This window comes from Crocodylus siamensis, chromosome 5, assembly GCF_052110815.1.
Source record: "Crocodylus siamensis isolate JL-2025a chromosome 5, ASM5211081v1, whole genome shotgun sequence".
Classification (NCBI taxonomy): domain Eukaryota; kingdom Metazoa; phylum Chordata; order Crocodylia; family Crocodylidae; genus Crocodylus; species Crocodylus siamensis.
The window spans coordinates 79,605,852-80,448,974 of NC_143399.1; the positions used below are offsets into that span (position 1 = coordinate 79,605,852).

At 45.3% G+C, this 843,123-nt stretch overlaps 7 protein-coding genes across 23 annotated transcripts; 4 read left to right on the forward strand and 3 right to left on the reverse strand.

The window, feature by feature from the left end:
- Positions 1-14,024: 14,024 nt before the first annotated feature.
- On the forward strand, positions 14,025-44,322 carry NR4A3 (nuclear receptor subfamily 4 group A member 3). 6 transcript variants are annotated; one of them, XM_090049381.1, is made up of 9 exons: positions 14,025-14,535; positions 15,317-15,454; positions 15,643-15,744; positions 18,055-18,953; positions 21,210-21,339; positions 22,887-23,059; positions 27,422-27,621; positions 30,768-30,946; positions 41,167-44,322. In XM_090049381.1, the coding sequence occupies exons 3-9, from the start codon at positions 15,645-15,647 to the stop codon at positions 41,427-41,429; spliced, it is 1,944 nt and encodes a 647-aa protein (XP_089905507.1). In that variant the 5' UTR covers positions 14,025-14,535; positions 15,317-15,454; positions 15,643-15,644; the 3' UTR covers positions 41,430-44,322. The 6 variants fall into 6 exon arrangements, with proteins under 6 accessions (XP_089905507.1, XP_089905510.1, XP_089905506.1 ...); XM_090049384.1 differs by having other exon boundaries at positions 15,317-15,904; XM_090049380.1 differs by having other exon boundaries at positions 15,317-15,744.
- A 97,205-nt stretch (positions 44,323-141,527) lies between these two features.
- Positions 141,528-216,119, forward strand: STX17 (syntaxin 17). Of its 4 annotated transcripts, none has more exons than XM_090049456.1 (9): positions 141,528-142,269; positions 142,682-142,811; positions 155,155-155,336; positions 172,003-172,068; positions 196,456-196,687; positions 206,676-206,794; positions 206,881-206,931; positions 212,064-212,150; positions 212,888-216,119. In XM_090049456.1, exons 3-9 carry the CDS (start codon positions 155,214-155,216, stop codon positions 213,125-213,127), a joined length of 918 nt encoding a protein of 305 aa, XP_089905582.1. In that variant the 5' UTR covers positions 141,528-142,269; positions 142,682-142,811; positions 155,155-155,213; the 3' UTR covers positions 213,128-216,119. The 4 variants fall into 4 exon arrangements, with proteins under 4 accessions (XP_089905582.1, XP_089905581.1, XP_089905584.1 ...); XM_090049455.1 differs by having other exon boundaries at positions 141,529-142,269; positions 142,682-142,908; XM_090049454.1 differs by having other exon boundaries at positions 141,532-142,269; positions 142,682-142,880.
- A 2,814-nt stretch (positions 216,120-218,933) lies between these two features.
- On the reverse strand, positions 218,934-328,580 carry ERP44 (endoplasmic reticulum protein 44). Of its 2 annotated transcripts, XM_090049452.1 has the most exons (12): positions 328,385-328,580; positions 290,716-290,788; positions 287,651-287,690; positions 278,600-278,715; positions 254,756-254,940; positions 252,568-252,683; positions 245,108-245,165; positions 241,633-241,749; positions 234,741-234,852; positions 232,214-232,355; positions 226,538-226,640; positions 218,934-219,526 (listed from the first exon to the last, which is right to left on the reverse strand). In XM_090049452.1, exons 1-12 carry the CDS (start codon positions 328,439-328,441, stop codon positions 219,425-219,427), a joined length of 1,221 nt encoding a protein of 406 aa, XP_089905578.1. In that variant the 5' UTR covers positions 328,442-328,580; the 3' UTR covers positions 218,934-219,424. The 2 variants fall into 2 exon arrangements, with proteins under 2 accessions (XP_089905578.1, XP_089905579.1); XM_090049453.1 differs by lacking the exon at positions 290,716-290,788 and having other exon boundaries at positions 328,385-328,523.
- A 24-nt stretch (positions 328,581-328,604) lies between these two features.
- Positions 328,605-555,371, forward strand: INVS (inversin). 5 transcript variants are annotated; one of them, XM_090049448.1, is made up of 17 exons: positions 328,610-328,733; positions 341,502-341,637; positions 377,992-378,158; positions 434,003-434,176; positions 435,463-435,630; positions 439,460-439,640; positions 447,500-447,609; positions 462,713-462,884; positions 481,492-481,647; positions 483,057-483,286; positions 485,674-485,780; positions 490,440-490,652; positions 504,277-504,572; positions 520,093-520,861; positions 538,279-538,511; positions 539,289-539,369; positions 551,334-555,371. In XM_090049448.1, the coding sequence occupies exons 2-17, from the start codon at positions 341,532-341,534 to the stop codon at positions 551,447-551,449; spliced, it is 3,279 nt and encodes a 1,092-aa protein (XP_089905574.1). In that variant the 5' UTR covers positions 328,610-328,733; positions 341,502-341,531; the 3' UTR covers positions 551,450-555,371. The 5 variants fall into 5 exon arrangements, with proteins under 5 accessions (XP_089905576.1, XP_089905574.1, XP_089905571.1 ...); XM_090049450.1 differs by lacking the exon at positions 341,502-341,637 and having other exon boundaries at positions 328,605-328,733; XM_090049445.1 differs by lacking the exon at positions 328,610-328,733 and having other exon boundaries at positions 328,751-341,637.
- A 137-nt stretch (positions 555,372-555,508) lies between these two features.
- On the reverse strand, positions 555,509-676,998 carry TEX10 (testis expressed 10). Its single transcript, XM_090049451.1, has 15 exons — positions 676,927-676,998; positions 665,376-665,564; positions 663,415-664,124; positions 656,600-656,846; positions 647,414-647,526; positions 642,618-642,832; positions 641,944-642,079; positions 629,844-630,019; positions 626,176-626,353; positions 601,734-601,822; positions 599,593-599,726; positions 574,655-574,735; positions 559,632-559,813; positions 558,366-558,576; positions 555,509-555,751 (listed from the first exon to the last, which is right to left on the reverse strand). Exons 2-15 carry the CDS (start codon positions 665,553-665,555, stop codon positions 555,638-555,640), a joined length of 2,766 nt encoding a protein of 921 aa, XP_089905577.1. The 5' UTR covers positions 665,556-665,564; positions 676,927-676,998; the 3' UTR covers positions 555,509-555,637.
- An 8,682-nt stretch (positions 676,999-685,680) lies between these two features.
- LOC149864339 (uncharacterized) lies at positions 685,681-738,942 on the reverse strand. 4 transcript variants are annotated; one of them, XM_090049463.1, is made up of 17 exons: positions 738,807-738,823; positions 737,712-737,774; positions 737,511-737,605; positions 731,797-731,865; positions 731,112-731,142; positions 728,416-728,475; positions 727,844-727,924; positions 725,364-725,500; positions 720,507-720,629; positions 715,196-715,238; positions 711,802-711,918; positions 706,435-706,570; positions 702,176-702,221; positions 701,770-701,841; positions 688,575-688,682; positions 686,948-687,125; positions 685,681-686,151 (listed from the first exon to the last, which is right to left on the reverse strand). In XM_090049463.1, the coding sequence occupies exons 3-17, from the start codon at positions 737,568-737,570 to the stop codon at positions 686,063-686,065; spliced, it is 1,350 nt and encodes a 449-aa protein (XP_089905589.1). In that variant the 5' UTR covers positions 737,571-737,605; positions 737,712-737,774; positions 738,807-738,823; the 3' UTR covers positions 685,681-686,062. The 4 variants fall into 4 exon arrangements, with proteins under 4 accessions (XP_089905589.1, XP_089905588.1, XP_089905587.1 ...); XM_090049462.1 differs by lacking the exon at positions 737,712-737,774 and having other exon boundaries at positions 731,797-731,826; positions 738,807-738,942; XM_090049461.1 differs by lacking the exon at positions 737,712-737,774 and having other exon boundaries at positions 738,807-738,942.
- Positions 738,943-739,000: 58 nt separating this feature from the next.
- On the forward strand, positions 739,001-776,361 carry MSANTD3 (Myb/SANT DNA binding domain containing 3). Its single transcript, XM_090049465.1, has 3 exons — positions 739,001-739,132; positions 751,115-751,560; positions 755,595-776,361. The coding sequence occupies exons 2-3, from the start codon at positions 751,146-751,148 to the stop codon at positions 756,002-756,004; spliced, it is 825 nt and encodes a 274-aa protein (XP_089905591.1). The 5' UTR covers positions 739,001-739,132; positions 751,115-751,145; the 3' UTR covers positions 756,005-776,361.
- Positions 776,362-843,123: the final 66,762 nt, after the last annotated feature.

Below are 843,123 nucleotides of genomic sequence, written 5' to 3' on the forward strand. Positions count from 1 at the left end.
TCTACTCCTTCACAGAACTATTTACCACATCTGTAGTCAAATATGCAAATCTTGGATTGGCTGCCTCAGTCATCTATGTACTCACCGATATCTTCCCAGTCTACTGGAAAACTGTCATCCTCATATCAAAGGACTGATGATGATTAGTTGTTATTATAAAATCTATTTTTTTACATTCAACTATTGTTCACCTCCATGAACGCCATGTGCCCCTGGGGGCTGGGGAGAGCATGGTGATCACCCACAGGCAGCAGTGGCAAGTGGGGAGCTCCCGCAGGTGGCCACAGAGGTGTCAGCGGCAGTGGGGGTGGAGGGGTGGGAAGTGTCAACCTGCAGTCAGCAACCACCCACAGACAATGGGGGGCTGCCTGCAGATGCCGCTGGTGGTGTTGGCGGGGGTGAGGTGGCGAGCGGCGACCACAGCGGCAGCATTGGCAGTGCTTTTCACAGGGGGTGCACATGCACCCCCTATGTATCGCCAATATTCACCTCCATTATTAAACATGTCAATTTTGGGGTTCCTATATGTACACAGGTGGGTGAGTGTGTGTGGGGGGGGTGTAATTAGAGTGGCTCTTTGGAGCTGCTGTAATTAAATCACCACAGTGTCTCGTATTCAGCATCCTGAATTTCAAAATAGCAGTGAGGGCACTTTAACTAAAGCTCATCATTTGATGATGAGCTGCCATTTTGAAATGTGAGACAGTGAATACACAAGACACTGCCATACACTAGGGCATTCTAATTAGAACACTCCAGCAGACTGGATTAATTGAGCACCCAAAGTGTCAACAAGCTTCAGAGAGAGTGAAAAAAGAGCAGATATTCTTTAAAAGGCCCTACGTTCAACTAGGGAAAAGGTTTAAGTTGGGATCCAAATATTAGTATTTGTACTTCTAATGCTAATTGCTTATATTAAAATTGTTGATAGTAAGTTTCTTAAGTCTGATAATATTATTAACAATAGGAATGCATCACAAAGGAAATAGAAACAAATATATTTGACTATATGTAACTGAGCTGGTAAAGTTGAGAAATCTAAAAATGGTGCATACTTTGCATGCCTATCAACATAAATGGAAAATTAATGGAATTTGACTGAGTAGGTTGACTTTAAAAGAAACCTTCAGGTAATGTGGAGCCATCTAAAAATGTTTGTAATATGAAGAAGCAATTAAAAAGCCAATTGAATAGCTAGAAGGGAAGTGATCATGAAATTATATAATTTTTTAATAAAAGCCCATTTAGGATATTGTGTTCAGCTCTTGTCATTAGAAAGAAAACATAATGCTGGGAAGAAGTTTAATGAATGATAAAAAGGTACTACTCATTGCTAAAATGTATGAACTGAGCAGGTTATAATTTCTTCATCTTAAATCCAGAAAAGCAGTAAGGAAGCTCAGCTGACTTACATAAAACTTTAAATGGTACAAATATTGTAAATTTAAGTTACTATTTTCATAAGAGCAAAGATTACAAAGCAGAAGGACATAATTGGAAAAGAGAACTAATTCAGAACAGATGTCAGGAAGTACTTTTTTTCCCCAAACTGAGCCATAAATATGTGGAATGACCAGTGGGAAATTTTGTTAGGGTGAAAACACCAGAACTGTTCACTGACTAAATCTCTGAAAGCATTAGGGAATCAAATTGCCAAAAATAGAGACTTGATAAAGAAAATTGCTTAAATTCTTAAGTATGTTTAGTGACTACTGTTTAAATGCAGCATGATTAAAAAAAACATTGCCTTGTCGCTTACAAAACATTTATATAAAATATAAATATATAAAAAATTATTTGGACCATCATTTTTGTTGCTCGATGTTCTTCCATCTCCTTTACACTGGATATTTACTATCATTTTCATTAGTACATGCCCTGGGTACTTTTAAATACCCCTTGCAAATACACATATTAGCCTTTCCTTTTAAATAATTATAATTATTATATGACTGTTATGACTTTGCTAACTTGGAAAAAAGAGAAGCAAACATGCATATGCTTAACATTATTATTGTGAGTAGTCCATTGATTTCCACAGCAGTATGGCAATTCCTGTATTAAATGTCTGTAAACTGTGGGGGGGGGGAAACAGAAGTGGCAGAGATTGTATCTTCCCACTCTTCTCTGCTATTATCTAGGTTTATAATCTGTGTATCTTGGCTGTCTGGCGGCTCTCAAGTTCCAATGGCCAAAAGTGCTTTTTATAAAAATATGCATCTGAGAGGTTCTTAACACTTCTATTTTGATGCAGGGCTTGTCCCAAACAGCCACTGCCTTCATCACTCCAAGAATCAATTCTTGCAATCTGTACTTTATGGTACTGTGCTTAAAGACAATTTAGAACATTGAGCTGGTGCAAAAAGTGGTGGCTGATATCTTATCACAGAATCATAGAGAAGTAGAGCCGGAAGGGGCCTCCATAGGCCACCTAGTCCAAACCATCCTATACAAACCATAATCTAAACTTGACATAAGACTACTATCAACCCTGACACAACACAGACCTAACACCCTAACCTGCCACCAATAAAATGGAAGCCATGGCAGCAAATGTCATAGATTTCATAGACATTAGGGCTGGAAGGGACCTCAGAAGATCGAGTTCAGCCCCCACCCCAAGGGGCAGGAAGTCAGCTGGGGTCATAGGATCCCAGCAAGATAAGCATCCAATTTACTCTTGAAGGTGTTCAATGTAGGTGCTTGAACCACCTCCGATGGCAGGCTGTTCCAGACCTTGGGGGCTCGGACAGTAAAGAAAGTCTTCCTTATGTCCAGCCTGAAACGATCTTGCAGTAGTTTATAACCATTCGACCTCATCATCCCTTGGGGCGCTCTGGTGAACAAACGTTCCCTCAGATCCTGGTGGTCACCCCTGATAAACTTATAGGTGGCCATCAGATCCCCCCTGAGCCTGCGCTTTTCCAGGCTAAAGAGCCCCATGGCTCTCAGTCTGTCGTCGTAAGGTATGTTTTCCTGACCTCTGATCACGCACGTGGCTCTTCTCTGGACTCTCTCAAGCTTCTCCACATCCTTTTTGAACTGGGGAGCCCAAAATTGGATGCAGTACTCCAGCAGCAGTCTCACCAAGGCCGAGTACAAGGGGAGAATGACATCTCAGGATTTGCTTGAGAAGCATCTAAGGATGCAAGCCAGCATTTTGGTCACTTTACTAGCCGCAGCATCGCATTGCAAGCTCAGGGTTCCCTGAAGTGCCTTGGCCTGCTGGCTTTGCAAGAGTTGCTCAGCGGGCCAGCAGTGGCAGTAGTCCCCCCGATCCCTGGCGGGCTTAGTTTAAAGCCCGGTGGAGCAGGTCAGCCAGTCTGGCTGAGAAAAGCCTCCTCCCCAGGGGAGAGAGGTGGAGGCCATCTCTTCCCAGCAGCTCACTGCCTCTCTCTACAAAGAGCGGGCTGTGGTCATGGAAGCCAAGCCTTCCCGATGACACCAGCTCCGCAGTCTTTGGTTCACTGCGTGGATCCTCCTCTCCCTCCTCAGCCCATACCCCAAGGCTGGGAGGATCAAAGAGAAGACCGACCACCTGTGCCCCCAGACCCTTTAGCCCCACTCCCAAATCCCTGTAGTGCCTCATGACCTGGCTGGGAGTACTCTGAGCCGTGTCATTGGTGCACACATGAATAAGGAGCATGGGATAGTGGTCTGTGGGCTGCAGGAGCTTAGAGATCTTATCCACAATGTCTCAGATGCGAGCCCCTAGGAAGCAGCAGACTTCCCGGGCTAAGGGGCCAGAGCGGCAGATTACCCCCTCAGTCCCCCTCAGGATGGAGTCTCCCACAACAAACATTTTGCGTTTTGTCTTGGGGAGAGCGGGGGCAATAGCTGCAGTTGGGTCTGTGCTGCCTGCAGAAGCTGGCAACTCAGCAGGCTCTGCTGGAGCAGCAAGAGGTGTGTACCTGTTGCTAAGCTCCAGCAGGGTAGGGGCCTTGGTGTGGTTGGCCTTAGGCCCCTTGACCACCTTGGTCCATGCCCCTGACTGGACAGAATGGGAGGTCCTGGAGTCCTCCCTTGTCCTGGAGGGAGACCGTGGTCTACGCTCCAGCTCCCAAGGGAGAAGGGCCTGACAGTAGTAGTCAATCTCCTGCTCGGAGTCCCTGATGGCACGCAGTCTCTGGACTGTGGCCTGGAGCTCCTCCAGCTGGGATGCCAGAGACCCCAGTAGGGAGCAGACCTCACATGGGGAGGTAGCCATGCTCCATGGCCCCAGAGCCTGAAAAAGGGACAGGCAGCCCCGGCAGCCGAGAGCCAGGGGCTCCATCTGGGTGGCGGTCTCTGAGGTGCCGGGGGGGGCCGCAGAGCCCGAGGGGACTCTCAGGGTGCAGCACATGCCCATCTGTGACGTGCAGCTGGTAGGCAGGCTGGGCCTAAGTCTGTCTACCCAAGGGGGCTTGTAGGCAGGGCCTCAGCCTTCCTGCGCACCCTCCTGCGCGAACTCCACGCTAACTCACACGCCAGCAGAGAAGCGCACCTGTTTGCACAGCCTATTCATGTGGCTCCCTGGGGGTGCTGGGCGAAGTAGGGGCCTGGGCAGGGCAAGACCCGGCCCAGCTCCACTCAGCTGCCTCCTCCCACTCACTAACGGTTAACCCCCTCCCACGACGGGCCCCGCTTACTTCCGGCTGTGCTGGGGGTCGGTGGGGGGCTTCAGGGGAGCAGGGGCACAGTGGGCTTTCACCTGCATGTCTCTCGCCACTCTGGAGCCTAGCCTGTCCTGCTTCAATGAAATGTTGTCAATATAATCTCAAGAAATCACAGATAGATGGCCACCCGCCCCTCACCCCACTACAGAGGAAGGCAAAACAACCCAAAGTCATGCCAGGCTGACCATGGGATAAAATTCCTTCCTGATCCCAAATATGGTGATTGTTCTGACCCTTATACAGTACTTCTCCCAGAAAGCAGTTACACTTCATGGTCTATCTACTCATGGTCTACCTAGCTCCTAGTTAAAGCACTGGTCTTCTCCTTTTAACCCCTAAATATTTGTGTTGTTTAGTAGTATTAGAAACTGCTTCTCTTCATATGTGATTCTATGACAGTTGCAGTCAGATGGTGGACAAATTTACAGATGCCTTGTTTAAATGGGAGCGTACTGAGAGCAACTATGAAACTCTCTCCGAAACTAAATTCCTTTTAGGTCTGACAAGTCTGAATTTTTTTCACTTTTAGATTATGCCTCAAGATTTAGCTGTTTTTCTAAAGAGACCAGAATAGTATCACAGTGGTATCATCCTCTTTGGTAGTAACAGGAATGGCCATGGGCGACCAGTGCCACCTTAGTCATGGGGGGCACGTGTATATATGGTCCAGTGTAAGGAACTAGACATGGCTCATCCACTCACTTGTTATGTTTCTTAGTTGATTCAGAATCTCTTTATGAATTATTTAAAACTAAAGAAAGCTTTCTAAGGATGTAAAATTTCTCTATAACATAATGTAATTAGTCACAGAGTCTACTTCTGATCATTAGGTTGTAAAAAGCATGAAAAAGTATGGTAGGTACTTACATAAACTATTAATTTATTTAAATAAGAAAATGAGCGTGGACAGTTCAAGGGATCCTAAGTCTCATGCATTAATAATAAATAAGTGCTAATAGTACTTAGTTCTTATATAGCATATTTAATTCCTAAATTCCAAAGTCCCAATTTACAGATGGGGAACTGAAATCAGAACAAGAAAAGAGAGTCACACAGTAGGCTCATGACAAAGCAAGAAACAGACTCTAGGCTTCTTGACTCCCAACCCACTGCCTTTGCCACTGAATTGCACCATCTCTTTGTAAGAGTAACTATCACCCTACCAAAACCAGAGTGAGTAGGAAATATGAATAGATGGCAACTAGGAGTATTAAAGAAAGTGAAACACATATGAGGAGGAGCACGTTCAAAGAATTCAGACATATGGCCCAATCCTACCATGGTATTCACAGTCCTTGCTTTCTGGGAGTTTTATCGGTTTGTAGATTTTTAAGACCTGAAGGAACCATTGCATGACTGGGTCTGACTTGCTGTATAGCACAGGCCATAAAATTTCAGCCCACTAACCTTGTATTGAACATATTACTGTTGTCTAACTAAAGTACACCTTCTAGAGATGCCTTCAGTCTTATGTTCAAGGTATGACAAGCAGGAGAATTCCCTGCTTCTGTTGGTAGTTGGTTCTAACAGTTAATCACCTTTCAATGTTATCAAGTTCTGTCATATTTCTGAATTGAAGTTTTCTGAATTCAGCTTTTGGCTATGATGTGCCCTTCTCATATAGATTAAAAAACCTCCCAGTGCACAACGCTTTCTCTGTAGAAGAATTTAAACTCTAAAATCAAGGCACCTCTCAGTCGTCACCTTAATAAGTTAAACAGACTGATCTCTCTCTTTCATCATAAGGCTTTTTCTGATGACTAACCATTTTTGCATCTCTTTTTCATAACATCTCCAATTTTTCAACATCCCTCTAAGAAGGGAGATACCAGAACAGTACACACTATTCTGGTACCTGATATCTGCTGTATTAGAAAAGTAATGTTTCTTGCTTAGTTCTACATATTAACCCCCTTCTTTATATTCAGACATGATATGCAAAGTAATATTGAGTTGCTTGATGAGAAAATTAGTGATATACTTCAGATAAAGCAAAGTATTCAGACCCCTTCAGTAGCAGTTAGAATCTTCTTTTCTCATCACCTTCAGCCCTTAATCTTGCCCAGATTTAAGGAGCTGTTGACTATCCATTCTGGAAGAGAGACAGGCAGTTCAATGAATCAAACATAAAAGTAAAGACAGAAAACTAGGAAAGGAGAAAATGAAGATAAAGTACCAAAAAAGAGGGGAACAATGTGGAAAGAAGAGGCAGTAAATGAAGCAAAGCAAAATGACAAGCATCAAAAGTAAAAGGGAATTGAAAATACAGTTGAGAAATAATTATGAGTGAAATAGATGTGCTAATTAGGAAAATAATATGAGCAGGACTGAATTCAGAGTTTTACTAAGAAGCAAAAATATATTAGGAAAAGTTTTAATTAAAAGTTGGTAAATTCGAGAAATTATCCTTGTGAGCATGAACAGAAAGTATCAGTCAGCCAGAAAGTCAAACCATTATGAATAAAGACACAAAAGTGACTTTTTTTTGTTAAAATGGCATGATACAATCAGGTTTTGTGTAATCCCCTATCTACCTGGGTAAGCATCTCTGGTAGGAAAAGCGGCTCTTGGCCCTTTAAGGATAATGAAGAGCTGAGTTAAGATTTATTAGGAAGAATGATGAAGTGAAAGGAGATGAACAAGTCACTTGATTAATAATTTGAAATAAGATAGAGCAAGTCAAGAATATTATAGACTGACAATTTATTTAAAATTAAAGATTAATTTGAGAAATTAAGGCTTCAAGGAAACAATGTCTATGTGGGAAGAATAGGAAAGGAAAACTTAAAAGTGATCACTATGATCTTCATAAATATTATTTTATTGGTTATCAGGTAAAAAAAATGAGTACCATCTACTTAGGTTTGAACAGCAGCACCCTCCCCCGATAGCAACTACTTCATTAAAGAAATAAACAGACTAATTTAAAAAACTGTTATGTAAACAGTAGTCTTTTCAATAGTTTTCCCAGGCCAAGATAAGATCTAGCTTTCCCTTTTTATTTATTTTTCGTGGACTCCATCAACTAAGATTGTGTTTCCGTGAGTTCTCTGTATTTCGGGCATGAACAACCAACATTCTCCACCATTAATAGTTCAGAACTTTGTCATTATTGAATAATGAATTTACTTGAATTAAGAAGTCTCTGAATCCTTCTTCATCTCCTTATTTAATAATCTGCTATCCTTGCATGTCTGAGTCTCGTCTGGTTCTGGCCTCTCCCATTTGTAATCAGTTCTTATGTGGGTAGTGGGAATTACAATCCCAACAGCATCTCCTGATAATATAATCAGTTTGGTTTGTGGGTTTGTTCGAAACGGGAGTTGTTCCTTTGCTTCCGTACTTTAAGTTTTGTATCTACACAAACAAGAAAGAACTGTCTGTTGTCTTAAAAGTCAGGCAGAGTGGACAGACTAAGCCAATTCAGGAATACTCAGACCTCCCCTTCTGTGGTATCCCAGAATTCCAGGGCAATTGCAACAATTGGTGGAGCTTTTCTGTGTGAAATAAGAGCCATTGTGTGCACAGCATCCAGAACATATTTATAATAATCATAAACCCTTGGTTGAAATCATCTGAATCTTTCTCAAATATTCTGGCACAAATTTCCTGTGCCTGGTCTCAGTCCAAATATTATTTTCAGAATTTGAGGGAAAAAAACACATAACCATTTCTAAGCTATTTGTGGATGAAGATACATACTTGTAGACTTTAAAGTTTATGTAGCTAAAAGGACCAGATTAAGGTTATCTTGCACCATAGGCCCACCACAGCACTGTTCTTGCACCATGGCCACCCTCTTCTTTGGAGTGTCAGTGAGGTAAGTTGGTTGTGGGGATGCTTCTTCCAGCCTCAGAAAAGCAGAGGTGGCAAGACAGAAGTGCTCAGTACTCAGCAACTAAAGCAGGGTAGGCAAAATACTAATTGCGGGCCAGATACAGCCCACCAAACGATTTTATCCAGTCCATGGTGGGTCCCTTGGCCCAGAGGAAGCCCAGGCCACGGTGCATGCAGCCAGTCCTGCCACCCCCAGGTGCATGGCAAGGCAAGGATAGTGCGGCAGCTGGACTGAGCTTCTTGGAAGCCCCCACAGCAGCAGTTTACTCTGCCCAGGTGCCACTGCCAGTCTATCCTGCACTCACCGCCAGGAGTGCCAGACAGAGCAGTCGGGCAGGGAGGTAGGGTCTCCACGAAGACTGACCTGGGACCCCCACATGCAGGGCACACTTAGCCAGGAAGATGGGATGGGGCCATGAGCAGGTGGGGAGTGGCATCCAGGAGTGGGATGGGAGAGCAGGGCCCAGGGCTGGGATTGTGAGGCAATGACAATGCAGGACCGGAGCCTGGGACAGAAGCACGATATGTTCTCTGCACGTCCCTGCCTACGGAACTGGCACCCTTCTCAGGGTTGTGCAGGGAGCAGATTGTGGTTTTGCCCCAGGCCCTGGCCCCATGCTCTCATCACCCTTCAAGCCGGGCCCTGACCCCATCCACCCATCTGGCTCCTGGATGCTGCTCCCTGCCTACCTGCAGCCCCATCCCATCTATTCAGCCAAGCATGCCCTGTCCACGGGGTCCCGAGCCAGTCTCCATGGATATCCCTACCTGCCTGCTCCGTCCCGTGCCCCTGGCAGTCACTGCAGGGCAGATGGCCTGAGGCTGGATAGAACCAATTGCCCCCCTCATCCCCGCCGCACCCCAGGCTGGGTCAGCACCCCCTCCGCTGGGTCAGGTTTGCACCCCTCTCCCCCTGCCCTGCAACAGCTCACTAAAACTCCTTCAGGGGCCCTGCAGCCCAAATAACTGCCCACCCCTGAGCTAGAGTATCTGCAGGGGCTTGTTGCACGCTTCCTTCTGTCACACACAGGGTTCTTCGCTAGGTTAGCATGAGATCCCAAAAAATAGTGGGTGTCGGAGTTAACATCCCACTAAAATGAATGGGACAATTCATCCCTTTCAAAGTTACTGTTCCAAGCTGTCTTCAGTGAGACAGGTATTAAAGATCAGATTACATTCATCTTATTTTTCAAGCTTTCTTCACTCCTGTCAAAGCTAGAAACTTATCTTACTAGGTAAACTGAGATTCTGGCTTAGTTCTGAATCCTATAAATGACCCTACTGTCTACACATAAGGCACTGCAATGCTTCACTTCTAGGCATCTGGCTTCCCTTAGACTGGAATCCAAAGACCTATTTTAGGTACTTATGCATTCTATAATGTACATGGTGAGAATTAGCAACTTAGAATAGGAACCATGCCACCCTGCATTCTGAGGAATAAGCCACCTAGAGTCAGCCAATAAATGCGGAGCAGAGGTGCACCTAATCCAGTAGCTCTCAACAAAGGTGTCAGAGCACACGATTCACAAGATAAACTCAGAGATTTCAAAATAGGAATCCACAGTGTCACAAACCTGTTGTCTTTCTGAGTTCTCTGCAACAGAAAAAATTACTCTGTTATTTTTCCATGGTCAAAAACCAAGTGAAGCTAAGAGCTGGCATTTTCCAAGGAGTGCCTTGAGTCTAATGAGTGGTGCCTGGTGTCTAAAAAGATTGAGAACCACTTTTCTAACCTTCGCTCTTCACCAGAACTTCAGTGCCTGGCACAAGACTGTGGGAAGGTGTCTCTGTCCACAGAGTTCAGATTGGAAATCTCCCCTTAAGGAAAGCACGTTTCTTTTCAGCTCATGACTTTCTTTTCAAGTAGCTGAAGGAGGAAGAGAGGATAGTATCCACTTTTTAAAGTTTAAAACACTGAACTTTTGTTTAAGTTCAGGAGTATTTCCCTATGGGGTGGAAAATCTGAATTCAGTTCCATCCACAGTCAAAAGGGCTCAAATTGTTATATACTTCCCAGTAAGAAACTGCCCTAGCCATCTTTCCATTCTTTCTGTAAGGGGTACCCTCCATCCTTCCTGTTAAAGAGATGTCAGGGTACAGGAAGGAGTTCAAGATGTGGTGAACCAAAGAGAGTGTGAATGAAAGAACTGTTCAAGAGGTTTATATGGCCTAATCAGTAGAGTGCTTCTCTGAAAGGAGAGACCAGAGTTCTGGTTCCTACTGCATTTTATTTTAACCAATGGCTATTTATTTTAAAATACAGTTACTCAGAAAGCTAGAACTCCCCTGCTTTGCTGGGTTACCTGAGCAATAGGCTACAAAACTCAGACTTCCTCTTGGGCTAGCTCCTGCCAAATGAGTCTGGGCAGCGACACAATGTCCATAGGACAGTGGAAATTTTTCCTCTGACCCAGCAGCCTGGTCACTAGAGCACACTCAAGGGATCTAACAGTTTGACCCCCTCAGGCTGAGGAAGGAACTAAAACCAGATTTACTTCTTCCTGCTGAATGCTTAATTCTAGGATACAAACGGTCTGTGCACAAGCACGCACATGCACACACCCACCCCTCTACAGCTCTGTCTGAAAAGAAAGTAACCACAACTGGTTCTTTCAGGGAGTCTGTTGTTATGAGTATGATCCAACTTACCCCCTACTTTCTATAATCATGCTTAGATCACACCCCACAGGGAACTTAGGTAGCAGCAGCTCTCCTTCTGGATCTATTGCCATGTTTAGGCAAGAGACACACACCAAACTGGAGTGGGGCAGTTCTGGGTATAGAAACTCATGGTTTCTAGGAAGCTTTCAAGCTGGCAATGACTTGGGGTGGCTTAAATTATAATTTTGGATGTAGGCACCTTAATTCTGCTTAAGTGTTTCAGGCCTCAAAGCCCTGCATTGGATTTAGCCCTTGATTCTGGTACCTTGCAGCCTGGGAAGTCTGAAACATTTGTTTCAACTCCAGCTTGGAGCAATCAGCTGCCACTTTGGTCAAGGAGTTTATAGCCCAAATGAGTTCTTTCTACAAGAACACACGGGACACGTCTACATGAGATGCTAAATGCACAGTAGACTAATTCTACTGCACACTAGAGCGTCACAGCAAAAGCTGTGCTATTGCGGTAATGCCTACTGCGTATTACATTAGTGTCACTAGAAAGGTGTGCAGCAGCACCACTTACTGAGCACTCAGTTAGTACCTGTTGTTACAGGTACTAAACTTAATGCGCACTACCTACTGGGCATTAATGCATGTGTAGACATGCCCAAGGAGTAGGAAACCAAATGCCAATTCCTGGTACCAAACTGAAGTTTCTTCCTATCCCCTTTGTTACTCTTGGCTTCCTTTTCTTTGATAAGCCCTGCATGGCTTCCTGTTTCATTCCTTTGGGACTGCCAGGTTTGCCTACCTCTCCATCAGCTTATCACACAGTGCTTCACCTTTTTCTACACAGCCTCCCTCTGCGTGTGCTAAGAACTCCCTGCCTCCACCACCAGGCATGAAGGACGCATGCCCCCGCGGGCTGCAGGGGGCACGGCGACCATCTGCAGGCAGTGGTGGTGGTCAGCTCTGACAGCAGTAAGCAGGGAGCTGCCACTGGCAGTGGCCATGGTGGCAGCGGCAGGAGGGTGACCACCCACAGACGCCGGCAGCAGCATTGGTGGCTAGCAGCGATCAGTGACCACCCAGACACCACCAGCGCTGTCACCAGCAAGGGGAGCATGGCAAGTGGTGACCGTCAGCAGGTGCTGCTGGCAGCAGCCAATCACAGGGGGGGTACCACCAATCTCTGGGGGGGCATGTGCACCCCCTACACATCTCCAGTGCCACCAGGGGCTCCTTGCTGGGCCAGGACGCCCTTCCCATGTGCTGTCCCCTGCCCTGTCCACCTGTCTCTCCTGAGATCAGGAGCTCTGGAAAACACTTGGGCATGGCCCCGGTGCAGGAGGTGAGGGAGGAGATGCCCGCCAGCGAGCAGCACGCGGGGGGACACGCAGAGGCTCCCGCGAGTCGCCGGAACGAGAGGCCGGGACCGTGGCCGCACGGAAAGCGAAGCGCTGCCGTGGGGCTGCCCGCGGAGCCCCGGTGGGCTGAAACCGCAGCCGAGCCGGACTGCATCAAAGGGGATCTCCCCGGCCGGCCCGTCACTGCACCGCCCCCGCAGGGACAGAGAGTCCCCAGGCGGCCGCGCCAGGGCGGGGGGGTCGGAGACTCCCAGCGGGCGCCGCCGCCGCCCCTGCCATGAGGTCACCGCTCCACTATGCGGCCGCGCCGCCGCCCCCGCCCGCTCCATTGCGTCACGCCGGGGTATCCCCGCCGCCCGGCCGGGGCAGCCCCGGCTCACCCGCCCCCGCCGCTGAGCCCAGCAGCGCCCAGCCGCGGCCGGTGCCTAGGGGTCGCCGGCGGGAGCGGGGCCGGGCGCTCCCTCGCAGCGCCGGGGCGGGCGGGACTCCGGCGCTATAAATAGGCGGCGGAGCCTATATTTGGCGGGGCCGGATCACACTCCCGGCCCGAAATAGCCCCGCGTGGCCGCGCCCGCCCTGCTGCTGCCGCCGTCGCCGGCTCCGCCGCTCAATGGGCCCCGCCCCGCGCCCGCCGCCCGCGCGCTGTCCCAACCGCCAGGCACAGACCAGGAGCTAAATTTAGCAACGCGGCTTGCGTCAATCACGCGGCCCTCGTGCGTCACCCCCACGGCACCGCCCCTTGGCACGGCGCCCGGTGGGTCCCGCGCGCCGATTGGCTGCGGCCGCACGAGGACGGTGTTCCACGGTGACGTGTCCGTGCCGATTGGCCGGGTCGGGGGCTCGGTGCGCCGAGCAGGAAGGAGCGCGGGGCCGCCCACCTGCCGCCGGCTTCCCCCGCGCGCCCGGGCCGGCCCGAGCCCTTCCGGCCTCGGCCTCACGAGCTGCCCCGCGGCAGGGGGAGTCCCGCGCGGTGTCCCGCAGCCCCCCTCAGCCTAGGCCTTCTCCTCCGGGGCGGGGCGGGGAGCCAGCCACAACCACAGCTCCGCGCCCGGCCTCCCCTGCACAAAGTGAAAGTGCGGGCGGCGCCTCGCCCCGGCCCGGCCCGGCACCGGCTCCTCCCGCGTGCGAGCGGCTGAGCTCCCCGGCGCAGGTGCACCCGGCTCCCCGGGGATACGAGCGAATCCCCGGGGAGCGGGAGGGAATCCCCGGGCTGTCCCCCCGCGCACGCCCGCCCCACCTGTTGCAGCGGCGGGCGGGAGCGCGGAGTTAAAGCCAAGCACGCCCCGCACACCCCCGCGCCCCAGCCAGCTATGAGCGCGGACCCCGCACTTGGCGCAAGCTCGGCGCTGTCAGGTGCTGGCAGGTGCCGCCCGCAGCCTGGCCCCGGGCGGCGCAAACTTCGGCAGCGGCCGGCCCGGCCCGTCCTGCCCTGGCCGGGGAGAGGCGGCGGCGCGCGGGCCGACCCCGCTCGCTGGCTCCCCGTGCGGCGCGGCGCGCTCCGTGCCGCCGGAGCGCCTCGCACACACTGGGGCGGGCGGGCGGGGGGGGTCAGCCGCGTCAGGCTCCCATGGCGTCACTATTGACGTCTCGCATTCCAGCTGCTCTATGGAGAGGCCGCTAGGGCTCCTCTCGCATAAATGACGTTGCGCGAGGGAGAGGGAGCGCAGCGCGGAGAGGAGTCCTCCTGCCTTTCCTCGCACCCACCCGCACGCAGAGCCAGGCAGCGGCGAGGGAGCCGGGCGGAGAGGCAGGTCCGTAGCCCGCAGCCGGCGCACATAAACAAAGACACATTGCAGCGCCGCGCGGGCTGCTCAGCGCTCGCTCCCAGCCGCCCGGGGCAGCCGCCGCCGCCGCCGAGGGGGCTGCTTCTCCCTCTCCCTCTGCCCCTTCCCGCTCGGCCGCCGCTGTCCGCCTCCCGCCGCCCCGTGCTCCGCCGCCCGTCTCCCATGCCCCACGCTCCCGCGTGCTGCCGCCTCGCCGCGCCCGCTCCGCTGGACAGCGCCTGCCCGCGCGCTCGAGGGGACACGGGCTCCGCCGACTCGATGTAAAGACGGAACCGCCACAGCAGCCCAGTACGTAGGTGCCGGGGCGCGGGGGGCGGGCCGGGCCGGGCCGGGCTGTGCGGGCTCCGCCGGGAAAGTTGCCCCGGGCAGCGGGGACGCGGGCGCCGCGGCCGGAGCGGTGGCATTTCTGCGAGTTGTTGTCATGGAAATGATGCCGGCGGCGGCGGCGGGCGCGCCTCCCTCCCCTCGGCCCGCGGATGTGGCCCCACGCGGGCGGGACGGGACGGGGCGGGACGGAGGGAGCGCGCCCTCCCGCTTCCCGCGCGGCTCGGGGCAGGAATCAGCGGCGACCTCGGCTCGCCACGTGCGGGACAGCGCGGCGGCCCCTCCCCGCGTCACGGTGCGGCGGGGACCAGCTGCCCAAGCCCGCGCTGGGGCGGCCGACTCGAGTAGTCCCGAAGTTTGCAGGAGTGCGGGGCGGGCCGGGGCGGCGCTGCCCCCCCCGGCCGCATTCCTCCCCTTTCCCCAGCTCTGCCCTGGAGACGGGCGGGGGCAGCGGGGCGATGTGCGGGGCGGGACGCGCTGGGTCTCGGCGTTCAGCGGGAAGGCGAGGGGGAGCTTCCCCCTGCTGGAAGGTCCGAAACTCCGCGGCGGGCGGGAGTGTGGCCGGGCGGCGGGGTGAGCGGGGCAGGCGGTGATTTACCGCCCCGGTGCGGCGCGCTTGCGGGGCTCAGGTGCGCGCCGCGGGAGGAGCGGGCCCAGGCGCCCGGGGTCCTGCGAGCTGCCGGCCTCCGCGCCCGGGCCGGGAGCCGACGGCCCGCGGCGCTGACACCGCCGTCCTGTGTGCCAGAGCCCGGGTCGGAAGAGCGCCCCCCGCCGAGTCCCGGCTCCGCAGAGCGGTCCCAGCTGGCCCGCACTCCGCCGCCCCCTGCCGCCTCCGCCGTCCAGACAACCAGCCCCACCATTCAGCGAGCAAGATACCCTCCAGGTAAGAGCCCCAGCCCGGCGCTGCTCCTCCAGCGGGACTTGATCCGGCGTAAGCGAGGCCGCCGGGGCGGGTCCGGCTTCGCTCCGCGGGCGCCCTGGCCTCAGGCATGACTGGGGCCGAGAGGGCATCGCCAGCCCCGATCCAAAAAGACGCAAAGATTTATTTATTTATTTATTTATTTTTTTGAGGGATGCAGCTGTGGTTCCCACGACGTGACTTGCTCCTCGGCGCGTTACGCGGCGCCTTTCCCGCTTCAGGCGGGCCCGGGGCTCCCCGCGAAGATGGGAAAGGTTTGGGAAGGCGTCTTCTCTGCGCCTGAAACGCTCGGTGTGGAGAGGGAAGGAAAGCAGCGGAGAATTTACTTTTGAGGGAAAGTGATGCCGGCGCTTAAAGTGGCAAGGAAAAGCCGGGGCTAGAAGCAGAGCGTAGATAACCCTGGGAAAAGAGAAAGTAGGAGGAGTTCTGTTGATCCCAGCAGAGCCTTGGCAGTTCAACTCTTTCCTCCTTATCTGCTCTTCAAATAGAGTTCACTTTAGACGTGTCGGCTCGGACGCCTGCGTGGCATCCTTGTTTCTTAAGCAGGATGAACATTTTTTTTGCCGAGAAAAAGGCATGGCAGATCAGTGGGCGAGAGCTCCTGCTCCTTTCCAGCACGAGCAGAAAAATCCGGCTTCCTCCCCACGGTCACTGTCCACATGTCAACTCTGGCCATTATTTATCAGCTCCTTAAACTGCATTACTAAATGCATTTCCATTGGAGGTGCATGGCAGGAGTTTCTTTTCCACTTGCTTTGCCACTCTCAACACTTTAATAGTAACTAGGAAAAGTCCTTTAACAAACATCCCCCACCCCCAAATGTTTGACATCACACATTGACAGGGAGCCAGTTGTCTTTATTAATTTGTGTTAATTTAATTGTGCACATTCTGCTGGAGACGGACAGGCTAATACAGAGACCAGCTAGATAAAAAGCTGAAGATGAAGTCTGTAAAGACTTTGTTCTCCTGCCTTCTTCCCTTCTCTGGTTCTTTCTTTTAATACTTGGAGATGCAACTTTTTAAAAGGAGGTAATTTTAAGAAGCATAAGGAATGCTTTTCTCTCACCTTTTCCATTTTCCTGTGAAAAGGAAAGAGCAAAGCGTCCTCTTAACATGAAAATACAGTAATGAAAAGCTGTTTACTTAGCTCCAATATGTTCCTGCACAGAACAAACAATGAGGAGGAATTTAAAAACAGGGCTTATTTAACTGAAATTAATGTAATGATTATGCAATAGTTTCAAATGAGCATTTTAAGAAACCAAAGCAAAACAAATTATTCTTAAAGGTGAACAGCTATCTTTAAACCTAGAAATTTTTATGTGAATTATTTATCAAGTGCCTCTGAAATATAAATCATACTAGTTTTAAATAAATGAACTAGTCCTAACTCTGAAATACATTTTCCCCATGAGCAATAATGCTTTTTTACTGTCTTAATTTTTTTTTTCTGTGCGATAGTTTCCACTAACTGATAAAGGGATTATTTTTATTTCCTCAATGTTTGTCAAAGTGAAACTCAGCAAGGGCATTTGATTTTGATTGCAAATACTGGCCTCGAATCCTGCAGTGCTTATGCAGACAAACCTCACATTGATTACAGAACTGGGTACATTATTTCTTATGAGGAAGAACAGAAATAGTGGAGCGGCAGAAGATCTAAAAAGAAATAAACTATACACAGTCAGCCTTTATGCTACTAGACTCATCACTTTAACTATCAGTGAACTCGATTGTTTCTTATAACTAACAGGTCAAAAGGAATATTGTAAGCCTCTGCCTTGATCTCCCATAAAAGTAGGGTTGGAAATATTAGGTACCCTTTTGCAGATTTATATGTATATAGCGCTATTAGCTTTTAAGTAAAATTCATTATGTTAAGGGGTTCTTAACAATAGCAGCAAAATAGCACCCTCATATATTATCTGATTACAAATGTATTCTGAAGGCCTTAAATTAAAAGGATGAATTTCTCTTCACAGCTACTCTGTAGCGTCTACAGTGATTTCAGTTTTTCTTAGACATATGCTGGACACAGTGCACCTTTTTAAAAGATATATTTCTATGTATATAAAGTATGTGTATGCGTATGTGTGCATGTATGTGCGCATACACACACAGACATATAAAAGGTATGTCTGATAGCCTGATTTTCCTCTTCATGAAATTTTTATGGTGTAGGGCTATATACCATTCCCATGCTGCTTGTTTAGTTCTCGTGGACATCTATGTATATTAAACACCAGATCTAGGGCAGCTTGTGCTGGGTTCTATTCATTTTCACCTATATAAATCTGGAGTAACTCTAGTGACCTCAGTCAGTGTAACTGAGAGCAGGATGTGGCCCTGATGGTGTCTAATATATGCTTATTAAAGTCCAAACACTTGAAGGTGATTTATAATTCCCATATTCTGGGAGGGGGCCAGGGGAGGTATTTAATTTAGCTCCATGAAATGCAGGAAATTGCCATAAAAGGATAAGGAAGAAGTTAGTAGTGACCCCAAACTGCAGCCTCAGCATGCCTCTTGCCTGTTGTTAATAGCCCCTTTTGCCCTTGCAGATATGCCCTGTGTGCAAGCGCAGTATAGCCCTTCACCACCTGGTTCGAATTATGCAGCTCAGACTTATGCTTATGGCACGGAGTACAGCTCAGAGATCATGAACCCGGACTATACCAAACTCACCATGGACTTGAGCAGCACTGAGATCACTGCTGCTGCTGCCACCACCTCCCTGCCCAGCTTCAGCACCTTCATAGAAGGATATTCTGGCAACTATGAGCTCAAGCCCTCCTGCTTGTACCAAATGCAATCTGCCTCCTCCTCCTCCAACCAGAGGCCCCTCATAAAAATGGAAGACAACCGGCTGCCTAGCTATCATTCCTCACTGCCACCCTCCACAGATGAGGGGATGCCCAGTACCTCCATGTACTTCAAGCAGTCTCCCCCTTCCACACCCACCACGCCAGGATTCCCCTCGCATCAAACCTTGTGGGATGAACCTCCACACTCGCTGCAGCCTGTACAGACCTGCATGGCCCCCAGTCACCTGATGGACACTGCTCCTATGAAGACTGTGCCCACGCGTTTCCCCCTCTTCCACTTCAAGCACTCACCACCTCACACGCCAGCATCTGGAAGCCACATGTGCTATGACCCTGCCTCCCTGAGCCTTCCCCTTGGACCCGACAGACCCACTGCCAGCCAGGCCACTATGGAGAGCCACCCTTATGGTCTCCCTCTCACCAAGAGATCAGCCGCCTTAGCCTTCTCATCACTGGGCCTCAACACAGCCGCTTCCAGCTTGATGGGTGAGAGCAGTAGTAGCAGCAGTGGCCTCCCATCCCCACCTAGCAGGAGCTCCTCATCTGGAGAAGGCACTTGTGCTGTGTGCGGGGACAATGCTGCCTGCCAACACTATGGAGTACGGACATGCGAAGGCTGCAAAGGCTTCTTCAAGGTGAGGATTACACACACACTCCAGCCCCACACCCAAAATATGCCCATCCAGTTTAGCTTCTGTCTGTCTCTGTGACCCAGGAGAATTGAAATGGTTCCTGGAGCAGCAAGTGAAGAATTCAGACCCATCATGCACTGCAGTGGGGTATACACCAGGTGGCTGTTCATAAGCGGCCAAATCATGCCTGCCGTAGAAGTTAATGAATTAGATCAACCACTGCACAGCTGAGGTAAATCAGTGGAGGTAGGCTAATTGATGCCAGCCCAAGGTCTTGTCCATAGTGTCTTCTGAAGTGTTCAGGTTGCTTGTTTCAGGGACTGCCTTTTTCAGAATAAATCTGCCTCAGCATACTGGATTGACTTAGTCCCTTACCTAAATTAAATACTTTTAAAATGAGACAGAAATCTGGATAGTCACTCTGTAATTTAGCTGGTAGTGATAGTAAAACCCTTGCATTCCAGTAATCTAAACAAATGTAGCTATGAAGACATACCAAGGAGGTGATTGGATCAGTGTATGTTATAAAACAGGACATTTGTAATTCTATGAAGTTGCTGCCTCATTACAACTACTTAGCTTAAGAACAGAATTAATTCTAATGAGTTTAAGGTATCAAATAGTGCAGTGACTAAGCATTGTTCAGTGCCTCCATATTAGCTCTGTTACTTACTGAGAAGGTTGTGGGGCTGGAGAATGACACTCATAATTTATACACAGAGTTCTCTGCAAGAAAACTTTTCTGTTGATACTTTCAGATTCTGTGCATTTGCTGGCTTTTAAAGTTAGGTTTAGGCTTGAGTATGAAATAGTTTTTATTTTTCAACAGATTGTAATTTTAGGTCTCAATTTACTCTGCACAAATTGCGTGCTTTAGTTTAGAGTGTGAAATACATCTTAGAGTATTGAGTTTAAAGCTGTGATTTGGTCAGTTGCTTTTTGTAAGGAGCTCTTCCTCTTCCCATCAGAGTTAATGGGTATGCTCCCACTAGCTTTGAGGAAGCAGGAACAGGCCCTGAAAGTTTACAACATTTTTTTTTATTGTACTGAGTGCTGTCAGTAATAATACATTTACACTACATTGCCCTCACAATTTATTAGTAATTTAGGAACAGTTAGATTATATAACAAAAGTTGTCCTGGAGTAGGTGATATTAAGGGCCCGATCCTGCTTTGAAGACAATTAAGAGTAAAGTCCATTTAAACTGGGAACAGGATGCAGTCCTGAATCTGCTAAATATTTTTTTCAAGTATAACACATAACTTGCAGTTTAAGTTATAGCAAATGTTGTTTTATATTCCTTATTTTTATTATTTTTGATGTGGCCTTTTATTTCTCCAGGAACACCAACTGTGACTGAATTAACATTTTTCTATAAATGTAGTATCACTGAAAAATTCAATTTAAAATGTTGCGCTCATTGATTTGTTGGTGTTTTTAGGCCTGTGCTATTAATTGTTTGTTTGTGCTGAGATCAAATTATTTATTGACATATTCTTGATTTAAAATATATAAACACATTGCACTGATTACAGCAATCTCTATTTCCAGTCTTAATGCTTTTTTGGAAAATCTATAGTTACTTTACAGGTTTTAAAAACACCATTTATACAATAATGCAGATTTTAATAAAAACAGGCCAACCCTTCCACCAACCACCAAACATTCACTTTAGAGATAAGCATATATAACTAGAATATAGCTCCATTCATTTTTCCTAGAGTAAATTATCTTTCCATAGACTTAACTAAGTAAGTATTGTTGAGGTGGCTTTTGTATTTTTGCTTTCATCTCTCTCAATGCTAATGGCTAGCAAAACGAGGTATTATGATATTTGACTAACAATAGTGATAGCAAGAGAAGTACATCTCAGATCATTTTGATTTTATTTTAATAAGGTCAGCAATAATCAGGGGAATGAACCAAGTAGAAAATTGTTCCCACAGGGATATTAAAAGCAGAGATAATCTAATCCCCAAAGGTAGATATGATGACCTGGTAATTTCAGATATGATTTTATCATTCAAAGTTGGCTGTCTCCAGAGACTTGCTTCAGAACAATCCTAGATGATTTTCATTGTCAGCAGCTAACACTAATAAAATTGTTTTTCCTGCAGGCTAGCATGTTAGGAAATTAATTTTATCTAATTATATGAATTGCACTGTCGCTTTTCACATTGTAATTAAAATACATCCTGTCAGGTCCCAGCTTGTTCAAAAACCTATCAGTTGACTACTCCTGTGTTGCATTTTCTCAGAGAACAGTTCAGAAAAATGCAAAATATGTTTGTCTGGCAAATAAAAACTGTCCAGTGGACAAGAGACGTCGTAACAGATGCCAGTACTGCCGATTTCAGAAGTGTCTCAGTGTTGGCATGGTTAAAGAAGGTAAGGAGCATTGCTATTGCTAGCACAAATATCTAAATATGACATTTGAATCTGTCTGTCTATGCATTCTATGATGAATTTTATAAGGGTGAGCTCCCTAACCTATTTTTTCCTTAAGTGCATGAGTGAGGATGGGTGGCGGGGGGGTGTGATATATATATTTTTTTCTTCCAGGCAGTTGTCTTACAATATTTGAACGTTCTAGAAACACAGGTTCAAGAACAGCAAGGTCATGAAAGGATGGTTTCTTTCCCAAATACCCTGTAAATTTCTCCTTTCAACCCTTTCACAATATGCTACATTGTATTTAACTGCTATCCTCTCCTTGACAAGGGCTGCACCTCATTTTATACTACATACCTGAACATCAAGCCCTATCCTGTCCCCACTGGGGGTGAGGGCAGAGTGGTTTAAGGTGTCTTGCTTTACCTCCCATCATGTGAGTTTGAGACCTGCTTCAGATTCATACTAAATAATAGTCGGTGCGGAGGATACCTGATCTAAGCTGGGGAATAAAAGGAGGCTGAATGGGATGCTAGCCATATCACTCCCTTGTGTGCCACTGGTTACAGAAATTGGGATGCCTTGACTATGTTCCACTAGGCTCAGGAGGACATGCTTCCATGTAGCTAAATAAGTTTTATCATTAATTTTAATAGATGCAAGATTTTACCCCTAGGCTCCAGTTCTGTGAGTGCTTAAGTGAGTAACATGAATGTGTATGTAGTCCCATTCAGCGTTGTTCACATGAATAATCTAACATTATTTAAGCAGGCATATCATTTGTGATGTGCTTTGAGGAAGCCAAGAATCTTTTCAGTTAAGTATTCTTCAAAAGGGATCTAAACAGTAGCAGTATTAAAATTTGTGTTTCAAATTCAAGTTTTCTTTCAGTAATAGAATTTGTGTGTTTGTGCATGTGCATGTGCATGTATACGTAAAACAGTGATTCTCAACTAGTGTACTGCAGCACCCTCAGATGCCATGAGATACTTTTAAGAATGCTAGGCAATATTAGCACTATTATTAGGTATGCAGATACCTATACATGCTTCACAAGATAAACCCAGAAATTTCAAATTGGAAATCCATTGTGTCAAAACCATTCTGACCTGTTGTGGTCTTTCTGAGTTCTTTGCAGTGGGAGAATTGCTCGTTTGCTTTTCTGTAGTCAAAAAATGAATGCAAGCTATGAGCTGGCATTTTCTGAGAGAAGACTTGAGTCTAAGACTTTTACATCAGTGGGTGAGAACCGCCAATGTAAAACTTAGAAATGTAGTAACACAACTAGATTCTATATAAGAAGGTTGTCACTCAGATGGTATGTTAATGACTATGAAAATGAGTTTAATACCATTTGTATAATATTATTTATATTTATATTTATGCGCAATTAAAGATGGCAGTGTCTGATATATATTTAACTTGAAGCAATGGCTGGTTTCACTGGATTAGTCAACATTAAAAACTAACATGGTGTTTGTTTGACTTGTATCTATTTGCTGCAGTCATTGCAGACTGATTTTCTTTTCTTCTTTTTTAACTAGTTGTCCGCACTGATAGTTTGAAAGGGAGAAGAGGCCGGCTGCCTTCCAAACCAAAGAGCCCCTTACAGCAGGAACCTTCTCAGCCATCCCCACCTTCTCCTCCAGTCAGTATGATAAATGCCCTCGTACGAGCTTTAACTGACTCCACACCCAGAGAGCTTGATTACTCCAGAGTATGTTTTTCTTTTTTCTTTTTGCATACAACATTTTGTTTTTATTTAACAATGAGTATGATTTAGTATAAACTGTATTAGTTAGATAAAGTAGTAACTGAAACAGCCAGCCCCATTAATCACTGCTGTGAAGAGGTGCACCCCAGTGTTTACAGTTGCAGGCTTACAACCTTAGTTTCCAGTTTGGAAAACCTAACTCATATTTGTCAAATTCAGATATATGGGTTAGCGCTATCTGAATATAGCTATACTCAGATATATGTATCATATGAATCTATATCTGGTTGTGGAAACAAATCAGAACATATCTGGTTGTGGAAACAAATCAGAAATTTAGGTCCTGATTTTGCTCCTGTTGAAGTCAATGTGAGTTTTGCCATGATTTAAAAAATGGGAATGGTTTTTGAACTTTGCATAATATAGTATGCATATTCTTCAGAAGTAATTCAAGCCTGTGGAACAGTTATTCAAATTAAACAAAAGTATTAAATCAGGAAAGCATGTTCATATAATATAGATGTTTGTAAGATTTTTAAACCTTGATTGTTATATACATATTTTTGGTGCATTTCACAGTCTTTTGTAGATAACAGGCTACATGCTATGCTGTAATTATTAAAATGTATTGCTGTAATTTCAAAACAAGAAAAAAATACAGCTCAGGAAAAACATGAAGAATTTCCTTCTTACTTGTTACTAAGTATGAGACTGGAAAGAAGTCAATTGTATCAACGTGTCACTTATGGTACCAATTTATCACTTGTTATTAAGTAGTACTTAACAGGGAAAAATATATTCTATCCTATTTTATATAGAGAGACTTTTTATTATTTTTAATTGGAAAGATAGGATAGTAATTACAGGCATTTTATAGATTCTTTTCTGCAAGCTAAACTTATTATAAAAGCATTTATATGTTTTATTCTTATTAAGAAACCAGTTTTCTATGATTATTTTTAAGGGGAGAATTAAGTAGGTATATACTGATATAATCAGACTTACCCAGAATAAATTGTGGTTTGATCCTGCAAACACTTTTGAATGTAGGTAGGTTTACTCACAGACATAGACCTACTGAACTCAGTGAAACTACTCAAGTCAGCACAGTTATGCAAATGTGTGAGTGCAGGGTTCAGCCCTAAATATTTATTAATATAACTTTTTTAACAATTACAGCACTGAATGAAAATTGTGTTCTTATGTGATTTTTTTTTCCAACTGACTGAATATTTAAATTCTTCAGGAAATGCATCTAAATGGTTGATATTTTTATGATTATAGAGAAATTTAAAGGAAATCCATGGTGGCACTAAATTAGCTTATGCTTGATATCTAAAAATTGTGTTTGATTGCCTGTTGGCGGGATTTGATAACCTAATTTTGCTTTTAAATAAAAAAATAGTTTATACTGCTTGGTAGTGAAAACGTTTTAATTAACCTAACATACATGAATTAATAGCTATATTTTTGAAATTTTCTGCATGCTTTAACAAATTAGACCAATAAAAATAGAAATAAGCTGTGTACTTTCAAAATCACATTTTAGAATTCTGGACAAGTGCTGATTAAATTCAGGTATGTTAGTTAAGTCTTGACCCTGCAGTGCAGTGTATATGGGTAGCCTTGTGGTCATGATTAGGGGGTCAACCACAAAAAAATACATGCCAGGATCAGGGCCTTAATTATTAGAATGTCCAGCAAAGTAGAGTTTTGTTCACTGTAAGAAAATGCTATACGATTTTCAGTACAGAATGTGTATTTTTCCCCCAATATACTGCACAAAGAAAACTCCTTATGATATAAAATAATATAATCCAGGGATGTCAAAACAAATCTTATTGGAATTTGTTCAGAACATTTCTACTCTTAATTTCAGGGTTAATTTTACTTTACCAGGATACAGTAATGGTATATTTAGATACTTGGTTTCAAAAAGCAGTTACTAGGAAGAGAATTTATTTTATGAACTCTTTAAAGGCCAAGAGCCATATTCAGGTCTCACACCTGTTTCACTGGGACAATTCCATGAAGTTCAGACTTACTCAGTATACATGAGCTAAGATTCAAGCACCATATCTTAAAGCTCTTATTCAATCCTATTTACTTTGTACCACAACTGGGTGAAATGGGGCAATAATCTGCTCCCACTAGGTATATGCAGAGGTCAGAAATTAAGCAAGTCTCAGGCCTACTAACGCAGAAATGGAGATGCCCTGAAAAGTCATCATGGCTCCTCCTCTTGAAATCCAAGGAGGCCATCTCCCTGTTTTTGCAACTATAGGAATTCAGGGAGGTATGACATGAGCCGGAGAGCATAAAACTAGTGCGGGATCTCTCTCTATAGCATCAGAGTTTCAGATCCTGCACACATTTTCTACATAAAATAAAGCCTCTCCTCTCACAACTCCCTCTTTAGGGAAACTTGGCAGCAACCACAGGCAGAGTTCCTGTGATGTCTGAGTGCTCTAGCCAGGGAGGTGAGGGAGGGCTTCCTCTTCTGATTTTGTCTCAAAGGCCACCAGTTTATGCTGCCACCTCAAGCAATGCAGAATGGTCCCCCTGTTCTGTACTGGCTGCCTCAATAAGGCCATGCTTACTAGTTATTTTGTTGTGGGAGTGAGGTCACATACCAATTCCTTTCAATGGGACAATCATTCAAGAACTGCATATGTTTTCCCAGGGTTCAGAACGTTTTGTGCGTAAGTCAGAACTATAGAATTTGGCTCTAATTGGTTGCCTCAGCTATTTTTTGGTAACATGTCATTGTAGCAAAGAATGACATATTCTGTCAGTTCAAATGTAGGAAATATAATTTACATATTTTCTCTCCTTAAAAATGCTCTCGTGGGGTAGATTAAGTTATTGAAATTTTAAAAATGAATCTAAGAAAAGCCTACAATTATTAAAAGTGTATTCAATATAATTAATAACCCTGCTACAATATGGCAGTGTAGAGTGTCATGTAACATTCACATTATCTAGCGTAGCATTTAAATCATAGAATTTTCACTTCCTATATTAGTATTCCAATTAGGTAAATTTCTTATCCTTAAGGGATACTTAAAAAAATATAGAGCCAAATTTATCCCCTGTGTAATTCTATTGACTGCAGACAAGTTACAGCCACAACAAATTTAGAACTTTTCTTTTCCTTTCCTTCCTTCTTTTTTTCCCCTCTGTTCTCTGGTCTCTCTGGTTGAGAGCATGCCCTTTCACAGAGATACCAGAGGGAGCAAGAGGAATTTATCACAGATCATTCAGTAGGCCCTCCATGGACTCTCTCCCACATAGGGTGCACCCATTCCCTGCTTTACATGCATCACCTTACCCTATGTGGATATTGGTAGTACCACAGAAGTGACCATTCTCCAGCAGTCCTGTTTGGCGTTGGAAAACCCACACAGAAAAAGTTCCTTCTGTGCACAGCTTTTGGAGGCAAGATCGGGCCCTGTACAAGGAAGAATATTATTTTTGTTCCTAGTAATCATTTCGGAGAACCTTCAGGAATGCAAGCTGCGTCTTGGAGGGCTTGACTGACAACATACTTGAGTGCAGAATTCCCATAGAAATAAGGGCCTATGACAAAAGTCTAGACATTGTGTATTAGATTTAAATTTGGGTGTGAAAACAAGGAAGTAGGAGGTATTAGGGAGAAGGAGGAATGGGGAGTTCTGGGATAAGCTGGGGCTATTGGATAGTTGTCTACTTAAATGAGGGTCATGTTAACATGATGACAGGTTCTTCATCTGAACCTAAAAGTGGCTCTCTTTGGAAGATGAGATTTTATAAGGGTTGATTTTGGCCAATTGTTTTAGTTTGTACCAAATTTTTTTATTTTTTATTCAAGGTCATTTATGCTGTCTGTGTCAGATAAAAAAATATCCTATGTGCTCTTGTCACAGTCAGATAAAAATGGAGAATTAGAAGAAATCTGTATTCACAATATACAGAGCTAAAATTAATCAGAGGGGAATTATTTCTCATTTTAAAAATTGTAATAAGTTAAATCAAATTCCTGTTCCCTTCCACTTTTAAAAGTTATCCATCAACTAGATTTTGGTTTTTTATTATTAATAATATATAGATATTCTCAAATTGTATTATTTGAATTGATTTTGATGTTTATAAACATATACATATTAAAATTCTACAGCTACATGTTTTAAAAGGAAAATGCTTACAGATATAGAGAAATAGATGGTATATATCTATATTGCTATAAAACCAATTTATAATTTCTTTGATAATATATCCTCCTGTTTTTGCCTTTGAGGGCCTCACAGAAAACATTTGGGTGTGTTGGGGCTGTATTGTGGCATACTTTAAAAACACTTAGCTTTGTTTCTGTGGGTTTCATTTTAGTACTGTTCCACTGACCAAGCTGCTGCAGGCACAGATGCAGAACATGTGCAACAGTTTTATGATCTTCTGACTGCCTCCATTGACATATCCAGGGGCTGGGCAGAAAAAATTCCAGGATTTACTGACCTCCCAAAGGAAGATCAGACGTTACTCATAGAATCAGCTTTTTTGGAGCTGTTTGTACTAAGACTCTCCATCAGGTAATTGCTATTCAAAATTATTTCATCTTAAATTGTTATAAAAGTATGTATTTTAGAAATATTACTATAGCAATGTCTTTAATTTTCTCATTTGTGAAAATAGACCTCATTGAGTAACAACAAAAGATATGTATTCATAGAATACTGCATTCAATTTGTGACACAAATTAAGAAAACTAAGAAAATATTTTACAAAGAAACACACCAATGTTGTTCTTACTAATGTGATTCCATTTGTTGGATTTACCAACTTTTCTTCTCCACTTTTAATCACAGCTTGTCCTGATACGCTTTTAATGAAAATTGCTTTGAACTTATCAATAAGGACAGAGCAAAAGCATCTGTAGGGCAGTGATCTAATTTTTTTTGTTTGTTTTTTCTTCCTTTTCCTTCTACATTGACATAATGAAATACTGTTTTGGAAAGGGACTAAAAACCCTGTTCAGATTGCTTGTCTTCTTAATACGAAAGTAGTTTTATAGACCAAGATAGTAGTTATCAGCCTGACATTAGCAATATTTTACCTAAGAGGGTTGCAGAGAAATCCCAGGCTGGAGTTTTGAATTACACCCCTGTTCTTTTAGAGTCGAGATAAACATGTACATGGGTTACAAGTATTCTTTTTTGGTGCTGGACTGTAATCAGACAGCCTGTCATTTTTTTAACATAAGAGATTTTCTGCTTTGAGGATTATAGCCTACTCTATAGGTGCTTACAGAAATTACATTTTTCACATGATGAGGCCGCTAAAAGCACTCTACAGCCATAACATAACAATTGTTCACAGCTGCAGAGCACTTTTTAAATGGCCAATTGCATGAAAAATTAACCCTCATTCAATCAGTTATTAGCTGAAGGTGTTCTAAGGCAGAGTTCCTTAGGGAACTTGCGTACAGGTTCCCTGTGAGGGTTAATTTGGGGCAATTCTGCCCCATCCCATGTGCCTTTGCAGAGCTGAGCTGGTGGTCATGCAAGCAGCCCAGTCCCAGCCCTGGGGCTGCCACAAAGTCTGCTCCCTGTACAACGAAAGGAAAGGGAGGGCGGGCGGGCTCGCACCCCAGCTCCCAATGTGAGCATGTTAACAGTATCCCTACCTGGCTGCGGTGCCAGGAGCTGATGTAAGGGGGAAGAAATACAAAATCTATGCCTTGCAACTCCAGCACCCCCTCACAACACCCCACCTGGGGTAGCTGGGCCAGGCCAGCGCACTGTAGGTGCTCAGATTCTCCACCCCCTCCCCACCCTAGCTCCTGGCACAAGCATGTTCACAGCAGCCCTGCCAGATTGCAGTGCCGGAAGCTGGGGCAGGGAGGTGGGATGGAATTTGCCCCCCTACCCCATGCTGGCCTGGCCCAGCTACCTCAGGTGGGGTCTTGGGTGGGAGCCAGCCTGGAACAGTGAGGCAGAGGGACTCATATTCCCCCCACCCACCCCCCTAGGCCCCAGCTCCAAACACTGCAGCCAGGTATGGGCTGCTGTCAACATGTTCCTGGCCTTAGGCCTGTACATGGAGGCAACAGTGCCCCCTGCCACCTGGCCTTGGCCAGTGCATGGAGGCTCTGAGCCTCCACCATCAAACACAGAACATGTTAATTTTGATCACACTGTAACTTTAAGTGCTTTGTGTAAAGTACAAAAGTTACAGCACAAAGTGCCTTTCAATCAAGTGTTTATGCACCATATTTACCCAACATAAGATAACCCTGAATGGAAGATGATCCCCAAGAATTACATTCAATACATGGAAAATTTATAATTTTTTTTATAATTTTCCATGTATGGAATCTAATTACTGGAGGATCATCTTTAATTCATCCCCAACCCCACTACTGCAGGTGGTGATGAGGGGGGCACTCATGAGGCAAGCACTGGGGGACAGACAGTGGGAGAGGCAGTATGAGGGAACATGGTAGGGCAAGTTGGGGGGCAGTAATGGGGCAGGCAGTGGGGAGTGGTGGGACGCAGGCAGTGGAGAGGCAGTGGGACAGGCAGTAAGAGGGGCAGGCAGCTTGCCCCCTGCTGCCTGTCCCTGCCCTCCCCCCAGTTACCCCCATTGTGCCTACCCCCCACCCCCCAAGCTCCTTCCTCCTCCCCGCTTTATGCAGCTTCTGCCACCCACAGCCTCAGGTGCTTGCTCCCTCTTCCTCCCATCTCCCCACCACCCAGAGTTTCTCCCCACTGCCTGCTCTTCCAAATCCTCCCTTTACCGTTGCTCTGCACCGGCAGGCTCTGTCCCTGCTGCAGCCTAGGGCACAGAGCATAGCTCCAGCCTGGCCCCATAGCAGAGGCATGGAGCTAACGTTGCTGTTCCAGCCTGGCCCAGTAGCATCTATGTTGGCTGTGCACTGCTGCTACTGGGCCAGGCTGGAGCTGTGCTCCATGCCCCAGGCTGCAGTAGGGAGCCTGCCAGTGCAGAACAAAGGTAAGAAGTGTGACAGAGGGGGAGAGAAAGGGAGAAGGGGTGGAGGGGAGAACTGGGGGCCATGTGGAAGGAGTGGTGGGCTGCTCAGAGGCAGCAGGGGGCAGGTGGCAGCTGCAGTTGTGGCTCCAGCTGTAGCCCCAACACCAGGCTGAGGCCAGAGCTACAGCAGGTGCCTGCCCACACTATCCCCCACTGTGTCTTGTTTGATTGTAAGGAGAGGGTCTTTTTTCCCCCATGTTAAATTGGGAGGGAAACCTATATAGTATATGTATTCTCCATTATATTGTTTTTATTGACCCTTTGAAATTTGGGATATGCAAGGGAGGAAATACTGAAGGCAACTAATTTCTGTTTACTTTATTTCTTATTATTTTTATATTTTTCAAAAGCTACACACTCTGTTTTCTTTAGGTTCAGCATTAAGTAGTTTATGTCACATGTAATCTTCTGCTTATGCTTTCGGGCAGAACCAAAAATCTTAACTAATTAGCCTACAACACACTATAGTTAACCTCAGGCTTATCACTCTTCAAAGTAAGCAACGCAAGAAGCTTGTTTGTTGTATTTTTGCCCCAAGGAAGAAGTGTATTGTCAAACATAGATACCCACATACGTCTCATAATAATTTGTGTTGGATTTTAAATGATGGGTATCTCAGGACCGTATGTTTGCTTTATTGTGAAAGATGTGTGCTTATGGTTTTTTTTAATATTATTTATCTGAGGTCTGATACTGCTGAAGATAAGTTTGTATTCTGCAATGGACTTGTCCTTCATAGACTTCAGTGCCTTCGTGGATTTGGGGAGTGGCTCGACTCTATTAAAGACTTTTCCTTAAACTTACAGAGCCTTAACCTTGATATCCCAGCCTTAGCATGTCTGTCAGCTCTAAGTATGATTACAGGTAAGTGCTCTTTTGCTAAAAGGAATCTCCAAATACTAGCATTTTATTGCCCCCATAGATCTGAGTTCTGGCAGCTGGTTTTGCTGTATTCTGAATAAGGCTAGTTTGCCTTTTATTATTTTATCAGATAAGCTAGCTTGTGAGCTGCATTATTTCTCTCACCCAGGAAGAGATGCTGTTTTGGAAACATGGGGGAAAATCCTGGCTGTATTGAATCCAGTGGCAAATTCCTGCTGACATCAGTGGGCACTTTTACATATGCTCTAGAAACTGGGGGGTGGGAGGAGAGAAGGCTGAGCTTTACTTAAACTGGCTCAAAGAGCAGCTCTAATTAAAGTGCCACAGCTTCTCATGTATTGGTGTCCCTGCACTCCAAAATGGTGGCGGGGGCACTTGAACTAAAGCTTCTTCAATGAGTTTTAGTTCAAGTGACCTCACTGCCGTTTTGAAGCACAGGGACACTAATACATGAGACATGGGAGGCTGCTGGAGTACAGTAATTACAGTGTGTTGGAGCAGTCTCTGCACTCATGTACTGGTACCCAGTGAGACGAAGTTTGCATCTTCAGAGTTCATGGTATTTTGCTCTCCCATAGCTGGGGAAGATTTAATCTCTCTGTTTTAGCTTTAGACATAGTTTCCTATGAAAGTATTTTAATTTTCTAAATCACTTTATGTCCATTGCACCATAGTCAAGTACAGAATAATATGAATCAAATTCTGTTCCTTTTTACACCAGTGTAAATTGAAAATAAGCCTGTGGAATTATGTTGTTTACACTAGTCTAAGAGGCCCAAAGCGAGGGAGTTGTCACAGCCAGCAGAAAGTGTCTGCATTTTTCACTTTTCCCCCAAAATAACACAAAATACTTTTTACTCTTCATGGATGGATCACATTGATTAACTTTACTATTATTTTTCAGAAATAGTGTAATGGGAAAGTGTTTATAATTGGAAGCACGTTCTATTTTTATATACTCTGTTGTGATTGGATCAAATGAAAAGTGGTTTCCATAATTTTTCCAGATGACCTGAATATACTAGCACATGGCCTGACTGTAGGGCAGGATTTTTTTTATTTAGTGAATAGATTACTTGCCAAAATGTAGTTTCTGTCAGTCTAAAAGCATTTGCAATTCATGGAAAATTTGATTAAGAGATTCTGCTGAAAAAAATGAAAATGTTTTGGATATGGCAAACTTATGGAAGTTAGGCCCCATTCACAAAAACAAGGAAGACGTTTTGGCTGTCACCTGCCCCTATATCATCCAATGGTTAGGACACTAACCATAATATGAAAGATTCAGGTTCATACCCCTCTTTGCTTTATTCAAAGAAGGAAATGACAACAGGGGCTTTCTGCCTCCAGTAAGAATGCCCTAACCCCTAAGCTATAGGTTATTCAGAGGCAAGTTTCTCTTTCTCTCTCCCTCTTTTTCCTCTTTCCTGTTGAAGCTGTAATGCATATAATAAATAATTAAACATTTGTTGAGAGAATGTTAAAGAATATGCCAAAATGAAACTAAAGGAAATAATTTTGGATCAAAGAATATGTTTTGTTCATCTCCAGTTTGCTTTGATTCACCAATACTTAAGAAAAAAATAATTTGGATCACCCTAAAGGAAAGTTTTAAAATTTGTATTTGGTTGGGTGGCTGAACCAAAAATCAGTTATTTCTACTGCTCTGTGTACTTTTTTTTGCCTTGCCTGGTCTTCAGCAGCACCAACTGTGGGTTTATTTCTGTAAGTAACAAGCGGTGCCTCTCTGAGTGGTGCTCCTCTTGCGCTGCTTGTTTTCATATGTGCTTGCTGGGCATGTTTGCAATAGACTAATTAGCTGCGCAGTAAACATCTTGGTGTCTACATGTGCACTCCAGTGAGGCTTGAGTAAACTAATTTCCTCTGCAGCAGCAAATGTGTAGACACTGGAAGGGCTACATGGGCCACAAGGATGCTTCAGTGCAGGGGCTGCCTGCCAGCTAGCCCTGCACTGAAGCATCCTTGTGGCCCCAGCCAATCCTTCCACAGCATGTTGAGCCAGGGGGAGCTGCCCCAGGCTGGCAGGCTGACCCCTGGGGTCTCCTGCTAGCAGGGGCTGCTCCAACCTGGCTCCACATGCTATCCATGAATAAACTGGAACTTACTGCTCCAGAGTTAATTGGTCCGGGTGCACATTCAAATAGCGCACCCAGGAGCAATACACTCCAGAGCAATAAGCTCCTCATTTATTCAGGGACAGTTATAGCATGTATAGACACACCTTTTATGTACCAAAAAGGTGAGTTCTCAGAAAACAGATCCTGTAGTATGAGAGGGAGTAGAGGTGTTGAGGGGTTTCATAGATTTCATGGACATTAGGGCTGGAAGGGACCTCACAATATCATCATGTCCAGCTCCCTGCCCCAAGGGCAGGCAGTCAGCAGGTGATCCCAGCAAGATAGGCATCCAAGTGTTTTTTTAAAGTATCCAGAGTAGGTGCTGCCTCTATTTCAGGCCCTGAGGACTTGGGCAGTAAAGCAGTTTTTCCTTATGTCTTAAAACAGTCTTCCAGGAGTTTGTGACCTTTGGACCTTGTCTTCCCATGGGGTGTCCTGGTGAACAGATGTTCTCCCAGTTCCTGATGCACACCTCTTATGTACTTATAGGCTGCCACCAAGTCACCCCTGTGCCTATGCTTTTCCAAGCTGAAGAGTCCCATGTCTCTCAGCCTGTCCTCATAAGTCATGCTCTCTTGTCCTCTAATCATGCATGTGGCTTTCCTCTGGACTCTCTCAAGATTCTCCACATCCTTTCTGAATTGCAGAGCCCAGAACTGGATACAGTATTCCAGCTGTGGTCTCACAAAGGCCAAATAAAGTGGGAAGATGACTTCCTGGTCTTCCTTGAGATGCATTAGTAGATGCAAGCCAGAGTTTTGTTTGCTTTGCTGGCTGTGGCATCGTATTGGTGGCTCATGTTCATCTTGTGGTCAATCATGACCCCCAAGCCTTTTTCGGTCATGGTGCTAGTGAGTATAGCACTGCTGAACCTATAAGTGTGGTGTGGGTTTTTCCACCCAAGGTGGAGCACCTCGCATCTCTCAGTGTTGAATGCCATCAGGTTTTGATCCACCCACCTTGTAAGCCTGTTGTGGTCGGCCTGGATTGCCAGCCTATCCTCTAGGGTGACTGCACTTCCCCATAGGTTGGTGTCATCAGCGAACTTAGCCAGTCCACTTCTGACACCAGAGTCCAGCTCGTTTATCAATGAGGGTGATCCCATTCGGCTGATGGAAGACCAACGCAAAGTAATCGTTAAGGAGATTAGCCAAGCCCTGCCACCATCTACACATACATTTCCGCAGAGTACTCCGCCATAGAATAGTACTGCCCCCAGCAGTGCTGTCTTACCACAGAGTTAATTTACTGTGCCCTAATATCAGCACACATGTAGACTGTGCTGCTTCACTGCAAAGCTAATCCACGGTAAAGCACACGTGTAGATGCACCCAGTATATCTCTCTTATTGAAGGTGGTTTTGTAGGATCTTTGGGCACTGACAGAAGTGACAGTTTGTCACAGTCAGGCCTGTGAAGCAGTCTACAGCTATGCACTGACAAGTGCATGGCTACAGAGCACTTTAAAAGTGTACAATCGCACAACAGCCTGAACCCTCATGACGTGGCCAGGCTCAAATCCACCTGCCCCACCCACCCGTGCAGGCTGGGCAAACCCTAGATCAAGTGCCCTCTGTTCCCTTTTCATCCTCTCATTCTGAAGACAGCACTGGAACTGGGGAGGGGCAGGGCTTAGGGGAAAGCAGCTGCAGACACAAAGCACTTCAAACTGGAGCTTGATCCCCGAACCCCCAGATCCAATAGCCAATGTCTGTTGGTTTAGGAAGAACACTATAACTCACGGCACTGCCTGTAAAGCACCAGGAGTTACAGCAGGGAACTTCACATCTGGCAGTGCCTTTTCACTCTCTATCTCTGTCCTCCTTTTTCACTTCAGTTGGTTAAGCAGAGCTGAACACAGTTTCCTTTACAGCCTACTAGTAGGGCTCAGAGCATCAGCAAAAGGAGAGTAAATAGAAAACTGCAACATTCTTTCACCACTCCCATGAAAGCAAGAAATGAGTCTATGCAGCTTTGTTTCTTTTGGACCACTTATTCTGGTCATATTGGAATGGGGGCTCCAAAGGTCTAAAGACACTTAGAAAAACATTTAGAAGTGCTAGAAGAAGACATTTAGACGAAGGGTACTAATGTAGAAAGTAAAAACTGGTCAGACTTAACTAAGCTTTACTAGTCTCAGCTCCCCTTTACAATTCTTGCTAATTTGGTTTGTTTTTTGGAGCACAGAAATATTATGCCTATTCCACATACAAACTCCCTCAACTCCTTACAAAGCTTCACTGGTAAAACTCTGTAATTTATACCAGGCTTTAAAGCAGAAAGCCATTTTAAGTCTTTCTACATGCCCGTATAAAATGTTATGTTTTACAGAGAGTAGCGGAATAGATTGCAACACTATAAAAATATGAACACCTAGATTATAGAGAAAATCATTTATGGGGCAATTTGACTAAGTCTTAAAGTAAGCCTAGCCTAATTTTTTTAATGTCTGAAATGGAAAGCTCTCCAAATAATCTCTGTCCCTGTTTCTCTGTCACTCTCATATCTATACAAAAAATAATATTATTTCACTAAACAGACACTGTGGGCTTCATCCTGTAGAGTGCTTCATACTCTGGACTTAATCTAGCAAAAACTTTCAGTGTATGTTTAATTTTAAACAGGTCAATCGATGTCTCCTTAGCAACTGTTTGCATTTGCTCAAGGTGCATATGGTTAGATGCTGTACTAAACTAGTACCAAAATGTTCAGCATCTTGCAGGATCAAGTCCTACATTTTTTGCATCTCTGTTCATTATTAGTTTGCATTCATTCACCTGCTGCAGGGATTCCAGTTTTAGTATACCCACACAATTCTTGGCACCTTCCAAACATAATAATTCATATCAGGAAACAATCAAGGGTCCAGTTGTAGTCCCTAGATCTGACTGACATGCATCCCCTCCAAACACAGATCTCCCCAACTTGAGTAAAAGAGAAACTCAGTTGCTCTGTAGCAGCTGTTAGCCCTTCACTGCTGCCTTGACAACCCACAGGAGACTTTTTGTATGCTGGGTCCATTCATAGGGAAGCAACACACTAAGCAGTCAGGTCAGCTGCAGGACTTAGGGTAAAAAGACAGAGAAATCTAGCCAATTATACTCACTATCTCCAGATTCTACCATCTTTTGTCCTCTACTCTGTTCTGGATGCTTGCAATAGTAAAGTGAAGGTTTTGCTCAAGATCATCTCTTCTTGTCTACTAACTTTCTTCTCCCTTTTGATCAGGCAATAACTCTTACTTCCCCTCAAAAAACCCAACAAAAGCAAATGTCCATTGGACTCTGCATCATGTTGTGGCATAATGCTTCCTAAAGGGAGCAAGCACAGAGTGACATTCAGTGGACTCCTGGGTTCCAGATTGCACAGTAGTAGGTTGCTCTGAGGCTTGTAATGTCCAGATTCTCTTTTGTATCCATCGAATAGTGCACATTACTACCAAAATGCTGTGGGCCCAGCAGACAATCAGTTAAATCCCACACTTCTTTAAATTATGGAAAAGAAAGGTGACCATGAAGAAGGAAGAGGAAATCAGATAATTATACTGAAACTGGGACAAAACCATACTTTCAGTATAGTAAATAAACAGGCCCTTTGTGAATCTGGATTAATGATTTGTTGTATCCTTAATCTATGTGTCTGATGCCTAGATCTTCAAGATAACCATGACCTAGACTGACTTAAAATACAGAACTTGAAAATCCCTCAAATGTTTAGAAGTCATGCTGTCTAGAGAGGTCAACCTTCATTTAGTGATTCCAAATCCTACTATAGTCCACCACTGTCCAGAGCAGGGGAGGGTACCTCAGCTCATCTGGTAACTGGTTGTCTTGCTCTTTCTTTTTCTTCTTACAAAGTGTTTGCCCTTAACCAGGTTTATACCATGGAATATCACTGAGATCACCCAGGCTGCTTGGTGGTAAAGCAGAAGGGTGTGAAAAACTAGCTGTGTTTAGAGTCTGCTCTGAATAGGGCAGGATTAACTGCAATTTTGCAGAGGTATTGAGTCAGGTGTTCTGAAAGACTTCTGACAAGTCCCTTTCATCAGATTATGAAGACCACTCTTGATAGAAAATACTACTTTATTGCAAAAGTGGTTGACATCCTACTTAGGAAAGGAATGATATGCTAAACAGAAAAGTCCTATTTTTCACCTCTTCTGCACCTGTCCAAGTACTACTATCAGAAAAACGGAATGCAACAGTAATTATGCACCTCTTAGGTATTTGGGCAAATCCTGTTTTTATTAGTTGCCATTCTGAAGACAAATCCTGCTCTTTCATTCTCATGAGTGCTCCAGTTGAACCAAATGGCCACATCCCCGCAAGCATGGATGTTTGTTTCCCCAGGAGCAACTAGCAGCAGAACACCTTGTGCCACTCCTAACTTGTTCCTAGGGAATGCTTGTGCCACTTGCCCTCTGGTGTGCAGCAAGTTACCCCAGGTAGGGTAAGGGAGGCTAGGGTCAGCACTGGGCTGGCCCCAGCAGGCTTTCCCACCTCTCAGAGCCTGGCCAGCAGCCAGAATATGGCTCCAGCTGGCCAGGTTTCAGTTTTGGTTGGTACGTGCTGTCCCCGCATGTACTGCCCTGCTCCTTTTTTTTTTTTTTTTTTGTGCGGGTTTTTTTGACACCAGGATCTCCCAGGGTCAAACCCCTCTCCCCCATACTGCTACCTTGCAGCACAGAGAACACCTGAAAGGAGGTGCAGACATGCCTGTGACACCACACACTGCACAGACACACTCATCTGGACATAGCCAATATGTCTATTTAGCACCTGGTGTAAATGGTTACAAGTTCATTGACTTTGGTGCAATTAGGCCTGTTTATTCCAAGGGCCTGCTCCTCCTTCCTTTGGAGTGAATGGTTATATTGGACTTCAGGTCTTCATGTTCATTTGACACAGTGAGGCTACTTTTGTAAGTGTGACTGGCAAAATTGGCTCCTTCTACTTTTAAAGTACATCTAGCATTCTCACAATCAAAAAGCACTTCCCAGTTATTTAAAATCTGTGATAAATGAATAGCTCAAAGTACTGTTTGAGCCTTTATTACAGACCAAAGTATACCTAAATCTATAATTAATTAGGTATTTTCTCAAGAAATGAATGGGAAGCAGATGGATAAGGACTGGTAAGGAGGTAAGCAGAGGGCAATACCATTTGCTAAGGGACAGGCTTCAGTAAGGAGGGATCTGGCTTCCCATCGATCCAGCAAGTTTGGCAGGAGACAAGCTTTCTTTTCTAAAGGAGCAATTTGAATTAATCTTTGTGAGGAATACCTTGTGAAGATTTGCAAGTTGAAAGTGCTACCCCATAGCTTTTCACACTGTAGAGGACAATCTCATTGTTCAGAGTTTGCTTTACTCTTGCAGCACAACAGAGCATATAGAGGGTGAAATATGTCATAATTCAAAATTACCTGGGTTTTGCTATTTAAAGCAAGACCAGTAACAAATTAAGATCATTTTTACACCTTTCATATTTTGCATCAGCATATTTCACTGCTAATCAATGAACAAAACACATTTTTAATAAAACCTGTTAAACTTGGTAGTTTAATAACTACACCAAAGACCAAGATTACAGGTTTGATCCTGACTGAAAAAGAACAACAGGTCTTGTGTGCTCAAGATTAGTATTTGATTTTCCAAACTTTGCAGAAATGCATACAGTAGGTTTAAACACCTTTGATGTACTATTTTAAAGTCAAACTGTGGATCTGTGTAAGGATTTCAGATCTCTGGGCCTATATATATATATATATATATATATATATATATATATATATATATATATATATATATATATATATATATGTCTTATTTCACATTGCTAAAAAAAATATAGTCTCAAAACAGATTAAAAGGTAAGAGCTCTTCAAAGGCTAAGAAGTTAAGTTATCGTTCTATACAATTTCCTATAAGACTTGTTTTAAAAAATCCTCTGCAGATTTTTACATTTTTATAAAATATTTAATCCCTCAGCTCTTTAATGGCTGCATCAGTGGAAGTATTTACATGATCTGTACAGTCAGGCTTACATAATTAAACTATGCACAATTTACTGGATATGCATTAAATATTCATTGACACTTCATGTTATAATGTAAACAAGTCACTTCGAATATCTAGGGGTTTTTTAATTCCTTGAAGGTGAAAAAAAGATGTTTGAAGTATATATTGCTGCCTGGATGAATATTTTTCAGGTATTTGACAGATAACAAGGCAGACTGCTGGTACTTAAATAGTAGAACATACTAGCTTCTGGCTAAAGATGTACACATCTGCAGCTTGATCTTAAATTGGTGTAACCGAGAAGTTTGCTCCACTGAAATATACAAAGCTGCATATGCGTAAAATAAATGAAAATGAGAGAAGGATTCGGCCCTTGGACTCCTTGCTACTCTTATTGCACAAACATGTGTTGAATTAGTTCATAAAAGCCATATATACCAAATAGCTACTGCAGGGAGAATTTAAGAACATCCATACCTCACGGTACATCCACGCATATGTACATCTGCCTGAGAGGTGTGGGAAGTCCCTTCAAAGATCCTACACACATTCTCCCTGCTTTGGGGGGGCAAAGAACATTTTCTGTCTTCACTGACTCCCATTTTTAGGGAGGTGGGCAGAAGTCATTGCCTCTTATTAGATCCTTACTGATGCTGGACAAGGAGAATAAACTGTATATAAAAGGGATTATGACCTTGGCAGGAGGACAGGGGGCAGCTAGTTGAGAGTACACTGAACATAAGAACTTTCACGGCCCTCTGCTTTTTCTCCTCTGTTCAGCATTTTTACTGGCTGGTTGTTTATAGGTGACTACTGTATATACTGTTTGCCAGTAAATTTAATGTGCATTTTCCTACACCTCGCAGTACTGTATTTAAAATATACTTTATCATATCTTTGGTAATGAAACAGATTCTTTCTTACTTGTGAATTTGAAATTCAAAGGCAAATTGAAATGCATTGAGATTATTTTACATTATTGTTCAGAAATATATTACATTAATTCATCCAGTGCATCCTGATAAGTAAACAATAATGTAGAACTTACCCTTTGCTTGCAGAAAGACTGTTTTTAATTAAATATGAATCTGAAGTTTGCTCTTTAAACTTAATAAACTGAGGATGTATAGCTTCTCTAAAACAGTTTAACAGATGATAAAGGGAAGGAGCCCTGCTTAGCTAAAAGTCATTGTTTTGTTTTTAGGAATTTCATAAATCTTGGGATGGATAGCATGGAAGCTTTTTTACTTTATGTGTTGCTTTCTTGAAGCTGGAAATAGTTGATTTTCAGACTACTTTTATCTCTAGCCTTTTAGAGATAAATAAACCATAAAGGGAGTAGATGATCAAAATAACAAAGGATGGTTGAGGTGTCTTTGGTTTCTTATGAGAGAGTCTGTAAATTCCTAGTGGAATTCCAGGTCTAGTTCTGATGGAGCTGGCAGTAGATATTGATCCCCACTTGAATTCACTGAATAAATAATGGTTGCCATAGTTATTGAGCATTCACAACTGGTAGGGAGGCAGGAAAATCTCCAAACCACCTTCTGTGATAGTTTTGCCAGAAAATCGTCCAATTAAATTATGTCTTACTCTGTAAAAAATGTGGCAAATATAGCAGTAGCTTAGATTCAATATACTAATTATAATTTCAATTATAGTTGAAAGCTACTGCTAAATATTTTTAATGCTAGCAGGAAAGGGCAGTCATTAAATCTTATTATATGAAAAAGGTCAGTCAACATTACATTGTACTACCACGGCCACTACTAATATTCTACCAGAAGTGTGTGTACATGCTCCCACTTACGTGTTTCTGTGCACACAGACATGCGCACTCTCTATGTATATGCCCATAAATAAATAAATAAATAGTACAATAATATACAAGACACGCATACTTTATATATAGTTACATACAGTCTGTGTGTCTTGTAAATGACTGTACTTTTTATTTATAGGTAGATAACATCCATTAAGTATCAAATTTATTTTTATAGCATGGAATAATGATGCAGGCTTACATTTTCTTTTGCCATTATTCTGTAGAACGGCATGGATTAAAAGAACCAAAGAAAGTGGAAGAGCTATGCAACAAGATCACTAGCAGCTTGAAAGACCACTTAGCTTTCAGCTGTCAAAACAAAGGACAACCACTTGAGTCTGCAGAGCCTAAGGTACTGGGTGTTCTTTCTGACTTGCGTTCTCTCTGCACACTGGGACTGCAGCGCATCTTTTACCTGAAACTGGAAGATTTGGTGCCACCCCCCTCCATCATTGACAGGCTATTTCTGGACACCTTACCCTTCTGAGTCTCAGATAACACTCATGGAAGGCAGATGCCTACCAGGGCAAGCAAATGGATTGTCACGTACAGTTAACTTTTCTGCATTTTCATAACAGAAAAGCAACTCCAGCCCTAAAATGAGGACTTTTTGTGGCGCTTTTTCCTTGCAGTCTGAGGCCTAAAACTTAGCCGAATACTCTCTGGGGGGTGTGTTTTGGGGTTTTTTTGTGTGATTTGGGGTTTTTTAAATTGCTAATATGGCACTTTTGGACGATGCTATCCCAGCAGTAAAAGGTTAACATGACTGTTTTAAATCTAATGTTTAACACCTCATTATATATGGGGAATAAAATGGTAGAAAACTGTGTGTTTGAAAACAAGAACAACAAATAGTTGTTTGCCAGGGTAGTATGTGTTTTGTGACAATACTTTAGCATACTTCCTGTATCAAGGGCACATATATTGGCACAAACTAAACAAAAGTTCACTTTTTTTAACAAAGTACATACAATTGAGTATTTCATATAAATTAGATATAGCAAAATGACAATGGCTGTTAGCTCCCATGTTCAAGTGCAATTTTTTAAAGTGCTGTCTTACTAAGTCTTGTTTATTAACTAATTTATTTTAATATGAAGATAAAAACAGAAGAAATCCAGTAAGAAAATTAAATGCACTAACTTACATGACAGTTTCCCAAACTTGAATCCATGTAGTGTGACATACTGACAAATTAGTGTGGAAAACACTGGTACAGATTGTGATTCAGTTGAGCACTGGTTCCTTAGATAAGGAAATAAAAGTAAGTAGTGATTGGAACATACAGGGTCAGCATCAGGGACAGTTACATTTTAGAATATAATCCCGATAACATGTTAGTTAACAGACATAAAATGGTTTTGAAGAAGAAGCAAGTCTTGTAAAATAGTATGAATGTAAGTGCTAGGAAGGATATAGTGGGCTGCATTTAAAACATTCCGTGTTCGTACCCCCTTTTTGTATGTTTATACTGTTGATGCCATATTAATATGAAATAATTTGTTGCATAGTGTCTTTATTTGTATAAATGTTTGTATGCATGGTATATTGTAATTGCTTTGCCTGTATTTATTGCAATGACTGCCAGCTCACGGGAGCCGTGTTACACTGAGTAACTAAGGTGTTCACACTGACTCAGTTACAGCAGTTAGAGAACTATATACATATATATAAACTGTATATATATGTATATATCTGTGTGTATGTCTTTTTATTAACCATTTGTATATAAAATATCTGTCACTTCACAAGCAGTTATTTTACAGTTTATTTGCAGTGACTTTTAAGGCAGTACTGTTTAGCACTTTGATATTAAAATCTTGCTCATGTTTTGCTAAATTCAAATAATATGTAAAGATTTTAGTTCTAAAAAACTTTATATGCACTGTATTAAATCAAAATTTTGTTGGTCATTTTGCTAAGAAAAATTTTTTGAATGTCAATCTGATGTCACTGTATCTTTTGTTAGCTTTAAACATTCTAGCTTTTGTCTTTTTTTAAACTATGCTGTTTATATGGAAATTAAATTATACAATCAAACAGATGCCAAATGAATTGCCTAATTGCTGCAAAGGATAACCCAGATATCAGTCATTGTATGGTTTTAAAATAGTTATCTGGTATTTTATCACTTATGTTTTGATGTGCTTTATGAAAAATTATTCTTATATTGAGATTTCTAGTAGCGTCAATAGGAAAACAGACTTTTAATCACTAAAGTTAATATTTCCAGCTTACCTGCAGAAAATATTTGGAAGAGTATTGCTTTTTGTATTGACTTTTAAGCTTACGTGCAAACATAATAGCATAATTAAATATCAGAGAATCTCATGTTTCTTGTAGGTTGGTGTTTCACCTCACCTACAAGACAAGTATATTTTGACTGAATCTGAACTTTTGTATATAACACACACACACACACACACACACACACACACACACACACACACTTCAAAGGTATGTTTACTTCTGTCTCCTTGTGTAAAATACAAAGTCTCTTAAGACAGTGGGGGTCAACCTTTTATGCAGGCATGCTACAAATTATTCCCTTTCCCTGCCCAGCCTGCTGCTCTACATTCTGCTCCTGGTCCTGCATTCCCTGCCTGATCTGCTGCTCTGTGTTCTGCTTTCTTCCCTATGCTCCCTGAGCCAGCTGCTGTTGTGCTCCCTGCTCCCTCCCTGATCTCCTGTGTGCCACACAGAGGTTGCCCATGCCCCTCACAGCACCCATACTGCAGGTTGGCCACCCCTACCTTAAGAAATCATCTTTTTAAAGACAAATCTGGAGAAGTGCTGAGCATCCTCACCTCCCAGACATGGGCTCGCAGCACTAACGGGACTAGCTCACTGAAAAATATTTTCACACAAATTAGTATTGTACAATTAAAGGACTTCTTGTTGCAACCAGCTACATGTCCTATGACAGATGTTGCTCCTAGCAGGTCCCGAGCCCTATGTTAGATGTCATGTAGCCAGTGTGCTTCAGTCTTCCATAGATGTTCTCAACTGTGATACTATTCAAAAGCATGTAATCTATGGAATGTTCTTCACACTTATTTCAGTTCATGAAATTTATTCATGCAGTACAATCAATGGCAAATCATGATAGCAAAAGAAAGAATTAAAGCAGATAATTCTGCTACTTTTGTTAGAGCTCTCTCAGTGTGAACATGCCTTTTTTGCAGGCTGAATTCAGGACTATATCAGCTGTTAAAGGAGAGTGCCTTGCTTTTATTTCAGACAACAGAGTGTTTCAAAAGTTTCTCTGCTCCGCTAACAGCAGTGCTTTTTTGTGTTAACCTGTGGGTTGAAAGAAATGATGTTCTTGTACATATACAATGTAAATTAAAATGATTAAATTGAATAACATCTTTTTCAGAGCCCCCATGTGTCTTGAACAGATATGCTTAATTCTGCTACAATCTGCTGTGACTTTCTTATCAGTTATAGGACATCAAAAATTTGCTGACTTGAATCTTAAAAGTAGAAAAAGTTTTGGAAGCATGCTTAACTTTAACTTAAATTAAAGTAGCCTTAAACAAAATAAAGAAAAATCTACACTAAGTAGTTACAACATCCTTCTCGGATACTGAGGCCTTGCCTCTGTGAGAAAACACTATGAAGGGAGCAGAGCACATGGAGTCTCTTCTTCCTCTGAGTACCTGTACACCCAGAAAAAGCAGGCTAGCTAGGCCAACTTAAAAGAAGAGCACGGCCCTATTCTGCAACCCTGTGAATCAACAAAGCCGGGAAGAATATGCCAGCAGTGCTTTTAAAAAGAGCAATTCCCTTTCCTCAGCATGCACTGGCTTTGGAGGAAAGCAAATCTTGTCTATACCAAATTAACCTATTTAGTCATTACTGCATTTTTGACATAGGTTTAAAAGACACCTGCCATTGCTTTAGTATGTCCATAACTACAAATGGCTGTGGCATGTCTCAGTGAGAAACTATTACTAATTAAATGTGACAAAACAGAGCATGAAAAATCTTCAGAACTAGAATTTTTGTAATCATCATTTTTTTAAATAACACTAAGCTTGTTAATGAAAGAGGCAAAAAACAATTTTCAGCTCAGAATTTTCCTAATGCATAATGCATTCAAATAGTTAAGGCAATCAACTTCCAGGGAGCTAGATCCAGGACTCCATCCCAGGTGCATCACAGGCCCTGGAAGCTGGAAGTAGTTACATTTCTGACCTGGGTCAATGTACCTGCCACAGTAAGGCACTCAGGCAGGCTAATTAACTCTGCTGGGGTGGGAAGGGGAGGGGTGGAAGTTCAAGAAAATAACCATGCTACCCCAGCAGCTGCTCTCAAGCATGGCGGAAAACAAAATTATAATAGCAGCTTCAGAGGGGCTTCCCAGAGCAGCCTCACCGGCATGCTTCTTGGCTTGGAGTGTGTCTGTGGAAGTGATGAGCAGGATGTGCTCCAGACCCACCCAGCTAAAACACATTGTATGTCAGTGTAAACATACCCTCCATTGCTTCTGTGGCAGCCAGTAGTTACGTCATCTCAACAAAGCAGCAACGTGCTGATTCAGAACCAATTGCTTTCAAATTTGAGACAAAAGTCCCATTTCAGGGAGTCCTCAGGGACATCAAAACACAGTCCTGTAATTCTGAACTGTTCTGGAAATTTCAGATCAGTCAACTGCTTTACAAAAAGTAGTTTACTTTTCCAAGCCCTGATTTTCCCCATGGAAGCTAAGAGCTGCTCTCCTTTACTTCTTATGCTTTTAAATTAACAGTTCCTTCAAATGCAGCAAATTATGCCCCAAATTCCTACTGAATTTCAAGTCAGAATTGGTTGCCATATCTTTTGATAGAGGGACATCCAACTTACGTTTTAATTAATTAAGAATATAGGATCATAGCAATGGCAATGGCCTCCTCGGCCATCAAGTGTAGCCCCTGCACTCCCAGGCAATCATTTACGCAAGGAATCCCCAAAATCACCACTTCAAACCCTCATACACAAGGACACAAGTCACAGGTCCTAAAACAAGGAGAGTACCCTATAATATGCCGTAAGTAAAAATGATTTGTATTACAGCAGCACCTAGAGGCCACATCAGAGATTGGGACCCTATTTTGCTAGTTGTTGTACTCAAGACTATAAACATTGAAGAATGTACAGTCTAAATACAAAAGGCAGACAATGGAGTGGCAGAGGAAGTGGCATGCCCAAGGCCATGCAGCAGATTGGTGGCAGAGCTGGGACAGAATCCAGTTCTCCTCACTCCTGATCTTGTGCTCTGCATTTAAATGTCTGCTCTGCCCAGTTCTAAGGAAAACAACAAGAAAAGAAAATATACCACTAGACTTAAAATAAAACAATTACATGTGCTTATCTCATCAGGTAAGCATTGCTACTGGTATCAGTGAGACTATCGAGTGAGCAAGGCAAACAGGATTCAGTCCAACACTTGAAGTAGGTTACAGTTATTTACATAAGAAATAGTGAGTATTTAGAAAGGAGATATTCACCCACAGTTTATTGAACTAAGGAAGCTGACAATTAGGAATACTGAAAGTCTGGCTTAAACATTAATTATGAACGGATAAAAAGAATAATGTTTCTTACATTCCAAATTATGCATATATCACCAGAAGAGCTATTTAATCAACGTCTTAACTGTAAATAGAATATTTGAGACCTGTAGCTCTAATCTACTTCTGTATAAAAGTTATGAGTACTGTTATTTCTTAAATTACAAGAGAAATGTATGTTATATTCTACGTTACACATTTTGTTTTCTTTTTAACACAAACCTTCACTTTTTCAGTAATACTTGGGCACTGATCTAACAGCCCTTATTTACAGAAATAGTTCCATTAACTTTAGTAGTAGTACAGCTGTAAATAGAAAGCTGGACTTCTACCCATATGAGCAATGAGATTTATTAAGTTGTTGTGTGTATTATGACACAGTTGTTTTTCATAGTGCAACTACTTTGATAGCGAATACATGATCCTGAGGATGTAAAAGAGAATAGGCAGCAGGAAATAACACTTTTTCACTATATTTGTCTATACCAGTGGTTGGCAATCTTTTTAACTGCAGGTGAGGGACCCAGTTCAGGTTACAGGTTGGTAGGACTCAGCAGCCACCACACCTGCTGCTGCTATCACCTTTCCCCATGGTGCCATGGGGACAGTGCCCACAGCAGCGCCTCTTCCTGCAGTGGCCCAAGAAAGCAACTGCTGCTGGCACCCCCCCTCTCCCGCCATTACCAAATGCCACGGAAACTCCACATCTGCAGGCCAGATCCAATGGCTCTGTGGGCCAGATGTAACCCATGGGCCTTAGATTACTGACCCCTGGTCTCTGCTAACAGGGGGCCTAGGTCATGCTCCCCATCTGACCACACAGGCACACTCCACACTAAGCAATTCACCAGCATGGCTGCTCTGGACTTACCCTTCTGCACCTGTTCTTGAGCCCTCAGTCTACAGGAGCCTGAGAACGGGCACTGGAAATGAGCCTGAAGCAATCTCACTGACAAACTCCTTGGTCCAAGGGCTGGACATGATCAGGCCTCCTGGTGCCAGGATTCCCCCACTACACTAGTGTAGACAAGCCTTAAATTTCTCTGTGCCTTAAGAAAACCTTGTTTCTAATGAATAAATAAATTGAGTTGAAGAGCTATTTTGATTTAAGGGAAACTTTCAAATGTAACAGACAAACACAAACTCACTTTGTAAGTGTTTCATGTGATTCTCATGATTTATCATACTCTGTATCCTAATTAACTGAAGATACATGGGTTTAAACAAGGATTTGTTCATTTCCATTTCTGTAGAGGGGTCCCATTTGTTTTGATCTCACCAGTGCTGGATTGTGACCGTAACTGAGCATATTTCAAAGGTTTAGTTCAAATAACCAGAACTTATGAATGTTCCCATTCCAACCCCACACAACTCCCCACTTTACTCCTTCCTCCTTACTCCCTTCTCTTCAGATTGACTTCCAGATTCCAAATACAGTTCTTTCCCAGTGTCCCCAAGTCCCACTCTTAATATTGCAACCTTCCCTCTCCCTCTACTCTCTGTGCACACAAGCACATGCATACACTCTTTCAGGAATAATTACGGGATCCAGCTGTATTTATTTGAAGCTCCATTTCCTACACTGTGAAGTTTTACATATTTTGGTGCAACACAACTGTACAAAAATTGAAAGTGATGGTACCGAGGCCTAGCAATAGCATTCACATATGAACACCATCAGTAAAAGTAAGAGCAAAAGACTAAACAGTCTCTCTTGATGGCACAGCTACTGAAATCTAATGCAATTTTTAAAGGCAGGGCTATCCAGTCCAGGAAACACATGTGGCCCATAAAGAGTTAATTTGTGGCACGCAGTCTCCCACCCAGCCACCACTCCCTGCAGCAGCAACCGGGGTCTCCAGGTTCTCCTTCCCTTCTCCAGCTTCCACTTCCTGTCCGCATCCCAGGAGGTGGTGCAGTGCAGCGTGGTTCTGACTGCAGGCTATGGCCCCTACATGATATAATGCAGCAATGGAATCTGCACCTGAGGAGCTGAGGGTGATGCTGGGGCACCACAGCCTGTGGGTGCAGCCTGGGGGGCCTGTGGCTTGTGCTAGTGCAGCCCACACAGCATATGGTCCCCACTGGTCCAGCCCAGGGGGTGTGTGAGCCTGGCTGCTTAGAAGCTGGACATCCCTATTTTTAGGGACTCATCCAAATTGGAACCACCGTCCTCTGGAAGGAAAACACTATGGAGTGAATCATATTGCCTATTAAAAAGAAACTTGTGGGCCTAGTGAGCCTTTGAATCTAATCTCCTGCATTCACAAGAAATCATTTATTCAAAGTTTCCCCAAAGTCACCACTGCAAACCCTCACCCACAACTACCAGATGCAGTATCTGAAATACTAAGAACATGAAAGGTAAAGGCAGAGGAGCTGAGGGCCCTATTAGATATGTGGGGAGCTGGAGGAAAAGCAAAGGTAGCATTGAACCCCTGCTAAACCATATGGGAAAACTGACACCCAGGAAAAAGCCAACCTGCTTAATGGGTGTTTTATGTCTGTTTTTCACCAGCCCCAAGGGATGGCCCTGCTCAATATGGTACCGGATGGCCAGAGTGAGGGAGAACTGTTTTACCCTTCATCAATGTAGACCATGTGAAGGAATGCCTTGAGAGGCTGGACACCTTCAAGTCAGGCAGCCCAGACCGTTTACACCCCAGGGTACTTAAGGAGCTGGCAAGCGTCATAACTCAGCCACTGGCACAGATCTTCGAGAGCTCATGGTGCTCACGCAAAGTGCCTGAAGATTGGGAAAAGGCCAGTGTGGTGCCTATCTTCAAGAAAGGGAGTAAAGTAGATCTGGGGAACTACAGACCCATCAGGCTGATCTTGAAAAAAGTTATCAAAGACAAACTACCTGACGACAACATCTTGGGGGATAGCCAGCACGGGTTTGTTGCGGGTAAGTCTTGCCTGACCAATCTCATCTCCTTCTACAACCACGTGACATATCACCTGGACAAAGGAGAGAGATTGATGTCATATATCTTGATTTTAAAAAAAGTCTTCAATCTGGTATCCTATGATCATCTCATAGAAAAACTGGCCAACTGCGGCCTTGGCTACATCACAATCTGCTGGCTGGGGAATTGGCTCTGAGGTTGGACCCAGAGAGTGATAGTTAACAGAAGTCAATCATTGTGGTGCGCCGTGACCAGCGGGGTCCCCAGGGCTCTGTCCTTGGGCCTATACTCTTTAACATCTTCATTAATGATGGAGATATTGGTATCAGAAGCAGACTGGCCAAGTTCGCCGATGACACCAAACTTTGGGGTAAAGCATCCACATCCAAGGACAGGATGACGATCCTGAAAATGGGGGGACAAAAACCTGATGGTGTTCAACATAGAAAAATGCAAGGTACTCTACCTTGGGAAGAAAAACCTGCAGCATGCTTATAGGCTCAGCAGTGCTACGCTTGCTAGCACCATGGCCAAAAGGGACTTGGGGGTCATAATTGACCACAAGATGAATACAAGCCACCAGTGTGAAGTTGCATCTGGTAAAGCGAGCAAAACTCTGGCATGCATCCATAGATGCTTCTCAAGCAAATCCCAGGATGTCATTCTTCCCCTGTACTCAGCCTTGGTGAGGCCACAGCTGGAGTACTGCGTCCAATTCTGGGCTCCACAATTTAAAAAGGATGTGGAGAAACTTGAGAGAGTCCAGAGGAGAGACACATGCATGATCAGAGGGCAGGAAAACAGGTCTTATGAGGAGAGGCTGAGAGCTACGGGACTCTTCAGCCTGGAAAAGCACAGGCTCAGGGGGGACCTGGTGGCTGCCTATAAGTATATAAGGTGTGTACATCAGGATCTGGGGGAACGCCTATTCACCAGAGTGCCCCAAGGGATGACAAGGTCAAATGGTCACAAACTACTGGTCCAAGTATATTACCCTGGGGGACAGCACTGGTCACCATGCACCACATTGATATGGTTCCATCGACTGTCACTCTCTGGATTTGACCACGAAACCAGTTCCCCAGCCATCAGACTGTAAGGTTGTTGAGGCCGCAGTTCCCCAGTTTTACCATGAGAACATCACAGAAGACCAAGGCTTTTTTGAAGTCCAAATATATGATATCTACCTCTTCTCCTTTGTCCAGGTAATTCATCACCTGGTCATAGAAGGAAATAAGGTTGGTCAAGAAAGACCTACCTGCAACAAAGCCATGTTGGCTCTCTCTCAGAATGTTGCCTTCCATTAGCCTGTCATTAATGGTTTCTTTGATGATTTTTTCCAAGTTCTTACCAAAATCTTACCAGAGGTCATACCGATTGGCCTGTAGTTTCCTGGATCTTCCTTCCTCCCTTTCTTGAAGATAGGCACCACATTGGCCCTCTTCTAATCATCAGGCCCCTCGCCCAAGCGCCACAAGTTCTTGAATATCCTCACCATTGGCCATGCTATGATGTCAGTCAGTTCCTTTAGCACTCTGGGCCAGCCGATTTGTGGATGTCCAGCTTTCAAGGTGTTCTGTCACGAGATCTTCGCCAATGATGGGCGTATGTTTGCTCATACTCTGGCAAGCCTGCATCTTGTTAGGCAGGGTGATTACCTTGAGCTGGTGGAATACTGGTGCAAAGTAATTGTTAAGGAGATTAGCTTTTTACTGGGTGTTAGGTGCCAGCTGCCCCATTTCGTTTAGCAAGGGTCCAATGTTGCCCTTGTTTTTCTTCCGACTACCCACGTATTTGAAGAAGAACTTTTTATTGTCCTTGATTTCCATAACCAGTTTGAGTTCAGTTTCAGCCTTGGCTTTCCTAGTTTGCTCCCTAAAGGTGCAGTCCAGTGCTGAATACTCCTCCTTGGTGATGTTACCTGCCTTCCATCCCTTATAGGCTTCTCTTTTCAGATGCAGGAAGTCCATGAGTTCCCTGTTTAGCCAAGGGGATCACCCAGCCCTTTTGCTACTTTTTGTATGGGCTGGGATGGACTTCCCTTGTGCTTCAAGTATCACATTCTTAAGGAGCAACCACTCATCATGGACTCCCCTCTCTGTCTGATCATGGCCTCTCAGGACCTCAGCAACCAGCCTCTTGAGCTTGTAAAAGTTGGCATTCCTAAAGTCGAGGATTTCTGCACTGCTGACTGATTTGCCAGCTTTGCAATGGATAGAGAAAGTGATCAACTTGTGATCACTGTCTCTCAGTTTCCCTTCAAATCTCAGGTCACTCACTAGATCATCCCCTTTGGTCAGTACCAGATCCAGCAGTGCCTTACCTCTTGTTGGCCCATAGACTTCCTGAGACAAGTAAAGTTCATCAATGCAAGTGAGGAAGCTTCGTGACCAATCAGATTTGGCAGAATGCTCTTCCCATGAGATGCCAGGGTAGTTGAAGTTTCCCATGACAACCATGTATCAAGAGCATGCAGCTTCTGCCAGTTCCCTAGCAAATTCACGGTCAAGATCTTCCTCGTGGTTAGGAGGTCTGTAATAGACTCCTACCATTATATCCCCTTCACCACATTCCCCCTGTATTCTAACCCAGAGGGTATCAAGTCATAGCAGGCATGTGCGCTTGCAGCAGCTCAAATAGAAGTGGCGCAAATTTGAGCAGGGCTTTTTGCCTCAGTGCACATGTCTGGACATGCACTTTAGTGTGGGGCAAATTGTGCCAGTTGGAGCAAAATAACCCTACCTGGCTCCTTCTGGATCTGCAGCCAAGAGGAGCTAGAACCTGGGGCCAGTACCTGTGCTGGCCCCAGCAGTGTAAAAAGCTACCCTGTCTTGGCCCCATCAGTACAAAAAGCTGCCCTGGCAAGTAGTTCAGGGCTACTCACTCTTAGGAGCTTCTGGGACAAGACCTGATTGGTGAGGATATGATTGGGGCACCCCAGGGGCTGAAGTTGTAGTCCATCCTCATCTCACAAGCCACTGGGGACCTCAGCTGGTGGCTCTTCCATGGAGCCATCACCATGGGCATGTATGTGGAGAGCCTGGTGCACATGACCCTTGAGTGCACCAGGCTGCAGCCCCTCCACCTCCAGAAACTCCTTCTGAGGTTCTGGTTGAATTTCCCCCCCACACACACCTTTCTGTTTTTGGTCACCCCATCCATGGCCCCACCAAGTCCTGGGACCTCCTGGTCAACCTCCTCCTGGCCACGGTCAAGTGGACCCTGCACTTGATCAGGAAGGAGGCTCTGGTGCCTGGAGACTGCAGAGCCACTTTCCTCTCACTTGTCCAAGCATGTTCCAGGCAGAGCACCAGTGGGCAGTATCCACCTTGTTGGATGCCTTTGAGGACTGGGGTGCAGCCCGGGGGGGCTCTGCTTGGTGTCCCTCTCTGGAGAATGTATTTTAACATTTTGACCTTTTGACCCCCACATCACTCCTATCCTGTTTTTGCTTTTGTTGTCCCAAGAAATTAGTTGTATCGTTCACCCTTTGGCCATTAGTGGGTGGGTCTGAAAGCCCATGTTAATATGGAAGATACAAATAGACAGGAGCTTCTGGGGCCCAATCAATTGGCATCTGAGGACACTACTCCTTGTGTCAGCTGGACTGCTGAAGCAGCCTTGAGAGTTCCCTGAACCCTCTACCCACTGCAGCAGTCTGGCTGTGGGGGCTGCTGCCAGGCTGTGACCTGCTGCATACCTGCCAGACCCAGATGGGGACTGCACAGCCAGTAGAGGCATCTGCCCTTCTGGGCCCACTGCCAGTGGGCTGTGGCTGCAGAGTTGGCCTTGGTACGGCACTACTGCTACATGTGCCCCTGCCCGGCCATCTGGGCAGCTATCGCCCAGAAGATGTTCCCAGTGTGGTGGCCTGCTTTGAATTGTCAAAGCATGTCCTCCCAGTCTCAACTGGCCAGGAGATCAGCCACCTTCAGCTGGGTCCAAGATACCAGCTCTGTGAGCAGGCTCCTCTGCCTTGGTCCTGCCACTTGCCTCCCTAGCAGGAATTCTGGTGTTCCCTATTGGAAAACTGAAAAACCCCTGATAAAAATATCCCAAAGTCACTGTGTAAGATACCCTGAAATCCGTGTTCCTCCACAATTAAAACAAAAGACCATTATATATAGAGAGAGACAGTGACAGAGACAGAGAGACAGTGATCAGTTGGGCGATGTTTTATTGATATATCTACAGTGTTAAAGCAATTTGGAAGCCTACCAGTGTCTCTATCATCATAATAAAATGAATTCTAAATACCTATATGTTTTGCTGCTTGCCTTTGGTTTACTTACCATAGAACAGTTTGAGCTCCCTGTGACCCCTTCACTAACCAGGATATGGGGACAGTTGCTTCTGCAGCCACAGCTCCTGCCAGCAGGTCTCATCCTGTCTGGCAGTTTGGCATGTAGGGTGTGTGCTGGGGGGCGGGGGTGGTTTGCAGAAGTGGGCTGGGAAGAGGGGAGGGAGGATGTGGATGGCTGTGGAGGGATGTGGGGGGCTGTGGGATGTGTGGATAGGTGTGGGTGGATCATGGTGGGGCTGTGGAGGGGGGCTGCTCAGGAAGGGTGGGTCCCCTGCCCCCTGCAGGGCACAGGCCTCCCACAGAGCTCACAAACTGCCCCCCTCACAGGGCTACAACTCCCCGACAGGGGCTACATTCCCTCAACAGGGGCTACAACCCCCCTTAACAGGGGCCACATGGCCCCTGCAGGAACTACCACCCCCCTCCGCAGGGCCCATGTGCCCTACACCAGCTTGTTCTCCCAGCCTCCCAGATTGCTGCCCCACCCAAGCCCCAGCCCCCACTGACTCCTGCAACCCCCCCAGTGGCTGCCCCACCCGAACCCAGCCACTGCTTGTACCCCCAGGTCCTCTGATGGCTGCCCCACCTGGCCCTAGCCTCCCAGCACTTAAAAAAAAAAAAAAAAAAAAGCCCTGCTGCCATCAGGGTCACTAGGGCCTTGTGGCAGAGCCCCTTGACACAGGTGAGAGGGGGAGGGAGGGATGCTGGAGCAGAGGCAGGCCCTTCACAGCCAGGGTGGGGGATGAAGCCACAAACAGCTAATCCAGGGGCTGCAAGGATGGGGGTTACACAGCCTGGCAGGGCATGGGGGGCTTGTGCCCCCAGATCTGTATGCTGGCTGGGCCAGCAGCCATTGCAGGCTGGGGCTGGGTGGCACTGGGAGCTGAGCTACATAGAGGGCTGCAGGCACCTGAAAATTTGCCATAGCCCCTGCTCCCAGCACTGCAGTGCAGCACAGAACAGCACAAAGCAGACAGATCACCACTGTGAAGAGCATGGCACTACCTTCCCCTTCCACTGCCCCTACCCCCGGGATCTGCAGTGGGGCAGGCTGGGGCTGGATGGCAGCACCGCACTCTTCACAGAGGTCTGCTTTGCTCTGTGCTGCACTGCAATCGGGCCAGGTGGCAGCATTGAGAGCAGGGGCTATGGTGAATTTTTGGGTACCTGCACCCCCCCACATAGTCCCATGGGCACAACTACGGGCACCCAAATGACCCCACATCCTTTTCAAAGAGATGGTATGACATCCTTTTCAAGAGTGACCTGGAAGAAAAATTCCTCAAGGACTGTACCATCAAATCCTTGCTACATCTAAAATATGTTGATGACATCTTCATCATTTGGACTGAAAACCTACAAACTGATTGATTTCCATCAGAAATTCAACATGCAGAACCCCTCTATCAGACTATTCTGTGGAATACTACAATACCAACATTCACTTTTTAGCTACAATGGTCACTATCCAGAATGGTACAATACAGACCACCATATACAAGAAATCCACAGACCAACATTGTGGCAGGGCACTGTTTGTGCCTGCCACTTTAAGACCCGAGGCCAAGCAACCAGCACGTGCTTAATTGCGGCAGCCAATTTAGAGCTCTGGCTGCCCATATAAACAGGGCATTTTGCTGCTGGCTGGAAGCGCAGCAACATCACCTGGCCGCGAGGCTTCACAGAACACTCTGGAGGTAAGGAAGGAGCTGTAGAGCATGGTCAGGAGGCTCCTAGTCCTCGGCATGACCTAAAACTGCATCCTGCCAGGAGTGGGTGGCCTCCTGGGGCTCTCAGTGGTGCGGGAGCCCCCAGGAAATGCCAGGCCAGTTACCACCCCAGTGTAAGGTGGGTCAGGGTGCCTTAACCCCAGCTCCCACAATCAGGTGGGTTACCCTCTTGTAGAGTCCGGAAGGTGGACCCCACCGAGAGAGTCGGGTGATAGACCTAGAAACCTGTCTTGACATCCCCTGACTGGTCGATGCTGGGGCAAGGACCGGAAGGGTCAAAGGGCCAGGGGCCCACCATGGGGGACACCCAGAGCTGAGGGCCTGGGGTTCCGATTGTCCTGGATGTGGGGCCAGGGCCAGTGTAGCCAAAGGTCCTGGTGGGACCACACCCGTAAGGGGGAAACAGCTCAAGGAGCTATGCAGCTTAGAATGAAGGCGGAATAGGCAACCTGAATGGAGGGATCCAAGTGGGGTTCAAACAGTAGGATTCTGGGGCCCATAAAGGCATCCACTTTTGTATCAATACAGGACAGAGGGCAGAGTAACAGAAAACTGGCATGTCCTCTATGATGGCCACTGTAACAGGTTGCTTTTCCCAGCACCATCTTCCCTGTTATCCACGCCCTACATGGGGCGGCCTTGAAGTCCCCTTTAAGGTTTGTTGTGTCCCACTCTTTACTCGTCTGCCACGTCTTGACGGAAAATTATTATACTGATGTTCTTTTAAGCAGAAGACTGCCTATTATATTTCGTACATTGGGTTCTTCTACCTTCACAGGCCTTGACCCCTGCCTTTCTCTAGCTAGGCCTCCCCATCTAAAACCCACCAAACAGTGTTTGACCCTGAGGCTCTAGCCCTTTTCCTTGTCTCAAGGCTCATAGCCCTCCTTTCTGCTCCAATCTGGAGCCCAGCCTCCCTGGCCCAGAGGCCCAGCCACCAGCTTCACAGCCAGGGGGGTCACAAGGGAACAGCCCTGAATACACTCTGTCCCAGTCCAAAAGAAAAACAAAACTGCACCTCAGGTGCACCAGACCACCCTGGCCTTTTAGGATCATGCCCTCTGGCACCAGGGTCTGTACACCCCAAAATTCTGCACCCACACTGGTGCCAGGGCCTATGTACCCTGAATCCTGTGCCTTCTCTGGCTCCGGGGTCAGTACACCCCAAATCCTGAACCCACACTGGCACCAGGTCCTGACGGTGTAGTGGGGTCCCAATGAGGCCTCCTCCTTTCCCACTAGCCTCGCCCAAACCACTGGTGTTATTCAAAAAAAACCCCATAAGCAGTCTGTCCATGGGCTATAACCTCCACCAGAGAAATATGATGAAAGAAGGTAGCACACCAGCTTACATTTACTCAGGGGTCATGCTTCCTCTCCCCACCGTTGGCTACAGTCCTTCCTCTGGGGTTGCAGCTGCTTCTCTGGGCTCCTCAGTAGTTCCCCTCCTTCAGCCTTTGGACCACTCACCCAGCCTTTCCTTTGAGCTCTCACACACACTCCTTCTCCCTTGGCTGCCAGCCCCAACTGCGGCCCAGCCCAGGGGTTTTATAGTCCTGGCCAGCCCTCTTCCAGTCACCTGACCAGCTGGCCTCGCTCAGCTTTTAACCCCTACCTTACCAGTGCACTGTGCCCAGAAAGTCCTGATCTTAGAGGGGCCGACCTGTCTTCTGGTAAGAAGGCTAGGGTTCCCTGTTACACCCCCCCCCCTTTTCTCTTTTGTCTGGGGTCTTTCCTTCCCCTCTGAACCCTCAACCTGCCTTTTGGTAACAGGGCCAGGGTTCCCTGTTACAGCCACCCTAACTACACCCCACAACAGAACCATCAATATTCCTGGGTCTTACGCCTGCACCTCCAGAAATGTAATACATCTCATCCTGATGGAAAATATGTAGGAACAACCAAACAACAACTGCACACCAGAATGAACATGCACCAAAAATCTATCAAAGACAAAAATACCCAGTTACCAGTGGGTTGACATTTCTCACAAGAAAACCACTCTCGCTCCAAACACTCAGTTCTAATCCTCAAAGGGAATTTACAAAATACCTTCCACAGACGAGCCCATGAACTTCATTTCATCAACCTCCTGGATACAAAAAGTCATGGACTAAATACAGACTTTGGATTTATGATACATTATAACCTGCCTAATATCTGACTCCCCAGGTAAATCCTTCACTTTTTACCAGCTATTCTCATTCCCTTCTCCCACCCCCCAACCTCCTGTCTCTCATCCTTTGACTACAGCTACTTTCATTCCCCCTTCCCCCGACCCCTCAATTTCTCTCACCTACTGACCACCTCAATTTAAATTCTGACTGACTGGCTTTCTTGCATACATACTGGCCTCTGGCTGCTTTACCACTCCATCCAGGAAGAGCACAGACCATCTGCAGATGCTTCCTCAGCCTGATGAAAGGCGTTTGTGCCTGAAAGCTTGCTAAGGAGAATTTTTCCAACTATTTGAGTTGGTTTCATAAAAGATAATAGATTTACCCAAAGAATCTTGTCTGTCATAGTGAAGAGGTAATTATACATGGAAAAAATACCCAACAGTGTTATCACAAATGCTTAATAAGAACCAGTACCTGGAAGTTGAAGTTAGATAAATTCAACCTTGAAATTAAATATAACTTCCTAGCAGTGAGGGTGATTAGACATTAGAGCAGCTTACCATGGAAGACAGTGAACTTTCTTGTCCTGGTCTTTAAATTAAGATTCATATCTTTATAAAAGATTTGCTTTAATCCAGTTTTTGGAAAACATTGTATAGCCTCTCCAGGCAATGGAGGGAAGCAGAATCTTGGTGGTCCCTTTTGGCCTTGCAGCCTCTGTGAATCTATGAATCCCCTTGTTCATTCCCGACTTTTTAGGCCATGGAGTGAACAGGAAATTCTGCATCAAGCTTGTAGGGATACTAGTTGTAGCCGTGTTGGTCTGAAAGTAGTAGAAATCAATAAAAATTCTTTATTTGAAAGCTTTTTTTTTTTTTTGCAACTGTCTAGTTGGTCTAATAAAAGATACCGTCTCTGTCACATCTTACCAAGAAAGAAGCAAAATTCAACATCCTGCTTGCCATCAGACACCTTTGAGGTAAATAAACTGCTTTAACCTTTATCTGAGCCAAATTTGCATAAAATGAACTTTTCATCACCCTCCAGCTCTCCTGTACAATATGAATTTGCATTTCTACCTGAGAGAAACTTTACAATCTTTGCATTCTCCTATGCCTAAGGAAGTGTGCATTTGCCCAAAAGCTTGCAAGTAAAGATTTTTTTTTTGCAACTGTTTTGTTGGTCTAATAAAAGATATCACCTCTACCACACTGACTGCATCAGGAGGCCATTTTTTTCCTCATGTGCAACAGGCCAGATGTATTCTGGGTCCCCCCACCACCTTCCCCCAAATCATAAAGAACTGGCCACAAAGAAGATGGGGTAGGATCTAACAAGCAGGTGGCCAGTACTCTAACATGGTACAGAAGAAACTGTTTTCCACATGTTGGTGTGTCTTGTTCAGATGCTTCAGATCAAATTGATCAGCAGATTGGGGTCAGAAAGTTTTCCCTCAGATCAAATTGGTGGGGGTCTTTTTTCTTCCTTGCCTACCTCTCCAGTACGGTTGGAATGTTGTTGTGGCCATTATAGTCCAAGAAATATGTGAGAAGCTAAGTTTTTTTGGTGATGTCTTTTAGTGGACCAACATTATAGTTGGAAGAGATGTTAGATAAGCTTTTGGCACAATGTGCCTTTCTTCAGGTCACTTCTTCAGGTTCCTGAACTTTGTGCCCAAAAGCTTGTCTAACTTCTCTCTCAAATATGCATTTATTCCAATTAAAGATCAAAAAAAAAACCCCAAACCCTTGCTTCTCCAGCATGAAGTACAGATCACCTAGAAGGATAATCTGGGTTGATCTCAATCAGTTCCTTGTCATTATAGGGAGCTAAGGCATCAATAGTATACAGCAGTTTAGTCTCCTGAAGTCTGAAATGAGATCTAACCCAAGTTATCAAGAGCTCAATATAGGGAATACTAAGTGAAATTTAGTGGCCCTCTGTGCTGAGATCAGACTAGACGATTTGCCAGTCTCTTCTGGTCTTGAATGTATGAAGCATCAATTCCCTGACAACTTTCAGTATCCCATCCAAGTGGACATCAGTCAGACAAGATATGGTACTGGATGCACTACCCTCTGGGCTCATCTACATGTTGCCCTACAGCGATGTTGTTACTGTGCCATTTTAGTACTTCTTTTTGGAAGTACTAAAACACGATGCAATAACTGCCTGTACTAAGCCGTATGTGCGGCATGGTTATTTTTAGCAGTTACTTCACCATAGTTGCAGACTATAAAGGGGGAGCACACTGCTATGGTGAAGCAGGTGTTGGTCACATGTAGACACCCATGGATGCTATGTTACCATAGTGTATCGCTGCACTGACATAGCGTCATGTGTAAATGCACCCTCTGTCTCCTAGGTGCTCTGATGGAGCACTAAAGTCTAGAAATGGTTAAATGCTGAAATAACAATATGCATGAACATTTATTTGAATTCTAAATGGCTGTTGAATTGGCCCCTTTTGACCTACTATTTGTGAGCTACTATTTGAGTAAATATTGGGGAATGGCTGTTCTTCATATTTGTTATGCTCTTGTTTTAGCTATTCGTGCTGCAGTAAAGACTTGGGGAACAGAAAAAAATACCATGATATCAGTGACCGAATCATATGTCACAAACAGACAAAGTGAACTGCTCACAGTCATAGACTGAACATTTTTTATTCTAAATTATTTGGTGAGTACTCAGAAAATCAATCCATTCTCAGGACTCCAGATCAGTTCATGAATGATTTGTGAACAGAAAAGAGGGCTAAATTTATCCAATAATTTATTTACAATAAATAATTCAGCCACCTCTGCTAAGTTCCATGCTGAGACTGTTAGAGCTATCTGAATCTCTGACACAGTCAACTATTATATATTCATGGACCACCAGGACATCTCTCTATATCTCCTCCTGGGAAAGGCACCATGTAATAGAAAAGGCCTGATCCCCTGCCTGGAGTAAATTTGGGTAAATCTATTAAATTTAATGGAGCTATTTTCTAGTTTTCACCAGAAAAGCATTGAGACCTAAATAATACAGCCAGTAACAGTGGCAATAATTTGTTATGGGTTGTATGTGCTGCACACATCTTTCTTATGGGGATGGGTATATAAAATTACTGACTGCTGTATCTTTGAATATATATACAGTACTGTATATATTTATTAGGGCTGTGTGAAGTTTTGGTTCCTGATTTGATTCGGTGGAGATTTGGCCCGATTCAGTGGCCAAATCTCCAAATCCAAATTGAATCAGAGGACCCTTTCATCTCTCCAAATTGAATAGGAACCTTCCAAATTGATTTGAAGAGATTTGGAAATATTCAGAGATTCAGATATAGACATAGCTTTAAAGGTTTTTCTACATACCTCTAGGCAGGGCTGTCCCTAGGGGAGGGCCAATCAGGGCAACCACCCCGGGTCCCGAACTTTGGGGGGCCCTGCGAAGTGGGGTGGAGCAGCAGTGGTGCAGAGCTGGGTGGAGCGATGGCTCCGCATCCAGCAGCTTGCTGCCCCCCTGTCGCTGCTGATGCCACCACCATTGCCACCGGCAGCAGCTTCTTCACGTCTGGGGCTGTGGGATCGGAGTGGGGGTGGGGCCCCTCATGGGCTAATTTGCCCCAGGCCCTGCACTCTCCTCAAGTCAACTCTGCCTCTAGATAGCAGGGGCTCATGAATGCTGTGATGCTAGGGTGTATGGAGCATCTCACAGGAGCAGGGCGGGCTCCCCAGCATGCTCGGCAGCAGACCTGGAAGTGGACCAGAAACACTTCTGTGTCTGCCAGGGACCATGCTGGGGGGGGCCACCCTGGTCCCCCCCTCAGCTCAGTGACTGGGCCTCCTGCGTCTGGGGGGGCACCCAGGGTCCCCCTGTAATTGATCGCCAAGCCAGGAAGATACAGGGGGGCACCCCAGTGCGCTCCCTGGCAGACCTGGAAGTGGACAAAAAGTACCCGGCTCCCCAGCACTCCTGTGGGATGTTCCATGCACCCCAGCGTCACAGCAGTCACAAACTGAGCCTGCTACCTCAAGGTATATAGAAAAAACATTTAAAGCTGCGTCTATGTCCAAATCACTGATTCTCCAAATCAGCGTTGAATCTTCAGATTTGGATTCAGCCAAATCGAATCAGGGACAGTGATTCGAATCACTGTCCCTGATTCGGGCCAAATCCAAATCGAATAGGGACCGCTTCACACCCCCCTAATATTTATGTGCATGTATAGTATTTGTGTAGGTTTCCTTAATACATCAATTGTGTTTCACTCTGATATTTTTGTTTCTCTTTGAATTGCTTTGTTCCCATTATTTCCACACATCTCTCTCTATTTTATTCTTGTGCCATGTGCTCATTCTCACCTTTGCCAGTTCTTCCTAGTTTACTTGGCCATGCAGTTATCATCTTCATTTAGCCACTGGTGGTCTAGATCAGTCCCTGAATATCCAGAAGGAGTTCTTCAGATATTATTACCATATTTGCTTGAATATATGACCCTGATTATAAGATTCTACTTATGGAAAAATTATAAATTTGTCATCATTCTCCGGGTATAGAATCTAATTATCGGAGGTTTACCTTGAATGTGTCCCCCATCCACTGCTATAGCAGGGAAAATAGATCTGGGGAGTCAGATAGCCCTTCTGCTCTTTGCTTCCCCCCAAACTTTTTCCCCTGGCAGCTCTTCCCTCCCCTCCTTTACTGTCAGACCCTGATCACACATGGAAGGGAGGAGCAAATTTGAAAACAATAATCTTGTAATTAATCATCACTGTAGCAATTTTCATATAGTACCCACACAGTCCATCCAGAATTGATGCATGTCACTAGGGCTGTGCAAAACAGCACTATTTCATTTCTACTTCCATTTCACCATTTTGAAGGGACAGTGTTTTATTTTGCTTTTTCAAAACACTGTTCCATTTCATTTTGTCAAAACTGTTTCGCTGTTTCAATGTTGTTTCAATGAGTTTTGACATTTCACCCATAGGCTAGAATGGGGAATCATGAAAATGCCTATAACATTGTAAGTTCTTGCCTGATGTAGATGAAAATTGCAGGGATGGCAGCCCCTTCTGCAGGCATGAAGTTCTCCAAGTTTCAAGAAGATAGGCACAGGGATTTCTGGGAAACTGCACCTCAAACTGCTCAAATCAAAACTTGTATCACTTGCCGGCAGTGGCAGCCTGCTGTCATCCCACATGCAGATCCGAGGGCCTGCAGTCTTCCCAGCACTCAGAGCAGGCTGTGCCAAGTGGCTGCCACTGGTCCCAGCCTGTAGCGGCAGCCTGCTGAAACTCTGCATGCAGATCTGGGGCCCGCGCCCTCCGGGAAGAGCTGGGGAAATGGTCAGCAAGCTGGGGTATCAAACCAGGAGCTAGATATCAATATCAGAGCAGTCCTTCCCTGCCTTCTCCCTCCCCCTCCTTAGTTTCTGTTTAGCTGCAAGCAAGCCCAGCTTCAAAACTTGAAACATTTTGAAACTTCTGAAATGTTTTGAGTGCCCTTGTTCCATTTTGAAGCCATTTCAAAGCCTTTCATTTCATTTCATTTCAGTTTCACTGTTTCAAGCTCAAAATGTGTTGAAACAGCTTTGAAATGAAACACTCATCAAAATTTTGCACAGCCCTACATGACATCTTTTTTTGAAACTGCTGCGAGTTTTAGCACAGCTATTCCATAAAACACATTTTTTTTCTTTGAAATTTCATGTCTCAGGCCAAATCAGTTCCAAATTCTATCAACTGACACAGCTCAGTGTTCAAGTCTGTGTAGCACCACCACTGGCAGATATCCTACCTCCCAGACCCTTCAGCCTGGCATTTCAGATACTCCCAAATCCATGGCAGGCATATCATGTGCAAGCCCCAGTGCCAGAGGCCTTGGAGTTCAGATGCCCACTAGTCTCACTTGCCCGTAGCCAAAAGAGCAAGCTAGGGGGAAAGCCAAAGAGCAACCCCCCATCACCATAAAATGTGTAGCTGAGTTCCTTGCATTTGGAGACTGTCACTGGGGTGCCTGTCCACAGTGCAATGGACAGGTATCCACCCTCTACACTAAGTCATTCAAGACCAAAAGGAAGGCTATCTCCTCTGCCAGGTAAGTAAAACCGCCTGGGCCAAAACACACCTCATGGTAGTATCTCCCCTGCCAGGGTGAGCAACACTGTGGCACCTACTTATATATAGTACAAACTATACATAACACCACATAATTCATTAGGCTGGGCCCCACTAGAGTCAGCGTTTCAAGCCAGGGTGACCCCACAGCTCAGCACTGTTCAGGATGTGTGTGTACTCCAGATACTAACCACAAAGGATCCATATACTAATTATCCCACACTCATGACTGGAACCAGGTATTCTTGTCACGAATACTGGGATGATCCAAAATTTATATGCAGATGAGGTGCAGAGCAACCTAGTCCAGCTTCACCTCTTTGAAGGTGGGGCTGCACTATTTATACATGCCAGGCTGAGACAGGGGGGTGACAGTGATTCTGGGTGAATTGTTTGGGGCCCCATTGGTGATGTCTATCAGGCATTTAAGGCTGATGAAGAAACAGGAATCACTGGAAATGGGACAGAAAAGCATAGCTCAACTGTGGGAGTGAAGAGGAAGTCAAAATGCATGCAACGTAGTGGCTCAATATGACTGTAAAAAGAGTTGGCAGTGAGGGGGGCTGAGCTTAATAGACACTGCTATATCTTATTCAGATAGATTGCACTAACCTATCCTTGTGGTAGGTTCCCATCAGCACATAGCTTTTTGGCTGCCTTTGGCTAAGACAGAGGTGGGCAAAATATGACCTGTGGGCCAGATCCAGCCTGCAAGGCCATTCTATCCAGCCCATGGGGCCCCTAAAAAAATGTAGCAAATTAATATTTCTCTGCCCTTGGTTCCTGTCAAAAATGAGCAGCAGGACCCATGGGAAGCCCAGCAGGTTTCCACAACAGCGGGGCCCATGCAGCCCCACCCCCCTGCTGGAAACCCCAGCCACAGTTTCTGGGATGGAAGCACATGGCTGCCCTGCCTCAGAAAGCTCAGGTAAGTGGGGGTGGGGCAGGGAAGAAGCATGGGGGGAGAAAGCAGCCCCTCCCCCACCCCACGCCCAGTGCCCTGCACTGCAGCTGCTTGCAGCCCAAGTGGGGCTGCCTGTGCCTGCTACAGACAGCCCTGTGTGGGCTGCAAGTGCCTGCAGCATGGGGCGCCAGGTATGGGGTGGGGAAGGAACCTGTTTCCTCCCCCGCTCAGCTTTTCCCTGGGCTTCTTCCCTGCATGGAGAAAAGCAGCCCCTTGCCCACCCCATGCTGCAGACACTCACAGCTTGTGTGGGACTGTCCAGAGTAGGCACAGGCAGCCCCAGGCAGGCTGTGAGTGGCTGCAGCGTGGGGCGCCGGCCATGGGTCAGGGAGGGGCTGCTTTCTTCCCCCCCATGCTCAGCACCAGCTTGTAACCTGGCCCCACTGCCAGGCTAGCAGTGGAACAGGTTGGAAGCTGGTGCTGAGCACAGGGAAAAGTTGCCCCTTGCCCGCCCCATGGCCAGTGCCCCACACTGCAGCCACTCGCAGCCTGCCTGGGGCTGCCTGTGCCTGCTCTGGACAACCCTACATGGGCTGCAAGCAGCTGCAGCAGGAAGTGCTGACCATGGGGCAGGCAAGGAGCCGCTTTTCCCCAGGTTCAGCACCAGCTTTTTCCCTGCTAGCAAGCAGGGGGCTGGGGCTGAGCACTGTCCCCCGCCTGTACCACAGGGCTGGGGGGCACTGGATGTGAGCAGGTAGGGAGCCAGTGGGAGCATGGGGCCCACACCAGTGTCTTGGGGCCAGTACTAGTGGGGCCCAGAGCAGGGTGGCAGGAGTGTGGGGTCCTAGCTGGCAGGGGCTCTATGGAGCTGGGCCAGCTCCCCACTCCTGGCTGGTGCAGCCCAGCATGGCTCCACAGACCCCTGCTGGCATGCACCCCGCTTTGGGCCCCACTGGTGTTGGCCCTTGATCATTGATGGTGACCAGAGGATGGGACATCTGTCAAGGGGTGGGGCACTGGTCACGAGGCATGGCTACCCATGCGGCCCTCGATAGCCTGCCAAAACTGGGTAAGTGGCCCTCCGCCCAAAATAATTGCCTGCCCCTGTGCCAAGATCAAGTGTAGTGGCCAGGTTGCCTAGTTTGATGCCAGGAGCACCAGGGGGATAGTGATGGAGCACCGGACTGGAGGAGGAGGAGGAGTTCTTGGAGTCCAGAACAGTTTTGATGGCAGTCTTGGAGAGGAGAGTGACAGTTATGGATGGGAAAGAGGACCAAAGGATGAGAAGCAAATCAGAGAACAGAAGTAAGGATCCAGAGTCTGACAGAGGATGGACAAAGGTGGGGAAGAAGAGATGAAAGAAGGTAGGAAAGAAAGGTGTGGTGGGAGCAGCAGTTTTGAAGGAGGTTTTACTGAATCAAGCAATGAGAAAAGAGTCCAGTCAGCAGGAAGAAGAACAAGAGAACAGGAGGAGAGGAAGTAAGGGGGGCGAAATGAGGAATGAAACAGTGACTGAAGCACAGAGGAAGACTAGTGGGAAGAATAAACCAGATCTGCAAAGAGAAAGAAGATGGGAAGAATCAAGAGACAGAGTGGCAGGTAATCTACGCCTGAGAATAAGAGCAGTAGTAACAGGAAAAGGAGAACAGAGAAGTCAGACAATGAATAGACATGAATTTTAGAAAAAATATTGTTTGAAGTTTTGTATGTTAAAGCAGAACATTTGAATAGCCTGGTCCCCTTTCCTAACTGGAAGTCTTGGGAAATTTCGTATTGGTGCTGAGATGGTTATGAGGACTTTTGAAAACGTATGCAGTAGTAGGTGAGAGACAAGACCTTAAGGGGATAAGTTTTATTGCAGGAGAAAAGAAAAGAGAAAGGACAATATTCAAATGTATACAGACATGCTTGAGATGGGGGAGACAGAGAAATGCTTGGAGAATTCTGTACAAAAAGTTATGTATGTTGAGAAGAGACATGATAAAGACAATATAAAGATGGGATTGTGAAGAGTTCAGGTGACAATGAGGGGGGATGAGAGGAGTCCTGGCAGGATAATGCGCTTACCATCAGTGATCCAAGTAGGGCCACACCAAGGATTTACAATGTATTTTGGACAATCTAAACTCTGTAGCAAGTGTGGGCAGGAAGAGCACCTGGTAGGACTGCATGATGCTTCAGTAGTTCAGTCAATTCAGAGGCAATTCAGCCTCATTCGGGGGGCATGGGACTCAGGGAGGGGGCTCCCGCCACTGTGTGCCACCACGAACTGCCAATCCAGGAGCTGCTCTTCTGGTGGCTTCTCCGGCAGCTCTTGCCGCTGGTCCAGGAGGGCATGAGAGCAGGCATGTGGTCTCAGATCTGCTCAGGGCAGGCTGGGCTGGGCTGCACTCCAGGTGGCTAGCCGCAGCCACCCAGGTGGAGCCAGGTCTGTGCTCTGGGAGGATAGTCCCAGCTGCCCACCACTGGACAACCCCAGCCCCAATCCCTTCCTCACTGTGGGGGCTTTGATCTGCACCCCCCCATGTCCCTTCCCTCCCCTCTCTGCCTACCACAACAGACTCACCAGCTGGAGGCAACTGTGTCCAGCATCATTGAGGACTGCCTATATAATCTATGGTCAAATCTCTGAATTTCTCCAAATCTCTCAGAATCAGAAAGGGCCGAATCGAATCCGGACAGTGATTTGAATCACCAAATCAAATCACTGTCCCTCCAAATTGGCCAAATCCAAAGCAAATACTTGCTGCTTCACACAAGCCCACACAAGCCACACCTGGCCACATACTGCTGATACAAAATATGCTACAGATGTGCAGGGAAAGGGCACTGGGCAGCAGAGTGCCAAGATACACTGAACTGTGTTCTTTGCAGGGAAGAGGGACACATACAGTGCTGATGCCCATGATTCTTCTTAAATAAAGCTAGATCTACAGAGGAGCAGCAGAGACAGGAAAAGGGAAGTGGGGAAGAAGACGTTGCATCAGAATACATGACAGAGGAGGAGACTCCACAAGAAGGAAGAGCTGAGGAGAAACAGAGTAAAATATACATATATGAAGTGGCACAACTGGCAACAGAGGAAGGAAAAGAAGGAAAGATAAATGCAACAAGTGACTAAGAGAGAAGAGGAAGAAGGGAAAGTGGAGAGAACGATACAGGAAGAAGAAGGGGAGTGAAGATAGAGCAGAAGAAAGAAGGCGACAGACTGGGAAAAGAAAGAAATCACAAGCTATGAAGCTTAGAAAGAAGAAGGTGGACAAAGAGAGAGGGGGGTGGAGATGGGTTAATGAAAAGCTCATTGGAGCTAATGTGGTGTGGGTCTAATGGAGAGGGGAAAGGGGATAGAGGGAAGTAGAAAGGTGTGGGAGAGGGGAAAGGGGAACCTTTCTTAAAAGTTAAAGTAATAAAACAACTGGCAAAGACTACAAGAATGTCGAGAGGGGGAGGATTTGATCCAACAGCATAAAGCAGCAGCATAGAAGACTCGTAAAGTGATAGAGATATGAAATTTAAATGGACAAGCATGACTTTGTGTAAATGGCATCTATAAATTTCAGACGTGTGTTATTGAGGAAGAGGAAGGATAAGATAATGCCAATATTGAAGGAGGTAGAAGAGGACACAATATGTTTGCAGAAGTGCAGAATCTCATGGGTCAGGGATTACAAGTATTTTATAAAGAGATGGGGATGGAAACCATTGTGGTGGGTGGTGTTGGATGCAAACAAAGCTGCTGGAATTGCAATTTTGCCCAAAAGTGAGGAAGTGGAAGTGCAGCAAGTATAAGTGACTGTGGAAGGGAGACTGCAATGGATGGTGGTGGAGTTTGAAAATGTTGGAGATTTTTAGTATATACATGCTGACTGCAAGAGGAGGAAGGATTGCTCTGTTTAAGAAATTAGACACTTCTGTAAGTGGAGAGAAGCAGCAAATTATGGTGCGGGGTTTCAATTGCATTATCAAACATGGGGATAGGAGAGAGGATGGAGGGGAGGGAGAGCTAGATAGATTGTCACAGATTGTAAGGGGCTGGAAAGGACCTCACAAGATCATCCAGCCACCTCACCAGCCACCCTGCACTAGGCAGGAAAGACAACTGGGGTCAAGTGACCCCAGTGAGGTGACCATCCAGTCTCCTCTTGAAGATTTCCAGGGTAGGTGATTGCACCACCTCTGGAGGGAGTTTATTCCACAGTCTGGACACCCTGACTGAAGAAGTTTTTCGTAGAGTTGAGCCAGAAGTGGTATTCCAGGAGTTTGTGGCCCTTACTCCTAGCTTTCCCTAAGGGTACCCTGGTGAACAGTTGTTCACCAAGCCCTTGATGTATTCCCCTGATGTAGCAGTAAGCTTCTACCAAGTCCCCTCTCAGCCATCTCTTTTTTAGGCTGAAGAGGCCTAAGTCCCTCAGCCTTTCCTCGTATGGTTTGTCTTGCAGGTCTCTGATCATATGGGTGGCTCTTCTCTGGACTCTCTCAAGCTTTTCCACATCCTTGTTGAAGTGCAGTGTCAAGAACTAGACGCAATATTCCAGCTGTGGTCCTACCAATGCCAAGTAAAGTGAAAGAAACACTTCCCTGGTTTTACATGCAGTGCATTGGTTGATGCATGCCAGAGTATTGTTTGCCCTGCTGGCTACAGCATTGCACTGACAGCTCATGTTCATGCTATGGCCTATTATTACCCCAAGGTCCTGTTCAGTTGCAGTGCTAGTCATATTGTCACCACCGAGCCTATAAGCATGTTGGGGATTGTTTGTCCCCAGATGGAGCACTTTCCCCTTTCAGTATTGAACTGATCCGCCCAACTCTCCAGCCTGTCCAGGTCTGCCTGTATCTGCAGTCTATCTTCAAGCATAAACATGCTACCCCATAGCTTAGTGTCATATGGGAACTTAGCCAGTGAGCTCCTCACCCCCCCATCCAAATCATTGATAAAGATGTTGAAAAGCACTGGACCAAGCATGGACCCCTGAGAGACACCACTGGCCACCGCTTGCCAGGATGACACAGATCCATTCATAAGAACTCTCTAGGTCCTACCTCACAGCAAGTTTCCTACCCACCTAACCGTCGAGCAGTTAAGACCACAATCCTCCAATTTTCCTGTGAGAACATCATGGGATACCAGATCAAAGGCCTTTTGGAAGTCTAGGTATACAATGTCGACCCTCTCTCTCTTATCCAGGTGGCAAGATACCTGGTCATAGAAGGAAATGAGATTGGTAAGACAAGAGGACTGTGGATAACCCTGAGAGAGTCCAGAGGAGGGCCACTCATATGGTTAGGAGCCTCCAGGAAAGGTCCTACAAGGAGAGATTGAGGGACCTGGATCTCTTCAGCCTCCATAAGAGAAGGCTGAGAGGGGATCTGGTGGCTGTCTACAAATTCATCGGGGGGGTGGGGAGAGGCAGGAAGGGAGCAAGGAATAGGAGATACTCTGTTTACCCTTGGAGTAACTAGAAACAATGACCACAAACTGACAGAGAGCAGATTCAGATTAGACATCAGAAAGAACTTCTTTATGTTAAGGGTTACCAGAAACTAGAATGGGCTTCCAAGGGAGGTGGTGCTCTCCCCTACCTTGGAGGTCTTTAAGAAGAGACTGGACAAACACCTGGTTGGGGTCTTGTGACATCAGCACTCTTTCCTGCCCAGGGGCAGGGGGTCAGATTGGATGATCTTTCAAGGTGCCTTCTGATCCTAAAAATCTATTAAATCTATAAAGACCTGCTCATGACACAGTCATGCTGCCTGCTGTTCAGAATCCTACTTTCTGCAAGCGTATCACACATAGACTCCTTGACGAATTTTTCCAGGATTTTCCAGGATTTTTTCAAGAATTTTCCATGGGATTGAAGTTAATTGGCCTGTAGTTGCCCAGGTCTTCTCTCCTCCCCTTCTTGAAGATGGGCACATTGGCCCCATTCCAGTCTTCAGGAACCTCCCCCAAGTGCCATGAGTTTTGGAAGAGTTTTGCTAGAGGTCCCAAGATGACCTTGGACAGCTCCTTCTTCACTCTTGGGTGAAGTGCATCCAGTCCTGCTGACTTACAGATGTCTAACTTTTCTAACTGATCACACACCAGCTCAACCTCAACAGTAGAAAGGCAGTCAATCCCACCACACCATCTCTGAACCTTATCTTGCATGATTTTCCCCTTGTTCTGGTAAAATACCAAAGCAAAGTAGTCATTCAGGAGTTCACTTTTTCCTGAGTGTTGGTAACCAGCTGTCCTGAGGTGTTAAGCAGTGGCCCCATGCTTCCATTTGTTTTCATTTTGTTCCCTACATACCTAAAGAGGATTTCTTATTTTCCTTGATTCTCATTGCTAACTTAAATTCAGTCAGTTCCTTAGCTTTTCTAATCTTCTCCCTACAAGTGCAGGCCATCGTTGTATAAGCCTTCTTGAGGACTGTCCCACACTTCCATTGTCTGTATGCCTCTTTCTTTCTTTTCAAGAGGACCATGATATCCCTATTAAGCCAAGAGGACTTGCCAGCCCTTCTGCTACCTTTCCTCCACATGGAAATGGTCTTCTTTTGTGCTTCAAGGATTGTATCCTTGAGGAATGACCACTCTTCATGTACTCCATTCACCTTCAGTCCCTGGTCCTGCATCACTTCCCCTACTATTGGCCTGAGCCTGTTGAAATTTACTTTTTTGAAGTCCAAAACTTCAACCCTGCTAGTTGATTTGCCTGCCTTGCAATGGACAGTGAATGTGATGATTTCATGATTGCTGTCGCCCAGGCTATTGTCTATGTTCAAGTTGCTCACCAGATTGTCTCCTTTGACCAAGACCAAGTCTAGGAAACAGTTACTTCTGGTTGGCCCTGGCACTTCCTGAGTCAGATAGAGCTCTTTGATACAGGTCAGGAAGCTATGCAACCAATCAGACTTAGCCAAGTGTTCCTCCCAAGCGATCTGGGTAATTGAAGTCACCCATGACAACCGTGTCCCATGCACATGCAGCCTTGGCCAGTTCTCAAGAGAACTCCAGATCAAGCTCCTCTCCCTGGTTTGGTGGTCTGTAGTATACATCTACAGTTAGGTGTCCCCACCACCCCCACCCCCAGTAGTTTGACCCAGAAGGCTTCAAGCTGCTCTTCTTTGGTGCCAATGTCAGCTTCCAAGGAGGTGTACTGCTCCCTCACATAGAGAGCTACACCTCCACCTTTCTTCCCTACTCAGTCCCTTCTGTGCAGGGTGTAGCCCTCTCTGGCTATGTTCCAATTATATGAGGAGTCCCACCAGGTCTCCGTGATCCCTAGTAGATTGTAATGCCCACTGGACAGTAGAAGGAATAGCTCCTCCTGCTTGTTCCCCATGCTTCTGGCATTGGTGTATAGGTACCTGAGTCCTCCAATTGACCCCCTCGATTTCCTGTCATGCTGTGAAGAGCCGTTCCCTCAGCTCTTTCAAAAGTGGTTATCCTAGTGCCAACATCAGAGCTTTCTTGTGTGCCAGTCCCTGAGCATGCTCCAGTCAGAGTTTCCCCATCCCCCACTGATCTTACTTTAAAGACCTAGCTAGAAGATTGGACATCCTGGCCGAAAAGAGGGACTTACCTCTCTGCATGAGATGGCTGCTGTCCCTTCATAGGAGTCCTCTCTTCCTGAAGTGAGCACTGTGGTTGAAGAAACTGAAGCCCTGTCAGTAGCACTATTGCCAGAGTCGTCAATTTACTTCAACACATCCTTGTCAAAAAAAACAATGAATATAATAAAAGAAGGAGAGTTAAAGGATGTATGAGCTGGTGAGAAGATGATTATGAGGATGAAACTGAATGGGAGGCAGGTGTTGAGGACTGATTTTGTATTAACGTCAAATGGGCTAAAGAGTGGAAAGGAGATCTTAGATGTGACCTTCAGCAATTACCAGATGCCGAGAATGGAAGTGAGTTTAGAAAAAAAGTGAAGGTAGGGGAAAAGGGATGTCAAAGTTAAATGTTCAATTATTAAAAGATGAGAAGACCTGTCAAGAATATGTGAAACTATATAAAGGATGGAGGACTGTTAAAAGTTATTACAAAAATGTCTGGGAGTGGTGGACTATGATCAAGAAAAGAAGAAGAGATATTGTTCAGAAATATTGGTCAAAGAGAATCAAGGAAGAGGACAGAAGAAATTCAGGCAAGGAAGCAGGAATTACTAAAGAAGGCAGTAAGAGGATTACTAGTGAAAGAAGAACTGGAAGACATAAAGCAACAGACTGAAGAGTGGTTCAAAAGAAAAACAGATGAGAAAATCTTTCTGACCACAACATTTTGGGTAGAGAAGGGGGAAGGACGGTGCAAGTACTTTTCAGTGAAATGAAGGGAAAAAAGGAAGGAACTGAAAGCAGTGAAAACTCAAGATGGAATGCGAATAGAAGAGAGGGAGAATGGGAGACAGTGCATCATTTTTTAGGACAATGGATATGAACTGTGACTTAACATATGATATGGTGTTGTATGGGTTAATGCCCAAAGGACAGGAGACATGGAGAGTGAGAACCATACTTCTTTGTGTGACAATAGTGATATGGAAGGTGAAAAATGTACTGTTGGTCAAGGGACTGGCTTTCACCAGAAGAGAATGCTTGGAGTTGGCAATTTATGACCTGAGATATTATGTGAATCAAGATGCAGACGAGACTGGGGAGGAGAAGGCAGAGAAGAGATCGAGGAAAAGAATGGTGGTGGTGATTTCAAAAGGACAAAGGGACTGAGTGAAAGTTGTCCTAGGTTGGCAGTGGTTCTTGAGAAGTTAGTGTGTTAATGGTGAAAACAGGTGTAAAAAGAACAAGGTAATGTATTATTTTCTTTTAGTTGTTTTATAATTTTTTTTAAAGGGTCCCTGTAACAGGTCACCCTTCCCAGCACCATCTTCCTAGGTAACTCTGCGCCTTGCGTGGGGAGCCCTTGGATCCTTCTTTGGGGTTCTTATGCCCTACCGTATACTAGTCTGCCACATCTTGATGGAAATTAGGATGATGTTCTTGCAAGCCGGGGGCTGCCTATCGTATTGGGTATGTTGGGGCCTTTCCCCTGTGTGGAACTGACCCCTGAATTTCTCTAGCTAGATTTCCCCATCTAAACCCACTAAACTGGGTTTGACTCCAAGGCTCTAGGCTTTTCCATTGTCTTGAGGCCCAGGGCCCCTTTTTCTGCTGCAATATGGAGCCTGGTCCAGAGGCCCGGGCACCAACCCCACAGTTAGAGGGCCTCAAGACCAAAACCAGGGGACGACCCCGAGCCTGCAGCCTCCCAGGCCACAAAAAACACCCCCCAAAATCCCAAAATAAAGCTGCACCACAGGTGCACCAGAGTTCCCCGGCTTTTAAGAACACACCTCACTGGCGCCGGGGGTTTGCACCCCCTCTCTGGGGCCTCTCGCTGCCCCCTTTGTCTTGTATTTGAGTAAATATGATATATCTCATTATGCACTCTCCATCACTGACATCAGGTTTCTCCTGCTCCACTCCATCTGTGCCTGGCTCCATGTTCTCCCTTACATGCTATTTGTTACTGTCTCTGCTTTACTCTGTACTGATGAAGGTACAAGTTAGTCTAGGTTGGGGTACTTGGGTGACTGGAAGGAGACGCACTGGATATGGCGTTGGCGGACAAATAAAGTTCTTGACTAGTTTTTCAGGTGCTTTGTCTGAGTTGCATTGACTAGATTCCAGTTTCAGTGTCTGGGGCCTCAGTTGTTCAAAATCCATACAAGTCACCATCTACTACTTGGTTGGGTTGGGTTGGAGTTTTTTGGAATTATTTGCCCTGCCTCTCTGCAGTTTTCTAATCCTTCATTTCCTTCATCTTCTCTGTGAACACACACAGTTAACAGATGCCTAAACTTGGCCCTAAGCAGCCATCATCTTCACCTAGCTCCTTCAGGATTTCAAGGAAACCATAGAGGAGACTGAAAGCATTATCCTTAATACTGAATAAATGCAAACTATTTTAAAAAGTGCCTTTTTTACAGCATACAGGGACAAATTTCAAAAGCTGCTTGTAATTTTGTTCGTGCAATATGGCACGAAACTTTCTTTAAAAAAAATGCTAGTCTCTGGGCTTTATCCATGCAAAGCCAGCCTTGAAACCAACCAATTACAAATTAATTGCCTTTAAAGAAACTAGCAGCTGACCTTGATTTTAATAGCAAGAGGTTGAGGTGACCTAAAGATCCCTCCATCTAGCCCACCCATGTACTTCCTATGTGAAATGAATTTCGTTACATTGAGGTGCAACCCAAAACGCCAATTTTGGGGTACTAAGAGCTGCATGCTCTCCCCATCCCCCAGTTACCTTCCCTTTCCCAATCAGAGTAGTTTAAACATGGTGGACTGCAACTGGTCATGTTTGAAGTAAAGGGACTTGTTACAGATCCCAAACCATTATGACCAGGTCTTTTTTAAAATGTTAGTTCTCTCTGTGGTGGGCATTTAGCCAGCTGCAGTTACGAACACCACCTGTCCCTGCTACATCTGGACAGTCCTGATTTTGGCCTTAACCCCTGTGTCCACTTAACCTTGCAGGCAGGTAGTACTCATTGGCTCCTACTTCCAGTTGCACTTTTTTTAGGGGGTGAGGAGAGGCTAGACTCCCTGAATTGTCTACAACCAAAGGCTTCTGTTGCTTCTCAGCTTTGCCTCACTCATTTTTTCCAGAACTTGCATGTATAGTTTATGCACACAGGCGTATGAATCCAAAGTTTAAAGCTGAAGTCAAAAATGGACAAGTAGACAACTAGAAAACTAACACTTAGATGTATAAAGGGAAATAGAATTCTGCCCATAGAGTCCTTTGCAGCTAATCATGCATCTATTATTTATGAGAAAAAAAAATCATTCCTTATGCAACAACTTAAAAACATCTTGAATCTAAATTGCTGCAAGCCAACTATAATGTTCATCTGCTACATCACACAGCAGAGGAGAGATATAAGGAAGCAGGCTCAGAAAATACAGCCTGGATGAAGCTTACTGTTGGGTGAGTGCATAACTAATTAGAGAACCATGCTCAAAAAGTCCAACCTGATAGAATTTTTAAATTGAATAGAAATATCAAGTGAGGACTCCCAGGGGACAGTCCTGAGTTCAGTACCATTCAGTGCCTTTGTTAATGACAATAAGATGGGGCGGAGTGTACATTTAGCAAATCTGCATGTGACACCAACCTAGCAGACACTTTGAAGGACAGGATTAGGATCCAAAAAGACCTTGTTACATCAGGAAAATGTAAATAAATTGCCTGAAATAAATTGAATGAAATGCAGTAAAGACTGCATTTGTTGCAAGTTGTAAGAGTAAACTAACAACTCGTAGAATGGAACAACCAAATGCACAAATGCAAAATGGAGAATGACTGGCTAGGCTGCAGTACTGCAGAAGAGGGCATGTAGGTTATAGTGGACCACAAGCTGAATATAAGTGAATAATGTAATGCTGCTACTAAACAAGCCGATAGCACTATTGGATTTTATTAACATGAACGTTGTCTGCAAGGAATAGGAAGTGATTCTTCCACTCTATTGAGCAGTGGTGAGCACCCACTTGAAATACTGTGTTCAGTTTTAGGCACCACACTTCAGGAAAGAAGTAGACATATTGGAAAATGTCCAGAGGAGAGTAACAAAGATGATTAGCTGTCTAGAGAAATGACATACGAGGAAAAGCTGGAAAGACTGGGATTATTTAGTTTAGGGGAGAAAAGACAGAGGAGGATTTGATAATAATCTTTAAATACAAGAAGGGTTTTCATAAGGAGGGCAATCAATAATTCTCTGTGTCCACATACAGCAGGACAAGAAGCAGTGGGTTTAAGTTGCAACAAGAGAGATTTATGTTAGATATTAGGAAGAACTTTCTAATTTGGAGGGTGGTTAAGCACTGGAGTAGAACTGCAAGCTTCCTGAATGTCTTGATTCTCATCTCTTCCAGAGTAAACTATCAAGAGCCTCCCTACTTCCCCAATTCACATCTTGCACTTCACAAGGTAGACTCTAATCTATCTATGGCAAATCCTCAAATCCAGTGGGCCTCCCCAGAACTCTCAGCCCTTACTCTTTCACCTTCTTGGAACAGGATCCTCTGCATCTACAGTGTCCCAACAGTTTTGAAGACAGAGTCTATCTAAAGCTCTCAGCCCAACTGTCATTTATTCACCTGTAGGTTCTTTGCAGTCCTCTTTCATGGACATCTCCCACAGCACAGACAAGCTGCTTTTCCCTGGCCCTCCGAAATAGGACAGGGTTTGGAGAGACTTGGGCCCATTCAAATCCACTGTCTGGCACCCTAGCTAGCTGGGCAGTCACACCCAACAGGCTTCTCTCAGCTACAGTATATATGATCCCCCACTCCCAGCTCTCACCCCACGCCAGACAGGCAGACCATGGTATAGAAGCTGCAGCTGGGGACTTTCCTGAATCAGGTAAGGATCTTCCCCTGCTCCCCCCTCCCCACACCCCATACCTTTGCATGCTCAGCAGCATGTCCTCTCCCTTTCCATTCACCCGCTTTCCCTGCCTGTCATTTCTGTTGTCCCCATTGTCTCCAGCTGGCCCAGGGGTGGGGGAGCTCCAAATCCACCCTTCCCCACTCCAGCTGGGCTCACTAGACTCTTTCAAAACATCTGCCAGCTGGTGTGCCACGTACAACTCAAGACTTCATGACCCTGGTCCATGAAAATAGCTCCTTGAGCTGTTACCTGCTGTGCATGTGTGACAGTAACATGTTAAAGGAGGAATAAATAAGGAACTGCAATGAAGAACAATGTCCTTTGGGGTCACCATGTAATGCAGCTTCTGAAGGTGCACATTAGCTTCAAGAAATATGTACCCATCACCATATAGAAGCTGGAAACACCTAATAGCCTCTGGTCTGTCGTCAATCACTTCTATCTGGACAAGTCTTTGGCCAGATCAGCCATCCAGGAGGTGTTGGCACCATCCACTTTGATATTTGCCTATATGGGGCTTCTGAACCACATTTGGTTCATCAGTGGCATCCACATTTCCATCTGCTGCCCAGTACACCATGGCTTAGAGTACACCAACCACCACAGCTACTTCTCCATTGTGCTGTAGGGCAGAGGTCAGCAACCTATGGCCCACAGACCAGATTCAGCCTGTGGAGCCATTGGATATAACCCACAGAGCTGGTGGGGCTTTGGCATCATTTTGGCAGGAGGGTTTCACTATGAGTGAGCAATGGGGAGCTTCTCCTGTGTCACTGAGTGATCAGGCAGGATTCATAAAACCAGAAGTTTCAGGAAATCCAACCTCATACCCCTGATAACATAGGGAACCCATGGTGCTCCCAGTCTAGAGCTGGAAGAAACAGCTATGCCTCTGCTACTCGGAGACTTAGACTATCTGTTTTTCCTGTACCTGAGAAAGCCTTACACAGGACTCTTGAATGCCATACAGGAGCTCTTCCTCCTTGCTGGGAGGAGGCCGCTGCCTGGTGCCGGGCCGGGTCAAGCCCCGCCCAGGCCCCTACTTGGCCCAGCCCCCCAGGGAGCCACGTGACCAGAGCCGCACGAACAGGCTGCGTAAACAGGCGCTCGAGTTAGTGCAGAGTTCGTGCAGGGGAGGGCACGAGACCCTGCCTGCGACCCCCCCAGCCATAGCCAGCCCCAGCCGTAGCCAGCCTACCAGAGGCATGACACGGATGGGCACGCACCGCACCCCGAGGGTTCCCTCGGGCTCTGCGGCCCCCGCATCGGGCACCTCAGAGACGGCCGCCCAGACGGAGCCCATGGTTCCGGGCTCCACACAGACGGAGCCCCTGGCTCTTGGCTGCGGGGGCTGCCTGTCCCTTTTTCAGGCTCTGGGGCCCGGGAGCATGGCCACCTCCCCTTGCGGGGTCTGCTCCCTACTGGGGTCTCTGGCGCGCCAGCTGGAGGAGCTCCAGGCCACAGTCCAGAGACTGCGTGCCATCAGGGACTGTGAGCAGGAGATAGACTCCTACTGCCAGGCCCTTCTCCCCCGGGAGCCACAGGGGAGAGCTCTGTCTCCCTCCACAACTAAGGAGGACTCTAGGACCTCCCGCTCTGCCCAGTCAGGGGCATGGACCAAGATGGTCAAGGGCCCCAAGGCCCACCGCACCAAGGCCTCTGCCCCGCCGGAGCTTAGCAAAAGGTTCGCACCTCTTGCAGCCCCAGAAGAGCCCACACAGTTGCCAGCTCCCGCAGGCAACCCAGGCTCGACCGCAGCTACTGGCCCCGCTCTCCCCAAGACAAAGCGTAAGGTGTTTGTTGTGGGAGACTCCATCCTGCGGGGCACTGAGGGGGCAATCTGCTACCCCGACCCCTTAGCCCGGGAAGTCTGCTGCTTCCCGGGGGCCCGCATCTGAGACATTGCGGAGAGGATCCCGCAGCTCCTCCGGCCCACAGACCACTACCCCATGCTCTTTATTCATGTGGGCACCAATGACACGGCTCGGAGCACCCCCAGCCAGGTCATAAGGTGCTACAGGGAGTTGGGAGTGGGGCTTACGGGTCTGGGAGCTCAGGTGGTGTTTTCGTCGATCCTCCCAGTCTCGGGCTATGGGCTGAGGAGGGAGAGGAGGATCCACGCGGTGAACCAAAGACTGCGGCTCTGGTGTTATCGGGAAGGCTTTGGCTTCCATGACCACAGCCCGCTCTTTGGAGAGAGAGGCAGCGAGCTGCTGGGAAGAGATGGCCTCCACCTCTCTCCCCTGGGGAGGAGGCTCTTCTCAGCCAGGCTGGCTGACCTGCTCCATCGGGCTTTAAACTAAGCCCGCTGGGGGATGGGGGGACTACTGCCCCTGCTGGCCCACTGAACGGCCCTTGCAAAGCCAGCGGACCAAGGCACTTAAGGGGGCACTTAACGGAGCCCACCCCTGCCCCAGCCCTGGCACAATCTGTGGGCAAGGCAAGAGCCCCCAAGGGCACACTTGCCTGCCTGCACACTAATGCCAGGAGCCTGGGCAACAAGCAGGACGAGCTCGTCCTCCTGCTCAGTGCAAAGAAATATGATGTCATTGGGATAACGGAGACCTGGTGGGACTCCACCCATGACTGGACCGCGGGGATAGAGGGCTATACCCTATACAGGAGGGATCATGTTGGCAAAAGGGGTGGGGCTGTAGCTCTCTATGTGAAGGAAAGCTACATGTCCCTGCAAGCTGATGTTGGCGAGCAGCATGGACAGCTAGAGACCCTCTGGGTAAAAATTCATGGGAAATTCGGCACAGGGGACACAACGGTGGGAGTCTACTACAGACTTCCCACTCAAAGTTCTGAGCTTGACTAGGAGTTCGCCCGGGAACTGACTGAGGCCGCTTGCTCCAGGACCTTGGTTGTCATGGGTGACTTCAATTACCCAGACATCTCGTGGGAAGATCACTCAGCTAAATCTGAGCGGGCGCAAAGCTTTCTCTCGTGCGTGGATGACCTCTACCTGACTCAAGAAGTCTATGGGCCAACGAGAGGCAAAGCGCTGCTTGACCTGGTACTGGCTACGGAGGACGACCTAATCGGCGACCTAGTGATTGATGGGAAGTTGGGTGACAGCGACCACGAGCTGATCACCTTCACCATCCTCCGTAAAGCTGGCAAGTCAGTCAGCAACACAGAAGTCCTTGACTTCAGAAAAGCTGACTTTGATAAGCTCAAGAGGCTAGTCGGTCAGGCCCTCAGGGACCATGACCCCAGGGAGATGGGAGTTCAAGAAGAGTGGTTGCTTCTCAAGGAAGCGAGCCTCAGTGCACAAGCTAAATCTATTCCAACACGGAGGAAAGGCAGTAAGAAGGCACAGCAGCCCCCCCGGCTCTCCAGACACCTAGCGGACCTACTGTGGCTAAAAAGGAAAGCCTACAAAGGATGGAGGACGGGATTCACCTCCAAGGAGGATTACTCCACGCTGGTGCGGTCCTGCAGGGACCAAACCAGGAAAGCCAAGGCTGCAACTGAACTCCAACTAGCTTCAAGCATCAAGGACAACAAAAAGTCCTTTTTCAGATATGTGGGGAGCCGGAGGAAAAGCAAGGGCAATGTTGGACCCCTGCTAAACCAGATGGGGCAACTGACAACTGACGCCCAGGAAAAAGCCAACCTATTAAATAGGTGCTTTGCGTCAGTCTTTCATCAGTCCCATGGGATGCCCATGCCTGCTATGGGACAGGGAAATCTGGGTGAGGGGGATCCCCTACCCTCCATCAATGCTGACCTCGTGAAGGAACACCTTGAGAAGCTGGATACCTTCAAGTCAGCTGGCCCTGACAACCTGCACCCCAGGGTACTCAAGGAGCTGGCGAGCGTCATAGCCCAGCCCCTGGCACAGATCTTTGAAAACTCCTGGCGCTCTGGTGTAGTGCCCGAAGACTGGAAGAAGGCCAATGTGGTGCCGATCTTCAAGAAAGGGGGGAGAGTGGATCTGGCTAACTACAGGCCCATTAGTCTGACTTCTATTCTGGGGAAGATCTTAGAAAAGTTTATTAAGGAGGCCATCCTTGAGGGACTGGCCCAGGCTAACATTCTAAGGGACAGGCAGCACGGGTTTGTTGTGGGTAGGTCTTGTTTGACCAATCTCATTTCCTTCTATGACCAGGTGACCTATCACCTGGACAAGGGAGAAGAGATTGATGTCATATATCTTGACTTCAAAAAAGCTTTTGATCTGATATCCCATGATCACCTCTTGGCCAAACTGCCCAGTTGTGGCTTTGGCTCCACCACGATCCGCTGGCTGGGAAATTGGCTTTGTGGTCGGACCCAGAGGTTTGTGATTGATGGCAGTCACTCATCATAGTGCCCTGTGACCAGTGGGGTCCCTCAAGGCTCTGTCCTGGGACCCATACTGTTCAACATCTTCATTAACGATGTGGACATTGGAGTCAGGAGTGGACTGGCCAAGTTTGCCGATGACACCAAACTTTGGGGCAAAGCATCCACGCCAGAAGATAGGCGGGTGATCCAGGCTGACCTGGACAAGCTCAGCAAATGGGCAGATGAGAACCTCATGGTGTTTAACACCGAAAAATGCAAGGTTCTCCACCTTGGGAGGAAAAACCTGCAGCACCCTTATAGGCTCGGCAGTGCTACGTTGGTTAGCACTACAGAAGAAAAAGACTTGGGGGTCATCATTGACCACAAGATGAACATGAGCCTGCAATGCGATGCTGTGGCTAGTAAAGTGACCAAAATGCTGGCGTGCATCCATAGATGCTTCTCGAGCAAATCCCGGGACGTCATTCTCCCCTTGTACTCAGCCTTGGTGAGGCCGCAGCTGGAGTACTGCGTCCAGTTTTGGGCTCCACAATTCAAAAAGGATGTGGAGAAGCTTGAGAGAGTCCAGAGGAGAGCCACGCGCATGATCAGAGGTCAGGAAAACAGATCTTACGATGACAGGCTGAGAGCCATGGGACTGTTTAGCCTGGAAAAGCGCAGGCTCAGGGGTCATCTGATGGCCACCTATAAGTTTATCAGGGGTGAACACCAGGATGTGGGGGAATGTCTGTTCACCAGAGCGCCCCAAGGGATGACGAGGTCGAACGGTCACAAACTCCTGCAAGACCGTTTCAGGCTGGATATAAGGAAGAATTTCTTTACTGTCCGAGCCCCCAAGGTCTGGAACAGTCTGCCAGCGGAGGTGGTTCAAGCACCTACATTGAACACCTTCAAGAGTAAATTGGATGCTTATCTTGCTGGGATCCTATGACCCCAGCTGACTTCCTGCCCTTTGGGCAGGGGGCTGGACTCAATGATCTCCCGAGGTCCCTTCCAGCCCTAATGTCTATGAAATCTATGAAACTACCAGCTGATCAGTTGCCAGATAACCTTTGGGCACCTCAAGACACTGCAAAGAGCACTGGATACTAACGAGCAGTACCTGCCTCAGATGGTCATTTCAAAACAAGGAGCTGGGTTCCTATAGTAGTGACAGCAGTCCAGTGCAGTGAGAACAGGTTGGGGCAGTGACACCCAAAAGCCATGAATGGTTGATGAAAATTAACTTAAAATCAATCTGAAGAGCAGGAAGCAGGACTTCTTTGTTTTATGAAAGCTAAATATGAGCAAAACATCTTACCGCTTTTCAAGATGCATTTAAATACATTGTATTGAAAATGTAGAGAAGCATTGACTCCATAGGAACATGCTTTTTCTTAGATATAATACCTTTGAAATGCTTCTCTATGCTAGGTATTTGCACTTAACAGCAGCTTCCCCTGACCAGCCTGTTCCACTCCATGGATGCTCAGGATGCCCACAGATGTTCAGGCCCCCTCTAACCCACGCACTTTACATAAAGTGCCATGAGTTAGAGCCCTGCCCCTGACCCAACAGATGTTCACCTGTTGTGCAAGAGGGGGCTGGAGTCCACCTGCACCAGCCCTGGCCAGCAGGCTGGGATGCTCCCACAGCCTCCTGAACCACTCATCTCCCCAGCTCTGCCTTCCCCCCAGATCTGCGGCTGTCAGCAGGGGAGGGAGAGAGAGTGGCAGCACAAAACTGCCGGCTACTTTGAATGGACAGAGCTAAGTGGGGAGGAGCCGGGCCAGGCCCACAAGATCTGTACTGCCGCTGTCAAGAAGCCCAGGCAGGGGGTGGGAGAAGGAAGCTCACCCTCATCTCACAGGCCTGGCCCAGCTCCCCCCAGTACTTCAGCTGGGGTACCTTGGGGGGCCTGCAAAGTGAGGGGGCTCCATGCCGCCCCTTCAGCTCTGGCCATTCAAAGCATCCAGCAGCTCCATGCTGCACTCCCTCCCCACCCCCACATGAAAAATTAACCCCAGAGGGAGTACATGTTCCTTGAGGCACTCTGCTTTAGAGCACCTTCACCTAATACCTTATTTGACCAGGGTTAATTTTTCACAGAGTTGGTCATTTAAAAAAGCATTCTGCAGCTGTGCATGTGTTAAGTCATGGATATGGAGCATTTTTCAGGAGCCTGATTGCATGAAAAATGACTTTTGCAACTATCAGGGGCTGGCTGGGGCATACTTAAGACCTCCATCAGTGTCTGAGGCTCTACCTGCCTTGGGGCCTACTTGGTTGGTTTGCAGCACCTAATCAGCCACTTCCCCTGTCTAGGACCAGGGAGTGAAACAGGAAGTATCAGGGGAAATAGAGTTCTTCCTGCTCCTAGACTGTGCTCCTGCAACTTTGAGTATATACAGAAGTGATCCATGCAGGTTTTACAGTGCTGTAATTTAGAGCACTTTTTATAGTACTATGAAGTTACAGTGCTCTTAAACATGACATAAGTGCAGTGTTTGGTGGAGGGGCCTCTGAGGCTCCCTGTACTTTCCAGGCTAGGAGGCAGGGGGCACTCTGCAGTTTTCTGGGGCTTCTCCACTGGTCAGAAATTTGACCATTGTACAAAAATTATTTAAATACCTCTTTTAACAAGGTTAATTTAAAGCACTGTGTCCATTTTTAAAGTGCTGTAAAGCCATGAACTTCCGTTAAGTCATGGCAATACAGTGCTTTAAATGATGGGAAAAGCAACTTCTGTACACACCCTCTATTTGGTTCTGAATCTTTTGGTTCCTGGGTCAGGTCATCCTTGGAGTATGCTTGCCTCCTGATCCTTGAGTTCCTGACCCAGCCCACCCCTACCCTCTGTTTGGCAGCTCCAACTCCTGCTTTGACGGTTCAGCCCTCCACCCAGTAACCCTGATTCCTGACCAGCCCCCAGGGCTAGAAGCCCACATCCTGGCACTGACAATTGTGGAGTATGTGCTAACTGTGCCTGTGAGCAATACTTCAGCAGAAAGTTGATGAAGAATGTATAGATGGGCAACAGAAATAGCTGAGAAGTGACCTTGCCAAGTGTGAACTATAGGCCAAATCTTATTTCACCTTTACGTGCCTAAGTAGCACTTACCTAGCCACATGTAAGTGTGATTTTTGGAACTTATACAAAGTTCAGATACTATTGCCACATATCTGGTTGCACTAACCCTGTGCTCTCTTCAGAGTATGAATAACTCTCCAAGTTACCTGGCAATGCATGTAACTGTATAAAGTCCCCAAAAGTTTCTTCAAAGAGAAGTGATGATAACTAAGGACAGGACATGGAGGAGGACAACCCTCCCACCTTTTAGCTCAACAGCCTAAAGTGCAGGGGGTTGGTAATATTTTCCGGAGTGGGGCCAGAAATGACCCGGCTCAGGTCTGAGAAGGGCAGACACCTGGATGCCTCTACTGCTTCTACAGCATGCTGCAGGGGGAGCCCCCTCTGCCACAGCTTGTGCTGCCCAACTGTGATGTGGTGAAGGGAGAGCTCCCTGTCCCCTGAAGCCCTGACACCAGCTGCAGCACTGCAGAGGGAGAGCTCCCCCTCTACTGATGCCCTCAGTGCCTGACTGCAGTGCAGTGCACACAGAGCCCCCACTGCTGACGGTCACTGAAGCCACAGCTCCATGGGCTAGATCCAAAGGCTCCATGGGCTGGATCTAGCTCACAGGGGGCTTGTTGACCTCTAGCCTGGTGGTTAGGTCACTTTCCAAGAGAATAGGAAAATAGGGTTCCCACTCTGAGCAGGGTTTCATCTCCCACTTTTTGGCAAAACTCTCTAAGCAACAGGCCAACATTGCCCAGAGTATCCTCCAACCTCCTCTAGATGCTGGCCCACTGAGCAGCCAATGTGAGTAAATATGTGGGGCTAAGAAGACTATAAACTGCAAGGACTGTGTGCTCAGTGACATAGGTACTGTCCTGGAAGGAAGGCTAGCCATAGATCCTAGTCCCTGCCCAATAGCTTTCTATGCCTTGCATTTAATAGTCTTTGGATACTGGATAGGTATCAATTAATATCTTCTCCCAGTACATCCAGAAGTCAGGGCCAAGACACTCTCCCCCTCAACAAGCTACACTTTTTAATTCGTCTTTGGTAAAATGGATCTCTTGACAGCAGTAAAGAGCAATAAAAGATATACTCTTTAAAGGAATACTTCAGCCACTACACACTCTGCAAAGTATGAAGCCAGAGGTATTCTATTATTTACCATTATTAAGGAACATTCCATTGTGCCTGCCTCTGCTTTAGCAAGCAAAGAGGTGGGAACCCTTTCTGAAGTCATATAGGCAACTGTTGAACAATGGGTTGAAGCCACTTTTGTTCTGGCCAAGGCAAGCATTACAAAGAGAACAGCTATCCTGAAGCTTTCACCTGATTCCTAAAGGAATATGAGAGTTAGATCTATAATCTCTTTGCTCATCATTCGGCCAACTCTTCTATCAACCTGAGAAAAGGAGAAAGGCTTAAATTGTTGCACAGGGTGACAAAACCCCGGTGTGCTTTAAACTAAGTTCATCAGGGGATGGGGATCCACAGGAGCAAGAAAGAATTCAACCAGGTGTAGGACCTGCCCAGGTAAGAGCTCAGGTATATACCAAGGGATCAGTTTTCTCTCAGAGGGGATGCCCAGGGTTCCCACGGCGGGATTAAGGTGTTTCTTCACCAATATAAAAAGCATGGGGAACAAGCAGAAGGAGCTTGCTCTCCTGCTTGCAAGTAGTAAAATCGACCTGGTTGGCCTAGTGGAGACATGGTGAGATGAAACATTTGACTAGGCATTAGACATAGAGGGCTCTAGGTTGTTTAGAAGAGATAGGAAGGGGATAAAAGGTGGGGATGTTGCGCTCTATGTTAGGGAACAGTATACCAGTTCTACCTTCCAAATGGGACCAGAGGAAGGCTTAACTGAGACCCTGTGGGTCAAACTTCAAGGAGGGCAGGGGGAGAGGGATCTGGTGGTAGGGGTTTACTACAGGTCACCATATCAGGAGGAAGAGCTGGATATGGATATTTAACGATTTCTTTGCCTCTGTCTTCCTAAGTAGGGACCAGTTCAGTCACCTCCCTGCTGGGCCCCCCTCGGGCCCCGGGAGAGACACGCCTGGGCCAGGGGTTAGCGAGGAGTTAGTTAGGATACTTCTGGAGAGGCTGGACGTGTTCAAGTCCGCTGGTCCGGACGATCTTCACCCTAGGGTTCTACAGGAACTGGCCGAGGTCATTGCGGGACCCCTGGCGCGGCTCTATGAGCACTCGTGGTGCTCTGGTGAGGTGCCGGAGGACTGGAAGAGGGCCAATGTAGTCCCTATCTTCAAAAAGGGAAAAAAAGAGGACCCGGGAAATTACAGACCAGTTAGTCTTACCTCAATCCCGGGTAAGCTCTTTGAAAAAATCATCCTGGCACACATCCAGGAGGGCCCTGCGGGGGAATGCATGCTCAGGGGCAACCAACATGGGTTCATCAGTGGCAGGTCTTGTCAGACCAACCTGGTGGCCTTTTACGATCAGGTCACCAAATCATTAGACGCAGGGGTTGCTGTGGATGTAGTCTTTCTGGACTTCCGGAAGGCTTTCGACACTGTCTCTCACCCTGTCCTCATCAAAAAGCTGGGAGACTGTGGTGTCGATGCCCACACGGTCAAATGGGTCGCCAACTGGTTGGAGGGCCGCACCCAGAGGGTGGTAGTTGATGGGTTCTTCTCGACCTGGAAGGACGTGGGCAGTGGGGTTCCGCAGGGCTCGGTCCTCGGGCCCGCACTGTTCAACATCTTCATCAGTGACTTGGATGAGGGGGTAGAAAGTACCCTGTTCAAGTTTGCTGATGACACTAAGACGTGGGGGGATGTGGGTGCACTAGAAGGGTGCAATAGGCTACAAGCTGACCTTGACAGGTTGCAACGGTGGGCGGATGAGAATAGGATGGGGTTTAACACTGGTAAGTGCAAGGTGTTGCACATGGGGAGGAAGAACCAGCACCACACTTACAGGTTGGGGAACTCCCCTCTTGCCAGCACGGAGACGGAAAAGGATCTTGGAGTCGTCATTGACTCCACGATGAACATGGGCCGGCAGTGTGGGGAGGCAGTCAAGAAGGCCAACCGTACCCTGTCATGCATCCACAGATGCATCTCGAGCAGGTCCAGGGAGGTGATCCTCCCCCTCTATGCGGCACTGGTCAGGCCGCAGCTGGAGTACTGCGTCCAGTTCTGGGCGCCACACTTCAAGAGGGACGTGGACGATATGGAAAGAGTCCAGAGGAGGGCCACTCGTATGATCAGGGGTCAGCAGGGCAAGCCTTATGAGGAGAGGCTACGGGACCTGAACCTGTTTAGCCTCCACAAGAGAAGGTTAAGGGGGGACCTTGTGGCCTGCTACAAACTGGTCAGGGGGGATCAGCAGGTATTGGGGGAGTCCCTGTTCCCCCGTGCGCTGCCAGGAGTGACCAGGAATAACGGTCACAAGCTGGCGGAGGATAGGTTTAGATTAGATATTAGGAGGTGCTACTTCACAGTCAGGGCGGCTAGGGCCTGGAACCGGCTTCCAGGGGAAGTGGTGCAGGCTCCTAGCCTAGGGATTTTTAAAAGGAAGTTAGATGAGCACCTTGCCGGGGTCATCTGACCCCGGTGCTCTTTCCTGCCAAGGCAGGGGGTCGGACTAGATGATCTTCCTAGGTCCCTTCCGACTCTAGCTACTATGAAACTATGAAACTATGGAATTCTCCAGGCAGCTGGGAGAGGCCATGCATGCAAAGGATGTTGTGGTCATGGGTGATATGAATTACCCTGACATCAACTGGGAGGAGAAGTCGGCCAGGTCTAGTCGCTCACGAAGGTTCCTGGCATTCGTACAGGACCTACACCTCGTGCAGGAGGTACTCTTCCCCACTGAGGAAAACACCATACTGGATCTGGTGTTAGAGTCTGGGGACGACGTGGTGGGGGATGTGCTAGTACAAGGGAGGCCAGGGGACAGTGATCATGAAATGATCCAGTTTGCTATTCAGAGGAAGGTGGGGAGGGTAACTAGCACAGCGCAAATGCTTGACTTTAGGAAAGCCAACTTCGATATGCTCAGGGCAGTAGTCAGGGAGGCATTTGGAGCCCAGGGTGTAGCTAGTACGGGGGTCCAGGAAAGGAGGCTATCCTTGGGGCACAGCAGGATGCAATTCATCTGCGCAGGAGGGCAGGAAAAGGGTCCAAGAAAACTTCATGGCTGAGCGTGGATATCCAAGCTGAACTGAGGGCAAAGAAAAAAGCATACTGGTGGTAGAAGCAGGGGGCAGGGACAAAGAAGGAGTACACCTCCCTGACTCAAGCTTGTAGGGATTTGGTAAGGGAGGCTAAAGCAGCACTGGAGCTTAGATTAGTTTCTGGGATTAAGGATAACAAAAAGTCCTTCTTCAAGTATATAGGTAGCAAGAAGAAGTCTTGGGGTAACATTGGACATCTACGAGGCAGGGCAGGGCAGGGCAGTTGGTGATGGACGCATGAGAGAAGGCAAAACTCTTCAACAAGTTCTTTGCCTCCGTGTTCCTGTCTGCTGACAATGGGGTGCTCTCGGGTGATAGTGTAGAGAGGCCCAGGAAGGATGCAATTCCCCCGACTGTTAGTTCAGACCTAGTTAAGGATTACCTGGAGGGCTTAAATGTATCCAAGTCGGCGAGCCCGGATGACCTTCATCCGCGGGTGCTGAGGGAATTGGCTGGTGTCATCGCAGAGCCATTGACACGGCTGTTTGAGGGCTCCTGGTGCTTGGGCCAAGTCCCTGAGGACTGGAAAAGGGCCAATGTGGTCCCTATTTTCAAGAAGAGGAGGAAGGAAGAGCCTGGCAACTACAAGCCAGTCAGCCTCACTTCTATCCTGGGGAAGGTCTTTGAAAAAATTATCAAGGACCACATTTGTGAGAGCCCTGCAGGGGAAGTGAAGTTTGGGGGGTAAACAGCATGGGTTCATGCAAGGCCGATCCTGCTTCTTTCTATGACAAAGTAACAAAGAGCTTAGATGGGAAGGAGGAAGTCGATGTCATGTTCTTGGACTTCCAGAAGGCCTTCGACACAGTGTCCCACCCAATTCTGGTGGGCAAGATGAGGGACTAAGGCATTGACAAATGCACAGTCACATGGGTGGCAAACTGGCTCCAGGGGTGAACCCAGAGGGTGGTGGTGCACGGGTTGATGTCGACCTGGGAGGGCATGGGCAGCAGAGTCCCCCAGGGCTCGGTCCGTGGGCCGGTGCTATTCAACATCTTCATTAGCGACCTGGACGAGGGTGTGGAGAGCACCCTGTTCAAGTTCACTGATGACACCAACCTGTGGGGTAAAGTGAATACACCAGCAGGCAGGGACGGCATCCAGGCAGAGCTGGATAGGTTGGAGAAGTGGGCGGATCTGAACAGGATGTGGTTCAACAAGGACAAGTGCAGGGTGCTGCACCTGGGGAGAGGGAACCAGCATTATGGTTATAGGTTAGGGGCTGACCCTCTCGGCAGCACAGAGGCAGAGAGGGATCTTGGAGTCAAGATTGACTCCAGGATGAATATGAGTTGCCAATGCAATGAAGCAATAGGCAGAGCCAACCGCACCCTGCCATGCATCAACAGGGGCATCACTAACAGGTCCAGAGAGGTCTTGCTCCTCTTCTATGCGGCACTGGTCAGGCCACAGCTGGAGTACTGTGTCCAGTTCTGGGTCCCGCACTTCAAGAATGATGTGGAGAACCTGGAGAGGGTCCAGAGGAGGCCACTCGTATGGTTGAGGGCCTCCGTGGCCAGCCCTATGAGGAGAGGCTGAGGGACCTGAATCTCTTCAGTCTCCACAAAAGGAGACTGAGGGGGGAACTTGTGGCTGCCTACAACCTTATCAGGGGCCAGCAGCAGAGACTCAGGGAAAGTCTGTTCACCAGGGCCCCCCTTGGGGTCACCAGAAACAATGGCCACAAGCTGAGGGAGGATAGGTTTAGGTTAGATATTAGGAAGAACTACTTCACGGTAAGGGTGGCCAGAGCCTGGAAGAGGCTTCCCAGAGAGGTGGTGCTCTCACCTTACCTGGAAATCTTCAAGAGAAGACTGGACAGGTACCTGGCTGGGGTCTTATGACCCCTCCCACCCCCAGTGCTCCTTCCTGCCCATGGCAGGGGGTCAGACTCGATGATCTGTCTAGGTCCCTTCCGACTCACTGATTCTATGAATCCTGCACTGACTGTTCCCCACCTTTCTGTTAGCTGGTATATGCCAACCCAGACCCATGCTAGAACTGTCCTCCAACTATTACTCTCAGCAGCAAGTGGGAAGTCATTTTAAAATAATACATAGATACATTTCAAGTATGTCATTATTTCCAGCTAATGAATGATAGTGCATGTGTTTTGGAGAAGGCTTAATCTTGATAGGGGAGAAAAACACGGCTATCAAGGGCTCAGCCCTAGCTTTATTCCTGGCCATTCATGTTACAGTTTGGATTTGAAGGCCAAGCGGTTTTCTTTGATCCTGCCTGTTTCCCAGGAATGATTCATTCCAGACACATACAGCATTTGCTACATAATATAAGATACAAGTCCACATACAGACAAGAAAGTGCTAGAAACTCAAATCTAAATGAGATGGCTGATAAAACTAGGTCTGGCTCCAAGCACAAAGAAATCCAAGATACACAGGGATAAGTTTCAGGTAGCTAGAATCGGAATGTAGCATTAAATTGCAAAATAAAATATCCCTCACACAATTATTTGTTGTTCCCTCAAAAAGCTTTTTAAATGAACAGCGTCTTCAATTATACTTCCTATTCAGACCTTTCTTTTGTCCTCACTTAGGAAGCACCAGGCTTTTGAGACAAAAAACATAAGTGCTGAGATACACACTCAAGCTTTTGCAACAGTAAGGAGCAATCCAATTAGCATAGAAGCAGATAATTTTCACTGTCCAGAAAGTATAACCCACTACTGTATATACAGTAGGGTAAATTGTACTGCTTTAAAGTACATGGTGAAAAGCTTTGAATTTTTACATCATTGGACAATGCAGCAAGCAGTGAGCATGGCAGGCAATGGGATGCCTACTTACATTATTTACATAAATCTTATTGCATAGTTTGTATCCAAATTAAGTAAAAAATATAAGTATAAAACTAGCACAAATCTGGCCTTCCAGTCAGCATATGTCTGATTAGTAGGTTGATTTTTTTTCCCCAGAGGGTTACAACAAGATTAAATATTTTATATAAGAAAACAGTGCAATGTCTACAGCCATTATGTAGACTGAGCAATCTCCCAGAATCCAGAGTGCTTCTTGTGTGAGCAGGTGCCACTCAGAATGAAAGGGAGTCTACAGATCATGATTAATTTTTTTAAAATCCATCCATCTCTCAATGTGTCACTGCTCTTTTCTTGGAAAAATTACGTGAGAGAGACAGGGCAGAAGAAAGGGTCCGTGATCCATGAGGGTCCCTTATGGAGACTTCCAGGGAAGGGATGGGTTCATTTGTGGTCACCTTAATGGAGACCACAGTCACTCCCATGACCATGAAATGACCCTCCCCTCCCCAATTCTACTCATAGTTGTCATCAGCAACTCCCTAGGAAGTTACCTGCCACTTACTGGATCCTCCTGTGGATGCTTTTCAGCTATCCCTGGATACAAGGACAATGTCTCATGGGAGAGCATTACTGCTGAGTTTTAAGATGGCTGAAGGGTCCAATCTGTGCTCTGCAAGTTTCTCCATAGATACGACAGGTGGCGCCTTGTGGGGGGCACAGCTGTTGACCAGGATGTTGTGCGCTTTCCTTCATCTTCTGCCGTTTCTCAGCTTCCTGAGCAAGATGGTTTTCTTTGAAGTGGACTGCAGCTTGGTGTATGGTGCAATGCCATTTAGATCTGTTACCATCCAGCACTTCCCAGTTTCTGATGTTGATGCCACCCTTCTTAAGGTATGCTTTCAGGGTGTCCTGGTAGCACTTCCTGTGTCCTCCGCAGGTCCCCTTACCATGAATGAGTTGAGAGAAGAGGATTTGCTTCAGGTGACGAGTGTCAGCCATCCACACACAGTAGCCAGCCCAGCAGAGTTGATGTTTTATGATCTTTGCCTCAATGCTAGTTAAGTTAGCTGCAGAAAGGATGCTGGCATTGGTGCAGTGGTCTTCCCATCTAACGTGAAAGATCTTCCTGAGGCAATGCTGATAGAACCATTCCAGGTGCTTAAGATGGTTTCAATACATCACCCATGTCTCACACCCACAGAGGAGCATGGGGATAACCACTGCATTGTACACCAGGATCTTAATTTCCATCTACAGATCTCAGTCAGCAAAAACATGGCAAAGCAGCTTTCCAAAGGATATGCTGGCACAGCAAATCTCATGTTTGATTTCTACATCAAGACTAACAGACTGGGAGAGGTGGCTACCAAGGTATGGGGAGTGCTAGATGTTTTCCAGGGATTCTTCACCAATGGTAATTTGTGTGAGGAAGGGGGCAGCTTGTGCTGGGGCAGGCTGATGGATCACCTTGGTCTTTCCAATATTAAGTGAGAGTCCCAAGCTATGATAGGCACATGAAACAGGTCAAGACTGGACTACAGATTGGTCTCAGCATGCAAAAGGATAAACACAGTCATCAGCATACTGAAGGTCAATGATGTCAGTCTTAGTAACTTTCATTTTGCCTTGAAGGCACCACAAGTTGAAAACCTGACCATCTATTTGATACTCAACCCCAATTCTGGGAAGAAGGCAGTCACAGGTGAGAAACAAGATCACAGCAAGATAGATGGAGAAAAGGTTGGGGCGATGATACAGCCCTGCTTGACACCAATATAGATGACAAATGGGTCTGTCTCTGACCCACTGCAAAGGACTGTGGTGGTCTTCCCATCATAAAGTAGCCTGAGGAGATTGATGAACTTCAGTGGACAACCAAACTGAGCCAGCACCTTCCATAAGGCTTCATGACTGATGGAGTAGAAAGTCTTGGTTAGGTCAATGAATGCCATAAGCAGCTCCTGGTGTTGCTCTCTACATTTCTCCTGGATCTGTCATGCAACAAATATAATGTTGGTGGTACCCTGTAATGGTCTAAAGTCACACTGGGATTCTGGAAGGACATCTTCAGCAAGGAGGAGGAGGTGATTCAGAAGGATGCAAGTAAGAATCTTCCTAGCAATGGAGAGGAAGGCAATGCCTCGGTAGTTCCCACACACTGACTCGTCCCCTTTCTTGAAGATGGTCACAATGCTGGCATTCTTTAAGGCAGGTGGAGCTTCCTCATTAACCCATATTTTCATGAGAAGTTGCTGACATTTGTGCACTAGTGCTATTCCACCAGCTTTGAACACCTCTGTGAGAATGCCATCTGGTCCTTGGTCTGAGTGATGGCACACCAGACCTCTTTGAAGGATGGGGAATCAGCAAGAGATTCTATTACCAGATGTTGAGGGATGGACTTGATGGTACTAGCTGAGACCTCAGATTCATGGTTGAGTAGCATCTTGAAGTGCTCCTTCCAGTGCTGTTTGATGAATACATTATCCATGAGAAGGGGGGAGCCATCCTGGATCGCAAGGGGGTTGGGTCATTGGAACATGTTCCATGGGTGGCTTTTATTACTTGAAAGAAGCTTCTCATGTCATGTTGATCAGCAAAACTCGATCTCCATGGCCTTCATTTGCCACAAGTGGTTCATGATGTCCATAGCCTCCTCTAAACTACAGCTTTAAGTTGGTGATAAGCCTCTTGTTTTTGTTTGTTGGAAGCTTCATTTTGCCAACTGCAGAACACGGTTCTCTTCTGATGGATAAGTGCTAAGATTTCCTCATTATTCTCATCAAACCAACCTTGGTGACAGTAAGTAGAATACCCAATCAATTCACCGTATGCCTTGTGAATAACATTCTGAAGATTCTCCCAATGTGCCTGGATGTTCTTGATGTCATCACTCATCAGGTAGGTCAGAAAGCCTCTCAGTAAGACATTGGTAAAGAGCCTTGTATCTAGCTTGGTCTTGGAGTTCCTTGATGTTAAACAACCAAAAAGAATGTGGAAGAGATTTATGGTGTGGTACAAGCTGCATGTCCATGACTGATCTGACTAAATAGTGGTCCATCCAACAGTTGCCTATACTTCTGAAGACATTGGTGATATGGACATCAGTATGATCATGGGCTCTGACAATGATATAGTCAAGAAGATGCCAGTGATTGGAGCATGTGTTTCCAAGTGGTCTTATATTTGTCACTCTATCTGAATATAGTATTCATGATGAGCAAGTCATGCTCTGCACATTTACTGAGGAGAAGGATACCATTGAATTAACTTTCCCTACCCCTTCTTTCCCAGTGTTGCCACTCCAGCATTCAGAGTGTCACCCAATTCTTGCATTGAAGTCATCCATGAGGATTTCATAGAATTCATAGACATTAGGGCTGGAAGGGACCTCAGAAAATCAGAGTCCAGCCCCCCACCTGAAGGGCAGAAAGTCAGCTGGGGTCATAGGACCCCAGCAAGATAAGCATCCAATCTACTCTTGAAGGTGTTCAGTGTAGGTGTTTGAACCACCTCCGATGGCAGGCTGTTCCAGACTGACATAAGGAAGTAGTAGTTTATAACCATTCAACCTCATCATCCCTTGGGGTGCTCTGGTGAACAAATGTTCTCCCAGATCCTGGTGGTCACCCCTGATAAACTTATAGGTGGCCATCAGGTCACCCCTGAGCCTGCGCTTTTCCAGGCTAAAGAGCCCCATGGCTCTTAGCCTGTCGTCGTAAGGTCTGTTCTCCTAACCTCTGATCATGCACATGGCTCTTCTCTGGACTCTCTCAAGCTTCTCCACATCCTTTTTTAATTGTGGAGCCCAAAACTGGATGCAGTACTCCAGCTGCAGCCTCACCAAGGCTGAGTATAAGGGGAGAATGATGTCCAGGGATTTGCTTGAGAAGCATCTAAGGATGCAAGCCAGTGTTTTGGTCACTTTACTAGCCGCAGCATCACATTGCAGGCTCATGTTCATCCTGTGGCCAATCATCACCCCCTAGTCTCTTTCTTTCATAGTGCTAGCCAGTGTAGCACTGCCAAGCCTACAAGGATACTGCAGGTTTTTCCTCCCAAGGTGGAGAACCTTGCATTTTTCGGTGTTGAACACCATCAGGTTCTTGTCCGCCCATTTGCTGAGCCTGTCCAGGTCAGCCTGGATTGTTCTCCTGTCTTCTGGTGTGAATGCTTTACCCCAAAGTTTGGTGTCATCAGCGAACTTGGCCAGTCCACTTCTGACTCCAAAGTCCACATCATTAATGAAGATGTTGAACAATATGGGTCCAAGGACAGAGCCTTGGGGGATCCCACTGGTCACAGGGCACTATGATGATTGACTTCCGTCAATTACTACCCTTTGGGTCCAACCAGGGAGCCAAATTTCCCAGCTAGTGGATCATGGTGGACCCAAGGCCACAATTGGCCAGTTTTGCCAAGAGGTGATCATGAGATACTAGATCGAAGGCTTTTTTGAAGTCAAGATATATGACATCAATCTCTTCTCCCTTGTCTAGGTAACAGGTCACCTGGTCGTAGAAGGAAATGAGATTGGTTAAGCAAGACCTACCCGCAACAAACCCGTGCTGGCTATCTCTCAGGATGCTGGCGTCGGCCAATCCATTAAGGATGGCCTCTTTAATAAACTTTTCTAAGATCTTCCCTGGGATAGAAGTCAGGCTGATGGGCCTATAGTTTGCCAGATCCACTTTCCTCCCCTTGAAGATAGTCACCACATTAGCTTTCTTCCAGTCTTTGGGCATTACACCAGAGCGCCAGGAGTTTTCAAAGATCCGTGCCAGAGGCTGGGCTATGATGCTTGCCAGCTCCTTGAGTACCCTGGAGTGTAAATTATCAGGGCCAGCTGACTTGAAGGTATTCAGCTTCTCAAGGTGTTCCTTCACAAGGTCATCAATGATGGAGGGCAGGAGATCTCCCTCACCTGGACCTCCCTGTCCCGTAGCGGGCATGGGCATCCCATGGGACTGATGAAAGACTGATGCGAAGTACCCATTTAATAGGTTGGCTTTTTCCTGGGCATCAGTTGTCAGTTGCCCCATCTGGTTCAGCAGATCCAATGTTTCCCTTGCTTTTCCTCCAGCTCCCCACATATCTGAAAAAGGACTTTTTATTGTCCCTGATGCTCGAAACTAGTTGGAGTTCAGTTGCAGCCTTGGCTTTCCTGGTTTGCTCCCTGCAGGACCAGACCAGTGCAGAATATTCCTCCTCAGAGGTGAATCCCATCCTCCATCCTTTGTAGGCCTTTCTTTTTAGCCTCAGGAGGTCTGCTATATCCCTGGAGAGCCAGGGGGGCTGCTGTGCCCTCTTGCTGCCTTTCCTCCAAGATGGAATAGACTTAGCTTGTGCATTGACGATCGCTCCCTTGAGGAGCAACCACTCATCCTGAACTCCCATCCGCCCGGGGTCATGGTCCCTTAGGGCCTCACTGACAAGCCTCCTGAGCTTGTCAAAGTCGGTTTTCCTGAAGTCAAGTACTTCCGTGTTGCTGACTGACTTGCCAGTTTTACGGCGGATGGTGAAGGTGGTCAGCTTGTGGTCACTGTTACCCAGCTTCCTATTGATCACTAGGTCACCGATTAGGTCATCTCCAGTAACCAGTACCAGGTTGAGCAGCGCTTTACCTCTCATTGGCCCATAGACTTCTTGAGTCAGATAGAGGTCATCCACGCATGATAAGAAGCTTTGTGACTGCTCAGATTTTGCTGAGTGATCCTCCCATGAGATGTCCAGGTAATTGAAGTCACCCATGACAACCATGGTCCTGGAGCATGTGGCCTCAGCCAGTTCCCAGGCAAACTCCTGGTCAAGCTCTTGACTTTGGGTGGGAGGTCTGTACTAGACTCCCACCATTGTGTCCCCTGTGCCGTGTTCCCCACAGACGTTAACCTAGAGGGTCTCCAGTCATCCACCCTGGTCGCCAACATCAGCTTGCAGGAATGCATAGCTATCCTTAACATAGAGAGCTACACCCCTGCCCCTTTTATCTACTTAATTCCTCCTGTACAAGGTATAGCCATCTCTACCCATGGTCCAGTCATGGGTGGAGTCCCACCAGGTCTCTGTTATCCCTATAATGTCACAATTATTTGCGTTAAGCAGGAGGATGAGTTCCTCCTGCTTATTCCCCAAGCTCCTGGCATTTGTGTACAGGCAGGAAAGTGTCCCCTTGGGGGCTCTTGCCTTGCCCACAGATTGTGCCAGGGCTGGGGCAGGGTTGGGCTCCCTTAAGTGCCTTGGCCTGCTGGCTTTGCAAGGGTTGCTCAGCGGGCCAGCAGTGGTTGTAGTCCTCCCATCCCCCAGCAGGCTTAGTTTAAAGCCCAGTGGAGCAGGTCAGCCAGTCTGGCTGAGAAAAGCCTCCTCCCCAGGGGGAGAGGTGGAAGCCATCTCTTCCCAGCAGCTCTCAGCCTCTCTCACCAAAGAGCGGGCTGTGGTCATGGAAGCCAAAGCCTTCCCAATGACACCAGCGCCACAATCTTTGGTTCACTACCTGGATCCTCCTTTCACTCCTCAGCCCATACCCCAAGACTGGGAGGATTGACCAGAAAGCCACCGGTGCCCCCAAACCCTTTAGCCCCACTCCCAAATCCCTGTAGCGCCTCATGACCTGGCTGGGAGTGCTCTGAGCCATGTCATTGGTGCCCACGTGAATGAGGAGCATGGGATAGTGGTCTGTGGGCTGCAGGAGCTTAGGGATCTTCTCCGCAATGTCTCAGATGTGAGCCCCTAGGAAGCAGCAGACTTCCCGGGTTAAGGATTCAGGGTGGCAGGATGGAGTCTCCCACAACAAGCACTTTACGTTTTGTCTTGGGGAGAGCTGAGGCAGTAGCTGCATTTGGGCCTGTGTTGGCTGCGGGAGCTGGCAACTCAGCAGGCTCTGCTGGGGCTGCAAGAGGTTCCTACCTGAGCCTGTCTTCCTTGGCAGTGACAGTCTGGACAGTGTCAATAATGCAGTAGAACTGTTCCTTGTTGAATGAGTCATCATCAAGTGTAGAGGATATGCACTGGTGATGATTGTAGCATACTGGTTGTAACTGAGCTTGAGAAAGAGTCATAAAGCGTTTGTTAATGTCCACAGAAAGCTCTGAAAGATGGCTGAGAATCTTGTTCTTGATGGTAAAGTCAGCCCCATGAAAGTGCCTCTCTTCAGGTGACTTACCTTTCCAAAAAACGTGTAATCCATGAATGCGAAGTGCTAGCTAATAACAGGGTGCAGAAAGAAGTGCAGCTCCCAGCTGTAACTCAGAATGATTTTTCCAAAGCGTACTGAGTTATAACGTTATACCAAATCAAACACAAGTTCACTGTTAGTTCCAGGGGAGAGAGGATTCTAGCTGCAGCTGGGAGCCTCCAGCCAGGTTCCCACAGCAATGGCCATGCTTTATGCCGGTGCTTGCTATTTTCAGAAGTGGGGGAAAGGCAGGGGAGGGAGCTCATTTTTGGGGCTCCCCAGCTGCTGCTGAAGGGTGAGGTGGGTGAACTGAAGCTCTCTGACCTCAGGGGGGCTCCAATACACCCATCCCACCCTCCCAGGGGGCTGAAAACCCCCAGACTGAACTTCTTCCACTTCCTTTCCCACCTTCACATTCTGAAAACAGAGCAGGCTAGGAACTCAGCAAACACAAGTTACAAGAGAGACTATATTTTGCAACATTTTAACTCATACCTCATACAATGAGGGGTCCAATTTTCACCCAGTTGGCCATTTTTTAAACTGTTTGCAGCTATGCACTTGTGTTTGGCCACAGCTATAAATTACTTTTTGTGGCCAGTTCAGGCAAAAATTGTCACTTCTGTTTGCATCCTGGTCTAAAGCTGTATATTCTTCTGTCCTCACTTAGGCATGGAAGTTGAGCCTCAGAGCAAGAAACCTGGTCCCACTTCACTCATCTTTCTCCAGCATCAGAAGAGCACCTACCCCCTTTGCAGAGAGTATGTCTGGAACCAAACACAATGAGTTTTACAATCCCCTTTTATGCCTGGCTGTCTAATTATTTACTTGAATCCAAGATGAGGTTCCCCCCACCATTTAATTTGGGGGGGAAAAGTTACTTATCTTGGATTCAAGGACAAATCAGGGGGGGTCAGTGGCTGAAGCTCTGATTGACCCCAGCCTGGCCATGCAGCAGCTCTGGGTCTGGTGCCAAAACTGCAACTGTTACCACTATGACAACCACTGTTAAGTGGCCAGTCTGGAGCTAGAGGCAGCATTGGGGGTGGGGAGCAGGCAGCAGCAGGATAGATGGGAGGGGGCAAGTGGTGGTGAGGGAGGTTCTGTAGACACCATGGGGAGGGGCAGGCATCAGAGAGTGCAGACACAAGGAGGCAGGTGAGAGTGGGGGCAACTGGCAAGGGGAGCAAGCAGCAGTGGTGCAAATGAAGGGGGATGTGCCAGTGGGTACAGGTATGACAGTGGAGGCAAGCATGGGGTGTGCTGGTACTGGGAGGGACAGACAGCAGTGAGGGTAAGCAATGAGAGGACAGATGACAAGGCACAGGAATCAGGCTACTTCACTCTCCATGGCATCCCCTCTCCCCAACTTCTCCCCTGTCTCTGCTTGCCCCACTGTAACAGTGGAGAGACACATTGAAAGTGAACTTCCAAAAATTAAATTCTAGACATGAGAAATTATAACCAGAAATTATTTATGTCTAGAATCTAATTATTGGGGGGGGTCAACTTAAATTCAGAGTTGTCTTTGATTCAGGAACATATGGTATATATTGACCCAGCACTCTGTTTTAATCAGGCTTTTGCTTTTCTCCCTTGTTTTGAATAATCATTTTGTTATTAAATATGTTTATTAAAAGCTAGTAATACTGGTTGGATGTGAATGCTGCTGCCTTATACCTGGCTATGGAGGTCCTTATTATTTTGCTCACCTGAGACACCTGCAACCCACATGTCCAGATGAGTCAGAATAAGTATCTATAATAACACTGGGTACAGAAGGAATCACATGTTGCACCTTATTAATGTGTGTGTGCCAAGGGCTGTTTTGCCTGTGGTCCACTTGGGCCCTTCAAGGACTTCACCTCTGTCAGGCCCAGCACCCCCAAGAGCTTCCAATAGAGTTGAGTGTCTGCCCCTTTCCCCTCCTACAGGACCCACAAAAGTAAGAAAAATGTGACTGGAAATGATTTGATGCCTGATTTAATGTAAAGATACCTTAAAAGAGTCAGGCAGGTTTATCAAATATAAGACTTAAAAAAGAGAAAAAAACCTTGATTTTTGAAGAAAATTGATTGCAATCATATACATTAAAAACATTATTAAAGAGTGGCTTTCTATTTCAAATGTATTAGCATATTAGTAGGTATACTCTGTGTGCAAATGTAACACATGTTAACCTTTTCTATATAACCTCAGAGTTTCATATTTTCCATCCACCCACTCAGGCACTGTTATTCACTAGGTACGTAAATGAACTGCACACCTTAAATATATTTAAATTATTATAAAACTGCCTACACTTTACTACCAGAGTCACCGAGTTAAAAATATCTGTCTTTGTCTCAAAAGATAAATGATGATAATATAGAAATGTTTCCACCTTCCAAGTCTATACACATATCTACAGTCAGTTCTATTAATGTATAAATTCTCATTTGAATTGCTGTTGTATCTGATGTTCATATATATGTGACACATGAATAAAAAAACCCTCCATGTTTAAAGGAAATTATTTAGGTTGCAGAGTCAAGCATAGAAGTTAAGAAGTGTTAGACTTAAGATTGCCTCTGGAACCTTCATTTGGTTACCTTGGGCAAGGGCAAGACATTATTTCAGCCATTAGATATCTAAAGCATGGGGGACAACCTGTATCATGGGCATCCTCTGGGTGGCATGTGGGAGAGTGGAAAGGGGACAGGTAACACAGTTGCAGACAGGGCAGGGAACAAAAAGTTGAGCAGCAGATTGGGTAGGGGAAGAGACTGGAGTAGCACTCAGGAATGTGTGAGGCTAATTTTTGGCAGGCCTGCCAAAAAAGCTGACCCCCACTCATTTAAAGTATAGCTGTCAGAGTTAGGGGCTCATCCTATTTAGCTGTCTAGTGCCCTAGTGTAGGAACAGGGGCAGGCAGATCTTGTTTCACTCAAGTTTCTTTCTCAGAGGAGAAAGGGTGGCTTGTGCACCTCCTCTAAGTGGTTCAGAAAGCAGCAGGCTGCAGCTGGTACATGCGACAGAAACCCAACACACTGTTGGACAAGGCAGAAAATAGGGCCTCACAATTAGCCCCCAGAAGATGCAGTGAACTGCTACTAAAGAATACACAAGGACATCCATGCCATTGAGTGTTCTGCATCACAGAGACAGATGGACACCTCCCTGCCCCACCTAGTGAGACCTCAGCAGTCTCCCTACCACAAGAGACAGGGCAACTGCTTGGATCCTGGCAACAGCCACCAGTTACACTGACCCAGTTCACCAGAGATGGTAGGTTAAATCAACTGCCTGGGCTCATAGTAGGCCCATGTAACTGGCATTACACAGCAGCTGAGGCAGAGCTGAGACACTGCCAGGCATAGGCAGAGGGAGAAAAAATTATCTGGGAGGGGTGCTGAGTGCATGTGCGCATCTACATGCACACATTCCCCCCCCACCCAGAAGGTAAGTCTGGGGTAAGGGCTGGAGGGAGGGGGAAGAGTCATGGGGCAGCAGATTGAGGCCCCTGTGATGAGGGAGGGAGCAAGGGACAGGTAGGGGAAAGGGCTGGGATGAATGGGGCCCTGGCTGAGACAAGTAGTGGGGCAGTCAGAGCCTGGGCAGCTCATCCAGGGGCACCAGGGGGCTCCTGCCACGGTGCACACCCTGGTGGAGTCCTGGAAGGAACGTGCCTCCTTGATCTGTGTGTGGGGCAGAGGAGGCTTCCACTGTGTGCTGCTCTTTGCACCCTACTGCCTCAAGAACTGTGCAATGCCATGTGCCTCCCACCGCTGGGTGGGCAGGGGGCACAGCACAGCCCAGCAATGGCAGACACATGGCATCACGCCGCTCCCAAGGGAGCTGCAGTGGCACAAAAAGTGCAGCATGCTGCAGCAGCTTCCTCTACCCCACACACAGATGGGGGGGCACATGCCCCCAGGACCTCCACCAGGGTGCATAAAGCAGCAGCAGCCCCCGCACTCCTGGATGAGCAGCCCAGGCTCTGATTGTCCCACCACTCAGCTTGGCCAGGGCCCCATTCACCTCTGCCTCTGTCCTTGCTCCTGCATGTGCCCTGCTCCCACCCTCACTACAGCTGCCAGCAAGCCCCTACCCCCAGAAGGGACAGAGTGTGTGAGTGAGTAACTCAGTGGGGTTACAATAGCCTGTACAGAGGTGCAGGATCTTATTGTCAACAGCCAGAAAGACAATGAGTGATTTTCCTGAACAGTGGAGGTAACTTACCTGAAGAGAAAGGTGAGCTCCCTCTGGCAGCTGGGGAAGTTGTGGACATGACAAACTCTGAGTTGACCCTAAAAGAGGGCAGAACAAAGATAAAGGAACTGATATAGTGAGCTAGATTGACTCTTGTCAACCTATTATAAGGACAGTGAGATCTTGACAGTGCTGGGATGGACTGTGATTCCTTGCCATGTGACCACATCAGGTTTTTTCCTTAAGCAATGAGGGAATAAATACCAGCTTGGCTATATGATCGGCAATCTTCTTTGTTTGATTATTCATTATTTTCTCCCACCAAGGCGTGTCAGGAGAGCTGACGAGCGAAGGTTGCAGCCAGCTTCCTGATATTGAGTAAGAATCTTAGGACACGTAGCTGACCTGTAACAGTGAGCATTGTGGTAGAGCAGTAGGGGTGCTCCTGTACTGAGCCACCAACCTCACTGCACCTGACCACCTATCAAGCTCTGAGTGCCTCCCCTGGGGTGACTCACATCTGGCCAACTCCCTCCTGGAGCACACCCACAAGTCTGGGGGTACCACCGCCACCACCCAGGGGTTTGGACTGTTTCTGGGCCTTGTGCCCCTTGGGGTACACAGGCCTGGTAAACCTTGAGGGTGCTTGATCCACTGCAAGAATTGGGGTGCTTCCCTTAGCCTGAAGCACAAAGAATAGCCTCTCTTAGCCAGCGGAGCACAGGGGCTAGAAAAAGCATACCCAATCCCTCTCCCAGCAAGCCCACCATGCTTGTTACAGTGGAGAGCTTTATTGGTTACAGACGATAGGCTTGGGGAAGGATACAGGTTAGAGAAGTATCAATGAATAACCTTAGAGCAAACAGTGTCAGTTTAGTAGCTGGCTGATATGCTTCTACACTACAGTAAGCTATAAGTCTAGATAGGTTTCAGGTAGTTTACTCACTTCAGCATCCTAAGAGACAGAGAGTTGCAGGTATCCCAGTTGCTGTGTGTGTCTTTATCGTGGCTGCTCTCCTCCTTTTGCTTATATAGCCCTTTTGACATCACCCTCCAGGTCCTATCAAGGCAGGTGTTGTCTGATGCCAGCCAATTGATTAAAAAAAGCATCGCTGGCTACCCAAGCTCTATCCCCTGAGGCAATGAGGTCATTGCTAAAACAATACAGAGGTGGAGTTTCCACCCTCTTACCTGAGGGTCCTCATGTAACCAGTAACCTGGGGCAACTGAATGACAGACAGGTGAGAAGACAATGACAAAGAAAAGAAAAAAAATCTGGTAGAAGAAACAGAAAAGAGACTGGGATGGAAATCCTCCACAAGCACAATGGTACTGCAGGTCAGCATCCCACTCAGAATGCACCATGGGTCTGAGTAGCTATCCCAGGATCATCTGTGCAAAGACAGTTGAGGCAACAATGAGAGTGGTTCCCAGACTGTCTGTCTTGACCCACAAGAAGTGAAGTTCTTGCTGCAGGTCATTCTAACAAACATACCAGAGAGAAGGGAAGCAGCTGTAAGATGTTGCAGGGGCAAAATGAATGTGGCAGGAGTTGGAGACAGTGAACTCCTTATCTGGCAGCCATCTAGATGTGAACTCTGTTGTGGAATTGCCAGAGGACACCTGACTGGGACCAGATGAAGGAGTCATGCCTGGAGCTGGGGACCTTGGTGGTATCTTTTATTAGACCAACTACATAGTTGTAAAAATTGCTCTTTGCAAGCTTTCAGGCACAAATACCTTTATTCAGGCATAGGGAGAATCTGCTGGTGTTGTGTTCTCCATGGTGGAAGAGAAGCCAATAAAGGGATTGGACAAATTCTTGGGGGAAAGAGACATTAGTAGCTATTGAACATGGGAGTTAGGGATACAGCCTCTGAATCAGAATTTCCTACACTTTAAATGCTGGAGGCTGCAAGTGAGAGAGTAACAGTAGAAAAAAAACCTGGTCATACCCAATTCACTCTTGCTTTCAGCGTGCACTCTCTGGCACTGTGTGACACAGGATACTGGGCAAGACGGACCTATGGCAATTCTTATGAACTTACATTCTTAATTAGAGCCTTATGTATGGAATTATATATGGATGTTCATCATAGGCAGCAGGAGAAAATATTATTGGGGGGGGCTGACCCCTGCCCCTCCCTCCTGCAGGGCTGTTGTAGGGCCGGCCTACGCCAATGCTGTATGCGGCAGTGGCAGACAAGTGCCTGGCAGTGGTGGTGGGGTATAGCAGTGGCCCCGTGGTGCTGCTGCTGTTGCTGGCCATCACAAAATTAGTCTGGGGGGGCTAAGCTCTGTTAGCCCTGGCCTTCTACCGTCTGTGATATTCATGAAGGTAATTTCAATATTAGGTGATTCTTCCTCCTTCTGTGCTTACATCAACACTCATTCAAGAACTGCAATGACTGACCCATCCCTAGTAGACCTGAAAATATATCTGAAATGAGATTTGGCTGCATATACTCTTGTAGCAGCCAGGACCTATAAAACATGAATCAAAGAACAAAAATATATCAGAATACCACAACGTTCATCAGCCTTCTCTGACAAATATGAGTCTTTGCCTTTATACAACCACTTTACTGACTACCGTCAGAGGAGATGACTGTAGTTCATCAGGGAATGTATTGTGTCTTTGTGGGAGGGTTATCCCTGACTGAGACCAACTACACAACAACCTGGAGCCTTCTTGGCCTAATCCGTTTGTCCCGCCTTTACTTGCCTGCAATTCACTGTGGTGAGGTCTGACTCTTGCCTACCACATCTTGATTTTTTCTTGATGTTACTAGTCAGGACGTGTTGTTTGCTCTCTGCCACAGTTGGCTAAAGGCAATCAATGCAGGGATTTCTTCTGGGGCTCCAATTTCCCCTACACCCCTGTCCTAGCACCACCCAGGTGTTATGCCACCAATTACAATCATAGCCTTTCATGAGTGGTATAACTTTCTTTATTTTCTTTCATTCTAGGTTTTATCTTTTTAAGTTTCAATGACACAGAAGACCACCTGGCTTCCATTCAGCATCAAATAAGTCTCACATGCAGTTGCAGGAGGACTTTAATTGCCCCACTCCCTTGGGGTTGCTTGTCCTCTACTGTCATGCTTTAAATAGTTCATATCGAAAGGTAAGGAAGAATCCCTGTCTGGGACCTTTATTCCTGGGGCCTGATTCCCCTTCAGTCTTTTGACCTGTGCCTCCCTCCCCAGGTTGTCTCACCCATGGCCAGATTCTGGCCACAGCCTGTGGCTCTGGGCAGTCCTGCCTTTTCCCAGGCTTTGGGTGGGTTTGCTACCACACTGGCATCCTCACCCTGCAGACCTGCCTTGGGTTTGAAGAACACAAATATACTTAAAGTAAACGAAAAGGAAAAAAAGCCCAGCTTCAGCTGGAATCTGTCTGGGGTAGCTACTTCTCCCATGGCGTACCCCTCTCCCGTGGAGCTCTCCCACCGCTTGCACCATTCCTCTCCATGGCATCTCTTCAGCTACAGTCCTGCAGCTCAGTAGAGCCCAGCCAAGTTCTTCTCTCCACTTGGAGCCCATTCTTGTGCTTTCCCCAGCTTTCGCCCGCCATCCCAGGCCTCCCAGCGCACCTCTCTGACCTCTCTGTCTCTCCTCTCCTTCTGCACCCTGCACCTCTCTTTCCGGAGCCACTCTATTCTCACAGAGCAGCTGCTCCGGAAACACCACTCCCACAACTTTCTTTCTTCTTCCTGTGCGGCTGTCTCTTTTTTGGCAGCCTCCTGTTTCCCTGCAGGGAGTTTTTTTTCTGTTTTCTAGTTCCCTTGCCCATTTCTCTCCACAGTCTTATTGTGCTTTTCATCTACAGCACTGCTTGATGCCAGACTCACTCATAATTGCCACATAATACACATGTTATCATATCAGAATAGTAGTGATTTTATATTCATATTGTACAAATGTAAATGACTATAAAACATATAAAGCAGTAAAGAATCGTGGTCATATTACCCCATTTACTGAGTAGATTCTGATTTCAATAGTCCCCATGCTCACAACACATGATGGATTTCTACGTCGGTAATGAGAGACTTGTTGAGCCCTTGTCATTTCCCTTCCTTCATTCCTATGCTATTCCCCATACTGTGAAATGTCCCCAGCCCCTGTAGAGCCTTCCCTTCCATGAGGCCTAACACACAAACTGACAATGGTTTCTAAATGAAAGAAGACTCTACTGACAAAGCATCTCCCTGCAATATACAGAGGAATCAGTTGGAACTTATTGGTATTCTGAAGTTGCTGCCTTCACAGAATATTTCTTGCAGGTATGGCCATGTTTAAAGAAAGAAGGAGGCATTACATCACCAATTGGTTTCTTTAAAAGTTACAGCTTTTCCATATGACTGGGGTCATATAATCCATTCCTAGTCCATATATTAATCACCTTCCCCATTGAGAAAGTTATAGTGTGAACTGCACCTCTAGCCCTTCTTGATGTCTTAAAGAGAGACCTCTTTTCAGTCTCTGGCTTCTAGTAATTACCTAGTCTTGGGTGAAATCATGCGATTCTCCTCCTTCCAGGCCAGGCCCTGGATTGCACTCTTTGGATGCTAATTGCGATTTGCTTCTGCACTTCAGATTTATGTCCATGCACTGCAATTCTGTTCTGTGATGAACAATGACTGAAATAACCAGTGGCTGAACAGGCTTAACACAGACTGTACATATTCCTAGCTCTCCTATAAGGTTTCTTATTCTTCAGACCTAAGAAGGACCTAGGGCTAGATTCTATTCCACTTCTTGGGTCTGTAAATGGACTTGAGCCTGGAAGTAAGATTCTTCTCCTCCCTGAAAATCTATTAATGCATTTACTTTTGTAACACGCTCTGATCTGACCCTTAAGATTTAGTCACAAGAAAGCAGCAAGGAGGACAAGGAGCCACCCATCTTTTTTATTAACTTTTTTTTTAGGGACTCAAACAGAGTGGAATACAAGTCCATTATATTCCACATTACTCTTCCTATGTGCTTAATAGAATAAAATCTGTGCTTAACTGTTTAAATTCTCTCTCTCTTCCTCGTTCCCCCCACCCCCCTCCCAGCCCTTTTTCTGAGTCAGTCTGCGTCTTTATTACATTGTGTAATCTGTCCTTTTTATGTTGTTGTAATCCCTAAGAACTCATTGTGCAGGCAGTATATAAATATTAAAAATTATAATCTCCATCACAAAGATTTTATGGGCTAAGAATTAGGGATATGCGAAGCTTTGGTTCCTGATTCGATTTGACAGCCAAACCTCTGAATCCAAATCGAATCAGAGGACCCTTTAATCTCTCCAAATCGAATCAGAACCCTCCAAATCAGTTCGGAAAGATTTGGAGATTAGGACATAGACACAGCTTTAAATGTTTTTTCTACATACCTCTAGGCAGGGCTGTCCGGGGGGAAGCCCAACCAGGGCAACTGTCCTGGGCCCCGCACTTTGGGAGGCCCTGCAGAGTGGGCTGGAGCAGCGGTAGTACAGAGCTGGGCAGAGCAGCAGCTCCACGTCCAGCTGCTTGCTACCCCTCCCCGCCACTCACTGCTGATGCTGCTGCCACCAGCAGTGGCAGCAGTTTCTTCGGATCTGGGGCTGTAAGAGTGGAGAGGGGGTGGGGCCCTGCATGGGCTGATTTGCCCCGAGTCCTGCACCCTGCTCAGGTCAGCTCTGCCTCTAGGTAGCAGGGACTTGTGAACACTGTGATACTGGGGCATATGGAGCAACCCACAGGAGCACAGGGAGTTCCCCAGCATGCTCAGCAACAGACCAGAAGCACTTCCAGGTCCACTGGGGAGCATGCTGGGGGGCCTCCCCATGCCTTCCCCCCCCGGCTCAGTGACTGGGCCTCCTGCATCTGTGGGGTCCCCTGGGGTCCCTCTGCAGCCAATCAGCAAGCTGGGGAGGCGCAGGGGGGCACCCCAGTGCACTGGCAGACCCAGAAGTGGATTGGAAGTACTTCCAATCCACTTCAGGTTCACCACCGAGCACATGGAGGGCCCCCCTGCACTCCTGTGGCATGTTCCATGTGCCCCAGCATCACAGCATTCACAAGCTGCACCTGCTACCTCAAGGTATGTAGAAAAAACATTTAAAGCTGTGTCTACGTCTGAATCAGCATCGAATCTTCAGACTCAGATTCAGCCAAATCAAAACAGGGACAGTGATCCAAATCAATTAATTGAATCGCTGTCCCCGATTTGGGCCAAATCTGAATCCAAATCAAATAGGGACTGCTTTGCACACCCCTAGTAAGAATCTAAAAGCTGTCTTGCGACTGTGTTCAGCAATTCCTAGTTTTTTCCCTTTTACCATTTTTGTTTCATTTTCAGCAACTCAGACATTTAAGTAGATAACAAAAAATAACCATTAGGTGGTTTAACTTTGACCCCACAAGTTTAATGGTAAAATTCCCATCTTATTTCAATGTGGATGAGAATCTCACCTGAGAAATCTAAATAGAACTCAGCAATTGCAAAACCTGTAGTGGCCATTAGTTGAGTGTTTTTATACCTTGCCTATTGATTTAAGCCACAATGTCTATATTCTTCATGTAGCCAGTTTGCAATATTACCAAAAAAAATCCTGTTTTCTTAAAGCCTTTTGTAAATGAAAGTGACTGTAATTCATTGCTTTATTTTTTCCTGAAGTACTTACCATATTTTAGATTCTCTCCTGTAATGAAAAGCTGTTACAGGCAACCCCCGCTTAGCACTCTTAATTGGTTCCTGAAAAACTGAGCGTTAAGGGAAACAAGCATTAAATGAAACTGCAAGATTTTGGTGACCCAAAATGACGACTGCAAGTGTTTTTAATGACCCAAGATGGCGATCATGAGCATTATAATGAAACTCATTGAACACTAAGAGGAATCAGTGTACTTCCAACTTTGCTTTTCAGACTTAGAAAATATACAAGAAAGAAAATGTGAACAATTGGATACTTTTCATAAAGTCTTTAGAGAAGTCTCATTATTTTTTCACATATCAGAGTTATACATGTTCCTACTATCTTAATTTTAGAGTCTGAGGGTTGTGTCGTATTTCCTAATAAATTTTTATATTACTTGCCACTGGTGAATATGCAACCTGATTAGGAATAAACTTAGTCTTATAACCAAGCTTACCAGTGGTGATGCGTAACGGGTACACAGGGCTGCATGTGCACCCCCTGAGCAGACTGGTGCCCCCCGACTGGCCGCGCTCACCACTCAAGCGCGCTTGTGCCCCACCTGCAAGTGCCAGCTGACCACTGCAGCCGCTCCCAGAAGTGCTGTGGCTACTCCCAAAAGTGGCTGCAGGGATCAGCCATGCGGGTACCCCCCACTCCCCTGGTCAGTGGGATCAGCCGCAGGGGTAGGGGCATGTGCTCCCCCTGACTAAGGTGGCACCAGTCACCCATGAAGCTCACAATGAGAGCGCTTCAGAGGCAAATTCAGAGGCAGCTCTGGGAGTGAGCATTCACTGTGTGCCTAGCATCCTAGCAGAGACCTTCCTAAGCACTCCCTGCTCCTGCTGGGACAATCCAACCATGAAATATACTAGTGCATGTGTGGCAGTATCCTTGCTTGAACACACAGGGGGAATCAGTGCAGGCATATCTTGGATGACTTCACTGCACAATTAACCCAGACTTGTCTTTTAGCCTTAGCCCAACTCTGCAATGCAAAAAATGCTTTTGTCCAGATATTTACAGCTTTGAATCCATGTTACACTAGTTGGCTGGGAATATTGGCTATACAGCTTAGATTTTGTTTTACTGTGGTTTCTACCCAGCCTCATTTGCAGTACTGACCTGTGGCTGCCCTTCCAATGCCTTCCTCAGTCTCCAAAGGACTACATTTTGCTGCCCTTCTATCTACTTACTTCCTCTGCATTAGGAGACACCGCCTTGTTTATTCACGCTTGGCTGGTATTTAAACCTTACTATCCAAGCAGCCTGCTCCTTTTCTACATAGCACTTAAAACAGAACTTGAACAGAGATTATTCACAAGATCTTCATCCCAGAAGCTGCTAGCTGGCTAATCATTCATGCCAAGGTAGACTGCCGATGGGGACTCCGCAGAGGCATCTTCCTGTTTGTGAAGATTCTGGAATCATTTGTGAAGAACCCAAGTCTCTATGACAATGCACCTCTGGATCTGGGCTACAAGTGCAGAATGGTCAAATTGCCAGTATGCACAGGAAGATCCCACAGCTATTGCAACCCACATAAGTTATTGGCACTTCACTGTGCTTACAGGTCACTTGCATGCTCTTCCCACCACCTTCACAGGGGAACAACTCACTGTCAAAATATCTTCTACTGTCTACAGACCCTTGTAATGGAGTTGGGCCTCAGGGGCAACCAAAACACCTACTGGTGGCCACTCAACTCCTGCCCTGCTTCAACTCCCTGGACACTCTTTTCCTTTGCCTTGATGTAAGAGTTGACTGGTGAAAAGGGAGGCTGCCCTAAGGTCCCAGAGTGAGCCCTTATCTGTCCTTTAGCCAGCAGGTCCTACCCAGCCCCCACGGGTCATAATCCTGCCCCTCAAGTGCTAGGTGGGGCTTCCTAGCCCGCCGGTGCCCCCAGGGCACCTTTTGCCTTAAGGGTTATTTGGGGCTTCCCTTCACTGCTATAGTCACACCCATGCTTCACAGATGTTAAGAATTAATCCACAATCAGGTCTGGCTTCTTCAGGCCTCTCTGCCCTTGTTGGCATTTCAGCCCTTCTAGCCTCCACCCCTTTCCTCTCACTGCCCCATTAGCCTCAGCCCATAGGGCCAGACCTGGCTTCTGGGTTCCAGCCCTAGTCTTACCCTCTCAGGCTTTGCTTCTCTTGGGCCCCTGGTTCTGCCATCACTCCTCCTGGGCTCTGGCCGTAGTCCTCCCAGATTCAGGTCATTTCTAGCTTGCTCTCTCAGGCTGTGGGCTTCTGGCCTTGTTTATACCCTCTCAAGCTCTGGCCCTTAATCCTCCCAGCTTGAGGCCACTTCTAATACCAGGCTTTGGCCCTCTAAGTTGCTGGCTGCCTGCTAGCCCCAGGCAAGGGCTCAAACACCCACTTGCCCCGTAGGCACAGCACCACTATGGTTTGGACCCTATCCCTAGCATAGCTCCCTAACATGCCTCTCTGTGATCTCCTCCTCCCCTTATAGCTACAGTCCAGACCACCAGTATAACCATAAACCAAAGTGTAAGCCTCCAGGCTATAACTCAACTATTCCCATAGTGGGTCCAAACATAAACAAGAGCTCACTGGCTATACCACAGAACTCTCCCCCATTCAGAGTCACGCTACCCCACCTCTTCTAAGCATTTTAGTAACAACTCCCAAGTAGCTTAGGTAGCAGGTCAGTCACTCCCTTACAGCCATCTTCCTTCAGGACTCCTCTCCTCGCTACCTGCAGGCCCAGACCCTTGTCTGATCTCAGGCACTGGCTTTATGTGCCTCCCAAGCCCTGCCCTTTCTGGTCAGGTGCCTCACATTCCCACACACAGGGATTTCCTATTAGAGGCTGACAGCTAGCTTCCAGGGAAGCTTACAACTGCTGTCTTGGCAGGGTTCTGTCCTACTGCAAGGCATGCAGTCTCACCTGAAGATGTGAAGATATCCCTGCTGTTGCCTCTGCCTTCAAGTAACAGGAGCCTCTAGCTCCCTATTACAACCCTCCGTCTACTTCAACAAGTTGAGGAGACTAGTGGGTGAGGCGCTGGGGTCCTTGAGGGCAGGGGAACTCAGTGTCCAGGATGAGTGGTCGTTCCTTAAGGAAATGATACTCAGGGCCCAGGGGGAGTCCATCCCAACAAGAAGCAAGGGGGGCAAGAGTGCCCGGAAGCCCCCCTGGCTCACCAAGGACATCCAGGAATGCCTGCTTGCCAAAAAGGCGGTGTACACCCAGTGGAAGGGGGGGTGCTATCTCCAAAGAGGAGTATACTTCCTCTGCTCAGGCCTGTAGGGGGGCTGTCAGGAAAGCTAAGGCAGACATAGAGCTAGGACTAGCATCCAAAATCAAGGATAATAAAAAGTCCTTTTTCAAATACATAGGGAGGATGAAGAAGGCACCGGGTAATGTGGGGCCCCTGCAAAGTACACTGGGCAATCTGGTGGTTGCACCAGAGGAGAAAGCAGAACTCTTTAACCAATTCTTCATGTCTGTTTTCTTGTGCAGGGACCGGGACTTCCCCACTGGGATGCCAGATGGACTCGAGGGAATGCCTCCAGACCTCAGGTTAGGGAGCACCGGGTTAGAGAGCTTCCGGAGGGGCTGGACGTGTTCAAGTCAGCAGGTCCAGATGCTCTCAACCCCAGGGTGTTGAGGGAGCTAGCTGGGGTTATTGCAGGGCCCTTAGAACGGCTCTACGAGCACTCAGGCCAGGTGCCAGATGACTGGAAGATAGCTAACGTGGTCCCCATCTTCAAAAAAGGGAAGAGGGAGGACCCGGGCAACTATAGGCCCGTCAGTCTTACCTCTATCCTTGGGAAACTCTTTGAGAAGATTCTCAAGGAGCACATCTGTGATGGGCCAGCTTCAGGGATGATGCTCAAGAGCAACCAGCACAGTTTCATTAAGGGCAGGTTTTGTCAGACCAACCTGATTGCCTTTTATGATCAGGTCACAAAGGCAATGGATGCAGGTGTTGCTGTGGACGTAGTCTTTCTAGACTTCAGCAAGGCCTTTGACACTGTCTCCCATCCCTTCCTCATTAAAAAACTAGGCGACTGTGGCATTGATGCCTACACAGTTAGAAGGATTGCAGATTGACTCAAGGGTCGTACTCAGAGGGTGGTGGTGGATGGGTCATATTCGACCGGGGGGGAAGTGGGCAGCAGAGTCCCCCAGGGCTCGGTCCTTGGGCCTGTGCTGTTCAATTTCTTCATCAGCAATTTGGATGACAGGGTGAAATGCAACCTGTTTAAATTCACTGATGATACCAAAATTTGGGGTGAGGTGAGCACGCTAGTAGGGAGGGAAAGACTGCAACAAGACCTGGATAGGTTACAGGAGTGGGCTGACATAAACAGGATGCATTTCAATACTGACAAGTGCAGGGTGCTGCACTTGGGCAGTAGAAACCAGCAGCACACTTACAGAATGGGAAACTCCCTTCTTGAGAGCACAGAGGCAGAAAGGGATCTTGGAGTCATTATTGACTCCAAGATGAACATGGGCCGACAATGTGAGGTCACAGTTGGCAGGGCTAACCACACCTTGTTGTGCATCCACAGGTGCATCTCAAGTAGAGCCAGGGAGGTGATCCTCCCCCTCTATGTGACGCTGGTCAGGCCACAGCTGGAGTACTGTGTCCAGTTCTGTGCGCCCCATTTCAGGAGGAATGTGGACAACATTGAAAAGGTCCAGAGGAGGGCCACACGCATGATCCAGGGACTACAGGGCAGACCCTACATTGAAAGACTGTGTGACCTAAACCTGTTCAGCCTTCACAAGAGAAGGCTGACGGGGGACCTGGTGACTGTCTATAAACTCACTAAGGGGGGACCAGAAGGGTTTAGGGGAGACACTGTTTCCCCTAGCGCCCCCTGGCATGACAAGAAACAATGGACACAAATTATTAGAGAGTAGATTTAGATTAGACCTCCGCAAGAACTACTTAACAATTAGGGCGGCTAGGAGATGGAACCAACTTCCTAGGGAAGTGGTGCTGGCTCCTACCCTGGGGGTCTTTAAGAAGAGGCTTGATGACTGCCTGGCTGGACTCATTTGAGTCCAGTCTTTTTCTCCCGCCCAGGCGGGGGGTCGGACTTGAAGATCTACAAGGTCCCTTCCGACACTACTTCTATGATTCTATGTTTCTATGATACTGGAATGGAGGACACAGGTAGAATGTGGAAGAGGCTGAAGTGGAAGTGTTTTAATTTATTACTGTAGTTCTCAAGCTCTTTAGACTCAAGGAACTTCTGATTTGACTTTAGGCAACCCTCAGAAAATGCCAGCTCTTACTTTTCCCTTCCTTTTTGACTACAGAAAAATAACTAGTGTTTTTTTCTAATGCAAAGACCCTAGGAAGATCACAACAGGTCAAAATGTTTTTAACAGTATAAATTCCTATTTGAAATCTCTGATTATCTTGTGAATCATGCTTGCACACCTAACAGTGCTAACATTGCATGGCACACCACAGCACCCTTAAAACAATGTGAAGGCATTCCAGAGTGGTATGGCAGCCTGGTTGAGAATAATTGGTTTAGTGGGTTGGTGGGCTAAAAACACTTTTCCACAGAGGCCTGGCAAGCACAAGAGAAAAATTCTTCCATTATATAAAGCAAAACAGTTAATAGAGCAGCACAACTTACTGTACCACTAAACTCTATGGTATATACTCACAGAAATCTTGTTATAGGCTACCTCGTATCACTGTAGCACCACCGCGGATGTGACAACATGATATGACTTGACTGCAACTTAGCAGTAAAACTGCTTCCTGCTGGGCCTAGCTAACTCAGCAGTAAAAACATACCCTAATCTACTTTGCATATCATCTCAGAATTAGCCTAATTTTTCATATCTGTAATGGTCCATATTTATCCCTGATGTAAGCCCTTTGACTTAGAAAGAGTTATACCAGGGATTTAACTCTACTCAGTAAATGTTGTTAGGACCTTATTACACTCTGAGCTGCTCAAATGTTGATCAGTGTTAGTGCTAGCTCAAGTTTGGAGCAGTCATACTTTAAGGCTATAACCTTTCATCTGTCCCCTACTCACACAGCTGTGACTTGCCACTAGGAGGCTGGTGAGCTTGGGCCAGACTGGGAGTTACGCTGTGAGTTGCTACTACTATAGGGTTGGTGAGCCAGGACAGGTTTCTATCCCGTATTTAGGTAGTGATATGAGGAGAGATGGGTTGGGGGTGGTAAGAGGACAGGAACGCAAACCTGGGAGGCAGAGAGTTAATAGGATGGGGTTGGTGTGAAAGAGCCCCAGCCCCGAGCAGCCTCGGGAGAAGCGAGGCATGTCCCGCCGCACCAGTAAATTGTCGGCGGCTGCGGGGCGTGGGGCGCGATATAGGCAGTGAAGCCGTGGTGGGGGCGAGATCGCCTGCAGGCCACCGAGCGGGCCTGACTCCGGAGGCAAGCTTCCCGCGGTGCCCCAAGGCACGAGGCTTAATTACCTCCCCCAGGTGTGCGGCGGTGCCGGCGGGCACAAAAGCAGCACCGGCGTGGAGAAGCGGCAGACCAGAAGGGCCGGGAGAGGAGAGGATCCCCGGCGGAAGCTCGGAGCGGCGGAGGCTTGCTGACACGTGCCCGGCACGCGTGTTTTGGGGAAAGGGTAAGGCCCCGCAGGGGCAAGGTACTAGGGGTGACAAGCCCTGAAGTCAGTTGAGGGGGTTGTGAAGGCTGGGGGGGGGGCACCCCACCCCAGCTGAAGGCTGTTTGGCCGGTAGCCGGAAGAAGCAGGCTACGGGCCTCAGCCACAGTGCATTGGGGGCAGGAGGCAGAGCCGCCCAGGCGGGGCAGGGACGCTTCGGTGACAGATGGCGGACCCCCAATAGAGAGATGAAAGCCTCCCGAGAGAGGTGAGCGGGACTTGCAGGGACCCGGAGGCAGACACCCGTACGGGAACTGACTGTTTGGCTTACGGGTTACTAACTTTGCGTTTGACATTTTGAGACGTTGTCCCACCCCCCCCCACCAGATGGGAGGCTGGGTGGGCAACCCGGACTTGGTCACGGAGGCCCAGGCGAGGGTGTAGGGGAAGAAGGAGCCCTCAAGGATCTTGGACCTGGATCGACGGGAGGTCCCACTTCCAGACGTGCATGCGCCACCATAAACACACTGAACCAAGGAAACATCGAAGTCGTGGCAGGCGGACCTGGCGTGAGCATCCCCGGAGCAGGGGCCACAACCGGAGATTAGTAGACAATCATCCGTAGGTGCCCTAGCGAGTGTACTCGTCAACGGACGCGTGGACAGTTGGCTAATGAAATGGGAGGTGGAAACGAAAAGTGGGTGGGGGGAAGGGTAGCAAAATGAAATAAGTCAGCCATTGAAGGATAAAATAAGTTAAAAAACACTTAAAAACAGAAAAAAATAGGAAGTAAATTAAAGAAAGTCTCATGTTTAATAAACTGGGATTTGGAATTGGGGTGTAGGCAGGGGGTGCTCATGGTTTTAGTTTGGCAGTTGTTCATGTCCCGATCCCTTTCAGCTACAGCCGCCTGCTTCAGACCCCCTGGATAGCAACTCTAGTCAAGATCCCTGCTTTCTGTTCCTGTTTCTGGTGTTCATTGCAATAGAACCACAAACAGCAATGACTAGAGCTTTGATTCCTGACATGCCTTGTTCCTGATCCCCTAGGTTGCAACCCTATGTTTAAGCCTGGACTGCCCACACCTCCGTCATAATTCCAACACCCACCAATGAATTATGCATTCTACCCCCCAAATTAAAACTTCTGCCCAGCCCCCAATCAACTTTGCATGTTTCTCAGTCTTTGCAGCGATGCCCCTACATCTGACCCTCCCTTACTTGGACATCAATTGTGTGTCCACACCTGCCCGTCACCCACTTCAATTCTGCCCCCCTCACATCTACTCTTTCTGGAGCTCTGTGGGTTCTCACTCCCTTCTTGCAGGCCTGTGGAACAGATTAATAGGCCTCAATTTTCCCCTTTCCTAAGTCAGGTGTTGCAAATGTGAAGAGGGCAGAGGTCCAGAGGAGGCTAGCCATTTTTCACAGAGATAGTGAAGAGCAAAGAAACTATCCTAAAGTACCCTGAATGGCTCTCTCTTCTGTTCCTTTTTCCCAAACTGTGTAAAGCACATCAGCCCCCAGGGGATGCTGGAGGGAGAGATCTACCTGCCTTCTGCAGCAGCTCTGATTGACGGCAGTCACTTAGACAAGAAGAACTTTTCTTCCTCTCCCCTCCCTTCACTTTCTTCAGGGCTGAAATTTGGTCAAGGGCTGGATGTTTATTTGTGCCTAGCTTCAGTCCCATAATGGTTACTCATGTCTTTTGAGCTGGGAACACAGTATGTCATCTGGAACTAGTACTAGTATTGTGTAGGGGCTCTTTCAGTGTTTGCCCTTTTCTGTTCTTCAGAGTGACTCTACTCTGCTTGCTCTGAAGATTCAGGGAGAATGGGGACTCCTTCATGGAGCTTTCTGTCTCCTTGAAATCAAAGGGCTTCCTTGGTTCCCATGGCAGATAGTTCCAGCATGAGTTGTGCTGCTGTTTTGGCTGACAGCTGTTACGTTCCACCCTGCCCTCTGGGTTCATAAAATCATGTGAAATCAGGGCTGAAAGGGACCTTACAAGATCATCTAGTCCAGCCCCACCTGCTTAAAGCAGGATCATCCCTAACTAAACCATCCCAGAAGAGTGTCTGTTTAGCCCACACTTGAAAATTTCCAAGAATGGAGAGTCCACAATTTCTCTAGGGAATCTGTTCCAGTGCTTGCCCTCACACTCAGAACGTTCCTTCTAATCTCCAGGCTAAACTGCCCCTGCTGCAGCTTGAGGCCTTTGCTCTTAGTCCTGTCCTCTGTGGCCACAGAGGAAAGCCCATCTTCATCCTCTCTGTACTCGCTGTTCACATATTTGAAGACTCCCCAGTCTTTTCTTCTCCAGACTAAATAACCCTATTTTAGCTTTTCCCCATAAGTCTTGCTTCCCAGGCCCCTAATCATTTACATCACTCTGTGCTGGATTCTCTCCAGTTTGTCCACTTCCTTCTTGAAGTATGGGGCCCAAAACTCCACCTAGTATTTCAGCAGTGGTGAGATCTCCCCTGAATAGAAGGGAGCAATCACTTCCTTTGATTTGCAAGTGACACTCCTGTTAATACAACCCAGTGTACTGTTGGCCTGGTTTGCAACAGGCGCACACTGTTGGCTCATATTCAGCTTACGGTCTACTGTAACCTTCAGGTCTTTCTCTGCAGTTCTGTAGCTTTGCCAGTCATAGAATCATAGAAAATTAGGGTTTGAAGGGATGTCAGGAGGTCATCTAAACTAACTCCCTGCACAATTCAGGACAGTCCCCAACTGTATCATCCCAGCCAAGGCTCTTTCAGCCCATGTTTTAAAAACCTCTAAGAGTAAAGAACTTTCAGGCTAAAGCTCAGTAGACTATACCCAGCTTTGACCTTACAGCCCTCTCATTATTAATTCAGCACACAAGCCCCTAAGTCACAGAATAGGTCAATGAGAAAGGCCTTAAACTCACAACCTCTGGGCTCCCAGCCACCAGGGTGTGAATTACGGGGGAGCACGGGGAAGGCTGAGCCCCTCCATAAGAGACAAGAGCCCCCCGTAAGACTTGAAAATCATAACCGGGATGTCTCCAATAGAATTGCTCTTTCCAATGAACCAGTTTAATTTTTTTGAGGACCCCCTCAAGAGTCAAAGTGTAATTTGAACCCTAGCAGCTGCATGCCTAAGCACTCATGCCCCAGTATTTGTGCATGCAATTATTCTGTCCCAAGGGTAGGACTTGGCAGTTGTCCTTTTCTAATTAAATCTGGTTGATTGCAGACCATTTCTCCAGTTGATCCAAGATGCAATAAGGGAAATGATACAAGTTAAAATTCTGAGTGAGGCCAGATGCAGGAACAAGAAAGACCAGGGCCAAGGTACACAAATGGAGCAACAGGGACCTAAAAAATGAACTGCATGAAGAACTACCCTCTCAACAGAAACTTATACAGGAGCTAAAGAATCCACTAAGAGCTGGCTCTATAAATGGGGTTAGAATAGGGGTCTTTGCAGTTAGTTCCAGTGCAAAATTGCCTCAATCTGTTTCTGGGTCTTCAAGAGATTACTATGAGAGCCTTCATCATTCTGAAAAGGGACGCTTTTCAACTGGAAGATAGTCCTTACACAGAAAAATCAGGAAGCAGGCAGGCAGAAAAAAGGGCTACCTGTAGGCTAGAAGATGCCATGTACAGACTGCCAGATAACAGCAATCTTAAAATAAAAGCAATTTATCTAAAAGTTTGCCAGAATGTTGTCGATGCTGGAGAAGAGTAGGAATATGAGATGAAAGGACCATTGGTGTAGTTTAGCTAATAGGAAAACAGAATAGAAAGTATGACACATGCACATAAAGTGAGTGCACTAACCTACCAATGCACAAACCTAGTACACTTATACAGTGTCTGACACCCAGAGCTTTGGCACTCAGAGCTAATCGTCTCATGCAGAGCATCCCAGAGATTGGCCACATAAGACTTCTTATTCAATTTATCGTTTCTCAGAGGATGGATAAAGCAAGTTGCTGACTTTTTTCATTTCTTTTCCGAAGAAATCATAACTGAAATATTAGACTCAGTTTCATACTATCTTATAATAATGATGTTTTAAAATAGCATTAAATATGTTTAATTCAATAATGTTCTTTTTCAAAGGTTTTACTGATACGCCTATATGGCAGTTGATTCCAACAGTGAGAAACTGATATTTAAATTGCTAATTTAAACACTAAACGGAGAAGTAAATATTCAGTGTGATGTGCAGGGAATTAATGGTAGCATTAGCAGTAATGGGAATTGCATGGCTAATTCTCTGCATAGTACGCTGAACATGTACCCCAAAGTGTTTGTCAAAAGAATCTAACTTTCAATTACATTTTAAACTAAAATAGGCTTTAGGGGCTTTCTTTCTCTGAAATAACACTTTAAAATAGATTTATTTCTACAAAGCTGAACTACTTAGCTTCTCACTGCTATGACCATTCTAAGTATTAATCAAATATCCTTTGAAAAAAATTGACATTCCTGATTACAAAGCATAAGTCTCCCTGGAGGGCCTGCCTATACCTACATAGCACCCTCATGGTCCCTGTATGTGAGCACCTCCCAATTCTTAATGCCTGCTTGTCACCTGTGAGACAGGAAAATGCTGTTACATGTCTGAAAACTGACCCTGTGTCTTACTTGAAAGTGAATAACATTTATTGGATGTCACCATCCTGCTATGGAGTCCAGATCTATACTGTTCATGGAAGTTAGACCTTGCCTACTCTAGCCAAGCCTTATTTTTATACCATAGTGTCTGAGTACCTACAAGAATGAAGCTCTCTATAACCATCTCTTAGTTGGAAGGGGAAGAGGCAGCTTTGTCCAGCTTAATTTCATTTTCCAGACTGCCAATATTGGTGGTTTGGGTTAGAATTTATATAAATCCATATGTGGCTACTGCATTCCCTTTGCTTCCAAACTAGCAGGTTGATACAGTGGTATAACTAGGGCAGGGTGACTGGGGCAGCTGCCCCAGGTGTCAGCTTTGGGGGCAGAGTGGAAAAAAATGACTGCCGCCACAGCCCCACAATTGTGCTGGTGTTGCAGCCACCCAGCTGCATTGTTACGCCTTTGGGTTTATATTTTTTTTAGTAACTTCCCAGTCCATAATTCCCTGGCTCCACATTTTTCATTTGAAATATGGGCCTTCATTCTCTGGAATCTATTCTGTCATCCAAGAGTTTGTGAATATTATTGCCAATGGCTCCAAGATTCCTTTAGCTAGTTCCTGATGATTTAAATGAATTCAAGTGTGTCAAAAGGTCCCTGTTGCATTCTTTGTTTACCGTGAACTATATTCCTTCTCTCTCCTGATTTATATTTATGTCACTAATTTTCTGGTCACAACTTATTTTTTGAGTAGACTTAACAACTAAGGCATTGAGCAACTCTGTCTTCTGTATGTCTTCCATTAATAGCTCACCTTCCTCACTGAGCCATAAATCCAGTTTCTCTAGTCTTTCTTTTCTGTCTTGTATGTTTGCAGCACTTCTTACTCTTAACATTTCTTGCCAATTGTAACTTGCTTTCCAATTGGAAACCTTTGCTTTCCTAATGATGTCCCTATATGTTTGTGCTTTTCCTGTGTATTCCTCCTTAGTGACACAGCTTTCCTTATATTGTCAAAGATATATATGTTATATATCTTTGAGTTTTAAGTTAGCTAAGCATCTCCTTGTGTAGCCACTTCAGCCATTTTTGTTCTTCTCTTTTATGTGCATTGATGTTAAGCTTATAATATAATATCTTTCAGGAACCTCCAGCCCTCTTTGACTTCTTTTTCTCTAAAGTTGTCTATGCATGGGAATTTACTTACCATTTATGAGTGTCAAATGCAGTCTTGTCTTTTGAAGCCCAGTGTCTTTGTTTTGCTGACATGCTTTCCTTTCCTTAGCATTAAAAACATTTTGAATTTTTGGATGGGCCCTCAGGAAGTCATTTGGTTCCTGCCCAAGGAAGGATTATTCCCAAGCCATCCAGTCGTGTCTATCTAAATTGTTCTTTAAGAAGTGCAAGGATGGAGATTCCACAACTTCTCTGGATAGTCTATTCCAGTCCTTAACCACTCTCATAGTATGAAAGTGCCTTCTAAAAAACAACCTGAAATTCCACTGCTGTAATTTAAAACTATTGCTCCTTATCCTGTCTCCTGCAGCCACAGAGAATAACCTAATTCAGGCAGCATGGATGCCAGAGTGTGGCATGCAAAAGCATTTTGCTTGGCATGCACGTTTTGGGGCAGACAGCAGAGAAGGGGCCGGGGAAGCACTAGCAAGGTTGTGGGTGTTTTTGGCACTCTGCCCAAAAATACTGCTGACCCCTGATCTAACTCCTTCCTCCCTATAACCACTGTTCAAGTATTTGAAGACTATTATCAAATCCTCCCTTGACTATCTCTTCTCCAGAGTAAATAATTTGAGTTCAGACATTCTTTCCAAGTCATGTTTCCCAAGCCTCTTATTCATTTTGTCACTCTCTGATGGACTCTTTCTAATTTGTCCATATCTTTCTTGAAGTGAAGCGCCCAAAACAAGGCACAGTAGTCCAATGTTCCCTCTAAGGTGAAGCAATCTGTGAGTGCGCTGCTTCGGTCCGTTCCCAAATTGGTCCCACCTCCCCCTTTCGGTATGCGCCAGGGGAATGCCTGCATTCAGGAGCATAAAACTAGAAGAGACCTGCTGGGAAATCCCAGATGGGGCACCTACACATGCTGGCAGACAACTGTGCGAAGGGATCCACAACATCCACTCCAACCCCTTTCGCACAATGCAGATAAAGGGTAGTCCCTGCCCCAAAACCCCACTGTGGGCCACAGGATTCATAGACATTAGGGTTGGAAGGGACCTCGGAAGATCATCGAGTCCAGCCCCCTGCCCCAGGGGCAGGAAGTCAACAGGGGTCATATCCCATCAAGATAAACATCCAAATTTCTCTTGAAGGCATTCAAAGCAGGTGCTTGAACCATCTCTGGTGGCAGGCTATTCCAGACCTTGGCAGCTCAGACAGTAAAGAAGTTCTTCCTTATGTCCAGCCTGAAACAGTCCTGGAGGAGTTTGTGACCATTTAGTCTTGTCAACCCCTGGGGCACTCTGATGAACAGACATTCCCCAGATCCTGGTAAACACCCCTGATAAACTTATAGGTGGCCATCAGATCGCCCCTGAGCCTGTGCTTTTCCAAGCTAAAGAGCTCCATAGCTCTCAGCCTGTCATCATAAGGTCTGTTTTCCTGACCTCTGATTATGTGCGTGGCTCTTCTCTGGACTCTCTCAAGCTTCACCACATCCTTTTTGAATTGTGGAGCCCAAAACTGGATGCAGTACTCCAGCTGCAGCCTCACCAAGGTGGAGTACAAGGGGAGAATGATGTCCCGGGATTTGCTTGAGAGTAGAGCGGAGGAGCGAGGAGTGGAGCGGAGGGGCCTCCATGCAGCTGAGTGGTAACTTACCACTGGTAAGGTGTCGCGTGCCAGCCCTGGTGCCTCCACTGCACTCTGCACCCAAAATTTATAGGAAGCCACAGTCCAGCTCCTCTCTGGGCAGGTGTGCGGCATTAAAAAGTTACCAGGCAGCAATATTTTTTATTGTGCACGGCCGTGCACACATGCAGCTTAGGGGAAACCTTGCAGTAGTCTAGGTGAGGCCTCACCAGTGCTGAATACAGTAGAATCACTTCCCTGGATTTGCAAGTGGCATTCCTATTAAGAAGGCCAATGTACTATTGTCCTTTTTTGCAACAAGAGTACACTCAGGTTCAGATTATGCTCCACTGTGACCCCCAGGTCCTTTTCTGCAGTACTGCAAACTAGCCAGTTGTTACCAAGTCAGTATTGGTGCATACAGTTGTTCTCTTCCAAGTGAAGAACTTTATACTCATCCCTGTTGAATTTCATTTCGTTACTTTTGAACCATTTCTCCAGTTTTTAAGGTCATTCTGAAGCCTTACTCTACCCTGCAGAGTGTCTGCAACTCCACCCAACTTAGTGTCATTTGCAAATGTACTAAGTGTGCACTCAGTCCCATCCTCCAAATCATTAATGAAGATATTAAACAATATTGGAGCCAGCAAGAGACCCCTTGGAAACCCCACTCAATTTCCCCACACTAGACACTGAGCTGTTAATGACTACACATCAAGCACAATGATCTAACCAGTTACAGTATTTATTTGCATACCACAGACACCTTTCTCCAAAAAGCTAGCAATGCAAAATTGGAATATATATCCTAAAAGGTGTAAAAGGAGCCTACCTGAGCAATCAGAGAGTGAATGAACAGGGACAGCAAGCAGGAGAGTTTGCAAGCAGTTCACTGGGAGCCAAAAGAGGAAGATGAAGGGAAAGAGGAACCAGGTACTGACTTGATTCTGCTTCTGGAAGGTAAGTGAGCCAGGACTGCCTGTGGGTTTGGCTTGCTGAGTGGTTGGTTGGCTGTATGTTTGGGTATGTGCTTTGAGCTTCTAGGAGAGCTGCTAGTTGAGTAACTGCAGAGTGACTGCTGCCTGTGTCTTACAAAAGCCCTAACAAGGGGGCAGAGCCAGTCCTGGCCCAGGAGGGTATAAAACAGGGCTGGGTAAAATGCGGCCTGAGGGCCTGATGCAGCCCGCCAGGACATTCTATCCAGCCCGCAGGACCCCTAAAAAATGTAGAAAATTAATATATATCTGCCCCTGGCTGCCTGTCATGTGGCCCTTGATGGCTTGCCAACAACTCAGTAAGCAGCCCTCTGCCCAATATAATTACCCACCCCGGTATAAAAGGAGAGTCCCCAAGCAATCAGGGCCAACAAACAGGGCAGTTTAGAAGTCAGTATGCCACCCCGGTCTTTCAAGTGGAGTCTTTAAGGTAAGCTCTTTCTTAATTAACAGTAAATGACCTAAACAGTAGATAGTCAGTGTTAAGTAGGTAAAACTTAGCAGTTAGATCAATATAAGTCCCTTGTTTAACTAGAGACCAAAGCAAGTAGGGAGTTCACCTGAAAACTCTCCCTCACCTTTCTTCACTGTAAGCTTGGTAAGAGGAAGCAGGTTAGCAGGAAAAAGGGAACCTTTCAAGACCAAGGAGCAATGAATAGGCCATCTTACAGGGGAGTTTGCTAAGGAAGGTCTTTTTACAGAGAGGTGGGAAGAGGTAAGTGGCAGATTTAAGAGCTCCACAGAGATGGTTGGAGGACATTGCAATGCCACTGCCACTGTCAGCTCTTCCTCTACTTGTACCTCTGAGGTATCTGTCCAGGCAGGACCACTCACCTTCAAGGCTTGCACTGAGGTCCTGGTTTGGCATTGTGGGGACTATGGCTTCTAGTGAAAGCGAGGTGGGGGAGTGCCTGGAGAAGTAAGAGGACTCCTAGGAAGGTGAAGCCTGGAAGCTTGTGACCTCTGGTAGCAAGGAGAAGTCTTCATCCCCACTTGCAGCAGTTTGCCTGGAGAACAGATACGGAGCCCTAGCAAAAGGGGAAAAAGAACATGTTTTATTAGTGGAAGAGCCCAGGCCAGGCCTCAACAAGGTTGGGAGGATCAAAGCTACTGCCACCAAGGGGAAGCAACAGGTGGTGGGATTGGAAACTCCTTTCTGCAAAGTATGAGGCATCCATCTGCTAGCCTGACCCATTGTCTCATAGTTTCATAGTTTCTAGAGTCAGAAGAGGCCTGATCAGATCATTGATTCTGACCTCCTGCCATGGCAGGAAAGAGTACTGGGGTTAAACGACCCCAGCAGGGTGTACATCTAGCCTCCTCTTAAAGACCCCCAGGGTAGGAGCCAGAACCACTTCTCTTGGAAGTCGGTCCCAGATCCTAGCCACCCTGACCGTGAAGTAGCGCCTCCTGATATCTAGCTTAAATCTACCCCCTGCCAGCTTGTGACCATTATTCCTGGTCACTCCTGGTAGTGCTCGGGGGAACAGGGACTCCCCCAGTGCCTGCTGGTCCCCTCTAACTAGCTTGTAACAGGCCACAAGATCCCCCCTCAGCCTTCTCTTCTGGAGGCTGAACAGGTTCAGGTCCCGTAGCCTCTCCTCATAGGGCCTGCCCTGCTGCCCCCTGATCATGCGAGTGGCCCTCCTCTGGACCCTCTCCATGCTGTCCACATTCCTCTTGAAGTGCGGTGCCCAGAACTGGACACAGTACTCCAGCTGCAGCCTGACCAGTGCCGCATAGAGGGGGAGTATCACCTCTTGAGATGCATCTGTGGATGTATGACAAGGTACGGTTGGCCTTCCTGATTGCATCCCCACACTGCCGACCCATGTTTATCTTGGCATCAATGATGACTCCAAGATCCTTTTCTGCCTCTGCACTGATGAGAAGGGAGTTCCCCAGCCTGTAAGTATGGTGCCAGTTGTTCCTCCCCAGGTGCATCACCTTGCACTTGTCTGTGTTGAATCCCATCCTGTTCTCATCCGCCCACCCCTGTAACCTGTCTAGGTCCGATTGCAGCCTATTCCTCCCTTCTAGCATGCCCACATCCCCCCACATCTTAGTGTCATCAGCAAATTTGAACAGGGTGCTATTTACCCCCTTGTCCAAGACACTGATGAAGATGTTGAACAGTGCGGGCCCGAGGACTGAGCCCTGCGGAACCCCACTGCCTACGTCTCTCCAAGTCGAAAATGACCCATCCGTCACCTCTCTGGGTGTGGCCCTCCAGCCAGTTGGTGACCCATTTGACTGTGTGGGTGTCAACACCACAGTCCCCCAGTTTCTTAATGAGAACAGGGTGAGAGACTGTGTCGAAGGCCTTCCGAAAGTCCAGGAAGACTACGTCTGCTGCTACCCCTGCACCTAAGGATTTGGTGATCTGGTCATAGAAGGCCACCAGGTTGGTCTGACAGGACCTGCCGCTAATGAACCGGTGTTGATTGCCCCTAAACATAATCTTCCCTGCTGGCCCCTCGTGGATATGCGCCAGAATAACTCTCTCAAAAAGCTTGCCCAGGATTGAGGTAAGACTAACTGGCCTATAATTTCCCAGGTCCTCCTTCTTCCCCTTTTTGAAGATGGGAACCATATTGGCCCTCTTCCAGTCCTCTGGCACCATACCAGAGCACCACAAGTGCTTGTAGAGCCATGCCAGGGGTCCTGCAACGACCTCAGCCAATTCCCTCGGTACTCGAGGGTGGAGATTGTCCGGACCAGCTGATTTGAATACATCCACTCCTTCCAGAAGTTCCCTAACTAGTTCCTCACTAACCCTTGGCCTAGATGTGCCTCCCCTTGGGGTGTAAGGGGGGCCCAGGGGGGGTGACTGTTCCAGTCCCTGCTCAGGAAAATGGAGGGAAAGAAATCGTTAAACATGTTGGCTTTGTCGTCTGGTGTGATGACCAAATTTCCTAGCATGTCCTGCAGGGGCCCCACATTACCCGGAACCTTCTTTTTGCCCCCAGTGTATTTAAAAAAGGACTTCTTGTTGTCCTTGATCCGGGAAGCTAGTCCCAGTTCCATCTCTGCCTTGGCCTTCCTGACTGCACCCCTGCATCCCTGAGCAACCGCAGAATAGTCCTCCCTGGTGATGGCCCCTCCCTTCCATTGGGTGTGCGCCTCCCTTTTAGCTAGGAGACATTCCCAGATGCTTTTGGTGAACCATGGGGGCTTTTGCGCCCTCCTACCTGCTTTGATCCGTTTTGGGATTACCTTCCTTTGGGCTTGGAGGACCGTTTCTTTAAGAAGTGACCACTCTTCTTGGACACCTGACTCCCCTCCCCTCTGGGACCTCAGTGCTTCCCTGACTGTTCTCCTTAGCTCATTGAAGTCCACCCTCCTGAAATCTAGGACTGCTGCCTTGCTGTAGGCCTTTGCCACCTTGCACTGGATGGTGAATTCCAGCAGGCAATGATCACTGTTGCCCAGGTGGTCAAGTACCCTCAGCCCCCTCACCAGGTCATCACCTGTGGCCAGCACCAGGTCCAACAAGGCATCTCCCCTGGTGGGGCTGTGCACCTCCTGAGTTAGATGGAGGTCCTGCATTCTGGCTAGGAACCTACGTGAGCAGTCAGACCTGGCTGACTGCTCTTCCCAGCAGATGTCTGGAAAGTTCAGGTCCCCCATGATGACCACGTCCTTTGACCTAACTACCTCCATGAGCTGACTTAAGAATTCCTGGTCTAGCTCTTCCCCTTGGTTGGGTGGTCTGTAGTAGACCCCCACCATTAAGTCTCTTTCCCCTTGACTGCCTTGTATTCTAACCCAGAGCACTTCAGTGTACCCCTCCTCTGATTCTTTGCTAATTGACGAAGCTGCATATTCCTCCTTAATGTACAGCGCCACGCCCCCACCTTTCCTCCCTGTCCTATCCCTCCTATACAGCCTATAGCCTTTGATGTTCACCGCCCAGTCATGCGTTGGGTCCCACCAAGTTTCAGTGATCCCCATTATGTCTGGGTTGGTGTCAGCTAGCAGGAGGGTAAGTTCCTCTTGTTTGTCTTGGGATGTCTGCTGCTTGCCTGGAACCAAGATGTCATGGAAGGATTACTGGGACTCATCTGGCTTTCTGACTACTACCCCATGCTGCTTATGCATATGGATACCAATGAGACTGCTGGGGGGACCCTGAGCAGATCAAAAGTGACTATGGGGCTCTTGGTGCAAGGGTGAAGGGCACAGAGGCTCAGGTAGTGTTCTCCGTGATCCTTCATGTCAAGGGGAAGGGTCTGGGCAGGAGCAGATGCATCCTACAGATCAAAGCATGGCTGCACAGATCGTGTTGACAGCACATCTTTGGCATTTTCATTCATGGGATTGTGTTCCAATACAAAGATTGCTAGGAGATGGGATCCACCTGCCAAAGAGAGGGAAAAGCATCTCCACAGACAGGCTCACTAACCTAGTGAGGAGGGCTTTAAACCAGGTTTGCTGGAGGATGGAGACCAAAGCCCTGAAGTAAGTGGGGAAGCAGGTGAGCTGGAGGAAGCGCAAGTAGGAGGGGGCAACAGGGAAGGCCTTCTCAGTCTTCCTCAGAAAGTAGGGCAATCGCTAGTTACCTCAGATGTCTGTACTTGAATGTAATGAGCCTGAGAAACAAGTAGGAAGAACTGGAAATCCTTTCAGTCACAGAACTATGATGTGAGTGGAAAAGCTTGCATGACTGCAGTACTGTTATGGTGGGGTATAAAATGTTCAGGAAGGAAAGGCAAGGGAGAAGAGGGGAAGGAGTTGCTTTTTTATGTAAAATAGCTGTATGATTGCTCAGAGCTCCAGTATTAAACTAGAGCTAGGCCAGGTCAGGGTTAGGGTCATAGAGGAGATCAACTAGGCTGATGTTGTGGTGAGTGTCTGCTATAGACCACCAGGTCAGGAGGATAAGGCAGATAAGGTCTTTTTTTTCAAACAGTAAGCAGAAATTTCCAGATCACAGGACCTGGTTCTCATGGGGGACTTCAATCACCCTGACATCTGCGGGGAGGGTAATATAGCAGTGCAGAGGCAATCCAGGAAGTTTTTGGAGTGTTGGGGACAATTTCTTGGTGCAAGCATTGGAGAGGCCAACTAGGGGCCATGCTCTTCTTGATCTGCTGCTCACAAACAGAGAAGAATTGGTGGAAAACTTACAAGTAGATGGCAACTTGGGCAGCAGTGACCAAGAGATAATTGAGTTCAGGATCCTGAGGAAAGGAAGGAAGAAAGAAGAGTTAGGACCCTGGATTTCAGAAGAGTAGATTTTGACTCCCTCAGGGAACTGATGGGTTGGATCCCCTGGGAGGCCAGTCTGCAGGGGAAAGGACTCCTCAAGAGGAGTCCAGGAGAGCTGGTTATACTTTAAAGAAACCTTACTGAGGGTGCAAGAACAAACAATCCTGATGCACAGGAAGACTAGCAAGTATGGCAGAAGACCAGCTTGAATTAGCACGGAACTCCTCAATGACCCAAAACACAAAAATGAAGCTTACAAGACGTGGAAATATGGACAAATGACTAGGGTGGAGTCAAAGATTATTATTTCAGCATTCAGGGATGAAATCAGGAAGGCCAAAGTGCAACTGGAATTGCAGTTAGCAAGAGGTGAGAAGGATGTAGAAAAAAAGAAGGGTTTCTACAAGTCTGTCAGCAACAAGAGGAAGATCAGGGGGTCCCTTACTAAATAGGGGAGGCAACCTAGTGACAGATAATGCAGAAAAGGCTAAAGTACTCCATGCCTTTTCACCTCATTCTTCATAGGCAAGGTCAGCTCTGACTACTGCACCTGGCAGTAGAGTTTGGGGAAGAGGTGAGCAGCAGACGATGGTAAAAAAATTAAGTTAGGGCAGCGGTTTCCAAGCTCTGACAGATTGTGCACCAACAGTTAAGAACAATACAACCTTAAGTACTACCAGAAAATTTTTGTCATATAAAGTAATTATAATAAATCTGTTAATGAGTACCACTGACAGGTTGTCTGTGTACCACTGGTGGTACCCATACCACAAATTAGGAGCCACTGGGTTAGGGAGTATTTAGAAAAGCTGAACATGTACAAGTCCATGGGGCACAGGATGCTCCTGTGAGTGCTGAAGGAGATAGCCGATATGATTGCAGAGCCAGTGGCCATTCTCTTAAAAAACTCATGGCAATTAGGAGAGGTCCTGGATGTTTGGAAAACAGCAAATATAGTGTCCATCTTTAAAAAACAGAAGGAGGAGGATCTGGGTAACTACAGACCAGCCAGCTTCACCTCAATCCCTGGGGAAAAAAAAAAAAAACATCAGAGAGCAGGTCCTCAAGGAATCCATTTCTAAGTACTTGGAGGAGAAAAAGGTGATTAGGAACAGTCAGCATGGATTCACCAAGGGCAAGTCATGCCTGATCAACCTGATTACCTTCTAGGATGAGATGACGGTCTCTGGATGAGGGAGGAGCAGTGGACATGTGTAGCAGGTGGGGGTCCTAGGGGTGGCTGTGATCTCCCCTAGCGCCCCCTACTGTGCCAAGTCGGTGTTAAAGCACCCTCATAATCTCGCCTGCCATGTCTGTGATGTTCTGTAGTTATGTAGGGAGGCTGCCCTTCATTCCCTTGGCTACGGTTCTGCTGGTTCCCCCTGTGGCTCAGTTCTATAATGCGGTTCCAGGCACCCCAGCCTTATGGGCTACGCGTGGCTCCAACCACCCCTGTACCACGCCCCAAGCCTCGCAGATGTACCAGACATTGTTTGGTCGATTTCACTGTCCTGCACCCCACCGGCCTGCTCCAGGGCATCTCCCATCGGCCCCCTTGCTCTGGGATTGGGGTCAATGCACCCCAAGTGCTGCACCCTCTCTGGCAGTAGGGTTCCCACGCTACCATGGAGCCCCTGTGAGGCCTTCTCCAACCCCTAATAGACTCACCTGGTCCTCCAGTGTAATAACAACAATGAAAGCAATAACACAAGCCAATCAGCTGTAACACAAATCTAAGCCTCCTGGCTAAACGTTCTCCAAACCACACCACATCTCCCACCCATGTAACTAGTGGCTTGTACATCCAGGCCTTTTCCCTTTCCCACATTCAGGGCCGAGTTCTTTTCCTTAGTCAGGCAGTACTCATTCTTCCTGGCTGCTAGCAGAGAGAGAGAGAGTGCTCACAGCCTCCAGTCTGGGTCTTACAGTAGTCAGCCCTGCCCCTTCCGGTCAGCTGACTCACCAGGTGTGGGCCCTTAGCTCCTCCTGATTGCCCCTAACAACCAGCACCTGAGCCCATACTGCTGCTTTTCAAGTAGCAGGCACCTTAGTGCCCTACTACAACATGATATACCATGACTTCAAGGCTTTAGATACAGTCTCTTACGTCATTCTCACTCTTGCTGCACAGCCAACAGCTACTGATTTAAGCCTCTCTCTGATGTTGCTGCTGCTGAATTAAGGATTTTTTACAGTGCTGGTCTGTCTGTGATTAGGCTGTGGCATTGAGAGAATGAGTGGGGAAGGAGGAGGAGGCTGATGAGAGGATTCCACCCCTGCTCCACATGGCCAGTACCTGCAGTGGCAAGAACTTTTTTTCTGCATGCTGCCTGTCTACATGAAGCAGCCCTACCATGAAAAATAAAGGCAATATGGATGCCTCAGATGATCAAATCCCCAAAGATTATCAAAACTCCAATGTATCTATCATGTCCTCAGTTGTTGCTATGATTAAAAGAAATGAAGGAAGAAATATTCTACTTCTAAATAAATAAACAGCAGTCAAGAAATTAAATGTGATGTAAAACCATACCTAGAAAAAATAAATTGTATATATTATTTGGTGGTGTGTGGTATGTGAATAAATATGGTATATGTCCAGCTTAGTTTATCAGATCATGATCACTTCTGCCCAAATTTCCAGCTGCCTTCATTTTTACAGTCCGTTCATCCTTGTTGGTCAGAATCAAATCAAAGACAGGCGACCCTCCTACTTGTATCTCAAAGTTTCTGGAAGAGATAGCTGTGTTCTACATAGATTATCAACTAGTAGATACCTACCACAACATAATTACTGTTCTTTTACCCATTTATTCAGCTCTCAACAAATCAGTTACTTTCTTCCCTTTGATATTGGAGCAAATATACACATTTTGATATATAATGCCATGCCTCATCCTTTTATCTTTTTTCTTGTGCCTCTCTTTCTGGGGCAGGCTATTATAAATTATGACAATTATTCCATCAAATGTTGGTAATGCTAATTATGTAACAGTTTTCTTTACAGTTTTATATATCAGCTAACTTTAAAACATGTGTCTACACAAGAGGGTCATACTAGAATTAATTTAATCCAGTCAGTGCCACTTTTGTTTACAGTTAAGCATAAGTCAGCATGGCCTTGCACCTGAAACTTAGGGTACTAGTAATTACATCCATACAAAAACAAATCTAATCTTATCCATTTAAATCTGATTGTTAGACCCAAGTCTCACAGCTTCTATTCTGATTAATTGGGAGCAAAAGGATGGGGGAGAAGATGTAGACCTTCATTCATTCCTGGTCATGTATGGTTTGCAAATTGCAAGAGATCTCATGTCCCATGTAGGGATGCAACTGTAGGAACTTTTTGCTATCACTTTATCTTTCATATTTATGACAGTGGTGGGCAGTTTAAAGCTGCTACAACTGCACTTTTAGTGGAAACTGCTCAGATGAGGCTGCCCTTACACCAGCAGTGCCTGTCTTGGCTTGCTCTAGTCAGCAGTGAGACGGTATAGTAGATTTCAGCTGTTACAGTCTCTTGATACAGACTTTCCCAAGCCAGTGGTTTTTGGGTTATACCAACAGCAAATCAAAGTTCCAGGGCTGAGTAATTGCTAGAAGATTCAGGAGACTAAAGGTACAAAGAGCACTCTCAAAATAGATAACTGAACAGAACTAGGTGGCATTTGCATACTAATTTAGTTTTGTTTCTTTGCCACGTTTTTGTATCAGAATGTGTACATTCTCATATATATAAACCTCTCCTGCGTTTAATTACCAGTTGGGAGAAGTGCTTTCCTGTAAGGGTATAGAGCAGCTCCTGAAACTCAGTTTGTGCAGACTCTGAAACATTCTACATTCAAAGAAGCACACTATCAGAATTTTACCTACCCCTAAAATTGTAATGAGAGTTTTACTGATGGCATGCAAATCAATAAAGAAATCTTGTACTAAATACAGGTATTTTGCACAGGTAAAATAAGTAGCTACAGAAGGGTTGGCTTAAACATTCTACAAAGCACACTTCACTTGGGAATTATTGAATTACATTGATTTTTTTCAGGGATGTAAGATAAAATGACGTCTCATTACAAACCACATGTATATGCTGAAACCATTGAGAGGGAGCAATGGACAATGTAACAGGGTAGCAACTGTTCTTGATAAAACAATGGAAACATTATTATCTGTTCTTGCCATTCTGAAGGTGGTGAAATTAATCTAGTCAGTAACAATCCTGTAGCTAAATACTCAATAGAAGTTTAAAATGTTCCACTGGAAGAATTATTGTCCCAGTAGGAACAAACTTGTAAAACACTTCCTAAAATATCTGACAGACTGCATACCAAAGAAAACACTGATGAGAATAAGACTGAGCAACGACCTGAGAAGCAGCAACCAAATTTAATGAACTGTGCATCTTGACCATGAATCAATGTCTCTGACAATCATGAATGATCAGCGTGTGCAAAAAGTAACTGCTGTAGTTCTACCTTAATTGGAAATATTTGAAATAGAACAGTTTTCACCACTTTTCAGGAGGATTTGTGATTTCCCTATACAAGTTTCATTGATGGCACAGACCAGTTTCTATGGTAACCTGCAGAACCATACAAAGCTAACAGATCCTTTAGAGACCCTTCCAATAATGGTTATGGACCTCTACCACAAGTCTACATCTGTTTGCAACAAATAGGCTTTATTAATCAACTACAACACCATCTGTACACTTAAAATATATCTGCAGTATCTTTTGCTATCTTCCCAAACCTGAAGGTGGAACTCTTGTGCCTTCCATAACTTAACTATAAATGACATAAAACTGTGCATTGTCAGTTATTTTTCTGGAGCCAACCTGGAGGCAGATGACCAATTTGGAGCTTTCTGAAGCCATTGGTGAGTTGCCTTGGAGATCATATGAGCAGTGGTACCAAGATTGGATAAGTCAGGTATGAAATATGTGCTCACACTGAAATACATTAAGGGATCTTCAAAGGTCGCCTGTCAGGGCTCACTAAATCCCTTGTTTTCTTTGGCACAGTGGCTGTAACAACCTTTGGACTGCTCTCATTCTTTTGCTGTTCACTAGGAAACATTCTGGGTCTTTTGCTGTACCCTAGATTTTAAGGAAAGAAGGAATCATTCATTGTGATGGTCATCCAGTCTGATCTGCTGCATATTAACACAGATCTTACAAGTTCAGCCAGTAGCTTGTGCATCAGGCACATAATTTTTGTATGAGCTATAGTGTGTATTTTAGAAAGACATCCAGTCTTGATTTTAAAGATTGTGAATGATGGATGACCCAGTACATTCACAGATAAGTTGTTTCCATGGCTAATGATCTTCACCATTAAACATACATGAATTTTGTTACTTTCCAAACATTGTATCTTATTACGCCTTTTTTAAATAGATTAAAGATGTCTGCCATTAGAGTTCTCTTTCCTATTTAGGAAATCTTACACCATGACTAAGACATCTTCTGTTGGATAAACTAAGTGTATTGCTTTTTTAAAATCTCTCACAATACAGCATTTCCTGACTTTTTGTAGCTCATTTTTTAACTCTTTCCAATCTTTCAATATCCCTTTCAAAGACAGAGGATTCCCATAATGATTTCACTATTGCCATATAGCATTGACTGTCAAGCAGGGTCCTGAAAGACTCTTTCAAGGGTGCTGTAGCCCCCTTGCTGCTGCTACGGCCACCACAGCCAGATGAAACAGCCCTGCATGTCTCTGGTTCCAGTGGCTGTGGCAAGAGTGGTTTATCTAATAAATCTACCGCAGGCAGAAGAGCCTCCTCCTGCTGAAACAGCATCTTTGTCTGGTTCTACATATACCTCCTGGAAAGAGAGGCATGCAGGACAGTTCCAGCTTGCAGTGGCAGAGGCCTGGAGAGAGCCAACTGAGGACCACTATATTAAATGCTTGTCCTATAACTGATATCCACCTGACATTTTTTCTTATACAAGAAGGAAATTGCTTGCCATATATTACCACCTGCTGCCTTCCAGCTGTAGGTTTACTGCTTATCTGAAATGAGTTCTCTGTTTATATAAAGTTAATATGCACCAAGTGAGGCTTCAGTCTTGATCCTGTCCTACAGGAGTGGTTGGGTTTGTTTGCATGTTGGGAGCTATCAAGGTAGTGGGTGTGTTTGGATGCTGGGTTACTCCTTGGTTTGGGATTAGGGATACTTCCTTTGAAGTCGTATCAGCTTCTCCATTTTATTTCTGATTTAAAGACTGTTGCCAGTTTTAGTTTCTCCTTCCTTTTATTATGTCTGTATCTGTGACAACAAAAGGACTCAAGATAAAGTCCTAAATACACTGTGAAACTGTATTCTGGTCAAATGCTTGATATATTAAGTCTTAATAAATGTTATCCCTAGGCTACTGCCCTGCTCCCACTGCTGTCACCAGCTGGACCTGTTCTGTGCAAGATGTGTGTGGGGCTGGATGAGGAACCAGATGCTGCAGCAGGGGGTGCTCCTGCCTACATTATGCTTATCAATGAAATAGGTAAGCTAAGAAAGTGGTCGTTCTCAACTCAGGTGCCACTAAATTCAGAAAAAATTATGGAGGGGTGAATTGAGTCTTCAGAGGTTGAAAACCCCTGCTATAGAGAGAGGCCATACCACCTCCCCATTCATGCTTGGAATTCCCTTGCTTGTGAATCCAAGGATCATATTTGCCTTCTAAGCAAAACATTGCACAAGGATCTCATGTTCACTTGATTTTCTACTATTACATTTTCAGTCTCATTATGTTCTAGGTGCACCATTCCCCATGCTGTTGTGGTAACTTATGTTCTTTGCTGTTGTATGTATGATTTTGCATTTGGCCGTATTAAAATAAACCTGCATTACCAAGTGATCCAGACTGGTCTACAATAATTGACCTGTCCCCATCATTATGTACCATAATTTACAAAGTTTACATGTAATAATTTTATAATTTCTTCAGGAGCACTGGATAGAAACAGTGAGACAAAGAAGAGATCTCCATAGAACCCCAGTAGAAACACCTTTATGGGACAATTCCCTATTTAGAAGCGCTCTAAGATCGATCAGGTTTTAATGAACTTAATATTGGAAACATTAAAGTTAAGTGATAATCTTTATCACAAGCTAATGGGATTATGTTGTGCATAATGTATAAAATTATTGATCACTGGCTCTGAGATAATGAGCCATTTTTCTCAACTTAAAAATGATCAGAATGAGGTCTAATGTAGAATTTACTGTCAAATGCAATACTTCTGAATTACAGTTATTGTCCATCATTTTAAAAAACTTTAAGAATTTTTACTGGTGGCATAAAATCTCCAGCATAGCTCCACAAGACTAATATTTCCCACAATGACAAAATTTACTTTCTACATAGAATACACAATAATTTAAGGAGCTGCTTCTTCTGTCCCCTGTAAACGGTTGCAGTTTGTCAGTTATATTGTTCTTTGCATAAGATATATAGTCTTTCAGAAATAGCTGGTTTTGATATCAGAGTTCACTTCAGAAAAGCTCTTAAATGACAATGGAAAATTTGGGAATCACTTGACTTTAACAATGAAAGTTTCAATTTGCACATGTGGTGAGCACCTCTCTCAGATACCAGGAACTTCTATCCTTTATCACAGGAGAGGACAATTATTTCAGCTGGAGGGCTGCTTAACAAGTTTTGATAAGCTGTCAAGGGCCACAAGTGTAGCTCCACCCCTTGACAAGCACCCTGCCCCCTGCTCACCATCTCAGGACCAGAAGTCCTGCACCCTAACCTCTGACCTTTGCCACTGGAAGTCCCTCCCCTTGCCCCTGGAAGCGCTCCTTTTGGGAAAGGGGTTTGCCATCTTAGAACTGGAAAAAAACCCAACAAATTATATACTAAAAGTCAAACAGTTATAATAACATATTTTAATTTTATTTTTTAAAATATTTTTGTCCCAATTTGTGTGCATTTGTGCTGTATATATAGAAGTGATCCCATAATAGCTCAAAATGAAGCCTTACTTTTGTGTATTGTGGAGGGCTGAGTATGGGGTTTGTGGGGGGATGTGGGGTATGTGTGTGTAGACATGTATGTGGGGTCTAGGGGAGGGTAGGGGAGTACGTGTGGATGTGGGTGCATGGGTATGGAAGGGGTTTGTGGGGATATGTAGGTGAGTATGGGGTTTGTGGGGGGGCAGTGAGGTGTGTGGAGGGGGAGGGTGGCTGGGTGTGTGTGTGTGGGTGCATGTGTGTGGTGGTGTGTGTGTGTGTGTGTGTGTAGCAGTGAGTGGGGCTCCCCCCAGAGGCACATGGGTGTGTGTGTGTGGGAAGTTGTGGGTGGATGCGGTGTTTGTGGAGTGTGCAATTGTGTGGGGGAGGGTTTGTGGGTATAGTGATGTGTACATGGGAGCCCTCTGCACCTGCCCATGCCCTTGGTGTAGCTGCCCAGAGCCTGCACAGGGCTGCCCTGTGTCTGCTCTGCGCTGCTACTGCTGCCTTGCTGGGCAGCCCAGTGACGGTGGTGACACAGAATAGACACAGGGCAGCCCCATGCGGGGTCTAGGCAGCTATCCCAGGAAGCGCCGGCAGTGATGAGGGGGAGGCATCACTTTTATCCTGCACTGAGCAGCAGTTTCTGTCCTGTGCTGCTGCTGCTCAGCCCGGATGGACAAGCCCGGAGCAGGTATCAGACACGCAGGGTTGGGGCTGCACACGCTGGTCCCCATCTCTACTCTGGGGCTGGTGCCAGCAGTGGCAGCAGCCAGAAAGAGCCACCACTGTTCTGGCTGCCTAGAAAGGCAGTTCAACTGATGAGCCACACCAGCCCTGCTGTGTTCCCAAGGGGCGGCAGGACACGCCACGCTGGGTGCCTCAGCCAGTGGACCAAGGGACCCAGCATGGGCTGGACAAAGCCCCTCTGCAGGCTGGTATTTTTCCCACCTTTCTTCTATCACAGCTTTTCACAATATCCTTAGCTGCCAACTTCTGTAGAAGTTTCTCCCTCCTGCTCCTGTGGGGCCTGATATGGCACTGGGCAATGTGGTTATGTGTAAATATGATAAATATTTTATAGTTTAGCCACTAACTAAAAATAATAATATTTAAATGCTATTGCTTCTTTCTAGAGGAATACCTATTAAAATAACATGAATGTTTCATGTTTCTACATTTAGTTGTAGCAATAATACTGTTAACTAATACTCAGTGGCAGTATCATCATGGGTACAAGATCACATGGCAAAAGGTGAGTGTGAGTGCAGTTGTTGGAACCGGTACTTCCAGACCCAAAAGCAGCATAGTGATATGCATAAACTAATAAACTCTGCTGGTAGGCTGGGGGTTGGGGGTTCTTTTGAACTTTGCAGGGTGGGATATGGCTCTCTCTACTCATAAAGGTTGCAAGGATATTAAGACAGCATTTGCAGACAATGAATGTGGGTATCAATTAATTTACTGCCCCTTTTTCAAATTGTTGCATTTTCAAAAAAATGTTTACAAAATTATTAGAAAAGTGTTGTATTTCCAAAAAAAATTCTGTGCCAGTAATTTGAGTTGTGTGGACTGTTTCTCCCTTACATATTCTTACAAACTGTACAGCTTTTGTCCAAAGCCTGAAACATTTTCACTGGAAGCTTGATATATTCAGCTGAAAATGAAAAATGATTATATGGAAAAGCAGATGTCTCCATGCCCTCAGCCTCCCATGCTGATCTATGTGGCCTATGATACATGAGAGTCTACTTTTTTGGTGTACTGTTGTGGTATATCCTGAGAATCCCAGGCCAGCAGGCATCAAGGGAAACGTAGACTAAGAATAGACAAGGTTGATATGAGACATATTGGCTCTCTCTAGACCTGGTCCAGCCCTTTATAAATTAGGCTTAAGTGGCAATTAAGTCGAATTAGCTTGGATTGTTCCATGGTAAAGTGTTAATTCAAATCATTCACAGGCGTGGGCAGATCTAGAATTTTGAAAAGAGAGTTGCAGCTGGTGAGGTGCATCACCACATATAGATATAACCAACAATGGTCCCAGAATGAACTCAGCCAGGCAGCAGCATGGAACAACACGGCTCCTTGGAGATCCTGTGATAAGGGCAGGTGAAGCCCACTCTGGAGAGCCGTGAGAGCTGACCAGAGGCTGAGGGAGAGCTTGGGTACCACATCCCATCCTCACAGCTGCCAGAGCCTGAAGACAGTGTGGGCTGTGCTGCAGGCTGGAAGGCTAGGAAGCCCAGTTGCAGCACCTTTCTTGCTCTTTTTCCCTTGGGAGACCTCCCTGAGCTGCTTGGAGGAGCAGCCAGCCCTTTTGGAGACCCCCAAGTGAGAAGGACTCTTCTCCAAGCCCCTGTGTGCTGTGAGGTGCACGGGGGGGAGAGTGGGGACTGGAGAACGTCGGAAGAACAGTTATCCCCAGGAACACTTAAAGAAAACTGTGAGCTCTTGGTGGGAGGCAGAGCTAGGGTATGTTTGCTCTCACACAGGGCAGGGCCCCTGTGAGAGAGAGTTAAGACCTGAGCGAGGGGGGTGAACTTTGACTGCCTGGCAAGTGGGTGTGTGCAGATGCTGGCAGGGGAGGTTGCCAGAGTTCCCGCCCAGACCTTGCTCATGGGATGTCGGGGAACGAGGGTCTGGGCAGGGTAAGCTATCTTACAGGAATTTTGGTGAGGGAACACCTGCCTGCAGCACAGCAATCCCTGGGGCATGTCTCGTGAGACTCTCACAGCAAGAACCTGCCCACACTAGCCACAGGAGGGGCATGGAAGCAGCTGTACCTTTCTGGGTATCTGGTTCAGGCTACACATGTACACACACCATCCAAGGCCATCATCATGTACATTATTGACTGAGGGTGTAAATAAGCTTCTGACAGTTTATCAGTTGTGTATTAATTAGTTTCCTTTTCTTTAACCCCTTGTAAATAAAGTGTACATAGCTGGAAATTGTGGGGTGTCTAATTGAAGGTCCAGGGGCACTAGGTGCCTTGCTGGGAGGGGAACCCCCTAACTCCAGGAAGGCAGGTGGTTCCAGGCTGTGGGCACCTCCAAGGATCCAGAGTTGGGTTTTGCAGGTAGTCCTGCAGCCAGGGTTATATAAAACAATGCATATTTTTTGCCAGTTAAAAATAAATTAGCTTTACTAATATGCTAGGAGCCTGATTCAGTTTAAGATTGAAGTAAAAACCAATATAACTTCACTGGAATGAATTAAAAATCCTCTGCTGAGTTGTGAAATAGGAGCTTCGTGACCAGAAGCAACTAGCAGGCAGCAGCATTGCAGAACAAAGGATGATCTTGATGTTCCACTAATCGAGCTAAGTAAAGAAGAAGGGTCCTTAACATCCATGGAGTGAAGAGTTTAGGAGGAATCAGGTAGCTTATAATTAGGGTGTCCATATGTCCTGGTTTGGCCACAACAGTCCCATATTTCATAGGCCATCCTGGTATCCAGACCAACGTTCCCCTCTAAGGAGTAGCAGTCCGTGAGTGCACCACCTCAGTCCATAAGTGTGCTGTCTTGGTTCGGCATGGGACACATATCAAAGGGGATGGGGACTGGAGGCCTGGGGCCAGGGGCTGGAGCTGGGGGCTGGAGCCAGAGCTGGAGCCTGGCGTGGGGCTCCGGGGAGGTGCTCTGCTCCCCTGCATCAGGGCCGGGGAGTGGAGCACTTCCTAGGAGCTGGCGGAGCCCGCGCCACCCCCCTCCCCCCCAGCCTCCATCCCTGCCTTGCCTCACCTTGGGGAGGAGCTGCTGCCTGCCCCAGTGAGGGGACACTGTGGGACACGTCACCCGAGGCCATGCAGGGGAACGGAGCTGTGTCCTGGAAACTCTTCCTGTCTTTAAGCCCCAACACCTTGGTGGGTACTGAACCACGTCGGAAGAACAGTTATCCCCAGGAACACTTAAAGAAAACTGCCTTCGTGGACCCAGATACATGGCGTTTTTTTTGTTAGGTAAGTATCTGGAGATTTTTTTCTTCTTAATTTGTATCCGAGGCCAAATTAGCCAAAACTAATTCCAAATCCAAGAGTCCAGAACCACAAGTGGCCCTACTACCGGCAAACACCCTTCACCCCCACCAGGGGCTTCAGATGTTTCCAAATCCTTTGGTGGGCATCCTCCATGAGGGCGCAAGCCCAGAGGCTTGGGGTTTGGATGCTGCTGAGTCTCGCCTGCCCTCAGCCACATGGCCGCAGAAGCAAGACAGGGAGAAACCTCCCATTTCCATAAAGCGGGCTTTAAGCCCCAACACCTGAGCGGGTACGAAACCGCGTCAGAAGAACAGGTATCCCCAGGAACGCTTCAGGAAAACTGCCTTGGTGGACCCAGATACATGGTGTTTCCGAGCTGTCGCATTACTGGACTCCCTCACTGCGGCCCACTAGAAATGCTGCTGCCGCTGCCAGGCGGTTGGTTTCAAACTTCAGGTGGGGCGGGGGTCAGAGGGGCCTGCACGCGTTCGTGCACCCAGTACTTCGTGAGGGACGTGGGGGTCGGCTCCGCCGCGCCGCATCTCTGAGGCGGTCCTTCGTGGGGGAAGGGAAGCGGCCCCACTAAGAGCGCTCTCACGGCCGGGGGCAGCGGGCAGAGCCGGGGCGGGGCGGGCAGCAGCTCCGCCTGCCCCGGGGCGGCCCTCGTCGAGCGCTGGCAGCGGCGTCGCGGCCTCTTCCGGTGTCAGTGAGGCGGCGGCAGGTTCTCAGCGGGACGAGGTGAGGGGCCGCTCGGGCGGCGGGTAGGTGCGGGCCGGTGCACCGCGCGCCATTTCGCGGGCGGGAGGGCGCCTGGCTGGGGCCCAGCTGGTTCCTCCTGCTCTGGCCGGGACTATCCCCTTCCCGTCCCGCCGGGCCTAGCAGTGCGCTGCGCCTGCCCGCCCCGCCCTGGCGGGCGTGTGGGGGCAGCTGCATAGCGGTGGGGCTCATCCCGGGGCTGGTTGTCCCCGCCTGGGGCTCGTATCGGAAGAGGCCTCTATAGGTGGCCGGTCATTGCAGCGAGCCCCGCTTGTGCTGGGGGGAGCCTGTGAGACGGGGTGGGTGCTTGGCGTAGGCCCACGGGCTGCCACTTCCCTAGTGTCTCAGCTCTGTAAAAAGCTTTGACTCGGGAAGTGGGTTGTGTCTGTTTCAGGCAGGGGATCAAACCCAACAGGTCAGGTGTGTTAAGTCGGATGATGGATCAGGACGACTTGCAGAAGCAGCTGTGAAGAAAGTCAGGAGGCCTGACCCAAAATCTTCAGCTCCCATAACTGTGAAAACAGGTGGGATTTCTCTTGGGACAACACCTCTTATCCTGATATTCTACAGAAGAGGAAGCCCACTGGCTTGGGGTGAGGTGCTAATTTGGATACTTCACAGGTACTTAGACATGGGAGAAGCAGGCTGATTTGATTTCCTTGTCATTCATGCTGCTGGTGTAAACAACTGTCCGGGCCTGTTTTCATGTAGGTCAGATGTTTTGATGCAAGTGTCACAGGCCAGCTGGGCACTGTGAGTATATCAATTTAGTTGCAGACTGACTGAACACTGCAACTTTATTAGCCGCTGGGCTTTTTGGTTTGGGATAGAGAAGGTGATGTTGGAAAGGAAAGAAATGACAAGTTTCACTTACAAAAAGGAATGAATTTTACTTATGACAACAAAAGATATAGTTTGCATATATAATAGTTAATAAAAAGGTTAAGCTAATAAGCAGACAACATAACAATACAGATTAAAATTGACAATGATAATAAAACAGATAAAAAAAATTAACCAACAGTTCCCACTTGGTTAGTAACTTATCGGTAGTCCCTCGGTTAGAAGATGCATGGCAGGTTGAATCAGCGAAGTCAGACGTCTCTGAATTGGGCTGCTCGAAGGATACCGGTGGAAGCAGCTCAGTCAGGATCTGGTTCTCACTCTCACAGGGAGTAAGAGATATCCATGGTGTATGGGACAGCAATGACCTTTCTGTTCTGTCCTTCCCGAGGGTTACTATGACGTGTGTGTTCTTTTATATTTTAATTATGCTAATTTTTAATTATATAGCTATTCATAATATTGCTTTATAGCTGTTATCCTATGGGGTTAAAAGGTGTTAGAAATTATTATAAGTTACTGCCCAAGCTTGGGCACAGGTTGGCCAGGAAAGTTGTGGAATCTCCTTTGAAGTTTTCTTCACATATGGGCTAGGAAGTCTTCTTGGATGATTTGCTAGTAGTGCAAGCACCCCCATTGGTGGTGGGGGTTGGACTAGAAGTCTTTCCAACCCTATAATTCTCTATGGCACAGAGATAAATATTGCATGACCTGGGCTTTATTTTGGCACTTGTCATTTTGCAATGATATTACTAAGTTGTAAACAATATTACGGTAATAATATTACTAAGCTGTAAGCAATATTTTTTTTTCGGTTGTTTGTGTAAAATGATTATTTGAGACCACCTTCAAAATGTTGTCAGGAATACCTTATAAAAAGAGAAGCATATATATTTGAGCACAGAGGAAACCCAGGTCTACTGTGGTGCCAAGGGTGCCCCCAGAAATGAGGCAAGGAGGGGACACCCTAGAATTGACGCATACATGTTGAGGGTAGGATAGTAGAGCTTATTTCTTTGGTGGCAAGAGTGAGTATCCTGTCCTTATGCTGAGGCTAGAGAGACCATATTTTCCAAGTCTCAAAAAAAGACACTTGGCTTGCCAGCATGCTCAGTTGTCCCCAAGCTCCAGTTTCAGTTCAACATGATGGAGAGTATGTGCTTGTGTGTGTGACTTCTGAAAATGAGACAAAAGCATTCAAAATGACCAAACTGACATGTGGGACTGAAGTTTAAAATCAGACTGCCTGTACTGAAACAGGACATGTGGTCACCTTACAAACTTTCAGGTGTTTAAATGGTATGGAGACAGGTTTTTGGCACTGAAAATGCTAAGTATGATCCCATTCCCATTTTACCCTGCTCAACAGCCCCCAAACCAGTTAAGGAACCAGATGATCTTGAATTTAAAATGACCTCCCAATAATTAAATGTCACACATGGAAAATTTTAACTTGTCTTTTTTTATTATAAAAAGACTTACTGACAAAAACTTAAGTCATACATTTAACAGAAAAATACTTTAATCTATATTATTTTCTGTCCAGAAAATTTGGTAAGTCCTTCTTTCTTAGATCCCACAACTTAAGAAACTGGTCACTTTCACCTGCATCCTTACTCTGTCCACTGCACTCATCTTCTACCTCATTCCTTTCAATACTTTCTCATTTGTATTATTCTTGTTTTTCTACATGATCTGTCATGATGACAATACTGGGAGTTTCCCTGCCACTGCTTGCTCCACAGAATTTAGGTTCCTATCTTTTTAAATGTTGGCCAGTTAGCCGTGACCAGGCCCTGTAATCCTCTGCTTTTCCTACCGCCTCCCAGCTGCCTACCCAGTGCCACATGTTGCATTACTGGGTCCCTTGCTGCTTCTGTGCCAGGTACTTCCTTGTTGGGTCCTTCACCACTACATGCTGTATTGCTGCATCCCTTGCTGTTGTGTGCTGCTGCCATGCTGTGTACCTCCTTGCCAGACAGGCTGCCACTGTGTGCTGTGTTGTGCTGCTGGATGATCTCTGTATTACCCCCTGCCTGGCCTAGTGGATCCTTACTGCTAGTCTAGAAGGTCCTGCCACATCTGACTGCAGATAGGGTGGATATGGGGATGAAGTGCAGTAGTGTTGATCCCACCACTGATCCTGGCTCTGTTTACTTTACCCCCATCAGCCCTGCTGGCCAGGAGCAGGTGCTGAAAAGAAGAACCCACGTGCCACTGCCCCCAGTGGAGTTGGGCTCCCTGCACACTTGCTCCCTGCAGCGTGAGGCAGTTGGAGGTTAGGAGTGGCTCAGGCTCTCAGCATGCCTGTGTTGGCTGGAGATAGGTTATTCGAGGCACCCCTCAGAAAATTCCAGCTCTTCAATTTTACTTTTTGACTACAGAAAAATAACAGAGCAATTCTTCTGTTGCAAAGAACTCAGAAAGATCACAGCAGATCACACTGTTTTTAATATAATGGACTTGAAAATTCTAGGTTTATCTTGTGAACCATGTTCATATACAAAACAGTGCTAATGTTGCATGGCACCCAACATCACCCTTAAAAGGATTTCAGAGCACCCCCAGAATCACTCCTTTGGGAGGATAAGATAAGTTTTTCTGAATTGTTCAGGATCAAACACTGGTTTCTTATGCATTGATATGAAATTTGAATAAATGTCAAAAAGTATAGATCGGAAAGTTCATGATTGCATCTCTACATAGGTGTCTAAGGCCTGGATTTCAGAAATCCTGAGTTTCCAGATTTATGTTCAAATTATTGTCGCAGTTAGATTTCAGAATGTGGTCCTTCTTAATCTCTTTCTACTTTACCAAAAATGGACAGGGTCTTCAAGTAATTTCTAGTCTGACTGCGGTCTAAAGTATGTGCCGCCAGCTACTGATTTTTGTTACTGGCTAAAAAGTTTTCTCTCAGCGTTTTTAGAGATCATGTCAGTGTTTAAGAGCAATAGAAATGGATGCCTAAAATGTTTCGTCTGTCATAGTATTGCTAAACTGTAAGTGTGTGTTATTTTTTTTTAGTCTTATGTTCCAGATATATTTAAAGGTCTGAATTAACATGATCAGTAAACAAGGAAGAGGAAAGGAGGAATAGAGGAATACAAAAAGTATTGCTATACGATTTTTTTTTTCATTTTCATACCTTTTTAAAATATTAGTTTTATAACTATCAAATGAGATCTCCAAAATTGTAATATGCTGGGATCAATAGGCTGGTGGACACTGCAAATATATGTAGGTTTATGTGAGCAGGCATATATATGTAAGTCAATGTGGCCTTTGTGTCCTAGCTAAACATTCTTTTATCTATCTATTTGTCTATCTAGATGTAGATATATATATCTTACTGACATTTTAAATTAAGTTGTGGTTTTTTTAATCCTAATATTAGGAAGCTTGATGCTTTTAGAAATGTGCTTGTCTTTTGTGACTACTTTATGTTATGCTTTCAGAACTATTTTTACATCCTTGGTATGAGAGCTTTAGGATTATTTCACCTATCAAGGGTAACTGGTTTAAAAAATAAAATAATGTGCTGCATGCTGCATTTTTGCCTTGAAAGTCAGTAACAGGAAGCTCCCTGGTTTTCAAAAGTTCTGAGTAGTACTTGCCTCCTTTATATGGGAGATGAAGTGACATAATTCCTCTAGCTCTATTTCTGTGTTGAAGACCCCCACAAATAAGGGCAAATTGACTCATCCTTTGCCATGGAATTGACTGTACACAGCTTTAAATGCACAGAGTGAAAAAACTGGAGAGACATTTTCTCACTAATTTCTTGTTGGTATAATAATTCTTAAGTATTTTTCCCATGACATTGTAGTTATACCTTTTTCAGACTGTGTGATGTTTGTTTGTTTATTTTATTTATTTTTTTAAGTCAGTGGTGTCCTGTTAAGAGTTTTGACATAGTTTGTGAAGAGAAAGGAATCCTCTTCTGTGAGCAATGAACACGCTAGAATTCTATGACAAACTTTAGGGACAAAGAATGATTTGAAAAATTTTTTTTTAATTTGGAGTTAAGATTTAGAGCTAACTTAAGGTTAACAAAATAAAGGGATGTTTTAAATAATCTAAAACCAGGACATTCAATGGTGACATTGTATGTAAAAGCATGGAAGTACACGGTTACGACATGCAAACAACTTTTATATTTGGCCTGTAATGATATTATACATTTAACAGCACCATTATGATTCCTCTGCTTTAGTGTTTGTGGTAGCATATTAGATTATTCTGACTTTTTAAATGTGCTTTAGGATTGTCTTGTATCTTTCTGTCATAGCAAATATTTTAGCTTAGAATTTTTATTTTTAAAAGCTAGGGGTGCACCAGTAGAGATTTTGGGAGCCAATACCCATAGCTGATTTTTAAGGAGGCATATCGGCCAATACTGATCCTATTTACAATACAGCAGCGTCCAGCTGTTGGAAGGGTGGAGGGGAGGGAAGGGGTGTGGAGGGCCAGATCAACGCCCTCCCCTGCAGTGAGAGAGGGATTGGGGCTGGGGCAGGCAGGCACTGCCTGGGTAGAGTGAGGAGCAGGACAGTGCTTCAGCTTGTCCAGGGGTGCGGGGGAGGGTGCCTCCCAGATCTGCACAGGGTGGGCTGCAGCTGCAGGTTGGTGCCAGGGCGGCACTGGGTTCTTCTCGGTGGGGGCTGAGCTGGGCTGTGCCTGGGGTGGGCAGTGGCAGTGCTGGGAGGGAGGACTGGGGGGTGGGCTATGGCAAAATTTGCGGTGGCTGCAGACCTTCCTCTCCGTAGCCCTCTCCCAGTGCTGCTGCTATCCGCCCCAAGCACACCCTGGCCCAGCCCCCACTGGGAAGAGCCTGGTGCAACCCCAGCCGAAGGCAACAGCCCACCCTGCCCCGCCCTGCACAGATCTGGAGGCACATGCCCCCAGTGCACGCAGCAGTGGAAGGTGCCCTGCGCACCCCCCCCCCCCAGAGGAGCTGCAGCTCCACCCTGCCCTGCAGTGGCTGGGCAGCGCCTGCCCCAGCTCCAGCCCCACTCCCTCCCTTACTGCAGGGGGCATTGATCTTCCCATGCCCCTTCCCTCCCCCCTCCCCTCTCACCACAACAGACTTACGAGCTGCAGACATCTCTCCATGCTGCTGGCTGTGCTCCTTGCCACCAATGTGCTGTGCTGCAGCTGTGCGCATGCACAGGTGTTTATTGGCCACATCAGGCCGATTTCCGATATAGTCAATTTTCTTTCTATCAGTGCCGATCCAATGTCAGACCTATGTATGTACTAAAAACTCTGCATGAACAGGAAAGCTAAGGAGAATTTTAAGGATTGTGACCTCCTGTCCCCTGTAGTACTGTATCAATATTCAGTGATTCTTATTCAGCCATGCTGTAAGGAGACTTGCAAACACTTTTGCCTAAGTTAGGGCTGTAAAACATATGACCTGTGGAGCCATATGATCTGGCTTGAGGTTTTTGAATCAGTCTGGTGTGTGGGTAGATCTGATACTGTGGGTGCTGTACTCAATCCAAGGCACTTGTCTCACGCAGTGCCCCATGCGACTGGATCTGTATTCTGGCTCTGGGGCTGGTCTGGATTGGCTTTGCTCTGGGGCTTGTGCTACATTTAACACGTGGGCTGGATCTGGTGCTGCATACAGGGCTGGCACAGGGCACGCACTGCATGCTGCGCTCTGCTAGACTGGCCTTGTGCTTTGGCTACAGTGTGCATGGATGACCTAACTGATCTGGACATGCCCCAGAGCCAGTATGCAGGACTGATCTGATGGGGAGTTGCATGCAGTGCATTGGTGACGCATAGGGGGCATATGTGCACCCCGTGAGATTGGCCATGCACCCCCTGGAATCATCAGCCATGAAACTGGAAGTGCATTTCAGGTTTCACCACTGGTGGTTCTGAGCTCGGCGATCAGCCTCTGGGGGACTCTCCCTCCACCGTCCCCCCCCATCAGCGATCTGGTGCCCTCCCCCCACAGACTTGGGAGGCACCAGTCACCCATGATGCAGTGCATACTCCATCCTGGACCCCTGGGCTGCATGCAGTGCTCACGGCACCAAGTCCAGCCCTTGTGCCTCCTGTAGTGCATGCTTCAAAGTAGGGCTGGTGCACATTACATGTGGCATGGGAAGCATGCTGTATGTGGCACCCCACCAGACTAGCCTTGCACGCTGGCTCTGGGACCAGTCCAGATCTGGCCTACAGACTGGCCTGATGGGGCCAGATGAATTTGAAACCCATGGCCTAAGTCGATGTTCAGCCATGGAACTTTTGAGAAACAGTAAATGACAGGCCAAGCAATGTATTACCGAGAGTTCATGAGGTGTCCGTTTCCCTTTGCAACAATTTCATAATTCCAATTAGCTATAAAAGAAGGATGGTGATTGGTCTTACTAGGTCTGCTGTCAGAGTAGCCTAGTTTAAGTCCTCTAAACTGTTAACTTGACTCTGATTGAATCGTAATTAATGACAGATACAACTTTGAATTAACTTAGCTTAATTTATATTTGAAAAAATAGTGAATACAGTAGGTTCCAGTTAATTTATACTATATGGTAAATTTGAAAGGTCCTTTGTCTTTTTCCTGAAAACTCTTTAAAAAGCTGATGCAAGTGCAAAATTTTTTACCAGGAACAGTTTAATGAGTTTTGACTTAGACCAATGGAATTGCTTAAGAACTGCCAGAAAATTCATTCTGTACTCAAAGAGGAGGTACTTTAATTTTGGATACAATGCATGGTCTTTTAAATTCAGAGCAAACAAGTTGAAAATATGCTTTCATGTGCAAGCTGAAGCTCGGCCTTAACTGTGGAGATGTGACTGACTGTTAATGTTAAGTATTAAGGCCTTCTCTAATGTGATATAGTCCAGTAAACTGTAACATGCGAAAATGTCATTGTTATCATGTCAGACTTGAAACATTTTGGATTCTAAGGAATAGATTGATATTAAAAAGATAAATTTAAATTAAAAAAGTGAAAAGTTTTGAAGGAATTTGTTGCATGCTTATTTGAGGAAATGCACATATAAGCATAACATTTGGGTGGCTGAAAAGGAACATGTAAAAGGTTGTCTGATCTATCCCACTTCAAAATGTAGAGAGGGCTGCTTTAGCAGTAGCTACAAAATTCATTAAGAAAAATGAGTTGTTTGGAGGTTGTGAAAAAGGAAAAGGTAAATCATTGGAAATGTTGAATTACTATATTGGAAAAAACCCGCTAAAGCTGATATCTCTTTGTCTGTGTAATTTTGTTGTTTGTTTTTTTTAGTGTGGGGGGATGGACATTTTTCTATACTAGTTTCATTATGAAAAGAAAATTACTTGTAACCCAACATTCATAAAACAGAAGATGACAATTGAAATATGTCACTCATCTGGAATTATTTTCACCTCTGAAAACCTCTGTTTTCCCCAGCTGAAACTGTACCTTCAGCTTCCTTGTTGGCCTGGGGAAAAAATGACAGTCCACTAGACTTTTCTCTCTCCCTTGCTGGAGGCAAGGGGAAATTCTTACATCTTATCCTGGCAGTCCAGGGATAGCAGCCTCTTTTTTTTTTAAATGAGCCAGTTGAAATCTGGTGTAATCATCCTGTATTCAGCTTTTAAGCTATTTTTAACAACTCTCTTCCTACGTTCTGACGTGTTGTTATTAGGCATAATGCATTATTATTTGCATGTTAACTGTATGCTTAACATAGATTATTCATTCTTTTTGTACTATCCACAAAAAAGTTTTACAATCCTCAGCCCAATCTCTTCTGGAAGGGATTTGCTTGTTTAATACCACCAATGTAGCAAAACCAGCAAAAGTCTCCAAATGAAGTTGTAATGGTATATACTCTGTTGTATACTTATTGATACATACTTTTTCATATTGATGTGTGTGTGTCAGTGCTGGTCCTTTTAGTTGAATGTCTTTCAGTATAGGCCTGCAGTAGGAAAATTTTTCAGCACCAGGTTTTCTTGTAAAAAAGGAGAGCGCAGTAAATACTAATATTTAAATAAACTATGTTTATATAGTACTAAAACTACACGAATAAAAGGACCTTTGAGGCTTAAAAAAATCTCTGCATTAGGGTTTTTCTGTGTCTTGTTCATATTCAATACAATGGAATTTTTTCATTAATTTAGTGAGAGATTTTCTATTGCTGCATATATTTCTGTATGCCTACTTTTAAAGGAGCAGAAAACAGCCCCAAAGATACAGTTTAAATGCAGATACTGAGAACAGAGTTGAAGCTAGTTGGTCAATGGCATGCTTAGTTTTTGTAAGATGGGGGAATGAGTCATATATTGCAAGGAGGTAGAACTGGAAACTGTCAACATCAATTTGCTTTGTGCTTTTTTTTCAGTGTATATATCTTACAACTTTAAGATGCTTAGAAAATTTGGGCTGTGATTTAGAAAGCACATAATCACAAGTTTCAGTCAAGGAATATGCTCAAATCTCCTTATCTCCAAAAAGGATGTGACTTTTTAATTGAGTATCTATAGGGGGTCTACCTACATTGCAACTGAAGAGTCCAAATTAGCAGCTGTATTGCAGTGATGGCTGCCATTTTTGTGGCCTTTTTGTGGCAGGGTCCACCGTCACCGCTGATTTGGCTGAGTGGTTCCACCCCTTGCTGCTATTGACTGAATGACCGAAACTGCAGCATAGTTGCCCTGATAAGCCTATGAAATCCATTAATGCATGCATTATTAAGTAATCTAAGCCAGGGATAGGCAGACCCTGGCACAGTTGCCAGTGTGGCACGTGAAGGCTTTTTACTTGGTGCATGTGCCTCAGAGTGAACAGTGAGGAAGGGGCTAGGACTGCACTGGCACAACAAGGATAAAGCCCCTCACAGCTTCCCTGCCATCTGCCCCTGGCATGCCAACGTCTTGGCAGGTTTGCAGGTGTTTTGGGCATGTTACTGACCTTGATCTGTTCAATTAAGACTCTAACATACCACAAATTGTAATTAATACAATAACCATAATTTATTGTCAAAGTTGTAAAAAGGAGTTTAGCAGTACTCAGTGCCAACCATGAGAGAGGCAGTTCATGTTAGCTGTTAAACCAAGGGCAATTATTTCAGTAGGAGGGGTGCTTAATGAGTTTTGAGGACCTGTTGAGTTCTGCAAGGGTAGCCCCACCCCTTGACAGGTACCCCATCTTGGGACCAGAAGTCCCATCCCTAACCCAGTGCAGCTGTGTGCTGGCTGGGCCCTTCTGCCCATGAGGGTGGGAGCAGCACACTTGGGCTGGGCAAGATACAATTAGTTTGTGAGTCCTTGCAAGCTGGATCCAGCCTGTGAGCTGTATTTTGCCCACCCCTGTGTTAAATGCTAGCAGGAAGCATCCACTGACAGTTGCTACTGACATCCTCTGTCTCTGTGGGGTGAACACTTGTCCCTACACTGAGATTACATGCTCAATGCCACCAAGTTGGTTGGAATGCTGAGGTGGCATTTTGTAAGGGTATACAGATGTGGAAACAGATCAGAAACAGACTCCCAAAACACAGTCACAGGCATCTGGCACTCTTTGACAGAGTTCATGTAAGCAGCTTGTTCCTTGTCATGCTCTTTCTGCTGTCCAGGGATTGATTTTAGTAGCTGTAGGTCAAGACTCAGCAAAGGCACCTGATTTGGAGTAAAAAATATGAACTAAGGAAGGAGGCAGACAGTTGTTTGAATCATGGTGGTAGTAGTGATGGGTTGTATGTGTAATACTGGTTCAACTTCACAGCTGTTGCTTGAAACAGGTCCCTTCTCTGCTGGTTTTCATGGTGACAGCTTGACAGTTCTTGTGTTGCTATGTCTTCAGCCCAACTTATCAAATCCATCAGCTGTGTGCATTGTGGATCACAACCTGCTAGCCTTCAGACCTCATTAGAAGCTCTGTGAACCAAGTGGTATTTTTTGTCACAAACTTCATTTGATCTAGAATGCCTCCCTGTTCCAGGAGATAGCATAGTTTAAACTTGCAGTGTGCGCCAGGTGTGATTTCCAGCTCCTTGGACACAAATTGCTGGTAATAATGCATGTTCTTGGTGTGGTGACAGATTTCTGCACAGGTTCTGGTGGGAGCAACACAGTTGTTTGTGGGTACCTGCTTTGACTGGTGTGAGACTGCCTGTACAGGAGCTTACAGGGGTGTACTGATAGAGAATCTTGGGGCCAATACAGATAGCCAATTTTTAAGGAGACATATTGGCTGATACTGATCTGATTTCCAATACAGCTGCATGCAGCTGGTAAGTCTGTTGTGGTGGAAGAGGAGAGGGGAGGGGAGGGAAGAGGTGTGGGGTGGTGGGGGAAGATCAACACCCTTGTGGTGAGGGAGGGAGTGGGACTGGGGCAGGTGCTGCCCATGTGGGGTGGGGCAGGGCATGGAATGGAGCCGCAACTCATGGGGGGGCAGTTCTTGCTGCTGCGTGTATCCTGGGAAGGCATGGGGGGGAGGTGTATGCAATATATTTGCGTGGGGTTGGGGCAGGGCAGGCTGCAGCTGTGGGTTGGGGCTGGCACTGGGGTGGTGCTGGGCAAGCAGTGGCAGCTATGGGGGTGGGCTGCAGCCACCCAAAAAAATTGCTGTAGTTGCCTCATAGCACCCTTCCAGCACTGCTGCCTCTCACGCCATGTAGATCTGGGGACACACGCCCCGCCCCACCCCACATGCCCTCCAGTGGGAGCAGTGGTGGGAGCTGCCCAATGAGCGGACGAGCCATTGAGTGAGCTGCACACAGTGGCAGGAGCCATGCCCTCTGGACAAGCCCGTACCCCTCCCCCCCCGCAGCTAGGTACTGCCTGCTCTAGCCCCACACCCTCCTCACTGGGGGGCTTGATCTGTCCCCCCACACCCCTGCCCTTCCACCACAACTGACTTACAGCTGCATGCAGCTCTCCACTCTGCTGGCTGTGCTCCTCACCGCCTACATGCCGCACTGGCCATTTATCGGCCAAATGATTGGCCACATCAAGCTGACTTCTGATATAGACAATTTTCTTTATATCGGTGCTGATCCGATATCGGACAGATGTATTGGCACACCTCTAATTGCAGGTGACATGAACTGCATTGGACATCATTCCACAGAGCACATCAGAGAAAGCTTGCACATATACATGGCATTGTTGGACAGAAATGCTGAATTCTGGTAAATTCTAAGCTGTAGTTGACTGGCCTTCACTACAGCCTGAGGCATGGTAGAAAAATTGACAGATGTGAGGTGGACCAGCTCTGTTTGAAAAACAAGCAAGTCCTGGTCTGTTCAGCTCCCAGGTACAAATAAAATGTGAAAGACGTAATTATCTTGAAGGTCAGTGGCTTCATCGGCCACAATGGAGATGGATTCATACCTTGCCAATGCAGACTTTGTGGATGTGCAAAGTAATCATCACTGCATGGAGATAGGGTTGGTGAAGCTTGTTCACATATGGGAAACATCCAGCATTTGACACATTTTTGTTTAGGTAGCCCCTTAACTTAGGGCAATCAATTTTCTCCAGTGGGATGTTTGCCACTGCAAAAGCCTCCACAAGGTAAAGTGTTGCTGCTCACTTTGCCAAACTTTTCCATGATCCTTTTAAGAAGTGAGGACATGGTTGCTTGTTTCTTTTTCTGACCCCCAGCCTCTGCAGCAGCATTTTGCTTCATGGGCTCCTTGGAATCTATGAGTTGCTCTATTCTGATTTTTTCCTCAACACATCCAGAGTCACGTTGCAGGTGGTACAGAACAATTTGCCTCCATCAGCGTCCACGGTCACTGCAGGATACTGCCTCACATCATCCAGAGATGAAATTGTATTTTGCTTTCTTGGTGGATTTCTCCTCACTATTCCCTTGCTCAATTTGCTCCTGACCTGGGCATGTGTGTAGATGCTGTGCCTGGGAATAGTTTGCTGTGGAACAATTTGTGGGGCATTATGGGAAGGATGAGCATTTCTCTTACTGTTTTGATTTTTAAAGGTTAGTTTAATTAAGATGTAATCTGATTGAATGAGATTTATACATTTTGCCTAAAACAAAAATCCTTCTTTTTTAGGGTTTTCTAAATGAGAAAAGGTATATTGGGCAACTACTGACTTGAGACCTATTTTTACAATGTCTGAAGATGATGAAAAAGTTACTCTTCGTCGTCTTGAACCTGCCCTCCAAAAATTCATTAAAGTGGCAGTTCCAACAGATCTGGAAAGACTGAGAAAGCACCAAATAAATATTGAAAAGGTTAGCTTTTTCAACTCTTTTAATGTCACTCTTATTAATGAAAAACTTTATGCTTTTTAAAATAAACTATTAGAGATACTGTGATTTAAAGCTTGTCTGTCTACTGTTTTGATGGCAGTGTAATTTGGTGAATCTTTTCATTCGCTTGCAAAAAAGTAATACAAGATTTGTTTAGATGTGCATAAAAACGCACATAAAAAGCTGGTATTTTGTGTAAATGTGTACTGATTTCCTGTTGCTAGTAAGGCCAAATTCTGATTTTTTTTTTTATTTATTTATTTTTATTTTGACTTGGTTCTTATTGGGCAAAACCCTACTCTGCTTTAATGAAACATTTGTCCAAGTAAAATCTAGATTTGCTTTAGTGGTAGGTTATTAGCAGTTAAAATGCAAGAGCATATCCTAGTAAACTGACTGTTGCCCCTCTGTCCTGAATAAGTTTTTTGCACAAATGCTACTGGTTTTACCTGACTTTCTGTATATAGGTTTACAAACTGGGGTGAAAGAAATATAGTATTATAAAATTGTGCCTTTAATTGAATAGAAACATGATTGATTTTTTTTTTTAATGGCATCTTTTACCTTAACATGTGTTTTTTGTTTTCCATTGTCACTATGGATATTTAATGACATCTTTCCATTTCTACAAAGTTGAATACTTCTTTGAGACAAAAACCCTGAAGTTTAAATACGTGAGCGCTCTGGAAACCACCATCAAAAACTATGCTTTTAAAGCAAATGGACAGGGGACTTTACGTGGTATGGTTAATGCTGAAAATGGGTGAAGAAAAAGAACTGTTTGATTTGGGAATTAAGTTTTTGGGACATGATCCTGTTGATTAGAAGAACTGTAAAAAGACTGATAGAAGTATACTTCAGGGAAAGAAATTGGATGTGTGGCTAGAACGCAAACAAATGTAAATCAAGGCTCTTGATCCTGACTTTATTTAGACTGACACATTCCATTGAAAATGTGTGTGGAGATGGTAGTGCTGACTGTCAGAGATATTGTCCAGTTTGTCACCATTTGCTTATAAGTTTGTCAAATTTTACTTTTTCAACCAATCTGCCTGAGGCTGATTGGGGGGGGGGAGGGGTGAGCTGGTTAAAACATGTAACTCTTTTTTGTTTTTTTGAGAAGAATGAACCAGGTTACAAAAGTATAATTGCAAATGACTGAGAACAAAGAGTTGGGGTATGGAGAGGAACTGGGAATAGCTGGGCAAGAGTACCAGAATGGAAGCGGAGGAGGGAGGGCAAAATAACTAGGACTTGCTGAACAAGGAGACTGGGAATGGAATAAGAAGTTTGAGGAGTGGAGACTAGGACTGGCTAAGTGAACATCTTTGGACTAGGATAAGGAGCAAGAGGTTGGGTAGAGGCAGAAGTGGGATAGAGATGCAGTGGAAGGGAGGGAGAAGAAGGATTCATCTTTAGGGGAGCATGAAGAGAAGTCTGTGCTGACCAGCTATGCATGCTTCTCTTCAGAGTAGAATGAAAAACAAGCAAATATCACTGGTTTTAAAAAAAAAAAGTATTCTTCCAGTACTGAGAACATAGAGCAGTGATTCTCAGCTTGTTTGATCCTCTGGCTTTCTCTACAATCCCACAGCCTGCCTGCCTTTTGGTGCTTTTGCTAGCTATGCTGCAGAGACACCTGAGCTGGCATTGTATATGCTACCTCTAGACTGGAAGCAGTGTAGCTGTGTTTGTGCAGTACTACATGTGCACCTCTGTAGCAGTGCACTAAGTGAAGTGGCTGTGCTTCTTCCTTTTTGAGAACTAGTGAATAGTTCGGCAGCTCAGCTCATTGCTGTCTGCTAGTGTACAAATCTTAGGGAGGGATGGTTTTCCTGTACCCACCCTTGTGGCTTACCTGTGGTACCTCTGTATCCCATTTGTTGAGAACTACTGATGTGAGTGACAACCTACTATTACAGTTGATTCCTTTGTTAGATTGTGTGCTGGATCTGACCTGGTCTGGTTCAAGTTCTGCTTTAGAGACATCTGTAATTAAAACAATGTCTACTATGTTTGGGTGCCTGATTTGAGATGCCAAGACTTGATTTTTTCAGAGTTCCTAGCTCATAGCATTTCCAAGGCAAGGCTCCACATGACTTTACTTGCACCTGAAAGGGCATAGTACTGCTCCAAACCATTTTTTCTGCTAATTGTGTGTTTGCTGCCCTTGGGAATTTTTCTTGCTCCCTTCTGCAACTGTTCTTTACTACGCTGTGCCTGGCTTGTTCTGGTCAGACCTGATGAAAAATGTCTTGCACTTGAAAGCTTGTCTAACGCCATCCCAACTACACTGTTGTTCCAATAAAAGGTATCTTCTGAATCCTTGCCTCTTGCACAACTTTATATAAATAGCCTAGTGATTAGCACACTTGCCCAGAAAGTGGGAGGCCTGGATCATAAATGGGCTTGGCAGGATTCAGTTTTTTTCGGTTAACATTGATAAACACCGATCTCATGGCACACCCACAGACCGACAAAAATAATATTTCCATTATGAATAATTGAACTTTATAGGAAGGGGACATAAAACTAGTCTGCTGCTACAATGCCTGGGCAACCTCCTGTTGAGCAGGGGTGTGGGAAAGGTGGATTTCCAGGAACCTATGCAAAAATCCTCAGACAATTGCAACCCGTACTAGAAGGCTCAAGTCTTAAAGAGATCTTTCCAGAGCTATCCATCCTAGCCTTTAAACAAGCACTGAACCTTGCTAACCTCATCACCAGAAGCAAACTTCCTATGACCTAAATGACACCAAATGGGCTCAGAAAATGCCAGGACAAGAAATGTAAAATCTGCCAACACATATCCACCAGGCCCACAATAACTACGCAACAGAACCTACCTCCAGAAATGTAATATATCTCATCCAGTGCACCAAATACCCTGATGGAGAATATGTAGGAGAAACCAAACAACAACTGTGTTACCAGAATGAACACACACTGAAAATCCATCAAAGACAAAAATATCCAATTACCTGTGGGTGCACACTTTTCACAAGACTCCACTCCCTCTTCGATGTCACAGTTCTAGTCTTCAAAGGGAACTTACAAAACTTGCCTTTTGTAGCTGAGCCTATGAACTTCACTTTATAAATCTACTGGATACAAAAAATCATGGACTTAATACAGACATTGGGTTTATGATGCATTACAAGCTGCCTGACATCTGACACACCAGGTAACCTGCCTCAAGCTGACCACTTGCATTCCTTCACACATTTCCCTCCCTCTCTATCTCTACCCATTGTCTTCTAAACTTTTACCCATTTGCCTTTTTACAGACAAAAGACTGCTTATACTTTAGCTTCTTTTCTACCTTGGAGATCACAGACCAGCAACAGTTTCCCAATGCCTGAAGAAGGGTTTTTGTGCCCAAAAGCTTGCAAAGAACTTTTTCCAACTATTTAGTTGGTGTAATAAAAGATATTACATCTACCCAAGAACTTGCCTGCCCAATACATTTTTAAAACATTCTATGTTTCTGAGCCCTTCTCAAATATTAATGAGACAACTGGTGCTGCTTTTGAGTTATAAACAGAATTGTGAAAATCATCCTCAAGTTTCAAGGCCATTTCAAGCTTTGAATGTGTCACAATGCATTATACTGTATTCTATTAACTGTCCATGTAATTTGGGGCCTTTATAATTAAACAAATACTGGTATTTACATTTGTAACAGAGAGCTTGGGGCTCTCTGTTTCTTTAAGAGAGAAGCAGCTCCGAGGGGGACATTGCAGGCCAGGCAGGATGCAGCAGCTGCAGGGCACTGCAGCAGCTAGGCAATGAGGCCAATTAGCAGGTGCTTGCAGACAGCTCAGGATAGCCTCCTGACCAGAAGGGGGCAGGGCCCTGGGTGGCATGCAAGTTAGTTTAGCCCTGCAAGCCACAGGGGCAGGAGCTTCTGGCCAGTGGAGCTACCAGAGAATGTTAGAAATGATGTAAAAATCGCGGTTCGTTTCTCGGGAGGCGAAAAAAAAACCTTCAGCCACAGACACACTCTATTAGCAACACAAAAGGTATATATTTGCAAATAGGGTCAGAGAGAGAGACAAAAGATCAAACACTCTGCTGCCCCCGAGGGAAACTGCCCAGCTGGCTTTATCCCCTCTCTCCTGACCACGTGTGCAGAAGGAGGAACTTTTACAACTCATTTCCGATTCATACAAACATGTATGTGAATACGTCAAATCATACGTCGCATGTGTATTATAATTAACTACTTAAGTATGCGGGGCGGATAGGCTTATATGTATTAGATTATTGCGCATGGGTAGAAAGTATCTGAGGTTACAAAAGTTTAAATTTTCCTTGCTTCAAGGCTAGAATTGCAATTTACTCTTATCTGCATGAGAAAAGCTGAGGAGTATATGCTTTACTGTAACAAAGAGATAGTAACTTTGCAAAACAAAGAGAGAGTGATACCTTAATACAAAGAGCTCTCAGTAGCTCTCCCAGTTCTCTCACCAGGGAGGGCTGACAGCTGCGCTGTTTTAACAAGACTTATTGATAATACATTTTTAATAATATTTCTAACAGAAAGACTGTCTGGATCCCCAGTGGTAGAATCACCATACGTACAGATTTTTCCTGGACATTTCCTTTTTTTTTGGCCCCCTGTCTGGCCAGGTTTTTAAAATGAGAGAAAATATCCATGTCTTTGCTCTGCCTCCACTTTTCCTAGGCATGTGCAACTTGGATGCTTGGGGCTGGGAGCAGCGGGCAAGCTGATTGGCTGTTGGGGTCCCGTGCTTTGTGTGTGGGCCCTGGCAAGTAAGTGTGTGCGCAGCAGGGCTGTAAAGGCCAGGGGGCTCTGGGTCACCAGCAAGGGACACTGGCAGGGCTGTAGGACAGGGTGCTGCAGGCCAGGAATGATGGGTACCAGCAGTGCTGGGGAAGGGCAGGGCTGTGGGGCAGGGGACTGCAGTTCAGGAGTGAGGGGCACCGACAGTGCAGGGGGAGCTGTGGGTTGGGATGAGGGGCACTGGCAGGGCAGGGGGTTGTGGGTTGGGATGAGGGGCACTGGCAGTGCAGGGGGGCAGGGGGCTGTGGTTTGGCAGTGAGGGGTGCCAGCAGGGCTGGGGGGGCAGGAGCTTAGGAGTGAGGGGTAGAGGCAGGGCACAAGCATATCACTGCCCCACCACCACAATCATACAGTGTTCCACTCTTCCCCCCCACAGGTGTCTTCTTTTTTGATCCTGGAAATATGGTAACTCTACGGGGGCTTTGGGAGCTCAGGGGTATAACCCCAGAGCTGGGAAGTTAGGATGGCACAAGAGGTGAGGGAAAGTTTTACCTCTTAAGAGGGCAGAGGGCTGCTTCTCCTTTTGTGTGAATGTTTGTGGGCCTATAGGGGGCTATTTTATGTTATAGGAGCAGGCTTGAGGCCCAAACGAATGTTGAGCCTGGAGCACAGCAGAGTGTGAGGCCACAGAGCCAGACAGGGGCCAGAGGCCTAGGAGACAGGCCAGGGGCCTGGTGCCCAAAAGGGCTAGACCAGGGCTGGTGCCTCAAAGCCAGGTCCAATACAGTGAGCCCAGACTAGAAGGCTGCTAAGAGGAAATGGGCTGTGGCTGAGGAGGCTGGAGTCCCAACCAGCAGAAGACAGTGTTAACCCATGAGGCTTGGTGCGTGGTGTAGTTTCATAGTTTCTAGGGTCGGAAGGGACCTGAGCAGATCATCTAGTCCAACCCCCTGCCATGGCAGGAAAGAATACTGGGGTCAAATGACCCCAGCAAGATGTTCATCTAACCTCCTCTTAAACACCCCCAGGGTAGGAGCCTGCACCACCTCTCTTGGAAGCTGGTTCCAGACCCTAGCCACCCTGACCGTGAAGTAGCGCCTCCTGATTTCTAACCTTAAACCTACCCTCTGCCAGCTTGTGACCGTTATTCCTGGTCACTCCTGGCGGTGCTCGGGGGAACAGTGACTCCCCCAATGCCTGCTGATCCCCCCCCTGACTAGTTTATAACAGGCCACAAGATCCCCCCTCAGTCTTCTCTTGTGGAGGCTGAACAGGTTCAGGTCCCATAGCCTCTCCTCATAGGGCCTGCCCTGTTGTCCCCTGATCATACGAGTGGCCCTCCTCTGGACCCTCTCCATGCTGTCCACATCCCTCTTGAAGTGTGGCGCCCAGAACTGGACACAATACTCCAGCTGCGGCCTGACCAGTGCCTCATAGAGAGGGAGGATCACCTCCTTGGACCTGCTCGAGATGCATCTGTGGATGCATGCCAAGGTGCGGTTGGCCTTCCTTACTGCCTCTTCACAGTGCCAGCCCATGTTCATCTTGGAGTCAGTGATGACCCCCAGATCCCTTTCCACCTCCGTGCTGACAAGAGGGGAGTTCCCCAACCTGTAAGTGTGGTGCTGGTTGTTCCTCCCGAGGTGCATCACCTTGCACTTGTCTGTGTTGAAACCCATCCTATTCTCGTCCGCCCACCCTTGTAACCTGTCTAGGTCTGATTGTAGCCTGTTGCATCCTTCCAATGTGCCCACGTCCCCCCACATCTTAGTGTCATCAGCAAATTTGAACAGGGTGCTTTTTACCCCCTCATCCAAATCGCTGATGAAGATGTTGAACAGTGCAGGCCTGAGGACCGAGCCCTGCGGAACCCCACTGCCCACGTCCTTCCAGGTTGAGAAGGACCCATCCACTACCACCCTCTGGGTGCAGCCCTCCAGCCAGGTGGCGACCCATTTGACTGTGTGGGTGTCTATACCACAGCCCCCCAGTTTCTTAATGAGAACAGGGTGAGAGACAGTGTCAAAAGCCTTCTGGAAGTCCAGAAAGATTATATCCACTCTACCCCTGCGTCTAATGATCTGGTGATCTGAACGTAAAAGGCCACCAGGTTGGCCTGACAGGACCTGCCATTGATGAAGCCATGTTGGTTGCCCCTAAGCATGCAGTCCCCTGCTGGCCCCTCCTGGATGCGTGCCAGCATAATTTTCTCAAACAGCTTGCCTAGGATTGAGGTAAGACTAACCGGCCTATAGTTTTCCGGGTCCTCCTTCCTGCCTTTTTTGAAGATGAGGACCATGTTGGCCCTCTTCCAGACCTCCGGTACCTCACCAGAGCACCACGAGTGCTCATAAAGCTGTGCCAGGGGACTTGCAATGACCTCGGCCAGTTCCTTTAGAACTGTAGGGTGGAGATCATCCGGGCCGGCTGACTTGAATACGTCCAACCCCTCCAGAAGCTCCCTAACTAAATCCTCGCTAACCTGTGGCCCAGGTGTGCCTCCCCTGGGGCCTGAGGGGGGCCCAGCAGGGAGGTGGCTGTTCTGGTCCCTACTTAGGAAGATGGAGGCAAAGAAATCGTTAAACATGTTAGCTTTGCCGTCTGGTGTGACGACCAAGTTTCCCATGGCGTCCTGCAAGGGCCCCACATTACCCGGGACCTTCTTTTTACCCCCTACGTATTTAAAAAAGGACTTCTTATTGTCCTTAATCTGGGAAGCTAGCCCCAGTTCCATCTCTGCCTTGGCCTTCCTAACTACCCCCCTACATCCCCGAGCAACTACAGAATAGCCCTCCCTGCTGATGACCCCTCTTTTCATTGGGTATAAGCCTCCTTTTTAGTAAGGAGACATTCCTGGATGTTTTTGGTGAGCCATGGAGGCTTGTGTGCTCTCCTGCTCCCTTTGATCCTCGTTGGGATTACCTTCCTTTGGGCTTGGAGGATCGTCTCCTTAAGGAGCGACCACTCTCCTTGGACGCCTGGCTCCCCTCCCCTCCGGGACCTCAGTGCTTCTCCAACTATCCTCTTTAGCTCGTTGAAGTCTGCCCTCCTAAAATCTAGGGCCGCTGCCTTACTGCATGCCTTTGCCACCTTGCGCTGGATGGTGAATTCCAGCAGGCGATGATCGCTGTCACCCTGGTGGTCGAGCACCCGCAGCCCCCTCACTGGGTCATCACTTGTGGCCAGCACTAGGTCCAACAAGGCGTCCCCCCTGGTGGGGCTGTGCACCTCCTGGGTTAGATGGAGGTCCTGCATTCTGGCCAAGAACCTATGTGAGCGGCACATGTAGGGGAGCAATGGAGTCATGCAATTACCCCTTAAGGCTATAGGTGCCCTGCAGCGGCACAGTTAAGAGAGGCCCAGTCAGGAGCCTGGGAGTAGTGATTCCCAGTGAGGTGCCTGGGAGTAGGGTAGCTGAGATCGGTAGGGTGTTAGGGACCCCCACTGGCAATTCAGCAGGACTGGGGCTCATGCTAAGGCCCATGGGCAATCCTCCCTTTTAATCCTATTAGTACATAAAGGCATGGTAGGAAAGACAGAAGGCAAGGCACCCTAGAGGTAGAGCGGGGCTTGGTTGTAGAGCTACTGGGGGGGGTCATGGCTGAGACCCCAACGTGCTACAGTATTTTTCTCTATATAAGGATATTCTTTTTTTGTTGTAGAGAGAAACCTATGCTTTAATTATTTTTGGATTTAATTTAGCTAATAAGTTTAGTTAGTCCAAATTAAGAAAGTTATGAATTAACCACATGTTTTCCCTAAACAAGTACTTTGCAAGGACTACTTGAAGCAGAATTTTTGTGTTATCTGAATGATAACTATCAAACATGAAAACACATCAGTCACATGAAATGATTTACTAGACTTGTTTAAAATACCCAAATTACTTTGACTAAGCAGGGGATTAGTCAACTTATCATTTTATTACATCTTAATAAAAATAAACAAGTTGGAATGTAAAATACTTTGACTATATCCTTCCCTTCCTTAGTACCTGGCTTTCAGTTTTCAGTTTACAGATGATAAAATATCATATACCTGAGGTCAGGGGCAGATCCAGGATTTTCCACAGGGAAGTGTGAGAACAGCATCCCACTCTACAGAAGCCGATGAAACCCTTACTCCCAGCCTTCTCTGCCACACCGGTGCAAGAGACCAGGTTTCAGGGACCTCTGGGGAGTTTTTAAAGTCCTAAAGCAGGTGAAAATACTCCGTACCACTTCCTGCTCAGAGGTGCTCCCTCCCCCCCCAAATCTCCTGCCTGTCCCCTGTTGCATTCTCCATGGTTGGGAACAGGGAAGTTTCAGAGTCATCGGGGCTGAGCGGGGGCTGGGCTTAGCTGGGAAGGCAACAGAAACAACAGGGTGACTGTAGTTCCCCCCCACCCTGTCTAGAAGGGGAAACTCCAATCCCCAGCTGAGCCCAGCTGCTGTGCAGCAGGCAGGAATGGCTCTGGTTCTCTACCCTTGGGACAGCATGGAAAGGCAGGAGGGGAACAAAGAAGTGGGGAAGGGGCATTTCTTTGGGAAGGAAGGGGAAGGGAGAGAGTATTTTTCACCTGCTTTAGGAATTTTAAAAAGTCCCCAGTAGGATTGCACTGATACATAGGTCCCATATTGGATCGGCACCAATACAAGGAAAATTGACAGTATCAGCAGTCAGCTTTTTTTGACTGATGTGGCTGATAAATGTCCCATGTATGCACGCAGCTGCAGTGCAGCATGCAGGTAGCCAGGTGCACAGCCCAGCAGAGTGGAGAGCAGTTGGGTACAGCTGGTGAGTCTGAGGGAAGGGTGTGGGGGGGGCAGAACGAGACCCCAGTGGTAAGGGAGGGAGTGGGACTGGGGCTGGGACTGTGGCTAGAGAAGGGGCAGGTGCTGCCCAGCCAGAGCATGGGATGGAGCCATGAGCAGCTCGTTTGGGGGTCACGGGGAGGGGGTGGTGGCTCCCACCACTGCACTCACCCCAGGAGGGTATGAGGGGCATGAACTCCTAGATTTGTGCATGGGGTGAGCTGCTGCTGTGGGCTGGGGACAGTGCTGGGCCCAGTGGGTGGGTTGGGCCAGGGGTGTGCTTGGGGAGGGCGACGGCACCGCTGGGAGGGGGGTTGGGGAGCTACAGCAAATTTTGGGGTGGCTGAAGCCCCCTCCCCCCAGTAGTCCTCCCAGCACTGCTGCCATCCACCCTGAGCTCAGCCTGGCTCGGCCCCCTCTCCCAGTGCTGCTCCAGCCCCAGCCCACAGTGGCAGCCTGGCCTCACCCCACACACAGATCTGGGGGCACATGCCCCCCATGCCCTCCTGGGGTGTGTACAGTGGCAGGAGCCACCTCTCCCTTGCCCCCCTGGATGAGTCTCTCATGGATCTGTCCCGTGCTCCATCCTGTGCTCCACCCTGCCCCGGCTGTGCAGCCCCTGGTCCTGATCCAGCCCCACTCCCTCCCTTCACTACAGGGACCTCGGTCTGCCCCTCCATGCCCCTTCCTTCCCCCCCTTGCCACTTCCCCCATGACAGACTTACTAACCGAATCTGTATATCGGCCCATATGGTTCGTTAAATATTGGCCATTGGTATTAGCCCAAAAAATCTGTCAGTGCACCCCTAGTCCCCAGAGGCTTCTACAGTGCAGTCCAATTCAAAATGGGAGTAGAGCCACTTCACTGTACCCTCTCTGGATCTGTCTCTGCCTGAGGTTGTATCTGTGTGTATGGACACAGGTAACATGTAACTGCATCTACATGTTACACTTCAGGCACAATTAACCAGTTAATCACACCTTAAGTGGATACCTGGTCACACATGTAATCAACTAATATGTGATAAAAAGAGGAATAAGCTAAAGTTATTCCCCAAGATATGTGTAATAACTTTATAGATGCTTCCTATCATGCCATTAATTGAATATGTGACCAGAGGGGCCCCTGTGGCTGGGAGCTCTGAGCTTATGCTAGCTTCCAGTCCCACGTGGCTGGAAGCCCCATCAGCTGTCAGGACTCCCAGCCATGTGGATGTGCCATGTACCCCTTATAGCTGGAAGACTGCAGCTGAAGCATTGAGCATCCCCATGGCTGAAAGCCCACATCAGCTGAAATCTCACAGCTGCAGGGACACCTTCTGTGCCTGGGAGCCCTGTCAGCTGAGGAGGCTCTCAGCCACAGGAGTTTCTGTATACCTGTGCAGGAGGAGTTTCTACATGCCCAGGTTCCCTCTGCACCAGCAGAGCTAACACTAACACTAATTTGGAATCTCACAGTCACACTTCCTGCCATGTATGTGTGGCATAGCAGGAAGTGTGATAGGATCTGATGCATGATCCATACAATCACACCTTTACCTTCATATGTAGAGGAGCCCTTAAACCAGTTTAAACTGAAGGAAGACAGACATACAAGTTTGTTAAACCAGTTTGAAATCACCTGGAATGGTTCAGAAGTGTACCCAGAAAATTAAGTACACTTTTGAACTGGTTCACTGTGAAACATGTCAGTGTTGCATACAGACCCCAAGTGTTCTGTGATGGGTCTGCTCAGTATTCCAGGCATCCCACACTATGTAGCTCCTCCCTGCTTTCTCCCCACACTCTCCCCTTCCCAATGCTGTAACTGACCACTCTGGTACCACCTCTGTGGCCTGGGCTTGGGTGGGTGGCAACAGCACAGTGCCAGCTGAGCTGTCCCCGAACTACGAGGTGCTCATGTCGCTGCCTCTGGGTGTCCTGGTAATGAAATATATTTATTTACATTAATTCTTATGGGAAAATTGTTTTTGCTTAGCGCTCTTCAGCTTAATGCTTGGTTTTTCGGGAACCAATTAAGAGCACTAAGCAGGGGTTGCCTGTATTTGTTATAAATGAGTTCCATTGAACTGCTTGTTCAATAAAAGCTATCTCTCTAACAATGAGGTGTGACCTTCCTACTCAACCACAGCCCCTTATGACCGTTATGGGTGAGGGCCAGGACACCAGTGTTATGGCAGCATCACTTACTCCTTCCCTGGACTCATAAATGTCATGTACCAGGTCCTTGGTATCTGGTAGAGCACAGCCGTGGGAATGTGGTCCCCTATATTAGCCCAGGGAAGGCTAGGAGTAGTCGTAGGCAGCCCATGGGGCATGCAGGGACCTTGCAGTTGGGTGCTACCATCTCCAGGGCCATTAGGATTGTGGAGTACTAGCAAAGCAAGCTAACACTAAATATCCTTCCCTTCCCTAGTGGCACTAAATATCCTTCCCTTCCCTAGTGCTAGCAAAGCAAAGTGTCAGTAACTATCCCATCTGACTCATCTGTCCTCAGGGGAATTTAAAGTGGGACATGCCATGTTCTTTCTTGTGGGAATGGACAATGGGGACCACCCTGGAGACTTCTCCTGGGCCATTAAGAGGCATGGGGGTTCTAAGGTGGTCCCAGAGAAGACTTTTCCTCAGTAAAGTCTGTTATTTCTTTCTTCTGTGGCATGTAGATCTTGGACACACAGGGCATGTAGTGCAGCTTGAGGAGGCACCTTGTCAAGTGCCAGAGTCACAGAGCTTTGAGTTGCTATGCTGTGGCATTCCGGCTGGCAGACATACTCTAGCAGTATGGCAAGCATGGCCAAGTAGAAGATTCTCTGCTGTTAGAAAGTGAAAGGTAAGAAGATGGCAGGTGTCCGTGGTCTGTTCCTACTGGGAAGACAATGCCTGTGAAACTAACTGGCCCTCCTGAGGTTGAACTGACCAGACCTGCAATGGCTTAAACCAGGGGCGGGCAATTATTTTGGGCAGAGAGTTGCTTACTGAGTTTTGGCAAGCCATCGAGGGCTGCGTGACAGACAGCCAGGGACAGATAAATATAAATTTTATCAATTTTTAGGGGCCCCGCAGGCCAGATAGAATGGCCTGACAGGCCACATCTGGCCCACAAGCTGCATTTTGCCCACCCCTGGCCTAAACAGAAGCCTAAACTTGCCCATAAACTCTGTTGTTGCCATTTGGCTGTCTTCAGAAACCCCTGGGAGTTGCGGTCAAGTGGCATGCTGAAATGTCTAGCTCTGGAGTCAATTGCTGCTCATTATGAAAGGGGTTTAGTTGGGAGGGACCTGAACCTTTGTACAGTCTTGACATGGTTTGTATAATGTCTGTTCAAACCCATTAATATGCTTAAGCATTGACTCTTCTGTTTATGAAAAGATTTATTGTGCTTTGAAACATATTCTGGATTTTTTACTGAAGATAAGTAGATACTTTACGAGTTGATAGGAGTTCAGATACCTCCAAATTAGAAATCGAGTTACATTTTTATAGTTCGTCAGAATACTGATCCATTGGATGAAATGTCTCTCTAATCTTTAAAATGTTATGTATATAACATCTTGAAAATTAATTTTTTAGTCAAAATTATAGCATAAACTGGTTTTTGTAAGCTGTCAGCACCTAGCAATTAAACTGTTTTCTGTTAAATGCTTCATATAGAATTACATTTAAGCATGTAAACCTAATATGCATAAATAATAATTTTGTAGAATTTAGTCTTATTTATTTTGTCAACTAATTTTAAGCAAAAATCACTTATTATGCCAAATTGCTTAGAGTAGCAACATTATTTACATATGATGAAACAAATATCTCTGACTTCATTTCATGAATGTTGATTTAAATTTTAGATTCAAGAAAGAGTTCCAGACAATTAATCTACCCTAATCACTTGTTTAAAGATCATATGAAATCAGTGTATAATGAAATGTATACTTGAGGCCACCTTTTAGAATGAGTGTCTACCATAAATGCACTTTCAAAGCTTTAGTTCTCAAAGATTATGATAATCTTTTGAGTTCTCTTTTTTGGGACGCTATGTTATGAGCTTGTTAAAGACCAGGAAGCACTTCCCAAAGAATTAGTACTCTATAGTCTTTTTTCCTTTTTAGGTTTTCTTTGAAGTTTAAGTTTTCTAAAAGATACTGTTTGCATACGATGCCCTTTTACATCAACATGCAAGTTTTATCAGTATTTAATTTTAAAAACTTATACATTTCTTAGTCTCAGTAACACCAACAAAGCTTTTGTGATGTCGCTGGGAAAAATTGAGTGTGACACGTCTGCATGGCACAGTGTGGTGCTGTGAAGAAATACTGGAGCTAGCTTAGGTGGTGGAAGCAGTGTAGTGCAGCACTGCACATAGGCCAATTAGAATGAAAAGAAGGGTTACTTTACCCTGATGGAGCTCCAAGCTCACATTACTGCTCTAGTGCTAATACCTAAGGTAGCTCCTACTCTCCTAGCTTAGGTATCTCTGTATGGTACTGCATTGTGCCATGAAGATGCACCCACTCTAGCGATGTGTTGAGAGAGATGCTTTTGTGGCAATGGCACAGGATAGAGAATTAGATACAAATTCTCATTCAGATTTAGATTTCTTGTAAGATACTGAGCTAGGCTTTTGTGGTAGAATTTTTAGATCAGGGAGGAGCTACACAGTGTGGGATGCTTGGAGGACTGAGTAGACCTGTCACAGAACACTTGGTGTCTGTGTGTAGCACTGACATGTGGGCACAAGTAGCCTACTGCATGCTGCAGAAGGAATCTGGGGGAATTTCAGCACACCCTCTGGAGGGTAAGTGCACTTGGAGGGCAGATCCAGAATATGGTTATCCAAGTAGAATTTTTAGAAGTGCGTGGGTCAGGACAAATAGGAGGCATGAGAGTATTAAGGGTCAAAATGGGTTATTAGTAATGGAGTTTATTAGTGACAGGGATGATGGTCACATCCTCCACATGTGGTTTAGGAGTCCAGGAGTAAAGACTATTTTGAAGGAGCTTGAAGGATAATCTGGAAGGGGTGTGAGGAGGCATCGTGGTTCTGGGAAGATTAGCCACTGGGTCTTTTCAAAGCATTTTTGTGGAGCATCACTGGCATTTGACAAATCATGATGTCAGCATAGTAGCCCTTGGGTTGAACAGAACAGAGTAGTGCACCCTAAAAATTCTTTAAAAAGAAATTATAAAGAACAACAGATGCTTTCTGAGTGATTCAGGCAAACTTGTAAATTTGGGAACTTTTTTAATGGTATAATACACATTGGAGTGATGGTCCTGTATCACTTTCTTAGAGTCAATTGAAAACAGATTGTTTGTTTATTTGAGAAGATACTGTATAGATCAGCTTTGTCATTGTTTCTGTAATGGTTGGAGCTAAATGATTTTGAATTATGGTTCAGTTCCTTATCTCATTGTTAAAATATGATGGCATTAATATTTTGGCACAAGTTAAGCAGGTATTACTAATATTCATTTTTGTTTTTTTTAAAAAAGCTTTCTAACTTTATACAGTGGACTTCTAACCTACCCTTTTTTCCTAGTATTACCCAGAATCCTAACATGAAGGAACCATATTCTCTGAAAATGAAAAATAATTCCAAATCCCTTATAGGTAGGAGTGGAAAAACAGAATCTGTTTACACTGCAGAGCAATACACCCAAGCAGGGATACCTCTGAGCAACAGGAGACTTGAGTCTTGAGAGCAACTACTAGGGATGCTCTTGGAGCGGCCTTACTATCATATTTCTAGAGCAGCAATTCTCAAGCAGGGTGCCAGGACACGCAGGGGTGCCACATGATCCTTTAAAGGGTGCCAAAAGGTTTAAGGAAATCATCACTGATTCATCAGATAAGTTCAGGCCTAGGCTCAGTCCTTGCCTTCCCATTCCCCTGGCCCCAGGGTCTGGCTTCTATGCAAGGAGGTAAGCCCTATAATAAATTAGTTCTTGAACTGGGGGCTTTCCAGTTCACAAAAGTTATATTCAGGGTACTCCTCCATAAAAGGTGAAGAACCACTGTTCTAGAGTTTGCAAGGGGGAATAGGTGGGCTGGGCATGCTTAGGAGCATCCCTTCTGAGACACACTATCACTTAGTGTATATGTATGCCATGTCTTGGAATTCTGTAAGCAGTGCTGGTCTTCACAATTTAAAAACATGTTAATAAATATATAAAGGGGTGATTGAGAAAAGATGTAGTAAGAAACTGAAATAATTACATTTTACGCAAAAGGGCAACTGTCGTTTTCTTAATGTTTTTGCTAGGTGTTTTTGCCATCACTTAAATTATTAAAGACAATGTTAATATGCAATCTAACGTTTTCTCTTGTTTGTTTTAATGTATTCCTTGATTGTTTCAGAGCATATACTGAAGTTTGTATTGTGTCCTGGTAAAAGGCGTTTTAGTTGAGAGATTTACTTTTGGGATCCAATCGTCTCTGGTATCTTTTTATGAACTAACAGTAACTGGGATTGATTGTTGAACTTGATGAAAAGCTTTAAATGTGATGCTTTTTTTAATCCAAGGTTTTCTTATTTGAATAATTGCCATGGCCCAAATTCTATATAAAGTGCTGCACAGATGGATCCCCCTGAATTTAGTGGGATTTCATGCACTTGAGGAGTGCATATGATTCTCTTTGCACGATGAGGTCCTGTGTGTGTTTAAAGTATTACATGGGGGAACTGTCTCTTGAAGGGAAAACAATTCTCTTTATAAGTACAGTAGTATCTGGTAGCTCATTTTCTCATATTGGACAGTATCTTCAATATCTTTCCTACCTTTGTTGCTATCCGTTATCTGTTATCCATTAGTGTCATTGTTCCAGAGCTTCTTAAATTGATCTTTTGCTTTGTAGTAATAGTAAGTGTCTGCTTAATTTTAGGTTAAGTGGAAATATTTTGGGCCAAATTGATCCTGCATGTTGCTCCATTTATTTAGTCTTGTACCAGGAATGAGTGTGGTCCACTTATAGCAATAATGCCTTTAAAATAGAAAAAAAACTTTGGAAGTTTAGAGTGGTTATTTAGTGTTGAAATTTCTTTTCTTTGCATAGCCAACCTACAGTAAAGGAAATGTTGCGGACCATTTTATTTTTCTCTTGTTTATTGTTTAGTATCAGCGATGCAAACTATGGGACAGATTACATGAAGAGCACATCAATGCAGGACGTACTGTTCAGGTAAGAATGCTACAGAAGCTGCATGAATTTAATGGAGCTAAATAATTTATCTGTTGCTCACTGAGATGGGGGATTTTGATAGGGGTTGGTATGTGACAGGTATCTGTCATTTTAAAATAGGGGGTGTCCCAGGTAGGGATGTGAATAGTTAAGCAATTAATCATTTAACTGATAAGCCCAATGATAACTGGTTATAACTTACTGGTTATCATTTAGTGTGGGTGCAATCTGGCAGGGAAAGGGTGAGAGGGAAGCCACGCAGGAACCAGAAGGCAGCATGGGAGGGAGGAGTGAGGAGGAGGAGAAGTAGGCTCGATGGACCTTGATGCTGATGTTTGCAGCTTCCCTGCCACTTGCCATGAGCAGCCTGGTAGGGCTGTGTGATGCTTCGGTTGCTGATTTGATTTGGCCTGATTCGGTGGCTGAATCTCTGAATCCAAATCGAATCAAGAGACTCTTTAATCGGATATAGATACAGCTTTAAGTGTTTTTTTTTCTACGTACCTCAAGGTACCAGGAGGCTTGTGAATGCTGAGATGCTGGGGTGGATAGAGTATCCCACAGGGGGGTCCCCAGCACTCTCAGCAGTGGACCTGGAACTGGATCAGAAGTACTTCTGGTCCACTTCTGGGTTTGCCGCTGAGCACGCGAGGGACCCTCGCACTCCTGTGGGATGCTTTATCCACTGCAGCATCACAGCATTCACGAGGCATGCCTGGTACCTCGAGGTATGTAGAAAAAACATTTAAAGCTGTGTGTATGGCTGAATCTCTGATTCTCCAAATCAGCATCGAATTTTCAGGTTCAGACGAATCGAATTGGGACAGTGATCCGAATCAACTAATTGAATCACTGTCCCTGATTCGGGCTAAATCTGAATAGAATATGGCCTGTTTCACACACCTCTACAGCCTGGGCTCCAGGCAGGCCCCTGCTGCTCACAGCAGGGAGGCTGCAAGAGGCTGCACCAAGGTCAATGGAGTCTAGCTATTAATTACTAGCCCCCTTTTTCCCTGCTCTCTCCCACCAGCTGTTCTGTCCACAAAGAAAGCAGCTCAGCTTCCTCTCTGGGGAGTGTGGAAGTCAGAGGCCACAAGCGGCAAGGGGCCCAATCCTGAAAATTAAAAATTGAAAAAGATGTCCCCAAGTGGGCCAGGCCAGGGGTTGCCATACAGATTAATAGTTTAACCATTGCAATTACAAGTTAAATTGATATTTTTTAAATCGATGTTTACATCCCTAGCCCCAAAACATGGCTTCAGAAGCAAGTGTTGTCACTGCTTTGACTCCTTGTAACTTCAGAAAGAGCAACTCTGTTCAGCTATATGGTTTATTGGTCATAAACCTAGTCAAGGCATGTACAAAGTAAATTATATGCTGTGTACCGTGTTGAATCCCAGCAACAGAAGGAGTTGGTGACACTGAGAGCCAACAGCCACACAGGCTAGCAGGAGAGTTTGAGTGGAATTGGTTTTGGGGAGAAGAGAAAGAAACCTTGATTGCTTTAGGGTGAGGGTTTGAGCTTTGTGAATTGGATCTTGTTGCCATATTACAGTGCTGTATGGGGGCAGTGAGCTATGAAGAGTTGCTGAGTCGTTAATGCACATTAATAGGGAGCTGGGTTATCATAGGCCAGCCAGAGTCCTAGTAATGTAAAGAATAAGTGACACCACTGACATTACTTTCCGTTACTGTTTGTGTGTGTTCCTCTGTGGACTTGGTTCAGGTGGGGTTCTGACCTCCAGTTCTTCCTCCGAGGTTCTGGTCTTTGCAGGGAGTGTTGCCTTCATGTCTCTTCTAGTGAGCAAGTGGGGGAAGTACACCTGGTATGAGAGGTACTTGTTGGTGTATTCTCTCAGGAAAAATATAAAAGTCACTGAAAAAGCAAGTGATTAGACTGAGCTGTATCTCTGAACAAAAGGTCTTCATTGATATAGAGTACAAAAAGACCTCCAAGTTTGTGAAAGAGATTTAGCCAATGAAGAGTGCAAGGAAAGAGGAAGAAGCAGAACTGGATGCTCAGGACTGTGGAAGCCAGCAGTTGGTCACCTTTGGCAACAGACAGTGCTCCATCTCCCAGCTGTGATTGTTGAGAAGTACAGATGCAAAGGCTTGGCACCTTAGAGGCTCTTCCACCTTAGAGGCTGGGAGGAGGAAAGTCACTACTCCCAAGTGGAAGTGAAGGGATGTGGCAGCTGGCTATTCCCTTCTGTAGGGGATAGAGCAGGGGTGTGAAATTATTTGGGCTAGAGGGCGACTCAAATTTTGGCCCTCCAAAATTAACTTTAAGCGAGCTGTTGCTGGGGGTGCGGGGGGGGGGGGTGCAGTTAATCCTATTTGACCCTGGGCCTGTTTGTCCTGCACCTGCTGTTGAGGATACCAGACAGAGTGGGTAGGCAGGATCTCCATGGAGACTGGCTTGGGACCCCTGTGAGTAGGGTGCACTCAGCTGGGCAGATGGGATGGGGCATTGAGCAGGCAGGGAGTGGCGTCAGGGAGTGGGATGGGAGGGCAGGGACAGCTTTGTGGGTTCTGGGCACAGCAGAGCCGTGATCTGCTCCCCGTATGTCCCTGCGATGAGCACCAAATTCGTGGGAAGGGATGTATAGGAAATTAATCATGTCTCTGCCCTGGGCTCCAGCCCTGTTCCATCACCACCGTGTGATCCTGGCCAGGGCCTGGGCCCGCCTGCCCATCCCAGTTCTGGATGCCACTCCCCATCTTCCTGTGGCCCCATCCCCTCTGGCCATGTGCACTCTGCCCATGGGGGTTCCAGGTCAGTCTCCATGGAGACCTCACCTGCTCCGCCCAGTACTCCTGGCTGTGGGTGTGGAGCAGATGGGCTAGGGTGCCCAGGCAGTGGGGTTGGGGCTGGCAGGGATGATGGAGACACTGGCAGTGGCAGCCAGACAGAGGGAGCTGCTGCCACAGGGGCTACCAGGAAGCTGAGTCCAGCCACTGAGCTGTCCCTCCCCCGCTGGATGCCTGGGGAACAACAGGATCAGCTGCACACACCATGGCCTGGGCTGCCCCTTGTATCTGGGTCAGGCATGGCTGAGTGGACCTGCCACGGGGCTGGATAGAATTCCTTGGCAGGCTGGATCTGGCTCGCAGGCTGTATTTTGTCCGCCTCTGGGACAGAGGCATCCATCTGCCGACCTGACCCATTGTCTCCAGAGTTCTGTTGCTTCTAGGCATCAGAATCCAAGATATTATGGAAAGGTTGTCAAGGTTCATCTGGTCTCTGACTACTACCCTATCCATGTAGGCACTAAAGACACTGCCAGCTGTGAGCTTGAGCAATTCAAAAGTGACTACAAAGCTTTGCGTGCAAAGGTGAAAGGGACAGGTTCATCAGCCTTTCCAGTCAAGAGGCAGATCCAGGGATGGGTGTGTGGAGTTAGGTTGCACCTCCCTTCGGCTGTGTGGCAGGCACAGTGTGCTCTCTGAACTCATTGACTTGCTGATGCAGCTCATGCCCTGAAACTCAGGGGATAAACTTGTAGTTCACACTGAGTGTCTTTTGGTGCGTTGGTCTGGACTGAATGGTATCATTGGGCCAAGCTGTGCCTGAGGCTGGCAGGGAGAGGGCTCACTTTCAAATATGGCTACCTAAATTCCCAGATTATTAATGTGAATGTTCAAATCTAATTTTAGATATATAAATTCCCATTTTGTTTGTGTATATGCCAAATAACCTATTGCACGTTATGAACCACTGGCTTAGATAACTAGACTGCAGGCTCAGGTGATGTTAATAGGACTTAAGGACCAGACAATCATAAAGTCATTGCAGGACTGCTGGCAAACCTCTTTGAGAATTTGTCCTACTCAGGAGAGGTCCCAAAAGACTGGAAGAGGGCCAGTGTTGTGCCCAACTTCAAGAAGGGGAGGAGAGAACCTGAGGAACTACAGGCTGATCAGCCTGACCCTTAATCCCAGGAAAAATCCTCAATAAATTTCCCAAGGAGTCCATATGCAATAAGCTAGTAGAAGGCAAAATTCTGAATGACAGCTAGCATGGTTTTGTTGTGGGTAGGTCATATCTGACTAACCTCATCTTCTACGACCAGGTTACTCACTGCCTGGATAAGGGAAATGAGGTCAGTGTCATTTACTTGGACTTCAGGTAGGCCTTTGACTTGGTATCCTGTGATGCTCTCAAGGTAAAACTAGGGGACTATCGGCTCACCAATTCAACGGTCAGATGGGTGGGAAACTGGCTGTGGGGTCATACCCAGAGAGTACTAATAGACAGACCTGTGTCAGCCTCGCAGAAGGTAGCCAGTCAGGTCCCTCAGGGTTTGGTACTTGCACCAGTACTTTTCAATATCTTCATCAATGATCTAGATGTGGGGGTGAAAAGCACACTGGGCAAGTTCGACAATGACACTAAGTTCTGGGGAAGTGCGGCCATGTGTCAGGGTAGGTTGGTGATCCAGGCAGACCTAGACAGATTAGTTAGATGGGAGACCAGAACCAGATGCTGTTCAACACTGAGAAGTGTAAAGTGCCCCATCAGGGGAGGAAAAATCTGCAACAAACCTACAGGCTTGATGGTGCTACGTTAGCTAGCACCATGTCCGAAAGGGACTTGAGGGTCATAATTGACCATAAAATGAACATGAGCCACCAGTGTGATGCTACAGTTAGCAGAGCAAACAATATGCTGGCATGCATCAACTGATACATCTCAAGCAAAACTAAGGAAGTTATTCTCCTGTTCTCCTTGGCATTGGTGAGGCTGCAGCTGGAGTCCTGCATCCAGTTCTGGGTGCCACACTTCAAGAAGGATGTGGGGAATCTTGAGAGAGTCCATAGAAGAGCCACTTGTATGATTAGAGGTCTGAAGAGCAAGCCATATGAGGAAAGGCTGACAGATATGGGGCTGTTCAGCCTAGAAAAGAGAAGAATTTGTGGGGATTTGGTGTCAGCTTATAAATATATCAGGGGAGAGAATGAGGGGCTAGGTGAACAACTATTCACCCAAGCACCTCAGGGGAAAACCAGGAGCAATGGTCATAAACGCCTAGAAGAAGGTTTCAGACTGGGAAAAACTTCTTTGCAGTTCATATGACCAGACTCTGGAATAGACTCCCAGTGTGGGTGGTACAGGCATCTACCCTGAAGATCTTCAAAAGGAGACTGGACGCACACCTTGCTGGGTTTATTTGACCCCAACAGTCTTTCCTGCCCAGAGCAGGGGGGCTGGACCTGATGATCTCATGAGGTCCCTTCCAGTCCTAAACTTCTGTGAATCTGTGACTGTCATGATGGAAAAAATGATACACAGTAAAGTATATGTGAAAGATCACAGTCTATGATACTACTGCTAATACAGACCCCAAGAAAATTTACTGGTAGAGAAAAACAGTCAGAACTTATTTTAATTCACTATTCTGATACTACAAACATATCTGTTATAATGGATTATGGTTCCTCATGGGAAATAAAACCAGACTCAAACCCAGAAAATATCAGAAATAAAGATTAATCCCAAATGCACAATGGCATTGAACAAAGTTTAAAATTCTGTGGGTTTGATATTGGAGACTATGGCTGAGTTTGGTTGATTTGCTCAGGGATGGAAAGCATTAGTGTATCTGTAGTGTAGGTGTGTGAAGCCTTGTTTGTACAGACAATGAATTTGCATCATTATGCTTTTCTATATCTAAAAAAAGATAATTTAGGCTCAAGTCTTTGTATGCCTCCAAATTTTCTTCCCAAGATAGTTGCAAAATGAGACCCTATGTTAGAACAGCAATATTGTTCCACATTCAGTGCTAATATTTAATGTTAGGGCTAAGCAGAAGGGGTACCATTTTCATTTAAAGTGATCTCAATATTCTGATTTATTTTAAATGTAATTCTTTTATGCTGCCACATCTCAATGCAGAAAGAATAAGTTATGCATTATGCAGAATATATATTGATATCAAGTCTGCAGAGTAAGTATTGGGTCCATACAAGCACAGAGTAGACTAGATCTTTGTTTTAACTAAATAGTTAGGAGTCTAGAGCACTTGATAATAAATTATATGACTTATAGAATGTGTTTGCTGTAAGCTGTTTAAATGTTTACCAACGGACTTGTATTCTGTTTGTTTGCAAAGAAATAAGATTAATTATTTTGATATCAAATGTTCTCTGCAGCACACACTGCTCTCAGAATTAGATGTTGTAAAAATACATTAGGAATCCCTAAGTCAATATTGACCCAAGGCATCCGCCACAGGTTTTAGACAAATATATGCACAGCCACTCTACATTTAATCCATGTGCACATAATTAGGCATTTTTCTGAATTTTAAATTTACACAGAATAATTGCTTTAGTTAGATTTTTGATGGCCAAAAATAAAATAAAGGTATAGAAGAGTATAAAGGCATACCTCATATTCCTGGTAAACTAGATGTTATATAAGAAAACTTTAAAAAATAAATGGTCAGGGACAAACTGAAGAATTTGGTAAATGTTATTTTGCAAAAAATTATGCCATTCCTTTCAATGTGATCAGTTTCCAAAGCATTTATATATTTTGTCCTTCTAACATACTGTGTGCATTCCAAATGGTACTAGATACAGCATAAATGTCTTGCTATGTTTTTGTTGAGGATTTTGCTGAGATGTTTTGAACTCAACAGCTTTCTAACACATTTCAAGCTTTAAGGAGACTCCAAGGGAACAATATAACACCATGATGTTATGGCAACAGACAAATGAAGGTGCTACTTGAGCCACCAGCAGTAATATTTTTGAAGTCATGGATTACAGACAAGATTGCAGAGGACTGATGAAATCTAGCTTAGTGCCCAGTTTTGAAAAGAGGGAAATGAATACCTGGTAAATTACCGATTAGTCAGCCTGTCTTCAGTTTGGGAGGTTACTAAAGAATATTATACAAATATAAGTTACTACCATTAGCGGGGGAAAAGAAACAACCAAATACTGAATAAGGGATAACTGGCCGGGCAGGCAGTAACAAGATGGATCTGGGGATGATGGTGGATCACAAACTCAACACAAGCAGGTAATGTTATGCTGTTGAGAGAAGAGGGAAAAGAAAGGTATATTACAAATACAGTTTGTAAGACAGGAGGTGATCTTGCCATCCTACTTGGTGCCTTTTAGGCCTCGACTGGAGTATTGTGTCTAATTCTAGGCATTGTATTTTAAGAAGGACATAGAGAAACTGGAAAAGATCCAGATATGAGTGATGAGGCAAAGATTGGAATACAAGTTATACAAGGACAGGTTGAAAGAACTGTTAAGTGTTATTTTGCATTTTGGTGTCGCAGTCATATATACAGTTTTGTCCTTGACGGCAAAACCTGCCCGATGTTCATGGTGTTCTTGCTTATTTTTTCCATGCCAGAAGAAGTGTAATGTATCTTGTACAGAGAGCTTGGAAGTCTGATTCAGAGCAACCAGTTCTACTGATATTTTTCTAACTCTTAGTCAATGATGGTCTAAATCAGGGTGCAGCAACATTTTGGAACTGGGGGCCTCTTTAATAGAACTTGACTCTAAGTGTTGACTGCTTCCAACCCAGCCAGAGTTGGAGCCATACCTAGGCCATAAGTTGCTAACCCCAGTCTAAATTATTTGGCACATCAGTGCTGATTGTCCTCATGTTTGAATGGGAAAGCTTGAAAATAGATCATAATCCAAGTAATAAAAAATGGGGCAAGAAATTCTTAGCCCAGTTTTTCTCAGGTCATCTTAAATTTAAAGTAAACAAGATTAAGTCTTTCAAACATTTGAAAGACTGCCATAAAGAGGAGGAGAACAAGTGTTCTACTTGGTAATAGATGGCAAGGTATGAAGAAATGGATTTAAACTGCAGCGGAGCAGATGTAAATGAAATGTCAAGAAAAATATCCTCATGGTCAGAAGAGTAAAAGTGGAAAAAACGGCCCAGGGAAGTTGTGGAATCTTTTTCTCAGAGATTTTTCAGTCAGAGATTGAGTAGGCATCTGTCTAAAACATCAGTGCTCAAGGTTTTGGCTCTGTGGGCTAAATGAGTGGTATGTATCCACTCATTTAGCCCACAAGCTGGATTGAGCTTCATCCACAAGGTTTGGGCCTTGGGGAGCCTGATACCTTCTCCTTCCTTCCTTGTGCTCTGGGACCGGGCCTCAGGGACCTGGTGCTCTTCTTTCTTGGCATCCCCCATTGGAATTGAGCCCTGGGGCCCAGCAGTACAGTTGCCCAGCCATGTACGCTGTGGGCATGCCTACACATTTATTAATGCGCCATAATTATGGTGCATAAAATTTAGTACCTATAATCACAGGTACTAACTTAATATGCCATAATTGGTATTACTGTGCATTTGTGCTACCACATGATTTTTAAGTGATGCTAATGCACAGTAGACTACTTCTATTGCGCACTAGCATGGTTTTTTTGTGTTGCGTTAACATGCAGTAGAATTAGTCTACTGCACTGTTATAACATCTCATGTAGATGTGCCTTATGATTGGGTGCCTGATCCAGTGCAGAGGGCCTGGGGCTCCCCAATGCTCCAGGAATGTGGTATTAGGGGAGTAGTGCCACCATTCCCTCCACCACCAAATTTTCAGGCCCATGGACTGGGGCTGAACACCTCTGGTTTAGGTTAATTTAAGAACAGAGCATTTTGTAGTGGGGGAGAAGATAGATGTTGGAGTAGAGGATCCTTGAGGTCCTTTCCAAACCTAAGTTTAGGTGACTGCACCTTAGTTGGAGGGGAAAAAAAAATTAGAGGTACCACGGAGTATGTAAGATGGTGAATAAAAATGAAAAAAAAAATGTCAAAAAAGAAGAGGCTCACCCCAGTCCATTTTCAGGGTAGACTTGTGCAACTGGAATGTTCTGCTTAACAAACCTTTACAAAAGGGGAAGCTTATTCTGAAATTTCATCCTTCCTACCCCCCCCCACAAAAATCCCCCCCAAACAAACAGACCCCTCTTTATATCTGAGATGCATTCCTTTACAGTGCAGCTCTAATCTAAAAAGTAACGTGAAAAAATGTACAGTATATTATATTCTCTCTCTCTCATTTCCAGCTCAACTCGGCATTCAAGTAAAACTGCTCTTTGTTAGCTATGCAGTCTCAAACCAATCACATTCTCATGCATCTTTAATGTTAATAAATATTCTCCAGACAAAAGTATTTCATCTGGTATAACTTAATAAAGGTAGTAAAAGTAATACAGTGGTAATGTCTTCTTCTTTGAAAGAAGTGTGCATTATTTTTCATAGAAATCAGAGAAGTAGGGATGGAAGGGACCTCCATAGGTCATCTAGTCCAACTCCCTGCCTGAGACAGAATCATTCCTATCTAAACCATCTTAAACAAATCGATAATCTAACTTCTTAATAAAAATTACCATCAGCCCTTGCACAACATAAGACATGACATCCTAACCTGCCACAGATAAAGCAAGGGGACCATGGCAGCCAACTTCCTGCTTCTGTAGGTTATAAAGAGACCCCCAAAAGATACGATTTAGTCTGTAGAAAATTTATTTTGCAATAAAACTTGTACAACTTTTTTAACCATTTATTTTAAATATTGGAATAGTTTTTAAAATTTGTGTATGTAGAGGGTGAGATTTTCAAAAATTTACACTTTTGGCCAGCTCTCGCAATAATAATACTTCCTTTTAATTTCAGGGCATAGGCCAATGCTAAACAATTTTGAGACTCTTTGAGATAATTAGATTATGTATATGATTCACTGTATTTTCACTGAAATAAGGCTAGTTTCAAGTAGTACTATAGAGAAGTAGGGCTGAAAGGGACCTTTCAAAGTCTTCTAGTCCAGCCCTCTGCTCAAACCATCCAGCTAAGTATGTGTCCAATCAGCTTTTGAAAATGTCCAGGGGTCCAGATTCCATAGATTTTCTAGGTGGCTTGTTCCAATGCTTGCCCACCCTCATAGTCAGAAAGTTCCTCCAAATCTTCAACCTAAACTTTCTGTCTTGCAGCTCAAGGTCATTGCTGTAAATGTTTTTTCTACATACCTTGTGGTAGAGGGCACAGCTTGTGAATGCTGAGATGCTGGAACACATGGAACATCCCACAGGAGTGCGGGGGGGCCCTCCATGTGCTCGGTGGAGCACCCAAAGTGGACCTCCCTGGGTTGACCATTGGCTGCAGGGGAACCCCAGGTGTCCTGAGTTGGCAGTCGGCTGCAGGGGGACCCTGGGTGTCACCCCAGACCCAGGAGGCCTAGTTGCCAAACTGGGGCAGGGGGGAAGGTGCAGAGGGAGGCCCCCAACACACTCCCTGGTGGAACCGGAAGTGCTTCTGGTCCACTTCCAGTTCTGCTGCCGAGCATGCTGGGAAGCCTCCTGTGCTCCTGTGGGAAGCTCCATATGCCCCAGCATCATAGTGTTCACGAGCCCCTGCTACCTAGAGGCAGAGCTGACCTGAGCGGGGTGTGGGGCATGGGGCAAATCAGCCCATGTGGGGCCCCACCCCAGCTTCGATCCCATGGCTCCAGACTCAAAGAAGATGGTGGTGGCAGCATCAGCAGTGAGGGGAGGGGGTGGGTAGTGAGTGGCTGGATGCGGAGCCACCGCTCCACCCAGTTTTGCGCCACTGCTGCTCTGCCCCACTCCACAGGGCCCCACAAAGCATGGGGCTTGGGGCGGTCCCAGGACAGCCCTGCCTAGAGGTATGTAGAAAAAATGTTTAAAGCTGTGTCTATGTCTAAATCTCTCAAATTGATTTGGAGGCTTCCAATTCAATTTGGAAAGATTAAAGGTTCCTCTCATTTGATTTGGATTTGCACATTTGGCCACTGAATTGTACTGAATCGAAACAGAAACTGAAGCTTCGCACAGCCCTACTATTGATATATCCTCCCTCAGTATTCTCCTTTCTAGACTAAATAATCATAATTCTTTCAGCCTTTCCTTGTAAGTCTTGCTTCCTAGGCCCCTGGTAATTTTTGTTGCTTTGCATTGGACTCTCCAATCTGTTCACATCCTCTTGAAGTGTGTAAATCAAAACTGTGCACAGGACTCCAGAGGAAGCTTCACCAGTGGTAAACTGAGCCCAAGAGTCACTTCCCTTGATTGGACAGTGACACTTCCATTCATACAGCTCAATATGCTCTTGGTTTTCTTTGCAACAAGAGCACAATGAAGGCTCATGTTCAGCTTAAGTCTACTGCAATCCTCAAGTTCTTCTCTTCGGTACTATTGCCTACCTACTCGTTCCCCAGTCTGTATTTATGCACGCAATTATTCTGTCTTAAGTGCAGGGCTTTGCATTTGTCTTTGTTGCATTTTATCTGATTGATTGCGGACCACTTCTCCAGTCTATCTGGGTCATTCTGGACCCTAGCCTTGTCCTCCAGCGTGTCTGTGATTCCACAAAACTTGGTGTTATCTACAAATTTGCTAAGCATCCTTTCATTCAAGTGGTTGCACTTAGTCCTGTCATCTCAGTCATTAATAAAGATGTTGAACGGTAATAGACCTAGGATAGACCCTTGGGTAACCCCACTTGATATGTCCGCCCAGCTAGGCTTTGAGCCATGGATGACGGCTCATGGAGTACAAAGGATACAATAATCTAACTGACCATCTTACAGTATTTTCATCTACTCTATTTTTTTAGCGTGTTAATGAGAATGTCATATGAGACTATGTCAAAGGCTTTGTTAAAGTCAGGGTATATCACATGTAGTGCTCTTCCCTTATCCACAGAGCCTGTCACCTTGTCACAGAAGGACATCAGCTATGATTTGCTCTTGGTGAATTTGTGCTAGCTCTTCCTGATCACCTTGTTCTCTTCTAGATGCTTCACAATAGAGTTCTTGAGGACCTGCTCCATGATATTTCCAGATACTGAGGTCAGGTTGATTGGTCTGTAATTTCCTGGATCCTCCTTCCTCCCTTTCTTAAAAGACAGGCACTGTATTTGTCCTTTTTGAATCATCCGGGACCTCGTCCAACCTCCATGAATTCTCAAAGAGGATAGCTAATGGCTCTGAAATTTTCAAGGCGCTCATGGTGAGGGAGGGAATGGGGCAGGGCTAAGGATAGGCACTGTCCAGCCGGGGAGGAGCAGGACGCAGGGCAAAGCCATGGGAGGCTGATCTGGGGGTGTGGGAGGGTGAGGAGGGGGGGTGGCTCCTGCCGCTACTCACAGTCCTGGGGGAGGCATTGGGGCATGTGCCCCCCTGGATTTGTGCACATGTGCACCTCTTCCTGCCCCCCAGATGTGCCGCCTGCGGCACCATCTCATGGCGCCCCCTGGCTGGCCAGGTCCTGTCCCTGTCCCTCTCTCTCCCTTACTGTGGCAGCCTCGATCTACGCCTCTTCCTCTCCACAGACTTACCAACTGGATGCCGCCCTCCAAGATGCCAGGCTGCATATCGGCTTATTAGATCGGTATTGGCCAATATGGCTGGTTAGTAATTGGGCATCAGTATTGGCCAAAAAAATCTTTATCTGTGGACCCCTATTTTAAGCCTTCCTCACTAGGTTAGCAGGCCTTTATGCAAAGACATTTTTCTTATTCTTGGTCACGTGGACCCCATTTCTTCCTAGCAGTCCATCTTAGAACACCACCCTATGGTCAAAGAAGCTAAAACCCTAGTGGTGACAACATCTGTGTAGCCATAAGCTGATCTCTAGGATGCATCTGCTTCTAGCTGGACTTTTACCTTTGAACAGTTTATCAAAATTGCAGAAGAGTCCACTATGACTATACTCTATGAGCATGTGTGTGGTGCAGCCTGTCCCTGTCAGGGCTTTGCTTCTAGATCCAGCATTTTGAGGTCTTTTGTAACAGGTGTCCACATTGGATTTAATCCCCCTTCCAGTCCCTTGTCATAGTCTGAGGTCAGGTCTGGGATACTGAGCCCTACTAATCTTTTGCTCCAGTCATTTTTAGTTCTGCTACTCTATATTGTTTTTCTTTGTGAGTGTTGTATAAGCATGGTGTTTGCTTAAATGCTGTACAGAAAATGTAATACACAACACTGCAAGATGTGATGCATGTAATTAAGATTGTAGAAAAATTGTATGATCTGCTATTCTGTTACTTGAGACATGGTGACTTACAATGTAATACAATTATCTGGATAGAAGAATAGTTAGTGCTGGCTATATAGCATTAATTTCAGTATTTCTAGAATTTTGCCTAGCTCTGTAACCACAATACTCTTTGAATGTATCCTGGGGCTTTTAATGGAGCCTATTGGGTTCTTTGATTCCTCACTTTAGCAGGAAGTTTAAAAGCCCTGCCTAGAGTGGAGCAGGTAAGTACCCCCTGCCCTAGGGGATGCAGGCATAGGCATGCTGTATTCCTGCCCCCACAGTTTGGTATGGAATGCAGGGTGCCTCTGCTGCAGGGGCTTCTCCCTGCCTGTCATGGCTCTCCTGAGCCCTGTTTTGATTTGCTGCCATGTGGGAGCAGAAAGGAATTTCCTCCTTCGCCTTCTCTGTGCAGAGGGGCAGAACAGGGCTCAGGAGATCTGGGTCGGGTGTGGGGAAGCACCAGGGGCACCCTGCATCCCATGCCTGGCTAGGGTTAGGCATCTGGCACAGGTCTTCTGAGCCTTGCTCTGCCCCACCACACAGAAGAGGGGAGGGGGAATATCCCCTCATGGCAGCAAAGCAAAGCAGGGCTCAGGAAGAGCCTTGCCCCTGCCCCACCCCTGGCTATGGGGGCAGACCTCTCCCCCCATCCCTAGCCTCACTCAACTAGCTCCACATCCAGCCATCTAAGCAAAGCCCTGGCTGGGATAATGTGGCACTCAGTAACAGCTGTTGTTTAATAAAGTTTATTTCTTACGATTTCATTAGGAATTCTAAGTGGTAAGCTTTACTTAAAAGTCGTTTGATAAGTGGTGAACTTTACTTTCTTAACAGCTGAAGAAGTGCCTATGTGCTGCTGTTCAATAGCAGTCAGCCCCATGGCAGGCTCCCCCAGCAAATCAGAGGCATATGAGCCTGTCCTGAAAAATGTCTGAAATTGGCTCCAGCAAGCCTGCAGAGAGCCTACTTTCCCCCCAACCCTCCTGCTGAAGCCTGAATTACAGCGGTCCTTACATATACTTAGTGTACTTTTACTTATTAGTATTGGATTTTCTTTGCGTCCCTCGATTATTTTTTAAGGGTTTTTTTGACAAAGCAGGTACAGCATGATTGTCACAAACCCAGCCCAGGGGTATCCCCAGATTTCTCCCCAAGGTTTTCCATAGTATACACCTTATTCCCACAAGCATCAGGTATACTGCCATTATATTAGATCAGACAGCTGCAGTATGGGAACATTCTGCTAGCTCCAAGTTGTTTCCCTTTGGGTTATGAAAGAATTTTACGTCCCATTTTCTGTAGAATGGGCTAATCGGGGGGAGGGGGGGGTATTGCCCTGAGGTCAGACTTTAGCACAGTCAATTAGGAGACAAAACAACAAAAGGATTTACTGTCTAGAAGAAAACAAAAAAATTACTATAGTTGAAAGACAGAACAAAGACAAGTAAAATTTCTGACCATTCATCTGGCTACTGCCTAGCCTCACTGCAAGTATTTCTAGAGATCAGCCTTCCTGCTGATTTTGCTAGGCCTGAGTACTAAGTCTCTCTCAAAGCTTGGGATCATCCAAATACCATAATTTCCTCATAGATAATCCCTAAATACCTCCAAGCCACTCCCACCTCCTGCAGCAACATTGTTCTTATTGCTGACATGTCTTAAGTATCCTCCAGAAATTTCTTTCCTTCCTGGGGCATCTGGAATTGCTCTAGCTAATGTCCCATTATGGGTTTATTATGGAGAGGGTTTTTTTCCATTACAGGGATCAATACCTTCAGTGCCCCTCCTGACAATAGTCCCTTCTGTCTGTGTATCGGAATGGCAGTTGTTCTTGTCCTAGTGGCCCAATGGCAAGAAATACTTAACAGTTTTGCCTACTTTCTCTTATTTAAGTACACATTTCTCAGTTCCTTTGACTAAAACATGTCCAGTGGTACAATGGTACATATAGGGCACATCTACGTGTGTGCTTTAATGCTCAGTAGCCTATTTTACTGCACATTAAAGCGTAACGTAAAAAACTACGCTGTTACATATTACTAAGGGACAGTAAAACAGGTTACTGTGCATTGTGTCACTTAAAAACCATGCACATTTGTTATTGCGGATTTACACAGCATGGTGCTTTTTTGTTTAGTACCTCACATTGGAGATACTAAATTTAATGCTAAATTTAAAGGAAAAGTGCCTTAATGCACATGTAGACATGCCCTTCAGACAGCTTAACATAATCTACACAGTGGTTTAAGTGACATAAATTAATATAACATAACATTGGTTTTCCAACAAGATTTCACATGCCATATTGGTAACCAGACTCGAGAAAACATGCATAATGTCCCTTGAATGCCTCAAAATTTAGTGGGTTCTGTGACAGTGACAAAATCAGGGAAACAAAATGCAAACGTGAGCATGCATCACAGCTGTGAAATGCATCGTTGATAAAATAGAGGATTATATATTTTGCTAATTTTGTAGGTTTTCAAAATTTTAGATAATACTTGAAGGTATAGGAGTTCACTAGGAAAATACATTTCAAGTTACATATTAGCCTAATTTAAAATATTTGGCACTTTGTTAAAATAGACTTAAAGAAGTTTTCACTACAACCTAGCTGATGCCCAATCATAGTATTACAATTTATTTTATTCTGTCTAAAACTTCCCTCCTCCCACAACATTAGGGAGTCTAGAATGAAAGAGTTGAAGGATCTACATTGGAGACGAGGCTCTTATGGGTGATAACTTATTGGACCAACTGCATTCTTCATCAGGTTCCTTTTGAATGCCTCGCATTCAAAAGCTTGTCTAACTTTATCCAACAATGCAGTTGTCCCAATAAAAGATATCACGCACAAAGAGCTTTGCCTCTCACAATTCCTGGGCCATCATGGCTACAACTCTTACACTGCCAGAACATTGAAGGACCCAAGAATTTTCTTGCTGACATGAAATGTCTCATTCAGGCATCCATCAGCTGCCACCTTCCAACTATAACTTTGCTGCCTTCCCCACTCTTCTGTTCTGTGATAAAAATATATTTTGTTGTTAGGTGTGCTGTACAGGTTTTGAAAATAATATAGTCCTAACATACATTAAGTTTGTGACAGAGTTGTGTGCAGTTTTTTCATTGAGATGATTTGAAGGATCCTGTAGAAATTGCAGGTGTTTAGTACCTGTTAAAATTACATTTCAACATGGGCACCAAACTTGTGGATACTTTTGGTTGTGTGCAAGTCTATGGGGCCAGACATGATATACCTATACCTAAGGGTGCTGAGGGAGTTCGCTGATGTGATTGCAGAGCAGCTGGCCATTATTTTTTAAAACGTCTGTTGAGTGGAAGAGTCCCCAGATGATTGGAAACAGGCAAATATAGTGCCCATCTATAAAAAAGAGAAGATTGACTGGTGGCTGACCCTCCGTCTCACTTCAGTCCCTGAAGAGATCACGGAGCAGGTCCTCAGTCCTCAAGGAATCCATTTCTAAGCACTTGGAGGAGACAGTGATTAGGAACAGTCAGCATAGATTCATTGAGGTCTTGCTTGACCAACCTGATTGCTTTCTATGATGATTAGCTCTGTGGATGCAGGAAGAACAGTGAACATGTTATACCTTGACTTCAGCAAGGCTTTTGATGTGGCCTTCCACAACATTCTCATAAGCAAATTAAGGAAGTATGGGTTGGATGAATGGATTGGAAGGGTGCCTATACACATGCGGGAATGCTGCTCATTGAATGAGGTTTAGTTAAAGCGCCTCTTCCACCATTTTGAAACACAGAGCACTGAATATTTGAGATGCTACAGGCGCTCTTGGAGCCGCCCTAATTAAAGTACCCCCCCCATCCCTGGAGCATGTATGAAAATGTCCTTAAGGTGGATAGAAAACTGGCTGGATCATTGGACTCGAAGGTAGTAATCAATGGCTCAGTGTCTAGTTGGCAGCATGTATCAAGTGGAGTGCCCCAGGGATCGATGCCACCATTGTGTTCATCAGCGACCTAGAAGAGGGGATAGAGTGCACCCTCAGCAAGTTTCCAGGAGACACCAACCTGAGGGGGGTGTGGGGTAGAAGATTCACTGGAGGGGAGAGCTAGAATTCAGAGAGACCTCAACAAATTGGAGGATGGGTCCAAAAGAAATCTCATGAGGTTCAATAAGGATAAGTGCAAAGTCCTGCACTTAGGAGAAAATAATCCCATGCATTGCTACAGGTTTGGGGCAACTTGACTAAGCAGCAACACTGCAGAAAAGGACCTGGGGATTACAGTGATTAAGAAACTGAACATGAGTCAACAATGTGCCTTTGCTGCTAAGAAGGCTAATGGCATACTGGACTGCATTAGTAGGAGTATTGCTAGCAGATCGAGGCAAGTGATTATTCGCCTCTCTTTGCTCCCCCTCCACCCTCCCCCTCCAAAAAGGATGTGGACAAACTGGAGAGAGTCCAGAAGAGGGCAGGTGCACATGCCAAAAATGGTTTGAGGGCTGGGGCACATGACTTCTTGAGAGGCTGAGGAGACTGGGCTTATTTAGTCTGGAGAAGAGAAGACTGAGGGGGGATTTAATAGCAGCCTTAACTACCTGAAGGATAGTTATTCATTTTTGATCATACTGGTCTTTGGCTAGATCTTTTGAAGCTGATTAAAAGAAATTATGGGTCACTAGATATTCCCATTTTGTTTTTTTGACAAATTTTACATTTTTCAAAAAATAATACATCTGCCCTGTGGATAGCGATGAAGATCAGTTTCTGTCTCTGTAAAAGCAAAAGTGGGGGGGTGGGAGTGGGAAAGGAAATTCTAGATTATTAGATTGAGGTTAAAAAAATTATGAGGAACTTTATTTTTACTAAATTTCTAATTCAACTTGGTGTCTTATAATAATTGGTAAACAATGTTTAAATCTAGGATTAATTTTGAAAATTGTAGAGTAAGATTGACTAGTGATAGTATTAAGCTAAACATACAAAATAGTATAACCATAATTAATTTCATAATTGATTTTATGAATCAATAGTTCTCTCCTTTCCTTGGTTGCTTAATATGCTTTTTACAATGACTGTTCCCACAATTTGTACAGAGCTTAATGGTGGTTGGATTCATTTCCTTTATCTCTTGTTATATTTTATTATGGTTTTTTCCCATGGATTTAAAATATTTTAGTATCCAGAATATGTAATTAAAACAAACAACTTCTACTTCCTTCATTTTCAGGTACGGATTATTGCCTTATTTTAACCATTTAACATTAATGAAGAAAACTGTTCCTTCAAAGTCACCTCACCTAAACCATTCTTTTCCTCATTCAGTTGTAAACATAATATTCAGAAGAAATAATAAATGGTTTAATGAATGAATATTTGTTTACAATGTAATTCAGTTAATACTCTTTTTATTGCAATATTAAAATTATTCTAAACCAACAAGTGATATAATTTGAACTGTACTATTTTCTGTATATTTTTAACAATTCCTCCACAAAGGAGCCTGCTTTCAAAAGTGCCCTTTCTGTTACCCACCAGTATGTTGGATAATGTGAACTATTTTGTCTAATAGTTTTTAAATTCCATGTGATTTGCAGCCTCTTCTTTGCTTTGTATGGAGCTGAGTGAACTGACATTGCTCATCAAAGAATAACGTTTGTTGGCTCTCAACCCATGCTGAAGCCTTCTGATAGCAGCACAGATCCAAAGAAGCTTTGGTTCTCTTCTACCATTAAATCTGCAAGGTGCTATCCAGGGGAGCTGTTCCAGGGGGTGAATGGCCTGTTTAACCTGCATTGGTTAACTGCTTGGAAACTGAATCATCTGCCATTTGCTGTGAAAAGTTTGTCATCTTTTTTGCAGACAAAATCACTTATATCCATCACAGCTTGGGAACTTCCAGTTTAGCTGCAGCAGAGGCAGTGTTTAGGGTTGGGGAAGCTCAGTCTTTTCTGGTTTTATGGATCAGTTGTAGTAGTTGTTTCAGAGGATGCATTTGGAGGATGTATTTTATGAGTTGTGAAGTGGACTCATGCCCACCTGGCTGGTAAAAACCAGCTGGGGGAGGCTGGGCCCACTGCTGGTTGAGGATGTCAGTGGTTCTTTTCAGGAGGAGAGGGTACTAGATGCTCAGTCTGTGATTATCCAGCACATATGGAAGAGATTGTCTCCTGATGATTACATTGAAGGTTGCTATTGCCCTGTGCCCAACCTCTCTGTTTTGGGCAACATCATTCAGTGGGTGTTTCAGGAGGCAACAGCAGTCATATTTGTATGCTATTGGATTCATGGACCCATCAGTCTGGCTTTCATCCTGGATATAGCACAGACACAATGCTTGTGGCCTTGGGTGACTATCTTAGCTTGCAGTTCTACAGGCAGAATTGTGTTCTTTTGATCTTACTAGATCTTTTAATGACTTCTGAAACAGTAGACCATGAGGTGTTGATAACATGTTTATGTGACCTGGTGGTTATTCATGGGACTGCTTTTAATTGGTTCCAATCTTTTCAGCAGGGAGGTCCCACAGGGTGGTGATGGGTGAGAGCTCATCGTCCCCTTGGGACCTGTCCTCCAGGGTTCCATGCTGTCATCTTTCCTGTTCAATATGAGGCCATTGGTTGAGATTGTGGGGAGATTTGGAGTGAGGTACCATCAGTATATGGATGATATTCAGTTCTAGTTCTGTCTCTCTCTCATCTGACTGAGGCTGTACAATCTATCCTTATCCAGTGCCTGACTACAGTTGAGGGACTGGATGTTGGTGAGCCATTTAAAATTGAATCCAGAGAAAACAAGGTTGATGGCAGACTTAATGACCTTGGGGGCATTACATTAAGTCACACAGATTCACTGTCTTGGGGTACTCCTGAATTCGTACTGCATGTGGATCTTCATGTTGCAGTGATAATTAGGGGAGCCTTTCACATATTCTTTCTGGTGAGAAAGCTGCAACCCTTTTTTTCAGATTTAGATCTGGCCACCATCATCTATACTTTAGTAACCTCAAAGCTAAATTACCGCAGTTTGTTTTGGGTGGGGTTTTCGTTGATGACCATTCAGAGACTGCGGCTGGTATAGAACATGACAGCCCACCTTCCTGTGCGGGTGGATTTCCTATCAGTCCAGTACTTCAGAGTCTGTACTGGCTGCAGATATCTTTCCAGGTACAATTCAAGGTTCTGGTTTTGACCTGTAAGCCCCTAAACAGGTACAAATATAAAGTACATTTCAGCAAATGTGCTAAAAGCATCAGTGCTCTTAGCAGTCCAATCTGTTATGTCCATGGGGTTGAGTTCTGATATGTACTGACAGTGTTACCTGCTTGTTCATGTTTTTCTTATGGATCATGTAACTTGCGTTTTTGATGGGTGAGTTGGCTGTGGCTGAACTGGATATTTACTGTTGCAAGTCTGGTTAGCTTCTGTGATGTTTAGCTCTTATCTGTTTTGTTCAGGTGAGCAATTCGGAGAGAATTGTCCTCATTTGATGATTAGCATAGTTGTTACTACTGATGTAACAGTGAGGACTGGAACACCTTAGCCACTGATGGGGCAAGGGTGAGGGGCAAAAGCAGGCCAGCCAAAGACATATTCTTGGAGAGAATCCTCTTTCAAATAGGGATAAGCATTAGGGGTGAACTGACAGATTTTCTTGGCCAATACTGATAGCCGATTATTCACCAGGCATATCAGCTGATACTGATCCAATAACTGATTTATAGGAGCACAGATGAGCAGCATGAGAGCCCTTCCAGAGACTTACCTGCAAGTGAATGGGCATGAGTGAGTGATGGGGCATGGAGGAGGGAGATTGAAGCTCCCATAGTAAGGGATGGAGTGGGGCAGGGGCTGGAGCTGAAGCCGGGGCAGGGGGTACTGCCCAGCCAGGGCAGTGAAAGGGACCCCAGGGCTGGGGTGGGGAAGAGGGATAATGCGGGCGGCTCTTCCAGGGGATCAACATCCTGGCACTTTAAAATGGCAGTGGGGGCACTTGAACTAAAGCTTGTCAAATGAGCTTTAGTTCAAGCACTGCTGCCACCACTTAAGCTCGGCAGTGCTTTTAGGAGCAGAATCGAGTGGGGTGAGGGTGGATGTGGGCTGCCTGCTGCGGGCTTGGGGCTCTCTGCTCTGCTGCCTTTGCCCTGGGAACTGTGCACTGGCTGCGCCATGTCCCTTGCCTGTTGTGTCAGCAGCAGGAGGCACAACTTGCTGTCCCCACTGCTGCCTGGCAGGTAGGGGGTGTGCAGCTGGCTCAGGGCTCCTGGGACAAAAGGCAGCAAGGTGGACAGCCCCAAGCCCACAGTGGGCAGTCCGTCTCTGCCCCACGGCCAAATCTGGGGGGAGCACATGCCCCCCATGCCTTCCTTGGGGATGTGCTCAGCAGTGGAGAGCTGCCTCCCCACCTCCTCCCATGTGCCCTGGGTAAGCCACCTGCAGTTCCGTCCCACTCCCTGCCCCAGCCCCAGCCCCAGGGTCCCATTCACTGCCCTGGCTGGCCAGTGCTCCCACCCAGTCCCCGCCTCTGCCCTACTCCCTCCCTTACTGTGGAGGCCTCAATCTGCCCCACCATGTCCCTTCCGTCCCGCATGCCCCTTCCTTTCCACACACTTAGCTGGGGGGCGCTGCTCTCCACACTGCCTGGCTATGCTCTTGGCTACGTGCACGCTGCAGTTGTGCATGTGCACATGCTATCCTGGGCCTTGATCAGAAGGGATATTTATCTGTACATTATCGGCTACACCAGCCAAAAAAAGCTGATAGCCAATAATGCTAATTTTCCTTTTATTGGTGCTGATCTGATATGGCACCAATATATCTGTGCACCTCTCAGCACCATTGTTGTTAATAATAGCTTTACTTATGTTAGGAATTATGCTACAGTAGCTCAACTGATGGCAACTGGGATACATTCATAATCTAAGCAAAGTTTTAATTATGACTCATGTAACTGGGGCTGTACCATATGACTTAGGTACCAAATGTCAGCAGCTGCTTCCTTAATTATTGTTAGTTCATTAGGATAGGTGAAGGGATGCATAGCCAGTGACTGGGGGTGCACTGATAGAGATTTTTGGGGCCAATACTGATATCTGATTTTTAAGGAGCCGTATTGGCTGATACTGATCTGATTTCTGATATGGTGCGGAGAGCTGCCTCCAGCTGGTAAGCCCGTTGTGGTGGAAAGGAAGGGGGGAAGCTCAAACCTCCATGCTGCGGTGAGGGAGGAGGCAGAGGCAGGGGTAGAGGCAGGGGCTGCCCAGCCATGGCAGGGTGCAGGACAGGCGCAACTTGTTGGGGGGTGGGGAGGGGCGGCTCCTGGCACCACGTCCCCTGGGGGGAGGGCTTGTGCCCCCTGGATCTGGAAGGGGGAAGCAGGCAAGCTGCAGCTGTGGGCTGGGCTCTTGTCATCGGGTGTTGGAATCGCCCTAAATTTTGCCATGGCTCCCTCCCAGTGCTGCCGCCGCCTGCCTACCCAGTGCAGCCCTGGCTCTTCCCAGTTCAGCCTCCACCTCCCCCCACATGCCAGGAAGAGCCGGGGCTGCTCTGGGTGTGTGGATGTGTCTGCGGTGCTGGGAGGGAGCCACCTTCCCTCTCTGTCCCATGCCCTGTGTGGGGGGGAGGTTGGAGTTGAGCAGGGAAGAGCCAGGGCTGTGCTGGGTATGTGGTGGCACTGAGAGGGAGCTATGGTGAAATTTGTGGTGGCTGCAGCCCCCTCCATAGCCCCTACTCTGAGCTTAGCCCCTGGCGAGAAAAGCCTGGCTGCAGCCCCCAGCTGCTTGCCCTGCACAGATTGGGGGCACACATCCCCTCCCTGCCATGCCTCCTGGCATGTGCACAGTGGTGGGATTTGCCCTGCTCCACCCTGGCTGGGCAGCACCTGCCCCTACTCCCTCCCTCACTGCAAGGGGGGTTGAGCTGTCCGCCCCCTCTTCTACCACAGTGGACTTACCAGCTGGAGACAGCTCTCCACGCTGCTGGGCTGTGCTTGAGTGCTACCTGAGTGCTGCACTGTGGCTGTGCATATGTACTGGCTTTTATCAGCCAAATTATTGGCCCCATCAGACTGATTTCCGATACAGCCAATTTTCTTTATATTGGATCGTACTGATCCAATATCGGACCGATATATCAGTGCATCTTTACCAGTGACTGCACTGCTGGATAACTCGTAGGCTAGACTAACTTGGGGGAAAGAATTCTTACAGAAGAGTTGTCACAGACCTGGGAGTTTAAATACTGTTAATATAGAATGGCACAATCCAGGGAACTTTTTTTTATTGCATTTCCTAAATAGATTAGTTGTAGGTTGATTTTTCTTTTCTACTACTATATAATTTGCTGGTTAACTGCAAGGCTGAACAATTTTTTGCTAGACATTTTAATTTTGAAATAAAATTAAAGTAGTAACTTCCTTAATTTATACAACACAGAAATGTCACTTTCTGGTTACCTAAAAATAAAAATACAGTCAGACACCCAGTTACACAGTTTCGAGTTAGACTGATTTACGTATATGCACTTTATATAATGTGACAATGTTTCAATTTACACAATACCCTGCTTCACATTTACACTGTGTGGTGGAGCGGTTGTTAGTTTGGAGTCTGCTTACATAGTGTTAGCATCACTTGTCGTCTCCTCCAAGAATGTCCATCATTTTTGGTTACACTAACCCCTGAGTATTTGTGAAAATGGTATCAAAGAAAGCCTTTGATGTTGTGCCCAAAAGAGCATGTAAGTCTATCACCCTGGCCCAGAAAATAGAAATCCTTGGTAAATTAAGAGAAGGCAATAGTGCTGCGTCGATTGCTCACCAATACAGTTTAAGTGAATTGACTGTGCATACTATTAAAAAAAGTGAGCAAAAAATTAGAGACTGTGTGAAAACGACAACCCCTGTGAGTTTGAGAGTGTTGTTGGTGATTAGAAGTCCTCATTTAGATAAGGTTGAGAAACTCCTTAATCTTTGGATCAATGAAATGACCAATACAAAAAGAGCAGTTGTTGACGGTGTGGCAATTAAGGCTAAAGCTTTGTCTCTGTATGAACACGTAGCAGGGAGTAAAGGTTTTAATAAGGCTGTTAGTTCCATTATTTTGTGTTTAAATATCCTTTTATTATGAAATAATGTTACCAAATCTTGGTCCCAGGTCCCTATCCCCCTGTTTTCCATTGACGGTAATGCCTCAAGTTACACAGTTTCAACTTACACACTGTTTTTCAGGAATGTATCCCCCACGTAACTCAGGGTCTGACTGTATAGCTAAGGCGATAGTTGCATCAGTCTTTCTATGGGGGTATATAGGAGTATCTCTTTGTCACACAGTTACAATAACCATTTTAAACAATTACAGCAACTGCGAGCCAATATGCGAGAGATGGAGAAGCTTTGTTCACAGATCCGTCTGGAAGATATCCAAATTCTGCAAAGAATGATAAATCCAGTTAAGGAGGAAGCTTCATTTGCCATAAAAGAATTTCTACTACTCCATTCAGAATCTGCCGAAGAACTTAAAAAGCAGTTTAATGAGCAGGAAGATACCACTGTAAAGCCTCCTCTAACTAGATCTACAACTGTAGGAGGAGGTAGTATAATTTCATTTTTATATGTATTTAATCTAGTTTGTATATGTGTGCGTATCTACATAAGAATGTATAAAAATGTGTTTCCAGATTTTTCTTACCAGATACTGTAGGAATAAATCAATGGGAATCTAGTTTACCAAAAATTATTCATACACAAGACACAAAGTTTAATGTAGCTTCCATATAGTATAGTTTTCTCAGTACATATGAGTACAGTATTTTAAACTGAGTTGTTACCCTGCCACCAAATTTATATAGCTAGTGAATACTTTCATAAGCTACCCAAAGGAAAAAAAATAGTCTGATAGATTTGGATTTTAAAATAAAAACAAAACTAACTTATAACAGGCAGTTTTGAGTATCTTAAAACAGGAGACTACCCATTGGAAGATATGTTTTATGTAGGTTTCATGAGGGTTAAATTTCCTTTTTTCTTTGTTCTGCAGTGATGATCACCAGGGATCTGGATTTTCCATTTTGCTCTGGAAAAATGTGGATTTTCTCCTTTAATAGAAAAAAATGCAGATTTTCCCTCTTAGAGGAGAAAAGCATGGGAGACCACAGGTTTCCCCTTGCAGTCTGGCAGCGTTCCTGCCCCCAAGGGGCTGCCTGGGGCTAGGGTGAGTGGGACAAAGGGGGTTCCATGTGCATGTGCACACGTGCATGTGCAGCTAGGCAGCTCCTGCAGCTCCCTTCAGGTAAGTTTATGGGGGTGGGGAAGAAGGGAATGAGGCACAGGCAATGTGTTGGGGGGCAGGGCACAGGTGGCATGGGGGAGCGGGGCAGCACAGGCGATGTGGCAGGGGGGCCAAGATGGGTGGGAAGGGGTTCTGTGCCTTTTGAGATTTCTGTACCCACAGCAGGATGTGGGGCTGTACACAGGCCAGACCGGCTTTGGAGGAGTTGCTTCCATGGCCCAGCAGGTGGACCCAGTGCAGCAGGGCGCACTGCACCACCGTCGCCACCAAAGTGAGGTGCCCCCTGCTTGCTCAGCAGCACCAGAGACACAACTCTGTACAACCATGTTGTGCCTCACCTCCTCCTGCACTGCGTCCCACCAGCTGGGCCATGAAGGCAGCTCTTGTCCTGTGCCTCATGATGGGCACAGAAATTTCAGGGGGACACATGGCCCTCAGCCCCCTTGACACATTGCCTGTACCTCTGCCACCCCCCACACATTGCCTGTGCCTCTCCCATGCGTAGTCTATACACACACTTCCCTTTTCCTCATACACTGGGGGGTTGGGGGCACTGGGTCAGGAGTGAAGGGCAGTAGTAGTTCTGGGAAACTGTGGCTTGGGAGTGAGGGGCACCAACAAGGCTGTGGGTTGGGAGTGAGCTGAACTGGCAGGGCCAGGGGCTGTGAGTCAGGAGTGAAGGGCACCGGTGGGGATGAGATTCTGTGGATTGGGAATGAAGGGCACCGGCAGGGTTGAGGGGCCTGTAGGTGAGGAGTGAGGGGCACTGGCATGGGCAGAGCACTAGCATATCAGAGCTGCTCAGTGCCACAAAACAGTGGGGGGCACAGCTGCAGCTGCACCGGTGAATAAAAGGGGCAGGGGGAGCTCTGATGTTCCATGATGATAAAACCAAACTCAAATGTCAAAATATATAGGTATTTAGAATTTATTTTATTATAGTGATTGAGGCAGTGGTAGGCTTCCAAATTGCTTTAAAATTGTAAATATATCAATAACACATTATGTTTAACTGATACCTATATATATATATCAAAATGGAGTGCCATTTTAATTGTGGAAAAATGCAGATTTTCAGTTTGTTAATCAGAGAATTTGGGATTTTTAAACAGAGAAAACCAGGATCCCTGGTGATCACTCACTATTTTTAATGAAATAATTATTTGTGATAGTAACAAAAAGGGGGTTTTGTATCATAAATTCTAGATGTGTGTCATTACTTGTTACTGAAGGAGTTGGCTAGGAAGAGCAAGGAAGAACTATCCATTTATGTAGAATTACACCAGGATACTTTGGTTGAAAAAGCAATAAAAAGAGCAAGACCATTTATCTATTTCTCATTTATTTGCTTGCTGTTTTTAATGTCCCTTGCTAGTTGTAACTCATTTTGTGCTTTTAGCCTTTCTGATTTATCTTTACATGCTTGTGCTATTTCTTCATATTCATTCTTTGTTCCTGGACAATTACCTTTTGATTTGGGAGTCATTAAAGGGGTCCTGAAACAGCCATATTGGTCTCCTGTTCTACTTGCTGTTTTTCCTGGGTTGAGATAGATGGCATTAAAACATCACCAAAACCTGTTTTATTGATAGCAGCTAGCTCTTCAGCACTACTTTTCTCCTACAGATTTCTTTTCCTACAAGATCCTACTTACCAGTTTTCTTAGTTTTATGAAGGCTGGAGTTGTTGTTCTTATTCTGTTGCTTTCATTCTTTCCTTTCCTTAGAATCATGAATTGTTGTTTTGTGAACACTTACATCCAGATTACGCTCTTCCTCCAGATTCTCAGATGCTTATCCTGGATAGTCAGAATAAAATCTAAGATAGCTCCTGCCCTAAAAACTTTCTCTGTTTCTGAAATAAAAATGGTTCCCAAGACATTCTAAGAACTCAGTGGACAGTCTGTGTCATGCCTTACTGATTTCTAATTAGGCCTGGTTCTTTGGACACTTTTGGTTGCTCAGAAAAATCTCATCCGCCTCCTTCTGATCTTGGGGCCTGACAAAATAAAATATGAGTGAAAAGTACTATTTTTAAAAGGAATAATCTCTTGATCTGACTATTTTATATTTTTAAGTGAGGATTTTTTTAACTGAGGAAAAATTGCAGTTAAAAATCAAGAAATTGATCAGAAATGTTGGGATACAGGCATAGGTATAGAAAAATATTATTGGCACTTTCCTACAAATTGCTCAGGATTACAGAAGTTGTTCACCCTATGTATAGTGAAACACCGCCATGCAGACAATTAAATATAATTATATAGGATTTTTTAAAAAGTTTGAAAGCAGCTCTTTTGAGCTAACAGGGTATCTGTAATGTAATCTTTTCTTTTATGCTTGAAGCCTGTAGATTTGAAAGAAAATCTTAGTTGCTGATCTTACTCAAAGAAACTTTCTTATGCCCCAGTCTTTTAGCATGTTGCTTCTCATCTCCCAGAGAAGTAAAGGGTTTACATATTCAAATTGCACATATAGAGGCATGTCAGAGGAATGATATAGCTCCTTCCCCCTTTACCATCCCCCATCTCCAGTAGGAGATTAATTTAATTGCATTATAACAAATATTAACAAAAGGTGAGACTCTTCTCTCAAATTTACTAAAACCTTTTAACCAGCATATTGAATTTTCCAGAGTATTAGATTTTTATCCTAAGTATAATGAGGTGGAAAGCTGCTTTGTAACGTGTATGTAGAGGTGTTTTCTATTATTGCATTTCTGAATAGATGCTGTAGGTAAGGTTGAGGAGACACTTTCATTCTTCCCCTATCACAGGTTAGAACTTGCTCAAATGTGAATTTTTGAATGTAAATTTGTTAATGTAAATTTCTTATTTTTAGTTTCAGCCCTCAGGTGATTGTATTTCCTCTACTACCTTTTTTTTTTTCGTTTTTGAAGTGGAGAGTCATCAGAAAATAATACAGTGGAATTTGCTTACAGCTCTTGGGTGTAGAGAAGATGTGCAAGGCTCACTGCACAACTTAAGCCCTGTGGTGGGGTAGTAATCAGGGATCCTCTTCCAGAACAGTGTCTGCAGGAGATTTTGGGGGCAGAGGGATTGTACATAAGAGGATTTCCACTGTACATGGTTCTTCTTAGGACCCTTCTTTTATTTTGAATTGCCAAGGAAGAGTTTAATTTTAACAAATGTAGCCTTCATATTGTTGACAAAAGAGTGACATCATGGAATAAACTTCATGACTTTCTCCAAAAATTTCCACATGTAATTATTTAGACATATGGTTATTCATAGAAGGGGAAAGGACTATCTTAGGATATGTTAGAGACAAAGGTATACTATATTCATAACAATAATATTATAGTTGTGTTCTTGAATGATTTTGAAAGAAAATTCAGAGGCAAACTCAGGGTTTTCTTAAGAGATTTTTTTACTTCACTAGGTACATATTGTTCTGCCCCTTAGCTTGATTAAACAGGTAAGACCAAGAATTGTTAAAGTCACAGGGACTTTTTCAGTTGATTATAGGTGTCCAAGATTTGGACTTTAACATGTGAAGACTATTTTGAGATCCATGGAATAAGCTAAAGAATGGCAAAATATTATGAAAAAATCCCTTTTACTCACTTGTTAAAGATAGCACAAATAAGTATAATTTATTTTTTATTTTTATCCTCTACATGAGGGGTTCCCAGACTGTGGTTTGTGTACCCCTGGAGGTACACAAGACATCTTTGGGGGTATGTGGGAGAAATTGTGTAATGGTGGATTTAATTTTCATAATAATAATTGGAATTTAGGAGGATACAATATAGAACGTATGCTGATAGGGGTATGTGGCAGCTGGTAAAACTGGAAGGGCGTACACGATAAGAAAAAGTTTAGGAACCTCTTCTCTACATGATAGTAGCATATAAGGAACATGGGATACAAGAAAGAAAGAGAATTTAAGAAAATCTTACTGAATAGGCTAATGTTGATATTTGTGAGCAGTAACAACATGCTCAGCAATAGCCTTTAATACAACTTAAAGTGTTAAATTGATATCTATTTTAGAACAGATATTTAAGGAAAGGACGATCCAGAGATATGGTGGTAAACAAAATATTTGATAAAACACCATATAGTTTTATCCAAGGAAGACAGTGTAAAACCAACTTAATATCATTCTGTGATAGGATAACTGACTTCTTAGACAAGGGCAATACAGTGGATCTAATCTGGCTAGATTTAAGCAAAGCTGGAAATTAGTAGCAAATCTGGAGAAGATGGGAGGGATCCTATAATTATGAGATGCCTAAGGAACTGACTGAAAGGGAGATTACAGTCTAATAGCTCTCCTTTTGAAATACTTAATTGTAGAGAGACTATTTGTGTTTGTCAGGCCCCGGACAAACATCAGTGAAAAGGTGCAATAGGATCTGATGCAGGATTCCAGCACTCATGCTTCCTAGATGTACACTGTGGGATCCTGCATTAGATCCCATTACACCATATTGCTAGTGCACAGGGAGCAAAATACTGGATATCATCAAGAAGGGAATTGGAAACAAAACAGAAAGTGTTATGCCACAATACAAATTCACAGTGCACTCACATCTTGAATACAGTGTGCAGTTCTGGTCTTCTCATCTCAAATAGGATGTAGTACAGGAGCAGGCAAAATATGGCCTGTGAGCTGGATCTGGCCCACTAGGCCTTTCTACCCGGCCCATGGGGCACCTACAAAGTTTAGAAAATTAATATTTATCTGCTCCAGGCTTCCTGTCAAAGATGACAGGAGCCAGGGGCAGTACAACCCAGGGGAAGCCAGCAGGTATCAGGAGAAAGGCCAGCCTGGCCAGGCCCTCCCCCTAGTCCCCTCCCACCCCCATACCCCCCTGCACCCAGAAGTGTCTCCTGCAGCAGTTTTCCCTATGCACGGATGCTCCAGCACCACGTGGTCCCCACCTGCATTGCTGGAAGGTGGGAGTAGGGGCATGCTGGTAGCCCGAGGCCAGGAGAGGGTGGAGATGGGGGGAGAGAGAGAGAGCAATGAGGCAAGCATACAGTGTATGTCTAGTGAGGCAAGCACACTCTGTGTGTGTGTGTATGTGTGTGTGTGTTTGTAGGGTGAGTCTCACAAGCACCCCCTACCATACACATGCACCCATACGCCCCTCTCACCGCCATACACGCAAACCCCCACACCCCCTCACACAGCCCAGCCACCATCCCCCACACACATTCCCTCACAAACCCCATACCCACCCACACCCCCATACCTACACACATCCACTTGTGCCCTCCCCCCATCCCCCACAAACCCCTCCACACATACCCACAACCTCCCCCATATACCCACACCCCTCACAAACCTATACCCACCCCCATGTCCCTTACCCCCACAGTTTACAAGAGTATGTCTTCATTTTAAGCTATTGTGTGATCACCTCTGTCCACTACACAAACACATGTAAATCAGGACAAAAAGATTTTTTGAAATCAAATTAATGAATGTTGTAGAATGTAGATGCTTGGTTTTTAGAATATAATTTGAGATTTTTCTGGTTCTGAGATGGCAAAACCCCTTGCTGAAAGGAATACTTTCGGGGGCAAGGGGAAGGACCTCTGGTGGCAAAGGTAGGGGGTTAAGGGGTGGCAACCAAGGAGCGAGGCACCTGTCAAGGGGCGGGGTAACCATGAGGCCCTTGATAGCTTACCAAAACTTGGTAAGCAGCCGTCCGCCCAAAATAATTGTCCACCCCTGATGTAGTAGTATTGGGAAAGGTACAGAGAAGGGTAGCCGAGATGATCAGGGTTGTGAAGCAAGTGCCATACAAGGAGAATGAAAAGGTTAAGATGTTTCTCTTTGGAAAGGAGAAGGCTGAGAGGGGATATGATGGAGGTCTGTAAGATCATGAAGGGTGTGGGTGAAGTGGGACTTTTATTTACCAAATCCTAGAATACTAGATCTAGGGGGCACCTACTGAAATTAGGAGACAGGTTTAAAACTAACAAGAGAAAGTACTTTTTTATGCAGAAGCATAGATAACTTATGGAACTCATTACAGTTTAAGGTTGTAAAGGCAGATAATACAGCCAGGTCCAAAAAGGGACCAGACAATAGATGAGAAGATCCATTAATAGCTATTCAATGGAATAGTTGGGGATGTTTCCTCTGGCATTTCTAAACTAATGATGGTGGATGTCACTGAAGGTGTAACGGGATAGGTCACTCTACATATATCCTGTTCATATGTTCTCTCTCTAAGCATTGACTACTTCTACTGTTAGAGACAGGACACTGGACCAGATGGACCATTGGTTTGATGGAGTATTGGACTTCGTGTGTTTTTAAGAACTAGATATGCATCTGTGAAACTTAGACGTGACTCAAAGCTGAGCGTATTGTAACTGTGGAGGAGCACTGGAAGAATTAAGAAAACCTTGTGGAGTGAAGAAATAGAAGTAGTCTATGTTTTAATTGTATGAAGTACAAAGTCAGGTACTTATGGATTCCTGACAAGAAGACTGGATAATGGAGCAAGAGAGGAAGCCACCAATATTTTGCAAGTGTTAAAAAGTGCAGTGCAGTTCTGAGGTTTGTTAGTGGGGTATTTCAAGTAGAGGTGAGTATGAGTGCCACAGTACAAGGCGTTGGTAAGACCCCCATTTAAAATGTTGTATATAGTTCTGTTCACTTGTGTTCAAGAAAGCTGAATTTAAACTAGAACCAGACCAAAGAGGAGGGTTAAGGGAATGGAGAACATATCTTAAGAGAAGAGATTCATAGATTCCTAGACATTAGGGCTGGAAGGGACCTCGGAAGATCGAGTCCAGCCCCCTGCCCCAGGGGCAGGAAGTCATCAGGGATCATAGGATCCCAGCAAGATAAACATCCAAATGTCTTGAAGGTGTTCAGAATAGGTGCTTGAACCACCTCTGGTGGCAGTCTATTCCAAACCTTGGGGCCTTGGACAGTAAAGAAATTCTTCCTTATGTCCAGCCTGAAATGGTCATGGAGGACTTTGTGACCGTTTGACCTTGTCATCCCTTGGGGCGCTCTGGTGAACAGATGTTCCCCTGGATCCTGGTAAGCACCCCTGATAAACTTGTAGGTGGCCACCAGATTACCCCTGAGCCTGTGCTCTTCCAGGCTGAAGAGCCCAATGGCTCTCAGCCTTTCATCATAAGGTCTGTTTTCCTGACCTCTGATCATGCGTGTGGCTCTTCTCTGCACTCTCTCTCAAGCTTTTCCACATCCTTTTTGAACTGCGGTGCCCAAAACTGGATGCAGTACTCCAGCTGCAGCCTCACCAAGGAGAGATTCAAAGAGCTTGGTTTGTTTAGCTTAGAAAAGTAAGGTGAATAGAGTATATGTTTATCTTTTCTAAATGCATTTATAGGGTAAACAGGAAGGTACTGGAAGAGCTGTTGTAATTGAAGAATACTGGCACACGCTCAAAGTAATTCAAATTGGTCATGAATAAATTTAGACTGGAAACTGGAAAGTGGCTTCTACTGGTCAGAGCAATAGAGAATGAGCTTCCAAACACACAAAGAGCAAGGGACATTGCTTTAGGATGGAGCTAGTCAAGTTTGTGGAAGGATTAGGGTGATAGACATGTTCTTGGAGCAGTAATCAGCATATGTAATATCATAGATGATGCGTAAGTGTTGACAGTGGGGGACAAAACTCTGCGCCATCACTACTGCCCCTGCTGCTGCTGGGTGCTGGCTCTGGCAGGCTCCAGCCGCATGCCCTGTTGTCGGCACAGAAGTCATGCCACTGCTGCACTCGCTGCTGCTACGCCCTGGCTCTGGCCAGGCTGCAGTCCTGCATCCCATCATTGGCACAAAAATCTGGGTAGCACATGCCATCCATATATCCCCCTCTCCCCCCATAGTTTCATAGTTGGTAGGGTTGGAAGGGACCTGAGCAGATCATCAAGTCCGACCCCCTGCCATGGCTGGAAAGAATGCTGGGGTCAAACGACCCTGGCTAGGTGTCTATCTAGCTTCCTTTTGAAGATGCCCAGGGTAGGAGTAAGCACCATTTCCCTTGGAAGTTGGTTCCAGATCCTAGCCACCCTGACTGTGAAGTAGTGCCTTCTGATATCTAGCCTGAATCTACTCTGTCAACTTATGGCTGTTATTCCTTCTTACTCCCAATAGTGCTTAGGGGAACAGGGACTCTTTCATTGCCTGCTGGTCCCCCTTGGCCAGTTTATAGACAGCCAGCAGGTCCCCACTCAGCCTTCTCTTGTGGAGGCTGAACAGGTTCAGGTCCTGTAGCCTCTGCTCGTAGGGCCTGCCCTGCTGACCCTGATCATGCAAGTGGAACCTCCTCTGGACCCTCTTGATACTGGCCACATCCCTCCTGAAGTGCGGCGCCCAGAACTGGATGCAGTACTCCAACTGCGGCCTGACCAGTGTCGCATAGAGGGGGAGGATCACCTCCTTGGACCTGCTCGTGATGCATCTGTGGATGCATGACAAAGTGTGGTTAGCCTTCCTGACCACGTCCTCACATTGGTGGCCCATGTTCATCTTGGAACCAGTAATGACTCCAAGATCCTTTTCTGCCTCTGTGCTGACAAGAAGGGAGTTCCCCAGCCTGTAGGTATGCTGCTGGTTCTTCTTCCCTCGGTGCATATTGCTTATATGTAGTATTTGTATTCAAGTAATTGGACCCCTTGTGATTGGGCTGAAAGCAAACTTGGGTTCTTTCTGGGGAGAAAGTTCTTTATTTTGCTTCTTCTGAAGCATTGTCTATTTGGCTGGAGTCCACTGGTACTCCTTCTGCTACTTATGAATTTGATTGGAAGGGCTTGCTTAATATGCTCAGGGGCACCAGAGTTAGGTTAAGGGAGGATTTTTTCCTCCTAGGCTGGCAAGGACTGTGCTTTTTTTGTTTTGCTTTGGGATTTTTGTTTGTTTTCTTAGATATCCTTCCTTTGTAGTGCAAGACATGTTTCTCTTCCTAGTATATATTCATAGAATACATTTCTTGTCATTATTGTGGCAATGTATTGTTAGCACCCTTGGCCCCCCTGCTCTTTACCTATGGCATGTTGTAGGATTCAGGTTTTTTTCTGTTTTGTTTAATGGTGTGCTTTGTGGCTTTGTTGTGTAAGAGCATAGATAGTCTTGTGGACTTTTTAGACAACTATATAACTGCAAATACATGGGACTGGACCCAATGGCCCAAGTTGTTTCTTTCAGTACTCCAGTTGCCTGGCTGGAATTAATTCAAACGTCAGCAACATTTGAGATGAAAAACTGCCAATTTTATTCAGCCTATTCTTTAAGTCATGCATTCATAGAAATTATTGTGGTTTTCCCTTAGAACCTTTTCATAACGTAGAAGCTGTGGGCAATTCGCAGAGTTTTATCCAGATGCATTCTCCACTCCCTGAAATTCCTCAGGATGAAAATGCTGCTGAATCATGGGAAACTTTAGAAGAGGTATGTTGGAATTCATGTATTGCCATTTTATTTTCTCTTTCTTTTAGTAAGTTCATACTAAATAGCATTTTCTTTTATATTTGTAGGACTTGATTGAACTCAACCAGCTAGTAACTGACTTTTCTCTGCTAGTCCATGTAAGTGTTTAAATCTTATATTTATAAAATTATAAGGGAAAGGGGGTTTCACAGGACTGATAAAGGCTATAGGGGAGATTTGTATTACCACTGTAAAGGCAGATTAAGTGGGTACCATTTGATGGTACTTCAGTGGCCTAACATGAAATAAGGTGCTACAGTCCAGTTTTTAGGGTTTAGAAGTTGGTATCTATCATGCGTGCCATTGCCATTTTGCCTTTTTTAGCATCTTCAGGAAAGCGGGAATGAATAGAGTCAAAACAGTCCCATTCCTCTTCCCTTGTATCCCCCCCTCCCTCCAAAGCCATCGGGGATAAAGCACTCAGGTAAGGCTAAGAGGGAAGACTGGAGTATTGCCATCAGTAGAAGTGACCCAAATTGAAGTATTAGAGGAGATTGTCTAGGAAATTGATTAACTTAAACAATGGCATATCATCAGGCCTGGATGGTATTCACCAAGAATCCTGGAGGAGCAGAATCCTTGAAATGCAGATCTACCAACTTCAGTGTGTAACCTGTTACTAAATACAGCCTCTGTACTGAGTAAGTGTAAATATACTTGCTGAATAGGTATAAATACCTTCCTTTAAATGGAGGAAGGTAAACAGTGGGGTCCCAAGAGCTTGTCCTGGGGCTTGTGCCATTTACCATTTTTATCAATGCTTGGGAAAGGAAGGTGATAGGGAGGTGGCCAAGTTTGCAATTACACACAGTTATTCAGGATGATTAAAAAAGGTTGATTGTGAAGAATTGTTTGATGGACGATTAAAAAAAAAGTTGATTGTGAAGAATTGTTGACATGTCTTGTAAAATTGAATAAACAGGCAACAACATGAAAGATAGGGCACTTTTACAAGTGCTCCAGGGTTGGGAGGGAATGGGGAGAGTGCTTTAATTAGAGCAGCTCTGAGAGCCACTCTAATTAAAGCACTACAGAGTCTTGTATATCACCATCCCCACACAGGGGCACTTGAACCAAAGCTCATTCAACAAGCTTTTGTTAAAGCACATCCACTGACATTTTGAAGAGCAGGCACACTGATGTACAAGACGTGGGAGGCTGCTGGAGCACAGTAATTATCACGCTCCAGCAGAATTGATTAATTGAGTCTGCTCTGACGTGGTGTAGCCTCTGCGCTTGTGTAAAGGCACCCATAAAGTTTAATTTTGATAAGGGCAAAGTGATACATGCAGGAAAAAATAATGGCAGACAAGGTTTTTTGGGTGAATCTGATATCTTTTATTAGACCAACTCAAATCGTTGGAAAACAATTATTAAGCAAGCTTTCGGGTTCAAAAACCCTTTGTCAGGTTAAGGAAGTTTCTACAGTTGGTGTGTGCTCTTCCTGGATGGACTGAAGAGTAAAGAAGCCAGAGGCTGGTCTGGTCTGGTATGTGTACAAGACTGGTAGTCAGTGAAAATGTAGATCTACAATGGAAGTACTAGTTTTAATGAGCATTAAAGTGCATTAATGCACATGTAGATGTGCCCACAGTGAAATTATTACAGACCAGATTTAAAACTAATGAAAGGAACTTTTTTTCTCACAGTATATAATTGCAGATGACAATAATTCAACCAGGTTCAAAAGAGGCTTAGACAAATTTATGCAAGATAAATCCATAAGTGGGTATTAAACATGATAGTAAAGCTGCAACCCCGTTAAAGCCAAAAGCCTTTGAATCTTCTCTAAACTATTAACAATGCCAGTAGAGAATTTGCTTTGCTTTACTTTTTTGTCTTAGCACTGACTGCTTAAGAATTATGTTGTGTTACAACATTACTATGCTGAAAGCCCTCATGAGGTTTTTAGGATAATGGTTTACATTAAATTCTCTAGGTATCGGTTTTACGTTTGAGTCTTACTCTTGTTTTTCAAGCATTATGTTGCAGCAATTAAGAATATTCAATTGCACTAGCCTAAAGGGTACTTGATTGCCTCATTGCAAGATAGTCTGTGCTGCTTAGTGAACAATAGTGGTTATTAACGGTCTTCTTTCTGTGTATCAGCAGCAGCTTCATGCTGCATGTCCTGACTAGTAGCCCTGTTGGTACTCTGTTGAGACAATTTTCTGCATACCTGAATTCTTAGTTCAGAGCAGTTACTGTTGGCTGCTCCTTGGTCCTTGATTTACTCAGCACAGAAGTCACTGAATAGCACGACTTCTGTCCAGACTTGTTTCTCAGATTCTCTAGGTTACATACTAACCATCAGAAATATTGGAACATGAGGTGCAACAGGTTCCTTGGCAAGGTCCCTGCCATTTTAAACATTATTTCTAGTTGTGGTAAGAAGGATGAGGGACTCCAGCCAAACCGTCTTGCAGATGGTTTTTGTCTTGCCAGGACCACAGGGAAGGAACTCCATTCCTCTGCAACATTTTTGAAAGGAGGAAAACTGTGCAAACATTATGCATGTGCTCTGTTCTGTCTGTTCTTTATCCCATCTGCATCACAATACATTGCACCAATTTTACTACATATACTGGTTTTGGAAGTGATGGAGGAGGAACCAGGGAACTAGAGACTGGTCAGCTTCACCTCAGTCCCCAGAAAAATCATGGAGCAGGTTCTCAAGGAATCCATTTCTAAGCACTTGGAGGACAAGGTGATCAGGAACAGTCAGCATGCATTCACTAAGGGCAAGTCATGCCTGACCAACCTGATTGCTTTCTATGATGAAATAACTGGCTCTGTGGATGCGGGGAAAGCAGTGAATATGATATACCTTGACTTTAGCAAGGCTTTTGATATGGTCTCCCTCAGCATTCTTGCAAGCAAGCTGAAGAAGTATGGGTTGGATGAATGGATTGTAAGGTGGATAGAAAGCAGGCTGGATCATTGGATTCAGTGGGTAGTGATCAATGGCTCAATGTGTAGCTTGCAGCTGTTGTCTAGTGGGGTTGATCCTGGGGCTGGTTATGTTCAGTATCTTCATTAACCATGTAGAGGATGGGATGGATTGCACCCCAAGCAAGTTTGCAGATGACACCAAGCTGGAGGGAATAGTAAATACGCTGGAGGGTAGGGCTAGGATTCAGCATGACCTAGACAAATTGGAGGACTGGGCCAAAAAGAAATCTTATGAGGCTCTATAAGGAGAAGTACCAAGTCCTGCACTTAAGACAGAAGAATCCCATGCACTGCCACAGGCTTGGGACAAACTGGGTAAGCAGCAACTCTGCAGAAAAGGACCTGGAGTTACAGTGAACTATAAGCTGATTATGAGTCAACAGTGTGTCCTTCTTGCCAAGAAGGCTAACAGCATACAGGGCTGTATTAGTAGGATCATTGCCAACAGGTCAAGGGAAGTAATTTTCCCCTCTATTCTGCACTGGTGAGGCCACATCTGGAGTACTGTATCCAGTTTTGCCCCGCACCACTCCCACTGTAGAAAGGGAGTTGAAGAGTCTAGTGGAGGGCAACAAAAATGGTGAGGGAGCTGAGGCACATGACTTCTGAGGAGAGGCTGAGGGAACTGGGCTTATTTAGTCTGTAGAAGAGAAGACTGAGAAGGGTTTTGCTAGTACCTTCAACTACCTGAAGGTTGGTTATAAGGAGGATGGAGCTAGCAGTTCCCAATCTGTGGTATGGGTACCACCAGTGGTACGCAGACAACCTGTCAGTGGTACGTGTTAACAAATTTATTACAATTACTATATATGACAAAAATTTCCTGGTGGTACTTAAGGTTGTATCATTTTAAATTAGTGGTGTGCAGTCTGTCAGAGTTTGGGAACTGCTGACTGTTCTCAGTGGTGACAGATGGCAGAACAAGGAGCAATGGTCTCAAGTTGCAACAAGGGAGGTTTAGGTTGGATATTAGGAAAACAAATTATAACTAGTAGTGTGGCACTGGAACAGATTACCTAGAGAGGTGGTAGAGTCTCCATTCTTGGCGGTTTTTAAGACCTAGCTCAACAAAAAGCCCTGGCTGGAATGATCTAGCTGGGGATGGTCCTGCTGCAAGGATGGGGTTGGACTAGATGCCCTCTTGAGGTCCTTTCCAACCCTGATTTTCTGATTCAAGCCTACACCTCATAGGTGGTTTATAGGTTATTCTGGGTTGGGGCCCTTTCCACCCATCTTGTTGCAGCTGTTCCTTTATGCAGAAAATAATTCAAGATTCTTTGAGTCTGAAAGGCCACACACAAAAAGGAAGCCTGATTCTGTAGCCTAGTGGTGGAGTGTTTTTATTTGGCAATGAGGACCCATTTTTTTTGGTCCTTGTTCTTAGGAAAGTTATGTGCAGCAATGGGTAAAATAGAGCATCTGTAGTGTCTAGTACTAGGCAGGTGAGAAAGGCATGTGTTTGTCAGACACATTTATTACACCAAGTTTGACAAAACTGGGTTTAGTGATTTTTGACTTAGAAAATGTTTTAAATTTAAGAACTGTGCAAAATGAGCATAATCTTAAACAGTGCACTGGCCAGCCCATTATTGTGACAGAATAATGCTAAGGGTCCTCCAGGGGTTTAAAAAGGACAGGAAGGTATCCCATCTCCAAGCTGAGGGATTTTGCTCACCTAAAGTTTAAGGGGGTTTCAAGCAGGAATTAGAATTTTGGAAAAGTGGAAGTGCAAAGATTAGGGTCATATTAAAAAAATTTCCAACACTGTCAGATGGTTACATGTTTATGGTTAAGTTAATATATTACAACCTCATAGATTAAAGATGGCAGTTTGGATTTCAGCAAAACTTTTTGTCTAATATAACTTCTGTTGATCTTGTACCTTCACCCTGTAGAAAAAGGAATTGTTTTGAAAATGAAACTCAGCATGAAACATAAATGCTTGTTTGAATTTTTCCCTAAAATGCAAGTTCATTTATTCACAGAACAATAGATCAAATGAGAGTACACTTCAGTATGCTTTCTTGAACGGTAACAATATGCTGTATAATTTCTTCCCATTTCATGACCTGATAGTTAAATTCCTTTTTTAAGTAACTTTGTAGTTTCAGCATGGCTTATCAGAAGCTATTAATGAACTACCATTAAGGCTGCATGGGTACAGTACGTAGCAGATGAAAGCTGCTGCAGGGCCCTGATTACAGGCATTAAAATGGTGTGTATTGGCTTACTGCTGCTTCTCAGCAGGTAACCTCACTCATAATTCCTTTGCATCTAGTCTCAGCAGGAGAAGATTGACAGAATTGAAGACCATGTCAACAATGCTGCTGTGAATGTTGAAGAGGGAACCAAAAACTTGGGGAAGGTAGGGATCTGCTCCTGCTGGTGAATCAATGGTACTCTGCCTCCCAGCAATCTTCTGTATTAACCCAATTGATCTGCCGTCTTTAATGCTGAGGGAACCAGCAATTAAGGAAATAAGGAAGAAATGACATAGGTAGTAAAAAAAAAAAAAAATCAATTTTGCTTGTAATGTTCTGTCACATCCAGTCTGCCAGAAAAGAATTTCTCTGCCTAAAGTCTCATTATAAGGTGTTCTTGCTGCTGCTTCCAATGGAATACCTGCAAAAACAGGCAGAGTGTTAAATGATTGGCTCATAAGACTCAAATGCGCGTGAAATGAAACTATGATGGTGACACACAATTATGTGATGCTGAACTACCTTTATGTTGCTAAGAGTTACTGATAGCCAACATATGCAATCTTCAGGCATGTTTATGAAAAAGCTTCTGGGCACTTTCCAATTACTACATTTATTTTAATGGTACAGCCCAGCCAGTGGATTCTAGACTGTAAATAAATTCAGCCACTTTGTAAAATAATTTGGTGTTCTGTTGCATAATTGGAACTGTTCAAGTTTGAAGCAGACATGGCATATTCTCTCTCACCTGTAGAATAGTGTATTTAAAATAAAATGTAATTTGCAAGATTTATTTATGTGCTAAAATCTGGATATATTGCCAAAACTAATGAGGGGAAAATGCACATCACCACAGGCATGTATTCTGAATAGATTGTTTTTGTTGTGTTTTTTTTAACAGGCTGCAAAGTACAAGCTGGCAGCTCTGCCTGTGGCAGGTGCACTCATTGGAGGAGTGGTAGGGGGTCCTATTGGTCTCCTTGCAGGCTTCAAAGTAGCAGGAATTGCAGCTGCACTTGGTGGTGGGATTCTGGGCTTCACAGGTGGAAAATTGATACAAAGAAGAAAACAGAAAGTGATTGAGCAGCTCTCTTCCAGCTGTCCAGACCTTCCTAGTCAGAGCAACAAAAAATCTAACTGAAGTGAGGCTGGGAACAGAAGTAATATCCCCAACAATAATGACAACTTGCAGTCTTTGCTTTAAATATAAATCTGAGTCACATGAATTTGGACAACCATATTGCTGTTTTGGGGGAGTGACACAGAGTTGCTAGAACTTAAGTATCTGAGAGACTGCCACTGAGACAAGGCAGCGCTGTAGTTTTGAAAGCTGTAAGGACTGCATTTTCATCATAGGCATATGGTGCATTACGGCTGCAGCTGTAATGATGAATGCCAGGTGTTGTGTGCCAAATTCCCCTCTTATTTTATCTGATGACAGGAGTAGATTTAGTTGAGAGTTTAGAATAAATTTAGGAAAGCCTTGGAGCATTCTCACCAGAGCAGAGTGAGACACCCTAATGTTTGGAGTGTTTTTTCTAAGCGATTTTTTTTAAAAAAATGAGTGCACTAGCTTCCAGCCAGCTTCTAAACTTCACAATTTTGGCTCCAGCAAAATATCAGTTTGGCTGTATCCGCAAACCACCAGGTATTCTGGGATAAGTGACACTGTTCAACAGAAGCACAAGTCAGCACAACTTTTTACAGGTTAAGGTTGAAACATATTGTTACAGCTGTGGAGACAGCTTCAGTGTCCTCTGCCTGTACTGTCAAGATGGGCTACCTTTCTAAAGCACTACACAATCTTTATTTTCTTTTTTTCAAAAGCTTATTTTTCCTGCCCTTTTCTTAATCCTTCTTTAAATCATCTACTGCTTCTTATGAATAAACAGTTTCACTTTCCTTCCCTTCCCAAGAAGCCAATAAAAAAATTGTATAGGAGTGGTTGTGCTAGGGGTGTAGCATGCCATTATAGTCTAATCCCAGTTGGTCTTCAAAGCAGCTGTCTGGGATTCAAATTAAATTCCAAGATTTGGAACACTGATGTCCTTCTTATTTAAGTATTGCCTGGCTCATTGTTGGATGCTGATGTCCCTTCTTCCTTTGCACCTTTTTAACATTCTGCCAGCAACAAAACAGCAGTGGAAGAAGTTAAAAACCAGCCATTCATGACATTTGATATTGCTGGAAGAGCAGCAATTCCTCAGTAGCTCCTTATATCTGTTCCACTGATTTAGCAAAAGCGTGATGATAATTGGCATCAGTTTCTTTGCCAGGTGAGGTGGTTATAGATTACAAAGGCCTGTCATATGGGTAGTCCTGGTGACTGTGCTGTCATTAGCTGATCTGATCAGAAAAAACATTTTGAAAAATGGCCAAGTCTGTTGCAGCACCCAGGTCATGAACAGCTAGGTATGAGTCAGTCCTGTATACTCTTCCTCAGCTGGCTGTCTCTAGCCATACAGCATAATTATGCTAGTGCTTTCACTCTGTTTTTTGCTTACATCAGCAGATCCAAACTCTGCTTCGCTGGGCAGCTTGGGCCAAGATGTGTCTAGTTCTTAGAATTCAGTCAGCAGAGTTTTCTCTTCGAGGAGTTGGGGCTTGCTGTACCACCTTCAGTCTCAGGGGTGTATATGGGTGTAGTTAGCTCTGGCTTGTGCCACTGTCTTCTTGGTGATACCTATTGAGGGATATCTTCCTGGGGGTATCTACTGTGCCTCATTTATCCTGCTTGTTGTATTGTCAGCTAGAGTCCACTTATGTCTCTGCCTTTTCCATTTTTAAATATAGTATTTTTAATGAGTTTTCAATTTCACACAGCCCTGGTTCTTCCACACGGTGTAGCTGTGCCCCATCACTCTGCATGAGTTCCAGCACTGCTGCTGCTACTACTTTCTGGGAAAACATAGGGTGCAAAGTTGGTTCTGGAAGATCTCAAATGGTTGGATCTTCTTGAGACCTCTTACAAATAAATATCTAAAAGGTTTTCCTAAATATTGTGTAGTTACACGTTGATGTTCAGTCCTTCATATCTTTAGGGGAGAACGATCACTATATCACTTCACTTAACAATTACTGGAGCTCCATTTTAATAACCAACAATTTATCAATCTCTGGAAATATTGTCTTCTAATAACGGACTCTGGTTTTGGTGCCTAAATGCATTCTAAGAAACCATTAGCTTCAAGACAAGTTTTCTGTAGTTCTCTCTCATTTGTTTTACTTAAGAGTACAAACCAGCTGGAATTGTGTAGATGATATCGTCTACTTTAAATACGACTTAGGCTCAGGGAAGCAATATGAATGAAAATGGTGTTCATAAGTAATCATTAAAATGTAAGACTAACAAAACTCCATGTATTAAGCCAAAGTGCCTTTCTCTGTAGAATTACATGGGGTTGAGAGAACCTCCTGAGTTACCTGGCTTATTTGCACGTGCCATGCAAGAAACATGTTTTTTAAATTGCATCTATTATGACTATACACATTTATAATGAACTCATAACAACCTATAGTAGAGAAGTTTATTTCTTGTGTGATGGCCTTAGGCATCCCACTTAATCTGCCTAAATTTAGAGCGTTCTGAATCAGAAAAACCACTGCTCTCTCTAGGAGTTGGAGTAGACATTGAACATGTCAGCTTCCCTTTACTCTACTAACTTATATGTATTTGAATGACAGCAACCAAGAGAAACTTGCCCACACTTATGCAAGTTGGGAATACAGCTATGACAATCCCTATGATAGAACTGAGGACCTTCTTTTTTTTTCCACTAGAATACTGAGTGTAAAGTTGCATACAAAATCAGTTTAATAGATGCTCCCTTAAGAGACATTTAAAGCCACTTTGCTTCTCTCTCACATGGCTGAAAAACCAAAATCCAGTAAAAAAAAAAACTCTACAGTTTCATTGGCATCTGGTATGCATGCAGAAACTTTGTATTCCATTAAAGCCAACACCACTGCTGGAATTGTACGATTCAATTTCAAGTCTGAGGGTTTCCTTTTGAATATATAGAAAAATGTGGGCCCCTATCATGGCCAAACCATTGCTATGGACATTATTCAAGTGTCAGAAGTACAAGGTAGACATTTTGTCAGATTAAATAAAGATTTTTTTTGCCTTTTTATATGGTTTGTATTTTCCATTTAAAATGTGTTGTTTTCTGTTTTCATCCCAATATCTAAATGATCACTACTTTTATGTAAATTAACACTGCATGGATGATTAAATAATTGAATAAAACTAACATTTAAAATAATATTTTATTGAACTAGCAATCATATATGCTATCAATATTCCACTAGTGGAAGTGGCAAGACTGCAAGAGAAATTAACATTCAAATGGATAGATAGAATATTAATTTCAAGTTCTGATATAAAATGAGGTTATGGGATTTGTTTTTGTTTCATTTAAAGTAATCCTCCCCACCATTCTTTTTTTTCCTTTTCTTTACACACACCAATGTTCAGCAACTGTTGATCCTTCCAGATCATGGTAAATGCATGACAAGTCACCCAGATCTTTGATGCATATGCCTAGGCAGTAGTTTTGGAGGAGCAGAGGCTGCCCAAACCTTCAACGCCCCCCTTTGGGCCACTGAAACAGAATCAAAAGGCTAGATTGAGTCCAGGCGCTTGGTGCCTCCATGGCTGTATTTGTATAAGCATCTGGGAATTGAACCCAGGTCCCCTGTGTGACAGATGAGGATTCTACCACTGAAACACAGGGGACTTGCACGCCAATGTAGGCAGAAGAAAACAGTGAGAATAGCCAGTAATTAGGGCACTCAGTTCTACATAGAAAACAAAGGTTCAAATGCCTGCTAGCTTTGAATCTCCTTAAAGAGGCACCAGAACCTGAGTTTCCCATGCTCCAATTGTCTTACATGCACAGCTATATTTGCCAATTTGGCTGTTTGTATTTCTGTCTCCTTCCCCATAATTCCATTCTGGACAGAGGCGGACCTCCTGAACAAAGTCTGATCTAAACAGATGTTTGCCGTTTTCTGACAAGCTTTAAACTTCGGAGCCAGCATTAATCTTATGAATAAAGTCCGAAATTGAGATATGTGCACACACTTGCCGGGGGCCTGCTATCACCTCTATACCTGAACGCACGCTGGTCTCTATATGTTACTGATGCTCAACCACTTTCTTCCTGTTGAAGTCCCTACTACAGATTTATTTTAGTATGGTGTCTAAAAGGAAGGTGGGTGCTTGTTTCATGTACATTGTTTCTCCCTCTCCCTGACTGACCTCCACGGGCAAGTTTCATCCTTGTTTGTTTCTGACAAAACACATAATATGTCAGGCAATTTCTAGACATATTTCAATAAGTAGTATAAACTCCCTTTGCATCATGAAATAATGAAATCAAAACCTGAGAGATTTCTTACAGTGATAGCTACTCTATAGCATAAGGGTCAGCAATGTTTTCCGGCAGAATGTAAAAAACACCCACAAGTTCACCTTGCAAGATGTTGGTGCGCTGGGGTGAATGGTGGGGGCACCGCAGCACCACATACCACATGTTCAGTTCTCCACATTGTAAGGGAGTGGGGGGGGGCTGGCCCCCAGATATCCACTGCTGCAGCCCCAGGAGACCCCCAGAATCCCAGGTACAGCTGCTGCGGCCAGCCCAATGCTGCCCACCCTCTGCCCCCCAGTAGCCTGTCGCATGCCAGAGCACCCATGGTATAGGCGTTCCCTGGGGATAACAGCGGCACAAGGTGCATCGCTGCTAGTTTCCCTGGCGAAACAAATGTCCATGCATGTCTGAATGTGACCCTTGGGTTTTTAGGTATAACATAGGCTGGCATGGAACTATCCACTATCACTATCCCATCACCAAAATGGAATCCTTTTTTTGATTACGTACGATTGTTCTTCCTATGTTCAGCTCAAGGTATCATAATGCAGTATGAAGGAGGCTGTTACCTGTAGGGTCCCTGTTTTATTTGCAACAGCAATGTATGGGAATGAGGAAAAAAATGACAGTCTTACAATTAAGACAGTTGAATGCTGTCCTGAAGAACACGATTTTATCCCCCGGTCTCTGCCAAAACATTTCTATATAACACTGGACAAGTCCCTAAAAGGTTTTTTTTCCTTTTTTCTTTTTTTAAAGGGGTAGTCAGGATTTGCAAATGCCTTGGTTTCTTTGACCAGAAGCCCTGTATTCTGCTAAGCTGAAGCATGAGCACTGCTGAAGCATGAAATCAAGGGAAGCCATGTTTTGAACACAAACTGGAAATGGGCATTTTGATAAAACAGAGGCCCAGGTCATGGGCCAGGCTTCCACAGTGGTAGATAACAAAAATTAGGTTCACGTGACTTCCAAATGGACACCTAAAATTCATAGATGGTTTTTCTGTTTTAATTTATATGTCGGTACCTCATCTGTAAAATGGACATAACCTGTCTCCCCTCTTTTTCCATATTATGGACTGTCTTAAAAAATTAATCTTTGTGAAGCATTCCTCATACAGTGTTAAGTAGTAGAAAAAAGGTCATGAAGAAATTACTACTGTGTTCAGAGCAGTTTGAATAGCATGCTGCATAAGACAAAGGCACATGGTGAAAAAAACAAATGATTAAACAACAAATGCTGGATAGTCCCTAAGTGAGCATCATGCCACACAATGAATGCAGAAGGGGTCATATGCAGGTGAAAAAAGATTTGATGTGGTCTTTAATTACATAGTCTCCACATATAGGCAGGCACAGGGAGGCTAAATTAAGGGTGCATAAGCCAGCCTAATTTTATCATACTGCTACTGAGTCAGGCATTGCAACCATAGTATTTTTTAACACTACTTTGTAGGTAAAATACATTAAGGACTCAAGATCAGAGGAATGTAATATCGACACCATAAAAATATCAAAGTGGAAAAAAATGGAGATATCTGAACACCTGTTAACAGGAAAGCACACCACAACATTCTGTAAAACTTTAATTTATTCCCTTCCCAAGTATCCAGAATACGACCTCTTAATTATGAGAAAAATGTGACAATGAAACAGAGTACCAGGATAGCTGTTCACATGAAGAGGAAGAAATAAAAGCACATACTACCAGATTACACAGAAAAAAAAAAATCAGAAGTCCTACTTAGAGAGTGCAAGTTAACAGCATGTCTCTGGCAATGATACTTTCATTTGAATTAGAAAAGTTTTACAGAACGGAGTTAGATCAAAAGTCTAGATGGGTCTCTGATATTTTATTATAGCATTAGGAACAAGCCATTTGAAAGATGCTGTACAGAATGACCCACCAAACAAATGTATTTACAAGCCCAGGGAGCAAAAAAATTATTTTTCAGTTTATCCAAAATAAAAATACACATAGAATTATGAAAATATAGGTTTACTATTTCCACCACACAAGTCAATGCTGCTGCTTGAAAAGGCTTGCAAGATTAGTTCAAGTTTTTAAAGTTCATCTTTTTCCCTCAATAATGTGTACCTATGTTCACTGGGTGCTAACTTCTGGAAAGAACTCTCTGGTGGACTGCTTGCTACATCTTGATTTGGCTGAAACAGAACAAAAAGTAAAGTTAGTCTTTGGCTTCACTCATAATTAGCTACTGCCTACATCAAGAAAACAACAGGAACAATTAGTCTGCTTAGCTTGGCAATTTACAAAATTTTAGGAATAAATATTTTGGGAATAAAACATCTCTTCCCTGATGTTGCTCATTAGGACAGCATCCATCCCCATATATATGCTCTAATATATATCCTTTTAACAACTACCAAACGTCACAATGGATAACACATTTATAGCCTTATAAACATGTCCCACCCATGCCTCTGCCTGTTCAGTACATAAGATTTATTATGACAGTAAATAAAAAATGTTAACTTTGATCTCAAATATCAACATGCACTTGTGCGGGACCTGTGCATCAGTTAACTGCATGGTTATTTTCCTATGTGGAAGAAGGTGGTCATAGTGGTGATCTAATTAGTTTTCTCTCACAATATGTAACAGGCAGGAAAGGATTATTTTATAGAGAACTCATATATGCAGCATCATCCACTTAGCTATATTGCTTCTTGGATAAGAGCTGAGAGATGGGGATGTATGTTTTGTCCCCACCTGCACCACATACTATGCACATACACTCTCATGTAAAATTGGAAAGATGATACCCGAAGCCTTACTCCAAAGAGCAGTTATTAACAGTAGATGAGATATAAACACTTAGTTATCTGAACTTAGTTACGGATGTTTAATGTATGGAAGGAGATGACTGAAGACTGGCATTCTGAAAGGGAAAGAAGGAAGAATGTGGAATATGGACCATGTGTGCCCAAGTGTGGAATACATGCTATGTACCCAGTAGTACCCAGTTTTTTGGCTAGGGTGTTGCACATAGCTAAGATTGCTGTCACAAGAAAGAGTACATGTGCACATATTTAATTTCCTAGGTATTGTTTAATGTTTAAGAGGGACAGGAGATTGGGTTGGAAAGATGGTTCTGATAATTGCGTCACAAATGCAGCTAGCGATGAAGACTATCTATCTTTGTGCATACAATTTTTCAAATCCACAGCTTCATAAAATCATAGTTGCCCATATGAAAGTGTGTTGGCCACCTGTCACTGCACCTATGTTCAGTTATGAGAAACAGCAGCAGAAACAGGACTGTTCCTTCTGAAATATTTTTATTTCACTGTTGTACCAGGTCCACTTGAGATTACCTACTAATTGCTATGCTGGTAGGCAGTATTTAAAAACTAATCACTTGAAAAAGACTGTGGTAAGTTTTACAGAGGCACACAACCCTAACCTTGTGAACTTCTACACTGAAAAACAACCTTTCTGTAGAGACAAACAGAAGTTTACACCACATCTGAAGCCAGATAACTCCATCACGCGCCCGCGCGCACACACACACACACACACACACACACACACACACACTGAAGTGGCATGTCATGTAAAGACCCATACACATCTGTCTACTGTACTTGATATATTCTTAGAGGAAGAATGGAGAAGAGAGTAAGACCACAGCACCAAGCACTGGGGCTATGGCAGACAGGTGGGAGCTAACAAGGAGCAAAGAGCATTATGGTCCAGCCAAGCTCATCCCCAGATGACCATCCCTGTGGAGGAGCAGTATCCAGCTCATGGCTTGCAAGCAATATTCTACCTAAAAGACCACCTGATAGCACTTGCAGCCTCAAGAAATTACAAGGTTGAAACAGGTTGACAGGAGCAAAGAAAGGTGTCAACTTGCAGTGTTACTAGCTCAGTACGCCTATGAGCCACTGAAGGCTGAGGACTACTGGCAAAGCATTAATTTTTTGAGTTGTGGGTTGGATTACTAAGCACCAACACTAACACCTTTGTTGCTGTAAATTAGAAAAGTGTAAGTGTCATTATACTTAATAATTTCTAATAACTACAATTAACATCCTGAGCAACATCAACCTATGTGCCTTAACCACAAAGCTAACATAGACTCCTCTCTCTGTAGAGATAGCTCCTTTTCATTTCATGTCAAGATACAGCCACCCCAATGAACACAGCCACCTCAAACACATAACCTAAATTCCAACCTTGGGCCTTATGTACAAATGACTGATCTATTACTACATACACGTGTATGCTATTTATCTGAAGTCAGCAGAGGTGAGTTGCAGCTTTGTGTTTAGCATGATCCACAGGGCTACTGGGCATATATGCACTGGGGCATCTGCATATTGGAAGAAAAAGCAGCTTCCTGTGGTGAGAAAGATCTTCATTTTTGAGATGGAATGTAAGTTGTTACTGGTGACTTCGTTAGTGTTTGGTCATTTCCTTGGCAGGAAACGAACTTAAGTAACCTTACCTGTTAATTAGAAGGGAGAAAAACTAAGAAAATTCAGTGGTGATAATCTATACAAATATACTTTCTGCATCTATATCAATATATTGATATAGGTATAGATATATCTACATCTGTATATTTCTATACTAGTGAATTGCCCATCAAGAATGATGGGGGGGGGGAACTTGCTAACCCTACCCCCCTCCGCACACCACCACTGCCTCCCAAGAGCAGGGGGGGAGGGGGCGAAGCTTGCCTCACCATCCCCTCCATCAGCATCCCGTGCCACCACCACTTCCAAGGAGCAGGGCTGCTGGCCTTGCCTCCCCGCTCTGTCCCACTGTCATGGTGGCACGCTGCCTGCCTCCTATCCATAATGCTTTTGGAGCACTCTGATTGGTTGTTTCAGTAACCAGAGTGGTCCAAGAGTGGTATGGACAGACAGACAGACGGACTAAGCCCTTTATTATCTTAGAATATATATGCATATATGCTTATTAATATACTTCATTAATATTTACAAATATATAACTAATGAAGAGTCTGTGAAAGCAGAGTGGCTCATACAAAATTATATGTATATGCATATACAGCAGCATCTGGTGCATTGCAGTGACAGATAATCACCCAGTATACAACACTGCCAGGGAGTTTATCTGTAATGAAGCGCTTTGTGGGAAGCTAGCTGAAGTTGGCTAAAATTTTTCTCGTCCTGTCTGGGAAGTTGGGTATTATGGGTAATTCCTTGTATACAAGTAAATACTGTAAAACCAACCCCATACAGCTGGTTTATGTCCAAATATGCAGATAATAGATGACACACAAGACCATGGTTTGAATTCATTTTCAGTGCAGCTTCTAGAAGAGTGCAATAATTTTACCACCAGACTATTTTCTACTGTATTCACTTGTGTCCAAAACAAGAATCTGCCCCCCTCCCAATTAACACTTGTGTACTGGCCCGGAGCTTGGCAGCTCACCTCTGGCAAGCCAGGGGAGGAAGCAGGGGATGCAAAAGGTGGGAGTCTGGCCCCCTGCTGCTTTCCCTGCCACAGCGGTGGTGGGGGGGATGAATTTAAGATGACCCTCCCCAAAAATTAGATTCTATGCATGAAAAATGACAATAAATGTATAATTTCCCATGTAGAGAGTCTAGTTATTGTGGGGGGGGCGGTCATCTTAAATTCAAAGTTGTCTTGGAGTCAGGTAAATATTCTTTTCAATGTCTGACTTTTCAAGTACATATGCTTCCACTTTAATCAACATACTAATAGCAAAAAACTAAGATATGGGATTGGAAATGGAAAAACCAACAGGTTTCATTTACTACTTATTGCATCTTGCTTTGATGTTTGTAATAGCCATCAAATAAAACTTATTAGCCCCCTGCCCCCCCCCCCACAATTGAGCAAAACCACAAGACAATGGTAGACAAGTTTCAGATGAGCAAATACCGCCTGTGTAAGGGGTGCTCAGAAGGTATCTAAACTGATCTATTTAAGCAGATTTCCCAGAACAAGCTACCACTGTTCTGATGTTTGCTAGCAGCACTTTTCTTCCTCTAGAATTTGCATGAGAACACGTCAGAGTGTCAGTCACCAAAAAATATGAAAGTGGAGATTAGAAATCAGAGCAGTAAACAAGCGCCTCCATAAGACCGACCTTGCTGTAGAATAAATTTATAAGGCCATGATGGCAACAGTAGAAAATGATGCCACTTCATATGCCACAGTTTAAAACAAAATAAAATAGGCAGCTCAGTATAAGTAAAAGGAATATCAGTATTCAGAATAATTCAGTCAGGGAACCATAAGAGGCCATGACTACTCAATTGGGACAGTCCCAGAAGATCACTATCAAGGCACAGAACTCATTGAACATCAACAGCTAGTTCATGCCATCCTCAGTGAAGACCTACGCATGAGACAAGGACTAGCAAAGTGGCTGCCCAGATTGAGTGCTGCTCAGACAAGAATTGTGGGGTTGGTTTCCATCGCTCGATTGGACCAAGCACAGAGCCAACAGGGGGAACTGTACTGAAAAAAACAAATTAATGAAAAAGGTGTTTCTTCCTTGTCTGGCTTGAAGTTTTCTATACACCCTTTGCTTCTAACCTGAAACTGCAAGAATTTAGGAGACAAAAACATACTTGTAAGCCAACCCAAACACTTTTGGGAAGTGCTATTGAATCTCTAGTGGTGTATGCTATACTGTATTAACCCTAATACAAGAGGAGAACGTGCTCAGTAACGAAAATCAAATACAAAGTTTATTAAACGCAGCCTAACACTGAGCACAGCTAGAAAACACAGGGGCTACAACAATCAAACATTCTCATTAAAATTTATCAGAAGAACAGGTTAGCACAGCCTGTCTAAATAAATGGCAATGCCCAGTGCATGCAGTCTGCCTCAGCCCCAATTCTTTTTCATGTCATGGTGAGCCCCTACAAGGCATATATTTTGACTTCTTTTCACTCCCACACCTGAGTTGCACCTTTCTTTCCCATTCCCAATGATTCCTGTTTCTTCACCAGCTTTAAATGTCAGAAAGACTTCACCAAATGGGGCCCCAAACAGTTCACCCAGAATCCCTCTCACCCCCTCTCTGAGCCAGCGATTAGTGTGGCTCTGCCCCTCAAGTGGAAGAGCTGCCCTGCACCAAATCTGCATATACATTTTTGGAGGATTCCCAGGACTCATAACTGGAACTGGGTTTTCTTGTCACAACGGGCTAATTAGCACACGCACCTCTGTGGGGGGGGAAGGGAGTGGGGGTGGTATCTGAAATATATGCACACACTGAGCAATACTGAGCTGTGGGATCACCATGACCTCAGAGCTCGAGTAAATACACTGTATTTGAGTAAATACGGTATACACAATGTGCCATTCACATACAGGTTTCTCTCGCTTTATGCTGTACATGCATTCCTGGAAAATGGTGCATAACTTGAATTCGCATAAAGGGAACCCACTTTACAATGTAACAAATAGGGATACATTCCAAGACCTCGACTGTACTGACCCCCAGACCCACTTCTGCAAGACAATTTTGGTACTCACCGACAGCAGACAGTACACACAGGGCACTATCATAATGGGGATGGGAACTTCAGAAACATGCTTCTTAGACAATAAGCGAGGAGCGCAGATCCACACAGGAGACTATATTTTGATGCATGTCACTCCTGTAATGCACTGCACAAAGCAGTTGACTGTGGGCTTCTACACTGGTCGCATAAAGAGTGAATTTATCTTGCATATAATGAATTTTTGGTATAAAAAGGGTCTTTGCATAAGAGTGAATGTGCACATACAGAACCCACATAAAGTGAGGGAAACCTGTATGCAAAACTCATGGTATACACTGGGACACTGTTTCAAGGACTGTCTCGGTTTTTGTTTGCTTTGTTTAATTTTTTAGCTTTTTTTATGTTTTTAAAGAATAGCTCTACTAGGGCCACACCATTTAGTATCAATCCTAACTCAAGGTCGTATTATGTCTCTTACAAAGTTCCAACGGTGTCAATCAGTAATATTTAGCTGAAACAATTTTATTTAGTGCCTGCAACTCCAAGCTTCTTTTTCACTGCTGGCTAGGTGATCTCCTTGAAACCTCCTGATCTTGGGTGTTCGGCACAGCATTCCTAAACAATGACTCCCTAATCATTTCCCAAGGGAGGGATGCTTTTTTACCTACAATTTATCCTTGTACTGCTGCCAAAATGTTTTAGACCTACTGAGGACTTGGTCCCTTTCCTCACAGCCATGACATTTTCCCTTAAACCTTTCTACTGAAAAAGTTACTGCTTTTTTTCACGTTGCTCATCACCCTTTTTAGGAAATAAGACCAGCAGCAACCAAGCCATTTCACAGCATGTGTAAAAGCTGTTGTGTGATATCCATCACTGAAAACCCTGAGCTGCAGTATACACTGCATCAATCTACATAAAAGATCTGAAAGATGCTCATATCTTGTCTTATATTGGTGAAAGATTCTCAGTCCACCACAGCCTGTAAATCTGATCCACAGCAGACCTGGAAGGACTGAAAAGCAAAAGCCTGCAGAAAGCCAGTCAAGTGCTTCAGATGAACATCTGTGACCCAAGTGGTATAATGTCACTTTATTTCAGATTATTATAAATGGAATTTAAGCTACCATAAATAGCAGCTAATATTTCATCTGGTGCGGCGCAGCATTCTAGCTGCATAACCCACCCAGAACCGTTTCCTGGTGGGACAAATCAGACCAGCCTTGAACCTACTCTGGCACAGTTGTTAGCTTTCTTGGGGTCCCAGCATTTTACAGTGGAAGGCACTGTAGCAGCCTCTGAGATGTGCCAGGCTCTGCTCTGGTGAACTTCAGAACAGAGCCTTTAGATACCACTTCTCATATATAACAGAAATTCAACAGATACAATAGAAAGGGAAAGGAAGATCTTGGGGCTAGAGCACAGACCTACACATCCAGTTCCCTTGTAGCACTGCCACATACAGTACTTTCTTTCAAATGCAAGTAAATTACCTAATCATTCCGTTCATTAATATTTCCATATGTCACAAGAGCATTCTGAGGGCTAACACCTAAAACCAGTTGAGAGCTATCTTAAAGACGACTCTAAACTATAAGTACCAACACCACCAAACAAACTTACGTTCAAGCTGAAAAAAAGTTTTGATCAAGTGACCAGATATAAATCCATAAACTGCTGTCAACCTACCTGACCAGGTGCTACATCAGTTGGATCAGGGCCATGATGAAATTCTCGGTGCAATTTTCCAGAGTGCAAATCTAGTACAAACTGTTTCAGTTTACCTGGAATACTGAAATGAAAACAAAAATCTCAAACATATGAAAAAAATTCAGTAATTTCGATCAGAAAAGTATATTGCTTTGAGTGGCCTACATGTCTCTTGTCCACCACAGTATATTCACTTCAAGTGGTTAATATATGGTAGAAAACCAAATGGACATTAGGTTTGTGCTAAACTATCCTACTAGTTTCTTTTTCTTCTCAACTCTCTCCTGAGGGCACAGCAAGTATTTCTTTCCTTCAATAACTCCCACAGAGTTGTACTAACCAATAACTTCATTGTATACTCACTGCAGCTCCCCACTAACTACAATGCAGCAGAGAACAGCAGGTTCCAAATGCACAGTTTACAAATACAAATCACCATCAGGTAGCAGTATTGACAAAATGTCTTTGAAAGGTTCTCCAGTGTCAGAGTAATTGCATATACACCAGAGATGAAGTCTGGGGGTTAGCAATTTAAATTTAATCTGAGATCATCTACTGTCACCCACAGCAAAGTGTTAAACTACATCAGCCAGTTCTATCTATGAAAAGTCAAATGTGCTTAAATTGCTTAGAGTGAACACATGGTCTCATAAGAGGTGAAGATTAGATTTTAAAACTACAAATCTGAGCCTCAAATATACTAAAAAAAAACAATTTGTGAGCACAGTAGGGTAGTAGTACTGTTGTAGCTATGTCAGTTTAGGGAACATGGAAGAAGCAAGATTTGCTTGGCAGCATCCTGGATCAGCTACTCAATTGGGAGAGGTGTTGTACAAGCTCTTGAGTACAAGGTGCTCCTCCTCAGATCTAAGAAGGAAGCAGATACAGCCTAAGCTAAATGCTAAGTACTGTGTTGAACCCCATTACATAAGTGAAAGTGATCATTTAAGAAGGGAAGTTAGCAGAAGTAGTTCACACCAAGTAAAGAGCAGCTGAAATAGATATATCTTATGTAAGAGAATAAGACCATTGAACAAAAAAGGACCATTAATCTGTGGAGAACAGAGGTGTTAGCAGAAAAGTATGTGAATTGTAATGAGCTATAAAACTATTCTGTGTTTTTGATGTGCAATAAAGTTATAAATTTTTGTTCCCTGGCCCATCTTTTGATGGCATTGAGCAGATTTCCCTTAAGCACAAGGATTGTGAGGTCAAAGAGGTAGTAGTGGCTATTTTGTGAAAAGTATTTTGCCACCACTGACAGACTGTTCTTCATCATTTTTCTGTGAGAGTTCATTCTGGAGCACAGAGGCAGTTTATTTTCACCAGCATAGTTTCTGTGAAGCCCCTGGGTGCATCAGATGAGATGTTTCACAGTTTTGTTAGGTGTGTGCAGGATTCATGGACTCTGATGGTTTTACTATGAGATGTATTGACCATGATAATATTAGAGATGTGCTGTCAAGTTTTGCTTTTGTTGTTTAGTTTGTTTTGCCTGGAGAAGAGGGTTTGTTTTTGATGATGGGTCTGATAAGACTGGAGGGGGCAGTGATGGTGTTTGAAGATACAAGCCTCTTCAAGTATAGGATGTAATTTTTTAATTTATGAATAGTGAGACTTGTAGTGGATACACTTTGAGCGCTTAAAGATGGATGAAATGTGCTATATAAAGAGTGCTATATAAAGATCTAGATACCCTCATTTGTTATTACTATTGTGCACTTTTAGCATCACACTAGTTCTCTAGATACCACAGCAAAGTTCAGGAATCCACTTTATTAAGTGATGCACAAATGCACAGAAGGGCAGGCCCTACTGTGAAAAAAAGTGCATTATTTTATGGGCAACGTTGGCTAGCACAGAATATCTTCTGCCAAACTAGAAAAAAATCACTTATCTGGAAAACTGCCTATTAGAGCTGTTGAGCAAAAAGCTATTGGGTACAAGAGCTTCAGAAATTTGACTGGAACAATTCAATTTATACAATCCACTGTGTAAACAATCCTGAATTCTGTCACAATTGGATGGTAAATTTTAAATCTGGACAGCTTACCATTGGACACAGGCAAGTGTTTAACCGTATTAATGTGACTTCTTATCTAATTGATCATGTTCTTAAGTGACTTCTTATCTAAACTGCATTCTTTAAATGAATATATATACATGCTATACATAAACAACTGTGGCAAATATAAGTTAATTGCCCAGTTACTTCTGTAAATCATACCACAGACTAGTGAATCGCCATATTTGGGAACATGATCACTTTTATAATTGTGACGGCTCAGGACATTATCAAGTGAGATGACTCCACTATTTTTATTTGCTTTTGCACCTTGCTCAATTGAATGCAAATTTCAACAAAAACTGAATTTCTGGACATTTAATAACTGAAATTTTATCATATTCTCTTTACGTCTCAGTTTTTCTGAACATTAAGAATGTGAGAGCAGACCTTTAGCTGGTTTAAATCGTCATAGATCCACTGAAACCAATATACAATTTACAAAGCTTAAAAAAAAAAAAAAAACTGCTTGGAGTTCACATCCCTTTCAACACCATCAAAGAAAGGTTTGAAACAAAACCCCTCATTTAGAGAGTTTCTGCCAGTGTCTCATGAATTATTGCAAATGTTGTAGTGAGCCAGCTCTCAAAGGATTTTTGGTTTGGATCTATGAAGTCACAGAAACCTTGCATGTGCAATCCAAAAGTTTCAGTGATTAAATGCAACTGAGATGGCAGGGGACTGCAGTTTACCCTTATTTTTACCTGTGAAATGGGTCTATAATAAAGTTTGAAGACTAAACTGCACGCTTGTTAAATGCTACACCAGTGTGCATCAGTCAGCACCCAGACAGATTAACTAGCACATCAAAAGGCACTGCGAGGGTTTGACAGTTAGCTATTTAGACTGGAAGGCTAGTCAGTGAGTATGATACTTAACCAAAGAGGTCAACCTACTAAGGATTTCTCTTTTTAAGGAGTGAAGCTTATCTTTAGCACATCCACCACCAAGGAGAGGAAAGTATCACATGGGTACTCGCTCATCGCTCAGTTGGAGAAGCAGAAATTTAAAACAACTCAGCCAGTTCTAAAGCCTTGATAAAAAGCAAGGCTACTCGGTAGAGCCAGAGTATTGCAGCATGTCAATGGACTGGTTCGTTACAAGTCACCCAATCTCAAACCTGAATAGGGAAAAAGCGTTTCAGTATAGGGAAGACACTGGTAATCAACCAGGAAGAATCTGTGAGATCAAAGTTGAGAAGGTGGCCAGATAGCCAGAATCATTCCAAATAACAGGGGAGGACTGAAGACCCCCAAGGGGAAGTTGGGTACAAATCCTGCAGACTCTGTCCTGTAACCCAGAGGCCTATGCATGTGGACAAATCTTGGATTTTAAAAAAGGGGGTGCCGATGGTGCGACACCATCACACATAACACAATTTTCTTCAGTTAAAAAAATTAGAAGCTTTACTAATATGCTAAAGGCCAAGGGCTATATTATTTAGTTTAAGATCAAGCCAAAAAAAATAAAAATAAATTTATTAAAATGTGCACTAATTTATTAGGTTATATATAAAGTTTGCAAAACACAAGCTAAGCAAAAATACTAGTCCTGTAGTCATTATGGTGTAATACACATCTCTTGTTCAGACTAACAAAACGAAGTCTAGCTTTCTTAAGTGTCTCAACAGTCCCTTCAATACGTCAGTGTCAGTCCTTTTTACACCTGAGTCAATGTTACCAATCCAAAATTAAGATTTTTACCTAGAGCTAGAAAATAGACGGTAGAGTTGTGAAACAGAAGAGAAACATTACCAAGAATGCCTAACAAACAGCAAATTTGCAGAAGAAAGTGTAGTTTAAATAGTGGAACATCAATACAATTCAAAAGGAAAAAGGGTTGTTAACACCTGTGGAGTAAAGAAAGATTTGCAGCATTCAGGTAAATTATAGTGAGCCAGGATGCCACCTGACCTGCTCAGTGCTGTCTGACTAGAAATGCCACTGCCAGGCAGTTGGTTTAAGCTTTGGGTGGAGCAAGAATCAAAGGTGGATGCAACAGCACCCCCCGTACACCCTGATATCAGATCCTGCCTGTGAGGGCACTCTGCAGTCCTTGGACTGCTGAGCCAGATCCTTAACAGTACTCAGAGCTGGAACCAGACAGGCTCAGAAGAGGTTAATCGAAAGCTGAGCCTAATGCTGGAACCACGAAGCTGGAATGCTTGGGATCAATGGGAACCTATACATGAGCATGGAGGCTGCTCCAACGCACTGGAATTCCAATGCATTGGAACAGACTCAATTAATCGTGTCTGCTGGATTGTGGCAATTACCGTGCTCCAGCAGCATCCTATATCTCATGTATTAGTGTCCCTGAGCTTGAAAATGGCAGTTGAATCACTTGAACGACAGCTCATCGAATGAGCTTTAGTTCAAGTGCACCCACCACCATTTTTAAGCACAGGGATGCTGATACACGAGACATGGTGGTGCTTTAATTAGAGCGGCTCCCAGAGCTGCTCTAATCAAAGTGCCACCCCCCCCATCCCTGGAGCACGTGCTTGAATCTCTGCAGTTTTCAGCAGTTTCCTCAGAGGGTATGAAGTCTTAGAACTCAGTGGGAGGTGAGGATGCAAGTCCCCTTTCAGAGCCCTGCAATGGAGATCTCTCTCTGAAACAGTGCTGAGAACTGTAGTCCCAAAGGTCCTACAGGAGCCAAGGCCATAAATGGTCTCACTGATGAAACAGTGTTACAGGGGACAGGGTACCAAGTTGCATCAGGATTGGAAGCAGATCCCACGCATCTGCACAAGAGACAGATACGCTCCCTGATCTCACATTACATGAAAAGATCTGCATATGAAGCATTTCCTGGAAACATGGGATTCCCTACAGGCACCTGGAATGTCTCAGAGAGGCAGGTATGGCACCCTTGCAAAAAAGGCGTGTCCTTTATATTGGGGAAAAGGCCAGTCCCAGCTTTCTCTTCCCCAGTTAAAGAGTAGGAATAGATTCTGGGGTGGGAGGGGGAAGAGATGGGTGAGAGGGATACAATACCCCAAAGTCCCCAAGTCCTGATCCTCCAACCCCCCACCCTATTGACTTACCTGTATCCAGCTGCCAGGGCTGCTCCCACCAACCTGCCTGGCTGTATGCTGGGAACGTGTATGCGCCCCTGCCTCCAATCATCCTTCCCTGCTCCCCCATAGCCCTAGGCAGTCCCTTGCAGGCTGGAAGACTGCCAGCTTGCCAGGGGAAATTGGCAGTTTCCTGTGTTTTTCTCCTTTAAAGGGGAAAATCCATGATTTTCTCTTTTAAAGGATAATACACACATTTTTCCATAGCGAACAGAAAACCCGGATCCCTGTTTATGGCATAGCCTCAGTTTATGGTCTCCTGACCTGGAAATAGTTTAACCAGAGCCAAAAGTAATGTGCTAGAACCACCATGATGTAGTTCTGTGGACAGACAGTCCAACTAAAAGTTCTAACCTTGTATCATACTCATCTCAAATTCAGCTCACTCCTTTGCACACCTATCTCAAATAATTCCCTCATTCCTTGTCATGTTACTGCCAGTATTTAAACAATTTATTTTTGTTTTTCCCAACGAGGCATAATATGCAAAAGGAAGAAAATATATACTCACGACAAGTCATTGAAGTCTGGAAAGACGTACATGTGCCTAAAACTGTCAATAGCAACAACAGGACAGTCTGCTGGAGTCTTTTGAATATGTAGAAGTGGGTGTCTGAATTTGTCACAGTCAGCATGTAGAAAATTTATTGTACCTTGAAGTGAACATATACATCAAATTTAATTCAATTTTTGACTGTACAAATGTTAAAGGTTTTGGAAAACTTAATAAAAACAAACATTGGTTAATATTACAGCCAACCATGAATTTAGGGAGGCAAACATTTAAAAAAAAAATCACAACGTTTCCTGAATAGTTTTGGCTATACTATCATCCAGGTTAAAAACCAACGTCCTGTTCTACCCATTATGCCATACACAACTTACAAAACTCATACTGGGTAGAGCACGTTTGAGTCTAAAAAAACAGCGATTCTAATAAACATCAAAGTGAAAAGCCCATGCAGATGCCATGATCCCACGTGCTTGGTAGTCACCAGCCACTGCACAGCAACCAAGCAGTGTAGCACACATGAATGCATGTGGACTCAATTCCAATAATTGGCAGAAAATAAATTTGTACACAAAGAGTGCAGTTTCAGATGCTGATGTTGATTCTATTAAGCATGGCTCTAATAAAGCAGTGGAAAATGCCTCCAGTACAATGCTTTGGCCTTTAGCTGTTGATGGCAATATGCAGCTGATTTTATTAAGCACAACCTTAATGACCAGGTGTACATTTTAGGTATCTATGGTTACAGGCATACAGATTATCTATGGTTTAGATAATCTATGGTTATAAACTGCACTGATTTCAAATGATACCAATATAATCTGTTGCAATGTTACTTTATACCTGCACGCTTTGATAGAAATATAACTATAGCAAACCCTTTACAACTTTAACCCCGTTTCGTTTAGGTTTAAAATTATAGTGATTAACTCATATCACTATGGCTAGGAAAAGATGGTGCATTTGTCCTTGGACAAGTTGTGCCTGTGTTTATCCAGAAACAGAAATATTCCAGGATTGACATACATATATATTACCTTTTTAGTCAGGATATAGTGAGCAGCCAAATACACTACTGTTTTTCTGTCATTGATTCAATGATACAATCCCAGGATAACCATACAGATGTACTTTGCAATGTCTTGGGATAAACTGCTAGTACTTCTTACGCCATGAACCTTTTTAGGATTTAACCCAGGAAAATGGACATGGACATCAGAATGATTACACTTTGTCACAGGATAAAATGGTTTGTCCCATGATAGATATGATGTCTGTTTGTAGCATATAAGATTGTGCAGAGGTAACAGTTAAATTGTAACAGATGCTGCACTTCCAAGTGACAGCTCCCCTCTCCTTTTAAAGTAGCTAAAATCACATTTGTCCATACTTTTGAGTAGTACTTAATGGAATCCTTTTCCTCTGTACTCAAGTTTCTGAAAAGCAATTAAGAGAAATTGTGGGTAGGTTCCCTTCACCACTTCTTCTGATTTAGTCACAAGGCTAGGATTAAGCAATGAAGGCATGTTACAGAAGTAATTGTTTTTCAGCAGCTAAAGCAGTATAGAATAGGACTGCATTTCAGTGTTTAGGATGTGACCCTTAGTTTTTATACCCTACAAATCTGACCTATATTAATTCTTACATAAAATGTTATTTTCGAAAGTAACCGCTCTTACTATTTTATATGCTTATTTCTGTTGTGCCCAAAAGAGATAGCAAGGCTCAGGGCCTCCTTGTGCTGAGACCTATATAGAAACATCTGTGATGTTTGTTTTGAAGAGCTTTAAACTTAGAACGTTGTATGATTTAGCACGTAAAATGTCCCCAGATAAAATGTACACCTTGATTTTGGAAGACAGAAAATAGGAAAAAGATTTTCCCAGTTTCATGGCTGACTATGTGACAGAGTAAGTCTCCTGGAAACAGAGACTATCTAGGTAGTGTAGCATCAGGAACTTCCGGGTGTTGCACACTGTCCTTGTGATGCCACATTTCCTGGACTTTCTATGCTTCCAGGAGGACTTACCTCTAAAGTCACACAAAGTTAAGCCCCAGACCCTTACAAAGGGGCAGTGGCAAGACTATTCCTTCTTGATCGTAAGTACTTCTTTATATGAAGTTCCTGTAAATAAAGTGCTGTTTCCACATCACAGTCCTCACTGAATTACTATCAACAGCTTACTTGCTGTTTTGGGCTCACTCAATAGCTATGGTTGTGCAAGGGTTACACACAGGACTTTAAGCCCATCAGTTTGCTGAGCAGACACAAACAGTAGCCACCTTGGCAGCTGCATGCCATGCATAGCGTCTCCAGAAGTGCTTAAAAAAAAACACACACCAAATTTTGGGGGGCTGATTTTGAAGTATGCATTGTATGTGAATTTTGGGGGGGCTGATTCTTTAAATATACTGTATTTTCTCACATACAATGCATAGCTTTGCCTACTTATCACATTTGCTGAACTTTAATGAATAAAATGTTAAGAACCCAATAAAAGTGACAAGACAAGGCAATAATACTTACCCTTTTCGCTTATTAGTTGTCGCGCAACTTCCTGCTGGAATCTTTCTAAACTCTCCAAGTCATCTTTCATGTGGAAAAGTATGAGAAAAGGCAAGCCTTCTTCTGTTAATTCCTGCATAGAGAAAGCCATCTGATTTCCTGCAAGCCCAGCAAACACTTAAGCAGTTCTAATATATAATTTTTAACTACACTGAGTTTCTTAGTTAAAGCCAGCTGAAGGAATAGGATTGCTAAAACTTAGGGTGAGCTTCTTGATGCTTATGTTTTACCTCCCTCCCTCCTCACCCTCTGCCCTTCCATGCCACTCCTTACCCCACCTCCCTCCCCCACAAATCAAATGGAGTACACGTGCTTAAGGTGGAAACTAGCTAAAAAAACACATTGGTATTTATAAGCAATAAAAAAGTAATTGGAGTGTTCAATTCCTCCTGTGTTCATGAAATCAGGATTTCTTTATTCTCTGCAAGTAAGAAATATCTGATTCAATGACCAACTTCTCCTACCTAGAATAGCGTACAAAAACCCCATAACTCTGATTAGCTGCTCAGGATAAAAGGGGTATCAGAATACTTAAGTATGACATATTTCTTAGCAAGTAAACTAGACAGTAATATTTTACTAGTGGTCGACTTTTGGAGGCATTTCAAGATACTGATCTTTCAAGCCTCCCACATAGCCTGGGACTAACTTAACTATGTTGATGAGATGTAGACAGTTTTCAGATGAGACATCTTTGTGAACTCTTCCTGTTTATCTGATGGTGAAGCTCTCTATAGATGGTATGGCACTCGCTTCCAGAATTGCTAGATCATTCAAAACTTATCTAGCTTACTGTTCCTTGCATTTAGAGATAGGGAAATAATCTCTCTCTGTCCAAAATTGCAAGAACATAATCTGTGCTTACAAAATTACATTTTCAAAGCAGTATAGTAAGACTAATTTATAGTGCATTGTCCACTTACTTATTCATCTTACATGACTTGATCAATGAGGCTTCCAGTAGCTTTTTAGGAAACTTTCACTTGTCTAGATTTCCTTGTTAGAGAACATTTCCCAAGATTCATCATCCCATTCTACATAGTTATACCCTATAGACCAGGGGTGGGCAATTATTTGGGCTGGAGAGCCACTTAGAGAGTTTTGGTGAGCTATTGCGGGCTGGGTCAGCGTCCTCCTCTTTGCCCTGCAACAGCTCATCAAAACACCCCACATAGCTCTGTCCCAAGCTTGGCTGGGTGGATAGGATGGGGCTGCAGGCACGTGGAGAGTGGCATCTGTGAGTGGGACAGGTGGACGGGGTGAGGCCAGGATCATGACATGGTGACAGTGCAGGGTTGGGACCTGGGCAGAGCCACAATCTGCTCCCTGCACTCCCCCGTGATGGGTGCCAGTTCTACAGGCAGGGGCATGCAGAGAGTGGGACACAGCTCTGCCCTGGGCGAGGCCCCCTGCTGTCATCAGGAACGTGGCTCAGGTTATGTCTGGAACTGGTGCCCACAACCAACTTATTGTCCTAAATGGCCCAACAGCCCCAGGTCTGATTCCAAACCCAGGGCTGTCCCGACAATCAGGTGACTGTAAGAACAGGTCTGTTCTGTCCTGCTCTCCAGGATCTGTACCAACGCCAGGTCTGGTTCCAGACCCAGGGCTGACTGGGACTGTTGCTGACAATCAAATGATTGTCCCCATCAGCCCCAGGTCTGGTTTCAGACTTGGAGCTGTCCACAAGATTGTTGGCAACAGGGTCTGGAACACAATGTATGCCACATGTTTAATTAAGGTACTATACAAACCAGCCACAAAGATGTCCTATATTGTAGCGAAATTTTTCTGGCTGGTTATGTGGTATAAGTTTAATTTATGGTGTGATTAACATATTAAAGGCACTGTATCATATTTATTCAAATAGAAGACCAGGTCCTCTCCCACCTGCAATCAGCATGGGAGAAATAGCCCCTTGTCTTACATTTGTATACAAGGAAAACTCATTAAAAACATTGTCTATCATCAAACTGTTGCCAAAAGCAGCATGTACTCCGTAATGGAAACTGACTATAAGGCTGATTAAAAGCAGTCAGCAGTCTGCATATCTATAAAACACATTACCCATATTGGACAAGCATACTGATGGGAACCTTTTTTTTTTGTGACCCTTAAAAAAGGTGGGAAGTTGCTCCCCCAGGAGGGAACTGGCACTGGGCCTAGAGGTATTACAATACCAAACCAACACCTGGAGGGCCAGAGCTGGCCCTGACACCCTCCCCTTGGTGCCAAAAATGCTTGATCCTAGCCAAAAGGCCAAGATTCTGAAGGGAATCTACCCCACAGATCAGTTAGTACAACCCATCTGAATAAGTTACACGGCAGCGTTAAACACTGACACTTTTTCAAGCCATGGGGAGCCACTACACTGCATACATTTCAACTACTTCTTCACTCCCACAGCTGAGTTGCACCTTTCTTTCCCATTTCCAATGATTCCTGCTTCTTTACCACCTTTAAATGTATGGTGAAGATATTTAAGACCAAACAGGACCCCAAACAGTTCATCCAGAATCCCTGATACCTCCTGTCTCAGCCTGTTGCATACAATTAGTGTGGCCCCATCCTCCATGGGGTGGAGTCAGACTAGGACACACTGGCCTCATCTGCATATACATTTTTTGAGGAAACCAGGACTTGTTGACAAGAATAATCAGTTCCAGTCATGAGTGTGTGTGTATGGGGCGGGGGGGGAGGGCTAATTAGGACATGGGTCCTTTGTGGGAGGGTATTTGGAGAGTACATGCACACATACAGAGAGCTGTGCTGTGCTCTGGGGTCACCGTGACTTAAACACTATTGACTCTGCTGGGGCCCAGCCCAACGAACTATATGATGAATTGTGAGGCTTTTGGCTTTGGACTAATATCATGCATGTTTATACTATACATAAGGTCAGCAGGGTGTGGAGAGGGTTGGTGGGGAAGGAATGGAAAGGGGAGCACGAGGAGCTGGCCTGGAGGGCCGTGAGAAACGCACTGCCAGTGTGACAAGTACTATATCGATGGGGACTCACACAGTTCCCCAAGTGCCCAAGAGAACTTTGTGACGAACCTGAGTCCGTGGCGCACGTTTTGTGGGGTTGTTTTTATGCACAGAAGGTGTGGGGTAGGGCAGGGGTTTTTTTGAAGGAGACAGGGAAGGCAACGGGGATCACGAGTGAAAACGTGCTCTATGGTTTGACAGAGGGGACGGATGGGTCATGGGGTGTGAGGGTGCTTGTCACATGTATTAAAGTAGCAATTTGGAAAGTGCGTTCCCTCCTAGCACTAAAGGGCTCGTGCTTTTCAACGGTAGAGTGTCTGCAATTAGCTATGCACGAGTTGTATTTCTATAGAGGAAGAGGAAAGCAGAGAACGCAAGGAGGGGATACAACGCCCTGGGAAGGGCTGGACTTCAGAGGGTTGTTTCAGCCCCGCGTAGGCATAGGATAGTTTAAAGGACAGCATATTTGCCAGCAGGGTGGGGGGGGGCCTTCAGCAGGTCGATTGTGACATTGAAAATGTGAATATTATGTAATAAGGTGGGATTCTGGTTTCACAATGTGTTTAATAGTGCCTGTTTTTGTTTTTTTCCCCTCTGATAAAATGGATAAGGGGCTCCAAGAGTGGGTGAGGGAACTTGCAATTATATAAGAAACAAGTTAAATGATTTCTAAATGGGTTTTCAGGAATTCACAAGTGATTTTATTTCTTCTGTGAATGTTAGGAAATTTTGTAAAAGTGAGATTGTACTAACTTTGTGAAACCTCAGGTGCGTTTTGTTTACTTGTAGTTTTTCTTAATGTGTTTCATAGTGACAGCTTTTTCTAATAAAATGTTTTTAATATTAAAAAAAAAAAAAAATTATACTATACATAAGCAGGGGCCAAAGTACTGCTTAAAAGTGTGTTTATGGAGAGTACGTACTTTAAAACTTGCATCAGTTTCAAAACTGGTCAAATGTATTAATTCTGGATAAACTAAGCCTATGCAGGCTCATAGTAATTTGCCTGTGTGTTTATTTCAAAGTCAGTGTTTTCAGATTTGCCCCTTACTTCTATGTGCTCAGAGAGAGTAGGGGGTGGGGGGAAGGGACTACAAAAGGAAGAGGGTTGGGGGGAAAGGGGACAGAGGGCCTGGGACGCACCTGATACGCCCAGATTTATTTTCCCTGCTGTAGCAGTGGGAGTGGAATAAATTCAAGGCAAACCTTTGATAATTAAATTCTATATCTAGAAAATTATAACAAATTTATACATTTTCCATATGCAGAATCTAAGTATTAGTGGACCATCTTATATTCAAGTAAATATAGTTAAATTTAATTTCTTGTGTCTAAGAAACAGTGCAATAATTATTCCATCTGTTTCATACAGAATGGCATATATCAGATATAATACTGTGACATCACCTACAATTCAAATATTGCTCTGAAAATACTGATCTTCCAGTCATAACAAAAAATGCCTGGCAATTCACTGTAGTACCTCTATTAGGCTTACAATTTACTGCTCCCCTCACTTCAACCCTGAGCAGCCTGTCCACCCCTGCTGCAATGCCTGCAAACCCCACTGCTTGCCCCCACAGCCACGCTTTCTTTAGTGTCAGACAGAACTGAGACTCCATGCTCTCCTAGGGCACAGAGCACATACTAGCACAGCCCCTGCCTGGCCACACAGCAACAACCTGAGGCTAAGGCTGTGCCGCTGCCAACTGGCCAAGCATGGGGATAGAGTTTTCACATGCTCCATGTAATGGAGCCAGAGCCAGAGCCAGCCTGAGAGTAAAAGGTGGGCAAGTGTGCAGGGGGAGGGGGAGGCTGCAGCAGGCCTGACTCCAGCCCCAGTTGGGGCTCAGAGTCAAGAGCTGCAGCAGCTGCCTGCCCCCACCTTTCACCTTGTACTCAAATCCAACATGAAGGGCATTCTCCCCATGCTGAATGGGGAGGAACCTCATCTTGGATTTGAGTAAACACAGTGCACTGCTAACTTTCATGCAACTCAGTATTTTGGGTGTTACAAGTTTACCCGTTCTCTCCACAAATTGTTTAAACAGCAATTGCACTGAAAACAATTATTTTTCAGATATTTTACTGATCTCAACAGTGTTTTTCCATTTCAATATAAGGAAAGTTTCAGATTTGCAGATTCCTTCATAATACAAAGAACATCTTAGAATTCAACCACTCCATGATGTCTAATGGCTCACTGATTAAGTTTGTTCTCAATTCCCACTTGTGTGGTTAGTTTATGTACAAAACAGATCTAATAAATTTATTTCTCTGGTTTCCTTTTTTTAGTGTTTTAATTCCGTATATATATTTTTTTTTTTTACTGTTGTGTTGAAAAACTCTTATGTGCTTCATGTTATACAGAATATTTAGAAAAGTAGAAAAATATAGCCTAAATATCAATAATGCTTCATATTTTTGCTCCAAATATAATAAACATTATAATTTTTTTTTTACTTACATAATTACAACCAGGCAAAAGTATCAGAATTCTGGCATGTTTAAAATTGTTTGGCTGTTGGCAGCACCGAGTTTTTTAAACAATTGTTGCTAAGCAAAATGCCAATTTGGAATGACTTAAGAATCTGCTTAAGTAAACCAAAGTAGAAAGTAGCAAGAGAAACTAGAAAAACTGAGGCATATTTTGATACAAGCTTACAGTCATGAACCTTGGTTTCTAAGGGTCAGAATCTGATTTCACTGTGGGAAAAGTACACTAAAAATCTATCATGCACTTCTAAAAATGCTAATAACCTGGCATCTTTTTCATATTGAAATGCAAATGAAGAATTTAAACTATGCTTTACAGAAGTTCCTCTGTCTGTTGTCTAGAAGGTTACACTTAACATAGGCTATTCAAAAAAGAATAGTTGTTGTCTTGTTTCTTCTTTCACCCCAGTCTAGATAATAAAAATAGTTGGCTATTTTGATGATGCACAAAAGATATGAACGTGGAGGAAACCTAAAAAGCCTAATTGTGAGAATAAATGAGTGACTCTTCAGATGTAAAGGAATCAGGGAAAAGAGGAACAGATCTTGAAAGCAACCCAGGAAAAGATGCTAGTTGATTTACTATTAGAAAAGGGAAGAAAAAAATCTGATGCAAAGCAAGAATGTAAAGAAGGACAAAACTAAAAGCAAGACTGACATGGAAAATAGTGCTGGATTCGCTTAATAGAATTCAATTAATATATAATTCTGCAGAATTTGTGTAATATTTTTTGTGAAATGTATCCACCCATATTGCAGGTCAAACACTATTTTTTAAATATATATTTTTACTATATTAACAATATTAGACAAACATTATATTTGTATTAAATGGAAAGCCAATCAACTATATATTACAAGTAACTACAGTGTACGACTGATTTTCCTTTAAACTAAAATGAACATATATGCCTAGTATTTTTCACTCTGAGTAGGAAACAAAATTTTCAAGGTCTCTTGCCTTTTTTAAGATGGGTAAACATAGGGGTATAAATTTAAGTGACATGCCTAGAGCTGAAGTCCTATGCCTACAACCATCTTTCATACATCTACACATCTCCTGGACACTGTCGACATGGGCCCCACACTTACTTATAATATCTATAACCTTACCACTAATCTGCTCCCAGTTTGCCCATATTTAACCCAAGTTTGATCCAAGGGTTAAGAAATAAAGAAATGAAATGCTTTTTGCATGAAATAATTTTAACTGCTGCAGGAAGGTTTCCACTGCAGAAGGTTTACTGACAGAATGAAAATCAGATTTAGGGATGTGGGGGTGGTAGAGGAAAAGAAAGTTTGTTTTTGAAAGAAGAGACTGAAAGTTGCATGAAAAAGTAGAAAGGTAGAAGAAACAAGAAGTTCTTACCTCTCCATTCTCAAATGTAATTTCACGAACAAGTGGCACACATTTGTCTTGTGTCCATGCATAAACCAAATCAAAATTGGTCAGAGAACCTAGGTATACCATATCTGGAGCATTTTCCTGTTTAAAAACAAGTTTTGATCAGTCTTACTTTAAAATAATAAGATGAAGTACATGTTGCTAAAGTGGTGAAAGAGAACATAGCTGCAAGAAAGAACTGCAAACAATTAAGAGGTAAGATTATATAGATTTATGGCCCTAAGTTGAAACAGATTTCCCCCCACCCCCATCCTCCCATATACATACAAATTCATTTTACAATTCAAAATAAATCATTACAGTTCAATCAAAAAGGGTAAGTAGAAAAACTAATTTCTATTTCAAAAGTTAATTGACTTCATAGTTTCATAGTTTCTAGGGTTGGAAGGGACCTGAGCAGATCATCAAGTCTGACCCCCTGCCATGGCAGGAAATAATACTGGGGTCAAACGACCCCAGCAAGATGTTCATCTAACCTCCTCTTAAACACCCCCAGGGTAGGAGCCTGCACCACTTCTCTTGGAAGTTGGTTCCAGATCCTAGCTGCCCTGACCGTGAAGTAGCGCCTCCTGATATCTAGCCTAAACCTGCCCTCTCCCAGCTTGTGACCGTTATTCCTGGTTACTCCTGGCAGTGCACAGGGGAATAGTGACTCCCCCAATGCCTGCTGGTCCCCCCTAACTAGTTTGTAACAGGCCACTAGATCCCCCTTCAGCCTTCTCTTGTGGAGGCTGAACAGGTTCAGGTCCCGTAGCCTCTCCTCGTAGGGCCTGCCCTGCTGCCCCCGATCACATGAGTGGCCCTCCTCTGGACCCTCTCCATGCTGTCGACATCCCTCTTGAAGCGCAGCGCCCAGAACTGGAGGCAGTACTCCAGCTGAGGCCTGACCAGTGCCGCATAGAGGGGGAGGATCACCTCCTTGGACCTGCTCAAGGTGCATCTGTGGATGCATGACAAGGTACGGTTGGCCTTCCTGACTGCCTCCCCACACTGCCGGCCCATGTTCATCTTGGAGTCAATGACGACTCCAAGATCCTTTTCCACCTCTGTGCTGACAAGAGGGGAGTTCTCTAACCGGTAGGTATGGTGCCGGTTGTTCTCCCGAGGTGCATCACCTTGCACTTGTCTGTGTTGAATCCCATCCTATTCACATCCGCCCACCCTTGTAACCTGTCGAGGTCTGACTGTAGCCTGATGCTTCCTTCTAGTGTGCCCACATCCCCCCACATCTTAGTGTCATCAGCGAATTTGAACAGGGTGCTTTTTACCCCCTCATCCAAATCGCTGATGAAGATGTTGAACAGCGCGGGCCCGAGGACCGAGCCCTGCGGAACCCCACTGCCCACGTCCTCCCAGGTTGAGAAGGACTCATCCACCACCACCCTCTGGGTGCAGCCTTCCAGCCAGTTGGCGACCCAATTGACTGTGTGGGCATCTACACCGCAGTCCCCCAGTTTCTTAATGAGAATGGGGTGAGAGACAGTGTTGAATGCCTTCCGGAAGTCCAGGAAGACTATGTCCACTGCTACCCCTGCATCTAATGATCTTATAATAGTTAACTTGGTCTCTGAAAGACCAAGTGGTCAACTGCACACAGGTTAAGTGCCTAAAAATTGGTGTTTATGAAAACTCATAAAAAAATTAAAAGGACAGCTCAAAACTGGCTTCTTAGAGGTGATTAAATTTGCATTGCCCAAGCAAGATGGTTAAAACTGTGAAATTGTCTTCTATATTTTGTCAATATTTGAATTCCAAAGAAAAGTATAAGGACTTCTGCTAAAAATCCTTGTGGTTGGTGTCAGGGAAGTAAAAAAAATTAATCTGAAGGAATGATTAGAAGGCTCTTTGATTCAAAACTAAACAACTTCAATCAAATCTACTAAAGTCTTGGAAAGCATCTCCCCCTTGAAAAAACAGAAAAACCACCCCCAACATACATCCTTTCCTTACATTTGTTAATTTGTTACCATTGCAGATTATAGCCAGAAGCCACTGTTAAGATTTTTCATGAAGGATTTTATTTATTAAGTTTCACATTTGGTGTGGTGGACTTTTTTGGCAAATAAATGCCATATATATTTCATTATTATGAATGGCAATATGAGACATCTTTAGTGATCGGTTTTCAGAAGTGATCATTTACTAAGCACTCAAAGTCACAGCTGCCAAGGTATGCACCTTGAGCAGCAACAATGGTGGCAGGGGCTGGGCCAGCTGCAGCAGCCGCAGCTATTCCTGCACCCCAGGCTGGGGCCCAAGCCCCCCACTTCTCATTATGCTACTGTAGACACCTATATGTAAAACACTGAACAGATGCAAGACAAAAGGGTAGGAAGGTAAACAATTTGTTTTAATAATAATGATTTACTAAAGAACTCATAGGCAAAGAAGTCTGTAATACAGTATCTCAAGCTTTTGACAGGACACGAAGAAGAGAAATAGATTAAACACTTAACACACTCATCACTTTTCTACGAAAAAAGCAGCTACTATATTTACACAATTCTAAGATGACCCCTCCCCCCCACACCTTAACATGGGGGGGACCCTTGTCTTAGAATTGAGTACAACAGCAGTGGGGGTCAGGCAGCTGCTGTGGCTTGGGCTCCAGCCCCTACTTGTTGTCAGGGCTGTAGCCACAGCTGCTACTTGCCCCCCACCTCCTTTGCACGTCATCAACTCCCCTTGCAGCCTCTTCCCCACTCCATCCCACCTTGCAGCCTCTACTCCCCCAACTGCTCCTCACCCTCCCCACCCTTACCCTTGAGCCGTGCCAGCATGCTCTGTCCGCACTACAGCCCGAGGCACAGAGCAGTCCCAGATTGGCAGCAGAGCCATTGGTGACACGTAGGGGGTGCACATGCAACCCCTGGAAGCAACAGCCTTCAAACTGGAAGTGCCACTGGAAGTGCACTTCTGGTTTCGCCGCTGGCTCAGTGATCAGCGGCTGGGTGACAGCCCCCACCCCCAGTTAGCAATTGGCGGCTGGGTACACCTGTCCCTCCACTAGTGATCTGATGCCCCCCCCACCCAGACTCGGGAGGCCCATGAGCAAAGCACAGCCTGTACAGCTGCTATGGGGCCAGATTGAGCCCACGCTGCAACAAGGACAGAGCCTGTTGGCACAGAGCAACGGCGGTGCTGGTGGTGGGGGTGCATTGAGGGTAACCCTGACAATTGACCCTAAGTAGAAAGGCAGACTAAACCTGTGTGAGCTTAAAATAATGATTAAAAAATATAGTTAGATTTAAAGCCATTTCTTAGTCTCCCAGCCTCCATCCAAACGGACACTGCACCTGCCCATGCATCTCCTAGACAAAAGTTAGCAATGAAACAAAAATTAAGAACTTGATATCCAACAACATATTACATGATTTAAAAAACAAATCTCCATCAGTTGGCATTTAAGACACAAAAACAAGATAAATAATGAACTTACCCCTGGAGGCTTATAGATTACGTTGTCCCCACTAAATCTCTCTGGTTTTGAAACCGTCCTAAAAAGCAATAAATATATTTTAGTGGTGGAAAGTATGGAATGGCTTAGATCAAAAATTTCAATCTTTTTGGGTAGAGTGCCAGAAATACCCACAACCTCAATTTGTAAGATGTTGGCATGCCAGGGGTGGATGGCAGGGGAGCTGCAAGGGGCCCAATTCTTGTTGTGGCAGCGTAGCCTGGACTGCTTCCTTGCTGCCTGCCCCGAGGTGCATGTGCCTTTACTTACTATGCTCTAGCACCTGTGCCAGTGGTTGCCTATCCCTGGCTTAGATAATATAAGCTGTAGTTCACTTGATTGAAGCTACCGTCTTCTCTCCCTCTTTTCTAGGGTGCTGGCTTTTTTTGGGGTGATATTTAGGAATGAAAAAAATTGCTCTTTCAAGTGAGGTAAATGATGGCCCTACAGAGATCTGTTTGGTCTGCTGAAACTGGAGTGTGAAAATAACTATTAAAAGGACTTGGAATAAGCAGGTAGTTTCACATTACATGTGATACCCAAACTGGCATATCCATCAGCATGTATGGGTCAGGGAAAGGGAGGGGTTGGATAAAAGAAGGTCTGATAAGAGAGGTTGTAATGGATGGATCTTTTTCAGCTAATTATTTTGCATAACATCTAGAATTGACATACAAAGAATTTTTAAGCATTTTCCATTTTGCTTTTTCTAGATATACAAGGCAGGCTAAACATGAGAGAGAAAGAAAAACAGGAGTCCAAATGCCCCAGAGAAAGAGAAGGGAGGGACTACATTACTAAAACATTTTCTTTTTTTTTTTATATTAGAAATTCAATTTTGCCTATCTAGAAGCTCTATGGATGACTAGAAAATAGACAAAATTGTAATTTCACAAGAGATTAGATTAAGGCCAGAGTAATGAATGGATGAAGAATTTCTAGTCAAGAATGTTTAAGGAAAACTATCTATCAATCTATCAGCCACTGAAGTTCTCTGGTGTAGACACCTGCATTACTCATGGATTTCCGACTCCTAATGTACACAAACCCTTGCAATTAGGTTACGAATTTTCAGAAAATTTTTCTTGAGACCATATGTGTACTTCAAATACCTTCATGCTCAAGTATTATCATGCTAAAAAGAGCATTCAATCTCAGGGAGGAGCTACAAAAACTAATTTGCCAAGTTGTACTGCCAACTGAGTTAGAGCTGTCATCAACAGGTACACAGCACAACCAAGTGGCAGCTGGAAGTGCTATATTATGGTGGGAATACTCAGTCCTCTGAAATGGACTAGAGGTTTCAGCTTCTTGATTACCTCAGTCTCCTGCTACATTCCACATTTTTGCTACACAAAAAGAGGATACTATAGTACGCAGTTATTTGTACGATGTCATTTTGGATGTGGACTGTGTTATCTGGCAAGTTGATGTTAGTGTAAGCATACTTCCAAAAGGATTTAATAAAAGGGTAGTAGTTGCTGAAGTTATGGTAGAAATTGAAAAGTGAAGCCCACTGTTCAATCCAGATGGTGAAAATGTTATCCATGTATCATAGACATAATGCAGGTCTGACAGTGCATTTTTGTAGTCTTCAAGGTGATCCATGGAGATCCTGACATACTGGAGAGCTATCCTTGTGCCCAGTGCCATGCCCATGGTTTAGTGGAAGTGTTAGCCACTGAAGGTAAAAATTGTTGTGGGTGAAGATGAAATGGAGTAGTCATGCAAAATGCTGTGGTTGGAAAACTGTCATCTGTGGCTTTGGATGCATTTCAGGCAGGCTGTGATAACTTTATAGGAAGGGATGCTAGTATATGGGTTGGTAACATCTGTGGTAGCAAGTATGACCTGATGAGGGAGATAACTAATGTCTGGGATTTTGTTCAGAAAGTCTGTTGTGACTTGTACAAAACTTGCTCTTTGAGTATCAACCAGTTGGAAGATCATTTCTATGACCCCTGATGATTCTTGAGTGAGGATTACAGCAGTTGGATACAATGAATCTGCAGGGTTCAGTCCAACACTACTACAGGTGAGAAAATGTCAAACCTCAACCAGAAAAAGGTAAGCTGAGATAGTAGTTTGGACTTTGAGCAAGCTGATGAAGTCCAAATGCCCCAGAACAGACTCTAGAATGGCTGAAATGTTCCTCTTCTAACAGTCTTGAAAATCTGAACCAGTTAACCAGGTGAGGGGCAAGGGGGCACTAGTACCCATAGGAAGTTAAAGTGGAAAACAGTGTGCGGCCTAATGACTCATCAGTTAAACTATTAGCTGCTCATTTGCAGGGGCTCCCTCCCTCCCACCCAACATGGGGCTTCACCTGGCCTGTGCTGTCTGGTTGGGCTTGCCCTACTCCCCACTCCAGTGTCCCCCCATCCCAAAAGGCTCCTGTGTCCAAACTGCTGTGTTATCAGTTAACCATTTAACCAATATAATTAGTGGAGGTTAAACAGATAATTTTTAAAATGTATTTACATCCATCCCTAATGACCATGTTGGCCTGGTCTCATCTTATAGGACCAGAGGTATTGGCAGGGAAGACATTCAGGAGGATTCTTGACCACAAAATAAGGCAGCATTGGAGCTGAATAAATGGGGCTTTGTATTAATCTCTGATGTAAAAATCTATTGGATTTGTTTTAAATGATCGCCAAAATGAAGTGAAACAGATCACTTAGTTTTCCTGTGAGAAAAAACACAGAAAATCTCCATTTACAAACTACAGCAATCTGCATTTTTCCATGACCTACTGAAAAGCATGGCAGCATCCCTTGGCAAGTGGCACTACTTCTACTCTCTTATTTTTGCTGTGGTTTTGGCCTCTCAGTCAATCAGCAGCACAACCCTCCCCCCTCCCCCCCCCAGCTGATAATGTTCCTGATCCACCATAAATCAGAAGTATTTCCAATTGGAAAGTATGTCTGCTATATGAAAAAGAAGCATCTTGAAGGTTGAGAGATGCTAAATATTCCTACACCACATTGTTAAATGTTCTGCCTGCCATCAGATGGAAGGGGGTGTAAATGACATGCCAAAATGTTATTTTGTATTACTGAAACTGGTAACTCTGAGAGACTCTGAAGGCTGCAAGGTAACTGGTGGAAGTAGGGTGGAAGAGGAGGAAACAGCAGCAACTGATGGGCATGCCTCAAGGCAGCAGATGTCTAGTGTTTATGGTTTCTTTTTAGAGCAGGAGAATACCCTCTTAGGGACTCAAAAGGAAATATCTCTGGAAAATTTCACACTCCAGTGGACCCATAGTACCAAGCCACATAGACCAGGTGTGCTCAACCTCTGCCCCACCTGTGAGGTTCCCCATGGGTTCAGAAATTCAGAAAGACTCCTGCCTGCCTGTCCAAGATGACAGGAGCCAGAGGCAGTAGGACCCAGGGTTCAGTTGTAGGACCCTGCCCCACCCCCAGCCATTTCCTAGCTTTTGTGCCCATGCACTGCTCCAGCACCATGTGGCTCCTCGTTGCATTGCTGGACAGGAGCACAGATAGGGGGGTGGGTGGGTGGGTGGGGGTGTGTGTGTGTGTGTGTGTGTGTGTGGCAAGTCCCACGCACACACCCTGCCATACACATGTACCCAGACCCCCAGATCCACACAACCCCACACCCACACCCCACATACCTATCCATCCCCCCCACAGACTCCCCAGAATATACAAGAGTAAGACTTTACTTTAAGCTATTATATACAACCACCTCTATGTGCGCTATACAAACAAATGTAAATCAGGACAAAGATATTTTTAAAAATCAAATTAATGGATGTTTTAGCATAGAATTTGGTATTTTTCTGGTTCCAAGATGGCAAAACCCCTTGCTGAAAGTAGTACTTTTGGCGGCAAGGGGAGGGACTTCTGGTGGCAAAGGTCAGAGGTTAGGGGGTGGGACTACAAGGTGGCAGAAGGTAGATTCAGGCTAGATATCAGGAGGCGCTACTTCACTGTCAGGGCAGCTAGGATCTGGAACCAACTTCCAAGAGAAGTGGTGCTGGCTCCTACCCTGGGGGTCTTTAAGAGGAGGCTAGACGAACACCTTGCCGGGGTCACCTGACCCCAGCATTCTTTCCTGCCATGGCAGGGGGTCAGACTTGATGATCTGCTCAGGTCCCTTCCGACCCCACCAACTATGAAACTACGACTTCCAGTCACAAGACAGTGACCTGGGGCTGTGGCACCTGTCAAGGGGCGGGGATACGCATGTGGCCCTCAACAGCTTGCCAGAACTTGGTAAGTGGCCCTCCACCTGATATAATTGCCTACCCCTGGGCTAGTGGGAAAGAAAGGTCAATAGGTATTAGTTTCTCAAAGAATAATCCACGGTAGAAACTTTATAAACCACAGCTCAGAGACTGATCCTGTGCTTTAGCTGACAAAATAAATTTCATGCAGAGCAGAACAGGTATTAAAGCAGTTTTTGGATTCTTCAGTGGAGAGAAACAGAAATCAAAAAATCAAATATGCAGAATCTTGCCTCTCCTCTGCAACTCTCTTTTCAGCAGAAAGATGGACTGTTTTTACCTGGTGATATTTATGCATAGGATTTTCAGCACTTTCTATAGTGCTGTTTTGATGTTAAAAACATGTTGGAAAATACCAGGCCCGGCACTATAATCAAGTTGCCTTAAACTCTCTCTTTTTTTGTTAAACAGTAAGCATCTGTGTAAGCAAGTACATTCTGATTGTTTAAATGAATTATTACTGACCACTGATAACCAGAGTTAAAAACTGTGCATCTTATTATGCCATTAGCCAGGAATTTTTCAGGGAACAAAAGGCAATTTAACTCCGAGGCTTTCAATGGGGATAAGACCCTTAACTTCCTGCATCTAAAACAAACACTTGGGTGAGATATTCAAGCTCTCCTGTAGCGTACCCATGTATATTTTGTCAAGACAGGAGCTGTTTTGTGGGGGAAAAAACTATTAATTGCAAATGTACAAACAACACTTCTATAACAGGAAAAAAAATTGCTACTCATTTGTTTACGCAAACACGAGCCTAGGACCTTTTGCAAAAGTAGAGTTTGCAGTAAGACATTTTGCTTTTTAGGAAATTTTGTGCTTCACTGAAAAATGTCTTTTGCAAACAAATGCCATTTGAAAATGAGCTGATTCTCTAGCCCTGCCTGCATTTATAATGAAAATGAATAAATCAAAAAAGGTGTTTAAATACAGATCTTACTAAGAACAGGTTTCAGTGCGTGTTGAGGTGGAAGAATGCATCATTAATGAGTGAGTAGAGAAGACACTGCTACTCCAATGCTCTTATCAATTGTGCCTATAATGTTCTAGAAAACCTGGATTTGGGAATTTTATAGCTATTAGTATGGTTTGCAGGTGAGAAATTGAACAGCTATTTTTTTCACCAGCACAGATAAGCTACTGAATTTTTAAAGAAACAGGTTATTGGTAAGAGATTGCTACAAAGGACTGATTGAATACACCTGAAAAATTACAGGGAGTTTAAGTATCTACTAAAGAAAATCCACCAGCAGTTATTTTTAAAATGTAACTGTTAGGAAAGCTTTAGCTAACAGTACCAATGTCACTCTGGGCTATAAAACAGTGACACACTAACTGATGAAGCAATAGTAAAAAGAAAAGCAAAAAAAAGAAAAAAGCAATCTGAACAAAATTACATTTCACTGTATCAAGGGTGTCCAACCTTTTTGAATGTGGGGCCGGATCATGAACTTTTTATCACCCAGTGGGCCGGCGAGCCATATTCAAAGACCTCACAGGAAGCGGTATCACATCAGGAAGTGATGTCACGTGACCTTTGACACCAATGAAGTTGCAGGTAGTGACAATGAAATGGGTCTGGAAATGTGGTTTAAAATCCAAATAAAAACAATTTGGTCTGGTAGCACTCTTTTATTTTCAACAACCCCCTAGCAGTGCTGGAGAGGAGCGTACCACCCTGCTGCACCCTTAATTCCCTGCCTTTGTCCACATGGAAAGCCACAATTTGCAGAGGGGTAAAAGTCATTTTTGAACGCAAAACCCCTATTGACATTGTGCTGTATTTACTCCAGAGAATTGTTGTAGGGATCTGATTTTTCCAAAGGTTAGCAGAGCTTTCTATTACCATGGTTTCGTGCCTCCTAGTTTTCTAATACTTGGTTGAAACGCATCACAGATCTTTAATTTCTTATCTGCAGGTGCCCTCTTGAAGCGACATCCTGCCAGGGGGGCAGAAGCAGGCGCTCACGTGGCCTGTCCAGTCTGGTTGCGACCTGGGGGCACAGGGGGCGCCGCCTGACCCCGTCATGTCCTCCCTGCCACCTGGGCGGCCTCGAGGATGCTCCCACACCTGCGCGCATGGGCTCAGCAGCCAGGGGGATGTGCGCGGACCCTACAGGCAGGTGCAGGACATGCAGGAACACCCCCCCTGCTCCCTCTCCCCTGGGACAGCCTGACTGGCGGGGCTCCCTCCCTCCCTGGGGCCCGTGACTCATCACCCCCCGCACAATGTCTGTGGGTATGGGGGGGAAATCAAGGGGGTATGCGGGGAGGTGGGAGTGGCGCCAGCTTCCCGCCCCAACAGCCACAAGCATAGCAGCAGCATCTTCTGCGGGCCCAGCCGCAGCATCCCTCCAAGCTGGCATCCACACCCCCCGTGCCTGCTGCATCATGACCTGCTCCAGCCTGCAGGGACCAGTGCGGGGCTGGCATGCAAATGAGGAAGGGAGGGGCAGGGCTAGGAAGGGACACCATGAAATGAGGGGAGAGGGGAGGAGCTGCACCGCGTCGGCAACATAAAGCTGATGCGGTGCGTATGGGAACCTTGTCCCTTCCCCAGCCCTTCTGCAGCCATTAGGAAGCTGCTGAGGGGCTGGGGGAGGGACCAGGGGTGGGAACGAAAGTAAATGGTGTTTACTTCCGTTTCCCATTGCAGCAGCTTGGGCCTCAGAAAATGGCTTGGCAGGCTGCATGGCGGCCTGTGGGCTATATGCCGGACAAGCCTGCACTATATGAACTAAGACTAGGAAGAGTCATTGAGCAAAATTCATTTTTTGTTTGTTCTCATAGACCAGGGCTGTCCACAGTCCCATCTTCCCTCAAGCCTCCTGGCCATGGGCTGCTTCAGCAATGTGGACTGTGCTGCCCTACACTAGGGATGTGGGCAGGAAGTAGAAGCTGGAGGAGAGAAGTGGAGCCCAAGATCCTGGCAGCAATGCCTAGAGTGATGAGGGAAGCAGTGCCCAGAGGGGGACCGTGGGTTAACTTGTTGGGGGCCATGAGCTTGGCAGCCCTGTTCTAGGCTATCAGCACATGGAGACCTGCTATTAGACTCCAATCCTTCATATTTTGATTTCTTTAACATGCCAAAATTTCTCTCCAAAACATTTTCTGAAATTTATGAGCAACATGTTTTCAGTATCAGTGAATTCATGCAATTGATGCATTTTAGAAAGAAACTTACCCAAATGCAGAGAGGAAGACGCAATCATCATGCAAAATATTTGATACTCTTTCAAAAGTTCTATAGTTATTAGAGTCCTTCTGCTCAAAATATCCAATGATATTTCTTTTACTGCGCTGTAAAATAAAAGCAGGCAGTTATAGTTTCTTGCAAATCAAAGGTTATTACTCCCTTCAAGAAGTGTTACAGACAGAACAGGTTTTCACTTTCCCCCCTTAATCAAAAACATAGTTAATGGCTGTCAACAATCTGCCTCCAAATGTGGTATAACCATACAACAATCCAGGATTTCCTACTAGAATGGTTACAGAATATATTCTTTCAAAGAAAGTTTATGAATTTCTTGGCCTATTCAGGATGACCAGCGTGAATTAAAAAATAAAATCATTTCCAAGATATCTGATTAAACTTAAATTCTATATGGTTAAAATGTAAAATTGAATTCTGACATTCCCCTCAAATACTGGAAAAACAAAAGTTACTTGCCAGTAAGTAGAATACTTTGCGATGTGGTGTCCACATACATGTTCTGATTTGTGGATGTCTTACTTTGCCTAGAGACATTTTTCGCCTTTGCAGTATCTGTAGAATGAGCCCTAGTCTCAATGCTCCTCATGCCCTTGTGATGAACAAATGGGAAGAGTGCACTCCCTGTTCATGAGTTCATCTCAACTGCAGATTCCTATATATTACTCTTGATTCTGAGCAAGAGGACAAGGAAGATGGGATGTGAATTTGTATGTGGATAACACATCATAGAGAACTCCACTTGTTTTGTTTTCCCCATCCACAAGCACATTCTCACGGGTGGGTCATTCCAGAACAGTGCCTGCATATATGGAAATGGGTCTTTGAGTCCCTTGAAGCAAACAGCAGTTACAGGACTGCTACACCACGTGCAGCATCAGCTCTTGATGCTTCCGCAACAGCATAACACTTTGTAAAAGTATAGATTGAGCGCCACGTTACCTATAGAAACATTATGGAGGAACACCACAGAAATAGCATGGGCTCTGATGGAATGTGCCCATATTACAGGTAATAAATGGCATCCTAGCAGTCTCATAACAATTTTATACAGCCCAACTGTTGGGTCAATGTTGTTGTGCCCTTAGATCTTTGCTATGAAAACAAGGAGCTGTGGAGACTTTCTAAATGAGTTGGTTCAATGAAGGTAATAGGCCAAAGTACTTTTAACACCCAGCAAATACAGTAAAGATATTGAGTAATGATAAAGTAATGACAAATATTATCTGCTGCCACAAATGAAAGTCAGTAACAAATCCGGACAAGTCTTCAAGAATACCTTTCAAGGACAAAGATGGTATGGTTGGGGCAGGGTGAGGGTGGGGGGAAGAGTTACTACCAGGAGGGATTACAGTTCACTCATTTTTTGTACCAATGTAATCACTACCAGGAGGGCTGTTTCATAGAATCATAGAAAATTAGGGTTGGAAGGCACCTCAGGAAGTCATCAAGCCCAACCCCCTGCTCAGAGCAGGACCATCCGCAACTCAATCATCCCAACCAAAGCTTGTCTAGCTGGGTTTTGAAAACCTCCAAGAATGGAGCTTCATCATGGAGGGGTGGTCTTCCAGTCTCGGCTTTGCCTCATGTTCAGCCTAGACCAGGAGCCCTGTCACTTGCAGGGTGTCTCGGTCTCGGCTGGGTACGCAGCACAGCTGGGGCCAAGAGGGTTCACACACCCTTAAGTCTTGGGGAATCACAACAGCCACAATCCCCAGGGCTCAGACATTTCATGCTGGACATAGTGCACCTCTGCAGTTGGGGCCCCGTCAGGTGATGGGGCTCCCAGTCACAGGGGAGACCTCACTACACATGCTAACTAAAATTCAATTGCAGCCAGCTATAAAGTTAGTACATAGCCGGTTAGACCTTTTTGTTATAGTATAGTTACTTTACCTGTGTGCTCTTAAGGTAATTGTGCTATTAGCCAGTTAATTGTGTGATACCTGCAATGTGTAGAGGGGGCCTAAACGAGACACACCCATAAGTGACAATGTATGGGTAGAGTTACTTGAAGTTACTCTGACCTTTGAGAATATGAAAGCTGACTATATTTTTCTGAATAGAAGAAAAAAAAAAAAATCAATGCATCAAATTCATTTGTCTCAACATACAGAGCCAAAATACACTGATGTCATTGAAAGGAAATCAAGAGACTTACGTCAACAGAGTGAATTTCTTCCAAATCTTGGACTTCTCGAATAGGATTGCTTTTCTGTTGTCTTATATAGTCTGCTATTGCAGTCACTGATCTCTGGCCTCTATACTCTCTCTTCATCATCATTCCATTTCGAAACAGCTTTAGGGTTGGATATTTGCTTATTCTGTATCTTTGAGCTATATCCGCTAATATAGAAATTAAGAAAAAAACAGTTATATAAATACAGAAATGTACTGTCTGTTAATACTTATTAACATATATATACACTAAGGCAGGGACACTGAAGCAATGGTCCTTCCACTTCCATCTTTAAACAAGAACCAGAGGTAAAAAAAGTACTGGAAGAATACAGATATGGAGAATACCTGTCCTATTTATATTTAAGAAATGTAATTTGTATGGTCATCAACATGAAGGAAAATCATAACAATCAAAATTTGCCATACTTTTCGAACTAGAGGCAATGAGTTAGTCCCATGTATTTGGTGCCTTTTACATGCTTTTAGACACAAATTCTACACCTAAATAATGCAGCCAAAATTCAGATGATGCACATTTCCTCATAGCTAAGCCAAGCTCATATGTGAGCTCAGTACACGCTAAAAATTTCATAATTATGATCACATAAGTTTGCACAAAAACTTCCTAAGCACATGGAAATATTATACTCTACACATTTTTCAGAAGGTTACAGTATTTGGAGATGCATATAAGGCACTTAGCAAATAACTTAATTTCTTCTACCTGCTGAATTTATCAAAAATATTAAACAATATAGGTTTCCCTCGCTTTATGTGGGCTCTGTAGGTGTGAATTTGCTCTTATGCAATGACCCTTTTTATACCAAAAATTCATTATATGTGAGGTAAATTCACTCTTATGTAATCGGTGTGGTGGAAGCCCACAATCAGCTGCTTTGTGCAGTGCATTGTGGGAGTGATACACACCAAAATATAGTCTCCTGTGTGGATCTGTGGTCTTCTCTTACAGTCTGTAACACATAGTTGCCATTCCCATTATGGCTTCCAAACATCCTGCTAGCTTATCTCTGTCTACTGTTGGTGAGTATCAATATTGTCTTGTAAAAGTGGTAGAAATGGGTCTGGCGGTCAGTCCAGTCGAGGTCTTGGAAAGTATCCTTATTTGTTACATTGTAAAGTGGGTTCCCTTTATGTGAATTTGAGTTTCGTGCTGCTTTCCAGGGATGCATGTACTGCATAAAGCAAGAGACACCTATAGTCCCATTACTTGTTTACTATTTAACCAGTGATCTTTATTTAAAATTGACCAGTGCAGACCTCTGCACCTGTACAGACTCCTGCAAAGGTCAATCACATTTACTACTAGATCCATGTGTATGGATGAGAACTTAAAAATATCATTCATACACCCCTCCCCCCCACCAGGTACTATCATTTTTGAAAATAGTCACTTTAATCTAGGGGTCAGCAATATTTTGGGGCAGAGTGCCAAAAACACTTGCAACCTTGACTTGTACGATGTTGGTGTGTGGGGGGGTGGATGGCAGGGGATCTGTGAGGGGTCTGATCCTTCTTGTGGCAGCACAACCCTGGCCCCTTCCCCCTCATCTGCCCCAAGGCACGTGCCAAGCAAAATGCCTTTGTGTGCCATGCTCTGCACTAACCTATATAAAAACTGCCTCATATAAATTGAAAATTAGATAAAATTAAAGAAAATAATCCTAAAATATCAATTGGCTGTTTGCTAAAGCCTGCGTAGGCCCAAGAAAAAATCATTTTCAAAGAAGAGCATAGGTGTTAAGTAGAAGAATTCTCAGGCATAGTGAAACTTAAGTACTCTCCTCCTCTGATATTCAAAGATCTCTTTCCCTATCTTAATTTATTAATTGCTATTCTAATACTTTGTACTTTGTTGTTATTTTCATTAAGGCAACTACAGTGGAAGGATAACATAGCTGTAAAATTAGAGAAAAGGGAGCTTAGTGACAGAGAAGAGAAAGCTGAAGCTTATCCTGAACTTCAATAATTTAGCTGCAATTTACTTAACAATGTACAACTTGCTAGAAACTCACAACCTACTATTATACAAAACAAAAATTAAGAGCTATTTTATTGTACATTTGGAAAAACTGAAAACAAGATAAAAGATGTTTGGAAATGGAAAAATCTTGGGTTTATGATTGGAAGGAAGAAATGACACCCAAAGCCTGTAAACAAACATCTCACCTAAAACAGCACCGACTGTCCTAGGTTTTGACCTGTACCAAAACAGGAGTGACGGACATTTACACAGGTAGCTCTTCCAATCAGTATTGCTGCTCTTTGGCTAGCATGTGGCCAGCAATAGGCTTGTCCCTAGAACGACTAGCAATTAATGTGAATGACCCACAATTAACTTAGATGCACACAGTGATGGGGGTGGGGAGAGAGGAGAGTGTGCAAGATAGTAGACCAACACTTCATAGGTACTTAAACAGGACAATGGGTATGTCTGTACAGGGAATCAAACCAGTATTTATTTGGGTTCAGTTTAGGTTGAGATGTACACTCAATTGGTTTGGGATAAAAGGAGTTCTTCCAAGTTCTGGTTTACGCCACCAAATAAAGAAAGTGGTTTGGTTACCAATTCACAACAGTTCAAATTTCTTTTGTGCATAGCATAGAAATAGTTTACTAATTTCAGAATAAAAATAAGCTTTTAAAATAGAAACTTTGAAAAATTTGTAATACTAATTTGAAGTTTATACAAGTAATGTTCCTTTTTAACTTGATCTCACTTGACTTCAACTTTACATGGCTTTGGCAAGTATTTGTCTTGTCCAAACAATTACTTTTTCATGAACAATTTGTTTGACTCGACTAAACTAACATATCCTAATATCTGCTGTGTCATATTGAACCTCTGTGCTGACTGAATAAATTTGAGGCCTGAAAAATGTTCCTTCAGCACTCACCTATATTGCTGGAACTGCCATTTCAGTTGTTGCCAGTTAATACAGTTTAGGCTTGGCATTTTTTTTTTTTTTGTTCCCAGTATTTTAATGTCTTCCTTTCTACTGAGACATGGTTCAAGCTGCAAATGACTCAAGATACGGCCCTACCTTTTGGGGGGCATCTGATCTTTTGCTTCCAGACACATGGGCCTTTGATTCTATAATATCACTGACTTCAACTTCTGAATGAATGAAGAATTTCCCGTTTTTTGTGCCTGTACTGGTTAAATGAAACACTGCCTTGATGTTTTCTTCTTCTGACAGAAGGATCTGGTATCTAGGATCAAGGGACATACACAAGGTACATACACAGCTTGACCAGGAGTTTGCCAGGGAATTGGCCAAGGCTGCCCAGTCCCAGTCCATGGTTCTCATGGGAGACTTCAACTACCCAGACATCTTGCGGGAAGAGTACTCGGCCAAATCCAATTGGTTGCAAAGCTCTCTCACGTGTATGGATGAGCTTTATCCAAAGCAAGAAGTCTACAGGCCGACGAGAGGTAAAGCGTTGCTCGACCTGGTACTGGCAATGGGGAACAACCTTATCAGTGACCTAATGATCAGAGGGAAGCTGGGTGACAGTGACCACGAGCTGGTCACCTTCACCATCTGCCGTAAAGCTGGTAAGTCAGTCAGCAATACAGAAGTCCTCGACTTCAGGAAAGCTGACTTTGACAAGCTCAGGAGGCTTGTCAGAGAGGCCCTAAGGGACCACAACCCAAAGGGGAGGGGAGTTCAGGATGAGTGGTTGGTCCTCAAGGGAGTGATCCTCAATGCACAAGCTAATTCTATTCCATCTTGGAGGAAAGGCAGCACGAGGGCACAGCAGCCACCTCGGCTCTGCAGAGAACTAGCGGACCTCCTGCATCTAAAAAGAAAGAGCTACAAAGGATGGATAACAGGATCCACCTCCAAGGAGGAATATTCTGCACTGGTCCAGACCTCCAGGGAGTGAACCAGGAAAGCCAATGCTCAGGAAATGGACAGATGAGAACCTGATGGCATTTAACACCAAAAAAAACGCAAGGTTCTCTACCTTGGGAAGAAAAACTCGCAGCACCCTTACAGGCTCAGCAGTGGTATGCTGGCTAGCACTACGGACAAAAGAGACTTGGGCGTCATGATTAACCACAAGATGAGCATGAGCCTTCAATGTGATGCTGCAGCTAGTAAAGCGACCAAAACACTGGCTTGCATCCATAGATGCTTCTCAAGCAAATCCCAGGATGTCATTCTCCCCTTGTACTCGGCCTTGGTGAGGCTGCAGCTGGAGTACTGCATCCAGTTTTGGGCTCCACAATTCAAAAAGGATGTGGAGAAGCTTGAGTGCAGATGAGAGCCATGTGCATGATCAGAGGTCAGAAAAACAGACCTTATGATGACAGACTAAGAGCAGCTATGGGACTCTTCATCCTGGAAAAGCACAGGCTCAGGGGTGATCTGGTGGCTGCCTATAAGTTTATAAGGGGTACTCACCAGGATCTGGGGGAGCACCCCAAGGGAGGACAAGGTCAAAAAGTCACAAACTCCTCCATTACCATTTTAGGCTGGACATAAGGAAGAACTTCTTTACTGTCCAAGCCACCAAGGTTTGGAATAGACTGCTACCAGAGGTGGTTCAAGCACCTACTTTGAATGCCTTCAAGAGATATTTGGATGTTTATCTTGCTGGGATCCTATGACCCCTGCTGACTTCCTACCCCTCGGGCAGGGGGCTGGACTTGAAGATCTTCCAAGGTCCCTTCCAGCCCAAATGTCTATGAAATCTATGAAATGAGAGCGATCAAACAGCTTTTTTTCCTCATTTTTTCCTGGAAGCCAGTAAGGACTGAGCTGAAGTGGATGCGGGTTTTCTGTTTCCAACTGGCAATTTAACCAAGCACCATAAAAGTCACCCAGTTAGTTGTCTTCCTGTTATTACTTTAGCAGGTTTTAGTGCAATTGTTACACCTTAAATGGCACTCCATTCTGCTTCTGCAAGATTAAGCTCATGGTGTGAGGTGGCTATGTCCTGACAAATTCCTGAGCCCCAAGTCCCTCTCAAAACTCTCTCGAGCATGTCATAAGTAGAATGCTATTTAGGAGGACAATTTATGATAGAGTATTTTGACTTCACTTCCTCATTATTACCAATATTGTTGGACTTTTCCAATTTTTTACACACACAACAACTTCATGAATTATGTTAGAGATTGTACATTCCTTTGGTGAATCTTCAACTGCAAGCTGCAGTGTACAGGCAGAAGAGTGAACTCCTCACTGTATTACACCAGTAGCCTCAGCAGATATTTTAAGGGTGAAGTTAGACTTAAAAAAATCCTAAGTGATGTTAAAAAGTTAAAATGTCCTGTGAGCTGTCATATATTAAGAGTTTCATACCATTTCTTGACTGTATAGCTCTGACTTGCCACCAGAGGGTGGGGGTGGGGGCGCAGATTGAGGCCCCCATAGTAAGGGAAGGATTGGGGCAGGGGGCTAGGGTGGGTCATGCAACAGAACCACTGGAGGCTTGTCCAGGAGGCGCAGGGGGGAGCAGCTCCCTGCCGCTGCACGCACCCCTGGGAGAGGCATGGGGGGCACGTGCCACCTGGATTTGTGAGTGGGGTAGAGGTGGGCTGTTGCCTCTGAGCCCTGCTGCCTTTGCCCTGGGAGTTATGTGCTGCCGCACTGCGCAGCTCCTGGGACAAAGGCAGCAGGGTGCAGGGCCGCAGGCTGCAGCCCACCTCTGTCCCATGCACAAATCCAGGGGATGCATGCCACCCGTGGCTCCCCCGTGGGTGTGCATAGTGGTAGGGAGCTACACATATCCCCCTCCCCAGGTCTGTTGCATGACCCACCTTGGCCCCAGGGCCCCATTTACCCCAGCCCGTGCCCCATCTCATTTCCTCAGTGGGGGCCTTAATCTGCCTCCCTTTTCCCTCTCCTCTCACCCCTTCCCCTCCACGACTCACCTGCTAGGTACTGCTCTACACACACCAGAATAAAAATAATCCTGAGATTTCAAAGTTCTATCATGAGTCGCATTCATTTTACTTAGAAATTGAGAGTCTCACAATAATTTCGTAAGAGTTGGCATTGCTGGATTAAGAATGAGTGTCCACTAATAGAAAAAACAGCAGTATTTACAGCTGCTCACAAACATTTAACTTAATTGTCTGTTGATAATATAGACTAAGGAACCACAAAAAGAAGGGGAAAAACATGATAGAAATAGCTAGCTTAAAAAAAAATCCTAAGGATTCAATATCGAGATGTGAGGCATGCCTTCCTGGTAGCAATCTCATGTGCATGTTATTTTATTTTTTTGTGTCATAATAAACCAGCAGGTTTGATATAGTTAAAAAAAAAAAAAAAAAAAAAAAAAATTATGTCACTTTAGTAAAGTCTGAACCTTTATTTTAACTGGTAACCCATTTTTTTTTCAGTTCAATTCCCGTTCAAGTTCAGTAGAACACGACAAATTATGGTTCAGTTTCGCTTCGGGTTCAAGTCAAGATACCGTTTTACACTGGTTCTTTGGTTCCAGTTTGGTTTTGGTTCAATGCCTGTCTGTAAGATCTGGGGGCAAAAGGCTGTCTCCTGAGAGAGGTAGTGCAATCTCTGTAAACAGCCAAAGAGCATGCGGAAACTTTAACAGAAGGACAAAATTGCATATATGTCATAGAAAAGCTGAATTATACATTAAAATTTTTTTAAAGAGATTTCAAGAAATCGTGCTCTTGAACAGCTATTACCCATTCACGTGGTACACTTTCAGTATCTAAAGTCCCTTATCATGAAGACTGCACCAACAGCCTACAAAGGGACATCTCATTGGCAGTACTACCCATCACAGTGGGGCATCCAAACTGTTTGCTGAAAGTATTGTTTTGACTGGCCTGGTGTGCCTTTTTGGTGGTGTCACAGATTTTACAAAAACTCCCAATATTCTACAGTCTATTATTCTACAGGGCTCTTATAATCACCCTTACCACTAGAAAGCCATGAGCTCTTTCAGCAGTGTACTATACAACATGTTTTTATCTGTCACATTTATCATGCCTTCCTTTTGTCAGGAGACTTGTCTCAGACACATAACGTTATTGTTTGTTGTGGGGTGGAAAGAACCATCCTATGTTTCAGTCTCATTGTGCAGACTTACAGGGGACAGTGAATCACTAAAAGATGAATTCTTGGCTCCCTAACTAGTTTTATATTACATATTTTGCCATCTGTGCTTAGAAAGTAAAATTAAATGGAACCCAAATACTGATCAGGGGTTTCCATTGTGCCTGGAAATGGGGAGCTGTGGATCTGAAAAAAGCCAGGAGACTGTTGCTTTTCCAAACAAGTCTTCTATTCATCTGAATTGGAAAACACATTTTTGTTACAGTTACAATTCTGATTTGTTAATTTTGAATGGCCACAAAAAAAAAATTCTACCAAAAAACTGCAAAACAAAACAAGAAATACCCTTCATAACAGAAAACTTAGTGAGGCCAGTGATACATATAGAAGGAATGAAGTTGCTCCATTGTATAATCAAAGTCTCAGTTCATATCTGTCGAGGTAACCATATTTACTTTGTTAAACACAAAATGTTTGCCTACACTCATTTGAAGTGTATAATTTCCAAGGAAGTGAACTGTGTAGGAATGGTTGCTTTATTTTTTTATTTAAAAATTTGTTTTAGTAGTTTGTTAATGCTTTAACCCATGATTTTCAATCTGACATCAATTTTTTCTAATAAACCACCAAACTATTAAATTAATATAATACATTTAAAGTCAGTCAGATTGAGAGGAAAAGGTGGTTTGTTTGATAATAAGACTGGAAGGCAGGAAGAGAGAAGAAAAAGCTAAAAGAAAATGTGAATGGCATGAGACAAGGAAAGATGAAAAGGAATAAAGTCACCAATGCAAAGTAGATTCCTCCCAGTAGCTCTTTATTTATAACATGCTACATCCACCCTGCCTGTAGAAGTGGTCAGCCTTTAAAAATGAGAACTCATTCTCTCTGAATATTATTTAACACAGGATATATTGTTAGATTAAGAAATGCTCTTAATCAAGCAGAAACCCAGCTACAGCAGGAGTTCCATACTGAACAGAAAATACATACTTTAAAGCAAAAATATGGGCATCTCTTACATATGAATCCACAGATTTTTGGGGCTAGGTAGACATATTTGGGGAGGTTAGGTAGGGGTAGGTTAGAGTCCATTAAAAGTGGTCACCTGATCTAACTTCGTTTGCTCAAGTGCAGACTTTACACTTAGGCTGCTTATACACTTGCTCATTGGTGTGCTAATTAAAATGCATCACAGCAGGCTCAATTAATCAAACTAACTAAACCTCAACAAATGAAGCATTCCATGGCTATTTTTAAATGTGCAAGCGCTTAATATGTGATGTACAGTGTTTTAATTAGAGCAGCTGCCTAGGAACTGCTTTAATTAAAATGTCCCTCCCCTCCCCCCACCTCAGAGCATGTGTATAGGCAGACTTGAATCCCTAATTAGGTCAATCTAAGTGCAAACCGTACAGAAGTTACAGTTAAATCAGTTACAGGACAGTTAAATCATTCTAAAAATGGCAGACCCGATCTAATTTAACCCTACCTCAGAGGTAGTCTACCTCGTTTTGGGGGGGGGAGGAACGACAAAAAGAATTTTGGACAGTGAAAGCCACAGCTGGAGAAATCAAGTTATCAGGTCACCAGTCTTCAATGTTAGCCTAGAACAAGACTTCCAAATACAAAAATGCTGCTATTTATTTAGATTACTAAATCTAATCTGTGCTCTAGGCCAGTGGTCTCCAAACTTTTTTGATCATGTACCCCTACCAGTAAAAAAAACTTTTGAGCATGCACCCCCAATATATGTATATTTATATAAACAAACAGAAGTTCTAGTATGTTCTTCCCACACCCCAATGGATTGTCTTGTGCACCCCACTTTGGAGATCACTGCTCTAGGCACCCATAAGACTTGATGTAAGGTAAGAGGATAAATGTAAGATAAACCCATTAGATATCCTCCTAACCCTCAAACTATTCCTTTCCACCCTACTCACTGTCAAATGTTTTTTTTAAAGTGGAAAGGGTAGAGGGTAATGTGTAAGACTGTTGAATGCAGCATTCCCCACGTCAGAGTTCAGATGAAACAAATTGCTCATTTAATTTAATAGTGGGATGGATCCACAGATTTGGGCAGGGAAGTGTTGGGGACCAGCTGAGTGACATGCAAGTGAGCTCTCTGGGCTCACTGGCTCATCATGCAAAGCTGTTACTACAGCCCAAATTAGCATGTCTCTAGAACCCAGAAGATGAACAGCCTTTTTCCCTACCATCAAATCTGACAGGGGATAAGGGGGTGAGGGCTGGGGCAAGTGGTAGTGGTGTTCATTCTCTGGGTTCTGAAGCTGCACTAAAGCAGGCTCTGGCAGCAGCTGCACTGACAAGCCAGTGAGCTAAGAGAGCTCACTGCACACGTGCAACACAATTAAGACCATGTGGATGCAACCCTCCCTCCCATGCCTTCTCCTGGATCTGCCTATAACCAAATATGAAGTTAACACACGCAAAAATTAATTATGGTACTGAGAAATTGACTTAGAAACTCTCCAGCCTTTATTTTGAAAGGGGTTATCACAACTTTTACAAAAAATAACTCTAAAATCAGGTTTTGAAAATGACCCTAAGAGATGCAGACTTACCTAAAACAACCCCTTAAAGAGCAAGTGTAAGAATGAGAAAATTACTCCTTTTGGATTCCTACACAACTACATCTTTCTACATCTTTCATATGGAAAAAATATGCTTAAAATCAGTTTTCCTTCTATTCCAACAAATTTACTCATATTTATACCTGTGAAAGCCTTTCCTTTTGAGAATAAGAACCCTAGGAAGAAAAGACCATTGCCCAATCAAACTGGAAACGTAACTAGTTTTGGGAAAAGAGACTAGATTCTCAAGGGTTACAATGATATTTTAGGTTAATGAAATAAGGGTAGTCAAGACAGTGCTGATACATGATTAACTTTTATAGTATGCCATTCCAAACTGATATGCACACCAGGCTTTGGCATTAAAAAAAGATCTGATACTCTCACTCCCCCCGGCTTTAACAAGAGTCATTAACTGATCCAAGGTGGAATCAGACAGAAAACATACAAAACACACTGACCACGAAATATCAGATCATAGGCACTTTCCCATTGCAGAAGACATGGGTGACTGGTGCCTCCTGAGTCTGGGTTTGCACCAGATCGCTGACGTAGCATGGTTTATACCACGATGAACATGTGACAAGAATTTAGGGGACAAAATAGCCCACAGCCAGATGCCTCACTAGTGGTGGAGTGAGCAACTAAACTGACATATGCCATCAAGATAATGGACTAAATCCATACAGATGATTTTAATGCTTTTCACTTCTTTCTAAACCCTCATCTAAACAACATAGCATTTCACTACCTCAAAAGCTGAACCGTTAGTCTTATCACTCTCACTGTGTTTAAACAAGTTTTATATTATCTGGCATTCTAAGAAAAAAAATAAGCACAAGAAATTGGGTACAGACATAAGTGCAGCTCCCCACTGTAACTAAGAACCATTTTTACAAAGTGTTCTCAGTTATAACCTTATCCCAGACCAAACAGAAGTTCACTGTTGGTTCCAGGGGGGAGAGGAATGTAGCTGAAGGCTCAGAGCCTGCAACCAGGTTCCCAGAGCAACAGCCAGGCTCTCTGCCAGCGCTCCCAGTTTTCAGAATGGGAGAGGGGGAAGGCAGCAGAGGGAGCTCCTTCTTGGGGTTTCCCAACTGGTGCTGAAGGGTACAGTGAGTGAATTAGAGCCCCCACCTGAGAGAGGGGCTCTAATACACCCACCCAATCCTCTAGGGGGGGCTGAAAAAGCCCCAGACTAAACTCCCTTCCCTCCACCCCCATTCTGAAAACAGCACAGGCTAGGAGCTCAGCAGACAAGTTACAAAAAATGCTACATTTTCAAAAGTACCCTTATCTGATACTTCATGCAATGAGGGTGATATTTTTCACCAGATCAGCCATTTTTTAAGATGTCTGCAGCCACGCACTTGTGTTTGGTCACAGCTATAGACTGCTTTCTGTGGCCAAATCAGGCAAAAGTTGTCATTTCTGTCTCCATTCATAGGAAATAAAGTCAAATTATTTTTGGGAAAGAAATTGTGGCTTGCTATCTAGACTGGGAAAAATAGCAGCTCTTAGAAGGCATATCAGAAAGAGTGTTTACAGTCCTGCTAATGACTACAGAAAGCAAGAAAAGGAGCCCTTTAGCAGGTCCAACTGATAAAATTCTGGAGTAGGTAGTAAGCCATCACTATGCTTTGCTCACACAGTAAACACACAGGTTTTCCACTGTTAATAGAATCAGCTTTTAAAACATTACATATCATGACAGTTAAGAGATACACAAGTCACAGGCTGTACCTTCTTTATAAAAAATACTAGATATTTATTATTCAACATGCGGGGCTCTAACTTTCCCTACACAGACATTTCAATAGTTACATATGAGAATTTAAAATGAGTACAGCTCAGTTTTAAAAGATATTGTGATTCAGTTAAAAAAAAGAACATGCGCAAAGGAAAACTACCTCCCAAGTACAAAAAACATGTAGAGCTACTGATAAAGAAGGATAAAAGCTGAATGTCTTCCTTCCCCCACCTGCAGTTTTCCTGGCAACTTCTCTCTCTCCAGAGATGCTAACCATTGCATATCTCTCACGCAGCCAGAAGAGTAGTGGAGAATGGCTGAACCCCTCCTGAACCATTTCCCAGGCAGTCACCTCCTCTTTAACAAAGGGAAGTGACAATGAATTGATGCAGGGAAGACCAACCTCTGGCATGGGACACGTGGCAGATCAGGAATGGGACAGGCAGCACAGCTGCAAATAGGGCAGGAAGCAGAAAACAAAGCAGAAATATTAGTTAGGGAGCACAGAGCTCGGAGCAGAAAGCAGAGCAGCAAATCAGGTAGGGGAAAGGGATTGGAGTGGCACTTAGGGGAGTAGAAGTGGGGGCCTAATTTGTGACATACCTACCAAAAATGTTGGTGCTCACTGAGCTATAGAATGGCATTGCTTGGCAGCATATGACAGCAGCTGACAGTCAATCTAATCATCTCATTGTTACACTTTCAAATATCCTGGGGAAAGTTTGTGGACTGTACCTTGAGGAGGGCAGTATACAGGCAGGTACAAGGAGGTGCTTCAGAAGTGCCAGTGATAAGGACCTAAGTTCTGATGCAAGCATTCCCACGTGGTCTTCACTGGAATAGGAGGATACATTTTCTCTAGAACAGCACAGCGGACATGCTTTGGAAGAGAGCAACTTCACAATGCAGATGCTGAGGTTCCCTTGGGAAGCAGGTCTCGACAAATGCACCAGTCCATCCCAGAATGTGCCAGGTGAACTGGTCTCCTCATTCTTGAAAGAAGTCTATATAATCCATATTGAAATAAAGCCCTGAACAGGAAAGTCAGTCATACCACCTCAGAAAAAAAAATCATGCAGCTTTGCCAAAATGTTGAATGGCAAGTTCTCTTGTTCCTGGGAGCACTCATTACTCACAGTGCCCATTCAAGAAGTAAGCTTATGAGGCAGGAACCATCTCCTGAAGCATGATGGGAGCACAGGTAAGTGGGATGTCCACTGGATGCAATTCTTGAGTGCCATGGAACCCTAGGGTACCTTGAGATCTTTTCAAGAATGCCATAGGGTGCCGTGCAACGTTAGCACTGTTAGGCATGCAAATATGATTCACAAGACAAACCCAGAGATTTCAAATAGGATTTCATAGATTTCGTAGACATTAGGGCTGGAAGGGACCTCGGAAGATTGAGTCCAGCCCCCTGCCCAAACGGCAGGAAGTTAGCTGGGGTCATAGGATCCCAGCAAGGTAAGCATCCAATTTGGTCTTGCAGGTGTTCAATGTAGGCGCTTGAACCACCTCCGATGGCAGGCTGTTCCAGACCTTGGGGGCTCGGACAGTAAAGAAATTCTTCCTTACATCCAGCCTGAAACGATCTTGCAGTAGTTTATAACCATTCGACCTCATCATCCCTTAGCGCTCTCTGGTGAACAAACGTTCCCCTCAGAAACTTGTGGTTACCCCTGATAAACTTATAGGTGACCATCAGGTCACCCCTGAGCCTGCGCTTTTCAAGGCTAAAGAGCCTGGGACTACATAGTACGTTGTCAGTTCTAAGAGCAAATCGCACAGAATCTGAATGTTTAAAATATTTAATAACTTATTTTAGTTTAAAAAGATGACAATGAGCTGCTGCCTGCATTTTTTTGGTGTTAGATGGTGGTGTGCTCTTCCAACTCTGCGGCCCATTATCACTAGAAGTAGTGAGGGAAGGCCTGGTGAATGAGTATGGCTCAATCTTTGGCTGCAGTAATCAAGAAGCTTGGTCTTTGGTGCCTGGTACTAACCAGTGACACTCTGGGTTTCTGCTTCCCAGGCTTCAAGGAAGGTCTTACTCTCTGCTCTTGCAGACATGCAGGATGAAGGCCAAAATGACCATCCACGTCAAGTATGCTCATTAGCATCCAGATGCAACACAGCATCCTCCACAATGTCTGAAGACACCCAAAAATGTATTTCTCACAGTCACTTGGCAACTACACACCTAATAGTTGCAAATCTCCTTTCTGGAATCTAAGCATCTGGCATAAGGCTTCATGAGCAACTGGAGGAGTGGACAGATGAGTCCCGTGCGCACCTTTAAGTTGGGAAAGCCACAGGCAAAATGTTCCCCATATCATCAGGGGAACCAGGCTGTATCTGAAGACTCTGGTATTGTGGACCTTGCCCAGCCATCCAGTTTGCCAGGTAAGCGCATCTCTCTCAGTGGTTCTATGACACCCCGCAGCACAATGAAGCAATCCCTGCAGTTGATATTCTGAACACAGAGTACACTGACCATGGTATATGAACATGGCCCTGATGCAACTTAGAAACACCGTTTGGACAAATCTCATGTTCTTAAGAGCTAGAGAAATCAAGGAAGCCCAGTACTAGCATTTTCTGTATGGTACAGCACACCTTCCCCAGAGAACTGATCTGGCTATGGAACTGCCTATACTAAATTGAATTGATTGATATCCCAGAGGTAATCAATGACTGTTAGCTTCTAAATGACAACTGTCACCTACTTCTCCTTCTCCATACTCATACATACCAGGCTGTTGGGGGCTTGCTCTGGAGTGACAGGTGATATATGTTCTCATGCTGCATCAAACAAACTAACTTTGTTAGTGGTGGTAGGAAGTTTGTACCTATATTGTTTACAGTTGGACAAAAGATGCAATGAGACTGGCATAAACCTGAAACTAAAATCTAGACTTAGTGGGGCTAGCAGTATAATCTTTACTAAATCTGATAATGGTTTCACCTATGTTCTTATGACTTACTGACACTATGATCCTATTTACAACATCAAACGGAGTTCAACTCTCTGGTGCCCTGACATGCCGCCTTCTGGTTTGAAGAGGACATGACTTCTTGTACCTAAATCCAGGGTTGCTTCATTTAATTGCTTTGAACTTGGGGCTTTAATGGATACGTATTTTGATTCTTCATGTAAGATCAATCGTATCTTTTCCAGTCTCTTAAACTATCTGCCTGGAAATCATACACTTTGTAGTGGAAGAATGTGTGTTGTGTCTCCCAGTAAAAATGAAATCCTGGCTGTTCCATTACCTTTGTATTAGAATATTTATTATTTCTCCTGTAAAACTTAGTTTAAATAGCAAACACTGCTCACTTCTTCCTGCAAAGGGTGATTTTGGCCATTTGAGTGGAAGCATTAAAATATGAATGCATACACTTAATTAACAATGAAAAGACAGGCTGAAGGATGAATGCATATTTCAGCTGATATTTTTATAACGTCCTCAAATAAATTTAAAAGTAATAGACACAAAGTTTGAATATATTGTTAAAAGTTTACTACTTGTTTTAATCGCATTTGAGACACTAAATATCAGCCTTCAAAAGAACTTCTTTGTATTTGGCTGAGAGAGCAAAGTTTGTCTGTAAGCATCAGATGTTTTGCAGAGCATCAATAATTCTCTTTAATTTATCTTGTCTCTGAGGCTGGTGCAAACTGCTGGGACCTGCAGTGTCTGAATACTAGCGCATCAAGTGAAAGGTATCTATGCCCAGATGACCATTATGAATGTTGCTTAGAATAGTCTGAAAGCAGCTACTTGGTTTCCCTAAAAGAGATTTGTTTTCGGGTGGAAAGAAACAGCTTGCAATGTAAACAATTCACCACTTTTAGAACATACACCTTGACTAATTATGCTACAAAACCTGAAGTCGCATAAAAATATAGATATGAAAATAGTTAATCCAAATGGAAATACTAGCCAGTAACTTTTTATACTATAGAGGTTAATAAACATTAAAACAATCGTAAGTGTTCTACACTAATGTGTAAGAGTAAGTCTACAACTGTATGAAAGGGCTATAGTAAGATTTCCACTATAAACTTTAAAGGTGGGGCGGGCAATTATTTCGGGCAGAGGGCCGCTTACTGAGTTTTGGCAAGCTATTGAGGGCCATATGACAGGTAGCCAGGGACACATAAATATTAATTTTTAAAAATTTTTAGGGGCCCCACAGGCCAGATTGCAGCCACCCAAGCTAGTCTTCCAGTCTGCAAGCTGCATTTTGCCCACCCCTGTTCTAAGGACTCTAGCATAACTACTTACAGCCTATCAGGTGAATCATGGCAGATCATTAATTTGGTTATTCCTTTAATATAGTAGTAAACAGCATACACACTAAAAATTAACATGCTTTTGAGATTACACATTCAGATGTTAGGGAATACTGTAATTGAAAAGTTCCTCATGAAATACAGTTTGCTATTGGTTATTAGACACAGAGGAATAACGGAAATCAGGACTTCCTAGTTCTCTTCTTGGTTCCAGAAGCAAGTTTCATTTTATTAATACAGACAACAGCCTAGTATAGAGATATGCCATACTCATCCTGAATGGCCATATCATTCAGTAGATGAGCCTTAGCTTTGCCTTGAGAGACTAGAATTTTGGTTTGGCTTTAGCAGAACTGCCCTTATGCAAGCTGTAAAATGGAGAGAGTGCTACATGGTTTATCTTAGCTAGGGATGTGAGGCTTTGGTTTAGTAAAAAGTGCTGTCAAGGGAACAGAATTAAATACCATCTAGTGGAAGAAGCAGAGACAAGAAACCATACTCTTCTCATCATGCAACCCAAGATACCTTTCCTTAGATCAGTATAGAAACTAACCTTTTAGAGTGCTAGGCAGGGTGCTTGCAGGGCCCACTAATCACCTGCAGCAGGGGAGAGGGGAGAAGTTAGAAGATAAAGGGGAGGCAGGTGGCTGCTAATGTCAGACAGGGGGGAGGGAGAAGGCTTACTTGTAGTATGCATCACCTGACTAGAGGAGAGGAAGAGAGAGACTGGGAGGAAGAAAGTAAGCAGTGCCAGCTATCAGGGAGGGGAGAAGGAGAATGCAGGGAGGGCTTCAGAGGGGATCAGTGGCACAGCTGCAGGGCAGGGAAGGGGAGGCACCAGTTCAAGCTGCTTGCTGCTGATCTCCCACATGCTGCAGACCAGATCCAGTCACTTCAGGAGCTGAATCCAGAACATAGCCATAAGTGGAGTACCACTGCCTTAAACTAAGGAGAGCAGCACTGCTACATCATCATCTTCCCTCCGTCCAGATCTCTTGCTTTGTTCAATCATATCATAGCCTCAGTAGGAGGTTAACAGAGGTTAGTAGAATACTTCATATCATACAGTTGGCATGTTAAGAGATTAGGCAATGAGCCTAAAACTCAAAGAACAGGAAGGTAGACAGGAATTTTTCAGAGGGTTACATTGTTATGGACATTTCAAAAGGCACTTTTCATCCCAGGACCATCTCCTCCACCAAATTATATGTTTCTACTTTATATTGCAAAAGTGTCAAATCAAGATGCATCTAAAAAAGTAGTTATTAGTAAAAGCTACCTATTTTTTCTCCAAAATGCTTTAAAAAAGTTTCTCCTGAAATTGTTCAGCTACTTTAAAGTTGCCAACCTGAGACAAAAGATAAGTATAGAAAACTGAAATGCTAGGGCTGAAATGTAAGTCCCTCTATAATGGTTTATTATCAAAAGTGGTAAGGTTACTTTAAGGACAGATGTTGCTGCCTCCACCTCTCTTCAAGACTAACTTTTAAGTGCCAAAACCCTATAAGCCATGTAGCCAAATAAATCTTGTCAGCCAACAAGATGGTTTACTAACTAAAGCGTACTGATCAAAGATAACCGGTAACCAAAATTAGGTTTAAAAAAGTTGGGTTCTCATAGGGATGTGAAAGGTTAACAATTAATTGTTTAACCAATAAGTGCAGTGATAACGGAATCCTTTAGCTTGGGGTGGTCACAGACTGGAAGGGAAGGGAAGCCACACAGTGCTCCAGCAGATATCAGAAGACAGCAGAGCAGGTAGGAGGGAGGGAGGGAGGACTGAGGAAGGATGAGTGGGACCAGTACCTATGGCCTAAGAGGAAAAGAGGGAGCAGGCTAATGACTTATCAATTAAGCAATCAGCTGCTCCTTCACAGGTGCTTCCTCCCTTCCAGCACAGGACTTCACCTGGGCTGTGTTGACTGGTTGGTTTTGCCATTAAGAATGAACTCATAAGCCAAATTAATGAGTTCACTATCAGAATTAATGAGCGCCTCATGACTCTCCATCTTAAACCGTTGGGGAGCCAATGTGCCACTGTGATCAGCACATATACCCCAACTCTTGGCGCTGCTGATGAAACCAAGGAGGACTTCTAGGCCCATCTTGACCGAGTCCTTTCTGATGTTCCAGAAGGAGGCAGTCTTATTCTTCTCAATGATTTCAGCACCAGAGTTGGAAGAGACTCTTAACCTCTGGAACAGAACAACAGGCAAGGGAGGAGTACGGAACGTCAACTCCAATGATATCCTCCTCTTGACCAAATGTGTGGACATGGACTCACCATCACCAACACCCTGTTCCTCCAGAAAAAAAGCACAAGACATCAAAGCAAGACACAGAATCTAAGCTTTGGCACCTGATTGACTATATCATCACCCATGCCTGGGATCACAAAGATGTCCACATCACCCAAACTATGTTAGAAGCTGATGACTGCTGGACTGATCACTGACTCATCCACTTGGTTAGGTTTCTCAAACTGGCTCCCAAATGGTGGCTGTAGCAGAAGCAATGCCAACAGAGGATTAACGCTGAAGGACTCAAGGACCCAAGCAAGCAAGACCTCTTCCACTGGTGACTCAACAAAAAACTGGTGACTTGCAATCAACAACAACAGGAGAATGTGAGCAGCATGTGTGATGCACTCAAGGCCAGCATGATCAGCACATGTGAAGAGACACTTGGATTCTCTACCAGGAAACATCAAGACTGGTTTGATGAGAACAACTGGAAGACCCAAGAGCTGTTCGACCACAAGCACAAGGCCTTTTGTGCTTTACAAAATGATACCAACTACAAGCAAAAGAAACTGACCCTCCAACAAGCCAAGGCAGAGGTCCAAAAGAAGATGTATGATATGAAGAACAAATGGTGGAAAGACAAGTCTAAGGAGATTCAACATCTCACTGACGTCCACAATATGCACGGTTTCTTCAGTGCCAACAAAGCCATCTATGGTGTGAGCACTCAGTGACCAAACCCCTTAAGACCTAAGGATGAAGGAGACCTGATCAAGGAAAGGGGAGATTCTTAATGCCCAATGGAAGGAGTGTTTTGAAGACCTTCCTTCTCAAATCAAGACTTTGCTGTTGATGCAAGTGCTCTCAACTCTATCCCACAACACCCAGCCAGTGATGATCTTGGAATCCTTCCAACCCTTGACAAAGTGAGGAAAGCCATCAAGCAGATTAACAAGGCATCTGGAGCAAATGGAATCCCTGGTGAAAATTTCAAACAGGGTAGAGAGGAGCTCACACCACAGCTTCAACACCCTTATCTTAAGGATCTGGGATGATGAAGAAATCCCAGATAATCTCAGGGATGCCATGACTGTGACAGCCTTCAAGAAAGGAGACAAGTCTGACTGGAAGCTACAGACGAATTGCCTTGCTGTCCACCACAGGAAAAAATCACTGTGAGAACCCTCTTGAACCACTTGCTGAAGAGCTCCTTCCAGAATCTCAGTGTGGGTTTAGGGCATCAAGAGGCACAACTGACATGATCTTCACAGCTCGCCAGCTACAAGAGAAATGCTAGGAATGACATAAGCCTCTCTACATGGCCTTATTTAACCTCATGAAAGCTTTCGACTCTGCCAGCTGAAATGTGTTGTGGAAGATCCTTCTGAAGTATAGATGCCCACCAAAACTTGTCACCATTCTCTGCCTGCTTCATGACAGTATGCAAGCAATGGTTCTCAGTGATGGATTTATCACAGATTCCTTGACATTAAAATGGAAATTAAGAAGGCTGCATCATCGCTGCAACACTCTTCTCAGTATTCCTTGCCACAATGCTATATCTGACCACCAACAAAGCTTCCAGCAAGAGTGAAACTAAACTACCGACCTTCAGGCAATCGTTGACATCTTTATCGAGGCATGCAAGAAAATGGGACCGATACTTAACATTCAGAAGACTACGGTCCTCCTCCACAACAAGCTCCTAATTAACAGTGCCCAGCTCCAGTAATCCAGATCCAAGGTGAGACTGTGGAGACTGTTGAGTACTTTCTGTACCTCAGAAGTCATCTCTAGCAGAAGGCTGATGTCAATGAAGAAATCCAACATCACCTCAAATGTATAAGTGCAGTTTTTGGATGCCTGAAGAAACAGGTGTTTGAAGATCATGGCATCAGATTCAAAACCAAGCTCATGGTTTATCAAGCAGACATGATCCCCACCTTGCTGTACAGAGCTGAGACATGAACAATGTACAGGAGACATGTAAAACTGTTGGAGAAGTACAATCAGTGCTGCCTGCAGAAGATCCTCCAAATCCAGTGGAAAGACAGATGCACTAATGTTAGTGTCCTCCTGCAAACAAGCACCACAAGTTTTAAGGTGATAATCACCCAACATCAACTTTTGTTTGTCCAGCCACATAATCCAGATGTCTGACTCCAGACTCCCGAAGAAAGTTTTATTCTCCCAGCTCAGCCAAGGCATATACTCAAAGAGAAGGGCAGAGAAAGCACTTCAAGGATGTCCATAAGGCGAACCTAAAAAAAATTCAGCACTGATGTCAGCTCATGGTAGACTGTTGCTCAGGACCGCCCCAAATGGAGAGAGAGTCTGCTGCAGGGATCTCTGTACTTTGAAACCTCATAACCACACCAGAAGGTGGAAAACCAGGAACGGCAGAAGCAGCATGTCGCAGACCAAATACAGAATCCAACACCACCTGCCCCAAACAGAAACATATGTCTAAGCTGCAGTAGATTCTGTCAATCCTAGATAGGCCTCATCAGCCATCTTCAGGCACATAGATAAAAGGCAGTCATGGAAGACAATCATCCTCGACCTCAAGGGATTGCTGAAGCAGGAGCAAAGCAAGATACTCTAAAGTAGGACCCTTGGGATTACTAAAGGACCAGCAGGAATATCAATGCATCCTCACCAAAAAACCCTAGACTTAGCTGCCCCAGAAGAAAACAAGCTCTTTCCCTAAAGCCAGTATGGAAAGAAAAAAAAAAATATTTCCTAGTCCTTACTTTCCTAGGCAACCAGAAAAAGCCCTGAAATTTGGGATTACCAGATGCCTTCTATTGTATAAAAATTGTGACAAAGTTAATCTGGGGATCACAAATAGATGACTCCACACACTGATCTGCAAGCCAGAACTCTGACACAGCATACCATCTTCTTGATAAACATTTCCAGTTCAATCTTAAAACAACTCAGGTGCCATTCCCCCATCACTTTGCTTGGATGGCCACTCCAAAACTTCATTACTGTGATTAGAAATAATCCTCACATTTCCAGTTAAAATGTATCCATGCTCAGTTTGTAGCCACTTGACATTTCACCAGTACTGCTTTTCAGCCTAAGAAGCTCTTCACCATCCATAATATTCACCCTGCATATATACTTGGTAGAGTGATTATATATCCTCTCAAGCTCTATCTTGCTAAACTAAACAAGGCAAGCTCCTTGCATTTTCTTTCATAAGACAGGGTCTCCATTCTCTTCTGCATTTTACTGACCCTTCTTTGAACTTCAGTTTTTTCTTAATCTTTTTGATAATTTGTTGACCTATATAAAATATTTTAAACAGGATCTTTCAAACATCCTGTACAATGATACTAGTACCTTCTTAGCATTACTACATCAAGCAGTCACTTCATATTATGTGCTTTCTTAGGACAACTAGGCACACATTGTAATACTCTAAACTATTTGGTGCTTTAGAGGAAGAGCTCCAAGAATACTTGGAGAATAGACACGGCAAGAGAAATCATCAATCCAGACCTAAATTATATTATTACGTTCTGACTCTAGAAAGGCTGTTACAGACAAAAGACACTTAACAGGAAAATGTTTTTCTGTTGCACCTACGGCATGATCTGTGAGACTAAACAAAGCATGCTGGCTTTGTGCAAGTAAAGAAAGATGTACCCTGTGGGAAGAATTATACCAGTTGCATTTCTACTGCTGATTAGGAAGTGCTATAACTCATGGGTCTGCAACATCTTTCTGGCAGCAAGCCAGAATGACCCAGCCCAGGTCTGCACTGGGCTGGGACTAGGACCTAGCCACTGCTGCTGCTTCTCCTTGCTGCCCAGGTATAGCACTGGCAAAACTCCCAGGTGTGCCCAGCCATGTCATGGACAAAGCTGCTGAATGCTGCAGAAGCTCCCCAACTCCAGGCTATATTTGATGGCTCCATGGGCTGGATTCAGCTTGTGAGTCATATGCCACCAACCCCTGCTATATGCAACTGCAGAAAATACCTGTTGCACATGGGCATTTAAAGCCACAAAAAGAACACTGCTCAAAGGAACAAAAGGTTTTCACAGTTGTTTACCCAAATTAGTTCTTCCATCAGGAATGGTCTACACTCTAACTTTGTACTGCAGTGCATCAATACATCACCTCCATTCTGATAAGAAAAGCGAGATGAATGCTTCAAAGCTGTCCAGAGCCATTAGGGAAATAGTGTCATTTCGCTTTTAAAGCTAAGGACAATCAAACATAGATCCCAACTCCCAGTGATTCAAGGATTCAATCCAGGAATAATTTTCAAGGTTTTCTGTGATTATGAATTAGCCTTACAGATATCTCTGCAGAGGACAATAATCAAGTCTGTTTGTCCACACATGACAGGTTGATGAATCATCTTATTTTATATTTCATACACCAAGCTAATACAACCTTCTTGAAACATAATTTTCATGGCCGAGATATCATTCAAACACACCTGTGTTGTGTTCTTAACTGTTGGGACATCAAGTATGAATACTCCAAATAAAGAGAGCACAAATAATGGTATCTCAGTGGAAGTTACTAAAAATGTATTTATTTCCTGGTAAATCTACAAGCAAGGACAAGGAAAGAACTTCTGAAGCCAAAAAGTCACTTAAAAGGGGGATAGGGGGAAGAAGGTTCTAGTTCATACCATGAGACAAGATATTAATTGTCAAAAAACAATAAGAAACTCAGAAATACTGGCATCTCAGAGATAAATATTTGCTTATACAGGTTAAACACACAAATATTCTTTTACCTTGAGCTATGCAGCATCAGGATTTTTAATGACTGCATTAAAAAAATTAAAATTACTCTTAGATCCAACAAATGGAATAATCCTTATGCCCATAAGCAGCAAGATGCTGTATCCTTTAAGACATCCAGCCCATCAAGTAATTCTGTCTGGAAGGTCCCTTGGCCCTGCCCTGCCCAGGCCCAGGGAGCTCTGGGCACATAAGTGCTGGTTGGCACAGAGTACAGTCTGTTCCTATCCTTGTGTCCCTCTTGGGCACACCTGGGAGTCTGCAAGGCCACATGGCCAGACTTGGCTTCCCAGCAGCCCCCGTGGTGGCGACTCCTTCTTACTGTCACTGCCAGCATCTCTGCTGCCACTGCTGGACTTGGCCACACTGCCCAGGCACCCTGGCTCATTCGCTTATCCTCATTGTCAGGGGCGCTGGATAAAATTGGAAGATGAGCAGGGTCTCTCCACTCACCTGCAGCCATGTCTTATCCAACAAGCCAAGTGTGCCCTACCTGTGGGGGTCCCAGCCTTATTTCCACTAGTTGGTGCAGGACAGACAGGCCCAGGGCTGGATAAGATCAATTGGCATCTTCCTGTCCTCACCCTCCTCCCCACCACAGTGTGCACATCTGTGACAGGGGGCAGAGGACAAGTTGCCACCATGCCCCACCCCCCACCCAGCCCTCAAGAACTCACTGAAACTGCTTAAGTGGCCCTCCAGCCCAAATAATTGCCCACTCCTGCTCTAAAATGTGGCAAGCACATTTCCAACGCTGTAAGCCCTCAGTTCCTCGACAGTTTAGCAGCACTACACACTCATAGTAGGTGCTTAGAATGCTGCAATTCAAACCCTAAACTGCTGATGCTCCAAGGAAGAAATGCAAATTTACAATAAGAAAATAACAACCGAATTTTATGGTCCTTTAGTCTCTCAACTGGGGCAATAGCCATTCCTTATGTTTTGCCTCTTGCTGAATTAACAGTTTTCTGCTTTGTTTTACATTATTGGAACAAAAGCAACAAAAATACTGTAGTGCTCATCTTGTATTTCCAGAAGCAAGTCAACCATTTGTTGATAAGCAATCTAAATAAAAGCAATAGAGATAAACTACCATTTACTTACAGTGCTGATCACAGTCTACTCTGGCAAATACCACTTGATTCTTATCTGGATAGTCTTCTTTAATGACATTGGAAGCTTCCTCAAAGATAGGATGCAACATTTGGCTGAAGCGACACCTATTGGGAGTCAAATGAACAAAATTCTAATACCAAAAATATCTACAGCTTTTAGACATTTTTACTGGTGACTTAGTAACATTTCTACCCTTTCAAAGAAAAGAACAAAACATTCTATTTAAAAGCAGTGATGCAAGGAAAATAAGAACAGGATCCAGAGAAGTGAGAAGTGCAGGCTCTTCCCTTGCACCTGCTCCTCCTCCCTGCGCTCACTGCAGTACAGGCCCTGCCAACTGCACCTACTCTTTTCCCACACCCCTTCAAGCAGGTAAGCACTATAATAATGGAGTTTTTTTTAAACAGGGTACTTCTAAAGTCACAAAAGTTATGGAAGAGGCTTTGAGTCTAAAAAACCTGCAAGAACCACTGATTTCAGGGATTATATCTCGAGGGTAGGCAATTATTTTGGCTGGAGGGCCATTTAATGAGTTTTGGTGAGCTGTCAACAGCCACACAATCTTTCAGAAAATATAATTTTAACAAATTATAGACAAAAAACAAATCAAACATCTATTATGACTTTCATTTTAATTCTATTTCAAAAATATTTTTTGTTCCAATTTGTTTGGTCTTTTTAGTAGTGTATATAGAAGCAATTGCATAATAGCTCAAAATAAAGTCTTACTCATATATTATGTGTGTGTGGGTGGATGGGTATAGGGGGTATGCGTGTGGGGCTGCCCATTGCTAGGTCCCAGAAGCCAGCTGGGGGAGGGAGGAGGGAGGGGTCAGGGGGCATGTGCAGCAAAAAACTCACCCTGGTGGTGCCGGCCCTCGCCCCCCCCGGTCTGGCTCATGGCTACCCCAGCAGTGTTCCACATGGGGCCGAGCCACATCCGCTCCCACCCAGGGCAGCCCGCAATGCACTCCCACCCTGCCTCACCAGAGTCCAACCCTGGCCCCAGCCAGCATACACAGCTTCCTTGCAGGGCTGCTGCTGCAGCCACTCAGGTACTGCTTAGCTCCCCATGCCTACAGCAGTTACTCCTCACCTCCAGCAGCTCTTCCTCCTTCTCCTGACCCTGCTGTGCCACTCCAGGCAGCAGGTAACGTGGGGAAGCTAGGTGGGCAAAGTGGTGCAAGATGGCTGGGAGCTGGAGCACTGCGTCCTGGGGCAGCAACTGCCTAGCTGCAGCTTCCCCTGCCCTGGCTGCACATCTATTGCCTGGCATGCATCCTCATGGCTTGCCTACATTACTTGCTACCAGGAGCGGTGCAGGAGGAGGAAGGGGAGCTGAGCAGTACCTGGGCAGCTGTGGCAGCAGCCCTGCCGGAAAGCTGCGTGCAATGGCCAGGATGGTGCTGTCTGACGGGCATGGGATGGACACAAACATAAGTGCAGCACAGGCTCCCCCAGGCAGGGCTCAGCCACATGCAGAGTGCCATGGGTGCAGCCATGGGCCAGATCCAATCAACTGGCAGGCTGGATCTTGCCCACCACTAGATTATGTAGTTGTAACTACATCAATAAATGTTTGTGAGACCCTGTTTGAAGGGCAATTAGAATAGTCAACCGAAAAAAAAACTGAATTCTACAAGAAAGACAAGTTAAGTGGTATTATGTTCTTCTATCCAATTTAAATATTGTTGACCTATTTTAAACTTTAGAAAGCAAGTTGTGCACAGAAAGTCACAAGGATGCCTTCTCACATAGTATTCTAGTGAAATCTTTTAAAAGCATAAGTTATTTGGATCATTTGAGACTCATAATCCACAGCTAAAATGGGAGGGGATGGAGGTCAACATTAATTCTGCAATTAAAAATTAACACATTTATGAGGAGTCCTGGGGGGGGGGGGGGGGGGGGGGGAGCCAGATTTTTGATAATTCCAGATTTTTGATATCTGGATTTATGAGGTCATACTGTATTGCAAAACTTAAATTTCAAACCTGAAGATTACAGATATAGCAGCAAAACAAGGGAGAACCCCACAGATCTTTTCTTGAGGTCATGTCAGACTTTGAATTTGTACTTTGGACCTTTGCCAAATAAAAAGGCTGGAGCGATGGCATAAGTCTCTAAAAGCCTTGGTTCCTAGGAAGTGACTTTCATTGAAGATTAAAATGAACTTAAATACAATAAACTTACTTACTTTGAAAATAAATTCAGTTTATCTTCTGTTGTTTCTGCACCTTGTATTTTTGACATGCTGCAGAACTTTGGATTCATGTATCATTTTATTATTATAAAAGTAATCAGAATGAAAGCTTAGGGCTTTTCTACATTCAAACTTTAAAAAAAAAAAAAAAGGAGAGGCCTTCCCTAAATTTAAGGCTAGAAATAGGTGTTGCTTTTGTCCCTAGACAAGTTGTGCCTGTGTTTGGCTTAGAACAGAAATATCCCCAGACTGGTATGTATACATAATCACCCTTCTAACCAGGGTTTAGTGAGAAGCTGAATGCACTGCTGCTTTTCTACCATTGATTCAATGATATAATCCCAGGACAATCATTCAGATGCACTTTGTGATATCCTGTGATAAACTATTAGCACTTATCTTATGACCTTTTTGAGGATTTATCCCAGGACAACAGACATGGGCATCTGAATGATTGCATTTTGTCCCAGGATAAAACCATTTATCTTAGGGAAAATGTGACATCTGTTTGTACCCTGTGGGTGGAAACAAGGGTCACCTTTGTGTCACCATAAAACATGTTATGGCAGCACAAAGTTAAAGTAAACAGACTTTCATACTTTCCATTGTGCCACAAATACCCAAATTTGCAGCCACAACAGAAGGTAGTAATAAACTAGGCCATTTTTCTGTGGCTGTCTGTCTATTTATGGCAGGACAGCACAGGTAGCCTGAAGCTGGGTCCCAGGGTTCCACGGGCTTGACAGGCCGGGTCCTGTACATCCCAGGGATCACCAGGGATGCATCTGGGTAAGCAGAGAAAGTCAGGATTTCACACCAACACAGGGCATATGTCTGCAAGCAGGGGTTTCCCAATTGCAAAAACTTGCCCTGTGCATCAGCAATATACATACATGCTAGGGAAATTTCACCAGCATGTACCTACTAGTTCAGATGAGATGAACTTCCAAGGGAGGTCCCCCCTCCACATTTGGTGGCCACACTTTTTTGCTCTGCTGCCAGAAAAGAGCACCAACATCTACAGAGCATTTCCCCCATGCATGTATCTGCAAGCAGGGAAATCCTCAGCAGAGGGATTCCCCCAAGTGTCTGCAAGCAGGGAGCAGGGAACCCCTATGGCAGGGGGTACTTGAGAAGGCCCTAGGGAGTATGCAGGGGCAGGGGGGGGATAGAGTGCCAGCCAGCCAGCTGGACACAGGGGGTGGGGGAAGTTCGCAGGCAGCAGCTGCTGCCGCCCCACATTTGGCCATGCACTCCCCACCCCCACGTCCAGCAGCCACACTGATCCAAAAAGGCTGAAAACCCCTGCCCTATGGGATTGCAGATTCATGTGGGAAAATCCCATGCACTATATTCCCCTATGCCTCAAGTTGGAGCACAGCAACTGGTCACATCTGTAGATGTCCATGGAGCGCAATCAGCTGTGCCGTGACATATTGCAGCACAGCTGGTCACACTCCACAGACAACATCTGTTTCCATCTTAAGAGATACATACGTTTGACAACCTAGCTAGGCTGTTAGTACTGTAACAACCAACATCACTAATGGAGATGCAGTTTATACTGGCAAAAGTACAACTTAGTACACCTTAGAACTGTTCCCTGAATGGAATAAAATATTCAAGCAAATGAACTTTTTCTGTTGGCCTAACTACACAAGAGCTTTACCAGCATAGCTGCCTCTTGGCAGCAGTTAGAGTCCCTACTGCCTTCATTCCTTCATTCCAAAAGGCATGAAGGTCTACATGTTCATTAATGCAATGTAGTTACTGTTCATTGAGTTTAGTACCTAATACTAGTAACAGGTAAACTCAATGCGCAGTAACTGGAGCTACTGCACAGTAGTGCTGGTGCACGCCTGTTAAGTGATGCTAATGCACAGTAGACTAACTCTACTGTGCATTAGTGTCTTGGCATGGCTTTCACTGTGACACACTGATGTGCAGTAGAATTAGTCTACTGTGCATTTAGCATCTTGTGTAGATGTGCCTACTGGCCACAAAATGTCAGCAAAATGATCAAGCCTCAGTTATTTTAGGGAAGAATCTACATCCTTCAGGGCTTGCCTCCTTTGGAGTTGTTCCTGAAATGTGTATATATGGAGTTAGTTAGGATGACTATTCCTTTTTAAATTAATTCCACTTAAGTAGGATATGAATTTTAAAAGCATAAATGCATTTTAAAGCTATACCTGCAGGAGTAAAATAATGCGACAGAGGAATTCCATAGCAATGGTTATAGGTTTAAAATAGGATTCCTCCCTATACTCTAGAGTAAAATATTCCCGCCTTCCCTCCTACAGATTTCATAGATTTCATAGACATTAGGGCTGGAAGGGACCTCGGGAGATCATCGAGTCCAGCCCCCTGCCCAAAGGGCAGGAAGTCAGCTGGGGTCATAGGATCCCAGCAAGATAAGCATCCAATTTACTCTTGAAGGTGTTCAATGTAGGGGCTTGAACCACCTCCACTGGCAGACTGTTCCAGACCTTGGGGGCTCGGACAGTAAAGAAATTCTTCCTTATGTCCAACCTGAAACGGTCTTGCAGGAGTTTGTGACCGTTCGACCTCGTCATCCCATGGGGCACTCTGGTGAACAGATGTTCCCCCACATCCTGGTGGTCACCCCTGATAAACTTAAAGGTGGCCATCAGATCACCCGAGCCTGCGCTTTTCCAGGCTAAAGAGTCCCATGGCGCTCAGCCTGTCATCGTAAGATCTGTTTTCCTGACCTCTGATCATGCGCGTGGCTCTCCTCTGGACTCTCTCAAGCTTCTCCACATCCTTTTTGAATTGTGGAGCCCAAAACTGGACGCAGTACTCCAGCTGCGGCCTCACTAAGGCCGAGTACAAGGGGAGAATGACGTCCCGGGATTTGCTCGAGAAGCATCTATGGATGCACGCCAGCATTTTGGTCGCTTTACTAGCCGCAGCATCGCATTGCAGGCTCATGTTCATCTTGTGGTCAATGATGACCCCCAAGTCTTTTTCTTCTGTAGTGTAGCACTGCCGAGCCTATAAGGGTGCTGCAGGTTTTTCCTCCCAAGGTGGAGAACCTTGCATTTTTCGGTGTTAAACACCATGAGGTTCTCGTCTGCCCATTTGCTGAGCTTGTCCAGGTCAGCCTGGATCACCCGCCTATCTTCTGGCGTGGATGCTTTGCCCCAAAGTTTGGTGTCATCGGCGAACTTGGCCAGTCCACTCCTGACTCCAATGTCCACATCGTTAATGAAGACGTTGAACAGTATGGGTCCCAGGACAGAGCCTTGAGGGACCCCACTGGTCACAGGGCACCACGATGAGTGACTGCCATCAATCACAACCCTCTGGGTCTGACCACGAAGCCAATTTCCCAGCCAGCGGATCGTGGTGGAGCCAAAGCCACAACTGGGCAGTTTGGCCAAGAGGTGATCATGGGATACCAGATCAAAAGCTTTTCTGAAGTCAAGATATATGACATCAATCTCTTCTCCCTTGTCCAGGTGATAGGTCACCTGGTCATAGAAGGAAATGAGATTGGTCAAACAAGACCTACCCGCAACAAACCCATGCTGGCTGTCCCTTAGGATGTTAGCCTGGGCCAGTCCCTCAAGGATGGCCTCCTTAATAAACTTTTCTAAGATCTTCCCCAGGATAGAAGTCAGGCTAATGGGCCTGTAGTTAGCCGGATCCACTCTCCTCCCTTTCTTGAAGATCGGCACCACATTGGCCTTCTTCCAGTCTTCGGGCACTACACCAGAGCGCCAGGAGTTTTCAAAGATCCGTGCCAGGGGCTGGGCTATGACGCTCGCCAGCTCCTTGAGTACCCTGGGGTGCAGGTTGTCAGGGCCAGCTGACTTGAAGGTATCCAGCTTCTCAAGGTGTTCCTTCATGAGGTCAGCATTGATGGAAGGTAGGGGATCCCCCTCACCCAGATTTCCCTGTCCCATAGCAGGCATGGGCATCCCGTGTGACTGATGAAAGACTGACACAAAGTACCTATTTAATAGGTTGGCTTGCACATCAATTAACTGATGTTTGCAACTAGAGAGAATTATACTTGGGAAAACCTGCTTATGTAACAACTTAATGCAACAGCTATATCAATTAAGGCCAGGGAATTTATTTTTTTTTAAAAAGCCCCAGCAACATAATTCTGTGCCACAAGACTATATTTAAAAAGGTTTGCACCATTTTAACAAAAAGTATAATTTTAAAACAATTTATTTAAACCAGTACAAATTTTTGCATAGATAATTGCACTGATTTAAATGGACATATCATTTTAGTTTGCTGTAAGAAATTTACAGTTGCAAACTAATTCAGTATAACCAGTTTTAAAAACTGTTTTACCTATGTGGACAGAAGGGTATATTTGTAACAGTCAACTAAACAGATTAATTTAAACTAATGTAACTTTTTAATCTAGCCATAAAATATTACAAAGCTTTCTCCTCATGATATATAAAGCTATCAATAAAGCCTGGACCACTGTCTTCCAAATCAATATAAATACAATCTAAATTACTGGCAATCAATTGCATTAATCTCCAGTAAGAGTACTTTGTAAAGGATATTTTTAACTTTTAATTTTTTGCCTTTTCTACTTACGTAGATGCGAAATATATGAGAATTTTTCATTTGCTGCTTGATTTTACTTTATAAAAGTCAAAAGCCAAAAGACTTTTGATCTGCAGGGGTGAAGACACTTGACAATTACTACAGAATAATTTACTTTACATTTTACTGTGCAGTAAGGAACAGACACATGACCAGTTCTCCCAAGGTAGGTGCTCAAATTGGGCAGTATAACAATGGCTGGCCAGTAGGCGGCAGGGAAGCTTGTCTACACTAAAGAAATGGAAATTCAGAATGAGAGAGAGGCCCCTGGCAGTTTTTAAAACAACAATGTGATTGGGATTGGAGAAATGTTATGCCCCATCCCAAACATTACACCTCATGCCATGCCAGCCATTCATTAGGCAGGAGGTGCAATATTTGGGATACAGCATAAAATTCCTTCAGTCCCAAATGTGCTACTGTGGAGCTGCTCCGCAGCCCAATCCTGCATCCGCCGCCTTGATCTGCTTCCGTCTGGGATCAAGGGCTGACCCCCATGGATTCCAAACTCAAGGCTATCCAGGGCCAACAACTGATAGTCAAAACAAGCACCAGTATTGGGTCCCATTGGAGACCCCCAAGCTGTACAGGGTGGGTCCAACATTCCACTGATTATCAGCCCTGGAGCTGATAATGGGACTCCCTATTTGTTGGCCAGAGCTAGGACAGCACAGCTGCATGTATGATTTTTAGAAATCCTGAGACTCTGGGATGGGGAGAAGTTCCCTGAGGCCAGAGTCCTGTGACCAGGGATCTCTAAATAAAAACAAACCCCCAAACCCCCCATACCTACATCCCAGGTCCCTGATCTCAGGACCCATGCTGGTTGTCAGCATTGGCATGAGAGCAGCTACACGTTTAATTTATGGCACCATACGGAGCCACAGAAGATGTTCAACAAAACATTTTGTGGACCATCTTTATGGCTGGTTTGCCATTTTATGGCACCATAAATTGGCTGTACACGTAGCACTTACTATTTATGAGGTGAGTAAAACATTAATCACACTATAATTGTAATACTTACCTAAGGATGACAAAGGACATATGATACATTAGCACAAATCAAATAACTACACTTTTCCAGGAGGTAACTTTACTCTGGATTCAAAGTGATTTGTGGCATTGTAGTGCTGCAAGTCATGTTTCTGCTTCACTGGTAACATGTAATACAGTCAAAATATGTATCATGTGACCACCTTTCAAATAGATATTGGCAAACTCTCAAAACCTTAATTACAGAACCAAGACTGTGTAAAGTTCAATAAAGAGAACTTTTCCATTAAATGAATATTAGTTGAAAATTTTTACCTACTACAGTTAATAAGGCTGACTAAACTGACTAAAGCTGAAACAGTTAATGGGAAATAATTTTTTCCACCAATCTTATTATTTGCTATATTTAACATCATTTGGCTTAATGCATGTGGTTGGGTTCACCATTTCCCCTGTCAGTCTATTTCTCCCTTACTCGTAATGTTCTTTATAGTAGAACAGAATTTTTTTTTACTGTTTAGAGCAATTACTTAAAAAAAAAAAAAAGAATTAGGCTATGGTATTTAAATAAATTCCATCAGAAATTACAGCTTTTTTTCTAGTTAATGAGAAAAATGTCATCTAGAAAGGCTGCTTTTAAATCACATTTTTTTTAAACTGTCCCCTAAAAACCTCTCTCATCTCAACTTCTATGATGTCGTAATTTCAACAACTCTTCCAGGCTAAACACAACACTTGACTTTCTAATACAATTAACTGATTTTTTTTGTGGGGGAACACAAGAAAGAAAGGAATGAAAAAGGACTAGAGTGACTGCAGTAAATTAAAGCTAATCTTCAGAGTAACAGCAGGTACACGGGAAGTTAATGTGGAGCAACTCGCAACCCCTCCACCTCTTTTTGTCTTGTGGTAGCAAGATTTTATACAGCACAGATACAATAGCCTCAAAAACTGCAACCATATCCCACAAGGTTAGATAGGAGAAAAACTGTTAAGTAGTAATTATGGAAAAACTGATTAACCACTTATGCCGACTATTCCAATAACTATAAACCGTTCACTATTAGTAGAATGATTTGGTAAAATTATGTTCTGAGAAATACTATATACTTTGTGAGTTTTTAAGAACAGAAAAGCATAGAATCATAACATTTTAATTAAATATGCAATACTGCATAATTTTTCAAACAATTTGCAAAATGCAGAGATTTTAATGTGAAACAAAAACATCTAATACTTACCAATCTGCATAAAAATTAACTAGAGCAACATCTGCATTGTCTGGAAAAAAAAAAAGTGTCATGTTATAAGTTTTTGTTATAGAATTTTAAAGTGAAATTACCTGAAGCAAAGTATTCAGAGACAGTAAAGTCTACGATCTAGTACAGGGGTGGGCAATTATTTTGGGCAGAGCGTTGCTTACTGAGTTTTACCAAGCCATCAAGGGTGGCACAACAGGCTGCCAGGGGCAGATAAATATTAATTTTCTAAATTTTTTAGGGGCCCCACAGCCCAGATAGAATGGCCTGGTGGGCCACATTTGCTGCACATGCCGCATTTTGCCCACCCCTGATCTAGCGGGTATAAGAACTCTAACAAAATAAGTCTCAAGTTAAATATAACCAATACAGGGAGAAACAAAAAGATAAAAGCTGCTATTTTGTCAAGTGTATTTACAGTATAAACAAGCTACAATTAGACATTGAAAGAGTTTTAAGGCTACAACAAATAAAAATAGAAAAGAAAAAAACATTTTGCATCTCTAACAGGCAAAAGTGATCCTGGATATACTATCAAAAGTGCTCAAAACCAGAAAGTATAGTTAAATATGCTATAAATATTATCTTTATTATTCACAAAACACTGAAAAAAACCCATTAAGAAGTCAGAGTTCAGTGTTTGGAAGCCCAGGAATGCCAAAATTAAGGCTGCTTAATTCAATCCCTCCCTTTGCGTGTATACAAATTGCCAATTCATTTAAATTTAAGACATTTTTTTCCATATGACCTCAGGTAACACCACCTCCCCTCCCCTCCCCCTCATTTCACAGTGATGTTTGTGAGCATTAATGTTCATGAAGCATTTAGACACAATAGTAGTAAATATCTAGAAAAAGACCACAAGGGAAAATTGTCTTTAGAGCTTTTGAACTAATGGTACCACATACTGAACCACAAGTAGAAAACCAATATTCACCCATCCGCCAAGTATCATCCATCCCTCCCATGTACTTAATGAGGCCGGCTCCTGCAGCAGTGGTAGTTATGGCACCATGTAATCAAAGACTGTATCATAAAGGGGTATCAACAAAGATGGCCAAAAACTCAAGAATGTACTGAATTCAAGCATCTTTAAACTGGCATCTCCTAACTTTTGAGTTCTCAACTCCGCAACCTTTTTACCAAAATTTTGGCGTTTACATTTTTAGGTTGTTTTTTTTCAAACTTGTACAGACTGACACTTAAAATTAGTAGGATTGAAGACTAGATGTGCTGAATAGACCTTTGATGCTTGACCTACTAAAGTAACTTGCAGCAATACTAGGCTGTGGTCAAACTTGAAAAAATGACACACACTTTGTCATGAACCCTGTTGTGTTTTGGTGGTTTACACCATCATGTTTTCCTGTGTTTCACTGTACTGATGTGGCATGTGCGGTCTCACTGGAAAGCCAATGTTATGCTGAATCTATTTATGTTACTGTTATTGCTTTATAGATTACGCTATGCTGTATATCTATATATCTATATCTATATATAATTTTGGATATGATTCAGCCAGAGGACTGAGATATGCCTACTTAAAAGGCAACGACCTTCCTCCCACCTCTTGACAAGAGTTGGGTCCCAAGGTACTGCTGTCTGCCTGAAATGAGGAAGTCCACTCAGACACTTTTGCTACAGAGGAAAGTAATGGCCTATCACACCAGAGGTAGGCCAGAAATTTCTGAAGGATACTGGTGACTCAGCATCAGAAAAATGCCAGTGAGGGGAGGCTGGCCTTGGAGGCTTTCCTGGTTCTACTTTTTACGGTCTACCTGGGATACAATCATTGTCTTTGGATCTCAGGATTTAGAGGTTCAGTGACTCCAGTTGCCAGGGCTAGTGGAATGAGCAGGAAGGCTGATCTCTGTGAATCCTGCTAGGTTTCTCAGAAGGGGCTACAGGGTAGCCAAATGAGAGGGTAAGAAATTTGCTTTGCTTTTCTGTCTTCAAAACTGTTGTCAGTTTGGCTTCTGTAATTCTTTTGTCCTCTGTTCCTCATCCTAGTCAAATTCTTCCCGGCCTCCAATTCTACACTCTCCTTACAGGCTCCCAATTGGCCCTAGAGTCTCAATTTCTCATTCCTGCTATCTTCTCCATCCATGCTTGTACACACTCCCAGTACTAGTCTCCTTGTCCAAGTACACTCAGTTCCACCACCTCTTACTCCTCCATGGCTTCCAATGTTAACCTCCCTGCAAGTTCCTCTTCCTCTCCCAGCTGTCCTTTAAGCCAATCTTCTTTTTTGAGCTGAAGTGAGACCTACTGTCCTAACCACGCGTACACACACACACACACACACACACACGTGTATATATATATATATATATATATATATATATATATATATATATATATATATATATATATATATATATATATATATATATAGTTATTTTTATATGGGGATTTGTACAAGACTCCATTTTTTGAGCATGCTGAAAACACACTACGAAGACCAGATCTTTCTGCTCAGATACTCATACAATGACAACAGGACCCTCTTGGAGAATCTGTAGTCTGTAAGAGTTTATCAGGTAGCTAAACCATACACTTGGCACCGATCAGTACAGCAAGTGTTAACTGTGACTTTAAGAGTCCAAGATAGTGATAATCACTCCATCTATTTTGAACTTCCCTAGTCCCAGATAGAAGACTGATTCAGCACTACACCTTTCAATGTTTCTATTTCACAAGACTTCCATTGTCAGAAAAAACAAAATCAGGCCTGACCTCTTCAGTCAGAAAGAAACTGCAATTCCGTGCATGTATGCACATGGGTCTGGGAAGGCAGAGATTTTGTGATAATTCATTTGCCACTTTGAATTGTGGCAAATTTGAATTTAAATTATAGTAAGATAATTTTCAGTTCACATTTCAAATCACCAATTTTGATAGCCAATACTTATCAAGATTCAATACTTAACACTTCTATTTATATAGCGATTATATCTTTAAAGCACTCAACATTCATGATATCCTACATTATACACACAGGTAAAAACTAGAGTAGACTCATACACAAAAAAAGTTTGAGTACTTACTCAAAATATCATCTATATTTCCACTATCTAGACTTGTTATTTCACTTCTTGTTGGATTAAAAAGCCAAGATACCTGCAAATAGAAACAGTTTAAAAGATATACAAAATAGCTACAATTCAAACATTTTCAAAAGAAATATGTATAAAATAAATATGTAAATAAATATTATTTTACAGGTATATTAAGCCCTCTTGTATCCAAGATAAAAATCAGTCTATAATCTGAAAAAAACCTCCTATTTTTTACTTCTACCCTCATTGAGAAATTTTCAGGAAATATTTGTTTTTATGCTGGTCTCCATGCAATTGCTATGGCAAATCAGGTTGTCCAGACTGTTCTTTCTACGTAGACCTTTATTTTTTTTTAATTGCATAAGTCTGTAATGGAGCAAGCAGTTAAATACAGAAAACCCAAAATGCTTTCAAACCAGACTGGATTAAAATCAGAAATTCCTAATGAGGTTCTGAGTATCATTTTACCTTCCCTCCTGTTCTACTCAAAGAAAATCCTCTGTGGGGCATGCTAGCAGGTAAAGAGTACAAAAGCACCAAAGCAGAACATGGGGGAGTTAGATTATTTCATTCAGTGAGGCCAGAACTTTCAGCACAGATAATTATTAAAAACTAAGACAGTTAGTTATGAAGAGGCTCACTGAATTTGAGATCTAAGGACCCTGGCCATGAAAGTGGCATGAAACTATTTCAAGACAAAGGGGCAAATAGTATCAAGAGTTTATATGCCCAAGCAAGAGGAAATAATTGGTGGGGAAGGGCTACAGATCTACACAGTTGAACAAATACCTCAAAACTGGCCATTAAGTTTATGCAGAACATACAAGCAATGGAAATTTCAAAACAGAGTAAGAATGACCAAAAGCTTAGTTGTTCTTGCCTTTGCAGAAATATTAAAACTAACAGAAGTTTCTTTGGTTGGATAAATAAAGACAGAACCAAGAAAAAAAAAAAGATATGAGGCCACTATATGCTGAAGATAGAGTGGAAATCTAGAATAACTTAGGTGTAGGGCTCAACAACTAAACAAATACTTTGCTTCAGTCTTTAACCAGAATGAAGATGCAACTGAGGACAATGATGACATACCACATGGTGACAAGAACGTGGTATAGAAGTTACCACATCAGAGAGAGAAGCAAAACTTAAGACTGATGTCACAATAGGGCACCTGGATAATATCTGTCCTAATACTGAAGGAACTGACCATGAAGTCCAAGAGATAAGCTATCTATAAAGGGGAGGGGGGTGGGGGGGGAGCGGGAGGCAATTGCAGTGCCTATTTTTACAAAGGAGTTAGTATGACACAGGCAATTACAGGCCTGTTATCTTGATTTCAATAAAACGTGAAATTTTAGAAAAGACACTGAAGGAAAGAAAAAAAAGGACATAAAAGCAAACAGGAGGTAGGACAAAGTACAACATGGATTTCAACAAAGACGACCATATTAGACTAACTTATTATAATGCCGTGATAAGACTTCTGGGAGAAGGCCAATACAGTGGACTTAATACATATGCATCTAAGCAAAGCTTCTGGTACCATGTCATATGGAAAACTGCCAGCAGAACTATTATCAACAAACCCACATATTTATCAGATACAAGGCTGTTATAGTACCTACCAAACAGTTATACTAGGCATCACTGCAACTTTGTAACTTAGTAAAATGTATTCCTCCAGGGATGAAACATCTCATCTTGTTTCAGCCTAAATCAGATTTTTAGTGGAAACTGAGCAAAATTAAATTTGCCCACTGCTGATCTATATAAAAATGTGTAGATTTCCTCTTAGACCTAACCCCAGAGAAGCTCCTCAATCAGTCTGAAGCAGCAAATCTGTGCCAATACAGACAACTGGTGGCAAGAAGTGGTGCCAACCCAATGATTTAGTGCTGGGATCCAAGGAGGGTCCAAGGTAATTATCAAGCAGGAAAATACAAGGCTCTCTTCTCCTGCTTTTTCAACCTCCTGGGCTTAAAAGACCAACAAAGGTTGCACTTGTTCGGCACATGTTATTCTCTTAGGCAGTACAGGTAAAGTCAGAAGTGGGAATTATCCCTTCACAAGGGGAGCAAGTTTCATAACCCCAGTGATTTAGTTGAAAGTACCATTATGACAAAAGAAGAAAGCCTTCAAGTGAGTCATAGAAAAGAAACAAAAAGGGAAAACTGCAACAAAAAGACAACAAAAGAGGATAATCTACCTCAAGTTACAGGCTACAGGATAATAGCATTGGATGCTGTAGCTGTGAGAAAAATAGAGGAGTGAGGGTGGGAACCAAACACCTCAAAGCTCCTCAAAATAAAGCAGATAGGTAATAACAAATGAATTTTAATGTTGTTTTAAGGATAGATGGTGACAAATCAGGAAAGAAAAAAAAAAAAAGGGAAATATTTGGCAAGTACAGGTAGACAGGTTGAAAGTGGTTACCCAACAAGATGTGTGCTCTGACTTGTCCAAGTGGTTGAGAAGTTAGGAGTGGAAATGCTCATTCCACTTGTTATCTATCCAAGCGTTTAAAAAAAAGTGTCTGATCAAAAGAAATTGCTCAGAGGTTTTGCTCACCTACATGTAAGAATGTGTGTCTAGAGAACTACTCAAACAAAAATCAATGATAGATAAAACAAGAAAAATGTAACACATAGGATTTTGGAGCATGGCTCTAGCTCCTGCTCCATTCCCTCCTAGGACATGAAGCACACAGAAACTCTATTCCCTGCATGGTTGTGGTGCAGCTCCAGCCTTGCAACATTGCTGCGTGGCTGGGCAGATGCTGTCCTTGCATGTGCCTTGTACCCCAAAAGGGAATGGGGCTGGAGCAGCATTGGGGCTGGAGTGGACATTGGGGGTGGGGGGGAAGGAAGGGAGAAAAGGCTGTAGGGGCAGGGAGCAGGGGGTATAAACAGGCTGCAGGGGAGCAACAGGGGTGGAGGGACAGAGGGCAAGGGGCCTGTCGCTGCTTTCTCCATTGTAGCAGTGGGAGAGGGGAGGGAACAAATATAAGGTGACTCCTAATAATTAGATTCTATACCTGGAAAATTATAACAAATTTATACATTTTCCATGTATAGAATCTAATTACTGGGAGGCTGTCTTAAATTTGAAGTCATCTTAGATTCCAGTAAATATGGTAACTTCAGCATATAGGATGCATCTTAAATTATGACTTTCATGGGTGGGGTGGTAGAAATAGATCTCTTGTACACCAGAAAATATATTGCTAAAAAAATTATTAGTTTTTTTTATTTTCTGAGTTTGCAGTGTTTCTATACCAAAACTAAAATTTTAAATTTAGAAAGAGCTGTCTTGGGATTGTGTCAAAATTATACTACTCAAAGAAGTTTTCTTTATCTAGTTTTCTCCATATGTCTCATCATACTTCATGACTTAAGATGTTGAAACATAGGTTGTAAACAAATGTAACATCAACATATATATATATTTTTTAAAGATGGGGGGGGACCTTGCTGCCTAGGAGCACACAGCAGATATTCCAAATCAACTGTTAAGTCTGTCTACCCCTATACTAGCTTAAAGAACTAAACCACCAAAACTGAAAACTTAAACAAAACAGGTTTTAAATCATGTCTATTTAGCTCACTTAAACAAGTACAAGAATGAGAAGACAACTGTAACAGTTAAAACTGCCTACACCAATATGCCCTTGGTAACCTAATCAATACAAGCTTATGAACCGTGGACTGTAAGAAATGGTCAGCTTGCTGTACCTATAAAAAAAAGTGGGCTCATCCCAAAATTATATCAGACATGCATTCTGAGATTCAGATAATTTTGTACAAACAATCAATTCATAAGAATCTTATTCTTAATTGATGGGCAAAATATGGCTCACAGACTGGTTATAGCCAGCGAAAGGATTGTCCTCCAGTCCATGGCAGGTCCTTCAGCCCTGCCTACATCCCCGGTACAGGGGGCAGGCTAGGACATAGCACATGTGGCCAGTCCCACCACCCCTGGGACATGCAATGGGGCAGGGGTGCCAGGGCAAGTAGACTGCTGCTCCTGCCGGACACAGTCCTGTCACCCCACACCCACTACCAGGGGCGCCAGATAGAGTGGGTAGGCAGGGAGCAACAGATCACAGTTTTGCCCTAGGCCTGGGCCCCACTCTGTCACTGACCTGCTATCCCAGCCCTGGCCCCAGCCCTACCCTCCCACCTGCTTCCAGATACCACTCCTCATCTGCTTATGGCCCCATCTCATCTGCTTAGCTGAGCTTGACTTACCTATGGGTGTCCCAGGCTGGTTTCTATGGAGACTCTGGGGTTGGGATCACTGGACAGTTACCCAGTTATAATGTAGGGTCAGGGCTCAGGGCAGAGCTGCGATCTACTCCCAGATCTAGTGCTCTACCACTTCGGGAGTTTTGGTGAGCTGTTAAAGGCTGGGGAAGGGGGTGTTGACTTGGCCTGGTGAGCTGGGGGGGGCCAGGGAGGAAAGGAATGTGCTAACCCAGCCTGCAACAGCTCACCAAAACTCCCTATGTAGCCCTCCAGATGAAATAACTGCCCACCCCTGCCTTACATAGAACACGGAGTACAAAGCAAGCCCTTATTAACCACGCTTACATACTTTGAACAGGAGTTTCCTTCTTCAACCTGCACCTGAGAGTCCTGAAAGAACTGGCCGAACTTATAGCAGCACCACTGGCCAAGCTGTTTGAAGTTGTGGAACTCGGGAGTGGTCCTGGATGACTGAACTGGAAAGGGCCAATGTGGTGCCCATACTTAGTTTCATAGTTTCTAGGGTCGTAAGGGACCTGAGTAGATTATCTAGTCCAACCCCCGCCATGGCAGGAAATAATACTGGGGTCAAATGACCCCAGCAAGATGTTCATCCAACCTCCTCTTAAAAACCCCCAGGGTAAGAGCCAGCACCACTTCTCTTGGAAGTTGGTTCCAAATCCTAGCCACCCTGACCGTGAAGTAGCGCTTCCTGATATCTAGCCTAAACCTGCCCTCTGCCAGCTTGTGACCATTATTCCTGGTCACTCCTGGCAGTGCATGAGGGAATAGTGATTCCCCCAATGCCTGCTGATCTTAATGACTTAAGAAAGGGAAGAGGGATGACCCTGCAAACTACAGACTGGTCAGTCTGATCTCACTCCTAGGTAAAATCTTTGAAAAGTTGGTTAAGGAGGTGATCAATTACAAGCTGGTAACAGGGTGCTAAAAAGCAACCAACACAGCTTTATCTAGGGTAGATCATGCCTGATGAACCTTGTGTCCTTCGACGACTAGGTAACTAGTCAGCTGGATGAGGGACACAAGACATCTATTTAGACTTCAGTAAAGCCTCTGACACTGTCTCCCACAGGATTCTCTCTAACAAACTGGACAGTGCTGGGCTGGACCAGTCTACAGTGAGGTGAGTGGACAACTGGCTTAGATGCTGCTCCCAGAGAGTGGTGATTGATGGGATGGCATCATTCTGGACGACCATTTCCAATGGCATCCCCCAGGGATTGGTGCTTGGACCCATGCTATTCAATTTATTTCCTTAATGACTTGGATGAAGGGTTGGAAAGCTCAGTGATTAAGTTTGTGGACAATTCCAAGCTGTGGGGAAATGTGGGCACACCAGAGGATAGGGGAATGATTCTGGACAATCCTGACAGACTGGATTTATGGGCAGAACAAAATCAGATGAGGTTTAACAGGGAGAAGTACAAGGTCCTTCACTTAGGTAGGAACCACAACTATACAATGGGTGGTGGTCCACTGGCTGGCACAGCATTTGAATGAGACCTGGGGGTCACAATTGACTGGAAGATGAATATGAGCCAACGGTGTGACAAGGCCGTACTGTTGTACCACATTACAGTGCAGAACGTACTCTAAATTTTGCCCCCTATGCAAGCTAATCTTGGACATGCCCAAATAATACTGCCATGATTTAGAACTTTCTGACCACCTTTCCCACCTTGGCTGTGACTCGTGGGTACGCGACAAAAAACACTTAAACTTAAAAGAACTGCTATATGAATTACACTGTGATCCATCTAGTTCTAAATCTTATCATCTCTGATGGTGGTCTGTATCAGATACTTCTTATGCCTAGTGAAGTAGCTGGTTCTTAACACCTTCCAAGGCCAGACCTGAAAGCACTATATACAAAGATAACATATATCATCCTCATTTTACAGATGGAAAAGGTACGGCTTAGAGAAATTAAACAACTTGCAAAAAGGCCAGTAGCATGTTGGGTTGTACTGGCAGGTCTGTTGCTTGCAACTCAAAGTGATTCTTCCACTATTCAGCACTAGTGAGGACTCACCTGAAGTACTATGCCTAGTTTTGGGCACCATACTTCAAGACAGACATATGGGCACATCTGAAAGAGTCCACTGGAGAGCACCAAAACTGATTAGAAGAGTAACTAGAAAACATGGTTTACAAGAAAAGATTGGAAGATTTGGGATTATTCAACCTCCAAAGTAGAGAAGACTAAGGAAGGATATGAAAAGAGTTTTCAAATACCTGAAGTGTGATTATAAAGAGAATAACACATTGTCTGTGGCTGCAGGTGCAGGAAAAGAAATAATAGCCTTATATCGAAACAGGGAAGTTTAGGTTGAATATTTGGATAACTGTCTCACTATAAAGGTGGTAAAGCATTAGAACATGTTACTTAGGGAGGCCTTGGAACCGCCATTCCTTGGAAGTTTTAAGAGCAGATTAAACAAACACTTGACTGGAATGGCTTATACAAAATGGAGAAGGGAACTGGATTTAGATGATCTTCTGAGGTCCCTTCCAGCCCTATTTTTCTATGGTTCTCTGTCTTGCCCAAGGCCATCCAGTAGGGCACTTACAGAACTATATGTCCATTGTGGAAAATTTCCCCACCTTCCTAACAGCAGTTCGACTTATTCCCTGAAGCCCAAGGATATATAGCCCTTCCAAAAATATCCAACATGGCAGTGATGTTGTTCAATGCCCATTTTACACTTCTAAAAATTAGCAAGCTCTAGATGTTCACAACTTTTCTAAGTGAATTTATTTCTCCACATTCTCTAGTGATGTCTGCACATGTGAATTGCTCAATGGAAAAAAGTGACAGACCTAGGACGGAAAAAAAGGATATTTTTTGAGGTGCCTGGAGTCAAGAAAGTTGAGAACCACTTCTCAAAAGGAGAACTGAAGTTGGGAGCCACTCCAGGGAAAAACAGCACTAGAGCTGACAACCGCAGCAAGAGCTCAGCAATGCTGGCTTTAGAGCCATCAGAACAGCTCACTAGAGCAGCCTTAAAAAAGGCTTTTAATGAACTAAAAAGTTCAAACAGCAAGATAGATAAGCACCACACACAGGAAAAAGGATGCAATTCATGCGATCAGTGAGGACATTTTAACCCTTAATTAATAGAGAAATACCCAAGAGTGTTCTTAAACATCATGATAATAAGATTAATCAAATTCTGCCATTTTCATAGATTCATAGATGCTAGGGTCGGAAGGGACCTCAACAGATCATCGAGTCCGACCCCCTGCATAAGCAGGAAAGAGTGCTGGGCCTACATTACCCCAGCTAGATACACATCCAGCCTTCGCTTGAAGACCCCCAGGGTAGGGGAGAGCACCACCTCCCTTGGGAGCCCATTCCATTTCTTATGTGATGATTGAATACAACTTCAATTAGCATTGTTTGTTATATCTTTATATTAATGGGTCTTGCAAAAGGCCAACAGGAACCCCTCATTTCTGAGATGCTGACAGAGTAAAGAGTTTGGGGAAAAAAAATCTATTAGTTATATTTACAGAACCATAGGTACAAACCCAAATCAGAAAAATGTTAGGAGTCACAAAGCAGCTCCGCACAGCTTCCCCAAACTGGGACTACACCAGCTAGGGGAAGGTGCAGGGAGTAAGAGAAAGGGGGCAACTGCTCTCTGTCTAGAAAGATTTCTCAAAAATGTCCAGTGCTAGAAATGGACACCCATTCATACCCTAGGTGGGTCTCAATTTCAAGACTGATATTAGAGGCTTAAGATTGTTAAGAAACAAAGTAAGGAGACTCAATGAGATACAAAAAAACTCAGTTCCACCTGTTGCTGAAGTTAAGGAGCACTGTTTACATTAAAGGCAAGGACAAACATACATACATACATACATGTGGAGCAGTTTCAAAAGGGACAAGAAAGCTGCTACTTGGGAGCAGCTGTTCAGCTGTAATAAACTGTGTGTGCATAAGCCAGGAGATACAAATATAGCAAACCTGCATTATCTTTAACCTTGGATGAAGGCAGGGGACACCAGGGAGTCTTTCCCCACTGTACACCTCCTGGAGACCAGACCTACTGGGGAGCGGAGCGGTGGGGAAATGCCCCCACTGTGTCTTCTCCAGACTGCAGTGTCCCCAGTCTCAGCAAGATTTAGCAGCTCATGTCTTTCATGAAAGGAGCCAAGCTACAGGGAAATACCCCCAGCCTTCCCAGACTGGAATCCCTGGGTCGGGGAAGGCACAGGAGGAGCTGCTACTTAGTCATCCAAATCAGAGAGAAATTAATCCTCCAAGGGATCTTGCAACAGCAACTCACAGGGGAGACCTTCCAGTGTCAACTTAGAAGATCTTTCTCCCAGAGGGATCATATTTCCTTCAAGAAAAACTGACCAAATACTTTTACAGCCCTAGTTTCTGCAGGTAGACAGTGGTGATTCTCCCAATAGAAATATAACACTTATACATGTGCCTAGTTAATTCAAGGCTGCTTTTGAAGCCTTTACATGACAGGACTGAATCATGGTAATTATACCCAATATGTAACTGGAGTATAAACATCCACTGGCACAAGTGGCTCTGTAACATTTGCACTGGAGTAATTAGACAATGTATTACCCAAAATGTGGGGGTCCTAACTTTTAATTTTTGTTTTTAAAGTTTGATTACATCATTGAAATAGTTTAGAGGTTTTTAAAGTAAAACATTTGTGAACAGATCTGGATATAGGACAGAGATTGGCAAAATACAGCCCACAGGCTGGATCCAGCTCTCTGACTGACTGGATCTGGCCCACAAGCAGGCACCCACCTGTTGATTAAATCTAGCCCGCTGCATTGTGCATGGGGCTGAGCTCTGCCTGCTCCCACCTGTGGCAGCCCGCACCACATTTCATACAGCTTCCAAAGTGTGGTTGCAGCCACCCAGGTACTGCTTGGCTCCCCCTGCCTCCAGTGGCCCCTCTTCCTCCTGCCCCTGGGCAGTAGGTAGCACCGGGAAGCTGTGGGGATGTGCACCAGGCAGCACACACCCAAGAAGGTGTGGGGGAGCTGCAACCAGGTGGATCCAGCCCTAGAGCACAGGACTCCAGCTCCCGACCACCTTCCACCAGCTTGGCACGATGAGTAGTCACATGAGGGTAGCTAAGTGCATGGAAGGAAGCCAGAGGTGGAGCTCTGCACACTGAGGCAGGAGCCATCTGGCTGCAGCTTCCCAACTGCCTAACTGGCACCTGCTGCCTGGCACACATCCCCACTACCACTGTGGCTTCCCTGTACTGCCTGCTGCCCAGAGAGGCACAGCAGGGGCAGGAGGAGGAGGAGCCACTAGACATGGGGGAGCCAAGCAGTATCCAGATAGCTGCACCTGCATCGGAAGCAGCCACACCAGGAAGCTGTGCATGCTGGCTGGGGCTGGGGCTGGGGCCGGGAGTGCAGCATGGGCTGCCCTGGGCAGAGCTCAGCCTCATGCTGAGCACGGTGAGGGCAGCTATGGGCTGGATGAGGGAAGAGGGGGACCTCTACCTGCACTGCCTGGGCAAGCTCTGCTGCATGCACCCCCATCCCTGGCTGGCTCTCAAATGGATAGGCCCCGCAAACATGCACACACACATCCCTTCGCATACACCTCACACACCCCACCCATACAATATACAAGAGTAAGACTTTATTTTGAGTTAGTATGCAGTCATCTCTATATACACAACTTAACCCCTGCCCATAAAATCAGGACAATTTTTTTTTTTAATAAAACTAAAATAAGTTGTTTGATTTTAGTATATGATTTTGTATCTAATATTGTTAAAATGATATCTTTTGAAAGATTTTACATGTGAGCTGTCAAGGGCTGCACCAAAACTCATTAAGCAGCCCTGTAGCCAAAATAACTGCCCACCCCTGATATAGGACTGTATCAATATCATATATAATAATTTATTGTTGGAAAGAGTGGAAAAATGCACAAAACACATTCAGGATTTCAAATATAATCTTTGAAATTCTAGAACATACTGGTTCTTCACTCCAGTTCACAGAAAAACTTCATCATTAGGTGCCTGAAAGGCAATATTGCAAATGATCCTACACATGAAAAGATATAGGATTGTTATTGCATCTGACTTTTACAACTAGCATAGAAGCACAATACACTGTTCCAGTATCTAAATGCCCTCTATTACCGTAGCATCCAAGAGCCTTACAGACACTAAATGCGTTTACCTCCACCAATGCCCTGTCAGATATTATCATTATTCCCATTCTACAGATAAGGGATAAGGACAGACTGGAAGTTACTGAGTCAAGTAAGAGGTCATTAAGAGACACCTAGAAACTAAACCCAAATCCCATGTTTCTCAGTTCAGTGGACTGATCACAATACCACTCATAAAAGAAACCCTAACCTCTCACCTACAGTTTTCACACATACTACTTAAAGTGCTCAATCAAGTATCATCACCTTTCCAAAAGGTTCTCAAAGAAAGAGGTGTCAGGGCTTGTCCAAAATTCTAGAAAAATGCCGAAGCTGGGAATACTGAGAACAGACTCAGATCTTCTGGACTGGGACAACAGAAAACAAAGAGCATTGTTTTTTCCTTGCCTAATTTTTCACAGACAAATCAGACTTTGCACATGTTAAAATGTATGTAAAAAGGCAGGAGCAGAAACAGGTATCTTATCTTCAGGGAAAAGTGTTAAATAGAAAGGGCCCATACTTTCATTGATACTGTGACAGGGACAAGCTCCCAGGCACGATCTCAATATTGGCCTGCCTCCTGTCTACGGGCAAACTGCCCTCTGACATGCCTTGTTGTAATTTAATTAGGATGTTAATTAGGTGGAAGGCTGCCCCTCAAGCTCCTTGCTGTAACATGAGTGATATGTACACTCCCTGACCTCCCCTTACACATGTCCCACGCCGCGCAGATGTCTCAGCATGTGTTAAATCTCGGGCTCGAGGTCGGGCTGAAATGGGCATATAGTTGTGTCTCTGACACACTGCCTTCGTGGGCCATACACCCTGCCCTTGCTCTCACTGGAGCCTCTTGCACTCCACCCTCTCTCACAGGGCCTCTATCATTCCACCTAATCCAGGGTCACATTCATACTGCCCTGCTCCCTTAAGCAACCCCAGGACCATCAGGCTTTGCTCTCCATACCTCGGCCAGTCCTGGCACAGCCTTTTGGGCTTCTCCCATGGCCCTCATCTGCATAGAACTGGGCGATTATTCAACTCTGGACCAACTTTGCTCCATCCCCTTACCCCCAGCCCCTTTCTCAGGCCAACACTCTGCCCCTGCACTGGGGCCAGGTCATTCACCCTTGCAGGCTCTGCTGCTCCTCTATGAGCATGCCTGGTCTCAACTTCAGGGTCTTATACCCGCATGGGCTCAAGTGCATCTTAATATGCATGCCTGGCTTCAACTTCTTTCACCAATAACCCACCCGAAGGTAGGGGCTAGGATTTAGGTGCCCCTACCCACCTTTCACTGGGGAGGTTCGTTGTCCTGGCATTTAAGTGACACTGCCCTACCACAGGCAGTCCCCACTGGGCCGCCCTACCCCACCAGGGTGCAGTTTTTCATCATGCCCAGGACCAGGGGCCTCCTCCTTCCCCATAGCCCCTTCCCCTTACCTCCAAGATGTTTCTGGAGTAGTAGCTCAGCAGGGTGATGTTCCTCCCATGCTGGCTGGCAGCAAACTGCTGCCCCAGCTTCGAGAGCTGAACATTAAAATGGTTGCTATAGTTGGCACCTGCCAGCTGCCTACTCTAGCCCTTAACATGACAGAGCACTGAAGCTGCTCTGTCACAGATACCTATTTCAAGATCTGCTTCAGCACACCAGGACAAACTACCCAGCTGCCTCAATTTCTCAGAAGAGGATGACTAAAACACTTATTTTAATCATTGCGTTGCTCAAACTTCCGAATCTTAATGCCCTTATTTATAGTATTGCTTGCTTCAGTACTTCCTCTTATGTATATTTATAGCTGTTGTATATTCTACTCAGGTTATAATATCATGCCCACCACTTTGGGAAACATGCCCAAAGCTAGTGATGTGTAAAATAGTACTGAATACAAGAAAGCCAATTTTAGTAATTCTCTTGGGCCATAATATGACATGTACCTAATTTTAAGTCAAATACAAAATGCCAATTTACAGAAAAAGAATTAAATTTATTGCTTAATTCAGGAGTTTATGTTTATTTATAAGAAATTTTGCACACTTTTCCCTCTAAAGATCTCAATAATGAGTCAAGAATTCCTCAAGTTTCACAAATTTGGTTACTGAAAACTCATTGTAATCTTGCATATGGAATAAGTAAAAAGACCTGAAGGATTCACCGTAATGGAGAAAAGAGAGTAATCACCATTTTTCAGAACTGAAATTTTCATTTTCAGAAGTTGGGGGGTTTTTTTTGTAGGAAACTGTTTTGTGTTCCAAGCCAAATCAGCCAAATCAACTCCAAACCCGTGGGTCATTCAAGAACCATATGTGGCCCTACTACTAGCAAACATCCTCCACCCCCATCAGGGGCTTCAGATGCTTCCAGATCATTTGACAGGCATCTCACATGCAAGCCCAAGCCCAGAGACTTGGGGTTCAGATGCCCCTGAGTTTCGCTTGCCCTCAGCCGTATGACAGCAGAAGCAAGCTAGGGAAGAGTCTGCCATTTCCATAAAGTGAGAGTAAAGCCAGGATCTTCCCACTGGAAATGTAAGTGGGAGGTTAACTGTATATTACCTCCATGGGTACTGGTCCATGCCAGAAAAGGTTATCTCCAGTAACTAAAAAAACTGCCTGAGTAGTCACAGTATTTTCCCTGCCAAGGTCTGTGTTAGCAGAGATACAGTGGGGCTGCCAAGAGGTCCATGGCAGAACCAGCTGCAGTAATGCTACTGGCAAGGGCAGTCAGTTGCCACTGCAACAGTGGCTATTTTTGTACTCCACTCTCCCCCTCCATCAACCCTCTCTCCAAAGGCAGCAACCAAGGCTGCTGAACCGGTCCCTCCCACACAGCTATGTTACTGCATGTTAGAGATTTCTATGAAGAACTGCTCTCTTGCAAAATACCTGCCATTTCCCATTCTTCTCATTATGGCAGAGACCGGAAGCTGGCTTTAGCAGCTCCCCTTCCTGCTTTCTGAAGTGAAAGAAGCTATCATTTTGTGCAAAATAAAGGTTCTGACTTCACTTCCACTTATTATGGAAAATTATGAATTTGGAAGGAATATTTCTTCATGGAATTTTCTGGAGTAAAACATGTTTCTTCAGTCTCAGCTAAAAGAACCAAAATTATTAGAGAATGGCTGAAAATAAAACATTAAAGATGATCTTAACTATTTCTTTTGAAAAATGAATGCCATCTCTTTTCAACAGGAAGGAGAAAACTAGAGGTGTGCATGCTGAGAAACACCTCAGTAAAGAAGAAAACAGGTCACTGATACATATTTCAAATGCTTTCAGATTTTGCCAGAGCAAAGCATTGAGCCTGGTCTTACACTGTATCTTGAAATCACTAGAAATTTCAAAATGACATTGTTTGTTTTTTTATTTGATTAAGGTATGAACATGCATAGCTTTGACTTGAAGATGCAGGTGGGAGACACCCCCAGCAGTGCCAGAGGGGATCCCCAGATGCCAGGGCTACAGGGCTAGGGAACCAGGTCCACAGCTCCCTGCCCTGCCCTGCAGCATCCAAGCCCCAGCTGCCACCTGTGGGAGGCGGCAGTGGCTGCAGCTTGAGTGAAGCTCAGAGCCTGGCTCTGGCTCTCCCTTCTCCTTCCCCATGAGTGGCATGGCTGGAGCAGAGTGCATGGGGGGAGGGATGCAGGCTGCCAACTCAGAGTTCCTTGCCCTACTATCCTTCCTCCAGGGGCCTCCACGTCAAACAGGCAAGACCGGGTGCGGCAGGGCAGACCAGGGCAGGGGAGGGAGGCTTGCTTAGTGCAGCTGTTGAAAGCCTCATGATGCCAAGACAAGGTACTCCCTGCCCACCTGGCAGCAGAGGGGGACACAACTCCAAACCACCACCCCCACAGCTGCTGGGCGGGTAGGGAGTACCTTGCCATGGCAGCACAGGGCTCATGGTGGCGGCACCGAGCCTCTCCACTCTGCCCCACCCCACCCTGCTTTGTCCTGCCATGCCAGGTCCAACCTACTGGGCAATGGAGGCCCTGGGTGGAGGGCAGCAGGGCAAGAAGCCCCAAACCCACAGCCAATAACTTGCATCCGCCCCCACCCTGGGCACAACTCTGGGGACATACGTCTCCCATGTCCTCCCCCCCATACCTGGACTGCACATAGTGGTGGGGAGCCAACCCCACTACTGCCCCACAGATGAGCCATCTGAAGCTCCATCCTACTCCCTGCCCTGGCTCCGGACCCCAAGCACCGTGTACCACTCCAGCTGGGCAGCAGCCCCAGCCCTGCCCAACTCCCTCCATCCCTCACTATGGGGACTTCAATCCCCCCACCCTCCACACACACTTACCTGCAGGGAGCTATAGGAGCTGCTCTCTAGGCAGGCTGACTGCCACATTTTTCTCCTTAAAAAGAGAAAATCTGCATTTTCCCACATTTTTCCAAGGTGAACAGAAAACCCAGATCCCTGCTAATCACTCGTAAACATAAAGAGTTCACTGAGATAATGCACAAGGATCTCTTCAAGACAACAAAAGATAGCCAATCAGTAAAACCTGCAGGAAGAGAAAATAAAGTAGATGCTCAACATGCTAGAAGTTAGCAGTTAGTCACCTGTGGCAGCAAACCGTGCTCCACCTCCAAGTCTCAAATACCGAGGTGAAAAAACCCCAGATGTGAAGTCCTCACTGGTAAAAAGAAAAGTTATGCACCAGAAGAGTGAGGACACTCCCATGAGGAAACAAAAGGTGATTATGGTCAGTGAGTCCCTTCTGCAAGGAACACAGGCATCCATCTACCAACCTGACCTGTCATCTCAGGAGGTCTGCTGTCTGTCAGAAAGCCAAATCCAGAACATTATGGAAAGGCTGCCAAGACACATCCAGCATTCTACCTACTACACTCCATGCTTTTCACTCATTCGAGCATTAATAATCCTGCCATGTGTGACCCGATCTGAAGTGACAATAGGAACCTGGGCACAATGGTACTCCATCACTTGCACCCTACTGGTTTCAAGACAGAACTTAAGGCATTAGTTCTGACCTAAGACCAGCTCTCCTCACACCCACACTGTCACAACTTAAATTGGATCCCTTTGATCTAAAAGGGATGGGGGGGTCATAGTAAAGTATTTGCCATAAGGGAGTAGTTCTCAGCTGGGGGTCTGCAGTCCCATGGCAGGCCAAGAGCAGGTTTCAGGGGGTCTGCACTCAAGGGATGAGGAGGCAGGAGAGCAGTGCTCAGATTCTGGCTTCTTCCAGGCAAGCAACTCGGGCTGGGCGCTCTTTGTGCTGGGCTTCTGTTGGTTGAGCCTGGTGCTAAGCAAGCTGTAGGGGCAGAAACTGCACTGCACAGCAATGCAAGAGTCCAGCAAGCTCTTCGAGTGCACCTTCTTGTGTGGTGCTGCCTGCCGCGTTCTGCTCCTATCTGCAGGCCACCTGTGCCTTGCTGCTCCCGCAGTTCCCAGCAGATAAGTCTATAGGGGGGAAGGGGGGGTCTAGGCCAGGTGGAAGTGGGGTGGGGGGGCACAATGTATTTCTGCACTCACAGCAGGCACGGGACTACAGTTTAACTAGACAGGCATGGGCAGGAGTTCCCTCCACAACCCAATGGGCAGGACCCATTGTGGAAGGGCAGAGCAGGGTGGTGAGACTCATTGCCGCTGCCAGGGCTCCCTCACTAGTTTGCCAGAACCAGTGCAATGATATATTTTTCCAGGTCTAGAATCTAATTATTGGAGCTCTGTTTTGAATTTGTCCCCCTCACACTGCTACAGCAGGAAAAATAAGATCCCTTCCAGATTCAATATAATATTCCCTTAGTATCCCAAGATGCTTTGTACCTCCCCCACCTCACAAAGTGGATGGGCTAGTCTTGGCCCAAAATGTCTGCTCCAGTCAAGCAGGGAGGCATATGGCCTGGCCACTGCAGGCATGTGGCTGCATTTCCAGAATCAGAAGTGAATGTATGTTCACTTGCTTGTTGGCTCAATCTACAGTTTAGACTAATCTGAGATGACTGAACGTATTCAGCTTCATGCTTTATGACTGTCTGTACTTAGCCCATCCAGAATTGATGCATTTTAACTTTTTTGAAGCTGCTACAAGTTTTACCACATAGACTCCATAAACACATTTAAGTACCACTTTGGGACCTACTTATATATAGTTCCAACTATGCATGATATTAGCCTAAAGCCAAAAAATTCATAATTTACCTTATAGTAGTTTGGCCTGGGTCCCAGCAGAGTCAACAGAATGTCAAGCCAGGGTGATTCCACAGCTCAGCAATACTCAGTATGTGCATGTAAATCCAGATACCTCCCCCCATAAAGGATCTGTGTGATAATTAACCCCCCACTCATGACTAGAACTGGGTGTTTTTGTCATGAGTCCTGGGATCCTCTAAAAAATATATGCAGATGAGGCATAGATCAACCTGGTCTAGCTTTACCTCTAATCAAATGTGACATGCTGAGAGAGGGGGCAACAGAGGAATTCTAAGCTAACTGTTTGGGGCCTTGTTTGGGAAAGAAACAAGAATCACTGGAAATAAGAAAGGTACAGCTCATCAGACGTGAGAATGAAGAGGAAGTCAAAATGTATTCAGTGTAGTGGCTCACCATGACTTGGAAGAGTCAGTGCTGAGGGGGACTCCAGTGCACTCAACAGGCACTATCTTATTCAAATGGCTGACATTATTCTATCCTTGTGGTAGGTTCCCATCAGCATGTTTGCTTGATATGGACCATGTACTCCATGTACTTTATAGTCATGCTCAGTGTTGGCTACATTTAATCAACCTCATAGTTGGTTTCCATTACTGAGCACACAATGTTTTTAGCAGCAGTTCAAAGACAGACAGTGCATATAATGCAACTTCCTTGTATGCAAATGTAAGATAAGGAGCTTCTTTTCTACATGCAGATTTGGATGGGGGGGGGGGGAGAGAAGGGAATGGGACACCTCATCTTGTATTCAGGTAAGTATGGTAATTAAGTTTTCCCAGTTGAAAAGTAGGGGTGCACCAATAGAGATTTTTTGGGCCAATACCAATGGCTGATCTTTAATGAGCCATATCAGCCAATACTGATCCAATTGCCGACATGTAGGCAGGCAACTTGGAGAGCAGTGCCCAGTTGGTAATTCTATTGTGGGGATGAGGCAAGGGAAGGGGCGTGGAGGTGCAGATCGAGGCTCCTGGAGTAAGGGAGGGAGTAGGGTTGGGGCAGGGGCAGGTGCTGCATAGCCAGGGCAGAACATGGGACAGAGCCACCAGCAGCTGATCTGGGGGGCATGGGGCAGGGGGGCAACTCCTGCTGCTGCACACACCCCAGGAGAAAATGGTGGGGTGTGTGCCCCCGGATCTGTGCACAGGGTGAGGGCAGGCTGCCACCGAGCTTCTCCCGGAGGGGGCTGGGCTGGGCTCACAGCAGCTGGCAGCACTGGGAGGAGGCTACGGGGGGGCGGGGGCAGGAGCTGCAGCCATCCCAAAATTCACCATAGCCCCCCTCCCAGTGCCACTGTTGCCTGCCCCAAGCATAGCCCAGCCTGGCCCAGTCTCCCTGCCAGGAAGAACCCAGTGCTACCCCAGCCCCAGTTCACAGCAGCAGGCCGCCCTTGCCCCATGCACAGTGCCGGGGGCACATGTGCCCCTTGCCCTCCTTGGGTGCATGCAGTGGTGGGAACCTCCCTCCCTCCGCCCCCTGGACGAGCTGCTTGCAGCTTCATCCCGAACCCCACTCTGGCTGTGCAGCACCTGTCCCAGCCCCACTCCCTCCCTCACCACTGGGGCCTTGATTGATCCTCTTCCCCCATGCTCCTTCCCTCACAACAGACTTACCAACTGGACCTAGCTGCTTTCCATACTGCTGGGCTGCGCTCTCGGCCGTCTGCATACTGTGCTGCAGCTGCCCACATGCATGGGACAATTATTGGCTACATAACCCCAAAAAAGCTGATTGCAGATGCTGTCAGTTTTCCTTATATCAGTGCCCATCTGATATGAGACCAATGTATCAGTGCGCCTTTACTGAAAAGCTTTTTTTATATAAATAGTATTTTTTGCAATGCCTTTTACAAATTTCACTGAAAAACACCATTATGAGATTTTTAATAAAGGAGGCTGTAAACAATCTTGTACTGATTTTCTGTATTAAGTAGGGGTGCATCAATAGAGATTTTGGTGGCTGATACTGATAGCTGATATTTAAGGAGGCATATCGGCTGATACAGACCCAATTTCTGATACAGCTGCCTCCAGCTGGTGAGTCTGGTGCGGTGGAGGGAGAGGGGAGAGAATGAGCATGGGAGGACAGATCAGTGACCCCTGTGGTGAGGGAGAGGGCTGGAGGCTGTAGCCATGGCTCATGGGGTGAGGGAGGTGGCTCCTGCCACTGCTTGCACCCCAGGAAGGCATGGGGTGGAGGGGTGTGCCCCCAAAATCTGCACAGGGCAGGGCAGGTTGTAGCCAGAGTAGTGCAGGACTCTTCTCAGCAGGGGCTGGGCTTGGAGCAGGCACTGGCGGCGGCACTGGAAGGATGCTGCATCCACCCCAAATTTTGCCTCTGCTCCACTCCCAGTACTGCCACTGCCAGCTACACCCGTGGTTTTTCCTGGTGTGTGGGTGGAGGTAGAGCATTGAGCTGGGGCTGCACCAGGTAGCTGGTGGCAGTGGCAGAGCTGGGAACAGAGGCAAAATCTGAGGTGGATGCAACATCCTCCCAGTACCACTGGCATCTGCTCCAACCCCAGCCCTTAGAGAAGAGTCCCACGCAGCCCACCCCACGCTGCCCTGCACAGATCTGAGGGTCACATGTCTCCTACCCCATGCCCTCCTGGGGTGCAAGCAGCAGCAGGAGCCACTTCCCCCTCCCCACAAGCCACAGTTCTGCCCCGCCCCCCTGTACTCCACTTGGTCAATGCCTGCCCCCTCCCCCACTGCAGGGGGTATTAATCTGCCCTCCCTCCCCCACCACACTGGACTTACCAGCTGGAGGCAGCTCTCCACACTGCCAGCGGTGCCTGGGCATTTATCAGCCAAATTATTGGCCTTATCAGGCTGATATCCAATACAGCCATTTTTCTTTATATCAGTACCGATCCGATACCAGACTGATGCATCCGTGCACCTCTAGTATTAAGTCTCTATATTATCAAAACACAACTCATACTTCACAACAGAGTAAAGCTTAGTACACAATTAACACCTTTCTACATTAATTAATTATTTTTCTAATTCTATTTATTTTAGCTAGAAGCATGCAAGGGGAGCCCTGGATTTTTGGGAGGAGGGACAGCCAGCCAAGCAGCTAACTACAGTGGGGTTACAGTACTGGACCAGAGACCAGGTGAGTGGTTTGATCAGAAGGATAATAGTGAATACCAGGAAAGAGAAGGAATATTTTCACTGATAACAGTCAACTCAGCACGTGAAAGGTCAGGGAAGCAGAAATCTGAAAAGAGTACTTAGAACATTAACATAAGAAGTGCCATACTGAGTCAGACCAATGGTCCATCAAGCTCAGTATCCCATTTCCAACAGTGGCAGGAGGGGGTACTATACAGGGAGAGCAAACTGGTCTCTAGAGTGATTCAATACTTTTCCTGCCATCCACCATTTATTGGTTTAAAGATGCCAAAGGAAATATCTCCAGCCATTCTGTTCAATAGCCATTAATAGATATATCCTCCATAGATTTATCCAGATGTTGGTGTCCTGCAACATGAATACAGACGAAAATGCCAGCTATATAAATTGGCATACAGACACAAACATCCTAACTGCCAGCAGCACATCTGAGAAAAACGTTAAGTGCTCCCAGGGAAAGCAAGCTGGTTAGTAATGGGGACATCCAAGTCAGTGTGTATGTGGTCTTAGTCAGGCTCCTGAGAGACAAAGTTCCTAATGGTTTGGCACATTTGTCCCACTGTCCATGATCTCCCCCAGGCCATCGGTCATGCCCAATGTGAAATGAAATTCTATGCTGGCATCCTGTGCCAAAATTCTGTCCATGAAGAACTGGACAGGTGGCTGGAGGGCTTTCAAAAAGCCAGTTTCTGTTTTTAACCTGCATATAGGGCATTGTCAAGTTCCTTCTCTCTAAGTATCACTGTAGGACACATTTCTGTATCTTCTGTACATGTTTTCTGACTTATGTGTCTTCACCTCTCCCCAGATAATAAGGTGTCATACTTGCAGCCATGCTCATTACAAGCAGGCAGAAAATATAGGTATGTTAGAAAAATGCCAAGATTCAAAACCTAGGTATGCACCAAGCATCCCAACAGAAAAATGTTATCTGTTTTCCACAACTCTAAAGCACACACAAGCAGAGACCACATACAGACAAACAGAGCAGCCAGTCAAATCAGTACATAAATTAATGGGGGGCGGGGAAGATGACTAGTGGACCACCAGCTACTTGAGATGACAGGCAAGCTGATATAAAACTACTTTTGATCCAAGAACCTGTACCAGGAGATACAGCTTTTTTCCTTTGGTGCAATCAAGTTTGCTTAATGAAAATTCATCTACATAAATTAACCCCAAGTCCCAAATAACCTGTTAGTTCATGATGAAGGGAATTATTTTTTGTGCTGATGGAGAATTTTGATGCTAGCCAAGACCTATGCAAAGGTAGAGAGTTTGGTCTGCGGAAGATTACTTAGATTCATGGGTCTTTCTGCTAGTTTTCATTAGCTAATGGTGACAGCACCAAGACTCAAATAAATAAAAGCTTTCAGAAAAAAGCACACTTTTGAGGACATGAAAGCAGCAGAAACAATAGACGGTAGTTCAGATAGAAGGCATCTTACTCCATCTGGTTTATGAAACTATTACTATAGAGCAAGTTTGAAGTACCTGCATGAATGTTGCTCCAGACAAAGCAACAAAGTTCCACAGATAACCTTGTTTAAATAAAAAAGAAAATATTTATTCAGAGTTCCTGAGTACCATCATAAAGCTGTTTTACCCTACAGGTGGCTGCAGTTGCATCAGATGAAGTGTTCAGACTATCAATAAACTTAAAGTAATTCAGGTTGGATGCTTCAAAATACATAATATTAAAAATAAACCATAGCATATCAAGCCATAGTTGGGGGACACTGCCTTCAAATTCTGCACAGGGGCAAAACATGAAAAGGCATCTGCCATAAGTTTTAGATTAATATTAACTATTCACCAAAAGGTAGAAGGGGGCAGATATTCTTATGGAGAAGCTGATGCATGGTAACTCACTGCATGCCTTCTCTTGTCCTGTGGTAAGTGAAAGCTAAAACTGAAGTTTGTCCACCTTCATTAAAGGGTAAGTGGCCTCTTTTACTCCAAAGGAAGTTGTTCTGATGTCTTCCTGCATATGGGCATACAAGACTGAAGTTCCTTTCTAACAGATGTAAAGCTTTATTAAGAAAATGTTAAAAATTAAAATGTTTACATAAGGTAAGCTACTTGCTAAGAGAGTCAAAACAGGTCAGAGAACCAGCCTAAACAAGGATGCATAAAGGCTGCTTTGCTTAGTTAAGCAAAACATGAAACCAACTTGTAAAAAACAATTTAGTATTTCACTAATGCAGACAGTACTACAGAACATCCTGTTGCCAACTTCTTGTGAACTGTCACTAAAATGAGACTGCAAGCAAGGATCAGCTGAAGCAGCTTTGTTTGGGTTTAATAGTTGTTTTTGAGCAGATTAAAAATACAAATTGTAATATTTTCAGAAGCGTGCATACACAGACTAGAATTATTTTTTGTCTTTTTATCCTCATCTTTCACCTTACAGTTGTAAGACTAGATTGCACTACCTTGAGAAAATTCTATTAAGAGACCAAATCAAAACTTTTAGTTTCATCATAGACCCCAGAGGCCATAACTTAGAGAATATCTTCTATGCATAGCATATGGACATACCCATGCCCATTAACTAATCCACTCTTACCCTAACAACACTCCCAATATTGTTGAGATGCCACACAAACACATTCTATTCCTACCATAAACACATTTTAGGCAGATCTGTTGCCTATATATATAATTTTTAACATATATATATACACACCTATATAAATATAGGTAACAGATCTGCCTAAAACATGTTAATGGTGGAAATATACACACACATACACACAAAAAATGCAAAATAAGCCTATGTCCTGATAAGGTATCAGGAAAAATAGAAGAAATAGTGGATAATGAATAACCACGCTATTAGAAGTCTCTCTACCCCACAACCTCCACAAAACATTCCAGGTTTCCTCCTGTTCACAGCAAGTGCTAAAAATGGGAAGACTTCAGTGATCCATACTTGAATACTCAATTGTTTCCATTCCTTCCTCTTTGTCTGTTCAATACCTCTTATCCTCTCACTTGATTTGATATCCGTTTCCCATAGTATGCAAGTTTTTCACCCAGCCTGGTAGAGGGAACTCTAGGGGCATTTACCAACACTATGGAGTGGCCAGGCTGTCAGGGATTTTTCTAGCACAGGAGGAGCCAATACAGTGGTGGGCAATTATTTGGGCCTGCAGGCCACATAAAGAATTTTGGGGAACTGTTGCGGGGCAGGCAGGGCCAACCCCTCCCATCCCCCACAACAGCTCACCAAACCTCCCTATGTAGGATGAGGCTGTGGGAGTGGGGGTGGCCTGGAGGTGGCACAGAGTGGCAGCAGCAGGGAGGAGCCACATGGAACCCCCACTGCAGGCTCCGCACAGCTGCAGCCAGAAGGGTCTCAGAAGTGGTGAACACACTTAGTGCTGGGTGGGCCCCAGCATCAGCAGAGGATGCAGGCAGTAGCTTCCCTCTGGGAATTGGGGCATCCTCCCGGGTCTGTAGGCGATGATGCTGTGTGAGTACATCAGCTGCAGTCCTGGGCAGCTGCCCCAATCCCTGGCAGGAACCTGCAGGCAGCGTCCACAGCTGATTCCAGCATGCAACCGGCACTACTTCTGGCACATGGGGTGGGAGCTGGTATAAGCTGTGGATGGGGCCAGGATGTGCCCACCCAGCATTATGTACCAGTCAGAACCACTGGCTCCCTACAGGCCAGATCCTATGACATTGTGGCCACCGACCTACGGGCCGCATACAATCAGTTAGCGGACCAGATCTGGCCCATGGGCAATATTTTGCCCACCCCTAGGCTAATATGTAATACGTTAATTGCAATACCTTAATTTTTACTGAGCAGGAAGAGTCACTCTCCTAATACTACAGAAGCATTTAACACAAGTCTTTAGATAAACAGCTTCACAGTGGTCAAGCAGATAATTTTCTGAATGGCTGAAGCAAATTTTTCTTGGACTTTCAAAGGAAAATTCACCCTTTGGATGACAATGTGCACAGTTTGAGCCTAAAAGGACATTATTGATGAAGTTCACATTAAATGAAAAGTGAAAGGGTTTAGAACAAAATCTCCTCCAAAACCAACTCTCAGCATATGTTTCATCCATTTGCTAATACATTTAATAAACAACAGGAAACTTAAATCTTTTCTAATTTGTCCCAGAAAGCATTTAGTGTTTGAGGACTAGTTGGAATCATCAATTCAAACAGCAACCATTCCTATTGAATTTTATCACTGCATTCAGGAGTAGTTACAAAGAGATCTTCTCATCTTTATCAGAACAGAATGTATAATTTTATTTAAAAATCTGGAACACCCAGTAGCTACAAAGATTAAATGGTATGGCATTTGCCAACACAAGTATTGTTTAAAAGAATACTGTTGGCATGTATCAGTCCACAATCTTTATGCAGAGGCAAAAAACCCATTCCATCTTAATTATACTGTTTTTAACTCAATCAGATTTAAATGTCAGAGGTAATCCCTGAGAGGCCCACACACTTGCTGGGATGCCTTCACTAATTAATGGATCATTAGTATAAAAGAACCCCTTACTGCTACCCTGTAGACCACATACTGTCTTAATTACCTTTGTAAACGAACCAATGTCTTTCAGTTGCCATTTGGTCTGAATTCCCAAGTGAGCCGACTCAAAAAAGCTTTCTATATGACAGGGCTTTTAACATAATTTCATTTTAGTTATCAGAGAGAAAAAATTAGGGACCACCACAGTTTTTTGCCAAGCTTTAAGAAAGAGGGTTTCAATAGTCAGGGGGAAAAATAAATGTAAAAATGAGAAAAACAGTAGCACAATTAAATTTGTATACATCAACAAAACTCTTAGCCTTTTTGCAGCATTAGACATAGTTGACCACGATGGACTGCCGACTTGATTACATGACAGCTATAGAAGGCACTACCAGCCCTATAACAGCTAGTCATTTCTTTTCAATATTGCCCATATGTCTTTCCTCCAAATCCTCATCTGAAGGGCTCTCCAGGGATTAATTTGGTTCTTCTTGTCCTGAGACCACTCTGTACGAGAGAAAGCAACCCGCCAAACACCACTGCTAAGTCTGCCAATGTCAGATGCAACTCTTCTTCTTCCCCCCTCCCCACCTGTAACCCCCACGCTGATGCAAAACAAAATCTATCACGAAGATGTCACAATAGCTAGACAAGCACCTGGATGATCAGCCAACTGCATCAGACTCAAATCAGGCAAAACCAAGTTAAAGTATGTAAATCAGTGGTGCTGAACCTTCCAGCCTCCCATGCCACTGTGTGGCCACAAGAGCAATCCTGCTTGGCAGTGCGATTCATTTTGTATGTGGGCCAAGTCATCTGGCCTGCAGGGCTCCCTATAGGTCCAGTAGTAAGAAGCAGCAGCGGTGTTAATTCTCACAGCTCTAGAAGCAGTCACGATTAACACTGCCACTGCCCCAACCCCTGCCAAATGTTCAGAACCCCCGGGAGCCCCACAGACCAGATAACAGCCCCACAGGCCCGATTTAACTCACTACTACTTGTGCACAACTGCAATACAATGAGTACTGCTAGAGTACCTGTTACTGTCTAGCCCAGGAAGGGTATTTGCTCTGGCTCTCCACTCTCATGCATTAGTTTGACTCACTCAAGCTTAGAAAATAAGGTAAATTCAGTGATAACTGAAGGCTAATCTACACTACACAATTCTGCTGGCAAAAGACAAGTTCTGCCAGCAAGACTGCTAGCACACTCACAGGTCTCCTCTGGTAACAGAAAGCCTTCTCTCCCTTAGCAGAAGGCACAGGTAGATATACCCATGCTTTCTACTTTGGTCCCTTCAACAGCAGGCACAGATGACGAAGTGGAACTATAAGGGAAAGCAGTTGTGAATTTATTGCATATCTCCACTCCATTAGAAGATTTTAGCAGCAGTACACATTAAAAGAATATATTTATCTGAACAAGTCTTCTTCTATTTAATTTTGAAATATAATTAGGGTTCTACTTAAGTTGTGGTGAGCAAGAGGGACTTTCATGGGCAACTCGCAGCATGTGGAGTCAATTCCGTGGCAAGACCACACCACATCACTGATTGGCTGAGAGGTCTGTCCATCGTGTGGCTTCACCCCTCTGCTGATTGGCAGAGAGGGGCAGGGCCACATGACTGGCCAACCCCAATGGCACCCTTCTCCTAAGCAAATGCACAGAGCAGTCTTGTCATCAAAACATCATCTTCAGATAGGGTGACAAATGCAAGACCACCTGGAGAAACCCTTGCTCTAAGCACTAGCACCTTCTCAGCTAGGTTGTTATTACAACCCATGATGAAATGGATGTCCATATCACATATGCCATGTGAGGAACTGACGACTGCTGGACAGATCAGCATCCTGTCAGATCCATTATGAATATCCGGCTTGCTTCAAAACATGGAAAATATCCAAAAGCAATACATAGGACTCTCAACACCAAGTATTTTCAAGAGTTGAAGGTCAGTAAAGATCTCCAACAGTGCCTCCATGAAAAGCTTGCTGCTGTGTCCACAAACAAAAGCAACATTGAGGAACTCCGGAAAGGGTTTAAAACCACCATCCACATGGCCTGTGTTGAATCCATTGGCTACACTACCAAGACACCTAGTCGAGATCTAACCCTGCCTGATGGGAAGAGCTAAAGGCTCATTCTGCTTGGCAAAATGACATCTCATGTCAGCAGAAAAAGATGCATCAGCTCCGCAAAGCCAAAGCTCAAAGGAGGATCCAGGAAATCAAAAATCGATGGTGGCAACATAAAGCCAAGGAGATCCAGCTCTATACTGATAAACATGACACGCATAGTTTCTCCCAGGCAATGAAAGCCATGGCCCTACTTTCCTGTGATTGCAAAATGGCTTGATGCACCTCAAAGGCAACAAATCTATCCAAGGTAGATGGAAAGTGAGGTACCCCTGAACTGTGAGTCAACTGTGGCAGAAGCCATCACTGAGTCCACTCCCCAACACCCTGAAATGGGATCCAACCCACCTATCCTAGGACAAGTCTAGCATGCTATCAAGGAAACAAAGAACAAAGTTTCTGTACCAGAGGTCATACTTGCTGAAATCTACAAGGCTGGTGGCAAAGAACTGGTACTAAGACTCCAAAAATTTTATTATTCCAAATTCAAAGAATAAGAGACCCCTAGGAACCTGAGAGATGTCAATATCATGATCATCTTCAAGAAAAGAGTTAAGTCTGTAAGTGGGAACTATTGAGGTATCTCCCCTCCTTACTACAGCAGGGAAAATCCTTGCTTACATCCTCCTGAGCCATCTTCTGCCTCTTGCTGAGGAAGTCCGCCAGAATCTCAGTATGGTTTCAGACCATCCTGTAGGGCAACTGACATGGTCTTTGTTGCCCATCAGGTCCAGTAAAACTGCTGGGAACAACATCAGGACCTTCATTGGCCTTACTAAAGCCTTTGATTCCATCAATTGTGAAGGCTTGTGGGAAGTACAAGCCAGATCTGGATGCCCTGAAAAGTACATCAAAGTCCCGAGTCCTCTCCATGACCCAATGACTGAGATCGTTCTGTGTAGTGGATTGGAGACGGATCCATTTGTCATCTGAACTGAGGTCAAGCAAAGATGAGTTGCTGTGTGTTTGACTTTTTTGACAGTCAACTTGGTTCTCATTAAGGACCACCTTCTGTTCAGAACTGACAATGAACACCAAATAGATGGAGGGCTCTTCAATCTGTTTTGTCAACCATCCTTGTCCTTCAATATGCCAATGACTGCACCATCCTTGCTCTCGCTGAGAAAAACTTCCAGACCACACTGGATCTTTTCAGAAAAGCCTAACAAACTTTGGGCCTGCCTCTCAACCTCAAAAAACCTGAAGTACTCTATCAGCCTGCCCCAGGCCATAAATATGACCCCAATGCCCCAATTATCATTGAGGGAAAGTCCCTGAAGATAGTTGAGCACTTTCTCTACTTCAGTAGCAATCTCCCTGAGAGCAAACACTGATGAGGAAGTCCCATACAGCAGTGCTTCTCAAACTATCTGATGTGGCGGACCAGCAATTTTTTTCCAGTGGGCCAGGGACTGGTGCCCGGTTCAGTCAGTGGCAGCAACTGCAAGTTAAACAGCACTACACAAATACGCGACCAGCTGTTTCTTTCTCTTTCCTCACCTCGCACGACGTGATGTCACCTGGAGTGTTGGAACGTATGAACTGTGGTGCTATGACATATCAATGTTATGCTTCTGAAAATATAGTTCTTTCTTTCCTGGCAACTCGCTGAGGACCAGTGACCAGTGGCTCATGGACTGGCACTTTGAGAAGCACTGCTGTACAGGATCCAGTGAACAAGTAGCCAGTTGGGAAATTGCTTCTATGTATCTTTATTCATCACAACCTCTGAAAAGATACCAAGATCCAGGTCTACAATGCAGTTATCACCCATGTTCTCCTCTATGGATGTGAAATGTGGGTAATCTACTGTTATCATCTCAAGAGCCTAGAGAAGTATCACCAGTGTTTCCTCTGGAAAATCCTCCACATCATGTGGGAAGATTGCCACACAAATGTCAGCTTGCTTGATGAAACCAATGCTAGCAGAAATGAGTCAAGTGATCTTCAAGTACCAGCTTCACTGGACCAAACATTGTGTGTGGATGGCCAGTTCTCAAAACAAGTGCTCTACGCCCAGCTTAGTAACAGCCTTAGATCTTGTGGTGACCAGAGGAAATGCTACAAGGACACAGTGAAGACATACTTCAAGAAAATGAATGCCAACATCAGCAGTTCAGAGGAGTTGGCTGCCAATCAACTCAAATGGTGCCACAACCTCAACCAAGTGGCATCTTGCCCTCAAATCAGAGGAGTGTGGAAGAAGGAAAAGGAGAGGAATCCCAGCCTGTAGCCTCCCCTCCCCCGCGTAAAGATCTGCAACTTCTGCAGACGGATCTATGACTCAAAGACTGGACTTTTAACTCGCCTCAAGACCCATCAGTGAGCCGTGATAGAGATCATCCTTGAATTGAGGCATCATCAGTAAGGTTCAACTTACAACTCTTGCAAAAGGGGAACATTTCAGAAGGGCAACAGCTGATACATTCCAACAGCTGTATGTGAATGAGCTGAGACATTCAGACCCAGCATAGCCTCTTCAACTTTAGTACTTCTACACTGTGGTTAAACTTGGAGCTGGTGTGCTACATTTGAACTGTTCTCAGCTCATTCACACACAGCCATTAAAACATACAAGTTTCTGCCTTTTGAAAGTTCCCCCTTTGACAAGACATTAAACATTTGTATGTCTATACTCTGAAAGTTTAAAACAAGCTACCTGGCAGGAACCTCTGCATTTCTGTTGAGGTGAAACTAAAGGAATAAATTAATTTTTGACCCATTATTATCTACTTAATTTCTGCTAATCTCTTCACTCTGCTTTCTTCTATAATTATCTTGTCTGGTACCTACTCCTGGTAACATTTCTCTGCTCACCCATCAGCATGTCCAACAAAGGTGTGCTTCTACCTAGGAACTGTACTTCATGGCTTTGTTCCTAGGGGATTCCAACTCAAGGTATCAGAGCCAGTGAGGGAGGGCTAGGGCTAAAAACAGATTGAGTTGTGGGGTAGCAGAGCAGTCGGAGGCAAGAGAGAGGTGCAAAGTTGAGGCAAAGAGATACGTTACTGGAGTAACTCTTTTCTGGATTATTCACTGAAGCAGATGATGGAAGCTGCCAGAAGCTTAATCAGCAAAACAACCAGGGAAGCCTAAATCTAGACATGGGTGAAAAGGGGGTTGATCTTCCCAGGCAGGGACACTGCCAGCAGCTGAGAGCGCCAGTGCCGTACTAGACTCCTAGTGGCCCTGGGAGAACTTTTAGCATAGGGCCCCTCTTTGCCAGAGATAATGATTTTTTTGTTGCAAAGGTTTTATCACATCTGTGGTATCGATGTCTTTAAACAATTTGTTCTCAATTGATAACATCGCCAGTCCCATAAATGCACAATATTAAAACTTTTTTTTGCAACTGTAATTTATTTTTCATTTTTGGGCCCCCTTTCTGTCTGGGCCCCAGGTGGTTGCCCAATTCACCCATGCCTGTGTCCAGGTCTGGAAACAGTCCTCCCTTGACTCCTTATCTGTTTCTGTAGATTGCGGATGGAAGGTCATAGAAGCCAGCTATGGGCATGTTGTGAGGAGGGTGGGAGGGAGAAGCAGTCAGAGAGGCAGTTATTGCCCTGTCCCAACTACTCCATGGTCACAGGCCGTGATGGGTTGGGGAGGGAGCTGTTTCAGAATGATTTTGAGGGGAAGGAGGCTCCCAGGGACCACAAAAGGCTGGTTGGGGGAGTGGACATTATGGGTATTACAGGACTTTGGAGCAGGGGCTTTGAGGTACAGGTGTGGAGTGAGGAGGGACTAGGGCATTATGGGGGTGGAGACATGAGGAGCAGCTGGGGTTTGAGGTTGAGAGGTGTGGCAGGGCCTGTCAGAGTGAAATGGGGTGCAAGGGAGGTTGGGAGCAACAGGGCCTGTTTAAGCAAACTCTCTGCAAATGTTATTCTCCTCTTCCAGTTTCTCTTTTTTCAGTTGGATGAAAACTGTCTAGTTTTAAACTGGAAGAAAGATGCAATGAAAAATTTTCCCTCGCTCTTCTTTTGACATTTGAAGGGAATTTAGAGATGAACACTAATCATCTTGAGAATATTGAAGAAATTGTAAAACAAAAAGGCAGGAGTGGATAAGGCTGTGCTTCCCTGAAGCGGGATGCTTGCTCTTTTTCCTTTGATCTTTTAAGCATATTTAACAACTACTTCCTATTCCAATGGCAGAACACTGACAGTGGCCTTGTACAGACAGACATTCAGTTTTGCTTGGGAGAGTCACTGCTCTCCCAGGAGAAACCCGGAGTGTGAAGATGTTCAGGCCTTTTCTCCCAGAATAAAAATGGCCACTCCAGAAGAAAAATAACCTGGAAACAACCAGGGTTAAATCACTCCCAAATAGTTACATGTCTAACAGAAATAACAGATTCTAATTTGTAATCCACAATACCGCACTTGTGACAGCTCCACAAGGAGGTTTTATACTCTGCCTCCACTGCCAGAGTAACAATTCACTGTTAGTTATTAAATATCACCTTCACACAGATAGTGTATTTTCTTTTTCTAAATCCTAGCCTAGGGTTATTTTTCACTATTCTCCTTAAACATTGATAGAAAGACTATGCTTTAGGTATAAGATTCATCATTCTGGAAGGATCTATCCACTGTAGAAAATGTTACAAATTTTAATTGGTTGCATGTTTGTAAGGTCAAATAATTAAGATCAAAAACATTTTTAACCAAAGTGAATTGTTTATGTTAGGGTGATTATTTAAGCCTTTCCATTAGCATTTTTGGTACTACACATAATTATTCAAAGTACAAGCCATAAATCAACAAGAAGCCAAACTAAGTATAGTCCTTTATTTCTAAGACTGTCATATTTAAAAATGCCACTTATACACCCTCCTAGACATTAGCAATTAATATCATTTCCTCATGAAATTTTAGATTAACAATTTGTCTCTAAAATGTTTGATTTTAAAATAGTTCCTAAGGTGCTCTTTGTCTCACTCATGCAAACTGTATTCTACAGATGAAGAGAAATCTATCCAAGTGGTCATAAACTAGGATACTCAGACAACACACTGGTTAGGATTAAATGCATTCAAGATCCTTCTGAGTATTAGTATATAATATTTGATCTTTTATAATATATTAATTCCTTTAAAGTATTATATTACGTCCTAGATAAGATCTTCTGATGGATTCTATTCAAAGGGCATTTGAAAGAAGAATTTAACAGGAAATTAATATTTTGGAGTATAAAAGTTGGTGGGTGTTTTAGAAGTGAAGCACTAATAGGTATGAACTGGAAGTGGCTAGTATGAAATAATCAATTAATTAATATTATACTAAGTGTACTTGAAATCTTTCCACCTAGACAGAAATAAAAAGCATGTGCCAAACATATTCCTATATGGGGAGTAGGATGTACCATTCACCACAGTACTCTTCAAACAAATGTATCCACCCACAAAACATTAAGAATTCAGTGACTCTGCCACTAACAATAGATAGCCTTCATTACTACTGTTAAAAAAGGTTATTAGAAAAAATACCAAGAAAAGGTGGCAAAGTGAAGTGACAGTTTGTCCAGTGTCAATCATAAAGAAGTGAGGGGAGGATTAGGTTAACATTTTAGAATAATGTATGTCATTATTTTTCTTCCTGAGTATAGCCAGAAGCTCACACATTTAATAATTTAATGGAAACTGCTGCACAGGATTCAAAAGACCTACAGCATCAAAAGGCACAGTCAAGGAGGAACTAACTTTTCCCCACCCAAAGCAATTTTTAGCTGCTGAAAGAATCATAAAAATCATAGAAAATTTGGGTTGGAAGGGACCTCAGGAGCTCATCTAATCCAACCCCCGGCTTAAAGCAGTGCCAGCCTCAACTATATCATCCCAGCCAAGGCTTTGTCTACACACGTCTTAAAAACCTCCAAGGAGGGAGATTCTACAACTTCTCTAGGTAGCCTGTTCTAGTGTTTTACTACCAGAAGGTAACCAGGAAATCCCAACTCAGTTTTATCTCCACACAGCAGCATGAAACCTAGCTACTGTGAAGAACCATCTATACCTTGGGAAAAACTGGCAGTCCAGAACCACAGCTTCTCCAGGTGAGGGAGAAGCAGTGGCAGACTGACACAAAGAACCACATGAGCCCTTTCGCTTTTCCCAAGAACTTAGAAGCAAAAAGACACGCTCTTTACTTAGTATTTCTGCAGAACTGGGGTAAGAAATGAACACACCCGACCAGCCTGAGTGAAAATAGTAGCAGACCAGGGAAGAACTCAAACAGCGGAAACAAAGTGGGAAAAAGGGACACTGCAGCAGAAGAGCACAGCAGCAAATGATGACCCAGACCTTGGGCTGGCAATAACTGATCTAGTTTCCCTACCACCATCCTTCTGATCTTTTACTAAGGGGTGGAAAAACTGAACTGAACTTTTTTCCATCAGGCTTCCCTAACAGAAGTATTTCCCACTCAGACATAGAACTGTGGAAGAAATGCAGAACAGGGCAACAGCCAACCCCCTCTTCTCTTCTCAGAGAGAAAGTTATTCACATCTGCCAAAAAATTTTCACTCAAAGGTACATGTCAGGGGGCTTCTTGTACCTTGTAGTTTTCTATTTACTTCTTTTTCCACATCTATTTCCTGTTTCTTGGATTAGGAACGCAGCTAAGGAGGAAAAAGTATACTTCTTGCATTACTTTTTTCCCCCTGAATCTTATAATACTTGGCATTTTTAATCAAGGCACTAACAATCTGGAGCCATGGAACAAAATTTCAAATTTCATTTTTGGTAAGGTCAGCTTGCATGGGTATAGGAAAAGCCTGAAAATGATTAAAAGGCTAAAAAATAACAAAAAGGAAAATAAATGTGGGAGCTGGACTCAATGATCTTCCAAGGTCCCTTCCAGGCCTGATATCTAGTGTCTTAATGTCTATGAAAAAGGCAAATAATAATGCTTTAAAAACATGACAGTTTAGGAATATCTAACAAGTTCCTGACCACCAACTCATGCTTTTTAAATATTCATTGATGGCAATATTATATGTGGTTCATTAAAGCAGAAGCAGGAATTGTCTATTTTTCTTGTGGAAACTGCTATTACCTGAGCTGGACCATTCTCTGTATAAATATGGCTTTTATGTTAACAGACTCTTAACTATTTTTTGTCTGTCTTAAAGTTCATTGTGGGCATGTAAAATCATCCAAAATTGTTTTCTTTTTCAAAATAGCTGAAGTGAGCATCAGCAACAGTGCACCCACACTCTAAACATAGCACTTTAACATAATGCTTTTAGTGTCTTCAGTAGAGGTACGCCAATACATTGGAAAGTTGACATTATTGGCAATTGGCCTTTTTTGGCTGATGTGGCCAATAATGTCATTGATAAATTTTGTGTGCACTCATGTTCTCCCACTGCTGGGAAGAGGCCAGAGCAGCCACCAGCCCCAAGCACAGAGTGGCAGCCCAGCCTTCCCCGCACATAGATCTGGGAAGCATGTGCCCCCCTTGCTTCCCGAGAGGGAAGGGGGCGTGCAGCAGTGGGCCGAACTGCAGCTCCATCCTGCGCTGCACCCCAGCTGTGCAGCACCTGCCGCTGCCTCAGCTGCACTCCTTCCCTTAACATGGGGGTCTTGAACTGTACCCCATGTTCTTTTCCTCCAACAGACCTATTAGCCAGATGCTGCTCTTCAAGCTGCTGGGCTTTATACTGGCAATCAGATCAGTATCAGCCAATATGGTATTGGCCCAAAAAATCTTTATCGGTGCAGCCCCTAGTCTTCAGTGATTCCTTAAAATTTAAATCTTTTTAATTTCCCCCATACTCATATTTCAAAATGGTGTCTTTAAAACAGATCTTTTCCCCCCTTGAAGATAATGTAAAAATACTTAACTATTAAATAATATGATTATTGCACAGTATAATTCCCTCCCCCACCATTTCCCAGGAGGAGAAAGAAAAGTACAGAGAACTGAGTTGACTCACCCCAGGTCACTGACAGAACCAAGAATATAAACAGAGTTCCCCATAATCCAGTGTAGTGCTCTGTCCTAGAGATCACACAGCTTCCTTCTACATATCTGTGCAGCATCTGGCACATTCTAAAAGTACCTAAAATTACATACCCAAAAAGAACCCTGTACTTCTGTTAAAAAATCTACTCCATAAAATTTTCAGTGTGCAGAATCTTAGAAATAATGCCAAAGAGTTTAAAAAAATAAGAGAAATTCCTTCCACTGGAAGTAGCTTGTTTAGAACGTTTCATTTCTTTACAACTTCATTCAAGGAAATTCCTTTAAAAAACTGCTCTTTTATCCCCTAGCTTGGAAGCCTGGCTTGTTTATTTTATTTACGCAGCTATTATTAACTACAGTTGGCTGCCCATTTCCATGGCAATATACTATCATATTTACAAGTATACACCTACCAAAAAGCAGGATGAGAAATAACCCAATCCAAATAGCTAACTAGTAACTGATAGCTAAAATCCTCTTTTAAAGGATAGTGTTTGCTATAACAGCTAAGATATTATTTACACAATACCAACCACTGTCTGCACAAACCTATTTTTTAGTCATATAAGAAGTTGCAGTAGTTGACTAACTTCTGACGAAATACACAGCTAAGATACAGAAACTTTCGATTTTAGTTCCTATTCATTTCTAGCAGAGTGACACTTAGGCTATTTGCATGAAATTAGTATACAGACAGGCTACATTTTATTTAATTTATCCATGCATTATTTTCAACCTTGTTTTTCCCCCAATTTCCAGGGAGTCAATGGAATAATAAGAGCTTTTTTCACTCCTCAGGACCCCTAGTTACGATCATAAGCAATACTAAGAAACTGTCTGCACATCACTGTACCACAATACAGAATGTAAAAACACATTTCAAATTAGCCTCTTATTAAGAATTGATTCATCATCCCTAATAGCTGTTATCCAAAAGTACTTCAGATGTGAAAAATGAAAGCATCTTCAAAATGCAAGTATCAAAATTTGCAAGCTGTAAATCTGTGAAATTTAGTAGTCACAGATATCCCAAGCTGCAACAACTGACATCTTGATCACAGCCCATGTAGCCTAGTAAAAGACTACACATTTCTTATTTCAAAGGTCAAAGGTCCTGTTCCATTCAAATTACATTTGTTCTCACATTTACACTAATGTTTTCTCTATTATTAATTGTAGTAACATAGCAACTTGCATCCCTGCTCATGGATCAGGACCCAGTTCTACTAATGCATCAAGTCTCTTATACAGAGATAAAACTATTCATTCATCAAAAGCCTACATATAAACAAACTAGTGTTCTTCCCTCTAAAATACAGGCCACCTAAGGAGTAGGGGGAGGGGAGGAAGCACAGAAATCTCCTTGTGCATAAATACTTCTGATACAGTTCATTATAAAATGAATTCTCAAAGGAAAACAAGCTTGTTTTTAATGTGCAGTTTCAGATAATGACATCAACTGTCAATGTATGTCAGGTTTTTTTGACAGCTTACAGTTTTTTTAATTGAAAAAATCAAGATGATTTAAATTATAATGGGACACCACTGATAAACACAGAACTCTGGAAAGTAACGGTAGTTATTTCCACTGCAACTTAGTGAAACTACCTAACTGCAGTAAGACAGAAGTATTATCACATATATTAAATAGACATTGTCATAGTTGGCATATATACAGCAATTTTGTATATAACTCAATGTTTTAAAACTGTTATCCTTGACATTAAGTTACCAAAGTCCAGATAGAGCTGACTCAATTGTAGCAACCCTCAGCACTCAATAAAATCTCACTATGTCATTTATTAATTGACCACATTAAAAGCTGTACTGTCAATTGTCAGGAACCAAAGGATACAACTGATAGCACAAACATAAACGTGCCCTTTTGTATGTCCTCCTAACATATTTATTGATATATTTAATTAACCTTAAAGCTATTATGAGCATTTGTACTTCCCCGTCATGCCCCTCCTGTTATCCAGCGCTGCTTCCTCTCGCACTTTTTTTCTCTTTCCTTTGCAGAGAAGCCCCACCACCCTTTATTTCCCTGTAACTTTCAAGTACTCCTTCCCTTCCTGGCCTCCTTCACTGTTAACTGAACTTTAAACAGATTAGTTGTGATTTAAGAGTCTAAGTACAATAACTCAATACTATTAAACTTAATCAGACAAGTCCTATGTACAATCGGCATCAGTGAATTGCTTCTAATAGCACTCTTGAATATATGGAGTCTGATATACATAATCATGTTGGGAACAGAACAAGAACAAGGACTAACAATCCAAGTCACATAGAAAAACTAAAACAGATTGCCACAAAACCTGTGTACCAGTAAAGTTCACATAAAAGTGTGTGCGGGGCCCAGAAATAGGGGGAAATTACTGCAGCCAGTACATGGATGAAAAGGCAGCACTCCAACTTCTGAGGCTATGCCGATTCAAAAGGAGACTATCACAGAAAGTGACAGCGTGAGTGAGACTCCTCCATTAGGCTCCTGATGCTTTGCTGCAGCGGCCTGGGTGGGACGCTTTGGCAGCCAGTCCTTGAATGCTAAGGGCATGACCAGGCCCTGACGTGAAACAGTGTCTCGGTCCTGCAGGCAAAGGCAAGACAAGCGCTTTCTAGCTGCTCCCTTTCAAACTCTCCCTGCCTTTTTCCAGGTGTAACAATCAGCGGGGCGTGAAGCCAAGCGAAGAGGCGCCGGGTGTCAGAGGCACCGGGCAGGGCGGCTTTGAGGGGAAACTGCTCAGACCCGGGCGTGTTTGGAGGCTCGCTTTCCAGTGCCAACGACGCGGAGCTTGCTGCCGGCCTCGGTCGGAGCGGGGAGTCCCCCTAACCGGCGCCGAGGGGCTCGCGGGCCGGCGCTGCAGCGAAGGAGGCCCCTACGCGCCCCGCCCCGCCGCGGAGCCGGCGTGACCGAGCCGTTCCGGGTTGGCAGCCTATCACACTGAGCCACAACGCAGGAGGCCGCCAACCGGGGAGCCGCCAGCAGCGCCCCCACCCGCGCCGCGGGCAGCCCATGCGGCTGGCGCTCCCTTCCCCCGCGCCGGAGCAGGTGCCGGCGGCACGTCCCGCTCGCTCCGCCCCGCCGCCAACGGCCCCCACGCGCAGGACCCCCGACCGCAGCGGCAGGAGGAAAGGGAGGAGGCTCCCGCCCTCGAGAGCCAGATTGGGGCCCCGGGCCGGAACCCGCCGCCGCGTGAGCCCTAGCCGGCATCGGCGGAGCCGGCGCCCGGGCCGGGCGGGGTGGGGGAGGGGAGCCAGGGGCCCGGGCGGGGGCGGCCGTGGCCACTCACCAGGACGAGGAAGACGCAGGCGGGCTCAGGCGAGGGCGGGAAGGCGGCGAGTCTCATGGTCGAGCGGTCACCCGGCAGGCGCGGGGATGCAGCTCGATCTCCGCGGCGGCTCCTCACTTCCCCCGTCTCCAGGAAGCAGCCGGAGCAGCGCCACCGCGGTCCCAGCCGCCAGCCCGCCCGCCCAGCCACACACTTCCGGGGCCTGCGCGGTGCCCGCCGGGAACGGTAGTCCACCCACTCCCGCTTCCCGGCATGCCCCGCGCCCGGCGGCCTGACAGCGGCCCTCCCACGATGCACCGCGCGGGCTTCTTGAGGCGGAGCCGCCGCGGGAGGAGGAGGGGACGCTGTGGTGAGTAGCGGGTCCGCGGAGCGAGCTGGGGGCGCCGAGCCCAGGGCAGCGGGCGGACGAATGTAGGAGGACTGTGAGGCGTCGCCGCCTCACTGCCTGGGAGGGGAGGCCCCGCGCTTGGGGGCCCGCTCTACTGGCGGCTGTCGTGGCTGCCTTGTGGAGCGCGGGGAAGGGGCCCCTGCCCGGGGCTCGCGCCGGGCCCACGAGCTGGCACGTGCGGGCGGCAGGCGGGCAATACGATAGCTCGCTGGGCCCCGGCTGTGGGCGACAGGCGGGCAATACGGAGCCGGGTGTGTAGGCGCTTGCAAACCCGAAGGACCTGGCGTGGAGCCGCGCGCGCTGCGGACGAGACTGCTGCGGGAGTCCGAGCGCCTTGGGTTTGCGCTGTCGGCTTGTTTGCTTTTCTTTGCCTCCAAACCTTCCCAGGGCCTCATGCGGATCCCTTCTAAACCAATGAATTCCTATGGGGAAAAAATTGGGAAATTTAACCCACGAAAGGAAAAGGGATCTTAGGGTGGCAGCTTCTCTTAAATAGCACAGCTGGTATATATTTAGACAAGCTTTTGAATGCAAAGCGCTCTTCATCAGGTTTGGGCAGTAAAAGAAGACTGCTTTGCATATGAAATGTTGTCTAGCCATACTGACTGCACAGGCCTATTTGATGTGCGATGAGGTTGTGGGCTTTGGCCCATCATGAAAGACTATAAGCTTCTTGGCATAGCAAAAAAGAAAACAGAAATGGGATTGAGGTCACAGGTTAATAACAAGGGATCTGGAAAGGAACAAAGACTAGAGCGCACTGGCCAGCAAGTACCCTGAATGAGTCAAGGAAGCCTGGGAGGAGTGACAGGAAGACAGTTCTACACTTGCCTAGGTTCCCCCTCCAGCCAGACCCTCCTTCCTGGTCTTATAGTTGGTCAGCTGGACCAGAGCCATGAGGAGGTTGACCAGGAGGTCCCAGGGCTTAGTGGGGCCATAGACTGGACCTGACTATGCAGTGGTGCAGTAAGATATCATCTAAAGAAATCCTTGCCTCTTACATAATTTTGGGGCTGTTGCAGCTACAAGGTCACTTATGGTATCAAGTTTACCACAGACAATGGGTAAAAGTTACATTTTTAAGCTTGGATCCTGCCAAACCATGTGTATATATTTAGATGAATGCAGCAATTTAGTTACCTTTTTAATGTGTGCATTTGCGTAAACCTATAAATTTTGCATTACATTTATCTATGCATTCATACTGTTTCTGCTGTGAAGGTACTTATGCATTCAGTGTACTAGGAGAGCTGGTCATCTATCCCCCATCCCTCCTACAAATTAATTTAAAAGGAACTAGAAGAAGGAATTTTCATAGATTGTAAGGCTGGAAGGGATCTTGGAAGATCATCGGGCCCAGCCCTCTGCACCAAGCAGGAAAGATCACAAGGGTCAGGGAACCCCAGCAAGATGACTGTCTCGTCTCCTCTTGAGATTTCCAGGGTAGGCAATTGTACCACCTCTGCAGGGAGCTGTTATCTGGAGCCAGAAGTGTTTTGTGCTCCAAAAATAATCTGAGGAGAGATGTGGAAGAAGAAACATGTGGTGGTGATACAATTTTTTTTTAAAGCTTATTTTTAACATTTAGAAATGCAGGTCTTGACTAGTCTAGATCTCTGACTGGAGGACTAATGAAATGGTGACCTTGGAACCAATAACATGAAAGCTGATCAACTGAGTGGTACGAAGATTTTTAATCAGTCTGTTTGAAATTCATATTTGTATTTTATGAACACCTGCTTATTAACTTAACAACTAAATATTTTTGGAGAATGAACATGGGAAAGGGAAATCTCCCTGAATCCAGCACTACTACTCTTCCAAGCAGGTGTCAGAGCTTAGGCTTCCCTAAGACCACCTAGGGTGAATTCAGCAAAATCAGCATTCTTGCCTTTTCTAACATATAAACAAGTAAGGAAAAGCAAAGCCGGTCACAAAACTAGAGTTTTAAATTCTTAGTACTCAATTTTAATTATGTTCTTCTGTGGCTGAGAATTAAGAAAACAGGATTTAATTCTTGATTCTGTCATAAACTTAGACCTTGGGAAAAACACTTAGGGCATAGCTATCTTAAGTCTGTACAAATTGTGTCACTGATTTAGAGACTTAAATATGCCTTTCTTGAGGTATCCAGTATGAGAATTTGTATATTAAAGATAATACCTGTAACTAATTCATATGTAAAATGTCTTGATGCCTTTCAGTGAATCGTACTATATATATGCAAAAAAGTATATCAACTAAAATGCAGCCTTGTCATTGTTTGGTCTTAAACGTCAGCATGCATATATCTAGACAACACTAAAGACTGACATTGCTCTAATCTATGTAGTAATCTCTTAGCACCATGGAAGAATTGGAGAGGCCTATTAAAGATTGCCCAGGAGTTGCCTCCAGGGGATCACTTGGGAAAGAGATAAGACTGAGGCCTGGATCAGGGGGAGATTCTATTAGCTGGAACTGTAACTAGAGGTGGGAGACTGTTGTGAATCTTGCCCTGTATGTCAGGGGGTAGCCCCTAGCCAATTGCGCCAGGCTTTACTGGTCCCTCTCCCCTTTATTAAACCCCCTTTTGAAAGGGTAGCCATGGACATCATATGCCCCTTGCATAAAAGTAGCTCAGGATATCGGTACATTTTGGTGCTATTGGATTATGCACCACAGTATCCTATAGCAGTTCCCCTAAGAGCTGTAACTGCCGCAGAGGTAGCACAGGAGTTCTTGAAGTGAGTGGCATTAACTTAACTTATGTGAGTGGGTCTGCCTCAAGAAATATTAACAGACTAAGGGACTAATTTTGTCCTGTGTATTCGAGGAGGTACGTGGGATGCTGGGAGTGAAACACCTAAGGACCTCCATATACCACCCACAAACAGATGGGCTGGTAGAATGATTTAATCAGACTCTGAAAAGCATGATAAGGAGATAAGTGACAGAAGTGCCCCAATGTTGGGAAAAGATGCTGGCCAGCACTCTTGCTGTTTGCGGTAAGGGAAGCTCCCCAGTCCTCAGTGGGTTTTTGTCCATTTGAACTGTTGTATGGATGCCAACCTAGGAGGGTACTGGATTTAATTAAAGGAGGGTAGGAAGCGTAGCTTCACAGGGCCAGAAATCCAGTACTATATGTGCTACAGCTCAGGGAAAGGCTAGGATAAATGGGAAAGCAGGCTTGTGCAGTTGCAGGAAACACAAACTTGGCAAGAGACACAATATAATAAATAGGCCTGGGAATGGCGGTTTGGAGTGGGGGATAGAGTCTTAGTCCTACTACCTGATCAGGAGTCAAAATAGTTCGTAGGGTGGCAAGGACCCAGTGAAATCCTACATCAGTAGACTTACAAGACGTGCCAACCAGGTAGACAAAAATCAAGCAGCTCTACCACATAAACCTACTGAAACCATGGAAGGTAAGGGAAGCTTTATAGGTTGCTCTGTACCCTAAAGTACTGGAATTAGGACCAGAGGATCGGGTAAAGACTGCTTTTGCCAACCGCGGAGGCTCTGAATGAAGGCTGTTCAGGCCGAAGGGGGCTGAGACTACCTTTCAATAACTAATGCATCAGATATTATGACCGTATTAGGATTATGCAGCTGCATATATAGGTGACATGATCATCTTTACAGCCAATTGGGAAGAACATCTCAGAACTTTCCAAGTGGTGCTGCAGCGACTTCGGGTCGGACTTGTAGCCAATTCCAGGAAGTGTGTGACTGGGAAGCAGGAAATGTGCTACCAGGGAGTCCAGGTTGGGAAAGGGCAGATATTCCCCCTCGTTGACTGTGTTGAGGCCTTGGACACCTACCAACGGTTCAGAACCAAGAAGCAGGTGAGGGCGTTTTTGGGCTTAGTGAATTATTACCGTAAGTTAATGGCTTTTCAGAACTCATGGCACCACTAACTGAACGCATATGAGCAAGAGCCCCCATGGACGTAAGGTGAGTGCCAGAAGCTGAGAAAACTTTTTAAGTGGTGAAGAGAGCCCTTTGCCTTCTCCTGTATGCACCTGCCTTCTCGAAACCATTCATAGTGCAGACCGATCTGTTGGATGGGGCTGTGGACATGGTGTTGACCCAAAAGGAGGGTGACAAAGAAAGAGAGACCAGTGATTTCATGAGCCTTATGTCATAATCAAAGAAGAATACCTGGCAATCAAGTGGGTGATAGAAATGTTAAAACACTACCTGTTAGGGCAGTGTCTTACAGTGGTAATGGACCGTGCCCCCCACTTCAATGGATACAGCAGATGAAGACAGAGAATGCCAGACTCATAAGCTGGTATTTAAGCTTGCAGCCATACTGCTTTGATGTTGAACCACTTGGGGAGAAAAAATGTGAATGCAGATTTTGTTTTAAGAAAGTACAAAGATTTACATTGAACACCTGCCCACCTCATCAGTGGAAAAGAGCAAGGGGGATATGTAACAGGACCCATATCCTGTTACTGAACACAAGAGGAGAGGGAGAGACAGAGGGGTAGGGTTCAGAGTGGTTCAAACGAGGGAGGGTGAGGAGAGCCAGGCTTGGAAGTGAGGTCTGGTTGCTATAAGAAAGCAGATAGTGTCAGGATGGCCCATAAATTAGGTGATAAGTGAGTTAACAAGTGATCTGAGGTGAGCTGTGGAGAGAAGGGAAGGATGCCTGGATACTTAAGCCCTGACCTGAAGACTTGAAGGAGGAGAAGGGGGAAGAGTATCTGTGTGGGATGAGAAGCAATGTCCACTGAGAAAGAAGGGAGATGCTGCAGTGTGGGGCACAAAAAGCTGAATCACTGCAACTCAGATGTGGAGCACCAGAGAGAGGCTGCCTGGCAGGGTGAGGCAACCTATTGGTGAATCGTAGCCAGAACTGTGGACCTGAGTTAGGGGGTGCAGCCAGACAGAAAAAGGGAGTGAAGGCTGGAGAGGCCAAGAACTTCACAAAGTTTATGGAGGCCAAAGAAGAGGGTGAAGACAACAGGAAAGTTAGAGGCATTTCTCCATGAGCCCTGAGGGGGACAATATACCCAGCAAGAGGCTACCCCACCTCTGAAACCAGCCTCTCAAACTTACAACTTAAAAAGACCAAGACATTGCAGGTAAGGTAGGAGGCACGGCAGGGGCCAGGGATTGTGAGCAGGTGACTCGGATGGGCAAAGGACTGCTGAGAACACTCAGTGTGTTACCTGTCTCAGTCACTCACCTGTTGTGGGTCTTCTCCACACAGCCTAAGCTTGCTTCCCTGCTGTCAGCTGGATGGAGTAGAATGTCCTGTATGGCACCCTTAAAGATCAGCCGTTGTAGTCCATAATGGTGACATGTAGGCTTACCTGTTCTCCTGGTGTGGAGGAGGAACAGGTGACCTTATGTGGCATCCTCTAATGCCTGGCCCTTAAGGGTGTTTTGCAGTGTTATCTGCTCCATACAATAGTGCCATATTATTCCAAGTATAAGTTGACCTGATGTATAAGTTTACTAATTTTTATGGCTCTTCTTGAGGTGGGGAAATGGTCAATTTGTAAACAGAGTAAGGCTGTAATTGTTTCAAGTTGCTAGGTGTACCTTTTGGGCTGTGGTAACTTGAATAAAAATATACTGTATCTCTCTATTCTTGCACTATAAAGAAGATATAAGAATTCCCTAGAGCTAAGTAAGGAGGCAGAGGATACCTGGGGGGAAAAAAATCTTGTTCCTTGAAGAATCTTAACAAAAAGAACAAACTTTTAAGGAAAAATGTCAACAGGAATTTCAATGCCAGTTGATGTTATTCCTCATTAGTGGAAGAACTTTTTTAGTGTGCCAACAATAGAACCTTGAGGCGGGGGGACACATGACGATGACTATTTTTCCTGGAGTTTTAGATACATTAGGAGTAATTGGTATGTGTGCCTTAAGAGTGTGCTGGTAGCAGTGTATGCTCATGCTCTGGTTTATCCCCATGAAAGTCTGCCTGGGATTATCTATATTCTGTCTTTGAACCCTTGTCCACAGGTTGGTCCATATCATATGTGATATGAGGATATGAAGTTTGGTTTCCCAGCTTTGTGCAGAGTGGAGCATTTCTAAATATTGTCTGCTGGTGTATTATGGGACAGCTTGTCTTTGTTTCATGGTCCCAAGAGCAGGAGTGAACTATAATCCGTCATTATATGAAGCTGGTCCAGTTCTGCCGACTCCTTACAATAGGCTACTAATATGGATTGGCAAAGTCACGTCTTTTAAATGAGCCATTTTTCATTTCTGGTCAAGTGTGTTTTCTGTGGAATCGGCCTTCCAAAAGGTGCTTAGTGGATATGCATGGTGGATAAAAATCAACATTTAAAAAAAAAATTAAAAATCAGATTTTTAAGACGCTTTTAAAAAACTAAACACACATAAAGAGTTTTAATTTAAGATATGTTAAAGCTCAAAGATGTCATCATGCAATAGGGATTATAACTTCTAATTATATACTATATGAGACAATATATTTATGTAACCTTTTTAAAAGTTTTATAAATAGGTCACAACAGGCTATATTAGGGAATCAATCTTACAGGGTTCCCAGAAGCTCCTCTATAGGTTAGTAAAGATTAAATAAAACCACTTTACGCAGTGGGACTCAGTGCTCAGTCTAGAAGATCCCATTAACCATCCCTGTGATGCTTAGTTTCAGTTCTCAAAGTGTGGTTTTGGGTCTCTAGAGATAATAGGCAGCCAACGTTCTTTGGGCAGATATGGTATCTTTTATTAGACCAACTGAATAGTTGGAAAAATTGTTCTTTGCAAGCTTTTGGGTACAAACGCCCTTCTTCAGAAATAGGTAGGAGATGGTTGTCTCCAGAGATAACAACATCCTTGTTAACAGCAGTGTATAGAGATGAGAGATAACAGACCTGATTACCTACCCACCAGCCCTCTTGTCTCTCAGCAAATTTGTGTACACACAGTCAAGCCCCTCCCTTTCTCTAAAAGTGCAAAGTTTCAAGAAGTTAAATTAACAGAGGATATCAAACAACAAGAATGTACTTTTTGTAGAAAACAGTGATTAAATCAAGGCTTCCTGACCAGTGATTTAAATCAATTTGATTTAAATTAAATGCACCTTGTTGATATAGGAACCTTTTTTGAAGCATGGAAGGGACTGCTGCAGCTTTTATGTGTATGCTGGTACTTCTAAAGTAAAAGAACTATTACACTGTACTAAGATTCCCATGTCTGCAAGACAACATGGCTCTGGAATTTCTTCATGAGCAAGTAGATGTGCTTAGAATTTGAAAAGTTCGCTCTAACACTTCAGCCCCAGAGAACTCATTTGAGGGAGCATGTCTGTACAAAAATGTATTGCTATGGGCCCCTAGCAGTGTAACTCTAGCTTGGTGCTGGCAAGTTGACTCTTGAATAATTGGTGGTAGAGGTTTGCAGTGCAATTCACAAAGTGGTGCCTGAAATAGTAGTAAGGAGGGATTTGCCTGCCTTTACAAGAAAGCAATTAGAAGGAATACTGCAACCTTGCTTTATGGGGTAGGTAACAGGACAGGTTCATTGACACTGATATAGTTTCATAGTTTGTAGGGTCGGAAGGGACCTGAGCAGATCATCTAGTCCGACCCCCTGCCATGGCAGGAAAGAATACTGGGGTCAAATGACCCCAGCAAGATGTTCATCTAATCTCCTCTTAAACACCTCCAGGGTAGGAGCCTGCACCACTTCTCTTGGAAGCTGGTTCCAGACCCTAGCCGCCCTGACTGTGAAGTAGTGCCTCCTGATATCTAACTTAAATCTACCCTCTGCCAGCTTGTGACCGTTATTCCTGGTCACTCCTGGCGGTGCTCGGGGAAACAGTGACTTCCCCAATGCCTGCTGATCCCCCCTGACTAGTTTATAACAGGCCACAAGATCCCCCCTCAGCCTTCTCTTTTGGAGGCTGGACAGGTTCAGGTCCCGCAGCCTGTCCTCATAGGGCCTGCCCTGTTGTCCCCTGATCATATGAGTGGCCTTCCTCTGGACCCTCTCCATGCTGTGAACATCCCTCTTGAAGTGCGGTGCCCAGAGTTGGACACAATCCAGCGGCGGCCTGACCAGTGCCGCATAGAGGGGGAGAATCACCTCCTTGGACCTGCTCGAGATGCATCTGTGGATGCATGCCAAGGTGCGGTTGGCCTTCCTGACTGCCTCTCCACACTGCCGGCCCATGTTCATCTTGGAGTCAGTGATGACCCCCAGATCCCTTTCCGCCTCCGTGCTGAGAAGAGGGGAGTTCCCCAACCTGTAGGTATGGTGCCGGTTGTTCCTCCCGAGGTGCATCACCTTGCACTTGTCTGTGTTGAAACCCATCCTATTTTCGTCCGCCCACCCTTGTAACCTGTCGAGGTCTGATTGTAGCCTGTTGCATCCTTCCAATGTACCCACGTCCCCCCACATCTTATGGGAAGTATGAGAAAGGTGCATGACTTGGGAATAATGGGAGCTATCATTTATTTACATAGACTCCCCTCCTAGTTAAATTGTCCACCAAAACCCCATTGATAAGTTATTTTGAGCAACCCTGCTTGTATTCTACAATGGCTCATGAAAACATGCCCTGATTATATAGGTCCTACAAAAAGAAAATTCAGTTACAGCCTAAGCAGTTACAGGATTGTGATGGATGGAGCATATATGTGGGAGGTTGAAACTAAGGTGGTTCTGCCTTTGCCACACTTGCTTCCAGTTTTACAAAATGCTGCATATGTAATTATGACCTGCTGTTTTCTGCAGACCATTTCTGAGGGTAAAGGCAAATATGTTCACATGAATACATACAATTTGCTGAATCAATTTGCACAACCAGAAAGTACACACACCAGCACTAGTACAGGTTCATGGTGTATAAGGCATGCTAGGTGTGCCCACATTTTGACTATGCAGGAGATGGTTGAGTAACTGATTAAAAATACATGAATTTTTTATTACATTTAACCAGAGGAGTTGTGGTATTATTTTTTGTCTACTTTGTCGTTTCACTTTCAAATAAAGCATGGGTCAAGCTATGATACTTATCTTGTAAAATTGTACCTGGTATTTTCTTTATTTACATTGAGTAAAGGCTTGTATCTTAACTTTTACATCTTTGGTGGTTTTTCACCTGTTATCAGTTTTACTTTTAAGTGATTTGTGATTCTAATATTTTAATACATTGTTTTTGTATAAATGTGGATGTTGGTCTTTGCAAATACTACAGTAACAACTGATGCTATTTGGAGAACTAAGTTTGTTAAATAGAGAAATATACCAGCACAGCAAAGGCAGACCATCTGCCTGTCAATAGTTGCAGAGTAAACTGCAGTGTGAATGCACTGCAGTGCAAAACCTAGTAAACCTAAAATAATTAAACCAAAGTGCAATATGAAATCAATCAATAGTACTGGCTGCCTCAAATCAATAGTACTGGCTGCCTCAATTATAGTGGTATATGTTGCCTGTGGTGCCCCTTTTCTATTTCTTCCTCTTTGAATCAGTCCTGGGTTGTTCAGGGCTGCACAGGGGTTGAAACAAGCATTTTTTGCCTTCCACAGCCTCTGGAATTTTCTGCTGCACAAGACCCCTACAGATGTTTAAATCCCACATAATTTATAGGATGGTAGAGCATGCTGGAGGGACAGGCCTTTGTTGATGTGGGGCATGTTTGGAACCATTGTGAAGACCTCTGTGAACAGAGTCCTGCTTCTTGTAATACCTGTCTCTGTTCCTTTCCCTCGTATCCCTGCAGCATTGTTATGGATTCCTCAGTCCTGTGTTGCAGTTTGCAGTTGTATCATGCATTCTCTTTCCTCAAAGCTTGGCTGTCTGGTCATATCTTCCTGGATGGGATGGCTCACCCTTCTGATCTGAAAGTTTTTCACAGGCAGTGAACGTACCTTTTTAAGCTCCGTGGCAAAAGAGAAGCACCATCTTACCTTATTTTCTGTGGCCATACAAAGGCCCCAGTTTAAAGCATACTTTTGGTATGTGTTCAGTTTCACAGTTCTTAAATGAGCACCTCAAACTACAGGTGTGTACTTGGCAAGAACACTGTTTGGACACATCAAGATAAAAACACAAGTTCAGTTTTAAAAAAAAAACATTTTAAAAAGATTGGTTGTGTGTCTCCCAGGTTTGAAGTGTTTGAATTTTAACTGGGCTTCTATTGCCAAGATACATATTTCAAGCCCTCTCCCTCTCCTTCTTTGTTATGACTACCAGTTTATCAGGACTGTATCAGAATCTCTTGAATGAAAAAAGAGAAGTATGTGTAGTATTTGTGTCATGTGTTTTAGATTTCATTGATATGACAGAACAGGATATCAGAGAGTGATGATGAATCAGGGAGGTGGACTTGCAAGGATTGCCCTAACTAACCTGATTGACAGACTAGAATTTCCGTTGCACAACAAGTTTGTAAACACCATCTTCCAGGAGAGGAGATAAATTAGGAGGAACACTGATGAAATGCTGGATGTTTGATAGCAGCAGAATGTCTCTTCTTGTTCCCTTGCCCTCTCAAAGTACCACAAACTTCTTGCAAAGGGCCGAAGGAAGAATCAAAGTCTATAGATTTTAACAGCAATGACTTCACCAGTTTAAGTTTCCAAAGACTTTTACTCCGTGTGTCTGTAGGATACAAAGGATTGATAGTACCTTGGCAAAAAAAAAAAAAAAAAAAGCCTACGGGACATCATACATTGATTGGACTGAGTACTGTTAACAAATAAAAACATAGGATTCTGGACTAGCCCAGGGATTGACACCAAATCAAAGTCCAGTAATCAACTGTAAGGTGATGATTTCTTACCAAAGAGGCAGTCTGTTTCTTTTTAACTTCTCAAGTAAGTTGGGCGCATCAGCAACTGTTGTCAGAGAGATTTCTCATTCTTGAAGCACGCATGCTGTTTGCTGTTTTACTGCCGTTTTATAACCGTAGTTCAGCATCTTCAAAGCATTCTTTTAGTTGTGTAAAATAAGAGAGAGTCCTAAGCAGTAACTGACAGGAAAATTGTGTTAATCAACCTACTCATTGGTTATCAGAAATTTCTGATTTGAATGAGTTACGTTCTTCAGTGACAAGAGGTTATCCTGTTTGGAACATATCGAGAAACTGATTAACCACCAGGAAAAACATACATGTCCTTGGAAAACAAGGTAAATCATGAGAGAAGAACAAAACCAAAACTAAATCAGGAGACATCTATCACATATGGAGAATGTCTCTTCCTGCACATAAACACGAGTTAATAGCAAAAGAAATATTTACCATGCTAATTAATCAAGGATAAACATTTCACACGGTTACATACCAGACAACTAGGAGCCTGCCTGAAACCATCCAGAATATAGCAAGATAAGCTGGAAAAGATACTTCGTTATTTCTTCTCAGATGGCCTAGCCGTGAACTCGCATCCTCTTGAGTTGTGTAGTTAGCATCAGTATTCTGTATTTTAACTTTTGTGAGTAGGCCTGAGCTTAGCATGAGTTTGAGTCATCAGTACTTAGAATGCTGAGGATTGGCCACCACAGCATTAAGAACTTTATGACTTTAGATATACTAACTGTAATCCAGAACTATAGTCCATGTTCAAAATTTTTGCAGCAAAGCTATAAATGTACAGGAGTAGGAGTTGGTTGGTGTAACATGCACCACAAGCAAATATTCTGGAAGTTCGAGAGTTGTCCTTCCTTTCTTGAAACTGAACACACCCTGTAGAACAGTGGCTCCCAACCTTTTTTTTGCAACAACCCTAAATCCAGGTTGCAACCCCCACCCCTGCCACTGACTCACTTGTGCCTGGTGGTGCCAGCAGGGCCCAGGCTGGGCTGGGATCATGGGGGGCAGTAGCTGTGAGAGCTGTGTGGACCATGCTTCGAGAGTGCCCTGCAGATGGGAGGGGCACAGCAAGGGGTGGAACCCCCCTTCCCCCACAACCCTAATTTGGGTTGCAACCTGAGGTTGGGAGCCACTGCTGTAGAATATGGTATCACCCAGAAAAGTAACTATATTAGCTGTCAATCAGGATTCCCTCCCTTTTTGCATGGTAACATCCCATGTAGTAACCAGTGTGGTGGACAGCACTAACTGAAGGTTCTGCTTGTTGCCACAGCACTGTGTTACTTCTGGTTTCACCTCCAAAAACATCCTCTGGGAACACTCCCTAATATCCACTGGAACAATATCCTCAGCAGATTATAATTGCTCAAGTAGTGAAGAGATTCCAAAAGAGCTGAGCCTAAGAGAGAAACTGGAGAAGATGCATGAAGGACAGTAACTGAATTATTTCCTGTTATTGAGGGGTTGTAGGAACATGACTTTATGACAGTAGCAAGTCACTGACTTAGAGAATTGGTTTAAATTTCTCAGTCTGTTTCTAACTTTGTATGATTCTTGATGGATCACAGTCTTTCTCTGTATCCCAGGCTATGATCTTGAAAAACACTACCTTTGACAATGTTTTCACTTGGAATAATATGATTATGTGTATTGTACATATCAATTGTTAAGTGCTGGAAAAAAGATGGCTGTTTGCTGATTGGAGCATTTGTAATAAAAATCCTTAAATGTATTTTGTTCAGCTGTAAAATACTTGTACTGTAATTTGCAGAGATCCACAGAGATTTTTAGTGGTGTTTGTTTGAGGCAACAAGACTCTTATAAATAATGCTCTGATGTATAATTTAGTTGAGTCTGGATTGAATAGTCTTTTAAACTATCAGTCGTGTTTTCAAAACTATATCATTCTTACTAAAATGTTATTGATACAGATCCAGCCTGTGACAATACCTGGAAAGAGTATGAATGTTTCAGAGAACTGGCTATTCAATCATTCCTCATTAGCATCTCAAGTTCATGCTGCTGCTGTTAATGGAGATAAGAGCACCCTCCAAAAGCTAATAGCAGGTAAATGTTTTCTTTACAAGAGTGTGTCTTAATGATTTAAAATCTCAGGCTTTTGCTGTTTTTAATTCCCAGTATTACTTTCCTTGATCTGATCTTAAAATGGAAGTACACTCAATAAAAATTGGATGCATTTTATACAGGTGTTATTATCTACTGCCTTTGCTTGATGTTGTTAAGCAAAAATGTGCAATAAAAATCTATCACTGTAATTAAGTAGTTGATATGATTAAGGAGTATATTATTTGAAGACTCCTGTTCCATGGAATTTAATATTCTGAAAAAATTGCCCTTTGGGCTGAAATTTCAGCTTGTTCTCAGTCAGGAGAATCTTCTTTTATGGAAGGTTTGGTAACAGTTTCTCCAGCCAAGTCCTCTGTGTGCAAAGGTCAGTGTTTTCTTACTGCAAAAAAATCACAAGAGGCAAAAAAACATATTTGTTAATTAGTATCTATAATGTGCTGTGTCAGTTTAAACACAGAGAAGACACAAGGGGAAATTTTGGTATCTCTGAATTCAGTGAATTTGGGATTTCATCCTCCATTTTTTTCCCAAGGAACATACAGCCTATAGTTTATTATTTTAAAATGTGGCAAATATTTTGCACTTAAGAAATTTTAATTTTGTTAAATTTTCTTTTACAAGTTTTATCCTTGGCTTTGGGTTTAAGTCTCTAAGATTCCTAAATTGCAGCTCCTGTTGAGACAATGGAAGTTCCATTTGCTCAATACTTCAGAGGACCAGACCAAGTTTTTGGACCTCAGTGAAGGTGAAGACCTTTGAAGTACCACTGTATTGAAGTTTAAAGTCACAAAAAGACTTTTGCAGACCCAGCTTTTGGAGTTACATTGAGGATTGTATATAGAACCTGAGTGCTTGACTCGGGATTGTGCATATCACTTCAAGATCTGGATGCCTAAAAGTCCCTAGGAATGGGATTCATGCTGGCCATCAAGTTGGGTAGGGGAATACTTACAAAGATGATAGGAGATTCCAGAGAGAACATGCATATAAAATCTCATTTCGCTCCAGAGTTTAGGTCTTTCCTTGTAGCTCTGAGTTAGACAACTTGGTTTTCCAACTTAAAACCCTTCTCCTAGCCTTAGTGCTTAAGTTGTCCTTTTGAATACAGATGACTGGCTTGCTTTTTTTGGATACAACCAGAAGAGGCAGAGAAGTGCTTGCACTCATCCTTCATATTAGGGTTGTCCAGCTGGTGGCCCAGAGCCTCATGTGGCATTCCTACCAAATTGGGCTTCTCACAGAGCTTACACATGGGGGAGATGTTTGTTGTTTTTGATTGGGCTCAAGTGGAAGATGGGCAGGATTTAGGTGCCCAAACTTTTTTATCAGTAAACAAGTAGAGGTGCACCGATACATCGGTCCCATATTGTACTGGCATCAATATAATGGCCCTCTGGGTCAAGATACAAGGGGACTCAGGAGAGGGGGACCTGATGTTGAGAGTCTACTATAGACCTCCCTACAAAGAAGAGGAAAGTGATCAAGTATTCTACAGGGAACTGACTGAGGCAGCCAGCACTAAAGACCTACTTGTCATGGGTGACTTCAACCACCCTGATATCTGTTGGGAAGACCATTCAACCAGCTCTAGCAGGTCAACCAACTTCCTGGCAGCTATTGATGACCACTGGACTTAGTGCTGGCCAAAGGGGAGGACATGGTAGGCGACTTGAAGATTGGCAGTCCTCTGGGCAATGGTGATCATGCCCTGATTAGGTTTACCATCCACCGAAAAGCTGGGAATTCAGTCAGTAGAACAGAAGTCATAGACTTCAGAACTCCAGATTTTGTTAAACTCAGGAGACTACTCAGAAAGGCCATCCACAACCAGCGACTGGATGATTCGGAAGTTCAGGATTGGTGTTGCTTCCTTAAGAGGGCAGGTCTCATGCTCAAAAAGAGGCCATCCCCACACAGTCAAAAAGCGAGAGAGGGGCAAAGAGACCAGCTTGGCTCATATTAGGAAATTTCTGAGGAAAAAAAAAAAAAAGCATATAAGTGGTGGAGAAATAGTTCAGCATCCAGAGAGGAGTACAAACTTACGGCGAGGGTCTGCAGGTATGAGACATGGAAAGCCAAGGCAGGTATGGAGAGCATGCTGGCAACTGAAATAAAGGACAACAAAAAGTCCTTCTATAGCTACATAGGGAGCAAGAAAAAATCAAGCTCCAGTGTCTTACTTAATACAGGGGAGCAGCCCACAGTTGATCCTTGTGAAAAGGCAGAGGTCCTAAATACTTACTTCACATCGGTGATGTGAAATTCCTGAAATCAGACAGTAGATGTTCACTTGTCTAGAGGCCCAAGAAAGATGGGGAAGACAACATTCCACATGAAATCAGTCCTGAATAGGTGAGGGTACTCTTAGAACATTTGGATGCATTCAAGTCTGCTTGGCCAGATGACCTGCATCCGAGAGTCCTGAAAGAACTGGCTGAGCACATAGCAGGGCCCCTGGTGAAGCTGTTTGAAGAGTTGTGGAATTCAGGAGTTGTCCTGAACAACTGGAAGAGGGCTAACATGGCACCCATCTGTAAGGGAAGTGTGATGACCTTGCAAACTACAGACTGGTCAGTCTGACCTCGGTCCTGGGAAAAATCTTTGAAAAAATTGTCAAGGGGGCTGGGGCTAGGGCTGCCCAGCCGGGATGGATCAGAGCACAGCACTGGACGGAGCTGGAAAAGGCTCATCTGTGGGGCATGGGGGTCTCCCACCACTGTTTGCACCCCAGGAGGGCATGGGGGGGTGTACCCCTGGATCTGTGTGCAGGGTGAAGATGAGTTGCCACTGTGGGTTGGGGCCCAGGGCTGCGCCAAGCTCTTCTTGGTGAGGGAGTTAAGCTGGGGCTATGTTTGGCGTAGGCAACAGTAGTGCTGGGAGGGTAGCTATAGTCGGGTTCTACAGCCACCCCAAAATTCACCGTAGCCGCCGCTCCCAGCACTGCCACCACTGCCCACCCCAAGTGCACCCTGGCCCAACCCCCCTCCCCCCTGCCAAGAGGAGCATGGCCACCCACAGCCTGCAGCATCAACCTGGCCTCACCCTGCACACAAATCCCAGGGCACATGCCTTCCCAGGATGTGCATAGTTGCAGGAGCTGCCCCCCCCCCCCTCAAACCCCCTGGACAAGCTGTGGCTGCATCCTGGGCCCCACCCTGTCTGGGCTGTGCCTGCCCTATCCCCATTCCCTCCTTCACCATGGGGACCTTAATCTGCCTCCCCCCCCGCCATGCTCCTTCCCTCCCCCCTTGCCCCTTCCCCAACACCAGGCTTACCAGCCAGATGTTGCTCTCCACCTGCCAGGCCAGATATTGGCAGTCAGATTGGTATTGGCTGATATGGCTCATTAAGAATCATCCATCTGTACTGGCCCAAAAAATCTCTTATCAGTGCACCCCTATAAAGAAGACCAGAAGCCTAGAGGTCTGCTTCTGCACACACCCTTGCCACTATCTTGGCAGGACTGTACAGCACTGCCTAATTGCCACTTTATGCACCTAATTCCTTTTGTGGGTCTCATCTTAATTGTGTATTTGTTTTGTTAAGTATCAAACTGAAAGAAGCATAGTATATTTAGTAGTAATTTTCATTAAACTCATAGTTTAATAAATGAACACATTCATTTTTCAGTAAGAACATGAAAGTTACTGGCTTAATTTTTATCCTGGAACAATCTTAAAAATTTCATTTTGGTACCTCCCAGTCAACACTTATGTTTGAGACTTATGTAATTTTACATATAACAATTTAAAAATATCTCAACAATAAATCTTTTTCACAATCTGAACTTGATTTTTTTCAGAAAATTGTTTTCAGAGATAGTTTTCCCTGAATTAATATAAACTGGTCAATTTCTAGTCTAGATCAAACAAGGGTTGTCATCTTTATAGTTTTAGAAAGCTTTATTGCTGCCTGCATTCATCAAGACTCAAACTGGAAAAGACTAAACTGGAAAAGTTGCTTATGTGCTGTCTGAAACAAGGCAGACCTTTCCAGAGCGCTGGATAATAATCAGTTCACTAAAAGGTGGTAGCAAAGAATTACATGCCAATGTTGATGACATTTTGCTAGTCTTATCAAGAGACAACACCAGAATTGCCATATACTGTTCATTTGAAGTAGCAAATATGTGCATTACATTGTGCTGTATGTGGGAGATGCAGCGTGTCAGAAATACCAGATACTGATCAGGGCTGAAGACAAAGAAACACTCATTCTTTTCATATTGTTGTGAAACACACAAATACAGACATTCAAGTTTTCTTATGGATTGGAGGGAATACTACAGGTTCTTCGCAGCCTTTGAAATAGCTGTTGAGTTTGGCAAAGAAAAGACAAAGCCTTTCCTATTTGTTCATGCCTTAGCAGAACAAGACAGAGACTTTACATTCCCTGTGAGGAAGAAAAGAACCACAAAACACCATTGTCTAAGAATTGTAACATCATATTATTTTTTGGTATTTGTATCACTGAACCAGTGTACTTGGCCACATCACATGAAGCAAGACAATGTGCCTAAATATTCTAGATCAAGGGCTGCAACCTTCGGCCTGTGAGCTGGATCCAGCCTTGAAGTGAATCTTTCTGGCTTTTGATGCCAGGGCTTCTGCAGCATTTCAGTGGTGAAAAGCTTTGCCTATGTGGTGGCTAGGCAGCAGGGAGAAGTGGCATCCACTGTGGCTTGGTCAGAAGAGCTACTGTAGACTCAACTGGGTTATTTCAGCTGACCACTTCTGCAATTTTGCCAACCCCTTTTCTAGATTTTTTGAGAGAATTTCAGTGACCAAACCAAGCTTTGCATAAGCTTACACAGAAAGCAGTATTTGAAGTTGAATAAAAGAGCACTTCCTTTTTTGTCAGGAAGTTCTTCCTTAAAAAAAAAAAAAAAAAGATGCCCTCAACCTGTCATAATGAGCATGCAGTTGAAAACTTTGCCTATGAGGCAGTTAGAGCAATTTTTCTGGGGCACAGCAATCCCTTTGACCACAGGCAAAGGGATATCTTCCCTTAGATACAGCCGTGCCATCACAAGGACAGATTGCATAGTACATGCATCTGAGGGTATTGGTATGATATATTTACTCCAGAGTATTCTCAGTTTACTCCAGAGAAAAAGTACAGTAGACACACACATATTATGCAGTATTTTTACTCTGTGAGAAATGCCTTTCTTCAATTTAAAGTTATTTCTAAGGCAGTTGCAAGTAAAATTTTACCGATGAAAGTTATATTTCATCAGTGTCTGCTACCATTCTCCAGAGTAGTGCAGTGACCAGCTGGGGAGAATTTTGCTGCACTTTGTACACTACTGAGGCAGTCACTATCTCCCCAGTCCCTTAAGCCCCTAACAGCAACACCTTGGGGAACATAGCCAAAGCATATAATTCCCCCACTTTTACAAAAGAAGTGTGAAGGGACAGCAATGCTATATTGTGGTATATTCTACTCCTCCCACTTTGATGAAACAATTTGAGAACAGAAACACAGAGATCTACTAAGATTCCTGCCTATACATGCTGTTTTCACAATTGATTGTTGAAGGCTCTCAAATTTCTAGCCCCCTGGTGCAACTAGAGGAAGGTTCAAAGGGGAAGCACCTTAACAAGGCTATGTACAAAAGAATAGCAATAGAAAACATAGCAAGTAACATAACTGAGAAGCCATCTAATGCCATCAACAGATCAAAGACATAACACTATCATACATGAAGACACAGAATGCCACCTATGTGTCAAGACCCACAGGGCTGACCTACCTTTTCTGTGAAGCTGTGCATGATCCTCTGAAGGGATGCTAATACTGAGCTGTGAATTGTCTCATTGACCTTTTATGTGGAGACAATGAGGAACTTGTCCCTGACAAAGAGGACTAGGGGCAATAGAGATGTCATATCTGAAAGCTCTTTCCTCTTTGGTGTTCAGGAACAGGAGCTCCATTTGAAGCCAGCTCCCTAGGCAACCATGAGAGAGATGTGGAGCCAAGAGGAATAAAGCAAGCTAGATCAAGGATGAGTGAGGTGGATGCTGACCTGGAAGGGAATGCAGTGCGGGTTCTAGTCTGGAGCCTTTTTCCAACTGAGGCAGAAACTTCCTCCACTTTACTGCCCTTCATCTATTTTTTACAATTATTATTAAAGGCAAGGGGCAGTTGTTCAGCTTCAAAAGAAGGGCCAGAGAAGGGCCTAGATAACATCTGATTGCTCCAAAGTCATGGTACATAGAGTTCTGTACATGAAAGTCAAAGGTGCAGGTTCAAACCCCCTCTGATGAGTAGGGGGCTGAGAATCTGGGTTTCTACTTTCTCAGGTGAGTGTTCTAGTCACTTAGCTATTGGGACTAGAGCATGGAGGAACTTTTCCTTCCTCCCACTGTATTATGGATCATCTACATTTTCAGGCCTTAGATGTACATATGCAGTGGGTGCGTACACATAGCTGGAAGTGTATGTGGCTGGTGCACAGCCTACTGCACATGTTCAGTCTATGTGTGTAGTACACGTCATACATGTCTACACTGCCAGGAAACAGAATTGCTACCTCTGCATAGTGTAAAAAATGCCACATAAATAAGCACAGGGAAATGGAATGCCATCCAAGATGTTTGCCTGGAGACAAGTGCCAGCTGTCCTGCTGATGGGTGGGTTCTGCTACTATGACCTCTTAATATATGTTCCCATTAGTCTGTGCCTCTTAATACCAACTCTCAGAGCAAAGCCTCCAACTTCTTCTCCATTGGGAGGTCCATGATGACCATACCGTGTTATGTTAGGATACCTTTAACCAACTCACAAGTAATAGTGCATTTGTTTTCTTCCACAGACTCACCTTTTAAACTTCTGGTGGGGGAGGGTCTCCCCCCCAACCATTACACAAAGTTCTTGATGGCATATGTACACCAATGTTCTTCCCCTCCAGATACCAAACACCACCACAGACAGTGCTTCACAAGTTCCTACCTTTCTTTTCCATCCTTCTCTGACAGGAAATGTGGACGGGTCCCTCACATGGGGCTCATCACTAACTACCTGATTCAGCACTTGGAACAGTGGAACAATGTTCGTTATTTTATGTACACCTTCCTCACACCAGAAGACAAACCCCTGTTGCAAACTGATGCCTCTAAAACCCAGACCATCAGCTGACATACTTGCTATATATCCTTCTACATATCTTACAGCAGTTAGTTGACAGGTTGTCTTTTAACAGTGCCCTCCATCCCCTTCCATTACTGCTAATGCCCAACCCCCTTGCTTGCCACTTGGAAAACTGTTGCCTACTTGCCCACCCCCCAAGCACCACTACCACTTAGATTTTTCCCTGGGTCAGGTTATCAGCTCCTGTACCCCAACAGGGATCTGCCCCCACCACCTACTATCCTCGTCCCCTGAATTGGTTTGCCACCGGACAATAACACCACTCCAGGATCTGCATATTATGTTCACCAACCACCCCTGGTTGTGTCCCTTTTCTCCATCATCACCATCTTCCAGTTCCTTGGTTTGACTTCTCAACAAAAGCCATCTTTCCTTACAGTGGTAGAGTAGACACTAACTTTTTAATGACCATCCTCACTATGAATTGTCTTTCTGGAGTCAGCAGTCCAAGGTTCACAAGGTTCTCCAATTAGGGCCCCACGCTCCCAGCACGTTTAATGTATCAGCCCTATTGTTATCTGGGAATAAATCCCACTTTCATAACCTCTTATTGAACCCACTGTCCAAGTGGGCATGTCTACACATGCAATTAATGCGCCTGATTTTCTGTGCGCCTGAAATTCTGTGAAATTTAGGCTCATTAAAGCATTCGTAGGTGCACGTCTATGTGTGTGCCCTTGTTGGAAGCAAATTTGTTCCCAACAGGAGCAGTTTAGTCCAGCGCTGCTCCTGCCCACCTCTGCTGCTTTCCCCCTTGCATCTCCCCTCTGGTCCCTGGCACTGCTTCCCCTTCATCTCCCCCAGTCCCAGCACCGTTTCTCCGCCCATGCGTCTCCCCCTGATCTCAGCTCCCTCTTGGTACAGGTGGGGAATGGGAGCCAACTGAGGCATGTGTTGTTCAGGCAGCAGCAGGGCCAAGGGGACAGAGGAGCTCTGTGCCCCCTCAGCCCTATTGCTGCCTGAGCAGTGCATGCTTCTGTTGGTCCCTGCATTCCATCCATGCCTGCGGGGAGCCAAGAACTGAGCAGTGTCGGGACCCAGGACAGAGAGCTCCCCCATTATGAGGCTACTCAGTTCCTATCTTTTGTCCCTCCCTGACCCCTTTTTTGTCCTCCTGCTGCCTAGGCAAATTGTTCTTGGTCAGTGTCTGCACATGCAGTACTGTGCAGTAGTTAATGCGCCATTAATCTAGCACCTGTGTTTCTTAGTACTAGCAAACAGCATAATAGCATAATTTACTGCTCAGTAAATACCATGCATGTGTAGATGCTGACACTTTACTGCACATTAGGTGACTCTAATGCTCGGTAAAGTGTCTCGTGTAGATGTACCCAGTTGGTTGTTTTTCCATTACTTGTGGGGAAGAGGCTTTTGAATCCTGTGGTGTTATTCATGGTATTGTGGGTGTTGTTAGTTACTGACCAAGAGTATCCCCTACCCTGTCTTGGACAGTAGACAGCTGCAACTGCACAGCTAAATAATGCTCCCCTCCATCCACAAGTATCATTCCCAAATGGGAAGGCTTCAGCCAAAGCCTCCTAGTTCACAAGCCTATACTATCAGATAGCCCCTGATATACACCTGCAACCAATATATCCTTGAAGGGAACCAGATATCACCTTTCAGACCCTGGAAACACCCTTCCCTTTACTCCCTTTCCCTCTAAGCCAGAACTGCCAAGGGTCAAAGAAAATTTCCTTGAGTAGCTGCAAAGTAGAATGGGGGTTCCTACAAAGCAGGAATTTGGGGTTGGCCATAGGTAGGTGCCTCTTTCCAAGAACTAAGAAAGCATCCTGTGGAGCTCATTGCACTTCCCCCCATTCCAGAGGATCAAGGTCTAGCAAGAAGAATCCCCAGGTTGGATTGGCAATCTGTTAAGAAGAGTTTTATGACAAAATGAAAGAATAAGATGAATGGCAGGGGACCAAGGTGGCTACACAAGGACATTTTTAAATGCCTCAAAATGAAAAGGAAAACACAGGTAATAGAAGGAAGGACAAGTTACTAAAGAAACATATCAAGAAGTAGCAAGTACCTGAAGGGACAACATCAGAAAAGCAAAGGTAAAAAATGAGTTATCCCTGGCAAGGAAAGGTAAAGGAAACAAGAAGGAGTTCTAAAATTATGTAGGACAGCAAAGAAAGACCAAAAAAGGTATGAGTTCACTAACTAGAAAAAGATGCAAAGAAGGCACAGCTGTTTAACAGTTATTCTGCCTTCGTTCGCACAAGAAAAAGCTGTCGTCAGCTAATAAAAAAAGAAACACAAAGAAAAGGAAAGTGTGCAAGTCGTAACTAAATGTTCTAAAGATCTTTTGATTAATTTAAATACATTTTAGTTGGCAGAGCCTAATGAAATTTATCCCAGGTGCTGAAGGAAGCAGCTGAAGGGATCTTGAAGCCCTTGGTCCTAACACAATTAAAGGTTGTTAGTAGTGAACTGCACAAGTTAAAAAGTTAGCATTTCATCAAAAATGTATATTTACTAATTAAAATGTAAAATAAGTATCTTGATATAAGTAATATCAAGTACATAGTTCTGAAAAAACACCTGAAATTAGGATGGAGTATAGGGCAAAATCCTTTTCGGGTCACCCCAAAACACACTTCTCTGCCATCAGGAGACATTTCTGAATAAGTCTGAGCATGGCAGTGCCCGATCTGAAGCTCAGTTTTTGAATGATAGTCCGCCCACCCATGGCCCCCCAGGTCTGTGTGCTATGTATGTAGCACTGAATAAGGAACTGTGTTTGGGCCGAGATTAAAGGTGGAAATCCTTTTCGGGTCATCCTGAATGGGTCCCCACCCCGCTTTATTTCCCACCTAGCCCAGCCCCATAGGGAGCTGGATGAACAGAGTGCATAAACAGGTGTGCTCTGAGCCCTGGTGTGCGAATTAGTGTTGGAGTTTGTGCAGTAGGGTGAGCAGGAGAGGCACAAGGCTGTAGGCAGCAAACCTGAAAAGCAGGGTTGCCACAACAGTAGTCCAGACTGCTACTTGGGCAATAGTGGTGACGCGCTACACCCTGAAGTTCGCACCCACCTACAGCTGGAGCTGCCACCTCTGGTACCACTGAGGCCTCCACCCAAATGGAGTTCCTGGCTCTCAGCTACAGGGGCAGCCTGACACAAATGTAGTCCCCTGGGTTCAGGAGTAAAGACACCTCCCCTTGTGGGTTGTGCTCCACATTAGAGTCTCTAGAGTGTCACATAGGGGAGCTCCAGGTTGCAGTGCAGAGGCTGCATGCCTTCAGGGATAGCAAAGAGGAGATTATTGCCTACTGCCAGGCTCTTCGCCTAAGGCATGAAGATGGAAGAACAAGGAAGGGTAGCAGGATGCAGACAAGAGGAGACCCCGTGAAGTCCAGCCAAGGCTCACTTGGACAAAGGTCATTTCCAGCCCCAAGTCACCCTGTGCCAGGGTCACTACCCCCTTGGAACTCCACAACAAATATGAACCCCTCGCAGCAGCAGCAGCAGCAGCAGCAGCAGGGTCACCAACTCCAGCATTTGAGGAAGGAAGACAGCCAGCAACCACACCTGAGAAGAGATGCAGAGTGGTTGTTGTTGAAGACTCCCTCTTGAGGGGGACAGAGGTTGCAGTCTACTGGCCCAGTCCTTTAGCCTGTGAGGTGTGCTGCCTCGTAGGGGCCCCTATCCGGGATGTAGCTAAAAGGATCCCAAAATGTATCTGGCCTTCCGACCACTACCCCATGCTCCTCATCCTTGTGGGCACAAATGACATAGCTTGGAGCAATCCTGGCTAGGTCGTGAGTGACTACAGGGTTCTGGGCTTAGAGGGTTGAGGGCACAAGTGGTTTTCTCCTCAGTCCTCCTAGTTATGGGTCATGGGCACAGGAGGAAGAGATGTATTGAAGAGGTAAACAGAAGACTGAGGCGTTGGTGCCACCGTGAAGGCTGTGGCTTCTTTACCTTGCACCTCAGGGAGAAAGGCAGCGGTCTGCTGCAAAGAGACAGCCTCTACTTCACCCCAGTGGGAAAGAAGCTTTTATTGATCAGCTCAGCTTACCTGTTTGACAGAGCTTTAAACTAAGCTCGCCAGGGGATGGGTGGGCAACCATCAGAACAAGCCCAGGAAGAGGTAAGCACATAATCTGCAGGTCAGGAAATACAATCAAACTTACTCCTACTCCAGCCCATGGACGGGGCTTTCCTAAATGCACAGAGAAGCCTAGGGCTTCCAATGGCAGGTTTAGCTGCCTGTACACTAATGCTAGGAGCATGGGAAACAAACAGAAGGAACTGGCCCTCCTGCTAAGCAAGAACAAATATGATCTCACAGGGATAACAGTGACCTGATGGGACTCCACCTATGACTGGACCACAGGTATCGATGGCTATACCTTGTACCCAAGGGATTGTGCTGGGAAAAAGCCCTCTATGTCAAGGAGCAGTACACTTTCCTACTAGCTAACATTGGCACCCAAGGAGGGCAACTTGAAAATCTCTGGGTTAGAATACGGGGAGAACGTGGTAAAAGGGATATAACTGTAGGAGTCTATTACAGACCTCCTAGCCGGGAGGAAGAGCTTGATCATGAATTCTCTAGGGAACTATCAGAAGCTGCATGCTCTCAGTGCATGATTGTCATGGGTGATTTCAACCGATGTCACATCTCATGGGAGGAGCTTTCAGCAAAATCTGATCAGTCATGTAGTTTCTTCACCTGCATTGATGAACTGTATCTGACTCAAGAAGTCCACAGGCCGACAAGAGGTGAGGTGCTGCTAGATCTGGTTCTCACCAAAGGGGATGATCTAGTGAGTGACCTGAGGATTGAAGGGAGGCTCAGTAACAGTGATCACGAGTTGATTATCTTCCTTATCCATCGCAAAGCTGGCAAATCAGTCAGCAATACAGAAATCTCGACTTCAGAAAAGCTGACTTTCACAAGCTCAGAGGATTGGTTGTCGAGGCCCTGAAAGATCATGACCTGACAGGTATGGGAGTCCAGGAAGACTGGTCACTCCTTAAGGACATGATCTAAAAGCTCAAGGGAAGTCCATTCCAGCCCACAGGAAAGGTAGTAAAAGGGCTGGGAAAACTTTGGTCTAAATAGGGGGACCTCCTATATCTTAAAAGAGAAACTTAAGGGTAGGAAAATGGAAAATACCTCTAAGGAGGATTATGTATCACTGGCCTGCACCTATAGGGAGTGGACAAGAAAAGCCAAGGCTGAAACCAAGCTCAAGCTGGCTACAGGAATCAAGGACAATAACAAGTCCTTCTTCAAAAATGTAGGAAATAGAAAGAAAAATAAGGGCCCTTGCTGAATGAAATAGGGCAGCTGACAACTGACACCCAGGAAAAAGCTAATCTCCTCAGTGGTTACTTTGTGTCGGTTTTTCACCAGCCCAAGGGGATCACTCTGCCTGACAGGACACAGGACTATGAGGGTATAGGTGACCATACACCTACATTTGGTGAAGACCTTGTGAGGGAACCATAAGTCAGTGGGCCCTGATAAAATGCACCCAAGAGTGCTAAAAGAGTTGGCTGACATCTTAGCTTAACCATTGGCTCAGATATTTGAGAACTTGTAGTGCTCAGGAGTGGTTCCTGGAGACTGGAAGAGGGCCAATGTAGTGCCTGTCTTCAAGAAAGGAAGGGAAAAAGAACCAGGAAACTACAGGCCAGTCAGTTTGACCTCAATCCCTGGGAAGATCTCGGAGAAAATTATCAAAGAATCCATCAATAACAAGCTGACAGAAGGCACCATTCTGAGAGACAGCCAACATGATTTCATTACAGGTAGATCATGCCTGACCAGCCTCATCTCCTTGAATAACCAAGTGACACATCACCTGGATAGGAGGGGAGAGGATGTCATTTACTTGGATTTCAAAAAAGCCTTTTACTTAGTCTCTTACAATGTCCTCATGGCAAAATTAGGGAATTGGGTCCTGGACAACCTCACAGTCCAATGGCTGAGGAACTGGCTCCATGGTCAGACCCAAAGAGTGGTAATCAATGTAACCAATTCAACATGGTGCATGGTGACCAGTAGTGTCCCTCGGGGTTCAGTACTTGGACCAGTACTCTTTAATATATTCATTAACAATATGGATTCAGGTGTCAGAAGTGGACTGGCTAAGTTTGCGGATGACACCTAACTATGGGGAAGCGCCGTTACACTGGAGGATAGGCTGAGGATTCAGGCCAACTTGGACAGGCTTGCAAGGTGGACGGATATAAACTTGATGATCTTTAATGTAGAGAAATACAAGAAGCTCCACCTCAGGAAAAAGAACCCACACTATACCTGTAGGCTCAGCAGTGCTTTACTCACTAGCACTACATCTGAAAGAGACTTGGGGTCATGACTGACTACAAAATGAATATGAACCACCAATGTGCTGCTGCAGCTGGCAAAGCAAATAAAACCCTTTCTTATATCTACCGATGCATACCAAACAAGACCCAAGATGTTATTCTCCCACTTTACTCGATCTTGGTGAGGCCTCAGCTGGAGTACTGAATCCAGTTCTGGGCTCCACAATTTAAAAAGGACATGGGGAAGCTCAAGAGAGTCCAGAGGAGAGCCAGCATGATCAGAGGGCAAGAAAGCAGGCCTTATGAGGAGAGGCTGAGAGGCATGGGACTCTTCAGCTGGGAAGAGCATAGGTTCAGAGGGGATTTGGTGGCAGCCTATAAGTATATCAAGGATGTACATCAGGATCTGGGAGAATGTCTGTTCACCAGGGCTTCCCTAGGAAAGACAAAGTCCAATGGCCACAAACTGCTAGAAGACCATTTTAGACTGGACATAACTTCATTACCGTCCGAGTCTCTAGAGTCTGGAATAGACTCCTCCCAGAAGTGGTGCAAGCACCTACTCTGGACACGTTCAAGCTGCATTTGGATACATTTGCTCGTGACCCCAGCTGATTTCCTACCCTTTGGGCAGGAGGTTTGACCTGATGATCTCTCAAGGTCCCTTCCAGCCCTAATGTCTGTGAAATCTATGAAATACATAGGCCAAATAAGAAGCTGGGTTTTGGATAGGATTATCAAGCAAAATCCTGTTTGGGTCACTCCAAAACACACATCATCACCTCCGCCACTTCTGCATAGCGTTTTCCAACTTGAAGCTTGGTTTTTGTGCACCAGCCTGTCAAATCCCAGCCCCTGGACCTGTGTGCTATTTACATTGTTGTGTATAAGGAGCAGCTGTTAGGCTGGGATTATGGAGAAAACCTGCTTTGGATCACCCCAAAATATACATCACCACCACCGAGAGACTGTCCTGAAATCTAGGCAGTTCCTGCTTGACCTGAAGCTTGGTTTTTGAGTCCCAGCCTGCCTGTTGATACACACCCTGTAAGGCTTGTATGTTGCTGTTCTGCCAGGCACTCGATGGCAGTAAAAATGACTGCATACAAATATAGGGGTTTTACACCAACTTTTCAAATTTTTCTTGAGCCCCCATCCAGAAACCTGGTAAAGTACATTTGTATGGGGTATTCTAATGTGAAGAAACCTGCCCCCACTGACAAGCAAATGTTAAAATAGTTTTCTTACAAGGGAAGAGGGGAGCAAGGGTACACCCTAAGCAAAACCTTAACTATTAACCTTTAACTGTACCTCAAAAATAATCACAGCCATAGTCAATAGCAAACCAACCTGGGGAGCTACCACCTAGCCCAGTCACATGGAAAGAGAGTGTCACCTAGGACTGCCCATCCAGGGACTATACCACCTGCACCAGCTTAGTAATAGGTTCCAGGTAGGGACACCCATCCTGGAGGCCATGTTGCTTGAGTAGCCCTTCAGATTTTTATACCTTCTGCATACTAATGAGGGTATGCAAATAAAGAATATAGAAAGTTTTCACTATGGAACATAACCTTAATCAAACATGCAGAACATAGTCAGGGTACACATATACAGAAATAAGAGTGTTTTTAACACATGTCACTATGAGCTTGAAACCTATTTGAATGACTGGGGACATCATTGCATTATTTAACTTCTTGGGTCAGGTTTAAACCATGTTAAATAATTACACTATGATTTTTCTTTTTTGATTTTTCTTACTGAAAATGCAATAGTCTTCTCAGTCAGAAATTTAGGCCAATATGAGGATTTTTGGATAAGCACCTATCATGTCCTTTCACTGTGAATGTATGAAGTTATTTGTTTAGAATTATTTTTCTCCATTTTGTGCCTGTTTTTTTAATTTATTAAGGTAAAATAAAGCACATTTATTTAAATTACTTTCGGACAGAAAATGCCACATTATAAATTTTCTTACCTTCATTTTTCTCATGGAAACACTGATTTTTGGCAAATTAACTTATTTATTAATGCATTTTCTCAAATCCAAGATGAGTTTTTCCCCTCATTCAACAAGGAGAAAAACATGTCTCATCTTGGATCAGAGTAGCAGCACTCTGTCTCCAGTGCAGTACAGGATCAGGCAGGGGATGAGGCAGCAATGTGCATGAGGATCAGGAAGTAGTACACATGAGGATCAGGTAGTAAATGGGGCAGCATTGTGGGTGGAAATTGGGCAGCAGTATGTGCTCATAATTGGATGGGGGATTAGGAAGCAGCAGATGTTGGGGGATTGCTCAACAGCACATAGGGGATTGGGAAGCAGCAAGGGTCATGAGTTGGTGTACTAGTGCATGTGGAAATCAGGTGGGAGACTGAGTAGCAGCACTCATTGAGATTGTGCAGCAGATGTTGGGGATTGGGCAGCAGCACATGATGGGGATCGGGCAGTAGCATGGTTTGGGAATTGGGTGGAGGGCAGGTGAATGGGGGGAAAATGGTGGGTTGTGGATCAGGTGGCAGGATGCAGGCATGGGGAGCAAGGAACGGGTCAGGCTGCTTGCCTTTTCCTCCTCCATGGTTGAGGACAGATTTAAGACCACCCTCTGATAATTCTATGCATGGAAAATTACAGCAAATTATAGAATTATAGTATATTATAATTTTCTGTGTATGGAATCTACCTATTTGGGGTGGTCATCCTACATTCAAAGAGATCTTGGATTTAGGTAAACACAGTATTAATTTCAAAAAGAAATTATCATTATCAGTGCATACTATTATTCCATGTAATAACAGAACACAGAAAATAGATGAGAACAAAAAATCACAGCATTAGCACCAGTAGTAGTAGTAGGCATCTGTCTGTCTCACAAGACAGTAGAATTATGCTGAATGAGATATCAGCTTGCTGAAAGTAATATTTACTTGAAAGATAAAGTGAAACTGGAGTGACCTCTCCAGGGTGCAAAAGTCTAGCGAGTGTATGGAGAGATTGAACTGCCCATACATCAATGTCCTTCTCTCAACCTTGCTGGTTTAGAGGAAAGGCAGGTGCCAATATGTTTGGAACCGTTTTGGCTGCAGGAGCTGCCAGAGCAAAGGAGATCATCCATTTGTCTGTCTATTGGAACTCCACTCCTCGATTGGCTCTTGACCAGGATTAAAGAGTCCAGTCTACCCAGTCATGGAATGGACTTCAGTTCCATACTTTTTTGGTGGCATTTCCTCCACTGGGGTAAGACTAGGACCCCCTAAGTGCTCTTCTTCACAAAGCCGTTGGCACCCTAGAGGTTGCCAGGTTTTTTAACTGGCGCCAAGCACTTGGCGATAACAATCATAGGTAGCTCCATCTGTTGTAAGCTACGGTAGCAGGAGAACCTGACCTGAGCTGTATTAACACCAGTACAGCGCTCCTAGTTCCTGAGAGACAGCTTTGGTATGTATTTAACTATCTGGGTGTGCCCTTGCTCATGTCCTTATTGTTTCTGAGACATTTGTACAGCAACAAACTGGCTTGGTGAGCTTTTCTTCTTGAGAACTTTGGAGAATTCTTCTTCAGTGGCTGATATATCTTCACATCCTACCTTTTGGACATGTCTACATGGGATGCATTAGCCTAATTTACTGCGCGGTGTGGGCACATGTCTACATGTGCATGCCCTTACTGTCATTAAAAATGACAAAATTAGGCTAATCGCGACTACATTTGATACCTGCAAATGCAAGTATCAAATTTAGACATGATTAAAGCATTTTAACACATGTGTACATGCAACTAACTTCAGTGCTGGGTCTGCCTAGCCACTAGGGGGCCGCCCTGATCCCAGCCCAGGGCTCCTGGCTGAGCACTCCCCTGTCCCAGCCTGGGCTGCTCTGTGGCAGGCCCTATCTGCATACTGTAAAAGCCGGAAGCTGTTTCGTGCCTTGGGGCATACACACCAGGACCTTTGAGGACTGCAGGTCTTGTGTTTCCCCTGGACAGGACCCAGACTGCCTCTGCCAGCCCTGTCTCCTAGCCGGAACTCCTGCTTGACCACAGGTGAATATTGCAAAGGGCTACAGCCTGCTGCTCCCCCTACCCATCTCCCCAGGGCTGCTGGCTGGCTGTCTCTGGCAGCAGGGCCAGCACCTGCTCCCTGCTACTGCTCACCCTAACACTGTCTCCTGTGTTTGCAGGTGCTGTGGCACATTTGCCTCTGCTGTGTGGCTCCCAGTCCCTGGCTGTGCCCTTCTGCCAAGCACTGCTAGGCGCTGTGCGGGGCCAGCCACACAGGGACAGCTGTGCAGGAGCCAGCGCAGGATGCACACCATGTCCTCCTCTTCTTCCCCATTGAGGACCAGACCCACCTACATGCACACACCCGAGCTTTCCATCTGGGGCCCCAGCTAGAGCCAGGAGGAGGTTGGTGACCTCTTGACCCTCTGGAGGGATGCAGAGGTAGTTTGCCTGGGGCAGGCACAAGAAGGCCCACATTTATGAGGCCCTGTCGGGTGGGATGCAGGATTGAGGGCACTCCCAGATGGCATGGCAGTGCCGCATACAGGTCAATGCCTTGTGGGCAGAGTGGGTGACTGTGACTGATCACAATCATCAGTCTGGTCCTACCCATAAGACCATGCCCTTCATGCAGCAGCTGACTCAGATTTTAGTGCCCCAGAGCCCAGGCTGCATGCCTGCATCACTAGCAGGGGTGGTCTGCCTGAGCCTCCACCTTTCACTGACCCCACCAGTGACATGTCACTGGACTGAGGACACTGAGTGCAGCCAGATGCCATCGCAGACAAGGAAGCCCATGCTGAGCTGCCAGCCTCACCAGCACCAGTCACGCAGTAATCCCTACACTGGGAGGGCGTCCCTCCCCCTGCCCCCTTGTCTTCCCAGCCCACCCTCACTTCCCTGACCCCAGGTTTCCTCCCCAACAGACCCAGCAGTGCACAGATAGGCGGGACACAGTTCAGAACTTTATCGAACAACCCATGTCCATACAGCTGGGTGGGCATGGGCCTCTCACACACCAAGTAAGGCATTAATCCTGGTGGCAATGCCCTTCTCAGTAACGAGGGGCAAGGACATGTAACACTGCCACAGGTAGCCCTCCGGGTGTTGGCAAAGGTTTCAGGGCAGCCCTGGCTTGCCTCCCTCACTGTCATAGGTCAAGGGTCCTGAACCAGAAGTGCAGGTGTGCCCAGGGCACCAAGAGGATCAGCAACAGCAAGGCATAGTGGCTCGGGCTCCCCTCAACCTGTACAAACAGCTCATTGTGCACTGCGTGGGGCAAATGCAGCAGGGGTATGCTTGGGGCGCAGTGGCAGCCCAGGGAAAGAGGACCCCTGCATGGAGGGTGGGGGAACAGCCAGCCCCTCGCCCCAGTTGTCCGGGAGCCCCATGCACCCCGAGCCCAGGTGCCATGGGCAGGGCAGAAGTGCAGCAGCACAGTTGGCCTGCGGTGGAGGGGGAGCGGGGTCTGAAGCTGCAGCAGCAGGTGTTGCCAGCAGCCTGGCCTGTCCTGCCCTTGGAAGGGGACGGGGAAGGCAGAGTGTCTGCGGGTAGCATGCAATGGCCACCAGCCCCAGGGCAGCCCATGAGGACGGGGGGCGGGGGGGCCTCAGGTTATGGCTGTCTGGGCCTGGGCCTGCCTGGCCAGCTTACTATAGTCCCTGGGCACCTGTGAATGGCCAACCTCCAATCTGAGGCTAGGCAGTCCATGACCCCTGGTGCAAAGCATCTTATCTCTGAAATGTTGCAAATTCTCACAAAAGGCCTCTTCAGGGCCAACATCTGGATATGGGGGGAGAGCTCACCAGCCCCAGTGGGGATACAGGCTCCAGGCTGCCTCCACCCAACTCTGGAGTCTTCTGCATGTGCCAGCTACTCTAGCAGCAGGCACACACTCAGATCCAGCTGCTCCAGCAGTTGGTGCAGCTGGCTGATGGGCAGGAGGTATGGCTGCTGGCATGGTGGATGGAGGACATTGCCCAGAAGGAGATGTTCCAGGCCGAGCTCATGGCCATGGATCAGGGGTGTCTGTGGCTTCTTGCAGGAGCAGATTGCCATATACCGACAGGCAGTGAAGGTCATGGACGACAACCATTGAGTCCTGGAGGTTGGTAGAGGGGCACTGTGTATTAGGAAGGGAGGGGCGAGGGAGCTTTGTTGAGTGGGGAGGAATGGAGGTGGGGGTTGTAAGTGTAATAAACTATTTTTGTTTCATCCATGTACGTGTCCTGAGCATGGTGCTGGAGGTGGGCAGAGGTAGGAGATGTGTGGGCGGTGGGGTAGGCAGGCTGAAGCAGGGAGTGCAGGATGAGGGGGCAAACCAGGGCTTCCCACAGCCCGTTCCCTGGCCCCCACTGGTGAGGGCACAGCTGTCTTGGAGCCTGGGCAGGCGGGTGCCTGTTGGGGCCAGCAGGGCCAATACGGTGGCCAGCAGGAGCATGGGGTGCTGGGCTAGAGCAGCAGGGTGCTGGTCATCAGGGGCATGGGTTGGGAGGTGGTGTGTGCTGTCCCTGTTCTGGGCATGTGGCTCCTGGACAAGGAAGGGACTGGGCGGGGGTCAGAGCTTCCAAGATGGCTGCCAAGTGCTGGCAGTCATGTGACCCAGAGGTTAGAGCTCCTGGTGGCCACAAGAGCACATGACCATATTGGAGGGACTTTGGACCAACTTTAATCCCAAGTCCTGCATGTGTAGACACCTGCCAAAAATTGCTTAATGCACATTAAATTTAGTCGTACTTATTTGCATGTGTAGACACACCCTTTTTAATTCTAAAATTCCGTCATAATAATGCCAGCTTTCGGTCTCACCAAGTTTGTGGAAACGGACAAAATGATTGCTAGTATTCACATTAACCCAACTACCTTGTACTGGCAATAAACAAACTTTTGTTTTAGCAAACTTATAAATTTTAAAATGTCTGCTGTTCTCTATTGAATTAATAGATTTCATAGATTTCATAGACATTAGGGCTGGAAGGGACCTTGGAAAATCATTGAGTCCAGCCCCCTGCCCCAGGGGCAAAGTTCCTTCTGGGAAAGCAATGGCCCCACATACCAGACAGTACATGACAGTAAGCGTCTCTGCCAGAAAATGTAAAGCTCCCTTTCTTTGACTGTGCTGAAAATCTGAATACCTGCTGCATTGCTCCTCAGCCCATGCTACATGATAGCTCATAAAGCACAATATTCCATCTGCTTAAATGCAAGAGACCTAAATACAGAATACAAGAAATGGATTTAGGGGGCAAGGGAGTAAGGTACTGGATTTTGGGGGTAAGGAAATAAGATTCTGAGCCAGCAGTTGGCATTTGAGAGAGCATGGCTCAGTGATTCAATACAGAGCTAGATATATGCATATGGTTTTATTTCAACTTACTTAATGTAATCACACCTTCAACAAAACTCCTACACTACCAACTTACTTAATATCATGCACAGAAATCTCTGCTGGAAAAAACTGAGGATCAAATGTGACTTGAAAAGTCTTCTTCAGGAGAGTCCCCCAGTGATGGAGAGGTACAGTTTAGGGTGGCCTGAAAAGGATTTTGTTTGGAAATCTGAGCCCAGTCTCAGCCCCTTATTTGGTTATATAACACAAGCCTGGGGAGCTCTCAGCTGGCTGGCATGTGAAAATCAAGCTTTGGGTGAGGCACCATCCTGCTTAGACTTATTCAGGAGATCCCCTGGTCAGGGAGGTATGTAAATTGGGGTGACCCAGAGGGGGTTTTCCCATAATCCCAAACAAAAATAAGATCCTTATTTGGTGTAATGCAGGTATTGAGGGGTGGGTGTCAATGGTGGCAGCCTGGCACTCAAAAATTGAGCATTGGGTCAAGCTGCCCAAGCTTCTTCCAGAGAGTCTCTGGGTGGTGAGGTGGAGTGTTTTGGAATGATCCAAAAAGTATTTTGCCCCATAATCCCAGCCCAAGGTCAGCTTCTTATTCACAGGAACATACAAAGCACACAAGTCATGGGAGGTTGGCAGGCTGGCACACAAAAACTGAGCTTTGGGACAGGCAGTGCTACCCAGGTCTCTTCAGGAGAGTCCCTTAGTGGAAGAGATGTGATTTGGGGTGATCCAAAAATGATTTTAACCCATAACCCCAGCCCCAAATCATCTCATTCGGTGCCAAGTAAATAGTACACAGCTCCGGGAGGTGCGGGGGGGCATTAGTTGAGAGGCTAGCATGCAAAAACCAAGCTTCAAGTCAGGCAGGAGCCACCCTGAATTCTTCAAGAGAGTCTCTAGGTGTCAGTAATGCGTGTTTTGGGGTGACCTGAAGAGGATTTTACCTGATAATTCTAGCCCAAATTCAGCTCCACATTCGGGGATAGGTATAGAGCACCCAGGGCCTGTCAGTTGTCAGGCTGGCACTCACAAACCAAGCATCAGGTGGGGCAAAATTCGGCCCATGCTTCTTCAGGAGAGCCCAAATTCCAGATGTGTGTTTTGGGATTACCTGAAAAGGATTTCCACCCATAATCCTAGCCCAAATCCAGCTCTGTATTTGTGGGGAGGGAGGGGGGGGAGGGGAGGAAGGGACATGAGTTAGCAGGCTGGCATTTACAAACTGAGCTTTGGGTTGGGCAGGACTTTTCACGGTCTTCTTTGGGAGAGTCCCCCACTGGTAGAGATGTGTGTTTTGGGGTGACCGGAAGAGGATTTCCACATGTAATCCCAGCCCATACCCAGCTCCTTATTCAGGCCTGGGGGCCTGTGAGTTGGCAGCCTGGCATGCAGAACCCAAGCTTCAGGTTCGGCAGAACTCTGCCCAGGCTTCTTTTGGAGAGTCCCCCAATGGGAATGTGTGTTTTGGGGTGACCCGAAAAGGATTTTGCCCCATCTTCCTAATCTCAGGGCTTTTTCAGGGCTATGTACTTGATACATTAAATTATTTCACATTTTTATTAGTAAACTAGCAAATTGCCCATCAAGAATGACAGGTTAATTTCCAATTACAAAAACAAGCAGATTTTACTTTTTATATTTATTAAATACATTAAATATTTATAAAACTTAAAATAGGCTGAACATTTGATGGTACCAATCCCTTCCTGCACTTGCTCTTATCCAGCGGGCTGGAGGCAGACTCGCCCATTCTGCCGCCTGCATGCCTCTTTGCTGGAAAAGAGCAAGGGCAGGTGGGCTTGGTGACGCACAACAGCTGCCCATGCCCCCAGGCACCTACTTCCCTGCTTAGGGCTCAGGACGGGGCCACCGCTGCACACCCACCGCCTCACATCTCTGTCTGGCTCCTGCTTTTCCTCAGCTGGCCCCTTCCTCTGCCCTCCTCGCTGTACCAGGCTCCTGGCGCCCTCCTGGGAGGAGCTCTGTAGAAATAGCCCTGGCCCCTGACTTTTTTCCCAGTTCTGAAAGTTGGCATCATCCTGACATGGACACTAAAGGAATGCAAAAGTAATGACTCTTGCCAGAAGGAGAGCAAGCAAAAGAAAGCCTGACTTAAGAAATAATTGCAAGTGCAAATGGGTATAAATTGGTTATGGATACATTTAGGAAAAAAAACCTAGAAGGATGTTTTCCAGCCATCAGAGAACTGACAATATAGAATTACCTTCAGAACAAGAAACTAAATTGCTTTGAGACAGGGCTTGTTAAGTTTATGGAAGAGTTAGTATGGTAGGACAGGGGTATTCTTAAAGTAGTTATTAAACATGTGACATTAAACTTTAAGTATTTGTATTCCCATGATGGAATTGAAAGAAGAATTAATCATGTTGGCTTCTTGCAGACATTAAAAAAAACCAAACAAGCCGCACTTTACCAGAAGAAACAGTGCATTAGTTCAACCTGGCTCTGCAGCATCTGTATAGATCAGGCACTTCAGCAGGGCTTTTTGGCACTTCTTTCTAAAGCTAATATAATCACCTATTAGATAAAAGTGCCAAAAAAGCCCCACTTAAGCACCCAGTCTATACAGTTGTCAGGTGAGCCAGCTCCCATTAACGCACTGCCTCTTCTGGTCATGCACTTGGTTCGGTGTGGGAGTGCGTAGATTTTAAAGTAAAGTGCTGCTTTTGTTTTTTTTTAACGTCTGCAAGCAGCCAGTATGACTTGCTTGTATATGGGACAGCTGTCAGGTGGCATTTTATCTAATATCTTTTAAATGCAAAATGAACAAACAGACCCTAGAACAAAGTCCAGAATTCCCTACCTTTTGGGGGAACACTTTCATCACTGGATTACAGATTCACAGTCCCACTTGCCTACAGGTATTGTGGCCACATGACACTTGCATTTCTTTCTGCTGTATCAACAGCAGGGTTTGAGAAGGCCTGGAATCCAGCTTGATCCATAGCCTCGTGTTTAGAGGACTGTTGTAGGATGTAGCAGATGTAGATTTTAGGACGGTCTTAAATGAAGGTCTCTCACTTCCTAGGCAATTGCTGTAGGTGACTTATATAAAAAGGGAGTCCTCTACCATCACCACCTCTTACCTTTCAATCGATGTTTTAAAAAACAACAGTAACCCTGTTGCCTGCACACAAAACAGCCAAGGCTGGGCACAGTTTGGGCTGTGAATTCCAGTTTCAGAAAGGCACCCAACACAAAGAAAAAATTGTGAATTTGAATATACTGCTCTCTTCAAGGTTTCCGATTGGGTTTTTTGGCATCACCTGCTAAGCAGGCTGACAGTTGTAAATCACATTCCTGGGAACTAACACTTCTCATTTAAAGTAGTAGGGAGCCTAGGCAATCAAATTAGGCCTGTGAATTCCTGCCTCAGAGCTAGACATCAAGTTTTAAGCACAGGAAGTCTCAATATTGCCACACTTAAGTCTCCATAAGGCATTGTCATAGTATTCAAGTTAAATTTGTGAAGTGGACCCTTTGATTCCAGATTTTGGAAGATTCTAGAGCCACAGTGGAATTACAGAATAAGAAATGTAGGTTTTGCTGAGCCAAAAAGGAAGTAAAAAATTGTGTCTCATTTTTGTCCATTCACTTCTATGTATGCAGGAGGGAGACTTGAATTTGTTGCATGACACATTTTAAGAGTACTAGCTAATGCTCTTATATGTATTATTATATTCTATTTAAAATAAAGTACATAGCAGCAGCAGTGATCCCTCACAGATGAAGATGGTCAAGTAAAGGGTTTTGGATGAGTCCATTGATAGCTAAGAAGACCAGTCCTAGAGCCTCAAATTCCCTGGCAGATGCCACAGATGGTGGTTAAAGAGAAGATTGGATCGCAGAGTCTTGTTTCCTTTCCTTCCACTTCTGTCATTTTTCTGCCTCCAGGATGAGATGTTTTTTCTCAAAGTAAGATGTACATTCTCTCACAAGTTCTTTCCATGTAGCCCTGTCCCAAGCTAGATTTTCCCAATTTGCTCTGTCAGGCTAGTTTTTCCTCAGTAAAGTACACAATATATATCACATTATTCCTATGTTTCTGCATTTTTAAGCAATTATAAAAACATTTGTGTTGTGTTGTTCCCAGGAACTAAGATTTTAAACTGTAACTTTAATGTGCATTTAATATGTCATACGGTTTAAGATTCCACAGTATCCCATTGGGATATGACAAAATTGAGTAGTTAGTAGCTTATCTTCTATGGGGAATTTACCCCTCAACCTCAGAAAATATGTTCTTTGTGGGGCTATCAAAGGCCCCAACATAGACAAAGTAAAGACGACAGATTAACTACTGGAAGCCAGCATCAGGCCTCACTCCAACACACCTCTGATGGCTGTAAGCCAGTTTAGCACCCTCAGGCAAATCACTCATTGAAATTCTAGAACAGATGTTGATAATGACTAAGTACAGACAGTCAAAAAGCCGAAGGCTGAATTGATTCAGTCTTTGCAAGTTAGTCAAAGCTTGAACCAATAAGCAAATGAACAAACATTCGCTTTTGATTCAGGAAATTAGCCACATGTCTGCAGTGGCTCAAACCAGAAGCCTGGGGGTGCTAGAGCATGGTTCTCTGGCACCTAGCCAGCATGGGCTGTGTTCACTTCCTCTTCCTGCTGTCCCCAAGGTCTCTGGGACTGGCAGTTCAGATCCATAGCAGCAGGGCTCTTCAGGGTTGCTCATCACTTCCTCCTTCTGCTTCCAGATGCCTCTGGGTTTGTAGTCCACAGTCACATCCAGCACTAAGTAAGCAGGACAGGGCAACCTCCCTTCCTGGTCTCAGACCCCAGCAGGGGTTTGCCTGGGGCAGGAGGGGGCAGTGAGCCAGCCCTCACTGTTCCGGCTAGGGAGCAGAGGGCTGGGCCCATCCCTACTGTCTGAAGCACACAGCACAGTGCAGCCCAGTTCAGGCTGCAAACTGCTGGGGAACTCTGATTTAACTTGAACAGGGAAGGGGTCTGGGACAGAAGTTTCATAAACTGGTTTGACCTCAATCAGTTAAGTCTGATATTACATTCAGTCAGGTTTATCTTAAACCAGTTTCTGCCATTTTGAAACTGGTTTATGTGCACTGAACTTCTAATTCTATTACAGGTTTAAACCAGTTTCTGATCACTTAAACGGATTTATGTGTAACTTCTGTCCCTAGCCAGTGTGACCTGCTTTCTGCTAAGGATATTCATAGTCACAGATATGGACGCATTGCTTTTCCACAGCTACACTTCTCTCCAGGAAATGTGCTGCTCCATCTGAACTGCACTTCTTTCTTTTTTTAAGGCACTGCCTGGGGGGGTCTGACAGGTCTCCCAGGTGTAAAAAAACAGAGTAGTGTTTTTAAGTGTTGGTATTATGTAAGAATAAGCTCTGGTGGTGTGTTTTATCTAATGATTGAATGAAATCTAACATCTTAATGAACTTTAAAATCCTATGGAAAAAGTATTTATAGCTTATTATTTAAAATATTGGAACAAGACTGCACCAGACTGTTTAAAAATATCCACTTTTTTCTTTCAGTATTTCTTCTTTTGTTAAGAAGAGAAAATATTTTTAAAATTGCTTCCAGTTTGTGATATAATTGTGTAAGTGCTTAAAATGAATTGTTCTGGTCAAAAAAATGTTCCCCAGCTGTTCTGAGTTCCACTGTTTCATCATTATCATAAGTGTAATATCCTGAATGAAGCCGAAATTAATTACAATATAAAACAGGTGAACAAGTGACAGTATTCATTTTTACTTATTGCTTTCTAATACTGCTAGCAAACATTATAACTTACTATATTAAACAACATTCTACTTCATCAAGAAAATAAAATGGCATTCTAATTTACAATTGCAAATTTAAAGAAAATACATGAGAGCTGCTGACTTCCATAACACTGGTAAATGTGTCAACTAAAACAAGTAAGAGTAGAATTAATTACTTTCAGAGATTATGTAGTCTGTTCACTTAATATTGATGGTATGTACATTTATATTATTTTATAACTGCCTTTAGATTTAATTTTAAAAATTAAGTGACAGTGTACACAAATATAATGAGGACGGAGCAGAGCTCCAGACCCAGTCAGCTTCGATTGGAGAGTCAGGACAAGTCATCCCCTGAACAGCAAGCCCAGAGCTGCGCCATGGTCCCAGCTAGGCTGAGTGATGCAGTTAGGGCAGCCAACCCCCTGAAGCCGCAGACAACAGCTAACCTCCTGAAGCCACAGACAGGCCCTGCCTGCTCCAACCCTTAAAAGCCAGGCCCAGCCTGCAGTATCTTTGTAAAAGTTCCTGCTTCTGGCTCTCTATGCTTCCTTGCTGGTTTTTGGGTTTAAACTCCTGGATCAGACTCCAACTTCTGATTCTAGTAGGACCCCTGGCATCCCCTGATTCTGGTTTTCTGCTCTTAATTCTGTAGAGGTACATCAATATATCGGTTCATATCATATCGGCATCGATAAAAGGAAAATTTACATTATCAGCAATTGGATTTTTTTGGTTGGTGTGGCTGATAAAATGTCACCAATAAATGCCACATGCATGTACACAGCTGCAGCATGCATGCGGCCAGGAATGCAGCCCAGCAGCTTGGAGAGCAGCGTCCGGCTGGTAAGTCTAGGGGACGGGGAAGGAAAGTGGAGAGGGAAGGGGCATGGGGGTGCAGATCATAGATTCACAGATTGTAAGGCTGGATGGGACCTCAGAAGATCATCAGGTCCAGCCCCCTGCATCAAGCAGGAAAGACAACTGGAATCAAGTGACTCCAGAAAGGTGACCATGTAGTCTCCTCTTGAATATTTCCAGGGTAGGTGATTGCACCACCTCTGGAGGGAGCTTATTCCACAGTCTGGACACCCTAGTTGTGAAGTAGTTTTTCCTAATGTAGAACCTGAAACGGACTTCCAGGAGTTTGTGATCATTACACCTAGTTTTCCCCAAGAGTGCCCTGGTGAACAGTTGTTCACCGAGCCCTTGATGTATGCCTCTGATGTAGTGATAAGCTGCTACCAAGTCCTGTCTCAGCCATCTTTTTTTTCAGGTTGAAGAGTCCCAAATCCCTCAGTCTTTCGTCATATGTCTTGCCGTGTAAGTCTCTGATCTCTTTTCTATTCTCTGGACTCTCTCAAGCTTTACCATGTCCTTGTTAAAGTGCGGCACCTGGAACTGGATGCAGTACTCCAGCTGCAGTCTTGCCAAAGCCGAAGAGAGTGGGAAAATCACTCCTTTGGTTTTGCTGGAGATGCATCAATTGATGAATGCCAGGGTATTGTTAGCCCTGCTGGCTACAGCGTCATACTGCCGACTCATATTCGAACTGTGGTCTATTATTACTCCAGGTCCCTTTCATTCATAGTGCTGGTCAGGTTGGCATTGCCAAGCCTGTAGGTGTGCAGGTTTCGTCCCCAGGTTTGTCCCCAGGGTTTGTCCCCAGGTGGAGCACTTTACATTTCTCAACATTGAACTTCATCTGGTTCTGGTCCACCCAACATGCTGGCTATCATTCAGAATCCTACCTTCTGCAAGCCTATCACACATAGACTCTTTAATGAATTTTTCCAGGATTTTTCTGGACTTACGTAGGCCCAATTTCTTTAAATGATCACACACCAATTCTACGGCAATCGTAGGAAGGCAGCCCTTTGAACCCTGCTCATTCTGTACCCTATCTGGTATGATTTTCCCTGTGGCCCGGTGAAAGACCAAAGCAAAGTAGTCATTCAGGAGTTCAGTTTTCTCCTGAGTGCCGGTGACTAGCTGTCCTGAGTTGTTGAGCAATGGCCCCACACTCCCATTCATTTTCCTCCTGTTCCCTACATACCTAAAGAAGGATTTCTTGTTGTCCTTGATTCCTCTTGCTAATTTTATTTCAGTTGCCACCTCAGCTTTTCTAATCTGATCCCTACAAGTGCAAGCCATTGCTATATAGTCCTTCTTGGGGGCTGTCCCTAGCTTCCATGGACTTTACGTCTCTTTCTTCTTTCTTAAGAGGATCATGATTTCCCTATTTAGCCAAGAGGGCTTCCCAGACCTTTTGCTACATTTCCTCTGTATGGGAATGGCCTTTTTTTGTGCTTCAAGGATCGTGTCCTTTAGGAATGACCACTCTTCATGCACTCCTTTCATCTTCAGTCCCTGGTCCCATAGCATATCCCTTACTAGTGACCTGAGCTTGTTGAAATTTGCATTTTTGAAGTCCAAAACTTCAGCCTGCTATCTGATTTGTCTGCCTTGCGATGGGCCATGAACGTAATGGTCTCATGTGTCACTATCACCCAGGCTGCCCTCTTATGTTTAAGTTGGTCACCAGGTCATCTACTTTGGCCAGGACCAAGTCTGGAAGAGCATTACCTCTGGTTTGCCCGTGCACCTCCTGAGTCAGAAAAAGCTCTTTGATGCAGGTCAGGAAGGAATGTGACTAATCTGACGTGGCCAAGTGGTCTTCCCAAGAGATGTCTTGAAGTTGCCCATGGTTGTCATGGTCTTCTAATTTTCCCATCCCTGGGCAGCCTCTCTTAGTTCTCGAGTGGACTCTAGATCGAGTTCCTCGCCCTGGTTTGGTGGTCTGTAGTATACATCTATAGTAAGATCTCTTTTGCCATGCCCTTCTCCCCCCGCCCCCCCCGCAACTTGACCAAGGGGGTTTCAAGCTGTTCTTCTTTGGAGCCGATGTCAGCCTTCAAGGAGGTGTACTGCTCCTTCATATACAGAGCTACACCTCCACCTTCTTTCCCTACTTGGTCCCTTCTGTACAGGGCATAGCCTTTTATGGCTATGCTCCAAAAGTGAGGAGTCCCACCAGGTCTCTGTAATCCCTACTAGGTCATACTAGATCATAAAGGCCACCGGAGAGCAGGAGAGCTAGTTCCTCCTGCTTGTTCCCCACGCTCCTGGCATTAGTGTACAGGCACCTGAGTCCTCTTACTGAGGCCCTCAACTTCCTGTCACACTGAAGGAGAACTATTCCCTCAGGTTCCAGAAGAGTGTCCCTCCTGGTGTTCCTAACTATGGAGCTTCCTTGTATGTCCCCGGGCATGCTCCAGTCAGTGTTTCCCCATCCCCCAGCAATCTTAGTTTAAAGCCCTATCAAGAAGATCGGCCATCCTGGCCGAGAACAGAGACTTACCTCTCCATGTGAGGTGGATGCCATCTCTTCCCAGGAGCCCTCTCTCCCTGAAGTGCACATTGTTGTCAAGGAAACCAAAGCCCTCTTGGTGGCACCATCATCGGAGACGTCAGTTTACTTCTTCGATGCATCCTTCCCTCCTAGGACTGTGGCCTGCAACAGGGAGCACAAACTACATGAGGAAAAGGAAAAGACTACCTGAGACCCTGACCCCTTGAGCCCAACTCCCAGAGCCCTGTAGTCACTTATGACCCAGTCTGGATTACTCCTGCCCATGTTATTTGTTGCCACATGGATGAGGAACATGGGGTAGTAGTTGGTGGGCTGGACAAGCCTGGCGATCCTCTCCGCAAATTCTCAGATATGAGCCCCAGGGAGGCAGCAGACCTCGTGGGCTAGGGGATCCAAATGGCAGATGGGTCCCTCAGTGCCCCAAAGGATGGAGTCCCCCACCACCACCACCTTGAACCTCCTCCTGGGGGTGGCAGCATGGTTCTTACCTTCCTTCTTCTCCAGTGACACCATCAGAGTTTCCTCATGCATGGGGAGGGGAGTGTACCTGTTGTTCAGGGCCAGGGGAGAAGCAGCCATGGCCCTGCATTTCCTGGAGTGTGTAGTGACTGTCTTCCAGGTAGCTCCAGGTGGGTCTTTGTGGACAACCTCCTTACTGGCCACCATCTCTGCACATCTCTTCTTCCTTCTGGAGAAGGCCCTGGCAGTAGCCATCGATGAAGTCTTTGTGGGCCCTGTTGATGTACCTTCTCCTCAACCTCCCTCATCCGGCCCTCCAGAGACTCCACTAGGGAGCACACCCCACAAGTGGGGGTGGCCCTATGCCCAGCTGCCAGCAGCCATACCAAGTAGCCCCTCCCAGGGGCTCCACCTGGGTGAGGGGTAGGGCCATGGGCTGTGCTTGGGTGGGAATCTCAGTGGTGCCAGGATGCCTGCGGCCACAATGAATCCCCACCATGGTTGAGAGCGAGTTTACACCCCTGCCTGGTCCAAACAGCTCCTCTTCAGGCCTCTGGCCTCAGGCTTCTCACCCAGACTGGCCCTCTGGTCACTTTTTGTGTGCAGTCCACTCAAACTCCCACACAAACTGCTGTGCCCAAGTAGAGCCATGCCTGTTTGTATGCTCTGTTCGTACAGCTCTTGTTGTGGGGCTCCCTGGAGGGCTCAGCTATGTAGGGACCCGGGAGGAAAGGCGTGTTCCTCTCCCGGGCTCCTCTCAGCCAGCATGTCCAGCCCAGCGTGGCCCCACACACATGCACACACTCACACACACTCTCTCATGAAGCACCCTCTGAGCACCCCGGCCTGCGCTCACACACTCTCATCTGGCCCTGGTACATGTACCTCCTGGATCCACAATGAGGGATCTGTGGAGTCTGGGTCCAGGTCTTTGGCTCCCAGGGGCACAATGGGCCTTACCCCATGTGTCTTCGGGAGCAGGACCAGCTGAAAGTAACTTACAGTAACTTACATTGAGGCATCCATGGTGAGGGAGAGAGTGCAGGGTGCAGCCATGGACGGCTCAGCCAAGGGGGCGAGGAAGTGGGGTGGCTCCCGCTGCTGCATGCACCCTTGGGAAAAGCATGGGGGGCATGTGTGTGGGGTGAAGGTGGACTGCCTGCTATGCAGTTGGAGCCAGGGCTGCACTCAGGGCAGGTGGCAGCACTGGGAAGAGAGGCTATGGGGAGGCTACAGAGAATTTTAGAGTGGCTGTAGCTCCCCCATAGGCCTCCCTCCTAGCACCACTACCGCCCAGCCCAAGCACAGCCTTGGCCTGGCCCCACTGCTGGGAAGAGACTGGCACAACCCCTAGCCCTGAGCCCACAGCAGGCGGTCTGCCCGAGCCTCCTGCACAAATTTGGAGGGCATATGCCCCCCCATCTCCCCTGAGGTACATACAGTGGTGGGAGCCACCTCCCCTCCGCCCCAGCTGAGCAGTGCCTGTCCCTACCCCGGCCCCAGTCTCTTCTCACTGCGGGGGGCTCGATATGCCCCCCCACCTCTTCTCTCCCCTATGTCCCTTCCCCCAACAAACTTACTAGCTGGAAACTGTTCTCCAAGCTGCTGGGCTGCATATTGGCAATTGGATCAGTATCAGCCAATAGGGCTGGTTAATAATTGGTCATCAGTATCAACCCAAAAAATCTTTTATCAGTGCACCCCTATGATTCTGGTTCAACCTCTAGTTCAACCTCTGGTCTCTGATCCTGGTTAACCCGTGGCTTACTCTATCTCTGGCTCCAGCTTTTGACCCCAGCCTATCATGACTTCAGCTATAGCTCCCAGTTCCAGTTCTGGCAATGGATCCTTCCATCCCCCCTCCTGGGAAACCAACTTGGACTGCGCCTGTTCTTCAGGTGCCTAACCAGTAGGCCAGACCACTCATGCCCCAGTCCCTAACAAAATAAAACTCTTTTGTAGCTATTTTTTCATTATTTACATCTAAATGTTAGTCTCTCTCCCTCTCTGAGCCAAAATTCAGAGCCAGCTGCTTTAGCCAGAGCTTTAAATGGCCAATATTCATGCACGTGAAAGTTGTAAATGCACAAATGTAGGCTCAGTTTAAGAAGGGTAGAAAAACCAAGGATATTAGTGAATTATGGAAAGTCATAGCTGAAAGAGTCATGCAGTTATAGAATTGGAAGTGATTTCAGGGGTCATCTGGTCCTCCCCCCTGTACAAAATTTGATGTTTCTATTCTATCCCGGACAAATGTGTATCCAGCCTATTTGTGAACACCTCCAATGCAGAAGAATCTACAGCTTATTTGGGGAGTCCCCTGGCATGGCCATATTAATTATGAATGGATTCTAGTATTTGGATGCAGGAGAAGGAAGTACAAGGGCTGCATTTTTAGCAATTTTTTCCGTTATTTGAAGAAATGAATTGAAACCAGGCTCTAGTTTTCTTTCTTTCTCTATTCAAAACAAGATGGCCAGCAGAGTTGATTAAGTATGATGAACAGAATATGTGGGTCCTTCCAAAAAAGGTGTAATATTCATCTCTGGATCAAGCTGGAAGGAATTTGACTTTTAGAGTAACAGTGCCTCCCTAACATTTTCCTAGGTCAGAACAAATTCTATGCTGCCACTATTCTTCAGCAATTTCTAGAACATTATTTTTTAAAATTTTTGGCTAAGTTATTAAACTGGATGATACAAGAAATAGGGTATTTATTGGGAAATTATTCTTACTCAAAATAGTATTTATTTTATCTTGCTTCCAAATCCAAAATTTTTACTGTATTACATGTTCTTATACTGATGACATATAATTTAACTGTAGATATTGTCAGATGGAGAGTCAATTTAAACATTGGGATAAGAGATACTTGGGTCATTTGATACTCAGTGGTAATGCTACCTCTTTTTTCTGTTGCCTGTCCTTCCTCAAAAAGTTATACCATCCATGGCAGGGTTTTTCAACCTTTTTGGATCAGTGTACCTCAGGCACCCGGACATGGAGCAGTGTACCCCTGGCTGACAGATGCAGAGCGGGGGGGAGGGGTGGCACGTGGCTGGACATGCAGTGGGTGGGATGGGGTGCGCAGCCAGACACAGAGTGGAGTGGGGTGTGGTGAACGGCTGAGTGCGGAGTGGCAGCTGCTGCCTGAGAGCTTCCCCCGTGTCCAGCCAGGTAGGCAGTGTCTGTGTGGCAGCGCAGGATAGTGTGTGGCAGCACTTCATCCCTGCCCACTCATGTGTACCTCCTAGGGCAGGGGCGGGCATTTATTTTGTGTGGGGGACTGCTTACTGAGTTTTGGCAAGCCATTGAGGGCTGCATGACAGGCAGCCAGGGGCAGATAAATATTAATTTTCTAAATTTTTAGGGGCCGTATGGGCCAGATAGAATGGCCTAACAGGCCACATATGCCCCATGGGCCACATTTTGCCCACCCCTGTCTCAGGGCCTTCTCAAGTATGCCAGGGGGTACGTGTACCCCCCAGTTGACAACCCCTGATCCCCTGATTGTCTCAGTTATCCCAATTAGATCACACTGCTATGATTGTACTAGGGTTTCTCATTCTTTCTGCTTTTTCTTTATGCTTCTCATTAACTTATAAACTTCTTAAACTAGGCGTGTCCCAAGATTTGGCCCATGAAACTCCATCATCTGGCCCCTGGTTCTTCCTCTGGGTCTGAATTGACACACATGCTGCCTGGTGTGCACTAAACTGGCTGTGCACACAGGGCCCAGCCAGACTGGGATCCATGCGGCATGCAGTTCCCCCTCCCCACTCCCCACTCCCTGACTTCCGGTAGCGCTGCACACGGTGCTCACTCCAGTTGGTCTGGGATCCATGCTGCACATGGCACCCACAGGCTTTGGATCCAGCATGCAGTCCAGAGAGATGGGAGAAGAGTGTGCCATGGGCCAGATCTGGCCCATGGACCAACCCCGTGCCACTCCTTTAATCCACAGGACCAAAGAAGTATGACATCCCCGTCTCTAGCTGATTTGTTTATTATCTTGCTAATTTACCTCAGAGAACACTGTTGAGGCTCCCTATATTGTCTCCTCTTTCTTGGTCTTTATCTGGATCACCTTGCCTCTTTAGTTCTCTATTGGCTTTTGTCTCTGTCCTCCATTGAACCTAGTTTAAAGCCTTCCTTTGTAAGTTAGCTAGCATGTATATGAAGACACTCTTCCCCAACTTCATCAGGTGGACTCCATCTACTGCCACCATTCCTTCTTCTTGGAATACCACCCCATAGTAAAAAACACCAAGACCATGATGGCAATTGTTTCACATGGTATGTTTACAGAATAAGGAAGACATGTTTAGTTTTAGTTTACTTTCAGTTAATGTTTTTTAAATTTTCTTTACAACCAAAATGTCTACAATATATATTTTTTTAATGAACAGTCATCTTCTAATGGACAATTCTGCTGCAGGGAATAGATTCTGTAGTGAATATTACAGTTGCTGGTCCTTGTGTATATTTTCTTGTCCTTTATTTAAGTGAATTGCTAAGCAACTGATCATCTGCATTTTAAAAATTGAGTCTAGTTTTTATGAATAGGACAGTGTAGTAGGGCACCTTTGGCGCCTGCCACTTTAAGAGGCTTGAGCAGGATGTAGCTGGCAGGTGTGCTTAAGCCCAATTAGACAGTCACATGACCACAGTGGGGCCACCAGATTGGAGGAGGGCTGGGCAGCCTCAGTATAAGCCCAGACCCTAGGTGCAGAGCTGGCAGTTACACCTAGGGAACCAGAACAGCAACATCTTTCAGCCTGCAGTCTGTACCTCCCCAAACACCTGAAGGTCAGGATAGGAGCTATAGGGATGGAGGAGGTTCCTGGACCTGGGTCGCGACCTGAAAGTACACCCTGCTGGGGTTGGATGGTGTGGTAGGTCTGCCTGTGGTGGGGCAGTCTCCAGAAAATACCACACCCGTACCTCCCTAGTGAAAGGTGAGTATGGGGTACCAGAAAGCCTCAGCCCCAATTGCCTTGTGGATACCTCATGGAAGGGAAAATCTAGGGGAGCACACCCTGTCAGAAAAACACAGGGCCCAGGCCCATTGAATGGGGCTTCAGGTTCAGTCCAGGCACGTTGACAGACAGCTGAGGCCCAATGGGCATAAGGCCAAGGAGCCCAGAGAGGGGCTAGAGGCTTAGTTCAGCCCAGTGAGGGAGAGAGAGCTGGAGTAGGGTCTGCGCAGCCCTGAAGACCTGCACGTAGGCTGATGGGAAGTAGTGGCAGCCGGAGGCCATATAGAGTAGCGTCTTTAGGGGCCTGAAGGGCTGCGCGTAGGCCGACTGGAAGTAGAGGCTCCAGTGAGATGGCAGAGTAGAGGCCCCAGTCGGGGGCATGTGCCCAAGGTATGCTTGAGGATGCCTGAGGCCAAGTTGGGGGCAGAGGCCGAGTATGGCCCAGCTAAGGAGCTAGGGGAGTTATAGTGGATATGAATGCTATCTGCGAGGCATGGGACATGGTGGAGGGATGGTTCACAGTATTACACCCTTGGTGTCAGGGCAATAAATGGGCAGCCTCCCACCTACAAACGACTAATTCCAACAAAGGCGTGGGAGGCAAGTCAAGTGGGTGGACTGCCCTAGACAGGTGGGCAGGCTGACAATGAGACTGGCCTCTAGACAGCCCCCTGTCAGGATAGAAAATAGAGCCTGATTTTTTTCATTGTGTTCTCTGTAATTTTGACTATTTGTTTCAAGACTTGTATTTCTTTTATTTTAATTTTAAACGTACTTATTGTAAAGCAATATCATATGATCAAAGTTTGTTTTGTCTGCACAGATTCTGTGGTTTCTCAAATTCATAGAAACATTTTATGTTATTGAAGCATTATATTGTTACATTGTATTGTAAGGCAATATAATTGTAAGTTTAGAAGACAAACTTTAATAATTATTTATTATCATTAAAGGAAACCTTGATCTGAAAAATAAAGAGGACCAGTTTGGGAGAACACCACTCATGTACTGTGTGCTGGCTGACAGAGTGGATTGTGCTGAGGCCTTGCTGAAGGCAGGAGCAGATGTTAATAAATCTGATCGTAGCCAGAGAACTGCTCTTCATCTTGCTGCACAAAAGGTAATTAAATACATTCTCATGTATCTGATGTTTGGCTAAATTTGCAGCTGGCATTCAGTTTAAGAAAATTTTATACTGAGGTAATAAGTAAATAATTTGCAGTATTTTGAAAGGGCTCTAGTATTTGTAGGCTAATAATTCTATACGTATTTGGAAAACCTTTCTAAGAATGTGGTTAGAGCTAAAGTGAACTTCTTCTTTTGTGCCATGCATTTTTAGTATAAACATACTGGGTGCTTGTAGACATGTGGAACGTCTGCTCGAAAGTGCTGTAATTACAGGGTGTTGGAGCAAACTCGATTAATTGAGTCTGCTGAAGCAAGTTAATTAGCATGTTCCAGCAACCTCAGCATCTCATATATTCAGTGTCCCCATGCTTCAAAATGGGGGTGAGAATGCTTTAACTAAAAGTCATTGTAATAGGGGGCCACCTCGTGGCCAGTCAACTCATTGGTCCACCCACCTGTCTAGGTCAGTCCACCCACCTGGTTCACCTACCATGCCTTTGATATAACTGAAATGGATGTTTACAAGACAGGAGGCTAACCATTTAATGCCCAATACCAAGGGTGTAATACATGGCTCTGAACCTCCCCTTATACCATGTCTCATGGCTTGCAGATGGCATCACTGTATGGCTCCAGGCCCACTCTAGGCCCCACTATGTGCTTGCCTGACATTTGGAACCAACCTAGATACCTCCTACTCAGGCAGCCTAACCTCCACCCTCATTCTGGGTTTCAAAACTCCCTAGACCTCCTTACCTCTTGACATTGGTCCACCCTGGGACCTTTGGCTTCTAGGCCAGACAGAACTCCAGGCCTCTAGCTTCTGGCCATTCCTCGTGGTGAGCGTCCTTACCCTTTGACTGTTCTGGTCCTGGCCCCAGCATAGACCAGTCGAGGTTTTTCTGGCTCGGTTTTGAGCATCTAGTCCTCTCTCCCATACAGTTCCACCTTCTTGGGCCCCTCCAAACATAGTTCTCACTCCATGAGCTTGTGACCCACATAGTTACTCTTTGGAACCCTCCTGAGCCCACTGTTCACCCTACTGGACTGACCCACTCTCTGCCCCTTACTGGGCCTCTACTCTCGCCAGCCTATGTGCAATCCTTCAGGCCCCCCACGGACCCAACTCTACGTGGCATACAGCTTTCACTCCACCTACTGGGGTCTCACTAGGGCCACTACACCCCATGGGCCTCAAGCTCCACTCTGTGGGCCTTGGCCCTATGCTTTTCGGTTGGGGTGTGCTCCTCTAGCCTTCCCTCCCCTGCCCCCACATCACCCACAAGGTAGCAGGGGCTGAAGCTTTCCAGTGCCCCATATTCACCTTTCATTAGGGAGGCATTGGCGTACCATTTCCTGGAGTCTGCCCTGCCACAGGTAGCCCCAGCACACCATCCTCCCCAGTAGAGTTTAGTTTCAGGTCATGCCCCAGGACCAGGAACTGCCTCTATCTCCATAGTTCCTACCTTTAAGCTCCAGGTGTTCTGGGAGCAGCAGTTCTGGCCCGGCAATGTTATCCTTCTGGCTCCCTCCAGCAACCGCCAGCTCATCTTTGAGGGCCTGAGTTTATACTGAGGCTGGTCAGCCCCATCCTCCAATCCAGGATCCCTCTAATGGTCATGTGACCACTTTTAAGTTGCCTGCCCAAGCCTCTTAAAGTGGTACGCACAAAGCAATTCTCTCCTTTTCAGTCATCAATTCAGCAAAGTTTTCACTCAAGTCTGGATAGTATAGTTGTCAATATTACTTAGAATATTGCCATTGATTTCAGTGTTTCATTTCATAGACATTAGAGCTGGAAGGGACCTCAGAAGATCATCGAGTCCAGCCCCCTGCCCCAGGGGCAGGAAGTCAGCAGGGGTCATAGGATCCCAGCAAGATAAACATCCAAACTCTCTTGAAGGCGTTCAAAGTAGGTGCTTGAACCATCTTTGGCAGCAGTCTATTCCAGACCTTGGGGGCTCTGACAGTAAAGAAGTTCTTCCTTATGTCCAGCCTGAACCGATCATGGCGGAGTTTGTGACCACTTGACTTTGTCATCCCTTGGGGCGCTCTGGTGAACGGAAATTCTCCCAGATCCTACTGAGCACCCCGATAAACTTATAGGTGGCCACAGTAGATAAAGGACCATACCATAGTTAATTGTCAATGTCAATAGCAATTCTGAGAAGTTCTTAAAAGGTGAAGTACACAAGTAATGTCAGGGTTGGAAGGGAAGGGAAACTTCAGTACTTTCTTAGGAATTTCTTAGGAAGGTCTTTGTGAGTCTGTTGTTCCTTCTGCTACCTGTTGCTTTTATATTTACTGGTTTACACTTTATTGGTAGTATTTCCAGCAATGAGGTTGTAAAAATATACAACAATAACATGTACTCTGGGCATTAATAGCTCAATATCTTGTAAGAATAAGAGGAGTCAAGGTAAGAGTCATCTGGCCAGTGAGCACAAATCAAGTGCAGTTGCACTGACTAGGTATACAGAGGACCTAGCAATTGTTACAAAGGGCGGCAATAGTATTCATGCTAATGGTATAAAAAACAGCTGATGAGATACAAAGCAAGCCAGCATTCTCTTTATATTTCTCTTTAATAAATATTATCTTAAATTTAGATTATATTTGAGAATTTAATTATACTTTAATCAGATTAACTGATACATGTGGTGCAAGTAATGTAGTATAACTAACCATTTACTTCATTTTTACCTTTTCATTAATTTCCAACATTTTATGCAGATGTGTGTGAATATACACAGACACATTTGTTTTAGAAAGGGCTACAGAGAATTCAACTGAAGTTTGTAGTGTGAATTGTTGCAGGGTCTGACTCCTTATGGAAGAATAATGTTTATGCTTGAAAAGATAAATGTTTTAACTAAGTTGTGCATGTGTAACTGGTTACCTCATTCAGTCCCTTACTGAATGTGGAGTCTGTGTTAATACATCTCAATGAAATACCAAATCAAAATGTTCATTTACTGAGTCAAATGACTTACAAGTTCCACTGGTGAAGAATGTGACCTAATATTCTGTAGATCTCTTACTTTTGTCTTTTATAATGAGTGGTAATGAAGCCTTAAAAGTCAATGCAAGGAGGACTGGCCTGCAGCAGAATCCAGGGCCCCTAGGCCTTGTTGGGGTCATTGCAGCAGGATGGCAAGCAGGGACTGATATAACTACAGTTGCCATTTTGCTTGTTGCCACCACTGTGGCAAGTGGCAATTTAGCCTGAGTGCCATTTATTCCACTGCTGGCCTAATCATTCCCTATGCTGCAGCTAGCACCTGTGCGCCGAACAGAGCTGCTGCCAACAGATGCTGAAGCTGGAGCCACTATTGTCACATGCTCTGGGTCTGAGTGGCTAGTGCCACCACATGCCCAATGCTGGAATCAGAGCCACTTGCCCTGAGCTTGATCTAGTTCTTGAGGAGTCCCACAGTCCAGATCTGGCCTGGAGCATGAGTTGAGTGTATAGACCAGGGGTCAGTAACCTATGGTCCATGGGCAAGATCCATTCTGTGGAGCCATTGGATTAAGACCAGAGAGGTTCTGGTCTTCATCTGCACAGCACTTTGGCTGGGTGGCAGGAAACTTCACTAGTGCCATTTCACCCTGTCTTGTTCCTCTGCCCCATTCCTTTGCACCTCAACTGCATCTCTATGGTGCCTGAGCCACCTGCTGCTGGATTTTTTTTACTGTTGATCTTGCAGCTTCTTTTTCTTGCATTAAATGCAACATTTATTCAGATCAAAGAAAAGGGTTATTATTAATACTACCTGAATATTACCTGAAGTTTACTAGCATAGTTTTGGGCTAACATATTACCTGAAGCTTACTAGCATACATAAAGTGAAGTGTTCCCTCTTTAACAACTTGTACTAAAATTTCTTTGTATTTGTTACCTTTCCAAATGACGTGAATTCAGTCTCATTCAATAGAGAAGTTAAATTGCTACTGTATATGCCTTTATGTGTTCAGTTTTAAGTAGCAATATGATTTTATAAGATTAACCTTAGTGCAAGAGAAACATTGAAAGAAAATAAAATCTGTTGGATAACCCATGAAATCTGGATTGTAGTGACAGGCATAATCATATTGAAAAAGTTAATTATTCTTTCAAATATCTGTTATTCTTGCACTGTTTTGCAGATATGCCAAAATATCTTGGCACTGTGGAAAGTACTGGTTTTCACAGATGAATACTTATCTTTGGCCAGTTAAATTGCAATTGAAATTTTTAGCCTTTTGCAGTATACTCCAGAACTAAAAAAGATAAAAGCATTATTTTCACAGACTGCAAGGGATCATATTTATTTCCTCTATTATTCTAATATTATTAAAGCAACAGTCTGTCTGTCTGCCTATCTGTCTGTCCATAACACTTTATTTGCACTCTGATTGGCTGACAGAAACAACCAGTCGAAGTGTGCAGACAGTGTTCAGACAGGAGGTGGCAGTGTGGCGGAGCGCCACCATGATGGTGGGGATACAAGGGACAGAACAGGGGAGGGCAAGGCCAGCACAGCTGCCCTGCTCCCTGGACGTGCTCCCCTGCCCTGCTTCCTGGAGGTGGCAACGAAGCAGATGGAATAGGAGTTGGGGGTGAGGCCAGGCTCCTTGGAGGTGGCAGTGGTGGCGCAGGGGGGAGCAGGGTCAGGACACAACGGGGAGGGCGGAGCAAGGCCAGCAGTGCCCCCCTACTCCATGCACATGGCAAATATGGAAGAGGGGGAGGTTTTTAAGACTTGGCTAGACAAAGTCTTGACTCGAATGATATAGTTGAGAATGGTCCTGCTTTGAGCAGGGGGTTGAACTAGATGACCTCCTGAGGTCCCTTCCAACCTGAATTTTTTATGATTCTAACATGATTATTTATCTAATAGTAGGCCATCCTCACTCCGCTCTTGATAAGTAAGGCTGCTGGTTGAAGACTGACAGATTAGAGAATGCAAAAGGAAGCTGAATTCATTATTTTTCCATTTATCAAACATTTCTGAGTTGTTAAAAAAGTGATTGTCAGGCACTCTGGGGCTGCAGTATTTGCTCTGCCTGGCAGAAGCAGTGAGCCTGTCCTTCCCCTAGCCCCTAGGCCCACCCCTGCTCACAAAGCCTCTAGTGGCAGGTCACAGCTGTGCAGGTCAGGGACAGTCAGAGAAGGGTTTTTTATCTTTACATGTGACTACTCCACTAAACCAAACAAGACTAAGCCAATAAACATTTGTTCAGCTTACAACATAAGGTCTGACAAGGCCCTCACTCTTCATGCTTGATCTTTTGCAAAGGGAGCCCTACTGCTCCACTCCTCAGAGACTGGGCCCTAGGTTGAGCCCCACTGTTTCTCCTCTTGACTCATAGAATCATATAAGTAGGGTTGGAAGGGACCTTGTAGATCTTCAAGTCCGATCCCCTGCCTGGGCAGGAGAAAAACTGGGCTCAAATGACTGCAGCTAGTAGGCATCAAGCCTCCTCTTAAAGACCCCCAGGGTAGGAGCCAGCACCACTTCCCTTGGAAGTTGGTTCCAGATCCTAGCCGCCCTAACTATGAAGTAGTTCTTACGGATGTCTAATTTAAACCTACTCTCCAACAACTTATGACATATTGTTATGTCAGGGGCGCTAGGGGAAACAAGGTCTCTCCCAAACCCTTCTGGTCCCACCTAGTGAGTTTATAGACAGTCACCAGGTCCCCCCTCAGCCTTCTCTTGTGAAGGCTGAACAGGTTCAGGTCCCACAGTCTCTCATTGTAGGGTCTGCCCTGGTGTCCCCAGACCATGCAGGTGGCCCTCCTCTGGACCCTCTTAATGTTGTCCACATCCCTCCTGAAGTGGGGTACACAGAACTGGACACAGTACTCCAGCTGTGGCCTGACCAGTGTTGCATAGAGGGGGAGGATCACCTCCTTGGCCCTGTTTGAGATGCACCTGTGGATGCATGACAAGGTCCAGTTAGCCCTGCCAACCATGACGTCACATTGTCAGCCCATGTTCATCTTGGAGTCAGTAATGACTCCAAGATCCCTTTCTGGCTCCATGCTCTCAAGAAGGGAGTTTCCCATCTTATAAGTGTGCTGCTGGTTACTACTGCCCAAGTGCAGCACCCTGCACATGTCAGTATTGAAACGCATCCTGTTTTTGTTAGCCCACCCCTGTAACCTATCCAGGTCTTGCTGCAGTCTTTCCCTCCCTACTAGCGTGCTCACCTCACCCCAAATTTTGGTATCATCAGTGAATTTAAACAGGTTGCATTTCACCCCATCGTCCAAATCGCTGATAAAGAAATTGAACAGCGCAGGCCCAAGGACCGAAACCTGGGGGACTCTGCTGCCCACTTCCCCCAGGTCGAATATGACCCGTCCACCACCAGCCTCTGAGTATGACCCTTGAGCCAATCTGCAATCCATCTGACTGTGTAGGCATCAATGCCACAGTCGCCTAGTTTTTTAAAGAGGATGGGATGGGAGACGGTGTCAAAGGCCTTGCTGAAGTCCAGAAAGACTAAGTCCACGGCGATACCTGCATCCAATGCTTTTGTGACTTGATCATAAAAGGCAATCAGGTTGGTCTGACATGACCTACCCCTAAAGAAACCATGCTGGTTGCCCTTGAGCATCATCCCTGAAGCCGGCCCATTGCAGATGTACTCCTTGATGATCTTCTCAAAGAGTTTCCCTAGGATTAAGGTAAGACTGACGGGCCTATAGTTGCCTGGGTCCTCCCTCCTCCCTTTTTTAAAGATGGGGACCACGTTGGCTATCTTCCAATCATCTGGCACCTGGCCCGAGCACCATGAGTTCTCGTAAAGCCATGCCAGGGGCCCTGCAATAACCCCTGCCAGCTCCCTCAACACCCTGGGGTGGAGAGCATCTGGACCCACTGGTCTGAATACATCCAGCCCCTCCAGAAGCTCTCTAACCCAGTCTTCCCCAACCTGAGGTCTGGAGGTGTTCCCCTCGAGTCCGTCTTGCATCACGGTGGGGAAGTCCCAGTCCCTGCACAAGAAAATGGAGGTGAAGAATTGGTTAAAGAGGTCTGCTTTCTCCTGTGGTGCAACCACCAGATTGCCCAGAGGATCTTGCAAGGGCCCCATATTTCCAAGTGCTTTCTTCATCCCCCCTATATATTTGAAAAAGGACTTTTTATTATCTTTGATCTTGGATACTAGTCCTAGCTCTATGTCCACCTTAGCTTTCCTGACAGCCCCCCCTACAGGCCCGAGCAGAGGAGGTATACTCCTCTTTGGAGACAGCACCCCCCTTCCACAGTTTGTACGCCATCTTTTTGGCAATCAGGCATTCCTGGGTGCCCTTAGTGAGCCAGGGGGGCTTTTGGGCACTCTTGCCCCCCTTGCTTCTTTTGGGATGGTCATCCCTTGGGCCCTGAGTATCGTCTCCTTAAGGTACGACCACTCATCTCGGGCACTGAGTTCCTCTGCTCTCAAGAACCCCAGTGCCTCTCCCACTAATCTCAACATGTTGAAGTTGGCCCTTTTGAAGTCTAGGGCTACCGCCTTACTGCAGGCCCTTGACACCCTGCACTGGATGGTGAATTCCAGCAAGCGATAATCACTATCACGCAGGTGGTCAAGAACCTGTACGCCCCTTACCAGGTCATCACCTCTGGCCAGGACCAGGTCCAACAGGGCATTTCCTCCGGTGGGACTGTGCACCTCCAGAATTAAGTGGAGGTCCTGTATCTCAGCCAGGAACCTCCTGGAACAGTCCAACCTGGCTGACTGTTCCTCCCAGCAGATGTCCGGGTAATTTAAATTACCCATGACAACTACAGCCCTTGCCTTAAGTGCCTCTGCAAGCTGGCCCGAAAGTTCTCGGTCCAGCTCCTCCCCTTGGTTGGGGGGTCTGTAGTAGACCCCCACCATTAGATCCCTCTCCCCATGGCCCCCTTGTATCTTGACCCAGAGCACTTCAGCTTGCCCCTCCTCTGACCCCATTCTGCTGGCAGAGGATGTGTATTGCTCCTTGACATAGAGCGCAACACCCCCACCTTTCCTTCCTTCTCTATCCTGCCTGTAAAGCCTATAGCCCGTAATGCTAACTGCCCAGTCGTGGGATGAATCCCACCACGTTTCTGTAAGCCCTGTTATGTCTGGGTCTGAACTGACTACTCTGAGGACGAGTTCCTCCTGTTTGTTCCCCGTGCTACAAGCATTGGTATATAGGCATTTAAAACCTTGCCTAGCTGTGTGTGCTATCCCCCGATTTGGGAAACTGTCTGGACCCCTGTTTCCCACCTGGGCACTCCTTGCATTTGTCACCTGTCTTGCTCGGGTGGTGTCTCCTCGTCTTCCTGCAGCCCCCTCCCCCGGCGATGCTAGTTTAAAGCTCGCCGTACGAAATCAGCCAACCTGAAAGAGAAGACATGCTTGCCTTTAGGAGAGAGGTGAAGCCCATCCCACCCCAGCAAGTCCCCTGCCTGAAAGCATGGGTCATTATCTAGGATAAAGGACTCTTCCTTAGAGTTCAGGAGAACAGATCTTACACGCAGCAAATGGGTGTTAAAAAGCAGAGAGACGAACAAAAACAAAAACTTGTGATGGGGATGCTCCATCAATTGAATAGAGAAGAGCTTTGGGGGGGGGGGTTCGTCAAAATGTTCGTCAAAATGAACCTTTTTTGCTTTGTTATAGTTGACCAGGTTTAATATGACAAAGGGGCAGGGTTATTTTTTAAAGCCTCTTTTTCATTCTGAGTGGCTGCATCTACACCAGACATTGCACAGTAGCCCATGACTACTGCGCAGTAGCATCACGTGGCAGAAAGCATGTCACAAGGCTACTATACAGTAGTCAGAAGCTACTGCACAGTCAGCATCACAAAAAAGCCATTCCTTGGCGCTACTACTCAGTAATTCTGGTTTCTGCACAGTAATGACTGCACAGTCAGCATCTCATTTAGACACAGCCAGTCATAACTGTTTTATTCCTCTTACCTTTGAATGACTTGGGACATTTAATTTCTGAATTTGTGGCAGGGCACTTTTGAGCACTTTAAGACTGGGAGCAGGCAGCCGGCAGATGTGGGCCAACCCTGATGAGGTGGCCATTTTAGATCTAGGCCATTTTGGACAGGGCAGAGGCAGCAGTCTACTGCTGGAAGCCAAAAGAGCAACACCCAGCTGAGCTGCTGCTTAGGAACACCTTGGAAGAAAGGGCAGGAGCTATGGTGATGGAAGGAGGCTCCTGGTCCTGGGTATAACTGAAAACTGCATCCTGCTGGGAAAGGATGCCCTTGTGGGGCTAACTCTGGTGGGAGAGTTCCCCAGATATGTCAGGCCAGTTGCCTCCTCAGTGAAAGGAGGGGAGGGTTTCCTTAACCCCAGCCCTCACATTCTGTTGGGTCACCAGACTTAGGAACAGGCATGGAAGCCAGGCATGTCTTCGGGCACCTGAGCCCCACAGGGTTGTAAGACCCTGGAGGATGGCCCAGAGAGAGGGAAGGAGAGTGGCCCCATAGTGGGGGCAGTAATGTATGGTGGGCCCACACAGAGAAGGGGGCATCGTTATGACCTGAAAGACTGTGCAGAAACAAGGTGTAGAATAGGACTGGAGGCCAGTCTGAAGGGCTGCACCATGTGGTGTATTGAGTAGGGCTGAAGGACGGCCTGAAAGGCAGCACAGGTATCAATCCCCATGAGTATGTGAAAGTGGAAAGTCACCTGGTGAGGGACTAGAGCCAGAATCAGCCCAGTGTTAGGCAAAAGGACTATGCCACATAAGAGTAGGGAACCATGAGTGAGCTGAAGGGCTGCATGTTCAGTGCCAGTATGAGAGTAGTCAAGCCTGATGGCCCAAGCCAGGTCGCTCAAGGGAGCAGGGCTGGTTGAGAGTGGCCCAGTGAAAGGCAGCCTGCAAGCAGCCCTGTGAAAGAGGGCAGAGTGGAAGAGGCCCCAGTGAGAGGGGAGCAGTATGAATGTGGCCCTGAAAGGGGCAGTGTGTGAAAGGCCCAACAGTGGACCAAGTTTGGCCCGGCCTGAAGCCAGGGTGCAATAAGAAACTGGATGCTATCTGCAAGGCATGGGACCTGGTAAGGGAAGGCTGGAGCCATGTGTAAACCTCTAGGAATCAGGATCTTAAAATGGGCAGCCTCCTGCATTTTACACCAGGTTAAGAAACAGCAAGTCATGGCAGGAAAGACTGGGTGGACTGCCCTACTTAGACAGGTGGGCGGGCCGACATGAAACCCAACCCAAAACTTGCCCCCGTCACAGAACTATATCAGCAATTAAAATACTATGTTGAGTGACTACAACTTTATTATCTGAAATAACATTGAAACTCACTGATGTGGGGGAGCAAGGAGATCTTTCCAGATTCATAACAGTAGAACATTTTAACCACCTTTAGAGAATGCTCCCTTACCTCTAAGGGGACTTTTTCAAAACCTTGCTGCCCTATGCCAAAGATGTTGGTATAGACACTATGCTTTGACAGCTCCACACCCCAGAGTCCTGTTTGTAGGAGCTGAAAACTTCACTGATCACAGAATTGATTTACTCTGTTGACAGCATACAATACAGGAATCTCTCACTAAAACTGAAGGTATTACAGACTCTTGTTGGCTGTTTAATAACCTGAAAATAGAGTGATACATTTGCATAAGAAATTATCTGAAGTGACTTTATGAAAATGAAGAGTATATATGTGAAGATCAACAAACTGGAAAACAGGCAAAGCTAAGATTGGTTGTTATTCCTGAAAAAACGGAGGGGTGACTGACTTTCTTCACCCCAAACATAGAATTGCTTGAAATTGTTCTTTTAAGAGTACATTCCTGATGCTTAGATTCTCTGTAATGGAATGTCCAACTGGAAAAAATAGGCTTCTGCTTTGAGTAGCCTTGCTCTTCCTTTTTGTTTTAATATCATGCCAGTGCATTTTAAGGGGTCAAATTCTGAGGTTTAGGGTTCTCTCACTCTACAGCTGTGACCAAACAAAAATGCAGGACTGCAGACCACTTTAAAAGGGCCCAATCCCATTACAATCGGAACCCTCATTGAATAAGGGTTCAGGTGAAAACACTCCAAAACAGAGCAGTTTCAGTAACTTCAGTCTGTGCTGCCTTTCAGCCCTGGCACTGTTTTCAGAATGGGAAGGGGGAAAGGGAGCAGAGGGAGTTTGGTCTGTTTTTTTTTAGCTAGCACTGGAGGGTGGAGGGCTCCATTCCATACACCTCACCCTCCATTGCTGGCTGGGGAAACCGCAGAAGGAGCTTCCTCCAGTTCCTTTCCCCCCCTCCCCATTCTGAAAATAGCACAGGGGCTGGGAGGAGGGGCATTGTTAGGGGAAATGAGCTGCAGGCTCACAGCCAGCAGCTGGATTCCACATCTCTCCCAGACCCAACAGTGTACTTCTGTTGGATCCAGAGGATCGTTGTAACTCATGACGTTTCGTGCAAAGTATCATGAGTTACAACAGGGAGCTGTACTTCAGTCTGTGCCCTGTGGTTTCATAGTACTGAAGAGCTCTGGCTGCTTCCTAACACACCTGATACCAGATCTTATGTATGTGCATGGGGAAGAAGTGAGGGGAGGCCTTTAATATTAACCTTTCACAGTGGTTCCTGCACAGAAGAATTAGTCCTAGTCCCTTGCATCTCATTTATTAATAGTTAGATTCTATATAACTTTATTTTATGTATAACAGTCTCTGGATTGCCATAGACCCATGACTTAACAAGAAATAAAGTTATTTCTGTAGAAACTCCCTAATAAGAAACGTCCACATAACTTACCAGTGACATTTTCTTTTTGCCAGTTTTTGTAAAAATGTTAGAATATTGAAATAGTCCATTATTGTAGAAAATTAAAATAAAAATGCACTAAAAATTGGGATTAAATAATAAAAAATGGCTAATGATTTGAGTACTGTCAAAAGCAATCTTCATGTTGTATGTAATACACTGTTTTTTGCACTTCCCAGATAGAAACTGTCCTGTGGATTTTAAAAATCCATTGAATTCCACAGAATTATAGAGCAATATTGGTGGAAAAATTAAGGAATTTTCTGAAGCCTTTTTAGAACAATAAAATAAAAGTGTTTTGAGCCTTTTTAACACAGTATTTCTTGCTATCTTATAAAACTTGCAGGTTGGTTATATATATAGATCACCTGAGGAAAATAAAATTCTTCTAATTGAAATCAAATTCTGCCTTTGAAAAAGATATATTAACAACTGTGTGCTGTTACCAGAGACACACATATATATTTTAAAATAAATAGGGTTTGACTGCCAGGTATGCCTATGTGAAGTCAAATAAAAGCAGCTCAAGGTCACCCCTTTTCACTGTTGTTTTAAGTACTTGCTTTCCTCCTTATATTAATCCATATGATAAACTTTCTCTTGGAAGTGAAGCTGGATCAGTGAAGCTGGTCAAAATAAAAATAAACTTACATTTCATGTAAAAGTACTGTTTCAGTCCATAGAAGCTGATGGCTAAAGATGGCAGTTCTGCAACCATGTCACCAATCCTCATCCAATTTTGATGGAATCAGTAGAAACTGAGATTCATAGAAACAATTTTAGGCATCACAGACTAAAGAATCAGACTACAATGAACAATACGGGCATGTCCAAATGAGTGTGCATGTGTGTTTCCCTCTGGACATCTAGCAGTGGCACATAGTTATTTTGCTGTTACTTGTCCCCAGGGAACATCCCTTCATGCATACTCTGGCATGCAGCAAATTGCCTTGAGTGGGGTAGGGGAGGCTGGGGCCAGCACCTGGAATGGCTCCTGCAACCTTACCTGTGGTCTTGGGGGCCTCCCAGGGATGCAGAATGTGGCTCTGGCCAGCCAGGCTCCAGTTTCAGGAGGCACATGCTGCAGCCATGTGTGCTGCCCTGCTTTTTTCTGTTTTGTTTTTTTTTACACCTGGATCTCCTGGTGTAAAAAAAAACCCTGTACTGCTAATTAGTGGCATGGTGAATGTCTGCACATGAGGCATATGCAGTTTGCAGCACTGCAGATGGGTTTGCCGCATGTGTGCACTCATGGGGACGCACCCTAGAGCAGGGGTGAGCAATTATTTTGGGCAGAGGGCCACTTACTGAGTTTCAGCAAGTCATCGAGGACCGCATGACAGGCAGCCCAGGGCAGATAAATGTTAATTTTCTAAATTTTTTGGGGGCCCCGCAGGCCAGATAGAATGGACTGGCAGGGTGCATCCAGCTCCCAGGCTGAATTTTACCCACCCCTGCCCTAGAGGCTTGTGTGAGATTTGTATAAAAGTTAGTCATCAGAGTGGAGGATTTAGTAACCTTGACCCAATGGGTTAAATCAGAACTGAATACAAAGTACCGGTTCAAACTGATAACTTGAACCAGAACTAAACCTGAACCATGCTTTTTGTCATGTCTACTAAAACTCAATTGGATGTGAAAGGAAAAAAACAGTTATTGTTTTAAAAAAAGTAATTTTACACATTAAATTGCTACTAGAGAGGAGAGAATGAGAATAAAAGTAGGCAACTCCACAAGATTGAGAGAAAAAGAAACTTTTGGAGGTACACATCACATGATGTAGCATAGAGTCCCAAGATAGATGAACCATTTCTGAGAGTAGCTTCCACTGGGCATGAAAGGGGGTAAATGCTCCCCAGTTCCAGAAATGAATGCTGACTCTAAGCCTAAGGACAATGATAATGACTTCCTTACCTTTACCTAGTGACCTGAGGAAGGGCACTTGATTCTCAAGAGCTTGTCCAACAGTTTTCCCAACTATACAGTTGCTCTAATAAAAGATACCACTAAAAATCTGTGCCTCATACATTTCCTAAACCATGGTGGCTACAACAACACTCCAGCCCTCCCTTATTGACCCATGCCACAAACTCACTTCCCCACTTAAAGACATTCTCAAGTCCCACTTCTGGGACATTGCTTGATAGCCATCTCATCCCCAGAGAAGTTCTTTTTCTTCAGATCCCAGACTGGCTCTGGCAGGCTTGGGTTACAGCCAAGTTCCACCTGGGAGGCAGCCTGTATTCCTCTGTTGAGGTGACTTCTCACTGCTATTGATTGGCAGCCCTGCTGGCCCAAGTGAGCACTGAGCAAAGGACTGAGCAGCAGCAGCTCAGGCCCCAAGCAAGATAGAGAGAGAGAATAGGAGAGAGATGGAGAAGGGATAATGGGAGAGAAAGAGGGAAGGGGGAAACAAAAAGGGAGCAAAAGTGAGAAAGAGAGAAAAAAATGGAAGGGAGAGAGGTCAAGCAGGTGGGGGTGATCCGTGCCAGACTGTGGTGCTTTGAGTAATGGACTGACTGGCCCCTGGAATAGAAAAGGATGGTATGAGAATCACTGTTTTGGAGTATGACACATTGCCACTTGCTGGGATAGTGCCAACTCAATTGATTTCTCTAGTTTCTTTGGTGCAAGAGAGACTAGAATGGACACTATTCCTTAAAGTTAAATTAATTTACGCAGTTTTGCAGTGACTCAAGTTCACTCTGAACTGCTTCTTGGACTATTTACCTCTACTTTCCAGAAACAAGCACAATTGATTAGATTCAGCAAATATGTAACCGGGTTGTGTTATCACCTTTGGTTTATTTAAAAATCGTATTTCTATTGTAATTTATTATAGCAATTGAAAATTAATCATGAGAGGAAATTAACAAAATCGCATGAGAAGGTTCTTCAAAATGGACAGTATTAAAAAAAGTGTATCAAGTGGGGAGCCAGACCATCATTCAATCATGTCATGGAACCATATCACCAATCTGAAAAGCTCTCTTGAAATATAGCAGCTTGACAACTATGGTTCACTTATTTTAGGAAAAATATAAAAGAATGACAGAATTAAAATAACAAACAACCATGACATGCAGACCTGATGAACCCACATCCTAGAAGGCTAGTATGATACAATCCAATATGGATTCCTTGTTCAAAATTAAGGTGGTTATGATAACAAATGATGAAGTTACCTTACTGAATGTTTGTCTAAAATTAGTCACTGTAAATGGATGATCACTTACAGTAGTGCAGAATTTTACAAAAATTGTTGACACCATTCTGGAAAAACAACAAATGCTGAAACTGTTTAAGCAAATTCACACATAACAACAATCAGCACTGATTATATGTAAGATGCTACTCCTAGGGAAGAACAATGAAATATACAAATATTGGATAGGAAGTAACTTCCTGGGTATTAGCATTGCTGAGAGGAATTTGGAAGTTTTGATGGATCACAGACTCAGTTTGAGCCAGAGATATGATGTAGTTGCCAAAAAAGAAATACAGTTTTCGGGTGCATTAGTATCATAGTAGAATCATAGAAAATTAGGGTTGGAAGAGACTTAGGAGGTCCAGTCCCCTGATCAAAGTAGGACCATCCACAAATATATCATCCCAGCCTAGGCTTTGTCTAGCCAGGTCTTAAAAACCTCCAATGTCTCTGGGTAACCAGTTCCAGTGCTTTACTGCCCTCCTAGTGAGAAAGGGTTTTTTTACTGTAACTTGACACCTGGCCCCTTGTTCTGTCATCCACTACCACTAAGAAGAGTCTAGCTCTATCATCTTTGTAACCACCCTTTATGTAGTTAAAAGCTGTTATCAAATCCTCCCTCAGTCTTCTCTATTCCAAACTAAATAAGCCCAGTTCCCTCAGCCTCTCCCCAGAAGTCATGTGCCCCAACCCCCTCACCATTTTTGTTGCTCTCCACTGGACTCTCTCACATTTTTCCACATGCTTTCTGTAGTGGGGAGCCCAAAACTGAACACAGTACTCCAGATGTGGCCTCACCAGTGCCAAATAGAAGGGAATAATCACTTCCCTCAATCTGCTGGCAACACTCCTACTAATGCAGCCCAGTATGCTGTTAGCCTTTTTTTCAACAGGGGCACGGTACTGGCTCATATTTAACTTCTTCTCCACTGTGATCCCCAGGTCCTTTTCTGCAGAGCTGCTGCTTAGCCAGTCAGTCTCTAGCCTGTACCAGTAGATGGGACTGTTCCATCCTAAGTACAGGACTTTGCACTTGTCCTTTTTGAACTGTAGGAGATTTTGTTTGGTCCAGTCCTCTAGGTTGTCCAGGTCTCTCTGAATCCTAGCCCTACCCCCTAGTACAAGGGTGTTGTGACAGGAGTATCAATATCGGAGCCTTTCTGGGAGTGGCTCCGCCCTCCTGTAATGGGCCAACCGCCTGCTTACTTTGCTGCCACGCCTTGATCTTACTTGATTAGAAGATGGTTGTAATCAGTGGGAGGCTGCCCATTTTTCCGCGCCCCAGTGACAGGGGGCGCTACCTGCGGCTCCTTTTCCTCCCCTACACTGCAGCCCAAGCCTCGCAGATGGAGTTGATGTGGTTTGACCTGGGCCCTGTTATGTTCTGGCCCTCCTCTCACTCTGGGGCTCCTCACTGCCTCCTCTCTTGCTCTGGGGCTCCTCGCTGCCCCCTCTCTCTCACTCTGGGGCTTCTCACTGCCCCCTCTCGCTCTGGGGCTAGGGCCACAGCACCCCGCAAATGCTGCGCCCTCTCAGGCACCAAGAACCCCCACGCTACTGTGGAGTCCCTATGAGGCCTCCTCCAACCCCTAACAGCCTCACCCGGTCCTCCGGTCGAAACAGTAAACATAAAACATAAAGCCTCTGGGCTACAACATAAAAACTAGACTGTCTGGTCAAACAAAAGCTACTCCCTACTAGAGAGTGAGGGAGCAGATGGGGGGTGGGGAGGAGGGCTCCCCAACCCCAGCAGCGACTTGGGGATGCTCTCACTGCCAGAGTCCTCGCCTCTGTCTGTCCAAGTTGAGTCCCTACTCCCATGGCTGCTGGAGAGGGACTGCCCTCCTGGCCTTCTACCTGGGCTTAAGAAGGGATAAGCCCTGCCCCTTCCTGGTCAGCTGGTTTTACCAGGTGCCCCAGCAACCAGCACCTGTGCAGCCCTGGTGACTGGCAGCTGAGCCTCCCCCTTTCTGCCACTAGGGGTCTCCCCGGAGCAGTCTCCGCTCTCAGGTGCAGGGCACCTGAGTGCACTGCGACAGGTGTGCAACCTTTTTGAATGTGGGGCCGGATCATGAACTTTTTAACACCCAGTGGGCCGGCGAGCCATATTCAGAGACCTCACAGGAAGTGATGTCACATGACCTTGGACGCCAGTGAAGTTGCAGGAAGTGACAATGAAATGTGTTTAACCAGTTCAAAACTCCCTCTATAGCATCAACCTCTGCCACTGTTCATGACAGGATACTAAGCTAGATGGACCATGGGGCTGACCAAGCATGGCACTTTTTATGCTCTTATGTTCAAAAGCTCTTATGTTCTTTGGCTGAGCTTCCAAACTATGGCTGAGATTTGCAAAAAGGGGTAGATAGGCATGTTACAAAGTTGTCATAAAAGACTTGGGGCCCTCTAAATCCCATTCATTTTAATGGAAGTTGGCCTTTTGACTCAGCTTTGAAAATCTTAGCCCAGGGTGCCAACCAAATAAGTCAAAATATGTTTTGCATTTCTATGCAGTGCATCTATGTGGGTCTCTCCAAGCATTTTACAAACATTAAATGAACCTCAGGATGAGCTCAGCCGGAGCAGCGGGGGCTCAGCTGCACTTTCCCCCTACCTGCGCTGATCAGTCCCAAGCAGCACACGGCTCCACCGCCACTTCTGCTGGCTGGTGCCGACCTGGGCAGGTCTGTCCCATCCAAAGCAGCATGCAGCTGGAGCTGGCTTCCCACATGCTACTGGGGACGGGATGAGCCCGGCCTGGTCGGCACCAGCCAGCAGAAGTGGCGGCAGAGCCATGTGCTGCTCGGGACTGACCGGTGCAGGCAGGGGGAAAATGCAGTTCAGCCTCTGCCACTCCAGCTGGTCTTGTCCTGTCCGGAGTGGCACACGACTCCACCGCTGCTTCTGCTAGCTGGTGCAGGCCCGGCCAGGTTCCTTCCATCCCCAGTAGCTCATGGGAAGCCAGCTTCAGCTGCATGCCACTTTTCCTGGCTGGTGCTGACCCGGCTGGGTCCGTCCCATGCGGAGCAGCATGTGGCTGAAGCCGAGTTCCCACGAGCTGCTGGGGACGGCACTTCCACCTCCACTGTGCTACATGTGGAAGTGCTGGCACTTTCACCACTACTGTGCCACCAGTGCACTTGGCAACCAGCTGCTGGGGACATGCTCCCCCCAGTCACTGGGGGACCCTTCCCTCCCAGTCATGCCCCCCGGTGATGGCCCCCCAGACTCGGGAGGCACTAGTTGCCCATGCCAGGGTCCTTATTCTGCTGCACTGCTTTGGCCCAGATTCTTTCCTGAGGATCCTGAACTCAATCATCTTGTGGTCACTGCTGCCCAAGTTGCCATCCACTTCTACATTCCCCACCAATTCTTCCCTGTTTGTGAGCAGCAGATCAAGAAGAGCGTGGGCCCTAGTTGGCCTTTTCAACACTTGCACTTGCACCAGGAGATGCAAATGTCCTCTTATGTCCCCAGCACCATCCAAAAACTTCCTGGATTGCCTGCTCACTGCTGTATTGCCTTCTCAACATGTCAGGGAGATTGAAGGCCCCCATGAGAACCAGAGCCTATGCTTGATAAACTTCCACTAGCTGTTTGAAGAAAGTCTCATCCACCTCATCCTCCTGGTCTGGTGGTCTATAGCAGATACCCACCGCTATATCACCATTGTTGCTCTCCCCTCTGATCCTAACTCAGAGACGTTGAGCAGACCTATCTCCAGTTTCATATTTGAGCTGTGGGTGATCATACAGTTCTTTCACATGAACTGCAAGTCCTCCTCCTCTTCTCCCCTGCCTGTCCATCCTGAACAGTTTATACCCATCCATGACAGTACTCTGATCATGTGAGCTATTCCAACAAGTCTGTTATTCCTTTTATGGCATAGTTCTGTGACTATGCAAGGACTTCCAATTTTTCCTGCTTGTTTCCCAGGCTCCATGCATTCATGTATAGGCACCTTAGGTTACTAGCCAATTTCCCTACTTTCTCAAGTAGAATGAGAAGGCCTTCCCCGCTACCCCCTCTTGCTTTGTACTTGCTCCAGGTCACCCACTTCCTCACTTACCTCAGGCTTTGGTCTTCATTCTTTGGGAAACCTAGTTTAAGGGGAGCATAGGAAGGCATGGCATAGTACCTAGGTGGCCAAATGGCAACTAGTGAGCCGCATGCAGCTCTCTGGCATGGTACTTGCAGCTCTCTGAAAATTGGCCAAAGCCCCGCACGACTTCTCCCCAAGATAGCTCTGGGGGACAGTGCAGCATGGCATCTCCTGCTGCTCCAGCTTTCCCCATGGGGAAAAGAAGAGCCTGTCCTCCTCCCTCCTTCTCTCCCTCTGGGACTGCTGGTTCAGGCGCTGGGCTGCCTGTGGGGAAAGCTGGAGCAGCTTGGCAGTGTGTGTGTGTGTGTGTGTGTGTGGGGAGGTGGTCACCTCCACTCCAGGTCGCTCAGGTCCCCCTCCCCCTGAGGGACACTGCTAGCCACTTCTTGCCAGGACAACACAGATCTGTTCATTGAACTCTCCGGATCCTACCCTGCAGCCAGCTTCCTACTCTCCTAACTGTCTCACAGTTAAGCCCGCAATCTTCCAATTTTCCTGTGAGAACATCATGGGATATGAGATCAAAGCCCTTTTGGAAACCTAGGTATACAATGTCAACCTCTCCCTTAGCCAGGTGGCAAGTTACCTGGTCATAGAAGGAAATGAGATAGGTAAGACAAGGCCTGCCTGTGATGAAGCCATGCTGGCTGTCATTCAGAATCCTACCTTCTGCAAGCCTATCACACATAGACTCCTTAATGAATTTTTCCAGGATTTCCCTGGGATAAAATTAGGCTAATCGGCATATAGTTACCTGAGTTGTCTCTCCTCCCCTTCTTGAAGATGGGCACAACATTGACCCTCTTCCAGTCCTTGGGGACTGTCCCATGCTTCCATTGTTTGTATGCCTTCTTCTTCTTTAAGAGGACCATGATTTCCCTATTTAGCCAAGAGGGCTTCCCAGCCCTTTTGCTACCTTTCGTCCGCATGGGAATAGACTTCCTTTGTGCTTCAAGGATCGTGTCCTTAAGGAAAAGGAGCTAGAATGTAAGCCATACAGGGAAAGATTGAGAGAGATAAGTTTTATTCATTTTGGAGAAGAGATTAAGTGAAGGCATGAAAGTATTTTTCAAATATTTGAAAGGCTGCCGTGAAGAACAGGTTTTTTCCTTGCCCTAGAGGGTAGGACACAAAGTAAGGGATTTAAGCTGTAGCAAAGCAGTTTTAGATTATATGCCAGAAAAAAAAGCCTTATAGGCAGAACAGTAGGACAATGGAAGAATCTACCCAATAGAAAAATCTCCTTTACTGGATGCTTTCAAGGAGTTGCTGGATAGATATGTGTCTAGGATAGAATAGGAATAGTGTATCTTGCATTGTGCAGGGCAGGTTGGACTAGATAACTCTTGAGATCCTTTCCAAGCCTATGATTCTATAAGGAGAAATAAAGATTTTATTCTTCAGCAAGATGCTTAAAAAGAACTTGGACTGAACCAGGTTCAATACATTTGATTGTTATGGTTGAAGAAGCTAGACTTAATATACTTGCCATGGATGTAACATTGAAGGGAGTTCCCTTTTCTTTTCTTCAGCTTTCAGTCAAAGACTGAAGGAACATACAGTCTGACAGAATTCATAAACTTGATATGTTGAAAAAAGTTGGAAAACCAAACAAGATTGGTAGTCGTTAGAAATTTTTTATTAGAAAATCCAAACATGAATTGTCCTACTAGATGGCACTCAACATATAACATGCTTGACCATTTCTTGGCGATCTGGCTTCTTGCCAGGACATGACCACCTTAAACCATAAGCTGCATCTGAAAGAAGTACAGTGGAGTGCCACTGAAGATATTATAATTGCACTGAATCCTGTTAAAATGACAACACATGTTGGTCAATATGAATACCAGACCATGAATAACTTTTATAGTACTTGCTTAAAATGCCAACCAGAAACATCAGAAATCTATTTTCCACCTCCTTAATCCTTACCGATTAAATGAAAGAAGGAGAAAACACTGTTTGATATCATTTTGTTTATTTATAGACCTTGATTCTACATATCAAGGCAGAACTTCATTTAACTGAAATACAGTCAAAATGGAAATGCTCCAGTTTGAAGTCAACAAACAATAATGACTTCGAACCAGTGTCAGACAGACCTGCATCTAAAATATCACCTGATAATTTGGAAATTTTTGAAGTTTGTAAACTCTCCGAAAAAGAAAGGAATATGTGAACAAAGGAAAGGCTGAGTGATTTTCTTATTTATTTGCAGATGAGCCATAATTCAGTAAGAAAAAAAAACCAAGATACTGGAAACAGCAGAAAATGTTATGCTCAAACTGTCAGCTGACTAAAATTATACTGTCAGTTTTAACAACAGAAGCAAGTGTTGAAAGAACATTTTCAGCCTCAGAGTTATCCTTTCACCACAGATGTCTTATATGATAGAGCAAAGATGTTGTTTTGTTTGCTCAGAAATTTTTGTCATAAAATTGTTGTTTACTTGACAACACAAAAACACTGGGGGTGGCATTTTATTCACCTTCTGCTCATATAAGTATCCAGTTTTGGTCATCTGCCTGGCATTTTTCTTCTAAAAAAATCCACTTACACACAGGGCAGATGCATGAGCCAGAGCAGTGGCTCCCAACCTCAGGTCGTGCTCCAAATCAGGGTTGCGGGGGGTCCGCCCCTCACTCTGCCCCTCCTGCCTGTGGGGCTCTCCCAGCCCATGGTCTTCATGGCTCTTGCTGCTGCTGTCCCCAAGATCCCACCCCAACCTGGGGTCTGCTGATGCTGCTGGGCATAAGCAAGTCAGCAGTGGGGGCAGGGATCATGATCCGGATTTAGGGTCGCAGCAAAAAAGGTTGGGAGCCGTTGAACCAGAGCATGTAGAAGACTTTTTCTGCACACCAGCAGCAAAATGGCAGAGAGATAATCTTTCCATCTTTTGCCCTATTAGCAAGAACACTCACCAGAGAACCTAGATTCTAGGCCTCTACTCTGGTCCAGAGGGACCAGAACCTGGAGCTTCCTAACTTCCTATCACAGCACTCTAACTCAGGGCTGGGCAGAATGTGGCCTGTGGGCCAGATCCAGCCCACTAAGGGATTTTATCCACCCTGCAGCAGGTTCCTCAACTGCTCCTGGCCCAAGCGTGGGGGACAGCCTGGCCTGTGGTGTGTGTGACCAGTTCCACCACAGCAGGGTGAGGGCGCACAGTGGGGCAAGGGGGTGCAGCATACGGACTGTGTTTCCTGGCAGCCCTGGCAACAGTGGCTCCTGGCTGCCGCTGCTCATGTTACCACCACCACCAGACTCAATCCCGCTGCCCAGGCACCCCAGCCCATGCGCCTTACATGTACCAGAGGGAGCTTCGGACAGAACGAGCAGTCAGGGCCTCCATGGAGACTGACCAGGAGCCCCACAGCAGAGTGAGCTCAGCCAGGCGGGTGGAATGGGACTATGGGTGGGTGAGGAGTGGCATCTAGAAGCAGGATGTGCAGGGTGGTGACAGAGCAGGGCTGGGGCCTGGGGCAGTCACAATCCACTCTCCACACGTCCCTGTGACATGGGCAGGAGCGTGCAGGGAGTGGATTGCAGCTCTGCCCTGGGCCCAAACCCTGCACTGTCACCACCCCATGATCCTGGCTCTGGTCCCAGCCCTGCCCATCCATCCTGCTCCCAGATGCCACTCCCCACCTGCCTGCAGCCCCATCCCATCTGCCCAGCTGAACATGCCCTGCCTGCAGGGGTCCTTGGTTGGTCTCCATGGAGACTCTTGGGCCAGGGCCTAGATCATGGTGACAGCGCAGGACTGGGGCGCGGGGCAGAGTTGCAATATGCTTCCAGGTCTAGGTCTTTATCACTTAGGGAGTTTTGGTGAGCTGTTGTGGGCACCACCTCTCACCCCCACACCCCACGCACCAAAACCCCGAGTGGTCCTCTAGCCCAAATAATTACCCACCCCTACTCTAACTACTACACCACAGGCCAGAAGTTATTCATATCCTACAGCACTTCTTTTTAAATCGAATCACTGCCCCTTCTATTTACTAGTCATTGGAAAAAACTGGACAGAGGGCAGTGCAGGGGGAAGACATCTGCCTCATTAGCAGGGAACCCACAAATTGTCCGATTAAAAAAGACCAACAATCCACATTTTTCCACAATTAAAATGAAATGCCACTATATATATTTAGGCATCAGTTAAACACAATTTTTATTGATACATTTACAATTTTAAAGCAATTTGAAAGCCCACCAGTGCTCCAATCATTATAGTGACATACATTCTAAATACCTATATATTTTGGCATTTGATTTTGGTTTTTTTATCATGGCAAATCGGAGCTCCCCCTGCTCCCTTCATTCACTAGGACGTGGGTCCAGCTGCCGCTGTCCCCCCAACTGCTTTATGGCACTGAGCAGCACTGATATGCTGGTGCCCTGCCCATGTTGTTGCCCCTCACTCATTCCCTACCCACAGCCCCTTGGTCTTGCTGTACCCCTCACTCCCAACCCACAGCCCCTGGAAGGCTGCCAGCCTGCAAGGGGAAACCCATGGAGAAAAACCCTTTAGAGGAGAATAACCACTTTTCTCCATGATTTTCTCCTTTAAAGGTGAAATTCACATTTTTTACAGCAAATGTAAACCCCAATCCCTGCTCATTACGAACAAGGTTTCATACTATAAGCCAGGGCCCCCTCACTTACAGGCAAGCAGCTACTTCACTGAGCCATACAGCCTCTGGCTTATGTGCTTTCTCCTGGCCCCATGTCTCCTACATACCTACCTCTCATAGCTGTCCTGGGCCAGCTTCAGAAGTGCCGGAGAAGTGGTTAGAGTACTGTGCTAGGAAGTCAAAGAAGAACCGAGTCAAACTCCCACACAACCAGGGGAGCCTAAAATCCAGCTCTTCTGGCTTCCTGTGTGAATGCTCTAGCCACTCAGCGATTGGGGGAAAAAACAGCAGGGCCCTCTGCCACTGTTCTTAATCTAAGTCCTAGTCATATGTTTTTGCAAGCAACATTTTTGGGCACACATGTACATGGCCAGTGTGTACCCTGTTGCACATACCCAGTCTGCACATGTGCACAGTCATCTGTGCCTGTGGATTTGTGCACCCAAGATGCTTCTTAGGTGACCAAAAATGCCATGTAGATGACTAAAATCAGACACTTAGATGATCAGGAAGGGAATAGAATATCACCTTAGGAGATCGAATATAAAATTTAATGATAAACAGATGCAAGTGGTCAAAAAATATTTTCAGTTTAATGTTTCAATTCTTTTTTTTTCCTTTAAGAGTGAGCAAAATTGAACTTTCATTCAAGCCAGTTTAAACTGGTAACTAGGGTTTGTTTTTTTCGTGGTTTGTGAATTGGAGTTCAACTTGAATACACTTAACACAGCTGAACTTGAACCAAATTAAATTCCTGCTTGACTTCATAACAGTGCAGGTTGTCCCTACTTTGGTTACACCTTGGTCACATTTTCAATATTTTTTCATAACTGTGAAGGCTACAAACAGAGTAAAACAAAAAATCTGGTGTTCTAGAAGGGGCTTTAGGAACAAATGTGTTCACTGTACGTGCAAAGAGTGTAAGGAGAAGACATCAGGAATGATTCTGATTTGAGACAGAATCACTCTCAGAAGTGAATTGGGTGTGTTCATCTGCAGAAAAGAGGGAACTGGTACATGGTAGCTGCCTGTAAATAAGCAATGTTTTAAATGGAAACCTGGACTTAATAGCTAGGGAAGACAGACAAAGCAGCAGAGAACATAAACTGTAGCAGGGGACTAACATTTATAATTAAAAAGTAAGGAAATTGAATGATGCTACCAAGGACCTGATTCCACTCCAAATGAAACGAATTAAGGATTGAAAGTAAGATAATTACCTAGAGGATAGTGTTCAGTCATTATCACTGAAAATCTCAAGGCTAGACATGATGTTCATCTGTTGGAAATAGCTTGAAAATTGTGTACTTAATCCTCCATGATCCCACTGGGAGGGAATAAATAAGTCACTAGGGGTCTCTTTCAACCCAAGTAGTTTTATGATGCATGAATTTAATAAAGCCTGATCTAATGTTGAAATACTGCTTTAAATTAGCAGAATATTATTTAAATCATGCATCAGAGTTCATAAAAAAGGAGAAAAATGTAGTAAATGTTATAAAATATTTTTAAAGTTTTCTTTAGAATTTCCATTTTAACCTATTTTAATATTTTCTTTGTACATTGTAAAATAAAAACTTAAACTAATTTATGATTTTCTTCCTAGAAAGATTGCACTTTTCATTTTTCCAATTCTTTCATTTTTTAAAGTTAATAATTATAATATCTACCCTGCTGTTTCACCATTTTTCAATATATTAGTCATAGATAACTTATTTTTACAAAACAATTAATTTTATGAGATCTTAATATATTGTAACATTAACATTTTTGAGAGACTATTGATTGTTTCAGCATATTAATGATATTTTTGGGTGAACACCCTAATATATTAGTCTATTCACCCCATACTCCCAAATTGTGTTGTAATGTTTGTGTAAATAAATAAAACAGGGCAGATAAAATACATTTATTGCATAATGAAATACATTTTTCAGATTAAAGAAATAATGGTAATTAGCCAAGGTTTAGATTTTTTATTATTATTGAATTTTATTTTTTATTTAGCTTCTTAATGGATTAGGGTAATCCTGGACTTTACAATATAAACATTTTTCCTCCTTTGAATTGTAGATTATGCAAAGATGAGCAACAGTTAAGCCCAGACATTGCATCTACTTTTAACTAAGCAGATATTTGATTTTTTTGTATATAAATAATTTCAAAGCATTTAATCTTTTTTATAGAAATACGTAATCAAACAACTAGTGATAGTTAGATTGAGTGTCAGACAGGGAATTTATTTGTAAAAGAGAAGTTTTTCAAATGATTCAGGATGGTCATGTTTGCTACAGAGCTTTCTTCTTTAGCAGAACGATTTTGCTACTGTCACATTCCCTACAACTCTTTCTTCCTTTTGTTCATTACACTCACTTGTTGCATTGTATTTTAAATTAAATTGTCAGCTACTAAGCCCAAGTCCGTCTATGTACCATGCTCAATGTCCAGCACAATGAGACCTTCATCTTGATCGAGGCTTTTGTGTATTTTATAGTGCATATAATGAGTGCTGATGCTGTTTATATCACAATAGCTCCCTGTCTCCCAAAGCCCTATTTTCTGGGTGTTGTATAGTTCCTTAGTAAAAGTGTTCCTGTCTTGAATGGTTAATAATTTAAAAGAGCTTGCTTTGTAATAGTCATACTAATAATATGAAAAGACCAAACATGTATATAACTCCATCACTCATACATAATTCCATCAAAGTGAAAGGGGGATTTTAATACATATTATTTTTATTTCTAATGTTTTAGTTATTATTGCTGTGTCATGCTGCAGGTTATCAGGATCCATTTTTTAATGTTAAAATTCTTGATCTTGACAGAACATTTCCCATTGAGGTATGTGACTTTTGGAGGGTTAATTTCTGCGAGTTTCTGTTTATGTTTGAGAAGACTTCTTTATAAAGGGAATCAGTGCAGCCTAGTGGAGAGCAGAGACATAAGCATTTGCATCTCTAGAATGTTTGTATTGACAAACGGTAGTCTGCTATTGACATTTGTGTCCCTTGATGATACTTTTATCCTGGCTTATCTTTGCTGGTCAAATGCCTTAATTGTTCTGGCCTTTAATTCAGTCAAAGTTGGAGCATGAGTGGAGGAGTGAAGAAAAGGAGCAGGTCTAACAGAGCATCAAGCTTGAGCTGCAGAGCTGCTGGCAACGATCAACCTGTCATAATGTTATGATTTGTTCATTTTTATACCACTTATTAGCCTTTACTTGTTGTGCCATTTGGCCTCCAGGGCAGATAAAGTGCTGTCTAATTTGGTAGGTTTGCTTCTGTCAGAGTGGCCTCAACAGAGAAGGTGTTAGCTGTAGTGACAAATAATCAATAGCTGTCGTTGTCATGAGGAGCGTGAGTAGTTGGGCCTTTCATCTGGAGGATTAGAGGTCTAATTGGATTGAGAATAGGGAGGGTGGGCTGTTGGGTAACCCTGTCAGCTATGTGAAGCTGTCAAATGTCAGCTTTACTGAAAGGAAGGAGGGGTGGTTAGATTTCAGAGACAAGAAGGAAGTCATATGAAAGCTTTTAAAAAGTAATAGAAAAGTAGAATAGGCTAATGTATGCTTTAACCTCTTTGTTTAATTATATATCCCTGCAGTTAATGAGCCTGCATAACTTTAAGTGATATTTTTTGTGAAATGACTTTGGCAGTGTAATACCATTTCAGACTTTATAAATTGAGCAAAAGCAATTTAACTATTCAGATGGGGAATATATGTGAATGATTTTAACTCAGAGACGATAAACAGCCCCCAAAGAGGAAAATCTTCTAGCATGAATTATAAAGAAACTAAATATTTTTATATTGATAATTCACTGTTGTAGAAATGTGGCAGCCATACTATGCATTCTTTCTAAGAGTTAATTAGTGATTGAATGGTACATGAAGTGAACTGGAATACAATTTATATGAACTGTTTTATTGTATTGCATAATTTTGACAGTTGAGTTTTTGGTTGTCTTCGATAATTTGCTGTCTAGTTTTCACTGTCTGGCTTTTCCTTGAAGGAAGATTACTTTTTGTTCTAAAGGAGATAAACTCAATGAATGAAACATTATTATACTACTAAAACAAACAATTTGCTGAAGAATGCCTCTAAAGGCTTACAGTGCTAGCATGTACCTTAATAGAATAAACAACAGGACTAGACTTTAAATTAGTACCTGTTTGTTTGTTTATAAAATTATTACAACAGTGTTTTTCTTGTTAGCATCTTTTATTTAATTTACTTCTCAGTATATTGTTGCTTTCAAGTTGGATATTAACATCTCTTTTCAATAAGCAACAAATTACTCCTGAAAATTATGATACTGAGCCTGACCCATCCTTCACATACCTGACCATCTCTTATATCTCTTATAAAGGTCTCTTTTCTGAGTACCTTTAACTCTTATTTACCATGACCTAAGAGCAAATTTATAGCCAATTGTTTACAACAATACATAAAATAAAAAGAAAACTTGTTTGTTATTTCTTTCTTATGCCTTCATAATTGCTTCTAAAGCCCTTCCTTCCAGTCCATAATTCACTCTTTTTCAAGCTGAAACACTGATACTGAGTCCCATATAATTTCTCCATATGATATATCACTTAATGGCATAGATGTTTAAACAAATGGCATAGGGCTCACTACTGATCTGCTAGAAGTGTTATAAAACCAAAGTGTAAGAGAATATAGTGTCTATCCTATAGGGGTTGCTGCTGTTTTGAAGTGATCTTTTCACAGTGCTAGCTGACACAGCTCTGCTGGCAGAACTTTGTAATGTAGCCAAGGGTTCAGTTATAAATGTATTGGTCAGCAAGCAGTGCAAGTGTTATGGAAGAGGCATTCTCAAGGGGAGTATCTGGCATCATGCTTTGGTAACTTAAGTGGCGGAGGACTTGTCTCTATTCCCACTGAAGTCCACTGCTGTGATTTCAGCCACTCATCTCTATGCTGTTCAATCTTGCTTCCCTGATTGCTTCTCAGACAATTCTCTAGATATTTTCTATTGCCATTTTACACTTTGCCTTAAACAAAATTATTTTTTTCTTTTAGTCCAGTTCTTTATCATCAACAATTCCATTATTTTCCTTAACCCTTTCATTATAATGTCAACTTTAGTTTCAGTTCTGTACATTTGACATAATTGGATCTAAACTGCTGGGGTTATTTGTGGGAAGCCAAGGAAAAAAGTAATGCTCAAGTTATATCTACATTTCAAACTGTACTGTGACATAGAACTACCAAAAGTAGCTTTGAATGGCCTACTTCAAGGATGTGATGGTTACTAGGTTCAGTAAACCCAGACATACAGTGAATAAAAAGAACCACACCCTTTAATTTGTGGAGCAGTTCATAATGTCTTCAGGTTCTTTGTTATACATTATACTTAGAACATTCTATTTAGATCAGAATAAGCATTGTGACAGGGGACCATCCCAGGGTTGGATCTCACATCGACCTGCACGCCTGTTTAAGCGGCAGTCCGCTCAGTCTCTCCTGCCACAACTTGCTGGTTTAATAAACTGGTGTTCTAAATGGGAGACTGCCCATTATAATGCCCTGATGAGAGTGGGTGCTATCCACAGCTCCATACCGACCCTGCACTGTGGCACATGCCTCGCAGATGGCATCCAGACTTATTATTCTTCTGACCTAAAGCCACACCAAACATAGTCCTCTGTCAGGCTTCTCACACGTTACTTTTTTCTGAGCCTCATTCAGACCACCCCGCTCTCACTGGGGCCTCTTGCACTCTACCCTCTCTCACCGGGCCTCTTTCACTGCTCCATACTGGACCTCCTTCACTCTGCCCTGCTCCCCTGAGTGGCTTCCGTAGGCCATCAGACTTATCAGTTTCACTCCTTGACTAACCAACATGCAGCCTTTTAGCCTCTCCCGGGACTGTCATCTAGGTAGTGACCAGCCAGTTCACCAGACGTTGGGCTACCTTGGCCCCTAGCCCTTCAACAGGTGACTCTACATTTTATGTACTCATGGGGGTTGGCCCATGTGCTGCCCTTCTGGCTGTCCTTCAGCCCCCCTGGTGCTGCCCTTCAGACCATCCTTCAGCCTACTCAACACCTAACTTATGCACAATTCTTCAGTCCATAAAAATGCTCCCTACTCTGTGTGAACCCACCAAACCTCATACAGCCAGTCTCCTGCCCTTTATCTCTGGGCTACGTTACTGCCCCCTCCCTGGGCTTATCTGGGATCTTCCATCCCTCTGGGACATGCTTGGCCCCCTACCCACTCCTGGGTCTCTTGAGGTCTTATACTCCCTTGGGCTCAGGTGTCCTGGGATGTGCCTCACCCTCTTACCTACAATGTTGTGGCAGCTGGGGTTATTAAGGTGCCCCTACCCACCTTTCGCTGGGAAGGTTAGTGGTCCTAGGATTTGAATGACACTGCCCTGCTACAGGCAGTCCCACCAGGCCTCTCTACCCCAGCAGGGTGCAGTTTCAGGTCATGCCCAGGACCAACCATCCCCATAGCTCCTGCCCTTTCCTCCAAGATGTTCCACAAACAGTAGCTCAGCCAGATGATGTTAATTGCTCAGTGGCTGGCAGCAAACTGCTGACTCACCCTGCGTGAGCTGAGTCCTAAAATGGCCGCCTTAATCAAGCACATGCCAGCTGCCTGCTCCTAGCCTTAAAGTGTCAGACACCCACAAGTGCCCTGCTACAAGCATTAATATGACTCAGAACAGTTTCTGAGCAGTCACACATTAATGCTTACTACAATCTGAATATAGTTTGTAGTAATCCACTGGAATATTGAACCGACTCCAGTGTGATCCGAGGGCTAAGACCCTAGAATCTCACCAGAGCCAATTCAAGGTTCCATTGTGGCATGGGAGCTGGAAGCAAGACCAATACAACATGGGAGCTGGGCCCAGTCCATGCACTGCATGGGAACAGGCTAAGGCTGTGGTATGGTGCAGGGGCTGGGGATGACACTGGTATGGCATGGTAACTGGGCCCAGCCTCTGCACTGCACTGGCATCCTGAACCAGCTCCCATGCAGGGCCAGAGACTTGGTTTTGGTGATGCTCCAAGCCCTTGCACTGTGCCAGAGCCTTGAACTGGCAAGACTTCAGTACCATGGAGCAAGGGAGCTTGACAAACAGTCATTTCTGAGGCTCCCAGACTCCTTACCACACCAGAGCCTTGAACCAAAGCTTTGTTGGGCTCCAACGCCCCCCACCTCAGCAGGGCCCACTGATTGTATTACTTCCATAAAGCAGTCTGATGTTAGCTCAACATGTGTTAGGTAATATGATCTAGAGATACTCCTCTCTGGAAAAGTTTCTATGCTAAAATGGCACTTAATAGCATGCTTTACTGCTTGAATGCTTGACTTGTAAATGCAGTTAGTACATGCTAAGTCTAACATGCAACAAGGCCCTAACTTAACTAAGGAACCATCTCTAAATTCCCAGCTTCTGTAGTGTAAATAAGGGAGTGTCTCCAAACTACAACCCCTATCACCACTTCTTCCCTCTTAACCAGCAGCTAGGAACCTTTGTTAAGCCACGGGTCAGAACAACTGGTCAAATGTGGGCTGGGGGCTTTTCTGCTGCATCAGCAGTTGGTGGGGGTTGCTTTCCCTACACCCCACCAGACCCATGCAGCAGGGAGCTGTGCCTATACTGCTGCTGCTTCCCCAGTCCTCTGTTTCCCATCTGTAGTACGAGCGCAGATTCCAGCTGGAGGAGAGCTGCACTTGGGGTGGGGTGGCAGGATGGGATAGGGATGCAGAGGAGCAGTAGCAGAGACCTTCCAGCTGGGAGCTGCTCTTGTACTGCCACTGTTTCTCCCAGCCTCCCTGTTTTCCAGCTGTGGTGCAAGCACAGCTCCTACCCAGAAAGGAGCTGCACCAGGGCCAGGGAGCTGAAAACTGTTTCCACACTGTTCCCACTTGTCTCTGTCCCCCGTACCCAGGATGGCCCCAGCACAGCTCCTCTCTGGTTGGAAGCTGCTCTTGCACCACAGCCTTGGGAAGAGGGGGAGGGTAGGCAGAGGAAAGTGGCAGTGGCATGGGCACAGCTTCCAGCTCCCACGTCCCAGTATGGGACCAGGTACAGGCAAAGACCTGCAGCTCCATGGGCCAGATCTGGCCTGTGGTCTGTATGTTGCTGACCCCTGCTCTTCATAATAACTACAAACATCAGTTAACACCCATCCACAGAGAAGAGATTACTATCACTTCACTCTGGAGTGAGTTTTTACTACTCACTTGCCTATTCCTTCTTTTCTGCAGCTCCTTTAGCGAATTTCAGTGAGTTTTCAGTGAGTTTCATGTTCTTCAAAGACAAGCAAAATACCACATCCAGTTTTTCATATATTTTTGGTGGGAAGTTTTTTCTCCAAGCCTTGTTAGACTCGAGTCCTTATACTAGGATCTGATTGACCTAAGCTTTTGATAGATGTGCTTTTGCACAAAACACAAAGTTCATTAGCTACAGACCACTGAGGCTGATTTTCTCTTTCTGTATGATAGTATTTGCATTTGTATCCATAGGTACATTTCTTCCCATAAAAGCATGGTTGTTTCTTCTGTTCCTGAACAATTGTTTTTTTCCTAAGAAAATTGTCCAGATTTGGACTGTGATGGCCAAGAGGATCATCAAGAGGCATGGATGTTATGTCTTCCTGGACTGCAAGCACACACTTAACTAGATTCAGTTTCGTACAAGCTGTCAGACCTAAATTAGTGTCAACTCCTTACGTACTACAATGAATGGGAGTTTGTATACCCTATTTTTATATTGGAAACTAGCAGTGCATCTCCCTTTCACTGTGTTCCTCAATAGCCAGTTATTTTGATGTATGTTGGACACACTTTTGACCTCAGTTTTAATGTTCTATATTCACGTTCTGGTAAAATGTTAACCTGAGCTTGTGTCCGATTTAAATAAAATATTGTGCCTTGCACTTCCAATGGCAAAATCCAGTCCCTCACTTTATGAGGCAGCTTTCTGGCCACATTCTTTCATGTTAAAAGAAAACTACTAGCAAGTGGGCCAAAACAAGTTGTAGTGTAATTAGAAAGTTGACATTTTTATGTCAGGGTCTCGTTATTCTGCACACTTACAACAGTAGTGCAGAGATACACAAGCTATCTGTCAATATACCAAATTATCCCAGCTATTCAAGATGATGGAGATGAGCTCCAGAGAGAACTCACCAAGCTGAGTGAGTGGGCAGAAAATAGCAGATGAACTTCCTTGACAAGTGCAAGGTAATGCACCTGGAAAAAAATAACCTCACCTATATGTACACAATGCTGGGTTCTGAATGAGTGTTATGTCTCAGGAAAGAGATCTTTATAGAAAGTTATTTTAAAATGTTAGCTGAATGTGCAGTAGTGACCAAAAAAGCCAATATCAGCATCATTAAGAATGGAACTGAAAGCAAAATGGAAAACATCATTGTGACAAAGGCACCTTCCAGGCCCGGTACTAGTATGGCCCCACCCTTGTCTCTAGGTACCTCCCCCCCATGTTCTCCTGCCATGCCTTGTTGATAAATGATTATGACGTTAAATAGGTGGGAAGCTGCCCTCCCCCATGCTGTGCCGGGGTACACGTAGTGACAGGAGTCCCCTCCCCCCCTTCCCGCGCCTCCCAGACAAGCCGCAACTCTGTCCCACATCCCTCTCTGCCCTGGCTAGGCAGTGCCTACCCAAGGCCTAGCCCTACTCCCTCCCTTACCACAAGGGCCTTGATCTGTCCCCACGTGCCCCTTCTGTCCCCACCCCACTTCCACCACAACAGACTTATCAACTGGATGCAACTCTTCAAGCTGCTGGACTATGTATTGGAAATCGGATCAGTATTGGCCTATATGCCTCCTTAAAAATCGGCTATCGGTATCAGCTCCCAAAATCTCTATTGATGCACCCCTACTAATTTCAATAAACTTATATTTGTTTTTGCTTCAATGTTTAACTGAATACTACAGTCCTAGGTTTAACTTGAGAAGAATATGTATTATTTTATCTTTGATAATGCAACTCACCATGTGCACCCCCTTTTCCAATATTCTAGATCCACCCATGGCTAGAGGCGTATAAAATCATGAAGTGAGTGGACCTAGGGAGCAGGGAACTCTTGTTTAATAAGTCCCAGAATACTAGAGTTTGGTAGCGCCCTCTGAATTTAGTATATGACAGGTTCAAACTAACAGTTAACTTCTTGTGGAATTAATTGCCACAGGAGGTGGTGGAAACAGATAGCACAGCCAGGTTCAAAAAAGGACTGAATAAATTCATGGATGACAGATCTCTTAGGCTCCCTCTACACTTAAGGTGTGATTAACCAAGTATTCACATCTTAAGTTGTTGCCCAGCCACATGTTCAACCAATTAATGGTGTGATAAAACAAGCAATAAGTTACAAAAATTTGTAATAACTTTGTAGCTTTTTCTAATCACGCTGTTAATTGAACATGTGGCCAAGTGCTCCCCTGTGGCTGAAAGCCCCTTCATCTGAGGGGCTCCCAGCCACAGGGTTGCACCACTGACTACCAGCCCCACAGCTGCCAAGGCTCTCAGTGGTGGCAGCATTGCCAGCTGTCCCCCTAGAAGCCTCCTCAGCTGCAGGGCTCACAGTGAGAGCAGCAGGAAAAACACTGCTGCCGCTGTGAGCCTCCTGAGGTGTGGGGCTTGCAGCAGGGATAGTGGGGAGAGCCCTACTGCTACTGAGAACCTCATGAGATATGGGGGTAGTAGCAGTGTTCCCCCATGCTGCCCCTTCTGTGAGCCCCACAGCTGACATGGGCTGCAAGGCGTACAGCAGGGGCAGGATGGGGAATGTTGTTACTGCCAGAGCCCTGCATCTCAGGGTTGCAGCAGTGGCAGCGTTCTCCCTGCAGCCACCTCTGCGAGCCCCACACTTCCATGAGGCTTAAAGCAGGGGCAACATTCTCCCTGCTGCACGCCCTGCAGCCAGTGTTACTTACAGTGCAGGCAGCATTTTCAGTGCTGTCCCCACTACAAGCTCTTCCGTTCATATTGGTTGCAAGGCTTGCAGCAGGGGGAATGCAGGGAATACTGCTCCCATTGGGAGCCCAAACCCCATCAGCTGCAAGGCTCACAGCTAATGGAGCTAATGCAGGGGGAGCCTGGCTCCCCCTGCACCAGCAATAAGGCACAATGGGATCTAATGCATAATCCCACAATTGTGCCTCCTGCCATGCACATGTGGCATGGCAGGAGGCACAATTGTGTGGATTGTACATTAGATCCCATTTCACCTTTACCTGCATCTGTAGAGGGGTCCTTAATGGTTATTCAGCAGAATGTTTGGAGATGTTTTCTCTAGCATCTCCAATCCAATAAATGGTGGGTGCCAGGGAGGATATTGGATAGGGGATAGATCACTCTAATGTTATTCAGCTCAGTGTTCTTCCTCTATAGCATCTACTCCTGCCACTGTCAGATACAGGATACTAAGCTGGATGGATAATTGGTCTGACCCAGTATGGTATTTCTTATGTTGACTATATTATCCATGAGAAACAGCCATATCTAATCTGCAAGTGAAATCTTGTGCAAAAAGATATCTTATATTTTGCTCCAAAGGAAGTCAAGTTCATGACTGTTCTGATTAGCATAGTAAGGCTCTGATTATATCAACTGTCTTTCTGACTTCTGATTCTACACCAATATATATTGCCTATATATAACCTTTGGTTTTCCTTTGAGAATTTTCCCTTTGGATAATCTGCTTACCTTGATAACTTCTTCTGGATTCTCTACTTCTCCCCTCTTCAGCCTCCTCAAGATAACATTACTGAAGTTAATTTTTCTTCCCTAATTTTTCTTCCTTCTCCAGACACGTGACTTATATTCTTTATGCACTTAATTGACTTCCTGTCTTACTGCATCAACTCAAGCTCCTCCTCTCACCTTCAAGCCCTGTATTTTTTCACTCACCAGTTTCTCTGTTCTTGTTTCCTTTTACCCTACTTCTTGCTCCTTATGTTCTGTCTAGTCTTCAGTTTAATTTTCCCCTTGTCTTCTTGTTCCAATTTTGGGTTTACACATTTTTATGCTTGTCTGTATGAATGTAAATGTCTTTCTCTTCTTGTGTACCAAACAGGGCTTGACTTCTGGGGCGGGGTGTGTGTGTTTGTGCATGCCTGTTATATGTGTGTGTGTGCATGCACGTATGTGTGTGTCTGTATGTTAGCCATTTTGTTCTCCTGAATTTGATATATCATTAAAAAGTTTATAGTTATTGTGGGTTTTAAGACATCTTTGAAAAAATGAACCAAATGCCAGCCAATATAATTAATATCATAGAGAAGGTCAGTTCATGAACCCCAGTGAGGCAGAACTGAACCCAGAGAGCATATATAACAGTATTTTAAACAACTGTATTGTCTTGCTGTTAGATGTGGCTCATTTTGGCATGTCAGATGTGTGGAGCTTATTTTGTAAGCATTATTAGGGAAATTATTTGTGCTGCAGAGTCCTTCTTACTTTTCCTACAAATCTTTCCTTTAATTACTCTTACTTCCTATAATCTTTTGACCTTCTCCATATCAATAATCAGGTTGATGCCATCAGATCAAAATTCAGTATTGTTAAAAGTGCTAGATACTGGCAGGAAAGAAGAACAAAGAAGGTACAAAAAGTAATTTATAGAGGGCCTTAAATAATGAACCCCATCTTGAGGGATAGTTCAAGAGACTGAAAAAAAATCATTTGCTATTGTTGGCTTTGTAATGAAGGCAGAAGACAACTGTACAGAAGTGAGAGAGGTAATACAGAATTGTAGAGAAATGGAGAAGTTTTAGGAGACTGTTTTAAGTAAGAGGTTGCCTAATAATGATCTCTTGTGCAGAGACCCAACACTATTTCAAAATCTTTTAGAGAACATTTTCCATACACTTAATTGCTATTTTTACTATCAAATGGAGGCCTTTGTATATTAGCTAAAACATAATGACTTTCGGACACTACCCCCATTTTGTGTTACCAGACAGTTCCCCTCATTTTGTTTTATTCCCATGGATTTTGAACATTTCTTGGACTCCATTTAGCTTTGAAAATAATGGTTTTTGCCTTTAAAGCATGATGCTCTTTGAACATGGCACTATACTTAGGTATCAGAATTGTTCATATCTGAATAGGTTTCAACTTGTTCCACACTCCTCCACTGCTCCCTCTGGACATTTAACATTGTAGGTTCCCCTGGAGTAAAAGAGATTTACTGAATATTGCCACTAGGGCATTCACATCTTCTGCCCAGACCAAATTTTTTAAAATGGTTTTGCAGGCAAATGTACCTCCCTGTTTGCTTGTCCTTTTTGAAACACTATTCTTACATTAATTGCCCCTTAACAGCTGAACTCATTGTTGACTTTTGGTGGTTACTAGAAAACAGCTGCTCTCGGGACTGAGAAACTCCTTGCTATATCACTCTGCCTACTATGTATCTTTGGGTTACCTCACTGACAAAACCAAGACAGCTACTGTAGTATTAACTAACTTGTCTTCATGCTTTTTCTTGTTTGGCTAATAAAACAAAATTGGGTATTTGTTTTTGCTGCCTCTAAGTAATTGTTTGCATAATTACAATTTGAAATAAATGTATATGTAACACAGTAGGTATGTCTACAAATGTATTTACACATGCCTAAACTTAATGCACCTTTGCAGGGGGCTGGACCCGATGGTCTTGTGAGTTCCCTTTCTGCCCTAATGTCTATGAAATATATGCTTAAGGAACAGGAAGGCAATTTAGTCATGCATCTACATATGGATGTGCTAATGTGCTTTAAGGCGCATTAAATTTAGGTGCAAACAGCTAAGTCACTTAACACACATGCAGATGCATTAATACACATTAATGCAGTGTGTGTCCATTGACTCATACTTTGTTAATGTGCATTAACGCATCTACACATGTGCTAAGACAGTTTAGTTATTCATGCCTAAATTTGATACCAGCTTTATGCTTTATGCAGGTATCAAATTTAGGCTCACATAGCCTTACATCACTATCTTAAGGAGCATTAAGGACATGCGCATGAAGACACATGTCCTTAATACGACTTTAAAATGGCAATTTTAGGCTAAGCCCGCTTAAAAGAGGCATGTGTATACATGCCCATCATTTCTATAGATGCTTCAGTAAACATCTCTGTAAAAAATAATAGATCATCTTAAAATAGGATTTCATTCTGCTGCATCTCCAGAAATCTTTTATCAGGTATCTGGTACATCTTTAATCTGGCATTCAGGTTTGTCATTTGAATTAGTAGTAAATTAGTCTTTAGCTTGCAAGACTTTAGTAATAAAAGATAATTGAAAAACAGAGCCCATTTTTATAGTTATACCACAGGTTCTGGCAGTGCTAATTTGTCATTTGTCTTTCTATCTGTAAACAGTTGGTTAAATTGGTGATGAGGAAAATCAGGTGAAGCAAACTTGATCTATAAATGCTTATAGCAAATTGGCACCTTCTGCTAGCAGGTCTTAACTTATAAAATCCACTTGATCTACCTTTTCAGGATAATGAACTGCTAGTTGAATTTTCATTTTGGCTGCTTACAGACGTTTAAAAAAAAAAAAGGCTTTTTACCGAAAGAAGCAACACATTAGTTCAGCGTGGCTCCACAGTGTCTGTATAGATCAGGCGCTTCAGCAAGGCTTTTTGGTGCTTTTATCTAAAGTTGATTCAGTCAGCTATTAGACAAAAGCACCAAAAAAGCCCCGCTAAAGCACCCAGTCTGTACAGATGTTTGACATGCCAGGTCCAACTAACATGATGCCTCTTCTGGGCATGTGCTGGACTCAGTGCAGGAGTATGCTGAGTTTAAAGTGCATTTTTTTTGTGTTTTTAATGTCTGTAAGCAGTCAAAGTCTAATTGTAGCATTTTTTAGTTTTAACAGTTTTTAGTAGTTAATTGATACTGTTTTATGTTACTCTTAAGCGTACCATTTTTTCACATGATTCAAATACTATGGAAATTTTGATTGATTGATTGACCTGACCCATGGATTGACCATCCAGCTGCTGCCATGAAAATCTGTAAACTTCCCCTGAACATGAGTACTTCTCAATCAAACTATGTGTTCCTGCAGAAACAGAACATTTTTACATTGCCTTGATAAAACATAACATATTTTGGAAAAGTTACATGATATTAGGTTTTGATTGTCATCTCCAAATCACAATTTTGCATAATTTAAGCAAGATGAAACAAAACCAATGATCTTTAGAAGAGCCAGGATGCTGTTTATGAATGGTTTATTTGCATTTTGGTTAATTTTCCCCTTTACTGATTTTTCTGAAATATTATTATTGTTGTTATTCACAGTATATTAATATATCAAATAATAACAATGCTAATAATAACAATACCCCTAGTAAACAATACCCCTGGCAAAGCTCTTTCAGAATTTGTGGTGCACAGGGGAGATCCTTGAGGATTGGAAGAGGGCCAACATTATGCCCATCTTTAAGGGTCCAAAGAAGCCACTTGTCTGATTAGAGGCCTGCAGGGAAGGCCCTACAAGGAAAGGCTAAGGGACCTTACCCTCTTCAGCCTCTTCAAGAGAAGGCTGAGAGGGGACCTTGTGGTAGCATACAAATTCATAAGGTAAGAGCCACATGAAGCAGGCGACAATCTGTTTACCAGGGCACCCCCTGGAACAACAAGGAATAATGGCCATAAGCTACTAGAGAGTAGGTTTAGACTGGGCATTAGAAAAAAGTTCTTCACGGTCAGGGTTGCCAGGATCTGGAATGGTCTTCCAAGGAAGGTGGTGCTCACCCCATCCTTGGGGGTCTTCAAGAGGAGACTGGACAGGCACCTGGCTGGGATCACATGACCCCAGGTTTGGTGATCCTTTTCTTGCCTGCCAGGGGCAGGGGGTTGGACAAGATGGCCTACTGAGGTCCCTTCTGACCCTAGAATCTATGACTCGAAGAAGGGGAATAAGGAGGACCCGGGGAACTATAGGCCAGTCATCCTAACCTCTACCACAGGGAAAATCCTGGAAAAGCTCATTAAAGAATCTATGTGCAATACACTTGTGGAAGGTAAGATTCTGAATGATAGCCAGCATGGCTTTGTCACGAGTAGGTTTTGTCTTACCAAGCTCATCTCCTGCTACAACCAGGTCTCTCACCACCTGGACATAGGAGACAAGGTAGAAATTATATACCTAGACTTCCAAAAGGCTTTTGATCTAGTATCCCACAATAACCTTGTGGGAAAACTGAAAGATTGTGGGCTCAGCTGCTTGATGGTTCAGTGGGTAGGAAACTGGCTACAGGGTAGGACCTAGAGAGTTCTCATGAACAGATCCGTGTCATCTTGGTGCAAAGTGGCCAGTGGTGTCCCTCAGGGGTTTATGCTTGGACTGGTGCTTTTCAACATCTTTATTGATGATTTGGATTGAGGCGTGAAAAGCTCTCTGGCCAACTTCGCAGATGACACTAAGTTATGGGGTAGTATGGCCATGCCAGATCGGTTGCTGATACAGGTGGACCTGGACAGGCTAGACAGTTGGGCAGACCCAGATGAAGTTTAACACTTCCAAGTGTGAGATGCTCCACCTGGGGACAAATAAACCTCAACACACATACAGGCTTGGAGGTGATAGCCTGACCTGCAGCATGGCTGAAAGGGACCTATGCGAAATGATTGACCACCGCATGAATATGAGCTGTCAGTGCAGTGAGGTGGCCAGCAGAGCAGACAACACGCTGGCATGCATCAACCGATGCATCTCATGTAAAACTCAGGAAGTCATACTCCTGCTGTACTCAGCACTATTGAGACTGCAGTTGGAGTATTGCATCCAATTCTGGGCACCACACTTCAATAAGGACATGGAAAAACTTGAGAGGGTCCAGAAAAGAGTCCACCTGTATGATCATGGACTTGCAAGGCAAGCCATATGAGGAAAGGCTGAGGGACCTGGGCCTCTTTAGCCTAAAGAAGAGAAGGTTGAGAGGGGACTTGATAGCAGCTTACGACTATATCAGAGGAGTACATCAGGAGCTCAGTGAACAACTATTCACTAGGGCGCCCCTGGGGAAGACCAGGACCAATGGATATAAACTCCTGGAAGGCCACTTCAGGTTTAATACCAGGAAAAAGTCCTTCACAGTCAGGGTGTCCAGACTGTGGAATAAACTCTCTCCAGAGGTGGTGAGAGCATTCAAACAGTGATAATGATGTTTAGTAAGCCTTTAATGAAAGTTTAAGTGTTAAAAGAAATTAAATGTAAAACAAAAAATAATATTGTTACTGTGGGCCCATCTACGTGTCCATTAATGCACCTTAGGTACTGCACATTTTGTTTAGTACTTCCTTAATGAAGTACTAACTGAATGTGCAGTAGCTAGAACTACTGTGCAGTAGCACTGGTGCATGGTTATTTTGTGATTCTTGCTGTGCATTAGCCTAATAACACTGTGGAGTAGGCTATTAGCAGCAGTGTTATTAGGCTAATGCACAGTAAGTGTCTCGTGTAGATGCTCTATAAGACTGAATATTCTATTGTATGTTCATTCACTCTCTTTTTCACCTGCCTTAGATTCTTTGAAGCAAGCTCTTTCTTTCTACTAGCAAGAATAATATGCTGTAGTATAATATGAGCATTATAGCTAATTCAACATCTATCCAATAATTTCAGAAGAAAATTCACAAGAAAATTTTAAAAGTTAATGTTGCACATGGATAAATTTCTACCAATGTGACCTGAGAGTGAAAATATAAGCTCTGAATGTATATGTGAATACATATATAGTAGGCAACTGTTTATCCTCTGGATCATGCTGTATATGAGGTCTAGTCAGATTCCTGGTTAATTAGTTTGTGGATGACAAGCCCGATTAATGAGCTATACAAATCCGTTTCACAAATCCGTATGTTGGCTAAGTTGGAATCCAAATTTACAACATGCTGCTTTCTTCTTTCACACTTTGCTTCCATCCTCCGGATCAAAGCCGCTTCATGTTGGTCTGCACCCATTGCCAGATGTCCCCTCCCTGTTGGACAGGATTCTGTGCACTCCTCACAGCTTTCTATGTTGAAATGACGTCATATAATTTTTTTGCACGTCATAGTACAGCCATAGAGGGTGACGGCACTTTCTAAAGCAATCTTAAATCTCACTATACAAAATATTGTTAGGGTATGGTCTTCTTCCATTGTCCTGACATGGCCTGTCCATTGCAGCATTTTCCTACTGACAGTGATTTCTGCGTGTCAGTCTTGCATGCTCCAGTTCTTCTGTGTCTAGTATTCTGTCTTCCAACTTTATTTTCAAGATCTTATGCAAACATCTCATGTGGAAGCTGTTCAGCCTCTTGATATGCCTATGTAGTCCACATTTCTGAACCATAAAGCGGGGATGACAGCATACAAGTCTCGTAGATTCATATCTTCACCTTAGCTGATAGTTGGTTGTTTTTCCATACACATTTCTGTTATAGCCTGCAATTCTTAGCTGCTTTTCCAGTTCTGTTAGTCAGTTCAGTCTGAAGGTCAAGATTCCTGCTGATTGTAGAACCCAAGTAGCAAAAACTGTCAACGACACCAAGAGATTTATACTCCAGAGAGATGTCAGGTATTGGTTCTTTCACCCCTTGGTACATGGTCACAGTCTTCTTGAGACTAATTGATCACAGTCTTCTTGAGACTAATCCCAAAGCTCTTGCATGATTTAGAAAATCTGTCCAAGAGATTTTGCAGGGAACATTCACTGTGAGCAACTAAGGCCACATCACCTGTAACCAGGAAATCTATCAGAACTAGTTCTTTCACCTTGGTTTTTGCTCTAAACCTTGCAATGTTGAACAAGCCTCCTTCTAGTCTGGTTCATTCTAGACATTTTTTTAAAAAACTGGTATAGTTGAGAAATATTTTCTTTAATGCTTTGTTTTGCTTGGGATATTTGAGACAGAGAAAATAAAGGACTGTTTTTAGTTTATGATATTAGTTTATTTCATTGTTTCACTGCTGGATGACAGATCTCTTAAATCACTAAGATATAGTTTGGAATACATACTCTTTGATACTGTATGAAGCAGTGGAAAAATCCTGTAAACATTAACAAGCTTTTTTTAGTTTCTGACTTAAATCCTAAGAGATTATATGTTTTAGGTACTTCTGCCTAAATGGCTTTAAGAACAGTGGAAGAAAACAAGTCAATAACCATAGAGCAGATCATCTGGAAACTAGAATGCTAATTGCATTTTCCCATGCACAGTGCTTTTTAGAGAGAAGCAGTTAATTTTTCTTTATATACATACATTAAAAAAATTTGGGTTGCTTATAGTTTACACAGGAAAAGCATACAAAAACTGTGGTAGTAGATACATGAAGATACAAACTTATCTTTCCTTTTTGGTTTTTTAATCTTATCTTGGTTAACAGTTTTTCCTTTGATTTTACAATGGTGGTCAGTTTTCCTCTCTGTTGTACTCTTTAACTGTATGCCACTTGATAGCTCTGTCTATTCCTATGGAAACCAGGATATCGAAGCCAACATTGCAGGACACACTGAAGAGAAATAGTGTAGAAGTTCAGTCATGTAACAGCTAAAGATGTTGTCTTGTTTTTAGTCAAACCATGTTTGATAGCCATTATTGGTCTCAAGTCATAGAGATGGTCTTGACATAAGATGCTTTTCCAGATGGATGAACATCTTAAACTTGGAAACTGATAAATAAAACTGTTATTCAGCTGTGTGAGTCTCTGTCTGAGAGCTGAGAGTTTTAGCTTTGGGTCTAGGATGCTGCTAGTGAAACTGTTAAAAGGGTACTTTGTAAGATTTAGATATGATGTCAAGATTAGCAAAGCTGCTGCCATGGTTGAGTTGAGAGTAATGAAATATTTAAATTTGCCTTGGCATCACCCTTATTGGTGTAAAAAAAATGCTTACTAAGATTTGTTTCAGGGCTAAAGCTCCATGAACTAATACTATAAAGCTCTGCCAAATCTAAAAAACCTATTTTGAAGATTTTCCTTTTTCACATATTAGTTATCATAATTAAACATAACTGTTGTACTTATTATGTCCCAGAAAATGCATAGACACTCCAGTCATCCTGAATACAAGGACTTATTGATTGACTGTTCTGATTTTTGATCGACTGTTCTGATTTTTGTGTCCTTAAAAATCAAGAAGCATAACTTAGAGTGCTATAGGTGTCCAAAATGTCCACCATTGACATCCAGGCACTCATGGAACTTGTGCTCTTCATTTTGCAGGATACATGGGGCAGGAGGCAGGTACACACAGGGCTGGAGCCTTTCCAGAGCCTGTGGAGGGTTCCAGCTGCAACAGAATGTCCCCTGCTGTGTTCACCCCCCTGAGTCACCCAGAGGATGACCTGGCCAGTGGAGGGGGCAGGAAATGGAAATGCAAGGGGCAAGGAGAGCAGTTTTCTTTACCCCTCTTAGCCCCATAGGTAGGGATCTCTAAATCGTGCCAGAAGTGCCCCCTGCAGTGGTTCCTTTAATGTTTTAATTTTGCTACTGATTGGTGGAGGGGCCCGTGCTGGCCAGGCTGTTTGCTGATGATGGGCAGGGAAATTAAGACTGCGGCATATTTAAAACAGCAGCAAACTGCTGGAATGGTGGGGCCCCTCCACCAATTGGGTGGGGGTGGGGTAAGCAGTAAAATTAAAACAGTAAAGAAGCCACATTAAAGGGAGACACTTCTGGCATGACTGATGGCAATCCCTACCTATAGGGGCTGTCAGTCATACCTACTACTTTTCAGCAGCTGCCAACTGCCAGTTGACTGATTACTCCCTTCCCTGGTAGGAGAAGCATTGGAGATAACCCAAAGAGCAACTTTCTAATGCCTCCTGGACGGAGAACTTGCCTGCTTATGTAATGCATGTATGTTCTAGCTTGATGGGCATCCCCTATTGAGGTCCTGGGCAAGCCACACAATCAGCAGCAGCAGCCAGGACACTGTGTGTATGAGGCACTAGCGGACCACCTCCTCCTCCACCTCTGCAGTAGGGCACCTGGCCAGCCACCCATGGACCCCAGGCCAACAATGCACCCTGAAGACCATGACCACTGCAGACAGTTTCCAAACACCAATCTTAATTGCCCTTCACAACACAGCAACAGATCCACCCTCCCTCCCCAACAACAGACTCCCTCCTTTTCTCCCTGCCCAACAACAGATGCCCTAACCCAAAGCACACCACAAATAAAGCACCTTCTTCTCCATGAACCTATTTAAACTGGTACATTGACAACTGTTGGGAGGGGCTGTAGGGTGGGTGCGCCTAAGGCATGGATCCTGGAGGAGGTGCACAGAACCCCAGCCTCTAGCCATAGCACTACAGGTGCAGATGGCAGTGAGGTCAATGAGCTGAGGGCTGACCTGGGAGTGAGGGCGGGCACTATCCAGCCCACTCAGCACGCTCCCCCTCCTTCATCATAGGGCCAGGGTCAGCGGGGCCTGTGTGGAGAACTGGGCCAGCTATAGCCAGCTCCTACCTAGGGGGCTGTATGGAGTCACAGCAAGCATTGGGCAGCAGCCTAGGCAGGGACCTGGCCTGCCAGGGGACCAGGCTCAGGGGCAGAGGCAGTGGGCTGCACCTCCTCCCAAGCCCACTGAGGGGCTTGGTGCTGGGCTGTGGGCAGTTGCCAGGGGTCAGGCATGGCCGGGGGCTGGGCATCAGTTGGCACTAAGCTGTGCCAGAGCCAATAGGGTGTTGAGGACCTGGCAGTCCTCTGCCATTGCTGCCATCATCCAAGCCACCGTGGTGCCATGCTGGTCCTAGAGCTCAACCAACCTCTCCAGGAAGTTGATGTGCCTCTCCTCGAGGGTGAGGTAACTCAGGCCCTTTCCTTCTCCCTCACCAGGTCCTGGGCTTGTCAAGCCTGAGAGTCCGCGAGCTACTTCTCCACCACTGCAACCATTCAGTCCAGCAGCAGAATCTGGCCCTGGGTCTGGTGCTGGTGGAGGCAGCCCATGCAGAGGGTGCCAGCTGGTGGTGGCAGTGTCCTTCCAGCCCCATCTCTGTCAGCAGCTGGTGGTTATTTTCCTCATGCAGCTGCTGGACCTGTAGAGCAAAGACAGAGAGGCTCTTTGTGAGAGTTTGAAACATTTCAGAGATAACATGTATTGTACTGAGGGGCTGTGCATTACCAGGCCTCAGTTTGGGGGCTGTGCATGCACAGGTGCCCAGGGACCATGGTAAGTTGTCCCAAATGGGCCTTTCCACAGGCAACCAGCTAAGCCCTCCATCTCCACACCCACAGTGAGGGCAGATGTGTTGCTGCCCCAGGCAGCCTGCCTTCCCCATCTCCTACCCAGATTGGACCAGGGCTGGCTTCTGCTGGCAGCTGGCATGGCATCTCCAGTTCATGCAGTTTGCTTATGTGCCGCTGGGCCCATGATACCTAGATTTTAGGGGTGAGGGGCTCCCACCCAGCTGAGATACAGAGCTGGTGATACTCTTCTCCCCCTGGTGGCTCTCTCTGAAGAAGTGCCCTGGACCAGGGTCTCTGCCATGTGTGGGCAGTCCTGCCGACTGGAGGAGTCCCCCCACGGCTGATCTTGTTGCCTGGGGGGAGAGGGGCTCCTGCAGCCAATCCCATGATGGCCGATCACTGTGGCTGATCGCTGCAGCCACTTCTGGAAGTGGCTATGGCCATGTCTGGGAGCGGCTGCAGCGATCAGCCAGCGCTTTCAAGGGGTGCACTGGCGCTCTCAGGTGGTGCACATGCCCCCCCCGTGCACACCCTACATGTCACCACTGGCTGGCCCCAAGCATGCCCCTAGTCAGAGTCCCCCAGGCACACCATGATGAGCTTCTTGAGTGCACCGAGGGGTACCCAACCTACTATGACCTGCTGATAATGATTGCCAAGGTGCCCCAGGCACAGCTGAGAACCTGGCTTGGGGCCCTGAGCTTAAATGGCACCCCAGGCAAGCCTGTGCTTCTCTGCAGGGGCATCTCTGCCTGTGCTACAAGTGCCTGATTCCCACAGCTGAAGAAATCGTTGCTGCCATTGACGAGTGTTTCTGCATGTGACAGGCCCCTGGCTGCCTAGTTTGGAGGCTGCTGGATGCTCAATAAAGTCCTGAACTGCCTCCCACCACCTGCGTGTGCGTGTTGGGAGGTGGGAAACTCCAGCAGGCAGGGGGAGCTTGGCCAGTCAGGGTGGGTGGGGGTGGTCTACCTCCCATGCTGGGCCCCTGTCTCCGGGCGTGCAGCCCAGGGACAGGTGGGTGAGCTGATGTGGGCACAGGTTGCTGCAGCACCCCTTTCCATCCCGGCTGTCCTCCCTGTATGGGGCTTACCAGACAGTATAGCAGGTACTTCTGTTGGTCAGACTTGGTCCCTGGCTGTGTTGATGTGGTCCAGCTGCCTGTGGTGTCCCAGATCATGGAGGCACAGTGCCTGACTGCCCTCTGGGGAGGAGCTGGAGATACTTGCAGCTGGGGCCATCCCCATGCTGTCCACACTTGGGGCCTGCTGCCGGAGTAGCCAGGCAGGTAGTGTCCCAGTCTACCTGAGCTGCCAGGTGAGGCTGCAGCGAGGCAGCTAGCTGGGGCTGATGCTGGTACCCCAAGGGGCCTTCCCCACTGAGTCTTCCTCCTCACTGGGTGTGGTGTAGGCCCTGGCAGCCCACCCGTGCTGGAATACACATAGTGGACCACACTAGGGTCCCTCGCGGGGCATGAAGGGTAGGGATTTGCGGGGAGCCCCAGACCAACAATTGTGGCCCATGACTTGCATGCATTGTCCTGCAAGGCCTCAACCTTCACACAACACTGGCAGGTGGAGCATTGGTGGTTGCGCTCCCGCATGTGGTCCCACATGGCTGCATAGATGTGTGTGTTTGTCCCAGTGGCCCAGTCAAACTGCCACTGAATGTCTATGGAGCCCCAGATTTTGATGAGGTCTGCTCCATCCAGTTTGGGCCCCAAAGCAATGTTGCTGGCATTGGGAAGGCTCCCATGGCAGCTGCTGCCATCGACCTCAGGGGGTCAGGCTGGGGTGTAGATGTCAGCATCATCTGGCACATACGCACAAGGGTGGGGTACAGTGCCTAGGAGGCAGACTTTGCTCCCTGGGGAACAGACCCAGGGGCTACAGAGCCCAGCATGTGCCTGCAGTAATACAGCACAGAGCCCGTGGGTCAGAGAGCAAAAAATGGGGACCAGTATTCCCCCCTGGAGCGGCACACATTGCGCTGGCAATAGTATCATAGAGGCAGGCAGCCGCAATAAAGCAAGCTGTAGCCCTGGGGCAAGGCTCAAGTAATAAATGACTGCACAGTAACCAGAGTTACTGCGTAGTAGCTCTGAGGAATGTTTTTTTTATGATGCTGACTGCATAGTAGCTCATGACTACTGTGCAGTAGCGTTACAGCATGCTTCCTGCCATGCAATGCTATTGCGCAGCAGTCATGGGCTGCTGCACAGTCAGCGTTTCATGTAGATGCAGCCACTGGGTGCTTTTACACGAGATGTTTACTCCACAGTTGACTAATTAACTCCACAGTGGACATGTCTATACGTGCAATTAATGCTATGTGGATTTTCTGTGCAGTAACTTATTGCACAGTAAACCAGCCCTGGGCAGGCATCGACACATGCAGCCATTTGGGAGTAGATTTGCTGCTTATGAGAGTAGCTTGCTCCAGACCTCCTCCAGCTCTGTTCCACCCCCTTGCAGCAGTTATGAAGAGCTGGAGGCTCCAGTCACAACTACTTGGGTGCCAGGGGCACTATAAAAGGCAGCCCCACATGGTGCTCCCTGGCCACTTGCTTTTCTGGCCCAGAGCAGACTGTAGTGTGCTAGCATAGCTCTCTATGACTTTTTCTGTAGAGCCTGTGCCCAGCGTGCAATGGTTGCTCCACCCCCGAGGCCCTGGAAGCAATGACCTGTGCCCTGGTCTTCTGTTTGCTGCTATTCTTGCTGTGATTCACCAGTACAGCAGCCACTGCCTGGCCCCAGTCTGCCCCTGCCCTGTCTGCCCCTGTGTACCACGTGGCTGCATGGCCAAGCTCTCCACTCCATTGGCGCCTCCCTGCCCCCACACTGACACCAACCAGCCCCATGGTCACTGCCCAGACCCTGGCAGGGCTGACAACATGCACATGGATGCTGCCATGGGTGCCATCCATGAGCTGCTGGGGATCCAGCCCTACCCGCTTACGGGTCTTCCCTACCAACCAGGACTGGTGGCTCCCCATCATACAGGACACCTGGGATGCCAAGCAGTGGTTGGACTCTTTCGAGATTACCTGGGCCACATTCCAGAAGCTCTTCAACCAGTTCTGCCCTCACCTGGCCACCCCTCCCTGTAGAGACCCAGCTGGCCATTGCCCTGCTCAAGCTAGCTGTGCCCACCAGTCTGCTCTACATCAGCTACAGCCAACTCTCCCTCCTGCAGCCTGGGGCCAGAGCCAGGAGGGCCCATGTGCAGTGGTGGCTCTGCTGTGGGCGCCTCCTGCTAAGGGGCTGCGTGAAGCCTGAGCAAGCAGTGGGAGGGGAGCCAGGCAGGGGCCCCAGCTGGTGGGGGACTTGGTGTGGGTGCCAAGACAGGAGGCCCTGGCCTCTGGAGGCACCACTGCATTTCAGACCAACCCTGCATTTCAGGCAGGGTTCACTGCTTGGCAGTGGGCAGCTGCCAGGGGGCAGGCAGTACCAGGGCCAGGGACTGGGCAGCAAGTGGCACAAAGGAGACCCCCAGGACCAGGATGGTGGCTAGCATTCAGCATTCATCCTCCATGGCCTCCAATGTCCATGCCACCATGGTGGCCTGCTGCTTCTGGGCCTCCAGCATCCTCTTGATGGCCATGTGCCTCTCCTCCAGGGCCAGGAGCCTCACCTGGTCCTCTCAGGCCCTCTCTTGGTCCCTCTCCAGCTTGTGCATGAACCTCCCGCTCACACATGATGTCCTCAGTGCACCAGGTTCGCTCTGCCAGCCACTTCTCTGCCACAGTGACCAGCTGGTTCAGCAGCAGGGTCTAGTCCTGGGTCCACTGATGCCAGAGCCACTGCATATGGAGGGTCCTGGCCAAAGGTAGTGGTGACCCTGAAGGTGCATCCCCAGCAGCAGGTGGTACCTCTCCTCCATGTGCAGCTGCTGGACCTGCAGAGGCAGGAGAAAGACTGTAAGAGTTTGCAACATTTCTGAGATAACATATACTGTATCAGGAAGCTGTGTGTTGCCCAGCCCCAGGTTGGGGGTTGTGTGCACACAGGCATCCAGGGACCATGGTAAGTCAGCTGGGTAGGCCCTGGCATAGGCGGCTGCTGGCTGAGCCCTCCATCCCCACTCACTGTGCAGGGGCAGGTGGCCTGCTTGGTGCTTGCCACAGGCAGCCTGCCTTCCTTGCCTCCTTCCCAGGCCGGGCCAGGCATGGCTCCTGGCAGCACTTGCCACTGCTGCTCTAGACTCACGTCCCCCACTTTTCCTGCAATCCAGGTAGTCTCCTCCCATACTGCCAGTCATGTGCTGCCCAGGCTTAGAGGCAAGGGGCTCCCACCCAACTGGGACATGGAGTTGGTGGCACCCCGTCCTCCTCCCAGGAGGCCTCTCAGAATGGCAGCCCAGAGAAAAGCCCCCCCCACACACACACACGTGGCATGCACCCTGGGTGTGCCCCTGGTGAGAGTCCCCTGGGTGCACCACAACAAGGTCCATACACCAAAGGCTCCAGCAGGCCACCCATGCTGAAGAACACAGTGCAGCTCCATCCAGGGTCCTAGGGAGTGAGGATATGGTTGAGCTGCCACATAAAGACATGGTCCTACATGCAGCCTCTGACCAGTTCTGGTCAGTGATGCAAACCCATTGCATCTGCAGGGCCTTGACCTTTATGTGGCACTGCTACACCAATTAGTCGTGCCCGCACTCCCACATGTGGCCCACAAGGACCTCATAGATGTGGGCATTTGCATGTCTGCCCTCGGCAAACTGGCTCTGTATCTTGGCATTGCCCCACAGTGCCATGAGGTCTGCAGTCTCGCCCTGGGACCAGTTGGGCCCCTGCAATGTGGTATGGGACATCATGGAGGAAGCCAGTGTGGCTCCCTCTATAGCCCTCAGGGGCTGAGGCTACGAGTTCACATGCTGCCAGGCCTGGGCAGGTGCGTGTAGCCCTGGAGAGTAGTGCTTGGGAGGCAGGCAGGTGGTAGGGCTGGGCTCAGGGGCCACTGCCTAGGTCCATGAGCCTGCTGTGGCCAGCACAAGGCTGCTGCTGTGGGACCCTATGACCAGAGGCAGGCAGCAGGTAGCACAGGCCCTGGGGTCACAGCACAGTTTTAAAGGCCAGGCTGGGGCAGGCAAAGAGCTGGAGTTTATTCATGTGCATTAATAACACATGTAGACAATTCCACTGGAACTAAATAAAAGGGGTATTTTAGATAAATGGATATCAGGGCAAAAATTTACAGCACATATACATTTTCTACGCTTTATGTTGTAATATCAAGGTTCTGCACAAGCCATTACTTCTATCTTTTAAAATGAAAATGAAATTAAGTAAGACTTTAATTTACACTTAACTACTGAAACAGGAAAGACACTGTGTATGCTAAGGTTGTTTAAAAAGCAGCCCCATTTTACCTTTGTTTTTGTGCTAAACTAAAATTTTACCCTACTTAATAAAGATCTTGTCAGGAAAAGATACAAGAAATAAAATGTGTTATATTTCATTTAAGCAAATGAAGTCATAGGGTTTCTAAAAGTATTTCCAGCTTTTTGTGAAAGACTATCAAGAAGATTGTGGTGAGGCAGTTTAAGTAAATGTTATTTGGTGTTTTTAAATTACAAGTGCTTTTTAAAATCATATAAAACTTACACTAGTATAGTGTCATCTTATGGGTATATCAGGAGACCAGGGTATAGACAGTCTTTGCTATTGATTAAGGCCATAGTCTCAGACCAGAAGGTAGACAAAGGTTGAGGGCCCCCTTTACAGACTATGATATAGATAACCTAGAAGCCAAGATCAAGAAGCAGCCTAAAGTTCTAGGAGCAGGGATTAGGGAACTCACTAAGTTTCAAGGGCAAGATAAGGCATGTGTTGTATAGCCTGCATCCTGTAACCAAATTAAATTGTTTACTACTTCCATTCCTAGGAGGCAGTCTTTAAGCTTCTGCAGACATAGCCGCAGCCACTAGCAGGCTATCATTGGCCTCAGCTGAGGGCAGACCCTAGCCCTAACTGTCTGGGAGCTAGCTCTGAGAGTTGGGAGAGAGAGGAACTGAGTGTATGAAACCAGGAGGAGCTGAGCAAGGGAAGCTGGTTTTGAGGACTTTCTAGAAGTTAGTTGGGCAGCCTAGTGTGAAAGACATAGATAATGTGAACAGGACAAGTGGGAAGAGTAAAAGGAGTTTGACTGCACCTTGTGAAAGTGGCTACTTATTAGAGGGCAGTAAAGGAGTTGCAAATTGTGTTAAAGTGCTAAATACACAATTCTGTGTTGAGGTACACTCTTACGTTTGTGGAAACCTCAGACTGCCTGACAGCTCAAATTATGTTGTATGCATATCAGTGGTACCCTTTGGGAAGAGAAAGTGGAAATTGAAACCTTAGGCTGCTGGCAGACAATAGAGATGTCAGATAGAGAGCAGCCCCAGGGCCTGAACTGGATTCAGAAGCCAGGATAGCTGTGTCCCAGAACCAGGGCTGCCCTTGCCCAGTGCTGACAATCAGCTGATCATTAGCATTAGGCAGGGGGCTACCCTGGGTCATGGTTCAAGGCTCCAGACTATCCTCTGCCTCCTGATCCCCAAGATCAGTTAGGAGGTAACTGTATCCCAGGCCCCGGGGCTGCCCTCTGCCCAAGACCGAACATCAGCTGATTGTTGGCATCAGGCAAGAGACAGCCGTAGGTTTGGGACACATGCCACATGTTCAGTTTAAAGCTGGAAACAGTTCTACTGTGGACTATTTTTCTGGCTGGTTGGTGATTTTATCCTATCATAAATTCCCTGAACATGTGGGATGTTACAGTTTATCATGCAGTTAACAGGTTAGTCAGGCCACTGGCAGATAGTATATTTATTGCACAATTAATGTTTTAGTCCTGCAATGAATTGTAATATGCCATATGTTCAGGGACTTTAACATGTGATAAAATGGCAAGCCAGCCAAAAATGGTTAACCAGCCACAAAAAAATGTTATTCATTAAATGGGGAACATCTTCAAGACTGCTTCTTTTGTACTTTATTTTGAATATGTGGCAAGTTATGCATGGCACAGTAGGACTGCCAGGTCCTCAAGCTTGTCAAGGTGCACTGCTTCTTCTCTCCCTTCCCCACAGGTCCCAGAATAGTAACATGGGCTGTCAAACACAGCCAACAACCTCCTTTAGACCGAAAGGGCACACTCTCCATCACCTTATCCCTGAAGGTAAATTGCTGTGCTTATGGCCCAGCTACTGCCCTGGCACCAGCAGCCTATCATGCTTATCTCACTTATGTGCAAGCTGGGTTTTTCCCCACCCCTTGTATCACTGTGCTGTGATGGGAGGCATTTCCCTACTACTTGACCTGGACTGGGCAACCCTGGGCCAGGATGAGCAGCTGGGAAATGCCCCCTACCACCTTAACAAGGGGTGGGGAAGGACCCAGTATACCTCGTTCAGGCCTGGGGTCCCTCAGTGTGGGTTGAGCAGTGGGGGAATACTGCCCACCCTTTGCACAGCTGGGGCCCTCCAGCTCCCCTAGCCAGCAAGCATGGATAATACAAACTCTTTTGCTGCTTTCTTCCCCTGTGGACACCCTGCCGTTTGTACATGAAGTTCTCACATCGCACAATCTTTCCATCACATGACAAAGTTGCTTATGCAACCAAAATAACATCTGTCAGGGGCCTCAGTTTATGATGGGCCATCAGAATAATGACTGAGTCAGATCCTTTGAAGCTGAGGTTGCACAAGTAGACAGTAAGATTTGTGGACTTATTGCTCTTAGATTCTGAGTGCAGCACAAGGCTAACATTAATCCTTTCATTTGGAGAGGAGGTATTAATCCCAGGACATAGGAACATGAAATACAAGAGAATGGAGAACACCTTACAGGATCCTTCAATGCTATTGATGGAGAATGAAATAGACAAAAAGAAAACTGAAGATGAACTGTAAAATGAGAAAGAAAACATGAGGGAATGTCATAGTGAGAAATGTAACCTGCATAAGTCCATGGTTAGATATGGGACTATTCTAGGGAAAGGGAGATTGATTTTGGGTGGTGGAGTGATAACAGATAGTTGTATATATCCTTCTACCTTCAAGTTGTAGTGTTTGCAGATTATATAGTCCAAGAAAAAATGAGTAATCAAAGGAGAGCGGGGGTGCAGTTGCACCCACCTTTTAATTCTTTCTTCACCCAAACTTTAAAACCTACTGCCTGGCCATGGGAGTAGCATTTCTATCCAGGCCCATAGTAAGGGAGTCAGCTGACTTCATGGCCCATTAAATGTTGCTAATCTCTCTTCATGACAGACATCAATGATCCTCTCTCCTTTTTAATGGTCTTGCTGTTCTGCTATTCAAACTATCCTTCCTTCTGCAGTTTTACTGTTTGTCAGCCATTCCTAGTAATGCCATTCTTCTGTTTCACAGCTATGCAGTCTGTTTTTAGCTCTAGCCGAAAACCTCATCTTGTATGTGGTAATAATAACTCAGGTGTACAAGTGACTGACAGTGAAGAATTGGAGGCATTAAGACACTCAAGAAGGCTAGATGTTGTTTTATGAATCTGAATAAGTGATGTAAAACTCTAGAACTCTTGGTTCAGAGATGATACTTTTTATTAGACCAACTAAGAAATCACAAAAAAAAATCTTTCTTTGCAAGCTTTCAGGCACACAAGCCCTTCTCCAGGCTGAGGACAAATCCAAGATTGTAAAAATCCTCTCAGGTAGAAAATAAACTTCATTTTGCACAGGGAAATTTTGAGGCTGGCTATATAGTCCCCTGGGTCCCTAAGAGTCCTTTGTATGATGTGCAGATAAGGCTGTTCTCATCCCTGGAGGTGTCAGATGTCAGAAAGTCAGGGACGCTCAAAAAAATCTTTCCTTGTTCAGCAATGAAGTTTAGAGATGTGCATTTAACTATAATGACTGTGGAACTATTGAAACACTATCTTTTGACTATTTTTGCTTAGTTTGTTGTGTTTTTGTAACACAACTTGATATATAATCTAACAAATAAGTGCACATTCCAATAAATGTATATGTGTGTATATATGCATGTGTACCTGTGTACACTAAGCCTTTGGTTAGTGTATCAGGTACAGATCTGCCCTGCCTTCTGTATGTAATGATGTGCCACACCAACTGCACCTCCTTTTCAAAATCCTAGATCCATGTTTATTTTTAATAACATTAAACTGAGGGGATGACAAAGCATCATACGTATTACACCTATTCAAAACAAGAAGGTACTGCAGAGAAAATAAGATTAACCTCAACAGGGAAAGAAGTCACTGTCTACTGCTTAAGTTTGTTATACTTTCATTATCTTATTAAGTATATCTTATTATTTATAGTAAGGATGAGATATTTTATAAAGAAGACATTTGACACCATCAGAAACATCTACAGCCCCTAATATTGCAGCACTTCATGTCTGTGATTGGCCAATTTGTGTGCAATGTAATTTAGCTATAGACTCAGCAGGCATGTCTACATGTGCCCCCATGGCACCGTTGTTACTGTGCCATCATTTAGTACTTCCTTTTGGAAGTACTAGTACTTTTGGAAGTACTGAATGATGGCACAGTAATAGCTCATACTGCATTGTGCCAGTAGCGCACAGTTATTCTTAGCTACTACATCGCCATAGCAACGTGCTATAGCACGGGAGTGTGTTGCTATGGTGTCGTACCTGCAGCATCACAGTTTGTGCTTGCCAATGCTACATTGCTGTAGCACGTTGCTACAGCAACATAGTGTCTCGTGTAGACATGCCCAGCTAATAACAAATAGGAAACAAAGTCAAGCATCAAGAATGGAAAAGGAATATATATTTTGCTGGAGGTTTTCAAGCTTTATGGTTCCTATTTCTTTGAGCCACTGCAATACAACAATGAACATCTTTAAATATTTTCATCTTTTGCTTTGACTGCTTAAGTAGAATAGTTTTTTACTGTTATATTTTTCCTTATCCAGGGAAATTATCGCTTCATGAAACTTTTACTGGCTCGTAGAGCAAACTGGATGAAGAAGGATTTAGAAGGAATGACTCCTTTGCATTTAACTACCCAGCACAAGAGTCCAAAATGCTTAGCATTGTTGCTAAAATACATGGCACCAGGAGAAGTTGATACACAGGACAAAAATAAGGTAAAACATTTCTTACCTTTTGACAACTCTTGTGGCATTTTAGTGCTCCACTAATTAATACAGAAATGTGAATCTTCTCATATTTTGGGTTAACACCTTCAGAAAGGTCAGCATTAGTCCTCAAATCTAGTCAAGGGGAAATTATGCAGTTAGCCTGTGCTATCTTCTATAACAGACACTGGGGCAAGGAAGAGATGTTAAAAAGAATCCTGCACTGATTCTTTTATCCAGGGGTAGATAAGGATTCCTGTGCTTTATGTCCAGAATGTAAGCTTGCTGCCCTGTAGAAAATGGCAAAAGTCTCCTTGAAAGAGAAAAAGCCCTCCCTTTGGTGGACATCCCATGTTTAAGGATTGATAAGACTTCTCAAAAAGCGTGCAACCAGGTACAGATTTTTTTGATTATCATGGACTATGCCGCCCACCCATTACCCTTATACACCCTTGTGGTCTATGATATCCAAAGCCATCACCAAGTGGAATTTGTGAAGTTTTTTGACCTAGGTGGGGGTATCAAGAGAAAATGTTATGGACCAAGGAATTATCTTATATCTCAGACTTGGAGTTATCTATGTCCGTCACTGAAAATCAAAACTTCATGAACCTCCTTTCACCATCTCATATAAGCTAGTGGAAAGATTCAGTATGACCTTGAAGAGCATGCTGTGAAAATTCATTTCCATTGATGTGTGCCATTGGAACCAACTACTCTGTTTGCATTTATTCATGGTTTCACAGGCCTCAACATTATTCCTTTCCTTCAAGTAACATGGGAAGAACAATCCCACAGGCTGAAAATGTGGTGTTATATGTTAGACACTGTTTTTCAAAAAAATCTGTTCTTACATACAAGTCACTTCTATCCCTAAAATGGGATTCACACCTGACCCACAGTGTCTCAAACAGTTGCTGTAAGGGAATGATGTACTCTTTCTTTTCTGTGAATGACAGTATTGAATTAATAATTACAAATGACGTAAAAATATTGGTACTTAATACTTTTTAGAACTGAAGCACCCCCATTTGATCAGTTTATACCCTTTTAAGCTATGTAGAGTCAAAATCTACTCCAATTGAAGCTAATATCAATAGGAATAGGATTAGCCCTTATAGTGTACATTTTACACAGATACCAATCAGGTATGATACATTAAAAGTTCAAGTGATAATAGTGCAAATAAAAACCTATGCACTTTTAAAAATATAATCAGATAAATATAAACAGACTATTTAGTGTTAGTTATTTACTCTTATGTGTTAGTAATATTTGTGAATGCTGTGTTCTAGCAAACTGCTCTGCATTGGAGTGCCTACTACAATAATCCAGAGCATGTGAAACTTCTCATAAGACATGATTCTAACATTGGAATCCCTGATATTGAAGGCAAAATCCCACTTCACTGGGCAGCTAATCACAAGGATGCCAGCGCAATTAACACAGTCAAATGTATTCTGGTAAGAAAGTTTCTTCTATTTTTATGTTTTCTTGTACTGTGATCCAGATATTTTTAGTTACATAGAAATATAAAATGTGATGTATCCTTTAATTGACCTTTTAAATGCTGGTTTCTTTTGGTCAGTGCAATTACGAATGTCTCATAAGATGCTGTGAATATATCTCACAATATATCTAGTTAGCTGTGTCACACTGAAGATTTAAGAGAATTCCTTCTGGATCTCGGGAAATAATATATATATGACCTAAAGCATGAGATGCCATTATTATGATTATTAATTTGGTTTGTGTGGCCCTAAATGTTTTGGTGTCTGTAAAATCAGCTCATTATAAATGTTCAGGCATGTTATGTGTGCTGATGACCAGGGATCCAGGTTTTCTGTTTGCCACAGAAAAACATGGTAGAATGTGGACTTTCTCATTTTAAGGAGAAAAACACAGGAAACAGCAAGTTTCCACTTGCAGGCTGGCAGAGTTCCAGCCTGCAAGGGGCTGGGGAGAGCAGGAGGAGGGCAGTCAGGCAGGGGGTCCCACATGCTTGTGCGCGTGTGCACACAAGCACATGACAACCAGGCAGCATGGAGAGCAGCTCCCACAGCTCCCTGTAGGTAAGTGTGGGGGGTGGGGGGAGGTATTGAGGCCCCCATAGTGAGGGAGGGAGATTGGACAGGCTTGGGGCTGGGGGTGCTGCCCAGTTGGGGTGGTGCTTGGAGCTTGGGGCCAGGATGGGAATGTGTGGCCATGGGGCGCAGACAGATAGCAGGACAGAGCTGTGGGCAGCTCATTCAGTGGAGGGGGGTCTGGCTCCCCACCACAGCCCGTACTCCCAGGGGGGCACTGAGAACACGTGTTCCCCAGATTAGTGTGCAGTGTGGGGGCGGATGTGGGCTCGCTTCTGCAGGGTCAGGAAGTTTGGTGCCACTGCCAAGAGCCTTGCACCACCATAGTGAGGCACCCCCTGCCTGCCTGGTAGCAGTAGGGGTAGTGGTATAGAGTTGTGCCTTCTGCTGCTGCCGGGCCAGCAGGGGGTGCCTTGCCATGGTGGTGTGGGGCTTCTGGTGGCAGCACCAATCCTCCCACCCTGCTCTGCCTTGCTACACCAGGTCTCTCCTGCTGGAGAGTCCTGAGCCTGCAAGGCCAGCTTGCATCTTCCTCCCCCTCCCTGCCCCTGCCACCATGGACTCCGGTCCAGCTGTGTCACCTGTTGGGGAGGGAGAGCTGGGTTCTGTGTTCTGCACAGGCTGCAGTAGCTGCCACTTCCCATGGGTGGCAGCTGGGGTTTGGGCACTGCTGGTGGAGAGTGTGGGACACCAGAAGGGCCAGGGGGTTGTGGGTCAGCAGTGAGGGGCACTGGCAGGGCCAGGTGGCTGTGGATGGGGAGTGAAGGGCACCAGCAGGGATGGAGGTCCTTGGGTCAGGAGTGAAGGGCACTGGCTGTGCCAGGGGGCTACGGATCTGGAGTGAGGGGCACTAGCAGGGCTGGGGGGCTGTGGCTTCAGAATGAAGAGCAATGGCGTAGGCAGGGCACTGACATATCAGGGCTGCTCAGTGCCACAAAGCAGCTTGTGGGGTGGGACAGCTGCAGCTGGACCTGAATCCTGGTGAGCAAAGGGGACAGGGAAGCTCTGATTTTCCATGAAAAAAACAAACAAAATTAAATGCCATAATGTATAGGTATTTTGAATATATTTCATTGTAGTGATTGAGGTACTGGTAGGCTTCCAAATTGTTATAAAATTGTAAATATATCAATAAAACATTGTGTTCAACCAATACCTATATATATAGTGGTGTTTCATTTTAATCCCAGAAAAACATAGGTTTTGAGGGGGTCAAATTAGAGAATTTGCAATTTTTTTTTTAAATCAGAGCATTTGCAGTTTTTAAACACAGAAAACCAGGATCTCTGCTGATGACCTCTTGCACAATGTGTTCACCTTATATCATTACTTCTCTCCATTTTCCTTTTTTAAGTTTTTCTTAAAAAGGCACCATGTCAGTCCTTATCCAGTTTTCTAGGACTTGTCCCATCATCCATGACTTTACAAATAGGATTGCCAGTGGCTCTGAAATGTTTTCAGTACCTTCCTTTGGAACCCTGGGGTTAAATCTGTCAGGCCCTGATGATTTAAAGGAGTTCAAATTAGTTACGGTTTCTGACGCATTCTTTACTTATCATGAACTGCAGCCCTTTCCCTTTTTTGTTTATATTATGTTTGCTAATATTCTTGTTGCCTTTTTTTGGTAAAGAATAGAGAAAAGTAGATATTGAGTAGCTCTTGCTTACGTGAGTCTTCCATTTATAGCTCACCTTCTCTGGGAAGTACAATGTCCCTGACCTTTCCGTGTTTTATATTTAAGTGTCACCTTTCTCGGCTGATGTGTTCCTGGTGTTTGTTCAGAGCCATTTTTTCTGAGTCTAGTGGAAAAATAAGCTTTTTACTGATTTTTGTTCTCTTCCCAATTTTTTTTTTAAATTATAACTGATTATATGTTATGAAGGCAATGGGGTAGCACAGGTTTAAATGAAGACCTGATTTAGCCTAAAGATTCTTTTGTAATAGGTGACGATGTATGAATTTTATCTCTGAATAATCTCATAGACAAACATAAATTCAGCTAACATCTTTTTCTTGATGACTCAAATATATCTCTGTTCCTGGTCTGTCTTCTGCCCCAACTAAAACTTTGATCTGTCACTCTGGCACTATTTTATGGATGTCTGACCATTTGTTCAAGCTCAACCTGACTAAAATAAAACTCTGAATCCCCTTAAGCCTTCCACATCACCTTCTTTCTCCACTCAGACTCAGCTGGGCGTCATCTTCAATTCAGACCTCTATCTCAATCTTTATCTAGGCATCCCATTATGTTCCAGATTCTTCGTGCATGAGATTTCTAAAGTAGGGCATTTTCTGCCTATCCTGTGTCTTAATTTCTGCAACATCCTTTTTGACAAATATAATTTTACCTTGTTCATATCCAAGCAAAGAGGCCCATACTTTGACCATTTGCTTGTTTATTTTTCATGGGTAGAAGACATGACATTTATTTGTACAACTTTTTGCTGGCATATAGTCCCCATTGCTCCAATTATTGTAGGACCTTTGCAGTTTACTTCTGCTCTCCTGGGAGTTTTCTACGCTTAACATTTTAGTGCCTTGTAGAAATATAATCATAACTAATTTTTTTAAGGGTTAACCCCCCTATGCCCCAGCTTAGCAAGCTAGTTGTCCCAGCTGGGCTCCAAGACAACCTGTGCTCAGCTACGTCCTATTCACCTGGGGGACTTTATGGCCCATCTCCATGTATAAGTCCTCTAACTTTGGATTTACCCAACAGTGAGAATGGTGTGTGGACAATTACTTGAAGGAGAGAACCTATTTATCAGTAACTGGAATTATCTGATTGTTTACATGCATTTTCTCATCCCTGCTGCCTTCTTCCCCTTTTGCTCAGAGTGATAAATAGAGGGCTCTGCTGTTGAGAGAAAACTGAGAAGCAGGAAGTGTGCCCTGCCCTTTATTCCTTCATTGCAAGAATATGAGCAAGGCAGGGCTACAGCACACTCTCCAGCTACTGCTAGTAAAAAAAATCTTTGGTTGAAGTCCAGGACATGAAATACACCCACAAATGAGAATGTCTTTGTGGACAATACCTTTCAAAGAACCTTAGTTATGTATAAGTAGTTTTGTTTATCTTCTGTATTGAGTTGATGACACTTCATTTCTTACCTACTGGAAGGCATTTTCCACCAGCAATGAAAAGTTTTTAGTTTTCTTTCAAGCTCATATAATTATTTATTGTTTCTGATTCTGTTTTAAATAGGATGCTGCTCCTACGGAATCTCTACTGAACTGGCAGGACTATGAAGGACGAACTCCCCTTCATTTTGCTGTGGCTGATGGGAATGTGGCAGTGGTTGATGTCTTGACTTCTTATGAAGGCTGCAATGTGACATCTTATGACAATCTATTTCGAACACCTCTTCACTGGGCGGCTTTACTGGGTAAATTGAATAACAATTAATTTAAAATTACTTAAGAACTATCGCCGTTTTTTTTTATTCTGTCTCCTGTTACTGTTAAATTCCTGCCTGGTATTATGTTAACTAATTTTTGTAGAATTCTACTCAGGCTCTGGAAGGCCAATGAGGAAGCAGTTTTTGTAGTGTGAGGTCATCCACTGAAATATCCTATACCAGCAGACCAGAACTAAGAACTGTTAATAAGAGCATGTGAGCTATTCTTGTCTCCAGATGAGTGCATAGATGGTGAGGCTGTTCCTCAGGTAGCCATAACTCAATCCAGACTCTGCTTTAAGATCAAATAGTTACAGATAATATGTTTTACACCCTGAAAGGTAGAGGAAGCCAATGTAGTGTTCAGTTTACTTCTGTTTTATAGCTAACACAGCAGAATGAGCAGTCCCCTCATTCTTTGTTAGCTGACGCTTCAGATTTTTTTCCCAAGAGTAATTCCAGGTAGAGTACACCAGAATAATACATGAAGGTACCCAGAGACTTGGTCAGGAGCAACAGAGAAAAACAGCTGTAGGAGGCATAGTCATACTACATGGAAGTTTGTGGGCAAGATAAGATGCAATTAGAGTTACCTCTACCACTGAGTAATATCAGAGCCAGAACTGCATAGAGGAGAGCTACTCCAGTCTTGGGATATCAGGAATCCAACTGCTTTGGGGAAGAAAAGTATCCAGGTTGTAGCCATATTGGTCTACAGGCAAAAGGAATCAAAACTTGCTGCAGAGGTGATAGCTTTTATAAGACCAACTAGATATTTGCAATTTTTTTTTTATTTGCAAGCTTTCGGGCACAGGCATCCTTCATCAGGCATAGGAGATTTCAAAAATTGTAAAAGTTCTCCTACGTAGAAATGAAAATTCATATTTCACAGGAGACCTCCAGGTGTGATAGAGTCTCCTGTTTGGAACAGTTCATTTTGCGCAGATTAGGCTCAGAGAAAAGTTGGAAAAGTCTTTTTACCTCGAAGTTGCCTGGTGCTAAGCAGGATGTAGAATTATATTTCCTTCTGGTTATGATGTTTCATATTTCAGAGAAGGCTGGAAAGATGGAATGCTCTTCTGGGCAGGAATCTCTTTTGTGGAGAGGTATCTCTGTGCAAATTAACCTGGCTGTGGCAATGGCTTCTTCTGGCTGCCGTTGCCCCACTGTCCAGACACCCCAGCCTGTCTGCCATGGCAACAGGCCAGCATGGAGCAGTAGTTGGGAGGGGGGGGCTGGGGAGACACCAGGATCTTAGGGCAGAGACAGTGTGGGGCTGGGGCAAAGCTGCAATGCACTCAGCACATGTTGTTGCCTGCAGAACTGGGGCTGGGCCCTGGTCCCATGCTGTCACCACCCCAACATCCCAGTGTCTCCACTGAGAGTGGCTGGGAGCCACACGGGCAGGGTGCTCCTCCAGGCAGATGGGATTGGAGCTCCCCACTGATCAGTCTCCATGGAGACCCTGCCCCAAGATCCCAGAGTCTCAATGCAAACCAGCCAGGAACTGCATGAGCAGGGCACTCCACCAGGCAGATGTGATTGGAGTGCTCTACTCACATGACTCTTGACTGGATCTTGGGGCGGCGACAGCACAGGACCAGGCCAGGACAGATCTATTCCCTGCCTGCCCCTGCCTGCGCAACTCACGCCCATTGAAAGGGTATGCAGGCAGCAGATCACAGCTCTGCCCTGGGCCCTGGCCCTGTGCTGTCAATGCCCCATGATTCTGCCCTGTGACCCTGACCTAGTTCACTGCTCCTGCTCCTCAACACAGCTCCCAGCCTGCCCATGGCCCTGTCCCACATAGCAGGTTTTGGTGAGTTGCTGCATGGGGAGGGGTAGGGGGTGCTGACATGACCTATGACACCTCAACAAAACTCCCTCTGTGGCCCAAATAATTGCCTAGCCCTGCTTTAGACAAATCTAGATTTGCTTCAGTCATCCAGTTTTATCTGCTCTTTCAATCAGGCATTTGTAAAGACATCATACAACACAGATTGGATGAGAAAGGCATAATCTGTATCTTATTGGTATGCAGCTCAGAATTGCTCACTCTCACTCTGCAAGCAGGGCTACATAAGCATTCAATAGAAGGGGTAACTGAATAGAACCCTGAAGAGCAAAACTGTATGAAAGAGCTCTTGAACAAGATGAACAGTCACCACACACCACTCCCCTGGATCTCTAAGAGGAAAGGACAAAATCTCTAAGTGCCACTACACCGAGGGTTGGTGTTTAACAAAATCCATTGATCAGAGGCTGCTGAGAGCACTAAAGGAAGCAGCAGGGACACTTGCCATTTGACCTTTGCTAAGAGGAAACCATTAGCCAATTAAATCAATGCCGTCTCTGTACCACATCATGGCTGAAAACCTGATTGAGAGGGACGAAAGAAATCCATGGGCTGCAGAGGAAACTGATGGTATCTCCTCAGCATCCTTTCAATAATCTGCCGCAAAAAAGGAGGTTAGAAATGAAGGAATATTTATAGGTTTTCTCAACAAGGCCTAATGACTTTCTTGAACAAGGCCTAACGGCTTCTCACTTCCCCTTTCCTCTTTTATGCAGCCTTTAAAATCACAAATAGTCGCTGTAGATTACAGTGGTATCACAGTCAGTGGAGCTATGCTAATCCAGGCCAGGTACAGAAGGCACATATATGATTTTTGAGGTGGTGTTTCCTTCTTCCCAAGGGTGGTTCAGAACTTAATAATTTTTTCCCTGAACTTTGAAATTGTCAGTTGTTTCCCTAGGGTTAAGTATTATGATGAAAACTTTAGTAAAAGACATTTTTTGCTTTTGGATTCAGAAAGCGTGAACCTGTGGATATAGTGAATTGCTTTGTTTTCGAATGGATACAACAACAAAACATTGATGTCCTGGACCGTTTCTGATATACAGATACCTATTGGAACAAACACAAACATGCCTGACTTTTTTTTTTACTTGTTTTCATAAAAGCTTGCAAAATTCTGCTACTCAGCCTTATCAGAGAAGTGAGTACCCTTTGTCTCAGGGGCAGTAACTGTTCTTTATTTCAAATTACCCTGTCCCATGAACCCAAGGTCTGCCAGAAAAAATGCACATGGACTTTTCACTTTCTTTTTTGTGCTGCTGCAGCTGATTTTTCATTCTGACCTCTTAAGTAAAGTTTAAAATGCTCCATATATGCTATAAAATCGCACATACATATTCTTTTGTACAGTTTTATTTTTTATAAGTTACAAAACTAGATCCACGAAGCAAGAACTAAAATGTGCATAAAATAAATACATGCAGTCTAAGTATAAGAAAGCATGGTTTATTTCATCACCAATATAATGTATTAAAAAGTGACCTTAGTTTCTGTCCTCAGCTCAGCATGGGGACAAATTAAACACTATGTGTCATATGAAAAAGAAGAAACTTCAAACATTCCCACTCTACTTCAAATCCTCTAACCCTCTAGGAAGCTGTAGACAGAGATGTCAGTGAAGGAATCACAATTGCAAAGCAAAAATCAAGAAATACTTCACCTCCAATAAGAGTATATATTTAGTGTAACTGTACAATAAACAATCTATGAAGAGAGTCTTTCATATTTAAATAAAACTATGATTTTTTTAAAGGAAAATGTTCAGACATTTAAAGTCCCGTTAAAAATGGCACTCCAGAAGAATTTACACCTGCACCTATCTAGTAGGTTTGCAAATAAGAAAAAATTAGAGAGAAATACCAGAGTTGAATTAAAACACCACTGACCAGATGTACATTTAAAAATTGCAATAGGCCATTTGAAATCTTATGACTTTCATTGAGTGTCTTGATACTTATTCAGGCTTTTCATTTTCTTATGTTTAAAAAGCTTTTGGGATCTAGGATGGGGGTGGCCAATTGTTTGGGATCATCAGCCACATAAGGAGTTTTGGTGAGCTGTCACAGGCTGGGTCACATCCGCCCTGCCAAAGGTTCCGTCTAAGGTGCATGCATGCACGGCTACGCACGACTAAAAGTGTGGCTGCGCACAGCCTTTTCAAAGCCACGCACCAGGAGAGGAGCTGAAGGTCAGCTCCTAGGTGCGTTAGGGGTTGGAGCCTGGCGCAGGCTCCACCAGTTCCAGGGAAGAGGTCTGCATCAGGGCTGGCGAGCGGAGCACTTCCCCGGAGCCGGCAGAGCCTGCGCCAGCCCCCCACCCCAGCCTCCATCCCTGCCTTGCCTCACCTTGGGGAGGAAACGCTGCCTGCCCTGAGTGAGGCTCCGCCGGCTCTGGGACACTGCTCTGTTTCCCCGCATGGCATTTGGCATTAGGGCAGGGGCTGGCGGAGCCTCACTGGGGCAGGCAGCATCTCCTCCCGAAGGTAAGGCAAGGCAGGGTTGGAGGCTGGGGCAGGGGGCTGGCGTGGGCTCTGCCATCTCTGGGGAAGTGTTCTACACTCCGGCTCTGATGTCGGGGAGCAGAGCACTTCCCCAGAGCTGGCAGAGCCCATGCCAGCCCCCAGCTCCAGCCCCCAGCTCCTGGCTCCAGCCCCTGGCCCCTGACCCCCAGCTCCAGCCTCTGGCCCCAGCCTCCAGCCCCCAGATCCAGCCTCCAGCCCCCAACCTCTTGGCTCCAACCCCCGGTCTCCAGGCCCCAGCCTCCGGCCCCCAGCCCTCAGCCCCCTTTGGTAAGTGTCCCACACTGGACCAAGGTGTCATGCTCACGGACTGAGGCGGCGCACTCATGGACCACTAGGCCTTAGAAGGAACATTGGCCCTGCCCCCCTTTTCTTCCTCCCCCCCTCCAACAGCTCACCAACAATCCTTAAGTGGTTCTGCTCTGCAGTCAGCCTAGTTTCATAGTTTCTAGGGTTGAAAGGGACCTGAGAAGATCATCTAGTCTGACCCCCTGCCATGGCAGGAAAGAGTACTGGGGTCAAACAACCCCAGCAAGGTGTTCATCTAACCTCCTCTTAAAAACCCCCAGGGTAGGAGCCTGCACCACTTCTCTTGGAAGTTGGTTCCAGATCCTAGCCGCCCTGACTGTGAAGTAGCGCCTGCTGATATCTAGCCTAAATCTATGCCAGCTTGTGACCGTTATTCCTGGTCACTCCTGGCAGTGCTTGGAGGAACAGGGACTCCCCCAATGCCTGCTGATCCCCCCTGACTAGTTTATAACAGGCCACTAGATCCCCCCTCAGCCTTCTCTTCTGGAGGCTGAACAGGTTCAGGTCCCGTAGCCTCTCCTCATAGGGCCTGCCCTGCTATCACCTGATCATGTGAGTGGCCCTCCTCTGGACCCTCTCCATGCTGTCCACATCCCTCTTGAAGTGCGGCGCCCAGAACTGGAGGCAGTACTCCAACTGCGGCCTGACCAGTGCCACATAGAGGGGGAGGATCACCTTTTTGGACCTGCTCGAGATGCATCTGTGGGTGCATGACAAGGTGCGGTTGGCCTTCCTGACTGCATCCCCACACTGCCGGCCCATGTTCATCTTGGAGTCAATGTTGACTCCAAGATCCTTTTCCGCCTCTGTGCTGACAAGAGAGGAGCTCCCCAGCCTGTAGGTATGGTGCCGGTTGTTCCTCCCGAGGTGCATCACTTTGCACTTGTCTGTGTTGAATCCCATCCTATTCTCATCCACCCACCCTTGTAACCTGTCTAGGTCCGATTGTAGCCTGCTGCTTCCTTCCAGTGTGCCCACGTCCCCCCACATCTTAGTGTCATCAGCAAATTTGAACAGGGTGCTTTTTACCCCCTCGTCCAAATCACTGATGAAGATGTTGAACAGCGCGGGCCCGAGGACCGAGCCCGGCGGAACCCCACTGCCCACGTCCTTCCAGGTTGAGAAGGACCCATCCACTACCACCCTCTGGGTGCGGCCCTCCAGCCAGTTGGTGACCCATTTGACTGTGTGGGTGTCTACACCACAGCCCCCCAGTTTCTTAATGAGAACAGGGTGAGAGACAGTGTCAAAAGCCTTCCGGAAGTCCAGGAAGATTATATCCACTGCTACCTCTGCGTCTAATGAACTGGTGATCTGATCGTAAAAGGCCACCAGGTTGGTCTGACAGGACCTGCCACTGATGAACCCGTGTTGGTTGCCCCTAAGCATGCAGTCCCCTGCTGGCCCCTCGTGGATGTGTGCCAGAATAATTTTCTCAAACAGCTTGCCTAGGATCGAGGTAAGACTAACTGGCCTATAGTTTCCCAGGTCCTCCTTCTTCCCCTTTTTGAAGATGGGAACCACATTGGCCCTCTTCCAGTCCTCCAGCACCCCACCAGAGCACCACAAGTGCTCGTAAAGCCGTGCCAGGGGTCCTGCACTGACCTCGGCCAGTTCCTTTAGAACTCTAGGGTGGAGATCATCTGGACCGGCTGACTTGAATACGTCCAGTCCCTCCAGAAGTTCCCTAACTAGTTCCTTACTAACCCTTGGCCCAGGTGTGCCTCCCCTGGGGCCCGATGGGGGCCCAGCAGGGAGGTGGTTGTTCTGGTCCCTACTTAGGAAGACAGAGGCAAAGAAATCGTTAAACATGTTAGCTTTGTTGTCTGGTGTGATGACCAAATTTCCCAACGCGTCCTGCAAGGGCCCCACATTACGCGGAACCTTCTTTTTACCCCATATGTATTTAAAGAAGGACTTCTTATTGTCCTTCATCTGGGAAGCTAGTCCTAATTCCATCTCTGCCTTGGCCTTCCTGACTGCCCCCCTACATCCCCGAGCAACTGCAGTATAGTCATCCCTGGTGATGTCCCCTTCTTTCCATTGGGTGTACGCCTCCCTTATAGCAAGGAGACATTCCCGGATGCTTTTGGTGAGCCATGGAGGCTTTTGTGCCCTCCTGCTCCCTTTGATCCTCATTGGGATTACCTTTGGGCTTGGAGGATCGTTTCCTTAAGGAGCGAGTACTCTCCTTGGACACCTTGCTCCCCTCCCCTCTGGGACCTCAGTGCTTCCCCAACCATCCTCCTTAGCTCGTTGAAGTTTGCCATCCTGAAATCTAGGTCTGCCTAGTGGCTACACAGACAAGCAAAAGGTCATGGAGTGGCATCTGGGAGCAGAATGTGTGCGCAGGCAGGGCTGAGGCTGGGATTGTGAGGTAATGACAACCCAGGGCCAGGGCCTGGGGCAGAGCATGTGGGGAGTAGATCACAGCTCTGCTTTGGGCCCAGCTCTTCACTATCACCACCCAACAACCCTGGGAACTCCCGGGAGACTGGCTGGGACCTATGCGGGCAGGTTGCATGGCCAGGCAGATGGGAGGAGGCTGCAGGCAAGCAGGGAGCTGCATCTGGGGCCAGGTCTAGGATCTTGGGGCAGTGACAGCACAGAGCCAAGGCTGGGGACAGAGCCGCAATCCGCTCCCCACAGAACCCATGCCCATTGCAGGGTTTTTTGGACAGCTCTGCCCTGGCCACAGCCCCAGCCCTACACTGTTACTGCCCTGCAATCCTGCCCTGTGATCCCGGCCTTACCTGCCCATCCTGCTCCTGAACACCACTCCCCGCCAACCCATGGCCCCATCCCATCTGCCTGATCACACGCCGTGCACAGGTCCCACCTCTAGTGGTGGGTGTGGAGCAGATAGGCCAAGGTGGCCAGGTAGCGGGGCTGGATCCAGTGGCAGTGGCAGCTGGAGGAACTGCTGCTGGGAAGCAAGTCTAGCAGCTGCACCACCTCAGGCCCACTGCATGCCTGGGGGTAATGAGACCAGCTGTACATGCCATGGTCAGGGCTGTCCCCTGCACCTGGACCGGGCAAGACTGAGGGACCTGCTGCAGGCTGGACGAAATCTCTTGGGTGCCATATTTTGCCCACCCCTGTTCCAGCACCTAGGGTGCTATATGCCTTATATTTTTATGTTAATGCCTTCTCTTTTCTCAGGCCATGCACAAATTGTCCATCTCCTATTAGAAAGAAACAAGTTTGGAACCATCCCATCTGATAGCCAAGGAGCAACACCCCTACATTATGCAGCACAGAGTAACTTTGCTGTAAGTAGGTTATGTCCTAAATGTAAATATCTTGTATTATAAACATACATAAATTACTGTGGTTGAAATTGTATTCACAAAAACAAAGCTCTAGTTGTTTGTAAAGTAATATGAATCCAGTGGTGACTACACAAGTTTGTTCACAATTATGTTGTGTATTATGTATTGATTTTGAATTTTTTTTCAAGCCTAGATAATATTAATATCCTATTTACTTGTATACTACATGCACCCTTTCCCAAAAATTAGCCTTCCAAAATTAGGATGCATATCTCAAGCAGTAAAGCTGACTTTTTTCTGCTCAGAATAGAACCATGGAAGTGCTGTAAAATGGCTATTACTTTTCCCCCTCTTCTCTTCCCTCTAGCAGCCAGATAGAGTCTGACAGGGGCAGATCCAGAGAGTGCAGTGGTCCAATTGCATTCCCCTTGGATTCCTGTTCCACTCAAGGTTTAAAACCAACTGCCCAGTAGCAGCAGTGGCATTTCTAATTAGGCAGTGCTGAAAGAGTCAATTGAACAGTATAATCATGGGGATTATAAGCCACCTAATTTGGAGGAGGTAGATGAGGCAGGTGACAAATCTTTCCAAAAGCTATGGGGTGCTACTGATGGGAGGCTTCAGGTTTCCAGACATCTGCTAGAAGAACAGTGCAACCAAATAAAATGTCATGCTAGTTTCTAACTCATGGGGAGGACAACTTTATGTTCCAGTAAGTGGAGGAAACAAGTAGGTGATTGTAAATCTTGGATCTTATCCTGACAGACAGGTAAGTATTAGTGGAGAATATGACCATGAAGGTTAACTTGGGAGGAAGTAATCAGAATATGGTAGAATTCCAAATCCCGCCACAGGGAAAGCATATAGTTAGCAAAATTAGGAGGTTAGTTTTCAAAAAGTCTGATTTCGTCTGATTCAAGAAGCTAATGGGCATGGTGTCATGGGAGAATAGACTGAAGGATAAAGGTGCCCAGAAGGCCTGGAAGCTTTTAAGGGACACAGTATCTGAAGACCAAGAAGAAACTGTCCCAGTATAATGGAAGCACCAGAAGAATGGCAAGAGACCAATATGGCTGTACATGGAACTTCTAAAAATGTCTCAAATGCAAAAGGAAAGTATACAGGCAGTGGAAGAATGGGCAGGTCATCAAAGAAGCATGCCAGGAAATATAATATCAGGAAGGCGAAGAACAAGCTGCATCTTGCAAAGGAGGTTAAGGACAACAAGAAGAGGTTCTGTAAGTATGTTGGCCAGAAAAATGGACCAAGGAAGCTGTGAGTCCTCTGTTAACAAGCCAGGGGTAATTCCTAACTGAAGATGCAAAGAAAGCAGAGCTACTCAAAAGTTACTTTGCCTCAGTCTTCACAAAAAAATTAAGCTGCAGCCAAACACCCATCTGCATAAGGAAGGAGGAATGCTGAGAGAGGAAATAACAAAAGAAATGATCACAAGGCTTTTTTTGGGTGTGAATGAATTCAAGTCAGCAGGGCCAAATAAGCTTCATCCCAGGATCCTGAAGGAACTGGCAGAGGAGATCTCAGAGCCCTTGACAATGATCCTCACGACATTGTGGGAGACAGGCTAGGTACCAGAAGACTGGGAAAGGTCCAGTGTAGTGTCCCTCTTTAAAAAGGCAAGAAGGAGGACATTGGAAACTACAGACCAGTTAGCTTCACCTCAATGCCCAGGAAGTTACTGGAGCATATCCTAAAGAAGGTTTACAAACATCTAGAGGAGGAATGGCTGATCACAAGCAGCCAGTATGTATTTATAAAAAACAAATCATGCCAAACAAACTTGAGCTCTTTCTTTGACCAAGTAGCTACTTGGGTGGATGAAGGGAATGCTGCAGATATAGTATATCTAGATTTTAGCTAGGTTTTGACAAGGTCCTACACAACCTTTTTATAAATTGGAGAAATGTGGGCTAGCTAAAACCATTATGAATTGAATACATAGCTGGCTGAATAGTCACAAGCAAATGGTAATTATTAACTGGTCCATGTCAGAATGGCAGGAGGTTTTAAGTGGAGTCTAACAGGGATATAGTGGGTTCAGGGTTAATGCTTTGCTCAGCCAGTCAACTTAAGTCTCTCACTCTGTATGTTTATTCCTGGGCACCCTTATCACAAAGAAATCAGTGTAAACCAGTCCTCAAAAAACACTCATAAACACAGTCCATACAGGGCAACTCAGTCCTGCAGGGTTTTTCTCTGCAAGATAATTTTACATTTTCTCATTCCTGCATGCGCCTCTTGCAGTGGCTTAAAGGGGTTTGAGATGCTGCAAGAGGCATGTGCGGACTAATCTGGACATGTCCCTTGAGTCCAAATATGGTAATTCTTCTGACCCTGAGCAGAGAGGCAAACCCTCTGGCTAGGAACGTCAAGTTTTGCTCCCACCAGGAGCATTCGCACACTCCAAAATTACCTAGCTAGCCTTGGCTGTAGCTAACATTCAATATCTCTGAGGAAGGCTTAAAAACACCCTGACACACATATTCCAGAAAGGAGGGGGAGAGGGATGGGGCAACCAACAAAGCCCAGAAGCATGAGAAATATCCATTGTACAAAACAGGCATAGCTATGGCTAGATCATCCCTGACCAGTGACTGTCCAAACTTCTCCTGAACACCTCCAGTGATAGAGAGTCCACAACTTCCTTAGGCAGTCTAGTCCACTGCCTCACTATTCTCACAGTGAAGAAATCTTTCTGAATATTCAGTCTAAACTTCCTTTGCTGCAGGTTCAAGCCATTGGTCCACATCCTTCTCTCTGCATCAAGAGAGAAAAGGTGCTTTCCCTCTTCTTCATGGCAGCTCTTCAAGTATCATGTCCCCTCTGAAATGCCCTTTCTGCAAGCTGAACATGCCTAGCTCCTTCAGACTCTCCTCATCTGACTTGCCTTCCAAGCCCCTGATCATCTTCGTTGCCAGACTCTGGACCCTCTCTAACTTCTCCATGTCCTTTTTCAAAATGTGGAGTCCAGAACAAACAGCAACTCAAGGAAGACATCTGCGAGGCATGGGACATAATAATGGGAGGTCGGAGTCATGTACAAACCCCTAGGCATCGGGGTCTAAAATGGGCAGCCTCCTGCTTATGAGAACACCAGTTTACTTTACAATGAAGGCATGGCAGGAAAGATTGGGCAGACTGCCCTAGACAGGCGGATGGGCCGGTACTGTGACCGGGCTCTGGGAGTTGCCCCCTGTCACACTTGCTCAAGAAATTTTCTATGCCAGCATCCAAATAATTAATAAACATGTTGAACACCACCGGGCCTAGGACAGACCCTTTGTAGCAAGATGGCTGGCAAAGGCTTGCAGCAGACTGCACACTCCAGGCTGGAGAAGTCTGCAGGCTTGTGGGGACTACAGTTAGCTGCAGACAGTCAGGAGTGACTGCAGTCTGCCTAGGAGAACTGGACCAACTGCAAAAGATAATGAATTGGCCACAAGAAGTTAAAGGCTTCTAGGGAGAGGAGCCAGAGGGTGGAGATTGAGAGAGGGAAAGGGTGCTTGGCTAGCTGTGGCAGAATTGAGCCAAGGGCTTTCCCAGGGTCTGGCAAAAGACCCAGGGCTGCAAAGTGGCAGGCAGCAGCATCACATAACCAGGAGGGGGAACTTACACAAGAGAGAAAGAAGACTGCAATGAGGTGCTGAGGGAGCAGCATGAAGTCAGCAGCATCTTCTCAGGACCTCTCCTCATAGGTCCTGCCCTTCTGACTCCTGATCATGCAAGTGGCCCTCCTTTGGACCCTCTCCATGTTGTCCACATCCCTCCTAAAGTACAGCACCCAGAACTGGATGCAGCACGCCAACTGCAGCCTAACCAGTGTTGCTTAGAGAGGGAGGATCTCCTCCTTGGACTTGCTTGAGATGCATCTGTGGATGCATGACAAGGTACTGTTGGCCTTCCTGACCGCTTCCCCACACTGTTGGCCCATGTTCATTTTGGCATCAATACTGACTCCAAAATCCTTTTCTGCCTCTGTACTGACGAGAAGGGAGTTCCCTAGCCTGTAGGTATGCTGCTGGTTCTTCCTCCCCAGATGCAGTACCTTGCACTTGTCAGTTTTGAAACCCATCCTGTTCTCATCCGCCCACCCCTGTAAACTGTCTAGGTCCAATTGCAGCCTATTCCTCCCTTCTAGCATGCCCACTTCTCCACACAATTTAGTGTCATCTGCAAATTTGAACAGAGTGCTTTTTACATCCCTGTCCAAGTTGCTGATGAAGATGTTGACCTCGGAAGATCATCGAGTCCAGCCCCCTGCCTGAGGGGCTGGAAGTCAGCTGGGGTCATAGGATCCCAGCAAGATAAGCATCCAATTTGCTCTTGAAGGTGTTCAGTGTAGGTGCTCGAACCACCTCCGATGGCAGGCTATTCCAGATCTTGGGGGCTTGGACAGTAAAGAAATTCTTTCTTATGTCCAGCCTGAAACGGTCTTGCAGTAGTTTATAACCGCTTGACCTCGTCATCCCTTGGGGCACTCTGGTGAACAAATGTTCCCCCAGATACTGGTGGTCACCCCGATAAACTTATAGGTGGCCATCAAATTGCCCCTGAGCCTGCGCTTTTCCAAGCCAAAGAGCCCCATAGCTCTCAGCCTGTCATCGTAAGGTCTCTTTTCCTGACCTCTGACCATGCGCATGGCTCTTCTCTGGACTCTCTCAAGCTTCTCCACATCCTTTTTGAATTGTGGAGCCCAAAACTGGACACAGTACTCCAGCTGCAGCCTCACCAAGGCCGAGTATAAGGTGAGAATGACGTCCCGGGATTTGCTTGAGAAGCATCTATGGACACAAGCCAGCATTTTGGTTGCTTTACTAGCTGTAGCATCGCATTGAAAGTTCGTGTTCATCTTGTGGTCAATGATAACCCCCAAGTCTCTTTCTTCTGTAGTGCTAGCCAGCAGAGCACTGCCGAGCCTATAAGGATGCTGCAGGTTTTTCCTCCCGAGGTGGAGGACCTTCCATTTTTCAGTGGTAAACACCATCAGGTTCTCATCCACCCATTTGCCACACAGGCCAACCCACAATCCACTGTCAGCTGGCCCAGAGGGGCAGATGCCTCTACTGGCAGTGCAGTCCCCATCCAGGTCTGGCAGGTGCGCAGTAGGTCACAGCCAGGCAGCAGCCCCCACTGCCAGACTGCTTCAGTGGGTAAAGAGTACAGAGAACTCTCAGGGCTGCTTCAGTAGTCCAGCTGGCACAAGGGGTAATGTCCCCAGATACCAATTGGCTGGGCCCCACAAGCTCCTGAGAGTGAGTATCCCTGAGCTACTTGACAGGGCAGCTTTTTGTACTGATGTGGCCAGGACAGGGCAGCTTTTTATACTGCTGGGAACAGCACAGGTGGTGGCCCAGGGCTGTAGATCTCCCTGGCTGCAGATCCAGGAGCAGCCAGGCAGGGTTATTTTGCCCCAAGTGGCACAATTTGCTTCACAACAAAGTGCATGTCCATGCACGTGCACTGAGGCAAAAAGCCCTGGCTCAAATTTGCACCTCTTCTATTTGAGCTGTTGCAAGCACATGTGCTTGCATGTGTAGATGTGCCCAAGGAAGGAATTTTACCCCATGGTCAGATTGATATGGAGTGTGTGTGTTGGGGGGGGGGGGGGGTTGCCTTCCTCTGTAGTGGCTGTCTTCCCAGGATCTCTTGAACAAATATTAACAACATTTCATAGAAGCAGGGTGTTGGCTACCATGTTTCTCCTGCTTTACTTGTAGGAGGTTAGGGTGTTAAGTCTATGTTGTGTCAAGGCTGACAATAGTCTTATGTAGAGTTTAGATTATGGCTTGTATTGAGTGGTTTGGATAGGAATGAGGAGTTGGACTAGATGACTTGGAGGTCCCTTCCAGCCCTCCTTCTCTATGAGTCTTTGATTTTGTGGATTATTATAATCTACCTAATTCTTGCTAATCACTTTGATGTTCTGCTAATTATTTCTTCAGTAATTTGCCTCTCAGTTACCTACTCCTGTTCTCTCTTCTCCTATTTCACAATTCTGCAGACTGTTTTTAGCTCCTTGCAAAATCCTAGGCTTGCCTATGGAGTCCAGTCTCCAGCAGAAGCTGTAGTTTCAGCAAAATCATCTGACAGTTCATCTGTGTAAGGGTTAAACTTGTAGCTTCTTGCCTGAGCGAGAAAGTAAGCCTGAGCAGAAAAGTGAGAGTAAATGAGCTGAAGATTAGGTTCTGTCCCTGCTCAATGTAGCCATAACTCTGGAAAAATCTTTTTTTTTTTCTCATTGTGCCTTCCTAGAAACAAAGGCTGCCTACAGACATTAAAAACAAACAAACAGAACTTTACTTTAAACTCTGTGCCCTCCTGCTCCGAACCCAACATATGCCCAGAGTGGGCAGCATGTTAGTTGGACCCTGCATGCTCGGTGTCTGTATAGATCAGGCACTTTAGTGGGGCTTTTTTGGCACTTTTAACTAATAGCTGATTGAATCAGCTTTTAGTAAAAGTGCCAAAAAGCCCCACTGAAGTGCTCAGTCTCTATAGATGTTGTGAGCTTGGTCAAACTAATGCCTGCGTCTTCTGGTAAAGCATGTTTTTTGGGTTTTTTAACATCTGTAAGCAGCTAAGATGCGATACGCATTTGAGAGTGTGAGGTATATGAAAAATTAGGTGTGTGTGTGTGTATGCCTAATAGAACTCCTCCTACCTAATCATAAGTACCAAAAATGCCACTTAGATGACCAAAAATGCCATGTAGATAATCAAAGCTGATCACTTAAATGACTAGAAAAGAAATAGAATGCCAGCCCCGGCATCCATAGTGGGATTGTTCATGGATGCCTTGGCTGACCAGAGAAATCCAGAGGAACCTAAGGGCAAAAAGGGGGACATATAAGCAGTGGAAACAGGGAGAGATTACTAAAGAGTATACCTCCTCAGCTCTCAGTTGTAGGGAGGCAGTTAGAAAGACCAAACCTATCATGAAGCTGAGGATGGCAACTCAAGTTAAGGGTAAAAAAAAATTCTTTTTCATATATATAGGGAGTAAAAGGAAGGCCCAGGGTGGTATAGGACCACTACTGAATGGGCAAAAGCGATTGGTGACAGACAGGGGGAACAAGGCTGAACTCTTTGCTTCAGTGTTCCTAAACAAGGGGCAAGACAAGTCGCACAATGGGATTGTAGAGAGGCAACAGCAGGGTACCAGATTACCAAGTGTTGACCCTGAGATGGTGCAGAGTCACTTGGAAGGACTGGATGTGTTTAAGTCGGCAGGCCTGGATGAGCTCCATCCGAGGGTACTGAAGGCACTGGCTGATGTCATTGCGCTGCCACTGGCAAGTATATTTGAGCACTTGTGGTGCATGGGCCAGGTCCTGGAGGACTGGAAAAGGGCCAATGTGGTCCCTATTTTCAAGAAGGGGAGGAAGGAGGATCCAGGCAACTATAGGCCAATCAGTCTCATCTCCATCCTTGGCAAAGTCTTTGAAAAGATTATTAAGGCTCCTTTTTGTGTGAGAGCCCAGCAGGAAAAATTATGCTGAGAGGAAACCAGCACGGGTTCGTAGCAGGTAGATCATGCCTGACTAATCTAGCCTCTTTTTATGACCAGCTTACCTCGACGTAGGATTAGGGGTAGATATCGTTTACGTAGACTTCAGGAAGGCCTTTGATACGGTATCTCACCCCACAAATTAAGAGGCTGTGACTTGGATGATTACACAGTCCAGTGGGTGGCAAATTGGCTAGAGGGTTGTACCCAGAGAGTGGTAGTAGATGAGTAAGGTATTGACCTGGAAGGATGTGGGCAGTGGGGGCCTGCAGGGCTTGGTCCTTGGACCAGTACTCTTCAATGTGTTCATCAGTGACTTGGAGAAGAGAGTGAAGTGTACTCTGTCCAAGTTTGCAGATGATACAAAACTGTGGGGAGAAGTGGACACACTGGAGGGCAGGGAACAACTACAGGCAGACCTGGACAGGTTGGACAAATGGGCAGAAAACAATAGAATGCGATTTAACAAGGAGAAATGCAAAGTGCTGCACCTAGGGAGAAAAAATGTCCAGCACACCTACTGCCTAGGAAATGCCCTGCTCGGTAGAACAGAAATGGAAAAGGATGTTGGAGTCCTAGTGGACTCTAAGATGAACATGAGTCATCAGCGTGACAAAGTCATCAGCAAAGCTAACTGCACTTTATCATGCATCAGCAGATGCTTGACAAACAGAACCAAGGAGGTGATACTTCCCATCTATCAGGCACTGGTCAGACCGCAGTTGAAATACTGCATCCAGTTTTGGGTGCCACACTTCAGGAGGGATGTGGATAACCTGGAGAGGGTACAGAGAAGAGCCACTCATATGGTTAAGGACTTGCAGGCCAAGCCCTACAAGGAGAGACTAGGGCACCTGGACTTCTTCAGCCTCCTCAAGAGAAGGTTGAGAGGTGACCTTGTGGCTGCCTATAAATTCATTGTGGGGACGCAGAAGGGAATTGGTGAGGCTCTGCTCACCAAGGTGCCCCTGGAGGTCACAAGAAATAATGGCCATAGGCTAGCAGAGAGCAGATTTAGACTGGACATTAGGAAGAACTTCTTCACAGTTAGAGTGGCCAAAATCTGGAATGGGCTCCCAAGGGAGGTAGTGCTCTCCCCTATCCTGGGGGGTCTTCAAGAGGAGGTTAGATAGGCTGGGGTCATCTGAACACAGCACTCTTTCCTGCCTATGTAGGTGGTCGGAATGATGATCTATTGAGGTCCCTTCTGACCCCAACATCTATGAATCATCTATGAATCTATACCCAGCTGTTAAGCTAAGAGTACTGTAGTAAATATTGCGTAGGGAAACTGATTTATTTCTTAATAGCTGACTGTGGACGTGTCAGTCCGTCTCCTGCATTGGCACTGTCCCACTAGGTTCCCTGGCAATGTAGAATACTCACTCAGGGGCTGCACACGTCCAACTTGCCTGCCATGACTTTGATGATTCTCCAGTTCAGTGTATTGTCCGACACGTGCACGTCCAAAAATGAGACTTCGAGCTGCGCAGGGTCCGTCGCTCTAAGGGCTCCTCCACCCCTATACCCTTGCCCGGGCCCCCGTGTGAGTCCACCACTTGTGAACCGCTTCAATCCTCCAACTCTCCCCTTTTCGGAGAACACAAAGGTTAACTAAAACAATAACAAAAGTAGAACCCCAAATACCGCTCCCGTCTGGAGTTGTGGACTTTGGGCTCTGGTGTTTGCTCTTATCAGAGTCCGCCTCTTTCGCTGGGTGCTCCCTTTTTCCTTCTCTTAGAAGGGGCCTCCTGCCCCACCTGGGGCCTCGTCCCTTCCAGGACTGCCTGGTTCCTCACCGCTAAGGCCATGCTAACCAGTCCGACTGTGCCCCCTTCGCCCTGCTGGGGCCAGCCACTCCTGGCCCTATCAGTCCGGGTTTTTTTAGTGTCTGGGGTCGCAGCCCCGACTCGCAGTCTCTCGGGGCCTTACCTCTGCCCCAGAACATACATGCGCGGCAAGTGTCGGCATGCATCCACCGCTCCTGGCTCTCCCCGGCGTCCGGCTCCCGTCCCGGCTCTTCTGGTTCCGTGCCCCTGCTCCTTGGTTCCAGCGTTTCCTTTATACCGCCCGTGTCATTCCCCCACCTGTAACAGGTAAATGAGTGCCCCGCCCTCCGGGGCCGCGGCTGGCCTGTTACTGTGGGTGTTCCCGCCTCACGCGTCTCAGAGCCCATCAGCTCCTCCACTCCTGCACACTGACATAATAAATGTAGCATTTATCCAAAACAACACGGCTAAAGTGTAATTCCTTTGTACTTGCCTCCTGACCTAGCTTTAGATTAACATCATATCCTAATGGATGCAAACTTTCAATATCAATTGGCTAACTTAAGTAAATCCAAGCAGTCAGTCAGTTTTTTGGATAGTCTAGTTTGGAAAGCTTTAGGTTGGCAAAGTGTTTGTTACTAGTTGTCTTTCTATAAATTACTAAGCATATTACAATGATGTACAAAAAACCCCTCAATATAAATGTTTGGAAAAAAAGAAACAAACACAGGTCCTGATGGTAAGTATCAAATAGTATTTTAGTTCATCCAACTGTAGCTTTATAAAACCTACACATTTTTTTCTAGTTTTTCTGTTTATTCCTACCATACTCAGCCTGAAAAACATCTCTGGTATTAAGAAGAGTTGCCACTGTTGTCAAAACAGCATGGATTCTAGAAGCTGATATTTCCCAACATGGAGTGTCACAAACTTCTGACCACAGAACAAACAATACCAGGGGAACTACACAACCTCTTAAAGACTCCACATCTAGAAACTCAAGAAAGGATTCAGGAAAGCAAACTTCCAGCCCTGGGAACTCAGGCCTGGCACCTTTTACTTATTATCCAAGATCCACAGGCCTGGCAACCCAGAATGTCACTGTAACAACAAGGAAGTAGCTTAGCTATTGTAACAACAGGAAAGTAGCTGGTTGACATGTGTTCAAAAGACCCTAGGAAAAGGACTATAACCCATCCTACAGAGCAAAGCAAACCTTCCATACAGTCTGTGCCTGTATGATTTAGGGGGAAATTCCTTCCTGACCCCTAATGTAACAACTAGTCTAACTCTGAAAGGAAGAACAATACCATGTTTCAAAGAAAGGCAAAGAAAAAAAGCCAACCAAGAAGCTAGTAGCATCTAGAAAGAAAAAAAAACTTCCTTCCTTGAACCTAACTGGTGACCAGCCAAAGCCTTGTGTCTTGGGATTTACCAGATGCCTTCCAGACAACAGAAATACCTCTCTACCCTATTATGGGTATTACAGATACATAATTCCACATATCTCTTACACTGACTGCAATGAGTGCTGGGTACTCGCTATCCTAACACACTATCCATTCCATGAATGTTCACAGTTTCATCTGCAAGAGGTAGAGGTTCCTTGTCTTCACCACTGTGCTTGTAAAAATATTATAAAACTTCCCATCTCTGATAGTTAGAAATCTTCCAATTTTCAATCTAAGTTTATCTATAGCCAGTTGGTAGCTTGTGCCACAAAATTATTTTATGCTTAAGATAGTGACTGGTAATTGGGCGAAGAAAATGGCATCTCTCATTACATTCTTAAATCTATTAAAACTGTCCTTACATTAAGTTTTGTTGTTTAATACAGTGGTGTCAAATTCATTCAGCCCCATGGGCCAGATGAGTGGCATGGGGCTAGTTTACAGGCTGGATAGGGCCCATGGACTCCCTCCTCCCCCAGCATACTGGTTATGACACGCAATCTAGCTGGTATGGGACCTACACTAGATGCAGTGCATATTCTGGAGCAGCCAGAACTGGTGTTGCATGTGATGTAGTTCAGCTGGGGGTATGCACTGTCCAGTGCCTGTGTGCCCATAGTGCCTGCTCCAACTGAACTGTACCCACTCTGGGAACCACACTGCACATGGTGCCTGCTCCAGCCAATCCAGAACTTGCACTGCATGTGGTGCTCTCAGGAACCATGTGCAGCTTGAGTCCAAGATTGGCTGTATCAGGCTCCATGTGCAGCATGTGTCACAGAGCAGGCACATGTGGTCCACTCTGGCCAGGGCAGCTGCCTGAATCAGTGTAGCTAACAGAGAGTACCCTTGATTCTGTTTTTAAAAACAGGCAGTGTGCATTGTGATGGTGTCTAGAAGAGTAACTTAACCACCAGAATAAAGGCTAGGCAGGACTGAAATCACCTAACAGCCCTCCTGTGGCAGCTGGTTCAGGCAGCCAAATGGGAAAGAGTCATAGGACCAGCATGAGAGGAAGCAGCCAGGAGCCTGGCTTAGTGACCCAGAGAGGTAGTAACTGTTGTGGGTGGAGTGAGCTCTGTGTTTTGGTCTCAGGGTTTGGGCTTTTCCCTAAATAAGTGAAAAAATTCCTTGAAAATCACTAGCTTGCACCGTGAGACAAGACATTATCCTTTTACTGACCCTCTACCCAGCCACAAAAACTAATATGTAAGGTAGTTTAATACCAGATAGAATGCCACAAGAGTGCTGGTCTGTGAAACATTAGATTCTGACATTGGCTGCGACCCTAAGTGAGCAGTGCATAAACTGTGCCACTGTACAAATTGCTGTAAGAAGCATTATGACTCAGATACACCTCTGAATCACGACTCTTGTTGAGGTCCATCCCAGTAATAATTGACTGCTCACTCATGCCAGCAGTTATTTATAAATGCATCTTCCATCAGTCCTTTGAGGAAACCTAAATGCTACTGGCAGACTGCACAACTGAATAGTCGTTCTCACCTTCATGTTACTACAGCCTTGAATATCTCTGCCCTTTTGTCATCTCATTCCAGTTCTTTCAGCAATATTAAACATCTACAAGTTCTAGATCCTTTATTCTTTACTTTAAATTTCCTCATGTTGAAATACTGCATCCATTTCACAGATTACTCACTTTGTATATAAAAGTCATTATGAATAGGGTATGGACCAATATGAGCATTAACAATAACAGCAGTCCTGCCCCAGTGATCAATGTAAGTTTATTGGCTTCAACAGCAGCTGGGTCAAGCCAATATTTTCTAAGTACTATCTAGTGACAGCACCGTTTTTCCTGCTCTCCCTTTTTAGGTTTAGGTTTCATTGCTTTAGTTTTTAAAGTACAGTGCTTGTGTTTATCATCGCATCGTCTTTTATATTTCAACATTTTTATTTGGATTTGCTAATAATTTCCTAACATAAATGTCTTCAAGAAAACCCAATTCCTAGTCTCTGTCTTCCTCACATATTTTGTTGACTGCTCTTTGCATTCACTTTTTTTTTCTCACCTTTCCCCCTTATTTCATTTCAATATGTGTCTAAAAGGTGGTAGTCCTTCTAAACTACCATGCTCCTTTCTCACATTTTTGCTTTAGAGGTTAGTTTTTTGTGATATATTTTATTGGACCAAGTATATATTTGGGAGAGCTTTCAGGATCAAATGCCTTACCTCAAGTCTGAGAAAGAGGCAGACACAAGCTGAATCAGAGTAAAGCTTCCATTGCAAATGCAAAGAGTTTGCTTGGAGGAAGGAAGGGGGCTGTGAACTAGAAGTGAAGATGTGTTATAAGGAGCTGTAATGAGACCAAAGACATGCAGTAGAACAGGCAGTCTAGTTAGTGGCAAAGTTAGGCCATTGAGGACAGGAGAGTGTAGTTTAGGCATTATTGTTTTATGTGGCCTACCTAGTGCATTAATTAAATCAAGTCTTTACTTCTGCTTCTTCTCTACTCTATCATTTTTAATAAAGGCTTTACTGGTAAGTCATGCCAAGTAATTCTTGCCCTTGCTTGCTTACTTTAAAATTGAGATGAATCTCCTCTGTAATACAGTCACAGGAACAGGAAAAAATGGCTGAAGTACAATGCAGAGGTTTCTGTATCACTGGGCACATCTACATATGCAGTAAATTTACTACCTGCGTATACTACCTGCATATGGGATGTTATAAGAAAAAAAGACTTTAGTCTACTGGATATGCATAAGCAAGTGGTAAATTTAGTGCGCAGTAGACTAATTTATTGCATAGTAAGTGCCTGCACATGTAGACAGTGATGCTTTACTGCACAGTAGATTGGTATACTGCACAGTAAAGTATTTCATATAGACATGGCTAGTGGGAGCAGAACCCCAAGCTAGAATCCCAGGTCCCCTCCTTTCTAAGCTAGCAGCTAGATATGTGTCCACGCTGCTGAGAAATAACATTTTCTCCCTGCACTTATGTGCCACAATTGCTTTAATTAAAAAACTGCCACTTCGGTGACCACAGGGAAATAGAATTCCACTTTTTGATTCAAAAAGAAAATGTAAAGTATTGCACACTTTGCTACTAATACAGTATCAGTACCACAGCATTTGTAATGGGCTATCAGAGTTCAAAGAGTGAGTTCTTCTGACTTGACAGTTTCTTCCCCTAAGGTGGTATTTACTATTCCTCCCTTTACTACCAGAGCTTACCCAGAATCAACATTAGCTAAACAAGTGGGTTTGTTTGGAAGGGAGTCCTTGTTATTCTGCGTGTTAGACTTTAAGGTCAGAAAATGATCATTAGAGCATCTCAGTCTGAACTTTTGTGTATCACAGACCATTAAATGTCACCCAGCTACCCCTACACTGAGCCCAAAAACTTGTATTTATCTTTGGAACAATATAACTTCCTGAGTTTCAGTCAGTGGGGGCCTGGAAGCTCAGAGCACAGACATCAGCCAGGGAGCGAGAGGTAAGATTTCTAGCTGAGAGAAAGCCAGAAGGAGGGATTTCTGTATTTATGTTTTAAACTATTTGTGGGGGGGGGGTTCTTATAATATCCCATTTTTAAAAGCTGTAATGCAATCATTGAGCCTGAAACTGGAAATAAATGGTCCATAATTGAGAACTCGAAACAAACCCATCACCACAAAAAGAGTTTTTCTCTTTAGTTAAAAGAGACAGTCTTCAAATATGTCAGTTACAGAGTGCAAAGCCTGGCCTTGGCTACAATGATTTGTCATCTTTCTGCTTACTATATTTCAGTAATTCAATAACCCCATAACTGTATTAAATAATAATAATAGTGTTTTATTTGAGAAACAAGTTATTTGTCACATAGTGAATATGTTATAGAATAGCCTAGTGTTGTTTGATAAATTAAACATCATGTAAAGTCCTATCCAAATTTGAAAATAGAAATATTTTCTCATATGCTGTATTTCAATGTGATTTTTGCTATTAGTGTTGTCCCATTATCTCCTTCACAGTGATGGTTGTATTTTGTTCCTTCTTTTGATACATGTGCCATTTTAAAATAAAATGAAGTAAAAAAAAAAAAGTAAGAAATGAAATCAATAAAAGAGTTGGAAGCAAAATAAGAATAATTACAAGAAAAGTCATAATAACACAATCAAACAGTGGCCAGGGCTGATAATTTTCTGACACAACGTTAGTGGTGATATTATGAGCCAGGAATGTTGTTATGAGACTTTACTCTATTCAACCTTAAGAAGAAAAAATGAAGCTTTGTTTTGCTTCTTCAGAAAAACTGCTAAGTAAGACAAAACAATAGTTTCTTCTGTCATTACAGACTTCTTTCTATGTTAATTTCAATAGCATTCTTACTCAGTGATGTTTTCTTTCAGGAAACAGTTGAAGTATTTTTGAAATATCCCTCTGTGAAAGATGATTCAGACCTTGAGGGAAGAACATCCTTTATGTGGGCGGCTGGGAAAGGCAGTGATGATGTTATCAAGACTATGCTGAATTTTAAATTGGACATTGATATCAACGTGACAGACAAATATGCTGGCACAGGTAAGGCATGATTTACAGTAAAGAAAAATTAAATGCCTGCATTAATACAAAAAAACAAACAAACTAGAAGCAGTGATAAATTATTACATATACGTAAAAACCTCAAAATGGAAACTCTTTGGGTCATCAAGTCCTCTCTCCTGCATTCACAGGTAATCACTTACCCAAAAATACCCAAAACCATCACATCAAACCCTCACCCAGAATGACAAGGAGCACTCTCCAAAATGCCAAGGACCGCCTATAATATCCCAAAAGTAAAAGCAAGGGAGATCAACGCACTGCCAGTGCCCTGCCACTGCAATGTTGGGGAAGTGGTTGGTAAATGTGTACTTAAAAGATCGTAGGAGAAGGACCGAGCCCTGCATTGCAGTAGAAGGCCAAAATCCTCACAATCTGTCAATCTGACCTAGGGAAAAAATATTCCTGATTCTATAATTGGTATGACTGTGAATAGAAAAGCAAGGCCCTTTTCAATGAGCCTCTGATTTTTCTGAGTACTAATGGGTGCCACAGCATACCCCAGCAAAAGCACCCAGTCTTCGCTGTGTCTAGCATCCCAAAACTTCAGAGGAAAGTGGAAAGATAATCCAGAAGCCAAGTAGCATTCACAAAGGGAAAAAAATCCTTCTTTCCTGAAGTTGGCAACCAGCAATAGCCCTGAGGCTTGACATTGTTAGACAGCTACAATGCTACAAGGGTTTTCTGTGTACCCCAATATGGGGATTACAAATTCAGGATTTGACAAATAACCATTGATCCTGGTTTTTTCTGTTTAAAAATCGCAAATTCTCTGATTTAAACCCAAATCCATGTTTTTCCACAATTAAAATAAAAAACCCACTATATATGTATAGGTATCAGTTGAACACAATGTTTTACTGATGTATTTACAATTTTAAAATGATATGGAAGCCTACCAGTACCTCAATCATTATAATAAAATAAATATTAAATACCTGTATATTTTGGCATCTGATTTGTGTTTTTTATCATAGAAAATCAGAGCTACCTCTGCCCCTTTCATTCACCAGGATGCACCTGTCCCTCTGCCCCCACTATGTGGGGCTGAGCAGCCCTGATATGCCAGTGCCCTGCCCCTGCCCATGCTGTTGCCCCTGACACTCAAGCCACAGCCCCACCAGTCCTGCTGGGGCCCTTAACTCCCAACCCACAGTCCCCTGGCCCTACTGGTGCCCTTCATTCCTGACCCACAGCCCCCTGGCCCTCCAGGTACACCTTACTCCCCATCCACAGCCTCCTGGCCCTGTTGGTGCCCCTCACTCCTGACTCATAGCCCCCTGGCCCTGCCAGCCCCCTCACTCCCCAAACACAGTTTCCCTACCCCCCAGACCTACTGGTGCCCCTCACTCCCAACCCACAGTCCCCTGGCCCTGCCAGTGCCACTCATAGATTCATAGATATTAGGGTCGGAAGGGACCTCAGCAGATCATCAAGTCTGACCTCCTGCCCCGGGCAGGAAAGAGCGCTGGGGTCAGATGATCAGTTCTTCCTGATACCTAACCTGAATCTTCTCTCTGTCAGTTTGCATCTGTTATTTCTAGTTACTCCAAGGGGTCCCCTGGTAAAAAGAGCATCCCCTATCCCTTGCTGTCCTCCCTGATGAATTTGTAGATAGCCACAAGATCACTTCTCAGCCTTCTCTTGCGGAGACTGAAGAGATTCAGGTCAATCTCTCCTCGTAATGACTTACTGTGGGCTCCTAACCATATGAGTAGCCCTCCTCTGGACCCTCTCCACATCCCTCTTGAAGTACGGTGCCCAAAACTGGATGCAGTACTCCAGCTGTGGCCTCACCAGTGCTGCATAGAGGGGAAGTATTACCTCCCTGGACCTGTTTGTGATGCACCTGCTAATACATGATAAAGTGAAGTTAGCTTTAATGATCACTTCTTCACGTTGATGACCTATGTTTGTCTTGGAGTCAACTATGACTGTGAGATCCCTTTCTGCTACAGTGCTTCTGAGAGGGTCATCCCCCAGCCCGTAGGTGTGCTGGCAATTCCTTCTCCCTAGGTGCAACACACTTTGTGTTTGTCCTTGTTGAATTGCATCCTATTCTGTTCTGCCCACTTCTCCAACCTGTCCAGATACGGCTAGATTCATTCCCTAACCCACTAGTATGTTTACTTTACCCCATAATTTGGTGTCATCCACAAATTTGGACAGAGTGCTCTCCATGCCCTTATCCAAGTCACTGATAAAGGCATCGAACAGCACTAGTCCAGGGACCGAACCTTGAGGGACTCTGCTGCCCACATCTTTCCAGGTTAATGCCGACCCATCCACCACCACTCTCTGGGTGCGTCCCATTAGCCAATTTGCCACCCACCTGACTGTAATCATCTACGTCACAGCCGCTCAGTTTATTTATGAGAATAGGATGAGATTCTATACCGAAGGCTTTAAGAACTAGGTAGATGACATCTACCTCATCCCCTGCATCTAAGCATTTTGTGACCTACCCATAAAAAAAAACAAGGTTAGTCAGGCAGAAAATACCTGCTATGAACCCATGCTGGTTGCCCTTCAACATTATTCTTTTGAATTCCCACAAATGTGATTCTTAATAATTTTTTCAAAAGTTTTTCCAAGGATAGAGGTGAGGCTAACTAGCCTATGGTTACCCTGATCCTCCTTCCTCCCCTTCTTGAAAATAGGGACCACACTGGTATTTTTTCAGTTCTCTGAGACCTGACCTGAGCTCCATGAGTGCTCAATTAACCATGCCAGTGGTTCTGTTTGATGCTAGCCAGTTCCTTCAGCACCCTGGGATGAAGATCATCCGGGCCTGCTGACTTAAAGATATCCATCCCATCCAAGTGTTCCTTCACTAAGTTGGCACTAATAGTTGGTGGGCTGGTTTCCCTCCTGTGCTCATCTCTAATCCATTTGGGGGATTTGTCCTGATCTGTGTTCAAGAATACAGAAGTAAAAAACTCATTGAAGAGCTCAGCTTTGTCCCTCCTATCTGTTGCCAATTGTTCTAGTCTGTCCTGTAGGGGTCCTACGTTACCCTGTGCTTTCTTTTTGCTCCCTATATCTGTGAAGAAGGACGGGGTTTTTTTGTCTTTAATTTTTGTTGCCAGCCTAAGTTCCATTGCAGCTTTGGCCTTTCTAACTGACTCCCTGCAGGTGTGAGCCAAGTAGTTATACTCCTCTTTGGGAGCTACCCCTGCTTCCACAGCCTGTATGCCTCTCCCATCTCATCAATGCCCCTGATCATCTGTGCCTCACTAATCTCCTGGGCATGTTGAAGTTGTTCTTCCTGAAGTCTAGCACGTCTGCCCTACTGGTTATCTTTCCTGCCCTTTGCCTGATAGTAAATTCAATCAGTTGATGGTCACTATCCCCTAGGTTATCTTGTATCTGCATATCCGCCACCAGGTCATCCCCTGTAGCCAGTACCAAGTCCATTAAAGCGTTTTCCCTAGTTGGACCATATACCTGCTGCATTAGGTGAAGGTCCTGTATACAAGTTAAAAACCTATGTGAATGGTTAGACTTGGCTGACTGCTCCTCCCAGCAGATGTCAGGGTAATTTAGGTCACCCATGACAACCATGTCCCTTGACTATATGGTCTCTGAGAGCTGCCTTGAGAATTCTAGGTCTAGCTCATCCTCCTGGTGTGGCTGTCTGTAGTAGATCCCCACTACCAAGTCCCTTTCCTCCCAGCTCCCTTGTATTCTGACGCACAGTACTCCTCAACCCACAGCCCCTCCACCACTGCTGATGCCCCTCACTCATGACCTGCAGCCCCCTGCCCCACCAAGCCTTGCCAGAGGAGACCCCCAGCTCCCAGGGCTAGGGAACTGGGTCCACAGCCCCCTGCACCTGCTTGGCTCCCACTCCCCCAAAGGTGGTACTGCTGGAGCGGAGCCCATGGGGGGCAGGAAACAGGCTGCCTGCTGCTTGCTCAGGGCTTCTTGCCCTGCTGCCCTCCCCCCTGGAGCCTCCATGGCCCAGTGGGTGGGGCCCAGCATAGAAGGGCATAGCAGGGCAGGGTAGGGAGGCTCAGTGCTGCTGCCGGGAGCCCCACATTGCCATGGCAAGGTGATCCATGCCCACCCAGCTGCAGCAAGGGACACAACTTCATGCCACCACACCTGCTGCTGCCAGACAGGCAGAGAACGCCTCTCCATGTTGGCACAGGGCTCTCGACAGCAGCACCATGCCTCCTTGCCCTGCTCTGCCCTGCCACTCCAGGTCTTGTCTGCTGAGCCACAGAAGCCCCAGGGGGAGGCCAGCAGGGTAGAGAGCCCTGAGCCCACAATGGGCTGCCCAAATCTGCCACCCTCCCATGCACAAATCTGGGGAGCACATGCCCCCCCTGGGAGTGCATGCGTGGTGGGGAGCTGGCCCCCTGCCACCCTCAGATGAGCCACCTGCTGTTCCATCCTGTTACCAGCTGGGCCCTATGGCCACACATTCCTAGACTCCAGGCCCCACGCACCACTTTGGCTGGGCAGCACCCCTAGCCCCAGCCCTGCTCAACTCTCTCCCTCCCTCACTATGGCAGCCCCATTCACCACCCCCCAAAAAAAAACTTACTTGCAGGGAACTGTGGGAGCTAATCTCCACATTGCCTGCCTGATTCCCCTCTTCTCATTCTCCCCAGCCCCTTGCAGGCTGGAAATCTGCCAGCCTGCAAGGGTAAAGCCACTTTTTTCTGCATTTTTCTCCTTTAAAGGACTAACATCTGTGTTTTTTTCCTTAAAATAAGAAAATCCACATTTTTCTACCTTTTCCCATGCTGAACAGAAAACCCGGATCCCTGGACATAACACATCTTGGTGTGTTGGAATTTCCAGTCCTATCTTATGTATCATACCATAAATTTATCAATTTCATTCTTAAAGCAATTCAGTTCTTTCTTCCACTGCTTGGCTCAGAAGACCATTCCAAAACTTCAGTCTGATTGTTGGAAATATTCTAGGTTCCTGTCTACTTGGCAATGAAGAGATACATGTAGACAATGGCAGGAAGGGCATATCACTAAAGGAGTATACAAAGAAATACCACAAACATGTGGCAACAAAGCCAGAAAGCTAAAGCAAAAAAAAATTACAGTTGGCAAGAAAGGCTAAAAGATGAGAAGAGGCAGTTTTAGAAACATGCCATATGACAAAGAAAGACGAGTGAAACCATTGGGCTGCTGCTCAATGGACGAGGTGAGTTAGGGGCTGCTGCTCATTAGAGAAAGTGAATTATTGATGGAGTATACACATAATGTAGAGCTGCTCAATGCCACCTTTTTTCAGTCTTCCCAAAAAGGCTAGAAAAGCAGTGATCAGCTGACTAACAAAATTACTGTAAATAGAATGGCAGTGGTGGATCCAAGATTTGGAAAAGGGGGGTGCATTCTTACTACCAGACTCCTCCCCACACCAGCTGTTAGGGACACACTGCCACAGCAGCCTCTGAAGATTTTTTTTAAGTTCCCAAAGCACATAAGAATCCCTGCCTTCCTCTCTATGCTTAGAGGCACATTCCTTCCACATGAAGGACAAGGGTGATTTTTACATGCTTTGGAGACTTTAAAATGGTCTCCAGAGGCTCCCAGGCTAGATCCAATCCAAAAGCGAAGGTGTAGGCACACCACTGCACCCCTTCTGAACCTGGCCCTGGAAGGGGGTAGGGCTGCAGTTCATGACAGGTAAGGTAAAGAAATAATATAAGTCAATAGTGCTTGACAGAATTCAGTCTAGATTATTGACAGAACTAGCTGAAGAAGACAGATGCAGATGACTCCAAGCTGGGGAGAGTTGTAGATAGGCTGGAGGGTAGGGCTAGGATTCAGAGTGACCTAGACAGATTGGAGGATTGGGCCAAAAAAAAAATCTCATGAGGTTCAACAAGGACAAATGCAAAGTCCAGCACTTATGATAAAACAATCCCAAGCACCAGTACAGGCTGAGGGCTGACTGGCTGGGCACCAGCTCTACAGAAAAGGACCTGGGAGTTACAGTGGACAATAAGCTGAATGCCAGCAGTGTGCCCTTGGTGCCAAGGCTTATAGCATACTGGGCTGTATTGGTTGGTATGTTGCCAGTAGCTCAAGGGAAGTAATTATTCCTCTGTATTCAGCAGTGGTGAGGCCACATCTGGAGTACAGTGTTCAGTACTGGGCCCCCCACTGCAGAAAGGATGTGGACAAGTTGGAGAGAATCCAACAGAGGGCAACAAAAATGGTTAGGGGGTGGGGGACATGACTTACAAGCAGGGATCCAGGTTTTCCATTTCCCATGGAATAATGGAAAAAACACCGATTTCCCTTTTTAGCTGAGAAATCCGTGAATTCTCTGCTTTTGCAAAGAGCTCTTGCAGGCTGGCACAGCTCCAGCCTGCAAGAACTGATTGCAGAAAGGTCAGGAAACTCCCAGCCCAACTGGAGGGGGAGGGAGAGAAGGAAGGGCAGGGCCTGAGCCTCTGAGTCAGCCAAGGCTGGGCTCAGGCTCAGACTTGCCCTCTGCCCTTGGATCCTAAAGCAGGGGTGGGCAAAATGTGGCCCACAGGCCAGATGCGACCCACCAGACTGTTCTCTCCAGCTCATGGGGCCCCTAAAAAATTTAGAAAATTAATAGTTATCTGCCCCTGGCTGCCTGTCATGCAGTCCTTTGCCAGAACTCAGTGAGTGGCCCTCCACCCGAAATAATTGCCTGCCTGTGTCCTAGAGGTAGTTGGGGTTGGGGGCTGTAGGGCAGGGCTGGGGAAGGTGGCTGGGGGCTGAGTGAGTGGGGGGTGCTGCCGGCCCTAGGCGGCACACCACAGCCAGGAGCAGGGCCAGGGGGTAAGGGCAGGGGTGCCCCTCTGTGGGAGGCTTTTTGGGCAAGCGATGTGGGCCATGGTGTAGTGGTGCCCGCCATGTGCAGGCCGCACACATGCCACCCAGCTGGATGCCCAGGGGAGGGGAAGGGGGAGGCTCACATGTGGCTGGCTGCACAGCTCCATACTTGGCTCTGCAGTGGCGGCAAGGGATGGTGGCTGTGGGGGGCTTGCATGCAATGACTGCTTCAACTTATTTGTGGGGCCATGCCAGCGGTGATGGCCACTGTGTACAAAACCTCCTTGCGCTGTTGCAGAGCTGTGCCCAGCCACAGGGGGGCAGCGGCAGTGTGGTGGCGGCGTGGGGTGGTGGGGGGTTGGGTGTGTGCCGCCCAGCCACCACCACACTGCCACTGGCTGCACAGCTCCAGGCATGGCTCTGCGGCAGCACAGGGAGGTTTTGTATGCAGTGGCTGTCACAGCTGGCATGGCCCCACAGGTAAGCGGCAGTGTACAAGCTCCCCCCACAGCCACCATCCCTTGCCGCTGCTGCAGAGCTGGCCACGGAGCTGTGCAGCCAGGTGTATGCAAGCCTCCCGCTCCCCTGGGCAGCTGGCTGGGTGGTATTTGTGCTGGCCACACATGGTGAGCACCACCACACCACGCCCCACGTCACTTGCCTGCAAAGCCCCTCACGGAGGGCAACCCCTGCCCTCACCCCCTGGCTCTGCTTCTGGCTGCGGTGTGCTGCCTGGGGCTGGCAGCACCGCTGCTCCCTCAGCCCCCAGCCACCTTTCCCAGCCCTGCCCTACAGCCCTCAAGCCCCCAAGCCCCACTTGCCTCTAGGATCCAGGGGCAAAGGGCATGGCTCTGCGGGTGGCAGTGCTTGCCTGCAAAGCCCCCCCCCCGCCCCCCTGGGCCAGCACACAGCCACCAACACCCCACACTGCCTTAGAGCTGTGCAGCCAGTCGCAGGGCATAAGCAGCGGTGAAGTGGCAGCTGCTGCATGCAAGGCCCCCTTTCCACCCCCCAGCCAGGCGACACATATGTGGCCCACACACAGTTGCTGCCAATGCACTGCTGCTGCCAGACCTTGTGCCACTTGCCCACAAATCTGTGTGGGTGGCCATGGGATGGTAGCGTAGGGTGCAGTGGTGGAGTTGCGGCAGCAGCCTCCATGTGTGAACCCCCTGTCAGGCCAGCCAGTGTGTGTGTGGCCCACAGAGTGGCACCCCTGCCCTCATCCCCTTGCCCTGCTCCTGGGAGTGGGCACAGGGGCATGCTCCTCCACTTCTTGTTCTACCCCCCAAGCACCTTACTTTCCCTCACCCTGCCCTGCCCTGCCCCTTGCTCCCCCACACGCTTACTTGTTGGGGTGGGTGTCAGTGTCTGTGTGCACCTTTGTGTTTGTAGGTCTGTGTCTGGGGGGCTGTTGTGAGGGGCATCAGGAGGCCTGTTGAGGTTGTGGCGGGGAGTGCAGGGCACCAGCAGTGCTGTGGGGGCCTTTAATTTTTATCATGGATTTTGGGTTTTTAATCAGAGAACTTGCAATTTTAAATCAGAGAATTTGCGATTTTTAATCAGAGAAAACCAGGATCCCTGCTTATGAGGAAAGACTGAGGGAACTGGGCTTCTAGAGAAGAGGAGACTAAGATGGGATTTAATAGCAGCTTTCAAGTACCTGAAGAGGGTCTTGAAAGAGATGACCAAACAAGGAACAATGGTCTCAAGTTGCAGCAAGGGAAGTTTAGTTTAGATATTAGGAAGAATTTTCTCACTAGGAGGGTAGTAAAACTCTGGAACAGGTTACCCAGAGAGGTGGTGGAAGCTCCATTCTGGGAGGTTTTCAAAACCTGGCTAGACAAAGCTTTGGCTGGGATGATCTAGTTGGGGCTGGTCCTGCTTTGAGCAAGGGGTTGGGCTAGATGACCTAATGAAGTCCTTTCCAACCCTAACTTTCTATAATTCTAAGAAATTCCAAAGTCACTGGCATTAATAAAAAAAACTAATGAATGACAGATCAAGAACCAGAAAACAAGAGAAGGGCAACATAAAACAATGTAAAAATAGAAAAGGGAGAACCTGAAGAATTATAGACCTATCAGTCCAACTTCAATATCTGGGAAGTTATTAAAAAAATATATAAAACAGTCAGTATAAAACAGTCAGTTTAAAAACCTATGGATAATGTGAAGTGATCTGTACTATCCTATATGTATTTATAAAGAACAAATTGCATCAAAGCAACTTGATTCCTTTTTTGACAGGGTTAATACACCTGGAGTTCAGTAAAATTTGACAGAGTTCTACATGTCATTATCATAAGCAAGCTGCAGAAGTGTGAGCTAACTACAGCCACCATTGGGTGGATACATAATTGTTTGAATAACTGCAAGATAAATGTAACTATAAAGGGATAGATTATAGACTTGCAGGAAATCTCAAGTGTCATACAGGGATCTGTTCTTGGCTCAGTGCTGCTTAACATTTTTTCCTGATTTGGGGTGGGAAATGGGGGCCTATAGGATTGTAGACTGGTCAGTCTGACTTCAGTACTTTGGAAGTTATTGGAGCAAATTATATAATACTCAATTTATAAATACATGGAGGAGGAAAGGGTGATCATTAGCAGCTGGCATGGATTTGTTGAGAACAAAGCATGTTAAACCACCTCGATTTCCTTTGACAAGGTAACTTGGTTGGACAGAGGAAATGCAGCAGACATCATATACTTGAGCTTTTGTGTGGCTTTTAATATGTGACATTCTTTTAAGTAAGCTTAAGAAATGATGGCTATATAGAATTACTGTGAGGTGAATGTATAATTAGCTGACTAACAAGCAGAGAGCAATTTTTAATGGATCAATGTCCAAATAACAGGAGTTTTCAAGTGGGATTCTACATGGTCCTGTCCCAGGTTCAGTGCTATTTAACATGTTTGTTAATTTTTTATGTGCCAGAATAGAGAATTTCCTGATCAAGCTTGCAGATGAAAAAATCTGGGAAGGACTGCAAATTCTTTGAAGCATAGGAATAGAATTCTAAAGGATCTTGATAGATTGGAAGACTGCACTAGACAACAGAATAAATTTCAATAAAGGCCAATTTAAGGTACCACCTAGGAAAAAATGACCAAATGCACAAATACAGAATGGGAAATGATTGACTAGACAGCAGCATCATTGAGAAACTTTGGTAGATAACAGGCTTAACATGACTGTCACGGAGCAAGCCCTAGGAGCGGCCGTGATCTCCCTAGTGCCCTCTACCGTGCCAAGTTAACTGTTTAGCACCCTCAGTCTCGCCTGCCACGTCTTGGTGTTATATAACTTTTAAGGGAGGCTGCCTTACTGTTCCCTATAACACGGTGCTCTGTTCGTCCTGGCCCCTATCCTATGAGAGGTGACCCAGTGCGCCCCAGCCTTATGGGCTACGTGTGCCTCCACCCTCCCCTTTAGCACGCCCCAAGTGTCGCAGGTGTACCAGACGTTGACTCTCTGCGCCCTGACTGGCGCTCTGGCCTTGTCACACAACTGGCATCCTGGCTAATGCTCCCGGACTTGTCACGCAACCAGCGCCCTTACTGGCGCTCCTGAGCTTGTCACGCAACTCACGCCCTCTTACTGGTTCCCTTGTATTCGCTGGCCCACTCATGCCGGCTCAATATGCTTGCTTCTCCATAAGTTCACCCCTGCTGGGGCTTCTCCCAGATAGGTAGTTCCCCACTAGGGTCTGTCTCACCAGGGTCACCGCGGGTTCCCCCCCCCGTAGGGTTTGTCTCCGCGCTCCCCACGTTTTTGCCCCGACTGGGCTTCTCCGCAGTCACCGCGCGCTTCCCCACAGGTGCTACCCTGCTGGGGTTTCATCATCTGCGTCCCGCAGTAAGTTCCCCTCACTGGGGTCTCGTGCCCCCTCTGGGGCCTGTCCTGCGCATCTCGTGCTACGCGCCCTCTCTGGGGCCTGTCCTGCGCTCCTCGTACTACTCGCCCACACTGGGGCCTTGTAAAATACCGCCCCACAGAGCTGGGGTCACCAGGAACCCCCACACTCTTGGGTAGCACCCCTGAAATTATCCTGCTAGCCACCCCCACTGGGGTTGGGGTCTGGACACCACCACACGCAGCACTCTCTACCGCGCTAGTTATCCCGATAGTCATCCCCACTGGGGTTGGGGTCGGGACACCTCCCACACGCAGCACTGTCTACTGCGCTAATTATCCCAATAGCCACCCCTACTGGGGTTGGGGTCGGGCCACCCCAAAACGCAGCGCTCTTTACCGCGCTGGAAGCACCCCCACCTTACTGGGGAGCTCCTAGTGGGGCCTCCTCCTTCCCCTACAGCCTCACCCGGTCCTCCGGTGTAATGATAACAAACTAGCAACATAAAGCCCTGAGCCAACCAGATACAACCCAAAAGAAGCCGCCCGGCTATAACCTAAACTCTGCGCCACCTAGGCGCTCCCTCACCTCTCTGCCAGGGTTCTCTTCACCCCCTCTCATCATTATACAAACGCTGGAGTGCTCTGGCTGCTCTACTTAACTCTGGTCTGGTCTGGTCTGGTCTGGTCTGGTCTGGGTCGGCTCGACTTGGTGGCAGCAGAGCTCCTGCTCCTTGGGCTGCCAGAGGGGAACTGACCCTGGCCTCAGCCTTCTCTGTTTATAAAGGCCAGGCCCTGCCCCCTGGTGGTCAGCTGACCCACTCAGTTGCTTTGGCAGCCCCCGGCTGTGCTGCCCTATTGATTGGCAGCTAAGCCCGCATTGCCATTACTAGTAGCGAGCACCCTAGTGCTCCGCTACACTCCTTCCCCCTTAAGTACTTATCCTTCATTAGGAGCGGGGCACACAAGTGCCCAGCGACAATGACATAGAAATATGATGTAGTTGCCAAGAAGGCAGCTGGTGCTGGTTAAGCCTCCAATAGAGTCCTGTATCTGTTTTGGGCATTACATTTAAACAGGAAGTAAACTAGAGAGGATTTGGAGATGCACAACAAAGATGGTAATGGAGGATGGAATGAAAGCCATCTGAGGAAAGACTGAAGAAACAAAATAGATCTAATCTGGAAAAAAGGTCGATGGGATAGCTGTTTTCAAATACTTGAACAGCTGCTATAAAAAGATGGAGAACAAGTATTCTCTTTCGCCAAAGACAGCAGGACAAGAAATGGGGGCGGGGGTTACTGCAGCAAAGCAGTTTTAGGTTAAATCTAAGTAAAAACTTGCAAACAGCAGGAATGGAACAAGATGCCTGGAGTTGTGGAATCTTCCTTTAAGATTTTTATAGAAGGGGTTTGCTAGACATCTGTCTAGGCTAGTTTAAGAACAATGAATCCCGCATTTTTGCAGGGGGTTGAACTAGATGACCTTTGAGTTCCTATGCAATTCTAGGCTTCTTTTATTCAGGGCTATATGGTTTGGCATGGAAATTGATTATTTAACTTTTACTTTGCCTCTTATATGTAAAATGCATTATGAGATATGTCATTATTAAACTGAGTGTTTTTTGAACTAATAAAATGAGAAAATCTTTCTCTCTTACACATTCAGCTATCTATAAATCAAAGAAGATTTTTTTAAGAAAAAACAGAAGCTAACTTAAATTATGCAGAATGTGAACAACAAACAATATAACAAGAAAAATAAACCAAACAGTACAGTGCATGACTTCTTTAGAAGTTATGTCTAGGATCACTTTATTTGTGAGCTACATCTCTCAGATGCTGTAATTATGTGCAGTCACTAGAATTATTAAAGCTCCCTACAAAGCCTTTTAACACTTGTGTAACTTTACAAAGCCTTTATTGAGCTTCTGAGATTATTTGCATGTGAATTTTTTGTTTGGATAACTCAAACTGTTTGTTCTACAAACCTTTTAGTATATGTTAGTCATTACTTTCTGATCTTTACATTTTGGTATGGCCTTTTAATCCAAGGGAATTAGGGTGAAATTCTATTACCATTTGTATGCTAAAGTGGCAGTTTTCTTGCCATACAAATGACCTCTTTGGTGCAGTTTGCAATTATATTTCCCCTGAAGCATGGGTACACAATCATATTCATGCAGACTGAGTATGTGCAGTAGGCTATGCACTGGCCCAGCAGGTACACAGCTGTGCACACTGGTTATGGCCATATAGGTCATGAAGAACCCTGCTATATTTTAGACCCAGTGCCTGAGTGGCTTTATGCAGGAAATAGGAGAGCCAGGTTCTATTTCCCTTTTGCCCAGAGTGCTTGAACTTGCATCTCTTTGATCTCCCGAAACAGTGCACTAACTACCTGGCTATAGGTTAGGCACTATCCAGTGTCTTCTTTGAAACTAAGTTACTGTCCCTTGCATTTAATAGTCATTTGCTAAAATGGACAGAGGGCAATGCAGTGGGGAAGTACATAAAGTGAAATAGAATTGTGTCATTAATATGCAAAAAAATTCCCAAAATGTCCATTAATGCAAAACTCTTGTTGAGTTAATGTAATGGTTAAGAAGTTCAGAATTATGCCACTGCTCTCTCATGCCTTTTCAACGAAAAATTGGCCACATTGCATCTATGTATGTTACAGCAGAAGAGTTACCATATTCAGTTCATATGGCATCTTGTTAGCAAATAGTCATTTATGTACACTGCCAGTAAATCACACCCTTGTTTCAGATCTCCTTTTTTTTCTGGAGGCTTTAGATGTTTCCAGAGTTTTTGAGAAAGCAGGGTTGTACTCTACTAGAAAATAGTACCCCCTGCCCAAGTATGCTAGGATACAGTTGCTGTGGGAACCAAAAGTTTGTATTTCATGACTTTTGTGCACAAGCTGGATAAAGCTCAGCTGTAACGTTACATTAACATCGTTTTTTGCATTTACTTATAAAGAGGAAAATCTCCATCAAGACGTTCTCTATTGTTTAGGAAAATGACACCAAGGAAAAGGAATTTCACTTTTCTCAGAGATCAGCACTGCAGGGGCAGCTTTATAGCTTTGCCGTCACTGAGTGTGTACAATGGTGAGGGCTCTGTCTGTCGGTGGAACAAAGATTTTATTGTGACCAGCTGGCTGAAGAATTTCTTCAGTCACCGTGACTCCATCACAGAAAATTTGGCTTACAAGAAAATACTGAGCACAGAGTGGGAAACAAGATGCCTACATCAGAATGAGTGATGGAGGGAAAGAACCAGGCCAAGCTGACACAGCAGCTGTTTTTCTATTGTATTGTTACATATGCCCCATATGTCATCTGATTGAAAAGTTTACTGTGTTAGATTTCATATGTAGAAATATACAGAAAAGCAGAACTTAAGGTTTTTTCTGAGGTCAGAATATGAAAACAAGACTTGTCCAAATATATTATACAGCAGAGACTTCACTGTCAAATGATCATTTATAGTTCCATACCCGGCCAAGCTACTAGAGTAGAGACAGACATTACACATAAAACAGTTTAAGTGATCAGAAACCAGTTTAAACCTGTAACAGAATAGATGTTCAGTGCACATAAAACCAGTTTGAAAATTGCTAAAATTGGTTTGAGATAAACCTGGTTGAATGTAATATCAGACTGAACTGATTTGGGTCAAACTGGTTTATGCAATGTCTGTCCCAGACCTCTTCATGGTTTAAGTTAAATCAGAGTCCTCAAGCATCCTAGATGTTTTGTAACCCTGAGTGGGGCTCTGCTCTCTGCTCCAGCCCAGGAGGGCTGGCCCGCCCCTCGGCTCCCTGGCTGGAGCTCCGGCAGAAACTGAAGGTACAGCAGTGTCTGACTGGCTTCTTCATGCTCCCACCCCACCCCTCATAACTCTGTGCTAAAGCAGGAATTCCCCCCTCCCCTCTGCCTTACACAGATACCACTCAGCATTAACTAGCATATGACATGCTGGCTACGGTCCATGCTGTGGGAGACAGGACAAAGGCAGACAGGACAGTGTTGGCTTAGGGCTTTTTGGAGCTAATCAACAGGTAGCTTGTAATGTCCCCCCATTCCTTCCTTGGAAAAAATTGTTTAAGAAGAGCTTGAACTAATGAGAGAGGCTTTTATTTTGTTTGATGGGCTGATAAATGCTAACAACTCCCTGTGTAACTCCCTGGTGTGTAACTCAATGCTGTGTTATCAACAATGGGGTGGGAACCCCTGCCTAACCAAAACATCATGCCAGGGCCTGGCCTTAGGTCAGCATTATGGAAGGGAAGGGAGGGCTGCTCTAGCATTCCCCGCCCCCCCCAGCTTCTAACCTGAGCCACTGCAGGCATGTTTCTGCATTTCTTCAGTCTTGAGGGGATGTCTGTACAGTTACAAACCAGTTTAGCCTACCCAGGTTAAATTAACCTGCAAAGATGGAATCAATTCAGGCTCAGGCTTTTTGAATGTCTGTCCCTAGCCCTAGTGAAGCTTTCAGCACTTTTGAGTTCCTTTCATTAGTGTTACAAAAGCTCTTGTACCATTTAGTAATTTTTATCCATGATAGCATTGATATGATTTTTAAAAAATCTTTTTTTGATAAAAAAATGTGCATCAGAGCTAGCATCTTGTTCTGTAGAAAAATGAGGACTGATACTATGGTTTCAGGTATGATGGTAGCAGACTTTTGCTGGATTTGTTTTACTAGCTCTTTTTAAACTCTGTAAACCAAATTGCAGCCTTTAGAATAGGAATGTGGACTCACCAGCAACAAAGCCAGGAGCAGAGGTGAAGTGGCCACAGTCTGTGCCCTGGGTGGCAGGGGCTGATTTCAAAAGCAGTTGTAGCTGGGCCAGCAACAGCTGCCATTTTTGCACTTCCTCTTAAATGGGCACCCAGGACTTGCGCCCCAATTACCCACTGCTTATTACACTATTGGTAATGAGGCGCTCAACCTATGTCAAACAAATAGGCATAATACTTCAAAATACTGGTCGCTGCAGCTATCTGCAATAGTGTGCAGCAGTTAATTCCTTCAGCACTGGCCCTTATATCTTATATTGCAGATACCATCAAGCTCTCCTTCAACAGCATTAAAGGAATGTAAGGTACAGAACTGCAGCTCTCCCTCCACAGGGACACAAAAAGTGGGCATGTTCTCCCCCTGTGCTCTACCATCTGCCCCTGACGTACCTGCTGTGGAATGGTCAAAACCTGGCACTCCCTATTTTTTTCCTGAGACAATTAGAAACACCCAAACACTGCTGGAGGCCCATTATTTTACTCTCTGAATAAAGCAAATTTTAAATAAAGCTGGATTAGGTAAAGGAAGTTATAAGTTAACTTATGAACTGTCAGTTGAAGCTTATACATTCATTTAAACATTAACTTATACATTATGTATAATGTATATATATATAGATTATGTATTTAATCTAACATGGCTGCAATTTACAAACATGCATTTTTGTTATGCAAGAAAGAGGATTTGGTAATATCTTTGATTGGACCAAGTATATGGCTGGGCATTTGGTACTCAAAAAGTTGTCTAATGTCTCTTCCAAATACAGAGATGCTACTGAACAAAACTTGCTTCTCACAAATATCCTAGGTCATCATAGTTGCAACAATACTGTGATCCTATTTCATGTTTATATGTTCATTCTTACTCATTCAGAATTTGTGTCATCAGAGCAGTAATTTGTTAGTGAAACTAAACTATACTAAACTAGTATTTAACACTATTTTCTTTTATGATTCAACTAATTATTTGGATTTATAAATATTAAGAACTCCAAAGCACTTAAAATCTTTATTTTGAGTAAAACTCCAAAACATTTTCTTTCCATTTTAACAAATCTTTTGGAATCTTATTACTCTGTGAGGTCTGACCCTCCATAAAAAGCAATCCACAGCTAGCTAAATTTTCATTTTCTATAATTTTTCATCAAGTCCACATGAAAACTTCAGAGGGATGAAGTTGTGGCTGATAGCGATCTTATTTACAAGTCAGTGAGTACATGTGTGCTTTACTGCTGTTGACTAATTAGCTCTGCAGTAAAGCATCACTGTCCACATGTGCACTGCTATTAGGGCACAGTAAATTAATTAACTCTGCCATAATATCTTATGGCAGAGTAATTGACTGCACTCGAACGTTTGTGGACAGTAATCGCTGGGTGCAAAGTGCACCCGGTTAGCCCAGGCAGTTAGGGGTCAAACCCCCAAGTCCTGCCTGGCACCACCTGACACCACTACCTGCAGCCTAAGGCTGAACCCCTGTGTACCCTGCCAGCCCAGGGCTGTTCCACCCCAGCTGTAATTGCTGTGGTCCCAGCTGCACATGTAGACACTGCACCCAGGACAAGTTAGCTAGCATGAACTGCTCCAAAGCGTACGTCACTTTAGCATGTGTAGATGCATGCAGTGACAGCTTAAGATCCTCCAACAGCTCCAGGCTCTGCTGAAGTGTTTGTGTTGTGGGCAAAATACAGCCTACAGGCTGGTTCCAACCCACCAGCTGATTGGATATAGCCCACAGGCAGGCACCCACCAATTAACTGTATCCAGCCTGGCAGTGGCTGCCCCTGCTGTGCTCTGCATGGGGCTGAGTCCTGCCCATTCCCACTTGGGGCAACAAATGCTGCACTCCCAGCCTCCCCCACTGAAGGGCTCCAGTCCTGGCCAGCAGGCAACAGTTTGTGTATGGCTGGGTGGAGGAGCCCAAGAATGGAGGTGGGATGTGAAGGAGCCCAGCTGCTCACAAAGCCCCGCCAGGCTGGCACAGGACAGGCAGGTGGGGTGGGAGCAGCAGCAACAGCAGCTGGAGTTGGCACGGGTTCTGCTGCAGCCCCATCAGGCAACCATGGGATAGGGAGGTGGGGTGGGAGCAGCAGCAGGAGCCAAAGCGGGCTCAGCTACACCTCTGCTGGGCAAGCACAGGACAAGCAGATGAGATGGTAGCAGCAGCAGGAGCCAGCGCAGGCTTGTCTGCAGCCCTGCAGACATGGGACAGAGACCAAGAGAGGTGGTCTCCACTCTCCTGAAGGCTTCCCTTGCTGCCTGCCTGTGGCAGCTGCTTTCCCACCCCTTTGCAGTGCACTGTGAGCCTGGCAGGCAGTGGGCAGGAGAGAAGCTGGGAGGGGGGTAAGCCCCCCACATGTGCATGCCCAACCCCCCGACACTCCCGCACACCCCCACATACCCACCCATACACCCACACACACCCTACACATACACCAACCCCCACAAACACACACATCCCTCTCACACGCTCCCCCATGGCCCCTCACCGCTACCATGCCCACATATACACCCCATACCCCCACACACATTACATACCCACACACATCCCACACATACACCCCCCATGCCCACCATACCCCACTCCACGCATGCACAAACCACATACTCCCTCAACCACTGCCCACATACACCCCCATAACCCCCCATACTATATACAAGGAAGCCCCCACCCAAAGAAGAATTTCCTGGGTAAGGAGAGACTTCCAATGGCAAAGGTCAGGGGTTAGGGGCGGGACTTCTGGTCCCAAGGTGGTGACCAGGGGCAGGACAACTGCCAAGGGGTGGGGATACCCTTATGGCCTTCAACAGCTTGCCAAAACTCACGAAGCGGCTTTCCAGGATTAAATAATTGCCTACCCCTGGTATAAACCCTTCTTAATTCTGGTGAGGTTAAAGTCTTTGTTTTCATGAATTAAAAATGTCCATCAGAGATGGACATTCTGCTTTGTTATACCATGTATATTTTGTGGTTTTTGTGTGGTAAGGGAAAGCAGTGATTGTGTGTCATTTTAGCCATTCGCAGTTTTATGACTGCAAAGCAGTTCTTTTCATCAACATGATTTAAAAGAATTATTATTTTTGACCTGCTCCATTCCGGGGTATTTTGATTTTCTTCCTTTTTCTTTCAGCCTTACATGCAGCTGCCCTTTCTGGCCATGTCAGCACTGTGAAATTGCTCTTAGAACATAACGCACAGGTAGATGCTACTGATGTCATGAAACACACTCCTCTTTTTCGAGCCTGTGAAATGGGACACAAAGAAGTGATACAGACGCTTATTGAAGGTAAAGTGGCACAAATTTACAAACCCATTCAGAATTAAAAGACTTCTTTTTTTAGGCTCTGAAATAACTCACGTTGCTGGGTCCAAAGTTAACCCTGTAGACCAGGGGCATGCAAAATCTGGCCCACAAGCCAAATCAGGCCACAGTAGACTCCATTTCCCAGCAGCCCCTGCCCACCTCACTTTGCCCAATTTCCATGGAGACCCCAGGAGTGACATTGCTATGACAGCACAGAGCCAGGGTGCCTGGGCAGGGAGCTGAGCTGGTACTGGGATCTTATGGTGACAATGTGGTCCAGAGCCGAAGCAGAGCTGCGATCCAATACCTGCATACCCCGGGCAGAGGCATGCAGGAAGTGGATCATGGCTCTGTCCTGACTCCAAACCATGCTGTCACTACTGCAAGATCCCAGCCCCGGTTGTGGAGCAGCTCCCTGGCCAGCCACATGCCCTGCCAGTGGTGCTGGGGCTGTTGTCCATGGAAACCCTAGCCCCATGCTGTCATGGCTCTGCTAGGGTCTCCATGGAAACGCTGCAGTGATGTGGGCAGGGCCTGCTGCTGGGAAATGGAGTTGGGCTGCTAGCTATGTCTTTCATTTTGCCCATCCCTGCTGTAGACAGTAGCATATGGATGGATGTGTGAGTTGGGGCACAAGTCCCAGGGGAAAGGGGCATAAGAATGAAGCAGGGGTGCCTCAGCCTCCCATTCTCAACTCACCCTGCAAATTTCAGCACCAGCCCTGGCAACAAGCAGCAGCAGCAGCAAAGGAACGTGTCATTGAGTGAAGGACATTCTGGGAAATGTAGATCTGTTGAGCAGTAGCAGCTGGACTTCACAGCTTCTGGAGGGATATTTTTTTGCTGCCCAAAAAGGGAATTTTTGCCTGTTCAGCACTGGTTTCTTTGGCAAAAAAAATGAGGTGACATCTTCCCTCAGCAGCAGCAAACTCAGTTTCTGCTCCTGCGCACTGACCACTACCAGTGCCTACCAAGTCAAAGCAAAGAACTTGCAAGAGTTCTTTTGACTCTAGACTTTTTTAGACTCAAGGTACCCTTCATTAGACTGAGGACACTCCCCCATAACTTTTGTAAATTGAGTGGCACCCCATTTCAAAAACAAATTTAATTATTACAGTGCTTACCTCCTTGTAGGGGGGTCAGGCAATGGGCCATGTGTTTGACACCCCTGAGTTAGATGACCATCTCCTACTGAAACTCCTAAGCACTCCAACCATTTTTGGAAAATTGGACTTAAGTTCTTACGTTGCTTGGACACTTCTGAATTTTTTACAGTATTTCTCTAATTTATTATATGTATTCTGGGAATAACTTATTTTCCACTTCCTCTTATGTGCAAGACTTCTGGTTTTTTTACTTCGAATGTTCAAATGTTGTGGGTTTTTTTTACAGGGGGAGCAAGAGTAGATTTGGTTGACCAAGATGGCCATTCTCCCCTTCACTGGGCAGCTTTGGGAGGAAATGCTGATGTATGCCAAATACTGATAGAAAATAAAATCAACCCGAATGTGCAGGATTATGCAGGAAGAACTCCCTTGCAATGTGCTGCATATGGAGGCTACATTAACTGCATGGTAGTGTTACTGGAAAATAACGCAGATCCAAATATTCAAGATAAAGAGGTGTGTATTTTTTTCCCCCTAGTTGCCTTTCCCTGTGGGGCATGGTCCTTTTCCTAAGATCTTCTGAGTACATATTAACAAACAACTTCCCTGATGTTACAATAGCCAGTCATTTATAGTGCCCTCATCTTCCATACTTTTACCTATGGCAATATTATACAGCGTTCTTGTGTTGCAGGTATTGTATATGTGAAGGTTGCAAGTGGCAGTTTTGGTGCCTCCTTGGATAAATGGTTGCCTGTAAATGCAGAAGAGTAGGCTTGATGGCTTAGGAGGCCCCTTATGATCTTTTGTTTCTGAGGATCCTTTTCTTTTCTGCAGCATAATATCCTTATCTATTTGCACCACTGGTATGGTGCTTTTGTGTTTACTCTTTTGAAGGGGAAAGACAAGTAGCCTTAGGAGAATGTTCCCTTTTTAAATTTGGTTTTAGGTTGGAGCATGAACTGAAGGTGCACATTTTTCCATCTTTTTGACATTTTTGTACCAACCTATATCCTTAAGAGGATCCTTTCTAAAACTTTTTGTTCTTTACTTGATTTTAATTCTTTTCTAACTGAAAAGCTTGACAGTTAATGGAATGTTTCTCCCCAGCATACATGAATGAGGGTAGAGCAAATTTGACCAGAAACTTGTCCTTAATGGTGAAAAACATTATACTTTTGTATAATGTATGTTCCTTTGCTCTGACTCTCAGACAACAAATGAAATTTGGTGCCAGAATAGATTTTGTACGATAAAAGAAAGTCTTTGTTGGTGTACATTCATATAGTTCTGTTGAGATCAGAACAGCACCAATTTATACCAATAGGGTTTGCTAACCAATTTGCTAACCTTTTGCTTCAGTCTATAATATATACTACTTTATGCCATATTTGACCCATTCCTTTCTTATCTAAAAATTTGGAAATGCAACATGTTAATAGCCTCTTGAATATTCAGCTGCACTGATAGCTGGAAAATTGTTACCTGAGAACCAAATCCTGGGTCTTGGTGTCAGCTGCTTTCTGGGAATTCAGGCAGACAAGGTTCTTTGGGTAAATGTGATATCTTTCATTGGACCAACTAAATAGTTGGGAAAATATTTCACAGAAGGGCACAAGCACCCTTCTTCAGGAATAGGGAGAGTCTGGTGGTGTTTGTGTATTCTCCTGGGTGGGATAGAAGCTTAAGCCAATATGCAAAATGCAGGTCTGTGAAAATGCAAGTGCCTGGCAGGAAAATTCAGAGTGGGTAGGAGTTAATAGGTGCGAGAGGTAGAGGTTGCGGGGGGAGGAGAGGGGAATGTTGACTGGTGATAAAATGTAGCTGGTAAAATGTAGAGGTTACCTGAGGTTATGGAGAGTTCTGGGAATTCAGTCATTTGAAACAGCAAGATAATTGTGCCAATAAATCAGCTAAGGATTTTCCTGACATGGAAACCATGGGAGGTCCAGAACTGGCATTGGAAGATTTGGCCAATAGGATGCCCCTTAATGCTTTCTATGCACATAGGATGTTTTTGCCTGTCAGTTTTGAGGAGGAGTGCACAATATTATACCTGATCTTTGTCTCAATAGTACTTCTCTCCCAGGCATGACTTAGAAGCACTTCAGAGTTATCTCTGTGTCATCCAGACTTTTTTTAATGTGTTTTCAATAGATTTGTAGCACTGTAGAACAGTTCATTGTCTGCTCACTTTTAAGCTACTTGAAAGTACTACACATATTACCCTAAGCACTACATCCATACCCTACATTCCAAAGAGTAGTTTCATAGTTTCATAGTTGGCAGGGTCAGAAGGGACCTAAGCAGGTCATCAAGTCTGAACCCCTGCCATGGGCAGGAAAGAATGCTGGGGTCAAACGACCCCAGCTAGGTGATTATCTAGCCTCCTTTTGAAGATCCCCAGGGTAGGGGTGAGCACTACTCGTAGGTGGAGCTATTTCAGGCCCTCAAAAGCCTAATTTCAGGTGGGCAGAAAGGAAGTTTAAAACCAGATTAGGGATAAACTCTGCACTTGTGAAGGTTTGGTCCTGATCTGTCATTAAAAAAAAACCTTTTCAGTGGCTTTCACTTTCATATATTCTAGTTTTAAACGGCAAAATAGACTTTGGAACCATTTATCTAGTCTAATGTCTAGCTGAGCACTGAACAATACTACTTATTGCAAAGCCAGAATTTTCCATCTGGCAACAGGGAGGTAGGTGATAATAAACTTCTAAACCCTGAAGAAGAATGACCTGCATTTAGAAGCTTGTTTAAATCTATCCAAACCATGTAGTTGGTCCAAAATAAAAGATATCAGCAACAAAAATCTTTACCCCTTATATATTTCCTGGCCCATCACAGCTACAAACACTTCAACACTTCTTTATATATTTTTGTTGTGTTGCTATTGTTTATAGGGAAGGACTGCCTTACACTGGCTATGTAATAATGGGTACCTGGATGCTATAAAGTTGCTGCTGGGCTTTGATGCTTTCCCTAATCACATGGAAAACAGTGAAGAAAGGTACATTTTATTATATATGTTGTTTTCTAAATTATCAGGCATGCTAGCCTCTGGTTTGAGTGTCAGATTTAAATATCACATAAGAAGCATGAACCTGATCACGTCTAAAAAACACTGGTATAGTTTTAGGGCAGCAAATAATATGAAAACCTCTCTGTTAAAATCTCCATTTGTCACATACAACTTTTCAGACTCTGGTTATAGGTCTCTTGTACTTTTAGGCTGTGGTCTTGCAAAGACATCTGCATGTAACTGATTTTACCCTCTGTGAGTTACACATTGTAGCCAAAGGTTGCCTTTGCAAAGTTAGGCATGAACATAAAGCTTTGCAGAATCAGCACCGTGGACAAGAACAGTGACATATTTGTGGAATGTTACATGCCTAATACATCTTAACAGAGTTAGAAAAATGAGTCCTTTCCCTTTTGTCCACCTTGTTCCTAGGTCATTCTTTTTCATATATCCATTTAATACCGCCAATCCTCTTTCTAGAATTATCTTCCATCTTCTTTCTTCTACATTTGCACTGAAAATGAAGGATGCAAAGTTGACACCATATGCATATGGTGGCAGTCCTGCTTCCGTTTAAGTTAAATTTATTCGGGGCAATCAGGTAAAAAAAGAAGGGAAATTGTAATTAAAAATAGTCATTGCAAATTACCTGGTGGTTTAACTGTATTTCTGATGTTCCAGCTGAAGAGAAATTCCTTCATAATTATGGGGAGGTAATAAATTTGCATCTGTTTTCTTTGTTTCTGACTGACAGTTTTTAATAATACAGTTTTAAAAAATGATTTAGGTTGTGATAGTTTAAAGTGGTCATGTGACTGTGTCAGTAATTAGCAGTAGCATGCATTTGGTGGCTCTTTTAAAGAAGATGACCTCATCACAATCATAAAAAAATATGGATCAATATGCCAAATAAATTTGAATACATCAACATTTTAAAAACCATTAGAATTATTTAAAATCTGATATATACTAGTGTTGTAGGGGTTTTGGCTTCCATCCTGTTCCCCTTATTTTTTTTAATTGCCTTGTTTCCCCCTATCATTTATCTTTTGTTCCCTATTGACCACTGAGACCTTGCTCCCCCTCTTGCTTAGCAATTTACTTCCATTTTTCTATTGAAAACTACAATTGAAGGCATGAAGTAGCTCCCAGGTATGTTCTTCTAATGTTTTCTATAGTGATTTTCAGTAGAAAATGAAAATAAACAGCTGTAATTTAATTTCTTTTAATTTAGATGAATAAAAACAGCTACTGTATCAGAGGACTGGGCAGCTAGCTGGGATTCTACCTTTTTATAAGAAGTGCGTCAGTGGTGCTCAAACTTCATTTTTACCTTAGTAATACCATAACCATTTTGTTAGTGTCTAGGGAGCATTACTGTTCCACTCCTGGCATTGGCATGCACTTGTACCCCTATATTTTAGATTCAGATATACCTCCACCCTATGAAAGCCTGATCCAATATAAGAGTGGCCTAACTGTAGCATATGAGCCACTATTTGACTCCTGAGAAGCATACGTGCAGCTCCTGAAGAAAGACAAGTTAAATAAAAACATTATTTTGGTCTTTATCTGTTTGTTTACTCTTTCCTATTTTTTATTTTCTTCAGATCTTGCTTTTAATTATTCTGAGAAGTCACTGCATGACAAATTATTATGTGAACTGGGGTGCAGTGCATGGATCATTGGCTCTGAGCCACATGCACCTTGAACATTTTGAGTCCTGCAAGCTACCAGATGTATGAAGTTTTTTGGTTTGCAGTAGTAAGGGTAGGAAACTTGGCCGTTCTTGATTTAAGACATGATCTGGTAACTCCATTCTTACTTTTTCTGTGGTTATTTCTTTGTCTGCTAAAAGACAAAGACATTAAATTTAAAATGGAACTACATTAATAAAGCATTACATTTGAGAACATAAATGCACAAACCATAAGAAATTAAAATATTCCAGCAGCAGTAATATTATAATAACTCAACCACATTATAGATACTGCAAGCCACACATTTAGGAACATAAACACTAGTCTTATAAATTCATATGCCATTCTGTTAATGGGAACTTTAATTTTTGTATTTCCATGTCTGCAAATATTTGATCTATCAATCTACTGCATTGGCAGTGATGTTACATTGTATGATTTGCCAAATGGTGTAATGAGTACTGTAGGAAATTCACACAAGCAACCCTGAAAACACCTTTTCTTGCAAATTGTGCTTACACTCACAAGAGTGACATTTGCTATCACAAATAAATTCCCATTGAAGCAGGGGTGAGGGAATCTGAAAAATGGTGGCATCATAATTTGCTTTTGATGGATTGAATATTTACAAATCACATTCACCAGTGTGAAGGTATTATGTGCAGTGCCTTTATGCCAAGGAGACCTTCCTTTGCTATTTTGTAATAGGGCTTTCTAGGGGAAGTTTAATAGCTCCCTATTTTATCTTTATACAATGACAAAAATAGACTATTTGGTTTAGATTTAATATTCATAAATCAAAAATAGAAACATTTGTAAACCTTAGCCCAAAATCTTAGATCTTACTGAGGGTAAATTTAAATAAACCAGATGTGTCTAAATCAACACATTTTTAAACAAGATAATGCTAACAATCTTTTAAGGATTCCTTTTTGAAATAACATCAAGCTGTAATATAATACTATTTTCTCCTGGGTGATAGGATATTTTATAATGTATCTCCTTATTATAATCCTCTCTTCTAATTTCCTCATGTCCTTTTTCATAGATTTTTGATAGATCACATTGGTGATCCAAGTAAACACAATTTGTTGCTATTGCTGTGTCATGTAAGGCCATGATAGCTGATGTTTGATTGACATCTTCCTGCCAAATTACCCTTGGTAACTCTAGGATGTTGTGCTTTGCTGTAAAAAGACAAAGTTGACATGATCCAGAAATGTCTACTTCCTAATGTCCAAAAAAAGGAAAAGGTAACACAACAGGATAATGGGCACTGTATGAAGTGAACATAAGTAACTGTGAATGATGCCATTACTCTCACAAATAACCCCAGTGGAATCAGTGACCATTTATACATGTGATCCAGGAGGCAGGGGTGGGGGAATGATGCTTTAATCAGAGCAGCTCCAAGTAGCAGCATCCCTATGGTGAAAAATGGCAGCGGTGGCTCTTTAACTAAAGCTCATTGAACGAGCTTTAGTTAAAGCGCCACCTTTCAGCCTGAGGATGCTGATATATGTGACACTGCAGTCTGCTGGAACATGGTAATTACCACGCTCCAGCAGACTTGATTAAATTGAGTCTGCTTTGACATATTATAATAACAGTGCATCGGAGCAGCCTCAATGTAAAGGTACTCAGTATGTCTATTTGCTTGAGTAGGGTTCTGCAGAACTGAAACTAAGCAGAGTGTACTGTCCACTGACTCTCACATTATAGGAACCTAAAACTATTATTTAATATCTTTTTGCCTATTAATTAAAATATTCATAAGAATGTCTACAGTTTTAATGGATTTTTCTCAAGTGAGAAAGTCAGAAATATCTGTCCAAGAATTATCTCAAATCTTTAAGTCTCATTTGAAGCTTTATCAGCAGCACACCTTGGTATACAAATTTCCACATTCTGTCATTGACTTTATTCCTCTTGACATTTCAATTCAGGCACTCTAATCTTCTCATCAAACCGTCTCCATCTGGCAAGTCCAATTGGATTTTCTGTGTCTGTACTTCATTTCTTTATTTGCATTGCATCCTCGGTGGTTACCATCAAGAGGATCCTTAATTTACCATCTTATATGTTGACAGTAACTATTTAATTTGCTGTACTGTGTAGGCATCATTTTTGTTTGGTGATGCTAATCTTTATTCAATAAATGTCTTTGCTTAGTATCTGCATTTTCATACTAGTGGGGATACTATGTACATTGTGCTGCTTGTTACGGTTTGTGTGAATGCTGCATAAAATTTTCAAAACTCTGAGCAACATAGAAAGCAAATGAAAAGCAATGGCCCTTAAGCACCTAAGTCATTTAAAAAAAAATAGAACTTAGTCTTCCAATTATTCCTTTTTTAAATTTTACCATTGCTTTTCATGGAAGTATGATAATACTAGATACTGAAGTCAATCATAATATGGTCATGTTGTAACACAGTTCTGTCAAGGTGACTAAATCCTGTTCTGTAGCAAACTGCTATTCTGTCTTGGTCATCCTTTCTCAAATCTGTAAACCTTTCTGACTTGTATAATGATGTTATTTATATGGTATTATTATAATGTGGACAAATATTCACTAACTAACAACTAAAGCAAGGATACAAGCTAATCTTCACATAATAACTAAGCCAGAATTTGGGGTAAAGTTCCCAGAAATGAAATGCTTAGGCAAACAATCCAGCTTGCCTCCTAATCCTCCATCATGTACATTTTTCACTTGCATTTAGTTTATACATTCCCTACAGAAAAAGTGCATTGCCATGGAATATGTCACATGAAGGAAAACGTTTATTTAGAACTGGGGAAAAAGGTTTCTCAGGAAACAGTGTTAAAAGTTTATACTGAAAACGTCATCATTATTTAAGAGTCTGCCTCATCTTTTAAACTAAAATATATGTTGTGATTGGCAATCAAATCCATCCTAAAATTGTATGTTCTCTTACTTTAGATACACTCCACTTGATTATGCTTTGCTTGGCGAACATCATGAGGTAATTCAGTTTATGTTGGAACATGGAGCTCTTTCTATAGCTGCCATACAAGACATTGCTGCCTTCAAAATCCAAGCTGTCTACAAAGGATACAAGGTTAGAAAGGCTTTCCAAGACAGAAAAAATCTTCTAATGAAGCATGAACAGCTGAGAAAAGATGCTGCTGCCAAGTAAGTCTGACACATGGAGAATGCAAAACTGAAGCTATTAAAAGTTAAATTGTTAAAGACCATAGTAGTTTACGAATGTATTGTTGCTAATTTTGTGTCTTTTAGAAATATAAAGTTCTTATTCTCTTGAAGGAAAAAATTCATATTCTGTCACTTGTTGTGTGGGTAGATAAAGCTTATATATTTTTCTTTTATTTATGTACAGTACATATATAGTAAAATACCTCTAAGACCGTTATCATTCCTATAACCATGAATAGTTATGATGAACTTATGTTAGAGAGAAAAGTCTGTTTTCCTTTTCTTCCAGGACCTATTCTTCCTAAGAAATATTTTCTCCAGATCTCTGTCTCACTCGTTCTGCACTTCAGAGTTTAGGAAGTAAAGAGAAACTTCCTAACCAGCCAGCTTCTGATGACTTGCCTGTAACAGTCTGGCTCTCTATAATCCCTGTTACCTGTTTGTTTCAGTATTCCTTCTTTTGAAATAGTACTTAATGGGAGTATAGTGAACAAAAGGTAGAAGACAGAATGTTGACAGGGAGCAGGGTATGTGTGATGAATAGACAAAATACAAGAGAATGCAGAGAAGCATGAAGTGATGAAATACAAGTTGCTGAAAGGAAAATAACTTAAATTTGCAATTTAAATAGACTTTCACCTGAAAAAGAGACCGCTAGTGTAGAATAGGAAACAGAACTTTTAAAATTGTCTTTTTGTGGTGTGCAGATATAAAATGATTTCCACATTCCCATAATGTTTAAGCTTTGATTGCTAAGTCCATTGTGTCTGCCAATTCATAGCAGGAGCATGAAGCTAAAATAGTAGTTAGTCACTCACATCCTAAATTAAAAGATAGTAGAAATTGATCAAATAAAAAAAGCTCTCCAGTCATCTGCACTGTATTTGACATCTCCATCCTATCTAAGCTACACAGAAAATTTCTGTAGCATCCATCACTGGAAACATCCATCTAACTAGAGCATCTGCATGGCAGTTGCTCTTAGCGGACATGATGAAGGATTTCACCCTTCACACTTTCCAGATAATTCTAGCAAACGGTGGTAGGAGCAGGGGTTGTAGTGCTCTCTGGCTTGCTTGAAGAGCTTGCTCCATATCTTGTTTTTCTTGATCTGTTATCCAAAACCAATGAGGTATGCTTATAAATTTTGCACTTTGAATGTTTGATTTTGACTTTTGTAAATGAAGTTTCTTACTATTATTTACGGAACAATATGAGATAGTTTTGTGAGAATGAATATTGGGTAGGTAAGAAATCAACTTTTGCTTGTTATTAAATAAGTTGTGTCAATATTATGAAGCTTTGTAACCTGCTCTACAAAAGAATACAGGTAGAATTTCATCACTTGACTGGGTCAAATAGAGTTGAAATGACATGAGGTGGTGTTGCAGGTTACCTTTAAACCATTCTAAAGTCACTTAAAACAGGAGTGTCCATGCGTTGAAGGGTGTTAAACTGTACTAAATAATCTCTAGGCATCTTAAAATTATGCCACTTTGGGTGAGGGTTATCTTTGAGCCTTTCTACCTAGCTTGAGCTAAGGTACTATGAGTCTGCTTCACAGAGATAAAGCAACCAATTTGCAGTCATCTAGCATCCTGCCCCTCTACCACTTTCTACCCTCCTAAGCTCTACTATTCAGGGTGTGATACTGGTCCCAAGCTAACATCTTCACCTGCCCACAGTGATTGTGACCCCAGCCCAGATGGCATCGTGCTGTCACATCTAAGGACCCAAAGAGAGCCATTTTAGTCCCCTGGGCCAGGGGCCAGGCCCACAGTCCTCCCTTCAGAGGGCTATGCCTTTATCTCACATTCAGGTGCCTAGCCAAGAGAATCTGGATGGGAGAGAGGTGGGTATGACTTCCCTTCTCAGCCTCCTGTGTTTTGGAGGAGAGGGTGAAAAGGGCTGCCTGGGCTGACGTATGGCAAGAGCCTGGGAAAGCATGCTTCCCTTGGAGTCCATGATATCTCCGTGGCTAACCCCCAGCAGCTCTGCACTGGGAGTGGAGCCACCAGGTGGCAAGAGAATGCAGCCTAGTGAGCCATGCATCCCGGGCTCCTTGCTCTCATCTTGTTTAACACCCAGGACTCCATTCCCAGATGAGGGATACAGCTTTGGCTCTTGGCCACACCCCTGCTTGCCAGGCCCTCTAGTGTCATCTTTTGCAATTGGTGAACTAGAGTGAAATTAACATATTAGGTTAGAAGGCAGTCAGGCTAAATAACCTGTACAATTCAAGGATATGCATAAAATCTGAAGAATAAGAGTGACTGTCTATCTTACATAATTGATATCGTGGCAGTAGTATGGTCAGATTATATAATGTGAATAAAGGTATTCAGTGAAGAGGTGAACTTAATCAGAATACTTTGGTTGCATCTTCTGTCAAACACTTAAAATACAGTACGTAGTGCTTTATACACTGAATTTCCATAAACTCCAAAACAGATATATTAAAGGCACCACTTCCTGCCTCAGGAAGCACCCAAAAACTTTCACCTATTTTCTTCTTTCCTGCTTCAATGACCAATAATCCAAAATTGCAACCCCAGACTATACCACAAAATGTTTCCTTCCACATCTATAAAACAAGCTAAACAAAATTGACAAGGATGATCACAGGCCCAAAGAGCAGCCCTCCATGTACCATAGGCCAAAAGTATTTTGAGTCACAATCACATATTTCAGTCATCCAGGGGGGTTGTGTGATTTATTTCCATTAATTGTATGAAAACTGTGACCAAGGGTGGTTTTGAAAATCTTAATCCAAAAGAGTTCACAGAAGCTTTTCAACATGTTTACCTCTAGTAGGATATTCATAATGGAGATCCTTATATCTCAGTAGCAAGGGAACTATTCTCAGACCTTCGTCAGATATTTGGAGTAGAGAACTCTTCTTCTTAAACTTCCTACTTTGTTTGAAAACTACCAGTATTTGACTTTATTCTTGCTGAATTATATCTTCTCTGATTAATTCTGCTGCTGAAGTGAAAAACATAAGAACCTAAAAGCACTAGCTATTATATTGTTCTGTATCTGCGTGCTATTCCTTCTGCGGAGAGGTCACAAAGAGCAGATACTATGAAGCTATGTAGCCTCTATAACAGCTCCATTTTATGACATAGATCAGGGCTGTCCAGCTTCCAAGCCTCTGGGAGCCACACCAGTGGGAACTGCATGTCATATGAGCTGCACCAAGAAAAATGTAGGCTGCTGGGCCATGTAGACACACCCCACCATTGTGCTCCGCATGCCTGCACAGGCACCCTGCACACCATTGCACTGGGTGTCTCCCTACTGCTGCACCATGCAGATGTGATTCCTCCTCCTGCTGCAGCAATGTATGTATGCATGAGCACCCCACCATAGCTGCACTGAGCAACCCCCACATTGCTGCCTTGCACGAGTGCAATCTCCACCACCTCCACGCAGCCCCAGTCCCCACCCTTGTATGGGACTCGGACTCACTCTCAGCTCCCTGAACCGTGCTGGATGGCCCTGCCAACTGGGGCGAGGACAGGAAGCATCAGCCAGAAGAGGGAGGTAGAGCCCAGAGGGGTGTAGCCAGAGGAATGAGGTCAATGGCAGCTGTGCAAGAGCCCAGGAGCTGTAACTTAACCCCTCACAGGTGCATAAGGACCGCAGGCTACCAGTTGGAGAGCCCAGACATAAATGAGGACAGCTGTAATTGGCTATATTTTTTACACATTAGTTATGATACATCTTGCAACTGGAGAATGTGCTGTCTTTGGATAAAGTTTGAATACCACTGCTGTAGTAGTAATTTAGTTATATATGGACCATGAGGACCAGTAATACCAAGGTAAAAAGCCAAGCTTCAAAAATTATTGTTGACTTCAGTGATACCTGAAGTGCAGTCTACACGTGAAATTTCTATAGGATTTAATGGCAGATCCATACATAGAAGAGCTGCCTTTTATGAGAATATCTTGAACATCTGATATTTTTTTTACATGGAATATGGTATTTCATTGTGTGTGATTAAATCTGATTTTACCATTTTGGGGGGAGATCAAAATAATTTGAATAATCTGTGATACCCTTATAAAAGGTCATAAAACATGATTCTGTCATTATGATCTGTGAGTATTTTTGTCATCACTTTTCTTTATGATTTCTTAAGTTATTTTATAAAACTTATGAAACTGCCACTAATTGGATGTAAATAGAAGACAAAGTCTCTAAACCAAATATAGAAAATTATTTTAAAAAATTGAATTGAAACACAATTGGATTATACAGGCATAACAAGTTGTCACATATAACAAGTTTTATCTAATTGCAATTTTATGATCTGTTATAAACTTGGGGGGATGTTTTGTCACCATTCTGTGGATCCATCTGTGCATTCTGCAGTTTTACTTGGCAAATGCATTGCTCCTAGATACAGAAGTGCCAACTAATATCTCTCCTGATTTGATGAACCTGCTTACCATAGAAATGCATACTGTATTGGAAATCCTGCATGATGCTGAGCTGCTGCTTAGGTTAATCAGATTTTAATTTCTGTTAAATACAGAAAATCCCTTCCCCAGTAGTATTTTTTAAACATTGGTGTTGCTTGTATAAATCATCCCAAAAATCAAAATTTTCTGAATTTTTTTATTCTAAAAATTGGATACTGACCTAAAAACAATAAGGGTAGAAGATGATAGTTAAGGTAACACCAACAGAAAGAAATATTTAATCACTCAGAATTTACCCAACTACAATGTTAGAAATGAAAGCAAATACTGTATATGACATTAAAAATGTTGCATCATTTTGTAACCGCTAATAACATCTGTAGATATCTAAATTCAGGATAAGAATGATTCAGTAGCATTCTTTAGTATAGGGGTTTTCAACCTTTTTGCATCATTGTACCCCCCAGTGGCCAGATGTGGAGTAGTGTACTCCTGGATGCTGAGCACGGGGGAGGGGGTGCACTTGTGAAGTGGCAGCAGCTGCCGCATGCGAGCTTCTCTGTGTCCGGCCAGGCACTTCATCCCTGCCCACCCGCACATAACCCCTAAGGCTGTCTCAAGTACCCCTAGTTGACAATCCCTGCTTTAGTATATTACTGTATCAGTTATATGTCTATTTCATGTTCATTGCAGAAAACTGTACAAAAGTATAATGTTTTGTAGGAGAAAGTCTTGTGTAAGTCATTAGAATATAAGCCTCCTTTTGTGACCATCCTTTTGATAATGACAATAGTAGTATTGTCATTATCAAATGGATGATAACAAAAAGGAGTGCATGTACATGCAAAGAAACTGAAAAATCCTGCTGCCACTAGGAATACTTATTTCTTCTGCTCTCACACCTTAATTGCCAGAATTCTTGACCAGGTAGAGCATCCAGTAAATACAGAAATGTGGTGGGGATTTTGTTTAGTTTCATGCAATTTCTTGCTAGTTTATGGAGAAATAGTTGTCTTTTTAGGGTCGACTCAAGTGACATGCTAAAAGAATTGAGTTCTGTCCTAAGAGGCCAAATAGGCTGGTTCATGACAACTTACTAAGCCAATTTTTTTTTTCCAGAGGCTGTCATCTCATGCTATAGAACCTTGACTTTCAATTAAAATAAAATCTTTAACTCTTCAGATTGAAAAGTCATTATTCAATATATGAACTAGTTCAGTGATGCTTTTTTTAGCCTCCAGATAACCTGATATCAAAACTAATGCAAGAGGCAAGATTGTCTTGGGGTGATATCTTTAATTGGACCAGCTACATCTGATGAAGGATGTTTTGTATTTGAAAGCTTGTGTAACTTTATCCTAGTTATGCAGGTGGTTCAATAAAAAGTATCATCCTAAGGAATCCTTGCCTCTTACATATAACATCACTCTAACACTACTATACCAAAAGCAAAGAACTCTAATTTTCTGCAGATAAAATAACTCTTTATAATGGAATTTATGCCTTTGTAAGTCCAGAAAAAAAGTAGTTGTTGAAACAGAGAAGAATCTGGTAAGGTTCAGAGTGGCATGGGAGGGAGTAATATGAGTGAGTTTCCTCAATTATAGTAGTTTGGAGAAATACAAAGATGAAAAAAGTACTTAAAAAACTAGATGTCTTTCTGGCCTGTGGCAAGTGACATTAGCAAATTTTAAAGTAAGCAGTTAGGAAACCAAATAGATGAGGTACCTTGCAACTTCAGTTAAAAGGAGGAGACAGTATAAAGATTGTAAATAAGAATCAAAATTGTCAGGGTTTTATAGAGCCAACAGTACTGGGAAGCCCAAAGACGAAATCAGCTGTTGGCAGGTTTTTTATATTGATCCAGGAACCTAAGCCGTTTATACAATCTGTTGCATTCACACTAGCCAAAGGAAGAAGCAGGGACATCTGGGTACATCCAGTGCTAAAACTTTGTTTACAGAGTAAATATCTCCTTAACTGTGGAAAGACTCTAAAACAGAAGATGTAGCATAACTTAGAAGGTGCAGCTCCTGGTGAGGAGAAGGAACAGACAAAAGCAGTGTTAATTCTGGTCCTGGGGTTACTTTGGTTTACCCACTGAGGCTTAAAATTGGGACAGAGATAACACCTCTGTTCAGTTTGTCCCACATTTTGCTTCTTTTTAACGCCACTTCATTACAGTTGGAAATTTTTGAAACAAAAGAGAAACAGCAAGACATCTGCCACAGTAGTTATTTGCTGTGGCAGCAGTTCCTCAAAGGACTCAGTCTGCTTCTAGTGAATATAATAGAAATTTTGCCATGGACTTGAATGGAAGCACAATCAATCCTTTGCAAAGAATTGATGATTAAAAGAAACATACCTTCCAGATCACCAAGATGGAAAAAAAAATGGTGTGACAAACTTGTCTCACCTTTGCGGGCGGTGCGTGGGGGCAGAATTCCAGATCCTCTCCCATTGCTTTGCTATGTATGCTTTGGGGCTTTGACCAAATTTTGCTTATGGAGACACTCCTCTCCCCCAGCAAAGATCAGTATAACCAGTACTCTGACCACACCTTACTGCTTACTGGAGGAGAACCCCATTAACTCTTAGAGTTCCCTGGGTCTCCAAAAGAAAACAGGTCTGCTATTCCCATAGGAAGAGAATGCATCCTGTTGCCAGCTGCCCTAAAATCACACATCACTAGACAAACTGTAAGGTAAAAGGACAAAGCAGGATTATTGTGTAATACAGAAAGACAAACGAAAAGGGTTGTTAGGCTGGAAAGAAACTTACAAATAACTGAAATGCCTCCTTGCTAACTTCTAACCTGAAGCAACTTCCTGGTGTTTGCTATATTTCCAGCAGCCAGCAATCCTGCTAACCTCTTAGGTGGCCCACTTCCCGCTCCCAGGGCCTCCCTGACCAAGTTCTCTTTACCCCTCAAATTTGGAATTACTTCTGTGCTTTCCTCCATAAAACCTTTCTGTCAAATCCAATCCTTGTTGTTTCCTCATCTGTATTCTGCATTTTATTTCTTGGGGTCCATATTTACCTAGGCCAGTGGTGTCTGAATCATCCAGCCCCATGGTCCAGATGAATAGTTCAAGGGCAGTCTGCAGGTTGATTTATTGTGTCTGTGAGAACAAGAACATAGGAAATAATTTTGCATGTGAACTATAGTTGAAACTGAAGTTCCTTCCTGTTCCCTATCTTCCTCTCTTACATTTAAGGGAATAGTACACAAATGGGTTAATAGACAGAACAGCTCCTTCTCCAACTGTGAATAATTGACTAGCAGTAGCTGGGCTAAAAGGCTAACATTTAGAAAAGATGAGGCTATTGCAAGGAAGTGTCCTGGCAGAAATCTGGCAAGAAGCTGACTAGGAAACAGACCCAGAAAACATGGAGTAGAGTCAGGGATCTTTCTTTTTTCCCACTGTGACAGAACACCCTTTTGGGTGTCTGTTACTTTAAGTGATGGAGCAGGGAGCTGCCAGGTGGCAAATGAGGGCAGCCATTTTGGGAAGGTCTGTTATAAGTGCAGAGCAGTTTGTGTTTACTGGTGCTGGGAGTAACATTGCTTGGCAGAGCTCCTGCTCCAGGAATATCTCAGAGCTAGGGCTATGGCTATGGGGAAGGAGGAGGCCTCAATGGTCCTGGGCATGACTGAAAACTGCACCCTGCCAGGATAGAGAGGCCTGGCAGGCCTGCCTGTGGTGGAGCAGGACCACCTAAATGCCAGGACTGAGAACTTACCCAGTGTAAGGTGGATTGGGGTGCCAGAACCCTGTCCCCACCTTTGGGTGGGTTACTAGGAGAGTTAAATGGGGCCAGGCATGCAGAGTACCTGTACCTGAGCCCTATGGGGTGTTGGACTCCAGAGTGGGGGCCAGACACACTGAATGTGCAGGGGGCCAGACACACTGAATGTGCAGCTCCTAAGTTCTAGGGGTGTAAGATCCCAGCCCTGGAAGAGAGCAGAGTGAAGGTCAGGCATGCTTAAGGAAAAGAAGCACTTGTACCTGTCAGGGTGAAAGACTCCATCCCCAGAGTGTAGGGGGTGTAGTGGTCCGGTGAGGTGTCAGGGGTGAAGTAGGCCCATAGTTGAGCATTTGCTTAGGCCCATTTGGGTGAGGGTCATTGAAGAGGCCAAAAGACCATGCCAGGGCAAAACAAAGGGTGGAGAGAAAAGCCTGGGTAGGGTGGAGTGAGTGTGGCCTGGGTAAGCAGTATGCAAAAGACTGGGTGAGAGCCGGTGGAGTGCAAGAGGCCCCAGTGAGAGGGGGGTGGTGTGTTTGTATGATAAAGATACAACTGTGTGCCCAGTTCGGCTTGGCCTTGAGCCGGAGTATCATCAGAGTGTGACATCTGTGAGGCATGGGACACGTGTAAGGGAAGGTTGGAGAGCCACTGTAATTAAAGCACCCACAGCATCTCATGTCTCTGTCCCTGCACTTCAAAATGGCTGTAGGGGTGCTTTACCTAAAGCTTGCTGGACTAGCTTTAGTTAAAGCTTCCCTGCCACCATTTTGAAGCACGGGGACATTAATACATGAGACACAGAGGCTGGCTGGAGCATGTTAATTAACACGTGCTAATTAACACGTGCAATTACAGCACATTAAGAGCAGCCTTCCTGCACCTGTTCAGGCACCCAATGGCACCATTTTTGTAAGTAGTATGGATCTGACATAAGATTCTAGGCATAGTAGCTCTGGCATGCCTTTGCACTTAGCTTTAAAAACATAAGATCACATGCAGAGTAGAGCCTGTGACCCCAGGGCAGGGCAGGGCAGAGCCTGAGGGAATCACAAAGAGGTCCACCTTGGAATGGTGATGACGTGGTGGGAAACAGAGTACTGAGGGATCCTATTTGTTTGGGAAGAACAAATCTAATCTAAAAGGCTTCAGAGTGAACACTTCAGAGTTGGTCCTGTCCTGTCCTGGGTCATTTTTGTTACAGTTCAGGCCAATTTGTAAAGCAATAGTGCTGTGTGTCATCTGTCCCTTCACTTTTTGTAGCACTTTAAAGCATATTACATCTGTCCACACTCCTTAAGTAGTGAGAGAAGCTCCTCACACCAGTTTCATAGATTTGTAGATTCATAGACATAGGTCCAGCCCCCTGCCCAAGGGGCAGGAAGTCAGCTAGGGTAAAAGGATCCCAGCAAGATAAGCATCCAAATATTTATTAAAAGTGTCCAGAGCAGGTGCTTGCACCACCTCTGGGGGGAAGTCTATTCTGGGCTTTCGGGGCACGGACAATAAAAAAGTTTTTTCTTATGTCCAGCCTAAAACAGTTTTGCAGGAGCTCGTGACCATCGGACCTTGTCATCCCTTGGGGTGTTCTGTTGAACAGACATTCCCCCCAGATGCATACCCCTTACGTACTTATAGGCTGCCACCAAATCACTCCTGAGCCTGTGCTTCTCCAGGCTGAAGAGTTGTATGGCTCGCAGCCTCTCTTCATAAGGTTGGTTCTGTTGCCCTCTGATCATACATGTGGCTCTCCTCTGGACTCTTTCAAGCTTCTCCCTGTCCTTCCTGAATTGTGGAGCCCAGAATTAGATGCAGTACTCCAGCTGCAGTCTCACCAAGGCCGAGTACAATGGGAGGATGACATCCTGGGTCTTGCTCGAGATCCATCAGTTTCTTTAATTTTACTTAATTATTTATTTCATTTTGGGGCGGGGCAGAGGGAAGGCTTACATTTTTACCCTTTTGAGTGGCAGTGAAAACTTCTAATCAGCCAAATATAAACCAGTGCAGTTTTGGGTTTTGGGGGGAATCTGGTGACCACTAGAAAAAACTGCTCTGAGAGGTGTGAACTGCCCAGTCATTTCACTGGGAGGTTAGCAAACAAGCCAGGAAGGACACTTCTAAATGTCAGTCTTCTTAACTATTTCTCTTTTGATTATATTATCATAAGTTGCATTTCCCTGTTGATGTTGGAGGTCAAGCCAGGTATTAGAGTGGGGCTTGGTGATATAACTACTTACTGTGTGATTATGGAGAATGAGTCATTCAACACCCACTGCATCCAAGACTTTCAATCTCCTTCTTAATAGGAGAAGGAAAAGATACATACCTTACCCAGTAGCAAAGCCAGAACCTATGCCTATTTGGATAAAAGTACAAACCAATTTTTTATGCATTTTTGGGTGCCAGAAGTCCCAACTGGCTCCTGTTCAGCTGTTGAAACTCTCATCTTCCCTGCAACTTCTGGGATGTATACATGGATTCCCAGCATAAAATTGCCTAGCACATTCAAACTGGAAATTCTGACAGTGCACCATGAGCTGAGTTTAATCTTAAGTAACAAACAGCAAGGAAAGATGGACTGAGGAAGAGTGGCAGGGGAACAGTTCTGAAATTCCTACCTCATAAGTCAAGGGTCTGCTGTATAACTGAAGCCTAACATGGCATATAAGACAATGGGACATTTAGCCATGTTAGTGTGAAGTCAAGTAAAAGACAGAGTAGATTTTTCTTTCTGTAGACTAACCAAAACATATATATCACACAGACTTTCATGAGCAATAACTCATTTCAGGCTCCAGAAGCTTGTGAGAGGTTGTGTACACACACACACACACACACACTTTGGTTAGTCTTTAATGTGCAGATCTACCTGCTTTCTATATAAGACAGTGAGCCAATGAGGGCATTGTCATCCTGCCCCACTTACTATTTATTGTATCTAGTTATATCAGAGATTTTGACAAAAAAGAACCCTTTCCAGGAGAAATCTGCTCCCTTCTTTCCCAACTCACCAGTTCCTATGTCAGTTTAATATTAATTAGCATATTGCTGGAGTTACAGTTTTTTTGAGTTGACCTGCTAGGCAACATATAGATGACAACTCAGAGTAATAAGGTTCAGGCCATTCTGGGCTGATTGTACATTCCCTGTCACATTGGACTGAATAGGGGGTACTAATAGTAGGCTGTTGGCTTCTTTTTGAAGAAAGGAAAATGACTATTCTGTGAATAGTAATGTCTAATTTATCAGATTAAATAGCAGAGTAATGGCAGTGAGATCTATACTGTACATGAGACAGACACCCACACATTATCTGTTTGTGCAATGCCAATTTTATTATTCGAAACCAGCCACTTTTATCAATGCTGAAGGGAATACTGAAGTACCTTAGACTGCCAAGAGCGCAGTTTGTAGATCAATTAGCAGCTTTTCAGGCATCCAGGTTCAATCAGTTGTTCTGCAGTGCATACATAATAAGATAGTGGTGATAAACAAGGTTAATGCTTCTCCCTAACATTTTAGTATAAATCACAGGAACTCATCCTAGCATACTGCATAACTAACCTGTCATATACCATGATGTCAGCTAATGTGTCAACTGTCTGTAAACCATGTTACAGCACTGTAAGCAAGTTAAAGTATCAGAGGGCTCCATGAACCAACATTTACAACCTGGCTAATTCTATAGGAAATTTGCCACTACCGGTATATTTTATATGCACAACATTTGAGGAGCTGGTCTGATCCAGGGACAGCAGTAGCAAATGAGTCCCACTCTGCCCCCTGATCTGTTTCCCCTTGTGTGTTCTGTGCCTGCCCAGGAACAGGTAAGGGTGGGGAAACCCACCCCACTGCTGTCACTACCACTGCCTTTAGCTGAGCCTGACTTCCTGCACAGCCCTGCTGGGGTGGGGCAGGATTGGCTCTGGAGTTCCCCTAACTCCCAGGTCAGCTAGGGGTAGTGGCAGCTATGGAAGAAATAGGAAAAGGGAGGGGAGGGGATGGCATGTGCTGCTGAGTGCTAAAAGGAAAGGGCAAGTCTCCCTGAAGTAATTCTCCAGTTAATTTTCTACTGCATCCTCATCAGGTTTTTAGCATAATTTTCACCTTAAAGCCTTGTGAAAGTCTTTGTTTTCTCAGTTTCCTGTGTTTTTTGGGGTTTTTTGCTGTTGGCTCAGTTGGTTCAGCTGGTTTATCCACAGCATTCAGATCTGTCTCACTTTCCTAGGATGCAAGTTGCATAAACTTTGGTCAGTTGCATAAGTTCTCGGAAGCATGGAAGAAATTAAGTATGGAAAGTCATGTGGTATTGGATATGATATTAGAATTTGCACAAAACAAATAGATCATGATAATAAGTTGGGCAAACACAGACTTCTTAAGGTGACAAATGTAGGTTATAAATACATTTGTTAACATTTGTGTAGAAAACATAGAACCATATTAAATATGGCTAGAAGGGAACTTGAGAATCACCCAGTCTGTCTCTCTTCCTGAAGTGATCAGCTATACCTGAACTAGCCTTGTTAGAAGCTTGTCTAGCCTGATCTTAAAAACTTCCAGTGATGGAGATTCCACACTACCCTATTCTAATAATAATGCAAACGTAAGTTAAGAAGAAAATATAGGATGTTTCATTGATTCCCACATTTTCTAAGTATGTGGAATTTCTAAGTGTTACCTAATCCCATATTATTTCCTAAATTTATGTGGATAGTTATATTGGAGTTAGAACTAACATTTCTTAGCATGTTTAAATTTTCCTGTACTAGGTTTCATCAGCAAATATTTCACAGAAGAACCTTTAAACAAGGAAACTTCATATTTTTTAAGTAAAATGAAAGAGCATAGTAGGAGTGAGGTGGCCCCTTGAGCCATCAAGTCCTCTCCCTTATGTTTTCAGGCAATCATTAATCAAAGGAATCTCCAAAATTCCCACTTCACAGCTTCACCCAAAACTACAAGGAACAAACACCAAGAACACCTTCATAACCTACCATTGGGGGAAAAACAAGGAAGATGAGTGTACTGTCACTACAGTGGTAGGAAATTTGATAGTTATACTCTCAGAAAAAACACACGGTTTAATTCTGGCCATGGTTTCTCATATTTTAGACCTTAAGTTACAGTAGATCAATTAAAGCTTGTTTTTAAATCAATTAAACTAAATTAGTGAAAACCTCTGTTAAATGGATTTAAAACTCACTTATATTAGTCTATCTTAATTCAGTTACCACTCAAATTCAGCTGTTCATTTTTATCAAGCTAAGATGTTTCAATGTGGCACGCACCTGTTCGTCCCGTGAGCAGGGCTAAAAATAAAATTATGAAAATCGTGTGATGTTGAGCTCTTGTTAAGTCTGTCACATTTCTGTGAAGATCCATGCTTTAGATTTGGCATTTACTATTGGTGTTAATTACAGGAAACGAGAAGAAGAAAATAAGAGAAAAGAAGCCAGCCTGCAGAAGGGAATGCATAACCTCCAGCTCAATTGTGTACAGCAACAGCTTGCAAATAGAGAGAAGAGTTATACTAGTGCACAGCTAGTTAGTAAACCAGCTGATGTGCATAGTAAAAGACCTTTCTCCTGCAGCATGTCTCAAGACCAAGCAGGGAGAAGCAACAGAGGTTCACCTACAGGTTCTCAGAACAAAGCATCATCAAAGGAGAAATGCCCAACTGCAGAGCTTCTGGGTGAGGATTGCACTTTCAAGAAAGGTTTGTAATTGCTTGATTGGCCAGATTAACTATGCACTGATTTTCAGGGATGGATTGTAACTGCTTCCATCATGGGAGAAAGTATATTGTGCTGCATTTTTGTTCTTTTATTATATAAATCACTTATATAGGATATCAATATGTACTTTTGGATAGGAATCATATTTTAGCATGCAAGTTCAATCATTTTGCATGGTCATTGTTACAGACATTTATATTGTATGTAAAACTCGGTATCCAAAATATTTCAAACGGATTATGGCTTCTGGTGCTTTTTGGTTTAAGTATTCTGCTTGGAATCATGATACTTTACCTTCATAGACATGGCCAGATTATGAAAAGTGAAAGCCTACAGCACACAGAAGGAGTATGCAGAGAGCTTTCTTTTCTGTAACAACTCCTCCCCCACCTCCAACTTCCCTCAAAGCCATACCTGTGATTTTCCCCCACTCCCTGGATATGATTGTCACCTTTAGGAGCTGTAGGGCAGAGCATTGTTTGTATGCCTCTGAGGGCAAGGAATATGTTTTTCCTCTTTCTTTGTGTAGGGAAGTGCAAGGGACAAGGATCTTCCCGGCTCCACCTACACCTGCGTGGAACAATCTGTCTGTCAGAGGCATTCAGATGAAGTATTCTAAGTGTTTTCAGTAGTTGAGGCCATCAGTATGTGTGCAACATAAAATGACTTATCTAACCTCTTCCTGTTACTTACCTTCCTGCAATATTATCACTTTTTATCTATCTGTGTGCAAACTACAGCATCTTATGCACTCACTTGCTGATTTCCTCCTATTCTAGTTTTGTGACATATACATTGTAGCATCATTTAAGTCACTTCTGAATGTAACTACTCATGCTTATAGTAAGTCAAAACCAGAAATCCAGTTTTCAAAACATGTCCAGTAAAACACATCTCTGGACACTAGAAGTAAAAATTAGATTAAGAAATAATTAATTAAAAGATGGTCACTCTTAAAAGCATCTTCCTTTATACAAAGAAACGATTTACCCAGGAGGTACTCAGAGCCAAAACATATGAACCTGAAATTGTTTGCCGTAAATTCCCAGTGTATGTTTAGCAATCCAAAAACCAGTTGATAAAAACACTAGAAGTAAGCGCTACAGGTTATAACCGTATTGGTCTAAAGACAAACAGACAAGGTTTTTTTCTTCAGCATCCTGAATTCAGTCATCTTATGGTCACTGCTGCCCAAGTTACCATCCACTAGTACATTCCCTACCAATTCCTCCCTATTTGTGAACAGCAGGTCAAGAAGAGCATGGCCTCTAGTTGGCCTCTTCAACACTTGCACCAGAAAGTTGTGTCCAGCACTCTCCAAAAACTTCCTGGATTTTTTATATACTGCTGTATTGCCCTCCCAGCAGGTATCAGGGTGATTGAAGTCCCCCATGAGAACTGTGACTGGGAAACTTGCACTAGCTGTTTGAAGAAACTCTTATCCACCACATCCTCCTGGTCTGGTGATCACCCTTGTTGCTCACCACATCGCCTTTGTTGCTCTCCTCTCTGCCCAGAGACTTTCAACAGACCTATTTCCAATTTCATACTGGAGCACTGAACAATCATATGGCTCTTTCACATATAGTGCAACTCTTCCTCCTCTGCTCCGTGCCTGTCTTTCCTGAACAGTTTATAATATCCATGACAGTGCTCCAGGTAAGCAAAATATTCCAACAAGTCTCTGTTGTTCACAGTCTCCCATTACCCCTTTAGAAGACTGTTCCATGTCACTTTCCTGAGCCTTATCAAAATCATGCCACAGCCCCCACCATTTCCCAGAACAAATGTCTTGGTTTTACTTTCAGAAAATCTCACCATTCTAATCCTGACTTTCTGCAATGAATATAACATTAATTCTCTGACAGCTGGCTAGACTTTCTGCCTTATACTCTGTTTCTTATAAGGCCAAATATCAAGGAAGAGTCCAGGTCAAATTCTGTTTCTTCTTGTGTCTATGAGTGACAGTTCTCTAATTGTCTACCTAGCCATTTTTATTCCCACCTTACCCTTTGAATGCATAAACAGATTACATGCATATGAAGCTATGTATGTAAGTTCCAGAGAAGTGAACAGGATTTGGCCTTAAGTGAGTATCAGGTTCTTGCATCCCAATGAAAAGCCATCTGCCATGTATAAAAGATTCCAAATCAAATACCTCAGTGGTTGTCAACTGGAGGTGTGCTTACTCCTAGGGGTACTTAAAAAGGTCGTAGGGGATACGCAGACCTAATGTGGCCAATAAATGCCACCTGTGTGCATGCAGCTGCAGCACAGCACACAGGCAGCCAGGACAGCAGCTGGGTCTGGCTGATAAGTGCATTGTGAGGGAAGGGGCCAGGGGAAGGAGAGGTGTGCAAATTAAGGCCTCACTTGTTGGGGAGGGAGTGGGGATGGGGCAGAGGAGGCTCCTGCTGTACGCATCCAGGGAGGGCGTGGGGGGCATGTACCCCTGGATCTGCACATGGGACAGAACAGCCTACTGCTGTGGGCTGGGGCTGGGCTGCACTGGGCTCTTCCCAGTGGGGGCTGGGCCAGGCAGTGCTCGGGGTGCACGGTAGCAGCACTGGGAGGGGGCTACAGGTGGGGCTACAGCCTCCCAGTTCCCTCTCCCAGCACCACTGCCGCTGGCCCCAAGCACAGCTTGGCCCAGCCCCCCACCAGGAATAGCCTGGCACTAGCACCAGCCCCAGCCCACAGCCCCAGGGGCAGGAAGTCAGCCAGGGTCAAAGGATCCCAGCAAGATAAGCATCCAAAAGTTTCTTAAAAGAGTCCAGGGTAGGTGCTTGCACCACCTCTGGAGGGAGTCTATTCCAGGCCTTGGGGGAACCAGAACCAGATCCTAATGCACACCCATTATGTACTTATAGGCTGCCACCAGGTCACCCCTGAGCCTGAGCTTTTCCAGGCAGAAGAGTCCCATGGCTCTCAGACTCTCATCAGACCTATTCTTATGCTCATGATCAGCGGGCAAGGCTCACCTCTGGACTCTCTTCTTCACATCCTTCTTGAATTGTTCAGCCCAGAACTGGATTCAGTACTCCAGCTGCGGCCTCACTAAGGTTGAGTACAGCAGGAAGATGACATCCTGAGATTTACTTGAGAAACATCTATTGATGCAAGCCAGAGTTTTGTTTGCTTTACCGGCTGTGACATTGCATTGGTGGCTCATGTTCAGTTATGACCACTAAGTCTCTTTTAGCTGTGGTGGTAGCAAGCATAGCACTGCCAAGCCTACAAGCATGCTATGGGTTTTTTTTCTCACAAGGTGGAGTACCTTGCACTTTTCCATATTGAAGGTTATCAGGTTTATATCTGCCCACATTCTAAGCCTATCCAGGTCAGCCTGGATCACTAGCCTATCCTCAGTTGTGGACACTCTGTCCCAAAGTTTAGTGTCATCAGCAAACTTGGCCACTCCTCTTCTGATACTGGTGTGCACATCATTAATAAAGACATAAAAGAGAAAAGATCCAAGGACGCAGCCTTGGGAGACCCCAGTGGTCACAGAGCACCATGATGATTCACTTCCGTTGACTCCCACTCTCTGGGTCTGACATTGGAGCCAATTCCCTAGGCATCGGACTGTAATGTAGCCACAGCCACAGTTGGCCAATTTTTCTATGAGAAGGTCATGGGACATCCGATCAAAGGCTTTTCTGAAGTCCAGGTATATAATGTCAATCTCTTCTCCCTTGTCCAAGTGATATGTCACCTGATCATAGAAAGAGATGAGATTGGTCAGGCAAGACCTATGTACAACACACCCATGCTGGCTGTCCCTCAGGATGTTGCCATCAGCCAGGTTGTCAAGAAGAGTCTCTTTGATCATTTTTTCTAGAATCTTTCCAGGGATTGAGGTCAAGCTGATTGGCCTGTGGTTCCCCGGATCTACTTTCCTCTCTTTCTTGAAGATGGGCACCACTTTAGCCTTCTTCCAGTCTTCAGATACTTCACCTGAGTGCCATGAGTTTTCAAATATCTTTGCCAGTGGCTGGGCTATGATGCCTGCCAGCTCCTTAAGTACTCAGAGGTGCAGTCTGTTAGGACCAGCTGACTTGAAGGGGTCCAGTCTCTCAAGTGTTCCTTTATAAGGTCTACACCGATGCTCAGTATAAATTCACCCTCACCCTGGCTGTCCCGCATCACGCTAGGCAAGGTGGTCCCTTTCAGCTGATTGAAAAATTGATGCAAAGTACACATTAAGCAGGTTGGCTTTTTCCTGGGTGTCGGTTGTCAGTTATCTCATTTGGTTTAGCAGGGGTTTCAATGTTACCCTTGCTTTTGTTCTGACTCTCCACATATCTGAAAGGACTTTTTATTGTCCTTGGTATGTGTAGCCAGTTGGAGTTTGTTTGCAGCCTTGGCTTTCCTGGTTTGCTCCCTACAGATACGGACAAGTGTAGAATACTCATTAGATTTCATAGACATTAGGGCTGGAAGGGACCTCGGAATATCATCGAGTCCAGCCCTCCACCCGAAGGCCAGGAAGTCAGCTGGGGTCATAGGATCTCAGCAAGATAAGCATCCAATTTACTCTTGAAGGTGTTCGATGTAGATGCTTGAACCACCTCTGATGGCAGGCTGTTCCAGGCCTTGGGGGCTCGGACAGTGAAGAAATTCTTCCTTATGTCCAGCTTGAAATGGTCTTGCAGTAGTTTATAACGTTCAACCTTGCCATCCCTTGGGGTGCTCTGATGAACAAACGTTCCCAGATACTGGTGGTCACCCCTGATAAACTTATAGGTGACCATCAGATTACCTCTGAGCCTGCGCTTTTCCAGGCTAAAGAGTCCCAAAGCGCTCAGCCTATCGACATAAGGTCTGTTTTCCTGCCCTCTGATCATGCATGTGTCTCTCCTCTGGACTCTCTCAAGCTTCTCCACATCCTTTTTGAATTGTGGGGCCCAAAACTGGATGCAGTACTTCAGCTGTGGCCTCACCAAGGCCAAGTACAAGGGGAGAATGACGTCCCGGGATTTGCTTGAGACTAGCCACAGCATTGCATTGAAGGCTCATGTTCATCTTGTGGTCAATGATGACCCCCAAATCCTTTCTTCCATAGTGCTAGCCAGCGCAGCACTGCCGAGCCTATAAGGATGCTGCAGGTCTTTCCTCCCAAGGTGGAGAACCTTGCATTTTTCAGTGTTAAACATCATCAGGTTCTCATCTGCCCATTTGCTGAGCCTGTCCAGGTCAGCCTGGATCGCTCTCCTGTCCTCAGGTGTGGATGCTTTGCCAATTTCCCAGCCATCAGATCGTGGTGGACCCAAGGCCACAATTGGCCAGTTTCACCAAAAGGTGATCATGGGATACCAGATTGAAGGCTTTTTTGAAGTCAGGATATATGACATCAATCTCTTCTCCCTTGTTCAGGTGATAGGTCACATGGTCGTAAAAGGAAATGAGGTTGGTCAAGCAAGACCTACCCACAAGAAACCCGTGCTGGCTATTCCTCAGGATGATGGCATTGGCCAGTCCATTAAGGATGGCCTCTTTTTAATAAACTTTTCTAAGACCTTCGCCAGGATAGAAGTCAGGCTGATGGGCCTATAGTTAGCAGGATCCACTTTCCTCCCTTTCTTGAGGATAGGCACCACATTGGCTTCTTTCCAGTCTTTGGACACTATACCAGAGCACCAGGAGTTTTCAAAGATCCATGCCAGAGGCTGGGCTATGATGCTCACCAGCTCCTTGAGTATCCTGGGGTGTAGATTGTCCGGGCCAGCTGACTTGAAGGTATCCAGCCTCTCAAGGTGTTCCTTCACAAGGTCAGCATTGATGGAGGGCAAGGGATCTCCCTCACCTAGACCCCTCTGCCCTGTAGTGGGCATGGGCATCCCATGGGACTGATGAAAGACCAACACAAAGTACCCTTTTAATAGGCTGTTTTTTCCTGGGCATCAGTTGTCCCATCTGGTTCAGCAGGGGTCCAGTGTTGTCCTTGCTTTTCCTCTGGCTATCCACATATCTGAAAAAGGACTTTTTTAATTGTCTTTGATGCTCAAAACTAGCTGGAGTTCAGTTGCAGCCTTGGCTTTCCTGGTTTGCTCCCTGCAGGACCGGACCAGTGCTGAATATTCCTCCTTGGAGGTGAATCCCATCCTCCATCCTTTGTAGGCCTTTCTTTTTAGCCTCAGTGTTGCTGACTGAGTCACCAGCTTTACGGCAGATGATGAAGGTGATCAGCTCGTGGTCGCTGTCACCCAGCTTCCCATTGATCACTAGATCGCCAATTAGGTCATCCCCAGTAGCCAGTACCAGGTCAAGCAGCGCTTTACCTCTCGAGGTAAGACTAACTGGCCTATAGTTCCCCGGGTCCTCCTTCCTCCCTTTTCTGAAGATGGGAAACACACTGGCCCTCTTCCAGTCCTCTGGCACCACACCAGAGCACCACAAGTGCTCATAAAGCCGCGCCAGGGGTCCCGCAATGACCTCAGCTTATTCCCTCAGCACTCTGGGGTGGAGATCGTCCGGACCAGCTAATTTAAATACATCCAGTCCCTCCAGAAGTTCCCTGACTAGATCCTCCCTGGCCCTTGGCCTAGGTGTGCCTCCCCTGGGTCCTGAGGGGGCCGGTGGGGGGGGTGGGGGCTGATCTGGTCCCAGCTCAGGAAAATGAAGGCAAAGAAGTCATTAAATAGGTTAGCTTTGTCATCTGGTGTGACAACCAAATTTCCTAATGTGTCTTGCAGGGGCCTCACGTTACCCAGTACCTTCTTTTTGCGCCCTATGTATTTAAAAAAGGACATCTTGTTGTCCTTGATCTGGGAAGCTAGTCCCAGTTCCATCTCCGCCTTGGCCTTCCTGACTGCCCTCCCTGCATCCCCGAGCAACCGCAGTATAATCCTCCCTGGTGATGGCCCCTCCCTTCTATTGGGTGTACGTCTCCCTTTTAGCTAGAAGACATTCCCAGATGCTTTTGGTGAGCCATGGGGGCTTTTGTGCCCTCTTGCTCCCTTTGATCCATGTTGGGATTACCTTCCTTTGGGCTTGGAGGATCGTCTTCTTAAGGAGCCACCACTTTTCTTGGACACCCGGCTCCCCTCCCCTCTGGGACCTCAGTGCTTCCCTGACTATTCTCCTTAGCTCATTGAAGTCCACCCTCCTGAAATCCTAAGACTGCTGCCTTGCTGCAGGCCTTTGCCAACTTGCGTTGGATGGTGAATTTCAGCAGGCAATGATCACTGTCACCCATGTGGTTGAGCACCCGCAGCCCCCTCACTAGGTCATCACCCATGGCCAGCACCAGGTCCAACAAGTTGTCTCCCCTGGTGGGGCTGTACACCTCCTGGGTTAGACGGAGGTCCTACATTTGGGCTAGGAACCTATGTGAGCAGTCAGACCTGGCTGACTGCTCTTCCCAATAGATGTCTGGAAAGTTCAGGTCCCCCATGATGACCACGTCCTTTGACCTAACTACCTCCGTGAGCTGACTTAAGAACTCCTGGTCTAGCTCTTCCCCTTGGTTGGGTGGTCTGTAGTAGACCCCCACCGTTAAGTCTCTTTCCCCTCGACTGCCTTGTATTCTAACCTAGAGCACTTCCGTGTGCCGGTCCTCTGACTCTGTGCTACCTGACGAGGATGTGTATTCCTCCTCAATGTAAAGCGACACACTCCTGCCTTCCCCCCCGTCCTGTCCCTCTTGTATAGCCTATAGCCCTTGATATTCACCGCCCAGTCATGCGCTGGGTCCCACCACGTTTCAGTGAGCCCCACTATGTCTGGGTTGGTGTCAGCTAGCAGGAGGGTAAGTTCCTCCTGCTTGTTTCCCATACTATGAGTGTTTGTGTAGAGGCATTTGAGGCCTCCTGTGGATGTGTGCACTGGCCCCCTAATCACAGCATTGCCCTGGCCCCTGTTGCGTACCTGTGTATATGTTCCGCTTGTCGGTCTAGGCTGGGCTGTACTTGTGAGTGCTGCTTGGTTTAGCAGTCCAAGGCTTCCTCCTCCCTCATCTTCCCCTTCTCCCAATGAGCCTAGTTTAAAGCCCGCCGGAGGAGATCCGCCAACCTAGAAGAGAACGCACGCTTACCTTTAGGGGAAAGGTGGAGCCCATCGCACCCGAGCATGTCTCTCGTCATGATGTGTGAGTCGTTGTCAAGCAAGCCAAAGCCTGCCTCAAGACACCATTCCTGAAGCTGCCAGTTGGTCTCTGTGATGCACGTCTCATGCCATCTACCACGTCCGCACACTGGTAGAACAGAAGAGAATACCACCTGTGCACCTATCTCCTTCACCACACCCCCCAGAGCGTGGTAGTCCACCATCAGGTGATCAGGCCTTCTCCTGGCCACATCATTAGTACCTACATGGATTAGGACCGTGGGATAGTAATCGGTGGGCTGGATCACGGCCTGGATCATCCCTGTCATGTCGTGAATCTTTGCTTCGGGTAGGCAGTAGACCTCATGTGTGGAGGGATCCTGGCAACAGATGGGGCCCTCTGTACCTCTCAGGATGGAGTCGCCTATGAAGATCACTCGACGCTTTCTTCTCTAGGACTGCTTAGCTCCTTCAGCCTGTTCAGAGCGTGGAGAGTGGAGAGTTGCCTCCTCTCCAGTTACCTCCTCTCCCTCCTTCTCCAGAGTTGCCAGGGCCTCGTACCTGTTCTGCAGCTGGACTGGAGGAACTGGTACTGCTGTGTTACGAGCAGCCCTGGTTCTGGAGGTGACCATCTGACACTCTGCAGTGGAGGGCACTTCCCAAGGTGCTTCTTCCTTAGGTGTGTGGCCCTGCAGGGAAAAGAAATAGCCGTCAATTTCTTCCTCCACCTCTCCAATTCCCCTCAGCCTGCTAACCTCCTCCTGGAGCTCCCTCACTGCGCCTCCAGGGCCCTGAGGCAGGCGCCTGCAGGACAGGTATGGGGGTCCCCAATCCCTGCCCCCCCCAGGCCTTGCTGGGCAATCCCCGCAAGCCAGGGGGTGGGGGGACACAAGCTTCCCCATGGGCTCTGTCTGTGTGGAGGCCTCAGACAAGCCCTGGGTAGGCTGCTCCCCCCGGGCAGGGACCCTGGCAGCACCCCACGTCAACACCATCATAGGAGTTGCTGCTTGTTTTTAGCTTATTGCAGTTCCTCCGCTCTGCCCTAGTAGGAGCCTCCCTGCTGGCCCTTCCTGCTCACCCGCCAGCGCAAACGCCGATGCATACGCTGGTGCGCTCTGTTCATGCAGCACAGCTTGGGAGCGCGGATCCCTACTAGGTCAGCTAAGAGGGAGCCGGTGGGCTTCCTCTCCAGATCCGGCTCAGCTGTGTCCAGTCCCTCTTCCCGCTTACCTTAGGGAGATCAGCTGCTGCTGCCCCCGCTGCTGGCTCCACTGCTGCTGCATCCGCCTCTGCCTCGGGTCTGGTAAGGGGGCACACGTGCATGCGGGACACACGTGTGCCTGGATCCCTCCTCTCTCTGCTGCTCCTGGTTCCCAAGTTCCGGGGGCTATGTCAAACTGCGGCTTTTAAGGCCACGGTTTGAATTTCCCGCCACTGCCCCAATCAGCCAATCAGGTGCTCCAGTCTTCCCGGAAGTGCCTGCTGGCAGTCCCACCCCTTATGCTCCCCCACTGGGGGGTTCCAGTGCCTCCAGAGCCTGCTCCCCAAGGGTTAACCCCAGAGGTGCTCCCTAGCTTCGGGGGGACAGTCCCCCCTAGCCCTCCCCCTGTTTGTGCACTCTGTTCACACAGCGTGGCTTGGGAGCGTGGCTCCCTACCGGCTCAGCTAAGAGGGATCCGGGGGGCTTCACCTCTGGATCCAGCTCAGCTGCGTCCAATCCCTCTGCCTGCTTACCTTAATGCTCATTAAATTTAGTACCTCAATTGTGAGGTACTAAAAAAAGACTCATTAGCTTTTTTAATGTGTATGAGTGAAACCACGTGGTTTTTGTGATGCTTTAATGTGCATTAAAATAAGATAATGCTCATTAAAGGTCACATGTAGATGTGCCCAAAATATGTTGTACTTGAGTAGGTCACAATTCTTATCTAATCTTCTCATGATACAAACAGCAGGTCACATGTAAATTTCAGTGTCACAGAGTGGAGTTGTAAAAGGCTGGACTATTTGTTGAGGAATTGAGAATAAAGTCCTGGTAATACTGGATGTGCTACTTGTATACAAATTGTTGTCCCAGTACTGCTTTCATTGCTGTTGGTAGCAACTGTGTGGTAGTAATTATATGTTTAACTTCACAGCAAGTGGGGACTGAATAATTATAGTATTAAATTTAGAGAGCCATGTAAATTCCTGCCCTGCTTGCAGAGAAATGTAGAGGCAAAATTTAGGAAAATCCCCCTTTTAAAAAGAAAAGCACAGCAAGTTAAATTTGATAATAAAGATTTTCAGACATTGCTGTCAGTGGGCATGTCTACATGTGCAATTAATGCATCTGAATTTTCTCCGCAGAAAATTCAGGCTCATTAAAGTGCTCCCAGGCAAACGTACATAGGTGCCTGTGTGAGGAGCAAATTTGCACCCAATAGGAGCAACCAAGTCTAGGGTTGCTCCTTCCCTGCTCTGTCCCCCTGCAGCAGCCAGGGGGAGTCTCCCCAGCAGCTGTGTTGCCTGCTGTGTTGGCTCCCCGCTGTTCCTTAGTTTTTTGTGTTTTCCCTCCAGACTCCTAACTAACCAAATTCTTAATTGCAGCTAAAGCAAAACATCCAAGAGATTTTCAGTTTTGTATTCCAGTCCAGCTTCCAAGCTATTATCATCCCTGCTCTCTGCCATGTTTGACATAATGTCCCAGCCTGGACTTGAGAATGGGGAAAAGGGAACATAAAGCAAATAGGAAAATGGGAGGTTCCACCAGTTCAGTGTAGGATATTGCAGCAGTGCTCTGAGCTTTCTGGGCAGTGGATGATGACAAGTGTTCAGAAAGGAATTCATGAAACGATAGGATACACCATGGTTTCTCAGATATGCTTTGAGTGATAGCATTCTGTTTTGCTGAATTCAGTGGAGCACACAGGTGTGTTAATACAGTTGTGTGTTTTGTTGCTATGCTCTGGTCCTGTTTGTAAAATAAGGATAACATGGCAAAATGGATGAAGAAACTGTTTCACAATGGGTGTATCTACACATACAATTAATTTGAAGCAATAAACGCCAGAGCAGTTTGAGCCAAAGTAAACTATTCCTGGGTGCAGCATCTACAAATGCACTCAGGACAATAGCAATGTAAGGTGGGGTGGACCAGTTAATACCAGGGCTACTCCTGCCCTGCTCTGACTCTAGGTTCAGGTGACAGCGCAGGGCAGTGGAGGGGCTGGCTGGGGCACAAGAGTGCAAAAAGTGCAGAGCCATGTGGGTAGGCAGCAGGCAGGAGCCTGGTCCCGTACTGGCTTAGTTGAACAGGTGCAATTTATGCCCATGGGCAACATCTACACGGGTGCGTAATCACAGTTAATTATTCCACCATAACTTACTACTGTCCCCAGCTTACCACTATCTTACCACAGTGTTCATTAGTTTACTGTGGCCCTAATACTGTCATATATATATAGATGGTGCTTTACTCTGCAGCTAATTGGTCTTCTCTGCAGTAAAGTGCACATGTAGACGGCCAGTGTGAGCTAGATTAGGCATCTGATTCAAATCTAGTGTGGGCAAGGAGCAAATTAGTAAATTCCTGGAGTTGGACATTGAAGGTCATCTATTTTTCTCCCCTGTATAATTAGGATTGGCTATTCCAAAACCATCCCAAACAGATACTTGTATAACCTTTTCTTGAAAACCTCCTATCAAGGAGATTCCACAACTTGTCAGCTTGTTCCATAGTCCTATTTTTTTTACAGCTATGAAGCTTTTCTTTAGATATTCCAAATCTTCATCGCTGCACTTTAAAGCCATTGCCTTGCATCCAGCCTTCTATAGTAAGGGAAAGTAGTTGTTCCTTGAAGTTTTTCAGGTATTTTAAAATAACCACTATCATGTTCTCCCCATATCAGCTTTTTTCTCCAAGTGAAATTCTGGTTTATTTAGCTTCTTCTACCTTTCCTTACACAGTGAGCACGCTCTCTCTCTCTCTCTCTCTCTCTCTCTTATTTACTCACTTTTGGCTCCTCTCACTTCCTCTATAGCTTTTATAATGTGATGCCCAGACCTGGACACTGTATGCCAGAGGAGGTCTAACTAGCACCAACAACCCCAGCAAAATGTGCTTCCAGTCTTCTTTTGAAGATCTTCAGGGTAGGTGCCTGTATCACCCATGCTGGGAGCTTATTCCAGAGTGTGGTCACATAAACTGTAAAGAAGTTTTTCCTGATACCCAGTCTGAAACCTTCTTCTAGGAGTTTGTGACTATTGCTTCTGGTTTTCCCTTGGGGTGCTTTGGTGAATAGTTGTTCACCTAGCCCCTGATGCTCTCCCCTGATACATTTGTAAGCTGCCACCAAATCCCCCTGTAGTCTTCTTTTTTCTAGGCTGAAAAGTCCCATATCAGTCAGCCTTTTCTCATATGGCTTGCTCTTCAGGCCTCTAATCATATGAGTGGCTCTTCTCTGGACCCTATCAAGCTTCTCCACATCCTTCTTGAAGTGTGGCGCCCAGAACTGGATGCAGTACTCCAGCTGTGGCCTCATCAATGCTGAGTAAAATGGGAAAGTAACTTCCTTAGTTTTGCTTGAGATGCATCGGTTAGTGCATGCCAGCATATTGTTTGCTCTGCTAACTAGCAACACACTGGTGGCTCATATTCATTTTATGGTCAACTATGACCCCCAAGACCATTTCAGACATGGTGCTAGCTAACGTAGCACCACCAAGCCTGTAGGTTTGTTGCAGATTTTTCCTCCCCTGATGGGGCACTTTACACTTCTCAGTGTTGAACAGCATCTGGTTCTGGTCTCTCATCTAACTAATCTGTCTAGATCTGCCTGGATTATTATGGCTGCACTTCCCCAGAACTTAGTGTCATGGGCAAACTTTGCCAGTATGCTTTTCATCCCTACATCCAGATCATTAATGAAGATGTTGAAAAGCACTGGTCCAAGTACCAAACCCTGGGGAACCTCACTGGCTACCCCAGGTTGACACATGTCCATCTATTAGTACACTCTGGCCCTGACCCCACAGCCAGTTTCCCACCCATCTGACCATTGAATTGTCAAGCCCATAGTCCCCTAGTTTGAGAGCCTCATGGGACATTAAGTCAAAGGCCTTCCTAAAGTCCAAGTAAATGACACTGACTTTGTCTCCCTTATCCAGGTGGTGAGTAACCTGGTCATAGAAGGGGTAAGGTTAGTCGGACATGACCTACTCGTGACAACCGTCATTCAGAATTTTGCCTTCTATTTGTTTATCACATATGGACTCCTTGAGACATTTTTCAAGGATTTTTCATGGGATTGAGGTCAGGATGATCAGCCTGTAGTTCCCTGGGTCGTCTCTTTCCCCTTCTTTAAGTTGGGTACAACATTGGCCCTCTTCCAGTCTACTGTGACCTCTCCTGAGCGTCACGAATTTTCAAAGAGGTTCGCCAGGGATGACTTTGGCTTGTTTGTTGAGCAGTCTTGGATGGAGTTCATCCAGTCCTGCTGACTTATAAATATCCAACTTCTCTAGCTGTTCTTTGACCAGTAGGTAATCATCCCTACTGTGACTAGTTTGTGTCACATTTGCATTCATCAGGCTATCACTCTTAGACTGGTGGAATACAGAGGCTAAGACTCATTCAGGTGTTCAGTTTTCTCCTTGATGTCGGTGATCAGATGTCCAGATGTATCAAAAAGTGGTCCCACGTTTCTACTGGTTTTCCTTCTGTTACCTAAGTACCTATAGAAGGACTTCTTACTGTCCTTGATTTCAGTTGCTAACCTGAATTTGGTCACTGCCTTTGCTTTTCTAATCTTCCCCCCACAGTTGTGGTCCAGTCTTATGTAGTTCTTCTTGGGGCCTATTCCTAGATTCCATCACTGGTAAGCCTCTCTTTTCTTTTTCAAAAGATCTATGACTTCCCTATTGAGCCAAGATGACTTCCCGGTCCTTGTGCCACCTTTTTTGTGTACAGGTATGGACAACTTCTGTGCACTGAGGATTGTATCCTTGAGGAATGACCACTCTTCGTTCACACTCTTTCCGTGTGGTCCATGAGGCCTTGCTCATAAAAAAGGCAACAGTCTGGTCTCCCCAGTCACTTGGGAGCCATAGCCACCTGTCACAATTCCACTGTTGCCTGCTTTATCTCACTTTCTCACCTGCCGTGCTGTGACCTTACCGTTTAGGTTCAGGAGGTAGGTGGCAGACTCAGGGGTTATTGCAACAGGCATCCCACTCTGTTTGCTCTCCCTCTTTCTCCTCCCTACCCCCTGGTGCCTAGCCCTTTGCATGTAAGCACAGCCTTGTGGGGTTTCTACTTTATCCATATGGATCCCAATTCTTTGGAAGGAGCCACTAACTCCAAGCACCCCTTCCTACCACTGGTGCTGCCAGTGGAACCTGTGCACCATGGGAGAAATGGGGGGGGCATCCTCAAACCCTCCCAATTTCCCTCACGCCCACACCCTGCCCACCTGAGCTCTGTGCTGCCGCCACGCCCTGGGTGCAGGCTCCGCGCTCCCACCCCTGACATTTCCCTACTTCCCAGAGTGAGCTGGGTGCCAGGGAATTCGAGCAGGTCCCCTGGTGACTGCAGCAGTAGCCCCGCCCAGAAGCTGCATGCTGGCCAGGCCAGGCCCTTCCACCCACAAAGGTGGGAGTGAGATGCAATAGGGTATGTTGGCAGGATGTTTGTATACATGGGTGCCTCGCTCCCACCCTCATGGGCGAAAGGGCTGGGCTGGGTACAATTAGTTGGTGGGCTTCACCGTCCAGATGAAAGTGCCTGGTGGGCTCTTTCTGTGTGTCTTTTTTTTGTATGTCTTTTTGTGTCAGGCCAACACGGCTACCAAGTACACCCCTGAAACACCTTCTATATGTCTTTTTTGAATTTCATTTTGTCATCCAGAGCTAACTTCTGCAATATGACAAGATTCCTTCAAATTTTAATTCTGTCCTCCTAAGTATTTATAATCCATCCCAGGTTTGTGTCTGCTATAAATGTACTCTGTAAATTCTCTATTCCTGCAACCAAATAATTAATTTAAATGTTAGATAGCACTGGACCCAGAACAAACTCCTGTGGAAACCCACTGACACTGGCAATACTGTGGTCCCTTTATAGTTTCTCTTTGCTTGAAGTTATTCAACCAATTATTAGGGATATCTATAAATCGTGAGGGAAGTGCCCCCCCCGCAGTGGCTCCTTTAACTTTTTTCATTTTGCCACTCCACCATCCCAGCTCTGATTGGCGGAGGGGCCGCACTTGCGGAGCCATTTGCCCTGATCACTGAGGAAGCAAAAATTTGCCATGGTTTTTGCCTCCCCAGCGCTGATTGGTAGAGGGGCCCTGGCAGCCCCGCTGCTTGCTGCTAAACCTGATCATTATTACTATGCAAAAAAAACCCTGGAAAAATAGACATAATTTAGTTCTCTTCAGTGATTGTAATATTGAATTTTCATTTGTCTCCTTACAGAATATTCTAGGAAACACATCAAAAAGAAGCCAGCTTGTGTGCATTTCCATTGTAGTAAAGAAAATGGTGGAAATGGAGCAAAACATGCAACTGCTACAGAAGTGGATGGTGAAAAGCATAAAAATCAGACTGCAAGGGCAAATGGTTCCTTTGGACATGGCAACAAAAAGCAAAACCCTGCATGTAGGCTAACCAGTGCTGGGGATAAATTAAGAGATCAAAGTCAATCTACATTGGATGGCAGAAGCCAATGTGAAGAAACAGCAGCTTGCTTACAGAACCTTAATTGCACTGATGGAAAAACAAGGAATTCAAGGCACTGTGAAACTGCCTCAAGCAGCAAAATGCAGCAACTGAGAGCAAGAAGTAGACAGTTAAAGGATGAGAGGTGTTCTCCTGCTGGTTCCAGCAGGCCTGGAAGTGCCAGAGTGGGGTCTGGAAACATCAGAAGTACCAGCTCAGGTGGCACAGTGAAATCTATCCATGGGGCAAATGATGAATTAAAAAAGGGGGCCCGCCCTTTATTGTCTGTTGAGGTAGGAATTACAAGACTGGTGCCAAGTGATACAGCAACATGTGCTGTTTCTGTGGACAATCTGGACTTGGAAAAACCAGATCAGTCAGGTCCTCTTCCAACATGGCCAAGTATGCATAACGAACTCATTCCATTAGAGGTACGGATACAGATAATAGAAAAGGAAAGAACAAGAAAAGAGCTATTTCGGAAGAAGAACTATGCTGCTACCATTATTCAAAGAGCATGGAGAAGGTAGGAAAATTCTGAAAACGGGAAAGAGAAAAAGGCATTGACATATACGTATAATTAGAATTGTTTAGGAACTTGTTTTATTTGGTCCTCTTCCCCATAACATTGCTAACTAAGAAATCAAGGGTTTCAGCATCTTTCACCCTAAACGACTGGAAATTTGTGCTACTGGCAGCTCATAAAAATGGAAGGCGATGAAGGACTGTGATAGTTTATTATAATTCTATTTAAAAATGGGTATCACTTAGCAGATGACAAATCTAGGCAAGTATAAGCTCAGGACTTACTGATGAGATGTTTCTTTTCAAATGCATTCTGATGGAGATGCTTAGACTTGTTTCTTGGGAAAGATTTTTACTGCCAAATGAGGCGTAGCTATGCTGGAGGTAGGGCTAGGATTCAGAGAGACCTAGACAAATTGGAGGATTGGACTACAAGAAGTCTCATGAGCAGGGATCTGGATTTTGCATTTCCCACGGAAAAATGAAGAAAATGTAGATTTCCCCTTTTACCCAAGAACACACAGATTTTTATTTTTTTTTTTATTTTAACAGAGAAATGTGGATTTTGCATGTTTGGAAAGCGCTCTCTGCAGGCTGGCAGAGTTCTAACCTGCAAGGAGCTGTGGGGAGTGGGGGGAGCAGTCGGGCAGAGAGCACCATCTGCATGTACATGCAAACTGGAACTATGCCAGCCTGCAAAGTTCTTTGCAAAAGTGGGAAATTCACTGGTATCTCCTGCTAAAAGGCAAAATCCGTTTTTTTTCTCTGATAAAATTAGGAAATACATGTTTTTCCATGGGAAATGGAAAACCCGAATCCCTGTTGATAACACAGTGTTTATCACCCCATTAGGAAAACAACAGAGGGACATTGCCAGCTGCCTGTTGATTCTGCCTGTTGACTCAGCATGGACCTTAGCTAAAACACAGACACCTTTCGTGAAGGCAGAGGGGAGAGGGGAATTCCTACTTAGCAAGGAGTGGTAAGGGGGAGGGGGAAAGTAATTCACAGTCTCTGCTGGAGCTTCAGCCAGGGCACAAAGGTGGGGGCCAACTCTGCTATGAAGCAGAGAGCCCTGCCCAGCCCAGAGAGCATGCTGGGATGCTGGGGGAGTCTGGTTTATCTGAAACCAGCAAGGGGTCTGGGACAGACATTGCATAAACCAGTTTGACCCAAATCAGTTAAGTCAACTACATTCAACCAGGCTTATCTCAGATTGGTTTCAGTCATTTTCAAACTGGCCTATGTGCACCGAACATCTGTTCTGTTAAGGTTTAAACTAGTTTCTGATCACTTAAACTGGTTTATGTGTAATGTCTGTCCCTAGCCAAGAAGGCTAATGGCACAATGGGCTGCATTCGGAGCATTGCCAACAGATTGAGAGAAGTGATTATTCCTCTCTATTTGGCACTGGTGAGACCACATCTGGAGTACTGTGTCCAGTTTTAGGCCTCTGTTTGGAGACAGTCCAGCAGAGGGCACTGAAAATGATGTGGGTGCTTGGGAACATGACTTCTGAGGAGAGGCTGAGAGAACTGGGCTTATATAGTTTGAGAAGAAAAGACTGAGGTGGGGTGGGGTTGATAGCATCCTTCAACTACCTGAAGGATAGTTACGAAGAGGATAGAGCTAGACTCTTCTCAGTGGTAGCGGATGACAGAAGGAGCAATTGTGTCAAGTTGCAGAAAGGGAAGATTAGGTTAGATATTAGGAAAAATGGAACAGGTTACCCAGACAGGTTGTGGAATCTCCATTCTTGAGGTTTTTAAGACCCAGTTAGACAAAGCTTTGGCTTGGAGGCTGGTCCTGCTTTGAGAAAGGGGATGGACTAGATGACCTCCTGAGGTCCCTTCCAACCCTAAGTAACTCTATGAGTAAGGTAACAAACACCAATGTTTGGCAGCTTGGGTGGGCTTGACTACCATTATCTAAAACTTCAGCTGCAACACTGCTCAGCAGTAATTATTGCTACATGAAAGGGGATGAGGACAAGGAGGACTAAGGTCCACCAATGCTTATCCTCCCCATAACATAATGCTGTCCTGACAGGTGCAGGCAACTGGATACAGAACAGGCTTGTGCACTGCTTCACGTTCAGTCCAGAACTAAGATAATATTTGATGCTTGTATTTCTTAATGTCTAGCTTCTTATTGTCAAAAATAACATCAAGAGTAAACCCATTATTTGCATGTGTTGTGGATTATACACTTTGAGGTCTTGATTTCTAATTTTGTAATGACAGTTTTCTTCAGCTTTTCTGAGATGCAATGTATTGCAATAACTGGTATTTACTGCTAATTTAATATCTGTCCAGGTTTTGGTATGATGTATTTTTAAAATACTCTTTTTCTTTTAAAGTTACATTAAACAAAAATTTTGTATACATACACACATACACACACACATATGTGTGTATGTATGATTTCTTCAAATAGGCCCCTAAGAAAATCGTGATTTTTGCGGACTGCATAGAAACTGCAAAATTTTCCCCACACCATGATTTTTAAGGGTTGCAAGCATCAGTTGTGGAAGGCTGGCTAACAGAGCTTAGCCTCCCAAACGCGGGGCAGTGCAGAAGGCCACAGAGTAGCCCTGGGCATGGGCTCCAGGAGGCTGCAGCAGGGGAGGAGGGGTATGCGCAGACAGACACAGAGCTTGTACACAGCCAGAACTGCAGCCAGACTGTGTGTGGAGCACTGTCCACCACAGCAGATAAGTTGGGGAAGGGGCATGAGGGGTACAGATCGAGGCCCCCACAGTCAGGGAGGGAGTGGGAGGGCAGGCATGAACGGGGCCCTGGGGTGGGTGGTGGGATGCTTGGAGCCTAGGCAACTTGTCCAGGGGTGCAGGGGGCTCCTGCCACTATGTGCACCTTGGGAGAGGCCCGGGGGTCATGTGTGCCCTGCTGCTGCTGCTCCAGGAACACCATCTGCCGCACATGACACCATGTGCCTGCTGCTGCTGGCTCCCATGGCAGTGGCAGCGGGCCACAGAGCCCAGCCCACAGCACGCAGCCTGCCCCCACACCCCTTCCCCAACTTACCTGCTGTGGTGGGCACTGCTCTGCATGCTGTCTGTCTGCAGTCCTGACTGCATGCAAGCACCAGGTCTGTCTGTGCACCCTTTCCCACCTGCTGCAGCCACCCAGAGCCCACACCTGGGCTGCCCTGTGGCCCTCTGTGATGCCCTGCATTCAAGGAGGCTAAGCCTCAACTCTTCAGAAAGGCATCCCTTGGGAGGACAAGAACCAATGGGCACAAGCTCACTGAGAAAAAATTTAGACTAGACATAGGGAAAAACTTTTCCATAAAGGTATCTAAAATCTGGAATACACTCCTAGCAGAGGTGGTACAGTTGCCATTACTGGAGGTGTTCAAGAGGAGGCTGGACAAGCACCTCTAGAGCTTGTTTGAGCCCAATAACCTGCTGCCCATGACCAAACTTGATGATTTTACAGGTCCCTTCCAGTCCTTCTATTCTATGATTCTATAAGCCCTGTTAGCCCTGGCCTTCCACCACCTATGGCTGTGTGCCTGCCTGCCACAAGTGTGGGTAAAGTATCATTTTTCACAGAATATTCACAAAACTACTGGGGCCCATTTGCCAAGATCAGTCGTAGGTCCATAAATATTCCGTGAAAAATGATACTTTACATGTGCACGTGCCGTGAATTTTCGACAAGAAATTCATGATCTTTCTTGGGCCCAATATATGATTGAAACTAATTACAAGGGATCCTGGTTTTCTTGGATTAAAAATTGCAAATTCTCTGATTAAACACCCAAAATCCATGATAAAAATTAAAGGCCTCCCACAACCCCCCAGCTCTGCTAGTTCCTCGCACTCCCCACCACAGTCTCAACAACCCTCCTGATGCCCCTCGCAACAGCCCCCCAGACACAGACAGACAGACAGACACGGACACTGACACCCACCCCAGCAAGTAAGTGTGTGTGGGGGGAAGGGGCAGGGCAGGGGAAAGGGAAGGTGCTGGGGCATAGATCAAGAAGTGGGGGAGTGTGCCCCTGTGCCCACTCCCAGGAGCAGGGCCAGGGGGTGAGGGCAGGGGTGCCACTCTGTGGGCCGCACACATGCCAGCCGGCCTGACGAGGTTCGCACATGGAGGCTGCCACCGCAACTCTGCCACTACACCCTGTGCTACCATCCCATGGCCACCTGCACGGGTTTGTGGGCAAGTAGTGGAGGGTGCAGCAGAGGCAGTGCGGTGGCAACCACTATGTGTGGGTCACATACGTGCTGCCCAGCTGGGGGGTAAAACAGGGTAGCTTGCATACAGTGGCATGCCTTTCAACTGGCTGCATGGCTCAGTGGTGGTGCGGGGTGGTGGCGGCTGCATGCAGGCTGTGGGGGCTTTACGGGCAAATGCTGCCACCATGGAGCCATGCACTTTGCCCCTGGATCCTAGAGGTAAGTGGAGGTTGGGGGCTGTGGGGTAACGCTGGGGAAGATGGTTGGGGGCTGAGGGAGTGGGGGGTGCTGCCGGCCCCAGGTGACACATTGCAGCTGGCAACAGGACCAGGGGGTGAGGGCAGGAGTGCCCCTCTGCGGGGGGGGCTTTGCGGACAAGCGATGTGGGGCCATGTGCCTGCCTTGTGCGGGCCACACACATGCTGCCTGCCCAGAGGAGGGGGAGAGGGAGCCTAGCATGTGGCCAGAGCACAGTTCCGTGGCCAACTCTGCAGCCATGGCAAGGGATGGTGGGGGGGCCTCGCACATGGCAGCTACTGTCCCTTACTTGGAGGGCCGTAACGGCCACTGCCTCTGTGGAGCCATGCCCGGAGCTGTGTAGCCAACCGTGAGGCAGCAGCGTGGTGGTGGTCGGGTGGCACGCAGCCATTCCCACCACCACCCCCCATTGCACCACTGCCTCTGGCTGTACAGCTCCGGGCATGGCTCCATGGAGGCAGTGGGAGGTTTTGTAGGCAGCAACCATCACAGCCCTCTGGGTAAGCGGCAACGGCTGCCAGGTGCAAGCCCACTCCCACCCCACCCCCGCACCCCCATCCCTCACTGTGGCTGCAGAGCTGTGCTCCGGCCACATACCAGCCTCTACCTCCCCCACCCCCTCCCCCTCCCCCTCCCCTGGGCCGGTGGCCAGGCGACATGTGTGTGGACTGCACATGTGTGTGGACCATCACACTGCACACTGCATTGCTTGCCCACAAAGCCCTCCCACAGAGGGGCACCCCTGCCCTCACCCCCTGGCCTTGCTCCCCACTGCAGTGTGCCATGTGGGGCTGGCAGCACCCCCCCACTCCCTCCAGCCCCCAACCATTTTCCCCAGCCCTGCCCCAGAGCCCCACTTACCTCCATGCTCCAGGGTTGAAGGGTGAGTCTGAGCCTGAGCCCGCCTTTGGCTGCCTCAGAGGCTCAGGCCCTGCCCTCCCTCCCCGTCCATCCAGGGTTGGGGGTTTCCCGCCCTTTTTGCAATGCCTCTTGCAGGCTGGAGCTGTGCCAGCCTGCAAGAGCTCTTTGCAAAAGTGGAGAATCCACGGATTTTTCTGCTAAAAAGAGAAATCTGCGTTTTCTCCAACTTAAAAACAGGGAATCCGTAGTTTTCTCCATTTTTCCGTGGGAAATGGAAAACCCAGATCCCTGCTAATTACACACACACACACACACACACACTCCACAAGGTTATGTTATAATTTATGTTATATAATTTATATTCCAAGTTTTGGCATAATGAGCATTCATTTATATTTCATAGCATGTCTAATGTATTTAATCAAGCAAAGTAAGGTCTCAGAGAGTAATGCTGAGTAAATGCAATGAATGAGCAAGATGCTCTATATGGTAAAGTTGCTGGGATAAACAGCAACCATGTTTGCATGGCATGCAAGACAATGAGAAAGCATAGTCATTTCCTTAAGCGCTTGCATTGGACACCTGTTCTGCTGTTCATTGCATGGCACCACTACATACGCCATTTGCAGGGAGTGGTGAGGTATGTCCTGCAATAATCCAGGCAGTTTCATTGGACAAACCAGGAAAGAAATCCTTAACATGGAAATGATTCCCTAGTCAATGTGACATTCACGTTCACAAAAAATACTCAGAGGTTAGGTGAAGATGTTTAAAAGGCAAGTTTGTTTTGTATTAACAATTTGAAAAATCCAAAGGTAAACAAGCTTATTGCCTGCATGGGTGGGGAAATATTAGGTCATCCACTACTTTGTATACTTAACTAAATTAAGTATAAGAAGGTTTCGCCTTTCTTTGTAACATCTGCCTACAACTACAAAAGACAGGGTACCAGACCAGATGGTCTTGGCAGTTCCCATGTCCCTAAACTTTAATATGGCCATTTGAACAACTGGCTCTAACAAATCTGAATTTTAATTTGTCTTAGGGTTCCTCTCTTTTTGATTTTTTTCCTATTTGTTTATATTGTCACCCTTATTTTCATATACATGTCATCACCTGTTTTCTAGGAAGCTTTTACTATTTCTGGCATTTTCTTTTGCTAGCTCTAGTGAACAGTGAGACAAAGAAACCATTTAACTTCCTGACAATAACCACCTTCTCTGCCCATAGCTGTCCTGCTGTTCTGTATGTACTTTGCAATAGATCTCACTGAGATTCTTTCTCCTCATCTACTCACAAAATATTTTATTGTGCCTTTTTTAGAACAAAGGTTGGATGCCTATAGTCTCCTGTTTAGTAACCCGGAATTTCCACAATGCATTATGTAAATATCTCAATCCTTGGACTTATTTTTTTCTACTAGAACAAACAGTTGATTGTTTTAGAGATTGGGCTTTCATCTGCAAGAATATCATTGTATTGCTGTGACTCTGCCTGATATCAGCAGCTAGGAAAAATTGGGGTAAGTCAGTATTTGACTGGAAGACTGAAACAGGCCTAGCCCTGTAGGCCTCCCTCTAGCTCAGGGGCAGGCAAAATATAGCCCACAGACTGGATGTGGCCTGCCAGGCCATTCTGTCTGGTCTGTGGGGCCCCCAAAATTTTTGGAAAATTAATGTTTATCTGTTCCTGACTGCCTGTCAAAGATGACAGGAGCCAGGGGCAATAGGACACAGAGGATGCTGGCAACACCCAGCAGGAGGGCCTGGCCCCACCCCACCCTTATTCCTCTTCCCCCAACTGGAAGCCTCTGCCTGCTGCTGCTTTCACCTCTTCCCTGAACAGAAGCTGGCCACTCCAGCACCATGTGGCCCCAGCTGCATCACCATGAGCACAGAGCCTGTGATGGTACCCTGGGGCCAGGAGCAGGAGGGTGTGTAGTGTGTGTGTGCCATGAGGGAGGGAGTGTGTGTGTGGGGGGGGGGGGGGGGGTGCGCACGCGTGCATGCAATGAGAGAAAGAATGTATGTCTGTGTTCATAGGGCTCATCGCACATGCACACCCCACCATACACATGCACCTAGACCCTCCTTTACACTACCATACACACAGACCCCCACATGCCTCAGCCACTTTACCCCCATACCTATCCACCCCCACACACCCACACCCTCCCCCATGCCCCACATACCTACACACCCACAACCCCCCACAAACCTATATCCACCCCATGCTCCCCCCTCAATATACAAAAGTAAGACTTCATTTCAGCTATTGTGCAATCACCTCTATGTAAATCATGACAAAATATTTTTTGAAATAAAAATTAATGAATGTTGTAGTACATGTTCGCTATTTAGAATATAATTTGGTATTTCTCTGGTTCTGAGATGGCAAAACCCCTTGCTGAAAGGAGTACTTCTGGGGGCAAGGAGAGAGACTTCTAATGGCAAAGGTCAGGGGTTAGGGGGCAGGACTTCCAGTCACAAGATGGTGACCAGGGCACCACCTTGCCAAAACTCAGCAAGCAGCCCTCCGCCCAAAATAATTGCCCACCGCTGCCCTAGCTCTTTCAATCTGCCACCCTCTATCTCTCCTGCCACGCCTTGATGGAATCAATTGAGCAGGAAGCACCTGGAGCCTTTATGGGAAGGGGGATTTCCTTTGGGCCACTTGGCTACTCCTTTTCACACTTGTCCAGGCCCTGACCCTCTTGGCTGGGGCCTGATTTGCTTTAGCTGCTCCCTTCAACTCTGGCCCCACTCAGTCTTACTTCAGCTCTCCATTAGCAGTACCACAGCTGGGAATTATATTCCACAATAGGGCTCTGGTCCTCTGGGTTTCCCAGCCTAAAAGGGGAAAATCCTTTTTCTCTCAGGGTGTGACGCCACCCTCACTTTCAGGCATAACAACATGCAAACAAACAAAACTGTTGTGTCAGAGGCAATATCTGCTATTAGACCAACTAAATAGCAAAAAATAAATACTTTATTTGCAAGCTTTTACGTCTAAACACCTTTCTTCAGGCTGAGGAGAATTCAGAGATTGTAAAAGTTATCCCAGGTAGAAAAGAAATTTTATTTTACACAGGGGATGTAGAGGGTGGGAGTTTTTTTCCCCTTGGTTATTTAGATTCCTTTTGTGAGAGAGTTGCTCTCTGATATGCTCATTAAGCAGGCTTCATCCCTGGAGGTGTCCACCCTCTAACAAAAAGGGAAAAGAAAACTCAGTCTGCTACTCAGTGTCCATTTGGACCTTCTTCCCCTCTAGCAGGAACCAACCTGCCCTCTCTGTGATCATGGCTCCAATGCTCCTCCATCCTGACAGTAAGGCCCCTGAACCCTACCCCTTCTAGCCAGCCTGGACCTGAGCACAGGGGTTGCTCATTAGTTCCAGCCCTGCCAGCTGGCTGCCTTTTACTTTGCCCAGGCCACAAAAACACTTCCCTTAAAGGGCCCTCATCAGTTCTGCTGGCTTCATAACCCTCCCCCAATAACAGGGCAAGGGTTCCCTGTAACAGAGATACTGAGGACACAACTGAAAGTATGCTGTTAGTCAAAGAGAGAACACTCTTTCTGTTTAGTCTGTAGGAATTGTTATTCCAGTAAGGTTTTAAGGGTATCTCAGTAAGGTCTTGAGGTTTTAAGATGCTGGTAATTTTTTTATTGATGATGGTAGAATTTTTAGGTAAGGAATGGGTAAGGATGCTATTGAAATTTTAAAAGAATCAAGGTCTAAAACCTGCTTCCTGAGACAAATTCCAGTTTGGGTAATGATGGTGTCTTCTATCTAAATTCCCTTTGCAGTTTTGATTCAACTACATTATACAACTCTTTGTAATCTAAATCAGTGTCTTAAAATGCTGGCACACTTCATAATGTGTTGATGTAAGGTGAAGTTATTCCTATATAGTCAGTGCTATGTAAAGTACACTGAGATGAGAAATACTGGTACTTAAAGAACTTAATAGATGGAGAAAAAGAAATGTGCTTCCTATCTCTGCAAAACTTATTTATTGGATAGTGGACTTACCCCTTATTGGATCTAGCCCACTTGATATCCATGTCCACTTTGTGTGACAGGTATGCATACCTTTGGACAGGGTTGTCACTTATGGACAGGGGAGGATCCAGCAGGGGATGGGGTGCAGTAGTGTAGGTACACTCCCCTTTAATTCCTGCTTCACCCAAAGTTTAAAACCAGCTGCTTGGCAGTGGCAGCAGCAGCAGCATGTCCATTCAGACATCAGTGAGGGAGTCAGTTGATTTTATGGTTTATTATAATCTCCCAGGTTCCTTCTAAACTCTTCACAGGTGTTAATAACTCTCTCGCCTTTTTACCTGGCCTTGATGTTTCACTAATCAAGTTATTCTTTCTTCTGCAGTTCTGCTGTATGTTAGCTGTTCCTGGTAATGTAACTTCTCTTTCATAGCCCTGAAGACTGTTTTTAATTTTAGCTAAAAACATTAACTTAGGTGAGTATTAACTCAGGTGTGGAGATTACCTTCAGTAAAGCATTGGATGCATTGTTGAGATGATCAAAAAGGCTAGTTTTCCTCTTATGAATCTGAAACAGAGATGTATATTTAATACAGGAGCAAAGAAACATCTTTTGAGTATTTTCCCCAGTTTGTTGTATTTTCATACATAACTAACCACTTGCCCATTAAGAATGATGGGGAGGGGCAAGCAGGGACGGAGCACCACCACCCCATGCCACCCATGCCACATAGGAACTAGGCGGGGGGGAGAGGGTGGGGAGGAAGCTTGCAAGTGACAGTCGCCGCCACCATCCAGTGTCTGGTGCTGCCACCGCTTTGCGTGCAGCTGCGCACACCCCCCACCCCCACTCCTCACCTGGGCCCCCCTTTGCTGCTCCATGTCCAGCTGCACACCAAACCTCCCCCCCACCCCACTGCTGTTCTGCATCTGGGCCTGTGGCCACCCTCGCTGGTCCATGTCCAGCACCACATCCAGAGGTGGACGAATGTGTACTGGGGCCCTGGGCAAACACATTGCATATAGTTATGCATATAGTTTAATGGAAAAATGTAACAGTATGTGCCTGAGTTTTACAACTCCTGTAATCATCAAACTAAAAGGTTACATGCACCTGTCTCACACGGCAAGTTTTGCGGAGCCAGTTTACCATATTTATAGAATCATAGGAAGGGACCTCATGAGGTCATCTGATCTAGCCCCTTGCTCAAGGCAGCATCATTCCCAGCTAAACTATTCCAGTAAGCATCTTTCCAATCTGCTCTTGAAAATTTAAAAAGCCAGCGATTCCATAACTTCTCCAGGTAACCTCTTCCGATGCTTGACTACTCTCCTAGTCATAAAGTTCCTCCTACTGCAGCCTCAGCTACATCACAGTCCAATGGCTGGGGAATTGGCTCTGAGGTTGGACCCAAAAAGTGATAGGCAACAGAAGTGAATCATCATGGCACTCTGTGACTGGTGTCCCCGAAAGCTCTGTCCTTGGCTCTGTTCTCTTTAACATCTTTATTAATGATGTGAACACTGGTGTCAGAAGTGGACTGGCCAAGTTCCCTGATGATGCTGAACTTCAAGGTAGAGCTTCCACATCCAAGGATAGGCTGGTGATACAGGTTTAGGAAGTGGGTGGATATAAACCTGATGTCATTCAATACAGAAAAATGCAAGGTACTCCACTTCAGGAACAAAAAAACCCTCAGCACGCTTATAGGTTCAGCAGTGCTATGCTCATTAGCACCACAGTTGAATGAGACTTGGGGGTCATGCTTGACCACAAGATGAACATGAGCCACCAATGTGATGTTGCAGCTGGTAAAGCAAACAAAACTCTGACTCGCATCCATAGATGCTTCTCAAGTAAATCACAGGATGTCATCCTCCCGCTGTACTCAGCCTTGGTGAGGCTGCAGCTGGAGTACTGTGATCCGCAGTTGGAGCTGGATACAATTCTGGGCTCCACAATTCAAGAGTATGTGGAAAAGCTTGAGAGAGTCCAGAGGAGAGCAATGTGAATGATCAGAGGGCAAGAGAAAAGGCCTTATGAAGAGAAGCTGAGAGCCAGGGGACTCTTCAGCTTGGAAAAGCGCAGGCTCAGGGGAAAGCGATGGGTGGCAGGTGGGGGGAAGTGGGGAAATCTGTGGCTGGGTGGCAGCGTAGGTGCTGGTGCCTGTGCTTGGAGGGGCTGAGCAGCCAGAATCCACTGCCCGGGGAGGAGGGGAAGGAGGGGGAAGCAGCCATGGCCAGGCTGCCCATGGGGCATTGTAGCCCTATCCCAGGGTGGAGGTGCCACAAGCCTCCCCTCCTCTTCTCTCTAGCCCATGCTGGGACCGGAGATGCTCCGCCACCACCTGCATGAATTGGAGCCACCACTCTCCAGTCCAGGCAGGATGGACACAGCTGGGGCCCCCCCAGCAGGGAGCTGCGGGTCAGGATATATAGATTATTCAGATATCATGGAGGACACGTACTTCCCATTATAGCAGGCAGTGATGAACTGGGCAAGGGAGGTCAAAGAGCCTGTGGCTCTGCTTTTTAAGTCAGTCATTCCACAGATGGCTTCAGTGGCTGAGGTTGTGAAGGTATTATCAGGGCTGCACAGGTTTCATGCTCTTAGTCCCTTTTCAGGAAAGCAAAACTGTAAACAGCTGACCTTTGTTCAAGTCATGCTTTTCTTTTCAGTGAATGAAGGTTGGAATCAAAAAAGGCTATCAGAAAGGATGATAGAAGCATTCAGGGTATTAAATCTGAAGAATCATGCTATAGCCTCATGGTCTTAATTTTGCTACCATTGATTTCAGCAGAAGTTTGAGGGGGCATCTATCCTGGTGCCCCTCGCTCCTGACCCACAGTCCCTGGATCTGCCTACACTTGCAACCTGTGATCTCCTGCCCCCACCCTGATACCCCTCACCCCGACCCGAATCCCCCCACCCCCTGTCCCTGCTGGTGCCCCTCACTCCTGACCCACACTCCCCTGGCACTGCCAGTGCCCCCCACCCCCACCTCAGTGCCCCTCACTCCTGGAGAACTGGCAACCCTCCCCTCCCCCCATGCCCTGTTGCAGCTGCAGCCCCTGCTCCCCCTACCCTGACCAATATCTGGAATTTTGCTGTGCTCCGGGGGGGGCGATCAGAGCCAGCAGGAACCACCACATAGGTCTGCGCACCGCCGCAGCTGCAGGTAGGTCCGTGTGTACTCTCCGCTGCCTTCAATCACCCTCCCCCTGCTCCCACCCCCAGACCAAAGGGAAATCCTGGACAACCCACCCAGATGGTGATCAGTGGGCTTAGAAAGAGCAGGGACGTGTCCAGGGAAACCCAGGCGTATGGTAAGCCTATCTTGGTGGCACACGCATACTTGAGCAAAAGCATCATAGAGAGACAGACAGATTATGCCCTTTATTATATTAGAATGTATGATATTGCAAATTAATACCAATTCCAATAAAGTAATTTTTTTTTGCTTCTATCTTAAATTGAATTTAATACAGTGCTAGGCCCCTAGCTTTTAAATAAAAGTTCTAGTTTCCTTGTAATTGGAGAAAAATGTGTGTTGTATTATATGTGATAATGCACCACACCATCTGCACCATCCTTTTCAAAATGCTACATCCACCCATGCTAACTTGCATCTGATTGACTGCAGACCAGTCTATCCAAGTCTTTTTCAATCCTCACCCTGCCCTCTAGTGTCTGCAGCTTCACCCAACTTAGTGTGATCAGCAGGTTTGCTAGGTGCACACTCAGTCCCATTATCCAAATCATTATTAAAGCTGTTGAACAGTACTGAACCCAAGCTGACCCCTGGGAAACCCCACTTGATTCCTCCTTCCTACTAGCCATTGAACCATTGATGACTACTCACTGAGCACAGCAATCCAAAAATGTTATGTATGTCCCACGCACCCATGCACCCAGAGCCACGTAGTCACTCTTGAGCTGCTCAAGGTTGCCACTGGCAGTATCTTTAGTGCCCGTATGGATCACTAACATACTAGTCAGGATAGTATTCAGAAGGCCTTTCTATGACATCTCAGATGCTGGCTTCTGACAGGCAACAGACCTCAGCCAACAGGTCCACTCAGTAGATGGATGCCAGGAAGCACCTCTGACATCACAAACCCTCTCTGCATGGCTGTTCTTGGTAGGCACATGCAACCCATATAAGTGTTTGCCACCTGGGTGATGAGAGCATCTAAGGAGAAAATATTTGAGTTGCTTTGAATTGCCAAGTGGCAAAATGAAGCATAGTAGTGATAAACATTTCTCGAGTTCACCCAACACAGGCATGAGCATGTACTGCAACCAGCCCAAAGTGTAGGCAATTCTGGTAAAATATAGGGGGTAAAAAGGGATGATATACAGTTTATATACAGCAGGCCACAGTCCCTGCAAAGTCAGACTAGAACCTGGGTGGAAGCTTCAGTGGTCAATGACTGTTCCTGGACAGAGCCCACACAAGTCCAGGCAGAGGAAGAGCTGACAATGGCTGATTGTATGCCTTCCTGGGATGAGGCACAGCATGCGTAGCCTCCTGAATTTTCCCTCCATCAGTCAACCCTTTTCCCCTGGCCTGACCCTTCACTGACCTCTCCTGCCATGCCTGGATAGGATAAATTGACAGGTGTTTGGCCTCACGAAGGGGAAAGGATTCTTGGGCATAGAGTCCTTGTCTGATGATCAGGGTTACCACAGGCCCACCCAAGTTTATTCTAGCTGCACCTGATTAACTCTGGACCCACTATCCAGGGCCACAGGCTTCCACTGCAGCAGGACATACCCTGCTTCAAGGCTGTCAGCCCTGGGCCAGGCCATCCCCTCTCTGCCTCAGTCAGTTTAAAGGCAGTCTCTTCTCCTCTGCCTTAACCATCTTTTCCCCAGTTGAGCTCACAGTCTTTCCCCTGCTTTTCACATGCACTGACGTTTCAGGGTCCCACTTCTTCACCTCTTTTCTGTGGCTTCCTCCACCCCTAAGCCACATCCCAGTCCACTGGATTGAGGATCACCTGTCCTAGGCATCAGCTCAACTCAAAACCAAAAGAATACCCTGCTGTGGGTGGCTTCTGCAGGTGCTCACCAGCTCCATCCTCGCTGCCAACACCGACAGCTTCTGTGGGTGCCCCGCCCCACACTCAGGAGGCACAGTCACCCATGTAGTGACCACAAGGTCTCCCCCCATTCTCATTTAAAAATTAGGCAACTGTGGTGTTGATGCCACACAGTCAGATGGGTTGCAAATGGGCTGGAGGGCCACACCCCGAGAGTGGTGATGGATAAGTCATTTGCGCCCTGGAGGGATGTGGGCAGTGGGGTTCCCCAGGGCTCAGTCCTTGGGCCCGCACTGTTCAACATCTTCATTAGCGACTTGGACAAGGGGGTGAAAAGCACCTTGTTCTAATTCACAGATGACACTAAGATGTGGGGAGAAGTGGGCACGCTAGAGGAGTGGGACAGGCTGCAACTAGATCTGGACAGGTTACAGGGGTGGGTGGATGAGAATAGGATGGGATTCAATACTGACAATTGCAGGGTATTGCACCTGGGGAGGAAGAACCAGCAGCATACCTACAAGCTAGAGACTCTCTTCTTGTCAGCACAGAGGCAGAAAAGGCTCTTGGAGTCATTATTGATTCAAAGATGAACATGGGCTGACAGTGTGGGGACACGGTCAGGAAGGCTAACCGCACCTTGTCATGCATCCACAGATGCATCACAAGCAGGTCCAAGGAGGTGATCCTCCCCCTCTATGCAACATTGATCAGGCCCCAGTTGGAGTACTGCGTCCAGTTCTGGGTGCTGCACTTCAGGAGGGATATGGCCAGCATCGAGAGGGTCCAGATGAGGGCCACTCACATGACTGAGGGGCAGCAAGGCAGGCCGTATGAGGAGAGGCTATGGGACCTGAACCTGTTCAGCCTCCACAAGAGAAGGCTGAGAGGGGATCTGGTGACCATCTATAAACTGGCCAAGGGGGACCAGCAGGCAATAGGAGAGTCCCTGTTCCCCTGAGCACTACCGGGGGTAACAAGGAATAACAGCCATAAGTTGATGGAGGGTAGATTCAGGCTAGATATGAGGAGGTGCTACTTCACAGTCAGGGCGGCTAGGATCTGGAACCAACTTCCAAGGGACGTGGTGCTCGCTCCTACCCTGGGGGGAGGTCTTCAAAAGGAGGCTGGATAATCACCTAGCCGGGGTCGTTTGACCCCCCACTACTCTTTCCTGCCCATGCTAGGGGGTCAGTCTTGATGACCTGCTGAAGTCCCTTCCGACCCTACCAACTATTAAACTATGAAAGGGGGAAGGGGGGGACACAGGAGACAGAAAGGAGGGCAGACATAGTGGGGGCAGGCAGCAGGGAGGCAGGCACAGGTATGTGGAGGGGGCTGCAGAGGACAGGTGACATATGGCGTAGGACAAGCAGGGACTCCAAAGACTACAAATTCATTTCTGGTCTTGGTGGAGCACAGCAAATTTCTGTAATGATGTTGCTTCTTTCCTGCATTTTTGTCTTATTTTACCTGAGACCCTGTTTTAAGAGCCAGTATAGCGCAGGCGGCAGCAGCACAAATATGCTGTTACTGTCAAAGGTAGAAAAAAATCTTTTGTGTGTGCATGCTCATCTACTCTCTCCTTGATCTCTCTGTTGGTACCTCTAACAGGGATCCGAAAAAATGGTAGTTACACTGATGATTTATGTGATGTGGAAACAACTGATTTAACTGATTGGCTTAAGGAAAGCTGTCAAAAACCTGTGACTTGCAACGCACAATATTATATACTGTTACAGTAAATAACTTATTGAATATCACTCGCCATTCCCTTGGGCAGATTCATAACAGTTTAGGAGTTAATTATTGGTCTAATCAGTTGGATTCTTTGGAATAAAATACTATACAAGCTACTAACATTGGAAAAAAGGATAAAGGTAGGGTTTTCTTTGCAAGTATCATTAGTCAAATGAAGGGGAAGGACTCTGACGGTCCACAGTTGTCAGCTCACACTCAGAACTTGATCCATGCCAGATCAGGCCAGCAGTGATAGGGCCCAGGGATCGGCTAGGAGAGACCAAATTAAGAGGAAGATGATATGGAGAAAAGCATTTTGGAAGAACAGGAATGGGAGAAAGCAGGAAAAGGAGAGGAAATCTTCAAGAGCATGAAGCACTCTGGCTGTGAAACATCACAGGTCTGATTCAGTGACATTTTACATCCCATGTCCACAGTGATAAATGATGGCACAAGTTGCATGGCAATAAAAAATCAGGCTATAAATCTTCGGTTTCTGTGTGAAGAAAGAAATGCTGTAGGCACGGAGGGCATAGACTCAATTAATGTGTTCTCATCTAGTGTCTTCTGTGTCATGTCATTTACTGCAAATATGCAAGAGGATGCCATAGAAAAGTTTATGCCATTACATTGAATTGTAAATGCCAAGAACATCAGATAGCATTATTGATAATGGCCTTGTGCATATGTTTTTTGTTGTTCTTAACTCCCTAAAAAAAATCTTCAGTAGGGCAAACTGTATTCTAGACCAGTAGTTCTCGACTTATTTATTCTTAGGTCGCGCCTTGATAGGCTTAGGGCCTTCCCTTGGAAAATGCCAGCTCTTTAGTTTTCACTCATTTTCTGACAATAGAAAAATACTAACTAGAGTAGTTCGGGGTTTTTTGCAAAGAATGTAAAAAACAATGTTTTTAACACTCTGGATCCCTATTTGCAATCCCTGGGTTTATCTTGTAAATCAAGTTTGCATACCCAACAGCACTAATATTGTATGGCAGAATCTTTGAAAAGATCTCAAGGCACCCAGGGTGAAAATCATTGTTCAAGATAGATAACTTGCATAATGCTTGTATTTGAGTAATTGTGTGAAATTTATACTTTAGGAATTGTGTGCAACTGGAATTACACTCAGGCCTTATTTTGTCTGCTAAGCAAACATTTCTCAACCCACTGAATTATCACATTAGTGGGAATTTTGTTTTCCCAGTTATTCATGTAATCTACAATGTGAACTGATGCATATAAAATACTGAAGTTAAAGAAGGTCACTTAAGACAAGTGCTCTTCTCTTTGCTTCTTTCCAGTTACCAACTAAGACGGGACTTGTTCCAGCTACTAAGTACTAAGCGACAGTGCAAAGAAGATGAAGACAAATGGAGACAAGAGACAGCTGCCTTTTTCATCCAGGTCGCTTGGAAGAAACAGCTGAACCATAGCCCTCTGAAATTAGTTCCTTCATGTAAAAAACAAAAATCTATAAACAAAAGCAGCTCAACCATAAAAACTAGCAAGCAGTCCATCCTCAAACAAATATATGGTAATTCTATTTTTGTGGCACTTCAGAGTTTGAGACGTTAAGTGGTCATTTGTTGGTGCTTTTCATAATTCTGGGTATTCCTAAATTTTGGAATCTGCTACAGAGCTAATATCTACTAAGTTATGAAGAAGGTTACGCCACTGGAGCTAGAGATACATTTCTATATGCAGCTAAATCCCACATTAGGTTGTTTGGGTATAGGGAAGTTTAGTATTTTTATGCTTTAAAAACGTACTTCCATGGTTTAAAAGTGAACTTGTTACAGGTTTAGCATCATTCAGCTGTTTTGAGACAAGTGAACTTTGTTGAAACAGCTTTGGTTATTTTCTTGTGCTACTTCAACGCTGTAGACAGGTACTGTGAGCCATGCCTCTACAGATGAGTAATTTGAAGAAATGATAGAGAAAGAATGCTTTGCTTGTTAACATGGGAACATCTATGGGAAGGAATGAGGGCAGGGTGTGTTGGGTGTGTGTACTTTAAGAAACAAGCAGATAAATAATTACCAAGCTGGATGTGGTTCACTGTGTAAGTTAGCCTAACCAAGTGGTATTGAAAAATTTAAAGATGTGCTTAAATATGAGTTCTTTTTTATGTAGAAACTACATTTACTCAAATGTTACTTGAAGTTCTGTTTATTAACAGGCTTCTACAGTGCAAATGTGTCATATGCCTCTTTACCAGTAAGCCCTATAAGAATAGACAGCACTGTATGCAAATGAAATGGCCGGTGTCTTTATGAATGTATGAAATTCTGCCTGTATGTGTTTATTAAAGGGTGCTCTCAAGAAGGAAAAATATGCCATCCAGGAAGACTGTCTTCAAAGCAAAAACTTGCTGATATACATCTGATCTCAGGTAAGGTAAAGTTCTTTGTGAACCTATTGATTATATATATGGAAAGGCCTAAATATTATGTATATATGTATTTAATTGCTGTGAACTACTCTTTCTATAGAGAGGTTTCTTCAATTTATATATGTATAAAAATCAAGAAAACTTGCTTAAAATCTTACCTATTTTTAATTGCTGCTAAACTGCTAGGAGTCATGCCTTCCCTTATTCCTTTAGGTCTCTCTTAAGTCATAGTTTACCTTTGATATTAATTTTTTTTGGTGTAAAAAACATTTTACTGATCAGACGAGCAGGAAAAACTTACATGAGGGGAGCATACAGTGAAGGCCAGATATTTGAAATAGCTGTGCACAAAATGGTGTGCAGTTTAGCAGTAGGCATGCCTAATGGCATTTGGAAGGATAAACAACAGATTTCTGCACACGTCTGGGGAATCTGTACACATAAATTAGGCATAAATTATGTGCCTATACACAGGTATCCAGGTTGTAGCCATATTGGTCTAGAGGCAAAAATAATCAAAACTTGTGGAAGAGGCAATATCTTTTATTAGACCAACAAGATAGTTGCAAAGAAATTATTTGATTTATTTGCAAGCTTTCAGGCATACGCACCCTTCACCAGGCATACGAGAGAACAGACATTGTAAAAGATCTCCTATATGGAAATGAAAATTCATACTGCACAGTACCCAAAAGCATGCAAATAAATAACATTTGTTTGCAAATATCTTGTTGGTATAATAAAAGATATCACCTCTTCCATGAGTTTTGATTCCTTGCACATGTGTACACACATTTGAAAACTGAACCTTATTGTCCACACACATTCTGGCTGGCTGATTACGTAAGAACATAAGAGGTGCCATACTGGGCCAGAACAATGGTCCATCTAGCCCAATATCCGGTCTGTGACAGCAGTTGTTTTGGTGGGCTTACACCCACTGCCCTATGCACAACAAATCAGCCTGTTTCTGACAGCAGCATGGAAGGACCTGAAATGTAACCCCCTTCTACTGAAAACTTCATTATTTTCTATTAGGCAGACAAGGTTCTTTGGGTAAATCTGATATCTTTTATTAGACCAACTAAAATACTTGAAAGAATTCTTCTTTGCAAGCTTTCAGGTACCTTCAGGTACCTTCTTCAGGCAAAGGGAGTCTCTACAGTTGTTTTTTACTTATTTTCTATGAGTCTGTGATGCTGCTGTTAGAAATTCATATTTCACAGTACAACTGTGTATGGGAATGTCAGGCTTCTTTACAAAGCCCAAAGAACCTTTTCATTTCTGCATTTACGAGCTGCTGGGTAGAGTAAGGGATGGAGAGGAAATGGCAGTTTCATTGTGCCCCTCTCCTGCCTCCACGAGCCCATGTCACTTCCAGAAGGAGCTAGGACCTTCCGGTCACTTACCAATTTATCATTTGTTTTCCATTACAAAGCAATTGTTTCAAATTTCCAGTTTAGGTTTCGTTATAGTAGAAAGAAGCCATTAGCCCATAACTGCTGCCCAAAAGCTTCAAGACTCAAGGAAAGGGAAAGGAAAATGACACTTTGTTCAAAGAAAACTTACACCCCCAAAATTATAACAGAGTAAAACAGAGAAAAAGTAGAGATAAGATTTGCTCTACTGTTTTCTTCAATTCTGCTAACTCTAGCAGAGAAATAGCAGTACAGAATCTCTTGGCAAGGGACAGAAGTTACACATAAACCAGTGTAAGTGATCAGAAACTTGTTTAAACCTGTAACAGAACATAAGTTCAGTGCACATACGCCAGTTTCAGAATGGCCAAAACTACTTTAAGATAATACTGGTTGAATGTAGCATTGGACTTAACTGATTTGAGTCCAGCTGATTTATGGAACTTCTGTCCCAGACACCCCCCTACACACAGGCACAGACATCCCCATCTCCTCTCCACACAATATACAAGAGCAAGACTTTATTTTGAGCTAGTATGCAATTTCTTATATATACACTATTCAAATGCACATAAATCAAGACAAAAATATTTTTTCAATAAAATGAAAATGTTATAGTAGATTTTTTATTGTTAGTATATGATTTTTTTATCTGTACTTTGTAAAAATGACTTCTGAAAGATTTTATGTGCATGGCTCTTGACTTGATTGGTTTGGTGCTGTTCTCAGGGAGGTCCAGTGCCCCCCAAAACCCCCACTGATTGTTTGAGGGTGTTGGTTCATATTGTTAGAGGGATCACAACCCTCACTATCTGATAGGTCATACCTGTGGCTTGTGGCAGAACTTCTGGGGCCCCAGGGGCAGGCCATGCCTTGTGAAGGTGGGCCCTGGGGAGGGACAGTGTTTCTCAGTTCAGGGGTGGGCATTCTGATGTCTGGGACCATATGATGGGAGCAGGGTATACTGTGAGTAGGGCAAGTTTTGGTGTCAGATGGATGGACCTTTTTATGACATGGACCATGTGACAGTGGAAGACTTCCAGTTCCAAGATGGCAACCCCCCACCCCAAAGGAGTACCTCCAGGGGGCAAGGAGAGAGATTTCCAGTGGCAAAGGTCCTGAGTTAGGGACAGAACTTCCAATCTGAAGATGGCAACCAGGGGGTGGGGCACCTGTCAAGGGGGAGAGCTTAGCAGTTGGACAAGGGGTGTACCCTTGCGGCCCTTGACAGCTCACCAAAACTCATTAAGTGGCCCTTCAGCCAAAGTAATTGCCCACCCCTAGTCTAAAGCCACAAAATGCCCCATCATCTGAAGGAGGGCAGGGAGTCCTGGATCTCCTCTCTATCTGCCATGAAGAGGGCACCTAGCAGCCCCTCAGGAAAAGCTATCAGAACCAGGCTGTTTGCAAGGAGATTGAAACAGAGATGGCAGTTCATGGACTAGCAAGGTGCTAAAGATGCAGTATATGAGAACTCATGACACTAACCCAGTCTCAAGTGCCCTTAATAAGAGGGTCTATGCTAGGGTAGACTCCTCTGAGCCACACATAATTGCTGACTCTGGGGTGGAACCAGAGCCATCCAGCGACAGTGATGACATGGAGCAGGGTTACAAGGAGGCTCTAGCTCAAAATCCAGCCTATAGACAACCCTCCCAGCAGAGACAGGAGGAGCTTGAGGAGTCCCTCTTCCTGCTTTGGACTACCTAGCAGGAGGTGCACCAGCTGTTGAGACAAGACATCGTGGATGGCACCGACCTTGGGGAGGGACAGTATGCCATCATTCCACTTGACCACCCTGTTAGCCTTCTCTTCACACCTAGGGCCCAGATGCCTGGAGGAAATGTCTAGATAGCTGGACACTGAACATGCTGGTGGGTGATTGCATGCTCACACTGAGGTGGTATCATCAACCCCACTGCAAAACAGTTGCAAGCAGCCAGAGTCTTGCTTTGTGCCAGGCTCAAGGCAAGGCTGGAGATTACAAGTGAGAGCAAGGTGAGCTGCTTGAAGGAGATCGCTGCAGTTTTGGAACTGTCCTTCCAACCAGTAAGTGGCTGAGATGGGGACAGGGGCAGATCCAGGGCAGGTGCAGTGGTATAGGTGCACCCTGTCTTTCATTCCTAATCCACTGAACATTTTAAACCATACCTGGCAGTAGCAGCAACCTTCTTATTTAGGCAGCAGCGAGAAAGTCCACCGACACCGCAGCTCATTATAATCTACCTGATTTCTTCTAAACTCTTTATTCCACAGCTGTTAACAACTCCTCCTTTTTAATGGTAGCAATGGTCCACTGATCAAGCTATTCTTTTTTCTGGAAGTTTTGCTGTCTCCCAGTCCCCCCTGTTAAGGTCACTTCTACTTCACTGCCCAGCAAACTGTTTGAACTCTAGCTAGAAACATGAACTTAGGTGAGCCATCCAAGCTGTCTTGTCTCAATATCTGATGCCAGACAGTCCAAAGCAAACTCCAAAGGAACTCCTTAGACTACTCCTGTCCCTCCTGAGGTTGTTTATGGGCTGGGTCTTGGGCCAGAGCCTACTCACAATCCTGCTGCATGTCACCACTGTCACTGGATGGCTGCAGTTCCACTTGGGTGTGGAAACAACTTTCAGTGAAGCATATTGGATGCAGTCTCAAGATGCTCAAGACGACTTGATTTTATTTTAAGAATCTAAGAAAGAAGTACATTTAATTCTAATAACTACAGGACTAAAGAAACAACACTTTAAAATATTTTACCTCATTTGTACAGTTTTTAATACAAAATGTATAATATAGCAAATTAATGCATGCTTCAATAAAGTTATATTTGTTTTTGCTTTGATCTTAAACTGAATAAAATAGCCCTAGACCCCTATCATATTGGCAAAGTTTCAAGGGGGTTTTTTACATGGAAAAAAATGTGTGTCCAATATGTAGTGATGCACTACACCAGAGGTTACCAAACTTTTTCTTATTGCGTACTCCCTTCCAGATTTACCAGCTGCCCAGGTACCCCTACCAACATGCTTTTTATATTTTAACTTCTTAGATGCCAATTATTATTGTAATGAAAATTAAATCTGCCATTACACAATTTGTCCCACATACCCTTGTGATGTCTTGTGTACCCACAGAGGTATGCGTACAATAGTTTGGGAACCCCTACACTACACTGTCTGCACCTCTCTTTTTAAAAATCCTGGATCTGCCCATGGGTGAGGGGCTGGAGGAAAAATACAGTCCTACTCCTCCTGAAGGTCTGCCACCAAAGCTTGTTGTTCCAGGTCCTTAGGACAATCTGCTCCCACCAGTTACAGCTCCAAGTGAAGACTTTCCTCTTTGGCTGCTTTTATTTCTTCCTCATCCAATACGAGAATCTTGGATTGGGGGATCGTAGAGCACAGCTTGAGGGGATGTCTTCTGTGTACCAAGTTCCCAGCTGGCAGACTTCAAAGAGGTTAGAAAGCATGGTCAGATATGTTAAGACACCTCTAGGAGTAGGTGAGGATGCTGCTTGGTCAGGGGCTGAAGGGCAAGGAAACCCTGGTGCAGGCTTGGGGCTGGGATTGACAGTCAGCATTTGGGTGGTCCCAGGCGTGGGACCACGGTGGTTCACCAGCCATTCGGCCTTCTACTTGCTGCTGGAGAAGGAGCCTGAGAGCATGATCCTGGGCTCCCCATGCACCAGCAAATAGCAATGGCATGTTGGAGATCTGATCCCCTCTCAAAATTGTGTCCCCTGCCATGCACACATGGCAAGGCAAGGGGCCCAGTTGTTGGGATTAGGGAACACATCCCATCACATCATTAAGTGAACACATGCCAGCAGCCATACGTCTAAGTGTTTAATGCCATTATCTTGGTATGATTTAGACAAATATTAGTGAGGATCATATAAACAAGAGCCAAGCAGGAGGAAGGAGCTCAAAACCCCTGTGGTCATTGGACCTGCTAAAATTATGCATGCTTCTAAAACCCTAGAAAACAAAGCCATTGCCTTGCAAAACTATTAGGGGTCAAGAAAATTATTAAAGAAAACAGAAATAAAAATGCGTGTATTAGATTCCAGTAAAAATTGCTAGTTGACAGAACTCTCAAATCAGGAATATATCTGACAGCAGAGCTACTTCTGAATTTGCACTGTAATTGTAAGTGAGCTTCTACCTCAGCAGAAACAAACAGGCTTTTCCTTACACTATTTAAGATACCACATCTCCTCCTTTTGCGAGTAAGTCCAGGTAGCTATCAAACATGTTTAACTGCCACTTCTGCATACAGTCCTGGAACTAATAAAGATTTTAATACTGAAAGAGTTTCTTTTACAGCTTTGGTTTTCACACCATAAGTTTCTTTACTTTTCTCCCTTCCCCCCCGCTTTCTCCTCCCTCTCCCTATTTTTGAAGTATAAGGGTTTTCTTTTCCAGGTGGCCTTTACCTTTCATAACTTGGTGATGAATAGGACAGTGATAAGAATTTTGCTCAGATGCTTTAAAACAGTACCCACTTTCATTCACTTAATAGGAGCTTAGAGAACTTTACCTGTGTCTTAAAGAAAATTATGTTTTTCTTATGACTCCCTTTGTGCATGACAACATTAAGTTTATTGGAAAAGTTCAGACCTGTCAGTGGCTAATGCCAGATGCAGTATTTCTGACGTAGGTCTCTGGAGTAGGTCAGAGTGACTCTCACATTTGAGTCTTCTCTCATGAAAGGGTACATCTGGGAAGGTGAAGAATGACTCCCAATACTAACTTTAACATTCACCTGTCTTGTAAAAAAAATCTGTCCAGAGACTGATATTGAACTCATTTAACTTAATGTGTACTGGATGAGTGATTTTTTGGGGTTCACACCAAAGGTAAAAATTTGGGCATCTTCCCAGGAGTAGTGTAACAGTAAGCCCACCCAGGGGCTGCACACAGAAGTGAATACAGCAACTGATGCACAAGAAACGGGGACAGGGAGAAGAAGGAAAAATAGAGGTTGCTGGATTTCTTGAAAAAACCTTCTTCCTGTGAGAAGAGAATGGAGTAGGGTTTGCTCCTGTCACTATGGAGTAGTTTGGAAAAACAATTGTAACTTGAAAGTATTTGTTTAAAATAAGTGGCGTGTCAGTTACATAAATCAGAGGAACTTTCTGCACAGCTTCCCTGCAACCGGACAATACAAATGTACAAAGACCACATTCCAAGTTCAGATATACTTCAGATATAAAAAAGAAATGAGAAGGGGCAGGAGAATTTGGAACTCTATCTGTACACTATGGTGATGTCCAGACAAGCGTGGCCGTGCGGTATGTGGCACTGCAGTCACATCTGCGGCACCACATACTGCACATTCAGATGTTCTCCGCCCTGCAAGGGAGCAGCATGGAGTGTTTTTGGGTTTGTTGGGTTTTTTTACCTCTGGATATCCAGGAGTCAAAAAACCCCACAAAGATTAAAAAAAGGGGAGCGGCACATGTATGGGCAGTGTACACCGCTCAAAAGTGGACCTGTACTGCAGCTGCCAGCCAGGCTCCGTGCAGCAGAATCACTGCTGCAGCAGCCCCAGGAGGCCCCCAGGATCCCAGGTAAGGCTGTTGGGGCTACTAGCCCCAGCTTCCCCCTACCCTATCTGGGGTAATATGTCACATGCCAGGGGGTGTGTGGTATGGGCGTTCCCTGGGCACAACTAGTGGCAGTGCAAGGTGTGCTGCAACTAGTTGACCCCGAGGAACCAAACATCCACACTATGTGTGGATGCAACCTAGGGTTCTTTTCGTAGGGAGTTCAAATCTGAGTGGATGTGCTTAGCAAATATCTGGGACTCCCACACAAACCTCAGGAGAAGTTTGCTTTTTTTTCAGAACAGTGCTAAGCCCCCCACAAAGCTAACAAAGGGCTGCAAAGACACAGGTAGTTTTGATTAGTTCATGATAGAACAAAATAGCTACTGAACTAAAATGATGTTATTCTTTAGGTCAGGGTCAGGTTTGTGAAGAAAATAGTCAAATAGCGTGTATATAGGACAGAAAGTTCCTTTGCAGATCCAGATACACAAAGCTGCATGATGTTTAGCTTGGCTTCTCCCATTATTGCTTATTTTTGTCATTTAAAATTTAAACAAGTTTCTCTGAGTCAGGCACAAGGTCTTTCTACATCTTCAGTGAGCATGGGTGACTGGTGCCTCCTGAGTCAGGGGGGGACTTGCACTCCAGGCGGGCAGTTAGCAACTGCGGGGGGCCTCCGCAGCCAGTTGCGCTGACTGGGGGGTGGGGAGGTCCCCCTGTAGCCAGTCATGCCAACCCAGAAGTGCCAGCAGCGTGCCCAGAAGGCCCAGGGGCACTTCGCCTGGCACTCCCACTCCCTGGCCAGCACTCTCAGCGGGAACACCAGTGCTTCTGCCTGCCCCCCCGCCCATCACCTAAGCAGGTAATGTTGGCCGTCAGGGTGCACCACTGCTCCCAGGGGCTGCACGTGCAACCCTGTGCACCCCCTATGCATCACCACTGTCTGTGAGCATATTTTTGCACCTCTCACAAGCATAGAGTAGGGCTGGAAGGGATCTCTAGTGGTCACCTAATCCAAGCCCCAGCCCAAGGCAGGATCATCCCTATTGAAACCATTCCATACAAATCCATGGTTAACCTATTCCTAAAACTGTGACACTAACCCTGTCTCACAGCCTGCCACCTAGCTGCTTTTTTTTTTTTTTTTTTTTTTTTTTAAAGACAAAAATAGGTGGTGGGAAGGGAATACAAAACAGAATGTCTTGCTGCTCCAGAGCAATTTGCATTCAACCTCCCAGAAGTTTAGGTGACCACTGATAATTCTACAAGACTTTAGGAGGTATCGAACCCCTCTTCAGTAATCCCTCAAATCCATCTTTTCAGTAATTGCCTAGAGCAGGGGGTTTCTATCCCTGGGCCACAGCCCAGTGCAGGTCTGCAGCACGGTTAGCTGCTGGACCGGAAGTGGCTGTAGACTGGCAAGCCGCAGCCCCCCCAGAGCTGGTCGGAGAAGCTGTGGCTCCTGCAGGGCCCGCAGCAGCGCAGGGTTTGGCCCACCCACCCCACTGCCCAGGGGTGGGGGTATCCTTACCTGTCTGCCGGCTGGAAATTCTGTTAACTGTGACTGCTGGGCCACGGTTTGCTGGGCTGTGGCCACTTCCAGGCCGCAGTTTGTTGGGTTATGGCATAAAAACTTCAGGAACCCCTGGCCTAGAGTCTCTGAAGATAAGGCTACTAGTAAGCCTTGTGATGCTGCTAACAAAACCAAGCTCTTTCCCACTCTACATGCTCCACACCCAGTATACGCAGGGGTGGCCTCAGCTGCCACTTGAGACAGATCCTCAGAGCAGAGGTGCTTGCCCCTGGGAGCACTCTCAGCAACTCTGTTCTGGGTTTGGACCATGTGGAGCAGAAGGGGGCAGGCAGAAGTCATTTTTCAGTGGTAGCCTCAAAACTAGCAGAGTGAAGGCAAGCAGACCCAGAAATTCTTCTGAATATGTCACCCACCTGAACCACTGAAGTGAACACGGCTGTCTGACCAGCATGAAACAGCACCTCGGATGCAGGTTGTTGATGCTTGAGCAGTCAGGAAGAAAGTTTTGCTTCCCCGAGAGCAGGGATCAGCAACCTATGGCCAATAACGTGGGCAGATTTTGAAAAGCACGGGGAAGAAGGGTGCAAACAGTGTGTGTGGTACATTATCACATATGACATAACGGATAGTTTTTTCCAGTTAGCGAGAAACTAAATAATTTACTAATATGCGAGGGATGTAGTGCTATACAAAAATATCTATTGGAATGTGCTCCAATTTGCTACATTATATATAGTTTAAAAAAAACCACAAATAAGAGACGCAAAAAGGTAAAAAGATATTGCGTCGTTAGTCCTGTAGTCATTATAGTTAAATGCATCTCTTATTCAGATCCATAATACAAGCTTAGCGCTCTTGACTGTTCAATACTTCACTGTCAGCCATTTCTAAACTTGAATGGTTCCCCTGCTTTACTTGTGGCAGGTTAGGGTGTAATGTCTTGTGTTGTGTTAGGGTTGATGGTAGTTTTACAATGAGTTCAGATGATGGATTTGTATAGGATGGTTTGGATAGGAATGATCCTGCCTCAGGCAGGGGGTTGGACTAGATGACCTCTCAAGGTCACTTCTAGCCCTTCCTTTCTAGGTTTCCATGGACATCTGTACTAGGGCTGTGTGAAATGGCTGTGTTTCAATTCAGTTTCGGATGCAGTCATTTCGGAGGACAGTGATTTGTTTCTGTGTTTCGGATCACCGTCCTGTTTTATTTCAGCCAAATCTGTTTCAAATGGGCTGCAAGAGAAGGGAAGCTTTACACCGCCCCATCCAGCCGGGTGGGGCTTGGGGCCATGGGTGGCTCATCCGGGGGAGGGCCACTGCCCTCCATGCAGGTGAGGAGACCTCCAGCGCGGATCTCTGCTCCCTGTGGAGCCAGGTTATGCAGCAGGGCAGTGCTTGTCCCTGCCACGTGACCTGGCTCCAAAGGGAGCAGAGATCTGGGGCTGCACAGGGCAGGCAGTGGCAGAGACGAGACCACGGTGTGGATCTCTGCCCCTGCGGAGCCAGGTCGCACAGCAGGACAATGCTCATCCCTGCCGCCGTCTCCTCGCCGCCAAGGAGGGAGCAGAGATCGGCGCCAGGGTCTCTTTACCACTGCTGCCCGGCCCATGCAGCCCTGGATCTCTGCTCCCTGCAGGGCCAGGTTGCACGGCAGAGCAGGATTCATCCCTGCCAGGGTCTCCTCACTGCCGAGGAGGTAGCAGAGATCTGCACCAGGGTCTCCTCCCCGCCACTGCTCACCCCATGCAGCTCCAGATCTTTGCTCCCTGTGGAGTCAGGTCATGTGGCAGGGACCAGACTGGACTGGACTGGACCAGCACTGCCTTGCCCTGCCCCACAGCCTGGCTCAGCAGGGAGCAGAGATCCACGCAGGCAGGGCTCTTTGTCGCTACTGCCCGCCTCATGCAGCCCTGGTGCAGATATCTGCGCCCTGCAGAGTGGAGTCATGCAGCAGGGCAGCAGCGTAGGTTGTTCCCTGCAAGCCCGGCTCCAAAACTCCACAATTTTCCAGAACTTTTTGGATGCCTCATTTTGTTTTGGAGATACCTACTATGAAAATATGTTTCTGAGCCTTCCATTTCAATTTGGATTTGACATTTCAGGCGCGAAAATGGCCTGAAACACCTCCAAAACGAAACGGCTGCTGAAATTTTGCACAGCCCTAATGTACACACGACAGCACATAGCAGAGCAAACTCTATGGATCCAGTCTGCTGCGAGTCTGCTGAAGCATGCCAATTAGCTTACTCCAGCAGCCTCTGCATCGCATATATTTAGCATCCCTGTTTCAAAATGGCAGCGAGGGTGCTTTAACTAAAGTTTGGCAAACGAGCTTTAGTTAAAGTGCCCCCACCGCCATTTTGAAGCATCAGACATTGAATATATGTGATCCTGCAGGTGTTTTAATTAGAGTGGTTCTCAGCACCACCCTAATTAAAGTGTGCCCCCTCCACCCCAGAGCATGTGTATAGATGCCCTATATTATCACACCTGAGTTAAGGGTTTTAGCTAGAAGTAAAAACAGTCTGAAGGGCTGTGAAATAAGAGAGGCACATTACCTAGAATGGCAAAAGAAAGCAAAATTGCAGAATAAAGGATAAATTATTTAGTGGAACATCAAGCCCATTAAAAAGGAGAAGGTCATTAACATTTTAGGAGATTAGCCTGAATCAGGGGGTTGACAATGCGCCATGAAGTCAATTGAGTCTCAGCACTGCCTGAATAGAAACGCTGCTCCCCCTCCCAGGTTGCTGGTTTTAAAGTTTGACTGAAGCAAGAATCAAAGAAGGGGAGGGGAGGGGAGGAAGCTGCACCTCTGTACCCCGCCACCTCACCCCCAGATCTGCCCTTGCCAGGGGACCAGATTCAACACACCAGCAACTGCATCCAACCCATGGCAGGGAAGAGTGGTGCAGAAGCATAAATAGGAGGTGGTTACAGGGACACCAAAGCTGATCTAGAAGGGTCCCCTCAACCTCCTGCAGCATAGCTTGCCCTGGCTCATCCCCCCTTCACTGCCCTGCTCTTAACCATTTCTCTGCAGCACTGCCTGCTGCCACCCCAACCCTCCCGTGCCCCCTTCACTGCAGCTGCTCCTTTTCTCATCACCAGCTTCACGGCTGGGGGCAGTCAGCAACAGGAATTGGTGTCACGCAGCACTAGCTATGGTAGGGGGTGCGAGAGAGAATTCAGCACAGAGCAGAGAGGACTGAAGCAACAGCAGGTGGTTTGGAGCAGCAGCAGTTAGATTGCAAATGGCAACCTGCCTTCAGACCTAGCTGCCTTATTTCAGCCAACCTCTGCACTAGAAGGTTGATGAAACTTTGCACAATTCTCTCAAGGGCCCTTATATAGAGATGAAAATGTTGATTACTTATGCATGCTTACAATCATCTACTTGGATGCAAGAGAAATGAAACCTTTTTGTAACAATTTAATACCATCTCTCAAAAACCAAATACTTTGCCTTTACAGTAAACAACCTGCAGCATATACATCTACCTGAGAATACAGGAAAAACAAAGCAGTTTTCATACAACATCAGACCGACCACTGCTGCAAAATCAAAAAACACAAGACCCAAGCATTAAGCCAGTGGTTCTCAACCTTGTTTTTTCAAGACCCTTGTCATTCAACACAAGGCATGCCTTGGGAAATACCAGCTCTTAGGTTTCACTTGTTTTTTTGACTATGGAAAAATACTAGAGCAATTTTTCTGTTGGAATATACTCAAAGACCACAACAGGGCAGAAAGGTTTTGATGCTGTAGATTCTTCCTATTTGAAGTCTCTGGGGGTTATCATGTGAATCGTGTGCAAGTGTTTGCACACCTGGCAGGTCTAATATTGCATGACATCCTGCAGAGCCCTTAAAAAGATCTTCCAACATCCTGGTTGAGAATTACTGCATTAACCACAAATGAAGAGCTGCAAGGAAGAACTTGACAAGAACTTAAAGAATAAATGCAGGTTGTATTTTCTTTGTATTTTTGTATGTATTTTTTTTACCATTTAAAAGAAAAAAATATGCTAAATACTAAACCAGCAAAAGTATCTTTGATTATTGTATTATTTCTATGTTGTATACCAAAGCAAGAAGTTCAGGGAGTTGAACTCATTTCATTTTGTGTACAATGAAGCACAGCATCTAAAATCCAATTTGTTTACTGACAGGCTGAAGTCTATATGGCATTTGGCAATTGTGTACAAGTGAGAGTTAGGTTCCAGCCTTAACTGCTGAGCTGTTTCAGTATGCCTTTTTCAGAGTTACTGGCAAATATATTTTGAAAGTGTTACTTATAACCACATTTATCTACATCTGGAATAGAGGAGTCATTACTATATTTCTCTATTCTCCAACCTTACTAAAGATTATACCAATTTACAAAAGCATTTTTACAGTCCAATAAAAAGATAGTTCACCCTGGTGAAACTCAAAACAGGGACCTGATGAAGAATGCATTGCATTCAAAAGCATGTCTAAATTTAACCCAACTGTGTAGTTGGTCCAATAAAAGATAATCGCCCACAAAGATCCTTGCCTCTCAAATTGCAGAAGAGCCAATTTAGGAGACTAATTTTGCTCAGCACCACCCAGCGCACCAGACATCCTGGCATACTCTGGCACACCCAAACTAATTTCCCCCCACATTCTGTGTGTTTACATCCATCAGTGAACACTTTTAGATAAGATACCAATGTTTCATTTTGACCAAAAGTGTCGTTTTTTTTCCTCCCAGTCAACAATGTCTAAGTAATTTTCAGCAGTCCCAAATGAAAGTTCTTCAGAGCTTTTCATCCCATGAAAATTTGATTTTTTTAACCCGAGATGAAAATAAATGGTGGTTCTGGATTTCCCTGTGGGATGAGGATTCCCTGTTACAAAGTAGATGGGCAGAACCCAGCTACATTGAAGCTTTTCTAAAACTGTTAAATGTTTTTTACGGCTTGTCTATTTCCCTTCAAATTCAGTGTCAAAAGTTTGAAACTCCCTGTAGTGAGACGGGTGATTAACGCAAAGCACCATGAGTTAGAGCCTCCCTCCGCACCCGCCCCTGAATCACAGACCTTCACTATTGGGGAGCGTGAGCCAATCTGCACCAGACCAGCCGGGGCGTGGGGTGCTCCAGCAGTTTCTGAGGAGGCTGCCAAACCTCTCCTCAGCCTCCCCGCCCCTCCTCCCCGCACTGACAGTCCTGCAACTGGCGGGGAGGTAGCAGCAGGCAGCTGCCACCTGGGCTTGGCCTGGCCCGAGCTGGAGCGGTGAGGCAAGGTGGAATGGGATGGAGCCCCCACACCTTGCAAGCTACCCTGGCTGGGATGGTGGAGGAAGCCAGGCTAGGCCTGAGAGGCAAAGGGAGGCTCCTTTCCCCAACCTTCTGCCTGGGTCTTTTGATAGCCACAGCAATAGCTACTGGTTCAGCTTTTCCTTGCCAGAGCTGGAGTGGGGGGTGGGAAAGGGGAGGCAGGGTGGAACAGAGCCCCCTCGCCTCATGGGCCCAGCCTGACTGCCCCCAATACCTCTTGGACTAATATCATGCATAGTTCTCGGCTTCTTGAAGGCTCAGATTAAGCATAGTCCTTCTTAACCTGGCAGGGAAAATCCCATGCATCTGTGTCCAAGAAGGCAGTTTTCCTGAACAACTTCTCAGGAGAACCGCTCTTCTGGCGTGGCTCAGTACCCACTGAGGTGTAGTGACGTTAAGTCCAGTTTATGGAATGGGAGTCTCCTCCCTTGCTTGCTCCTGTGGCCGTATGGCTGAGGGCAAGCAAAACTCAGGGGCATCCGAACCTGAAACCTCCAGGCTTGGGCCTGCGAGTAGGATGCCCGTCAAAGGATTTGGAAACATCTGAAGCCCCTGGTGGGGGTAAAGGATGTTTGCCGGTAGTAGGGCCACTTGTGGTTCTGGACTCTTAGATTTGGAATTAGTTTTGGCTAATTTGGCCTCGGATACAAATTAAAAAAAACCCCCAAGCAACCTCAGCCAGGGTAGCTGGGGGGGGGTGTTGCTGCAAGACAAGAGGTCTCTATTTCACCCCACCTTGCCCCTCCAGCTCTGGCCAAGGCAAGCCTAGCCAGCAACTGCCTACTGCTTCCTCCTTCTCTCCCCTCTCCCCTTCATCCCCTGCTGACAGCCCCATAAAGGATGAAAAATTAACACAAGTTCCCTAAAGTGCTCTGTTTTAGAGCACCTTCATTTAATACCTGATTTGACAAGGGTTAATTTTTCATGCGATCGGCCATTTAAAAACTGCTCTGCCATGCACATGTGTTACATCACAGCTGTAAAGCACTTTCAGGGGCCTGATGGCATGAAAAATACAAGTTGTGTAAGTGCCCAAAGTCTAGGGAGAGCAGAAAGCACAGCCTCCACCAGGAATGGAAGCACATACTCAACAGCAACTTGCACACTGATAGTTCACTGAGGAGACGCACTACATTCAGTTTCACTTGAAAGAGGAACTCCTGAATTTCCAGGATGAAATGTTGGCCCCATTCAGGCAAGCGAGGGACAGGATTTTACTCCTTATGCTTTTATCAAGCATATTTACTATCACTTCTCAATTCTTCCATACATGATTTTATACATGCTAGGGTTTCCTTCCGTGACTTCAGTGGAAATAAAACCAAAATCATTCTGGAGTGAAACTGAAAAAGCAGGAGTACTTCCTGATACTCAGGGATCCCAGTTTTCCCCGATTAAAAAAAAAAAAAAATCACAAATTCTCTGACAAAAATTGCAAATTCTCTAATTAAAACCCCAAAACCCACAATTAAAATGAAACACCACTATATATACACAGGTATCAGTTGAACACATTGTTTTATTGATATATTTGCTATTTTAAAGCAATTTGGAAGCCTACCAGTGCTTCAGTCTCTATAATAAAATAAATTTTAAGTACTTATAAATTTTGGTCTGTGATTTTGGGTCTTTTACTAATGAAAAAGTCAGAGCCCCCCCTGCCCCCTTAGCTCACAGAACACAGGTCCAGGCCCCTGACTCCCAAGCCACAGCCCCCAGCCCTGCTAGTGTCCCTCATTCCCCTACTAGTGCCAGTGCTCCTCACTCCCCCTACTATTGCCCCCCAGCCATCCTCCCCATACTCCATCCCTCCCTGCTCCCCCTTCCACCACAACAGACTTACCAGCTGCATGCAGCTATATCAGAAATCAGATTGGCATTGGCCAATATGCATCCTTAAATATCAACTATCAGTATCAGTGCCCAAAAGTTCTATCGGTGCACCACTATCCTTTTTCATAGCATCATATAAAACTATGAAATTGGAGTTGTATGTTGTATTTTGAGATTACTTTGCCTTTGTCATTTTTTAGTCCCTTGTTTTTTTATGTTCAGTAAACATCCAAAATATTGTTTTGCAGTGCCAAATATTACTGATCCATTATCCTTTTTCAGGGAGAATATAATGCAATAAAGCTATGTAAATGTATTTGTTAATTTTATTATTTTAAACTGGAGGTTGGTTGGCAGCAGTGTGAGGCAAAAATGTTCCCCACATCACTGCAACACCATTTAATATATGGTAACTGATTTTCTTCAATTTGTCCTCTACTAGGGTCAACAAATCCACTTGCATCAAAATGTTACTTTCCTGCTTAAAGACAAAGATAATGCATTTAGCAAACAGATTTTATAAACAATTTTATTTTAAGTTCCACTTTATGATTTTTGTTTACGACAAACATTGTTGCAACAGTTTCCATTAAAACAAACAGAAGTAAACATTTTAAGTAAATGCACAAGTTCCATCTATTCAATATACTGTATTCATAGGACCAGGTCCTTGGGGATGTGACGCAAGATATATGTTGAAACAGTAATGGAGGTCTGTGAGCCACTGCTCTTGGACTTCACCAGTCTTCAGTGTCTGGGGACAAAACAGAAAACACAATGAAAACCTCAGGTGATCCAAAACATTTTACTGATAATACTCATGAGCTTCAGTTTCTTACCTGTATGTTTTTCGGCTAACCAGCCACTAAACAAGAACTCACATACAAGTATCCTAACCTTTTGTACCATCCATAATTCTTACATACCACAGGTTCCTCCATTTGCAGAAGTGTGCCCCACGCTGGGATGCAGCGGTGCAATATGTGCATCTGGGAAATTCCCTGGCAAGGGATTTCCAAAGCAGGCCTATGCAAACAGGGGCCCCGGAAGTCCTGGGAGCACTTGCTTGGGGTTCCCATATTTGCAGAGATATGCCATGAGTCAAGGCATGGCAGCATGATGCATGCATCCAGGGGATCTTCTGCTATGGGATTCCAGGGCAGCAGATCTGCAAACAGGGAACCTAGTAAGCAGGCACTCCTGGGGCTTCAGGGACTCAATCCCAAGTTGGAGTACTGCATCCAGTTCTGGGCACCATACTTCAGGAGGGATGTGCACAGCATGGAGAGGGTCCAGAGGAGGGCCACTCGCATGATCAGGGGTCAGCAGGGCAGGCCCTACAAGCAGAGGCTAAGGGACCTGAACCTGTTTAGCCTCCACAAGAGAAGGCTGAGGGGGGATCTAGTGGCTGTCTATAAACTGGCCAAGGGAGACCAGCAGGCAACAGGAGAGTCCCTGTTCTCCCAAACGCTATTGGGAGTAACAAGGAATAACAGCCGTAAGTTGACTGAGAGTAGATTCAGGCTAGACATCAGGAGGCACTACTTCACAGTCAGAGCAGCTAGGATCTGGAACAACTTCCAAGGGAAGTGGTGCTGGCTCCTACCCTGGGGGTCTTCAAAAGGAAGCTAGATAATCACCTAGCTGGGGTCGTTTGACCCCAGTACTCTTTCCTGCCATGGCAGGGGGTCAGACTTGATGATCTGCTCAGGTCCCTTCTGACCCTACCAACTATGAAACTAAGATAAAAGGCCTAGAAGGCAAGTTGTACAAGGAAAGGTTGAAAAACATGGGTACGGTTAGCCAGGAGAGGTGAAAATTGCAGGACAGGAGGATATGGAAACAGTTTTCAAATATTTAGAAGTTTGTCATAAAGAGGGATAACTGCTCTTTGCCGTGCACAGCAGGACTCAAAGTAGTAAGTTTAAACTGCAGCAACGAAAATTGTAATTGGAACTCAAGAAACGCTTCTTAACTATATAGGAAAGGCAGGACAATGGAACAAACTGTCGAGAGAAGCAGCTGAATCTCCCTTGAGAGGCTCTTACTTCTCAAGGACAGGCTCAACGGCCATTTATCAGAGACAGTTTAGGATCAATTCATCCTCCATCTGTGCAGACTAGATGACTGTTGAGATCACTTTTAACCTTATGATTTTAACTTACTCTGCTCAAACTTAGTAAGGTATTTGAGACCATCTACTTCCTGTAACACCTACAGCAGCAGAAGGGATGTGGTCACACCACACAGAAACCCTGTTAGTAACCACTCTGGATAGTAGCAGGTACTGCATCCGTTATAACCAGCAATATTTTAGGGACAGGATCAGCACAGTGTACACCATTCCAGAATTAGCCAGAAGGGAACCTGACACCACAGAAACTGCCCTCTCTCAACAGCTGCTTAGGCAGAGATGCAAGTTATATATACCGGACCACTGACTAAGCACAATAACAATTTGGGAAGATGTGTCCTGATTTGATGCTGTTCTGTAACTCCGGAAAAGAAAGTCACTGAAATGATCAGGTTCCCTTTTTCTTTTTCTTTTTTAACCAATAACTAAATAAAAGAGTTTAGCAAATCTACTGTTTCATTCTCAGCTTGTGGCCTGGCCCTGTTCTGTGCACATCAAGAGCAGTCCCTTGTATGGGAAGCCATTGACTGTAACAGAAATAACTGACCTCTAAAGCACTGTCATTCAGTAGATCTTGGTACACAACAAACTCCTTGTTTGGCTGATGTTCACCATGGCTGCAGCATAAGGACAAGACTGCCCCAAGACGGCCCCCATGAGTGAGAGAGCCAGAGCTGTGCTACCTACAAAGAGACTATTGTATAGTAACAGTAGCTGCCCTCCTGTCATTAACAGTTAGAGACACAGCGGCTTTCCCTCATTTCAGCAGCAGCTGGGGAGGCAGGTCATCACTGACAAGTGGTACACGTTCAGAAACACAAATCCCTACTATGTGGGCTGCTATTCAAGGTACACAGAAGGCAACTCTGGATTGCAATTTTGACTCTACTAGCCACTTTCTAGATGACTCTTGCATGTGGTCCAAATTAGTCTTGCATACAGATATTTTAAGTTTATTCTTTCTACTAGATTGTAACGAGTAGCCAGCCTACAGCACGGGTACCACAAGTGGCATCCTCTGTTTGTGGAATGCAGCAGATTGAGGAGGGGACAAGCAGCGCAGCAGCAGATAGGGCAGGAAGTAGAAAGCAGAGCAGCAGACCAGGTAAAGGAAAAGGATCAGAGTGGCACTCAGACAGTGTGAGGCTAATTTGTGGTATGCCTGTCAAAAAGGTTGGCCTCCATTAAAATACAATATCCTTGAAGTCCCCTGAGGAAAAAAAAAGTTTCATACCATCATATCCTTGATAATCTGTTGCACCAGAAGTTCATTTGTTACCATATGACTTCTGAGCTGCCCATGCTGAATTAGCAAGCGAAGCAACTGAGCAATGACTGGCAGTTCTTCTCGACAGACTCTGCTCACTTGGAGACTCTGCAGCATCAACCTCAAGACTCGCGGTAGGAGTGCTAGCATTGAAATACATGACCCCCACAGCACATCCCTGAAGAGAGGGTAAGTAACAGTCAATGAGCCAGGACTGGAAGAAGATAACAAACATAGAAAACACCTCTGATATACACTCCCACTTATCTTCACATCTGTACAATAAAAGGTGATCACCCAACTAAAATGAATAGGTTTCATTGTAATTTTTACCCATACACACATTGACATTTATAAATGGGATTCTGGAATTTATAAGCTGAAGTCAAACAAGGAAATAGTCCACAAATTTTGCATATTACTCAGAAGGGAATATACATTTAATTTAGCCCTGCATCTTGCAAATACTGAAGAAGCCTTTATGGGATATTTATGCTACTTGGTTAAGCAGGGAATGAGTGCGTGTCTAGTTTTCACCATACAGAAAGGTAACTATTACCTGTTGCATTTAAAAGGCACAAAAAACTGGGATGTTTATGCAATTATATGAATTAGTAATTAAATAATACTACTATCTAAGAAACCTGCTTATTTATGGAATTTCTCCAACTTAATTGTGAAGCTACTGTTTATTTTAGTTTACTTTTATGCTATTGTCCAGCAATTACAAGAAACTCTTAAGTTGCATTTAAACGAAAAACGAAAAAAATGCATTCCAGCCAGATATAAACATATTTGCATGAGTTAAATATAACTTGCTGTTTTTCTGAATAAAACAAAATTTCCAAATTTTGTAAATTATGTCTGAGAAGCTTTGCTAAAGCTCAATATTCTAGCTAGTTAAGACTACAGACTAATTAAAAGCACTAGTTTCTTAAAACAATGACTTTCTAAATCCAAGAATTTTAAGATTCACTTTCAGTGTTCCTAATGAAGCCAACGGCTAAATCCAAAGATTAAGGTATCTTTCTAGGACCAGGATACAGACCTGCAATAACTGCAACAAGCAAAACCTTTGAAGAAACAGTACACAGGGAGGGTTTTTCCCAAATCCAACAATTATTTCCGGATAAGCATGAAAATGTGCCAAGCGCAAAGTTCTGTTTTTTTCATTATAGTTGCAAGTCATAGATGACGGACAACATCTTTAAGTCATCAGATAACAGGCATTACCTCTTCTGTATATGTTCTGCATCCTCTTTGTCTAGAGTTAGGAGGAAGTAAAGCAGGCTGTAACAGCAAGAAGCCAGAAACTTGTGCAGATTTTCACTTAAAATGCAGGCTTGATCCAGGAGCTTATTTATGGCACACAAGATGGATCCAGCTGTACTATCAGGTATTACAGCCATTCCGACCTATGAGATAAACAAGTTCATTACCTCTTGTACAATCTTTTGCTGACATAAGCATGGTTAGTGTAGAAGACTTCCTTTACGCAGTACGACAATACCAGTTTACTTCCCATTCAAATTAACACACTGAGCAACATTTTAAAAAACCATCTTTATTTTCCCTTATGGAAAGACTCCCATGTTAATTTGAGAGTAAGAAAAAATAAATCTAAATATGCAATAACAATTAAACAGAGCACTGCCACTTTTATTGTACTTGCAAGCAAAGAATTTGCAATAAGGATGAGCAAAACAAAAACAGTGGCTCACTCACATTACTTCTGTACGTGTGCCTGTCTGCACGCATGTGTATTTTTTGGGAAGAATACTGTGCACTAAATGGAAGCCCGGACAATCACTTTTTTCTTCCACTCAAAATCTCTCCAATCAAGAAGCCCAGCACTAAAATCATTCCCATCAAGACCTGTACAGGGCTTTGCTGGAGCACTGGCACTCTCAAGCTCACAAGTCCTACAAGCACACACCCTTTCACAGAAACAAATGCCTATTTTTTGCAGCATTTCCAACCTAGAAACTGAGAAAATAATATCTAAAAACCAAACCTGAGAACTCAAGTGTAAGGTATTAATCTGATTTATAAGGCAGAGATGTGGGTTTTCCAGAAAATTTTGAACTGGAAAATTTTCCAATGCCCTAAATAGAGCATGATCTGATTTAGCATGTTTATTTGACATATTTAGTAAACAAAACTAAAAAAGTACCCCCGTGTTAATTTTATGTCCCAATAGCTGCAAGTAGTTGAACTGAAATATTAGGTTAGGAAAAAATTAAATACCGCACACTTAATGTGGTTTACATGTTATATTCAAAGCTTTATGTGGAAATAAATTACTTTTATTGAAACACTTGTAAAAATGTAAAGACAATACACAATATCACGTACTTCCCTTACATTGTTTGTTTAAATTTAAGGAAAAAAAATGAAGGCACTAAAAACTGGTGACATGAATTTTAGCACACCCAAAGAACTGTGCAACTTATCACACTGCATCTTCTTCACTAATTGTGCTTCTGACCGATTCTCCAGGTACATTCATTTGTTAGCCTATTCCTCTTTTTTGCCTCGATTGAGGTGAAAGCCTTCCAGGTCCCTTCACAAGAAGCTGCTGTTGGTGAAATGCTTACGATCCTTAGAGCAACCCTGGACTGTTAACAGTCGGGTGTTAGTGTCCCTTCCACCATGCGAGAGCAGACATGTTTTCTGCTGCCTGCCAAATGGCATCTTTGCTCCTAAGTTTTTCTTTTGCATGGTAATCGGCAATGTCTGTCGTCACCGCTATTTCGTTGCTGTTGGGGACATTCTTAGCTACTTCCATAATTGTATCGGGAGCAGTAGATAATTCATCTTCTGATAAATGTTGTCCTCTGTCTTGAGGATCTAAAAGGTTTGCTGCCAGGTGAACCTGGGTAAGAGCAAAACTCAGATCTCTTAGTAAACATTTGTTCTACTTCTTTTTCAGATAGAGATGAAGGCGGCAAAAGATCAATGAGATTTTAATTCAGTTGTCTGAATATCTCTGGAATATTTGACAGATTTGGTGCATCCCCTTCAAGTTTCTTGATAGCTAAATTGAAAACTCCTTGAACTCGAACCCAGAAGACATTGTTGTCTAGCATCTGCTTCCAGATGTTCATGGGAATAATCTGGGATAGTGTCATCTATTCAAGCATGCTGCAAACAGTTCTTTGTGTGCAGCAAACTATGTAAACACTTTGTAGCTGAGCCCCATCTAGTTTCTCCTGGCAATCGAAGCACACTTTCCCTCTGCTTCCTTTCTGTAATTTCTTCAAAGTCCTATAGGCAACACGATTGTTGAATACCTTCACAATCGCTGTGCAGTTTGTCAATATTAACTTCATTGTATTCACACTTACTGTGTCCTTTGCCAGAAGATTCAACCCATAAGCAAGACAGCCAAATACTATTGAGGATACTTTGCCTTTAACATTTGCCAGGCAGCTTTCATGTTACTTGCGTTATCAGTTACAAGGTCTTGCACCTTGGCAGGACCTGCACTTCCAGTCTCTTCACTCAGTAATTTGACTATGTATTCAACTGTATGACAAGAAGATTGGGGGCAACTGCTTTCAGGAATATCAGTTCAGGTGTTGCTAACATAATGTTCAATAAAGGATTTCCTTGTTTATCAGTCCATCCATCTGACATCAGAGTCGGTGATTCTGCTTGAGCAATCCTTTGGATAATCATTGTTTGAACTCTGTCATACTCTCTAACAGAGAATATAATAAGCGATAACATGACGGTAACTTATATGATGGGTGAATTAGTTTGTAATGTTCCTTCCAGTATTGATTTTCAGTTATGGAAAGTACCACTTGCAAATATAGCTTGAACTAATGTCTCATCTGCTTTTTCTTGATCTTCTTTTGACATTTTGTCCACAAATCTTGATAAAAAGCTTTACTGTCTTGAACAGCTACTCATGATGGATCATATATCTGGTGACAGTGATCTTGAAAGCAAGGATCCTGCTTCTTCTTCCCCCAGACCTAGCAGCTCAACATTTTCATTTTCCATTTTTTTGCAAATCTCCTATTTCACTTGAGCTACCAAGTTCCTGCAACAAAAGGGGGGAAAGCTTTCTGTTTTAGCTTAGTCTAGTCTGGCTTCATCCATCATATATCTGGACTTTAAAAAAGCCTTTGACCTGGTATCCCATGGAAAAGCCTTTGACCTCATTGAAAAATTGGCCAACTGCAGCCTCTGCTATGCTACAGTCTGGTGGCTCGGGAACTGACTCCAAGGTCAGACCTGGAGAGTGGTAGTTGATGAAAGTGAATCAACATAGCATTCAGTGACCAGTGGTGTCCCACAAGGCTCTGTTCTCGGACCTGTACTCTTTAACTAATCTTTAAAAATGATCTACTTTGGTGTCAGAAGTGGACTGGCCAAGTTTGCAGACAACACCAAAGTATGGGGAAGAATGTCCACACTTGAGGATAGGCTGGTGATCCAGGCCAACCTCAATAGGCTTGCAAGGCAGGTGGATGAAAACCTGATAGCATCCAACATGGAGAAATGCAAGGTACTCCACCTCAGGAAAAAAAACCCGCATCACACTTGTAAGCTCTGAAATGCTACATTTGCTAGCACCATGACCGAAAGAGACTTGGGACTCATGACTGACCACAAGATGAACATGAGCCACCGATGCAATACTGCAGCTAGCAAAGCGAACAAAACTGGCTTGCATCCACTGATGCTTCTCAAACAAGTCCCAGGATGTCATCCTCCTGTTATACTCAGCCTTAATGAGGCAGCAGCTGGAGCACTGCATCTAGGCTTTGCTAGTCACCACATGGGGCTGGGAAAGAAACCTCCTTCCCATTGATATGGATGCCTCAAGTTTCTTCACCTTCTTCAGAAAAACTGGGTGGTAGCCAGAGCCAAGGCTGGATTATTTAGATCAGGGGTAAAAAAATCCAACCTAGGGGGCCTTGCTCTTCTCTTCAGGAATTTCTTGAGTGTATTTTAACAAACTGCTTCTTGGCAGTGCCCTCATTCCTCCCTGCTTTACCCGCGGCAAGTTAAAAGTCGTTTGCAATGCACTGCACCTGGTAGTTGTACATGTAGATAATTCCTAAAGTTTTTTAACAATAGATTAGAAAACACTTCTCAATGATGGCTTAGATAGGGATGATCCTGCTTCTAGCACGAGGTTGGTATGACAAGAGGGCACCAAAGCTCAACCCAAAGACTAAAATCTTCCCACTTTGCACTCAACAGAAATAAGGGGAAGAAGGAGAGAGTAAACTGAATTAGTAAGACACAAAACAAAACAAAGAATTAAGTGCAAAAGTTGTGCTTGGGATTTGAGTAGTATACAAGATGCAAAGCAAACTGACAACAAAATACTCCGACCCACCCAGACAGCTCCGAAGAACAGAGGAGAAGAAAGTACACACTGCCCTATCTACCCTCTCAGCATAGTAGAAGCATAAGAGGTAGGGCTGTCATGCAAAAAGTAAGCCTGAGAAACACGGAGTAGATGGGATTACTATTAGGCGAATACAAAATTGGTTAAATAATCACAGGCAAAAAACCCCCATCATAAATGGATGAAAGCCAGACTGGCAGGAGTGAGCAAGGATCTGTTTTGGGTCCAGTAATGTCTAACATTTTAATTAATGACTTGGCTGTGGGAACATAGAGCATACTAATCGAGTCTGCCGTTGACACAAAATTGGGAAGTGGTGCAAACACTTACGAAGGACAGAACTAAAATTCAAAGGAATCAAACCGGAAATTAAGGACTAAAAGGCTGCCACAGTAAAGCCAATACAGGCTATTGTAGGGTGCTGCACCAGTGGTTCTCAACATTTTTGGACTCAGGCACCCATCAGAAAAAGCTGGCACTTAATTTTTTTGTCATGTTATGACAACCAAAAAGTACTACAATTTTTCTATTGTACAGAACTCAGAAAGACCGCAACATGTCATAATGTTTTTAACAGTATGAATTCCTATTTGAAATCTCTGCGTTTATCTGGTGAATCATGTTTGCATATGCAACAATGCTAGCACTGTGCAGCATCCTTGAAAGGATCTCAAGGCACCCCAGGGTACCATATCATCCTGGTTAAGAATCACTGCTACACCTAGGAAAGAAAAAAAACAAATGCAAAAATACTAAAGGAACCTAAGCAGGAATCTGGTTGGAAAGGATCTGAGGTAGTCAGCAACTGAGGTAGAGAGACAGGCAGACAGACACACAGCCAGACACACACATGCCTGAGCTCATGATATAGAGAAACCAGACAGGATCCAGAGGCAAGCCACAAAAGATTATGAAGTGTTTGGAAAACTTGCTGTACATGGAAAGGTTGAAGGAAGTAGGCAAATTTAGTTTGGAGAAGAGGGGATTAAGAGGGAACACAACAGTTTTTCATACACATTTGAAAGGCAGTAAAATCACTTACGTATGTATACACATACACACACGTATACATATAATAATGGTTCCTTCTAGCCTAAGGGTGGGCAAAATACAGCCTGTGGACTGGATCCAGCCCACCAAGCACTTTCATCTGACCCGCAGCATCCACCAACAAATTGCACCCCGCCCAGTCGTTCTGCCAAGGGTGGGAGCAAGGCATCCACGTGTACACACATCCCCAAACGTACCTGGCTCACACCTCATTGGCGGGAGGGCCCAACCTAGCTAGCAGCAGCTTCTGGGCGGAACTGTTGCTGTTGCAGCCCCTGGGGACCCACTTCCTCAGTCTCCTGCTGGCACCAGGCAGCAGGTAGGGAAGCGGCAGGGACAGGGCTGCAGCTGGGCAGGAGTGTGCTGTGTGGGAATGGGGCTGGGGGTTGCACAGAGTCCAAGCCCAGGGGGGTGGCAGCAGCACAGCTTGGGTGGGCAGGGGGTGAGTATGAGGGAGGATGGGAAGTGTTGGGACCACTGCACTCACCCATGGTGCATAGCCCTGGCAGACTGTGGCAACACCAGCAGGTGGGGCGGTCAGGGTGCAGGTGCCCAGCAGGGTGCAGCTCGAGCCAGCACTGCACATCGCACAAGGGGCGCAGCCTCCATTGGGCTGCCTGTATCGCCAACGTTCACCGCCACTCATGTGCAGCCCCTGCCTTGGCAGAGCATGGGAGGGAAGCCATGCAGGCTGAAGCCAACTGCCTTCCCTTCTGGGGTTGAGCAGCACTGGAGAGAAGCCCCAGGCACTGGAGCTGGCTGCCTTCCCTGCCCCCAGGGGAAGGCACCTGGGGCTTCCCTCCCCTGCAGCACAGCTCTGGTAGAGAGGAAGGATCCAGGGAACTACAGACCAGTTGGCCTTACCTCAGTCCCTAGAAAAATCAGAGCAGGTCCTCAAGAAATCCATTTCTAAGCACTTGGAGAAGAAGGTCATTAGAAACAGTCGACATGGATTCACCAAGGGCAACTCATGCCTGACCAACCTGATTGGCTTTGTCAATGCCGGAAGACCAGGAGATATAATATACCTTGACTTCAGCAAGGCTTTTGATAGTCTCCCACAATATTCTCACAAGCAAGCTAAGGATATATTTCTTTGAATTTGCATATTTGATCTGGAGAAGACAGAGGATTTAATAGCAGTCTTCAACTACCTGAAGGGTGGTTTCAAAGAGGATGGAGTTTGACTCTTCTCAGTGGTGGCAGATAACAGAAGAAGCAGCAATGGTCTCAAGTTGCAGCAAGGAAAGTTTAGGTTACATATTAGGAAAAGCTCTCTCACTAGAAAGGTAGTAAAACACTGGAACAGGTTACCCAGAGAGGTTGTGGAATCTCCATCCTTAGAGGTTTTTAAGACCCAAGTAGACAAAGCCTTGGCTGGCACGATATGGCTGGGGCTGGTCATTAGGGCTGTGCGAAATTTCAGCAGCCATTTAGTTTCAGAGGTGTTTTGGGTCATTTCGGTGCCTGAAACACCCATTCTGAATCTACGCTGAAGGCTCAGAAACATCTCCAAAATAAAACAAGGCATCTGAACCATTTTGGAAACGTTTTGGAAAATTGTGGAGTTTTGGAGCTGGGCTTGCAGGGAAATAGCTGTAAGCTGCTGCCCTGCTGTGTGACTCAGCTCCACAGGGAGCAAAGATCCATGCCAGGGGTCTTCTTACCACCGCTGCCTGCCTCAGTGACATGGAAGACCCTGGCACAGATGTCTGCTCCACACGGAGCAGAGATCCACGGCTGCATGGGATGGGTAGGAGACCCCAGTGCAGATGTCTGCTCCCTGCAGAGCCAAGTAACACAGCAGGGCACTGCTGGTACCTGCCACGTGACCTGGCTCTGCAGGTTGCAGAGATCCGGGGCTGCACAGGTTGGGCAGTGGTGGGGAGGAGACCCCGAAACAGATTCTGCCAAAATGAAACAGTACAGTGATCCGAAACACTGAAATGAATCACTGTCCTCCAAAACTGCCAAATGTGAAACCAAATCGAAACACAGCCGTTTCGCATAGCCCTACTAGTCATGCTTTGAGAAGGAGGTTTGACTAGATGACCTCCTGAGGTCCCTTCCAACCTTAATTTTCCATGGCTCTATAATAGCACATGCCAAATCATTAAAAAATAAATCTAAGAAGAAAAATCAGAACTAGAAGCCATAAGCAAAATGATGACAAAGGAACTTAAAAGCAAATGGATACCGATCACCACAGAAAAACAGAACAGTCAGACATATATCCTCTAGCATCTCTATATCAATGGTGGTAGATGCCAAGGAGGGTAACGAGTGGCAGACAGATCACTCTAGATCAGGGCTGGGCAATTATTTTGGGTGGGGGGCCACTTACTGAGTTTTGGCAACACATCAAGGGGCAGATAAATATTAATTTTCTAAATTGTTCGGGGTCCCACGGGCTGGATAGAAGGGCCTGGTGGGCCACATCTGGCCCGCAGGTTGCACTTTGCCCACCCGTGCTCTAGATATACCAGTTGAATTCTCTCCCTCTAAAGCAGTGATGCTCAACCTCTGGCTTCCAGAGCCATGTCACCTGGCCTGCAGGACTCTCACAGGTCTGGAAATCTGGTGGCAGGGGAGTGGTGGTGGTGCTGGTAATAGCCGCTCCCTGATGCCTAATTTCCAGACCTGGGGAAAGCCCGGTGGGCCTGATAACATGGCCCTGCACATTAGACCATATTAACACACAGCTTAGCAGAGGGTCACTTTGTCATCAGACATGGGCCCCTGGGGTCAGGATGGTGCATGGGCTGGCACCTGCTCACCCCAGCACACTGACCTCACACAGAATCTGGCCAGTAGTCCAACCCTGCACCACGCATCTAGCCCGCAGGGTCAGAAAGCTGGACACCACTGCTCTAAAGCATCTACTCCTACCACTGTTAGAGACAGGATACTGGGCTACATGGACCACTGGTGAGACCAAATATGGCATCTTCTTATGTTCAGTATAAGATTTATATAAACAGGCTGGACAAGATTCAGCAAACAGTGAAGCTGATCAGGGATCTGGAGTGATATTCATGAGAAAGCATTAACATAATCTTAAGTATATAAATTGAGTATTTATGAAGACCAAAGGAGCACTATAATGATTTATAGGCAGTTAAATGGTTTGAGTCTTCTAAAAAGCAGAAACAATTGTTTCAGGATTTTCTGTATAGGTTCCAGGAAAGGATGGTACATCATAATTAAAGGTATGTGATTTGTGGGGATTTTCTTTTTGTACTGCAGCAACTCCTCATGTGGTATCTGGGTGGCTCTTTCAAAAGTGCAGTAAGTACAAGAAACCCACAGAGCAACAGAACCAGCAATCACCCTAAACACACACATCCTACCCTTTAAACAAGCACCAAACCTTGACAACCTCTTCATCAGAAGCAAACTTCCTATGACCCAAAGCACACTGAATGGATCCAGACAATGCCGGGACAAAACATGTAAACCTGCCAACACATCTCCACCTCCCCACAATCACTGCACCCCACAACAAAACTATCAGCATTCCTGGATCTTACACCTACCTGCACCTCCAGAAATGTATTACATCTTATCTAGTGCACTAAATAAATGCCTGATGGAAAGTATATAGGAGAAACCAAACAACTGCGTACCAGAATGAACACACACTGAAAAATCTATCAAAAATAAAAATACCCAATTTATCAAAAGACAACCACTCTCTCTCCAATCTCCAAGTTCTAATCCTCAAAGGGAATTTACAAAACACCTTTCAGAGATGAGCTTACAAACTTCACTTCATAAATTATGATCTTCTGTAATGAAGATGGGGACAGAAGAAAGGCAAATCAAAGTCCTGTGGGTCAGATTACAAAGGGGTAGGGGTGAAAGGGACTTGGTAGTGGGGGTCTACTACAGACCCCCACACCAGGAGGAAGAGTTAGATCTAGAATTCTTGAAACGGCTTGAAGGCAGTACACTCAAAAGACTTAGTTGTCATGGGTGACCTAAATTACCCAGACATCTGCTGGGAGGAGCAGTCGGCCAGATTCGCCCGTTCATGCAGGTTCTTAACCTGCATACAGGACCTGCATCTAACACAGGAGGTATGCAGTCCCACTTAAGGGACTTAATGGTGGGAGTCTACTACAGACCTCCCAACCAGGGAGAAGAGCTTGACCAGGAATTCTTGGGTCAGCTCACAGAGGTAGTGAAGGCTAAGGATGTGGTACTCATGGGGGACCTGAACTTCCCGGACATCTGCTGGGAAGAGCAGTCAGCCAGGTCTGAACGCTCACGTAGGTTCTTGGCCAGAGTGCAGGACCTCCACAGTCCCACCAGGGGGGACGCCTTGTTGGACCTAGTCCTGGCCACGGGTGATGACCTGGTGAGGGGGCTGCGGGTGCTCGACCACCTGGGCGACAGCGATCATCGCCTGCTGGAATTCACCATCCAGCGCAAGGTGGCAAAGGCATGCAGTAAGCCAGAGGCCCTAGATTTTAGGAGGGCAAACTTCAACGAGCTAAGGAGGATAGTTGGAGAAGCGCTGAGGTCCCCGAGGGGAGGGGAGCCAGGCGTCCAAGGAGAGTGGTTGCTCCTTAAGGAGACGATCCTCCAAGCCCAAAGGAAGGTAATCCCACCGAGGATCAAAGGGAGCAGGAGAGCACACAAGCCTCCATGGCTCACCAAAAGCATCCGGGAATGTCTCCTTGCTAAAAAGGAGGCTTACACCCAATGGAAGGAAGGGGTCATCACCAGGGAGGGCTATTCTGTAGTTGCTCGGGGATGTAGGGGGGTAGTTAGGAAGGCCAAGGCAGAGATGGAACTGGGGCTAGCTTCCCAGATTAAGGACAATAAGAAGTCCTTTTTTAAATACGTAGGGGGTAAAAAGAAGGTCCCGGGTAATGTGGGGCCCTTGCAGGACGCCATGGGAAACTTGGTCGTCACACCAGATGGCAAAGCTAACATGTTTAACGATTTCTTTGCCTCCGTCTTCCTAAGTAGGGACCAGAACAGCCACCTCCCTGCTGGGCCCCCCTCGGGCCCTGGGGGAGGCACACCTGGGCCACGGGTTAGCAAGGATTTAGTTAGGGAGCTTCTGGAGGGGTTGGACGTATTCAAGTCAGCCGGCCCGGATGATCTCCACCCTAGAATTCTAAAGGAACTGGCCAAAGTCATTGCAAGTCCCCGGCACAACTTTATGAGCACTCGTGGTGCTCTCGTGAGGTAACAGAGGACTGGAAGAGGGCCAACGTGGTCACCATCTTCAAAAAAGGCAGGAAGGAGGAACCGGGAAACTATAGGCCGGTTAGTCTCACCTCGATCCTAGGCAAGCTGTTTGAGAAAATTATTCTGCCACACATCCACGAGGGGCCAGCAGGGGACTGCACGCTTAGGGGCAACCAACACGGGTTCATCAGTGGCAGGTCCTGTCAGACCAACCTGGTGGCCTTTTACGATCAGATCACCAAATCATTAGACGCAGGGGTAGCAGTGGATATAATCTTCCTGGACTTCCGGAAGGCTTTTGACACTGTCTCTCACCCTGTTCTCATTCAGAAACTGGGGGGCTGTAGTGTAGACACCCACACAGTCAAATGGGTCACCAACTGGCTGGAGGGCCGCACCCAGAGGGTGGCAGTGGATGGGTCCTTCTCAACCTGGAAGGACGTGGGCAGTGGGGCCCCGCAGGGCTCGGTCCTCAGGCCCGCGCTGTTCAACATCTTCATCAGTGATTTGGACAAGGGGGTAAAAAGCACCCTGTTCAAATTTGCTGATGACACTTAAGATGTGGGGGGACTTGGGTACACTAGAAGGATGCAACAGGCTACAATCTGACCTAGACAGGTTACAAGGGTGGGCGGACGAGAATTGGATGGGCTTCAACAGAGACAAGTGCAAGGTGATGCACCTCGGGAGGAACAACTGGCATCATACCTACAGGCTGGGCAACTCTCCTCTTGTCAGCATGGAGGCGGAAAGGGATCTGGGGGTCATCACTGACTCCAAGATGAACATGGGCCGGCAGTGTGGGGAGGCAGTAAGGAAGGCCAACCGCACCTTGGCATGCATCCACAGATGCATCTCGAGCAGGTCCAAGGAGGTGATCCTCCCCCTCTATGCAGCACTGGTCAGGCCGCAGCTGGAGTACTGCGTCCAGTTCTGGGCGCCACACTTCAAGAGGGATGTGGACAGCATGGAGAGGGTCCAGAGGAGGGCCACTTGTATGATCAGGGGACAGGAGGGCAGGCCCTATGAGGACAGGCTGCTGGACCTGAACCTGTTCAGCCTCCAAAAGAGAAGGCTGAGGGGGGTTCTTGTGGCCTGTTATAAACTAGTCAGGGGGGATCAGCAGGCATTGGGGGAGTCACTGTTTCCCCGAGCACCACCAGGAGTGAGCAGGAATAATGGTCACAAGCTGGCAGAGGGTAGGTTTAGGTTGGATATCAGGAGGCGCTACTTCACAGTCAGGGCGGCTAGGGTCTGGAACCAGCTTCCAAGAGAAGTGGTGCAGGCTCCTACCCTGGGGGTGTTTAAGAGGAGGTTAGATGAACATCTTGCTGGGGTCGTTTGACTCCAGTATTCTTTCCTGCCATGGCAGGGGGTCGGACTAGATGATCTGCTCAGGTCCCTTCCGACCCTAGAAACTATGAAACTATAGAGGAGATGCCTTACTTGACTTGGTGCTGGCCTCAGGGGAGGACTTGGTGGGGGATCTACAGTTACAAAGTAACCGAGGAGATAGTGACTACCACTTGATAGGATTCACTGTCCGGCATAAGGTGAGAAAGACAACTAGTAGTGCAGCAGTGCTAGACTTCTGGAGGGCCAACTTCAATGATCTCAGGAAATTAGTTAGGGTGGTACTGAGGGGCAGTCCTCTGCAGATGTGAAATGTAAGCGACCTACAATTATCATCTCAAGAGCCTGGAGTGGTATCACCAATGCCTCCAGAAAATCTTCTGCATCAAAAGGAAAGATTGCTGCACAAACACCAGCATCCTTTTTGTACTACAGCAACTCCTCATGTGGTATCTGGGTGGCTCTTTCAAAAGTACAGAAAGTACAAGAAACCCACAGAACAACATGCATATCCACACAGATGTGTTAAAATCAGTGGGTCCAGATGCTCTCCACCCCAGGGTGTTGAGGGAGCTAGCAGGGGTTATTGCAGGGCCCTTGGCACAGGTTTACAAGTGCTCATGGTGCTCGGGCCAGGTGCCAGATGCTTGGAAGATAGCCAATGTGGTCCCCATCTTTAAAAAAGGAAGGAGGGAGGACCCAGGCAACTACAGACCCATCAGTCTTACCTCAGTCCTAGGGAAACTCTTTGAGAAGATCATCAAGGAGCACATCTGCAATGGGCTGGCCTCAGGGATGATGCTCAAGGGCAACCAGCATGGTTTCACTAGGGCCAGGTCATGTCAGACCAACCTGATTGCCTTTTATGATCAGGTCACAAAAGCACTGGATGCAGGTGTTGCCATGGATGTAGTCTTTCTGGACTTCAGCAAGGCCTTTGACACCATCTCCCCCCATCCTCATTAAAAAATTGGGCAACTGTGGCATTGATGCCTACACAGTCAGATGGATTGCAGACTGGCTGAAGGGTCGTACTCAGAGGGTGGTGGTGGATGGGTCGTATTCAACCTGGGGAGAAGCGGGCAGCGGAGTCTCCCAGGGCTCGGTCCTTGGGCCCGCACCGTTCAATTTCTTTATCAGCGATTTGGACGACAGAGTGAAAAGCAACCTGTTTAAATTCACTGATGATACCAAAAATTTGGGGTGAGGTGAGCACGCTGGTAGGGAAGGAAGGACTGCAGCAAGACCTGGACAGGTTACAGCGGTGGGCTAACAAAAACAGGATGAGTTTCAATACTGACAGGTGCAGGGTGTTGCACTTGGGCAGCAGAAACCAGCAGCACACTTATAAGATGGGAAACTCCCTTCTTGAGAGCATGGAGGCAGAAAGGGATCTTGGAGTCATTACTGACTCCAAGATGAACATGGGCCGACAATGCGAGGTCACGGTTGGCAGGGCTAACCGGACCTTGTCGTGCATCCACAGGTGCATCTCTAGCAGAGCCAAGGAGGTGATCCTCCCCCTCTATGCAACACTGGTCAGGCCACAGCTGGAGTACTTTGTCCAGTTCTGTGCAACCCACTTCAGGAGGGATGTGGACAACATTGAGAAGGTCCAGAGGGCCACCCACATGATCTGGGGACAAGGCAGAGCCTACAATGAGACTGCGGGACCTGAACCTGTTCAGCCTTCACAAGAGAAGGCCGATGGGGGGACCTGGTGACCATCAATAAACTCACTAGGTGGGACCAGAAGGGTTTGGGAGAGACCTGGTTTCCCCTAGCACCCCCTGGCGTAATAAGGAATAACGGTCACAAGTTGTTGGAGAGTAGGCTTAGATTAGACATCTGTAAGAACTACTTCACAGTCAGGGCGGCTAGGAGCTGGAAGCAGCTTCCAAGGGAAGTGGTGCTGGCTCCTACCCTGGGGGTCTTTAAGAGGAGGCTTGATGCCTACCTGGCTGGAATCATTTGAGCCCAGTTTTTTCTCCTGCCCAAGCAGGGGGTCGGACTTGAAGATCTACAAGATCCCTTCCGACCCTACTTCTATGATTCTATGATCCTTGATGAATCCAATATTGCCAGCATGGAGTCAGTGATCCTCAAGCATAAAGCCTGCTGGACCAGACAGTGTGTGTGGTGCCCAACTCTCAACTCCCAAAAGTGTTCTACTTGCAGCTTTAAGTAATGGCCTGAGATCTTGCAGTGGCCAAAGGACACACTACAAGGACACAATGATGGCATACCTCAAGAAAACTGAAGTCAACAAACATTAAGAGCTAGGAAGAGCTGGCTGCTGACCAACTCCAATGGCGCCATAACTCCTACCAAGCGGCAACCTGCTTCGAGGCAAAGCATCCTGCCCTCGAAGCAGAGAAGAGAACGCAGAGGAAGGAAAAAGAGAGACATCCTAACCTACAGCCTACTCTAACCCTGAAGAAAAACCAACAACTTTTACGGATGGGCCTGTGGCTCAAGGACTGCACTCTGGAATCACCTCAAGGCATGTCAATGAGCTGTGGTAGAGATCAACCTCAAATCAAGGGACAGCCACCACTACCAACATCTACCTCCTAGTCGTTATCAGCAATGTGATTAACAGTCCCAGGGAAGCAGCTAAAACAGAAGGAAAACCCAGTACTGGAAATGCAAAATAAGTCTTTGCTCTGAAATAACTCAAGTATTTGGCAGAATGTATAAGCTTAAAGTCTACAAACAACTCCTAACTGGAGAACAGAACACAGCTGTACGTGAAAGTCATCATTTCCAATGGAAGCCTTGATCCAATAAATTTCCAAGGTAGGGTGCACAGCACTGTGGAATGCCTGATAACTAACAGCCCACTATTACACTCCCTATAGCATACGGGAGTAACTAAAAGAGCTTCAAAATGGAAGTGTTTCCAAAATAGTAGGTAGGGTTTTTTGGAGCATGCCAGCCATTTCTCGAGTGCTTCAGAGATGTATGAAGTGCTTCAACTGTTGAATCTGTCCATTGCCTACGTTTCTGTTTATCTAATTTGAAAATGGCACCAAGTTCTCAGAAAGTATTGAACATCAGTCCTCTGAAAAAAAAAAAAAAAAAACAACAGGCCCCTTTAAGACGGGTAAGCAAAGTTTACTGGTTCCTTTTGAGAACCTTGGAATTGAAAATATTTGTTTCAGCTGTGTTGCCATACTGGGTACAAGAGTTAATATTATAAAGATTACCATGAACTGCTTTAAAATGCATACGTATTTGGATAGAAGTAAAAAAAATAAAAAAATAAAAAATGATTTACCAGGTATTTACAGATGCCACTCTGAAGAATATCAAAACACTGACTTCGTGAAGGAATGGTAGACAAGCTGTGACACACCACCTGTTTTAATAGAACAAAAAGAAAAGTTAGAGATCTGTATCAGATTACATAAATATAAAAACAAACGTTCTATGCATCTCGCATATACACAGACATGTGGATGGGAGTCATATATGGACCACAACAGTTCTCTTTCTTGAGGTACTGACTATTTTTTTTAATTACAAATGTAAAACTGATACGACTAAGTGGTCAATGTTAAAAGGATGAAGTCACATAGTAAAAAAACGTGTGCTCAATTTTCTCCTTTTTCCTATCCTGAAAAAAAATGTACTTCTACTCTCCCTTTAGAACTTCAACTACTGTGAAGACAAAAAAAGAAAAAGTAAATCCACTGACTAGGAAGTTGCAGCAAAGCTATCTATACCCCTCTTCCCACTGGCTGAAGATTTTTGTAAATTCCTCTCCAAATAACTGACTCAAGCAGGAAGAGCACCAAGAGCAGGGGTACAGCCTGAGGGCTGGATGCAGCCCACCAGGCCATTCTATCCAGCCTGCGGGGCCCCTAAAAAATCTAGAATTTAAATATTTATCTGCCCCTGGCTGCCTGTCATGCAGTCCTCAATGGCTTGCCAAAACTCAGTAAGCAGCCCTCCACCCAAAATAATTGCCCACCCCGACCAAAAAGAAAGGAAAGAAAAACACGATGGGGAAAGTAGAAGACCAAAACAAAGTTGCATCCTATCTTGCCTTTTCTCTACCCTACCAAAAATATGTCCCACTGTGAGCTGATAAAAACTAGGAAGATGAATCTTGATTTATAAGTTATCTGACATATCTTACTACTGACACAGCCAGGCGTAAATGAGCCATCTTCCTTGCCAAGAGAACTGCCAGAAAAAAAATAATGAAAAATAACCTGAGACTGTTTTTACAGTTAAATTTAGGGATGCATGATAGAGATTCTGGGGGCTGATACTGATAGCCAATTTTTAAGCAGGTACATTGGCTGATACCAATCCAATTTCTGATTCACAACTCAGCAGCTTGAAGAGCTGCATCCAGCTGGTAAGTCTACTGTGGTGGAGGGGGAGCGGGGAAGGGGCGTGGCAGATCAAGGCCCATGCGGTGATAGAGGGAGTGGGATTGAGGCTGGAAAAGGGGCTGCCAGCAGAGTGAAGCAGTGGGCGGGGGGGGGGGGGGGGGGGGGGGGGGGGGCGGTTTATGCCACTACATGCACTCCAGGAGGACATGGGCGGGGGGGGGGGGGGGGGGGGGGGGCATGTGACCCTGTATCTGTGTGGGATGGGTCAGGCTATAGCTGTGGGCTGGGCCAGTGCCAGGTTCTTCCTGGCAGGAGCTGGGCCAGGCTGTGCTCGGGGTGGGCAGTGGCAGCACTGGGAGATGGCTACGGGGGTGGGAATTGCAGCCACCCCAAAATTTGCCACAGGCCCTTTATGGCCCCCCTCCCAGGACTGCTGCCTGGCCCAAGCACAGCCCTGACCCAACCCCCCCCCCCCCCCCCCCCCCCACACACACACACACAGTGGAAAGAGCCTGCAGCAGCCCCAGCCTGCAGCAGCAGCCCACCCCACATGCCCAGTGCATATCCAGGGGCATGAGCCCTCCCTCCTCCCCCCATGCCTTCCCAGGATGCATGCAGCAGCAGGAACCACATTTCCCCCACCCCCGCACCCCAGACAAGCCACTCACAGCTTCATCTCACGCTGCCCTGCCTCAGCCCTACTCCCTCACCACAGGTGCCTTGACCTGCCCCTACCATGCCTCTTCCCTCCCCCCTCCCCTTCTACCACAACAGACTTACTAGCTGCACACAGCTCTCCACACTGCCAGGCTGTGCTTCATGCCACCTATATGCTGCGCTGCAGCTATCTGCATGCACAGGCATTTATCAGCCAAATTATCAGCCACATCAGGCCAATTTCCAATACAAGCAATTTTCTTTATATAGGTGCCAATCCGATAACCAGACCAAAGTATCAATGCACCTCTAAAAAAAATTACATCAATTACTAACAGTCCACAGAGGAATTCTTCATGAAAGTACTGAATACAGATGTCTAAAAAGCAGCCTGGATTCTGAGTCCAAAAAATAACCATTAGCATCATGTAGGAAACTGCTGATGTCAGAAATTGCCAAGCCCCTTGAACAAAACTTATTTGAATACTGGATACATCTGGTGGACAGGATACTGAAAGAGGGGGGTGAGAAGGGGGAAATTACAGGAGGCTGTGTGACATTTGGCAAATCACTTCACCTACCATTCTTCGTCTTGGATGCCCAAGAGCGCACATGCGGTTGTGGGGGGGGGGGTGTTCTTGAAGGCCAAATATTCGTTCTCGGGCATGCCCCTGCACATGTGCTCTAGCACACAGCAAAGGGACCTGGGTGGGATAGGGGAGGCTGAAGTCAGCACCTGTGCTGACCCCAGCCACCTTACCTGGGGTTCTGGGGGCCTCCTGGGGCAGTGATGGTGCCAAACTGGCTGCTTACAGCCTGGCCAGCAGCCAGAGCATGGCTCTGGCTGGCCAGGCTCCAGTTGCTGGTGGCACACACTGCCATATGTGCCTCTTTTTTTTTTTTTTTTAAATAGCATTATTTTTGACACTGAGATATCCCAGTGTCAAAAAGACCCACAGCACTGCAAATTAGCAGCAGGTGAACGTGTGATGTGTACAGTTTGTGATGCCTCAAACAGCTCTGAGGCACCACAAACTGCACATGAATGCTCATGGGAATGCACCCAAAATGGCCCAAATCTATTCAACAGGAGCCACTAGATGCAATGTAACAGAAATAGTAAACAACAATTTTTTGATAAATATAGCAAGCCACATTAATGAGATAAAATAACTTATTCTTTAGTCCTTGATGAAGCCAGAAAGCAAGCAGAAAGACAAAAAAATTAAGATCTCTGTTGAAGTTAAGTTAGCAAATCATACAAACACCTGCAGTAAAAAAGCAGGAGAGACCTTTGCAGCAACACAACCTAACTTATCACTGACCAAGTTAACAAGGAGAGGAAATTCTTCAAATCAGATATTTAAAGTTAAGAAGCATCCAGAATTCAGCTCAGTATTCAAACAAGTATCCAAGAAACATTTTTCAACGTCACAAAAAGTAAACATCTTACTGACAGCATCAAAAATAAATTAATACCCTCCTTACCCCCATGCTGCTAACGTCTAGAGAACACACAAATCTTTACTTCTAATGGGTTTTAAAAACACAACCACAGATCAAGACAGAAAATGAAGGAATACAATACTGTATTTTTTTTACCATGGGGACAATTTAAAGTAAAAAATACTGAAATGTCTTCTAATTTGAATCTAAGACGACTCAAGCAACATATACTGTACTTAAACTGTAACATATACCAACGTGTCAATGCTAGCAGTCTTGGGAGTCTTGATTCCATGCTGCTTTAAAAATAATTCCCTTGAATTTGGACAGGATTCTAGGATTAACATCAGCTATGATTTTGAAAATGCCATGAAATGTTTAAACTACTACTGCACTTTAACTTAAGATACAAGCTGAAGTGAATGTCATATAAGCAGTTTGAACAACCGTTAAGAAAGGATAACCTGTAAAATGTTTTGGGATATCAAAAAAGGACTGTAAATTTAGACCTCGGGCCTCCAAGAAAATGGTATACACGTAGTCACATCTACCAATTATCTCAAAAAAAGAATTAATTCCTGTCAAAACCAAACTGATTTATCAGATACTGAACCATTTAAGGCATATAAAGGGCATCAATTAGGGCATGATTTTAAACAGTGATTCATCCTTTTGGTTTCACCCAAAACTCAACATATGATTGGTATTATTCAAGACTAACGGACAAGTTTATCATGTTCACCTGCTAAAAAAAAAAAAAAAAATCCTACTGAAATTCCTGCAAGTCTTACAAGAATCACAGATCTGTTAGAGCCTCTGGAGTTACCCAACTACATGTTAACCACTTACTTCTCTGCAACTGCAGAACACTAGTGGTACCTTTGTCACTAGTGCTTTTTACCTGGAACACATGCAAGTTGTGCTGGGTCTTGTTTTTATAGTATTATTTTGACTGTGGTGGAGGTGAGGGGCTGGAATCAACAATTTTTTGGACTCTGGATAAATAGTTGCCTTTGTTCCTAATTTGAACACAGAATCCCATCAATCCAGAATGCAGAAAGATTTCTCTCTTCAATAATAAAGGGCAAGACCAGTGCATAACAGTTATGTTTCTTTGCTTCCTATGACGAAAAATCCCAGAGCACCAAGTGAAAAGTATCATCATGCTGAATTGTAGGTAGGTATTTATTTATCAGGGTTATGCTAGTGTCAAAAACATTTGGCCAAGTTATGTTTTTAATCTTCTTTGAGTCTCTTACCCTCAACTAACAACATCAATATTTCTGTAAGTCCAATTCTAGATCTACGCTTCTAAAGCAATAATGGCAATCATTTTCATTAATATAAATTAAATTTGTTTGAAATGGCTGTGCAATAATAACATCTTTTATAAAAGTGAAACTCAAATTTGGTTAGACATAGAAATGAAAAGCAAAGAAAACTTAATTATCACATAAAAATTAATATTTTTTCTTACAATTTATTTCCTTAGGCTAGGGTTTGCATAGCGTTTAATTTCCATACTAAAATGTCACAGCTAACTCATTGTTTTACATTTGATTAGCATTTATCACATTTCTGGCACACTTATAAGAAACTGGTTTTCGATCAGAGCCAGAGCAATTTTGTTTCAGAATATCAAAGTAAATGGACAGAGGAAACATAGATATATTTAAAACAGTATAAAAATTAAGTCCTACAAGTTTACTTTTTTATGCGAATAAAATGTCTCACCCGAACAGATTACATCAAAGAGATAGCGAAGGGTACTTTCACATACTGGGAGTAGCCACAGGCAACACACCTTTCAGGATACCATTCAACCATGCAAGCCATTCAATGGCAAATTTTCCAACCAACACTCAATGTTCTACTGACCAACTAGTATATTAATAAGAGATGCACAATTAAAACAGGAGGCGCTTTATTGTTTTGCAAGGCTGGTAAATGATTCCACCCTTCATTGCAGGCTGCCTTCTACTTCCAATCTGGTACATGAAGACAGAGGAAAGAAGTCAAGATTAAGCATTAAAACAAAGGAAGAACAGGAAAAGTAATCCACGAGCAGACCATTCAAGCTGGAGATCAGACCCACAATGGAAATGTAAAGGCTTCCAGAACTTAATGTGTACAGATAGTAAAAGAGTACAAGAAAGAAATTCAAGATTATCATTATATTATGGGGACTATTCAGCAATCTCTATTGATACACTGTATCTCAGAATTTCTTCTAAATTTGAATTATCCCTCTCATGCTTCAGGCAGTTTGCTCTGGTCTCCACTGTCTGACTGAAGTGCATATTTGTTAGCAACCATTAGTTGTATTATGCTGCTCTGCAGCCTGTTCTAGTCTGAAAGGCATTTGCCATTACCCCTAGGTACAGTCATAGGTAGAAGAGACAGACCTCAAGTCTCCATTTTAACTCTTCTGGGAAGGTGAGAAGTTGAACTGGAAAAGTCTTTAACTTTACTATGATATGAAAGAGGATACAGAGGCAGAAGACTGTGTTTTTGCTTATTTGATATCACTCCTTTATTTGTGGAAAATAAAATTAAAGTCTTGGCATAAGGAAAGGGTTAACAGGTTACTATGTTAAGCCTTTCACGCTAGTTTAAAATCATTCCATATTTTTTGTTACCCTCAGCTCAGACCCAGATCCCACAATGAGACCACATACATTAAAACCATTAGAACTGTAGCAGATTCCCCCGTCATGGTTCCTTTGTGCTCTCTAACATCTCAAAGCAATTCCCTCACCTATTTCTTTACCCCGTGTTCCCAGTTCTTTTGCGGAAGCCAACATGTTATTCCAAGCTTAATTATGCTGCAGTGTTCTCTTTTCAAAGATGTGCACACCGACACACGTTAAGTGTGAGCATGAAGAGATGGTCCAAACAGGAAAACAAAACAGCGGCCGTTTCTTTGCTATCCTTTGTATGCTGTCAAGGCAGCAGAAAATTTAACCCGTAGTATTATTACACAAATGACAAATAGCACTGAAAAAGGAAGTGGATAAGGAAAGCAGAGAGGTGACTGTATAAAAACAGACATTAAAGCAGAGATTTAAAAACACCAGTCAATACATTTATAATTTATGATTGTGGATATTACCAGATACTTGTATCTAAACAGAAACAGGCTGTACTACAGTTGCCAGTTCCCCAGGCCGTACGGTGAGGTAACCTGTGACACAAGATAAAGTTCTATTTGAAACATGTAACTGCAGAGAACAAAGATGAGGAGTTTTCGGGTGACAGGGCAGGCAATGAAGCTTGCCGTTAAAACTAAGTCAGAATCCCCTGAAGTTCCCTAGTTTATCCAGCAGTGCATCCTCTTGTCAGGTACTGCTGCTTCTCTATGGAATAGCAGATCTGACAAAATGTATGGTTAACAGTGGTCTATGCTGCTGGAGAAGCTGCTTATAACTAGCGTTCTTTATTGTTCTGACTTGGCTAAATTTACAAAATCTTATTAAAAATATTCCTGATTCAGTGCTTTTAGGAAAGAATAGTCATAGAGGAAAGTTACTTAGAAGGGTAATTAAAATAAGTAAGTAAATAAGTAAATAAAGGGGGTGCGTCTACACGTTCATTAATGTGCCTTAGATACTGTGAATTTAGTTCAGTATTTGCTTAACAATGTATTAACTAAATACACAGTACCTAGAGTTACTGTGTATTAGCGCTGGCAGACAGTTGATACTTACTGGGCATTATCCTAATAATACTACACAGCAGGTTATTATCACTGTTTGTGCTCTGCTTTGTTTCTGTGCGGTGTTACTAGGCTAATGTTGAGGTGCACCAATACATCGGTCCAATCAGGGTGCAAGCAGCAGAGGGAGCTGCCCCCACCACGAGCCACGCCTGTCCTGTGCCCCACCCTCGGCCCAGCTGGACAGCACCTATCCCCGCCCCCTCTCTCCCTCACTGTGGGTGGCATTCATCTGCCCCCCCATGCCCCTTCGCTCTTCTCTCCCCTTCAATTACATTGGACTTACCACCTGATGGCAGCTATCAGATATCAGATAGGTATCAGCCGATACGACTCCTTAAATATCAGCTATCAGTACTGGCTCCCAAAAATCTCTATCGGTGCACCCCTAGGCTAATGTGCAGTAGGCGTCTCATGTAGACATGCCCCGCGAGTCTGAATTTGCTTCTGAAAATGTATTTACCCAAATCCAACAGGATTCAGAATTTAAGATTCCCTCCCCCACAATTAGATTCTACACATGGAAAATTTATAAATTTGTTACTATTTTCCATGTGTCAAATCTAGTTTTTGGACGGTCATCTTAAATTAATCCTTCAACTGCTGCAGTAGGGCAAGCAGTGGCAGAGGGCAAGGGATGGGAGTTAAGCAGCCTTACCCTGTCCTTTGCCTCTTCCCACCTGTCCCTCCACCACTTATCCCCACTGCTACCTGCCCCCCCCCCCCACAGTGCCTGCACACCCCAGCAACTCTCTCCCACAGTGCCTGCCCCCCCAGGACCTGTCTACTTGCCCTCAATGCATGCACCCCCAGTACCTGCCTCCTTAGTGCTTTCCCCTCCCTCCACAGCCTCTGCCTTCCCACCTATGCTCTACCCCCCCACACTGGCCTTTCCTCCCAGCTTGTGGAGGACTCCATCACCATCCCAGCCCACAGCATGGACCACATAGTTGCTCTGTCCCCAGCATGGCTTGTAACACTGGTGGCAGCAGCTCCAGCCAGACCCTGGAACTGGAGCCCAGGCCAGACGGTAAGTAGAGGGGGTAGGGGCAAGGGCATGGACAGTAGGGGGGACAGGAAGCAATTGCAATTCTGATCCCAGCACTGGCCCAGGGCCAGAATTGGAACTGAAGCAGCTGCTTGCCTCCGTGCCAAAGATCTGGCCCATGGAGCAGTGTCATCTGGGCTGTGGGGCTCCTGAAGTAGTCAGCAATTCAGAAGCAGCATGAGTGGGGTACAGCCAGCCACCAAATTCCAGGATACGGAGCCCCGTTGGGGATGCATTTCAGCAGCTGAAGAGCAAGGCAAGGGTTGAGTTAATCCATCAGTTTCCTGAATTCATAGTGCCACTTGTCCCACCATCATTGCTGCTCACAAAATAACAGGGGTGGGTCTGGATCTGCCTTGCAAAAAACCTTGCAGTCCAGATCCAGCCCACAGAGCCAAGTGTGTCTGGCATCCCTGCATTAGAGCAAGAAAAACAGGAGTGTATTTTAGAGCCACAAACAATTAAAAGAAGATATTTGCAAGACATTACACACATTCTTACCAGGCAATGCTCTACTTCAGAGGATTTAGAGTCATTACAAAAGAATAAGAACTAAGGGTGAGATTCCCAAAGGAACTTAGGTGCATAGCAGGACTTGGATAGAATTGAAGTATCAAAATGCAGAAATGCGATTCACAGAAGCCAGAATCCTCACTAACATATACACAGCCTCTGGACACTTAGGTGCTTTAAGTTTTCTAGTGAAAACACACTTAGTTGCCCAAATTCCTTTTACTGCAAATGGCCAGTGGCACTGATATTTCGGGTGAGCCGAGTATTTATGCACCTGTGACTCACTCACGGCCACTTGGATTTCACAAACTAGGTGCTCCAGTGCCTAAGTTTCTTCAGGGGCCCAAGCTGATAGGCGTGCTTTGTTCCTGTCTAAGATCAGTTTATAGTATGGGGTTGAACACTCACACCACTCCTGTTGAAGCCTAGCCGACGTTCAAGAAGGACTGCAAGACAGCGAGAAAGATGCAACCTGACTAGAGGCCAGCGATGAAAGGATTCCTCTGGGAAGGAGTGATCCCTGAGTTCTAGGGACTACTTATACATTTTGTCTTAGTCACTGGATAAAATGCATCGACAACATTGGGACCATCTATAACAGGGATGGGCAAAATGCAGCCCACGGGCCGGATGCAGCCCATCCGACCATTCCATCCAGCCCGCGGGACCCCTAAAAAAATTTAGAAAATTAATATTTATCTACCCCTGGCTGCCTGTCATGTGGCCCTCGATGGCTTGCCAAAACTCAGTAAGCAGCCCTTCACCCAAAGTAATTGTCTGCCCCGATCTACATCTTAAAAAAAAAAAGAGTAGGTCAATCACTTTTACACAAAAACAGGATTAAGGTACCTAACTCTAGGAATGGATGCAGACTGTGAATCCTAGTCACACACAAGTACCTAACTCAGGGATAAGAGGAGGCACATAAGTCTGGGACAGACTTTGAATACATCCTTTACTTGGGCATTTCCCAATGCCTGGGGTAGTCATCCCCTGGCCATCCAGCAAGAAACTATCCATGTTCCTAAAAAGATGAATGGAGGGAGAGTTTGGGCAAGATGGCAGGAACTTTGCTTTGCTATGGGAAAGAGTATCAGTTGCTGCTGGATGTGGTGTGAAGAGTGGGGGGCGCTGGGAGTCTCACGGCTTTTGGCCTCAACTGCCAACTGGATTATCACCTCTCAACTGAGGGGGCTACCTGGAGTGGCTCCTAAAAGAGACTGCATAGGCAAAATATATCAGCAACAGGAAGGAAAAACCTGACCAGGGCAAGGTCTCTGAGGTCACCTCAAATGTAGATGTCAGCAATCATGTCCTGCTTCACCCACTTTGTGGACCTGGGCTTCATCCACTGGGCCCTGCTTCAACAGCCTCCTGCTTAACGGCACCATTTGCTAGGACAACCAGTACAAGAGATGCCCAAGATATGGCTACAAGAATGAGACCCTGTCCCACATCCTGTATGCCTATAAGCCAAACATGAGAGTGAGGCAGTAAACCATACCATCCCAGGCAGTGACAGCCTACTATATCCAAATATTGTTGTAACCAGTGAGGACAGGGAAAGAGCCTTATCAATAATGCAACCATCCCCTTTGAGAACTGGTAGTAGGCTTTTACTGAAGTCCAGAAGCAAAAGTTGATGAAGTACAGTCCAGCGCCTGCCAGAAGTGAAGGGGGAGGGGGGATGAAATGAAAGAGACACCCAACCCCACTTTTATGCTGCAGGTGCTAATAAAGACTGCAAATGTTATTGACAATACTTCGCTCTAGGCAAACGTAGACTGCATGCTAAAGACAATGCCCAAGATTGCTTTGCCATCCTATAATTATGTAACCATGCATGGGGTACTGTTTCTCACATAATTCTGCTATATCATGCAAGAAGCAAGGATTTCTTGGGATGATAACTTTTATTGGACCAACTGCATAATTGGTATAAAGTTACATTAGAAGAAAGTCTTGTATTTGAAAGCCTGTCCAAATATCCCAACTATGCAGTTAATTCAATTTAAAAAAAAAAAAAATCACCCTAAGAAATCCTTGCCTCTAGCATAATTCCTGGACCACTGTGGTTATAACACCACTGTAAGATGACCAGCACATCATGGAAAAAGAACCAACTGAACAAAAACAATGCCCCCAACACTTTTAACATTTTCTTAATTAAGCTTGTAAATGTGAACTCCAGCTGTGGGCAACATGATTCTCCCCATTTAGTGCTGGGAACTTAAGCCCCCAAACTGGTTTTGTGAATTCCACTGCAAAACCCAAGTGCCTAACATTTAGGCACAGAGACACTTGAGGCATGAACAAACATTCAGTTGGAGAGATTTCAAAAGGGAAGGGGTAGCAGGATGGCACAGTAGCTGTTACACTCCAATTGCTATGTATGCATGCCTGTAGCAATAAATCACTTAAAATCATCCCAACTTTAATCTTGGATGAAGCAGGGTTGAAACCTTTGTAACAATACAAGCTGGTGCACAGCCCAGATCACTGCTTCAAGTAAATGTCTGTTCACACCCAGCACCATTATACCTACACCACTTCATGACTTTCATCTCAACTGACCATACTTTACTGTAGAAAGTTTTAATGACATGATTGTAGAGCAGGCATTAGAACATCTGTACCAAGTAAATGCAACCAAACAGAGAGAAAAAACAAAACTTATTTTCTTCCAGGGACATGAAGTTTTTCTAAAATTATTATAAGCAGTAGGTATGGTTGACTGTTCTTTCTCTAGTGACAAAGGTAGGTGGTTTTAAGTTCATCAGCTCAGGCACAATGCAAGGGAAGGCAAAGGTATACACTGCACAGAGCAGTTCTAGCTCTCTATCATGGCTTTATTCACACAATTCAAAACAAAGCAACCCAATAGGGTCATACTACACCTCATGGTCTTGTCAGTCTTTTACTCCAGAGACTATCAGCCCTTAAAAATCCCCCTTCTGGGGCTCCCCACCCCTCTCCAGCTGAGCCTGTCTCCTCTACAGGTCTCATTTTCTGGGCTTCTCACAGAGTAGCTGTAAGGAACTCCCTCTTGCATCTTTCCCTGGGCCTTGTTCCCTGTTGTATGCCCATTTGCCTGGTAGGCAGGAAGTCAAAGGTCTATTTGAACCAAAACACCTCATGAGGTTAGTAAGATTGAAGGGCACCCGTTTCTGTAGTCTAAGATGCACAAGAGAAAAATGTGACTAGCATTATGTCCTGCCACTCTGCTCCCCAGTCCTTTTAACTTAGTACTCATTTATACCTGGGGGGCAGTCTTTGGCCCAACTGTAGAACAGGGCCCAAATTTCTATTTCTGGAGCTATAGCAATGGACTATGACCACATTGCCACCCCAACCCAGCAGCAGGCGTGAAAGCTTACAATTTCACAAAGTGCAGGCTTAGGAGTATATACATGTCCTGCAATGTAGGGTCTAGATACACAGGGAAGTTCACAGTTCAGGTGCAGGCAAGAGTGTCCACATGAAGAAGTTGGTATAAAATGCATATACTATACATTTCACACTGGCACACTGTACAAGGCATTCAACAGGTTTCATAAAACTACCTATATTTTGTTAAAAAAGCAACAGAAGAAAAGAAAGAAAGCCAGCTACATTGAGGGAAACAACTGCATTTGGGAGCTCCACATACTACAATTTGTGGGGTTTAGTAAAAGTAATAGGTTATATGGAAGTTCTTTGTTTCTAAAATATGATAAGAATAAAAATGTATTTCTAATTCAAGACAGACAACAACGTGCCAACCTTTCTGGCAGGTGTCACAAGATAAGCCCTGGACCCTTCCCACTTTCTGCTCCCTGCCCTATGCTCCCAGCCTGACCTGTTGCTCTGCTTTCAGCTCCATGTTGCAATGTTCTCTGCTCCTCCCCTGATCTGCCACATGCTACACACAGGCTGTTCGTGTCACTTGTGGTATACGAAGTTCCACACTGGGTCGGATCAATGGTCCATCTAGCCCGGTATCCTGACTCCAACAGTAGCACAAGTGGATGCTATATAATCATGCATGCTGTGAGTTACTTACCCTCAAGCTACATATTCCAATGAATGTTCCGTCATATTACATAGATAAGACTCTACACTGTGTTTTAAAAACCATGTAGGTCTAGGCTTGAAACATAAGTAACCTGTCTTGTGGTGGCCCTGGATGATCCATTGGGAAATCCTTGCAAGTGATTAGTAGCTAGCACTGAAAATGTGAGCCATTAGCCTAATTACACTGTGGCCCATCATTGACTAAGAACTCAGGTAAAATAGCAACCAGCCAAGAGAGGGAACTATTTCTGTCTCTAATTTTGAAATCTGGATTTGGAGCAGAGCAAACACCAGAAATCAGTCTTTTGTTGGGACAAAAGTCCAAAGGCACATTCCTTAAAACAATGACCTATTATCTCTCTCTCTCTGTTTGCAATCTCAGCAGAGTATTAAGATGCATGACTTTGCACTTCAGTTGGTTTGCCTATGTAGACAAAGCCTTTGTAAGTCTCTGTCTGATAATCTCTTCTAGATTTTACAGGATTCTTTAATGTGCTCTATGTATATCCCTCAAAACAGCAAGTATTCCAACCTACTGAATACTAATACAAGCTCTTTTCATGGCTTTTCATCTTTTATTTGCTCTCAGAATATTTAGCCATGTCAGCATTCAGTTTCTCATCCACTATCAGATATTATTTATTAAAGTTTGTCAACTTCAGTTCCTGGATCATCTTCCTTATTGGTGTTTCCAATTTGTAACAATTTAAGCCCTAAAATATTTTTCCATCTTGCAATGGTAACTGCATTGCCATAAATTTTTTTAAATTGCACTGAAGTTGTTGCTTCTACCTTTTTGCCTCCATTTTCTTCCAAGGCTTTTGGATACAAGGCTCTTTATGACTGCTGACATGAGCCTGAGTCCCCCAACTTAGGTCCTCTAAATTTAAATATCTTATTGTATATGCCTTATGCAGGTCAGGTTATTGGTATACTGTAGCAATCAAATAAGACAACTGTTATAGAATCCAGGCTTCAAGCAGAATTAAAAAAAAAAAAAAAAAGTGGACTGACCTTTATGTAGAAATCTCTTGACACCACACCATTAGACATTAAATTCACTGCACAAAAATCATCACATACACATTGCTGCCTTTAATAAACTGTTTTTCCATTATTATTATTCCATTTGACACTGACAGGGCAATTCAATTACAGAGGAATGGAACAGTATTACTTGACACACATTATGTGCCTAGTTAATATGAACAAAACCTGAACTTACTCCTGTTGCTGTAAGCCGCAATAATTTATTCAGGAGTCTCATCTGTTTCAGCCGTAGGGAGACAATCTTAAACAACTGGCTTTAATAAAATTGTAGCTATCATTTTAAGTATAAGTTGCTAAAAATGTTAGCTAAACCTTCTGCATTTATAAACTTTTGTAACTGAGTATGAACATAAAACTACACATTCACCCCAAAATAACAAACATCTTTATATATAAAAAAAAAAAAAAGTTACCATCTTAAATGGGGAGGAAGTTTGGCTTAGTGGTAAGGATGTTGGCTCGGGACCCGGGAGATCTGAGCTGAATTCCCTGTCCTGTGCGGCCCTGTGGGACCTATGGAGGTGGTGTGCTCACTGCTGGCTCCACCAGGTTACCTGTAATCTGCAAATCCTCCAACACCAATATTATGCTGGTATGATGGACATAAAGCAAGTGTATAACCCTTCTTATATACTGTTCCCAAAATTAAATCATAGATTCACTAAAAAGCCTTCACTGAATATTTACATGGCTTTGTACTGACTAGTATTCCAGGATTAATTTGCTGAATTTTATTCAGGATAGAAGCATTAAAAAGCAGGACCAAAACCCTTCTGAAACTTTGTTCTGTTTGAAACCATTATAAACAATTTGGTGGCCAACCTGCAGGTCCAGAGCCACATGCGACTCTTCAGAAGTTAAATATGCATCTCCTTGAATCTCTGCACAGCACACAGTGACCAGCTTCCAAATGGAAGTGCTTGCGCAAAGATTCAAAGAGACGCATATTAACTTCTGAAGAGCCGCATGTGGCTCCGGACCCGCAGGTTGGCCACCCCTCATTTAGAAGCACTAAATTTTCTACCTCTTTTTCCACTTACTATTCATGACCACGTGCAAACAAAGCTAATGATTACAAGATAAGGAATTCTAGCACATTTTAACTGAATTATCTGGCCCTGAAATTACCCTTTTTCTTTTTACAACTGCCTTATCCAGATGTATGGCTCGCATTCTGCTGAATCTGTTATTTATATATTTTCAGTTCATCTCAAATGAATAGTCTGGATTTATGATTGTACCAAATAGATGCCCTACACTTCAAATACCAAAAAGCTGAGATGACCTTCCACTGGATTTGGAAGACATACAAACAGGTAAGTGTACTAAGTGTCCAATACCTTCAGTTTCTCATTTATTTCCATTCTTAATGTTTTTTCCCCTTAAAGAAGTCCCAAAACTTATAGCTCTCTAATATTTGCAATTCAATTCTCCAGAAAATCTAGAAGTCTAAGAGCTGCTTTATTCCAATTACTGGAAGCTAGTGTGCCTTGTATTAAAAATACTAAATATTTGCCCAAGTATTTTAAATAACATGAGGGTATCACCACAGAGCCCTAGACAAAGCTAGCGTAATCAAAATGTTAAAGAAGCCTATTTTGATAAATGTTTAGAGCAAGCAAGGAGAAACTGGGATACTGTTAATGTTGTTGTTGTTATTACTATGTTTATATCCCACATATTTGACTTGCTTTTATAAGCTGGTTTGTTCTCTTGTTTTAACAATTTCTTTGCTTCCTTACTGCAAGCAGCCTTGAGTCTTTTTTGGGAAGGTCACATATAAATTTAATAAATATATAATAAATAAATAAATATTAACTATCATAAAAGGCTCAGAAGGCTCATTATTCAACAGACCATGCTGGAATATGCTCCTCCCTTCCCTCATCACCAATTCATCTATCATTTGCTTCCACCAAAAACAGCACTGTCCTTTGGAGATGGATAGGGCTTATTATTATTCTGAAGTAAACTCGACTTTTTCAGCAGAGAAAAAACACACCTCTCCAATAAAAGCAAATATTTACATGAGGAAACGTGATCATGAGGCCTCACAGGAACTGTAGTTTGGATTGGTTCATGCCATTACTCTTATCCCTGGGACAGGCTTCCTTAACTAGACTACATTTCCCATGAAGTGAAAGTGGTCGCCCACTTGCTGAAATACTGCAGTGAACCATGGGATTCATATGAACATGGTGCATCCCCTCTAGCCCACCATGAGGAATGGGACACAAGGTACCCAGACTTTGAGACATGGGAATGGTATTTCCCAAAGCAAATTTTTGTTTTTTGTCTGAAGCCTTTAAAATTTAGTTAATCAGATTTTTAGTTATCAACATTTTCCATAGAAAGGAGACAATTTCATGGTTTATTTCATTGAGTACCCACTTTTCTGTCAAAAACTAGATCAGATGTTATTTTCTTTTTTTTTTTTAGCTTTGGCATGCATCACCCCCTTCTTGATCAATTCCATTCATGTCTCTTATGTATTGGTTCTTTATAGAATTTTCATGTTTTGGAGGCAATTCATAAACTAGAGAAAATCCACATAAGAAAAAAAAACAGCCACTGGTCTTTAAACACCTATTATTGTAATCCTTGATACCCTGTAGACCAGGGGTGAGCAATTATTTTGGCTGGAGGACCACTTTAGGAGTTTTAGTGAGCTGTGACAGGCTGGATCAGTACTGCCCCCAACAGTAGCTCACCATAACTCCCCAAGTGGCCCCTGCACGTGGTCAGTTAGCTGGGATGGGGTTGTGGGCCAGCGGGGAGCAGCATCCAAAAGGAGGACCAGGGTTGGGGCTGGGATCAGGATCACAGGGTGGTAGGAGTGCGGGGCTGGGCCCGGGGCAGAGCCATGATCTGCGATCCGCTCCCTGCATGTGGTTCTGTGGGCAGGGCGTGTGCTGAGTGGATCATGGCTCTGCCCTGGGTCCCAGGCCACAGGCCCAGGGCCCATGCTGTCACCACCTAGCGATCCCAGGGTCTCCATGGAGATGGCTAGGACCCATGCAGGCAAGACATGCAGCTGAGCAGATGGGACGGGGCTGAGGGTGGGGGAGGGGGAAGCAGCATCTGGGTGCAGCATGTGTGGGCAGGGCCGGCAGTTGAACAGAGATCGGGATTCCAGGACAGTGACAGCATAGGGCCAGGGACTGGGGCAGAGCCGCAATCTACTCCCCGCACACCCCTACCCATGGAATTGGCACCCGCTGCAGGGACATGCTGGCAGCAGATTGTGGCTCTGCCCCAGGCCTGGCCCCATACTGTTACCACGCTGGGATTCCAATCCCCAGCCCTACCTGCCCATCTCACTCCCGGATGCTGCTCCCTGCCCACGGCCCCATCCCATCCACTTGGCTGTACACCCTGCCCGCACAGGTCTCACTCCTGGCTACGGGTGCAAGCAGACAGGACAAAGTGCCTGGGCAGGGGGGCCAAGTCCAACAGCAGGAGCCGGAAGGAGCCACCCCAGGGTCCAGCCACTGCACTGCTCCAGCCTCACTGCAGGGTGGATAAAATGCCTTGGCAGAGTGAATCCAGCCCGCAGGCTTTATTTTGCCCACTCCTGCTGGAGACTACCTTACCTGTTTAGAAACTGATGAAACAAGCATAAATAGAATGGCAGATAAAGAGAAAACATCTGCTTGCAGACATTAATGAAGTGTGTGAAGATGCACGGCTCACAGGTTAAAATATGGATTCTTTTATCCAATTTGGGGAAGTAGCCCTCCAAAACTTCCAGTTTTCCCACAAAAATAAACATCTTCGAGTAGGAAATAGCTGCAGTGTCTCATGAAAGCTTAGGTCCTTCAAAAGCCACATTTTTTTTTTTATTATAAGCCAAGCCTTCACAGGAAACTACATACCTCAGGAAGCACCTTTTCTCTTTGGAGTCTTTACACAAAAACATATTTCTGAAAAACTTCAGAGAACTGTATCTGACAACATCCAATCATCTCCTTAGACAATGGTCACCATGATTCCAGTTTTTTTCTTCCCCCTTCATGGAAATTAGTTTTGCTCACTGCATCAAAAGTAGACATTAAGAAAAGATGCTGCCCTTCTCCAAGCCAGGATTTTAATTTTTTTTTACCCTCTCAACCTCCAAAACCTGGGGCTATTTCCCCCTTACTGTTTTGGGTTCTTCAGTGAACCTCCAATGTTAAACCTCCATTGTTAAATGGCCTGCATATCGGGGTCACCCTGAATGGCTTTTGTGAAAAAACAGCTGAATAAAATTAAAAGCACCACTTGAAACACACAATGAGAGGCACAGCCTCTTGAGAGTTACTAAGCAGAGGCACCAGGGCTACAAGCTGGTCACAAAAAAAATTTACACAGATAATTAGAACATGGTTTCTAACAATCAAAGGGATAAAGTTCTGAAATTGTTTTCTGAATAAAACTAAAGGGGGCAAGGAACCCAAGCCAATTCAAAAGGGAGCTTGATAAATTTATGAAACAGACTATATGAAAAGGAGGTGTGTTCCCTGAGGTATAATCAGTGTATACAATACATGCATTTAAGTGTTTGGTATCCCTGTGTTGGGTCTAAAAGGAAAAAAAAAAATCTCCCAGACAGAAAGAATCTAGTAATCTCGTGTTTCAGAGCTTCTATCCAACAGCGAAACTTAATATATTATCATAACTAAAATCTTCCAGGCCAAATTATAAGCACCCCTTTACAAAAACAAAAATAAAAAATGTGGAATAACACACACAAGAAAATAGGCTCATATCCACCACTCTTAGCACCTATACATAATAATATTGAATTTAATCCTAATAGTTTATTAGAAAGCTTCAATACCTAGGAACTGATCGGTATAATAAATTTTGGACAACTGTTCAAAAATATATTCAGATCTTTTGAAGAAATGCAAATGTACGGCAGGAGACCTTAAAATCCCATTTTTCCAGTATGTGCAATTGAGACACTTTTCAACACACTCCCAAAGAAAGGTAAACCTCAGTAAAAATTTAACAGAATTAAAAAAAAAACTGATCACACCTATGAAACACACAGGCAATAGTCTGTGTTACATAGTTGGCTCTCAAATTGTGTTACACACAACCTTGGGGTTTCACAACAGGTCATCAGGAGTTCTGCAGAGAGTTATGGTGAAGCAGGCTGGAAGGTAGTGTGCCACCATTGCTGAGCCAGGTTGCCTGGCTTGGTGTCAATCTTTAGGATAGTGGTAGGGCTTCTATGGACGAAGTGATATAAAAGCATTCTATGACTTTAGGAAGTCTGAAAGGAGATGGGGCTCAGGAGATGGGCCCACAATTGACATAGATCAAATGAGAGAACACTTTGAGAGGCCTGACATCCATAAGTCTGCGGGCCTGGATGGATTACACCTGAGTCTTAAAAGAGCTGGCGAACATCATAGCATGCTCTATGGCCAAGATATTTGAAAGCTCATAGCCCTTGGATGATGTACTGGAAGACTGGAAAAGAGCCAACATGGTCCCAATCTTCAAGAAAGAGAAGAAAGAAGATCCAGGGAATTACAGACCTATCAGTTTGATGTCCATCCCTGGAAAGATCTTGGAGAAAATTATCAAGGGATCCATCTGCAACAGGCTAATGGAAGGCAACCTACTGAACGCCAGCCAACATGGTTTTATTACTGGAATGGTTTATTACTGCCTGACCAACCTCTACTCCTTCTATGACCAGGTGACGCATTCCCTAGACAAGGGAGACTAGGTTAATGTCATTTATCTGGACTTTAAGAAGGTCTTTGACTTGCTCTCCCACGATGTCCTCACAACCAAGCTGGGGAACTGTGGCCTCAACCATGTCACCGTCCAATGGCTGGGGAACTGGCTCCTGGGTTGGACCCAAAGGGTACTTAGCCAATGGGAACAAATCAACGAGGCGCAAGGTTACCAGTGGAGTCCCTCACGGCTCATGCCAGTACTCTTCAATATCTTCATTAATGACCTGGATTCGGGCATCAGATAAGGACTGGAAAGGTTTGCGGATGACACTAAACTATGGGGGAAGGCGGTCATGCTGGAGGACAGGCTGGGGATACAGGCTGACCTGGACGCTTGCGAAGTGGGCAGACCAAAACCTAATGGCATTCAATGCAGAGAAATGCAGGGTACTGCGCCTTGGGAGGAAAACCCAGCATCATACTTATAGGCTTGGTGGTGCTACGCTCACTAGCACCACAACCGAAAGAGACTTGGAGGTCTTGATTGACCACAGGATGAACCTGAGCCCAGTGACATCATCCTCCCACTTTACTCAGCCTAAGTGAGGCTGCAGCTGGAGTACTGCATCCAGTTTTGGGCCCCCCACTTCAGGAGGGATGTGGATAAGCTCGAGAGAATCCAGAGGACAGCCACCCATATGATCAAATGCCAAGAGACCAAGCCTTACGAGGAGAGGCTGAAGGACATAGGACTCTTCCGCCTGGCCAAGAGAAGGCTCGGGGGGGACTTGGTGGCTGCCTATAAGAATATAAAGGGGGTGAATCAGGATCTGGGAGAACAGTTGTTCACCAGGTGTCCCCAAGGGATAACTAGGCCTAATGGCCACAAACTTCTAGAAGGCCAATTCAGATTCAATATAAGGAAAAACTTCTTTACAGTCCAAGTGTCCAAGGTCTGGAACAGACTCCCCCAAGAGGTGGTGCAAGCACCTATTCTGGACTCATTCAAAAGGCATTTGGATGTTTATTTTGTTGGGATCATCTGATCACTGCAGACTTCCTGCCTCTGGCAGGGGGGCTGGAATCTCTCACAAGGTCCCTTCCAGCCTCTAATGTCTATGAAATCTATGAAAACTACTGTATTACATATAGCAATTTTAAAGTAGCGCTATAGAATAAAAAACATGGTTTATGACAAAATGAGCTATTTGAAATTGCATCAGAATTTAGTGCTGAAGGATAGGAGACCATCTGGAACAATGGTCCTCCCATACCTATCTGTAAAGCAGAAAAAAAGATAAAGATTTTTGTGGGTAATATCTATTGGACCAACTGCAAGATGGGACAGACTTAGGCTTTCCCCTAGCAGAAATTGCCAACACAAAGGTGTCCAATGAAGTTTCTCAAGAAGTAAACGTACCCCATTCATGAGAAAGATCTTCTACTTTGACATCGTTAAGATCTCTCCTGAGAGAGTTTCGCTCACTGCAACAAAGACCCATATGCTCGACAACTCCGTAATCAGCAGGGAGCCGGATTTTCCATTTCCCATGAAAAAACGGAGAAAACCACAGATTTCCTGGTTTTATCAGAGAACTCTGCAGGCTGGCTGAGTTCCAGCCTGCAAGAGCTGTTTGCAAATGGGGCGGGAAAGCCCCAACCCTGCCCAGAGGGGCAGGGGGAAGAGGGAGGCAGAAGGGGAAGGGCAAAACCTGCTGCTTTTAGTCAGTTCCAAGGCCTAGGTCAGGCTCACTTTCCTCCAGATCCCTGCTGTCCTGCTCCCCTCCCCACGACCAAGTACAGCTAGGAACAGAGAGCCACGCAGGGATCTCCTAGCCACTGCTTGCTTTGCACTGTCCCAGCGATGTGCCTCCTGCATGCAGGGCTACACTGAGGGAAGCAATGTGGGGCTCCACCACTCAGAGCAGCAGCAGGCAGAGGAGGCGCAACGGTGGGGAAAGGAGATCCCCAGCATGGCCCCGCTGTTCCCAGCCACGCCAGGTCTTGCCTGCGGGGCTACAGCGGCCCCACAGGGGGGAAGCAGGGAGGGAGCTCAAGCCCACAGCCTGCCCACTCTACAGATCTGGGAGCACGTGTGGCCGCCACGAGCCAGCCCCGTCCCTGCCCAAGCCAGCAGCAGCAGCAGCAGTGAGGGAGCTGGCTCTATGCTCCTGCTGCAGCTGCCTTCTGTTGGGGGCAGGGAACTGTGGACTTGGGTCCCTGGTCCCATAGTGCTGGCAGCTGGGGGCCCCCTCCGACAGGGCAAGGGGGCAGCAGCTATGGAGGGCCTTTAATTTTAATCATGGATTTTGGGGTTTTTATCAGAGAATTTGCAGTTTTTTTATCACAGAAAACCAGGATCCCTGGTACTCAGGAGAATTCAAGCAGAAGCTTTCTTTATGCCTTCCCCAGACCGCAGTCCCCAGGGGAAGGTAGGAAGCCATTTTCTTACAGCTCAGCTTCTCCCAATCAGGGGAGGAGTTTCGCTGCTGCTGCCCTTTTCCCCTTGCAAAGCCTTCTCCGGACCAGGGGGAACCCAGCCTGGAGACAGAATGGCAGCATACAGAGGAAAACCCTGACCGGCTGACCCATACTGCCTGCATCTCCCTGAAGCACAATGTGGGGATTGTGAAAGGGGGGTGTTTTGTTTCCTGCTCAGCTGGAGCAGCAGAGTCCAGAGAGCAACACACTGACTGTCAGGGAGGACAAGGAGTGTGTGTGTGTGTGTGTGTTGGGGGAGGGGCGGAGAAGGAACAAAGCAACTGGGGATGCTGTAGGACTGCATTGTGGCTTCTTCCAGAAGGGTAAATTGTACAGATGTCTGTTGTCTCAAGAGAAAAACTCTTCTGGGAATGATTTAACATTGGTTGTTCCCAGATTTTCTTCTGGAGCAGCCATTTTTGCTCTGGGAGAAAAATCCTGAATATCTTTTCTCCAACGAGATATCTACTGGCAGCTGGACTTCTGAGCATGTGAGAAGGCTAATGGCAGCTTCCCCTATAGGAGGAGTCCATAAGAACGGTCATTTACTGGGTCAGACCAGAAGTCAACCTTGCCTAGTATCCTGTGTCACACACAGTGGCAGAGTGGATGCTGAAAGTCAGAATGAACGGGGTATAATTAGGGTTTTTCCCCCTCGCTGTTCCTCTTTCACTTGCTGCCTCCAGCATTTAAGGTCTCGGAAGTTCTGATTCAGAGGCTGAATCCCTAACTCCCACACACAATAGTTACCAATGCATCTTTCCTCCAAGAATCTGTCCAATCCCTTTTTGAATTTGGCTAAAAGTCTACCTGCAGGTCCAGGGGATCACAGTCTGGGAAATCTACAGGGCCATTTTCCTGTGTCTGGACTCTCCCAGTGGTCAAGATGAGACCTGCTGCTGTTCTCCAAGCTTCCCCCAGACCAGCAGGATCCTGTTCTAGAAAATGTATGGGGAGCAAGGGAGAGATGTCTATACATTAGAACACTAGTACACTCCCTCTCAGGAAGATTCTTACTGCTGCATGCTTGTTTCCTACTGCTGCCAAACACGCAGCTGGTCTATTAAAAGATGACCCCCCCGCCACACACAGATTCTTGTTTCTTTCATACTTTCTGGACCATCACAGCTACAGTATCACTTAAACATTACTAGTAAAAAATTTTAAAATCTTACATGATGGTATCTCACCCCACTTAAAATTAAACATATTTATAGTACAGGAATAGGCAAATGCTGGAGGCAGTATCATCAGCTGGGAGAATTCTACCACATATGGTAGACATGTCTCAGAATCAGAGGGTGCTGAAAGAAGGTTGGAGACATGGTGAGAGAAGTAAAATGTCAGTTATTAGATAACACCTTAAGTGTTCTCATTGAACCTTGTTAAGAACTTTGCAACCTAAGAGTCATAAGGAATTGACTGGTCATATTCTCGTGGCTGCCAGAAGTACCCCTGCAAAAGCCTGGAAAAAAAGTGACACCCCAAAAAATCATTGACTGGTTTAAAAACGTTTGCATTACTAAAGTTCAAAAAAATCAAAGAAAATTATGGTTGGAAGGGACCTCAGAAAGTCACCTAGTTCAACCCCCTGCTCAAAGCAGGGCCATCCCAAAGTACATCATCCCAGCCAATGCTTTGTCTAGCCAGGTCTTAATCCAAAAGATGGAGATTCCACAACCTCTCTGTGTAACCTGTTCCAGTGTTTTACTACCTTCCTTGTGAGAAAGTTTTTCTTAATGTCTAACCCAAACTTCCCTTGCTGCAACTTGAGATCATTGCTCCTTGTTTTGTCACCTGCCAGTCAAGTCAATGTTCTACAAGGGAAAAGGAAAAAAGACACTAGCTTAGAAAGCTGGTGCAAATTTCTGGAACTTGCGAAGAAAAAAGTTTTCTGCTTCTAAACCAGAAAGTTGAAGAAACTTTTCTAAATATTGAAGGTAAGTGCAAGTTCCATGTACAGGCTAACACTGAAGAACAAATTTGAAATAAATTTAAAACTTAAAAGCAAAGATGAGAAGAAGATAGTGAAAGTTATAATATGCAGAGTTCTGAGGAAAAAGAGGGGATGAATTAATATATAAAGATGAAGAAATGCAAAAGCTTAATGTAGATTGAATTATAAAAGAAATTGTCAGAGACCGAAAGGAAGAGAAGAAAAGAAGACAAGACTTTATATTAAAGGAACACTGTTGATGAAAGATAAAGATCTTATGTGTATTTTAGGGGATTAGATGAATTTTTAAAATCTTAAATTTATTTTTCAAGTTGGATTCATTAATAAAAAATTAAATAATTTTTTTCCAACAAAAAATTTGGTATAGGTTGCTTAGAGTGCTTAGTCTAGTTTATAAATGTATGCACACACACTGATGCAGATACAGATTTATCAGTGCACTTATTAGGTAACATCACTTAACTTTATGTATTATTTTATGCTTGATTGTGGGAACAGAAGGAGCCCAATATGCCTCTACCTTTAAGCAAAATGGATTGCCAATATTGAAAACAATCTACATACTTAATTACAACAGCTGTCTACAATTGCTTCTGTTGTCATAGCTGTCGTCTCATTGTTAAGTATGACTAGATCAAAACTGAAGTATGTATCCCAAAGATGAAATACATTTAATCTCTCTTATTAGCTTAAAATAAAATCCTCTTATTTGTTTAAAATAAAATCTGCTAGCTTCACATTCTTCTAGCACCTAGGGTAAATCTAAACTGAGCAAACCTCAGCATGATCAGAGACAGGCACAGAATTCACAGTACTACTAGAAAACTGCTAATTCAAGTAAACTGAGTGGATGAACAGAAGAAATTGTTCTTAAGTATTTGTAGTATCAGTTCAATCTTACTTCTTGTGTTTAATAAGGATGCTCTTCGACAGCAGAATTTACTTTCAAGAAAAATCTTTCAAAATTAGTTTTTGCAAATAATTTCTTCTCCTTTGGCAGCCAACAATTAATTCCAAGTCCTAATCTAATTAATGTTTAAGAATTTTCCACTGAGACTTATCTACCTCTTGCCCAAAATAGGTTTATTACTGAACAATTGCCTTTTAAATCAGCTTCCCCCAATATACTATCAAAGGGCTCTGGAATGGCCATAAACAAATCTAGCAGCAATATTTTGAGCTCTTTTCAACTTATGACAGCTTTCCGATACCAATGGATAAAGAGGAGGAATTATGAATTCTGGGGTTTGTATGCTGTCTCTTAGAACTAGTATTACCTCTGTCACACTCCAGTGGTGTAAAAACTGGTCCAGATCAGTCAGATAGAGACGAACAGGTGAAAGTTGTGTCTGGCTAATGTGAGGTTTTCCTCTAATGCTCTGAAGGCTCATCAATTCCTCTCTTGAAAACCCTAGGAAAAAGGAAGAATAAACCAGTTTATCATGTACTGTTCCACTTTACTAGGACAACTGAAGAAAAAATTCTTTTGTATTAACAGAATATTTATTTTTCAATAATTCTGATACGTCTCAGTTAATACTGTAAAGAAAGGATAGCAAAATGAAGTTTGAGTTCAAAAAAGAAAATACCTGAGAATGCAGTAAGAGGTAAGGTAAAGGTAAAATCTAAGGGCCCCCTCTACATGTAACAGGTAATGTGCAATTAACTGGTTAACTGCGCAGTTACTTTGAGACCAGCTACATGTGCAAAACAGCTATCACACCATAAAAAGCTCTAACCAGCTATAAAGTTAGGCCTCAAAAATATGTACCAACTTAATAACTGGTTGCTATCAAGCTTTAATTTGTACATGTAGTAGGGTCTTCCCCGTGGCTGGGAGCCCCATCAGTTGAATTATAAACTGGTTAAAAAAAGGCTCACAGTTTTTCAGTGGTATAGCTAATGCAGTTTTAAAAATAATAAAGGAACCTGTTTTTTTGCAGCTAAATACATTTTGGAAATTTCACCTCCTATACATCGAGTTTGGATATGCATAGTAGCTAATGGCTGCAAATACTGTCAAAATAATAGATTTCTAGAAGCAGTTTCAGTATATGTGTAACTATTTCACTGCAGAACAATTTGCTCCAAACTATTTATGCAAAGAAAGAAAAGAAAAAAGCTAACAAGTTTGTGTTCTGAAATATGAAAAAAAATCAAAAAAAAAATCAAACAGCTATCAACTAATACAATATGAAACAGATAACAAATACTATTAGTTACTTGTATTTTTTGCCTTTTAACATCAGTTAATGGTCAAAAGTTACAAAACTTATCATTTCAATTTAGTTTAGAAAGATCTTTTTAACCAGTGTTACCAGTATATGTTCCATTTAATTGCCAGATGCTTTATGAACAAGTTGAAAATAGGTGTCATTGCACCACCAAAGGCTTATTATTTACATAACGTTTTTCCTGATTTTCCCTCTACACTTAAAATATAGTCTCGTCTTCACTGTTAAAATATCAATTTTTTACCTCAAGGTAACTAATGCTTGTGAGCTATTCCGAAAAAAACAGAAAAGAAAAGATACTTTTTTCACCATAAGCTAAATTAGGCAAGATCAATGCTAAATGAAGTTATATTGTAGACCTCCCCTTAAATTTCCCGAGTTTCCCCATGTAGACATAGCCTTATCTGCATCAGTACTCCATGTTCATAAAGAATATTATCTAAGAAGAATGGAGAGATCAGTGTAGTTTAACTGCACATTTTAAATATTGTCAGGGTGCCCAGAGCAATCTGGCAGTGACTCTAATTTTGTGTGTAAATAAAATATATACAAATACACACACAGCATTTTCTTAAAATAGGGAAAAATATTTTTTTGATAAAATAATTTAAATACTGAGAATTTGAAGAAAATGCAGTCAGGAAAAAAAATTAACCCATGCACTGAAAGAATGTGAAACACTTCAGGCCAATTGGTAATTGACACTGAAAGTATATAAGGGGCTAAAACAGAATTAAAGAGAATAAATAAGCAAAGCGTACAAGGCTACTAGAATTTCTGATATTTTGCAGTGTGTACAAGCATCTTTAACCTGCACCTCACAATTGGTATTGATCTACCTTACCTATCAATTCTTATAAATGAGATCCTATAGTTCAGCAGTCAATAATGCTGCTAGCCTTAACAAGAGGCTTAGATGCAAGGTGGACTGGTGTACCAACCCAGCTGCTATTGCTTTTCTTGGTTGCTGCTTCTTCCCACCAGAGCTGCAGTGTGGGTGCAACTCCTTGCTACTCAGACCCAGCATGGACAAAGCCCCGCACTGCTGGAACACTGCTGAAGCCCCTCAGCTCCACGGCCCAGATCTAGCAGCTCTAAGCACTGTACACTGCTGAAGCCTGCACTAATTCATTAAAATCATTTCCATTTTCTTATTTTTAAAGTAAAAAATTAACATGGATTACCTGTGAGGGTTGAAAAAAAGAAGCTGAAATAGTCTATATCATTCAATGAACCATCTTGCACTTGGCACTTCCATCCTGCAAAGGATGATCTAAAAAAAGAACAAGTAGAACTGGTAATACTATAACTGAGACTGCACTTCAAGCAATTAGATATTAATATGATCAATTTAAAAATAAAATTCAATACCAGTACATTTGGCATTCCTATCCGCAACTGTTATTATTAAACAGGACTAATGCCATCACCACAAAGCTACCTGCCCATATTTGTAGAAGACAGTTTTGTGTTGTTTTTTTTTAAACAGATGACCAGCCCTCCTGCAGTAACTGCCAAGTAGCAATTGTACAAGCTGCCTTTTGACGTTAGGCTGTGCAGGGGAAGAATGGACAGATGTGGTTATATAACGTGACCTGGGCACAAGCATTCAGGCCATGACACTGCATCAGCTGGGTGGAGGCCTAGTGACTCCCAGAACAGCCTGGCCTTCGTTTAGGGTTCCACAGCAGCCTGTAAATCTTATTTTAGTCAATACAGACTTTCCTGTAGGATAAAACATAGGCTGCCTAAAGGCTAGACTGGTGATGCTGACATCAGCAAATAAACAGGCTGGGGTGGTGTGGGCGCTAAGAAGCATGGTTGACAGCCCAGGGGTTGCAAGTTTGTGACCACAGCAGAAGAGTTCATGACACAGCTCTGTCAGATTCCAATGAATCTGCAAATTCTGCTAAATACCTTGTCACAAGAGCATGAAAAAGGAAAGGCCTCACCACTACATAGCGGCAGAAGTAAAAACAGGCTGCCTGCACTGGGCAAAATGATTATTCCACAGTTGAAGCAAACACATGACACCAACACTGACTTGCACTGGTGTATCTGATTTTTCCCAGGGTACCTCTACATTGGATTCTAGTATGTTACACTTCAGTGGACAAGTACGAGCACTTAGACTGGATGAGGAACACGAAAAGGGAGACTAGAAATCAACTGGGAAATTCAGCAGGGGCATGGGAGTAACTGAAGGACATGAGAAGATCAGATCAGATGAGCTGGGGGTGAGCAGGGCATATATGCAACCCAAATTGTTACTGGTAAATCAATCAATCAGTCAATAAAAAAGTTTCCAGACTTGCAAACATAGGCTTCTACAGTGCAATCAATACCAACGCATTCTCCAAGAATCCAAAGTTACTAAATTGCACCATTCCTTTGCTAATAGCAAAAAACTATGAAACCCACTGACAAAACATAGGTCTCACCCCCATCTACTGGTGGTCTGCTATTGCTGCTATCAGGTACTCCATTAATTCAAGCAGTAGTTCTGTATAACGCCCTTCCGCCCCAGTCCCAGCTGTCTCCCGGCCCCAGGAAAGCAGCAGGTGCCAGCACTGCACCCGCTGGGGCTGGGAGGCAGCAGCTGTTTGTAGCCTCCCGGTTGCAGCTGGCCCCAGCTCTGGGTAGCTCCTGATAGCCACAGGGCCTGGGCTGCTCCCAGCAGAGCTTGCAGCATCGCAGCTGCCTGCTGGGAGCAGCCCAGGCTCCGGGCTGGCAGCAGCTACCCAGACCTGGGGCCAGCTGCAGCTGGGAGGCTACACACAGCTGCTGCCTCCCCAGCCCCAACGTACACCAAAGAAACTGGGCTTATGTGCCATGTTTGGCACGTGTAGCAGGGGTTGCCAACCCCTGATTTACAACATTAAGGTTACAAAGCTAAATGGCACCTGTACATGAGCACAGAGGTTGCTCTGACGTGCGGTAATTACAGAGCATCGGCGCAGACTCAATCGAGTCTACTAGAGCTCGGTAATTATTACCATGCTCCAGCAGCCTCCCACATCTCATGCATCAGCATTCCCATGCTTCAAAAGTGGCAGCAGGTTCACCTGAACTAAAGCTTGAATGAGCTTTTGTTCAAGCACCCCCACCATCATTTTAAAAGTGTGGGGGCACTGATGCATAAGATGCTGTGGCACTTTAATTAGAGCGACTCTCAGGTGGACAGCGGCAAGAGGGAAAGGGAGCATGAGAGGGAGGCGGAGGCAGATGCCAGGGGGTGAAGGTCAGGGTTAAGTGCCATGTCAGGGAAAACAGGCACAGGGGGGCAGTTGGGACGAAGAGCAAGCAGTGCAGGGGGGGCAGGGGCTGGGGCATGCAGGCACTTTGGGGGGACATGCAGCTGTAGGAGCAAGTAGAGGGGCAGGCAACAAGGGGCAGGCCACTTGACTCCCCACTCACTTGCCCCCAAAGCACTGCTCATTTCACTGCAGCAGTGGGTGGGGGACAAATTTAAGACAACCCTTCAATTAGATTCTATACATGGAAAATTATACAAAATTATAGATTTTCCATGTATAGAATCTAATTACTGGGAGGATCAGCTTACGTTCTAAGTCATCTTAGATTCAGGTAGATATGGTAAAAATGTTCACAGATGCTTAAACTATTTATGTGCATTTCTAAAATGCCTCTAAAAGCTGCTGTTAATTTAAAAAGTTAGAGATATTTAACCCATAAAATATAATTTCCTGTTTCTAACATGAATGGAGGAAGAATTAGGTTTACAGCGTTTCACGGTGTATAGGTCGATACGATGTATAGGTCAGCTGCCGACTTTCCGATCTGAAAGGTAAGGATTTTTATAGGTACGGTGTATAAAAGTTGGGGCTGGGTTCATGCTTGGCTGGTGTGGCCCCATCCTCTGCAAGCGGCGCTGCCAGTGACACTACTTGCAGGGGATGGGGGAGGGGATGGGTTTGGTGCTCTGCTGGCATGGCAGCATCCCCTGCAAGCAGCACCAGCATGGTGTAAAAGTCGGGTTTGTTTTTTAAGACACAATAATTGGGCTTTGAGACCTGACTTGTAGACCATGAAATACAGTGAATGCAGATTTTAATTTTTCCCCCTTTTTAGAATAAAAGTTTAAAAAAGAGGTAGGAACCTGTTACAGAATTGCAGATGAGAGGGACCTCTGGTTATTTAATCTAAACCCTGCATTCATCATAATCAACCAGACACTGTAATTTCCAAATAGTGATCTAATCTCAGCAAAAATATCTCTATTTAAATTTACTGTAACTGTGCCATTGGGTAACCTGTACCACTAACTGGCTGTTATTAATACCAGTCAAAGTTGAACCTTAAGTTAAAACTCTCATCTTCTTTTGCCACTAGTGCCTACAGATCTCCTAGTAATAGCAGTTGTCAAAAGCATCTTTTATCACTTGTATTTGGCAAGAACATTGCTAACTTTTCTTGAAGATGCAGACCTCGCTACTTCTTTCCAGGCCTTTGTAACCTCCAGACAGATTACTTGAAAAGATTATGTGGGGCCATGCAGTAAAACCACTGGGAATGTACTGCTGGGAAAACAGTGTGGAGCATGGCTACCTCTCAAGATGGGGCCATTACATTTGTGCCCCACGATCTATGTTAACTATCAGTTGTTTATTGCATGCAGTTTAAGGTGTTGCTTTTCACATAAAGCCTGAAAGGAGTCTTGGCTGCTCCTGAAACGATTCCTCCTATATCAGGGGTGGGCAAAATATGGACTGCAAGTCGGATCCAACTTGCAGCAGGTCCCTTGGTCCCCTGGCTCAGGCACAGTCTAGCCATAGCACATCCTGCCACCCCCCTGGCATGCCGCAAGGCTGGGACAGCTCCACAGCCCAGGAGAAGGCCCAGGTAGCAGGTGGCTCCTTCCAGCTGCCACCACCACTGGCCCCAGCCTTGCGATACCAGTGGGGACCCGCGCTGCACAGCCCTGACCCTGCACATCCCGTGCCTACTCCAGGCTCACCTGCCCAGGCTGAGCAGTGGTGGAACAGGACAAAAGCTGTCCATTATGTTTACAAGTCCCTTCTTAATAATTCCTAACATTTTCCTCCCCTTTTTGACAGCTGCTGAGCACTGAGCTGCTATTTTTAGAGAACTGTCCACAATGATCCCAAGACCTCTTTCCTGTGTGGTAATAGATAGTGTAGGTAGAGTTCTCTCTAACTATAGGTAGAGAGAATGTATAGGTAGAGATAGTGTAGGTATAGCTTGGGTTATCTTTGCCCATATGCATCATTTGACACTTATCTACATTGAATTTCAGCTCTCATTCAGTTGCTCATTTGCTCAGTAGCGTCAGATCCTTCTGTAGTACTTTGCAGTCCACCTTGGTCTTTACCATTTTGAATAATTTTGTGTCATTCACAAATTGGGCCACCTCACTACTCAGCCCCTTTTCCAGATCATTTATAAATATGTTAAACAGCACTGATCCTAATACAGGTCCCTATGGGACCCTGCTGTTTGCTTTTTTCCATTCCCAAAACTGACCATTTATACACACCCTTTGCTCTCTATCTTTAAGCCAATTGGACCTTTCCCTGTAATGCCATGACTACATAACTTTATTAAGGCCTCTGATGGGGGACCTTGTCAAGGGCTTTCTGGAAATCCAAAAACAGTATGTCAACTGGATCACCCTGATCCACCTGCTTACTGACATCCTCAAAAGAAAATCTAGTAGGCTGGTGAGGCATGATCTTCTGTTGACAAAACCACGTTGTTTTCTCCCCAGCAAACCATATATTGAACAGTTCTTTTTTATTATTGTTTCTACTGCACTTAATTCTCTAAATACTGGAGTAGTGATTAACTATAAGGTAAGGGAGACCTGAGTTCAGTTCCTTCCTCTTCCTAAACCATTAGAATTCAAGTCTCCCACTTCCCCTCTCTGCGGTAAATGACTGCTCTTATCACCAGGCTACGTGGTATTCTGGGATAATCTCCTTCAGCTTCTCCTACTGGAGCAGTTTTACTTTGCGTAACACACACGAACATAATCACTGCAAGACACTCACTAGCCTAGTTAATCAGGACACTCAGTGGGGGAGTGGAAATAAGGGAGGGTCAGTTTCTATTCTAGTGAAAGTTTAATTCTTTTTCACTTGCACAAAACTTCAAGGAGACTGTGAAAGCTGCTTCCTCCCCAACTCCTCCAGCCCGACTACCCTGTAGCAGAGTGATTATGGCACTTGCTTGGGTGATGCAGATTAAAATCCTCTCAGATACTAAAAGAAACTGAACACAGGCCCCACAAATCCTGGACGAGTGCTCTCCCCACAGGGAAATAAATGGAGAAACATCTTCATGGATTTAGGCCTGAATTATTTTTCTCAGCTGAAACTATTTAGCCAAGGCAACAGAAATTGCATTCTGAGCAAGTAATTTAACTCACCCCAAATTGTCCCAGCTATTACTAAGTATCTAATGTCATGTCACGACACACTTCCATCTTCCTTCCAGTCCTCCCAATGTACCCTGCAGTGTCATTCTGCAGCTACATAGGGTATATCTGAACTATGGATATAAATACAGTTTAAAAAATTACCCATTTAACCTCCTCTAATTATATCGATTAAGTTGTCCTGTGGCAAAGGGCAGGGTAGCATAGGGAGTCAGGGCCGCTGTCAGGCAAGAGGCTCTGGCAGGGGCTGTCCAGAAAGTAGTGTGGATCTGAGCTACAGCATCTCGCAGCTACTGCAGCAGAGTGGTAAACAGCAGTTACCTGAGCGAGTGGAGCCAGGCAAAGTGGCACAGCAGAACCAGCAGGGCTTAAACAGGAGCAAGTAGGAGCTTACCAAGGAAGCCCAGATAAGCATCAATGTTCTGGGAGTAGGGGGCCACAACTGTTCTGCAAGGGGGAGTGAGGCACGTGCACCTGCAGGAGACCTCAAGTGCCTCTACCCTAATGCTCATAGTATGGGGCGTAAGCAGCAGGAACTGTGCCTCCTGATTGCGAGTAAGAACCCAGACTTAGTAGGGCTCACAGAAACCTGGTGGGACCCTACCTATGACTGGGCGACAGGCATTTGGGGATACACCCTATACAGAAGACACAGGACCGGGGGGGGGCTTGTGCTCTACGTGCTCAAAGAGCACCTCACATCCATCAAGAATTAGCTTCAGGATAGAGGAAGGTCAGGCAGAGACACTACAAGTCAAACTACAAGATGTGCATAGCGGAGACCAACTGCAGGCTACAGGAATGGTGCTTCGAGGCGGGCTTTGGCTTCCTCAGCCATGACCGGCACATCGTGATGAGAGACATGCTGGGATGGGATGGGCTCCACCTTTCCCCTAAAGGTAAGCGTGTGTTCTCTTCCAGGTTGGTGAACCTCCTTCGGCGGGCTTTAAAACTAGGCTCGTCGGGGGAGGGGGAAGATGAGGGCGAAGGAGAAGATGAACTACCAGGCCCAGCAACAGCCAGCGAGCCCAGACCAATGGTCAAAAGGGAGAAACAGGTAAGCGATGGGGGACGGGGCATTGCTGAGACTAGGGGGTCAGTGGGCACAACCGTTGGAGGCCTCAAATGCCTCTACACGAATGCTCGAAGTATGGGGAAGAAGCAGGAGGAACTCGCCCTCCTCCTAGCTGTCACCAGCCCTGACATAGTAGGGATCACAGAAACGTGGTGGGACTCATCGCATGACTGGGCGGTGAGTGTCAAGGGCTATAGGCTATACAGGAAGGACAGGATAGGAAGGAAAGGTGGAGGAGTAGCACTCTACATCAAGGAGGAATATACTTCCTCGTTAATTAGCAAGGGGGTAGAGGGGGGGCACTCTGAGGTGCTCTGGGTTAGAGTAAAAGGCAGTCCAGGGGAGAGAGACTTAACGGTGGGAGTCTACTATAGACCTCCCAACCAGGGAGAAGAGCTCGACCAGGAATTCTTAGGTCAGCTTACAGAGGCAGTGAGAGCTAAGGATGTGGTCATCATGGGGGACCTGAACTTCCCAGACATCTGCTGGGAGGAGCAGTCAGCCAAGTCTGATCGCTCATGTCGGTTCTTAGCCAGAGTGCAGGACCTCCATCTAACCCAGGAGGTGCACAGTCCCACCAGGGGAGACGCCTTGTTGGACCTGGTGCTGGCCACGGGTGATGACCTGGTGAGGGGGCTGCGGGTGATGGGCCACCTGGGAGACAGTGATCATCGCTTGCTGGAATTCACCATCCAGCGTAAGGTGGCAAAGGGCTGCAGCAAGGCAACAGCCCTAGACTTTAGGGGGGCTGACTTCAACAAGCTAAGGAGGATCGTTGGGGAAGCGCTGAGGACCCAGAGGGGAAGGGAATCAGATGTCGAAGGTGAGTGGTTGCTCCTTAAGGAGACGATCCTCCATGCCCAAAGGGAGGTAATCCCAACAAGGGTCAAAGGGAGCAGGAGGGCACATAAACCCCCATGGCTCACTAGGAGCATCCGGGAATGTCTCCTTGCTAAAAGGGAGGCATATACCCAATGGAGAGATGGGGTCATCACCAAGAAGGACTATGTTACAGTCGCCCGAGGATGTAGGGGGGCAGTCAGGAGGGCCAAGGCAGAGTTGGAGATAGGACTAGCTTCCCGGATTAAGGACAATAAGAAGTCCTTCTTCAAATACATAGGGGGTAAAAAGAGGGTCCCGGGTAATGTGGGGCCCCTGCAGGACACGATGGGCAACTTAGTCATCACGCCAGATGACAAAGCTAACATATTTAACGATTTCTTTGCCTCTGTCTTCCTAAGTAGGGACCAGTTCAGCCACCTCCCTGCTGGGCCCCCCTCGGGCCCCGAGAGAGACACGCCTGGGCCAGGGGTTAGCGAGGAGTTAGTTAGGGTACTTCTGGAGAGGCTGGACGTGTTCAAGTCCGCTGGTCCGGACGATCTTCACCCTAGGGTTCTACAGGAACTGGCCGAGGTCATTGCGGGACCCCTGGCGCGGCTCTACGAGCACTCGTGGTGCTCTGGCGAGGTGCCGGAGAACTGGAAGAGGGCCAATGTGGTCCCTATCTTCAAAAAGGGAAAAAAAGAGGACCCGGGAAATTACAGGCCAGTTAGTCTTACCTCAATCCCGGGTAAGCTCTTTGAAAAAATTATCCTGGCACACATCCAGGAGGGCCTTGCGGGGGAATGCATGCTCAGGGGCAACCAACATGGGTTCATCAGTGGCAGGTCTTGTCAGACCAACCTGGTGGCCTTTTACGATCAGGTCACCAAATCATTAGACGCAGGGGTTGCTGTGGATGTAGTCTTTCTGGACTTCCGGAAGGCTTTCCACACTGTCTCTCACCCTGTCCTCATCAAAAAGCTGGGAGACTGTGGTATCGATGCCCACACGGTCAAATGGGTCGCCAACTGGTTGGAGGGCCGCACCCAGAGGGTGGTAGTGGATGGGTTCTTCTCGACCTGGAAGGACGTGGGCAGTGGGGTTCCGCAGGGCTCGGTCCTCGGGCCCGCACTGTTCAACATCTTCATCAGTGACTTGGATGACGGGGTAGAAAGCACCCTGTTCAAGTTTGCTGATGACACTAAGATGTGGGGGGATGTGGGTGCACTAGAAGGGTGCAATAGGCTACAAGCTGACCTTGACAGGTTGCAACGGTGGGCGGATGAGAATAGGATGGGGTTTAACACTGATAAGTGCAAGGTGTTGCACATGGGGAGGAAGAACCAGCACCACACTTACAGGTTGGGGAACTCCCCTCTTGCCAGCACGGAGACGGAAAAGGATCTTGGAGTCGTCATTGACTCCACGATGAACATGGGCCGGCAGTGTGGGGAGGCAGTCAAGAAGGCCAACCGTACCCTGTCATGCATCCACAGATGCATCTTGAGCAGGTCCAGGGAGGTGATCCTCCCCCTCTAAGCGGCACTGGTCAGGCCGCAGCTGGAGTACTGCGTCCAGTTCTGGGCGCCACACTTCAAGAGGGACGTGGACAATATGGAAAGAGTTCAGAGGAGGGCCACTCGTATGATCAGGGGTCAGCAGGGCAGGCCTTATGAGGAGAGGCTACGGGACCTGAACCTGTTTAGCCTCCACAAGAGAAGGTTAAGGGGGGACCTTGTGGCCTGCTACAAACTGGTCAGGGGGGATCAGCAGGTATTGGGGGAGTCCCTGTTCCCCCATGCGCTGCCAGGAGTGACCAGGAATAACGGTCACAAACTGGCGGAGGGTAAGTTTAGATTAGATATTAGGAGGCGCTACTTCACAGTCAGGGCGGCTAGGGCCTGGAACCAGCTTCCAGGGGAAGTGGTGCAGGCTCCTAGCCTGGGGATTTTTAAAAGGAAGTTAGATGAGCACCTTGCCGGGGTCATCTGACCCCGGTGCTCTTTCCTGCTAAGGCAGGGGGTCGGACTAGATGATCTACCTAGGTCCCTTCCGACTCTAGCTACTATGAAACTATGAAACTATGGAGGTGTGGCGAAAGGGACCTTACGGTGGGCGTCCACTACAGACCACTCAACCAGGGGAAGAGCTGGACCAGGACTTCTCCAGTCAGCTTATGGAGGGAGTTAGGTCAAGGGATGTCATTGTCATCTAAACTACCCAGACATTTGCTGGGAGGGGCAGACAGCCAGGTCTGACCACTTGCATAGGTTCCTGGCTGTATTACAGGACCTTCACCTTATCCAGGAAGTGCACAGCCCCACTAGGGATAACGCCTTGCTGGACCTGGTCCTGGCTATGGGGGATGACCCGGTGAGGGGACTGCAGGTCCTTGACCACCTGGGCAATAGCAATCATCACCTGCTGGATTTCACTATCCAACACAGGGTGTCAAGGGATTACACCAAGGCTAATGCCCTTGACTTCAGAAGGGCCAACTTCAATGACCTTAGGAGACTAGTGGGGGAGGCACTGAGGGCCCAGAGGGTAGAGAAGATGGGAGTCCATGAGGGATGGTCATACCTTAAGGAGGCGATCCTACAGGCCCAAAGGATAACACTCCCTGGGAGAAGCAAGGGGGTGGCGGGGAAAGAGTGCTCAGAAACCCCCTTGGCTCAGCAAGGACATTCAGCAATGCCTGAGGACTAAAAGGGGGGCGTACAACTTGTGGAAGGGAGGAGATATCACCAAGGAGGAGTACTCCTCCTCGGCCCATGAGTGTGGAAGGGCTATTAGGAAGGCCAAGGCAGAGGTGGAACTCAGGCTAGCATCCAGGATTAAGGACAACAAAAAGTCCTTTTTCAAGTACACTGGGAGCAAAAAGAGGGCACCAGGCAATGTAGGGCCCCTGTAAGACGCAAATTGTAATCTTGTGGCTACACCAGACAAGAAATCTGATATTTTTAACAGTTTCTTTGCCTCTGTTTTCTTGAACAGGGACCGGGACATCCCACCTACCGAAGGTAAGGACAATCTTGGGGATAGCTCTGTCACGCCTTCAGTCAGCGCAGATGCAGTTAAGGATCTTCTGGAAGGGCTAGACATTTTTAAGTCTGGAGGTCCAGATGGACCCAAGGGTATTGAGGGAGCTGGCAGGGGTCATCACAGAGACCTTGGCCCAGCTGCATGAGCATTTGTGGTCATCTGGCCAGGTGCCAGGGAAACTCGCTGATGTGGTCCCAATTTTCAAGAAAGGGAGGAGGAAGGACTCAGGTAACTATAGGCCTGTAAGCCTCATCTCGGTGCTGGGCAAGATCTTGAAGAGAATCATCCAGGAGCACATCTGTGGGGGCCTGCAACGGAGATCCTGCTCAGGGGAAATCAGCATGGATTCAAAGGCAGGTCCTGCCTGACCAACCTGATTGCCTTTTATGACCAGGTGACTAAATCCTTGGATGATGGTGTCACCGTGGATGTAGTCTTTCTAGACTTTAACACCGCCTTTGACACCGTCTCTCACGCCATCCTCACTGATAAATTAAGCAACCGTGGCACTGATGCCTACGCGGTTGGATGGGTAAAAAATTGGCTGATGGGGCGCACCCAGAGAGTAGTGTGGACAGACTGTACTTGACCTGGTGAGATGTGAGCAGTGGGGTACCCCAGGACTTGGTCCTCAGGTCCACACTGTTTAACATCTTCATCAGCGACTTGGACAAGGGGATGGAAAGCATGCTGTCCAAATTTGATGATGACACTAAGATGTGGGGCGAGGTGGACACACTTGAAGGGACAGAGAGGCTGCAAATAGATTGAGACAGACTACAAAAGTGGGCAGGTGAGAATAGGGTGGGGTTCAACGTGGACAAATGCAGGGTGCTGCACCTTGGGAGAAGGAATCCACAGCATACATACAGGCTGGGGAGTTCCCCTCTTGAAAGCACAGAGGTGGAATGGGATCTTGGAGTCATTACTGACTCCAAGATGAACACAAGCTGCCAATGCCAGAGCGCAGCCAAGCAAGGCCAGCCAAACCTTCTCATGCATTCAAAAATGCATCTCAAGCTGGTCCAGAGAGGTGATACTGCCCCTCTATGTGACTTTGGTCAGGCTGCAGTTGGGGTACTGTGTCCAGTACTGGGCATCGCACTTTAAAAAGGATATGGCCAGCCTGGAGAGGGCTCAGAGGAGGGCCACCCACTTGGTGAGAGGGCAGCAGGACATGCCCTGTGAGGAGAGACTGAGGGACCTGAACCTGTTAAGCCTCAGCAAGAGGAGGCTGAGGGGGAACCTGGTGGCTGCCTACAAACTCATCAGGGAAGATCAACAGCAAATAGGTAGAGCCCTTCTCTCCCCAGCACCACCTGGGGTGATAAGGAACAATGGGAATAGGCTGATGGAGAATAGGTTTAAGTTAGATATCAGAAGGCAGTATTTTACAGTTAGGGTGGCCAAAATCTGGAACCAACTTCCCAGGAAAGTGGTCGTTGCCCCTACCTTAGGTAAATTCAAGAGGCGGTTGAATGATCATCTGCGTGGGGTCTTTTGAACCCAGCATTCATTCCTGCCTGTGGCTGGGGGTCAGGCTTGACGATCTGTTCAGGTCCCTCCTGATCCTAGCTACTATGAAACTACTATGAAACTAAGTGTAATGTTGGGGCTGCCACTGGGTGGTACAGGGGCAGGCTTCACAGACCCAGGCACCCCACCCCCCCACCTTACCACTAGTTACTTCTCTGCCACAGCAGCTGCTGCAGCCTGGATCTGTGCCACCTCACAGGCAGCCCCTGACAGCTGGCAGCGCTGAGCCAGGAGGTAAACGGTAAATGTTAAATGGTACAAATATAATTACTGGTTAACCATTTAACCTTTTACATCTCCAATTTGAACAGCTTCTTTTACCTATCCAAATGTTCAATAAAAGGTCTCAGAAACAAGGGAGACTAAGGGAAATCTGGCTTTCCTAGACTAAGGAGGAATCACATAGTCATAAATGTCCATAATTCTCTTCGGAGCAAAAGTTCAACTTTCCATTGGATTAACAGTGTAGAGTTCCCTAGAGGTCCTGCTGAGAGGCTACCATCCCTGCAAGTTTCATCCAAATCAGCAAAAAAAAGAACAAAGTTATAGATATTTCATTGAGTCCCCATTATGCTCTATGGCTGAAGCTCCAAATCTTCTCCAAATTGATTTGAAAGCTCCAAATTGATTCTGAAACCCTAAAGCTTCTAGCGATTTGATTTGGATTCATAGATTTGGCCTCCGAATTGTCCAAATCATCTCCAAATCTGAATCACGATCCAAAGCTTTGCACAGCCCTAGTGCCAATGCAGACATTTCAACTTAAGAGTAGCTTATTTCCGTTTTGCTTAACTCAATTCCAATAGCCAAGCTATTTTCTTTGGTTTTTGTATAAACCCTGCTCAGTTTTCAGCTAGCTTTAGCAGGGAAACAAGGGGTTAGAATACTGAACAAGGTGCTGTTTGTGAACACAGCTCTTCTCTTGCCACTCACGACACATTTCTAATAGGCTTGTCACCAGCTGGTAGTAAATTTCCCAAGCCCTGAACAGAAATCTTGAGGAAGTGAAAGAATGGGGAGGACCTGGTGACGGTCTATAAACTCACTAGGGGGGACCAGAAGGGTTTGGGAGAGACCTTGTTTCCCCTAGCGCCCTCTGGCATAACAAGGAATAACGGCCACAAGTTGCTGGAGAGTAGGTTTAGATTAGACATCCATAACAACTACTTTAGGGTGGCTCAGATCTGGAACCAACTTCCAAGGGAAGTGGTGCTGGCTCCTACCCTGTGGGTCTTTAAGAAGAGGCTTGATGCCTACCTGGCTGGAGTCATTTGAGCCCAGTTTTTCTCCTGCCCAGGCAGGATGTCGGACTTGAAGATCTACAAGGTCCCTTCCAACCCTACTTCTACGATTCTATGAATGTACTTTTGCCATAATAGGTTAGATAATACACAAAACAGGTCACATGTTTTCTTATTGATTCTTTTAAAGGTATTAGCAAGTAAAAGAATGGAAAGCAACAACAATGTATCTTAGGCATTAAAGTGGATTTGGAGAAAAATATTATTCCTATTATAAATAAGCTTCCCCTGCTACTAATTTCATTCACAGTTAAAAAGGCTGTTTGCACAAAAGAAAACACCAACAAACCAAAAAGCCCCGTAACTGTTTACATATTGCAAATAGGAACATAAATTGGAAGAAGTATGTTCACTAATGAGTAGCAGGTATTTACTAGAATGTAACAGCAGTAAACAAAAGAACTTCACCCTTATTTAAGAAAAACTCAACCAGATAGCACATATTTGGGTCAAAACATTAAGGATTAAGCTCCTAACTATACACTTAATATTCTCTCTTTTAATCCACAGATTTTTACATAACAGCGAAGAATGGCCTGCCATTTTAAGCTTTGTCTAAACACAGCAAAGGAAATGCCAGCATTTTAAGTGCAAACTTTTCTTTTTAGTTTATGTATATCAGTCTTGTATTCATTTTGGTAACTTTTAAAATATTTTTTCCTTGATTTATTTTTGTTCACTCAGTATCTCAAAATTCAATCATATCTCATATTTTCAATGTTTAATTTATTTGTAGTTCCTCCTGACTGTAAATTATATTTCCACCAAGGTTCTCCACCTTGGGAGGAAAGACCTGCAGCATCCTTATAGGCTCGGCAGTGCTACGCTGGCTAGTGCTACGGAAGAAAGAGACTTGGGGGTCATGACTGACCACAAGATGAACATGAGCCTGTAATCTGATGCTGCGGCTAGTAAAGCAAGCAAAATGTTGGCTTGCATCCATAGATGCTTCTCAAGCAAATCCCAGGATGTCCTTCTCCCCCGTACTCAGCCTTGGTGAGGCCACAGCTGGAGTACTGCGTCCAGTTTTGGGCTCCACAATTCAAAAAGGATGTGGAGAAGCTTGAGAGAGTCCAGAGGAGAGCCACGCGCATGATCAGAGGTCAGGAAAGCAGACCTTACGATGACATGCTGAGAGCCATGGGGCTCTTTAGCCTGGAAAAGCACAGGCTGATGGCCACCTATACGTTTATCAGGGGTGACTAACAGGATCTGGGGGAATGTTTGTTCACCAGAGTGCCCCAAGGGATGATGAGGTTGAACAGTCAAACTATTGCAAGACCATTTCAGGCTGGACGTAAGGAAGAATTTCTTTACTATCTGAGCCCCCAAGGTCTGGGGCAGCCTGCCATCGGAGGTGGTTCAAGCACCTACGCTGAACACCTTTAAGAGCGAATTGGATGCTTATCTTGCTGGGATCCTATGACCCCAGCTAACTTCCTGCCCTTTGGGCAGGGGGCTGGACTCGATGATCTTCCGAGGTCCCTTCCAGCCCTAATGTCTATGAAATCTATGAAATATTTAAGTCCATTTTTATTTCACTTATTATTACAATAAAGAAATATGTGCAGATGTATTTCACTTCTAAAACCTTGTACTGTTTAAATTTTCATGAAAACCTTTTTTGGTTTTGTATTGCTTTATCAGAGTTGCTCTTAGTAATGACGGTCATTTTTTGTGCGTCTCAGCAGCATTAATTAGCCCAAGCATAACACCACATTAACGCAACTATAACACTTGCATTCCAGAACCAGCATGCATAGACCTGGCTTAAGTATTTCTTCAAGAGCAAATATTTCTGCAAGGACTGGGGTAGTGCAGGTGCTAAGGCACACAGTTAACAGCCCAGAGATTGCAAGTTTGAGGCCATAGTAGAAGGACTCATGGAGTGGCCTGGTCAGATTCCACCAATTCTGCTAAAAGGAAAGGCAGCATTTCTGTGGCTTTCCACAACACAAACACTTACAGGTCTAATGCAGTTTAAAACAAGTGTAACTGCAACCAAAAGATATTTAGTGATCCTTCATGCCACTGCAGACACACAGGCTGCCTCTTATTCCAAGAAAGCATTGTAAAAGCTATTCCAAAAGGTGGTATTGTACACCAATTTCCCAAAGATGTCATGGAGTAACAAACCTGCCCAACACTTCCATGGCATTCTAGCCATGGACTGAGCTCCTCCTTAATCTGAAAGAAGTAAACAAAACACTTTAAAAGGACCACAGGTAGTAAAGTCCATGCACAACAAGAGTGGACATCAGGGAAAAAAACTCTTTACAGTGAGGGTTGCCAAAATATGGAATGGGCTTCCAAAGCAAGTGGTGCTTTCCCCTACCTTGGAGGTGTTCAAGAGGAGGTTAGACATGCACCTGGCTGGGGTCACTTGACCCCAGTGCTTTTTCCAAATCTAAAAAACAATGGCAAATGAGAATGAGATAAGAGCACTCCAAAAGTTCTGGGTAACCCTAATGTCAAGCACCAGAAAATCTGATTTCCCAACTGAGTCCATGTTCTCTGGAGTATGCGCTACAGGTGGCTTTTATTTTTATGACCCAGACATAGGACTTTCTCCTTCCCTATAGCCACAGTTGCACCATTTTGTAAGGCCCAATAAAGAGGGAGCAAAAGAGACCAGGAAAAAAAGGAAATGGCTATACCTGGCGCCATAAGACTTCATATAGGAAATAAACAGTATGACCCATTCCCTCATAACTCCCACTTCTCATTATTTGGGCAGTAGATAGGATTTTTTCCAAGGCGTAACTAGCACGGGGAAAACAATCTTCTTATAATTTTCCAAGAATGCAGGCTTTGATTTGCATTGTATTACATATTATTTGTGATATTCTGATATGAAATAAAGGCAAAAAAACCCTTATATAAATTCAAACCAAAAGATAAGAGAGGTGGTTAGCCGTGTTACTCTGAAGTTCAGGCAGAAGGGAGGACACAATGGCACAGAGGACAGAAATTCTAGCCTACTTCATTTAGCTGAAATATGGTTTTCATATGAAAACCAAAACAAAAACATTAAAGGAAAAAAACAAAAAGTTATTTACCAGTAACTGGAGTTCTTCTTGCACACCTACATGCTCTCACTTGTGCATACTGCTCGTGCCGAGCCACCTATCAAAAGACTTTTTGCTGTAGCAGCACTGGAAGGACACACACTGGCCCAGTGTCCTCTGATGCCCTGAACTGTATGAGGATAACACATCCCAGAGGACTCCAGCTACTGATAAGCAGGGACAGATTGGTGGGGGAGAGGGGTTGGAGAGTGTTGTGGCCACACTCTCTTTAGATGCTAAGACCTCCAGTCCTGATCCAATAACAACCAAAAGGTACTTCCTGCAGAATGGCCTTGTGGCAACGTAAAAGTATGTATCCTTCAAGTCAAGGAGTACAAAACCATTCCCTGAATGTATCTCGTCCTGTATGACCACTGCCAGAGTCACTATCTTTCTTTTAATTTTGGAATCAGGAAATAACTGCTGTAAAACCTTTTCCTCCAAGTTGTTGGGTAACTTTTCTATTGCCCCCAAAGCCAATAGAAGACACTGCCATTTCATGCCAGTCTGTCATTATGAGAAAGGTCCCTAGAAAGGGATGGAAAGAAGGAATGAATGACTATTTGTTACCAGAACTCAAACTTGATATTAACTCGCATGGTTTGGAGAAGGAAAGTTGCAAGCAGGTATCTTACATCTAGGCTTGGGACAGAAGTTACACAAACTGGTTTAAGTGATCTGAAACTGGTTTAAATCTGTAACAGAACAAAAGCTCAGTGCACATAAACCAGTTTTAAAACTGGCGAGACCAGCTAGGGATGCAGCCCAATCTACAAGGGGGACAGGAGGAAACAGGAAGGGACTGTCCCCTCCCACACCACAGGCAAATCTCAGGTGGAATCTGGGGCAAGGGAGGTGGGTTAAACACCCTTGCTCAAACTTACTGCTGGATGCAACTGTGGACTGTAAATCCCATGGGCACCTGGAAGCAGGAAAAGGAATTGATGAGCAACCCTGCAGGGTCCTGCTGCTGTAATTCTGGACTGCAAACCCAAGAGACCTCAAGAACAGCAGGAACAGGATGTGAACGTGCAGCCAGAGAGCCGTGCTCTAGCACACCCGGCTTCTGGCCTGAGGCACTCCAGGCACATGGCTGTATTTCCTGAATTTCCTGTCTGTTCACTTCTGTTTCAATTTAATCTGTGCAACTTAGACTAACCTGCAAAGAATTAATTGATTCAGCCTCGGGCTTTTTTACTGTCTATACTTAGGGACTTTAATGATTCAGTCACTATGACTATCTGGAGGCAGGGGTTCTGGGGAAATGAAAAGTGGACTGTAAACAACTGTTTTTGTTTGTGTGCTTTTTTAATCCTTCCTAAATGATGTGAATTGTCAGTGTACAAACTGAGACATATGTGCCTGAAAGCTTGTAGCTGATTAACCACTGCCTCAGAGAAGTTCAAGGCTGGAATTTTTGGATATATTTGCATGAAAAACAGTGGCTTTGATGCACAGATAAAAGAACCGAGTGGTTTTGGAGTCTATAAGCACAGCTGAAGCCTCTGAGCTGGAAGCAGCATTAGCTGCATCTAATACTTCCTGTAAGCCTGCTTGTGCCATCAAATGGCCCTCAAAAAGCGTACCATAGACTGTCCTGAGATTATCTCTGCCAGGTTTAGAATACATTCGTGGACTTAAACGGTAATGGGCAAACAGCACTGGATAATTTGTTATCCTAAATTGTAGGCTCATGGATAAATGACCTGTTTCTGAAATAGTCCAGTCTTTTCAGCTCTTTGTCTTCTCATTGGCATCTGTCAGCACTGACGAATGCAATACCAGATGAGACAATAAATGTTCCACCCTCTAAATAGCAAGTGTTAGGCTTAAACTGATAGAAACCAACAAAGTGCTGCATCTCAGACTACTGGTGGGGAGGAAATAAGGAATAATTACTGCATACTGCCCTTTATCCCCTATCCCAAGGGTGGGCAATTATTTTGGCTGGAGGGCCACTTAGTGACTTTTGGTGAGATGTCAAGGGCCGCAAGGGCAGCCCCTATCCTTGACAGGTACCCCACCCCCTGGTCATCATTTGGGATTGAAGTCCCACCCCTTAACCCCTGACCTATGCCACTGGAAGTCCCTCCTCTCCCCCTCCCCCCCCCCAAAATTCTCCACGGAGGGAGGAGCGGGGGAAGGTGCCATTTTGAAATAGGAAAAAAAATAAATCACATCCTAAAAATCAAACATCTATTATAACGCATGTTAACTTTGTTCCAACATTTTTTGTCCTGATTTGTCTTAGTCTTTTGTGTGTGGAGGGTGTGGCTGGTGCAGGGTGTTGCGGATGGGTGCATGGGCAAGGCCTGGGTGTGTGTGGGTATGGTAGAGTGTGCTAGCAGCTACGGGAAGTCACAGCTCTGTGCCTCCACATGCGACTGCCAGCACTCCAGCAGAGAGCTGCACATGGAAACAGAACCAGCCCAGCCTGACCCAATGGTGCGTGGCTCCCACCTGCAGTGCCTAGAGCCCCACACACTGGCAATGAGCAAACCCAGTCCAGCCTGAAGCCACACAGTTCCTGGCTGCAGTGCCAGGAGCCCCAAGTGTTGGCACAGAGCCAGCCCAGCCCAGCCTGATGGCACATGATGTATGAAAGCCCATGAATCCTGCTGGCTTTCAGAGAGGCAGCTGTAGGCCGGTAATAATGGTCTTTTAGAAGGGCCCCATGAGCTGAATAGAATGGCCTGGCAGGCTGGATCCAGCCCATGGGCCATATATTGCCCATCCCTGCTCTACCCCCTCTGGGATAAGCTCTGGAAAAGCATGGCAAGCATGTGCTCTATGAGTACTGCTAAGGCAAAAAGTTTCCAATCAAGAACTCAGGGCACAAAAACCCATGAGCGGTAATAATACGCATGTGGTCAATTACTCAAAAAGAACCAATTTCCAGAAATCTTTTTCCAAAGCTAAAATCTTATACATAAAAAAGAGAAATATTTATGTAATTAAGATAATGTTTTCTTTAGTTGCATCTCCGAGTATGATAAGAATTTTCTTATAAAAGAGTAAGTCACATCAGACATTCATCTCCTTAAAAACAAACTACAGTGGGTCAAAACAAGTATATGTGTTACTAAATTTGAGCAGTTAGTCAGGATGAGTCAGAAAGTGAAAACATGAAGGTTTAAACAGAAATATTAATAATGCCATGCTGCACCTCCAGTGCAGTTTATAATACACATTTTGGCTCATGACATATTACGACTTACATCTAATCAGAAAACCAAGAGCAAAAAACACTGTATGTTCTCAAGTTATCTGAATTCAAAGTAACCACGTACAAAGTGACCTGTGGCCATTGGTCCTGTCTTATAATGACTGGACCACCTGTTTTTAAACTCTCTGACCCATGTCCATTTCTAAATGAGGAGCAGACTGCTGACTGGCCAAGAGGCCCAGTGGCCCCAGCCCTCACTGCTGACTGGCCGAGGGGGATGGTGCCTCCCGCCTCCCTCCCCCCCCCATCACCAAGGAGATGTTCTGTATTCTGGGGGTGCATCAGTGGCCACACTACCTGTCTTCAAAGTTAAGCATGAATAAGCGACAAAATATTTCCAAGTATTAATTCATTAAATCCTCAAAAGAACTTGGGTGAATTGGAAACAGCAACACCCCATTTTACAGGTAAGAACACCTAAGCACAGCACCATTATAACACAATGTATGTTCCAACTCTAGTTATTGTAGCTGCTGCTATTAACCACTCTGATCTGTAATAGATAAATAATGGTTCTCCTAATATATTTTTCCCATCTCAGAGTATTTCTCCCCACCTATCTACATCCATACTTTCAATGCATCTGTTAAAGATCAATAGTTAAGACTGATTTGAAATCTTAATTTTAAGCAGGGACTAAACTACGTTGATGTGTGTGGAGAATACCGGACATCTTCCCCACTTTACAGCAGCTACTTGTTAATGTGTACCAAATGGATTATGTGAGAATTTAAAAGCAATTCCATTCACTTATACATTTAAGTTCATTTTAAAGTGTATTCTTAAAGGAACTGGCAACTATATCAGGCAAATGTTGTCTCAAATGATCACAGATCAGATGTCTCTTTACTCAAAACTGTCAAGGACCTGGATCCTGTAGATTTGGTAGTTAATAGTTTCTGAAAATAAAATTACAACATATGATTTTTCTTGTTACTGTTCGAAAGTCAAAGTTTTTCCTTAATCAAGAGACAGAGAATAATATTCACTTTCAGAGATACCAAAGGAATTCCTTCCTTCTCAAGCGGATGGAGCCCCCCAGCTGCCCTTCACAAAAATGACCCTTGCCCCCATTCAACTGATCCTTACATTGCTTTTTTTCCTACCTCCTAGAAATCTGAGAAGCCATCTCTCTCAAAAGCAGACTGACTTCCTGTGACGTCAAGGGAAGGAAAACAAACGAGCAAGAAAAAGCGAGAGAAAACAAAGCCTGTTCTTTAAAAAACAAAAAAACAAAAAAAAAACCCACAATTTCAGTTAACCAGGGATGACAAAAATGAATATGTATTAATAACAAATGCATGCTGTTACTATAGGGTTGAGTCTGCTCGTCTTTTATGAGCATTTCCATTCCTTAATATATTCAAATTTCTTTTAAGTCTAACATGTACAGTGAATTTCCAGTGTTTACAATGCTCACTTTGGGGATAATTAAAACATGCTTGTAACACAGCCTAAATTACTGATGCAATCTTAACTCCAATCTCACATAATTTTAATCTAAGGATATAAATATCTATCTATGCATGTATGCTCAATGACACATACACATACATATGGTTTATAAGGTATGGATAACTAGCAGAAAAATCCTTTTAACAAATGAAAAACAATTACCAAATATAATAGTGAGCCAACAACACTGCTGAATAGGATCTATTTAAAGTGCTAGACAGATAAGCAGGTGGCTTGGACAGAAAAAAAAAACCCTTATAAATAAAAACGTAGCCTCACAAAGATGACTTTGAATAGAGGGAGAACAGTGGCACCTAGTGGTAAGGCAACCTTCACAGAGGGATGTGGAGGTATTGATCTATATAAAACTCATATGGGCAGAGCCAATATATGTTACAACTTGGTGGCTACATGGTAAGCAGCCAAGCCCAGCTTTTAATACAGAATTGCAACACAGTATGAGCTCACACAGCTTTTCTTGTTTGTTTTGAGAACTAACTTTTTTAATCCCTGTTCCTAGGATCAAAACACACACAATGTAGAAGCTCCACCTCTGTACTAGGAAGCTAAACTTCTGAAAACTGATGTCAGCAAATGGTCCCTTAGAACATATAGTGAAAGATTCCAGTGCTAATTTAAGTGGGATGAGAAGACTTTCAAGACTCCTGTTATCACTCTTCCTATGCCTGTTCTAAATGACTTGCTCCAATCTACAAGAGCAGCATCTTTAGAAATAACTCCAAACGGAGCAACTGCAGCAATAAGTTTGCAGCAGTTATTTTTTCTAACGTATATGGAAACATGGGAATTGCCTTGCTAGATCAAAGCAATAATTTGTGTCTAACAATTTCCTATCTCCAACAACGGACAGTACCACTACCAGAAGGTATGCAATAAGCATTTACAGTAGAGGTACAATGATGCACCGGTCCAATATCAGATTGGCACTGATATGGCGGATTTCTGATACTGATAATTTTCTTTATATCAGGCCAATAAATGGCCCATGCATGCGTGCAGCCACACCACGACATGTAGAAAGTGAGGAGCATATCCTGGCAGCTTGAAGAGCTGCTTGCAGCTAGTAAGTCTGTTGTGTTGGAAGGGGAGGGGTAAGGGAAGGGGTGTAGACAGACTGGTGAAGGCCCCCACAGTGAGAAAGGAGTAGGACTGGAACCGGGTCTGCCCACCCAGGGCGAGGCGGGCACAGGACGGAGCAGCAGCTCACCTGGAGGCATGGCTCCCATTGTTATGTGTTGCTCCTGCAGGAGCTGATGGTCCAGCGGCTCATTCAGAGCTTGCCCAGCAGCTCCCACTGATGCTTCCACTGCTCATCCAGGAGGGTAGGGGGGATGAGGGGTGCCCCCAGATCTGCAGAGTGTGGGGTGGGGCAGGCTGGGGCTGCACCAAGCTGTTCCTGGCAGGCTGGGGCTGTGCGCAGGGCTGGCAGTTGCGCTGGGGGGGGAGGGGGAAGAAGCATAGCCTCTTCCCCCCTGGAGTCCCCTCCCAGAGCAGTCCTGCCCTGCTGGGAAGAGCCTGGTGCAGCCCTGGCCCCAGTCCACCCCACGCAGATCCAGAGGCACATGCCCTTTCTCCTCCTCCATGCTCTCCCAGAAAAGCAGTAGGAGCCGCCGGGCGAGTGCCGGATGAGCAGATGAGTGCACAAACAGCGTGCACTGGCGGGAGCCCACCCCACAACCACACAAGCTGTGGCCCCATCCCAGCTGAGCACTAAGTGCCCCAGCCCCAGCCCCACTCCTCCATCACCATGGGGGCCTTGACCTCTTCTACCCCCACCACCTCTTCCTTTCCCTCTCCCTCCTCCCCTTCCACAACAACACTTACCAGCTACAGGCCACTCTCCATGCTGCCAGGCTGGTATTGAAAATCGAATCTGTATCGCCCGATATGCCCCCTTAAAAAATCAGCTAATCGGTATCTGATCCAAAAATCTCTATTGGTGCACCCCTAATTTACAGCATAACCTACCCTTAGGAGGAAGATGCTTATGGCTTGTCTATACCCACTATATTCAGACAAGTAGTGTTAAACTGATGTAGTTCTTTTGGCTTAACCCTCTGGCTGGATGCACACATGACAAACTAAACCAGAAAAAGATGCTCACTGTCCTGTCACAAGGTGAAGGTTAAATTAAATGCATTACCATTCCATTGCAAAAGCCTTGCCTACTTCTTGAGTGTCAAAAATTCAAGAGTTGCCTGCCACACTTCTGTAGGTGCCAAAAGAATCAACTGCCCCTACCTTGATGCCAAAACAATTTCAAGTATGTAGCTATGCGGGTAGTAGGAGAAAAATGCGCCACACTGGAAAAAAAAACAACCACTGAACCATTTGTTTTATATCAAAACAAATGCCACAAGAAAAACAGTCCTGGCAGAACTATTTTTCAACATTACATTATTATTTCAATAACTACCTCCAACTGAGGCTGCCACTGAATTCCAACAGGCTTTGCCACAGAATTTAAATTTAAACCTCCCACAAACTACACATGAGGTTCATAAAATAGGGTGTTATATAAAACTTACTAGCGACTTGTTGCATTATCTACATTATTCAGCAGCAATAAACCAAGAGTGCTAAGCAGGTTATCCCAAGTCAGAGCCAATAAAAGCTTTGTAGCACATCACGTCCTCATGCGTTTGTTATGTGCTACATATTTCACAGGAAAAAATAAGTTTCAGAGAGCATTTAAAAAAACCTGTGCACTGGAACAAGCTACCAAGAGAGGCTGTGGAATATCCATCCTTAGGAGATTGTTAAGACCCAGGTAGACAGAGCCTTGGCTTTGATTATAGAGATGGGGATAGTTCTGCTTTGAGCAGGGGGTTGGACTGGATGGCCGCCTAAGGTCCTTTCCAACCTTACTTGTCTATGACTTTATGTCTATAAACTTTTTTCAATACCTCCTCTAACGTCTTACTTATCTGGAGTTCAGCTGTACAGGGATCAGAACCAAGCGAAGAGAGTAAATAAAAATGTAAACATCCCTAAAATTAATCTTCCAAAAAAAAAAAGAGAGAAAAAAGGAGCAGTTAAATATCATGGGTGAAATCTTCACAAATTTCTGAGACTTCAGTTGAACCAGGATTTTATCTAATGTAATATCAGATCTAAGATTCTTCAAGGTAAGAAGAAATAGTAGTAAGAGGTTAATTTATACGTAGGCCGTATGCCTAGCCATTATCATTATACTGCTGACTATGGAAACAACAGTAAGGGTACATCTAAAACAACCTGAGGCAAGGCAGGATATGGCTACACAGATTGATTTACAGTGCTTCAATACAACAGGCACCGCATGAATATACTTGCAGGATGTGCTGACAAAATGATTATGGAAACTGCTTTAAGTGGTGGAATAAAGAAATTGTAAATTACCTTAAAAGTAAGGATTTGTTTTAAATTAATAAGGTAGAGAAAGGAAGTCACTGGAAGGACATGTTCAAAGTGAAGAACTGGAGACATAACTGATCATCACACTGAACTCCCATTTCTATGTATGCAAAGTCACAGGACATCTGTATCAATATATACCATGTAAGATCACTGTTCTTATGTAAGTGCACATTAGTAACATGAGCATTACACTGTTAATAAACACACTGTAAAATGGCCTCTTTTGAGGAAAAATAATATTAAATGAATGGGACACTTACCTCATATGCAATATCCCAATAAGGGTGGCAGCTAGTTCTGAAGACATTCTTCCCATAATGCAGCAACGACTTAAAGAAGAAAGTAAACTGGTTGGTAGACATGGTAGGAAGTACACAAGCTGTACTAAACGTTGCTGTGACTCAGCTGGAAGAAGAACCAGAGTGCCATCTAGTGGATCTAAACAAAAAAAAGGTACAGAAAAGCTAAATTTAATATTGTCTGACAAAGAAGTTTTTTTTCAGCATTGTTTAAGGTGTTGAAAAACTCAAGGCAATCTTCCTCCAGTTCTCAATTTTGACTAGCTTGCCTCTCCTCCAAACCTGCAACACTATAAAAACCACATATACCTATTCAATTCTACAATCTACTGTGAATGGATGATGAAAGGGGATAACGTTAACAGTGCAAAGGGAAAACAATCAAAGTTATTGTCTGAGAAGAGAAATTAGGAGAGGAGGGAAGTAAATCAGGAAATCCACTGGGAAGATGAAGAGAATCATAAAAACAAGACAACCAATCATCTTGAACTTTTCATTTTCCAAGTGTTTTCTTTACTTTGTTGCCTAAGTGTCACAAAGCCATGTGAAAATTATTTGATTTTGGTATGTACTTCCTACTAGATTGTGTTCAGGTATGCAAAATCCACAAGAATTCCCATTCAAATAAACCTGAAGAAAAACTCAATAAACAAGGAAGACAAACACAGGGGGACAACAATGTTTTGGTTTATACTCTATTCACATTTAGACAGTTTGCTTCCTAATCATAGAGTAGTGAATTTTAAGAAGCAAAAATTAAGATACTTCTACATGGTTCTAGCACTGCTCACCACAAACACTCTAAGACTGAGTCAGGTTCAAAAATTGAGAGCCATTTAAGATGACATTAAAGATTTAAGTGATGTGAGATTTGGTTCCTTTTAATCTATCTTGCAGATTATAGCTACACTTGATTGAAGCTTAATTTAACTTTAATGAAAACTGAAATTCTAATCAATTGACTCTAGAAACTGGTGCTTTCAGAAAAAAATAACTAAATATCATGAGACTTGCAGTAAATTTGCTAGAATTGGCAACACTTGTTAGTTCTGCAGCTAGGACCCTTTGGACTAGGTGACCTCCAGAAATCCCTTCCATCCCTACCTTTACAAGATTTTAAGATTTTCTGCATGAAATTCACAGAACAGAATATACAAGAATCTATTATTATAAAAGCCATTTGAAAAATATTTAAGTGTCCTACATCCTGAAAAACCTCAAAACATTTTATCAACTTTTACAGAATGTCAGAAATCTTTCATCCACAAGTGAAAGTCAATCAACGCTGGAATGGAGCAATAGCATATAGCAGCACTACTTTTATTAAGTAGTTGATCACAGTAGCAACTGATAGTCTCAATTACAAGCAATGCCTTTATCTGGCAAAAAGACAGCCCATGTCCCAAAGAATTTAAATAAAATAATGTATCTAACTGACAGAAGGAACACTAATATTTTGGAATTCTCTCCTAGCAAGAGAATGCCACTTTACAAGAGTTCCATCCAAAAGACAATATGCAAAGCCCCCTATAGCCACAGTGATTTAGCTAGCACTCTAAGTGAATAACACCCATTAAAAGCATTAAAATACTGCTCGGTTTATAGAAACACAAAATAAAGGAAATGCTCCCAAGTCAAGGCTTACACAGAAATCAAGTTTCTAACAGATTTAAGTCTGGCTTCTCTACAACTTAAAAAAAATGTGTCCATATTATTTTTCACAAATAAAACTGCTACAGCTGTAGTTCTATTTGTAAATCTCGAAGGGAACAAGACACCATCACTTAGTCTGCGTACCTACCCTTCACCAAAAGATATCAGTATTTTTATTCTTTGGACCAGCAATTCCCAAACTATGGTAAACTGAGTATCACCAATTTGAAATGATACAGCTTTAAGTACCACCAGCAAATTTTTCATACACATAGGTAACTTACTATGTATTAAAACATTAAGTAGTCATAAAACATTGTTTTATCAGTTACAGTAGCCATATAAAACAACTGTAAATTGGAAAAAAGACAGTGTAAACCAGAGGTAGGCACCATTTTTGGCCAGAGTGCCAAAAAAAACACAGTGTAAACTGAGTACAGAAAAAACCCTGTAAGGTGCCAGAATGTGGGCACACCAGAAAAACAAAACTGGGGCGAAGGGTACATGGCAGGACACATGCATATTAATATAGTTAATAATAATAAATGTTGCTTTTTTTTCTTTGTTACAGTAAATATTAGGTTCTCTAAAAATTCTAAACCTAGTGACAATAAATAAAACTAGCATTATTCTTGTGTATTATTTTTTGTTAAGCGTGTTGTGATGAGACAGGGAAGACAGAGAAGGAGGGAGGCACAGGGAAAGCAGACGTGGGAGAGGTGCTACAGAAAGGCTGGCCCAGCAGGGCTCTCTGGAAGATGGCAGCTGAAGGAGGGCGGGGGTGCTCAGTGGCACCGGAGGGGCCCGGCCCAGGTAGCTCCGCGGGGTCAGGGGGCAGCTGTCCTGCCCATGGGGGAATGCCGCCTGCCCACGGCAGGATGTGAAGGCTGAGGCTCAGGGGAGCTCCCTGCTCGGCCTGTGCATGCCGGAAGCAGCAGAAACTCCCTGGGCAGGACGCCGTGTGCCTGCCACTGGGCAGGCCAAGGCACTCTGTCAATGTGCGGTACGTATGCAGCAGCAGCAGGGGGAGGGGCTGAGTGTGCTCCAGGGCACACATGGGAGGCATGTGCCTCCCCCCCGCCATGCCTCCCCCAGGGTGAGTACAGCAGCAAGAACGCCCCCATGCCCCGCTGCCTCTGGAGATCCCCATGTCCCACGCAGGTCTGGAGGCAGCATCATGTGATGCTGAGCCCAGCACACAGCCCACCTTCCCTTGGACACAGATATGGGGGGACACATGCCCCCCACCGCATTCCCGGAAAGGCCTAAGCTGCCTTTGTGCCAGTCCTGCCATGGGGACGGGGCAAGCTGGCCTGAAGGGAGAAAGCCCCCAGGAAGCAGTGGACTGCTGCTGCACTCTGTACCATGCTACAGCTGCCTCCGGAGCTACACAGCATGCCGTGCGCCTGCTGCCATCAGGCAGGCAGAGGACACAGTGCAGCCAGCACATGGTGTCACACACTGCTCCTGGGCCAGTGGCAGCATGGCACAGAGACCATCATGCAGCAGCAACTTACCTCTGCCCCACACAGATCCAGGGGGCATGTGCCCCCCCATGCCTGCCCCAGGATGCATGCAACGGCATCCCCACAACCCTGGAGGAGCCACCCAGGCTCTGACTGTCGCACCACCCATCCCAGGAGCCTGTTCAACCTAGCCCCTGCCTCTGCCCCCCTACCTCCTTCACCATGGAGGCCTTGATCAGCCCCTCCCTCCCTGCCTTCTCCCCAACACACTTACCTACTGGGTAATGTGTACCTGGCCACGTGCAGCAGGCTGTGTGCAACAGGCTGCTGCTGGGCTCAGGGTGTGTGCAGCCCCTCCCCAAAGACTTCCACATACCACTTCCAAGTTGTCTGCATACCACTGGTGGTATGTGTACCAGTTTGGGAACCACTGCTCTGGACCATAACTGTCATTTTTAAGTAACAGAGAAGAGTCCGTTAAGTTGTAGCGTAAGTGTACAAAAGTCTTACCATAAATTCGAGAAACAATGGCTTGTAAACTTTGAAGCAACTCCTTCTTTGAATGAGATGCAGCAGAATGAATGGTATCAATCAGCTGGTTTGAAAGCTCAGGGTTTTTTGAGCCTAGCAGAACGAGCTGGAGAGGGAGGCCTGCCAGCCAACGAGATAAAATTTTACTTCGATTTCTAAAAGGAAGGGGGAGAAAAGGAAAGTTGGAAAGTGCATTCATTTTAGATAGAAAAGTTCTTAAACACAATTTATGCTTATATTAAATATATTAAATTATAATACTCTAAAACTAAGTATCAATTTATACGGTTTTAGTCACACTAGAGATTGTGATATATAGATGATTACTAAATTGGTATGTCTTTCTTGGCTTCCACAGTTTCTGCAGCAAGCAGCCTGACAACTTTTTTCAGAAATCAATTATACAAACCGACTGCATGGTGGCAAGGAAGTATCTGTTCCAAGGATGGGCAATTATATGGACTGGAAAGCCACTTAAAAGTGTTCCAGTGAGCTGTTGTGGGTTGGGGGGAGCTGATGACCTGACCCAGGGCAGTGGGGAAAGGGGGGTCATTGATCCTATCTGACCCCAGCACCCATCCACTCCACCACATTCCCTAGGACACTAGACAGACCAGGCAGGTGAGGTCTCCATGAAGACTGGTCCAGAACCCCTGTGAACAGGGTGTGCTCAGCCAAGCAATTAGGATGAGGGCACGAGTAAGCAGGGAGCAGTGTTTGAGTGGAACAGGCAGACAGGGCCAAGGCTAGGGTTGGGATCATGGGGCAGTGAAAGAGCAGAGCCAGGGTCTGGGGCAGAGCTGTGATCTATTCCCTGCAAATCCCTGCAATGCGTGCCAGTTCTGTGGGCAGGGACATGTAGTGAGTAGATTGTGGCTCTGACCCGAGCTGTAGTCCCATGCTGTCACTGTCCCATGATCCCAGTCCTGGCTCCAGTACACACCCGTCCTGCTCCTGGACTCCATTCCACAGCCTCGTCCCATCCATCTGGTTGAGTGCACCCTGCCTGCAGGGGTCCTGGGCCAGTCTCCAAGAAGATGAAAGGGACTTGGGGGTCATGGTTGACCACAAGATAAACATGAGCCTTCAGTGTGATGCTGCGGCTAGTAAAGCAAGCAAAAAGCTGGCTTGTATCCATAGATGCTTCTCAAGCAGATCCCGGGACATCATTCTCCCACTGTATTCAGCCTTGGTGAGGCCACAGCTGGAGTACTGCATCTAGTTTTGGGCTCCACAATTCAAAAGGGATGTGGCGAAGCTTGAGAGGGTGCAGAGGAGAGCCACACGCATGATCAGAGGTCAGGAAAACAGACCTTATGATGAAAGGCTGAGAGCAATGGGGATAATCAGCCTGGAAAAGCGCAGGCTCAGGGGTGATCTGGTGGCCACCTATAAGTTTATCAGGGGTGACCACCAGGATCTGGGGGAACGTCTGTTCACCAGAGCCCCGCAAGGGATGACAAGATCGAACGGTCACAAACTCCACTGCAACTGATTCAGGCTGGACATAAGAAAGAACTTCTTCACTGTCCGAGGCCCCAAGGTTTGGAATAGACTGCCACCGGAGGCGGTTCAAGCACCCACTTTAAACACCTTCAAGACACATTTGGATGCTTATCTTGCTGGGATCCTATGATCCCTGATGACTTCCTGCCCCTGGGGTAGGGGGCTGGACTCAATGATCCTCTGGGGTCCCTTCCAGCCCAAATGTCTATGAAATCTATGAAGACTCCACCTCCTCACTCCAGCTGGTGCCCCTGGCAGTAGGTGGGGGGGAAATGGGCTGGGTTACCTCAGCAATGGGGCTTGGTCCACTGGCGGAGACACAGGCAGCAGCAGCAGGGTAGAGTAAGCTGCTGTGAAGTCAAATCTGGCCACTGCCCTGTCCCTACCCTGCCATGCACCCTGGGGGCTGCAGTACTGGCCACACGTACCATGAGCCAGGCCACCACCTATATATCTGGCCCAGGCAGGGCTGAAGGACCTGGTGCAGTCCTGACAGAATCCCTTGGAGGCCTGGATCCGGCCCACCCCTGAACTATTAGTATCCTTTCACAGCCTTTAACATATCAGAGGTCAGACATTTACTACTCATAGGGGCTGGAGGGGACCTTACAGATCATTGGATCCCACCCTTAGATAGGTCTCCTATAACCCCACTTTGACTCTCATCAAATTTAGTCCCACCTTGTAACCTGATTTGGGCTCCAGGGGCGGCTAGAACAGCCCTTAGTGGCCACACAGCCCTTACCCTGCTCTAGGTCCAACTTGTCTCCCCATTCTCACTCTCTCACCACAACTTGATGTAACTGTTTAATTAGAAGGGAGGCTGCAGCCACTAGAGATGAGGGAAGCAAAGGAACATCTGGCCAGCAGCTGTACTGGGAACAGCCCCTCCAGAAGCTGCATGGACTGCCCCAGTGGGAGCAGATGGGGCTCAGCTCCATGTTGAGCAATGCAGGGGCAGCCACGGGCTGGATCCAGACAGCTGGTGGGCCAGACCCAGCCCGCAAGCCATATTTTGCTCATCCTTGCTCTATACCTTTGTTGGAGTCTCAGCCTTCCCAGCCTAGGTCTCCCTTTTTCTCTCACAGGCTCCCTTAAGTTACTGAGCATACTTAAGCTCCTGGACCTATCCATCCCATGGCTACTGCAGCACATGGGTGGTAAGTGCTTGCATCAGGTAACTCCCTGGATACCTGTTCTCTGACAGCTCATTATGAACAGCTTTCCCCACCTGAGGTTCTCTCTGCTGCTCCTTCACCCTTAAAGTAACAAGAGCCTTTGGCTTTCTGTTACACACCTTCACTAGTTTTCTCAGTTTTTAAATCTCAGACATTTAAAAGACACAGGAGGAGGCGAGAAACTGTCCACTCTTTAGAAAAAGGGAGCAGATTTTAGTTTCTTAGTGTGTGGTTTTCCTTTAGTTCCTTACCTATTTAACTTGCCTTCTAACTGCTGCTATACTCTACATCAGAAGTTGGTAACCTATGGACTGGATCCAGCCCACAGAGAGATAAGATCTAATGAGGATTGGAAACATGCAGCAGCAGGGACACTTTCTCTACACTGCACTGTGCATTTATTTCACTATTGCATATTCTGCACAGTATCCCCTTTGAAACATCCAGGAGGCTGCCACTTCAGTCCTCCCTGCTCTGTACCAAGGGTTGTTCTCTTGCCCCACTGCTGCAGCCTGTACTTACCCTGACTGCCAAATAAGAAAGTACCCCTCACTACTTCATTGCTGGTAAACTATGGAATACTATATATGTGCACCACTACTGTCCTTGAGGGGGCAGCTTCGAGCATAATGGTATCTCATCCAAGTTGCATTTAAAGGAGTGATGCTTAGAAAAGACATCTTTAAACAAGTAACATATGATATGGAAAACAGCTCAGTGAACATCACAATGTCTCTTAAGAGTAGACTTAGTTGGTTGATCAAAATGCTTTTGTCCTCAAATAATACAATGTCTACAAATTACATTAGGGCTGAATTTCAAGACAGCAGGCCTTTTAAGGACCATCTAATACCTGAGGCTAACACTATCAATTACAGATTGAAAATATAGATTGTAAAATAACCATTCTGTTGGATCTGTGATAACCAGGAGAGAACAGGTCCACTGTTATGAATCTTAAAATCTGGAAGTTATTGCTGTTTCTCCTCGTTCACCCAAAGAACACTGCAATTGTTGCCTGATGCTGTGGATGACTTTGCCTTGCAGAAGAGGAGAAAAAAAAAGGACTACAGCCAAATTGTCTATCTTCATTTTTGTATGTTGACTGGCAGATTCTTTTCCCAGGTTTTCCAATGATGATGGATGGTTAGATTCCAGATGTAAACTGCCCATCCCAAAGCTGGAGTTTTCTGTACTGGGTGTAACTGACTAAGCTAGTGAAATGAACATTATTCCCTTCAAAACACTCAGTCACAGACTCCACCACCAAAGGACTAAAAATACCTTTATAGAAGTTGTCAGCTTGGACAACTGGACAGCTGTCCAAGTTTGGCAGGTAGTTCTTTGCTAGACAATGGTGGCACATTCTTACCTTGAGACAAGCATGCAGGATTATTTAAGTGCCTGAAGGCATGAGTTCTATCAGTTTGTAGAAGATCTGCCTGACAAGGCTTCCACAAAATTTCTTTATTGCTGTAAGGATTTTCATTATTTTTTTTTTTTCAAGAGAAGGCTGGCTCAGCCTAAGAATCCAGCATGGCACAGATAAACCAGTTTGATAGCATAAAGGGCCATAAGCAATTTTTTTCCAGTGAGAATCTGTTTTTTGATTAGAAAACATATCCAGACAACAACTATGGAACAGTCCTCCTGTGAGGATGCTCTGATGAACAAATTATCTAACTGGGGGCAGAAAATGGGCCCTGCCATCTTCAGTGGGCTGCTGCTGCAGACAGGCATGTTAAAAAAAAACTTAATGTGCATTCAGGAGTTCAAAAGCAAGAACTCTGTACTGGAAGTGGTCCACTTCTATGAAGAAACATGTAAATTTGTTACATGAATGTCTAAAAGAGATATGAACATATACATGCCCTAAATCAGGGGTGCTCAATCCCCAGCCTACAGGCCACTGCCTTATCCTGCCTATGGGCTTTGGCCTTGCATGCTTGATTCAGCATGCAAGGTGGCATGAGGGCCAATTCCTGGCATGCAGCATCAGGCAGAGATGTTGTGGGGTCTTAAAGCCTCCATCCCTGTGCATGGAGCCCAGCAGAGATGCCACAAACCCGAGCCCGAACCCTGCACATGGGGCTGGGAAAGCATGGCATGGGTTCCTGCAGCCCTAATCCAAGCAAGCAGAAACCGGGCAGAGGCAGCATGGGGTCTCAGGACCCCATTCCCAGCATGCAGGGCTGGACAGATGCAGCACAGTCTAGATCAGGGGTGTCCAACTTTTTTGAACCCAGTGGGCTGGCGAGCCAGGTCAAAAGACCTCACAGAAAGCGGTATCACATCACCACCTCCCACCCCACTCCCGAAACAAAAGTACAGTGTTTACTTTCATTTTCTGTCGCAGCACCTCGGGCCTCAGAAAACAGCTTGGAGAGCCGCATAGTGGCCTGTGGGTTGTATCTTGGACAAGCCTGGTCTAGATCTAGGCATGTGGGCTTGATCCTAAGGCATAGAGTCAAATCCAGGCCATGAACCAGCCCCCACCACTTTTTTGGCATGTGGAGCCAAAAGGTTGAGCACTACACTGCCTTAAATCATAGGAATGCAGGCCATCCTAGAAGAAATCTCCAGATCATTAAGTCCACTCCCCAGCTGTCATAAGCAAACATGCTTTTTAAGCTTCCTCTTAAAGCTTTTTAGGTTTTTTGCCTCCACTAATCCTACTGGAACCTCATTCCTTCAATGGTTAGAATGTTATCCCTAATTTCCACCGCATATTTATTACTAGTAATTGTATATCAATTTGTCCTTGTACCAGCACTGTTCTTTAGTTTAAGTAGCTCTCCCCTTCTGCTGTTTACCTTAATAATGCATTTAGAGACAGCAGTCATACTGCCCCTCAAACTTCATTTTGCTCTTTTTAATTTCCCTTCTGCATCTTCTCTTTTCTGAATTAATAATTTTTGAACATGGGTAACCAGAACTATATGCAGTATTCTGAAGGGGGTCTTATTCAGGATTTATATGCTGGCATTAATACTTCCCTGTTTCAGCTGGAATACCTTAGCTCAGGGGTAGGCAAAATGCAGCCTGCCAGTCCATTTTATCTGGCCCACTGGGTCCCTAAAAATTTAGAAAATTAATATTTATCTGCCCCTGGCTGCCTGTCATGCAGCCTTCAATGGCTTACCAAACTCAGTAAGTGGCCCTCCACCCAAAATAATTACCCGTCCCTCCCTTAGCCAATATATCGTAGGATTGTATTTGCCCTGTCCCCAGCTATGTCCCACTGCCATCCTGTGTTCAGCTGATAAAGGGTAGCCAACCTGTGGCATGCATGCCACAAGTGCCATGGCAGCCTGTCAACTGGGGAGGGGAAAACGCATCACTGTTACAAATAAGCCAGTGAACAGAAAGCAGAGCACCAGAGGAGGAAGCAAAAAAACAGAGCAGCACATCCAGTAGAGGAAAGGAATAAGAGTGGCACTCAAGCAATGTGCTTGGTTAACTTGTGGTACTCCTGCCAAAAAGGTTGGGCCCACTGATGCAATACATCCAAGATCTTTCTACTCTTATGTTGATTCGAACTCCCAAGCACTCAGTTTATATCGGAAGTTCACATTATTGCCCTAAGTCCATCCTTGCCTATGTGCTTTATGCTATTAATTTCATCCCATCTCCATTCCTCAAGATCTTCATCAGTTCAGATCACCCGCTCCCCAGTTCGTTCCAGATACCATGTTCTGATCCTGCCCTATACTGAGGAATACTATTTTTTGTGCCAAGTTCCTTAATGACAGTAATTAAATCAGAGCAGCTGCTGAAGAACTAGTTACCTCCTTCTAGACTGAGTTTCCTTTTCCACCCAAGTCACTACTGTCCCTCCTTTAGTCAGTTGTTTACCTACAGTTCTTGTATTGAGTACCATTTTTTTCCCAATTTAACTAATAATCTCCTTGTGGCACCTTAACCAAATGGTTTAGTACAGAGGTGTCTAACCTTTTTTAATGTGGGGCCGGATCATAAACTTTATCACCCAGTGGACCAGCGAGCCATATTCAAAGACCTCACAGGAAGCGGTATCACATCACTTCCCCCCCCCCGGAATTGGAAGTACAGTGTTTACTTTAGTTTCCCATCGCAGCACCTTGGGCCTCAGAAAACAGCTTGGAGGGCTGCGTGGCAGCCCGCGGGCCGTATGTTGGACAAGTCTGGTTTAGTAAAATCCAAACTAATTAGATCTACTGCATTTCCCTTCCTCCAAAAATCACCAAGCTAGTCTGTCACAATCTATCTTTAGTAAAAACATCCTGCATTTATCACATTTCCTATTAATCCTTGTACCTTTTTAAAACAAATAAATTGCCATGCTAATGAAATTAGATTAAAGGGCCTGCCATTGCCCAAATTTCTTCTCTCTCTTTTCTTTAAAACAGGTACTGTTAATAATGCTAGTCAAACAGTACCATGTAAAACTCAACAAATGTATTGCTACTGGACTTGTAGCTCTCCGAGTCTGCTCCCAATGTCAAATGTCAATGCAGTAATTTCCATTTTCATAGTCACATTCCTGTTAGCAATTCTGTCCTTGCCTCCATGTCCAACATCACTGACCTTACCAAAAATGGAGGCAACCTCTTAATTCAGGGTTTGGCCATACTCAGATAAATCTTGATCCATCCTCTCTGTATAAATGCCTTACTTGATCTTTTCTTGTTCTCCTAGTTGCATTTAATGAAGAAAGGACAGCAAGAAAAGGCTCATCTTCCCAGGGTACTGCTGCTGTAGGAGCATCAGCTCAGTTCCAGTGGCATCAACCCCATGACCAGGCTTCAGGTGTCTCATTAGCATCTGACCAGGGTGGCTCATTAGTATCTTTCTATCCCCCCATGCAGTGCTGCATTGACTAGCTTCTATGGCCAGGCCAGGACAGGACAGCCCCCGCCATGGGGGGTGATAAGGCAGGGAGGCAGGATTCTGGTGCTCTCTCACAGGTCAGCAGCTGAGGCAGGTGTCGTACTTGCCCTACCACAGGTCACTCAATTTTGGGGATTTTGTGGAAAATTAACTTTTTGCAATCCTACTCCCCCCTCCCCTCCCACATCTGACAGGATGATTAAAGTCACACAGAGATGTTAGGCACAGAGAGCTGGGATTGCGATCCTGGGCTTTGTACTTGCCAGCATATAGCACTTTGTGGAACATCTTTGTAGCTGGTCTGCCATTTTATGGCAAAATAAATTGGCTGAATGTATGCAGGGTATTATTAGTCCTATCATAAATTTAACCTCTGCCAGGAGGCTAAGATTAATCACTTTACTGGTTCAGTGACTATTTGGCGAAGAAATCAGTGGCTTTAAAGTCAAAGACTCCAAACCAGTCTTGTGTAGTTAAGAAGAGGACCACCAATGGTCTCCTACACTGATATATGAAATTTGAACTTTCTGATGAATTCAGTTTTTGTAGGTCTAAAATGAGCCAAAAGTAACCATCCTTAATTTGGATGAGAAGCTACCATATTTCACAGTGCATAAGTCAAGTTTTAAACTCCTAAAATTCAACCTTTACTTTATATACCATATCACTGTCTCCTGAGAGCATTGCCAGGCTTGCGTGCCAAGCACTATGCCCAGCCCTGTCCCCTGCAAGCACCCTCACTGCAGGCTGGGTACCCAGGGGTAACTGCAGCACCACTCGCAAGGGATGGGCCAGGCTTGACACTCAGATGCTGTGGCCCCATCTGTTGCAAGTGGTGCTGCTTGGGTCGCACCTGCTGAGTGCTGAGCCTGGTGCCACTCACAGGTGATGGGGCCACACCAGCCAAGTGCCGAGCCTGGCTTTGTTTGCTATGAGTGGAGCTCAGTCCTGTTCCCTGCGAGTGGCATCAGGCTCGGCACTCAGCTAGCGCAGCTGGGCTCAGCACTCAGCAGCATTGCTCTCAGAGGATGAGGCCAGGCTTGGTGCCACTCACAAGGGATGGGAACAGTGGATGGGGACAAGCTTTATGCTCAACTAGCGCAGACCCATACCCTGCAAGCAGCGCTGCCTGGGCTGCACCAGCCAAGCACTGAGCCCAGCCCTATCTGCTGCAAGCGGTGCTGCCGAGTGCTAACCCCAGCACCCCTCGCAGGGAATGGGAGCCAGGCTCGGCACTCGGCTCAGCTGGGGGTTACTTAACGATTACTTTGTGTCAGTCTTCCACCAGCCCAAGGGAATCATACTTCCTGACAAGATGGAGGATCACCAGGAAAAGGGTGAACACATACCAATTACTGGTGTACATCTTGTAAGGGAACACCTCGAGAGGCTGGGTATCCACAAATTAGCTGGTCCAGGTAAATGCACCCAAGAGTGCTAAAGGAATTGGCTGACATCATAGCATGGCCAATGGCAAGGATATTCAAGAACTCATGACATTTGGGCAAGGTACCTGAAGATTAGAAGAAAGCCACTGTGGTGCCTATCTTCAAGAAAGAGAAAAAGGAAGACCCAGGGAACTACAGGCCAATGAGTTTGACTGCAAACCCTGGAAAGATCTTGGAAAAAGATCACCAAGGAAACCATTAACAACAGGCCAACAAAAGGCAACACTCTGAAAGACAGCCAACATGGCTTTGTTGCAAGTAGGTCTTAACTGACCAATCTCAATCCCTTCTATGACCAGGTGACATCACCTGGACAAAGGAGAAGGGGTAGATATCACATATTTGGACTTCAAGAAAGCCTTTGACCTGGTATCCCATGATGTCCTCATGGTAAAATGGCGGAATTGGGACCTCAACAACCTTAGTTCGATGGCTGGGGAACCTGCTTCATGAACAGACCTAGAGAGTGATAGTTGATGGAACTGAATCAACATGGCGCACAGTGACCAGTGGCATCCCTGTTCTCAGACCTGTACTCTTGTATGTATTTAAGCGATCTGGACTCTGATGTCAGAAGCGGACTGGCTAAGTTTGCTGATGCCACTAAACTATGGGGAAGTGTGGTCACCCTAGAGGATAGGCTGGCAATACAGGCTGACTGACAGGCTTGCAAGGTGGGCGGATCAAAAGCTGATGGCATTCAACATGGAAAAAGGCAAAGTGCTTCATTTCAGGAGAAAAAACGCACATCATACTTACAAGCTTGGCAGCGCTACACTTGCTAGCACCATGACTGAATGAGACTTGGGGGTCATGGCTGACCAAAAGATGAACATAAGCCACCAATGCGATGTTGCAGCCAGCAAAGCAAACAAAACTCTGGCTTGCACCTACCAATGCATCTCAAGCAAGACCCAGGAAATCATCCTCCCACTGTACTCGGCTTTGGTGAGGTTGCAGCTAGAATACTGTATCCAATTCTGGATTCCGCAATTCAGAAAAGATATGGAGAAGCTTAAAAGGATCCAGAGGAGAGCCATGCACATGATTAGAGGACAAGTGAGCAGGCCTTGCAAGGAGAGGGTGAGATCCATGGGACTCTTCAGCCTGGAAAAGCGTAGGCTCAGGGTTGACTTGGTGGCAGCCTATAAGTACATAAGGGGCGTGCGCATCAGGAACTGGGAGAACATCTGTTCACCAGGGCACCCCAAGGGAAGATGAGATCCAACAGTCAAATTCCTGGAAGACCATTTTAGGCTGGACATAAGGAAAAACATTTTTGTTGAGTCCCCAGGGCCTGGAATAGACTCCTCCCAGAAGCAGGGCATGCACCTACTCTGGACACTTCCAAAAAACACCTGGATGCCTATCTTGCTGGGATCATTTGACCCCAGCTGACTTCCTACCTCTTGGGCAGGGGGCTGGACCCAATGATCTTGCAAGGTCCCTTCCAGCCCTAATGTCTATGAAATTCCTGTACGGCTCTTGCTTCCAATGAAGAGAGTCAGCCTTCTTAACAGGCTGTTGTGAAACAGTCTCTAAAAAAGGAAAGAAGGAAGAATGGGGCAAGTTATGGTGGAACTTGAACTCTGTGTGGGTCATTGTCAATGCTGAGAGCATACTAGATATTGAAGGAAAGAGACAAAAAAAGAGAAGAGAAATTACATGAATGGTTGTGGATAGATCAAACCTGCTCTGTTCTCAGGTGTCTCTTTAAACACAAGATCTAAGTCCTCTCATAAAAAGATTGGGAAGTTGCTTTCTTGCTTTTGTTCAAGACATAGAAGGTTTACACCTTCTGTGGTTGTGACTGAAGATATTATTGATGAGATGCCATCTCATTACAAGTTAGGACACAGCATTGCTGTTGATGGTATTAAAGGGCAGGAACACTCAATCTTTTTTATGATGGGGGTATATTTCATGAGATTTAGCTGTGGCGTGGATGTCCTGATCATTCACTCAGATCTTCCAAACAGAAATGCTGCATTCTCTAATGGATATCAGCTTTGGCAACCACAAAAAGTCAAATAATGCATGCCTACCAACTGACTGATATTCAGAAATCAAGGTTTCCACACAAACTTCAAGATCTCAGGAAAAGGCTTAAATGATAATGGTTCAATTGTCTCATAGGTGGTACAACTATCTCGTCACTGTAATTTATTAAGCAGAAGTCCCAGAGTGTCACGCTCTTCTTTTCATTGTCAAACAGGGTAGGTATACCTGTCCTTTTGTTCTTTGGCACAGCTGCAGCAATAACTAGACAATTAGGAAACAGGTGCCCAAGGAAAACTGAAGCCTTTTTCATATAGCAGTTGGTGAAACATTTAGACTTGTTTTAAGACATGGCTTTCAGTTGTAGATTTTGACTACATACCCCTCGTTAGCTGTAATAAATCTTCCAATTTGGCAAGTGCAATTTTACTGTTAGAAAGAAATCCCAAAGTACTAAATACAGGGTGAGTAATTATTTCTAGTGCTGCTGACAGCATTTTTGGTAGTCCTTCCAGCAGCACATAAAACTAACTGGAGTCTAATGGAGGAGAAAGTGAGAGCCGCACATCTGGAACAAATGGAGTTCTAGGTCAGTTCAATCCGTTTAACCAGACCTTCCAATTCATTTTCTGACACTGTATATGAGACTAATATGAAAGAAGGGCATCTTTGAAGGTAGGATATGGACAGATCCAGGAGTTAACTCTAACAAGAGAGGTTTCACCCTACTCCCTCCAAGAACAGAAGCCTGTGTGTTGATAGAACTTTGTCAGCATCCTCACAACGTTTAGATAAAGGTCAGTCAGAACATGTAACCCAACACAGCATCTCTCAATCTGTTATTTATTAGATTTCATCTATCCCAACCATACAGTTGGTCTAATAAAAGACATGACTCTCAAAGTATTTGCCTTTCACATTTCTCAGACCATGACAGCTACAACATCACTCTAAAACTACAAAAATCCTTGCTATTTCTACAGTACAGGTTCTAGACCATCAATATAAACATCTGGTAGCCTAAATTTTGGGCCAGAATCTGCAAGTTTAGCATTAAAATGTAAAAATAAAAATTTTTACCTGACTCCTTGAGGGCTGAGCTCTTCTTTTTGATAAACTCTGCTAAAAAACTTCAAAAGTAATGTGCGAACAGGAAACAAGAGATTCTTTTGTTGGTACAGTGTAAACACTGCTTTTATCAAAGTCTCTGCTGCCACTATAAAGAAAACACACAATTGAAAATGTGGGTCTTGCTATGTTTTTCCTTACCAGATTAAAGAGGCTTTACTGTTATTTTCTGGTATCAAACCTTCAATCTTCTGTTTGACAAACTAAACAGATTGAGCTCCTACAGTCTTTCACCATAAAACATTTATGTTCTAGACTTCCAACCATATTTGTGTTTCTTCTCTGTACCTTCACAAATTGCTTCTCTCAAAGATTTAAAAATATTTACAAAATTAAGCAACTGTCAATCTCTCAGAAAGGATATAAACGGTGAAATACAACCATCTATGCAAGTAGAACATCCTACAAAACAGTTTAGAATTTAAAGTAAAAAATGCTTTCACTACCCAAAACTGCTAGAGTTCTTCAGACAGGGTGAATTTCGGGAATGTATACAAAATGTTAGTTGCTTAAAGTGGGTCTCTGTTTAAATCGCTTACTGTAAGCTGCCCTGGGCCTTTGTTGGGAAAGGCTGCATATAAATTGCACGAATAAAGACAAATATCTGCTAACTGCCTGCATCTTACCTTTATTTCGCTGTATCTGCATTAGTCTCCATGTCACTCCAAGCAATCTGTTCAGCTGCTTGGAATTCAATTTGCTGCCATCCTGAAGAGTATCAGTCACAAAATTTCTTATCCTATCTAGCCAGTCAGAATCCATGTGAAGTGTTGAAGCACTTGACAGTGAAACCATAATGTCACACAGGATTAAATTCAGTAAGAGATGGTCTATGTTGTTGCTAAATAAAAATATTTATGAAAAAATGTTATAGCTTTTAAATGCATTAATATAAAGCATGAGTTTGAAAGAAGGGCCATATAGCAATAATCAGGTACACGGTGAGCCAATTTTTAAAAAATGTTAAGTATCCCTCAGCCACTGCTGTAATTGTTGCACTGTGGGGTCAGGCCAACTCTCAGGATCTCAAAATTGCGCTGTTAGACAGGAGGGTACGACAATTGCACATATACAAACACACAAATCAGTTGGATACATACACATACACATACACACACACACAACACCAACTCAGGCACATACACATTCAAACTAGTCTAGGCACATGCAAACCCATCACCAATTCAAGCACATACACTATACACCCCAAAAGTTAGACAAAAATCAGTTGTCCATATCCACACGCTCAGTACACATACACAGATCCCTAATTCATATATCATGCACACAATGAGATACACAGACCAGTTCACATGCATACAACCCACCTACCCATAGGGAAGTTCCTAACTTGGATGGCACGGTATGTGTGTTTGGGGTACCTGGGATACTTGGGGGAAGGTTGGGGGGGAGAGAGAGAGACAGAGAGTTAGTGTAGGGAGTGAAAGTTGCCAGAACCGAGATTAGAACCAGTAGACTACAGAGAAGCTGGCTGAGGAACTGAGGCTTGGATTTACTTAAGGTAGACTGGGGCTGGAAACTGAGGCAGACAGCTGAGATATTGGTGGGGGGAGCAGATAAGTGGTGGCAAGGAGGAGACAGACAGGAAAGATAAAGAGGCAGAAACCTGGAAGCTTGGGGCTGGAAACAGGCTGACAGTTTAGAGATTGGTGGGGCAGATAAGTGGTGGCAAGGAGGAGACAGCCAGGGAAAAAAACTGAGGCAGAAATCTAGTTGCTCAGGGGAAAAGGAAAAGGCAGTAGGGATAGGAAAGTAGCAAAGAAACAGGGGGTTTGGAGGCACAGGGAAGCTCAGGACAGGTGTTGGAGGTGGCAGAAGTTAGAGGGGCAAGGAGCAGAGATTGGAGCAGGGCCAAACCATAGTAAAGCAAAACCCAACTTAGGGGTCCAAATAACAGCTTTAACAGTTTTATTAAACAGACAACACAGCCCCATGAAATTACTGGGGGTCTCTCACACACAAACACACACACACACACACACACTGGCAGCAGGAGAAAGAGACTCAGTGGAAGCAGAGTCCAAGTCCTTGGTTGAAGAGGGGGTGGGGGGTGATAGCTACCTATCCAGGCTGGAAAGGGGTCCTTGTCCAGTAGGTGTTGTCCAGAGGAGGGGGGTGGTTGCCAGCAGTAGCTCTGGGTGGATAGGTAGTGTAGCATGATGCTGGTCCAGATGGAGAGGGAGTCCCAAGGAGTCAATCTTCACTACCCCTTTTATGGGGCAGACTACCTCTGAACTCCTATGGGGAAGGCCTGTGCAGGCAAGGTCAGTCCTGTCCCAGAGGGTTCTAGATGTTCTTACTGAGCATGTGCAGCTTGGCACAATGGTGAGTTGCTTCATCTTTTGTATCTTGAATGCTGAGGGTGGTTCCAAGGGCTGGATTGTTGGTGCAGGTATTGGTGTTGATGGTTTGGTCATTCAGAGGGAGCTATTTTTAGACCTACTGCCATGGTCTCTCATTCATCCCCATTCATTCAGGAAGCAAGTTACATAGGAGGGGTAGGTGCGAGTCATGGGTTACACAACCGGGCCTGGGGACAGCATAGGGACTTGACAAACAAAATGGAAACTTGACAAGACTTATGCTAACTTACATATGTAGGCCTAAAGCATACAGTACCAGTAAAACAGTAATATAGAACAGTAAAAATCAATATAAACATAGTAATTATACAATATAAAGAAGGAGAAAAAACAAAACAAATACAACTTGCTACCAAAATAAAATGTTGAAGCTTATCCTATGTCTTAACTCACTTATACTTATCTATAGGGAATAGAAAGGGAAAGAAAAATTCAGAAATAGTTGGGGAAGGGGAGGGAATGCATTTTAAAAGAAAAAAAAGAAAACCTGGGGGTTTTGCTACATAATCACAGAATCATAAGAACAGGAAAGTAGTTATACCATCTTGCCATCCTCTGCCCTCCAATTCTTGATAACACAAGTTGCAAGGTCTGAGGTTGCTTTAAGTCAGAAGTGTCAAACAGGACCCACAGAACCACATTATTTGGCCCACCAGGGTACTGGCGGGCATCAAAAGCTGAAGCCATGGCCAGCAGAGAATGTCCTGGGCCTCTGAGCCCCAGTGGACGTGGTAATCAGCAGCAGAAGGACAAATGGAGTCAGATACAGTCCCAGTCACCCTCTAGCCACTTCAATCATCATTACCACTGTGGTCCTACCTCCACGGTCACTGATCCTGCTCATGCCCCATGTTGAAGTCACCACCACCACAAAATGTCCCCTTCCAGAGCTGGAGCTGCTATCGCAGCATGAAACATGCAGCAGAACCCAGAGCTGCTGCTGCATGCTCCATGCAGGATCTACTGCTGCCATTGCATGCTTTGCATAGAGGCTGGGACTGCTGCCACTGCTGCATACTCCAGGCTGGATCCAGCCAGGGGCACAAGGTGAGTCTGACATCTCTGTTTTCCATTATGCCAACCTGTAACAATTTCTGAGGGCTGTTAGTCACCAAAGCTCACTGGAACACAGGGCACAAGCAGGCTGACAGCCATTTTGCCCCATAACATGTGGTGGGCTCTGTGCAACACTACATAAAGAAAAATCCCCAGCTGACTGATGGTAAGTGTTAAATGAAGTCCACTTAACAACAAGAAGTGGTAACATTCATAAACTAATGTTTTTTGCTCAAAAGTATCTGAACCTAGAAATAGATGGTAAAGGATGCAATATATTCCTTTTGCACTTTCTAGCATTCAATATCACTACACTTGTCTAACAAAATTAAATTATAAAATACATTTCTAGATTAGAATAAATACATACTATTCCTTAACTTTGCATATTATGAGAAAATTGTAAAATCCTACTTTTGCTATCAGAGAGTCTATTTCCAGTGTGTTATAAATTACCACATTTAACTAAATCCAAGATGACCCTGAATTTAAGATGGCTCTCCATTTATAAGATTCTATACATGGAAAATTTGTAATTTTTCATGTACAGAATCTAATTATTGGAGGGTCATCTTATATTTGTACTCCCCATGGTGGGAGGGAGGGCAGGTGTTGGGAGGAAGAAGGGACACAGCAGGGAGGCAACAGATGGGTAGACAGTAGGCAGGAGGTTAGACAGCTTGAACCTTGCCACCACTTACCCCCCCCATCATCAAATCTAACCCCCCTTGCTCTGACCAGCAATACTGCTGAAATCAAATATATAAATTAGCTTTTGAAATTGGGTACGCCTCAATTCACAAAAGTTATGGAAGGGTGTCTCAAATCCAAAAGAAGCTGAGAAATACTGACAGACACTTCTCTCTAAAGTATCTTAGTTTGCAGTACATAATCTTCATTGGAACAACAGTAACTTCACTTTGCAGTAAGTTTGTCCACTTTAAGGTTCACATAGCTGCATTCTTAACTGCCCTGCTTCTTGTAATTCTCCATCTATTAACTGAAAGTGCTGTCTGTGCTTCATTCCTGGATGAATTTGCCTGCATTGAGCTGGAGTCATTCACACGTGCCAAGTCACATATTCATTATACCACCTGTGTAGTACTCTACATTTTTATGTTAATTTGTATGAAAGTTCATGAAGTGGGTGGCCCTCTTGAAAACTTTCATGTTCAATTGTGTCTACAGTTGTGTTGCAAAACTGGTGACATCTACAGTTAGGGCACTGTTACAGCAAAGGAGGAAGTGGGACACTCCTGAAGCCAATCCAGTGCCAAGCAAGGCACAAAAGCTATGGCAGAAGGGCCCAAAAACAAAGGACCAGAACAAGATCTGCAAAAAAGCTGCACTGCCTACCCAGACTAAAAGGAACTAGACTATTGTCCACAAGTGACGTCACCAGTGAACCCAGGAATGATCTGGAGAAGCAACAGGCTGAAAAAAATTTGAAGTTAAGACTTAAAATTCCTGTTGCCAGAAATTATATAATTTTAATGAAACAATAAATTTTCCAGAGCCTGGAAATCTTTTTGCAAGTCTTAAAAGTATCAATTCAGAGCAATATAACTACTATCTAAAAGCCTTGCTACAATTCTTAAGGGAAAAAAATCCATGACCAAAACCATTGTTTTCTCTATTTTATGTTGTTACTAAACCAGGGATGCTAACCCTGCAGCACAGGTGCCACAAGAGATATGGGCAGCCCCTGTATGTGGCACATGGTCACTCAGAGAAGGAAAAGGGAGCACAGCAACAGACAAGGCAGGGAGCAGGAAGCAAGGTAGCACAGTGGACAGAGGAAGGTGATTGGAGTGGCTACTGTGGAGGGTGCAGGGCTAATTTGTGGCATGCCTTTCAAAAAAGCTGCAGCTCCACTGTACTAGACTATGCATTTCATTAATGATAGATAGATAGACAGATAGATAGAATATCTTACTTGGAGGGTAAGGGGAAAACCTAAAAACGACACATTTTGTTCATACCTTTTGTATGAATCCTTCTTTTTGTGCTTCACTGTTTCTTGAAAAGAATAAGGAAAATGACGCATGAAGTGCTGTTTGAAATCCACAAGGTAATTCACTCGAAGCCACACCTCCTATTAAGAAAGAAAATAATACTTGCAAATAAAACAAACTTAATCATTACGAAAGTTCATTAATGGCTTAATACAAATTAAATCTGATGCAAGAAATAGAAAAATATTTTAATATCCTATTGCTAGTTTCTTTCATATAAATAAAAGTTTACTTTTGTTTCACACAAAAATGCTTTAAAGAAATGTGTTGTATTTGTGACAAGGGGAATACACTTCAACCCAAAATTAATCAATGCTATCTTTAAGTGCATATCTAAAGAGGGAGGTTCAGGAAAAATAAGCTAAACTAACTGTTTTAATAAGCTAAACTAACTATGAAGGTGTCAATATAAAGCTCATTGATTAGAGATCTTTAACTATACTTTACATGAACACCTCTAGTTATTCCTACTTAAGTTTCCTGAATGACCCATTGTAGACGTACCTGAAGATTGCCATAATCTAATATCATACATATCTGTACTTTATAACCCACTCAAGCAATAAATATCAACTGCCAGCAGGAACAAAAAGAGTAATTTTGCACAGGAAGACCTGTTATTTATAAGTGTCAAGAGATCCCCTCTCCACATTTACCACAAGGATAACTACAGAAATGAGAACAATAAAGGAAGATTTAAATGTAGCAGGAAAACAAAGACAGGACCTAGAAAGAAAAAAAGAAGAGGGAGGAAGAGTCTCTGAATACAAAAAGAGGAGACACAGGATTTGTCTTTCACAGATTAAGGTCAAAAGGTATCAGTAGACCATCCAGTCAGATCTCCTATACCAGCATTTTTTAACCCCTGGGTCGTGACCCAAAAGTAGGTCGCAAGAACATATGAGAGAGTCATGAACAATCTTTAAAAATGGATTCTCGTTTAAGGGGGGGAAATGTGGGGAACTGTGGCTTTTCCCTTGCAGGGTGGGAGAGTTCTAGCCTGTGAGGGGCTGCTTGGGGGGCCCCTCTGCCCCACATACTGGGGGCAGCAGGTCAGGGCTGGCCATCAATGTTTACAAATGGGTCCCGGTACAAAAACTTTGAGAACCACTGTCTTATACAACACAGATTACAAAATATCACCCAATTATTCCCATACTGAGCTCAATAACTTTTGTCTAAAGCATATATTCCAGAGAAAGCATCCTGTTTTTATGTTTTTATGTTTTGACCTCCCACTCAAAGTCCCGAGCTTGACCAGGAGTTTGCCCGGGAACTGACTGAGGCCGCTTGCTCCAGGACCTTGGTTGTCATGGGTAACTTCAATTACCCGGACATCTCGTGGGAAGATCACTCAGCAAAATCTGAGCGGGCGCAAAGCTTTCTCTTGTGCGTGGATGACCTCTACCTGACTCAAGAAGTCTACGGGCCAACGAGAGGCAAAGCGCTGCTTGACCTGGTACTGGCTACGGGGGACGACCTAATCGGCAACCTAGTGACTGATGGGAAGTTGGGTGACAGCGACCATGAGCTGATCACCTTCACCATGCGCCGTAAAGCTGGCAAGTCAGTCAGCAACACAGAAGTCCTTGACTTCAGAAAAGCCGACTTTGACAAGCTCAAGAGGCTAGTCAGTCAGGCCCTCAGGGACCATGACCCCAGGGAGATGGGAGTTCAAGAAGAGTGGTTGCTTCTCAAGGAAGCGATCCTCAGTGCACAAGCTAAATCTATTCCAACATGGAGGAAAGGCAGCAAGGCGGCACAGCAGCCCCCCTGGCTCTCCAGAGACCTAGCGGACCTACTGTGGCTAAAAAGGAAAGCCTACAAAGGATGGAGGACGGGATTCACCTCCAAGGAGGATTACTCCGCGCTGGTGCGGTCCTGCAGGGACCAAACCAGGAAAGCCAAGGCTGCAACTGAACTCCAACTAGCTTCAGGCATCAAGGACAACAAAAAGTCCTTTTTCAGATACGTGGGGAGCCGGAGGAAAAGCAAGGGCAATGCTGGACCCCTGCTAAACCAGATGGGGCAACTGACAACTGACGCCCAGGAAAAAGCCAACCTATTAAATAGGTACTTTGCGTCAGTCTTTCATCAGTCACACGGGACGCCCATGCCTGCTATGGGACAGGGAAATCTGGGTGAGGGGAATCCCCTACCCTCCATCAATGCTGACCTCGTGAAGGAACACCTTGAGAAGCTGGATACCTTCAAGTCAGCTGGCCCTGACAACCTGCACCCCAGGGTACTCAAGGAGCTGGCGAGCGTCATAGCCCAGCCCCTGGCACGGATCTTTGAAAACTCCTGGCGCTCTGGTGTAGTGCCCGAAGACTGGAAGAAGGCCAATGTGGTGCCGATCTTCAAGAAAGGGAGGAGAGTGGATCCGGCTAACTACAGGCCCATTAGCCTGACTTCTATTCTGGGGAAGATCTTAGAAAAGTTTATTAAGGAGGCCATCCTTGAGGGACTGGCCCAGGCTAACATCCTAAGGGACAGCCAGCATGGGTTTGTTGCGGGTAGGTCTTGTTTGACCAATCTCATTTCCTTCTATGACCAGGTGACCTATCACCTGGACAAGGGAGAAGAGATTGATGTCATATATCTTGACTTCAAAAAAGCTTTTGATCTGGTATCCCATGATCACCTCTTGGCCAAACTGCCCAGTTGTGGCTTTGGCTCCACCACGATCTGCTGGCTGGGAAATTGGCTTTGTGGTCGGACCCAGAGGGTTGTGATTGATGGCAGTCACTCATCGTGGTGCCCTGTGACCAGTGGGGTCCCTCAAGGCTCTGTCCTGGGACCCATACTGTTCAACATCTTCATTAACAATGTGGACATTGGAATCAGGAGTGGACTGGCCAAGTTCGCCGATGACACCAAACTTTGGGGCAAAGCATCCACGCCAGAAGATAGGCGGGTGATCCAGGCTGACCTGGACAAGCTCAGCAAATGGGCAGACGAGAACCTCATGGTGTTTAACACCGAAAAATACAAGGTTCTCCACCTTGGGAGGAAAAACCTGCAGCACCCTTATAGGCTCGGCAGTGCTACGTTGGTTAGCACTACAGAAGAAAAAGACTTGGGGGTCATCATTGACCACAAGATGAACATGAGCCTGCAATGCGATGCTGCGGCTAGTAAAGCGACCAAAATGCTGGCGTGCATCCATAGATGCTTCTCGAGCAAATCCCGAGACGTCATTCTCCCTTTGTACTCGGCCTTGGTGAGGCCGCAGCTGGAGTACTGCGTCCAGTTTTGGGCTCCACAATTCAAAAAGGATGTGGAGAAGCTTGAGAGAGTCCAGAGGAGAGCCATGCGCATGATCAGAGGTCAGGAAAACAGATCTTACGATGACAGGCTGAGAGCCATGGGACTCTTTAGCCTGGAAAAGCGCAGGCTCAGGGGTGATCTGATGGCCACCTACAAGTTTATCAGGGGTGACCACCAGGATCTGGGGGAACATCTGTTCACCAGAGCGCCCCATGGGATGACGAGGTCGAACGGTCACAAACTCCTGCAAGATCGTTTCAGGCGGGACATAAGGAAGAATTTCTTTACTGTCCGAGCCCCCAAGGTCTGGAACAGTCTGCCAGCGGAGTTGGTTCAAGCACCTACATTGAACACCTTCAAGAGTAAATTGGATGCTTATCTTGCTGGGATCCTATGACCCCAGCTGACTTCCTGCCCTTTCGGCAGGGGGCTGGACTCGATCTCCCGAGGTCCCTTCCAGCCCTAATGTCTATGAAATCTATGAAATCTATTTGAAAACTTCAAAGGATGAAGAATCCCTCCATTTCCTTTGGTATTTAATCACCCATTCACTAATTTGGTGTTTAATTTCTCATTTGAATTTGTCTTAGTTTTAGACTTTGGGTCCTGCTCTGCTTTTCCCTAAAGAGGCTTTACTGTTATTTCCCAATATCCAATCACCTCCTCAGTCTTCCATTGGATAAACTAAACAGATTGCGCTCCCTTAATCTTTCATTGTAGGATGGTTTCACTCTACCCTTCCAATCATGTTTGTTTCTTCTCTATTATCCTCACCAATTTCACAAATTCTTCTAAAAATGTAATTAACCTGAATTAAGCACTAAAAACTATAACCTTTGGAATTTCCCTTTCTTTAATGGAGGGGGATAGGGCTGAAAGTAGAACCCACTGCTCAGAAACAGTAAAACTGAGGTTTTTAACCAGGTTTTTAAATACCTAGCTAGAAAAGGTTTGGGACTGTCCTGCTGTTTCGATAGCTTGTCATATTTTATGCTTTAAAGTTGCACCTGTTTTCAGAGCGGTGAATTACAGTCCTGTTTAATTTTCTTTTATATTTAGTGTTGTTTAAACATTGCTGAAGTTCTGTCTGACCTCATTGTTATCTGAACTTTTCTGCACTATCAGCTGGCCTTGCCTCTCGCAAGCTTTTGGCCCCAAGTTTGCTGGCATGATGTTTCTTTCCTTTTCTATCACTGAGAAGTTTTTCTAACACAAAACATAGTAATAGTTTTGTTACCAGCTCAAATTAACTGAACTTGGCACTAACTGGCTGAATCAGAGGGATGAAATGATTGGATATGTTAATGAAAGGTGATAAGGGAGACCAATGGACAATGCCCAAAGTAAGACACTGGAAAAAGGTCAAATTAAGAGGTGTGCTTATGATGGGTCTGTTGAACAAAGGAATATGCTGACAGAATAAAATATGGACAATATGTTGACTGCAAAGAGACCAATCTGGAAGCAAGGAGTCAAAGGAGTGAAGCTAAAGAAAAGCTTAAACAGGGGCAGCAAGGAAGTTAAGTGGTGTCGATGTCATATCATCATAAATCCAGCCTTCAACACCTGTTTGGACCATACCAGCCAACAATGCACCCTTTGCTTTACATATTTTACTCTCTCTGAATATGAAAACTTTTAAGATAATCACTTGTTGTACTAATAAAGTTAGACTTCGATTTTGGGACACCGAGTTGTCTGCATTCGTAGTTCACATACCATTTAAGGGTTAATTGTGCTTTAAAGATCTCTAAGCACTATCTGGTGGGCAATGGTGCTAACACTGCTTTGAGCAGGGTGTTAAAACTAATGACCTCCTGAGGTCCCTCCCAACCCTGATCTTCTTTGATTTTATGGTTGAACCATGGCACAGGCAGTACGGTCAATGTAACAATATTGCTAGAACCATAACTATTTCATTGCCTGATTTTTTTTTTAATAAGTACGTATATTTTAATGCATTATCTATACAGAAAAAAAACAGTAAGGAGAATGTGGGAAAACATACAAATTATTCCCAGTGTCTTATGTTTACTAAATATTAACATAAACAGGAACAAATACAGTTTTGATGGAAATGAGGTATGTATTGTTCTAATTTCAGGATCTGTCACCTGATTGAGACCTTTAGAAAGCCAATTAATCTACCCAGTGAGGAAATATTAAAAGGTCCACTACAGACACGGCAAACAAGCAGGACAAGAAGCAGTTGAGTTCAAAATAGATTTCATAGCTTTTCACAGACATTAGGGCTGGAAGGGACCTCGGAAGAAGAGACTCCAGCCCCCTGCCCCAGGGGCAAGAAGTCAGCTGGGGTCACACGATCTCAGCAAGATAAACAGCCAAATATCTCTTGAAGGTGTTCAAAGTAGGTGCTTGAACCACCTCTGGCAGCAGTCTACTCCAAACCTTGAGGGCTCAAACAGTAAAGAAGTTCTTTCTTATATCCAGCCTAAAATGGTCATGGAGGAGTTTGTGACTGTCCAACCTTATCATCCCTTGGGGCGCTTGGAACAGACTTTCCCCCAGATCCTGGTGAGCACCCCGATAAACTTATAGGCAGCCACCACATCACCCCTTTGCCTGTGCTTTTCCAGGCTGAAGAGTCCCATAGGTCTCAGCTTCTCATCATAAGGTCTGTTTTCCTGACTTCTGATCATGCACGTGGCTCTCCTCTGGACTCTCTCAAGCTTCTCCACATCCTTTTTGAATTGTGGAGCCCAAAACTGGACGCAGTACTTCAGCTGCAGCCTCACCAAAGCCGAGTACAAGGGGAGAATGACGTCCCAGGATTTGCTCGAGAAGCATCTATGGATGCAAGCCAGCTTTTTGGTTGCTTTACTAGCCACAGCAACACATTGCAGCCTCGTGTTCATCTTGTGGTCAGTGATGACCCCCAAGTCTCTTTCTTCCATAGTGCTAGTCAGTGTAGCACTGCTGAGCCTATAAGGATGCTACAGGTTTTTCTTCTCAAGGTGGAGAACCTTGCATTTTTTGGTGTTAAACACCATCAGGTTCTTGCCTGCCCATTTCCTGAGCCTGTCCAGGTCAGCATGGATCGCCCGCCTGTCCTCAGGTGTGGATGTTTTACCCCAAAGGTTGGTGTCATCGGCAAACTTCACCAGTTCACTTCCAACATCAATGTCTACATCATTAATGAAGATGTTGAATAATATAGGCCCAAGCACAGAGCCTTGAGGGACCCCACTGGTCACAGAGCACCACAACAATTGACTTCCATCAACCACCACCCTCTGGGTCCGAACCCGGAGCTACTTCCCCAGCCAGCGGATCATGGTGAAGCTGAGGCCGCAGTTGGCCAGTTTTGCTAAGAGGTGATCGTGGGATACCAGATCGAAGGCTTTTTTAAACTCAAGATATAGGACATCAATCTCTTCTCCCTTGTCCAGGTGATAGGTCACCTGGTCATAAAAGGAACTAATGTTGGTCAAGCAAGACCCACCCATGACAAACCTATGCTCGCTATCTTTCAGGATGTTGCCATCAGCCAGTCTGTTGAGAATAGTTTCTTTGATAATCTTTTCCAGGATCTTCCCTGGGATAGAGGTCAGGCTGATGGGCCTGTAGTTTGCCAGATCCACTTTCCTCCCTTTCTTGAAGGTAAGCACCACATTGGCTTTCTTCCAGTCTTCAAGCACTTCACCTGCTGTCTGCTCTGAGGTGTACATGCAGTCGCCACCAGCATGGAGCTGATGCCAGGGCTGTGGAGCCCAGTGCAGCTGCATGTAGCTTGCCCGCTGCAGCTGCCCAGAGCCCAGGCTGGCTATAAACAGCTGTGCCAGGCTCCAGAGCCGTCATCAGCTCAGTGCCAGCAGCAGAGGAGAGACCAGGGTTGCGTTGCCTCAGGCCCCTCCCCTACCATCCACTCCGAGGCATGCGTGCACCCATCAGCATGCAGCTGATGCCAGAGCCCAGAGCAGCTGTTTGCAGCTTCCCAGCTGCAGCCAGCCCCAGGGGTTTGGGTAGCTGCTGCCAACCACAGAGCCCAGGCTGCTTGCAGCTGAGCCTGCCTGACTTCAACCCGCTCTGAGTCCTGCCCTTGCCCAGCCCCCACACTAGGATGAGGCTGGAGCTGCCCCTTGCCAGAAGTGCCACACCTTTGTGGGCTTAGCTGTGCATGGTAGGTGGCTGGGCTGATGGGCAGGCACCAGGCCAGTCCCTCAGCCGGCACTGCAGCCGGTGTACTCTTATTGCCATGGAGGCTAATGGTACAATGGGATGCATTAGTAGGAATGTTGCCAGCAGATCAAGGAAAGTGATTCTTCCCCTCCATTCTGCACTGGGGAGGCCACATCTGGGCAACTGTGTCCAGTTTTCTACCCCCAACTACAGAAAGGATGCAGACAAATTGGAGAGATCAGCAGAGGGCAACAAACATGGTTCAAAGGCAGGGCACATGACTTCTAAAGAAGACTGAGGCTGGGGGGACTAGGTTCATTCAGTCTGGAAAACAGAAGAATGAGGGGGGATTTAATAGCACCCTTCAGTTACCTGAAGAAGCAATGGTTTCAAGTTGTAACAAGGAAAGTTTAGGTTACATGTCAGGAAAAGCTCTCTCACTAGGAGGACAATAAAGTACTGGAACAGGCTTCCCAGACAGGTTGTGGAATCTCCTTCCTTGGAGGCTTTTAAGACCCAGGTACACAAAGCTTAGGTTGGCATGAGCAGACATGGTTCTTTGGGAAGATGTGGCATCTTTTATTAGACCAACTAAATAGTTGGGAAAATTGTCCTTTGCAAGTGTTTGGACAAAAACACCTTTCTTCAGGCAATAGGGAGAGTGCAAGGTATTTCTGCACTCTCCTGGGTAGAACAGAAATCAATACGTAAAATACAGGTATATGAAACTGCAAATGCATGGCAGTGAGGGTCAGAGGGAATGGGAGACATTAAGTGAGAGACAAGTGGGTAAGGGACAAAGGAGGAATACAGAACTGGCTGGTATGATATAGTTGGGGTTGGTTCTGCTTTGAGCAGGGGGTTGGATTAGATGTCCTCCTGAAGTCACTTTCAACCCTAATTTTCTGATTCTAGTATAGTAGTCTCACTCTTATACTGAAATGCTTTACTGAATGAAAGCAGTATTTTTTACTTGGGTTTCCAGGCTAAGGTTTTGAGGAAAAAAGTTAATATTGGGAGGCATATTATTTTTTTCAAGCGAAACAAAATGTTTTGCCAAATTCTTTATCTAGAAAATTTAACTGAAGACAAAAGTTCACATTTTTAGCAAACAGGAGGACTACCTTTTCAAACATCTTAAAAGCTATTCTTAGAAAAATTATACAAAATAATCTTTGTTCCCTCTACAATACTCTAATAATAAAAAAAATTCAATTTTTTAAACACGAACCAAACTTTTTCATGTTTTAACAGGTATTAGCAACCCAATTGTTTTCACTGCTCCAGGGGTGTTTGCACCATACATGATTTTTATTTTCATCTTTTCACATAACTATTCAAAGTTCATAAAATATAGTATTGGAAGGTACCTCAAGGGTCACCTAGTACAACCCCCCACATAAATGCAGGATACAACATGCCTAAATCATCCCACACACCCACTTACTGAGCCCCTTCTTAAACACCTGATGAAAGAAAAGGTACAAATTTCCCTGAAGTTCCACTTCCTATGAATTGTTTCTCTCAGATTCAGTTTAAGTCTTCAACTTAAATTCACTGCCTTGAGTAGATTTTCTTCAATTAAAAGGTTTGAAAATATCCAAATTTATTATTTTCACAAGATGACAGTTCAAGGCTTGGTACTAACTTTTACTCCCATAATCAAGTAACCCATTTTTAAGAAAAGTAAATTAAACCTAAACTATGTGTTAATATTACTATCATATAATTCCTTTCTCTTACCATTTTGTGCATTTCATCATGCTGCTTTGTGAGTTTCCACAACAAGTGTATTATATTAAGTACTTGCTGCATAAGCTGTTGAGATTCTGGTTCCAAAAGGTTTCCAAGAACAGGAGCACCAAGCTGTGCAGGAGAAGCTTCAATCCAGCACTCAATCAGTAATGGAATTATTATCTCAATAAACCCTTTTACATTTTCAGCAGAAGACAGGCCTTTCTCCATTCTGTCTGTCATGCTTACCAGTGACCTAAGACATTGAAGCAAAACATCAGAGACAAAAGAGAAATGTGTTAAAGGGAAAAATTAACCCTGTCACTGTCCTGCATTCAACAGAGCTCAAAACACTACTTTTTAATTTATTGGTATGTAAAAAGCTAACAGTTGATTCATTTTGATAGGATCATGCCTATTTGACCAGGAAAAAAAGAGTTAAAATTAGTCACTAGTTCATATCTTATGTTCCCCTACCAATTTTGGTAATTTGTCAATCAGGTTAGGAAAAAGAAAAGAGTTAAGTATTTCTCTTCCCCATGCCCCCTTTGTGAAAGTCTACAAAAACAGAAAAGCAAAATTAAAATGTTGTCACTTGTATTATATTTGTATTGCCTAAGTACAGAACACGGCCCCCACGACCACAAATACAAGGACCCAAAGAATTTAGAGATTACAAGGGGGGGGGAAAGAATGAAACTGACCATAAACAAAAGTACTGCCAAAAGCAGAAAGCTTACCAACTGAAGGAGAGAAAAAGATCGTCTTTCACATATATATATCTATATCTATATATATCTATATCTCTCTCTCTCTCTCTCTCTCTCTATATATCTCTTAGGGACTGCTCATCACAACAGTAGGGGAAAAAAAATCAGATCAAAAAGTGATTAATCCTGAACTCCCTTATGTTATACTTGATTTAAATCTATTCTCTTGGAAAATAACACTGGGTGGCAGATTATTATAACTCAAACTGAGAACAGTTATCAAGAATGAAGGCAAAATGTACAATTTTAGCAACAGATTTTAAAAAAGGACAGTGCCCCAAAATTTCATATGTTTTGCAAGAAAAGCAAAGGGTTTTTTGCCCACATTAGCTACCACTTCTATCCTACAATATCTATGTATATAACATACAAAGATCTAGATTCTGTTCTAAGGCAACTTGTGTTGAAATTAGTGGGAAAGGTAGGCTAAATTTCAAGTGAGGGCTAAATTTCACTGCAAATAATTTTATTTTAAAATTAGAGATCGTATGTATTCTATCAGTGAAGTATTCTTTACTGTATGAAGTTATAAAGAGCTATGAGGGTTTTGTCATATCACCCTTTTCTTCTACACGTGAATTCCATCCTATTATATTGACGTTAAGATGGCTTTTAAAAATTGGCATTACAACAATTCTGCTTATAGCCCTTGTACATCACACAACAGAGAAGCAAGCTATAAAGCATCATTTACAACACAGTAATTCATCATTATTAGACATGAATAATTTCCTCTAAGACTTAGGGAAGAAAGATTTTATTGGTTTGCATATTATTGATCTGCAACATCAGAGCACCAAGAGGATGGTAAAAGCTTAACAGAAGGCACAGGAGGGAAGTGGAAAGAGAAGGCAAGAAGGTGGTTGCCTGAATATTGCAAATGGTATAAAAGAAGAGTTGTTTGAGTAAACAGGTGGTGGAAGTCCGGATCAGGCTACTAAGATTGCCTGTCCTTTCAGAGTAGTGCCAATGACAGCACAGAAGCCCTTAATGTTCTGGCATATGATGTGGGTTTCACTTTCCTTCCCATCTATCTGATGTATATCTCACACTACAAATATTCTCTGCGCCTTGTCTTCATCATTTCATTCTCAGTCTTCTCCAACACATTCTCCAAGTTTCTCTCCAGCTTTATTCTCTCTTCTCTTTACATCAGGTGCAGTTATTTGTCTTCTTTAGCTCCAGCTGCAGTTCAAGGAAGATCACATCCTCCGACATCACCTTATTCAAGTTGTGAGAAGACTCCATTTTTCTTTTGACCTCTTGAAATGACTTTGGTGGAACAAGGCGTCATCTTGGTGTGGAAGGGAAAGGAGATGTTCCAGTCACTCTTTCATTCAGTGAAACTACTACTTCATACGGAGGACCTAGTGAAGAATTAGAAAAAAACAACCTTAAAACACTGTATTCTGGCTTTAAATTCCAGTGTCTCACATTTGGAACAAATCTGTGCAGTACATTAAGGCGGCTTCACAGAGACCGCATGCAGTGTTGGTGCTAAATAACAGCTAAAACAAAGTATATTAGTTCCCTGAATGTACAATGGAACAATCTCATGCATAAATATAGATTGGGCAATGACTGGCCAAACTACAGTACTGTGGAAGAGGACCGGGGTTATAGAGGACTGTAGACTGAATATGAACCAAGAGTGTAGTACTGTTGCAAAAAAGTGCTAATGGCATTTTGGGTTGTCTTAACAGAAGTGTCACTTGCAAGTCAAAGAAAATTATTCTTCCTTTCTATTTAGAACCAGTGAAGCCTCACCAGACTACTGTGTCCAATTTTGGGCACTGCATTTCAAGACCTGGACAAACTAGAAAGAGTTGAGCAGAGAGCGGGGTGGGGGAAGACTAGAATTCCAAAATACATGACATATACAGAAAGACTGACAGAACCAGGATTATTTAGTCTGGAGAAGAGACTGAAGGGGAAATTGGTAACAGTCTTCAAATACCTGAAGGGTAGTTATCTGTGCCTGTATGAGACAGCATAAGGAATAATGCTCTTAAATTGCAACCAGGAAAATGTATATTGTATATTAGGAACGACTTTCATTATGAGGGTAAAGGCAGGGGAGGATAGCAACTTACAATCTAATCCATTAATTATAAAGTGGTTAAGCACTGGAATATATTATTACCTAGAGAGGTTTTTGAATATCAACCTCTGGAAATCTTTAAGAGCAAGTCAGACAAACGCTCGACTCGAATGCCTTAAACCAAGGCAGACCCTGCCTTGAGGAGGGAACTGGACTAGATCAGGGCCATCCAACTGGTGGCCCACATGAGGGGTTAAATTGCAGCCCCCAGGCTTCCCCCAGCTGCCACTCCACCCATCACACTGGCTGCGACAGCAAGCTGGAGTCTCCAGCTCCTCTCCCTCTTTAGGCTTCTGCTTTTTTTCTCCACACCAGGAGGCAGGACAGGGCAGAGCAGCACTGTAAGCTGAGGATACAGCAGGAGCTGTGTGGTGCAGCAGTGAGGGGGAGGAGGAGGTGCAGACACCTGGTGCAGTGGTTGGGTTGGGGGGAGCAAGGTACCTGCACAACTGTACAATGCAGTGCTGGGGAGGGGGCATCCACATAGAGGCACACAATGCAGAGAAAGGATCTGTGCAGCATGCCACCCAGGGAATCTGTGGCTCACCCTGGTTTGACCCATGGACATTTCACCCCCAACCTCTCAGAAGTTGGACAGCCCTGGACTAGATCAGTATTTCTCAACCCATGGATCACAACCCAAAAGTGAGTTGCAAGAACATATGAAAGGATCATGAAGAAGCTTTAAAAATGAATCAACCTTCCAAACTGCAGAGAGCTATCTGGGGGCCTCCGTGCCCCCCCCACACCCCCCCCCCATCTGCCCCACACACTGGGGTTGCTGAGGGCAGAGGACTGTTTTCTACTTAAACTATTTACTGGGTCAGGACTAGCCATCAGTGTTTACAAATGGGCCCTGGTACAAAAAGGTTGAGAACCACTGGACTAGATGACCTCCTGAGGGCCTTTCCCTATAAAAACAGGGAACACAGATATTATGAAAAGTACTACTTAAAGCTAACAATTTTATTTTGGGAGATCTAGAGTATTCAATATGAAAAGCTTAAAGATTTAGTCTAAATAAGAAGAGCAATTATTAATATAGTATCAGACACAACTGTGATCAATATCCCCAACTACTCTCTGTGCAGATTTTGCTTTTTTTTAAACCATGGGCCAGGGATGCTTTGTTAAAAAAAAAAAAGCTATTCAGAAAGAGAAGCTGTAAATAGCTGTAAAAAGTTCCCTCTCTTGCTGTCCGTGAAAGATTTAAATACAAGGTAAACTTTTACATGCATTTTCAATACCAATCCCACTCACTGGCAAAAAAGTCTGTTATGCAAATTAATAATTTACACTTTGGACCACTGGTGCTTGCTGTAGTATTTGATGGAATAAAGAGATATGCTGTTCTGGATGATTTTAATATTGTTTAAAGAAACTTGAACAGGCAAACAAAAGAAGTCTATCTGCCACTTTGGAGCAGTCTATGGAAAGTATCAGCCAATGGAAGTAGTACTGTAGGGACTTCTCTTATTATTAAATGTTAAATTTTGCCCAAGCAGCAACAGCAGTGGCAGAGGCTAAGAACTGACTACAAGAGCTAAAGGCTGGAGCTAGCAATGAAAGTTTAAAAGGCTCCAGGCTATTGCAATATTTTGTGTAGGAAAAAAATTGTCAGGAAAGTGGCTCCACGCTTTCATCATCTCTTCCTTATCTCCAGAAATGAGACAATTTTTGCCTCTAATAGTGATAACTTCCACTCACAGAACAATTATGGCAATAGCCAGTAAAACCACTTACAATAGCCCTATTAATTCACTTCCCACATCCCAAATGCATAAAATAAAACAATGAGCAAGTGTGATAAAATAAAGTATATATCTCAATACCTGGTGCAGAGGGCCCTTCTTTTCCCAATAATTTGGCTCTGTTGCCATCAGCTTCCTTTGCCAACCAGCCTTTGGATTCTGGTAATATCTCCTCCTGGTAATCTGCTGGCTCGTCCTTCTGCTTGCTCTCATCAGCCTCTTGGCATGTATCTATAATCATAATTGGCTTGCTGGATGTCTTACTGAAATCCAGCTCCCCACAGAAGGAACAGCTAATTTAATGGCACCAGAGGTAGTTACTTTCTCAGACCTTGGTACAATCCTTCTTCACCTTCTCCACTGCACGGTACAGCATTCAATGCACAATTTAGCAACCCTCCAACACGCCTTGGTGCACATCTGAATGATTCTGACTGTAGGGCTGAACTCCATGGAATTACTTTGCACTGTGTAACCCAAGCAGGGGCTTTTCATTGGCTTAGGCCAGTTTACAACTCTAAATTTTCAGCGGAGCAGGTATTGGAAACCAAGCAACAGCAGAACTCTTATACTAACTAACTCTCCTACAAAGTGAATGCCAATCAGCTGCATACTATCATTAACCTTACGCAATTCCTGACACACTCTGCGATCAAATAGTGTATCTGTTCACATAAAAGTTAGGGCAAAGGGATTAAAAACAGTCACAGACAGGTGAAGTAATGAACTAGGGATGGAGATGGGAGACCAATTAATCTAGTGCCATCACAGTGATTGCTTACATCTATACTATGAGGAAAGATGCTGTAGTCTCCCATGGCAGAGTCTGATGTACACTGAAATAGAAACAGCACTTAGTGCTCTGCTCCCAGCTCTGCCACTTGGCTGCTAGCTGACCTAGGACAAGTTACTTCACCTCTATCCTTTTTCTTACATGTGAAAGGAGCAGAAGATAATGATGCTGACCTCTGCAAAGTGCTTTGAGATCAGTGGATGAAAAGTGCTAAAGGGCTAAATATCACTACTTTCAGGAAGTTATTCAACAAATGCCACCATTGCTTACAATATACCTATAGTGACATTTGTGCAAGGATGAAAATTATATAGTAGACAGAGGTCAACTGAGGAGGAGGAAGAGAAACACAGCTGGTTTATATTTTCACAAATTTAAAGTCGAGTCCATTTTTCAGTATCTCTTCTGCTTATTTATTTTTATTTTTCCCCATCAGTGAGTATACATTCCAATGCTAATCTTGATTTTAACAGAACTAGCTTTTTCAATTACACGATTCAAATTTGCCAGGAAAATCATATTTCAGTAAGTTGCATTTCATCTATAATGTAGTTATTTAGAAAACTGAAAATAGACTAAAAGCTTACATGTACTAATAATCTTATGTGTGATTTCGAAATAAATGACTGGTATTTAGCCGCATAGACTTCAGATGGACAGTCTAAACAGATATCTGCCTATTTCATAAATATATTGTGTGTTTGCCCAAAGTAATTACAGATTTGAAGAGAAATTGCAATAAGCATTCCAAGATAAGAACTTAAATTACAGACAGTCAAAATATGTTCATTGTTTAGGCTTCCAAAATGCAACGGGGTTAAAATTAATCACTTGGTTTGGAATTCACATTTCTGTAATAAATGAAGATCAAGATTCTGAAGCAAACTGCTCTTATACCAGAGACCTGGGAGTAAGAGTGCTTAGATCTCAAGCAACATTTTCTTTTTCACTCCCTATCTGCAGACATTATACCACCATAAAAATAATATTGGGGGTGTAGCTCTACAATAAAATATGCATTTTACCTGGCCCAAAAATGGGGGGCGGGGGGGCACAGCGGCAGCAGCGGCACACTGGGCCCAGCCCCAAAATGGCAGTGCAGGGGAAAGCGCACCCAGCCTGGTCCAACCTGAATCCACAACAGTGGCAGGGAGCATGCCCAGCCCCAAAACAGCAGCAGGGGCGGGGAATGTACCAGGCCCAGCATGGCCCAGCCCCAAAAAAGTGGCAGGCCCGGCTCCACAGCAGAGGTGGAGAAAAGTGGGAGTGGACCCAGCCCCAAGAGCTGGCGGGGAGCATATGCAGGCCTCTGTCCCTGCCCACACCCCCTCCCCTTCCTCCCAGCATTCTTAATGGGCAATTGGCTAGTATGATTAATAAAATTCTGAAAAAAGTAAAATCTCTCTCACCTCAGTCTAAATGAAGAATTAATCTTTGGTTGTGACCCACCATTCTCATACAGCTGAATAGGCTGCTGGTTACTGGCGTGCTCCTTCCAATTTGTACAGACAGGATTTTTCAAGGACAGAGAACCCTCCTTTTGCTCCTGCAGCCCTTCTTCATCTTCTAATTCATTAACTCCATCTACCAATGCCCGGAGAAACTTTCTGAGCCTGACCAGCACATTAAGTCTCCACTGCTGTGAAGTTACTCTGCGGTTGGGATTAACAGACAGCATCCAGGATATTTTCTGTCTATTTTTCAGTCTTTTTGACAGCTGTTGGTGAGAAATAAGCTCTACAAAATTTTTCAGCAATATACTGCTGCGGTCAGTAAGAAGAACTGGGTATTCTTCCAACAAAATGTCCAAAACCTTCAAAGAATCCTCTTGAATCCCTTCACTGATGTGAGTCATGGCGCTGGAGAGATGGGCACTCACCAAAGGAAAATAGGGAGCAATCTGCTCAGCTCGTAATTTTGAAGCCAAAAATTGAAGTAGGCACACTGCTGCTCCTCTGACACCACTGTCCTTGTCTGTAAACACAGCTGCCACCTCACTTATTATATTTGAAAGATGTGCATCAATTATAAATGGATACTGGGACAATAGATCTTTGAGTCCAACCAGAGCACTTTGCTTCACACCAGCACTGTAGTGATGCATCTGTGAAAGTAGATCCTACAAAGGGACACACAAACATTCGCTAGTTACTCTTTCACAAGGTTAACTGCACCAACCATTTTCTAGCCTTAACTTGTTCATAAAATGCTCCATGGATATATGGCAGATCTCTTAATGATGTTTCATGGTTTTTAATACCATAACTAACAACTCCCAAACCAAGACTGAACAAATGATCTTGCTTCCCAGTTCCAGAAAGTATGCAATGTTCTCAGTGGCTTGCTATTTAGGTATTTATATGACCATCATTCTCAGAGAATATAAACATATCACAGTTTAATAGAAGTCTGCTGAATACCATCTTCTCACTTACCACAGGGGGGGTGTAGAGGGCAACTGGAGTGCAAAAACTGAGGCTAGACAGCTACTTTGGCAGGTAAATCACAGAATTTCCTGAAAATTAACCCCATTGGGAGGAATAGAGCTAAGGGGAAGCAACTGGAATTATAAAGGGAAATAGAAATGTGCTGAATAATAAAGACAAACTAAGATTTTCAAAAATAGGAATTCAAAGTTAAATATGGTCACAAGATTCTAATTTTGATAAGCATTGCTTCTATGCAAATTAATGACCTATGACAAGCATTTAAAAAAAAACAAACCCCAAGGTAATGAAACTTAAAGTGTGGACGAATTAACAATTATATGGCTTTAAATAAGAGACCTGCTATTCATTAGCATGCATCAAGCAATCCACTGTAACTATTTTGTCTGTCTACTTCCATTCTGCAATAAATAACACTAAACTGTAGTACCTTAGCCATGTTTCATTTAAAGGTAAGCTACCATTTGACTTCCACTTACTGTGGGACAGAACCAAAGAGACAGAAAAGTTGCAGTGGCTTCAGCTCAACTGCAGTAAAACCACTAAAAAAAAAAATGATATAACTAGTCATTGATCCATTCTTTAAGCTTCTAAACCAAAGTTTAACTTCAGGACTTTTTGAAAATATTTGCCTTAATATAGTTTGTCAAAAGACCCAACTAACAAAGCTACACAAGCTCTCCAAGGTAAAGCCTTTTTATCAGGGCCACTGAGGCAGCATACAAATATGTGCATCTTTTTTTATTTTTTAAAAAACACATCTATTCACATAATTAAGCTGACAATGATCCAGAGGGATCACTCTAATTACACATTAAACACAAAAGTGTCCTCTGCATCCTGGAACGGAGACACCCTACTAAATATAGTAACCTGAATAATCTGACAGTCATCATAATTGTTGAAACCCTACTTTTTCATACCTTTATGTTAAGTTTTCTGTTCTGCACTGGAAGCATCCCATCTTCTTTAAGCTGTTCTGGAATTTGTATGGCTTTTGTTTTGAAGTTTGTATCGGTTACATTTTCTAGTTTAGGCTTCTTTTTTCCAACTTTTAGCTTCACCTTTTGGAAATCCTCCTGGCGTTTCCTTTTTTTAGTCATCTTGAAGATCTACAAAAAGATGGTCAAAAGTTTAAATATGGCTAAATACACTAAAGTAAAATGAAAAAAAAGACAAGAAGAGAGTTATTTTTCTTCTTCTCAAGGACTCTCTCCTGGAACAGTTAACTGCGTCTTGAAATTTGGCTGTGTGCTAAAACAGACATACACAAAAAGAACACCTTCTTTGTTCTTTCACCTATATTTCAAGTAACATGCCCTTACTTATTACAACTTTTTAATGGTCTTTACGCATATTAGAACTTTAAACAAAAGAACTGAGAGTTTTTTAAAACATGCTTAATATCTACAGAGAACTTCCCCTCTTTGGGTGCATTCTTACCTTCAGGGACTTGCATTTGCCACGGCAAAAATAGCAGCAGCACAAATTTGTGCCAGTTTTTGCTACTGCACACGTCCCTGCATGTATGGTTTGGTGCCAGGCAAAATGCCCCACTTTGGAGAAGTGGCCCTTTCCCCTCTCCTGCCAATTCCCAGAGTGCTAAGATGGTAACAGAGGAGGGGCAACATTCTGGCCAGTAGCCAGAGTCTCTCCGTGGAGGACCAAACCTCTGTGCCTGCTGTCATGTGCTCTTGTGATATGTACCATATTACTTTTTTTGCAGTATTTTTTTTTTGCCCCACACTGCAAATCTGTAGTACAAGGCGCATTTTGACATGCCAGGCAGGCAGTTTGTGGCACCGCTAAGACATTTGTGGCAGGACAAGCTGCACTTGCCTGCATGCCTGGAGCCAGCCTTTCTGACAAATAATTTTTTAAAATTTCTTTACATAAATCTAATTAACGCACATTCCAAGATATCACTTATGCAGGCTTACTAAGTAATGACCCACACCTTTCTAAGTAGGCAAACCTTTGACAAAACAGCTTTTGTCCTCTGCATCCTGGAACGAAGACACCCTACTAAATGACCCAAAGAGTAACAGACCTGAACAAAGAATGGCTATTGTTGCCTGAGAGCGCTCATGATACAACATTGATATAGCTGTTCCCAACAAGGCCAGACATGCAGAAGGCTAACTGAGAGAAAAGCATGGACGGCCATACATTCTTCTGAAAAGGGACACCTGCAAATGACAGGCAAATAAATACACAGCACTGGTTTCACCATTAAGAATTAGTTGTTCAGCCAAATGACCAAATCCTCTGTGGCATTAAGGAACGCCTCATTCCTCTAAATGACCAACAATTTGCTTGCTACCATCATCAGTGCATACATCCCAACATTACAATAACCAAGGAAGAACAGAAAGGATGGTTTTATGCTGACCTCGATGAAATCCTGACCATCATCCCAAAAGAGAATAAGATCATCCCGCTTGGAGATTTCAATGCGAGAGTTGGCCGGGGCTTTAACATGTGGAAGAGCACCACTTGAAAGGAATGAGTGGGCAAGGCCAATTCCAACAACATTATCTTAGTAAGTGTGCAGAGCGTGACCCTGTCCTTAACTCCTTTCAGACATGACAGGTACAAAACATGGCAACACCTTCACTTGAAACAATGGCACTTCCTCGACTATATCATTGTAAGAGCATGCGATCTAAAAAATATTCACATCACATGTTATGAGAGGAGCCGATGACTGCTGGACCAACTACCACTTAGTGAGAACAATCAGAAAGAGCAGGAAGATACTTGGCCGTCTTCTTACTCTGCAGCCAACATATTCCCACTTCAGTCCTAACAAGACTTTAGCAGCTGGTATTACAACCTAACGGATTCATGCCCTGTATCAGCTGAAAGTTGTTTATAAGATAAGATACCTAATTATATAAAGTACTGATTTCTAGTTCTAATTGTTCCTGTTCATGGCAGTTACAAATTGTGTCAGAATTGACAGTGAAAAATAAGCAACGTGTCATTATACAATTTTAAGAGCTAACGCCTTCAAGTTCTCAAAGAATAAGAAAATATTCATATGTTTAGAAAATTGAGCGCCTCCAAAACTTAGTATGTATAGTAGCATTTATTTCTAAGCCTGGAGGTCCAAAGTATTTAGTCTGGAAATCTCTTGACTGAATCCTGAGAGTAGCAGAGTTTTGGGTTTTTTTGTTTGTTTGGGTTTTTTTTTTTTTGGGGGGGGGGGGGGGGGTTGCATTATACCAATTTTAACTACAGCAAAATTAACCTTTTCTATCACAGCCAAACTGCTTTACTGCACTCTAAATCCCATTCCTGTCCTGCACTTTGGAGAAAAAGGAGAACAATTCTTCTCCAGCTTTTTATGGCAAATTTTCAAATATCTGGAACCTGCTATGAGATCCCTTAGGTGTGTTCAGTTTTGGTATAAAGATTAATTTGCTCACCCTTTCCTCATACAGCTTGAATTACAACCACTTTATCATCTTAGTCACTCACCTCCGCATCCTCTCCAGTTTCTCTACATCTTTCTTAAATCACAGAGACCAAAATTACACATAATACTCCAGCTAAAACCTAACAAGCATGAAGTCTGGTGGTGCCATCACCTCCTATGTCTGACACTTAGTACTCTTGTTAATACAGCTCAAAATTGCATTTGCTTTTTTTTTTTTTTTTTTGCAACTATACGATAGAGCTATTTTACTTTGGGTCTGTAATCTAGCAAATCCCTAGATCCTTCTCGGCGATACTGCTGCCTAGCTAATTATCCCCAATTCCATACTTGTGCATTTGGCTCCCTCCACCACAACCCAACCCAGGAGTAGTGATGTACACTTGTCTGCATTGAATTTCATTTCACCATCTAGTGCCCAGCTCTCCAGTCCATCAAGATCTTTTTCAATTCTGCTTCTATCCTTCAAAGTTTTCGCAGGCCCTCCCAGTTCCATGTCATCTGCAGACTCCATCAGGAGTTTCTCACTTCTTGCAATCCAAGTCATGAATAAAAATGTTTAACAACTCAAAACTGACCCCTTAAAACTTCAAAACCCATTTGAAGCCTCCTGCCTGCCTGACACTGAATCATTTATAGTTACCCCCTGCTTGCAGTTATTCTGTCATTTATGTATTCACCTAACAGTAATTCTCCCAAGACCACATTTATCCAGGTAATTTATGAAAATGTCACATCAGACTGACTTATTGGCAAAGCTGGGGATGCCTGAGGGCACCATTCTAAGACCTGCATGTTTATCTGCAAAAGTGGCAAATAGATTGGGTTCCTGGGGATGTTGGATCACAGCCTTTTCTGTTTGTTTTTCACATATATCATCTATCCATACTGAGGCAAGTTTGTTCAAAGCAATCAACACCTTGTCATACATGACAGCACTACTGGGGGCAATTCAGTGTTAGAGTCTCCCAAGTACTGATGCTAATATTGCATTTTCTCAGACTGGTTTTCAAGGTGTACTTGAATCTCTTCTTTCACCCACTTCTATATCAGTGATTAATGATGAGTTGGAAGTATAGAACCTGATTCAGGACCTGGTTGATAGGCATCCTTACAACATGTCTTGTCTAATGGAGCTGATGTTGTATAAAAAAGTTTAATGCTGCTAGAATCTGGCTGAGCTAAAACACTGGTATTTGTTCTTCCATCCTTCCAAGAGATATGGAACATATTCCCCAAGGCAATCACTGATAGCAATGTCCCAGTTTTTTCAGGTGTTTTCAATGTCATCCAAAGTTTCACACCCATATAACAACACAGGGATGACACTAGCCTGGCAGACAAGAAGTTTGGTTTGGGTCCTGATGTCATGATTAGGGCTTTACCCAACTCAAGGAGGCAGCTGGCTGATTTTGCAGGCAGACTGCAGGGCTGGCCACCATTTTTATGGGCTTATCATGGTGTCCCCCCCAACCACTTCTGATTAGCCAAGAGACCCCGATGGCTCCATCCTTTGCCACTGATTGGTCAAGAAGGCCGTCTCATGCAGCCCCACCTCTCACCATTGATTGGTGGAGGGGGTAGGGTAACACAACAAGCACCCCTCAGACAGTCAGAAGTGAAGGGTAGCAGCCATCTTGGGCTCCCCTTCATGTAGGCAGGCCCCTCCTCCTGGAAATGTGTGCAGCCCAGCTCTAGGGAACCATCATTTTATTTTCAGTAAGTTTTTCCCCCCATGGATTTCACAGGCATTGACTGCTCCACTTTGTGGGCAATGCTGAATTTCACAATTTCCACAAAAACATGATTTGAGTAGGTCTCCCGTCATGCTAAAAGACACAATTTCAAAGATACCCAAAGGCAGTGCTGGCAGATTTCATCTTGAGTTGACTATCAACACCCACGTTTACTTTTCAGGAAAAGCAGCTGCCAAAGTAGGGGAAGTGTTCAACATTCTCCAAAGATCAACCTCTGACCATAATACCATATTTAATTAGAAAATGAGGTCCATCCCCCCCCCCCCACACCATTCATCATGGGGAAAACAAATTCTCATCTCAGAGCTGCACATCATACTTTCATAGTTTCTAGGGTAGGAAGGGGCCTGAGCAGATCATCAAGTCCGAACCCCTGCCATGGCAGGAAAGAGTACTGGGGTCAAATGACCCCAGCAAGGTGTTCGTCTAGCCTCTTCTTAAAGACCCCCAGGGTAGCCAGCACCACTTTGCTTGGAAGTTGGTTCCAGATCCTGGCTGCCCCGACCGTGAAGTAGCGCCTCCTGATATCTAGCCTAGATCTACCCTCTGCCAGCTTGTGACCCTTATTCCTGGTCACTCCCGGCGGTGCTCAGGGGAACAGGGACTCCCCCAATGCCTGCTGGTCCCCTCTGACTAGTTTGTAACAGGCCACTAGATCCCCCCTCAGCCTTCTCTTCTGAAGGCTGAACAGGTTCAGGTCCCATAGCCTTTCCTCGTAGGGCCTGCCCTGCTGCCCCCTGATCATGCGAGTGGCCCTCCTCTGGACCCTGTCCATGTTGTCCACATCCCTCCTGAAGTACGGTGCCCAGAACTAAATGCAGTACTCCAGCTGCAGCCTGACCAGTGCCGCATAGAGGGGGAGGATCACCTCCTTGGACCTGTGGATGCATGACAAGGTGTGGCTGGCCTTCCTGAGTGCATCCCCACACTGCTTGCCCATATTCATCTTGGCATCAATGACAACTCCAAGATCCTTTTCTGCCTCTGTACTGACAAGACACTTCCCCAGCCTGTAGGTATGGTGCTGATTGTTCCTCCCCAGGTGCATCACCTCGCACTTGTTGGTGCTGAATCCCATCCTAGCCTCATCTGCCCACCCCTGTAACCTGTCTAGGTCTGATGGCAGCCTATTCCTCCCTTCTAGCATGCCCACATCTTAGTGTCATCAGCAAATTTGAACAGGGTGCTTTTTACCCCAAGTCGCTGATGAAGATGTTGAGCAGTGTGGGCCTGAGGACCGAGCCCTGGGGGACTCCACCGCCCACATCCCTCCAGGTCAAAAATGACCCATCGACCACCACTCTCTGGGTGCGGCCCTCCGGCCAGTTGGCGATCCATTTGACTGTGTGGGTGATGAGAACAGGATGAGAGACAGTGTCGAAGGCCTTCCAAAAGTCCAGAAGGACTATGTCCACTGCTACCCCTGCATCTAAGGATTTGGTGACCTGGTCGCAGAAGGCCACCAGGTTGGTCTCACAGGACCTGCCGCTAATGAACCAGTGTTGGTGGCCCCTAAGCATAATCCCCCCTGCTGGCCCCTCCTGGACAAGTGCCAGAATAATTCTCACAAAAGCTTGCCCAGGATCGAGGTAAGACTAACTGGCCTATAGTTTCCTGGGTCCTCCATCCTCTCCTTTTTGAAGATGGAAACCGTATTGGCCCTCTTCCAGCCCTCTGGCACCTCAACTGCTCGTAAAGCCATGTCAGCGGTCCCACAATGACCTCAGCCAATTCCCTCAGTACTCGAGGGTGGAGATCGCCTGGACCAGCTTATTTGAATACATCCAGTCCCTCCAGAAGTTCCCTAACTAGTTCCTCACTAACCCTTGGCCTAGTTGTGCCTCCCCTAGGGTTTAAGGGGGGCCCAGAGGGGAGGTGGCTGTTCCTGTCCCTGCTCAGCAAAATGGAGGCAAAGAAATCATTAAATATGTTAGCTTTGTCATCTGGTGTGACGACCAAATTTCCTAGCTTGTCCTGCAGGGGCCCCATATTACCCGGAACCTTCTTTTTACCCCCTACGTTTTTAAAAAAGGACTTCTTGTTGTACTTGATCTGGGAAGCTAGTCCTAGTTCCATCTCCGCCTTGGCCTTCCTGACCACCCCCCTGCATCCCCGAGCAACCGCAGTATAGTCCTCTCTGATGATGACCCCTCCCTTCCATCAGGTGTGCGCCTCCCTTTTAGCTAGGTAACATTCCCGGATGCTTTTGGTGAGCCATGGGGGCTTTTGCGCCCTCCTGTCCCCTTTACATCAGACCACTCCAGCTAGGAACTATGGGGAACAGCTGTGCAGGGAGCCCAGCTGGGCTAAAGACAGCAGCAGCTGTACACACATTACTGCTTTCAGCATATGTTCCCTGCCTGGCTCCCTTCTGATAGATAGAAAATAGTATTTAGAGGTTGCAATTTTTGGTTGTAGCTGTGTTGATCTAAGGACATAGACAGGCGAGGTTCTTTGGGAAGATGCAGTATCTTTTTAGACCAACTTGAGTAGTTGGAAAAGCATTCTTTGCAAGCTTCTGGGCACAAGCACCCTTCTTCAAGCACAGGGAGCCTCTGCTGCTGTTCTGAGATCTCCACGGAATGAAAGAAGCTAAAAGTGTGACAGAAGGTTGGGGAGAATGTAAACAGGTGGAAATTAGAAAAACAAAAAGATAGAGAATGGAAGGGGTGGGGGGGGACAAACAAGGAAAAACGCCAAAGGTAATCAAGGGTTGTAGCAGTGTTGGTGTAAGGACATAGGCAAGCAAGATTCTTTGAGCAGATGCGGTATCTTTTATTAGATCAACTGAGTAGTTGGAAAAAAAGGTTACTAGCAAGTTTTTGAGTGCAGGCACCCTTCTTCAGGCATAGGAAGCCTCTGTAGAGACTTCCAATGCCTGAAGAAGGGTGACTGCAGCCTAGCCCCTGCACATGGGGATGAAGGGAAGTGACTGCTTCAGTTTGGCAGCCCCCGCCACTAGCTCAGTCCCAACTGCTGCCTCCCACCTGTAGCTCGCTTCCCACCAGTGGCCTTGGACCCACAGTGCCAGGAGCATAATGAAGACGTAAAAGGCCAAGGCTGGGGCCGTTCCTGCCAGATGGTCACTGAACTAGATAGGAACTATCATGAACAAAATCGTTTTACCAATAACTGGAAGAGATTAAAACAGATAATATTTTAAACAATATTTACAGCCCTAAACTGCAGTTGCTGAATTGTATGTCTGTCTCTATTCCAAGTACAGAAGAACTATCATACAATCATTGTCTCCATGCAGGTCAGTGACTAGGAACTTCCAGTAATCACTAGCTCCTGCCCCCATTGCCACTTGAGAAGGCTTTCTGTAGTATGATACAAATCTCCTTGCTTGTTCTCCATACTCCTTGTGTTTGTACAAAACAGGGGTGGCTCAAACCCAGGACTGGATGCTAGATCTGGGCCACGGAGCCATCTCATCTGGCCTACAGGGCTCCCCATGGATACAAAACTTTGATGATGGGGGAAACTGCTATTCCCATACTGCCAAGTGGACCTATACCGAGCCATGAGGACTGGACAGAATGGTCCCATAAGGTTGATTGGCTACAAGGGCTGATCTAGGTGCATAGAGCTGATATGGGGCCCAATTAGGCCTGCAGACTGGACCCACACCACTCACCAGGCCCATAGGGCCAAGAGATTGAGCACCACTGATTTAGAAGCATCAAAGATACTTTGAAGCCTGTCTTCCTAGCTTTTCTCTAATCTCTGTTTTTGTTGTACTGTGGTTCTCAAACCCTTCTTTAGAATAACTCCTCATTCTTCATCCCTCAACACTGAATGCATCACAGCTGGTGAGTGTTCTTCACCATCCCCCATATGATCTAGTTTAAAGCACTATAAAACACGGTATTCAAATGATGCCAAAAGAGAACTCCTGCCAGTCCTTGTCTAATAGTAAAAGCAACAAATAACATTGTCCTGGAATACCAGTCAGTTACCAAAGAAACCAAAGCTTTTCTGTTGACACCATCTTCTGAGCCATGCATGTACTTCTAGGATGCAATGGATAGGATCAGAATATAGTTCAAGGTGTGCTAGTTTATACTGACATGACATTTACCTGAAATGTATTTATCTGGCAGGGTATGTCTCCACATTATTTTTCAAAGAAAACTAGAAAATTAAGTTTAAAAGAATACAGCATAAAGGATGAAAAGTATATCTTTAAAGAGCCATAGAAAGGCTTCCATAAAAAATGTTCTCTTTGCTACACTGCAAAACATGCAGACAAGACAATGTTGCTGTGGGAATGTTATACTGCATACCCCACTTGTGATTTAACTGTGCTAATGTAACACAGCATTAAACAAACAGCATGAAGCAGGTAGGGAACATGCCACTAGTAATCACATTTTTCAAACGTGAACTCTCAATACCCCTTACAGATGTAACATAAGTTCCCATCAGATCCCTGAATGAGCCGTGTACAGACAAATAGGAAACATAAAAATGCTGTTTCACCCTGGCGCTCAGAGAAACCAGGCACCTGTAGTCACAAACTCAATTTCACTCAGTTGTCTAGTTTAGCGTTTCTCAACCTGTGGGTCAAAAGAATATCTGAAAGGGTTGCAGGAAAAAAAAAAAAAAAATCACAAAAGCAGGAAAGCATGCATCTCCCCTTGCAGGCTGGCAGCATTCCAGCCTGCAAGGGGCTGCTTGGGGCAACTGGTGCTGGAGGAAGATGGCCAGGTGCCAAGACTGCAGCAGCAGGGCAGAGGGCAGCAGGAAGGCGTTTACCCCTTCCAGTAAGAGAAGGGTCAGGGAAAAGAGCTGCATGGCCAAGCTGGTGGCAGCAAAGCAGGTGCCTGTGCTTGCAGGGGCAGGGTGGCCATAAGATGTTGCTCAGGGGGCAGGAAAGGATCATAATTAGAGTGCCTGGCACAGTGCAGGAGCCCCACTCCTCACCCTCCAGACCATTCTGGACCAGACTTGCTCCACTACCTCCCACATGAGCCAGAGCCATGGCAGCCACCACACCCCTACCCCAGAGAGACAGGGGCAACTGGAGGCCCCTCCAGCAGGGCTGGGGGAGACAGGGGGCTCAGGGTTGGCCCAGGGGAAGGCAGGGGACTGTGGGTTGTATATTAGCAGGGCCAGAGGGCACGAGTAGGGACAGGCCATAGACCTTTACAAAAATGGGTCGCAGTTAGAAAGAGGTTGAGAACCACTGGTCTAGTTGGTCAGGAGCTCGCAGTATTTTTCCAGCGGCAGGCTGGAGAGACCATCTTTGGGGCCAAGGCAGCTACAGCATGGGAAAAGAGCCCCTTGCTGCTGAAGCCCTTTGGCTCCAGGCCACACTCAATGGTTCTGCAGGCTATAAGCTGCCAACCCCTGACTAAACCTGAACCTGATAATTAAATTAGATTTGCCGTACTGATCGTTAACCTGCTCTTTCAGATACACAGCAGCTTCCTCCACTAACTTCCTGGCTTTCCCATCATTTGTTCATCCTGGCTTCCTCCTTCTTAGCCACCCAAAACAACAAAAAAAGGTGATTAACAGGGTGCAAGCCACAAGCCAAAACACTGTAAGTTACTGGTGCTCACTGTTACAGGGGAGCCTGCAGCAACCCAGACCATTTGAATGCCTGGTCTGGAACTTGGTCTTGGCAAGGACTCTGAAGCTTTCACAGATGCTATAAAACAGTGGTCACCAACCAGTCAATCCTTGATCTGAAGCTGGGGGAGGCGAGGGCTGAGTCCCACCCGTTGAGCTCAGCAGGTGGGGAGGGAAGGGGTGAGGCCAGATCAAGGCCCCCACAGTAAGGGAGGGAGCAGGGCAGAGGCAGAACCAAGGGGTCAGGTAGGTGGGGCCCCTGGGGGGGAGGGGGGAGACAGAGCCCAGGAAAATGGGGAGCATACCCCAGGAGGGCAAGGGGTATGCCCCCCCCCAGACTTGCACACAGGGCAGGGTAAGCTGCCGCTGCAGGGCTGAAGCCATACCAGGCTCTTCCCGATGGGTCCTGGACCATGCTGTGCTTGCAGCAGGCAGCAGTGCTGGGAGTGGGGTTGGGTGGCTGCAGCCCCCCCCTCCCAGCGTCTGCCATGAGCGTAGCTGGGCCCCCTCAGAGGAAAGAGCCCGGCACAACCCAAGACCACAGCGGCAGCCCGCACCCTTATCTGTATGCGGGGCACAAGGGCTGGGGCAGTCAGATTGTCCAGGAATGCATGGGGGGCTCCAGCTGCTGAGGCCTGCCCAGGTGGCCCCGGACAAGCCAGCTGTTCCAGTGCCAGGCCCAGCTGGGGCGTAACACTGAGGGTGTCCTGCCACCAGGTGGACAGGGAACAAGGCTTTGCCCAGCAGTGGGAGCCCCTCCCCCCCGCCATGCGGCCCCAGATGAGCCAATCGTCCCAGCACCTGGCCCAGGAGCAGCCTGGCACCACGTGCACCCCACTGCCAGGAGAGCAGGGGATGAGATGGGGGAAGGACCAGGGTGCAGTAGATAGGGACGGGGCACTGATGAGGGGCCAATTATATGCCAAGCCCTGCCTCTATACCTCACTTGCAAGCCCCTACCCCCCCAGCAGCACTGCCTGCACTTCTCACTCTGGACCAGTAGCCTCTGCCCCCTGGTGCCCACCCCACACTCCAGGCCCACAGCCCCCTCCACCTCAACTCTATTAGTGCCCCACCTCCAGCTACCTCTCTCCTGTGAACACATAGGGGCGTGGCCGGGGGGGCCCATGAACCCTGAGGCTCTGCCTAGGTGCAGGAGCCCCCCTGCACGGCTGGGTGAGCCATCCAGGCACTGATCCCCCACCACCCAGCCAGGCCAGGGCTCCACTCACCCCTACCCCACTCCCTCCCTCACCGCGGGGGGGTTCCATCGGCCCCCACCACCCTTCCACTCCCGGAAGAAGCCGCCTGCTGGGCGGGGGGGGTGGTGCCCCTTTACTTCAAAAACTGATCTTCGCCTTTGCTGGAGACCGCTGCTCTAAAATCGCAGCCGTGCTTTGAAAGGGCGGCAGCCCCCCCAACTCATCACCCGTGCGTGTGCGCCACGCACTCCTCAGCTCCAGGCCCCGCCCTTCAGGTGCTGAAGCAAGGGGGCAGCAGGGCGGTCCCTCACAGGCAGCAGGCAGCCAGCCCGGCCGCAGCGGCGGCTTTTCCCCGCCGCCCCGGCTCCAGCATTGGCCGGGCGTGGGCGTGGGCCTGCCCCCCGCGCTCGGGGGCGGCGGGAGCGCGAGCCCGGCTCCCGCGGTGCGGAGGGAGGAGCACTCGCGGGGCCCGCGCGCCAGAGCCCCAGTCACTCACCAACACACGCGGCCACTCGGCTCCTTCCGGCCTCCAGTGCGCACTTCCCGGAAGAGGTCGGCCGCCCTGTGCGCACGTGACCCCTCGGCAGGAGCGGAGAGGGGCGGGGCATGGCGGGCGGTCCGCAGCTATAAAACGGCAGCAGTGGGTGGGGTGGGGTGGCTGGTAGTAAGGTACCCTGTTGGGGTAACTCTGGTCTGCGTTGTCATCTTGCCTTCTGTCCCTGCCCGGCCAGTCCCTGCCCCACGGGGAGGTGGTGGGAGCAAAGGTCCGGTCACAGGCTGAGTGAGGCGGCGGTGCAGGAACAGGGTGGGGGCTGCCCTGGGGTCGGGGAGCCTGCTTTCACAAGGGCAGGGGTGTCCCTCACGCTGCTAATGTGCGGCCTGTAGTGTGGAGCCCAAGCGAGGGAAAGTACTATGCTCTCCTGAAGCGTTCCCGGGGATAACTGTTCTTCTGGAGTGGTTCAGTACCCGCAGAGGTGTTGGGACTTAAAGCCCGCTTTATGGAAATGGGAGGTTCCTCCCTGTCTTGCTCCTGTGGCCCTATGACTGGGCAGGCGAAACTCTGGGGCATCCAAACCACAAGCCTCCAGGCTTGGACCTGCATGGAGGATGCCGGCCAAAAGATTTGGAAACATCTGAAGTCCCTGGTGAGGGTGGAGGATGTTTGCCAGTTGTAGGGCCACTTATGGTTCTGGATTGACTCACAGATTTGGACTCGATTTGGCTGGGGACATGAAAAACTTCGTTAAAAATATATTTTTAAAAAAAGAGTGTAGTTGCATTAATACTGTTTAGCAAAGCATTTAACTTCATTAAGTAGGGGTACCTAAGTTCCCTAGGTTTTCCCTAAGTTCTTTAACACTACATACAAGTAAACAGAAGGAAGAAAGCAAAATGCTCCAAACCTTTTCACCTGAGCTAGTGTAAAATATACATTTAGGAGGTTGTGGAGAAGTGCTTTGTGTAACAATTTGGGGGAAGCAGAATCCCAAAAAACAGACCTTCCCCAGAGACATGTTCCTCTGCCCTGAGATTTAACAATCACAACCCCCCCACCCCAAAGTACCTCAGTTGGAGCCTGCTACTCCCCTCCCCATGTCCTGCATCACTAGTTCCTTCTACATTAGGGGATGACTTCAGCAGCAGCTATTGCTTCTAACCATTCAAGCTGCACGGAGCCTGCAGCGTTCCCCATTTCAATGTGATTGAAGCACCCAAGTTCCCCTGTAAATTCTTTCCAGATTTTCCCGCACTCCCTGTCATGGCCAAGATCCATGGATTAGTAAAACAGGGCTTGTCTATACAATCCCAGAGGTCTGTCCTTGGTGGGGCCTGAGCACACCTCCTGACTCTGCTGATGTGCTCCACAACCCAGAGGTGCTTCAACAAGATTGCTCTAAACTGGTCCCCAGTGGCTGCTCTCTGCCTCTTCAGAGACAAGGGCTCTAGCATGGGACAAACCTAGAGAAGCCTCACTGATGCACTTCCATGTTGGAGTCTGCCCAGGGAGTCAGGTGGGTGGGATGTCAGCCCTCTGGGGATGGGCCATACTGTTGCTAGTGTACCGACAAGGCCATGGCCACAGAGGACAGAGACCTTCCCATGATACAGGGTTAAGCAGGGAGTGTTAGGAAACAGGCTTATGAAAAACCATGAGAGTTCAACTAGTCACCCCCGGCCCCTTGGTAGGAGTAGCTCTATCTAAACCGTTCTTCACACACCACACCATCACAATGGCCCCTGCCCTCCCATCCACCTGTTCTGAGGTGCAGTCCTCCAGCATCAGACACCTACACCCCAGTGCCTATGGTCCCAGTTTCTGCACCAATGTCATCTCCTGCCATGCCTGTCTGCCCACTGCTTCTAACCGCATCTCTGCCTGCCTTGTCATGTCCTATGGGTAGGGCTCCCCAGTCCAAGATGCAGCGCATTTGCTGCCTCCTAGTGGCCATCACACTCCACATTCAGACCTATGTGCAAAGCTCTGGAGTTGGGGGCTGGGACTTGGCTATGGGGGAGCCCCCAAAGCTGTTTGAAAAGGCTATCTTCTTTGTACATTAGGGCACTACTGAAGAGGCTATGGAGAAGAGAAACTCTGTAGGGGATACCTTTGTCTTCCTTACACCTGTCCCAATCCACTCCAGTACAATCTTCCTGCCTTCCCTTCCCCCTCCTTCAAGGAGCCTGTCTCCCCATCAGGCTTCTCCCATGGGGAAACAGGAACCCTCCCTTTGCCCCGCACTCCCTTCCACTGGAAAGCCACCATGCAGCTGCCACTGGGAGAGCCTGGAGGATCCTCTCTGGTGCCGATTATGACTAGGGACCTTCTACAGCGTGTGTTACACTGTGGGGGAAGGGAGGCACTTGGTGCTCCCACTAATAGATCTTGGAGCATGTCCAGAAGGACAGCTCCTTAGCCCAGCAAAGAACATCAGCAGTGACTGTTGAGTTAGTGTTTGATGGAGCCTGAGAAGCCAGAATATGTCAGGCAGGCCAAAGATAAACTGAGAGAGCCAATTCAGGAGCTTATGGCAGGACAGAGTAGCTCCATGTCCCAGCCAGCCAGGAGCCCCTTGACTGGTTGGTCACCATTGCAGAGGAGCAGCTGGCTGACTTGGGTACCTGGTGTGAAGCAGCAGAAGTGTGTGAGTGGGAAAGGGACTCACACGAGTGACAGAAGGAGACATACAAGCAGGAGCAGGCAGCCCACAAGCAAGAGAGGGGCTGGAAGGAGGGGGCATACTGTGCCCAGCTCCTAGAACTCAAGGACCGGCACATTACCCTCCTCAAGAGGATGGTGACAACCCAGGAGCAGCAGGCCTTCATGGCAGCTCTGGCAGCAGGGGCTGCAGAAGAAGACTACCAGGTGCTCAACAGCATCCTGGCCCTGACACCCTCTTTCATGCTGCTTCCTGCCAGCCCCAGCCCCAGCCCCGCTTGCCACCTGGCAGTCACCAGGTGCCCAGCCACCAGCCCCGGGCCTAGCCTCAGGGCAGTGGACCTAGGAGGCGGCACTGCAGCAGCTGCTTCTGAGCCAGGTTCCTGGCATCCGGGCCACCTGTCTGGGCTGGCGCCCTGCTCCCTTCTCCCCCAGTCCTCTGCCTGCCATGCAGCCCCTGAGCAGAAGACCTCTGCTGGGCCTGGGCCTGGGCCTGGCCCTGTGGAGCAAGAGGGAGAACAGGCTGGCCAGTCCCTGCCCTGACCCCTGTCTAAGCCTTTGGGCTGCCAGCCTCACTGCAGTGTCTGCACCCACAGTGGTTCCACCAGAGGCTGGAGTGCTGGATACTTCTCCCCAGGCTGCGCACCATAAGTGCTGCCAGCCCACCAATACCGACTGCACTGCTGTAAACAGCAGAATGGGGAAGAAGGTGTTTTATTGGTGGTGGGAACTGGGGGGGGGGCAGGAGGGAGTGTGCTGTTTTGGAGGGAAATAAAGCTTGTTGAATGTAAACTGTCTACAATGCCCATAGTTGTGTGGGTGAGCTGTGGGCCTAGAGTCCACCAGCAGCAGCCCAGGAGTCCTACTGTGTGGGATGGGGGAGGAGGTAGTCTGCAGGTGCCTCTCAGACACGATACCTTATCCACCACTGGTGGGGTGAGCTGGGGGAGGAGTGGGGGACATCCACAGTGCACTCGCCACAGGTTCTCAGAACAGCATCCCCTGCCAGGCTGAGCCCCTCTCTCCCCAGAGCACCCTGGCACCCGGGCAGCAGCGCTCAGAGGCTGCAGCTGCCCCTGGCTGCTGCAGGAGGTCTGAGCAGGGCAGAAGCAGCCCTGGCTCTACTTAAGGAATAAATCTGTTCCCAATAGGATGCATGTGTAGATGCATTCCCAGGGCTAGCTTACTATGCAGTAATTTACTGCACAGTAAGTCCAATGCATATTAATTGCATGTGTAGATGCACCCAGTGGATGCATCTGCATGAGCCAATTTACCACGCAGTAGACTAACTGACGTGCAGTAAAGTGTTGCCATCTACACATGCAGGTGCTTACTGTATTAGTCTACTGTGCAGTAAAACTGCACACCTCCCACATCCACCTATTGAGGCTATAGGCCACAAGCTTCCCCTAGAACATCTGAAAGTGCAGCAAAGAGGACTAAGTGGCTGAACGGACTAACCACCAGCTTCTGCCAGTCTATTGACTACTAATGATCTCTAGTCTATTGCCACTTCCCATTTTTAAAGAAGCAGGGATGGGTCAAAGAAGAGAGAGGACCTTCTCCACTGCTTTTCCCTTTTGGTTACCTGTGAGATAATGTAATGGTTTCAAGAAAAACAATGGTGCGGGGAGAGAAGGAAATCAGTGTGGTTCATTTTTGACTCCCAAAGAAGCGTAGCACATTTTAAGAGCATGTTCTCTAATTTCACCCATTGACACCAGCAAATACAAACAAACAAACAAACTCCTTTGGCCCAAAGATGGCATCACTGGCAAAGAGTAGAACATGTTTATAAAAGAGAGCCTGGGACTCCTTTAAAGAAAAGGTAGTCCAGCCAGGGAGCTGCAGGGGGCAGCAGCTGCTGGTTGCTGGGACAACAGTGCTAACAAGGCAATTAGCAGGCACCTACAAGCAGCCTGCAGACCAGAAATAGGCAATGCCCTGGGAGCATCTAAACCTTAGTCTTGGGCTGGCAAGCCAGTCTAGCTCTGCCAGTTGCAGTGTTAAGAGCTCCTGCCCAGGGATGATCAACTACCTGCAGGAACACTGAAGCTCAGGAAGCTCACAAGGAGCCCAGGCTGGGAGGTATGCCAGCAGGGGGGTGAAGGAAGGTTTATCCTCGTAGAGGGGCAGAGGGCCGCTTCCATTGTTGTTGTTTATGTTACAGCCCAGAGGTTTATGTTTATTTTACAGTTATACCAGCGGTTTGGTTTGGGACTGAAGGGGTGGAATAAGAAGGTCCCATTAGTGCCTGTGAGGCATACAATAGCCTTGAGCCCTGCCAGGGGCAGGCTCAAGGTTTGAGCTGTTGCTGAGCCTGGACTAGGCAGGGTGTACAAGATGGCAGCCAGATGAGGGCCAGGGGCCAGGTGCCTGAGAGGGACCAGCCAGATGGGGGCAATGGACCTGGTGACTGGAAGGGATAAAGCTAGTGCCTCAAAGCCAGGTCCAACACAATGGTCCCAGGCTAGACAGCCTAGCAGGAGTAAAAGGGTGGAGGCTGAAGCCACAATGGATGAACATTACAGTGACTTCTGCAAGGTTTGGGGCATGGTGTAGGGGAGGATATGGAGCCACACAATTAGCCCTTAAGGCTTGAGGTGCCCTCCAGTGGCACAGATATGGAATGAGGCCCAGCAAGGGGCCTAAGGATAAGGGAAGCCCAGCAAGGGGTCTAGACACAGGTAGAGGCTGGCAGGGGCCAGCTGGACTGAGGCCATCCAAAGGCCTGTCAGCAGCCTCACTATTTATTATAAGACCATCAAGGTGTGATAGGCAAGATGGGAAAGAGCCCTACAGGTGGAACAGCACCCCTGGGACCCTTCAAGGTGGCTAGGGCCCAGGTGCTGAGAAGACAAAGGTGGGGTGGGGGTGGTAAGGGCAATAGTGGGTGACAGACTGCAACAATGGCAGGATGGTATATTGTGACAATGAAAGAACTGCTTATACCTATGACTATAGAGTAGAAGAGCAAGATGTTGGCAGGATTGTCAGGTGGCTGTCAATGAGTCAGTGCAATTAGAATTATTCTCTCCCAGGGGGAGGCACATCTCTTGGCTGGTGGTCTCAAATAGGAGGGACTCCTCAGAATACTCCTAACCCTCACTGGTTTCAGTTGGAACTTGGGGCACAACTTTCTCACGATCCTCCAGGTTCTTGTCAGAGCTGTCAAAGAGCTCTGCAACCTTCCTATAATTCACAACCAAGCAAGACTCTCATTACAGATATCATTTTTGGGCAACCAAAACACAGCTAGCATCATAGGTTTTTCTTGTAATGCACTTCCGTGAACTCCACCTCGAGTCCGTGCCAACACCAGTCCTGGTTAGAGCTGTGATCTGTTACCTCTACTGCAATCTACAAAACCTAATTGTGATGGCATTTCCAGAGGGATCTTTGGATGTTCTCCTCACCCCAGATGAAGAGGTGGCCCATGACCTCTACCCACCTTCAGTTGTTGGGAGCACTTCAGAAATACAAATATTTTAGGTCCCAGTGATTGTGGTGTGGCAGATGACTGAGTAGTCAAGTGTTCTGTCCTTGAGATGCCAAGTTCCTAGGGTGTAGTCCTGAAAATAGCAGCTATGGCATACCTATATGTCTAGCTTTAAACAGCTGAAATCATAGACAGGGCAGGGCCTGACTCTAGAACACTAAGTCATTGAATAGCCACCTCAGTGACACAGTAGAAGTGGGAAGCAGAGCACTGTGGCACTCTATTTAGGGTGACCAGCTATCTTGGTTTGGCCAGGACACTCCAGGATTCAGTAGCCTGCTCCCTGTTGATTGGTCTAAAGTCCCTGGCTGGAGTCCAGCAGGGAGGCAACTGGGCAGGCACCACTGCTCCTATGTAGGAACAAGGTGGACAGACTGGATTGAGTGCAACTCCACCCACCCGTGACATGCCCTTGCATGGGATTTCTCATCAACTGGCTGGGACCAGGCTATGGAATCTTGGGGTGCCCTGGCCAAACTTGGATGTATGGATATTTTAGCTCTGCTGGAGAATAGAAAAGTATCATAAAGCACGTCACGCTGAAGTGTTTTATCTATTATTATTCATAAGCTTTGGGCTGATTTGTAACACTTCACTGCTGTGCATCATCTGCACTCTCACTTTTTAGAGCACTTTAAAGGTAGTTAGAGAGCTACAAATGTTTACCTATATATTCTCATGCTCCATTTTGTTTCCAGACCTGAGGGAAGGCATTTTGTTTCTGAAAACTTGTTTTAGATTCTCCCAACTATATAGCTGGTTCAATAAAGAGTTATTAGCAAACAAATCCTGCTTCTTACATGTTCCTTGGACTTTCATGGCTATTGCAACACTTACCTAACAGTGACCATATGTATTTTCATGGACATTACTAATAATGTCTATCCAAAGATCAAAACTATGAAATAAAATGATTTCACTTGAGGCATACTACTTACATGCATATTGACTCTACTCTGCTCTATGTCCAGCCTGGTATACTAGGGAAACTGGAGGGGAAAAAAAAAAAAAACCTGACTAGCTGTACGATGAAGCTGACTAGATGCTCTCCAAACGTGGTAAGAGCTATTTTGTACATTCTAGAAACTGGAATCTCTTTAGAAGAAGTATAAACAATGTTCTGTATTTTATTTACCCAAATATTAATAATTTCATGGCTTGCATCTACTTCTACAATACCATAGGTTAAGCTTTTTTAATACCTAACCACTTTTGTGGCTGTGTTCCTTCTATGACATGACCTTTGAGTCCAAAAAAAGCATGGGGGCACTGCCCAAAATTTTAAATACCACCAAATATAAACTATTTAAAAATAGTTATTGTAACACAGAGATCTTCATTTACATTCTCTTATAAAAAATGTCTTGAGGCAAAAAGTCTGTCTATACGATGTATAGATTTTTATACACAAACTTGAAATAAAAGTGTTACAGTAGTGATATTTTAGTCACAAATATGACTTCAGAATGCTGGACTGTGTGGCAGAATGCCGGGCTTGCGATTCCGGCACCGCTTCGGGAGCCGTGGGTTTTACGGAGCAGGCGAGCACGTGGCTTATGGGGCAGGATTGGAGGTAGCTTTATGACCGCCTTTGAGGTTTGCCGAGTTGGCACAAGTAGACGACTTAGAGTAAGTTGTTAGTTTTCTATAAGTTTGTAGGATGTCTGTCGGTTCACGGGGTTCCGGAGTAAGGCCTTGCGTTCTAACCCGATGGGCTAGGTGCAGCTGCCAACTCCTTAAATCCCAGAACTGGTCAACAGCTCATTGAGATAGGGTGTTAGTGGCAGAAGTTATTATGGAGTAAATATAAGGTAAAGTAAAAATTTTTTTAGTCACTCACCTGGCCTCACCCTCTTACGAATAAGAGGGGAGACCAGCTGGAATGGAGTTGCAGTAAATGTAAGTATGGAAAGCGTAGATATGCTGTCTAAACTACAAAGAGAGGCAGTCGAGAGGTGGAGTCTCCGATGTTTCTTCAGTTACAGTATGCTGGATACAAAGGGGGTCTGTTGGCCCACAGGGTTCACTAGCAAGCCTTTGCTTTCCACCCCTTGCGGGATAGGTGCGGCTACTCACTAGTTAGTCCCAGGGCTGGTCAACAGCTCATGAACGGGATGGTGGATAACAAAACTGTAACACGGTGAATCGCTGTCGATTGTTGGATTTTCGAGGCCTTGGTTTTCGCTGGGATACGCCCAGACAGGAAGGCTGAGGACTGGCTACAGGGTGATCAAGCCTGAAGGGTCGTCCAGTTGTCGTCTCTGCTACTTCCTGCCTCTATGCCTCTTATAGATGTTGGCTGGACTGCCTCTGTGACACTAACTATGATATAAGCTAAGCACACAGGGATAGGATAGCTTCTTTTACATAGTAGTTACTAGGTAGATTTTCTACATAAGTTTCGTTTCTGCAGAAATGACACTTACAGATAAGAAATGAAACTTACAAAATACGCATGTGCAGCTTAATACAAGCGTGGGAAAATATAAAGCTTTCATTTTGATTAGAAGCCAAAACTACAAGGTTACATAAATGTGAGAGTGCCGCACGGCAGTTATACAGAAATAAAATAAGACATTTACAGACTGATGGCCCTAAAAACAGTCTTCCATTTATTCACATTTAAATGAAGAGTTAAAAGAAAATGTTATACCTCTGGCATATGATCCAAAGACATCTGGCCTAGATATAGCTATGGCATAGTTTTCAAAAGTGATAAAAATGTTTGTACAAAAGCGAAAGAGAACATTTCAGTGTTACATTCCCTTTCTAAAAAACACAGAACATTAACTTATTTGGATATCAACATAAATCTGTCAAATGAAACTACTAATCTGTAGTTCTGAAAAGTACTTGTACAAAATGTAGATGCACTGAATTTTATTTGTATAAGTTTCTTAAAACAAAAGACAAACCTTCAGTTTACGTTAATATAGTAATTCCAAACCAATCCTTATTTTCTTATATCGCTGCTTACTGCCATTGCTCACTGTGCTCTAACAGTCCAGTACTCTGATTCCCACTTTCAGTCAGGATCCTTATCACATTTGGAATGTCAATTCCTTTATTAAAAAATTAAAAAGAAAAAAGAAAGATGGATGACTTGTTGGTAACATTTTTAAAATATACATACACGCTAAAATATTTGGACATTGTATGAAATACTTCTGAACAGCATGCTTAAGTGAAAGAAATTTTCAAATGTATTTTTATTAGAATTCTCTCAGATGGTCTTTAGTGACCAGAATGCTACTTTATTTCTAGGTGCATCTAGAAACTGTGTGTATTCTCAATTCCAAGGACAGGCTGCCTACTATAGAAAGGCAGCAATGGAATTTGATACAAAAATGTGGGAGGATTCAGCAACTGAGACACATCAGGAATTCAGATGAAAATACTTATTTTTCTGGCTTGGAGTAGATTACCAAGAATGTTCAAGTAAGACAACATTAGGTCTTTAAAAAATCCTTTTTCCCTAGAATCTCATTCAGAAAACAATCTTCTATCTTTTCAAGGGTGACACTGCTCGACTTAAACCAAATGAAATTTTGTGGTATGAAAATCCCTGTAAACATTAATGATCTTAGAAAAAAACTAAGTAAAGCAATAAAAATTAAGGAGATAAACATGACATCTTCAAAGAAGAACAAGCATTACAAACATTTTGATCTGTCATATTAGGACACTATTGCAAAAGTGGAAAATGAACATTTTTAGATAAGGCAGTGTCTTGGCAACTTGTTTTTCTAATGCAACTTATTCTGACCTGTATAGCTCTGGCTCCTCCTAAATAAATAAGATGATTTTTTTAAGTTACTAAATGAAAACAAAATTAAGTTGTAAACATGCACACATTACCTCTGAAGGCTGGATTTGTTGCAGCTATTTTGTGTAGAGTAGTAGTAAGTTCTTCAACATCCATGTTTCTTACACTGTTTAAGAATTCTGCAGTGACATCATTTTCATAAAATGTTCCTAAAAAGCCAGCTGACGAGTGTTGGGGTTCATTTCTTTCCATTACAGATGAAGAGTTTTCCTATGATACAAAGTTTGGTAAGTAGTTTTGAAAGAGAAGGAATACTGCATTTTTTTAGAAGCAGAAGGCTCTGAGGGTTCTTTGTTACTTCTCTAAATGGAGACTGAAGGACTTGTGTATCTAATTTGTAGGATGGTGTGAGGAAGTCTAAACACGAACTTTTAATGATGCATCCTCATACAATTGTTGGTCTGGATACTTCCTGTTCGCTATGCAATGTGCTGAAGGACAAATGCTGATTTCCACACCCCTCCCCATAACTTAAATCTTACTTAGATGTTGGACAGAGCACTTAACTTTAACTGGGGAGACAGAATCAATATAACATACATTTAAATTTTGTAAAACCACTGAGATAACATTAACATTATTCAATAAACCATTATAAATCATCTGCCACTGAGATTTTAAGAAGCCATTTTCTCAAATTATCAAACCCCCTTGTCACATACATGCCGTGGTTCTCATTTTTCAGCTTTTTGAACAGAACTACAAGCTAGCAAAAATACCCATTTCATTTACCAGCAGCAGGGAAGAACAGTATTCTGGCCAAAAGCCCCATGCTTAATCTTTTATTCCACATGACTTCATGAATTACCATAGTAGCATCTCTCAAAAGAATGAATGACTGGGTTTTTTAAATGTTAACATGTAGTAGGATAACTAAGCGTAAGTTTCCAAATACTGTTTTGTTTTTTTAAAAGGCTTGAAAAACAGGCCAACTTTGTCATGATTTTCATCAGAAAATTTCCAGGGCCCTAGTCAGCAGCAAGTTAAGGGGATAATATTACAAGTACTGAAAGACCTATGGAGTTGGCTCGCTACCTTCACTACAAAAAAAAAACTATCATCCTGTGGTCAAAATGTGGACACTGTCTATTTGTTCATTCTACAGATGTATAAATACCATTTCTGAACTGAAAAATATTCACTGTACACAAGTCTAAAGATAAACTCTATTGCAGGACAAATGTATATGTAGGGACTAATGAATTCACAATGGAAGTGGGGTGCACTGTAGCTCCTTTAACCTTGCAGATTCCCCTGCTCAATCCCCTCACAATTGGTAGAGGGGCCCCACTTGCGGCTCAACTGCTCAGCAGGGAGGAGAAAACTTCGGTTTTAAATATGGCGCCATTTTTGCCTTCTGCCACTGACTGGCTGATGGGCCCCGGAAAGCCCTGCTGTTTGCTGCTGACTAGTGGGGAGGCAAAAATGCCACCTTGTTTTAAACCACAGTGTCAGCTTGCTGATCAGGAGGGAGTAGCAGGATCCTCTGCTAATCAACAGCAACGGGTGGGGGGCAAAGGGCAAGGTGCACACATGGAACATGCAAGCTTAAAGGAGCTGCTGTGCACTCTACTCCTGCTATGATCTATCGATATAATGCATGGATGGATAGATGGATGGATAAATAGATAGATAATGTGCGTGTGTAAACATATTTACTTTTCTTGGTGCAACCTGTTGTCGATATTCCACCAAAGCATCCGTAAGAATTTGTGTAACCTTTAGGATAAATGAAGCATCCTCTTCATTCAATATCTCAAAACATTGCTGGCAAAGAGGAAGGGAAAACAAAAACATTTTTTAAAAGAAAGTATTTTAACTTTTCATATATGGCCGAGATGAACCATGAAAGTTCTGTTGTTATAAGTAAAGCAGCTAGAAATTTAACTCAAGCCACAGACATGTGAGCAGGATATCTTAGGAAAATACCAGCTGCCTCAAGGGATGAAAACATTGGTGCAATTACATTAGGCAACAATTTTAGCTACAGTAATCTGGGAATTTTTACCTTGTTTTTAATTCTAGTTCATTTCTTTTTAAGAAAAATTAGTTTAATCCCTTCAAAAAATTTTTGCCTTGAGGTTCCCTGTGTCAGAACAATTCTCTCATAATCTTACTTTCTAAAGAAAGAACTGTAAGAACTCCACTCAAGTTTTAAGTATCAGTATGAATTTTGCTATATTAAAAGTACATTAGAATCAACAGAATCAGCAACTTATCCTTCAACTGCCAAAAAACTTCCAACAGAAAATAAAAAGTGAATTAAAATATTGATTCCCCTCCATAAACATACAATATTTTGCTATATTCCCATTCTCTAAAAGCATCAGAGCATAGAGAAGCCTTGCAGCATGCCCCAAAGGTCAGTAAATTCAGGGTATTTTTTAGACTAAGGCTTCCATCCCCTTTTAGACTGCAATGGTTCCAAGTGAAAACCTGTACATTTTCACAACCCGGGCAAGTACTGCTTAGGGCCAGAAGCAGATTTTGCGTTGGGCAAGTCTCAAGACACTCAAGGCTTCTTACGTGAGAAGCCATCACCCTCAGACCTTACTTGTACAGTAAATGTGGACAATCAGTATGCTACACAAATGGAAGTATAACATTTTTCTTATACAAAACAGGGACAGTATCTTTTCCAAAAGGGATCCTGTAATTTCAAAGATATAAGAAAAAAAGAGATAATCAAGTACTAGACAGAAGAAGCACGTGTCAAGGTAATCAAGAGATAGAAATTACAACTAAGGGGAGCAGAAATCACACTAAAATATTCTCTGTGAAATGGGAAAGTTGGAACAAGCTAACCTAAAAAGACAGCCTGCAGTATTCTTCCTCAATACCTTGATAGTTCTACAAAAAACTTGCATAAGACAGAATACCACAACATTTAAGTAGTCCATCATTTCTCCAAGTAGAATGCCTGAAAAACAACATACTATATTTCAACTTGATAATACATTTTATCAGAATGTGAAAAGTTAACCAAGTTTCATGCATGGCTTGCCTTGCAGCATATGGATTATTTTTTTAGATATACTCAACTTGAAAACTAGTTGGTTCTAGTTGCAGACTTCAACTCACTGAGGGAACCAATGGGTAGGATCCCCTGGGAGGCCAGAAGTACTGGCTGTACTTTAAAGAAAACTTACTAAGGGCACAAGAACAAACCATCCCAATACGCAGGAAGATTAGCAAGTATGGCAGAAGATCACTGTGGCTTGGCTTCAGGAACTCTTCAATAAGCTAAAACACAAAAAGGAAGCTTACAAGAAGTGGGAACTTGGACAATCAACTAGGGATGAGTATAAGTATATCACCTGGGCACACAGGGATAAAATCAGAAAGGCCAAAGCGCAATTGGAGTTGCAGCTACCAGGGGACAAAGGGATAACGAAGGGTTTCTATAAGTATGTTAGCAACAAGAGGAAGTTCAGGGAAAGTGTGGGCCTCTTACTGAATGGGGGAGACAACCAAAGCCCCCCTCTACACATTACAGGTATTGTGCAATTAATTGGTTAATTGAGCAATTACCTTAAGACTACCTACACATGTAAAAAAAAAACATCATAGCTGGTTGGAAGTCAGACCTCAAAAATATATATTAACTTTATCGCTGGTTGCAATTGAGCTTTAATTTGCACGTGTAGCAGAGTCTCACACACCCCCAAACTTTGAGGATTTGTAGTTTCATACACTCCCAAGCCTGGGATATTGCAGCTGCCACAATTCCCCAGCCCGGTGCATGGGGCATCTCCACAGCTGAGGGGCTCCCAACCATGAGGGTTTGCTTCTTGCTAGCTTACTTTTAGCCTAGGATTGGGCTTCCCCTGCACCAGCAATAAAATACAATGCGATCTAATGTGCAATCCCACAATCATACCTCATGCCATGCACATGTCTTCACAGGCAAGACCAGCTACCACACTTCTGCACCTGGCAGCACAGTTTGGGGAAGAGACGAGCAGCTGACAATGGTGAAAGAACAGGGTAGGGACTACTTGGAAAAGCTGCATATCCACGGGGCCAGACATGATGTACCAGAGGGTGCTGATGGAGTCGGCCAATGTGATCACCAAGTTGCTGTCCATTATCTTTGAAAAATTGTGGTGACTGGGAGAGGCCCCAGATGATTGGAAAGGGACAAATATAGTGCCTTTTTTTTAAGAAAAGGAAGAAGGATTCTGGAAACTGATCAGCCTCACCTCAGTATGGAGCAGGTCCTCAAGGAATCTATTTCTAAGCACCTGGAGGAGAAGGTGATTAGGAACAACCAGCACAGATTCACCAAGGGCAAATCATACCTGACCAACCCAATTGTCTTCTATGATGAAATAACTGGCTCTGTGTATGCAGGGAGAGCAGTGGATGTGATGTACGTTGGCTTCAGCAAGGCTTTTGATAAGGTCTCCCACAACCTTCTTGCAAGAAAACTAAGGAAGTACAGGTTGGATGAATGGACTGTACAGTGGATAGAAAACTGGATGGATCAGACTCAAAGGGTAATAAGTACTCAATGGTTCACTGTCTAATAGGCAGCTGGTATCAAGTGGAGTGCCCCAGGGGTTGGTTCTTGGGCTGCCTTGTTCAATATCTTCTTCAATGTTCTATATGATGGTATGGAGTGCACCCTCAGCAAGTTTTTGGATGCCGCCAAGCTGGGTCGAGTAGCAAAAATGCAAGAAGGTAGGGCTAGGATTCAGAGAAACCTAGACAAATTGGAGAACAGGACCAAAAGAAATCTCATGAAGGACAAGTGTAAAGTCCTGTACTTAGGAGGGAACAATCCCATTCACTGGTACAGCCTGGGGACTAATTGGCTAAGCACTAGCTCTACAGAAAAGGACCTGGGGGTGACAGTGGAAAAGACGCTGAATATGATCCAACAGCGTGCCCTTGTTGCTAACAGTATAGAGGGCTGCATTAGTAGGAACACTACCAGCAGATTGAGGGAAGTGATTCTTTCCCTCCATTCTGCACCAGTGAGACCACATCTAGAGTAGTGTGTCCAGTTTTCCACTTCCCACTACAGAAAAGATGCAGACAAGTTGGAGAATCCAGCAGAGGGCAACAAAAATGGTTAGAGGGCTGGGACACATGACTTCTGAGGAGAGGCCGAGGGAACTGGGCTCATTTAGTCTGGAGAACAGAAGACTGAGGGAGGATTTAATTGCAGTCTTCAGTTACCTGAAGGGTGGTTATAAAGAGGATGGAGGAATAGCTAGACTATTTTCAGTGGCGGCAGATAACAGAAGCAATGGTTACAAGTTGCATCAAGGGAAGTTTAGATTACATGTCAGGAAAAGCTCTCTCTCTCACTAGGAGGGCAATAAAGTACTGGAACAGGCTTCCCAGACAGGTTGTGGAATCTCTTTCCTTGGAGGCTTTAAGACCCAGGTACACAAAGCTTTGGCTGGCATGAGCAGACATGGTTCTTTGGGTAGATGTGACATCTTTTATTAGACCAACTAAATAGTTGGAAAAATTGTTCTTTGCAAGCTTTCAGGCACAAACACCCTTCTTCAGGCAATAGGGAGAGTTTGCTGGTGTTTCTGTGCTCTCCTGGGTAGAATGGAAGTCAATGTGTAAAATACAGGTATGTGAAACTGTAAATGCATAGCAGTGAGCATCCGAGGGAATGGGAGACAATAGGTGAGAGACAAGTGGGTGGGGGAGAAAGAAGGAATGCTGAACTGGCTGGCATGATATAGTTGGGGATGGTTCTGCTTTGAGCAGAGGGTTGGATTAGACATCCTCCTGAAGTCCCTTCCAACCCTGATTTTCTATGATTTTAGTATAGCAGTCTCACTCTTAAATGGAAATGCTTTACTGAATGAAAGCAGTCTTTTTTTTTTTTTACTTGGGTTTCCAGGCTAAAAAATTGAGAAAAAAGTTAATAGTGGGAGGCATATTATTTTTTCCAACCTAAACAAAACATTTTTGCCAAATTCTTCATCTAGAAAATTTAACTGAAGACAAAAGTTCACATTTTTAGCAAACACGACTACCTTTTCAACCATCTTAAAAGCTATTCTTAGAAAAGTTATACAAAATAATCTTTGTTCCCTCTACAATACTCTAATAATCTTCAATTTAAGCACAAACCAGACTTTTTCATGTTTTAACATTTATTAAGAATCTGTTTTTCATTGTGTCGTTTCCCTCCCATCATTGCTTTCCTGGAGTGTTAGCAATGCACATGATTTTTATTTTCATCTTTTCACATAACTATTCAAAGTTCATACAATATAGTATTGGAAGGTACCTCAAGGGTCACCTAGTACAACCCCCCACATAAATGCAGGATACACAGTGCCCAAATCATCCCACACACACACTTACTGAGCCCCTTCTTTAAAATCTCTGATGAAGGAAATGGTACAAATATCCCTGAAGTTCCACTTCCTATGAATTGTTTTTCTCAGATTAAATTTAAGTCGTCAACTTAAATTCACTGCCTTGAGTCCTGCCCTCTCCAGAAAGAGAGAACAGTTCTCTTCTCTTCTTTATGGAAGCCTTTCAAATATTTGAAAGCTACTATTATATATCTTCTTTATCTCCTTTTCAACACATTAAAAACACACCTATTCTCTCAACCTTTCCTCATGCAGCTTGCATTCCAAGCCCTTTATCATATTTATCACTGGCTGCTGGATCGTTTCCAGTTTCTCCACATTCTTCTTTAGTTGTCTACAATTCTGGGCTGCACAATACTCCAAATCAGGGGTGGCCAACTTCCATGCGTCACAAGCGGCACACAAATCAGGGGGGGGCAGGCAGCAGAGTTTCAGACACAGTTAGGGAACAGAAAGCAGAGGAGCAGATTGGGCAAGGGGTTGATTTTTGGCACACCTGACAAAAAGGTTGGCCTCAACTGCTCTAAACGAGGCCTGATCAGTACTGTGGAACTATTATCCCCTCCTGTTCCCATATTTGATCTTAGCCCGCATATTATACATCTATTAATACTACCCCAAACTGTATCTACTTTTCTAATGACTGCACCACACTGTGGACTCATACAGGCTCTGTGAACCAACAAAACTGAGATCCTTCTCAGTAATACTACTACCTAGCCAAACCACCTTCTGTATTTGTACACATGATTTGTCTTTCCTATGTAGGACCTTTCACTTGTCTTTGGTGAATTTACTCTTATCTACAACCCGAGGCACTGAATTAGCAGCTGCCTTCTACACAAGAGGTACTTCTAGTTCCTAACTGGGAGACCACAAACACAATGATTCCACATCAAACCCACTGCTTGTTAAGACAGAACTCCCTGTCCTGCAATAAAATCACTTCCATAAACTTACCCAGTTCAGTCTTAAAGCAACTCGGGTTCCTTATCCCCACCATTCTGCCTAAAAAAATCATTCCAAAACTTCACTCCTCTTACAGTTACAAATCTTCTAATTTTTTTAATCTAAATCTATTTATAGCCTGTTCATAGTCATTTGATCTTATGCTGGTGCTGGTTTTTGGCCTAAAAGAGAGTCTTCCCCTTCCCTAATATTCACCCCACAAATCAGTGATTATATGCCCCCTCAGTTTCCATTTTGCTACATTGAACAAGTTAGGCTCCTTTAATCTCCCTTCACAAGAAAGAGTATCCATTCCCTTTAGCATCTCAGGGGATCTTCTTTGAACTAATTCTAGTTACTTTTTTTTGAAGATGATGCTGTGTTCTTAGTGTTGTGCATTTTCGGTTTTTACCAAATTTAACTCATAAATTACCTGATTTTTTTTTTTTATTGAAGTTACTTGGTTTTTACTGATTTACACCTGTTTTTCAGTGCACTCAGTAACATTTTACCAGGTATTAATTTTTATGAAGTGCCGTCCTGATAGACATTTTTGTATTACAGCACTGAAGCTGAAGCAATTCTTAAATGCAAAACTCACTCCAGACACACAATGGAGCCAGTCACTATGTTAATATCATGCCATGATCGGCTCACCTGGCATAAATAGGCACTTAGTGTTTCCATTTAATGTGGGGCTAAATAAAAACACACACCAGAAAAAAAGTATAAGATGGGTAGAAAAAGCAAATCTCTGTGTGAATATATCTGTGAAAATCAGGTGTTAAGAAGTTTTCAAAAACAGTAAACAGCAAGGTGAAAAGGATGCATTGCGCTGCAAGTACTGTGGCATTGGAGTCAGTTCTCGTGCCTGCAGGATAAAAGAACATGTAGAAAGCAAACATCACATTAAAATTAAAGAGGAATGTGAGATTAGGGATAAACAGGCCATATCTGGAGCCTTTAGCAGGGCATTAATGAAAGAGATAACCCAACAGGACTGTGTTAATGAATTTGGTTGCTGTTTGTTTTGCTAGGTAACCACCGTTTCCTGCAGAGGGACTGATCGGTGACTTTGTGCGACAATACAGTCCAGCAGCAAAAACTCTTTCTAATGCAGAAAACCTTGCTCATAAGTACCCAAAAGAAAATGACAAAGTTCTAGTATCTAGAGCGATTGAAAGAATTAATAGAAATGTGGTGTCTAGTTTGATTTTTGACGAATCCCTTGATGCACTGGACTACCTGATTCTTGGCCTTTTGTTTTTTTAATTTCAAAGCTAAAAACCTGCATTGTTTTGTGGGTACACTTCAGAAAGCCATACAAGCCTATGCAAACTAGGATTTCTGGAAAAATTATTAGTTTTGATGGGACACAAAAATTATGTTTGTATATAAAAAGTTTAGCCTAACATTACCGTTCTTTGTTTTTTCTAATAATTCAAAATCAGTTTATGAAAACCTGAGTTTTTACACAAAAAACTTATGAAAAATATTGTTGGACTTTATTTTTCCCCTGATTTAAACCATTTTTTTTTCCTTTTCTTCTTTTTATCCCAATTTCAATCTGGTTTTTATGTTTGGAAGATAAACCCTGAAAAATTCCCAATTTTTTTTTTGAAAATAAAACCTGAAAATGCAGGTATTTTCAGAACACTAAGTATTCTAAATAGGGCAACCAGCTGCATCCTTGCTCTGCCCAGGCAGACCAACTGCCCTCTACCCATCATGCAGGTAGTTCAGATAGCTGGGACTTCCTGCCCCCACACTTGCTACACAGTATGCACTGCCCCACCCCCAGAAGTGAGAGTAGGAAACAAAAGACAGAGGAGAGAAGGAGAGCCAGGAGACCCCAGCTGCTGGCGCAGGAGTAGTAAGAGGAGTGGTGACCAGGTTGGACCCCTGGAGCTGCTTATCAGCAATAAATGATACAAGTTGCTCTTGCATTGCAGCTTATAGTTATTTTGCAATCAAATAAAATGCCTAGGTCCTTCTCAACTTCAGATGTCCCCAGGCTTACAAATACAAATGTTAAAACACCAGCAGAACCAGAATACCTGTGTTACCTCCACTTAAGACGGTCTGCCTTGGCTTACAAATAAGACATTACATTTTTTTACCTCACCATCTAATGCAATTTCAAGGGTTTGGTGATAACTTTTTTTTTTTTAAAATCGGAATGATCTTGGGCCTGGTAATCTTAAACTATCTATACTGTCAATACAGCTAAAACTGCTTGGGAAGTGCTTGTTAACAAGACAGACGTTGTCTACCCTAATGACAGGGTTTCTTAACTAAATTTTATGGAACAACCTCACTCTAGCAGTTTGTCAGACAGAATATCAAACTTCTTTTTGGCCTGAAATGGTGACAACCCATGGGCCTTGTATCAGACTTTTTCTGAAATCCTCTATATGTGGTTTCTGTAGACAGGGATAGCATGATTTGATACATCTTGACTAAGAATAAATGTACTCATTGCAATTGTATCAAAATAAAAATAAAATCTGAGTTCTGACAACATACAGCAAATCAGATCTATGACACTAATTAAAGATTATGGCTGGCCCATGGGTACCTATTACATGAGCCTTTCTTTTCAGCAAACTTGTCTGGTACAAGATAAAGCAGACATAGGGGGCTCCTTTTTTATTACTGGACCTACTAATTGAACTGGTTACTAAGCGATGATATGTATAAGACATTGAACATACAGATATAAAATGAGGAAAAGGATAAAATGCAACTGTTTATAGGACATGGCTAGCGAGACTGCACCTGTATTAATTTTAAATAAATATTTAACATCCTAATGAAATCCACAAGCAATCCTCACGGTGTTTTTGAGTCATCATTATCCTTTGGGAAAGCAGGGGATCAAGCAACATATTTAGGAGCTTCAGTACCTTTGATATTTGAAAATTAGGTCAGCTTTATTGCAGTATACCAGAAACTGGGGCATTTCTTTTCCCTCTCCTTCCATGTTTCCTTGGGGAAGAACTACAAGGAAAAGTCAGTCAGACCCAAGCCAGAAGGAACAGATAGAGATAATGATAAAGCATAGGAAACAAAAGAGCACAAAGAATTCTCTACTGTTTTGAAAGGGCTAGTTCTAATTTGGGCTGATTAACCATTTTGCTCTCATTACCTCGTCTTTATTCTCTCCACCTATTCTGCTCTAACCTGCCCACCACACTCATTCTCCCTGCTTTGCTATTTTATTCCCTTCACTTTTCTTTCTTTCCATTTAAGTATATCACCTAACTTACAGGCTGGCAACCTATAGCTCATGGACCAGTTCTAGCCCATGAAAACATTCACTGAAGAAGTGAGGGAATACTGGAAGCACACTGGTGGGATACGGCCAAAAACTGATGCTCCTGTAGGGCGTCTGCACCACTCTACTGCATCCCTGGCTTTTCTTACCACTGAATCCACTGTTGTCCATTGCTACCAGCCATGACACTACGATGGGGGCAAGCAGCAGTGGCAGCTGCAATAGAGTGGTGCAAGAGTGACTACCAGGTTGGGAAACACTGGCTCAAGGCAACATTTGGTGGCATGCAGCAGCAGGGGGATGGCAAGGAAAGCAGCTGGGTCACAAGAAGGGCCCACCTTAGAGCCAAGTCACTTTACTTCAACTCAACCTTTGTAAAAGGTTGCTCACCCCTGGATTAACTAAATCTTCATCTCAAAAAGAAACAACAACAAACCCCCCTGCAAAATATGATCACATTGTTCTGTGCCTGCATGTAAGCTCTTATTGTATTGGTTTCACCTAACACAAATATAAATCTTAAATTCTCTTCCTTTCTTGGTGTTCAGATTGTCAGGTGTCCCACTCCATGCCCACCATTTGTTTCATTCTTGAAGTCTGTCCCATTCTATTGAGTAAGATGAGCAACTGAGATTAACACATCCATAAACAGTCTGTTCTCTTATGCACTCTCACTGAAACATTCTTCAACATAAAAATCTTTTGTAGGAGGCAAACTCCAGATCATAAGGCCACTATTATTAAATAGTTATCACCTATGTATTTAACTTTCATACATTCCCATGCGGTAATTTTCTACTCCAGATGCATATTTTGTGCCGTATCTTAATTAATTCTAAAAATTCTTCTTTTTAGGACATTGTCACTGGCATCGCACAATATCCCCAAAGAACAGCCAGCTTACATGAATGGCTTGCTCTCTGTGGATGAAAAAACTGCCTAAGGTAATGTTATCCCAGGCATAAATGTGTTTTTCCATATTGGGTAACAACATACCCCAAGTCCACATTAATGCATTACCCCAGTGCAATTTCTGTATAAATGACAGGCCTACACCTGTCAGGCCACCCTGGGTGGATGCATCTGAAAGGTCAGCATTCATTCACACCTCATTCATGTCCACTTCAGGTATCCATGGTAACTAATGGATGGCCATCCTCCACTCTGCTTTTGCAGAAGATGCAGTAATCCCTTTTGCTAACCACTTTGTTTGCAGGCAGCAAGGTCACCAAAACACCCTGCCCTTTGCCAAAAACAACACAAAATACAACCCCTCCAATCCCCCAACCCGTTGTCATGCCCAAATTCACCTCTGCTCTCTTTTCTCATGGCAAAACTCTGCCTCACCTGCCCCTTTCATAACACAGAAGTAGTTTGCCCTGCCTTTGCTGTAAGTGATGACAAGGAGCAAAGGGACAGCAGAGAAGAAATAGAACAACTTCACACTGCAATACAGCATACACTATAGAGTGCTCTTCAATGGTTAGGGCTTGACACCCCCCCCCCCATGCCCCTTTCACCTGCTCTCAATAAGCTCCTGCATGTGTGGTTTCCAGACAGTATCCACCCACATTTGGCTTTCTTGCAAAGGGTGGATGCTAGTCTCTGGCTCCTGTGCCCAGGAGGAGGGTGCTGCCATAGGGCACGGTGGAATTGCTTCTGTGATAGCATAGGTGGACAGGCTTGTCTTAGATTGTTATTTATATGCATTTAGCAGTAATTAATTTTCTTTTTTTCTGCAGTCCAGGATGAGAAGGCAGTACATATTCAGAGCTGAAGCCTGCTTTGCACAGGTAACTGGGGAAGAAAGAGACCTATCCACTGATGAAATGCTATCCCAAGGCAGTGAGGATGCTGACTTTGTTCCAGACATGGGAGACTGTTCAGAGCAAGAAAACCATGTGCCTGTGGAAGCTTCATCCAGCTCAGGTGAGGAGGATTTGACACCAGAAGCAGATGCGATGCCAACACTTACGGTGGGAAACAGAAGAGGACCAGCCCAGGCTTGCTGTGGAAGGCCAAGGTGAACTACAGCAGGACGTGAAGCAGAACCACTGCCACCACCCCCAGAAAACACTGCAGATGGTGACACTTTTAGAGGAAGGAGTGTGGGGAAAAAAGTTCACAGCTAATACATCAGAGAACAGCCAAGGACATAGTCCATGAAAGTGCTGGGCCAACAAGAGAAAGTAATAAAGACACAGTGGTGGAAACGTTCCACCTGTTTCTCTTACAAGATATCCTGAGTGTTATCATAAGAGAAACAAACAAACAGAGAGGCAGAAAGAAGATTCAGGGAGTGGAATGACAGCCATCCTGAAAATAGAAAGGAGTGGAAAAAGCTGGATGAAACAGAACTGAAAATCTACACTGGCCTTCTACTGCTGAGTAGTCTATACCATGGTGGCCATGAGGCATTGGAGGAGTTGTGGGAGCAACACACCGGGCATCCTTACTTCTGTGCCACCATGAGTTTAAATGTTTCCATCAAATCACCAGCTACCTGAGATCTGACAACAAACTGACATGTGAGGAAAGGAGAGCTGTGGACAAGCTTGCTGCCTTCAGAGATATTTGGACACAATTTGTGGAGCAGCTCAGGAAGTGGCATATTCCAGGAATATACCTGATGGTCGATGAGTAGCTCATTGTGTTCAGGGGTCGCTGTCCCTTCAGACAGTGTATGCCCAGCAAGCCTGCCAAATATGGCTTGAAAATTTGGTAGTGCTGTGATGCAGCAACATCATTCCCCTTGTTTGGAGACATCTACTGAGGCAAGCAACCAGAAGCTCCACGCCAAGGTAATCTTGGTACCCAAGTCATTGATAAATTGGTTCATCCCTGGTACAAAACAGGAAGGAATACTGTGGGTGACAATTTCTTCAGAAAGACTGGTACAGCAGGACTTGACTGACTTATGTGGGTACGACTCAGAAAAACAAAGCTGATATTCCCAAACAAAATGCAAGCAAATTGAACAAGGGAAACTTTTTCATCCATTTTTGCTTTTGATGGGGAACTTGCCCTTGTTCCAAAGAAGTCCAAAGTTGTGCTGTTGCTGTCAAGCATGCACCAAGACCAGTCAGTGGGTAGAGAGTAAAGAAAGCTGGACATCAATGACTACAATAAAAATAAGGGTGGGGTGCATAATAACCTTGACCACTTAATCCGTATGACCACCTGAAGACAGAAAAATCAACAGGTGGCCAACGACACTATTTTTCAATATGCTGGATATGGCTGCCATTGCCAGCGTCCTCATTTGGCCAGGCCACAATGCAAACTGGAAGCAAAGATCACATTTAAGAAGACAACACTTCTCTTTTTTTTTTTTGCAGGAGCTTGCAGAACAGTTGATCAATGGACAAATAAAACGAAGAATGATGGATACTTGTAATCTAAGTCCGTCAAGTCTGGAATGACTGCCCTAAATTACAAATTCCCACAATGCACCCCAGTAGAACCTTCTGCAAGTACGAGTGGATGTTGTGCTTTTTATCCAAGGACAGATGACATGGAAACAATGTAAAGATTGTAAGCGATCTGCTTGTGTGTACCACAGTACATCACTGCTGCTTTGTCAGGAATGCAATATTTAGGTAAAACAGTTAGGAAATGTTTGTGGAAGTTATTGTCAGTTTGAAAACAGTGTGAACTGCGGACTTACCAAACTGTTCATTCACATTTTGAAACTCTAAAAAAAAAAGTTTAAGTTTTGTTCATAGTTCTAGTTAAATAATATTTTGGATTGAAATAATCATAAATACTCTTTCAAACAATCTGTATGTTTAATAAATGGTTTCTGGTACATTTATACTGTTGTCACTTGTTCCATTTTGTTCATGTGGGAGGGGTAACAAGTTACCCCATGAGACCAACAATGTCAAATTGAGGGGCAACAAGTTACCCCATAAGAACAACAACAGTTATGGTTTAATGAGAACAGATGAGGGTTAACGTATTTTTCGTTAGTGGACATCAGGGAGAGCCAGGAGGAAAAAATCATTCCCACAGAAGTGCATTTTTTTAAATCTTTTTTGTGGAGAAGTATTGGGTATTTGTTCAGATGAAGACCCATTTTGTTTTTTCTTAGTCACAAAGCAGTGTTTTGCTGAAGATGGAACCAACATACCCAAAGGTTTTTTTTAGCTCATCTCAAATTGCCAGTGTTTTACAAATGAATTACCTAGTTTTGTTTTAAAATTTTAGTCTTAAATATTAGATTTGCAAAATAAAGTTTTCTAGAAATCTCAACTCACAACATAGTAACACCTACCAAAAATTCTAGTAGTTCATCCTGGCTAGTGAACCCTTCAGAATTTACATCATTAGCCTCTTGCTGTTTATCCTATAAAACAGATTTAAAAAGACTCTGAATCTCTTATTTCTATTATCATGTAATTACAATAAAACAATTGTGTTACATAGCTTTACTTGTACAGTACACACTTACTTTTTACCTATATAGGGGTTCATAAATACTACATATAAAATGTTCTAATGGAAACTGTGCAACCCCCCAAACATGGAACATTTTTTTTTTTTACAAGAGAGATTTACTTAGTATAGCTTTCTAATATTGTATATGCAAGACTGTAGGTTTGAAACATTCTTATCCAACATAAAGAAAGGATTTAAAAACAAACCCTTTAAGAAACAAATCTTTTGATTCAGCTATTTACCTCAACATCCTGATTTTCACCTCTTGATTGTCTGCTGTCATCACACCTTAAAAAAAGTAGTAAAAGAATATATATATATATACACACACACACATACACACACACAGTGATTACCAATCAATTAATAGAAAAGTGTTGTCAGTCCATACAATGATTGCTAACAATGTGAATAAAATAGTCTGCTTCTAATTCAATATTTTGACCAACATACAAAGAATATTATAGCTTATATTCATAATAAATTAAAAACACCAAAGGAAAAACTTCATGGTTCATGTAACAAGACTCTGGAATAGACTCCCAGTGGGGGTGGTACAGACACCTACCCTGGAGATCTTCAAAAGGACTCACACCTTGCTGGGATTATTTGACCCCAAGAGTCTTTCCTGCCCAGAGCAGGGGGGCTGGACCCAGTGATCTCATGAGGTCCCTTCCAGCCCTAAACTCTGGTGAATCTATTTCCTCCTGTACATATCTCAAGGCATGTTGGCTTCTTTGAAACTGGGCAGGGATTTTCTTAATCCTTTTTTCTTGTACATCAAATGTGCCGCCACCACGACTCAAATGGAGAAAACAAAGAACATTGTGCAGGGGACTGGACTACATAGCTCTTGAGGCTCTTCTAACTGTATGATTCTATGAAAATTCAAAATTGAATTTGTGACTTATTTCTCCTTTACCCTTTTCTAACACTACAGGATTAGGACCTGTTCTCATTTTTTAACGTATAACTTAATTTAAAACAAATACTGAAGAATCTAACCCAACATGTTCCTAGGTGAGGAAAGAGATATGATTTAGAATCATTAGATGTAGTGAGAACTTCACCTTTCTAAGATATTACCTATAATCAACCCTGGTTTTATAGGAACCAGAAGCCCATCATCCTCTCACTGTTTTACAACTATTTAAGACTTTTGGCCAAAGTTCATAATTATGCATTATGTTGCTAGAATGCAATGAGAGAGAGGTCACCAACTTGCTATCACAAGATGAGTTATAGGGCATAAGCTGCAATGCAGTATGACTTTGCTAAGAACGTTTCAAATGAGGATAAATAAACAAAATTGTAGTTATAAGATTAGCAAGAGGTAGAAATCCCCAGGTAGACATGGAATCTTTAATGCCTTCCCCAAATGAGCTGATTTTACTCCAGTTTTAAATTAATAGGATTAAATACATAAACTGAATTCAAGTCTCAGAAAATGAACTATACCACTAATAGTTTTAGTGCTCTGGCATTTGGATATCCAGCTGCTCATAGCTGACCTGGATCTATTTACACAGTTGGTGAACTGAGATCACTTCCAATGAAATTTTCCCAGGATAGGCAAGAACAACAATAAAGATTTTCAGACAGGCTTGGTATGTGTGGCAGGGCACTGTTGGTGCCTGCCACTTTAAAGGGCCGAGCCAGGCAGCCAGCAGGTACTTAATTGTGGCAGCCATTTTAGATCCATGACTGCCTATATAAATAGGGCAGTTTGCTGCTGGCAGGCCAGGCAGTAACACTGCCTGGCTGCAAGGCTGCTTAGAACATCCTGGAGGTAAGAGCAGGAGCTGTAGGGGAAGGTCTGGAGGCTCCTGATCCTAGGCATGACCTAAAACTGCACCCTGCCAGGAGTGCGTAGCCTGGTGGGGCTCCCAGTGGCGCAGGAGCCCCCAGGAAATGCCAGGCCAGTGATCACCCTGTTGAAAGGCGAGTAGGGGTGCCTTAACCCCAGCCCTCACCTTCCTGTGGGTCATTTATTACATCAGAGCAGGGTAGGCCAAGTAAGCTTCTGGAGGCACCTGAGCCTGCTGGGGGAGTGACCCCGCAGGGCTGGGCACACTTCCAGGAGCGCCTGAGCCGGGAATGGGGGACCCCAATCCTTAAGTGTAGGCAGGAGGCAAAAACCCACCCCAAGGCACTTGACTGGTCAATGCTGGGGCCAAGACCAGAAGGGTAAAAAGGGCCAGGGGCCCACCGTGAGGGACACCCATGATAAGCAAAGCAGCTCAGGGTCCCAACTGCCCTGAGATGGGGCCAGGGCTTATGGAAGCTGGAGGTCCCATGATGGGGGGCCACAGCTAGTGGGTGAAGGGGACGGTTGAGCCAGCTGCCTGAGATGCCATCTGCGAGGCTTGGGCCGCAGTGTAGGAGTGGAACAGGGCCGCAGATAGGCCCCCTCAATATCAGGGTGTACAATGGGCAGCTTCCCACCTTAATTAACAACCTAATTAATTACCAACAAGGCATGGTGGGTGAGACAGGTGGGTGGTGTGCCCAGAGGCACATGGGAAACTAGCCCTGTGGCTAACTAGGCACACCCACTTTGCCACAGTATGAAATACCAATCAGCAGTCCACTTGTCTGACATGCAAGAAACATTCTAATTCAAGTTCACTAAGATACTTCTCTTCTCATTCAAACCAGCAAATTGCTTTCACCGTAAGCGTTGCAAGAGAAGGTTAAAAACATGGAAATCTAGTTCAGACAGAATTCAGATACTCCTTTGGATAAGAATTTGTGTTTGGAAGGTTTCTGAAAACTTCTTAATGTAGGCTGAGCAATACAGGCCTTAACTTAGCTCACCTAACAGGCCAAAATTATTGAGAGAGGAAAAAAAAAATTATTAAACAGTGACACTAGTGGTAAGCAAGCAATAAAAGGGAACTGATATAGCCGATAGGGGTGCACTGAAGGTGATTTTTTTGGGGCAATACTGATGACCGGTTTTTTTTAAACGTGCCATACTGGCCGATACCAATCCAATTTCAATATGTAGCCCCGCCGTGTGAAACATGGCATCTGGCTGTTAAGTCTGTTGGGGGAGGGAAGAGGTGTAACGGGGGCAGATCAAGGCCCCTGCAGTGAGGGAGGAAGTGGGGCTGGTGCTGGGGCAGAGGCTGCCCAGCTGGGGTGGGGCAGGGCATGGAATGGAGCCTCCAAGAAGCCTGTGGGGGTGGGGTGGAGGGGAAGAGAGGCTCCAAGGCCCCCACAGTGAGGGAGGGAGAGGGAATGGGGGTGGGGCAGGATGCTGCCCAGCTGAAGCAGGATGGAGCACAGGACAGTCTCACAGCAAATCCAGGGGACATGGGGGGGGGAGGGAGGCAGTAGCTTCTGCTGCTGCACACACCCCAGGAGGACATGTGGGGCACATGCCCCCAGATCTATGTGCAGGGGAGGGCAGGCTGCTGCTGTGGGCTAGGTCTGGGGAGGCGCCAAGCTCTTCCGAGTGGGTGGCTGAGCTGGGCTGCACTCAAAGCAGGCGGTTGCACTGGGAGGGAGGGAGGGAGGGTTGGAAGGGCTACAGCAAATTTTGGGGTGGTTCTAGCCCCCCCCCAACCCCCTCTCCCAGCGCCGTCGTTGCTAGCTTGAGCACAGTCCGGGTCAGCCCCGCTCTAGGAAAAGCCCAGTGCCACCTCAGCCTCAGCAGCAGCCCCCCTGTCTTGCACACAGATCCGAGGGCACATGTCCCCCCAGTCCTCCCAGGGTGCATGCAGCAGTGGGAACTGCCCCCCACCCTCATGTCCCCAGGATGAGCCATGGCTCCATCCTGTGTCCCACCCCTCCTGTGCAGCGCCTGTTCCTGCCCCAGCCCCTTCCCACCTTCACCATGGGGGGGCCTTGATCTGCCCTGCCCACCATGCCTCTTCCTTCTCCTCTTCCCCTACAGACCTACCAGCTGGACCCTGCTCCTTTCCATTCTGCGCTCCTGGCCAGCTCCACACATGCACAAGGCATTTATCGGCCACATCAGATGAAAAAAGCTGGTTGCTGATGCTCTCAATTTTCCTCATATTGGTGCCAATCTGATATGGAACCTAAGTATCAGTGGACCTCTAACAGCCAATTTACTTAGAGCTAACATATCCCAAAATTAAGTCATCAGGGAAGTAGTATGAAACTTCTGGAACATGGATAGAAACATATGAAAAGCCTAAGCTGAGACAAGTAACTCTAAATAATTAAATTATTTTAAACTAATCACAAGCAAGGTATGTCAATTGCCTGTTACAGGTATGATCAGCATAGGTAGCTCTATGGGAGATCTGATTTAGATTCAGAACATTTCACTTTGCCAAGAAAAGCATTGCAAAGCCTGTTACTTCTTCAGACCTGAAAATGAATGCACTACATTCAAAAGCATATCTAAATCTCAATCCTTCAGTAGTTCCAATAAAAAATATCATCCATAACTCTCACATTTCCTAGACCGTCAAGGCTACAACAGCACTTCAACACTACCAAAATTTTTAATAATTTTAAAATTTACTCTGCCTTGCTGTCTTTGCTATTTCCCTCAGTGTTGTCGTCTTTTCTGCTCTCAACAGTTTCCTTAGCCTCTAGCTTATCTGCTTTTGATACTTTTATTTGGCTTTTTTCCAGCTTGTCTTGAGTATCTTTTCCACCTAAAAAAACAAAAGAGACATATTTAATAACATTTCTTCAAAGGCTTAAAGTTCTTAAATAGCGTTCGATTAAAAATTCCTTAATTAAAAAAATACAAGCATTAACAAAACATTAAAGTTGGAAATGAGCATTTCAGGGTCTAGAAAACCTGAAGGTATTGTTTCAAGTTCAACACCATTAACCTTAGCATTTAAATTTCCCTGATTTTAACTGAAAAAAGCATAGCTAATGCATTTTAGATATGCCTTCCTCAAACCTAACCGGTTATTTATAAAAACATCCCTTAATTATTTCATATTTATTTTTGGTCCTGCCCCACTTCCTTCCTGCCAAAACCAAGTAGTTTGATATTCAAATACATGTCTCTTCTCTGGAGTAACTAAGCCCAGTTCCCCCAGTCTTTCCTCACAAGTCATATTCCTCAGCCCCCTCACCATTTTTGTTGCTCTCCGCTGAACTCTCTCCAATTTGTTTTTGTAGTGGGGGACCCAAAACTGAACACAGTACTACAGATGTGGCTTCACCAGTGCTGAACAGGGGGGAATAATTACTTCCCTTGACCTACTGGCAACACATCTACCAATGCAGCCCAGTATGCTGTTAGCCTTCTTGATAATAAAGCCATACTGTTGCATCATATTCAGCTTATTGTTCACTGTAACCCCCAGATCCTTTTCTCCAGAGCTGCTGTCCAGCCAGTCAGTCTCCAGACTGTATTGGTTCATGGGATTGTTCCATCCTAAGTGCTGGATTTCTGCACTTGTCTTCACTGAACTTTATGAGATTCCTTTTGGCCCAATCCTCCAATTTGTCTAGGTCACTCTGAATCCTAGCCCTACTCCCCAGTGTACCCACTATTCCCCACAGCATGGTGTCTTCTGCAAACTTACTGAAGGTATACTCTATGTTATCTTCCAGGTCACTGATTTCATAGACATTTATGCTAGAAGACTTTGAACAAAACTGGCCCCAACACCAACCCCTGGAGCACTCCAGTTGATACCGGCTGCCAACTAGACATCGAGCCATTGATGACTACTCCAAGCCTGATGCTCCAGACAGTTTTCTATCCACCTTACAATCCATTCATCCAGCCCATACTTCCTTAGCTTGCCTGTGAGAATGTTGTGGGAGACCATATCAAAAGCCTTGTTAAAAATCAAGGTACACCACATCCACCGGTCTCCCCATATTCACAGAGCTAGTCACCTCATCATAGAAGGCAATCAGATTGGTCAGGCATGACTTGCCCTTTGAGAATCCATGCTAACTGAACTGTTACTAATCACCTTTTCTCCTCCAAGTGCTTAAAAATAGATTCATTGAGGACCCAGTCCATGATTTTTCCAGGGACTGAGGTGAGGTCAACTGGTCTGTAGTTCCTTGAATCCTCCTACTTTCCTTTCTTAAAATATGGGCACTATGTTCTCCTTTTCCAATCATCCGGGACCTCTCCCGATCGTCATGAGTTTTCAAAGATGATGGCCAATGGCTCTACAATCTCATCAGCCAACTCCCTCAGCACCCTTGGGTGCATCCTATCCAGTCCCATGGACTTGTACACATCCAGTTTTCTAAGTGGTCCCTAACCTGTTCTTTCACCACTGAAGGCTGCTCACTTCTCCAAACTGTGCTGCCTAGTACAGTCGTCTGGAAGCTGCCCTCGCCTGTGAAGATGGAGGCAAAAAAGGCATTGAGCACTTCTGCATTTTCTGTCACATGGTTGCCTCCCCTATTCAGTAAGAGACTCTCACTTTCCCTGATCCTCCTCTTGCTACCAACATCCTTATAGAAACTCTTCTTATTACACTTCACATTGTTTTTTAGCTGCAACTCCAATTGCGCTTTGGTCTTCCTGATTTCATCCTTGCATGCCCAAATATTCTTATATTCTTCCCTAGTTATTTCTTCAAGTCGCCACTTCTTTTAAACTGCCTTTTTGTGATTTAGTTTACTGAAGAGTTCCCTGCTAAGCCAAGCTGGTTTTCTGACATACTTGCTAATTTTCCTGTGTGTTGGGATGGCTTGTTCCTGTACTCTAAACAAGGCTTCTTTAAAGTACAGCTAGCTCTCCTACATGGCTCTTATACATAAGTCCTTTTTGAACAGTCTGTACCCAGTTTCTAGGTACAAGAAGAAATTTCTACCAGTTTCTTCTCCAAACTAGGCTCCTACTTCGACAGAACAGTTCCTGGCATTTAATTTGTTTCTTTTCCTCAGTTTCATCTACTTGCTTAATTCTAAATTCTTAAATTACAATAAAACTTTCTTTGGCCTTAGTTAATCCCTCAGTTGATACAAAAGTTAAATTTTCCTCATCAATTAATCCATCTAGGCAAATGCTCCATTCATTGCTAGTTTTTTTATTTTGTCCATTTTCTTTTCAATGCCACTTTGTTGAACAAGAACTATACTAGTTATAAACATGATTTCAGTGAATTCCCTTTCTGCAAGGAAGAATCTGATGAAGTTTGCAGGCATAGCTTATAAAAGCTAGACAGAATACTATGTGGCTGTTTTTTACATAGTTCTTCACATGAAGCTAAGGACTTTTTCATTTGTGGTTCTGAAGGAACAAGGCCTGATATTAAAGAGTTCTGTGAGCTTTCTGGAGCATCTACAGATTGATAGAACTTTAAGACTTTCTTGTATTTGGATACTGGATGGGAGAGAATAACAAAAGAGCAACTTTGTGCAGTCTATGCAGAGTCTTTATAGAATACAGTAGGATCAGATACTTCTCAAAATTAGGTTTCTTATTCCCAACAAAGAATACATGCTGCAAAGTGAGCAAGAATACACAGAGCTGCAGCAAACAGCTACCTGCACGGGACTGCTGCTGTACTCGACTGAGCAGAGACACAGCTCTCTGAAAGAAAAAGATGCAGCTGATCTGTAATTTGGCAATCTGATGCAAATTATGCTAGTTGCAAACCACCTTGATACAAATGATCCTTCTTCCACTGTAAATGGAGATCAAGTGATCTATTTACAAGAAAGTGTTTTTGAACTGTAGTTGAACACTTTAGATGTGGATTCAAGATTAGGCAAACTGTGTCAAGCAAGTTATGAATAAAAAGTATTTATATTAAAGATAAAGGCAAAAGTCATCCTCAGTAATAGTTCAGCACCATAGGAAATACAAATCTCCTAGTTCTTCTACAATAATTATAGTTCACCTTCCAAGAGAGACTCAAAGTAGTACCTAATTTAGGAAGAGGCCAAAACTGAATACGAATCTTGCAGTCTGCCTTCATGCAGGGATTTGGATCAAATGACCTTTGAGGTCCCTTTCTACCCTATGTTTCTGTGATCTATCACAAAACTAGAATTGAGGCCATTTCTTCCTCAGCCACTCCTGGGATCAAGACCTTCTCCAATCACCAACTGCTATCCACTTACCCATCCAAACCAAGAGCACATCCACTTGCACCTAGCAAACAACTACAAATGTGACGATATCCTTTGCATAGTTACATATTCTGGGTGGTGGAGGGGGAAGAAAAAGGTGCAGGAGACCACAGGGAAGGGGAGGCACTATCTGGACACCTAACACTGTACACTTCAATGTACATGCACTTGTTGTGGAGCAAATTGTGCCACCTGGGGAAAAATAACCCTGCCTGGCTCCTCCCAGATCTGCAGCCAGGGGAGCACCTGTGCTGTCCCCAGCAATATAAAAAGCTGCACTGTCCTGGCCCCATCCATACAAAAAGCTGCCCTGGCAAGCAGGTCAGGTCTACTTGCTCTCAAGAGCTTCTGAGGCCACTTGGTTCCTGGTGACACTACCCCTTGTGCCAGCTGGACTGCAGCAGCAGCATCCCAAATCCATTTTTAAAAATACTCCAAAAATCCATATTTTCTCACAATTAAAATAAAAGACAATTCTGAAAAAAAAAATGGATTGGGGATATTTTTAAAAATGGATTTGGGATATAGATATAGAGACAGATAGATATCGATCTAGAAACAGAGAGACAGCAAATCAGTTGCGCAATGCTTTATTGGTATATTTACAATTTTAAAGCAATGTGGAAGCCTACCAGTGTCTCTTATCATCATGATAAAATAAATTCTAAACACCTATGTGTTGATGTATATTTTTGGGTTTTTTCACACATAATGGGTGTGATGTGGGGGATGTGGTGTATGCAGGGAGGGGGTAGGAAGGAAGGTGAGTCTGCTAGAGGGATTGTGGTTTGCCACTTGTGAAATAGATGACTGGGGGTGTGGCTTTAACCTCTCCATCACATTTGAACAGAAGACAGATGTACTCTCTAGTCTGTAGCAGGTGGTTGTCTAAATCCACTGGTCTAGGAGCAGTACCATCCTGGTAACCACAGAAATGGAAATCTGAACAGCAGTCCCTTCTAGCTTTCACAAAAAAATACTTCCAGTACTGCTGGACCGCATAAGCCAATGCCATGCTCACCAAGACCTGAACAGCCTTGAAAACCAAAAGACCATTTAGGCTGTGTGGACAGAAGACTCTTAGAATGATTCAAACACATTTTAACCCAGGACAGGCAAAATAAGGTCCACGGGCTGCCTCAGGCACCCACCAACTAATTGTACAACTGCCCAGCCCACGCAGTTCACTCCCACCCTCATGCACGGACAGGCCCAACCCAGTCAGCATGCATCTTCTGGGTGAGGAGGACCTGCTCAGCTTCCCTGGTGTCCAGCAGCTTGTCCTCATCTCTCTGCTGCAGCGCTCACTCTGGGTAGCAGGTAGGGAAGTAACGAGGGTGAGAGTGCAGACAGTGGGGCTGGCAGAGCCCTCACTCAAGGGGATGGTGGGCACTTGTAGCACTGGCCAGAGCTGCACGCTCCACGTGGTAGCAAGGAGCACAACCAGCCAGTTTGCCTCTATCACGTGGGGCTCCCTGGGGCAAACATGCAGTTCCCAGCACTCATGCACCATTGGAGGAAGCCCTGTGTGATGGAGCCAACTGCTTTCCCTGCCCCCTGCTATGCAGGTCCCAGGACTCCATCAGGAAGCAAGGGGGAGGGCTCCTCTCCACTTCTGGTGGAGTCCTGGGACCTGCATGGTAGGGAGCAGGGAAGGCAGCCAGCTCTATCGTGCAGGGCTTCCCCTCCCTCCACTTCCCTCTGAATGTATTTACAAATTCCAGAAACAGTAAAGTAATGAATAGGAATTTCCATGTCTTTGCCCATAGTGAGTGGCTCACAAAGCAGTATATAATTATATTGAGAATATATATTTTACCTTGAGAAGATAGACTTTGAGTAGAATCTGTCTGTTTATCTTCAGTGTTACCATCTGCCTTTCCTTCACTGCTAGTTGACACATCCACATGCTGAATTTTAGCTTTTGAATGATTATCTATGATGTGAGCAAGGAAAACATGCTTAAAATACAACTGAATTAGAATTTTGCTAATTATTAAGAAAAGGTCAAAATTCCTTGGTTTTAAATCATAGTTTTAGATTCTTAAAAGTTCATCAGCTCACTCAATTCTTTTATGTTGGGCAACTGAATTATCTTTACTGTTTGGTATTATTAAGTATTCTTGCTAGAATACACTGCACATTTTCTGGAAATTCCAAACAAAAATTATTCGTATTAAAGACTTTGTGTGCATTTACAAATGTAATATGCAACCTAGATGTAGTTTTGGACTGGAATCTAAGCTGGTATGATTTTATATTCTACTGAAACAACTAGGGGTGCACTGCCAAAAAAGTGTTTGGGCTGATACTGATGGCTGATTAACGAGCCATATTGGCTGATACTGATCAGATTGCCAATATGCAGCTTGGAGAGCAGCATCTGGCTGATAAGTCTGTTGGGGCAGAAGAGGCAGGGGGCAGAGAAGGGTGGCAAGAAGAAAGGGGCATAATCAAGGCCTCTGCAGTGAGGGAGGAAGTGGGGCTGAGGCAGAGGCAGGCACTACCCAGCCAGGGTGGGGCGCGGGGTGGAGTCAAGAGCAGCTCATCCAGGGGGCACAGGGGCATGGGGAGCAGAGATGGGGGTGGTTTCTGCCACTGCGCACACCCCTGGGGGAGGCATGGGGGGGGTGTATGCCCCCGATCTGTGTGCGGGACAGAGGGCAAGCTGCTGCTGCAGGCTGGGGGCAGTGCCAGGCTTTTCCTGGAACGGTAACGGCAACTCTCTCCAAGCTACTGGGCTGGCCATGTTTAGGCTGCACTTGCGCATGCACACGCATTTATCAGCAACATTATTGGCCATATCAGCCATAAAAAAGCTAATTGCCAATAACGTCAATTTTCCTTTTATTGATGCTGATACGATATGGACTGATGTATCAGTGCCCCTCAAACACTACCCAAAAGTTCACAGACAAAAGAAACTTAGAAAAAAGTAGAAGTTCAGAAAATAAGTCTTTTTCCTTGATTAGTACTCTCTTAATAGTATCATCTATCACTACACCTGTATTACAAGTTAATAATGCATGCTACTTAATCAACTGCTTCATTCTCATTCTATCTAATAAAACACTAAGAATTAATTTAACTAATGCCTGGAGTAAAATGCCCCAATAGTGAGCAGAAAACATAAATACATGCAAGTAATGCCTGCACCCAGAGATGATCCCAGAACGGTGCAGGTCCCAGGGCAAAGTAGCCTGTGTGGGGTCCCCCTCCCCATCCCACAGCACACTTGTACCAGGGAGTGAAAGCCTCAGCACACCAGACACGGTAGGATGGGTGGTGGCTGGAACAAGTAAAGAGCCATCTAACCTGCCACGTGGGCAGGTGGGCTAAACTGCAGCCGTGGCTCAACTCTGCAGGGCCCCACAAAGAACAGGGCCCAAGGCAGTTGCCCCAATTCGCCACCCTTAGGGACAGCCCTGCCTGCACCACCCCTGGGTTATTGAAAGTTCACAGAGCAAGAAAAGTGTCATGAAACTGCCTAGCATGAAGGGGGAAGGAAGATGATTGTAAAATCCTGAAGTTTCACCAAATTCTACTGTGAGAAAAGTTGAATTTAAAAACTGATTTCCACTCCCAACCCTAGTTCATTAGCTACTGCATAAATGTCAATGCAGAAATAATCAGTGAGATTCTGTCAAATATAGTTCACATTATGATAAATTAAGAACCCCTAATTTAGAGTGCTAAATTAAACTAAACTTGTCTAGAATCACAGGGAGCTTGTAGACGTTAAAAAAAAAAAAGAAAAGGTGCTTTACTTTAGACTTGGCATGTTTCTGAACCAAGCCCCACGCATGCCCAGAAGAGGCAGTGCCTTAGGTGGACCTGGCTTGCCTGACATCTGTTTCTATCGCAGGGGTGGGAAATTATTTTGGGTAGAGGACAGCCTCCCAAGTTTTGGCAAGCTATCAAGGGCCACAAGGGTAGCCCCACCCAGGTATCACACCCTCTGATCCCCATCTTGGGACTGGAAGTCCTGACCCCTGACCTTTTCCACCAGAAATGCCTCCCCTTGCCCCCTGGAAGTTGTTGCCCACCCTGCAGCAGCCAAACTGCCTTGTTTATATAGGCAGCCTAAAATGGCTGCCCTCATTAGGCAACTGGAGGCTGCCAGCTCCAGGGCCTTGAACTGGCAGGCACACCTAGTGCCCTGCCACAAGATAAAAGCACCAAAAAGCCCCACTGAATTGCCCAATCTATATAGAGCAGGGGTGGGCAAAATATGGCCCGAAGGCTGAATCCAACCTGCCATGCTTTTCTATCTGGCACACAGGGTCCCTAAAAAAATTTAGAAAATTAATATTAATCTGCCTCTTCCTGTCTGTCAAAGATGACAGGAGCCAGGAGCAGTAGGACCCAAGGGAAGCCAGGGCAGGCTCCTACAACAGCAAGGCTGGCCCAGCCCCACTGCCTAGCAGAGGCTTCTGTCCTAGGACCATGGGGCTGTTCCTGCCTGTGCCGGTGCAGGAAATTCAGGTAAGGGGGTGGGGGTAGGCAGAGAAGAACTGCAGGAGACTGCCCCAGTTTCCGGTTTCAAGATTGCAGTACCCTTCCTCCCAAAAGTAGTACTTCCAGGGCAAAGGGAGGGACTTCTGGTGGCAAAGGTTAGGGGTTGGGGGGGCAGGACTTCCAGTTCCGATATGGCAACCAGGGGCAGGGCAACTGTCAAGGGGCGGGGCTACCCTTGCAACTCTTGACAGCTCCCCAAAACACAGTAAGCAAACAACCGCCCAAAATAATTACCCACCCCTCAGTTAGAGGCTGCAGAGACGGTTGAAATCAAGCACTGCTTCTTCCAGTAAAGCATGGTTTTGAGGGTTGTTTGTTTTTGTTTTTTAATGTCTGCAAGCAGCCACAATGAATATCCTCCACTTCCTCACCCCTTACTATATTACAAAGGTTGTTCAAGATTCAGTTACTGTTCTTGTGCAGTTATCCTTACAGTTCTCTGGCCAACCCATAAACTTGCAATGAAATAATTTAATTGGTTTTAATTCACACGTTTTTGGAATGTATCCTATTTCAGTTTTGCATACATCAGTTTTTCTACATAGTACCTTGTAAAACTACAAAGTACTGACCAGTACTTGAAGCACATACTGACAGAAAACAGCCTTTGGAGTCTACGAAAATTTTACCCAAATCAGGATTGCAGGACAGAGATTTATAGTAAAAAAATATATATACAGGATAAGAACACTTACGTTCTTGCCATTTTCTCTTCATAATAGGTGGATCTGTTACAACCTAAATACAAAGTCCATTTTTTAGTGCAACTCTTAAAATGGATACTGGTCAATGGCATAAGAATAGGGGGCAGCAACATATAGCCTACGTTGGCTGGATCTGGGCTTTGCCTGTACTTATGCTAGGGCAAGGAGTACAGCAGTGGAGGCACAGTTGGGGGACTAGGGGAGAAGGGGCACAGCACAACTTAAACCCCATGGCCCACACTCGACTGGAGCCAGGTTGTTACAGCTTGCAGTTTATAAAAGTTGCCAGCTGCTAGTGTAAGACTTAAGCATGGCTGGCCCACAATTCTTCTGGGGCCCCTCGCAAAATAATAGTTTTGAGGGGCCCTGACGCAAAGAAGCCAGCAGTGGTGGCAGAGGGGTAGTGAGCAGCCAAAGCCAGCAGCGGCACTGGTGGGGGGGCCAAAGAAACTGGTGGCGGGGGGACAGGAGTAAAAGGAGGGGTGGCAAGTGGCCAAGTGTGAAGGTGACTTGGCAACGCATAATGGTGGCTACATGCCGCCCCCTTGCTATGGCATTGATTTAAAGTGTTTAGAGAGCCCCTTGGCTGCGGGGCTCCCTGCAGCCACAGGTTCCACAAGATAGGACGGGCTGGCCCTGGATTTAAAAAAATATCAGTAATTAGTAACATATAACTTTTAGCTGCTTTAAGGAAGAAAAGGGGGAGTTGCCACTCCTGAGGATGTAACAGTTAGTTGCAGTATAACAGCCGAGACACCTACATGTTTCTCTAGCCATAGAAGTGAGCTAAATCTCTGAAAGTTTCATGCAGGGCTAAAGTTACAATGGTTTTGCCAGCCTTGTGTTGCTACGGGAACACGCAGACCTAACAGTTACATCTGTATGAAATTATACTGATTTAAGGCTAACTGTTATGCCTGTCTATACCCTTAGAAGAGCAGGTGCTGATCTTAGTCTCGCAGTAAACAAGTCAATGAATTTTGAAAGGGAGGTATGGACTTGCTTTTAAAATATAACTTCTTGCAAAAATCAGACACTGATTGGAAGCAGAAGCAACAGAGTCTAGTAAGAGACAGTCCCAATGAAACACAAAGTATTACCACCACATACAAAAGAACAATTACTGTAAGTGAAATATACAATCCTGGATCTGGGTGTGATATAAAGCAGAATACTTGGCTCTTTCTTGTGAAAAATATAGTCCAAGCTATAGTTTTATCCAGACCTTTTACTGGAGAAACGAAACAATTAAAAGCACAGGTGTGGACTCAAGATGAAGATCCAAACAACTCTTGTTATCTACACAACCTCTACACAAACGCTCGTAGTATGGGTAACAAGCAGGAGAAACTCACCCTCTTTCTGGCTGACACCAGCCCAGACATAGCGGGGATTACGGAAACGTGGTGGTACGCAATGCCTGATTGGGCGGTGAATGTCAAGGGCTATAGGCTATACAGGACGGACAGGATAGGAAAGAGAGTTGGGGGCATGGCACTCTATATTAAGGAGGAATACACATCCTCGTCAATTAGCAAGGAGTCAGAGGAGGGGCACTCGGAAGTGCTTTGGGTTAGAGTACAAGGCAGTCGAGGGGAAAGAGACTTAACGGTGGGGGTCTACTATAGACCTCCCAGCCAGAGAGAAAATCTTGACCAGGAATTCTTGGGTCAGCTCACAGAGGTGGTGAAGGCTAAAGATGTGAGTCATGGGGGACCTGAATTTCCCGGACATCTGCTGGGAAGAACAGTCAGCCAGGTCTGAATGCTCATGTAGGTTCTTGGCCAGAGTGCAGGACCTCCATCTAACCCAGGAGGTGCACAGCCCTACCAGGGGAGACGCCTTGTGGGACCTAGTGCTGGCCACAGGTGATGACCTGGTGAGGTGGCTGCGGGAGCTCGGCCACTTGGGCGACAGCGATCATCACCTGCCGGAATTCACCATCCAGCGCAAGGTGGCGAAGGCATGCAGTAAGGCAGCAGCCCTAGACTTTAGGAGGGCAAACTTCAACGAGCTGAGGATAGTTAGAGAAGCACTGAGGTCCTGGAGGGGTGGGGAGCCAGGTGTCCAAGAAGAGTGGTCACTCCTTAAGGAGACGATCCTCCAAACCCAAAGGAAGGTAATCCCAACGAGGACCAAAGGGAGCAGGAGAGCACACAAGCCTCCGTGGCTCACCAAAAGCATCCGGGAATGTCTCCTTGCTAAAAAGGAGGCTTACACCCAATGGAAAGAAGGGGTCATCAGCAGGGAGGACTATTCTGTAGTTGCTCGGGGATGTAGGGGGTAGTTAGGAAGGCCAAGGCAGAGATGGAACTGGGACTAGCTTCCCAGATTAAGGACAATAAGAAGTCCTTTTTTAAATACATAGGGGGTAAAAAGAAGGTCCCGGGTAATGTGGGGCCCTCGCAGGACGCATTGGGAAACTTGGTCGTCACACCAGATGGCAAAGTCAACATGTTTAACGATTTCTTTGCCTCCGTCTTCTTAAGTAAGGACCAGAACAGCCACCTCCTTGCTGGGCCCCCCTCGGGCCCCGGGGGAGGCACACCTGGGCCACGGGTTAGCGAGGATTTAGTTAGGGAGCTTCTGGAGGCGTTGGACGTATTCAAGTCAGCCGGTCCGGATCTCCACCCTAGAGTTCTAAAGGAACTGGCCGAGGTCATTGCAAGTCCCCTGGCACAGCCTTACGAGCACTCATGGTGCTCTGGTGAGGTACCAGAGGACTGGAGGACAGCCAACGTGGTCCCCATCTTCAAAAAAGGTAGGAAGGAGGACCCAGGAAACTATAGGGCGGTTAGTCTTACCTCGATCCTAGGCAAGCTGTTCGAGAAAACTATGCTGGCACACATTCAGGAGGGGCCAGCAGGGGACTGCATGCTTAGGGGCAACCAACATGGGTTCATCAGTGGCAGGTCCTGTCAGACCAACCTGGTGGCCTTTTACGATCAGATCACCAGATCATTAGATGCAGGGGTAGCAGTGGATATAGTCTTCCTGGACTTCCGGAAGGCTTTTGACACTGTCTCTCACCCCGTTCTCATTAAGAAACTGGGGGGCTGTGGTGTAGACACCCACACAGTCAAATGGGTCACCAACTGGCTGGAGGGCTGCACCCAGAGGGTACTAGCGGATGGGTCCTTCTCAACCTGGAAGGACGTGGGCACTGGGGTCCCGCAGGGTTCGGTCCTCGGGCCCGCACTGTTCAACATCTTCATCAGTGATTTGGACGAGGGGGTAAAAAGCACCCTGTTCAAATTTGCTGATGACACTAAGATGTGGGGGGACGTGGACATACTGGAAGGGTGCAACAGGCTACAGTCAGACCTGGACAGGTTACAAGGGTGGGCGGACGAGAATAGGATGGGTTTCAACACAGACAAGTGCAAAGTGATGCACCTGGGGAGGAATAACTGGCACCATACCTACAGGTTGGGGAACTCCCCTCTTGTTAGCACGGAGGCAGAAAAAGGATCTTGGGGTCATCATTGACTCCAAGATGAACATGGGCCGGCAGTGTAGGGAGGCAGTTAGGAAGGCCAACCGCACCTTGGCATGCATCCACAGATGCATCTCAAGCAGGTCCAAAGAGGTGATCCTCCCCCTCTACGCGGCACCAGTCAGGCCGCAGTTGGAGTACTGCCTCCAGGTCTGGGCGCCGTACTTCAAGAGGGATGTCGACAGCATGGAGAGGGTCCAGAGGAGGGCCACTCGTATGATCAGGGGACAACAGGGCAGGCCCTATGAGGAGAGGCCACGGGACCTGAACCTGTTCAGCCTCCAAAAGAGAAGGCTGAGGGGGGATCTTGTGGCCTGTTATGAACTAGTCAGAGGGGATCAGCAGGCATTGGGGGAGTCACTGTTCCCCCGAGCACCGCCAGGAGTGACCAGGAATAACGGTCACAAGCTGGCAGAGGGTAGGTTTAGGTTAGATATCAGCAGGCGCTACTTCACGGTCAGAGCAGCTAGGGTCTGGAACCAACTTCCAAGAGAAGTGGTGCAGGCTCCTACCCTGGGGGTGTTTAAGAGAAGGTTAGATGGACAACTTGCTGGGGTCGTTTGACCCCAGTATTCTTTCCTGCCATGGCAGGGGGTCGGACTAGATGATTTGCTCAGCTCCCTTCCAACCCTAGAAACTATGAAAAGTTAAATTTTTCTCAAGAAAAAAACCCAGCTCTACTGGAATACCATTAATGGGAACAGCTTAACCTGCAGTAAGTTTTTAGCATATGTTTACCTATACCCACCTCAGAATTGTTACAAACATCCCTAATTATCTCATGTTTAAGTAAGCAGAGTATTCACCAGTATGGCATATCAGAGTTTTGCCTGCAAATAACTTGAGCAGCAGGTATGCAAACAAACCTCTCATTTGGGAACTTCCAACTATACTGAATAATGGAGTCCTCATTATTCGTTTTAACTCTGATCTTGTACACACACACACCTAGCACTGTAAGGGCACCGGTCCAAAATTGTGGATGCACTTGATATACATTTAAAAACACTAGAAGATAGAAAGCAGTTAGCTAAAGTACTATACGTCTCCTTCTACCTTACCACACAATCGGATCACCAAGCATGTGACTAATGGTTCTTAAAGCTCCCACCACACTTTCCTAGAGAAATATCACTGTCAACTGTCTCCACAAATGCTCACTCAAACAGATGGGCTTTACATCATACCCACCATATTAACAAATTCACAGTATTTCACATACTCGGGAATAGGATTATAAATATTGTTTAAAAAATTATCCGTTTTACCTCCTCTAATTATATTGGTTAAATGGTTAACTGATAACACAGCAGTTCAAACAACTACAATGGATAATGAGTAAGTTGATGACGTTTCTTAGCACTGCATGGCTTTGTCTGTAATATTTGCATTGTTCATATGAAGGTATTTTTAGCATTACTGTTGGGAAATAACTTATTCTACACTAGTTAGGGAAGGGCTATAAAATATACCATACAAACTACAGAACGATTAGTATTGATTATTTTCTTCTCTTTCTTTTAGAAATCTGTTCCCTACGGCTGAAATACTGTGAATTTGTTAATCCGGTGGGAATGCTCAGTGCAATGCAGAGCTATTTGTATAATTTGTTTGGAATTAAATATTGCGCATTTAATTAAAATGAAAAATATTGGATTAGGCATTTCTTAGTGAATAAAGGAAAATGGGGTCCAAAACAAATGCTATTCTTGTTCTTCACATAGACAATCGAAACAATGATTTACAAAAACAGGAACAATTTGCCCACGTTATATGAAAGAAGTATTGGGCTTAATAAAAAATTACCTTTATTTGTTTTCTTCCTTCCTTCATTTCAATAGTTGCTGCAACTTGTTTAAGTTTTCTGTTCAGTTCGGCACCTCGACCTCTAACTTCATCTGATTTAACTATCTCAGGATAATGTTGCCTCTAGAAATAAAAATATTCAACCCATTCAATTAATGCAGACTTTAATCATTAAAGAAGTCATCAAATTTCACACGCCCATCTCATTAGTTCTTATATCCGAGAATTAAGAACAGCAAAGTACAGGCGTACCTCGTTTTATTGCGCTTCGCTTTATTGCGCTTCGCAGATATTGCGTTTTTTACAAATTGAAGGTTTCTGGCAACCCTGCGTCGAGCAAGTCTATCGGCACCATTTTTCCAACAGCATTTGCTCACTTCACAATTAAGGTATGTACCTTGTTTTTTTAGACATAATGCTATTGCACACTTAATAGACTACAGTGTAGTGTAAACATAACTTTTATATGCACTGGGAAACCAAAACATTCATGTGACTCGCTTTATTGCGACATTCACTTCATTGCGGTGGTCTGGAACCGAACCCGCAATATCTCCGAGGTATGCCTGTATATACATTTGTAAGTAAAACAGTAGCAGTAACTATAGTAGGAGGAAAGACAGTCAAGAGTATAGGGCAGCAGCCTTAGAATCCAGAGACCCTGCTTCAATTTACTTTTCTGTCACAGACTAAGAACCTGATTTCCTATCTGTGGAGACATATGCATCCGTGCCCTCCATAAAAGGATGAAAGTGAATATCAATGGAAAAAACATCAGCTGAAATGGACAAGGCTTACTCCCTTCTAGATGAGATGCTTCCCTGAAATGAGCAAAAAAATAATTAACCAGAGGAGTGTTCTATTTCTCATTTTGGCCATGGTTGCCTCCAGTAGATTCTTGCAAATAGCACATTTGTCACTTGGCAGTCTACTTTGGTATACAGTATTTATGCTTCACCTATTTTGAAGCAACTGAAACAGAATGAAGATTTAGCTGCTTTCTTTTCAGTATAAAAAAAAAAAAAAAAAATCTTTCATGACTTACAGCTCTGGGAGTGTCCTCCCTTGGCATTTCTAGCTATCCAATGACATTAGCAAATCTCAAATCCTCTGAAAAAATGTCAGAGGTTTCTCTTCATTGGTCTACATGGCCAGTATACATAGTACTATTCCATCCAGAAAGTATCAATTTGAAAAACATTCATCTGACTATTCACTCAGAATATCAAGATTCTGAGTATGTAGATTTTTTCTAGTGTGACCACATCCAGACAAGCATGGCTCTGCGATATGTGGTGCTGCAAACCTGTCTGCAGTGCCACACACTATACATTTAGGCATTTCCAACACTGATACCTTGCAGTGCTGAGGGGGTAGGGGAGCCGACCTTGTGATCTCACAGGGTCAAAAAAAACCATGCAGAAAAAAAGTGGGGTGGCGCACATCGTGGCAGCATGTGCTGCTCAAAACTAGAGCCTGGCCAGCTGAAGCTACGTTGTGCACTGTGGCTGCAGGCCAGTGCAGTTGCTGGCCCCAGCTTCCCTTACCCCACCTGCAGTAACCTGCCACACACCAGAGGGCATGTGCCACTGCTAGATGTCCCCAAGGAATGCCTGTGCCACAAGGCATGCCGCTGCTACTTGCCCCCTAGGGAACCAAACATCTGCACTCATCTGGATGTGGCCTGTGAGTCAACATACTTTATGCCAAAGTTCCTCTGTACCAAAGACGCTGTATACAGTAACAGCATTGCGAAGGAACCAGAAGTTGAAAATAGCTTTTATTCCAGATGTGATTTGGCCCCCACTGTATATTAGTGCTAAAAATTGTCTTGACACAGCATACCAGAAGACACTCACTATTTATGACAACAAGTGCAAAAGCAGTAAGCCACTTGACTGAAAATTCAACTGCCCATCAAATCCAAACTGTTTTTCATGTTGCATAAAATATCCATCCAGCCTGGCATGTAGGAATAAGCCTCAAGAACAGACACGGTTTACAGAGAGCATGAAGGTCCCATCAGCAGTACAGAGCCAATTTATAACTTGGGAGGCTTAGCATCTACCTCCAAGTCTGAATTAGTCCTCTATTTGGCATTGATTGCTTGAAACATACTGTGTTTCAGTGGTTTTAATGTGAACAGTTATTTGACCCTGCAACCTCCCAAGATTTTGACTTAAGAGATCCCAGAAAGTCTCAGATCCCACATAACCATATTTGAGCAGATATTATATGCAAAAAACCACTGAGATACTCCAGATCAGGGATGGGCAAAATACAGCCCATAGGCTGCATCTGGCACACCAGGCGGTTTCATCTGGCCTGCAGGTGCCTACCAATTATCTGTATCCCACCTAGCCCCCAAGCTTTGCTCACACCCTCCTGTGCGGGAGTTCCCTGGCCACACTTACAGCTTCTGGGCAACGCCACTGCTGCAGCCAACAGGGAACCTGCTCAGCTTCCCCAGCCTCTAGTGGCTCCTCCTGTGCCCTGCTGCAGTGCTTGCTCCAGGCACCAGGTAGGGAAGCTGCAGCTGGGCAGGAATGTGGAGCATGGGGCCCATATCCAGCAGGGAAGCAGGAGTGCAGTGATTAGGTGGGTAGGATATGGGGGTGTTGTGTGTGTGTGTGGGGAGGAGGGGGATGGTCATGGGGTGTGAGGGGGCATGTGGGGACTTCCCCATGGGATACAAGCCCTGCCAGAGGCAGCAGCAGCAGGCCCTCAGGGTACTTTTGGCATGCACAGGCAGCACGTGGCTCCAGCCACTTCTGGAAGCTGCACGTGGTGGCAAGGGGTGGAGCCAAGCCAGCCTGCCTCTATTGCACGAGGCTCTCATGCAGCTCCAGGGACTCATGCACCACCAGGGGGAAGCCCTGTGTGATGTAGCTAGCTGCCTTCTCCACTCCCTGCCACCACTATGAACTGACTGCCCAGAGGAGTTTTCCATCTATTGACTCCTCTGTGAAATCCTAGGAAATATGAACTTTCATTTCTACCCAGAAGAACTTCTAGTCTTTTCTCCAGGAGAACTTCTACAGTCTTTTCTCCAATGCCTGATGAAGGGTGTTTGTGCCCAAAAGTTTGCAATTAAAGAATTTTTTTTGAAAAAAATCTTGTTGGTCTAATACAAGATATTATCTCTACTATGAGTCCTGACTGCATTTTCCTCTGGACTAATAGGGCTACAACCTGAATACCTGATTGCAAGTTAAGTACCCTTTCTGCTACACAGTATTCCTATAAACCTAGGAGAACACACACTTGGAGATAACCAACAGGAAACAATTTTGGCTCAATTTCAGCAATTACATACAATTCAAAGCAATAAAAAAAAGGTTTTGAAAAGAACAGATTCCTTATGGATCTACACTGAGGCTTTAATTGTTGCTGTCAAGTTCAGGGAATTAAAAGCAGAAAGGCATGCTATTAGCTACTGTTCAAGCAACTGAACAGCTAAAAGTGTTATACCCAGTTCAGAACATAAACCAAATACCTAGTTTAGAGGTGCACCAATACATCGGTCCAATATCGGATTGGTACCAATATGAAGAGGATTGTCTAGATCAGATATTAGCCCTATGGGGCCAATAATTTGGCCGATAAATGCCTGTGCTGCATGCAGCTGCAGTGCAGCACGGAGCAAAGCCAGCAATGTAGACAGCTGTCTCAAGCTGGCAAGTCAGAAGGAAGGTAGGGCAGGTTGGGGAGAGGGAGCAGATCAATGCCCCTGCAATGAGGGAGGGGGCAGGCACTGCCTAGCTGTGGCAGGGGGCACAAGATGGAGCCATGGCTTGTGGTGTGGGGGTGGCTCCCGCCACTGCTTGCACCCCAAGGGAGCAAGGACAGGAGGGTGCTCCTGGATCTGCACAGGGCGGGGCAGGTGGCAGCTGCAGGGTAGAGCTGGAGCCAGTGCTGCGCAGGGCTCTTCTCACCAGGGGTTGGGCTCAGAGCAGGCTCCAGTGGCACTGGGAAGAGGCTGTAGCCACCCCAAGTTTCGCTGTAGCTCCGCTCCCAGCCCCAGCACCACTACTCAGCACAGCCCCAGCTTTTCTCAGTGCTTGGGTGGAGGCAGGGTGTTCAGCCAGGGCTGTGCTGAGAGGGCAACAGCGTGGGGCTGGGAGCGGAGCTGCAGCAAAATCTGGGGTAGCTGCAGCCTCCTCCCAGAGCCACTGAAGCCTGCTCTGAGCCCAGCCCCTAGTGAGAAGAGCCCTGTGCAGTGCTGGCTCCAGCTACACCTAGCAGCTGCCACCCACCCCACGCAGATTCAGGGGCACTCCCCCTATCCCTATTCTCCCAGGGTGCAAGCAACAGTGGGAGCCAATCCCACCCCACAAGCTGTGGTTCCATCATGCACCCCCTGCTTCAGCACAAGTGCCGCGCAGCCTGGCTCCGGCTCCAGCCTGCAGCTGCAACCCACACCACGCCACACAGATCGAGGGGGCACACCGTCCCTCCCTGGTGTCCAAGCAGCTTCAGGAGCTGCCCTCACCCTATGAGCCTTGCCTCCATCCTGCAGCACCTCCCACCCAAGCTGGGCAGCGCCTGCCCCTGCCCTCACCGTGGGGGGCCTTGATCTGCTCCCCAGCCCCTTCCCTCCCCCTGCACCACACCAGACTTTCCACCTGATGGCAGCTGTATCCGATATCGGATCGGTATTGGCAAAAATCTCTATTGGTGGAGTTCTATTTATTTTATAACACTAGTCATCTTTGCAAAGCCTTCAGAGAAGCTTTTTTTTAAACACAGTTTTACCAACTTAACACATATATAATGATGCCTCTGTGCGTTTTAAATATACAACTGCCATCCAATTAACTATAAGTAGGAACATTTACTTAAAATTAAAAATCTTACCAGATATGCCATTCTATGTTTAGCACCATAAATATGCATGAACATGTTATTCAATCCTGTTTGACAGTCACACAGCTGACATTCATAGAGAACATGGAAATTGTCTTTTGAGCGGTATTCAGTTATATAATCAAGACCTGCATTAAAGAAAGAAAACATTGTAAAAATGTAGGATTTACTGAAAATCTGTACTCCATTTTAATACTCACAAAATAAAGTAAAAAAAAGTGTAATACTAAAGAAACCAGGAGTTCCTGTTTAGCCCACTGAACAACATGGGGGGGTACCACCAAAGTTTCCAAGTTGGACTGACACTTTATAAAGGAGCATGGTATAGGGTAGGCGCAAATGGTCATCTAATGAAGAAAGTCAGGGTTAGATCAGGCATGAGACAAGGGTGCCCCAAGTAAACATTCCTATTCATCTGCATCATCAAGCAGTTGGAACAGAGGATTAGGACAGACTGCATGATCAAGAGTGTTCCAATCCCCAAAGGAAAGGACACACAAGCAAAATGCATGATGTACATGGATGATGTCAATATCTTAGCAAGAGGCAGTGTGTCCCTAAAACGGAGAATAAGACATACATATGAACGTGAAAAGGCATTGGGGCAAAACTAAATATACAAAAAAAGCTAAGTGCCTGGTGGTGGGGAAGATGAAAGGAATGGGAAAACTGGGGTCGCACATCATAATGGACTGGGAGCGGAGTGGAGGTGAACATGTGATTAACAGGTGAAGGAGCCTGGGAGAAGGCGAAAGGGAAGGTGAAACCAAAACTGGGGAGCTGATGACTACAAACTGTTGATGGCAGGATGAGTAAATGTAATTAAGATAGTGGTACTCCCATTCCTACTGTATGTAGGTGTGGTGTTCCCTCCATCATGGACCACCGTGTAGGTTTCAACAGGAACTAATGGTATTCTTTTGGAAAGCCAAGAGGGAAAGGTTTAGGAGAATAACACTATACAAGGAAAAACTGAATGAAAGATGGGGCTTCCCAGATGTGTGTCTGTTTATGCGAAGTATGTCAGACTATGCTGCAAAGGATGGGTAAAAGAGGGTGCCAAATGGGCTGGGTTGGTCTGATACAATATAGTGATGTTACTGCATATATATAATTATATAAAAGGTCACTCTCACAGCCCTGGGCCTGGATAATGCCACCAATGTATGAAAAGACTGTAAAATTTGTCACTTGGTACGGGATAAAGATGATAGCCATAAGAGAGTTGGTGGGCTATTAAAAAAAAAAATCAAAGCCTGAGTCAGGAAAAAGGAGACCGTGTCCCCAGTTGGGAGATTCACAGGAGTAGTAGCACAGACAATCTGGAAGGGAGTTTGACAAAAGCTTACAGAAGCAGCACTGGGACTTTAGTTGGCTGCCAGCACATTGGATTTTAATGGAACTCCTATATAGTCCCCAACTGTTACCAGTACGGAACAGCAGAATGCTCCAAACACAGCAGGAAAAAAAAATTTGGCATGTGATGCAGGAGTGTCATTTCACCAAAATGGTCTGGGGGAAGGCAGAGAAACTCCTACAATTTGCCTCCTTAGCTGGGTGCTAAGGGGCAAATCATGGTAGAAGCAGCTGCATGTGGAAAGTGGGCTGAAACCCAGAGGAAGGGTAGAGAAAGAATATGGAAAGCTGTAGTGAGCTTTTGCATGGCATTGTGGAAGGCAAAAAACTCACTCTTGCAACAACTGGAACTCTCTGAAGAAGACACCTTACATTTGGGCTTGAGCAAATTGGGGTGGTATTTCTGGTAAGACACCAGAAATAAGCTCATAGAAGAATATTTTAAGTTTCAATACTGAGTTTTGTTGGCCTGATGTAGACCTTTTTCTGTAATGCAATGTAGGCTGATGAAAGCAAGTTAAGTTGAAAGCAGGTTTTTAAGTTTTTAATACTTTCCTCATAATAAAAAAAAGTTTCCATCAGTATGTTTGTCCAATATGGGCCATGTGTTTTATAGTCATGCTCAGTGTTGGGTGCATTAATCAGCTTCATAGTTGGTTTCCATTACTGACCACATTGCTGCTTTTGGAAACAGTTTAATGATAGACACTATATTTAGTAAATTTTCTTGTATGTGAATAAGATGGGGGGCTTTCCCCCTCCCCAATACTGATGTGGGGGGGACCTGATTTTGTATTTGAGTAAATATAATATGTATAGATGATTCAATCCCTCTGCAAATTTAACATACTTTAAAGCAGTGGTCACCAACTAATTGATCTTGATCAACTGGTTGATTGTGGAGACTCTGACAGTCGATCTCAGTCTGTCAGAGTGATTGGGAGTGGCAGGACACACATGGCTGGGTGAGTGGAGTCAGAGTCTGGGCAGCTTGTCTGGGAGGTGGCGGGGAGGGATGGTAGATCATGAGTGCCAAAAAGTGACCTCCACCATAAAAAGGTTGGAGTCCACTGTTTTAAAGGCATTTAGTTATAGCATGAAACAAAAAAGCTCACCAAGTGCAGGTTCCGAATCTTTACATGCATTAAGGTGTTCTCCCAGAGTTTGTCCTTGAAACTCTTCTGGCTCAGTTTGAACTATAAAATATAAGCACGTCACTAAAATTTGGTATAAATCCCCTTCACCACAGCAATAATCACCATATATTATTCATCGTCTACCCTGAAACTTTTAAGAATAGTGCTAATTGAAAAAAAGAAATGGTGCCCACTATTTCAGCCATAGATTTAAGTTTGCTAACAAATCCAGGCAAACTTAATTTCTTTTCTGAAATGCCCTCCAGGAAGCAAAACAAAGACACATTAGACAAAACCAGCCTCTATAGTGAATGATCACTCCTGAAATCCTACTCACATTTTATCTTCCCTTATAAAACCCTTCCACAGTATGTGTGTTAAATAAAGAATAATACAGTACAATAAATAAAAGCAAATTACAAATTTCCCATTAAACCTAGCTATTTTTCATACTGTTAGAGGTAATGAATTTTCACCTTTTCTTGCAATTCACAAGTAAAATACACACCTAATGTTCTTCTACATTTTATTAGATAAGGCAGTTAACTTACCATAATCAGGAAGTTTTACAGGAGCTTTTGCTTGATCTCCTGAACCACTGACCGTTGCAACTAAAGAAATAAATTAAAAAAAACCCCAAATAAACATTTCTGAAAATAATTCTTGCCCAGGAAGAATCTAGTTATGGAGACTGGACATGAACCATGGACATGAATTATGTTAAAAGGAAGCAGGCTTTTACTGATGTTAAATAGTAAAGATTATTTAATTTTAATATTTTGTTGCTGTTGAATTATGTGTACCATAAATTAGGTCAGGTGGCAACACCTAAATATTTCACAGAATTATAGAATCAAAGGACTGGAAGGGACCTGAAAGATCATCAAGTCCAGTCCCCAGCCACAGGCAGGAGGTTACTGGGCTCAGACGAACTCAATGAGGTGCTTATCCAGCTCTGGACAACTGCACCACCTCTGCTGGGAATGTGTTCTGCATTCTTATTACCCTTACAAAAAAGAAGTTTTTCCTTATGTCCAGCCTAAGTTTTTCCTCAATTAGCTTGTGCCCGTTGCATCTCATCCTCCCAAGGGGTGTCTTCCTAAAGAGTTGCTCCCCTAGATCTTGGTTCTCACCCCTGACATACTTGTATGTGGCTATCAAGTCACCTCTCAGTCTTCTCTTACTCAGACTAAACATACCCAGCTCTCAGAGTCTTTTTGCATATGGCCTATCCTCCAGGCCCCGATCATACAGGTGGCCCTACTTTGTACCCTCTCAAGCTTATCCACATCCTTCCTGAAGTGCGGTACCCAGAACTGGACACAGTACTCCAGCTATGGCCCACCAATGCTGAATAGAGAGGGAGAAGCACGTCCTTGGATCTATTGGCAACACGTTGGCTGATGCACACCAGAGTTCTATTTATCCTGCTGGTGACTTCATTGCACTGTTGACTCATGTTCATCTTCTGGTCGACTGTCACCCCCAGGTCCCATTTAGACGCTGTGCCAGCCAGTGAACCACCATTCATCGTGTAGTTATGGTGAAGTTTTTTTCTACCCAGATGAAGGATCTGGCGCTTTTTTCTGTTGAACTTCATCTGATTCCATTCTGCCCATAGTCTGTCAACATCATCCTGGATCCTTACCCTATCGTCAGATGTGCCCGCATTTTCCCACAGTTTAGTGCCATCTGCAACTTAATCATTGCTCTTTCCACCCCTTCATCCAAGTCTTTGATAAAGATGTTAAAGAGCATAGGTCCAAGCACTGATTCCTGAGAGACACCATTGGAGACAGCCCTTGAGGGTGAGGCCATCCCATCAATTACAACTCTCTGGGATCAGCCTCTAAGCCAGTTGCGTATCCACCTCACTGTAGACTGATTTAGGCCAGTACCCTCCAGTTTAATTGAGAGAATCTCATGGGAAACAGAATCAAAGGCTTTACTGAAGTCTAGGTAAATGATACCAACCTCATGTCCATGGTCCAGCTGGTTAGTTATCTGGTCATAAAAGGACACGAGCTTTGTTAGGCATGACCTACCCTTGAAAGGCCATGCTGGTTGCTTTTTAATACCCCATCAGTTACAAGCTTGTAATTGATGGCCTCCTTAATTTTTTCAAAAATTTTTCCCAGGACTGAAGTCAGACAGACTGGTCTATATAGTTTGCAGGGTCATCCCTCTTCCCTTTCTTAAAGATAGGTAACATGTTGGCCCTCTTCCAGTCATTCAGGACCACTCCTGATTTCCATGACTCTTCGAACAGCTTCATCAGAGGCCCTGCTATGTGCTCAGCCAGTTCTTTCAGGACTCAGATAGATGTAGGTCATCTGGCCCAGCAGACTTGAAAAATGTCCAAATGTTTTAGACTACTCTCATCTCTTCAGGACTGATTTCATGTGATCTGTTATCTTCCCTATATTCCCTGGGCCTTTGGACAGGTGAAGAGCTCCCATTTGATTTCAGGAATACCAATGTGAAGTAAGTATTTAGGAGCTCTGCCTTTTCATAGGGATTAACTGAGGGCTGTCCCTCTGTATTCAGTAGGGGTCCCACAGTGGAGCTTGATTTTTTTCTTGCTCCCTATGTACCTATAGAAAGACTTTTTGTTGTCTTTTATTTTGATTGCCAGCTTTCTGTGTCTCATACCTCCAGACCCTGGCTATATAAAAGTGTACTCCTCTCTGGCTGCTGAACCATTTTTCCATTGCTTATATGCTTCTTTTTTCTTTTTCAGTAGTTCCCCAATATCCCTGTTGAGCCAAGCAGGTAATTTGCAATAAGGGATGACAATAACCAACCTAAAATATTAGGTTATTAAACATACTGAAAAGTATTCTGTTCTAACTAATGAGATTTAAAAAAATATATTTGTAAACTAACTGGAACACATATGTGGTCACAAAATTTAGAAGTCTACTGAATTCTTTAAGTCCTATAGACAGTTCAGGTCTCAAAGGCCTCTGACAATTAATCTAACATTTTTGGTGTAGGAGTATAACAACAATCCCACATTAACTGTTGCATTCACAATAATTACAGTGTGTTACTTTAAATTCTAAGGCTCAAGATTGTGCAGCCTTGAGTCATGCAAGAAAAGCCACTGGCTACTCAGGAGAGCTGGGAATAAAGGACTGGGTCCAAAATGATTATTTTTGATAAGCTTGCTTCTGGTTTTGTACAAATATTTGTAAAACATAACATACTGCTTTAGTGAAAACAAAAAGAGAAAATTAGCACTTACCAATGCCATGGGCTTTTAGAGCTTCTTCAACCTGAATTGATGAGAGATTTTTTCCCGGAGGGAAAAAAAATTACTTAACATTTATTCAGAAATTTATACATCTGAAGTAATGAATGCATGAGTGTGAGTGTGTGTGTGTGCACGCGCGCGCGCACACACACACACACACACACACACACACACAATCAATCTTATTTAATAAGTTAAACTTGTGTAGGTATTCAAGATGGTTATCCAAAATGCACAAGATAAAACAAGGTCAACACTTCAAGAGGGCAGATTTCAACAAAATTATCTAATATATAAGCATTTACAACTTTTCCTTTGCTGTATTATCCTGTTTAGCTTAACAATTTTCTATGACTGTATTTAATCTTATGTCATGTCCCTTTCTAGCTGACTATGGCTTGAAACTCTGGAACAAACATCAGCTCTATTCTTACTGAATCAAAGACCAAGACAGCTAAACTGGCAGGAACATTTTATAAAAATATTGCTGTAAAAAAGGTCCACTGTACTACACATGTAGAATTAGTACATAAAAAATAAAAATATGAGCTCCTTTTTTCTTTGTAAAGCAAACCCATTTGGTAATATAACAGGGAGGAATTACAGCCATATATTCTGTTACACTTCAATATGGCTAAAGTGACACACAAAGGCTCGTTCAAAAAAGTGTTCTTACCGTTCTGTGTTTGGATCCCAGGAAGTGAGTCTGTAAGTGTAAGGCAGATGCACATGAAATTTTGCAAATCTAGGTTAAAAAGATTTATAATTATTTCCGCAGTACTACACTAGCAAGTGAAAAAATACAGGTGACATGGAAAACAAATAAAAATCTTGTTTAATCAAACATCAGGTATATCCCCAAGGTCTTACAAACAGTTCTACCAAAACATATAGCTCCTCCAAAGCCAGGCAGAAAAATACCCAGCATTCTGTTCACTGAACTCCAAAGGAAGACTAATAAAGGTCTTCATACGAAAGATACTCTCTGTAACATGAGATAACCCTCTCAAATGAAGGCATGAGAACAGCAAAACAAGGGCATGATATCAAAGAGCAGATTTCAGCCAATTCAGAGATGGTTCATTCCCTAACATAGACCCTGCACAGAATAGTCAAAACTGACTGAGGTAACCACCTGTACTTAAGAACACACACGTGAAAGGATAAAAACCAACTTGGATAAACTTCATTTGGTGCACAGAACGCGGGAGGGTACCATCTTTGAACATGATGACAATTGCTCTTTGGGGACTGGTATCTCCTCTTCTAAGTATGGTACAGAGGTATAATCTTGGTGTCTAACCTAATGTTTTCAAGGTCAAATAATCCAATAAAGCTGTTTCTAATGTCACGGTGACACAAAAGAAAGTAGGTTCCCAAGCTCCACTTCCATGTAATTGAAAAAAAAAATTGGTACCATATACTGCAATATCAAAATAATGATTGAGTTTGTCATATGTGTAAGTTTGCTATTGTCTTATTTTAATAAATAAACATAAGTTAATCTGCTCAATTTATTGTGTACTCTATTATTTATTGTGTCTTATTTTAATGACCAGTTACTGTTACTGTATTAACTGTAGTTTAACGGATTTAATATTTTTTGGTGAGTATTATGTTTGCAGCCAAACTAACAAGTAAGTGTTTTTGTCTTGTTTTTCAGATTGAAGCCTGACTGAAATACAGCGAGACCCTGGCAGATCATGTGAGGAGAAGAACTGCAATTCCTGGGAAGACACAAGAAGAATGCCATGTTGATTTAAGTAAGTGTCAGGCTGAAAATGATCAAAAAACTACAACTTCAAATGGAAGAAAATGAATCATGGAAGCAGCAGAGATTAGGAATGATATTGTCACAAAAAAACTGATACAAGTATTGACCGATACTGAATTTGTGTAGCCTGTAAATAACCAACATACCATGTAAATGACCAGTTAATCATGAAATTTTCACAATCAGCAACACATTTCGAGAATTAACAGGGTTTGACAGAACTAGATACTGTGAGACATCCATTTGCCATGAGTTGCCTGGGAGTTCAGCCTCAAATATTACATGTTTTCTACATGTTCCACTTCATGGAAGGTAGAGGAAACCCATACATCACACCAGTCAGATGCAACTTTTCAATTTCATAAGCAAGCAACATGTCCCAAGAGAGGTAGCTGAAAGACTGCTTTCATTTAGAGAACACACCAAGGAGGCTTATATGCAGTATAGTGATGAATGTTTAACAAAGAAGCTTGTGGCTTTCATTAAAAAGGAAAAGTGTTCAGGATTTGTTTCTGATGGAGATAAACAGGCAGAAAAACATAAACCAACTGCAGCATCAAAAGAAATCCTACTCTACAGTTGAGAAAGTCCTACACATACCAAAAGATGGAGGAGAGTCTATTAAGAACATACTGAAGGACGATCTACTGCCATCTAACAAATTATTTGATGACTGTGGCCTTCTTACTAAACCAATGAAGTCAATTCTTTCAGGGTAGCTTGAGAAAAAAAGCTGCAGCCATCTGATTACAATTTCCATCAGAACAGGAACAAAAAAAGCTATGGTAATTGTAGACTTCGTCTCAAGTCCACAAAGTCCAAAGCAAAAAAATGAAAACTTTTCAAGAACTTTTTGATACTGTATGGAAGAAAGCTATTCAATTTCAACTAGTCCAGAGGGTAGATATTGTGACAGTTATGTGGAGAAGTAATTGAAAGAAGGTGAATGAGAGTGGAGAAAGACTATTACACCGAGTTTGTAAAACTGGATTCTGACATTCCTTTACTTGTTCAGATGGAGAGGTTTTGCCCTTCTTCAGCAAACAAAGAGGTATTACAACTGTCAGCCAAACAACACTTTTGTGAAAAAGGAAGAGAGGGTAGCATACATACTAGTGTTAAGTGGAACTGTGACTGAAGGCCATAATGATCACCTATACAATCATCTGTCTGCTGCTCCAGAAGAAGCAGATAGTTAGCTGGTCATCCATTTATTTGATGCCGTTTCATTTGGTTTCATACAGGTCATATTCCTGTCTAATGATACAAATGTTTTGTCCTTCTTCAATATCTGTTTCAACTGTTCGAAACAGCAGTTTTGGAACTTTGGATTAAAGTAGGCTTGGGTGATAAAGAAAGATTTGTTCCTCGTTACATTCTTGGACAGAAACTAGGACCAACTTTGTGCAGTGTTCTTATTAAGGCTCACATTTTCACAGGATGTGATGTCACCAGCAAAGTGGGAACAAGTATGTCAGCACTGAACACATCACCAGAGAAATTCCTCTTAGGTTTTGCTCAAGATAGTACACTTTCTGAAGATGTAGTTAACAGAGCTGAATATCTTGTTAAAGGTCCTACAGCCATCACTTTATCATATGTTTTGCAATGAGCTTAGTTTTGCACTGAACAAAAGTATACTGAACAAAAGTAAACTGATCTCACAGCTTTCCCCTCACTTTTTTCTCTATTCAAGATGGACATCACAGGAGACACTTTTTTGTGGCACGTGAATGCTTTAGCCTAGATGACAGCAGCTACAGAGGTACATTAAAATCTGAAAGATTTGCAGTGGTATGAAGACACAAGTGGAGCTCTTTTTCCAGACAAATATCTCCATTCTATTCCTGATTAATTACTGCTGACATGCAACTGTGCAACATGCAAAACTGCAAGACGCAACTGTCCAAAAAATTATATTTCTTGTTCTGAATACTGCAAATGTGGTGAAAACTAAATAAGGAAAACCAAGTATTCTAACGGATGTATTGGCTCATCCCAAAACATTAAAAGAAAAAAAATCTTTCAATAGTTGCATGAATTTGTTTAATATCATGTTGTACGTTATAGTACTTCCTACTAATTCCACATTAATATTCCAGTTTTATACACATTTAGATTTCAAATGGTACGTAAGAAAAAAAATTCATAAATAAAATTGAGATAAATTGCCCTGAGAAAATTGTGAACCCTACTTTCTTTTGTCACTATGACACTGGAAACATCTTTACTGGATTGTTTCACCTTGAAAACATTGAGTCAGACACCAAGATTACCTTTGTACCATACTTAGAAGAGGACATACCAGTCACCAAAGAGCAACTGTTGCTATGTTCAAACATGGTGCCCACCCATGTTCCATGCACCAAATGGTGAAGTCTACCTGAATTTGTTTTTTTTTAATCCTTTCACGTGTGTTTTCTTAGACCCCCACAGAAAAGTCAAAACTGACTATGTCAGGGACAGAACTAAGAAATTATAGGTAAGATCCCACAGGTAGAAAAATTGAAGGATAAAGGTGTGCAGGAGGGCTGGCAATTCCTGAATGGTTTAACACTGAAGGCTCAACAGAAACCTATTCCAACACAGCAGAAAATTAAAACTGTAACAGGCCAATGTGGATAACACAAGAAAATGCTTAGTTACCTCAAAAGCAGAAGAGAAACACAGTTAATGGAAAGAAAAGTAAGTCACCAAGGAAGAATACCAAGAAACAGCAAGAACTTTCAGGACAAAACGAGCAAAGCAAAGGCTCAAAAAGAATACAACCGGCAAGGGATGTTAAAGCTAACAAGCAGAAATTCTAGACATGTCAAACATGGAGACAGACTAAGGAAACTGTGGGTCCACTGCTGTATGGGGAAGGCAAATTATTAAAGAAAAGCACAAAGCCAGAGCTGTTCAATGACTACTTTGCTTCATTCTTTACAACAAAAATAAATCATCACCAAATACCTAACAAAGCAAATAGAGACAATGAAGAAGAGATCTAGGCATCCAGGAATGGGATGGGCAGGCAGGGCTGGGATCACAGAGCCATGACAGTACAGGGCCAGGGCCTAGAACACAGCCATAATCTACTTACTGCATGACCCTGAGACAGGTGCTGGTTCTCTGGGCTGGGGATGCTGGGATCAGATCACAGCTCAGCCCCAGGTCCTGGCCCCACACTGTCATTGCCCTGAGATCCCAGAGTCACCATGAAGACAGGCTGGGACATGTGGGCAGGGCGCATGGTCAGGTAGATATGATGAGGCAGGCCGCAGGCAGGAAGCTGTGTCCAATCTTGAGACGGTGAAAGTGGGGGGCTGGGTCCCACAGCAGAGCCATGATCCTCTCCCTGCACACCCATCTATGGAACTGGTGCCTGTTGCAGGGATGTATGGGCAGCGGATTGCTGCTCCGCCCTGGGCCCCAAGGCCCAGGCTCTGGCCCCACAGCATCACTACCCCACAATTCTCCCCCATGATCTCACCCCACCTCACTCCTGTACAGCACTCCCCACCCACCCACTGGCCCCATCTGTCCATATGGCTGAATGGGTGCCCAGGCAGTGGGGCTTGGTCCAGTGGTGGCAGCCAGAAGAAGTTGCCACCACAGAGGCTGCCAGGAAGTAAGTCCGTCCACCATGCCACCCCAAGCCCTGCTGTAAACCTAGGGGTGGCAGGACCAGCTGCATACACCCTGGCAGGCTCCCCCTGCTCCTGGGGCAACATGAGTCAGCCACATGAGTTGCACACTTTTATTAATGGCGTTTGCTTTTTTGGCATGTGCGTACACACACACACACATCCGTACATGTGCACATGCATGTAAAACATGTGACAGTACCACTCCACTAAGTGCTGTGTAGGCCTCAGAAAACTAAAAAGGTGGCAGAAAGACTGGAGAGGATAGACAGGCAAGTGACAAAGGAATCAGAGGTGGGGAGAAGCAGTTTCAAGTATTTGAAAGGCGGCTATAAAGAACACTGAGAACAATTTCAAAGGACCATTCTTTTGAAACTGAATCTCAAAACACTTCTGCAACTTAACAAGAGTAAAACAGCAGAACAAGCTGCCCAATGATATTCTGGAATTTCCTTCACTGGAAGACAGTGAAGGAGAAGTCGTCAGGAAGACAGAATAAGCATTTGTTTGGGGTAGCTTGGAAAAAACATATCCTGTATCCAGGTAGGGAGGTTGGATTAAATTATCCATGAGATCCCTTCCAACTTTGAGACATTCTAGGAACAACTCCTAGAAAATTAATGGGCGATTTAACTTTAAAAAAAACAAAACAAAACAAAACCAGAGAGAGGAACTTATAGCATTTATACATAAGCTTTAGGAGCATGTGTGGAGGAGAGCACGTTTTAATTAGAGCAGCTCCAAGACCCACTCTACTTAAAGCCCTCAGAGCATCCCACTGCTAAAAAATGGCAATTAATCTACTCTACTCCAATGTGCTGTAATTACAGTGCATCAGAGCAGCCTTGCCATATGTGTATAGGCATTCTTAAAGCGTGCTGCAAGCCACTTTAAACATAATTAGCTTCCCAATGATTCACAATCCGATTTGCTCTTGCAAAATTGTACTTTGCCAAAAATCTTTAAAAAATAAGATCAAATACTTACGCTGCAATAGAAGGGATGTTGGCTAAACTTCTCTTTCTTTAACTCAGATTCAGTTTCCATGTTTGAAATTTCAAAATATGAAAGCCCTTGGAAAACTATAAAACAATTATGTGCTGTTATTTCAGTTTGGCAACAAGCATAGGAGTTCTGTTTTAATATTAACACTTATATATTTTGAATGCTTGGTTTCTTTTCAACTACCTGGAAGCTGACCTTTGACTTTTCACATTAATGATCAAGTTTTGAGAACCTTATGGTGCTTCCCTAAGAAAAACATTCCATTGCAAAAGAAAAAAAGTGATGCTTTCCCAATATCTATCCACAAGAAAGATGTCATTCCAACCCCCACCCCCAAAAAAACCCCAAGCATGCAACTCCCCCCATAAAAAACACAGATGTTCAATGCTTGCCTCATTCCACTGAAAGGGTTTGGGCTTTATGCAGAGCTGGCCTTAGGGAAAATGACACCCTGGGCAAATTTGTATTTTGGCACCCCCCTCTTCCCCAAGTCAGCAGCACTGCTGACCTGCTAGAGGGGCTCCATCCACCAGCCAGGGAGCTGGGCAGGACATCTGCCTATGACAGGGAGCTGCAGCCCATGGAGCTGAAGTGGAGGGAGCAGGAGCCTGATGAGCAGTGAGTGCTGGGGGGGGTGGGGAAGAAAGCACCAGTGCCCTGAGGCCACTGCAGAACTCCTACAGGGTCTGCCACGCAACCAGCAGGGAAGACATGGCCAGAGCCCCTCCCTGCTCCCCTATGCAGGCCACCAGCCCTCACCTGGGGCTCCCTACATGTGCAACCCCATCCCACCCAGGCAGAAGCTGGGACCATTGCCATCCCTGTGCACAGCATCCCGTGAAGTTCAGGGCCGACAGGGGGGCCCCGCTCCTTGCTGCTCACCAGGGGCAGGGTGGCCCCTAACCACAGCACCCTGGATGGTCACCCACCCCTACACCAGATCTGGCTACACGCATGAGGAAGGGCAGGCTAAACCACAGGCCTAGCGGCCATGTGTTCAGGGCTCCCAGTCAACACAAGAACGGCAGAATTTGAAGACGTAACCAAAAAGAAAAAAAAAGGATGAGTAAAAAAAAAAAAATGTTGGCTTGTCCTTGCTACAGGTCCCGGCCATCCAGGGGCCCGGAGGCCGGCAGGAAAGGAGGACTCCGGGGCGGCCCCAGGCACCCGCCCTGGGCCTGCTCGGGCCGACACGGCGGCGCTGAGAGCCAGGCGCCGGGCTCGGAGGCCTGAGGACCAGCGTCTTGCTCTCGCCGCTGCGCCCCGGACTCCGCTCACCCACGGCCGAGTCGCGCGAGCTGCTGCTGCTGCCGCCGCTGTGTCCTCCTCCTCTGCGGGGCTCCGTACGACGCGCGGCAGGCGAGGGGCGGCTTCGCTCTGAGCTGAGCGGAAAGGCCTTCCGCTCCGCCCCGCCCCTTGCTCCTGCTGGGGGGCGGGGCCTGTGGGGAGGGCGGGGCGGGCGGCGACGGCAGCGCCCCGCCCCCCGCGTTCCCCTCCCCCTTCCCTTTGTCAGGCGCGGGGCTGCGGCGCCCTCCGGTCTCTTTGGCGGCGGGCGGTGCTGGGCAGGGGAGCGGCGCCGCGGACGCCCCGGCCACCACAGCCCGGTAGGGGTCGCGGGCTCGCGATGCGGTGGTGGTGCTGTCCCTGGCTGCCGGCCCGAGCCCGGAGCGGGGGTGGCGGGGCCGGGCCGGGCGCCCCGCGGGGGTGGGGCCGCGACCTGTCCCTGCAGCCGCAGGCGCCGGCATCGCCCGGCCCCAGCGCCCGCGGCGCCGCCTCCCGCCCCTCCCTCCCTGGGGGCCACAGGTGCCGCCGCTCGGCCGGGTCTCGTCCCGCCCCGCCGCTGCCATCGCTGCGGCCCCCGCGCACCACGGCGCTGGCGGCTCTGAGCCCCGGTCCAGGTGCCTGCGGCTGCCGCTCTCGCGCTGCCCCCTCTGCGCCTGCCTTTGTTCAAGGTGTCGCCTGGGGCGGGGGCCGGGGCCGCTTCTGGTTCTTCCTCCCGTCTGGAAAGTGCCTTTTTTTTATTGCTTATTTGTACAGTTCGTACGAGCCCCCCCAGGACGCGCTCGCAGCTGTCAGGTCGCCCCTCCCCCCCCATCCCTCTGGGCGCGTGTGCAGGAGGGGTCTGGCCCCGGGATGCTCCCCAGGGTCCCTGCAACACTCCCTGGAGGGTGCGGCCTCCTTAAGCATGTGGCAGACCCTGGCCAAGCTTCCCAATCCCTGGTGTCAAATCCATTCCAGCCTGCTCTGGTCTTCCCAAGGCACAGATGAATTTCTGCATTATTTTGTCACAGTGGAGAAATGAGTGAAAGCCGAGAGCTGGCACTCTTCGAGGGGGGGGCTTAAGTCTAAAATGGTCGAGAAGAGCAAATCTAGGCGTGATTCTTCCAGTCCACTTTTGCCAGCAGGCAACTCAAAAGCAGCTAAAAGCAAGCAAGGTAAAAACATTGAGTCCTCACAAGAGTCAGCAACGGAAACAAGGTTGAATTGAAAATGCTGTAGTAATTTTTAGTAAACACTTGAGTTTGCCTGGTCTGTCATTCTTGGCCCACTAATTTGCTTCAGTGCACGGTGAGTACTGTGGAAGTAGCCAGTTGCCTGCCAAAAATGATGGGGGTGGGGAGCGGGTAGGGATGGAGTCCTATGCCCCCGCTCCACCCTTTGCTTGGGATCTGACCTGCTCCCCCCCTCCCCACCACAGTGGCAGGGGGAGAGGAAGAATGGGCCCAGGTTTGATGCAGGGGAGGACTGTCCCGAGGGTGGGGAGAAGCCAGCTCTGGTGGCCTTGTCCCCTCCCCTCTGCTGTCACCACTTGCAGCGCTGCTGGCCTTGGCTCCCCTACCCCCTGTCCAGTCCTCCACGCCGCTTGCAGGGAGTGGGGTGGGGGAGCCAAGGCCAGTGGTGTTTCCATCAGCCAACAGAACGCACAAAAAGTGTTATGGCCAGACAGACTTAGGCTTTCATAATATTAGAATGTTGGGCCCATGCTGAAATGACTTACTGTGCGCACGCCCTGAGACTGTAGTGGGAAATAGTATGAGAACAGGTAAATATGTGAGGATCCTTTAGTCCAGTACTTCTGAACCCACGGGTCACGACTCAGAAGTGGGCCGGAAGAATATTATGAAAGGGTCGCAAACAAACTTTAAAAACAGATTTTCCTTTAAAGGAGAAAACCATAGGAAAATGTGGCTGTTCCCCTGTAGGCCATCAGACTTCCAGCCAGCAAGGGGCTGCTTTGGGCTCCCCACACCCCGCCTGTCCAACATATCCACCCACATACATTGTGGGGCTGGGGCTTAGGGGCAGGGGGTCGGGAGTGAGAGGCACTGGGTCAGGACTGGCTATCAAAAAAATGGGTCCTGGTACAAAAAAAGGCTGAGAACCACTTAGTTCACAGATGGACAAAATACGGCCCGCGGGCCAGATCTGGCTGGCCAGGTATTTTCATCCAGCTTGTGATGCCCCATGAGTTGTGCCCTGCCCAGCCCTTCCTCGCCCCACCCCCCATCTCCCCCATGAGGCTAGGAGAGAGCCCATGTGTACACCACCCCACCATACCCTATCGTGCCTCACTCCTACCCTCTTGGGCAAAAGGGGCCCTGCCCAGCCAGCAGCAGCTTCTGGGCAGGGCTCCTGTTCCAGCCACCCCACGAGAACCTACTTGACTTCCTGGAAGTCAGCTCGCTCAGGACAGCCGGTAGGGAAGCAGCGGGGCTGTTAGGGGGTGTGGGTGGAGTTGCAGCTTGGTGGAAGTGTGGAGCACAGCGTGGAACCTGTGCCCGGGGGATGGCAGGAGTGTGCAGCTTGGCTGGGGAGGGTCAGGGAGGGTCAGGGGTGTAGGGACCCCACCCCCCAGCCTGCTGCCTTGCCCACCTGCTGCTCCACAGGTCCTCACACTCTGGTGGGAGTGGAGGGAGCCCCGCCCCCTGCTTCCCCATGGAGTCCAGCGTAGGGTTTCCCCACTGCGAGTATGGAAGCTGTAGGTGCACCACACTGAGCCCCTGTGATCAAGGTGGCCAGCGCTGTGCTTGGGGCCCCTGATTTAGTCTTTCACTTCTCAGGATTTGCCCTGATACAGTTTTTGTTATGCACCTATTTGTTTTATGATTCTTTTTGGTGTTGTAGGGCATTCCAGTTGCCAAAGCCTCCTACTGGGCACATACATTGGAAAGTTGTGCTGGAAATGAAGTGTATTGTTGGTCCAATAAAAGATAACACCCACAAAAATCCTTGTCCCTGGAAATGAAACTTATTTGTGGTGTGAGGACCATGACAGGTCTGCCTTTGAGGAGCTAAAGGACTACCACGAATTGTTCAGTCTACAAAAGGGACATGGGCATTGTTGTAGTGCCGTCTCAATGCAATTAAAGTCTCAAGTCATTTCTTAGTGAATCATTTCTCAGTACATAAGGGCAAATGGAACAGATACCTAATGCTCTGACACAGTGCTACAAGGCACCCTCTTACTAAATGCTGAAGTACATAAAACAACTTTTGGCCCCCCCAAATGCTTTTATAGAGCCAGAATGATCCACAAAGTGTGTACATATGCTAATTGTATGTGTATGTGCACATACAGTACAGAGAAATCCTTAAATTTTAAGCTCTTAGGGCAGGGACCCTTCTGCAGTAGTACCATAGCTAGTACAGTGGGGTTTTTGGATAGAAAAGTTAAAATTAACTTAAAAGAAATTAAAAACCTCTTTAAAATGTCTGGCTCTGCTGCTTATATATATAATGATTTACAGTCTGGTATCACTGACTTTTTCAGTTAGAATCAAGTGCATGTCCCATTGTATGGAAGTTCTCTGCCTATTTCCAATAGTAAAAAGCTCCTGTTCCTAGCTCTTCAAGGTGCTCAAGCTTGTCTTTAATGTGTGAAGGACTGATGCCTACCCTGGACCTCAGGGTGAGGGATGGGGATTTCCCTAGTTTGTAAGAATGTTGTGCTTCTTTTGGTGGCTATCTGAAGCTATCTAGCCGTTTAGTTTGTTACAGTAGCCCTTGAATAAGATGGAATAGAAATCAGACCCTCTGTTTTTGCTAGTGGCTAATTTATAACTTACATTTCTAAAGCTGTCTAATGGGAAGAATGAATTAAGTTTCTAATTTTTACCATTGCCTCAAGTGTGGCAGGTTCCATTTTTATTGTTAAATGGTAACAAAAGAAAAAATTAAGAAATGTTTAAGATTTCCTTGTAGTAAATGCTGAAATCAAAATATGCATTTTACTATAATTCCAAGATTTCTTTTCTGCTATAATATGCCAAGAGGATGCCTCACAAGGTGGGAGGGAAGAAATATCCCTGCACAGGGTTCCCTTTTCCAGCTAGCAACTGAGTTCCCCGTCCTCTCCCACTTTTCTGTCTCTGCATAAGTAAAAATCAAAATACATTACAGTAAATGACAGTAACTCCTCCATTCTCCATTACTTCTTTTCTCCAATCTGTTTCTTCAAAGTTTATATTCTTGTAGATCCATATCATTATTTTATTTCCTGTCTACAATGTTATAATTCCTATCCCATATTTTTTTACTTCTTTTTTCCCCTACTAGAACAGTTCTTTTTGAGCATTCTGTTCTTAGTTTGTGTGGTTTTTGTATTTCCTTTTCTGTGTTTTCTTTATCCCATTTTCTTCTTTTGACACATTACATTCTTCTCACTTTCTAACAGTAGTTTTGAACTAGTTACCTTTACTGTAGGAGATAAGAATAAGTGACTGTTAAAAAGTTTAACACTACTGAGTGTTACAAGGATAATGATAACAACTAGAGCTAGTGCAGTGAAATTTTTTAAAACAAAAATTCAGTTTGAACAACAAGAAATTAAATCTTACAGTAAATTCATGCTTTGTAGAATGCTCACTTAAGAAAATAGTGGACAAATACTAGGAAATGTGGAAAAGACTAATGAATTGGTGGTGAGATTTAATTAAATATCTTGATATTGCTTGCATCAAACTTGTGATTAAACTCAGTTTCTTCCTTTCAGGTGAGTTTAAGCAGTCTCCATTTCTACTTCCCATGATTAATTGCACAAAGTCCATTCTCTGCAAGCTTTGAAGGAAACATTACTTTAAAGGGAATGGCTAGGCAGGCAGGGGACATGTAAAGACAAATTCTCTCTTTGCAGCAAAATCTGTCAAATGCTTAACTAGTGCTTTGTTCATTTCTCTGGACCCCCGTTTTTTGCTTTCAACTGTCCATTTCTTGTAGAGGTGAGGACTTGGCATGGCAGAGAAGTGATAGTCAGTAGTGTGTCTGATAGAGAACTGAGGACCTCAGAAGTCTATAAAGATTTTAGTACTCTCTACAAATATACTTCTATCTGCTAGTTCAAACAATGCCCTTCCCAAACCTGACAATAAAGCATTTTCCAGGTTTCTAACTTGATTTCAAGAAGTCATCTATTCCAGTGGTTTTCACCCTGTAGTACCCCTGGGGGTCTGCAGACTATGTCTAAGGGATCAGCAGAAAATGACTATGATCAATCAAAAGTATGTGATTACCTATAGTTACAATTCAAAGGGATTGGCACCTCCTTTTGAAATTGCCAAAGGGGTCCACACCGCCACTTGAAATATTTTTAGGGATCTGCAAATGAAAAAAGGTGAAAACCACTGATCTAGTCCATTTGTCTCTTGCGAGGCAGGTTTGACTGTACCTGAACTGTTTCTGGCAAATAGTTATATAATCTGCTTTTTAAAACCTCCAGCAATGAAGATTACTACAACCTCTCTACGTACTATAATTACTCAAATGCAGGACAAGGTGTTTTCCTCTCAATCAGGAGAAAAGGAAGGAAAGGAAACATTAAGGAAAAAAAGTCCCTAGTCTCACATTCATATAGAAGGAAACTTTAAATACATAGTCTATCTCTGAACTACTACTAAAAACACCATGTGCTTATCAAGGAAAACCAACTGTGAAGTTGTTTAAATACAGCCAGCCCTGATCATAAGTATAAAGCATATGGTCCATTTTGAACAAACATGTTGATAGGCAGAGCCATCTCTAGGGTATGGCAAATTGGGGCAACTGCCCTGGGCCCTGCATTTTGCGGGAGCCCCACAGAGATGGGTGGAGCAGCCATGGCCCCTCCCGTGGGGCCCACCTGGAGCTGGCAGCTCAGCCCTGCTTTATGGAAGAAGCATGGAGACAGCCCCCCCTTTGCGGGGGTACCACAGCCCCATGCATTGTTAAGGGGGGCCCCTGCACAAGGTGATTTGCCCCGGGTCCCATACTCCCCTAGGTTCGGCTCTGCTGATAGGAACCTATCACTATTTTTTCTTTAATTTCATGTCTCAGACCAAATTAGCCAAATATATGCTGAATTTTTATCAACTAAGCAGAAGATAATTGTTCAAGTCTATGTAGTGCTAGTACTAGCAGGTATCCCCCTTCTCAAACTCCCCTGTCTAAGCAAAGGCACAAACTAGGGAGAAATCCCCCATTTCCATAAAATAGGTATGTTACACATTAAAGGTGATTTTGGCCCTGGGAACAAACTAGCACAGCCCAGAAAAAAGCACACTTGTTTTTTTTTTTTTTAATTTATTTAAATGTTCCGTATTCTAATCCAAATTAGCCAAAACAGGTTCCTAATCTGAGAGTCAGTCCAGAACCATAAGTGGCCCTACTACCAGCAAAAATCCTCTACCCCCATCTGGGGCTTCAGATGTTTCCAAAACCTTTGGCGGGCATCCTACTTGCAGGCCCAAGCCCATAGGCTTGGGGTTTGGATGCCCCTGAGTTTTGCTTGCCTTCAGCCATAAGGCCGCAGAAGTAAGCTGGGGAAGAATCTCCCCTTTCCATAAAGTGGGTATAAAGCCAAGACCTTCCCACTCCAGCAGCTATATGGGAGGTTTACTATACATTACCTTGGCAGGTACTATCCCTGTGCCAGGAGAGCGGTCTTCCCCAGGTACAACTAGGAAGACCACCTCAGTGGTTATAGTGTTTCCCTTGCCAGGCAAGCATAGGACTACACTTGATCTGAGCCCACAAGAGACTAAGAAGTAATCTAAGCCAACTTTTTTTTTTTTTAATTTTATGTATCCCAGGCCAAATTAGCCAAAACTAATTCCAAATCCAAGAGTCGAACCATAAGTGGCCTTACTACCGGGAAACATCTGGGGCTTCAGATGTTTCCAAATCCTTTGGCTGGCATCCTACTTTAGGCCCAAACCCAAAGGCTTAGGGTTCCGATGCCCCCGAGTTTTGCTTCCCCTTAGCCATAAGGCCCTCAGAGCAAGCAAGGGAGGAGACTTCCATTTCCATAGATTGGATTTAAAGCCACTACACTTTGGAAGGTACTAAAACACAGAAGAGCAGTTCTCCCCGGACGCGCTTAAGGAAAACTGCCTTCATGGACACAGATACATGGTATTTCCCCTGCCAGGTTAAGAACTACTATGCTTGATCTGAGCCTTCAAGAAGCAATCTAATTTTTTTTTAATTAAAATATATCTCTGTATATTTAGGTATTTAGATACATCCTCTATCATAGACTTCCATTGCACCTTTTTTTTTAATATCACCTTAAGAAACCTTCTGCCCTTCTCTAAGCCAAACCCAGTCCCTTAGTCCCAACCCCAATTTGGGGTTTCCTTTCTCAGTTCCTGCACAGTCCTTGTCACTGTTGTTGTAGCTTCCACTGCTGCTGATCCTGTTGTTGCCCTCCTTGATGTCTTCAGGTCCAGTTGTATCATTGTCCCCTTCATTCACCCCATCCATTTCCCTTCCAAGGGGGACTTTAAGCAGCCTGGGTCACATGTCCATTTTTCAGGTAGAGCTCAAGAAGTAATCTAAGCCTACAAAAATACATTAGTGTAATCTATGAGATAAATTATGTAGTAGCATCTACTGAGTTCAGTCCCATGCAGCACCGGCTCTTTTTCAAGTCACGGTGAGTCACCACATTGAATACATTTTGCTTTCCTCTTTATCCCAGTGCCTTTCTTTTCCATTTGCAATGATTTCTGTTTCTTCACAAGCTTTAAACGTCTGACAACATCGCCAAACGGCCCCAAACAGTCCACCCAGAATTCCTCTGTTGGTCCCTCTCTCAGCCTGTTGTATATGATTAGTATAGTCTTGCCCTTCATGAGGTGAAGCCAGACCGGGCTGCCCTGTGCCTTATCTGTATATACATTTTTGGAGGATCCCAGGATTGTGACCAAGGATCCTGGTTTTGTCTGATAAATAAAAAATCGCAAATTATCTGATTTAAAAATTGTAAGTTCTCTCTGATAAACTCCTCAAATTTATGATTAAAATGAAAGGCGCCTCTCACTCCCATCCCCCACAGCCCTGCTGGTGCCCCTCACTCCCCCTGCATACCTCCCTGGCCCTGCTCATGCCCTTCACTCTCCCTTCAAAATCCCCCAGCCCTGCTGGTGCCCCTTTCCCCCCACCCACAGCTCCTGCTCCTCCAGTCCTGCTGGAGGGGGATCCCAGCTGCCAGGGCTATGGGGCCAAGGACCCAGGTCCATAGCCCCCTGCCCCAGCAGGAGGGGATGGCTGCTGCAGTGGAGCAGAGCCTGGCTCCCCCCTGCTGCAGGCTTGGGTGGGGGAAGGGGCAGATCCCCACTGCAGTGCGCACTCCCAGGGAGCAGGGGGACCCATGCCCCTCAAATCTGCATGTTGGGCAGGGGTTGCGTCCTGCCAGTTCCATGGGCAACTGGTGTCTCTGGAGTCTGGGGGGCACCAGATCACCAACTGGGGGGTGGAGGGGGTCCCCCAGCAGACGATCCCAAGTGCGGAACCACCAGCAGAGAAACCAGAAGTGCACTTCCACTGACACTTCCGGTTTTGCAGCTGGCACTTCCAGGGGGTGCACGACCAATCTCAGGGGGTGCACGTGCACCCCCTATGCCACCAATGGCAGGCTTCCACCCTGTTGTCCTCACTGGGGCCTCCACAGCTGAGCATGAGCGACCCGGCGCTGGAGGGAACAGCAGGGCTGCTCAGGAAAGCTGCTTGCTGCTGTGAGCTCCATGCTGCCTTGGCGACACTTCTGCTGCGCACATGACTGCAGAAGGGGCAGTAATGCGGGGGCACCTCACCAGGGTAGTGCAGAGCTAACAGCAGCAGGCAGCTTTCCTGCGCAGGCTCACTGTTCTTTGCAGTGCTGGATCACACCCACTGGGCTGCAGAGTCACTGGGGGAGGTCAGCAGGGTGGGAGTCCAAGCCTGAATTGGGCAGCCAGCACCCTGTGCACAGATCTGGGGGGCATGGGTCCCCTCTGCCCCCTGGGAGTGCACGCAGCAGCGGGGAGCCAGCCCCCAATCCCCAGACAAGCTGCCTGTGGCCCCTTCCTACTCCCCACCAGGGCCCTGCAGCTCACACTACCTGGCTGGGCAGCAGCCCCAGCCCGGGCCCCAGTCCCTGCCCTGCCCTACTCCCTCCCTCCAAACCCCTTACCTTTGGGAGCAGCTCTCCAGGCTATTGAGCAGATTCTTTTTGGTATTGGGTGGTGGAACCGGAGCGTGCTCCATCCACTCCATGCATTGACCTGGTATTGCAGTGCTTCCAGGACCGGTGCAAAAAAACAGAAGAAAAAAAAAAAAAGGCTGCCTGGTGGCCACGTGCATACATACATGCACATAGCACCCCCTGCCTGACCACCCTCCTCCCGCTCCCTCCCAGCCCCTTGCAGGCTGGAACTCTGCTCATTGCAAAACTGCAAAATCCACAAGTTTCCCCAATAAAATGAAAAATCCATGTTTGCCTCTGGTAAAAGGTAAAATTTGCGGTTTTCTCCATTTTTCTGTGAGAAACGGAAAACCTGGATCCCAGCTTATGACAGTGTTAGGAGTATCTGGAGGTTTTTTGTTTTGGGGGGGGTGGGGGTTGTAAAAATATATTTCTTTCTCCATATATATATGGTTATATGTATCTAACCGATCCCGTTGCAGAACAACCAAACCTGCGCACCCATGCAAAGGCGTGCTGGCCACTCATACGTGTTACAAAGTCTGCAGCTGCGCACAACACACACGAAACACACACTCAGTCCTTTCTGGTCACTCTGACCAGCCCTCCCTTCACATCCACGAGTTCCCCACTTCCGGGGTCAGGTACTCAGTTCACATGGTCTCTTCGTCACTGGAGGACCCATTGCTGCTGCTGTTGTCACTGCTGCTGTCCTCCATTCCACTTGTCTGTTCCTCTTCTCTGCTGCTGTCGCTCTCTTCTTCCCTTGGCGGGGGTTGTATGGTCCTGTGCCATGTGTCCCTGTGCCAGGTGGCGTTCATTCGCTGCGTCTTCTCCATCCTCTGCTACCGATTTCTGGTGATAGGTTCAGAATTCGCTCAGCGCCATCTTCACACAGCCCACTACCTCTGCATCCATTTGTCTGTAGAGGAGCAGGTTTCTGGCCTTCCACAAGGCACTCCTGACCCAGGATGCAAACTGGTCGAACCGGAGCAAGGGGCTCCCCTGGTTTTTGGTGAGGTCCCCGTACAACGCAGCCTTGCTGGTCTCCTGAATCTTCCTGTGACTTTTCATAGTGGCCGGGCCTGAGTTCTGCAGACCTACACATCACAGCATCAGGTCAAGGTCTCGTAGAACCAGGACGGTTCCGTGATCCGTGGCCTGTGGTTAGCTGGGGTGAAGACCCCCAGTGTCTCAGAACGTGCCCTGCAAAGTACCTCATGAGACATGCCGTATTGGTGTCTGCCTCCATCGCCAGCTTACAGATCGTGCTGACATACTTGGCCCACAGGAACAGGAGGGTCTCTGGCATGCCCCTGCCCCCGGCCCTTTTTTCCTTGTACAGTGTCTTCTGGGCGACCTTTTCCCATCCGGAGCCCCAGAAGAAAACGCACATGGCCCTCTGGATCCTGTGGGTGACACTCTCGGAAGTGGGGAGGACCAGTGTGGTGTACAGAAGCACCGGTAACAACACCACCTTCACAAGCGTGACACCCTCCCCCCCATGGAGAGGGAACGCAAGTGCCACAGTCCCAGTTTCTGTTTTGCCTTGTCCTCTGTCTTCTCCCATGCTGTTCTGCTGCTCAGCTCCGGGTCAAAATCTATCCCCAGGATCCTGAACCCCTCACGGGGGACAGAGACCCCCAGGGAGTCCAGGTCCCTGACCTCTGCCGCAGCCAGGCAGGTGCTCTTGCTGACGTTCAGCTTGGCCCCCACTGCTGCCTTGTACACTTGCAGTATATACACATCCTGAGTAGTTCTGAGCTGTGAAGTCACCATGGCTTGAAATGCTGTCGATTCTGCGGGGCTCAGTCCAATGTACTATATGGTAAATTGTGAGCCTTTTGAATCTGAACTAATATCATGGATTAAGTAGGTGCGAAAGTGCTGCTTTAAAGCATGCTTATGGAGTACCTATGCTAAAACTTGCAGCAATTTCAAAAAAGGTACAATGTATCAATTCTAAATGAGCTAAGTCTATGGGAACTATATTCAGGTGTTTACAGGCATGTTTATTTCAAGGTCAGTTATTTCAGATTTGCTCCTTACTTCCATATGCACATGGAAATCAGGGTCTGACCATAAGGAGGGGGGAAGTGGCTGCAGGGGCAAGAAATTGGAGGAGGGGGCAGAGAGGCTACCTAAACCCCCAGATTTATTTTTCCTGTTGTAGCAGTAGGAGGGAGATGCATTCAAAACAAGATTCCAAAAATTAGATTCTATACCTGAAAAATTGTATCAAATTTATAAATTTTCCATATATAGAATCTAATTATTGGGGTTGTTCTTATATTCAGGGTCATCTTATATTCAAGTATGTGTGGTAATCAGTTCCAGTACTTAACTATCTTTACATGTAGAAATCCCTTCTTCTCTTCCCTCCCTCCCTAGAAAAAATTGAATTTCCTTGCTGCAGCTTAAGCCTGTGCTTTTTTTTGTCCTAGTCACAGTGGGCATGGTGAACAGTTTATACCTATCTTCAAAAATGTCAAAGGTTATTAAAAAGAAGTTTATCATGTTTCCACTCAATCTTCTCTAAAGTCACCAATATCTGAAATGTGTAATTATGTGCATGCAAATATCTTGCACTGGTGATTAGATTATAACTGGTGTATGTGGTTTTCTTGTTCTTTATATCTGTAAAGCAAATCACTTGGTCAGAAAAAGCTGCCAGCTGAGGTTTTGAAATCCCTTTAGTTGGAGCTATTCATAAGTAGATTCTGATACAGTTTAGGTTAGCATTTGGAAATTCTGTTTGCTGGAAAAGGATGAAATAGATCCAGTAGACATATCATTTAAATCTGGTGATTGCTGTAGACAGAATGTTTGCAGCTGAGCACATCTATTTGGTAGAGTGGTAAAGAATATGGCACCCTGGTCTGCAAATCATAACCAAGCTAGGAAAATTTGCTTATCCTGTTTTGGTTATATACCAAACCTCTTGTTAGATTGTTACCTAACAAGTGATATTTCTTTAGTTAATAATCTGAATGTTTCCTTTTGTTACCCTGAAATTTTGCTTCAAGCTATTGTATGGAAGAAGGTGATTTAGAATCCGTACCTTAGTGTTACTGAAAACCTAATTTTGTTCTCATTTGCTATATAAAGCAATACTGACTTGATTTTTTAATTATTTTTATTTTCATAGGATATTTGGCTTCCTGGAGAAAAAGTAGAAAATGCAAAACGAAATAATAAAGCCTGCTAAATACTTCTCTGAAGTGGAAAAGAGTGTGCTACTTGCATTAGTTGAAAAGTACAGATATGTACTTGAATGTAAAAAAAGTGATGCAAGAACTATTGCATTGAAACAACGTACTTGGCAAGCACTTGCCCATGAATATAATTCTCAGCCTAGTGTGTCACTAAGAGATTTCAAGCAGTTAAAGAAATGCTGGGAAAATATCAAAGCACGGACAAAAAAGATAATGGCACATGAAAGACGGGAGAAAGTAAAAAGAAGCATTAGTCCTCTTATAAATACTCACATCATAGGAAAAGAGAAGATTGCCAGCATGATGCCTGAGCAAATGTACTTTTTACAGAGTCCGCCAGAAGAAGACTTTGAATATCAGCCTGATACTTCTAACCAAGGTATAAATGCTGTGGTAGTGATCCAAATAACATTGGCTGCTTGCAAACGTTTAAAAAAATAAAAAGCAGCGCTTTACTTTTAAACTTAGCGCACTCATGCACTGAGCCCAGCAGATGCCCAGAAGAGGCAGCACATTAGTTGGACCCAGCTCACCTAAGGTCTGTATAGATTGAGTGCTTTAGTGGGGCTTTTTGGGCACTTCTGTCTAATAGCTGATTGAAACAGCTTTAGCACATTTCTTTTTTAATGTTTGCAAGCAATCACTGTTTTAGTAAAGGACGTATATGAGTTTCCTTTATCGTTATAACTAATTCTTTCTGGTGTGTTTAAACTAGCAGTATAAATCTCTGTATTCAAAAAATGCTGTCAATACAAAAAATATTTCAGAACCATGATGCTATAAGATTCTGTATTTCACTAGACCATTTAGTAGTGAAATCTGATTTTGTTTATATAAATTTGAAGAGGCATTTTAAACTCACCATTTATCACTTACACATGGATGTGTCCAGGTTTCCAACATGTTCTTTTACTTCATCCATCATGCAGGCTCATCACAAAAAAGAAATCCTTAAAGGTTTTCATGATTCTTTATAAACCTTTGTTTTGTTGGAAAAAGCATATTTGATCACCAACTTAAAAAAAAAATGTTGCCACCAGCAGCAATTTTTGATACTCTTCTATAAGACAAGAATTTCCTATGCTTGATTCTGGCCCTTTTCATTGTATATACAATCTTTTGTAAAAAAAAAACTTTCACATTTATTTTAAAATAAGCAATTTCAGTGAAATAAATCTATTTTAAAAATATTGAAAATAAAACAAAAACTAAATATCCAATGTAGAACATACTGTAGCAGCATGCAAGCTTCTAAATGAAACCAACTTTCTATCCAACATGATATTTTAATAGACAACATATACTTTTCTTCCTAAAGGTTATTTCTAGAGAAAACTGAGAAATTCTGCACATAAATTTAGTGCAACTGTTTCAGTATGGAATTAACATATATCCTAAATATGCAAGTCAAAACTTGGTTCAGTAGTCTAGGTTTCTTAGTAATTATGTGGCCCATTTATATTCTGAAGAGAGGTGCCAAATGCATTCTGAAAGAAAATGCATTGTTCGTTTTAAACCTATAGAAAATGTATCTATCATGACAAAGGCCTATACCAGGTGCGGGCAAGACATGGTCCATGGGCAGGATCCGAGCCACGAACTGCGTGGATAGGGCCTGCGGGCAGCAGGCAAGTGCCCACCAATTGATTGTATCTGGCCCGTGGTTGCCTCTGTGGCATTCCGCATGGGGCCCAGGGCAGCCTGCGCTCCCACCCACACCCACTGACAGCCCTGGCCAGCATGCACAGCTTCTTGGCAGAGCTACTCCTGGTGCAGCTGCAGCCACCTGGGTATTCCTCAGCTGCCCCTGCCTCTAGCAGCTCCTTCTCTTCTTCCTCCTGCCCCTGCTGCACTGCTCCAGGTAGCAGGTAGCACAGGGGAGTCATGGCAGCTGTGGGGATGCATGCCAGGCACTGCACACTGAGCCAGGGAGGGGGCAAGCTGCAGCCAGGCAGCTCCTGTCCCAGCATGTGGGGCTCTGGCTCCAGCTCCCAGCTACCTGCAGGGGGCTGCTCATCATGGGTGGGTAGAGTGTGTGGAAGGCAGCTGGGAGCTGGAGTTGGAGCCCCGTGTGCCAGGGCAGGAGCTGTCCAGCTGCAGCTTTACCCCTGCGTAGATGGGCATCTGCTGCCTGTCATGCAGCCCCATGGCTTCCCTGCATTATCTGCTGCCTGGAGTGGTACAGCAGGGGAAGGAGGTGGAGGGAGCTGAGCCATTGGAGGTGGAGGGAACTGAGCAGTACCTGGGTGGCTGCAACAGCAGCCCCATCAGCAAGGTGTGTGCACTGGCTGGGGCCAGGGCAGTGCTGTCTAGCAGGTGCAGGACAGGAGCATGGTGTGGGATGCCCTGGGTGGGAGCATGGTGCAGGCAGGGCTTAGTTCCATGCAGGCTGCCACAGGGGCAGCTGCATGCCAGATGGAGTGAGGTGTGGAGATCACACCTGCACTGCACTGCCAAGTGAGCTCTGCTGCCCACACAGAATGGTCTAACCAGTGAGACTTTAGTTAATAAATACTCAGGCAGAAGACACTCACTGGCTAATGAAATATTACTGTTCAGTTTCATTTTTATTAGCTTGTTACTAGGTAAAACCAATTCCTTACAAAAATAGAGACAGTGTATCATGGTTTGCCTAATGAAGATCATTCTAACCTGCTAAAAAGTTTAAGAAGAGAAAGGATTTATTAGGGTGATATCTTTATTGGACGAACTATGTAGTTGAGATAAAGTTAGCCATCTTTCTTTTTTTTTTCCTTAGGTTGTAGATTTTTCATTATAAGTTGGTCCAGTAAATGATATCATCCTCCCACATAATTTCTGAATCATCATGGCTACAACATAACCCTTACACTACCATTACAAAAAGTTTAACTGCGTTGTTACATAACATTTCTCTAATCAAAATGGTACATTCATTTTTGCAATGTTATATTAATGGAACTTATACGGTCCTGATTTACAATGTCACTCCTATTTTAGGAGTTATATTTTACATCCTTATTTTTACACTGTGGGCATATTTACATAAGACATTTACTGTGCAGTTGCCTAATTAACTTCACAGAAAACATCTCTGGATCTATATGTGCACCCCATTAGAGTGCATGTAACTAATAAACTCCACACCAGCATAGAACTTGTAAATAAAAGTCTTACCCTGCTCTAGGGTTTCTTCATGTGCAGCAGTGCACATGTAGACACCGAGCCAACGGGCCGGGTCACAGAAGTGCTTCGGTGCAGGGGCTGCCTGCTGCACTGAAACACTCTCCTGCCCTGCCCCAGCTAGCCCCTCTGCAGCACACTGAGCCCAGTCAGAGCAGGTCTGGGCTAGCAGGTGGCTCCCTGGGCTCCCTGCCAGCGAGAGCTGCTGTGACCTGGCTCAATGTGCTGCGCTCCAGGTACGTGTGTAAATTGTGTGCCTGGGAGCAATAAATTGCAGAGCAATAAGCTCAGCAGTTTATTGCTGCTTCCTAATGGCACATATAGATGTGCCCACTGTGTATTTTTTTACTCAATAAGAGGCACACCTACTCAAGACGTTTACTGTGCAGTTGACTAACCGCAGTAAATGTTTCGGTATCTACATATGTGGCCCTCTTAGGATGCACAAAGCTAGTACACTCTGCAGCAGTGCAGTCTTGTAAAATACAAGTACTACCTTATTGCAGAGTTTTTTTCAGGCACAGCAGCACATGGGTAGAAACCACCCTGGCTGGCTGAGCCACAGGGTTTCTCAGTATGGGGTTAGCTGGCAGACAGTCCTTGCGCTGTGGCATCCTGTGCTCCAGGCAGCTACTCAGCAGCACATGGAGACGGGGTCAGGGTTGCTCTCCCTTTCTCCATGTGCTGCCAGGTGGTTGCCTGGGGAACAGGGTTCCTCAGTGCAGGGGCTGCCTGCCAGCTAGCCCCACACTAAGGCATTCTGCGCCCCAAACCAGACAGGGCAGCATCTACATATGTGCTGCTGCGCACAAAAAATCTCCAGAGCAATAAGGTCCAAAGTTTATTCATGCGCATTAATCACATGTATAGATACGCAGAAGTAGTTCAGTTCATTTCTGTGGAAATATCGGTATTTCTCAAAGTGAATCAAGTGGCATAATTAGTATAAAATGCATTCCTGTGGTGTGTATGACTGGTATTTTAAAGACCAAGTAATATGTCTTCTGTTTTATTGCAGATAGTAGCTCATCAACTGTGAATCTCCTAAAATTGGAGCAAGATTCAAACTCTTACACTTTAATGTTGTAAACAGAACACAAGTATCATAGATAAGATTATTATCTGGTGGCATCTAGATTATATTAAAGAAATGTACTGTTTATTTGGACTGATGGCTGTATATTTATTGCTTATACAGTAACTTTGCTGATCGAGAAAGGAATATTAATAAGACTTTTTTCTGTCTTTCAGTATCATTTGTTGTTTCAAATAAAGAACTATGTGATGAAGAGAGAGAATTGGTACATTTCCCAGTATGTGAAGGCACCTCTCAACCTGAGTCGTCCTATTCAGATGTCAGAATAGCAACAGATAAAAACTACAGGAGTAAAGCCACTCAGGAAAGTGCTTTGAAAAAGATGCAAGAGGAGGAACATCACCAGCAAATGTCAATTTTACAACTACAGCTGATACAAATGAATGAAGTGCATGTGGCAAAAATACAACAAATTGAAAGGGAATGTGAGATGGCTGAAGAGGAACACAGGATAAAAATGGAAGTGCTAAATAAAAAGAAAATGTATTGGGAGAGAAAACTGCAAACCATCACAAAAGAATGGCCTGTATCATCCTTTAACAGACCCTTTCCTAATTCACCCTAGAATTTATGGTGACAGAGATTCAGTTTAATTGAGCACAACATAACTATGGTATATTGGATTGAGGGTCTATTAAGATAAATGGAAGTTGTAGCAGAATGGCTGTCCAGTCAATAATGAACATTTTTTTTTCCAGCTAGGAAAACAGATGTGGTTGAGTTCAATAAGGGCAAAGTCTGTAGTTCATTTGTGGGTAAATGAAAATTATTGTCCCCTATTCAACTTTGATATGCACAGTAGTGCATTTAAAGGATGAGTATAATGTTTCTTTTCTTCAGATTCCCAGACACCTGTTTTTACAGTTAGGACATTCTCTTACAGTAGACCCTACTTGAAAGTTTTTTGCAAAATGCTCTAATTTCAGGTTTAGTTGCTTGCTTTCTAGTTTCTTTTTTGTTAGTTGAAAACAAGGGTTGGAGTTGCTTTTTAGTCTTACCCTGAAGAGAGGAGTAATCCACTGATATGCTGGGACAGGGATGGAGAGAGGAATTACTCTATTTTTTTATTTCTTCTCTGCAGCAGGTAGGTAAAAATGAAGGACATCGTGAGGGGACCATTTCAGTAACTAACTTGCAGAGGAGAGAAGTCAGACCCTTCAACAAGATGGTTGATGGAGAAGATGCTTATGTACTGGTCTGCTAGCTGTTGGGGCCATGACAGAGGAGAAGAGGGAAAAAAAGAACTATTCTCTCCCAGGAACTGCTCCTACTTCTGTCTACACCTTGCAGATGCTAGGTTGGTAAGAAGTAGGAAGCGAACTCCTGCAGCTGCTTCAGTGAGAAGCAGCCTCTAAAGGACACTGTTTACCTGTAGTTATTCAGGAAGAGAAGCTTTGCTGCTTAATGAAATTCTTGAAAGGCAGTTGGCCACCCAGCCCATTAGCAGCTTCTTCTTCTACCTTGCAGTATTAGTCCACGACCTCAGTAGCCCAACCAGTGCAAATGGGTCTTGCCCTAATTACAGGTGAGGACTGTGAATCCTGTTAGTCTCTACACCTCCATCCCACCCCCAACCATGCTGCACAGAGCAGGAGGAGGCTGAGTCAGATTCCCACTTCTTGGTACTATGTTTTAGCCTAGTATTTGTCTCAGTGCCTGTGAATTCTCTCTTGGTCCTGTCTCATGTGTTAGCCTAAAGCAACTTCTGCCTCTGCTGTCAGCTAAGGACCCCTACTTTGATGATTTATTTGTATTAGAGTAGCATCTAGAGGCCCAAACAGGAATTGGAGCCCAATTATGTTAGGTGTGATACATATACATAATAAAAGACAGTCCCTGCTCCCAAGCGAAGCCAGGCCTGGAAAATCAGAACTATGATAGAAAATCTAAAGTTATAGAGTACAGGTTTTAGGAGTCTCTTCTCTGAAAAGGTGTTTTGGAGGAGGGGTATAGGAGCATTTTTAAGGCTTGACAGAACATGAGCAAAAATAATACTCATATTATTTAAGTTATAAATTTGAGAATCCTATTATTTTAAATGTTGTATTTCACAGATAATTTATAAAGGCAGATCTATACAGTAGCAATATTTTCTAAGTTAAAGTGTGGATGGTACCCGCTTCCCTCCCAGTGGTCCTCTGATTACAGCCTTTTTTTTTTTGGATTTTCTTTCTGGCTTGAGTTTTCATTTTCACTTTTCTCTGACTTGTTTTCTGGCTTCAGTGCATGCCTGTTAGTTTTGTTCCTGTCTGTTATAATGTGGTGGCAGTGAATGGAGTGATATGAACTTTGTGATATACAAGAAGCACAACTAAGTTAGCTCCTGCAGAAAGACCAAAAAGAATAGAGGTAAAATCTAAAGAGGCAAACCTATTGGATAGGGAAATCTCATTTTTTGTGTGGATTGAACTTTTCTCGTGTAGGAATGGAGCATAGAGTTTAAGAGGAGGGAGTAAGGTAAGAGAGTTTTACCTTGGTCCAAAAGAAACATCATAATAAATGACAGTATGCATAAGTCAATGAGGTGGAGAATGAACGAAGAAAATGTGGTTGGGGAAGGTAATATTTTAGTGTAAGGTTTTGATCTCTGGCTTGGATGGTGTGATGGTGCTTTCACCTGGTGCATGCACCATCTACACCACCACTGAAAGAGGGTGGAATGAGGGATATGTCAAATTATCTACAAAATCATAGAATAGTAAAGTTGTGAGAGACTTCTGGCAGGACACCTAGTCCAGCTTGCTGCTCAAGGCAGGATCATCCCTGATTAAACTGTTCTAGTCAAGCATCTGTCTAACCTACTCTTAAACATCCAAGAATAGAAAGTCATAACCATTCTTGGTAGCCTATTCCAATACTTTAATAAACATCTTCCTAATCTCCAATCTAATTTTTTCCTGCTGTAATTTGGGAACATTTTTCCTAGTTCTATCTCTTACAGCAACAAAGAATAAGCTAGCTCCATCCTCCTTATAGCCACCCTTCAGGTTTCATAGTTTCATAGATGTTAAGTTCAGAAGGGACCTCAGTAGATCATCGAGTCCAAAGCCCTGGCCTGAGGAGGAAAGAGTGCTGGGGTCATATGACCCCAGCCAGGTGCTTGTCCAGTCTCCTCTTAAAGACCCCCAAGGTAGGGGAGAGCACCACCACCCTGGGGAGCCCATTACAGATTCTGGCAACCCTCACTGTTAAGAAGATCTTCCTGATGTCCAACCTAAATCTGCTCTCTGTCAGTTTGTGGCCATTGTTCCTGGTTATTCCAAGGGGTGCCCTGGTAAACAGAGCATCTCCTATTTCTTGCTGCCCCTCCTGATGAATTTGTAAAAGGTATTTATAATCAGTTACCAAATCCCCACGTCAGTCCATACTAAATAATCCTAATTCTTTAGGATTCCTTCTTGTATAAGGAATGTTTCTCAGGTGTCTGATCATTTGTTGTCATTCTCTACTGTAGTCTTTCTAATTTGTCCACATATCTTAAAGCAAGGGTCCCAAAACTGAACCTGGTGAGGCCTCACAACTACTGAACCTGATTCTCAGAGTGGGAGAATCACTTGTCTTATTTGCAAGTGACACTTCAGTGGGAACTCCACTTGATATCTCATCCCAACTAGACATGTAGGGCCTTTGTACATGCAATAAAATTGGTCTTTAATACAGCTTAAATGCCCTTCTGCACCGCTTTAGCGGCGTTGCTGTTACATGCTCAGCGGCATATTCCACTTTACATGACTTTCTAATGTAGCAAGGTAAAACCCATCTGAGGTGTTCTAGTTTGCTACCTAACAAAGTCCAACAGTACATGGGGCACTGGACGCTAACATGCTCAGGGAAGCTCGGGTTTAGCGGGCTTCCAGCACCCCATCCACCGTCCCCGCTGCTTTCTCCTGCCACCAGCACACCCAGCCATCCTCTTGGCACCTTGCAGCTCTACCCCAGGGACAAGCCAGCCATTCCCAGGCAGTCCCAGGTGGTGGGAAGGCAGCAGGAATAGTGCACGGGGTGCTGGAGCTTACCTGCCTCTCCTGTGGCAGGGAAGAGGAGCGAGCTACCGGTGGGGCTGAGTTACAGGGGACCCCAGTGCTTCCCTCCACGATGGCAGTACCCCCCAGGCAGCACCCACCTACTGGCACCTGGCCTGGATGGTTCCAGGAGGCACCACCGCCACACAGGGAAGCACCAGGCCCTGTGCAGCTCAGGCAAGCAGGCTCTGGGAAAAAAAAAAATTGGGCTCCTTGCTGCTTTTTTTTCCCCCTCAGTCGAGCCTGCTTGCATGAGCTGCCATGGGTTGCATAGCCCCTGAGCTCTGTGGGGCCTGGTGCTTCCCGCCATGGTGGTGGAACCACCCAGGCCAGGTGCGAGCAGGGAGGTGCCACATGGGGGGGCTGCCGCTGCGAAGGGAAACACTGGGCCCTGCACAGCTCAAGGACCACTCAGCCTGCTGGCAGCTCACCCTTCCCCCTCCCCCCACCAAGAGAGAGCCAAGTAGGCTCAGAAAAAAAAGGGATCAGGCCCCCTCACCCTTGTGCATGTGACGAGGGGGGTGTTAGTTCTCCTTAAATGGAAACAGTGGCTTTTAAAAAAAACACCGTTTCAATTTAGAGAGAATTAAACCCCTGTGTTCTGTGTACAAGCACCCTTAACCATTGAGCTGATGAGCGCAATGATTTACCAGTTATGTATCTACCTTACAGTACTTTCATCCAGTCCAGTGATTCCCAGTTGGGGTGCAGCAAGATTCATTTAAGGGTGCTCATTTAAGGGTGCCACACTGCTGATGCCACCAGGTGGAACTGGTCCACTGTATCTCTGTGTTTCAGGATATGCCATGCAGGGCTAGTCTGGAAAATGGCTGTGGCAGGGGAGTCCCTGCATAGCATGACCTAATAAGGAGGGACTGACATGAAGCTGCTGCTACTGCCTGAGAGCCCAGACCAGAAATGCCACTGGCAGATAAGATACATAGGTGCTGCCTCAGCCCCTGCTCTTCTTGGCAGTTTAGAGGCAACCCCTGGGCTTCATGTTTCAAGGCAAAGGGGTTGAGAGTGGGGGCATGCCTCCCTTGCATGAGGAAAGGACTCCCTATGCCCACAACTGTAGGGAATGCTGCTAGAAGTTATACAGGATTCCCTCGTTTTATGCGGGTTCTGTATGTGCGAATTCACTGTTATGCGATGACCCTTTTTATACCAAAAATTTGTTATACGCTAGGTAAATTCACTCCTATGCAATGGGTGTGGTGGAAGCCCAAGTGCTTTGCTCTCTGCTGCAGCTGTGCTGCAACCCCTCCCTGCCCAGCAGTGGGACACACATGGCATCACATGGCTCTTGGGGCAGTGGGGCTCAAAGTGCAGCACTCAGTGGCAGCTGCCTCTACCACACACAGATCGGGGGGCATGTGCCCCCTGGACCTCCGCTTGTCCTATCAGGGCCAGAGCCCCACTCACCCCACCCCCCTGCTCCTGCCTGTGCTCCCTCCCTCACTGCTGGAGCCTTGATCTGCTCCCCCCCACAATGGAACATATCCCTATTTGTTACCTTGTAAAGTGGGTTCCCTTTATGCAAATGTGAGTTATGCACCATTTTCCAGGAACACATGTACAGTATAAAGCAAGGGAAACCTGTAGAGGGTACCTTGAGTCTCAGAAGGCTGAGAAGCACTGACCTAGTCTGCGTTTCCTTAGCTTACTAGTGAGACTATCATGGGAGACTTGTCAAAAGCCTTGCTAAAATTGAGGTGCATCATATCCATTGCTCTTCCCATCCACAGAGCCTGTTACCTTATGGAATGAAAGGCATGCCTTGCTTTTGGTGAATCCATGCTGGGTGCTCCTGATCACCTTGTTTTATTCTGGGTGCCTAGAATACACTCCTTGTTGAGATATTCCATAATCTTTCCTAGAATTGAAGTCTGACTAACTGCTCTTTCATTTCCCAGATCTTCCTTCTTCACTTTCTTAAAGATGGCAGTATATTTGTCCTTTTCCAGTATCTAGGATTGCACCTGACCTCCATGAGTTCTCAAAGATGATGGCCAATGGCTCTGAAATTTCATCAGCCAGTTCTTTAAGTATGCTAGGTTATATCCCATCCAGCCCTGCTGACTTGAAAAATATCTAGTTTCTCTAAGTAAGCCCTAAACCTGTTCTTCCACTACTCTAGGCTGTTTTTTCACCTTCCCTATCTTAGCTGCCAACAACATTCATGATCTGGTAACTGACATGACTTGTTAAGATGGGGTAAAAAGGCACTGAATACTTCAGTCTTCTCTATATCATTGCTTTCTAGACTGCCTTCTGCATTCAGTGAAGAAACCTACATTTTTCTTGGTCTTCCTCTTATTTGTGACAAACTTGTAGACTCCTTTAATCCTTTGCACTCCTTGTTAATTGCATCTAAAATTGCCTTGGTCTTCCTGATTTTTTTTTCCTGTATACCCCTACAATACTTCTGTATTCCTCACTAGTAAAGTAGTCAAATATCCCATTATTGTAGGATTCCTTTTCAAGTTTCAATTCAGTGAAGAGTTCACTGGTTAGTCAGGTTAGCCTGCTACACTTCCTATTTTCTTCCTATTGGGACAGTTTGCTCCTCTACACACACTTAACAGAGTTTCCTTAAGGTACAACCAGCTCTCATGGGCTCTTTTCCCCTAAGACTAGCCTCTCAGGGCATCCTGTCTACCAGTTCCCTGAATTTGCTGAAGTCTACTTTTCTGAAGTCCGGTGTCTATTCTGCTGCTTTCTTTCCCTTAGGATCTTGAGCACTATCATTTCATGGTCACTGTCACTCAAATTACCTTTCACCTTCTCATTCTTAACCAATTCCTCCTTGTATGTGAGCAGCAAATTGAAAAGAGGTTTCCCACCTGCCCAACCTCATCGGCCTCTCTGTCACCGGCACTAAAAAGTTATTCTGGACAATTCAAACATTTGATGGACTGCCTGTACGCTTCTGTGTTACCGTTTCAGCAGATGTCACAGTCACTGAATTTGCAAGATGTGGCCCTCATCAGGTATTTGGAAACTTTGGTTAGTTTTTTAAAGAAAATGTTCTCTACCTCTTCCGTCTGGTGTGGTAAATGGTGGTCTATAACAGACACCCAGTGTAACATCACCTTGTTGTTCTCTCCTCTGACCTTGACCCAGAAACTTTCAACAGACCTGCCTACTTTCCTCTTTGTACTTTATCTCTCTTATTTATAGAGCACTTCAGTTTTTTCCCCATGTTTGTCCTTCCTGAATAATTTATACCCATCCATTATGGGTATAAGTTATTGTACAAACATCCAGTTGTACAAACTATCCCTCCAAATCTGTTATCCTAATTACATTAAAATTCTAATTGTCCTAAAACTTACAGTTTTTTCTGCTTATTTTCCCATGCTTCCTACATTAATGTATTAACATTTTAGGTAACTAACCTAATTTGTCTCAGAGAACATTGTTAATGACTTCTTGGATGCTACAGTACTGCTCCTGACACATTTTATGTTTATGTTCCAAATAAATGTTTGTTTAACTCATTACAAACTGAAAACATGTAAGTGGGAGTTGCCTTCAAGTGGTTGCCTTTTTCGTTCAAAAAAATGTTTGTAATTTATTCTGACACAAAAATGTATGTTTCTTAGCCAGGGCAGTAGGGCCTCTAAACTCAGATACTTGTTTAAAAGAAACAAGGAGATCAAGAAAAGATTGACTAGAGTGTGTTTATACTGGGCATGATACTCATAATACTCAAATGTAATCCTCATGAGATGTCTGGAGATATTATAACCTTGATAATGTAAAAAGTTGGTGACAGGCCCTGGGCAGATGAATGCATGGCATTTACATATACCAGTTTAAATTACACTGGAATAAGGAACAGGGAGAGATGTGTAGCTATCTCAGAGTAGCTGATATAGAAGATAACTATAACTGCTCTATGCTGCTAGACAGCAGGGGAGAAGAAAATAGCCTTTTTATCTTCATGAATGGCAGATGATTCCTGAACAGGAATAGCTTATACTCGTACAGTTTTTTATCTTAGATTCAAGAGGAATTCTGCATTGAATGGAGCAAACTTAACATAGTTTAGGGTTTGCATCATCTGTTTAGTGTTTTTATTTACTACTTTTATATCACTGTAATACTGATTTTCTCAATGTAAGTTTTTAACCTGACCAGGGCTAGAACCATCCATAAATGGGGGAAAAAAAGATTCAGTTAGAGAATTAGAGAAATATGTGATGTAAAACATACCTTAGCTCACTGCTTATCTTCCAGCATCACAGGATCTTTCCCTATAATGTCTTTTGTGTGCTTTGTCCAGACTTCATTTAAATTACTTCAGGGATGGAGCTTCCCCCATGCTGTTGAGAAACTATTCCATGATATAAAAGATCTCACTGCTAGGAATTTTTTTCGTGGTATTAAATTTTAAGATTTCTTTTCATCTTAGTCTTTTTTATTCCTGGTAAGTTCTCTCACACCTTGGACAACACTTAAAGTTGCCCTTCTCCGGTCTTTCTAGTCTGAAGTCTCCAGCTTCAGAATTTCATTTGTTTGTGCATAATTACATCCTCCATTCATTGTTTGTTCAAGCTGTTTGGATTTATTTATAAATATTTCTTGTCAGTAAATCCCAGAAGCCCTAAAATGTGTTATTGTTCTCTTACACCTTTCTAAGTATTCCTTGAGGGGGTAGGAAGCACCTGGACCAAAGTAATCCTTATGTTTACTTCACAGACAATATGTTATACCAGGGAGGTTCAATGCTTGGGGTTTGGTCTGGTTCTTCATATGAAGAGAAGCTAGTAATTCCTTCACATATTCATGCTGTCCAAAATCACATTAGGCTTTTTTTTGTGTTCCTGCTATGTCACAACAGAACTTGGGTGCCTATACATGAGCAGGGAGACTGCTCTGACATGCTTTAATTACAGCATGTCAGAGCAGACTTGACTGATGGCTTGATTAAGTCTGCTGGAGAAGGGTAATTACCACACTCCAGCAGCCTCCCTTGTCTTACCTCCATCATCTCCATGCTTCAAAATGGCAGCTGGGTGCTTTATCTAAATCTAATTCAAGCTTTAGATAAAGCACCCCTGCTACCATTTTGAAGTGAGTGGATGCTGATGCACGAGATGCCCTGGGTGCTTTAATTAGAGCAGCTCTCAGAGCTGCTCTAATTGAAGCGCCCTCTCCCCACCCCCTATTCCTGGAGCACATTTATAAATGCCCCTAGATTGCTATAAACTAGTATTAATCATTTTCAACATTCCCCGCCACCCCAATGTTTTTTCTTTGGCCTTTATGTGTTTCCCAGCTGTATACATTTGCATATTTGCAGATAAAATCTCATATTGGTCTTTTCTGATTCTTTCCTGAATTGCCCTACCCAAGATATATGTACAAAGTGGGTCCTATAGACTTGTGTTTTCTCACACAGTCAAATCTAGTTATTTTGTCAACCCAAGGGGATTGGTAACAATGACTAATTTTCCATGCTTTGTTGTTGGCAGTCCCTTGAGTTGACTTGAGTCCAATCCTTGAGCCCAGATCTGTCTGCAAAAGTCACAGGCCTTTCCACAGGGGAGAGTAGATTGCAGGCTGAAATCCATCTCCTTTTCCTTCCTCCACTCCCTTTTCTCTGCTTTGAGGGCAAGACACTTTACCTCAAAACAGGCTGCTGCTTGGTTAAGGTGGTTTCATTCATGTCGATCAGCAGCCAGCTTATCCTAACTCTTGATGCCAGCATCTGTTTTCTTGAGGTATGCCTTCAACATGTCCTTGTAGTGTTTCCTCTGGCCACTGCAAGATCTTAGGCCATTACTAAGCTGAGAGTACAACACTTGTTTTGGGAATGAAGAGTCTGGCACCACCCATACAATGTCCAGATCAGTCAATTTGGGGCTTGAGGATCACCAACTCGATGCTGGTAACATTGGCTTTAGCATGGACGCTGTCAGTTGTGTGGTGATCTTTCCATTTGCCATAGAGGATTTTGTGGAGGCGTTGTTGATACCTCTTCAGGCTCTTGAGGTGGGTGGTAGGTCACCCACATTTCTTATCCATAGAGGAGTGCAGACCTGGATCTTGGTGTCTTTTTGGAGATCATGCTGAATAAAGACACAACGAAGCAACTTCCCAAAGGAGATACTTGTGTACTGGATCTTGTGCTGGTTCTCCACAACAATGTTCACTTTCTGAGAGAGGTGGCAACCAAGGTAGGGGAAGTGCTTGACTACCTCCAGGGTCTTTTCTCAATGGTAATTTGGGGAGGGGAGTCACATTCATGGCCTGGAGCAGACTGATAGAACACTTCAGTTTCAATGTTGAGAGAAAGGCCCAAAGTTCAGTAGGCTTCTCCAAAAAAGGTTCAGCATAATCTGGAACAGGGGTGTGCAATTATTTTGGGCAGAGGGCCACTTAATGAATTTTAGCAAGCTATTGAGGGCTGCATGGGTAGCCCTGCCCCTTGACAGGTGCCCTGCCCCTGGTTGCCCTCTTGGGACCAAAAGTCCTATCCCTTAATCCAGTGGTTCTGAACTGGGGGTACATGTACCCCCAGGGGGTATGTGAAGCCTCATCGGGGGTATGTGAGATATGTTTGAAATTGCTGGGGTCTTACTGCTGTAAAATGTCCATGCACATGGAAACCAGATATCCTACTCCTGCTCCATACCTCAACCTCGCACAGAAACATCACTCCTAGAGGGTATGTGAGTTCTCACTCTGAAACCAAGGGATACGTCGACTAAAAAAGGTTCAGAACCACTGCCCTAACCCCTAAACTTTGCCACCAGAAATCCCTCCCCTCACACCCGGAAGTACTCCTTGCAGCAAGGGGTTTTGCCATTTCAGAACCAGAAAAATACCAAATTATATTCCAAAAAGCGAACATCTAAAACACTTATTAATTTGATTTCAAAAAATATTTTTGCCCAGGTTTACACGTTTGTGTAGTGTACATAGAGGTGATTGCACAATAGCTTAAAATGAAGTCTTATGCTTGTATACTGTGGGGAGGTATAGGCTTGTGGGGAGCTGTGTGCGTGTGGGGTGAGGGAGCATGTGGGGGGGTGGCTATGTGGGGTGTGGTCGAGTATGTGGGTGGTGGGGGGACATGTGTGTGGGAAGGGTGACTGGGGTGTGTGAAGCTGTGTGGATGTGGGGGTCTGCATGTATTGCAGTGTGAGGGAGTGCGTGGGTGAATGTGTATGGTGGGGTGTGCATATGGGACTCGCCCTACGAACACACACATACACTTTGCCCGTGCCTGCATACGCACACACACACACACACTCTGCCTGCCTGCACGCGCGCATGCACACGCACACGCACACACACACACACTCTTTCTCTCGCTTTCTCTGCCCCTGCCTGTGTGCTTGCACGCGCACATGCACACCCATACCATTGGGCCCTGTGCTTCCTGGTGCATGCAGTTGGGAGCCACGTGATACTGGAGCAGGGTGGGGGCAGGAAGCAGGGAAATGCTTGGGTGTGGGCAGGGCTGGGCTCCTGCCTCCTGCTTCCCCTGGGTCCTACTGCCCCTGGCTCCTGTCCTTTTTGACAGGCAGCCAGGAGCAGATAAATATTTTCAGAATTTTTTAGGGGGTCCCGTGAGCCAGATAGAATGGCTTGGCAGGCTGCATCCAGCCCATGGGCCATAGTTTGTCCACCCCTGGTCTGGAGGCTGTTCACAGTGTGTTCAGAGATGGTGCAGTTGTCAACTTATTGAAGGTTAAGGGTGGCTATTTTGGTGCTTTGGTCTTCAAGCAAAAATGACCCAGAATGAAGAGCCCTCCATCTGCTTGGTATTCAGTGTCAACTCTGGAAAAAAGGCAATCCTTAATGAAAACCAAGACGATTTTCAAAAAAATGGAGAAGAGTTGGGGTGATGGCAAAATAATCATTGTGGCATAATTCCATAATTGCTATGAAGTAAAATAGCCAGTTAAGGATTTTTGCTTTGCATTCATATATACACTCATAGCTCAAAAATGTGTGCAGAGCCAAGAAAAGCAGTGAATACTTTGTGAATGTCAGCTACCTTGACAGGTGTTATGAAGGGTATAGGTCAGTATCTTTAAGCTGATTAATTATTAGGAGCAAATTTCATTGTGATTAGTCTGAGGGTATGGAAATGACTGATTTAACAGACAAGAAATAAAGCAATGTATTTTGTTTACAAATCAGTAGGACTGGCAGGGATTCAGTGCACTGACTAAAGGAGCTTAGTGATGATTTAATAACTAGATTTCATTGTACTTCCACAGAAGTAGGTTCTATGACAGTGACTTACGCCTTCCTCTAAATTCTTCTACAGGGCATCCTAAGACAGAAACTGGGTTGGGGGAGGCAGGTGAGCTGAGAGAAGCAAGTGGGTGTTGGAGAATGTAGTCCAGTTCTACAGAGCTTAGGCAGGAAAAACCATGACCCTATCCTGTATAGGATCTCTTTTCTTAAATTCACATTCAGTGCCAAATCTTAATTCAGAGGCATAATGTTTGCACAACATGACACTTCACAAGATGCAGTAGTGTCTATTTTTCATGGGCACGAAGCGTTTCCACCAGACACTTGCATGGAGACTAGGCCTTACCATGAGAAGGAGACTTCATTTCATTTTTCTCTAATTTCTCTAGGATCTGTAATTTTTCCTATCATCTTCCTTGTGCTCACACCTGGTTTTTCTTTTTTGCTGTATCACATAATGATTTTTCTGTATTTCTTTCCTTCAGAATTTTGGAACCATAAAAAAAATGGTTCACTAATTCAGCCTTACTAAATTTACTTTAGATTTATTTCCCTCCCCCTCGCCCCCATCTCTTTTTTGTCGGAAGTGGGGGTGTGGCAGCATCGAGCAGGGAGCTCCAGCAGGCAGCCACGGAGGCATCAGCAGTGGGGGCGGGCCAAGCAGGGAGCTTCCACAGGCAGCCACAGCGGTGTTGGAGGGGCGGGCAGGGCAAGCACTGACCAGTGGTTGGCAACCACCCACAGACGCTGCCAGCAACAACAGCAGCAGCTACTGACGATTGGGGACAGCCCGCAAATGCCACCTGTGATGTTGGCAGTGAGGGATGGGGAAGTAGCAAGCATCAACTGCCCACAAGCACTGCTGGCAGTGTCGGTGGCACTTTTCGCAGGGGGTGCACTGCCAATCTCAGGGGGTGCATATGCACTTGCATACATCCGCTACGTGTTGCCAGTGTTTTCTTACCATAACTATGGTTGCTCTTAGGAAGCTTCAGCCACATTCTTCGACACTCCAAAACTCCTACTGCTCGGTTATTCACTCAAGTTACTTTCTAATCCTAGTGTTCTTTTCCTGGTATCTAATACTGAAACTGCTTATTACTAGGAGTAGTCCAGAGGAGCAAGCAGGACTATTAAGTAAAGCACTGGAACAGGCTACCCAGACAGGCTGTGGAATTTCCATCAGGTTTTTAAAATCTGGCTAGACCAAGCCTTGGCTGGGATGATATAATTGGGGATGGCCCTGCTTTGAGCAGGGGGTTGGACTAGATGATCTCCTGAGATCCCTTCCAAACAATTTTTAGGGACCTATTGAATTCATGGGGGAAGTAGGGTGTGCAGTGGCTCCTTTAATCTTGCATGTTTCCCCATGTGTACCTTGCCCCTTCCCCTCCCCCCACCCCCCTGCTGCTGATTAGCAGAGGACCCCACCACTCCTTCCTGATCAGCAGGGAAGCTAAAATTCCAGTTTTAAATATAATGCCATTTTTGCCTCCCCACCAATCAACAGCAAACAGCAAGGCTGTCTGGGGCCCCTCAGCCAATCAGCGGCAGGAGGCAAAAATGGCACAATATTTAAAACCGCAGTTTTTCCTCCCCATTGATCAGGAACAAGCCACAAGTGGGGCCCCTCCACCAATCAGCAGAGGGGTGGGGGACATGGGGGAAACCTGTAAAATTAAAGGAGCCACAGTGCACCCAACTTCTGTCATGAATTCGGTAGGTCATTACTAGTTTTCTATGATTGTGTTTATACTTCTAACTTCTATTCTTGTAGCATTAGTATCCTTGTCTTTATGCTGTTTTGATTCTGTTTCTTACTGTTTTCATATAGTTAGCAGTCACTTTCTCTAATCTTCACTATTAATAGCCCATTTGAAACTAATTCCTCCCTGTTAAATATAGATATGATAGGGTAAATGCATCAAATTTGATACCTTTACATCGTTAAATCACTTTTGTACCACTTAGGAACCTTTTAAGTGATAGTTGTTTACATTTTGCTGAACTGGAAAAGTGCACCAAGAATAGTCTTGTCATATTCAGATGTTCAGATACCCTATGCAATGATGTTTTGAATATGTCAGGCAACAGAGACCGTTTAACATTCATTCATGCCCTATGTCCTTACCCAATGGATTTTCTTAAATTATCTAAGTCAGGGGTGTCTTATTTTTAAATGGCTGCGATTTGCAAGCTGCACTGCTTCTACTCTCCACCCCTCCACAACTTGGCTGTACTGAACCACACTGTGTGCAGGTACTGCCTCTGGACAGTGATACCTGTGGGGTTGGGGTCAGGAAGTGGAGGGAAGGGGAACCTGGAATCCTTGGCTTTTGCTGCTGCAGTGAAAGCACTGGGAAAGTGGTGGCCAGGTGGGAGCCCAGGGGCTGCAAATTCACTTGCGGGCTGCATGCAGGCTTCAGGCCACTAGCTGGACAGACCTGTGCTGAATATCTTTCTGAATACTTGTGACACCCATCCAATGTTTCTTCCTATCTCTAGACAAATATACAGAAACGTAACAAGTGTATCCTTGTATACTAATATACTACTAAAATTCTATTATTTGGAGTGATAAACCAAATGCAATAAGATGGTAGACGTAAGAGGAGAAAAATGTTACATAATTTTTGTAAATATTAAGGCAGATAATCAGTGATTTTCTAGGGAAAAAGAAGGTAATTTGTAACCATCAAAATAAGAGAAGATGCCAATAAGAACACAAGTTCTTTACTCTTCCAGTGCCATGGAATCAATCGTGTTTTGTTAAATTTCGGGGGGAAAGGGGGAGTGCGCATGTGCGCACGTACGTGTGAGTGCATGTGAGATTTTTTGCATAAAACCTCTCAGTTCACTTAGATGCAAAGAAAGTGTCCAGAGGAATGCTGGCAGGTGTACTGGAACAATAAAAAGTAAAATGGGACTCTGCAAGTTGTTGCCCTGAATTTTTTGCCATTGTAGTCAGGAAAGGGTTTATTTATTCCACCATATTATCATTCATTCTGTTAGCACTGAGCATATAAAACGTTATCTAGACAAAGTGTACAGCATCCAGAAGAAAGACACCTTTAAAAACTTTTGTTCACATCACCATATTATCATTTCAGTGCTATTGGTAAACAAATCTTTAGAAGCTACTGGTTCTACTCATTTCAGACTAGGTATGCCTACAAAAATTCAGATACATAACCAGAGTTTGGACACTCTCCACAGTCTCCTTCCTCCCTTCAGTACTCTCCCCTTCTAACAGACCTGTCCATCTGGCTGTACTACTTGCTTTGCACAGAATACCGCTGGTTTGTTCGGTCTTGGCAGCATGTTCTGTTTCAGGGGAGAATGTGTATGGACCAGACTCCACCCCCTACTCCACCCCAACAAAGCATCCCCGGCAGTATGGTCTTTCCTAAAACCCATATTCCCAATGTTTCCCTTTATTTGTATTTTGCTTGAGACAGTGTGAAAAAATAGAAGTCTAGAGTCTAGCTGCAGTTGCAAATTGCTCATCACAAACAGTTGTACAGGTTTGCTCTAGGACTCATTTAATTCTGTGACTTCTCCCTCCAGGACTTTTTATTCCTCTGTCTAACTCTTATATCTCAGATCTACACAGGAACCTACCAAATCTGGTTATCAGAGGGAGTTAGCTGAATTGTTCTTCATCAGTACTATGGTCATAAAACAGGATGTTGCCACCTATGTCAAATGCTTTCCTTCCCCCCCACTTCTCTCCAGATAACCTCCTTCTGAGGAGATGGACATTTTCCTCTCACCTAGCCCTAGATCAGTTTCCAAATACCTACCTTTATCTGACAGTCATGGCCATCAGTAGGAAGGCCTCCAGAATTGGTAGGCCTAATTACTTGCTGTATCTTCTAGTGAATTGAAACGGAGTAAATTTGGGGGTTATATACACTCTAGAATTGCATGTTGTATACCAAAACTATGAGATTGATCAGAGCACTTGCAATACAATAAGTAGGCTTCCAGAACATGCTGGGCTATGCAACAGTAAAAGAAGGAATGAGGAGGAGGGCTTTAATGTAGTTAATAGGAGTCACACTGTTGTGATGGAGGAATGCACCTGACAATTAAGCTGGGGTGTTTGTTTGCTTGCTTGAATTTTAACATTAAAAATCAGCAAGTCATACAACTGATCTTGACCTGAATTCCCTGTTTTTTGGTAAAAAGAATAACTAAAAACATTCTCTTCCTTTCTTAGCTTTTTTTCTATCCTGTTCAGCAGAGAAGTCTATTTCCTAAAAAATAAAAAACGGGACCAAAATAATAAAAAAAAAAAAGTGAAATTAAGTTTATTGTCACTTAAAATTGTGTTTTCTCTGTTTTCTTTTTGAGGCTAAAACAGGCTGTGACTCAGTTTCTGGCTCTGGAAGTTACAGTCCCTACTTAACTAATTTTTGTTATAAGACTGGAGGCCATGTAATATGTCACCTGAATCCTATTCTCTCATCTATAGCCTATTTTCAGAGATCCAGATACATGATCATTCAAGAACTGCCCTGTAACTGCTGTTAAAAGCCAAGGTATTATTTACTTTTTTTTTTTTACTAAGACGGTGGTTTACATAGGTTACATCGTTCTGGGAATTCTTCCATGTTGTCTCTGTGCCTACCACAGTGAAAACATGTAAGATTTCCCAAAACTATGTCAGCAGTCCTGCCTCCCCCACTCCCAGCTCACTCCCTAATTCCCAATGAGAGATGCAGATTGGCATACTTGTGGCTGAGAATGTTATTTATTGACAGAAGTCAAACTATAAATGAAGTACATTTGCATGTGACTGACATTGTACTGCTGTTCAATCCAGGCATTAAAATACTTGTTATTCTCAGTAAATTAAGATGTTTGTTGTATAACCATCTAGGTCTTCCAAAGAACTTGGTGATCACCTGTCTTCAGCATTCAGATACCTAAGGCTGTTGGTTTTGGCGAGTTTGAACTAATGCATAAATGGTAAATCTTATTTATTTGCTAACGGTCTCTGAGATACTATAGTATCCTGAGATGCCACTTCCCAGGAAGTTCATATCAGGTGGGCTACTTATTGGGTCTGGTATTATATCAGTAAGTAATATTTCTTCCTCCCAGTTTTTGTCTTGGTTACTACCATTGAAATGCTCAGCTTTAAAAAAGCAAGTGATGTTAGCATTACCCTTTCATCATATAAATATTGTGCGTGTGCGTGCGCACGCGCACACACACACACTTCAACAAGATTAAAAAAGCCATATTCATACTTTCATACTTCTGCCACTTGTGTTTGTTTGTATTTTCCACCATTGTGCATAGATCTTTTATTAAAGTATCGTGGGCTAAAATAGTGAGAGCTGGGGCCAGATTCTAGTTGGCTTCTGGGTTCTAGTTGTTAATGATAGCCATTTCAGCTTTTTAATCAGCATGTATTAATTAAATTCAATCTAATGTAGTATAAAATATACAAACAGTTCTGGCAGTAAAGACCAGGACCTCCCCTCCCGGAAGAGCGTTACAACCATTAGGCTTCAGAGGCAGACTTGTTCTTGTTTGCTCACTTTTTATGCATCTTACATCAGGCAATTAGTTAAAGGCAGAAGGGCTCTGGAAGCAGAGAAAGTTTGCATTATTAGTTGCCCCGTGGCCACAGGTGACTGGTGCCTCCTGAGACTGGGGGGGCGGGGCACAAATTGTGGGCAGCAGTGTCAGCAGCGGGATGGTGAGCAGTGACCACCCGCAGAAGCTGGCGGCAGGAGGGGTGAGCGGCAACCACTCGCAGAGCAGGAGGTGGCGGGGTGGCAAGCAGCAACTGCCCACAGAAGCCAGTGGTGGCAGAATGGCAAGTGGCAACCACCTGCAGAAGCCGGTGGGGGGGGCAAGCAGTGACCAGCCGCAGATGCCAGCAGCAGTAGGGTGCCAAATGGTGACTGCCCACAGAAGCTGGTGGCAGTGGCAGCGGTGTGGCAGGGTGGCAAGTGGCAACCGCCCCCAGAAGCCAGCAGCAACATCATCAGTAGCCAATCTCAGATGGGGCACATGCCCCCCTGTGCTCCTCCTCCCAGTGGCCCAGCTTCAATGGTACAGATGAAGACTACTGTCTCTTAGTTTGTTCTATATCCTAATGGTTAGGGTGTTCTCCTAGCCACTGGTAGATATAGGTTCAAATCACTTTAGGAGATAGAAGACCTTAGAACCGCAGTTTTGCTTCCTGGCTGAGTGCTGTTACCATAAGGCTGTTGGTGAAAAAGTGGGTATTGGTACACCACCACTCATATTGCTCTTCTCTGAAAACCATTAGGCAGCTATCCTTAAAATTAAGACGAGGTATTGTGAATACCTTAGTCTTTGAGAGAAACAGGAATGCAGATGCTTTGTGCTTACTGTTTCCTAATAGTTGTCTCTAGGCATCTTCAGGCTGCCTGAATTCTACCTTGGAGATATCCACTGCTCCCCATCCTCTGTATATAGTACCAGAACACCTCAGCCTGAAGTGCTTCTGATGTCTTTCCACTGATTGTATAGAAATCCTGGGCTTCTTACCCAGTCACCCTATATTTCTTGTGGAGGAAATACTTGAGGACTGGTGATGCCTCAGAATAGAGACATAAGGAAGTATTCTGAATCTTGGCCCTGGTCTTGTCTTATTATTTCAGATCCTAGATGTCTAGATGTCTTGTTGTTTTACCTATAATGAAAGACAGTGAGTGAAAACCCTAAATGCAAAGGATAACATCTTCAGGGTAATTCCAATCCTGCAGAACCAGGATATGCTTTCTTAATTTGCAGCCTTAATCTTATGGTAGTGTTTTTCATTTTCCAGTCAGAATTACTATGGCCTTCTTATGACTGACTCATGTCCAACATTACTGACATGGCTGTAGGTCCTATCTTTTATAAGTTTTGAGCATGTGTAGCTCCTATTATCTTCAGTAGGATTTATGAGGACTTACACAAAATCAGGCCAAAGACTAGAGTTGGAATTTTCAAAAGATTGTGCCAGAGAACTATGCTGAGACCCCAGTTTCAGTGGGAGCCGAGGTTTTAACTTGTGAAAGTTTCTGTCTACAAGGATGATGAGCAAAAATTAATATTTTTGTATATGGCTTTGCTCTCTTCTTTCTGTGATCTTTGAGGCATTCCTTGACAAACCAACGGTAATTTGCCTATAAATACTGAGTTTACAAAATTATTTTTTACACTATCCAGTATGCACAGGAATAAAGACAAGAATGCATTAGACAGAATGTTCTTTTCAAATATGGTGTTGCTTTCATACCCATACTTCACCCCTGTAGAGGTACATTAGCTTGGTCCTTTTTCAAGAATGCTCTTGTTTTCCTGAATAAAATTTAGCTTTTAACTTTACTATGGTGATGACTCAGGGTATTGTTGAAGGTTATTGTGAATTTTCTCTCTCCATTTCTATTTTGTTTTATCCTGCAGAAACTAACCTTACTTTACATCTATGTTTCACCAGCTGTGGAACTACAGATGAATTTCTTTGGTCAAGGAGATTTGTTAGTATATCTCAATAACAAATACTACTCTTGCAGTATGTGCTAAGCATGTTAAAGAACAATGCAGTCTGAATGCAGGAGACTGAAAATACAACCTCCAAAAATACTGCCTGCACAGGACCAGGTGTACCCCATGAAGAAACTTGAATCTAGGTGCCCTGCTACCATTTTTTGTACAAATGGTCAAGCCATCAGGCAGCCACACAATTTACACTGTGTTGTATTTATTCTGTGACATTAGATTCTACTGTATTTTAACAATGTATAAAATTACATTGAACGGTATTTGTGATTTATATAGTTGGTGAGCATCTAATCCAAAATCAGCATTTAAGTGCTGGCCTATTTGTCATAAAATATTGGAAAATGTACACATTTCTTCAATACTATGTATTATAATGGAGTATTAGACGGTATCTCTCGTGATCTTTACTTTTATTGGAATCAGAGTGTATGAAGCTACATTAAAACCTATACACATTAGTCACAAGTCACAAAACCTTTTCTGGCCTAACATTTTTCTAATGCAATGTCAGCCTCCTTTGTCTTACTAGTTAAGCATTGGTTTAGTGTATTTCAGTACCTCAAATACCGTGAAAGTTAGTTCTGCCTCTCAAATTTAGATCCCGGAATTGAACCCTGGGAATTTTTTTAAATGTTTGTCCACAGTTTAGTTTGCCTACCTGGGGATCTCATAGAAAGCATACTTGAGTTTTTGCAAATGTGAAGAACAAGGAATTTTAATTACCAGATCTTTATTGTGTAGTTAGCTTTCACGGCAAAATTCCTTGTTTTTCTATGGAGAAAATAATTTCTTCTACTTTCTAGTAGAAATGGTGGCTAAAGGGATCAAAAGTCTACTTGCTGTCAGGGCTCTAAAATGTGTACTTTTTAGTGGTTGATACAAGAAATTTATCAGCAGTAATATGAGAATGCTAATTAATAATTGTCATAAAGCAAGTTGATTATACTGTATGTCTGAAAGCCACAGAGTCTGTCTTAAGAACAACCAGCTATACATTTAGTGCCTCATTTTTTGGAAAATGTTTAATCATAAAATACTACACATAAATGATTAAGAATTTCTGACAAAAATGTATCAAATTATTATTAAGAGACAATGTATATTCACAGGAAGGTCTCAATAAATCTACTGCTAAGAATTAAGTTAATTTGAATCTATATTGTATTTCTTAAATATAATTGAATGCATAATTGTGCAATCCTTTTTTTTTTTTTTTTTAAAAAGGTAATTTAGCGCTTGTAAGGGGTTGACATCTGTTACCCACAGCCCACTGATCATGGGGAACATAAGCATAGGTTATGAATAGGAACCTGTTCCCTTCATTTGCAAGTGACACGCCTGTTAATATGACCCAATACACTGTTGGACTTTTTTTGCAACAAGAGCACACTGTTGACTCATATTCAGCTTAAGGTCTACCACAACTCCCAGGTCCTTCTCTGCAGTACTGCAGCCTAGCCAGTCACTGCCTGGTCTGTATTCATGTAAATGGCTATTCTGCCCCAAGTGCAGGGTTTAACATTTGTCCTTGTTGAATCTCATCCAATTGATTGCAGGCCATGGGCACCTACACACATGCCTGACACCTGCTCTGATGTGTGCTAATTAGCGTGCACCAGCAGCCCCCTGCTTAGAGTGGGGCTGGGGCAGGTACTGGCCAGCCTGGGCAGGGTGTGGCATGGGATGGAGCCATGAGTGGCTTGTCCAGGTCATGCGGGGAGGCAGGGGGACAGCTCCAGCCACTACACACCCCTGGAGGGCATGGGGGGGTGTGCCCTCTGATCTGTGCATAGGGCAAGGGTGGGATGCTGATCTGGGCTGGGGCCAGGGCTTTATTGGGCTCTTCTTGGGGAGGGGGCTGAGCCAGGGCTGCACTTGAGGGAGGTGGCAGCAGCGCTGGAAGTGGGTGCTACAGCCACCCCAAAATTCTCCATAGCCCCTGCTCCCAGTTCGAGTGCTACCCACCCTGAGTGGAGCCCAGCCCAACACCCCCCAAGAAAGAGCCTGGCACAGCCCCAGCCCACAGTGGCACCCCACCCTCACCCCCACACAGACAGATCCAGGGACACACGCCCCCCATACCTTCCCAGGGTGCATGTAGCAGCAGCAGCTGTCCCCCTTCCCCACACCCCACCAGAGGACCTGCGGCTCCATCCCACGCCCCGCCTCGGCTGGGAAGCACCTGCCCATGCCCCTGCCCCTGCCCCTGCTCCCTCCCTCACTGCAGGAACTTTGATTTGCACCCTCCACACCTCTTCTCTTCCCTTCCTCCCCTCTCCCTTTCCCCCAAAAGAGACTTACCAGCTAGATGCTGCTCTCCTTAGTTGCCAGGCCGTATATCAGCAATCGGATAGTATTATAGCTAATGTCATCCACAGACAGGGCCAAGGAGGTGATCCTCCCCCTCTATGAGATGCTGGTCAGGCCACAGCTGGAGTACTGCGTCCAGTTCTGTGCACCCCATTTCAGGAGGGATGTGGACAACATTGAAAGGGTCCAGAGGAGGGCCACCCGCATGATCAGGGGACAACAGGGCAGACCCTACATTGAAAGACTGCAGGACCTAAACCTGTTCAGCCTTCACAAGAGAAGCCTGAGGGGGGACCTGGTGACTGTCTGTAAACTCAAGGGAAGTGGTGCTGGTTCCTACCCTGGGGGTCTTTAAGAGGAGGCTTGATGCCTACCTGGCTGGAGTCATTTGAGTCCAGTTTTTCTCTCGCCCAGGCGGGGGATCAGACTTGAAGATCTACAAGGTCCCTTCTGACCCTACTTCTATGATTCTATGATCCCTGGAGAGGGGAGTAAATTGGGACAACTGCCTTGGGCCTCATGCTTTGGGGGTCCCTGCAGAGTCTGGCTGAGTGGCTGTGCTCACTCTGTGCCACTGCCACTGGCTTTGCGTCTGGCCGGTCACTACCCCTCCCCCCACCACCGGTGCTACCGCCATTAGAGGCAGCTGCTTCTTCACATCCAGGGCATGGGTGGGTTCAGAGTGGGGGCAAGGGCCCTCATGAGCTGATTTGTTGGCTGCTCGGGTTGGCTTTGTCCACAGAGCCTGTTACTTTTATCAGAGAAGGAAATCAGGTTGGTCAGACATGACTTGCTCTTGGTCAAACCATGCTGACTCTTCCTGATCACCAGGGATCCTGGTTTTCTCTGATTAAAAATTGTAAATTCTCTGATTAAAACCCAAAATCCATGATAAAAATTAAAGGCCCCTCACAGTTCCTCCCAGCGCTGCTGGTGCCCTGCACTCCCCCCCACAGCCTCAACAGCTTTCCTGATGCCCCTCACAACAGCCCCCCAGACACAGACACGCAGGCACAGACACGCAGACACAAAGGCACACACAGACACTGATACCCACCCCAGCAGGTAAGTGTGTTGCGGGGGAAGAGGCAGGGCCAGGGAAAGGGAAGGTGCTGGGGGGGTAGATCAAGAAGTGGGGAAGCATGCCTCTGTGTCCATTCCCAGGAGCAGGACTAGGGGGTGGGAGCAGGGGTGCCACTATGTGGGTCGCACATGCGCCAGCTGGCCTGACACGGAGCTTGCACACGGAGGCCACCACCACAACTCTGCCACTGCACCCTGCACTACCATCTCACAGCCACCCACCTAGCTTTGCGGGCAAGTGGCACAGGGCGCAGCTGCAGCAACACGGTGGCAACCACAGTGTGCGGGCCACATATATGTCACCCAGCTGAGTGGGTGGAAAGGGGGGGCTTGCATGCAGCAGCTGCCACTGCACCACTGCTTATGCCCCATAACCAGCTGCACAGCTCTGAAGTGGTGCAGGGTGGTGGTGGCTGCATGCTGACTGGGGGACTTTGTGGGCAAGTGCTCCCACTACAGAGCCATGCCCTTTGCCCCTGGATCCTAGAGGTAAGTGGGGCTTGGGGACTGTAGGGCAGGTCTGGGGAAGGTGGCTGGGGGCTTTCATAGTTTCTTCATAGTTTCATAGTTTCTAGGGTCGGAAGGGACCTGAGCAGATTATCTAGTCCGAGGGAGTGGGGGGTGCTGCCAGCCCCAGGTGGCACACCGCAGCCAGGAGCAGGGCCGGGGGTGAGGGCAGGAGTGCCCCTCTGTGGAGGCTTTGTGGGAAAGCGATGCAGGACACAGTGTGGTGGTGCCCACCATGTACTGGCTGCACACGTGCTGCCTGGTCAGCTGCCCAGGGGAGGAGGAGGGGGAGGCTTGCATGCAGCTGGCTGCACAGCTCCATGGCTGGCTCTGCAGTGGTGGCAAGGGATGGTGGCTGGGGGAGCAGGGGGTGCCTTGCATGCAGTGGCTGCTGCCACTTACCTGTGGAGCCATGCCAGTGGTGACGGCTGCTGCATACAAAACCTCCCCGCGCCACCGCTGCCACCAAGGAACCATGCCCAGATCTGTGCAGCCAGCCACAGGGCGGCAGCAGTGGTGTGGTAGTGGCTGGGCAGCATGCAGACATCCCCACCACTGTCCCGTGCTGTGCAGTGGCCACAGCCACCACCACACTGCTGCTGTCACCCTGTGGCCAGTGGCACAACTCCGGGCATGGCTCCACAGGGGCAGCGGTGGTGCGGGGAGGTTTTGTATGCAGCAGCCGTCACCACTGGCATGGCTCCACAGGTAAGCAGCAGTGGCCACCATGTGCAAGCCCCCCCGTTCCCCTGCCACCATCCCTCACTGCCTCTGCAGAGCCAGCCATGGAGCTATGCGGCCAGCCTTATGTGAGCCTCCCCCTCCCCAGGGTAGCCGGCTAGGCAGCATTTGTGAGACCCGGTGGGCACCACCACACTGCACCCCGCTTGCCTGCAAGGCCCCCCACAGAGGGGCACCCCTGCCCTTACCCCCTGGCCCTGCTCCTGGCTTCAGTGTGCCGCCTAGGGCCGGCAGCACCCCTGCTCCCTCAGCCACCTTCCCCAACCCTGCCCCACAGCCCCCAAGCCCCACTTACCTCTAGGATCTAGGGGCAAAGGACAAGTCTGAGCCTGAGCCCAGTCTTGGCTGACTCAGAGGGTCAGGCCCCGTCCTTCACCCTCTCCCTTCTCCTCCAGGCAGGGCTGGTGGGTTCCCACCCTTTCTGCAATCAGCTCTTGCAGGAGTTGTGCAAGAGCTCTTTGCAGAAGCGGAGAATCCACAGATCTCTCTACTAAAAAGGCAAATCCGCATTTTCTCCTATAAAAACAGGGAATCTGAGGTTTTCTCCAATATTCCATAGGAAACAGAAAACCCGGATCCTTGCTGATCACCTTGTTCTTCTCTAGGTGTTTCACAATGGATTTCTTGAAGAACTGCTCCATGATCTTTCCAGGTTAGGTGTCAGACTGCCTGGTCTGTAGTCCTCCAGATCCTCCTCCTTCCCTTAAAAGGTGAGCATTATATTTGCCCTTTTCTAATCATCTAGGACCTCACCCAAACTCCACAAGTTCTCAAAGAGCCAATAGCCAGTGGCTTTGTAATCACTTCAGCCAGGTTCTTCAGTATCCTTATGCGCTTCCCTCCGGACCTGCCAAATTGAAAGCATCTTGCTTCTCCAAGTAATCCCTAAGCTGTTCTGCCATTATTGTAGGTTGTTTGTCTCCTTCCTTATTTCTGCTGCAAACTGTACTTGTCATCTGGTCGCTGCCTCTATTTGTAAAAACTGAAGTTAAAAAAATATTAAATACTTTAGCTTTCTCTGTAGTGTCAGTAACGAGATTACAGGGGAAGACAAGGTATAATGGTCATAAGTTACTAGAAGATGGCTTTAGATTGGACATAAGGAAAAACTTCTTTATAGTTCGAGAGTCCAGAGTCTGGAACAGATTCCCTCTCCGGGGGGTATAATCATGTACTCTGGAAATCTTCAAAAATGTCTGGACACACACCTTGCTGGACTCATCTAACCCCAGCAGCCTTTCCTGCCCAAGCACAGATGGGCTGGATCTGATGATCTTGTGAGGTCCCTTTCAGTCCCTGACATCTAAGAAAAAGAAACTGGTGCATGGGATTGGACCTGGCATGCAGCCCTGGACCTGGTGTGCAGGGATGGCCCTAGTGTGTGGGATCACACCCAAAGTGTGGCCCCACACCCAGCACATGGGGACAGTTCATGGCCCCAGACATGGCACACAGGGCTGATTTACAGTCAGACCCAGCACACAGCCCTGAACCCAGCAGATGAGGTTGGACTCGAAGCATGGTCCCTGACCTGACATTGTGGCCAGATCTGGTACATGAGGTTGGTCTGTATGCTAGATCCAGCCTCCTGACTGGCTGTGCCACACTCCTCCAGCCCATGCATCAGAAAGGTTAGACATCGCTGCCATAGACCTTCTAGTGGGCAGTTATCAGTGTGTTGTAATTGGATCCCGAGTGTCTCTGAGTCAAAGTGGGCCTTTTGATGCCAGACCCTGGTTCAAAAAGCTCAGAAAGATCACAACAGGTTAGTATGTATTTAACACTATGGATTTCGGTATGAAATCTCTGGTTTATCTTGGGAATCATGTTTGCACACTTACGGTAACAGTGCTAACACTGTATGGCACCCTGGCAAAGAATCACTGATTTAGATGAATGATGGCAGGGAATGTGGTGGGAGTTACCTGTATAAACAAATCCCTAAATCACACAGGAGATTTAGTTAATAATTTGATACCTTTATACAAGTAGCACAAAGACAAAACAAAAAACCCCACAAATGTGTTCTGGTATCTATAGAGCACTAATAATTTGCATCTCACATTTCCCAGCCAACTCACAAAGATCCTACGTCTATGGAATAAGGTGGCATATTGCACTTGGATTTAAACTCTAGATCACTCACATCAGTACAAGGTATTGCATACTCAAAAGTAAAAGGCAACTTAGCTGCTAGTAGATGTTAACCCCCTCCCACTCCCTAAACAGTGCTTTGCTTCAAACTCGGTGCACTCCAGTGCCAAACCCAGTGCATACCCTGACAAGGCAGTGCATTAATTGGACCCAGCTCGCCCAACATCTGTATAGATCAGGTGCTTTAGTGAGGCCTTTTTAGCACTTTTATCTAATAGTGGAGTGACTCCACTTTTATATGAAGTGCCAAAAGTCCCCACTGAAGCACCTGTTCTAGACAGACTCTGTGGAGCTGGTTTGCTTCTAGTAAAGCACATGTATTTATTTTTAATGTCTGCAAGCAGCCCTTGGTGTCTTACTAATTGTTACTTTCAAAAAGGAGTCTATAGTTTAGACAAAATAGAAGTATCTTAAAAAATAGAATTGTACCATACCAGTTACCAATACTACCCAGTTATTTCCACAGAGAAAAACAGAATTATAGAGTTCTTGGGTCAAGAATCAGAGCATTTTTCCTACTTAACTGAATACAAAACATTAGTTACTCATAGTGTATTATATTTGTTTTTCAGAAATACAAAAAGATGGAAAGCTGTTTAATGCTACACACCATGGTAGAACTTCCCAGGGATTTCAACCCAGTGTAACAAACAAGTACCTGTTTTACCCTTTGTGTCTCTCTATAACAGGGCCCTGCCCTGTTACTAGGGGTTTGGGGGAGTCTGAACAACCCCACACCCCAGAAGCACCTCTGCATTCCCACCCCAAACCTGGGAAAACTCACCGGAGGCTGGGGAACCAGGTCCTGGGACATAATGAGCCCTGCAGCAGCGGAGCTGACACAAGTGTAAGGAGCGAGAGAGGATTAGCCACTGAGCCCAGACCTGGAAGGATAAAAGACACTGAAAACAGCCTCAAGGGGCTGCACCTGGCCAGGGAGCAGGCTGTCTGGAATTAAGCACCTACCAGGAGAGCCCAGAGCAGGGTTCTTCTCTGCTTGTTTGTTGGATCATTTGCTTTGTTGCACAAGCCTGCAGGCTCTGCAAAGTCTCTGAAAGATAAGAGGCAGCCAGGGGGTCAAGCCTGGAAGAACCACTAAAGAACAGCTAAGTGCTAACTTAAACAAATTACTTCCTTTGTTTTGCATTGCTAACAAGTCTGGGGTAGCCTCGGTAGTATCCACTAGCCTGGCTGCAGAAAGGGCAAGGGCCCTGAACAGTGGGTCCTTGGCCAAAGCCAGCATCAAAAGTAAAAGTGGTCAACTCAACTAGCTTGACCAAACATATCCTGCAGTGATCTCTAGCATCTCCCAGACAAATGCCTATTCAGCCTCTTTTTGAAAACCTCCAATAAAGGAGATTCCATAACTTCCCTGAGCAGTTTGTTTCACTGTCTAACTATTCTGATATCTAAGTCTGCTTTGCTTCGGTTTAAACCATTTTTGTGTTTAAACCCATTCCTGTCCTCTCTGGCAAGGAAGAACAGTTGCTTTCCCTCTTCTTTATAACAGTGTTCCATATATTTGGAAACTCCTATCAGGTTTGTCCCCTTTATCTCCTTTTCCTCAAACTAAACATCCCTAGTAAGCTCAACCTTTCTCATCCATCTTGCTTTCTAACCTCTTTATCATCTCTGTTCACTTCCAGATCCTCACCAGTTTGTCTATATCTTTCTAAGATGGCAGAACCCAGAACTGCACACAATACTCTACCTAACACCTGGCCACTGCTGGGTAGAGCAGTACTGTTGCCTCCCTTTGTCCTGCAATACTTTGATTAATGTAGTCCAGAACTGAACTTGGCTTTTTTGGGGGACTGAGTCAGATTGCTGGTTCATGCCAAGTCATTAATTCACCCAAACTCTTACATCCTTCTTAGAAGTACTGACTAGCCAATCATCTCCAGGATTTTGTATTTGTACACTTTGTCCATTTGGTTTTTTTGCCCTGGGTATAGCACCTTACATTGATCTTTGCTGAATTTGATTCTATACTGGACAACAGAATGATAGAAAATTAGAGTTGGAAAGGACCTCAGGAGGTCATCAAGTCCAGTGGTTTTCAACCTGTGGTCTGTGGGCCCCTGGGGGTCTGCAGCCTGTTTCTAAGCTGTCTGGGAAAGATGACTATGATCAATCAAAAGTATGTGAATACCCACACTTAACAATTCAAAAGGGTCTGCACCTCAATTTGAAATTGCCAAATGGGTTTGCACCTCAATTTGAAACTTTTTAGGGGTTTGCAAATGAAAAAAGGTTGAAAACCACTAATCCAGTCCAACCCCCTACTCAGATCAGAACCATCCCCAACTAGATCATTCCAGCCAAGGCTTTGTCTAGTTGGGTCTTAACTTCCAAGGATGGAGACTCCACAACCCCTCTGGGTAACCTGTGCTTTACTACCCTCCTAGTGAGAGAATGTTTTTCTGATTTAAAACCTAAACTTCTCTTGCTGTAACTTGAGACCATTGCTCCTTGTTCTGTTATCTGCCATCATTGAGAACAGTCCAGCTCCAGCCTCTTTCAAGTATCTGGTTCTCCTGTATCCTCTCTCAATGAACAGCCTTTCCAAGCATTAAGGCTTTGTCTGTAGTTCTTTCAAAGTGGAGCCTCATAGCTCAAACCTCATTAGACTGGATCATCAGGCTATAATATCTCTGTGGGTGTAAATAGACCTTGTCTTTGTGCTGCCATAAAATGTTTAAGACAGCACAAGGACCAAACAAACAAATATCCATGTCCCTTGTTGTTCCACAAATGCCTCAAATTTGTAGTCATGAAGATTCATGATGTAGGTAGTATTGTGCCGCTGTTTTGCTGCTGATGTCTGCAGCTCTCCAGCCACTCCAAGTAGGCATTCCTGGGCATGCAGTATTGGGCCCCTGACACCCCAGGAGTGCCTGTCTGGGTTCCCTTCTTTGGAATTACCTGGGCACACCTTGATGCTCAAGTGCAGTCCTCAGGGTGAGGATGCCAATCAGCTGATCGTTGATCTCAGCTGCAGGATGGCACCAGAGCCCGTTCAAGACTCTGTTGGGCCAGGGACAGACATTACACATAAACTGGTTTAAGTGATCAGAAACTAATTTAAACCTGTAACAGAACAGACATTCAGTGGACATAAATCAGCTTGAAAATGGCTGAAACCAGTTTGAAATAAGCCTGGTTGAATGTAGTATCAGACTTTACTGATTTGGCTCAAACCAGTTTATGCACTGTCTGTCCCAGAACCTTTGCTGGTTTGAGTAAAATCAGAGACCCCCAGCATCCTGGCATGCTCTCTGGGTGGGGCTCTCTGCTCCAGCCTAGCCAGGCTGGGCTCCAGTTCAAGCAGGGACAGGCAGGGATGGGGGTCTGGTCAGAGAGGGGTTTGATTCCCCCTTGCTGTGCCACCGGCAGGGACACGAGCCAGGTCTGCCCTCACTCCCCCCTCGCTGCTGCAGTAGTGGGGCCCCATGGTCCCTGAGGTGGCGGGGGTCAAAGAGGAGAATTTGTTTCCCATGTACCCCACTGGCAGTCAGGATGCTCCCTGCCTGGAATAGGCCCCTGGCTGTCCTCTCTGCGAGAGGCTGGAGGGAGGAGGAGTAACTCTGTCCCTGGCCCACTCCCCAGGGGCCCTGCCAGGCCATGCCCCTACCCACTGCTGCAGCAGGAGGGGTCAGGGCCCTTACTGGGGGCAGCAGCCCCTGTCCCACTATGAGGGAGAGTGAGCCCCTTCCTGGTGAGGGTCTGCGCTGCAGGCTCAGGCTACACATGGGAGCACTGGGGTCTGGAGTGGACCAGATCCCTGCAAGCCCCTGCAGTGCTGCCACTCTCCATAGCTTTTCTGCCAGTCCCATACCATGGCCCCTGCCAGGAAGGGGCTCATGCTCTGGGAAGTCATGACAGGCTGCTGCCTGTGGGTCACTCACCTCTCACCGCTCCAGCTGCCGGGCTAGGGGGTGCCTGGTCCTTGCTGCTGTTTTGTGCCAGTGAAAGCCACTAAGGGGTCTTATTCAACCCCTGATTAGTCTCCCCCAATCTTCAGCTGTGGCCTGGCCGGGCAGACACCCATGACCAGCAGCTGAATAAATGCCTTTCTGCTGGGAGGGGGCTTGCCCCAAGCACAGAGGCCGCTCATGCTGCAGAGAGGTGTGCCCGGCCCAGTTGCTGCTCCTTTGTGCTTTCTACCAACCCTGGCCACCACTGGCCCGGAGCACAGAACAACAGTGGCCACCCAAGCCAACCTCATTGCAATGCGAGCAGCCTTTCTCTGTGCTTGGGGCAAGCCCCCTTCCAGCAGAAGGGGGCTTATTCAGCCACTGGCACCAGAGAGGGGTCTGCCCAGCCCGGCTGCCGCTGCTCTGTGCTCAGTTTCATAGGGATCATAGTCATTTTCATTTAGCAGGAGGACTAGTTCCTCCTGTTTGTTCCCCAAGCTCCTGGCATTGATGTACAGGCACATAAGTGTCCCATTGGAAGCCCTAGGCTTTCTTGCACTCCCAGGAGGACATCGCTCCAAGGCTGGGGTAGTAGTGGAAATAAACTTGAAAATAAAGCTCCCAGAAAACTAAAGAAATAATACAATCAAGAAAAAAAACCAGAACAACATTAAAATGAGCAAGAAAACAAGAAAAACAATGTTCAAAATAATACAAAACAGAAAACATCAAAAATGTGAATAAGGACAAAAGTTAAAACATGAAAAACAAGAAAACAAGAGAAAAACACAACTTATAACTGCATACAGAAGAACATACAAAAGGATAATATAATAAATGAAAATGCAAGAAAAACATGAAAAGGTATTTAAACAGCCAGCGAAGAGGTAGAAAAATAACAAGATAAAATGCATACAAAACTAAATGGGAATTGACAAAAATAAAACATAACTCAAAACTAACAGTAAAAGAAAAATATAAAAAATGAATGACACCCACAAATATTTGGAGAAAAAATGAAGTACTGGAGGTTGGGAAGGGGGTAGAATGCAAGAAGACACATAACGCTACAAACAGCGGTCATCATGGGCAACTTCAATTACCTGGCCATGTCTTGGGAGGAATGCTCAGCCAAGTCAGGTCGGTCACGTTCCTTTCTGACATACATTGAAGAGCTTTTTTTTTACTCAGGATGTGCAAGGCCCAACCAGAGGTAATGCTCTTCTAGACTTGGTCCTGGCCAAAGGAGATGGCCTGGTGACCAACTTAAACAGAGAGCAACCTTGATGACAGTGACCATGAAACCATCGTGTTCACCATCCATCACGAGGCAGAATAACTAGATAGCAGGATTGAAGTTCTGCACTTCAAAATTGCAAATTTCAACAAGCTCAGGTCACTAGTAGAAGAAGTGCTGTGTGACCAGGGACTGAAGGCAAAAGGGGTACATGAAGAGTGGTCATTTCTTAAGGACACAATCCTTGAAGCGCAAAGGAAGTCCATTGCCATGTGGACAAAAAGTAGCAAAAGGGCTGGGAAGCCCTCTTGGTTAACTATGAAAATTGTGGTTCTTTTAAGAAAGAAGAAAGAGGCATACAAACAATGGAAACTTGCCCCAAGGAGGACTATACAACAATGGCCCACACTTGTAGGGAACAGATTACAGGGGCTAAAGTGGCAACTGAACTAAAATTAATAATAGGGATCAAGAACAACAAGAAGTCCTTCTTTAGGTAAGTAGGGAACAGGAGAAAAATGAATGGGAGTGTGGGACCATTGCTCAACAACTCAGGACAGCTGGTTACAACATTGAGAGGGTCCAGAGGAGGGCCACTCACATGATTTGGGGATAACAGGGCAGACCCTACAATGAGAGACTGCGGGACCTGAACCTGTTCAGCCTTCACAAGAGAAGGCCAAGGGGGGACCTGGTGACCGTTTATAAACTCACTAGGGGGGACCAGAAGGGTTTGGGAGAGACCTTGTTTCCCCTAGCGCCCCCTTGTATAACAAGGAAACAGCAGCAAGTTGTTGGAGAGTAGGTTTAGATTAGACATCTGTAAGAACTACTTCACAGTTAGGGCAGCTAGGATCTGGAACCAGCTTCCAAGGGAAGTGGTACTGGCTCCTACCTTGGGGGTCTTTAAGAAGAGGCTTGATGACTCCTGGCTGGAGTCATTTGAGCCCAGTTTTTCTCCTGCCCAGGTCGGGGGTTGGACTTGAAGATCTACAAGGTCCCTTCCGACCCTACTTCTATAATTGCGGGATCCCTGGCACAGCTTTACGAGCACTCGTGGTGCTCTGGTGTGATGCCAGAGGACTGGAAGAGGACCAACGTGGCTCCCATCTTCAAAAAAGGGAGAAAGGAGGAAACTATAGGTCAGTTAGTCTTATCTTGATCCTGGGTAAGCTTTTGAGAGAATTATTCTGGCACATGTCCACGAGGGGCCAGCAGGGGAGGTTATGCTTAGGGGCAACCAACACAGGTTCATTAGAGGCAGGTCCTGTCAGACCAACCTGGTGGCCTTCTATGACCAGGTCACAAAATCCTTCAATGCAGGGGTAGCAGTGGACATAGTCTTTCTGGACTTTTGGAAGGCCTTCAACACTGTCTCTCACCCCATTCTCATTAAAAAACTAGGGGACTGTGGTGTCTACACCTACACAGTCAAATGGGTCGCTAACTGGCTGGAGGGCCGCACCCAGAGAGTGGTGTTAGATGGGTCATTTTTGACCTGGAGGGATGTAGGCAGTGGGGTCCCCCAGGGCTCGGTCCTCAGGCCTGCACTGTTCAACATCTTCATCAGCAACTTGACCGAGGGGGTAAAAAGCACCCTGTTCAAATTTGCTGATGACATTAAGATGTGGGGGGATGTGGGCACACTAAAAGGGGGAATAGGCTGCAATCAGACCTAGACAGGTTACAGGGATGGGTGGATGAGAACTGGATGGGTTTCAACACCGACAAGCGCAAAGTGATGCGCGTGGGGAGGAACAACTGGCATCATACCTACAGGCTGGGGAACTCCCTTCTCATCAGTGCCGAGGCAGAAAAGGATCTTGGAGTCATCATTGATGCCAAGATGAACGTGGGCCGACAGTGTGGGGATGTGGTCAGGAAAGCCAACTGTACCTTGTCATGCATTCACAGATGCATCTCAAGCAGGTCCAAGGAGGTGATACTCCCCCGCTATGCAGCACTGGTCAGACTGCAGTTGGAGTACTGCATCCAGTTCTGGGCGCTGCACATCAAGTGCGATGTGGACAACATGGATAGGGTCCAGAGGAGGGCCACTCGCATGATCAGGAGGCAGCAGGGCAGGGTCTACAAGGAGAAGCTACAGGACCTGAACCTGTTCAGCCTCCACAAGAGGAGACTGAGGGGGGATCTAGTGGCCTGTTACAAACTAGTCAGAGGGGACCAGCAGGCACTGGGGGAGTCCCTGTTCCCCCGAGCACTACCAGGAGTGACTAGAAATAATGGTCACAAGCTGGCAGAGAATAGATTCAGACTAGACATCAGGAGGCGTTACTTTACTGTCAAGGCAGCTAGGATCTGGAACCAACTTCCAAGCGAAGTGGTGCACACTCCTACCCTGGGGGTCTTTAAGAGGAGGCTAGACGAACACCTTGCTGGGGTCGTTTGACCCCAGTACTTTTTCCTGCCATGGCAGGGGGTTGGACTTGATGATCTGTTCAGGTCCCTTCCAACCCTACTAACGATGAAACTTCATCTGATGGTGCTGAAGGAGCTGGCCAAAGTCATCACAGAACCTCTGGCAAAGTTCTTCCAAAACTCATGATGCTCTAGAGAGGTCCCTGAGGACTTGAAGACAGGCAATAGGGAGGACCCAGGGAAAATCCTGGAAAAATTCATTAAGGTGGGAAAGGTTTGTAGAAGGTAGGATTCTGAACAACAGCCATCATGTTTTCATCATGGGCAAGACTTGTCTTACCAACCTCATCTCCTTGTATGATCAGGTAACTCATCACCTGGATAAGAAAGAGGAGGTTGACATTGTATGCCTTGACTTCCAAAAAGCTTTTGATCTGGTATCCCACAATGTTCTCATAAGAAAACTGGAAGACAGTGGGCTTAATTGCAAGACAGTCAGGTGGGTGTGAAGCTGGATATGGGGTAGGATGCGGAGAGTTCTACTGAATGGATCTATGTCATCTTGGCAAGAAGTGGCCAGCGGTGTCCCTCGGGTCGGTGCTTGGTCCAGTGCTTTTTAACATTTTCATCAATGATTTGGATAGTTTCATAGGTTCATAGTTGGTAGGGTCGGAAGGGACCTGAGCAGACACATCTAGTCTGACTCCCTGCCATGGGCAGGAAAGGATGCTGGGGTCAAAGGACCCTGGCTAGGTGATTGTCTAGCCTCCTTTTGAAGACCCCCAGGGTAGGGATGAGCACCATTTCCCTTGGAAGTTGGTTCCACATCCTAGTCGCCCTGACATCTAGCCTGAATCAACTTATGGCCGTTATTCCTCATTACTCCTGGTAGTGCTCAGGGGAACAGGGACTCTCCCATTGCCTGCTGGTCCCCCTTGGCCAGTTTATATATGGCCACCAGATCTTCTCTCAGCCTTCTCTTGTGGAGGCTGAACAGGTTCAGGTTCCATAGCCTGTCTTTGTAGGGCTTGCCCTGCTGCCCCCTGATCATATAGAAGGGACAAAAAACATAACAAACATAACAAAGTACTAGAAATTCACTCAAAATCTCTTTGAAAACAAATAAAAAATGGAAAAAAGGAAAATCATGTGAGGAAAAACATAGACATGAAAAAACATGAGGAATATATATATAAAAATAAAATAAATATGAGGAAACATGGAAAAATGTAAGTACACACCCATGGAGGTACAGATAGCATCTCTGCAGTCCTCTCTCTCATCAGATGAAGGCAGGAAAGTGTAGAATCTCCACCACTGGATGATCCTCACCCAGCTTTCTCTTGCTATTGCTCTTGTCTAGGTTTCTTTTGTTTGTTTGTAATTATAATATTTATTAATTTTTCATATTATAACAATAAAAGAAAATCCACAAAAACAAGAAAATATGAACTAGTAAATAAAATACAATAAGACCATAAAATGAAAGTATTACAAAATAGATAATTAAACATACATACTATAAACTTAATAAAGACTAGGGGAAAAGGAGAGCTTGACATTATATGCAATCAACTAACAAATATACATTACATTTCAAGGATACCAAGACACCAACTTATAAACTGAACAGATGATTCATATTGCATCATACTGCTTCATATTGAGACCAGTAATGTCTATTCTACTGTGTAATCTTTTTAATTAATGCAGTGTTGTGAAGGGGTCAAGGACGTGCGGGGCGGAAGTGACGCCGAGGGCAGCGGAAACCGGCCCGACTTCCGGGTCCGGGCAAGGAAGCTGGCTCTGAGGTCTTCCCCTTCCAGGAACCTGGACGCATCCGGGTTGAAACCTACCCGGGACAATAAAAGGAGCACCCCAGATCCAGTGGCCGGGCAGGAGAGGATCCAGAGGCTGTGGAGCCGGGAGGCGGCGGAGCCAGCGGCAGCAGAGCCAGGAGTCATGGAGCCAGAGGCAACGGAGCCGGGAGTTGAGGAGCCGGTGGCAGCGGAGCTGGTGAGGGCGGATCCAAAAGCGGTGGATCCAGAGGCGGTGGAGCCAGAGGTGAGCGGGAAAAGAGCCGGCGGCAGGGGATCCATCCTGAGGCGGGTTCAAGCCGCCTGGCCACGCAGCAAGACCTTGTGGGGCAGAGGTAAGCCCCAACGTGACCAGAGGACCCGAACACCGCAGGAGTCAGCAGCACCCGGCCGGAGCCGGGTACCGTAAGTACTCTGATATAGGGGCCATGTCAGGTGGGGAAAACATACCACGCCTGGGGCCCTTAGGCGGACTTAGGGATGGAAAGTCCCCAGGGCTGAGGGCAGGAGATCCCAGCCCGGAATCAAGAGAGGGCAATCGAGGAGTGAGGTAAACTCCGGCCCAGGGCCATTGGGCCCAGAAGTTTGCGTTGGACTTGTATGTTTATTCCTTTTTACCTTTACGAACATTAAAGGGGCTAATGCCCTGTATGGTGGTCCGCCCAGAGAGGTGGCCTTTCCCGAAGGACCGGGCGAGGGTGTAGGGGAGGAGGAGCCCTCAGGACCCCCTGGAGCCCCTGAAGTTGAGGTGCCATTTCCGGACTGCACGCGCCACAAAAGGGTGAACCCCCAATTTTCCATCAAGTCATGGCAGGCGAGGTTGGCGGAGGTGCAGTGCGGGCAGCTGGCTCTTCTCTTCTCCAGGGGCTCCCTGTGAGGCGGGCGGCTGACGAAAGGTAGCCCCTCACAACTGGTGCATTGGCCGGGAACCGAACCCAGGATCCGGGCCGGCAACGCTAACTCAGAAAAGGCAACCCAGGCCGGGTTCAGCCCAGATGGAGCTCCCAACGGGCATGGATACCGTGCAGCAAACTTTGCATTTGGTTGCCCAGTTATTGCAGCAGCACCAACAGACTGCCATGAGGCAGATGACTGTGCAGGAGCATTCGCTCCAGCAGCAGATGGGGGGAGGTGTATACTCAGGGGAGTTTAATATGCCAAGGATGACCAAGGAGGACGATGTGGAGGCCTTCTTGGAATCCTTTGAACGTGCAGCCCTGGCCGCAGGGCCAGACCGGGCGAAGTGGGCCGGTCGGGTAGGAGTCCTGCTGCTAGGCCCGGCTCAAGCGGCGTATCGAGCCTCATCACGAAGTGAGGCCGGGGATTACGACAAGGTGAAAGCAGAAATATTACAGAGATTGGAGATTACTCCGGAAAAGCACTGACAGGCTTTCCAAGAAGCCAAGTCAAGAAGTGAGAGGAGCCCTAAGATGCTGTTGCAATTCCTCACAGATGAGTTGGCCAAGTGGTTGAGGCCAGCGGAGACTACCAAAGAGGAGATCTGCGACCAGGTGCTGCTGGAACAGTTCCTTGCCAACCTGGGGGAGAGCACGCAGCATTGGGTCAGGTGCCACGGGCCCACAACATCCCGGCAGGCTCTGCATTTGGCAGAGCAATACGAGGCAGCCCAAACGGGACGGCACTTAGATAGAGGGACGTCCGGACGCAAAGGCCCTCCCAGAAAAGGGAAGAGAGGTAAGAGCAAGAGGACCTCCGAAAGAAGGGACTTTTTCTGTTTTTGCTGTGGGGGGGAGAGGACATATGGCCAGGGTTTGTCCGGTAAGCCCCAACTACCAACTTGTCAAAGATAGGCTGTATCCCGGTGGGTCAGGGAGAGAACGGGAGCCCACAAGAGAGGAACCCATGGAGTGCGGGATCGGCGACGGGGTGGGGGCCACGCCTCAGACTTTGCCTCAAATTCGGACGTGGGTGGGGCAGCGTCCCCTGATGGTCGTGGTAGATACTGGGTGTGCACAGACCCTGGTCCGGCCGTCCATGATTGAATGGAGGCAAGCTCCCCGATGCGCGGGAATTCACCTAATCTGCCTCCATAACAAAAGGTCGTACTTCGAGAGAAGGGTTCTCGAGGTACGAGTGCAGGGCATCTCCCAGCGCCTGCTGGTTGGTCTGAGCGATGAGATACTCTACCCCATGATTTTTGGAAGGGACTGGCCAGAGATCTTTGAAGTCCTGGCGACACTTCGGCCCCAGAATAAGCCCCTGGTAAGTTTAGCCGGAGGGGAAGTGGAGAGAGGAAGCGAGGAAAGGCTGGAAGACCTAGCCAGTGGTCACCAGTTCAGAGAGGCCCAAGAGGCGGATGGAGAACTGCGACCCTTCCGAGAGGAGGCGATCACCCGATCTCGACTACAGGTAAGCCCCAGCGCGAGTTGGGCGAGGGGCCCCCGAGTCGAGATGAGGCGGGGTTTACTATATCGCATTAAACCAGGTCAGCGAGCAGGAGAAGAGGTAGAACAACTCCTGATTCCCCAATCCTATCGGGCCCCGTTATTACGGCTAGCCCATGGAAATCCTCTGGGGGGGCACCTAGGGAAACATAAGACAGAAGCTTGGTTAACGCGCTGGTGCTTTTGGCCTCATTTGTATGAGGATGTTGAGAACTTCTGCAAAGCATGCCAAAATTGCCAGAAAGTGAGCACCAATAAGCCCCCACGAGCCCCTCTCTAGCTGATGTCGGTGGTGCAGGACCCATTTGCAAGGGTCGCCTTAGATGTAGTGGGACCTCTACCGCGCAGTACGGTGGGGCACCAGTTTATTCTGGTCCTCATTGATTACACCACCCGCTTCCCGGAGGCCATGCCCCTGCGTGCGGTGATGGGGGCTAAGGTCGCGGAGGAACTTATGAAGTAGATAACGAAGCTTGGAATCCCCAGAGAAATAATAACAGACCAGGGGACGAACTTTATGTCGGCCGTGGTAGCAGCACTGTGCAAAGTGTTACACATACATCACCTTAAAACGACGGTATACCACCCCCAGACTAACGGGTTGGTGGAGCATTTCAATGCAACCCTAAAGGGGATGTTACGCCATTGTACTCAGGAAGACCCCCAGAGATGGGACTTGTTAGTGCCGCCCCTGTTATTTGTAGTACGAGACGCTCCACAGGCCTCTATGGGATACTCCCCGTTTGATCTGGTTTTTGGACATTGCCCCAGGAGTCTATTGGATATCGTGCGGGAAGGCTGGGAGGACGATGCGCGGGGAGGTCGGAAGGCAGCCAAGTATGTACAAGAAATACAAGAGCGACTCCGCCTGGCTCAAAAGACGGCCCAAGATAACCTGGCCGAAGCCCAGAGGCAGCAGAAAGACCGGTATGACCGGGGAACAAAGGACCGGGAGTTACAGCCCGGTCAGAAGGTGCTAGTCATGTTGCCTAGCGTCAATAGTAAGTTCGAGTCGCGATGGCAGGGACCGGCAATAGTAGTAAGGCGAGTAGGCCCGGTGGATTACAAGGTTCGGAGAGAGGGCTGACGTCGGAAGACCCAGATTTTCCATATTAACCTTCTGAAGGAATGGCAGAAACCACAGGGGCTACTGCTGGAGATGGATTGGGAGGCAGAAGAACAAGACATTCAAGGGCAGGACCCAGGGCCAGGTCCCTCCAGGGAAGGGCCCAATGTGGAGGAACGGCCACTGAAGGCTGACCAGGAAAAACAACTGCAAGAGCTAACCTCGGAATTCCGAGATGTTTTCACAGAGAGCCCGGGGAAAGCGAAGGGGGTGGAACGTGATCGTGACGCAGAGGGGCCAGGTCACTAGAGAGAGGTGGCGGAGGATTCCCTTTTATCGGTGTCAACCTATTAAAGAAGAGCTGGACCGTATGCTGGAGCAGGGATTATTACCCCCTCCCGCAGCCCCTGGAGTAGTCCTCTAGTGGCAGTAACCAAGCCGGATGGCAGCCTGCGACTGTGCATGGATTTCAGGAAATTAAATGCCATAACACAATTCGATGCCTTCCCTATGCCCCAGGTGAATGAACTAGTGGAGCGGATTGGACAGGCCAACTTTATCTCCGCCTTAGACCTGTCGAAGGGGTACTGGCAGATTCCCTTACGGCCAGAGGATCAGCCCAAAACAGCTTTTGGGATGCCGTGGGGTCTGTACGAATTTAAGAGGATGCCCTTTGGGCTGAATGGCGCGGCAGCGACGTTCCAAAGATTGATAGATTGGGTGCTCGCACCCCACCAGGAATACGCAGCAGCCTATATAGATGACATCGTGGTGTACACCCAGACGTGGGAGCAACATGTCCAGGCCTTAAGGGCAATTCTGCAGGAGCTACGGCAAAAGGGCCTGACGGCCAACCCAAAAAAGTGTGCCCTGGGCAAAACGGAGACAAAGTACTTGGGGTTCTTGGTAGGTAAAGGGCAAGTAAGGCCACTGAGGGACAAAGTGGAGGCCATTCGAAATTATAAAGCACCGCTAACGAAGAAACAGATGCAGGCATTCCTCTGTTTAGCCAGTTACTATCGGCGATTTATTCCACAGTTCGCTGAGCTTGCTAATCCCTTGGTGGAGACAGCCAAGGGGCGTGAACCCCACAAAGTCAATTGGACTCCGGAGCAGCATGGAGCCTTTGAGGAGCTCAAGAGAGCGTTATGTCAGGGAGCCGTGCTCCACACGCCTGACTTCAGTGTCCCATTTATTCTCCAGACAGATGCTTCGGCCTACGCCCTGGGGACGGTCCTTGCCCAGGAGGTGGATGGAGTGGAACGCCCCGTAGCGTTTGGCAGTCGTAAGTTGAACGAGCACGAACAAAGGTACTGTATCATTGAAAGGGAGTGTTTAGCTATAAGGTGGGGTATTGACTATTTCAAATACTATCTATTAGGCCGGGAGTTCCGGCTAGTAACGTATCATGCTCCCTTACGCTGGCTTAACTCTGCCAAGACCGAGAATGCCCGAATCATGAGGTGGGTCCTGGCACTCCAGCCGTTCCAATTTCAAATTGGATACAAGCCCGGGCGTACCAACAGCGTGGCAGATTTTTTGTCCAGATACGGGAGAACAGGACTGCAGCCTGAGCCCCGGAAGGAGACCCTCCCATTGCAGGAAGGGCAGGACGAGGGAGGCGGCAGCCAGAACAAAGAAGCGCCTAGTGGCGTCTTAAGGGGTGGGGTATGTGAAGGGGTCAAGGACGTGCGGGGTGGGAGTGACGCCGAGGGTGGCGGAAACCGGCCCGACTTCCGGGTCCGGGCAAGGAAGCCGGCCCTGAGGTCTTCCCCTTCCAGGAACCCGGACACATCCAGGTTGAAACCTACCCGGGACAATAAAAGGAGCACCCCAGATCCAGTGGCCGGGCAGGAGAGGATCCAGCGGCAGCGGAGCCGGAGGCGGCAGAGCCGGCGGTGGCGGCGGCAGCAGAGCCGGGAGCTGGGAGTTGAGGAGCCGGCGGCAGCAGAGCCGGTGAGGGCGGATCCAAAAGCGGTGGATCCGGAGGCGGTGGAGCCAGAGGTGAGCGGGAAAAGAGCCGGCGGGGGGATCCATCCTGAGGCGGGTTCAAGCCGCCTGGCCACGCGGCAAGACCTTGTGGGGCAGAGGTAAGCCCCAATGTGACCAGAGGACCCGAACACCGCAGAAGTCAGCGGCACCCGGCCAGAGCCGGGTACCGTAAGTACTCTGATATAGGGGCCATGTCAGGTGGGGAAAACATACCACGCCTGGGGCCCTTAGGCGGACTTAGGGATGGAAAGTCCCCAGGGCTGAGGGCAGGAGATCCCAGCCCGGAATCAAGAGAGGGCAATCGAGGAGTGAGGTAAACTCCGGCCCAGGGCCATTGGGCCCAGAAGTTTGCGTTGGACTTGTATGTTTATTCCTTTTTACCTTTACGAACATTAAAGGGGCTAATGCCCTGTATGGTGGTCCGCCCAGAGAGGTGGCCTTTCCCGAAGGACCGGGCGAGGGTGTAGGGGAGGAGGAGCCCTCAGGACCCCCTGGAGCCCCTGAAGTTGAGGTGCCATTTCCGGACTGCACGCGCCACAAAAGGGTGAACCCCCAATTTTCCATCAAGTCATGGCAGGCGAGGTTGGCGGAGGTGCAGTGCGGGCGGCTGACTCTTCTCTTCTCCAGGGGCTCCCTGTGAGGCGGGCGGCCGACGAAAGGTAGCCCCTTACAAGTGTGCATAAGTTATTTTAACCATTCTGGGAACGAAGGTACACTGGGAGTTTTCCATTTCTTTAAAATTACCCATTTAATCACCAAAAATATTATAGCTAGCCATTTTTTCATGTGTACAGACAATGGTAATGAATATATAATCCCCAATATATATAAATCTGGTGATGGTACCATGTTAATTTTAAGTGTCTTAGAAAGTGCTACACAAATACTAAGCCAAAAACTAGTACTTTTAGGACAAAAGACAAAATATGACTAAGAGACCCAACATGGTTTCCACATCTCCAGCAACAGTCATTTGAAGTTAGTGCTGATTTAAGGAACCATTTGGGAATCCAATAAAACCCCATTTAATATCTTTTTCTGAAAAAATCTTAAAAGCAATGAACTAGATGCTTTACAAAGTGATTTCCAGATACTATCCCATTTCTCAACTGTTAACAATATCTCTTGTCAGAATTTCTAAGGAACCCCAGCTGGCAGTGTGATATACTGAAAATTTTATTTCCAACTGCCTGACCAAGTAAGAGTTGACCACCCAGTGAATGAAACCTCCCTTCCATCCAGTTTCTGTTGACACCTAGTGACAACTCCTTTAATGTATTTATTACTTAAAGCAAACATCCTACCAAAGTATTCTAATACGCACAGTTGTTGCACTGTCTGATGGTGATGCATCCAGCTGAGCGTGGATGTGCAGTATGTGGTGCTGCAACCCCATCTGCAGCACCACACATGCAAGCACTCCCCACTCTGCTACTTTGCAGTGCACATAGCAACTGGCTGCAGCTCTCCCAGGACTCTAAGTAAAGCTGCTGGGGCCAGCACCTACCCCAACCGGGGTAATCTCCTGCACACTGGAGTGTGTGGCAAAGGTGTTTCCTGGGGACAAGTTCCAGCGATACAAGGTGTGCTGCTGCTACTTGTCCCCAGGGAAACACACATTCCTGCTCATGGGGATGTGCCCAGGGAGGGCAAGGGATGAAGAATCATTGATTTCACTGAAGGCAAAATTTGTTCCAATGTTCCCGTGCAGATGAGATTTAAGATCAGACTCAAATATTAACATTATCTAAAGTTCATAATGAATAACATCATCAATGTACAAAAATGATTGCAAAGAGGTTTGTAACCCAATCACATTCTCACTTTCCTTCCACCACTCTAGGCAAAGCAACTATGCAGTTAAGACCATAGTTCAAAGACTTCTATATAAATCTTTTTATTAATTAAAAAAACAACTTGAAAGGGGAAAATAAATACTTTCCCCATCTTTTGCCCTTGAAAATTTCAAGGGTGTAAGGGAATGCGTCTCTTCATTGGTCTCCAAGTATTACTCAAATATTTCCTTCTCAAATATTTTTCTTTTTTTTTTTTTATCAGTGAGGAAGAAAGTTAAGTATGATTATCCCAAATGTTGCTCCCTAATGGGTGATTGCTTTTGTCCTAGAGCCCCTCAGAAGGCACCAACACCAAAAGTAGGAAAGGAGGGAGACCCACACCACCATATCCTATCTGATCCAGGCTGCTCTTTTATCCCCCCCTGTTCTAGCTCCAAGGCATATGACCTCTGATCCCCTCCATCTAGAGGCAAGCTAACCTGGCACAGAAGCAGCAGGCTTCCCCTATTTAAAAGACCAGCTTCCCCATTAACAGATCCCAAGGGAATTAGATTACCAGCTCCCTAATTCTTTAAGGAACCCTGTGCCCCAAGTCCAGCACATCTCTCCCATTCTGTGCTCCTTCCTACTCCTTCTCTTCAGAAAGTGAGGGTCCTGATCTCCTTTGGGATCTACGTAGAACGAGTACAGGGGAAATCCTGAGCTCAGCCAGGGTGCAAGCAGCACTGTGCATCAGTGCCAAGCACTCGACATACCCATTCTCCATTTCTCCGCACTGTGTCAATGTTTGTGCTTGTGCCAGGCACTCGGACTATCTGTTCTCAGCTGCACACCTCAGTCTCAGTACTGTGTGTCAGTTCCAGCCACCATACGTGCCCATTCTCAACTCCAAACCCTGTCTCAGTGCTGTGGGCTTATGACAGCTCCTAACTCCTGCAACAGCACAGCTGCTCTGGTTCTGAAACATGTCTGCGTGTTTGTGCCAATTAGTGAACAAGTATGTCCATTCCTAGATCCCCACCCCTGCATCAGTAACGTGTGTCTATTTCATATGGGGAGAGGGGGACACCATGCTTTATGGAGGAGGAATGTAGTGTAATGTGAACTGCAATGTGAAATACAACTCGTAGAAGTCCCCAGCGAACTGGAGGACGTGGAAACTGGGAGCAGCCAGAAGAGAAGGATGTGATGGAGAGATCCCAGATGGATGGCAGTGGGATGAGGCAGAGCTGTGGTATGTGCTAGCAGGAGTTGGCTAGTATAACCTGGGAACACCCTCGGGTGTGCCTGTCCTCAGTTGGAAGGGATAGATGAGACCGGGAACAGTGCTGTGAGGGAAGCCTGTGATACGAGCGTGGGTCCCTCTTTCCTCTATAGAGTCAACTCCATGCCCATGCTCTTAACTATTTACTGTTTATTGAATTATAATATACCTAAACATAATACTAAATATCATATACATATATTTACACAGTGAACATTTACCAATAACCAAGGTCAAACCCTAAATAACACTGTGGGAAAATCACTCCCAACCACAACAGAGAAAACAATATACCCACAAAATAAAATCAGAAATTACTTTGTTCTATGATAACACTATTTACCCATCACAACCAAATAATTGCAGCAACATCAATGCAATACAAGATCATAATACAACATCTCAATTACACAATTTAAGACGCAGACACAAACATTCTTAATAACATCTATTCCTTAATATATATATCCCTGCTCAGACCGGGTGATATTCAGGAAGCACCATGGGCCCCCTCACTTTAGGCCTGTGCCTGGGTGGGGGACTGCTCACCCAGCCTCTTTCTCTGGGTGGCCTACCTCAAACGACCTTCCCCAGTGATACCCAAGGGCCCAATGACTCACGCTGTCTCAGGTAGTGGAGGTCAGGATGTAGCTCAATGGGTCTCCTCCGTGCCACCTGAAGTGCCTCTCCAGGCCTTCCCGCACTGCCAAGCTTCTCCCACCCTGTGCCCTGCTCTGGGCACCGAGGACTCACCTCCTCTCAGCTGCTGTGCTGCTGCTGCTTCTGGCTCCTGGGTGCTGGGCCCCATGCCGCAGCACTGCTATTTCCTCGTGCCCTGGCTTTGGCACTGAGGGCTCTTTTAGTAAAAGCTAGGCCCTTCTGGCTCCGGCTGTCTGGCTTTACACTGGATGGCTAACCCAAGCAGCCTCTGCTGCTCACTGGCTCCACTCTCGTGTGCCGCTTGTGCACCTCCCTGCTTGGCCGCCTGCCAGAGTTATGGGCCTGTGCCTCCCTGCTACAGTTGCCAAGGCCCAGGCCTGTGCGCCACCCTGCACACTGTGGGACTCACCAGCCCTCTCGGCTCCCAGAGCCATAGGTCTGCGTGCTGAAATGCGCACTGTGACACCTGCACACCCACTGGGGTTGCAGGCTTAAACTTCTACTTATGACTCCCAAAGCCTGGACTCTGTGCACTGAACCACGTGATGGGCCTGAGTGGTCTCACACTGCTCCCAGGGCTGGGTCTCCATGCACCGTCCCCAGGCACCGTCCACAGCCAGAGTGGTCTTGCACCACTCCCAAGGCTGCTCCTTCAGTAGTAGCTTCAGGAGCATTGGGCCTATTGCCCTCTAGGGGAGAGGTCCCCAGCTTTTCTTGCTCCACTCTTTGTAAGTCCCTCACCACAGCTGCCCAGCATGCTGGGCACACTGGGCTTTTATCTATACCAGAGGCCCTGCCCTTGCAATCTGCAGGACCTGCAAAATGCAGTCTTCAATCAGGTCCAGGGGTAGGGCAAGCCCCTCCCAGCTGTTACCTGATTGGTAGAAATGTTCCACCAATCCAAAGTGTCCTTCTCCAAGCCAGGCTTGCTGGGCAAAAGTGGTAAGCCCGCCACACTAGGAAGAGGACCGAAGCAGCAGGACTCAAACTCAGATGCACATGCAAACTAAATTGAAGCAATCTTGAAACTAAATGCAGTTCAGGGACATCTCTGGAGATCTGGAGGAGAGTGGGGTTTAAAGTGCTAAATGTATGTATTACCATGTTAATGTTTATTACCTTTATTATCAGGAAGCACTAATTCATAGTCAGGGTGGCTAGGATCTGGAACCAACTTCCAAGGGAAGTGGTGCTCACTCCTACCCTGGGGGTCTTCAAAAGGAAGCTAGATAGACGCCTAGCTGGGGTGGTTTGATCCCAGCATTCTTTCCTGCCCATGGCAGGGAGTTGGACTTGATGATCTGCTCAGGTCGCTTCCGACCCTACCAACTATGAAACTATGAAACCTATTCCCTGTTCTCCATGTGTTACCATAGTGTTAATGTCTATTTACCAATACCTGTTCCTTCTCTATGGCTCATTGACTTGTGACCCTAACCTCTATGGCTTTCTGTATAAAAGTTGGAACCCCTTCTTTGGCTTCTTGTGCCAGTTTCTGGGGTTGCAGGGTTTGGCACAATGGGCCTCTTGGCTCATCAGGGACAGCAGGAAGCTAACGATGCTGGACTATCTGAGGCCGAGTTTGATTCAAGGTGACAAGTAGGTGATTACCAGAGACCTTATCTCATTGCTTAATTCATGGAGAGGGTTAATATGCTACCTTGGCCTATGGGTCTGGGCCATGGTGGCGTGGAGAGGGTTATGAAGCTGGTTGGCTCCACAAGTTTGATCTGGGATGGCTGTTACAGAGTTACTGTGTTACTGGCTTTTTCTTGGCTGTAGGGCAGCCAAGTGTGGCACGGTATGACAGTACTGGGCTGGCAAGGCTTGTGAGTTAGATCTAAGGCAGCAGGGAGTGAGGATATAGTTCTTGCTTGTCCGTGGGCCCCATCCTGGGAAATAGGAAAAGGAAGCTGTTGAACTGGCAAGAGATTGTTCTGAGTGAGTTAGGTCCATAAACATCATCTGAGTTGAGGAAGTTTCAACCAGGTAGTGTGCCATAGGAGGAACCTTATGCTCTGTCCCAGTGATGTTCATGTAGTTTTCTCAGTGATGCAATAATGCATAAATAACACTGGAAGCAAGAGTTCACTTCCCCAGCTAAGGCACCATCCACTTCTTTCAACTGCACAGGTAGCCACCCTCTTGCTTGTTCTCCTTCTGTTTCTAGGATGCTTTCAGTCTAACAGGAAGGCTCCATCATCCTTCCTGGCCTGTGGCCTGGTGATTATGTTGTTACTATGTGATGTTGGAGGTCAGAGTACAAATCCACTTGGGAAGGTGACCCTAGCACCTGTATCCTCTGGGTTTCTCCTGCCCCGGATAGTGACTCTAAACATTACGCTATTGGGCAAAAGGTAGGTTAGAGATCAAAGAGTTGCTAGTCATAGGTATTCCTAGGATCCTTTCAGCATATATTAATCAACCAATTTGTATTCTTGTGCCTTTCACTTTTATGTGCAGCACATTGTAGGGACTCTTTGGTTGTTCAGGTAATGTACTTGTGAGTAAGGGCTTGAAGCACAAATTCTGGGATGTCATTGGGTAAACGATTGCCTGTGAATATGAGGAACAGAATCAATGGCCAAGGAGGTTCCTTCCAGTCCTATATTACCATGTTTGGACCAACAGCATTTTCAGGAGTGTATGCAGTACATCTGTGCCTCCATGGCACAGCTGATCAAAATGGAATGTAAAATAGACTTTGATGCTTCCAGTGCTGAACTGAACCATTTCCAAGCATATACAGGAGGGGTAAAATTAGTCTGGTAGAGAGAATGCATAGCTATGTAAAGCATTTAGGTCTGCACTTGTAATTTAGGCCATAATGCGAGGTGAAGTAGGATGTCATCAAGTGTAGCAGTGGAAAACTGTCACCTTCATGTAACACGTCTGAAACCGCAGTTGTATTATTCTATTATCAACTGGTTTCCAGTGTAACATGGGCCTTCATGTAGTGTTATGCATAGTTAGGCATCTCCTTTTCCTGTACCAGTGGGAGTTCCTGAGCAGGTCATCATTTTCTTATTATTCGGTTTGATATGTTTGGCTCCTCCCCATCTATACTGACTCACACCAAGAATACCAATATCATAATTTTGGGGACTTTCTTATTACTTGAACTGATTTTTCCAACTTTTGGAATCCTATGAATCTTCCCAAACTGAAGATGTGGCATGGAGAAAATTGGAGCAGCAGACTTCTCAAGATATAAGCTTCTCACCAAAGCCAATCCCCCATTATTTGCACATGTAGACATGCCCAATATGTAGTATGAGAAAATTTGCTCTGAGAGTTTCCTGTATCCAGCATAGTAAGATGCCAGTGTATACCCCAAAACATGAGGCTTAGGTCCCTTGTAAAATCCTTGTGTATTTTCTAATGCTTACTGTTGCAACTAGACATCTTTGTGCGCCCTTAAATGCCTACTCCTTTGTTTAATCTTGCCAAGTGCTTGGCCTTGATATATGGTGGTAGTGAATGCCACATTGTAATTCTGCCACAGGTGAAGATTTTATTTTTTCAGTTTTGAATTCGCCACCTTTCAATTGGATTGACTATTTTTGTATTACAAGCATGAACAGCTATTCCCAGTTCTTTATCATACCTCTCCTTATTTGCCTTCTCTCTCAGGTAATATTTCTTAAACTTTTGTACCTCTTCAGGTATGAGTTTTTCCCAGCCCCTAACTTTCTTGCTTTCTTCTAAATCTCCTCCAATTTTGCCATGCACTTTTGGAGATAGGATAACCAGAAATTAATTAAATATCCAAGATGAAAACCTGTCAGGGGTTTATTCACAGATTCACAGAAGCTTAGGGCTGGAAGAGACCTTGTGAGATCATCGGGTCCAGGCCCCCTGCTCTGGGCAGGAAAGACTGCTGGGGTCAAATAACCCCAGCAAGGTGTGCATCCAGTCTCCTATTGAAGATCTCCAGGGTAGGTGCCTACAAGGGCTGTGCAACGCTTCAGTCCCTGATTCAATTAAGCGGAGATTCAGCCTGATTTGGTGACCAAATCTCTGAATCCAAATCAAATCAGAGGACCCTTTAATTTCTCTGAATCCAATTGGAACCCTCTGAATCGATTCAGAGAGATTTGGAAAGACTGGGACATAGACACAGCTTTAAATGTTTTTTCTACATATCTCTAGGTAACAGGGGCTCGTGAATGCTGCGATGCTGGGGCACATGGAGTGTCCCACAGAAGCATGGGGGGCTCCCCAGCACAGTTGGCAGCAGACCCGGAAGTGGACCAGAAGCACTTCCTGTCCACTTCCGGGTCTGCCAGGGAGCACAGCAGGGGAGCCCCCTGCACCTCCCCAGCTCAGTGACAGGTGCCTCCTGGGTCTGGGGGGGCACCCAGGGTCCCCCTGTGGCCAATCGCCAAGCTGGAGAGGCATGGGGGAGCCCCCCAGCAGACCCAGAAGTGAACCAGAAGTACTTCCAGTCCACTTCCGGGTTCGCCGCTGAGCATGTGGAGGGCCTCCCCACGCTCCTGTGGGATGCTCCATGTGCTCCAGCATCGCAGTGATCACGAGCCATGCCTGCAACCTCAAGGTATGTAGAAAAATCTTTTAAAGCTGTGTCTATGTCTGAATCTCTCCGAATCAGCATCAAATCTTCAGATTTGGATTTGGCTGAATCGAATCAGGGACAGTGATCTGAATCAAGGAATCGAATCACTGTCCCTGGTTTGGGTCAAATCGGAATTGAATAGGGCCCACTTTGCACACCCCTAATGCCTGCACCACCCCCACTGGGAGTCTATTCCAGAGTCTGGTCACACAAACCATGAAGAAGTTTTTCCTTATATCCAGTCTGAAACCTTTTTCTAGGAGTTTATGACTGTTGCTCCTGGTTTTCCCTTGGGGCACTTTGGTGAATAGATTTTCACCTAGCCCCTGATGCTCTTCCCTGATATGTTTGTAAGCTGCCACCAAATCCCCCTGAAGTCTTCTCTTTTCTAGGCTAAGCAGTCCCATATCTGTCAGCTTTTCTTGCTCTTTTGGCTTGCTCTTCAGGCCTCTAATCATACAGGTGGCTCTTCTTTGGACTCTCTCAAGCTTTTCCACATCCTTCTTGAATTGTGGCACCCAGAACTGGATTCAGTACTCCAGCTGTGGCCTCACAAATGCATGCTGGTGTATTGTTTGCTCTGCTAACTGTAGCATCACACTGGTGGCTCATATTAATTTTATGGTCAATTATGAACCCCAAGTCCCTTTCAGACGTGGTGCTAGCTAGCATAGCACCACCGAGCCTGTAAGTTTGTTGCAGATTTTTCCTCCTCAGGTGGAGTACTTTACAATTCTCAGTGTTGAATGGCATCTGGTTCTGGTGCACCCGTCTAACCTGTCTAGGTCTCCCTGGATCATAAGCCTACCCTGATGCATGGCTGCACTTCCACACAGTTTAGTGTCATCAGTGAACTTTGCCAGTGTGCTTTTCATTTCAGATAATTAGTGAAGATGTTGAAAAGCACTGATCCAAGTACCAAACCCTGGGGAACCTCACTGGCTACCTCCCGCCAGGTTGACACAGATCCATCTATTGGTACACTTTGGGCCTGACCCTGCAGCTAGTTTCTCACCCATCTGACCATTGAGTTGTTGAATCCATAGTCCCCTAGTTTTACCTTGAGAGCCTCATGGGACACCAAGTCAAAGGCCTTCCTAAAGTACAAGTAAATGATGCCCACCTCATCTCCCTTATCCAGGTGGTGAGTAACTTGGTCATAGAAGAAGATAAGGTTAGTCAGATACGACCTACCCGTGACAAAACCAAGCTGGCTGTTGTTCAGCATTTTGCCTTCTACTAGCTTATCAGATATGAACTCCTTGAGAAATTTTTCAATGATTTTTCCTGGGATTTAGGTCAGGTTGATCAGCCTATAGTTCTCTGGCCCTCTCTGTTCCCCTTCTTGAAGATGGGCACAACATTGGCCCTTTTCCAGTGTTCTGGGACCTCTCCTGAGCTCCACGAATTCTCAAAGAGGCCTGCCAGTGGTTCTGCAATGACTTTGGCTAGTTTGTTTAGCACTCTTAGATGGAGTTCATCTGGTCCTGCTGCCTTATAGAAATCCAGCCTCTCTAGCTGGTCTTTCACCAGCTCTGTATTGTCTGTTGACAGGTGATCATCCTTACTGTGACTATTCTGTGTCATATTTGCAATCGACAGGCTATCACTCTTAGATTGGTGGAATACAGAGTACTCATTCAGGAGTTCAGTTTTCTCCTTGGTGTTGGTGATCAGAAGTCCAGATGCATTGAGCAGTGGTCCCACGTTTCTACTGGTTTTCCTCCTGTTACCTACATACCTATAGAAGGACTTTTTATTGTCCTTGATTTCAGTTGCTAACCTGAATTTGGTCACTGCCGTTGCTTTTCTAATCTGCCCCAGTATTCTGTGGAGGACAGTTCATCCTGTTCTCATGTGTTCTTATATTTTTCTTGCTTTTGCACTGCTGCTGCCCATAGAGTAGGGCTGAGCTGCCCACAATGAAGCCCAGATCTTTCTTCCAACATAGTCCAGTTGAGAACCCTATAATATATATAAGGAGTTAAAGTTATTTCTTCTGAAGTGCAGTGCTTCTGCCTTATCAATACTAAGTTTTATTTGCCATCATGGGGTACCTATACACGAGGAACGAGGCTGCTCCAATGCACTGTAATTATAGCTCATCTGAGCAAACTCAATTAAACCAAGTCTGCTGCAGCATGGTAATTACTGTGCTCCAGCAGCCCCCAGTGTCTCATGTATCAGCATCCCTGCACTTCAAAATGGTAGCAGGGGTGCTTTAACTAAAGCTCATTCAATAAGCTTTAGTTAAAGTCCTCCCACCACCATTTTGAAGTGCAGGGATGTGGACACACAAGACACTCTGGGAGCTGTAATTGGAGCAGCTCTCACAGCCTCCCCTCCCCCTCCCTGACTCCCAGAGCATATGTATAAATGTCCATGGTGCCCTTTAAGCTAGCAAATTTAGAAATGCTCTGAGTTCTTCACAAGATGCTGTCTCAGAAGTGTCACGTCTTCCTCTTCCATCTGAGTTTGCTTAGGTGGCTTTCCCCTTAGGAATCTCTCTGCATGGTTCGATTATTACGTGGGTGGTTATTAGGGATGTGTGAAATGGGTCCTATTCGATTTGGATTTGGATTTAGCCCAAATCAGGGACAGTGATTCAATTCGTTGATTCAGATCACTGTCTCCCTGATTAGATTCAGGTGAATCCAAACCTGAAGATTTGATGCTGATTCAGAGAATCAGCAATTCGGACATAGATACAGCTTTAAATGTTTTTTCTGCATATGTCGAGGTACCAGGCACAGCTCACGAATGCTGCAATGCTGGGGCAGGTGAAGCATCCCACAGGAGCATGGGGGGAGCCCTTCGCGTGCTTGGCAGTGAACCCAGAAGTGGACCAGAAGTACTTCCAGTCTACTTCCAGGTCCGCTGGGGAGTGTGCTGGGGGGGGCCTCCCTACGCCCTCCTGGCTCAGCAATTGGCCACAGAGGGACCTCAGGTGCCCCCACCTGACCCAGGAGGCACCAGTTGCTGAGCCAGAGGGTGGGGGGCACTCTCTGGCAGACCACTTCTGCTTTTGGTCCACTTCCAGGTCTGCTGCTGAACGCACTGGGGAGCCCCCTGCGCTTCTGTGGGACACTCCATGTACCCCACCATCGCAGTATTCATGAGCCGCCTGGTACCTTGAGGTATGTAGAAAAAACATTCAAAGTTGTATCTATGTCCAAATCACCAAAGCTTTCTGAATCGATTCGGAAGGTTCTGATTAGATTTGGGGAGATTAAAGAATCCTCTGATTCGATTCGGATTCAGAGATTCAGCCGCTGCCAAATCCAATCAGGGAATGAAGCGTCACACAGCTCTAGTGTTTATCTGGAGAATGTTTAGGATCCTGTCCACTTCCACCAGGGTCCATTGTATTCACAGTCAATATATAAAGTCAAGCCTGCAGGTTACCTGAAACAAAAGTCTGAGTAAGGGGAACTGCTCTGTGATTCTCAATGAGATGCTGACACCTAGACTTAGACTTCAAAGTGTCCTGGATAACACCACATCAAAACAGCTCTGTGTGTGCTCTGAGGAGTAGAGTGCACTGACCTGAGATACATTCCATCTGCTGGACTATGTGTTGGGTGGGGCAGGCAATGTTCTGATAGTGTCCCTGTGTCCCTGGAGCTAGGCAGGCTGATATAGGCAGAGAGACTGTGTGGAGACAGTCTAAAGGTGAGCCTTCCCAACTCCAGGAATGGAAAGATTTAGGGGACAGATAAACATACATCTATTTTTAAGCTACATTTTCTGTGAAAAGTTTGCTTTCTAAATAAATGAAAATTTGTTGATCACTGATTATTACTGCTCTCATTGCCCAGAAAGGAACAGAACTGCCTGGTCTCAGCCTAAGTCAGAGCAACTGAGGTAGTTGCAGTTACTGTTACAGCCCAGGGCCTGGTCTGCAAGCAGACATGGCCCTGCTGTCTTTGTTGTGTAACACTGTGGGATGTAGTCATCCTTGAACCAAGTGGGACTCTGGACTACAAATAGATCAGAGAATGGGAGGCAACAGGCTTTGGTTCCTGCACTATGGAATCTTTGAAGAAAAGGATATTTTCTCTGAAGAATCTGTGTCTGAATAAGCTGCCACTACAAAAGAGATTCACTTGTCTATGAAAAAGTCTCTAGGAGTGACAGAACATCTAGAAGAATGCAACATGTTAGAGTCTAACAAGCAACATTTCTGCTGGGGTTAGTGAAATATCATCATTGGTGGTATGTTCTCTGCTCTTTATGCAACTTGTGTTTACCACGAAGGAACTACATTGGCCAGGTGAGGTCCATCTAACCGTGTTTGTTAAACACGCACAATATGAAATGTCTAGCAGTATACATCGGGGGTGAGCAAAATATGGCCCGTGGGCTGAATCTGGCCCACCAGGCCATTCTATAGGCCCATGGGGCTCCTAAAAAATTTAGAAAAGTAATATTTATCTGCTCCTGGCTACCTGTCAAAGATGACAGGGGCAGTAGGACCCAGGGGGAGCTGGTGGCCGGACCCAACAGGAAGACTCTCTCATTTCCCACTACCCCAACTGGAAGCCCCTGCCTAGCAGAGGCTTCTGGCCTGGGACTGTGGGGCTGTTCCTGCCTCCGCCAGAGGGAAATTCAGATAAGAAGGAGCAGGGGAGGGAGGCAGGGAGGTCTGTGAATGATCACCCCAGTCCTCAGGGCCGGGCTGGTTCCTGCTGAGTCCTGCGGTCATGGCCATGCAGCTGGGAACCATGTGATGCTGGAGTGCTGTGGCAGTAGGCAGGAAAGTGGCAGCAGGGGTGGCAGGGGGAGTGGGAGCTAGCACGTATGTGGGAGTGCAGCAATAGTTGGGTGAGAGCATGGGGCCGCACCGGTGTCCCAGGGCCAGTGCCAGCAGGGCCCAAAGTGAGGCAGCAGGAACATGGGGCATAGGCTGTCAGGGGTCTATGGAGCTGGGCTAGGCTGCACCAGCAGGGACAGAGGGGAGCCAGCCTGGATCCATTGAGCCTCTGCTGGCCAGGACCCTCTGCTCCTTCCACTCTGCTCTGGGTCCTGCTGGCACTGGCCCCAGGACATTGGTGCAGGCCCTGCACTCCTGCCCAGCTGTCTCTCCCTCACACCCTCTCATTCCCACTCCCAGTTTCAGAGTTTCCCTGCCTGCTGACTGGCCACTCCTGCACCATGTGGCTCCTGGCTGCATGGCTAGACTGTGGGAGCATGGGGCCTGTGCTGGTACCCAGAGGCCAGGAGCAGGGAAGGGTGTGTGTGCGTGCATCCATGAAATAAGGGAGGGAGGGAAAGAGGGGGGAGTGTGTGTGTGTTCATAGGGCAAGTCCCACATGAACACTCCACCATACACGTACGCCTCCCCTTTGCACTGCCATACATGCAGACCCCACACCCATACCCCTTAACACACCCCAGTCACCATCCCCCTCCACAAATGGCCCCCCACAAACTCCATACTCACTCACACCCCACATATCCACACACACATGCTCCCACACCCTTCATAATTGGCTGGACAACTATGAAAATGTCAGGAAAGGATGCCAAGACTTTAGTTTGGAAAGAAGCAAACATGTCTGGAGTAAAGAAGGAAAGTGAATCTGTGAATTGCAATCATGAAGAGGCTGGCTACTCTGGAAGTGGCTCCCCTATTATAGGTCTTTTCAACATGGAAGGGAAGCGTACACCCAATGGAAGGGAGGAGCCATCACCAAGGAGGATTATACCCCCATTGCTCAAGATTGTAGGGGGGTGTCAGGGTAGGCCACTACCGCCTCCCCACGTCGGGGCCGTGTACCGGTCGCCAAGGATCGGCTCACCTGGTGTTGGATGTTTTACACGCGCTTGCCTCACCTGCCACAACTTTGATGTTAATAGAATTGTTCAGATGGTCCAGTGTGTGTCGTCCAAATATGAGACTCCTCAGCGTCCCACGGGTCCCGCGTTGATGAGGGCTCCACCACCCCTACACTCTCGCCCATTCCACTGGGAAGTGTCCGCCTATCTGGTCAGGCCATGTGTCCATAGCTCACCCAGAGTGTCCATGAAAGAAAATGTACGGGTAAACAGAAATGCTATGGCCAAGGGTCGCTGGATCGGGGTGGCTGCTTCAGCCTTCAGCAGATGACCTCTGATATTCCCCTGTACGCCATGGGGTCGAAACCACTTCGCTAGCTCTCCCCGAGCTCCTCTGTTTATAGTTAAGACTCCCCGTGGGCCGCTCCACCCCTTATAGATTCATAGATTCATAGATGCTAGGGTCGGAAGGGACCTCAATAGATCATCGAGTCCGACCCCCTGCATAAGCAGGAAAGAGTGCTGGGCCTACATTACCCCAGCTAGATACACATCCAACCTTCTCTTGAATACCCCCAGGGTAGGGGAGATCACCACCTCCCTTGGGAGCCCGTTCCAGACCTTGGCCACTCGAACTGTGAAGAAGTTCCTCCTAATATCCAATCTAAATCTGCTCTCTTCTAGCTTGTGGCCATTATTTCTTGTAACCCCCGGGGGCGCCTTGGTGAATAAATACTCACCAATTCCCTTCTGTGCCCCCCTGATGAACTTATAGGCAGCCACCAGGTCGCCTCTCAACCTTCTCTTGCGGAGGCTGAAAAGGTCCAGTTTCTCTAATCTCTCCTCGTAGGGCTTGGCCTGCAGGCCCTTAACCATACGAGTGGCCCTTCTCTGGACCCTCTCCAGGTTATCCGCATCCTTCTTGAAGTGTGGCGCCCAGAATTGCACGCAGTACTCCAGCTGCGGTCTGACCAGCGCCCGATAGAGGGGAAGTATCACCTCCTTGGACCTATTTGTCATGCATCTGCTGATGCACGATAAAGTGCCATTGGCTTTTCTGATGGTTTCGTCACACTGCCAACTCATGTTCATCTTGGAGTCCACTAGGACTCCAAGATCCCTTTCCACTTCCATGCCACCCAGCAGGTCATTTCCTAAGCTGTAGGTGTGCTGGACATTTTTCCTCCCTAGATGCAGCACTTTGCATTTCTCCTTGTTGAACTGCATTCTGTTGTTTTCTGCCCACTTGTCTAACCTGTCCAGGTCTGCTTGCAGCTGTTCCCTGCCCTCCGGCGTGTCCACTTCGCCCCATAGCTTAGTGTCATCTGCAAACTTGGACAGAGTACATTTCACCCCCTCGTCCAAGTCGCTGATGAAGACATTAAAGAGTATTGGTCCAAGCACCGAGCCCTGCGGGACCCCACTGCCCACACTCTTCCAGGTCGAAACCGACCCATCCACCACGACTCTCTGGGTGCGATCCTCCAGCCAATTCTCCACCCACCGGACTGTGCAGTCATCCAAGTCACAGCCCCTTAACTTGTTCACCAGTATGGGGTGGGATACCGTATCAAAGGCCTTCTTGAAGTCCAAGTATACGACATCCACCCCTCCTCCTGCGTCGAGGCATTTTGTGACCTGGTCATAAAAAGAGACTAGATTGGTCAGGCACGATCTACCTGCCACGAACCCGTGCTGGTTTCCCCTCAGCATAATTTGTCCTGCCAGGCTCTCACAAATGTGAGCCTTGATGATTTTTTCAAAGATTTTGCCAAGGATGGAGGTGAGACTGACTGGCCTATAGTTACCCGGGTCCTCCTTCCTCCCCTTCTTGAAAATGGGAACCACATTGGCCCTTTTCCAGTCCTCCGGGACTTGACCCGTGCGCCACGAGCGTTCAAATATTCCCGCCAGTGGCTCTGCAATGATGTCGGCCAGTGCCTTCAGTACCCTCGGATGGAGCTCATCCGGGCCTGCCGACTTAAAGGCATCCAGTTCTTCCAAGTGACCCTGCACCACCTCAGGGTCCACGCATGGAAGTCTGGTGCCTTGCTGCTGCCTCCCTACACTCCCAGTGAGAGACTTGTCATGCCTCTCGCTTAGGAACACTGAGGCAAAGAACTCGTTGAGGAGTTCAGCCTTGTCCCCTCTGTCCGTCACCAATTGTTTCTGCCCATTTAGCAGGGGTCCTATTCCTCCCTGGGCCTTCCTTTTACTCCCTATATATCTAAAAAACAATTTCTTATTGTCTTTTACTTGGGTTGCCATCCTCAGCTCCATGGTAGCTTTGGCCTGTCTAACTGCCTCCCTACAAGCACGAGCAGAAGAGGTATATTCCTCTTTGGTGATCTCTCCCTGTTTCCACTTTTTATGTGCTCCCCTTTTGGCCCTTAGTCTGCCCTGGATTTCTCTGGTCAGCCAGGGAAGCCTCCTGGCCCCTTTCCCTCTTTTACCTCGCACGGGGATCGTCTCGCTTTGTGCTCGAAGGATAGCTTCCTTAAGGCACAGCCACCCTTCTTGGGCTCCCATCATTTCAAAACTACTACTCTGCAGTGCGTCCTTCACTAATCGCTTGAGTTCACTGAAATCAGCTTTCCTAAAGTCCAGCACGTTCACCCTACTGGTTACCTTACCCACTTGACGCCTTATGTTGAATTGTACTTTTAGGTGATCACTGTCCCCCAGATGGCTACCGATCTGTAGGTTCCCTACTATGTCATCCCCCGTTGCCAATACCAGATCCAGTAAGGCATTCCCCCTAGTGGGACCATGTACCTCCTGTGTCAGGTGGAGGTCCTGTACACAGGTTAGAAACCTGCGTGAGCGGTGGGACTTTGCTGTCTGTGTCTCCCAGCAGATGTCCGGGTAGTTTAGGTCCCCCATGACCACCGCCTCTTTAGCTTTTATGGTCTCCGAGAGTTGCCTCAGGAGCCCCAAATCTATTTCTTCCCCTTGATGTGGGGGTCTGTAGCAGACCCCTACCACCAAATCCTTTTCTCCTTGCCCCCCATTACAGGAGCCACGGTTCCCACAGCCAGCGAGTGTCCTTATATTAGAGTCTATACGGTACCCAGCCTCTGCCGGGTCCCAGCTGCTCCCAGGTGGCAACAAACAGCCTGCAGCCCTGCAAGGCTGGCTGCCCGGGTTCAAAAGCCCCGCTGGGGCTTACCCCTTCTCCACAGGCTCCTACCATGTTTGAGCGCTGCTCGCATCAGCTGCAACGTGCTCTGGTCAGCTTCGGTCTCTCCACCACCTTCTTCCGGTTCCATCTCGCTGCCGCCTGCCGGCCCTGGCCTCTCTTTTATGCCAGCCCCCGCAGTGCTGGCCCCTCCCTTCCCCGCACACCAGGGAAAGGTGAGTTCCCGCCCAGCGTCTTGGGCCTGTGGGTGCGTGATTAGTGGGTTTCCACTTGGGCGTGGAGCCCTGGAGCCTGCTGGCTCCTTCTCTCCCTCACAGGGGGCTGTTAGCAAGGTTAAGGCAGAGACGGAACTGAGACTAATGACCTGGATGAAAAATAACAATAAGTCCTTTTTTAAATACATAGGGGGTAAAAAGAAGGTACTGGATAACATGGGACCTCTGCAGGACATGCTAGGAAATCTGGTGGTCACACCAGACGACAAAGCTAACCTCTTTAACAATTTCTTTGCCTCCATTTTTCTGAGCAGGGACTGGGTCATTCCCCACACTGGGATCCTCGATGGACCCAAGGGAGGCACAGCCAGGCCCAGGGTCAGTGAGGACCTAGTCAGGGAACTTCTGGTGGGACTAAATGTGTTCAAATCAGGAGGCCCTGATGATCTCCACCCCAGAGTGCTGAGGGAATTAGCAGAAGTCATTGTGGGACCCCTGGCACAGCTTTACGAGTGCTCTTGGTGCTCTGGAGAGATGCCAGAGGACTGGACAAGGACTAAAGTTGTCCCTATTTTCAAGAAAGGGAGGAAGGAGGACCCAGGGAACTATAGGCCTGTTAGTCTTACCTTGGTCCTGGGAAAGCTCTTTGAGAAAATTATCCACGAGCACATCTCCGAGGGACCAGCAGGGGAGATTATGCTTAGGGGCAACCAACATGCGTTCATTAGAGGCAGGTCCTGTCAGACCAACCTGGTTGCCTTCTACGACCAGGTCACAAAATCCTTGGATGTAGGTGTCACGGTGGATGTAGTCTTTCTGGACTTTAGGAAGGCCTTCAACACTCTCTCACCCCATTCTCATTAAAAAATTAGGCTACTGTGGTGTCAGTGCCTACATAGTCAGATGGGCTGCAAATTGGCTGGAGGGCCACACCCAGAGCGTGGTGGTGGATGGGTCATTTTTGACCTAAAGAGATGTGGGCACTAGGGTTCTCCAGGGCTTGGTCCTCAGGCCCGCACTGTTCAACATTTTCATCAGCGACTTGGACCGGGGGGTGAAAAGCACCTTGTTCAAATTCCTGGATGACACCAAGATGTGGGGAGAAGTGGGCATGCTAAAGGAGAGGGACAGGCTGCAACTAGATCTGGACAGATTACGGGGTGGGCGGATAAAACAGGATGGGATTCAATATTGACAAGTGCAAGGTATTGCACCCGGGGAGTAAGAACCAGCAGCATACCTACAGGCTGGGTAACTCCCTTCTCATCAGCACAGAGGCAGAAAAGGATCTTGGAGTCACTGTTGACTCCAAGATGAACATGGGCTGCCAATGTGAGGACGTGGTCAGGAAGGCTAATCGTACTTTGTCATGCATCCACAGATGCATCACAAGCAGGTCCAAGGAGACGATCCTCCCTCTCTATGCGACACTGGTCAAGCTGCAGTTGGAGTACTGTGTCCAGTTCTGGGGACCGCACTTCAGGAGGGATATGGCCAGCATCGAGACGGTCCAGAGGAGGGCCACTCTCATGATCGGGGGCAGCAAGGCAGGCCCTACAAGGGGAGGCTACAGGACCTGAACCTGTTCAGCCTCCACAAGAGAAGCCTGAGGGGGGGTTCTGTCTACAAACTGGCCAAGGGGGACCAGCAGGCAATGGGAGAGTCCCTGTTCCCCTAAGCACTTTCGGGAGTAACAAGGAATAACGGCCATAAGTTGACAGATAGTAGATTCAGGCTAGATATCAGGAAGCACTACTCCATAGTCAGGGTGGCCAAGAGCTGGAACCAACTTCCAAGGGAAATGGTGCTCGCTCCTACCCTGGGGGTCTTCAAACGGAGCCTAGATAATTACCCAGCTGCAGCTGTTTGACGCCAGCATCCTACCCTGGGGGTCATCATTGACCACAAGATGAACATGAGCCTCCAATGCAATGCTGCGGCTAGTAGAGCGACCAAAATGCTGGCTTGCATCCATAGATGCTTCTTGAGCAAATCCCGGGACGTCATTCTCCCCTTGTACTTGGCCTTAGTGAGGCCGCAGCTGGAGTACTGCGTCCAGTTTTGGGCTCCACAATTCAAAAAGGATGTGGAGAAGCTTGAGAGAGTCCAGAGGAGAGCCACGCGCATGATCAGAGGTCAGGAAAACAGATCTTACGATGACAGGCTGAGAGCCATGGGACTCTTTAGCCAGGAAAAGCGTAGGCTCAGGGGTGATCTGATGGCCACCTATAAGTTTATCAGGGGTGACCACCAGGATCTGGGGGAACGTTTGTTCACCAGAGTGCCCCAAGGGATGACGAGGTCGAACGGTCACAAACTCTTGCAAGACCATTTCAGGCTGGACATAAGGAAGAATTTCTTTACTGTCCGAGCCCCCAAGGTCTGGAACAGTCTGCCTGCGGAGGTGGTTCAAGCACCTACATTGAACACCTTCAAGAGTAAATTGGATGCTTATCTTGCTGGGATCCTATGACCCCAGCTGACTTCCTGCCCTTTGGGCAGGGGGCTGGACTCAATGATCTCCCGAGGTCCCTTCCAGCCCTAATGTCTATGAAATCTATGAAATCCTTTCCTGCTCATGTCAGGGGGTCAGATTTGATGATCTGTTCAGGTCCCTTCCAATGCTACCAACTATGAAACACGGAGGTGCACACTGAGTACACAGCTTGTCCAGCTTGTCATCCCTCCCATATTGTGAGTAGGCAATCCCCTTCAGTCTGGATGTCTTCCATCTGCACTGGACACAGCCCAGTGGGCTCTGATTCCCTGCCACTCTCATGCAGGAGCTGCTCCTGTGTCCCAGTGCTCTGCTTCTCATGAGTAAGCCCTCCAGCCATGCCACCTACCTCTTCCCAGAGGTCAGTGCCCAGGGAGTTCCAAATGAAGCAAGTCGAACAGGCTGTGCAAACAGGTGCGCTTGTTTGGTGGCACGAGTTAGCGCAGAGTTTGCGCAGGAGGGTGCGCGGGAGTGCCTGAGGCCCTGCCTGCAAGTCCCACAGAGTAGATAGCCCCAGCCATAGCCAGCCCACCAGCAGCATGATGTGAATGGGCATGCGCCGCACCCCAAGGGTCTCCTCCAGGTCTGCAGACCCCCTCTCTGGCACCTCTGAGATGGCCATCCAGACGAAGCCCATGGTTCCAGGCTCCACGCAGATGGAGCCCCTGGCTCTTGGCTGCGGGGGTTGCCTGCCCCCTTTTCAGGTTTTGGGGCCCAGGAACATGGCTACCTCCCCTTGTGGGGTCTGCTCCCTACTGGGGTCTCTGGCGCGCCAGCTGGAGGAGCTCCAGGCCACAGTCCAGAGACTGCGTGCCATCAGGGACTGTGAGCAGGAGACTGACTTGTACTGCCAGGCCCATCTCCCCCGGGAGCCGGAGCAGAGACCACAGTCTTCCTCCAGGACAAGGGAGGACTCCAGGACCTCCCATTCTGTCCAGTCAGGGGCATGGACCAAGGTGGTCAAGGGGCCTAAGATCCGCCACACCAAGGCCACTGCCCTGCCGGAGCTTAGCAACAGGTACACACCTCTTGCTGCTCCAGCAGAGCCTGCTGAGTTGCCAGCTCCCACAGGCAACACAGGCCCAAATGCAGCTACTGCCCCCACTCTCCCGAAGACAAAATGTAAAGTGTTTGTTGTGGGAGACTCCATCCTGAGGGGGAATAAGGGAGTAATCTGCTGCCTCAATCCCTTAGCCCAGGAAGTCTGCTCCTTCCCAGGGGCCCGCATCCAAGACATTGCGGAGAAGATCCCGCAGCTCCTCCAGCCCACAGACCACTATCCCATGCTCCTTATTCATGTGGGCACCAATGACATGGCCCAGAGTGCTCCCAGCCAGGTCATGAGGCGCTACAGGGATTTGGGAGTGGGGCTACAGGGTCTGGAGGCACAGGTGGTGTTCTCTTCGATCCTCCCAGTCTCGGGCTATGGGCTGAGGAGGATCCAGGTAGTGAACCAAAGACTGCGGAGCTGGTGTCATCAGGAAGGCTTTGGCTTCCATGACCACAGCCCGCTCTTTGGCAAGTGAGGCAACGAGCTGCTGGGAAGAGATGGCCTCCACCTCTCTCCGCTGGGGAGGAGGCTCTTCTCAGCCAGACTGGCTGACCTGCTCCACCAGGCTTTAAACTAAGCCCGCAGGGTAATGGGGGGACTACCACCACTGCTGGCCTGCTGAGCAACTCTTGCAAAGCCAGCAGGCCAAGGCACTTAAGGTAGCCCACCCCTGCCCCAGCCCTGGCATAATCTGTGGGCAAGGCAAGAGCCCCCAAGGGGATGCTTTCCTGCCTGTACACAAATGCCAGGATCTTGGGGGGAATAAGTAGGAGGAACTCATCCTCCTGCTTAATGCAAATAATTATGATGGAAGCCTTCCTCTGGTCCCATTTGAAAGGTAGAACTGGTATACTGTTCCCTAACATAAAGCACAACCCCCTCACCTTTTTTCCCCTTCCTATCTCTTCTAAACAACCTATAGCCCTCTATGTCTACTGCCCAGTCAAAAGTTTCATCCCACCATCTCTCCACTAGGCCAACCAGGTCAATTTTACTACTTGCAAGTAGAAGAGCAAGCTCCTTCTGCTTGTTCCCCATGCTTCTTGCATTAGTGAAGAGATACCTTAATCCCCCTGTGGGAGCCCTGGGCACCCCACCTTCCTGAGAGACAACTGGTCCCTTGGTATATAGCCAAGCTCTTACCTGGACAGGTCCTACACCTGGTTGAGTTGTCTCTTGCTCCTGTGGATCCCCAACCCCTGACGGACTTAGTTTAAAGCTGCCGGAGGAGGTCAACTAGCTTGTAAGAAAACAAACTCTTACCTTTGGGGGAGAGATGGAGACCATCATGCCCCAGGACACCCTCTGCTCTGAAGTGCGGGTTGTGGTCCAGGAAGCCAAATCCGGCATGATGACACCAACTGCAAAGGCACCAGTTCACCTCATGGATACAGGCACTTCCTCACTAACCGGGAGGAGGGACGAAAAGACCACCTGGGTCCCCAACTCTCTAAGCTTGGACCCCAGAACTACGTAGTCATCCATGACCTGGTCCAGACTACTCTGGGCCACATCATTGGTTCCCACATGGAGGAGGACCATAGGATAGTAGTCAGAAGGCTGGATGAGGTCAGTGATCTTCTTTGCGACGTCACCAATCTTGGCTCCTGGGAGCTAGTACACTTCCCTCACATTGGGGTCCGTACAGTGGATGGGTCCCTCTGTTCCTCTGAGGAGGGAGTCCCCTATAACGATGACCCAACGTCTCTTCCTCTGGGTCACTGGATGATGCTCTATTAAAGAGACCATCCTTAAAGGACTGGCCGATGCCAATATTTTGAGGGATAGCCAGCACGGGATTGTTGCAGGTAGGTCTTGCTTGCCCAATCTCATTTCCTTCTACAACCAGGTGACCTATCACCTGGACAAGGGAGAAGAGATTGATGTCATATATCCTGATTTCAAAAAAGCCTTCGATCTGGTATCCCATGATCACTTCTTAGTGAAACTGGCCAACTGTGGCCTTGGGTCCACCAGAATCTGCTGACTGGGAAATTCGCTCCGTGGTTGGACCCAGAGGGTGGTAATTGACAGAATTCAATCATCGTGGTTTCCTGTGACTGGTGGGGTCCACCAAGGTTCTGTCCTCGGACTCATATTGTTCAAGATCTTCATTAATGATGTGGACATTGAAGTCAGAAGCGGACTGGCCAAGTTCACCAATGACACCAAACTTTAGCAAAGCACCCATACCTGAAGACAGGTGGGTGATCCAGGCTGACCTGGATGGGCTCAGCAAATGGGCAGACAAGAACCTGATGCTGTTTAACACTGAAAAATGTAAGGTTCTCCACCTTGAGAGGCAAAACTTGCAGCACCCTTATAGGCTCGGCAGTGCTACACTGGCTAGCACTAGGGAAGAAAGAGACTTGGGGGTCATGATTGACCACAAGATGAACATAAGCCTGCAATATGATGCTGCAGCTAGTAAAATGAGCAAAACACTGGCTTGCATCCATAGATGCTTCTCAAGCAAATCCCAGGACGTCATTCTCCCCTTGTACTCAGCCTTGGTGAGGCCACAGCTGGAGTACTGCATCCAGTTTTGGGTTCCACAATTCAAAAAGGATGTGGAGAAGCTTGAGAGAGTCCAGGGAAGAGCCACATGCATGATCAGAGGTCAGGAAAACAGACCTTATGATGACAGGCTGAGAGCCATGGGACTCTTTAGCCTGGAAAAGTGTAGGCTCAGGTGTGATCTGATGGGCACCTATAAGTTTATCAGGGGTGACCACCAGGATCTGGGGGAACATTTGTTCACCAGAGCGCCCCAAAGTATGACAAGGTTGAATGGTTATAAACTACTGCAAGACCGTTTCAGGCTGGACATAGGGAAGAATTTCTTTATTGTCCAAGCCCCCAAAGTCTGAAACAGCCTGCCAGCGGAGGTGGTTCAAGCACCTACATTGAACATCTTCAAGAGTAAATTGGACGCTTATCTAGCTGGGATCCTATGACCCCTTCGGGCGGGGGGCTGGACTCGATCTTTCAAGGTCCCTTCCAACCCTAATGTCTATGTAATCTATGAAATCTTTGAAAGTGAAGTCCCAAATCTTGCTATCAGACTTTCCACATTTTCCTTCCATTGAGGCCACCTCTTTTATATCATTCTATTTTCTAGATAGCAAGATCCAAGTCATCTCCCTGGTATCCCCTGGTAGTACTCAAGAATGACCTTGATATTACCCAAAGTCCACTAAGAACAACCCTGACATGACCCAATCTCCACTAAAGGAAAAAAAGGAACCACAAACCCACATTTTTCCATGATTAAAATGAAACATCACTAATATATAGGTATATATCTATATCTCTCTCTATATATCTAGATATCTCTATGTATATATCTAGGTATATATCCATATACAGTAAAAGCTCTGTTATCTGGCATCTCCTTGGCATGGGGGATGCCGGTTAATCAAATATTCCGGTTAATTAAATGTGAGTGATCAAAAGGCTACCTCAGCCAGACTTTGCTGTATGGGATTTCTATGATATTGCTTCGTCTTGTACCCTATTTTCACCCTACCCCCTGTAATCAATAAAGTTCTCCTTTGTGACTGGTGTAGGAGACTTATTGAGGGGTGGGTCTAAATTATGCCTAAGAGGCCCCTTAGGTCTGTGGACTAAGGGAGACTTTCCTTTTTGGCCCCCAACTTGGAGAAGTGCCCCAAGTGCTTATACTGGGTTGAATACCCATTGGAATATTAGGCCTGTGTTTCCCTGAGGACACAGGGCCGAGACAGTCCTTTCTCGGGGCAGTGGCAGCACACGTTACCCCCAGGCTAGTGCGTGTGCTCCAGGAAGGAGGTCAGCCAGACACGAGGCACCCCTAGGGAGGCACTCAGAACCTGGAAGGGGATCAGGCACAGTGAGGTGGGTGGCTCAACACAGGAGTACCCCCTACTGGCCCACCACGCCCCCTATTGACAGGCAGTATGTGTTCCACAGTCCCGGTTTCTGTTTGGACAAAACCTCTTTGTGGCCAAGATCATCCACTACTCTGGGTATGTTAGGGCCCCATTCCTAGTAGGCATAAAGTAGGGTCCATATGGGGGCCTGACGGACTTGGGCCCATTCCTAGTTGGCCTTTACACACTCACATGCTACATGTAATTTTAAATAGAATGGCATGGTGTGCCTTATGTACACATATACAACAACCCAGAATAGCTGCTTCTTTTTCTTCTTGGCAGTACAGTTCAGAAGAAGTAACACAAGGATTACATATGTTATGGTAGCCTATGGAATTATATACATCATTTACAATATCACTAAAAAATGGGTAGATAAAAAGCAACACAACTGTGTGGGGTGTTCTCCAAGACCTGGCATCTGAAATGCAAGCTAAGGGAATTGGACAAAGCCTGTATGACTGTAACCATCCCTGAATTGCCTATTATATCATTAGTCAGAAGATGGGACAGGGTGGTACCTTAGAGAGAAAGTAGTTTGTAGATGCATGAGGTTTTGTAGGCATCAGCCTACTTTGTCAGATACTATCATTAGACATTACTCTAGGCAACAACTTTATCTATACTCACACTATATCAGATATTATTTAATAGAAGTAATTGAATTCTGAACTGATGGGTACAAGGAAGAAACTTTCCTTGCTCTGCAGTTCTCTTCCACAGGGGTCCTCCAGACTTCCTGCCTAGCATCTGGGTATTTGCTAGTGTGAGAAGCAGGATGCTCAAGTAGATTGGCAACCTGTGCGACTCTTCTTCCTGAACTGCCATGCATAAACATAAGTTACATAAATATGGTTCATTTGTTTTTAAGGTGGTTTGTTAAATACAGTTTTCAAAATGAGCCAGTCACTTTATTAATATTTTGTTGAAACAGTATTCATGGTGGCTTTCTAAATTATGTTGTTTTTCTTTTCTTGGCCACTAGATGGTACTGCTGCCTTCATAAAAGTTAAAGTACAGGCCTGGCAATGAGCCAACATAATTTTTTGACTGATTTTTATTTAAGATTTTTATAGACTTTCTTATGTAAGGAGTTATAATCACCTTCTTTCTTATGTAAGGAGTTATATTACTAAATATGAAGATTATCCTTGAAAACCATTAGTAGAGGGTAGTCCAGATTATGGAAAAGAGCTAGTTAAGGCTGTTTGTGGATCTTTTCATGGCCGCCATATAGAAAGTCTCCAATTTGCAACAAAAGAAAAATTAGAAATTATCACCCTCTTCAAGGGGGAAAGGCAATAACTATTGTGTAAACAGTTTAAGCATGGCAATTAAACAGTTCCCATACCCAAGTGAAGGATAAAGCTAGCTACTTGGCTAAAATAAAGCAATGGAGACAATTTATTAAAAAAACCAAACAAACCAGCAGCTGTAAATTTTATTAAAAAGGAAAACCAATACTATACTAACACCAACTGTATACACTTTATTAAGTCAGCACTTAAATTAAACTATACTGTGACAGGGGGCCACCTCTGGGGCCAGTCACAGTATCGGCCTGTCCACCTGTTTAAGGCAGTCTGCCCACCTGCCTTGCCTGCTACACCTTTGTTGTAATAAACTAGGTAGTTGCTTGTAAGGTGGGAGGCTGCCCATTTCTTGCCCTGATGCCAAGGGCTTTGACCTCTCCTTTACTATGTCCCATGTTTCACAGATGGCATCCAATTTACTTCCAACTCACCTGGCCCCATTGCTGGGCTGCACTTGGCCTTTGGCCCAACTTGGTCTTAGGTATCTGGAGACTTAGCTGGGCCACATGCCTCCCTCATTGGGGCCTCAAGTCATGTCCCCTCAATAGGGCCTCAACCTTTGACCCCAGCTGATTTCCAGCCCTTGGGGCAGAGGGCTGTACTTGGTTATCTCCCAAGGTCCCTTCCAGCCCTAATGTCCATAAAATCTATGAAACCCATGCGCCCTCAATAGGGCCTCTCACTATCCCCTTGCTGGGATAATTACTCTACTCCCTCACTGGGGCTTGCTCCATCAAACTCCTGGGACAGGCCCCTCTCACAGACCCTACTCTACGTAGCCCCCGCACAGCCCCTGAGGCCCACCTGTGTGGACCCTACTTTATGCCATCTATGTGAAGTCCTTCAGGCCCCCATATGGACCCTACTCTATGTAGCCTACTGCTCAGCTGTCTGAACCCTCACATGCCTCCCTTCTGAGACTACTACACCACCCCCTCACTGAGGCTTCTGGGCCTTATGCCCCTTGGGCTTCAGGAGTCTGTTGATCTACTTGGGCCCCCAACTTGGCCTACAGCCCACTCAGGCCTCAGGTGTCTACTGATGTGCCTGGACTCTGCCTGCCTCTACTATGGTGTTATGCACCAGGTTGCAGGGGCTGAGGCTATAAGGCACCCTATACTTACCTTTCACTACAGAGGCAACTGGTGTGGCATTTCCTGAGGACCACGCCGCCACAGGCAGCTCTCACCTCACCATCCATCTCCAGCAGGCTGTAGTTTTCAGGTCATTCCCCAGGACCAAGAACCTCCTCCAGCCCTATAGTTCCCACCTGTGGAGAGTTCACACTAATCCCATGGAGTCTGTAAACCTCAGTTGAATAACATAGGTAACTACTAACCTGATTATTCCTCGTTTTGTATTTTCAGTGATGACCCTGAGTCCTGCCTGCCATGTCTTGTTGGAAAAATACCTAGTTTGGGAGGATGTAATATAAACAACAAGTAATAAAATATCAATCTATTTTTTCGAGGTTTTGTATCTTTGCTCACAACCTGGGGATCTTGCTTTTTTTTTAAAACCAAACTCACAGGGTGTTCTTTAAGCTAAGATGCTTTATTAGTTATTCATCTAATTTAAAAAAAATATTTTTAAGCCTCAGTGTCTTCTTAGCTGGCTGGGTCAATGGAAACCAAATTTTGTTTGTTTATTTATTTGTTCATTTGGCGACCACTTGATGTCTTCTCCAGTAAAGGTAAGTATTATGTCTCTTATAAGATTTTAATATTAAATGTAAGCTTAAACAGCTCAAAATATGAATAAGGTTTTTCTTTTCTTTTTTATAGGACCATCACAAAGAAAACAGGTTGATGTCACCTTTAAATACTTTAAAGCTAGCCAGGCTTGCTGTATCTTTCAACTTGCTTCCTTTTTAAAAATATTTTTAAAGATTCAAGAAAATTTTACGTGTTAATATTGTTCTCTGTAGATACCTCCTGTCCACTCCTCAATGCTGAACAGTCCCCAGGACCACACTCCAGAAAAATTCTCTCTCTCTTTCCTTTTTTTCTTATTCTGCCTCCTCCAGGTAGACATTGTCTCTGGTTCTCTTTGGCTCACTCTGCGATGCTGCCTCTCTACTGCTGACAGTGCACTCCTCCTCCTGATCAGCTCCCCTCATCAAGTGCTCACTCCACCCCGCATCCGGATCCCCCGCTTTCACTCTGCTTTCAACAGCATTCCAGCTGCCTCGAGCAGCTGCTCCGGAAGCGCGGCTTCCTGCTGTCCTTTCCCCATCCCTGTCGGCTTTCCCACTGCTCCAACGCCGGCTCTCTCTCTCTACGACACTACCTTTGACCTCCAGGTGTTCCTGAGAGCAGAGGAGCTCCAGATGGGTGATATTAACTCAGCAGCATCCCTGCAGCAACTGTCAGCACAACTGCTCAGGGCCTGCTCTTATCCTGCAGTTGCATAGCCCTGCTCCAATCAGGTGACCTCCTGCTGGCCACGTAACCCTCCTGATTGGCACTGCAGTCACCTGTAGGCTGCCTCACAACCTGCTTAGGCCCTTAAAGTGGCAAACACCCACAGGTGCACCACCACATATACACAGAAAGGTCTTAGGAAAATAAACCTGTACTATGCACAACATGAACTGGAAGGAACACCAAATATATACACTTTATTACAGGACATTAAAAAAAGCAGGTAACTGAAACCCATGCTAACCTTGAGAGAGGCTTTTCAGGCATTAAACATAACCATGCTGCACCCAGCTGCTTTTGAGAGGGACGTTGCCCACCACTGTAGGGTGAACACTTTTCCATAGGCAGAGATGGCACGCTCAGCATCCACTGAATTTGTTGGGATGCTGAAACAGTGCCTGGCGAGGGTGTACAGGTGGAGAAACTGGTCACAGACAGAGCCCCAAAACTCCTGCACAAAGTTTATGTAAGTGGCATGCTTATCATCATGATCTCCCCCCACCTTGGGATCACTTTCAGGAGCTGAGGGTCCCAGCTCAGCAGAAACACCTGGATGGGGTCCAAAATAGCATGCAGGAAGGGGGCAGTCGGCTGTCTGAACCACGGTGGAAGGGATGGGTCATACCTGTAATATTGTTTGAGTTTTACAGTTACTTCCTGGAACAGCTCCCATCTCCACTGGTTTTCCTGAGGACAGTTCTTGTGATGTCCTGCCCTCCACCCAGCTGATCATGTCCATCAGGTTGTTGTATGCCTAGTGGATCACAGCCTGCCTTCCCTAAAACCACGTCAGGAGCTCCGTGATCCTGGTGGCATTGTCAGCAACAAACGTCACTTGATCCTGAAAGCTTGCTCCAAGGGAACCCAGAACTTGAGCAGGCAGTGTGTGCTGGGCATGATGTCCAGCTCCTCACTCACAAACTGCTTGTAGTACTGCATGTGCTTGGCATGGTAATGGACTGCATTGAACCATGAGTTCCACCAGGTGAGGACAGGCTCTGGTGGCAGGGACACAGTGCCACATGGGTCCCCACGTTGACTCGTGATGGAGTCCCTGTAGCAGATGTTATACCCCGGAAAGTACTTGAAGGCTTTCTTGAAGGAGGGCACTAGGCTGTCCACCTCAGCGAACTGTGTGCACCAGATGTCACCTACTAGGGAAAGAATGTACGCATTGCAGGTGACATGAAGTGTTGGGCAGCATTCCTTGGAGCACATCAGCAAAAGCCTTGCACATGTATGTGGCACTCTCGGAGAGGAAGGGTGAGACCTGGTTGAACTCAATACCATAGTTGCAAAGTATCTTCACTATGGCTTGAAACATGGTGGGAAAATTGACTGAGATGAGGAGGACGGGCTCAGTCTGAAGTACAGGAAGGTCCTTGTCAGTCCAGCTTCCCAGTACATACAAAACATGCAGCAGGTAGTTGTCCTGAGGGTCAGTGGCTTTGTCAGCCAAGACAGAAAAGGACTCATACTCTGACAGAACAATTTTCATGAACTCGGCATGTGAAAAGATGACTGCAGGAAGATAGTCCTGGTGCAGCTTGTTAGCTCATGAAAAGCTGCCAGCATTTGGCACTTTTTTTTCAGGCAGTCCCCCAGCTTCGGGTGATCCGGCTTCTCCTATAAGGGAAAATTCTGCCTTTTTGCTTGCCAGCCTGCTCTCTGTTGCCTTCTTGAAGAGGGAGGATATGGTTGCTTGCTTTTTCTTTTCATGGTCAGTCTCTGCAGCAGCTTTCCTTTCCACGTGTGCCAATCAGTGCTGCCTTTCCTAGTTACATTCAGGGTCAGGTTGCAGGTGGTGCAGAAAAGTTTGTCACTGTCTGCATGTAGGGTACCTCCAGGATACTGCTTGGCATGATCTGCCACGGACATGTACTTGGCAGTCTGATGGCTTCTTTGCCATTCATTCCTGCTCTGTATCAGGCATTAGCAAGCAGGTATGCTGCAGCAGTGTGCGTGCAAGTATTTTGTCCTCTGGACTTCCCAGGCTAACCCCTGACTGGCTCCTGGACTGAGCCAACATCAGGGGCTCAGTCTATGATTTGCTCCGCTTTGGCTATCATCCACCATCCCTTCTCCCCCTTCAGGAGAAGGGGACTTTTGGCAGTCTTTTCCCTGCTTCCCCCCTCCCCCTCTGGAGACAGAGAGATGGGAATTTTTCCTGCCTCTCTCTCTCTCCCCGCCTCCCCCCACTTCAGGAGACAGGCAGTCTGCCTTTTTTTCCCTCTTTGCTCCCTCCCCTCCCCCCACCCCCTTCTAGGAGACAGCTCTTTGCTGGCTCTTTGCCAGCTTTTTTTAACATAGCCAGTTCCCCATGCTATTTCACAGGAGATTTCTATGAAATCTGTGGAACTGTGTATTTGGTACATCCCTACCCATAAGGTAGGGACTACAGGCATCTACCCAGTGGTCTTCTTGAGAGAGTAATTTAGGAAGCCCTGGGGCAGCCTCCTTCATTAAAAAAGTAAAAGACATCAAGGCATGAATGGGTGACTGAAGGGGTGATTGCTTACAAAGTGAGGGCAGAAGGGACTCCAGGGGGTTCACAATCACCCCTGGAGAGGCAATTGTCACAGGGGTGTTTTAATTAGAGCAGTTTCTTGTGCAGCTGCTCTAATTAAAACACTGCAGCGTCATGTGTATTAAGCCCCTCTGCACTTAAAAATGGCCATGGGGTGCTTTATCTAAACCTCATTCAACAAGTTTAGTTAAAGCACCTCACAGCCATTTTTAAATGCATGGGGACTTGATACACATGATGCTGTGGCGACACTTCAGTGTTCTAATTAGAATGTAGAGCAGACCTGATTAATTAGAATGTGTTGGAGTACGTGTTTAGGCAGCCATAGCATCTTGGAGGAGTTTCTGCGTACTGGTCATCCCTAAACAAACCTTGGACTAGCTCCAGTAAGAGCTAGAGTTGCAGATTTCCTGTAACATCTGTAGTACTTTTTTGCAAAATCCACAAACTCACAGCTTCACAGACTTCACAGATCTAGAGAAGACATCAAATTACTCTGACACATTTGAATCACATTTTTCAAAAGTAGTCAAGTACTAAGCTTCATGGAAGGATCATAACCATATCAACATTAGAGTTAGTATGACTGTACAAAAAGCAACAATTTGGACCAGTTGTTTAAGATGAGATGATTAGCTCCTAGAAAGTGAACAACCCTGGGAAGTCTTATTTTCAAATGCCTGATCCAACTAAGTTTGACGTTTCAAAATCTGCTGTCCCCTGGCAAACGCTCCATGTGAAAATTAATGTAACTGCCGGGGGGGGGGGGGGGGGGTTTGCAAATAGTGCTTTCAATGGAAATCCTACACCAATTTTTTTAAACCTGCGCATCTAATCTTGGTTTACACTACATTATTGAGAGATTACGGTAAGAGATGTACTGATGGAATAGCCTTTACTGATTGCCCACATCCATTCAAGACTGCCTAAAATTAGAAATCATAATTTTTTTAAAATATTGCCCCTAGACAGCTGCTTATAAGATGCTTCATAATATTCATAAACAGTTGGCCAGTATATTAATTTTCTCTAGCTTTCATTTAAGTACAGATTGTGATTTACCGGTACAGTTTGTATGTGGTATGTATTCTTGGCCCAATTGGCTCAGGTCAAGTGTAGAGGCTCAGAATGGCCTCTTCTGGGCTGACATCAAATGTAATCCTGGAGAAGTAGGGCTGGAAGGGACCTCTGGAGGTCATTTAGTCCAAACCCCTGCTTTAGGCAGGTCAGTTCTATCCAGCCATCCCATACAAATCCTTGTCCAACCTATAGTAAAACTACACAATCAACCTTGTTACACAACTACAAGGCATGGCACTCTTTCCTGCCACAGGTAAAACAGGTGGACAAGGTCAATGTCTTGCTGCTGCAAGGATTTTTAAAGTAATGCCTAACTTAATGTATCACAAATTCAGGCTCTTTCCTTGGCAGGGAATAAGGTCTGATCCAAAACTTCTTTAAGTTTATGGTCAGATTTCAGCTGAATTCAACAGGCAGAAATTTGGGGAGGGGAGAGAATTTTTTTTATATGCCATGGAATAGATTTACAAAGTATGTCCAATATTGTCATATAACCAAATACTGCCATATCTTCTCACATACAACATGAACCTTTTCCCCACAGCTCAGTCCCTCATGCTCAAATTGGGATGCATGTATGAAGCAGAAACGGATTGTCTGCTCAGGATCGAAGTGCATTGTTTGATTCCTACTCCACATTGCAGCAGCTGTAGTATTACTATTCAGCCAGCTGAGGGAATCTATTGACTTAATGGCTCATTATTCTTTACCCTACAGGTGTTAACATTCGTCTCCCATTTTTAATCGTCTTGATAGTGCATCAATAAAGCTAACCTTTCTTAGGGCAATTTTACTCTCTAGCTATTTCATAGCTCTGGAAACTCTTTAGCTCTTTTATTACAAAGGACTTGGAGCTCAAACAGGAGTGATGAAGGTAATTAGTTGAGGAGGTTAATTGGATCCAAGAACTAAGCTATTTGGATATGGAAGCAGGAAGGCAACAGTACCAAACACTGCTGGGGACTTGCATCCCAAGTAGAGGGGAAAATTGGCAGGAAGGGCTAAAAACCAACCTGGAACTTTAAACAGGCAATTAAGAATAAGCAGAGGATGTGTAGGCAGCCTTCTATCATCTGGATTATAGTGTACACTTAAGAGGTCTAGTCAGATGCCTGATGAATCCATTTGTGGTTGACAAGACTAATGCAAGAGCGACGCAGCTTGTTACAAGTTTCTCAGATCCATATGTTGTCTGAGTTGGAGTCCAAATGTACAGCATGCTGTTTTCTTCTTTCTCACTTTGCTTCTATCCTCTGGATCAAAGCCGTATCATGTTGAGCTGTACTCAGTGCCAGATGTTCCCTCCATATTAGACAGGATTCTGTGCACTCCTTCAAGCTTTCCATGTTGATGTTGAATGACTTCATATAATTTTTGCACACATTGTGGTACCACCATAGAGGGTGACCCTGTTTTTTAAAGCCATTTTGAATCTCACTATACAAAATATTCTTGGGGATATGATCTCCCATTCTCCTGATATGGCCAATTCATCACAACCTTCTCTTCTTGATAGTGGTTTCTGAGTATGTCAATCCTGCACATTCCAGTACCTCCATGTTTAGTATTCTGTCTTCCCATTTTATTTTCACGATCTTATGCAGACATCTCATATGGAAGCTGTTCAGTCTCTTGCTGTGCCTAGTGTATGTAGTCCACATTTCTGAGCCATAAAGCAGGGATGACAACACACAAGTTTTGTAGATTCGCATTGTCACCTTTGCTGATACTTTGCTGTTCTCTCATGCCCATTTCTGTAATAGCCCTGTTCCAGGGGGACGAAGGAAAAGGGGTGGGAGACCTGTCCTGAAGCATGGGTTAAGTTAGGGACAGCTCACCATAACAACAAGCAGAAAAGTTCTGAGAACAGGGCAAACTTACCCCTTGTAGAACCAGCCAAGTTGGACGAGTCATGGAGGGAAGGAACACCCGCATGGTTCATCAGCCACTTTTATCTGCGGCTGAGATGGGCACAGCAAGATGATGTCATTGAAGAACACCATCCAGCAAAGATAAAAGCTGGTGGCATGGAAACAGCTGGGGAAATACCACAGAGATCAAGCTGTGGGCCTGGAACAGGTGAGGACCTCCCAGCAAAGGGGAGGAGAAGCTGAAGAGGGACCCAAGATAGGGCTCCAACATTTAATTGAAGGAGATGCCACCCCAGATGATGAGGAAGCCAGGCCAAGGGGAAGGTGTCGAAGGAGGGTGAGGTTGTCAACTGGGGGGTGCGTGAGTGGGGGTGGGCTGAGGCCCATCCCCGGAATTTCAGTTAATTATTTTACTTTTGATTTATTCAAAGCCCAGGGCGAGGGAAGAGGGCTACAAGTGATGCTTGAATAGCAAAGTCAGCCAGGACCACTGCAGAGACCCCAGCACCCTAGGTGGGACCCAATGAATCACCAGGGTTGTCTCACTGCCCTGAATACACTTGAGCACAGTGGAAAACTGGGGCCAGAGCAGCAAGGAGGTGACAAGAGGTGATGCTGTACGAGATCAGGCAGACCATTGATCGGCTGTCCCAAGAGGCTGGTACATGGCTGGGGTGTAGGGGAGGTGGAGCCCCGAGAGCATCCACTGGTGACAATGCCTGGCACAGGCACTGCTACAAGAGGGAGCCCCACTACTGAATGAAAGATCCAAGACATGGCAGATGAGTATTGGGGCATCCCTCAGGAAAAGCATAACCCAACATCACAGCTGCAGGAGCAGCCACAGCAGCAAAACCCAGGTGCCTGCTCCAAGGCCACCAGAGAGAGACTCAGATAAGGCTAAGTGGATATAACCCTAAAATTCTTAGCTGCTTTTTCCAATTCTATTAGCTCAGTCTGAAGGTCAAGATTCTTGCTGATCATAGAACCCAAGTAGCAAAAACTGTCAATGACGCCAAGAGATTTATCCCTAGAGTGATGTCAGGTATTGGTACTTTCACCCCTTTGTACATGATCACTCAGATTTTTCAAGGAAGATTCACTATCGGCAACCAAGGCTGCATCATTCTCAAGCACAAAATATCTTAGAACCACTTCTTTCACCTTGGTTTTCTCTCTAAACCTTGCAATGTTGAACAAGCCTCCATCTAGTCTGGTTCAAAGATACATGCCATCATTGTTGTCCTTGAATGCATGAAGAAGCAGAAATGAAAAGTAGATGTTGAAAAGCATGGGGACTAAGACACACCCCTGTTTCACCCTGTTGTTAATGTCAAATGTGTTTGAGTCTTTGTGTTCATTCACTACAGTTGCCTTCAAACCTTGATATAATGAGTAAATAATATTCAGCAGTCAGGGGAGACAACATATTTTCTTCAGAACAATAAAAAAACTCTGTCTGTTGACTGTCTTGAAGACCTTTGTCAGATCAATGAAGGCTATGTACAGTGGTATTTGTTTTTCTCTACACTTCTCTTGCAGATGCTTGACCAAAAATATCATATCAATGGTGGAGTGTCCTGGGTGAGAACCACATTGACTTTCAGGATAGATTCTTTCACCTTCTTTCCCTGCAGCCTAGGGAGCATGATGAGAGAGATAATTTTTCTGACAATGTTCAACAGAGAGATACTTTTACTTGTCACAGTCGCTTCTATCCCCCTTTGTTTTTGTATAATTGTCAAAATGAGCATCTTTGAAATCTTGCCATACCACTTCCTCGTTCCAACAGAGTGGAGGATGTATAAGAAAAAGAAATTGAATTGGACTGAATGTTGAACATAGTTAAGACTGGGATTTTGACTAGGGTGAACTAATGTTCTTCCAATGTAATACTTAGAAATAGAGACATAACAAGCAGGATTTGTGACCTGGACCCTCCCTGTGGGAGAGTGGGAGAGTAGAGGTTTGGAGCTGGTACTAAGCACTAGAGAGGTGAGGGGTCTGAGAGTGGGGTGGTGGGGGTGCAGAGTCTTATCTGTGTGTGAAGAACTCAAAAACAGTACCTGGTGGCCGCAACAGTAGAGGTGCCAACAGTGGCTGCCGTTGCATGGTCTGTCCAACCCAGCTGTGGCTTTTGTAGCAACAATGTACTGTCTATGTAGCTGGCTGCTGTTGCAAGAGCAATGCTTTGGGACTGCTTTTGTTGCTGAAGCATCAGCTTGGTGGGGTGGGGGTTATTCTAGTACCACTCCCAATTTGGTGTTCAGGGCTGATACCCCTCTCACTCAGCCCAAGTTATGCTGCTATTTAGGAAACCCAGAAGGTTCTGTTCTGCTCTTCTACCCATGATCATGCTGATCTCCAAAGTTCGAGTCAGGAAGGCATTTTTCCCCTGGTCAAACTAGCACAGACTGTGAGGTTTGTTTGTTTGTTTTTTTGCCTTTCTAAGGAGTTTTCTGTCTTCCTTTCCCCATGATTCTATGAACAGTATTAACTATTTCCTTATTGTTGCAAGTGGGAAGGCATTTCTGCCCTTTGCTCCTGGTTCTTACCTGGCATTTTCTAGCGTGTTCTTAATATTTCAGGCATTAGTGACTTAGCACTAGTGGAAAACAAGATCGATACTTCCATTTTTTCCCATTTAATCTCTCATTGTAAGTACAAACAATACAACCAGTTCAGAACAATATACTATTTCTAGAGAGAGACAGTAGGGCCTATAAGAAGCTGTTGCTGGCAAACTACCTTTCTGACATAACAGAAATCACAAAAAATTCAAGCTTAAGCCATAAAATATTTTAATATTTTGAAGCCTAAACAGCTATTAGCTACTCATTTGGATATCATCTGCGGAAAGTCCTAAAGAAAGGAACAGCAAGGATCTTGGTTTCCTACCTGTTTATGATACTGCTGATCATGATATTTCAAAAAATTGGAATTTGTTGTACAGAAAGGTATCTGGTCATCTGGACAGGGTGTCAGGGTTTAGCCCTGGTTAAGGCTATGTACTTAGTGGCCTAGTGCCTTCTTCCCTGGACTGTTGGTTTTGCAATGACTTGCCTGGAATTCACTGCAGTGAAGCCTGAGTCTCAACTGCTATGCCTTGATGTTCTGGTAATGTTACCAATTGGGAAGGGTTAGTCTCTACCACAGCTGGCCAACAGCACCCCAAATAGGGATTTCCTGTGGGGCTCCAACTTCCCCCCTGTCCTAGTGCCACCCTGATATTATGCCAGTGATTATGCCCGTAGGTATTATTAAGCAATCTGGCTTTTTCTTTCTTCTTTTGTTATAGGCTCATAAGCGTCTCAACAGAAAGTCTTGACAGAATGAAAAGGAGCGGACTACCAGACTTCCTGCCAGTCTCAGGTAAGTCTCACAGGTTGCCTTTGGAATGTACCCCCACTCTTTCGGGGTGGCATGCCCTCTAATAGTTCAAAGCAAACCAAACAATCCAAAAGAAAAAACCCATCTGGGTTTTTCGTTCCCTTGAGCTTGAAGCTCCTCGACTCCCAACGAAACCTCTCTCACCATGTCATCTAGCCCTTGTCTGGAACTTAGAAAAAAGGGAACTGCAGCGTGCCACGAGCCATGGCTGTCTTTCAGGTTAAGGTTCTGCCTGTCTGGCCTCATCACCCTGCCAACCTGCTCTGGGCTCTGGCAATAAAACAAACAAAGAAAAGAACAGAAACAGCTGGCACCTAATTAGAGCATGGCCACTTTTCCTGAGGCCAACCCATTTCTGGCAGAGTTCCCCTGCTGCTTGCGCTGCCGCTATCCATGGTGACCTCCCAGCTGGCATCTCCTGACTCAACAAAGCTCAGTCAAGCTCTCTTGCCAGCCTACAGCTGGCTCCTTGGGGCTTGGAGGCTCCCGCCTGACATCTCGGGGCTTGGGACACACCTCTCCTCCCATTGGCTCTCCGCTCTCTTCTTCCACATCTTCCAGCTTGTGTGCTGTTCTTCCACCACTCCAGGGCCGCTCTAGCTGAACAGAACAGCTGCTCTGAAACCATGGCTCCTGTGGTGTTCCCTTTTCCTTTGGCACTGCTGTCTCTCACCAGCTGGCTCGCCTTCCCTTGTGATGAATATTATCCTATTATCCCGCTCTCTTTCGCACAGGGATTTAGAAGACTTGGACTTTATAAATATCTGGAATCTGTTCTGGATTCTGTCATGGACATGTATAAGCAAATTGCTCAACTGCTTTATTCATCATTTTCCCTGTTGGTAATAATATTCACTGCATCAACATACAAAGCTTTGAAATACTGAAATGAAAATTGCTATAGAAGTGTGAACTATGATGCAGGCATCCAATGAAGTTGTGCTCTGTGTTTCTGAAAAATCCAGCCCAGTTGGCTGAATATTTTCTAGTGCTAGGGACAGAAGTTACACATAAACCAGTTTAAGTGATCAGAAACTGGTTTAAACCTGTAACAGAACAGAAGGTCAGTATACATAAAGCAGTTTCAAAATGGCTGAAACTGGTTTAAGATAAACTTGGTTGAATGTAATATCATATGTTATTTATTTAGGTCAAACCGGTTTATGACACTTCTATCCCAGACCCCTTCCTGGTTTAAGTTAAATCAGAGTTCCCCAGCATCCCAGCATGCTTTTCAGCCCTGGCCTTAGTGCTGGCTGCAATTCTGAACTACAAATCCCAGAGGCACTTGGAAGAAGGAAGAGGAAGTGATGAGGAATCCTGAGAGTCCTGCTGGTGTGACTGTGGACTGCAAATCTCAGAAACCTCAGGGGTAACAGGAAGAATAAGCAAACACACAGCCCAGGCTGCATTTATAGTTCTTCAGTTTATCGTTTTTCAGAGAAAGGACTATTCTTGCTCAAGCTTTTACGAATTCAATGCCACCTTCCCCGCCCCCCCCCCCACCAGGCAGAGCACAGGCTGTGGCCTGGCCATGCCCTCTCCACTCCAGCAGGGAGGGGAGAAAAGTCTTGGAGGGCTCTCTTCCCTTTGGCAGTGGCTGGCAGGCATGTTTTAGCACCCCCTGGCTTCTGGCTTGAGCCACTGCAGGCATGTGGCTGCATCTCCTGTATCAAAGTGAATGTGTGTTCATTTGCTTATTGGTTAAAATTCTGCAGCTTAGACTAACCTGCAAAGACTGAATCAATTCATCCTCGGGCATTTTGACTGTTGGTACTTAGCCTAGAGCTCCTTGATAGAACCACAGATTGCATAGATGCTGCTTAAAACATCATGATAAAAAAGAAAGCAATGGGTGGGCTTAAAAGGGAGGAGAGGAGTTGTATCAGTCATCAGACAATTGTATCAGTCATCAATGTTTTACCAGTTCTCTTTGCTTCGTGGATGTCTCCTTAAGGGCAGCATCTTAGCAAGACACTGCAATATATCCCTTTGTAAAGGCTGCATCTTTTGCTTGACTTCTATTTCAGGGTAATTGTTCTGATCTTTCCTTATTTCCTAGGGCTGTTCAAGTTTTAACAAAGGCTTCCAGTATAGTCACTGTCTCTCCAGAAATAGGTACACTGTTCATGTCTCATAACTAAGCAGTGATTACACATTATAAAGAGATTGTTAAAGCATAATCAACAGATGATTACTTCAATTAGGTCTATCTACTTACAAGCAATTTTGAATGGGAACTGATCCTTTTGTCAGTGTGAATAGCCCAAAGAAGCAGCACATACCACAGCCTGATGTATTTAAAGCGCATACATAAAATGGTTAAGATCATTGTTAAAATATTGCTGAAATAGCCATTAAAATGTTGAAATAAAATGAAATGCGTTAGATGTTTTCATAATACAGGTTACATTCTCCCTCACAAATTCAGTGTCAACTACTTTTTAGGTGGCTCAAATGCATTTCCTTTGAATACAGTAAAGTAAAGCAAATTTAGCTTCCACTGCTATGTGCCTTACCATACCAGCCTGCTTTGGAAGGGCATAGGACATCCCTCAGTGCAAGACACAGGTCATTCAATGTAGGCAGTAGGGAAAAAATATTCACATTAACAGTGGGTGCAGACAGCGTGGCAGAAGGCAACCAAGACTCTGTAGTCTAGGCCTTGTCCTGCCTGGTTGCTTCAGGAAGTATAATTTTACCAGTGACATCTCTTCACAGACCGAGACCCTGTAGTGGTGGAGAGACTTATGTGTCCCTGTGATCCTCATAGCTATGTTGCTCAGGCTTGCACTCCTGGCAATGTCATTCATGGCAAACAGGCCACGTGTGACATTGAGAGGAGGTTCCAGACAAACCACAGGCCCAACCCCAAGTCTTCAATGATGGATGAAGTGGAAAAAGACATCAGGATACCAATAGCTGTAAAAACAGAAGAAAGCTGCAGCCAGATGGAGGTCTCCTGTCATCTAGGGTTCTCCCTTGCCACTGAGCTCAGATATCCACCTTATCAAGAACATGTGGTTGCTGTATCTATACGCCAGCTTCCTGACATTAAACAAAGTCACGTGTAGGCTTCTACCACAGGAAACAACACACTCTTCTGTACCAACCTTCAAAATCCCTGCTGCAATGGATAAGTGGTGACAGAGACAGGGCTAGTAAATCAAACTGTCTCCAGCTATGCATCTGCGTGCAGTGGTAACCTGATGGCTATCTTGCACCTGGGTTGAGACGGGTGTAATTCAGTAACTGCTATCATGACTGAACAGTCCTAGTCCTGCTATCGTGACTGAGCAGTCCTACCTTTGCTCACATCACATGGGGAAGGGGCTAGAAAAAGTACCCTACACCTAGTCTTATCTGCTCCTAGCTGGATAACTGCATTCAGTAGAATCACTTTCTATGGGCAAAAACATTGTACGACGACAATGATTTTCACAACATGGAATGTTTGCACCTTGCTAGATAAGACAGACAACAAACAACTAGAAAGAAGACCTGCTGTCGTAGCTAGAGAACTAGTGAGATACAACATGGACTCTGCAGCTCTGAATGAGACAAGATGACCAGATGAGGGTCAGCTGAGGGAAGAGGGTGGAAGCTACACCTTCTAGATGGGGAAATCCTCTCAGGACAAATATGTTCCTGGAGTTGGCTTCACTATCAATAATAAGCTTTTCAATCAATTTACAGGGCTCCCTGTGGGCATTAATGAACATCTTTTGACATTCCAGCTTAAGCTCAGCAACCAGTATGCCATCAGTGTTTACGTCCCAATGCTTGATGGGAACAATGATGTCATTGAACAGTTCTATTCCAACTTTGACCATGTACTGACTAACAAGGAGACAAGATCATTCTCCTTGGTGACTTCAATGCCAGAGGTGGACATGGCCTGGAAGTCTGAAGTGTCACCATTGGGAAGGAGTGAATAGGGCAGGAGTAGGCAGTTCTCAGCATAGGTATCAGAGCTTGGTGCAAAGGCAAAGGCATTTAGTTTGGCACGTGCACCTCCGGGCAGACAACGGGAAAAGAGCCAGGGCTAAGCTGCCACAAGCATAAGGCCCCTTGCGGCGCCGCTGCCATCCTCCCCGGTACACCAACATCTTACAAGTTGAGGTTGTGGGTGTTTGTGGTACTCTGCCCAAAAACATTATTGATCCCTGGAGTAAGGAAAGCCAACTCCAATTGCATCCTTCTCCTGAGCAAATGCATAGAACATCATGTCATGTCATTACAAGCACCATCTTCAGACAGAGTGACAAATATAAGACCACTTGGAAACACCCTTGCTCTAAGCACTGACACCTGCTCGACTATGTTAATGTGGAGCTCATGACTGAAAAGATGTCTGTATCATGTGAGCCATGTGAGGGGCTGATGACTGACTGCTGGACAGAGCACCGTCCTGTCAGATCCATTATGAACATCTAGTTCACTGAAACACCACAAACAACCAAAAGCAATGTGAAGGACTCTCAACACCAAGTTTCTTCAAGACCCGAAGGTCTATAAGGATCTCCAACAGTATCTCCATGGAAAGCTCTCTGCCCTGTCCACAAATGAAGGCAACATTGAGGAACTCTGGGAAGGGGTTAAAGCTGCTGTCTATATGGTCCATGCTGAATCCTTTGGCTATACCACCTGTTGACACCAAGACTGGTTCAATGAGAGCAACACCAAGATCCAAGCTTGCCTAAATGGGAAGAAAAAGGATCATTCTTCTTGGCAAAATGACACCTCAGCAGGAGGAGACATCAGCTCCTCAAAGCCAAAGCTCAAAGGAGGATCTGGGAAATCATAATTCAGTGGAGGCAAGATAAAGCCAAGGAGATCCAGCCGTACTGCCGCGTACATCTTCCAAAAATTCTAATGACTTTCTTGGCTCTAAAATGAAAATTCCTCAGACTTACAGTTAAGAAAAACCACCAGGCTATTCAAATGTTGCCTTTTAACACACAAAACTTCAAACAATATTTTTTCTAAAAATTGACTTCTCTGTTCTCCTTCCCCTATTACTACTGCTCTTATTCTCAGGAGCAGATTACCTGCTGCTCTGTTTCTTGCTTCCTCCAGTCTTCTTTCTCTTTGCAGATCTGGTTTATTCCTCCCACTAGTTTCCCTCTTCCCTTTAATCATGGTTTCATTCCTCATTTCTCCCTCCTGACCTCCTCTCCTCTTCTCCTCTTCTTCCTGCTGGCTGGACTCTTCCCTCATTGCTTTTTTCAATAAAGCTGCCTTCAAAATGTCTGATCCCACCACACCTTTCTTTCCTACCTTTTCCTCCACCTTCACCCATCTTCCATCAGATTCTGGACCGTCACTTTTGTTCTCCAATTCAGTTCTCATATCTTGGTCCACTTTCCCTTCCATAACTGTTACTCTCCTCTCCACAACCACTAATGATGCTCTTCCAGGCTCTGAGAACTCCTCCTCGTCCTCCTCCATTCCCGTGCATCACTATTCCCCCCCAGCACTTCTGGTATGTCTAGGCAGTATACCAGGACTCCACCTGGCTACTACACTAGATTTTAGCTAAAGACAGCCAAACAGCTATGCCACTGATAGGAACCTAAGGCAGTCCATCTGTATAAAACACATGGTAGTGCATATTAAGAGCAGTCCCCCCTCACCACTGACTCTTTTTCAAGTCATAGTGAGACATGACATTCCATATTGTTTATCCAGAATCCTTCTGCTGCCCCCTCTCAGCCTGGTACATATAGTTAGTGTGGCCCCCCCACCCCTCCATGAGGTGAAGCCAGACCAGGCTGTCCTGTGCCTCACCTGCATATAAGTTTTTGAAGCATCCCAGGATTTGTGACAAGAATACCTGGTTCCAGTCATGAATGGGGGCTAATTAGCACATGGGTGATGGGTATCTGAAGTATACGCATACTGAGCACTGCTGAGCTGTGGGGTCACTGTGGCTTAAACTGCTGTTGAGCTTGGTGGGGTCCAGCCCAACAAACTGTGTGGTAAATCATTGGCTTTTGGCTTTGGACTACTATCATGAATAACTTGTACTACACAAAGTAGGTGCTAAAGTGTTGCTTAAAAGTGTATTTATGGAGTACCTGTGCTAAAACTTGCAGCAGTTTCAGAAAAATGTAACATGCAACAGTTCTGGTTAAACTGAATGCATGATTGCTATACACAAATTGCTACAGCCATGTTTAATTTCAGGTTTATTATTTTCAAATTTGCTTCTCGCTTCCATGTGCTCAGGGAGAGAAGGGTTGAACGAAAGGCCTGTTAGGGAAAAAAGTTGTGTGAGGGGGGGGAAGCAGAGAGCAAAGGGCTTCCAGATCCCCTTGATTTATTATTCCTGCTATAGCAGGGGGCGGGGGACAAATTCAAGGCAATAATTAATAATAATTATTTTTTCATATATAGAATCTAATTATTGGTGGGGTCGGGGAGTCATCTTATAATGAGGGTAATCTTATAGTCATGTAAATATGGTAATTACTTTCTCCAGTTTATCAAGGGCATTTTGAATCCTAATAATATTCTGTGAAGTGTTTACAACCCTACCCAGCTTGGTATCATCTGCAAATTTGCTTAGTGCGCATTCAGTTCCATCTTCCAAGTCATTAATGAAAATAATGGAAGTCCCACTTAGCATCTCCTTCTATTTAGATATTAATTAATTGATGACTTCTCATTGAGCATGTTGATCCAACCAGTTAAGCACTCACCTTACAGTAGTTCCATTTAGGTTGTATTTCATTAACTTATTAAAAAGAATGTCATTTGGGGGAGCATCATCAAAGTCTTGCTAAAGTTGAGGTATATCACATCTGTTGTTCTCCCTCATTTACACAGCCTATCACCTCATAATAGAAGGAAATCAGGTTGGTTAAACATGACTTGCTTTTGAGTCTCTTGGTTTTTAGAATTAGTTTGCCTGATTAAATGCTCCACACTCTTTCTGGAAATCAGCATCCCACATTGACCACAGGCTCCTCCCCGAAGACACTCCCCCTCCAAAGCCCTATCCATTTCCCAACAGCTTCTCCCCTAACCATCACACGTGGCCCATCTACACGTGCATCTAAGCACAATTGAATTTAATGCTCATTAAGCAATTTTTGGCAGATGTCTACATGTGCAGGGACTTGGCATTAAAGTGAGTGCCAAGTCCCTGCAGCCCTGCCACATGCTGGGCAGACCCAGCACTAAAGGTAGTGCCTGGTCATGCCTACAAGTGCATTAATGTGCTTTAACTAATTGTGCCATTAGCCTAATTTCACCATTTTAAATGCATATTAAGGGTATGCACATGTAGATGCACACACACAACATGCATTAAATTAGGCTAATACGCATTAACGCGTCTCATGTAGATGTGCCCATGGAGTCTGACACCTTTCTCTACACCTGCACTCACCTCCCTTCCCCAGCCAGTCACCATTTTTTCAACAGAAAAAATTCTCTGGATTTGTTGCATTGGCCCCTGCTACAATGTATGGAAAAGAAACTTGCAGAACTAGGATCCTGCTCCAAGGCAAACTGCAGAATAGTAATGTAATTTCCATGGGTCAGCACATACAGGAGCATGAACTGATAGCAAAATCACTTGATAGACTTGTCTGTGCCTTAGGCCCAGTGTGGGATGTGCACCTTTTCTGCAAGACTGCACCAGAGTGCATGGAGTGACTGGTGAAGCTGAGTGTAGTGAATTGTAGGCATTGATTTGAACATGATGCTCAGCCTGGAAGCATTCGAGTGGGGAGACAAACCCTATATTGACTGTGTCATTATGAAGTCATGCCAAAGAATTTGAAAAGCCACTATGCCCAAGCAGAAGTCAGGAGAGAACTGCTCCCTAAGATTGGAGACATCAGTGAATACTGTCATGCTGATATTGAGAACCTGATGGTTGCAACTCTGTCTGAAAAGCACAGGCTCAGCTGTTCCTTCAGACGTGGAGGAACAAGATCATGGTTGAATGGATCTCTTTGCTCTCAGGATGGATGGTCCTCCCTGTTCCAGAAGACAAGCCTGACACTGACCTGGACAGGCCCTGGGAAGTTGGTCCTTTGGGCCCCTCCCCTCACTATTTTAATGTGCTCCAGTAGACTGTTAAATGGTCTGTTTTTCAGTCTCTAAAAAGACTGGGAGGAAATCCGTGATGATATAAAAGGCCCTTCTCCTGGGAGAAAACACTGACCATTGATTTGCTCTTCAGTTAGGGACAGCTAGATCCTTTCCCCCAGTGACACATTGTTGAGCGCTGAGGAAATCATGTCTGCTCCATTATGATCTGATATTTGGTGCCCTCCAAATGATCCAGACAGGGGAAGTCTATGGCACTGAGCAGGGATGATCTTGGGTCCTCCAGGCTGGGTAAGTGCTCCAACCCCTAGCTGAGCTGCACACAGGGAGCTCTGCCCTCCAGACTTGTCCCATTTACCTATTATTTCCTTAGCTGTTATTCATAAATATTTAGACATGCCACAACTTTGTGTTTTCACTCATAATGCAGTGCAGATTTCTCTGTGCTGGCCTGGCTCCTGGGATAAGTGTAGCTGCTGTGGCAGGGGCTTGAGCTGGGACTTTCTGCTAGCTTCTGTGGCTGGTTTGTTGCCCTGTTGAGCTCTATGCTGGCACAGCTGCCCTGTCCCTGTACCTGAACTAGCTGACTTACAGGTCAGTCAGAGATGTATCCATGCCACTACAGGTTCAGCAATGACTGCAAAGATGGCAGACCCTGAACTCTTAAACTGAATGCTGTTTGTAAAAAAGATCAGTAGGGTTGGGATGGGGAGGAGGGGCAGGGGAGTAAGTTGTCA

Bases quoted from the DNA above. Each gene is read 5' to 3' on its own strand.
- NR4A3 (XM_090049380.1), top strand. From the start codon at position 15,645: ATGCAGCTGTGGTTCCCACGACGTGACTTGCTCCTCGGCGCGTTACGC. The intron at 15,745-18,054 runs GTTTGGGAAGGC...TTGCCCTTGCAG, and splicing joins TCCCCGCGAAGATGGGAAAG to ATATGCCCTGTGTGCAAGCG. The intron at 21,340-22,886 runs GTAAGGAGCATT...TTTTTTAACTAG, and splicing joins TGTTGGCATGGTTAAAGAAG to TTGTCCGCACTGATAGTTTG.
- STX17 (XM_090049456.1), top strand. From the start codon at position 155,214: ATGTCTGAAGATGATGAAAAAGTTACTCTTCGTCGTCTTGAACCTGCC. The intron at 196,688-206,675 runs GTAGTATAATTT...GTTTTCCCTTAG, and splicing joins ATCTACAACTGTAGGAGGAG to AACCTTTTCATAACGTAGAA. The intron at 206,795-206,880 runs GTATGTTGGAAT...TTATATTTGTAG, and splicing joins CATGGGAAACTTTAGAAGAG to GACTTGATTGAACTCAACCA.
- ERP44 (XM_090049452.1), bottom strand. From the start codon at position 328,441: ATGAGACTCGCCGCCTTCCCGCCCTCGCCTGAGCCCGCCTGCGTCTTC. The intron at 278,716-287,650 runs GTAAGTATTAGA...GACTCCCAATAG, and splicing joins GTTAATTTTTATGCAGATTG to GTGTCGCTTCAGCCAAATGT. The intron at 245,166-252,567 runs GTAAGTTTCTTT...ATTGCTTTTTAG, and splicing joins GTCTTCCTCTCTGCATTTGG to GACGGTTTCAAAACCAGAGA.
- INVS (XM_090049445.1), top strand. From the start codon at position 341,406: ATGTATAATTTAGTTGAGTCTGGATTGAATAGTCTTTTAAACTATCAG. The intron at 434,177-435,462 runs GTAAAACATTTC...GCTGTGTTCTAG, and splicing joins ATACACAGGACAAAAATAAG to CAAACTGCTCTGCATTGGAG. The intron at 439,641-447,499 runs GTAAATTGAATA...CTCTTTTCTCAG, and splicing joins TCACTGGGCGGCTTTACTGG to GCCATGCACAAATTGTCCAT.
- TEX10 (XM_090049451.1), bottom strand. From the start codon at position 665,555: ATGACTAAAAAAAGGAAACGCCAGGAGGATTTCCAAAAGGTGAAGCTA. The intron at 664,125-665,375 runs GTATGAAAAAGT...GTCCCTTTGTAG, and splicing joins ACAGAAAACTTAACATAAAG to GATCTACTTTCACAGATGCA. The intron at 647,527-656,599 runs GTAAGAGAAAGG...CTTTCTTAATAG, and splicing joins ATGATGAAATGCACAAAATG to GAGGTGTGGCTTCGAGTGAA.
- LOC149864339 (XM_090049461.1), bottom strand. From the start codon at position 737,570: ATGGAAACTGAATCTGAGTTAAAGAAAGAGAAGTTTAGCCAACATCCC. The intron at 728,476-731,111 runs GTAAGTGCTAAT...TTATTTCTTTAG, and splicing joins TCTAAAAGCCCATGGCATTG to TTGCAACGGTCAGTGGTTCA. The intron at 711,919-715,195 runs GTAAGTGTTCTT...CTCACATCATAG, and splicing joins GAAGAGAAAATGGCAAGAAC to ATAATCATTCAAAAGCTAAA.
- MSANTD3 (XM_090049465.1), top strand. From the start codon at position 751,146: ATGCAAAACGAAATAATAAAGCCTGCTAAATACTTCTCTGAAGTGGAA. The intron at 751,561-755,594 runs GTATAAATGCTG...TCTGTCTTTCAG, and splicing joins GCCTGATACTTCTAACCAAG to TATCATTTGTTGTTTCAAAT.